The sequence below is a fragment of the Dromaius novaehollandiae genome, chromosome 19, assembly GCF_036370855.1.
Source record: "Dromaius novaehollandiae isolate bDroNov1 chromosome 19, bDroNov1.hap1, whole genome shotgun sequence".
Lineage (NCBI taxonomy): Eukaryota > Metazoa > Chordata > Aves > Casuariiformes > Dromaiidae > Dromaius > Dromaius novaehollandiae.
Genome location: NC_088116.1, coordinates 3,255,660 through 4,363,773, shown reverse-complemented (window position 1 = coordinate 4,363,773; position 1,108,114 = coordinate 3,255,660). Strand labels below are relative to the sequence as shown.

Genomic DNA, 1,108,114 nt, shown 5'->3' with positions numbered 1-1,108,114 from the left:
CTCAGAGCAGGTAATGTGATTAATTAAAATAATTTCCTTCAGCTTGGGCCTCATATTAAGAGTAAAGCAGCTGCAAGTGTTGAAGAGGCAGGTCTCTGATTATTATACACAGCTCAATTAGCAGTAATCAACATGCAGTCCTGTAAAACAGTAAACACTATCCCAATTCAGTATCATAATGTGCAGCTTGCCATAAACTGTCTTTACTGCTCATTTGTGGCAAGCCAGATTAGACTTTTTTTTTTCCCCCATTCCTTTAGCCAAGAAATACAGAAATATTTCTTCCATAAAGAACCAATTTATGGGTGGAAGCTGGGGATCCTCCTTGATTCCTGTCAGAATGTACACTAGGTTAGGCATTTGGTCTAGCTGCTGCTAAAGTAGCTTTAAAAATCCCAAACAGATTTAAGCTATTTCATTGAATAAAGGCAATGTATTTTGGCAGGAAAAAATTCTTCTATAAGCAGTCACGAATTACAGCAATTCAGTACTAAAAACTAAGTCAAACTTGGTAGTAGTGTATTACTTACCCAAACAGGCATTCTCTAGCATTTTACTCATTTACACATGAATGTCCAAAATTTCACACCAGCTTTCACCATTCATTTTATTAACAAAGTGCAAACAGTTTTAAACTATGAGTTGTACAGCACTTACACTGTGGAACATTCATACAAAAATGAACTTAAGTACAGCCAGCTGAGACAAGGACAACTATCAGTTACAGTTATTCATGCTTTTTCAATAACCAGCTATTCAGCTTTCATCGTAGCTTCAACAAGTAGTTTAGCAGCTCAAAATGCAATGCACAGTGGCAAAAAGTTTGGCAATGTGTTCAGTTGGTCCACATTACAGACTGAGGAAAATGACTTTCATGCCAACTGCTTTATCCCAACTTTTAAACCATCGCATCTGTGGGATTCAGCAGTCTTGTACAATCAGCTCATAGCATTAGAAATGGGGACATTCACACATTCTCCGTTATTCCCATGACGTAACAGGACAAACATCCCGAAAGGGGGCTGCAGCACCTTTTGGACATTTTTTCAGAGCACGTGCATCTGTCTGGCAGAGCCAGCAGGAATGCGGCCTTTACTGCAAGGCTTCCCAAGGTCACTTGGCCCTAGTTACAGGTTAAAGATGACTGTAGCACTACTGCACAATGGTCCTTGACAGAATGGAGTGTGCGCACAACCAAGAACAGCAGTCTTGGACTAAGCTCCAGTGAACAACGTGCCTCCTCCCAGGAACACAAGCCGGCCAGTCTTCAGGCACCGAGACAGTTCTCTATCTGGTCCAAAGAAAGTGAGCTTTCATTGAAAACCCTCACGTTAGGACAGGTTCATGGCTTCAAACAGATATAACCCCCACGTTTAAAATTCTAGGCCAGCTACTTAAATCCAATCAAGAGTTTTCTATTAATGATCACGCGGGCATACAAGCCTCAACCAGTCCTTCTTCAGCATTATGTGATTTCTAAAAACGCCTTAAAAATTCAGAAAATCCAATGGTCTTGAAGATGCACACTAGCCGCAAAGCAGCAGACCAGGTGCTCACCTATCTATCTGGCACAAGTCTCCTGCTGGCAGATTGCCACACATCGGACTGTACAAACACCCATCTGCCTGCTCCCAGCGAGGTAAATGGTTTCTTTAATCTCTGCAACTCAGGGAGCAGTAAGGAGAATTTGCGTCTCGGGGGTTACAGTGATCTCACACCTCAGCTAAGACAAACATTTACAATTACCTGGTGCTGTCTTCTCCAGTAACAAAGCTGAGATCATCGGGACCTACTTGATCACCCTCTGGAAATACTGAGCACCGCTCTAAGGCTGAAAAAACAAACAAACAAACAACCCAATACCCTTTACCAGGGAAGCATCCAAAACAGAGCAAGTTAGAGGTCCATCACCTGCAAGCCCCACTTGTGTTGTACTTCATTCCTAACACAGCTATACGATATGCTCAATTCTGGATTAAGACTGCTCTAGGATTTTTAAATTAAGATACTTAGTCAAGCAGAGAAACGAGTGATGTTTTGATTTTTCTGATAAGTGATAAAGTTTTTGTTTAGTGTCTGCAGCAAGCACTAAACAACAAACGAATCACTAGGCTGAGCTGTTAGGCCATCCCACTAATGCAGCATGGGACAGCTTGTCAGGCCAAAAGTTAACTTCATCCAGCATCGGCTGTCACCTTCAAGCTTTTAACTTGATCAAAAGGTTAAACCTTTTCAAAAGAAATATTAAATGAGTTTTTAAAATTAAACTGAAGTGCTCAAAGCACATTCCTGTCAATTAGGATACAACTAAGGCAGCGGTTACCTCCCTAAAGCTGGTCTAGTTACAGTGCAGATTCGGTTACACAGGGAGTTCCAATTCAGAAGAACTAGGGCTATGGGTTTTCCGACATCTCCTCTGGGAGACTATCCTAAACTGACTTCTCAAGGCTAGAAAGAGTTCCCTCTCGTGTTTTGATCTATTTTTAATTAGAAACCCAAGAGAAGAGTTCCAAATCTCACTGGCTCTTAGCTGAGTTTTAATACCTATATAGCATCGTTAGTAATCTCGGCCTTGGCAATATTCTGTATTCATGAGAGCCATGAGACGAGCCTAAAGCGTTTGGAGAGATGTGCTCAATCAATAATCAATCCTACCTTCACTTGAGGACTGGACAGAGAAGGCGTGGTTAAATCCCTCTGAGGTGGAGGTGGCATCCTCCTGCTCTTCGTTTTCTGTGTCACATTCAATGTCACTATCACTGCTCATTCCCGGTAGCAGATGAAGGACATGCTTCTGACATAGCCCAGCTGCAAAACAAAACAAAACAAAAACCCCACAAAGCAAATATGATGGCTGTATGATCGGTGTAGCTCAAGCATTCAACTTTTTCCACACTTAAAAGTTACCAATATCAAATACCAAGCTGGCAGGAGAACAAGAGAGAGAGAGCACATTTAGAGCTAAATGTATTTACCAAAGCACTAAGGAATGACAGAACATTCAGTCTGATTTTGCTATGCAGCTCAGCTCAAGAGGAGTAGTTCCAACTACACCGAGTGTGAACATGGATATCTGCAGTTTCCTCTTCTCTGAGCTGCACTCCTCAGCCAGCCACTCAGCCCACCTCTACAAGTAGGGCAGAGGATGAAGGAGCGCTTTTTCAATAGATGATGTGACCCTTTCAGCAGATGTACCTGCCAGATCCGTCAAGCTGCAATATTCTGTTGAGTCTCACACTTGAACAGAACGTGCTTTTCCTACATAAGGTAACCACAGCTGTAGTGAATCAAGGTAGCTTCTTTTGTTTTGTCATAACTGAGGTATGCATTGGCAGCAGTCGAAAATTCACCCACTTGTACAGTTTTGTGGGTGACTGAAGGGATTTGCTCTGTTCTTTTATCACCTAAGAGCTGATAGTCATTGCTGGAAGAAAGCAAGTGGCTAAATGAGATGCTAACTCTACTATAGTTTTTCTTCTCTGAAAGGAAAATAATTGTAATATTTATTTCCTACAGTTTTTAACAATGAAGCATTTCAGTTTTTAAAACATTTTCCTATTTGACTCTCTGCTATAACAGGGAACTGCAGGAGCACATCACGATCACGCTGCAGTGACTAAGAGCAGAAATTCAGTTTTGTCACTGAGAGACCTTCTGTAAATGCCAACTCCTACACAATACTGCACACTGCAGATAGAGATGGATGCTGGCACCTTAATATAGGCTTTGCGCTACAATTCAGTCATTGAAATTCAAATTAGTGCAGGGGTGGGAGGCAGGAGAGTTTTAGCAAGATAAGAAAAACTCTTCTACGTGGACTTTCAAGAAGAAAGGCAGTAATATTTTTTTCCAGCCTGCAAAGGATGCAGGAGGGGAGGGGGGAAGTTTCCTCCAAGTCTCTAAGGAAACTGGCTTACGTACTGCAAAGCCAAATACAAATGAGACATTAGAGAGATTCCAGTGCAGGAGTGCAGGTGGTTACCGCTGTGGTTTGTCCCTGAAGGCAGAAGGTTTAAGAAAAGCCAAGGTCACTGACTATTACTTTAGAGAAGAAATTATTTTCAATACCGTGCAAGTGAACAGTAAAGCAAAGATGTGGAGTCCAATCAGAAGCAGAAAAGCAACCAGCAGTCCAAAGAAAGAGACGGCCTCCTACAACAGTATCTGCTAGGTCTTCAAATTCCTACTGTATCGTAACATCACTATTTCTCCACAGACATCAGTGCAACAGAGAGATTCTCTCCTCACTATACTACGGCTGCCAAGTGTTACAACAAAGTTCAACAACCATGGAAACATTTTTTTTTCCTTCCCCATCAAGCTATTTCCATCACAGAAAGGGATGATCATACGCTGAAGTGTTGTAACGCTACGTTTACTACCTACAATCTCTGATTTACCTTCTTCGGCCCCAGCTGAAGCAGCTTCAGAAAGCATGCCCTGCAGTTCACCCGTTTCCGAGGTGTTCTCCAGATCAGCTGACTGCATTCCTTCTGTACGACTTCCTTTAGAATTTGATCTTAAGAAGAAATTTAGGAGACACACAGAAAAGCTTATTAGAGATGTGGCTTTAATCCAGCTACGGAGACAACTCCTTTTAGTGCCACATCTAGTTTCACTCATTTTAAGTCTCTTGCATGTCCACTTAAACATCCAGCTTTGATTAATTTAAAAAAATATTAAGATCTTAAAAATAAATAAATAAATAAATAAATAATAAAAAAAGACTGGAAAAGTTTATGATGAGTATTTTCCAAAGATGGTGAGAACTGCTATTCAGGGGGAAAAAAACAAAGAAAAAACCCTGAGTACTCCATTGCTCTTTAGCTGCCTGTTGGCTAATTAAGCTATTTCAGAGTCAGTATGAAATTAATCAAAAGTAGAGTCACAGTGAAAAATACTCTCTTAAGGAGAAAATCAATAGTCATAACCTTTTTTTTTTTTTTTTTAAGAGAATATTTTGTAAGGAATAGTGGCAAAACAGACAAAGGCTGCCTTTCAAATCAAAGTGCCAAACTATATCCACTGATGATCAAAATTAAAAAAACCCAGCACATGAAGGACTTGTAACCTAGTTATAAAGCCAAAAATTGATATCCAGAGGGAACAGCAACCAAGTAAACTTCAAAGCAATTTCTCTTCCTTGCTGCAAGCACCCGGCTTTAGTAGCTTGGTTATGTTCTTTCTAGATGAAGGGAACTGGGAGAGGAGAGAACAAGAGGGGGAAAAAAGAGCCAAACAACCAACCTCCCCCCCCAGCCCCTTACCCTAGAGCTCCAACTTTTCTGGTCTTCTCTACAGCAGCTAAGCCATTTAAGCCAGAAACTCCCACGTCGGGATCTGAACCTTCACAAGGTCCTTCCTCGAGCTTTGGCAGCGCCTCGGAAGCACTGCTGCCGGTCAGGGGCCTGGGGGAGTTATGTCTGCCGCTTGCCTTGGAACTTCCTATGCCACCTGAGAAGACAGGAAGAGCAGCTCAAAGCATATTCAGTTTTATTTTATACACTAAACATGCAGTTGTTTTATATCACCAGTTAAGTTTCAGGTACATGTATGCACAAGCACACCTTCCCCATCCTCACTCTTAAAACCTGACATTTTTAAGTCACTGTCTGAGCAACAAATACCACTTTATATATGCTCCTAAACACACACACACGGTCTCCCTTACAGCTGCCACTTCTGACGGGAGTCAGAAAAGTATAGATTGATCCTTCCCCATCTTGTGCAATTGAAACATATCTTCTAGTGACAGAGACACCCTCTTCACCAAGTCTAGAGTTGAGAAAAAAAGGAGTTGTTTGACTGCACTAAAGCAGCCTTTCTAGTCACAGAAAACGGTGACACTAGGCACAAAGCTTACTGTCTCCCTTTGTGCCTTCCTGTTGCATTCCGGTATCTCACTCGAGCATTCTGCACCTATTTAGCGTATGAGAAAACAGTTGTGACACCTGATAACTTCTCCAAGCACTTAAATATAGAGCGGCAAAATACCAGTTCCTGTATTAGGTATTTAATTTCATTACCACTCAAGGAAGTGCACTGTAAAACTCAGGAGCAGCAACACCATACAATTCTTTCATCACATGTATCGGTTTTCTTGAATTCCCTTCAAGTCAAACCACAATTTAAGCCTGGGTCAGTCCACTGCATCTGTCCCTTTTACCACAAATGTAGCTCCTGAAACACCTGTGATAAGACCAGAAGTGACATACAACACATACTTTTATGTTCTACTGGAAAGTCTATTGTGCGGCACTGCTCTACAGCAAATTAACTATCCAAGATCTCCATAGGTGCAATAATGCTAACTATACTTGAGAAAGGACACAGCCAAGTTTCAGGGAAACTTCAGACTGTTGCCAAGTAAAGGACTTCCTGAAAAGCTTTGTACAGATAGTAAGATGTATCACACCACATGTGCAAAGATGACCTTGTTTACCTTCAGAAGTTTGACCATCGGCTTTTGAACGAAGATTACCATCCCCACAGTCCATAGCTCTTCGTAGAGACAGGCTACCTGCTGCTCCAGACCGAATAGGCTTGGGTGAATTACTTTTCTTACTTGCAGCTGCAAAAATATTTTAAGATGTGACAAGTGTTCAAACTGCTGCAGCATTCTGTCCTCATGCTTGTTTTAAGTGAAGTTAAGCTATATGAGCTGCTACTTCTCTTTTTGACACCAAATTAGTCTCATTCCTCACTAACTCCCAGTCCTGCACAAAACTCCTTCCACATCCTTCCTACCAAAGAGAGAGGAGGAAGAGAAAAGGAGCGTAACTAGTTAGGGTCACTGTCAAAATTACACAAATAACGTACACATGTCGTACGGTAAGAGATCCTTCAGGAAGCCGTCATCCAGACAGCTCCAGCTATAGCTACATGTGCATTTCAGACACAAGATAGGAGACTTCTGAGTAACTGTCCACTGGACCTAGGACTACACCTCCTCATACTCCAGCATGAAAGTAGAAAGGCTAACGACATTCGAAACCATCCCTCAGCTCTTAAATTCAAAGTCCAACATAACAGAGGACTTCTAAAAGCAAGGGTGGAAGGCATGTGACCTGCACTGTTTACAGCTTCCCAAATTAACCATTGTCTGAGCAGGGTGGATCCTCCTACAGAAACTCCTCTAGACAGAGGAATGGAGAAGTGGTAACTGGAACAGCAAAACAGTAAGTTCTGCTGTCACCCCACCCCATAAATTTGGCAGATCCGGGCTACAATGTGAGTTTTATAGAACACCACTGCATGCTTCTCTAGTTCTGGTGCAGACTCAGGAGGCTGCCCAGTGCCTTAGTAAGCTTCACAGGATGAGGGATTTATCCATACAACACAAAAACTAGCGCTTCCAATGAAGTGACTTCATCCTTCCTGGTTTATTGATGGCACCGTTGAAGGCTCCAAACTTTAAACATGCAATTATTTTTCCTCCAAATGTGTACCACCAGAGCAGAAACTCTCTGTTTTATGAAAACACTGAAAAGCAAAGTAGGCCTTTGCTGGAGCTGCAAAAACCTTGTTTTGGAGGCACGTATTGAAGGGGATACAGAGGAAGAAAAAAACCTAACTATCCGTTCTTCAGTCCACAATAGATTTCCTACTCATCTTGGTTCCAAAACAGCAAGCAATAACTTGAATCAAAACACAGAAGGCTGGAGAAGCATCTCCCCAGGCAACAGGGAAGCAAGGGAGGACTGAGAATCATTTGTGCCTTTATTCAGGAGCATAAGTAACAAAGGGCACTCGCACAACTTTGAAACTGGTATTCGAAAGATTCCACACTGGCTTACCAGTTCTGCTACCAGGACTCTCAGTGATAGCATTTGAAGAGACTGAGACATTGGCATTGCTTTGAAAGAAGTCCTCTTTGGAGCGACTTTGCCTATTGCAAGGTAACCTTGGCTTGCTCAAATTTTAACAAGATTTCAAGTTACTAAAATATGGTAAGTCTTGAATTCTTTAATTTTGTTCACCAGCAAGCATCATTAAGCTTCACAGATGAGCCGCATCTAGAGCAGCAGTCAAAAAGAAATGACCTTCAGCTAGGATCAGTTCGATTTTGGATTAAACTCAGCAGGCTTCAAAACACTCTCACTACATTAGGCTACTGGTTGTGGAGCAAATGTGGTGCTTTTGCTGGAAAAGGCTGAAATGAGTTTCAAAAAACATTTACTTATTCAAAGGTTTTATATTTCTGGATTGTTATGGTTGAATTTGAATATGAGCAAAGAGGTCTATTTCCAGATGCCTGGATATATAATCTATTTATACAACTGACATCTATAGGAGTGACATGTAAACCCCCCCTGCTCTATACACTTACAATTCCTTATGTAGCAACTCGTAACTGAAGATTTTGTCAGTAGTTCCATTCCTATTTCTTGTAACTTGCTGCAGCTTTCCGTTCCACAGGCAGCTAAAGCACCCTGCTCAACAGAGAAGAAGCTGGGTTGTCCATCACATGTGCTGGCATTGCTGCTTCTTACTTCTGACAGTTGGTTTTTTACATCAGACATTTTGCTTCGGACTTCAGCCATCTGAGTTTTCAGTCTCTTCAGCATCTTCAAGTCAGGGGGCACACGCCACATTGCCTGGTGTCTCCGCTGATCTCGATCTTTCAGAGAATAGGACGATGCTTTATCAAAGGAAAAGTTAAAGAACACAGCAACTAAGTAAAATTCATCTCAAATAAAACTGCACATCTATTTTTAACAGCTGTAAGAAGATTCCACCTTTTGCCCTGTTATAAAAACGTGGAAAAGAGACACACTCCCTTGTACTAGTATGACACCATAATATTTAGGTTGCAAGTACTGCAGAGCCACGGAAGCAGCAGATTTCCACTCTTTGCCTGCCACGGGAGAAGGGCCCAAAACTTGCTCTTTGGAGAAGCAAGACTTCTGATACTATTGCACCAGTTCTTATAATTGAGTTACTCTATACTGCTAGACAAGCTTAGGTTCACAAGCCTGGTCAATAGTTAAATATAAGTTTTTATAAAATCCTCATATAGCAAACATTTCATGTTAACGTAGAACTCAAAGAAATATTAACCTAGAGAAGGAATTCTCCTGAGTATCTAACTCCAGAAGGTCAGGTTGAAGAGCTAATACCTGGGTAAGCCTATGTGCTGCTCAGCAAGTACATCAACTTTGATGTCTATTTCAAGTGTTACAGAATCTATAAATGCTTTACTGCAAACTCAGCTGGTTCACAGCTGTAAATCCAAGTGGCTCTTAGAAACCTTCACCTTAGGAGGTGAAGTTTGGCAAATTCCAAATATAATAGGAGCTTTCTCTTACTTGGTTGAATAAGCTCTGGAAACAGTCAAATCTTAGGAGGACCTCAGCAAAACAGGTCATTTCAACTGTGTAGCCAGTAGCTAAAGATGAGCAGGAACTCATTCAGCACACCAATAAGCTTGGGTAGCACAGCCCAAAATGCAATGCTCTCTCTTAAGGTCCTTTCATCTAGGCCTTTCCCAAGCAACCAAGCAACACAGAGCCAAGACCTACAGTTCATGTGCTGCTTTCCCCTCTTTACTTACAGCACTGATCTCCATTTCTGGAAAGGTGCATTATGTTTAACTGAGAATTCATCTGACTGTGCAAGCTACCTGACTATGGCTGAAACTCTGTTTATGTGACTAGGTTTAAAGATAACAAAGGAAACTAACAGTTTGAGCTAGCTTTTAAGATAACAAAGGAAACTAACAGTTTGAGCTAGCTTTTAGATTCCAATAATGCCAGTGTCATTGCTGTAGCAAGAGAAAGAACGTATCTGTAGCACATAGACCATTATTTCTCTTCTGATCTTTAAGTCACCAAATAGTTGTTTCGGAATCACCCGAAATAGGCTGTTGTGGTAGTGGGCCAGTTAGCTCCAAATGAATATTAACCATGATAAATGTATTACTGATGTTTGATTTCATTTTAATTCTTCACTAACGAAACAAGAGAAACACGTGACCTTCAATAATAATTGTGGGTGCCAGAGTTGCCAGTTATCTTGCTTTTGCAGCACATGAAGTTAATTATTGTTCTAGCTTGATAGATCCTGAGTAACAAACACTTCTCAGAATCTTTAGTTATTTAAATAGCATCACTATTTTTTTCTCCTGCCATTCTGATCTGTTTTTCTTCCACAAGTGCTTACATAGTCTGTTTTTGAGCTGTCGCTCTTTAGTTTTTTCCTGCCTTGAGCCTACATTCCTTTTGCCCTCTACTTGCTTTTCAAGCTTTACTACTAGACAAATTTTTCTAGTTCTGTTCTAAAAATCTTTCCATATTCCTAGAATTATTTTCTTATTAGCATACACTGTCCTCCGAGTACTCTCAACCACTAAATGTACAAATGGTGTGAAGTGAGAGGTGTCACTGCTTTCTCAGCAGATAGCTGTTTTGTGTTATTTTGTCTTTTAATAATAACTCCTTCCAAAAAAGGGCTTTTCACTCATCTCCCACCACAGCTTTTAAAGAAACTGCCTGAATTACTACAACAATGTTGCTACACAGACTAGACAGTCAGTTCAGTCACATCCCCCCAAAAAGATGAGAAGCCCCTCGTTGAGGCACACTTCTGGTTTTAGCCCAGTCATCTGTAGTTTTCAAACTGAGATCAATCCTTAAGACAGAGTGTGGTAGAGCAGGCAGTAGGATGCAATGTACTGACTAGCACAGCTGAGGATGTGAAAGTCTAGCTATCAATGAAAAGGACCGCCCACCATCCTTTTCTTCTCTTCAAATCTGCTTCTGACTCTGGGACTGCGTTCTCAGAGACATTTCCAAGTTGGAATCAAGTTATTTGGGATGTGATGCACACACAGTTTTTCTACAAAGGAAAGACATCGGACACTGGTTTTAAGCACAGTTACCTCTGTTCTGCAGAAGAGAGGCAGGTGGACGTGGCTGAAGGCCCCAAAGGTTTTCCATACCATTTCTGTCTTTTAAATCCAACAAGTGGATTAAAATTAAGGGATCTATATCTAATAAGCTGCTACTTGCTGCTGAGCCTAGGGTGCTTCCTCCCCGCCTTGAAGATCTTCCACTTGCATTGGCGTAGCCATGGCTAGTACCTAAGGAAGAGTTATGGAGAAAGAGCGTGCATGTATATAACATAGGTGATGCATTAAGCTCCAGTACCCTGTAAGAAAGAAAAAAGCTGAGTTCTTCATCTAGAGCAGGAATGAAAACATTCCAAGAAAATTAACAAAACATCAGTATTATTTCATGGATTGATGGTTCCAAAGCACCCCAGAAGCAATCAGATACATTTTTAACTAAAGGCTTAAGCTAAAAAGCATCACAGAACAAAACCAAAGAATATTTCACTTCATGATTTTTTATGTAAATCACTTAATACAAAGAGCATTTATTCTGAAGAGACTTACATAAACATTCTAACTTTTTTTTAATTCGTTTTAGGAGAGGTCTTCAGTTAAGTTCTGCTCTGTGCTATAATGTTCCTGTTACACAGTGGCAAAGACACTTGAAAGATCAAGAGAATCTTCAGAGAAAATAGATCTGGGAGATTAAATCGGACAGCTTAGTAGAGCTCCCTTCCGACACACACAAGTGACACTGCTAATGCTCCAACTGGAAAACACTGCAAGCAGGTAAGTGCAAGAAGCTCCTCTCAAGAGATTAAAAACACTGTGTTAGCTTTTAAAATGTAGTTAAAAATTACTCTTTAAAATCTCCTAAATAAATGGTATGTCTGCAGCCACCATGCAGCTTCTTCAAACAATATGCTTCTAGAAGGAAACAGACATGTTCCTCAACTTCTTAACTCACAAGGAATTTTCAAGGAGACTTAAGTCGTGAAATACCAACTAAAAGCAAGTAAGGCAGTTAAGGGACTTTCAAGCACTAGCAGACTTGCACAGTAGCATAAATGACAGTTCTCGTCTCATTTGTGGTTATCTTTGTCATAAATGGAACAAAAAAATACATTTGTTTCAGAATCTTGAGGAACAGATGAGCCTCTGGCTCAAAATTTGGGCTCATCTCAAAACTGCAAGGGATCTTAGAACATCCTTTCATTATTGCATTTAAAAAACTGTTCCCACTTGACTTTTAATGATTCTACACTTCTTTCCCTCCACAAACATCAGGTTTTATGGTGCACTAAAATCTACATGAATATGTCACATGTTCAGAGGCCACACAGACATTAGTAAAGTCTGCTTGTCAGTCTAGTTTTGACTGGAATGGAAGGATTTCCAAAGAGGCAGAGCAGCTTCACTCCTAACTTATGTACTATTTTTAAATAAGCATGTCCAGAAGAGCGTTCCCCTCCTCCTTTTTTTGTTGAATCGATGAGATGTTTCCACTACACTGCAATTATCAGTACACACCACATCATGCAGCATTTCCAAAAATAGAAATGCCTGCGGAACACACAGCTTGGTGATGCTTCCAAGAACAGGGAAAGGAATCCAGCAGCCTCTCACATATATGGGAATTCTGAAAGCTGCTTTTCATACCTGAAGCTCCAGGAGTAGCAGCAGCAGCAGCAGCAGCAGCATCCTCCATGAGATCTCCTTCTTCCAACTCCATGTTATTACTATATTCTACATCGTTTTCACCAGACCTTAGAAGATGATTGGGATAGAAAAGGGGGAATAAAGTTATTAGCTCCTGTTAAACATTATGGCATTTATCTCAAAAACAACCCCAAAAAAACAAAAAACCCAAAGCATTGTAGATAGAATTTTCTGCATTCTAAACTACACAAATTAAACAAATTAAAGGGCATTAATTAAATGATTGACTCAGTAATCGAGAGTCAAAGTGTCATACATTTCTAGATTGTAAAATCTGATCCTGCAAGCTTTTATAGTTGTACGTGTTACAACACGTTTTAATGTTTTATTGAAGGTCCTAGGATTTGATATTATCTTAGCTACAAAGTTTAAATTCTCTAGGTTTAAGTAACTTATCATCATTATTATTACCTTCCTACTATTACACCACTTTCTAATACCAAAGCTCTATTTTGTTAAAATGTCAACTAGTATAGAAACAGACTTCTTAATAGTGTTTTGGGAAAGAACCTTCACAGAGTATCACTCATCAATGACAGAGTACAATACTAAATAAATCGAAAGATAGGAACTAGCTGCCTGAATATTCAACACTTGTTAAACATATCACTACATATTGTTGCCAGTACAGGAAACATCCCTCACATCGCACTGAAATCCCCCACACAACATTATTGTGATATAGCGAATGAGTCAGTTTCCACCAGAGTACAATGACTATTCCCTGGGAGACAAGGTGATGATCTGGAAAGCGTTTTTTGGAGTCACTCACATAGTTTCTTCATCAATATCATTTTCTTCAGTATTACTAGTTGCTGTGGAACTCGCTGAAGAGCTGCTACCATCAAGGTGGTTTACTTCATCTTCTCCAGCAAGATCTACATCCAGGTCACCATCGGAGAGTTCATGCTACAGTAACAACAGAACAGATTTTTATAAAAAGCAGCATTTCAGTTGCACTTTAATGCATTTACCAAAAGCTCTAAACAGAAACCTCTCTCCTCCCAGAAGTGTCAAGATACCACAGAGGACTTTCGGAGGGCCCAAAGGCACAGTAAAACCTGGCAACAAACAGAAGAACTGGATTTTTCAACTGCGGCAGGGAAAGCTTTTCCTTGTGGTGGGATCGGGCAGCTCTGATCTAGAACATCTCTCCTTAAGTCATCTCTTACTGCCACCTCTCACGTGTGTTATCTCTATTTCCACACAGAGAATAATAAATCTAATTCACAATTTGAAAGTTGACCTATATTTCCACTGCTATCCTATTGCAAAAAGTTACATAGAAACAAAGAGGCATGAAAAGATGATTCCTACGTTAAAGTCTTCATGCTGGATTTTCTCCTCATCATCTTCCTTGCTATCTCGCACTCCTGGAGCGGCAACATTCTCAAGTAGTACTTCAGCACTTTGTCCAGATTTCTTCGATCGTGCTTCTGAACCATCATCATTCTGGGGACTAAGATGAGTGTCTGGAGGTGAAATGCCTCGTGATTTCTGCGTCCGGGAAAGTTCAATTGCAAGCCTCTTAAATATTAGAGGGACACAAAAGTATATATAGAAGACAACATTGGAGTCACATCATATCAAATAATTTTGTTTATTTATCTATATACTATTTTAATAATGTCAGTGTTAAACTAACAATAGCTATCCAAGTAAACAGAATTACCCAATTGAACTTTGTAACCTGAGACTGGTCAGTAAAAGGTGAAATTGAAAATTTTACATCAATATACATCCCACTTACCTCTTTAAGGTTATTTATTTGTTGGATATAACTTGTCTGAGCTGCTTCCAACTGAGCAATGTACCAGTGTTGATCGCGACACTTTTGGAAGAAGGTTGGTGAGCGCACTTGAAACCTTCAAAGCAAAATTTGAGAAGTTTCAGTTTTGTTCTGCAGAGTTTGAAAAACCCTGCATAAAAAGCATCATACAACATGAAATCTAGTAATAAAGTAAACTTAGACAATGAGTACTTCTACATACTAAGTATCTCGAATGCACTGAATGGTAATAGCAAGTATTTTGTAGGAGGCAATTACAGGAAAAGTAGTTATCCTCACAAACTGACACTGACAAAATTGACACGCTACAAAGCACTGAACAGGAGCAAGAGTAGCACTGTGCAGAGAGTATTTGAAGTAGCTGAATAAAGTTTCTATATTTTGTCAAAACATTGCAATTTCCATTGACTGCATCAGCTCTGTTACATTACAGATTTCCAGACATTGAAATCTATTTATGACAAAGCACGTCATGCTTATTTTATATTCAACTACTTGATTACTTTCTATTTTAGCAATGTGTGATACTTTTTATGAAATGATAGCAGGAAAAAGTCCCACTAAGTTGTGTTCCTTACCTTAGAATCACAGTGTCATTTTGCCTGTTTAAATAGCCTTCATTGGCTAGCAAGTCTAGACGAAAGAATCTGTTGTAGCCCCAGCATTCTCCAACTTCAAAATCAGAGGCAAACTCTCGAATTATGTTTTTAGCTGGATCATTGGTGGACTGGTGAACCATTTCTACACGATACTCATACCTAAGCAGAGGAAGATCACAGGGATTAATACCAAAACAAATGAGACATCACAAAGTGCTGAATCCATCAAGTTTAAGAGAACTATACTTTTTGGGAGGCTAGCATTTCCAACTGAAGATGTGATTCAGTCTTAAAATTTTATCGAACACTTATGCAAACAGCAATGGAGGAAAGATGTAAAGAGAGTAGTCTGGTAAACCAAGCCTAGGACTGAATACTGGGAGTCAGATATTCTCATTTGTTTTATTACCAGCTTGCTGTTTATCTTACGCAAGCCACTGAACATCAGCTTTAAAGTATCACCTTTGGGCATGATTCAAAGCTCAATGGACAATGGGAATGACTAGGCAAGCCTACAGAACTACTCAGGTCACTCTTTGCAAAGCTCTCGAGATGCTTTGGCAATTGGTTTTCTTACTTGGATGTCTCTGGCAATCCAGCCGACAGCTCCAAGAACACAGACAGGTAGTAGCCCCGTACCACTCCATTTCCATCCTTTAAAAAGGAGAAGAAAAAAAAAAGGGGGGGGGTAGAGAAAGAGAGTTTAAAAAAAGGCCAAAAACAGATGAAAACCACTTCCACACACCCTTGAAGTTTCAGAAAATAGTTTCAATCAATTCAGAGTTTGCAGTCTATTTTGTATGCTACAGTTTTGATTTTGTCTTCTGTAACCTAGAACTCCTACTGTAACTTGAATCAAGGTAGAGTTCACACCTGGAAGCAGATGTGCACTCTAGTATTTGTATCTCAGATATAAATCACCATCTCAGAACACAGTTTAAGCTACTCTAACATTTTAGCAGTGCAATTAAGTACAAAACTGAATAGACAAACATTTGTCAATGTATTGGAACAACATTTATTTAACAGAACATAGACCAAGCAGTGAAAAGAGCTCACAAAACCTACTCATCAGTTTATTATGGTCCAATTCTCTCAACACAAAACTTTTAGCATGAAAACAGCTCAGGTTAAAAATTAGTTCCAAAATATTTTACATTCAGCTGCATTTGAAAGCCACTTCATTTCTGAAAGAGGAAAGAATCATTTGCTTTCTTCAGAAAAACATGCAACATGAAAAAGTTAGGTCAATTAACACAACTTAAGAATCACCAGAATTCAAAAAAAGATTGTGGCAAAACTTTCATCATGCTCACCTTAATCAAGGATGAAGAATGGCTCAACTTGAATTTTCTAGGTTGAAGAAACATTTCAACTTACCGCTTTAAAAATAACTTTAATGCCTTTTGACAATGCCCCTTACATAGTCAATCCTGAATTTAAAATACTCTGAAAACTTACACAGTGGTCCAACCCTGCTCTGCAGGAATACTACTGTGTGCATAGGTGGGCTTGACATATGAATCCAGTTCTCCAAAGATCCCATTTAAATGGCTAACAAACAACAGAAGTTGTACTCCACCACTAAACTCATGAAGATATTTCTCCAAACAAAGCTGTAAGAGCAGCCAGAGCTTTCTAGAAGCACTGACCAAACTAGTGGAGTGAAAAAGATCACATCTCAAGGCTTAAAATGCCACCATTGACACAGATACTGCTTTAAAAGTCTGAATATTCAGCTCACTGAAAGGACATTAGTACAATACACACATTTTAACATCAACATTTCAGAAGTGGACAATCAGTAAAACAGCTTCCCCTTCAAACAATACTCTGTTCTCCTCCCAACTTCCAAAATAAGTACCGTTTATAAACATAAACATGGTAAGTTAATCTAGACTTCAGTTCTGCAAGAAGCACATTTAAACACTCATAAACAGACAAAAGAGTAAAAATATCTATTAAGGTTGCTATGATATGTTTATAAGACCCATTTTTAATTGCTTTTAAATTAGCCAGATTAACTGTACTGAGAATGCTCATGCTGAGTATCTGGAGGCATAGAGGGAATGCTCCAACGGTCACTGATCGACAATGGCAACCTTATTATGCTTTTTTTCATGCACCTTTTTATATACAACATCTCTTTTCTCATGAGAAGAATCTAACTGATGTTTCTTTACAGGACAAGCATGTTGTTTAAGTGTGTTGGATGAGGTAACAATTCTAGCTGAAGATATTAACTCACTGGATAAACTTTTAACCTCCAGCAAAGTCCTGACACTTGAAGAGGTGGACTGTAAACAGGATCTGCTCGCTGGCGCAATGTACTATTGAGAAAAAAGAAAAAAAATTGCTATTGAGAGAAAGCAAAACTCTCCAAAAAAGAGCAAGTTGTATATACACTTAGACTCTGGAACTGTCCTTGCTGCACAAAGAGCACCTAACAGCATGCGAGGCCCATGCAAAATGTTAAGTATCCATACAAATATATATATCCCTTGGAAAATCGTTCAATCTTTCAAAAGTTGTTCACTTTTATCAAGGAAAATCTTTTTAAACTATCAGTTGAACTGGGGTTAATTGTTGTTCACCTGGTGTATAGGAGATTTTGATTGAATTCCTGTTGCTTAGTTTGTATCTAGCAGTTTCAGAAGAGACTATTCAGTGTTTTAAACAATATTAAACATGAGCAGAAGAAACAGAAAGAGCTTACTGATATTCACAGTAATTTCTTAAGATACATTCTTACCTAAAGTTTTCCAAGACAAAGGTAGTTGAGTCATAGGCTGGAACCAATTCACTAAGAAAAAGAATACGTATATTAGAGTTGAATAACATCACATTAAAAATCCCAACTTTTGGACTCTTCAGAAGCATTTAAGATGATTTGGATCACTGAAATGCACTAAGGCTACACTTTATTTTTTCAGCACTTCTGAAAATTCCACTCATGAGCCTTTTCCCCAGCACCTCTGCATGTGATACCACATATCAAAGCAGACATTACAGTCAGAAAGGAAGAGCAGACAGTATTTAAAGATAGTTAAGAGGATTTGCCCCTTTGCCTGTCATGGCTAATAATCTCCTAACAGAGCAATTTTAATTGTAAAACTCTGATAGTTCTAGAAAGGATGAAACCGTTGCACAGCTGAAAGAACAAAGCTTCAGTGGTTCAGGTTTCAGAGCTTACTGCCATTGGAAAATGCATACTCAGCTTTAAACTCTCCTCAGAGAGACTTTTAAGTATTCTTTTCAGAAAAGACTTCAAGGTAATAGTTTTCAGATTGCACTTAAAAGCAAGGCAGACTGATATTTGCTAAAGAACACAAACCGATTTGAAGAAATCTTCTAAGATTTCTCATACTCTCAGCTTTATGGAGAAGCTTTGCAACCAGCTATCCTAAACTCTGACTTTTTCAGAACCCAGCACTAAAACCACTCTTTAGGAAAAGGAATTGTGTTAGAAAGTGATTTTGGCTATATCTTCTGAATTAAGGTAACCTGCAGAGGCATCTCATTAGAGCCTTGCAATTATACACTGAACGACCCCAATAATAAAAGAAAAAGGGCAAATCAGTAAACTAAGTGTAAAGAGAGAAATTTTTAGTCAGTTGGAGCCCAGTGTTCTGATTCCCCATCAGAAACTACAGATTTATAAAATAAGCTCTGCTGAAATAGAAAAGCCTATCGGTAGATGTTGTAAGAGAAGTTAAGCAATTCGCCATTTTCAGTGTATAAATCTGGACTCAAATTCAGTCACAGAAATCTAGTTTAACGCTGAGAAATGGAGATAATAATGCAACCCCATGGATTATCACCACCAATGCCTGCACGGCTGAGGAGCACGACCCCTCTTCACTAGAGGTGGAATTAGGGAATCTCTCTAGCAACTCGGCCACTTATTACTCATTCTTCCAAGCCCACATGTTAATATACAGCAGTACATCCCTGCCGTAGTTTTACAAAAGGCTTGCACATACCAACATCCAGCTACCTTCTAGAATCACCAGAACATCATCCTCCACACAATCAAAATCTGTCCTGTGAGACAATCTTCAGCAGTTCTGGAATTTTTTGTATAGTAATATGGGAAAGAGATAAAACTCTCCTCTAAGTTACATTTTTAAAAACAAACCAAACAATTCTAAAATAGCTTTCAAGTTCAAACTACGACACAGAGAAAAGACACTGCCTACCTTGTGAAGTCTGGAGGAACCGGAGTAGTGACAAATGAGGCCATGGGTTTCCGATGAACCTGCTGGAACATCATCAGGATCTCTGAGCTTTTGGATATCAACTCACTCTTACTACATGATCGTAACTGTATGAGGAAAAAAACAGAAAAAAATAAAAATCCCTCTGTCATTAGTAGAAACCATAGATTTTGACTGCATTTGTTTTGAAACAAACTAATTGCATATTAGAACACTGCCTGCCACAGCTTCAGAAAGATCACCCAGGATGCAATCCAAAAATTCAGTATTTCTCTTGAAACTGGCAGCTCTTAAGACTAAGAGTTTGCTATGATAGCTGATGGTCACCGCTTCTAAAATTTTTATTAAGAAATTAAAATGAATACTCTAGTTCTGTCTCACTCCAAAGGCTGCACAACGTATTTGGGAAGTCCTGAAGACTCTCTCAACTTCTAATATGAAAATCACAGCATCTACTATGTACTTCGCTTAGATCTAAAAGATTTATGTATAAATATGCCTGATTAATACCAAGTCACACCTTTTACTGTGCTTAGACAACAATAGCAGAGTAAATCAACCTGGAAATGAAGCTTAATTAGATACTGGAATAATTTGTTCAATACATCACGATGTGGTAAGACAAGCTCGCCTGACCTTAGACAGTCCTTTTACATTTTAGTTATTTCTTTACTGCCTCATTGCCAAGTGCTATACTTTGTTGTTGTCATTTGTTCAAGTGAATTTCGACAAAGCAAAGAGCATGTATTATCTTAAATAGAAGGCCATGAAAATGCCTTTAAATCTACTTCATTCCAGATGGCCTACAGGACCAAGCATAACAACAGAAGTCTTTTCAAAATCTGAAGGTTCAAGCGGTAATGAGTACTTTTGAACAAATCTAATGTTATAAGTTCCTGGAATAGCTACCACTGTATATTTTAAATCTCTTTACTACAGGAGACAAAGCTATTCTGCTTCTCACTTATAGTTTAAACACTGGAAAAATGTATCTTACACTTACTGTTCAAGCTTTCTGCCAAACTTAAGTGAGATTAGTATGTACGTAAAAAACACATATTTGTTGTAAATTCTTTGAATAGTTCTATTACTTCCCCCATAAGAACATGAAAGTCAAAGCCTCTCTTAACAAAGTCATATGTAATGACTTTAAACATGTCGAGGTCTACACAGTTGCCAAACGTCTGCATCTTCACAGAAGCTTTTTAGTTAGCAAGCTTTTCCTCGTATTTTGGAGGGAAAAGTCTTGCTTCTCTAGTACCAATTTGTTATTATTTCAATGATTTTTCTACAGAAGAGAAGACGAACTGCAGAGTTACATATGCACTAGCACCACTGTTCAGAAAGATACAGAAGGTCCTCATTTGGGTTGCAATGTAAAAAAAAAAAGTAATTCTTGAATGAGCTATAAACAAAGGGCGCTCAAACAGCAAAAAAAAAGAGCTGACGCACAGCACGCAGAAGCATTCACCCACCTGACCTCTACAATTCCTCGACACGACATTCTATTATGGGTATAAAATAAATAACTTAAGTGCAAGGAGAGCACAATAATCCCTGCTCAGGTAATGAAGTCAACTTAGCATTTTTATTGAAACAAAAGTAGTGGAGGGGAATGAAGAAGGAATACAAAACAAGAAGCATAACTCAAAAAGAATGTTTTCCTCCCCTCTCCTTCCAGAAGTTTTGGTTTTTTCCCCCTGCCAGAAACCTAAGATGCCACATTCTGCTGAAAGAAAATTACTGGATGCAGTAACACTTGTGGGGGAAAAAAAAAACAAAACAACAAAACTGCCATTTGCTCAGAGCAAGCAGAAATTGTTCAGGGCAAGTACAGTCAGCCTCTGCAGAATTTGAATATTCCATTTACAAAAGCCAAACTTGTGTTGCTAGGGAAAAAAAAAAAAAAGAAAAGAAAAAAATTATAACATATCAACTTCTTGGAGAGGCAGATGGATAGGACTAAAAGAACTAGAACCATTTCAGTTTTCCTCAATAGCATGAAGTGAAACATGACATTTTTGTTTATTCTCCATTTATAGCCACCACTATTCATAGGCTGTTGGCAGCTGCAAAACTGACAGGAATTACCCACATGGTCCAAATGCTAAGCTAACTTAAATGCACAACTGTGCAACTTTACATGATATCGCTAGTAATCCCTCCACTAGTTTTTCAAGCAACAGAAGAGAGCACCTTTCATTATTTCTAGAAGACTTGCTTTTAAGAAGAAATCATATAACCTAAAGCCACTTAAAGAGACAGAAATAGTCTATCAATTAAGAGTTAAAAAAGGCTGACTGATGATGTGTCTATACAACTTTCAACATTTCAACTCTTTTCATAATCACCTGATGTTCTACTTCCTGCAGCAGGGATTCCAGAAGTTCTGTTTCTTGGGTAAGTGATGTCTTTTGACCTGTTTAAAGGAAAGGAAGATAAAAGACGTACTTGCTGGATTTTAAGAAATTTAGCTTTTTTTCCTGGAAGCTGCCCCAAAACCTAATAAGGTAAAGGATTTCTAAATATACCAAGGTTGACTGAGAAAGCATTTCAAAAGCAAGCCTACATTTTTAATTAGAGCTGTAGCGAAGAAATCACCTGAGGTTTAAGTCAGTAATGAAATATTCTTTGTGTCCCAGAAATAAGGTTTTTTTTTTGTTTCGGGGTGCTTTTTTGGACAAAAAAGCAGGTTTGACTTCACTGAACTTGCTCTCATCCAGCCAAGTCTCTCTTTTATATTAACTGACATTTATCTCTTAAAATCCACCATTTCTCTTGTTCTTTGATGTTTAAGGATTTTTTTCCTTAAAGACGAACAAAGAATATTTAAAAGTGTTTGTGCATTCCAACTGACGTTCAGACTGTGACAAGAAAGAATAAAAACTTAAGACACATGTCTGTTTTCTGTAATGGGGATTTGAAATCTTTGTTTCTATCATGCTTTAAGTACCTGAAGAGCATTTGGCAGTCTTCAGGAAAAAGGTGCTACATGTACAACATGTTAATCTGTACATACCAAATAACAAAGACATTCTAGAATGGCTTTCAGACTGATCTTCAATCAGTACACAACAAAACAAATCTTGCAACTGATTACTGTATTCAGTATAGGCATAAGTATATGCAAGACTCCTAGATTCATCCTAAAGCATGCATTTTAAATACTGATGTGAATTTGAAGAGGAACCTGAACTATGTCTGATATACATACATATATATATACACACATATAATAATATGTAAATATTATTATAAAATAATAAAAAAAAATTTAACGGGAAGGAACTATGAGAATAAATGTAAGCATCCTCAAAACCAAGTACATTTTCCAGGCATGCATGTGTCAGGGGTTGGAGGGGAGGATTTCAAGTACCAGAAATAAGTTTACAGCACAGCTATTATTCCTTTACTTTTATTTTTGAGAAAAGCTGATAGATACAAGGTCAATGATTTATTTATTTGTGCACTTTGATCTACTGGTTGTGTACCTCGCAAAACTAAGGTCACAAGCATAACATTTCAGGAGTGTCTAAAGAAACTGATATCCCAAAAGAAGTCACCTTTATTACATGCTTCTACCGATGCATTTAAGAAAGTGAAAGCATACGTGGAAAAATACAAGGCACAGAGGCTAAATAAGTTGAGGAATATAATCTAGATCTCCTGACTTCACCTGCTATCCTATTCATTGAAAGCTGTCTATTCACCTAAAATCTTTAAAAAAAAATGTTGCTTCTGCAAGCTTCAATATCTGTAAGCGTACCACCTATCTTCTCACTTATGTTATACCAAAGGAGAGCTAAAGTGACTAGCCTCAGGCTAGCAACAGCATCAGGAACCAAAGTAGCAGCTCCAATTCCAGATGCCCATACAGTTTCCTGGCTTAATGCTGAAAAGTGTGCAAGGAGTCATACTCCTAGGGAAAAAAAGTTCATCAACAGATTTACACATTATTGATATATTGTTCCCACTCATAATAGATGAGGCAAATACATACCCATTAATGTTATAAGCTTATTCTTCAGCTGAGTGTCTAACCGGGCAATCATCATCTCCACTGCATTTCTGATCTCCCGAACTCGTTCATCCTTTGCACTGCGCACTGCCTCCACATTCCTCTCCTAAAACAGGATTCGGAAAGAACACGTACAAAAAGAAAGCCTGCAAACTTCTGCACATCTTTTAACTCACTTTACATGTTGACTCCACTCTCTCAGAGCAGGGAGATGACTAGACAGGCTCCTGAAGCCCGCCTCCACCCCAGCCCTATTTTTTCTATTGGAGGCGAGGTGGGGGGAGGAATATCTGGTCTTACAGAAGCTCTCATGTTTAGAATGAGAAAACAGGGACTTATTTTTAGACAGTCTGTACTGCACTCTACTCCTGATGTCAGTCTAAATACTTCATTATTACCTTGTAAATACCTTTCCACTTTTAATGAATAAGAAGTGTGCCCTCTGGTGGGTGACCAAAGGTTAACAATAAAGTTTGAACAACATTTTCTCATTACAGAGACATTTGCCATATGGAGACTTTTCAGTATCAAAATTCATAAATACAACTACCAGTTTCTCTTCTGTAACTAGAAGAGCATAGAGAAGTTACTTTGTTGGTAACAGCAATGATATGATTTAAACTGTGCCCTTCATCCTTGAGTGATCCTCAAAATACTTTACAAATACTTAAAGTAACCTGCTTGGTGATGTAACGTGGTTACATTTGAGCTGAGGCAGAGCTAACCTACCAGTACATGCTGCAAACAAATACATGAACAATACTGTAGCCAAGAACCATAAAAGAAACTTGTTTACAAATAGGATGCATCTATGCAGTACATCTGGAATATATTTTATTTGCACAATGACTACATAATAAATGGCCCAGTATTCAGCACATCTTTCCTAGAATACAAAATCCATATTGCTTTGTTGGAACTTCAACTGAAACCACCACAGCCAAACTTGTCAGATATATGGGGACTTCTGGCACATATACCACCATGGGGAGGAAAAAGGTGGCACCAGGTCTAGGCAGTGAACTGCTTTATCGAGTATAGCCCCTCTTGTGGGCTCAGATATACTCTTAGTTTATTTTCCTAAGGGAAGAAAAATAAGCTAGGCTAGAATAAAGCATTTTTATACTGGTTTAGCCATACTCAAGCACAAGAGACTGCATTCTATTACAAGTGTTTACAAAAATACATCTCTCAAAGAATTGCACAACTCTAGCTTTTAGATAGCATATACCCAAAGAAAAATTTCCTGCTAGCTAACTTACATGTCTTTTTCTGGCTGGCAGCTACAAAAGCAGTATCAAGACTGTGCTGATCTTTCCATAAGTTATAATAAGAGTATCAAGAGCACAACTAAGAAGTGAAAACATCTCTCTATGGGATGATCTGATTACCTTCACAGAAGTAACAGCACACAGGTACAGAAAACATCATGATTGTATGAAACAGTATACCCTTTCCATTTCCCACTTCACAGTTATCCTTTGACAAGGGCACACTGCAGGAAAACCTAAGGTTTTCATTGATTAATTTCTTACCACTTCTTGTACTAAACTGATCAATTCCATGAGTCTTCTCCTGAGCTTTGCCACTTCTTCATTTACTTTTGTTACATGCTGCTCATAGATTTCTGCCAGTGGCTTAAAAGTATGTCCTCCGTGCTGTTAAAAAAGGAGGGGGAGGAGGAAAGGGATGTTGAATATAGTTTCAACTTTATTCCACTCCTATTAAATTATAGAAAGAGAGGGGAAGAAGGACTCCTAGTATATCACTCCGTTTGGAAAAGTTCCAAAGCAGATTGTATGTAGGAAGTCTGTCTTTCACTTCCTTTCATAAGAAGTCATGAATTTGGCTTTCATATCAAAACTTCCTGTCAAGAGTTATTTAGAGTCTGAGCAGTCATCCAAAAATAAATCACTTTATTCACTGTGCATATCTTAAACAAATCAAAGATAGAATTTTTTTTAATTAAAAACACCCTTCCCAAACAAAAACAGCATACTGTTTTAGCTACGTTCAACCACTTATATTTCAAGGCATGACAGCCATCTCTCCTCAAAATACTGAACTGAAAGGATAATAAAGAGCATGGTGAAGTGTTTTACTAATACAGCTTTGATGATAGTCAAGATAACTGCCCATGTTATTTAAATTACACAAGTTTTATCCCTATTCTCAGAAAGATCTCTTTCTTTGCACATAACGTTCCCATTGCCATCTTCAGTTTGTCTAAAGTATCATGAAATTCGTAACAAGGAAGATAATTCTGTCCTCCTTTCACCACGAAATTCAACTTGCTTCTGTAGCTAATAACAGAAGATACTGCTTTTCAAACCCAAAGTTCAGATAAATTTTTATGCACATACAACAACTACAGTATTTGCATGGCAATTCAACAGCCATATCAACAGTTTCACGATGATTCCATTTCTTCAAATACTCTAACACAACACGGTCTCCTGTTGTAACATAACGTATGCAAGTATCTTCTCACCATTCCTCCCCAAAGCGCACACTGGTGGCAGATACACTTCTTACAAGTCCAGCAGAATACACTAAGCTTTTCATGATGGTTTTCACACCTTAAACAAAGAATAAACACAAACCATCAGCAGAAAATAGCCAGAAATTTTCTGTGAATAAGTATTCTGTAAGAATACTTATAGTCAATTCGAAATCTTTTGTAAAATAAATGCTGTTCTTAGTATCCTCTCAATGTTTGTGAGAGTTACAGAGAAAGTTCATTAATAAAATTGGGTTTACACCCAGCAGACAGAGGATATCATCACTGAAGCTGGCTTGAAATTCTCGAAGTTCGTTTCTCACACCATTAAAACACCAGCCTGAAACTGAAATCTGCAACTGAAAGCAACCACAGAGCACCGCCTCATAAGCTTTTTGGCCAAACTGACACTTATAGGTCCTTAAACTGCATCAGTCAACAAACTGAACATAGACCAGACGAGACCTCCAGCACGTCTCTCCCTTTCGCCTCCACGAGGTTTCAGAAATTAGGGAGGAGGCAGGTATGGAGCATGTAATTAGTCCCTGTCCATCGTTCAATGCTTCTGCTCACTCTTTTCTTCTCCAAATCTTCAGAATATGTCTCAAAAGACAAAATAGCACTGGCAATAGAATAAAACCAGAAGAAAAGCCTGAAAGAGAGTATCAGTAGTTGTTCCTAGGAAGAGAATATATCAGAAAACACAGGACACTCCAAAGACAAGGAAGGAGAATGAACAGCAGTAACAGAGCAACAGAAGTGCTTTCAGCATAGAGTTTATGTATTTGCTTTGCTTTATAGCAGGGCTTATCAATTACATTTTCAAAAGGGACTAGAAGGCATCTTCTTAGAGCAGGAAAACCTTACTTTTATGTGCTGAGATACCAAATCAGCACCCACAATCTTAATGGTACTCCCAAATGAAGAAGGCATTGAGAAAAGACTTTTGCTTTAGATGTACAGTTCCTAAGAAAGGCTATGAGCCATATGTATCACCAACTTTCATCTTTCCCATCTTCCTCATTTAAAACATACTGGACTCAAACTAGACCTAGTATAGTTTTCTAGGCAAAGACAGTTAAGACCTTTTCTCATTGCTACTAAGTATGACAGAAATAAACTCCAACTTTTAGTCAGACAGTGAGAAACAGCACTGCTTTTGTCTGTTAAAAGTTAGAGCATGCTGTTGCTTAAGTAATCAAAAATTACCAGCTTGGTCCCTGATTTTAAAATGAGCTGGACTGAAATGCCCACTCATATAAGACAAACTCCAAAACCCTTTGTATGAAAAATGTTCCATTTACTTGTCTTTTTCATTTTCTTCATGCTTGGTGAGATTGCACAGTTGAAGCGTATCAAGTTGTTGCGTGACCTCTTCTGCCCAACGACAGTTCACCAGCTCTCGTAGCTGCAGCGGGGCTCTGCAAGAAGCATTGCTGAAGTTAGAGCAAAAACACAGCTCCAGGAACACAAATGAAAGCAGCAATGAAAACTGATTCATCTCATCAGAAAAGTCACAGGCAAAAGCAGAGATACCGAAGATGAAGCTAGAGTGGTGATTTCAGAAAAACAGGTTAGAAACGTGATGTTTTAAGTTGATTTGCTTTTATTATGTAAAAACAATGACAAAAAATAGGTACATGAGGAACCCAAGAACTATTCCCAGATTTGTTAACAGACTGCTGGATAACACTGGGCAAATCATTTCATTGCTCAGGGCTTCAATTTCTCCCACTATTCAACCGTCTCCATGGTAACGCTTCAGTTCCCCCCTTGTAAGATGTAGATATATTTACTTCCTGTAAATCATTTTAGACCCATTGATTAAATACTTTAAAAACTGAATATTAAGTTCTGCACAAATGGTTGGTTGTTTTAAATACCTCCCCTCCCATTGGAGAAAAAATCTCCTCCCTTCCACTGGAAATGTATTTTTGGTCTATATTCAAGAACTAGAATTGCTAAGGGGTGCCAGGGCTTGGGGGTAGGGGAAAAGGACTGTTTAGCATTTATAAAAAACAGTTTTTTAAAACTCTCAGACACTCTGCAACACAAAGTAAGTCTCACAAATTATAGACACAGACCTAAAAAAAAGTATGTTTCAGTCTGAAAATTAAGTTTCTGCTCTCTGAATCTTGCAAGAAGAATATGAAGATTTCTAAGAGTAATACCTTCTAGTTTTTCTTATTAGATCAACTATATACATTAAAAACAGTGGTGTAACAAGGTAAGAACAAAGATATTGCATAGTTTGTCACAAAACTAGAACATATTTTAAAATAAGTATTATACTAGTTTAAGTTTGTATAGTATATTACAGGCAGTTTTCAAAAAAATCAAACTTAAAACTTTTGTGACACTTAGGAAAAGACAACTCATAACTAACAGGACAGAATACCCAATGTCTGATAATTTATTTCTGATTTTAAAAGTATCTTACCTACAGTGAGGGCACTGAGCTCTTTGTTCAGTCAGCCAACGCTATAGAGAAAGGAGAAACTTTTTAAAAATGAGACTGTGAGAAGTGCAAGCAAGCTACCTTTTACTGTTAATTCGGTTACTTTTATTACAGTCTTCTTGTCATACCAGGTTGGTAATTATTTTCAAAATGTATTTAACAGTGTTAAGACAACTCCAAGATGACAGGAGATGTTATGACCTTTTAGCGTTCCATACTGGCATCTGAAACATCAGTATTTGCTTTCTGCTCCAACTTCCTCCTCCATCCATATGGATATCACTGATTCTCAAGAGATCTTAAAAAAGGGGCCATTATACGCCTGTTCCTTAAAAGCAATTCTTCCAGATAATCACTATAATTAGCACTACTGTATATAATGCACAGCCTGCCTAGTCTTTCTCAGGGTGTCATAAAAAGCTTTTGAAAGGGAAAATAAAGAGCATAGAGGAAGAAAAAGGAATCCTCAGAATCCCCAGTAAGGGGGCAGGAAAAGAGCAAGAATGTGTTCTTAAGACCAGTACTTCTGATTTTTTAAGTTTATACATTTGCAAGAATAGATTATGATAAGCAAACTCACCCGAATACAACTGAAACAACATAGCTTGGAGCAATGGGGACACAGACGTGCATCACGCAATTTCTCCATACAAATAAAACATCGGAATACTTCAGCAATGCTCTGCAAAGGTTAGATTAATGCTATTGTTATGCCACACACTTCATAGTAGAGTTCCATTTGTTTTCTAGGCAGAATGCCAGGTCTAATAAATAGAGTCCTATTCCAAATACATTGCATCTCAGAGTAGGTTACCAACTCAAACATCATGGCTCTCTTCCTCACCTCCTTTTACATCCCACCAGCACTCAGTATCCATTTTAAAACACTAGTCATCTTTTAGGAGTAGTTTCCTTGTTCGGTTTATCTTTTACCAAGTAGGCATTTCTGTAGCCAAGAGATATTATTCCTACTCATATCCACACGGTTAACACTTGCCAGAAACAACTGTGCTATACATGCACATTCTCAGCCTATGAATTTCAATGTACTGGCATTAAACTAATTCAAAGATATATTCTGTATGATATATACAGGTACTTAATGTTAACTAGGAGGGTTGAATTGGACAGGTTATTTTTTTGACTTTAGGTCTACCATTAGCATTAGCTCCACAATTTCTCTGCCCCCCTCACCAGTTAATCTTGGGCAATAAAAATGTGGTTTAATATACTGCTTTACTATACCTGTTCCAACACAGAGGCTATTTGTTCTAGAATACAAACCACCTCATCTGTCTCCATTCCCCAAAACAGAAAAGTATTTCAAAATGTCAGACAATACTTGCTTGCCCACTGATGGATTTTTCACTGATAAAGATTTTCTAAATATAGACTGTACGACTTTCTATAAGACACGTTCTAAAAAAACCAGTAAGTTTTGGAAAGTCTTGCAGCCTGTATCATATAGGAGTTAGATTCCTTCTGGCCTTAACTATAGAACTGCCAAAGATTCTTTAACCCCAAAGTTAAAACTATAACCAGGACAAGGTGAGACATATGGTCAATTTACGGATATCACAGTATCTCCTGTATCTTCTTTAATGGCTGCAAAACCAAATGGATGCATTTGCAGGAAACTACACATGAAGGATTTGAAAGACCTTATCTGTGCGGCTGCTGTCAGTGGCACAGCAAGGCACACAAGGTGTCCGCGTCCCTCCTCTCACAGCGCTCTGCCCTCGCACATGCCAAAAGGGGTTCCGCCAGTGCCGGGGTCTCCATCCCCCTGGGGACGGGCACCCGCCACGCTCCCCCAACGCCTTCCCTAGCCCAGGCTGGGTGGAGTAACCGTGCCGCCTACAAGCGCCACCGCCTCGCGACCGGCCCCCTTTCCACCCGGATCGCCGCCGCCGCACGCAGGAGAGGCCCGCTGAGGGGCCCGCCCGCTCCTCCGTGCCGCGGCCGGCGCTGCCCGCTGCGGAGCTGCCATCTGCTCTCTGCCTCTCGCGCCGCTCGGCCGCTCTCCCCTCACGGAGCGGGGCGGAAGCCATCGGAGCCCCCGCGCCGCCAGCCAGGCCCGGCAGCGCGGCGGGATGCGCTGCCCCGTCTCCCCGGAGAGGCCCGGCGCCGCCGCTCGCCGCCCCCGCCGCGGGAGAGGGAGATGCGCACCTGGGCCGGCGGCGCCTCCCCCCTCGCGGCCGCCAACCGCCGCCCAACGGCTCACCTCCACGCTCTGCTCGTCCATGGCCGCGGCTCTGCCGGCGGCGGAGCGTCTCCGCGGCCCCTCTCCGCGCAGCACGTCCCCGCCGCAGTGCCCGGGGGGGGGGGGGAATAAAGGCGGGGGGAATAAAGGCGGGGGGAATGCGGGGGGGTGCGGGAGCCGCCGGGGCAGGCTGTGCCACAGCGCCGCGCACCCCCTACGTGCCGGCCATGTTCGCCGGGGCGCGCGGGCAGCTCCGCCCTGCGGCGGCGCGAGCGGCCCCTCTCTCGCGCCCGGCCCGCCGCGCCGCAGCGCGCATGCGCCGCCCGCTCGCCCCCCCCCCCCCCTCCGCGCCCGCAAGGGGCGGGGCCGCACCGCCTCGCTGCGCGCGGCCGTTGAGGGGCTGCTTCCCCCACCCCCCGCCGGGGTCCTGTCAGACATTAACGCGCACGACTGGCAATCCCGAAACCTGCCCCAAATACAAAATGAACGAAAAACCCCTTCACCTACCGGGCAGACAGGGCACCGCTCTAACTCCTACAGCGGTCTGAACAAAACTCCCTGCCGTTGTTGCAAAAGAAACACCCTCCTGAACGCACCCGTTTCTATCCAGGTTCAAAGTTGGCAATCCTCTTGTAACCATCATCTGGGTACACAGGACCATTCTTCAAAACGGACAAGTACGCTGGATGTTGACACAAATTTTTCGCTTAGAAGACAGTCATTATTTGACAGTGAAGGGAAAAAAATGTTACTAGTATAATATATCAAGGTATAGAAGGGATTCAGTGCTTGAAAAGAGCTGCTTGTGAATACAGAGTGCTGTGTTGATCGCTGCACTTCTGTAGGGTAAGGATTTTCCTTGAAGCGTTGGCTTTGATTTTGGGATTGTCTCTTTCTATATTGCAGTACTGAACAAAAATTAAGACTCACAGAGGCAATTCTGTTGCATGGGCACAAACTGAAAGACAGGGAATTCCATTTAAACATGATAAAACTTTTTTTACTGTAAGAGTGGTGAAACACTGGAACAGGTTGCCCAGAGAGGGTGTGACGTCTTGGAGACACTCAACCTTGGAGACACTCAAAACACAACTGGATGTGACCCAGAGCAACCTGTAGTTGCAACCTGCTCTGAGCAGGGGGGTTGGATCAGACAATCTCCAGAGATCCCGTCCAACCTCAGCTGTTCTGTGATCCTGTAGTTTCACTGGGCTGTAACAAAGACAGTGCACATCTAAGGAAAACAAAAAGGGTCAGGGCCGGCAGTCATTTAAAAAGTAAATAAATAAGCCTATGGCCTCCTTAGCTTTAATCATTTATTCAGGAATGTATGTACAATTAAATGGTTTGGGTTATTCATCATGAAAACCCACTCAGGAATGTCAACAGGAATATGGAACTGTCACATACTCTTCAATACTCAATTCAACAATACTCTTCAAAAATGCATCTACTATAGACTTATAAATATCCAAGATAAAATTTCAACCTCAATGTTTAACTCTGCAATTTTAAGTTTTATAAATAGAATGTGTATACAGAAATATTAACAGCTTTCTAACAGTATACTGGTAACTCCTAGGCACCAGAGAAATACTTGCTTGTTAATAATCCAGGAGCTATAACCAAGATGCTTGTGTGTCAAATAAGAATGGCCTGAGCTTTCATTTACACTGCTAATTTAACATTTCCTTGTTTGTCAAGTTCCACAATAGAGAGTTCTTTCAAGGTGCGTACTCTTGAGTCAGTGGCTTTCATGTTCATCTTGTTCATCTGCGAAATACTGAGTGCTGCTCTGTAAGACAAGAGTAAACCATTCAGCAAAGCAGGGTATCAAACATCAGGTCTGTCAGAGAGTGATTAAAAAGCCCATACTGTTTAAAGACTGATTTTTGCAAGTGCTCTGTAATTTTCACACCTATGCACATTGCCATCAATTTCACTGTGCTGCTTCAAAGAACAGTCCAAGCCTAGTGTCAAAGAAAGAATTGCTGGGTTAAAAGCTTCTTCATTCTTTACTGTCAGCCTGTGAGAAATCCGCAGCAGAAATCACGGACAGAGGCCAGGGCTCAGGGTCAAGGGCTGGACTCAGTGTCCGAGGTCAGGATTGGGGTAAGGAATTTGGGTTAGGGTTTTGCTTTTCCAGGTTATGAAAGATAAAAGGGTTTTCCAGTATGACTGTCAGCAAAACTCTTCTGAGTAGACCCAGTTTTGGACATCTGTTCAGCGAATCCACAAAAAAGTCTGTTTCTGAAGAACCTGACATGCAGTTTTGAAAACTATCAAATGATAAGCCATTTTTATGCAAATAAATTTGGGGAGTTTCATATGGTGGCATATCACTTTGGGCTATATATTTCTAACCAGTAAGGGCATAAGTGAAGGAGATCAAATTTTGAAGTTATAGTATAGCAGCAAATGGTTAACTAACTTCAGAGTTAACAACTCTTTTTGTTTAGTTTGAAAAGGCTGGAATTTCTTTACAGATTATAAAAGTCTTACTGATGAATTGCTTCCAGTCTTACCTGTTCTTATTTACAAGAAAGTGGTTAAATAACTCCCTGTAAAAATTGTTCAAGTCTGCCAGTTTAACAGTACTTCTGATACTCCTTGGTACAGTCATAAGCATTTCTTCAGTCAGTGGTTTGAATTGTGATTCTAGACAATTGAAAATATAAGACATTTATTTCTTCTTCAGAAGAAGGACAAAGATAAATAGTACTTCCGTAACTTTTTAAGAAAACTCCTAAATGGTTCTAAAGAAGAACTTTACTGCAGGAGGAAGGAGATAAGGAATATATTCCCTCCAAACTATCATTGTTTCTGCACACCTAGTGAAAAATAATTGAATTTGAAATCTGATATGAATTAATAAATTTGGTCTGTTAGAGACTTGTTTGAAAAAAAAAAATCACTAGAAAATTTCTTTTTGTAAATAAGGATGAACAGATTAAGCAAGTGTTATTTCTATGGTAAAACTAGTATACCATTTTCCTCCAGACTAGAAACACAACAGGATCCACTCAAATCCCCTTCTAAGCAAGAACAACTCCCAGAGACATGGGAACTATATGTGGAGTATAACTAAGTTCTCAGTTTCTTACAGTAAAATATAAATTCTTCCCTTCATCTAAAAGCAGTAGTTACTAGTGCTTAAGAGAATGAAAACAGTGACTTTACTATACATCTTAGGCTCTAAATTTTACAAATATCAGAGCTCAGAAACTACACCTAGGCCTCAGCCTATTCCTATTTAATGTAAGATTTGCAATAGGGATTGCGCTACAGGTGAAATAGCCCTTATTTGTCATCTAAAGTTATTTACAGTATCTGTCTTTTTCAGAAAGTAAAACAGCTTAATTCATTAATCCCTGAATTGTAGATAGTAACTCTAATAGTTCTGGGATATTTAAACATATCAAGTCCAATATTGAAGGTGGAAGCCTTAGGAAAGATTGATATTATTTGCAGAGCTTACTTACTGGGGGGGGGGGGGGGCGGGAGAGAGAGAGAGAGAGAGAGAGAGAGAGAGAGAGAGAGAGAGAGAGAGAGAGAGAGAGAGAGAGAGAGAGAGAGAGAGAGAGAGAGAGAGAGAGAGAGAGAGTTGGGGGGGGGAAATCAGTCTTCATGCTCAAGAAAAAAAAGGAAACAGTAGGAAGATTTTTTTCCCCCCAGCACTTACCTTCAGTTGAGTCAGGGACTGTAGATTCTGAACTAAAGGGCTAAAAATAAATGAGGGAGAATTTCAGGATTTGTTGGAATTTTATCTAGAAATCAGTTTTTACAATTTGCATTTCTTTATTAGTAACTACATTTTACCATTAGATACCAAGGATCTCACAGCCACTGAAGTTAACAGCAAAATCTTATGCATAAATTCCACTTTCAAATAAAAATAGGTTTAAAATGCAAATAAAAAGATTCATATGCAAGTCAGATGAGCCTGTTCAGCTTTCTCCTTTGCATTCCAGTATGGATCTAGCTGAAAGCACTGCACATGCAGCAAAGGAAAAAGATGGCTTTCCTGTTCTCAAGCAACCCTCAGAGGCTGACAGTTCTGACAAGCTAAAGGTAGCTATATCTAACTCTTTTCAGCCAGAAATACAGCATTGGGGAAAAAAAGGGGGGGCGGGCCTTTGTGGTATCTTTTCCTTCTTTCTGTCTTTCAGAATATCTTCAAAACACATGCGATAACAACATAGGGACTGACACCAAATAACAGCCCTTAATAGGAGCAAGATACAGCTATATTTTACACTAAACCTGTTTTATGCCAGCTGTATATTAAGGGCTTTAGAATTAAATAATGGAAAGACATAAATTGAAAGGATTTAAGCAAGGTAAGAGAAGATATTTGCATAGGAAGAATGAATGAAGCAGAAAGATACTGGAAGTCTTTCATGCAAACCAACCGTGGCAATAAAGGGACAGAAAGAGAGACATCCTTTGAAAGAAAAGTAGTGAGCATTGAGAAGACATGTAGAAAAACATAAGGTCAGTAAGATAATTACAGTCCTTCTTTAATATTTTGCTTTTAATATAAGACCCAGACCAAGTCTTTGCAGATGATTATTACTATTAGAATTTTGTGCTTTGAGTAGCTCTGAGAAAATATCTGACTTTTTGAAAGTATTATTTAGATCTATGTTCTACTGCATTATAGTTGTAATATGCTTCAATTACTCTTACTCATACTCCAACCTGTATTTAATATTTTACAGGAAATTAAATTTCTCTCCATTGTGATATATATGGGGTTGAAACAATTACGTTCTTCACTCCCACCCAAAGGCTTCTTACATGTGTTAACAGATCAACAAGAAGAGCAACCAACTGCATCTCTGAAAATAAACACAAACATTTCCCAATAAAAGATAAGAGAGAAAAAAGTCTTCTGTCAAAACAAGTTTTTCCTCCATGGACAATTTAATTGGGATAAATCAGCAATGTAATCAACATACAATCAAACCAAAAAGGTTTGTTAGAAATTGTAGCCCCATTCCTGAAAAATTCCATTCCTTTCAGAGGTATTAAGTCACAAAAAGAGCCCTCCTGACTTCAGTTGAACTACTCAGATCAATAGTTTCTGAAATACAGACACTCTGTCGCCCAATTACCTCTTCCACTAGCGATTTCATTTCTTTAACAGTTTGGCAGGTTAACTGTTGTGCTGCAGCCTGTTCTTCTTCTGACAGAGGCAAGCGCTAAAGAGAAAGATACGAGAGAATTCTGATGCTTCCCATTCCTAGGATGATGATATTTACAGAAGAACTCAATGTTTGTCTAACCCTTTTCTCATGGAAGCTAACAGTAGACTTCTACTTTCCTTCAAATGAAAGCAAGCTTACAAGACGAGTATTTCTGAAAATCCAACTATAATATCCATTTAACATGAATACTATAAATTTTTTGATAAAAAGGAACATTCCACCTAGGAGTTACACATCTCCCCAGTAGTTTAATCAATCTTTGTTTTAGGAAAGATACAAAATACAAGAAAATCTTTGTTATACATTTAGACTTTCTGTATCTCAGAGACACAAGACTTCCACTTTAACGAAATACTACATACAAAATTATTCTTGGTGGCATATCTTTGGAACACAGGGAGAATTTTTTTTTTCCTTTCTGTGACATTCAACTTCTATCTTTGAAATCATGATACAGTATGTTTTAGCTAGAAAGAGTTACCAATATCTTGTCCAGAGCTGTTGACAGATTAAACATAATGTCAGAGGCACTGTTATTCTAACATTAAAAGGAGAGCTGGGATCCAGGAATATGTTTTACTCACACCAATTCTGTCTTGGCCACTGGGCCATCATTCAGCTTTTTGGATCTAAATCACCTTATTTGTAAAGGGACAAAATTAATGTTTTCACATTCTCTTCAAAATTGTAAGGCAACAGTTAGGAAAATGTGATTTTTTTTTTTTTTTAAAAAAGACAGGCATCATCACATTGAGAATAACTCATTTCTTTACACTAACAATAGTACTGCCACATAATGTTACAGTGTATTGCTTTTAATTTGCTCCCTTTAGAGAGTCAAAATATGTTTGTAATTTAAAAGCTTTTTTGCCTTTTTAAAATTGGCTTTGCCTTCCAATTTCGTTAAGGTAGCCACTGAAAAAAAAATTAGCGTAAGACTGGGACACAGCTGTGCACAGAGACATCGATTTCTATGAAACTATTCAAACATATGTCACACTATTAATTTATGCTATTACTTTAACTGAAAACTGGAATATCACTAGCCTAACTGTTGAGTGACAGATCAGGCTTAAGATTTACCAAAATAGGCCCAATCCTGCAAATGTTTCTTCTGGTAAACAGTCCTCTTATTTTCTAAGAGTCTCCAGGAGTAACACATTTTCCAATCCAAGTACTCACATTTATGTACAGGTTACACAAATAAATGTTCAGTTACAGGAGTGGTACCTCAAGATCAGTATGTTGCTGTAGTGCCCGGACCATCTTCACTGTGTCTTCTAGAGCAGCACGAATGCAGTTCATGGATTCTCTCTGCTCTATGGAAACTTTTTCCAGCTGCACACATAACATTTTATAATGGGACTTCACCACTGAGAGTTCTTCTAAGAGAGTAACTGGATTTTCCTATACAGAAATTAAAAGTACATTTAAACTACCATAGAAGAGAAAATTAATCTGGCCACGTACACCATTAAAGTATAGGCAGTTAGAGTCACTAATATATAACATGAAATGACCCATTACAACAAAAGTAATTAGACAATCTAAGCTGTGACCATCAGTTTCATCTATACATTTATCATAGGCAAAAGTGATATAAAGTGTTAATAAAATAGCACAACTCTGTGCTGCCACAATACATGCAGGAGAATGATTTTACTGTATTGGTGTTTTTAATGGCTTTTCTAATTTAGAATAAATTAGGGACTTCTAATTAAAAAGGTTATTTTTCCACTGTATGTCACAATATACATGGAGACGAGGACAAATTTACTGAATCCTTTACATGCTGACATTTTATTATTTTTCTCTCATCTCTCCCCCAAATCTGAATTTAGTCACGGTTTACTGGCAAGGTTATGTTTGGTGTCAGAGTAGTGGTGCATTTTAGCTAGGATCAGAAACTGCCTCTAACAATTAGCTGTTAACACTGCTGCTCATTTCTCAAAGCAAAGTGTGAGAATTTCACTATACCAAGAATTTAAGGGCTTTTGTTGTCTTCCGCACTGAATTCATGTTAAGCCAGTCATCTGGCTATATGATTCAAGAAATACTTTGTAATAATAATAAAAAGCTAACTAGGTAAAAGAGAATTGACATTTATTTTAGGATTAAAGAAAATTACCTATTTATTATCATTCATTTATTAACATTTCATGCAAAATACAATAAAATCTATTAATTTAATATGAAAATACTACCTCTGCTGCTGGATTATCAGGAAGGCTTTTCATTATTTCAAACTCCAGTTTGTGTTGAATATAATCCAGATCAGATTCTGCCTTCTGGAACTAAAATATTTAAGATCAGCCACAGTGTATTAAAAAATGAAAACTGTAGACAAAACCCATCCAATCGTCTTTCCTGTATTTCAGGAAAGCAGAAGCCAGATGCCTCCATTTTAAAGGCTGATATACTATAAACACACGTTTCTATTCCTCCAGTCTATTCCATTAGCTAATGTTTGCCAATTATGCTGACACACTTCTAGACTGAAAAATATAAAGCACTCAAACTTTTACACTTCTCATTGTGTAATTTTTAGAAGCTAAAAACTGTCAACCGAATAGCTGGAAAGTGTCTAGATAATAAAAAGAAATGCCCTAGCATATTAGTTTGCAAAATTTCTGTGCTATCCTACAGCTGAGCTACTTGGCTCAGACATTACTACACTCAAGCTGTCCCCAGTACAAATGCAGACCTGGACATGAGCATTTTCCTTTCAAGCGTAAGAATTAAATGAAAACCTATGCACACAGGTGCATTTACACACACACACACACACACACACACACTTCTACTAATTGTACCTTTGTTCCATTTGTTGAACCCAAATTACCCAACTGTTCTCTTTGCATCCCTTCAATCTTGCCCTTAGTACCTTTTTCACACAGCTCCACAAAATGCTTGAAAACATTTCCACTTCTTCCTAGATTAAATGCCCTTTCAAAGCCAAACCCCTCAAGATGAAGTTTTTAAGTAGTACTCCAAAGAGGGAAGTTGCATCAAGAGACAAGAACAATGCACCTCCTTTAAAACTGATTCTCACAGGATGCAAAAGACACTTGATTTTCTTCCCTGAGATATTAAGATATTTTCCATCAATTTTTACAGCTTTTTATTGGCTCGCTTTTCTTTTCAAGCTTTAAAAATTCTTTTAGCTAAACTGCAGTACTTAGTTATTTACACAGTAGAGACTATGAATAAGTGTTCAGGATCCAAGTATATCAATAGAGATTTCGTTATTAATTATATTAGGAATGTATTCTTTCAGATGATTATAATACCCTTAACACATTTAATTATTCCCCAATAAATCAGACTAACAAATAGATAATCAAACTGATGACATCACATTTCTTTTCTTGGGATAAATAAGCCACCAGAGAATTAGATAATTGCCTTGTAAAACAGTGTGCTGATAGCGTTATTACTTAATTAATTTTAGCCTGCAATTTTAATACCTATTAAGGACTTCTACTTTAAAAAAAGGCAGCTTTTCCAGTTCACAAAACAAACATGAATTTCTTAATATAATCATTTAGGGAATTCACAGTCACAAAAGAGACTATGATGAAAGCAAGTTAAATGCTTAGAAGTTACTTAACTCAGTGTGGCTTCCACTATTTAAGATGAGATTAACTCTGAAGCAATCATTACAATTTTTTAAAGGATCAAAATAAGGCTGTATTTGTTAACTGGATCTCAAAGTACTAATTGGCAGTACCATAACAGTATTTAATGTAAAAAACTGCTGTAGGCTTTTTGGATATTTGTATTTTGGTAGTTAGGCCTGGATACCAAAAGGATGTTTATGTTTTAACCATCAGTCTTGGGATTCACTTTCAGGAACTGCCATTAGTACCTTTGAGGATCTGAAACTTCAGATATGCATATAGCCTTAAGGAACAGTTTTCAGTCCAAGATATTTTACATGCAAAATCCACTTCCTAGTGTACTGAAATTGTATGATGTTTCATATATATGCATTCAGCAAAACTTTGGAATAACAGTGAAAAAAAAAAAAGAAAGAAAAAAAATCTCATAAAGCCCTTGAGCATCTATAAAGCAGAGGAAAAGCTCTCACATATTACTCCCATAACTCACCACCTAACTGACAGAACTCCTTCCCACATCCAGCCCTACAAACTAGCCATCATAAAAATGCAAGAATAATATACTTTTTTTACACTGTTCTTTAAAAACCTCATGAGGGGTTTTCCTAACCATTCAACCATATCTGTTCTCCTCCACTGGCAAACATTTTTAATTCTTCATTTCTAGAGACAGACAACCAAAACAGGCCACTTTCTGCTTTTCTCCATCTCCTCTATCAAATTAATAATTATTAGGAATGCAGACAAAGAATATGGGTGGCTTTAAAAAATATCCACGAAGCCCTGTTCTTAAAAATATTTCAATATTGACAAATTTAAATTTATAGAATGACAGTAAGCCATTAATTCCTTGCTGCTACTATGAGTCAGGACATTAAAAATTCAATGTGAATCTGAATGCTCATGCATCACATGACTATAATTTTAAGACTTGTCCTTAATGAAAAGATTACAGTTCAGTATCACTGCTTTTTCCTCAAAGCGTACTACTCTATGAAAGAAACAAAATTTATTAAAAACAATTTCAAAGCACAGTTTATAAGCACTGAAATATATTCCTCCATTATAATCATTTTTTCCCGTATTTTATGGATAGAAATATTTATTTCTTGCTATATTTCAAGAAGCATACACCTGTAAAAATCTCACCTTAATGTTCTAGGTTAGGATCATTTGCATGATGAATATTATACAACAATCACATAGAAAAATGCACATTTATGAAATGCAGATTTTGTAATTTACTCACAGGCTTTGAAGAAAGTATTAGAAACTGTAAGGCAAGATTCAAGCCATTGCTGTGCACTCTGCTTTCAGATGCTTTGACAATACTATTGCACTGCTAGCTGTAAAGTACAGTAGTGCAATAAAGTCAGAGCATTCGTTAGCAGCATGAATTCTGAACAAGTAATCAATACTCTTTAAATATGTATTGGTTAAAATCGGTTGAGTAAGATAGTGGTTTCTGTAGATCATGGAGATTGGGATAAGGTTAATGCTCACCAAGTCCTGATAGTGACATGCAAGAACTCCCGTACTTCAAGACATTATTATTAGAATCACTGCCATTCCACTGACCAAGAGGAAAAAGGGGGAAAAAAACCAACAGATCTCTCAGAAATTCAGTTTTCAACAATTTAGTGTTCTTTCAACTGAAAATTACATTTCCAAATTTATCTATCTTTTGGAGTCATCTTACAGCAAGAAAAGTTTCTAAACTCCTATCAGACTGATATTCTCAAACTGCATTACAGGGAATGTTTTCTGGATACTGAAAGTTTATTCTTTTAATTTGAAGGTGTTGAGTCACTTTAAAATGCATTTAAACATGCCAAGATTTCTCAATGTTGTGGATTTAAAATATCGTTGGGGTTACCACTTGGATGTTAGACGACAATGAATGTGGGGGTGTATTTCATAAATCTCAATAAAAGTATTATTATTAAAAAACCCCAATAACTTCATAGAAAAAGTTTGAGAACTCTTGGGCTTTGTAGGTGTTAAGACTCTTAACAACAAATTGCAAAGATACAGGGAGTGGATATAAAAGATTACTGATGCACCCAGAGCAACAACCTAAGTCAACTCTGTATCTCGGACATCTTCTACAGTGTTTTGTAGAGAAAAGCGAATGCTATACAGTGTTCTTCCAGTTTTGTAGGAAGATCCTTTTATTTCTAAAGACAGACACCTAGATTTGATAGTATTTGTCATTAAAAGATTAATTAACATTTCTCCTTGACAAATAACTAAGAGATAATGAATGTAAAAAATAAATCTCTGGCAATCCTATTTTATAGTTGTTTGTCAAATCATCTTCTGGTCTCAGACATATAAGAATGACTTTTGACTTGTGATTCCATAAAATAATAATAAACAATGTAGATAGTATTGCTGGCCAATGCCCTTTTAACATTGCACTGCTTTTTGTGCATGATCACTAGTAGTACAACATAAAAAGGGCATTGGACAGACACCACTCAAAGAAAAGTAGGCCTACTATACTCAAAAAAAAAAAGTGAATAAAATTAACTAAATTGTTCTGAACAAAACACTTTCAGTTTATGTGCTAGTTAATCCACTTTTAATATTTTACTAAATGGATATCCACAAAATTTAAGTTTCTTTAAGCACAAACTGCTGAAGTTCTGCATGCTGGAAGTATGTGAGGTTCAGAGACATAAATGTTAACAAAATGGTGGTTGTACAGAAAGATACATTTCTCACTGGCAACTACTATGTACTGTGTTCAGGCCTGACTCAATGCCTGTTGAAGCTGTTGGAAAGATCTTCAGTTCCAGCTGACTTCAATGAACACTTGGGCAGCACAGACTTAGATGTCTAAGTCCTAAAATACAGCACCCAGGATTCTTATCTAAGTTGTTAAAGAGCCAGTTTTATCATCTTTTGCATACTGAATCCCATCTGATATACTATGATTCATTCAGCTCTTCTTGTTTAGAGCAACAGTCTCAAATAACCAGAGATTTACCTGGTATTTTCATTTGCATTGTTCTTTTTAAGCTCCTACAAATTAGTTTATCCTTGGTTCTATAAGACTAAAATGAAGCTTTTCATGAAATGCATGTCAAAACCTCTGGGGAAATAAGAACTGTTATTTTATCGCACTTCTGTGGAGAGAGCTGACTTCACAGGAAATACAGGAAGAAGAAACAATAAGCAGAAGGAAAAGCAAGACACACAAAGCTGCAATGAGACATATTTGCCAATGCACATTTCTGATGAACTTAAAAAATGGCAAGCAGAAATATCACAGTTTTGAAAATCTGACAAGGGTTGTATACAGGAAATTAACATGTGAAAGGGTTCAAGAGATATTTAAAATTCAACATTTCTTAAAAAAAAAAGTAGAGGTGAAAATGCAAGATACAGCTGCCTTATGCCACCCAGCACTTCCAGTGGAAGAAGGCAGCCAGGCATGCCAACTTCTGCTGGAACAAATTAACACAAGAATCAAACAGAAAAATTTAATAATCCTTACCAAAATAGGGTGAAAGAACAAGCTACAGTCTCGAAACTTTGGAATTGGTTATGAACCATCTGTGCAGACAATTGACCCAAATGAGCTCTCCACATTTTAATGCATGATCATTTTAGTCTATGTGTAAAGTAGATCATGAGACAGCGAGTGACCAGTAACTGTCTTCTTCCACTATCACAAATAGATGCCACTGTTAACTTTAATATGGCTAAACTACCTCTTTGATTATTTATGTCCTAAAACAAAAATCATGAATCAGCAAATGTTAAAAGTATGACTTTCCCTAAAACACAGAAATAAACCATAACATTGTAACAAAGTTCAACATCTAACTGGGGTACTTCTAAGCAGCTTCACACAGGAGGGAACACATGAACATGCTACAAAGAAGAAAGAAAATTGCTCAACAAACTAGGCTTTAAAAAAAGAGTATTAACAGAAGATACGGGGAAATCTCAAGCTTTCAAAACTGGCAGCCCTACCCGTAGTGTATTTGAAATCAGAGCTAAACTTAAAAGCTTTGACAAGAATGTAGTTTTTCACTGAAGTCAGGTACTGTATGTTATTACTGTTCTAAGTATTATTTGAGTATGATTACCACAGTTTGGTAGCTAAAGGAGAGCAAAAATAACCCCACCTTCCTAAAAAGTATGCCTTGTTACTTCAAAGAGGAAAAAAAACAGAGTTACTGAAGTCCACTAAAACTGAGAATTAGGTATCATAGTTTGAATTCTCTGATCTTTCAGCTCATCCAGGTATTTTGGCATTTATACAAGTTTTCTTTCCTAACAGAAACAGTCATATAACATAACTTAAAACATTAACTCAGAAGTGTGTTACTATTGCGTAATAAAGTAATGCAAGTCACTCAACAAGACAACAAAGGCATTATCAGCAGAACAAGCTCATATTTAAGAAAACTTTCAACCAGTTGTTCCTCTTCTGACAACAAATGTTTACTTGGCCACTGTTGCTAGCGCTTTACAGGGTGCATTATGCTGTTACTAGAGAAAAGTTTCTGAAGAAGCAATAAAGTGAAAGTAAAATAAATAAATTTAAACACAGGGCATTAAGGCAGCACATCAGTCACGTGTCTCAAAACGACAGTCTAAAATCACTCAGTATGTTAAGGGATAACATGGATATACAACATTCCCTACTATGTCCTCCCAGAGTTCCTCCTACTCTTAATTTCTCTTGAGTATTTCACTGTGATGATGATACTGTGTACAGATAGAGAACTAGGAGACTATTAAACTCATTTTTACTTATTTCTTAATTAGAATTCAAAACCAAGATTGCCAGAGGAAAAAATAAGAACTCTATTGTATTATTCACTTCTCTTTCAGTTTTTTTTTTTCTCATGACCATTTCTGGTTTGTCAATCAAAGTACCAAAGAGTGCTGCTAGGACAATTAAATTATAAAAAAATTCTAGAAGTTTCCTGGCAAACTTTAAAGGAGCACCGTATTTTGCAGAACTATGTCAGTACAAGCATTTTAATTTATGTAAGGTCTTTGGAATGAAAACATAGCATCTATGAAGCATAAAATAGCCCCAAAACACTTTACCTACAAAAAAAAAAAAAAAAAAAGTTGTGAAGATTACATGAAATAGAGCAAAAATGAAGACCGAAATTTGAAGGATGCTACAGGGAGTTTGGCTGTTTAAAAAGACAGTTTTCCAGAGTGTCAATATGTGGAAGAACAGCAGAGCTTTTTGGTTGCCTTTTAAAAAAAAAAAAAAAAAAAAACATGAGTGGGGCAGGAAGAAAGGCAACTATTATATAACGCCGCCGAGTCTTGCCTTCAGGCGCTGGCTCAAACAGTGCTGAAAACAACTTAAAAGCTGTGCAGAACTACACGAAACCGAACGGCTGAAGCAAAAGCCATCCTCTCCTCGAGGCTGGTGATATCCCAGACCCAGCGAAGAACGAGGGACTGGAAAGGCAGGGAAGAGACTCTCCTGAACCACGGCCGGCAGCAAGCCCGGCCCGAGGCAGCGCTGCCCGCCTCACGCCCGAGGGGTGCAGAGCCCCCACGCCCCTCTCCTCAGGGCGAGCGGCCCGGCCCAGCCGCAGCGCCCACCGCGGCGAGGCGGCGGGGGCGGCTCGCAGCCTCTCTCTCTCGGCCCCAGCCCCTCTCCCCGCCGAGCTCTACCTGCCTCGTCCGCGCGGGCACGGGGGAACCGGGTGGGAGCGACGCGGCCACCGCCGCAGCCCCCGCAGCGAGGCGCTCCACCCCCCGCGCCCCTTCCTGCCCCCCTCTCCCCGCCCAGGGGCGCGAATGGACCAGCCCGTCCGACCTCTTCGCCCAGGCCACCCCCGCAGGGAAAATGGGCCAGCCCAGGTGAGAGCTCCACCCTCGCTGCGAGAAAATGGACTAGTCCGAAAGCGCTTTACTCCACGCCCCTCCTCTCCCCCCCCGCCACAAGGCGACGGGGAAAATGGACCGGCCCAGCCCGGCTGCGCCCCACAACGGCCCCCTCTCCCCCCGCCAACGCGGGAAATAAACTAGTCCGGGAATGCTCGGATCTCACCTCCCCCCCCCCAGGTGAGAGGAAAATGGACGGGCCCAACCCCCGGGGCGAGGGGTTGAATGGAGCGGCACGGCCAAGCTCCGCCCCCGCCCCCCCCCCCCCCCCCCGCAGGGGGAGAGCGGAATGGACCGGACCGGCCGAACCCGCCTGACCCAAACGGCCGGCGGCGGGCGCCGACCGCCCCGCCGAGGGCCGCGCCCTCGCCCTGCCTCCTCTCAGGGCCCGGATGGGACTCGCCCCCCTCCCCCCCCGGCCCCTCTCCCCTCACGCCCCCAGCCGCGCCCGCGCCCCCCCTTTCCCCCTTCGGGCGGCAGCCCCGCGCCCTCCGAGGCGCGCCCCACGCCGCCCCGCCGCTCCCCGGCCCTGCCGCCGCTCGGCCTGGCCCCCGCCCGCGCCCCCGGACTCACCATGGTCTCGAGCCTGGTAACCGCCGTCTCCATGTTGAATAGTTGACATTCCTCAGGCGGCGGCGGAGAGATACCCACCCCCCTCTCCGCAGGATGGGAGAGTCGGGGGTCCCCATTGGGCAGCTGTCACTCACCGCTCCTCTCCGATTGGCCCTCCGCTGACAGAGGCCCGTAACCATTGGGTAGGAAAGAATGTAAACCCTCTTTAAGGTAGGGGGGAGGCCATTGGTTGGGAGAAAAACTGCGCCAAGTGATTGGCTGCGCGGGCGAGCGCCGCGAGTCGTGGTTGGCCTAGAGTGGCATCCGGCGGTGATTGGCTGAAATAGAGAACGCCGAGCTGTCATTGGCTGGAAGGGGAGCGGTCGATGCGCGACTGGTCCGTTCCCGAGGAGGTGGGCGAGGAGCAGCTCCGTTTCGTTTATCGTCTCCGGTTCCCTGTTACTGGTCGTTTCTCTCCCACCTTTCAATCTGATTGGCCTCTTCTAGCGTAGCGGTATCTCAGCGCTGATTGGCTGGCCTGAAAAACCTTTGCCCAATGGTGGGGCAGCTCGCTTTTGTGTGCCTCAGGGGGCAGGACGAAGCGGAGCGGCGCTACGCCCGTGATTGGCCCCGCTCCCCGTCCGTCTGCTCTCCCGTGGAGCTCGGGCCCGCGTCCGCCCAGCGGCCAATCAGCGCGCAGCTAGCTTCGGCTCCGGGAGGGGCAGCAGAGAGCGGCGCTCCGATTGGCTGCGAGCGGCGCGAGGAGCGGTTTGAATCGGCGGGTGCGGGCGGGAGGTGAGCGGGGGCTCTGAGGGGAGTCGTGGCTGGGGGGAGGGGGGCAGCCGCGTGCTCGCCCCTCTCGCAGCTCAGGGGTCGCGGGCGGCAGCGCGGCGAGTGAGGGGCTCTGGTAGAGCCGGTTGTAGCGGCGCACACGTACACGGGCCCGCCGAGGCTGGGGGTTCGGCCGCGTCCCCCGCCGGGAGGCCCTGGCCGGGTTGCGCGGTGCCCTCTCAGCGCCTAACGGAAACCTCCCGGCCGTTGGAAAGGCGCCCTGGGCCTGTCGGGGTTTCCCAGCAGGGTCCTTCCCAAAAGACGGTGTGAGAGCGGGTCGCGTCACCCTTGACTGGGAGTAAAGGCAAAAGTGCTGCTACTAATCGGTGTCTCTAGCTTCAATTCCTAATGTGCGCCAGCCCCCTCAGGAGTGCGGTGAACAGACTGAGGTGGCTCAGGAGCCAGCCCGCGGGGAGCAGGGCGGGGAGCTTGCAAGTTTGGTCTCCAAACATGAGGAGGGGGGCGGGCGGGGCTGGCACCCCCTCTGCGATTAGGCCCCTCCCGGGAGACCCAGCAAAAAGAAGGGTATTGCCTGGATGTGGGGTTATCTTTAACAACCGAGGTGTTTAGAGAACCTTCGAGCAAATATCTACATTTTTGGAAGTCCTGGATCCTTTCTTTTGTGTTTTTTTTCATTTGTATCTTATGTCTGTGTTCTCCAGAAACATAATTTTTCCCAAAATGCAATGTTTGTCAGTGTAGGGTAAAGAAAAACTGCCATCAAAAGCCCTTGAGTGAGTCCTAACCAGAAAGCACTGATACCTGTGAAAAAATACAATGGTATTCTTGTGTTTTTCACTCATCTCTTGTGTGCAAACATGTCCCAGTGGATCAGAGATAATTAAGAGGCGGTAATAATCTTTTGTCTGTTTTATGTGATGCTTCTAGTAAGATGACTGTGACTAACTTTTAACTGGATCTGAGATGCCGTCCATGTTCTTTGCTATCTATCCTGTGACAGTTCTGTCCCTTGATGAAAGTGGGAATATTTCTATAAATTAGTTTTGTCTTTTTTTTTTAACAGCAATGGCAAAGTACAAGCAACGTCGACGAAAACTGAGAGCCAGAGCAAAATTTCTAATGGAAAAAAAAGGAGATGCTGCTAATCCCCAGGGCTCAAATTGTCCCTCTCCAAGGTAGGGGGCTCACATTGAACTTTTTCTTTAATTCAATTTCTGGATCCATTGTTTGCTCCATATATAACATGAAACTGAGGTAAAAGCACTGTATCTAGGTCCTGACCTAGCTGCTGTGAAATTGTTTCATCTTGTACATTTTCTAGTATCCTATCTAATGTGAAAATGTGCAGGAAATATGTTTTGGAAAAAAATGTATTGCAAATCTGAGATTTTTTTTTTTACTTCTTTATTAGTGCCGCAACACTTCTCACGGTGTTTCCTGGTCTTTCCTGGTCTCATATGCTTATGTTTACTCTGTTGCCAACTGTTGTTGCTAGTACTTGTAATTTCCATATGACTGACCACAGTTAATTTTTTAAAAAACTGAAATTATAAATATAATTATGACTTCATTCTGAAATGTTCTCTCCCAGGTCAGCAGGTGATCTTCCTCGGAACACATCACCTGTCCAAAGCCGTCTGTCCTCAGTCTGGTCGTTAGCCTTGCCCAGTGTAAAAAATGTAGTAAAACCCTTGACAACAACAGCATCGTTTTTGTACTGTTGGTGCCAGAACACTGTTACACAGGTATGCTTTCTACTTTGCTTTTGCCAGTGTGTGTGATTGCTTTTAGCAGTCAGATGCAGGATTTACACTCAGATTTCACCACCAAGCTAAAAACTTAAATTTGTCTACGACACATCTGAAGTATATTTTGTGATTACTGCTGTGGAACAAGTATGAGAAGAATGTCCAAGGCCACTGTGGGTGGGCATTAAAAGCAAACATGAATTTGGAGCTTTTTATTGCAGTATCAGGAGAATTTGCAATGATGGGAAATGTCTTTAATAGCAGAGATGATTGTGTTAATATATGAACTTTCCAGGTCAAATGTGGATTATACTCTAGATATAAAGTTAAATGGGGATCCACTCTTTGGATTTCTGCCCAGCCTTAAGGCCATTGTGGTAAAGGAGGTTGAAATTAATATTCAAAGATTGGTTTTTAAAGCAGAAATTATAGAGCTAAGCTAAATTATTTGGTGAAATTGCATATCTTCATTTTGTGCCTTTCTGTTGATTACAATGAGAACACTTTGCAACAGAGCTTTCATTAGCAATCATACCCCGTAGTCTTGTCTCTGGAAATCAAATAAGTGTTTTCACAAAGTTGTGTTTCTTTTTATGCTTAGAGTTTTAAAGTGGTTAAAGACACTGTATTTCCATCACAAATCTACTTAAGGGAGCTAAATACATTCAGAGAGCAGCTGGAAAAGTTGGAAACTGAATTTTCCAGATTACAAGGAATACTCCAGGTCAGTCTCAATTCCAGTGGGGCAGGGTAATATTTACTTGTGTAAGCATGTAAGGAATTGTGGTCAGTGAGGAGAAACTGAAATCTTAAGACCTTCTCACTGTGTAGTGTTTCACCTCTTTACACATTAAGCATTACTAAACTGCAGTTACTTCATGGCTGCAGGGAAACAGTTGGCTGGTGAGTCTGATAAGAGGATTTTTACGTCTCTGGATCCAATGAAGTTAGAAGCTCTGTTCTCTAAAATTTCGTATACGTTTGTCAGGGCATTTAATATTCTCGTATTTATTCATACTTTTTTCAGATGAATGGAACTGCAACTTTGCCTTCAGAAAACTCTCTTTGTCAAAGGTGTAATAAACCAGTTCTGGGTGCTCCTATACAAACACAGGTGGACCTGCCATCGTCAGTATCCGGACCTTCTGCAGTACAACTGCAACCTGTATCTGCACCCCCTCCACCTCTTCCGCCTCCGCCACCACCGCCACCACCACCTCTGCCCCCACCACCGCCGCCTCGAGCTCCTCTCCTTCTCCAACGGGGCAGCAGCTCTAAAGCACTCCTGGTAGGCAGTAGCCTCTATTTATTCAGTCGTGGCTGGGTTCTTTGGTCCTGGGTCCATCGGGAATGTGGTTTTGGGAACATTCTGTCACTTGCCAATTCTAATTTCCCTTGCAACCCCCCTCTATTTTCAGGAAACATCGTTAAAAAAAGATGGGCCGATGCATATCACTCTCAAGGATCTCCTGAATGTAAAACTAAAGAAAATAGACAGCAACCTGAAAATGGACAAGGTAAATCAGAGGACATACGGATAGCTGGGTCGTGGCGTATCAGGGCAAACTCTGCATAAGAACCAGTGCATTTCCTGCAGTGCTTGTCTCAGCCTCTCATACAATCATAGAATTTATCAAAAAATAAGTTTTTCTCTTCTGAAAACCCAGCAAGACAGTTTAAATAAGCCTTCTAATGCTGCATATGCGCATTTGAAGCGAACAAAAGTGACTAGCTCCAATCTCATGGAGGGATCTGGGCTGATGTGCATGACAGTTCTCCTAAATTAAGATTAAGGGCATATAGCTTTCATGTAGCTTTATGTCTGTGAGCGTTGTCAATATATTTTGGGTTTATTTTGCCTGTCTAATATCTTGTTTGCAGAAGTCTTTTTTTAATAAACTCTGTTTTTGTCCAAGGCACATTAAATCTTAAGGATTCAAAAAAGCATGAAAGCCATAAACTACAAAAGTCTTTCAGAATATAAATATTAAATAGATTTCAGTTCAGTGAGGCCTTTAAGTTCATCTGTGGTAATGTTTCTCTTCTGACTTTAGGCAGGATCACCAGCGAAGACACGCAGGGCATTAATTACAGTCTCAGATTTACAGAGCATTAGTCTGAGATCTAAATCCAAGCCATCAGCTCACATTACAAACTGCTTAATGTAAGAAGTCTTCTTCCTTTCTTTGATACTTGATTTTTATGTTCGGAATAATGATGAACACGATATACAGAATGTTTTATTTTAATAATCTGTTTTCTTCTGTTAGTACCCCTGCTAAAAATCAGTTAGATCTTCGAAAACATCTTAAGAAGGTCAATATACAAAGGTAAGTTCCTTTCTATTCTCACTTTGTTTTTCTAAAAAATTAGAGAAATAATAATAACTCTTAGAGAACTAATAATAACTCCCCTTGCTGCTTCCAATCTTTTCAGAAGTCCTGGGGGCACTCCACTAAATACTAAAGAAAACATCGAGTGTGGCACTGGGTTGACACCAATAATGACACAGGCACTACGACGCAAATTTCAGGCAAGTCACGGTGTTTCTTTCTGGAAAAATAAGCTGGCTTTAAAATCTCAGTATACCATAGAATTTCATACAGATTTTTTTCCTGCAGTGCAGTCCCATTGATATGTGTGGTCCCTTGAGAACATAAGGTACCTTAATGGAAAGTGAAAATCCTCAGGAACTAGTGTTATTGAGTTTATAATTACTACTAAGTATGGAAGTTACTGTCTCAGTATTTGACATCCAGAAGAGCTAAGTACTTCACATCTAATACTTCACATATACATTCACATATGCCTGTTTTACTGTTCCCCATTTTACTGGTAAGGAAACTACAGAATGGAGATGCTGTTGCCCTGCCTTTCAGCAGGTTGTTTGACAATGCTTAGAAGTTGCTTTTTTTGTGTCTCTCACCTCACGCTTCCAGCTTCCAGGAGGAAAAAAATCTAATGTCTTCTATTTTAACAATTTGCTAGGTGTGTTTTCTTTTATGAAGTATCAGTTAAGAATTACACTATAGTTTATCTGGGTAGCAATTGGTACAAAGTTCATGCTCCAAGGTCTGACCCTGTTCTTGTTTTAACAGATGGCTCATCCAAAGAGTCCCTCTCCAGCCCAGTTAAATGCTGCAAACAGCTTCGATGAACAGAAATAGATTTATGGAACAATGTATTTTATTCAGTTATGGTGAGGAAGCCACTTGAACCCCACTTTTATATCACTCAGGCATAATGTATTTGTAAGTAAACCTAACGCATATGAGAAGGGGGAGTGTGGAAAACCCTTTAGCAGAATTCTGCTTTTTAGAGGCAGCATCTTTATAATGTGTCTCAATCTGATTGTATCTTCTCTGTTAATGGACAGAATTGAATGAAATATCCTGAGTCCTTTTAATATTTGGCTGCTGCTGAAACTTTCAAAAAATAAGTAGGGACTGTTATGTTCCTGGCTTGCTGCTGCTTGTAATATAGGTGTGTTTGTTCACTTAAATTTAATATTGTTTTTATATTTTTTTAACAAAAAAGAACTTGAGAGTAGTTATAAAGATTCAAAGAAAAGAAGCAATTTGGTGCTGTAATAGTATTATAGTGCAGGGCTGCAAGTTTCCACAAACGATGCAGTTATGTGCCTAAGAAAGTATTAAGTAATTAATGTATGTATCATTTTTGGCTGGTGTTGGATCACCCATCATGGGAAAAGAGAGAGGTAACTGAAAACCCTCTAGAGTTTCAAGTCAAGTTCACAAACAGCTGCAACGGAAGCTTCTCCCAGTTACGGGCATTGCCTCCGTAGCGGAGTTGGCGCGGAGACCACGTGCCTGTACCTGCGGCCCTTCCCTCCAGCCCAGGATAAGGACCTGCTTTCCTGGGGAGTCCCGCGTTGGTGCTGCAACCCAGCCATGGCATGGTGCCCCAGTCCGCCCCACACCGTTGGGGAGAATCACTGCACGATGGACTTCCCCGTCTGGGGAGAACGGGACGGTCGTGGGCAATGTTCTGAGATTCCCGGTGCTGATGATGTGCTCTACTCAGAGCTCCTCTCTAGCGCTAAAAGATACGGTCAACTCATTTGTCCCCAACGGCGGCTTCACTCCTGTTACCGCTACTCCGTTGTATTTTATTATGGTTATTACTGGCTTACTGCAGAATATCACTGATACATATCCTATAACCGCTGCTTCCTGTCCGTGACCTCTTGTAGCCTGTGTGGAAATGGCCGCGGTGCAGCTCCCGCTCCCCCGACGCCACAGCAGCCAGCGCCGACGGCTCCCCGGCCTCGGTTCCCCCCACCCCCACCGGCGCATGCGCGGGGGCGGGGCGTCGCTGGTGCGCAGGCGCGGCGGGGCCATGCCGCTGGCGGCGGCGGCGGCGCGGGCCATGGCGGCGGCGGCGGGGCCCGTGAGCCTGCGGGAGCTGCTGCTGGCCGGCGCCGAGGCGGGCGGCGCGGCGGCGGCGGGGCCGGGCGCGGCGGCGGCGGCCCCCGGCGAGGAGGAGGTGTGCGTGGTGGGCATCTTCGGGAAGACGGCGCTGCAGCTGTGCTCGGAGAAGGCGGCCCTGGTGAGCACCGTGTGCGACCGGCAGGTCTTCCCCCTCTTCGAGCGGGAGGGCCCCGCGGCCGAGCCGGCGGCCGGCGCCCCCGGGCAGGAGGGCGAGCCGGCCGCCAAGGACTACAACCAGCTGCAGGCCTACTACAGCCAGGAGAGCCGCGTGCTCTACCTGGTGCTCACCTCCATCTGCGACACGCCGCAGCTGCTGCGGGCCTGCAGCGACCTGGCCGCGGCCGAGGGCAGGGAGCCCGGGCCCGGCCACCCGCCCGGCGCCCCAGCCCCGCTGCCCCACGCTGAGGCCCACGAGTTCTGGAAGCACCAGGAGAAGCTGCACTGCCTGAGCCTCCTCTACCTCTTCTCCGTTTGCCATATTTTGCTGCTGGTGCACCCCACCTGCTCCTTCGACATCACCTACGACCGCGTCTTCAGGGCGCTGGATGGGCTGCGGCAGAAGGTCCTGCCATCCCTGAAGGCTGCCATTAAAGACTGCCCGGTGGGCAAGGAGTGGAAGCTCAACTGCAGGCCCTGCCCTCCACGCCTCCTCTTCCTCTTCCAGCTCAATGGGGCCCTGAAGGTGGATCCCCTCCCAGGCAGGGGCCAGGACCCCTGCAGTCACCTGGAAAAGCCACCCCCCAAGAAGCACTCCCCTAAGAGGAGGCTGCAGCATGCGCTGGAGGACCAGATCTACCGCATCTTCCGAAAGAGCAGGGTGCTGACCAACCAGAGTATCAACTGCCTGTTCACTGTACCTGCTAACCAGGCCTTTGTCTACATCGTGGCTGGCGGGGCCCAGGATGGAGAGGATCCGGTGGCCATGCTTCTTGACCAACTCAGGAGCAACTGCACCATGAGAGAGACCGACTCGCTGCTGGCTCCCACCCTGTCCGGACCCAGGAGGTACCAGATGATGCGGCATGGCAGGCAGCAGTTGTCCTTCTATGCAGAGAGTAGTAGCAGCAGCTCCAGCTCCTCTGGGCAGCTCGTGGACTGTACCCTCAAGGAGTTCTTGTGGCAGCACGTGGAGCTGGTGCTCAGCAAGAAGGGCTTTGATGACAGCGTGGGGAGGAACCCGCAGCCTTCTCACTTTGAGCTCCCAACCTACCAAAAGTGGGTTGCTGCAGCTTTAAAACTGTATGAAGTGACCATTGAAGGCAAAGACGATGACCCCACTTCTCTCACTGGGGAACTGAGTTCCAAAATCATGGGCAGCATCAAAGTCTTGGAAGGGTATTTAGACATAGACACTAAATTCTCTGAAAACCGTTGCCAGAAAGCTCTCCCCATGGCTCACAGTGCGTATCAATCCAATCTGCCCCATAATTACACCATGACAGTCCATAAAAATCAGTTGGCACAAGCCTTGCGTGTGTACAGTCAGCATGCCCGTGGACCAGCCTTCCATAAATATGCCATGCAGCTTAATGAGGACTGTTTCAAGTTCTGGAGCAATGGGCATCAGCTTTGTGAAGAGCGAAGTCTAACTGACCAGCACTGTGTGCATAAATTCCATTTGCTCCCCAAAGCAGGTAAAGAAGCTCATTTGTGGTTGGTTCTCATGTTTTAATTTTGTTTGCACTTTAAATGTCTTGTCTTAAGCTGAACACAGAGTCTCTTGCACGTTTATGGAAGAGGAAAGCTTGACAGCTTTAAAGCTTCCTTTTCTTAGAGTGGGGTTAATTACAGTAGAGCTGTTGTTCCAACTTCTTTTATGTTGCCCTGCTGAGATGCCTAATCCCAATCAGGAGTGACCATTATGATTTGGAAATGGTTTGGTTTTCATGGTCAGTTCAGTCATTGCCTGCTCTGCAGTTTATTACATGTGGTGGGAATGTATGTGATGTATTTGCATTGCACAGGACTTAAAATATGAAAAAAAAAAAAAAAAAAAAAAAGATGGTGATGAATGACTGTGTTATGTTATCAGTGCTATAAAAGTGCAATGTTCAGTAACTGTTCTCATGTACTTGTGCTGTTGAGTCCCCTAAATGTGATCTTAAAACAAACTGAAAACACCTCTACTCTTGCTGAGTAATGTTTAGGCGTGAGCCCATGATTGGTAGTAACTTTGATTCTGTCTGTGCTAATTACAGCTGTCACATTGGAGTCCTTCTAACAAGAGATATAAAAGAGGACAAAATTTCTCTCTAAAAGTTTGTGCCCTCCCTCCTCCCCTTTTTCTAAGTGTCTCGATTGACTTGAGCAAGGAACAGAAATGGTCTAAAATGAATTTATTGCAGGCAGAAGAACTATGTACACTTTTTAGGAAGAGCTTGTTGCGGAGAAGGCTCACTTTACATTGCAATGAATATGAGAAAGGGAGAAGGAATTTCCCAATTAACTGGCATTGCTGGCAAATAACTTTGCATATGTATATAGCAAAGAGAAGGCAGTGGATGAAGGGAAACAGTCTCTAGAAATGGCAAGCTACTTCTCTTGGGTTTGACTGGTTTTGCTTTTAGGGGAAAAGCCAGAAGCAGATAGAAATCCTCCAGTTCTGTACCACAACAGCCGGGCTCGTTCCACTGGTGCCTGTAACTGTGGAAGGAAGCAAGCGCCTCGTGATGACCCCTTTGATATCAAAGCAGCTAATTATGACTTCTACCAGGTAACTATTAAGTCTCTACTTTTACTTCAAGCAGCACTTTTGCTTTATTAACAAAGCCTGTATTCTGAAGTGACCAAGAGTTAAGTTTTTCTCTTAACCCTATCAATGTGCAGATATTGTCTTGGGGAGGAGATTTCAGAGAACAGAAACTGTGTGCATAACCAGGTGACCAGAATGGACAGTTTCTGTCCCCATCTCTCCATGCAGACAGGAGCATCTTTACATTTCAAGTGTGTTGGTTCATGTGAATTTTAAATCCATGGTGTGCATGGGCTGTGCTTGCATTGATGCTTTTATTCTCACATTGTGCAAAGTTCTTGAATCTTCCTCTTGAGTCTTCTTCTTTTTTTTTTTTTTAATCTGTTATACTCAATTATATCTACTAAATGTTATGACTGAACTCCTTCATCGCTGAGACGGAAGATGTAAAATTAATCACATTCTTTTCATAGCTGCTGGAAGAAAAATGCTGTGGGAAACTGGAGCACATCAACTTCCCTGTATTTCAGCCAAGCACACCTGATCCAGCACCGGCTAGGGATGAGTCATCGCCTGCCCCCCCAGAAGGGGAGATTGAGAAACTTAAAGAAAAAGAACCTCAGACTCAGGGAGAAAGCACAGGCCTAAGCTTAGCCCTCAGCCTGGGTCAGTCGACAGGCAGCTTGGGCACTTACCCGCCTGACCCCCAGGGTGGAGGTGACAACGCAGAAAGCCATGGGCAGAGCGGTGACTCCAAAAGTGAGAAAAGGCCAAGTATGGTCGATCGCCAGGCGTCCACTGTCGAGTACCTTCCTGGGATGCTCCATTCTAATTGCCCCAAAGGCCTTTTGCCCAAATTCTCTAGTTGGGCACTGGTCAAGCTGGGCCCTGCTAAGGCTTACAACTTCCACACCGGCTTAGACCAACAAGGCTTTATCCCAGGAACAAACTACTTAATGCCTTGGGACATTGTCATCAGAACGAGAGCTGAAGATGAAGGAGACTTGGACACCAATTCCTGGCCTGCACCTAACAAAGCTGTTCCTGGAAAAAGAAGCTCAGTTGTGATGGGAAGAGGAAGACGGAGAGATGACATAGCTCGAGCTTTTGTAGGGTTTGAGTATGAAGATGCACGTGGTAGGAGGTTCATGTGTTCAGGGCCTGATAAGGTCATGAAGGTGATGGGAGGGGGGCCAAAGGAATCTGCTATCAAAGCCCTCAATTCTGACATGCCACTGTACATCCTGTCGTCGACTCAGGGACGAGGACTCAAGCCACATTATGCTCAGTTTATGAGACTCTTTGTGGTGGTTCCTGATGCTCCACTGCAGATAACATTAACACCTCAGGTAAGAAATGGAAAAGGGAATCTGGTAACTGCAGAGAAAGAGTGGAGAGTTACAACATTCATTGCAGGCAGGGAGGCACAAGAGCGATAGGCAAAAGGTGTCAGATGGATACTGCAAGAAACTCATTCCAACCCAAAACAGAACTTCAGTCAAGTTCTCTTAAGCCAGTAGTGGACAAAAGCACCAGTTAAAACGTTGGACTGTTGGTAGTCTAGGTAAAAGAGATTGGAAGTTTGAGTTCACTGCTTGACAGATGGGTTCATGACAAACCGATCTTGCCACTTAACGTTTTTAGTGGAGAGGCCAATGACTGGGCCTCCGCAACAAATTTCTCCTGTTTTTTGGTAGGAGTTCTCAGTTCAGCTTTGAAATGGCCTGATAGCTGGAACAGGAAAGTCTGACGTAGTGCTGTACCTGTCTTCTAAACAGCTGTTTTTTGAAATGTCAAGGTTGGCTTATGCCAGCTTCATACTTTTTAGAAAGTAAGTTTAAAAAATACTTTATCAGGGATGACTTAAGAGCATTCCCTTAGATCGAAAGCACGTTTAACATAACTCTGCTACAATAAATGTGCTGCAATAATTTTTTTTAAAGATCACCAGTGAGTAATGATTATGTAAGAATTAATTTAACATTTTAAATGTCATAGAGAAAAGCAGTGACTCATTGCTGAGATGAATTACTATTATTAGTTATTCTTCGAATTTAGGAGGTAAAAAGATTTAATCGGCGATTTTTTTTCCCTGTTTCCAAGTGTGTCCTAAAGAAAGAGAAGGAAAGAGCTCCATTTACCCCTTAGTTTTTAAAACAGTAAAATATGAACAAGTGTATGTAAGTGTTTACTTATTATTTGTTAGAATAGGGCAAAAATTGTATTGGTGTTCATTGTATAGTAGTGGTACTGAATGAGAGTCAGAACAGCATGTATTTCATATAATGGTGGGAGGGGAAGCAGACTTAGAACATTTTGTAACCCTTCTAGCTTTTGAAAATTGCCACAAGATCCTTATTGAACTGTGAAACAATGGAATTGGCTTCTTTTATGGGACACTTTCAGCTACTTGGATACCACTTGTTTTGTTTTCAAGGTCAAAGAGTACTGACCAAAACCTGACATTAACACTGAAGTTCTACCAGTATTATAAAAACATGCACTTTTTCAGTAGTAAAGATATTTCATCAGTTATTTAACTTCGTGTTCTTGTCCTCCAGCCTCACTAATTTCTGTTTCTTTGCTTGTGTGAAAACTGGAAACCATCAGACCCTAAAGATGGCATTTCAAATTATCTTTTTAGAGGAGAGTGGGGTGAAGTGGAACAATGCAATTAGCAATTTATCATTTTATTGTTTGAAGCTGAGGCAAGAATTGAAGGATCTATATGTGATATCTATTTTGTTGTTCATTCCTAGTTTAAACCTGTGTCACTATCTTATAACACCTAAGGCTGTGTTCTGACTCAGAAAATCTGTTGTGCTGTATGTTGCACGTTCCACGCAACAGCTCTTCATGTGAATAAGACTTTCTCAGTCATTTAATACAAATTATGTGAAAGTCCTGTTCAATGTTGCTGAAATTGCCACAAGATTAGATTTTACAAGATTAAAAGCTCACATTGGTTGAATGTTTTAGAGTAAGCTAACAGTTCAGGGTTATCTGTGCTACGGTACTAAGTCTGCTGTTACAACCTTTAGTACTGCATGAGTAGGGAACTTGATTGCAGCCAAGAATTACTAGACTTCATTGGATTCAGTTTGTTTTTAGCTTTTTATTCTAATGATGTTTGATTATCTGCTCACATTTCCGTTTTGTTTTCAGGTTCAGCCAGGGCCACCACCTTGTCCTGTATTTTACCCTGAGAAACAGGAGATAACCCTTCCATCTGATGGACTGTGGGTGCTTAGATTTCCTTACGCATACGTGACAGAACGCGGACCCTGTTTTCCTCCAAAAGAAAGCCAACAATTAATGAGTTACAAAGTTCTCCGAGGAATACTGAAAGCGATTACGCAATAAGAATTATTCTGGTGGATTGATTTAGTTTAAAAAAACTATCTTCAATCCAAATTATGGATTTTGATTCATGCCTGTTACCTAACAGCCATCACTGTGATCTAGTGAGCCACACTGTGCTTCACTCGAACACAGTCAGGTTGAAAATAAAGTCTGAATATCAAAGTGGAGAAAGGAATTCAAGAAACCTGTAAAATTTCTGTTTGTTCAATTTTCATATGTAAAAAATAAAAATGGTTATCTTAACATACTGAGCCTGTATTACTAAACATTGTGATGATAGTGCTTGTCCCCATCATATCTTTCTACATACATATTTAGGAATATTTGAAAATTACAGTTGCCTGAAATCAAGAATTTCCTTTTTTACATAGAGGCAATGATGGGCACAATCTCTTGTTTTTCTAAACAAGCGATCTGTATGTAAACAACTTGAGGTTTTCAATGTGATGTTGTGAGAAATTATTTGTCTTTGACCTTGTCTAAAAAAAGAGGCATTGCAGTTCTGATTTATCTTAATGCCATCATAGCCAGAAACTGTTTACCCATATCAAGTTGAAATATTTTGTTGCATTTGTGTTCATAGAGGAGACTTTGTTTTGAAATTTATATTGCATGTTAAAAAGAAATCTGATTTTACTAATTAAAGTATAAAAGCCCACTTAATTGCAGATTTTGGAATGACAGATCTCTTTGCGAATGAGACCTGCTGGTGAATTAGGAAAAATCTAAAGCAGTATTGATTTGTCCAAAATGAGCAACTACAGCTTAAGTTGTCGGTAGGGCCTGACTTGTAGTAATTATCAAAATTCCCTCAATTTGAGATTTGAACTGGGCAAATGTCTCCTTTCAGCAACAAAAAAATCTGTTAATTATACTACCCTTTTTGAAAGATGCACTACATTGTGTCTTGAAAGGATAGTTTAAATCCTCAGAGCTTTATTAATGTCAATGACAAAAAATTAACCATGGAAGTCAGCTTCTAACTTTCTGTCGAGGTAAGATGTATTATTAAAAAATGGCTGTATGCTGTGACCTAATTTCATTTCTAGAATATTAATTTTAATTAGCATACACACAAATTTTGGTTTGCCAATTTTGTAATAATACAGTAATTATACTGCATGACCAGAGGTGAGACCCAGTTTCTGTTCTGTGTAAGAAGTATCTGTTCATCAGCTGGCTGGGGAAAATACTTCCCTGTGTCTTTGGAGCAGCATCTCCTTCTCCCTCTGCACGCTGTAATGAATTTAGATTTACAAAGCACTTAACGATTCCCGAGCATAATACTCCAGTGCAGTCAATAAAATGAAAAGCACTACAGAGAACAGTTGTCTTTGAGTCAAATGGCAGCGTTACAGACAGCGGGGAACGTGAAATGGGAAATTAAAGCACATAATTGCTAATCGCTCGCGAAATTTGTAAACTACTTATAGAAGTGTAAGCGGCGGCAGGCGCGTGCGGAGACGGGCCGCAGCCGCGGGCTGCCACCTGCCCGGGGAGCCGCGGGGCCGGGCGGGCTGTGAGGGGCCGTTTTGGGCTCGGTGAGCGAATCGCTCCCGCCTGGCGCCGCCAGCCCCGAGGAGGAAGCGCGGAGACCGGCGCGAGGCAAGGAGACAACGCCGAGCGCGGGCGGCGCCTCAGCGCGGGGGACGCTCCCCTCAGCGCCAGGTGGGGCGCGGCCCTAACGGCTGCGCTCGGAGCCGGGGGGGGCTGAGGGGGGCTAACGGCCCTAACGGCTGCGCCCCTGCGAGGCGGGAAGGGGCTCGCGGCCCGCCCCCCGCGCGTGCGCACTGCGCCGCCTCCCCCAGCCCGGGGGCGGAGGGGGAGGCCGGCTGCGGCTGCGGCTGCGCGGCCCGCAGCGGTAGCGGCTCCCGCAGCGCCGCCGCTTCAGTGCGAGCCGGCTGCGGGCCGGGCCGGGAGCGCCGGGCGGGAGCAGCCGACGAGGGGCGCAGGATGTCGGCGGCGCTGTACTTGCTCTCCACGCTGGGCGGCTACGTCCTCACCTCGGCGCTTCTCCTCAAGTGCCCGGGGCTGCTCCACCGGCCCAAGCGGCAGCGCTTCCGCTGCCGGCACATCTCGCACCGCGGCGGTGAGTGAGGGGCGGGGGGGCGGCGGCAGCCCGCCTCTGCCGCCGGCGCCGAGCCCCCGGCCCGCTCCCTGCCCCGCTCTTCCCCCGCCCGGGTCGCGCTCGTCTCCCCGGTACCGGGCGCGGGCGGTGCTGCCGGGGCTATATTGGGAGGCTCTCGAGCCGTTGCTGTGATGCCCGTCGCTCGCAGTGGGCTCCTCATAAACCTTCCTCCGGTAGCCTAATTTTAGGTGCCACCTGCTGACCGGTGCTTGATTTCAGAGCTGAATTAAGTCTCCGAACTCGTAGCACATCCCCTGAAATCAGCCAGTTCTCCCGGGGATTCGGATCTTGATGGTTTCCAGACGGATAGCTCTTTTTTTCCCCTAATAATTCTATAGTTAATCTCTCTCTCTCTTCCTAGTAAGAGGAAGGGCTGACCGTTGTTTAGAGCAGCTCCAAAGGTCCGTCTTGCTGCTGTCCTACCGATTCATTACATGCTCCAGATACTTGGTTGCTTTTAGCTCCAGTCTTGCCCTTTGCTTTTTGGCCGGCAGAAGAGGGAGATCTCGGAGCAAGAGCGATGGGGGGAAGATGGGTGACCCTCTCGGCAGCTCTGCGGAGTCTCGTAAAGGAGTTGAGACACGCGGCTGATGCTTGCCGAGGGCTTGGCTTGACCCAGTGCTCTCCGCAGGTGCTAGGTTCCTAGGACATTGGGCTGTGAAACAAGTATAGGGAAAAATGGGGAAGCTGGCTCTGGTTAAAAAGTTCCACAGTGAAAGATAAGGTGTAGAGTTATGTGTGGTAAGCTGTAGATAAGCCTGGCCTCTGGGTCTGTTTGCAACAAAAACTCTGGGCTAGGCAAGTTTCTCAAAACTAGATTAGTTCTATATGTCCATAGCTCTGGATGCTCTTAGGAAAAAGGGCTAAATGCAAATACTGTCATATGATGCAAAAAAAGACAAATTAGGAATCAAAATAGTAGGGTTTTTTTCTGAAGTAAGTTGTTGCAGGCTGTTAAATAAGGTGCCTTTTTAATTTTAAGGCCCTAACAAGACCTTTCGGAATGCAAGTAGAGGAAAGGGTTTTACAGCACAACTAAGGAGCATTATTTTTGTTTATTAGAAAAACTGCTGCCTATAGCTTTTGTAAGAAGTCTTTTTTATTTAGAAAGTTATCAGTGGTGTTCTCGTGCTCTTATGTTAGCATGAGAATTACACTGCCTTTGGTAAGTGGTGTACAAGGTGTCTAATACTTCTCATTGCTTTGCCTTCTAGATTCAGAAGAAATACAGAGTTTGCTGTGATTTTGTTCTTTCTCCCCTTACTGTTGGAAACAGTGGTTCAGTACCGTGGTAAATCTGATGTCAATTATTTGAATCTTGTCCCCTCCATATACTTGCTCCAAGGCCTTACGGGTAGTCTGGTTGCTTCTCATCATAATAGAAAGACATTTCTGAAGTTTCTTTTACCTTTTCTAAAGCATTGGGAGGAAGCAAATGTGGCAAATCTTACATTTCCTATTCTGTGCTGGTCAAGGTCAGTTCTTCCCTTTTCCCTGCTGCCCTATTCAATTTATGAAGATATTGCCAATCGGTCTTCCAGTAAATATCTTGCCAAAAATGTTGAAGATGTATTGGATCCACTGTTTAAACAGTTTTAAATGTTTTGATAACTTATAAAACAGATTAAGTTTCTTTATAATACATAGCCTTAAGTATAGCACAAAATGCACCTTTTGATTTGAAATGTGTATATTAGCTGTTTCCTGGTCAATATTTTAATTTACAAATTTTTGCTAACTTTTTGTTTATTAATTTAAAAGCTTTTACAAACTTGCCAATGATTTTGTCAGAATCTAGTATGACCTCTTTAATACTTGTTTGTTCTCGCTTTTTTGTAATGGCATTAGTTAAGATTTATAACCCTAAGTCTAGAATGAGAGCTTTTAGGCTATTGCACTAAGTACTATTAAAATAACAAAAAAAAGCCTTCCTGAATGGGATGATTATTCATTAGGCATTGCAAGACAAAGTCCACAGTCTTTGAATTGCTCTTTGTTTGTGTATATACTGTGAAGCACCTCTAGGGTAGTAGTGCAACCCTTAAATAACGTCTGGGTAGCCTTTTGCTCATCAGGTACTATGAGATTGAAGATCACTTACTTCTTACTCATTGTAGTGTTTACTTTTAACTGTAATTCCTGTGGGACTTAAGTTCTCAGACTTTAGTCCTACTGTAACTTTCCATGCAGTGTCAGGTTTCCTATTGCATTACTGCTATCAACTTCAGAGTTCAAGATACCACTTGTTTGGCTTTCTCTTCTCTGAGATGCAGCCTTGTATGTGAAGTCTCCTAAATCTGTGGATTTTGGTTTTGCTTCCTTTTTTAATGCAAGAGTTTTCTTCTCTCAGTTTAGAGCTCTTCTGTGGAAGCATTCCTGAGTTATTGCTTCACTTCTGCATTGTTTTAAAATTATAAATTGGTCATTTCTGAGATCAATAATTAAGTATTGATGTTCTGTGCTAGAATCCTCTGTCTTTGCCAGCTGTATGGACTGGATTGCAGAGTCTTTTGAGAGAGGGTAGCATTATCAGACATAGAGTAAGTGTATGTATCCAGCCTGTCTGTTGTTAATAAGTTATGCTTTCTAATGGAATTTATCTCCAAGACTATTGTAGAATCACTGAATAGTTGAGGTTGGAAGGGATCGCTGGAGATCATCTAGTCCAGCCCATCTGCTTAGAGCAGGTTGCTCAGGACCTTGTCCAGTTGAGTTTTGAATATTTCGGAGAACAAAGACTTTACAACCTCTGTAGGAAACCTGTTCCAGTGTTTGATCACTCTCACAGTAATTCTTTTTTAATGTTTTAACTGATTTTCCTGTATTTCAATCTGTGCCCATTGCCTCATGTCCTTTTGCTAGGTGCCAATGAGAAGAGTCTGGCTTTGTCGTCTTTACCCCCTCTCCTCAGGTATTTATATGCTTTGATAAGATCCTCCATGAGCCTTCTCTTCTCCAGACTAAATAATCCTAGCTCAGTCTCTTCTTGTATGTCAGGTGCTCTAATCCTTTAATCTTTGTGGCCTTTGTTGGACTTGCTCTGTTATGTCCATGTGTCTCGTACTGGGGAACCTGGAACTGGACGCGGCACTCGAGATACTGTCTCACCAGTGCTGAGTAAAGGAGAGGAGTTGCCTCCCTTGACCTGCTGGCAATGCTCTTCCTAACATAGCCCAGGATGCTGTTGGCTGCCTTTGCTTACGTGAGGAAAAAATCCAGAACTCTGTTGGCCTTGTCCTTGAGCCGGTGATTGACTTTGACTCCCCTTTGTCTCATGGTAGTGCTTTCAAAATTAGAGTATGCAGCTTTAATGCTTGGCTATGGCTGCTTCGGCTCACGGGATGCTAAAGCATGCTGAGGAAGGTGATTTTCGTCTTGAGTACTTGAGAAACGTACGTAGTTCACAAAGCCAATAGATAATAGGTGATTTTGGAGCTGCATCTGAGTAAATAAAATGTCAAAAGGCTTTCAATAAACCCAGCCTTTTTCTCTTAGGAAGGAAAATGATTCAGTATATCCATTCACTTGCTTGTTGTAGTTCCCTTTTCTGAAAGCCATGTTGCTGATTTGGAACTCCTGTTTCAGCTGGTCTCTCTCTTTTTTTTTTTTTTTTTCCTTCATTTCCCAAAGGCATTACAAGTGAGGCTTTCTGTTACTGCCTGGTTTGACTCACCATACCTACCATGCAGCTTGCTTGACAGCAGTCATTTAAAGTCTTATTTTTGAAATTTCTGCCCAGAAATATTAGGGTATTGTTTTGTTCCCAAATTAAAGGTTGACTCTATGTTTTCCCTCTGTTACAGTTCAGGTTACATGGACTGTATTACCACAGTTGATAAACTAAGTGCAATAAAAATTGAAGTTTTAGATGTCTTATGACTCATCATCCAGGTCCTGTGCACATTTTTCCCATCTGTTGGACAGGCATTGGTAGTACGCGATGAGATTCTCATGCTTTTCTTTTGCCAAAGGTACTTTTGCCACTCAGCCTATCTGCTAATTCTGCTATCAAATTCCCTAAAATATCAGTGACTGTCTAATCACAAAGTTATTGTAGATTAACCATGTTGATATATGTTAAACCATACAGGTTTTGTCTTTTGATTCCAAGTTAGTTAAGCTTTTCTGTATAAACTTATCAGTGCAATCTAACCTGGTAACAGCAAATTTGTTTATTGTGCGTGCATAAAATTGTATTGCTTTAATCACAGGCTTAGATAAGTATGTATTGGTAGGTTTTGTTAATAGGCAAGGCCTTATTAGAGCTTCTATAATTATGTTGTTTACAAAGTCTGTCATTCGACACTGCCATAGAGCAGCTAAAATTTGCATAGATGTCTTCATCAGTAAGTGTATCTTCCTGTATGCATCTCTTCAGTGCATAATATTGCATATTTTCTGAGGTTGGGACTACATCCTTTTCTAGCCCCTAACCAGGTTCATTTGCAAAGATTAATTTGCAAAGAGTGATGGCCTAAGAGTTGCAGGTTTTGTCTTAGTTTGCTGTCTGAGAGAAATTTGTTTGTCCTTTTTTGTGGAATTAAAGTCCATTTCATTCCATGTGTATGAGGTCTGTCTCTGCCAGCAGAATAAGCCTTTATTGACTGACTTATGCTGTTTCAGGAAGTGTCTTCGCATGGAAAAAAGAGGTCCTCACCTCTCTGAGCGTCAACTGGGTTATGCGTTTAGGGAATAGCAGCTTCAGAGAGTCTTTTTATTTTTTTCTTCCCCCCGTCATCTTTTCTCACTACTCCTTTCACTGCGTCTGAACTAGATCTCATACATATACTGTTCCTGTGCCTGTGGAGCATATTACCATAGCCAAAGAAAAAGCCTTTAAGCAAAGCCGGGGCACCTGAACTCTAATTTGTATATTCAAAGTGTTACAGAAACCCAAGATAAGTCTTATCTCTTTTTAGATAAGATGGCCCAGAGAAAGTCACGTCACTGGAGTTTCCCCAGTGGGCTAGCAGCAACTCTAGGATTTATGACTCTAGCCTCATTCTCATTTGTCCAGATATTTCTTCCAAATATGTACTTTTTTATTCCATTAATTTTGAATTTATTTCCACTGGGACTGGGGGGAGGATGAGGATTTTGTGCATGTTTTATTTTTCCTTATTTTTGCAGGTGCTGGAGAGAACCTGGAAAACACAATGGCAGCCTTTCACCAGTGAGTACAATGGAACCAATAATGTCTAGAATGGTGTTTTCATTGTGTTTAATGACTGAAGCAATCACAAAAGATGGGACTTCCAGCAGTTGTTTTGGGGTATAGTGTTTTGTTTTTAAACATCATCTTTCCTTTGAGCAACTTCTTTGGATTGCTAAATATTGCTACAATTTAAAAATGAAGAAATTGGGGTGCCACAGGCTTTGGCTTGTACACAGTCATGTACTAAACTTGCATTTGGAAATAAAACTCCTGAGCCCTTATTCCTCCTGCTTTAACTAATAAAACAGGTAACAATACTGCTTCCATGTTTAACGGAGATTCCTTTTTCCTTCAGTGACGGTCACCTTATATACATGGGGGCTAATCTTGGCCTTTAGGGTATTAGGGAGTGGGACGCTGGCACGCTAGTTAATCGCAATGGTATTTGATGCCATGTGGTGGGTCATCACATTAAGTATGCTTTGGAGGCTGCACAGAAGACGGCTGAAGGACCTTACAGCTAAGGGAAGATAGTGTAATAGAGCAGGATGACTTTCACGTCAGCTTATCTAGTAATTACTGTTTTTGAAAGAAGGTGAAAGAGTAAATATCAAATCCCTTCCTTTGCTCTTGGGTTTTGAAATTAAATGCAGCAAACTAGGAAACTAGGAAAAGCCTTTTTTGATTAAATACTGTACTTCAGGCTTCAGTTTCTTTCACATTTTCTTACCTTCTTTAACATACAATGCTGGATTTCAGGAGATGTAAATTTGTTGACTGCTGTCATGGCCATAAGCAACTCTCTTAGCTATTCCACAGTGTTATAGTGTTCAGTTCCCTCATCTGTATGGAAGGAGATAACTTGTCTTACAGCAATATTGTGACTGAAGTCTTAGCGTTAGCAAACTTTTAATATACCACTACAAAGCTAATGAAAGTGTTTGTGCTGTGTCTTTTTTCTTCAGCATATACTTCACTGGCGGTGTGTGTGAAAGGCTCTGATCTAAGGGTATAAAACTGTTAGAAAGCCTTTTAAACCTCCAGCATTTAAGTAGCAGTGAATTATAAGAAAGTTCTCAGAAGCATTACAAAAAGAAGGATGTCTGAAACTGCAGTTGCCAAAGAGCAGTGACCAAATTGTGTAGGCAGCTTTTTTATTTATTTATTTTTTTTAAAGCATGCTTGGTGCTAAGTAGCCTCATCAGTTTGTGCATTTCCTTGCAGATTGGGCAGTGCCAGCTTCTGCAACCAAACAGTGCTATTGAAAGTGCTGCGGTGTTTTCTGTCTCCATGGAAGCTTAGCATAGCTTTCTGTGTGTTGGTCCTACTAGCCTGCTGTTTTTCTGCTACCACATTTTTCTGAAAGTGCTTTTTTCTTTCCTTTTTAATGGTTTCTTAATTTTCTTTTAGTATCTGTATTGGTTTTATGTCTATAAAACTGAACAGGTTAGGGAAAGATGCTTGTGGGTTTTTTCTCTGATTTTTATTTTAGCGTATTTATAAACTTAAACTAACTTTTTATTTCATTCTCAGAGGCGAATAAGTTGTAGTACTCATAGTAAGGAGTGTACTAGGAGTCAAATCATGTTTTGAGATGTTGCAGGTGTTTGTTCTGGCCATATTATGTTTTAATTATTTTATGACCGTAGTGTAACAAATGCACCAAGATTCATTTTTTTAAAATGTTCATAACTATCAATATCCAAAGTTCAGTTACTTGTTTTGAGATTTTTGGCTGCATAATAAAAGCACATCACCTCTGCAGAAAGCGGAGTCCCAGCCATTACCGTGCATCTGCTGCTGTGAAAGGGGCGAAAGCTTTGTTCCTCCCAGCTGCTCATTTTGCCACCTCCACCAGTATGCTATCAGAAAAAAATTTGTAGAAAGCTGGTGAGCCACATCATGAAAAATCATCTGGATTGGCTCAGATAGGTTCTGAATTGATTGGTTTATACCAGCTATCAGATTTTGCATGAAGCCAAATAGGGTGTACCTGCCAGAGCTGTTCCTGCAGGTCTGGGCACGCAGGCGTATTTGGCCATTGGTGTAGTTGGATCCAAAAGAGAAAGCTTGTCTGCAGCATAAGACCTGCCCTCTTAGTTTTGTCTTATTTGTATTTTAGTATATTACTGTTGTTGACAGTAACCCAAACTATTAAAAAGGAAACAGTTTTACTTCTGCTATTCATACTCTGACAGTGATTTCTTAAATATTAGTAGAGCCACTTCTCTTCATTATCATGCTACAGTATTAAGTATCCTACAAGCTGTAAAAAAGAAAAAAAGTCTGGTGGTAACAGCTGGTTCTATAGTAGCATAACCTATAAATATTCTGGAAAACAATAATAAGTTCTTTGTGCCAAAGACACTACTTTTGTTTGCATGGTAAAACACTTGGTAGATTTCTGTGGGCTGTAATCATTTCATACTGTGCTTAAATGCCTGTATGGTGGTTTTAGATTTTAAAATAATTGTTTTTAACTGAAAAGAGTCATATGTAGTGTCTTAAAGTATATAGAAATCTGACATAAAAGATGCCACAATAATCTAAATACAAGTTTGATTGTCTTTAATGCAAGCATGTAGTTTAGCATTGTTTTGACAGGAAGCAGCAAAGTGAACTCTCAGGATATTTTTCATATTTTACTGGATTTCCATTTCTTATATGAACGTGCTTGGTTAAGAGAGAAGGCTTTTAAAAATTCAGTGTAGTTACAGCAATAAAAGTGCTTGGTCAACTTTAGAATTTTAAACTATGTATATTGTGCTGCATTAGACCATGCCTAATGGAAATTGATTTCCAAGGTATGGCTTTTCTTATTTATTTCCTGTTACCTGAAACAGTCGCCTACTACTGAAATGATTAGCTCTTTAAAGAGTTTGTTTCTTTTAGTGGTAAATGTGCTGATACTAATAAGCATCACACTCTAAAAATTCTGAGACAACACTTTAGAAGTTTCTCAGTAGTGAGAGAGTAGACTGCACAGGCGGAAGTAAGACTTGATTTCTGTAGAGGGCAGAGCCAAAGCTCCGACCTTCAAATCCCATCTCTGATTCATAGTATCTTGTTTATTCTTGCATCAGCTTTTCACTGCAACAGAGGTTATTTGTTTCTTGCTTTAAAACAAGGTTGCAGGGATTCATTGCATCATAAAGCATCTAAAGTGCTTTCCTTGGGATTAGTTTAATTAAATAACATGTGTGTGTTAGGTTTGGACCTGTACAAAATGTATGTTTGGTTCAAGGCAGACTTCTTCGTTTCCAGTGCAGTTAATATAGGAACAGACATGTTGGAGCTAGACTGTCATCTCACAAAAGATGAGCAAGTGGTTGTGTCCCATGATGAGAACCTGAAGAGATCAACAGGAGTCGATGTCAATATATCGGACCTCAAATATTCTGTAAGTTGAAGAAAAAATATCAGTGCTAGATAATGGGTACGAATGTGTTTGTAGAATGGCTGGGGGGAGGATGTGTGCATGTATGCGTGTGTGTATTTAGTATCCAAAATCCAAGAAGAGTATTTATCTTGTTTGACAAAGTTGTGTAGGCTCCCTGGGTGGTCAAGGGAGAAAAATAGGCATGCTTCCAGAGGGTGATTAACTCTATCCCATAGTAGCTTGGATAAATGGCCTTCTGGAGGTTTGCCTGTTTTGCCATACTGATGACAGGGAGAGCTTGGTCAACCAGCTATTTTTTTTTTTTTTTATGGGTAAAGCTGGAAGATGAATCCCACCTGCAGAGACAGCTTTAAAAGCCTACTTTGCAGAACTGTCTTTCCACCTGATATTTTAGTAGGCTTCTCCATGTTTTTCAGACAGGCATCTGAAAACGTTCTTTCTCTTATTCAGCTGAAGGTAACACGGGTCTAAGACTGCCAAACAGTTCAAGTAAGAAGGAACCGAATGTTCACAAAATCACTTCTTGGGCAAGAAGCCTAGAAACATATGCAAAATATCGTTTATGCTTTTAAAGATAACTTATATGGCTTATGAATTATAATTTTTTGTCTTTTTCAAGGAAAGTCATGATTATGTCACTGCTTTTGAATTAGTGTTCCTTTTCCCTTTATTTTCAAGGAACTTCCTCCGTATCTCTGCAAATTGGATGTCACATTTCAGAAAGGTAAGTTTTTGACTTTTGCTGCTTCAATTTATGGTAACAGTAACTACTTTTCTGTAACTGTAGTGTGGCAATTTCTTACTTCATCAAAGGGAACAGAAAAGTGAGGACTTGCTTCTGTCAGGATCTTGATAAGAGAATCTTTAAGAGAAAAGAAGTTACGGTTTCTAAGGCTAGGATTATATTTTTTTCATGTCAGTAGATGGTGAATAAATTTAAAATGTAAGACATCTCTTTCCAAATAAACATTTCAGTTGTTTACTTATCTACTTCTTGCAACTGCTTTCCAGTTCCCTTGTGAGCTCTTCAGAGAGTATTGATTTAAAATTCACTATTATGAAAATCAATGAAGGCATTTATTTTACTTCTCAAGTGCTATTGTGCTGGTGCACTCTGTACTTGAAGTACCACAAGATGTCAGATAACATAGGTATTTTCAGAAGGATGAATGAAGGGAGTAATAGTTACAGTACATACAGCTTAAAGATCAGCATGAATATTGCTGCAAGAGAGGAAGACCTAGGAAATGATTAGTGTGTCTTGTGAAAGTAGTGATTCTTGAGACTATGTTTGAATAAAGCTTACAAGCCAAAACTGGGTGCTTCCGCTTTGAAAACACTACTGGAGATTGTCAGATGTATATGGCTGAAGGGCTTTGTGACTATCTTGAATAATCCTTCCATAGTTGAATTGTCTGGTAAGATAAGCACTGAGTTTAGCTCTGTGATATGTTACCTTTACTTATAAATCTTTTTTTGATAGTAACGAAGTGGGGAGAAGGTTCAGCTGACTCCTTAGATCCACAAGCAGTTCGAGACACTAAAATTTGGGATTTCTGTCTTCTGTTGCCCTTACTCATTAGGCTTCTCCAGTAAATTTTCCTAGAAAGAAAAGCTTCTTTTATCAGTTGATCTTATTTCATATTAATCTCATTGCATTGGGTATGTGGTAAGTGAGCCCCTGTTTGCTAGTTCAGGACTTTAATGATGCCTGCACTCATACTGTTGCTAAATGATGAGTGAGTTGCATCAGTTCTCATTACTAGGGTGAGCTTGTCACAGTTAATTACAACCATACAAGTGTAATAAATTCTCTTTCCAGTTCAAAAATGTCCTAATTTTAGGATTTTTTGTAGACTTTAAAATAAAAAGTGCTCTAATATCTTAGCTTTTCTCTTCGGTATGTTAATAACGATCACAGCAGTGACAACTTTCTCTCTGTTTCCCCAGAATGCCACTGTGAGGGTGAAGATAACCGTATTCCACTCCTGAAAGAGGTGTTTGAGGCATTTCCGCAAACTCCTGTCAACATTGACATCAAAATGAACAACAATGTGTTGATCAAAAAGGTATGTGATAAACTACACTGACCTGAGACTGAATGTCATGTGGAGGTGTTCAAATTCCAAAAGTAAGGGCTTTTTTGAGTTGCTGGCAGTGTGAGGCACTGAAGCAGGTGTCCTTGGGCTCTTTCATCCTCCATCTGTTAGGTCTTCCTCCATGTGTAAGGTAATGCGGAAGACAGAAGAGAACTAGTACAGGGTATTCTGCAAATAGCTCTTTATTGACTCTGTCTCAGCATGAAACAGATGAAGGGATGTCACGTATCTAGGGACATCTTGGTTTTATATTTAATACGAAGACTTAATATGGATTCTGTTGCCTACAAATGCATCATAAACGGATGATACCAGTATAAAGATAAGTGCTCGTCACAGAAGAGGAAATCTGCTTTCCATCAGATACTACATTGCCATTTTCCTTTTTAAAATTCTCTAGTTTTTCTTGTAGGTATAATGCTATTTCCTTTTCTGTTGTACTGAACACCTGTTTCCTCCTGTTCAAAGTAATGTAATCATCTTAAGATGGAAGAGTATAGAAGAATTATCTTTTCTATAATGACTTGTGTAGTTGGAAAGTAGCAAATGGAGTTTCAGTTAAATAATTCTGCACAACATAATATTTAGGGAATGCATGTTAGGGTTCTCCTTTTTTGGTTTTATATTGCAGGTTTCAGAGCTGGTGAGTCAGTATAAGCGAGAGCACTTGACTGTTTGGGGGAATGCCAATTACGAGGTTGTATCAAAGTGTCATAAGGAGGTAAGAATGGGTCCAAGCTTTGTTTTTCTTGACCTCTGTTTCACTGTGTGGTGACATTTACAGAGAAGTAGCCTGTAAATCAAGATGAGGTATTCCAGTGAGCATAGTGAGCTATGCCAGACTTTTAGCTGTCATCTGAAGTTTTGCACCTCAATTGCATTTTGCTTACTACATCATTAAGGTAAGTCAAGCAAACTTAACACCTATATACTCTGCAATAAAATATTTAAGGAGAAAAGCTTAATCTTGTTTTATACTTCTGTAATATAGGGGGTCTTAGGAATTGCTGGCATAAAAACAGAAAGCCTCTTTTGCACATCACATATCATTCATCTGGTGCAAAAGCAATTTTGATACAGATTGCTTATTGTGTGTTTTTTATTAAAATAATGGATGTAGCCATTAGCTGTTACAGAGTTGTATTGGTATAAAGCTGATTTACAGCTATAAATTATATTCCTTTTTGTGCCGAGGAATTGTACAATTTGGAATTAAATTAAAACTGTGTTTAGTCCAAGGGAATTATGCACCTGGGTGATACTGATCTAATTGAGAGTATAGACATTGTACTGATCTATCTGTGCTCTGAAACAGGACAATACCATTCCCTACCTTAAGAGCAGTTGTGTTCATTTTTTTCATAGCATCAGCGCCCAAGTATTTTGTTTCATAAACCAACATCTTTAAAAAGGTGTTGTGGAGCAAGTTGATACAATATCATACTGTAGCAAGTCCCAAACAGATAAAACACAGCTTGACCACCCCCTTCTCTGTGGTAATGCTAGTCGAAGACAAAATGCTGCGTAGTGTCTTGCAGTCTGGAAAGATGAAGGCAGGTAACAAAAGCAGTACCGGAATCGCTGACATTTTACCTTTTCAGGTCACTGCTGCCCCTTCAAATTGTGTAAAACTTTTGCTTGGATTACAAGTTACCAGGAAGAGTAATTTAAATTCAGTGGCAGACACAAACAGTTGGCAGCTTATCCTTTAGGTACAAGTGCTATATTTTAAACATGCGTTCATGAGTAAATTTATTTACAACAGACTCAACAGTCTACACAGGCAAGTTAGAATCTTTCTCTACTGCTTTCTACAGAATGCTGACATTCCCATCATCTTCTGTTTGCAACGCGTCCTCCTCCTTGTTGGGCTGTTCTACACTGGTCTGCTGCCATTTATTCCTTTCAAGGAAGAATTTTTGGAAATTCCAATGCCTTCAATCATCCTCAAGTGAGTTAGCCCTTCGGTGGGTGTTGCAGTGAAGTGATAGTAATACCAGTGAATGCTAATGCCAGCCTAAGCATTGATTTAGTCAGTATCCTCGAGCTGAATGTGTAGTGGAATGAAACATTTCCAAGAGAAACTAAATGCTAAAGTAGATAGGTAGGTAGTGATCTAGTACACTGTGGCTCAGTTCCTTTTCAGAATTCATGATAAGGTAGTAAAGTTGTGTTGAAGTATTGTTTTACCTGGAATCTGAAGTATGAAGTTCTCAGTCATTTGTGGTGATTAAAGTTTACACTTCCTAAAAATGTGAAGGGGTCTTAAGGCTTATTCGAGTAACTGGCTTAAGTTACAATTCCCCTATTGTTCTCAGTGTTCAGATAGTTCATTGCATTGTATTAAAAGCTTTTTAGTGATTCTTGTCTTTCAGAGGAAGAAGTCAGTCCATTTGAGTTGAAGCGCTTTAGGCAGAAAGGACAATTATAAAGCAAGTGCTTAACACCTCGATAGTGTCTGTCCCAAAAGATTACTGTTTTGTTAGTTTAGGTACTCTTGTATACTCTCAAATGAAAGCTATGCAAAACTTTTGCTCCTCTGTATTTAACCTGTCTTAGGCAGCTTTGAATTATACAGTTTTTGTGGGATACCTGTGTATATCAATTTGTTTTTGGTTTAGTGTCTTTCATGGGATAAAGCAGCTGCCTTTACAACACAGCTCGTGCTGGTGCCGTCTCAGTAATGATATGTAGCAGTGCTGTCTGCTTCAGTGCTGTACAAATAACTACTTTTCACACCTTTCCTCCTTTCTCAGATGTGGAAATTGAGGCCAAATTAATCTGATTAAGGCCAAGAGGCAAGTTAGTATCAGGGCAGGTTTGAGTTTTCAGGTGCTCTTTGTTTCTCATACCTTACTCAAAATGCTGCTGAATACTCACCTCTGCTGCTTTGCTTTAATGTAACACCTTTCTCCTGTGTAACCCAATTCTAGGTCACTGTCTTGAAGCCAAAGGGAAAATACTGCTCTCTGATTTGAGAAACTGCAAGACTAATTCTGCACATTTCTTTTGCAGAAATATGTCAAACAGTATTTTGATCTGTGTTGCAGTGTTTTTTTTCTCCTTCTTTCTCAATAGGCTGAAAGAACCACAAAAGATGACAAGAAGCCAGAAATTTATTATCTGGCTAGCTGACACGTAAGATTTACATCTTATTAATAAATTTATTTATTTTGCCTATATATTGATGTTGGCCCAAGCAGCTAAGATTAGTTATTGCTATAACTACTTGTTGCACTGTAACTTCTTTCAGTTTCTATTTTTTGTCACTGCATCATATTCAAATATTTGAATATTCTGTAGCTGTTCCTCTGTGTGTGTATTTGTTATATGCTGAAACATACTGAGGTGCAGTAGCAGTGGGCAGTATTCCTATTTATGACCCAAAATAATGCTGAATTAGTCTATTTTCTGTCATTCAGTATGCTCAATTAATCCATGTGTAAGTAGATTCAGAATGTGGCTTTCTCATTTCATGGGATTGTTTCATAATATTGCTGAAGAAGGTACGGTTTGGCTTACATGGAACACTTAAGTTTCTAAGGGTGCCTGTGATTCAGAGAAAATTAATCTTATGCTTTCAGAGGTTGAACTTGATTGAGATAAATGCCTTCTGGTTCTTGCTTCTGTGACTTTCATCTGTTGGTTTGATTTCTTGAGTGGCCAGTTAGCAGAGTTTTCTTGTCCCTGGGTGTATGAAGGATAAAAGCTCTTCTGAAAGTAAAGGGATTGATTCATCGAACATGAGACAGAGTAACTTAACAGTGAAGAAAGCACTTTCTGAATTTGATCTTCAGAAGAGTTAATACAAAAATCCACAGCTAATGCAAATTTCTGGATATCTGTGTTAAGTAGTCTTGAATAGTATTTGGACTAAACTTATGTTTTAATTTGTTTTATGTTCTTTGTTGTGGAAACCATTGAATCTAAATGTTCTGTGGAGGACTTATTACAGAACATCAACAGATATTAAAAACTTTATGTACACTTCAAGTTTTTGGACAAATAATATCTTTCTCCTTTCTGCAGATTGCTAATGCGTAAGGCACTTTTTGACCACCTCACTGCACGGGGCATTCAGGTACAGTGTGGCAAAACTAAAAGTAAATCCGCTTGGTAGCTAGCGGGGACTTGAATCAGCCAGACCTGTCCTTAAGATGGTTTAGTGTTCTCTGCCCTTTTTGTATGAGCGTTATGTTTCTTCAAAGTCTTATGGCTTTGGTAGTCATTACCCTTGTGTTTGATAATTACCTTTTAAACTTATTTTGGGGGGGGGCGATGATGTTTTAATGATAAGTTGTTTTTTTAATGGTTTTGCAAATAAATTCTTATGTTCAGAAAGCTCAGTGCAAAGAGCAAAGTCAGGATTAATATAACTTTGTTATGGTTCATTTAGAATAAATATATTCCTTCACCTTTGTTACTGAAAACACTTAAGATTTACTTGGGAGAAACTTAAGTCTATTCAGCTTCTCACTATTGAGGGTGATTGCTGCTGCTTTTTTTCTTTTTAATGCTAGGTAGATGGTCTGTATTCTGAAACAGTCTGCTGTGTTGCTAGGATTCATAGCTGCTTTTTGGTTCTTGAACAATAGCTTATGCTGTTACATTTGCGGTTCTGTAGTTACAAGGGAAGAACTATGTTTGGGAAAAGACTCCTTAATTTAACTCTCTTAAGATTTCTTTTTTCCTCCCACTTCAAATTTAAACCTACAAAATCTGCTAAGCTGCTCATCCTCTTTTGGGCTTTTCACTAAATATTTTGACTTTTGGAGTTATCTGAAGACTCAGGCACAAACTGGAGTCAGCACTAAAAAAAAAAAAAAAAAAAGCCTTTGCGGGGGAGGGGGGGAGATGAGTAGTTGGGTACTTTTTGTGTCTTTGGCATGACAGTGTAATCATTTTATATGTGGCATTCCCCCCCCCCCCCATATGAAACATTTTAGGTCAAAATTTGTCTCATTTTTAACGTGAGTTTTTCTTGTAATTTTTGTTTGTCTTTCTGTTCTCTTCTTCAATCTTATAGGTGTATATTTGGGTACTGAATGAAGAACAAGAATACAAGAGGGCATTTGATCTGGGAGCCACTGGAGTGATGACAGACTATCCAACAAAGCTTAAGGAGTTTTTACACAATTATCCAGTGTAAAGGAAAAAAGCAGGAAAGATCTTGTAAAATAGAATAAGTGAGCCAAGGATTTGCTTCATCAAAAACATTCTCAGCAATGTACCCATAAGTCATTTTGATGAGAGAGATAATTGGATGGTCTGTTGCCTTGTTGTCAAGTTGCTATATAATGTAAAAATTGTCTATTTATTTTAAAATATTAATTGCATAGTTTACATTTGTAAATAGTTCATTTAGCACAGGTGCACTTCACTAATAGTGATGACTAGGAAGAAAGTTTTTGGATAGGATACCTGTAGATCATAAGCATTATTTTACCTGTCACATGTCCCTAAGCAGACATCAAGACGTGACAATTATTCCAATTGCTTTCTAGTGGGCAAAAACTAAAGAATTTCTGAAATTGTAGCCTGTGTGTATTGCTTGTGTTGCTTTTAGTTTTCAGATAACTCATAGGACAAAAAGAAAAACAACACACAGGAGAAATAGGAAGCAGAATATGTGGTTATCCAGATAGTTTAGCCTGCAAAGGGTAGTCAGTAAAGGTAGTCACTCTTTTACCAAAATTAACTCACTTGGTCAGTATAGATTTACTCAATTCTTTCTGATAAGAATGTTAAGTTTGAGTTGTGATTGTATTTGGTCCCCTTTTTGATGTGATGGTAATACTGTAACTTACTGGTCAAGGTGTAGATTAAGCATTTAAGCTGGATTCTGGAGTCACCTGCTGTGAGTTCTGGGCACCTCTACCAGAGTCTAGGTTTGCCCCTGGTTCTTCCCTGACCAGCTGCGCTACCAAGGCATGGCAGCAGCTACTTTCCCAGAAGGAAGATTACACTTTCTATAGACTCTTTGAAATAGTCTTTTCACAAGGGAAACCTATGTTTTAGAAGTGTCTTTTGCACTTTTGTTGTCCTAACATCCATTGGCTTGATGGATGGGAAGTTGTTTTTAGGGTGAGGGACCAAGACTACTTTTAAGTTTGGTCAGGAGATTCAGGAACGACTTAGAAGGTTCCTAGGAAAGTAACTTACCCAAAGCAGATTTATACATATACTTGTCAGAGGAGCAGGTGTCAATCCAGGATCTATGTAAATTTATGGTATTTTTCTCTCCACAAGAGTCCATTCAATATTTGTGAAGTTTTTGTACATGGACACGGAAATAACTTTATTCGCAAAAGTCAGGAAACCCCAAGTGTGACAGAACGAGGGTAGATAGGAATGCATTTCTGCACGCTTACATACCCTTCCGTCATTGTGCATGGGCATTACGTACACATCAAACAGATTTGAGCCTGCAATGCCGTTGTTTTTTGGTGCTGCTATGTTAGTGTTAGGATTTTTCAGAAAGAACTTGATTATTTTAGTCTAATAACCTATATAAAGCTCAGTCATTTAATCATCAGATATTGCTGGAACAAAGCTATTGTTCAGTGATGTCGTTAACTTATTTTAAGACACTTCTATGTAGAAGAAGTAGAACGAACTACTGCATTTATGGTTTAAGTGAACACACGGTGATGGAGGCAAATGAGTTAATGGTGTACTTTTAAATATGTGTCTGATTATAAATAGACATAAATTCAATTTCCTCTTAATTTAATCAGGCTTGTTGCATATTGAACGGAAGAGAGGAAAATGCAACTTCCTGACTGTTCATAGGAAAAAAGATGCAATGATTTATTACATACTAAGCTTCTTGTTTCCCCTTCAGACCATTACGCTCTAGTCAGATAACTGCTAATAACCAGTCTAGTGACAGTCTTGCCTGTTTTCTAATAGTCAGAGAATAGTTATAGAATAGGCTCCATATGTAGCTCAGTAGGTAAAAGAAAAAATTCTACCCTTTCTGTCTTAATTTGGTTACTATCCAGTGTCTCGCTCCAGATAGTAAGTTTCTGTGTGATTTGGATTTTTTTCTGCTCAGTGTCATTGCTATCAGATATTCAATGCACATACTTTCATTAAGATGAAAACATAATTCTAATTTTAGAGAATACTACCAAATGATACTCACACTTTAAAAATAAAACTGCTGTTTAAGATGGGAAAACCTAAGTTGGACACTCTTGATTTCTGAACTTGAGCTCTCAAGGGACAAGTTGGTTTCTTTCGAGTTTCCTTCATCACTGCATAAATAAACTATTTTGCTATATTCACTATTGAATCACAGAGCATGGTTATTAATGACAAATTTTTTTCATCTTTTCATTTTAATCTTTTTTTATAGCAGTGGGGGTGGAAACTTCTGCCTTCAAAGATGCTCAGCACATTCTTTGATCACTAGTCTTCTTACATGTGATGTAGCTTTTGACTACCCTGTTTGTATTTAGTCTCTCTCTCTTTGATAAATCTACTACTTGACTTACTCAAATTTCAGATAGTAAGTTACATGTGAGGGAAGGGTTCAGAGCTGGAAAAACTACTGTATTTGCTCCTATTCACCCATTTGGACTTTAGCATGAGAACTAAAGTTTGATCTCTTAACAGAGACAGAATGTTGTATGGATGAGGCCATGAATCTGGAGCACCGTTGCATAGAGCTTAGGCCTTGATAATTGTTTGTAATAAAATAATATGGAGCTGAGATTACTGTACAGACACATAAGAATGTTCTATCAACTCATTGTTGATATTCCAGAACTTGCTGTGTGACTTTTTATTTTATTTTTTTTACCACTTGTACAGAAAAGCATTTGTTGTGATCTTGCACAGCTGTCCAGGAGGATGTTTGGAGTTAGTCTGTCTCTCCAAGGAGAGATTTTTTTTCAGGTATTTTTAATTCTAAATATTGTTTAAAACTTACTGTGTTCTCAATCCTGTTGCAAAGTACGTTATGTTTGAAGGATGATGCATGTATTCTAGGCACTTCTAATTTGTGGAAAGTCTTGTGGACCTCTCTAGCTTCAAATCTATGAAGTGATTTCTCTTTTCTTGTAAAGAAAGATTGATGCTCTTGAAATGTGACACATTAAAACATCTTTGCTCATAAAAGATCTAAAATTAAATACTCATTCATTGAAACTTTGCCTAAAATTTTAATTTCTGAGGTTATGATATTGTATTTATAGAGTAGTAAACATTGAATTTTTGGTGGTTTTCTTTTTATGTGAACAGGGTTGCTCAAAAGAAGGGGGCATCTCATATTCTGAACTTTCTGGAGATTTTTGGCTATATGACATCAGTTTTGTCATATAGCGATTGTAGCATCCATAACTACATGCAGCTAAATCGAGCCTGGGGAGGATTTAAGTCCACCTTTTCCCTGTGCAAATGAACTTAAAGTAAAACTTTTGAAGCCAATTCCTATTTGATTTATCCATAGACTTCTTTTAGACATTAAGAAATAATACTACAGAAATTTGATTAGAAGTGGTCTCCATATGTGATGCTAGAAGACTGTGTAGAGGATTCTGCTATTTCAATAATCCAATATGTGCTGTTGCTTCCAAAGGTCTGTCTGCAAAAAAGCAGCACATACTTTATAAAAAAAAGAAAAAAAAGCAGCATGTCCATGCATCTGCATATTAAAATAATCAAAACTTAAGATTGGTGAAAAGTGGGAAGATGCCCAAGTTATATATGCAACTCTTGAAATTTTACCATGTCTTAGCTTGAAATAAATGGGTCTTCTGTAATAGTGGTAGGGGAAAAGAGGACAAGCATGAAGATCCCTGGTATCTAATTATAACTGGAAATGAAGATTAGCATGCCTGCAGAGCCAATTCTGTATGTATGTTTTCACCATCAGTACCTTTACATTTAAGAACCACCAGTGCAAATTCTGTCCACTGATCTAGGATTGTAGCACCTTTGCATAAACTGGGGTCTGGAGTTTTGTGTGGATCGAAACAGCAAGTTGGAGTGAGGCAAGAAATGCTGCTTATTCTGTGGATATCTTGAGTATGGTGGAGGTGCTGCTGGACATACTACGCTCACTAGTGTTCTGGGTAGCCATGCTCGAAAGTAATTGCAGGAGTGTCAGAGCAGTGGCTTGTGCTTGGCACTTCAGTGTCAAAAACTGCTGTCTGCCTCAGAGCTGCTTTCTGATTAATTATTTTTAGACATCATGATCCTTAATTCCTAAGCACAGTAATGGATGCCTAGCAAAATGTCAGGCTTTTGGCTGGGAGGTATGTACGTGGATTTTTTGTTTTTGTTTTTTTTAGTGTATCATTTGTTTCTCTAATTTAATGATTGGTGGCCCAGTTATGTCAGTACTGCAAAACTTACAAAATACTATTATAGGCCAGGTTTTGAAAACACTGACAAAATCATCTTATATAGCTTGGTTCCAGACATCTGCTCTCCCCGATGATCTGGCTCGTTAGCAGAACGTAGCAGCTCACAGATGAGGAGGGTATCGTATCTGTGTATGTATATCGCATCTGAACTGAATGGGGGAAATGAAAACGTTCAATTTTCTGTGCATATAAGATACTGCACCACAGGAACTGGCCTGAGATCGAAACAAGCCTACATTGTAAAAGAGTTTGATCTGTCTTTTTAATTTAGTTAAGAACCATCGTTTTCTATTTGATCTTTGAAATAGTAAATATGTGGTAATTCAGATTTAATTTTTAAAATAACCTTACTGTGACCTTTAAATTATTCTGAAATACTTTTTCATAATGTCTTAAAGACCTGTTCTAATTAACTGTCTCCTCCACACAGTGAATCTTTTACCTCCTCCTCATTTTTGTAGGCTTGTGCAAAAGAACAGTGATCAATGAACTATGGAATGTAAAAAGCCTTTGGCTGTTGACAGCTAGTACCTGCAGATACCTGCTCCCAAACCGGCGACAACAAGCTAGCTATATTTTAAATCTGTTCATGTTAGCAGATACTCCATTTGTGCAAGTTTTTAAACGGTTTTGTATTGTCCTTCATTAGATAGTCTTCCACAGATATGGCCCTCTGATACTTATGTTCTTTTTCCTCGTGATAAGCAGGTTAATATTTCCTCTAGTCCTAGAGGATTAAAATTCCAGCTTTCCTACCAGATTTCTGTTAAGTTACATTAAGTTCTAGGTTTTAAGGTCAAGTGTAATTTTAAAGCTTTGAGGCTTCACATTAGGTAAGAGAGGTGAAGTGTGTGCTTCATATGTCACGACACATACTAGCTTTTAAAGCATTTTGGCAGGCTGATAAGAGACTATTTCCCCAATTGCCCTGGGCAGTGTTTTCTTTCTTACTAAGCATGCTACGTGGCTAGTAAACCAGAATAGGGAACCGGGAAGCATTAATGCGTATTCACATCTGTCCTGTTATGTCTTTTAACATGAAAGCATTAATGTGTGATCACTTCTGATAGTGTAACCTGCTGTGAATCCGTAGTACTAAGACTTGGTCCTCCAACAGAATATGCAGGAGCTCTTTACACTCTGTTTATGCAAAGCCATAAAGCATTTGTTTGGGGTATTTTCAGGATATACTTTTCCGACTTGGTGAGCAACATCATACGCGTTAGTACAAACCTGCAGATCTTGGTTTGTCCCTGGAAATTCCTGCCTGCATGGAATGGGTGGTTTTACTGGGCGTGTGAAATTCCCTGCTCAAAGAAACAAAACCAAATCTTAACAAAACCAGGATAACAGCCGGGCCTCTCTTTACCTGTCCTGCTCCTATTTGCCGCAGGAGGCCGCCAGAGCCCCGCTGGTTTTTGGTGCATTTTCAGCGTGGCCCTGTGGGTTTACATGGGAGTTGATGGGGAGGCGGATGCAGGAGCTGCAATGCAGAGATGAAATCTGAGGCAGATGCTCGCCCAGTTGCAGACTGAGTTTTGGCCCGGCTCTGGGGCTAGGTAAGCCGGACAGTGGGTTCATGGGTGCCCTAGTGCCTAACGCGCTGAACAGTGCTGTGTGAAATAGGATGCTCAGGACTCTGTGGATAGTGAGTGTTTTATGACTTTGCTGTCAGGTATTTTAATAGTTTTGGAGGGAAGGTACTTATGAACACTTGCGGGGGTTTTTTTTGTTTTTTTTTTCTGTCTGACCAAAAATAGCAATGCTGTCAGTGGAAAAAAAATCACTGTTAATATATGAAAGCACCTTTCATTCGATGTGAAGTACTTGAAGATGGTTATGCTTCATAATGTCTATGAAAAAGTTGGTGATATCCCTGCTTTAAAGATAAAGAAGCAAAAGCAATATCAGGCTAATTAGCTTTACCCTAAAGCCCCTAACATCAGTTACAAATAAAATTTGAGGGTGCTGAGAAACTGAGATGTTTAAGAGGTTTCTAAGTGCTGCTTAAAATTCTAACACAGCACTAAAGTGTTAAAGCAATATCTCCATGAGTGATTTGATACTCCCCCCCAATACTGCAGTGATAGTGGAATAGGAAAAATTAGCCCCAGTCAGTCATGCCTTATCAAATAGAAAGGACTCTTCTAGTCTAAATTATAATAAAAGCCAAAACTGATGTCAGACACTGACTGTATCAATTTAAGTTTTTCTGAAACTATAGAGGAAGACCAAAAAAATCCTTGCCATATATATTGCTTAGGCTCTAAAAAGGGATGTTTGCAAATGAAGAGAAGTGAAAATTACTGCTTAGCTGTTTAAATTGAAAGCTGAGCTGTCAAGCAGGTTAGACCCCAAATTCAGACTCTTATTTAAAACAAATCAGTTTCCCAGCATCTTAGCTCGGTAAAAGTGTGTTCGTGATGCTTGCTAAATTGTGCTTGCAACCGGTTTACAACCCGGATTTTGTGGTGCAGAATCAAATGTGAAAGGTGTGACTTGAAGCTTCAATGAGAAAGTAACTAGGACCAAATATATTTTATTTTTTCCAAGCTGTTAACACTGGAAAGCTTCCACTTCTCATGAGCCAGACTAGTAAATAATTTAAAGAAAAAATGTTGGGCTTTTTTAATATATTGTGTTTGTTTTTCCACAATGTGAAGTTGTGCTATCCCCTAGATTTATATCACTGTAATTCCAATAAAGCACCATTCTAAAGCAAATTCATAACAATAGAGAACTTCATTTTATATATATATATATTTATATATACATACAGACAAGTGATTTTGAGGTGCTCCTTGTAAATAAGGTATATTTTCTATTAGCGAACTGAAAATTCTACGGTGCAGCTCATCTTCACATAGGAGGAAAGAAAAAAGATTCTCTGTTATGCAGAGGATCTCTTTAAGGATGTATAAATTTATTTTGCTGATGGTTTCAACTCTGGATACTTGTGGTTACCCGTTATGAGGAGTCTTGGTGATCTGAAGTTCAAGCAAACGTTCTCACCACTTCCTGCACATAAGCTTGTCCAGATCTGTAAAATACAGCTTCATTTAGCACTGGTGAGATGCTCTAAAAGTCTGTGTTAGCTCTTGTCGCTGGGCTTAAAGAGGAAAGATCTTAAGAAAAGAAGAAGCTTAAAGTAAGCCTTCAGAGTATGGTTGCTCTCGTAGCAGATAGTCCAAAGATAACAGGACGATTTCCTGTCGTTTGAATGCGTATGTTGTTCTTCTTTCCAAATAGGTGACTTAGAACTACCGTGGTGCTTGAATGTTCATTAATAGGATATTTAAGTTGTACTTGGTAGTAGGATTAACTTGCAGGAGAAAATGCCATTTTGTGTTTATAAACAACAGCAAAAAACGTTTATAAAGTACCTTGGCTAGCTGGCATGCAAATTCCATTTTAGTGATAATATCTGAGGGCTTTTGCTTGTATGAAAGGAGATACTGCTTTCTATCACAAGGTGTGAGGTGATTTTTCTACCTACATATTAAAAAAAAGAGCAGAGTATCACAACAAATAGAAATATTTTTGTATCACCCATTACTTACTCTCCATATAATTAATGTAGGGAACAGAGCATTGCCCTTGCAACTACCAATAAAGTGTAGTATTCACAGCAGAGAATCATCCTCTTGGTAGAAGTCATAGCTATAAAATCAGTTAATGTTTTTATGGATTTTCTAAGGCAATATAGTGTTAGAGCAAGAAATACACTTAGGACAATAATCATCAAATATATCCCAGTTAATATATAGCTTCTATCCCTTTCTGTGGGAAAAGGGCAGGTGTTAAGTGTGACTTTAATAATGTCTTATACAGTGGTGAATTACTGTTATCAGTAGCTACTAAATGCAATGATGTACCTGTGTTTTCTTGAACTGAAACTAGAAAAAAGTGCGGTAAGAAGCCTTTGAATTACACAATTTGCTCTTCCTGTCTTGTAATTACAGTGCTTGGAGGTGACTGCATTTAACTTTGCTTTGCACTTCTTCCTGGCTTAGGTGCGTGCGTGTGCGCTGCCGGGCGCCTGCGTGTCGTGCGTGCATTCGTGTATACACACACGCTCTCGGTGCAGGGTCTAGTGAGCACTTGGGTGCAAGACTGCCGAGGTCACCACTGAAAAAAATCCACGGTAAGCAGTAGGATGACACTGATGGAGATTTCCAGATGACACATGCTGTCTCTTCTTTTACCTCCTTGTGCTAATTACAATCCTATGGTATATTTAAGGAGTTAGGTTAATCTTAGGTGAAGTTCAGGAGCCAGCTGAGGACTGATCTACCTAAAAGCTGTCGGTACGGGTAAGCACCGTCTCTCTTACTTCCTGCCTTCAGATTATCGCGTGATGTGGTGCTGCTGTTTAAACAGCTGCTGGCGTTAACCTTAGGGGAGAGTCTGAAATGACCTCAGTGTAAAGCAGGTCATAATAATTACCTTATGTTTAGTTAGTGCAGACTAATTGCCTTGGCATTTAAAAACAGAAGTAAAACTGTATTAGAAAGTAACTGCTGTTTCTACCTTTTCCTATAACCCTCCAACGTTTCACTTGCAATCCTTGGTAAAAGCCAAAAGGAATTTTGGAAGTGTTTATTGACCCTGAGTACTTCAAATTACATTTGCAGGGTGACAGTAGTGGAGGAAAGGAGGAACTGTGGAATGAACTGCGTTTTCAGAGAGCAGCTTAGCACCTGCTGAAAAACTGGGTCATTTTAAGGCTTATCAGTTTGGCTAATCAAAAACTGTGATCCTCATTCACTGGTCACTTATTAAAATCCCGCCCTTAAGCTTGGGGGCTGTGATTTTGCAGAGCGCCTGGAAGAGGTACTTTTTTGAGTCCTATTGATATTTGGCAGGATTTTGTTGTGTGATCGTCTTCTGCTGTCACGCACATATATTCTAGGCAGATAGCTATTGCTTTTGCATGCAAATACAGAATTTATATATCTTTATTGCTGCTACCCATTACATCTTGGTGTATTACTGAGCGGACGTTCGCTGTAGGTACAGTATGTACAGATTGTCTCTGGTCCAAACTTCCTCGGCTGGAGGGGTTTCTGCTCAGGAAGGCTCTGCTTGCCACTTCACTTTCGCGCGTTTTGTTTGCGGAAAGTAAAGGCAGCGACAGCCGTTCCGCGGCGGCGCCTGCCCCTTTAAGGGGAGACGCATCTGTTTGTTGTTCCCCCCGCGCGCTCCCATGCCGGCAGCGCCGCGGCCGCTCCCATTGGCTGCCGCCGCCCCAGCTGTTGGCCTGCGCGAGGCAACCTCCTCCAGCGGCGGGGAGGGCGGGGAGAGGTTTGTGTGTGTGTGTGCGCGCTGGGGGGCGGGAGCCGCAGCGCCGGCCGCGCGGCCTCATTGGCCGCGAAAAAATGGGCTGCGGCTGGCGGCGGCCAACCGCCGGGGTGTTGCTATGTGCCAGCGGCCGGCGATTGGCGCGCCGCCGTGGCGCTCAGGGCCAGCAGGCTCGCGGGAGCGGCTATAAGGGGGAGGGCGCCGGTGGGGAGGGGTAGGGCGCTGCGGGGCTGCCTGGTGCGCGTCGGCGGCCGCGCTCCGTCTGCGCTGGGGACGCGCTCGAGGCGGCCGAGCCGCGACGAGTGAGTGCCGCGGGGCGGGAGGGGGCCGGCGGCGGGCGGCGGGGCGCTGAGGCGCGGCCGGGGCGGGGGGACCGGCCGGCCGCCGCGGCGACCTGCGCCACAGCGCCGTCCTTTCCCCCCCCCGGGGAGGGGGGGCAGCGCGGGCCCGGGAGCGGCTGTGAGGGGCGGCGGGGCGGATCTGCCCGCCACTAACGGCCCCGCGGGGAGCGTTTTCTCGGGGGCCGCCTCCCCTGAGGGGAGCCCCGCCGCCGGGGGGGCCGGGGCCTGCGGCGCCCCCCGGGCTGGCGGCGAGGCGGGCTCGGCCAGCGGCGGCCTTTGTCTGCGGGGCCGCGGGCGGGGAGGGCAACAGGTCCGCGCCCGGGGGGGCAGCGAGCGGCGCGGGGAGCCGCGGAGGCTTCGCCTCCCCCGGCCGCCTCTGGCGAGGGAGAAAATCAACAGGAGGCGGCGCGGGCGCGGAGCGGGGCTCTTTGTGCGCGGCGCGGTGGGGGAGGGGGCGGGCCGGCGCCTCGGATGCTGCACCAGGTAGCGCGGGGGGGGGGGGGGGGGGGGGAATGGTCCGTCCTAACTAACCGTTCTGCTCCAGCAGTTAGAGGCAAACAAACCTCTCGCCCATCGCGAATCGCAGACGGGATCCGTGCCCGAGGCAGGTTTAGGCGTGGGGCGCCGGGGTCTGCCGGGACCCCTTGGGCTGCTGCCAGCACAGGCCCGAGGCTGGCTGCTGCCCAGGACGAGGTGCCATGCGACTGCTCTATTTACTCACACGGCTGCTTCGAGTCCCTGGAGACCAGGCCTTTCCCGGCGGTGGCTCTGCGCTTTAGAAGTGACATCACTGCTCGGTGGGGCAAAAGACAAGTTGCAGGGCGCTAGGCACAATCCGTGAAGAGAAGATCCTCATCTCTAGATGATACTTGGTGTTAAAGGCAGGCAGTTGCTGCACATGCTGCATGAAAACCAGTCCACTGCAGGGAACAGGGATAACTCAGCTGGTCTGTGCTGTTACCCCTCATTAGGTGTGTGGCAGCTTCTTCTGTAGAGAGCCGTGATGGGATCTGGGGTCAGACTATGAAATGCTGAGTGTTCTTCATCTTGGGCTTTTCCACAGAAGTTTTCGACTTTGATCCAGAAAAGCCAGGGGAGTTTGAGATGACAGAAGTAGCCATGGAGCAAGTTATGGGTCTATAGCTTAGAATTTTAATGCTGGTTTTGGGGAGTCAAAAGAGTTTAAAATGCTCTAGTTTAAAATGTGAAATTTGTGATGGAGAAGAAAAGGTTGAATCGCCTGCCCCCCACTCAAATTTACAGGAGTGAGTCTGTCCTCACTTTTTTCTGGCCTCTATCCCAAAATACAGAAAGAGGAAGGTCCACTAAGATGGTGTTCTTAACTTGCAGATAGCAGTTAAACATGGGGGTGGGCAATATTCCTGCCTTCCTGACATTGCCTTCTTCAAACTCCTACTACATGCTCCAGATAAGGATTTTCCGCTAATGCGTTTACTGTTACTTAAAGTTTATACTGGGTACCACAGAGAGGCCTTTACTAAATTAGATGCTTGTAAACAAGCAAATACTGAGAGAACTTGTGCTTGTAATCCGTGAGAGGATTCTGCCTGGAGAGGACATACATTTCTTGTCACTTCACTCTTGCATAGCACTCCATTTACTTTGTTTAAGACCTCATCATGTTGGCATCCATGCCTGTTGTTTCTTTTAAACAACGTTTGCTATGCAGTGGTAATACTTTAATGGGGAATTAACAGTTTTTCCTTTCTCGTTGGATCCCTGAAGCATTCTTGTCTCCTGCTGAAAGACCATTTAAAATCGAATCTTCATACTTTGAAGCTAAAGTTGGGAGTGCTCCAAGGAAGGTAGAGACATTTTTCTTCTGATGAAGATGTCAAGTGCTTCTACTTTATATATACACTTTTCTTGCGGGTATTTCTTTCATGGTGCCATGATCTGAGTAGTATTGGCAAAACTTTATTGGTCATTGAGCTCCCTTATATCCTCTGGATCCAGTTTTTGGATCAGTGATTTCCTTTATTTGCTGTTTGGAGTGGGAAGTTGTGTCAGGGTTGTACTGAGGAAGACAGCATCACTACCTGTAAATCCACATTCCCTCAAAGGCTTCTTGACTCATGGGTGTCAGACTACTTGTTGCTGAGAGAGAATTTAATTAAGGAACTGGTCACTCTGGTGTGGATCCTGGCCTAGCAGTTTAGAAAGTGGGAACTCCTTGATCTATTGTGGTACTCCACAAGCATTGCAAGGATTGCAGAGGAGTAAAAACCATTTATTTCTTGTTATTAAATCATGGCCTTGCCTTCAGTCATGTGTGAGGAAGCCTCTTCAAGAAATGTCAATAAGGGTAGGCATTCATTGTGCCTCAGTCATTAGGTGGCAAGCCCATGTTTGCTTGAGCTTAAGCAAGGTCTTCATTAGATGTCAACTATGAAGTGCTAGAGCAGTGGGATTCAAAAAGGATCACAAAGTCGAGTCCTGAATTGAAAGATTAGGACTTCAGTTGTCTTAGCTGCTTTGAAGCTGACCAGTGAGATTCGAGGTGAAATCTGTTAGCAGAGTGCATTTATCACTTTTGAAACCATATCAAAAAACACAGCTTTCTTTTTTGCACCCTTGACAAAGCCCTGCAGGTTGGTCCTTCAAGATGTTCCCTCTTCTTTGTTCTTGTTAATTTTGAGGTCTTGTCTTTTAGATCTAATCACAGTAACTTAAAGACTAAGGATAGGTTTCCTTTTCCTTCCAGAAGCCAAGACAATTCCATTGAAGAGATGGACTACTCTGAATCCTAAGGCCTTCTCAGCTCTTTAGAACACACATTTAGCTGGTAAAATAAGCACATTTGCTGATGGTGTGATGCCAATTGAAGATGTTCTGCAGCTTGACTTATTTGGTAGGGCAGAAAATGCAGTTTTCCTGGTGGACTGATACTTAGGGGCACTGGGTTCCGCAGTGTCTTTTTTGACTTTGTTCCTCATTTGTCAGGGCGTGGCTTAAGACACTTATCCCGATAGTATATGAGCTGGTTGTTCTTGTGTTCTGGTTTTGTGACCCTCTACTCAATGCCCATATCTGCCTGACTTATCTGAGAGTTTTTTCACTTGCTGATGCAAGATATATCAGAAGTTTGGAGCAGCTTCATGTCCGGAAGTGTCACTGGACTGGCCAAGCCACCTGAAGCTGCAGGAAATAACGTAATTAATAAGACTTAGTTCTCCCACGTCTTGCACCTGACAATCTCAAGTCATTTGACAATGCTAATTAAAGCTAATCACACTCCTGTTTTTAGTAAATAGCTATTATCCCCACATCACTCTTGCTTTAACAAATGATAGTGCCAGGCAATGTGAGTCACTGGAAGTTATGGGAATGCAACCCATGAGAGCTGGCTTCCGGTCTCCTCTTCACACAAGCTTACGTGCCCAACTAGAGATATATATATATATATATATTTAATGTGCTATAACAGCTCTTGAAGAGGTGTAAATGTGAAATGTTTTGCTGACTCAAAGTATGCAGCTTCTTGGGTCTTCTTACTGCAGTTGTGATTTGTACAGAATTAAACTCCCCACATCAAGCAAAGGCTATTAGAAGTTTCAAAAGCCAAAGATTCTTTGAATTTGCCCTTCAGGGAACTTTTTGATCCTCTGAGAGGGAATGCAGAGTGGTGTCAGAGCTGCACTCTCACTTCTCCAGTTTCACGTTGGCAGTGACTTCATTATGAGGAGAAAAATGTAGTCTGGTGTGACCTAGGCAATGCATAGCTCAGCCACAGAACTCTGGAAGATTTAAATTTCGCTGATGAAATAGTGCTAAAGGATGGTTCAAGCAATATGTTATTAAAAACAGATTGTCCAGCATCACAAAAAAGATGGAGTTAATAATTAACTATGAAAAAAACCTAATGAGAATCCCAGGAACTCCCAGCTCTAGCATGCGTCAGAGCTGCAAGAGGTGAGTCAGTTCACATACCTTGGCAGTAACGTGTAGGCCAGTGGGATATCTAGGAGGAACTAATGACAGAAACTGGCAAGGTAACAGCTGACTTCACCATCTTAAACTAGGTTCAGTTATGGAAGATCTGTCACGTGAAAACTCGAATTATAAATCTTCACCTGACTTTACCCTTTTGACACACAGGTTTCTGTACCTTCGGTGGAAGTGAAAGCTAGAGGGGATGACCGAATTGCCATGGAAAGTAAATATCTCATTAATATGGTAACTGTTACATAAATGTTTCTGACAGATTGATCAGAATTCAACATCTTATCCTCAGTGTTATTCAGAAAGAGATGGAAATATCAGGGTAGAAAATAAAGCCATTGTCTCTCCCATGGAAGATCTGCTTCTGGGCAATGCAGGGTTAGGGAAAAGATACTCCCAGGAAGAACCCTCTGAAAAAATATTAATGTAACGTTTTGTTAGCCGATGAAAACTTACAGGATTTAACAAAGGGAACTTGCAAATAGTAAGTCATGACAGGCAGCTATGGCAGATCCTTGTCTCTGGTGTAAATGACTTTGATGATGCAGGAAGGATACTTAGAATGGATAAATGCTCTCACCATGTTCCCTGTCAGTACACAGCCTTATCAGGGGAACAGATGATCCATCCAGCAGCCCAGATTAATTGAATCCTAGTCATACCTTCATTTGCCAAAAGGAAGATAATGGAGTAAGGAACACAAATGTAATAGATGATTTGGTTAGGTAGACTGTTCTACAATTAAAACAAATGAGGAGGGTTTGGGAAGATAAAGATTGTTTTTGTTTTGGTGGTATTTGGTCAGTTGCATGGGAAGAGCTTTTTCTTGATGTCTTTAGCTCAGGTTGGTACTAGACTAGGGCAGGGACAGGGCGTACCAATTTAATGCATAATTTTGGCAGAGAATAATGCCCTTGAATTGTGGCTCTAATTGTTACTAGGCTGAACATGTAGCTTCTTTTAACAGAAAGATGGTTATCGTTTGAAGAACTACATTTTACTGTATGTTTGAGCCATTGCTATTATCTCTAGCACATTGTATGTATTTATCCAGTTCAGATTAAGGACTGTTATCCCGTTATGCAGGATGTTGGTAAGAATTTTCTTGAAATGTTACGGAAGAAAATGGAGCCATTTGTGTTTTAGATTAGTTCAGCTTGGCAGTTTTTATTTATTTGCAGCACAAGTGGGATTTTTGGGTAGGAGCAAAAAGTAAGTGCTGGTTTGTTTCAAATTTGTTCTCCAGGCCAACCATGCTGCTTTTCGGCATATTTCTTCCCTCCGGCAGTTTGGCAGCTCACACTGGCATCTATCATAGTGGTTATTGAATTCCACTGTGTGGAACGTACCAGCAAAGCAAAGGTGAGCAGCTTGCAGCTATAGTGCTTGCAGCGCCACTTGTTATCAGCAGCACAGGCTCGTCTGCGTTGCAAAAATGTTGCTGCCAGGCAACTCCTTGGAGAGTGGGAAGAGGATTCAGTCAGAGGTGTCAGTCATTCTTTTGGTAGAGGCTGAATCTTGCAGTCCGTGTTCGTGTGGTTTCAGGCCCAAAAAAGGTAACGAGTTTTGAAGCCAGCTCTGTAAGATGATGTCTGTTCTAGCTGTCCTGGGTCTTTGTTTTGAGATCAAATTGTAAAGGGGACTTCCAGACTGATTTCTCTCCCTTGCTTCCCGGTGTGGCATCTGTAGCTTATCAAATTGGATTGTATTAAACAGTATGCCTTGTTCTGAAATGCAAGGAAGGGAGAAGTTAGGTTCTGATATTTCATGGACCTGAGTGGTCTTAGTTCAGTCTTAGAGCTGTAAATTAAGTTTGGGAAGTTCTCATGATCACTTGGTCTCTTGCAGCCAAGCAAGAAGTATCTGTGCAGGGCCTTCACTGAATTACTTTAACCTGTTCATCATCTTTCCAATCAACTGTGAGCCTTGTTTCAATATTAAAAAAAAAAAAACCTTTTGCTTCAAATGCAGGCATCCTCTGACTTGCTTGTAATGACAGAGCTATACTTGAGAGCAGGAAAATCCACTGGTGTGGAAGTTGCCTATTTAAAAAAAGTGAAACTGCTTAATTTGATTTATTCTCCAAATCGACAGAAGGTAAATCAGCTATGTAAATAACAGTTGCAAAATAAATAAGATTTTCACAAATTATTTTGGTTTTAATAAGTTATGGATTTAATAGTGGATACACTGACAAAACTAGGCAGACATTAAAAAAAATCCAGCCCAGCATTTTTATGCCTTCCTTTAAATTACCAGTTATTTTCATGCACTTTCCATGTCATCTTCATAGAAAGCCTCTCCATCACAGACCAGAATTGTTGTTGTAGGTGTGCTGAGTCTGTTTTGATGGGAAGATTTATGATACACCACAGACGGACATATTGCCTGTTTTTTTTTTTTTTTTTTTTGTTAAGCTTTAAAACATGATTAATATAATTGCAGTGACAGTTTTAGTATTGATAGCTACTCAGCAGAATAACAACTGATGTTTTTCCTGACAAGCTGGTTATGGTATGTGGAGTACGGCAGGTGCAGCAGGGTTGGAGTTGTGCTTATCCCTGAATCACTGTGGCCCAATAGTCCTTAATTGCTACTTTTCAAATCCCTTTTTGATGCCCTCTAGTGGTTGCAGGGTTGCAAATATTGTTTGCAATATTTTTTGGCATCGGTACAACCTTTTTATATCCATCCATACAGATCCTTTCTTTCCCCCAGAATCTTAGAACACCTCACAGAGGTGAGAAGTGGTATCTCCATTTTGCAGATGAGAGTACTGAGGCTCACAGAAACAAAGTGGCTTGCAGATACATGCAGAGGAATAAAGGGGTAAAGTACATTTATATTTGAAGGTGGTCCAAGTGAGCATCCTACTCCATACTACTTTATTTCTGTTGCAGTTGTGTCCATGGCATCTGCTAAGATAAAAGGAAATGCAGTGAGTTCCTGCTGGCAGTCTCCCATGATTTTTCTTGTTGATATTTTCCTGTCTCCACGGGCTTGCAAGGTCTTGGAGAATGAGCTGGGGAAACACAGGCCTTAGGGAAGGACACTTGGGCCTCATTTATCAGTAATAACCTCTGAGCTGCATGGAGTATCTTATTATCGTGTTTAAAATAGATGTGTTTCAGAAACTTGATACTGAAGGAGAAAAGGTACATTGTCTACATCCAAATACTATTTCAGCCTCTTTCTTGCCTTTCCCTTGTTTTCCATACTTAAATTCAAAATAACCATCTTTTCTTTCAGGATTTTTCAGTACGTACATCTTACCCTCATACCTTCAGGTGATGTGGCTTTATCTTTCCAAAGCTGTTGCAGTTCTGTGTGCTAGTGAGGATCTCCAAACTGCCTCAGGCCCAGGATCTCTTATTGCAGTACTACATCATCAGAGTACGAAAGCTCCTGAACTTTAGCCCAGTGTCTCTGGTGCCTCTGAGGACTGAGTGCTCTGACATTTGGACACTGTTATTCCACAGGGAAAACTGCAGAACCCAGACTCCCATTTCAGTGTCTCATCCAGAGACTATCCTTTCTCTTTTAACCTGCAGTGCTTAAAAAATGTGAAAGCAGTTAATTTCCTTTTCAAAAATCCCCCTCATAAGCAAGTGTGCTTACCTCAAGCACTTTGTTAAAACCACACTAACAACCCAGAGTAACCCTGGATGCTGAAGTTTGTGACCTTGTGGAGAAAAAGACTCTCAAAGCTGATTCTTCCTGTGCTTGAATTACAGTCAGCGTAAGCACATCTCTAGTTCTTTGTATATTAACGAGAAGAGGCACCAAAGAAGGAAGGTTGGCTTTCAACACAAACTTTTTCAAAACTTTTATAGGCAGCTTTACAGAGCTTTTGTTGTGTTCTAATAAGTATTTAGCTGATAAAGTTTCTCATCTTAAAAAGCAAATAATCCACAAAACCAGACTCAACAGACCTGCTGTCTGCCTTTTCAGAATGAAGAGAGTGGCCTCTGAGCTGCTTTGCACACGAGTTTTATGCAAAATTGGACTTCTGTTTGATGGCTTTTATGTTCTCAGCCATTTGGCATACAGACGTGTACAGACAGTAGCCTCGTCTAGCAAGTGTTTGGCACAGACTAAGCATTTCCCTTTTTCTGTATTCCTGAATTTCTAAACAATCGCATATGGAAAAGTGGCTGTTGGACAGGTAGAAGGTGACTGCCAAACCAAAAAGTCATCGCCTGAACAGGAAAATATGTATCATGTTTTATCCTTTGCGGAGAGGTGGCATCTACTTATGACTTAGCAGGATTAGGCAAGGCATCCCTAATGTACACACGCACAGTGTGTGCAGGCAGTACATCGAGCTAATGCTCTCACTGATAGCCACGGTAAGTGGTGTCTCTAAGCTTTTCCCTAGAATTCTTCCCTCCTTTTGCCCTAAACCAGTTTTCTGACTTCTCGCAAATTACTTCATATACACAAATTTCTATTCCATTGACTTGAGTGGGTCCGTCCCAGAGATGAAGTTGTCTTGAAGAATTGTAGAAGAAAAATACTGGGCTGTTGCTGATGGCAGATATGCACCCTCTTTAACAGTATTGGGTGCCATGATTAATCGTTAATAGAATGACTTTGCAGATGCCCATCATCAGTGAGGCTGACAGTTGCTAACTCATGTGATCCTGAGGAGCCAAAGGCACAGCCTAGCATCATCCCTGTGCCTTTGTGCTGTAGTAGAATGAATGCAGCCTTAACCATTAAATGTATTGCAATTTGGATGTGTTTGTCCCTAGGACAGAGGAAAAATACAGGAGGTTGGTTTTTGTGTTGCTGGGAACAATGGCTCCTATTCTGTATGTTTTTTGAGATGATTTTCAAGTGGGAAGTGGGTCTTTCTGGTTAGTGGCTGTGCTCATAGGCTGCAAGAATGCATTTCCTATTGTTTTTCCCTCCTCTTCTGCACTGTGATGAGAGTAGACCTCTCAGCAGTTAATGTACATCGATCAGACGATGGGGTTGAATGCTATATGTGTGTAGTGCCTTTATAAAGTATTACTACCATACTTGAGCTTGTCTGAAGTCTTTTAAAGGTGTTTCCCACGTAGCATCTTCGCTAGGTTTTACACCAAGATCATAGCTCATAGATCTTTATTCTCTCCCCTGCCCTAAGTAAAGAGATCAGTTTTTTGGCCTTTTCAGCACAGGACTGAGAACAGGAACTACAGTTTATCTTAATCTGTGCTTGGGTATCATCTCACTTGAATTTTTTGTCCACTTCTGAAAGGGCAAATGGATTTGCCAACCTCAGGTGTGTTGTGAGGTCAAATAAATGAATACTCCTGAAGTGCTTTTTTAGAAAGCTTTATACAGCAGGTGATAATTTTTAAATTCACTTCTCTGTTAGGTAAATTCATTGGTAGTATTTCCTCTTTTACTCATTGCTGTTCTAGAGTATTGATGCTTAGGAAGCCTGGGCAGAGAGAACAGCAAAGGATACATACAGCATTGCCCTAATATTTATTCCGGTTGGGCATAATTTGTGTCTCCATTTGGCTGAAATGGTGCCTATGGACTGCTTTTTCTCCAACTGCAGTGCTGCAGCACTAGGCTGTTGTTGCTGTGTTAGGCAGCTGATCGGAGAAGAAATCTGTTGGCATGCCAATATGGGAGGAAAGTAGTAAAACTGTCTGTTGGTGTATTTACCTGCCTGTGCTGCAGAAAAAGGGGGAGAGAGGATTGCACCGTTTCAGTACAACTAAATGAAATCTAAGGTTCAGACACAGGCTGTTTTCTCATACAGAAGTCAGGTACAGTGATTGCCAGTCTGTCCTTGCTCTTTCTTCCAGCTGGTCTGTCCACTGTAATCTGTTCCTTACTGACAGGGCTTGGTGGTTTGCCTTGGAATCCGATTGCATTTGGCCCAAGTAAGAGCACATTTAGTCTCCTGCTTCCTTGCACTTGGATGGCAAGGCACATGGCTCACAAATTCCAGCCTCTGAGATCCGTTACAGATGGGATATAGTGTATCAGCTATTGAATCAGGGGTTTGGAATTTGGGGATGGTTCTGTTGTCTTGTGACTATAAAGGCTGGCACTTGGTTAGTTCAGGAAAGCTGGGATACGTTGCTTTTAGTTAAATAAGCAGAAAATAAGGAAGGTTTCTCCTTATTTTTGTCTTTTTCCTATCCTGTTGTAGCCTGAGGTTTCAATCCCCTAAGTGTTTCTCACCTTGTAGAGGAAAACAGTGCTGTCTAATGCACATTTAACTCACTGTTGACAATCTTCTGGTGTACTTGAAGAACTGAGGCGGGATAAGGGTGAGGAGTATTTGATTTCTCTTACTTCACTGATTAGTGTCAAAAGCCAGATCTTGCTGAAATCCAGAGCCGCAGCTATGCACCAAATAGTGCACAGGCAGGCTGCTTAGCTGCAAGCTGGGCAGATGAATTCCATCAAGGCCGAATGAAAGACCCGTTTTGACTAGAATAGGAGCAGGTTTAGTTTCTAATAAGCTGGAAAGTGAGCTCTTCTGTGCCAGGCTGGGTCTTCCAAAGTTCCCACTGTAACTTTAATTGGAAAAGATTAATCTGATTAGTTAGTACGTGCAAAGATCTTTAAGGATGAAAAGTGCTATGTAAGTGCTGACGGCGGTGATGATGTTAGATATGCTTTATCAGCAGTTTGCAGGATGAGTAAGACTCTTCCTCCCTTTGGCTGAGAGAGAGCTGCCTCCTGGAGGGCAGAAGAAAAATGTTTCAGAAAAAAAGAAAAAAAAAACCCACCCCAAACCAGAGATGTCCTGTTTTCTTGTTGGTGTCTGCCTCCTGTTGAGCACTCTCTGTGGGCATAATATAACGAACCTTTGACAGTACTAAATGGTGCCTTTGCGAGCTTATAACAACTCTCCAGTATGATGCTGGTAGTAACTTTACTGAAAAGCTTGCAGATAGTGCGCCTGGCTCTCAGGGACTGTCCGGTTGGCAGTAAGTGAAATGGTTAATGCTTTCAGAAGTGATAAAGTAACTTGGATGTCTTGAATCCCCTTCTCCAACAATTACAAACACACTTAGGAGCAGAGATGTTAAAGATGGGTTTCCATAAATGGCATTTTGGTACCTAAGTGACTAGGTTTTTTGCAGATCTCACTGTGTGGCAGTGATCACACCTCAGGCTTTCCGGCAGGCAGCAGTGATGGTGTCTGAATTATTGTCATTTTTTCAGTATGACTTTCCCCATTTGCGAGCAAGAAAGATGTATTTGCTTAGACGGGTCCAAGTCCAGCATTTACCTGTAGCACACCTTGAGCTCTGTGTATTGCTGGCCCTTTGGGGAGGCTCATCCTGCTGAGCAGTGACAGAACCAGCTTAGCATGCAAACTCTGAGCTATTTTAATAGTATAGCAGCATAGTGACCTGGGCTGGCTTTATTCTAACCTGGAAGATAATCAGATACACTTCAGGCAAGTCACTCCTGGCAGCTTACAGACCAGCTCTTAAGGTTTTGTGCTTTGTCCACTTTAGAAATTTACATTTCAGGTTATGTTGGATTTCGGGGGAGGGGGAGTTAAGGCAATTGCAATGCTCGATATACAAAGTGCAGACTTGGGAACTGAACAGAATCACATGTTTTATGGAAAGGAAAATCCTCTTGGGAGGGGCAGCCAGAGTCCATGATTAATTTCTAGAGCATGCATGCATGCCATGTAGCAGAGGAAGGGAGGGGAGTTACTTTATTTGTCCTGTATGTTTCTTCGATCCTCAGAAGAAATATTTGTATCTTGTAAGGCTTATAGATGTGGATATCTGAAAAACTGATTTCTGCCAAAAAAGACCCAAACATGAGCTATGTAGCAAGTTCCATCAAATATGTTAGATAAAAGATGTTTCAATACTGAATAGGATTTTTAACCAGTCTGCTACTGTCAAGAGTAGCCTTTGGAGGCTGCTTCTACCTTTGACTGCTGTCGGATGTTCTGAGTAAAAAAAAATACTAGAATGCAATTTATAGAGTAGCCTCTGCTGTCAGAGCTTTCAGCAGGCTTTGAAGGAGAACATGATGAAGTAATACTGCATTTCCCATGTGGAAACTAGGGCGGAATGAAGAGGAGAACTGGTTTGGTGACTAGTGCACTTTCCTAGTGGCTGAGGAAACCCAAGTTCAGTTCCCAGCTTTCCCACAGACTTCCGTTGTGTCGGGTTAGTGAGTCACCCAGGACAGCAGCTGGCAGTGCTGACTCTGCATCCCTGCTTTCTCTCTAGCTAATAGAGCAGGGTTTCTCCGAGGGGTGGTACAGAGCTGGACCTTAACACGTGCTGTCCTCCAGGGGCATTTGGGAGAGTCGGTTTGGTGAAAATCATTTTCGTAACATCTTTGTGCCTCTAATCCTTTCCAAATCCATTAACTGTTGGAAGAATGAATCCTCCCTGATTTAGTCAGCAGACAGTACTCTGGTCTCCTAGCTACTCTGACTCTTCCCTGCTTTCTTGATCAAATGCTAGATCATTCTGTTGGCTAGGAGACTGTGGTAGGCTGCGTTTTAGTCTAGTGTGCGTTGAGTGCATTTGCCTGGTGTGACTCTGCTGCTGTCTGTTCTTTTTTTGAACTTAGATTTGAGTGAAGCCTCCGTCCTCTCCATCAGAATCTCTTCCTCTGAAGCTGTCACCAGTGTGTGGAGCCTGCCCCACACCCATCACCTGCCAAACCACGGCCTTTACCTGTGTCTTCCGGTGTTTCCCGTGCGACCCGTCCTGTGGGAGTGCCTCCTGGGCCACCCCGGAGTTCACGCAGCGCTCGGTGGCTCCAATGGTGAAGATGACAAGGTCCAAGACTTTCCAGGCATATCTGCCTTCATGCCACAGGACCTACAGCTGCATTCACTGCAGGGCTCATCTTGCCAACCACGATGAACTCATTTCCAAGGTACGTGCATGACCTCACCCTGCAGGCGTTGGGTAGACGTCTCCTCCCTGGGGAGCAGAATGGCACGCTCCCACTGCAGGTCAGTTGCTGTGGAAATGCCTGGCCTAATTGGCACTGCAGTTTTTGCCTGGAAAATGGGCTGTTAGCCTAATGGATCTACTCGTGAGCTTCTTTTTTTGTTTTAAGTGACCTTGAAACTAACTGTAGCGGAGAGGTTTCCAAATCCTGACCTCTGGAGTGCTTTTAGTGGTGGTCTGTCTCATCTTAATACTGGCTCTTCCCCCTCACTTCCAGCTGCAGAACTGCGGTACCTGGTGGCTAGGACTGCATGAATTACCTTCCCAATACTTCTTGTTCATGTACGTGCTTGTCAGCACAGCCAAAGGGTTGTCACGTGATCATGAATTGGAGAAGTGTCTGGAGATGGTTCTCTGTTAAACTGTGAACTATGTCAAGCAACTACCCTAAAGCCCCTACTTAAGGGAAGTTTCTCTGAACTGCTACTGAAATGTAAGACAGCTTTCCAAAAATTATTGCGTTGTTTCTCAAACTTTTGTCGTTTTGCCAGTCTCCTAACAAGAAACTGTGTGGTGAAGAAGCAAGGGGTGCTAGGTTGTACTCTGAGCTGATGAGGGTGGAAGGATTCTGTCCTGTGTTCTGATCTGTTGGTCACAGGGGAAAGGGTCTTGAGGATAAGCTGAATGAGAAGCTTTTAGAACCAGTAAATCAGGAGTCTTTGATGTGGAGGGAGGAGGCCAGAAAGAAGATCTTTTTCTGAAGTTCAAAAACTGCTGCTAAACTTTCTCAGAGCAGCCATCTGAGCCTGCTGTGCCTGGCTGTGGTCAGGCATCAAGTTTCCAGGTCTTGGCTGGCTTGGCAATCAACTGTTCCATAAAGTTTATTCAGCTCGTAAAATTTGTGTTCAGAAAAAGCAGACACACCACAAGATTTATTAGCTGAGATGAGAGGAAATTGTACTACGAGCTGTGAGCGATGCTGGGGGAAGGGTGCAACTTAAACCTGTTCAGCTTCTTGGAGCAGTGTTTAGAGAAAGGCCAGGATCGCAAGGGATAGAGGTGCTTCACCTGTTGGAAAGTGTGTAGTGCTTCCGTCCTTCCTGCTTGCACAGAAAAGATTAGAAAGTGTCAGCTTGCATCAAGGGCATTGGTCCTCATTAGGTTGAAATTCTAGCAGCTGTGGAGGTCCTCTTGGATTCTTCCTGTTGGGTGTCCAGGACCTGTCGTCTTCCATCAGAGACTGTTCCCTTCCTTTTTCCTCTTGGATGTTGTATGGGCTAGGTTGATCAGCACCTCTGTGATGTTATCTCCATGCCAAACAATTGAATTTTAAGTATTCTGAATAATGCTGACTACAGACTGCAACAATTTTGTTTTTCACAGCTCCCATATAGAGAAGCTTCCTATTAGGATATCATTTCTTAGTCATTCTGGGCCTCAGGGGAGTTCCTCTTCTGGTACAATGGCAGCCTTTCTTGGCAGTGCTGTCCTTGAGGGTCGTAAAGCTGTGAGCTTCTAAAGAGCCAGAGGTTATACATCTCCTCAACTGAAAGAGGTTTTGAAATGTAAATGTCAACAGCACAGTCTAGCAGTTTGCCCAGGTCTGGATGTGAAACACTTTCAACTTCTCGGGCCAGCTGTGTGACTTCAGGACCTTGCTCATGTGCTCAGTTTTGGTATCTGTAAAATACCAGGTTTGGTATCTGTCACTCCCCTGCCTGTCCAGGGTATTGGGAGAGTTGTCACGAGCTGGATTTCGTGTTGAGGCACAGAAGATGCTTTACTGGATAAAGAGGGAGACTTGTTTTACTTACTGTTTTTATTGCGGATCAGGGTTTGTGCGGTGCTTTTTTTCTGGCATAGTTGGTCTCCATCCAGGGAAAATACAAGATTATAAACAACCAGTAGTTTCACCTTTGACACTTTCTTCTCCTTGTCCGTGCTTCTTCTGGTCTGCTGTGCAATGCAGCCAGTTTTGCAGGAGAGTAGCTTCCAGCAGAGCAATGCCAGTGCTGCAGACTGCTTGGAATTTGAGCTTCCAGCCATCGAGGCATACAATAACTGCCCAAGAATGCTGACTGCTAAAATAGGCACATAAGAGGGAAGATACGAAAGCATGAAATAAGGCCTTTTATATTGGATTGTGGAAGTATTAATTACAGTGTGTTGGGGTGCTCGTACCTGCTTTTTCTAAAAGCCCATTGTGGACTGTGGTGTAAATTCATAATGGAGCTGGGATTGCAGTGGCTGGTGGAGCATTAGCAGGTCATGCAACTTGAGCTCAAAAGGGTTTGGGGTTTTAGGTTTTATTTCTCAGAGTCGGAAACCGTATTAAAATACATTCTTTGTATAATTGTAAACCTTATAAAAATAATTGTGTAATCATAATTTGTACAACCAGCTATTAAACTGAGAACAGAAGGGCAGTCCCTGCCTCAAGGGGTTTCCAATATGTGTAGAAACTTTCCCAGGCAAACTTAAATAGTCATCTTTTTATCCGTTTGAGTTTGGATTTAAACATCTCCCTGAGGCCTTCTGCAGTTCTTTCATCACAATCTTATATTAGCATCGGAGAACCAGGCAGTGCAATTGCCTTACTTGTTTTCCATATGAAAATCTAGCAAACCAAAGAAAGAAACAAGCACCATGAGTATTGAAAAGGGAATGAGATAATATTTCAAACTGGAGTGTTTCTCAGCCTGCAGTGTATCCCATCTTGAACCTGACTATATCACTTTAATCACAACAGCCCAAATGACACCATCTTTGGAAACTTTCCCCAGAAAACAGGCTTTTATATAACAGCAGGGTGTTGGTGTTTTGGCTTGATGAAATTAATTCCTCTATTCCTCTTGCCCCAAGTTGTGCAGAGACCACATGAGAGCTGTGCTGCTTTGCATGCCATGAGCTTTTAGCTCCTTTGAATACATACAAATTGCAGCATTGGCTCATGCTGTTGGCTGAAGCACTAGCTGGAGCTGAATCCCAATTTTGTTCTGTGTAAATTCATAGTTTATTTCCTCTTCATCTCTGAGTTTCCTTTCTTAGCCCTTCAGCACTGGTATTAACTTAATCTGGCTTCTCAGTATTTTGCCAGAACTTGGTATCACAAACTCTTGACAAACATGCCTCAGCAGGGCTGGTTTTGTTTTTTTCCTTAAGGAAAACCTTGCACATTTAAGGTGGGTAGAAGGTTCCTCAATAAGCCATTGCTATTTAAAGAAAAGAATCGATGCATAGGCTTTTAAGAAACTCCAAAGCTGTTACATGAAGCCAGTTACCAAAATGTTGCCTGCTTACTTGGCCCTTTATCTTCTGCAGCCAGAGGGAGAAAGTGGTTTAGTATGTCTGATTTGTAATAAGATCTCAATTGTGGGTTGGATTGTCTGGCCAAGAAAGGTCTTATTGACTTAGGAAATAGAAGGTGATCAGATGGATGGGGTGGAGTGAGTAACTAGTTTTCCTTTGTATATATATATAAAATATTCCTTTGGTGTCTGGGTTAGCATGAGTGGAGGTTCTTGTTTCCTTGTAGCAATGCATCATTTAAAAATGTATGCCAAATTTAGTACATACTCTTGTTTCATTGCTTTTTCCAATGCCTAAGTGGACTGAGACTCTGGGAACTCAACCTAGCTCTGCAGCAGATTCCTGTGTGACCTCGAGTAAGTCACTTAATGTCTTTATTTCTCCTTTCCCCACTGTACAATGAAATGCTGCTGTTCTGTCCAGTTTGCTTAGAAAATAAAGCTTTGGAGCAGGTACTGTCTTCTAGTGTGAATTACTGCGGTATATCCTAATCCTCTTTGGCTTTACTGTAAAAATAAAAAATATTGTACCAGGCAACTATAGCTTAAAAAGCATAGTTCAGTATCTTCCAATTGCCAGAAAATAAGTGAGAAATTTTTTGTTACATTTCTCCTTCCGAAGCACAAAATCCTATGGTTTTCAGATACATTTAAGAAAAATGTGTGTTCCATAACCAATGGTGGCAAAATTTCTCCTGAAGTGGGAGATGGATGGGCTGTTTTTGAGAAGTGTGGCTGCTTCACTGTTTTCCAGTGGGGCTTGGGGTACAATTAATGTAATGGGCATTCAGCAGTGTAGACAGCATCTCTCTTCCTCAAAATGGCAGTTGTGATGCTGGTTTCTGCCTACTCTGTGCTGTGGGAATTCTTTGACAGCCTTTTCCATTTGAATTCATATGTACCCGGTGTCCAGTGGAATAGAATGGGAACAAGAAGAGAAAGATGCAAACCAAACACGGCCACGTTAGTCTTGGATGCTGACTTTTCTTGCTATGTGAACAGTAATTCAGCAGAAATGTCCCTGATTATGGAAGTATGTAGGGAATGTCTTGTGGGTGTCCCGCAGTTTCTTTTTTTTCATGAATTGCTGCGATCCAAATGCTAAACATTATGCAGTGAGGTATTCTCTGAAGTTAGCCCAAGGCTTGCCTAGGAAGTGTAATGTTTTTCTTTGATGTCTGCACAGGACCCTTTCTGAACATGAATGCGAAACCATTCAACACAAAAGGCTGCAGCTCTGCCAGCACAGAGAAATTAGGAGAAATAGCAAACGTGTGTGTCTGACTCTCACATTTGGGATTGGACTGTTAGCTAGGGAATGCTTAGAAGCTCCATATGTATCTTTTGGGACAGGAAGGAGATGCAAGGTTTCTAAGTAAATGTCACTCACGATCATTGTGGCCTCGCTGCTTCCCTGGGAGCCAGAGAGCTGGAGCCTGAGGTTACTGTTACAGTTTTTGGTGATCTTACGGCCTGCTGGAAGCGTCAGACTTTGCTCCATGTTACACACGGAGGTTCTTAAAAGGATTTGAAACTTTGGTGCCAGCTTTTAGATAAGTAATGGATGGATTCAGCTACTTCAAAGCATTTCATGCACATAGGCAGTATATGCAGCAGGCACTGAGATAAGTGGCAGTTGCTGGGTTGATTTCCCCCCCCCCCCACCACCCTCCAAGTATCTGGGGAAGGCAGGATATAATGTTCTTAGTTCCTCACTTCTCATGGGCCAGCAGTGCTGCTAAGTCAGCATGTCAGTTTGCCTGGAAGACATGAAGTTATTTGCTGAGGGGGAACATGCATACATGCAAACAAGCTGAAAACTAACCCTAAAATTGTGATATAGCTGTTTCAAAACTTTAGTGAAACTAGAGAGAGGTATTAGTAAGTGTCTAAGATCAGTGAAGTGAAAATCTTGTATTTCCATCATGGGGAAAAAACTGTATGTGTTGAGGTAAGTATTCCCTTTTTAAGAATGAAATTCACCATTTTGCTTTATGTTAGGTTTCTTCTTTCTTTAAAAGTAGTTCTTGTTTCTTCCTGGATATAGATTTAAGTTCCCAGCTTCGCACTAATGAACTTTTAAGGCCAAGAGGAGCTATCGGATCATGGAGTGTAACCTCCTGTAGTGCATGGGCCAGTGCATTTCATTGTGATTGCAGCATGTCTTCCAGAAAAAGCATTTAGTCTTGATTTGAAGACTTCAAAAGGGAAAATTCACTGCTCCCCATGGTCATTTTTTCCAGTGGTTAATCATCCTTACTGTTAAAAATTGGAGACTTTGAATTTAAATTGCTGTCTTATGTTCCGGTCATTGGCTATTATTTTCTCTTTTTTTTTAGTGAAATAGATCTATAATACCTAGTATTTTTCCCTATAAAAGGTACTGCTATACTATAATTAAGGCTATTCTCGATCACTTTTTGATAGGCTAAACAATTTCAACTTTGTATGTCATGGTGAAATGTTATTTTTTCCAGTTCTAAATCATTTTTGTGGTTCTCTTCTACATCTGTAGCATTTCAACATCTTTTTAAGAATGAAAACAGGGCTGGTCTGATTGTTCCAGCCTCAATCTCAGCAGTATACAGCAGAAACATCTTTACTGTCTACGCATTTAAGAATTGCATTAGTCTTACTGGCTTGGCACTGCACAGTAAGTTCCTGTTTATTTGTTGTTAGCTCTTTATGCACCAGTTTTATCAATTCTATGCACATTTCCAGCAGCTGTACAGTAGCTTTTGCATCATAACTTTCACTCATGTTCGCTAAGGAGTTGTCACTTTTAGATATTATCCAGAGCTTTGTTTTTAATTGCATGTATTACTAGAGTTCAAACTGTAAGTGATGAGCAGCAAAGCAGTTCTCTAAGAAGTCACTAGGTTTTTAGCTTCCCTTTTCATTGCTATGAACTTGTATATACGTACCTAGAAGTCTCAACTTCCATAAAGTTTAAAATTAGACATGAGCTGAGGGAACTTCAATTCTCAGTAAACAACATGTTGTCAAAGTTGCTGTTAAATGGGAGCTTTTTCCTTCAGTGTCTTAACCAAGAGATTGAGCATTGATTGGGCAGAGATGAACGCTTGTACTCAAATTCATCCCCAAGACACCTTTATAGGTAGATTGCTGTCCTTGCTGTTGTTGGCCTGCATTGCGGTAGGGAGGAGTGGAGTGGGTGTCCTTTGAGCACCTCTCATCAGCTCTGAGAAGCCTTTATTTGAGAGAGAGAATAAACAAACAGAAATGCCCCTTGCTGGAAAAAGTCAGAATATGAAATCTTGAAATCTGAGCTGTGTAATGAGTATTGGTAGTACCTGTTCCATAGCACAGTTACCTAAATTGGATCTTTCTGTCCTGTGTAATTGCTTCCTCTGGGGTTTATCCTACAAGTTACAGAGTGCTCCCTCAGTTCCTAGTGTCCTTAATGGGATCTGAAGGCAGTCAGGGACAGGCCTCTTATTTAGTCAGGATGTGGTTGTTTAATGGAAGGAGCCCAAGGTAATTTGTACCTCCTTGTATAATTGTGTTTATACTGCAATTAATTGCTATGTGATTTTAAAGTATTTCATGCTGTTCCAGAAAAGAAAGAAAAGAGTAATAATTCAAAATGGTTTTGAATTCCCTGTCAGGGAGGAGGAACAGGGTAAAAATGGATCTTCTAACCCATCACTTTCTTTATGGAAATAACTCTCCTTTCATCTGCTTCCTCTGCCTTAGAATTGATGACCTGGGCATAAATAAAATATTGTTCCCATTTATTATCCAGGGAACTGCAGGGACAAAGGACAGTGAATCATCAGGGTTTTTGCATCTGCTGCAATCCTGAACAACTGGAGCATGGAGTTGCTCGGGTCTGAGCCTTCCTGGGTTCATTGGGTGTTTGTTGTTGGCCCTTGCAGTTGGAGGAGATGCAAGCAGGCTCGATGGCTTGCTGATTGGGTGAACTGCCCTAGGAGCTTCCTGTGCAGGTGTGTACTTTTTATATGGTTTATAGTTGCGAGATTGGGCCCAGGAAAAACACGGATGCGTGGGTGCAAGCGTCATAACTCGGGGACCTCCATGATGCTAGTAGGGTTCTTGGGAGACAGAAAAAATAAAGGGCTTTTTCAGCTGCTGCCTCTTGGGGAGAAGTGCCCTGGCTTCTCGGGAGGATTTTCTTGTGATGCTGTTTTCTATTGCATTCTCATTTTGTGGTAGCAGGAAATGCTGTTAGAGGGCTTTACATCTGCTTTAGGGGAGCCCTTATGTCTGCCAACAATAAGCAAATTTCTCTAGGCTTCTGGCCTCTCCTGGGGAGGGAGCGGGGGGCAGCATCTGTCTCTCGGTGGTGGTTGGCCTGACAGTTTTTCTCAGCTAGCAGAACACAAACAGGCAAGGACTGAAGCGCAAACACAAGGAAACTCCACCGGGAGTCCTCTCTCTTAAAATACACTGTGTTTTCATCTAAATCACAACCTTCGGATTAGAATAAGCAGCTACAAAGAAGGTACAAACTGAGGCTATCATTACCCAAAACCTGGAATTAGATTTCCACTGATCTCTCTCTTTTTAGCAGTGATTGCTATGGAAGGAAGGAGTTAAAATCAGATTAAGCTTAGCTGCTTACAGAGTATCTCAAGTACAAATTCCTCAGTTCCAGTGCAGCTCTGAGAGGAGAGGATGAGAAATACAGGAATGTGTACACACATGTTCTGCTCTAAAACTCTAGGTCAGGCCTGTCCTGCGTTCTGGCATGTGATGTGACTACCAGAGCCGAGAAACCTCGGTGCCAGGGGAGCTCTCCTCTGGCGTACACGTTTTCGTTTGATTTCCATGGAGGGCACATCCACAGTAGTAAAATGAAGTTCAGTACCATAAAGCTTGTTTTGTAGTAGAGACGAACATTCAGAATATAAAAGGCAGATTGAACAAAGAAAAGGGAACTTGTAGCCTTCTCCTCAGCAGTAAGGTGTACATATGGTGGCTTAATCGTACTGCAGTGGGTCTTACTGAGGGGACAGAGAAGAGCCCTGCGCGTTCTCCCGCAGACAGCTCTGCATTTGCTGAAAAGCGAGTTTCCTCTCTTTGTCAACGTGAGTGCTATTGTGAGCTTACTGGCTGCGTTAATGGAATACAATGTTCTACTAATACATGGACAGTCGCTATTATGCTGCTAATTCAATAACTGTTGCATTAGCAGTTTCCATCTTCCTTCCACATTCTGTCTTGTGTTTATCTCTAAAATCCATACAGTAGCAATAATTAATGTGGAAAGAAAGGGCACTACCCTCTCTCCCTACCACCTCGCCACTCCTTTTTTAATGGCCTGATTGTCAGTCAATCAACCAACAGGTCATCAACCTACAGGAAAACAGCAGCACCAAAAATTTTGCATGGGGGGGGGGAAGAAGCCCCATAGCTCGCAGAAACACCAGAATAAAGTGTGTTTTTCATCTCTCTGTGTCCAGAAAGAAACAGCTAGGCTTTCTGTTGTGCATCCGTTTATGCTGTCCTTAAGTCCTAAAGCATAAAGGGTTGCATTTGAATGATGTCACTGATGACTGAAGTGTCAGAGATGCCAAGCCCATCTTGGTTCCCTTGAACTTCCTGCAGATCTGGGAATGCTGGTGTCTCGGGGGGGAGTGGGGCTGCGAAGGTGGAGGGATCAGGGTTAACCAACAGAATGGTCTACGGCCCAGCATGAAAACCTGGAAGATGTGCATCTTCATGTCAGAGTGGAATTGGTTCCTCTTTCTATTTCCTTCTCCCACCCTGTACCATCTAGGTCATTCAGTTAGTAGTAGCGCTCATGTGAGGAGCGCAGGATACTTTATATGAACAAATATAGCTTGTACCAGCAGGCCTGTCTCAATAGTTTTCCCTTTGTTAATGTTGGGTAAATGTTGGTCTTCTGTTGTGAGTGGTCGTCTTGTTCAGCATTTTTAAAAGTAAATACTGCATTTGCTTCATTTCCTGTAGTATTTCCATCCTTTTTCATCTTAAAGTCAAGTTCTGAAGCGTGTCAGTGGCATCAGAGGCCATCAAAAATCACAAGAGAAGCTACAAAAGGTTGCAAAGTTTTACAGAAGTAATAAATCTGGTATAGTCTTTATTTGCTTTCGATTTTTTGCCTTTAGCATTCACATTTTGAAATTCTACTTTGAAGTCCGTGGGGTAGAAACACATTTAAAAATAAATAAAAGCAGAGTCCAGGAGCCCAGGGCTTTAATGCACAGTCTGAATAGCACAGAAGTCACGATAACATGATGAGACCTAACAGTGTTGCATTTAAACTGAGTCAAAGCCTGGAGGGGGGCCTGCCAGGCGTGTTGGAGGGAAAAGGGGACAGTGTTTTGCAACTGAATTTTGAAATACTATATAGAGCTTTGCTCAGCTTTAGCTTAGCAGAGTGCTGGCTTAAATAGATATTAGAAATCTGTGCAGTTGAGGAAAACCAAAAATCTAGCAGCTTGTATTTCCCTAATTACTGATTTTCATTAATTGCAAAGCCTCTGAAGAGATCTCTCCTTTCCTCTGCAACTGCAAAATAAAATTTGCCTTTGAAAGAAATCTCTTCCTCTCCCCTCTGATGATAATGGGCAGTCATACTGACATAAGAGTTAATAATTGGGAATTTGCTCCTGAATCCTGACCCATTTAAATCAGTTTGTGTAGCCTATCTGCCTGGAAGCAACACAGCCCCATTGGAGCACTGGTGTCACCTTCATGTTGTGCTGACGTGTGTTCAAGAACCGTTCCAATAAACAGGGCAGAGCAGCATTTCATGGCTCGCTTCTGATGGTATCGGGCATCTGCGTGGTCCTGTTTGTTTTCCATCTTCCTGAGCAGTGTTGATGTTGTAGAGGTAACCCTGCAGAGTGTGCTCTGAACGGTCTCTTGCAGTTTATGCCACTTTTTCCCTTTGTGCTTTTGGATGTTGCTAATATTGCCAAGGGAAGTCTTGTGAACAATGCTGGTTTTTCTTAGTTTCAGCTCCCATAAGCATGAAAAGATGAGAGAATCTCTTTTTTTTATTATTTAAATAAATGGTTTAAGTCTTTATTAAAAAAAAATTTAATTACTACTTAAATTTGCATAATATTTAAGCCAACCTAATTATTTTAAGGATAAGGAGGGGGAGGCTGGTATGTGACACTGGAACACATGGATTTCAGAACAGAGCACAGGATCTGCGAAGGAAAAGCTGCATGAGTGCGAAAGGGCTCTTTGGGGTTTCTGGACGTCTGAACAGGCCTTTGGCTGACTGGCAGCTGGACAGCTTCCTTCAGCCGCTTCGGAAAGTCTCCTTTAAGTCCCTTTTTCTGTTATTTGTGGCACGGAGGACTTAGATGCAGCTCAGGCAGTGCTATTTCTGCCCCCGGAAGCGCTGATGGAAGAAGCGGGTAGCACGTGTGCATTGATCCTGTTGCACTGGCTGTGCTCTGCGTAGGACCGCGGAACGGGTGGGTGGAGAGTCTCCCTCTGCGTGCAAGGCCAGGAATTGATGCTTTCCCCCCAAAAGCAGGTTGTAATAGAAGCAAAAGGTTCTTCAGTCACTGTTAATTCACCCGTTGACTAAGACATAGTTCAACCCTGAGAAGCTAGTTTCAATATTTCTACTCAGATTGACTTTTTCCGTGGCAGTGTTGTCATGTGGCCCATTCTTGGCCGCGGCGAGCGGCTTTTGCAGGGGGTGGAGGCAGTGCCACCAGGATGGCCCGCTGGTGGGTTGGAGGGTGTGTGCTCAGACCTTTTGCACTGCCTGGCTGCCGGCTCTCCCCACCTATCCTGTGCCGGGTGGTTGTGCTGAGCTGGTTCCTGTTCGCACAAAAGGCTCTTATCGGGAGCGCGGCTCGCCCCTGCTGCGCTGCAAAAACCCACCACCGCTTGCTTTGGGTGTGGAGGCAGGAGGAATGGGTACTTGCCGCTGCCAGGAGGCAGAATAAAAAAAAAAATCATAGTGACATCTCCCATTTTTCCAGTCTGTGCAGCACCTTCCTTCACACAGACCGCTGCATAACCGGGGACACGAGCACTGTGTAAAACTGCTCCTTTTTTGTAGGGTGTAGCTGTTTCTAGGGTAAAATGTAGCAGACTCCTAGTTATTCGCTGTGCTATTGCGCAGCAACTTAGACTGCTAGGGAATAATGCCATGCTGGAATAATTGAATTACTTCAGAGATGAGTTTGGTCCACTAATTTTGTATTGGCTTTGGTCTTTAAATAGCATTAAGGACCCATGTTAAAACTCAATTAAAACTCAGGAATGCAGTTGGAACAGGGTAAGGTCCCATCTGTGCACAAGGTGGAATAATGTAACCAGTTCCCTTGACATGGGTTTCTGTCTAGCGCACTCAGAGCAAAATTGAATCTCAGTTTAATCTGATCATTCACTGTCCCATCTGTGAGGAAGAACAAGGTGGAATTAATGAACCCGAGGAAGGCTCTGTAGTCTTTGTGGATATAGGGACCTGCTAATTGAACTCGTACTCCCTCGGCAAGCACTCAGGTGTGATGCCAGTAGACACTGAAATGGCTTGTGCTGCCTGGTGCAGCCCCCCGTAATCCGCAGCAGATATTTTTGTAGTTAAATTTTCCTGTTTTTCTTTCCACTCTTAGAGCCTGCGTAGTGACTCACCAGTAATCTCCTCTTAGAGTCATCGTATACCCAGTGCTGTTACTAGGCATGCTGGCTGCTATAAACATATCGCAAGACTTTTTTAATCGGATCATTTTTGCCTTAATTAATGGGGCTTGGAAGATGCCATTAAGGCAGAGCTTTCTGTGCGATGCCGGTTGTTAGGTGGGACAGCAGCTGATAGGAGCTGGGATTAAGGGCTGGGAGAGTGGGAGGAGAGGGAGGAATGCAGAGATAATCTTTTTGATGAATAGGACAGAGCATCCGAGCGCTGCAGCTGCCGGCGGCCAGTTCCTCGGCTGCGTGCGTGTTTCTGTGGCTCTGGACTGTGGAAGAGGCACAACTGTGGCTTACAATTGCTTAGTCTGCCTGTTTTAGGGAGGAAACCATAGGTAAAAATGTCAGTATTCAGAAAGGACAAGGAGCTGCTGTATCGATGCGTTTACATGCACGAGTGTGGGTGCGGCGAATCTACCTGGCCCAAGCCGGACTGCAGGCTGTCGCGCTGCAGTGGGGCCAGGAGCTGGGCCTGGCCACGGCTTTGACCCAGGTGAGGGTTTTGCTTTTTCCCTTTTGTCCACTCTATTGCCAAACTTGATCCAAAACTAGGAATGAGCGGTGTTGGCTTTTTAGTGAATACAGGATGGCCAGAGATTTTTTTTTTAAATCCTGCAGACAACGTGAACAGGAATTGCCTGGTTTTGAGACTGAAACTTCCTTGTGTCCCATACATACTCGAGCAGGAGAGCGCTGCAGATTCCTGGTTACAGTGGTGGCTTGGCCAAGGTTGTTATGAAACTATGGTTGTGACTGGGAGAAGCCTTTTACAGTCTTAGGTTTATATTGCTAGAAGGTCTCTGGGGAGTTTGTCATGAGGGCTGTGAAGTAGGAGACAGGAGCTCTGGTTCAGTCTTTATCTGACCGTATTTTCTCTTTCACAGCAGTCAAGTCCATTGTATTAAGCCCTGCATTCGTCAGAAAAACTCCCGTTGAGTTTTGAAGGGATCAGGCCTTTGGGCAGTGTGTGTTTCTGCTGAGAACCATTTGTAAGCTAAGTATATTATGACAATAGTCATAGTGACCTAGATTGATAGTGTCTGGCATCTTGTGGGTTGCCAGTGAAATTTCCCCTCACGTGTATTTGCCTGACTCCTGTGAGTACAGAAGCTCCAGTGCGTATAAGGGAGTCAAGCCAAACAGAAAGAGAATTAAAAAATGCATGGGGGGGAAAAAACCTCTGTAATTGGCTGTCTTGAAATAAGCGGTTTCTGAAGGCCTGTTGGCAATCAGAGCTGGGGAGCTGATTACAAATAAATTTGAATCATCCTGTCTGATCTGATGAGACCGGAGTCTCACTCAGTGTTGACCTTTCCCATCTGAAATCTGCTGCATGTTTCTATGGTGATGGACTTCCTCTCCAGCGCTAACCCAAGGCTTTAGCCAGCTGCACCCGTCATTGCCAGCGTTCGAGAGGTGATGTGGAAAGCGCTGGAAATCAGTTTCTGCCAGAGCTCATACAAGTCTTCTGCCTCTTCTGCTCCTTTGGCAGCAGATGTGATTTAAGCAGCCTGGTCCATCCATCCTATCCCCAGCCATGGGAAGTGCCCCTTCTGTTATGTTGACTTACCTCCCCCCCCCCCGTGACTACTTTCTGATCAGGTCGCTCCAGAATGTAATTTTGCAGGTGTTTGGGTTTTTTTTTTTCCTGTTTTTTAAAATATCATGGATCAGTGCAACTGAGGAAGCATTAGTCTGGGGATGTTGGGAGGAGAGCAGACTGGTCTCCTGCTAATACAGCAGTAAGCTGGAACAATCTTCTAAAACTACTGAGTTGAGCTTATTTGGCCAGTGATGGGACTTCCCTCAGTTATTCACAGGGAACCCTTCGGGTTCAGAGAGCCTGTTATTTTAAAGCGTATCTTTTTCAGCAAAGTCTTGTATGCACTCCAGTTGGATTGACTTCATGCTTTGGTCACACTTAAATGTCTCCTCCACCCCCCACGCAAAGTGAATCTGTGTTAGAACAGAAATCTCATCCTGAGAAGTTTAAGGGCTGAATCAGCAGCAGTAATAGATAAATCCTGCAGGCAGTCTTCTGCAAATGACTCTAGTAATTTAAAAATAAAAGGTGTACATGTAGGTGGGAAGTGAGAGATAGCAGAGCTATCTCTGAATAGATCGTTGGATGAATTTGTCACCCACAGGCATCAGTGACTTTTAAAGATGGTAGCTCCTAATATTCTTTCTCTTATTCGCCGAATTTCTCTGTCCCAATGGAGGTATCACAAGCACAAAAAACATGTCTTCTTTTGAAAAGTCCAGATGGCTGTGATCAGTTGGCTTTCCCTGGTGCTGCCATTTCCCATTGCCTAGGACATGCAGACTCCCACTGGTCTCCAGCAGAGGCTTTGGTCCCTCTATTCCTGTTTGCATTCTTGCGATGAGAATTATTCGTAGCTTGGAGGAGTACACTCTGTTCCTTTTTCCCCTTGGACCTCTTTGGGACCAGTTGCCTTTTCATTTTTGTTTTATTGGTTTGTGTAAAGGCTGCCAGCTGGATACAGGTAAGTGGGGGTTTTCTCTGCTGCAGTCTGCAGCGAGCAAGCATCAGTATGTAACTGTTTAATCCTGGCAACTGCTTCCTGGTTTTCCAGATGATTCCAGCCAGCTCTTTCTGTGTTTAGCCTATTGTCAAATGCCATCACAGAGACTTTGGGATGTTAATCTTGTCATCCGTTCAGCGCGTGGAACTGCTGAGTGGGCTCACGGAGTGAATGGGAAGCTGTAGGGCCTCGGGGAAGGGGTATGGTGCATAGGCGTGTTCGGAGCGCGTTCAGAATTCGTACCTTTCTCTGGCTGTACTGACTGCACATAAAAATTTCCTTCCACGTCTCCAGCAGCCACCAATAGCACAGGAATGTGTAAGTGCAGAGGTCTGATGCCAGTGGGAAGGCAAGTGGAACATGAGACAAGCTGGCTGGAGAGTGGTGTGTCCCTGTGTCTGTCTGTAGTTGTCCATGTGCTGTTGCTGTGCTGAAAAAGGCTCCGAAAGAGTCGTGCGTATTGCTCAGAAATCACAGTCAAAGCAAACAGAGTGGTAGATGGAGCGCTTCAAATTGAGGTCAGAATATAACACATGGACTAAACCAAAGTGACAGCTCCCAAGGTCAGACAGGTGTTGAATATATAGGGGTTCAGATCTGAATCTCGTAGGGTGAGTCCGTCTCTAGAGAGCAGAACGCGTCTGCCACGAGGGAGCTTGCACTTCTTAGATGCAGGCTCCATGTCACGCTTCCTTCTGCAGCAGATCGGGTTTAAGAGCACCTGTGAAACCCAAGCCCCCTGTTCTGCAGTCTCTCTCTCGCTGGAACTGTCATTCTGCGTCATGGTTCTTTGCCAACAAATTTAGTTTAAGAACTTCCTGCTCTGAACTCCTTTATCTGCCCCCATACTGTGATTATTAAATAGCTTGTGCCAGTGTGCTTTAAACTGGATACATAATATGATACAATAAGAAAAGGCTACTTCCCCCACTCACCCCTTAAAAAAAAAAAAAGTATCTGTTTTTTTAAAAATACTGATTTCACAGATCTAATTTGGAATCAACACAGCTGAAGGGGCGATAATGAATGTCTGTAAATTGGGTGATAGGAACTTCTTAAACCAGCTGCCAGAGGAATCTTCACATGGAGCTTTTGCCATAGCGAGAGCGAGCTTGGCAGGCGGGAGGATCTGCAGCCAAGTAGCTGGCTCAAAGCTTGTGGTTTCCCACCTGGGTACTCAAATCGGCTCTCCGTAGGGCACCGCAGTTTTTGGATGCCTCCATGCTGAGTGGAGCTCCCAGGCTCAGAAAAGGATTTTAGCGTGAGTAATGGAGAGGACTACGCTGTTGCGTATTGCACATCTCAGAAGCCTGCCCTGGTTTTCGGAGGGCTCAGGCGGGACGAGGAGGGAGGGTTCTGTTGCTGGCATATACAGATGTGTTTCCAGCCAGACACTCGATGTTAGCAGTGAGGAGAAAAATGTGTGCTTGGGCTTTCAGTGGGAAACAACAACAAAAAAATCCTTTCCATTTCTTAGAGCTGGAAAATGATGCCAGGAGCTGTTGCTTTAGAGAACAAGCAAGTCTGGATTTATACGCCTGTGTGCGAGATGCACATTTGAATGTGCATCAAGAAAATGCAGAGCACAAAGTAGGTTTTATTGTTGACTGTCACTGTTCAGTGAAAAACAGGTGTGTTGTGGAAATCTCTCTGGGTGTTTCTTAAAAAAACAAACCAGAAAATGGCTGTTTGTGTATAAACAGATCTGTGTCTCCTGGCTTCAGAAGAATTGGTACATGCTGTAATGGCAATGGAGTTCCAGAAGAGAAGTGACATTGCCAGAAAGGGTTGAGGTTACAACACCCAGATAAAACCTACCTGTGTTACATTTCTAAAGGTAGAATCAGCTTTGCCTTGTGGAAAGCAAATGCACTAGTAAACTTCTTGGGGTGCTTGCTAGCTCTCCCTCACTTCTACTTAAGGATTTGGCAAATCATATAAAAAGATGGAGGGTGGATACTAAGACAGGCAGCAGCACTGAAAGCTGAGCAGTGGTATGCTGAAAACTCCTGCTTGGGCAAAAGTAGTTTGTTTGCAGGGACTGCCCTCAAACCCTGGCTTGAGCTGGAAGGAAGGGCACCTCTGAGAGGATGCTGCTGTCCTCTGGGAGTGGGTTGGAACAGTGTCCAGGGAGCCCCAAACACAAAGCTGATGGGTTTGGTTTTGTTGTTTATTAAAGACAGGCCTTTGTACAGCAGTAACGGAAAAATCCTATTTCTGTACCAATAAAAACTTTGCTCCCATGGTTGTTGTTATTGGCAAACTTAGTCACTTTGGTGTTTATGGAAAAGTATTTACTGGGAAGGCCTGGATGATTAGCAAGTCTCATCTGCTTTCGTTTTGCTTTGATGGCATGTGTGTTTCTGTGGGACCTTCTGTTTCGTCCATGCGCCCCATCCACAGTCCGTCCACCCAGGCTTGTATCACTCCTCTGCAGCTTGGAGAGCCAGCGCCGTTTGCCCTAACGGGGGTAGAGCATTGCATGGGGCTGGCCCGGACTCTTCCTTCTGGGCTGGGGAGGGGGGTCAGTCTTGTGTCAGTTCTCAGTTTACCGCACAGGATGCCAAGACAAAGCAGCGTGTGTTTTATAGCACGCAGGCTAGACCTAGTTGGTATGTGTGGTATCAGCCAGCTGACAATAACAATAATAAAGAAGTTGAGTGCTGCAGAAAGATTAAAAGAAGCTTCTCTAATAAATGCAAGTACACAAACACGCTTGAGCCATGTGTCCTATTTAATTCTTTCCCAGAAAAAGAGGCATTCCTCCGGGTACTGCTTTTGTCTGAGTGAAAGAGATATCCAAGTGCCTCAGGCATAGTCTCTGAATTCAGAGTGGCTCTTCTGTGCCCTGGGTGGCAAGTAATAGTGGACTCCATACTCATCTGAAGAACAGTTATTCCTCCAGGACTGTGTAAATTATCTTACCCAGCAGTGGCTTTATAGCTGGAAGAGCCATTGCTGCCCTCTGAACATCCCAGGCAGCTTTCATTCCCGGATGTGATGCTCTGCCTGTGTGCTGCATGGCATTGGTTTTGTCCCCAGAGATGCCCCTAGTTGATGGCGAGGAGCCTTTTGCGTGTGTTCTTGCAATTGGGGATTGTTCAGTGGGCCTCGGCCACTGTTCAGAAGTGCTTTGGCACCAAGAAGCGCACCAGGCTAAGCACCATGACAGACTGTACTTGTTCTTTTGTCAGAGTGATTTTAAATCAAGCCTTTGATGAATTTTATTCTCTCCTGCTGGTCAGTGAATTTCCCCGCTCTGCCTGTCACATGAGCAGGACTCGTGATGGAGAGTGTCTTACAGGCTGTTGAGGAGCTGCTCACCATTAGCCCAATCAACACGCAAGGAATACTCCTTGGAGCTCATTGATTTCTGCTCTTCCACACCCCGCTTGTCTTACGCTCGATAACAGTACAGCAGCCCTGCATCAGCTGGAGAAGGCGGATGCTCACTACGACTGAACGTAGTGATTGTTTTCCCTTGGAATGGCCTGCTGCAGGGACTGAATTGGGCACCTTAGAGCTGGAAGCCCAAGGAGTTAGTGCCCCAGCTCCAGGAGCAGGGACTGTCAAGTCGGAGGCACGCAGCAGCCTCCCCGGCATGTTGATGTAGCTCACCAGAGGAAGGCGGGAGGCAGTTCATTAACACTGGCTATATGTGAACGTAAGAAACAGTGCAAATCCGTCCACGGACTTGCTGGTTGTCAGATGCGATTTTGCTTCTCTGTGAGGCAGTGGATACTTGAGCACTTACCCATATGCTGTAGTGCCTCTGGCCAAGTGTGTTCCTAGAGCTCGATTTACAGACGGGGACAGCCCGGTGCTCGGAGGGGTAGAGACGTCCTGGAGATTCCTGTCTGCGATGGCATGCACACCCTGAGGTATCTCATAAGGTAACTTGTGTGCAGAGAGCAACTGTGCTCTTACTCATAAGCACCACATGTTTAATTCAGCGTATGCTTGTCAGAGTACATTAAACATGCAGGTAGCGTTTGCTATGTGTGAGCCAGCTCGTGTAAGTGAGGCAGTGTCACAGGGTAATGTTAGAGACTTGACACACCTGGAGCCCGTTGGCTCTTGGAAGCATCCCTAGTATTTGGAGCGTCCTGCTGGGTTCGGTTCAAAATGCCGTCTTTCTGCTGTCTTCTGGGGAAACGTGGGGCAGAAAGGCTGTGCCGTGACTGATGGTTGTCTAGCACATGTTGCTGCTACCTGTTCCTCTCTTCTCTATGCTTATGTCTAGTCAGCTAGCTGTATCTTGTCCTAGGTTTAGGTCCATTCCTGAAGTATTTTACAAAGGCACTTTATGCTTAGTAAATAATTTCCCTGGCATCAGTGAAAATACAAAAGCCTGCAGAGATCTCTGCAAGATTAAGGTCTTTTGTAAAGTAACTTGAGCAGAGATTGCTCTTGCGTGCACAGCAGCTCGCACGGTTACGTCTTGGTCTCCGAGTGTGTTTCTGCATGCATCTGTGCAATCTTTGTAAGTGGAATTCACGTGCCATTAAGTACCATGGCAGTATTTTGCAGCGTAGTACTGAAACAGAAGCGTACATGAGCATATTTAAGCTTTGCTTTTTAGAAAAGAGATATAAAACAATATTTGGCAGCAAGGCAGAGTTAGGTTAGACTGAAGCAGCAGCGTGTGAGGTTTAGGAGGGTGAAATTCATGAGTAGAACCAAAAGGGTGAGAATGAGCATCACTAGGATATAAGAGAAAAGAACAGAGCTTAGCTGTTGAGATGTATGCTGGGCTCATGGAGATGTGTAAATGCCGATGATACTGGGTGATGGGAGTAGATGAAGGTCCCAGTAGGCTGCCAGGATGCCTTGGAAGACGTGCGCACGTTAGAGCCTGTGGCAGCTGTTCCCTTTCCATCTGCAGGACAAGACCTCTGTTAATCAGTTCTCATCTTCTCCTGACATTTCACTTTCTGCTCTTTTCATCTTGACGACTGTAACGATGCGCATTTCTCAGACTTGGCTAACAGTTGCTATAACTACCATTTGAGGTCATTAACGCGGTTGTTGAGGACAGTTCCTGGTTTAGGCTCATTCCTATCAACCAACTGAATTTTGTTTTCTTGCCTTGCAGTCCTTTCAAGGAAGCCAAGGACGAGCGTACCTCTTCAATTCAGTGTGAGTATAGCTTCTTGTGTGTCACCTCTGCATCTTTTAGGATCGATTTAAGAAAACCCTTGTGAATAAGTAAACAGAGGGATTGTCTTCCTTTATTGTAGAAAAGCTCTGCCTAAGTCTTGGGAGCTTGCTAAAAATGGTTGAAGGAGGAGGCAGGGAATAGCGCTGATTCATATGTGATTTTACATTCAGGTTTCAGATAAGAGGCTAAGAAAGATGGTTCTTTTGTCATCAGATTGAGAAATAAGAGCTAACAGATGAGTCATTCCCTTCCGAGGGAATATAGTTGGACCAAAGAATCAAAGTTTTGTGAGCATAAAGAATATATAATACCTAAATGCGAACTTGCTTTTTAGAGTTAGCATAACAATAAAGCATTATTTTCCCTTTGGAAAATAGTTCTGGCGAGATCACATTTTCTGCTGGGATATCTATCAGAAGAACTATTGACTTCAGTTACGTTTTTCACATTTACATTTGGGAGAATAAAAACAAAAATGCCATTTTATCAATTTGAAAATGAAAATCTTTCTCAAATACAAAATTAATGCATTTTACTAACATATTATAAATCTTCTCTTCAAAACTTTTTTAAATCATTGATTGAATAAAAATTGTATTTTACCTTTTCATTCTGTTCTGGGACTGCAAGAGATGTTTCTAGAACAGCTGTTTTTATTTTTAATTTCCTGCGTATATTTTCAAATACTGCAACAAAATTGCAGTCAGTTTCATAGCAGTGTCCTGCTGTGGAAACACACCTTAATGGGAAGCTTCTCTCCTTTTTCCCCAGAGTTAATGTGGGTTGTGGCCCTGCAGAAGAGCGGGTGTTATTAACAGGATTACATGCGGTTGCAGACATTTACTGTGAAAACTGCAAAACCACACTGGGTTGGAAATATGTGAGTATCATTTGTTTTTCCTGTGGACATCTCTGCTGCAGCTCTTTCTGAAGGTGTATGTGTGGTGAAATGGTGTCGTGGAAAGAGCGTTGACGTGGGAACCAGAAATGTGGATTCTGGTCTGTAGCTACATCTCTTTTCCTTCCTGCATTTCCATTTTCACTCCTGTGTTTTGTTTGTTGTGTGCAGTCGGAGCAAGAGCTCTCTGTGGCAAACATCTTCTCTTATTAAGAGTATATACAGTGGGCCTGGTTTTGATTGGTATGCCTTAATGATACTTAATACAAATAAGGATAACTTCACTCAGTCTTTGTGGTTCATACTGTCTTTTTTTCCAGACCATCTCAGAATAATAGAATGATCCATATGTTGTTAATCCTGTATCCTTCCCACTCAAAATGCTATTTAACATGAGTTTATCTGTTTGCTGTCTCTTGCTCTTCATAAATTCAATTACCGTCAAATAAAGGCTTATGCTACATTCTAATTTCTGCTTCAGGAGACACGCAGCATACTTGTTTGTTCAAAACATTCTGACCAGTGTTCAAACAAAACATTTATTGTATCAGTGACCTTTCACCTGCTTTATTATAAAGAATAGAAAAATAAAGGACCAAAAAATTGATGCAGTAGGAATCCCTGCAGAAACACAGCATGGATCTAGCAAATGGAGAAGGATACTAAATACATAAAATTGAGTTTATTTTAGAACAAAAGTACAAATTTTCATAAGCACAGCAGCGAGCCCAAGTCTCTCCAGCAATAGCAATCAAATTACATTCTTTCAGGTGCATTATGTGCATGCAGACAGCATACCTCAGTAGAGCTGAGTTCTGGTAAGCACTTTTGAGGGTGCAACCAAAATACATAACTGCTGTCTCTCTTGGTTAGAGATCCCATAGACTTTCTTACATCTGGAGTTCTGCACTGTCGAAGCATTGCAAGCATCCATATGTATAGAATGGGTACTTCTCATCACTTGGTGCCTATTTGCTCCATTTCTGCATGAAGTTTACCATAATCGAGCTCACTCCCAGGGGTAGTACTTACCCCCTGTTTCATCAGAGGACCTCTGCGTTCTTAACAAACATCAATAAGTTCTCAGACCACTCTACACAGGGGCAGGTTTTATCACCAGTGGTTCCTAACGCATAGTTCAAGGAGCAATTGCTGTAGGCCTGCAGAAAGCTGCATGTTCGCATGGTGCTGATCTTTCCTTATTTTCAGCTTGTAAGGATACCTTCAGATAAATTGTTTCCTAAATGTTAATTTTCAACAGGAGCAACTGGTTTGGGTGTTCTGGGAGGAGTAATGTCCACAGAGTCATTCTTATGAAAAATCACTACAGACTATTAGGCAGAAAGCAACTGCAACTTAAAAGAGTCCAAACTCTTGTACTTGGAGCGTGCTGAGAATTCAACTAGAATCAGGGTTTAAGATTCTTCCAAACATAATTTTCCCAAAAGCTAGCAGTAATTACTGCTGTTTGACTGTGCTTTTACTTCATAGACAAATCTCCCAGCCAAGCTAAGCCACGTACCTAGAATTCCTGGATCTGATCTGTAACTGTGACTTTACGTTATGTAAACCTTCAGATATCATTCTGATCTCATTGTTTCTCTTTTTTAGGAACATGCTTTTGAAAGCAGCCAGAAGTATAAAGAAGGCAAATACATCATTGAACTAGCTCACATGATCAAGGATAATGGCTGGGATTGAACGGGAAGAGCCCAGCCCTTCCAGCGTGTAAGAGAATGCCATCCAACCGAACATTATATCCAAGAGTGAGAGAGTGACTGAACGCTTGGTTCCATGCATTTAGAGGCTCTGCAGTTTGGGAGCATCTTCACACCCTTCTCCATCTTTATTGGTGACTGGCCTCTAAATTTCTGTCTCTCTGTCTCTTTGCTTTGTATCTGTTTGTGAGTTGACCCTGGCTGCTTCTCTCTCTGTTCTGGCGTTGGCTAAGAGAATGCACCGAATGCCCGACAGCCATTCCATGTTGACGAATGTGTTTAAGTGCAAACTGAAGTTGGCTCTGTGGTGGCATTTTATCAGAAGGTCTCGGTGCGGGAGGAAGACCTGAGTTTTGGGCAGGAGAAAGTGAAAGGGGGTGGGGAGTGGGCCAAAAGGGAAGCCATCAGAAGTGAAACTGTACTTCTCCTTTAAGTCCTGGTTAACCAAGGCTTGAAACTATCTGCTTGTCTCAATGGGCAGAAATATACCTCACGGCTGCGTTCTCTCCGAATCTTAAAACCGCGGCTCCAAAAGTGGGGCTTCAGTCTAAGCCGGCTGAGCACAAGTCATAACCAGTGCCCCCCTGCTAGCTAATTGCGAATCTGTGTTTTGTCTGCCATTTATGAACTTCTCGTTTGGGGGAGGAAGGGGAGACCTGATGGCTGGAGAGATTCCCTGCCTGGCCTTTTTCTCTCTGTTTCAGAGCAGGTTGGCCAAACCCCTCAACAGAGCACAGCTGTGGGAGCATCCGCAGCTGGAGAAACCAAATCCTGACTCTTGAGCCCTTGAGAGAGGAGGAGAAAAACACTGAAGGCAGAAGGGGGCTGGAACTGCAACTTAGAAAATACGACAGAAAACAAAGCCATGTGCTAGGCAAGAAAGGGGAAATCATATAGGGGAGGCTGGAGACAAACTGAGTGGCGTAAGATACCCCTTGATCTCCCAGCCTTTACTGAGCATCCTTGGGAGTCTTTTACCAATCCTTTGCAAATGCAAGTAGGTAAATGCTGTTACAGTATCTTTTTCTTAAATCTCACGCCCCATCCATCAGCTCCACTCTTGGAGCCTGTCAAAGAAACGATGTGACAGTGGGGAGAGGAGGGAGCAGAGGACCCTGACAGTTGTAGCAGTATTGCATAGGTGGATATTTCAAGCCATGAGGTATCCCCCCCAAAAAAACCTTCTCCCCTTTTCCCACTCCTAGAAGCCTATTACAGACGCTAGGGGGATGGGAAACAAAATTAAACATCTTCCCCCTACCCCTGAAATTGTTTATGCCTTGGAGTTAAAGGGGAGGGGCAGGTTTGGGTGTCGTAACTGTAAGGGACAAGTCCTTCCCATTTTAAGTTTTTCATTTTAATTAGTATGGACCTTGCCAAGGTGGTTTGTGGGGAAGGGGCATTGTGTGCGAGAGGGGAGCTGTGTTAGATGTAAATGACAATGTGAAGTTTGCTCTGCAACAGTCCAGCCAGTATCTGGTGCATAACTCAAGACTATTTAACTGAATTAGTTTTATCTCTCTGAGTGAATTTTCTTTTTGTTTGTGGAATTCTTTCAAGTAGGTTAATCCACTGGGGGAAAATCTTTCTTAATCCAGAAGGAAAGAGTATTGTGTGGGGTTTTTTAACTCCTTATGAAACCGAAGCTTTGGAGTTGTAACCTATTGTCGCTGGCCCCCACCTCCAGGATATTCGGAGTTAGCGACAGAGATTGGGGTGGGGAGCGAGTGACAAAATATTTCGCTGTTACATGGAGGAGGTGTGAGCAGAGAGGCTACTTACAGATGGGGGCCAACTCTCCACGTTGGGGCCTTGTGCTGAAATCCCAACCCGATGGCCTGTCTATCTGAGCAATGGCTGTTTTTTCCCTTGAATCATTATTCTTGTGGCAGCATGTTGTTACGACCTTGGAGAGGGAAGTGAGCTGGAGGCTGGCTGTGGCTTCTCTAATGGGTAGGATTAACTTGTTTTTGTGGCAGGCCTGTTAGGAAGGAGGCAGCTTCTGCCTTTACCCTTTCCATTGTGGCTGTGTAACAGAGTCGCTTCAGCTTTCATTTCTGATTGTCCACAAGCCGTTTTTCCATTGTCCACATTCCCTCCTCTGATAAAAATCTGGTAAAAATCAAAAACTCTGCAGTACCCGTTAGTTTGTTGACTTTGGCACTGGCCTGACCCTGTTTTCCTGTCCCTTGGTTCTTGAGCCATGACAACTTATTGCCTTGTGGCTAATGGGAAGTCATTTGCATTCTTTGAAGAGCCCTTCAATTTCCCAAATATGCAGCCTTTAAAGGCATCTGATAGGACCTGGGAAAATTAAGGGATAACCCAAAATCATTAATACGAGGTTGACAAACAGAGTACACCTGGGCTCATGATTTTATGTTGGTAATGTTAGGTCGGCCCTGATCGCCTATAAGGAGCAAGCCTGCCTAGAGGGTGCTCTAAGAAATAAGAAAAGTTTCCACAGAGTGCTGTCAGAGACAGATGTTTTTATATTTGGGACCCGAAATGATGATGATCCATCAGATTGGGCTGTTTTTTAACTGTTCACAGGGGTGATGTTTTTAATGGCAACCGGTGCAAGTTTGAATACGGCAGCGTTTTAATGTGGTATTAATTGGCTTTGTCCCGTCAACATCTACAGATTTACACTTGCTGAGAATCTGGCCTCAAGTCCTGATATAAAAAAAAGTGTGCCTGTGAATGTCCATGCACGCAGAGAGTTATGTATAGACAGATTTTAGTACACTGTACAGGGAGATGAGAAAAAGCTGGCCTGTGAGGCTCACTTGACATTTGTTCTCTGCTGTGTGTCCATTAAACTTAAAAGTACTTCTTAGTCCACTGCTAACTCATCTGTGACTTGCTGTATGGAGACCATGACGGTACTGGGAGCTGGCGGCAGACAGGATGATTAGATCAGGATGCTAGTGGGAATCACAGTCAGTGCAGTCTAAATTGATGGCTTGTCAAATAATACCTTCAGAGCATAACCAAAGATCCGCACTGTCTGCGTCCCCCGGCCGTGCCGGCTCGCCGTGGCCAGGTGGTTGCCTGGTGGGGTGAGCAAGGTGGGACCGCTGCTTCCGAGCTGGAGATGTGGCCCCCGAAACCGCCTCCTCCAGCAGGTACTGCCTGAGCGTGGAGCTCCGAGTGCTGGGGTGCCGCTTTCCGGGGCGATAGCTTTAGGGACAGCAAGGACAGCAGCACGTTTTGCTCGTTTTTTTAATGTGGCGGCCTGGTCTTCGGCAAGCCGCCGCCGTGGCTGTTGGGGAAGGCAAAGTGTACGCAGCCCTGAGTTTACATCACCCCGGTCTACCCCAAAGCTCAGACTTCGGTAAGTGTTAAATTTTTTGCTCTGGTGGATTATCTGATGTGAAATCCTGATCCCTGTAATAACTATTGAGATGATAATATATACAAAGCAGAAAAAAAGCATTATCTTGTGAAATATACTTTTGTAAATAATATTTAATTTTTTTAAAAAAATAATATATTTGGTGCTGTTTTCTCAGAGCCCCTCCCTAAGAGCACTTTTTGTTGTTTATAAGTGATACTGTTTCCTTCTGTATTTGTTGGAAAATATGTTTAAAGGGAAACAAAAATCATAATATATGTTGTCCTCTAAAGTTAATCCTTTTTTCCTCTGGACGTGGCAGGAGAGGGGAGTCACTCCTGGGTCCGCCCAGCAGAACTGGGCTCCTGCCCAGGCCATTGCCAGGTTCCAGACAGGGGCCCGCGGTCGGGGAAGGTGCCGGCGTGGGGGGGTGGGATGGGGGCGTAGCTCCAGACGCCGGGGGAGCGCTCAGCCGTCTGGAGTTACACACGTGCCGAAATAGCTTCTTCAGTGCCTGAGGTCCCGGTCCGCAGTCTGATCCCCGCGTGAGAGCTCTCGTCCCCATGGGGAGCCCCGCACAGCCAGCGGGGCTCCGCGTGGGCACGACTTTCCTGAGGAGATCTGGTTTGTAGGATCTGGGCCTGAAATTTTCTCTTGCACCAGTATTGGCTGGAGTGAAGTAGATCTCAAGACTTAGAATACAGAAGTGAATATAAGCTTGCAACCTCTGAATCTCTATTTCCAGTTGCTTGGGGGCAGCAGGGATGGAGGATGGAGATTTCTAACTAGTCATTGTTTTTAAACTAAAAAAGTCTTTGGACATGGATCCTGGTTTTCTTCTTGTTTTGTTTTGTTTTGAAACCAGGCTGCTATGTAACAAATTAGAGTAAAAGTTTACCTCTCTGGCAGTAAAGTTTTTTTTTGTTTTCCTTTCTGTCTTTAACCTCCCCCCTTCTCCCCACTCTTCGTTTTTAATTCATTGGGTCTCTTGTTTATCCCAAAGTGGACCAACAGCACAAACCATTGGACTGTTTTGCTGAGCAAGGAGCTGTTTTCAGTGCTGAATAACTGTTGCACGCTCTTTAATTTTCTGTTCTGGTGCACACAATTTAAAAATATAAAAGAAAAACACCCTACAGATGAAATTTGTTGTTCTTGTGATAATCAAGTAAGAATTTTCTCTGTATGCATTTTTCTAACTGGTATGTGAGAGTGTGTTAATCATGCATTTCACTGCACTTCCTCCTTGCGGAAGGAGCATCATGTTTCAGTGTGAACCAGTTCTTGGATGAATAGATGAGACACAAACACCCGGTTGGGTAAACAGATTTGCAAGAACCAGAGCTCGACTCAGTGGGAAAGAGCTCTTCTCACCAGGTGAGAGGCCTCTGAAATTAAATGTTCAGAAACAATAATGTTAGACATAGATTTTGAAGAATCCTGTTTAAAAAGAATAAACAGAAGAGGGGAAACAAAATCACATTGAATTTAAAAAATCAACGTATTTAAATGCAAGCAGAATGGCATTGTGTAAGGTACAATCACAGATAAGCTATTCTCATAGTTATGAACTGTATGTATCCTTTGTTTTGTTTTTCGTAAGGATATGGGAATGCTTTCCCCACTGACAAAACTAAAGGACAATATTTCCAATACCAGCCTGTCTCTTGATGCTCTTGTGTTTACAAATTGTGTATACTTTTATTTCTTTGATCTTGTTTTAATTTTATTTTTGGCATATTCTTTCAGGTCATTTGCTTCAGTAATAAATGCAATTGTTTGTTTTCAGATAATTGGTTTTCACCTTTTCATGTATTTGTACATTGTATATAGTTCTTCAGTATTAGAGGGAGGCGTATTGTTTGTCATATTTACAATATGTGTTGGTGCTCATTTGAGAAAATAAAATTTTCAAGTACTAAAACTTGAGTCCGCTTTTCTATTTTAATCTCCCAGGCGGTGTGTAAATTTTAAAACGACCACAGGTGACAAAATCTGGTTGTCCAGTAGATGTTAACAGTTAGCTTGAAAACAGTCACACTCTACTCCTTCCTAATACCTGCCAGCGCAGAGCAATGTCCCGTCGTGCCCTCGTGTTACTTTAGGCCTCGGAGGCTGTAGTCACGGACAAGGCAGACATTGCACAAAGCAAGCAAACCGACCGAAAAGGTGATCCTTGGCCCCTGACCTTTACGATTTCGTGTAAGGTGAAACCACACAAGGATACAGAGACAAGGAGGAAGTGTAAGGAAGCAGGAATATGGTACTTGCCATCCTGATACCAGGTTACTGCACATGAAGACGTTACCTTTGCTTAAACGAGGGAGGGAGGGAACCACATTTTGTGTTTTCTGGGGAATTACGCTATTTTAAGATACTTTTTCCAAAAAGCAATAGTAACATCAAACCCATGAAATAAAATGCCATCATTCTAGCTTGGGTCTGTTAACTAATTTCCTAGGGATGTAGTGTTTTGTTAGGATTTTGTTAGCACAGTTATCTAGCAGCACACACGACTGTAAAATGAGTCAAGTTTCAGTTGCCAGATAACCGCCCAGAGCTTTACGTTGGCTGCACAGAGCTTGGGGAGTTTGGGAACAGATCTGTAAAAGAGTTTCAGGTGCTCCCTCCATCCCTGGGAGCTGCATGTCTTCTGTCTCGGTGCACTGTTGTTTGTAGAACAAAATGACGAGTGCATCAGCGTGAAGCTTCTCCTATCTGGGCAAAAAAATCAAGCGGCATTAATGCAAGCTTTGCTTGCTGGTAGAATTTAGTTTATAGCTCTGTGTCTTGTTGTATAGTCATGTTGCAGTGACTGTAGGGGACATCTGTTACTTGTAATGCTAAATTACCAGTTAAACCAAAGAAACCATTGGTAAAGCTGCCTGGCATATTTGGACGTTTGAAAGTCAAATGCCCATTTCAGGCATTTAGCAGATGAGCTTTTCCTGGTTCAATTCACAATAGTCCAGAAGCAAAGCAAACCTGTGCTTGGGAAATGGAGCTTGTGCTTTAGAGGGGAAAGATAACACAGAGTGAGAGTGTTCCTTAAATATTAAAATGTAGAGCAATTCCTTGAATGCTAAAGGGAGCGTGTCCATTTCAGACACATGCTATTGCATTTTTATGAATCATCTTTCTCGCTAGATGCAACTGCAACCTGCCAACACTCTGAACTGATATAGTGGTGTTAACTTAAATGCCAGCATTGCCTCTGTGAATCCAGACGAGTGGTATAAAATGCTTTGATTCTTGGTGGCTTCAGTTCCAGAATCCATTTAAACTCTGATGAGATTCAAAGCAGTGCTTCCTCCGAGGTTGTTTCGAGTGAGCTGATGCCGTCCCTTGTCATCCCACTGCTGAAGACAACTGGGGACTGTCCCTTTGCCCTGTGCCACTCGCCTGCAGCATGCAGCACTGCCGCTCTTAACTGCGTGCTTTTAATTCCCAAAGTGTCAGAAATAGCAACTCGGCCCTCTTCGGAAAAGACCTAATCACGCCAGGTGCTAAATGCCCTGAACTCAAAATGTAGTTCAGGCCGTAACAAGAAAAGCTGCACCTGAAAGGTCAGACACAAGCAGCCGAGGAGGAGTAGGTGACTACGTGGGAGGAAGAGCGGGCTATGTTAAGGAGATGGTAATCTAGGTCAGAACTAGGGCCAAGGAAGCAGCAATTGCAAACAGACGACCCATGCGTGCCCTTCAGCGCGGTAAAGGGTGCAGCTAATGGGAAAGTCGATGCAATTTGTTGCTTGCCCAACGAGCTCAATGTAATTTGAGTTCTTGGCTTCGGCAAAATGTTAATTTGTCATCGCAGGAGCACAACCTGTGTGTGATATATTCAGTGTGTGATCTAAACTCTGCTGTTCGAATCCATAAGAAATAAAAGAAGTGCTGGATGTTCTCTGCTTCTGCCCAGCACGGACCGCAGCAGGAAGGCCTTGAACATGATGATAGCTCTGAAAAATGTGAGCCAGTCCTTTGGGCATGTAGCGGTAGCCTGGAAATGAACACTGGTCTTGTGCGGGATTGCTCTGGCCTCTGCTCTGTAATTAGACTTGTTACTACAAACCCCTGAAGCTGATACACACAAACAGCTGCTGCTGAGGTACTCAAAAAGCCAAAAAGCTCTTGTTTGCTTTAACTCGGTTTCCATCCTCTGTTGTCAAGACAAGCAATTACTACACTGAAAGGGCAGCTAAACAAGTACCTGTGTCCCATGGATATGCATGTGTGCACAAGAAGGGGGATCTGGTTTCCACTGTAGTCAGCTGTTCCTCCTCGGTTTAGGTTACAAGGCAATAAATTCCAGCAAACAAATGAAAGGCTGGTACATCCTACCCTGCTCCAGGTCCCTGTGAAGCGAGACGAGAACAAAAAGGCTGCAGCTCCGTAATGTCAGCCGGGCACGTTAACCAAGCTCTGCCCCTGAACGGCTGCGTGGCCCTGCGAAAGCCGCTTTGCTCCTCCGGCAGGGCCCCGCAGGCCGCGGGCCTGGGCAGGTGTGCTGGGCTGCAGGAGAGCTCTTCCAGCAACTGAAATTGGGCAAAATGTACCCAGCATGTGACCCCCGGTCTCTGTGACTGCGGAGAGCGTGGGGCAAGGACTGGGCCAGCTGCCCTCGTGCTGCCCTGCCACCGTGCCGGGAGCGCAGCAAGGTGCCCCGGCCGTGCCTGCGGTGACAGACCCGGCTGCTGTCGCCGGCCCCGTCCTTGCTCCCCGCTGCTTTTTGTGACAGAGCGAGCGAATCCTTGTCGCTTCACGTGCCGGCGGCGTGATCCCAGCACCTCACAAGCGCCTCTGAGTCATGCTCCCCGGGTGACTGAACATGTGTAAAAGGAGATTGTGAGATCTCTGTGTGCTCAGCGAAGACCAGTTTGTGCATCTCTGCTAAAGAAACAGGCACGGCTAAGTACCTTCTGCAAATCAGCTTACAGCATCTCAATATAGGCATCTTAAAATGGCTTTGGAGAGCCTTAGCTCACCGAATGCCACCCAAAACGGATCACTGGGGTAGCCCAACTGGCCGCCTTACATCAGAGCTTAATAGCTGGACATGAGCAGAGAAAGGTGGTTTGCCAGCAGGGCAAAGCTGCATCCAGTGGCCTAAAAACACTGCTAGATAACGGCGCAGTTAATGCGCAGCACGGCCTTGCTCGCCCCAGGTCACACAAGCCCACCGCTGCCGTAGCGTTTTATCTTGGAAAAGAAAGAGCCTAGAGCAGAGCCAGGCATGGAGGGACTCGGGCTTTGTCCCTGTTTTGATTCTAATTTTAATATGTGACTGTAGGAGGAAAGTCAAGTTCTCTCTGCCCCATTCCCCCCCCCCAAAAAAACCACGCTGCTTTTGCCGAGGCCGTGAGGCTGAGTCTGCTCGCGACTGCAGAGCACACCGTGACACTTTCCACCGACGGCATGAAAACGCCGATAGCTGAGGGGGCTGCGCAATGCCGGAGCAGGGGCCCCTGCTAGCCGGCGGGCATTGCCGTGGGCTGTGCTGCTCCCTGCTCGACCGCTCCGCAAGGCCGGGTGCTTGCCAGCCGTGCTGAACGGGGCCTTCCCACCTCCGCCTAAAACAGCCCCGTGTCCAGACATGGGGAGACGCAACGTAGCTTGGCAAGACATCATGGACGTGATCATCTCGAGCATGGCTGGTAGGAAAAAACCTGCTTTGATCAGAGCAGAGTGCTGCGTGTGGCTCTGGAGATCGCTGGGAGTTGACAGCACACAACTGCTCCCTGGAAGCAGAGTTATTTGCTTGTTATTCACAAGCTGAATTCTGTACATTGGTCATGGCAAGGTGCCAGTGCAGCTTGTGGCTAAGAAAACTTGAACCTAAGTCCTATAGGGAAGTTGCCTATGGGAAAAAAATGTTGCGCTCAGTATTTCCCATCATGGACAGTGAAAAAGACAATCTGGCCTCTTGGCCTGGCAGCCCTGTGAGTGAGAGCAGAGGGAAGACTCCAGGGTTCGTCCCACCAGTGGTGCCCGGGAAGCGCCCGCCCTCCCGTCCGGCCCTTTGATTCTGCTTCGGAGGAAAGTGGAGAAGTGCCAGACCCTCGACATGGCCTTGAGGTGCGATTGCACTGTACGTGCAGAGCGAGCCTTTCTGGTCGGGAGGCCTTTGTGTCGGCAGCTGCGGCTCGATGGTTCCTCGGGAAGCCGAATCGCTCTCGCCTCTGCTCCCGGTGCCGGCTGCCAGCGTGGGCGAGGAAGGAGAGAGACGGTCTGCATGCTGCAAGCAGGAGCGGGCTATATTTGCAATACAGGGCCATTCTCTCACTTTCTTGCATTAGATGTATTATTAAACCGCAATTAGAGTGCAGCAAGCCAAAGCGGTCTATTAATAGCAAAGTGCAGATAAGCTGACTCAGACAGCGGCAGACGCAGGCTTGGAGCGCGGCGGCAGCAACCTTGGCCCTCCGCTCCGGAGCAGGAGGCCGCCGGCATGGCGGTGACGAGGCTGAGAGGGAGAGGAGCTTGTGAAGCAAATCTCCTGCTTTTCCTCATGTTGCTTTGGTGATGCCAGGCGGTAAAACCGGGATGGGAATAACGATGCCCACAGGAGCTGCCTTCTTCAGCCCCGGGGGCCGGGGTGACCTTTGCAAGGCCCGGCTGTAAGGAGAAACGCCGCGCGGGGCTTTCGGAGCTTCAACAGGTCACAACGATTTTTTTCAAAAGACAATCATACGGCTATAAATACAGCAGCACTAGTGGCCTTTAATCCCGGTTCAAGAGCAATTCAACACCTCACAGGCCACCGGGGAGGATGACTCCCGTCCTGAGGTGTCTCCTATTGCACTGACACGGTGGTTTAAACAGAGATGGACTCCGGCTGCCGTGTCCCATCGGCATGAGACTCTCCTGGCAGATGGGTGACATTTGTGACCAGCTTTTTGGTCTTCCACCTTTTTTTTTTTTGAGCCAAGGGGGTTGGAGAAGGATGCTTCAAGCTGTTTCTCAGTTATCGGCTGACCTGATCCTTCGTCCTCCTCACCCTCTGCCTCGGTACCAAAGCGCTTTACAACCTTTAATGGATAAAATCCGGCAGTTTAGGGTGTTCCTCCTTCCCCCCATGGGGACAATCAATCTGGGCGGGGATGGGAGATTTTTCTCTCCGAAAGAAAGGTTTTACAGTAGAGTTTTTTAAGACCGACAAACACGCCAGGGCTATTTTTACCCGCCTTTCGGCTCGGGGTATAAATAGCAGGCGAGGCTGCTCTCCCCCAGCTGACTGGCATAGCGAGACACACGTCCCGCCGAAAGCGGCTCGCGCGCCAGGGAAATGTCACTTGGAGGTGGCTCGGCTGCCAGCGGCCTCGCAGCGCGGCCTCCTCGAACGCGGCAAAGGGATCGGGGCAGCGGGGGCTTTTAATAAAAACTCCAGAGGATACGTGCTCACGTTTCGCTGCTGCCCCGGCGATGGGAAGGTTGCAGAGGTTTTCTGGAGGGCAGAAAATGGCGGCAGGGAGGTGGCAAAGGGCAGAAAATGGCGGCAGGAAGGTGGCAAAGGGCAGAAAATGGCGGCGGGAAGGTGGCAAAGGGCAGAAAATGGCGGCAGGAAGGTGGCAAAGGGCAGAAAATGGCGGCAGGGAGGTGGCAAAGGGCAGAAAATGGCGGCAGGAGGGCTGCAAAGGGCATTAAATGGCAGTGGGAAGGCGGCAAAGGGCAGAAAATGGCAGTGGGAAGGTGGCAAAGGGCAGAAAATGGCAGTGGGAAGGCAGCAAAGGGCAGGAAATGGTGGTGGGAGGGTGGCAAAGGGCATGAAATGGCAGCGGGAAGGAGGCAAAAAGCAAAAAATGGCAGCGGGAAGGTGGCAAATGGCAGAAAATGGTGTTGGGAAGGTGGCAAAGGGCAGAAAATGGTGGCAAGTAGGCTGCAAAAGACAGAAAATGGGGTGGGAGGGCATCAAAGCGCATAAAATGGCAGTGGTTAGTGATGGCATTGGGGCTTCAGCTGGAGGGCCCAGCTGGGCCCCGTTAGTGGGTGTCGCATGCACATATAACGAGAGGTGTGTGACCTTGGTGGGCTCAGCTGGGTGAGAGAAGGAGCAGAAGCCCTTTGGGTGCAGGTGATGGCTGGCTGAGGTGGTTTCCAGTCCTAAAGGGGGATTTGCATGGTAACGCACAATCCCTGACCGCGTTGTGCCGCGAGAGCTGCTCTACCTGCGTGCCAAACGCGCCCCGGCACAGCGTCGCACCTGAGGCAGCCACTGGCTGCGTTAATTAGCTGCTAAACGTATACACGAGTGGCGTGAGGTCTGGGGGCTCGCTGTTCAGTTCCTCTCTTTGGTGGCCTCAGTGTGTTACTTCGTCTCTCCCACCCTCAGCTTCCTCATCTATAAATGTGGGTGGAGAAAATGACTTTAAAAGGTGGTGCTGAGATCCTCTGCTGGGGAGCGGCGTGCGTTCGGAGCCGATGTGAGCTGGGGATGGGTTTTATTAGTTTTTCTTCCGTAAAATGTTGGTGTTATGGTTGAAAAGGGGAAAGACATCAAAAATGAAACGCTGAAGGAAAAAACTGCTAAAATCTGATGTTTTCCTTTTTCTTCCTTCACAGACAATGCTTTGCTTTCTCTGAAACTCTTGTATTTGGTTGAAAGCCCCATTATCTTCTGTGGAAAAAAACCTGAGAGAGATTTTTTTTCCATTCTGCCATATTATTTATGAGTCATGTCCTCAGAAATAAACCAGTGGCTTCTCATCGTAGCTGCCTGTTGCAGAGCCAGTTTTTTTGTTTTTTGTTTTTTTTTTTAACAGACATTTTGTTCTCCATGTATGGAAACTTCTGATTGTGTTAAATAAAATGCTGGGGAAAAAAATAAAATACTTAGCTAGCGGCCTAGCCTCCCCCGGTGGAAATGTGTGCTATGAAGGGTTTCTGTGAGAGCCCTTGGATGTGTTACAGAAATAACACAAGACTATAGGTTTATATAGCTCTGTTTCCTTATTAAACTCAGACTGTTGTTTTCGTTTCCACTTTGAAAAGGATTTTCCCATAATTGTGCTATTTCTATGCAGTTTTTAGGGCAGAAATCGGGACCCTCTACGATGTGCTGGCTGTCCAAAGAGCTGAAGTTCTGGCTTATCCTCCAGCACAGATTGCCAAACTTTGCCAAACTGCTTCCTTAATTGCTGCCTTTCCCTGTTGAAACAGGGCTATGGGATCCATGCTTACCTAAAAGTGCTTTTTTTGAAGCTTCATACCTTGAGTCTAAGGGACGTTGGTGATCTTCCCGCGGGAGCCCGCCAGCAGTGCAAAGCCGGCGGCCGGCTGCGCCCGTCTAACGCTCGGGCAGGAAACTGTTAACCCGAAGGACTCGCCGCCACCTAACCGAAGGTGCATCGTTCGTGATGCAAAACGTTGATGTAATTAGCTTTCATGCCTGGAGGGCAAGATAATGAACACTTCATTAAGTAAACACAAATTTTAACTGCTGGCTAAGGAGCCTTCATCTGTTACATTTTGGCTCGTTAATATGCAATCAAATTGTCACTGGTGAGAAAGCTGTAGTACTATATAAGCAGCTACCAAGGCAGCTGGCAGCCCTTAGAAACCACTGCCTTCCTGATAAAATACCCGCCGTGCTCATCAAAAGGGTGCAGCTTGTCCCAGGAGGAGAGGAGGGTGCCGTCTGCATATCCCTAGGCTTTGCTGGTCTCCAGAGATGCTCCCATGGTATGCTTGGGAAGGAGCTTCTTCCCAAATGACGGTGCTGCTTAAATACCGGCCATGCTTCACTTCCCAAGCAAAGTTCATGAGTGCCATCCCCGGGGACGATGCCCTCGCGCAGCTTGGCTGCCGTGCCCGGGGTCCCTGGCGAGAGGTGGGGAGCTGCAAGGGTGCAGATCTCTGCTAGGGAGGGAATTTGGTATTTGAAAATATCACAGAGTGCGAGTCTCCATTGCTTGGTGTCTTTGAGTGGGGATTTCTTTCTAAACGTAATCTAGCTCTCCCACAGTTTACTGAGCTGTGTGCAAGGTTGCTGGCTGCGATTCTGTGATCTGATATTCAGGACTCTAGGTTATTGCTGTGAATCTTTGTGTATATTACTCCCGATTATGTGCTGCTTAGCATAAAGTTCAAGGAGCCAGTTTTTCCCCCTGGGACTTATTGTTGCTTCAGTGGGGAAACCCTGGGTATTGGAGCTGTGCTCTGGGCAATAACCTCCTCTGCGTGTACCTCCTGCATGCGTTTGTGCAAACATGGACAAATAGATCTGGCCTAGCAGCCAGTTTTCTCGCGCATTTTATGAACATCAAGTTGTGCATTTTTAAGTCCTGCTGGTTAGGCTTTTCAAGCTAAAATGTAGCATACACTAGGAAATGACATTCTCACTGTAGAGATGAGTAACGTAAGAGCATCTCCCTCTCAATCCAAGTGCCCTGGTTTGCAGATCGTGTGTGTTACTCCCCAGGAGCTGGAGCTGAGGGGGTGTTCAGACTGCTGGAGAAAAGGCTGTGGAGCCAGGGTTGTGCTCTCTCGGAGCAAAGGGAAGTGGCAAAGCTTTAGCGTAGGACACATGGAAGAACAAATACTCACAGTAAGGAGAGATTTCATCTCTATTTGCGTGGCTGCAGTTGGTGAAAAGCCATGGCTCTGAGATTCCTGGGCTGCACGACCAATTAATTTTAGCTTGTATCCGTAAAGGTTCCTCTGCTACAAATGACTTTAATATTGCATTACTTAAAATGATTCTAACACATTGGGAATGTGGATAATATCATATAAATGGGACTATTAAGGAAAGAATCTGCTATTAAGACTTGCAGAAATGAACTTCTATCATTTTAAATGATGGGCTAGCTCTGTTCTGGATCAACTCCAGCAATCCATTAAAAAAACAGCACAGATGACCTCTCTTCAATATTTATTGGTATTGCTGGTGACCTACAGTATATCCATGCATGAAGTATCTTTCTGTTTTAATCTGAAAGGGTAGAAATGATAAGTACTTAGGTCAGTAATTGTAGCTCCTGTACAAGATTTATCTAGTGGAGAGCATCCTCCAAACACAGATCTTTGGGTTTGCTTGCGTACTGGGCTTTGGCCATGGCTTTGTGGGATTTTGAGGTTTTTTTCCCAATGAGTCTGGAAGGCATAACGTGAACTGACTGGACCTCTGTGTGTGGGGACACCATTCCCATTTCACTCGTGTTGTTCAGTTAAATACAAGGCAGATGGAAAGGAAAAACTCGCTCTTCCAGTTCTGACTCTCCCCAGTCTCATGGCATTCCTTTCCTGGGAATTACGATCTCTAGGGTTGTACAGCTAATGTCACTTGAGTTGCGTTCCCCTTCATGGTCTGAAATCTAAAGCCGTGGCTCTTCCAGTTGCTTTCTCTACTTTCTGCATCGAAGACTGTTCCCTGTACGTTGCAGTAACGTGCCGAACAGCCCAGGGGATGTCTGACTCATTAAAGCCCCGTGTTTGCTCGAGTCCTGCGCTGTGAACAAACTAGCGGAGTGCTTGCAAAAGCCTCTCAGCTTGAACATCTCGATATAGTTGTCTTTGATAGACTCTCACTACAATGACGCCCAATTTTGAACTTAGAGGACAAATCTGAGGTCTGCTATATGAGTACATCTAAGCATTCACCTCTTGAAAAATTAATAGGACAGAAATCTCCTGATTAGCCTAAAGCTGTGTTAAAACTGTCACAGAGGAGACCAAAGTGTAGTTGCAATTTTAGAAGTGGGTATTATTGGTGGTTATGTAGCACAGCACTGGACAGTCTGTACCTTTTGCAGTAGGATTAGAATAATTCTATTTTGATGGGATTATTAAATTACATACTCAAGGAAGAGAGAATGTGCTTGCTTTCCTGGTGGTAATTTGTCTGGCTTTTTGCAAGAAGCAAAGTGTTTTTTTTAAATGAGAAAGCCATGCAGTTGCTGTGATGAGTAGCATCTGCTAATGTGGCTCCTGCTTGCAGGTTTACGATGATGAATTTAACCTTTTAAACACTCATGACTGAGAGTCTGCATGGACATGAGGGCTGTTCAACACCCCACCTCTGCTCCTGTAATAACACTTTCCTCTTCTGTCAGTCTGATTTCTTTCCGTAGAAAGTGGTGGTTGTAGAGTGAATCCTTCAGCCTGGTGAACAGCTGTCTGTGGTGGCTGCACTTGGCCCAACCTGGCCATCGTCTTTGGTCGTGCTCCTAAACTGTCAGCTCGACTTCCCTGGCAACAGCTCAGCCCCATGGCTGGTGCCCGAATCCCAGCTCATGTGCTGCATTGGGTCGTGGGTTGGCAAGCAGCTCTTACTGATACAGATGATTTTGCAGGCTGTTATTCTGCTGCTAGCATCCAAGCTACTATCAATTAGACTCCTTTTTTTAATCAACAAAAAAAAAAAGCAAAAACCTTTCCTGGGATGCATGAGTCCTGTTTTAAAATGAGCAGCCAAAGGCTCCTAGGTGTTTAAATGCTGCCTTTGGGATGTGATCCCCCAAAGTGCTGAATTTCTTCAGCTCCATTTGCTGTTAGGAGAAGAGGGAGCTGGTGCGAGGCAGGGCTCGATCCACGGCAGCGCCCGGGCCCGTGTTCCTGCAGCGGCTGCGCGGTGCTCACCTCGCCTGCAAAAATTCCCGAGTTAAATCGCTTTTGCAGAATGTGAGCTTCCTCCCAAGCGCAGACTGCCCAGAAATTCGGATCTAATTGGATTAGCTGTGTTCTCAGTAGCTGAACTGCACCCGGCCGGGCTTCGGTTTGGTCCCGTGTACGGGGGTCACCGGCTCGGTCCCTCTCCCCGCAGCAGCCTCTGTTACCGACTCCGAACATCTGCTCTGGGCATTCTGTATCCTGGTTTCTCAAATTAAGAAAGTCTGGAAACAAGACAAGGTTAAAGTCTTAGGGGAAGGGGAAAAAAAAGGAAGAGAACAAAACACTTGCTAGGAGACACAGGCTGGGGAGAATGGAAGCGTTTGTGTTAGCTTTTCCTGCTAGTGGGCCAGGAATCTATTTTGAACCAGAGGCTGAAAATGTACTTGAGCTAATCGCAGGTGAAATCTGATTAAGGGCTTTGCGAGGGAGATCTGGACCATGTCCCGGCGGCACCCGGGGTCTGGCCGCTCCGGAGGGGTTCCTCGCTCCCGCGGGGCTGCCGAACGGCCCCGGGCAGAAGCGACCTCTCCCGGCTGGAGCTGCGGGTGAGGATCGCGGGAAGGGCCGTGCCGGCCTCCGCCTGCTCCGGTTGGGCCCCCGGTGCCTCCCCCAGCTGCAGCTCCCACGTTGCTCCCTGGTGCCTCGTGCAGCCTGGGCTTGCTCCGGTTTGGATCCGTGCACGGGGAGCTACCTGCTGCCCTGTGCGCTTGCTTCCTCCTGTGTCCGCTGCTGTCCGTGGGTTAGGGAAGTTCAAACTTGCTTCAAGAGGCAATAATTTTCCTTTTGTTCCTGCATTAACGCTTAGCCAGCCCCCTCATCCCCGTCAAGCACCCGCTGGTGCTGCCGACGGCTCCGGCTTGGCCGTGTGGCTGGAAGGGCAGCGGTGGCGGCTGGGAGCCGGCGTGCCGGCGAGCAGCCCCAGCTGCAAAAGCTTTCCCTGCAGGGAAAATCCAGGCCGAGGCCATTAGAGACAAACTTCCTCCGGAGAGGTCTGCGGCACGGACCCGGCCACCGCACCGAGGGCAGTCGGCTGGAAACGTGACCCTCGTTCCCAGGCACGAGGCTGTTCCCGCGGGAGAAGCCGGACAAAGCTCTCCGTCTGTCGCGGGGGAAACCCGCTGCACTAAAGCTCTATGTGGTTTGCGAGGGCTAATTCTCTCATGCGCTGAAGCGTGGCTATTCTGCCGTCTGCTTTAGGACTTGGGTTCAGCTGGTGGGAAGGGGAGAAGAGGGCCGGAGAGGAGAAACCCATTTTAGACACCGTGCAGTGGTGCACTAATACCTTCCTAGGAAGGGACGTTGCGGCAGTGGAAAGCCGGGGCCGTCCCGGCCGGTCCCAGCGCTGCTGCCCGTGCACCGCAGCGAGGAAACCGGGGTGCCGCGCGGGAGCCACAGTTCAAAGGATGCAATTTATGTCAGGGATGAGAAGAGTGTTTGGGATGATGGATCATGAGTGGTTAGGGCAGTAAAAGCAGGAGCCTGTTGCTTAAGAAAGGCATCTAATTTCGGGGGTCTGCAGTTCATGAGTATTGTGCTGATTGCAGGGAGAAGCAAGTTGATGTACCGGTATCTTTTTCCCTTTGAGACTTGCTCAGTGTTGCAATTAAAACGCATCCAAGCCTGGCAAAACCGCTGCCCTGCACGGCTCAATGATTAACAGGAGGCGAAGCTCAGCTCGGCGCTTCCAGAGTTTGCAGGAGGTTTTGTTGCACAAGCTCTCACCGAAGCTGGTGCAACTGAAACGTGACCTTTGGCAGCCGGCGGCCTGGGGAAACTTTGTGCTCGTTTCCAGACTGACGAGCGCAGGAATTAGAGGCAACTTCACGAGCGCTTGGAGCACGGGCTACTTGCGACCTCTGCGCAGCCGTGAGCCTGTTTGACTTGTCCATATCAACAGTCCAAGAAAAATATTTAGACAACAGGCCACCGCTTTCAGGGTCCTGCAAGTGTGTGTCTGCCAGAGAAGTGAGCCGTGAGCTGAGCTGCTTCTGCTTTGGGATGGAAATCCCCCGGGCGGGCAGCGACCTTTCTCCCGGCGGCGTTTCCGTGCCAGCCGTGCCAGGGGCTGATAACTCGCCGCAGCTCGCTCTGCTTTTGGGCACCTCTGCCTCTACCTCCCTCCTGGCTGGAGAAATAGGAAGCAATCTAGGGACCAGATAGGACGGGTTTTAAATGCAGTCTTAAAGGTCTGTTCCACTAGCTGTAAAACTTATTTCAAATCCATGCTGCGTCCCCTAGGAAGGCACCCGTTAGCTCGTTTTGCAGGAGGGGCAGCGCTGGCTGCGGGGAGGCTGGAGCCGGGGCCGCCCGCGCTCCCGCGGCAGCCGAGGGGACGTGACGTGTGGCACGTGCAGCGAGCCAGGATTAGCACCGCCTGGTACAAAGCGTGGTGACGGCAAGGTCCCTGAAGGAGCAGCAAGGAGCTTTGGGGGTCAATAGCCTTCGAGCGTTTGCAGCAGTGGGTTTTAGAGGAAGCCGGTGCTTTCGGGGCTGGATGCGGAGCTGCCCCACGCCCGGAGCTGGCATCGCTCACAGCCTGGCGTGCTTTCTCACTTGCACAACGCAGAGATGTTTTACAGCTTTATAAAACTCACAACTGCATATGTTACGCTGGCTTGTAATATTTTTTCCTGGGGCTCCTGCATCCCGTCTCCCAGTTCATCCGCGTTACGAGCATCCCGAGGCGAAGCTGGCGGCTGCAACGTGCGGGCGATGCGCGAGCAAGCGGCGTAGCACCAGGGACGGGTTCGGGGCTCCGGTGGCTCTGGGCAGGGAGACGGGCGCTGCGCTCCGAGTGCTGAATGTGCCCCTTCGCAGAGGAGCGGGGTTTGGTTTTTACCATTTGGCCCCGTTCTGAGGTGCCTGCGCGTTTCCCCAGGTAGCCTGGGGCTGGGCGACGCCGGCCGGGACCTCTGCTGCAGCCCCGGGGCTCTGCAGCCAGGAGCTTTCCATGGGGCTAAAACCACATGGGAAAAACACAACACCGTTTTTACATTGATTAGTTATTCGCGTTTCAGTCGGTGCATGGCTGGGGCGGTTGTTTTCGATACGTGGTCCCTAAGAGCTGCGAGACATCGGAGAGGATCTGCAAAAGCCTGTTGCGAACTGGCTTAAATTAAATACAGGGCTGTAGCTCCCCGGTAAAATTTTAGATGTCAGTAAATGTGATTAAAAATCACTGAAGTAGGGCAAGAAGGAAGAAAGCGTCTGCAGCAAGTCGCAGCGCCCGCGTGCCCAGCGCTGCGGGCAGAGGCCACCTCGTCCCCGTCCCCGCGGAGCCCCGCAGCTCCAGCGTCCGGCCCGAGCCACCTGCGGCGAGGGGAGGAAGGAAGGAAGGAAAGCTTTTGGCCACCCAGGTTAGCTTAAAACTAAAATGCCCACTAGCACGTCGTTGGCTCTAATCTGCCAAAGATGAATCGGAGGGCGGATGGGCTGCAGGGCACCCGGGCAGTCCGTGAAGTCAGGGGAAACTCTAGTTTCCATTCTGCTTTACTTTTATCCTGAAATGTTATTTTCCCTACAAGCTCCGTTTCCCATTACGTTCGATACAGAATTATTTTGATTCTGATCACTAAGTCTTTTTATATGCCAGGAATCAATGCATTTCTTACTTATTGCATGCTTTACCTTTTTATGTGAGATGTGGGTCAAGGTGTATTTAGGACCAAAGTAGTGGTAATAATTCAAAATTAATTTAAAATACACACGTGCACATGTGTTTGGTTTTAAAACACATTTAATTTGTTTTGATTGAAGATGCACAGTTTCTGTGTCCGCAGGGTGCCCTGTAATTTGGGCATTCCTGATGTAAATCTCTGCGTCTCGGCACCCAGCGCGCCGGGCTGGACGCTGCACGAGCACGCCGAAACAGCAGCCCCTTATGTGCCGAATCGCAACTTCCCAAAAGCAAAATACAGCAAACAGGAGCCAGGTCTTCTGCACCACAGGCCGTGCTCAGTTCACCAAACCGCAGGGCTTCCTACGTATATAAACGCTCACTTCTCGGGCTGCGTCGTGCCCGGCCCAGCCGAACTCCGCTGAGCTGCTTCTCCAGCTGGGTAAATACCGAGCGGGTGGAACCTGAGCCCAGGCAGCTCTTCAGCAAACAGTATTAGGTGTAAACACAATGTAATTTCCTTTCCAGAAAAATATTTGCCTTCTCTGCTCGCTGTCGAATTGAGAACACGCTTATAGCAGGCCTGTAAGAAATTGCTTAGACTCGGTATTTTTTCCCAGGCAGAAGCCAGCCGGGGGATGCACGCTGGGAACGCTAAGGCTCTTGCAGCTCCACAGTAGCAGCATTATGGTGAGCTCTGAGGCATTCCCAGAGACATTTTTCAGGTGTTTATAGGCTGCTGCATGTAAGTCACACCTCAGACTAAGAGTCTTTGTTCACAGGAGCTCGGGACTGAAAATATTTTGGAGAGCTGGCCGCGCTGCCCGGCCTCGTTCGTGCCATCGGAGCCCACCCGTCCGCTGCGACGGAAACCTCGGCTCTCCCCAAATCCCATCCGCTGCCACCTTGGCCGCTGCGGCTGCCGCTGCCGTTTGGGGAGCTCGTCCTGGGGATTAAGGGAGATCTCCTGCACTGAAGCAAAGTCCCAGCTCTGCATGCAAATCATTGCACGCATATATTTGCATATATCTGACCGCAGCAGGTAAAGCTGGGAGCGATGTGTCTGTTTAGTGATTGCCTTGGGGCGATGGAGCTTGGGCCGGGGAGGGAGCCCTGCCTTCAGCAGTGACGGGGCTATTCTGGGCTGGATTACGGAGAAATTAAAATTAATCCCCGGAGTTCAGGGAGAGGTCTGGGGTTTAGCCTTTTCTGATCATGCGTTATTTTTAGCATGTGCTTTCTATTTTTAGCTTCTGCTAGAGGGTGAACGTGCTGGGCCGTGGCATCACCAGATGACCAGACATCACCAGACATCGCCTGGCTCGGCCCTGGCCGGCGTCGGTGCCCCAGGGCTTTTCCTGCCCCGGGGACATCGGGCAGATGGATCGAGATGGGGACGATGCTGCGCCTCGGGAAGCTGCAGAGAGAAAGGCAGTCTGTCCCACAGGCCTCACGGTCTGGATAGGGAAAAGAGAGGAGAAAGGTGTATATACGTAGGTGTTACGGGGGAAGACGAGGGAATGGTAGGTGCCAGGGCTGATAGGAGACCAGCAGCAGGGAAGAGGCTGAGCTCGGGCATGCTGCGTCCCGCTGCAGCACCTCGATCCCTCATCCCACGGCAGGTCTCTGCAAAGCAAGTACGTGCACCAAAATCCTTCAGGGGTTTGTTGTTATCATCTCAGGTTAAAACTGAAATAGTCTGCCTGGTTTCAGCAGAACTGTTTTGCATTCGCACTGGCACAGGCAACATCAGCGCTCGGCCTCGTCTTCCTTCCTTCTGCTGTTTGCATTCGTTAACATAGTACTTTTGCTTATATCATTTTGCTGTATCACATCTTTGCTTCCAGTATTTGCATTTGATTAGCGAGGAAAAAAACCTTTCTATAAAGAGAAAGGACCTACTTCTCCTTTCCCATCACCGCTGCTGCTTTACTGAAATCGGTGCGTTACATGGGGGCACGAGGCAGTAAGGCCCCAGAGCCCCGTTGCCGTCCTCACCAAGCACGTCTGGAGGTGAAAAGCACCGTAACTTATATATTTTTAGGCTGCTGTGGCCTTTGGAGCTGCTCGTGAGCAAACCCCTGCCCGTGTCTGGGAAACGGGGCTTACGGCTCGCGCGGCGCTGGGGCTCCGGCCGAGCTTCCCGAGGGTGGCCTAAGCTACGGATCTGCCTCCAAGCCGAATCTTCTCGTGACCGTCGTCGCCTGCAGCGCGGGCGGGTGAACGTCGATGGCCTTAGCAGAGCTTCCGCAGCTTCGCGGGTGGAACCGGTCGGAGCCGTCAGCGGTCACACCCCACATTTCTACGGGGAGTAAAGTCCAGTGGAGGTAACTGTGCCGGAGATCGGGAAATGAGCCTGGCTCCGGAAGAGCAGGAGGATAACGTACTCGTTTCACGCTTCAGCATCAAAGAGCTGACCGTGGTTGCTCTCGTTACGATTTTAATTGCCACCACGCGCAGTCACGGGAGCAGCCGTGTCGCCGCTCGACCGGCCGGCGTCCTGCGCGGGGCCGAGGGCATCGCTGCAGACCCCGCTGGGTGGGCCGCGCTGGGGCAGACCCCTCGCGCCCGTGTGAAGATGCTTCGGCAGGAGCGTTTGGGGAGGAAGGCAGGGGAGTGCCTTCCACTTGTGCCACCCCTTCCCGGCCTCTCTACGTACCTGATGGATTTTTTCAGTCCTGCCAGGTTTGTTGCTGCGCTTGGGGCCGCATCCCGCTGCACCCAACCCACCAGCACCTAAGAACACCTGCAAACCCCCAAATTAAGCAAAATTTCTTAAGCAAAGCATCACTCGCGAGGCTGTACTCCGTGCAGCGCTCCCTTGTTGCACCCGAATTCGTGAGCCCGGGCAGGGGGGTGTTGCGCGTGCTGCACCCTCGGGCTCCGCGCCGTGGAGCGTTGCTTCCTTGATTAACATTCAGTGCACGCTGTAATTAAGGAAATCCTGCCGGGTTCAGAAAGTCATTAGGAGGCAGTTAATTGGGACGGGGCTGGGAGCGGTCTCCGGCGGAGGAAGGTGCACGTGGCTGCTGCTCGGCCCCGGAGCGAGAGCCGGCAGCGGTGATGGATGCCCACGCGGCAGCTCCCGGCGAGGACCTCGAGTCCTGGGGAAAGAGGACTGGAGACATCATCTACCCCCGTCCTGGGGGCCTCTCTTCTTGGTGCACCGTTCCCCAGGTGTACCTGCCTCGCCAGCTCTTAAAAACCCGTCGCAGGTCTGTTTTCTTACTGCATGACCTGGAAAGTGCAGTGCGTTAACCTCATGTGCTCTCTTATTTTCCCTCATGTGCTTTGCTTCCATATGAATTTCCACTTATTTCCATTACCCCGTGGGCATCTCCATGCTATGCAGATTTTCACTTTTAAATTAAGAAGGGTAAATTTTTCTACCTACTGTCAGCTGATTTCCAGTTGTTCCTTTTCCTTGATAATCACTCCATTTTTTGCATTTGTTTTGTTGCCCGTGACATTAAAAGATGCCGGGCTGCTTTGAGGATCTTCTTGTTTTGTGAAGCGATGTCAGAAGGAACGTGGAAATCTAAAGTTCACTCGAGGCATCAGTGGCTGCAACACAAACTGTTTTTACTTGTGAAATGTTAATTGAACAGTAAGTTGTAGCTCTGTCAACTAGATTGGGTGAAAAGATCGATTCACAGTAGATAGAGGAAACCGTATTTTGCATGAGATGCATCACAGTTCCCTAGTGAAAGTAGTGCAGTGCTCAGAAGGTCAGATTGTGTCCCGGACTGCTCCTTATAGCCGTTCAGAAAATGAGAGGCTGATTTTCAGTCCCTGAGGCTTTTTTGGACGAAAGTGCCTGTGCACACCGTCACCTGTGAGGTTCGTTTCAGGGCAGGAGAGTCTACGGCAAGATTTTCTTGCTAAAAATTCAAAGCAACAGCTCCGAGTCTTCCACCGAATCGCCGTTGAAGGCATGGGTCATTTGTGAGCATCTCTGGGAGGTTTTGTACCGTCCAAAGGACAACGCAGCCTAGACGCTGTTGGTTAAGCTGCTTCCAGCGTGTGCTAGAACTGATTTACATTTATTTGGTTGTGGATGTCAGCTGGCTGCAAGGGCCGCGCGTTACGCCAAGCCGCCGCGTGCAGAGGCGGTCGCCCTGCTCTGGAAGAGCCGGTGCAGCACTGCTCGCTTGGGGTGGACGCGACTAAGGTGAGCGTTGCTAAACGCGGCTGAAGTCCCCAAATCACCCATCACCTAGGCGGTAGTGACCACGACGTGCGAGAGCTTACCCGTGCCCCGTGCAGGGCTGGCGACGCAGCCCGTTGTTGGAGTTAGCCGGCGGGAGTTGGGTGGGGACGGGGCCCACGTGCCTGCTGCAAGAGGAGACTCTTGGTTAACCACCGCGGCTGCTCCTGCTTACACATCCGAGCACACAGGATCAGGAGAGGGAAATGGCTGTGAATAAGGGCAGGAGATTCAGCAACAGCTGGAGTTTAAGAGCCTGGGCGGGCTGTGGGCTCTGCGTGGTGCTGGGGAGGCATGGGCGCAGGTCCCCTCCTCGGTTCACGCACTCGCTCTTCGTGCAGCGACCACGTGTTGCTTTTGAAAGCGTGCCCCCGAGAGCCTTGTGTTTTACAGCCTAGCAAGAAATGTGCCGAAAGAAACATGTCTTGCAAACCAGCCCGAAGGTAGGCAAAGCCCTGCCTGAGTCTCTGCCGGAGCCTGCCTGCCCCGGGCATGCGGTCTTGTTATCTGACACTAAAAGTTATTGCAGTGGATGTTTGGGGTCGTGCTGCTGCGGGGGTTCATTCCTCCAGTGGAGCGCGGTGGGGAGGAGTGTGGTGGAGAGCTTGTAAAATACCCATGTATCTGAAAAGAAGGGGAAAAGACCCTCCTTAGACCTCAAAATGATAAGGATAAAGTCTAACTCATATTTCAAGGTTGTGCAACATCTCTGTTTGCAAGTGTCACGGAAGCAGTGCAGCGTGGTGCAATGGTTTGGGAGCCCAAGGACGAACATATATGGAGAAAACCCTGCACGTTTCGTAGCAAATGTATGTTTGGAGATAAGCCTGGGGACGTAGCTCTGTGGGTAAGACCCACGTCTGAACACGTCTGCCAGGGAAGGGCTGGCTGCAAGGACGGCTCGCTGCGGCTGGTCAATGGGGGATACTATAGTGAGATAGGAGTATGATGGGGCTACGACAGCAAGACTTGGTCAAAGGACTTTGTTTTATATCATTCTCTGGAGCTGCTGTGGTTTATGCTCATTTTTGACCTCTCCCAAGTACCTCCGAGACAGGGGAAGTGGCCAAGGATGAGTTGTCTTCTCCTCTCATGGACCTCGCTCCCTGTGGCTCCTCGCTCCCTGAAGAGCAGCTCTCACCTGTGCATGTCCACGACGGGACTGCGAAAGCCCCACGTATGATCCGGGCCAACCCCTTGAAAATTAGTGTTGCTGAAACTCGTTAGTACGCCTCAAAGGCAGCTCGCTGTCAGAGAGGGGCAGGAGCGGGGCCAGGGCTACACGGGAGCCGAGCACGCAGAGGAGCCGAGCCGCCGTGGTTTGAAACACCGCAAGGCTTTATAGAAGATGGATCACTTTGTTCCTCTGGCACGTTGTTCCCGGAGTCGCAGGAACGTATTACGCAGGAGATGCACACACCGCCGTACAGCGTTCTCCTGTGGATACTTACTTTTGGAAGTGGCTGCTTCTTTAAGCGAAATGAGCCATATCGGACTGTAAATACGTTTTTGTGTGTGGAAAAAACATTTCTTTGACCTGTTTCTAAGCAGAGATTGTATTTCTCCAGAGTAATGATGGTGTATCGCTGCTTTCCTGGCAGCCTCAGGAGAGAGGGCAAAATGCAAGTGTGAATTTAAAACAAACTTACAGCCCTAACTGGCATGAAGAAAACCTCCTGAATGTGGTACGAAACTGCAATCGTATTGACTCCATGGGTAGCCTGAAATCGTAATTCTTAGCAATATCTATCCTAGCAGAGCAGTCCTTCGTCGCAACGGAGAGCTACTGTGGCAGACTGATGGCAGCAATCCAGGTGTCCCCAGGTACCCGGTCCTCGGCAGCGGGTCTCCGTGACGTTCACAGAAGGGCAAAGCAGCAAAGGGTTGTCTCACGTGCTGCTGCCAACGGGGAAGGGTGAGCGTAGGAAGCACCCTCACCCAGTGCTCACCGCCGGTCTGGAAGAGCAGCGGGTGTCACGGCTCCGTGCGGCCGTGACCAAAGTCCTTGGGGGACTGGGACTGATGGCTGTTAGCAGCAACGATGAGGGCTTGGGGACCTTCTTGGCTGTGGCGTGTAGTGCTCATGCGACAGACCAGAGATTTTCAGGTGTTATGGACTTGAACGCACCAGTTCCCCAGCAGGTCCATCACCAGTACCCCATGTGTTGGTCTGCTCCGGGGATTACAGTTTGGGGGACCTGATATGCCATTGCTGATGACCCTTTCAGCCATCCAGCCACTCCTTTGCAAACCGCTTCCCAGCGAGTACGTTTCAGATGGTGGGCAGGACCATCTGGTGCAGAAATTGAGTTATTTCAGAAGAAAAGCCGTGAGATCAAGTGGCTCCGGGAGGTCCCCCTGAGGCCTGTGTTCCTGTTACGTGCCTGTCACACTGCAGCGGATGGAAACCCAGAGGCCTGTAGTCCAGTTAATGCACTCATGCCATCACTTGGCGATTCCTGCGCTGCCGGCCACGGTGGACGGACCTCTCTTCGGTGGGAGAAGATCTCCAAGTGATGCACTGAAGAGCACTGCAAGAAACGGCTGAAACCAGCTAGGATGAGTATGGACCTAGCAACCTGAGCACGTTCTTTAGGATACAGGAATGTTGTTTTTAGGGAGATGAAGATAGATGGCTTGAAGGGCTGCTCATTGCTCTGTTTTATTGCAGTAAGAGTCGTGCCTGTTGGGCACACATTGCACCTTCCCCAGGCAACGAGGAACGAAGCCTGTGCCTGGAGGAGCCATGAGCGACCACATAGGAAGTTCCCCAGTTTGGGATTGCTCCCCAGTTTCTCATAGACATTATTTAGACCCCTTGGAGCCCCTTCCTAGCAGAGTTGAGGCCCCTCGGCCAGGGCCAGGCTGAGCCTGCCTTTGTCCGTGTCCTCGCGCTCTTGAAAACTTCAGCTATCGCTACACACAGCCTGTGTTTTATATTTGCTCTTTCAGTAAGAAATTAGGGTAGAAATGGAAAGCAATCACGGAACCACTTTGCTGATCAAATGCAGGACAGAAGAAGCTGCCTTTTGACCTTGTATTGCAGCTAAAGTACATGCTGGCAGGGGAGGCCTGGAAACAAATGACAGTAATCAGTGTGCGAAGTGATCAAAGAAAGGCTCTGCTGTAAAAAAGCCTGGTGAAAAATCCCTTGAATCGTATGCATGTGGGTGGCCACTGAAGAAAGGGGGAAAATATGACAATAATTTTTTTGTCACGCTTTCGAGCAGCAGATGAAACGGAGTTGGACTGCATCCCCCCTGCACTCACCAGTGATTTAAAATACACAGCACGCGGCAAGCTGCGCCAATGGAAAGTGCCATGCTGAGAGGAGTGGAACCAACAATCAATAATTCCATTTTTAAGACATTATGAACCAACTTGCTGGAGTGTATCCACTGCTGCATCTCAATTAAACATCTGAAAGTGCAAGGGAAGGGGAAAGAAAAAAGATTTCAAATTATCCTCAGCAAGGCAATTTACCCAGGGTTTGTTCCGTGACGGAGAAGTTTTAAATCCTCGAGTGAGTGACAGATTCAGGTGGCAAAGAGGCTGGAAAGACGCCCGGGGCTGGGTGGTCCCGGCAGTGCCAGAGGAGCGGGATGCCGCACTGCAATCCTGGGGAGAGACTGAACTTGGACCCGCACGTTGCAAAAAGAGCCGATGCCCGGGAGCCCGGATGCGGGCTGCGTTTTCAAGGTCGTGACGTTCTGCTCCAGGGTGTAGGAAATAATACTTCTGTGCTTTTCAAATTAAAGTGCGGATGAGCAGCAGGCCGGAATATCTCCGTGGCTTTTTATGGTTTCACCTGATCGTGGAATATTATTCAGGAACTGCCTTAGCGCCTACGCGTTTATGTCGGAGGTCGAGTGCACAGGATCAGGCGTCAGTGAGTAAATCCAGTTCAAATACAGTACAACGTACAGCTCTTATGCTGAAGTCATTAAACCTTTGGCAAAGCTAAAAAGGCAGCGTGAATAATGTTTTTAATATGCTTGGGAAATCCTCCACGTCAGATGAGATCAGAAGAAGCCATTAGTGAGAGTGGGAGGGGATTCGTCTCCAAACAAAGGCGGAATAGTGAGTAATGGCGATTCTATAAACAGAACATCACTTAACAAAATCAATAGTTTACCCAGTGTCTGGGGAAGCATATAAACCTCGTGCTTAATGTAAAGGTAGATAGGTGGAAAAAAATAGGACCTGTACAGCTCCACACTTTATTTTCAAATCTACATTGTACTCAAACCATTATATATTTAAAGGGTTTATTCCATTCTAATGGCAATGGTGTTGCCAAATCCCACACAGAGAAGAGAATCTATTGCCTTCACCACCTTTAGGTTCTTTCCAATTAAAAAAGACAGAGACAAGGCTTTTTCTGATTATACTCACTTTTATTTTTCATAGAAGCCGAAAAAGCTGCTTGCTTTACAAATTGGATCTTCTTTTTGATGACAAACTCCATTTCTTCTGTAAGGGGAAAGATTAAAAAACAGCAAAAGCTGCAACTTAATATAAAACTTAACATGCAAAGATAGTCCAGGTTTTCATTAGCTCCTCACACTGGAGGAGTATTTGAGTGGTTCTCAAACAACAGTTGACCCTCAAAACACCATTAAAGTATAAGAGTGTTGTGATAACAATTTCATGGGGAGCAAAGAGGTAGGTCAACTTATTCAGCATCCCATGAATCTCTGTCTCCAAATATATTCCCAGATTTGTACTCTAGCTGTTGGTCACCTAGCAATATGTGTCTCCTTCATTTAGTGTCGTACCGTAAATCCCAGTGCTCAGTTTAAGCGGAGAGCCCATGCTGGGCTAGCAGTCGTCCCTGCTGGTAATGGACTCAAGCTGCAAAATTTGGATTCAGAGCTCAGAGCTGTTTGGATTTAGGGTTTTAGCTTGCCTGTTATAGCAATAAGAAACAGATGGGATTTGCAGGCTGGTTGGGACTCCACACTTCTCATTAGGTCAGTGTTGTTCAAGTCAAATCAGATTTTAAGTCAGATTCATTTCTGCCTGTGCCTGCCCACTGTGCTAGTGCAGTACTCCAGACCGAAGCATCCCTAAAAAACTAAGCATATTTTGTATGTAAAGGGAAAGAAATACTTCCCCTGGTTCTGCAAGCGATGTGAAGTTAGTGGCAATTGGGAACACTTGTAGACAGGACCAGAAAGGTCCTTACCATGCATTCAATACATCAAGGTTCCCATATTTTTAGAACTTCATGGCTGAAAACGGTACAATAGTCCTTTTTCATCTAATAAGGGTTCTGTGAGACACACGGAGGGGCAGGACTTGGTATATTCTTAGCAAGTTACACAAAAAGAGCACTTGAAATGCATCTCGCTTCAATTTGATGTAGACTCTCACTCCTTGAGACAGAGCTGGCAGACTAATTTTACCAGGACGACTCTCAAAGGCAGGCAGGGACTCTTCATCTTCTCAAAGCAAGTCGAGGTATCTGCTTGGAAGAATTACTTCAGCTGAACACAAATTACTGAACCTGGCAGTGATAACAGGCTGAAAGTGAGTTTTGAAGAAAGTCGGATTGGAGTTTCTAACGGTTCTGCCTGGCTCTGGGATGGAAACACCTTTCGCACTCTGCTGTTGAGCATCTCTGGCTCTACGGTGTTGTACCAACGACAGCGTTGTGCCCCGGGTGTCCCTCGGAGCTAGGTGACAACAGCAAAATGGGAATTCTGCCGTTCCTTGGGAAGGGGAATTTCCTGGAGGGCTTTCACCCGCTCCTGGCATGACTGAGCCCTTGCGGAGAGCGTTTTGGAAGGAAGAAGAGATCTGCAAAAGCGCCAGGGCAGAGATTCAGAGACAGGCGTCACCCCAAACGCTGTGCAGCTAATACCCGGGCCAACGGATTAGCAAATCGTGGACAAAGTAAATGAGCTGTTGTTGAGAGGGTGTCTATCCAACGGCCTATTCCTTTTGTCATGGATACACAAAACGCGAGCATCTAACAAGAAAGCACTTTGGCGTTGGCTGAGCCTGGCGGTCAGAGCAGCTGAGATGAAGGCGATGTCTAGGGACGCAGCAGCCTGGTGCACGGCCGCCAAGATGCTGCAGAGAACCGAGAGCGAAGGGGGGCAAATGTTCAGCCTATAAAGGCCCCCAGCCTAATGCAGGATTAGTGGAAAGAAAATGGACCGCACATTAAAATTCATGAAGGAGAACAATTTAAGAAACATGAATAAAAGGGCCATGATTATGCAGGGCCAGGGATTTGGGGTTGTTTTTGTTTTTGCAGCGCTAGGGGAAGAAATGAAGTCATTAACAGGATATGTGCGGCTGCCACGCACCCCGCCTGCACTGCTGGATGCTGCTGATACCCAAGTGATGCCATGGAGGGGTTAAACAGAGGGACAGGAGGAAATCCGAAAACACCACCTCTAGTTTGGAAATTCACAGACAAAGCTGTTGCTTTTTGGTTGCTTTTTAGCATGAGGAGCGACGAGGGCCAGGCAAATTCCTATATTAGGCAGGAAGATTTCACGGTAACTCTTTCCCTCTTAATTAACCCACACCTTGGAGATCCCTCGAGCCAAGGGTACGAAGGAAATGGAAGAGGAGCCCATAATCGGGGCGATGCAGCGTATGGCGAGGGACAAGGGACAGGGACGGGAGCACATGGCATTTCCCCTTCCTCAAGTTCCCATTTGCTGGCTCTAAAACAAGAGCTTGGAAGAGATCTGGCTTTTCTTAATGACTTCTACCGCGGGAAGGGCTCACGCCAGGGGTTACTTCTTCACACCATGTCCTGGTCCGTGAGAACAGAGGCTGTGAAAGCAGTCAGCTGCTTTTTGCTATATTCTTATTATAGAACAAAAGTGCAGTGTTTTGTCCTAGATTTAATAGTTGGGGAAACAAAACTACTTTGGGTAGTAGGAGGTGCCGCCACATACACAAGCGGACAATTCCATGATAGTTTAGGATAGCCACTTACTTTACGCTAATGGAAATATATTTAAATCGTAGCCCTGGTGCACTCTAATGGCAAGGTGGAGCCTAAGTAAATTATTGATTATTCTGCACATTTGATAAGGAAGCCAGAAGAGGAATGATGTCTGATATACAGAAATAGATTAGACGGCTCTCATGGGTTATAACAGAGGCGCAAGCTTGAGAAGCTCTTAAAATAGCCATCAGCTTTCATCAGGGCAGGTACAAAGGCCCTGAATTAGTGAGATACTCAAGGTGGAGCTCGAGCGAGCCGGGCCAGCCTCCCAAGGGCCTGTTCCCGAGCACTTCTGCCTTTATATGTCTGTACAAATAACTTTACTGATGCGAGGGCTGCTTGGAGGCTTATTGTAACTGCTTTTTATAGACCACGGAGATTGCACATGTTTGGTGGTGGCTTTGTGAGAGTGTCCCTGAGTTGTTTCCAGTATTCAGCCCTCACCTGTCCAGCTCGTGCGTGCAGACTGACGGACGGAGCGTGCATGTGTGCAAGCATGCAAACAGCTGAGTCAAAGCCTAATCCTCGCCCAAGCCCACGACCTTTTTCTTCATACGTGCACCTGGCAGGAGCCGCGAGCGCTGGTGCTTGTGGCCTCAGAAACAGCTGCAGCGCTGACAGCATAGTTAAATTTAAAAAGGGTGATGCAGGCAGATGGGTGAGGGTGGTATATTAAAAAAAATGAATTGCTGGCCTGGCATAGACCAACTTTAAAGACAAAAGAAAACAGGCTTTCAAGAGCAACAGTTCAGGCTTGCAGCAAGGTCTCTTCTGCCAAATACAGTAAGGTTTGTGCAGAAATGTTTGCAGAAGCGGGGCACAGAGACCTGCCTGTGCAGCTGTGATTCCCTGCAGGTCAGGTGTGTGACCGTGGCCATTGCAGAGCTCCCTAAGGTGCCTCCAGGCTGGCTCAGGAGCTGCTGAGGGCTCGGGCGTCAGCGCAAGCTGCGTGGTTCAGGTCCAAGCGGACAAGCAACCGCTGCACCCATCACCTCGGCATTTGTACCTGCCCCAGCCAAGCAAGATCTAGCTGAGGGACTTCTGCCGCAGCTGTAGGCACACACAGGACTGCACCTGAGACATGCTTTTAGGCCAGATTGATGCTGCAAATACTTTCCCAGTGTAGCAATACGGGTATTTCACTCTGGCACAGCAATTCCTAGCTTGGATTCGGCCATACACCATCCGTCGCTACCTGCTGAACAAAACAAGCTAGACCAGCAGAAGTGCAGATTTGCTGCTGGGACTGTGTTTTCTGCAGTCTTTTTTAGCAGCAACCTGTGCCTGCTGCTTTGAGTAACCCGGCTATGCTGGCAGGAGGCTGCACTGGGACTGCTGTTTTCCACAGCACTAAACGCAAAGAAAACTGATTCAATATGCAGAAAACTAAGATTCTGTGCTCAAAAAGCAGCAGTGTTTAATAAGTGGAGGAAAAATTGAAATTAAACTTGTCAGTTTGTAATGTTTTGTATCAAGATACTGTGAGATAGCAGAAGGAGGTGTAAAGGGGGTTTGGGCTGTTGCTGCACGTAACACCTTTCTGCAGCGCTTATTCTCTGCTTTAGGAATAACACGCTTGCAGTAATGACTCACAGCCAGCGCCGCAAAAACACCGGCTGACAGAAAAACTGCCGGTCGTCTGACAGGGAGCATTGGTTTATGCTCCTTGTCCGCAGTGAAATTAAAGCTCAGGGATCTTTCTTCTTGCAAGCGGCCCTGCTTAGAGAGTCCAGGCACAAAGCACTTATCTGTCCTCACTCGTTCAGTGTAATTAATAGATGTGGTTTTCTTCACAGCCATCGAGGGATGCTGCGTTGTCCATGGAACGGACCACTTTGGCCAGAGCAAGGTCAGGAGATTCCCCTGGGAATTCATCCTTCTCCCTTGGGAAGGCCAATAAAACCACGGTGTACAACTAGAGACTGGAATATTCCCCATGTCCTGCTATTTCTGTACGCATCAGGAGGGAAAAGGTATCCTCTGCTTACACAGAAAGAGACAGATAGACTCAGGAATAATTCAGCACAGGAAGCTGGCAGAGCTGCAGCCTCTGTCACCGCACAGAATTTGCAATTATGTGTAAAGCTAAACCTTAGGAAAAGAGCAGATTATGGCTTTCCGAGCTAGCCCGAGAGCTCTGCTACCCATGGTAACACAGGCAGAGCAGCTGCGCGGCTCGGGACGCAACATTTCGGAGTTATTAGAGCAGGGAATTGTACGAGGATTACTGGGGTCTTCTCCCGGCTCTGCCTCTGATTTGCCATGTGTGCAGCCCCCTCCGTTTGTGTCTGTTTTCCCATCTGTGAAACCGAGATAACATCACAGGGGAATTGTGGGGTGTGATTCATTACTGTTTATTAGACAGAGGGAAATCCTTAAATGAATGGCACTATTTTCCAGGGGGCAAAGTTCAAGGCTGCAAATAGTTTGATTAAACCCAAATCTGCTGTTCCCTGGCTAGGAGGAAAACAAAGAAATTGAAAAACCCCATTGACCCCATGTGTGCCAAAAGCAGCATGTGATTTAAATGCAATCAGGTAGCATGTGCACGTGCGCATGCATTCACGCATACATATGCATGTAGGAAAACCAGTAAAGAACTATCAGTGAATGTATGCCAAAAAACCATAATGATAGTGTGTTTGAAGTTGCCAGTAGGAAATAAAGCAGTTTATATGATCACCATTAACAGAGTCACTAATGATGACATAGCATTAGGACATTGGGAGGTAATAAATACGATACACTTCCAGAAAGGGATGCACCAAAACGCAGTGTTTTGGCACATGCCATTATGTACCTAGTGAATAGGGCTATACATTGGTTACAGCAGTCTGGCTGCTAGACCGGAGGTGTTTCTTATGCTCCTAGAAGAGCTTTTAAGTTATTTTAGGAGGGTCTCAAACAGAAATGGAGGATTTACGCTGCAGAGTGTCTAAACAGCTTAATGTCACTCAGGGTAGGAAGATGCACGCTGCAAAGAGAGCATCTTTGTCAGCCTCTGAGGGGCGGTTTGTGCAGCTTTGGGGAAGGCCTGCCTCTTTCCAGCATTTTTTGTCAGATTGTTGCAAATGTTGTATAGCAATAAGCCAGCTGGTGTAATAGCAGGTATCCTTGGAGTTAGGGCGCTGTACTGAAACAACCACCGCAATTCTCTTTTTTCTTCCGGCTACGGTAACGAAGGGCAGAAAAACAGTATCGGACAGGACTTGACCACGGTTTCTGGGCAGGCTCAACGCGGATTTGCAGCGTTAGACATGGCGATGCCTGAGCCGGGCAGGTTTCCACAGCCTTTCAGAGGCCGGAGCGGCGGCAGCGAGGCTGGAAGGCGTCGAGAGGGAAGCGGGGAGATGTCGGTGTGGAACGGGAAGCAGGCCTCGGGCGTGCGGGCCCAAGCGAGGGGAAATCGCCTCAGCTGGGGCCAGCGAGGCGCCGTGGCAGCGGCCTCGGCCTAGAATCAGGGGTTTGGGTGCCGCCGGGTTTGGTTTTCCGTATACCCAGCTTGCCACCTTCAGGCCCCGGGCGGATTCGCACGGTGTGGGCAGAGCTGAAATCTCCCTGGGTGAACGGTGGGCGCGTTATCTGTGTGGAAAACCAGGAGAGACGTGGTTTTATGGAGCTGTTTCCCCCCACAGCGTCTCTCCCCTGCCCAGCGTTCACGGTTAACGGTGTATTTTCCCCCAAAAAGGTAACCGCTAGGCACAGCACACGGGAATTGCTCCCGGGGGAGCTGGGCAGTTCTGCTCCCTCCTTCGTCCCAGCGCCACGGGCCTCGGGGAAGAGCAAGATTTGGGGGGGGAAAAATAAAAAAGTCATTTTCGCCAAGAGAGCGGGGAGGGGGCGGGGCCTCGGCCGGGGGCGGGGCGGGGCTTCCAGAGGGGCGTGGCTTTCCCCAGAGGGGGCGTGGCATAGCGCCCCGCCTTCTGTCATTTTCTCTGCGCAGGCGGCGGATGTCATCGGCGCGCGCGCGCCGGCGTCGTTTGCGTGTGGGGTCACGTGGGGCGCGGGGGGGGGGGTGGTTACCTGCCGGGGCGGTGGCCGTTGGGCGCTGAGGGGTTTCGCGGGGGGCGGCCGCCGCCGCCGCCATCATCATGGAGGGCGCCGCCCTGCCCATCGCCCAGTACCGGCGGGCGCTGGTGCAGGCTGTGAGGGACCGGCCCTTCCTCATCGTCACCGGCGAGACGGGCAGCGGCAAAAGCACGCAGCTCCCCAAGTACCTCTTCGAGGCAGGTAACGGCCCGGGGCAGGACCCCCCCCGCGAAAGCCCCCTCCGCTGCAGGGCCTTGGCCCCGCAATGTGGCAGAAAATCGCAAATAAATGCTCCTGTCTCCTCAGGGAGGGCTCAGCTTCAGGCTGTGGTGCGCAACTGTGCTGCTGTGCGTGTGTTAGACAGAGACAGGTTGATTAAACCTTTTAAACTCAAAAAAAGTGTTCATATATTTGTATTTATATACACAGTGCCCCCGTTCTCTCCATCTCTCCCATAGGCTTCGCCAAGCACGGGGCCATTGGCGTGACCCAGCCGCGGCGCGTGGCCACCCTCTCGGTGGCGCGGCGAGTGGCCGAGGAGATCGGCTGTTCACTAGGGAGCGTCGTCGGCTACCAGGTCCGCTTCGACGACTGCACCTCCGAGGTAGGGCTCCGAGGGCTGCGGTCCCCCAGGTGTGGTTTCGGCGGTGTGTGGTGGTGTCAGTGGGCTGCAGCTCAAGTTTTAAAGTGATCTCATTTGTGGGCCTTGTAGTGATGCTTTCTGGTTGCCTTTCCTGGGGCTTGGCACGTGTCAGAACAGAGGATGGGCTGAGCCTTGAGAAGCCATCTGTCCCAGCCATCCTCCTACTGGGAGGATGAAATATATGCAGCCTGAGAGCTTTCACCCTGCTCCTAAAAGCTTCCAAGCATTAGGATTTCAGTCTTTCCCAGACATTGAGCATTAGGCACGTTACTTGCTGTATAAAGGGCAAACTTCAAAGTTTGGAATATCCGTGGGCTGTTTTGGAATATCCCCTGATCTACTTGGGAGCTTAATTAAATTCTAATTTTGCTCTGTGCTAAAAGACGTAGGGGTTTTTTTAAGTGTTTTTTGTATTTTTGATTTTAGCTCATTTGTTTCGTTCATTGCTGTGAACAGGGGTGAAGGTATAGCTATGTGTATCAAGTAATTCACTTGATTAGTTTTTTCTTCTGAACATATTACAACGGAAACATTGCCAAGTGCCTGTAAATTACTGTGATGTAATCTAAATGCGTGTGCTAGATGAATATCTGATCTATGTAGAAACGTTTACTTTGAATTAAATATCCAGGACAACAGATGTTGAATGTCTAACTAAACCTTTCAGGATACTGCAATCAAGTATATGACTGATGGCTGCTTGTTGAGACAAATATTGGCAGACCCTCTCCTCAGCAAGTACAGTATCATCATTTTGGATGAAGCCCACGAGCGGAGCCTCAGCACAGTGAGTGTTGCCTTCTTAAGTGCAAGTCTTGTTTGGTATTGCTAAAGGAGAAATTGTAACTCACTGGTAAAAATAATAAAGATGAAGTACTTGTCCCTTGTAGTCTACTTTCCATTTAAGGTTCTTTAATAGGTTTACATCCTAAAAATCACATCCATACTTACTGATAGAAAAGGTTTAACTGAGCACAGAACAGTCTAACTGACTGCTTAAAATCTTTCACAGTGAGTCAGTTCCTAGAGTAAGACTAGCACTCAGGAGTCCTGGCTCCTTGGTGTGTTTCAATGCTTGAAAGGATATTCAGGTATCACTGAGGCTTTCTTGGGTATCATGGTGTTTGCAGTTTATGTCTGTTCATAGTATTCCTATATGGCTGTCCTTTTGGGTCACTGTTTCTCTTTTATTGAGATGTGTCGATACCTTTTTTTTCACTTCTACACAACTCCCAAAGATTTTGGCTGATTTTTCCATAGATGTGCTTCATCCTTATGCTGCCCTGACACCGTATAATTGCTGCTTAGTTTATTACATGCTGCATATTCCAAAAATAAGATGTTGCCTGTAATATTGTTGGAACTGTTGTAGCTATTGTTGTTTTTCAGAACAGTTAAAACTTGGCATTGGATGCTTTTCCAAAATTTCCAGAAGTTTGAAGCCATCGCAGTGAACACAAACTTTCTGTAATAGTTTTTTTAAGAACATCTATCTCACTGTAAGGTTCAACGTTTCATAGGGTGTGTATACCCTGTGCAGACAGATTATGCCCTTTGGGGTCCTGGGAGTATCTAGACTGACCTACTGTGTGTCAAAAGCTACCAAATGTCACTCTGACCCCTCTCTAGCAATCAGAGTGAGACTCAAGTGACTCAGTCCTCAAGAGACTACGTTGTTCTGTGTCACAGGTGTTGGGTGGGAGAGACTGAACGCCGTGAGGCCAGGAGCCTGTCAGTAGCAGGGAATCTATGTCCAGACAGTCCTAACTATTGAGCCATGCTACCAAAGAAAGCAAACAATCTCTATCAGTCAGGCAAGTAAAACTGGCAAGTTTTACTGGCAAGTAAAAGAGAAGTTCTTCCTGAATCCCAGTTCTGTCCTAGAACATCTGAGGGGGTTGTAAGTAATTGAGCTAGAGTGATGGAAGTGATGCAATTTACATTATCTGTAACTAGCTAAAAATGGAGCAGATATTTAATCCACTGCAAAGCTGTATAAAATAAATTTGCTCAAGTCATAACAATAAACAGTACAACAAAGGAGTATGGACTCTCAATCAGGTACTATACGCTGGACAAAGGTGATGACTTTTTTTAGTAGCTCTAAGGTAACTGCTTGCAATTGGCTTGACCATGAGAATACAGGAATGAAAAGTAAAGAATTCTAAGTTAGGCAGATTCAGTTTATAGGCTGCAAGAAGAGCTGATAAAACATTCTAGAGACCAGCTAATGTGTTTATGAGAAGACCAGGGTAAAGTATGTGTGTCTGTCCGAGTGCTTAGGCCCAGAAGTTGTAATTTTCTGCCATGGCTAAGTCCATGGGATAAAAGCAGTCCCATACATCATCAGGCACTTCTGGGAGAACTGAGTTACCTATGTAAGTTGCTTCTGATTTCTGTTAGGATATTTTATTTGGCTTGCTGAAGAAATTATTTCTAGAGAAGAAACCACTGGGCAGGAAGCGGGCCATGAAACTGGTGGTGATGTCAGCTACCCTGGAGGTAGACAAGCTCTCAGAGTTCTTTGGACACTGTTCAGTGCTGCATATTCCAGGAAGAAATTATCCAGTCAAGGAGATATTCTGCAACCTGCTTGGACCAAGGGATACAGGAAGCTCTGCATATGTTACAGAGGTAGGGCTTGTTTTTCTTTGTTTCTGTGTTGTGTTCTCTCTGTTCTTGGCATGATTATCATCTGTGAAAGAACACAAGATCCAGCTGCTGTATTGCTGTGTTCTTAGCATATCTGCAGGATGTGGCGAAGAATTAGTATTACGTGTTTTAGGAAGAGGAATTGAGTTTATAACTCAAGGTGTTATTCATTTGTTTGTTGCTTGTTTCAGGCTATAAAAGTGACATTGGATATCCACTTAAATGAGCCAAGAGGGGACATCTTGGTTTTTCTGACAGGTGAGAATTTCTTTCGTTCAACAACTGATGATGATTCCAGGCGAAAGATGGCATTGCCGGCAAAACAGTGTCTGCCAATAAGCAGAGGAGGGGAAGTTGGAGACAGACAGACGCAATCCTGTGAAGTGGTATCTTTCAGAGTATGGCTAAATACATCAGTGCCTATGAGATCAGAAGTGAAAAATATTAACTTAAAAGTTTGTGTTTGTGTGTGTTCTGTTCCTCTTGTGCCAAATTTCATCTATATTTGCCTTGTCTACGTGATTTTTTTGTATTTCATTTTTTGAGTTTTATTTATTTATTTATTTGGGAAGGCAGAATTTCTGTAACTGCAAAAGCTACATCAGTGCATGGGTCAGGCACCCAAAGTGGTGCAAGATATTTCTGTGCAATCATTGTTTACCAAGAAGCCTTGGTGAGAGGCACTTAAGAAAGACGAAATGTCAACACCTAAGCTAACTCTCATAAATACCATGTTATTCTTGCACTGGTACTGTTGGCTTGGAAATATTGGCAAAGCAGTCTTATTTAGAGATGTTGCAAACTGGGAAGGCACAGTTATAGCTAAATAGGTCACATAAATGCTCTTGTGTGTTTTTTTTAGGTCAAGTTGAGATAGAGAAAGCGTGTGACTTACTTTTCCAGAAAGCAGAATCTATAGATTACCGGTATGAAGTGCAAGATTGTTCTGTTGAAGGCCTGCTTATCTTGCCCTTGTATGGGTCGATGTCAACAGGTAAGATACATATAATGGAATGTAATGTACATAAATGTTAACCGCAAGAATTGTTACAAACACCATCCGGCTCAAATATCTTCCATGTGATTGGAAAAAAGGTATTTGTTACAATACTCTAGTATTATTCTGTTCTGTTTTTTTTTGTTTGTGTTGTTCTTAAACTAATCAAACTTCACACTTCTTTTGCCCAGAAACCTCATGTTAAAATCCATATCCTACCGGAAATGCAGGGATTGCTTCACAGTGTAGAATGAAGGTCTCCAATTTAAGAAGGTGATACTGGGTCACTGAAAGTTCAGTCTTTTTATTTATGCATAAAAACAGAGTTCACATCACTCATGGCCAATCACATTTTGTGGGGAATGCATGTAGTCATTTGGCTGGAAGGCCTGGATAAATTTTTGCTGCACACTTAAAAAGGGATTCTTCATTCTAATACAGGCACTATACGTGTACTGGTATTTACAGTATCAGAAAAGTGTCATGCCAACAAAAACATAAGGTGTTAATGGGCTTTGACTCTTAGAGGAATTTTGCATTGGTAGCTATCTTGCAAAACTGACACATTCCACAGGTCCCATCAGGGAAATTCTTTTACTGTGCTAGGGAGTTTCTAGCTATAACCAACTCCCCTTATTTGCCCTGAGGTCACTTGTTAGAGTCATTATCCTTCTAGCTGAAGACTGAGTAAATCTTCTGTCAGAGCCTGTTAACTCAGCTCTGTATGGTTAAGTGGCATAAAGACTTTTTTTTTTGATTTTCATATTTTAAAGTGTTGTCCTGAAAGCATCATATCTGTTTCTTGCTGTATCTTGTTATAGGATGGTGAGATACAGTAGCAACTGTCTGTTTTCAAATAAATTATTTTGTAGCTGTTTTTAAAAGGGACTTGACTTAATTTATTTTGATTATTTGTATGTGTTGCTATTTTTTAATTAAAAAAAATAAGATACTGCAGGTAGGTTTTCAGTGATGAGAATAGACCTATAAGAGAAGATAGAAAGAATACAGTGTTACCCAACATAGAAAGTGTAGATTATCAGAATGAGTCACTCTGTCTTATTTGGCAGCAATACCAGTTAGTTTTGAAGAGTGAAAAACAAAGACTCTGTGACCTTTACTGAACACAGACACTGTATTTTCAGATGATCTTGAATGTGGTGTTTAAATGCTTGGGTACAGTACGTAAAATGCCAGGAGACTGAATAAGTGTTCGTAAGAGTAGGGCAGCAATTTCAGTCTGGAAGTGCTTCTGAGAGGAGAGATTGGTAATGATCCGCAGAGAGAGCGCAAACCTTTTACCCTCTCAAAAGAGTGAAATGAAAAGTTGCGTAAAAGAAAGGTGTAGCTTCTTTCTTAACACTGTTAGACTGCTGACTAAATAATTTTTTTTCTTTTGTGGTAGTTTCTCAAAAGCTGTTTGATTTGGCTCTTTTTATAAACACAAGAGAATTTTCCATATAGAGCTTTTGGTATTTTTAAGTACAGTATTTTAAGGGAGAAAATTTCAGAGGATAATTGAATGTCCACCTCCCATATTCATTTCTTGGTGGAAAGTCAAATGAATTAATGGAAATTGCATGTCTTGCTTTGCTACAGGTTAAAACAAGATCTTCTGGAAATATGGAGGCTTTGTTTGAATCTTTTCGTGTTCACCTTCACTTGCTTTGCTTGCTAAAGCCCTTTGAATCCTTCATGAAGATTCTGTTAAGACCAGGCATCTTATTTGTTTTCCTAGCTCTGTATTTAGGAAATATCCAGGAGGATTGGCCTTTCTTGATCTCAGATCTTCCTTGAAAGAAGGAACAATAAAGAGGACATTCTGTCATTCCTGACATACGTTGAAGTAATAGCTAACCTCTATTTTGAAATGTTTAGTGATTCATTTTCCAATTTCATTCAAACCAATTTACTATGCATTTAAGTAAGCTTGCCCAGTGTTAGAGATGTGGTTTGGTATCAGAGCATTGTAAATAATGGATTGTTGATGGACAACCTGTCTGTCATTTTAGATCAACAGAAAAGAATATTTCTGCCAGCTCCTACAGGCATTAGAAAGTGTGTGGTATCAACAAACATTGCTGCAACATCTCTGACAATTGAAGGAGTCAGGTATCATTTCCTATCCTTAATAAAAAATGTAACAGAATAATTCAGAAAGTTCTACTTGATTTGGAAAAACTCATCTGACTATCTGCTGCCTTCTTTTTATATGTGTAGGGGATAAAAGGCCTCGATACTGTTATATAGTCTTACAGATGACCAATAGTGATAGAGTCTAATTTCAAATTAAAGCCCTGTATCCCAGCTCAGTTAAATCACTGTAATTTCTTTGGATGTGGGGGGTGTTATCCGCAACATCCTGTAGACTGAACTGTTGCAAGGCTGCAGCTGGCCAGCAAAGTACAACTGCCTGCTTGCAGTGATTCTAGGGAAAGCGTGTTCTCCTTGCTCTGATCATTTGCGTGTGGCAGTTGCCCCTCTGCCTATTCAGGCCTTTGTTGTTTTCCTCTCTGATGGAGTTTGCATCTTTTTCAGATACGTGGTAGATAGTGGATTCGTGAAGCAGTTGAATCATAACCCCCGAGTTGGCTTGGACATACTGGAAGTGGTTCCCATTTCAAAGTAAGTTTGAAAAAGGTCTTTTGCTTGTTTCTGGGAGTTGATCAGACAAGACTGTGTATCAGTTGCTCTTAAAAAGAAAAAAGGGGGTTGGGGAGAGAATGGGCCTTTGAGGCTCTGTAATTTAAAGCCATTTTGTTTTCTGCTGCATAGAAAGTACTTGGGGAGGTATAATGTCTTATAAGTTACGAGCGTTAAGAGGGAATTAAAAATGTATTATCTGTAGTCTGTGGAGTGGCTCACATGTCATCTTCTATTTGCTGAATACAATAGCCTGATTCAGAGAAGTTTTTAAAAAAATCTTCCCTTGCACAAAAATACTCCTTCATTCTGTTAGTTCTTGTATAGCTGGATTTCTTAGCCGCTACATGCTATGTTAAATCTTTCATCCACAAGCACAAAAATTGTTGTTCTTTATCGTAACTGCAGTGTGCTTGTTTGGATGACATAATGGGTCAAAGAGTTTGTGGTTTTTTTCCCTCCCTTTTCCTTTTGGCAGGAGTGAAGCAATGCAGCGAGCTGGCAGAGCTGGCAGGACATCATCTGGAAAAAGCTACCGGCTATACAGCAAAGAATTCTGGGAGCAATGTATGCCTGATCACACTGTCCCAGAGATCAAGAGAACCAGTCTGACATCTGTGATCCTGACCTTGAAGTGCCTTGCTGTGCATGATGTCATCAGGTAACCTCTGTGGAGGGGGGATTATCGTTTTCCTCCTGAGCCTCAGCAGCGAGGCAGCACAGGCACAACAGCCTACTGGCAGGAGGCAGGATTAGGTCCCCGGCCAACTGTGACAGTTCCATACAATCAGCTTGTCAGCTTTTCTGCTCAAGCTCATTCTGAGGTTCTGCCAAAACTAACTCCTTATCTTCAAAATTTTAAACAACCATGATCTTTGTTAAAAGCATTCCTTTAAAATATTGATGTTTATATCCCAAATGCTTCATCTGTGTGATGTTTAATATTCGGATCATATAAGGACAGAAAACACAGTTCACGTTTACATGTGCCATGCTGGGATGTGTCATTGTAATTCTTTACCATAAGGCTGTGTATGTAGTAATATACCCATATACTCAAGACAGATATATTCTTCTTGGTCTGTAACTGCTACTGAAAGGTTACAAGAATATTTTAATAAATAGGGAAACTAACAAAACCAAACTGAGTCTGAACAGTGAGATTTTTACCCTTTTTTCTTTTTTTGTATTAATATTATTATTTTTGCCCCCAATAGATTTCCCTATTTGGACCGCCCTGAAGAGAGGCTTATTTTAGAAGCTCTCAAGCAACTTTACCAGTGTGATGCTATTGACAGGTAAAAAATAAAGGGATGTAGTCGCTACAGGAATTTAAATCTAATGGTTCAAGTGAACTGGTGTTAATGAGTTGTTTGTGCGGACTAAAGGATTTCCCCAGCAGTAAAATGTGTTTCTTAATTTGACCAGGAGGTTAACTACTGGCTTTGAAACATACTCTGAGTAGAATTAGGGTTAGAGCATGGCTTAGGACTTGATAGATACAGATTAATTTCTCCACATTGCCCTAGTGTTCCTGAGTGACCTTGGACAAATTACCTCAATTCTCTGTGCTGTAGTACTCGATAGCAGATCCCAGGGCCATTGTGACAAAGGTGCTTAGACACTGGCTGTGAGGCCCATCCAAGAACTCAAGACAGAAGAGAGATCTTATCCTAAACTTCCAGGAATTCTTCTTGCTAAAAAACCCTCTTAATATTAAGCATCTGATGTGCTTAAAACACTACCTTGCATTGCTGTGAAGCCAGCATAAGCAAGTTGGAGGAAAGGCTCTTTTGCTAGTGATACTTGCTTCATGTCTCAGGTACCTTTCTGGGTGCACATGCAAACTACATGTTGGCACAGCACAGAGGGGATTGCTTTTTTCCTTCTCTTTATCTATTTACAGTGGCTGGCTTGGTGTCTGCAAGTTATGATTTATATTTAAATATAGTTTTGTTGAATCATATTTGGATCTTTTTCCTGGGGTAAGGAGAGGCCACGTGACAAGACTGGGTGAATTCCTGGTGCAGTTTCCCCTCCCTCCCAACCTGACCTGTGCCGTCATAAAAGCTGCTTCTCTTGACTGTGAAGATCTGCTACTTCCCATAGCAGCCATGTTATCTGTGGAAAATGTCTTCATTCGTCCAGGTAGGAAGTCCCTTAACTCAAAGTAGTCTTGGATAGGTGGGGAATTCTGCTTGGACTGGGACATCCGAGGCAATGGTTAGGCAGCACACGCTGCTTCACCTGATGACCCTTCCTGCAGCTTCTGTGTGTGGATTTTTTATTTTATTTTATTTTATTTTATTTTTTGCTCAGTGATCTCTCAAGTTTTCTATGCTAATACTTGGTGAGATCGTAGTGTCTAATCAATGTATCTCAAGATTTTATACAGTGGTAGCTGATCCTGTATTTTGAACAGAAGTATTACAAGCCTTTACTTGAGAGAAAAATGACCTCTGTTGGGGAGCACACTGGTGTCCACCTTAGGGCCCAGTGCTGGTGGGAGACCTGAGTGTTTGCCTTAAATTAATGCCTTATGCAATATACTGTAGCATGAGGAAGGTTCCTCAAGTGCAGTGCCTTGTCTCCCAGAATACCTCATAGCAGATATGCAGGGAAGAACATAAGGTTAGGACAAATGTACAGTGGTGCTTTGCCCGTGCACTCTTACAGCTTTCTGTGGTCTTGAATTTGGGGACACAGTGAACGCTAGCAATTGGACAGCGGCTATTCCGAAGACTTCAAAATGATACTGAATTGGGTTGTATTTGGCCCAAGGCTGTGAGCTGTAAAGCTGCATATGGGTGGACTAATGGATTGCTGGGAGGTCATATGGGGAAAAACCGTTAAGGGGGGAAAAATACAAAACCCAGAACACACCACAGCAGATGTCTTGCTGCTGGCATTTGCTTCTGGTCCAAGTACAGGTAACAGGGACTGATCAGATTTGATTTTAAGGAATGTGGTTGCATCTGGAATGATTTCTATGTTCAGTGACTCTGTTTAACTAAATAGACAAAGCTATTTAGTTACTGTGAGAAGCTCAACCTGCCACTGCCTCTGTTTGCAGTGTTCTTCTGACTGAATGGAAAATGTAATTCTGCTGTGGTTTCAAGCCAGCACCTTTCACTAGGGGGAAGCTCAGTCTCCTATGTCTTCCTTCCCATCTTCTTTCCCCTTCAGCCACCCCCACCCCCTCAAACTGAGAAAAGACTGTATGCAGCAAAATTGTGTGGGAGAACTTTGTCCTTTCTAGTCACTCATTGGCTCTTGTCCAGTTAACTCTGTAGTCTATTAACTCTGTCTGTTAGTGTAGCAGCTAAAGACACTGCTGAGAGTCGGTACTGAGAGCCTGGATTCTGCTCTGGGGTCTTTCTCATTCCCACAGACGTGTTTTTGCTTTCCCATCCTCCATCTGGCAATATGCCCACACTATCTCTTCAGCTAGCTAATGCAGCCATGCATGTTACTTTGCAGCAGCACCACGTGTATTAGGACAATCCTATATATTAGGATACAAACGCAGAGACTCCCATCCTGAAGACACTTGCTTGTGTACAATATGTATATAAACATACCTCCTTACTTCAGTGGTGTTACTAGCAATACCTGCAAACTTCTGACTTCATCTGCAGTGCAGCAATGCAATACATTGGCCTTTGCAGCCTCATCCCCCTCTACTAAGGGGAATAAATTCGTTGGGTATTCAGAACTTGAAATAACAGATTGGGAATGTTGCTTTTGTGTAGTACATGCCTAGCATTTAGTGAAGGGGAATTTCCACTAAACTCACAGGTCACATGTTTTTTCTAGACTTTTTTTTTAAGACCTCCATTACTATGGCACTTGAGTGGTAGGGCAAAGGCTGAGTTCAGCTAATTAAATAGTGCTATGATGGGATGATTTCAACAGTCCTGTTTTCTCTCGCGGGGTAAAACTTTCACTTGATCCCCGAGAACCGTTTGTTTAAAGGTGCTGTTCCTTTATCTTTTTCATGCTGTTGTTTTATGGCTACTCTGAATTGATTGTGAGAGAGCAATTCGTAGTAACCTTTCTTTCTAAGAGACTAGAAGTAGCGGCTCCATCTCTAGTGCTGACTGATAAGATTAATCACAGATTTAATAGCATCTACATATTCTTGTCTGGCAGCAATAGAAGTGGAGGAAAAAGTGTAAATGCAGCTGTGGAGGAGAAATGAATCTAAAAATAACATGAATAAAGAGCCAAAACTGTCAAACATGCAATGGAGAGATGCTAATAGAAAATGAAGTAGGAGTGATAAATACAAAGGACTTTGTTAAAGTGATCTATAACTTATTTCCTCAGGTGAGCCTCAGAAACAGAAGGAGGTAGAACTTCGACACCAGGAACTTTCCTCACAAGTGGGAGGATGCAATGACTTTGCAACCCTCTTAAATATTTTTGAACAGTGCAAATCAAGGTATAAAATGATTCCCTAAAGTAGGTGGTTTTGCATTGCTCATGACTTGCAGCTGCTGGTGGTTTTTAACTGTGTTCCATATATACATGTGTAGGTACTCATACCTAGCTGCAGATATCTTCCTTAGTGTGATATAGAATTTCTATCAAGGCACCTATTATGTAAGCTAACAAAGTATCTGGCTGTGTAGGCTGCCTGCTTTGTACGACCATAACAAATAATAGAGGCAACTTTCTGCCTTCAGCTTACAAAGAGCTTCTTTATAATACCAGTATTTCTGTTCTCAGCAAGTCTCCTTCAGTTTGGTGCCAGAAACACTGGATCCATTGGAGAGCTTTAAAAACTGCTTTTACTGTGGAAACACAACTTCGGGAAATAATCAGTAAACTGAAACAGGTGAAAAATATGCTTTTAAAATATGATTGAGTTATATCAGCTTGTATGTAAGACACGTACTGGAATACTCAGCCTTTTCCAGATAGCTGTTGCCTTTCTCTAGTAGAAACTAATCCACTTAGATTTTTATTACAGCATCCTTGCTGTAGCTTGTGTAAGTAACAGAGGTATGGTGGTGGTAACGAACAGAAAGAAGGGTTTTCTTCCTTTTCTCATGGTTTCTGTGAGGTGTGAAACACGAAGCTTAAAATCCCTGGGGTGGAGGGAGTGTTTCTTTAACAAAGATCCTAATTCATGTCTTTTTTCTCTTTACATAGCTGCCAGACTTCCCTAAAGAAAAATTTGAAGGCTCCAGAACTGAAATACTAAGAAGATGTCTGTGCGCAGGCTACTTTTTCAATGTAGCTAGGAGGTGAGTAGTGGAGTTTGCAGAACAGAATAGAAAAGATAGGATTTTTTTTAATGTTATTATTATTTATTATTTTAGAGGTTGTAGCTGCATATTGAAACAGAATAGCTAGACTGCACTATTGTTAAAAGTAGCAATTGCAGCTAAAGGTGGTGTTTGTGCACAGGGTTGGAAGCCTGGTGGCCACTCTGCCCTTGGTCCTCACTGTGTTCTTGGGCAAGTTGCTTACATCCTTGGTATCTTAGTTTTTCTGTTTGTGAAATGAACTTGCAAGATGATAAGCAGTTGCAGATGTTAAACTGAAGTGCATCGAAGGTGTCAAGTGATCATGGGTACCAAAAAGACTAAAATCCCAAACCCTGTTTAGCATTGCATAGTTAGACCTACAGGATTACTGTGGTAAATCAGAAGGATATGTTTTATTCCTCATCTGTTTTTTTACATTTATATCTGGAAGGATCTTGCCCTGCTTATATGTTTGAGCATTGTCTACTCTGCTGCTGCTGATGTGCTTAGTTGGTGTTGTTGTCTAATCACAGCAAAGTATGTTTCAGAGTATATAAAAATTTTTCACAAATTTTTCTAGATCTGCAGGCAGGACATTCTGCACAATGGATGGACATGGCAGCATGGTCTATATCCATCCTTCATCTACAGTAAGTTACTAAGTTCTATTAATAAAGTAGCAAAGGATCTGCAAAAGGAATAAGAGGCAGTTCACTGTAAACTCTTCATCTTCTGTTTGATTTGTGTTAACTTATGGCCAGGAGAAACACTGGTGCAGTGTCACTAGAGTACAGTATTCTTTGAGGATGAGGAAGAGCCCTACCTCTTCAAATTTGGTGTTTGGGTTATAAAAGAGGCATAACATAGATTGAGCTCTCTCTACGGCTCTCTTTTGGTTTCCTGTGCAATTTTAAGCAAGTCATTATGCCTCATTTTCCCTGCCTGAAAATTTAGGGTAATATCAGCTTTACCTCACTTTTACATCTGAAACATTGGGATACTCCAGTGGACGGTGCTCTAGAAATGGAAATTCTTTTCAGTCAGTTCTGAAGTACTCTTCTTATTTTTTAGTTATACAACCAGGAGACTCATCTTGAGTGGATCATCTTCCATGATGTCACAGTGACATCCAAAATCTATGTCCGGACAGTGTGTCCAATTCGCTATGAATGGGTCAAAGACTTGTTGCCCAAATTGCATCAAATTGATGCATATGAACTGAGCAGTGTGGCACGGGAAGAAGTAACTGAAGAGGAAATAACGAAGTGGAAATACAAAGAGGACCTTAAAAGGCAATATGGTAGGCACATTATAGTCATCCCATAGATATTGATTAGTAGTCCTATTGGTGGTTGTGGAAATACGTGTGTATATTGTACCATTGAATGGCATGATTTTGTAGTAGGAGGTGTAGCACTAGTTGTTTTCGTGTCTTACTGCAGCTCTGCAATCTCTCTTATCCTGCCTTGGCACTGTATTAAGTGGTGGTTGCTCCCTTCTTCCTCCAGGTTTACTCTAGCTGACAGGAGCAGAACTTAAACCAGCACTGAAGACAAGTGTTTTTAGTCTAATCATTATTTAGGTTTGGGAAGGGTATTTCTCCTCTAGCTATAGAAATTATTAGTTGCTAAGGTAGTACCATCCTGAGAAAGAGAGAGAAGTGCTAAGGACTATAAAAAGAGCAAAGGAGAAGTGTCATATATTTTGGTGGATGTCTTTTTCTGACAATGAGTTTATCATATACTTAAATTGTCTGTTTTAATTAAAAAAAAAAAGGTGCATGCTAACTGATCTAGCTGCTTGACATTCTTTGAATTCTTCTGTCAGCAGGTTTAGGAGAGCAGCCAAGTATTCAAAGGGCCTCTTTGCTCTTGAGCTGACCCTTCCAAAACATTAATTTAATATACAGTGCAAGCAGTGGCAGTGCAGATTCTCTTCAATTTCTCTGCCCCTGGATAAACTGTAGACTCTTGTGCTCAAACGAGCATCTCTCTCATCTGCATTATTGTATAAAAAATATTTGAAATGGTAAAAATATGAATATAGATCTGGTTATAAATTTATAAGAGGAGCTTCATCTATTTATTTATTTAAAATCCAAGGAGCTGAGATTTGTTCTCTCTCTACTTCTCTCCCCCCTTTTATTTTTTGACTCCACCAAACAATTGTAAATGAATTTGAGACTAATAGTGACCTCATAAATGTTACATGTCTGTGAACTTCGTAAAAAAAATAGGTGGCCGAATAACTGACAAAGGCTTAATTATTGCCCAGTGGAAGGAAAGGCTGCAGCATGAGCTGAACTCTTACCAACTCCAGGAGAGAATACTTACAAATCCTCCAAATGTGAGTGCTGATTAAAGCTCCTTCCTCATATCAAAGAATCCAGCACCAGAGCCCTAAGAACAGGCTGCAGTAGCTGCATCATTTACACAATACTTTGTTTTTTCATAGTCTTTGAATGATTTTTCATAAAACTGAAAGTATCTCCTGCTTCTCTTTCCTTCTGGGAGAAGCACTCCCAAGGTCTCAGCTCAGCTGGGGGCAAGAAAGAATGTGTGTTTCTAATGGTGTCTCTTCTGGAGTAGCCACTTTTCAGATTCCTTTATCTGTGTGTTATCCTCCCTCCTTCATGTTTATTCTAAGCTTTCTTCCTGTTCCCAATGCTCTCCCTCTCTTGCCTAACCCAGAGTTTGCAATGTGTGATTTAGAGAAGAAACTGGTACATAGAACACAAGATGCAGAGTCTCTGTTGTAAAGCAAACATGGCAGGATGACCCCAACTGCAAATATTGACATGGGAGTTAAGGCATAATTATTTTTTCCTCCCTGCTGTGGTACAGTCCATCTTCTCTGAAAGTCATCAAAATGGCTGACGGGTGCTTGAAAAACATTTGAGATTCTGTTGGGGTATTTTGGACACTTAACAAATAGGAGGAATTGTAATGCTGTTTTGGGAGGGTTTTTTTGAACACAGAAAAGTATATTTCTCTCTCTCCCTCTCCTACCCCGCAGAAGGAGTCACAGACAACTCTGCGAAGAAGATGGAGAGAAGGAATGATGATAAATCAATACTGAATGCCCGAGCTCGCTACCTTGAGAGAAAACAGCAAAGAGCACAGGGTTTAAGTGGCCCACTGAAAGAAATGGGTTAATACTGATGGCTGCTCTGCTCCCAATATGAGGAAGGGTCATTTGGTGCTGTTGTTCTCAATATGTTTGTATAATGCAAAATGACTTACAGGAATGAAGGAAAACTTCTGGTCTGTGGTAAGTTTGACTGCCTGTGCATACAAACATGATCTTCCTTCCTATATATGGCAAGGAAAAGTTACCGAGCTGAATTTTGTTGCCACGTGTCACAGGCAACAGCTTACTGACCCCGAACGTGAGTGAAGACATGACACTTGCAGTGGTGCCAATTCTGTGGCACTTCGTTGACTTAGAAAGGTCTCAATGGTCTGGGTGCCATTATTAATAAAAATTTTCTTAAGAAAAAAAATTTTTTTAAGGGAGTAGAATTGTCACTTTTTAATCCAGTTTTACTATGTATGGTTGTGATTATACCATCTTTGTGTGCTTACTCAGGAAAATATGTAGGAAGTCCTCTTTTAATGATGGAACCATCAGGACCTAAAATCAAAAAGACATGCATTTTCTGTGGCAGAGAGTGTTATTCCTACTGTGTATTGTACTGTACCATGTACAGTGGTGGTAGTGGGTGGTGCTGTCTTTGTATGCAAAGTATTTTGTAGACATGTCTTCACATTCCTGCCAACAATGCACAATTTTTGTCAGGAATGACTTAGCACTGCATGTTGTTTTCCACTTGGCAGAAAAACAGCTGTCAATCTAGTTCTTAGCCGGGTTACATCCTGCAGCCCATTAACAGGCTGCTGCCTACTGGGCTGTTTTTTCTGAGCTTAGTGGCTGATATTTTTAATATATATGGATTTTGGTCTGAAGAATGACTATCCCTAATTTGTATAAAGAATGCATAAAGGCATAAAGAAATACTAGCTTTATCCTTACTCAGGTATAGCAAAGCAAAGAGCTGTGTCTCTGTCTTCTTACAATGTGTTTCCCTCTCAATAAAGAGGTAATCTGCTGTCATCTTAATAATCCTAAATGCTTCAGCATGGAGCTTGCCTTTCTTGCCCTGGTTCATTTTTACATTTTGTACAGGACAATTTCTGAAATACTAGAAGAACCCAGTACCATTTTTCATGCCTGAGCTGTGTGCAGCAGTTTATCTCCTTTGCATGCTTTTCACTTATCCAGCTGAAGTGTCTTGGAACTTTTTTCCACATGATCTCTATTGTGGTCCTACCACCACCACCACCACCAACCCTATTGACCTTGCATGGAAAGGATAGGCAGAAATATCCTGCTGCCTTCACTAGCTGCCCTCTCCTGTAGGCATTTGCTTCTGTTTAAAATCGGTGCGGTACTATCACTGACTCTGTTAAAGCAATGTTGTAAGTAAGCCTTAGCACCTGGTGTAAAGTGTTAAGAATCCCCCTCTGTACTGCGCAGGCTGTAGGTCTGACGATAAGCTCTCAAGGCTTGGATTCTCTTCCAGGTTGTGCTGTGGATATTATGGCCCTCTTTCTGTGATTGTACCTATTAAAATGTAAAAGGTGAGTGTGGTCTGTATACTTGCCAAGCCTTCTGAAGAAGGCATGATTTAAGTGTCCAAGCGCCGTCAGCTGAAGAGGCTTCAGGCCGAGTGCTACCTGTGCGACTGTAAGAGGCTTAGCGCAGGTGACGCCGTAGGTGTCAACAGCAATAGCAGGAGCAAGCAGTGATGCCTGCAGGAGCCGTGCGGGTTTCAGTCACACAGTTCCTAACTGCCGAGTTACTGCTGCCTCCCTTTTCTGTGCGCACGGAACTCGAAGGGCAGCGAGATTAATGCCTTTCCCTTTCCTAAGGGAATGAGGGAATCAAACAATTACTGGTTGTGATCCATCTCTGTAGGACGCGGCATGCCTGTGAATCTTCTCGTGTTGGGCCCTTTATCATGTGTCCAGATGGAAAAGGGTTTTGTTCTTTCATGCTATTACTCAAACTCGGCTTTTGAGAAGCCAGCACTTTTTCTTCACTAAACCTGTGGTCTGAGTTCTGCAAAGGCCTACACCTTATCGCCATTTACTTTGACTTTTTTTTTTTCTTAATACATTTGCAATGTCATAGCCGCCTGCAAGACAGATGTACTGGATCTGAGAGCAGTAGCTAGAACGCCCACTCGTGCCTCGGGCCATGTATTTCTTGACAGATCATAACGCTAATATTTCTTCTGATTTTCTCAGTAGGGGCAAGGGAGTTTTTGTTTGTTTTTCCCCCATGTGGTCCAGTGCTGGTGAGAGGGCTCAAAGTGGTTCATTTTGGGCAAGGCAAAACCAGTATGAGGAAATAACTGAGAGATTGCAAAATAAGGAAAGATACCAGAAAAACAGCAGTTAGGTCGGCTGTGGCGTCCATGCGCTACAGCACAAGTGGCCCAGGGTTTAAGGCTTTAGAACACCATGTGTGCTGCAGTAATCAAGTAAACAGAATAAGCTTTATTTGTTTCTAGGGCCTGGAGTGGCAACATAAGTTAATAAATGGAGGAAACCTGAAGTTTCACTATGTTACTGTACTTACTAACAATGTTACGTGAACGGAGGCCTGTGGGCGCTCCTTGGGGCTTCGAGGGGCGCCTGAAGCCCCAGGCTGTGTTCATTTAAGATTGCCCTCCCTGATGCAGAAATTCCCCTGCTGGCTTTCTGGGAAGGAAGGAGAGGAGAGGAGCTTTTTTTAATGAGGACCTGCTAGTGCCCAGGAGGGAACAGCAGCTCCCTTGATCCGGAGTGCGATGGGGTGCCTGAATGGGAGAGAATCCTGCCTTCCGTTGTGGCTCCGCGCTGACAAACGGAAACGGGGCGAAAGAGAGAAGGGGCGAGAAAACGAGGGTGTTTCGGGGGCTGCCCGGTGGGGGGGGGGGGGGGGCCTCAGCCCCCCCTCCCTGTCGCCATGGCGACCGGGACCCCGGCCCGCGGAGGGAGACGCGGGCCAAGGTCACCGCCGCGGGGGAGGGGCGGGGCCGGGCCGGGCCGGGCCGGGCCGGGCTGGGCTTTCCCCGCCGCCGCCGCCGCGGGACGAGTCACCTTGCCCCGCCGCGCTCCCTCTTCACGTGACCCGCCGGGGCGACGAGCGCGGAACGGAAGTGACGCCGCCGCACCTCGGTCGCATGATGTGGCAAAAAAAAAGACCGGGGAGGGAGGAGTGATGAGTCCCGAAATAGTCCCTTCCGGTGGCGGATTCCTCCGCCGCTCTCATTGGACCCTCCGCGGGTGACTCACGCCGCCCGCCGGGATCCTTCCGCCTGGCCGGCGCAGTTAAGGCCGGGTCCCGGCAGGTGAGGGCAGGCCCCTTCCTTCCTCGGCGGTATCCTTCCGCTGGCGGGGGCAGCTTCCGGACCGCCGCGGCTCTCCCCGCTCGCTGGCCCGCTCCGCCATTGCGGTCCCGCCGCCCGTTCTCCCCGGACCCCGCCGAGGTGCGACCCCGGGCCGGCTTCGGACTGGAGCCCCAGCCCGCCGCCGCCATGGCCCAGATCCTGCCCATCCGCTTCCAGGAGCATCTCCAGGTAGGCGCCGGCGGAGGCCGGGCTGCGCGCGGGGGCAGCGGCGCCTCAGGCGGCGGCGGCGGCGGCGGGGGGAGGGGAGCGGAGCGGAGCCGCGCCGCCCCGCGCCCGCCCGCCCGCCGGGATCGCCTCCCCCGCGGGGCTCCCGCCGCCCCGAAGGGCACCTTCCGGCGGGCCCGCGAGGGGAGGAGGGCCGCGGGGCCCGGCCGGCTGCCGCTCGCCTCGCCTCGCCTCGGCCGCGCGGGGCGGCGAGGCGCGTTCCCCCCGCCGGTGTAGGCGAGGCTGGCGCCGGGCCCGCGCGAGCACCTGCTGGGCGGTGCGGGGCTGGTGGGAGGGGAGAGCGCGGGTGGTTCCGCTTCCCTGCGGGCGGCGAGTGGCTCCTCCAGGCCGCTGGAAACGGAGGGAAAAACCCCCTCACTTCAGAGCGAGGCCTGCACAGGAGGGACAAGGGATAAACCAGTGAGGTGGTAAAGTTGTCTCCGTGCATTAACTAACACTTCTTCCATGAGGTTAAGACTTCCTGTAACAATAACAACACATTAAATTGTTTTGTTGTAGTTTTGACTCCTAATGTTGTCTTCCGTCAAGAAAAATACATATCGCAGTGAAACACGAAAGCCGCTGCGGGCTTCCCTGCGGTACAGCTGTGGCAGTGCAGGCACAGAAGTGCCTAGCCTACGCTTTCTGTCGAGTGGCTACTAGCTTCTGACAAATTCTAGATTTGGAGGGTATCGTGAAACCCTAATGAGATGCTAGTAGATTATTTCCAATCAATGGCTTTTAATTTTTTATTTATTCTTTTTCTAAAGTCGGCCACCTTAAAAATATTAGTAACAAATTCTGAAACTGCTCCACTGCTGAAGTGCAAGCTTGCTTTCTTAAACAAGCATGCATCTTCAAGGCTTCTTGGTGAAGCTGGAGAATAAGGAGGGGGTTGGAAGTGGTAATCCAGTTGTGCAATGTCTACTTCAAATCTAGCGAGCCTATGAAACCACGCTCCTCATCCTGAGTTGTTGTTGCTGTGGTAATATTAAGCTTGTCTTTGCTGCGAAGGAGTATCTCTTTGAGGAGAACTTGCATAGTAAAACTTGCATCGTGTTTAGGCAACTGTGTAGGACTTTCTGATGGCTGGCTTCTCACAACCCATCTGCAGTCCTGTTTCCCTGTGATGTCAGCTTATTCGGGTGGCTTGTCTTTGGCTGGCTGGCAGGCACCAACATAGTGGCAGATCTGCTTGATTTGTCAAAGTTGCCACTCTTCCCTATCCCAAGTGAAAAGAAATTAATTTCTAGACTACTTGTTAAAGGAACCATTGTAAGATGCTTATTTTGTTGTATAAATTGCCACTGTCCATAATGTCATTGTTAGATAATGATAGTGCTGCCAAAATCATTTTTTTCCCATTTATCTGGCTAGCTACACAGAAACTTCTAAACACTGGACAACTTTACCTAGATACCAATTTAAAGCCAGACCAGAATTCATGATTCTAGTGTAGCCCTGGACTCCTGTTTAGCAGTGACAGGAAAATGCTATAAGCTGAACAAAGCTTCAGTTCTGAATAAGTATTCTCATTTGAGTAGTGGGGTTACCTGGTATTAAGAAGGCTGAAACTCACTTTTGTACTGGGTAGACCAGCTCTTAATAAAGTATTGTGGAAACATGTCTACGATGCATTATTTAAGATACAAACCATGCATGTGACCCACTACCAGGTCTCTGATGACATGAGTACTATTACATAATGAAACTGCTCTGCTTCACTCCAGAAGCACTGATAGGTTTCATGCATACTATTGTGGAACCTAAGTCTGCCTCATCTGAACAATCTTCAGTTCCCATTTTATGTAGAGGGGGTGATGTGACAACGTGTCCTTCACAATTGCACGTACAAGCTGGTCGTTCTTAAGAGTTGGTGTCCAGCCTTCTGAGCCTGCACATGCATGCCTCTTGCCCACAACACTTAAGTTTGCTTGTAACTACTGAACTTCCTCATTTTTTTTCATTGAAAAAACTTGGAGGAAGTTGAATTCTGGGAGGTGCTGTTTTCATGCTGAGTCTTCTAATTTGCTGTTGAAGTAAGGTTTGAGATCAGAAACAGTCACATTGCTACATTATTGCAGTGCAGAACTGTTTCAGCATACTCCAGGCTGTTCATAGGCGGTCCTGAGGGGTTCAAGTAACACAACTTCCTGAACTGTTTCTGACCTACATCATCTAGGAAACTTGTCATGCAGGTGTTTCACAACATATGCAAGTGTATAGCTAATGTTTAACCAAACAACACAGTACCCAGCTGGAGCCTTTTTCATGAAGAGTCTAGTGATGGATATGAATGGGAAAGAATGGGAGCCTAGTATTCAAAGTTGCTTTTAACTAATCTAGAAGATTGACGATCAACTCTTCATGTAGTGTGATGCCAGGCTTCTGTGGATTCGCTGCTGTGAGTCAGAAAATGGTCAAGTAACTGTGCAAAGCCTGTCCTGATCTTCAGTTTCAACTCAGCTGCAGTCCATATCACACTGCTTCAAGGCATGCTGGCATTAGCTGTTGCAGTTAGCATCTTATCTAGCTGATGTAGGTGGGAGTGAATAGTTGATGGGTCCAGAAGCCCTGCACTGTGGTGCTTCTGAATGTCCTTGGGACACAGTACAGCATGTTTTGTACCCATAACTTGAACTGAAGATCTCCTCCTGAGACCAGACAAGCAGGACATAGCAAGTAATTAGCTCACTGGGCCTAAAGTGATTTTACACTTCATGTAAATAATAACTATAAATAAAACTTAAAGCGTGTTGTCAGGTTGCAGGTTTTACATTAGTCAGGCATGTGTACTATTACATAGCTCCAAAATCTGAGTAGCTGCAAGTATGCAGGTTGTTATCTGTGTATTGTCTATTGTGGAAGTCTGCCTTGCCACAAAACATCAACATCATGCTGCAGAGGAGCTGTTTCCTTAGACTTTTCCAAGGAAAAACTTTGATTCCTATGCTAGCAGAACTGCCAGACCCTTGTCATAAAACTTTACAGTGAAATTTCTTATTTGAAGTAGCCGTGAGGAAACAATCCAGCGGGCCTATAGTATGAGATCAGAGTTCAGTATATTGAATGACTGCAGATCTGGATGCTAGTAACAACTCATGGAATCAATAAAACTTGAACACCTCTGTGTATTTGAGGGGTGAAAGTAAAATTCAACAGCTAACTGCAGTGGATGCGTGGAGCTTTTATAATACTACAAGTTCCTGATGAATGAGAAGGAACAACACAAGTTAGTAGGAGATGAACTGACTGCCATTTAATTTAGCTATACTGTCCTGAGATGCATAAAACTGACTTTGGTCTAGGCATACTGCTGCACTGGTGTGACATAAAGCATTAACAAATACTTTCATGAACTTCAAATATATTGAAAATCTTTTGTGTAGGCTAGTCTAGACAGTACAGAAAACAGCAACTTCTGCAGCAAGCAGAGTTGCAGCATTTGACACTGAGACAGAACTACCCTTTTAACTAGGAAAAACGTTCCTGTATCCAGTCATTAATAAAGCAAACCTGAGTAGCTGCTCCGCTTTCCTAGTGTGGTGGTGCTTGGACTTGCTCTCAGAATCATGTCTAGCTATACCAGAGAGCTAACTGCGTAAAACTGGACAGCTGAGGTGTCATAAAATAAAGCTTAAAAGCGTACAACTTCGCTGTAATGATGGCAGTACTGAACAACAAAGTCTTCCATGTATTGTGCTGGCAGCAAAATAGTTTAATATGTCCTAAAGCACTAAATCTCTTCTATTACAGCATTAGTTTGAAGCATTGGTGTCTATTGGTATTTTAAGAAGTCAGGGCTTAAAGGCTCTGCCTAACACTGTTTTTCCCCTCCCTAGCCCTTGCTTCTCAGTGGACCTGAATTCCTAAAACCTGTGAACTTGGAGTATTCTTACAGAGTGCGTGGGGGATGTCTGTATCAAAGAAGGCTGTGAAGGATCTAGGCTCCCTGACGAGTGTGTGTGTGTGTGTGTGTCAGCTAATTGGATGGGCACATTTCCTTAAGCGGTGCATTGGCTAGTTCTCTCCGCGTGTCCCTAGCAGATACTGAAGTTGACAGGCCTACTTGTCTCGGCAGCAGCGCTCATTGCCACTTCATGCTGGGACTATGCGGTGGCTTAACCAAAGATAAATAATTGTGGCCCATGGTTCTGTGTTCAAGTTTCAGCAGGTACAATCTCAAACTGTAACTTACAGCTGAAGTAGTCGCATGGCACATCAGTAGCTGCTGACCGGATGATAACCTCAGCCGGTTCAGGCTGAGGCAGAGCATAGGAAGGATATGGAAGTAGAAGAATTCTTGAATATTATAGAGGTCTCTTATCTGTTGAAAACATAACTTCCTAACATGTCAGATCGTAGCGCTTACCTTGCATTAGTAAGTATGGAGTACTCCAGTGTGGCTAACAGGCTGTGGGACTCCTGTGTTACAGAACTGTAGTCGGTCACTCTAAGAGATCAGCATGGATCTATGTCTTTTGCAGAACTTAAATTTGCTTTGCCTAATTATCATGTAAGGAACAAACGAGTGGCTTAAATATAGTCTGGTGCTTATTTTATTCAACCAAAGTCAAGTAAAACCTTGATGTTGTGATAGAGCTAATGTGACTTGCTGCATATCAAGGCTCTTCTGTGCTTTCTGAAAGACTAGTAGTATTTCTGTTAACTGGCATTTCACAATTGCGTGACTTCTAGCTGCATGTAGATAAGGTGTCTCTGGGCAGAGACTAAGCGGCTGCCTGTGGCTACAAGAGCAGTGGTTATATCCTGTTGAGTGTCAGAGTTGAGGTGAAACGCATGCTCAGCAGTTCTGTGCCCTTCCTTGTAGGCAAGGAGAAATTATCTGACAGCTAAGCAAACTGTCACAAGAAAGCAAATGTTCCAGGAAGAGGTCAACAAAGCTGTTCTTGTCAGCAGTTTTACATGTATGTTTGACATCAAACTGAATGGTAAACTACCATTTACTGGGTAAACTACCAAGAACATACTTGGATCATCTTCTGGTGAAAACATGATCTTGCTAATCAGACTTTCATTTACTGTATTAAAGATTCGGCTCTCTAACACTATTCAGATAACTGTCACCGTAGAACTTGATGGCTCAGTACAGCGTGCAGTTGACTGAACTGTCCAACTTGTAGTTAAACTCCCTCAAGACTACTTCTCCGAGTAGAACAGTTGCTGCTTTTTCTAGCGGCCTATTTCCTAGTTCTGCTTTCATCCACCACTAACTTCACAGAACACTTTCTTCTCAACATGCTTTCAGGACACGGTTGTGACTAAACTTTCCGACAAATGTTGGCGTAAAATAACTTGGACTATAAATTGCTTTCTCAAGCAAAGCTAAGAAGTTCAGCTTTCATACCTACTTAAATGCTAGGGAAGTGTTTTTCATAGCATAGTGTAAGAGTATCTAAAGATTCCTTCATTTTCCCATTTTTTAACCTTGTTTTTAAATTGGTGAAAGCTAGTGGACCTAAATGAGTGCAGAATTAAATGTTTGGGTTTTTTTTCCCTCTTGCTGGTAAGAGAAGGGGTATAAAATCTGCTGCAGAGCCTTGCACTCTTTTATTTGTGGTATAAACTCAAGAGTTTGAAAATTTCAATACTATTCCTTGTAGTATTTCAATACTACATCCAAAGATACCTTGTCAGGTTGTGTAATAGTAATCTTAGTGTATCTGTTTGCTTTGCTTAGCTTTTTAAACATTCCCGTCTCACTCATCTGAACTTTAGCCTGTTTGGGAAAGGGAATAATCTGTACTCCAGGCGTTAATCTATACTTTTAAGAGTTCTGTGCGTCAAATCTAAATGCCAAGAATAGTTACTGTTAGCTTCACTGATCAAGTGAAACATGGTATTCTCTTGGCTGGTCAAGCTTTTGTGAAGTCAAATGCAGAGACTGTCATGATTAATGTCAACTTCCTGTCTCAGTACTTAGAGTTAGTTCATAGGCTTGGATCTGCTGAGATTGTGATGGATTGTTAGCAGAAAATACTTGTGTACTTAAAGCCCTCACTAATGGTCATGCCTCTATCTGAAAGCTTCTCTAGGCTTTCCTCAGAACTCCAGTGCCAACTGACTAAATTTTTTCAAAAAAAGATCTAGCCATTGAAAATGGTCTTAAGTTTAAAAAGGACCACGTCTTCCACTCCTAACTAGGGATGAATACCTCAGATGTGACTCCTAGCAGATGGCGGAGATTGGTCATGATTAAGATAAATCTGCCTTGCAGTATCTAAGCAACTTTGATTCAGTGGCTAAGTCTAGACCTCCCTAAGAGGTCTGCCATCTGCTAGGACTTGTTTCTTGAATTTCTTTTATTTTTTATTTATCAGTGTCAATTTAAGTATAGTGCTGTGAGCTTACTACCAGGCTGAATATTTGGCACTTTGAAACTACACCCCTCTACCAAATTAACAAAGAAAGTGAACATTTGATATAAATGACATTGCACTAGTTAAGCCTGCAGCCCTAGTAAAAGGAAACACCTCATCCTAGTAAATCTGTCCAGCTCTACCAGATGACACTACTACTTGTCTTCAAACCTTCTCTGCCTACAGGGATGTGACTGGGTTGTTTACAACCCTGCTTAGCAAGCGTGCAAATAGCAGAATCTCCAGCCTGGAGACCCCTGCCCAAACAAAGGTGTGAAATGGAGATCTGAACTTAGATTCATCTGGAAAATTTTGGATTTATGTAACTCAAGATGAGCTACAAACTTTGATTCCCTACCTGCAATGAAGGATGGAATGCTGTTACTGCTACACAGATACCTGTGGTCCTGTTCTATGACACCGGGACTCGAACGCTTGCTTAAATCTTAAATAAAGAAATTCTGCCCTCTCAAAGGGAATGCATGAAGTAGGGTGTAATGTCTGTAGTTGTAGCATTTAAGACAGCTGTCTGCTTGTGAGAGTTGGCTAAAACACCTGGATAAAAAATTTGCTCTTCACTTGAAGGATTTTCCTAGCTTCAGTGTCAGATGGATGGATCTGTAGGGGAGCTGCATTTGAATGAAACTGTTCATTGTGTTAAGCTGCAGGAAATGTAGGCATTTTACCTTGAAAGAATGGCTTCAGCTGGTCAAAATCATGATAACTAGCTTGATGCCTACCTCCAAGAATTAAATTTAAATCTGTTCTGTTTCTAGCCCTACTGTCTCTCTAAGCTTTTCAGAAGTAGAAAAGCTGGATGGACCTAAGTGTTGCTAAAAGATCATTGTTAATTCATTGTGTAAAGTAGGCATGAAAGGAGCCCCTAGGCATTAGCCTGAACATGTCTTTTTGGTATAGGATTGAAAACTTGACATGCTTGAAGCCCACCGGAGAGCTTCAAAGGGTAAAGTCCTCTCTGAAAGAGCAAAATCAACTTTGTTAATGAAGTAGTGTCCTTTAGGACAAAGGACTTCAAAATACTGAGTGACTTTGGAAACTTACAAACTGGTCGAGTCTTCTACTTTTCGAATTCCTCTCCTTCAGCACATCCAAGGAACTAATACTGACTTGCTTTTGGGCCTGTACCTTAAGCTGGACTAAGATCTGACTATCTTGAGTCTCTGGATCATACAGATCAGCAATTGAAGTGCCTTTTATGGAGCCTTTTCTGTTAAAATACATGGTGTGTCATCATTTAGATGTTACTTCTTCCTTGTGTGTGCTGCCTGAAAGGCAGAACAAAGGGGAAGTGTAGTAAAACACCCTGTTTATCAGAAGCTGCAACAGAATGGCTAAGGCGTGGTCATCTCAAAGCCCCTACAGAGCACAGCCGATAAGAGCTTAGCATTTTCCTTCAAACTAGTACTGTAAAATTGAAATGGCTTTGGAGATCTAGCCCTTTTAGAAGACTTGAAAGGGCTTGCAGTACAAACAATCTCCTAGAAAGAAAAAAGTGTCTGAACTGTTAGAAAAAAGTGACAATTCCTCTAACGGTGGGAAAACTGATCCTGTGTTCTGAAGGTTTGTCCTGTCCACCCACAAGCTGGACATGTGTGTGTGGCATGAATTAACTCTTTTTTCCATTTCTACTGTTAAAAAGGGAATAAACTTCCAGTACTGATGTACTAATGCATTAATTTGTTGCAAGTGCAACGAAGTGTTTTTGGCTAAACTTCTTGTTGCAAATTATGCTAGAATTATAATTTAAAAGTAAGCATTTAAAGGTCCGTAGAAGCAGACTGCAGCTCAGCAGGAAATAAGGTCATTTGCTGCTATCTTCTGTATGAAGTATGGCTGCAGATGAGCAATTTCTGACCTCAGTATATAACATCTTATATGCGTTAGCTCTGCCTTCTGGGTGGTATACAGCCTTGCTGCTAGACAGGGCTATGCTAATTGCTAGGCAGGTAGCTCTTTTTTTAACTCTACAGGGATAAAGATAAAGCTCAGATGCCTTGCATGTGGCATTAAGCTTGAAATAGTGGTCGCTGCCAAGCTCAAATGGAAGCTCCAGGGCTCTGGAGGCAAAGTTGGTGAGAGTAAGTATTGAAACTGTGACTTTAGCACTGCTACCAGGAACATGCAAGTTCAGCCTGCCTTAAGGAATTTGAGGGCTTAAAAATTTGAGTTCTTAAAGCAGTAAGTTGTGGATAGACCCTGCAGACAAGGTACCTGAAGGTACTTGAACTCCGCAGGGCTTTTTTGGGAAGCCTGCTGGGCTTCCAACTGGAGATGGGCAGGAACTTGTGTCACACCATTTATGGGTAGCATGCTTCTAGCTGTCTTGTCATGTAAAGACACATGAGGCCTAGTATCTCTTGGAACTTTCATAAGACCTGTTGGTAGCTGTACTGTAGTAGTAACTTACGGCTAAACCTTTTTGTCTTCCAGCTCCAAAATCTGGGCATCAACCCAGCAAACATTGGCTTCAGCACTCTGACAATGGAATCTGACAAATTTATCTGCATAAGAGAGAAAGTAGGAGAACAGGCTCAAGTGGTGATCATTGACATGAATGACCCCAGCAACCCTATTCGAAGACCAATTTCAGCTGACAGTGCTATCATGAACCCTGCTAGTAAAGTCATTGCATTAAAAGGTATGGAAGTCTTGATAAAGAATTGTTTGAAGTTGCTGAAGAGCTTTCTGTAAGACTAGTTTATGAATGATTTAAGTCTCTCAGGCTATTCATGTGAGATGATCCCTTGCCAATTTCCCACAGCTTATTGGGAGCTTAAATCTAGTTCTTCTGAAAGCAGTTGGGCAGTAAGTTTCTTGCTACTAGTTTTTTGATTGTTAGGGTGAGTTTTTGCTTCACACTCAAAATGCTTATGGCTTCTGAGCAGGGAGAGCAGGAAGGAGAGTTCAGGCTTTAAGAACACTTCTGGAGTGTCTATTCTGGAATCTTTTTTGGGGCAAATGAGACCTGATCTCTTAAGCACAGAAGAATATTAAGGTTGTAGAGAGGGAGGAAATGTTCCTGAAGGCCTTAAAGTCTGGCCGCGCTGGAAGAAGGCTGGTGCACCAATGTTTGCATATTCATAATATCAGTCAGTGATAAGAAAAGTAAAACTACTTCTGGAAGACTCATGTGTAGTTAATAGAGCACAAGGTCAGCTAACTCCGTATCTCTGGCAATACGGATAACAAGCATTCTTCCAGGGCCTCCAGAGGCCCTCAGTCTCTTCTGAGAAGAAGCTTCAAATATTCTGTCACTCTAGAAACTAATATATTGGCAATAAAAAGATCTAAATGTATTCTGATGTTACTGAAGTTTGACTTTAATACTGTGCTACTGTTTTGTCACAACTTTAATGCTTTCTTGTGTGTGCAGATGGTGAGTTATCTCAATTGATTGTGCTAGTTCTTGTCCTGTCTTATGAAAAGAGAAAGGAGAATCAAATGGCTCAGACTTAAAGCGTACACTAAACAATGAAGTTAGAAACAGCCAAAAGCCTTAAATCCAGAGGGTTTTTTGGTGCCCTTCCAAACAAGGGAATCCTGTAAGATTCAGAAACTTAATTCACTCAAGAGCTCAGAGTGCACTTAACTTAGCACAATAATCTCGATACTAAGCTTTTTATAAACAGGACTGACCCTTTCAACTTAAGTCTAGTTCTTGCCTCTTTATATGCCTTGCATAGTATGTAGGATAGATGCTACTTGAGTCACTTCTCCCTTGACTGCAATGCTCCAGCTGCACTAGACATGGAAATAAACTGCTAGCCTCTAGCCTGAGTAGCACTGTACTAGACATGCTTCTCCAGCCTCTGGAGAAACTCCTGACTCTCATTATTATTTTGACGGTTGAACTAATGGTGACTTCTAACTAAACTAATCCTTAGTGAGTGAAGACACTTGCACAAATGGCACTATGACTTTATCAAGTTCAGATACAATTAATGACTGTAACAGATGTTCTGACCTGCACCTAGTTTCACCTAATCTTTAATATTCCTCTTGGGCTTTGCTACCATGTGCCTGAGCTACCATGTGCCTGAATAGCTATCTCCTAAATCTAGCAGGAGTTGGTCAGAACTCTCCTTATCTATTCAACAGGAAGGAATATTTTCATACATGCCACTGCATTGTAAAATCTCTCTGGCAGAAATGACTAAAGGTGGCTGTTCGGGATGCGTATATTCACAATTCTGTGTAATTCAAAGCACTTTTACCTTCTAGAGCTTGCGTTGGTCACTTGATTCCTTTCCTTGCACAGTTTGTGTTAGTCTCCAATTTGCAGCCAGTAGTTCTGTGTAACCCATTAGTGTAACTTAAGGGTTCTAGTTAGAGTCAATTACAAAAGCCCTCTGTCAACTTGACCTTTCTGTCTTGTGTTTTTTGTTATGCTTAAAACAGATGTGGACGTAGTTTTTAGTGACCCTGGCATAGCTCTCTTCACCACTTCCAGGAGACTCAGCAGTGTTGTAACCTAGATTTGATGTACGTGAAGTGGAATAAAACTCGTTCGTGAAGCTGAAGCTCTTGTTTTGTAAAAAGCTGTTTTCCACATCTGTTTAAGGTGTCTAAGTAATGACCAGTTCAGACCAAAATTTATACAATTGCGTGATAGTAAAACTAGCTCCAGGAATATGGTCTGGTTAAAAGTACGAACTGATTGCTGAATGATACAAACAGTATACAGTGACATTCTCTAAAAGGAAGTGAGGAGTTTAATGTTACAGTGCAGCTCCTCTGCTTTTAACCAGTGCTCCAAATGGCAGGTGGAAACTGCAACCTGACTAACAATGTTGTGTCTTCTAGCTGGGAAAACACTTCAAATATTTAACATTGAAATGAAGAGCAAAATGAAGGCTCATACAATGACGGATGATGTCACCTTCTGGAAGTGGATTTCTCTGAATACCGTTGCTCTCGTAACGGATAATGCAGTCTACCATTGGAGCATGGAGGGGGAGTCCCAGCCTGTGAAAATGTTTGATCGCCATTCTAGTCTTGCTGGCTGCCAGATCATCAACTACCGTACTGATGCTAAGCAGAAGTGGCTACTGCTAACTGGCATATCTGCCCAGGTACTTTACCACTCATGAGACCCAGGGTAGAAGGCCCAGAGCTTGGCTCGTCTTCCCCTTCTCTAGGCGCAAGACTGAAATGGTCTTCCTAAAACACTTATGAATGTAAATGCTTGTAAATCTTTAAATAATGAAGTTAGTGTAACTGGAGACCTTACAGTAGTGGTATAAGCACTAGTACAGTGTCAAGAGTCTGAAGTGGCCCTTCTATCACAGAAGTCATGGTACTTCAGCATGACATGACAATGTATTTACCAAAGCTAACCTGCATGAAACTACTGGCCCAGTGCCTTCTGTTCCTGACTCTTGTTCTGTCTTATCTAGCAAAATCGTGTTGTGGGAGCAATGCAGCTCTATTCTGTAGATAGAAAAGTGTCGCAACCTATCGAAGGGCATGCAGCTAGCTTTGCGCAGTTCAAGATGGAAGGAAATGCTGAAGAATCCACACTTTTCTGTTTTGCAGTAAGAGGGCAAGCTGGGGGTAAGGTAAGACAAGACTTGGTTCTAAACATGCTGTAAACTTTAATGACTTGTTCTGGTTACCTGCTTCCAGGAAAAACAGTTGTCTTAGTGTATGCTAGATGCTACACCCGTAATGTATGTGTCTGTCGGGGCACATGCAGTTTCACAGCAGGGACTACCTGATTTGTAGGAGTCTGTTTCAAGTCATGAAGTGAGGTAGGATGTCATGACCAGCAAATTAATTAGCTAGTTGAGGGATATGACTTTAAGTTTCACAAGCCGAGGCTTAAAGAAGAAGCTGTTGTAATTTTTCTTTGATGCTGACTGAAGGTTTAAGTTATGTTCAAATTATTGGATGAAAAAAATTAAATACTAATGCTGCAAGGCTAGCTAGCAACCTAATACCAATGCCAAAATTTCATAGACCACTTTTTAGTTCTACTTTGTTTCACTGCTTAACTAGATTCAGAGAAACGTCTGAACTGTTTCTGAAGAATGTTACCTCGTTGAAGTATGTAAAAAGTGACCTAACTGAATTCTTAAACTTTTAAGCAGCTAGAGATAACTAAAGATCAGGCTCCCCCCTCCACTCCCCATAGAATGGAATACTGTATGCCATACCTTTAGCCCATGAAAATGTTCAGGAAGACTGGTTGTTAAGCATATCTTGCTTGCATAAACTTGGGATTAAGTCCCAGCAGTAAACAAATTGCCATGGCTTCTTTGTGTTAGATTAATTGTTACACAGATTGTATACAAGAACTAATAAGCTTATCTATTGCACAGTTGCATATCATTGAAGTTGGCACACCACCAACAGGGAATCAGCCGTTTCCAAAGAAAGCAGTGGATGTCTTCTTTCCTCCTGAAGCACAAAATGACTTTCCTGTTGCAATGCAGGTATGAGATCCACAAAATGAGTGCGAGAACAAGTCTATAGCTTCCCTTGGCAGGTGTGACTGTGTAGCAGCATGCTGTAAGCTAGGTGGTCAGTATAAAACCGAGACTTGGCACTAACCTAAGTGGTTTAACTTAGTTATTAGTAGGAGGGCGTTTGCTCCTGCTTTAGTAGTGTAAGTCAAGTTGTGGGGCTAAGCAGCATTCAGAGAGAGCTTATACTTACTCATGGAACAAATGTCCATGTATCTTTAATTATCTTCCAAGCTCTTAAAACATGGCTCTACTGTGATGGTACTCTGTTCAAATATTCAGTAAAAATGCAACAGTATTCTAGTACTCCTGAAATGGCACAACTGTCTGCTGAGTCTCAAAAGCACTTACTTGTTTTATCCAATACCAAATCTAATTAATCTATTCTTGTCTTGCAGATCAGTGACAAGCATGATGTGGTGTTTCTGATAACAAAATATGGCTATATCCACTTGTATGACCTTGAAACTGGCACCTGTATCTACATGAACAGAATCAGTGGAGAGACCATATTTGTTACTGCACAGCATGAAGCAACAGCTGGGATTATAGGAGTCAACAGAAAGGGACAAGTAAGGAAGCTTGCACTGGACCCCCCTTCTGTAGCCAGACCCACTGGCCCTTACTGATACACTACAGTATTCACATCAGTGTCTAAAAACCTCTAGAGATGAACGAGACGGTATAATAGAATGAGGAATATGTAGTATCTGATATCTGAAATAGGAGTGCGGCTTGCCTGGATTCTAGTTTGTTAGGCAGCCAGAACATGAGTTGGAGAGTTTGCCTTTAACATAATGGTGGTCATAAGGTGTGAACACCTCTCCGCTGCTGAGGACAGAACTAGAATATACCTCTTTTTTTTTTTTTTTTTTTTAAGGCACATGATACGCTTTTGTAGAGCACACTTTAATTGGAGTCTTAGATACATTAACTTCCTGTTTGGAGCATCTCATGTCTGAGTGAATATTCGAAGGCTGACAGTTAAATAGACAAGCCCTCTTCAAATCAGGAATACCTTGCTTAAGTGAAGCATAAATGTGTACCATCACATGGAACTCTTATCTTCTCTAAAAGTAGATGTTAGTGATACCTCCTAACTTTCTGAACCCCAAAGAATTTGTTACTATATCTCTGTATTCATCTAAATTAGCTGCGTCTCAGTCTAGAAACATTATACTACTGTGCTTCTGGACTGAACTGATTTCAAATGTTGTTGCTTGTTGAACTTTAGTAATATTGATCGTAAGCCCTGTCCCCAGTTCATCCTCTAGAATCAGTTATTTAAGATGCTGAGTACAGGTTCCAGAAATGCAGTACTTGTCCCTGTGTTTCTGGCATCTGTAAATACTTAATGTCAAGTTGTGACAGTGGCTCATCTGTTTTGATGCAGTAATTGGATGGTAGAGATTCTTTTCAGCCAGAAATCTGTTTCTAGATAAAAGGGCAAGACCCTGCTGTTATCAAGGGGTGGAAAAGCTTTCTGTGCATGCCATAGTTTCCCTTTTAGAGATCAGCTTGGCATTTGGCTCACTTCTTGTATGTGGATTAACTAGAACTTCTCCTTGATAATTTATTCAGGTGCTATCAGTGTGTGTGGAAGAAGAGAATATTATTCCCTATATCACGAATGTGCTGCAGAATCCTGACCTAGCTTTGCGAATGGCTGTCCGCAACAACCTGGCAGGAGCTGAGGAACTCTTTGCCAGGAAATTCAATGCACTGTTTGCGCAAGGGAACTACTCGGAGGCAGCGAAAGTGGCAGCTAATGCCCCAAAGGTAATGGGCTAGCATTGAAAATAGTATTGAACTCCAGGAGCTTAAGCTTCGTGCTTCAGAAGAGCTCCCTGAATTTCAAGAGCGGCAAGACCAGAGTCTCAGAACTGCTCCTGTTGCACTAGTACGGTAGTTGTTAACATACCTGTGTGGAGCCTGTACGCTGTATGCTGAGACTACTCATTGTATGCTGGAAGATCTTAAAGCTTGTATGAAGTCTGCAAAGGGGGAAAGGAATAAATGATGAAATAACGACTGTGTGATTTAATGTTTTTAGTATTCATCTTAATCCCTGCAATGATAAGCAAAGTTGCTGTGAGAGGACAGCCTCCAGCTGAGGCTGCAGCTGGAAATAGAATAAAAAGGAGACGCTAAGAGCAAAGAAGATATTAAATTCAGATGAAAAGAACATGCTTGCAGGGTAGGGCATCCTAATTCTGTAGGACAGTTCTCTGAACTGAAATCTGTATTGCCCCTTGCAACTAGTTTAATAGGCTGCTGTTGCACATCTCGAAAGCAGTGTCTGAGCTGATGCTCATACTGTTTCTGGCTGTTATTCTGGCCTGGCAAAGCACAATGTTGCTGCAGAAAGCATTTCTAGCTTCAGCTTTCTGAATAAACTCTTGCCAAGTCACAATAGTGGAACAGAACACTAAAGTGCATCTCTTTCTGGCAGGGAATCCTGCGTACTCCAGACACCATACGCCGGTTCCAGAGTGTTCCAGCTCAGCCGGGACAGACTTCCCCTTTACTGCAGTATTTTGGCATTCTGCTTGATCAAGGGCAGCTGAATAAGTACGAGTCCCTGGAACTCTGCAGACCGGTGCTTCAGCAGGGACGCAAACAGCTCTTGGAAAAATGGTTAAAAGAAGATAAGGTAAACTGGGGATAGTTACCTTTAAGGCCCTGGAGGGACATAACTGGCAGACAGCCCTTTTTAAGGGGAAACTCATTTGGGCTACTCTTCAATGCACTAGTCTGATCTAACAAATGACGTGTTCATCCACCTGTAACTGACTCATGTTAGTGTGAGAGAATTGACTGGACACTTAAATAGAATTAGTAAAGCTGTTCAAGGTTACAATAGCATGAACTTTGCATGGAAGGCTTCTGAGAGGCTGTTGTTCCTTCCCAAACCACTTCAGGCTTTTTTTTGGATACTGACTTCCATATGCTTTGAGCTGTGGCTAAACTTCTGTAATTAGCTGAAGAAATGTGCTGACCTGTTGGATCACCTAGTGCTTGTTAGCCCTACAAATGCACTTGTGACTTGCAGAGCAACATAAGGAAAGGAGTCCACTAGATCACTGCTGAAAGAGTCAGATAATGCTATCAAGCTGGGCCTTGGACTTCTCAAGGGAAGTCCAAAAGAAAGACAAATGGGGGAGAGAGTAATAATGCATTTCAGCATTGCACTGTCAGTGTGGACTGACTGTATGTGTATCTCTTAACAGTTGGAGTGCTCAGAGGAGCTGGGAGACCTCGTGAAGTCTGTAGACCCTACATTAGCGCTTAGTGTCTATCTAAGAGCCAACGTTCCGAACAAAGTCATCCAGTGTTTTGCTGAAACAGGACAAGTCCAGAAGATTGTTTTGTATGCTAAGAAGGTAAGAGGAGACTAAGTTGCTACTCCTGTCCTGTATTCAAAAATAACTAGTCTGTGTTCCAAAGTCGTCTAGAAGTAATTGTTTGTGCATCTGAGGGTCTATATACCACATAGTTTGATCTAAGGTCATTATTAATGATCCCTGCCAGCCTTGGTACATGTGTCCTTTCACACTTCCCTATGTAGCCTCTTCCAAATGAGGAAATTCCAACTGGCTTGTGTAAGCTACTGTCAGTAGCTTTTACCAAGTTCTGTATTTGAACAGTGCTTGTGCTCTTGCTGAGTAACTGCTTCTCACTATCTCTGCAGGTTGGATATACTCCAGACTGGATTTTCTTGCTGAGGAATGTAATGAGAATCAGCCCTGATCAAGGACAGCAGTTTGCACAAATGCTTGTTCAGGATGAAGAGCCTCTTGCAGACATAACACAAGTAAATAATGTTATTGCTATGAAATGTTAACTTCAAGGCCATAAACTAGTAAGAGGAGCCATACTCTAACACCAGAGAACGATTTCAAACTAGTGTTTGGGTTTACTTCACTGAGACGATGTTGTTTTCTGCCTAGTTTTAAGAACACTAAATGACAGCTTAGTGTGGTGTCAGTGTAAACTGGGTTTAGCTTTAGTGGAAGTTGCGCTTTGTGTTACTTTGTTTACATATGCTTCCAGTTCCTGATCAAAAGCTTCCCATGTGATAAGCATTGCATTAAGACACTGTTTAGCTACCAATTTAAAAAACAATCTTCTTGCAGATTGTGGATGTCTTTATGGAATATAACCTAATTCAGCAATGTACAGCCTTCTTGCTGGATGCACTGAAGAATAATCGTCCCTCAGAAGGTCCCCTGCAGACACGTTTACTTGAGATGAACCTCATGCATGCACCTCAGGTATGCTTTCAAAATTAAACTGATATGGGATCAGGCTTGTCTCTAGACTGGCCACAAAACTGTATTGTGGTCCACATCAGATGGCAGTGGTAAACAGTTAAATCCCTAAAGCGTTTCTGCTTCAGCTGTGAAACTAGTATTTTTAAATGCTTCACTTGAAAGTGTTTAAAGAAGTATCTCTTCATTTCTGCAGACTTTTTCCCAGAAGTGGTATGGAAGTGACTGTTAATTTTTGGCCTCTCTTCTATGATTGAAATAGCTTATCTCAAGCTAAAGAGCCCTGTTTAGGGGGAGCTAGGCATTGAGCTTTGATAGTGCCGTAGAAACTGATTTAGTCTTTAGGAACTAAATGAAACTCTTTCAATTATTCCTTCTAGGTCGCAGATGCTATCTTGGGAAACCAAATGTTTACTCATTATGACCGGGCTCACATAGCTCAGCTGTGTGAGAAAGCTGGTTTGCTGCAGAGAGCGCTAGAACACTTCACAGACTTGTATGACATTAAACGTGCGGTAGTTCACACTCATCTTCTCAATCCTGAGGTATAAAATTAATGTATCTTAAGTGTACCAAAATCCAAGTAATTGATACTGTTTTCAACCTTGATTTCAGAGTATAGCTGTTCTAGTTGGGTCTAAAATGGCTTATGTGTCTCTGCAGTGGTTGGTGAATTATTTTGGCTCCTTATCAGTAGAAGACTCTCTGGAGTGTTTGCGTGCTATGTTATCTGCTAACATTCGTCAGAACCTGCAGATTTGTGTCCAGGTAGCTTCAAAATACCATGAACAACTATCAACACAGTCACTTATAGAGCTGTTTGAGTCTTTCAAGAGCTTTGAAGGTAAGTTCATGTTCTTGTCTCTAGCAAACTGAGTTAGTGCTCACCTCATTGGAATGCTTGTTCACATGTGTATGAAGGTTTGTATGTCTGCTGAACCTCGAAAGCCATATTGAGCTTAACTACCTAGGTTTCAAAGCTGTCTCAAAACCTGACCTAAACCTTAATTCCTCTTTAAGTTGGGTGCCAGGGTTCAGCATTGCGTATTTCAGGCGTCTAAAACACTAACAAAGAAACTTCCCGAGCTGTAGACATCTTAAAAAATTAGTGCTTTGACTGAAGAAGTTGCTGGCCTTTTCTTTGTCCAAAACGATCACCTGAAGTTTGTGTGGCCTTTGGGTTTAGGGCTTTTTGCATCTCTCTCTTAGAGCAGCAAGCTATAGTGTAGTCAATATTGGTACTTCAGCGTTCACACCTCTGCAGATGTATAGCTGAACACTGTCTTGCTGAGCTTTGAAGAAAGCCTTAAAAAGTAAGAACGCAACATAATCTTGAACTTTTGGAGTATGGAGAATGGTTAGTGGAATACGATGCTGTCCTGGCAACTTGTGGGGTGTGTGGGTTGTTTTTTTGTTTGTTTGTTTTCAAAAGAACAGATTAATTTTTCTTGGTTAAGTGACTTAGTCATGTGCCTAAGGTAATAAAGGTGAAGCAGTAGAAGTACCTGAAGCAAGCTTTGTGGCTTGCGTCAAGCAGCCATTGCACCTTTCAGAGGAACAAGCATGCTGTGTAGGAGTAGCTTTTTTGGCACAACTACTTTTGGTTTTCTAAACTCTTCCTTGCTCCTGTCTAGGGGCATATGGAAGGCACATGCTGGATGTTTAACAAAGCTGATCTGTGGCAACTGATGATGCATCAGGCTTTGATAAAGTCTGATAAAACATACTACTCTGTACCCTAACTGAATTGAGCCTGCTGTTGTTTGCAGTATTACAATCTGGCCTTTGTGCAGCAGATTGCAATACTTGCAGAGAATTGAAAGAAATAGATGCAAGTTTCTGCAATAATCCAATCTCAAATTTTCAGGTAATCAATAATTGGGCAGGCTTTCTCAGAAGCTAATATGTTGATCCATATCAAGGACTAGCAAAGTAACATACTGACTGTTTCCCTTAAGGTTTGTTTTATTTCCTGGGCTCTATTGTAAACTTCAGCCAGGATCCAGATGTGCACTTCAAATATATTCAAGCTGCATGCAAGACTGGACAAATCAAAGAAGTAGAAAGAATCTGCAGGGAAAGCAACTGCTATGATCCAGAACGTGTTAAAAACTTCCTCAAGGTAATGGTTGGATAGCAGTGGATTGTCTTGGCCCGTTGGGGTTCTGGTAAATGTGATCTCTTACCAGTGAAATGAGACAGCTCTGTGGAGGTACAGATGAGCCTTAACCTGTCTAACTTAAGGATCCATCTGTATTCTTAAAACAGAGGCATCTAGCATGTTGGCAGTACCTTCCAGTAGAGTCTGAGTCTGGAACAATATCTAAAAATGGAAAATTAAGAATTTCATCAAAAAATTCCTTGCTGCTCTTATTGAGGTTAACCTGGCTTGAACTCTGAAACTGTAATGACACCAACTTACCTAAAACTTCTGTTACAGTTGTCTACTAAAAAAGCAGGAAACAAAGTAATTTCATGGTTAAGAAATAACCATGATGCCAAATGAGTTCATAGCTTAAATAAACCTACTTACACTATTATCAGCCTCAACTGAGCAACTACAGAAACTGTATGTGAATAGCAACAATTCCATGAATCCTTTCTGAATTCAGGGCTGACATTCCTCACTCATTTAAATCACATGTGTGTCCTGAAACTTCAGCCAGGTGAACTGAAGTTTAGCTCTGCTAGGATGCCAGCCAATCTAAATTGCTGGGTCTCAGAGCAGCTCTGAAAATTGGCTCTAAAGAGTGGAAAAAAGATACTGCAATCAAGTTCAGATTCTGTAGTCTACTATTAATGCCGAGCTTACTGGATAAATGTAACATTGCTAGTGTTTCTGGAAATATTTTAGAAACAGTGTGGGTGGGGGAAACTTTATCTGGGAACATTTCCTGCCTTCATGTCTGTCAGTTGCATAGCATAGTCTTAGTTTTTGCTGATCATATCTGAAGATAGCAAAACTTTTCAAGTGAGAAAACTCTAGAAAATAACCTGGTGTCACTGAGGTGTAAGGTATGTAAAATGATCAAGCCACCTAAGATAAGTTATCCAGCTGTCAAATTCCTGATGAAAACTATTGTTTTTTGTGCTGTTCCTTGTCTGGAATGTGCAGGACATGTACCAGGTAAATCTCCCAGTGTAGGCTTCCCTATGTAAACTCCTTAAGTGTAATTTATATATGTAGGATTATATTCTGGGATGTGCACACTCAATTAACTAATCTGAACTACACATCTAGAATACTGTCCACCTCAGTCAAGCTTCTGTTCTCTATCTAGTGTAATCTTGTGCTCCAAGTTGGAACAGTTTTAGATAGCTGATCTGATTAGCAATTTAAGTACTACTACTACTACTACTAGCTTGATTCTTGCACTGTTCTCTAAATCTGTAGCTAGAAGGTATTGTCCCATGACACTTGAAGTCAATTCTGTATATAAGCTTTTCATTATGATCCACAACTTAATCTAGTCTTGGTTGAATTCCTTTTGAAATCCCAGAGTGCTAATCCTGCACATCAAACACCAATGGCAACTAAAAATGCTACCTATAGCTTAGACTTTTAATAGTTGTACTGTGTTGTAAAATTCTGTAGACTCTGTCATGAAAAGGACCAGGGTTAAACTTCAGAAAGCTTCTTCTGTAGGCACTGAAGTAGTGCAAATTCTCCTACTTGCTGCATATTGCAAAAAATAAGTTGAACCATAAACTGTCAATATCTTGGAGGTCCTAATCTTGGCTTTCCAATTTCAGCTACTTTAAGTGATTGTTTTTGCTTAAGCGTAAGAACAAAACCCAATTACTGAAGCTTTTCTCTTTATAGGAAGCAAAACTGACTGACCAGTTACCACTCATCATTGTGTGTGATCGTTTTGACTTTGTCCATGACCTGGTGCTGTACTTGTACAGAAATAATCTCCAAAAATACATAGAGATTTATGTACAGAAGGTAAGTTGCAATTGGTTCTTTGGTTTTAATGAGTCAAACTGATCAGCCTTTTTTGTACTGTGTGCAACTACAGCCATAATGTTTGTGAACAAGTATTCTGTAAACAGCCTTGTACCTGAGTCAGACATCTAAGTATCTCTTTAGTGGCCTGAGGTAAATTAGCCCTTACACGATCGTTGAATTTCTTATTTATTCTTTAGTCAAGTTGGAGCAGTAGCCCACTAATGTTCATGCCTTAAAGGAGGAATATTTGGTGTAATAACTGTGGGGTTCTTAAGGTGATTTTAACTTCCAGCATTTTAGAAAGGACTTTTTTCCCTTTATCATTCCCTTAAGGGCACAACACAAACTAACTTGCTCAGGCGGTCTTCCTTGAGGACTGAGCATTAGTGAGCCACTGAAACTGAATCCTGAACCCCTGCTGACTGGAGAACTGACTTTTAAGTTTGTCCAGACCTTGGGAATCTGGGACTGAGAGTAGAAAAACAAGGTTACTTTGAACTGAAAAGGCAGCCTTCATGTGAACTTCAAGAAGTAAGCGTTGACTATGTTGCATGACAACAGGCTGACTTTAAATGATTCCTCTTTAGGTGAATCCAAGCCGTCTGCCTGTTGTTATTGGTGGATTGCTTGATGTGGATTGCTCTGAAGATGTGATAAAGAACCTTATCCTTGTGGTGAGAGGTCAGTTTTCGACTGATGAACTTGTTGCAGAGGTGGAGAAAAGAAACAGGTATTAAACTTCTACAAGTCTGTTAACACTACCAAATTAGTAACTGTTAATTTTTGAATGGTTTTCTTAGTGTTGCACTGCTCACCCACGCAGTGTGTGTCCTCATTATTTAGCTAAACTTTGTACTGACAAATACCAGAAGCTGCCTTTGGGTGAGTGAACAGCGAAAGTCTGCTTTAATTCTTGGCTGATATGGGACCTCTACTGAGCAGCCTGCAGATAATGGCATCTTTAGATAATGGCGTGTGATGTTGTTTGTGGAATACTGTCAGGAAGTTATACCATTATATTCTTACTCCATTTTGACCTGCGTTCTGGTTCGCTATAACTCTGGTTTATTTACTGACTCCTTCCTATGCTAAAGCTGACTTCCACAGTGAAGGAACTGTGCGGTGGATTCACTCAGCCCCTCTAACGCAAAAACCCCTTCCTTCTAGGCTGAAACTACTTTTGCCCTGGCTGGAGGCAAGAATTCACGAGGGTTGTGAGGAGCCTGCAACTCACAATGCACTGGCTAAAATATACATTGATAGCAACAACAACCCAGAAAGATTCCTGCGTGAGAATCCTTATTATGATAGTCGTGTTGTTGGCAAGTACTGTGAGAAGAGAGACCCTCACCTAGCCTGTGTGGCTTATGAGCGTGGACAGTGCGACTTGGAGCTTATTAATGTATGTATGCCAAGGCAGCTGACTCAAGTTAAAATCTTAACCAGGGTATCATGGGATAAGGTACTTCAGGCTTATGATTTGCATCAGCATTTAATTCCTAAGAAATACTAAGTGAGCTCACTTACACTAGAATAGGTAGCTATTTGAATCTTCCTCTGCAACTTAATGAGAAATGGTAATTTCCCTGGACATCCTGGAATGGGAGATTAATGGAAGTCTTAAAGCCTGAGATTTCTGGCCTGCATCTCAAGCAGGCTTATTTGATGTTCAGTACAATTAGCTCCTCTACTTGTAGGCTCAGGTGGCTGTGACTTCACTCTGAATAAACTTTGCTTTTCACTAGGTATGCAATGAGAACTCTCTCTTCAAAAGCCTTTCCCGCTACTTAGTTCGCCGTAAAGACCCTGAGCTGTGGGCAAGTGTACTACTGGAAAGCAACCCTTACAGAAGACCACTAATTGACCAGGTATAATTGAGAAAACAGTAAAAGCTTGTGCTGTCCTAACTTGATTTGCTTACAGCTAGCTTACCTGACTTGCCGACGGCTTGTCTCTGCCTACAGGTTGTACAGACTGCACTGTCAGAGACACAGGACCCTGAGGAAGTCTCTGTTACTGTGAAGGCCTTCATGACTGCTGATCTTCCCAATGAGCTCATTGAGTTGCTGGAGAAAATTGTTCTTGACAACTCTGTGTTCAGTGAACATAGGTGTGTAATGTCAAAACTTAAGTCATGGGAAGCTTGCATTTACACGTGGTATAGGTGTTAAATTGCTGTAACATGGAATAGCAATCAAACTAGCACCCTCTCCAGAGGAGAGGGTGAGTCTCTTGAGACCATTACTTGATACATACTCATGTTTTTTTCTGTTTAGAAATCTGCAGAACCTCCTCATTCTTACAGCTATTAAGGCTGATCGTACCCGTGTCATGGAGTATATCAATCGCCTGGATAACTACGATGCTCCTGACATAGCAAATATAGCTATCAGTAATGAGCTCTTTGAGGAGGCATTTGCTATCTTCAGGAAGTTTGATGTCAACACATCAGCTGTACAGGTATCTTAAAACCCCGGTCTGTAATAACTCCTTTTGATGTGTGCGTCCTCACAGAGGCACGTGTGGACTTTGCTCTTGACTTGTGACTTCAGGACTTAAAATTAATTAGCAAGGCAACCAAGCATTTTCTAGACTTGTAGCTTAGTAATAAAGCTGCTCAATGCCTTGTCCTGTAAAGCAGATCAACATTACTTGTGTGTTGAACCCTCTAGTACATGAGACTTCGTAAGCATAAAATCACTAGTACTGCATGAGTTGCACAGACTGGCCTCTGCTTTAGAGGCAATTTTGGATCCACTAAAGTGGGAGAACTAACATGAAACACATCTCAGTCTCATGTAAAACTTACCTTTACTGGTAGCGACTGATCATGGTAAACCTTTTCTTAGGTATTAATAGAGCACATCGGAAACCTGGATCGTGCATATGAATTTGCTGAACGCTGCAATGAGCCTGCTGTGTGGAGTCAGCTTGCTAAAGCACAGCTTCAGAAAGGGATGGTAAAGGAAGCGATTGACTCCTATATTAAAGCAGATGATCCTTCCTCATACATGGAAGTTGTTCAAGCTGCCAATGCCAGTGGTATGACTTCTCTGAAGTTTTGTCTGAATCTTTGCTTTTGATGCTCAGCTCTCTTGTGTGGTCTGTTGTTCGGACTACAGTTCTGCCAAAGTAGTCCTTCAAAAACTGCCCTAAACAAGGAGGGGAAGTACCACATTCTGTTTGCAGATATCAGTGGTCTTATGACTAACTGTTTTAACTGGGTGGAGACTTCTGCCGGAGCAGTTGCTGCTCAGGAGGTCTTTGCATGAAGTTAAATACCACCATTGACTTTATTAGGCCCATCATAAGGGGACCTTATTCAAGTAATGCAGCACCCACATAATATGAAGGCTAGCCTTAATTGTTTGGAAACGTCTGCAGAAATATTTAGTAAAACGAGGCTGAGCTGGTAGTGTAGCTTAAGCAAAAGTGAGCTCAGTTGTGGAAGGTAAGCATTCTGAACTTTGTTCCATAGGAAACTGGGAAGAACTGGTGAAATATCTCCAGATGGCACGCAAGAAGGCCCGGGAGTCATATGTGGAAACAGAATTAATCTTTGCGCTCGCTAAAACAAACCGTCTAGCAGAGCTAGAGGAGTTTATCAATGGACCCAACAATGCACATATCCAGCAAGTGAGTGAGACTACTTCTGTGTTTTCCTGAATCGCTACAGCAGAAGCCTTAGGCTTTGCTAACCAAAGGATGTTGGGACCTCCATCTCTTTGAATATGCCTATCTTGGGCCTTAAAGACATTATCGAAATGGAAATGGCTTGAACTGTACACGTTTTAGGTAAATCTAACTGAAAAGCTGCAGCGATAACTTGGTTATGCTCTCCTGCAGGTTGGTGATCGCTGTTACGATGAAAAGATGTATGAAGCAGCTAAACTCTTGTATAACAATGTGTCCAACTTCGGCCGTTTAGCCTCAACTTTAGTTCACCTAGGTGAATACCAGGCAGCTGTGGATGGTGCTCGGAAAGCAAACAGTACTCGGACATGGAAAGAGGTAAACTTACTGCTTGAATAGGTTAAGATACTTCAGAGTGTTAACCTGTTTAGAAACTGTTTTATAAGCTGTAATGCAATTGTCAAATTTTAGGTCTGCTTTGCTTGTGTTGATGGAAAAGAGTTCCGCCTGGCCCAGATGTGTGGACTTCATATTGTAGTGCATGCAGATGAATTGGAAGAGCTAATCAACTACTACCAGGTAATTAAACTGACTCCTATTGCACAGTTAAAGCTAGATTTTCTAGTGTGGCAACTCTGTCCAAAATTGGAAATCTGCTTGGGGGCAGGTTGTTTCCTAACGTGAAACTTCTCTAACTTTATGTATCTCTAGGATCGTGGCTACTTTGAGGAGCTCATAACTATGTTGGAAGCAGCACTTGGACTTGAGCGAGCGCATATGGGAATGTTTACAGAACTAGCAATTCTCTACTCCAAATTTAAGCCACAGAAGATGAGGGAGCACTTGGAACTGTTCTGGTCCAGAGTCAACATACCAAAGGTGAAAGGCCTCAGACCTGTTAAACTTGAAACTTAAAATGCATCTGTCTGGATTGTGTGCACACTAGCTTTTGCAATAGCAGCTCCTCAGGTTATTAGTAGTACTGAAGGTTGAACAGTGATGCACACTGATAGCCGTGTATATTAATTGGAGTTTCTAATATGCCTTTTGCTTAGGTTCTGAGAGCTGCAGAACAAGCCCATCTCTGGGCTGAACTGGTGTTCTTGTATGATAAGTATGAAGAATATGATAATGCTATAATCACAATGATGAATCACCCAACAGATGCTTGGAAAGAAGGACAGTTCAAAGATATCATCACTAAGGTATTACTTTGGGGATGAAAGGAGGTAAATTTCTTGATGTGTACACTTCAGCTCTTCACCTTCACTAGCAGCCAGTTTAGAATTCTTCCAAGTTCTTTATAGTGCTACGTAATTCCCAAACAAGTCAACTGTGGTAACTTCTAAAGACAACTATGAGTCTTAGGTGTGTGGCTCAGTAGTGCAGGAATATCTATGGTTAGGTCCGTATTTCATCTCCATTCCTCTACAATCAAGCTCCTGCTCTAAATGTACATCCTTACTTTTCCTCTAGGTGGCCAATGTGGAGCTATATTACAAGGCAGTTCAATTCTATTTGGAATTTAAACCTCTGTTGCTCAATGATCTGCTGATGGTGTTGTCCCCTCGGCTTGACCACACTCGTGCTGTCACTTTCTTCACAAAGGTAACTGTTCGAATATCCAGATTAAAGGAAAGGGCTGCAATTGGAAAAGCACTGAGCTGTGGTAGTGCTTTAAAATGCTCAGCATCCTCCCAGTGGGGCAGCTAAATAGCTACAAGACCTCTGTAACAAGTTATCTTGACTTAATCTGTCAACCTGTTTTCTTGCAGGTTAAACAGCTACCACTGGTTAAGCCTTACTTGCGCTCAGTTCAGAATCACAACAACAAATCAGTGAATGAGTCCCTGAACAACCTCTTCATTATTGAAGAAGACTACCAGGTATGTCTTGTCTTGAAACAGTAAAGTACTCTAACAGATATCAACCAGCGTGTTGTATATGCTTATTACATGCTTCATAATAGTAGCAGCTATTCCTGACCTTCAGACAGTTCTACTGAGGCTTGCTTCTGAGTCAGTATTAACCTGATATTCCAGGTCTACCTTTAAGGTCTAGAAACACATTTCTGTTTAGTTTCCAGTAGATTCTACCTGCTCGTTGTTAGCTTACATTCCCTAAGCATTTGTTTTTTGCTGCTTCAATCTGAACTAGGAGCAACTAGCAATTCTCTGCAGGGCTGGCTAGAACACTTTATCCTGTTAGGAGTAGGAACACGGAACTAAAACATACTAAAATATTGATATCCCTGAGAACGCAAATTTGTGTGTGCGGTGTGAATGACTTTGTTCTACTTAACTCAGGCTCTTAGGACTTCTATAGATGCTTATGACAACTTTGACAACATTTCCCTTGCTCAACGTTTGGAGAAACATGAACTGATAGAATTCCGAAGAATTGCTGCTTATCTCTTCAAAGGAAACAACCGCTGGAAACAGAGTGTAGAACTCTGCAAGAAAGACAGACTGTATAAGGTAAGACCACTACACAGGCCTGGTTTAGCATAGTTAGTCTTTTTGGAGCCTTTCAGCTGACAACAGACTCTCAAATGTGGAATCCTTTGGCTTCCTAGTCAAGCTGCATCTCTTTGGATACTGCTGGGTGGTGCCTGTTGCTAATCCAGAAAACTAGCTGTGGAGTGGTGGTAGATGGAAAGATTTCTTGAAAGTGAGCTGTGGAATGTCTCCACTCTACTAAATGTCTCCACTCTACTAATGTCAGTAGTTGATTGCAGCTTAGTTAAAGGCCTGATCCATGTCATTGAATGTACTTCTGGCACCTGGGGCTAAACAGACTGTTTTGTTGTAGGACGCAATGCAGTATGCTTCAGAATCCAAAGATACTGAGTTGGCAGAAGAATTGCTGCAGTGGTTCTTGCAGGAGAACAAGAAAGAATGCTTTGGTGCTTGTCTTTTCACCTGCTATGACCTCCTAAGGCCAGATGTTGTTTTGGAAACGGCATGGAGGCACAACATCATGGACTTTGCCATGCCCTACTTTATTCAGGTCATGAAGGAATACTTGACCAAGGTAAGAGCAGGTGCTTCTCCAACACTGAAAGCTCGTTAAGTCACTGTGGTGTATGCCTTGAGACTGTCTGCTTGCTACTAACATTGATATGGGCTTTGTCAAATGTCTGTCTGTCCATGTCCACACTTATTTTCAGTCCATCTGGGGAGAGACTTCGCCCTCTAAGAGACTGAAACATTTGCAGACTCCACCCTATCTACCGGTTGCAGAATCTACATCAGTAGTATTTGCCTGACCATGGGCAGTGTCTTAAAGCAGTTTTAGGATTCAGGCTGTCCATCATATACTATGTCAGTCAGGAATCCCAGATGGCAGCAAGCTCTAACTAAATTCTAGATTGTATACTAAACAGCTTTATAGCTAGATTTTAAGTTAACTTGGTCTGCTGTGCACTTAACTCTAAAATGTGGCTCTGATAATTAATGCCATTAAGTATCTCTGACTCGGTTTTCATTTCAAATCTCTTCAGGATGGGGAAGTACTTGGTAACTCTGACAGACTTGAACTGGATTTGTAGAAGTTAAATATGAACTGTCATTCTCAAAATTTGCCCAGCTGAAGCTTTTAGTGTATCTTCCAGTGAAATAGTGTCAATTCCTTAATGATCAACAGTCTTTCTGTGAGAAGTTAAAAAGTTACACTTGGTGCCTGAGTTGATGAAGGCTATAGTGCTTGTTTTCTAGAAGACTTGCTTGGTTGTGACTCCTAAAGACAGGACTACCCTGTAGTCCTACAGCGATCTGCTATCCTTAAATGCTGCATTTTGGGGGAGGTTGGGAGCTGTCTGACCAATGGCATTGCTTGCCAGATATGCCTGATGTATCAAGCTAATGCTAGGCCTCTCTTGGAACTAGTAGTCCTGGAGTAGGATTCTTAAAGATTAAAACTTCAAGATCTACCAAAGGACTAGGATGTAACTCTAGTTTAGTTAGTGAAATCAATGCAGTAAGATGTAATAAAATAACAAGCAGAGCTGCCTTTCTAAAGCAGATACTTCTGGTGTATCTTTGTTTTTACTCTCCTGTACCTTAATTATTTCTTCCCTGACGCTTTTGTTTCTACCTTTTATATGCTAAATATGGAATTTGATTTTTCTAAGCTGCACCTTCTGAATTCCTTTGCAGGTTGATGCAATAAAGGAAAAGGTGAAAGTTGATTCTTGTTTTCCATCTTTAAGTCTGGAGGACTAAGTCTAAGGATTCTGCATGAGTTTTTTCCTTCCTATGTTTACTACACTGCTGCTACTGCTTTTCCCCCCAAAGAAAATACCACTAAAGCATATGCAAATTGTTTAACTCTACAAGTAGCTAGAGCTGTAGGACAAAAGTAGATTCATTTGCTACTAATAAGCTAATAGATCCTTCAGGAAGGGTATACAGGTGATCAGTTGGATCACAGTCAACATAGCGTTGAAAGGATACACAAGCGCTACTATTTGACAGCCAATCTGACTGGGAGAATCTCCTGTAATAAGGAATAACTAAGTCTTAGACCACTTTCTGAACCATAAATCAATATGGCGTTTGCTAGTATAAGGACTGTGATCCAGTTTCTGATCCCTTGACTGTTACTAATGTGTGCTGACTGTAGGCAGTGTAGCTACTAGCTGCTTCAGAAGAGACTCTTCCTCATTCAGGTGTCCAGTTCTTATGGTGCTAGTCTAATCCACATGGTGCTTTAGTTCACGTAGTAACTTAGAACTTCAGCTATTAGACCAAGTCTGTGGTACTCCTCCCTGTAGTAAATTTCTAGTAGTTGTGCAAAAAAAGACTGCCTTCCAAGCTCTTCAGCTTCATTAAACTTCTCTTGCTACTTCTTTAAAAAATAAAGTGGTGATGCTTATTGCTTTTCTGAGGCTACTCTGATACTTGCCTTTTGCTATGCAATTTTGACTTTCCTAAGGGCAATCTCTAAGGCTTCTGTCCATCTGTTTCTGTATAAATACCATCCCAATTCTTGTTAGAACAGAGATCAGCCCTAGTATAAGTTTTCCATTAATGTGGTTGAGCAAAGGGCGAACAAACTGACACGTGGCTTCAAGATGGACTAAATACAAACTGCCTCTTGGTGACAAGATATCTGTAAATACACCACTGGAACTCAAGGCTAACCTGATTAAAATGTATAGTGTAAGGTCCTTCAGCAGCTAGTAAGTGAGGCAGTAAGAAAGCGTGTGTGTGAAAAAAGGTAATTGAACTGCAGTGTTTGCATAAACTACGCATGTGTAGCAGTCATTGCAATTACATCCCACTATTCCTTAAGCTATGAGGCATTGCTGTGGGCTGCGTGTGGTTTTTTGGGGGGAGCCTGTATGGCAGTCATCTTCAGACCTCACTCTTGCTTCAGTACTTTTGCCTCTTTTTCATGCACACATAACACAATAACATTGAATGCATGTTACTTTTTCCTCTGCAGCTTATTGCAGTCCCTGTGGAAAAGCCTTTAAAACAATCTTGCTACAAGCGTGTAGGGTACTGAACCTGGTGTAAGAGCCATCCTGCAGACTGGTTACAGTAACAAGCTCAAGTTTGTAAATATTCATGTAGCTCTGAGGGGAGGCATCAAAACTGGGGCAGAAATGCATTAAGTGTCCTAGGCTCGAGGCTTTCCAGGTGTGTGTAAACAAAATGCCTTTGCTTAGTAGCAAATTCTGCACATTCTCCTTGGATCTGCATCTCTAAACTTGTGCTTCAGTGTTCAGTGCGTTGTCATTTGAGCTAAAGTGCAGTTCTCAGCACAGTGTCCAGAAATGAGTCTTTAAAGCACTGGCGTACAGTCCTGTGGATTTTGACAGCAGCGAGCCAGACACTGGTGTGAGGCAGCTCAAAGGCTTGCCCTGGAAGCCCAGAGAATGAATGAGCTCCTAAAGCTCAGGACTTGTGCCGCTTCCTGGATTTATGCCTCTATTTGAGGTTACAAATTAACAGGTGTATGGAACACAATCATTTAACTTGCAACCAAATGAAAGAAAGCTGTTAGCAAATATCTGCAGGCGGTGCTAATGTAGCATAGTCAGGCTGAAAACTGTTCAACTCATGGAGGTTGGTATAGATGAATAAGTAATGCTGACCCTGTGTAAGTACAGGAAATCTGTCTTCAAACTTACTTTATAAAGGGCACAAATGACATCAAAGACTAATCTGGTTTGTGAGTTGTCTTACTGTCTTACAAAGTAATTGACATGATTGTCTCTGACTTTATACTAAATCTTATCTCCCAGGTAAAATATCAATACCTAATTTTTGTGATTTAGTTTCAGGGCCGCTCTCAGACTGTAAAAATGCTGAGTTTCCATGGATCTGTTTTAGTGACGATACTACACTACAGAACAAGTTTCTTCTCTTGCCTTTCTGTAGGGGTGGGCTAACAAAGTAAAATTGCGTTTGCTGTGCAGCAGAGTGAAGATGGCTAGTCTTGTCCTGTTACTGTGTATTAAACTTAAAACAAGCTGAGTTTTTGTGGGTTTAGGCTGACTGCCACACAGTTCTAGAGTGGGGGGAGAGAAAAAAAGCAAGTCTTATACACATGCATTCTCTGCATTTGAACTTAAATTGCATGAGTGAATGGGTTTGGAAAGTGAAATCTTGAGGCTCAAGTGACATGTCAGATGCTATTGCAGTCTGCTGTGTACAAATACCAACTTTGGATTACTCTGCCTCAATGTTCTATTCAAGGAAACTTCTCCAGGTCTGGACATTATCTTGGGGATTGCTCCAAAACCAAAGGTCTCCAACTGACATTGGGCTGAAATCTGAGTTCGTGTCTTAAAACTGTTGGCTTGAAGCAGTTGGAGCAACAGTGATTCTGTTCAACTGATGAGCTTACTGGTGTCAAAGTAGCTCTAGTCCAGTATGGGATCTTCAAAAAAACTTCAGCCTGGAGTGAGCTTTCAAAGATGTTCCGCAAATCCCTCAATTAGGGATTTCTTTTCAGGAAATGGACAATCTTGACTGCACCAGTATCAACATTGCTACTTGAATTGATCTTAACTTGTAAATGGTCTCCTTTTTCTTTATGGGTGTTAACATACCACTAAGGCTTTTCCACTTCTCTGCCATGAATAAGTATCTTTTTTTAGAAGAGTTGTCTTAACTGTTGGTCTCGCTTCCAGGTGGATAAACTGGATGCATCAGAGTCTTTGAGAAAGGAAGAGGAGCAAGCTACAGAAACGCAACCTATTGTTTATGGTAATATCTTAGTTCATGTGTTGTCAGAAACACATTTAGCTTGTATGGAGAAGTGTTAGTTTACATGTTTTTGCCCAAGAAAGCCCCCTGGGAATGGGAACTGTTTTCATATGAAGATAAAGTCTTAAGGGAATGTATTGTAAAATACTAAGTAAGGTACAACTCTGATCCTTCTGCTAAGGTTGGCATGGATTACAGGCTTTAAGACTACCCCAGCACACTAAGGAGAACCTTCCTAAAGGAAAGGAGTACAGGAGCTGTACCATTCCAGACTTACTGGAAGTGTATATTTGGATCCTGTTCCATATACATCATTTCCATCCTGGCTGTTTCCTTCATATAGAGCTTATTTTTCTCTTAATTCTAGTAAGAATTACAAATATGACTTGCATCCAGCAGTAAAGAAGTCTGTAGTGTACAGCTGGCATCTCTCTAGTTACCACAACCCAAAAACAGTGCAATAATTGTGGAATTTGTCCGTAAAGCTGCTGGGTGTGATGATTTTGAGGTCTGACTCAGAATATTCTGATAAGTAATCAATCTACACTGTCTCCAAAGCAAAAGTCTCATAGCTGAGAGCTGTCTTTATGCATACTTAATATAGTTAATATGCTTGAATTGCAATGACAAGGCTGAAAGAACTAGTCTGGATACCATGTCTTGACCTAACATGCTGTGCAAACTATTTGGACTGTTTTACTGAAGTATCCTAAATAGCCAAAAATCAGGTATTTGCCAAAAACTTAATTCTCCAGAATGAACTATTCCATTGTAGCAAATGTGGATTATGAGAATGCTTTAGAATGCGTTTCTGCGCTTTAGGGCTGGAGTCAATCTGCATAAGGTGCACTGTAACACAGGACTCTGGCCTTAAACCATGCTGAGTCACTAACCTAATTGGAATAGGAAGTGCTAATCAAAAACCAAGCTGATTCTGGGACTGAGCAAGCCTAATGCCTGAGGAAAAGGAAGCTTTTCCCTTCTTTCTCCTCCTCAATATTCTAAGAAATGAAACTACTTGCCCATAGTTTCAAGAATCTGTCAGTGTCTGTATACTTCATAGTATACTATATGAAGCCATACGTTCTGCTTTTGAGGTCGTATCTTCTGGGAAATGCTCATTCTGGCTGCTAAGGACCCTAAGCCAGGTCAGAAGGGAGTAATTGTTGAATGTACAAATGCCTATAGAGAAGCCGTAGGAATTCTGCTGACTGAATTCTTGGTACCTAAGAATGAAGATGGAACTGTTCTTTCTTCCAGGTCAGCCTCAGCTAATGTTGACAGCAGGACCCAGTGTTGCAGTTCCTCCACAAGCACCTTTTGGCTACGGCTACACTGCACCTCCCTATGGGCAACCTCAGCCTGGCTTTGGGTACAGCATGTAAGGTGCAGTGCGAGTCAGTCTGGAGCTAGCATATTTTCTTACTGAAACTCCACCGTCCCTCCCCGCTTTAACTCATAACAGGGAAAAGCAAGAGTTCTGCCTCGTGTTCTTGTACCCTTTATTTCATGAAGGACTGTTTTTTCTAGCGCAAACTATTTGAATCACTTATGTTAAATCTTTTTCACATTCCATGTCATTTAGACTTTACTTTAAAAGGGGAATAGTTTAAACAACTTTGTTCAAGTGGGCTTTTGCAGAACTGCTTATTACCATTAAGTCTATTGTGAAGATTCTGATTTGCACTCTATAGTGTTAAACTCTAATATTGAATCTTAAGTTCATTGTATGTGAGCAGCTTACAGTATGTACTGTCTATTCTAAATGCATTTAAGTCTCACTGTATATTCGGAGAAAGCTAAAGCGAAGATACTTGTATTTGACCTCGCAAGACTGCTGACAAGAGACAACACTAATCAGCATATCCTTCCCTGGTTGGATTGCATAGCTCTAAAAATTTAAAATGCGTACAGACAACCTTGCCTGACTTCAAATGAGTAAAGTTTTTCCTTAACCTATGCAGGTTTCTCCAGTTATGCATATAGAAAATGCTAGTGTCTTTTTGCTCACTCCATATGTAACAGATGACCTTATGTTGTGCTGTATCCTGTGCTTTTGTGGGACATTCCATTCAGGAACAGAGCACCATGATTCCAATCTGTGTATTTACTAACCCTGCCCTGAGGTTTGTGTATGTTGGATATTGTGGTGTTTTAGATCACTGTTTTGAGTGTACAGAAGAGAGAATTCAAGCATATTGCTGTTCAGTTTTGTTTGTGCAATTTGAAATTACGCAATTTAAAAATAAATTACTGGACTGTGGACATGCTGCATAGTGGTAGCTTCACTTTACTATCTTCAAAAGGACTTTCCAACTCAAACCAAGTATTACAGTGCTAGCCGCATGAGGCATCCAAGTGCATATATTCAAGGGGATGAGGGGCCATTAGAACAGCAGAAATGGAGAAACCAGTAGTGGTGTCTTGCACTGAGGGGACAATTCAAGGAAAATATGTAATGCTTTTTCTATAGAAAGATTATGCCAGACAGGAAAAAAATAGCACTTTTCAATGGTTGGCTGCGTTGTGGTCAACTACAGCATCTATGACCAGATGATAAATTAGGACTGTAGTAGGGTGTGTCAGTTAAATTGAGATCATGTTCTAGGTGTGTAAGTTGCCTTAAATATATTTAGCTTCAAATAAAATTGACTTAAATGTTTGTCTATGAATACTGTCATATTTGAGTGTAACAAATATTACAGGACTGTCCATATTGGTAATAGTTACAGAAGCTTTCTTAACCAGGAGCCATCTTCAAGGTCAGGTTCCACCTTTGCAGCTGCATCCCCTTTCTGCTTGCTCCTGGGGGCTCCGCACTTGTATTGTGTGATCCTGTCAGTGGAGCACAGCAGCAGTTCAAGGTGTAATGGTGGCTGTAGGCATCTAGCTGGGGGCCTGACCTGCCACAGGATCTGTCTAGGCTTGCTTTTCCTAAAGGAGCTGCAGTACCGGCAACTGGAGTAGGAAGTGCCAGATGTTCTCTGAGGCTTTATCCTCAGTGGACTCGGACCTTCCTGTAGCTGACAGGGAAGAGGACTAGGTGTGATCTTAACTGATCAATATCTTTGCAGATGATGGCCCTCACTGAGGCCCTGTACCATTATCTAAATGGTAACATTGATCTGCCTGCAAATTTCTGCAAATACAGTAGCTACCCAAACACAGCCAGAAGGGCACGGCTTACACCTTCCCTCAAGAATTGTTTACTGGTTCTTAAGCACAGGCTATAAGTCTAGTTAAACTTGTTCAGTCTCATACTGGTTACATGCTATTGCATCAGTTACCATATTAGCAACTGTTTGTGTAGGTAGTAAGTTAGCTCCATCTATCCCCATCTGTATGGCACAATTCTTAACTGCTTTAGCAGCTAACCTTTGCTGGGTTAAAGAATGCATCTCTTCAAAAAAAATCCTCATGCAACAGTGAGGAAGAGCCTGTCATTATTAGCTCATGACAGAGAAAGTCACTAATCTCCCATAATATTTCTATTCAGCCAGTAAACCAGACACTTCAGAAAGCAATATAGAAGCTAGAGAAAGTTAGGAATGGCACTAATATTAAACCTCGCAAATATATTTTACAACAAGTGGTTTTACTCAAAAGGCATACTTTATTTATACTGAGAGAGCATCTGGAAAAAAAAATGCCAGCTTGGATTTTATTCTTTCAGTACTCATGTATACCGTAACATTCACATTCCTTTGGTCCCTAGTTTAGAAGAGTTTTAGATGACCAGAAACTTTATCTACTATATCAGCTGGTCCTGGTCCAATACCAAGGACTGTCCGGGAGCCTGGCGCTATTTGGGTACGGCCTGCATCTTGTATTAAACTCACAGTCAGTCCTAGCTGCTTAGCATCAGCAAGGAGCTGGATGAGAGTCTCTTCATCAGGAGCCTTGAGCACCACCTTAGGTTGTCCGCAGTACTCCCACTCTTTAAGGAGCTCAGGATTTCTTCTTTGGACTTGCTTGTAGGCAGAAACAGCAGCGTGGGAACACTGCGCGGCTACTTTACCCTTTCCCATCTTCAAATCGTTACGGACAATCAGCACCATCTTGAACTCCCCAGACTCTCCCATGACGTTAGCTTCGCTCCCCAGCTCGTTCGGGGCGGCAGTCATTCTGGCTGCGGGCTGCTTTAGAAGTCTCCCGCGAATGCCCCATCCCAGGCATACTCCACATGCAACTCCGGCAATGACGCTGAGGAGACCGGGCTTGGAGAGATAATCCATAGCGATGGATTTTGGAGACTGAAAGGGGGGAAAAGACAGAGTTTATACTCTAGAGTTTTTCAGCTTCTGAAAGTGAGATTCTAAGGTCTGAAGTTCTGAGAGTACCTGGTTGTTTATAAATGAACAAAAATTGTTAAAGAACTATTCCAGTTTCATGCATTGAGAAAGGATGCTCAGACACGTCTTTGGTGCGTGAGGCCTCTTCCACCTGTCACGCCGACAGATTTAATTTCTACCCACAAAAACGACACTGGTGGTGATGCATCATCCTACCAGCGATGCTCCTACTTAGCAATTTCAGATAGAACCAAGAAAAAAGAGGAAAAAACCTGCGCTTTACGTGAAAGTGACACCCAGGCTAGCGATAGAAGCAGTAAAACAGATTTTTAAGTCAATGCCCCAAACCAGCGCTCATGCCAGTCACGCAACCCCCACCCCCACCCCGTGCCGGGCCCAGGGCAGTGCGGGGGGGCGGTGGCTGGGGGGCCATCCCCTGGGGGGCCTCCGACACCCCCCGGGGGCCCTGGGGAGCCGCCGACGCCCCCCCCGGGCCCTCCCCCAGGCCCTTGGGAGCCGCTGATGCCCCCCGACACCCCCAGGGAGCCGCTAAGCCTCCCCCAGGCCCTGGGGGGCGGCCGAGGCCCCCCGACGCCCTCCCGGAGCCCCGGGGAGCCCCTGACCCCCTTCTCGGGGCCCCGCCGAGGCGCCCGGACCCCCCCCCCAGGGAGCCCCCACCCATCCACTCACCCACCTGCGCTCGCGCCCCTCAGGCCGTCGCTGCCCCGCGAACACCGCACCGCCCGCCCAGCCCGGCACCCGTCGCCCGGCGATGACATCACCACTCACGTGCGCATGAAGGGCGGGAAGGCGGGAGACGGGGGCGGAAATGGCTTCCGTCAGGCGCGGCTGTGGCGGGCGGGGCAGGCGCGCGGGAAGTGACGCACACCGGTGAGGGGGCTTGCTCCGCCCCCACTTCCGGGTTGGCCCAGGCCCAGCGGGAGCAGCCGGAACGGAGCGCGGTGAGTGCGGCGCCGCGGGTCATGCCGGGCCGGGCGGCGCGGGGGCCTCTCCCGCGGGCGGGCGGTGAAGGGGTGCCGCGCCCGCCGTCCCCTCAGCGAGCCCCGCGCCGGCTCCCCCCACGCCCCCCATCCGCGAGCCCCTCAGGGCCGCCTGAGCCGGGGGTCGCGTAGCGCCCCCCTCCGTCTCCATAGTGACGGGCCAGGCCCGGGGGGGGGGTGCTGCGTGTGGGGGGTTCCCGGGAGGCGGCGGGGGCGCCGGCGAGGTGCAGGCGGGCGCGGGGGGCTCGGCGGGGCCGCCGCTGCGTCGCTCCCGGTTCATCCCCCCCCGGATTCTTGGTTTCCTCGGGGCGCTGCGGGTCGGATGGGGCAAAACCCCGGAACCGTGTGAGCGGAAACGGCCCGCGGGACCGTGACTGATGACACAGTGAGAAATTAATCCTCCTCGCTGCCGCGGGTCAGGTGCCTGCGGCCGCTGCCGGCTTCTCCGGGAGAAACGCGTCCCGCTCTCCTCGCTGCGCTGCCGACTGCCTCCTCTGCATCCCGCCTGTCGTCCTCGGACTGACTGGCTGTGGCTCGTCTTACGGGCTTGGGTGGTTAGGCCCAAATCCGTGGAGATGCCTAGTGTCTCGTTTCTGCTGATTGGAGTGAAACCTCTCAGTTCATTTGTGTATCTTGTTCTTAATTTTCTGGCCAGTGTCGTTTAGTCGTTACAGAAAGTAATAAAGCAGTAAGACTCCTGTCTTGTTCCAGTTGTGCTGCTTGGACATTTGATAAGTCATTTAGGTCGGTTGAGGGAAGGGATAAGAAATTGTTTGATAGCGGCAGTTTGTCCATGAAGTACTGCGAATACAAGTTATCCGCTTTGAAGTGCACATGTAAAACTTCAGGACTCTCCTGACCTTGCTTTCTCTCCTGTACGCGATGATGCTCACCAACAAGTGGTATCCTGGTTTAGTTAGCATTAGTAATAGGAGCTGCGCACTTTGAGGGGGCTGTGACGTTACTCTTTCATACCTTGAAGCATACTGATTTTGTTTGAGCTGTGGCTTTTGGCCCTGTTTTACTGATAGGAATTCTGCTAACCTGAGGTTGTTTAACTCCACTTCTTGCCAAATAGGCCTACTGGGATTCTCCCACTATGTGCCATCTTATTTTCTGATAGTGTAGGAAATATAAACTCTTTTTAATGAATTAATTTACCCTTCTAAAAGGGCTGTATAATGTCACTCCTCTTTCTTTCAGTCCATTGTTTCTGCAGCATGGGATGGACTCTTCTGCTCCTAACTAGTCATAAGTGACAGTTGCAATGATTGCTTCATCTCATTTTTTTAGATGAGCTTGAAAAAACGTGTCTCTAGTTGTGCAATGGGAGATGAGCACCACTTATTAATTTGAGCTAAGCTTCTTGTCCTAGTTAGCATCTGAAGTCAATGGTACTTGTAATTTTTGTGGAAAAGGATAGGAGAGGACTTTCCAGCTTTTAAGTGTGAGGCAGCAATGAGAAAGGTGAGTATACTGCAAGCAAGCACTGACTTCTAACCTGAAATGACTGCACTATTTCCACTTTAAAGCTTTTTTTATTTCCCTGTGGTTGTGGGATATATCTTTTGAATGTATCATAACTATCTCTAATTACATCTTGTGAATGCTTCTCACTAGAATGTTCTGTGTAATTAATGCATATTTAGAGATCTGCTCTCATTTCTTAGTGAGTATCGGGGGGAAGATGTATTGTGTCAGCTGTTCTTTTTAACAAATATATTGGTGTGTGGTGGAACCTAACCAACAAATGTGTTTTGGGTTGTTCTCAACTTCAGAATAAACAGCATTAGTGGAGAGCGCTGCCATTTGATTTTGTTTAAACCCTCAATAACTTGGCTATTCTAGTCTGTCACTAATGGTTCATTAGTTTCTTTTCTATCCACCAGGAATGTAAATGCACTTTTTCTCCTATCATTTGGGAGTCAAGGATTTTGAATTGGCCTCTTGTTCTCATCTCGACAGAGTTCGGGGGTGTAGTAGGACTAGGCCAGACTTTTTCTGGTATAATTATGACAAGAAACAAGTTATTATCTGGAAGTTGGAATTTTAACTCCTGTTACCTGTGGAGAAATGTTAGCTGGCTGGACTTTGCTATTCTGCAAGAACGGAGGGCACAGCCTTGAAGCTCTTGCAACACTTAGCTTTTTATATTGCTCTAGCAGCTTGGAACCACAGTCATGGGGCAGTACCTTGCTGGTTTGGTGTTGCACTGACCAGACGAACCCTGGAGACAAAAAGATGTTGTTTGTGAGGCAGGCAATTGTTCAGAGTATTTCAAACTTGTTGAAAGGATATTCTTCTCTTCTGCAAGACTCTAGCTTTGCCTCTGTGATTCACCTTGTAGGGACAAGGTATTCTCACTGAATGGCTAAGGTGGCTCCTCACCGTCATAGTGTGACCTGAATTGATTGAACTTAGAGATTGGTAACATCTCTGAAGAGGAGAGAGAAAGTCTCAGGTGGCAGCAGGAGAATGTTTCAGCTTCTGTTTTTCTGTGGGGTCTGTTAGGCACTTCTGTTCATTCCCTTTTATTTACACCGTACCTCAGAGGTAGCTCCTCTTATGGAAGTAGCGCTCTGGCTTTAACGGCTGGGCAGGCTCAAGCATCTTCTTGCAGGGGAAACTGTCTCCCACCACTGAGGAAGATTGGGTAGAGTTCTTACCAAATCTGCTCCCTCTGCCAACTGCTGGAGGAGTCGGAGGTGGTGGTCCTTAGGGCTGTGATTATACTCTTACTTCTGCTCACTCTTGGCTCATTTCTAGTCATATTTTACCTGGCTTTTTCTGGCGGTATGTATTGTCATCCTGCAACAGTTCCTGTGACGTTTCTTTCCTCTGTGTCTTTTGGAAGCGCAGGGAAGCTGATGGTGGCGAGCTTGACTGCCACCTTCTGAACACATAACGCAGCCTGAGGGCTGTAGACAAACACTGATCTTGGCAGGTAGTACGCGCATGAATTGCGGTGTAGCCCTCTGAAACTGGGATGTGAGAGAGACCGTGTCTGTTTAGTCACCTGAGTATTAAGTTATGTTTTTTCCTACGTGGTGTTGCACCTCTCTGCAGAGCCCTTCTCTCTGCTCGTGTCAGTCTTTCTGAGTCACCAGTCTTGGTGAGAGGGCTTCTTGCACGTACGCGACGTGCCCTCCCCAAGAGGTGCCTTACTGTGGCAGCCATCAGCGCTGTGCACAAGTACTTGTCGCTGAATCCCTCTTTGAGCTTGTTGGAAGTACAGAAGGAGCTTGTTGTAATTCTGTCTAATTTAAAATCTGTCTGGATGTAGTTGCGTTGAGGTTAGTGCAGCAGCACAGGAGTAACACTGAGGACGTCTCCTCAGGTCACCCTCTCAGAGGCGTGTGTCACCCTCTGTGATAATCTAGAAGTGTTTTTTCAGCAGCCTGAGTGTTGTCGCAGTCAACAGAGGAGCAGTCTCGTTCTGTGATCTGCATCCCAGAACTGTTGCGAAATTGGTCTGTGACCCGCATTGAGCCGTGATATGCCACAGTAGTCATAGTCCCTGTTATTTTAATTTCTTGTCTTCTGTTTAACCCTTTTTCTTTTGGAAGTTTCAGCAAGAGATCACCACAAAGGCCTGCGCACCCTGAATTTTGCCTTCCCTATCATCTTCTGTACGTTTTCATCCATACACTGTGTATGCTATCTAGCATGCTATCATAGCACCTGATTTTAGTGTGGAGGGACAACCCTCAACATCCAGGTGTCACCTGAGAGAACCCACTAGAGAGAACTGTTTGATATATCAGGCTTTAATGGTGGGATCAGAACTTTCAATAACCTCAAAAGAAAAATGCACAGCTTCCCTGAAGCTAGTGTGACAATAGCATTAAATCATTCTTTCCTAAAGGGCATCCCAAAGTCCTTTTGGAAAAACAGAAATTTTAACTCTAAATTGTAGGATGACTGTTTTGAAACTATCAGGCTAGGAATTGGAAAATAGGTCTGGTGTACTGAGGCATAACCCACAAAATGGAAGCCTATGGTCTTTAACTAAATTACTTGCCCTTTCCTTTGAGGGATTAAACTATTTTAGTTAGAAAAACATTTTTAGTATGGGAATAAGTGCGCTCATGTCAAAGTTACCCATTATAGATGTATCTATGGAGATTTTGAACGTCTTTCAGATGTGTCCTAATTTATTTTAATTGAATGCCTCCCATGAGTGTTAAAGAACTGGAAAAAATCAAGCAGTTACTTTTTATATTTTCTGTGGCTTTTAGGAAAGTTATTAACCTTCAAGTTAGGGTCTGTGTCAGTTTTGTGTCATGTGATGAACGGTATGATCTTACTCCGTAGGGACAGGAGGTTTGGAAGAGCAGTCACTTTGGTCTTGAATGTCCACAGAGCTGAGGATATAGTTGTCTGTTCCATTGGCTTCAAATACAGAAGAAGTGGCGAAGAGTGAAATAGCAGTACGGAGCTGAAAGGGTAGGTAATGTTTCACTTCAAGACTGATCTCATCCTTTACCTAAACATGTTTGTGTACAGGAGATCTTTGACTTTTGAAGGGACGTGCTCTCAAAACTCTTACTTTGCCAAGAAACTGTTAATTCATTCCCTGTGTAAACTGTTGACTCTGTAGGGTATTTGATATCCATAACAAAACCGTGTCACAGATGTGTAAAGCTCTCTAGTGCCGTCACTTATATATGCCTGTGAAAGCCTGGCTTTTGCTCTTTTGCTGTCTTTATTGTAAATGAAGAACAGTGATGTGCAGGGAAAGGAAGGAATGGCGCTATCAGAAAAGTTGAGGAGAAGGAAGTGGCAGGATCTGGACAGGGTTGGAGCATATGGGTTAAAATGTGAGAAATGACGAAAGACCAAAAGTGCCGTGTTGGTGAGGGGTCTGGGAGATAACACCAGCAAAATGGGCTAAGCTGTAAGTCTGCCCAGCTCTTGGTTTTCCCAGCTGGGTGACTACGGAGCTGGGAGTCTGGGTTCCAGGGGCTCTTTGGGGTAAGCGGTGATGAGAATTAGTGATTCTAATGATGTCTGGGAAAGCAGTGAGATCCTTAAAGCAGTTTAACAGCTTCTTTGGTATTCCACCACAATGGAAAAGACTCAAAAAATCCTTAATACAGAACATGCACCCACACTCTGCTCCCCGGGTAAGCGTGCAGGCACCCAACTGCACTGTCTTAAAGCTGGTTCGTTTTAGGTAAGTGCCAACACAAGGTGCTTCAGCAGCCCCCTGCCCCGAACCTCAGAAAGGAAAGACTTTTTATCCTCTTCTCTGATTACAGACTACAGAAATCGCAGGGCTGAATTTTGTTATGTTCTGATGCTCTAATAGCTTGTTACAGTTTTTTGCTTACGCTGTGAAGTGCCAGCCACAGTTATGATAGGCCTTTTTGTTGGCCAGTTCACATTTTGACTAGCAATAATTGTCTCTTTATACTTAATGTTATGGATTGCGCTAATCTGAATAGTGTTTTGTGGGCTATTTGTTCAGCCTTACAAAGAAGTTCTTGTGTGAGCACAGCTCTAACAAGTGATCTAAGCAACTCCGATATGAAAAATAACAAAGTTGTTTTCCTCATTCTTTTATTGTAAATAGTTTGTTTGCTGGTACATGGTGTGTTAGGCAAATTTCTTTTTAGGTATGGACTGTGTGTCTTTTTCCATGTTCATGAGACGCGTGAGTCTGTTTGGCAACTGGAATTCAGTTTCCTCTGGTGACCTTTCTCAGATCTGGAGTAGAGTTGAGGGTGTGGACTCAGCTAACCAAGGACAGCTGTCCGTTTTGGGTCAGTCTCCTGCTCCAGTGACACATTAATCTCTACGTGGAAACATTGCTACAAGACTGGTGATTCTGACAGGCTTCAAACAGGTCAACAGGGCAGAAAGCTAAGCTCGCTGGATGTGTATCCTCCCATTTCTTACACTAAGATGCTTAAAGTCTAATCAGACTTTGGTAAACCAAGAAGTTCTTTCTGAAAGGAGTAAGGAGTCAGTTTCTGAATTGCAGCCCTTTCAGACGTGCCCTGCCATGAGCACTCAATCTGCTTGTCAACCATGTTCTTAAATATGAGTTTGTAAAGCTTTTCTGCAGAGTGGATGAACTTTGGGACCTTCTTAAAAAATATTCACTCTACACTAGCGTGCAAGGAGATTATATATCTGATTTGCTGTAAACATTGGCTTGTGTACTTGAGGTAGCGTTATGCAAAGCTAATCCCAGATTAGTGCCTTTCCAAGCAGGCAGGGTAAAACTGCCTGTGTTAGCGGGGCTTGCAAAAGCTGTAATATGTATTTAACAATGCACCTGGGACCCTTGGAGACTGATGATTTTTATGTGCCAGTAAGATATTTAATGGACCGAAGTAGAATTCAGTTCATGGAGAAGGGAGTGCTCCTCACAGCCTGGATTTTAGCATCAGACCTGGAGAGCAGTTTGTACTGCAGTACATTAACTTCCTTGAAATGTAGTTAGGCTGAATGCAGAGACCAAACCAACTGACACTTCTCTTTTGAGGGCTAAATTTGTGCAGGGAAAAAGGATGAATTTAAAAATGCAGGACATGTAGCTTCCACCTAAGGTTTTTTAAATGGATGTTTGTTATACTTAAGGCTATAGAATGTGATTGAATTTCCCTAGGACTTTTTTTAGTGTGGCTGTGTGCAGAACAGCTCTGATGGCTTTTGCTTCATAAGAAAAGGGAATCTTTCTGTAAGCATCAGGCTTTCTCACTATGGATATCCAATTTAAATATTACCCTCTGCAACTTGAGCTTTGCATGTGTAAATATGTGTGTGTAATTTTATATGTTTATATGTGTTATGTGTGTATACACACACATATATGTATACACATATATATAAATCATATATAACCACTAAGTGCAGTCACTAGAAACCAAATACTCCACCATCTTCAGTGACTTACTGCCCAGATGAAATTAAGAGATGGCCAAACATCTGATCCTTGTATCACCGTAGCAACTGGCCTGTTACCCTCAAGTAAGTACTAGTGTAACTCCGCTGACTTCTGGGGTGGCAAGCTGATATCAAACTGGTCCAAGAGAAGGAGGTTCACAGCTCCGCTGGTGTGTGATTAGCTGTGTGGATCAAACCCTCGTGAGCGAGGGGCAGCAGAATGATGCTGCAGAGCTGCTCAGTCCTCTGTTATCCTTTGGTTGATCATGCAGCCTTTCAGCGTTTTTCAGAAGCAAACTTCTGCAAGGCTGTTTTACTGTTTCCCCTTGGTGTAGGTCTTCTGGGGCCAAAAGTTCAATTTCGCTCAGCAAAAACTAACATGCAAGAGGTTAGTTTGTGCTAGTTTGTTTAACTAGCTATAGTTATATTTGTGTTCATTTAATTTCAGGAAAAAGTTGTTGCAGGAGGGACTCCTTCCTGAGACCTTGATGCCTTTTGACTATTGGGTTTTAGGTAAAACCCTTTTAATTACATTCTTGCTAGTAATTCTATCTGTATCGCGAGTAATGCACAAGGATTGTGCCTACACTGCAGTGTTGCTTCTTGCAGCATTTTTTCCTCTCTCACTTCCTTTGCTTAGAGTTCATCTCTTCTCTCTGCATACAATTTTTTTTATGTTTAGAAGAACATCTGTCTAAAACTGATTTGTGAAACACAGGAAATATGAAGCAAATATAATATCAGAAATCTTTCAATGTTTTTAAAAAATAACAAAATGATTGTTGCCTGAGTCAAAGGGAAGATTTCGCTCCTGTTTACCAAACCTGAATTACTACTTGGGTCTTAAGCCATATTTATAACATAAAGCAAAGGGGAGTATTTTTGCCTTAAAACTTTAATTTCCTCCATTGGATCGGATAGGTTATATAAACCTATCATTTTAATATTGCACTACTTTCCTTTCCAACATAAGAAGCATAACAAAAACTGTAAATTGCAGTTTGCTTGCAGGGAGAAATGTAAGGCAAATAAGATGTTTTAGTTTTATGGGATTCTTCTTCCAAAATAAAATTCCAGAAACTGTTTTGATTCAAGAGAGGATTTTTAAAACAAGGAGTCTGACTGGCTACTTTCTTTGTGTTTGATTGCATAAGAATTGTCAGCTGTTTGGGGTTTTTTAAAAGGGGGGGAGGAAAAAAAGCTATTGCAACATTGTGTTGTAAGCTGCCCTCCCACTTGTTGTCTTTACTCTCCTGGAGAAGGAGAACCACAGTTGTTCTTTGGGGCTTTTTAAGGCTGAAAAGATGTCAATAAAGAGAGGCTAGCAGAGAGAATGTACACTTTTCAAATAGCTTTCCATCAGACAATTGAAGAGTTTTCCTTTTCTGGTTCAGAGATGTTAGACTGAACAAAATGAGATGCCATTCTATCTTAGTTACTATACTGAGGGGTTTTTTTTAAGTTGTGAGATTTTTGATGTCTTGCATACTGACTGTCTGGAGGTTAGGTGCCAGAATAGATGCTTTTCAGTGTGAGAATAGCTTCAGTTAGAATTTTAGAATTAGCGTAGATGTCTTGTATTTGATTTTCGTACTTGGCTTTGCATCTTTCACTGCAGAGCTAGTTGAGAACATACCACAACAGGTAGCCTCAAGGGGATCTGTAGTTGCTGCTTTTGCTACACTTCAGTTTTGGACAATTTTTGACTGCTATAAAGATTCTGGCAGAAGGAGTCTTAAGATTCTCCTTCAGGATTGAACCGAAGCCTGTAGGAAGCTCTACTGCTTCTGGAGCCCAAACAGTGGGCTGATTAATAGGAGGGATTGTTTAACAAGCTTTTGTTCTGTTGTTAAAAGTAAGGGAGTCTTTTCATTTAAGTGAAAAAATAAGATTTTTGTAGGTGGAAATGTTTTAAACTCTGTCATTGTGGGAATTAAATCACTTTCTCCTTTTTAGTGATGTAACGCAGGATAACTGTGATTTGGATTTGGAGAGCTGTTGGATGTTTGCCTGTATCCTTGGAGTATGGGGTAAATGGAGTCTAGATAACCAGAAATGGAGACATTATGCTTTTTGTTTTCATTCTCCTGTTAGATTCTTTTACGTGATTGATCTATGAAATGGCAGAAAATGGAACAGACTGTGACCAGAGACGCATAGGAATGATCAAAGAACAGCACAATGGAAACTTCACAGGTAGGTGGAAAATCACATAATGTTCTCAGCTAGTCAGCTTGGTGTGTACAGCAGCCAACAGTGCTCAGAAAGGATTTTCTCTTGGTACAGCTTATACCTGAATAATGCGAAGGGAGAAACTGTATCAATCTTGAAAACTTTAATCATCTATAAATCTGAAGTCTAGAGGGTTTATGTATTGTAGAATAGTTTTAAGATGCGTATTTCCATTTAGTTTCTCTCTTACACTCTCTTCTCCCTTCCGAGTTCTTATTCTGCAGTTCTTATGCATGTGAACCTCATAAAACTGACTGAGGGTACCAATAGGGGCTGCAACAGGACTGTGAGCTAAAAAGCTAAACTTGGTTGGCAAATATGTGGCTTTAGAAGTCAGGCTGTACAGCCCCACCCTTTGGCACTGAAGAGCTAGTACTTGGTAATAAAAGTACTTGGTAATAAATTTGCTCTGGGAGAAATCCAATTTTAGTTTCCCAATTTCTAGCTTTTATTTTGACATTAAGTTTCACTATAATTTAGCATTTTCAAGGATAAATTACTAACTGAACAGTTAACTACTTCATCTTCTGCCTCACATCTGCTTTTCTTACTGGTACGTCTGAAGTAGGCCAAGATTAATGTTTAAGGTTCATGAAAAATAACCTGAGGACATTTTATTAAGAGCCTTGTGTTACTGAATATCTGTATTGTGTGGTATGGTATAAAAATGATAATCATCTTTGTTTCCTGTCAGCTTTGAATGTGTCTGTTCCATATTTAATTAAGTTTTGTAACAGAATGTTCTCTCAAGATGTTTGCTGACTTCCTCTGTTGTCTTTTATGATCTTTGGGTTTTATGACTTTGTATATTTTTAATAATGTTGAAACGCTCTTACTAGGCATATTAAGAGAAAAGGTAGAGAATAAGAATTTTTGAAGCCAAGAGTGTGGCAAGAATCTAAGAGGAACTGGATATGTGCATTTATGGAACAAATCAAAGCCTTTTACTTAAAGTCTTAAATCAGTTTGTAGCTGTGAGGGAGTGTGGATATTATCCAGTACTTGCCACTGTGGGATTTTTGTGAGTTCATCTAAAGTAACTGATGCTTACAGCTAAAGAATATGAAATCAAATGGGCCACATGACTAATGAGCTTTGCAGTTTCTATGTAAATATTAGCATCTGATAAGGCAGCGTGTTTCAGTTACTGGAGTAAAGGACTGGAGTAATACCACTTGGTTACAGTACTATAGGGGTTTGGATTAGATTCATATTTTAAATGCAACAGCTTCATATGAATTTAAGATTTATGAATATTAATGCAATGCTTTAAATGTATACGAAACAATACATATGTTTTGACTTTATATGTAGAAAGTAATAAACAGGTTTGGTGTATTTGAATACAAGAGTTAGTTTCATATATATATATATATATATATATTTATATTTTAACTGTTTCATAATCCTTTTCTCTTATTTCAGAATTTGTTTTCTTAAAAGTATAAAAATTACTACCATTCATTAGCCTGATGACCTTTGAAGAAGCCTTTCTCATCCAAAAATGCCTAGGGATTTTTATTAATCTTGACTACATTGCGAACACAAAATAACAAATGTTTATTAGAAAAATCTTTCTTCTGGACTTGTACTGTAGTGTGCAATTACTGCTGTTACGATAGTGTTGGACACTGAAATCTTACTCATATAACCACATTGCTGCAGTTGAAAGTAACCACATGTATGGTGCCAGTCCAGCGAAGGATGGTGGTATAAAAGCAGGCCCCTCTAGTGGAGGCACGTCCTGTGTGGTGGGCTCATCTTGGAGAAACTGAACAGAGTGGCAAGGCTTAGCACAGCCTGAGGATCCTGACCAGGAGGATAGATACTATTATCCAGTTCCACAGTGACTGAAGTGTATAAAGAGCACATATAATTCAATCTAGTTTGATTGGAGAAGTCTAAGAACAGTTTTGGAAGAGGACCAAATTCAGAAGTTCAAAATTTGTTGTCTCTGCACTGGGTAACGGAGATGCTTGACCTAGTATATTAGCTGATCTATAACTAATAGTGCAGTACATTGCATAAAGACTAATACATTGCTAGACTACTTGCACCTTGGGCCAATTAGATTCCTGAATGGTTGTAAGCTACGTGGAAGAGAAAAAGATACTGTACCTCCTTTGTTGGGGGGGTCGCCTCTGATTTCTGATGCTCTTGGAGGGAATGCTTTGTTAGGGATAGAAAAGATAACTGGGAGCTCATGTAAATTTTCTACCAAAACAAACAAATATTGCTGTATTTTGGGGGTAAGTTGGAATCTGAGCTGTCAGCCTGTGCTTTTACACTTCTATTGCTTTTCATTTGCAGATTCTTTGTTGAGTGAACGGAAACGAAGGGACCGAGAAGAGAGGTTGAATATTGTCCTCTGGAGACAACCGCTTGTTACCTTGCAGTATTTTTTCCTGGAAACTCTAATAAACTTGAAGGAATGGACCATAAAGTAAAGATCATTTCTTTAACTACTTCTAAGCATTCTGGGGAAACCCATACTCTGATTCAGTAGATCATTCTGACATCTCACTTTCCCTGATGATTCACAACTTTAAAATTCTTCTGCCAGAAAACATATTCTTTTTGTACCTTAAAGGTGGCTACTGGAACATACCACACTTCCAGCTGTGTACCCAGACCTTCTGCCTAAATTACATAAGTATTAAATACAGAATGGTCTTGATGGAAAAGAATTGCAAACTTCCTTTCCGAAGAGTTGAATATTCCAATTTGAAAGAATGGGACAGTGTTTAGGGATCCTGAAGGCAAGAGATACTGTTCTTATTACTGCAGTGTTAAGTACTGATCTTTTAATGTATGCGTTAGTGTCACTTAATGATTTTTCAAATAACTCAGCTAGGGCAGAGTTCAGGATTATGTGGAACTTGCAGTCATGTTTATGAAACTGCAGAGAGGACTTTGCTTCTAAGCTACATGGTCCCTTGCACAGTGGGAGATGATTTATTAAAACACTTTCCCTAAGCATTATTTACAAACTAGATAAAATTGGCTTTTATTCCAGCTAGAACTGCTACTTACAAATTTCCTAACATCCCCTACTAACGCTCAAATGCATAGTTATTTGTTAATGCACTAAGCTTGGGAGGGTTTGGAGTGCCAAAAGACAAACATAAGTAAAATCAAATTGACAAATGAAAAAGCCAAGAGTAGCAGTCATCCTAGTGCTTGTGTCAGTAACAGGAAACTTTCACAATTGGCTTACAATCATTTTCACAGTGAGGAGGTAGGATCTAATATTATAGGTGATTCCAGCAGTTGGACTGCTCCCTTGCAAAGAGAGCTGAGACTGTGATAACAGGCTATGTTCCTTGACCCCTCTGGGCTAGATTTGAGGTGCTGACGCATAAGATCCATTGAGAAAAATATCTGTTTTTCAGTTTTGATTTTTCTGAAATGATTTGTATGAAAAATACCGGGCTTATGTAGCGTAGTCTTTACCCTGCCCTCTACCCCCACTAGTCCCCCTCCCCAGAAAACCCTAATTCCAGTTTCAGCTATCATTAGGAATTGTTTCTTGTAGAACTGCTTTCTTAGGGTTTATGTTAGCTATGTCTGATGATTAGTTTTCTGAAAGCCTCCAAACATTTACTAAAATACACAGTAGAAATAACATTTGAGGTGTTATTTTAAGCTGACTGTTGCCTGGCTTCCTAGACATTAGTTTCTGTTACAGGATGAAAGTGCTATCTGTGTTGCGCAGCACATCTGTGTTGTGCAGCACTAGCATGACAATGTATTTACAGAAAATAACACTGACCATATATTAACAGCTGTTAAAATGAGACCTCAAATTGACTGGTAATGATCTGCAGTGTTCCACTTCATTACATTGTGCTTTAAATGGTGATAATCACTTGCAAATACGATTCTTATCATACTGCTATGAGCAGCACAGATGTTTTTATAGTTAAAGGAAGGTTAGAGTGACTTTTTTTGGCTTGCTTAATTGATAAATTTGTGAATGTTTTCCTGTGTTATATTTCCTGTATTTCTAGCTTTTTCTATTTATTTTCATCTTTTTAAACAGATTTAAGTGAAGTTTATAGTTTGTTATTTCATGTCTGGCTTTTTAAAATGTGGCTGACACTTTTAATAGCATTAGATGACAGTATAATAGCATTTTCCAGAAAATAATAAATACATTTTCTCATCAGTTGTGTACAGCTACATACACATTATGCAGTATTGTTGCAGCCTTGTAAAACTAGACAGGTGCAAAAGTAATTGGATATCAAATTACACAGGAAAATACTTTCCTCTCCTTACTGTAGTAGTTTCTGAACACTTCATCATTAGCTAAAATGTATTTATCAATTCGTCAAATACCTTTGAGCTGTTAAAATACTAATTTCAGCAGATCGAGAGAACCAAAATAGTGTCAAGATCTGTTCCTCTTGCTGTCGCAGGGGCCCCACCCGTGGGCGCACAGCTCGAAATCAGCACTTCTGCATTCTGCCCACAGCTCATCCTTTGCCCAGTGACTGCTTTGCACTTTGCATTAACCATGAATGTCATTGATGGCTCTGTATTTGAAACTGTCTTGGCTGCAGATGCTGAATGTTTGCTTTTAGATTGTATTTGTTTTCCAACAGAGTTGTTTGTTTGTTTTTTAAAAAGGGGAGGGGGAATGCGTGGCTGAACTTTGATTTCACCTGAGAGTGAAGTATAGTTTTTTTTCCCATAAAGAAGAAAGGCTCCCTAGATTTTTTTTTTCTTGGGGGGGGGGGGGGGGGGGTTATGCTTTCACAATAGCAAACTTCACAGCAGCCCTTGTCGCCCCTGAGTACATCTACCCAGACCCAGTCTATGGGGATAACTAAGTGGCTTTGAAATGCATGCTAAAATATGAAAAACCCTAATTGCCATTTGTTTTTTAAGATTGTGGCATCGACGAAGTATCTTGGTGTCTTTTTTACTGATGCTTGCAGTACTTACAGCTACGTATTATGTTGAAGGAACACATCAACAGGTATGAGGTTTTCATACTTTCTTTAGTAACTAGTACTTCTTGTGCCTGTGTTGAAGTAGATGTACTGGGGATTGGATGGGGTCCTACTGAAATTATAATGTGTCTTTGAGCTCCTGCTTGCTATGGATATTTGTTTTTCATGTTATGACTCCCCTCTCTTGCATGTGGATGAGTTGCATTTTGGAGGTGGATGAAGCTGGATGTATGGTTTGATCTGTTCTGTTGCATCTGTACGTGTTCCACTTCCCATCCTTTCCCGAAGAAGTACTTCTCCAGTGTTGCAGCTCTCCACATCTGTTAACAAGCTTTAATAGTAATGCGAGCTCTTCAGATAAAATAAGGTTAAACTGGGTCATGAGAGAACTTTGTGGTTCCCAAGAAATGTTTCTTCTACTATGGAAGGCTCTCCTGACCATCTGGGATGGGCATCTGTTTAGACATAAAATATTTACTTGGGTTCAAATCCTGGTTCTGGCATGGTTCTTTTCCCTCCATTGTCTTCAGATGGTTGCTTTTAAAGCTTATTTGTGTTTTGGATTATGTAAAGACTGATGCTTTTGCATCGCTTGAGAAGTGTAGGCCCTTGCCAGAACACAAGGTGATGGTATTGTCTGCGCTTCCCTTTCCCCTCCCCATTTCTCCTTGAGTTTCTTACAAGCTGGTGTCGAGGCACCTGGCCCCGAGCGTGCTGGGCTTCAGCTGCCCTGCGCCCAGGCTGGGCAGAGCAGTGCTGCTGAGGAGGTTTCCCTTGAGCCTCCTGGGAACAAACCCCGAGGCGGAGGCTGGCGCGGGGATCACACTCTGCGGTGCTCGGCCAGGGCTCGGGGCGCTGCGGTCTGTGCAGCCGGTTGTGTGCTCCGGCAGGTATCTGTCCCTTCCTCGAGGGTTTATATCCCCTTTCTGCAGAGGTCCTTACCCATGTGTCCTGCCAGCCCCCTCTATCCCTCCCTTGTACCATCAGTGCACGCTTGAATATGAGCTGCTCTGTTGCAAAACCCCACTCAAATAGCTAAGCATACTTGCTGTTTTTGCTATCCGTTTTCAGGACCTTCTGATGCACTGGCAGGTTGAAGCCTGGTTTCAGCCTGGGAAACTTCACCTTGGTGTTGTTGGTCCATGGATGGTGTAAAATGGCAGCTGACCTTGGGTCTGTGATACAGACGAGTTGATGGTCTTGTCCATCCTCTAAGGACTGCCCTCGTGGCAGCTGGAGGGAAGATGTGGTTCCCTGTTTCTCCAGCATGCCAGGCTGTAGCCCGTTTACCTCCAGAGCTTGCTGTGATGTTGCCACATCCCTTCACTTATGTGCGCCAAGCCTATAGCCACGCACAACCAACATGTAAATCTTTTTCTAGAAGTACCTAAGATGGTTGCTCACTGGTCCAAGATAAAAAATTCAGCAGCATAACAGAGTGCAGCTAATTGTATTCCCCTTATCTAATCCGCTCAGGCAATTCCCTGAGCTCTGTCTGCTCACTGCTCGGGCTCCAAGGGACACTGTCGGGGGCTTGCTGCTTGCTGTTCAGACCTGGTATGCTTGCTCTGGATTTTCAACCCTCCAGTATTGATCTTGGATTTTTGCTCTATCTCCTTGGAAACTTGCTGATCCTAAGGCTTGTGGGCTTTTGTTTTGAAAGCGTTCTCACTATTTTCTGTATGTGTCTATGCTGTAACTGTGATAAATAGCAAATAGAACTATCTAGGATTCCGTTTCGGTTATTGCAATCTAGGCAACTGTCTGGATTAGTTTGTAGCTTTTATCACTCTTGATTTTTCTCTTTTGTGACTTTCTTTTTCAGTATGTGCGATATATGGAGAAAAAGTTCTTCTGGTGTGCCTACTGGGTAGGATTGGGCATTCTGTCCTCTGTCGGACTCGGAACAGGTCTTCACACCTTTTTGCTCTATTTGGTAAGGAAACTTTCACCCCACTTTCTTTCTGAAATGAGTATTATAATTCTTGCATTTAGTTTTCCTTAAGACCTAAATATTAAGTACTTCTGAATTAAGAAAAAAATACTTAGTGTAATGCATCTGTGCTCTACTGAATGCTGTTTTTCTTCTATGCTGTGTAACCTTGTTTTGTAGTTTGTATCCTATGTTTATGTTGAACAGTGGATCGAAGCCTGCTGTTAATCCTCACTTTGAAACAGCGAGTCAAAATCTGCATTTATTTTGAATAAAGCATTTTCTAATGTGTGCAGCTCAAATGTTACCATTCAGAATTTTTAGCATACTCTTTCTTTTGGTAGCTTAAAATGGTATTTTTTTCTAGCTGAAACCTCTAAATAAGCAGCTATTTTAAAGTTCAGTCTGCATTCATTTTGCTTTAAAAATAATAACAATGAAAAACTTTTGGCTACAAAGATAAAATAATCTCTATGTTGTTCTGAATTTGTATTATGTTGTTTATTTCAACTTTGTTAGCTAGGAAAGTCAGGGAAATGTTTGGGTGTGTTTTGCTTTTGGCCATTGGATTAGTTCCTTGTTTATGAAACCACTGTCCTGGATTTAAGAAAAGGCTTCATGGCCACAAAAATAATTAAAGCCAGTTTATGCAACAAATGTCATCTTGTATTTGGGACAATTACAGATGTTTACTTTCAGGACTGCTTTAATCATTAGCAATAACACAGAAAGCACTATAGGAAACAAGAAATCTGTGTTTTTCTATGCAGTAGAGCAATGTCTTTTAGATCTAATGATATCTTTATAGGCTGCATTCACAGTAGCATTGGACTTGGGTCTCTAGTGTAGCTCCTTTCCTAAAGTCTTTGGAGGCAGAAAGTACAAGAGAAAGAAAAACTCAGCTTCATTATGATTTAAGAAAAAGGTGGCTGTAAACTTTAGCTGTAGGAGTTTTACAAATGCTCACTATAAAAACACAAATTTTCTTCCACAATATGAAGTGGAATGATGAGATTCCTTTCAACGGAAAAGGGTTAGATATTTGTTAGCAAATCTTACAATTATAAACCAAACAGTGCATTTCTGGGGTTTTCAGGAGGAAAGGTTAAAGTGTATAACTGCACACACAGACTCTTGCTTGCCCTTTTCTGATGTCCATTATGCATCACCATGATTCAGTATTTTTTTAATTCTGCATGCTCGCCATACAAGTGTTAAATTAGATACAGTGAAGAAGTCTTAGATATTGCCAAGCAGAAACATGTTAAATTTATGCATACATACTCTTTTAGACCAAAACAGTGCTGTCAATCTAAGAGACTAAAAATGGAACTTCAGCAGAGTTGATGTCCACAGTGTTTAAACATTTTGCAAGTAACACTGCAGAGTGCGTAGGCAGTGGTGGACTGACAGTCTACAGATCTTTCTGCCTTGCAGAGACTACGTTGCTAAAAGCTTAGGGACAGCAAAAGACATGGGCTGGGCAGTAGGGCAAATCAATCAAAACCATGTGCTCTGAGCTGAGGAGCCCCACCTCGCAGGAGAGGCACGCCAGGCCAGCGTGGAGGGATGCCCAAGGTGGAGTCAAGCTCAGAAACGCGGCTCGGGCGCTCTGCCAGCCCGGGGTGGGAGCGAGAATTCGGCAGGATGGGATCGCTGGCTAGGCAGGGGCGCAGGGAGAGGGAGAGAAAGCGCAGCAACTGCAGTCAGGTTTGCTGCAGAAATCAGTTGATCATGATTTAAATCGGCAAGCAGGAAACCGTTTAAATAACAGATTTTCATCTTGTTCTGCTTTTTTCAAGTTTTCTTAGACTATCAACCGGTGAGAGCCAACTTAAGACTTCCTCTAAATAAAGATACCATGTATCTAGGCATGCTCTTCGAAGCAGTTTAGAGTTCATCCTATAGTTCTTAATTTGCACACATGTTGTGTCAGAAATCTAGTAAATAAGAAGTGTTATTCACCATTTGTAAACTGCATTTGGAAGTGGGTTATGCTGCTTTGTTGTATATTGATTTGATGCAGATTAGCAAGTGTTGTCATTTTGTACCATAGCCTGCTGAAGATGATTTTGTCACATAAGCCTTTAGAAAACAGCACAACTTTTTTAGTTAAAAGAAAAAAAAGTAGAATGAACAGACCTTTCTTTTACTCTCAATTTAAAAATGCAGATGTTTAAATAGTTCCAAATTATTTTAATAGGAAGCAAATAAAATTTCATAACATTTCATTTAAGCTTTTCCTGTGGAGTATGTGAATCTAGTGGATATATTTAGGTCATTACCTGACCTAACATTAAATTAATGTATATACAAAATATAACCTCTCTATTGGCTTAATTCTCAATATAATTTTCAGTGGATGCACAGGAGAAGCAGTAAGTGAACAGTCTTCAAAACATTACATGAAGGAGCATCACCTAAGAAAAGAAACTCAGTTTAGTAGTGCTGGTGAAGGTGTTATCGTGGCCTCTTCACCCTTTCTAGCAAAAAGGCTTCCTCAAAGAGCCCATCATCTTCTAGACCGAACTGAAGTTTATACTTAATGAGCCTCTATTTTTGGTTCATTCAAACCCTTAGCCCCACTTTACAGTGGAGAAGAGATTATATGCTGTAATCTTTTGTTCTAAGACTGTAGAAAACAATTTAGTGGTTGCAAGCATGTGGCTGCCAGCACTGTCAGTTGGGAGGCAGATAGCATCCCCCGTCTCAGTTCTGACCTGCATCCTGGAGTTTTCCTGAGCAGATAAAAACGAATCTGGAACACTTTTTCTTACAAAAAAAGACAAAATATAGTGAGACTTACCAAAAATATGTATTGTGTCTTGAATGCTGCTCTTTTAGCATTCAAGTCTTTAAGGCTCCTGGGGTAGTGTTCATTTTCTGCACTAGATTTGTCATTTATGCCCTGAAGGTAGTTAAACTTGCTAGGCTGATGGCTGCTCTTGGCTTCTTCCTTTGTTACATGAGCAATTAGACTTGTTAAAAATTTGTGTTAGATGCAGCAGCAGTGCTCACATACTTTTGGAAAGAAGGTTTGATTAAGGTAGCTAACTTCACAGCTGGAGGCTTGGTTCTCTTTGCACCTTGATTTCCACAGTGTGGTTTACTTGGCTGTTTCAGAGGACTGGAGAGATACCTGTATCAAGCTTCAGACCATGTAGGCAGGGAAACCTGTGTGAATGTCTAGGCAGCTGTCATTGGTATGAATTCAGTAACTGTCACAGGAGAGAGTATTATCTGCAAAATTCGTTGTAACAGCAATGTTTGTTTTTTCTCAGCCCTTGAGTGCAGTGACCTGTTTTGGCTCTGTCTCATAGCCTACCTAACTTGTTAAGGCTGTCTTGAGTTTCAGACTGCTCAGCCAGTCTTGCCTTTACAATTTAAAATGGTGGTTCTCTCCATAATGACAATTTTTAGGTTACTTATATTTTGTCAGGAATGCTGGTATAGAGAGACGGAGAATAACCCAGTTCCATCAATGATTTAAATAAGTTGTCATCTGGACAGTTATGTTTTTGGAAGTTAAGAGGCAAGGCTTCATACGACTTTGTTAGGGGTGTGTGTGTTGGGGGGGACAGACAATAAATTGTATTGAATAATTAGAAGGTGTTATGGAATAAAATGTAATAAAACTTTGCCATCAACATCTACTGTGTGTCAATACAGGAGAAATATGTAGCTGTTTGCTTTAATATATAAGACAGATAAGAATGGTGCTGCTACACTGAGGGAATTCCACAAGGCGATGAGAGCGGTAAGAAAGAGAAGCAAGGACGTGTTTTCTTTTTTCTTCTATGCAAGTTTTCGTGATTAGCGTGGGCTGTGTGTTCAGAGCGATTACACCTCCTGGGCACTGAACGCGTTTCTCAGCACTGAAGGTTCGTGACTTGGTGGGACACATGTCGCCGTGTAGCCACTAGATGGCACTGGGAGTGTAAAAACTCGAGTTTATTGCCCTAACAGAGCGTTGCCATTTTAAGTACCAGAACTGTTAATATTCTCGCCAGTACAGCTATATACGCAGTACGTATATGTAATATGTTATTGATGTAGTATTGATATAGTACAGTTTATATAGGGTATTATTGTATGTGGTATATTATCAATTAAGTCTTTAATATCTCCTCAGTTTGAGAATGATGTGGAAGGGAGTATGACTTCACACAGTTCTCAAGAGTAGTTAAGAGCAATTTTTAAGAGTAAATTATTTCAGAATAGTATTCTGGATTTAGCCCATCTGGTAGCAATGCAATTAGGAGCTCTCCAGCTTGCAAAAAGAGGATTTTAAAACTAGTTTTATGTGTTAATTATGCAACAGCTGCCTCTGAAAGTAGAAATGCCACAAATTAAGTGGGGACCCCACTATATTAACTCTTACATGGATGTCTATCTACTTTGCATGCTCCATATACCTTAATTACTTGTCCTCGTTATGATAAAAGTTATTCTTCTATTGATTCAAAGAAATTAAAAGTTAAAAAATCCTGTCTTAGTGTCTGGATTTGTAGACACTAGAGAATACAATTTCAGTAAGTGCTTTAAAATTGCTCATAATTAATTGCTCGTTCTGAAGCTGTATGTGCAGCGCGATTGTTGGGGTGCAGTTACCTGCTCGGAGACCAACGCTCTCAGCCCGCCCGTGCGTTGCCGAGCTCCCGTTGATGCCTGCAGCAGCGTCTTTCCGAGTACGGGCCCGCGGGAAGGAATGGCGAGCGTGCGGGTGCCTGCTCGTACAGCGCGCCCGGGCTGCTTCGCCTCTGACACAGGTGCATCTTTTTTCAACAGAGCCCTCTATGTAGTGCATATAAATGTATTTGTATCAGCCTGTTTGTAAGTACAGCCCATTAGCTGGGCAAATCAGCAGTAGAAATAGTTATGCAATAGATCCAGTCTAAGGATGACTCTGGATGTTTGCTTTCCCTGGCTGGTTAGCTGTTTTTCCAGCGTTGAACAGTTATTCGTCTGGATCCTTCAGAGCCTCTCACGGCCGTTGCTTTTTGGAGTGGTGTGAATTCGGCTTCCAAGAGGGATCCTGGGCTTAGCTGAGCGGAGAGCATCTGGAAGTGGCAGTTTTGCTTGAAGTAGGTTTTACAATCTAAACCAGCCTCAGTTTGGGGGAACGGTACTGTCCCTGGTTGATATCATGTCTGATTTGGATTTTCTTGGTCACTGGATGCATCTGGATGCTGGATACATCTCGGTGTAGGAGGCAGAATGGGCTTTTTATTACTATTTCTGCAACTCAAGAACTTTCTATATGTTAGAAAGGGTCTGAACACTGCTGCACTGGTTCCTAATATAATGCTACTTCCTTAGCTTTAGCTATCAGTAAATGTAAAATTTGGCATGGCTTTTTGGGAAACGATTCTCTCACTTGCCCCAAAGTGGCCCTGAGCTAAGAGCTGGCACAGAGGAGGTCTTCAACGCAGAAATGTGGAAGCAGGACAGTCTTCCAAGAGCCCTTTTTATTCAGACACCTTTCAAAACAAGTCTGCTGGCTTATTTTCCCAAAGCCCATTAAAGGTTTTTCACAGTTCTTTAAAAACAGCACTTTAAAAATAGTAATCACGATGTGGTTCTGCAGGAAATAAAACTATTATGATTAACGACTGTGAACACTGCTTTTCGCCACACGCAGCTTTTTTTTTCCCCCCTAGTCCTGAGGTGTTTCCTCTTATATCGGCGGCATATTAAAATATAAGTGAATCACCTAATTGGCAGAAGATTACCGAGGATAGCTTGTGGATTCGTTGCGTTGGTACCTGGGGGAGAGCTCTGGCTGCCGGCGCGAAGAGGCGGGGGTGGCGGAGACGCTAGGTGGAGCGCTCGCTCGGCGCCCTGCCGCACGCTACGCGCCGCCTCGTGACTCCGTTTCAGTTCAGCTCTGGCAAATGCACTGCAAAAGCTGCGAGCGAGGCGAGCAAAACCCGCTAGTGCCTGTCAAAAAGGCTTGTGCGAGGAGCAGATAATAAATGCCCCCTTCTGCTTGTGATCTGTTTTGTAATCCCTGATGTCAGGGGATGAATGGAAGCAAATTCCTTGCCGGTCAAAAGTGTAAAGCCAGTCTTGGCTGTTTGCGTTTGTTTGTGTTTTTGTTTTTTAGAAGTGAATGTCCGCTTGCTCGCTAATGGAGCCAAGTGGAGCAACCGCTGAAGAGGTCCCCATCGGTAGCCCGGTTACGGGAGAGCACAAGCAGGCACCGTGCGGTGCAATAGGAATGGTTGTGCGGAGGTCAAAAAAGCTTGAATTTTTTGGAAGTGTAACGCGTGGGGTTTGTCGTTGAATCCTTCCTGGAGCAGAGGGAGGGAGAGCAGGGCAATGCACTCAGGCGACGAAAAAGAACAGAAAACTGCCTTTAAAGAGAAGTGAATAGAAAAGTCAGTGTCACTTTTGGCAGCTCTGGGCTTAGGGAGGCGTTTTGGGTTCAGCTGGGCTTGAGCGCTCGACGTCTCGCTTTTGTTCTGCATTGGTTGCAGGGTTTGGCTTTGGGAGGCCGCGCTCCGGCCTCCCGAGAGTGTGCTAGCTAGCAGCTGAGATGAGTCGCGTTTTGGCCCTGTGTGAACTGAGTTTAGGTTAGGAGCTGCCGATTTAAAATCCAGACACCTTGTGCAATAGTGAGCCCGTTAACTTTTCCAAAAAGTGTTGTCAATGTAAATCGTTAAAAAAACAAACACACCCCCCTTTTCCAGCCAGGACTAGTGAAATCTTTTTTTAAACCAAATGTGATTCCTTTGTAGTTATCTAGTCCCAGGTGCTGAGCTTGTAAGGAGACTTGTGATAAAATTACACAAGTGGTTAAAAAAAAAGTCATGAAATAAGGTTTACTCCAGTTTTCTGAACTATGCGTAATAATTTGGAAATCCACAGAACTTGTTCTCATTTTTTTTCCATTTATTTGTGACTTTAATCCAGGAGTATTTTTCTCAGTGATTGTCAGCTTCGGGAGTTTTACACTTTTCACGTGGATCATTCAAAGTGAATGTGAATAATCCAGAAAATGACAGGTTCCTTGAGCAAAGGAAAATGTGGGAAACCAAAGCGGAGCTGCCCCGGGCAGGTGGGAGCGCTGCGCCCTCCCTGCCCCTTCCCAACTGGGGATTCTCTCTGCGAAGGGAGGTGTTCGTTGCCAGTCTGTATCATTCTTCACATGTCAACTCGCAAGCCTAAAACACATCAAAAAAAGAACAGTTGGGACTAATATCTATGATCAGCTTACTGCTAGTGAGTTGCTAAGAGAGCTGAAAGAAAAACACGTGGTGGGTGCAGAAGACAGAAATTTGTTCTAAAATAAGTTGCAATGGAGCCCGTCTGTATGAGGATGGTTTGTGGCTCTTACTCTTGCATTTGTTTCCTTCATGCCTTTAAACCTACTTCCTCTAGCTGTCCTAAGGTTTTTGCAATGAGCTGAAACATCCTGGAATACATGAATCAGCATGTAACTTGAAGAAATCACTTTTGCTTGCCATCTTTCGATGGGAACTCCTGCTCACTGTGCACACGGGTTCTGCTCTGCTCTTATGTTGGTAATGCTCTGACGAGCTGGAAGGGTCCCCTGGATTAACTGTGCAGTGCTGCCAGATTAGATGTGTAACCTGGGTGTTTCTTAAATCTTCTGGTGGCTTCTTTGTATTTAAAAAACATGAGACTAAAAATGTTATTTTCAAGGAAAAACAGTTCATTTAGAGTCTAAGTCCCTTAAGTGCATTCATTGTTGTTTTATGTGTCAAATACCGGTAGGTATATACAGAGAATGAAACCAGTGCCTCTGGTTTACATCCTGTTGGATTAAACTGGAGGCAATAATCTCTTCGACTGCTGCAGCTGAGTCTGCGAGCGAGTGTGAGCTGAGCTCCAAGGCCCCGTTCAGTCTGGCGGGTTACATGAGTCAAAATCAGTGGTGGTCTAAGCTCTGCTGGGTGCAAGCCTGGGAAGTGCAAAGCAGACACCGCTGATGCGGCTCTCCTGCTACGAGGGTGGTAATCGCCGGCTGAGGGGCCGGTGGGACAGCTGGAAGCGATAACCTCCTGTATTGCCCCACCATGAATTGCTGGACCTCATGAGTCAGAGCCCTGCACGGTGTGACTGCGAGCTCCATATATGGCCCTCAATGCTGCTGAAAGCGTGTACGTCAGAGGCTGGACGGTTTATCTAAAGCTGGAGCTGTGGTAATAAACAGCTAATGAGAAGCACCTACATCTGTGCAGGGTTAGCCACCTTGCTTTGACTTTCCAGAAGTCTGCAAAAAAATGATGTATTCATATTTATGCTGTATTGAGCATCTTGGCCAGCAGCAGTGATCTGAACTTGTACCAAACTGAGAAGTTGGTAAGATGCTTAATACGCTATCTTCTTCCTTTTAAAGGCTGATGACTTTACCTTTCAGATGTCAACAACTTGTTTTCATAATCTGCTCTTGGTGTCCTCATAACTGATTCTGCCGCATAACTCTGCTGGGAGGCCACGTTGTATTTTCTCCCCACTTGCTGCCGTGGAGTCTCTGCTCCGTTTTCATATGCAGCCTGAACATTCACATCACTGCTTTTATGGACAGGCTGGAAATAATGATAATAGGGCAAGATGAACTCCTAATCAGAGTCATTGCTGTTAGTGTCCATTTGAATACATGCTGTGATTTATTTTTTAGTAATAATAAGCTGGTGGTGAGGAAAGGGCCAGGAGAGGTTGCTGACAGATTATTTTTGTCCTCCGTCAGCTCCAGAGTACAAAATTAGATTCTTCCAGTTGTGCTTTTTCCTGACCCGAGTCTGTTTGACTGCTTCTATAGAAAATAGCCTGAACGTAGCCTTATAAAACGTCTGCTTTGCATGTTACTCCTCAAAGTAGCAACGTGGCCCTGTTGTGCATTTGGTGACACCACGTGCCAGCTCCCCTGGTGACTCTGGTTCAGTCATATTCAGAGCTTGTTGCTCATCGCCTGGAATTTCCACCAGCAGCACGTGGTGGGGGAAGACTTGACTGAAGTGGGAATGGACACTTGCTAGCAGACACATGATTGTAAAATTAATACTTAGTTTGAAATGCCACGGCGGGGTGCTAAAACTAGCCCCGGCTGCTTGATTCATGTTTGTGTCACTTGAGGATGCTCTATGTGCCGGCTCCGTCTTCATTTGGAGCCACCATTTTACAGCCTGCAGTGCATACCAGACGCTATATAAAATCATGAGACACTTTAATCTCTCATAACACAGACGGACTAGATTGGCGTATTTACCAGCCACCTCCAGATCCAACTTTTTCCTTTTAATCACAGAGCAGTTTTCTTTGTGGGTAGTTGTCCGCTGCTCCTGAAGATAAAAAAGGTGCTGTGAGTTGGTGTTACTTTCCTGAGAGGTGTAATGACTTCATAGATAAGTATGAGATGAGTCGCAGCCTGGAGGAATGCTTGCAGGATGTTTCCCATGGGAAGCAAGCTTTTGTTTTTCTGATTTATCTTAATCAAATATAGAATGACATGTTTTCCCCCCGTGGAAGGGCTGAGTCTTGAACCTGGTGTAAAAAGTTGTGTGTCCGTGGAGGAAAACAGATTTTTAGTGCATTAAGCTCAGCAGTGAGTTCGGTGCTGGCAGACGTATCACTTTTCTTTGTGAAATATTTCTAAATTAGAGCCAGTCTAAAATTATATCTTTCCCAAATATAAGATGTTAAAATTAGATGTAGTCGTTCTAGTGCTAGTATCGCTTCAGTGGGATGAACGTTATGTGAATGGGTGTGTGAAAAAACAACCTTTGATACAGTTTGTTTACAGCTATAATTTTTTTCAGTCTAGATGCACAAAAAGATTAATAATGTGAAAATATCATTTGTTTTTAAATGGATATTCAATCACTTTTCCTTTTTTTCCTGTTACAATTATTATACATACTGACATGTTCTTAAGGGTTTTGCTTAACTTTATTTTTACATGTGCCTGCTGATTCTTTTTCTGCTTCCGTTGATGATTTTCAAAGCATGATTTATAAAATTCCAAGCATAATCTATGAATAAAAAATTACGCTTTCTAGAAATTTCAGAATACAGCATTTAAAGCAACTTGCTTCTGAGGATTAGCAGCGTGTGGATTCGAAGGTGGAAGGCTTCGAGTCTCTGCACTAAAAATTCCCTGACGGCCCCTGAGTTGAAGAGTTCAAGGATGCCTTCCGTAAGATATTAGGGTCGTGTAGACAGGGATTTCCAAACCCCCCTAAATCACTGTTGCCAAAAAATAGATTTATGTTGAGCTGTTCTTGTTGACCAGCTCTTGTCTTGTTTGATTTGTAAATTGTACAGATATTTCTAACAAGTCGCATTCCAGCCTAACCACAGGCTCCTGCTGGTCGTCGGTCGTGGCAAGCAAATGTTCCTCGCCCGAGTCAGCAGAGTATTTCTCAATTTCTTCTGTGCTAGCCCTTGTTAGTGCCTCCTGCGATTAAAGAGGAAAGAAGAAATCATCGCAGGAGGGTGAGGGAAAGACAGCTGGTGTTCAGGATCTCACATGCCTTGAATTTCACCAACTCTTCCTGGTTTGGCGAGCAGAGCGTCTACTAAACTGGCTGGTTTTAGTGTTTGTTGTCTGGCGTGACAGGGTTTGGAGTAGCTTTGCAAATGCTCTATTTAGAGGTGGAGCTGCAGAAAGGTTCAAGGTGGGGATACCTTAGAGTTTTCCTCAAGTGGTTGAAATAAATTGAGCAAAGAGAGGAAAAACGCTCCAACGGTGAGTATTTACTGTGGCTCCAAGCAGAGGAGGAGAGCGAGATGGGGGGGTAAGGCAGTGTTTGCAAAGAGGATTAAAAAATTATCTGCAGCTTAGTCCTCCTGACTAAGGAGTGTAAGGAAACCACCTGAGCGTGTGTCGCTGGGGTTTTCCAGAGATGGCACCGAGCTCCCATTTGAAGTTCCTTCCCTGTTCCTCTCCCAGTTAAACCATCTTTATTGCTAAATATAAAGCAAAATGGCACCTCTCTTATGAAACACCCAGAGACCCTCCCACTCCCTTTATTTCTCCTCCCTCCCACCCCCATTGCAACCAAGGTCCTATTTAGCCCACTATTGTTTTGTGAGGTCCTTGGTAACCACGGCTTTGAAAGTGTAATGTTCTGCACAAGCTTTGGGGGCTGAACTAGAAGAAAAGCAGATGTCAGAAACGTGCGTGGGCTGCCAAGCCACGAGACGGTGTCCGGCCGACTCGGGCATGCGATGGCTCCGCCGTGCAAGGACATGCGATGGCTCCGCTCTCCCCTGGCTGGCTCTGCGTTCTCCTGCTCCATGCTTCATCACTCTAAATGAACCGTTGATGTTTTATTTCTGATTCCAGTTAAAATGTGGCTTCTGTGGGTTCCACAACTCCAACTTTTTTTTCCATTATAGGATTGTTTACATTGCAGTGGAAGAGTTATGTTCAATTGGCTTAATCTTCAGGTGGCTTGTTGGCCGTTCGCAGCTGCTTTGCGAAATGCCTTTTTTTCCACTGGCTGCTATTTGCTGTAAAAACTTTTCCTTTCGCAGATGTTTGTTGAGATTGGGGGAGAGCTCTTTGAATAGGAGGGCCTGTTTTGAGACCATTAAGCCATTTCAAGGATGCCAACAGGGAGAGAAACTGTGGCCAGCAGCTCCTGCGAAGCAGCCGTTCAGCAGCAGTCGCCGATAGGCATTTTGCAATAGCTTGCTGGCCTAAAAATGAGGTGGCCCTCTCCTGGGAGCGGCCAGCCCTCCTTACGCGGCCTGCGTGCGCTTTGAGAAGAAATGCTGGTAGCTCTATCACTATCCACGCGAGGGAGTGGGGGCCTCGCTACGGCAGCAGTTAGACGTGCCTCTTGCTAATATAAAACTGAAACTAACAGGCTCCCATCGCAGCTGGCTGTAGTTATGCTGTAGTGTGGTAGGTCTTCCAAATTTTGTGGAACTGAAACATCGTACTTCTTCATTCGCACACCATATCTCTCACTACCTTGGCAACGCTCTCGCCCTCCCGGGACCGTAGGAAATGGTCGTTTATAACTCGTGTACGTGGGGATTTCCTCCATGCAAATCTCCCGTTCGAGAGAATTTTGTTGCCGGTATTTCCGCAGCTGAAAGCCGTAACTGGAGGAAGATGGTTTGAGAGATCTGCTTTTGTCCCAAGTCAGCTCTTGGGTCAGGAGAGGGGGGGAAGGAGCAGGGAGGGAATTAAATTCCCTTGGAGCTTTGGACTGTGGTGGAGAAAGAGGTTCCCAGGTTTGCCATGAAGGTACTCTACAATTTTAGGAAAGTCTCTCTGTGCTCTGCCCCCTATGACTGAAAGGGGAAGACGTTATTTAGAGATGAAGCTGTTTGGGACAGGCACAGTCTTAAGTATTTACCATAAGTACAAAAAAGGAGTCCCTTGTCACTGGGACCTAGAGAAGGGTCTGCAGCATAAGTTATTGGTCATTTTTGTGTTAGTCTTTTCTTTGTTCTCCCTTCCGTATGAAATTTACTCTTTGTATATCAACTTCTGGACCTCCCTTTTTTAGTTTTACTTTAATGAACCTTTGTTTGTTTGTTTTTTGAGAGAGACTGCCCAGTGTATCATGTCAATATGCTACATCATTTATCTTCATATAAGTCCAAAGTATTTCTCAATACACTTTGTATTAAGCTCCTATAAAGTAACACAGAATAAATAAGAGTTTGGTATCAGAGCAGCTTGTCTGTTAGCAATTGTGCATGACAGATTAATAGCTTTGTTTTGAATTGTTTACATGTGACAACAGTAGTCACAGCTGTCATACAGAAAAATATAACTGTTTTTTCAACACTCTTATTTGACTGTCGTTAAATAAACTGCAGTATCAATGTCATTATGTAAATCCGGTGCTCTGGTCTCTTCAGAGAGACCTGAAATGCTGACAGGAGTGAACCCGTCTATAAACCTCTTCCCAGTGAGTCTAGAAAAGGCTGATGATGAAGCTGCATCTTTTGCGTGAGATGTGCCATAGCGTTTCCCCTGTTAACTGGCAGACGAAGCCTGCAGGCGCTTCGCAATGCGTCGCTGGCTCCCGCACGTCCAAGGCAGCGCTGGCCATCTCGTACAGGGCAATGGCAGCGTGGAGGTCTCTCGTACTTTCTCTTTCCTTCCTTATTCTGTGTAATAAGTTCAGCTTTGATTTGGGGGCGGAGGGGAGAGTATCAGGCTGCCTTACTGGTCTAATAAACTGTGACTCATTTGAAGGGAAAAAACATAGGAGAAAATTGTTGACAGTATGTTTCCCAAGATGACAACAAAACGCACCAAATAATTAATAGCAGAAGTTAAAGTTTGAGCAGTTTTTGCCCTGCATGTAAAAAAAGTTAAAACTTTTTTTTAAATCTGCAACTTTATGAAAATAGCTTAGTTTAACTCAGTACTCCCCCCCGCAAAGTTTGTTGCATAACCTTTTGTTATGTGATTTTTTTTTTTTAGCTACAACATCTAGTGCTCAAGCTAGAGACTATTTGAATTGTTTGATTTTTTTTTTTTTTTTTTTTAATTCTTCCAGGCTTTTTAAGTGTGTAGCACTTCAATTCTTGTACAGATTTTTTGATGGTTTTGGCTGTTCTGTTTTTTTTTTTTTTTTTGAGGTCTGTCCCAAATATCTTTTAATGCAAAATGGAGCACATACGTAATTCACTTACATGGCATTTAAACAACACTTAAGTTTTGATTTACATTTCAAACAATCTTTAGCAAACAGCAGTAAGGTCACTTTCTTGTATATGTGGAACAACTGACACGGCTTAAGCAACATACTGAGGGATTACTGTTTCTGTGATTTTGGGAGAAAGAGCCAAAAGTTATGAAGGACCATTGTAAGATGTCATGAAGTCGCAGTCATTCAAAACGTCTTTTAACATAGAGCTTAAACACCTCCATCCTCTAAAAACAACAGCAAGGGAAACACCTGCTCTAATAAAGCTGAAGGTCATAAATATCTTAAGGAGAATGTCTTACAGTTTTAAACATTCTCTTTTTTATTAGGAAGTAAGGATTATTATTTTTCCTTGACAACATAATATTACTGTAACAATGGCAGAGGAAAAGCTGAAAGACTCAATTTTTAATTGATCACAGGGAGACGTTTTTAAAAAGCATGAATAGTTAAAATTGCACTTCCGATTATCCAAAAAAGTCTGTTTTACATATATAATAACATCAATAGTGGTGGAAGTAAGAAACACTAAATTTTAACCTAGGCTCCTTGCATCAGAGACAAACGTGCTTTTAATCTTAATTCTTATTTAAACTAACATTAAATGTATATGAAATTACTTGTGTTTTTTCAGGGTCCACACATTGCATCAGTTACTCTTGCTGCATATGAATGTAATTCAGTTAATTTTCCTGAGCCACCTTATCCGGATCAAATTATCTGCCCTGATGAGGAGGAGATTGAAGGATCCATCTCTTTATGGGCTATCATCTCAAAAGTCAGGCTGGAGGCCTGCATGTGGGTAAGGTTTGGTTTATAAAACTTATACAGTCTTAATTTATGCATTTCATTTCTGTGTTCAGCAGTACGCAAAAATTGCTGAAATTAGTAAAATAATAATGGTCTACACTGCTAACAGTAATATGTATATTTAAAATATGAAGTTAGTTTCCTGATCAACCTTGTCTATACTCATCCTGTATACTTTTAATCTCCTTTAAAGGGAAGTAATAAATATTAGTAGGCCATCTTTTATCAGCTGCAGAGAGACTGTTTTTCTAGAGGGTAATAGGGAACACTCATGTGCTCCGAGGTTCTTGATGCGAAAGGTAAGTTCCAGAAAGGGTGTCTGCATCCCAAGTGATGTTGCAACTGTCAGGTCTTATGCTGCATGCAATTAAGCAATAAATAATTTCAAAAACTTTGGGCCTATAACTTGTGTGAAGCTGCTGTTACTCATACGAAGGATTCAGAACCTAGTATCCCAGCTGCGACATTTTTCTGGGTTGCATCAATAGATTGGATTAAATACAGTGTACATTGCACATTTTCACATATTTTATATATTTTACTTCTATTTCTCTGCCTGTTTCCATCGTGGAAAAAATTTCACTTAAGACAGGGAAAGCAGGTCAACTTTCAAGAAGTGAATTAGGGTCTTAGAACAGTTTGTCATTAGAACTTTCTTTCTATTTTACTTTCTTTGCTTCTGCAGCTTTTTACAGAAGTTTCGTTTCTTTGGAGGATTTTGGTCAGCTAAGTTTTTTTTTTTCTTTCTTTCTTTCTTTTCTCATGTTGTGTAGATGATTTTAGATTGCAGTTTACAGCGATGCGTCTGCTAAGAACTGTATGCCAAATTAGCATGATTTTACTACTGGCTTGCTGTTCTGACTGATGATTTAATTGTTAAATTCTTGGCTGTCCAGTTCAAATGTGCAGGGAGGAAATTTTGAAAGTACATAGTATCTGATGTTTGCTGTTTTACTTCTGAGTACTTTCTAATATTATGAAAAGATAAATGAAGACAACTTTGGTCATTGTGACTTCTAAAACTCTCGGCAGCTCTATCTCCTACAAAAATTAAATTTGTTATACACATTACAGACTTAAGTAACATGTGCCAGTACCAAAGTCAAAGTATTAACAGAGAAAGCAGACTTACAGCCATCTCAAGAAGCAAAGTACTTTTTTTTTTTTTTTTTTTTTTAATTCACTTTTTCTAATTAGAGGACAGAGTTGCCTGAATGCTTGGTAAGTAGATGGAGATAACTGACTTTGGGTACAAGTATTTATAAGAACATAAATGCAAACTCCTTTTTTTATTTCCCTCCTGTTATCCCTCTGCTTAAGTTTGTTTAATGAAGACTGGAATAATAAAAATGGCATTTACGTTTAGGTTTCTGGAGTTGCAAAATAAAAATGTAACTCGGGGTAAACGTCCATTGCTTAATCTTTGGCATCTAAAATAACTGAACTCTAACGAGAATTAAGTAGTTTAGAAATGAATTAATACAATTACAAGCATTGCAAGCTTGTATCTTTCTAAGCAGTAATGAACCTCAAGGGAGAACAAACAGTATCTTCCATCTTTCATTTTTGCTGCATTTGTTGGTTCACTCTGGGGAAATGACAGGGGAATATGACCAAGCCAGACTGTTTTGTATTTTCCCCCCCTTCTCTCCTCTTGCCTTCGAATTCGCTGTCAGCTACCTTTTCACTGAACTCTGTCTCCACTGGCGTTTCCCTTGGGAGCATCCTCTGTCTACCAGTGGTGTCTAGCGTAATGTTATGCTTTCTTGGAATGTTTCATGAGTACATAAACATCGCTTGCTAATTTCCTGTAAGCCAAATCAAGCTGGCAACTGCTGCTGCTTCTTCCAGTATGTTTCTTTTGTCCTAATTCCAGTTCACATTTTATGGAAGCCGTTGAAGAAGCTTCCCCTGGCTTCTGTCACTCCTAAAGCAAATGTCCACTTACTGAAAAGCAACGGTGACTTCCAGAAAGCAACTAATTTTTGCAACTCAATATGTTACTAAAAGATTTTGATTTGAATTAATTTTCATCTTTCAAACTGAAATCAGGCGTAAGTGTAATTCCCAGTCTATGTATGATTGATTCAACTCACAAAAGCTTTTTTTAATGGAACCAGCAACTTCTAGTTGGATCTAAAATCTGAATTTATCATGATAATCACTGGATAGACTGCAAAAGAAAAAGAATTATTAGGTGTGTGTATAGAAGTGCTCCTAACGCAGCACATGGAGCCCTCTGAGGAGCTGCTGCTATAGCACCGATGGCCCTGTGTCCTTTAGATTTGTAAAGTGAAATTATGTTGAGAGGCTCCAGAGTGAAATCTGGCCAATCTCCTTGATTGTTTGGAAGGAGACAGGAGGGTGGTGGTAATATAAGTTTTCATGTGAAAGGTTGAAAGCAGGACGTTCCCAGTAGGGACTTGCAGATCTCTGGCTATAAAGCTGCCCAGGCTAAGTATCCTACAAGGTTTGAATGTGGGAATTTATCTGCACAAGGGGTTTGATTCAGATCGCAAAAACATTAGTGGCTGTTTCAGCCAACTTAAACCAGGTACAGTTTTTTTCCAGAGATTAAAAGTCACTACTAGTCCCCTGCATGTCAGTGATAGCTGTTTTTGTTGATAATGAGTGTTACTAGGATTAAATATCCCTGTATCTAAGGAATTATTAGGTGAAACAAAAATGATGCTTTTTAAATCTCTATAAAAATTGGCTCCACCAGTCCTGGCCTGCAGAAGGACTCTCAGAAACAATCAGTTAGGTGTATGCCAGTTTTCACAGCCTTCTGTCCCACAGGGACGAGGAATTCAATAGTGCCCTACACTTTTAATGCGTTGCAGCTTTTTAAATGTTTTTTTACAAGAAATAAGGGGAAAGAATAAAAATATTTAATTGCGCAGGATTAGCAGAACAGGCAGCCTGTGTCCTGACCAGGATAAAATCAGTTTAAAAGACTCTTTCTAGTGGAGTAATTTCCAAGTTTCCTTTTCGGAATGTATTTGTGTAAAAGAATTTTGATTAGCACTTGCTTTTCCAATTCCTTGTTAGTCCAAGGAATCTCTAAGTAAACCCCACACTCAAAGTTAACTGGTGAAAATTGACAGCTAATGTTACAAAAAGCAGTTAAATAGTTACTGTGTTGGATCCCTTAATTACTTCTTTTTTTTTCTGCACTTAAGGAACCTATCTGCAACAGACATGAAATCATATGATTTTGCTGCGCTTCTGAAATGTTTTGTAATAGTAAGCATGTGACTTATCCAATTTAAAGAAAGTTCATGTCCTGTACACACATGCGAACCTCTTCCTCAGTTAACAAAATGAAGCCAAAGCAAATTGGCAGAGGCCTGAGAAGCAATGTGACTTTTTGTTCTTGCATCACCCTAAGAACATAACCTCAAGTTAATTTTTCTGAAACGTTGCTACTGTTCTCAGGCTTATAATTCCTTGTGCCAGAAATAGGCAGATGAATGATGTTCAGCTTGTTGCATTCCTTTAAATTTGTTTCTTCTGTGGAAAACAAGGGAATAAACATGTGAGGCTGTGTATTTTATATGCTGGGAATTTAACAGTTTGGGTAAGGGCACAGGGCAGTGGTATTTAAAACCAACCTGTTGATTTGGAGTAAATGCCGCAGCTGGAATTCTCCCTTGCATGCAGCTGCATATCGAACTGGAACAAAGGAAACTGAAAAGCTTTTACATTGCTTCAAAGGAATAGAAAAGCTTTTGTTACTCGCGCCTGACCCCAGGAAAGAAAAGCCATCTGCATGCAGCGAAGTTTTAGCACTTTTCCAATGTGGCACCCAACTATTGTGCTGTTACCTGTCCTATATTTAAACCATTTTGAGTTTAATCCAAGTTCCTGTTTCATTAGCCTCTGTTTATCCATATGTTCAATCTTAACTCTTTTTTTTTTTTTTTGGTTAAGTTAAAGTTGCATTTACCCACAAGACTGAAATGAGTCATTTGATGTCCTGAGAAAACAAATATAATTTTCCTGTGGTGAAAAAAGAGCCATGCTTTCATCTCTGGTTCTCTTGGCTTTCTTTTTTCCATTTTAGAGAGAGAGCGAGCGAGCTCTGGACGAAGCTTTGCTTAACCTTATTTTCCTTGCTCACAGCTGTAGTAAAGCTGGAGCCCGTTTTCTAACAGACAGTTGCACCAAGTCTTGTGACTGCGCAAGCCAGCGACGTGACAGCCCAGGGGAGGGCTTCCCGGGCTATTTTGAGGGCTGTGCAGGAGCGAGGCCCGTCACATGCCGACAAATGTGTCCGGCACACGGGGTCACGTCGCGGGGGAGAGAGGGCAGCGTGTGCTGAGTCAGGGAGCGCGTCGGCGCGCGGGGCCGGGGCCAGCGCTCTTGGCTGCGGCGGGGACGAGCTGCAGCCTCCCCGGGACACCGGGCAGGGCGGCGCGACTTGCAGCTTTGCAGTCTGGGTTGAGAAAAGCCGAATTTAGCAAAACTAGGAAAAGCGGGGGAGTGAAGTTTCAAAGCAACTGCATTATGTTTGAAAGCAGGAGAATTTGGTCCTGGTAGGTAAAAGTAAACTTCTGGAAGCAGCTGGTCCCTGCAGTTCTTCATGAATAACTGATACATATTCATAGCTTCTAATCAGTCGAAGTGTCTAAGGGACAGTGCATATCCCAGTTAATATTTTAGCGTATACACAAGACTAAATCAGAGTTGCTCTTTTCCCAGGGTGCTGGCACAGCCATTGGAGAGCTGCCTCCGTACTTTATGGCGAGGGCGGCCCGGCTCTCTGGTGCTGAACCTGATGATGAAGAGTACCAGGAATTTGAGGAGATGCTGGAACATGCAGAGACTGCACAAGTAAGAGCAGTGCAAAACAGCAGCGTTCATAAAGCACACAGCCAACCAGAGGGAATAAATAACCGTTCCAATGAAATGGGGAATGGGCCAAAAATCAGTTGGTGTGCCTTCACAGGGGACTTCCCAGGGGTGGGAAAAGATCCTCTGCTGGGTAGAGATACCTTTCATCGCACTAGGACAACAAGGTAGCTTCCTGAGGGACATACAGTGCTGTAGCCAAAGTATTTGGTACAAATACTGGGGTTTTTGTTTGTTTGTTTTGTTTTAAAGTTCCAAGAACAGAACAACAAAGGTGGGGACAAAGTGGGCTAACAAATCCGTGATTGAGGAGGAGCTATAATAAACATGATTATAAAATAGCTGAATTTAATACCTCCCTCAGCCAGGAGAGATGGTTCTCAGCCAATTCCTCCCCTTGAGATGACATTTACCTGCCTCACCACTAGCAGCCTGTAGGGCTGGAGCATGACCCATTCATCAGCCTGAGGAAACATATTTTTCCTGATGTGAAAATGCAGCCAAACTGCTCTGAATCCCTTTTTGTTGTTCCTGTCACTTGTTTTCTTGATAGATTAAACACTGCTTGCATTACAGCATATTGTGCAACCGATGCTGTATTTTGGTTAGATATTATTGTTGATAATTTTCATTCAGGTCAGGAGTTTGCATCTTCAGAAGTTATTGACAGTGTCTTAAAAGAAGGTAAACATTTTTTCCTCAAACTTTTTGCCACTGAATTTCTCTTTTATATTTTCCCTTCTTAACTCCTGTTTTGTCTACCAAAACAGAAGTGGATCATGAGACTGCTATGAAAAAAACAGCAGATGCTATTTACCAGCAAAGCTATCTTTTAACGTACCTAACTCCTGTCAGGGTGCTTTCTTGATACAAATAAATATTTCTTTTCTTTTTTTTCCCTTTTTTTTTTTTTTTGGCATTCTCTCAAAAAAATAGATGAAGCTTATCCAGGAAAGAAAGCAGATTGTTTGGAAATATTTGGTACAATCTGGTAATACAGCAATACTAATACCATAGTAATAGTAATACTAATACTAAACCCTGTGTTTCATGAGAACCTATCAGATAGTCCTTAAGGGGTTTTTTGCTAATGCAAATAGTAAATTATCTTCTAAATCTTTAAAGATGCAGTGGCAAAAAAAAAAAAAAAAAAATGCTTTGATCTTTGCCCTATTGTCAATATTTGTTTTGCGAAGTAATCTCTAACTGTATAAAAATAGAGTCCCAATAAAAAAATACACAAAACCAATCAAATAATCAAATACCTGACTTAGGAGCCGAAATGCTAGCTCTGGTCACTGAAACTCTCCCAGCAAATTATACCCATGTAAAGCGCTGGGAGCAGCCAGAGGTGGTTTCTGTAATGCACCAAAAGAGTCTTAAGCAGAAAGTTTTTGCTAGAGAGCATCTGTCAGGACAGGCCAAAGCTATAGCTAACTGTATTGACTGTCCTTAGTAAACAAATGGTGTTGTGTAATTAATTAAGAAACATGACGGTGTTATTTACCAGTACTTTTGATTTTATTCTCTTGGCAACTGAATTTGGATTTGAAACATGTTGTTTTGTGGATGCATGGCCAGGAAAATCTCTCTTTAAACGACACTTGTGGTTTGGTTTCTATAAAACCCTCTTAACATGAGGCTTTGACAATCCGATTAAATTGTATTACACTCATAAAACTGACAGTTCATTTTTTTCCACTTGCGAATATGACTTCCTTCTTGCTTTTGGCTTCTATCATGTTTTTGCTAGATGTCTGTGGGAGACAGGCTTGCCTTTTCCTATGACCTTGAGTAAGTCCCAGCATCATAAGCATAGCTTATCACTATTTGTTCTGTAATTGCTACTTCGTGAAGAGTTATAAAGTCTATTTTTAAATTGCTTAATAACAATTTTCATTACCTACATCAGCATCTCCCACTGTCCAAAAATTCAAGCATTCTGCTTAAGAAAATGAGGGATGTGTCAAGTGTCTCATGCCATGGAGACTACTACAAATGTTTGACGTCAAATGATAGAAGGCATTCTTTCAGTATAAAGGTCTTGCTTCATCCTGTGCTTTTGAAAAGCCTGAATTTGGGTGCATTACATTTTGAAGAATAGCTTCCCTCTCTACTTCTGCTGAGCTGCTCTGTGCCTACAAGGCAAAGCCAAATGGCTTGACATTTCTATGTGCATATGTTTTGTTTAGAAAGCTTGTCACTGCTGTTTCTCAAAAACAATGGTAATTTTGAGAAACAGATGAGGATCTTCTATGGTGAGAATAGACTATGAATGTAACATCTAGCCTGAATGGTCTGTGAGGGGGAATGTGCTTGCTAGTTTGGCACTTTAAAAAAAAAAAGGGGGGGGGGGAGGGGGAGGTGGGAATTAGGAGGACTAAACAGCTTAAAGGATTAGTGTCCCATTCAAAATTGCACCAAGTAAAATATTATTTACTTTGAAGAGCCTGTTGAGGGTTATTCTGTCATAAATTACAAATCTAAGTGACCAGTCTTCTTGAGTTAGGTTTGAAGAAAACTCATTAGCCTGCAGTTGATGTGTGAGCCTGTTGCATTTGCCGTTAGCATACTTTGGAGAAAGTCCCTCATCTTGAAGGAGCATTTGCTGCTTCTGGGTGCGTGCACGTGTGCCCGTGAGCTGGGCTCCGTTGCAGAAAGTGAGCTTCAGAGCTGCTCTGGCCTCTGGCTCGTCTCGTTAAAGCGAGCGGCTTTTCCCTGGAGAAGCAGCGTGGGCTGCACGCAGGCGCTTTGCTCCTCCAAGCTGCACGTGGTGCAGAGCCCAGCATGCTATAGAAACACAGCAGCTCGGGCTGATCTGTCACTGCTTAGCACAGGAGTTAAAAAGGATGAATGTTTTAAATGGTATCTCAGTCGCTGTTGCTTCTCCACTAGTCCAATTGCAGAGCGCTGGCGTTTTTTCTCAGCGCTCCCCTTCTTTAGTGACGGGGAGTAGCTCTAGTGCAACTGTTCAAACCAACCTCGCAATTAGGGGAAGCGAATCCAGTACTTAGTGCTAGAGCAGCATATCGGTAATAATATAGTGCGAGCATAGTTTTGTACCGTTTCATGCCTGCGCACACGCATCTGCAGGGACTCTGCTTTTTGCCAGTTTAATAATTCCTGATTATTAAGTATTTTTCTCATCTCTGTGTCTTTTCTCTGCCATGCTGAAGCTCTTGAAGCTGACAGAGGTTTCTGGTGAAAATGAAGCTTACTGCCAGCTTTCCTCGTGGTGCTTAGTGATAATGTGCAGTGCTTGGGCCCGTGCTGTATCATGGCGCTCTTTACTAAGCGGAGAAAGTAAGCAGTATCTTTGCTGTATATCTAATTCTCCGTAAGTGTTTGGATTCATTAAGTGGCATATATTTAAGAACTAATGATTTACACGTCGGGCTCTGCTTCTGTGCAGGGTTGTTGCAGCCAGATTTCCCTGCGAAAATATTTTCTAGTTGCCTATGTTACTATCAGTTTACTGCTGTTTGTTTACTTTCCAAATTGTGTCCTTGCCTTCCTTTGAAAGAATACGAACTGGGAAAAGGGTTAAATCCGCGCAAAGCCCGCGATGCAGCCGGACCCGTTTGTAGATGATTGAGTGCCATCTGCACGCTGAATGTCAGTCGTTGCTGGGACCTGTTTTTGACTCCACTGAACCTTTACTGGTTGTGGTTTGTCTGGCCATCACATGACTTCTCTGAAAATTCCCCCTCCCCTCCATTTCCAGTAAACTGTTTGAACAGGAGTGACTCAGACTGAAACCAGCTTCCCTGTAACCACAGGGCTTGTTAAAGAATTTGTCAACGTGGACTCAAGAGGGTTTGTATTAAGCTGAGCTGCAACTGCGTCGGTTTGCATTGCGTCAGGACTTCCACCGAGCGACTTCCTGCTCCGCCGGCCGGCTCCCTGCCAGCAAGGGGTTAAACCGATGAACGTGGCGATAGCGGCGGTTGGGCGCAGGCTGAACCCATCTTTCTGGCCCTTCTGCGCGGTGTCGCGCCTCGAGCGGGATCGCTTTCCCACGTCTCGACGCGGGGCTCTTCCTCGCCGAAGCGGAGCAAAGTACGCCGCCACACCCAGGCACGGCTCCTCCGAGACCGGCGCTGTTCTGACACGACGCCCTGACCTCATCCGAGTGGAATGATCAGCCTCGGCTCATCAGCAGAATGCTACTTAATTAGCAGAGTAAAACAAGGTGGCCAAAGTGCATCTCTCCCATGATTGAACTCACAATTAATATCTGATAAGTTCCTGCTTGGAGAGGTTTCCCTGGCTGCTGCCTTGTCAGATCAAAAGGTTTTAAGGGTATTCTTTAGAATTAAAAAAGAAGTTAAAGTAGACCACAAGCCAGGTTTTCATGAAGCAGTTACAAAAATGGAAGTGGCAAAGTGGCGCACACAATAAATGGAAAAGCTTGACTCCCCCCCCCCTTTCCCAGAAATAACTTGCTGAAACCCAGCATCAAATTCCGTTCGTAACTTTTCTCGCTCGGGCCTCCAGTGGCCCCCCGGCCTCATCAGCTTCCTCTCATTATTAATTGTGCTGGGCCAGGAGGAGGGGGCTGGCGCGGGGTCTGGGCTGCCTGACGGGTGGCCACGAGGCAGCTTGTCTGCACGCTCTGCCCGCCTGGAGCTCGGGGCCTGTGTTCGTTAGCGCGCGTCGGGGAGGCTCCTTGCCCTTCTATCTTGGCCCATAATTAAATGTGAATTCAAGAATGATCAAATCCCGAAGCTTCACTTCACAGAATTTCGGTGAATTACGTAGCTCGAGAGTGAAATAGCAAGTGGGTCGTGAACTAATAGTAATTTTTTTGACAGCCAGTAAAATAAGCAGTGGTTTTTGACGGCCAGCACAGTAAGCAGTGAGTATACCGACTGTCAGCTTCGTTTTAAATAAAACTCACTGAAATGTGTGAATTGAAATTGTTCACCTAAGCTTTGGAAAGGGTCAATGAGTGCTTTAAATATGGGAACTGTTATTAGAGAGGACTTTGTGAGAAGAGGGGCAGCAAGGAGTTAATGCAGGCGGCAGGCTGACAATAGGAGCTGCGCGTAACAACTGTGCGAGCCACCTCCGTGCCGGGTTTCGCTGGACAGGGCACCGGCACCGGCTGGGGCAGCCCTGTGCCTGCGTTGTTCTGTTCGTTTGCACACCTGCGCGCGGATAAGGGAAAAACCGGCAACGAGCGTTGCGTTGCGTTTGCTCATGGTAATCTGGAGATGACTTTTTCACGTTCTTCTTTGAAATGGTCTTTGTGATACATCTGTTCGCTAAAACTGCTTTTCAAGGACTTGTGCGTTTTTTAATCCACAGTGTGGAAGTACGTAACTTACTAGTAAGAGAAACACCAAAGAAATCTGGATTGCTTTGTAACACTGTCGCTCAGTGTCAGGATATTAGCTCAGAGGAATTTGTTCGGTAACACAGCTCTCCCTTTGAAACAGATACGATCCTTTTTAGGAGGAATCCCTAACTGGAGACCTTACAAGCTGCTTTTGCATTGCAGTTGTGGAGAAGCAGTTGGATGAATTTTGCAGACCTGGTAGTTCACTGTTACGATGTCAGGTGGGAGGTTTTTTCCCAGTCGTGATCCCTGCACAAAAAAAGATCAGTGGCTACTCCATAAACCTCTATATCTTAAGTAAAGTTTTCCAGGAAGTTTGTATCTGAAAAGAATTAAGAATGGCCGCCTTCATGTTTGCTTAGGAATAAATCTGTGTTGCTTCTCCCACGTCTCCACAATGGGCTATTCTGAAATATTAGGATTAATCTCACGATTTAGCTATCATTGCATGGGTGGGTGTATACCAGATTTTTTTTGTCTTTTTGTATATGGAAGGATAAGTTGCCAGATAACTGTACTATACTTCAGGAAAAGTAGCTTCTAAAAGATGGCTGGCTTAGAATGTTTCAGGAAGGTAAAAGATAAAAGAAAGATTGAAAAACTGCAAAATTAAGAACTCCCCAGTGTTCTGAGAAAGACAAATAAACTACCAAAAGCTTAGGTCAGATAAGCTGTTTCAGGAATATTTTTCCAGGGGAAGCCTTAATAACTGATAGAAATTAATTCTGGTATCATAATCAAGAAAATGACTTTTTTCTTTTTTCTTTCTTTTTTTTTTTTTTTTTTTCTTCCTTGCTCCAGACACTGTTTAAGTACCTCTTGGTTGTACGAGAGTCTGGTATGCAGACCACTTCTCTAAGTTGTCTGGGAACCTCTGCTACTTCCCAGGGAGAAGAAGCAAGAGGTATGCTTAGCTTTGCACATCTTCTGCTGGCTAGGCTGAGTTGGAAGACGTGTGTGTGTAAAAGGATTTGTCAGCCGTGTAAGAAATTGCTCACTTTTGATTTATGCAAGTGTTTTTCTTGTGTGTGAGTTTTTTTTCCTCACCTTGTTTCTCAGCTCCTTGCGGAGGAGCAGTATATTCTGTTCAGTGCCAGTGAGTTTGGCTCTGCTTCGTCAGGGATTCAGGTGGTCATTATATTTGTCTGGTTATTGAAAATTGCTGCCCTTTTTGATGATGGTGACTAAAATAAAGTAATAACTTGTTTCATTCCAGCCACCATGAACCTCCCTTACAATATCTGGATCTTAAACCCCAACAAAGTAGGACTTAGTTATTTGAAATAGATAAAAAATTGACAACATCCTGGAGTGGCAAGTCGTGCCACTATAACTAGATCAGCAGACCTGTGACCACAGTAACTAATTGCTGTTGTAGCTTTGAGATAAATGAGCACTCGCTGTGCAGTTGCAATGGCATTTTAGGCAGCCGGCGCATTGCTGGATGAAATGCCAGCATACATTTTCAACTTCAGAAGCAGAGGCTGCAGAGGTCAACTTCTGATGTGTGGGAACCAGAGTGATATAGGTGGTTGTTTTACTTCATTCTTCTCTGTATAGGTGGCTGCTGCTAGCTTGTGTGGAGCTGCGGAATCACAGAATAATTCAGGTTAAAAGGGACCTCAGGCATCCTTTAGCCCCACGTTTTGCTCAGAATGGGCTCAGCTGTGAGATCAGGCCAGGTTGCTCAGGGCTTTATCCAGTCTGGTCCTGAAAACCTCCAAGGATGGAGACTGCACAACCTCTCTGGGCAACCTGAGAGGCCTCGTGGTCTTCCCTGATGTGCCAAACTCAGAACAGTCTTCCATGAAACAGACTGCAGGATCTACTCGCTGCCAGATCTCCTGCAAGATGTGACTAGAGAGTAGTTCTTTAGCAAGCAGAGGAAAAATAAGTTTTATTTCCTGCTTTCATTCAGCGATATAAATTTGTAAAGTGTCAAAGGGGACACATTGCTTCATGCTACTGTACAGATATGAGATGAGGAGTATCACAGTAGAGCTTAGAAGTGGCAGGGGATGTGGTAAAAGGGCTACTGCTCTATAGGACAGATCTGATAAGACTCTGAAATGACATGTTCCTTCCTCTTCCTTCAAACTATTTCCTTTAATTGTGTCTTATTCTTTGCAAAATTTCTTTATGCTTAAAGTGAGAAGCAAAAGTATTTTTTTTTTTTTTAATTTAGAAGTGTGAGAGCTTCAGTTCTAGCTGGGGAAAATGCCAGCATTAAGCTTGAGAGTCCATACTAGCTCCTTGAGCTCTATCGTGTGTGTTTAGTTTGATATGTCACTTCCAAATCCAGACAGGTTGTTGGATTGTAACTAACTAAAAGCTTGGAAGTAAAATTCTTGAGATGGAGTTTATTCTGAAAATGTATTTGCTGGTTTTTCCCCTAAAGTCCTGGAGAGAGAGCAGAGTGAGGGAAATAAATGAAATGTTCTTACATTGGTGCAGTTGGATAAAGAAATGAGGAAAATACCTAAAAGTTCCTAGTGCTGAAATTCTGTTTAATCAAGAGCTGGTCAACCTGCATCCTCCTGATGTTAATGAGAGGTCTTATCTACCATGTAATGTATTCTTTACTAGGGAATTTCACATTTTTTTACTCAAAGACAGGTTAAAATTACGTGGTGGTCAGGGAGAGAAAAACTTGCTATTGGAAGAATGACTTCGCTCTGTTAAGCTCTGCTTTACTACAAACTGTAATGGACTAAACTGCACACTGCGCTAGCTATGGCTTCTTAAGTCTTTCTTTTCTAAGAGCAGTTTTAAAAATCTGGTTATGAGGACAATAGGTTTAACTGTGCTTTCCATGGAAGAACTTCCTTTTTTCTAACAGAAGAGCTAAGTTTAGTTACTCACATGTCTGAGTTTACAAAGTCTCCAAGTTAAGCATCTTTTCCATTATCTCTGTGGCTGGCAGCATCACCCCCTAACATGCCAACAACCTCAAGAATTTGAACACAAACAGATGTGGAAGTAAATCTGTGCATTTCCTTCAACCACCTGTATTCCGTATCCTTGTCCTACACAAGGCTAGCAGAAGAATTCACCTGTATATTGAATATCTGATGGACTTGGGATTTGTATGTGGTACCTACTGCGTGGCAATCCTTTGCTACAAATATTCTGAATAATGCTTTGAAATCTTGTTAGCTTTAAGTCCTCAAGTCTGACATAACCTGTGTCATAAGGTTTTGTAGGAACTGCTCTTTTTTGTCATTCCACTATGCTTCAGTAAGGCCAGAGAAGCCAAGGTCCCCTCTCACTGCTGTTCGTTCTTGTTCATATTGTACTTTATAAAACTGGGTTTTCCTTTTCAACTGTGGACATATATTTCACTCAGCTTTCCTGTATGATTACCTTCTTCCTTTTCCTGAATTTAGTGTCTCAGAAAACCCAGGTTTCTTGTGAAGTGAAATTTATTTCCTTCTCAAGCTTAGAATTTGAGTCATTCCTGTTAATCTGGAATATCTGTCCTATGTCCTTCATATATAAATACCTTTCTTTTATCCAGCTTCGGTGCTTGCTTGGATCTGCCACTTAGCTGTTTTGAAAAATGTGTGAAAACCCTTTTTAACTGTGTGTTTTAACAAACTTGTTTTCCCCAGCCTAGGGCCTTTCTTTCCCAGACTTTCTAGTGATAAATAAGTTTAAACCTTACCTCTCAACTCCTCTCCAGGCATCAAGATGGAAATTCTCCCTTGTAGTTTGCCTTTTTTTGCATTAAACTGGAAGGATTTTTTTGGTTTTTTCTTTTTGTTTTTTGTTTTTCTGTTTTTTATTTTAAAGCCAGAACAGCGATCCAGGGCCACAGCCCTTTCCATGCACACTTGGATATTGAGAGCTGTTGCTACTGAAGGCGTAGGAGATGGGTACCACTGTGCACCACTGTCTGACTCTTCCTGTTCGCTGCTTGCTTGACCCTTACCCGACTCGTGAGATCTGTCACCTTTATGTCATGCAGGAGGCATGAAATGGCTTCTTTGGTCACTGAGTAATGAACTGTTTGCAGTGATAGACAATGACCATCAGCTGCGTCTTGATCTTGGTTCTTCTCATCTTGACTCTAGGTTGCTGTGTTGAGCATTAAACGTTGCTGCTGCCCTGCTGCCTTCTTAGCATGTACGTTGTAGCCTATCAGCCTATAGGTAGCTATCTGACTTCTTTAAAACTGCTCTTCTGCAGCTCATATGTTATTTCAATGAGTTAATAATTCTTCCCAGTCCTCTGAAATTCTAGAATTCGCTGCCTGACCACAAATGGTCATTCTCCCATCAGTTGTGTTTGATTCCATTGTGTTGTAATAGAAAGCCAGAAGAAGCAAAATATTGTGCAGCTCATTTTTAACATAACTCAGATTTTTACATAAAAAGGGGCACTGTCTTTGTAGGCAGCTTTTTAAATGTTAAGGAATTTATAATTTTAATAGACAGTAGTTTAATATGTTGTCTTCTGTCTTTGGGGAAAAATGTTCTCCTGCTCAGATTATTATTCAGATGATTTAACTTTGTTTCTAGTAAGAAATTAATATTATAATATAAACTGCTCAAATCTTGAAGTATTGTCCACTTTTGTTTACGTACAAGTCACACACTCGCATCAGGGGTGTCTGACACTAGGATGAATCCTACCTATCTCTACAGCAACTTTGGTATTCTCATTTTTTTTTTAGAGGATCAGTTCCATCAAGGTGCAACACATTCACTTCAGATTTCAGTTTCTCTGTTTTTTCTTATTATTTTTTTTCAATGTTCATTCTTGATTCTGTTTTTTGGTAGAGTAACAAATTCCACGTAATCCCTCTCTATCCCTTTCCAAAAACCTATTTTGAACTTTTGAAGGCTGACATCTGCTAGGTAACTAATGTCCTGCCTGAGCATTTGCCTTAGTACTTGCATCACTGACTTCCACCTGAATTAAGGTGGAAGCTTTAAGCATTAAGGCCCTGTCTGCTCTTACTAGTAGAGCACACATGCACTATGAACTTCGGATTGAATTTAGTGTTGTTCTTATGTATTCTCTCCGCATCATTACTGCCCTTTCTCTTTGCACTATATCCAGTAAACACATTTGTAAAGCACTTGAAATATTTGCACCAGAAATAAAATGTGGTAGTTGCAAGAAAAGTTTTTTGTGGGCCTCAAATCAATCTAACTCTGGATCATATCTGCCAGGGACTGATAGCTCTCATCACTGCTGTGCGCACGGAGGAATTGGTTTGTGATAGGCACTCAGAGCTTTCTTGACACTCCTAATAAATGGTTGCAACTTCATGTTAGAAAATAAACTGTGATATTACATAATCCTTATAGGCCCATCTGTGCAGCTTCTGCTGAGCCGTAGGGATTGTTTCTTTGAGGACTATAGGATCCAGTCCAATGCTGACTATTCCGATCTCCTTGGTAACCTTCGACTAGTTGTTTGCTGTGGATCCGTCAACACTCTCTGTTTTCAGAGATTAAGAAAATAAAGAAGTCTTCATAATTTCATTGTGACCAATAAATTGAGACCATTCTGTGTTCTGATGCTAAGTCAGTGTTGCAGAGGAGAAAAGAGTCAAAACAGAGTTTTGCTGCTTGAACATGTTAACTAAATCCACTGGAATGTAAGTCACTAAAATACACAAAAACTTGTGCAACTCATTTTAAAATGAAGAAGAAATACAGATGTAACTTATAAATGTAAACAAGATAAAAAAGGAGTAGGATGAAGCCTTGTAGGTGAGGCGAGATTGTCCATTCGCTCTTTTGAGAAGCAGGGTGCTTTCATAGGGGTAAATGGTACATGTTAAGTTATAAACAAAGTTGTACCGTAATGCTTTTCCAGAAGAGGAACTTTGTGATACATTTTGCTTAGCAACAAAATGTTTAATTTCTTTTTACTGTCCCTTTAGGTTTGGGGATTTGGGAGGGTTTTTTGCTTTTGTAACATATAGTAATGAAATGCTGGTATCAATAAAATGTGCCATTTTACTGAAGGCAGATATGAAGCAAATCTCCTCAAGCCGCCAGCTGAGACTTGTGAATCAGTATTTCACCACTGACCTTTTTATGCCTCTTATTTCCATTCCAGTTCTTGAGATCTGATGATTAACACAATGAAGTAATGTTTAATCACTTAACCTCCTTTGCCGGTATTGCAGCAGTCAGAAGAAATCTATTTCCAAACCAAAAAAAACAAGTCATCTTTGATAGGGACATAGTGAGCAAAAGTATCCTGAAGTGCTGTAGAGAGTGAATCACGTTAGCTGAGAGTCGAGTCCAGTCTAAATACTTTAATTTTGGGGGAATATGTTTTGCCTGTAAGTAGCTGAACTTTTATGTCTTTTTTTTTAAGCTATTTGTTGTGAAAGTTGTTTTATTTCAAACACTTAAAAAAAAAAAATAGAAAAGATTGTTCCCTATGCAGGCTTTATAACAGAAAGATTGCATTGTGAAATAGGTAAAAGTTGTGAAACTGATTGTATTCGCTGAGAAATGAAACTTTTAAGGGTTTTTTTATTATTGCAGATGTCTCAAAGATTTGACGAACGAAATTTAAGGAAGCAACCAAATACCAGCATTTCTGAGCCTGGTTTCATTAAAGTAAATGTGAAGGCTGCAAATACATAGCTTTATTGCAACCCTGATCTATATATTGCTATGCAAATTATTTCTAGCTGTGATTATATTAGGTCATAGAAAACAGGGGGAAAAACACTAAATTTATCTCTTTTGAGTTTATTTAGAAAGTTTAAAAAAGGAAGGCAGTTTAGAAGTTCTTGACTGAAACTTTAAGAACTGTAGCTGTATTTTCCATGGAATACTTTGTAATGGATAGTGAATGTAAACAAAGAATAAAAATTAAAAAAAAGAAACCTTATGAAGTAATAAGGTAAGAAAAATGGCCCCAATATTTTTTAGAGACAAACTTTTGTTATGTTTTTTAGCATTTTTATTATTGTTTTTTAAATACAAAATGTATGCTTTTAGCTGGAGGGAAAAAAATTAGTTCTAAGACAGTCCTGAGTTTTGCAGCAATCTAGAAATTTGGGTGAGGGAAACTGTGTTTGTTTTTAAGAATCTGAGAAAAAATGATATACTGTACTTAAAGTAGGCTAACACAGTCTTTATATATAATTATAATGGCATATATTTTTAAACTAGTTTTGCTGCAAGTGCTGTTTTATAGATCATTTGCTAGAGAGTTTGTTTCCAATTCCAGCTTGTGAACATTAAACAACAGAATATTAGCAATACAGTCTTTAAGATAATGTAAAAATGTTAAAATTTCAATAGAAACTACTTCCATTGAAAGGTCCACTTCATGGATCTATTTGAATAATTGGATTATAGTGTTTTATTTTAAAGATATTTTAAAATGAGACTTATGGAGCTGTGTAAAGTTCTTGATTGGTTTATAAAAGTGCAAATATTGTTCTAACCCCATGAGCATTGTGAAATGGTGAGCAAAATAGGAACTGAAAGTATCAGGGTCATATTCAGCTCTGCTGCAGAGTACAGGGGGAGGCATCTTATGAAATTCCTATAGAGAAGGCACTACTTTTTCAGTTCACCTTTTCAAAGGAAAAATTGTGTTGCTAAAAGGGCAATTTTACTGTTACACTTCAGTAAATTTTTTCCTTTTAAATTAAATAGTAGAGAAAGTCTTAAAAATGTATTTCTACGTTTGTATTTGGTTAAGGAATAAGAGTACCTCTTATTTCCTTAGTGTGCTACATTTTATTTTCTTTATTGATAGCTGTGTGATCACACTGTTTAAAGAAACTTGTTTCCTTACAGTTCATGTTCTAAATCCTCAGTGGGACTGAACGTGTGTTTTTGGGGGTTGAGGAGACCCATATTAGTGCTCATATATTAAGTTGTTTCATATTTGTTTCGTTACTTGGAAATAATATTTGAGGGAATTTCAGTTTGAGAAAGAACTGCCCTCAATTGTGCAAGATTTTTGGACTCAGTTCACTGGTAAATTATCATGTTTTGTTATAAATAACAGTTTGTGTCAAAATGCAATCTTGTAATTCAAAAGCATGAAAAATCATAGTTCACCTATCATATAGGTATGTTCTAGACCCGTTCCTACTAAAATAAGTTCAGTGCTTGGTTTCAGCCTCGCTGGGAATAAGATTTAGTCACTCATGCGTACTGTATGTATCCTAGAAGATAAACAGAAAAGTGTCAGGAACAGGTTTTCAACACAGAATAAATATTTCACCTATTCTGTTTTGCAATGAGAGATTCAGGAGTTGGATCATGAAGTCCTGAGGTGTCACTTCTGTATAAAGTTAGCAAATTGGTCCTTTTTATGGTATTCTAAAAGTTTTATATGTTCCTGGTTTTAAAAAGTCCTATTTTAAGATGTAGGAAATCTCACTTATTTGGCTTTTTTCTTTAAGTTGTAGTATTTGTCTTTTTTAATATGGTGCATAATAAATAGAATTTTTTTGATTTCTGTAAGAATTGATATTTTTTCCTTGTGAATTTGTCACCCTTTTATTTTAAAGCATTGTAGTGGAGAGAAGTTTACACTTCTTTTCCAAGCAGTAAAGCATAGTAAATGGCCTTATCACAAATATTTTATCTGGCATAAAAAGTTATCAGTTCAGTACTTCAGAATTTAAATAGTATACAAGAATTTTGTCAATTGGAGTTCACTTGCATTGTTATATAGTATGGAAGTTTTCAACAGAACTGTAACAGAGTTAAGACTGCGTAAATTGAATTATGGTGGATCATCTTAAAGTTATCTTGTAGTGTGGAATTTAGAATTTCATTATTTATCGATAAAGGTCTTTCCTTGTGAAATCTGTTGTGGATAAAACCTATATTTAGCCTATTTTGATAAAGATCCTGTGCTTTGGAGCAAAGATGCCAGGGTATTATTATACTCTGGCTTTGCCTTTTTGGAAAGTACCTTTTTATCATTGTATGAGGTCTGAAGGAATTAATTCCCTTTGCTTCAGCAGCATCAGCAATTCAAAGGTGTGGGGAGAAAAGTAGAGTAGAACTTAGTGCTGTTGCAGAGTTTTGAAGAACCAAGTCTGTGAGGAAAAATAAACTCAATGCATGTGAGCCGTCAGATTTTCACATTGAGCATTTTAAATTTCTCCCTCCTCCCTCAAGCCCTAGAGTTTCAGGTTCACCTTTTTGTTTTAAAAATTCTCCCAATTGCTGATTAGGAAATCCCAAAGCCTGGGGGAGAGAGCTGAGATATTGAAATCACACAAGCTTTAAAGTGTGTCCGTTTTGGTTTTGCCTTGTTAATGACTTTGTTTTCTTGTTCGCAGGATTTTGCTTCCCGGGCTAAACTGGCTGTCCAGAACCTGGTGCAGAAAGTTGGGTTCTTCGGCATTTTGGCCTGTGCTTCAGTAAGTTCATTTCTATAGCAGAGAGGTTTGTAATCACGCACTGCAGGCTGACTGTATTGCATTGGAGTCGGTACTCTGAACTGTGGCTTGGTCTTGTTTGAGCTCCCGTGGAGCTGCGTGCCTTGTCTTGCTGGTTCTGTGTGCTCCGGGGCACTCCGGGAAATGGGGTGGCAGGGGAGCTTGCAAGTGCAATAGCATGGAGAAACTCCAGCCCTAGGTTAGTACCCAACACACTTCTGCGTAAAAGCAGAGTTAACAATTATCCATTCCTTAAACTGTACCGTTGTAGTTCTAGACACTAGTTCTATTTGAAAAATGAGTTCGAAATAGTACTGTTTCCTTTTTAAGCTAGCAGGAAAGAGCTATTCAGCAAGTGACCCGTTGAGTTCCTTTAGTTCCTGGGGTGGCTTTTTCCAAGAGATAGTGATTAATTCAGCTTGACGTGGTAAAACCTGATAAAAGACAGGATGGTTCTCTATAAGGCACAAAAAACTCATCACCTTCAGCAAGACTTGCAAGAGACTGAACTTAGACATTCTTAAAACTGATTAAGTTTCTACACTTCTGTTTCAGACCAGGGATGCTTCCTGCATTAGCTGGTGGAGGCCTCGTCTTCCCTGGCAGGGGCATATTGCACTCTGCTGCTTGCTGCCCTGTGTTAGGGGTAGTTGGCAGCTCAGATTGTGCCCCTCACTCCACTGACAGTGATCCTGGTGTGATTTTCTGGCTCAGGTGATGGGCTGGCAAGATACAGCAGAGCTGTATTGCTACTATCAAGTTTGCTGGAGTCCTAGTATCATTTCTGCAAATGTTTATGTAGTATGGCTTATGGTTCGTGACATTTTTAGATTCTAAGATACACACAGATTGAAGAGTGGGAAACAACATGTACAAATTCTGATTAGGATTTCCATCCATAGAAGTTCTTCTGACTCGGGAATGTCTTTGGGTCATTGTGTCACTAGGAGCCAGAGGGAGCCCAGAGGATGGAAACCAGTTTCAGAGTTAAAGCTAAAAGGAATACAAACTATCTGTAGCTTTTTCTCCCTAAGCAAGAGTTGATCCAAGCATCTCCACTGATGCTATTTCAGTGTTTTAAGTAGGCCAAATGCTCTTTTGGAGTCAAAAAGTACTGAGCTATTTGAGGTTTAAATCTCTCTGGAAGGTTAATGAAAAGTGGTAGGAATGATGTGGCTTGTTTTTCTCTCCCCCCCACACAAATGCACAGAAATCTGACTACAGTGGAGGGGGGAGCTGTAGGTCCCCGATGATCCCATTCTTCTGGACTAACCACAGCCATTAGCCAGCTGCTCCGCTGGTGAGGTATTGATTCCACCCCTCGCCTAGCGTCTCTGTTTCCTGCATTGTCCACAGGACAATCTTATCTGTTTCTCAAATGTAAGTAACCTGTATGGGCTGGAAAGATTGATCTGATTACAGTCACTGGCGTACAACTTCTGTTTACTAATCTTTTGAACTGTCTTCATGCTTGGAGTGGAGCCGTAGGTTCCTGAGCTCTTTCAGCCTTTCCACCCGGTAGGCTCTCAGCCTGCTTCGGCCCTGGCTCTGACTCGTTTTTCTCTAGTCACCACATTGTGAGGCATCACTGCCGGGGCTGGCTTGTCTGTCTGGTTTCGTGAGAACAGCGGCTTGGACATGGGAAGTAGATGGAGAGCATGAGGAAGGAGTTGGTAAACATGAGAGGTGATGCGTACACTCCTCGTAGTTCCTGCTTAGTAACGCTTAACCGTTTGCTTAACTTCTTACCTACTTGGTGCACCGTTCTTAAACGTGGTCTGAGCAGCTTCCTCCGCTGACGTAGGCTGCCCGGGGTTGGGCAGGGATGGGAGACCACGAATCCGCCAGGTACATCTGAGGATTTGTACACGTCCTGTGTTTGCAGAATAATCACAAAGCAGAACCGAAGGGTGAGGTGAGGCGTGGGAGAGGCAGCGAACTAGTACAGGGATTCACAACTATGCCCCCCTCATAATTGCCATTTTAGTTTTGGATTTTAAACAGTATTTTGGCTGGCAGTATTTTCAGGGAGGGAGGGAGAACTAGACTGAAGTGCTAATAAATGTCCTAGCTACAGGTGGCTGTAGCATTGTGAAGGCATTGCTTGATGGGCAGAGAGCCACAATCAAATTGAATTTAAGCCTTTGCGAATTTATCCAGTGAAATTAATTGGTGTAGTGTTGTTTAAAGGCAAAAGGAAAGCCAAGCTTTTTCCTGAGCCTGATTCCTGCATAAAGGCGGCTCTGGGGAAGGACAGCCAGGCTTAGCCCTGCACGAGCGCCTGGCGGGGACGAGCGCGAATTTGCCCAGCTGTCTTCGTGGGCATCTTTGGCACTTCTCAGTAGTGTGTCTGTGCGATGGTTTTTTTTTTTTAATTTGTTTTAACCCTCCTTGACCCGCTAATACATGTTTATACCCTAACGTGGACATGTTAAGTAATTTTTTTTACTGTGATATGTTTGATGTGTTTGTGATACCCACAGTTGCCCCTCGCTAAAGCATATTGCCCCTTCTACAGCGGTATTAATACAGTAATTAAAATATGCTGTTACTTTACCAAAAAAACAAAACAAAAAAACTGCAAAGAACATGCTTAATACCTAGAGCAGACTTGGCTCAGAGGAGCGCAGTTATCTGGCGGTGGCATAAGTAAATCATTGACTCACTTCTACGCCCAAGACAGCTGCCAGAGGTAAAGAGTCATTTCAGCTGAAGCGGGGCATGTTTAGAGACCGTTTCAGGGCATGGTTAGAGACTGTTTTGGATTTCTTCCTATGCAGGTGGTGGTGTGGGTGCTCATAAATTTGAATTGCTAGCCTATAACAGCGAGGCACAACCCTCGTGAGCTTTCTCACACATTTCAGATTTCCATTCAGTTGCAAAGGGTATTTTTGTTGTTTGTTTGTTTTAGTGCTCTTTAAATATCTACACTGTTTGTTTGGGTAACAAAACAACACAAACAACTCAGGATATTAGCAGGGTAACATACTGCTACTCTAACTTAAATATACCCCGTGTGTTTACCCAGACGGCCTGCCCCGTACTGCATGCAAAGTGTGAAAGGTTGGAATTTTGATATTTTCTTGGTTTAATTTCAAAAATATTTTACAGATAGTATCACAATACCACATGTCAAGCCAAGGGTTTAACAATAAAAAAAAATCTTTTAATTTTAAATTAAATGCATGTGCTTAATAAAATCTAATCAGTGCTTTTAAACTGGATACATATGACTATAAATGCCAGTTTTTAATGCACTTTTTCAGATGGAAATCATTGGGGATCATTTTGAACACTGGCTTCCAGGAACGATGTGCTTGTCAGTGAGAAAATTTGATAAATCACTCAGAATGGCTTTACTGTGGTTTCTGTGCATTTCACATGGAAAACTTTTTTTGTCAGCTTTTTTATAATCCGGGGGTAAGGAGTGACCATCAGAATGGAATTGTCTGGGACACTGTCTAGCTGAATCCCTGAGATTTAAGTTATGTGGTGTAGCACTAGCATTTTTGTAAGTATTGAGACACAAGAGTTTCGGATCAAGTTGAATAAGGGGAAAATGTTCATTTTTCAAAGTCTGTAATGTTCCTGTTTGTCTGCGTTAAATGCTCCAACTCATGAACTTCTTTCCCTTGCACTTCCTAGATTCCAAACCCGCTGTTCGACCTGGCCGGCATAACGTGCGGACACTTTCTGGTTCCCTTCTGGACCTTCTTTGGTGCCACCCTGATTGGGAAGGCAGTAATTAAAATGCACATCCAGGCAAGTAGATGCCCCCCTCCCTGGGGGCTCTGGGATGAGGGCTTTTTTTTGCAGAGGCCTCTTGCACGGTGGTGCTTCGTACTGAATTCTGGAGTCTCCCTTCCTGACCTGCAGTAGTGGAAATTAATTTGGTGCAAAGGATTTACAATAAAGGATCTGCTAGGCTTCTTATGCTCAAAACTTAGGCAACTGAATAATTTATGGCAACAAGCTAATGAGCTCGCTGCCTACACCACTCAGGAAATTGGTGGTTAGCCAAGTTATTTACCTACGGTTTTTACCAGACTGAAAGGACTTCGTACTAATAATGAACTTGCCTTTTTGGTAACAAGTACTCATTTCAAAGAGCACTGCAACTAGCCTATACCAGCTAAGCAGTACTTTTAAATGTTCTCTTTTATCTCAGTTTAATGTGTGAAGAAAATCCCAGTCCTTTCAGGTCCTGCTCTTTGCAAAAAGCAATCTGAGGGGATGTCTGTGGGCGTATTGACCATAATTTTTGAGCATGGTTAGTAAATTTTGGGGTAGTTGATCTAGGATATTTTAAAAGGGCCTGATTTTAGAGAGTGTCTGCTCAGTCCTTGTAGCTAACTCAAAGCCTTCGGGATGTTCTGAGTTTGACAATCAGGATTTCAGGTTCCTTTCAAAAATGTTGAGTCTCGCTTTTAAAAGGCATCACCATTTTGTCCAATGCAGGATGAAGGACTGATTCCCTGCAGACTGTTTACTGGGGGCGGTGTGGTTATAGTGCTATATCATGAACTACAACACTTGACTTGTAATAATTAGAACCAGCGTTCTCAGCTGGGTTGTTTTTTTTTTTTTTTTTTTTTTTTTTTTTTTTTTTTTTTTTTTTTTTTTTTTTTTTTTTTAAGCGTCTCCATAGCGCTGATGCAGTGCCTGTAGCTGCGCTGCTTGGAAAAGTTTGCTGTCACTACATTAAAATAGCAGAAGCCAGCAGAGGTATAAGATTACTCTTCTAGTACCCTCCTCAAGCTGCTTAAAAATTTCTTCCTTCTGCCCTGAATAGGAAACTTCAATCTTCAACCTTTTTTTGGCCCATCTTTTTGTAAATAGTTATTTTACTTTGCACAGTGTTGAAATGGGAGATAAGTGGCTCTGAGAATTGTTTTATGTATTGTGACAAGACTACTTTTTCTTCACACTTAGTTTTGTGTTACTTGAACACTTCTGCTTTTAAATATGTGTAAAGTTAGAGTTTGTTCTGGCAATGTAGAAAAGACTCAAGTGAAATAGTACTTATGTAATATTCACTTATTTTATTTGCCTTGTTTAGCTAGGAGAATGTTCGCTATGTAATTTAGTGCTCTACACTCAGATGTAATGTAAGCAACAAATATTTCCCAGTGTCATGTACAGCTGGTAAATCATTTCATTTTGTAGTATGTTTAGCTATTAGTATTTTGTTTTCTGTGACGTTTTACTTCAAGCATACAGTTGTGCAATAACCTTGACTTTTGTAGCGATCTTGCTGTGATTTGGAATTTGGGAAACGTAACGGTCGTGGAAAAGGCTTTTAATGAAATCTTTCTCTAGACAGGAAGCCAGTGGCTCTGGCTTAGTAGCCGTCCTGGAGCTGCTTTTAACTGGCCTCTTCCTCTGGACCACAAAATCATTTTGTGTAGTTCTAGTCACATCCCTTATTCCCAGACTAGTGAATGCTCTTCTCATTAGGTCATGTTTAAATTGATTTAAGGAGACTATGGGAACTGTGTGTGTGTACACACATCTACACATGGTCTTGCTCACTCTTTGCAAATGAGCAAGCTATCAAATGTGACAAAAGAACTAGCAAAAGTTATTCTAATAAAATTTTAACACATTTTATAAGTGAAGTGAATGGTAAAATTATAGGCATTGGGATTTTATGCAAAATCACTTGTGTTAGAATTGTCTTACATTAAAATTACTGTTTCAAGTAATCTATTGCATAAGAGCAATAATAATAAGTCATAATTAAATGATAATTTTCTTGAACAGATAGATATGCAAAGGCTCTTATTTTGTTCTTCACTAAGTATTTCTTTGTTGTGCTTCTCTCTGAAGCACATAAATTGGGGCTAAAAGATTCATTATTTTCACTTTTGTGATCTTTAAGTACATGTGCTTATGTGTAAGGGGATGTGAATTTTTCTGCACAGTGATGACTGTTTTTCCATTAAAACATTGTTGATGGAGTAAAGTGACCTTGAGCTTCTGGGAATTTAAGTTTGGGGAGGATGCAATTGGTTAGTAACACAAGCTACAGAAACATTGCAAGAAATGAAATCTATGAGGAAATAGAATAATAGAGTAAATAGCTTTCCTCTGTTCTGCCTGTTCTTGAAAATGGTATTGAAAAAACAAGGACCTTGAAAGAAAAGTGAAGGGAAAACTATCTGTAAGTGCAGGAGAATCTGTTTAATTGGAAAGGAACGTAAATTGTCGTACTCCATTGTCTTTGCTTCCCTTTTGATCAAACATTTCTCTAACTGCCATTTTCCTTCCAACAGAAACTTTTTGTTATTATAACATTCAGCAAACATATAGTGGAGCAGATGGTGTCCCTAATCGGGTGAGTAATTCTTTAACACAGTAATACCTTCACTCATTAAGTGGAAAAATACTGGAGGAGTCAAATCAGATGTGCTGAAAATTGTGCTTTACTTCTAAGTGCAAGCTTTGGCCAACAGCTAATTTGCGACTTCATGCCTCGCCTCAAAGGCTTCAAGTACTTCAAGAAACATAATAGCACTGAAGGTCAGATGGCCTTAGTATATAATACCTACGTTTAGCTTTCACCCAGAAATATGATACAACTATTCCAATTATAGATTGCAACATTTTTAGCTGCAAATAGATTATGTCTTTTATTCGCTTTCTTCAATGCTGCATTGTGATCCCATGACAAAAAAATGAGGGAACTGTGATTTATGCCATGTCCAAAGTGGCTGATAAATGTTTTCCATAATTTGACCTCATACATTTGACCTCATACACTTAAAATATTAAATGTCTTACAAAGTATCAGAATTAAAAGCTCAATGTATAGAGTGATATCTCCATTATATTAAACATGTCTTTTTAATAGGCAAAATCACAGTTTTCGTGGCTAAACTGTTCCTGTTTTGAGAAAGCTTATCTTTTTTAGGGACTGAGTTCTTTAGCAACAGATTTTTTTTTTTAAAGTAAAAATCTTAGTTTCAAGCAAGAAAGTAGAGCAAAACCCAGATAACAAAAGTTTTAAAAAAGATAATTTAAATCTACGTACTTCTATGTTGCCCGAGTGGGTTTGAATGAAGACTGGAAACTGATGATCAAGTGCTAGATTTTTGCCTCACATCTACCTGTTCAGTCATCAAATATGTGTAATTTTAAATTCCATTGCTGATGTTAACACTTCCTGCCTCGTAATCCAACAAATGTGATCTCAACGGTGCCTCTTTAACCATGAAGCAGTTCATGAAACTGTTTAAAGACAAACAAAATGTACAACTCATTAGTCTTAAATATATGCAACTAGATAGACTCATTCAGTATTTCATCACAAAATCGTACTTAATTGTTCAAGGAACAGCTGTGTACTCGGGAGGAAAAAATGCTGCCTTGTTTCTGATTAGATTCCTGTAATGGCAGGAATGCAGGTTTAAAGTTTTAAATATGATTCTCTAACATTTGAATAGAAAAGGGTTTTTTTTTATTTTTTTTTTCACTAGATACCTAACGTAGATATTCCAAGCATAACATAAATTCTAAGGCGTTTTTACTTTTCCAAGGCCTTTCACTTGTTATATGGGGCATGTTGATTGCCACTTTGCTACCTAAACTGAAATAACTATGTTCACATTAACACCAAAAAAACACACCCCAAGAACCGTTTCAGGAGAGGAATGTCTGGAAATAACTGCTTTCAAAATATGTAAGCTTGAAGTAGTAATGTTTTACAAAGGGAAGGAGTTTCGGAAAAGACATTCTGGGCATTGCACTAATGAAACAGATCCTGACTTTATTACTTCCTGATCTTCTGATTGGGAGTCTGGTTTGTAACAAACTTCAAAATGAATTTGTTGCTTTGAACATTAAAAAAAAAAAGAAGTGGCTACTCTTAACAATCATTAGTTAGCTTTTCTTAGCACTAACCATTCCAGACAATTTGCTACTTTATTTTTGATCAATGCTGCTACTGAGCTAGGTGTATTTCCAAAGCTTTGCTCTCCTGCAGTCTTTGAGCCAAAACTAGTAGTTTTTTCCTACTTCATCTGTCTTGGAGATAATTTTGCATCAAATTACTTAGAATGCATTCACAAGACCTCTGCTGGATTCAGATTTTATTAGATGGTTGATGTCAGAGTTAAAAAATGTTCTCGGGAGACAGAAAGATTTTTGGAATGTCCCGGTAGCGTTGACTTTTCTCAAACTGTCTGCTAGCATTACCTCATCAATGTCTTCTGAGTGGAGTATGAAACATGTTAAACAATAGCTTGCCTTAAAACCCTTATTATTAAATTAAAATATAGATCTATTTAATGGTCAGTAACTTTAATCAAATTCTGTCCATCAATTTGACTTGTGACTTCTTTGCTGGGATGTTGCTTTTGCACATTAGCAAATGTCTAAGCACAATACTTTAAAATAGTATGTTAATGTAGAGGATAATTGAAATGTAGACAGAAGATTAAGCTGAGGCATCAGAGGATTAAGGTCTCAGAATAATTGATTTTGTTAACTAATTGGATTTTTTTGGTAACTACCTGAGTCTCAAAAAAGTAATAGTAAAACTGATTCATCTGTGGATCTTTTCCATAGCTCAGTAGTTGTTTACTTCTGCTTCCAGATGCTGCTTGCCCTGCATGCTAAACCTGCCGTAACCAGGTTTTTTATCATAGTTTAGGGTACTTTGACTTTACGCTTTCATTGCCTAGGTCGCCATTACAAAGGGATCCTAAAATACTTCTTATATTAATTAAATATAGGAGGAGGAAAAGAAAAAGTAGATGTGACAGGAAACTGAGATGGCTAGTGTTTTCCCCCCAAAATTTAAATATTGGCAGTGTCTAGTGTAAAAACTGCTCAGAGGATGAGGGGTGGCCGCGGCAAAGCCCACGGCAGCCGGGTTGCAGGACGCCGGCTTGGCAGGAGCATGGTCGGGGTAGCGGGGAGAAGGGACACGGAAGGCCTTAAGGAACTGAAACCAGTGGGAGGCTTGAAACCAAAGCTGGAGAGGGTTACGGAGGTGCTGGTGGCTTACGTGAGGCCCACAGCTACCAACCTGTTCTGCCAGTTAATGCCCTGGAAATTGCATTATTGCTGTTGAAGATGCCAAAAGAGGATAATGTTTTCTCTCAGGTTGCATTACTTAAGCTTTGTGTGGTGAAAGAGGGTGTATAAGAGTTTTGTCTTGTTTTCCGTGACTTACAGATGAGTTTAACTTACTGATTATCCATGTAAAATGCTTAAGTGCTGGTTTTAGGCCAAAGTTAGCCCATTTACAATGTTTAATCATCATGTGTGTTGTGGGTTTTCTTTTGGCTTTCAAATCTTTCCGTTTAATTTTTTTTACCTACAGCTGCAGGATTGTTTCTGGAGTCACACTAAGCATATTGCTTTTAAGCATGATCGCGTTTTCTTTGAAGTGGCAGTTTCAAATGTGGATTAAGAACTCCCCAAAACTGCTCAAGAGGTAGTGCTCAAAGCGTACACCCTCCACAACAGTGTCTAGATGTGTCATTTCTGCGTAAATGTTCGGAAGGAAAAATCTATTTTTTTTTAAATTTAGCATACTTCGTTCAATTTTTGTGCTAAAGGAAATCTGCATAATTCATAAGCATGTTTTATGTAGCGTTAGACAGCTCCTGGCCTTCATCTCAGAGGCAGCAAGCGAAGTAACTCCCGAGCGACGGCGGCGTCCCTTTGGGACAAATCGCACCCTCCGGTCCCCTAGACTATAGCTATTTTATGATAAGCTCGCATAGGCTGCAGAGTGTCTTAATAAGAGTAGTGCTTGCCGTAATGGTTGCTCGGAGGGAAGGCATGTTGTTTTTATAGCCGAGCAGTGCTCGTAGGATCCATCCGGCATGCCAGGGTTTGAGCAAAATGAGCGAGTGGCTGCCTATAGCAAGTGAGGCTCTGCTATAATTGTAGGAGAAGTAGAAACTAATTTAGTCAATGAATTAATGAACTGAGTCATCAAGCTAATTTGAAGTTTAAATATAAGTCAGTGATTTGCATCCTTCCACAGATTTTAAAAGTTGTCAGTGCTGTGTTCTGCCGGCGAAACACGTGAGCCCTGTGAGGTCTAACTCGGGTCTGAACATCTCCCCCCAAACGTCCAGGCTTTCGAGCAGTTTCTCAATCTGGTGTTTTCTATGGGCCAGATTTTCGTGCTTGCCAGTTGTGCCAGCCAGTTTGAACGATTACACGCCTGAAAGGAAAACCAGGTTTCTGGCAATATATACTTGAGCTGTTGCCTTTACAAAACCAAGTTTGCGGCTCTTTGTTATGCCGTAGTTGTTTGCTTCACGACTGAATCTCAGCTGGTTCTTGTAAGGAGCGTGATGTGCCTTTTACAGGGGGGAAAAAAAAATACGAATGAACTATGGTGACCGATACAGCTAGAAACTTTGCGGCTTAAAGATTGCATGTGGGTTTTTGGGGTTTCTTTTTGTTGTTTTTTTTTTCCAAAAATAGTTTGCAATATAGATTTAGGTTATTTCTTTAGACTATAGATAAGTCAGGGAAGCGCTGTGATAGCGAGGGCTGCAGCAGCCGTCGGCCGTCCCCGCGTGAAGCGAGTCCCCGGCTGTGATTGACGCCGCACCACGTGGCCGTCTGCTTCCCAGGGCCCTCGCGGAGGGCGACTGCCGGGGGGGACAGGGCCGGGTGGCCGCCGCCGCTCCGTCTCGCCCTGCTTTTGGCAGAGCCCTCTCCCCGGAGCCCGGGCCAACCGCGCGCCCCGTCCGGGGGCACCTCTGCTTTGCTTAAATGCCTCGGTGCTGATGTAGCTGCAGGAAGCCCTTCTCCCGCGCCCGGATCCTGCTGAACCAGTGGCTTCGTTAAAGGACATCTTGAGAGGTTGCCTCCGATTAGCATCTTCACTGAGAATTCAGTCAAAAGTAACCTGAAATAGCTGAGGAAATGGATAACTGAGTAGTGGCTTGAAAATCTCCCCGGGAAACGCTTTGGGATGCGCGCGGTGCACCTGCACGGCACAGCACTGGCTCGCCGAAGCCGGGGGCTGCGTCTCCGAAACACGCCTTCCCCCCGTGGCCTCAGCGCGCACGGGGAAGGGCTTCAGCATCTCAAAAGGGATGCAGATGTGAGTGAAATCGGAGCAGCTTTGGTGTTAAAAAGCTTCCAGTGGATCACAACAGAATTACGGATGTTTATTTGCAAAAGGCTTGTAGGGTTTAACCTCCGAGCAAGCGAGAGTTTTTTTTGCTTTCTAAGTTGTGTGCAGAAATTGTGCTGTATCTTTAAACTACCAACAGAAGAAAGGTTTCCTTGCAACGAGCAAGGAATTAAGAACGAACAGTTCAAAGATATGTTGCAATTGCTATTTTTGAAAGCGTTGATTTTAGCATAACAAAATGTCCCAAGGAAAAACGCTGTGGTGGCAGCTTGGATAACGTGAGTGTTGGTTGGAGCATAGCTCCAGGTACAACTGTCCTCCAACGTGCAACAGTTTTAACTCACTAATCTTCAAATAAGTTTTATTATTTTTGGTCTTGTAAAACCAAAGTGCATCTGCTACAGCAGCCTTTCAGCCCCCAAAACGTTTCTGTTGATCCTGGCCGTAAATCAGATTTATTCGCCGCAGGTTTAGCACGCTGCACACGGGTAACGTCCGCGTTTCCCCCAGCGCTCGGGAGCCCCAGGGCAGTGGGCGAGTCGCAGCCGGGGGTGGCTGCGCTCCGCTTTCGGGCCGGGTCCCCGCGAGCCCCGGCGGCCGCGGCGCGGTGCGGCCCGGCTGAGTCAGGCCGGAGGCTGAGGTCCGATCTGACTCACTGCGCGCAGGAGCCGGGCATTGGTCGAGCCTCGGGGAAATGGATGGTTTAAATACTGTGAGAATCTTTATCAGCACAGGAAATGACAGCTCATTAAAATACTAACCGTTAAGCCTGTTTAGATCACTGTCTGGAAAAAAATTAACCATTGCAGGCTCAGATAACTTGCAGGAGGGAAGGTGCTCTGGGTAGGCAGTGAACCCGCTGTGCAGATTAATCAGCCAACTGGCCAGTGGCATGGAAATATTGGCATCAGTTTTTCAAGAGTTTGTAACACCTCTGACTTTTTTAAGAGATCGATACCATGTAGGAGCGAAATCGCTAGCTCCTTTCGAGGGAGGGACAGCTAAGATAACCAAATATGGTGACTTTTACTAAGCGCCTTATTGCTTTTGAGCTGCCAGGTGGATTTTTCATGTGTCCTCGCAGGGGAATGTGAAAAGAAATGTGAATCCAACGCAGAGAAGCTCACGTGTGGGTGTTGGTGTGATTTAATGGGGTTTTTTGCATGCTCATTCGGAAGGTGAAAGCCTTTGCTTTGGCCGTCTGGCCTAGCTGTCAATAGCTAGCCTGATGAAAAAATAATAATAAAAAAAAAGGGGAGGTACTGGAAGAGAAGAGCCCGTACCAGCCCACTCCCTCCCTCAGTACATCACATTCTTCAGTGCCACTTAACTGCCGTTTTTGTAGAAAGAGATAATCTCTGGCCTTAGGCCATGCTTGCTGCAGGACACAGGATGAGATCCCGTGTGCGCGTGGTTTGTGCTCACAAAGCACACAATGAGTTTTTCCTTCTAGTCTTTTTTTGGTGTGTTTTCTGTTGTTTAAAAAATTCCATCCCTATTGCCGTTATTTTGAATTGTAGTCCTAGCATTTCTGAAAAGGATGCTTTTCCATGGCTGTTCTAGCCAAATAGCTGAACCATAGCAAACCGTACACAACACTGCTGGTCCCCAAGCCCTGCAAGACAGTGTTGCTGAGCAAGGACAGAGTGCGTGCGCTTAGTAGCTAAAGAGATGGACAAAATCGATCCATCGGTTAGTAGTTAAACAGTCTTTCTAAATTGACGTCTGCGGATATTAGAGAGATCATCCATAAAATGGGATTCTGACTCAATCTTGCGTCATCTTTCGGATGGGCTGCCTCAGCCTGGGAGCCGGACTGCTCGTGCCCCGTATTTGTTATTGGGCTTCTCATTTCCCTTCAGATTTTTTTCATGATAAAACAGACTTCTATGTGTTCAGACCTTTCGTGCTTAATGATTCTTGGTCGTTGCCACTGAGGGACTGGTCCCAGCTGTGCCTATAAGCTGCTGAGTAGAGAATAAAATGCTCAGCTGAATGCTGCTAAAGTCCTTCCCTACGTTTTTAACTCCCATCAAAATAAATGGAGCTTCAGAACTGCTTAAAGTTAATCAGCTGCTTAATCACTTGCTGTTTGATATCTGTTAGAAATGAGAAACTTTAACACCATATTAATGTTCCTAAAATGTGGGTCTATGATGGCAACTTCTGTGTTTCTTAAAATACTTCCTAATTCTGACACTTCTCTTCTGGAAAAGTAGGCAGAAATGCACATGTTCAGAGGTGTTTGTAAGATGGGAACTTTACATTCTGAATTGTGGGTCTGATGACTCTTCTGTGAAATGCTAGCGCAGAGATACAGAAATGCAGCATTTGATACAGAACTGTACTTCAGCATTTAGCACAGTTTGTAATTATTTGAATGTTCATAAACTCCAGAAGCGTAGGTTATGGATTTTCAATAAATCAGAGTAACTTGCACTCTTACAGATCTCAAAATGAAAAGTATGCCTTTCAAAAGTAAAAATATTATGATTAAATGGTTTAAAAGAAGTGGTTTTAGTATTAGTAAAAATGTGATTGACTGAAGTACTGTAGAATTTTGGTTTTGGTTAAGTTGGCATAGGAAAAATGCTGCTCACCCCCGCCTTGGTTTGGTACTTCTTCCAGGGGTATTTGAGAAAACTCCTAAATGTAGTCTAAAAGATTCTGCTAAAAAAATGAATTTTCCAAGATTCGCTCATATGATTTCATTACTAGTGATGTGCATTAAATGGGTCAAATATTGACAGTCATTATTTTAAAAGCAAATTAATAAATTGTGTAGTGTATACATACTATTTTACTGTAACTGGAATAGAATTTTTACAACTAATACCGTCAGAATCCGTCCATAGTTGATGTAATTTTTAAGCTAAACCCAGAACTTCCTCACATATGATTATTCCTCCTGTGTAGTGCCATCCTTCCCAGAGACGTAAAGCTTTGTTCTATTCGTGCAAAAAGCTACAATTTTTTTTTTCAGTTGGACAGAAATCATGTCTCTTAAAACAATTAAAAATCTAAGATACATCTATTTAATTACAAATACTAGTTAATACTTCTGAAAACAGACTTCAACAGTACTTTTTTCAGTGAAAGCAAAATTCTTAATGGGTGTTTGTGGTAGTATTAGAATATACATAATTTTTAAAAACTAAATATGTTTTTTATATAGATAGCTATATTTAGTTATATTAAGCTGCGACAAAGGTAGTACAATTTTTTTCAAAGTCTGTATTGAGTCTCAAATGCTCGTGAAACATTCGACTTTAGCAGAGGATCAGAATAAATGAAAAAATAAAAGTTTGGGTTTAAGAATATTAACTGTTTCTGAAATCTCTTATGAATCAGAATTTCTTCAGAGGTGTATTTATTTTTTTACAAAAAAAATCCAGATCATTTTTTTCTAAAGATGATTATTGCAAAACTGTAGCTCGTCTCTTTGTTCTTTCCAATGAAATGTACTGGAAGGGGAGATGACGCTAGAGCAGTACCTCGCTGGCTGGCAGTGCATCCCTGTCACTCATTAATTGCAAAATCCATGGAGAACAATGGATAGCGACTGGGGAAATATATTTCATTGCTTATTTTGACAGACGACTCATAGTGAATGACTTTACAGTTTTGTTTTGTTTTTCCCTTTTGATCGCAGTCCTCCGCCAGCTCTCTGCGACCTCCACTTTAAGCCTTTAAGAAGAAGGGCCGGGGTCAGTGTGGCTGGGGGTTTGGTTTGGTGTGACAGACTGCAAAGCGTGGGTGAGCTAAGATCAGGGTCCTTTTATTTTCTTATTCTCTCATACTCTTTATTTGGAAGACAAGAGGCTTTGCTGTCAATTGAAAATGTCAGGAATTAGTTTGAGATTATTCTACAAACAGGGTTATCTTCCAGCATCTCCCTTTGTTTAGTCGGATGCGTAGCTATGCCTGTGGTTTGCATCTCGCCTCCTGAAACTGCACTCGTCTTTTGAAGATGCGTCTTAAAGTCAGTGCGAAGCAGCGCAGAGTTATGATGCAAATCTGCTCCTTCTGCCTCGGTACCTGCATCTGGCTTATGACTTACCAAAGTCTCCCCCTCTCCCCCTTTGATAACAACAGGGTTAGTGAGTTGAATTTCCCTATACATATATGGGGGATGCATCTGGTTTGTAATTAAATATTTTTTTTTTTTGAAGAATTTGAGATCTGGAGTATACAATAAGGTGATTTTCCCCTTTGGCTATTAGGTGACAAAAATATTAGCTGGTTGATTAAATGACTGAACTTTATTGAAAGACTACAAGAACTAACCAAAACTAACCCACTAAGATGAGTTAAAGGAATTTTAGTACTGTGGATGCATGTAGAAGTTTATATTCTCTGTATTACTGTGCTACATTTTACTCCTAATGCACTTAAATGTATATACTTTTTTAGTATTAAAGTCTTCACTAATGTGCAGAGTATCGCAGGCTTTTAGAGACCAAGGTCCTTGCATTCAGGATCTTACAGGTCTTCAAAAACAGCTGTAATAAAATGAATGCCGTGGACTTAAATCCTTAGCCATGCTTAGAAAAGAAAAAAATGCCAAATACTTTTAGTGAGAAAATTTTGAAATACAATGGTGATGCACTAGGATCTCTTCAAGCCATCTGAACTTGGTTTTCATGTCTTTGTTCTGCTGTTTAATGCTCCTTGGGCACTGACTTAGTTCAGTTTTCAGGGAAAAACATGGAGGAATCTGAACAACCGTTCTGTTAATCATTCATCTGTCATCATTTAAATATTCCTGATTTCATATTCATGCAAAGGTTTAGAAGTAAAGTGTTACCTCTCAGTGGTTTTCTCAGGCTTGTAGATGTTGTTTGAGAAAGAAAAGATACCCCCAAATGTAATTTTTTTAAAAACTGTGACTCGTACGGATTGGCGAGTCACTGGGAGGTTTTTCACCACGAGCGGAGTCAGAGCCTTACGGGAGGCCTCCGAAAAGCTGGGAATTGCCTGTAGAAGTCGACCTGCTCATTTGTAAAATATGTAATTGATGTGCTTTAGTCTCGATGCTTATTTTAGTGAAATTTTACCAGTCCGGGTACAAAATTTACTCACCCATTTGTATCATCGTGATGGTGAATCATGAGGGAAGCAAATTTTTTTTCACTTGTAAACATGTTCAGAAAAAAACTATTTGCCTCTGACTAGTGAAGGAAATAGATTTAATAGAGTGAGCTACCTTTTCCTCAGTCTGTGCATTTTCATAAACTTTAGATATTAGCTATTATTTTTGAACTCAGCTTTAAATAGAAAAAGGGACTGTCATGTCAAAAAAGGATAGTGAGGAAAATAATGTTAGAGATCTAGTCCTCTTGTAGGGGTACCAGTCATTTGAAAAGGAGATGATCCTCCCTAAGGTAATAGTGTAAGGAATCAAAATTATAGTATTTTTTTGTAGTATTTGTTCAAATTTAGATGACTTTTTTAATGTTGAAGACCATGCTAATTTCTCAAAAACAAAACAAAAAAACCCAGCATCTCAGTTTTCTTTGAAAATAAAACAGGATTTGTCAGTGATGGCAAATTTCCCATGCCTCGTGTGTGGTACGTGCATGGATCAAAGCTTGGAGCTTTTGGACTGTGCTTGCGTTCTCACCGGAGCTATTGCTAGTGGTGATTTCTTCTGTGTAGTAGCTAAGCTTTTTTTAAAGTGTCATGAGGATTTCTAAATCTTCTGGGACCTCCTGCTAAACAGTATAGTCTATAGATTCAGAGAAAAATGTTCTGTGTTGTCTGCGATTCAAGTCCGGCGAGGCTGTAATGGGTGCAGGGTGGAAGCTGGTGGCTACTCCGAGTCTGTCCAGCCTTAGCCCCTTTCCACCTCAGCGGTGGGAAAGGATTCTTCGTGCCAGAAACCTATCGGTGATCTTTATAACGCTAATGTAAGAACAAGGTGTTTGGTAATGTATTGTAGCTTTTGTGCAAGTCATCTGCCATAAACCATGGAGTGATTCAGAGCAGGGTTCATAGTTCCTTCTTTGTTCCTTTGTTAATCACTGACTGGTGGGAGGTGCCTTCAGAATTTGCTAATGCATTCTTTTTGGGTAAGGATGACGCACAGATTGTCCTAATAAGGACTTAGTTTGAGAAAGGGGCCGTCTTCTTTGAGGAGATAGGGGCAAGTCATAGGGCGAGCAGTTTCTTTTTTAACTCGGGGATGACACAAGCACAAGTCATTTCCTTATTAATCGGTTCAAACCAGTTCTTACAGGAACTGCTGGTGATAAATGTGGGACTTCTGAGAAGTCATTCATTTTATTCTCAGCACTGCATCAGTGCACAGCTTCAGCTGGCTTCTCTCTGGCTTTAAGGAAATGCTGTAGCTCACAGCTTCTTTCTGTGTTATCCCCAGTTTATCATCACTGATCTGCTGTGAAATGTTTTTTGCTTTTAAACAGATTTTTTTTTTTGAGGATCTGGGGAAATATATGTCCATTTCAGAAGTATCAGATGAAAAGTTAAAATATACTTTATTACATGGGTATCTGTTTTCCCAAGTAGCAATGCCCTTCTGAGCTGTAGCTCAATCTGAACTTTGTTCTGTTTGGGTCAAAGTGGTAAGTTTAAAAAAAAAAATGTCTTTTTGTTTTTTTCTTTTTGTTTTCTTCCCCTATTTTGTCTTGTTCTCTGGGATGAATTTGCATCAGTGCTATTCCAAGTATAGGTCCTTCTCTTCAGAAGCCATTTCAAGAATACTTGGAAGCTCAGAGGATAAAACTTCACCACAAAGCCGACAGTGGCGTGCCCCAGGTAAGACGCTTTCCTGCCTCCTTCCCCGGTTACCTCTTCCCTGTTCTTGCTGTCCTTTGACTTGTCAGTTTTACCGATTTAACTCTGGATCCCGGTTTTTAAAGATTTGCAGTAGCCCAGGGAAGAGTTAAATCTCACTTTAAAGCAGCTGGGAATTAAAAGTAATACTGTAATTGTGTGCAACTGGGCTGAGACCTCTTGGAGAGTGAAGGAAACAATAAACCAAGACCAACGTCTGGTCTTAAATCTGTATTAGCATGCCTGTTTTGAAAAAGAAATTTAAGCAGCAAAGGCTGCATTTACATGTGAAACGATAAAGAACCGCTTGCAGCATCAATACTTCAGAAGCCAGTAGGATGTGGAGCTTAATGGCCAATAAGAGAAACAAAATCACAAGCCTTTAATGTTCAAAAGCAAAATACGGTGTTTGGAGAAGGTACAAAGGAGCAGAGGTATCCTTTCATACAAAGTATTAAAAAAAAAAAAAAAAAAAAAAAAAAACTTTTCCATGGGGAGAGAGCACTTCTGTAATTTCAACATGAGATTTCTTAGGATACTAAGGCTTTTTTAAATAAAATCTATTAATGTAACTCACACTTCTCACTTGTAGCATTAGAAATGTTTCTTTGCTCATTTCTTAGCAGAAAAGAAACTAACTTAGGGAGGATCAAGTTGGAATAACTAAAAAGGCAGATGCATTTTAAGCACATTGAAGTAATTTCTGTGCGGTGCATTGCTGCCCTCCTTTGACAAAAACCAACAGTTAAGTGTAGCCTTAGAAAATACTCAAAGTGGGGCTGCTGAGGTCACCACATTAACTTCCACTGACAGAAGAAGAATCAGATACTAATTGGAAGATAACGCAGTATACGCAGGTTAGGAGGAAAAAAACATTGTTAACCCATGACCTTACTGTTTTCTTTGCACTGAACGTGACAGGGAATGACAGTAAGGGGTTGCTCGCTCTGAACCCTATGAATTGTGAGCAAAGACGAAACAATACTGTGAATAATAAATCACTTCCCTAGCACACAGTAATGATCAAGGAGTCATCATCTGCCCTGTAGTGTATTTGGCAATCCCTCCCGTATTGTCTTTCAAGGGACTAAAGTCAGCTTTACAAAGAGACCTGCAGGAATCCTGTCAGCTTGCACTTGGTTCCTGTTTTTAATTTGATAAATTACACAATCCAAAATGGTTAGGCTCTTTGCCTTCACCTATAAAACGGAGAATTCTCCTTTGCGCTGTCCACTAATCTTCATTTTCCTCCTTATTTTGTTTTGTCTTTGTTTCTTCAGGGGGAAAACTGGCTATCGTGGATGTTTGAAAAATTGGTGATTGTCATGGTTTGTTATTTTATTTTATCTATAATCAACTCCATGGCCCAAAGCTATGCCAAACGACTGCAACAGAAGATGTACTCTGAAGAAAAAACCAAATGAGCTTGGAAAAAACCTTTGGAATGGGCTTTAGCAGACATGAAAAATGACATGTCTTTCCATATGTTTAAAAATCAGCATTATTCCAAACTGGGGAAAACTTTTTAACATCAATTTTCAACTATAACATTTTGATTTTCTTTTGAAAGTAATTTGGCTATTAGAGCAGACCTTTCATTGACAAACTTATAAACATTAAGGTAAGGTATAAATGCTTTCCTTGTCTGAGTTGTATTATATGGGATGGGCAGGGTGATGTTAAACTGGTGTTTAACACGGTGTTGTCCATCCAAATTACTTCTAAAACTGATGATTTAATACTTAGCTGTATTCCAATCCCTGATTTAACTTTCGGACTGGCCTAAGGGTAACTTTTTATTTTTTGAAGGGTGGCTGTTTTGCTTTTTCCATAACTTTCAAGACCATCAAAATGTATACAAATGAATACAGGTTGGATAGAAACTCTTGCATGTCCATCATGGTAATGCTATTCCATCTGAACTCTCCGATGTGCCATTGCATTGCACGTGCTCTCAGTTGGAAAGGCCACCCTGTTAAACTTCGTAATGATGTTAGCAGAGATGATTGATGTCAAAATGCTGAAGCTGACATTTTTTATTCTGTATATTTAGAATGAAGTCAAGATAAAACTTTATAAAGTCGTCTTTGATCATTCCAGAATTTCTCGTGTCAGTCTTTTTAAGCTGTTTCTTCTCCTCTCCACCTTTGTATACTGTTTCTTTAGTTTCTTTATTAAGCCTTAATTCTATGAATTGCATGCTTTACTCATCCTTCCGGCAAAAATGGTGCTGAAGCCCTTTGTTCCTTTTTCCCCCCCTTTCCTTCTTAAGAACTTCTTGCTTAGCAGAAGGAAGTAGAAAGCATGTAACTTGGCACCTTGCAGTACGGCTCAGTGGTTAAAAAAAAAGGCAAGTTAAGTAGCAAGCTATATTTGTTAACATGCATTCTCCTTAGATGTTTGTCACTGATCCCAGCACCATGAGTGGTGCAGGAAAAGAAAGGGGGGAAGGAGAGTAAAGTTTTTAACTGAAAACAGATTTGACGTAAAACCCAACAATGATATTTAAGAATGGCTTTAGAGAGCCTTAAACTTACGCTTTAAAATTCAGATGTTTTTAAAACACTGTTATGAATCAATGCATGTTCTGGTTTTAATGTACATGAACATAACAAATATTAAAATGAGGCTTTTTCCCTCTTTAGTAAGTAAATAACCATTCCACTGCTACTGTGTATGTAACATTTCTCTAATAATTTTTGAACTAGTGCTTTTGATTTTTATCCTATGGGGAAGTAACAAGAATTAATTTGATTTTTGATTAGTGTTATCAAAAGGTAGCATATGAGTACAAAATAGGCTAGATCTTGCTCTTGCTTAGATTAGATTTATCCCTGCATTAGGTTAGGGCAGATCTCAAGCAAGGTGTGAGAATATGTATTGTGTTCAATCCTGCCTGAATGTCCTCTTGTGTTGCCAACCGTCGTGACATCTTCATGGCTGTACCATCCTGTCGGATAGCTTATCAGACTGATGTTGACTGTTGGATCTCATGGCAACAACAGTCGGTAGGCTGTCTGACATTTTGGTATCTTTCATCTGACCGTTTGCTCATCCATCTCCAACTGTTTTCATTGAACATCAACAGCATATAAATGTTTTTAAGTTTAGATGGAAATTAGTTCAGAAGTCGTGCAGTGCAGCAGTCTGCATCGTTTAAAACCCCATCCCAGGTGTGCGTGAGGTTTGCAGTGGTTATTTTGTATGCTTCATGTATAACTTGAAACCGAGCATGTTACAGAACTGATGGGGAGAGTTTTAATGTGGACTTCTCTCAATGGAGCTGCTAGTGATTAGATTAAATATCTAAAACTCTTGAGTGCTGAGAGGTAGTACAAAATACTTAAAAGCACAAAGGCCGTTTATTTGCCATGTGTATTTTTAAAAGATGCACAGTATTTAATTCTTGGTCCTAGTAGTTTTTTCTGCTTTTAGCCTAAGCATGGTCTTTGAAAATAATGTAGCAAGGAAGTCATTCTGAGATACACATTCAAAAAATGATGGCTGTTTCTGGTATTTCACTTTTCTCATCTACTAAAACTTTAATTTTGCACTTTCTGATAAATCACATATCAGCAGTTCGTACCTGCTTGTTTTTCTTCAGAATACTTTGGATTAGTGAAACAGCTGTTTGCTACTTCCCCATTTTTAATGGCAGGCTTTCCCCCCCTCAAATCTGCCATTCATCTTAGGGACACTGGTATTTACTTTACACAACTCCGGTAGTGTTTTAAGGCCTTTCATGACAATAAATGAAACTCAGGCCACATTGAGGTCTTTGTATGCTGTCAGAGTGAAATGAGGGGACTGTGTAATAATAATAATAATAAACCTTCTTCCTGGAGCTTGTTCCAATAAAATACAACTTTCTAAATGCTTTAGTGTTCTCCCTGTAATTGTCTCCTTGCCTACTGAAGAATTGCTAGGTAAATTGAAAACTTTCCCTAACTTGTATTTAAATATGTTTACATGCACATAGCGAGAAATATATATATATATTGGTTATATTGCAAGTTGTACATGTCCATTCTGCTAAGCTATGCCATTATTTTGAAGCTTTCTAAAGTTATTTAAAGAAGGGACTGGTCATTCTACTTGCTTCTGCCTGAACAGCCACTGGAAGATGATCTTGTAAGACCTGGTAAAATGTAATAGTAAATAGAAATGAAGGTTCTGCAAACCTAATGAGATTTGCAAATGGAGAGTTCTGTGTTTGCTTAAATAAACCAACAAACAACTGTTTCCCGGTGTTTATTTCAGCTGGATTATTTCCATTTCTGTATATTGAGGTTGGTTGTTAAACAGTGAAATCTGTTGTCCCAAACACTCTACATGTAGAGTGTGAACCTAGAGGATGCATCTGCAATTGCATTTTTTAGCTTCCAAAGGAAGATCCAAAGCTTTTAGTATTTCATCTGAAAACATGTATTTTGTTGCCTTAAAATCTGAAGTTTCCTTTTCTTTGTATATACTTCAAGTTACATATTGGAAGCGGTCAATCATCTAGTTGAAACTGGGTTAGTGAAAACTCCAAAATGAACTCTGTTACAAGAGCAACAATCTTAGCATGTATCACAATATTTTAGCTGACTTTTCTTGCAGGTTAGACACTGAATATTAAGTAGCTTGCCTTTTTTTTTTTTCTTCCCCCCTTGGAATTTCTGAAAATCCTGTGGAAGTAAATAGCAACCCTCGTAAAAACAACTAATTTAGTTAAACAGATAATCAAAAATGTTTTTGAAGTCCTGTAGAATTATCAGTCTCCTAATCATTCATGGAACATGGCTAAATCTCTGCTTTCATATATGCAGTATAAATAGGAAATAAAGCAGAAAGTTGGCCATATTATCAACCTAATAATTTAAACAAGTACCTCAGAACCGAAGTCAGATGGGGTTGTAACTGAGCCTCCTCTTTCATTCTCTGCTTGCTTACTGCTTGACCTGGGAATTGTGCCTTATCAGCAAGGGACTTGGAAGGGCAGGTGAGATGGCAGCACAGCGGCGTGCCCCTCTCCCTGACAGCCACCATCTGCGTGTTTGGGGTGAGAATTTTACTGATTTAAGCAAAGCTAAAAAGGTCAGGCTGGCTTGTGCTAGGCCAGACCGCTAGGCAGACACGGGCAATGGCAGATTAAATCTTCCAGTTCCATGCTTCCCTGAAACGCATCGAAACTGCCAGGAGTCCTCCTGCTCCCCGTCTCTGGTTGTAGCTTTTTACCTGTAGTCCCAACATCACATTGTCATTGAAGCAGCTCCCTCTGAAATTACACAGCTGCCTGTTCACGCTAACAGATACTTGTCGCTAATACTTGAAGATGGTTTAGCGCTATTCCAGCATGTCCTTCCCTGCTGAGCTTTGGGGTTTCATTATTTATTTGTTAAAGTCAGCCTCCATCTCTCTGTAGCCAGCACTAATTGCAACCATAAATACTGTGGCTACTTCCGTGATTATCAAGCACAAATATAAATATTAGTGCTCAAAATTGATTGCAGGTGTAATAATAAGTGGTGACTGGGTGTATTTCCTGGAGGCATAAGTAAAACTAATTGCAGTTTTCTTTGAAGCAAGTGGTTAAAAAAATACTTTGTAATCAGCAACTAAAAGCTGAATGTAGTCATATATAAGATAACTGAAATAGCTCTTCTGGGATTTAAAATCTGTTTTTCTGTAAATGGGGCTGAGGGGCACCCTAAACTGTAAGTACTTTGCCTAGGCTTCTCAGGAATGCAGTAGTAAGTGAAGTGTGAAAGTGGCAGAGCAATAGCCAGGGTTTCCTGCTGGGCTCTGACCCACGGCTGAGAACAGCCTAGTCCAGGTAAGGGTGTAATTGCTGGATTGCTGTAACCTCTTCAGGAAACAGTTAGTGTAGCAATCACTTCCCCTGTGAAACACCCTGCTAATGCATTCAGAGCCAGATTGAGGGTAAATATTTGCATATGCTCTTGCAAACTCATTTTTAAAGAGATTATGCAGAAAAACTCTTCGAGCCTGCTGTGATGCTCTTAATGTAAGTATCTAATTGAGGGCATGAAACGCTAGCAACCGAGCATTTCTTTTATCCGTTTCATTTGCTTATTGATGCATCCACTTAGCCTTCATAAAAGGCAGCAAAACTGTTTTATTAGTGGAATGAATGGAAGAGACTGCAACAACCTGGGTAAGTTATCAAAAGAGTGAAAGGAGCCCAGATCCAGAAATGCTGTCATCAAACGTCCAGAAGACGTCTGGCTGTATTGCCCTTCAGGTAAAAGCAGACAGGAGGAGCCCAACAGGCTGCATTAGGCTTCTTGGCATGTGCCAAGAATTCAGCAAAATGCTCTCTTGGTCAAAAAGGTTGAGTATTGCTCTGCGTTGAATTCAAATTCAAGAGGCTGTTGAGCTGTCAAGTGATTCAGCCTATTTGCTGCTAGTGATGTTAACTGAACTTAACGTTGCGAATGTGAACTTCTTAAGTGGGCCAAGCTTTGTTTTAGTTTGCCTTTAACGTTTCCCCTTTATTCTGTTGGAGGTTTATTATTATTATTCTTCATTTACGAAATGACTAAAAGAGCTTTAAATCAAAGGTCATCATTCTTTAAACCTCATTTGGCAAGCTGTTCAGATATGGGTAGCTTAACATGCTGCATCTTCCGTGTTTCAAGGGAGTTACTCCACAGGTTAATTGTTCTGGTTTCCCGAGAAGTATAAATGAGTTGCCCAGGCAGTTGGTAATAAGGAAACTAGCTGCTGTTTCCTGATGAAAGGTGAGAGATAGGCCTTGTCAGCTCTGTATTGTTCCCTGCTCTGATAACTGCCCTACAAACCGCACCCTCCTGATGGCCTCGGAAACTGTTCTTCTGTCCATGTGAAATGTGCAAGTTGGTGTCTTCCCCTGCTCAATGCTGCGCTGTTCCTTCTTGAGAAGTCCTGGGGGGGAAGGGCTGTGTTTAGTGCAGCTCATTTAAGGCATAACTCACTATTTATTTTATACTGATGTGACAGAGAAGGCTGTGCAGGTCTGGTTCTGCCTTTCCATGAGAAAGAGTTTGCATTTCTTTTTCTTCCTTTTGGCCTTGGTATAGTGTGCCACTTAGCTGCTTTTATGCTGCGTGGAGTAGCACATGCACCTATCTCAAAGATATCTCACACGTAGGCAGATTCTGTGAACTACCAGTTGTCAGAACAAGTGTTGCTGAAGTATTCATTAGCTTGATTTTACACACGATTATGACCATAATTATGCTTGCTGACACCAGTCTGTAGATAGTCACCTATTAATTTACTTGGATACCAGCTGATCTGCATGAAAAAGTCTAGAGCTTTTGTATTGGGACGTGGCACTGATCTGGTGGCAGATGTCAGCCAGAGCTGTAAGCTACTTGGGCACCAGTGGCCTGCTTGTCTGGGGAGGTTAAAATCTGCCCTGAACCATTCAATTAGGTATATTTCATATAAGAAATTCTTTGAGAGATTAGATGCATTTCCCCAAACTTGTTCTATCCACATGCAATGACTTTGTGGTACCTTTATTTTCCTTCACATGTTCTCAGGAAGAAACCAGGCAATTCTCTTACAGAAGCTGCTGCTAACGAAACCACATAAACACCTCATCCAAGGGTCATACTTACCTGCAGAAACGCAATGAGTTATAAAGGACTATTATCTTTCATGAGACTGCATGTTTCACAGGCTCTTTCAACATGCTGAAAAGGCTTGTAAGCATGTTTGCGGCACTCAGTGTTTCTGTTCTCTCTGAAAGAAACTGGATTTGCATAAAGGGAAAATACAGTTAGCTTTACAAACACCTACAGATCCAGTCACTTTCACAAAATGTGCCCGGCTAGATTAGAAACCATACTTCCCTCAGTGCCTCTCATTTGCTGCAGCTGTTTGCTTGAGAGCTGTAATATTAAAGTTATTTTCATAAAAGCAGATTTCATTTCTCTAATTTCTTGATACTTACGTCTCACTTCAGTCCAGCTGACCTCTTATGACATACAGTTGCCATCTATGTTGCATTAGGAGACTCAAGGTGGGAAGTAGCTGGAAGAAAAAAAACTTTAAGGTATTTAGTTAAGCCCGAGGTAGTGGATGCCAAAAGACATTCTAAGCATTTCTTCTAGAGTTGTGCTGATGCATTTGGTGATTTTGATTCTGCTGCCTCCCTTAACCATTTTATATAAACCTGTTTCGAACGTTTCTGCCTGCGCACAACCGCCACATGGCAAACTGCACTGCCGCGTTCACTACAAAACGTGGTGGCTGCTCACGGGAAGTCCAGTGTTTTCAAGCGGAGCGAACCGTGGAAATCTCCCGTGCTGTACTCTGGCAGTACATTTTAGTGGTGACTGAGAGGATTATTTTGATTACATGAATAATGGAAGTGCTTAGTGTTGTTTGGCAGACCTGATCCTGAGAATCCTAGCTTAAAACTTACATTGATGTCTGTTCTGCTCAATCCTTCTTCCAGCCCTGACTGTCCTTGGTGGTGCTTAGTGATTTTTTTGACAAGTGCAGGCCTGTTAACTGGAGTTTTGTTCAGCTTGGACAGGACCCCACATGTACTAAAGCAAGTTTAGGTTTCATTTATAAAGTCATTGAAGAATAAGCAACTCTTTCATAGCACACATTAGGTTTGGATTTTTTTTTTTAATTACACTTCACTGTGAAAATACTGGGTTTGTGAAGAAGCCTGTCTAAATCTTTATAGAGGAAAATAATGTGAAAACATGAGTTAATGCCTTGCAGGGAGGGAACTGAACCTTTCTTCTTGGGAGAAGGGTATTTAATCGGATTTAAGTTCATCAGTTGCCAATCCTAGCATTCTTTTTCTTCACCAAAATTCAGCCTAGAAAGGAGAAATTACTAATTTACAATGTCAAATAATTGCATAAATACAATTGCTGACTAGATGACAAAGAAGCAGGCAGTAACAGAGGTTCAAATTGCCACAAATGGGGTGAGGAGGAAATTTCCCAGTGTTTTCTTTGCAAGCAGTCTTACATGAAAATACGTATTCTTGAACTCGGTATTGTTCAGAGCCATCTGGAGAGCAGTAGCTCTGAACTGTTGCCCAGCTCTCACCATACTTATTGAGGATATTATAATGAACCTACAGCTGCCCTTGCCAACCAAAAAGTACAGTCAGTATTTTATTACACCTTCAGCGTGTGGGACAAGGCTGCTTTCCATTTGGCTCCTTTGGTGGTGTTCTGCTTACATGCACCAGTAAATGAACTATTACATATTAAAGCCTGCTGGGCAAAAGTTCAAATTAAATCATGCCATCTGACCACAATTACACCATTCTCAGGCAACTGAAGTGTATTTTTGCGAGACTTTATATAAACATTACATTGTACATGTAACCAAATATGTGCCATAATCATTGTCACAGAACACACCCATTTAAATGCACGTATATCGTTTAAGATGGTATCAATTTCTCATCATATATAACTAGTGAAACAAAAGCTGACAGCTAACTGAAGCTCAGACAAGAAATGTTGAGAAATATTTCTTCTCTTTTGTATTAACTAGTGGCTTATTCTAGTTGGTTTCTGTACTTATTGTTCTCACTTTAAAAGTAGGAATCTTGGTCTAGAGGAAGTCCTCATCTTGCTTTTCTTTCTTACGGTGTAACATTCCATCTTTAAAAAATCCGCTTTTAAGACAAACTTGTTCCCGCAATCCTTATTCACAAGGGTAAGTACAGAGGCCTGTGACTTTATTTTATACCACTAAACTCTCCCTCTTAGAAATCACTGTCTAGAATCTCTCAGGCTTGTATGAACAGTGGGATTAAGGTCCAGACTTCTTCCATTTATTCACTGTGGTGCATCCCTGCTCTATCGTGGAACATATTTACAGCTCTTTAAATCTCTTATTTCTTAATGAGCAGAAGCAGTCTCTCTAAACTCTATTTCAGACTATCTTCAGCTTTTTACAGTTTGCTCAAGGTTCGCTTGAAACACCACCCCAATTGCAGCCGTCCACGCTTCTGGGAAAGGGTTAAGCAGGTTCTGCTGATTCACTGAGGTAGGTGACTCACTACCCCACCCGGATAGAGGGGAAGTGGCTGTCTAGAGGGAGAGGATTCATACAATATGAAATCAGAGGAGACCATTGTGAACATCGAGTTTGACTGAAAGAGCCGGAAAGGCTCTATAGTTAAAACTCAGGATTATCAGCTCTACAGGCAGGCGGGTTAAAGGCTGTCGGAGGGACCAGGCCACACTTCTGGAGCACTGGCAAAGAAGAGGTGGGGTAGGAAGCCCAGAGGCAGGAGGCTAGAGGAGGAAGCCTGCACTGGAATTTGCTGCATTGGTAAAGCCATGTCTGGGCCGTCCTTGAAAGCAGTTGAGGAAAGGCATGGCTCAGTTCCTTTTGAAGCTTTTTATAACGTATCAGATCCATGAATCACATTCCTGAAGACTTACGCAGTTTTTAAAGTGGTGTCCCACAAAACTCAGGCTTCTTTAAAGTACACTTTGACATCTGAGAATACTTCCTTTTGTATGTTTGGTCCTTCGTTTCATAATATTTATCTATAGTGAATGTATTAAGAAATACAGAATGAAATGAATTATTCAGTATCCTTATGAACTTTAATGTTTTCCAGTTGTGTATCAGTTGGTAATTGGTGCGTAACTTCCTTCTTTCTTACTATTGATAAAATCCTGGTCTTTGTGAAAACTACAGATTGTTCCCAGTAATCTTGAGCTGTTTCTGTTTGGTAAGCCTCTGCAGGTAATCCTCTTGAGAGCCCCGTACCTATTTGCACTGAGGCTCTGTCCTTTCTGTACTGGTAGTTGGTCTAACCGTATAAGCACCAATATGTACTGCAGTCCAAATAAATTGTATTTATCACTACCTCAGTGTTCTGCCACTTGTCAAACAGTTGATTAACAATTTACAAGTATATTAAAGATAATTTTTTGGTCCTGATTATTGTGACCAAGTAAAAGTTACCCTATTCATTAAATATGTCTGCTATAGTTAGACTCCTTGAATCAACTTCCAAGTAAGCTGCACCTGTCCATTATGAAAAACAATAGTGAGATTTGGTGCATTGTTCCTTGGCTTATGGACATCCTGTGTCATTCCTAAACTCTGTCAGTTTGCCTAAAGCTATCAAGGTCAAGGCCATTGCTTTTGTTGTCCCTGCCTCAGCCACTGGCTTGTGCTGACCTTTGATCTAACTCACTGACTTTAATGTCTAATGAAATAAAGGCCCTCTGCCGAGTTCAGCCTGTCTTTTATATAATAAATTTCTCAGTAAAATAGAAAAGGACTACTCCACCTTCTAAATGTAGATGATAAATTTGATAACGGTTTTTTACTTCCTTCCACTCTGACCCTCTCCTCCTCTCCACATCCTGGGGAAAAAATAGAGGAATCCAGCAATAGATCAAAAAATGAAGGCTTAGTTTGGAAAAGAGTGTGAGAATTTCAAAATTGAGGTCAGCAGTGAAAAACACTAACAGGAAGAAGCCTAGAGATGCATAAAACAATTCCTGTCAATCTCTTCTTTAGAGCAATGAAAAGCGTTATAATAGCTGACACAACAGCTGCACTTTGTTTTCACCTCCATTTTTTTTTTTACTCTCGTTTTGAGGAACCTGTGTTGTAGAAATTCACAGTTTTGGCTGATGGGTACGATCCCCTCATGCTCGCTCAAAGAACTATGTTTTCCAATGGAATTAGGAATATTTTCCCCAATTCCTAATTGTGAGCAACTTCTTGCAGAGTTATCTTTGTTAAGCAGTAATTAATTTATAGGCCCAGCTCTGCCTTTGAGCTACAGATTCTTTCCTCTTTGTTTTTCATATAATGAGAGCTTAAATAAGGAAACTTTTATTTTTCCTTCTAGGAAATGCATCTTAGATGTGTGTTGTGTTTCCTGATGTGGCTCAAATTCTGCAATCAAACTTAAATAAATAACTAAAAATCAAATATTCTGCTCTATTAACTAAAAGTGACATAACCCATAAATAATAAATGTACCTATAAAGAATGGATAACCAGGTCCATTTCATCCATAGTTGCAATAAGTGCCTGTAGTGGTTGCTTCATGCTCAGAATTACGAATGTATAGAGATAACAAAGTTATCAATGCAATAAAGTTACTTGCTGATGTAGCAGAAACATTGCTCTCTGATTCCAAGGAGACTTACCTGTCTTTTTAAATATCTTTACCTGGCCTGTAGAACAATGAAGATTATGTGTTCCTGGTCATTTTTCAGACATGGAGCTACCTATTCTAATTTCTGATATTGGAATGAGATTTTAGACTGATAACGGATGAAATATCTCTTAAAAACACCAGGGAAAATAATTTCTATGTTGCTAAACATCCTGTGCCTTTTAAAGGAGGGAGGAGGAAGAAACTCACCATGCTGTCTCCTTTCCTGACCCTTTGTTCCTTGCAAACTTGAATTGCTTGTGCTGTTTATCTTAACTTCTTGTGCAATCATCTTTCCTCAAGCCTCTTGTGTCAAAATACCCTAGTTCAAGACAATGGTTTAAACTGATCAAAACATAACATCAGAAAAACCCTTTCAGTCATAAGTCTCCTAGCTCTGAGCTGCTAAGTGACTTAGTGAAAAAAATATTAAATTATCACAGATAAAGTCTGTAACAAAAGTTATAGTTTTGAACTTCTAAACTACTCAAATTTCACTGCAGAATTACTGAGCAGAGTAGGGCTTGAAGTATGGCTGGATGGTTGAACCATGATTATTCTGTCTTCTCCTTTTGAGGGGAAAACTAAAACAGGAATGAGAGTAGCTGAGTGAAAACTGATCAAGTAAACTGGACTGAGTCATTGGATTGTGTACTTGCTCTGCAAGAAGAGTATTGTCAAAATGTTTTGTCATAAATGCCAAGTGTATGTTTAATACAAAAATTTATTGGGGCTATTTACCATATTTGCTTTCTCCTCCTACCCTTCCCTCCTGCATGGTCCCCCTGCTGCCTCAATTCTTGTTCCCCTGTATATTTACGGATTTGCTATAATACTGAACCATCAGTATAGCTCCTAATTTACACAGGTAATATTTCTGCATGAAATATGCTAGATTCAATTGTTATACTGTGTGTTAATAGTTATCCTACTGCTAACAAGCAGCCAAACTGTTGTCGTTGGGTTTTTTTTGTGTTTGTTTGTTTTTTCAGAAGGCATTTGAGAAATTAACCCTGTCTGTTTATAAGCTGCCATGAAATTTGCCAGAATCGGTTGTGGCTTGCACTAAAACTACAACCATGCCAGTGATCAGCTATTACTATAGCTATACTTGAGCAATTGTGAACTTAGCTCCAGTACTTACTTTTCTTCAGAGTTGGTTATAAAATTACTTGAATCTTGTCAAGAAGACCGTTTGCCATTTCAGTTCTCACATGCCAGAACTACTTTGCAAACAGCTGCTCCAGGGGGATCTTTGTGCTTCTGTTCCTGGCCTGAACTAAAGTGAAGAGGAAAATTAAACCAGGAAGGAAATAACAGTAAGAGTGACACCCAGTGTCTGCTGTCCTCTAACTGAAACCTAGCAGAATTACTTCTGCATCTACATCTGTGTTAATTAAAGATTTAAAATCTAAATGAGACTCTCTAATAGGGCAAGAATTCTACATGGTCATCTTATGAGCCACACTGCAAATGCCTTTAACACATTTACTATCGTTCTACTTGCTTGCTCACCTTTTAGTTAAAAGCTCAAAGGCAGGCCTGGCACAGAAAAGCACTAGGCCATAAAGGGAAACAATGATACCACCTCTCAAGGGTTTGTTTTGTGCTTTTTTTTTTTTTTTTTGTGAATACTAGTTTAATACTGAGTGTGATTATTTCTATGGAAGAATACTTACATGGTGAGGGGGAAGGAATTCCAAAAGCTCTAACATGAAGTGAAAAAGCGAACAGAGGCAGAAGAATGCTGGGTGTTAGAACCTTTTATTTTTCCCAATTCTATTGTATTATTTTATTGTATCAGAACTCTCACGCTGATCTTTATAAGAGCAGAAAAATCATAAATCTGTTCTGTCTGGAGCATGTGTGTGTTCAGTCTGTACACCCGCATGGTACTGCAATCCTTTTTTTCTGTGTGCATCTCTGATTGTTTGCAGTCTGCAGCTTCACAGTGGCACCACCTTGTGGCTGTGGTAAAATTTGTTGAAAGAGCCCTTTTCTTAAACAGATTTTTTTTAAATTCTATAATCTATTATATTTATTATATTATATTCCAGGACTTTGCATTGGAAAACTACCAGCAGTTCTCTTCCCAGATTTGTTTAAATAATAACAAATAAATAAATAAATAAACCTCCTGCTCTTAATTTGTAGGAAGAAAAAGAAGAGCAAGAGTTGTAGTTTTGTCTCTTAAACCTATGGTTAGCCTCTAACAAATAGCCCAGACATCTGATCTGCTACACAGGTTCAAAAAAATAAAAAAAAGCAATAACAGAAACATGGCAGGGTGAAATGCCGGAAAAGCATACAATTCATTATAATCTCTACTATAACTTAAAGAAGATTGGAAAATGAAGAACCCGTTTTGTTGTTGTTGTTTTTTAAGATTCAAACTTTTTAAGTTCAGAATTTCCAATGTTTTGTCAAGGTTAAAGACCTTATAACAGAATTTAGGCCTACTTTGCTGTACAGGAACAGATGGCAGAGTATTCTTCCTCGAATGATATCCAAATGGACTCTCGACTAACACTCTGATGCTATGTATTTTTATCAATATCAAGGTCTTCTAGGGCAAAGTGTTAATATGAAAAGTTGAAATGTGAAGATCAGGAATACCTCACTACTGTAACCAAGTGCACATTTAACTTTTATCATACATTAGTTGATGCTAGCTTAGATGCTGAGAGGTTAGCCTAGAGAAAAATCCTTGTACTAAAGAAAACTTTAGCAAATGTATTGAAAAATATAGCTATTTATTAGATATATTAAATAGAAGCATTACCTGCACATAAGAATATATTCAGTTCTGATTCAGTTCTTTCTGTTCCAACACACACACGCACTACTCACAAAACTGAAAAATAGTTACAGTCTTATATATTTTGGGAGGTTGATGCAAGAAGGTCTTCCAGTGTGGTGGTCTTGCAGTAAAGCTCTAGTTGAGAACATTTGTAAAAATCACAGGGTGGTGTAACTGGAGATAACTTGTTCCAGAGCTGTGAAGCTGTCCAGGAAGTCCTCCTCTTCAATCCCAAATTTAGTGTACTGGTGAATATAGGCTCTGTGTGTTGAAGTCACATTAGACATGAAAAATATTAGAAATGAAGAATCCAACACATGAAATCAGATTGTATGGTTAGCATAACAACATCAAATAAAGATCGGTTTCCACTCCATAACCATGCTGGTTAGTTTCTACTGTTCTCTCTTGAACTCATTTTATAATTCATAGTGATTGATATGCCATGACTTACTTCAAATAGTGTTTATAACTTTGTGTGCATTGCTTAAAGAGACAAAATTGCAGCTAACAAATTTAGGCTAACTGGGCAATGGGAGGAGCTGTGATTATTAAATGAAAAAAGGTAATTTATGGATTTGAGATGTGAAGTCTAACTCTATGTGGGCAACATAGCTTGCTTCCTATCAGTGGTGTTTTTTGTAACAAGTGGTAAAACTAGGAACAGAGCTAGTGGAAGCTGTTTTCCTTTGTCTTTTCACCACAAAATGTGTGTGCGAGAAACTCATGTTTAGCAGGTATCCGCTGTGACACCCAGTTACCTTGGCTTCATGACAATTGAAGTAAAGAGGCAATTATTTTCCAGGTTTCTTGGTTCTAATGAAAAATGAAACTAATGAAACGAGCCTTATAAAACACAGAAACCCCTAAATGTTTTTGAACTGACCCAGGAATTTGTTTCCTGAAATGTGCAGCATATCTGTATACAATTTAGAAATTGTATGATCAATAGAAGAGTTTCTATGTGTTATTTTTGGAATGGTCATTCTGGAATGCAAAAGTCTAACTTTTAGGAGTTTTAGTACTGAGGAAACTGTCAAATTGACAGCAATAGAATATGTAGCCTTACTTATCCATAGAACATGAGTGCTGTTCCGTGTTCCTCACCCTGCCACCGTAGTTCAAGCATAAAGACATTTCCTCTAAAGCGTGGGAAAAGTCTTCATGCTTATTCACCATTACTTTACTTTGCTGAAAGAAAAAGCAATTTTCACAATGATTTTACTCCCAGTGAAGGCATTGGCAGCTACAAATGAAATATGAGCATTTTTTTTCTTTTTTTGCTTACTTGGAAGCAAACATATTCCAAGCTTTTCCTACAAGGTTGTCAAGAGGTTTCAGCAGGAACTGGCTATTGCTGACCAAAGCAGCGGACTTCTCATACTTGTTAAATGCTCGTGGTGTCTTCCACAGGTTAAAAGCATCCTGAGGGTTTAGCCATGATGTATATAGTGCTGGATCTTGGAAACTTCCTGTAGCAGAAATAGAACAGCCCTTTTGACAAGTGTAAAGTTACAAAAGGCACTGCATCTTCAACTCAGTAGTGCTGTGTGGCTTAATCAGTGCTCGGGCCTGACTACTGTGTTTGGCAGATCAGTTCAGGCCTTAAAAATCTGAAAACTGTGAGCGTGTTTGAAAGGTAACTGTTTTAAACATGTTCATTATATTATCTAGCAGAGTACTCTTGTATTGGTATTTCATATGCAAGCTATGTTTGTCACTCCAGAAGCAACCAAATATATTTTCAAACAATATAGCCAAGAATTCTGTCACGTATACAGACTTAAGTCTCTTCCTCCTTCCCTCAAGTGCTTCAGGAAATGCAGAAATCTTAGTTGTAAGTACAACAGCCCTGAGTGATTACTTAAGATGGCCTTGGACATTACAATGTGTTTGCAGAGGGAACACTAACCTTACTAGTAAAATATGTGGCCTTGAGTTTTTTTTCACTTTCATCAGACATTTTTGCAAAGAAAACAGTGGGATGTGAAACAGGAAGTATTGAGGTGTTGCGTTTTTTCTTCTCACCTAAGTCTGCACTGTGCATATCTTTTCCTCGCAGGAGAACCAGGTTGGCAATGGAAGTATTGAAATGCAGCGACTTGCTTGTGGAATGTTTGGAGGGAATGGAGGAGCCTGGACGTGGTGGTCTTACTTGCCAATCAATACCTAAGAGGAGGTTTTGGCGACAAAGAGGAGATAACAGGAAATTAGTATTTCATGAAATATGGATTCAGACTAGCTGAAGAGTCAGATGTTAACTAATACTATGCCCCAAGCTAAGATCATACTAGGATTTGTAGTTTCTGCATGTTAATTAAGCAGCAATTACACAATTCTGGGTGAGAAACGGAGCTAATCCAGCAGCATTTACAAAGTCTTGCATGGTAGTCACTAGTCTTAGCAGAGAAAATGTATATTGTTTCTATAGTTAGCAATTTGCCATCCCATTCTTTGCATAACTGGAAACTATACTGAATTCCCTGTGTAAATGATATGGGAAAGCTAAGCATATGACTTCTATTAGTAGAAGGTGTAACAAAAATGAGCATAGCAGAACTAGCAATCCAAAGAATGTTCCATCATGTAAATCATGTAAATTAAGTGCACAGCCAAAAACTGTTGGTTTGTTTTGCCTATTTTCAGTAGTTATAATTAACTGAGATGTCTGGGAGCAAAAACAGGAGCAGGCTGGGAGCTGCCGTGGCAGCTGAGCGAATAGCTGAAGGAGCAGCTGGCTATGTAGAGGCAAATTCCTGCTGTCCGAGGGCAGCAGCTCCTTTCTGAACTGACTAAAGCTAGTCACTGAGTGCCACAAAACAATAACCTTTATTTCAGCTGTAAAAATTTAAACTTAAATAGCGATGGATATTGAAGACGAGCGAATGCTTTTTACCTTCCTCCATTGTAGCATTAGCAATGAGCATCTGTCTTAAATGTTTGATGAGCCCAGGCCAACTGAATGTGCTGTATGCTAGGGAGTTTTCAGGCATCTGAGGTATGTTACGAAGACCCAACATCTTGAATTCAGGATGTGGAACTAAGGTCTCCATTAAGTCTCCTGCAAAAAGAAGTAACAACTGCTCAAGTTTGCCAAAAATACTGCATCAGTTAGTTAATACGGGAGAAGAGAATAAGGAATTTTACATAGATCTAGTAATTTACGGTAAGAAGCAATGTAGGATACATAAACTTTGACAGATATGGACACGTGCATCAGACAAAATAATGCAAACATCCTACATACCTTAGTTTTATACAAGCATGTTAATAACTTTACAATTACAATTAATTACAGTTAATTATTTTACAATTTAGGCTTGTCTTGTCTCAAATCTGAAGGCCTTATGCACTGCTAAAGATTGACAGGCATAAGTCAAAGGGTTTTTTTTTTTATAAGCACATCTCTTGTCAATATGGATAACTTTTCCTCAAAGATACAAATCTAGGCTTGTGGCTTGTTGCCACTAAGTTGTATGCTATCCTACCTTCTGTCTAAGCTAAACACAAACCTTTCATTTGGTTTAAGTTAGTATAAACTTCCAACCTAATGCAAAACTCACTGCAAAAATGACTGCCCTGCACAAATTTCCTCTAAAATATAAATCAGTACAAGGGTGATAGCAGTCAGTCAAAAAAGGGGAAACAGAGGTTTTTTTGGTGATGAATGAAACTGGAAGTAGGGGGTTATACTCTTGACTCCGCTACAAAATTGGGGCTGAACTTCTAGGTCCTTTAGTCTTTTGCTTCTATTATCCTATCTTAAAGACTGGGTTGCATCTAAACCACTTTGCTAAGGAGACTAGAGAACTTAAATCCACAAAATGAGGTTTGTATAGAGCTGTGTGAGAATGCATTAGGAGTTATATTATAGTTAAATACCTAATGGGCTTCTGCTATAGTGTAAGGGACCTGCTCCTGTGTAAATGGGCTGGAAAACACTTCCCAGCTGATGTGCAATGACTTGATTTACATCCCTGAAGGAGATCTGTTTAATATTCATGAGTTGAGCACAAATCTTGTGAATGACATCATTTTCATGAACAAGAAGGGCATCTGATGAGCGGTACAGATGTGACAGCGTCAGAACAGAGTTGTAGTTTTGAACAATGACCTGGAAGCAGAAAACCATACACACAAATGAGAATCAAACAACTTCATCTCGTTCTAGTTTATACTCCTCTGGCTACTACCGTTTCCATAGTTAAGATCTAAAAAGTGATTCATTTTCTTTGCCAAAGTTAGGTTAGGAGCTAGCGTAGCTTTCTCATGGACAGAGAACAAGACTTGTGAAAATCACGCAATCCATCTCAGTTCATCCAAACAGGCTAGAAGAAAGTCTCTCTCGGAAGTGATTATACTACTCAGATACTATCGTAGCTACATAACATTTCATACAATGTAACATTTCTAATTAGCTAGTAGAGCTTCTGAAGATACTCCATTAAGACTTGGTAATATAAGAGCTAAGGTATAAACTTTTTAATTGCTATTAGCTTGGGATTTTAGTGACCTTTGGATAATAATTTTGAAATATTTTTTTCTTGTGTGAAACCACCTATACCAACTATTAGGCAAGCAATTCATTAGCTGTATTGCCTTCTGTCATATTGAACTTACAAAAAGTAAATTTTTTCTCTTTGCTAGAGTCTCTTTCAGTTGTTAACACTTTATGTTTTTCTTCTAGTAAGTAGTCTGTTTATTTACATTGTTCTTTTGTAATCGTGATTAAAGCTTTGCAGAATATCTCAGGGACATACGACATTCACCTCACCAGTTCCATATGGCCAGATAACATGGTTTAGTATAAATGAGGCTGGAAAAGCATCCTTTAAACATTGGGTCACAAATGCTCCCAGGCCGGATCCTGTACCACCAGCCATGCTCATTATTGTGAAAAATCCACTGAGTCGGTCACATTTCTCTGCTTCTTTTCGTACGAGATTCATGATTCTGTCTTTGTGTTTAGGCCCGTGAACAGAGTAACTGTCGAATAAGAGAGAAGGCAGCAAGACATGGCAGATTATATAAAAATAAAAGCAATAACATCAACCTATTCATAAAGCACACTTCACTTTTTTAGTTATATAACCTACTATTGTGTCACCAATTCTACCTGTTGGAAACAATCCTCAGCTGTGACATTTATGTAGTAAAAAAACAGCTGTTTATAAAATGTGCTGGTTGTTTTCTGTTTCTAAATATATCCATCACTCTGTTCTAAAATAGTCTCCACTGTAAATGCCAATTTCATGTTGCAAAAAGCAGTCGGTTAAAAATTTTGCTACTATACATACTGCTACTCTATCATAAAAATAAAACAAGTTAATGTTACACACTGTACTCACACAGCTGCGATAATACCACTCCTACAGAGTCTAGTCTGCTCATCAGCCTCCACAGTTACGTTAGCAAAGCTTGAAATGACTGTTCATACCCATTTGCCCAGTTGTTCCCAGAGCCTTGTTTCTGACAGAAGTGCGACCGATCATCATACTTCCAGCAGCCAGACCTGGCAGCTATTGATAAGGTTTGGCTGATTACTTTGGGTTCCATGTCAACAAGCACAGCCCGGGCAACAGGGACTGGAGAGGAAGAAAAATAAATCTAAGAATAATTTGCCAATCCTTGAATTTGTTTACATAAGACAAGACAGACTTGTATCAAGGCCCAAACTGTATTCCTCCCACCCATATAAACTGAACTATTAACTTCACTGGGACAGTACAGAAAGGTGCAGAAGGCGGAACTTGGCAATGTTCAGAGTTTCTGGAGAACCACCTGTTGTTCCAAAGCGGAGAGATCTGAACTCTAGACACCTTCCATGAAAGAAACCATTCATTTCATAACACTGAACTGGGATTTGATATGGCCATACTCCATATTCTGATCTATATAAAATGGAAAATAGAGATGTTGGAAGGAAAGATTATTTATGTATATTTAGCTCCGTTTCCAGCTCTGTTATTGGCATACTTGATCTGTGGCCTCAGGTGCTTTACTGCACTGTGGTTTTGCCTTTGGAAGCGACCTCATGAGGACAGACAGTTCTGATAATGCTTTAAGAATTAAGATAAAACTCATTCTTCAACTGAAGTAGAAGCGTGTATTATTTCTGTAGTCTTATCTATGCCTGGAAACAAGACCCTCTGTGGGAAACAAAAATCCTTAAATGCTGTACCTCCAGATTTCTCCTCACTGAAAAAGCGTTCCTTGGAGGCTTCATGGTAGGATTCGTTTTCCTTCTTGGAACACAATCCATGCGTGCCATGGACGTCACTGCAGATAGCATTAAACACCTCGTGCCCAATCTGATTACCACACTGACCAAGCTGGACTGTGACTATTGACATTCTTACTCACTTTGTATTTAACCCTAGAAAGGAAAAGTACGTCTTTTAGTTACTGTGGAAAAAAAAAATTCTTTTAAGTTCTGTCAGGTCGATTCCTGATCAGTTTTGTAACTTCTGCCAACTCTAACAAGGAGAAAAAGGCTATGCTACAACAACTGGCTGTTCCTGGGGAAATGCTGTCTGTCAGCACTTTATCCTGAATGTCAGACTGGTTGACTGCCGGTGACCGTTTAAAGGAAGCCAGCTTGTTCACTGTTGCTATGTATCTTAACAGAACTGAAATCAACCATATGGCAAGCAAAGTCTCTGTTTTCTCACTTTTGCTTAGTAAAACAGAGTAAAAAAGACTGACTAGAAATCCAGCAAAGCCCTAGGATGAGGCTGTCAGAACATAATAAACATGTTAAGAAAGTACTAGATGCCTTTAGAAATGCAAAGCCTGTTCGCAAAGCCAGCTGATTTCCAGTCGCCTACTGCTATGGGCCAGTTGCCAAAATCAGCTGAAGCGACAAAAGAATCCCCTAGAGCATTCTCCTTCCTCTGGCCACACAGAGACCATTTTTTTATATGATCCTGCTATGCTTGACCATTTTCCCACTCAGTTTTTGCAGCAACTCTGGTTTCTCACTTTCCTATTCTTTTTTTTCCTCTCTTTTTCCGCAAAGACAGGGTCAATATTTGAACTCACTTCATTATTCTGGGCGGCTATTTTCCATTACCATCCCAGCTGTGCCACAGCACGTCTGTAACAGCGTTCCTGGGATAACCGCCAGCGCCCGTAACTTGACCCTGCTGCACTTCGCAGGCAGGTACGTGCGGTTTTTTCTCTCCTGTGCTGGATTTCAGCGTTTCTGCCAGCGCCTAAGGCCAGGCCGCACGTCGGGTCGCTCCTCGCTGCAGGGAATAAACACGCTGAACACGATCTTCATAAAACGCCCTGGTCCCACCTCGGTGCGCGGGGCCGGAGCGCAGCCCCGTCCGGGCCCCAGCTCCCCGGCCGCCCGCACCGCAGCCGGCCGCCGGCCCGCTGCCTCACGCCACAGGCCCGGGCCGCCATGTTGCCGCAGCCGCCCACCTCGCTCGGCCACCTCTCCCTTTCCGAAGCCGCTTCATCCTCGACGGCCTCCGCCCGCAGGCACAGCTGCCCTCCCCGGGGTGCTGCTGCCCGCCCGCGCAGCGCCGGTCGCCCCTAGCCCCGTTCGGCCCCGGCCCCCCCTCAGGGCTGACCTCGACGGCCCGCGCTGAGGCGCTCGGGCCCCGACGGCGCATGCGTGAGCCCCTTCCTCCGCGAGCCCTCCGCCTCGGCCCGAGACGCGCCTTCGAACAACCCGCTTCGCGCATGCTCAGAGGAAACTTCGGGCAGCTCGCGGCAAGGGTCAGACTCGCGGGCTTCAGGGAGCGTAGTACGCATGCTCGCAGCGAGAGGCTTCGCTGTGCCCTCTGCGCACGCTCCGTGCCAGGAGCAAGGGAGAAGGGGCGCGTATTGCGCGTGCTCCGCTGCGGTCCCGAGCACCGCCGCCCGGCGAGGTGCCCGCCGCGCATGCTCAGTGCGGCCCCCTACCAATGCCGGGTGAGGCCGTGCGCCTGCGCGGCGCCCGGAGTCGGGGCGGGAGCGCAGGCGCGCTGCGGCCTGGCAGCCGGTGATGGCGGCCGTGGCGGAGTTGGGGGGTGCGGGCCCATGAGGCGGCCCAGGCCCCGCGGACTCAGCACAGCGAGGAAGGGGCGGCGGCGCCGCGGCTCACACCCGCGCCATGGCGGGCGTCTTCGACATCGACCTGGACCAGCCCGAGGACGCGGCTTCGGACGAGGAGCTGGAGGAGGGGGTGAGAGGGGGGAGCCCGCGCCGCGGCGCGCCGGGGCGGGAGCGGGAGGCCGCGGCGGGGCGCGGCGCCGGGGCAGGCCCGAGGGCGGCGGACGCCCGAGGCCGCTGGCGTGGGCCGGGCGGGGACGTCGCGGGAGCGGGCAGCGTGCCGCGCGGCGGCGGGGCGGGAGCGCGGCGAGGTGGAGCGCGGCGCCGGCCGCCGCCGCCGTGGCCCGCGCAGGTGAGGCGGCCGCGCCCTGCCCCGGCCCGCGCCCGCCGCGCCGCCCTGACAGCGCTGCTGGCGGGAGGCTCCGCGCCCGCCCCACCGCGCCGCGGCTCGGAGCGGCGGCAGGTGCCGGCCGCAGCCAGGCAGCTCCCGGCCGGGGCTCCGGGCCGGTGGGGCCGCGCCAAACTCACGGGAACTTGATGCCCCCCCGCTCCCCGGGGAAGTTTGTTTCAGGCTTTTCTAGCGAAACGGTGTCGCAGCCAGGGTCTTTTTTTTTTCCTCTTTATCGTCACATGTTTTAACGTCAGTGCGGAGATGCTGATCGTTCTGGAACCGTGTAAAGCCATTGCTCTAGCGCCAAAATTAAATGCAGAGCTTTCAAATCCTGCGTGAGGCGCCCGTGCGGATCAGCGTGCATCTCCGGCTACGCAGTTCGCCTTGTAACGTGCACTTTGTTTTAATGTTTCCTATAGATTCTGTTAAGGCTTTGGGGGAATTTTATTACAAGATCTCTGTTGATATTTTCCTAGTGCTGCTGTGGCTTTTTATATCATTCTGTGTATTAAAGTTTTGTGATCGCTTAAATTCTTATTGCATTCATTTTATGCTGTTTAAATCCCAATGAAATTCTTGGAATCTTTGAGATAATCCGATGCTCTGTATCACAGCTGCAGCATCCACACTGTATATATAAACTGTAGAGATATTATTTGACAATGAAAGGCATATAGTTTCTTGACTTGCAGCAGAAAACCCTGTCTGTGACCTCAGTAATCAATAAAGTACCTGGCTTAAAAAATGTCACTTGCATCACACTGTTAATGTTGCCAAGAACAGGTTCTAAGGGGGGCTACAAGAATGGTGAAATAATTCTCCATGTTCCAATAATTCAGTCTTAAAGAGTAACTCTAAGGAATGATTTAAAGATTTCATTAGTTATTGTGGACTTTTAAAAATGGGTATTACTGAAATATTTATGGCACAACTTCTATGAATGCTAATTGGCAACCTGACTTGGTTCTCAGATGACACAAAAATGCATGTTTGCCTGTGATGGCCAAATTCAACGTTATGCGCTTGCTTCTAGTGTTTGGAGAAATGTCAGTAAAATAAAATCAGCAGAGGAATTAGGCATTTGGAAAACAGATAAGGAAAAATTAGAATGGACCTAAAATTAAAACAGAACTGGAAAGCAGAGAGTATAAGAGCAAGGAAGAAGGGGAAGCATCAGAAAAAGTATTTTGGGAAAAATGCTTAACAGAAATTTATGTCTAGAGGCATTGTGCATGTCTTTCAAGTATCAGAAAGACACTGAAGACTGGGAGGTTGAGATCATTAAATTGAAAGTGAGCAAGGGGTAAAATCGGGGTTATCTAGTCTAGTCTGCCTGGAGCTGGAGCTTTGCAGCTCCCGAGAGCTGTAGCCCTAGTAGCCTCAAGGACAGAGCAGTTGTAGTTTTACATGGGCATGGCTATTCTGGAAAGACTGAACAAGTATTTAGGTGGAGAGTTTACTTGTAAGCCATATGGTTGTTTGCACTAGTTATTACAGTGAATGAAACAACCTTTATGTTTTTGTTTGTAGTAAATGAAACAATAACTACAAACTGAAGGGTTGCTAGCCAGAATACCATTTCATTTCTTGGTTTTGTTAAACAGCAGGAGAAGAAATCCTTGCAAATAGCAGAATGGTATCTGAAGTGAGTTTTGCTTCAGTTAATATTGAGAATGAAAGCCGTTGTTCGCAAGGGTAAGAACAGCATGTGTAAACTTTGCCAGAGCCACTGGGTAACTTCAAGAGGGAAGAAGATCTAGAAGCGTAATAGGTATTTATTCCCCATCCTTGATGAATTTTTTGAATTTGTTTTTTGCCATCTAACGGTAGGGTCAAGGGCAGTTTTAGTGGATTTTATTGTGAAACGTGTCAATAAGCTTGATCTCTTGGTAGCATTTATTAGAGAAGACATGAGCTAGCAACTTTCTGACCTGGAAACTGACTTGAACTTTTGGACCCTGCAATTGCTGCTGGTGCCAGTAGTTGGAACCAGAAGTTAAATTCCCCTCCGGTTCACCCACCAAAATAACCAACTTCTGTAAGCTTTAGTGTTTACTTGGTTTGGAAGCTATTGAAAATTCAGAATTTTCTTTGGCTAGTGTTTTCATTTACATAATACCCAAAAATGTACTCCTTAGCTTGGTCTGCTTTTTGCAGATCTCTGTATCCGTTTTTTTCTTCCAGTTCTCTGTGAATTGCACAAGTCATTCACTGTATCTGTACCCAGTCCTTAGAGTCCAGACTGTTTCTCGCAAACTTGCAGTCTCTATTTTATATACATATTTTTAGAAATAAAATTGTAATGTATTAGGAAGCTTGCCCACTAAATTCTATTTGTATTCATTCCAGCTGTGTGCTGGGTTTGCACTTCTTTTGCCATGTAGGGCCATAATTAAAGAGGGAGATATTATCTTGCCTTTCATAAGGGATCAAGTCAAAAATTCTTTTAAGAAAATATCTCTTCAAAACTAAACCACATTCTTTAATGGTGTCTAGTCCTTATGTTGAAGTGCTTGAGCCTCCTTTATCAATATTTGCCTGCATTGATCTATCTGAATGGTTGTTGATCAGTTAGAGGTATTTATCATCAGAGTAAAGTTTAGTTATTTTGCTACTGTTGGGATTAGATGATCATCAGTATAGAATAATAAAGCCTTCTCAGTCAGTTGTTTCTAGCTTGTGTGAATCCTGCTTTGTCTATTTATATAATCTTGATTATAGTTCTAATTTGCATAATATGGTAAAGGAATTTCAATTTCTATGCGAAAGCAGGTGTAAAAAAATTCTAGTACCTTAACATTTCTCAAGACCACTGGGGGGAAGGGGGTGAAATTGTTACCTGTAATATTAAAGTAATTGAGTAACAGTGCAGTCAGGTAAAACCGTGATTCCCTGTGTCATTGGGATACGTGGAAATGTTGCAGATCTTCTGCAGAATTTTGTAGATTTCTTATCTTCTGGTGAAAATTTATTACTCCAACATTTAGCCTAGTTTAATAATAACAAAAACTAAAAAGTTGTAAAACACTTCACTACATTTATTTTTAACACTGCTGTGTTTCTTACATTATAATTAATCTTCCTTCTACCCCTCCCCTCCCCAGGGACAATTAAGTGAGAGCATGGACCATGGAGGACTTGGCCAATATGACCTGTAAGTTGCTGCTAGAAAATGTTCTGTACCATTCATGCCAACTACATATAATCTCTAATTATATCGACGTTTGTTAAGTTAAATAGAAATTTTGTCATTCTTGTTCAATTTTGAGTTGTTTCTAGTTGTTCCACTATTTCTTCACATTAAAATTTGTGAACTGTATCTTGAAATAAAATAATAATAATAAAAAAATTGTGGCAAAACCTGCTGTTGTCTTTTAATCCTTGTTTCTCCTAACATGTCTGTTGTAGTTGACTAATATTTGCAATATGAATGTAATCCACTGTCCGCAGAACGCTATATGTTCTGTCCAATTTATAAAGGCTCCACTTGCAGATTTGTGTGGCAGTCTGAAGCAGATGAGAAGTCGAATTCAGAAGTTCTGATAGAAGTTCACAGGACGGCTCCCTTTATTTCATTTAAAGTTTTCCAGACTCTTTCAGTGCACCACGTTGTAAGAAGAAAGTATCGATGCTGTTTAAACAGTTCAGTCACGTTTATTTTAGCAGGATCAATCTGTTATCATCACTTTGTCTTTTGTAGAACTGTAGCATAATTTAGAAGCATCATTAAATCATGGTTTAGTCTTTTGTGGCATGTTCAGAGTTGTGAGACAGTTTTATGTCGCAGCTTTTTCTGCAAAATACTTGTGTTACAAAAGTCTTACGATGAATAGGACTGCTGAATGTGATTTAAATTTAAACATACCTTATAACCTTGCTTTTACCTGAGGTCTTGCAGAAATTCTCTAAGCCAGTTTGAGGCTTTGGTCCTTGAAAATTATTCCTGTTTTAGTACAGAGACTTACTATGCATTAAAACTGGAGGAATCTGAAGGAAGTCTTAATACTCTAAATCCCAATAATTTGCAAATGGTCTTTTCTGTGCAAGTTGCCACTTACTGCTTTGCACACACCTAATTAAAATTTCTGTTGCTAGGAATTCACCAAATCTCCAAAGCAGTCATTCAGTTATGCTGGATATAGTGTATGTTTTTCAGAAAGTAATTTGCTTGCTTACTTTCTCTTGATCACTTTTGAGCATCAGATAGTCTTATATTCTTGTCTCAATTTTATTCAGTGGCATGGAACATTGTGAAAAATTTGAGATTTCAGAAACTAGTGTAAACAGAGGTCCAGAAAAGATCCGACCAGAGTGCTTTGAGTTACTACGCGTACTTGGCAAAGGTGGCTACGGAAAGGTAAGGAGCTCTTTTCTATTGAGGTAAATCTATTATGCTGAAGGTGGTGAAAGTGCTGCCTTTGGCAAGACCTAATCTTCCCATCCCACATTCAGAAAACTTTCTGCCGGGAGGTAACCTCTAGGCTGTGAAGGTTGGTGTTCCTGAGACCTTGGCTGTGGGGTGGGTCAGAGCGAGAGCCCTGGCAGAGCCTCACCACCAGCTGGCAGCAGGACTGCTACCAGAAAATACCCCAAATGCTGTTTCGGATAATTAACTGTCCCCCTCCAGGCAGCTTTGCATTCGTAGGTGATCTCTTTGTTGGCGAATGCAGTTTATAATATATGATCGCTTTTGTATTGGTGTCGCATAGGTATTTCAAGTACGAAAAGTAACTGGAGCAAATACCGGAAAAATTTTTGCCATGAAAGTTCTTAAAAAGGTAACAAATACTCACATTTCACTGCTATCTGAATCCAGAAAATTCCCCTCCCCTTCAGCTGTTATAACTATCTAATTATTTAGTATACCTAAAGTCAAAACCGTATCTAGGATGTATACAGTTGTTTTCATATCCAGAGACAATTGTAATTAATCTTTTACTAAACTGTTCTATTTCTGTAGTTCTTAACAGCTAATCTTTTTAAATACCTCTGGAGGTACCTTCCAACCTAAATTATTGTATGATTCTATGAAATAAATAAAGAATTAATCTTTGGTAAGAAACCAGTGAGCATGTTTTGTATATTTCATGGTGGGCTTTTCATTTTGGTTTTTCTTTTTTACTGTGTTGTTGACTCATGTAGTGTTGTGATTTAGTAAACTCGGAATGGAAGTAAATTTAAAAGTCTGCTTTTTCTGGCGTGTTCTTGTGGTCACATATCTCTGCCTTTTTGTAGGCAATGATTGTAAGGAATGCAAAAGATACAGCTCATACAAAAGCAGAGCGGAATATACTGGAGGAAGTGAAACATCCCTTCATCGTAGACTTAATTTATGCCTTTCAGACTGGTGGAAAACTCTACCTCATCCTTGAGTATCTCAGTGGTCAGTATGTTAAATTGTTACCTGCTTCTTGGTATCTTACATAGGCAAGAATTTGGATTTCTTATTCTACTTATAAAACGCCAGGCAACTGTTGGGATAGTCTTTTAAAAGTGTAAAATAGGTTAGCATTAAAAATACATAGAATAACTTAAATAAAATTTCTAGTTCAGTAGAGTTGTATTAACCGTTAAAAATGTTTTTCATGAGAGTACAGGATAAGAAGACTTTTAATACCTCTTATTCTGTTAGGTATAGTTTCTGTATGTTCACACTTGAAAAGATGCTATGCAGTCTTACTGACTACCTGAAGTTGTAGTCCTTGCAAGTTCTTCATGAAACAAGAAACTGTTATCTTTCTTTCACGGATAGGGAAGCTGAAACAGATTTGGAGCAATTTGGTCAAGCTGTAATGATGGAAAAACAGAGACAAAAACACTTATATTTGCCAATAGGCTCTTTTGATTTCCTTTGGCATTTCTTTAGGTATATACTCTGTTATTTTCATGTTTCCTAATTTTTTGTGAAACAACTTCTTGCAGAGTAGAACTGAATACTAGTTGCTATAGCTTTTCTGGAAAACAGATTTTTGACTGACTAAAAATGATAGAATGCACTTTTAATAGAGTATTATACCTTGCCTTTTTCTTGTGACAGGAGGAGAACTATTTATGCAGTTAGAGAGAGAAGGGATATTTATGGAAGACACAGCTTGGTACGTGAAACAAATTATATTTTGGTAAATTAATAGGGTTTTTTGGAGTGCTTAAACTGTTCATTTTGGCTTAGGAGACTATAACTCTTCATTCATGTTATATTCTAGTGAAAAGAGCAGTTAACTGGGTTTTGTGAGGATGTATGTGCTCTGTGCTTATCAGTTTGTGCAGACGTGACTACAGGCTTGAAGAGCATTTGTTGCTGGTTGAAGTGTGAGGCTGTATTCCATAGCGTTTATACGTGTGCTTGTGATGAAGGATGTGTTTCAGGTATTAGAGAAAAAACTGAAAGTTTTGGTTTGACTGTATTTTGTGGGGGGGTTGTTTGTTTGTTTTTAATCCCCACACAATTTTACCAGGCAATTACAGAATTTTTAGAATCACTGTAATGACCGTATTTATTCTCTCATGATCAGTGTGCGAAGTAATAAAGACGCTTCAGCTTTTTTCTTCAACTTTGCCATCTCTTGTGAGAGAGGTTGGAGGAGGTTTTGTAATACAGGTTAAAGGACATTTTAACCACTGACCAATAAATTTAGGTTCATAATAGGATATCTACTGAACAGATAAACCTAATGCTAATGGTGTAATTTTGTAGTTCATCTTGGCATCTGTATGTCTTTTGGCAAACCAGCCTCAATGGTTCAAAGGCACCATTGTTTCTCTGCTCTATTCTCTTTTACACATCTAATGATACTTTCAAGGAATTATTGCTACGTACATAATAACCTTAGTGCTTAAGGTGCTGGGCATGACTGAATATGTCTAATTGTGTGGCGTACTTTTTCTTTCAGCTTTTACTTGGCAGAAATCTCAATGGCACTGGGGCACTTGCATCAAAAAGGAATCATCTATCGTGATCTGAAGCCAGAAAATATTATGCTCAATCATCAAGGTAGAAATATAATAAGTTTTATGTTTCCATTCACATGAAAATCCTTTTTCAAAGGTGACAACAGTTCATTTATATGTGAATTTCCTTAGAACAATGACATGTCCCTTATTGCTCTTGGTATAACTGAATAAATGCCAAAGCTAATCGCTTGTCCTTAAAGAGTGCAAGTACAAGGAATCCAGTAAGCTCCAAGTTCCACATACGTAGTGCAAGGACTTTTTGAATGGTTGACTTACTAATGTGACACTTAGGAAATTTGTTAAAGCATAATTCTGTTGGGTCATTATAAAGTACTTAAACATCTGTGTCTTCACTGTAGAATCTGTGGCATGTTAGAAATGGAGATAAATGAAGACATTAGTTAGGAAAAGGCAAAATATATAGGATGCCAGGTCATCTGTAGGAGAAGTGACTTATCTAGTTGTTGACACTTTACCTGACAGTGGTAGTTATTCCTAAGCATGCTGCTGCATTGACCACATGACACTGACTATGGCAATCTGTACTATCCAGTAGTTTCATGTTATCTTAAACAACTTTTTTATTTAGTGTAACTCTGTACTGAAAAATTCAGGGTACTTTACAATTTTTTGTAAGTTGTTCTCCAAATTTTGATGCAAGCAGTAAGATTCAGTAACCTGCTTTCTCATCTGAATGATGCTCTACATTCTTTATGATTTAAGAATAGACATTTAGACATTTGTCTGTATATGAGCAAGTTTGGGTAGTTTCAGTCTCCTTGTATCTCTTTGCCAAGTGGCAACACTTTCTTATGCACAGATAATGCAGATGTTTTAAGTGTGGTCACCTGATTCTGTTTTATAACTGTATTGCTCTGTCAGTACATTGAAGGTGTCTAGAAGTAGTTCCGATATGTTGCAGATCCGTGTTAAAAATTCATATTTTTTTAATGTTGCTTGTACAAGTGTCAGAATTCTGGCACGTTTTAGATTTTGTTTGTTTAATTTCAGGTCATGTAAAATTGACTGACTTCGGATTATGTAAAGAATCTATTCACGATGGAACAGTCACGCACACATTCTGTGGAACAATTGAATACATGTGAGCTGCATGATGAAACAGAAAAGTATTACTCTGGTCTGGGGGTAATGGCTGAATTTTACCTTTTTTAACTGGTGGTTCATATGTTCAGTCATTTATAGAAATTTCACATGATAAACGAGGCTTTCTTTGAAAAGTAGCAGTGAGAATTAGTATTAATCTTGTTAAAAATGCTTTCATATTTTTAATTTTTCCTATTACAGGGCCCCTGAAATCTTGATGAGGAGCGGGCATAATCGTGCTGTGGACTGGTGGAGTTTGGGGGCATTAATGTATGACATGCTGACTGGAGCAGTAGGTGCACAGTTATAATTGCATGTATTTCTCTTCCTAGCTTTTGAAGTTGTCTGTATTCTAATTCAGATGCATGTATAAATATATATGTGCTTGTACAGATGCAAGTAAGAAGTATAACTAAAACATGGCTATACTTATTTTGGCTAGAGTTGTGAGCTGCTCTTGTGACCCGACAATTATTTGGAAGTCCAATTTGCAGTATTTTTTTCTGCTTTATAAATTACTGAAATGAGTTCTGTGTACACAAATGAGAGAGCTGAACAAGTCCTATTTTTCCTCCCGTTACAATGGTGCTTTCTAGCCTCCTTTCACTGGGGAGAACAGAAAGAAAACAATTGACAAGATTCTCAAGTGTAAACTCAACTTGCCTCCCTACCTCACACAAGAAGCCAGAGATCTGCTTAAAAAGGTAGATTTTAATGAATGTCAGTACTACATATGTATGTAGAAAATAGAAGCATAGTGAGACCACTGTGGCTTTTCAGTCCATGCTTGCTTTACTAATTATCAAGTTGGTCTGGATTTTGCATGGTACAGAAAGTGATTTTTTTCCTTGAAAATACAGTGGTTTTCTAATTAATGCAGAAGTTGTGATTCTTCTGTATTCATTCTGCATGCTATTCATTCAAATGATGATTCATGTCAGAAATAGACTATTCATAATGGCATAACTATTTCTATAATTTTCTTTCCTTGTTATATCATGTTACATCTCATTAAGCTGCTAAAAAGAAATGCTGCCTCACGTCTAGGAGCTGGTCCTGGAGATGCTGGAGAAGTTCAGGTAAGTCTTGCTTAACTTTTCTTTATAACCTCATTGAAAAACTCCATCCTTCCCCTTAGCTTAGAGGGTACATCAACTGACTTTGTCTTGACATGTAATGAGCAAAAAGGCAGCCATACTTGACAGTTGGTCAAAATGTGAATCCTTCAACACTGAAGAAAAGAGCAGCTGCCTACCTATTTGATAATTTGAGAATTGGAAAATAACTTATTTTCTTTAGCTTTGTATTCCAGTTGCTCTTTCCTGCTAGCTGCACAATGCAGAATTGTGCAGTTGGCCATATATTAGAGTGATATTTTGCTAGTAGTCTGATGAAAAACCTGCCAGTCCTTTTATTTAGTGCAGCTTTTTCAAGGGAAAAATGTAGTTAGTTTGCATTCAGTGTTGCCTTGTTCCCATTGCTTCCAGCATGATGTTCTTTAGAATGACATTAACAAGTTACTGTAGAGTTCTTACTCCACTTGTTGTGATAATTTGTCATTAATTCAGTATTTCTATATTATTTTTAGATATCTAGCAAAATCCCTCTATGTTTTTGAACTGTAAATGTATATCAACTGGCTTTTTCTAATGCCTTTGAGGAAAACATGATAAGATCATATGTTTTCTGACTAAGACGGATGGTATCAGCTTTTAGCTACTATTCTGCTACTGCTGCAGAATATATCACACTTGACCCATATGGGATTTTGGAGAGAAAAACACCATAGTGAGGGCCTGTAAAGAACGTGCTTATTGTTTCTCAGTCTTGCTTTAATTTGCTTTTCTTGTTAACATTAACATTTAATTTGCTTTTCTTGTTAACATTAACATTTAACAAAAACGATTGCATCTTATTTCTAGAAGATCATTGTTATCTCAGATTTCTGAGAGTAGTACCCAGAAGGCCGATTGTGACCCTGTACTATTGCTAACTTTTTTAGGCTCACCCGTTCTTCAGACACATTAACTGGGATGAGCTGTTGGCACGGAAGGTGGAACCTCCTTTTAAACCCTTATTGGTATGTACTCAGAATGCTGTGAGATGTCCCCTGTGTGCCTTTAGGAAAGGCCTCAAACAATGTAGTATCTAAAACTTGGAAACTTTCACTCTGACAAACTGTGGTGTGCTATTGCTTTCTTGTACTTTAAATAGTTAAATGCATCAGCTTAGCTTACTGGTTCTCAGATTCACTGTCAAATCAAAGAGAGAAACTACCTGATGCAGATTTTTTTTTCCTGAGAACTGTATCAACATTTAAGAAATAAAAGACCTCCCTCTGTAAAGACTCCACACAGTATGAAACATTGGCTGTCATGAGCATGCTGTTCCTGTCTTTCTCCTCTGTAGTCATTGTACACATTAGTCATTGGAATAGGATGTTGCTTTCTTAAGTGAGGATGGTAGCAAAGTCAGCTAAGAGCTAATTTATCCTTCTGCTCAATCTTTTGGGAGGGAGAAAGTTCTACATCAGTTTTAATTCCTCCTGCTGCTAAAAGGTAGCTCGAACAGACTTGGAAGTGCAGCGATTTCTGAATTTCTGCTTCTAAAGATTGCACGCAGAGTCATATTTAGTTGAAACTAAAATGATAAATAGTGCTAAACGAAAAAAAATTAAGTCATCTAATTCAGCATCCTGGATATCTGCTTATTAATATTCACAATGCATCTAGTGCATTACAGGCAATAACTTAGGTTTACCTCAAACTAGTGATATGATGGATACACCTCTATTATCCTATCTTATATTTAGAGGGTGTGGGGTATCTGTCTTTTCCCCCCCACCCCCCCCCCCCCTTTTCCTGGGTACAATTAGCTACTGCAGTGGGTATTGCTATCTGGATAGTTCCTGACTCTACTAAAAAAAATCTCACTTTAAACTGACTTATGTACTATTAATGTTGGGCATACTACAGCTTGGGGGCTCCTACCCTTTTTCCTCCTCACTTTTCTGAGCAACATTCAGAATGACATAAAAGGCTTTCCAAACCAGCTGTCCGAAGATGGTTCTTTTTTTTCCCCCCTGTTCTTAGCAAATTTTAGAAAAGCTACTTGTACAAACCAGCTGGTTCTTAAAAATGTGATTGCATGGTTGTGTGAAGGCCACCACAAATGAAGATATATTGCCTTTACAGTTACACTTAAAATGAGAGATGGGATCTTGGAATGATATCTATTGTTCTTTGACTGAATTAAACAATATTCTTAGTAAATTATTCCAGCATTACTGTCTGTCCCTAACAGTATAAACACTTCTGCATCTGCAAAATGAGATGAGATTGTCTGGAGAGAGAGATTTCCAGAAACTAATAGATGCAACTGTTCTGTACTGGTTATGACCAGGGTTAAACTTGCAATGAAGCTGGCAATGTATTTCTAAACGTTTTTGTTTGTAATTTGAGATTTTTTTTCAAGGCATCTTTTTAATTTATCTTCCTTTTTGATCCATAATTGTTGCCCCTCCCCCTTGCCTTTATTTCTCAGTGTCGGTGCCCATAGTGACCTCCCACTGGCAGCGACAGGATTCCGACACCACTCCAGGGTTTTACTACCGCAGAGCTCTGCCAAAAACCTATGGAATGAACTCCATCCAGAGGCTTCACTGATCACCGCTAAGCCATTTGGTTGATATCTGTAATATAAACCCTTAATCATTTTGTTTTTGCAAAGCAATCTGAAGAGGATGTGAGCCAGTTTGATTCAAAGTTTACACGTCAGACACCTGTTGATAGCCCAGATGACTCTACTCTCAGTGAAAGTGCCAACCAGGTCTTTCTGGTAAGTGAGCCAGGGACAAGTGTCTAATGACTCTCCAGAGTCATGTAGTGTTATTTGGAAACAGTAGGGCATTTCAGGTAAATTAATTCTCTTGAGTCTTACCACCTGATACTCGAAGCAAGCCATCATACTTTTAAACACATATATTGCAGCAGGTTTCGGGGCTTTGAATATATTTTGGTTGGATCACTGCTGAGATTTTCTTTATACGGATAGCTTAAACAACAAACCTTGTCCGCTTCCTGAAATGTGAGCATTCTAATTCAAAACTGCATTGAGATACCTGCACATGTGATTGCTTTTCATAGATGTGCAGAGAGAAAAATATCCATTCTGTAGTTCAAAATTAGTTGATTTGAGCATTTCTGTGGGGATCTGTGTTCTGAGTAGAAATATCTGGGGAGAAAAGATACTCAGGTGAGGAACTCGCATCCTGCTGTTTGCTTTAGGAATTGAAAAGAAGTTCATGTACTTACTCTCTTCTCCTTTTTATAAGTTTCATTCCCTCTTTAATGATGCTCCTAACTGCAGAAGTGATCATAAATGTAAATCTTGCCTATAAGTGACAGTGCATTTATGCTTGTTTTGCAGGGTTTTACATATGTGGCTCCATCTGTACTTGAAAGCGTAAAAGAGAAATTTTCTTTTGAACCAAAAATTCGATCACCTCGCAGATTCATAGGTAGCCCTAGGACACCAGTCAGGTATCTTCTTCTTTTTTTTTTTTTTTTTTTTTTTAATAATTATTATTATTTTTGGTTCCCTTTTTTGGCAAGTTGTTGAAAAATATCTGCACTAAAAATAAGAAATGTGGTCTTTCTTCTCAGTAATCCCATCACTTCCGTTAGAAGTGCAGCATCAATCCAGTTTTATAAACCACATTATTAGAGACAAATTTATGGTGTTTGGCAGCACAAGAAGTACTAATTTGCCAGCTATGCAGCACTGGTACAGCCTCTCAGTCTGGTGACTTTGGCACACCATTCCTCTAAAACTGTTCAAGAATATCCTAAGTATTTTTGTGCTGCTAAAGAGTCATGTTAGTAAAGAAAATTCTGTCTGCACTGATCTAGAAATGTATTATGCTGACTACTCGGATGAAAGAATTTAACTTTACAAGGAACCTTGGTAGAAGCTAGACTTGGAAACTCTCTCTCAAACTTCTGGAAGTGGAAGAAAGAATTAAATGTCTCACTATAGGCATTTGAGTTCAGCTTCTTGCAGAATGAAGGACATACCTTGGTGCTGTGTATATCTTCATCTCTGATTTTTATATTTCTTGTTTTAAAGCCCTGTAAAGTTCTCCCCTGGGGAATTCTGGGGAAGAGGTGCTTCTGCCAGCGCATCAAATACTCAGACACCTGTGGAATATCCAATGGAGACAAGTGGAATAGAACAAATGGATGTGACAGTCTGTGGAGAGGCCTCAGCACCACTTCCAATCCGACAACCAAACTCTGGGCCATATAAAAAACAAGCTTTTCCCATGATTTCCAAACGACCAGAGCACTTGCGCATGAATCTATGACAACACAATTTTTTTTAAGCCTTTAAAGGTGGAAAACAAAGAATGGACATAAGCCCCCTTGAAGTTGAAGTGTGAGGGCTTATATGGTTTACTTTTAAAAAGTGACAGTATCAAAGAGTCAGTCATTGCACAGAGCGACTTGGAAAGCAAAGAAAAATGGATTTTTTTCTGTCAATCAATGGTGCATAAAAAAAACTGTAGAAAATGGTATTGCAGAACTCTAGGCACATCATCTAATTGATTCGCAGTGACATCTTCTCACCTTATCGAGGATTTTTCAGCCTGATAGCTTGAAACTGACAGTATTAAGGGTCAGGATGTTGCTTCAGAATCACTGGTCTAGTTATGAATGTGTCACGGAGGGTTAGCCCTTTCACTAGGCAAAGTATGAAATGCCTAAACGCTTGCGTCCGAGAAATAATTAGCATGCAAGCTTGGTTAAGCTGTTTCCTACAATGGGGTGGAATCAAAGATGAAAGATAAACTTAATTGGTATTTCACATTCAAAACCTAATGAGTTTTTTATATATATATAAAAATATATATTTTTCAAATAGATTTTTTGATTCAGCTCATTATGGAAAGTATCCCAAAATTAAAAATGCAAAATAATTGGTTGCTGTGAAGAAAATAAGGACTCTAGTTCTGATTCTTCTCCTGGTGAAACAAAAAATCAGTAAGTGAATCACTCGATTACAAATGTGGCAATGTGGGGTGGGAGAGAACTGTTTCACTTGCTTACCCAGCTGAAATATCTGTTACTGCAAATACAAATGGATCTAATCAAATGGCAATGCTGCTATGTTCTAGGCTTAACTGGAAGCCATGGGCTCACATACATGTCCTGCTTATTTCATCCTTGTCCTCAGCAGACATTTCACTGGGAAACATCACCTTTGTATATGCCAGTCACTTAGATGGAGACAGCTGAATATGTTCAGATTCTTACTCATATAAAAGGTCAGGAAAAAGTGCATCAGAACACAAGGTCAGTAGTTGTGGAGGATTTACTACCACAAGAAACATCTGTAAGTTCTACATAGTATAAGAAAGTAAACCTTTTTGTAATTAATGGGTAAGAATTTGAGGGAATTTTTTAAAATAAAATTTTGCTTATGGGAGTTCTCTGCCATTATACATTTCTAAATTAATCAAAATTTTTTTTCTATGCTGGGGCAATAAATTTGCTGATTGTATGAGAAAAAAGTGTTAAATGGCCTTTCAGTGAATGTCTTCCACAGTGGGTCAGAACTTTAGCAACTTAATTTAGGAAACATGTTAAGGACACTATTTATGTTTTTGAAATTGTCACAATCTGTACAAATGACTTACAGGTACAAAGAATAAAATAAAGGTAACTTTACCTTACTTAAATACTTCCTGCCTTAAAGAAAGCATTTCCATGAACATAGCTGGTGAAAGGGTTAATATCTGCAGAGCTTTACACTAGTTAGAGTGAGTGTATGGTGTGTGCGTGTGTGTGTATATGATCATGCAACTGCATACAAGTCCTGTCACTTTTTGCCTGCCACACGTTGCATTATCTTTAGTCAAACTGTGCAAAGTCTACTTCTAGTGTTTCACAACAGTAGGGATTTTTTATAGATTCTGCTTACTCTGTGTATACCGAATCTTTTTGAGCCATAGGATCCAAGCCATAAAACTCTCTAAGGACGTTGAATCCAATCAGAGTGCTGTTTTCTAAAATTTGCTAGCCAGAAGGATTCAGTGATATCTTGTTGGTACTAACAAAGAAACAACAAAAAGATATTTATGACTGAGTAAAAATTAATGTTTTTTCTTCCTGATAAGCCTTTTGTTCAAGACTTTCTTTTTAGTTTTATAAGGAAAATCAAGTTACCGTACAGTGACATAAATTGTACCGGAAGAGTGCCATTTTTTTATTTGGTAACGGGATCACCAGTGGCATGTTGTGAAACTAAAATCATAATGCTCATGTCTGTATGTATTATGTATGTTTACAAGTAGGCAACACTTCAAGCAGTGTCTGCTCCGTGCCACTTGTTAACATAGGTTTTCTAACATGTTTACTGAGTATAGAGGAACTTAAAAAATAAAAGGTTTTTTTTGGGGGGTGGTGTGGGGGGAGCAGAACAATCTCTCTTGGTCCTGGTTACAGCTAACAGTTGCTCTTTGGTTGGCTGGATATAATTGTCCAGTAGAGTTGGTTTAGTATGGCTGGCAAGAATGGCAAGAGTTGTTTGTCTGAGTTCACTGCTTAATTATATATACAATTTATCATACTTAAAAGTAAATTTCATGTACTGTTAATGTTTCATCCCATGGATTTTAAGTTTAATTCCCTACCATAACTGTGAAACTTTTGGAGTGTGACTCAGACAGCAAGCACACACTATGCAATATGGTTTATCCTGTATTTATTTGTAAAAATATCAGACATAGATCCTCTCTATATATATAATAGTGTCAAAGTTACTAGTCATGAACTAAGGGGAGTAGAATTCTAGCTCCTGTCTGGCTATTTCAGATAAGTGCAGAATGCATTGAATATTGGAGAGCTTAACAAGTGCTTTCTTTTGTTCATTTAAAAATGTCTTAAATTTTTCATTAGAGTATAGAATCTTATTTTTTTTATTTTTTACAAGCTGCGCTTTTTTAATTATAATCACTGAAAAAATCACTATAATTTGATTTTATAGGATTTTTGTAGCATTACAAAAATACAGTAAAACTGAGGTTAATACCTGCTGTGGCTAACCATATAAAAGTATTAAATCTTAAACTTGAACAAAAGTCATATTTTTTTTTTACTAGATGTTAAATAGGGGAATATTTTGTTCTGCAGGTCATTATCACAGAAGGCTTATAGGTCAGCTGTGTTACCAGCAGTTTTCCTTTTCCCATTTGATGCGGAAAATATTCTGGTATAAGATATTCAGAACTTCATCATTTTTCTCTGTGGGAGTGATGCATACATTTGATGCCATTCGTGTACTAAATTGTAATTTTGGGAATGCTGGAATAATTCCTACCAAGACTGTCTTAATTGTGCCATCTGACATTTGAATGTCATCCTGGTATTAGCTCATAATAAAAGATAAAAATAAATGAGTCAATTGTTCTTTTGAATATCCCTTTTATTTTTTTGTCTTGCTATCCAAAAGCTGAGCTGCTGGAAAACATGTAATATTTATGTCCACTCTAACTATACAGTGGATGTTTACTTGGAGTCTGTTCTCTTTTTAATATTAACTCCCAAATTGCTCTCAGTATTAACTGAAAAGTGCATCAAACATAGAGAGAGGCTACAGTTGTTTTTTGGGCAGCTGTTTGGGTTATTATGAATTCTGTCTCTGCAGCAGTAGGCTGAAAAGGTATTTCACAAAGCAGGATAGTAGGCATTTCATTTTTCCACTTTACAGAGACTAACCCTTACTCCTTATTACAGGAAGGAGTTAAGGAAGAGGAGAAGCTTTTAAGAACAAGACAAATTACTTAAATATTTTTCCTGCAGTTCCTTGATGATTTACTGTATGCAGTACAGATTGTTCTCTTCTAGATTAACTTAATAGGTGTCTTCAAGAAACACACTTGAGCTGCCTTTGTAGAAGGTAATGCCCCTTCTGTCTTTCAGTTTATTGGAATAAAACATAGTTGACTGCAGAATGAAATAGATGTGAATAGCAACTAAATGCAAATTTAAATGCTGATCTAAGTGATTTTTGGGGGGGGGTGGGGGGGAAAACTAGGCAGGCGCTGAGTATAACTGTGGATCTAAATCATTGACAGCTTTGAAGGAAGAGGGAGGGAGGGAGGAGAAACTCCACATAGACTTACAGGACCTGACAGATGCTAGTTCTGATCAGCCTGTCTTACCAAGGGCTGGTGCCTTCAGCTAGGTTCCTCAGCTCTTAGAGTGGCTGTTGATTGCAATTTGACATCCTCTTCTCTGTTCTGTCTCCTGCAGAGTCAGACATGTGCTGGTTGTCTGTGTGTCTGTGTGTGTGGAAAGCAGGGCAGCTACCCTGGACTGAGTGGGCTTGATAATGAAGAGTTGCATCTTAATAGCATGATACTGGCAAGCGGATCAGAGAGGATGTCATTCAAGGATGTAAGTTACTCACTTTTTTTTTCCTCTCTGTAATTAAGATGAGAATGACTTATCTTGTTTCATTTATGAAGTGTAAATTTAACCTGGTTGATCAAAATCTTTTTAGTCTTGTTTTTTTAATAAACTGTGTTTGATAATATTACTGGGCTTGGGTAGTTTTCAATGGATCTTGAAGCAAATTCATCAACAGGGAGAGGTACTGAAAGGCAAAGAGTTCCCAGGCCCTCTCTCTGACCAAGCTAGCTAGCTCTCTGGTGGGCTGGCTCCAGGATGCTCCCTGCAGGCTCTTGCTTGCAAGCACAGCATTCATGCAAAAGCTAGTTTTGTTGTCCTTCTGCCCAGATGTGAATGCACAGTGCCAAGACTCTGTAACATCTCTTGCACTTACCAGATGGAACGACAGGCTCCCTTTTCACTGTTCCTTGCTGCATAAGTAATGGGGCTACTATTTACTCATCTTGGGGATAAGACAGTAAGAAAGAATACTTGTTTCTCAGTGTTCTTCCCTCACACTCAGCTGGGTGGGGCTCTGCTTGTAAGAAGACAACTGTTTGAACAACCTGTTTGTAGTTAACAACTGGTGCAGCTCAGAATCTGTACCCTCCCAGTTATATTCCAAGAATGGTACTAAGTATTTTAGACCTGTTGTCCTTAAAAGATTTTAAAAAAATGTTTGTTACAGAGTATTGGGCTTCTGATTGCTGACTTCTCCCATTACTGTTGGAGTTGATCAATATTCAAGCATCAGGGAGCACATTTGCTTCCTCTAACGTGATGGCCAAGTCTAATAAACTTCAGTTTGTTTTCCCCCGGAGGATATTTGAGTTAAAAAATGATTAAGCTGTTGGCATTAGCATTTCAAGAAAAAATGAATCCAGGGTAAGTTACAATGTTTACTTCCAGTATTCTATTAGCTGGTTGTTATATCTGGCCCTTACCATAAACTGAGGATTGGGCTTACTCTTGCATTTTGCTCGCACACACAAAGCTTTGTTTAAAGGCTATTTGTTGATTGAATGCAATATAGCACTCAAATTGTTTACATGGCATTCATACACTTCCTGTGGGAAGAAAAAAACTTTAAAATACTTGTCAGATAAATTGTCTGTTCCTGATTAAGTCCTGGGAAAGCCCAGCTTGACTGTGTTTTGTGGGCATATCAAAGATTCAGGATCCAGCCTTGAGGTCCCTACTCTCTTTTGTTCCTTGTCAGATTCAGTTCTTGTAAAACACTCAAATTACGTTTTGCTGCAGAAGCAGTTTGGATATAGGCACAAATGACATTTAAATAACCAACAGTTCTGATCTTGTATCAACTTTACATGCAAAATAAGGTATCGCAAGATCTGTCTGAGGAAACAAAGAGCGGTTTGTTCTGCCAATAGTGGAAGTAAGAGCATAAGCCCATTACAACACAGCTCGGGCTGTGGCCAAGCACTAATTCTTCCTGTCACCCTCAGGACTGTTCTAATATTATTCAGCTGTAGATTCTCCAAACTAAGTACCTCATTGCTGGCAAGGGCTTCCAGGAGAACCAGCCTCTGCTGCTCCCAGAAGTTTCCAATTACAGTTTTAGAAGCTTTTGCTTGTTTTCTTCAACATGGGATCTTTGTCCCCAGTCATTCAGCTACTATGGTAGAACAACCATAGGGCATGTTTACTCTGAACTGCAGTAAGCATCAAACAAGAATACAATAATCAAATACAGAACATGCTGTAGCAAAACCCAGGTTGAACAGAAAAATGATACTTGTTAGTTAGGTTTTCATTCAGAACCCAGAAGCTCACTACTATTAAACTTCTAGCTGTAACTTTAAGAGCACTCTCCCATCATGCCCTGTTAGCCCTACAAATCTGGCTCTGAAACTTTTTAATAGCCAGCCACACCACCTAGCCACTTGAGTTGCTGTATCATTCATGTGTATAACTGTGTTTTTCTCTAATTTGGAAGTTTCCTAAAGGTATTCAATTAAAAGACAATCTCAAGTTAATGATAGTCAGCCAATTTAATTTTGCTGTAGCTGAATAGTTTGAGTGCTTTTTTTTTTTTCTCCAGTCTTACAATAGGAAGGTGAGAAAAGACAAGCAGAAAAAAAAAAAAAAGGGAAGTAAGATTGTACATAAGTTGGCTCTGTGATTAGCGTAAGACAAGTTGTAGTGTTCAAGGTTTTTTGTTCCCTCCCCACAAAGACATGAGTTTAACAGAAGTATGCCTAGCAGTGAATGAGCCATTATTATGTGCTTACATGTAAGTTACTACTGAAACAGAGATGAATCTTATTTGCTTATTCAACATGCACCAAACAAATAGATTTAAATGCATTTATTCTCTCTGATTTTTATGCACACTACAAATTGCAAATATAGTATAAAATAGATTCTCCCCATAAGAAAATCTGGTTGCCTGTTACGACAAAAAATATAGTATTAAAGATTTGCTTTAAAAATATCAGCTTTATAAAATGCTATGTAAAAAACTACCATCAGTGGTTGGTTTATGTATTAAGCCTAAGATCCATTAGAAATCTACAAGAAGCCAAAGGGCAAACATCCTATTCTTGTGGCTTATCTCCAGGTACAATGAAAAGTAGTAGTTATAGACACATCAATAAAAAGTTGATTTCTCTGATCTGTTGGGCTAGCATTAAATGATCTTTAAAATACCAAGTGTGGCAAGTACCTCTAATTCCCATTGTAGTCCAAACTACAAAAATTGCTCATAACCTGAATATAACCTGTAGGGTGACCTTTTAGTTTGAGTAATGTTGAAAAAATAAATACAGTCTGGAATACTATTTATACCTTTGAATAAAATGCTGAATTAAGAAGCTTCTGCAAGCAGTAATGCAGCATTTTCAAGGATTTGACTGTTTCCTGGAAGAATCATGAGAGAAGTAATGCTGGCTTTTGTGCCTTCATTCTGAATTTTTTTTTTTTTAACACTTAAAGACAAGTGTACATTTCTGTACTGTTTTAAATATTGGAACATTTCATAGAAGCATAAAATCCTAGCTATCCAAAATTTGTAAAGTCTTTCCCTATGCCACCTACAATCATAGCTGCAATAAGCCGCAAACCCTTAATTTGAACAAACTGTAAAACTGAAGTCATCTGACATGCTTTAGAAAATCTGTAGATGCATAGAAGTAGCTCCATCCTTCCACTTGTTAACATGGTCTGAAATAACAGTTCTGCAGAGTGGACATGTTTTTTCTCTATTAAACCATAAAGAGATGCATTCTTCACAAAATGTGTGCTGTAATGAAAAGAATGAGAACTTAGAGCTTCTAAGTTCTTCCGTTTATAAGAAGGTATATCATCTGTAGAGCTTGATTACTAAAAATAATCAGAAGACATACACTCTCATTAATCTAACTTTATGTTGTTTTGTTTACGAGTTGCTAAAAAGATTAAGTTTGCAAAAAGTAATACTCAGAATATGAGTGGATTGGAAGTTTTAGGAGGGAATACAGAAAAGTGAAAGAGCCATAGCTTTTTCTATTTTTCTATGGAAGTGATCTATTCCAATTTACTTTTTAAATAAACTTTTCCATAAAGCTGCTGTTTTTCAGTTGAGACTGTACTAAGTTGCACAATAAGCCTTCTGAGTGCAATTCTAAAGAAATTCTGAGTTGTGTATTACCTGACAGATAAGCAGAATAGGCTTCTGAAATTCAGCTTGGCAGATTGAACAAATCTCATCCGATTCAGAACACTGTCTCTTGCTAGCTGTCACTCCATAGTGCTGTAAAACAAGATTTTGCAGCAGATATTATTTTCTAGGAAAAAAAACAGAAAGAAATCAGGATAGAAAGGAGTTGGGAATAAGGGCTGCTATGAAATGAAAAATATTCAATCCCCAGTGTCACAGAATGTTGCTAAATGTTTCAACAGTTGCCTTGATGCCTAAAGCTTACATGCTCCTACCTACCATACTATCTAGGTAGTATTTTCCTGTGATCACAGTGTAGGGAAAACAAGGAACAGTTGTATTTTAACAGTGACCTCTGAGCAAAACACTGTGTTAAGTTCCAGTTTGATCAAGAAAGCACTTAAAAATCGTATTTTAAACACTTTATTGTTCTTCTAGTTCAATAATACTGTGCTCCAAAATCTTCAATACATTTTATTGCATGAATAGCAGATTCTAAATGACAGTATCTGTTATTGTAGAGAAAGATCATTATCTAGAAACTTGCAATTCTAACAAAATAGTTACTTGCACATTAGTTATTTTGCCATGCTAGGTTTCTCATTTATATTTCACTTGCAGTACCACCATAAAGCTTTGCCTTAAATCCAACCAGTATTTATCCCAGTTAACAAATAGGAATTAGGACAGGAAGGATATGCTATTTCACATAAGTTCATCAGAAGAGACATGCAGAAAACATTTTGTTTGTTTGTTCAAGTGACCGCATAATCCTGTAGTCAAGAAATCCAAACTGTGAAATGGAGGTACGAGTGAATAGGGATTACTTTAAAAATGCAGTTGTCTATTACTAGAACAATATAAAATAATATAGGAATATAATAGGAATGAGTTATTTCAGAAAGAAACACTTTCATGTAAGGCAGGTTTACTCTTTTGTCATAAAAGAATCCAGTACTTACTGGTCGTGTACAAAATATCCGTAAAACCTGTTTAAAGTTTCTCAATTGTCCAAAAAAGTTCAAAAGCTGAAATGAGAAAGAAAAATCTGAGTTATGCATAACATTTTTCTGTGTAAATTAAAGAGCTTTCAAGCTTTTGTGCAAATTCTCATAGTAAAATCTCACAGTTAATTCAATGATGGTAGGAATGTAAGCAAAGCTATAGCTCAGTTTGACCTTGTTTTCAGTTATTTATTATGTAAATGAAGAATTTGGCCTGAAGCTTCTCCCAATAGGTGGTTGCTCTTTAAAAGAAAAATATTGTTGAGGTTGTGAAATGAAGCACTCAAGTGCAAATACACCAGCATTATTATTGTATACACAATAGTCTTTAGACTTGTTAGTAAGACATCTTAGCATAAAAAAATTTTTTTATGTTTAAAGCAGACCTTGTGTTGAGTTTGGTTATACTTGGGACAGATTAGCTCTTTAGCTAAGTAGATGGCCATTGTGAATTCTTTAGTTTGACTTGTGTAGCATCACACAGGAACTCTAGCAGAGAGAAAATCTAGTTTCCCTACAGTGCTGATTCTTTTAACCAAGAATTTCACCTTTATTTTTGCAATCTCTCTTCCTCTCGATATTTATCTGTGATGATGGTCTGCTCAGTGTTTGATGTGAGGTGTCTTATAATAAGTGTTCTTCACTACATGCCCCCAATCAATTCCCAGAACAGGTTCAGGGAAATATAAAAAATAAATAAAAGAAAAAGAGAACAAGAAGATTTAGTGCCATTAGCCAGTTTTCCTATCAGTTTTGGAAGGCTCTATCAGTTAAACTGAAAAGAAGAGCATCAACCTGCAAGTCAGTTCAAGCACTGGGGAATGCTGAGAAATGGATTAGTTTATATGCCTATATCCATCCGGTGATAGTTGCTTCAAAATAGTTTAATAGAAGTATAAAGTTTACATACTTTTAGGATGAGGTAGAGTAGGCCCAGCAGTATCCCAAGGGTCCATCCTAGTGCACTGTCAAGCTCCCCATAGCCAATAAGATAACGGAACCAAACTGGTATGGGGACAAACATACGGTAATACTGGCAGAGTTCTTCTAACAGCATGTACCAGTAGCCCTGAGCAAGACATGCAAAGGAATCTCTCAAGATTTAAAACACAAAGGATTTTTTAAATATATAGAAAAGAGGCTTTTTTTAATTCTTTTGAGTAGTTTTCTCTTATCATATTTTGACAAAACTAAATATGTTCAAGTGAAAATCTCACAGATTTACAGAACTACAGTGTCAAATCAAACTCTTAAAAAATTAGGCTACAGCCAAGGTTGAAGGAACGAAGACCAGATGATAAGTCACCACAACAGCACAGATAACAATAGCGTTATTAACTGCTGTACTGAAGAAAATCAAATTAATAGGCTAAAATAGGGTGGCCTTTGTAGGATGCCTACCTACTTACCAATGCTATCAGTCTTACTTTCGTAAGCACTAAAAAAGAAAATAAAATGACATGAAAAAGGAAAATAAGATGAATTCAGTCACGTAGATCAGCTTGCCTCCAGTATTCAGGATTAAAAACTGAGGATAAGAAAAGGCCCTTACTTTTATTAACAAACAAATTACAAACTCTTTTTCTCTAAACATTATTTCATGGCTGTGTTAAAAGCCTTATTACCGTGAGATAATGAACTTCTTCATAAGATGGGGTGATAATAAAATGGTGGGGGCAGGGGAGAAGGAAGAGTAGATAGCTGGACTGAAGAGGTAAAATGAATCCAGAAACTCACATGACTCAATAAAACGTAAGTGTCCTGCACAGAGTACTCTGTGTATTGTATACATACATATACGTAGTATGTACACACATACACTTTTAAGTGTTAAAATTAATAATAGATATTTAGTTTAGCTCTTATATTGTTCCCTTAAGTTTGCCTTTAAAACTAGATTTACAACACTGGATAAAGTATTCTTGCAGCAGTGTACACAGGATGTCACGATTTGCCACTATTGACCAGATTCCCTCTTTAACTTAGCCACAGTTTAGGTCACAGTTGGTATAATGGAATTTTCAGTAATTAGTTTTGGATGTTGTATTGCTAGTTGCAGGAAAAAAAAAAAAAAAAAAAGAGAAGATCTTGAGTGTAACTCAGTATTTCGCTAAAGTGGTTGTACCTGAGAAATACTTTGTCGTGGTGCATTTTAAAAGATAAAAATCTACCAAAACACCCTGTTTCAATGCTACCATGTACTAACTGTATTTGATTTTTTTTTTTTTAAATCAGTACTAGTATCTGCTATCCTGGCATAAAATGTAGACTGTTTTTTGCATGTCTTACCTCAGGGAACAGATAAAAATGAGTATCTCTTCACCCATTGCAGGCTTCTATAAAACCATTAAACTTTACTGGTTTGAGAAATTAAGCTATGAATCAAATTTGCTGATCTGACACAAATGTTACTTAAGTTTATTAACAAAATGAAAACTCAGAATTATTCTTCTAAGAAAGAAACCCAACTGTTTTCATGCACAGATCTTAAAATCATTCTATGCCAGTTATTATAAAGCAAGCAAAAAATTTACAGTTCATCAGCTGCTGCATGCTAATAGTCTGCATATACATTCTTACATTGCAGCAAATAAAAGGTTTCTTCATCTCCCACACAGGTAGAAATACACCCATGTACCCAATAATGTAATAAAAGCAATTGTTTCAGATCAGAATGTAAACCTTCCTTAGCACAAAGCAGGAAAGAACATGAACTCCACAGGCTTTTCTTGCCCACAGCAGTAGTGCTGGATTATATACAGACCTTTAATTAAGAAAACTTTCCTCTGGGTAGAATTTAATAATTTGCTAATTCTACTGCAAAAGGATCTTCATAAGGAAGCAAAAATATAGATTGTTTTCTTACCTTGGATTTAAAAGACATCATGAAAGAAGGCACCAAGAGTATAAAGCATTTGAAGCCCATGAAGAGGAATTTCAGAATAAAGTCTGTGATTCCCACAATCCAAAGTACCTCCCAGAAGCTCATGAAATCCACAGTAGGGTTTAAAAAGATTAAGCTATAAAAAGAAGCATCAGAAGTTACTAGAGCAGCCTCTCTAAAAGAAAGCATAACCAGAGACTATCACAGTAAGTTTAATTTAAAAAGAAAACCTGATTTACATAGAGGAAAAATATTTTGCTAAGAAAACGGTCTCTTTAACATAAATTGATTCTTTATGATCTCTGACCTCTCTATTTTTGAACTTGCTTTCCTGTGTCTTCATCACAACCCCCATCCTCTAAAGATAAGCTTTATTTCCAATTTAGAAATACTGTCCTTGACTGATTTACAACCAAGATTGTTGCTACAGAACAGTAAGAAAAAGAAATGGAGACATAAACCCTGTAGAGTCCCAGAATGCTGCATATTCAGCATTCTGAAGACAAGGTGTTAGGGTCAAAGCTAGGAATCAAACCCAGCCACATCCCACATCGCGAAATAGTGCTAGTGAGTTAAGTATGGGGTCTGATCTTACAAATTCCAACATAGTGTTTTTAAGGACAGGACAGTTTGGCAGAGGAGAAATGGAGATTAAAATGAATGAAAAAGCAACACCACTTTTTTTTTTTTTTTGTCAAATAGCTGCAGCCCCGATTAAATGCTCCCAGTTAATATTTAACCGAGTAATTTATTATATTGATGTTCCTCTACTTGCCTGTAATACAGTGACTGAGAATGAAAGGTGTAATACACGAGGAGAGATGATCCAGATAGGTATACTAGTAGCCAAGCACACTGCAACTTGGAGCACCGTTCCTGCAAGATAATCATTAAGACATACTACAGTTTTTATCTCAGTATCAATGCCTTTAATATATCCCTAAGCACCAAGTCTGCTGCACCTGAACGGAGTTACTACTACAAATGAGTAAAGTTACTACCACTTGCATTAATTTTAGGCTAAATAAAATAGAAGAACTCAACTGAAAGATAAAGCAGTAATTTTAATCTTTTCAACAAGACAATTTCTGTGTGTATCAAAGTTTTTCCTAAAAAGCACAACCAAAACCCACCCCATTCTGAAAAACAAGATTTTCCTTTCAGAGTAAATAGAGACTGCTGAAAGTTAAAACTGCTGACTGCTATTTGATTTTAGAAATAGCGCTAAGAAGTTCTTCCATAAACTGAAAAACGCTCATATCAGTTGAAGTGATTTCAGTATTCAGAGGAAAAAAGCCTTTGCATTTTGCAGACTTTGCTTATCTGAGAAGCTCTACACTGGTGCACAGAAGCATTGAGATTTATATGAAAACTGTACGTCTGTCTTGAAACCTATGACATGCATTGTTTTATTTACCAAATAATATTATCTCCATTCACACCTCTTTCAAAAATTGATACATAGAGGTCTCGGTTAACTTAAAAGAACTTTGTTGCAAAGAGTGATACTTACTCTTAGAAAAACCTGATTTACTATGCTTTTGTTTGCATATATAAAAGTCGTTAGCAGCCCAATTCCAAGAGAAATGCCTATTAGGAAAAAAGGGTCAGTTATATACATGAAAATAAGAAGTTATACTGATTTGGGTTTAAAAAAAGAAGCCACTTCTAATATGTCTTTGCAGTAACTGTAACAAAATATTAATAGCTCAGACTATCAAGCCAAAATAATTAAGCACATTGTATATACGCCAGCAAAAGAAACCAGAAGAAATATATTTTTCCTGATAAACAAAGCAAGTAAAAATAAAGCTAAAAATAAATGAAATTTTACTTCAGGCATCATTATTAGCATATTTTTATCTTTGGGGGAGGGTCTGTTCCCCCCGACCTTATTTGGTTATACTCTACCAATTATGTGCTGCGTGATCAATTTGACACACAGAATCAAGATATATGGCAGACTTTTGTGCAGCCACTGAAGAAGGTATCTGAGCTCTGAGAGGGAGCTGCCACTGTGTTCCTCCAAGTCTGGAGTGGCATCATTGAGCCCCCCTGCTTCGCCATGGGCATGTCCGTGTGAGTGACTTTGGCAGCCTGGCCTCGAATGCCGGGAACTTGCATTTTCTCTAGCTTCTCCCACAGCAGAGCTTAGCTGTACGCGAACATCTCCACTATGATGGCATGAGCTTTCTCCTGGCAGTCTCACTGCATGGACATTCTGAGAAGATGAAGAATCATCACCATTCCCTTGGATATTGTGGAGATGACTGCAATGTGGTTGCATGGTGGGATTTTTTTCTGCTCCAGATTCTCGCTACTTTGCCTCCTACAGTGGGGGATAAAAAGTCACAGTATAAGGAAGAATATAACTAATTCAAGAAAAAGAATGTAAAAATATAGTAGACTGTATTGTGATTGCCGGCAGGAAGCAAAGTATAGGTTCTTCTCCTGATAGATACTGGCCCTCTTAGCTGGCATGCTGGATTGCGCCCAGTCGTCACAGGACAGCTTTCTGTGTGCTTCATTAAATCACTTCATTTCATTCATATGCAGATTTTCTAACCTGCAGTGAACCTGGCTGCCTTAGTAAAATCTGGGGTTGCTTCAACTCAAATCAGAACAGCAAAAGCTCTTGAATAGAAAATCAACACTAGCTTGTACAGAAGAGATCTTAGATGCACTGCATAAATATTGACTATATTTCATAAATATAGTCAATAATAGTAGCAGGCTAAAGAAGGAACAAACGATGATGGGAAGGAAGCAAAGAGTATGTTTACATGCATCTGTAAAATGGCAAGTATTTGTTCAGACAAGTCTAATCAAAAGCCAGTGCACATTCAAAACTGAAGGCTATTACGAGATTATCAAGAGATTATCCTGTCTGGGTAAGTAAGCAAACCAGGTTAGTCCATTTTGTAAGAAGCACTTAGAAGAGCCTCGACCATATGGTCTAGGTCAGAAAAGAAATGCAGACAACAAAAAGTAGTCTTAACAGCGATACCACCAGATCAGGTTTTATTTCTTTCTTCTAACATCTTTCCATTGTCTTCCTAGGCAATTTTCCACTTCTCTGTATGTCTCCCCATTGCTCAAATAGCATTAATCTACTTCTCTGGACTCGCGTGGTATCGTAGTAATGATTTTGGAGAATGCTTTGAGGCTGGATTTGCTAAGTATTAGCACAGTATTTGTCACTATCACATACTGTCATTGAAACACTGGGATTTCCGTTATAAACCTATTTCAGTACATCACAACTCGTCCAGGTTCCTCTTTGAAATGAAGTTTTCCAACCTCACTGTACCTGCACAGTTAGTTTCATCAGGGATACAAAAAGTTAAAGCAAAATCTGTTTGCATATCTGGAATTTGAAAGAGTAATTTTGCACTGCAAGAAATTCTTAATATGCTTGCACAAATGTAAAAATCTTTTAACCTTTAAAACAGAGATTATATTGGAAGAGTGAATTACATGAACTTAATATATGAAAAGGAGAGTTTCTTACTACCATTCAGAACTGCTGCTACTATATTTTTGAGGGCCAAAGGTTACATCATACTTCAATCTAGCCAAAATTCATGTTCTGTAATCTTATGCTATGAATAAAGCCAATAAACTGGAGTCGGTGTTAACTCGTGTGAACGGTATTGCACAGTGTGTCTGCAGGATTAGGCCACTAATGCTGTTTAAAAAAAGAAAAAAATATTTAATTAGCAGGCTTCCGTTGAGGTTTACGGCCTACTTCTGCAAAAATGGGCAGTAAAGTGTTTTTAAAAAGCGAGCGACGTTATTCCAGTCAAGAAATGCAGCTGACCCGTGGCAGCCTGCCTAAGAGCGCTCCAACAACTAAGTTATTGCTCAGCTGAAGCCCCAAACGGAGGCAACGCGAGGCAGCACAACTCCCCCCCCCCCCTTCCCGCCGCGGCCCCTAATGTGGCGAAACCGGCTCCGGGCGCCCGACACCCTCCGCCCCTTCCCGCCGCGGCCCCATTTAAGCCGCCACCTCCCGCGCCCGCGCGGGCCGCCGCGGCCTCGCCGCCCGCCCAGGGGCCCCGCGCGGCCCGGAGAGGAGAAGGGGGGGGGGCGGAGGCCCGGCCGCGCCCCGCCCCGCCGCCCCGCTCCCTGCGCGGGCGGGCGCCGGTAGGTACCTCAGGGGGCGGCCAGCGCCTGCCGCCCGGCGCCGCCACCGCCGCCTCCATCGCCGAGGCCGAAGGGGCGGGCGCGGCGGGGGGAGGAAGAGGAGGAGCCGTGAGGGGAGGAGGAGGAAGGCCCGGCGCTGCGCGTTGCCTGGCAACGGGCGGCCGCGGCCCGCGCTGCGCGAGGCCTCCGTCCCGTCAGGGAAGGGCCGGTGAGGCGGCGCGGGGCGCTGCGGCGGGGGGGGGGGGCGGTGGTTCCTGGAGCTTTTGATTTAAAAGCGTCGGTTAACGTGCGGCTGGGGAGGCAGTTACAGAAGGGAAATAACATCTATTTTATGTTTTAGCATACATATACAATAGCAGACATATATATATATATATATATATGTCTGCTGCGGTATCTTGTGCCTCGGTTGGGATCCCTGCTTACTGCGGGGGTGTCCTGCTGCTTTGAGGTGGGCTTTGCCTCCTAGGAAACCTGGAAAAATAACGCTGCCCTAGTTAAGGCTGCTGTCGAGGTGAAACTAGCAGTTAAATACATTCAGGGTTTTCTTTTGAAATGTGCTTTTGGATAAGTTAGTTTGTGTGTAGAAATGACATGTTTCCCTTGGCTCTTTTTTTTTTTTTCTTTTCTTTTTTTTTTTTTTTTTGTAGAGTATTTGGGTATTCATCTCATGTTGAAATTGGTTCCTAATATCCGAACCTTGCTGAAAACCAGTCCTGTATTGTTTTGAATTAAAACAAACATTTTTCTGCCATGGGGCCCGCGGCCCTGGGAGAGAGGACAAGCAGGTGTGTAGGGAGCATTGCATTTTGGTTTGCCGCGGTTAGCCTGGGCCGATCTCACGAGCTGGAAAACTAAGTATTTGGAAAAATTAAGTGTCCTGGTGTTTAACACCTCGTAGCGTCAAACCTTCTGTTTTATACTTGAAGACAGAAGAATCCAAAGGCACCCGGCGCATCTCTGCTTGGGTTGGAGATAGGGTGGAGGAAGGCGTCTCTAGCAATTTTACCTATTTTTGTGATGTTTTTGTGTACCTTCAAAGCAATCTGCATCCAGGCTTTCTGGACTGGAGACTCGTGGCTTTGTACGAGGGAAGGAGGAATTATCCTCTGCGTTTCATTTTGGGTGCAGCTGATTTATTGAAAGAGAAGGCAAAATCTAGGCTAGTTGCTACCCATATGCTTAAATATTACGCAAACCAAAAACCACACAAACCTCCTGTCTTCCGTAGGCCCTCTGAACTAAGACTTGCTGACTTGTATAGCGCTTCTGCTAATACAGCAGAGTATAGCACATTAGCACTGTGCCTAATTATCACAACGCTAGTCAGTAGCAGTGCCACTGTGGAAATCAGATACTCTGCTGGAAGCACTCGAAGAAATATGGGGCTATATCGCCATCCTTCCAAAGATGCATTGCTGCTGTGTTTTGACTTATCCCCTACTATACTGGTCGTTCTCTTACTCTTTCCTCACTAAGTCATTCTCATAGTATGTGGATTCTGAAGGACAATGTGAAACATTTTAATTTGATTCTCAAATGAGGAAGAGCAATCTACATTATTTTAAAAATAATACCCCATGGTTGGGAATTATGCAAGCCTTCTGCACATTACTCGGAAGTGAATAAATATGAAAGCTTGGTTCAGCTGCTGCTTTTTTTGTAAAATAAATGCTTTGAAGTGCAAACATAGTTTAAAATCAGAGTTGTTCTCAAGCTGTTTCTCGTTGTTATATGCCTTGGAAATATGAAACTAATCCATGGCAACATATTAATTGATCATGTTTGCTCATGCAGGCCACTTGCTGATTTGTCTCCAATTTGCAGCTCGTTAAAAGGTATGTAATTCTTCAATGATGTTATTTAGCAGGTTTGTTCTCGTGGTGCTATTAATGCCCTCTAGACTGAGTACTTGCTGACACAAGAAAGATTTCAGAGTCTACTAACCTAGAAGTCTGCTGTATGGATGTCTAGTTGGAAGTCTGTTCCCATGGGTATTGCACACACTGGGTCATGTAATACCTAATAATAAATTTGCCAATCTCTATTTTGGATTTGCCTCCTGGGAGGCCTATAAATTTCACACAGATAGCCACATCACTGTCCAGACATGTTTTCAGGTGGCAAAAGAAGACAGTAGCCCCAGACTTTCCTCATCCTCCTAGGTATAGGTAATACCTCCTAACCTGATGCTATCAGGAGATATCATCACCTGCTTTTGCTGTGCTTGTAAATAAAAGTATGAAACAATATTGGAAGAAATGCTGATCCTTTGCCAGTAATGCCTTGGCAGCATGATGCTTACATTTTCAACAGTTTTTTCAGTGCTGGAGTTTACTTACAGGAATTCTATATGTACGAAATACTTTCTTTTAATATTTCTATCCTAGTCCTAATTCCTGAAGGAGCTCTGCATACGACTGCCTGCTTAGAACAGATTACAGGATTAAAATCTTGATGTTTTTCCTAATAATTGTAATATCACCATTTTTCATTACAAGGTATGGAAAGAACTGCAGTCCTTTAAAATTAGAAATAAAGCATGCATTGTTGGTGAAATCTGAAGTAATAGATCTCAGATATATGGAAAGGAATTGTAGTTAATATGATTAAAATCTGTTTCCATGCAAGATTTTGCAAAGTAGCAGAATGCCCTGAATATTTCAAGATTGTATTGTTTTCATTCCTCCTAGAATGTTACCTGAGTATGGAAGGCTTTTGCAAAATTAAGGGGTGTTAGTTTAAAATGTTTGAAGGATTTGAAAATCCTGCCAAGAGGCTCAAATGATCTTTAAAATTTGGATGCTGCCTTTTTAATGTTCAGCGTTTGTAAAAACTAGCTCCTGCAATTACACAACCTTTACTTCAGTTTGAATTTTGAGCACAGGAAAACAGTTCCAGTGCTGCCATATTGAAGGCAGTCTAGCATAATGATCAGTCTTGAAAATCCAATTGTTCTTTGGTTTTTTTTTAGGGTTGAAATCTTAGGTTAAATTATGTCCCACTGACATCAGAAGTGGAACTGGAATGATTGCGGAGGAGTCTGAATCTTGCTGTTGAAGTTTGATTATGTAGGCTTTTTCAAGCACACTCACGAAGAAGTTGAGCCAAGTATTTTTATAATGAAATTATATCACCTTGTTCCCTGAGATTTCCAGTAATCTTGCTAGTTCTCTGTATACAGCAATGTGCTGCTTTCTATTAAATCATTTTAAGCTGAGAGTAGTTCTAGTGAAGATCTAGTAAGATCACTCTTTAAAACTGGTGAATGAGCTCCCTGAGTCTTTGGTTCTCTGTATAGGCAGAAGCTTGAATGAAAAATTAGACAGTGGAGCCACAAAGGGCAGTTGTAATTTTTGCTTGCTGCACAGGAGGGTGCTCAGCCTCTGTCTTATCTGTAAGAGAGAGCAATTCCCGTGGTCATTAGAGTGAAATTCAAAAGCCGTCATCTTGTAGTGACATTGAAGAATCTGTTGAATATAATTACTCTTAAAAATATTCAGCTGGTAAAGAGAATTTTAGAAGGTGTGTGTTAATTGCTGTTGGAAGAGCTGCTTACAAAGGTATTTAGGTCAAAATGTACTGTGATGATAATCCACTGTGTAAGACATTAGTATTTGCTAGTGGGTGTGTTTAAAGGTATCAGAATTTCCAGCAGAGGAATCTTTGAAGTTTCTCAATTTTTTTTTTTTTTTTTGGTTGCAGTCTGCCTAATGTGTCAATCTGAATGCATCAACCCTTGTGTGAATAGTCCTATTGAGTAATGATTTCTCATGTAAGTAAAAACTTACTCTGAGTCAATTCATAGGAAGAGAGAGATAATTTGTTTAATTTATATTTGATCTGCATTACCTGCTTACAATAATCTCCTTAGTGTTTATATTCACTGGTAAATATTAACATTTTAAGTTCAGGAAGCAAATCTTTTATTTTGTTAAAAATGTTCTTTTTAATATAACTCAAAATCAAAATAGAACTGTTTAAAAATTATATTGACTGTTTAAAAATTATGTTGGCCTATTAATTTAGGTTGTTTCTTATAGTGAGAAAATAGTTTGGTTTTGGTTTTTGTTGTTTTTTGGCTTCTGTGACACATTCTTAATTGGAATGAACACTGTTTTACTGAAGCTGGTTCTATTAGTACCTCAGGTTGAGGTATTACTGTAAGTAATTTTTTAACTAGTTTGTGTACATTCTGATAGGGTGGCAATTTCTAACTAACAAAACAAAAGTTTACTTTGGGGCTTTTTAATAATTAAGATTTGACTGAATGTAACCTAAACAAATGAGATGTTCTGGCATTAGTTACCACTATGCACGTAAGAAAGATCTTGGTTTATGAATGGTTGAAAAATATGATATAGGTCTACCTTTTTAGAGATCAATTAAACAGAGGTCTTGAGTGTTGTTATCTGGTTCTGATTGTAATGTGTAAATTAATACACTCTGTGTGTTTGAAGACAATTTGTCAAAAAGCCTGTCTTTACAAGGTAAAAGTATTCTGGCTTTCTGAATGCATCTCCATTTTAGTTGCTAAGGAAAAACAATTACATTTGTTTTAAATATTACCGTTGTTGAATGATTTCCAGATACTTCCATTCAGAACTCTCAGAATAAATATAAACATAAAAGTATAGTAGGCAAAATCTTGTCTGTCATGTTGAATGGGATTTGTTCCATTAACACCAGTACATAAATATTTGCTTCACTTCAGTCAATATTTACCTCACTGGTCAATAACATTGTTTTGCACTTCACAAAGTTAATGTTTCCTTTTTGCTTTTAGTTTGGTGATTCTATACAAAATCCCATGTTTCTAAGAATGTCGAGGGTTTTTTATTCCATTTCTAACAAAAAAGATTTTGTGTTAACATAAGTATGTTAGTTTATTTGGAAGTCTTATCCACATGTATAACCATGTTCATTGTGTAACAAAACTACCAAAATCATGAGTACAACATTTTACAAGCGTAAAAGGGATAACTTTTTTAAAAAAATAGGCAAACTGAGTAAATACATTACTGAATTTAAGAAAGATTGCAAAAACCTTTAGAACAAGAATTGCCCATTGTTTTTTTTTGTGTGTGTGTGTGTGCTTGTTTTCACGTTTTTAAAATCAAGTTGTCTGGCAAAGGAAAATATGCCACTGTGCGTTAACTGATAATTCAGTGGTTTGTTTTTTAAAGTTCCTTGCAAAAGGTAAAATCCTTAAACTAAAGGAGAACCTCAGATACAATATGAAGGTTTTGGCTCCCAGAAATTTTACTGAGAGTTAAATTTGAATAGATCTTTCACATGTCCTAAGGAAATGCTTGTCATCTCTATGAAGTGCTTAATTTCTTGCACATCTCGACTTCCCATAAAAGTTTTTGGGACTCTGGCTTGTTCGTGCGTGGAAAGATTAAGCTTTTCTTCCTGGAAATAGAGGTAAAGAACAGGAGTGAAGTTTTTGCTCTCCCAGTGGTCCTAATGGAGAGTAAAGGAACTGCTGAATTTATTTTTCAGCTCAATGGCATGAGTTTTCTTAGAACTCTACTGCAGATTCTGGGGTTTTTGCTTTGTTTTTTTCTTAACTGTTGTCATTCTGAAAATTTGGACTTAATGGTCAAATATGTTAAAAGAGGAAGAAGAAATGGGGTGGAGGGGGGAACTTTCAAGTCAGACGTATTTTGCCTTTGCATGGAGCTATTGCTTTTATCTTTGATCCCTTTCAGATTTTCAATATAACTTGAGAAGTTTTTGAAGATTCTCATCTGATCGTAGGTGAGCACTGCCTGGATCCTCACTTCAGAAGTCCTGGACTATGTTCAGGTGCTCACCCAGAGCCCTTGCTCACATTTTAGAGGTGTAATAGAAGTGAGCATTGGGTCCTTTCAGAAGCTCACAAACACAGTTTTACTGTGTTTCACACAGTAAACTTCACAAATACTCTCCAATATTTTGGAAAAAATTCCAGTCTATTTTTTTGTACTACTGCTTGCTGACATTCACTAAATGTAGTATTTCTTTTGTGCTCTCTTCATTTCCCTTCACCAGTCCCCCCAAAGAAAATGTGTCTAGGATCTCTTATTAGGGAATGCAGAAATCCTCCCTGTTCAAACACTGGTATTCAATTCATGTTTAAATTACTGCATGATAGTATTTCTTCTTAGAAATATCTTGTACAAGTCAATATGTTATTGTTAAAATCAACAAATAGCCTAAACAAAATTGATTTGATTTAACTAAAACTCAAAGCTATTTATTGCAAGTGTATTACAAATCAATAGAGATGACTGCTGTAATACAAAATAGGACACTAAAAGATTTTTCAGTCTCTGGGAAGCCAACATATTCTGCTACGTTTGATTTCTAATAATGGGAGCGTCAGACATTAATATCTGTAAAAAGTAGCATTAGCCCAACTCTCTTTTATGTGTTGATGGAAAAGTTTACATTAGGTTAGAATAAAAGCAGGCATAGCCTGCTGAATAGGATTTTCATAGGCCAGACCTACTTGCAATAAAGTTAGTCTGGCATTGACTTAATTGGGGGTGCTGTCTGAAAAAGAATGTGGAGTGAAGGTGCTTAAGTTGAACTTAAAAAATTAAATAAAAGGTTGATAGGCCTTTAATTAAACAATACATTCAGAAAAGCAACAAATATTAAAGAAGCCAAGAGATTGGGCACAGACTTTGAAATAAAGTTGTGTGGTGGGGGAAAGTTTTTACTTTTTAATACAGCTTTAGTGTAGTCATTAGCATAGTATGCAACAAACATCTCTAGTACAAATCTCTAACTGTGTCTGACTCTTTTTTCCTTTTATGAAACAATAACTGCTGATTCTCTACCTCTGCCAGAGTTTGTAGATGTGGCAGAAACAATGTCCACAGTGATTTTCAAGGAGGTTTATGAGTCCAGAGGCAAAGGTATGCAACTTTTCCTTCATTTTATCAAAATCATAGATAAAATTGTGTATGCAAAGAATGAGTAAAACATTTTCAGATATGTTAGCAGCAACTTCCTCGAACTTTACCGTGCTTTCAGCAGTGCAGTCTACTTCTGCTGTCATTTTTTAGGACTAAATCCTGTGAATATTTATGTATATGAATCACTTTACGCAAGTGAGTAGTGTCATCAGAATCAAGTGGCTTCCTTGTCTGTGAAGTTATTTGCATGAGCTTGTGGGATCAAAGCCCTCCTTTCCTTAAAGTTATATAAAAATACTTGCTTTTCTTCAGGAAATCCTTATGCTTGTTCTCAGCCTATAATTTATGGGCTTCTGCTTGTTCATGACAGAAATTATATATGCTTGTCCTTGTTGATATCAGTGATAGACTTTCCATTGACCTTAGCAGCAACAAGCACATATTTTCAGATGATCTTGCGGCTAGTAATATAGTATGTTGTAGTAACACAGTAACTTGTGGAAAGTAAAAAGTTAGTATCTATCTGAATTATGCAAAAAGCAGAATTACTTGTTGCTGAAATTGTGGATATTCTGTGCCCCTAGTTACTACAAAATCAGATAAAGACTTCAACAGCTGGGAGAAGAGGCAGCACATTTCTGAACTGAATACTTCAGATGAAACTGGTATAGTTTAAGCAGTTCATCCTACTTCCTTATGCTTAACTGCAAAAATTGTGGTTGTAAAAATTAAGATGCAGGTGGTAGTTCAGAAGACAAAGGTTTCTGGAATAAAAGGGTTCGTTGTGCTAACTCGAAAATCATTTTTGTTTTGGAAAGCAAGCACAAACATAGCCATTTTTCAATTAAGCCAGAGTAAGTACAGAAGTTACACTTCCAGAGTTTGGGAGGAAATGCATAGATGACCTTTAGATGCTGGTAGCTGACTCCTCCAGATTTCCAAATGTGACACTTCACTTTTCATGGAAGAAATTCTCTCCCATTCATTTCATATTTGCATTGTAGTTGGCTATGTGCTTATTTTTTGGTGGTTTAGTTACAGTTGACTATATGACGGTAAAAGGTGTTTAACTTTCAACCTGCTTTGTCTGAAGCCTATGGATAGGGGATTATGCCATCTACTTTGGTTCTGGTCAAATGGGAAAACACTTGTTAGCAAGTCATGTTTGTTATCTTGCTGTAAAGTACATCTTTCTTGCAATGGCAACATTAAAACCAGTTTTGGATAAGTGGAGAAAATACAATATTTTTGCACTTAAGATCAGTGTCTTTTTGCAAAGATCTCCAAATCAGTCCCTTAGGGTGGTGATTTTATGATTTATACAACTGGAGACTAGGGTGAATTATTTGATTCCTTTTATCGTATGATCTGAGTCTTCTGTTGAACTAAAGTCTCTGAACTAAATCACAGCATTCCCGTACCCCTCAAACTGTCAAATAAAACAGCATCTGTTTATGATAATGATTATCTTAATTTAAGAAAAATCCTTCTGTTCTAGCTTGCTCAGTACTTTTCTTTATTAATAGTCCCCTGGAAGACAACAGAACTACTTACAAAGTAAAAGACTATTTGTTGGAGGAATATTGGAATCTATCTTAACCTCTTATTTAACTTTTTTCAGAAGGATTACAAAAATTAAGCATGTAAATTTGCATGATTCTACATGTGGTGTTTTTTCCTTCGCTTTCAATAGAAAATGACTGTCTTGTCCATCAGTTTCAGCCAGGTCTCTGACTGCTCATAGATCAAAAGTATAAACAACAGGTTTGCTGAAAGCCATTCAGGCTCCAGCGAGCTAACAGACTCATTTTTATTAAAGTGACAACTGAAGCGCCAAGGTCTAAGTGAAAATTGCAGGACTTGATTGCTTGAAATTAGGCAAGAAATTCACAGATAAGAACCTAAATTAAAAAGCCTTTTCTGTGTGATGCTGAAAGCCCTCTTAGCTTGAGCCTGAGCATGTCTGCTAAAAATCAGAGTTCCTAATGTGTAAATAAGGATCTAGATTTGTAACTTCAGGCATTCAAATTTGGAAAGTTTGGTCTACCACTCTGTAATTTCTCATCTTGCTTCTGAGTTCATCACACCACACTGCTTGGGTGTTTTTGTTTGTTTTTAAATAATTACAGTTACAATTTTGACAAAAGCTCAGTAGAGAAGACCAAATGGAGATGTCAACTGTGTGAGCAAGGGCTGTAGACAAGGAACATATGGTTGGGTATGTGCAGACCAGCGAAAGATTCCCTTTAGCCTGGTAAAAGGGGAAAGAGAGCTAGAGAGAACAGCATGAGGAGAGGGGGACAGATATAGGTAAACCAACCTATAAATGAAATATGTCATAGTTCTTTTAGAGCTCCAGCTATAATATTAAAGATGGCCAAAACTTGTGTATATGTGCATATGTGTACTTCTCCAAACTTTCAAATCATGCATCCCATCTTACAGAACTTATCTGTACAGAGGGTATTTCTTTATGCCCCTTGTCAAAAAGGGCCTGCAGAATGTCTTCTACGCAGTTTTCAGTGAGGTCAACAGTGTTCAGTGCTTATGGAAAACAACTAACTCACTGCTTGCAGAAGAGTTGGCATATTTGTTTAAATTTCTTTAATGTGTCAGAGTGATAGCAGCAGCTGAGCAGCATTTGCCCTGTGTAAATTTCTGAGTGCAATAGAGCTCTTTTCTTTTAATATACAAGAAAATGTGAAAACACTACAATAAAATAATATTTACAAATTCTACTCAGGACCACTCAAATATCCACCTAACATTTTAGATACATTCAGAGAAAGACATGAGAACAGACAAAAGACATTATCTAGAGAAACTGTGATAAACAGAAGTGTGTTTTATTTTTCTTTCTTTAGATTCTAATAAAGTTCGTGTTCTCTATCTTTGCATAACTTCCACAGTCTTAAAATATAATTGTAAGATGCGTTACTGTTTGGTCTGTAGTTTGAAACTTTACATGGGTTGAATAATTGCCTACATACAGGAGTATTTGTCTGTGACTGTTTAACAGGTACACATAATTCATGTCTATTCTCTTTTAAGTAAGCTGCTTTTGAACTTAACCAAGTTAACTGCCTTTCAGCCTTCAATGCTGCAGTGAAAACATACTTCCTTAAATCTGGTTTGCTTGCAGACAGAGGCTGACACAGTAGATTTAGTATAGCTGCAGTATTAATGTTCAAAACTCCCATGCTGCACAGTTGTGTGTTTTTGTTGTCCTCCCCTCACACACGCACACACATGCTACCTAAAAATGCTGTACAGTTTCTCCCTCCAAGGCTGCTCTAATATGGCAGTAGCTGACCTTACACCTTCTGTTGAATTAATGTTTTCATTTATATACAATGCAGCTTTACACACTCACCCAAATTACTATTTATTGCAAAATAAGTATGGTAAAATTATAGTTTTTACACAGTATTGACAACATTAATTTTTAAATGGTGACAGTCAAGGAAAGTAAATCTGGGAGAAGACTGTCCAAATGAAAGACACAAAATGACAAACGAAATGTGTTGCTAGAGTATAACTTGTGTTTTTAACTAGCTATGAGAAAACATAAAGGAGAAAGTTTCTGAAATCAAAAACTTTGCAGCGTGGATTTATGTACATACTGTGTCATTATTTTTATGGTCTCCTATCACAATGTTTGGTTGACTCAATTTCATATGGGTAGCTTTTCCAAGTTTTTGGTATTTCTTGAGGTTGTAATGATTTTAGAATGTGCTAACAAGTCTTCGGACGTAGGTTTATGTTTCGAAAGGTGATGGAAGGAAATGCGGATTTCTTTGAAGGCCTGAACTACAGAACCCTAATGTTTTAGGTCAAGAACAAAATGGACCAAAACGGATTTCAGATTTCTTTGATCTTTCCTTCTTTCCATACATGGATGGGACTGTGTGCCTTTACGATTTGCTTAGCAGCAATCCAGCTGCTAAGTGACTTCATCTTTAAAGCCTGAGCGTCTTCAATGCATTTACTTTTTGCCAAATTTGAGACTAGTCAACTACACCGAACAAAGTAGTTGAATTCACGTTTCAAGTTAAACTGTTCATCCGCAAGGTATGTGTTTTACAGACTGGATTTCATTCCAAAAGATTTTCAGAAATGCAAGTCACTGGGTTTATGCAGTAGATGGGTTCCAGAGTTCCATGATAGGGAAATAACAGGAAGAATAGTCTCCTCCACTTTTTTTCATGTCAGTATGAATTCTATTATTTTTATCTGCTAAAGAAATATCTTCTAGCCTTTATTTTACCAAGGGTCCTTTTTAGGAACCGGCTAAATTTTTTTGACCCCTATCAATTCTTCTGTCCTGATTTAGAAACTGCTTCTCTCCTTTGTATTCAGCCTCTAGTTCTCCCTCCCCTTTGCTAAAATCTCAGCCTGTGTTTCTTATGGGGTAGGCAGTGGAGGGTAAGAAGCAGTGCAAAATTCTCCCTGGTTCTGCTGCTGCAACCCCCAAAAGGAAAGCAGTGTCCCACAGCCAGCAGAGCCCAGGAGGAGGAAATGGCATAAACATTCTTCACAAAGCAGAGAAAATGGGTGCAGGCAATATTTTAAATTGAAATATAATGAAATTATTATTTATAGCCCAGTTTCTACCTTACATCCAGAATCTGTCATTTAGGTGATTGGGCCAGCAGGTGGCAAATATAATTGAATTCAAGAAAATAAATAAGGAAGTAGACTGGGGATTGTTGACTAAAAAGGAGTCATCTAGTTTACTAATTAGGAGGATTTATAGGATGCTGTACTTAAAAATAGATGATTATTGATAGCTCATCTTAATCATGCAGGTTATCTTGTAGTTTGTTTCCTATAACCAGCGTTGCTGCTGCAGTCAGATGTGTGATTACAATATGTGTTGTAAACTAACCTGGTGATAATCCACCTGGCGTGGATGCCAGTGTCTCAGAAACCATGAGGGCAGGGGTTGTAGCCTCTGCTACTGCAGCTGTGCTGCTATTGGCTTTAAAATATGTAGCCTGAGTACCTACATGCATTCTGTTGCTCTTCTTACTGCAGTGTAGACATACATTTAGAAAAGAAAGAATTGTATCTGGTGCCATGTTAGCAATAACCAGAATACAAAGCAAAAGACCCACTGCACTAGACAATCTGATTTTTCATCTGGAAACTTTATGCAAGACTTCACAGAAACAGTGTTATTGATCTTGAGAGGATATAGCAAAAGGTAAGGTATATTGTGCCTATCTTTGACTTAGGTAAAAAAGAGAAATGGAGTTAGACTTTTTAATTAGCTAAAATAGTGTGTGTAAAAATTATAGGACAACAGAAAATTAAGATTGCTTTTGAAATTCTTGTATGTCTAAGTAGCAATCTGAAGATGTGTTAAGTGGAAATCTGAGTAGATGTTAAATTACAATACTTGTCAGTGGAAACTGCTGAAGTGGAAGTTAAATCTCTTCCCACCTCAACCCCTCCTTTTTTTTTTTTTTTAAGGAAATAGTGGTGATAGCCCTGTGAAGACAACCCTGGCATTTAGGTCAATATTGTCTCTCATTATAGCTAGTTTTAATGTTCAAAGCTATGTCAGTCATTGGTGAGCTCATCCTGGCAGCCATGCCTGCATGACACATTCCTGTATGCTCTTATCTAATTCATTTCCTTGTACTGTATTTTGGAATATTTTGAATATGAAATATATCAGTAAAGCAGAGTTGTTTGGTTCTAAATTGAGAACTCGGGCAGAACTGTTCCTCACAGAAACTAACAAACATCCATAGTGAAATACCATGAAGAAGACTGCAGCTGAGATTACAAATATTATTTTGAGAGATTTAGATTTCCTTCTGAAAGGAAAGAGCATTAAGGGATATGTTGAAAATGCAGAAGGGGAGTAATAACAACAACAACAAAAGATAAATTTGGCTAGCCAGCCTTTTCTGTTATTTCATGTCTAACATTCATTTTGGAGCTGTAACAGTTGCATCAAGTTGAGGCTGATTTAGTCTTTTTTTTATGCCCATTAGAATGGAGCTGATTCACAAGGATTTGGTCCATTCTCTAGTCACCTAATATTTCTGTTACTATGTCTGCATTATTTCAACTAGCCAAATACATTTTTTTTAACAAGTTGAGGAAAAAATAAAGGTTTTAAAGTAAATCCCTTTATATTCACTTTCAGACATTCAGTAGTTTCATAGAATTTCTTTATTGCAAGTACCTCCCAATGATTTATAGCAAACAAATATTTTGCTTTAGCATTGTATTTTAGTTAATTAACATTTAGATTGGAAGGAAATTCATAGGAGATTATTTGGTATGTTAAACAGTTGTGATTCAAGCCTTTCTTATGTCCAAAAACAAATAAATCCGTAGCCAATGAGTATGAAAGCCACGCACTTCAGTGGTGAGGCAAATGCTCATCAGGCACTATGGAAGCAGGTGGTTTTTTTGTTGCAGAAAACTTGCACTCTGAATTTGACAAAGCTGCTCTGAGCTGGGGCTTGTAATACCCCAGGATACATGATTTTATATAATTTCACTGGAACCAATAGGTCTAGAGATGCCCCAATCTATTTGCCATTCCTCAGTCACCTCGGGAAGCTTGCCGCTTTACTACTGAAACTTCACTCGGGGTGTAGACTTTGTCCCTAAAAAGTAACTTGTAAAAATAATATATTGCAAAATGATTGAGACTTTGTGTATTGTACATGCGAGTGATACAACTTTAGAATTTAGTGCTTGTGCTACCTGGTTTTTGTGTGCTTGGGTTGAATGCAAAGGATATTATGTAAATGTGTTAGCTGGAATCTTTAAACGAGCTACACCGGTGCATTTGCCTGAGTTACTTCAGCAGTGGAGAGGAGAGGAAGAATTCCAAACATGTCACCCTGATTTCACAACTCTGCAGAGATCCCCAAAGGGATCTGATCCTTCTGCATTAGGTAGTAAATACCACTCTACACTCGTTATGCACAAATGCCTGCCTGTGTGCACTCCTTCTATCTGCATGTGTATTCTGTAGGTCTTTGCCTAGAGTTGTGCGTACACTTGTTGGACTTAAGTCACAAAGCACTAAGAATAACTGTGCGTGTGGGGGAGGGAGGGGGGTAATGAGTGTTTATATATGCATACAAGGTATAGAGGAATTCAGTTATTTTTTCATTTTAAAATAACACAAATAATGAATAGTGCTTGAGCTAATAAACACTCATTTATTTATTTTCAGTTCATCATGCTAACTATTACCTGGCATTTGAAAATCGATTGAAGAAAAAGAGTGTAATGATAAATAAGGAAAGACAATCCATCTTATTTTCATTGTGACCAGTTTCTTACTGGATTGATGAAGTATATCTGTCCTTATTTGCATTTAGATACAAATATTCCTTATTCTCCAAATTCAATGTAATAAGTAAGAGTTGCAATTGTTATGAAAAGTGAGTGCTATTTTCCAGTACTCTGTAGATGATAATACAGATTTTGATCTCAACATCAACTACTATGCTAATTATCAGTATATATCTTTTTTAATTTTTTAGCTGCCTGCCTCTAACGATATTGGTGGGCCTATGAACCCTGCCTCTGCAAGAGTGACTGCCAATTATCTTTTTCTCAGTGTGTATGTTCTTAGTAGAGCTTTCTTGGGCTACATCTATGTAGACAAATAACCACAGTCTCTGTACTAGACTACTCTCCAAGTAAGCCATTTCAGCACGTGCATAGGCTCAAGTCCAGCACACAAACAGCAGCAGGGTGGAGGGAGTGGTCCATGGCTCCAATTTTGCAAGTAAGAATGCACCTCTGGCTGTGCTCAGTTAGCACATATGAATTGAAACATAGAACCTAACTGAGTGTCTTTGCTCCACTGAATTTGGGTGATGGTAGCTGATGTGTTGGTGGGGTCTATTTTGTTTTGCTTTGCTTTTTTTTCTTTTTTCTTTCTTTTTTCTTTTTTTTTTTTTTTTTCTTCATGCAGTCCAGCTGGGAGGAGACCTCAAGTTTGAGACACAGTATCCCACTGTAACAGGACAAAAGACCTTAGCCTGTACCAAAATGAAATGTAGCTACAAATTCAGCATTTTAGAAGGAAAGCTCTGGAAGAGATTCTGTTCTAGTCTGCATTCATAACTGTAAACATCTTGTTAGACTTCAACTAAAATCTCAGATGAGTCTGTTTCCTGAGCTTGGTCCAGGTGTTGCAGTTCCTTCCTGTATTTGAACTGTGCAGTGTACCATCCCAGGTAATAGAGATGAAACTAGACTTTACATTTAATGAGCTGCTTTCATGTTGAGAGCCCAAGTAGTAATTGAATGTTGAAAAGCATGGCTTTATATAACTTATCTTCCATTGCATAAGAACTCCATGGTAGGGGTAATGATAGTATTCAGTTCCCTGGATAGTATTCATCTGCCTTAATTATGACGTTTTTCTTTCTCTTCTTTCATTTTCCCTTTCTAGTCATTAAAGTTTTTTTTTTTCCTTTTCATTTCTGGAACAAATGAAGGCAGGGTGCAATAAATGATGGACTTTTTAATTAGAAAAACACGATTTAGTTCCAGTGCACAGATTTTATTGAGATGTATATGAAACATAGTGGTCAAATACTGCGTAGTGCAGTACAGCACTACAGCAGCTGGTGTGATCCTACTAGTAGAAGTCATGTTGTAATGCCTGTCGTCTGCATTACAGAGTCTTCTTCTATTTTAAATGTTCCCTTGGATCACAAAGTCATAGTCCAGCCTATACTCCTTTATCTCTTTGTCATCCTTTCTTGGTGCACGTAACTCTAAGTACTCGATCTGACAAACAGCATTCCAAGTCGAGATGAATGATTTCGCTTTCTCTCACATTCCCTTAAGCATACAAATTTTCTGTTTAGAGCAAAGAACCATCTACATTTGCATTTGCAGTAGTGTCTTGGCTCTACTTAAATAGTGGGAAATGTTTCTGTATTTCTAATTTCCACTATGGTTGACACAAATTGACAGTTGCAGTTATAATTACCCTAGATTCTCTAGTTGTAGCGCAGCTGCAGAACTTACCTTCTGTCTCACCTTCCCCCAGAAAAATTGTTGCAGCTGAACATTATTAATTCACTAAATGTACGGGGAGAATACATAGTTCATTTATAGGTATTCTCCAAAACAGCCTATATATATATATATGTGTGTGTGTGTTCACCCATCCCTATAGTATCTAACTGAAGTGAGAAAAGGCAGGAGAGAGACGGAGAAGGGAAAGGGAAGCTTTGCATGCTCAAATCTGCACTGCAAAAAAAGGAGAAAGAAAGCAATCCTTGTGGCTGGGTTTTGAGACCAGGTCACCACAATAGCCAGCTGCTGATGATTTTTGAGCAACTGTAGTGGAACCTGTTCATCGTTCTCTACTTTGACAGTATTTAAGTTTTGTGGTTCAGTTCTGTGCATGGATCCACTGGCATCCCTTCCTGGGGAGAGCATTTCCTCTTCAAAGGTTTTCTGTGGAATGTTCCACAGCGCACAAAAGTTAGGCTGTACCTTTAAACTGGGTCCTACAAATTAAAGCCTTGTGACTAGAAATAACTTACTCTCTTCATTGTTGTTGTGCATTGTGTATCCATGGAGGGTCCTTCTGGACTTAATTCTGAAGGAATAATTATACTAGTTAAATATTAAACATCAAAGTTCTTCTTTTATTGTTAAAACAATATTAAAGTAGGACAAAACTGATTTACAGTTTATGGCGTTGCATTCTAGAATTGCTAGCGTTGCAGCTGATGTCCTGTTTCAGCAATATTGGCACTGCCAGGAGGCTCAGAAACATAGATTTTAATCAAAAACTTTATTTTGAGATACACTTTAGTTAAATGATAAATTAATCTTTCCTTATGAACTTTCAAGCTGTTAAAAAGGGCAAACAGTTGCAGCTTCTTTTGAAACAATTCAAAAGCCTGGCTTTCATCAGTATATGATTTCAGTAAAATGGAATTGAAAGTTGTGCGTCTCTTTCTCACAGATTGTTATTTAATCACTATATATTAGCTTTCATTGCCCTTTTGATATATTTAAGCTCATAAACTTCTCATTGAATAGATTGAATTTACCATTATGTTGTTACTTTTTATGAATAGAATAAATCAGCAGTGGATGCATTCATTTGCACTGAATTGTTTATTTTAAGGGATATTTAAACTTTACTGAAGGAGGAGATCTTCGGGAGGGGGAGATCTTCAGGAATGGAAGGTCCGATGCTCAGTGTTTTAGTTTAAAACCCATTATTTGGTAACACTTTCAAATATAACCCCCCTTAACCGGCACATGCTAATACATGTTATTAAGAGATACGAGGCTAATAAGTTTTCCTGAAGTTCTTTGAAATGTTACATATTTTCATTCCTTTTGATTATAAGGAAATAGAACACCTTTTAATGAAACAAATTACTAATAATCTGTACGAACAGCCAGATTGACTTCATCAATGGATCTGAAGCACAATGTTAAGAAAAGTTACTGACTTATCTTATCATGTTGTTTCTTGGGGTGGATTGTTTAATTTATATTTATTGTTATTAATTATGCAAAGTTCTGCATAGACAATTTCAAAATTTTGTATAATGGATGTGAGACCTTGGGAACTCTTACACCAGTGTAATCATGTAATAACACTTCATGTAATTTCTCAGGCTTTGTGTTTGATCGAGGTGTTTTGTTTGGATTCAGCATTGCTCCTGCAATCTTTTCTTCACCAATAATGTATGCATCTTGTATTAAGTAGCTAATTAAATCTGGTCAGGTTAACCTTTCTTGATGATTAGAAGTAGGCATCTCATCTTCTGGAAAAGCTAATCATTTTGGGTGGAACATCTTGTTCTTGTTTGAATAATTATCTTTGTTTACATTCACACAGCATTAATCACTTGAAGCAGACATCTTTTAGGAAAAAAGGGGGAGAGCCCATAGCAGGTTTTCCAATGCCATATATGTGAGTTATAAAGGAGGATGCATTTGCCTCCATTCCTCTCTGTCAGCAAAATAGGAAGACATTTTGAATTCATAAACCAGAATAAAAGCTATATTTTCTAAGTACTACTAAACAAAGAACTATAATTTGTTTTCAGATAACTTTTAATAGCAAGTCTTCCTGGATGATTTGTGGAGCTGGAGTCTTGTTCCTTTGCTGAAAATGCCTGAGCAGCTGCAATACAGTTTTTTCAATTTTTAATTATTGCTGTTATTAATTTATATAACTCTGTATAACTCTATACTCTTATAACTACATATGTTGTGGCTTCTGACATCAAAGTTGAGACTGAAAGGAGAGACAGCAAAGCAGCTTCTTTGGAATTTCTCTGTGCTCCTTGTGCCTTGTGTCTGAGCCCCGGGAGGTTGTGCTCTGCTGCTGGGAGGACTCCAGAACTCAGTCAAAGGGTGTTCATATTGAAGACAGTTTTACTTTGATCATGAAATACTGTGATGGTCATAAACTGTTACTTCTCAGGAACAAAATTTTGTAGTTATGAGAGATCTGTTAGCTCAGTGCTATGTGGTCCGAAAAGCAGATAGGATGCTAGAAATTATTAGAAAAGAAATAGAGAAAAAATATAAGAAAGATTTTGATACCACTATAAATCCATCATGTATCTGCATCTTGAATACTGTGTGGGCTGCGTGTCTTAGAAAGGATATGTTAAAAGAGGAAAAGCTGCAGAGAAAGGCAACAAATACAATCCAAGCTACAACAGCTATGGAGGTTGTAACCGTATTCACATGTGTATGCATCATAGTGCTTCTTCTGCAAAAAGATGTGAAGTCAATTAAAGCTATAATTTCTGTGCAATTCCTTTTCTGATTAAAATTGCCTTCTGTAAGTGATTTGATTATATATAAATGTATGTATGTATATTATGGTTATCAGTTTTTATAGTTAATATAAGGCTTTTCTCATTGGAGAGAGGAAGTGTATATGTGCAAGTTCAGATTCCTAATACTCTTCCACTAGCTCTTCCCTGTTATTTTATTGGGTTTTTTTTCCTGTAGGTGCACTTGTGAATGCATTTTTCGTTTTTAATTGTTTTCCTTGCCTTGAACTTTCTCTCAAACCCTCCAATTTTCCTATTTTTAGCTAGATCTGATTATACACATTTTTCTCTCCCTCCATTTTTACCATTTTTTTTTTCTCAGCATTTGTTGGCGTCTGTCTTTCACATGTAGCTTCTTCTGAGTGTATTGCATTTCAGCTCAGATGGAGAGACTGAACAGGGATTTGGGCTTTGGCCTTTTTCTTGATAGTGGGAAACAAGGTAAAAACTAGCTTAAAATCATGGCAGGGGGTGGGGTGTCTCTTAACTGACCTGTGACATGAGGAAGACTGAGAGAAGATAAATTCCTGTTTAGCAAACTTAACTTCCCCTAAAAATTCAAGCTCCAGCCTTCCAGCTGGAAAAAAGATAATATAATGAGTTGTTACAAGCTGTTAAAATTTGAGGCAGAGGAGGGGGAATAGGCTGAAGTTATTCTGTGAGTTGTTCGGTTCTTTGTGGGAGGCTGTTAAAATAAAGCAACAATATAAAAGACGAACTATATACAATTTTAATGTAAAGCTGTTTGATGTCATTATGATATTTCTTCCTTGATTGTCTAACATTTGTGTACTTTTAAAAAAGTTTTACATTTTTGGTTCTTTCTGAACATTATGAAAATTGTACTGAGAGGAGTAAATTCATTTGCATAAAATTGACTGCAAAGAGCAATTAGTCCTTCATTAATATGCAAATTTGGTCCAGTGCAAATTCATCTATATATGAGGCTTAAATATGCAAGTCAGTCTTGCTGTGCTAGAAACCCAGATGCTTTTATTTACTTTGAAATTGAGGGATTTGGTTAATGATGTTGTTGACAGGAAAACTTGAATAAATTTGATGATCACCATCTTTCATATTAGACGAGGCCCACGGAAAAAAAATTACCAAGTAAAATACCAATTTTATTTGGTAATTTCCTATTACCAATCTAGTAATAAAATGTAAGATACAAAGTAATAGAGTTAGATTTCCTAATGTAGTTATCCTGAGACTTAAACTGTTCCCCAAAGATAGAACCATTTTTCTTAAACTTTCTTTTTCCAGAGGGTAAAGACATCTACATAAGCTGTATGAATAACATACTGCCTAGAGATTTAATATTGGGAAGTTAGCTCTGTTGCTTGTTTCAATTGGAGAGAGTATATAAGCCTGGGAATTAAAAAGCAGGAGCTTTGGAAATGGCTGTCATCAGCATCTTCCATTAAATATCTGTATAGTCTTTTCCAGATTTAGTATTGAGGCCTTTTCTCTCAACCTACGGAGCCAGTCTGGAAGCTGTTTGAACCCATGGCCAATTATAATTGGACCACCTAAACTACTTAATAAACATTTAAAAATATATAAAAGAACGTTTAAAACCTCAGCAACACAACTTTCTTTCTTCTGTTGCTCAACATGGAGTGGCTCAGAGAAGTGGGATTTTCTTTCCCACAGACCTAAGATGTGTCTTGCCCCTCTCCTCCTCCACCTGCCCCTGCCCCAGTGTGCCATGGCTTTTTTGGCAAATCCAGGATTTCCCTGGTTTCGTCCATTAATGCCGCAGGAGCCATCAGCCATTGGAGTCCCGTGAGGCTGGGGCTGCCTTTGCAATTGTCAGTCTTGTTTTGTTTGCAAGGAGGCGGGTGCTACTGAGGAATACAAACTATTCCTCATAGCTTTCTCTCTGTTGTCTTCCTCTGTAGTTCTCTCAAGCCTAAATTTAGCCTTGGGATAAGCAACCTGGTCTTTTACTTCAATGATGCCCACTTGTGCCAGGATTAAATTTGGTGCTCCCTCTTCCCTGCCTCGGACACAGCACTTTTAAAATAACAGAGAAACGTACCTTGAATGGACTGGACTCTATGGCAATTTGTAAAGCTCTAGTTGTAGGTACCTGTAGACAAGTTCATAGATTATACAGTTTGATACCTATGACGTCTTGGCACAGTGGTTTGGGGTATAAATCCTCACAGTGGTGAACAGTTAGTTTCTAAATCGTTAACGTGCTGAACTAGGCAAAAAAGTTTTTAGATTGGTGTTAAGGAAAGACAAAATGTAACAAGACATTAAAACTGTTGTGCTTGCTTACCATGTAGTTTAGTCCTTCCGTTGAATCCAAAAGCAGGGAAATAGAGAAAATTGAGTATTCGTGGGCGTTTCTGTTGGGGTTGCGTATGGCCTGGTTATCGTGTAGGTAAATCTGTCCTTTCCTCCCATCAGAAATAAGGCACTGACAGCTGTCGGTATAATATGGAAGGTAGTATTTGCAGTACTTAATAGTTCAGGAGATGATAAACTGATTTAAAGGTGAAACTTTAAAACACACAACATCTTCTGATATTTAAATGATCTCTGACTGTTAGAATTCATTTAGAATACAATTTCTAGTACTGCTCAGCAGTGTCTACAGCAGTCTTGGCTTTCTGATCTAGCTCACAGAAGAAGGAAAATAGCAATTTTCAAAGTATCAGAATATACAAAGAATAGGCATCTCAGTGCAACCTGATGTTGTCTCCTACCAACTTTATAATCTTTATATTCTAAATTAATAAACACCTCAGCATTGGAGTTTATTAGTCCAAAATATATTTATTAACTTATAAATTCAACCCCCCTCCAGTTATCATCTAATTAAACTGCAGTACTACGCATGCTATCTTAGAGGATGTATTAATAACAAAATTACGTCATGAAACAGTAATTACATACTTTGTGCTTTCTTTTCCTTACATCTTTTTCAGAGTCCATGTGATCAGCTGGGTACACAGTGCTCCGTTGTTCTGAGCTCTTCCAAACTCTGTAAGTATTCAAGGATAAGCTGATTTTTCAGAGAGAAAAGTTTGTGCGTTTTTATACTTCGGCAAGTGAAGAACCAATACCGCTGGCTAGGCACAGGCAGTTGTGAAATGTGATTGGACTAGTAATTTTAGCTCATGTTTTCTCCTCATTCTTGGGGAGATTCCTCACAGGAATAAAACCCTACTTACAGGATTTTTTTAAGCTAGTCCTTACTGGAGTTGCCAAAAAGTGGAGAAGACCAGTTTATTTGCAGGAGAATATTAATTTACAGGAGTTCACTGGTGGTGTAGATTTGAAAAAAGAAGATAGTCTTATAGCCTTTCCTCAGGAGAGCGATCTACTCACAATTTTTTCAGAGGTAAGTGTGCTTACTATGTTCTAATTCATATATGGCTTATCATATTCATATATTGTTTTTCATATTTTGGTCTGTCTGTGTTTGTGCTTTGTCAAAGTTGTCTTCCCAGCCTCTTCTGATACACCAGATGGTCATATATTCACAATATCGCTTTTGCTCCATTTTTTTTTTCACTTAATACAAAACAAGGTATTCTGAGTCCCAGCTAGTGTTCCTCTGCAATGAAAGTGCTTACACAAGAGGCAAAACAGCAGTGAACCAGGACCTGTTTGCACATACCATCCATGTATTCTTTAAGTACTCCTTTTATTCCTCCAGTTCAAGTACAGCCGTTGAGTAATAATGCAGGCATGTGATTAGTGTTGACATAGGCTCCTGCTCTGCCTCACAGAACTGGATTTTTATTCTCTGTTATCCTTCCAGATGCTGTAATTGAGAAGTCAGAGTTTTTAGGATCCATATGTCAGTGGAATGTCCTGCTCTGTGCTTGCCATATTCTCTTGTCATTTGTACAGCCTTTTGCTTGTCTTCATTACAAACAGTGACTGCAGCTATGCAGTCATCTGTATTTAGAGGTAACGCAATGACAGTTTTCATCAGTTTCTCTCCTGAATCTATTAGGTCTTTCCATCAGGAAAAGTGTTTTACCTTTCCCCTAGGTTTTTGATCTGCAAGTCCTACAAGGTTTGCAACCTTATTGGAATTACATTACAAAGTTACACATTTCTGAAATATGCTAATATTCAGAACATGCCTAGTACTTTACAAACATCAATCAATCTTCCAGAAAATTATTTATTTAATATAAGACCTTTTCTGACTAAACATGCTGGAGCTTTTGATATCTAGGCAAGTAGAATCCCATTTTATACTGGTCAGATAATAGAATTTTTATTTTTCTCTAATAAGATGTTAAGTAGTGCTGATTCACTTAATACATAGGGATTTGAATCAACCTCCAGCTAGAACTCCGTCTCTGCTTCTAAACTGCCCCTGCAACTTAATGCTTTGCTTGCATTTTGCAAGCATTGTGGGACCGTGTTTTCAAGCCTTCCACATATGTACTCTTTTCTACGTCGATGTAGAATCCTGCAAGACCTATGTGAAAAGAAAGGCCCGTTGTTTTTGAAAGCAGATAGTATTTCTAGTACTTAATGCCTTCTAAAACTGTTGGGTTTGAGTATCTAAGGAATAAAAGTGACTCAAAGGCTTTAGCTTCCTGAGCATATGAAAGCTAAGGACTTTAGAGGGAACATAGACATCTTATTAAGCAGTTATTACAGTACTTTCCATTCTGAAATAGTGCTGAGTAGTCAGCCTCTTCTGAGACAAATATGAATGAATTAGGCTGCAAAGATAATAAACATAGCTATAGTTATTACTTTCCTGCATGTTATTGTAAAGTTTGACTTTCACACTGTATGGTATGTGTGACTTCGAGGAGGCTGCAGAACAAGTCACAAAGTCTCATTTCTGCATTTCCAATACATTTTAATAAGATACTATTTGCTTTAACCCATAATTTTCATACACAAGCAATCACAGTGATTTAAATCAGACTGTTTAGATGAATGAGTGTTAATTTCAAAAATAAAGAAGGCATGACTAGCTTCTCTGTTTTTGTGAATAGACAGATATTTGTAAAATACAAAACAAAGCATAATTATTGTATGAAACAATGTATATATTACAAAATTTCAAATTACTTTGTCAGCCTAATGTCAAGGACTTTACCTCTTGAGATTGAACAGTCCTGTGCTTGGTTCTCATTGTCTTTAGTAAATTGGTGTCTGATACCACTTGGCCAGATGGAACTAAGCATTCTTTCCATTGTATTAAATGCAAACATCTGTAAAGAGTCATTATATTTATGAGATATTGCTTGAACATACTTTTTTATTGCTCAGGATTTATTACTGGTTTGTCAAACCTGCTGATTTCAAAACTTTTGGCAGTCTTGTTTCTTGTGGCTATTAGTGCAAAATGGTAGTTACTGTGCCACAGAACTGTGGAAGGGATAAAGCTAGATTCCTACATATGCTATCACATGAAAGTATTTGTCATTGATGTCTAATTTGCAAAGTTTCAAATTAAACAGTTTTTTTTAATGTAGTTCCCAATGCAAATAAATTCCTTACAGAATAATCCCAGAGAAAAAGATGCATGTTGTCAAACAATTCTATGAGATAAAACGTACAGAAGGGTAATATTATACTCTGGAAATGTTTTATCTAATTTACAGTACAAAGGCATGAATTCTGAAGATGAGTTCTGGAAATTCAGGGAATAGAAGGCATTTTGTCTGTTTTTCTTGAAGTAATCTCTTTACTGTTCTCCCTTTTTCTTCTTATCCTCTGTATTTTGCAGAAATTTCTTTGAGTCTGTAAGTTCTCCACTTACGAAATATATTATGGCTGAAGGTCGAAGGAAGAAGACATTAAACCTTTGCCCACTTATGGCAATTACTCTGGAGACAACCACTGCTTGGAAAACAAGTATTATGAGCTACCTGTAAGTTCTGATTCACCTAATAGATAAGGTGCCAGAGATACTTCTGAACTTACAAATGAAATTTTTTTCGCAATATAATGATTGAGCTCCTTACCTGCTGCTCTTTTAAATGTAAAGCAAAGAGTGAAATGCTCATAAATTCTATGTATAACAGCTGACATGTTTTCTGCATTCCTCTATTTGCCTAAAAAGTCATGGATAATCAATTTAATTTGATGTGCAAAATACAATATATGGATGAATTCTGATACATGGCTCTTGCCGTGTCTCTGCTGTTATGAGAAGCAAAGACTACCAGAAAAGAAATAGTCATGAAATTCTTCCTGATAATTTTGTCATCAGTTTCTCTCCAATAATGTATTTGTAGGTGGATTCTACAGATGTTTTTTCCCCCTGAATGGCCGGTACTATGTATGAGTTATGTTTCTCACTGTCCTTCTTGCTGTATTAGTAATCAAACCTATCCTATCATTTCAGACATTCAGTCACTATATTCTAACTAAGAAAAGCTAACCTGAAACATTTACTTTTCAAACCTTTTTTATTATTTAAATGTATGCTTAAAATAATAATAGAAATTTCCTACATGTGTTACAAATAACTCCCCATGTTATTACCATTGTGATACAGAACAGGCAGGAGCCAGCAGCACAGAGAGACAGATGTGATTGTAACAGAGGTTAATGTTTTATAAGTAATAGCCTGGGCGTAGTGAGACTTATGGTCTTAATTAACTCTTTGAATGTTTTTCTGCACAACCAAAGTAAATAATTTTAAAATCTAATTTACTTGTCCTTACGCTATCAGTTTACTTTTTGTCTTGCTGCTTCTGGATGACTAAAACTAGTCAGTCTTGCTTAGATTTTAGAGAACTTCACACAGAATAGAGTATCTATTCTTCTAGCCAAAAAGGAAATTCATATGAGTAAAAGGGATGAATGATAATCCTGACCAGAGAAAATAAATCAGCCTGTGAGGTTTGATTTAGTTCTATATTTGTGTTGCTTTCTTGGAAATCCTTACATTGGCCAGAATAGCCATCGGCATTAGGTAGACTGGCAAAATTTGGTCATTGTATTTCAGATAGTTGGTGTCCTTTTGCTGGAAAGAAACAGCTGGATATTTTCTGTCATAATGTGACCAGTCCACCTCTGTTGTTGTCATTTTAATTGCTGTGGCTGTTTTTTTAAGTCCTCTACAGAAGGTCTTTGTAGTGACAAGCGAACAGTTTACGCTTCATAAGCAAACATAAAGAAAGCTGCTGCTAATTGGAGAGGGAGTAATGCAGTTATGATTCCATCAACATTTAAGTTACATTGTTAAAGGACACATTTTGGTTGTGTTTATGTTGCCATATAAAATTCTACCCAGGATGAATTTGGTGGGGAAGATTTTATAATAGAAAAGACTGATTCCAGGATTATGGGGAACGGAGGGAGGGAAGGGTGGAGGGAAGGGAAAGAAGTGAAAATTTTCTAACCCATGTGTATGATATTAAAGATCAGCATCTTATTATTCTTTTTGTGTCTTATGATAACTGTTATTTAACTGCTGACTTGTAGTGTAGCTTGTCTTATGAAAGTGGAAAGATCTTGTCGCAGCCCCAAAAAGCTCGCTTTACCCTGCCCTGAAGAACTATAGCCACAATGGTTCCTGCTGAAGAGGACTCTTGAAAGTCACCAGGAGTGTCCTTTAATTTCCTGAAGGAAGGAGGTCATTATTCAGTAATTCACTCTATTTTGTTTTTTTCCCTAGAGATTCTGCATGTCGTATCTGTATCTGTTCACCTCCCAGCTTCTGAAAGTCTGAAGGACTTTGTTTTAAAGTTTTCTGTTTTCCATAAATTACATTTCCATAGAATATTTGGCTGCAGATGAATAGTTTTACAGCTACATGCCCAAACTTGTTTCCTCTAAATGCTATTTTTTTTTTTTCCTATTTGCATCTCTTCTCAGGTGACAACATTTTTGGAGCCTCATTCTGAATAGTTTCACAGGGGCCAAAGATGCTTCCTTTCCCAGTTCACTGGCTAGTTTGTCTGTTTTTCAACGATACAATTTGTTAGTATCTGAACAAGGAAATCGCCGCTATTTACATGGAAAGAATCATAGAGATGACAGGGTTCCCCCCCAAAGCACTCACTGTGTAATTGCTGAAGACATTCCAAGCCACTCTAACGAAGTGTACTGTCTGCCAGTCATTATGCTCTTCTTGGAAGACCATCTGTTGCACTTCAAATATGTAAAGGTCTGCCATCATTTATTGCACCAAACAAATCAGTTTCTTTGTCTGACATGTTGTAACTCGTGAATGAGGACTAAAGGTAGTTTCAGTTGCAAAGTACAGAATATTCTCTTTTGTTGCACTATAAGTGGAAGGTACTCATTATTCACCTCAAATTTCAAAAGACAAACATACTGATTAATTGTCAATGCTTTTGAGTAATATCAATTTATTTGGCAGCATATTGTCAATAACAGAAAATTCTGGAATATGTTTTCTCGTAAGTCAGCCATAAGTACATTGTAAGATCTTTTCTTCTGGTAAATGAACCTTTCCTTTGTGTTCATATCCCAGATTTGATATATACTGATATTTGAATTTAAATGATCTTATTATAACTAAATTATCTTTTTCTTTAATTAGATTAGTTTTATCTGAAACTAGTAATTTAAAGAAATTTTGTGTCTTTTTGGTAATAAATAGATTTAGCAGCTAGAAATACTAGAAAGTTTCTTTATCTAAGCATGTGTCCTTTACAAGGTTGTAATACTTGGTTGGATTGTATTCATTTATATTAATTAGAATCATTTTCATGAGGAAAAGGTGCAAGATCAGGCATGAAATGATGATTTGGGGGTTGTTTGTTTGTTTGTTTTTCCTGCTGCAGATTTAAATAGCTTGCACAGTCATTCATCTCAGATTGGAGAAAATAGATGTAATATTTTCAGGGCAGAAAAGTTCTATTCAGAGATTTCCAAGCAGAGAAATGCACAAATTTTCTATCTTATTAGGGAGTGGTCCTATCTTTTTCCCTTCTCCTTACTGCCTAGCAGCTAATGTTCTGGTCAGAAGTAATAATACGTTAGATCTTGAATGTCAGTAGCCCCAGAGATCCTGACAAGACTGTTCATGTGCATTCATATGTCTTAACCAAAGCTGACACTAAAGAGAGCAGGAATTCTCATATTCCTCTTTTTATTGCCATGTATTAAACTCAAATCTTCTATTAGAGACCTCTGCTAAAAATGACAGTCACCATTTGAAAAAGGCATTCTTGCAATATCTAAACAGAGCAGCTGAACATCAGTATGGCACAGAGCAGATTCTTCCATAAAAACTCATTGCAGATCTAAATTATGTAGATAATCTAAATCATCACCACAATTATGGTCACCTTAAAAATCTGTTAAGATAAATACTAACAGGAAAAAAAAACCACAAACAATTCCTCTAATCTTATCTCCTATGGGAGTTTTGTTATTGTTATTTTTATTTTTAAAGTAAGTGGTCTTCTAATTTCTTGAAACTATATGGCTTATCCTTATAGGAATACTTGGATTCCAGTAACTTGAGCTACTTGTTTACAGAAAAACACACATTGTGTAAGTATTCTGCTGTACCTTTTACACTTGACATATTTATACACATGCTTGTAGCATTATGTATAGTGCACGTTTTGGTAACTTTGCAGCGACTTGATCGTATTGTTAAAGCTTGATAGACATTTCTTTACAGTGACGATATTTTTAATCTTTTTTAAAATGGTTTGGTAGTAGTGACTAATGCCGACTAGGTGGCTCTGGGCATCTAGCCATTTTTAGGTAGTTTAATTTGTTAAAAATTATCTTTCTTCCCACCCAAATCCCCTTGAAACCATTTGGAGAAGAGAACTGTCGAACAGTTGCCAATAATAAGTCCTGCTGAGACCTCTATACTCTCCTGATAGAACTGCCTGTGCCAACTGGAGACTGACTGGCATGAATTTGAACTCTATACTACTTGATATATTTGCTTCACATGAACCAATTACAATAATTACCACCTTTGTAGCTGAAGTTTAAGCATTCAGTCTGCACTTCATACCTCAGGTTGCTGGCAATATGTTCAATCCTATAATCTCAATTTTTGTTGAGCTAATAAAGTAGAAAATAAATACTTTGAAAAATTAAGAGAGTCTGAATGGAAATCAAAGGCTAAACAATGTCATTGTTCTTCATGTACTATTATCCTGAAGCTGAATTTCTCCCTTTTTAGTCTTTACTTCTAAAAGGTGTCATTTTCTTTTAAGTTTGTCCATAGAGAGATTCAGTAGGAGATGCTGTAGTCTATTGATTTTTCATATTCAGCAGGGGTTTATCTTTTAATACGAATGAAAAAGCAATATAAACAAGAATAGTTTAGAAATGCAAACTATATATAAAGTCCTCCTTTTTGTGCTGGTGTTTTTCAAAATATCATTATTCCTGTCAAAAGTAATACTTTTGCCTAAAGGGGAAAATTATCTATCCCTTACTATTCCTGGCTAGGTATTTGGATGACTGTGACTATGTAAAAGTGTGAGGATGTAATACCAGGACAAGTGACTACAGTGTTAACTGCCCTGTTCCTTCTAATTCCATTGGTTTAAATCTGATGCAGTGCTGATCATCTCACCCCCGCCCCCACTATTATCTTCTTTCCAAAGACTAGTTAATTTTTAAATTGGATCAGTAGCATTTTCTTAACTGGTAAAGTTTATATTACACAAAGATGAACCTAAGAATGAGCACAAGCTTATCTGACTATTCCTTTTCTAATATGAATGCACTGCATAGTGTATATACTAACATTTATGTTAAAATTTCTTCATGCAGTTTCCCTCTGGGGAGAGGAAGAGAGAAGGAAAAGGCTGCATGTGACAGATGCTAATTATGCAGCTTAACGCACTTCTGGAAGTTGCATTGATGAGAACTATATAAGAACGTATGTAGAAAATAGTGTATTTTCAATGCCATTTTTTTCACAATAGTTTTTTTTTAATCTGTCTCCTCCCTCTTTTTTAAGGAGACTTTATTTCCCAAATAGCACCTGCAGTAACCAAAGGCAAGCTATGTCACAAGATCCAAAATTTTCATAACACTGTATGACTTATTATCCAGTGTATCTTAATGTTATTTAGTACTGTTTAGGTAATGAGGAAAGTTGGTGACTGGAAGGTTCTGTACTTCAGGTACAACACAGGAAAGGAGTGACTTAAAAAAATGTCTAGTTGATGTATTAGTTTTGTTTCCTCTTTCATCAATATTTTCTTGATTCTTTCTCCTGTAATTATGTTTTGGAAAAATGATGTTCTGCTCTTGACTGTCCTTTGGTCCTATGTAAGTACTTACTACTATTAATTTGTAAGCATTAATGAACTGGGTCTCAAAATGCATTTTACAAATAAGTAAACTGAGACACAGAAACTGGGTTCCTCAAAACTGTGCAGTGAATCAGTGCCAAAACCAATGTTAGATGATAGATTAATGCTCTGATCCAAACATTGAGCTGTACTGTTTCAGGCAAAAGAAATAGATTCTCAGCTAGTGAAAATTTTGTGTCATCCTGAAATCAATGGAGAAATGCAAGTTTACATTTGTTACGAGTCTAGTCCACAATGAGTCATCTTACTGGATTTCCATTCCCACTACCAAATGCCAGTTTTACCAAAGGGTGCTTCCTCTGTCAGAGGGAAAAGCATGCCAGTTCTTGTGTATTAATGCCAAATGCTGCTTTCTTTTATTTCCCAAGTGTTGGATTTCTCCTTGGGGAGGTGTGACTTAGCATTGCCCGCAGCTCTCCCTGTGTGCAGAGAGACAATCGCTCTAATGACCAAAGTGGAGCATGGAAACTTTGGAGGCTTTTTGTGTGCACCTCCGTGCCCACAGCAGCACGGAGAAGTAGGTTCGGAGGCTGCCACAGAGCAAATCCTCCTTGCATGGTCCTCATCTCCAGTCACCATGGAGAAAACCATCTGTTCTACTTGGAAAGGGGCTGGGGTTGCACACTGCCCTCCCCCCACATCCCTGCTCCGTCCCCAGCTGCTGTATTTAGATGAGCAGTGAGGGAATGAATCTCCTGCGTTAAAAATACTCCGGTTCTATTTAGATAAAGAGAAAAATCTTGCTTGCCTACACTGTTATACAAAAATAGTCTTGGTGTGAGTAAATCTTCAAAGTTTGTCTTAATGAAAGTATCTATCCTCCTTTATTGTTTTTACTTATCATATAGATTTATTTATAGAGCATCCTTCTTTCCTCCCACTCTATCAAGACATTTGCAGAAGGTTGCCACTCATCTTGTTCATGAGTCCTGAAATAATTTGCAGGGCCTTTGAAACATCATCATGTTGCATAGTTGTGAGGCACTGTGCTGCTCTTGCATGAACATATCATATTTTAATGTGAATGTCATGTTAGCTGAGACAAGTGTCTTACTTTAGACACTTTAGTGTTTTTTTTTTTTACTTTACAGTGGTTTATTTCCACTTAATTTTGTAAACAAAAAAATCTACATGTAATAATGTTAAATTTTACATTCTACATACAAGATATTGCATTTAGTGCAATAGAAAATTAATATGTAACATGACAGCATTAACAGGATGAGTATACTTTCAAAACATTTCTTAAAAATAGCTTTCACTTTGTCACTGTAGCATCTTAATTCTGAACAATCTCAAAGTCCTTTTGCAAATCTGTACATGTAGTAACAGAGGAACCACCTACTTCTTCCTCACGAGCTATGCCATATGTATCTGTACATGAAAACTTGAATTTTGGGGGTATGGTTTTGTGCCTCCAGCAGATAGGATGTCTGCGGGACTCCTGAAAACATAGGGTCCTGTTCTAATGCTTGCGTAGCTCTTTAAAAAGGCCTGGAGCTCCCCAGCGCGCAGTGCCAACGTGGTATTGAGCGCCGGACTCTGCCAAGAGCTGAAATTTGTAGAAAGCGAGCCAAGATAAGAGTTTCCCTGCTCATAGGTAGGTGAAGCAGCCTGCGCTCGGACTTTGGCCTGGCGCAGGTCAGCTGCGGGCGGGTGCTTGAGAAACACCTCGGTGAAGCGCCGGGGGGTCCCCGGCGCGGGGGTGGGCCGCGAGCGGCGCAGGGCCGCGCCCGCTGCGGGCCTAGTGGCAAGGCGGGCCTCGAACCCGCGGCACCGCAGCTACCGCTGCGCCCGGATCCGCGGCTCAGCCCGCTGCGCCACCCCCCGGCGCGGCCGCTAGATGGCGGCCTCTCAACGAGCAACGCGCCGCGCTCTCTAGCGCCGCCGCCGCGGCTGGCGGCCGGGCGGCGCCGCTGCACCCGCCTTCCCCCGGCAGCGACGGCGGCCATCGCTGGGCAGGCCCACGTGACGGCGTGACGGCCAATGAGCGCGCGGCAGGGGGGCCCCGACTCTCGTCCCTGTGGCCGCCATTAAAGAAAAAGGGGCTCGGAATTAAACGGGAGAAGAACCCCCCTCCCCCTCCCCGCGGCGGCCGCGACGCGACATGGGGGAGACGCGCTGAGGGGCAGCCGGCTGACCAGGATGCCGCGGCCGGGCAGCCGCCGACAGAGGCACCGCTGAGAGAGACCGAGGAGGAGGAGGAGACCCACCAGCGGGGGCTTCGGGGCGCCGACTCCGCCAGCAGCGGCCGCCGCGTCCCCCCTGTCTCGGCGCCCGGCGGCGGCGGGGCCGGGATCCGCGGGGCTCCGACCCCTTCCCCCGCGGCCCTTCCGGCCGAGGAGAGCCCGGAGCTCGGCCGCCGCCTCCCCGCCCTCCCGAGGAGACCTCGGGGAGGGGGCCCTCCGCCCACTGCCCCCGCGGGGACGCCGCAGCGGGGCAGCGCCGAGCCTTCCCGCGGCCCTCGCGGACACCCCTCACCTGGGGCAGCGGGGGGCCGGGACGCGCTCCCCTCCCCCCGCCGAAGAGACGCTCCGGCTGAAGACTGATATTTTACATTTTTCTCCTTTTTTTTCTGCTCGTTTTTTTTTTAACTAATCTTTTTTTAAGGGTCCAGCCTCGCAGCTGGGCTGCTCCCTTCCCCCCCCCCCAGCTCGAGGGGGTCTTGCGGGGCTTGGCGCGGCGGCGCCCCCCCCCCCCCCCGCCTCCTCCTGCTCTCGGCGGTAACTTGGCGGGGTCCGGGCTCCCCTGAAGAGACCCGCCCAGCCGTGCGGACTTCGCGGGGCTCCCGCGGCCCCGGAGGACAGCTTGGGGGGGGGACGAGCCTCCCCGAAGACGCTCCGGGATTTGCCCCTTCCTCCTTCTCCTCCCCCGAAAAGACTGGGGCTCGGCCTCCGCGAGACGCCTCCATCCTTCCCCGAAGAGACTTCGAGGGTCACCCACAATTTCCTCCCCCCTCCTTCCCCTCCCTCCTTTCCCCACGGAAGGATTTTTTTTTTTTTTAACCCAGCGGAGGATATTTTGGTCTCACCCTCTCAGCGAAGAGTATTTCTTTTTGGGGAGGGGGGGGTTTCCGCAGGGGAATTTAATCCCTTGCTGGGCTGCTGAGGAGACTTTTTGCGGCCTTTTCTCTCTCAAGGAATACCTTCCCCCCTCCCCTGCCCCCGCAGATGGTTTTCGGGGTACACCCCAGGAAATTGTCTTCTCCTGCCTTTACGAATTCTTCACACTTGCCTTGCTTCTGGCCCTGAAGTTTGTTTTTTGTGATTTTTAAATTTTAATTTATTTGGAATATATTTGGAGCAGGGGAGAAGAACCCGGTTCCCCCCCGCCCCCTACCCTGTTGCCCTCGGACTCCGAAGAGACGAGCCTGGATCTTGCTCTCTCCCACAACCAATCCTTCCGAATCATTCCACTATTTGCCCCTTTCTCATCTGATGACTAAAGAAACAGGAGGAAGAGGAGGGAGGTTTCTGGATTAATTGCCCCCATCGGATTATTTATTTTCCTACTTCTCTTGCTTGGCATCTGAGATAAGAGGAAGGAGGGATGTCAACTGATTTTTACCCCTAGTCCCCTGGATTAATTACCCCATTTTTATCCTCTTGTTGGATCAATTACCCCCTTCACCTCACCTCCACTCCCTCCCCTCCTTATGCGAACGAGAAGACAAGAGGAACGGGGAGGATTTTGATCTTAATCTCCTGTCGTTGGATTACTTACCGCCTCCCTCTTTCTGTTCTCCCCTTCCGTGGTGGCTTTACCCCCCCGTTTGATATCCAGAAGAAGAGAAAACGTTCCGAGTTTCTCTCTTTTTTTTTTTAATTTTTAATTTTTCTTTTTTTTTTTTTTTAAGCCCTGTCTTATACCACTCTCCTCCTGGGTTATTTATCCTGCCACTATTTCGTGTGCATGTGTGTACGTATGTAAATCCCTTATTTAATTGTATTATTATTTGTGCGTGTGCCCAGCTCCCCCCTCCCCCCTTTCCCTCGCAGTGTCTGTCTCTCTCTCTCTCTCTCTCGCTCTCTGTCTGTCTCTTTCTTTCTTGTCGGAGGCTGTGGGATAATGGCGTGTGGGTTGTGGCTGTGAGGATGAGTTCCTGCTTCGTGCCGAACGGGGCCAGCCTGGAGGATTGCCATTCCAACCTCTTCTGCCTGGTGAGTGAGTGCCCGCCGCCGGCGCGCACGCCCCGCGGCCGCGCAGGGGGCGAGGGAGAAGCTGTCGGGGGGAGGGGAGGAAGGGGTAGTGGCAGCAAAGCAGCCATTTTTAGCATAGCTTCTGTTGGATGAGTCCTCAGAGTAGGCCCTGCCTGGAGCCAGCCAACTCTCCGGTGCCCCTCTGCTCCCCCCCCGCCGCCGCTGTCTGTCTCGCGTTGCCCCTCCCTCCCTTTTTCTCTCGGTATTCTCCCTGCAACTTGCCTTTTCCTGCCGTTTCCTTGCCCGCAACTTTTTTCTGCTTTCTCTTTAACCTTATCTCTGCTACTGAATGTGGTATTTCCAGCAGGAGGTAAGGGGATCTCCTGCTCCTTTTTTCCCAGCCCCACATCTTTCTCCTCCAGTGAACTTTCTCTCCCCCCCCCCTCCCCCCGGTCCTTCTGACATCCCAAACAAATTCTGAGCCGAAACCTCCCTTCTTTGCTTCCTAAATGGTTTCTTTTATTGCTTGGGTTTTATTATTATTATTATGGAGATCTGCTTTTAGTGATGCACTCTGTACGAAGCAGTGGTATCTTCTGTTTTGTTGTGCACCATTTTGTAGTCTGTCTTTCTTTTCTTTTTTGTAACCCAAGTATGAAATTGTTTAAATTCTTGATTTTTTTGGCAGTTCCCAATTTGATTTAACTGGACCGTGATGCAATTTTTGGTGATTGTGCTGACCTGTTTCATCTGCCTTTTCAGGCAAATTAGCTAATATTAGATGACTGCCTGGTATTTATTATTCTAGAGATTGTTATAAGTAAAAACCTGCGCCAAGCTGTTGTGCTGGTATTTTTGGAGGGAGAGGAATCTGGGCAGCCTGAACGTGCCTTCAGACTGCATCAGGCCTGCAGCTCCGTATCAGTAGTATATTTTTAAATCTTTAAGTCTTGCTAAAGTATCAACTGTTGCAAACTCCCTACCTTTCATCTAAATTGTTTCTTACTGAAGGTAGGAAGGCTGCCATGTTAGGTTTAAATGTTGCAGTAATCCTGTGTGTTGTCACATTAGGAAGAAAAAATTAGTTCTCAGCAAGTGCCGTCTGACCTTCCTTCTCCCTTCTCAAACAGATCCCATGGGCAATGCTTCCTAAGTGCCTTACGGTGACTGTTCTCAAGTGGAAAAAAAACTTTGGTAGCCTTAAAACTTGGTACAGTGTTGCTTTGTAGATAACTCAGGAATTGTCTCTTTCCCATTAGGTATAATAACCTGCAACTCTTCTACTCTATAAAGTAACATGGATCTTTGTCTGGAAGGGAATTTAGTGGATCTTAACCAGTGTGGACTTAAATCAGATGTGTAATTTCAGGATAGAAACAGGATTTAAATTCTTAAAATGTGGTGTGAGAAATAAAAAGCATGAGAGCTCAGGGTGAAATAAGTGCACTTGAAAGGCTTCCTGTGTGTGAGAGAGAATACTTAAAAAAAAAAAAAATGAAGAAACTTGTGAAATTTTCCAAAACAGTAGATTACTGGGAGAATGTATGTTTAAGCCAGATTTACTATATTATCTGTTTCCTTAGAGAAATATTGAATTTAAAAGGTAGTGTTTGCACAAATAAACATAAAGCATGAAGATCTTTGTAAAGGTAAATGTTTAGTAAACTGTACAGTTATAATCTGCAAACAATTACATTAATGTCATTCATTTTTCACTTTTTTATTTTAACTTAAATCTCACTTTTCCCTCTGTAATCTTAATGCTGCAGTGCAAATTAACAACTCTTGCTTTACTGCAGTTATTTAAAGAGATTATGAAAGAGGGTGCCTGTTTATTTCCAGTTTATCTTTTAAGTGTAGTTTCTGTTAAGTTTTGTTGGAATAATCCTTTCTTCTTCCTCCCACCTTCATCTTTCTGTGTCATCATCATGTCATAGCAGGGTGTTTTGGTTGCGAATGGAGGCAAAAAGCTGTCCATTTCCAGTTCCCTTTTGAAACACTTGGAATTACTTCTGGACTTTGGTTTCCCCTCTTCTCCCTCCTCCAATGTCTGATAGTTGTTCTTTTCTTTCCCTTAGGCTGATCTAACTGGGATTAAATGGAAGCGATATGTATGGCAGGGTCCAACATCTGCCCCAATTCTCTTTCCGGTCACGGAAGAGGACCCTATTTTGAGCAGCTTCAGTCGCTGTCTGAAGGCGGATGTACTTGGTGTTTGGCGTCGAGACCAAAGACCTGGACGCAGGGAGCTATGGATATTTTGGTGGGGTGATGACCCCAACTTTGCTGATCTTATTCATCATGATCTCTCAGGTAGGTTTAATTATAAAATATCCTCTGTTGGTTGGTGAAAGGATACTGTTAATCAGGGCTGTCTCCTGCCAGTCATTACAAAATCTGTACTAAGTGGACTATTATCTATAGATAGATTTATTGTTACAAGTCTACAACTTTGAGTTTATGGTGATAGTGGATAGGGCTCTCAGAAAAGCCAAATTATTACGGCAATGTGCTAATCAAACAGTTGGTATCTGTGTTTGGGTGGTCTTTGGCTGCTAGATATTCAAGGAGCAATTTTTTGCTGTTCACTTACTTACTGTGTTTCTTTTGAAAAATCAGGTAAGCCTAAGAATTTTGACAGGTTCTTGGAAAAGATATGCCCTGAGCTTTGCCTGTGATTCAGAAGTGAAGGGATCTGATGTGTTAAATATGTTTTCATAAGATCCCCTTTGTTGGGCAGTTAGCATTTCCAAGTTCACATACTAAACTCCATGTTGTTATTGTGTCCAAAAAAAACCCTGTAGAGATCTGAGAATTCGCGGACTATATGGAGTTTTTTTGTTTGGCAGTCAGCAGCAATGAATCTTCAAAAAGGCATCTGAAACTAGCTTGTTCTTCTGCAAGAATCTCTAAACCATGTATTTCTATAATTTGTCATCTGCACCCCAATGCTTTGAACCTGTACTTGTTTTCAAACTTAGACTTGCCACTTCTGAAAGACAGAATATTTATATTTCTCAGTATTTTTGTATCTCAAGTTTGGCAACTTATTTTGAAGATGTTAATCTCAATTCCTAAAGCAAATAGCTTTCCAACATATCTATAAAAAGAGAAAGCAAAGTTGCTTGTCAGCAAGGTGATGAAGTTAACTTTTAAACTGTCTCTGTAAGTCTATTGGTGAGACAACACTGATACTAGAAAAAAAAAATTGCATTTCTCTACTCTCTTTTCCAGTGATATACAGTATTCAGATTACTGAAGTGTAAAACTGAGACCCAGGTTTGGTGACCTAGTAACCAGAACTTGTTAATACTCTCTGTAGGCCAAAGCACAGATATAAATTTGAAATGTCACTAAGGATGTTGACTTGAAACAAATTACACTATTTTGTATGAAAACTCCATTATTATATGATCTGGAAAAGAACTTAAGTACTAAAATGACACTTTTTGATGCAATAATTGACTTTAAAGTTTGGACTGCTGCTGTTATTCCTGTCCATCCTGGAAACGGAAACTTCAAGTCTTAAATGTCACTTATAGTGTAGGTTGCTTAATGCTGTAGTGTATTTACAGCTTCCTTATTTTGCCCTATGAATAACCTCAGTCTTGACTTGCAGGGACCATCCTTTGTATGGCTGAGATATAACTTACACTAAATGCTATTTTTGGCCTGGGCTTGCCCTAAGCAAAGACCAACACTTGTGCACAAGTACTTAGGTAAATTTTGTATGTAGTTGGTTGGTGGGCTTAAATTGAGGTGAGAATGTTATGCTTTTTGTGTAGAACATAAAATACATATTAAGTCATCTGGAGACTGCATTTCTATTCTTGCTAGCCATCAGAATTATTTGTTGGAACAATTTCCTTCACCTTTTGAATCTATCTACTAGTGGCTTAATATGAGGTGCCTTTTAAAATGTTGGTATTTTGTAGCTGACCTTCTAGATCAGCGTGTATTCATGCCTTTACAGAATTGTGCTTTTGTGCAAATAGATAAGCAGGTATCTTCCTAGGTACTTATCAGCACTTAACCTATCCTAGAGTATAAGGGAGAGATAGTAGAGGATTAGTTTTTCCCCAGCCACATCTTTGCAATTGTTCTGGGTATTTTCTTTGTTCAGGTTGCTGGTAGATGTCTGCACTTCAGTAGAGAGGTTATTCTACATCTATCTTGCCATTAGACATTTTTCACATTTTACTACTCAGGAGACTATTACCTATGTCTGTGTAGGCATTTCAGACCTCTTGGTTTTAGCAAACATTTTTTTTCCCTTTTTAATTAAAAAGGGACATTAAAGCCCTTTAGAGTGTGTTAGTCTGCTTGGTTTTTATACGACCAAAGGCTGATAAAGATATTAATCAGCTAGATTGTGGAGGAGATGGCTGAGGAGTGCCAGCACTTGCATTCTTTTTCTTCCCTGTTACACAAAATCTTAACATGAACCTCATGTAAGGAAGAATTATGGCTGAAGTGAAGCAGTGTTATCTGACCTTTGTCATAGACCCAGTGGATTTTTTTCACTGGTGGACAATTTCTCCTAGTAATTCATGTTGCCCTGTTCTTCCAATATTGCTTACATTTTCAGTGGGAAAGACAAATTACTTCCTGGCAGAGGCTTCTTACCTGCAAAATTGACTGGAAATTGTTTGCTGCTGACAGTTAAGGTGCTGCCTCATTTACAACTTTTCTATTAGGTAGAAGACGAATTGTCCCAAAGAATGGGGTGGGGAAGCAAGGAAGGAATAGAGGGGCTAAGAAAAGCGTGTTGCTGCTAATGTGTCATTTATTGTCTAGTGACAGGCTTCTCCTAGGAAAGAGCTGTAGTTTAAAAATATGTCTGGACAGTATTAACAACTTTGATTCTGGCTTTTCTTGTTAGGAAACTATGCCTGTTGAGGAGAGGTTAGTATTCTGACAGTTTTTGATTAACTGAGTTGTAGTTTCAGGGAATAATGGGCAGTCATTGCCTGGAACAGATCTTGGTCATCAACCCTGAGGGATCTGAAATATGGCAGCCTTCAAGAATGTCTTTATCCCCTATGGAGCCCATTTCCAAGATCACTTCAAAAGAGAATAGTTTTGTGGGTGCGCATCTATGCATATCAGATTAAAAGAATTTATATATATATATATATCTTCACCCTGTACACTCCAGAAGTTCATTCTTTGCCCTAGAGATACGTTTGAATGACTGCTACTGGCTATATCTGAATTCTCATATCAAGCCTTGGATAACTGTCTTGCTGATGGTCAGGGATTGTTGTTGCCTGGGGCCACGTCAAAAGGAGACTTGTTCAGAGATGGTGATTGATCAGTAATATTGACTTCACTCAATCATGTTTTTTTCCTTCCCTAGAAAACTATTTATTGTATATAACATGAACAAAAACCGTAAGTCTGTTCCTCTCCTAACATAGCTAGAGGCAGACAGAAGCTATAAAAACATTATTTTATCCTCCAACAGCCTCAAAGGTTATGTTTGTGTTGTGACAGTGAGGCTTGATTATAGTAATTCCTGCAACTCAAAGCTTAAAGTAGGACATCTCTTCAGATTTCAGAATGCAGTGGTCTCTCTCACTGGTCTAGTCAACAGCTATTTTATTAGATAGGTTCTCCTTTATTTTAAAGTGGTTACCTATACTTTTTTTAATTGGCTGTGGGTAGTTTCAAACCTGAAAACAGTTGGGTATGAATTATGCACAAGAGGTAATCTGAAGGAAATGGTTACAATTTGATTAATGCTTGGATAGGGGAATGCTCCAGTATACCTTTGACCTTCAAATTGCATCTTTTAAATGGTGAGGTATAAGATGTGGGTTTTTCCTTCTGCTCTCTATTAAATCTTTTTAATTTACTTTAAAAATTAAGCAGTTTTTCATGTACCTATCATATATAAAATTAATCATTCTTGTTTGCTGAACAATCTTCAGCACAACTCAGTGAGGGATAAATGTATAAATGTGATGCTAGTCTTAGCTCTCATGCTGGTCTTTCAGCAAGGCATTAAGAATAAGGAGAAAGGTCTGTATACTGATGCTTATCTGTTGATCCTATATGGTAAAAATGGCAACAGTGGTGGCGGCAGAGATAGTTGGATAGTTCTCAATATGTGTGATAGATTATATCCTTGTCTCCAAACAAATCTGAATTGGTTGGATTGCACTCTTGTCAGCATTAGGTGTCTCATTTCTCCTAATATGATAGAAATTAGAATATGAACCAGTTAACATAGTGAGGGTTCATAAAAACCTGGTCAGCTGCAAGTAGTCCACAAGGTGAACTTTGAAAATAGTTTTGCTAGTGATTTACCTGCATCTTTTTTTCTTTAACACCATTTGCTTCCCAAGACTATTTAACTTGAAGGAAAAGAACTCTTTCTTAAAAATTTTGCACTCAATGTCCATATAATGAGCTTAATTAGGTTGTTTGTGGTGGATACCTATGTTCCTATATACATGATAAGAAAGCATTATGAGTATTTGTTACTTGTTGCATGGCAAACTGGTGCTTTAGCATCTTCTGTCCTCCGTTTTGGAGGTGTGTCCACTCCAGCAACACTGCAGATAAGCATTATTCAAAAATTCCTGAAGCACTCTCTGTAGAACTTCAGTGGCTTGTGTCACTGGATGTGACTACCAACTTGAAGGTGATAGGTGATGTTTAATTTTATTTCTCTATTTACTTATTTTTGTTCTGACAAATATGCCGGTGAAACACCTGTGGAGTAAGGTGAAAAGTACTGTGTAACAATGAATGAGGGTTTTATATCATAATAGGCTGGTTATGGGTACAATGTCACATGCATAATATACCTCTATAAAAGCAATGAGTCCATTGTCACTAAAGATAAAATTTAACAATGCAAGTAAAATCTGTTTGCATATGAAATTACTCAAAGATGGAGGTTAGATATTAGATGAAGGAAGATATTAGAACATTTAGCTAAAAAGATAATTATTTATCTTTCAGCTTTTCTCTTCTTGTGGCTATACTGTAGACTTCCAGAGAAGCAAAAAAGCTACAGCTATAAAGCTAACAAATGCTGAAGGATACTTATTATCTTGCTATCTATATAAGCGAGCATAGTTACACAGTTACAAAAGTGTAACACTTTTTTAATAATTAGAAAAGAAACTCTGTGCTGAGTAGAGAAGGTATGAAGCTCATGTATGTGATGGTTGTAAAGGCTAGCACTAGAAAAGCTAATTTGTATTGATGTTGAATATTTGAGCATGGTATTTGGATAGTAGCTTGTGTTTTGGCTTGCTTCTCAGCTATGAAATTTTCCAACTGATCTAGATATCTGGGGCCTTTTCGGTGAATATAAGTAACAGATACAACTTTGCTGGAAACAAAATTAGGATGCCTTACTGAGATTCTTAAACTAGTATTTTTGAATTGTAGTCAATCTTTTTCTACACACAAAATCCTTTGCTTATCATTTTATAAGGGATGTAGGCCCTTGATTACTCTTTGGTAGTTTAACTAGAGAGTTCTTGCTTTGAGCAGTCTTACTTAATTTGAAAATAAAGTATTTGAATTTAAAAACAGGTTTTTTAAAAACAGTAACACTTGAGTAAAGCTTTCTGTCATACATTATTGTTATATTATTTAGAGCAGTAATTTCATGCTACTTTGCTTATTACACTTCCCTAGTAATTTGAAGCTTATGTAGAAAGTGTGATTTGAGTGTATAAATCAGAATTTTGCATCAGTCTGTTTCTATAACTGACTTGCTGTCAAAAGACAACTGAAAGAAAACCTGTGAAGGTAGGTAACACTTTTTAAAGATGTGTCTAAGTCATGATACTAAGGAATGGATTTTTCCCCTAGGTAACTGAAGCTAGTGTGTGTGTGTGGTGTGTGTGTGTTGGGGGGGGAATGTAGTCTGAAGTGCAGACTTGACTGATTTGTTTCTTCAAATAGTTTGTGTCAGAGGCTCATTGAGCATTAGAAGATGTTTTTAACAGTATGGTAAGTGTATTCAGTTTTTCAAGAGTTGATGCTTATTGGTGGTGTTTTGCTGAGATGATCAGCAAGACAGTGAAAGAAAGAAGGGGACAATCCACGTTCTTTAGACATGTTCTTAAAACTATGTATTTTTTTGTTGCTATGTATTTCTCCATTACAAAATAGGTCAAAAAACTTCAAATTTGGTAATCTTACAAAAAAAAAAGTGCATTAAGCAAAGATGTATTTGCCAGCATTCCTTGATTCTTAAATTTGGCTAAAGATCTGTAGGTAACAAGTATGATTTAAAACATCTGAGTTGAATGGAAACAGTATCAAGAAATTGCTTTTTCAGAATTTATTGGAAATGGCAGGGCTGTTGTATTCAGATCATGCTTGCAAACTCCTTTCTCACAGTATGCTTGTCTAAGAGCACCTGTGAAAGAGAAAGGGGCTTAATAAGTGAAAGTGAACTCTACTGTTGTTTCAGGTGAACTATATGAAGGATGTAAAGTAGGACATAAAAGTAATGAAAGCAAATCAGCATTCTAAAACTGTTTCATTAATTTTGGATGTTAGTAATATCAAGGAGGTGTTAACTGAGGAATGTTTGCCTTTTTTGTAGTACAGAAGGTATATTTTCCTGATCATTGTTTCCAATGATCTTTTATTTCATGATACTTTTTAGCTTCACTCAAGGAAAACTCTCCATTTAATATTTGGTCTAAAGAGGGAGGGAACAAAATTCATTATACTAGAGCGAGATATGTGTGTGTCTTATATATGTATGACACATGTATTTATATAAGACCCACATATGTAAAATATATATATATATGATAGAAATGTCTGGAAGAGTAGAGTGGTTTGGATAGCTAAAAGGACTAGTGAGAATGTTTATAATGTCCAACTTGCCAGAGCAATCTTGTGATTATCACTCATCTGAAGTGAAACTGTGACTTAACACCTTAAAATAAATAAGCAACTTTTTTGATCTACTATCACCATCAGGGTGAACATTTAGGATTATTCTGTTTAAGAAATATCTGAAGACAAAAGTATCTCTTCTTCTTCTTCCCTTTTTAATAGTATACTTTGTACAATTTCTGTTAAGTAAGAGATTTTTCTGATGTTGAGAGAAAATAATTTGAGTGAAGGGAAAAAAAGATAGGACATGTGAGCAGATGTCATAATTCACTCCTTCCATCCCCCACTCAAGAAGGGTGGGGGGAGGACAACTAAATAGCAATAAATAGGTGTTCTGTGTCCTTTTGAAGGCTATTATTTGCATGAATTTGAATAATGTTCTGAAATTAGAGTCTCTAGCTGTCATCTTATTTAACCTTTCTTGTCTATAGCAAGATTCACTTTGGTTTAAGCAGGTGGTCTTATTCTGGATACCAGACATTCTCTCTGATCAGTAGGCATGTTTATAGCATGCTGCCTTTTTAAATATTAAAGGTTTTAATTGTAATTTCCTTATAATGCCTTCCACTTTCCCACATAATGTGCTCATCTTCTGTAATTCTGAAGAGCTCTCAGAGTTGTCTTAATTTACTGCTGAAACAATCCTATGGCAAGTTCTCGCATGTAAACTTTTGTTCATAACCTTGTTGTTAGCATAACTATTAATGTTAAATGGGATACCTAGCACTTGGTAGCATCTTCAGAAAATGGAACCCTCTCCTTTGTGTCCATAGTCTGACCACTGAAGTACAAGCCCTGAGTTACACTTCCACATAGTTGTGACTTCAGCATCTTTCTTTCTCTCCATTGATACGGTAATATGCCAAAACAGAATTAGGCATAAAGGCTGGAAATAGCTCTATTTCCTCTTATAATATGTAATTGATGCAGGGGATGTTCTTGGAACGATTTTTTAAATTACAAGAGCCATATAGAAACCAACTATTTAACCTTTGAAATGGTGTGGAGTTTATTGTGCAGTTAAAGTCCAATATCATTAAGCTTTGTAGTTAATGTTTGTTCTATTGAGCTGCTTGTTTGCCACCAGTTGAGCAGTATGTGCTGAACAGCAAAGCTGCCTGCAGGATAGGGTTGCTCATTTGTGTATGTCCACAAATCTCTGCACACAGGAAAAATGTGTCCTCTTGGCACAGACATTTTATACCCTTTGACTTTGAACCTTAGTTGCTTTTTGTTACAAGTTTCTTGTACGATGTTTCTTTGGTAAGTTACTATATTATCTTGTAGCTGTATGATTTAAAAAAAAAAAAAAAAAAAAGAAAGCCCCACAAGTTATTGCTGAACTTCCATGCTGAAATAGAGTGATGGAGACAAAAAATCATTGTGAAGTCTCTTATTTGGGAAATGCAGTTCCTTGCTTTGCCTTGTCTTTACCAGAAAATGATCTTGGGTAACTACTTATCTGTAATGATGTGCATCTCTTCACTTCTAAATTGTGGGGCAGGTCTGTTTACTCTTTATCCCAGTATCATTCTCCAAGGGACAAAAGAAGAGTAATTTTCTTTAACTTATAGTACTGACCTGGAGTGAAAATGTATTTTACTTATGTGGAATGTAGCAAGGTACAGATATGGCCCACACATTCTGGTTGCAGTAGTGTCTTGAAACTCCTTTCTCTTATAAACATTGCTTATTGTAATAATCTGTAGTTTTTTTTCTAAATAAAACTTGTGTCTGGTTTTCTACATGCTCTCTAATTTAAGGATATTGAGACTTTAGTTAATACTGTTGCAACCTTTTAAGCTTGTAAGTGGCTTCCAGACAAAGGTGAAGGGACTTATTATTTCAAAGGGGGATTTAAAATGCAAGGACTTGGCTGCATTACTAAGGTTTCCTGACCATTGAGCAAACCAGTAGAAAGCAGTGGAAATCAAACCAGTTTTTGAACCAAAATCCTTTGTGAAGGAAGGGTGAACAGACAGGTCTCTATTATAGGAGTGGTTACTTGGAATTAAATCTAAACCCAAACCTCTCTTCTTGGAGGTGTGCAGTGAAAGTATGAGGGGCAGTGGACATGAGATATGAGCAACCTGTTTGAACTTTGAGTGGAGGTTGGAGCAGATGACCTCCAGAGGTCCCTTTCAACCTAAATTATTCTATGACTATCCAGAGACTGAAGTAAAAATATGTCTCCTTATCTGTGTCAGACAATTTTTTAGTCTCTGCTGCTACCTGGAATATAAAAGCAATGGCAGTATAACTATACTAGGTTAGTCCAAGGTGACCAATAGCAGATGTTTAAGGATATATGTAAAACACAGTATACTGGGGAGTTGCAGGCATAAAGATAAGAGCTGATTGTCAGTAATTTGAGGACAAGATCTTGAGGTTTCTTATATTGTGCTCCATGTTGTATGTTGCTGGAAATGAATGGTATTATATATGTACTGTGTGATATTACAGGAACTTTAAAATGTCCCCCATTTTTCTTGTGTAACATAGCTGCCATTGTAATTCTCTGGACCAGTGTGTTTACGCCTACGACCAGTAAACTACTTTCAAACACTGATTTGAGCCAGAATGGTTAAAGAGATTACAGCTTCTTGTAACGAATCTTGCCTCCAATTTGGCAAGTCAACTTGGTTTGTGCAAGTTGGATTCAGTGACTGGTTTTGATTTGGGGGGGCACAGGACTTTGCAGTGAAACGCTGAGATCTTGTCAGTATGAGCTGGGCTTTGTCTCTTTGCTTGCTGCTTTCCTCTTCTACTTTATGGCTAGTCAGAAAGCAGGGCTAGCCTGCTTAAATATCTTTATTTTTTGTTTGGATTAAAAAAATATGTAGTTGTGTGAGTCTTCTGGGGCAGATTCAGGCTGCTCTTACCAGTGTTTTCTAAAACTAACTGACCCTTAATGTTTATCAACTTGTTGATGAGGAAGATAAAAAAGTAAATCAATGAAACTTTGCTCAACTCTCCTCAGTCAATGGTAGTTAAAAATATTCAGGTGTATTAAAAATCTGGCCTTGGGCAATTTGTTTTTAAGCGTAATTGTCTATCTTTTCAGGGTAAATAGTTCAGACTAGTCAAAACATGAGCCACCTTGCAAACAGATTGATATAAACTGATCTTCTAGGACAAAATATATAATATCCTGGTGCTGGTTGTTTCCTTTTGTGTACAAATACTTTTTTTGAGAGAGATTTCTGTAGCTGAATACTTTTAGCAATTATACGATTATAAGTAGAGTTATTACCTGAATGTTACAGGATTATTATTATTTTTTTTGGTTACAAGTTATGCTATGAATATCTTAAAAGCTTGTGGGAGAGGAAAGGATGTTGTAATATGTCTACTGCATGAAATAATAGGGTGGAACTCAATATTAATAATTTTTTCCTTTGCATTGTAGAAGAGGAAGATGGTGTTTGGGAGAATGGACTTTCTTATGAATGTCGCACTCTACTTTTCAAAGCTGTTCATAACCTTTTGGAGAGGTGTTTAATGAATCGGAATTTTGTACGCATTGGGAAATGGTTTGTGAAGCCTTATGAGAAAGATGAAAAACCTATAAACAAAAGGTAGGTATTTTGTCTTATTAAATAAGTTGTAAGGTTTATTTAAGCTTTATGCTAGAAAAAGTGTCTAATTAACAACACTGTGGTTTGTTTGGGATCCTGAATCTTTCATCTTTCTTGATTTCTGCCTTTTTGGAGTTCTTCAAAACTTCCTTATGAAGAGAGGAAGTAATATTGAAAGCAATAGGACGTATCCTCTGTACTGGTGCTCATATGTAGGCTGAGAGACATTGGAAGGAAGCTAGAGCCTTCAAGAAAGAGAAGGATGACTGTCTGTGAAGAGATACCTGATGTGGACCTGCCAGTATAATGGTTGAGACTATTTCTGGTTTGGAAACGCTACTAAAACTCACTCTTTGAGCAAGCAGGATCTAGGGAGCGCTTTAGAGGCAGCAGGTGTGGTTTGGGCAAATTGCATCTTATGGGAGATTTTGAGAAGGAGGTTTGTGATGCCAGCTGCTGGTCAGAAAGCAGATTGCGTCAGGGAGCATTGGTGTTGGGAGAATACATATGGCCCCCATATTGAGGGGGAGGAGAGAGAGGAGAGAATTTTGGTCTAGACTGGAAGGACTTTTTCTCATGGTTCTAATGTGGTTTGACATGGTCTATGTTGCCTAGTGATAAATAACAAAATGAGTGAAAACTAGGTTAGCTGGAACAAGTTTAATCGCTATTCCCAAATCAGCTTTTAAAATCCAAAGCAATTTAAAGCTTAGAGGGTGGGCTTTTTCTTACCCCCCACCCCACCCCCCAGTGTGTGGGTGTTTCGGTGTGTGTGTTAAATCTTGCATGCAGGGAATTTTGAGATCAGTGGTTTTGCTGTTTGGATGTGGAGTTGGCCTTTGTTAGCATCTTCTGCAATAAATTTAAACTTGAAAGAGAATTGGAGCTGTTTTGGAGTAGCAGGAGCAGAAGCACATGTTTGTATGTGTTTGTATTAGTAGCTGTGAACTGCTGCTCTTAATTTACATATAAACTTGTCCTTTATTTCTGGGCATTTTTCTCCACCCTAGCCTGGGCAAATGTCTCCTCTCTAGGGGTGTCCTTGTCCATCTATTTCTTCTGTCTATTGGCAATTAGTGCTATAAATCAATAGTAAGGAGTTTACTTTTAACTATTTAGGCCAATATTGTCTTGGCACAATCTGGCTCATCTCATTTGGGGAACTGGTTTTCCAAATTGCTGTTTGAAGCTGGCATTAGTTATGGCATCTCTTACAGTAATTCTGCAAACCTCTTTGCAGCAGCTGGAAAAGCTACTGCAAGCTTTTAAAAATATAATAGCGGTATTTGTTTAATTTGGAGACTCTATAATTTTTTTAAGAAGGTCAGAAGGTCAGCCTGCTTAATGAAAATAACTCTCTGAAGGAATTGTTTTGTGGGTAAGTACACAACATCAGAAGTAGTATAGGAGTAGTGGGAAATGTGTAGAAAGATGAGGCAAATTTGTATAAAAATACGATATTACACACTTTACAGGAATCTTAATGTTTCCTTCAAGATAACTGAATACCGCTTGATGTTCTGAGTAGTTGTTCTTAAGTAATTAAGTGAGGGGAGTGGTGAACGGATGTGCATACTCTTGGCATGTTTGGCTCATCCCTTGTAGGATTATCCGTAATTTGGATAATACATACTCTCTGAAAAGCTGGGCTGTATGGAGGTATCAACGCAGGCTTCTGTTGTTCCGTGCAACTTCCAGCGGGTAGAAACCCACATCATTGACATAGCCGCTTTGTGATATGTCCCCTGTAGCTAGAAAGCTTGCCACCTCAGTGTTTGAGGTGGAAATATCACCTGGAATGGTTTGAGTGGATTTTATTCTTTTCCATAAATTGGGAGGCTCGTCTAGTCGAGGGATGTTTCCCTCTCACTGAATGTTAAGCACAACGTTGCAGCAAATCATAAGGCTCTAACTTGGCACAAAGACTTGCAGCCTGCCTAGAAGGCGCTCTGAATGTTGCCCTATGTTCACCCTTATTGCCTTATTAGACAAGTGGTATTACAGCTACATAGGTGTGTCACAGCTGTTTAGCTTTTGTTGGTTCTAGACAACTTCTGCGTATTTTTCCCTCCTTAGTAAACATCTTGCTGATGAAATGGAACATAAATTTATCTTTTTTTGTAGGTGAAACCACTTAAAAAGGGCATTCTTCTGCCCGTGGATGCACATCTTAACAATCAAAATGTTTTGAAGCTGTATTTTTGTCTTTTTAGAGTTTTCTCCATCTTTCAAGTAGGAGTTGTAATAGTCATGATGCTAATCTTAAACATGTCATATAGCTTCTTGGCGTAGGAAGAATAGTCTTTTTTCAGAAGAGCTGGTCTGTTTCTTCCTCTGTTGGGGTGTTTGGTGTGTGTGTGTGTGTGTTTGGCTGCCCCTTTCCCTCCCCCCCGCCCCTTTTCTCTTTGTTTTTGGGAAAAGTAGTGCTTCTCCTATGCAGAAGTGGCCTCTCAGATGAATGTGGCAGGTGCCACATCTGTTACAGAGAATATTACCTCTCTGTTGAGGAAGTTATATATACTTCTCTATAGTGCTTGTGTTGGTTAAATGTATGCCTCGTTCTTAAGGAAGAAAAATTTACCTTGTGATAGCTTTGGTATATGCTAGTATGTTTTTGCTCCTTTGCTTCCTGCAAAACTTATTAAATGGTGGGGAATTACAGGGAAAAAATGCATATACCAAAGAAAAAGAAGACTTTGCCCTGCTCCCTGGTACACCTGCATGAATGTTACCTTGCTGCAAGTCAGACCTTGTCATTGTTATCTTTGGTATCAGCTTCCATGCCTATCGTTATGTATGCTTTGCTCTTTTTGGGACTGCTCTTTGCATTAGCATTCAGAAACCGTGAGTATAGAATTCACAAGCCTATATAATTTAAAAGTGCTTATTGTACTGGGTAAGAAGTACATTTGCTACCAGTCTGCTTTAGATCATAGTTTATACTGTCCTGTACTTTGGGACTTAGCTAACTACTGTATAGACTTGTTCTCTGTGTATTATAACTGCAGTTTTAGATGAAGTTGGTTGTGTTTGCTGTCAATCTTTAGATTCAAAAGCTTTTACATACTGGGTGGTCGGTGCTGTTGACCCTGGAAGTAATTTCTTAAGTGCACTTTCTGGAGTTATAGTTGACCAATGTACAGGGTCTTAGTCCCACTTTTTCCCTTCCTTTCTCTTTGACCAGCATGCAGATAGAGCTATTCTTTTCATTTGGAGCTGATCCCATCTTATTTTTGAGTTCCATTTGAAAATGTTTCCATGGTATGTGAGGGTTTCTGTTATCTGGTATCCTGACCATGGGAGTCGGTAGTGTTGCGCTTTTCTTGTGCAGTGGTGCAACAGGGAACTGAGACTCTATATGTCATTCTGTTACATGGTGTAATAGCTTTGTATGGGATGCAGCAGGCTGGGAGATCCATGACATAAGGGTGTGATTTCTAGTAGGTGGTTGGCTGAGATGACACATCCTCAGGCAACCATGGCTTCCTTTCTGTTGCTATGTCACTTTTCTGCCTGTATAAGGATATATTTAAAAAGCCTGTTTTCATCATTGTGTAGCATGTTCTATTTTTAAGAGTACAGTCCTTAATGTTTGTAAACTGGTGCCACTGTGGCATGTGAATGAATGATCAAGGAAGTAGGAATTATGTGGTTTTAGGTGTTCACTATTTAGTAGTACTTATGATGTGACCCTTAAACTAATCTATGAAACTAATATTATTGTTTAATCTCCTCTAAAAACACAGAAGAAGTAAAAATCTTAAATGCTTGTGCTGTGCAGCCACACGCATTGTATGTTGACAAGGCTGCAAGGTAACACTGACCTGCTCTCCCCTCCTCCCCCCCAGCCTAAAACCAGCATTGAGAAAAGTGAGGCCGTCGTGTTTGGTGAAATTTGATCTGTTAGAACAAGTCACGATTACCATGCCTGAGGAAACTGGGTGACGTTTTGGAGTGTGCTAGTCCCACTTCTCTTTACAGATAGCAAGGAAGGAATGGAGTAGCAAACAGCCCAAAGTTTCTTTTGTTAATTTGTAAGTGGGTGATTTCCAGAGTTCTCAGGAATGGGTGATGGGGTCAGAAGGGAGAACAACAGAAGAATGAAAGACTAAATAGGATGTTTTGCTAATGGCCTTAGTTGTAACGAAACAAAATCGTTGCTTCAGTGCTTTGTAACTCTTTTCAATCATTTAAAGCAAGGTGGATTACAGAATCTCAGTAATGTGGTTTAAATGACTACATATTGAATTACAAATCTTGACAAATAGGAATTTTTTTTTCTCCTTTCCACCCTATCGTGGCGATGTTGTCGTGTTCCACAAGCATGGTTGTGTATGCTTTAATTCATAAATCCGTGCTTTAAACATAAGAGATGAAGATTGTGAATTGCTGCATCCATCTGTCTGTCTCTCTTTTCTGGTTAGACTGCTCAAGTAACAGCCTTTGGATAAGGCTTTTCCTCTTGCCTAGAATAAATATAACTAGGAAACTCGTTAGGCTAAACACTATTTTAGGTATGATTCCGTAATGAAAATCAAATCTGATGATTATAATGAAAATAAAAACACGAAGTGCTTACATGGAGCACATCTGCTGAAATTTTGGTTAAAAAAAATTTTTTTGGTAATTTTTTTTTGAATGCAATTGAAAGATTAGTAAGCAAATAATTGAGTAATCCTGACTTGGTGGGATGATGTAATATACAACTGGAGACCCAGCATACTAAAAGCTACTGTATTACTTGTATGGTTGCTTGTAAATAGGAAATAATATAACCAGTTGCATGGGGTGGCAAACCAGAACTCGTGTCTGACATGTTCACTTAAAAAAACCAAAAAAACAAAAAAAAACAAAAAAAAAACCTTAAAAAAAGAACTTAAGTGATAAGCTTATCATAGCTTACAAAATAAAACTTGCTGCACAAGTTTCACGGGTAATGCTGTTTAACCTTAGTCTGTATGCAGGATTATATAGGCCAACCTAGCTTTGTTTTATTTTTCCATCGAAATACTATTTTATCTAACTGATGTAAGTAGTAAGTATATAACCTCATGGGAAATGACTGCTGAAAAATATTCTAGATATAAATTTGCCTTTTTTCTTTTTTGTAAGCCTTTGCAAATGTAATTTTCTTGATTTGAAGGTGTGCTTATCATAGATTTTTTTTTTTTCTTTGCCCCATCTTGCTAAGAGGAAGAGGTGTAAAGCTAGCTGCTATGGATACAATTCCTGAGCTTGGTGCAAGTGTGTTGACACATCTGCCATCTTGAATGGCCATGGTTTTGGTGTGTATATGATTTCCCGCCCCTCCCAATTGGGATGTGGAAATTGTCTTACTGCCCACTTCAGAAATGTTTATATTCATAACGTAATAGCAGTTATTCTGAAGGAGATCAGCTATTGTCTGTTGATCTTGATTACCCTTGAGACAAAGGGAATGTTCGGCTTTGGGTCTTGAGCCCACATTCCTGCTTTATCCCTGTATTTGACTGCCTTTTTGCTGTTTACCATTCGGTGGTCTTTTGATAGAATAGAATAATGTGTTTCTTGCTTCCTCCGGAAGCATGCCCTGCTGGTTTTTAGGGAACAGAACAAGGTGATTTCTGTGCTTTGAGGCTCAAAATTGTTCATCCTTAAGAGAGTTAACTAAACAAGAACAACATGTAGCTACAGGTTTTGCCTTTATTTTTGTATAATTAATTTGAAACCTTAAGTGCTGAAACTAAATGGCTCTTCCCTGATACTGTTGGGATATTTTCAGTAATCTATTAAGACTGTTCTACTCTTCTTGCTGTGTAAATTCCCTCCTATATTAATCTTTAAATCAAACAATGTCAACATTTTTTTTTTTTTTTTACAACAGCTCTAATGAGGCTGTTCTGGCATCACGTAGCGGCAGGAGAGCAGGTGATGTTTTTCCTTTACTGTAGACAGCTGGAATTGAGAGCTGCTGTAAGTAGGACAGTGCAGGATAAACAGCAGGAGCTGAGAGCATTGATCACATGATTGTCTCTTTGGAATATTGGGTTGCTACAGAGACTACTAGCAGACAAATTTAGCACTTTACATCACAAAGCAGTTTTCTCTTATTTAGCATAAGTTACAATGGTAGTTGGTTCATCGGGAAAAATGAAAAAATGACATGGCTCTGGGTTTTTAGCTTTCAACAATGAATCTGTGCTGTATTTGTTCACTGAGCTATAAGATAATACAAAAGCATATAGATAATTCAGATTTTGTTAAATGAAAAATTTATAATGCATTTTAATTTTGAACTTTGAAAATAAATATCTGGCTTAACATTTTTGTAATTGTTTCAGGATGGGATGGAGCAATAACTTGAAAGCTGACATTACGTTTTCAAGTGAACTAATGTCTAGCTGTTATTGTTTTCCAAATATATGCTGGGTTATAGCACATGGATATTCCATTGTGAAAGCTCAAGTTCAGATAATTGAGATTTGCGTTCTGAATAGTTAAAGGATGCTAAAATAGAAGATGGCAACTTCATTAGTCTTGTTTTAGGTTCTGAAACATAGGAACAAGAGCCAACTCTTTTTGTAATGTTGCTTAGAATTGCTGTATCTAGAGAAATATGTATATTTGTGTGTGTTATATATATATCTGTATAAAGTTTAGTTGCATTGCATTTAAAAAAAAATCTTTGCTTATAGGTAAGAAGTCATGCTGTATTTTTAGTCAATAGGATACAAAAATAAAATCTTTAATTTGTTTCAAACCCCTTTTTTATGGGGGAAGCTAAGCCTGTTAAGAATGAAGTCTTTAAAAATGTGGAAGTCTTTCAGGTGAACATGACTTACTAAATTCTGGAACAAAGGTCATTTATTACATCTGTGTTTGATTTAGTATACACAACTTAGTTGTGGAGTAAACAAACATTTTAACTTACAAGTCTAGCTAAAACCGAAACATTCCTAGCTATGTGAAAAATATTTGGAGAGCCTTTGACAGTAGTCATTAATGATGTGCTTTGAACTGGAAGTTGTTTTCTGCTTTGCTATTAGCTATGTTTTTTGCTTTGTGTTATCATCAAAATCAGCTTTCTGCTATATTTACCTTCATGACCACAGGGAGTTACTGAAAGAGATGCTTAGGAAAAATGTCTGCTGTTCCATGTCACTGTCAGTAGTTAAAGAAGCATTTGTATTTTGAGATGTTGTTATTTCACGTTAAAATGCAGCGTATGTAACTTATTAGAAAATATAGATGCAGATGTGCTCAGATTTCTTTGAGTTTTCACATAAAGGATGTTAATGCCATTGTATCTGATAGGAAGTGCAGACCTTGCGATAGGGGCTGATACAAACCCTGATGTTACAGGGAAGCTTGTAGCCAAGGGCAAGAAAAGCATGTTCGTGAATTGATTAATGATGATTCGATCTCTTATCATAGAAAGTAGTACTACAATATAATGAATATGTGTTTTAGTGTTTTCTTCCTAGAGAACTAGCTACTAGTCTCCCATCCTGTCTCTCCCCCCCCCACTCAAAATAACAAAAAACAACCCCTCCCCACCCCCAAAACCCAAAGTATTTCATAATTGAAACAATTTGTGCACCACCCTTGGCTTTTTATTTATTTATTTGTTTGGTCTCTCACTTTAAACCAAAAAAACCCCAAAGGTTTTCCCTGGCAATTTTCTTGATGATGCATTAAAATAACATTTATTTTCATATTTTGTTTGTTATAGGCACTAAAATATTTAATTTCTTGCTTATTTCTAGTCTGAATTAAGATTGTGGATTTCCTCAATTCAGGATTATGTCATGGTGAACAGAATGGAAAAAGCCATATCAAAATAAGATTTGTTTTGAAGCAGTATAGGCATGAAGGTGGCTGCAGCGAAAGCTTCGCTTCATTAGCACTCTACAGTGTTAAGACTATTCCTGGATGATATATGTAGTCACAACGAACTGTTCTGAACGAGCACTTGCAAAGAAAAGGTGGTAGATAAGTTGTTTTGAGGGAGTTGCTTGTGCTTTTCTTCTGTGAGCTTAGAAAGCTTCAAGTGGCTTGGCAGCTTCACTTTCTTCTCCAGGATGAGAAGCCTGGAGGGTTGGCTAACAAAGAACAAAGCGTGTAGTGCAACGCTGCGTAGGGTGGAGGACGAGGTAGTGATGTTGAGCGTGTGATCAGGTATGTAATTCCTCTAGACTTGCGTTCTTTGACACTTCTGTTTTTTGTCCTGTCTGTGCTGGTTGCTCGTGTTGCCCCTTCAGCCTTGCTAAAGGAAAAAAGACTGAATATGGAGCTTCTTTAGGGCTTCGTGGGGTGTGTATCACCTTAAAACTCTGGTTTTCTGTTTAAATTTACTCTTTCCAAAAGAATCTATTTCATTGTAAGAATGTGTTCTACAGTTAATTCATGGGCTGGAGAAAGCAAATGTCACTTTTTAAAAGAAAGCTCTTTGATACTTTTTTTTAAAAGGCATACTGAAATAGTCTGGCTAAATTTTGTAGTGAAGAATAGCTATTTGGAGACGCTGCTATTTAGGCAACTATGATGCATCAGCTTGGAACTGCCAGGTCAATTGCTGCTTATGATGATTGCTGTCAGTGAGTCATGATATACTGATTCTTGGTCAAAATACTCCAGAGCAGTCTGGTGTTGGCCCATGTGTCCCAGTTCTTGGCAGACATTCTGTAACACTCTCAAATAAAGAAACCTGTTAATGAGTGGCTTAAAACTCTAGTTGATGTGTTTGTGTTCCTGAACAAGGTGTTCTGCAGCACCGAACAGGGAATGGTAGAATCTTAGTTCCCACTAGGTCTGGGAAAGTGATTCTGCAATGTCCGTTTTCCTCATCTAGCAAATGGGAATAGTGTACGTCATTAATGAGAATACAGTAAATTTTATTTTGGTAGGATTTGCAGTTCTCCGACTCGACTAGCCAGTTTTGGTTCAGCACAAAAGTAACTTGCAAAGACAATACAGGAAAAAAATGTGATCATAACTATGAAAACAAATGAGTACAAACACCTCTATTTTAACTGTGAAGTCTGGATGCTTTATCAATTTACTATTAAATGTGCTCTCGGGTGTTACTGTAATTGGAGACTTCCTTGTTGCTTCTGATGTTGCAGTCTCCTTGCCTTTCAGCCTTAGTGTGGTGCGGATTTGAAGTATGCAATCTAGTGAAGTGTGGATTAGCGAGGGTCTAATGCAGCTAATGTTTGGGAAGCATTTTGAAGATTTAAAGCTCTATGTGAGTACTAATGTGGAGGAATAAAACAGGCCTAATTACCTTTTTATCAAGGAGATATTTTCAGATTTGCTAATGGAGATGTAGAAACTTCATGTATATGTAAATTTTGGTGTGTTTTCTCCTCCTTCCCTTCAGTTTCTCTTACAAAGGCGAGAGTAGAAATTGCATTCACTATGTCTACATCAATTTGTTTCTTCTCACGTGGAATCATAATCCTTTGTCTCTGAACTAAAACGTCATTGTTTTGTATGATTGAGGTGAGGGAGCAGATGAAATCTGAGGGAATCAAATCTTGTTCATACAAATGTATCTTAATGGAATATAGGGAGGACTGAAGAATGCTTAAAACAGCATTATTTCTGAAGAATCTCTTGAATGTTTTAAATAAGAAGTTCTCGGTAGCGGAACTCTTTCTGACTGAATTGTGGTGTGTTCAGATCAAGTAATTCATAAAGAATGCTCATTTTGATGACAAATTTCACAACATCTGTATTCAGAGGTCTGTTACCAGTATTGGAGAAGGGATTATTAACATTAGAGTTCTGATTAGGACTTTGGTGAAATTAACTTAATTAGAAATGTTAATGGAATGGCTTCATATTCAGGAGTGGAAGGGGAGAAAATGAGACGTTTGGGAAGAGTAGTATTTTGTTTTCAGAATTTTCTGTTAAAATTCTGATCTCTGCTCTTAGGCACATGCAGCAATACTGGATCATACTGTAAAAGCACCAAAAAGTAGTGGCTAAATAGGAGCTTTAATGCAGGCTTTTATTTTTTGCTACATCTGCTCCTGAAGGCCTTCAGTAATTCTGCCTGCATGCAGGACTAAACTTCTGAGCATCGCTGTATGGGTATTATATATATTGTGGTTATGAGATGCTCTTCACAAATTTATCTAGTGACCTTCTGAGCTACTTGGAAAAAATGTGTGCAAATAAATACATAGGATGAACTCTGCATTGATAGGCAGGAAACCACCAGTTTTCTCTCCATTTGTGTCCCCTCTGGTACTAACAGAGTGAAATGCAGTTTGCCTATTTATCCCCAAGTGAAATGCTTTTTGACCAGTTAAGCAGACTTATTAAATTTTGAAGGAGCCCTCTCCTTTCTTCATTAGAATTGTTGGCTGTGATGCAAGTCATTGAAGATAGGAGATAAAAAGTTAAAAATGGTGGATTTTTTTTTCTTAATAGATACCAGTAAGGTTTGAGAAGATTCTTCCAGAGCTGAGGTTGAGGAGGTGACACTGTTGTCACATGCTGGCAGTGGAGGTCTGGAAACTAAGGAATTGGAGAATGTACAAATGTACTAATAAAAAAAAAAAAAAAAAAAAAAAGAAAAGCCTACATATTTATTGCTTAGTCTGTAAAATGATGTATACAGGGGCACCCTGTAACGTAGCACTGGTTCCATCTTCCTTTTCTCTACTCCCCTGCCAAGAGTTTTGGTATGTTTTGATTTCGCTTTGATAATTATTTGTTGTATTTTTTGTGGTTACTTCATATGCATTAATATCTTTCCTGAAGTTTTGTAATCTCACAGTGATGATGTTATACGTGAAGAAGTGGTTTCTGAGTGTGATTAGTTAACAAGAAACCTAATGCTGTGTTTGTCCTCATAAAGTACTAGTTTTGCCTTTCATGTTAACCTTTAGTTTAAAGAAGGTTATCATGTTTTCAGGAGATACTGTGTCTGTGCACCGTGCAGAAATCTGTTTCTGGTAGCTTGAGTTTAAGGACAACAGTATATTACTGTGTATTTCCAATACGAGACAAAATATTATTCTGTTCTTCATAAAATGTTCTCACTGCACCTCTGAAAATGCTGAAAGAAAAATGTAAGGTGGTGTGCATGATTTTGCTGTTTAACACTTTATAAATTTTTCACCAATTCTGCTTATAATGTTTAGATTTGCTAGAATGAATTGTATCATAGTAGATTTGCTTGCAGCTTTCATGCCAAAGCTGTTTGAGCGATGTCAGTGGCGACAATGACTACTCTCTTACTTTTTATTATTTATTTATTGAAACTTCTCTCCTGCTGAGTGGGGGAGATGAGCTCTTTTCTCTCTGCCCTTTGTTTATTTATTATTTTGGCTTTTGCATGATGACCTTGAATTTTCCTTGCTACTACTTAGGACTAGTTTTGCACTGTAATCAATTGAAATGCTTCTGCTATCATGCTGATGCTTTCCTTTGTCTTGGTTTATTTGAATTCTTCCTGATTATACTACAAATGGCTGTCCTTCATCTGTGCAGTAATCTTGTGTTTACACGAGACATGGCTAAATCACGTTTACAGTGTGTTTAAAGAATGTGTGCTTTTACTTTAAAACTTTGCCTCGTCTATACTAAACTTCCAAATTGCTGCCTGTCGCTCTGAACAAACAACGCTATCCGCTATTTCACCTTAACAGTCCAGTATGGTTCTAAAATAAAATTCAATTTGACAAGATCCGTCTTCAACTATTTGCATAAAGATTAAAGTTTAATCAGATTTCCATACTGGAACTTCGTGGTGTTTGCTAACCATGTGACTCTTGCTTTCACTCAAACTTGAAGTCAACGACAAGATGCTTAGCTCAATCATGGTTGGATTTTGGAAACTAACTTTATTGGGATTCCACACCAGAATGATATTTTATCTGCAGGGAGTATGCTGTCTGGAGCTGGATTACTGAAGCAATTGTGCTAAGTCGTCATCAGGGAAGAGTGATAATCCACTGGTATATCTGGAGCCTGACTTTCACGTTCCTAGGGAAAGGCTGCACGGCTGGTTGGCATGCCACGACGGACTTGGTGCACCTTGAGAGTTCCTATGGTCCAGTCAGTCCAGGCCAGCCACTTAGAGCAGTTCCTCATCTAGTTCGCTTCATGGCCTGCTTTAAGTTGTTATAATAGAACATGTGGTGTTGCACTGCTTGTTTTTCCCTGAACAGTTTGTGGGTTCTCTCATCCTTGAAGTGTTTTAGTTACCTAATCTAAATCTGCTGGTACTTGAAGCCGTATGTTTGACACTGTAGCCTTCCTTCTTCTCACTGTGATGGTGAGAAGCAACCCTGGTGGTTGCTCTCTGAGTCTTTGGGGCGAGTTGAGATTTGGAAAATGCCAGTTTCCAGAATTCTGGCAACCCTCCCTCCCCCCAAATTTTCCTGTTCTATCTACCTCCCAGTGCAGGAGACATCTGGAAAATGCCACTAAAAAGCATATCCAGTAACTGTACCTGTGGGGGTTTAGTAGGGTTGTCTAGACACTTGGAGCTTGTGCTTCAGTGGCCTAGAGGCCTGTTTGTATCCTTTTCAGGTACACAAAATTTGCTTTGTGTTCTCGCCCTGTAGTCTAATAAATGCAAGCATTTCACAAGGTCGGAGAGCATGTGCTCAATCCTGGGCTTTTTGATTGATGGCATCTAATTTTCTTTTTTGGAGAAACAGTGGTGTTGCCTTCATATAGTCTTTTTAGGATGGCTGTAGTTCATGGAGGGACTTTACCATTTGACCTTGCAATAATGCACTAATATCTGCTGTTTTGCCTCACTTCAGTCAGTTTGTTTCCCATGGCTTTTTTCTTTAATTTTTATGAGACTGAGCAGGTGCTTGATACTGTCTTCCTTATGGAAAAGGAGTTATCTTCTATTCAGTAGTCTGTTAAGTACTTTGTAAGGTTCTCCTTGACTTTCTTTCTTTTATTACTCAAATGCTTTGGTAGACCTAATTTAATGTCCCTTGTAAATAACATCTTCTTGCTCTTAAACATCTGTCCTTTTCCTGTGGGAGTCTTTTGGTCTGGCAGACACTTGAGGTAATTTGAAGCTAATATAACTCAAAATTGCTGTGCCTGTACAACTTCCTTTAAATGAATAAAATCAGAGGTAACTTACTTGGATGGAATTGGGTATGAAGACGTATTGTTCATGTGGCTTGGCATGGATCTTAAGTTTTCTGTTTTCCTTGACTTCCCGTTCTCTTCCTGCCTCTTATTTAAAATTAGTAGAATATATTTTCCATAAAACACCCAAATGATTTGGATGTATTACTGACTACTTTGACAGTTGTACTTGCAGATGTTTGTTTATATTTTCATAACAAAATGGACAGGGCTGTAAAAACTGGGAAGTCTCTGAAGCCTGGTCTTGGGAGGGGAAAGCCTTCACTGAGTTGATAACTAAGAACTAACTATGCACAGCATATTATAAACAGACTTTCTTTAATTCAGAATTGTATAGAGGAGGTATATAATATTTGTCTGGTTTTGCTGTACAGGACTTTTTTTAAGCTTATCTCTGTCTTCTCTGGTAACAGAAGTTATCAGTGAAGCATCTGATATTAAGCATAGATATTTAACTTAAGTCATTGCTAAATAAGGGTGTTTTTTTGTTTTGGTTTGTTTTTTTTGATATCACCTTCCCTTTTGTGTGTAGGTATGGAGGTTTATTTTTAGTTACCTGAATGACTTCAGGAGCATGAAGATGAAATTCAATTAAAAAAATACCTCCCACCAAATGAACAAGAAAACTTCCCAAAGTTGTTTCCTTTCTCTTCCCCCTTTTAAATGAGCTACTTGTTTGCAAATATTTGATATAAATCTTAAAATATAAATTTTCTTATCAGATCTGTGACAGTAGAACCTGGGATATGAACTTGTTAAAAATTAATGAAAGGTCAGAAATATCTTTGTAGGTTTTTTAAAAATATGTAAGATATCTTGAAATAGATATGTATAAAATGTTAAGTCATAGTTTGCTTTCTTTAAATTGACTCACAAAAAGTTGGATTTTAAATTTCCTCTAGACATCAAAACATAAAATCTCAATCTAAAGAGACTGAACACTTAGTGTCTCTTGTTTTCTACCTGATTGATTTTTATGTCCTTGACTCTAATGCTGGAATACTTTGTAGATGTTGTAAGGGAACATGTATTTAGTATTTGCTTGTTATTTTGCTAGAAGGGTGTTTTTTTGAGTACTCATTAGTGAATATTTTGGGAGGAAATACTTTCAAATCAGTGAGGTTATCAACTTCTCAATTTTTAAGTGATATACTTTTTTTTTTCTTTTCTTTTTCTCCCCCTCCCCTCTTCTTTCCCTAGTGAGCACCTGTCCTGCTCATTCACCTTTTTCTTACATGGAGATAGCAATGTTTGCACCAGTGTGGAAATCAGTCAGCATCAACCTGTGTACCTGCTTAGTGAAGAACACCTCACTCTTGCCCAGCAGTCTAACAGCCCTTTTCAAGGTAGGTTTTGCCAGTCAGTTATGAGTATGAAAATTAATCAGTCCTTTATCAGAATGAGGACTTAAAGCAAAAACTGGAAGTGAGGAGTAGAGATATTTTCTGTGTTGGTTAACTGTTCTACGCAAACTTCCACTGTCTTGACATAGCCAGCCAAAAACCAGTTGGTGTGTCTTGGATCTCCTGCAGGTGGATGATTTTAGTCTAAATCTTCTAGCACTATAGCCAAATTTTTTCTCGACAGAATAAATTTAACTTCCAAGTACTGTCCAATTGGTGACTTAAATATTTTTACTTTTTCAACAACATTTTCAACATCCCTTTCTAACTTGACATACTTAACCTATTCACTCCCCTTTCCTCTTCTATTTGGCTATTCCTTGCCTGTAAATTCCTTTGGTTCCACCAGCAGATGCAGGCTATCCTCTTGAAGACAAAGGAATGATGGGGCCTGAATCTGGTTAGTGGGCTGTCTGTTTGATCATTCCCTGACTTAGCCACACCTGTGTTGGCTATAGAAATCAGTTCTCCTGCATGACTACACACTGCCCTTGTTTATTAATGCTCAATGTTCAAACTTGCTTTCTTTGAATGCAATTTAACAGCAGCTGTGCTTTCCTAATATGGACAAGACTAAGCATGAAATGGATTACTTCCTGGCATATACATAGCATTGTTGTTGTAACTGTACTAAGCAAAATGAAAGGATGGGGAAACACCTTAACTTTGTCACAATTTGAAATTGTGTTTCTGTATCCCACCTGTATGTTACAGATTCATTGGTAGCCAGGATGAAAATTTGCTCATTGATTGTTTAAACAGATTAACTTGTAATCATTATTGTGGTACCTTGGCTCTTGCAGTGCATGTGCATTTAACAATACATGCCTACTATCAACAACTTGAGTTTCAGTGTAGTAAAATGTGATCAAGGTGCATTCTAACTTTCCATTGGTAAGTGGTTTATTTGGTCTGGAGAGTGGCTACAGTAATGCTTTATCAGCGGGGAAGAGGGAAGTTTGGTTAAATGTAGTCTCTAACATATTTGTATTTGTTTTTTTAGTTATTCTAAGTCCCTTTGGGTTAAATGGCACACTCACAGGGCAATCATTTAAGCTTTCTGATTCATCGACAAAAAAGCTTATTGGTGAATGGAAACAATTCTATCCTGTCACATCTAACTTGAAGGAGGGATCTGAGGAAAAACAAGAAGAAATGGATTGGGAGGATGATTCTCTAGCTGCTGTGGAAGTCCTTGTTGGTGCGTGGTCTGATTACCTTTTAATTAAATAAACTGGGTAGTTAGGTCTTCAAAATTTTGAAAACCAAAGTGAACACATTTTATTCTTTTGCAACCATTTGCAACTGCTGCTGGTCTCTTGTTTCCCTGCTTAGTGCTCAGGCCTATCTAAAATTAGTGGCTGCTTGAAGTGGGTTTTGCAGACCTATTTGGAGGAACTTTTTTATGAGCTCTGAGAAGTAAGATTATCATTAAAAAGAAAAAATAATAAAAAGACTGCACTATCACTGACATCTGAGATGCATCAAAAGCATGTTGCGCTGTTTCAATTTCAGTGCAAATTCAAACAGAACAGACGTGCCTTTCAGATTTCTTCAAAACCACAATCCTGGAGAACTTAAAGTACTGAGGCACTGCATTTATCTGCTATTGTTCCCTAAAATCTAAGCCTCTGGGACACAGTAGTCTGTTCCTCTGCTGTTGGGTACTGACCTCTGATTTGCTAACCAATGCAATCATTTCTCTATAATAAGTGATACAAGCTTGTATTGCACTGATGCCTGGAGACCCTGATGATGGTGGGGATGGGAACAGTGTCAGTTTTAAGTGATACTAAAAATAGGTCCTCAATCTTCTTTATGAAATAAAATGATAGAAGCAAGGAGTAGCCTGTAGATACCAGCGCTGTCTCTGCCTGTTTATGCAATGTGGTGTGTTTTTGTGTTTTTTTTTTTTTTTTTTAATTCTTCCTCCCAAATCTTCTGAATAAAGCAAACCACAAATTAATGATAAGGGTGAGAAAGGACCCTTTTTGTCCAAGGACAATGCTTTAGTAGATAGAAAGGGTAAACGAACTTATGAGTGACTGGTAAAATTATCCTTTTGTTGACTATTCTAAATCTGAGGTTTTTGTCAAGAGTAGCCTGTAATAATGTTGCAGACAGCAGCTTTTGGCACAGTGACTACATAGGTGTTGAAACTCCTGAAAGGACGTTGTAGGCCTTGTTGTAAGGCAAACACTGAATCTCACAATCTGAGTGTCCTGTTCAGATAGGTTTCTTAGTTGCAATATAGCAAAAAGAGCTGCAATATTACAGTGTAACTTAGTTCTCTCATGCTTTTGTGTTCATGTGGAAGTTTATAGAATTTCCTGTAGACCTATAAAACTTCCAAGTCAGCCTTTACCCAGTGCTTGAGGATGAAGCCGAAGGTAAAATCAACTTGCTTTTTTTTCCCCCCCCTCCTCTAGCTGGTGTGCGAATGGTGTACCCAGCATGCTTCGTTTTAGTTCCTCAGACAGACATCCCTCCTCCTACCACTGTTGGGGCGTCTCACTGTTCAACTACTTGCTTGGGTGTCCACCAAGTGCCTGCTTCCACAAGAGATCCTGCCATGTCTTCAGTAACTCTGACTCCGCCAACGTCCCCAGAGGAAGTTCAAACAGGTATAATACAATTATCTTTTTCATGTGGGAAATCATTTTGAGGGTTTCTCCTTTATATCTGCCAATGTTTGGGAAGGATTTGGGTGTTCTCTGTACAACTGACTTGTTACCAAAACTACATTTCTTTAGTCATGTATCTGTTGTAGTAAAACACATGAAAATTTTTGTAAGCTGGTAAAATGTGGACTGCTTTTGTACCTGATGCTGTTGTCTAGTCCTTTCAGGTTTTTGTGGTCAGGCTTGTTTGCTGTGTGTATTTTGGAGTAGCTTTTTTAAACCTTGTTGTGCATCTCTATCAGTATCGTGCAAGCTGGCATTTTTGGTCTTTTCACAGTCCTAGGAAGTGTCTCTGTAGTTAAGTTTCTAAGAAGGCTGTGTGCCCTCTGAATTGTAAGTAGCGATCACTGAAAGCTGTTTTAACTCAAAGTGGGTAAGGTATTTTTAGGTGACTTTATATACAACTCTTGTGCAGACAATTTTTTTAATTCTTTTCCTACCCTTGTTTGACAATTTTTTTTTTTTTTTTGGTGGTGTTTTTGTTCTGTGTCTCCCGCCCCCAGCTGTAAAACAGGAAAGTTTGTGGTGGTCTCCTAATCTGTGAAGGAGGAGAATGATTAGAGTGTGATGAAACCATGCCGCTGCGCAAAGCACCTCTTTATATACAGACCACTGCTTTGGAAGTTTGTACTGTTTTGGAACTTCTGCCCCTGCTACTGATTACTTGAGGTCTATTCTGAAACATGTACTTAGCCTCGTTCTTTTCCCTTCTGTGTGGTGTTCAAGTTGAGAAAGTATGCCTTGTTTTAAGAGGGATCTGTGCTTTCCAATATCTGTTGCATACAGAAAAGCACTAATCAGAGGTGGCAAAAATAGTTTGTTTTGGAGGCTGCAATTGCTGTTCCATAACATCTGAAAGGAGTAGGCTTCAGGGGACTGCTAAATACTGTTAAGTTCACTAACAAGTAGCTATGCTCAAGTTTTCCTAGTGTATGAGCAATGTTCTATTTCAGGTCTGTGTAGTTTCTGGAAAAATAAAGAATAGCTAGCCCTGTTTTAATGTAAACATCCTTTTTTAAATTTATTTTTTAATTTTATTTTTATGCGAGGTAACCATGTTGTTATAATCTTCTACTATACCTAAATTTTCTATCTGTTCTTTTCCTTAACATCGAGTTAAGAAGATATTCTTTCTTCCCGGGATGTTCCAGTGTTGGCTGAATTACTTTGGAATAATAAAGAATCTTGAGTGTATTAACTCATTATCTAAAACTCTTTCTTTTCTCTGGTACTACTTTTCAGTTGATGCTCAATCTGCCCAGAAATGGGTGAAGTTTTCTTCTGTTTCTGATGGATTTATCTCTGACAGTACTAGCCATCATGGTGGCAAAATACCTAGAAAACTAGCCAATCAAGTGGTGGACAGAGTTTGGCAAGAATGCAATATGAATCGAGCACAGAACAAGTATGTATTTGCTTTGTGAAATGGAGAAATACACCATCTTATCTTTATTTGCTGTTGAAAGTGGCTCTAGCAAAGATGCTATGGCTGCTAGTAGAACATGATTTACCCTTAGTTTTAAAACATCTTAAACTATTCCTAACTAGTGGTTTCTTTATTTCTCAATTTAATGTATTAGTAAAAAATTATTTATTATTTCTGTCTTCGAATCCTGTATCACAAAACTGCTGTTGAGGTTTGACAGAGGATAAGGAAAGAATATATGTTGTTCCCAAATAACTCCCCCAATGTTGAATCGTAGGCGGAAGTATTCTGCTACATCAAATGGCTTGTGTGATGAAGAGACGGCTGACAAGGTAGCATCCTGGGATTTTGTTGAAGCCACGCAGAGGACAAATTGCAATTGTTCAAGGTACAGTACTTGGCACACCTCCAGTCCAACAATGTACTTTAAGGTTGAAGTGCTCAGGAGAGGACTCCTGATGACTGCTTTGGAAATAATTAACAATAGATGTTTGCATGAAAGCTGTATCAGAGGTCATTTCCCCATGTCCTAAATGTCATTGTAGGTCTTGAAATGTTTGCCCATTAAGGTAATACAGAGTCTTTGTTAGTGCGAATCATCTGAGTGGACCTACTAGCAGTTCAGTGACAATTTCTGAGTCTGGATCTGGAATTCCTCATACTTATGTAAGGGTAGAAACTGTCAGATAGGCAACTTTCTCAGGCTGTGATGGAGAAGAAATGCATATTTACTAGGAATTAAGAATCTCTTCTAGTGGGCTGTGGCATTATCCTTGAAGGAAGAAAGCTATTAGTCAAAAGCAAGATGATTGTGGCATTGGGTCTTGATGACAATGAAAAAAAACCTCCTTTACTACTTGGGAAATACTGCATTCCTGGGGTATACATACATGAAACTGTGAGTTAACTGCCATTATATGCTTTGGGTATGAGCTGGGGATTTAACTTCCAGTTTTTATTATGACTTTTGCTTTGAAACTCTGAGAAAAATTCTTATCACTAGAAGCAATGACACAGACTGTTAATACATTTGTTTAAAATAAATGGAGGCATGATTAATTTTAGTGAAGTTTCAATTTTTGTACTTATTGTAGAATATTCATCTTTAAGTGACTGAGGTGTTGCAAACATTTAAATGCTTTCTGTGATTTAAATCATTATGTTGATTACTCTGCAAATTGAATATTGGAATCTTCAAAAGTTGATGTCTGGAGGATGTAGCATTTTTGAAGAAAAGCATTTTTCTCCTTTGAAATGGTTGTTTTAAGTTCAGATACTGATAGATACTAGCAGCCTGAGAAGTGCTGGAAGGTGGAGGGGAATTAAATATTCTGTTAAAGGAGAAGTTACGTATGATAGCGCTGTTAAGAGAAAACTGTCAATTGACTGTGTGACATAAATATTTAAAATATGCAGTTGTCTCAAGAGAAATGACTTGGGCTTGAAAATCCTTATTCTATTTTGAATTATAGGCAGTGAAAAATGTGTACCTGTGTATAAGGGTTTAAAGTAGAAATAGAATTTGATATCTCTCATCTTTTATTCTTACTTAATCCTGGTTTTTAATATAAGGTGCATGCTTCTTAACTTCCCTGACTGAAGAGTGACAGAGAATACCCAGCCATTAAAGATGTTCATGCAATTGAATAGCTTAATCATAAACATTTCATTCCAGGTTTTGTATTTCATGTCTCTTATTCTGGCAAATAATCTAGCAAGTTGGCATCTTGGTTCTCTCACACATCATGAAAGTAATGTGTTTCCAACCTGACTTTTCACAAATGTTTATACTTACTTGAACGGCAAGATGAAATTTTTAAATGCAGGTGCATTTATGCTGTAAAAATTAACTGTGTTATTGGAGTTGAGACATTATGGGGGTTTTTTATTTGTTTTATTTTCTTGTTGCTTCCATGCTTGCTAAATTGGTGGGTATATAGCTTTTTATAGGACTGCGGCTTGACTTCTAGATTCTTGATGTTAATCTTCCGTTCCTTAACCCATAAAGACTTGCACAGCACTATCAGTCAGTAGTGATGTATGAATGCAAGAAGTAGATTATCTAATTTTTATGTTGTTCTACTGATTTAGCAGTGTTGGCCAAAGTTCAAAGCAACTTCTGTGTGATTTTGATGTGATTATCTATTTCTGTTAAAGGCAGGTTAAGAAATACTGTCTTCAGTTATAAGGATTGCATACATGTTGAGCTCATGGAACAGTTTTTTTCAGTTGTTTTAAATTGTATTCTAAAATCTTGCAATGCTACTTGAGCCTTTCAAATAAAGTTATGGTCAGAAAGAGGCAGTTTTGCTTCAGTATGACATCAGTTCCAGCCTTCTGTAATCAGCTGTTTAATGGCTTAGAAGCTGATTCTTATCTAGTGATAAAAACCATGGTAGACATATTTGAAAGATTAATATGAAGTATTTTTCCCCACTTTTTTTTATTCTGCAGGCACAAAAATCTCAAACCAAGAAATTCAGGTCAACAGGGGCAGGCACCACCTGTGGGCCAGCAACAGCAAGCGGCTCCAAAGCACAAGACGAATGAGAAGCAAGACAAAGGGGATAAGCCACAAAAACGCCCTTTGACTCCTTTTCATCATCGTGTATCTATCAGTGATGATGTTGCCATGGAGGCAGATTCAGCAAGTCAGAGGCTTGTGATGACTGCACCAGACAGTCAAGTGAGATTTTCAAATATCCGAACTAATGATGTAGCAAAGACTCCTCAAATGCATAATGCTGAAATGGCAAACTCGCCTCAACCGCCACCACTTAGTCCTCACCCATGTGATGTAGTTGATGAAGGGGTGTCTAAAGCTCCTTCTACTCCTCAGAGTCAACATTTCTATCAGATGCCAACACCGGACCCCTTGGTTCCTACAAAAACAATGGAAGACAGACTTGATGGCTTGCCTCAGCCTTTCCCAGCTCAATTCCCTGAAGTTATAGAGCCTACAATGTACGTTGGTACTGCAGTGAATTTGGAGGAAGATGAAGCTGATACTACTTGGAAGTATTATAAAGTTCCAAAGAAAAAGGATGTAGAGTTCTTACCCCCTCAGCTTCCAAATGATAAGTTGAGAGATGATCCAGTAATACCTACTGGACAGGAAAACATAACATCAGTTACAGAGTAAGTAGCACTTAATATTACAGTAGTAATATGAGAAAGTGAGGAAACTGAAAGGCCAAAACAGTTAACTTTGATAACAGACAAATGTCTCTAAGTTAAATCAGAAAGCAGTAGTTTCTTGTTATGAGCAAGCTGAAGCAAACTGAAGCAAAATGATGTTCTCATCAGCTCAAGCCATACTGCTGGGTGTGAGCCTAATTTTCTGTGCCATCCACATATAAGAAGGTAATACTTGTGAAGCATAAGTCAAATGTGTAGTAAGGGACTTTTAAATTTTTCCTCATTAGAACTCATTAGAAGAGTTTATTTTTTCTACTGTAAAATTAATCTGTAGCCAAATTGTGCATATTTGGGACTGTAAGGTAGTGTCATGCCTTCCCTGCTACCCATCCAAAAAAAAAAAAAAAAAAGCGGAGGGGAAAAAACTTGCTCGTTTTAATACTTTCTTCAACAATGAAGAAAGCATGGATGGGCTCAGCTGCAGATATATCCTGTTAACGTTCTGTTACCTCAGTTCTACTCTTCTCTTTGTTCAGAAGAGCTCTTAGATTTTTTTAAAACTGGTATATGTTAAATGACTGAACAATGAAGAAGCTAATCTTGTTTCCTGGAAGACATTAACTTTAACATAGGCCACAGTTGCTACTTAGAATCAGAAATTCCTGTTGACAATAAGGAACACATAAATTGTTGTTCTTGCACGTGGTGCATTCTCTCTGTGATTTGATCCTGCTGTTGAACAGGCTTAAGGATTTGAGGTTATCTTTCAAAGAAAGCAAGTGACTGGTGTGTCTGCTTTTAGTGCTCTTGGACCCCAGATACAATGGGAAACCCTCATTCATTACACAGAGCCTGTCTACCTTGAAAAAACATTGAGAGAGTCAAGACTATAAATGCTCAGCCTTTAAGCTACAGGAAATGTATTTGAGATGCCTTTTGAATTGTTTCTTTCATGTGCTATTTTTACTTAAGCTAATATGATTGTCTGAAGTAAAAATATGTAGGTTTATAATGATACTGTTTAAAGAGGTTTCGGTTCAATGAATTGGATTTATTTCTGAAAGTGAAAGTGGTATCTAGCACCAAATTTTAAAACGTTCCACTCTGCTGCTGACTGTTTCAGTCAGGGTAAAGGAATTGGTCACTGTTTTGATACTGCCTAAGTTTTGATAAATTATGGAGCTTAGAGGCAATAGACCAAAAGAATAACACTAGTATTTTTAGTGTTAAAACTTGTGTTGATTTGAGTCAAAGCAAAAGGGTAGCTGTATGAATTCTGCTTAACTGCAGAACGGGTCAAAATGGCTTTTCTGTCCCAGTTAAAAAACAAAACAAAAAACAAGAACCAAAAAAACCCAGAGCAAAACCACTTGGCCCTCTGGGTTGCATTTCCTTTGCAGCTGTACTGCCTAAGAGCTTCTGCTGGTCCCTGTCTCTTACAGCACTTCACGGTGGGGCCTGCTAGCTTGGAGGAGGAATGCTGCAGGGAAAGGATGGAAATGGGAAGCAGCAGGTGCTGACAGAACTGTTAACAGCAGTGTAAACTTTACACAATTGGGACTTGGATGCAGAAGCGACAGGCTGGCTTAGGGTTGTGACCCAGGTACAAACACACCACTGTGAATGCACCTGGAGCTGCTGCTGTCACCTCAGTTGCTCGTAGACTATTTTTGGCCCAGAATTATCATCTCCTCCACCCCCTGTTCAGGTGAAAGGAGGCTCTTGGTGTGAATGGTGTCAAATTAGGAAGGTTTTTTTCAGAAGATGCAGTGTGTTTAGTTTGTGGCGGCAGAGCTGAAGCGGCTGCCCGCAGGCTGCAGCGTTACGCTGGCCGGCCGTTTCACGGCTGCCGGTGGGAAGCCGCTGACGGCGCGGCGCGCACGGCGACTCTTGCTGCCTGGGAAAGCTGTGGGCAGGGATGAATGTGTTGTAGCTGTTGCTCTGTTCTGATGAGCGTTTTGTTAGCCCTATCTTTTTGTATTAACTATTGTTTAAACATTTACATTAGCTGGTGCATATCTGATAACTATTGCAAGATGTGCATTTATAGGATTTTGACACTCTTTAAAAATTGACTTCAGCCTACTAGACAGAGAAAGATAGGCTCTACTTCAAGACTTTCTTTTAGCTGTTGAAGAAATTGTCTTTCCTTGTGTGGTCTCCAGCTTAATTTAACAATTTACTAAATATATCCTTTTCAGAATATCTTGCTCTTAACTTATTTTCCTCTTCAGTGCTTAAAAATACTGGAAATGGCTGCTGTCTCTTGCTGTTTTTTCCTTGTGTTTAATTCCTTGTTCCTAGAATATTTTTCTGCCTTTTTATGTTAATTTTTATGGGATCTAGAAAAGAGGAAATCTTGAACTCTACCAAGTGCTACTCCAGTTATAAATGCCAGCAGCTCTTGACCAAAAATCTATATCCATCGCACTGTTTGTCAGGGCGTTGATGCCCAGTAAGTGGTGAGGATGTTGCTGTGATCAGTATGGGCAGGTTTGACATTCTTGTTAGCTGTGAGATGCTATGTGGAAGTCTGTTTTGAATTTAATAAAAAATGTTGAAATTAGGGTGGTTCTTTGGAAAACTTATTTCTAGGGAGATTTTTGACATGTGAGATCTTTGTGCTTTCTACTCCTCCTCCCTATTGACAGGGATGTACAAGGCACCGAGGAGAGCTCTAAGGATTCCCCCTGTTTCTTTGTGTGCAGAGTTTCATGTCCTTGATTACTTAGTGTCCTTTATCACAGTTCCTTCTCTGAGAGATCAGAAAGAAAGAACTTAAACCTGTCTTATTCTAAACTTCAGATAGTGCCTAGAGCTAGGCTGTCAAAACTAGGCCCTACTAATTGCAGGAGATCTTGGTTTCTCATGGGATAGTGTTTTCTCTTGGATGGGGGTTTGAAAAAGGAAAAAAGAGATGTGTTGAAACCTGTATCACTTGGACTTGAAGTATGAACTAATCCTGCAAGGAAGTAACTGAGTAATCTGCATTCTTGCAACGTACGCTTTTGCATTTTGCACGTGAGACCCTTCCATGAGTGTGTCTCACTGGTCGTTCTGTTGCTGTTTGGGAGGCAGGCGATCTCTGGACATAGAGAAATTGTGCAGCTACATCGGTCTGACACTGCTGAAAGAGTTCCCTTGTTTTTGAAAGAATGCTTTCCTTGCTTGGCCCCTCTTGTGTACTGGCGTACATAAATAAAGTTTATTTGGGGCAGAAGCTAGAGGGGCATATGGATAGCTAATACTCATAACATAGCTTGTGATAGCTTTCTGCTTGTCAGTATCTCTTTGGTGCGATAAAAAAGTTACACCTGTGAAACCAATATTCCTGACACAAAACCTTAAGTTCTGTGTACTTATCAATTCCGTTTTTGGCTTCAAATGTTAAGAGTATTGACAACAGCAAATGTGGGTTTGTTTATTCTGGTTAGTAATTCAGGTGTTTGTGTTGTATGCTTAATTTATCTTTAGGTAAGTACTGTAAATGACTAGTTAATGTAGTGGCATTTGCGTGCTTTAGGAGTAGTTATTACTTGGGGCTTTTTGGACAGCCGGATTTCACATGTACAGCAGAATATTGGTGTGTCTGCATCTGCTTGTTATAGTTGCCCTTGTTGTGTTAGACACACCCAGGTATTGAGAGACATACTGACTTTCTAGATTAAACCGAATTAAATCGGGAATTAGACTCTTAAAAATGGAGAATTCAGCTTTAATCGCTGATTTCTGATCATTTGTTTGGGTGTAGATGGGGACTGTCAGTAAGTCTTTTTTTTTTTTTTTTTTTTTTTTTTTTTTAATCTGATGAGGTTTTTGTAGTGGGTATAGACAGTTTAATACATGTGTACTTTCTAATAAATGACAGCTATGGCCTGGGATGAATTAGTAATCTTTATCGGGGTTGACATTGCTTGAGGAGAGAGATGAGAAGAATGAATCACAGTGCAATGTCTGATATGTGTGTAAAGAGGCTATATTATATGACTAATGATTTTGTCTTTTTCCCAAAAGTTTTCAGTAGTTGGGATGGAGGGGAAAGAGGGAAGGGAAGGTGAGGTTGTTTTTTAGAAGCTGTGTGATAGCAAAAATATTTTCCATGAATAACTGACTTTATTTTTCTTCTGTACAGAATAATGGTGCAATGTAGGAAACCTTTAAAGGTTTCAGATGAACTGGTGCAACAGTATCAGAGTAAAAACCAATACCTTACAGCAGTAGTGTCAGAAGCTGACCAGGAACCTGAAATTGATCCTTATGCGTTTGTTGATGGCGACGTGGAATTCTTATTTCCTGATAGTAAAAAAGATAGGCAGAACATTGAGAGGGAAGCTGGGAAGAAACACAAGGTGAGTAAAGGAGTGAGGATACGAATTAAAATAGTTCCCATAGGCAGATAAATCCCCCCCACTCCCAACAGTTCATTTAAACAGACTTTGCATTTTTTTTTTTTTCCTTAATATAGGCTGAGGATGGGACATCTAGTGTTACAGTTCTATCTCATGAAGGAGAGGATGCTATGTCTCTATTTAGTCCTTCTGTCAAGCAAGGTAAAGAGGTTTTTTTTTTTTTGTTTTTTTTTTTTTTTTTTTTTTTTTAATTGTGGTATATTAATGCTCTCTTGAATAGTTGATAGACTTCAATAGGTTGCAAAATTTTTACTTTATGGGTTATTTTTTCCTGTCTCTTCAGAATCTGCTTGAAAACACCTTTTCTTTGTTAAACATTACAAATAAATATGTTGACTTGAAAATCTATGTATAAGATAGTTGAGTGGAACTAAGAACAGAGGGATTTCTTCCTTCTATTTTTTTTTTCCCCTTCTTCTTAGGTGTGGAAATAGTTGTTGAAATATGACTTCTTTTAATATAAATCTTGAGTGGTTTTTTTAATCTGTTTGTCTTTATAGATGCCCAACGTATTGCTGCTCATGCTCGCACTGCATCAACTAGCCTGTTCCATGAAACAGACTTGGTGGTCTCTTACACTGACCTCGACAATCTCTTCAATTCTGATGAAGATGAACTAACAGTAAGTGATGTGCAAAAATAATGGCAGCTGCCAGATGGAAAACTGCAAGGAACCTGTATGTTTTGTTTTGTTTTTTGTCCTTGTAGGAAGAGAACTTAAGAACTTGTAAAACATGCGTATAAACAAGTGTCAAGACTCCTCTTTAGCAGGCATCCTTTTGTGGCTGACTCAAATACAATGATATATTTTTATAGAAACAAGCTTTTGATCTTGCATCTTTACTATGCAGACAGTATAAGCTTCTTGAATATTCCTTTAGCTATCATTTTATAGATTTGAGAGGGATACTAGTGCTCTTTTCCTATGGTCTTATGTTCTGTTTACTAGTTAATGCTGCTAATACTGGAACAAAACAAACCTGTGAAAGAGGAGATGTTTAAGTGGACATTCTGCCAAATAAGCTGCTTCACTGCTATTATCTTGTAATAGTTTCTCTTGCAGTCTCTGACAGTTCAGAATCCATTATCTTTTTAGTTTCTATTTCAATACTGTTGGTAATCAGTTGTCTTTTTGGAATTGTACTTTGCTCCATGCTTAATCCTAAATCCCCTTACCCAGGCAAAATACCCATCAACTTTAATGGGAGCTGTAGCTGAGTAAGGGCTGAAGGATCTTAATAGCCATCAAAGGTCATCATTATATAAAGCAAGTGTATTTGCTTTTTGAACATGAAGACTCTTTATTTTAAATAGACTTTTGTACTGTCTAAACATTGTAAAATATCTCTTGTTCTTTTAATTTCAACAGTTTTTCTTCCCCCTTCTTCTTGTTCCAGGAATTTTGTGTTGCCCTTTCTTTTCTGTTTCTGTTCATGCGCTAACATCAGTGATGTTAGTGTGACTTTAGGACTGTGAATCTTTCTTTTTTTCCTTTAAACCTGATAGATTGTGGGCAGACAGATTTAGCTTGCTTTTTTTAAATAGATCTGCTAACAGGCTGAGACTTATTTTATAACCGATTTTTCGTTTCGATAACATCATAATTTGGTGGCAAAACGTTCTCTAGTATTAAGTTCACTAGTATTAAGTGAGGACAAATGAAGCCCAATTGCCAGCATGTGGCTTCTAATTTACTTTTTTTTAATATTATATGAAATTTCTGCTTTCTGTGCCTACTGTGCATGAAACTCCCATTAGCTCAAATGCCTGTAGTGGGGGCAAGGCTTTTAAGAGTGGACACTAGAGCTCTGTATGTACATAAGTGTTGTACCACTTTCACTCGATATTATAGGTATAGCAATATGATTCTTCTAATGTGGATGCAGTTATGCATATTTAAGTTCCTTATAGTTATATAGCTTTTTGAAAAGGAAGGAATGATAGGAACAAACTATACTTGTGCTTTATACAAAATTACAGCCACAATATTGATTGAACAATTATCATTAATCTGGCTTAAGAAGTGTCTAAGTCAGTTATACAGATCTTGTATTTGTATGAACACGACCTGAAAAAGTGTTTTAAAGCATCATTCTTTTCTCCCAGCCTTGCAATCCCAGTACTCCTTCTGTAAATAAGTGTGAAACACTTCTTTGTGGAGAAGAATGATGTCTTGAGAATATGGATAAGTTTGGGAGGGAGGGGCTCACGAAAATACAAGACTTACAGTGGAAAGAGAAATTGACTTTTTATCCATAACCTGTGGCAACCTAGGTGAGTGGCTGAAAGTAGCAGTTCTGAAATAGGTTTCTTGCATAGTCCTTATTTTTACATTTTAAATACCACAACTAGGAAAACCCTAATTAGTTTTTAGCGCTTCCAAGAAAACACTTCTTTGGCCTTAGTGCTCGTCTCTTGCTGTGGAGTGAGACTAACCCTTTTGAAATATTGGATATGACTTTACTCTTTTCTTTTTTTCTTCTTTTTTTTCCCCACCCCAGAATTCAGACAGACTTTTCAAGTTCAGAGGGGGTGAGAGGAATGGCCTGAATGACTCCATTTTTTAAGATGGAGATACTTGATCAGATGTGTTCATGTCTGCAATGATTTTATTATAGTACTTCTCTTCCTTCCTAGCCTGGATCTAAAAGAACAGTAAATGGCTCTGATGACAAATCCAACTGCAAAGAGGCAAAAGCAGGAAATTTAGACCCACTGTCATGCATAAGTAAGCTTTATTTGTCTTCCCTAAATAGAATACTAACTTTAAACACTTGATTGCTAATATGTTATGGGAATTTGGAAATGTACTCTCCTTTTGCCTTAATGAAATCTTAAGACAAAAGAAATACTTCAAATAGTTGTCATACTCTAAAGCCTATTTTTAATCTGAAATTAGGCACTGCAGATCTCCATAAAATGTATCCAACTCCACCTTCATTGGAACAACATATTATGGGATTTTCTCCAATGAACATGAATAATAAGGAATATGGCAGTATGGACACTACACTTGGAGGAACAGTACTTGAAGGGAATAGCTCTAGTGTGGGAGCTCAGTTCAGAATTGAAGTAGATGAGGGTTTCTGCAGCCCCAAACCTGCTGAAATAAAGGTATGTAGTGCTGATAGTCCCGATAAATGCTCTAATGCTTACTGTTCAATTTATTACCTGAAGTTCTGAATAGGAACTGTGGCAAATTCAGTACAAGTTGTTACTTTGTATCCTGCATTATACTAAGGCAGGTAATGCACATCTAATAAGTAAAATATACCATTACACTGCTTCAGGAAAGGGTGGTGAATATAAGCCATTAGTAAACCAAGGAATGCATCTCAGTAATTTTAGTTCATGGTTTGTTTTATGTTGGCATACCATTTGTTGGAGAACCATAGGTGCAAATGCTGTTTGTGTGTGCAAATCCTAACTTTCACTCTTGTAACTATATATGGGTTGAATATAGAAGCACTGCTACTTGAATTGGAGGCAAAATTTTATTCAGTTAAATTTTTAGGAGCATTTACGTTGTTGAAATTATCTAATTTACATGCTGATGCTTTACCTTGTCTAACTTCTAGGATTATTCTTATGTTTATAAACCTGAGAACTGTCAAGCTTTAGTGGGATGTTCCATGTTTGCACCACTAAAGACTCTTCCTAGCCAGTGTCTCCCTCCCATCAAACTGCCAGAGGAATGTATTTATCGCCAGAGTTGGACTGTGGGAAAGTTGGATTTACTTCCTCCAGGGCCTGCCATGCCATTCATCAAAGATGGGTATGACCTGTGGCACAAATGTTTTTTTTTATGCGGCTGTCAGTTTTCCACGTTATAGAAAGTACTTATTTAATTTTTTGTAAACCTGTAATGAGAAATTCTTGTAAAAACACCTTGTTTAGACAACTGATGAGCCTTTAAAGAATTTAGGATTAAAACTTACAGTAAGAGACCGACTTCTCAAATAGCTTCTTAACCGTGTGTTCATTTTATTTGTTGTCTCATTTAAAGGTTTCTTGGGGAAGCTTAATGGTGCACTTCCAATTTTAATAAGTAATGAAGATGGTAACAATCAAGTTAAATGTAAACTTGAGACTCTGTTTTTGCCATGATGTTGTAGGTACTGTAAGGGCTTAGTAGGTGGTGTTTCTGTTTCTTAAATTATCTTCTTAAATAGCAGTAATCTCAGCTATATTGGCACTAGGAACTCTTCCTGTGATTGGAAGCTGTGCCCAGTGTGACATTGCCTAGTAACAGTAGTATTGCAGTAAGCATTTCTGTAATGTGCACTTGGTAGTGATGGTTTTGCTGGCAGTTCTTCTTGAAGAAAATATTTATTCATCCTTCACTTCTGCATTAATAGCTTCTATAGATGGATTAGGCAACAGGGAGACTCCGTATTTGTTTGTAAAGTTATATGAATTTTAAATCTCAGTTTAAATACTGAGGTTGCTTCTATTTGGGTCACACATAAGCAATATGTTTTCAGGTCTTATTAGTCTTATAGGACTTTGGAGATACTCAGCTGCTTAGGAAAGAAAATATTTAATGTTTCCAGGTGATACTTGCCTTGTGGAGTCTGCTGTTGATAGACCTACTATATTTTCTAAGTGTTGTGTGTCAACATAGTATGTAAATAAAACATGAAAAGGAAGAGGTGCCCTTCAGACTCCAGACATCCATAGAATTTATAATTTATACTGACCACACTTATTTCCTAGAAGCTTTGTGGAAATGAAAGGACAAAGAAGAGAGGAGGAGGGGCAGGATTCTTTAACACTGCTATCAATGGGAGTCCCGCAAAGTCATTTAGAACAAATGCTCTTGAAGTTCCTTAGGGAGTGAAAATCTTCATGCTGTAGATTATGGAAGATTAGTTGAAAAAAGCAAATATTAATTAGGAAGGTCCTTATGTAGGAATTTGAGACTTACATGAAATATTGGTTTTGAAATTTATTTAAATATTTACTTTCTGTGGCTGCTATTAGTGATGGAAGCACTATGGATCAAGAATATGGCCCTGCCTACACACCACAGACTCATACTCCGTTTGGGATGCCACCAAGTAGCGCGCCTCCCAGTAACAGCGGAGCTGGAATTCTCCCTTCTCCTTCCACCCCTCGTTTCCCAACTCCTAGGACACCAAGGACTCCTCGGACGCCTCGTGGAGCTGGTGGACCCGCAAGCGCACAGGGTTCAGTCAAATATGAGAACTCTGACTTATATTCACCAGCTTCCACACCATCAACATGTAGACCGCTGAATTCTGTTGAACCGGCAACTGTGCCTTCCATTCCAGAGGCGCACAGTCTTTATGTGAATCTCATCCTCTCAGAGTCTGTAATGAATCTCTTCAAAGACTGTAACTTTGACAGCTGCTGCATATGTGTTTGCAATATGAACATCAAAGGTGCTGATGTTGGAGTTTACATTCCTGATCCAACACAAGAGGCCCAATATAGGTGTACCTGTGGTTTCAGTGCTGTTATGAATAGAAAATTTGGCAACAGTTCTGGACTGTTTCTTGAAGATGAATTGGATATTCTAGGACGTAATACAGAGTGTGGCAAAGAAGCAGAAAAACGCTTTGAAGCTCTCAGAGCTACTTCCATTGAACATGGCAGTGGAGGACTGAAAGAACCTGAGAAACTGCCTGATGAGTTAATACTGTTGCTGCAGGATCAGTGCACCAACTTGTTCTCACCCTTTGGAGCAGCAGACCAAGAACCTATACCCAAAGTTGGTGCAGTTAGCAACCTGGTACGTGTAGAAGAAAGGGATTGTTGCAATGACTGCTACTTAGCGTTGGAACATGGACGCCAGTTCATGGACAATATGTCAGGAGGGAAAGTTGATGAAGCACTTGTGAAAACTACTTGCTTGCACCACTGGTCAAAAAGAAATGGTAAATATTGAAAACAACTAGATCTTGTTTTCTACTTATCCTATAATTTTTTTTGTAAGGGTTTGGTTTTCCCATCCCCTCTTTCTTTTCTCCCCCCTCCACCTGCATGCTCACATGAACTTCTATTTTAATGATATACAGAATAACTATTCCTTTTACATTTCTTCACTGGTACCCTACACAAAGCAGAATGTAGGCCTTGGCTACCATCTCACATAGATTGTAAGTGCAATGTGAGACCACAGTAACTGTCCACAGCGTTTTGCCATGGTTATTCTTTTAACGCGGCTTTTGATGACTGCATCTGTGGAGGTTCTGTGGAGTGAATGCACTTTGGAAGTGTAGGTGGTGCAAAGAGGGACTGTATTGTCAAGGCCACTGTGGTAGAATTAAACAAGGCATATGATTTAGTTGTCTTCTGCCTCCTTTAAGGGTGGTGGCAGTAGTTTAGTGGCATGTGTGCCATTAATATAAAAGTATATAAATATTAAATATAAAGTAATAATTTAATGTGGCTTTCACTGTATGTTGGATCTACCAGAGATCCTTGGTGTGTGGTTTTTTTTGTTTTTTTTGTTTTTTTTTCCTTTCTAGGGCTTGACTAATGCTATACTGCCTCACGGGACACCCTTGTTCATGTATATTTGGATATCTACCTCTCCTCTCAATAATAGTCTTTTCATGTAGGAATTCTAGTAGGGTTAACAGTGAAATATGAAACTTGGATAGTGGTTAACTGCAATTCAGAGTCATTGGTGAGCATCAAGAAGACTGATAGTAAAAGACAGCTAGGTTTCTGAGTATCAGTGGGGGGTTAAGTTTAAAAGCTCATGCTATAGATAAATAAATGTTTTCAAGCACCCAGGAGAAGACTCAGTATTACTGTGACCTTGGTATTTAAGATAAAAATATGCAAAAGATGCTTTTAAACGGAGGCTATGAAATTATAACCTTACCAAATTTTGTGTTAGCTTTTTATTCCTAAACACTGTGCATTAAAAATGACATAGTAATGTCAAGCTGATGAAACAGACTGTGACTGTCGTTTGAGGCTTCCCTAGACTTCTCTGAAGTGAGCGCTGGGTGGCAGTCTGCTTAAACAACCTTTATTTTGAAGGAGAAGCTCTGTAGTTTAAAGCTTGTATGACTTGGTTGTATGCTTTTTTCTTTTTTTCTTTGATTTAGACTAAGAAAAAAAAATACTAAGATAAGGCTTTCAAGGGAAGGAACTCTACAGTTTAAAAAAATCTGTGCGCTTGATGTTTTATATCTTGACTTTTGCATGGCCTGTATGAACAGCATATTTTTTTTTGTTTTCTTTGAGAAGAAAGTGACTTCGTTTAAAATCAAGATGGTATAGGATTCTAGGTTGTTTGTGGAAGGCTTTCTTTTTTCTGTTGTTGTAGTAAGCCCTGACAATTTCTTGTCCTTTCAGTTGTGGATGTGAGCATGCAGTGTTCCCAGGACATCCTTCGTATGCTCCTCTCGCTTCAGCCAGTTCTTCAGGATGCAATTCAGAAAAAACGAACAGTCCGATCTTGGGGTGTGCAAGGCCCCCTCACATGGCAACAGTTTCACAAAATGGCTGGCAGAGGCTCTTACGGTAAACTGCTGTGTAGATTCCTGTCCATTAATCTCTGCTTGATCTGGCTACCAAACCTTAGAGTCTAGATGCAGTTAAACCTACTGGAATGCTAAAGCAGCATTTGGACCTCTAAACTAACCAGGACTGTTAGATTGGGGAATTCTTCTCTTTACAAAAACAGAAAATTCCATGTATTTTCTAAAAGTAGGAAATAATACTGTTTTTAGAAAATGATAGGCATTTACTGATAGATGATAAATGTTGTGTACTCAGTTTAAGATTTAAACTCTGACTTTATTAGCATGTGAGCTTGGTTCACCGACACGTAGAAGGGTGACCTTTCATCAGCTGACCTTTCATAGTTATTATAATACTGTAATTATACATACAGAGTACGTGTAATTGCATGTTCTTAAGTGTATTCCTTTTGTAGTCCACATTCCTTCACATGTCTGCTTAGGCTACTGTACTTCTTCCTCCTCATTTCTTGGTTACTGATGGTTTAGATTCTGTGGGGAAGGCTTCCTCAACAGTGAAGATCTGTTCCTGACTGTCAATATGGTAATAAAAATATTAAACTGTGGAACTTCTTGAGGCCCTGGGAGATTTCAAATAAAAATAACTAGCTGCTGCCTTTTTGCAGAGGTTTGGATCATGTGTGCATAGATTTTATTTATTAAAACAAGGACTATTGCACTTTTAATCAGTGTTCCTTCCTGTTAGCAACACTAGTGTTTCTATTCATGCTTCCTAGAAACAGGTTGTTAATTTTATTAGCTTCTTGCTTAATATATTGGAAAATGTATCTTGCTTATCTAGGAACTGATGAGTCCCCAGAACCACTGCCAATCCCAACGTTTCTGCTGGGATACGATTATGACTTTCTGGTGCTGTCTCCATTTGCATTGCCGTATTGGGAGAGGCTGATGTTGGAACCTTACGGATCTCAAAGAGATGTCGCTTATGTTGTGGTGTGCCCCGAGAATGAGGCTCTGCTGAATGGAGCAAAAAGCTTCTTTAGGGATCTGACTGCAATATATGAGGTACGTTATTTATGACAGTTAACAGTGAAATGGATTTTCGAAAGACTATTTCTGATACATACTCATAACTTGTTATCAGGCTTGTCTCGAATGATATAAATGCACAGAAAGGATATCAGGAATAGGCACTTGGAAGATAAGGGTTGTTCTTGCTGCTCGTCATTCCTTTTAGTAATAGCTTTTTTGAGAGTCTGTCTGACAGACGCCACTCAGTGGTAAAACTGCATATTACTACTCAATTGTTTAGCCACATAGAATTAACTAATTTAATGCATGTATAACTTGGATTGTGATTAAGATTAGAGCAGATGATAGATCAATCTGTTTTTTCTTGCATTTAGGAAAACCTGAAAATATGCCATAAAATGGTTATACAGTATGTCATATTTCAGACTTGGTGCGGTGTTCTAGAATTAAAATACTCCTTTTGGATGTCACAACTAAACTGAGTTCTCTATATTTATATATATGCTCTTTTGTTTGATGTTTTATAATTCTTAAAGTCTACAAATACCTAATCTTTCATCTTTTATTTTGCCTTTTTGCAGTCATGCAGACTTGGTCAGCATAGACCTATCTGTAAGTTATTGCCCGATGGGATCATGAGAGTTGGACCTACTGCTTCGAAGAAACTTTCTGAGAAGCTGGTCACAGAATGGTTCTCGCAGACAGCTAATGCCAACAATGAAGCATTTTCCAAACTCAAACTATATGCACAAGTTTGCAGATATGAGCTGGGTATGAGGTTTTAATTTCTTTCTGTGCCTCATTTTTGTTTCATACAGTTACCATAGAAAAGGAGAAATAGTTGCATTTATTTATTAAGTCTTATTGTTGGATAGTTTATTTTTTGTTCTGTGCTTGGGAAAAAATATGTATTTAGATATGTGCCAAAATGGCTTCTTATCATCTAGCAGTTTCTTTAGGGAATGGTAATGCCACTGCCTGATGGTGACTTCTGCTGTCTTTCTGCTTTGGTGACTTAGATTCTGAAGCAGTGATTCCTAGCTCAAATTTAACATTGCTGAAAAAAAGTATTGTTTAAAGTAGATTTCTAGATATTTCTGAAAGGGTCTTATTAGACAGAAAGCTAGAAATTGAAAATTTAATATTTGTGTTTTAATAGGCAGAATGCATGCTAAAACTTAAGCCTCTACGTTGTAAAAACTATCAGTTTATGTAAGTATGCTAAAAACAGCTGCAATATGAAATTATGCTTTTTTCTCATTTTAGGTCCTTATCTTGCTTCTCAGCCCTTGGACAATTCTTTACTTTCCCAAACAAATCTAATCCCTCCCCCAAGCCAGCCGACCTCTGCTCTGCCCCCAGTGACAGCTAATGCTGGAAATCCCAACACTCCATCGTCTGCGCCTGCAGCTCCTACCAGTAGTACTATGACAGCGACATCGAACAGTGCCATGTCTTCTGCAGCTACGACAGCTAATTCGACTTTGACTACCACTGCCACTTCATCTTCTTCTGCTAACATGGGCAGTGGGATACCAACGAGCAAGCCTTCTTCATTTCCACCTTTCAGCAATATGAACAATACCACTTCTGCCTCCTTGCCCACGCAGGCTGCAACAGTCCAAAATGGGCAAACAGGCGGACAGCAGCAACAGCCGCCACTGCAAACAGCAGGGATGTCTGGAGATAACACTTCTGCACCTGTGCAGCCCCATCCAGAGGTTTCTGAAAGGTAAGGGACTGCATAGTCCAGCTGTATTAGGCTATCCCCTGCCCCAGCTCAAAAAAGAGAAGTGTGTTAATGTAGTTCTGGTTCTCTCAGTGAAACTCTTGTATTTCTTTTCTAGTTACCAGGCTGTTTTTTAGGGAGAATAAGATGTTTGGAGTTAAACTTTTTGATTCAAGTCTTAGCTGTAATGATCGGTTTTAATAGCATTTCAGTGTCTGCCATGGTTTAAAAATAAACTTTCTCTTTCACCAAACTTTCTCAGTTCACCAAACTACTAGCTTCTGTATGTTTTAAAGTGGGGCAGGAGGAGAACAGCTAACTGGCACCATTTAAAGTTCTGCTCTATGTTTTCAAAGTTATAGTAGTAAAGACGACTCTTACTGAGAGACTGACCTTGTAAATAATTTTGTTCCCTGGTTGATGCAAAAGAGCTAAGCACTGATGAGCTTCTGTAATACAGAAGGCTAAAGAAAATGCCAGTGATGCTGGATTGCTGATGAGCTCTCATACTAATGCAATAGAGAAGACTATTTCTTAAACCACAGCTGATTCAAAGGTCTTTCGGGTTTATCTTTGGGAATTTGATCTTAGTTTTAATGTAGAAATACCCTATGACCAAAAATGTATCACTATAAAACTCAGCTTTTTGTAACTGGTTTCAAAATTTTATTTCCAGCACTATGGATCGTGATAAAGTTGGCGTTCCTACAGATGGAGATTCACATGCCATCACCTATCCACCTGCAATTGTAGTTTACATAATTGATCCTTTTACATATGAAAAAAAGGATGAGAACAGTAGCTCGTCCAGTTTGTGGACGCTTGGACTTCTGCGCTGCTTTTTAGAGATGGTTCAGGTTCTTCCTCCTAACATCAAGAATATAATTTCTGTGCAGGTAAGCCATCATTTGTAGCAACATGTCAAATTATCTTTTGCTCCAGCTGTGTTTTGGAGATGATGATACCTTCAGGGTGAAAGTTTCATTTGCTTTGTAAGCATTACTTACAGTTCTGCAGCTATTTAAGTTATGGAGATTATAGTTGTTAGAGCAGTTTGGCTATTATTAATCAAATACACCCCGCCTGGTGTAATCTGTTCTAGATCGTCCCATGTCAGTACCTTTTACAACCTGTGAAACATGAAGACCGGCAGATTTACACTCAGCATTTAAAGTCCTTGGCGTTTTCAGCATTTACTCAGTGTCGGAGACCTCTTCCAACTTCTACCAACGTGAAAACATTAACCGGCTTTGGCCCAGGTTTAGCGATGGAAACTGCTCTTAAGAGCCCTGATGTGAGTATCTGGAAGCGTTCTTGATTTAGCTGGATGATTGTGTAAATATGCAGATCAGAGAAATGTCTGTCTCTTCTAATAAATCACTGGAGTCTTTCATATTAATTTACCAAAGTTCTTAGGAATAGTTACTTCTTGAAACTTCATTGTCTGTTCTGTCATCTCTGTAGAGACCCGAGTGTATTCGACTATATACCCCTCCTTTTATACTGGCTCCTGTAAAGGACAAACAAACAGAACTAGGAGAAACTTTTGGAGAAGCTGGCCAGAAGTATAACGTACTTTTTGTGGGCTACTGTTTGTCTCATGATCAAAGATGGCTTCTGGCATCCTGTACAGATCTCTATGGAGAACAGTTAGAAACTTGCATAATTAATATTGATGTACCAAATAGGTAAGAACAAACATCTTTAATTATTAGCATGTGCATCTTGACTTGTCTTTTCTCTTCCTCCTCTGTTTATGATGCTGTAAGAATAACTCTGATTGTAGACTTTTGTAGCCATGCTATATTGCAAAACTAGCTAAAGCAAATGGGGGTTTTCACTATTAAGTGCATATCGCTTTTGAGGTAAATTTCCAGAAGAACTTTATTTGGTTTCCAGTTTCTTATATGTTTTGATACAAGTGTGTTCATATAAAACCCCCAAACCTTCTGGCTTTTCACATTGGTGTTAGGATATGATTGATTAAAAAACAAAACAAAAAACAACCCTCTGCCTTTCCTCTCCCCCAGAAACCCAACCCTTTGTTTAGTTTAATTTGAAATGAAGCTGGATATGATATACTAGAATATTAACATTCTTGTGCCCTGTGAATGTGCAGCTTAATACAAATATGAAGTTGCAAGCATGGCAATAGAAACTTATTGCAGATGGCTTGCAGGTTCTACCTTTTTTTTCCCTTCTTTCTCCATTCTAGAGCTCGCAGGAAAAAGGGCTCTGCCCGCAGACTTGGTCTTCAGAAACTCTGGGAATGGTGCTTGGGACTTGTGCAGATGAGCTCTTTGCCGTGGAGAGTTGTAATAGGCCGTTTAGGAAGAATAGGACATGGAGAATTAAAAGGTAACGTTAGCATCCTAGAGTCTAAAATTTGATTTGAAGCTTTAATTTTTTATTATAACATAAAGTAGTGTCTGTCTCTGCTTCTGGAATAAAAGCTAAGTTACAAATATATAAAGGAACTCTAAAGTTAGCATGTGAAGTTTGAACTGCACACTATATATAAAATACGTATTTTGCAGCAAACATTGTTTTTTCTAGACAAACTTGTATGTCTTTATATCCTCAGACTGGAGTTGTTTGCTGAGTCGCCGAAACCTCCAGTCCCTCAGTAAGAGGCTAAAAGATATGTGCAGGATGTGTGGTATCTCTGCTGCAGACTCTCCCAGTATTCTCAGTGCATGTTTGGTGGCGATGGAACCACAGGGGTCCTTCATTATTATGCCAGGTATTTGAGAAACTCTGAGAAATTTCTGGTTTGGTGAGGGAACTAGTAGTTCCATTGTAATCAAACTAAGGAAATACTTGATTTCTCTTCCAAAGATTCCGTATCGACAGGCTCTGTATTTGGACGCAGCACCACTCTAAATATGCAGACATCTCAGCTGAATACCCCACAGGACACATCGTGCACTCATATACTTGTGTTTCCCACATCCGCCTCTGTGCAAGTAGCATCGTCAACTTATACCACTGAAAACTTGGACCTGGCCTTCAACACAAACAATGGTTAGTAGAATTTTTTTCTTGCTTTAAAAACAGTAAAACCAAAAACCCCTCACTGCTCCCCCTATATTAAGATTAAGGCTGTTTATTCTAATAAGCCACAAGATTTATATTGAAAATTCCTTGATTTCAGAATGTGTTGTCATATCTTGTACCTAGGGAAAGTAGAAATTGACTGGTCTTGTTCTTTTTCAAGATGGAGCAGATGGAATGGGGATCTTTGACTTGTTAGACACTGGAGATGATCTTGATCCTGATATTATAAATATTCTTCCTGCATCCCCTACTGGATCCCCTGTACATTCTCCAGGGTCCCACTACCCCCATGGAGGTGATATGGGCAAGGTAACTATTAGAGTAAATGCAGAGTAGCGTGGGGATTTTTTTTTGTTATTTGTTTTTCCCCTCTCCCTCCATCTGCTAATTTTGTTTGTGGAATGAAAAGTTCACATGAAATGTTTTGAATCAACTGGATATTGAATTGTCTTTGCAAAATTCATGTAATGTTCAGATGTTTCAAAATGCTTTGTATTTTGAAAGTTACAGATAGTTTCTCTTAAGCCACCTTCTAACATTAGACCATTGCCTGTTTTTTCACAGGGTCAAGGTACAGATCGATTGCTTTCAACAGAATCTCATGATGAAGTAACAAATATACTGCAACAGCCATTGGCCCTTGGTTACTTTGTGTCAACTGCCAAAGCAGGTCCACTGCCTGACTGGTTTTGGTCAGCATGTCCTCAAGCACAAAATCAGTGTCCCTTGTTTCTTAAGGTACTGTAACCTCAGCAGTCTACAGCCATCTTCCTGGACAGGGTGCAAGAGATGATTGTGCAGTGTGCAGGGATCTGAATAATAAGAATTAGGTCAACACTGTGTTGAAAACAAATTTGGTGCATGTCTCCTGGTATGTGTATGTTTTTGTTTCAATAGAGAAGTTGGGTTTTAAATTTTTGAGCCAAAGGGTTTTATATTTACTTCTTAAAAGTGGAGAAACATTATTAACTAAAGTACCAAATGTTTTAATGGATTCTGCTCCTTCTGATGGTTACTTTATAGTAGCCTGATCTTTTTCTTACTGGCTTTGTGCTATGGTATTTTGTAAGGATAGGTGTTCTGTTGAGTTTCTGGCCAGATCTCTGGTTAATGTTTGACTCCCTTTGGGACTGGTGGTAGAGGGAAGTACACAGGTATAACGTAGGATCCCATTTGTACTGGGTAAAACTAATCTCTGTTTATGTATTGCATAAAGCATAGAAGCTAGATGTTTAGTGTTGGTTGTCTCCAAGTGATAGTCATTGCCCCATCTGTCTGGATATTGTCTGATCTCCTTATCTTTTTATGGCACAATCAAGTGAGACTTGGCACGCTTATAGCTATACATCAGTATACAGAGAAACTTTGCGTATTAACATTATTCGTTCTTGACTTAAATTAGCATCTCTAATACTATACCTTATTATCTGATGATACTGATCTGATGATACTGATCTATTTTCTTCAGCCTTATTTGTGTCTGGATTAGTGATGCCTCTTGGCCTAAGCTCAGCTGTGTTTTTCGTATAAAATTTTTTTTTCTTTTTCTGAATGGAGGATTTATTTATTTAGCTTAAGTGGCTCTATGGAATATAAATAGACTGGTCTTACCGAAAGCAATTGAACTTTGAAGTCCATATATTACTAGAAATCTTGGACCACTTGGGTTGCTTTTTTATTTTTTTTTAAATAAACACTTAATGTAGGCAAAGGGATTTTTAAAAGTATTTCCTAGGATGTATTATGCTACTAGCACTGTGCTTTTAAAAGATTTATGAATGCATTTCCTCGTATTCTGATAATTCTAATACTTGTTGACTGTATAAGGTTACAACATGGCTTGGCTTGTGTGTCACACAATAGAAAGTGGCTGAAAGTGGCAACAATACAGGGGAAAAAGTATGTTGTAGTAGAATGGGGTAGTAACTGCTAGCGTTTCCTCTTCCTTTCTTAGGCCTCTTTGCACCTCCACGTGCCTTCAGTGCAATCAGACGAGCTACTCCACAGTAAACACTCCCATCCACTTGATTCTAATCAAACTTCTGATGTGCTCAGGTACTTATGATTGATCATTTACAAAAATATTCTGCATTTCATTTTTCATATTGCTGTTGTAAAGTTATATATTTATTTTTCTTGCTGTTGGTTTTCTTTTTTGCGGTGCTGATATCCTTAAGTACATTATAAATTACTGTGCTTTGAGTGATTAAAAGATGGCTTTATCACAGAACAATGCAATTAAAAACAAACCAAAACATCTCAAAGCCCTTTTTTAACTAATTAATGTTGATTACAACTGAAAATATTTGGAAGACAACGAATTCCCCAAGTTAGAAGGGAGTCTGAGTTGTAACATGGAAGATGGTGCATGAGTGAACAGAAGATGATTATTTAGCAAGCTGTTAAGCCAGAATCTTGGATGGGTTGTGGGAATAGTGAACTGCTGAAGCAGAAGAATAGATTCATGTAAAAATGGGATACCCGTTGATGAGAGAAAGTCAGACCTCTCTAGACTTTTATTTTCTCTTGATATTAGTTAAGTATCAACAATTAAAATGGCTGTTTTCCACTGAAATTTAAAAAAAAGTTTAGCTTTGACCTACTGTAATAATTCTGAAGGCATGTTATTTCAGAATGTTAGCAAAACTATTTTGTGTGTTTAGTACTAAGGAAACTGGATTTTTATTAAATGAGGCCTATAAAATGCTTTCCTGAAAAGAGTGGTGGGAAAATCTGTTGGCTTGATGGAAGCTTGTTTGCTTTCCAGGTTTGTTCTGGAACAGTACAATGCACTCTCCTGGCTAACCTGTGATCCTGCAACCCAGGACAGACGGTCATGTCTCCCAGTTCATTTTGTGGTGCTGAATCAGTTGTATAACTTTATCATGAATATGCTGTGATCTTCATCTGAATTTTGAAAGACAAGAATGAGGAAAAGGGATATTTCACTGCAGGACTAAGTTATAAATTCTTCTCAGTGCAAGTTGTTTGTGATGGGGTATGAATCTTGTTACTTCCAGCAAATATTGCTTTGGCTTGTGAGAAGGGCATCTATAACCCTACTGTCTTTGCATTGACTATGGGGGACTCTTTAGAATGATGATCAGAAAGTGTATTATAACATTTTTAGTAGCAAAATTAACCATTTTTCCCCACTCACAGTATTTGTGAAGAGTAATGAGCCATAGTACCCAGTCATGGTTAATGAATTTTAAAGCATGGAGATGAGAAGAAACATGAGGAACAATAAGTTTCAACCTATGGCTTCAGAACATCAAGATGTTCTTGTATTGGATTATAGTACCTAGTATTCAAAAATGCCTGCATCTCTTATTTATTGTAAGTTTTTAAATGTATAAATTGTCTTATATTTCTTAACCTCTTTTATAAAAATTTTCCTAGAAGGTTTATACTGCCTTCTTGCTTTAAAGCAATTGGTCTAAAATATATGTAATCGTCTTAATTAAAAGTTGCAGTAGGTTGCTTTTAGAGTATTATTTTTTTGTAAGGGGGTGGGTGGGGACAGTAAATTTGTATTGTCTTGATGTACAGTTTAATGGGGATAGAGGGGTTAATGTCCATACCATTGTGTGTGGGGGATTTACAGCTAAGCTGTAGTTGCAGAGTACATGTACAGTAATGAAGTTCACTGTGTTTATATAAATTGAAAAGGTACCGGGTCTTACAGCATTTTATATCACACCTTTACAGAGTAACAATGGCAATATATAAGTGATATTGTAGGTGGTTTAACTTGTAGTGAGAATAAAATGAATAAACTCTTCAATTGAAGTTTGTGTTATGGTTTAGGGCTGTGGCTAGATTCTCAGATCTATTTCCAGTAGACAGGTTTTATTATTACAAGAATATCTATTGTGCATTGCTGTTACCTGGATATTCTTGGCACTGTGGTGACCGCATTATTTTCTTTCGTGTTCGTCATAAAACACGAATCTGAGACAGAACACACAGATACAGAAAACTCTGACCTTATCCAAAGTCTCCTGCAAGGCTGAAATTTAGCCCAGCCCTAGCCATTTTACAAATGCAAAAATAGTCAATCTTGACTTTAAGATTGGTGTGTGTTTAACTAAAATGTGGTGTATATAGATTCTCAGTGAATTCTGGTATTCAGATTTTATTCCACTAGTAAAAAACAAAACGAAACCCTGAACTTTTTCCTTTTTCATGTATTTTGGCACTGTGGTGAAGGTCCCAAGTATCAGTGCATGGCCTTCCCCTCGTCCCTCTTTCAGACTGGCGGGGGCATGTGCCACGGAGGCTTAGCCCTCCCTAAGGAAGGGACTCGTGAGTTATAAGGCTTTTGTAAACCTCTCCCTCTATCTACAGTCACCAGTTTTCCTCAGTAGTTTCCTTCCATTCTCCTCACACATGCCAAATGTCTGATGCTGCTCTAAAATGGCCCCTACGGGTGCTGAGGAGCAACAGCATATGCTTTTTCTTGGTTCCTCATCTTCTGACTGCCAGGTTAAAGACTTACTCCTGCAGTGCCCACGTGAGCCTGTTGTGAGAACCCATGCTAGTTCCTCACCTGGGTCTCAGTACTGTTCATCTTGCCTGTTTAAACCTTGAAAGGAATAAGTTTTAAGATCCATTTGTGCACCCGCTGTTAATCCTCTACAAAGAAGAAATCACTTGTATTTACAAAACTTAATGTGTTGATGAAAATCATGTTTTGTAAATGCAAAATATTTGCCTGAGATAATTTTTCGTATAAACAGTCTCCTTGAATTGTGTATATACAATATTAGCAACTTTTTTGTTTTTGTATAAAGAAGTTGTACAATTGGTGACAAAAATTTTCAGTCGTTTCTTCGAAAAAAACATGAGTGCAATCAGAAGTCAGCATATTTTGATATTAAAGTTAAAAACTGGGTCTGTCCATTACTTTTTCTTGATAATGATAATGTACCACAGATTAAACAGCACATTTTTTGTTTTAGAGCAGGTGTTTTCTTTCTCATCTGGCTGAGATTTTAAGGGGGAAAATGCTTCTAAAACTGGAATTTTCAAAGCTTGTGTCTTTTTTGTTTTTTGTTTTGTTAAATCTGCTTTGTATCCATAAAGGTAAGTGAATCAGCTGCCTGAACATTGGTATAACTGTACTGTTATCTGGACCATAACCTTCCCTGTGAAACTCTCCAACTGTGAAATATGCCAGTTCTTTTTCTCCCTTCTCCCCAAATGCAGTTCAAGTAAATTATAATGTTGTAACCACTAGAAAAGAGCAGGAGGGCCATTTTTGAAAGTGATAGTCGCAGCCAGCAATGTGCATATCAAAACTGCCATCCCCATGGAGCCAGCTACTACATTGGGCATACTTTTTTGTTCGTTTCTTTCACTTAGCTGTTTTACTTTTTTTAAGGGCACATAATTAGTGATTTATGAATAAAATTGTCGCAACCCAATAATTTGGGTTGTTTAGCAAGCACAAGCTTAACGTATTTGAAAATTTCAGCTCTAGCTTCTCAAAATGGTTTTGCAAAAAAACATTGTTCCTGGCAGCGCTCTATTAAGTAGCTGTGGAACTTTATCTCCCCTTAAGTATGTTAGATAGTCAGTGAAAGATGCATCTGAAATCTTTCCATTCAGATTAAAAAATAATGAATTTTAATTTAGCTGTACTGTGCTTAAGCCATGTAGTCATCTGGACTGTGACTTCTTCGATTCTTTGAATCAGATTTCTGCAAACACTGTTGCTAGACCAGCAGGCCACCAACTGTACTTGCAAACAACCCTTAAAATTTAAAGTAGCTGTAACATGTAAAATCTTTCTAACATTTCCTGAAATAAGTAAAAATAGATCTGAGTTTATATTTAAATCTTCAGCTATCTTCTTACTTAGCTGTCAGTATGGCGCAGATTATTGTATTTCTGTATTTACCTCCTATGGTAATTTTTAACTTCATGTGTTGCTATGAAGACTTGCAGATGTCTTTAATCAAGCACTATTTGTTAATACTGTAATATCAAAATATTATGTTACATTATTTTAAAGCTTTCAAAAATAAGAGTACAATGTTTTTAAAATGCTCTTGCACCATATAACTTGCTGCACAACACTATGGCACAGCATATCAGCCTGTTTTAATGGTAGTGCTGCCTAACCAAGGTTTGATCGGGGTTTCTTTTGAGGATGTTCTCTTAATTAGGTGACAGCGTATGACGTTGCTGTCTTGACAACCTGCAGCTGGGAAGGTGTTTTTTTTTTCCTTTAAATAAAAGACCCAGGACTATGCCTCATACTTTTTTTTTTTTTTTTTTTTTTTGGGGGGGGGGGAGTATTTTCAGTGGAGTAAAAGTTAATTTACAGTAAAACTGGATTTGGGACCTACCATAATCCTCAGGGTCACTCTTTCAGGAAGCTACTCACCTAGCTTTAGTTTTTTCCGAGTAAACTGGATGTGAGGTGTGAGGACCTCGCCGAGCCCGGGGTGGCGCCTGCAGCCTGTGGCCCCGTTACTGGACGTGTCCTGTTTCCCCCCCCCGCCCCGCAGCTGGGTCCCGTTACCGAGGGGCGTTTTTAAGTTCTCACAGCGCCGTGACAGTTACCGGTGTCCAAGCCGTCGTATTTATCATGACAAAAAGCGATTACGGAACAAACACTATTGCTGCCGAATGCCATAAACACTGAGTTGTACAAATTGTGATTGAGGAAATGAGAGAAAAAAAAAGGTTTATACTTTTTAAAAAAAAATCAAATGGAATAAATTATTCATGAAGCCTTGCTTGCGGCGTCTCTTCATTTACAGCGGGGGAGGGCGGGGGGAGACGCCGGGACCCCGCCCCCTCCCGCGCGGCCTTCCCGCCGGCGGCGCGCGCCCAACGGCCGCGCGGGGCTGACCTCACTTCCGGCGGTGACGCGCGGGGCGCGCGCCGGAAGGCGGGGGCGGCGGGGCAGCGGCGGGGGCGAGGCGGGCGGCGGGGGCGGCGCGGCGGCCCCTCCCCCGCGGCCGGTGACCGTGGCGTCGCCCCGCCGCCGCGCCGCGGGGCCGCCCGCCGCTATGGCGGAGTGCTCGGCGCTGCAGTTCGTGAGCCCCTACGCCTTCGAGGCCATGCAGAAGGTGGACGTGGTGCGGCTGGCGGCGCTGAGCGACCCCGAGCTGCGGCTGCTGCTGCCGTGCCTGGTGCGCATGGCGCTGTGCGCCCCCGCCGACCAGAGCCAGCGCTGGGCGCAGGACAAGAAGCTCATCCTGCGGCTGCTCTCGGGCGTGGAGGCCGTCAACTCCATCGTGGCCTTGCTCTCGGTGGACTTCCACGCCCTGGAGCAGGACGCCAGCAAGGAGCAGCAGCTGCGGTGAGGGCGGGCCGAGCCCCCGGCGCCCGGTTCCCGGGGCGGGCCGCGGGGAGGGCGCGGCGGGGCCGGCGGCGCTTTCGCCCGTCGGGAAGGTTTGATGGCGGTTACAGGAGCCGCCTCGGCTCCCCAGGAAGCCCCCGCGGAGTTAGGGTCCGTCGGCGGCGGGAAAGGTGTCCGTGCTTGTGGGTTTAACGGTTGTCGCTGCGTTTTAATTCCCCGGCAGGCACAAGCTGGGAGGAGGCAGCGGCGAGAGCATCCTGGTGTCGCAGCTCCAGCACGGCCTGACGCTGGAGTTTGAGCACAGCGATTCGCCTCGGCGCCTTCGCCTTGTGCTCAGTGAGTTACTAGCGATCATGAATAAGGTAAATTTCGCGTCTCTGTCACTTAGTATTTGTGAATTTTATATTACCGCAAGCAAAGAACCAGAAGGCTGCTGTCCGGGTGTGCTGGAGTGATGCCCGGCCCCGTTTCTGGTGCCGCTGTGGTGTGTCAGGGCTATTCTCCAGGCCATAGCTGCTTCACCGAGACTTAAACTCCCAGTCGCGTTGAACTTGTGATTAAACTCCTTATGAGCCCAGCTTCCCAGGAAAAGCCTTTCTTCCTCTCAACAAATGAGGGCAATCTCTTCTAATACGATACAGGCTCTGTGTGTTCTGTAACGTGCTGTGCTCAAATACAACATGATGATTACAAGTGTGGAAATCATATTTTGAGATGACGTTGTGGCTTTTTCTTCTGTCCGTTTTTTTTTACTGCTATTGCAGTATGATATTTACCCACCATATTTCTTATTTTTCTCTGTGTTTTATTTTCTTCCTGTAAGCTTACACTCTTTATAGAATTCTTAGTAGGCTGTTTTTCTGTCTTCTGGAAAGCAGCAATAATACCATCTGTATTTAGTTATCTCTGCTAGTAAATATTTCTTATTCTAAATGTTTTTCTTGCCTATTCCATGTTTATAACTGTTCATTTTTGACAGTTTTTGATATATTCAATCTGTTGAATTCAAAGCCTCGAAAGTCTGACAAGTGCTGATTGAGTTATATAAATCACTTCATGAAACCTGTTCTGTGATGATGAATATTGTCTTGTAGGTGTCGGAATCAAATGGTGATTTTTTCCTCAAATCATCTGAGCTCTTCGAGAGTCCTGTCTATCTGGAGGAAGCAGCAGATGTTCTCTGCATTTTGCAAGCAGGTGTAGTGTTCTGTATTTATAGTGCTTTCGTTAATGCTGTTTTACTTGTGACTTCACTACTTCTTACAAATGTAAAAAAATTACCCTAACTTTTGGAGCTGTCATAACTGAATTATGATTAATCTTGGATGTCCAGCTCTTCAAAGGAAGAACAGACCAAAGATTAATATTTCATTCATTGTTTTGAGCATGTTATGTAAATTTATATTAAAAGCTACTGTTTTACCGTGACTTCTAAAATCCTCTTTTTATCCAGAGCTGCCATCGCTGTTGCCCATAGTCGATGTAGCTGAAGCTCTGTTGCACGTTAAAAATGGAGCCTGGTTCCTGTGCCTCCTAGTGGCCAATGTTCCTGATAGCTTTAACGAGGGTGAGTTACAGTTTCTTCTTGCCCACCTTGCTTTTTGTAAAGCTTTGAAATAATTTCTAGCAATCAACTTGATTCTAGGCTAAACAGCATAAATATGGTGCTTGGCTTGTAAAATGTAATTTAGATGCGTTTCTGCTTAGAGATGCTGACAGGCCTCTTGTTCTCATCGCATTCGTTACCCATGCTTGCAGCCTACTGCAGACTCGCTGTGCGCCTGTTGCAGTTTTTCATCTGTAGGTCACCATTATAAAAGCTGACTTGGACAGTGAGTGACTGGGTCTAGGAACCTGCTCTGTCCTTGCTAGTGGTTCTTGTCTCTCAGACTGAGGAACGTTATGAGGTGAAAAACTTGTACTGCCATTGCCCGTTTATTATCACTTACATAGCAGTAAGACTCCAGCCTCCAGGGCTGACAGGTGCACAGGCTGCATTAGACAGCATACGAGCAGTCACTGAATAATGCCTAAATCTGTAATTTCTCTGAGGAGAAACAGTTTCCATATTCTGCTCATACAGTGCTGATCAACAGTTCTTCCACAGCACTGTGTTTGTGTAGCTAGCTAATAAATCACAGTCCGCTGAACGAAATGGCTAGTTTTGTGTGTATTCGTTTATGTGGCTTTCTCCTGGAAAGGCCGGATTTACTTAAGCCTCTTCTTGAATGTTTAGTCTGTAGAGGTTTGATTAAGAATGGCGAACGGCAGGATGAGGAAAGTGTTGGAGGCCGTCGTAGGACAGAAGCACTTCGTCACCTGTGTAAAATGAACCCTTCCCAGGCTCTGAGGGTCCGAGGCATGGTGGTAAGTCTGTAATTATTCTACCACGAGACAACACGTGAATCATAATTACGATCCTTATTGGAGCATTAAAAAAAAAAAAAAAGATGATTGAGCTTGGCTATTTTGTCTAGGTGGAAGAGTGTCATCTACCAGGCCTTGGTGTTGCTTTGACCCTGGATCACACCAAAAATGAATCTTCAGAAGATGGAGTGAGTGACCTGGTGTGTTTTGTGAGTGGTTTGCTACTTGGAACAAATGCCAAGGTTCGGACTTGGTTTGGAACTTTTATCCGAAATGGCCAACAGGTATGAACGTTTTTGAATGTTCGCTTTTAAAACAGTTTTTGTATTTTTGTAAGTTGCTGTAACTTGTCTGGATGTGGGCATGCACATTTGTCTGAAAGCACGTAGATCCTACTCTGCTTCTTGACACAGCCTTTACAAGGCAGCCTCTTCTTGTGGGACCATCAGATCTATAAACAGTATTACTGAAGACAGCTATGTGGTTGTTCCTCTGAGAGATTTTTAGATACATGATCCAATAGCCGTGGAAACGAGGGAATCATAAATTAGTGATGTTTACCTGGTATATGTGTTTGTGCTCAGGATTTGCAAGGGGAAGTTGTGTCCTGACTTGCCAGAGTTGATTAAAGCTTGTGGTTCATTGAAGTAAACCATTGTAACATGATCATGTGTTGCCTGATACTGAAAATTTTATTTAAACGCCCCACCCCCATTCTTTTTTATTTGTCTTTGTCATTATGGAAGCTCTTATGTAATAAAATGTCTGATGAGATGAGGTTTATATTGTTGTTTTCTTCTTTTAACCTCTCACACAGAGAAAAAGAGATAATATCAGTTCTGTGCTGTGGCAAATGAGAAGGCAGCTGCTCCTGGAGCTCATGGGAATCCTTCCCACGGTTCGCAGCACACACATTGTTGAAGAAGCAGATGTTGATATGGAGCCAAATGTGTCTGTGTACTCAGGACTGAAGGAAGAACATGTTGTGAAAGCCAGCGCATTGTTACGTCTCTATTGCGCTTTGATGGGAATTGCTGGGCTGAAGTAATGAATATTTTAATGCTCTATGTTTTTATTCACTGTCTGTTCAATTTAAACAGAGGTTGGGAGCTTTGGGCAATTTTAACATGAACTGTCTCCTAATGTCATTGTGTTCTTGAGCCATTCGTGGCAGGACATGCCATTTTTAGTGCTGACAGAGACCCTTCTTGTGTGCCCAGGGCTGGAATTGCCAGCTGATGAAAGTTTCTTTCTCTCTGTAGTGTAGAGAGAGCAAGTATTATGTAACTCTAAGCTCTGTGGAGACAGGTGTGTTTTTTGCATTCCAGTAGTATTCTTAGCAGAAAAGCATTTTTCATGAAGATCCACGTGTAAACTACACTGGAAATTTGTACCTAAAATAATATTAGTACAAGAAATGCTGTACTCTCTTTAATGTTGCAAAATTCAGTCCTATAGAAACACAAAAAAGTCTAGACGTCAGCCTTTGGAGTAGTGTATAGAGCAGAAAACAGCTAAAAACTCTAGCAACATATCCTTTATGAACTTTTAATTTATTTTTCTCTGCTTTTACTTTCTCACTCTTGTTACCTCTTAACAGATTTTTAATGGGAATCTTAAGTTCAAAGAGTATTGCCAGCTAATCTTGATACTCATTTATTGATAGTAACTTGATAAACAGATACACATGAAGTAACAGAGAAAATTTAAGTAATCTTTAACCATTGTGGTGATATTGGAAGTCTCTCCACTTTTAAATTAGGCAGGAATTGTTTTTTTCCTGTTTAGACCGACTGATGAAGAAGCTGAGCAGCTACTTCAGCTAATGACCAGCCGTCCTCCTGCAACTCCAGCTGGTGTTCGCTTTGTATCGCTCTCCTTTTGTATGCTTCTGGCCTTCTCCACTCTTGTCAGGTACCTCTTGATAGAGAAGGAGCTTTGTAAAGATGTTACTGTTTGAGCACAGTTAAGGCAGTGACATCCCAGAGCTGCACAGTTCTTCTCTCCTTATTCTTTATACAAATCTCCATGCACTGGTTGAAAGGGACTTGTCTTCCAGGACTGTGAGTAAATGGATGTTTTACTCTGCTCACCCTCTTGTGACAGTAAGCACTTTTGAGAGGGAAGTATCAGCGTTACTTTGAAATAGTATTTGAAGGCTGACCTAGGTCTCAGTAATTCACTTTTCCATTGAACTAGTTTGTGGCTAAACTCTTTATGGACCCTAGACAAAAGAGTAGCAAAATAGTTGCTTATGGGTTGTAGCTTTCTGCCCCGTACTTTCAAGAAAGGAAATTGGACAACTGGACCCTTGCACAGACTTCAAAGATATCAGTGCTTATCCAGCTGTTCTGTGCTAGAGAGAAAATGACAAAAAATCTCTTGGTGTAAGAGTCCTTCCTCAAACATTGATTTTTCTGCCTGGTTATTACTAGTAAAACTGTCTGTAATTCCTGGAAAAAAACCTCTCTTGTGGGATTTATTTGTACAGTACCCCGGAACAGGAACAACTCATGGTAATGTGGCTTAGTTGGATGATAAAGGAAGAAGCTTACTTTGAAAGGTGAGAGCAGCCTTTTTTTGTTTGTTTTTTAATGATTCCAGTAATCTCACATTTACTTATGCCCTGCTGGAAATTAACTCTTTCCTCTTTGTTATCATAGCATTTCTGGTGTGTCTGCTTCTTTTGGAGAGATGCTTCTCTTGGTAGCGATGTATTTCCACAGTAATCAGCTCAGTGCTATCATTGATTTGGTCTGCTCCACTTTGGGAATGAAGGTAAAGTCTAAGCTGTTTCTACCAAATACATTTCTCTATTAAATTTCTTCTTTTGCTGTGTACTTATACACCTCTATTTATTTGAGCTTAGATATAAAAAATGAGTTACTGCTAATATCCTTGAGCAAATGTGTACTCAGGACATGAGTAGGTGACTAAGTTCCTCTAGAAAAACATGAAAAGGTACATACAACTAGATATAGAGGAATGTTATGATAAAAGATACCTTCAAAAAGAGCTGACTTGTTGAAATCAATACTTGCAAAATATGAACTTTTTAGAAAACTAATTGAAGACCTTTTGAAACTGTCTGGAAAAATTTTATTTTAAAAAGTTTGAAGAAATACCTGTATATGTAATACTTAATCCATTTCTGAAAATTATCAAGAGAGACTTATGCTCACTTTACTGTCCTGTAACAACTTCTTGCCTCATCAAATGTAAAAGCTAAGTAGTTAATTTTCTGGATGAGGAAGACACGTGGAGTTGTGAACCTGTGAAATTTGAAAAATATGTTGCTTTACATTCCAAGTATAGATACATGAATGTTTTCCTGGTACTACAAGACAAGTTGAAAAAGCTTAAGAATTTATGAAATAAGTTTGGAGTACCTAAGAAAGCCAGAATTTAAAACAGCAGGTACTGTGTTCTTTGTTTCAGATTGTTATTAAGCCCAGCTCACTGAGCAGAATGAAGACTATCTTCACACAGGAGATTTTCACTGAACAGGTATTTTAAATCAAAGCCTTTTGGGGGGGGGGTTAAATTATGAGGAAACAAATGAAAAAACTTGTCCAGTATGAAACTATTTTTTGCTACATCAGGGAATTGTATAGAAATGTAATACATGTGCTACAATTGTACACACACTATATTACACAAACTACATAAAAAAAGATGTTTAGCTTCCAAACATATAAAACTGAATAAATGCCAGAACAGACGTTTTGTGACTTCGTCATGTTGTGCTTATGTATTGTGATCAGGTGAATATTTGTGATATTTTTCTTGGTAATTATAACTTTCCTTTAGGTTGTCACAGCCCACGCAGTTCGTGTGCCTGTTACAGGCAATCTCAGTGCTAACATTACTGGGTTTTTACCTATTCACTGCATTTACCAGCTTTTAAGAAGTCGGTCATTCACCAAGCACAAAGTATCCATTAAGGTATGACCTTCATTTTACTTCTGTTTGTAATTTTGGATGTTGACTAGATTCTGCAGACATTTATTTATTTATTTTGGTAAAATTACCTAAGAAGTTATAATATGAACAGAATTCTTGATGAATCTAATTATCTATTACCATGTAATTTAAGAAGGAACACTATTAAATTAGGGTACCCCATTTTAGCTCTAATCCTGAGACTGGAACTTAAGGAAGTTATAAGGAAGTTATCTCTCTCCCTTTTCTGCACTTAATAAACTCCTGGTTGGAACAATATTTCTATCCAGGACAAATTATGTTGGTAGAGCTGTACAGGACAGGGAAACTCTTCCATGATATAAAGTTTATGACCACATCCAACTCAGAGTTGGTATTGCGCTTTCCTAAGTCAAAGCCCCATTCAGATACATTTTGCCTAACAAGTTAAAAAGGGATTTACTTGCAAACAAAAACATTACCATCCACCTTTGAAACTAAACATGTAGGGACATGTTTTTTTCTAGGACTGGATCTATAGGCAGCTCTGTGAAACCACCACTCCACTTCATCCTCAGTTGCTTCCTCTTATTGATGTCTACATTAACTCTATTCTTACTCCGGCATCTAAATCCAACCCAGAGGCCACAAACCAGCCTGTCACAGAACAGGAGATCTTGAATGTTTTTCAAGGACTCACTGGGGTAAATTACTTGTTTGCTTCTTTCACGGGTGTTCAGGTGAATGTGTGGTACGGTACATTTTACATATGCTTGATGCAGATTCTGAAAGTTGCCTCATTTTTTGATTTGACTCCTATATAGTAAACTGCCTCCCATCACATACTTTGATGGGAATCTTGTTAGTGCTACTCAGATTTCTGTGAAGATTGCTGTTTGTCCCCCTTTTACCTTGTTCCTTGGGAAGTGACCAACTCATGCTATTTAAAAAAAAAAAAAAAAAAGAAAAGAAAAACTCTAAAAGTTACTGTTACTGGTTCTTTCTAGCAGTAAAATGAATTGGAAAGTGGAGGTGCTTTTTGGCATTGTCATATAATTTTTCTTCTGACTCAGTTTTGTTACATCAAAAATCTTATTTAATTGAAACACCCTACTTAATTTTGAAAGAAGCACTTTCTTTTTGAAAGAAGTATGACAATGGTCACTTGGGCACGTCTAGAATGTGTGGCAAGCATTGACTTGCATTGAAATCCTGGGATAGCTCCATTCTGGTATCCCAACATATCAAAGACACATTTTATCCTTGAAGTTTTGTCATTTTTTTAGAAAAATAAATTTCCCACAACCTTCAACTTGGACCTCATACGGCTTGATATTTTAATCCAAGGTTTACTGCCTTATCTTTCTTCATATTTGCAGGTAAATCCAATTTTTTTTTCTCAGGAATCAGGAATGCAACATGACCTTTGTATGTGGTTTTATGTGCAGGGAGAAAATGCTCGACTTGCTCAACGTTACAGCATCACAACACAATTGCTTGTCCTCTATTATGTCCTGTCGTACGAAGAAGCGCTTCTGGCAAACACTAAGACACTAGGTATATGTGAATGCAATCAGTGGGCAACAGCTGAACTGAAAGTTAGATGCAAATACAGGAATTTTCACAATAGACAGTTCATATTAGTGTCAGATTCAACTACAGTATAAGAAGTTTAGATCAGAGTTTATTTTGGCAATGTAATTCTTGTAATAAATAGAGTGTTACTCTAGAAACTAAGGAGATGAAAGTTCTACTAAAACTCTGTAGTTACAGGGTTTTTTTTTCTAGATTGAAAAGGATCCAGTTTGGCCAAAAAGTTACCAGAAATGTTTTTAACGATCTGATAAATATAGCAACAAGTATCCAAGAGTTGTTAATGACTTCAGGTCTTAATTTATTCATGTGTCATCAAACTTGCAATCTAAACATGTTTTCTCCTCCTGGTGATTTTATTGTTGAAAAGGCTGAGTGATCCCTTTTTGCCTTTGAAATTCAGACTTTAAATCAATACTAAAAGAATGTTGTGTGGTTTATTGACTGAGCTTGATTTCATTGAAAACACGGTATTTATACCTGATGTGCATTTTTAGTTGCCCTTTTTAGCGTGCAAAGCTTCCAGCATTCATCAGTGCTATTTTGTTCGCATTATCCAAAAAAGAAACACATTAAAAGGCAATGATGGTTCTTTCTGCATTTATAACCTCCATCCTACTATCAGTTGTTGCATGTGCTAACAGATGAAATTCCATGAGGCAACTGATAAGCAGATTTTTTATGTTGAATAAAGAAATTGCAGTTTTGAGCTATGATCTCAAAATCAGTTAGACTTGATCAAAAATGTTAAGGAGATCTTTGGAACAAACCCAGATGCTGCCAGGAAAAGATTTAGTTCACAGAAACGGTGTCCTGAAGGGCTTAATTTAATACTCTAACAGGAGCGAGATGTGTTATTTGGAGTTTTCTGTATTCTGCCTGAATAATGTAGAGGCTAGTGCTTTACATTTTCTTTATTGATTCAGTTGGGGAAATATTTTTTCGAACTGTTATGTGTGGTTTCTATCCCTGTTTCCTTATAGCTGCCATGCAAAAAAAACCCAAGTCTTACTCTTCAGCATTAATGGATCAAATTCCAATCAAGTACCTCATCCGCCAGGCACAAGGACTGCAGCAGGAACTTGGAGGTATATATGTGTGCGCAAGTCCAATGTGCATGAAGAAGCATATTTCCAGCTTTACATCCATTGTTTGTTTCATAGCATGCCTTCTCTCTCTCTTTTTTTTTTTTTTTTTAATCCACAAATAAAGTTACAGGTATGTTTAGAGAGTCGTAGTGAAAGTTTGGGGAAGACGATTATTTTTAGAGTAGGTTTGAATTACCTGAGAATTTTATAGTTGTTCCAGACTGCATTTTAAAGTTACTATAGGGTCCTCCCACCTTTCCAAAAGGTAACTTTTCTTTTCTGTTGGAGTTACAATTTCAGGCTCTAAACACGCAAGCTTATTAAACTTCTCAGCGGTGATTCAGTTATGGTCTGTTGTTGAGATGATAGGGACATAATATGTTCAGGTGAATGATGCAGGTATTGAAGATTTATACTGTCTTAACACCCTTACAGGCTTGCATTCTGCACTGTTACGCCTTCTTGCTACTAACTATCCCCACCTCTGTATTGTGGAAGACTGGATCTGTGAGGAGCAGATCACAGGCACTGATGCCTTACTGAGGAGGATGCTTCTTACAAACATTGCCAAAAATCATTCTCCCAAACAGCTCCAGGAAGGTAAATAACTTCATTTGAAGTAAGCAGTTTTCTTTCCTAATTGGTTGGAATATAGTGGGTCTGGGAGTGTGTATCCATCTGAATCATTTGATTATACTGCATTTGTATAATGAAAATGTTCTGCTGCAAGCTTGTTTTGCATCTCTGAACAGACTTGAAGGATTTTTAAAATGTCAGAGGCCAGTTTTAACAAAATCCCATTGTATTTATTTTATAGCATTTTCCATGCTCCCAGGAAATCATACCCAGCTGATGCAGATTCTGGAACATTTAACACTTCTCTCTGCTGGTGAATTGATCCCATATGCAGAAGTACTGACTTCAAACATGAATCGGTTGCTGAATGCTGGAGTCCCACGGAGGATTCTTCAGACTGTCAATAAACTTTGGATGGTTCTTAACACTGTGATGCCAAGAAGGTAAGCTCAAACTACTGTTTGGTTTGTTGTTAGAGATGGGTGGAATGCAACCTTGTGTTTTAAAAATAGTGACATGCTGCCTTTGTCTATTATACTAAACTTATGACTGGGTCCAGGAATTGGAGGTTGTGATTGACTAGACTGTGTTGGATTTACTTTCCTTTGTGCTTTGCTGAAATTTTTGATCTGTTCTCTATTTAAAAGGAAGGCAGTTTTTGTTCTCAGGGGAAAGGGAGGCTCCAGTTGGCTTACAATATAATAGAATGGTTTTATAGTATACATCATGTATGACATGTTGCTGAAATACACACTTGCTCTGGTAAGAGTGTGCTTCTTTTGAGGAAGCAGATACTCTGTATTGCAACAAAAACATAGTTTGGTTGATACCATTTCAGTGAATGGAAGTTGCTATATCTTGGTTAACTTCAGGAGCTGCAAATGCAGTATGGGTTTTTTGCTCCCTGATAGGCCTGGAAAAATACATCTAATTGAAATAAGTGAATATCCAACTGCTTATGTATCCTCTTTCTCTTACGGATTATCTTTTAAAGATGTTAAAAATAATCTCATTTGTAGATTGTGGGTCATGACTGTTAATGCTCTGCAGCCTTCGGTAAAAATAGTCCGACAGCAGAAATACACTCAGAATGATCTGATGATTGATCCTTTGATTGTATTAAGATGTGATCAGCGAGTTCACAGGTAAGTATCTCTCTCCTTTAATTTCTTCTGATGCTCTGTGGTACTTAAGATTGATTCATAGTGAGTGTGTATCTCACAGAAAGCTTCTGAAAACTTTCAGTACTTCAAAACATTTTCAAACTAGTCGTATGAGCTTGTAAGTTCCATCTTTTGCTGTACCACTTTTTTGTATTAAGCTTGTTGGTCTGAGTGCTGAGTGAACTGTGCTGTTTCAGCATGTCACATTACCCACGTGAGTGTCTTGTTGGACAAACCTTGCACCCAGTCCTATTTTGGAAACTCTGGGATTGTAAATGGATTTGCACATAGATCCATCCATTTTGTTAGATTTGTGCATGTGAATTTGTTCTAAATAGACATTGTGGCATGCTTAAAATGGCTGCTGCCACATGGTGGTGGTTGTAACTGTAACAGCCTTCCACTTCATACTGTCTTTTGCCATCCCTTGTGGGCCTGGAAGTATTCCATCTTTTTGGGTAATAATTTCTGCAAGTGGGTGCTTGATGAATATGACAAAAGTAGATTTGATTCATTTCTCAAGTAAGTATTTTAGTAGTACTTGGAAATAAGTTCCTCTAGATGTCAGTGATGACAGGGGAGATACATAACACTGCTTTATGGCTTTGATGCAGAAGAATAAGCTGAGAGTTTTAGTAGTGAAAATGATCATAACTGATAGCAACAAACCAACTTTTAAGGAGAACATGAAGTAATGCAAACAATTCAAACTAAAATTTGCAAATGGTAGCTTTGCTTTTTCACAGTCCTGAAGAAAACTGCATTTGTTATTTTAAAAATGTTAATCATTTTAAATGTACTTCAGCCTCTAGCTTTATTCCTTTTGTATTCTTCATGTCTTTTGTCAGTTGTAATTTATTTTTTCCCTTTTCGCTTTTTCATTACCTTTCTGTTCATAATAAATGGCCAATAGTCATCTTGATTTGTTCTTCATATTCTTTGCTTAGCGTATCTGTCTGCCCTTGCCTTATAGCAGTTGAGTCATTAATCCAATTTCCATTTGACTTGGTACATTTTTGTACCTCTCTGCTAGATTTCACATTTCTATTGATCACATTTTTAATGCCAACCTGTAGGTGAAATATTTAAATGTATGTCCATTCAGCCCTGGATGAAAATTGAAAATCCCAAGTTTCTAAAACTGTTAAGGAGATTTATAACGCAGTGTGATTTGAAAACTGTCATCTTAGCATTGTGGAAGCAGTTGTTTAGAGCTTGTCTGCCTTGTTTTTCTATCTCCATCATTCAGATCATTATTTTGGCCTACTTCACGTACAGCAGATAATTTTCTGATTTCTTTTGTTCATAGACTATTAAAAATCAGTTTCTTCAGGAGTTCCTTGTTTTTGCAGTGTATGCATGCCTATGTGTGCATAAGAAAAGTAGGATTGAATGGCAGGACAGCAGAAGGGATTGTGACCATTAGTATTTTGCTGTGTTAAGCAAAACAGCTTTAGTATGAACCAGACTACAACCAAATGAATCTTTGAGGAGTACTTTTAATTTGTTCTATTGTTACAGGCATATTGTTCTGCCTCCTGAAATACCTTTACTTTAACGTGTTTCTGTATTAGGAGTCCCCCTCTGATGGATATAACTTTGCACATGCTGAATGGATATCTTCTTGCTTCAAAAGCCTACCTCAATTCTCACCTGAAGGAAACAGCGGAGCAGGACATTAGGCCATCCCAAAACAACGCAATGGGTCCAGAGACCCCAGAAGTTACCAGGGAAGAATTAAAAAACGCATTGCTTGCTGCTCAGGTAAAGGGGAGAAATAGATTTTAACTGAAGTGGGGAAAGGCAATGATAAACAGAAATATACGCATGGGAAATGAAAGAAGACGACCTCTCTGCTTTTATTACTGACTTCTGTTACCAGGAAAAAGAAAACTGCCTCTGCATTTGACTCCAGATTGTATCTAATGCAGCATGAACATTCTTCCCACAGCATAAAAATTTTCTGTTTTCTAGTTTGAAGCATTGTGCTCGTTAACTGTATTAATAGTGGATTTGTGGTGTTTGTTAGATAGAACAGAAGAATTTTGCTTACTAGCACTTGCCTTCTTGTTTGGGGTATTCAGAGGGCTCTTTTTCTACTCAGCATTGGAGTAGTAAAGCATGAATAAACGTGGCAGACCTGTGTAGGATCATTTGAACTATGTTGTTTAAGAGAAGCAGCCAGCCTTGTTAAGTGTGAGGCTGAAGAACAGTTAACTTAGTTTGACATTATGAGAATTCCTGAGTAATCCTGTTTCACAGATGATCTTGTCTTACCTCTCTCTGGAAGCATGACCCTATTAGAAGATTGGTTTTGAGTCAGTAGGAGGTTTTATATTTAAATGGTAGTCTCCTCTGAATACTGTGAATTAATTGGCCATGTACATATTTTGTCTGATCTCTATGATTTAAGGGATCATTGGATTAATTATTTATCCTACCTTATATCAGGTTTACTGTATGCTTTGCATACAGCATGCAATATATATATGTGCACATGACAAGACTCTGCAGATGTTTCAGTGCTAACATGTTATTTGCATATATATTTTAAAACAATATTTGATTCCTTCAAAATGACTCTTCTGATCCATGCTTATGATAATCTGTTGATGCTCCAGATTTAAGCTTTTGTTCTTGTTCGAGTCTTGATTCACATATACAGTGGGGATTTTTTGGGGGGGAGGGGGTAGGGTGGTTATTGCAGTGAAATTCTCAGGGTTTGTGATTTTTGAACTGATTTTTTTTTTTTTAATAGAAACAATTCTAGCCATCTGACAGCCTTTAACTACTTACATTGCCATTATTCTGTATTTGATTTTGTTGTTTTTTTTTAAAGCATGCTGTATTGTTTAATTTCTTTCCAGGATAGTGCTGCTGTGCAGATTCTTTTAGAAATCTGCTTACCTACAGAAGAAGAGAGAGCTCAGAGCAGTAATACCCACAGCTTGCTGAAAAGTGTTTATAGTACCACTGGCTGTAAGAGCCCAGAACTAGAAGAAGAAGAAGAAGATAGCTTGCTGTGTAATCTTCGAGAGGTCCAGTGTCTCATCTGCTGTCTGCTGCATCAGATGTATATAGCTGATCCCAACATAGTCAAACTGGTTCATTTCCAGGTCTGGTTTGCACGGTTTTAATTCTTGAATGGTTCCTTGGTTAGGAAAGAGCCAAATGAAGTGGTGGAATGCTACTGTTGTGTTCCTCAGAAATTACGACAAGCCCTCCTCTGCTTCCCATTCCCCCAAATTTGTAGTACCTACATTTCCTTCCTCTTTCAGTGCAAGCGTTCAGTACTGCAGCCAAGAGGGGAGCAGCTAAACGATGCCTGTTCCTCATCATTAAACACGTGCTTTGTTTGTGTCACTGCTCTTCTGTATGCCAAAATAGTGTGTCTAATCTAGGCCAGGGAAAACTAGCCTAATCATCTTATAATTACTTGTTCCACATCTTGTGTGGGCTACTTCTTTCTGGCTGTGTTTTTAAATTATTTAGTCTATTATTCAAAACTGAAATTTGGCTTCAAATATAAACCTCTTCTTTGCTTTTTGTTTGGGCATACTTTATCTGTTTCGAGTGGAAGAAGAAAGGTTGCCTCTGCTAAAACTGCAGTAGATCTTCCCCCCAAAAGGGGGTGGAGGGGAGCTTAGCAAACTTTTTGCTATAAATGTGTTTTTCAGTGTGTGTTAAATTGCTCATTGCCAGGTGGCTGTCTCTCTGCTGTGACCTGGAACTGATTAAGTGACTAGAAAAGTCATAATGGTCCAGTTGTGAAATAAGTACATTGGGCCTGGGGTGAAGTTTGGAACAGAGAGGGAGGGCACAAAAGAAGGAGGTCACTGCAGCTTGGTTTGGTCTGCGGAGTGGAAGGGGAGTTGATATGCAAATAATAAATGGAGTCTTGTGGATAAAGAACTGATTCAGACCCGGGGCGTGTTACCAGCCTGCCCCACGTTGCCTTGGGTTATAGGCCTGTTGCTTAAAATTCTGAATGAGAGAGAGTTACAAGTATATATGCTTTGAAACAGCATTAATGCTGTTTTAATCTAGCTGAATATCTGAAATGCATCCGAGTTTTTGAAATACCTTTGACATACATGTTTTCTTTCCTAAATTTTACAGGGTTATCCATGTGAACTTCTGGCATTGACAGTGGCAGGGATTCCATCCATGCACATCTGTCTGGATTTCATACCTGAGCTCATTGCCCAGCCTGAACTTGAAAAACAGGTACTGTACAGTCACCTAGTTTGAGAGTCATTGTAGGTAGTTAACCCTGTTGAAGGATTGGTTGTGGGGGGAATAAAAGGATCACTATTAAGGTAACACTTTTAGCATTTTCATCCTAAATTAAAGGCCTCACCCCCAAATCAGCGATTGTGACAATTCCTTTAACATGCACGCTTGTTGATGAAATCCTCGTGAAATTTAATATTACATTCAGGAATGTGAAAAAAAGCACTTTTAGTCATGACTTGAATTTTTAATTTTAACTTACTTTTTTTTAAGAGTATACATAGGTTGGCAAACTTTTGCCTACTTACTTTTTAACTGATACTTTATAGCTAGAGGATCTTGCATTAACGTTTAAATTTTGTAAACCTTCTCTGCAGAGATGTTCTGTAGAACAGATGAAGCAGCTTTAAGATCAAAATGTTACTGATTTTTGTGAAAGGTTTGACTGCTAAGTCTTTATCCAGGAAACTATCACCACTGTTTCTTGAGGCAAGCTTGGGGCAAGACTGTAAGATGTAAATTCCTAAAACAATTTAAATTTCTCCTTTGCCAGCTATCTTACCAGTTCTTTCCCTGTACTAAGTGCAAGAATCCCTTCACAAAGCCTATCAGAATGACATGTGCTGTTTTCCTCAAGTTTATTCTATATGAATCTGAAGTGTGGTGGTTTCTTCTCAGTATGAGCTCGGCAAAGGAGGAGTCAGGAGTTTGCTTTAGAAATGTTTTGCCTGTATTTTTGAAGGCCTCATGATGATTAGGAAAAACAATGGCAAATGACAGATAATTATTACTCCCTAAAGCAATTTATAGGCCTTGAGTTGGTATGTTGCAACAAGGGGAGATTACATATTGGGCTAGTTCCAGGTAACTGGAATTTATTGGGCTAAAGATTCCTCTTGTAATAAAATAAAACAAAAAACCCCTCCAAAACTGTTTTTTGCATCAAACCAACTTCCTAAATACTTAATATTTGAGAAGGAATTAAATGTAAGTTACTGCTGATAAGAAGGCACTCACTGCAGTTAAAAACAGAACACACTGAACACAAAACAGCTTTTACATGGATTATATTGTGAATTGTGTGTTGCTTTGTTTCTCACCAACAATATTGGAACAAACTGTCCGTGGGGGAGGTTCTGAAACACTAACTCTAGTACTTGCATTAATGTTAAATCTGTGAGGTTTTTTTTCTTAATGTCTGCAGAAGCATTCCATAGTAACTACTATAAGGCTTCTCTGGCTTTCATCTCCTCATTGGTAACTTAATAGTTAGTAAATATTTCCATTTTATGTGAAGAGCTTTCAATTGAAAGTGCAAAAGCAATGTGTAACTTTATTGCCTGTTTCTTTTTTTGCCTTTCACCTGCTTAACAGATATTTGCAATCCAGTTACTCTCATTTTTGTGCATCCAGTACGCGCTACCTAAATCTCTCAGCGTGGCTCGTTTAGCTATCAATGTCATGGGAACCCTACTCACAGGTAAGCATTCCAGCAACACCTAAGCATGTTGTTGTGGAAGTTTAATTTATTTTGTCTAGACTGAATACAATTTTGCCAAAATGCCAGTGTGTTAATTGTGCTCATAACAACAATTCTTGACTGGATTTTGATGATAGTTCCTTTTAATTAAGTATTTCCTCCTTCCTTGACAGTTCTAACCCAGTCAAAGCGCTATGCCTTTTTTATGCCAACCCTGCCTTGTTTGGTTTCATTCTGTCAAGCCTTTCCGCCTTTGTATGAGGATATTATGTCTTTGCTGATACAAGTAGGGCAAGTCTGTGCCTCAGATGTCGCCACACAGACAAGAGACTTTGACCCAATTATTACGCGTAAGTAAGGCATCTTGTATTTCAAAAATAATGCCGTGGTCCCAGGGAGAAAATGATGTTTAGTGTTTCAAATGTTTGAGTGTAGTTTGAATGCAAAATAAAATTTACTACCATTAGCTTGCAAATATAGAAGGGGTAGGGATAGGTGGATTTATTGGAGGGGAGGAAGGAAGTTAGAGGCTAAAGAGGCTGAAAGCACTCCTTTATTAGGCTTTGATGAACTGCCTTCCTTCTGTTTTGTTTCCCTGCACGTATTATTTCAAGATCTAACCCTGCTGTCAGTGTTGTGTGTGGAATTTGCCACCATATCTTAGGAGGAAAGGCATGAGCAAAGACCACTGGCTTTTGAGAACACAAAGACATTTCCATGTCTCAGCTACAGCATAATAACTGATCATGTAAATCTTCCTCGTCTACTAGAAGTGCAAAGTCAAATGAGCTAGGTGAAGTCTCGCAGTATGGGTGGATAAAGGTACAGTGATGTCTATCAGTTCAAGTTGAGCAAACCATTTTCTTTTTTCTGTCTAAAAACAAATGTTCTGTTCATGTGACAGAAGGTTTGCTAATATTATCTATGCTAGGATATTTATGTTAAAAGAATATACATAAAAACAAGTCCCATGTAGGTGAAATGAAAGATGTTTTTAGTGTTGCTAGAAATACACTGTGGAATTAAACCTGGTGTATGAAATAGTGATGGTTCAAATTTACTATTTCACAATATGCATATTTGCATTAAGGGTGTAGTATAACAATTGTTTTTGCTGTATTTATTTGTAATTTTTTCTTTTTTACTTAATTTTCCAGGTCTCCAGCAGCTAAAGGAGAAGCCAAATGAAGTGTCAGCACTTTGTAAAGATTCATCATATAAAAGTTGTTCAAGGGACATTGCAAGCATGGACCCTGATGTTCAGTTATGCCAGTGTGTTGAAAGTACTATCATTGAAATAATTAACATGAGTGTAAGTGGAGTTTAGAAAGAACAGAAATGAAATTGTACCGTAGCTAGTATCGCGGTCTCTGGTGTCTAAATATAGACAGAGCTGCCAAGTGGACTGAGAAACTGGAGCACAAGTCCTTGTCTTCCATTCATTGGATTCAGTTATGGCTGAACCTTGACAAAAGAAAAAAATTCTTTAGAGGCTTATACTGCGTCCAGTGAAAACTTCTGACAATTACCCATCCAGCGAAAGTGGGCATGATTTTTAGGCATGCTGCATCATTTCATGAACTGAGCAACACACTTATAAATGGTTTTATAACACTTTTTGAAAAGCAAATGCTTAGTTTGTTGAGCAAACAGCAAAACAATGGGTAAGAAAAGCTTGAGGTTGGAGAGCTTTGCTTAAGTTCAAATGAACTAGTGTTTCAGAGGCTTGCAGAGCAAGATGGAATAACTGGAAAGTGTGGTGTAAGTAAGCTGTGCCATCGCACTGAGACCTAAGAAAAGGCTTTTTTTTTTTTTTTTTCCTCTCTTTTCTTTTCAAACCATTGGCCAAAGTGTGAGTTCATGAGATCAATAACTTTAAAATTAATTCATTTAAAAATCAGTCGGCCTTCATTAAAAGTTTGAAACTGGTCTAGAAGTTTCTAAAAAAAAAAAAAAAAAAAAAAAAGGTATTACTATTACAAAATGAGCTGTATAAGCATGATTTCTAAAGAATATGTATTTTTAATGCTGCTCAGATGTCTAGGGTTTTTTTTTTTTAAACACATCACTTAGTTTAAAAGAGATGAGAAAGACCTAGGGAAGTAAAATACAAAGATATCTGAATTGTCATTAGGTTAAGATTAGAAAAAGAAATGGGTGTTGGAAAAAAAAGAAATGGGTGTTGTGTGACAGAAGCTGAATTTCACTGTAATGAATGGAATGACAGATTTTAGCCATACTAAAGTGGTTATATCCTAGAGACTTGCAGCTTGGTGGACAAGAAGGCTGAATACTTTTGTGCTTAATGCATACAGAACTGTCTCTGAAAGCAAGTGATTGTTTTCTCATATAGGAAAACCACATGATTTAGCCTTGAAAGATGTGTTTTGTGGCATCACAGAAGGGTGTGTATGGTGCAGTATCTGGAAGTTTCTTCAAGGCTGCACAAGCTCTTATGATGGGCAGCAAATGCTTTTGCAGCCAGAGAAATAAAATTAAGGTTCAGCTGTTGTGCCAGAATTGAATGTAGTACTTCCACACGCTGTAACTGCTAAACTTGTCAATCTAGCATGTGCTGTTTTGAAAACAGCAGTATCCAGAGTCCTTAACTAAGATATTTTTCAATTAAAACCAGTTTATATTCCAGAAATCTTGGTCTGATTGTTTAGTCTGGCCTTCTGAATGTATTGCATAGCTTTTCTCTTAGATGAGTTGGAATGTGATTCAGAAAAGTTAATACTGAATTGCCAAACAAAGATAGGGTACACATTCCAGAGTTACCAACGTGCTGACGTAAAGCCTACTGTAACAACGTGGTAACAGCAGCTGACTACCAAGAATATTTTTTGTCATTTTGATGTAAAATATGTAAATAATTTAAATTTATGTATTTTTCCTCTTATGCTTTTGTGATTTTATATGCTGTAGTGATATTTAAGTAAAAACAAGTGTATGTTTTGGATCAATTTGTAGATATTCCTACTTTTGAGTGCATTTGCCTATATTGATTTAAATTTTCCGGATTGACACCTATGTTAGATACAGGGAAACATCTCCTAGGGCCTCAGCAAAAAAAGCCCCTCCACAACCAAAAACCCCAACCCTAGCGCCTTGCAGAACTTCACTCTTTCTTGGCAATTCAAAAGAGAAAGTCTCGGGATCAAAGTGGTTTTAAGTGCAGGTAAGTACTTTAAAGTCTGTGACTATTCTAAAAACAATTTTCATTAGCATTTTAGGTTCCTATATAGTATTTTCAGTAATTACCCTAAAGGTAAATTAAAAAAGAAAAATTAAAAGTGTGTTTTTCACCTGTAAGGAAGACAGTGTGAAGAGCCAGTACACCCCGCAGCGTATCCTGATTATAAAGATGCTAGCGCTTCTGTCTGCCGCGCAGAAAAAGGCGGAGGGGGGGGGGGGGGGAACACACACACACACACACACACACACACACACACACACACACACACACACAGAGTGACAGTCTATTCCAGACACAGACACACACACACACACACACACACAGAGTGAGTCTATTACAGAGAGAGAGAGAGAGAGAGAGAGAGAGAGAGAGACACACACACACAGTGACTTTCTCTCTCTCTCTCTCTCTCTCTCTCTCACACACACACACACACACACACACACACACACACACACACAGAGTGACAGTCTGTCTCTATGGCCGTCCGTCCGTCTGTCTGTCTGTGTCTGTCTGTCTCACATGAATATATACATATATATATATGTATAATACACACACACACACACACACACACACACACACACACACACACACACACACACACACAGTGACTGTCTATGGCCATCCGTCTCTGTTGGTCTCACGCGAACACAAACACAAACACACACACACACACACACACACACACACACACACACACACACACACACACACACACACACACACACACACACACACACACACACTTCCAACCGACGACAGTCACTGAACGGAACCTACCGGCGGCCCTGAGAAGAGCGGGGCGCGCGGTCGCCGTCGCCGTGACCGGCGGGCGGGTTGCCCAGCAACGAAGACAACCTGGGAGCCAACAAGGCCCTACGCGATTGGTTCTAACAGCGCGAGGGGGAAGGCGGGAGCGGCTGAGTTCGCGGCCTGCTGATTGGCGGTTCGGGATCTTTCCTGTCAGCTGATTGGCGGGAGGGGCCGCCGCCGGGGCGGAGGCGGGAAGGACGGTCGCTGGAGAGGGCTGCCGCCGCCGCTGCGTGAGGTGAGCGGCCGCAGCTCGTTGCCTCCCGCGTGGCCGCGGCCGGGGCGGAGAGCGGCTCTGACGGACCCGACTCGCTGCGGAGGGAAGCGGGTTTCTGGGGGCTTCTGCCTCTTTTCCGTCTCCCGACAGAGAAAAGAAGCGCCCAGGTGCTCTTTGTAGGCCGAGGTGGAAGGCGCAGGAGGATGGCAGAAGCTGGCCCCGGCGCTCCGCGGCCGCGCCCGCCGCGAGCCCCGCAAAAATCCGCCCTGGGGCTGGGGCTGGGGCTTCCTTGGGGAGCCGGTCCCGCCGCCCAGGCATGCCCCCGGCCGGAGGGTCCCTCCTCTCCCACCCCGGTCTCCGGCTGCCGCCGCACTTCGGTCTTGGTCCTCCCGCCCCCCTCGTAGGGGCTTGTTTTTTCTTGGGCAAAGGTTACTTACACTCTACTCAAAAAAATGTGTGAGAGAAACCTTCTGCGTGCGAGGGGAAAGCCTTTAAATGGGATGCACTTGCGTTTTTGGAAGGAGGGGATGGCTGCAAACTCATGTGAGCGATCTCTTTTGGCTAGGATTTCTTCTTCCTGTCGAGGAAGCTGATGATGAAGCTGAATCACGCCCTGTGTTGGTGCTTCAATGCATATATTTACTCATTAAGAGTCAGATGAGGACACAGGTTAGTGAATTAATTTATCACAGAGAGGTTGCCAATTTAAATTCACTTTTAGATATTTTGTAGATGCTGAAGACATTTAAGAAAAGTTAGTGCCACTTAAAGGCTATAGTCTTTTAGAAAGGCATATGTCCCTCTTCAATACTTTAATTAAACAATTTCAGTATTTTAAAATGATAGGGAAAATAGGACCGGGTGTAAGGTTTGTCTAGCAAGACACTCAGCTGGATAGAGTGACGTGCTGATACAGCGCAGTCTTTCTTTTTGTTTCACAAAGTGGGAGATGTGCAAGAAGGTAAAACAAACAGAATAGTAAAGTGAATAACAGCTCATTTTCCCCTGAATAATTACTGTATTAGTACTGTAAGAAAGAAAACATCTCATTTTTACAACCAGTGTCCAGTCTTAATTTTCTCACTGTTTAAAAAATGAAAAGGCATGTTTAGAAGCTACAGTTGTCAGCTGTATTGCTGTAGCTTGCAGCTTCCTGGAGCTCAAGTTAAATGGGCCTACAGAGTTGAAAAAATGATTACTGATAGTTATTAAATATCCTAAAATAATTTTCCCCGCAAAGATTTGGGTTTATATCCTAGCCAATATCCGCTCTGTGAAATAAAATCTGGAATGATGTGTGCAGTTCATTTATAATTATTTCTAAATTGCTTAATCGCTAACGTTACTAATCAGGTGCTGGTAACTTGCTCTTGTTTGTAACACAGATCAAGTTTGAACTGATGTCACGTAGTATAAATTCCTGTATGCCTGTTTTTTTGATATCCTGAGCCCTTTAACCCTGTTATCAGGTTAGCAGTTTTTGCCTGTTTCTGTTTGGTGCTGTATGTTGTTTCAGACTTTCCTGTGGTTGCTAATGTTAACTGGTTAATGCTTGTTTTTACTTCTATTGCAGTTATAAATCTGAAATAAACAGGGTGAAAAGTGGCAATGTCTTCTGATGCGTCAGAATATACTATTGGGGGAGTGAAGATTATATTCCCTTGCAAGGCTTACCCATCACAGCTAGCTATGATGAATGCTGTAAGTAGAATTTATATTGATGTTTGCTAAAGTAATGGTTTGTGTTTTGCAATTCTTATCAACCTTTAGGAAAAGAACATGCACAATTAAGAGCTTCCATTATTTTCAGTATTTCAGTTGTAATGTAACTTACTGTATTTCTCTATTTCTTTGTTCTCTGTTTGTACATGTTTGTGCTATACAATGATATTTGACCCATGACTAGGAATCTATGGCATTTGCATTATAAAATAGTAATAATGTTTTGGAATGTTGAAATATGTTTTGGATTTGTAGGCTGAACGTTTCTGCTAAGAACCAAGTTATGTGCTGTGTAATATATATGCTTATTTCACTAGCTGTACAAGGAGGGAGTGTTCTACTAAAACATGTCTTTTAATCAGAATGTAATATTCTAATAACTTTTTTTTTGAGAGGAGGGTTTTTATATGATGTTTTATATTTCATATTTATTTTATATATTTAAGTTGGGAAGCTTAAATATTTTTTTCTTTGCAAGACACATTTTTTGGTTCTGTGACGGATTTTTTAAATGTTTTGGTTCTGTAAGACTACAGAAAGTAAGTGAGCCCCATCAGATATTGCTATTAGCAGGTAGGTATTTCATAGTCCCCTGAAAGTGAACCTCTGAGCACTGCTCAGTTTGTTGTTTAAATGACAGCAAGTGCCCTGGTCTATTTTTAGGAGTTACCTTTAGTATAGTTAAAACATTCTTTTTGCTTTCTCTGTTAATTATGGTTTTGTTCTCATTCTGCTCCTTAAAGATTGTTAAGGGGTTAAATAATAGGCAACACTGTTTGTTGGAGAGCCCTACAGGAAGTGGCAAAAGTTTGGCATTACTTTGTTCTGCATTATCATGGCAGCAGTCTCTGTATGGTAAGTTATCTCAGTGTCCATTTGCCCGGTTATTACTGCTGAAATATATTATAATGAATTGTTGTTGCTTTTCAACCTTTAAACATTTGGTTTGAGGAATGTATGCAGGAATTTGTCCATCACTATACATACAGCCTTATTGGCAAAATGGCACTAGGCAATCAAAGCAGTAATGGCCAATAATATTAAGCAATGTAATTTTCATGTTAAAATGGATTTAGGTATCTGTTATCTTAAGGGGACAATAGGGCTGTTGAAACTTTGTAAGAAAATATTTGTAGCTTGTGTTATGCAGATTGAATTGAAAAAGGTGTATTTTTCAGTTCTGTAAGTTGTTACAGTTCTCTGTACTGCAGTTCTTCAAGGAGTGATGACAGCTTGTTCAGACTGCATAGTACGTGGAGATACAAGGTTTATAATATAAATAAAATAGATGATATAGATCACATCCATAATGTGTAAAGGGACCAAATAAAGTCCAATCCAAAAAGATCCTTAAAAAACTATAAGAATTCTCTTGTTGTATTTTTGAAAAATCTTGTACTGCTATATTGGGAAGAACTCAATTTGAAAGTAAACTTTTGTATCTCTTCTTTTTCTTTTCTTTGCTGATTCTGAGTTGGGCCACTCATGGCTGTGTATCTGACACTTCAAATTTGGCTCTTTCCTTAAAATGCCACTTCTCTATGTACAAGAAACAACGCCAAAGATCCAAAAACTTGGTAATTTGCATAGCTTGCCATATTTATTATACTGTGGTAACAACGTTGTGAGCTGCGATTCAGTGTGGCTAATACTCAGAGGAACTTTAAAGTCTTTCTTTGATGTATGTGCATTTTTTTAAGTTCCTAAGTAATACCTATTCCCTTAGTTAAGGTGGTGTTTGGTAAACTTAAAACAATCTACTAAACCTCTGCTGGTTTGTATGTAACTGAAAGAGTAAAGTTGCTTGTATGTATCTCATTTTTAAAGGTGTATGGTTTACAGACCTAGTGGTTAGAAACTGGTACCTAAACAAAATCTTTCATCTTAACTGTTTTGAAAGTCTAGTTCTGATGTATAATCCTGTGTAGTTTTTTTTAATAGAAGACAAATGACTGTGTCCTTTATCTTCTTTAGAGAAATCACTGGTTAAATCCTCACATGAGAAGGAAGACAGAAAGCCAGAGACTTCATTGCCATGTCGCTGTACATGTCATTCCCAATCTGAGAGCAATGAGGCTGCAGCAAATGTGAATCATGGTGCTTCTTGTTCGTTTAATAATTATGAAGCAGGAAGTTCCATAAAAACTGAAACTCCACTAACAAACACAGGTAACTTTCAGTAAATGCCTCATTTTGCTAGCTGGCTTTTTTTGTCCAGCTATCCTGGTAGTAGGGGTCATTAACTAGCCACTGGACCACGATCTCAACGCTTCCACCTTCTAACCTTTCTCTGGATTGTCAATTACACCTGGATGTTCTGTTCACCCTCCTTCAAGTGACCAAAAAAAGACACGTAATAGGACTGTGCTGTAGGTAAAAGTATTTGGTGGTTTGTTTGATTTTTTTTCTTCTGTCTGGCATTCTCTGCTTCTGTTTTGCTGAGTTGAACTGTGAGAGCCGATAGACATATCATGTGTCTTAACCGTATGTATAGTAATTTCTATTTTTAGAAATGTTGCCTTTATTTAATGCATTCTTAGTAACGGATATGCTCTTGCTATTTTTACAGAACATAAGGAAAATGAAACCCTAGCTTCAAAGTTGTCTGCTAAAAAAAGGGCATCTCTGTGTGGCAATGAAAATGATGATTTTCAAGTAGACAGGAAAAGAATTCGCTCTTTAGAAACTGAGCACCAGGTGAGCAAAATTTATTGGCAGTAAGATAATTCAGGCATAGCTGAACCAAGCTGTTAAATATCAATCAACGTTTTAGAGGAAGGCATAGAGATTAATTGGGTCATGCAACTGTTATAATTTAGATTGGCTTTTTTGTTGTTTTTATTGTTACTTGTTACTACGGATTCCATTGTTGCATTAAATTATTCTCGGTACCATATCTTAAACTACTTGTTACATACTGTTGCTGGTTGCATACTAACTATATACTTGTTGCATACACGTATTGCCAGTTGGTCTGTAATACTCAGTTGAAGGATGATGTTCTAAGATTGAAATATGTATTAAAAATATAGATACCACTGTGAATGAATTACAGCTCTGTTTTATATCCTGTCAAATGCAGGATTGGTCAGCCTCTAAAATACATGGGATTACAGTGAAAATAAGAATGTTATTAGAATGGGGGCCTAGTTCAGTTTGAAATTTAGCTTGTATGAATATCAAAATAAACTTTTTGCATAACACTTATTCTAGAAGTATATGTTACGCAGCAAAGGACTGTTGCTGTCTAGGAACCCACAGCAGAGTAGCTTGCTAACAGTTTGGTAATTTACTTCTCTGCTTATGTGTAGAAATAACTAGATTATTTTATTGAATCCGTTTTCCAAGACAAACTTGCTTCTTGAGATATGGTTAAAAATTACAGGGTTTTTTTGTTACTGAATTTTATGTTAAAATTTTGTAACTTTTCTGAAATCACTTTTGTGTGGCTTAGATCTGGTTAAACTGTTAATGAGTATTAGCAATGCACTGTACTACCAAAACAGACTCGCAGTGGGGAAAAAAAATTGAGACAAAATCACTGACTGCTAGTGTAAACACATACTTCTGTCCACTGTATCTGAGCACAGTACTTTTTCACCCAACAGGTTAGAAAACGTCATTGTTTTGCAAAAGGAGTGCGGCTAGTTGATGCTTTAGAAGTTTATAATCAGAGAAAGAATGGAGAGCTGATTGTTCACTCTGAAAAAAGTGTGAAAAACACTGCTTTTTCTCCTAAAACAGTAAGTAATATAGTAATATAGCTCTTACATCATGATTGCTAAGTTCAAGAGAGATCAACTTTTTAATGATTTTGCTGCAATGAAAATGCTCGTGAAAACTCGACTTAAAAATATCTATTTTCAGAATGCACTGTGCATCCCGCTCCATTAATTAATGTAAAGATTCCCAAACTACAAGTATGTAAGTTGCTTTAAAGTTATGTATTGTCACTATCAATAGTGAGAACTGGAATGTCTTTTACTGCTAATAGTGATGTCTAGCAAAGAAAAAAAAGTGCATTTTCTGAGACAGCGTTGACTCACTGCCAGCTAGGAGAGAAATTGCTGGGGAAGCACTCCCTTGTGTAACAGTCTTCAACACTGAAATGGTCTTTCCTTTTCCTGTTAGGGGGAGTACATCATCTGTGGTTCCCTTTGGTGGCGGTCTGAGACTTTCTGTATTCTTTAGTTGTAAGCTGGATTTATAAAACTGTAGTTTTATTATGTATTTTAGAAACTTCTTCATACATTTTTTTTAAGAGAAGTGTCAAACAATTAAAATATCTGAAAGTATTACAAGTTTTGAATTTTTGAGTGGGTATAATTTAACTGTAGTTTAACTCTTTGATGACTGGGTGCTTCTTGTGGTAAAAGGAGGGAAAAAAAAAAACCCCTAAAAATTAGCTTAATTTTTAAAAGCAGCATCATGTTCCTGGTTCCTGATCGGCTGAGGGACCTTCATGGTCAGATTTCTGTGTCAGCCTAGAGTTTGATTGTAGCTGTTTGGACTCCACAGAATTTAATTTTTCTGGGACTGGACTTGTGTTCCATCCTTACAAAAATTTCACATATTGCTTATTTCAAGGGATTAGAGAGAGGATAAATACTATGTGTAATGCTAATCACATGAATGACTGCTTTTAAGTTGTGTTGTAAAGTGGTGACTTTGAAACTGACAGTCTTGCTTGCTAAATTGAGAAGTGCATATGTTTTCATCTGTGAGGATCAAACTGTTAAGCAGTGACTGCATAGTGAACCTTATTTTTTTCCTCTGTAGTTTATGCTGCCGTGGTAGAGGAGGTGGTGGGAGACAGAGGGCAGTTCCTTCAGCAAAACTGCATCATTAGTGGTACCTAAATATGGATGAACCTTGACTTTTCAAATCCCAGAATAGTATCGTTACTATTAAAGATTTTTTTAACAGGCTGTGGTAAAAGCTTAACTTCAGAGTACCTTGGTATCTCACAGTACTTTTCATGTACCCTAATACTAATACTTTCCTGGTATCATAATCTCTTTATAGTGTAGTACTACACTGAAAATACAGAACTCATTGAATCACAAATTAAAATAATGAATCACATTTAAAATATAGAGAGTTATAGTGATAGTCTGTAAGAGACAAGTGGTATTTGTAAGAAGAACTAGATCAAAATATATTTGTAAAGGAATTCCCAAAACCTGTTTTGTGAGTGTTAAGCTTGTTTTCAGAGTCTAATTTTCAGGGCTTAAATGCTTAGCATTTTTAAAGGATCAGACCCTTTAAGGCATCTCAGGTCCTAATAACTGCTTAGAATCATTAGCCATGCTTGACAATCTTAGCCTTAACATAAATAGTGAGGATGGTTGTAGACTTGCTTCTAGGTTAGATAAAATATTGCAGTTTGCAATCACTTAAGAAAACACTTTAACTGGATATGTGGTTTTATCCTTAACTGAAGTGCAGTGGTTTGCAAAGTGTAAATTGTTTCTATCCAGTTTGTTCTCCTAAACAGTGGACTGAACACACTATGGTGACTAGGCTATGGCTCCCCAACAGCAGAGAATCTGGCCCTGTAATTCAGCCATGTTAACTTGCCATATGTGACAGCAAATGTACAACTTGTATAAATCTGTGTTTTATCACAATTTAGAGTAGGTGGCATTATATTATGTAAAAACTTGAAAGTAGGACCATGGAAATGCCATGAGAACAGCTGAGTGTTTGTAGATTTTGTTCACCTTCCCTGTCTTTGTTTTGTGATACATGCCATAGATGAGAGACAGTATCTAATATTAACATCTGTGCCTTTAAGACCTTAAAAAAAAGTAATGCGGAGAAAGCTGGGGGTAATTGTTGCAACAGATTATAACAAAAACCTTGTAATATATTTTGTGCATGATTAAAAAGAAAAATCCTGTGTGTTACAATGACAGAGTTTTAAAAAGTGTAAAATTATCACTTCTCATACCAGAAGTTTAACAGACGAAGCCGACGTACAAATATGCAGGGCTGTTTCTGCAGCTTTCTGCTAAGGATTTTCTGTAGTTCTTGGTGCTTGAATCTTCTGCATTTTATATAAAGATTGTTTAAGCAAAACCAGTAGAAGAAATATGAGGCACTATAGAGATGAATGTCAGATGCTGAATTACATTAGTGATCTGGTTCACATGAATGCTTATCAAAGGCTAAGATAGAATGGTTCTTGTCAATATTAAAGTATAGGAGCACACCATGAAATTGTCCAGTTTATCAGACAAATATGGGAAAGGAATGAGGTCTGTCCCGTATTTTTTTTTCTTCAGTAGGGGAACCTACTTCCTTCTTTTCAAAAGACAAAGGACATTCTTCTCTTTCAATTTCTTTTCTTATGTAGTTTTATAGTAATACACTGTATGTAACTCAGCTTTTAAGTGCAGGGTTTTACATGCATGTTTGGAAATGTGCTGGAATTCAACAAGCAGTTGAATTCTCTTTTCTCCTCTTCCAAAAGCCCTTGGCTCTTTGTGTCTCAATTTTTATTTTAATCATTGTTTGTTTTAACTTCAAGTGCAGCTTTCCAGTATACTTTGCTGTTGTAAACACAGAACAAGCCAGACACTTTGGTATTACTTCAAGATACTGGTAGCTAAATCTTTTCTTGATGAAAGTGAATCTGTGTTCTAGGTTATTTGAGGGAAAATAATGTTTTAGTTTTGGGATAGATGTGTAGGTTTTCAAGTAGGATTTTAAATGCTTTGTGCAACTGAAATTCAATTGATACTGTGAAATACAAAGGCCAGCAGAGTGTGCTGTTGATTTTCAGACGTTCCTTTCTTCACTGGAAGGAAGAGAAGGACCTTTCTTCCTTCGTTGACTGTCAGATTTGCATTGTCTGTGGGTGTCTGAAAAACTCGATCTACAAGTTCTAGAAATTTCAGTTAGTGAAGAAAACTGAAAACTTTTAATATAGATTGACTATTTGTTAAGAAGAGATTGTGCAAGAGTCTGATCTTCTGAGTCTTTTGAAGTTGAGTGGTATGTTATAATGTGCTATCCATGGGTCTGATTTTGCAGATAGACAGAAAATATACTACTGAGGACTATTTATTACTGAGCATCCTTGTTTAAAGACTACTTTAAAAAGAAAGAATATCGTTTCAGGCCAAAAAGGAATTTACTCAGTTATCTTAGGGCATGAGTAACAGTTTAGACTGGATGGTCACTGAAGTTCTGGATTTATTATCTATGGAGTAAGGCTGGAAGTATTATCATGACATTTTGGTCCAGGCTTCTCTCTATGCTTTCCATATTTGGAACATATCCAGGAGCTGTGCTGGGAGTTTTTTGGCCTGCTGGCTGATGTTTTCAGTTTCCGATGGTGGCGAAAAATATACTCTTGTATTTGAACTATTTTGCCTCCAAAAATAGAAAAAAATAAACTCAGCTATAACACAATAGTTTCAAATCCAACTGCTACAGGAAAAAAAAAAAAGTGGTTGAGTCAGAATCCAAAGACTTACCAATGCGTTTATGAAATAAAAAGGTTTAGACTTAAAATCATGGTATGTACCACTCTTTAAAACCTTTGTTGGGTGGTGCCATGGATTGATGGCATTTTCAAACATATTTTCTAAGTTTTTCTTTAAAAAAAGTTTAGGAAAAAATGACCTAAAAAATAAAAGCTTTTTTAATCTTTATGTTTAAGAGTGAGAACTGATCTGACATCGAGAAACAATTTCAGAAAATGAGGCCTTATCTTTAGTGTTTCTGCTACTTTAACTATGTTAATTTTAAAACGTCAAGACTGTCACACCATAGGCTGTTAGTAACGTCAAGACTGTCACACCATAGGCTGTTAGTTATAAAAATACTTTTCTAGTATAGTTTATCCTGTTTGAAATAAAGTCATCAGAGGTAATTCCATTGCTATTATCATAATTGATTTTGTATTTAGGAGGATACAATACTGCAATAAACACATTGTTTATTCCAATCTACCCTTATCTTATTCCTTCTTAAACTCATTTTTGCCTATTGTTTTAGGAGGTACATCACGTTAAACAAGGCATGCACTTACAAAGCTGTTAGCTAGCTCCCCCGAACAGTGCTGACATTGACAATACTGCAGCAAAACCAAGTTAGTATTAAGAGCTGTGTTAGTTTGAACATGTTTGGAAATGTATGACTAAGTCCCTTACTTTTAATGTAAGTCATTCTTATTAATGCTGACTAGGTGTGCACATTGATTGAAAACTGATTCCTAACATTTGCTGAATGGCAAAGAAATCTGCATTTGTTTCTAAGGATAGTAAAAACTATGAAAATTGAAGTAATCCATAAAACTTGGAAAGTGCGAGAGGAGTTCCTCCATTTTTATTTTTCTGAATCAGATAAAACCTGCTTTGTTTAGTTTGTGTTTTATTGCAGTCAGTTTTGTACTCAAATTGAGGTTAATTTCTTGTGAAGTCTTCCTTTTTATAGTCCAGCAGAGAGAATGGATTGTTTTTTGCACGAGCATGAGAAGTGCTGCCCAGCGTTGCTGTGTCAAAAGAACATCTGTAGATCCAGGAGGTGTAGGATCTTCTGCTCAAAGCAGTTGCTTGTTCTTAGCTTCTTTCAGTCTAGCGCCTGGGAATCCATCTCTGTCCTTCAGCTGCTGATGCTTGCAAAAGAGGGCAGCTCTAGTATGAGTTGAGATGAGAAATTATACCCTTATGGTACTCTCTTGATTACTTCTGTCAAAGCATGTGGTCTGAGAAACTGGGGCAGCTGCTTTAAGGAATCCCCATTTATACTAGGTTTTTTAAAAAAAAAGTAAACAGTAAATGGAGAGTAGTGTAACAAACACTTGGGGTATCAAAAAACAACTGCGAAAAGAATCTGTCTTAATGTGCTAGCCCATTGCAGTTTAACATATTGCTTACAACCTTCACAATAGAGTTTGAGTGACTTCTGTTACACATTCCAGGAGACTGGCAGTCTGTTACAATCAGGGTCTGGACTCTAGAATAGGCTAATTTACCACGATGGGATGAAGAAAGTTGTGGATTTGTATTACATGCTCTCACCTGACACTGTATCTGATCCTTTACCCGCTGACTGACATTTTGAATGAGCTCTTTGAAGCAAGTTCCAGCTTAATTAAAATGTTTGCTTGGTTAGCAGTGATCTGTGAAAGCCTGTGATAAATATTGAACTGGGTTCACCTGCTGGTTACTGTGAGAGGATAAACAGCTGCTTTGTGTACTTTAATCAAGAGGCTTCAGCAGCAGCAGAATACTGTGCTTTTTGAGAGCATATAAAGGAACAGTTGAAAAGCTCTGGTAGTGTCACTACTGATATCTTACTAGGTTGTGCTTGTGTGATATTTCACACAAGAGGTATTCACTGCTGTATCAGTTAGATGGCTTTGTAACCAGGAAATGTAGATGAAGATATGAAGAGCTCCTCTTATCTCTTTGTGCTTCAAAGATCATAGCCTCAGTGTTTGTTGAGCTTTATTTTACACGTAGGACAGGTTGGTGAACTTGATTATTCTTTTATTAATCTGACTTCTACATTTTTGCCATATAAATATTGATGTGATAGGCTGTTTTATCTACCCGCGAACAGAAGGAAAAACAAGCTAGATTAGAACAGGGTCCATATAGTCCGGTATCTGATGTCTAACAGCATCTGTTACTGGATATTTCTGATGAAATACTGCAGAAAGTAGAGGGGTGTATTTTTTTTTCCTCCCTCTCCTAAATGGAAGTTGCTTGCAGATTCAAACAACTGAAAATAGGTTTAGTTATGAAGCCAGAGGGTTTTATATTAACTGCAAAATTTTAAGCACAACTATTGTAATTCTGGAAGTTGTTACTCATATACGCCAAGTCCTTTTATTCTTGTCATGTTCTAGACAAGAATGCACCGTACATTGTAAATACACTTGCAACTTGGCTATTTTTAGAACAGTGCAAATGGGTGCTCTAAGTAGGATTGTAGGATTAAATTCTGTGACATTTTTAAATTGTGTGCATACCTAAATTGATGCTGTGGCTGAGGTGGTGGCCTGTAGGGGTAAGGAGGGAAAGCTCTTGCAGTATATCGAACTGGGACTGTTAGCAAAATAGTTCTCAGTTACCTTAGTATTAATCATTTATAACAAAAAAAAAAAAAAAAAAAAAAAAAAAAGTCTATAGATCTTCACTTAAATGTTGTAAAGTTTTCTGATTTTATTATAAGTTAGAAAGTATCTCTGCTTTCCGGATCTAAAGACTTATACTTTTTGAGGCAACACTGCCATGTGAACTGCCATATTAGTAGTTATCACTTTGTCCATTTATTAAATATGCTGCATCTTTGTTTTTTCAGTAGTAATGGGAGATTAACAATACTACATTAGTTTTTGCTATGTGATAACAACAGTAACTTCTTTCCTAGAAATATAGAATTAAAATAGTTTGTTTTTAATAAAATTTAGAAATGACCAAACCATTTTTAAAGGATGACAAAGAATTCAAATGTAGTAGTGCAAATAACATGAAGAACTAAACTTTTAAATTATGCTGTAACCATTTTCTTAACGTTTCTCTTCATTATAAAGGGCCTTCTAAAGTTTTATTTATTTATTTGTTTAAGTTGGGCTAATGGCATCTGTGACTTTCAGAAATATTATGACTACTGCAGGGCAGTTTTATGCTTTTACTGGTTACTATAAAATCAGTCTGAGTTTACAGCTTTCTCTTTTAAAACATTTTTAAAGGGTAACATTTTAAAGATGGAATAGTGGATAAAGTGCTTTTTAAAACCAGTATTATATCAATTTCAAATTTTTTAAGAAAAACTTATGAGACCACCTGTAAAATACTGTAACCTTACACACACGAACACACTTTTAAATCTTTTTAGGGAAAGAAACTTATTTTTTTAAAAACCATCACAGAAGAACTTTGATAGGTAAATATTTGAACTGTATTTTCCTATTGTCTTGATTGTACAAGAACAGTTAGAACAACTTTTTCAGAATACTTGCCTCTTCGGCCTTTATTTTTCTGTTATTTTTATTATTATTTATTATTGTATTATTATTTATTTTATTTTTATTTGGCAAATTAAGGCAAATTAATATGAGGCTTAGCATTAGCAGTGAAGTATTAGTGATATTTTTATCATCTTTGAATTATGCATACTCTTTTTTTCCTCTGAAAACATGAGCAATCTGTCTTGCATTAGAATGAAGAGATAAATGTTTTTTTTAAAAGGTCTATGTGGTAAGCAAGCTGATTCCACTTCTATTATATTAGTTGTTAGTATGTAAATGTGGTGCTCATTATTTCAAAGAGCAGAATAGAATATAGATGATAGAAATATCAAGGTAGAATTTGCATTCCGCTTTTCTATGCGAGTACAAAGCGAGCTGAATATTGCCATATATGTAACATATACCATATGTCAGCTGTTTCCTGCTTCCCTGTCAACAAGAGCCCCATTCATAACTCTTCTTTTTATCCTTTCAGTGAATAAGTAATTATTCGATATAGAAGGCAGGATATTTGGAACTGGCTATTTAATGTGGCAGCACACCGTAATGAAATCTGCTGTTACTGGCAACCTGAGAAGGGAATGTAACAATTCCAGCATGGGTGTAACTTTATCTGCTTTGAGGGCCTGTTTATTTGGCACATCAGTGAACCTTTTATCCCAGTGAGTGACAGCTCCAGCAGGGTTACATTTACTCGCATTCTATCATGTATTGTAATATTTAATGGCGGACAAGGCTGAGTGGGACTGGAGGTAATATGAACTCGCTTTTCCACAGAGTGGAGGCTAAAAGAGAGCTTGATCCCCGGTATTGTGGTGTAACACGCGGCATGACTTAGCATTTGTTTATAATGGTTAATCTTACTCATTACAATTAAGTGGGGAGGGGACAATATTTGAGCAGGCAAGTACACATTGTTACTTGCGCTATCAAACTGAAAACCAGAAAGAAACTATTTTACACTAGAAAAATTAATTACCCTTCTATAGGAGATCTGTGTGGACAAGGTTACTTCAGAATTATTTGGTTTCCATGTGTCTGCTGTTTTCACACTATTTATTACAATCTTATCTAAGTGTTTCCAGTATATCATGAAAGACATTAAAAATGGTGTTTCAGGAATAAAAAACGGCTTTTAACAAGTACTTGACAGGATTTCTTTTTATTTTGTCTTTTACCCTCATAGTTACTAGATGTTCTTTGATATAATGGCATGGCAAGCATGTTTCTAATGGAGTATATATGAGGTAGTCTGTTTTTATCTGCAAATGAAATTTCATTAAACTGTCCAGATTTCTTTTGCTTGCTTTAAAAGAAAAAGTTCTCATCATTTTATTTTGCGTGTCTGGTTAGGTTTTCTTCCTTTAGGGTGCTGGGCCTTTTTTTTTTTTTTTTTTTTTTTTTTTTTTTTTTTCCTTCCTCCTGGTTCAGGAGTGTTGTTATACCTGTGTTTAAATATTTGCATGTGAGAAGTTCCTGTACATTATTCATGTGTGTCAATGCTCAGCTGAGTAGTAATCTGTCCTATGATTGGGTTATGATAAAGTTGTATCCAGTGATTGCTAAAAGTATTCTAAGATTTTCAGGCATAAGGAGGTGTTGTGTATACTTTAACATGTATAAAGTTTTTGCAGTTTGATAGGCCAACCTGGTGATTTCACCGGCTATCTTGAACTATCCCAGAAAGCACTTTCCAAATCAACTATGAACGGATTTGGCCTGTTCATCTTGCAGTGGGATTTTCTTAATTTTTTTTGTTTTTTTGCAGTCTTCTGACCCTTGCACTCAGTGTTCCTGTTCTTCTGGAAAAGAAACTGATAAAGATGCTAGTAACGCAAAGAAGAAAGGAAATGAAGATCAGTCATTCATCCCCAAAATATTTTTTGGAACACGAACACACAAGCAAATATCCCAGATTACCAGAGAGTTGAAGAGGACGGCATATTCCAGCGTCCCTATGACGATTCTTTCTAGCCGGGATTATACCTGTATTCATCCAGTGGTATCTGGTAGTGGTAGTAACAGGAATGAAATGTGTGTAGAGTTGCTGGAAGGAAAACACGTGAGTAGTTTTGTTTCAGAAAATGGGCATTCATTTAAGCATATTTGAATGAAAGATAATTGTGTGAACAGTTGGAATGAGTAATATTTATAACTTTTTAATGCTATGTTAGTTAAATGCCTTCTGGTAACTTGCTTTAAACTAGAATAGTAATTTCTAGAAAATGTTGATACGTGATATCAATAGGAAAAAGCATATGTGGTGATAGGAATAATATTTGTTGTTGGTTATTTGTAAACTTAATTATAATTAAAAAAATTGTTTTACTCAAAATGTTTTCCTTTAACCATGATGAAGTTACACCAGGCACCAGGACTGGTGCCTTAATACTTAGATTTTCTTCTTTTGCATGTGTAAACTTCAATAATGTTGACTACAATATATGGGATAAAATAGTTGTCTAGTTAGAAAAATTGTCTTAAAATAAAGATTGGATTTCATTTCTTGTCATATATGTAATGGCTAAGAACCCTTTCTTGATTGGATGAGTCACAACCAGTTCTGCGATATTAATATCTTAATAATCCAATCAGTGAGGTGATGATTTTGCTCATTATCTGTGGAACACAAAATTCACTCACCGCTGTAGTTCCTGTTTTTGTATGTTTGTTTGTTTTTTAGAACTGAATAACTTCTACCAATTTTTTGCAAGTCCCCAATAAAGTCTTTTGGGCTTCCTGATCATTGTGAAGCAAAAAGCAAAATTTTTGCCATACATATTGATTCCCCTCTTAAACCAAAGTAACAGCCATGCATATAGACTGATTATAAATATGTGAAAAAGAATTAGGAACGACCCTATGATTAAAATTTTCACGGCTGTATATAGCAAATTAAGTTTAACAGTAATAATCAGAATTAAAATTTGAGGAAAAAGTTTTGTACACCGTGTTTAATTCACAATAGAGCAGTGGAAAATGACACAAGAAACTTGTCACTTCAGGAGACTGTTAGAACAGAGAAATATTATTTCAATCTTAGCATCATTATTCATCAGTATTAACATTCCCTATGTATTTCTGTAATTTAGAAATTATATCTGAGCCGTGCATTTGACTTTTCCTATCCACAAACCTCAAAATGCCCAGGATATTGAATTTTGTTTGACATAGCTAAACAGCAATAAAAGGGCTGCTTTGAAAATCCTTGACAGAATCATTAGTAGGTTGATAGATGCATTCAATCCATCCTGAGCTTACTAGAAGTGAGGAATACATGAAGTAAGGAACAGAGGTAGATTCAAATATGATTTAATTCTCTAATTTGCTTTCCTTGTTAAATTTCCAAGCAGAATGTATTAATTTATTAACAAGGGATAAGAATATATTGTATTTATATATTTTGCGGGTATTTAAATGTAATTGTTCATGATTTTGAATTCTTCACCTATTTGATGGTTGCTAGGTTAATGTTCTGAGCAAGACTGAAGTTGTCTTTGATTTTTCTAGATGAAAGAGAAGAAAATGTTCTTTATTGATTTACATTTTTTTGGAGCATGGATTTGCCTGTTTTCTTTCTGCTTGTTTTTATCGTTGTCCAACGTAAATAACGGCTGTTAGAAACATTTTCATGAACAAAAGTCTAAATGCACATAAAAGCTTTGAGGTTTTAAATTTGGTTTTTATTATTGTTTGTAACATCTAACTATCTGTCCTTATTTGTTTTTAGGGCAAATCCTGTCTTTATTATCATGGTGTTCATAAACTCAGTGAATATCATACACTACAACTGGGACATAAGAAATGTCAGGCTTGGGACATTGAAGATCTAGTGAGCCTGGGAAAGAAGCTTCGTGCCTGTGCCTATTTTGCAGCTAGAGAGCTCATGCTGGGGGCAGATATTGTATTTTGTCCTTATAATTATCTCCTAGACCCACAGATACGAGAGAGCGTAAGTATATTTGTAAGTGAAGTATTGCAGTAACTGAAGTTAAAATGAAGTTAATAAAGAACGTAATGGTCGGTGCAACAGTCAACTACAATATTTATATCCAAAACGTTAGCTACAAATGACTTCTGGGCTAGAGATTTTTTTTCTTCTTTCATTTAAAAAGAGTGTTTCTGTATTGCAAGTAATACTTTCATTGTTCTTATATTTTAGCTGATTAGTCACATGGGTTTTCCTCTCAACAGAAAGGAACCTTTGCAAACTTCACAAATGTATGGTTTATGGAGAGTGTAGTAGGTTCAGATTATATTCGCCTAGGCTGAGATAGGGCTCATTTTTCTTTTCCTGGTTATTTTCTAGTCACAGAAGTTTGATCAAAAAGCTGAAAACAACTGTCTGTTGCTTGCACTGTGATACAGAATATGTGCTTTCTAACAGGAACCTGCTAGTTGCCATTTTTCATTTATGTATTTCACTCTGTTTTACTAGACAATTATTTTCTTTTGTAGATGGAAATTAACCTAAAAGGCCAAGTAGTCATTTTAGATGAAGCCCATAATATTGAGGACTGTGCTCGGGAGTCAGTGAGCTACAGTGTTACAGAAAATCAACTAAGATCTGCTCGAGAAGAGCTAGATCTCATGGTCAATAACCACATCAGGCAGAAGGATCACGAGCCCCTACGGGCTGTGTGCTACTCTTTGTCAAAGTAAGGCAACTCTTTTTAATCTTATATCAATTAGTATTTTAAAAACTAACACTTATATTCCTCTTACTTATGCAATTTACTGGTTACTGTGTTGCATCAAATAAAAGACAGTAGAGGTATACTTCAAATGATGCAGTCACTTGATTTTTTTGTTCATTTCAGGCGTCTAGAGGATTTTGGCCTATTTTAAGAAAAACATTCTCCTCTTACTCAAGAAGAAGCATTCAAATTCTATTTTGTAAAATAACATGCTCTTGAAGACTGTGCTTGTTTTTATGCGGCTTACTCTCCTAGTTTGTGAAGTTCTGTTCAGAAATTTTACGTGGGCCCATGTATCTTTCACATGTGTTTACTTTCTTATTTGATGAATAGCAGTAGCATTACTTTGTCAAAGCATTCATTAGTTAACATTTATAAAACACTTTGGGAGCCTTGGACAGAAAATTATGTAATAAACACTTTTCTCTTTGTGTGAAACAGTTGCAGAAACTTATGTTCTCAAGAGAGTATTCTGTGCTGAAGCTAGAAAAAAAACTCTACCCAAACTCTGTGTTGTCATGTGTAGGTAAAATAATAATCCTTTATTGGTCCAATAAAGGGCCAGCTTCATTATAGAGTGTAGGTAGTGAAGCTTAACCATCAAAACTGTCAAACACTTCCATTATAATATTCTGTTTTAAGTTGCTTCCATCTTTGCAATATTTGAATACTTACACAGTGCTTAAATTCCTTGTCCTGAAAATTATCAAGTTTTATCTAAAATCATTCAATTCTTTTTCAGAAAGGTCGGGGGAAAATATTTTGTCCATGCTTAATATTAAATAAGTTCCTAAATCTGTTTCAGAATCTCCTTGCCTCCGTGTTTTGGAACAGATTCTCAATATTTGGAAGTGAATTTATCAAGCATGCCTTTTGTTTTCCCTCTGAAACTTTTCTCTAACTTGAGCAAAGAGATAAAGGTCTGAAAAACTGCAGTAAATACAAATTCTCAGTAGAGACCTGCTAGTCTTTAGAGAATTCAGATAGCAAACTCTTTGCACAGAGCATGCACTGTCCTCTTTGAGTTTCTAATTGCTATCAGAAAAAAGTTGTTCACACAGAATAACTGAGCATTCTCTCTCTTTGTCTGTGTCAGTAGAACATGATTTTCACGAATTGCTTTTGTACTGAAGTTGAAACTAAGCATGTGCCAAATCTCTTGGTACTTCCCATGCTGGAACACAAGGATCATAGAATTCAGTAGATAGAGAAATAAGGATGATTGAGAAAGTTGTTTTGGAAGCAGGAATTGATGGGTAGGGCGAAGAGAGTGGAAAATGTTCTGTTCTCTGCTTTTCCACATAGAAAAGAAGGTCATAAGGCAGGAGAGGGAAAGTAAACCCCAGAATCCTTGAAGATGGTAGAATTGGAAGGGTAGGACCTAAGCAGAAGTTGAAAATAGGGAGAGGGGATGAAAGGGAATGTAAGGAGCACAAGTTGGGGAAGGTGGGAAAGAAACAAGCGGGGACAAGGCAGAAGTAGTCTGGGGGGAGCAGTTAGGACAGAAAACTGAAACAATGTCAGAAGAGTCTGTCACCACTAGAAAACTGGGAATTTAGCTCTGTAGTCCTTAATTTTTAATCTTTTCTTTTGAGGATCCAAGGACTAAAAGAGTTCAGAAACGCACTGCCATTGAAACCTGAACAATAAAGTCAGTGGTATAAAAGTGGATAATGGTACAGCTAGCTTTGGAGTTAACTGAGCTCTGACTCATCTCAAATAATCATTTTGTTGTATTAGTAGTTGGCAAAATAAACCTTGGACAGCAAGTAGTTTACCATTTTTCCTATCCTCTCTCCATTCTTAGAATTAATGTTTGTGCCACAGAGACAAGTGTTATTTTTTGAGGGATTTTTTTGGTTTTTTTGTGGAAGCTAATTATCCTACCTTGGATGTTTCAAATGTTAAATTTTAGTAAAAGATCAGAACAGCATGGCTAAAGATTTGCTTGCCTCAAGCTTTTTAACCTTATCAGAAAAACTAAGGTTGATTGCCTTGGCAAATCCGCCAACAGTACGAAAAGCAGTTGTTGGAAAGCAAAAGACTCGGTGTAAATGGCCAGTAATTGGTAATATGCTATTGCATAAAGTGACATGGCTTTGCCAAATGCACAGGTTATTAGAAAAATCTTATTTCAGTTATAAAAATCCTGGACCCTGATTCTAGAAAGCACTTAAGTGTGGGCTTAGTGCCAGTGAGGTGCTAAAATGACCTGAGGAATTTGAATATATACCGTAGGGGTATACTGGCAAGCTTTCCTGGTGGCGATGCAGGCTTACCAGTACAAATTATTCACTCTTACTGCTTTATTCTTAAAAACAAGTAATTATACTAATTCAACAGTATTTCAAGTATTTCAAGAATTTCATTTCATACTTTAGATTAAATTGGATGGATTTTATTCTAGAATTTGCAAAGTTTTATGTAATAACATTTTATTCTAGTATTTGTGATGTTTTGTGTGATATATTAGTATTAGTTCAGGAAGATTATTCTGTTAAACTTGTATTGGCATTTAAAGTATGACCATTTCAAAGGTCTGTGATGATGTTTGAGGTTCAGAACATGAAAATGGAAGTTTTACAATGAATAAAACATTTCAGGAAATGTAAATCTGTTTCATTTCTGTCATAGTGGCCTTTTCCTAATTTTAATTCCAGTTCTTCTTGATCTTGCATTTGAGGAATTGGTGCTGAGTCCTACACTGATGAAGTCCTACCTGTGTGTCAGTGATCATGATTCTTTAACAGGATAGAGCAAACTATGGCTAAAGAAGTGATTGTTACGATAGTGTTCCCTTTTGGTTTATTTTTAACCTTGCAAAGATGAGTTTTAGTGACAGGATAGGAAATCTGGAACTGAAACAGTCCCCAAGCCTTGTTGCTTTAGCTGAGGATAATGAGTAAGTGATTTCACAGATACGTATTCTGAACTGATGCAGAAATGACAGCTGTCTTTCTGATGCCTCCTGCTGGTTGATGAAACAGACAGCTTCGGCATTTCCGGAGAGGGGGCAAGCTTGCCTGCTTTTCTCGACTGAGGGGAAGTGCCGTGCTACTGGATAAATGATGAAGGCCACGTTTAGTTAGAGAAAGTATTAGCTGTGCCACAGATGAGAAGATCTGCATGTTTAGGTCACGTTTATAGAAAAGCCAGTCCCGTTTTGCATTGTTAGTAGGATTATAATACTGCTTAATTCTGAAACAGAGTTTCAAAATGTTGTAGGTTGCAAGACTATAACAGTAGCAAACATCTGTAGCTAGGCTAAAGTATGCACTTTTTGTTGGCATACCTACCATAACTGTGTATAAATTTAAAAAATAGTCATTTTATGGTTAAGAAAACCTCCAAGTTTGTTTCTTACTAAGGAAGCCTGAAACTGGCAGGATAACAAACCAATCAGTATCAGTTAGGGTATCATTTAGAGCAGTAAGGAGTGGCGTGAGGAGTACAACGACTTTAAACATGGAAATAAGACTACAGAAATATTTCTTAAATGTGCCTGACATATTATATTGTAGGAACAGGTTATATTTTCATCCTTTGTCCTAATGTAAAGATACTACATGGTGATAAAATATAATATATGAGGACAAGTTTTCCTTTCACTTGCATGAGCTGTATCACAAGCAGTTTCATAGTAGTCAGTTTAAAGATGTAAAAATTGCATAAGGAAGAACAACATCTATCTACTTAGATGTTTATCCGCAGAGGTTTATCATTGTCAGAGTATGGTGGAATTTTTGAAATTCAATTGGTTTTGTACCTGGAAGGTATCTCTAAATCTCAATAAAATTAATGCTGAAATTATTTCTGATTTTCCTCTTATAGCTGGTTACAGGAGAGCTCTGTTCAACTAGTAGAAAGAGGGTATGAAACGTCTTGTAAGGTTTGGAGTGGAAAAGAAATGCTCACCATTTTGCACAACATGGGAATAACCAATATTACTTTTCCCATTCTACAGGTAATGTTGTATGCCATGTGAGCGAGTTACAGAGTGCATAACACTGATCTTGTTATACATCTTGAAATATACATAAGATAAACGTTAGCACATCTTTTAAATTAATACAATTTTACGAAGCTGTCTGAAAATTATACCTGATGAAAACCAGGAGTTATCCATTTAAGCTACTGGAACTTGTAGAGAATCAGTGTTTTAAAGTATATAATTGATATTGTAAAATTATTTAAATTGAGCAATTTAGTCACTGATAGTTTTTTCTGTACTATCCATCTGCATTTTTATTGACTGTTGGAATGTATTTACAGTATTCTCAAGCTTATCTTTCCTTTATGTGCAAGCCAAGTGTGTTAAAAGTATGGTAACTTTTTCTTTCCAATTCTATCTTCAGTCTGACTTTATAGCTATGCTAGGTGAACTTTTAGAAGAATGTGTTGGTCATCTTGGATTAGTATTAGCTTTGGTTTTGAGGAGATATTTAGAATGTTGTTAATGTGGAGTTTGCCTCTTACAGCAACATCTTGCTGCTGTCCTGGAAAAGGAAGAAAAAATAGTGATGTTTGGTAGAGAAGAAGTTATTGAGATACCGGTTGTGAGCCCTGCTACTCAGATTGTGCTAAAAGGGTTATTCATGATTCTCTTATGTCTTTTTAAAGAAAATAACAGGTCAGTGAAAATACATAGCCTGAACTTTTGTGGTGTTTTTTCTCTCCTCCTACTTAATCAAAAAATGAAAATTTCAAGTGAGAGCATTTTGTAGGTCTCTGATAGTCATTTTCCTTTTATAAATGCAAATATGTTATATAGAATATTTGAATGGCTTTAGTATGTATGCTGAGGAACAAACAGGTGCTAGTAGGAGCCAGGTAGGAATGCCTAACCCAAACTTAATTCTGCTGCTTTGCCAGATTGCCTCTTCATTTGTACAACACCTCTTTTATGGTGCCTGGCTTCTTCTGAACAAAACCAAACACTTGAAAAAGCTTTGGAAAAACTGTTTATGTGGGAAAAATTTATTGAGAACCAATTTAAATACTACCAAATTATTTTTTGCATTTGTAAGTGAATTCAAGTATTGAACAAATTTATTTGAAAGTTACATATAAATTTTCTTGATGCATTGCCAAGTTAAACATGTATTTTTTTTATTTACCACTTACAATTTGACCACTGATGTCTTGACTATTAATGCCAGCAGTTACTAAAACTTTCTGATTTAAACCTCATTTTTACCTAGAAGTTATTATAAAACTTCATTATTTTTCTAAAAGGAAAATCAACAACTGTTGAAACTTTAAATCTAGAGTAGTGATCTGCTTCTAGCGAACATTGTTTTACACACTATATGGTCCGCATCTTCTACTTTTTTAAACAGTATATTGTATAAGTTTATATGCTCAAATTGGAAATGCATTGTGGCACACTGTCTTTGCTTTTTATGAGCTTAATGCTGACTCAGGGTGATAAAGTTGTTGTTACAATTTGCTTAGTTGTTTTTATTAATATTTACATATATCTGTATAGGTATGCAGATGACTACAGAGTTGCTTTACAGCAAACTTACACTTGGATGAACGAAAACCAACTTGATGTTTCAGATACTAATGCCCTCTTTACACAGACCAAACATAAAAGGAATCCACGGCGGAAAACTGTAGTTCACGTGCTTAATTTTTGGTGCTTGAATCCAGCTGTGGTAAGCTGAGTGTGAAGCAGAAGGTCTTGTAACTTGACTGATCACAAATACATATGAGATCTTAAAATGTTTGTATGGATTGTCTAAATTCCTTCTTTTCTTTCTCTAATATAGGCTTTTTCAGATTTAAGTGATGTTAGAACAATTGTTCTGACATCTGGTACGCTCTCTCCAATGGATTCATTTTCTTCAGAACTTGGTGTAAAGTTTTCTATTCAGCTGGAGGCAAATCACGTTATTCGGAACTCACAGGTAAAAGTCTGCAGGGTTGTTCCCTTTCCCAAGGGGTAATACTGGCCATTGCAAAATAAACAAAAACTTGCAATATAAATGGTAACAAACACACTCCATGAGTAAAAAGGAGTGTATAGAACAGTCTTTTACTTGAATTAATGGTGTTGTAAAGTGGATTTTCAAATGAAAAAGGGAGCAATATTTAGATACCTATTCCACAGGAAATGTTGAAGCTATGCTATTTTGGTAATGGCCATCTAGTGTCAGTTACTGCACTCTTTCTTCTCTTCTGTTTTTTAGTATTAGAACTAACTTATTTAGAAATAGCTGACCATTTTTCTTCACATTCAAAGTTTTGTTTTTTAACCTAATGTAATTTGATACAGTTTGTTTGTCACATATTTTGATATTAATGTTTTTAATATTAAATACACCAGATTTGGGTTGGCACCATTGGAGCAGGCCCTAATGGTCGGAAACTATGTGCCACGTTCCAGCATACAGAGACCTTTGAATTCCAAGATGAAGTGGGAGCCCTTCTGCTATCAGTGTGTCAGACAGTTGGCCAAGGAATTTTGTGTTTTTTGCCATCTTATAAGGTAAGGAAATCTTAATTCATGTTCTTCCTTTTTTTAAAAAGAACAGCCCTACATGGAAATGTACTGTGTAACCTTTTGTTTTATGCATCAACATATATAAATATAAAATATCTATATTATAATTTCTTGGATCTTGTAATTGACAGGCTTACAAGTTTGTTTTCATGAACATGGAAACAGTTTTCAGGTTTTTACCAGATGTCTGTATCTCAGTTAATATGAAAGGAGTGCTATTGTTTTGATAAATTTACCAAAAATACCCAGACTGATCTGTAGTCCAAATGTGTCCATGTATGTATATGTGTACATACATATGTGCATATGCAGAGAGAGTCTTGTCAGAAGTTTTTTTGGTATGAAAATAAAACTTAGAAGTGGAAAATTCACACTAGTATTTCTTCATTGGTTCATGTTTAATCTCACTGCACTGGAGATTCTGGGGCTTTTTTGTTTGTTTGTCTTCTCCTTGAGCCAGGTGGGGATTGCTCACTGACATCAGCTGGAAAGAATCAAACTTCTCAGTTTCAAACCACGTAATACCTAATTTTGTTGACAGCAGTTACCTAATTATGGTTAATGCTGTACCTCGCAGAAGTTCTGCTGTCTTCTCTATTAGTTCTTATTGTTATTTACGCTCAGCTCTAAGGAACCAGAGTGTAAACCTGCATTATAAATGTATAATTCAGGTCTTTTTATCTTATAACACTAGTTACAAGTTCTTTTAATTAGAAAAATTAAATTAAACAGAAACTATTCTTTTTTGGCCAAAACCTTCATGTTATTTTTGCTATTTAACTGAAGATACTGCAATGCAAGGTGTCTTCTTCCCTGGCTGTCTATAAAGAATTGCAGTCATCCATGCAGTTACTGACAATAGCCATTAGGTGACCACATTAGACTGTGTAACGTACCATCGCCGAGGGGAAAAAAAGCAAATTGCTAGATATAAGTGAGTGTATTCAACCTGGCTCACAAAACTATATGCATTTATATGCAAAGTTAACGATCTGAAAATTAATTTTTCATTCAATTTGTTTTATTAATTGAGCGAGGACACATTTCAGTTTTCACTGTCATCACTATTCTTTTATTGAAGCATATAATGTTGAGCAGTATGTGGGAGTTGATCTTATATACATACATATATAGAGAGAGACCAGGCAAATACTTGGGAAAGTTTTTATGAGAATACTAATCTGAATGGAAGGTATAGAGAGACTTTGTAACTGACATTTAATAAAGAAAGAAAGATTGCTGGGCAGCTCTGGTACCCTTCCCCCTCTCACTGCCCTTCTGCTTCACTGAAAGGTCATCTAGCTAAACACATCGAGTGTTTTTTTTTTCTTTGTGGGAACACTTCCATGAACCCAGTGAAAGTATTGATAAATATAAATTGCAGACAATTGAAGGCTGATATTTTAAAATCATATTGCCAATATTTTTCTATGGCTGCCCTTTTTCCTTCTGCTTCTCTTATTCTGGATTGGGTTGCCTTTAAGCCTAGGAGATTAATATGTTGAAAATATAGAATAATGTTGTAAGCATAAGCATATTAGTACAAAGAATACAGGATATTTTTCTTTCATTGCCATACGGAATACTGCTTACTTGTCCATTTGCATTTCAAGACTGCTTTTCAGAGATTTTGTAGGGAGATTGCTACACCTCATGAAAAAACTACAGCTTTTTAAGAAATTGTTTAATCCTATCAAGCTCATTATTGACTTAATTCAGGTAGTAAATTGAACGTTACCTTCCTTGTTTGTATATAAGGAGAGTACTAGAGATGGTAATTGCATCTTAATGCACTTTCATTCACTTCAGTGTATTTTAATTTCACGGACTTTCATTCACTTTAATGAAATATAGCCATATTGCCTTTTTGTTGTGAGAATGGTAAATTAACAGTTTTCGGTCTCAGTCTAAGGGCATGGGAAGAACGGAGGGTGTAACAGTAGCCTCTTGAAGCAGAGGTGGAGAACCTTGCCGCCTTGACACGGTTTGTAGTGATGAGCAGCATCAGAAGCCTCGAGTTGGGAGACGAGCGAGATTCTCTTACTGCTTGTCCTGTTAGTTGGGACTTCATTCCATGGTGTCAGAAATAAAATAATTGTGTGGTGGAAGTGGAGCAAATTAAACTATTAGAACTTCCCAGCCTGAAATTCAAGGGGCTTTTATAAACAGTATTTATTTCTCTGTATTTTGTCTTTAGATTTTAGATTGCTTTGTAAACATTAAGGACGTACTCTACAAATGCTGTGTGAAAGTGGAAACACCTGTATTCGTATTAGAGCTGGGGAAACTAACTCATGCAGAAATTCAGTGATTTTTTTTGAGACTTCTGAAGTGTTTAATAGAAAAAATATCTGGTACTCAACTGTAAGAAGTATTAACCTATATGAAAGTTTCCATGTGCAAATAAATAGAGGGCAAGCAAAGTCTCTGAATGTCACTACATTAAACTAATCATAAAATCAGAAACCTGGATGCTTCTTAAAGTACATCTGAGATAAACCTTATAATGTCACTGAGTAGGCTGGTATAGGAGCTAGCATTTTACTCACATGCTCCTTCCAGTGCTAATGTGCGCAAAAAGCATCCATTAATGGCCTCCGTTTTTCTCTGTTAGCATTCTTTCAGGTAAACCGTGTCCTGGGAGATTCTAGACTCTTTCGAATAGGTCTTCTACCATCAGGAAGAGTTAGTAGTCGTTCGTCTATATTTTGCTCTGCAGTGCCCCTTAAAAACAGATACCTGTGATCTGTAGAATGTTATTTCACCATTTTATAACAAATTTTATGCCCATAACATTGTAAGCCTGCATCCTTTCCTAATTATTCTTTTAAGCATCTACTTTATGACAGGCTGGGAAGGTACTTTCCAAAGACCTTTTTGGTAGCTGTATGTTTTGGTCTTTTTGTTTTCATGTTATTTATTTGGCTCATAAAAGAAGAAAAATAGTAGGTAAATATAGAGACTTTGACTGACTCTCTCTCTCTCTCTCTCTCTCTCTCTCTCTCTCTCTCTCTCTCTCTCTCTCTCTCTCTTTCCTGTGCCAGCAATTGGTAGCATACCACTAAAATACTTCTTCTCTGAATAATTCTGCAGTTAAATTTTGAGTCATCCATAATGCTTTGAAAAACATACACATTTTGCCAAATAACTTGCAGTTTTCTGATTTTGTCTTTTGAATTATCATGTCTTGCACAGAAGTAGTATACTCTATCCAAAAATATTAGAACACACAAAATGTATATTAAAATGAGAACTTTTATGACTGAGGGGATGGCTATTTAATAATCTGCTAGCATAGGATATCCTGTTTTTTCCCAGGAACACACTGCAAGTATATGAAATTGTTCAGTTATGAAATGTCTGCTTTTTATCATTTTCAGATATTAAATCTGAAATATCTTAGATCTTTAAATGCTTCAGATATTAAATTAGATCTTTTTGGTCAGCTGAATTTATTAGTGGATGTTACTCTTTTCATAAAACCAATTTGCATATTCTTTTTAATTCCTATTGCCATTATCAGCCTTGTTTCTTTTTCTACTAACTACAATCTATTCACTTGCAGATAGTTTTATTCCTAGTTGTAAAACAAAACAGCAGAAAGTTTTCTGCTTTTGTTTTTGAGGGGGTGTATTTTTTGTTGTTTTTGCTCCCCCCCCCCCCCACCCCACCCCCTGCGAAGTAAAGCCCAGACTAGGGAATTGTGTGCAAGGTTTAGCATCATCTTTGGAAGTAGGAGTAAGACAATGTGATAAGTCTTGTTCAGTGGAAAGGGCCTTCAGTTCTTGTTACTGAGGCCTTGTTTCACAGTTAATAAATGACGAACATGTTTTGCAAATAGCCTCAAACACCAGCCCATATATAATTAGTCTGACCAAATGTGCAGTTGATTAGTTTAAGATGTAAAAGAGTCTCATTCTATGAGCTTAGAAGGAAAATCATGATGCTCAGCTGTTGGCAAGTTGCTCAAATGATCTGCCAGAAAGAAGTATTTCCATATTCAGTACCTGTGCAAAAGACATCTCTGAGATGACTAACTCCAGTCTTTGATTTAGTTCATTGAAGCTTATGGTATCAAGTAAGAAAGTGATATTAGTTTCTTAGCTGCTTGGTAGCCAAGTGACTTGTAACTATGAAAATCAACAGCTTGGGTCACCTCTAGAAGCCTATTTGAAACTAACAGGCCTTACAGAAAATACTGCTTAATACTGTAAGGAAACTGGGTGGTCCACTGGGTATTCTTGAGCAATCCGGGTGGCCCACTGGCCTAATCAAAGCTTGAGCGGCTATCAAAGCTGTGAACTCAGTGAATTTAAAGTAATTCACTGAAGTAATTGATTAAAAAAAAAAAAAAGGGCAGTTCTACTTAGATAAACTAGTTTGAGTGGTGTTTCTCTAGTCTACCACCAAAACTGCCATTTTGGTGATACTGTCCTCTGATCCTCTGCCAGCTAACTGTCATCCAAGCTGGGAAGACCTATGCCATCCTCAAATTGTAGCTATTGCTACACCACCATCAATTTGTCTCCTCGGATAGGTGCTTTCAGAAGTCTTATTGAATGAGATGAGAAACAAGTGACAGAATAGAAACAAACCACACATGACAGAAAGCACTCTGACAGGGGAACAATTATGCAATATTTGAGAAACTGGAAGTGAAACCACTTCTTTCTACCTTCTGGTTGGCTTTGTTTTGTTCGCCTATGCAACAACATTATCATTACTCTTCTTTTTCTAGCTCCCTGACTGCTGGGCTCACTTACCACATTTTATTTTTAAATTTTGTTCTTTGGGGTAGAGACGATGTCTAACTTGTGTGTTTGTAGACTACAAGCACTGCAAAACCAAATCGCAACCTTTTGAACATTAAAGTAATTGGCATAACAGTGGTATACCAAATATACGTAGCATATAAAACTGCACTTTTTCTATTGCTCTATGTTTTAGTGTTAAAAAGTCATATACTTTTCATGTCAAAATATCCAGAAATATCTCCTTAGTTTCCATTTATTTTTGTAAAGTGGATTAATATGGGGAATGGTTTACTGGCAGCTAAATTTAGTTTATTCTTTAGTAAGCTTTATAGACTAAAGCAAGTAACTAGTTTCTTGCGAAAACAAAGTTGAGATAAGCTACTTGCATACCAGTATGTCAGGGAACTGACTGTTGTTTTTAAAACTTACGAGTTAAAAATTAAAAATAATTCAACTGTCCCCCCACCCCCATTTTTTTCCTTTGTGTCTCAAGGCAACTGTAGGAGAAAGAGAAAAGCAGAAAGAGATTAGAGCAGTTCAGGTCAAAAAGTCTGCCACCTTGTTATCTCTGAATAATTTGGAATTGCACCGATTATGTGTGAATAAGAAAAAAAGCAATAGTAGAGAAACTTCCCTTTGTTTTATCAAGTATTTGAAAAAATGTATTTTTCATGGAAAAGTGACTGTTTAAAACATATGTGTGACAAATATTTAAGACTGATAATCCAGTAGAGGAAAATATATGTGTGAGAAGAAAACAATGTATTGGATATACATCTCTGCATCTGATACGTATCACTTTATCTTATGAATAGCTGTGATGCCATGTTTCATATATGGAGTAACCAAGAATAGTATACAAATTGGTATTTTCATAATTGAAGTGCTATCACCTTGACATATTTTAAAAAATAAGCTTAATTTTATATTTACTAAATTGCAAGCCTAGATAATTTTTAGGGTTAAAAAACAAACTGATGATACTATGCAACAAAAATGCATTTATGTTAAAATCAGTAGCAACTCCAGCAAAAAACACTCTATAAAAGAGAATATCAGAAGGTGAAAAGATTACTCAGAAATCTAAGATGCTTTTAAACAAGATTAAGATAAGGACCATTAGGGTTGATGTCGCCGACCTGTCTGCATTAAGATATATCTTGCCTGGTGCCTGCATCTTAGATGATTCATTCAATATGTGTCATATCAAAGTCAAGGTATCTAGCAAGGAGAAAAATGCTAATGCTTATAAATTTTAGTGATAATTCATCATGATGAATTAACTGACCTTTCTTTAGTAGATTTTTAACAAAATAAGTTGTTATCTTTGGATAATAATGTTAATGGTTTTTTTTCTGTGAGCCATTGTTGATTAATTTGTGTCTGCTAATTGTTGACTCGTAACTTGGAAGCAAAAATTTTAAAATAAAACGGTTGCTCAAAAGGCTTTGAATTTCTTAGTTCACAAGTTTTACTGGTGAAAAGATAAGTATTCTTCACTTGAGAATGAGATTTGTTTTGTTTACTTCTTTTTTTCTCTCTTTCTCCTACACCTTTAAGTAGTAAAATGTTCTCCCTTGATTTAGATTAGTCATACTTCTTTTGTATCTGCTTTTCTTTGCAAAGCTTTAACTTTTCAGGTCAAATAGCAAAGTTTTCCGTGGTTCCTGTGTATTTTACATTATACTATATCAAATAGATTTGTAGAGGGAGATAGCTGGGAAAACAAGAGCATTTCACAAGTACTAGCCTAAAAGATAGAAACAGTAACTGCTTGCTTGTCTTCTTTGTGAACCTCTTAGAAATGGTTAAATGATCTAAATCTATGTATTTTCAAATTATTTGCTATACTATCTATGAAGTATTAACATCCAAATGTCTGCAAATTTGATTTTTTTCATACTAATTGCATTACTGTGCTTTCTAAAATGCAGGTGACAGGTGTTTGAGGTTTACAGCTATGGTGCTATATGAAATCATATTCTCTCTCGTGAGTGATTAACTACATAAGTAATGATGATAATGGAATAGAAAATGAATGCAGAGCTTTTAAGTTTTTCTTATTTTGCATGACCTCCAGCAAATTAACATCTTCAGGAAATTTTGGGGCTATCTAGAATTTCTTCTGTATATTGCAATGACTCGAAAAGTTGTTGAAAAGAGTAACTTTAACAAATGCTATGTTGGAACAAAGTAGTCTAAGACATTCGTTTCCTAGAGCACTTTTCCTAAAGGAGGTTCTTATACATTTAATGTTAAGTTTGAATTGTATTCCTATTCACCTGCCCTCACTGAGAGCTGGAGTTGAAGAAAAGGAAAACAGAACAGACAAAGGAAAAAATGGAAACAAGAACAATAAAGCTAATAGAAAGCCTGCTCCATTCTTGAAGTAGCTTTTCTGTAACTAAGGATATAACTTAAAAGCAACAAAAAAATGAAAAAAATATTTTTTGGTCATTTTGTTGCAGGTACTATGGAACTTAAGACCTAAATATAAGGGTAAATATTTGCAATACAGTCAGGTCACAGGAGATGTGGATTGCTCTGAATTTGTATTTCCTGGGATTTCAAGCGTGTTTTATAAGGCACTATGTATATTCCTGTGCTTGATGGGTAAGAAGATTCACAAGGAAAAATAGTCCTTGTTTGTTCATTGAACGTATTTACAGAAATCTTGAAAACTGTTTATAATTTAGCATTTTTCTGGTAACTGTACCTTTTAATGAAAAGTTAATAAATTGTTTATAGAGAATTTTTATGGGTAAGACCAAAACCAAATTATCTTTAAAAAAAAACAAAAAACAAAAAACAAAAAAAAACAAGTTTCAGCAAAATTTTTGCTTCATATATAGATCTTGATGTAAATGGATAACTTCTCATGTTGCCATAGATGGAATCTTTTGCTGGGGTAAACTTGGAAAAAAGTGGAAATTTTGGATGCTAATCAACACAAAAATTTGGCTATGATACCTGGTATCTTTGAAGCTTATTGTCTGTGATTGCTTTCTTTATTGCTACTCAAAATAAACATATATGAAGTTGTGAGGAAGAGATGGGCCTTTAGTAATTGATATCCAGGCTATTACTCCAGGTGTAATTTAATTTTGAGGAAATAATCAACAAACAAGGAGATGATAAACTGAAAAAATTCAGGAGGTTGTATTAGTTTGCATAATGGTGCTTGTAAGAATGTAGGTAAGGACTGTTTTTTAATCCAAACATGCAGAACACGTGAATGGCATTGAAAATTTGCTACTGCTAGAAAGATAAAGCATTTGTTAATATTTATGCCTCAATGAAACATAAATTACTAGATTAGATTCACCTATATTTGATTTAAAAATGATTCATCTTTTCACTTTTCTTGTTCTGTAGAGGATGTGAATTTGTTTCAGTAATACGGGCTTGGGAAGTAGGGAACTACTTTCCTAGTTCAGCTTCAGAAAATGTGAATGGTCAAGAAAAGCCTAATGCTGTACGAATGGTGTTTTCTGTTTTCATTCTGGAGTTTTTTTTCCTGGTCTCAGTTAGTTGTATTTGGTGCTCTAGTACCCAGAAAGCCATCTATCAGTATTCAGACAAAAACATTTTCAGATGCGTTACCATTGGTGGTAGGTACCCAGTAAGTGATTTTGAATGTCTGGTGTTGAAATCCAGCCCCCATCCCTTCCTCCCGAAAATGCATGTCTAATATGAACAGTGGGTGATTGTTTTATTTCTTTGTGTCTGAAGCATAAACCAGTTCCCAGTATTTTTTCCACCACTTCTGATTTCAAGATAATGAGCGTGACCCGACTGTTTTTCCTGCTGCACTTAGTCGTTACTTTTGAGGCAATTTTCCATGTGAAATGAGTATATCAGGACTTTGGTGTAAGTAAATCTGGGACCCAACTATTCAATACTCAGTCTTGAATACATCTGGCAGACTCAATCCTGTTACTAATAAACAGATACCCTTCCCCATAAATTGGCATTGCCTTGCACTATGTCAGTAAGGAAGTCAGAACTATTAATGTGTAGGTGCAGACCAATTAATGCTGCATTGCATTTGCCGTTTTCCTTGACGATTTGGGGGTATGGTTATAACAATACTTATATAGTAACTTTCTTCACTTACAAATGCTGAATTTTATTTTTTAGTTCCCGTGCATCTCATTGTATTTAGAGCTTTTAGTTCAGAATTTAAGTTCTGTCAATCTCATTTTCCTACGTGTCTTGGCTGATCATGTTTTATTCGATAAGAGCAGAGAGAATTAGATGACAGCAACTCCATTTGAACTGAAACACCTATTATTATTGTTTTGGCTCCCTTTTCATGCTTAAAGTATCAGCCAAAACTGTACTGAAGTCATAGATAACTGTTATTTACTATTCTGTTGACATACCATTCTTGGCAGTATTACACAACTTCAGGCAAGCAGGCCTTAGCGATATTAATTAACTCAGTGAGCAGCGTTGACCAGAAAAAGGGATCTAGCTTGTGTTGCTTTCAAAGAGCCTCTGAGAATCTTCAAGTTCGATCTGGGTAGTTACTTGGAATAAACAGAAGGGACCTCAATTTAACCTCGGACTATTGCACTCTTCTAGCATTGCACAGCGGTGTGTCTGCATTGGATATGAGCCCAATTCCTTGCATATACTGTCTCCTGGCCTGGACATAAATGTGCCACCCCTATATATGACAGGCTGAGGAAGGGATATGGTTTCAGTATTAATTCTGAATGTCTGGCTCTCCTTAGTTTAGGACAGACCCCCCGTTTTTTTTTTTTTTTTTACTGGGATTTGTGTGAGGTGGGTAGAAACAAAATTTTGAGAAGTCTGTCAGAGTGGCAGAGACTGAATTGGTCATAACATTGAAAAAAGAACAGAATACTTTCATTTCTAAAACTTTCCTGAAACAGAGTTTTGTAAATAAATTATAAGAAACCCATTTTTCTACCATCAATAAAAAAGCTGCTTTCTGACAACTTTTACTTATTAAATAAATTACTTCAATAAATTTACAAAAGATGGTAGTCTGTTTAGCCAGGCCTATTAAAAGCATTAAGATTTGAGCACTGGCTGTTAAAATGAGTAAATGGCAATATCACAAAGTTAAACAAATGCCAAAAAACATTTTCCAGAGTACTGGGATTGTAACAATACCATTAATGAGGGCAAAGAGGTTTTAATGCAATTTGCACATTCTAAAGTTTCAAAAAGAGGTTTTGAGTTAGTGCATTATTAATGTTCTGAACATCTGGAACTGTGTAAGAGCCATAGACATTGAGCAAGTGCAGGGTTTCCCCACTAGGTCTGATGCTGACTGATTTCCTCCCTAGTGAAAAGCTTGTTTTAAGAAGTTTGAGACAGTAAAATGACAATATCCAGATAAGAGATAAACATTCCACTGTGTCCTTTCGCTTGTAATGCATATAGAGAAAAAACTAGAAACCATTAGATTTCTGCAGCTAAAAGGTGAGTTTGAAATTAAATAGGAGAACGGTTAGTTGTTTGCACCACAGAGGGATGTTGTGTGGTACAGCCACACTGGTTACAGAGTACTTACTGTGAGGAATTATCCAGTAATGTAGGTTGGATTCTGTAAGATTGCTTACACTTTCCCTGTAAGGTGTATTTATGTATGATATGCTGGGATAAATCTGTAATCAGGAGTAACATTCTCCTTGATATTCCTGTTGACAGCTGTAGGAGTACTTCGAAGAAGAGATTTACCTCTCTGTGTAAACATTTGCAGGATGTAGGAATCTGTTTGCACCCAGTATGTTTTATGACAGAAATCTGTTCTTCGAAGTGACAAAAATATTAACTTTCTACATCATTTTAATGTTGCAGAATGTAATTTAGACTGTTACAGCATTAAAAAGGTGGGGAAAGCAAAATGTTTTAATGTGTCATATAGTTTTAGATTTTGTAACTATAGCTAATATCCAACATCACATTCATTGGGATGAAAAGAAAATGAGGCCTTTAAACAGGCTGGCATATCGGGGTAAGTTACGAAATAACTGTAAATTAATAATGATATTTTCTGCACAGCACTTGCTTGCTGTTCTCAAGGGAAAGGCATTCCCTTACTTCGGAAGCCTTATTTATGTGAGCTGAACAGCTGCAATGGTGCTATTACAGTATGTAAGAAACCTTAAAGACAAGAAAAGACTTTAGGGAATAGAATTCTGTCGTTCTTGCTATCTCAAATTATGTGCAAGTACCTAACAATAAAAATAGTGCAAAATGATGGAAGAGTAATTAAACAACATGTGAAAAGCACTCTGTCTCTTCCCCGGCACTACAGTCTATCCAATGCTCCCTGGAAGTCACTGAAGTTTTTCTGGTGACTTCAGAGTCCTGAGGTAGGTCCCATGACACCGAAGTGACCTTTTTTTTCTTTCTTTTTTTTTTTCTTTTTGACTAATGTTGATTGAAAAGAAAGGCTCATTGCCAAAGTCTAAAGCTGTGCGTTTTGCCTCACTCTGATGAAAATCTTAGTAAAGTGATTTCTATCTGATGGGGCATAATTTTGGGAAAATAAGTAGTCTAAAAAAGCCAAATTTTAATGACTCAAATTATGCATTTCAGCATTTGTACGTAATAAAAGTAGATGGAGTTTTGTTTTACTTGTTGTCCACTGTTGGTTTTTCATTGCTTGTTTTTCACTCTCACTCTGCACTGGTAGTTTTCTTTCTGATCCTTATCTTAGCTTCTTCATGTTTTATGGGGTTTTTGCTCCCATTAATCATACACAGCATCTTTGCTTTCAGATTTATTCTCATTTTTTCCATCATTTAAAGGTTTAAATGTCTGTAACATAAACTGTCTAACTATGGGGCCCTCACATTTATCCAAAAGGCCCATTTTTAACTTTTGTGTGCAGCATTATCTGAGGTGACTTCTGAAAGCTACAATGGCTCCTGTAAATCTTAATGTGGCTTCTGACATCTACAGTTTGTTTTTTCTGTTGATTTGGGCATAGCGAAAAGATGTATGTAAAAATGTGTATGATGGAAGTTTTCAACTATTCCATCATGTCACTTTTTTTTTCTCTGCCTCGGGCACTGAAGACCATTCTGGCTATATTACATCAAATAGGGAAGGCTAGTAACAGAAGGAACAGTGAAGGTTACACAACGTGAATTAGATAAGATGTTTTTTGTAACCAGATAGATAACCTTTAACTTTAAATTCTGTTGTAAGCCTCCTTCTTTCATGTCATCAATTCAATCAAGTTACTGTGCCAAACTAAATTTGAAGAAGGAGCTGACAGTTCACACCCCTGTCAGATCATTTTTTGTATAATCTGAGAGGCCACAGCAAAATGTTTCCTTTAAATCAGAAAGCCAGAGTAGTGCTAAATTACACTCCAAAGGAATAACTGAAGTGTTGCAAAATATCATCATTAAAAGTTTTAGAGCTGTGTTTTATTATAAAGATTTATTACAATGTTTTCACTTAAATAATTTTTTAATTTCTTGAGTTAATTTTTTTTCTTTGCTGCTTGGTACTGATGGCTAATTTGGGTTTTGACCATCCAGATGGATTATTCACAAAGCAGGTCAACAAAAATGTTGGGCTATATCAAGGCTATAGTTTTGTCTTTTTTAGGGTGATAACAGACAATATGATTAGTTGCACCATATATTTTTTCTTTCTTAAATAGTGTGATAGGCTCCTAGATATACATTGGTTAAAGGCTAATGTTTCTGCTTTCTGTGAAATTAGAGACAATCCAAACATTAGAAATGCTCAGAGAAGTTAGAGGAGATGTAACAGTTTGCTGCTGAAGGGAGAGGTCTGGCCCTCTGTCCTTGGGCTAGTTCTGGTGCTACTCTGATTTTGGGTGAGCTGATTCAGATATCTAGAACAGTGGAAAAGGATTTTTTTTTTCTTTTCTGGTTTGTTTTCCGCTGGCCTAGTGAACCGAGTTGGCTCATCAAGAGGTCAGAGAAGTGTCAGAGACAGCTCAAGGGACAAGATGGCATTGCGCAAGCAAGGAAGGGAGCAGGATTATCCCTTTTACTACTAGAGCTCAGTCTCTGAGATGAAACATTGGTACCGTGGTTTTTATAATGCATTTTTTTAATGGTTGATCTTAATATGAGGATCCATAAAGATATTTAGAAGTTCTGATGTTTTTATGAAATGCGGTTTATGTTATTAAGTTGTTAGCATGAAACTGCATGGTTAACAGTGTTGGCTGAGTTTTTACCGTGTATTAACCAAATAAACTGGAGAATTGCTCGGGAATATTGTTGGTGAATGGAAACTTGGGTGAAGTGATTTAAAAGGGATGAACTGTTCTTGCTTCTGATTCTGTGGAAACCTGCTTACGTGAAGGAATGAGAATCCCAGAGCTGGTTTAAAGGAGCAACAGTGTTTGAGTTACAGAATAAATTGCTCTTCTATCTCAAGTTCTACTTTCTTTCCAAAATCTGAGTGCCTAATTTTGTTCCCAGTCCAAGGCCTCATGGTATGTTCAGGAAAGCTTGTACCCCAAATGGTAACTGAAACAACTGGGAGTAGGGGAAAGTCGGAAGAGAAATGACCTGGGTAACAGATTTTTCACTTACTCCCATTGCAACACAGCAGCAGGAACTGTTTTGGTTAAGAAGCTGTCGAATACTGTGGCCTCCTTTCGTGATAAGTGAGGATAAGAGGCTCTTACTTGCTCTCCACTGAGCATACTTAGAGCACTCAGATATCCCTCATCACTTACACTGAAGCTAGAAGCCAGATTAATTTTTTTTTCTCCTTGTTAAGAATTTCTGAAATAGCTTTTTTTATTTGAAAGTATAGTTAGTATTCTTAATCTTGCTACGCCAAATGTATAATTCCCTTTATTTTATTGCTCAGGCATCATAGGGCAGCATGTTATCTGTGATTGCAGTTGAGGTAAAAGCTGCAAGTTTTCATCTTTTTCTTTGTTTATATTTGTGGGGGTTTTGAGTGTTTTCATCGGCATAATTCCTTCACAACACATGCAGAACTGCCCATTGCGATTGTTTTTGCCTAAAGATAGACTAACTGTGCAATATGGCTAAAAATAAACCTGTTTCTCATCAAAAGACAAGTTTTTACCTGAAGCTGAGAAATCTTGTTATAGTACTTTTTAGCTAGGGATGCAGCAAAGCAGAGCCAAAGAGAATTTGCTGGAGGGAATGGTCTTGCATTGGTGGGCTCTAGGGAGTGAGAGTGGACTGGTTCTGGATTATTCTGCTTCTCTTCTTTTTTTTCAAGGCAAAGCTTGAAAAAGCGTAAAAAAAAAAAAAAAAAAAAAAGTAGCTCCACGTTTCTGCCTTTCTTCAACCAAAAGTCCTAGGTCTGGTCATCCAAGTCCTTGTTACCATGTAGTCCTACCCTTCTGTAAGGCCAAAATGGTCAAGCTATGGGTGAAAGAGGCTTGCCATGAAGCCTCAATTTCCATGTTCATCTGGTCCACATGTTTCTACTTTCAGCTTCAAACTTCTGCTTTTGTTTTTTCTGGGTAGGTCTTTCAGAGGCTGTTTTTGTTTCTCTCTCTTCTGGTAAGGGTTTCTTCAGAGGCCCACTGAAGAAAAATATCTATTAAAAAAAAAAAAACTAGGTCTTTATTCTTGTTATATATGGAAGCTTAAATTATACTTGTTTACATGACCATCCCATCATGGATTTTGTTGAGGAAGTATTTTTCAGGCCCCAGGCTGCTCTTTTGTTCCTCAAAATTTCTCGTGTAGCAAGCGAGTTACCTGAGAGCATTGTGCAAATGTGCACGTAAAGCAGTCGGTTTTGGCTGTATGGATTACAGGATCATGGCTCTACGTCGCTGTGCTATTTCTCCTAACCAGTTACAGTACCATTGCTAAATTAGGTGTGACAGCAGCATGCTGACACTGACAGTGCTGTTTCACAGCAGCAGGTTAGGTGGTTGCATATCAGCTTACCTGCAGTCGTTCAGTCTGCGGTCAGCCTCCTAGTAAAGCTACAGCCTTGTGCCCCGAGTCTACGCTTGGTGGCATTAAGGTGTTCGAGTTACAGAACAAAGAAACAAACCTTCTCTTGGAGATCAAAAAATGACCTTAGAGAGAATTATGCAACAGTTACTATACAGCAGAAATAGCTCCGTGGAGCAGGAGTGAAATAGGTGGTTGCTTTGAGGTGTCAGTTATGTGTTGGTGACTGAGCATAAAGATATCTGCTTCCCCATCTCTAGATTTCGGTTGAGGGAAAAAAAGTCCCCTTTTTACTTACCAAAGCACTACTACATTTAAATGAAATTTTGGTTGGCAGTTTAAGCTGTTTAAAGTACTTAAAAGTATATTATTTAATTCATGTATTTTGCATTATGGGCAGTAGTGCTTGTGTGCTTGCACCTTAAATTCCAAACTCCTGATGTCGCTGTTTGTTGTGAGAGCCATTCTGAGAAGCTGTTACGATATCTTACTGTGCTTGGGAGTACAAAATACATTCTCTTAAAATTTCCAAACCCTCATTTTTATCATATTTATCTCTCCAGAGCCGTGCTACAATAAGTAACATAGATTTAGGCAGTGTAAGAATACAAGTTTGAAAGGTATCTTCTGGATTATGGAGCTTATCATTCTGCTGTCTTGTCAGCTACATTTTATATTCTTTTAGAAGTTGTATGTAAGGATGTGTGCATGTAGGTGTGTGTATACATGTGGTGTGTGTGTATATGTTGTGTGTATGTCAAATTTTCTCTTATTCTTATAAAACTTAGATGATGGCAAAGAAAAGACCATCTTTTGAGCCACACTACTATTTGAGGTCAGGACATGAATTTGATTATTGGATGTGTTCCCTAAAAAGAGGAAGAACTTTTACGGTATTTTTACGATCAAATTCATCCATTTTTCAAGCTACAGCATGCAGTTCATCAGTACATGATGTGAAAATGAGAGAGAAACTGTGAGAATAGAGGAGCTGTTTACTGTTCATACATAATACTTGCTGTAACAAGCCGTTTTACGCGTGGCCCCTTCTAGAGTTCACCAGAGCAGCCACTGACAGTGGCTGTGCTGGAATGCTGTAGTGGTTCACTGCTGTTGGCTCAAGGGAGACTTCTAGGTATGATTTGGTGCCACCTTATCTTCTTGCATTACTGACTGCGAAGAATGAACAAATATACTTTCTGTGGCTTATTGAACTGCTACAGTGACCAGCAAGGGACTTGCAATTATTCAAGTGCCCTGTGGCGCTTGCTTTTTACATCAAGCAAATACTAGCATCTGCACATCGTATAAAGTAGAATCTGTAGCGACAGTCTGTGGCAGATTATTGGATATTATGTCTAAAAAAATTATATGCCATACTGGTAGATGAGTGTTTTCCCTGTGAATTTCACACCCTGAAAAGCAGTGTAGTTTAATATTTTATTACGCTGTTAGTTTAAATACCCTGAGCATACAGCATCAGGAAGATAAACTAAAAATCTATTATTGTTTCTCACTTCTGAGCTCTGACTTGTCAAAATGCTGCAAGCTGAATTGTTGCATCTAGTTAACACATGCTATAATTTCCATTGTAATTAACACTTTTTACTTGCATATTTTTCCTACCATTGAAGTAGCAACTGCATTGGAAATGACTTTTCACAGATGAGAAGTGTGCTGCACTCAGCTTGTGAATACAAGAGTCCAAATAGAAAATAGCAATTACAGTCAACGTGTTTTCTCCTCAAGAGCTTTTAACAAAAGGAAAAGAAAGCAGGATTGAAACAGTAATTATTAATAAGGAACAATGCATAAAAGCAACTTTTTTTTTAAAGGTACATCTTGCACTGGTTACTTTGACCTTGCTATTGTTCTGTACCATTACAACTTACAGAGTTCCTGGTCCCTTTGGCATTTCTTAGAGTTTCACTGCCTGGCGTGATAGAGATGTGAAAAATCAATGTGCCAGTAGACAGATCATAATCTTGTGATGTTTATATTCAAGCTCCTATCTTTGAAGCTTATTATTAATGCATTAATGAGCAAAGTAAGATGTCAGCTAAAGCAGACGCATTTGCAACATTAAAACATTTTTATTGCAGTATTGATAGCTTTCTATGCCCATATAAACTTACCTATACTACCTCACCTATACTGTGCCAGTCTGCTGCTGATGTCCTTTTTCATTTCACCTTCCATTAGCATAAAATTTGCACAACGTGAAAACATCCCAGATTACGTGCTTCTGCATTCCTGGAAACTGAAGTCTTAAGTCTATCTTTCTTCATGTGTGAGAAACACTATGTATAAGATAAAATCAACTTGAAAGCATATATTTAGGTAACGTGTTCTGTATCAGCAATATAACAGCATATGCAAGAATTTGAATGTTAAACATTTTGAAGTGATACGTGGGCTATTTTAACCCCCCCCCCCCCAAAAAAAAAAAAATAAAAAAAGGTCTTTCATTGTAAGGTTAGGAAGCCTATGAAATCATGTCTTTGAAAATCATGCCTTAGATATACTTTCTAATCGGGTAAGAAAGTTGTTTGCTTGTTTAACAATAAAATTTAATTAGTGAGGTAGTGTATTCTAAAGCGTTCCCATTGCATTTTTATTCAGTTCACGGTTCATCAAAAGATTTTATTTTTTGCAAATAGGTTTAACAGAACAAAACTAATCCTCAGACTTCTGTTTTATGGCTTACAAATGAGCCATTTGGATGATTAGTAGAAAAATTGCAATGTTACATTTAAAACATATTCAGCTGTTTCTTCCTATCTTTGATCATGAGGTGAGAACTTTTCTTAAGAATCAGGTATTGTGAGAGGTCTGCTCTTCCTTTCTCTTCCCCCATTTGGAGGTGAGGAGAGGAGGATGGGATTGGGTTGGTGAAGGTATTACACATTCACTGTTGGGAGAAAAAAGATATTCCATGTCAGGTAAAGTCAAATAATGCTTTTTCATTGGGAAGGGAAGGATATTTTGAGTCCTTACTTTGTTTAAAAAAAAAAGGCAGACCCCTGAGACAGAGAACTAGCTCTGTAGTGAAAATTAGCACAGTTCCAGTGAGGTCAGTGGATTTATGGTAAAATGCATGTTTAAAGATCCTGCTCTTAGCTTCCCCTCCCCCCCGCCCATCATCAGGTTCTTTTTGTGAGATAGATAATTAATCCTGTTCTTATTTATTTGTTTGTATTATTCATGCTCTTTTACCTGTGGATCCCTATCTTATCTCTCTTTTGTTATAGAAAAGTTATATACTTTGGCAGATTGCCTTAAAATTTTTTTTAATAAAGTCATTGTGTAGTTTCTTGCTGCTTGATTAATTGCCATTGACTGAAGTGCGTGTTTCTAATGCTGATGGCATTGGTGAGAGTTGTCATTTCCATTGTCATGACTGTGGAAAGTTTTCCTACTTTGCATTTCTGTATTTTAACATTTGCTTTATTCTTTGACTTAGATTCAGAATTATACTAATTTGTCAGGAGAGTAATCCTGCTCCCCAAATGAGAAGTTATAGACAACTCTGAGAGTCAAAGGTGATATTTTTCTCTCATATTATAACTTGTCTTTGTGTACTTACCTGTGCAGAGCCAAGCATCACACACAGAGTACATGACTGTGTTGCTGAGGAATTGCCTCAGCTCTTCTGCGTGTGCTGGCTTGCTGCATGGCAATGGAAACATCACTAACCTTTTTGAGAAAGTAAAGAGGATATTAACCAGTCCTCTTTATAAGGTGATTTAGTAACTACAGATTTAAAATGCTTCTATAAATTTAAAAATATTTGCTCTGTTGGTGTTTGTAGAAGATTAAAAGCGAAAACCTACTATTACTCGCCCACTGTTGGAGCCAGTTCCCCATGACATGCCTCTAACTGCTTCCATTTGCTCTATGGGCTGCACAGCATTTGTGGGCTCTGTCGGCCTAATGCCTGGGACTACACGTCTGCTTTGAGTTGGTTTTCCCACATGGCACTGTGCTTCGCTGCTGATGTACCACTAAGACAATCCTGTCTTTTTTTTTTTTTTCCCTCCCTCCCCCCTCTATTCTGGAAAAAAGAGGTCAAAGATGACTGAACTTGTTTTTTGAATGGTAAAGAAGAGGACATCAATGTAGGATGCAGACCTCATTAATGAATACATGTTCTTTAGTTAATAATTATTTTGTATTTGATTCAGAAGCTGCTTCTAAACAGTCCTTTTTTTTTTAAAAAAAAAAAAAAGATTTTACTGGAGACTTTTCTTTGTATAGAGGATTGTTCTCTTGGTAGAAAGTGGAAGTACAGTGATAGCCTAGGGTGAATGTACAAGCAGTTCTTGTAACACAGAAAGCTGTTGTCTTGGTTAATTTTAAAACCACAAAAGAAATCTTGTTTTGAACCAGGTTGTTTAGAAACAGCTGTGACAGAGCTCAAAGACTGAATACTTCAAAGGCTATCCAAATTATTTTATGGTAAAACATGATGGAGTTTTTTTGAGAAAAGATTTTATATAAAAAGCTTCTTTAACTTTAGAAGCAACATATTAACCACGTTATTCTAGAGTCTTTGGCGTGCAAAACATTTCATTTTTCATTACTGTTGTCGCCGTTCACATATTCCATTATTTAAGGAGGTTATTGAAAAATTGATGGTATGTTGGTACCAGAGAGACATCCTGTAGGCTGCAGTGTTGATTTATGGCACATGGAACACAGTTCAGTGCTTCAGTTTCCTGCTGGTGTGCGGCACTTTGTCACTGTCCCTATAGAAAAATCATACCAGCGAAATCCCCTGTGTTTCCCCCAAGCTGAGTGATGCATACTTTTTCTTCAAAGATGATTATGAATTATTCACCTTTTATTGTGCCGGAGTGTGCACATGGTGATCAGAATCTTGTTCATAATACAGAGTTTTTCACCATGTTCAGGGTTTAGTTTAATTATGTAGTTGAGTTGCGTGGTTGCTTTTATCTTTTTTTTTTATTTTTTTTTTATTTATTTTTTTTTAACACAGTGTGTCTGCCAAGCCTGTGTAGGCTAGTACAGATTTTACCCTGTATTTCCTAGCTTATGTAGATATCTCAACACATGAGTCTTGGTCCTAATTGAGTTTTTACTTTTATGTTTGTTAGAAATTATCCTCGAGTAAATAAGTACAGTGCTTAATACTTGCAAAGACACTTTTCCGCACCAGTTCTTGGAAAGTATAGACACGTACATTGTTTTAGCAAGTTTTGTTCTTCAAGCTGTTTTTCTGTTGTGAGGATATGGTATGAGAGATCTAAGTGAAAAATCTCTTGAAACGCGCCATGCAGTAGTATATAGATTTCCGATTGAGGGCAGCACTCTCCTGGGAGATGCGCGGAGGAAGGATCCCATGATAGAGACCACCTGTTAAGGATATTAAAAGCCTGTGTGATCTTTCTTCATAACTCTGGAAGAAATGCAAAATGTCAGAATAAATGTGATTTGGATAGAGGTTTTCAGTTTCTTGAATTCTTTCTCTAGACTGTTAGTCTTTCAAATAAAATGTAACTTTTCTTTTAGAAGAGAAAAATGTGCTAAGCACAGATCAATTTCAGCAATTTTATTTTAATCTTGTAACCATGACTACCAGTGCAACCTGAAGGTCTTGAAGTCTCTTTCCTTTTAACCGTTTTTGCTTTAAATGGGTGCAGTTCTATTTTATGCACTTGATTTGCTTTTTGCTATAAGAAGCAGCAAGGATTAGCCATTAAATACACATTAGACCAGCTCCCCTATCAGTCAAAAAGGAGAGCTTCTGAAAAAGTGAGGAATATGTGTTTTCCTCTGGAAGTTGTACTTAGATGAGCATAAGTTCTAGTCTCATTCCTTCACAATCTCTACTTTTATTTCAGACTCTTCTAGGAGCTTTTTCCACATTAAAATTCCTCTTGATATTGCCTAGTCTTCATGTCCCTTAAGACAAAGAAATTAAAGTCTCTTTTTTGAACATACCGTGCTCTCTGTTTTCTTTTAATTATTGCTTTTATAACAGAATGCTTTCTCTTTTCCAGCAGAATTTTTTTGTTGTTGGGTTTTTTGGTATTTTCTATTTTGCAATTATGGAGCATACAATTACAGAGCCTCCTTGACGCTCTGAGAAAGGAAATCAGACAGAAATTGTTTTGGAGCTGTTACTTTGTAAATAAAGTCTTCTCGTCATTGCCTGTGGGAGCCTGACCATGATGATAAATGGTTGGGGAAATGTCCTGTGGAAAGGAAGCACAGCCTCCCATGGATAAGACTAGCATCTCTATGTTGCCTGCTTCCATTAAAATGCTGCATTAAATAGATTTATTTTTGGCACATAAAGGAAAAAATCACTTGTTTTTAAGTGTAGGAATTCATGCATGTAAAGGTAACATCCCTGTTGTGTATTGGCTAAACCTGTAATGGAAACAATTAAAATGTGCTATAATTTGTGTGTGCTTTATATGTATTTGGTATTTTCCTAGTTTCCCATTTACAGTGAACAACAAATGTCTATTTTGAAAGTAGTTGAACCTCACAAATGAAACATTTGGAGCACAGATTTTTTAGCATTCTGTTTTTAAGGAAGTATAATGTGTGATAATTAGAAATGCAGAAAATGGAATTTGCAGCTTAAAATACTTTTTTTGTGAATGGTTATGTTAGCATTCTGTATTGGCTTAATCATTCAAAATGATTAATTTTAAATACTTGTCTGTATTATGTTGGATACCTCATGAAGATGTTTCTGTGACTGTTGCTTAACCTTTCATGAAAATCTAATTGAGTGCAAACAACTGCTTAAATAATTCAGTGGCCTAAGTTCTGCTTGGCTGGTGTCGTCCCTGCGTAGTGCAGCGCACAGGACTGGGTGCTGAGCCGAGCTTTGGCGGTGTGCGTTTGTGTGTGTGTGTGTGAGATGGATGTGATTAAGGTAAAATCACAGTTGAAAAAGTATGCAGGTTGATTAAGAAAGAAAAGAAAAGAAAAAAGATGACATGTCAATTAGCTCTCCTAGTTTGGTAAATGACTTGTGACTAAAAGGTGCAGATTCTTATGGACTTTTTAAAAACATCTAATATTTGTGGTGCTGTTCATGAACATTATTGATTTTGGTTGCTTTCCGTTCATGCTTGCAACACTTTATTCTTATCAAATATAATGTGTTTTTATAGCACTATTTATCATTGTTCTGGAATGCTATTTGCACATTTATTTTTAAAATTTGAATGATGGACATAAGAGGTTACTAGCTAGTTGACCCAAATACTTTCTCTCCTGTTCTTGGAAAGAAAGCCAGCTTTCTCCTTTCACCCAAATCCTTCCAGTAAATAGCTCCTGTCCCTTCTTTCTTGTATGCTTGTTTCATTACTTGGTTTACTTTCTTCCATCTACTTTTTCTTTTGTGTTCACTTCTAACCTCAATTTTTTTTTGTTGTTTTGGGGTTTTTTTGTTCTTTTTTACAAAAGATGATAGATATGGAATTAAATTACTGATCCCATGCCACCGTATTGCCTTGGCTTGTGAACTGTTTTCCCCCCAAACTGAAGAGCTCTCATAGCCCTCGAGGTCTGCTACATGTGGGATTCTAGGTCATTTAATACAGAGCTTGGCAACCCTGTAGTTCAGGGAGCTTTAAAATGACTTTTACTAATTCTCTACCTTTCCAGAACATCTTAGATCTTGAAGAAATATTTTTATATGAGGCTGTAACACCAATATTTAACTGAAGTGAAAAGAGTGGGTGGAGCCTGATCAGATGTGTTCTCCAGGGTTACTTTGAAATAACATTGCTTTAAGGCCACTACTGTTTAAACAAAAGACTAAGTGCATTTGTTTAATGACCGAATATATTTTGGAATTATCGCTAGTACAGAGACAAATTTCATTCTTTAAAGTAAAATTAGAGCATTGAACCCAGTCATTAACCATCACACTGAACAGACGAGAGCTTTGAGACTGGTGGGAGAGTGGTTTGAACAAAAAGTTACAGCTGTGACTAACCAGCTGACTCAGCAAACTGCATCCTCCTGAAAGCTTATTAAAGGTAATGCAATACCTATGGAATTAGATGTATTATAAAAACATCTGTGCCTTGAGATCATCAGAGGATTACTTTTGTGGAAAATATGATGTCCTCTATAGCTTAAATGTGAAGAAGGATCTGTCAGAGTCTATAGGGTTTTTCTTCTTCCTTTTTTTTTTTTTTTTTCTTTCTCCTTCCCTGAAAGGTAGAGAGGAGGCAGCTGATGCAGTTCTGGCTATGCTGTGATATATAAGCAACATGTGCTGTTTTTTTCAGACAGCTCAAATGGTGGGAAACATTTTGTAGTAAGACAAGAAAACTGCATTTCTTCTTGACATCGTATCTGAATGTAAGGGTTTTCTGTACATATAGGAAAAAAGAGCTTTTTATTTGTTTGCTTTTGATGCTTGCTATGTTTCTGTTGAGATGCAAGTGCTGCATTAATTAGAAATTTTACAGAGAGCAAAAATTATTTAACTCTATAAAGTTTTAGTGATAGTTTTTCTGCGGTGCTGTCTATAGGCCCTTTAGATTTTTTGGTTACTGAACTGCTTAAAGTATCAGTTGCAGATATCCATCTTCCATGGTCAAATTTATGATGTATTCTTTCTCTTTTATAATGTGTTTTTGAAAATGAAATGTTGGTAGGACATTAAGTTTTATATAATTTAGAAAGGCGTAAGACCTGATTGATTTATGTTTAAATTTAAAATACACAGGGATACCTGTTTCCTGTCATGTACTAAGAAAAACCAACCTTGTAAACATTTCAGATGAGAGTGTAAGAAGCACTAGCTTTAAGATTGGAACACCATGTCTTGAAATAAGTTTTACTGTTTTATTTAAATGAATATATTTTGGTTTTGTTCCCTCCATCCTCATAAGGTTTCTGGGCGGTTGGAATTGCCTTTGTATACATTTTTTTTTGTCTCGTTTTTGTGGTTATTTTGTTTACCTGTGGAATTTCTGGCCTCTTTCACAATGTAGGATTGTTGGCAGGCTTGAGGAGCACAATTCAGGTTGACAGGTTCTCTTTTCTCTCTCTGAATCTAATTACTACTGCTGAAAGAGCTGTTCATCCTGTATGTACACGGAGAGGTGCAGCTGGAGACGCATCCATACATCTGCAGTGTCTTAAAATGTTTTTGGTACTGCAAAGTGAGAAGTGAACAAAGCTGTAAGACTATTCCAGAATTATCTGGAAAAATGAGCTGTTTAATGATCCTGAGACGATCTGTAATTTCCCTAGTTTGTGTCCTAGGTAAATAAAATGATGTATTTTGATCTTAGTAGATGAAAAATTGACTGTAATCTTCTCCTCCTCCTCCTCCTCTTTGGAGGATTCTTTTATTGGAAAGGAATCCCTTGTTTGAAATCCCCGGTCTCCACGTCTGCATCCCTCTGGGTGAGGGCTGGGTTCCCTTTGGAAAGGAATCCAGCAGGGAATGGCACAAGCCAGTCGTCATGTGTCATCTCTCCAGAAATCTCAGTTCTTACAACCCATGACTGGAAATGGTTCTTAAGAGCCATATGTTCGTATTACATTAGAAAAACATGTATGCAGCCTGGAAATTAAATTGAAAATTTTTATAGTATGGGATGATATGGGATGTGTTTAAAACTGACACCAGGTCTATTCCTCACTCCGTTTCCTGTAAACGTAAAATTTTGATTATGTAGGATGTGCATTAATGGGCTGATGCTGGGAAGGTTATGTAAGAGCACGGCATTATAGCAGCTCCGTGCATCTTTGTGCATCGCTTCTGTATGTCGGTGGATGGGATGGTAACCCTGTTTTCTGCAAGTGACTGCCTTTCCCATCCCAAGTGTATCATATCCCTCTTAGTGCTACCACAACCGCGTCTAGCAAAGCCAGTCCTGCTGCTTGGCCTCTGGGCTGGCTGGAGATATCTGTTTTCCATTTCTGAAGTTTTATGCTGACTGTGTGTAGAACTTCTATTTGACCCTTCAAACACGTTTCCAGCCCACTGGAGACACACTTGGATTTGAAGCAGTGCTTATTCAAAAAGAAAATTCTAGTAGCAAACACATGAAGAGCTCTGCATGGGAAAAGGCTTTTAGATCAATGTTAGTCCCTCGAGAATTGCTGACTTTTTGCACTAACAATGGTGCCAATACTGTGATTTCTTTTTTTTTCTTTTTTCTTTTTATTAAGGAAAACCTAGTGGCTGTTTCCTTTCTTCTCCCGACTGGCCTTTATTTCCAAATAACAATGAAACAGTTAAGTGTCCTTAACCTTGGAAAATGAACTTAAAATCATTAAAAGTCTTATATATAAAAATGATGGTCTGTTTTTTCTGCATCTTGAAATACCTTTTGTTTAGTTATTACATTAACATATAGATGACAAGACAGCAGGTAGTTTTGAAGATGCACAAGAGTAGACAATACGATTGTCATCGGTAGTTATTACTAAATAGTTGTTAAACTAGCCCATAAAGCCAGAGTTATTGTACTCTTACAGCAGCTTAGGTCATAAGCGTGGCTCTGTTATCCCTTTTTGTCCTGTGCTGCTCTTGAAAATCTTGTTACGTTTGCAAGTGTTCCACCGATTCCCCAAGCGCTTTTTGATAGAGGGAGTGTTTTAGTCATTCTCCTTAACTTTACTGGCAAGATGCAATCCATTCATTACATGAGCCAGCGCTAAAATATTTAAGGACTATTCTGTGTAAAGAAATTCAGTTACAGGTGCTTGTAGCAGGACAAGAGCTAGGGAGTTGTAAACCGGAATAAGTAACTCATCATGTTATAATGTTTTCCTTTAGACCCTCCCTCAGTCTCAGGTATTTGCTTTGTGAAACTCGCTGTCAGGGAGTAATGAATACTGCAGGAAACATGCGTTCCCACGTTGCGCTGCAGCAGTAGGTTGCTGCAGTTAAACTTCTCAACTTCTTTAAGGTGCTGGAAATTACAATGAACTTGCCTTAGGGCAAAATGCATTACACAAATCTTTGATCTTGTTTCATGACATGGGAAACCCCTAATGCAATTTCTGGCACCATATAAAGCAAAACAGCAAATGGGAAGGGGCAAAGCTTTTCCTTTTTGCTTAGGATTTAGCCTAACCGTGAAGCATAATGCCAAGAGATGTTGAGAAAACCTTCCCAACCTTCAGGAAGGCTTCAAAAGCCGCCTTAAAAAGCGGATGCTGACAAAGACAGATGATAGATCTAGATACTGCGCTCATAGTTTCTATGGATCATAACTTACAGGTGTTTTTAGATTGCAGAAAGGAAAAAAGAGAAAAAGCTACCAAAGTAAACATACTTCAGTGCATGGGCAGATGACAGGTTCTTTCTAACAGTATTTTCTGCTCTCTTGGAGGAGGACCTGTTTGTTAATAAACCATTTGAGAATCCATTTTAAAAGGATTTAATAAAACATATACAGACTGCCTTGCATTGCAGAAACTATTATTCCCTTGGGTAGAAAAAGTGACTGACTCTGGACATTAATGGCTGCTTCCTGTGATTCCTGGCATTATATCTTGCTCCCATTTGCACTTTTTCAAACCAAAGTGAAACAATTTTTCATGAGAATCCTGCACTTGATTCGTAGCCCTCATGAGGCATGTGTGCATTCTATATTTTATTTATTTGTATTCAATCGTGTCCCTAATTCTTGCTGTTGTAGTAGCTGTGTCTATAGCATGGGTATTGTGCATACTTCCTGCGTATAGGAGAGTTTCCATAGCCAGCAAGCTCCATTAAATCAGGGAGGTAATAGCTGTTCTGTGAATTAAATGAATTGTTTTGTTATTGCCAAAGATCTTCACTTTCATGAATAATTTGCACGTTTTCCTCAAAAACTGTATATTTGCTATTGTGATGGTTGCTGTCAGTGAAAAGAGAAACCTGAACCTAGTAGATACTTGCCTGAAAGGGCCGGGTGACCCACAAAAGAGAGAAGATGTTTTCTTAAGAATTTGGAAGAAGGTTTCTTAGTACCATATTCCCAGTGATGAGTGAAATTTGTACTTCTCTCAAATATGAAAGAAATTCAGTAGAATTGAATGAGGGATTGAGTATTTTTTGTAAGGAATATTGCAATTTCTGTGAAATCCGGCAGGTTTTTGTTCTGGTAAAGTAAAAAGCAAATTTTGAGTTGTGATGTCTCTGGTAAGAACACCTTATAAAGGTGTGTTTGTTAAAATAAATAAGTTAAAAAAAAAAAAAAAAAAAAGCAGATAATTTCAGTAGCTGAAGTGATAGGCGAAGGAGAATGTCAGGGGACCTTTTGTCTGAAAAGAGATTAGAGACAGGAGGCTGCTATGAAATGACCATGCTGGTGTAGAGACAGGTACAAACGGTGGGAGACATTTAGAAGAGATGGTTTCTTCTTCAGTAACATCTGAATGTGTAGGAAACTGTTACCACTTAGTTCTTCTGCGCATGCTTGAGAGTGGTGCATCTTGTCAGTATTAAGCAATCATAACTCCCTAAACAGCAGCTTGAGCAAAACTAAGTCAAAATTCAACAAGTGACATAGTATTCATCCCCTGTGAAGCACACAATACCTGGAAAAGAACCAGTCTCGACACATTTAAGTGTCAGAGAATATGTTCAGATGTTTGGTGTTGAGAATATGAAATAAGCAGGTGTTCTTATAAATGGTTCCCTATAAATTTGCAAAGGCGCTTCCTGCAAAGTCGACTATGGCAAGAGGTAGCTCTGCCTACCAACAACACTTGAACTATATATTCAGACACAGGACAGATTAATTTAGTAAGAATCTGAACATCCAAGCCTTCAGATTTTGTCTGGAAAGCGTCATGAAGGCAGTTGATAGGAGTTAAGGGATACCGTGGCTTCTTGAGCACTGAGCTGGGACTAGTGCAGGTTTCGCAAGGAGCAGGTTGTAGACCTCGACACAAAATACTGAGAGTCTTCAGTGAGTGGAGTTGGAGAAGTACAGGCAAATTAAGAGCATAATCCTTAATAGAGACTCTGAATTTAAAATCTCTGTACATATGAAGCCAGGTAACTCTACTGCACCTCAGTTAATGACATACTAGGGATCACTGGACAGTAAAAGGAGTGAATTAAAGTATTTACTTCTGTCCACTGAACCAGAGCTGCTCAGTTCTTTATAAAATGCGTGGGTTGCCTTTCCTTTTTCCTGAGGGCAGTGCTGTGCACCATCGGACAAATATGCTAGGTGGAAGAATGAGTCTTTTGCTCCCTACCTTGATAAAATGCATTGGAATTGATGAGAAAAGGGCATGTGACGGGTGAGGGTCATTTTGCAGTTAGCAATCATCTGACTGCAGATCTTGTGTTAATGTCAGACTTTGCTTTTTATATTGCAATGCATGTTTGCATTGTGTTCGTGGTGGAAGTGAAACAAGCTGTTTGCTTACAAGATTTGAACATGTATGTGTTTGGAGTAAAATAAATACAGTTCAGAACTTGGTAGATATAACAGATTTCATAGGCCCTTCAAGAAGCAGAGGAGGCGGCTGATAAATCCTACATCCATACTTTTCCCCCAAAAGTTTATCTATGTAAATTTTAAAGTATTGAAATGTTGGAGAATTAAGACATAAATGCTAGTGTCAAATAAGTTTAGAATTTGCTTTCAGTCTTAGATATGGAACTCTTTGTAATCAGAAAAACAGATAACTTCTAGTTTTCTTGTTTCGAGGAGTACCAGAGGAGGCTCTTTAGTGACCACTTTCATGGATTTAGAGAGTTTTGCTTTGATAACTTGAAAATTCACCTTGTTTCTAATTTGCAAAATTAGTGGCCATCATACTTACCAAATGTCACATAGCTGTGGAACAATGTATAGTAGGGAAATTTGTATTGATAAATGTAAATACTGAATAATATAATTTTACAAAAATAAGTGTTTTGATATATGGTTTATTTGAACAGTTCAAATGATTGACCTTTCATTACTGCTTTCCTGGATTTGTGTTTATTTTCAGCTGTTGGACAAATTAAAGGATCGCTGGATGCATACTGGCTTGTGGAGAAACCTCGAGCTTGTCAAGACAATCATTGCAGAGCCTCAAGGAGGAGCAAAGAGCGACTTCGATGAACTGCTGAAAATATACTATGATGCAATAAAGTGTAAAGGAGAAAAAGGTATGTTCTTCAGACATATAAAAAAGTTGATACAGATGCTTCAGATTAAAAAAGTGGCTGATATTTAAAATATTTCACGGTTAGAATATGGTATGGATTCTAACCTCAGCTTCATAAATTATTGTGAAAATGGAGGGGGATTGTCTGCTGTTTGGATTGTTGCATGAGGATATGCAGCATGATGCATAATCCTAACAGTGGTATTCAAAAGGCAATGAGCTGTGTAAGGATGTGCATTTACACATCCAGCAGGTGTAGGCTGGCTACAGCTTCTCAAAGAATTGAAAGTACATTGCATAGCTACCATTTGCTATCTTGTGTTACAGCCACTATAAGATTTCTTCTCAAAATACTTGAATACTTGTACAGAGAATTAAGAATCATAGTATGTGGGAGAATAAATAGCTTGACTTTTGGAATGCAAACATAAAGTTTAAAATTTTTAATTTTGTAGTAGATACACATAGTTCTCACATAATTAAGTACTGCTATTATATAATGCAAATTTATTTTGCTAGTTGATATCCAACATCTCAGTATTATTGATCAAAATAAAGGCAATCTCATCGTCTGACAATAAAGTCTGTATCTTTGTGTCTGGTCACCTCTTTCAGACTGATATGCACTGTATTACGCAATATTATCTTTAGCTTTTTAAATATATTGGTGAAACTTTCTTCTGATACTCAGTTTATCCCTGGGAATGATTTGTAAATCCCTCTTTGGCTTGTTCAAGATGGAGCACTCCTCATAGCTGTATGCAGAGGAAAAGTTAGTGAAGGCTTGGATTTCTGCGATGACAACGCCCGTGCTGTTATAACCATAGGTATTCCGTTTCCAAATGTGAAAGACCTTCAGGTAGGATATCAACACCTAACTGAGAGTTGCACTTTATTGTTATGTCATGTTTAAAATATCTAATGTGCACAGAAGATTTTTTTTCTAAATGTTTACCCTGGGTCTCCCACCAATCTCATATGAATTATGTTACCTCCTCTGCTGGTAAGAGGAGGAACAGCATAGCACATCTTCTGGACTCATTTGTATCATTTTGAATAAATGTATTGTCAATTATTGTCTGAGGTTGCTAGTGAAAGCTGTTGCATTGTTAAAATGCTCACTGTCTCGTCATCTCTGTATTCTACCAAGCACAGTACATGTTTCTGTCTTCCCTTGTATGCTTTCATGTATCAAAGCTTATCCCATTTGTGCAGAAGTAAAGCCACCTCTTGACTTATTGTAGGAGGACATTTGGTTGTGAAAGTCTAGGACAAATGTTAGGAAAAGATAGTTTTAAATAAAGTGTGCCCATTTTTAAGACTATTATTGCAGAAAATAGGTGGAGAGATAAAGATGGTTATAATGTAAGGTACTAACATAATGATGTATTTCACACACTATTTCATTACTGATTGCAGCTTTTCCCCTTTCTAATCTCTATTACCTTCTTCCGTGTAACTATGTATAACGCTTTCCTATTTAGACTGATTAGAACTGTGAACCTTTTCCAAGCTAGTGCTGCTTTTTAGCTTGATATTTTGAGTTATGAAACTGACATAATATAACCTCTGCTGCGTACTGAGAACATTGCCTTTTTGATAAGTCAAGCTTCATCTGACTTCAGGCAAAAACTTCTAAGTGGCTTCTAAAGGTAGTATTCTGAAGTGCCTGCAATTAAAAAAATTTAAGACTATTTGTGTCTTTCAGGTGGCCAAAGTAGCATGCTGCTACTGTGACTGTTGCTTCAACAGCAAACAAAGTGAAATAAGTGAAGTGTCATGTAATAAACGTGGCATACCAGGAACAGCTCGACACTGGTTGCTAATAATGCCAAATCAAACAAGTAAATTATAGGTTTGCACTTGAAAGCCCAGACTGACTCAGCTTTGGTTATAGAGAAGTGTTCTGAGCTTAAGTGCGCAACCAAAGACGACCTTGTTGCCCATGGTGCCTAGTTACAGGCTTGGTACAAAAAACCCACATCCTATAAGGACTAGTGAGATTATATTAGTGGTGGCTGCTTGTGTACTGTTCTTTCAGTGTTTGCATAACTTTAAGGCACTTATTCAGCCATAACATTTTCCTTCTTACTGAAACATAATATACTGTATTTTAGTATGAAAATACACACATACAAAAAATATTTAGCACTCTTTCTAGAGTTAAAAATGCCTTATTTTAGAAGCATACACTGAAATGATATTTTGGAAATACTTGATCTGTAGTATGGCTGGAACTCTGTCATTCACTGGAAATGATTTCCAGAAAGTCAATATTTTTGTATCTTAAATGATACAAAATTAAACTGAAAAGAATGTGTCAAGGGTGAATTGTGTTCATGATGAATTATGTTCCTTAAGATTAAAATAGTACATTTGGTTTTCCTTGGTGTTCAACCAAATGTGAAATATAATAGGAACCCAGGCAATACATCCCATTACTGTTAACTAAATTCCAAAAATCAATATTATGTTGAACTATTTTTTTTTAAATTAGACTGAAGAAAACCTCTAAATTTTTAAGTAAGGATAGAAACACTAGCTGCCAAATTGCAGGCAGCTGAAGATTTGAGTGTATATATTTAGATACGGTACTGCACAAAGCACTGCAGTGATCAATTCTAGATGAGAGAAGGGCATGCACCAGTCTCTTAGCGTCAGATTTGAGGAGCTGGCTGGTATGTGGCAGTGCTCCTAAATAATGCTAGGGGAAATGGTGATTATTATAAATGGCTTTTGCTTAGTAACTTAAGCTCAAAGTGCTATCCAGCTAGCAATATTTCCCTGTAAATTGAATAATACTTTGTTATGTCCAAGGCTTTGTGTTTGTCAGATACCTCAAAAAGTGTTGGATTAGTGCACGTATCTTTTTTTTTAACCACTAGAGCTCAAATTGTCAACTGGAAGAAGAAGGAAAGAGAGAGAAGTCACTCTGTTCACTGAAGAAGATTAATTTGTAGCTTTTTAGAAATGTATGCATGGATACAAAGGAATTTTGGTAGTTCAAGTGCACATCGGTTCAGGAAAGAAATTGGAACTAGATTATCAACAGCTAGTTCCTAAAATAATGAAGGTTGGAGTGTAAAACAAAAATTTTTTTAAAAGAACCTTTTCCCCTGAAACTGTGCTTTTTGTATTTCTGGGAGAGCTGATTCTGTAGTATTGCTTCCTGGAATGAAACAAATGTAATATAAAAGGTACAGAGAAATATATGCTGTATTTTTTTAACCTCTGTTAAGTTTATATAAAACCAGTATGGTATCCTATTTCATAGTCTGTCTGTGTTAACAGATGCACGTGGCTGTTTGTTACTTCAGTCCTCCTCGACCAACAGACCTTACCCAGACATTACAAAGGAAAATAAAGGTTTATTCCTGTGCGCTTTCGCTTTATTATAGTTTTTTGAAATACTTTGGAGTTATCTTAAATGAGTAAAATACCCTAGAACTGAAGGTATACTAATTTGTAGGAAGGCAAAAAAAAAAAAAAAAAAAAAAAAAAAAAGAAGCATGAAACTTGTTTGGAAATGATGCTATAAACCATGCTCATGTAGCAGATAGTTATTAGTGTTATCTGAAATGAAAAGGGATTCTTTGTTAATTATAGACAAATGAATGTAATTAGGCCTTAATCTGTTGTCATAACTAGTTGGAGTTTTGCTGGCTGTATTACTATTTTATTAGCAGTTGGCATCCAAAATCACAAGCCCAGTTGCCTACAGGTTAAATCATACTTGGGCTGCAAAGAAGTTGCCATCCTATTAATGATGCAGCTTCATTTTCTAACCATATTTGTTTAATCAGATTTAAGTCCTTCAGAATTGAGTTGCGGAATAGAGTTGGGCTTTCAAGTATTTGAAATTAGATGTTCAGGTACTCCCTGTATTGAACACGGGACATATGCTTGAAAAAGACTCTCAGGAAGAATGCGATCACAGTGTTTTATTAAAATACACTTTCCCATTCAGTATTGTTTTCAAGATGTATTCAGTAGTGCCCATCATACTAAGAATATATGAATTCTCTGTTCCAAGTATTTGCTGCATGCAGCAGAGCGACTTTCTTTTAGGGTGGCTTTTTTCTTTCTAGTCATTTTGTATCAGAATTGGCTTAAGGTGCTGATTTTTATTTAAATATTTTTACTTATTAACTGTTTCTTTCTCTTGGAATTCTTCTTTTCTTCCAGGATTATAAGAATCCAGATTTTTTAAACATTAGAGGACACTGTGCAGTCCAACTTTCTTGTTAGGATTTTAGGGAATGTGAGTTCCTAAATGAAATGATTAAAGTTCATAGGATAGTTGAGACATTTGCTTTTATGATATAGTTGGTTGCAGTTTCTTTAGATTTTGTGGTAAACTAACCAGAAAATTGACTGAATATTGAAAAATGTAAAAATTCTAGCTTTGAGAATTTGAGAGGAGCTTGGGTTTTGAGCAGGCAGAAGAGAATTCTAGATATAGGGATATAAATTAAGAGAGACTTGTATAGGCATACGACTGTGATCACAGGTACAACTATTGCTTTACATAGCCAATAGGTGCTGGATAGATATGCTGAATGAAGAAATTGATACAGAGATTAATAATGGCATCCCTTTATAAATAGGAAATGCAAGTGATTAGCGATTCCCTTGGAAAATCCCTGAGTGATGCACTTCTGGGATTACTTTAAATTGCCAAAAAGTGCTCGGGTTGCTACATGGAAATACACTTGCATGTCTGCTTTTCAGGTTAATAAAAGGCCTCTTCAGACTCAATTCTATAACCCTTTACTCCTGCACACAGCTTTTACTTGTGTGAGTAATCCCGTTCATGTCACTAGGACTATGCACAGTCATAAGGGTTTGTAGAACTGTACCTTTGGAGACCAATATTTTATGCTGGCAGTTTCATGTTGGCTCATCTCCACTAATACTGCTTGTCTGTGATCAACCTGCTTTCTAAATATATTTTATGATTTGTAACTTGATGCTAACACCAGTGAACTGTAATATTCGAGAACATAAATAATGTGACAGAAAAAGATCTGTAATCCCGTATACATGTTATCTGATGCTAACATACTATTCATTAACTTCTGTTATACATTTTGAGTAGCAGTATTTGGATCTGCACATCAGTCTTTACTTGGGCAAAAAAACTCATTGTCAAGTATGATGTATAATATCCAATTTTATTTTCTCCATATGTTTGTGCTAAATATATGCCACTACATCAGGTATTAAATGGCAAGCATTCAGTCTCCTTAAATAACTATGCCATTACCAGTTATGTTATTTTCTGCAGGCTTAACTTGTTTGAAAATAAGAACCTGTTCAGAATATCATTTCATTTTTTCCTTGTTGCCTCACCTTAGAATTTTAGGCACATAGTATCTTATGTTCACTCATTTTTGCAAAGAGAAGTGTCTAAACCACTTTGTCAACTTAAGGAAACAGTGATGATTAAGGATCAGAAGTGTACTTGGTAATAAACAATACAGTTTTAAGAAAGAGAGGCCAAAACCCTAATTCTGTATTATTGAGAAGGGTTTCATATTCCGTAAGAATCAGGTTGCTAAAGCAAAATATATAAAAGCAATGTTAAAGTACTGCTTTAAGCTATGGTACTCTCAATGGTAGGGTTTGGCTCTAGTGAAGCAGGAAAATTTATTTCAGAGCCAAAAATGACTTCTTTGGCTGTGACCAGGATTTCCTCTGCCCGCCTCTGGGAGCTAAAACTAGAGGTAGGAAAATTTGATTTTGGAGCCAAGTGTGACTTGTTTAGTTCAAGTCATAATTTACTGTTCTTACCTTGGGGACCTGAAAATAAAGAAACTCGCTATGAAATGTTGATAATGGGCGACTCTGAAGTGCAAGCATTAAGCTAACTTTCCCAGAGAGCATTTCTTCACTTCCACCTTTCCAGATGCTTTTGATCGTACTATAGTAGGGTGTACTTAATCATATAACAGCTAAGAGAACTTTACCAAAATATATAGAAAAATGTGCTCAAACCCTTTTACATAAATAGATGTGCAAAGAAAATAAACTTGATAAGACCAGGCTTTCTGTGCATTGACAGTATTCAAAAACTGTAATAGTGTTTGCCATTAATGAGGAATATTTCCTTTAGCTGCTATAGAGTGGATATGAACTATGAAGGCAAATACTTTCTTCATTGTTTCCAGCAACATAATTTGTGAAACATGATGGAAAACATCGTTCAAAATACAATTTTTTTTCCTATATCTAACTTAGCTGCAAACTTCTTGTATCATTATATAGTTGAAGTTTCTTTCTCTTTTCAACAAATCGAGACATTTGTATCATTTCAGAATAATGGCATTTTTCTTCATATTTAAGCTAATTTCTCGTCCTTGTGGCAATGCTTTAGCCTGTATGGTTTTTCTTCATTGAAAGAAGAAACTTGTGCTAATTAAATGGCTGCTGAAATAATTCTTTTCTTGCATACTATAAAGTACTATTTACTAGGAAAAGAAATATTTCTAAGAAAATGCATTTTATTTTAGATTCTTATTTGAGTCAAGAAACAACATGAACTATATGAATTCTAACGTAGCTTTGGAGCACTTCAAAAATATTTTCACTTTGAAATAAATCATTATCTTAAAATATGGGAGAAGTTATACAGCAATTTACATTTTATGGAAAGACCATTATTGTGCTTATCTTTAGTAGAATTTGACAATTAGTTGTGAAATTTAAGAATTGTTTTTAAAGATGTGAAACTGGATATTCTGTTATTGGTTTGATTTGTTTTAAGCAAGTTGAATGTTTCAGAGCAACTTTGCTGCAGAGATTCTTAGAGCCTTAAGACACAGTATATGCTATAATTTTCAGATGAGCTGACATCAGTATGATTTAAATATGTTTGTAGAAAGCTCGCCACTTTTTTGTTTGTTTATTGCCTATGTTAATGGCTACTTAAACCTGAGCCACTTCTACTTTCTTCTTTACTCCTTTGATGGAAAAAAATTACAAATATAAAGCAGGGAGCAGAAAAACCTCTATGGAACATTCAACAGAAAGCCAGACATCATGGCGTATTATGTAATGTATGTTCCTTAGAAGGAAGTACTGAAGCAGGTAAATGTGTGTATATGTACACATATACACGCACTTCTTTCTTCCATGCCTCACTTCCCATTCAATTTTAATTTGTATTTTAGTTAAAGTAGCTTTTTAAAACACAGACGTTGAAGGTCTACAGAAATATGTGTACAGCATTGGAGTGTACAATATTATATAGCAAATGAAGATTTAAGTGTTAAATAACAATTAGTGGGACAATATACTTCTAAATTTTGTCAAAGAGCATGTTTTCCCATTATTCAGTTGGCCGTATGCTTGTCTTGCAGCAGTACACTGCAACTGATTTCAGTCGGTTGTGATACTTTCTTCTAACAGAAATTGTGTTACAATTTTTTTTTTAATTAAAAAAAGTGGATAGCAGAGGCTTCATTTGGGAGAGAATCTGTAAAATCCTAAGGAATACAACATTCCTGTAGCTGAGAGAGGTAACATTTAAGTTCAGCTTATCAAATAAGGCTAGCGGGTGGCATTTCTGTTTTCCTGGTGCAAGGCTAATGTCAGTATGTTGGCACAGATTACAGAAGTCATCCCTGAATATATCCAGAAGTTAAGCCTTTGGATAAATAATACAGCAAATCAAAACTTTTCCTTTACCTTTAATAGTTTACTTTGGAATTTTTTATGGATCAGAAAAGTGATTTTCTTGTGTTTATCTTGTCCTTAGCAAGTAGTGTTGACCTTTAAGTTTTAACTTCACTGTCAAAGTATGTTGAAAGCTTTAAAAGTGAAGCTATCACCTTGGGGATTTGTAAGGATGACTGACACTTACGACTTCACCTTAGACGCAGTGGCACTGAGCGTATGCAGCAGCGTTGTACCTCAAGGGAAGCTGTTTGATTTTTTTCACTTCTGCTTCACTGGAGATGGATTGAATTTTCTCTTCAGAGGAGAGTTTTGGTTGCATTAGATTTTAATCAAGTCACTTGTTCACAGTCCCTCAAAGCCTACAAGACTGAGATGAGTAGATGGGCCTGGGGTGAATGTGCTACATGATTTGTCAAATCGTAAAACTTCAAGATCTCCGAGATGCCACATGGTGTAGCTGACAATACTGAAAGTGTTCAGTGGTTACAACATTATATAAGCTTCCCTTCTCTTTAACACTGGGATCAAGAGTGAGAATACTTGGGAAGCATTTAGTCATAAGATACATTGCGAATTCAAAATAAGGGAAATATGGCTTTGCGTAAGATAGTACCACTGCTTCTCTGCCACTGAAGATAGCATTGGCCAGGTAGACTCTAACAGATGGTAGTTTGCTGTTGAGTTTTTGGATTTCTTTTTTTAGTGATACCTCGTATTGAAGTTCTTGGGTAATGGGGAAACAAGCTATCACAGAGTTTTCCTGTATATATTTTCTTTCCATATAAAGTTTTGCCTAGTTTTGATTATATCTTCATTAAGGCCACACGCGTTGCGCTGTGCAGACCCTGTGGAAGCCAGGGCCTCGGCATTTTCAGGTGCACTGTTTGGGTGCAACAGTCTGCAAGATAGCTGGAGTGCGATACAGCTCTGCAGAGATGGTAACTTTCCTTATGTTATTTTATATTGTCAGAGGAAGGCACGTTTTCAGGTGTTCATCAGAATTTGCTGGCTGAGGAGGTCAGCTGAGTTATTTTGAAGTTTACGTGGCTTCGATGTGCAAAACTATCAATTTTAATCGATAACCTCTGTAAGTGGCAGCCAGCGCAGGGCGATAGGTACAGGGTTTAGCCTCTGATTCCTCTGGTGAAGAGGCTGGTGTTGGACAGATTTCTCTGTGTAAAAAAGCATCCCGTAGCTAACGGAGCAATGCGGAGTATTCATCATGCCACTAGTTGATAAAGTTGTTTTATTTAGAGTATACAGTATTACTGTGTTCACAGGTTGTTGGATTTTTTTTAACAGTATTTGTGTTTGAAAACAAAATAGAATGATATATTTTTGTGCCTGATGACCATTTTTAGCTAGGCAGGATGATTAGAATGGCTATAATAAATCCTTGTCATATACAGAATCTAGTTTGATAAATTATAGGTGATAAGCATTTACATATTTCATATTGTTTTATATGTATTAATACTGCTTTCACTTGGGATGCCTGAAGCATTTGAAGGTAATGTCCTGCTGTAATACCTTAATCCTGTGGGCTAATAAATTGAGACATTATGTTTTTAGATATGGCTTTTAGTAGGTCTGTTGAGGAGCTGAGGATGTTTGAAGCATATTCTGTGACTCACCCAGGTCTTTACACATACATTGTTTAGTCTTAAATCTCACAGATGTTGTTACTGCTTTTGAAGTGAGGACAAAAAAGTTAAATGCTGCGCTATGTAATGCTACTTCCATTTAAGGATTTTCAGATGTAAAACAAAAATGGGTTTTCATGTCTTTTACTTTCCCGCACTTGCAGACTTTTATGATTACTTGGCATTCATCAGGAGGAAAGTAGATGGCAAGTATGTTCTGGGAGAAGTCTAGCTATTGCTATTTCAGGTGGAAGAGAGACTCTAACTGGACACATGAGATTTTTAAGAAGGTAGATTTGTTTAAAACCATTTTTATGTCTTTTTGGGGGGGGGGGGGGGATGGAAGAGGGGAATGAGAGGACCCGCCTGGGTTTTGTTTGTTTGTTTTTGGGAGGTGAGGAATTATTAGATGTTAAACACAAACTCTGTGTTTCAAAGTATGCTGGATAATATGAGCAATGGTCTTTATTTTCATGTCTATTTTTCCTCTCCTACAGCCAGAGAAACAAGTCAGTGGAATGCTAGAAAACACCTATATATTTTCTGATTTTTATTTCTTTGGAGGATAGAGGCAGGGGAGTGCTGGGGTGAGCGTTGCATACTCATGTGTGCATGTACTGATACACTTCCAAGCTAAGTTGCCTTTTTCCTATCAGCAGTCATCAGTTTGCTCTTTCTTTAACTTTGGCTGTCACAACACAGCTAAGTGCTGATGTAACGAAAAATGCAGGTTTAATTGAGCGCTCCGTTTAAGTGCTCACAGTGGTGCCACTGTAGTCACGAGCTCCTGTCTTCAGACTTCTGGGTAATCTGCTTTGCAGTCCCACAGGTTACAAACGGGAGGTCGTTTTTAATCTACCAGGGAAAACAGGGGACAATTGAAGTTGTTTGTGAAGTGATGTCTTGTCAAAGAGCAAGCCTGGCTTGTTAACTATTAGCAACCATGGGGGTTTTTTTAATCTGTTTTTAAAAAGGAAACTATAGTACTGTAATTGGTTAAACAAAATACTCCCTCTGACAGTCTTGAATCTTTGCCAGATGAACTAAATTCGGTCACAGTCATTTTGCTGATTTACGTTGCACAAAATACAAAATATTGTGCTGTAGTTTAGCCCGTTTAGCTTTTGGAATTCATATTGTGATACTAGCACTGAAAAACACGTTTACTGTATTCTGATTATGAAAGGTAAATGCCCCAAATGTACCTTCTCCAGTCTGGTTTGGTTTTGCTGTAAACTCTTTAGGATTAAGGTTTGGTTGGAGATGAAATGATTCTGAATTGAGTGTGTGCCGGACCATCTGTTTATTTTTACTGAAGCAAAGTTTGTAAAATTGTTCTAATCAGTAGTTTAGCAATTTAGCTTTTGTTCCAGGTCCATTAAACTCTTTCTCCTTAAAAGCCCTTCACAAGTAAACACACTTCAAAGGTGTGATGTTGTACAATTATTTAGTTGAAGATATTAGAATATACTCAAATTTCATTTCAGATTTGCTTATCATCTTGGTTGTCATTACAGCTGCCAAACAAGGAGAAGCTTTGTGTTTTAGAACTGAAAGAATTCAATTTAAAGGATAAAATGTTGCTTTAATTTTATTGTCCAAGCATTGATTTTTTTGTAGAAACTATTAGGTCATAATAGCTTGCCATTTGTATACCTTTCTTACTGCTAAATACCACCATGTTTTTGTTAAATTTGAATAAAAGTGGTTCAGCTGATGTGTTGCTAAAAAGGGATGTTGCAGGCTTCTGTATTTAACTTTGCAGGTTATCTTGGGGTTTAAAAACAAGACCTCTCCTGGTCTTCTGAGCTTCATGTTATTAGCTGGCTGGTAAAATGACAGTTTTACACCATGATTACCATGGACTATGGATACTTACTTTATGCATCACTTGAATCCTGAATACGTCTGGGTTTCTTCAGATGGAGCGCTCTTACCACAGCTAACCTTTATTTCCTGTGATTTATCAACACTTCAAAAATCCGATTTAATAAATACCTCTTGAACAACGACAGCAACTTGTTTTGCTAACTTTAATTGGGGAAAAAAAATCCAAAATACATTTGAATTGTAGTATAAGCCTGCTCAACATATTTTTCCAAGTCATAAAAAGAAAATTTTCTTCATGGCATTTATTTTTTTGTTGGTATTTCTTAGTTAATATTCCATAGTGAAAGATGTCGAACTAATTAAGCATTAAAAGAACGAGCGGTTAGCAGGTATAATGTTGTTAGACTTCGGTTAATGTGAATGTGACCATGACCTCCCAGATAGATCAAAGACTAATCTGTCTGACAGCTACAAGATGGCAGAGCTTGCCACAGGCCTTCTGCTGCTGCTTGCTGGAGCTATTTGTCTGTAAAGCATGCCTGATAGCTAAGAGTATATTTTTAAGGATGAACAGGTAAAAGTAAAAGGCTGTCTTTTGACATTTTAACTAATCCCTTCTAGCCTGTGGTTTACTGCACATTTAGGATATTTGCTAGCAGGAGAGACTGGCTTTTTCACATATGCAACATGTCATTTTGAATTGGGCGTTGATTTGATGCTTGATAATGTAAGAGTTATACAATGAAATAGATTCTGATTGCATTAAAATGACATGCCCTGGCCTTTTACCTTTAGTAGACTTATAATGAAAACTGAACTCTCAGCAATGTAAGTTGTCATCTCATGCTGAGACGTGATCGTTAGAGTGAGAAAACGTAATGTTTGTTTTCTCTTATCCCATTTTTTAAAATTAAGATAGGAAAGCCATGTTACATGTTTAAGCCAAGATAATACTGTTTTTTCCTAATTTCAAAAATGAGAAAGTCATCATTAATGTGCTGTGCAAGCAGTATATGTTTGCATAACGCTACGATGTATTAGAGGACCGTGGAAGCAGTGTATTCTATTCACAGGGTAATACAGCTCGGCGTAGATGGTCTGACAGTTTTACTTCAGTGTTTCTATGCCCATAATTCTCAGTGTCATAATTTTATCAGTGCAAAGCACATGGCTAGTTATTCTAATACATTCTTTGAGCAGTCTGTTGTAGGAGTAAGAAACTGTGGTAAAGACACGTGTTACAGTTGGCCAAAATCTTGCTGATAACAGAATTGCTTCTGGAGAGGAAATTGTTAGAAAACTTACCAGGACTAGAAGACAGAGGCAAAATATTTACAGGGATATATTGTGATAGGTTGTGTTTTAAAGACTTTAATAAAATCTTCCACCTTTTACCTCATTTTAAATACTGAGTAATACCCTTAGTTTCTCTAAGTAGTATTTGCATTTTTGGAAATGCACAGATATATGTAGGTTCCTTTTTAAAAAATGGTATTAATGCTCGTGAGCTGTTCAGAAGAAATCAGCGTCTGTTTTGAAAATTGCAGAGAAAACCTCAAGTGCCAATCAATAAATTCTGAGTGACTGGAACAAATATTAAATCTGTGAAATCAAACCGAATTTACTTTCTGGCTGTAAAGATTGAATTTGTAAATTTGACAGGCTATTTAAAGGGCATAAGTACATAAAATAAAATTTCTTATCCGAATTCAACTTGAAAGTTACCTGTCAGAAGAGGTTAGAAGTCTGCTGTTTTCTCTCCTGAAGCGTGTCCTTTCAGTTGTCAGTTTAGAAAGGTTAATACTGTACAAAAGAGCAATGGAAAGACCCTTTCTGGTGTAGCTTTATGTTTGTTTATTTTGAAAAAAAAAAAAGTTCAATCCCCCATCCCCAATTATCATCAATTCTGAGGATACATATTAGAACCATGTATAATGTCCAAATAAGAAGCCCAGGCTCAGATTCATATCAGGCATTTTATGGATAATTATCCATTTGATTAGAAAGGGGAGGCAGAATTTCTTCTGCAGTTGGTATCAGGTCTGCCTTTGGAGTGGCCAGAAGAGAGCTTTTTTAAGAGAGGAGCAGGCTTTCCTCCTTGCTCTAGCCCACAGGTTGCAAACCCGGCCGCCTTCTTTGCTTGGCAGCATGCTAGACTTGCTTCAGCAGCCTACAAGTTGATTTTTTTTTTTAATTGCTTTGAATTCAGTTTCTTACACCGATGGTTTTTATTCTGTTTTTTTCCCCTGTTCTGGCTAATACTTTGAAAGCATTTCCTCCTCTGGTGTGCTCAGCCCCAAAATACTGCATCTTATGTTGAAAGGTAGTGACAAGGAAACGCTCTGCAAGTAAAATAATACTGCTTTGATCATAAACAGACTGCAAAATGCACCGTAAGTCTGGAGAGATTGTTGCAGCTTAATCCATTTCTTTGGCCGCTCCAGTTTTGGGTCGAAGTCAGATTTCTGGAGATGTTGCAGCTACAGAGGTTCTTCCTCCACACTTCTGCCACGTGTGGAAAGATCGAGTCTATATGTTAAACTCGAGTGTATGGCTGCCTCCTCTTAACTGTGAGGAATACGAATGTTTCTGCCAGGTATTAATGTTCACCCCGACGAGCCCGTTGGAATCCCTTCGTCAGGGGTCAGAACACCCCGTTGCCGGCCGCGGTCGTGGTGTTGTGTAACGAGGCAGGAGCCCTTCCGGCACTCGCCTCCTGGTTAATGTTTGAAATGTGGCTTCTTGCAACCCGTATTCAGGGGAGTTTTGTTTTGTCAGCTGCAGAAAAATAAGTTATGAAGCCTATCTCTTCTACAGATTACAGTATTTCCTTGCCAGCACAAAAGAAGAGGAGTTCACAACTTGACCAAAGAAGTCGGAGTGCTTTTCGTACCTTATTCCCTTTACTTTGACCTGTTTTGTTGCTACTCATGAACTTGAACCTTGCAATTCAGGGGATCAGTTTGGGGCAGATGTTTGCAACCTGCAGTAGAAATTGTTGGTTGTTTTTTTGGTGGATGGGAAGGAGGCTGGAAGAAAGTTTTTCTCTGCAGCGAGACAGTTGAAGAAGCATTGCTTTTTTTGTCCTCCTTTATCTGGAATTGTCCCAATGTTTAGTCAATGAAATGTTTGTTTCCAGACCCCGGAAGGCCATTCCAAACTAGAAATTACCCTTGGGGCTGCTGCCTTTCGTTACTTTGGAAAGGCCGTTCTGTCTCTTAAATACTTCCTTAGCTTCTGTAGAAGAAGGGGTTATATCTGCTTAACCCTCACTTGACAGAAGTATGGTCTGGTCCCAGCAAGAGTGAGACTCAGCCTATGTGATAAAGGAAAGGATAAAGTTCTACACTGTATCATTTATTTCCAAATGAGCAAATAAAGCATCTAATTAGTTCATTTCCTTGCTTCTGTTCTTTTTGCCTGTGTGAACCAGAAAATCACAGTATTGGCCATATTAATGGTTATCCCTCTCTCACTAGCATAGAGATTGGGAAAAGTGTGGTGGTTGTGTTATTAAGTATAAATTATTTGAGGAAATTGCATGTTATGAATAACTTGAGAAGGGTGAAAGGTATAACTGGTCAGTATGTAAAATATAAAGTTGGAACACTGAAGCTTTTGGATATTTTATGGTTAGAAAGCAGTGAAAGAACTGAGTTTTACATATTATCATTCTTACTAAAGTACATCTAATTTCTATTTCTACCAGTAGTACAGTTAAATGTTTATGTATTACAGGTGCAATCTTTCCTTGAAAAAATAGTGTTGTGAAATCTATACAGCATGTTTTCAAATTCCTGTTGCTTCATGGCAGACCTGTTGATAGACACATGATTTCTACTTCTATTGCATTTGGTGCGTTTAAACTGCAATCATGAGTCAAATGAATATTTTAACTTTGCAGCTTGGAACATTTTTATGTTGTTTTACTTGATGCCATTCATTTGTAATGGATAAATTATGGTAGTATTTCTAATCCTCTTGGAGGTTATGTAGTGTACCTGCCATACCTCTCATATTGCATCACACTGCCATCTGATAAAATAGATATTGGTAAGCCAGTGTGATAAACCCCATGTCTAAAATGTCATTGTTTTGCATGTTTAAGAAGTGGTAATCCTCCCTATTATTTTATTTTCAGGGTTATTTTGTAAATCTGAGGTGGGAGGTTAGGTGTGATCTGTGCTATAATCTTTTTTGTCTGTGCACTGGTTCGAATTGGGCATGTGAAAAATTTAGCAAATACAGAGAAAGTTAACACTGCTACATTAGAGCAAAATGCCTGGTGAGGATGCAGTTGTGCTGATAGCAGAGAATTTTGTCAGCTTGCTTTGTATTGCTCAGAGAATCATGGCCCTGTGCTGGCAGAAGAACTTCCGTCACTCACATTGAGTCTGCAGTAGGGGTTTTGCTGGTGAATGCGTGATGCCGTGCTATAGAGGCAGTGGCTCTGTGGCATAAAAACAGATGTAGTGTTAAATGTTTTTAAAAGGTTTTCGTGACTTACGGTTCTTATGTAGGTGACGCTGACTCCAGGTCTAAGCTCTGCTCTTCGTTTTAGTCTAGAGGTAGAGCTTAATTTAATCCTGACGAAGGCCATTATGCTGAACTGATAAACCATAATATAATATGAACACATAATGCTTCAGTTGGGTAATCATTTCTACTTACAATCTGGACAGTGCTTGGAAGAAGACTTTCTCTGGAAGTGATGATGTTTTAACTTGTTGTTTTAGCTAACAAGCTCCCTTATTGTCTTTTCATATTTACTATTTAATGTTTGCTTGTTCCCCCCCCCCCAGAATATTTCCTTTGTAAAATTCTTGTTATAAACAATATTTTGTGATTTCTTTTTAGGTTGAATTAAAGAGGAAATACAATGACCAGCACAAAAATAAGAGAGGCCTTTTACCAGGGAGTCAGTGGTATGAAATTCAAGCTTATAGAGCTCTCAACCAGGCCCTGGGAAGGTGAGATAAACTGAACATAATTAAAAATATATGTAATATATGTATTTATAGAACTTCTTGTTTGCTGCACCTTAGTGATTATTTCCTCACTGTTAACACAAAGGCGATAAATCAGACAGAAAAATCATATTACTGAAATGAGGTCTTCAGCTGTTCTGCACTGGCAGCTGTCTGGTTTTCAGTCTGTTGTGCATTTTAGTGTTCAGTGTTTTCATTTTACATTCAAAATCCATGTTAGTTGCAGGCTTTTTGACTGTTAGTTCAGATATACAGCTACAAAAGCATTTGCAGAGAGAAATGATGCTTCAGCTGATAAATCAAATGAAAATTATTGGGTCTTTTCAAAGGTACTAATTATACTCTTGGCATGCTCAGAGCAACCATTGTTGGCTGTTTAGCCTACAAGTATTTTTGAAATGGAGGAATAGCTTTTTTATTTTCTGAGCTTTTCAAAAGATCAGTTTAATTATGCTCATAGATCACTTGCCAAATTTAGAAGTAGGGGGATAGCTTACTTTCTCAAATGAAAAAATTCCCCAAAATTTTATTAACAAGATAGAATTAATTCGTCCTTCTTCATCATAATTTATAATATACATATATAGATACATACTATCTAGGATCTATAGATAGATGCTATTTATCATAGCTAGAAATATATCTCTATCAACAGAAGTACAGACACAGATTTATAGATAAAAAGAGAGACCTCAACTGGAAGACATGTGCAATTTGAATTATACCTAATAAAAATGTGATGACATAAGTGAAGGTTAGAAAGGAACTTGAGAGAATATCTGAAGCTGTAAAATCTCATTGTTAATTCATGTTGTTACAGGTCTGATTTCTTAGTTCTGTCTTTGGAGAGTAAAAGCATTGGTTAAAATTTATTATTTAAGAAAAAGCTAGAGCAGCAGTGGAATGCTAATAGTAAGAAGAAAAATCTGAAATTTTATCCCTGAGAAATGAGATTTAACTCAAATCCAGTTTTAGTGAAAGTTGTGAATCATATAGTTGATCATTTGAATGAAGGCATGCTAATCTGAACTCGGGGAGAGGAGAGACTTCTGTTCCGACAGAAATGCAAAAGGTTTACTCTGCTATAAAACGAGAAAGTTTTTGTGTATCATATTGTTAGTCTAAGTCTTACTAAACTGATACTTCAAGAACGATGGCAGTACATGATGGTGTGTTTATAGAAACAGAACAGTTTACTAAGTTGGTTTACCTCAGAACACAGCTTACTCTGACAGCTAAGTAGTTGCGGGAGATAGAGGAGCTTGCTGCCGCAGCGGTGCCTGCCGGGACAGAAGTGAGCGGAAGCATGCTAGTCTGCAGTCTGGCACTTTTCTCTTAATTCAGTGCTGTTACAGTATATGAAGTAGCATAAGTCCATGAAATGAAATAACAGCCTTTGGGAATATAACAGATGGTGTGTATGGCCAGGTGACAGCGGTGCTATGAATTCCTTGCAATGCTGCTTTTTCTAAAAGTGCAGGATACGTCTCCAGTGGGCATAATTCATTTAAACTATGGGTTAAATGAACACTTTTTAAAGCAATGGAAAAATGAAAAGTTGAAAGAAATCTCTTTTTCTTAAAGTTGTCTTGGTAGCTTTTCTTACTGTGGAGATAATTCAGATATAAACAACATACTGGAAAGCCAGCCATACCGCTGCCATTTTAAGCCCCGGATCTGATACGCTTGTGTTTTATGTACGTTAAGTATTTAAGGTATTTACCTTTTTCCGAAGTTGTCCTCTTGGTGGGCATACAATGGGGATAATAATCCTAAAGTATTATTTACCGATTTTTTTGCCATATTTTGTTTACATTATTACTGTTCTTTGGGAATTTTTTCCTGGGTTGCAGTACAGACATTCAAATGCTATTAAAAATATTAATGTATATATAGTGACTCTTGGATTATTATTGTAGGCCTCTGACAACTGAATTACAAATTGAACTGTACCACCTATAGCTTGTATGTGTATACAGATATAACTTCATTATTAAAGAGAAAGTGAAGAATAATATTCTGTTTAAAAACAAAAAAGTGCATAGTTATTTTAAAAAGCTGCTTGCAGTCGCATCAGAGTGCTTTCTCTTTTGTTTTATGCTTTTATATGTTTTCTTTTCAGTATTTAAGTTTAGAGTGGAAAACTAACACATATGGTGTGATTTTCAGCTGAATATTTGTGGGATTTTTAATTCATCTGCTTTTACCATAGTCAATTTAGGAACTGAATGAAAGTTAAGCCTCTGTGCTGAACTCTCCTAGTGGAGTTTTTGCATCCATAACAAACATTTTTGCTGCAAGTCGGTAGGACAGCACTTCCTGCATATTTTTGCACCTTCTGTCTGGCTCTTTGCAACCCCTCTTGTCTGATCCCCACAGGTTTTGGTTATATGCACACTAAATTTATATATACTCTTTTTTCTTGCACACTTATAGGTGTATAAGACACAGGAATGATTGGGGTGCTCTTATTTTAGTTGATGACCGCTTTCGGAATAACCCTAATAAATACATAACTGGTAAGATGTAAAAATGTTTCTGGGAAAGTTTCTAACATTGACACGTACTGAAAAATCAAGACTACAAAAATACGATTTTGTGTGTGTGTGTGTGTGTGTGTGTGTGTATGTATATATATACATGTATATATGTATGTGTCTGTGTATATATGTGTATATATATAGCTACTACATTTTTATTTTGACATTGGGTAAGTCTTTAGTGGATGTAGTGTTTTGGCTGCCATTCTTTCTGCCCATAGTGAACTTTAGTGATCAGGGTTGATTTAGATAGGAACAGGTAAAGGCTGGGTCATTCCTGTTAATGGCATCACTGAATGTTTTCTTAATATGCAGAAAGTAGGTTCTGTTCGTAGTTTTATTGCAGGCTAGAAATGAATGCAGCTAGAATAAAAAAGGACTTGTACAATATCTTAAAAATCTTTAGGAATGCATTAGGTATCTTTGTTCCTGCCACATTTATAAGAGATGATGTAAAACAGATAATGTTGCTGTCTAGTCAGCAGGTGGAGCTCAGCAGCTGTGGTATAAGCCAAGCCATTTTCTGACATGTCTGTTTTCACTAAGAGTGCATTTAAATTATCTAAAGAAACAGAAGTTAAACATATTAGTAATATGTATAATCTGTATGTTCAAAATTTGGTGAGGATAGTATTTTCTAAAAAATAAAAACTTCACAGAAGAATCCATTTCCTTTCTGTTGGGGGTTTTAAAAAAGCAGTTTAAAAAAAGATATTTAGATGGATTTTAAAACCTCGATTTTTAAAATCAAGAAAATTAATTATGAATTCAATCTTCAGTGTTCCAGTTCCAAACAGCTATTGTGCTTAAGACTTCTTTAATCTGAGAATTTTTAAAAAATGATTTACTGTATAGAATGAGTATATTGCATTATATTTTTGCTATACGGCTGTTGTGATTCTTTCTGGATATGAGTTACTGCTACTTCATATTAAATGAAGTCGTAAGAGCTTTATTTTATTTAAATTCTAATTTTTATCAGACTGTTGATATGATAATAAATTGCTACACTCTATGTAAGTTGATTTTTAATAGTTCATGATAACAAGCAAAATGAACACCTGGATGTAAAAGGACTGTAGTGATGTTTTGCAATGTAGCAGTTTAAACTTCAAAACAGCCTAAGTGAAAATGGTAAAGATGGCAGTCAATCTTTTTCTTTCAATAAAAAAGAGCAATATTATTAGTACCATTCACTAAATCATGTTCCCAGCTCTAGAAACAGAGACACACATAATTTTACTTTCATGAACAACTTCTTGAAATCTGTTTGAGTTTGTGTGTACTAAACATATGTGGAAGTGTTGCTGTTTTAGGATACTGTTTACTAAATATGAAATACCTCATACACATGGTGTAGTTTTGTGGTAATGCTCCTCCTTTTTCTTAGGATTATCTAAGTGGATTCGGCAACAAATCAAGCACCATGATAATTTTGGGAGTGCACTTGAGTCCTTGGATGCATTTGCTAGAAAAAACCAGAAAGGCATTGGTGGTTCGTCACAGTGCAACAGTGAATTTCTCCATGTACCTTCAAGTTCAAAAGACCTGTCACCAGCTTCTTCACTGGAGGCTACTATTCATCTATCACCAGACGTTCCTGCTGAAAGTGAAGAGCAAAATTTGGTCCCAGAAATTAATATTTTTACAACCATCACCTCAATTAATCCTGCAACGTCAAGTCAGCCAAGTACTGTCATGGCAACAATGAAACAAAGTATGTTCATTTCATGTGAAAAAAGCTTTATTAACAATTTTAAATATGAAAAATGCATCTTTTTTGGAAAAAAATTATTCTTTTAATTAATGAAGTGCTATGCAGCAAAATGATAATTATTCACAAATGTATATAAACTGTGTTCAACAGACTATAAAATTAATTGTCATTTTATCTGGTTGTCTTAAAACAATTTTGATAATGTTTGAGTTTATAATAGAATCAGAAATGTTTAACTTACATTGCTTTTGTCAGTGGAAAATATGAAGACAAAGTGTGTTTGAAACACATGAATATTAGCATTATCACAACAAAAAAGCTGAACTCCTACAATAGATCATTGTTTAAATTTTATTTAACTTAACGGTATAAAGTCTAAACATATGCTTTGGTTCTAGCTACATCTGATGTTTAGAGATTGCTAGGGAGGCATCATTTGTATAATCTCTTCCTCTAATAGCTTTACTTAGCAAAGTAATTATCCATCCATTCCTAAATATTAGGAAAACCTTATCATTTCATTTCAGATAAGAAAGACATAAATAAATTAAGAACACAAAGAATGAAAAATACTGATTTTTATATCCAGTCATATGTGTATGCTTTAACTTTTTACATGTGCCAGTTAATCTATTGATTTCGTTAAGACAATTCATGTGCAAAGATAGTTGTAACATCTGGGCTTTTGTTTGTATTGGATCTTAATGAGTATTATAAAATAACTGTAAACCTAATAAAACAGTGGTAGTTTTGATGTGCTAAACATGTTGTAAATCAGTGGGGGGAAAGCATATACAATTAATTAATGTTTTGTGATTTTTCGCAGGTGGCCAGAAAGTTGATGTAGAGGGTCATTCTCACCATGCAACACAAAGAGAAAAACATATGGACTCCACACCGAAAATCCTTGCCACTGAAACAGAGAGAGAAAAAAAGAACAGTTGGACTAATTCTGATTTTATGAAAGAGTATTTCTGCATTAAACCATTGACTTCAACACCTTTGTCTGTAGCTGAGAACTGCACGTCCATAGCTAAAGGCAAACACAAGAAGAATGTGAATAAGGCTAGTGAACTTATTGATAGTGTAAATCAATGCCAGTCATCATTCATTACAGAACATAAACCAAGTGTACCAGCATCATGTTTGGAAACAACTAATTTTTCACTTAAAAATACTGGGGCTGCAGTTGCTGAAGAGGAGGACCTTGGTGAGCCGCAGCTTCATGATGGTGAAGTTGAGCCCTGTTGTAGTGAATTCCTTTCAAAAGGAGAGAAATCTGAACTTGTAAGGTTAAATGTATCTGCGGAAGCCGAGGATGAGGATGAGAGTATCTACTTTACACCAGAACTCTATGATGATGTAGAACCAGAGGAACAGAAAATCAGTCTGCTAGTTCCTGCCAGTAATACAGCTGAGAATTGGATTGAATATGGAAAAGGCACAGCTGCTGAAGATTTTTTTGAAACCAGCACCTCAAAAACCCTAAGTGTTATTAAAGAAACAATTAACGATGATGACATAAACACAAGTTTACATGGAATAAGGCAAAATGATGAGAGTAAGAATAGTGCAGTTAATAAGGTTGTAGACATGACTAGTGGAATAGAAGCAGAGCAGATAGAATCTCAAGAAGTGGACACCAAAAAACGGAAAATCAGTCTTTCCAGATCACGAAATAAAGGTGTGTCGTCTTTCCTATTGACCAATACTAGCACATAGTGTCAGGTTTGATGAGACGTATAGGGGAAAAACCTTTATGACATAGCCTCACTATTGAGCAGTCAGGAATTTCTAGCTTTCATTTAATATATGCGATCAGACTTGATTTTTCATTTTACTTTTTTTGTTTTTCAGTATGCAAGTTATGCACCATGCAGTTTTCTGTAGATACAATTAAGATTATTCATCGTAAATGTGCTGCTGAAGGCCAGCTATGATGTGTGCAAATTCTAGCTGGAAGCCCGTATACGTTTTAATTGTAATTATAGGGTGAGGAGATTGGTCTGTTGCAGACTGAATTAGTTTGCTGTTAAAGGCAATCAAACAATTGGATTTTTCTCAGAAAGCAAAACACCCATTTAATGAAATTACAGTTATCTACATTCGTTAGGACTTTTTTTTTGTTAATTATGCAGAATAGCATCTTTGTAGATCAAGTGATGTGATAGATTGAGTCTAGATTCTGAAATAGGCCAGCTGTGCTCTTCAGTGCTCTGTGTCCCTCAAATTCCTTTTGTCAAAATGACCCTATCAGAAGTTGTGTAATGCTATTTGGGCATTTCAATATTTGATGATAATTAGCGTTCCTATTGAGTGTTCTTTCTTTGTTTTCTATAAAAGTTGAAGTTTCTTTAAAATTTCCTTTTGAGGGTCTTATTTTCTTTTGTAAGTATGTTTATACATAATGGACTTCAAAAAAGTACACCAAGGCAGCTTTAAAGTATTTTAAAGATTTTTTTGATTTATTGCAATCAAAGCATAAGCCAAGATTTTGCTGCAATAAAACATGCTATGCCTGATTTTCAAGAAAAGACTGTTTATTTCCGTCATATATATTAGTATTAAGATGCTGGATTTTTACAGTCTAAGACTGGTTTATAGATATTTATGTATTTCGAATGAGAGCTGAGATGACATTGTAAACTGGTCATTTTCCATATAAATTAGTTTAAGTAATTCCCTGATGTCCGCTTCTATGGAACTGTGAATGCGTTCATATCAAGTTGATTTAAATTGTATCCTTTCTTTGCACAATAAATACAGCTGTATAAAATTAGATACTGTGTTCGCAAGAATGGCAAGAATTCTGTTGAATTTCCTTAACAAGTATTATCTCGCAGTACTTCGGATCCTAAGACGCTTGGTTAAACTCTTTTGTTTTATTGGTGCCACACATGGATTACGTTCCTTGGTTTAGGTTTCACAGAATCGTCTTCCTCAGGTGCTGACGGTTTTGCACCAGCTCTGCCTGTGCATCTGGCTGATGGGACAGAAACAAGCTCTTGTACTGGAAGCAACTTAAACATATGACACATCTAAGAATAAACAGCCTTAATTTAGATTTAAGTAAATGATTGAGTATTGGGACTTTGTAGGCCAGGCAGGTGTGTGTGTGCTGGGGGCAGCTGCGCTCCCACGAGTTCACCGGCTTGATTCTCACGGCTCTCTAAAAGATTGTTTTTCTTAAAAGCTACATGATATTCTGTAGCAAATCATTTTTGTGTTTATATCTAAATAGGTAGCAGAAATTGCTTAAGCTTAGCTGTGTGGCTTGTCTGCTCATCTCGTAGAATATCATCTCCATCTTTCAGAAGCTTTGTGCATCCTTCTCTAAATCCCTAACATTAAGAGCAGGTCTTCCTTTCCCTGTCAGCAGCAGATTGTGCCTCTGTTGAGTCAATGTCTTGTCTTGTATTGCGTCTTACCTTGATTAGAAACTCTTTAAGGCATGGGCCTTCTTCACATCAAGTATTTTACATTAATTTACAATGTCTCTATTTTATACAAAATTATTCCTTAGCCATTATTCTGTTTTATAATTGTATGTATTGATATCTCACCATTCTCTGTATTAGATACTATATTTTTCTTGAAGAGTCTCCAACCATAGGTTCACCAAACTCAAATTCTGACCGTAGCTGAGTTGCTTGGGAATGCTGATGGATAATAATCCTTTGTAGTACTGCTGGCTTGGGGGGGGGGTTCTTTCGGTGTAAAAGCTGTAAATTCAATCTTCGTTTGTCTTTTTAACTGTATCTAACTGTATCTATGGTATATAATGTCAGTGATAATATTTATTTCTTTAGTTAGTATATTTGTGGTGATTTAGTATATTAAATACCCAGCTGCCCAGGCTGCAAATGGAAGTGAAGCAAAATCAGTTTACCTTTTTTCGTAGAATTATTCATTTGGAGGTCCTAAATCTATAAAAGCTAAATTATTGAAAATTGCTCTCTTACTATGATGTAATAACTATATATGATCTCTAAAATAATCATCAAATCTTGAATTTATTAAAGGACTGAAAGTTCAGAGACAGTGCAGACGAAGAAAAGCTACTGTTAGGGAAAGTGGCTACACCTGTGAAAGAAAGGTACCACCTAGATAAAGTTCTTTAAGTTGCTAGTGTGATGTTTGTTATGGTACGAGAGAAAAGTATGGCGTTTTTATATAATCTTTCAAATGAAACATACAGATGAAATAGTGCAATGTGTTCATGGTTCTTTATGGCTTGCTCTAGATTCCTTGCAATTTACACACTCAGCAAATACCTTTGTTTCTCATCTGAAACAAAAAGACTGAGTGTTTGCAAGTCCTGTCAATATAGATAGAAGTTGAGAATATTCAACAGGCTACCGAATCCAGTTTATGACTTGTTATAGATGTAATTCTTATTTCAGTGTTAGCAGAACTTCCAATTTCTGATCAATTTGTAATTTTTAGAGCAGAATTTCCAAAGCCCAAGATCATGATTGCACTGAAACTCAGTAGGAGTTGGGCACCTAACTTCCTAGGTTCCTTTGCAAAATTCCAAACTAAATCTTTCGTAGCCTGAAACCTTATTGACTCTCTAAAACATCTCATATTTATATCAAAATATTTCTGTGTAAGTTGGTTAAATGTTTTTAGTGTGATGCATATTTTAATTACTAGCTAATATAAATGATAAACATCAATTCAAACAGGTTTCTTTCAGTATTACAAGTAGAGTATTTGTCTGAAGCAGTTGTGTTATATTTCTCAGTTTGTTTATATTTAAATGCTTTAATATACAGAGTGGCATAGCTAATATATACAAAACAGTATTTATATTAACGTGTACGTTGGCTTGTTAGAAAGGAACGCATCGCCAGCCTTGCAAGAAAGGACTTTATTGTATTGTCTGTGGAGCTGAAATACTACCAAAAGCAGAGGGTAAGATCTGTGTAACTGATCGTTTCTGTTTTATGCTCAGAATAACAGAATTTGTTGTGCACCTTTTTACAGCTTTTTACAGCTTTGCATACTGCAGGCATATTTTAGAATAATCAGTTAATTTGTCCATTGGGTATGGTAACTAAATGAATGAGTTGTGAGAAATATGCTTGAGACTTGCAGTAAATCTGTTTGGGGGGCGAGGGGGAGTTGTCACAATAAAGCAGCCTTTCCTACGTGGGATCTCAGTGGAAGTAACTTTGCATTCATGTAGTCTCTTTCTGCTGTATTTCTGTTGCTTGATTCACTCATCTTGATATACTGACCTATAACAACATAACAGGAATCTGAATGGTATTTGAGAGTTAAGTGAAGGCAACCAGCGGCGGCATCGTCAAGGCTAAAAGAGATTAGTGGGAGGTGGTAAGATTGTGGCCCGCTCATGGGGGCTATGTTCCTTCAGAGGAATTTGCTACCAGGTGCTGTGAGAAGTCTGGTAATATCTTGGCAGAATCTAATCTATCTATGAATCTAATACATGCATTAATGAAAATGTCAAAAGTTTTATGTGCTCTTCTGAAAAGCCATATCATCATATTGTTATTCTTCTATATGTAACCTCCCTTGCGTTAATTTAGTTTGCTCTTTTTAGTCCTCAGTTGATACATTATATGAAACAGATCAAATGTTCTCAGAAATTGACTCTCGTGTTTTTGTGAGGCACTTTAATTTGGGAAAGTCTAAAAGCTGATAATGGTAAGAATAACTGCCACTTCTTTAAAAGGCACCGTTATCTTCAGGCTACTGGGCTGTGCGTGGTAGTGGCCCAATTACAGGCTGTTCTCATGAGATATGTGCAGAAACAATTAGCTATAGATGATTAATACACTTAATGCATAAAAACATTGTCCTCTGGAGGAATTTAGGAATCTGCTTGCTAAGGTTGTTCTGGTGAAGATTTAACTGGTTCCAGGTTTTACAAAGCTGGAGATAAGAAAACTCCTCTGTATGTGTCTCCAAATGCATCTCAGGATCTAGACTGAAAGCCAGAATGCCAAGGTTTTTAGGATACGAAGGTTGAGATGAAGTGAGATATGCGTGGGACACAGAGCAAAGACCTGTCCCTTGTGCAGAGTTAGGTTTATGGCAGCCCCTACATTGTGGGACCCTTTAAGACAAAACAAAAGAAAAACCCCACATTCCTAAAGTCCCTCCCCCGCAAAAGCTCATTAAGTGACGAAATGAGGATGGAACTGGAATCAAGTAAGTGACACTAGCAAAAAGAAAAAGCCCTCAAAGTAACCCCCGTCAGCAATAAAGGCGAGGGAAGCCAGGTTTAGGAGGCAGGAACTGTTTCTTAACTGCTCGTGACTCTATTGTATCATGTAGCTAGGCAGGGCATCAGGTCGTAAAGCTCCTCCAGACATTTTCCGGATCAGAAGAATGAGGAAATAACGAGTATCCTCTTCTGCAGACCAGACCCCTCTGCTTGGAGCTACACAGCAATGAATTGCCCGAGGGGAAGGAGAGATACCCCTATTGCTTCTGGATCATCTATTAAAGTTGCATATGAGCTAACAAAGTCCGTGTTACCTTATGGATAAAGCAAGAGAGACCAGAGTGATAAAGGCTGTCTGTTGTCTCCATTTTCCCAGAATAACTACGATGTGTCCACTTTTAGACTAGCGTAAACTCATCAATAGACTTTCAGACCTTTCATTCATGCATTTATCAGTGTCCTCATGTCCTTGCTAATTGCTACAGAATTTGTGAAATGGAATCACCATGTATTAAATGAAAGTATTCTGAATCACTGAATTTCAATGTCAGCAGGCACCAAGGTGTCTGTTGTCAGCAAGAAGTTTTACGCTGTTTAAACTGAATCTCGGATGTCAGTTAATTGATGAAAGTTAAAAAATCTGTCACAGTTTAAAGAAACTTAAAAGTAAATGACTTTATTAAGAGTAGATTCAAACTCACTGGTCAACTTAGGAGGTATAAGAAGGGGAAAATTATCTGTTGAAAAGTAGATTTCAGATATGTTGAAAAACTTAAATAAGGCCCTCTTCCAAAGTCCATTTAAATCAATAGGAGTCTTTTCACTGACTTCAGTGGGTATTGGATCAGGGCCTAAATTACCATCTTGTAAATGTGGAAAATTTGCAGCAAGCTCAAACAGTACTGTATTCAAAACCATGTATATATAAAGTCTTACACTCCACTTTTTAAATTATAGGAATTGTGAGGAAAGCTTTGTGCAGTAATATGGAACTGAAAATAATGTGGAAATTCTTCAGAAATGCTAATGTAAGAAGTATACAACCCTTTAGCAATTGTATGCGTGAACTCGATGCCATTTCAGAAGATGATAATATGATGTTGATCATCACAGATGCTGCAAGTCTTAGTCATCTTAAAGAAACTTTGAAGGTTTATCAGGTGCCAGTGAAATGCGAAGGTAAATCTTACTGATTACAGATAAATACTATCTAACAGTTGTCAAATTCTTTAGCTTTAAAAGGAAGAAAACACTGTTTATGTCCTGCAGGTGCCTCTGATTTTTGGTAACATTTGCATCTCCTGATCTGTGTGTGAAATTACCCCCTATAGAGCGGACCAGTACAAGTCTCTTGCCTCAGTATTTCTTCATTCTCCAAAATAGTGTTATATAGGTTTTGCAGATATTTTTAATGGAAAACATTTTTTTGAGCCAAGAGAAACATCTGAGCTTTCAATAAGGCTATAATCTGTCTGTCTTTAAATTGTTATATAGAATGTTTAAAGCTGTACTAAAGCTTTGTTGTAATTGTTTCCTTATTCCCTCCTTCTAAGTTATTTTAAATATGTTACGAAGCCTGCATTCTACCCATTTTATTCCTTGTTAGCGATTAATTGAGTGTAGTTGCTGCAAACATTATTATTTGTGTGTGTGTAGATAAGGTCTTGGTGTTGGTTTTTGCCCACCTCTTGTTCTATAATCCTGACTTCATTTTTTTGATCTTCATCTCACTAGCATCTTGGATCGTTACGTCTTTGTTCAAGAAACATTTCATTTTACAATGTTCTGTTTATTGCCGTAGTGGTTGAGTCTGTATTAATTCTTTAACTCCCATACATTCCCATTTCTCCTACTTAGGTTTCTGTAAATTTGAAGGAAGTCAGGTATCTCTGAATATCCAGCCACTCTTTTCTGGATATGAGTGAAATTCTCTAGCCATTTGATTTCTCCTTCAAGGACATCTTTCCTTTTAATAGCTTGAAAGGAACATTTTGCTCCTTAAAGAAAACGAAGTTGCTTTTTAAATCAAAATATCAAATCCTTCAATGTTATCGGTATTTTTATGTCTTCTTGTCAAGGACTGTGGATGTTCCTTAAATTTCCAGGAAACACCTGAAAGCTGAAACAGTTTAATCATAAAAACAATACTACGATGCTGAAAGACATTAGTGGCAACCTTGAAGTATGTTTTTGACATACAGATAATTGAAGAAGATCATTTGGAGCTTATGGGGAGAAGTAGTTTGGGTATTTTATGGAGTAAGAAAGCTGAATTCAGTAGAAGCTTACTATCTAAGACACAGCATTGTCTAGAAAGCTGATAAACAGCAAACCTGCATGGGTCAATGGGGCTTTTCAGAAGAGTGTTTGGAAATACAGAAGTTGGGGAATCAGATATTGACAGTGGGATTTAGCCAAGAAAATACTTTATATACTTTCATTTCCTCTTAGCTGAGCCATTCACAAGACAGTCTCTGCCTTTGACCTTTTGGAAAGTTGACCATAAGATTTATTTCTGTGAGACACTGTCTCATTACCTTAACCATCGATAGGTGAAAATGAGAGAGAATTGGTTGACGCACAGATGGAATTTCACGCACAATTTGCTGCTGGCTGGAAGCAGGCAAAACTCCACGAGTTCTGCTGACTTTGTGTGTTCGGCCCCGCACGGAAGTGCACACCAGCCTGCCCTCCGCTCCAGACTTCCAGAACCTCTCAGGTCCTTACGTAGTCTTCTGATCAGAAAGAAAGGACAAGGATTATGAAAAGGGAGCTATTTACATTTCTTGTAACAAAGATTAAAATCCATGGGTTGAAGGTTTATACCCAGCCCCAGTGGTTAAAAGTGAGGGTCTGTATAAGCAATGCGTTTGATAAGACATGATTCCTGGTGCCAAACTGTGGAATGGGTAATCTGTTAGCAGCGTTCAGAGGACAAAGACTAAAGACTAAATGTTTTTGTTAGTGTGGGGGCAGTTCTGACGTTAGACTGGCACTATTGTATGTGATTTTTATCAGAAATGTTCTATGTTAAATGTTACTGAATTTGCAGTGATTGGTAAGTGTTCTTTATCACATTACTTCCTGGCAAAAAAAGAACTTTACATTTTCAAATGTAAAGTATAACTTGTGATATTTTATCTGTTTTAAAATATCTCTTGATGCCTATGTAAAACACTTTTTTTTCCCCTTCTTTTTGGAAGACTTGAATGCCAGTTTATCTTTAAATGCTATTTGGAATGAGAACGAATATTCTCTGACAAGTTACTTGCAATGCAGGAACTGTGTCATCCAGTCCATTTCTCCATGTCCTTTAATAGGAGCTGAAGTTACTCTTCTCAATAATAAAGCACAGTCATGGGTAAGTCAAAGTGGTTTATTTCATATATTAAAATTATTATTGAATTGTTTATATAGAAAATATTAAAATACCATTTCTTTAAAGGATAGACTGAAATATTATTTTAGTTAGAGGTATTGTATATGATAGTCTAATTTCTACCACAGAGGCTTGAAATGATTTTCAGTATAATAGGTAAGAACTGAGGACAGGTCACTTTAATTAATATTTTGTCATTGTCTATACCTAATTTGATGCAATGTCTATAGTATTAAGTCTTATGAAAGGGGATAGGAAAATAGACTGCCATTATCAGTTTCTTCCCTAAATGGAACATGGGAATAAAACTTAATTGCATAAGTGGTATAGTCAGACTTGAATTTTCAGACATACAGTTTTATCTTGTTTGTGGCAATAACAAAAATATTAATCAGACCGTGATGGAAGAACATGGAAAAGGTCTAAAGGAGTCATGGGAAGAAATTCAATTATAGGTATTATATTTCTAATAATGTTAGCAAAATAAATTGTCAATAGAGCTCTATGAAAATTAGATAATAAAGCTATATGTACTTTACTGTACTCTTAACAGTGTCTTAGTTTAAGATACAGACAGAGGGTGACACTCCATCCTGAATGAGCTATGCAAATAACCTTAGGACACTAATGTCCTTTCTGAATTTTCCTTCATTTGCACTTTGGGCGGAAAAAGAATTGAATTTAATCAGAGATTTTTCAAACTAAAACTTAACCAAAAAACTGGATTTTATCCTTAGGTTTTGGACTATGTGTATCATTATCCCCTGTACAGGCTATTTGAAATGTGCAATATGACAGTGTGTGATGATGAAACTAAGTTTATGAAGCACTGTATTCCATGACTGCTGGTATTTCAGACTGTTACTAACATCTCATAATATTTCGAGAGTCATTTTATGTGAGAAATACTGAGCATAACAAAATGTTACATTGAGGGAATTTATACTGAGCGAATAGGAAATAATGGGTTCCTATGCGGTATAATAAAATGATTTCTTGTTTAAACATACCTTGTTTTAACAGTCTTTTTCTGTACGTTTAAAACCGGGGCTGTGTAACCCTGCTAGGGGATCAGAAGCATTGTGCTCTGGGTTTTGTTGCTTTCCATGACTGGCTGCACAAACCAAACACTGTCAGCAGTTTTATACGTGCTGCTGGCGAGGCAGACAAGTCGAAGGGGGACTGTCTGTCTGTCTTACCAGGTGCATCAGGCAGAAGTGTGTAATCAGCTGGGGTTAGGTTTGCATGTGTTGCATTTTTATTACTGAGTAAAATAAACAAGTGTTATATTCTTAGCCCACTTGCAGGTTTTAACCTCTCCTGTTTCTTTTTAGCTAAAAACACACTGTTAATTGTTACAGGTTTTGCGAATATGTCTGTTTCTTCCCTTTTCTTTCCTTATACTGTATTTCGGTACGCTAGAAAGAAATCTCAATGAACTCCTAGCCTGTGAAAGAGCAACATACATTAAAAGAGGAAAAAGACCACATCTGGCTTTTGAGAGTCATTGTGAAAGCTGCCGGCATTCAGTAGAGAGACACCTAATCTCTTAATGCATGTCTTTGTTTCAAAGAGGGACTCAGGGGAAAAAAAAATCCCCTCATCTTCAATAGACCTGTGAAACATTTGTCAGAGCGGGCATCTCTGCCTTGGATCCATAACAAACTGCACCTTGACCAGGTTAACGTGGCAGGTGACTCGAATGTGAGAGTCATCGGGGTGAGGAGGGAAGCTCTCCTTGTTTTTTGTGAAAATAATGTTACTTATTTAGAAAGTTAAAATGGCCTGAGGATGAATGGTGGTAGAGGTAACAATAGCTTTAATTTGATCATTTCCTTGCTTTAAATCAAATGGCTTATATTTTTGTAATTGAGAGTATGTGAGTGTAAACAAAGACTTGTGGAATGAGTCAACGGAGGTGAAAATGGTGATTTATTATACGCTATCATATGCCAGAGCAAATGCATGTGCATTAGTGTGAAGAGGCTGTGATTAAGTCTGTTTTAGCTCCCACTTGTATATCCTTGAATACAAGATCCTGCTGTTGTTGAGCGATATATTTGTGGAGATAAAATCAACATTGTAGTTTACACTGCAGCCTACGCTATGTTAAATCATGTACGTTGTCATGAGGTATCAGATGTCATCTGAAATTACTTCATGTCATGTGCTCTCTAAATCGAGAACAGTTGGTTCTGGAAGGCAAGAAATTGTTCATTTAATAAAAATCATATTGCTGTAGCAATACAAGCTTAAATAGAATCACTGGAGTTAGTGTCTAATTTATTTCTAAAACAAAGGGTTTGCTAATCATTTAAGGAGTCCCTACTATATTTTCATGACTTAAATTTAAGCTGCGATGAATAAATTACATTTTGTTAATCTTGGGGGGGGGTTTAAACCTACACTTTTTTTAAAAAAAAGTATCCTTTTATATTGAAAATTGGATTTTTAAATTTACTGCTACACTTCTACAAATTCTCTTGCATCATATGTTTGCCATTGACCTAGAAACCTCCATTAACTTATTCAGGCTTTATGAGTGGTTTATGTGATATCAGTGACATACAAATTAATATTATAATTATTTATGTTCTTTAAAATACTCTAAATAATTGTGTATTCCTGTTTGCAGTCTTCTATGTGAAATGGTAACAGCTTTACAGAAGAGTGTACCTTGGGACTTTGAGAAAATATTTTGGTATCATAAATGTAAAGGATTCAAGGTGCTTTAAGATCTAGCCTAGCTAGTGCAATAAATTGTCTTTCATATGTTAAAAGGTAGATGAAAGTCTGACAATTAAATTTTTTAAACTTATTAAGCAGTCGTTACTATAACTGATTAGACAGTCAGCTGTTGAGACAGTAGCATTTATATAACAGGATATTGTTTTGTTCATCATGTTACCACATTTGGCAAACTTTTATCTTAATGCGCCTTTCGGGAATACCAGTCTGACCTCAATCTGAGTAAAGCCTTAATAGTCGACGTGAGGGATGCTTGCAGGAGGTGGCACGGTCATTTTCGCAGACTGTATATTTGTTATCGCATGTTAATCAGATTCATCATTCTGTTTAATAAAGATTTCATCTGCCACGCGAATGCATAATCGGCTATGTCTGAGTGACCATCTTTTGTCTTGAGCAGATTGCTAAAACTGTATTAAGCATCATTAGACAAAAATGACGACCTTATTAATTTGTCCTTTATGTGTTTTCCAGCAGATTGGTTCTCATTATTATGCAAACAGTACACAGAGCAGCACCAGAAGTAGCTCATTAATGTTTCTTTCCCTTAGTACGTAACAGATTATTATTGTGAAGTGTGCATGAAATAATTGCTAATTATGTGCCTTAAATTGTACAGTGATTGTCTGTCTTGATTTTTTCATATGGTTTAAGAGCACTGTAGAAGACCATCAGAAGCTACAGGTTAACAATACTGAAGCAAGTAAAGCAGAGGAAGTGAAGCACAAAACATGCATTTTAGCACACTCTTTTCTGCCTATGTGGAATAATTAGGACAGCTATGGATTGTTTTGTAGCTACCTTTTGCACAGTTTCTTATTTTAAAAGAAATGACTCTCAGCTGGCAGATAATTTAATAGATGTCTTTGCCAACAAATGATTGCAGGCAAGTTCGAACTGTTGACTTCTAGTAAAATATCTTGCAGCTTCTTAAATTGTAATTCTTGAATTAGTATGGTGTCCTTATTCACACACCACTGAATTCTTACGTATTTCCAAATAATGTTCTTGCTACCTTATGTTTTCCTAGCTATGTTTTGCATTTCTTACAGCGTCTCTTTTCAGTATAATTCTCCTTAAAATATATAAGCATGTTAGAAATTAAATATTAGGATTTGGCATTCATCTGTAGTTTGACAACTTTGTGCTAAGTGTCTAATTGGTTTAAGCTGGTAGTGCTTCATACTTATCCATGGCACATCTTCTGTAATCTGTCTGCCACTGTAGCTGATAAGACTTGGCCACAACTGAAGTTTTTGCAGCACTAGAAATAAAATCCTGATCCATTAGGGGTTTGCATGGATTTAGCTTTATAATCTGGTTTAGAAATTGTGAGTAGTCAGATCTCAGATGCAGGCGTTGTTTTCAAAAAGATGCCATGGAAATCATTACATCAGCTTAAATTTTCTTAATGTGACTCTTGTTAACACTATTACCTAAATAACATAGCGGCTATTTCAGAAGAAAAATATTTTTGACTGGCAATGATTTTACTGTGTTTGACTATTGAAACAGGTATCCTTGAGATTCAGGAGAATGATGATGTTCATCTTAAATTACTCATATTAAATAATTTTACAGTCTAACTGCATTGGTTGGTGTTAATATCAGCTGACAACAGCCATTTAATTTTGGTGGCCATTGCTTCATATAATACAAGTTGAAATAAATCAAGCATGGTAGTTGTATGTTATTCTTTAAACATTTCACTTTTAATAGGTCATTACTGAATACTTACAAAGAATAGATTTATCTTACACTTCCAAAAATCAGAATGGAATTTTTCTGTAGAAAACAAATTCTCTTTACTGCCCTGGTAGCAACTGGGCATATGGTTTAATGTGATAAATCACCTCACTACTTAATGTGGAAAATAGTTGAATGGCATGAATTATTTATTTGGATTAATTGAAATTATTGTTTGGGAATATATTGTTATGAATAGGCACAGGTATATTCCTCTTAATACAGAGGTTCTTCAACCGTAAGTATATCATCAGTTTTAATAAATGCTTTTCAAATTTTCAATGATAATATCACACACACAGATGTTTATGTGCATATAATATAATACCAGCACATACAAAAACACCCCTTTCTGTAAAAACACATATACATGTTGCAGCTGGTTGTTGAATAAGGTTGAAGACTTATTGGACTTGGATCCACAATGGTTTGACAGTACACTTTTCCTTTTGCTCCATAATCTGCATTTTTCTGTTCTCTGCCCTTTTTCTTTGCCTGCTACTTTAAGTTTCAGTGATTCATTTAGTTACGCATTTTAATTAAATATCATGGCTAAACCTGCTCTGTATTATTTCCAATGTGTAAATTTATTTTGTACAAAAGAGTACACTCGCACCATACCAATTCTTGAGCACTTTTGCAAGGCTTATTGAGACTTTCCAAGAGATAACGTACTAAGGATCTTGGGACTCACAGGCCGTGGGATATAGGAACTTGTTTAAGTTTAAATGGATTAAATATTTTTGGGGGATCTGTATGCACACCTTCAGGAGAGAAGAACCGTAGACGACCTCAAAAAAAGACTCCTCTTCTGGGTTGTTTCCCTCTGCTGGTGCCAGAATTAGTAATTTCCCAGGAGTTATCTGTCTGAATTGCTTTACTTATGCTTGATATTAAATATATTTATGGTCATGTTGCCAAAAATGCATTCTTTCTTCTTTTCTCTCCTCCCCACTGGCCATTGTTGTTTGCAATTTACAGTCCTACTTGAATTTTATGAAATACAGTGAAAATGCTTGCAGGCCACCTCTGCCTTTGCCATTAAAACAATGTTCACAGCCTCCTTGAGAAAATATTTAAGATTGCTGAATGTACTGCCTCCTGGCAAAGAAAAAGAAAGAGAAATGGGTTTATAGCTTTGGGAAGAAGAGTGACCAATGTTTAGGAAATGCTTCTATGGGTACACTAGTGTAAGCGCTGTTGTCACTGTAAAATCTTCCATGTATTTAGCGTCATGTGCTCACATATCCCCATGCTTACACCTGTCTCTGATAAGGATGAAAGCTCTAGGTATCAGGGGTTGAATATTTTATGCTTTAACAAATTCCTTGAGAGCTGTTTAGTGAAACTAAATCCTAATTAGTGAGAAATATAGGCCAACCTTGGAATGCTGTCTTGCAGTTACCAGTGCTTTTGCTGTTTTTCGTATGACATGAATCTGCCTTTACCCAGAAGCCTTTAAAAGATTTCTGCATTGCTTTGGGAAAAATAATTAGGATGAAGATAAAAATCACGTGTTCTATGTAACTGCTTAGGACTAGTACTGGTTGTTTAAATTGATACTGCTATATTCACTCTACACCTTGAAATTTTCCAGTGTCTAATTTTAGACAGTTGTTCAGAAAAACGTGCATCCTCATGTTTATCTACTACTGTGATTGTCACCACAGCTTGTAAATTTAGATGCTTCCATTGTAATTATAACTTAAAAGATAGCAAAATCACAGAAAGACTTTCATGCTACAGAACCCAATATGGTTTTAAATTCACAAATCAAAAAACTGTTACCAAGAAATGAAGGTGTCACAAGCGTAGATGTGAAAACAAGCTAATGTCAGAATTACAGTAGAGTAAGAACACATGAAGTCTCGGTGTCATTAAAGTTGCCTATTTTCTGTTTCGAATCAGTGATATTGGTATAAATTACAAGAAAACTGGCTAAAGTGCCAGCATTTTAAAAGTGTGTCACTTAAAGCCTTGGCCAGGTCTATGCAGTTTAGAATTTTTATCTTTTCAGATACAAAAACAAAACTGAAGCCTGCATTTCTAGTTTACCTTTGTGAGTGGCAAAGCATAATCATTTTGCTTGCTTCTTTGGCAGTAGTGCCCTATTGTTACAAGAATGCAACAAACTTTTGTTTGCATAAACTCAGGTCATCTTTTCAGGACGTGCTGCCTTTGAAGGAAAGCCTGGCTTTAAAGTTTCTGTCCCCTCCCTAATGCTGCTTCCCACCCTGCCTCGGTCTGTTCCTCTGTTGCATGAGGACAACCATTTGCGAACACGTTGCAAAACGGATCTCCGGAATGGTTTGGATTAAAAATATTGCCTGTTTTGCTGGCATTATTTTTATACTGGGTTGTTTCAGGGATCTCATTTATGGTACGGTCCCACAAAGAGTTTTATCAGCAAAATGAGATCTGGGATGTGGAGAAGCAGAAAGCTAGCACGCGTATAGCTGATGCTTAACAAATTGTATGTAAAATGTACAGTAGCACCTGCTGAAATTAAAAATTCAACATACTGATTGTTTTATATTCTAATGAGCATCCATTATTAGAAGCTAGTATTTTATACTGATTATGTCTGCTACATAGTGCAGCTGCCACTGACCCCTCAATCAGCAGTAACAAAAAACCCCATTGTTATCAGTATGGGAAATATCTTGGCCATTATGGGTGTGAATTCAAAACAGAATAACAATCATGCACAGGAAAAATTAAAAGCTTAGTGATTCATTTACAGGAGTCTAAACATCTCCTATTAATGATTTTTTTCAAGTCTTCTTAAAAATCTTACTTCACTACATTTTTTCATAATTGAGATATAAATGAAGTCGTTAAAGCATCTGAATCCCATAGAACTTTCATTTTATTCACTAGATGCATCTAAACTTTTCATCATGAATTTCATGTACTGAACTCTCCCTTCTTGTACACTTCTGTTCTATTGTAAAATGCAAATCTCCATTAAGGTAAGAACATTTGTAATTTTTTGTTTTTAATCTCAAAAATGAATACTTTCAAGGTAGTGTGACACTAAGTTTACTAAGTGATAGCCATTTTTCACACTTTGGGAGCCAAGTGGCTGCACTAGAATGAAAGAGCGCGTTAGATTTGTTGCAGATGTTTCCTAAACGAGATACCTCTGGGTTCTGTAAGCCATTCATCCTTTCTAGGAAATCAGAATAAAAGTGATTTGTATAACACAAATATAATACTATATATTTACATAATTAAACTCCATGGTATATCTCAGGCCATGCTGGCTGTGGTATGCAGCGTGCAGGGATACTCTCTGTAGTAGTTATGTCTGGCTAGTTCACTGTAGGAATTCTAGTTTGGAGACTTTTCTAGTTCTTAAATTGCAACCATACAGCCGTTATATTAGCAGGGGGGTGGAAAGACACATAATTACCACCATTCTTCCATATGTAATTTGTATATGGTATTGGTTATCTTTATTGTGTAAGTTCATAGTTTCTTCCTCTTCACAGAACACAAACATTTAGCCAAATTCTTTGCCTGAAGTCAGTGGAGCCAAGGATAAATTTGGTTCTTTCTCCTCTCCAAAGGGCTTGAAATTAAAATACATACATAAATGAAAAGGCTAAAATCTTAAAGATTTTTTTATGGTATTTATAGATAGCTGCATTGCTATGCAAAGATTTAGCCAGGTAATTATCTTTATTCAGGAGAGGAAAGAAGGCTATCAGATAACCCGATGCCTCCAGACGTTTGAATTCAAATAAATCTTATGCGACTCTGAACATATTTGAGCTCTCTGTACTACAGTTTCCTAGGAAGTAACTGGAGAAAACTACATGCATTTAACTTGTGTTTGCTAAGTGCTTTGAAATTATCAGACAAAAGTTTCTATAGAAGCATGCATTGTTACTGTTTAGGGGACTTGTGTCAGTTTTCAACCATTTATATACTTCTGCGTGATTTATTTTTAAAGACTCAACAATTTATAAGTAACAAGCGTCCATCCTAATTGATATAAAACCTTTCTTGTATATATCAAACCTTTCATTTATGTATTTCTTTTGTTAATACAATGTAGAAATGGTTATTTTAACTTTAGATAAAAGAACTATTCTTGGGCAGTTTTGACATCTACATTTTGTATTTTATAAACCTCAGCTGCAGTTCACACTTGTGGAAAATATAAGTGTCCTTTTATTTTTAACAGCAGCCTAGGGTATGGTTGAAAGAGGCATATTTCCATTTTGGCTTTTGTTTGAGCAGCTTCCAAAACATCATCCTACTTTTTTTCTGGAAAATTTGCCAAGTCTAGCTCAGATTAAGTTTCTTTGTTAGATTTGTTCTTTTGAGCATCTGGATCAGAAATTGTATCCCATACTATGTAGTAATGAAACATTTGGAAATCATCTGAGAAATCGTAGTAAACCATGATAGTCCTGTGCATTCTTTTTAAGGGAAAGAAAAATGTGACTTACAGAGAGATTTGGGGGGGGAGTTGAGTTAGCTTTATTTTTTTTGAACCACCCAACTAAGAGGTTACAGTTTGTTCTTCTGGGACACGAACTACCAAATACTATTATCTCTTAAACTTTGTTGTTGTCCCTTTTAGTACTGTAAAACAATGTTTTGCTTGATGCGTATCTGTATTCTATGCCAAATTTTAACAGTCTAGGATATTTCTGGGAAGAAATAGATGAATAAAGGTTATGTGAATCATAGTTTAGATTTTTATTGTAACTCATAAAGCCAGAATGCCACAAGTTGGTGAATGATTGGGTTTTAGTTTGTGTTTAGTTTAGTTTAGGGCTAAAATAAATTCATTTTACTACTTTAAAATAAATCATTAGAATTTTTCATAATAGAGAAACTGTTTCTCTCATGTCATAAATTTGAGAGTCATTATACAAAGTCAGTTTGCTCATATTATACTTTCAGTATAAATTGTATTGAAGAATATAGTTAGTTGAAGAGAAACAGAGCTGTGTACTAGTGGTACTAGTACGCCCTCTTACTTAGCTGTAAGTTTAAGGAGATTGAAGAAACATTTCTCTATTAATTGTAGCCCCACAGAAAAGATGGGGAAGAAGAAGAGAAGGCACTTGGGGAATTTGGAAGTGGATATGTATGTTTTGTATTACTTTTTAGGCAAATATATTTATTCACTTAAGAGAGTTGGCGCTTGTAGCCAAAACATGCGTGACATTCGTTCAGAGTGTGCAGTCCACGTGATTGACTGGGATTAGGAACCCAGCTTTATTTCGAGTGTTTTAGACACTATGAATGCAGAAGTCCATTAATTATATTTGGCATATTGTGTAGTTCTTTAACTTTTATTCATTTATTTCCCAACTATTTTGTTTTTTTGGAAGGCATGCAAAGCAATGAGACAACTACCATGAATGGAACCAGAATATTTCCTTTCTTATAGCTATATGTCAACTAGCCAATAAAAAGACAACAAATCCAACAGCCACTTGTTGTTTTGGATTTTGTTATGAATGTCACCTTTAGGGAAAGAATCAGAGCCTATTTTTTCTTCAAGAGAGTGTTTTTTTAGTTTTCTTTTTTAAGCTTCTTATCTAGCCCCTTCTTGTTACCCCGTATCTCTTATATAATTTCTTCTTCTACAGGAGATGTTTCAGCCTTTGTATTAGAAACACTTAGCCTGTCTAGGAAGGCAGTGGCACGATACGTAGTCACGGGAGACATGTCAGGAGAGCTGTTGCTGTTTGCAATACAAATTCTTCCTTTATCTCCTCAAAATGGGTTTTGTTCAGCAGCATTCAAGGAAGTCGGGTCTGTCTGCAGTGAAGCTGGTGGCTTCTTTAAACTCCTTTGTCCACTGCTGTGTCAGATATTACTCTTACAAAGGAACTTGCACAAACGCTTAATTTCTCTGCACGGGGACAATTGGTTTCTTCAGCGGGATGTGTCAGGCTCCCTCTCACTAGAGATACTGTGTGCAGCAAGAAGGTGTTTCCATGATTTCCAAATACTTTGCTGGGGGAGAGGGCTGGTTTTGTTTTGTTTTAAGGTCTCTTATCTGGCTCCAAGTGTGTGGGGTTTTTTTGGTTTTTCTGTTTTTTTGGGGTTTTGGGGGGCTTTTTTGGGTTTTGTTTTTTTTTTTTTTTTTTTTTTTTTTTTGCAAGGTTTGGGCCTATTTGCTCAGTTATTGATGCCTCTATATTGATGAAGGAGAAAGTAGCATACATGGTTCCACAGTACAGAACAATCCAGGAAAAGCAGATGGCTGCTGTGTTAATGGGGCTTCTCCACTTGATCTCACAGGGAGAGAGACCCTTTCATTGTCCAAACTTCTCAAAGCTCATTGATTTTTCATTCTGGCAGGATTTATTTGCTTTTGAATCACCGCTGTGCTGTTATCATTATATGCTGAACCTTTCACTGTGCTCTACATTTCACTGGTTTCTTGATACTTGCTCTTTTAGGATTCCTGCACAGAACTTCCTTCCTCCCCTTTAAGTTATCAGTTTCTTAATAAGAGAGAGTTATATTGTTCTGGTTTTCTTTTTAGTTTAAAATAACGCAAATGATGTCTGTCTCTTTTTTTTAAAAAAAAAAAAAACAACTTTTGCTTAACACTCTAAAATGTTAAAATAAATATTTATCAGAACAAGTTTTTGCAGCAGCTAGTTTTTATAAATCAGATTTTTTTTCCAAAATTCTTTAGAAATGAGTTGCTCTAAAAAAAAATAATGATGATGTTCTGGATGAAAACTAAGCCATGTTATACAGCGGTATTCAACGTCTTCCTCTTCTGCAGGAAACCAGGATAGAGAGCCTTGAGATCAAGGCTGCAAAGCTGAGCAGTGCTCCAGGGCTGTGTGCTTAAGCAGGAACAGCTGCATTTTTGTACTGTGTTTTTTTAATTAATCAAATCCACTTCCTTCAATCCATACTTGCTTGTGCTCTGGACCTGGAAAATACAAAAATGGGGACTGAATTCATGTTTAGTCATTTCTGGATTTAGGTTTACAGGACAAGTGAACGTACCTGCAGTGTGACTTTTTTTTCCCCTCTTCTCCTGTATTTTTCATCTGATTACTAATATTTTTGTAGTATGCTGGATCCTGATCCTTCAAAGCGTATTTTCAACAATTCTGTTCATGCCAACTGTCTCCTGTGCAGGAGTGGAGCTGTTTGGTAGTGCAGGAGTTTCAGAACCATTCCTCTATCTAATAGGGGATCATATTTTAACTGCACTAACATAGTCTTGTTCTTACCACAGGAGGCTTCTCAACCAGTTGTTCTGTTTGATTAAAGATTATTGTGGATCATTAAAGATGCTATTGATTCCTTTTGTTTGTTTATGGCAAAAGTTAGGAATGTCAGCTTGTATAACTCATTTGTCATCACTGAACTGAAAACTGAATCTTCGTGACTCTGTTTTTCAGTAGCATGACTGTTGAACTCCATTGGGTTTGTACTGTTATAACTTAATCTACGTTAGAACTCTGTAAAAGTTGTTGTATTGGGGGAGGGGGAGAGGTGTTCTTAGTTGCTTCTGCAAAAGAAGAAATCAATCATTTTGATGCTTTATAGCATAGTACAGAAAAAAGTTGAAACGTTAGCACTTAAAACACATCCTTCCTCTTATGCGCTCCATATTCGACCGTGGGTAATGTCCTAGGCCACTGGAATGTTAACTTTTGAGGAACATGCTTTAAGAAACCCAATTGCAGTGGATTGTTTGACCATTAATCCTCAAACTGAGATGATTTTTTCGTTTATAAATCTGTCAGTTAAAGAGTCCAATATTAATGTTACAAGGGGAATAATACCTGGAACCAGGTGAAATGCTGAAAGATGCAGAAGAGCCCAAAGAGATCTGGGCACCCAACTCCCGCTAAAAGTCAGTCACCTGACTCGTTTGGGGCCTTTTTAGAAATACCACTTTAGCAGAAAATTTACAACATGATCTTCTTGGCCATTGAGCAGGTATCCTTCTTCTGGAGAGAGAAAAAAAAAAGCCATTAATGTGAACCCTGTAAATTAAAATATACTAATAATTAGGAATGTAACTTTTTTCAAATTTAAACAGTGGATTGAGGGCTGTTTGGCAATAATTTCTCAATAAGTCATTTATTATAGTAAAAATCTAAGGATGTCCTTTTAACAGAAACATTAAGAGAGCAAGCAAGCGAAACATTTAAGAAATGCAAGAGACAGTAGAGGAGTTAACAGCCCTACTTCACCAGAGGTAGGCTTTGGTATACAAAGAAGGATATTAGATGAAAGAAATCTCTGGAACTTAATACAACTCTTGATCGTAAAACTTGAACTGTAGTATCTGCAGCAGTGTTGCTGTGAAAGCAATGCAGCTGATGACTTTCAAACTGAGAAAGGAAGGGAGCTGTGCGGGTTAGTGCTGGGCCAGTGGATCGTGGACTCCAGTTTGGAGAACCTGTACCCAGCAGATGCCCAGGGGCACTGCTGTAGTCTTCTCAGGGCAAAGGAAGCGTAAGAAGTATATAGATCTAGCATGGAAGGACCCCGAAACAGCGGCTAAGGATCTGTCCTGTGCGGGAGCATTTTAAGGAAAGACTTAGAGCAACAGCAGGGGTGTGCCCAACTCATAGTTAGGGCTGGTGCTTTGCAGGAGCTGGTCATTGTGTATTAAAATAACCTTCATTTTGGTATGTCGTTTGAAGTGGTATCTAAATGGAAGCTGAAGTTTTTTTAGCCATGACTAATGTGTCTGCAATTTTATTTTGAAGGTGGAGCCAGGAATGGCATGTAACAATGTATCACTCATTGCACTTAATTTTCATTGCAATAGGCATCCAGTGGAGTACATGAGAAGCTGAGCATGAGAGACCAAACTTAACCATATGTTCGACATGATAGCATTTCAGACTTTAATCTTTGTCTGATTTTTATGTCAATTTGCTTAATATTTATTTCCTTGCTTTCCTTGCTTTGAAAAAAATGTGGAAGATGAAACAAAACAACAGAAGTGGGCGCACGTTCCAGGTAATCAGGGTTTGTAGAAAGCAAGTGCACTGATATAAAGTTTAGATGAAAGCATGCTAGCTTTCCCGTATTTTTACTTAAAATAACCATGAATCTGCTGTGTTACATAAATTGCAATAAAAGATGTTGATGAAAGATCCTGATAGCACTTTATAGTAAAGACAGTTATCATAAGCTCAGTAGAATTTGTTGAAATGCTCTTTAAGGGCTACTTCATAAACTACAAGAGTGCATGTGTGTGCGCGCATGCATGTGTGTGTAAAGCAGAATCAGTATCACAGGGAAGAAATCTTGGGGATACCTTGATAGCTTTGAGCTTCTAAAAATTCTTAAATTGCAAAAGGTAACTGAGGCAGAAAAGGCTTTTGATTGAGATATATAAATTGTCGCTTATCTTGTCTCAAGTTAGATTAAAAGCCCTATTCTAGAATCTAGTGATAAGGCATTTATGGGAATCTTTGTTTCCATACTAATATTTTTTAGTTATAAGAGAGGAAATATGCCTGATGATATTAATTTGCTGTTAACTAATATAGTACAACATCAGTAACTGGCAGTTAATCTATCAAACTCATGCCATGACATCTTACTTGTTGTTTTAATATGTTATAAGCATGAAATGTGTTTTTCAGGTATGTTTTACATTTGCGCCAGGTAATGGAAAGTACAATATATTATGTGCTTGTGCCCCAGAGGAAACTTTTAAACAAAAATAATTGAATGCAATAAATCTTCCCCTGCCTTCCTTCTGGTACGCCTTCTGCAATGTATCTTTTCAGTTCATACTTAGAGTAAGCCTTGTTGGTAGTGACAGTGTAACAGTGCTGATGCGAGTGACACTGCCGTTGCCCGCCATATGTTTGCCTCACATTACAAGATTGGTTTAATTTTCTCTCTCCTTTTATTTTTCATTTCTTCAATAAGCAACTTCATTTTTCTGAGATTTAGAGTCTTATTACAGATTGCTCTTGCTATTGGGAGTAAGACTACAGTTTTTCAAATAATTAGGAACATCCACAAGCTAATAAATCTGTCCTGAAATTTTCATTTGCTTGTGTACATTGTATAAGTTTGTATTTAACTGTGTCTCTGCATGGATGATTTATCAGGTGTTTATTTTTGAGAGTTTTCATCATATACAGTGGTGAGATGATTTGATGCACAGTAGGTTTAATAACTTAAATGCTTGGATTATTATTCCTGTTTGGTATATGGTTTATTTACTCCCTTATCAGACACTAATCTTAAAGACTTCCTTGTCCTGTGAATACACAATTTGTTTTAGTTGGTGCCTAGTAAGTGTAACAATCTCATAAGTCACCTTTTCATAGCATCTGGTATACCACTTGGTTAGTTACTTCAGAAGGCAAAGAGGTTCATAATACACCAGGTAGTGAATTTAAGCTTAAATATAGTAAATACTGTCCTCCTTTTTTTATTCAATATAACATTTGATCATACTGTGGCTGCTTTAAAAAAAAAAAAAAAAAAAAAAAAAAAAAAAAAAAAGCAGCCTAGTTGTGTTTGAAAGTGGTGATATGTTGTGTTAAATTGAAGGGTTTTAGAAAGAAGCAGAGGCATGTATGATAAATAATCCAGTAAATACGAAGGTAGCCCAGGCTTGCAGGCTTGGTTCATTCAGCTATTCTCTCCGCCCAGGTGTGTGTTTAGTGGGAAGTCTTCCTGAGAAGTGATGAGAGAGGAATTTCCCTCCAAGCTGGTGTGACAAGACCAGTATCATGTAGTTTCAATGCCAAAAGCAGTCATGTTCTGTCATAAACCATTGCCTCTAAATGCTTTAAATCCTAGCTTGAGACAATTACAGATCTCTCAACACAATGAACACTGTATAGGACTGTATTATAAATATTAAAGACACTTATAGTTGTGGATGAGTTTGCAAATTCCTCCATGCTTTTATCTTTTATAGAGGTTTCAATATTCTATGTATAATTGCCTTCTGGTAATAGTATAGAATGAAAAACCTTAACATTGTTTGTGGAAGTATCTCGCTGAATTAGAACTGTTTAGGAATCTTCTCCTTTGTAGAGGGCAATATTACTTTAAAAAAAAAAAAAGTCTTAGTTTAAGTCCTGCTTGGCTTAGTATGCAAAATATTGCCAACAGACTAAAACATAGTAGCTGAAACCAATTGCAAACAGATGGAACTTTCTTATTCTGATTGGCCATATGTTGCCATAGTAAAAAATTGAAAAATCCAGTCAAAACATAATTCATCTAAAGGAAATGACCTTGATAGTTTTTGACTACTATATGGAATTTTTTAGAGTTAACCTATAGAATATATCAAATATTCAGTATGAACGGCAGATATTTGTAAAATAAGGGTTATAATGTTTGTTTAGGTAGTTCAGAAGGAAAATATGGCTTTTCAGAAAAACTCTGCCATCTACACAGGTGTAAACAGAAAATACAGAACTGGCACAAGTTTAAGATGAATCATGCAAAACCATTCTCCTGGGCATTGCTTCACGGAAATGAATAATAACTGTAAGTGTCTGAACAATGTAAATCACACTTGCACTTGGAAAACCTCTTTAAATACAAACGTGCTTTATTTCTAACAGACTGGGAAGTTTATGGCTTTAAAATGTTCAGTTTTATGTGACATACTTTAAGTGTAGCTCATATTCACCTACTTTTTAGACCTTAAATTCCCATGTATGCACCCCTCTGATTATTTATAATAGTTAAAAAGAACTAAAAAGTACTCTTGCTATATAGAAATATACATTATATGCTTGTATTGGTATGCCAGTATATGATACCGCCCCATAGCATAAGTGGTTGTATGGCTTATGTTGTTGTGTCTTTTCTCTGTAGTATGTATATCTTAGTTTGTAGTGTATATCTGTTAATGCAGATAGGACTTGTCTGACATCTATCTAGACAGCAAACCCTTGAAAGGCTGTTTCAGGTTATATATCTAGATAACACCTAGCATGATGGGGCTTTACCCTCTATTAGTGTCTGTAGGAATTCCCTGTTTCAAATAAGAATAAAACAATATTCATTATAATGATTTATATCATTTTTATAATACATATGTCTACAGGTATGTAATATGCATACATGTACAGATCATACAGTTACATAATGTCCACATATTTAATATCCTGCATTAACTCTCTGTCATCTTTAAAGCTGATATCTGGTACTACAGATTGTTTTCAGTTGTGTTAGACTTTTTAAACTTGTCATAGGATAAAATCCATACCTTGGCAAATCCATTTAGCCTAGATTTTAAACACTCTCTTCACAACATTTGAAAACTGATTGTGCCTTGGGGACTACCCCAATGGGCTTTGTATGGATTAATAACAGAACATGCAAAGTAAGTTGACAGTAAAACTTTCACTTGTGTTTGGCTGAACTCATGTAAATATGATACTGATGAAGTGTGACTAAATCCCTAGTTAAAAACTTAAACTGCTTTTGTGTATATGTTTAGGATTATTAAGTAGTGTCATTGTGCATGCAGAAAGTAATTGAATATTTTTCCCAGTGGAGGGTTATATATACTATATAGTGTATTTATGTTTAGCTGTAATTCTATTAAAAATACATTAAATAACATTGAATGTATCACTGAAAGTAACAAGGAACTTCATAGTTCAATTTATCACTTTGTTCTTAACTTGCCCCATTTTTGCCTACATAATGTTAGTTTTAGTTGTCTGAGAATATATCTAAATGTATTCATTTTGATGATGCTGTTTTCAAGAAGGTTTCTCACTTTTTAGGAATTTTGAAAATCCCAGCCTAAAGCTAGTTGTTCAGGTTTAACTGAACATAATGTTTAATTTTTCCATGCCAAGACCCTTTGTGAATGTTGTACTTCCATTGCTCTCTTAAAAAAGCAAAAACAAAGTAAGAAAAATGACCCCCCATATTATCTAGTTTGACTCAAAACTTTTGAAAATGAGTTGCATTGGAATAAACAGTTTATGCTGAGTTAAAGGCCAAGGTTGTTTAAAGCAAACTTCAGTTAGTAGAATAAATGAGCCCAGTAAATGATATTATTTCTGTAACTGGATTTTCGAAAGAGATGCCTTTCTAGCTTCCAGGATTGTATCAGTCTCTGCATGAATAGTAAATCTCTGAGTAGCATATTTATACCACTTTTAAAAGGCGAATAAGACAAAATTCTAGTGGTTTGGTTTACTTGTCTTTAAAGAAAAAAACGGTAGTTTACTGCAAGTGCATAAAACTATTTTAGATGTGTTTAGCATTTGCATGGCATGCGCTCTCTCTCACTTAAGTACTATGGTGCTTACAAACTTTAGAGTCTGTTGGATAAGCAAGTGATTGTGGTTTAAAAATAAAAATATTATTTGCACAATGCACAGAGGCCAGAACTTTTAAAAGAATCCATTAATCATAGAAATCATTGAAGCATGAGACTAGAAAGAAATTTCAGACATTGTGTAGTTGAGCCCCTCATACGGAGATTAGATCAAATATACTTAGACCATCTTTGACAGATGTTTGTCATCTTAAAAATCTTCGATGAAAGAGATTCCATAAACTTCCTGGGTAGCCTGTTGGAGTGTTTCACCACCTTCAGAGCTTAGACAGGCTTTCCTATATGCGACCTTAATCTTTGCTACAAATTAAGGTAATTTCTTCTTGAGTTTTCAGCTGCAGAGAGAGAGAACAGTTTTTCAGTGATAGGGAATTACATAAATGTTGAAAGATTTGGGAGGAGTCAAATTTTGTAGCAATATTAAGTTAAATTTAGTGAAAATGTTCAGAAGAGCATCTGATAGCTGTTGAAAGACATGTAAGGCAAGCCCTTCGTTGTGCTCAACCTCTCACCTCGGGAACTGCATAACGACAGATAATGTTTTCAAAATATGAAATTGCATACAATACCAAATCTGAAACAACTGTGCTGTGCTGCTTCAGCTTCTGCATCAGGATCCTGCCCACCTGTGTGGCTGACTGTTGCCTGGCTGAGTCAAACAGCAATGAATTGTGTTGGTTGGCTAGATGTTCGTTCTGGTTTCAGCAGTTGGTAGACCTATATGTACACTTGTGGGGGGGGAAGTCACTGTTCCCCGTAATTATAGTTCAGTTAAAGTGATGCAGATCCTGTTGGGGTCCATTGAAAGACCGAAAAAAAGGAATTTAGTTTAGGCCTTTAAGCAAATCGAAAGGGAACTTGTCTCTCTGTAAAGGCACGTATTTGTTATGAATGTTCTTAAAAATTTGTTAGGTTGATACCGTGTCTTGCAATAATGACTCAGTGTTATGTGCTTTTGTGTATTTAGTCTTCGTATTTGAACTTTAAAGAGAACAGATTAAAATGATTGACTATTGTGGATCCATAAGGGATTTTACCACTGCTGTCTTTCTTCCAAAGTGATCATTGCAAATCTGATTACATTTTGATTACTTTGTTCATAAATAATAAGAAGAAAGGGACTTTCAATGAGAAAAATCATGAGTACAACAATGAATGAGAAGAGTGCTCAGTGTGTATGTGGAACTATGATACTTTTCATGCATTGTTGACTTCAATTGTGAAACTCTCTGCAACAGGATGTCACATCCATTTATGCCTTGTGCATAAATGTTCCAAAAGCAATTAGAAAAACTCATGGAAGAAAGGTCTCAAACAAGAATTGATTAAATTGTTTCAAGAATTGAAAACAAGATGTTAATAAAAGACCCGTCAGCTCAGGAAATCCACAAACTGGAACCGGGGCTGGGGGTCATTACGATTCTCCCATTTTTCTATCTTTTCCTATCCACTTCTGGCCACTCTCAGAAGATGGGTGTAGCTGCTTCAGAAGGGTGTTTCATCTGACCCAGCACAGCCATTTTGGGGAATCATTCAGGCTGGTACAGACCTTGCAGGATCTGTAGTCCAGCCTCCCGCTCTACACAGGGTTAACCCTGATTAAATTCAACCAGGTTGCTGCAGGCTTTGTCCCGTCAGGTCTTGAAAACATCCAAGGGTTTCTTGGCCCCCGTTGCAATCCTTGATTATCTTCATGGGTTTTTTTTTTTCCTTATATCTGGTCAGAACCTCCTCTGTTTTAGTTTAGGACCCCTGTCTCTTGCCTTCCCGCATCGCACATCAGTAAGGAGCTTGACTCCATCATCTTGGTAGCCTCCTCGTAGGCTGCTCTTGTGTCTCCTCTCAAGCCTTCTTGTTCCCGGGCTAAGCAGGCCCAGTTCCCACAGCTTCTCCTCGTGGAGTTTGTGCTCCAGCAGCCTGACAATTTGGCGGCCCTCTGCTGAACTTGCTCCAGTTTATCGGAGTCTGCCTTGGGCATCCGGACTGGGCGTCCGGATCTGTACACAGGGATTCGTGGTTGTCTGAGTCAAGTAGTATTGGACAGTGTTAGAGATGGGACACAGGATTAAACTGATGATTAAATTTACCTGACTGGGATTTTATGTATATCCGAGTCTTCCTATTGCTTGTCATCTTTAAGCACTTTACAAAGATGTATGTATAAGCTCATACATCTGCCTAGCCTAAAATGTGTTTAGTTATTTGGGCTTCCAGAATTTGGCCATTTTCAATACAAAATTTCCAGCCAGTTTCTAATCTCTCAAATCTAACTGCAATATAAAGGATCTATGTAGAGGTAAGAAAATAAAACTATCGGAGTTGGGCAATAAGGAAATATAACTACACTATGGATTGTAAAATTTTGTTAGCATTCCAGTGCTGTCTGTAATTTTTTTTTACTCTTACTCTACCAGATATTCCAATTAAATTAACTACCTTTTATGTGTGGTAGTCAACATAGAGTGGATATTAATTTGTCTCTTGTGTTTTGGGAAAGAATGTAGTTAATATACTAGCTTTATAGTAAAGTCTCTCTATAAAATATTAATCTCTGGAATTAATATTATTATTGTAGGGACACAGTGCTTAGATATTCATTGAAATGTAACAAATATCTATTCAGTAATTCTGTGGTTGAACGTTTGTGAGGATTTCTATAAAATCAATTGAAGTTTTTTTTGATGGCTTCAGTAAGATATAAGACTTTTTATACAAGCAGTAAGTGTCACAAAAACAAAACTGACTTTACTATGAAAGCCACATTTTTTATAAATTTTTCTGCCATGTCTCAAATTCAATGTATTTTTTATTACTCTGATCTTTTTGCACTTCCAGTCAAATAACATTAAATACATCTGACCTTTAAAGAGATTTTTTCCCCTCAACCTTGATTTCAGTCATACTGTGTGTAATAAAATATTTCTACTATTATTGAACCTGTATTTTGCACCTGGATGGAAAAGTCCAAACAGTTTTCAGTTGCTACTTTAGATTGCTTCCTGTAAATTATACTGCAAAATGCAGAGGATAAAATTGATAGTTATCAATAAAATCTAATTTTTATTTTCTTTGTGAAATATATGCAGATTTTATTTGTGCATTATCATAAAATGGATGCAAAAGGAACAACCAGTAAAATGCTTCTCTCAATTTATAGTATTTTGCAGGAATTGTCTGGGTTCTTTTCTCTTCAGGCGTATAGTAGTTACATGATGTTAGAGCGTAATAGGTAACAGAAATAATTCAAGGCACTTGTCACCTGCTGATCCCTGAAGAACCTGTATAGGGTCGTTCATTGTCAGGGGAAATCGTACTGAATATACCAAGAGAAGACACCACAAGGTTATGAAAATGATGAAGGGGAAAAGTGCCACGAGGTTGATCCTTCTGCGTTGCTGTCCTCCTAATCCCTGCAGGTATAACCATCGTGGGGAGAGGCTTTTCTTTTTCTTGATGGTTGCCAGGTATTTGTCTAAGCAAGCAATGATTGAAAATACGGGGTCCTCTCATGTAGCAAATTTTAAACTCATAAATAATAGAAATAAAGCTGTTCTGAAGTGGTAGTAGGGAAGTACTTTTTTGAAAAGTGACCAAATGCTTTAGAAGCAGATCTCATGGGGATGCAAGTACCTCAAGATTTTTAAGAGTCTTTCTGTTATGAAGAATAAGCTTTTGGCTTTTTTTAATTAGTTGCATGGACTGTGGACATTCATGACATACCAAAGCAATGGAAGTAATGGTATGGTATGAGATTAAAAGAGGGGGGACTAGCTCTACATTTCCAGCCTCCAATGTGTCCTCTGTGCACACATTTCGATACAATCTTTAAATGTATTTCATCATCTATTTTCCCTTATTGTACTTAACCTGGGGTCACTATAATATTTCATAGTTTTAATGCTTCCAGATTTATTAGAAAGGGTTGCAGATAAATTCTTTTAATCTGTCTGCATGCAGACATGCATGTGAGTTATTGATTCATATATTTGAAAGATCTTTAATATCCTCTTTGTACGTTTGATTCCTGAAGTATTGTAAAAAGGCAGAAATTGGTAAATGTTAGTAACAAGATCTTCAGACCTTAGAGCTGTGCGTCATTCATTTAAAGAGGATTAGAAAAGGCATGAGCTCACAGACCGGGAGACAGTATGTAACAAAACCACAAATATAATTATGGATAGTACACACAATAGGCAGTTTAAGCATGTCTGTTGTAACAACAGGAATTGGGTAATCAATGTATACCACCCTGGGAGAGGGCAGCCATCCTGTAAAAGAACCTCCTGGTTGAAATGCCGAGGAGAGCCCGTGATCAAATGCCTCCTGAATTACAGATGTTTACTCTCATCAGTTTATTTGATTAGGGTCACAATAGAAGAATGGTGTGCTAAAGGGAAAAAAGCATTTTCTGGAGAGATAAAAACTTGCTGCTACTGGATAGTCAGTTAATTCTTATCTAAACTGAAACATCTTTCTTTCATAAACTGAGTCACTCTGAATTGTGCTAAAGCCAACAAAAGGATGAAGGAATTATGTATTCAAAAGCAAAACTTGTCTAGGCATATAGCATTTAAACTTCAAAACGGTGGGCTAGTTACTTCATTAAGTGACCATTCAGGAAATGTAAGTAGCTGATACAAGCAAGATAACCTGGACTTGGCAGTTAGAGCAGAGAGAATTCAGGGGGGGTTTCCTAGTTCTTTTCCTGGTTCTTTGTTTTTCCCCTAGTTCTTTTTTTTTTTTTTCTCTCTTTCATTTTTGTCCATCTGAGAAAGGTTCACATCGTTATTGTTCTGCTGGATAACTCGTTTGGTCTTATATTTAGATACGTCCCTAGAGATGCCTGGGAAATCTGACAGCTAGCCATCTTCTGACGGATGGTCCAGATAGTGCTGCGTACAATGTGAGTGCACTTGACACTTCCAGACTGTGAGCAAATGTCACGTGCAGCTAATACTCAGCTTATCTGGAAAAACTGGCATTAGCAGCTGCAGCAGGTCAGGCATTAGAGAAGCTTCTGAGCGAATAAAGAAGAAGAAATTGTCAAATAATAAAGGGGAATTGTGCTGCCATGCAGCGGTCTTGGTGCATTTTTTTCTCCGGCTCAGTGTGGAAGAGTGCTGCGATCCCTCTGCCTGCGGGCCAGCAGCAGTAGGAACGTGAAATTCACTTATGGAGAGAAAAGCTTTATTGCTCTTGGGGAAATTTGCGGCCTCCTCAGTCATGGATATGAAGGGTCAAGATGCTTTTTATCACTCTTTGGGTGCGTAGAGTTGCGTTACAGGATGGTATTATGCCAGCTGTGATTACTACCAGACGTGCGTTTTTATGCTATCAAGAATTTGCAATAAAAACAGCAGGAGTCCATGTTTTTGTGGCATTGACCCAAAATCGTTTCCCAATGAACACCATGCCAGATAGCTGAAGCAATAAGGATATCTGCTTGATAAGTTATTTTTCTCTCTTGAATCTAATATTCAGATCCCCCTCTGTCAGCCTGACTGGGCTCCAATAGCATTCTAAATTTAGCTAATAATCTTGCAATACTTTAAACAAAAAGTGGAAGTGAACGCATGAAGTGCCAAAAGAAACTGTGAAAGAAGTCTAGAGGTAGCTCAGTAATAATTCATGGCTGATGACATTACCAGAGGTGATGAGATTCGCACACATGTACATTTAGAAGAGATGTATTATTTCATAAAATGGAAAGCTGCAAAATCGATAGGAATAGCTATGAGACAGAGTGCCAGCGGTAGACATGGCATCCTCCTTGAATTGAATAAGCAAAAGTTACCTTGTGTTTTCATGGTTAGAGCACTGTGTTCTCAAACCTTTCTCAGTATTAACGTGCATTAACTTAGCTAATGAGACCTCTAAATGAAGCTATTGTAATTCATATGTTTGGGAATATAGAATATGGGTCTCATTTCATTTCTGTCAAAGCTTTACTATGATACTGATATCAAATGACTTATGATCACTGTAAACACACGCCATATGGGTTCTTATTGATTGACATGCAAATCTTTGACAGCAGAAATCCAGGCCATGCCAATCACTAGCCATCAGCATGACAGTCACTCTTCTTTTCGGTATGATTAAATTATTATGCCATTAGAGGTTTGCTATGTTTCAGAAGATAGTGAGTAACATTGACAGGAGAGCTAAGAAGCTGCAGTGGAGCTCGTAGCCCTAACGTTGGAAAGAAAGGAGCTGTTTCCAGTGATTGGTAGCTACAGTCACTGCTCCAGTATGTCAGACGGGGTGCTCAGACTGGTAAATATTAAGCAGTGCCTGATCATTTTCTGAGGCCTCAATGGGATGCTTATCTTCCATGCACTAATACCAGCTGTCACATTATTTGATGTCTGGGCACATTTTATATCCTTATTTTCAAACACATGCTATTGTTACACCATATTTTTCAAAAGGGTATGTGTTTTATTTCAAGTTTCTGGTGTACTTCTTTGTTTTAATATTGTTATCTAGTCATTTTCTTGGACTTTTATATCTTCTTGAAGGAACATGTGGTATGTTGTGACCTATTTTATTTGTTTGGTTCTTCATAGCTTGGGTCTGCCCTGTTTCAGAGAGGGCAGAACTGGAATAAATGTCATTAGATACATGCAAGATACAGTAAACCTCTATGCAGTATTTTTGAGAAGCTAAGTATCCAAGCTAAGTATTTTTCACTTACTGGAGAACAGAAAATACCCTGAAGTTGACGGAAACTGTGGTGTGCACCAGTTTTGTACAAGGTTCTGGTAGGACATACTTGATGCTTGAGAGAAAGGAAAGAGTTGGAGGATGAGGACTGAGGGGACAACCTCCATGGAGGTGTCTGATTCCAGGTGACGTTGTATCTCTGTGGTTTTGTTTCTTAAATTTTAAAATATCTTTCCTTTCTCTCTATTCTTATAAAAATCATGTAGAAGAACCATGAAAGCAGTGGGAGCTTTTAGAGGGAAGCCTGCCTGCAGTTTTAGATGCATCAGTTTCATACTGCAACAGATCAGTTCTTTTAAAATATATTGTACCAGCCTTTGATGAGGTATATCTAAACAGTTTACCATTAACTCCACATTTTGGAATAAATTAATTAGAAATCTAAAGCAGAGCGAATTTATTCTTACTGCATTTGATGTTTTGCCCTCTTCTCTGTTGAAAATTATTACCAAATAATTTAGCTTTTACAATTTTTTTTTTTTTTTGACTTTTGGCATACACTCTCAAAATTGCTCAGGAAGCAAGGCATACGTAACAGTCTGTTTTATTCATTGTGAGCTACTGTGTTTGTCATTTTTAAATTTGATGCTTTGGTGCTGCGTAATTGGTTGGTTGAGTCAGAAGATATTGATTCTGCTCCTTGACAAAACGACAAAGGTGAGAAATCAGATCGATAGTAATTTGAGTATTTGTGAGTTTTTCATGATCTGTAATCAGAGAGTCTCAGTTTCAGTAGCTAACTTAAATGTAATCACTTTTATTCAAACTGCTCAGTTCTTCTCAGTCCTCTCTTCAAATTTCTTTGTCCCTTATGCTGCCTACAGTCTCCCTACACTTTCCTCCTCTTTGGGATTTCAGACTTAGTCTCCTCATATACGTGTGTGTGTGTGTGTGTGTGTTTGTACGCACATGAGGATATACACATGCATGCGTGTTCATTATATAAGAATTTAGGCCTTTCAGAACTGGACATTCAAAGTTGTAGATCTGTTGTGGAAGGTTTTTCATTTAATCTGCAGTTTTCAGAGCCTTTCTTGGCAGTCGCTTTGTTTATTTTAAAGAGCATAGGTAAATTAGGAGCATTTTATGCAATGATGAAAGACGAGCGAGAGGTTCATGTAATTTCTATGAGTATTTTTCTTAAATCTTGTATGTCATTTCATGTGTATGGCTGAGTTGACTTCTGGATGCTAATAGGTGTTTAGAAATAACATGCCCAGAGAAAGGTATCAGGAGGTGGTATGAGGCTGTAATGCATCTTTACAAGGACTACTACTGCCTCATTCCAGAAAAAATGATCTGTAATCTCAAGAAAGTATTTGCTTAGGTTGTGGTGACAAGTAAAGCATAAGCAGTTGTGACAAGTATGTTTGTGATGCTTATAGAAGTATTTCAGATGTTTTATTAATGAAAAGTTAAATAGATTAAAAGCTTGTAAAAATGCTAAGAGTAGCAAGTAGCTAACACGTTTCTTTCTAATGTTAACAGTTTTTAAATGCAGCATGTTTACTTGGGTTTTATTTCTCTATGTATGTAATTGTTGATATCTTGTTCCGAAGGAACAGAATTCTGGTTTTGTGTAAAATTGTTTGTCATTGCTCTAATAGAACAGCAGTAAGTTTTGGTATTTTCTTTTATTTACTCCTGGTTTCTGTTTGGAAAGGAGGAACACAGTATTACAGAACCCGCTATTAACTGCGCACTGCCAAGCAGCTGCACAAATGAAGTCAGAGGTAGTGCTTATGGAGTAACATGCAGTTGATACAGAAGCTGTATAGTTCTATCCCTAGCGTTAATGCATTTTTTATTTGCTTTTCGATATGCATTTTTAGTATGCTGTCTGTCTTATGCCGATAGGAATATGTGTATCATTTTTCAAAAATGAAAGAGTAAAGTAAGTTTAGCAGTAATAGCAGCCTATATCCACTAGAGTCCTTCACGAAAACTCTTAATGGATTGCAGTGATAGTTTAGCTTCAATACAGCAAAATGTGTCCGTCAATAATATTGTTTTCCTTTGGACTCTTGGAACATGTGAATTTTGCAACATCTCTGAGATGCCTAAAGCACTATTAAGACCCTCTTTGCACGTTATTAAATTGAGACAAAAGAAGGATGACTGTGATTTTTCTTCTCCTGTTGCCACACAACTACTCAACTGCAGAGACAAGTGTCAATCGCGTGGGCACGGAGTCTGTTAGCTGTTCACCAGAACATGAATCGGTTTTAGTCAACATAAAAATGAAAGTTTGTTAATGCTACTTCTGTTCCTTTAGCAAAGTGGTTATAGAGCTCCTGAGTGAGTCAACTTGCTGGTAAGAGTATCTATAAACTGATAAGGACATCTTCAGAAAAAAAAAAAACTTACATCTTTTTTCAGATATTAACTAAAGACCAGACTGAAATATTCTTTTCACAAATACTGAATATTGCATGCTTAATTGTTTTATATTTCATACTCTTTAAAGCTTTCAGTTATTTCTTCTCCTCTTACCCGTCTGAATTGCTCCCCTAGGTGGACTAGCCTTTCTCATTTTTCACCAGTTTTCTCTTCGGTCATGTGAGACAGTACAACTAGTATAGATTTGTGGATTATAACCAGGGAGAGCTTATTTTAACCACTGAAAATAGTATATAACTTCAAATGCAAGCACTGGGCTTGAGCTATTGCTGAAGAAACTAGCACGCTTCAGCTGCAGATGGCAGCATAACACTAACTTTGTTTTAACCCAGCGCCGATGTCTGAACTAAATGCTGTGAGAATATTAATCTAATTGCTGATAATTCTGTTGAAAGAAATATTTTATACGCAAAGCTAATTGGCTTTTGCAAATAGGACTTATTTTTCTTTTACATATTACAGAGCATTCAGGCCTGACTGTCCTCTTTCCTGTATTCTGCAAGGTTTTATCTCAGTTTATTTTAGCAAATCATTCCTGAAGCAGAAATGCATGACAGCCCAAGGGATGAGTCTGAAGTGAGACAGAACAAGCCACTCTCATGCTTGTTCAGCAAAACGTCAACTTTTGCCTGGCTTTAAGTATGGTGAGTATTCTTGCTGAGTAGGAGGTAATAAGGAGGGAATCTGGCCTGAAATCAGCAGGAATTAAGCACATAGGCATTATTGAAAATCTCACTATTTGTGCTTGTCTGAATTTTAGTTGTCATCATTTTTTTCAAATCTAGATCAAATAGCCACTGAAATATGTGCAAGAAGGCCCATTAGTAAATTGTTAATAATAAGGCATGTGGTATAATTTGTGAATGACTCATCTATAATGCTGAAATCAGATATTACAAGTAAAGTTCTATGATTTTCTTCCTGAGGCCTGAAGATAAATATTTATTCACTTAATTGTAAGTCAAATGAATCTGCTGTGCATAAAGCTAGAATAGTGAAGTTAAGCATTCACAAGATTAATGCCACAGCCTTAAATATAAGCAGGTAATTTGCCAGACAAATTTGTACAGAATCCTGTAAAAATCTTGTAAAATGAACCGCCATGATACAGAGTGTAACAAAATTATTTTTAATGACTATTTTAAGTTACCACTAGCTTTTGAATTATGAAAGTGAAGTAGGGACAAGCTGTTTGCTCTGGCAAGTCCTGTGAAACCAAGGACTGGGACTACAGTCTCCAGCTCCTGTGTAGATGCGGAAGCTGCCGTGCTGTCAGACTGCTGTTGGGAAGACATCCTTTATAACTGTGAACGAGCTTTTCTCTGTGGCCTTTCTGTAATTCTTTCCCTTTTTCATGAAGCTTTTTAATTCAGGAAAGCTGTGCAGTTTCAACTTTCCTGAAGGCAAGTTGTAGCTGGTGTGATGGGCACTTCTGGAGCATGGTGAAGACCTGGCCTCCAGCGAGTATGCTCTTTGGTCTCAGGACAAGTCTACCAAATCTAGCAGAATGGAAACTACTTCTTGCAGTGTAGTAAATATATCAGGTTTTTGTGTGTCTCTGTAAGGTGAGAGGTGAAAACGTAGTTGCATTTGGAATATCAAAATCTTGTGCCTTGTAAATGTCCCTTCTGTATACACAGATTCACATCTGCTATGGCTTGATTGTGATGTAGTGGTTCCCCCAAATTCCTGAAGTGGGGATAAGATCAACTGTTGTTTTCTTAGTGACCACAGAAAAGGAGAATCCTTCACAGATTGGTTTGGTCAAGGAAACTGCTCAAGGGAAATGGAACTTTTCATATCAGGTGACATGATTTCAAATCAGCCTGAGGCTGCTACAACGTGGACACTATTAAAGAGCCTTTCTGATTAAGGGTGATGACCAGAGTCTAGATCTCCATGAAGCCTTGCTCTGACCATGCTGTGACCATGCTGTCACAATGGCCATGCTGGAAGCCATTACAAAAAAAACATGCTGTTTGGTCTCACGAGATCAGCAAATATGGGTGGGTTGTGAAAACCAGAGTTACAGCTGTAGAGGTATGCTTGGTCCACACTGAATCATCTTTGTAAGCAGGTGTGGGGTAGCAGACTGCCCTAGGTTCACATCGCTCCATGTTAAAGCAGAGTTTTTTCTCCAGAGCTGTCAGCCTGGCACATTTGTCTAGAACTGCATTCCCTTTTTCAAGAGTGCCTGAACAAACCTGGTCCAGAGCTAGGAGAGAAATAATGAGGCTGAAGATGCTTGTATGTTTGTCCATATATGTTATTTGACAGAAGTTTTACCTTACTTTACACTGGAGTCTACTGAGAATAACAACACTGTGTCTACCATTTCTCAGAGTACTTTTTTTTTTAAAGAAACCTGAAATACTGTAGAAATATTTATAAAGTAAATACAAGTTACCTGTAGATATGTACTGTGATGAGGTTGACAATGCTGTGATATCAGTAACAGCATGAAACTTTTTCATGCCTATCTATAAGGGGATTTACTTCTCCTTAATCCTGGAGTTCTTCCTAATGTAAAATTGGGGGGAAAATGCAGGAGTGAGTTGAGGACAATGTAGCTGCAGGTTAGAAAATTAATTGTGTTTACTCTCTCTCCGTTTTTTCATACTCTTCACTGTCGTCATTCATAGCAAAAGGAAGTTCAAAGCAAACTAATGCATTCTTTAGAATAAGTAAGCAATTCACAGCTTTCAGAGAACATTTCAGATGTTCATTTTGATCTACCTTAGTCACACATCGTTTTGTTCTGTTATTGTCAGCACTTTATTGAATGGAAATAATATCTGAGCTTTACAATGCCTTGAGCATTGAAGGACTTTTTCATGTATGATAAAGCTTTCATATAGAATTTAGTTATGATATCAATGTGGTAAAGTGCATAATATTCACCAGCTCGCATTTTTAGGTTACACCCAATGCCACAAAAGTTCTTATTTTTTGGAGATCCTTTCATTTAATCACTAGTCATACTAAACTTTTCACAGGTTCTATGAATAGCAAGTCACTAATAATAAAGACTTTGGATAAGTGCAGCGGAACAACAGCCAAAAGCACAGAACAGATTAGCAGTCAAATGCAGATCACTGAAAAGGTACTAATGAAATAACCTTTTCAAATTATGTCTCCAATGGTGTCATAGCAAGAAACTCCAAAAACCATACTCGTATTCCCCAAGTAAATATTAATTGAAGAATAGGGTTTCAGCAGGTGTGCTTATATTGCTATTCAAACTGAAAACCACTCCACACGGCACAATGCTTTTGAACAGTCCATGGAAACATTCTCTTCCCCAGCTTTCTGTTGGAACATATTCTGGGGAGGAAGGAAGAATGGGCACGTTAACCCCTGGTGCTAACTTTTATGTTTTAATCTTTTCTTCAGTTTTCATTTAAAACTGTTGAATGATAAACTTGTGGCTATTCCAAGCACTGTACTAGTTTTACAGAGAAGTGTGTCGGATATGCATTCACCTGAATTTTAAGCCATTTTAAACTTTCCTTTCTGAACTTATGCCTTTCCTTCTAGTCCTTCCTTTGTGCTTTACTTTTTGGATTGCCTTTTTTTTTTTTAAAAAAAAAAAAAAAACTTCTGCACACGGTGCCAGCTATAGCAGACTTGCTTATGTACCTAGGTGGTTATTTTCTGGCCATCAAAATACTCACTGAATGTACAGAACTTGCTTTTTCAGACAGAAGAATATTTTTGAAAGAATTTTTGAAATAATTATATTTGTAGAATACCCATTTTGCTCTTCTCCTCTTTTTGCTTAAGGTCCAAACCGGCAAAAACACATATGTGATATCAGGATAACACTTGTTGAGTCTTGACAGTCAGTTCCTCTGTTTTGTGGATAGAAACCTGAACAGGCAACTCTTTTACTTTTCCACAGCCTGTTCTGCTTTCTTGCTGTTTAGGAAGAAGAGTGAATTTGTATGGCAGTAAGCATAATAAAAACAACGATCACAAATATTTAAAATTCAAGTAGGAAAAGGTGTTCGCCCTGTTTTGCAGGGCAGAGCCAATACGGAGGGTCTCTGGGAGCTTAGCTGTGTGAGTTGCCTGCTCCCGTTTTTCCAAACCCCTGTGCAGGAAGCCGTGCAACCGGCTCCTGCTGTCATTAGATCACCCGGAGGTTCTGCCACCTGAAAGCTGGGTTTCTCTGCTGTGCCTGTTACCTGGCTTCTTCCATGGGAGCTCCCTCTAACAACAAGGGCTTCTGCATCCCTCGAGCTCTTTTTTCCAGCTTCCTCCCATTCTCTTCTTCACAGCTCATCCTCAGCACTTACTTCAGCCTCGCTCCCTCTGCTGTGCATGGCGGGGATGTTTGGTTTAGGGGACTGTGAGGACAGGAGAAAATGCATGCTTGCCAAGCCAAGTATGTGCTGTAATTGCAGTGTTCCCAGAGGGTGAGAAGGAGAGCGGGCAACCTGCAGGAGTTAATGCTTTTGCTTTTACTGGCAAAGACTCCTGGAAGCAAGTCTCAGCACTGACATTTGGAGTCTGTTTCTCTAAGGAAATATTTAGATCAATATTGGGCTAGATCTCTCTCTTCTTCTTTCCTTCCTTCCTTTTTTCTCTCTCTCTCCTTCCTTCCTTCCTCTTTCTTTCTTTCCTTTCTCTCTTTTTCTTTCCTTCTTTCCTTCCTTCTTTCTTTCCTTCTTTCTCTCTTTCTTTCTTTCCTTCTTTCTTTCAATATTAACTTTCTGTTAAATTCAGCTTCTCCGACCCTATCATGAATTATCATTTGAGTTGACTCCAAGTTCAATTTTGCCTTATTTATACTGCACAAGGTTAAATTATGGAATGAAAATTTCAATTTCCTTCAACAAAACAGCCTGCACAGGTTTATTGGAGACCTGAGTTTTGTTCAAACAGCAACAACAGCTCACGGTTAGCTGGGTGGTGTTGGTGCAGAGCTGTGTTGCGAATTCTGCCGTGTTTGTGAGTCCAGAGGGGGACGGAGCTGGTACCTGGGTGGGTTGGAACGAGGAACGAGGGTCTCAGCTGTGTGAGAGGCAAGCACCAAGCTTCAAAAGCTTGGTACAAATGCACCTCAATTTTGGTGGGAATAGTTTCCATAGGTTCCAGTCTCCTTCTCACCTCATGAGGTATTTGCTCTGAAACTATAAGTTCTTACATCTTTGCTTTAAATTCTAAGCGAAATATATAGTCTTGCCTTTAGAAATGTCTTAAGGTACTGGCAATGTCGGTACTATCCTCTTCTGTTCTGCAGACGCTTTGGAGGTCAAGTAGTTCACAGAGGGGTTTTGTTCCTCATTGTAACAACATCCCAACCCCCCCCACACACAGTTTCTCTTAATTTCTATTAGCATTTGTCTTAATGTATTTAGATGAGTTTAATTTTTTCCTCATAATAGTTAATTATATTTGATTTGATTTTAGAACCTTTTTGGAAAAAGGAAAAGCGAAATGTTCCTTGTATAGCTGACAATATTATTGCAGGTATCGAACACAGAAGCATATAAACTTAACCTTTCAGATAAGTGTTTGCAGTGAAAAATCTAACAATTTTTCCTAATGGAAGCTTGGACAGCTCTTTAAACCTTTTATAACTTAATGAATGTTTCACACCAGATGCTGACTCCCTAGGTAGGCAAATCTATAGTTAGTGAGATGCAATCTCTTCTCGTGATTTAAGTTTGCTGAAATCAGATTGAGACTTTCCAGACTTGAGAGTGGTCGCATTTTTCATAGCTTAACTGTAAATCATCTTTCACTTAGAAGATTTAGAGACAGACTGAGGAGCTAAATCTTTTAGTTTGCCTTCCTAACAAGTTGAAGCCACTAGATGAGCCTCATTATGGTGTTTCCTAAAGGATTAGATAAAACAGTTTGGTAATGTTCAAAGTAGGACAAATACCATTACAAGTATAACAGCTTTATCCTTTGAATGATTTAGATGCAGAATTGGATGTGATTACAAGACACTTGGAAATTGCTTGGATTGACAGAATTGATAATCAAAACGCTTCAGCTGTGAAATTAATAGTAATGAATGATATTGCCACTAATCAGTGAACTAAAATGCTTGAAATGAACTAAATGTGCTTGTGAAATTATGAGCTAAAATGCTTTTATTCTGATACCAGTCAATGGCCCAAAAGCGTTTTTAGGGTCAGTGCTGGGGTTTTTAGGGTCAGTGCTGGAGCTTCACTCAAGTGAATAGTCCTGTTGACGCCAGTGAGACTACTCACATACTAAAGGTTTAGAGAAAATGGCCTTTTCTTTGGAAATTTGTTTTATGATAATTGGCTGCTTGGACATTTGCCGTAGGTAACGTAGAAGTGAAGACTAGGACCTTTCGATATGAAACAGATTCAATTGCTGTTAAATTGTAATAATAATAGTAATAACCAGTTATTGCCAGTTTTGCATGTTTAAGTTTTATTCTAGATTTAAGCATATCAGCTGAGATTTTCAATCCTTTCTTCTTGAAGTTTTAGTATTAAAGCAGTGTTACTTAGGCATCTTTATTACTTCTTCAGGTTTTGGGGTTTTTTTCCATTTAAATAGTGGAGTCCCCTGTCCCCCCTGAGATGTTGTTTATTTGTATGTATTTTGTTTATGTCTGGTTTTAATTGTCAATTTGTATTAAATCAATTTAACGCTAACTCTTAGCTAAAGAAATACAAAATATACTTCACAGATTTTCTACAAAATAGAAAGCAATTTGTAAGACCGATGTAGAGGTTATAGTAAGCCTAAAGCAGAACCAAGAATAAACCTTCTTCTTTCCACCCCTTGTCAGATTTTCCCTTTTGGAAGTACAGAGAACTCCATGAAAATGAATTGTTCTTCTGTTTGTCACATAAAACAATAAAGCTGACAGTAAGGTGAAATGAGACATTGCTCATTGACCTTCTTTAAAAATAGTGCTTTGTAAATTAAATCCATATAGTGAGGAATATACCACTCAATCACATTATATGAGAATCACTTTATGCACTTCTTGTGCAGACACAAAGATAAATTAATGACCATATACCCTTGGTGTTATCTCAAGGCAGTAAAAGGGCATTAGTGATTTAGCCTTAACAGTCTGGTGTCTTCCTCGAAGGGGCATTATAATTCTATTTATGCTGGGTAACAATTTAAATTAAAATGACTGCTCTTGGTATCTAGTGCCTTTCTACCTGGATATACACTGTTTATAGAAAGAATCCCGCTTTTTATGTGTATTATATAGTGAGATCTAGCTGTAGTAAACTCCGAACTCAATACCCTAAGGAAAAGACTCTTTGGCAATAGGATTTAGCGTTCCAGTTATAAGGTTTTTTGCTGGAAAATAGTAACTAAAAGATAATTCTCACATGCATGTTTATGGATTTCCCCCCCTGTAAAATGGTAGTGTAATTTATTTGAAAGCTGCTTTTGTTTTATTTTTGATAGTATAGAGAAGCTCTTAGTCTTATGAGCTTTGTCTGATTAAGTGCGCAAAATGACAAACAAGGTTGTCCTGTGCTCATCTTCTTCCTTCTTTAGGCAGATAATCACCTTTAGAAGCCTGGATCCTATTCAGCTACTCTGTCAGTCAGCAATACCAAGACCCTCGTAAGCCGCATTTATCAAAGTAAACACTTGATCTGTATCGGCACATCAGCTGGTGGCAAGGTCTAAGACACAAGATGAAAGTTGCAATTAGGATTTAGGAGGACATTTTATTATCTGAGATTTGAAATAGGTTTTCTTAGTTAATCCAAACATCTTTCCACTCAGATATGTTGACAGAGCCCTTCTGTACATGTACTTACTTCAGCTTAAGTGGGAACTGCTATGGATGTTGCCAAGATTTAATACCTCTAAAAGGAGAATGCTGGTCAAGGGCAGGACAGCGAGGGTGGAGCTGGAGCACTGGCTATATTCTGTGTTTGCACAGTCGTTCTTCAAATGAGACTCGAAAGCCGAATGGCACTTCTGGGGCAAAATTTTACTGTCTGGCTTTTCCTGACAAAATAAAAGCTCTTTCCTAATAAAGGATAATTACTAGGTTAGATGAGATTAGAATATATCCCAGCAGCTTTTATATGTGCGTAGCACATGCAAGTCAATAGATGATTGTGTCCGTACCCTGCTTATGGAGGCATTACGGAGAGGGTAGCTTTCCTAAACCCTACTGGGCAGAATAAAATGCTTACCTTTCTCATGGCCCATGAAGTTCCTCCTTGCTTTAATAACAAACCATTCTGTTTTTTTTCCTCATTGGCATTTGTAACCCTACCTTTACTATTTCTCCCTGGTACGTGTGAGGGGGGTTGCAACCAGCGATGCTTGGTGAGCAGCAAGTCGAGCCGGCTGGCACACGGCTGGGGTTCTCGTGCTGTTCGAGCTGCCCTGCTAACGCAGCAGGACCTGCGAGTTCCTCTGCCCTTCTGGAGCGGCAGCTCGAGGCCGCCTAGGAGACCTGGGCATCTCCAAGAGCGCTCAGTGCCCGCGTGTGGGCAGCCGGATCAGACACCAAAGGCTGGGGAGTGTGGTCTGGTTGCTGTTTCCTCCAGCTTTTGGGTTTTGATTTGCCATAGGCCGAGAAGATGGAGACTCTTCCTATGTAGGCAGAACTGTGCAAAGATTTCCCCCCATGGTCAGTTTGATTTCATCCTCAATTTTATTTATCAGTGTACAGCACGTCAGACGGTGTATGGCATCACTCTCGGGTGCTTCGATCCCTCCAAACTTATCTGTGAATTTTTGCTTACTCTACCCTAGTTGAAATGGCAGAAGGAAAATATATGCAGATCTCCAGGTTGCACTGTCAGAGTGCAAATCCAAACGTGAGAGCCACTCAAATGCTGAATTGAAATACTGGCTATTTAACTTTTCACAGCACAGTCTCCAACTTTCTAAATTTTAGGTAACTGAAAGTCTCTCTCTCACAAAATTACCGAGGATATCATGCTCGGTGAAACAGCCGTTTTCAAATTTCAGTGCGACTGCAGCAGGCACAGCCAGAGCAATCGCTGGAGAGGCGGCAAGACCGCTCACCGCTGCTGCTGAGAGGAGCCCGTGTGCTGGACGTGGGCCGGACAGTGCAGCCTGCGAACGGCAGAGGTCCTCAAGAGCTAGCGGTTCCTTCGCCAGCAGAAATTTGACAGTAATTACATTCCAGTAGTCATTTTCTAAAAGAATTTTACTCAAGGGTTTTGTCACACAGTGAAACAAAATGGTCATCTTGTTTTCCTTAAATATTTTAATTATCGTGAAATATTATCTGTTGTTATTTCTCTTGTAATATTGCAGTAATATTTTAGGAAAACGCTGGGAAGGTTTAAGTGCTTCACCATCAACCCTTTTGAAGAAGCATACAGCAATATTTTAGCAAAGTAGTTCCTGTGCCTCCTTCAGTATTAAACAGCAGCATCTAGGAACATATTTTTTTACTATTAGAAGCCATAATTTTGCCATTATTGAAATGTGATGGTAAAATGTAACTGTGCTACCCACAAATTATCAGTTCATATTCTATTAAGACTGAAACTAATTTGTACTTCATTGTAGATGTACAGCTTCAAATTATTTGAATGTGTACAGCAAGTAAAAAGTTAGTATAGTTTATTGAATTTATGGACTTGGGCAAAGCTAAAATACTTATGCACTTATGCACTTAACAGTTTTGCCAGCCTTTCATTCATAGATTTATAGAAGTATCTTGTTAAATACGAGGGCATGGACATGAAATGCTAAATAATGAGAGCATTTTTTCCCTCTACCTATTGTATTGTCTGACCACCTTGACTAGTTCTCTCTGGCCCGAGATCCCTTCCAGCTACAGCAGTGGTCGCATGGTACTTGTATTTGTTACTGTTAACTTCCAAATAACCTGGACAACTAAGCTTTGAATGGGAAGCAAGGATATAAATTAAAATAACTGCAGTTTACTTTAAAATATTTTCCATGATTAATGCATTTTAATGGCAGGAAACGCTCAGATTTTGGCTTCATCATTAAATATTCTGGAGAATTGTTTTTTTGTGTTAGAATAGTTGCTAGCTTTGGAAATAATTCCGAGTGGAGATACAAACTGTCACATTGCTTACCCATGCTACTAGAATCGAGTTGGTTGGTGATTCACAGATTTTCAGAAGGGGAAAAAGTTGCATTTTGCTTCAAGTTAGTTCACTACTATCTTTAACCTGTCATGTTTTCTGGAAAATCTCATGATAGTGGCTTTTTATAAAAGCTCTCCAAATGATGGATTAAGATCTGTCTTGGATTTTACATGGATTAAGTTTTAAATTAACATAAAAGAATAACCATGTGAATCAATTTGATCAAAGAAAAAGTGTCACTAATTATTTAAACAGGACACTTACTACAGAGGTTTAAAGGCAAAGAAGCGGATTTCCCTTGCATGTGGATCAAATCAGAAGTATCCCATAATTGACTCTTTACAAGACCTTGCTGCAGTGTAATGGACTAGATATTAAAGCCTTAAGTATTTAAAGCTAGTTTCCGTCTTTCTCTAAATGGGGGTCTACCACTAAGAGCTATTTTACAAGTCTGACACATTAGCTACATCACGGTGAAATACACTGGGTTCTGGCTTCTCTGGCCCGGAATTTCAAGAGCTTTCAATAGCTAAATGGTGTGAAATGGGTAGCATTGAACCTGTGAGAAGGAATGAGCATCCTAAAAATAAATTCCAGATGGGGATGTCTAGGGGAAAGGAACAGAGATAGTGGATGTTCATTTTTATAAGCATTTAATTAACTTTATCTTTGCCACCTATTTTTGATTTTGTTGGTGCCTCTTGCAAAAACTCCCTCTCTAATAACAGTATCTCTTATGGCACATGAGACTTTCTTTTCTTCCTGTGTTCTGAGGATGTCTGCATTTATTTCTGTTTCAGAATTGGATCAGATGAATGCCATTGCAAATAAAATACTGGTTTGTACATGAAGGATTTTTATATTTTCTCATCTAGGGAACACAGGCCAGTTCTTTTTTTTGGAGGGCAAGCATTAAAGCTATTCCAAAAAAAGACGCTGCCATCCTGTTGTCCAGCCCTTCTCATTTGGGCAAGGAATATTGCATGACTTAAACTTTCAAAATATTAGAAAAGTTATTTCTAAGGCAACTGAAGGTAGCACTATTTATCCAATCTTAAAACAACAATCACAAATAAGTCAGCAAACTGTGAGGTTTGGAGGTACTCCCATTAAAGGGCTTGCAGGATTGAGCCTATGCTTTTTGTTGGTTTTAATTTTTGTTTAGTATTGCTAAATATGATATAGTATGTGCGGCATTAGACAAGGTTTCTGTCAGTATAAACTTTTGTTTGTATTGATCTGCATTTAAATTGTTGCTGTGCTTTGCTCTGGAGTCAGTGAGTATCCTCCATGCTCTTCTTTTTCCATTTATCTACACTCCTAAGTAGTCTTTCCTGCGACGTACCCCAGCCTTCACCCCCTTTTCAGCCAGCCCTACCTGTGTGGTTACAGTTGCATGGATAGAAGAAAGTTGTGTGCTGTTATTTCTCAGTCAGTTTCTCTTTGTATGGAAATATTTAATATATAAATGTTCCTTTACTATAGTGGTTTGTACTTTATATACTTACAGGATAATGTTACTTGGCAGGCAGAATGATTCCTTAATATGATCCAAAATTTACTTTTAGCCAAATTCTGTCTTCTATTGTCAGGTAGAAATCAAATCATCCTGGAATAAACTGGACTTGTCTCAGGGGAAACTGGAGCCTTGTGAATGACAAAATACTGTCCCATAGGCACAATTTAAAATTCTGAAAGATGTGAAAAATTTAAATATCTTTTACTTCCATTTTTAACATGTGTGACATCAGACCAGACAATCCTGATTGAATTATATATTTCACATTTCCTCAAAGTAACATTGAAAATATTAAAGTCACAAGTTATACTTTAAAATGAGATTGGACATCGATTATGATTACTCTGAAAGATGAAGTATTTCATACACTGACATCAAAGTATGCTGCGTTCAAAGGAGAAATACTTTCTAAAAGTTAGTGAGAAACCTTGGCTTATGGATTTAACTGTTCCTTTTTGTGTAGGTGAAGAAAAGAGAGCCAAGTTTTCGAGTATTTATTTTAACAATTATTCCTTAGGCTTGTCGTCTTCTCTGAGGAAAGGACCTCCCATATTTTGGTTAAGCCATGTGTTCATCGTGGGAACATTGGGGTTTCTTCACTCAGCTGCAGTCAAGGTTTGAGCAGCTAATAACAAGTAGCTTAACAAAACCTCATTTTTTATATTTGGCAGGTTGACACCGTCTGTCCAACAGGGCTACTGCTAGGGTTAGAGTAATATTTTCAGCAAGCACTGGTTTTGCAAAATGATTTGAGTTTTGTGCAGTCCAACCACATACACGATCAAATGAACCCGGCTGACCACATCCTCTCCAGGCCTGGCAACGAGGGCCGGGACCCATCTTTTTATAGTCTAGACAGGCTCTAAGAAACACATTTATCTTTGTCTGAGTGATTCTAGGATTTCTGCTGTTCTGTCGAGACTGACTTTCTACAGCAGCTTCCCTGATGCTGGATCGGTCCCGTGCCTCCGTACAACACCTAGGTAAAGGGTTTTGCGCCACGGTGCAGAGCAGCTGGGTAGGGGAGCGTCGCCAGAACAGCAATGTTCTCCCAAACGGCAAGAGCTGCCCTCCCCCTGCTTGGGGCTCGGTTTGTGCTCATGGCTTGCATTCCTCACTTTTTCCCCGATGGTTTCAAAATGGAACAAAATGGAGTTCCTATGGCACATATTTTTTCCAGGAACCTTCCAACTTTCCACATCCGGCTCCCATGCCTTCGCGGAAACATTCTAGCTCTTCTGCTGCTTGGACCGTAGCGGTCTGTTGAGTTGTTAAATGGTAGACGTTGTATATCTTTCTTTAAACTGAATATCATGGTTAACATTAAAGAAAAATTTGTTCATTTAAATCATGTCAGAAGGAGATGCTGGGGCCCTCAAAGGTCCTGAGCACCACTGCACCAAAAAGAGTGCTTGCAAGTTTCTACCTCTTCCAAAGAAAGTAAAACCAAGAAAACCCTTAACTCTTAATCCGGTTTTAAAATCTTACCAGTCAAACTTTTCAGTCATGATATTTCTGCCTGAAATGCTTCTCCCAGGCTAGCTTTGTTTTACACCAAAACAAATATTAAAAAAAAAAAATTCCATTGATACGCTTACCCAGAAAAGCAGCAAAGTGCTAATAAAAGGAGGGAGGCTGGTCCAAAGTAAGCACTGTGGCTGATGTCGATTTGGAGAGCTGGTCTGGGGAGCAACTGTAGTCAGACTGCCTTTTCCTTATTTCCAAGGCACAGCTGGAGAAGATCTGGGCATGTGCCCACACAGGGGCTCCATTCCAACAGCATCCAAATAGAGAGATTAAACTAACATAAACCTTAATTTATATTTAAAATTAACCTAAGTAACCAAGAAGAATCATATGAGACTAATCAAGAAAAGCCTGATCACAAAAAGAAAAATAAACTCTTTTGCTAAAGGTCCTTTCCCCAGAGGCGTTGATACTTTCCTTCAGCTCATCGGGTCACATCAGGACTGACTATACATATTAAAAAAAAAAAAAATCGTTTTTAACCACATACCCAAAAAACATACTGAAGTAAATAGCACAGTATATAATAGGTATCAGACTGTCCAGAAAAGATATGTAAGGAAGGCAGGAGGAAAACCTCTTGTAGACCTGTTAAATGACAGCAATTTGCCTGAACATAACCTCCATTACCAGAATGTTAGAAATACAGCAGTCTCACCCTCCTCTGTCTCTTCTATATATACGTATATACAAACATGAGAAGAGCCACTAAAATAATTAGCTTGAAAGATGTGTAAAGTAGATATGTAGATATGCAGATGTAAAAGATATGTAGACTAAGCAGAGCACCAGCATGCGTTGTACCACATTTTGAAATGGTTTAACATCACCGTAACTGATAGACTGTGTGTGTGTATATTAGTTTATAATTATCTCTTAATTCAGGTTGAAGCAGGTACATTTACTTTAAGTCTCACATACTGGTTGCCTGTTGAAAGGCACCAAAATTTCGATTTCCCAAAGAGATTTCTTCTGTTTCCTTGTGCCCTGAAGCAAGACGGACCTTCGATAGGTAGGGAAGGTTTTGTTCCTCCCTGTAGGTTTTTTTGAAGAACTTGTGCTGCCTGTTTTCTGAGGTAGGGATTGGAGACCTTCTGGTTTCAGTTATAAAGTCCTGGTTTCTCGTATGTCCCAAAAAGGCTGTTTTCCCCTCCTCTCTGATGACTTTGGTCCAAAGATCCTTTTACCAAATCCAGACGCAGCCTTCCCGGGTCTCGTTCAGGCTGAGGCGTACCAAACCCCTGCAATTCGTCATTCCTATCGCTTGCTAACTAACAGGAGAACGTGAGCCGTGTTCAGCTGGGGGGAGCAATGCTTGGAGCTGCAGCCGGCAGCAAAGCATGCCTGTATGCCGAAGGGGAAGCACTTGAATGACAAGAAAGAAAATGTTATTAACAGCAAATTATTCGTTAAAACAATAATACAGTGTTATAACGATTACTGTTTTTTCTGTGAGAGTGGTGGTACCTATAACCCCCAATTAGGCGCTCTGGTCCTGTCATAGGAGGTATTCTGTGAGACAGTAAATGAGTGTTGGTCCCAGAAAGCTCTTAGGCCAGGTTTATGGCTGAAAGAAACTGGTGAATAAACACACGAATGTAAATAGGTTAGCGGGGAAGCAAAAATAGAAGTAAAAATGTGCAGCATTCACAGGGGCCACCAGTGTAGCCAGTGACCACAGTCATGATTTATAGTAAATCTGAATCTTAAATCTCCCCAGCTAGTGATTATCCAACCATCTTTCACATTGCCTCATCTTCCCGGGAAGTGCTGCTGCAGGCTTTAGGAATCCTCTGCATTGGGCAGGGGTATTGAGCAAAATCGGAGGTTTCTGAACCATTCTGGAAGTTCCTGGCTGACATGGGCTTCTCCCAAGGACTGTCCCGTGTCCTGAGCGAGGGAGATTTTAACTGAGGTGCCCAAAAGCACCAAGGAATTCAGAGGCAGGAAAAGAATTGAATCTGCATCTCCTAGGCCTACCTTAGATCTTGATGATGAAGCCACTCATCCTTTACTGCCGGCACAGAGAGATGATGAGAGGTGGAGTGCCTGGAGCTCTGCTGTGATCCCTCAAACAAGAAACACCAAAGTTTTTGGGGAGAGCAGGGGCAGGGCGCCCTGCACACAGCGGCCAGAAGCCCTGCAGCTCCCCAAGCCAGGCAAGAGCTCAGTGATGGGCTATCAAATACAGTCACAAATTAGAATATTGTAATAGGTGCACTCTAGATGGCTGCCTGCTTTACACTTGCTGCTGTGCGTCTGTTCCCGAGGTGGAAACCATGGGCCTGCCATTGATCTTATACAGGCGCAGGGATGGTCTGAGCAAAAGCTTTGTGTGGTTATCCTGAACCTATTTATGCAATAAGCAACATATACTCAGCTGTTATCTTTACATTTTCAATGTTGAGTTTCTCTAGAGGATAAAGACCTTAAGCATCCCTTAAGTTTCGTCTAAGTCTTTGTATTTCCCGAGTGAAACACTGAAGCACACAGAGACAAGAATCGTCTTGGTAGTTATGAGGGGGACAGTAGACATCTTAGCCACATCTGGTAATCTGTCCAACGTAAAAAGCATGAGCTTGTGTAAGCATTGACTTTCTTCTGAAATTGCAGCCTTTTAAACACTTCTGATTCCATAATTATTGACGTGTCCAATCTTCTTGTTAAGCTTTCTTCGCATACTGGCTTTCCATCTGCTCCCGTTGCATTCTTGACTTGCATTCAACTTTGTGTTTTGATCAATAGTGTTTCAGTCCTGTCTTAAACCATTATACAGCATTTTGTTTTTACAGGAAGTTCTACAGGGAACCGCAGAGGTTTTCAAACCTGAGACAAGCAGCCTGTTTGGGTTTGAAACAAAATAATACCTTTTTTTTTTTTTTGGTTTGATTTAATTTCCAAGCGTTCTATAAATGCCCTTAGAATCTATCAAACTAAGCTAATGTAAATTTATGAATAATATCCTCAAGATGCAAGTAAAACTTGCTTGTGCCTTTAAGCTGTTAGACTCTCTTAAAGACTGCAGCCAGTTAGTGTGCCCCAGGCTCTGCTTCCCTCAGTCCAGCCTACCCCTCAGAACATTAATTTAATTGTGTTAAATTTCCTGGGGGTGTTAATGGAAGATGTTGGAAGTAAGGGTATGAATCTTAGTTCATAGTCACAAATGTTTTATTTCGTGTCCAGATAGGTTATTTTTAAGTAATAACTTATTTGGTTTTAATTTCCTCTCTGTTTAAAAATATATAAAAGAAAAAGCTTTCTGGATTGTTACTTGCTGTTGCAGTTAATCTGTGCATTAAGAGTAGGGTCACAGCAGAGAAGGCTAGCATGCTACTTGGAAAGCTTAATCCATCATCCTTTGTTTATTTGTCATCTGTTTCGATTTCAGTCACTTTGAGTCACATTCTTTGCTCTGCAACTTGTGTATGAAGTACCAAATGTGTTCGAGCTATGTATGTAAGTTTGTGTATGTGTGTGTCTGGAAACCTCTATTCTGGTAATCCAATATTCTTTGACTCCTTTCTCTCTTGGTTTTCCTCAAGAGCATGACTGCAAATCAAGATGGTCTTTTTTCCAAAGATGGCTCAGGTAGCTAGGTTGGTAGGAAAGTTCTCCATAACCCCCCAACTGTATGTGGACATCTCAGGTTTAATGCATGCAATGCAGACAGATCAGATCCAGAGCCAGTGCATACCATTTAGATGGCTACTTCTGAAAATTGTCATCTTAGATATTTTTGATGAAAAATACTTCTGCCTTTTTGCACTCTTCCCTCCCACTTTCACTTGATATATATATGTTCTTGCTGTAAATAATATGTTGACAGGAGGCAGCTAGGGTAGGTGAGTAGTTAGAGCATTCATGTACAAGTAAAACTGTCCCGTTTTTTCACATTAGGAACATAGCCTATGGTGTTATGCATGGTGTTTACTATTTGTATGATGTTTCAGCCTTGCAAAATTCTTCATCATCACAAACATGTTCTTCATATTAGCACATTTGCAGCAGGTCAATAATCATTATGCCTGCGTAAACTCGTAGATTATCCTGATTATTACTCAAAGTTGCTCCTTTCTGCAGGCATTCCCAGGCTGATCCATAGCTCCAGTATCAACAGCTTTTCAAGGATGGTTTCTGACCGTGAGTTTCAAATTGAACGCGATGCCCGTAGGCTCAGGTCTGCAGTTCTTCCCACCCACGGTTCCTTGTCACTGCGTAAGAAAAGGGGCCACTGGAAAGGAAGGATGTCAAAGGAAACTCCCACCTTTCAGCTTATGAAAGCAAAAAAGCTGCCACGTGAGTGGAGCCAAGTCAGTGGCATGAGCTTGGGAGCACTGCAAACGTCACCATTTGGTGAATCCCTGTTGTTGCTTTTCACTGCAACCAGCTGGGAAAAGGGTCTTGACAAGCTCGAGAATATGGCTGGGCCCATCTGCCCCGAAACGACGTGGCTGGAGCAGCGGGAGATAAAGGAGGAACCTCCCATCCAAGTGGACCTGTTTGCGCAGTACAGCTGACACAAGTGAGTACCGCAGCTGTCAAATACTTATTTGCCACAACCAGTGTATTTCTGCCCTTAATATTAAAAGTGTGTCAGAATTTCCATTATAAACCACTTATTTTGTGGGTTTATAGCTCTGCCGTAAAAACACACCTTAGGCTGAGTCTTGGCATAGAGCCATTTGGCTTTTGCTAACTCGGTATTAATTCAGAACATCCAGACAGTGTTTTTAAACATTAGTATCTGAAACATGTTGTTGCTTCTTTTTTTATTTTTTTCACAAGTACCTTGTTTTCTGCAGGACTTGCAGAAGTCAGAGATTGCCAGATACAGTTAAAACACGAATCTGCAGTGTCTGGAAGCCTCCTTGGAAGGACTGAGACCTGCAATGAGAAAGAAAAGTCTGGGGACATCTACAAAATTCTCCGGCCGCACTGGTAACCTGGGTACAAACCTCCGAGACTGACCTGCCCAGATCAGTGTCTTGCTGAGCAATCGGACTGCCATCGCCTGGAAAGGCTACCAGAAGACAGCAGAAAGCAGAAAAGTTGCGGCCAACCTGCAACTTCCTAGCACAGCTGAAGATAAAAGCTAAAATATCTATTCGGGAATGAAATCAAAGAATCTTAGACTGTGTTTGAAGTCCATAGCTTAGGAAAAAGACTGGGAGTCAGAGATCTCTGTGAGATGGGAAATCAGGAGAAAAAAAGTGCTCGTAATTTGAAATTTGCAGATACTCAGATGGGATATTTCAGGTCAGCTGAAAAAGTACAAAACCCCCTGCTTTTGAAGGAAAAACATCCACGAGGAGCCCAGATGGTCTGTTCAAATCACAGCCCAGCTGAAAGGCTGGAAAGATGGACAGAAAGCGGGGCTCCTAGCAGCCAAACCCTGTAACTCGAACACTGTTTATAAAGTGAATGATGAAAAGGGGTGATCCTAATCTGATCCCTGGCCTTACTGCACAATTAGAAAAAGTGATAATCTTGGTTTGTAAAACAAGGAAAATTGGCAGCTGCGGAAAAATTAAAGGAAGTTGTTCAGTTAAATATTAGACCTCTGAAAAATTGGCCATAAAAGTTGTTCTGAGGCTGGCCAGGACACAGCCTCAGAAACGTCCAGGGAAAGTTCTTCAATCAGCTCAGGAAACATGAAGACATGAAGCTGCGAGTGCTGAGCTCCAAAGGAATGAGGATAAAGCTTCTAGCTTTTCTCTAGATTTGGTCAGTTTATTTATTGAATGTATATTAGGATCTGTGAAATGAATGGAATAAAGTACCCTTTCTCAAACTTAAATTATTAGGTGTACTGAAAAAGAATATATTGGTCTGCAGCAGAGACAGTGACTGCTGGGAAACATGATGCATCCAAAAGTGGGAAAATTGATTTTGAAAGTTGGACCTCTGCTTGGGAGCAAGAACTGTGACTAGAATGATGGATAAGCTATGAAAGATTTGGATTTCATTATGGCTAATAACAGAGTAATACATGCTGGAAATATTGTCTTACAAATTAAATATCCAGAAGTTTCCTTTAAATATGTGGCCCAGGTGAAATGTAGTAATTGTGGATAACTGATTTGCAGCAGGCAGGCTTTCCGAGCACGGCAGCGAGTTAACGCAGCAGCTACTTGTTGCAGTTCCTTGTTACCCAAGGAGGAGTGATGCAGATCTTATTTTAAGGACCAGGCCTTTGCAGAAATCTTAGCTGCTAGTGTGTTTATAGAAGAGGTTAATATTCTCTGGCACAAAGAAACCAAAATTCTGAGTTCATTTAAATGTGTGGCAGCAGCATCTTCTAAAGTATTTTCTTCACAGCGTATGAGGATGTAAGTAGCTATGCTTGCTCTAGCTTTAACCCACCTAGCACAGGTAAACCCAACTTTAAAATATGACAGCTTAGACGTCAATACAAGTTATAGCGGTCCACCAAGTGTCTCCGGTCTATGCTGAGACCGCTAGCCTCTGCTGAAATTACGCTTGCCATTACTATTGTGCTTGTGTTAACAAGATTAAGGAAAGCCTGGCTGTGCCACAATCACAATTTCAGCTTGCTGTTTAGATTCCCCAAAAGTTTTTCCAGTTGAAAACCCGTTCTCTGGATGCAATAAATGTAGCGCCGGCGCGCGGTGGTCTACCACAGGCTGCTCCTGCGGGAAGCCAGCGCCGCGCACGCACCGCCCCGGCTAGCGAGAGCAGAGTGGGAAGAAGTGCTACCGGGCATCAAGGAAATGAACTGGGATGGGATAAGCGAGCTTTCAACAATTTTTTGGACCTCACTCGCAGTTCTGATTAAAGTCAAATGGGGCCCTACCAGCTCCGGCGGAGCCAAGGAGCCGGAGGAGGGGGCGGGAGCTGCCGCGAGACCTCCTGCGATGGGAAGGATGTCTCTTGGCACGGCACCTGCTGCGCCGCGGAGGACGGGGAGAAGGCATCGCACGCGTGCCTGTTTCGGATTATCGCCGGGTGATAGCTGGGTATGAGCTGAGATGTTCGAACAGGAACTGACGTATTTACAAACGGTCTGTAATACGCTGAAAGTCATCAGCTAGAGATCAAACCCAAAGACAAGTGAATCACTGCGAGCAGAAGTGATTAATTACGAGCACGTAGGCAGCCAGGGACCGCTTTGCACGGAGAGAAAGCAAATGGAGGCAGCCCAGTCCTGACCAGCTCTCCAGCCAAGGGCAGGCAGGTAACGGGCTTTTCTCCTTTTTTTTACACAGATTCCTCCTACTTTTTCAGACAGTTTATTTGTGGCTTTGTTAACACTGTAAAACCACTGCATGGACTTGGTGAGAAGGAAACCATTTCAGTGGCGAGCGTAGTGTGATTTAACGTTTTCAGTTTTGAGAAAAGCCCGTGTAACCGCTCCGTTTCAGCCTCCCCGCGTTTCAGACACCTCTCAGGCTGGACACAGATGCTAGCGCTTACGGTCTGGGGGCAGCACTGACAGACGAAATCAAAGGGCTCGAGAGGATGGTGGCTTATTACAACAAAAAGTTTGTGTTCTCTGGAGGGAAATTAATATTCTGCTCAAAGAACATCTGACAGTGGTTAAAGCTATAGAACATTTTCGCTGCCATTTCTTTAGGAGAGGATATATGGTTTGGACAAATCATCAGCAGGCTGCGGGGACTCGGGAGGGCGCGTTGCCTCCCGGCTGGGAGAAGCAGGAATGCCGTGCTTCCCGGTCCGCAGCGGGCTCGTGCACGGCTCTGCGTGGCGAGGGGCACAGCTCGAGGGGCGAGGAGCCGGCCGCGGCAGGGAGGCCGGTCTCGCCGTCGTGGCCGGCTGTCCGGGGCTCTCCTCCGCACGGGGAGCCGGACCTGCGGCGAGGGCAGCCTCTCCCGTTTTTTGATTCCCGCGGTAGGCAGGGTCATGGACGTTTTTCTTAGCAAATAAACATAATTGTATTGAAGAAATACATGGCTCTATCATTCTTTTTTTTTTCCTGCCCAAAATAAGCTGCAATGCATTGAATATTATTAATTGCTTAATGTTAAAGGAGGCGTATTGCCCTTAAAATTCTCCATCTCTATTGCTGGAAGAAGCAAAGAGAATCAGTACCTTAGTAAAGGATTGATACAATACTGTGTGGCTTTTATATATATATAAAAATATATATATATGTGCATATATATATCATGATGGTTAGTTGGATCTGTCTGCAAACTAAGTAGTAGATTGATAATTTGCTTGCTGCAATAAAGCGAGTGCTATGAAATGCTGAGCCTGTTTGCTGTAGCAAGCCGGTGGATCAGCTTTAAAGTTACCGTATCTAAATCCGTGCTTTCCGAATTGTGTCTCGCTTTTTTATCCCTGAACCGTCAGGGAGCCGTCATGTTACTCTGCTGGCGTCTCACTGGCGTGTGCAGCAGCAGACCGCGGTATCACGGTGGCAGACGTAAGGCGAGGGCCATCGTCATCAGAAACTTCCCCCGAGCGCAGGTACCCGAGCTCCTGGGCATCGAAGGCAGCTGCGAACCGAAAGCACAAGAGCCCGGAGAGCGGGTACTTAGGGATAATCTGATTTTAAGAGAGCCATTGCGTTTTAAAGCTGTTTGATGTTTTCTTTAAGCAGCAGGTGGGATCAAACACTGGGAAATCAGATGTGCAAAGATTTTCATCACTTTGTAAAACCCCTATTGAATAAGCTTGTATTTAAATCAATAGTACTGCCAGGTTGCTGTGGGTTATCCGGTAGCATTTAATTGTATCAGCAGAGTTAACATTTCACAAAGCGCTTTTTTTTTTCATGTGTAAGTTGTTGATATATGGTTTGTGTACAGGATAAGTGCCAGGTACATTTTTAAAAACACAGGTGGGAATGACAGCAATAGAGAGCGGGGTTTGGGTGTGGAAGCCCTCCAGCAGGGAGGAGGACATTGCCGCTGAGCAGTGGGGCCAGTGAGCTCTCGCGTGCAGCCCTGAAGCATTTTGGTGCTCGGCTTCTAGGGTCCGCAGAAACCTCCTGAGCACCTAGCAAGAATCGAGGAATTCAAGGAATTAGTGCTTTAACATTCGACCTGGTGGTGGCTGTAGAGAGGAAGACTGGAGGCTGCTTGACGTCGCTTGATGCGCCCTGTCCTCCAGGGTGGACGGATGGGCTGAGCCGAGCCCTGGAGCTCGTCCTGGGCGTGCTGAGCGGGCTCGAGGCAGGACGCGGTGCTGCGTGTCATGCTCAATGGCAGATTGAAATGATTTCTTCTGGATCCCTTTAAAGTCCATTAATCTTTGTAGGGCTGGGAATTTAACAACTAATAGTCCATTCCAGCAAAGTGCTGAGCTCCCTCGATTCAAAACATCTTGCAGAATGAGGCCAAAGACCGTGAGTTAGGAAGAGGTGTGAGGAGAGCTTTATTAGTATGGCACATATTTAACCCATAGGAAAACCCACAAATTTTACTCATTTTAAGTGTATTTCACACTTTTTGACTATTTGAAATAACCACATTTGTAAAAACTTCTTTTAATGAATAGAGCTCTTTATGTACAAAGGCAAACCTTTTTTCCCCTAAGTACAGTACTTTTAAAATGCTATTTCTTTTGTAGGTCTGGCTGCTTCCATCGTCTGTTCGTTACTGCTTACTGCTCCAGAACCCTCAAGAACTGTAAACAGGCCTTTTAGGTTATGCTTTATCTTAAAAGATTTTGCTGATCCATACCACATATTCACCAGGACTAACAAGACAGATAAGTGGAGGATTTTGTTATTTAATTTAATTTAAACTATTCTCCAGTGCAACTGCAGAGGCGGTGCGATCCGTGCATGTAAGTGATGGGAAAGAGCTCCCTGGTCCCAGTCCTGGCCCCACTGGAGTCAGTGGGAGTTAAGCCACTGACTTCGACAAAGCAAGGATTTCACCTTCCCTTTAAAAAATATTTCACTGCGACTCTTGTCAGAATGCAGGTAAAGGCATAATTTTTAAATCTCGCTTCCTTGTAACATTTGGATGTTTATTTGCCTTAAGTGCACTTCAAAGCAATTTGATAAAAAATTTCTCAACAATTCCGTGTTATTTCAAGGTGGTTTTGAATTGGTTCATTTTTTGCTACTTGTGCATTCAGAGACCCCACATTGCAATGTCTGGGCTAAAAACATGATAGAGGAATGTTCAAATATTTTGTATTGCTGGGTTTTAAGCTGAATTAAAGAAAGCCAGAAATGAAAACATTCACATTTGTTTATGTAATTAAAAAAAATCCTATAAATTTGGACCCAAGCTAGCTGAGCGTATCCCTTTAATGAACGCAAACCTTCACGTCTTCTTGCAAGCACACCATAAATGGAGAGGCATATATGTCATATCTACCATATCAATGTCATTTTAGAGTATGTAAAAAAAAAAAAAGAAAAAAACACTTTATTTGTCTTAGGAAATATCGAAAACTTTTATAGGGAATTTGGAAAATATTTTTGGCTAGCATGAAAGGTAAAATCCTGCAGCACAAAGTACAGACATGGGCACAGAGACTGAACAGACGGGCTGCTGTAAAACAACCATTTAATAAGGCATTAAAATGCCATCGACTTGGACACATAAAAAAAAAAGCTATGAAAACAAATGCCTTTCAAATAATTAGGATCTTATGCTTGAGACCAGTGTTGATCTCTATGCAGAGATTTTCCTGCTGAAATCAGACCAGTCTAAGTCTGATCGTCTAAGGAAGGAATTAGCAGCGTATAAATCGGCTGCTGCTTGAGATTTTTCTGTTTCTGCCATACATAACCATTCATATAAATGATCACTTCAGACTTTCTATCTCCTTCTTTCTGTTTCCTAAAGTATTCTGAAATGCATTTGATTTAGTAAGTCAGAATAATTTTTTAATTGAACCTCAGATTTTTATCACGAGTGTGTGAAATGGTTGAATTACTAGCCTTTACCCACACTATATGAGGGAATCTGAGCCAGGCTAACTATATGCAGCCAGAAATAGCAACAAAAACCATTTCTGTTCTCAAAAATGTAGCGTGACTTTGCTTTCACTCGAGGTAATGTACTCACATTGATTTTAAGGTTTAACAATAGTTTGTGGTGATTGCTGGTGTGTAAAATACATCAAATTGTTGTATAGATTTATCCTTTAATGTCGAAAATAAATCCTCAAGAACAATCTTTATCACCTGTAATGTTTACAAATACAAAAATAATTACTATAATTGCCCATTCCTGTTTGCGTAGTTAAGCCTGGGTCACTGCTGTCATGATATTCCTCATTTGCACAGCTCCGAAAAGCTCCGCTACTAAACCAGAGCATGTTTGGAAGGCCGCGCATCTGCGCTACTCTAATTAACTCCACAGCGAATAAACTAGTAAGCCAGTAAATAAATTTAACTTTACATCGTGACTGTAATGGAAGAATATTTTGGTTTTGTTGAGCATGGTATGCCGTTGCTATGTAATTTTTTTCCCCAAAAAAGTTGATACTCTTTTAATAAGCTCAAGGCTGTAAAACAAAGTAACATAGATGTTATCTAAGAGCGGAGCATCAGATTCTCAACTTCCAGCTGGAATTTAATGGACTTTTACTACAAAAGTCGTGATAAATGAATGTTACTTTTCTCATACAATAAAGCTATTGTTTTGATCTTCATTTCGCTGTGCGTTAACATCAATAATCTCGAAGCAGTTAATGTTTGTCCCTGCTGTACTTTTGTGCTATGTCCTGTTTTGCGGCAGCAGCAGCTAACCCCTGCGGCATGTGCTGTGCGCTTGAACCTTCTCACGCGGGGTGCCTCTTTCTTTCAGATCTGTGCTTTCAGACCCAGCTAGATTTCGTGTTTTTAGCCCATAGACCTGGGTCACATGATAAGAGCCCTGCGCATAACTTTCACAAGCAGTCAAAACATGCGATCTTTCTCCTGACATTGCGATCTCGTCCATTAATTGGATTTTATATGGCTTTTCTGCTAGCCTTCTGCTGGCTTTTAAAGGTGTGAAAACTTGCACTGCAGAGGAATTTTATGGATTGTGGCCGTAATTTCTGAATAAGACTCTAAATTAATCAATAAGTGGTCCGGTTATAAAACTTTGTGCAGAATTTCTGGGTTCCGGTCAGTTTGCCGTTAACCCGGCGTTGCCGTTCGGCTGGAAGTGCATCCCAATTAGCAGCCCTGCTATCTAGCAGTAGCAGCAAGTGATTTTTTTTCCCTTTTTTTTAAAGTCAGTCGTAAATGATTAGTCCAAAAGAGTAGCATAAAACTTCGAACTAGTCCCCTGCAGGAGTCGGCTGGAGGAAATTAAAGGATCAACGACAGGAGGGAAGCACTGAGGCAGGATTGTTCCAGGCGGCCGCCACCGGCTCGCGCGCGCACGCAGGAAATTGGCTTCATCAAAAGCCGCGGACGCGGGATGCGGACGAGGACGGTGGCGCAGGGGATGGCTCTAAATCACGGCTCGGCATCGCACCGGTTGGCGAGGGAGCGGTTTCCTCCCCGTCACGAGAAAGCAGCTTTCCTATACAAAAAAAGAAAAAGCCTCTCGTCCCTGTGAATTAATGAAAGTTCAGCCCAAACGCGGGCTATAAATCTGACGTAGCTTGACGAATAATGAAGACTCAGTTTCCCCCCAAATAATAGCGGTTGGATGGGATTTTTGCACGAGTGGGAATGGCTCCTTGCAAGCTCGGCTGCTCGTTTCAGACTGTTTCTGCTCCGCGCGCTGGGTGTGCGTGCGTGCGTGTGTGTGTATGAGAGCTGTAAAACGAGTGACTCACGAGTGCTTGTGACTTACAGTCAGGCAAGGCACATGCTCTTTAATGCCTTAAGTAGATTCACACTGCAGAAATTTGGATCTTTCTGGGCCTGAGATGAAGCTGAAACCTCTCGCGCGGAGCAGGAAAGAGTCGCAAGAGGGGAAACGCATAAATCTCCATCTGGAGCCAAGTATGCTGGGAAGGCGTAAAGAGCCGGGGAGCAGCGGTGCCAGAGCAGGGCTGAGAAAGAGCAAAATCCCGAGGGGAAAAGGGGAAGAAAGAAACAGGAATGTCCCAGGAATGAAGCACTTAAAATGTTCAGAACTTGCATCGGAAGTGAAACACTGCAAGGCTGTAATCCAAATAAGGAAATTAGAACAAAAATTAACAATATTCAGCTATTCAGATGTCAAAAGAAATAGCACGGTTATTGGTGTTAGAGGTTATTGCCAGGAGGCAAAAGCTCAGCATGTCTTGGGTAATTAAGCTTCACTGGAGAGCATGGATCCCTTCTCCAGGTAAGAAATGCTTTTATAACATGGCATCTTTCGCTATTGTAATTAAACACCATGGGCTATTCTGCATATGAAGTCTTAAACACTTTAGTCCTTTATCATGGGATTTTACTGGCCAGGCATGTGTGTTCTTATGGCAAAAAGTATTGACTGCTATAAAAAAAGAAACCCAAACATTTCTTTTTATTACTTGACTTGCTGTATTTTTATATATATTGAGCCAAATTCATCCCTTGTGTAGCTCAGTTGAAGCCAATAAGGATAGATTTGGCCCATGTCTATATGAGAAAGGTGGTGACAATTAAAATATATTGTTTAATAATGAGAGCTATGGTAGTGAAGTGTCTTTGTGTCTATGAAATTATACACCCCGACACCACGTTGCCAGTACAGAGTGAGACTAGCAAAACACATAAGACCAGTTTTTGATGGAAAGGCAAAAGCACTCTAACTTTTATTATTATGATTAAATATCGCAAAAGCATTTGAACGAGACTAATTTAGGTAACATCTCCAGAAGCCTCAGTTATAATGTAGCATTTTACCACAGTGCAAGCTATTTTAAAACGTTTCTTGACTGCTGTTATATGTGGCTATCAAGGATAGTATGACTGGCTGCTATTAGCAGTAAGTAAAATTTATTTCATTTATATTTCAGTGATTTTCAGGCATACTGGAAGAAGGAATGTGCCCTGTTAAATGAAATGTGTGGACAGCCATTATTATCGCTTTACATCGGTAATTCCCAGGGCTTCCTGCGTGCGAGGCGTTGTGCAAACGCGCGGCAGGCACCGCGGGTGCCCCGCAGCTCAGCATCTTGCCCCTTTGGGCAGCCAGGCACGCGAAGCGCCCTGCACAGCCAACCAAGTCCGCGGCGCGAAACCGGAGCAAATGGGTTTTGTTTGGCGCGCCGACGCGGTGGGCGGTACGAAGCCGCTCTGCTTTTGTATCGCTATAGGTAAGTTATAGCTGCTTTTATAAGCCCAAGCCTGCAGCACTGTCTACTGCCTTTTATCCCCTTTCTGGAGGTATTTGGTTAATGGCTCTTTGTAGCCAGTAACCGTATCCCTAATCCCAGCGTGCGCTGCCAGGAAACCTGGCTCGGCTCTGCTCTGCTCCGAGTGCTCGGTCAAAGGCTTTACTGGGCGCTGGGCTGCCTTCGTGCCAGGAGAGGACTAACCGGAGCGACTGCCCCGGCCCCGAGGGCTCCGGGCAAGTCCTACCCCGGGGCCTCCGGCTCCCTCCGCTCTGCTGCCGCCCGTGACGGTGCCGCTGGGCTTCCCGGCGCGGTGCTTTGGCAACGGGGCTGGGGGGGGTCAGAGCAATGAGGACAGATATTTTCTTGACCCAAGAGCTGGAGCAGGTCCTGATGGCCCTGCCCAGGCGCGTGAGGAGAAGGCATCTCTAGCCTGCTTAGCGCATGGACCCCACCTGACAAGGTTCCTCTCGCACGCAGATGGAGACCTCAAACATCACAGACGCAATAGGTTGCTCGGTTCATCTAGTGCTACTGGTCCTCCAAGGGGACTGCCCAAAAATGGGGGGGAGGGAAGAAAACACAGAAAAAAAAAATCCCACCTTTTTACTGTAACCTAATGATTGTTGGTTCTGAACGTCTTTTATAGAAATCTGGCCTTTGGCATTGACTTCAGATACTATTTTATTAAAAGAACACATGATTCATTGCAACGGTGCACTTCAGTATCTATGAACAGGAAAGCTGGGAAAGACACAAAAGCAGCCGGGCTATGGAAAAGCGATTCAGGGAAGCGTTACAGCACAAAGCCGCTCGATCTGCCGGGAGAGACAACAGAAAGGAACACAGTATCTCCAAGGAAACATCTGAGCCCGGCGTCGGAGCCAAGTGAGGAGTTATTATTGTATTAACCTTTCAGGAAAGGGCCACAGGGTATATGTGGAAAGAGCAAATCCTGCCTTTTTGGAATCCATAGGAATTTTGTTGTTAGCATCAGTGTGATCAGGATTGGCCCATAGACATTTAAAACTGAAGCTTAATGAAAAAAGTAATGAGAGATTCTGGTAGGTTTAGTCTGTCGTAAGTAGGATAAGAGTTTCTTTATTTTTTTACGTCTTCGGAGACCTATGTTTCTGAATATAAAAAGCACAGCTATGTTATCCGTAGTTCTTTACCTATTATGAGACCAGAAGTGGTTAAAACAAGTAAACTTGGAGAACAACTTAAACTCAAACCGAAACAGTGAAGTTGCTGACGCCACACTAAGTCTTGCCTCCGGGTGTGGAGTTCATAATCTCGTCTGATATCGCCAGACTTTGCAATCTGCGCGTGCGGAGAGCAAAGCGCGGGCGGGCGGCGAAGCGCGCGCCTCGCTCCGTGCGCGCCGGCCGGCTGCAGTGTGCAAACAGCAGCGCACGCATTAAACGTTGCAAAATCAGAGCCGCAGACAGCTCGCTTGCCAATTGCTTTTGCTTTTTTTTTTTTTTATTACCCCACTTTCTCCCTTTTTAGTTTTCTGTTTCACATTTTCCTTGTGTTTACTTCCTGACCACTGACTTCCTATTTCCCTTTATTTTGCTATAAATGCATAGGATGAAAATTGATTTTCAAGCGATTAACTGCTTCCCAGAGGTGAGGGAATATTTTCATGTTATGCATGAGAGAAGCAAAGCAAAAATTGCGTATTTTACTAATGGCTTCACAGTGCATCGTTGCTGAGTGCATTAGCGTTTGTAAATCCTGCATTTCACTGGAGTTCTTGGACTATACAGCGAAGGTGTTTTCTCCTTTGAAACCACAGCTAAGAGGAATGCAAAGAAGTGTGCATATTTAGCCTCACGCACACTGATTTGCTTTAGCAGCCTGGTCTAAATCGGGATTTAGCAGTTGCTTCTCTGTACTGGGAGAAGGAGATTCTTCCACTCTTTCCTTCACTCGCTCCTGCTGCCGCGGCCGTGCCGGGGCTCGTGCGGGGCGCTCAGGGCAGGAGCCCGCCTGTTCGCGCTGACACCTCCCCGGGCTGCAGCGCCTGGATAACGGCCCTACAAAAAGCTAAACCCCCCTTTCCCCTCGCGGGTTACTGATGAAGAAATGTAGGGAAAGCGCAGGTCATCTGGACCTTTCTGTAACGGGCCCGTGCTCAGGTTTAACGTTAAGTGCAAGCCCAGCCCTCCTCGGTGAGACTGCACAGAAATCCCAGTGGAAGCTCTTCCTGCTCCCAGCCTGTCTGCTGCCCTTCATGGTGATAAATGGTGGGAGGGGAAGGGCGAGGGGGGAGGACTAGCGCGGCTTTGAACTGATTGTTTTTTAAGAAGGATGGGAAGGAAGGAAGAATGCGGCTTCATTTAAACCAGAATTTTTGTTTTATGGCTAAAATCTTTGGTGTTCTTCTCCCCTTGGTGACCTTTGGTGCTCTCATGAGTAAGTCTCAGACTAACCCCTACTCGAAGATGTCTAATCAGGTAAGGCATTGGGCTACTTTTATTTTTTGCTTTAAGCTGTCCCGGGTCCGTATCCCCACTCCCGTTTGGCCCTGCGCGTGGTTGCTCGCTAGCTGCCACCTTTGCTTGCAGGCTGGGTATCTGCTCCACGCTGGCTGTTTCGTGCTACTGCCGATGCACAGAGCAAGTTCATCACCTTTGCAGAACGTCTCGTGATTGATTCCTCGTGTCTGGGGAAATCTGCTCCAGCGTTGCAGGCTGAAACCAGTGCTCGGCTTTAGTGCGCATAATCAAGGCTTCGAGACTTGTTTTTCTTCGCTTTGCGCTAGACGGGTATGCAATACAACACACCGCATTAAATTCACAGTTTTATTGGTCTCTCAGTAGCCGCCGGGACGCATTGCGCAGGAGCAAGCCGTGACGCGCAGCGTGCGTCTGGGTCGTCCATCACGCTCGGGGCCGCGGTGCGCGCGCCCAAACGGGGCGCCAAGGCCGCGCGCTTGGCTCCTCGCGAAGCCGCGGGGACCTGCTCTTGCCATACCGGAGTCTATAAAAGTTTTCCTATTGACTTCAACAGGAATAGGACTGGGCCGTAAGGTTTTGGCACGAAAACACGTTAATATTCTTTTTCATCTTTCAGCTGAACACTGGGCTCCAGTATGCATTGTTGTCTGCCTTACGTAAGACAGAGGCTGCTAAAGAGAAATAGTAGTTTTGCACATGTTGTTCTCTAGCAAATATTTGTCGAAGGATGCAGCCATCCCTGCTGGCAGTGGTGAAGGATTTGTACATCAATTTGGCCCAACTGAGTGCTATCGGTGTGAACCTCCCAACTAGATGCTACAACTTGTCACATTTTCTCTTTCAGAATTGTTAAAAATTGTTGTTTCCCGCCTAGACAGTGTGCATAAAGACGGCCAGTCAGTGAATTTCTCCTTTTTTAAAAAACCTTCCTCCACTTTATAAATATGATCCCCCCAAAAATGTTCATTAAAATAACAGCAACATATGGCTAAAAATTGAAGATTGATATTTGCTGAAAACTGTGGAAAATGGCAACAAAAAAGCAGACAAAAGCTTATTAACAAATGCAGAATATTTATGCAGGCATTTTACCCTCTGGTATATTTTGTGGAGCAAGAGCCTTTTGACCTCTTCTAGCTATTCATTCCAGTTTTATTCTGCTTTTGTTTCAGCAGATTTCTAATTAATATAAATCAAAGTTAACCAGATTTCAATTGACCTAGCGTTATCAGCTCTTTGCACTAATTTCTATGCCTTTTTATTTCCCCTTTCTCAGGACTAGACTCCAGAGGTGGCCCGAGGAGGGCAGTTCTCAGCCGGGGGGGCCTTGCTGCAGCCTGCGCGGTGCAGGGGCTGCCGAGCTGAGCCGGGTGCCAGGGAGCCGCCGCCAAGGCTGAGCAGAAAGGTGGCTTCAGACCCCAAAGCCCTGGGGCTTACGTCACCATCAGCGGGATTCGCAGCCGCAAGCTCTCTCCCGGAGGACAGTTCTGCTAGCAGAAGCCCTGAGGAGCTGCTGCTGCCCCCCCTTACCCAAGCCCGGTGTTTTCGGCACCCCGTGGCTATGGGGGTCCCGTGGGCAAACCCCGGCGCTGCAGAGCTCCCTGGTCGACCAACAGCCTCTGCGGCATCATGGGCTGCAAACACGGACACTGCTGTGGAGGCTGTCCCACTTTGACGGGAATAACCACCTACATAGTGACTGCGAGGCCACTGTCCAGGTCGTCTAGGTGGAAAGAAGAAATCTGGGTCAAAGCCCCAGATCCAGGCCTGGCCCAGCATCAGCAGGAGAGTGAGAGGATTCAGGACATCCAGTAACCTGCGCTTAATGCCATAACTCTGGGAACTGGGTATGGTTTGGGGCACGTCCTGCTCTTACCTTTGTGTTCATGAGGGAAAGGATGGCAGCGGCGGTCCCCGCTCCTGGTGCTGCCGTACGTGGTGCTCGATCCGCTCTGCGCCAGGCTGCTGGCTCTGCCTCTCCAGCGCTCCTGGGACTCAAGAGTAGTAGTTCTTGCCCTGGCTAGAAGTTGGTTTTGTGCATGCCCCCAAGGGGAGTTTACATGTTTCTGGGGTTGCATAAAGGTCTTGAGGTCTACAGTTCGGATTCGGAGGCCTCGTTGGTTTAGACGTTTTAACCTCTTGGCAAATCTAGCCCTTGGTTCTTCAAGCCTCCTTCTCACCTTATTTTTACAGCCAGCTACTCCTTTGTGATTTAAAGCCATAAAGCAAAATTAAAAGACTGGGTTCACCATGTCATTTGAAAACTCAGCCTCAAAAACAGTCGGAAAGGTGTGTTTTCTGACTGTAACTGGAATAATGTTCTTCGTGATAGAAGGCAAGTACATGCCTGAGCATCCTGGGGTTTGCTTGGCTGCTGCAACCCTCAAGCAGTCATAGCACAAAGCTCAGAGCGAATTAACCTCCCTAGCAGTTACCCAAGCAGTTTCTCAACTGGTCTGGGCAGCCCCTGCCAAGTTTAATTTTAGCCAACACAGGCTGGTCTGTAGTCCACGGCGCTGGTGTAAGCCGTGGCTGTGAAGCCTACCATGAAACGGCCATCCAAGCGCCAATGGCTACACTGCCTTTTTTATAGACAGAGCCCAAGGGGCAGTTTCTCACATGTCGGTGTTTTCACATTAAAATCTGGTTCATGTTGGAGAGGGCTTTTTGCTTTTGTTGTACTGTTCCCAACATTTCCTTCTCTTTTATTTTTAATATTGATCCTGTACCTTGTGGAAAGGAAATCACTTCAAATCCTTGCTCTCGCCACCAGCAAGTCGTGGAGTCAGGATTTCCCGTATATCCTCCAGCATTGTTACGGCTCCAGCTATCAAAGCACTGAAAACCCTCAAATCACATTGTAATCGAGCCGCCTCTTGTCACAGTGGAGTGAATGTACCTCCTTGGGGCAGGTCCTTAAATTAAAACATTGTCATTCCTTCTCGCTGTTCAAACACTACTGCAGAGCCTCGATTGGCTAAGGAAGAGATGAATTTTTTCCTCCTGCTGGAATTTTTCACTATTACCATCCTCAGGGGACTTCTCATCTTCAAAAGAAACATTCTTTCTATACAAGCTGCAAAAAGAATTATTTAATGACATCATAAATTAATAGAGAAGCACAATTTTTCCAAAATGTGGAAAGAGAGAAAAAAAAAAAACAGTGTTTGCCAAAAACACCCCAGCTCTTCCAGACTTAGGCCTCTCTTGAGTCTGTGAGCTGCCAATGATACCAAATTGAATGGTGGGGTTTTTGGCATGACTTAAATTTAGCTTGTTTAAATTTTGGCAAATATTCGTATTACTCACATACTCAGCAAACTGATACAAATATTTGTTCTATTTAGAGTGAGGTCCAAACTCAGTGTTGGCATAAGTGCTGTTGGACTCGGTGGAACTGAGCTTGCTTGCGCCAGTATTAAATTTGGACCGTTACCTTAAAGAAAAACAGAATTAAAAAAATCCCCTAGCCTGTTAGGCACAGATTAGAATACATCAATGGAAAACAGACCTCATATGTATTCAAGTTTTCCTTGCTTGCTAATTTTTGCCTTAATGTGATTTGAAATGGACCGAGGTTTTCTGCACTTGGGTTGCTGTTCCCCGCTCCGATCTAACAAGCAATCTAGTCAGAGCGAGGACTGAAAACGCCTTCATACCCGCAAAGGCCTTTGCATTCTTGAGGAGTAAGATCTGTTTAAACTGTAGTAAATCAAACCTGGAAGCAGTAAGCATACTTGGGCTAATTTACTGCTGCACAGGTTGCTGGGTCTTTTAATGATGTCCACGGTTTGCTCGTTCCGATTTGAAACACAAACAGACCATTAACTTCCTGCCCCCAGAGCGGCGAGTCCCCGGTGCTCCAGGATGCTTCGATATTGCCCTGCTCGCTGCTCGTAACGGCCAGCAGCGAGGCAGCCGGCTGCCGTAGGCATCGCCGGGTGCCCGGCGAGGAGTCGCAAAGTGGAGCCACCACGGCCAAACCCATCCAGACGGGAAGCGCAGGAGCAACGAGGTGGCCCTTGGTGCCTCACCGGGGCATCCCCACGAACGCGCTCGTGGGATCAGATACACAAACCAGGTTAGAGATTTTGCAATGAAAGGGAAAAAAAAATACACTTACTTCTATTCCCTCAACGAATGCAGCCACAATGCGCTGCAGGGACACGAGAGCTATGGATTTGTGCTCCGTTTGGATACGGTTTGTAAGCTGAATGCTATTTAAATGCTTTCCTAAACGTCCAGCAGAAGTGGGATCCAACTCACTCAACTTCAGCCATTTAGAAATCGGAAATCTGGTCTAAGCTACTGAGCTCGATTTCTCTGCGAGTGGAAAAAGATCATCAGCAGAGAATGAGTCATCCCACGTTAACCTAAATGTCTGGGATGAACTTCCCCTCTCTCTCCATTGACTATAAAAGGAGTCTAGATGACCGGATTACCCTATAGCCAGATTTCGGACATTTATGTGCTAACTCAGCCTCTTACAGTTGCCTTCTGGACTGACAAATGCCATGTGCTACTTTAAAAAAAGCACTGAAAGCGTGCCGCTCACCACGGCTCGCCCGGAGCCCTTGCGCAGGGCCACAGCTAGCCCGGCCGGGCGACCATCCCAGGGCCGTGCCGCTGCGGCCACCGGCCAAGCCGTGGGGTCATCGCGTGTCCCCAGCTCCTCCACGCAGACGCTATCGCGAGACGCTGCTGGAGCAGCCCTTAGGCACGTTACTGCCTTGCATCAACCCGCAGGGCAGTGAGCAGCGTACAAGAGAAAGTTAAAAATGGAAGCAATGATTATTCACAGAAAAGGATATTACTATTCTTTTAATTATATTTGTAAAACAGGCAAAAGATCCAGACTAGCTTGTTTGGACTCTGGGTCATAACCCCATGAATTTGAGGCCAAAGTGGCAGCGCTTGTCTCGGCTGGTGTTGGTTCAACGTCACTCTGGGCAGTTCACAGTAGGGTTTGAGGCACCCTTGGACCTCTCCTGCCTCCCCCACAACCCCTTAATTCTGCGGCTGTCACTTGTACTTGTACCCGAGCTGCACGTACGTGCAGGAGCACCATTTTGGTGTTCTTGTTATCAGGCCAGTGGCTGCTTTTGCCTTCGCCCAGCAATGCTCTTTGCAGTCAGATCAACTCGTGTGTCAGCAAAAAAAACAGACAACACCCCAAAATACTGCAAAAGAAAAAAAAAAAAACCCAAAACAAAAAACAAATCGCTTAGCCTTGCAGTGGGCAGTTAAAATCTGCCCGTGCAGCGATGCTCTGGTGACACGGTCCAGCGTGCACCTGGGTAAGCGGGGCATCGGTGCCGGGAGGGGACGGAAGATGGACGAGACACCCAGGGAACACTCTTATACTCGTTATTGAAATGCACCCAGAGACAGTTGATAGTAGTAAAATGACTTTATGTTTTTGATATGTAAAATAAAATGTCCATGCTATGTAACAAACATTTAAAAATTCCACACCACCTGTATCTAATGTGGTTTCTAATAAAGATTTATCTGTAGTATATATGACTTTTATCTAACCAATTCTTAGTTTTTACATCAAAGGTGTGTAATAAAAAAATCTTAAATAGATGTCTTTCAAAAAAAAAAAAAACCTTGCAACATTCATTTTTATTAAGTATTTCACTTGTAAAAAGCAAAGCTGAACTGGACACGTGGCCTGCATTTGTGATATATATATATTTTTTATATATATATATATATAATATATATATGTATATAAATAGCTATTCAGCATGCAAAAATTGTAGTGATTTCCAAAATCTGGTTACAAAATCCACACCGGTCACACGTACAGTCTGCCGAACGGGCGCCTCGGGTTGTCCCGGCTGGGCCACGACCTCCACGTCCGCGGCCTCGGGGTGCTGCGACCGCGGGGAGCACGGTCCGTCGGGCCACGAGGGCCCCGGGTTCCCCCTCGCCATTTCGGGCTTGCGCCTTCGCGCGAGACGTCTCCACGGTCAAGCGCAGTTGCCACGCGTGCGCCGGTTACCGATCCCACCTGCTCCACCAGTATTTGTACAAAGTCTGACAGGTATCGGGACCTCGTCGCCCTCCCTTAATTAGGAAAATATTTCTCTACGACTCCGTTACGCCGAAAAACAACTCTTCCCGGTTTAGCTGCAAAAGAAAAAAAGACTCATAGCGCAAATAGGCACATTTCGGCCGAGCGTGAAAGAAATCGGGGACCAGCAGATACTGAAAGAGCCTCTGGAAAGTACGAGCGACTTTTAAGCTTAAACTTCATAAATATATTGCAATAAGCGAGTGTGGTTCGATCCATGGAGGCGCATCCGCAGACACCGGCTCGGTCCCGAGGGCCGCGCTCCGCTCCGCTCGCCGCGGGGCCCGGGGCGCCACGCTCCCCGCCGGGCTCCCCGCCACCGCCCGTTTTGGGGCAGAAGAGGCGTTTTTGCGGCGGGGCCGTGTCCCGGGCGCCGCCTGCCCCGGCGGCAGTCCTCCAGCGCGGCCGCGGCACAGGCTGCTTTTTCCTTTTATTTTTTTTTTTGCTTTTTTTTGTTTTTTTTTAAGAACTCTCCGACTCGGTGACCGGAGCACGTACCGTAAGAGCGATTTTTTTTTTATTTTTTTTCCCCCCAAATAGCCCAAATTTGCTCCCGGATGTCTGACATGTTGAAGGGAAAGCGCCGGTTGCTTCGCTCCCTAGCCGTGAAGACGGTCTCTAGCGGGCGGGCAGCGACGGCGGGGGGGGAGCCAGCGCGAGACCGACGGATCCAGCCCGCGGGCACCAGAGCGATTTCGGGCGGCGCTTCGGGCCGAAGAGACGCCGGTCCCGTCCCGCCCCCCGCCCTCCGCCGCCGCCGCAGTGCAAGGTACCCACAGGAATGGACACGGACGCCGCGACCGTCCCGCGGCGGCCCGGCGGGGCCGGCGTCACCCGTCGGCCCAGGCGTCGGCGGCGCCCATGCCCGCGTGGTAGGGCAGCGCCGGCTCCCTGGCCAGGGAGAAGCTGGGCGAGTAGAGCAGCTCGCCGGCGGCGTTGAGGTGGGGCGAGGGCGGCTTGCGCTCGCAGCCGGCCCCGTGGCCCCGCTCCCGCGGGAAGGCCGGGGCCGGCAGGCGCTCCCGGGCCGGCGCCGGCGCCAGCTGGTTGTAGACGCCGAAGGGGCCGTTGGCGGGCGGCTGGGAGCCCTGCGCGCCGAGGGAGGGCAGCCGCGGCATGACGGTGGCGGCGGTGAAATGGGCCGGGAAGGGCTGGTAGGGGACAGTCTCCACGGCCTGGACGCCGTAGCCGGGGTAGGGCGCCACCGAAGTCCACATGTTGCAGCCGAGGGCGGGCGGCGGCGGCGGCGGCAGGTCCTCGACGGCCGGCACGGCGGCGATGTCGGCCCCGGCGCCCGAGTACATGCAGGCCTCGCGCGGCGGCACCTCGCCGCAGTAGGACGGGCTCAGCATGGGCTGGTCGTAGGGGGGCGGCGAGCGGAAGTAGTGGTCGTCCCCCACCGAGGAGGAGGCCTCCAGGTAGGAGCGCTTGCAGGGCAGGTCCAGGTGCCGGGCGCTTTCTGCGGGGCGAGAAAGGAGGAGAGGCGCTGCGGCGGCGGTGAGGAGCGGCCCGGCCCGGCAGAGCCCCTCCGAAGGCTGGAGAGCCCCGACTGCCAACACGGAGCGGCCGCAGCATCCCGGCAAGCTCCAGAGGTGCCTGCGAGCGGCCTGTCGCAGCCCTTCTTCTAGGCTTCCCTTCCCCCTTCTTCTAGGCTTCCCTTCCCCCTTCTTCTAGGCCTTCTCTATTCCAGTTACAGCACATTTACCCTTAAAAACCTGCCACCCAGCCAACGAGGACCGTAGGCACCAACGGCCTCGTGCTGGGAAACGCTAAGCACGTCTAACCCCGTATTACCGGCAGGGTCAGACCGTCCCCGGGCAAGGCTTCCCCTGGACCGACACTAATTAATTCAGCTCATTCCAACACTGGATAATTTTCCAGCGCAGCCTCATTCCCTTAGAAATGTCTATTCTGACTTTCACCTTTTTTGGGGCTCTAGCTCAGAGGCTGAACCCGCCTTCCGTGGGATGGGACACGAGCAGGGCAGAAGGATCATCCTTATTGCTATTCCCACCAACAGCCGCCCACGAGCTCAGCTCCGGGGCCCTGAACCTCCTCGGCATCCTCGGAGATCACCGAGACCGGCCCAGAGCAAGCCGGGATTAACGGCGAGCTTCCAGCAATACCCGTCTCCCTGCGAACTCCCGTTACCTCTTCTCTTCAGGCAATGGTAGAAGAGGCCCGAGTCCCTCTGTGCCGTGAAGGTGTTGAGCGGCAGATCCTGCGTGTCCGAGGCGGCGAACTGCATGTGCGCCCCGTTCTCGTACTGGTAGTGCTGCAGCGTCTGGTGGCTCCCGTGCAGCGGGTTCACGTCCGGCTTCGCCGCGAGCTGGCCGTGCGTGGACACCAGCCGCTGCCTCATGATGCTTTTGGAAATCACCGGGTACTCTTTGCTGCAGGAGGCGAGGAAAAACGATCAGCAACCAGCATGAACCCGAGGATGAAATATCATCCCGGCTTTCCCAGGGCATCTCCAGCCAAGGATGCCCACAGCCTTCCCCATGCACGATGCAGCGACCCTCGCCGCACGCTCCCGGCTGCGTGAGCGCGGTGACAACACCCAGGCATCACCCTGGTTTTTAGGAGGCTTTTCAGAGCATTAGGCCTCCCGTCGCCCACAGGCACAAGCAGATTTGGTGCCCCCCCCCCATCTCAGGGAGGCCTCGAAACCTCCCCCCCCCCCCCGCAGCACCCCAGGGCAGGCCTTACCTCTGCAGGCGAGCCACGCGCAGGTCGCTGTCGTCGCTGCCCCTGAAGCCCTTAGCGAAGGGGTTGTTCTCGATTTTCAGCTGGGTTATCTTTAAAAGGAGGAAAGCGAGCGTGAGCCGTGTGAGCAACCGCAGCAGGCCGGTCTGCACGGCAGCAGTCGGGACCGGAGGTGCTTTTCCCCCCCCTGAGAAAGGCAGAGCGGTCCGGCCTGGCCGGCGCTGCAGCTTTCCTAACTCGGAGGGCAAAACCGAGCCGAGCAGCGTGGGGCAGCTTTTAAGGCAAAATTGCCCGCTGTGAACGAGGGCAGGAATGCAGATTTCCTAAGTCTGCACCCAGCCGATCCAGCAGATCCCGATTTAAAAGCAAATGTTACACCTGCCCAGAGGGGAGAGCTGCTCGCCCTCCTTTCAGCAGCGGTTTTACACATCTTTATACTCATGGTACATTGACTTATCCTCTGCAGAAGGAATCACGACCCAAATCCTGCTTTGCATTTAGGCAGGGGTGTTTGCTGCCCTCTGAAAGACCTGCCTTCTCCTCCAAAAGCTACACTCTGTTATAATGGCCAAAATACCTTAGACTAACTTAGAATAGACTTAATTTTGACTGAGCTCCTCTTCTGCAATCTTACAGTGAATTCGCACCCGTAGGCTGAGCCTTTTTGGGGGGGTGAAATCCCCACTCCAAGGGCACCGGGGCCTTTCTACACCGCTCTTGGCAGAGCGAAGGTTTCGTTCCCTCCCGGTCACCTCCCCAGGCTCATCCTGCCCGGGGGGAATCTGGGGGAAAACCCCAGGTTTTCTCACACATCTGTACTGAGGTTAGCCGGGATTATCCGTTTCCCATGTCCAGGGCCTCAGAGCTAGCCCTAAAACTCAGAATCTCTTTTTCTTTCTTCAGAACGACTGCTATTTGCAAGGATATTTCTTCCTAGCCGGGTATTTCTGAGCTAAAAATACGCTGGCGTTTGTTTTATTTATTTTTTTAAGATGCCCAGCCTGGGTCTTCAATTGTTAACACCTAAAAGAATAATTAACACCATCCTGTCACCTCTCTGAGGCCGGGATCTGCTCAGGCAGAGCAAACGCGAGGTAGATCCTTGCAGGCTCTTTTCCCGAGAATTAGGGCTTGTTTGGTGCATTTACCCTAAACCCGCTGCGCCCGGGACCGCGGGCTGCGCCTGGGCGCTCGTCCGGAGCCCCCGGGGGCTGGTGGCATTGGAAATATTCAGTTTAGGAAGCACCTTGGGCACCTGGGGGATGAAAGGCACCATTGACGCGCGAGACGGTTCGAGCAGGCATTAATTGCAAAACCTTGCGGGCCTCCGTGCTGGGCGTCCCACGGGGCACGCAGGCCTCCCGCGCGGGGCTGGCGGGTTACCGGGGAGAAGGATTTCACGGCTGTGCCTGTTTCTGCCATTATTTTCCCAGGAATGTGCAAGGGAAGGGCCGGCACACGAGGTGTCGCGGCAGCGACGGAAATGCTAGTTCCCTCCGCGCTTTTATGGGAGACGCCTGATGCACTTTAAGGAAAAATCGCAGGTAACTGCTTTTTACGGCAGATTTATGAGCAAACCTCGCTGGTCACTATCAGACGTGCTTGCGGCTGGGAGCGATGTCTTAGGGGTTTGCACTGCCCAGCGCTCCCCCCCCGCGCAGCCTCCGCCGCATCTCCGTCTCCTGCCCCGCCGCAGCCCAACGCGGCCGCGTTTCCCGGGGCCGGCAAAGCGCCTCGGCCGCCGCAGCCCCCCTACCTTGTGGTTCTGGTAGGACGTCACCGAGATGAAGGACGTCTCCGGGAAGACGTGGGTGCAGAAGGCCGTGTTCTTCGAGCCGAACGCGTTGTTCTCGTCCGCCTTCACGATGTGCAGCCGCGGCTGGTATTTGTGCATGGAGTTCAGGATGATCTGCAACACACGATGCTAAAAATGAGAAAGCCGATAAAAAAAAAGAAAAAAAGAAAAAGAAAAAGGGAAAGACTGGGCTACCGGATAGAGTTTGCTAACGGGACGTGTGAGCACACCGCCACGGCGCTGCCAAGCTTTAGCTTTGCTTTCAAATTAGGGAAAAACATACATTCTACGAACCAGGACAGAAAAGCTACCTGCCATTCAGGGGCGAGCTGTTATACTGAACTTTAAGCTTTTCTAGCCAAGTCTCATTTTCTTACTGCTATTGGACAGAGCTGGTATAGGAGAGGAAAAAAAAAAAAAAAAAAAAAAGGACCATAAACTCTTTTTTTTTCCCCCAGCTCGTGTTGACGCTGTGCAATACATAATCCACCAGCAGACTGGTCCGTAAAGTCGGACCTGGCGCCAGTCGCGGGTTTAGCTGGTTTCAGATGGGCAGTATGACGGACGAGGAGCCTTTTGCTCCGGAAAGCTTCCCCCCCCTGCACCGCCGCTGCCACGGGTCGTGTCCCGAACCCCTTCATCCGGCCGCGCTGCCCACGGTAGCTGGCTGCACCATATACCACTTAAATGCGGTTTTTATTGTTGACGCTTTCCAGACGACCCTCGCTGCTCCCCAAGAGAGAGAACGAGGAATTTTTGGCATTTTATCAGCTTTGCACCACGTCTGCCGGCCACTTGGCTGCTGCCGAGCTGCAGGGAACGGATCCGCGCGGGTCGGCTCAGGTTTTGGGTCGCAGCCTTTTCTGCGCTTTCATGTACCGCAAAACGAAGCCGAGATGAGTAACGCCGGGGGGGGGGGGGATCTCTGTAAGAAGGGATATTTTGATTTTTGATAATTCAGAGCTGAGGCTGAGCGCTGTCCGGATGCCGAGGGCCAGGTCTCCCGCCACCCTCGCCGCCGCGCCTGACCGTGGGGGTCCGGCGGGACCACCAGCTTGCGCAGCACGAATGACCCCCTCCCGAGCTCCACCGACCCCCTCAAAACCATTTTTCGGTATCTTCTTTGAACGCAGCGAGGTCCAAGCGGTTTCCAAACTCAGCAGCCTCTGGAGCTGGACCGAAGCAGTCAGAAAAGCATTTCGGACCGATGCTAAAGGACACAGCTGTGACCTGCAAACCTGCCGAAGGTGCATTTGGAACTGCTCCGTATCTGAGAAATATTTTTTGGGGGGAAAAAAAAATCTAAATGGTTCAAACGTCCCCACTGCATTTACGCTGTTTTGCATTTCTGTCCCTTGCACCAACACAAATATTCACCGCTGGATGAAAACGTGCGGGAGCTGCGGCATGCGGAGTGTACCGGCCGGGGATGGGGATGGGGATGGGGATGGGGATGGCGAGCGGCTTCCCACAAGCACAGGATGGCTGCACCGGAGAGAAACTGCCTCGTGTGTGATGGAGAAGGTGGAAGCGAAGCCAGAGACTCCTTGCAGTGTCAGCAAGGCCACACTGCTTTTTTTTTTTCTTTCTTTCTTTTTTAGAGCTACATTCCCCACTGCCGAAGCTTTACACGCTTGAAAAAAACCCTCCCTCCTTGCATTTGGTTTAAACGCTGTGTATTCAAAATACAAATACAAAAAAAAAAAAAAAAGAAAAACACGCCAAAAAACCTTAGCTGCCTGTGCAAAGCCCGGTGCCAAAAATCCAGACTAAATAGTTTTCAAGGCTGCTGTGGAAAATTGTTCAGTGTGATTGGCTAAAAATACACCAAACAAATGTAAATTCCACTCCAGTGACACACAGCAGTGGAAATGCTAACTTGAGGAACTGTGTCAGAAATTGCAACTATTTTAGCCGTCGGGACGGAGCGCAACTGCTGTCCACGGTGTTGGTGCAGGATGCGGCTCGGCAGGGCACCTAGCGCTCACCGCGCCGCATAATCGGGATTTTAGCAACAGAAGCCTATTAGACAGAATAGAAGGTCACTTAAGAGCCCGCGACCTCAGTCTCCCCAGAGATGACACCAAAATAGTGATTTTCTACCTTCCCTTATCTTTTTCATGGTGGAGGCATTGGGAGACTGATTTCCAGTGTCGACCATTGCCCCATGCATCTTGAAACCGTGTTTTTCAGACCAAACTTTAGAAAATCTGGTGCAATAGCTACTAAAAGCAAACGGTGTTCGGCCTTGTCCTGCTGCTGAAAATTGGTATATTGGTTAATGGTATACTGGTTAGAGGGGAACTGGTATAATAAAGGACAAGGACACAAAATTCGCAAGAAAAACTGAAAACGGGTGCGTCTTAGGCATCACGGGGACACAGAGCTGTGCTGCCTGCAGCCTCCCTGCGACCAGCTGAGCTTTTCCATCTGGCTACGAAGACACAGCTCGGCTTGCAAGAGATGTGCTCAGACCGAGGAGCCTAATAAATGCAAAATATTGTTTCTGTATTTAAAAAAAGAAAAAAAAAGGTAAAGCAAGTAGCTGTTTCAGCCAGGTTCCTCACGTGAGATGGCTGAAGCCATAGTTAGAGACTCTATGCTGGGCTGACGCTGCAGCGCGTGGGAACACCAGCTCCACCACTGCGGCACCGTCTCGGCCCGGAAAATACGCCGGGCTTTCGGAAAACAAATGTCTGATTAAAAAAATAAATAAATAAATAAATTGGCTGGTTGCTGTTACATGCAGCCAGGGTGCCATGGGCGCATGCCGCCTTGCACGGCCGTCGCTGCTCCTTCTGCCGCCTCGCTCCGCCGTGCCGATCCCACAGCTGGCAGCAGCTGGAGCTCCAACCGTAACAGCTCGGCGACTGCTTTTTTCTTTTTTTTGGCATTCCCCAGCCAGCAACAAACGTCAAAAAAAACGGTGTCACTTGCTCCTTCTATTTAATTTCGCTTAGGAAAACCTATTCCTTTAGCATCCAGCCTTGCAGGCTGCTGAGTGAAGTCAGCCACGGGCTCTGAAGCCGTTTGCCAGTTTGCGGGATCGGGCCGCGCGGGCCACGGCTCACTTGGCTGTGGCACTGCATTGCTTGCTGCAACGCAAACTTGCCTCGGAATCGCTGTAAAAATGTATTTACTTTCATATGAAATTCGGGGAGTTGATTTAAGAGAGCTCACTGTTTCTCCAAGGTATCATATGTCATATGATGCAGTGGTTGCTACGGCAACTGCCCTTTTTATATTGAATAGTAAATGGCTATGAAAAAGCCACATAATTTTATGGTTGCTCCCAGGGGATCACATAACTAATATAAAATCTCTCATTTTAATATATTCTCTGGTTCTTTCTTTCTTCCTTCTATTCTTTGTAAACTCGGAAAGCCTCCGCGCTCCGCAGGGACCCGGTCCCGAGCCGATCCCGCGCCGGGGAGCAGCACCCCGAGCCGCCGCTCGCCTCGGTGCAGAAACCAGCGCCTTGCCCAAAGAGAGAGCGAAATGCAGCCGCAGAGCCCTCCCCTGACATGGGGGAAGAGAGCCCTCCTCCAGCTCCGGCCTTTCCCAAAGGATGGTTCCTGGCAAAGCGCCTCGTCCCGGCCGGGTGCCAGGGATGAGCCGCATCCGCCGGCGTCGGAGCGGGCCGGGAGCGGGGATGGGCCAGTCGCAGGGTGCTGGGAGCCGGCGGCAAAGGCAGCAGCGAGGAGCAAACCCCCAGCACGCGGCCGCGCTGCGGAAGCCCGCGATGGCTCCCTGCAAGCGGCCACGGCCGCGCTGCGCCGCCGTTAGCATCCACCTCCGCGGCCGGGCCCGGCTCGCCGCAGCCTGGCTCTTCTCGGGGAGAAATTCGGCAAGTCCAGGGCTCAGCGGGGCTTCACCCCGCCATGCCGCTCGGGATGAAGCGGACGTCCGCAGGGAAAGGCGGGTGCGAAGCGATGTGCTCCTCCCGGCGCTTTGCACCGCGGGAAAGAAGGAAAGGCTGGGAAACCCGGGAAAAGGGTCAGCGTGAGCGCGGACAAACTGTTCCTTACGACAGGCCCCAAGCTGTGATATTTTTTTCTTTTTTCTTTTTCTTTCCCTCTCTTCTCCGTCCCTTTCCATCTCATGTCAGTCGAGATCCGTGCGGGATGGCTCCGGGCAGAGCCGCGGGGCGAGGGGGCGGCGGCGGGAGCCTCTCCGCAAGCCACCCCGCTTCTGCTCACTCCTCGTTGGGGCCAGCTTCCCATTTAAGCCGGAAAAACGACTTCGGGATCTGCCTCCAGTTAAACTTTTAAGAAAAACCACTGCATTTGACTCATAGAAACCAGTGACAACACAAAGATTTAGCAGAAGGGATGCAAATCCCGTTCCCGCCGGGGCCGGCCCTCCCGCGGCAGCACGGCGGACCAGCAAAGCTGCGCGTTGGGCTTTGCGACTTCTCTGTGCGCCGCTGTCTGTCAGCTCAGCTGCGACACGCTGCCTAAAACGGTTCAGAAAAGGAAAAATCTGCGCGTGGATATTCTGTTGGCAGCGACGTGGCGATCTCCCCAAAACTGGCCGTGGGGCTCAACCTTGGGGCCAGACCAAAGCTTTTTCGCATTGAAAACACACTAAGAAAAAGCCAGTTTTGAAAAAAGACTGTGTGGCCGAAGAAACCGTGGGCTGGGACTAAGGGCGTCGAGCTGCTCTCCAGCCGGCAGCGGCCGAGGGCCGACGTCGGGGAGGGCAAGCGAAGCCGCGTCCCTTCCCCGGGGCCCGAATTTGGGGAAACCGGGCGGGTGGGAACTCGCCCGCCAGCGGCCTGCGAGGAAACCGCCCGGCCGCAAGGCATAAAGCAAACAAATAAAAAAAGAAATCTAAATAAAGCGCAGGGGTTTATAAGATTAATAGGACATTAACATAATTAACTCGCTTGCGTGCGGCTGCCAAGCAGAGACAGGAGAGGGCTAAAATCAGATTAACAGAAAAATAAGAGGGCAACCCCAAGACTAGGGGAAAAACAGAGTCTTTCAGTGACAGGCAAATAAAACCGAGTGGGCAAATAATAAATCCGGGGGGAAGTAACCAAGTTCATCAACATGAAAGCATAAAGCTGGTAAACAGCAGCTTTGGGTCAAGAAAAGCAGGAATAATGCTGAAAACGTTATCACAGCCGAGGGACAGCTGTAACAGCAGCCTTAAACTTGGGCAGGCTGCAGCTCGGAAGGGAAAATTGCATGTTTTTTGCGCAGCAGGAGAGCGGTATGGGAGCTAAAGCCAAGCGGGGCAGGCGGGAGCGCGGCATGGACGAGTCACGGATGTCCCTGCGGCTCCTCGTCGCAGCCCGTCACGCGTCGCCTGCCTCTTTTTTTTTTTCTGTAAGAGTATCTTTACACATCCTGTAGAAAGCGAATGGTTCCCAGCTGATGCGGTTCCCAGCGAGGGCTGCCAGCAGCCCCGCGGCGACTCCCGTGCGCTAACCCCGACGGCTCCGCGTTGGCCCGGCACCAGGGCGAGCCCAGCAGCAAGACCCGGGTTTCTTCCGGACGCGCCCGGTTTGGGGAGGAAAGCCCGGTTCGGTACGGGCCTCCCCAGCGCTGTGGCTAAGCGCTAACGCTGGGGGCACGGGGAAAACAAAAAATTGCATTGGTAAAATGGATGCACAAGCGAGTGCCGGCACGGTGATGCCACAGGGCCAGGTTCCCGCGCCGGCGGGCGGACAGATGGACGGATGGACAGATGGACGGATGGACGGATGGACGGATGGACAGATGGACGGATGGACAACGGACACCCACTGTCTGCATCTGCCAGAGGAGAGGGCAATGCCACTCGCGAGTGCGTCTCGCTATGGAAACACTTGTCGGGAGCCTCTCGACAGAAGACCTGCGGGTATCCCGCCATCCCTGCGGATGCAGATGCCATTTTTGTGCATTTAACTGCAGCCAAAGTTGCTACTAGCTCTCTGCCAACATGTGATACCTCCCGGCTCGTTTTCCACCTGGAAAGCTTAGTGGGCTGCTCCACGAGCAGAAACGCCGGGAGGCGAGGACGGACGTGTCCCTCCGGCGCAGCGCGGTGACGTCCAGGGCCTGCAGGGGCGGCTCTGCCTCCGCAGCAGAGCGTCTGCAAGGAGCAACGCGCACCGGCCTCCGGGCACGCTGCAAGCCAGCGGCACTGCCCGCGCGCCCGGCGGTTCGGAAATGCATAAATCAAGGGTTTCCCGCGTGCGTGGCTCACAGTGGGGCCGTGGGGCATCTGCATCCGGGGGCATCTGCAGCGCACGCCGCGCCGTCTCGCAAGCCAAGGAAACCCATGGCAGCGCGGGCGGCTCTGGCGCCAAGGCTGATTAATTAAGCAGCTTTCATTTAGCGCGAGCTTCGGTTGCACTCGCAGGAACCGGGGCTGCTGTCGGAGCCGGCGGTCAGCTCCTGGCACGCGCGGGGTTGGGGGCACGGAGCCCCCCCGGCCCCCACGACACCAACACTAGCTGCGGGTGCAACGCGGGTTGCTGCAAGACCCGCTTGTTGCTGCTGCTTTTTTTTTTTTCCCCTCCCAAATTAAGCGCCTGCCAAAAAACGGTTAATGCAGAAAAGGGGCTATTTAGCGCCGAGCGCTGGCGGCACGTCTCTCCCCCGCCTCCTCTCCCGGGCCGCCGGCGCTTGCGGGGCGGAGGAGCGGGGTCTCCGCGGGGATCCCGGTGCCGCGGGGAAGGCAGGGGCGACGGGGGCACCGGGGGCGGCCGGAGGGGGGGCCCAGCCGCGGCACCTGCCTGCCCCGGCGAACGGCTCGCCGCGGTTTCGAGGGCTGGGGAAAATCAAAGCGCGCAGGAGCCGCGCCGGCGAGCCGGCCAGCAACCCCCGTGGCTTTTCCGACTGCTGCGCTCTGCTTTTTTTTGTTGCTTTTTTTTTGTTGCTTTTTTTTTTTTTGCTTTTTTTTCTTTTTGCTTTTTTTTTTTAGGGAACGTTAAGGGATTGCAACACCCTGGGAGCGAGTTCCTAGAAGCGAGGAGCGGTTTTTATCAGCAGCGGGGCTGGGAGGATGCCGAGCCCACGGCGGGCGGCCGCTGCCCGCGCCCCGGGGACGGCTGCGGAGCAGAGCGCGTCCCCAAGCCACCGCGGGCGTTTCCCATGGGACCGGCGCCGAGGCACGGTATTTATTAAAACAGGGACGGGGGGGAGGGAAAACCCATCCTCCCTGTTAAAACCTAGTGTGAAAATTGCAGCTAAAAAAAAGGACGAAAGTCAGGAAAAGCAAACGGTTGAGTTGCCAGAGCAGCACAGTGCATCCTGTTTGCTTTAGGGCCGCAGCGAACATCCCGTGCGCTTTACGGCTTGCTGCATATACGGGCTATACCGCGCTCCGCAGCATAAACAGCAATACATTCAGCCAAGGCAAAAAAACAGGGGTGAAAAAAAACAACACGTGCGAAGCAACCGGGGCAGACCTTAATTTTGGCGTTTGCAGACTTTACGCGATTTTTACTATGCAGCCTTTAACGTAGCTCCTTGCACTGCATTTCTGCGGCGTTGCCTGGCCCCGGGAGGACGCGGGGAGGGCCGGGCTCGCCTGCGCCCCGCTGCCCGGCCCCACGAGCCTTCGAAGCCCGCGCACGTGCCGAGCCTTCGCCGACGTTCGGGCGCGCTGGGACGACTCGCTGCGTGGGAAAAGCCGTGCTCGGCGATCCGATCTTCTCTGCATCGCTAGGAGCATCTGAGCTCACTGACATGAAAAGGGTTTTAAACCCCCGTCTTCCCTTCCTCCAGCCAGCGAGCTTTGTATTTGCACGTCTTGCAGCCGGGTCGGTATTTTTACACGTATTATCTAGGCGCCCCTTGGCCTGGCGGGCGGCAGGGCCCCTGCTCGAGGGTGCTAAACCCCCTGGGGCAGATAATCGCGGGCTTCCCGCTCCTGCCTTTGCAGTGCACATGCATTAACGTTCTCCACATAAAATCCTCCAGCTTTTATAGGGCTGCTGCAGCTTGGAAAACACCGAGCTTCTGCGAGCTGCCGCCGCACGCGGCCAGGCTGGGGAAAATCACCGCGTCGGGCCCCGCGCGCCCGCCACGAGCAACGCCCGCGCCGCTTCTCGCTTACATGTCCGAAGGGGTCGAGGTGGTTATTGGTGAGCTTCAGCTTCTGGAAGGAGACGAGCTGCCGCATCCAGTGGGCGCCGGTGGCCGGCGAGTCGGGATGGACGTAGAGCCGCCCCGGCATGGCCGGCTCTGCCTTCCCCGCCACCATCCTGCAAGCACAGCGCGCCCTCAAAACGCCGCTTCCCGCCCCAAATCCGGCCCCGCGCCCCAGGCAGCTCGACACCCGCGGCCGGGACCGCGTCCCGCTGTGAATAAATGCCCCAATAACAGCAGTATTCCCCCAAACGCCCCCGGGGGCTTCCAGCAGCCGTAAGACGAGCAGGGACGAGCGCTCGGGCTGGCAGGAGCCCGGTTAAGCGGAGCCAATGCACCCCGCGGCCTGTCCGGGGTGAAGACTGCGAGAGCAAAAGGAAGCGGCTGCCTTACTGGGAGGGAAGACGTGCAGGAGGGAAAGAAACGCTGGATAAAGAATAATAAATTAAAAGGAAAAAAACAAAGGGCACTGGATGGGGAGCGGCGGCAGGGGCTGAGCAGCCGGGGCCGCTGGACCGCCGCGGCTGGAGGGCACACCGCGGGCACATCCATCCCTCGCGGCCGATCTCCCAGAACAAATATGATGGGAGAAGAGAGGAATTTGGAGCTGCTGAGCCGGGATGGCAGCAGGGGCCAGGCCGGGCTCCGGCGTGCTGCCGGCCGCTGCCCGCAGCCCGTAACCTGCGCTCGACCCGCAGCATCCCGGCCCAAGCGGCATCCCGCCTCGGACGGGGGAAAACGCCACGGCCATCGGCAGCGGTTCATCACCCGGCTGCTGCACGCTCCCCATCCCGAATCGCTCCGGACTTATCTCCCAGCCCGTGGCTCCCGCTGTCCTGTCGCTGCTCTGCGGGGAGCCCCCGGGATCGCGGCACCCGCCGCGCGAAGGGATTTAACGTTGTCTTCTGAGTTCATCCCGCAAATGGTCAATACGACTGTAATTTTCTTTTTTTGAACAGGAAACATTCGCTCACCATTTGTTGTCGCAGAACTTGTACCGGTGATCGTCGGCCGGGACGATGTCGATGAGCAGGATGTACTTGGTCTTGGGGTTCATCCCGGTGACTTTAACCTTGTAGCTAGGAAACATCCTCCTTAGGGAGAGCAAAGGGGTCACAGGTCAGCGCCCGGCCCGCGGCAGCGCCGAGCAGCCCCCCGAGCCCTGGCCTCCCCCGGCAGCGCGGTCCAGGCCGGGGCAGCCGACGCCGCAAGGCCGGGGCAGCCGCACAAGTCCCGCCGGCTCCGGCGGAGACGTCGCGGTCCAGCCCCATGGGGAATTTGGCACGGGGCAATACGTTACTAAAGAATATTTTTATGCATTAGAGAGATAAGGAGTATTTGCAGTATTACAGGCTGCTGCGAGCGCCGCCGGGGTAATTAGCGGGGTAATTAGCGGGGGCACAACGGGTGCTTCGCGGGCGCCCAGCTCCGATTTGCCCCCGCCGGCGCCGCCGAGCCCTGCCCCGCGCCAGGTGAGCACCCGCGCACACCCGGCAGGACACCTCCAGCGCCGAGCACAGCCCGCTCACGCGGCTGAAAACACGGCGTAAGGAAGCCAACCCGAACGCCAAGGCTTTTTTTTTTTTTTTAATTAAACCTTGAAGTTACTTTTTAAAATCAAAAAAAGAGGAGAAAATGATTAAAACGCAGACAGGCGACGGACGCAAGCGGGAGTCGCGCCGGCGGGAGCGACGTCCTGCAGCCGGGATTTCTGCAGCATCCAGCTTCTGAATTTCTTTCTGCCCAATCATTTCATACGCCGCAGTACATCCAAGCTGCTAAAGTAGCCGGACTGATATATTGTAAATGTTAAGTGCTTTTTTAATGGCATTTAAAATTAAGCTTCAGCATATGGAGTTCATATAGCATAGACATGCCTGAGTTTATAATGTTCTTTAGTATAGCCCTCTAAAATAAATACAAAGAGCCAAAGTACTACTATAATATATACAGCCGAAATTCTTTAAGGATAACAAATGGGGACTCGCATCTGATGGAAGGTGTTGCTTAACTTGCAGCCCGGCGAGTCCCTCGCCGTGGTAGCGCTGCGCTCGACGAGCCGGCGGAGCGGGACGCGGCCGCGGCTGCCAACTCGCCGCATTCTTTTCCAGGAAAACACGGGGCAGATTTTAGCAATTTGGCTGCGCACGGACATTTCATCATTATTATTAGCTGCCGCATTTTGGCCTTTAAAATGCATATAAATATATATATATATATATATGCAACTAATGTGCTGTCCAGGGACTTGTCAGTTTAATTTTCTTAATGAAAACATATTTCTCAACCCCTTGGCAGAGGCTCATTTAGCAAATATCTCTTTGCAACACGATACAAACATGGGCTGTGTGTTTCTGGTGAGCAGGCGTGACAAACCCAAGGTCCGGGCCCAAAACGGTGCAGTCATCGCGGCGCAATTAAAACCAGCGCGTGAGAGCACCCAGTATCATGTCCTGGCTCGCGCTGTGACGGCCCCTCTGAAACGGGGGCGCGGAGAAAGCAAGCAGAGCCGCCCGGCAGCCAGCGCCCGGCGGGCTACAGTGGGGCTATACAGCTCGCTGGCGAGCCCTGGGAAGGGGCCAAAAATCTGCCTGCTCGCCCCGATTTACTGCGGGTCAATGGCGCTACTCACAGCGAGCGGCTCCCCGCTCGGTAGTCGCCGCGCACAAGCGGCCCCTCTGCCAGATCTCTGCAGGCAGGAATCCTCTTGCGGATGGGCGTTCTCAATAGAGAAAGAAGTGGTGTTCTCCCTCCCTCTCCCGCTCTTTTTTTTCTTTTTCTTTTTTTTTCCTTTTCCTTTTTTTCTTTTCTTTGCAATGGCCAGATTTCCTTGACAATAGCTTGCTTCACCCTCTATCGCTCACGGCTCCGAAAACGCTGAATACTCCAGCGTGCATGAAAAAAGTCGCCAGCATCTTCCCAAGGCCAACTGGAGAGGCTGGGGCAGGTTTCCAGGCGGCGGACGGCGCCCACCCTCCGCGACGGCTCCTGCGGGGACGCTGGGCTGGGGCTCGGCCTGGGGGGCGCGTGGCCCCCGAGACCCCCCTGCAAACCCGGCGGTTTCTCCCCCCGCCGCCCGGAGCAGGACGACGAGGCCGCGGAGGAGCCGCGGCTGCTCTTGCTCCCGCCGTGCAGCTCCGAGCGCGGGAACGCGGCACGTGAGCGGGACCCAGCGACGGCAGCCGCCGGCCGCGGGAAACGGCCTGCTCGTCCCCAAAACGGCCGCCCGGGCAGCCCGGACCCGCGCCGACGAGCGCCTGGGCTGCTGTCTTGCCTCTTATGCTCTTTTTTTAAATGCTGAAGGAGGCCGGAGTCGGGCTGGCGATGGCACGAGGGCTGCTCTGCCCTGCCCTGGCACCGCGGCTGCGCCGGCCCCGGCACCAGCCCTGCATCCGCATGGAGACTCATCCTGGCCGGACACTGACTCCGGGCCGGACACTCGGCCCCCTGCACCGCGCAGCGCCCGTCACCCCCCGTGCAGCTCCAGCTGCCCCGGCCAGGAGGGACCGCGTGGACCTCCCGACGCCACCTCCACGGTCCTCTCCCCGGCACAGCCCAACGCCGGCTCCGGCAGCTCGGAAAGGCCCGTTTGCCCCCAAAACGCGCCGGGGAGCCCCGAAGGGGAGAAGCTACAGGAGGGTTTGCAGCGGGGCCGGCCTCGACGCTGGCAGGAGAGGGGAGACGGGCCCAGGGCCGCGGGCGGCTCGCGGGGACGGCGGGCGCCGGAGCAGGGCCGAGCGCTGGCACCGCCACGCCGCAGCCCCGGCTAAACCCTGCGGCTCCGTGCGGATGGGATGTAACAAAAACAGTAAAAGCCAGGAAAATAAACAAGCAGCCCAATGCTGTAGCCCTCCCAAGCTTCAAAGATGATGTGCTAGTGAATTATTTGTCCTGATAATGAAGCAGGCACTGCTGAGCTGAGTTTATGCTAGGCGCATTTTATCTCTCCATGATATTCACAAATTGTTTTAAAATGAACTGTTAGAATAAGCATCTCTTGTTTATTTATTTATTCTACGCCTGCCCAATCCCCTTCGCCATGGAGCAGTTACTGACGCGGAGCCAAAGCTCCTCTTATGTTCAAACAAAGTTTAATTAATGTATAATTGGCTGGTCGGATTTGCGACAGAGCGATAAGCGGGAAGGCATAGCTTTCGTTCACGGCATGCGTTCCCAGCCTTTCGGGCTCCCCGGCTTGGCCGCCCCGGGCATCCCATCCCGCGCCGTGCGGCTGAGTCCCGCGGGAGCAAGCTGGGTCGACGAGCAGCGGCAGCGCTCCCAGGGCCGGCTAAGCCTTGCTTTAGGCCAGGAATGGCAACGCCGAAAGCACCGGAGCCCATGGAGGAACGGGGATGGGCGTCCGAGGGCAGGCGGTCCCGGCCGCATCCCTCACTCCGACGCCAGCGTCACCCCGGGGCTCCCGACTGCCCGCGGCTGGCGGCTTTACAAGCCCCGGTTTGGGGATGGCCCAGTAGAGCCACCTCGAAGGCACCGGATTTCCAGAGGCTCCTGCACGGGGCTTTGGGGAAAGGCGCTGTTTAGAGTGGGTCAAGTTGGGAAAGGATTGGAAAAAAAACAAAAAAAATGGCCCAACCTATTTGAAACTCTTGCCTAAGGAGCCCCACGTTGGCCGAAAGACCAGCTCCTCAGCAGCGCGGGGCACGGGGAGACCCATGCAGCGATGCCTCCAAAGAACCGAGCCAGATTACGCACCGCAGTCCCCAATAAGGAACAATCTGGCCCCAAATCCTGCTCCACAGTTGGCCGTGCCGGCTAACGCACGTTGCTCCTTGTCTTCACTGTGCAGGAGAGGACGGAGCGGTGCGCGGAGGCTTCAAGCACCACGTCGCCATTTCCATGACCCTTCCTATTTTTTCTCATTTCCCTTCTCCTGACAAGTATTTCTTCCATTGACTTAACGCATCTTTAAAAATAATATTCGCCAGGGTAGATTAAAACAAATTTGGGGATGTCAGCTGTTCCTTTTAGCCCTTTAAATGGCATTTCCTTCTTGATAGATTCTTGCTTTCAGAAAATACTTTAAAAGAGATCAAAGCGCTCTCCAACACGGTCCCATTTTCCCAGTGTATTGCAGCCCTCCAGTCCCTTATTTCTCTTATCACCCGCGCCGCTCCGCTCTGACGCTCTGTATACAGAGGGAGAGCAGTTAACTTTGAAGTGCCGGATTAGCCCATGCCAGATCCTTGCCTCAGAATAACAAACAATACAGGTTCAACAGGAGTTCTCATCAGTAGTTCATTTTTCAGCCCCAAATTCACTGTCACTAACACAAGCAACATTGAACTCTCAGCCCACGGCCCGATAGGGGAGATTTATCTGGTGGCAGGACCGTGACCTAGCGATGAGGAGGTCAGACAGTGAGGGAATTTTTATATTCTGGAAGGGGGAGGTTATATTTTTTTCCTCTGGCCGGCGCATCTGATTTTTAAATAAAAGATTGTTTCTCACATACTTGAGGACCTGGTTAAGTGCAGGGCTGCTTCGCTGCTCCGGGAACGTCTCCGCTCTCTGCCCCCGGTGACGCCGGGCGCCGGCAGGCTCCCCGCGGCGGGATGCTCCCGGGTCCCCCAAGGCCGGAGTGCGGCGGGAACGGCCCCGGCAGCAGGGGAGCATCCCCAAAAGTGCATCGCCCCCGGACGGCATCTCCCGTAGGCAACCCGCGCCCCACGGCCCCGGCGCCGAGGGCGGCAGGAACCCGCCGAACCGTGAACACCCCCAATTTTTAGCAAGCCCAAAGCAGCGGCCGTTGTTTGAGGACAGCAGGGTATAAAAAAATCCCACGTCCCGGCCTCGCTCGGCATGCGAGAGCGCCGGCCTCCCTGCCAAAGCCGTCGACATCCCCGGCGGCGCGGCCAAGAGCCATCGGCGCGTGCTCCCGCTCCCGCTCCCGCTCCGAGCGCGGCCGCTCGCCCCAGCAGGGTAATCCCAGGACCCCGAATTCGGGAGGAAGCAGATCAAACATTCCTCAAATATCTACTTTATTTCCAAGTTTTAAGCTGATGGCTCGCATTCCTCCGCTGAGCGGGGATATTAAATAGGTGGGTTTGCTTTTGGAGCAAAACCCTTCAGCGGAGATTTTTGTAGCTGCCTCAAAAGAGTTTTGGACGAACATTTCCCTCTAGTTGTAACGAGAACTGGGCACCCATATGCCCTGCAGAGCCACGGAAAATGCAGCTTTTAAAGGGTTTCTCAGAGAAGAAAGCTGCACCAGCTTAGCCAAAGCATTTATACTTCTTCAGACCTTGATGTCCTAAAAACTAGTTTTATTTTGGTTTACTAAAGTTGATTGGTAACAGATTTTATTTTTATACTGAAATAAACCACTTTTAAAATGAAACTTGAACATGTAAAGGGGGTTGTGTCTTTTCCACACATGCGAGCTGCTTTATTGACTTTTTTTTAATGCAATGTTTTCCTACATATGCTTCTTAAAACCTGCTACCAAGCAGAGGGAGGCCACCTCCGTACCTGCGCCCGTCCTGTTTTACGGTCCAAACTGAATTTCATGCCCCAAACCCGCTGCTGACACGACTAGGATGCTTGTGCTACCGTAGAGGAATTACATATTATTTTCTTTGCAGTAACTGCCAGGAAAAGGTGTCCAGACATCCGGGCAACTGGCATTTCTTATTGATCGGCCGTAAGCTGCATCGCGCTGCTCGTCCCGGGAAACGTTGTGGCTAGAAACCGCACGCTCAGGGACCGGCACCTCAGCAAAGCCAGGGACCGGCTGCGGGTAATAAGGGACAACAGAATAAAAAGAAATCCTGAGCCAAGGAGACTGCGAAAAGTAACATCCTGCAGAAATCAGATTGGGGAGAGCTAACAAAGAATTACGGAGACAAAGTGGGTTTTGCCACAAGAATCACTAAAAAAAAAAAAAACAATAAAAAAAACTACAAAAAAAAGCTCATTCAGTGAAATAGCACCATGCAAGAGCAAGAGGACAAAACTCGAAAGAAAGGCTTACGATGAAGTATCTCATTTGCCTTCTGCTTTACCCTTCCACACACAACTTTGTCACTGCTAAACGCCCAAAACGCCGACGCGCAGGCGGGTGCCGGGCAGGAGGGTGCCCAGGGCCGCGCGGCCGGGCAGGCACCGCGGAGCAGCGCGCCGGCAGACCTCGGCTTCACCTCCCGCTCCTAACGCCCTGCGTCCCCTCCCAAGTGCACACGCGTAATAGGACCTCGCTGCTCGGAAAAATGCTTTTATTGCAAATGGGAGGCTTTCTGCAAAATTAAAACCTTACTTTTTTTATATATATATATATCAATATATATATATATCATGTATGTGTATATATAGGCATGCAACGCACAGCTCGATGCAAACGCTGGGTTAACGAGCACTTCCCAGCCAGCCCAGGCGAACGCGCTGCGAGCGCGCGGGACGAGCTGCCGCCGCGGCCGCGTCGGGCTCGGTGCAAGCGGCGGCACCCGCGACGCAGCCGGCTCCCAGGCGCAGCCGGCGGCAGCCCCCGCGCCCCGTCGGAGGGGTCCGCGTTGCAAAACGCCAGGCTGGAAGTGTCAACGCGCACGGAAATCGCGAAAGGGTGGTTTTAGGCTAGCTTTCCCTCGGTTTAGGCAGCCCAGCGAGCTCGGGTACCTTCCACTCAGGGCAACAGCTAATTTTTGCATTACATTTAATTCAGCCTTTAAGAACAAATAACAGAAAATTCTCTTGGGTACAAATTTGTAATTAGGACAAACCTCAAATAGGAGGAACAAGACAGAGATGCTGATTTATGTACCGCAACATCCCATCCTCTGTACGCGGCAACGTGCAGTATTTTATGTATGAAGGAGGTGAGCGGTTTTATGCAAAGTTCAGGGAACTTTGCTAACATAAACTTTTTATCTTTTGATGATCCTTTTAATATAAAATAATCTCTTTTTTTTTCCCCTCCCACAATGAAGCAGTCAAACATTAAAAAGATAGCGAGTGCATTTTAAAGATGTTTCCACTTTATAAATCAAGCTTTCTTGGCAACAACATGATTTCTATTTCACTGCTGAGCTTGCCGTGTTCTCCTAATGTCTCCTACAGATCAGTCCTAAGAGGGAGTAATAATCCCCCAAAGTAATTCTCAGCCCTAAATTCTCGATAATTTATAGTTGCCTCGTTCTGTGGCGCTCCACAAAAAATGAAACAAATGACTCCCTCTCTCCCCCCCAGCAAGTTATCAATATTTGCCTTGTTTATACAAAAAGACTATTTTACACCATTGCCATGGAATTAACGCTTCCGCTGAGCTTTACATTTCCTCTCCACTGAGTGAACTTGTCATTAAAGTCACTTTTTGGGTTTGAAATTTAAAAATCAGGCTTCTATTCCTTTTCGTTTGTGCCCTTTGAGGTCAGACAGACCGACATTTAAGTGATTTCAACTAGCTGCATTCAGGGGCATCTCTGTGCCTGCTGGGAGGGGGATTACAGTCCTAATTAGTGCCTGCAATTAGCCGTTTTCCTTCCCCCCCCAATGCTAAATGCAAGTACACACAAACCTCCACTAACCATCATTTTTTAATTGGGTCAAGGGGAGGTTTATTATTGCAACTATTATTTAAACGGCTGGGGCGAAATAAAATCTGCAGTAAGGAATAATTCCCATTTCATAATCTGCATCATGATCGCCCGCGTATTTACGCGCTTGGGCTGCTCTGCCGGACCCATAGCGAGGGGCTTCAGGGCGCTGCGCTGCCGGCGCCGAGCCGGGTCCCACCTCGCCTTCCCGCGGTTAAACTGCCCTTTTTCTGCCATTCTCATGCTAATGATTTTGTGCATTTTTACTTTCTGCTGCCGGAGGGGCGGCGGGGCCGGAGCCTCGGCCGCCGCTTGCGCTCGGACTCGCTGCTCACGCCACCAAAAACCGAGGCGGCTGTTTGATTTCACGTTATTCACCAGCGTTTCAGCCTCGGGGTCAATTTTTTCTCCTTTTTTTTCTTTTTCTTTTCCTTTTTTTTTTTTTTTTCTTTGCTGGTACAAATTAAACCTGCTCTGCTCACTCGGTGCCGCCGCACTAATTTTTCCCCAAATTTTTCCCCAATTTGGCTCGGTACCGCGGAAAGGGAGGCTGGTGCGTGCTGGGGTCGCCCCCGCCGCTCTGCCCCTCCGCGTGGTCACGGCAGGCGAATCCCCCCCCCCCCCCCCCCCCCCCCCGCCGCCCGCTCGCCGGGGCAAGGAATGTGGGGCTGAGCCCTATACATATGGATTTGCTTAAACGAGCCCCGCTAAGACCTACGAGGAGATAACGTGCCCATTCGCGATGCTTAGGGTCCACAGTTTGGGAACGGTATTACACGCCCCGCACAGACACACTCAGCTACTATAAATTAAAGGTAAAATATTCGAGGTCTCGATCCCCCGGTCTCCACCGCCTTCGGCAGCAGCCCCGTCGCAGCGAAGCCGGCTCCGCGCCCCGAGGTTCCCCCGCGAAACGCGGTGCGGGAGGACGCCGGGACCCGCGCGACCGCCTGCGAACGGCCCGGGCAGCCAAAGCGGGCGGCCCCGAGGCGCGACGCTGCTCCGCGGCATCACCTCGGTTGTTAGACGGCAGGTTCAGCGCCCGCTGCCACCGCGCAGCGAAAAAAGCTACGGACAGATGGATACGGTTTTTTGTTTTTGTTTTCCCTCTCTGACTGCTTCCCGTTATTTCAGGCATCCTCCTCCACAGCTGGGAGTAAAAGCAGCCATCACGGGGCAGGGCTGCCTCAGAATTAAACGGGTTTTCGTGCCCAATCCCGGCCACTTTTGCCTCCCAGCAGCGGCGGTGGGAGCCCGCTGCCGCGGAGCCAAGGGCCGGCGCTCCCCCTGCAGCGGTGCCGGCCGTCGGTGTCGGGAGCAGCCCGAGCCGCGCGGGGCCCTGCAGCCGCCCACGCGCCGATGGTGCTGGACGGGGACGGGCACGGGGACGGGCACGGGGACGGGGACGGGGACGGGCACGGGGACGGGGACGGGGACGGGCACGGGGACGGGGACGGCGGCGCCGAGCCGAGCTCCCCACCGGCTGCCGGCTCCCTCCTCCCAGCTGCGGGCGCTCAGCCCTGGGGAGAAGTTTGTTTGCCTGCGAGGGAAGGCAGGGCTTCTTCCCACCTCACAGCCCGAAAAGCAATGCCTCTAACTCCGACAGTTTTGACATTAAAAGCACATCCGAAGCCTCCACATTGCTAAAACTTTGGGTCGAAGTCTTACAGCAGCCGGGGGGGGGGGGGGGGGGCGGTTTGCTCTCGAAAAAATCATCAAAGCACAGCCACTCTAATGCTAACGGCTTAAAAAACGAATAATAAAACACAGCATTACAAAAGAGAATCGGGACTAAATCTAGCAGACTGTGAAACACCCTCCACATCTTTCCTGAATCCATAACCTCATCGTCGCCACGCTCCGAAATTCAGTCCAATGCCGGCACATTTCACACAGCAAAATGGTCTCCCCGACATTTGCAATCGAAAGAGTAAATTTTAAACTGCTACCGCCTGCAACAGCTCCGCGTTATTGAGGAGGTTTCGACTCGGGGCGAGCGGGAACATTTCACGCAGCTCGGAAGAAATGCCCGTTTGCGGTGCATTTTCACTAACCTGCCTGCTTTGGTTATTATCATTTCGGTGCCGGCTTCATGGAATTTCTTCCATAGCTCCTTCTCGTGCAGATAGACTTTGATATTTTCTATTGTCTGGAAAAAAACAGAAATAATGAATAAGCAACAAATCAATACGAAAAAATTAAAATACGAGGGCCAGAAACCGCACGACCCGCACCAATCCCCCCCCCCGCCCGCTGCCAAAAATCAGAGCGACAAACTGCGCCGGGTTAATCGCGGATTCACGTCCAGGCGCCGGGGTTTTTTTCGCGGGCAGCGAAAGCAGAGGATTCCCCTAATCTCCGCCAAAAAGCACCGGCCGGGAAACGTCGCGCCCGGCTCAGCAGGCAAAGCCGCCGCGGCGGTTTATTTGGGGGGGGGGGGGGTAACGCGGGGCGCCGCGGGGCCGGATCCTGCCCGGGAGCCGCTGCGGGCGGCCGCTGGCGCTGGGCTCGCACCCGACGGCGGGGCGCAACCCTGCTGCGGGGAGAGAAAATAAACACAGCGGCGACCTCCGCGCAGCCCCCCCGGCCCGCAGCCGCGGTGGGAGAGGGGAAACGAAGAGAAACGGGGCGAGGGAAGCGGGGGGCTGGGGGAAAGGGGTCTGGGGGGGGCCGCCCCGACGGCGGGGGCAGCGGGTGCCGGGGCGGCGGCGCGTACCTGCTCGGGGTCGGGGCCCTGCGGGCTGCTGAGCGGCGTGCTGCTCACGCCGGCTACGCCGAGCACCGGGGAGCCGGCGGCGGAGTCGGCATGGCCGGGAGCCGGCGCCGCTGGAAACCCTTCCTCGCTTTCAGCCAGGCTTTTCTCCTGGAGCATTTCCTTGGGGGCAGAGAGGCGCGCCGTTAGCCCGCAGCGCCGGGGGCCACGTCCAGGCCGCCCCCCCGGGCACCGCCACCTGCAGCGGCCGGGGGTCCCGCAGCGGCCCGGCCCGTCCTGCCCTCCCTCCCGGGGCGCCGCCAACACGTGCCTGCGCGCTCCGAGGCCGGCGCAGCTCATCCCAGACGTGACCCGCAGCCTCCGCAGGTCGGATGCTCCCTCCTCCTCCACCCCCCCCCCCGCCGCCACCCCCGCCGTTTGCAGCCACCGTGCGGGGCCGGTACCTGTGCCGGGGGCGGCCCGGCCCGTCGGGGGGAGCGCTGCGGCGGAGCCGTGCTGCGTAAACACGCGGAGTGCAAGGCTCCGAGATAAAAGGGCCCCTCTTAAACTTGGACGGAGACTGGGAAAAGCCAATAAAGATAAGGCCTGACAGCTCCGCCGGGGCTGCCGCGCATCAACGCCGACTTTTACTGCGCGCAGGGACGTGGCCGCCCGCCCCGCTGCCTGCCCGACGGCCCGGCCCCGCGGGCGCGGAGCGGCGTGCGCAGGCCGCGGGGGCTCTTCGTCCCGGGGACGCGGGGAGAGGCGTGCGGGGCACAACCCGACGGGGCGTCCCCCCCCCCGCCCCGGCTCCGGGGCTGCCCCTGCAGAGCTCCGCAGCCGCCGCGACCCGCGCAGGCCACAGCCCGCAGCAGCGGGGCGGGGGTGCAGGGACGCTGTGCGCGCAGCGGCCCCGCACACCGCGCAGCGCGGCCCGGCCCGGCCCCCCGAGGGCAGCGGCGCTCGGGACCACGGCGCCGGTTCGCGGCCCGGGCCCGGGCTCCGCGGCGGCTGCGGCCCGGCCCAGGAGCGGAGCTGGCCGGCGGCGGCTCCCCGCGCAGCCGGGCGCAGGTGGGAGCCGGCGGCGGCGGCCCCCGAGGGCTCGAGGCGGCCGGCAGGGCCGGGCCGGGCCCGGGCACCGGCACCTCGGGGGCTGCGGGGCTCGGCGCGGCGGCCGGGCCGGGCTCCCCCCGGGGCGGGCCGGGCTCTGCCCGCGGCCCCGGCGCTACCTGCCGCGGGGGCAGCGCGGCCGCCCCGTCCGGGCCGCGGGCTGCCCGCGCCCCCCCGTCCCGCGGGCACTTACACTGCTGGCCGGGGGGCAGGAGGCGCAGCTGGGGGCTCGGCGCTTCGCCTCGGCGCGGCGGCGGCTGCGGCATGAACGGCGGCGGCGGGGCCGCGGGCGCGGAGCGCTCAGGGCCGGCGCGGCTCGGCGGCCCGGCAGCCCGGCGGCAGCGGCGGGCGGGACATCCCCCCTCGCACCGATTCACTTTCCCTTGATCTTCTCGAAAAATGTTCCATCAAGATCCAGTTTGGGGCCTTTCGACTCCCTCCCTCTTTGTCTCCCCCCCTCCCTTTTCCCTTCCCCTCCTGTTGCTGACGTTGCCGCTGTCAATCACGTCCCCAAAGACCGGCTCTGGCCCGCTCCCGCAGCGGCCCCGGGCGCCGGCCCCGGCCCCGCGCCCTCCCCGCGCCCCCGCCCGGGCACCGCCGCCCGCCCGCCCCGCCCGCCGCCCCGGCCCCGGCCCGGCCCGGCCCGGCCCGGCCGCCCGCACCCGCCCGCGGCGCCGAGGCCCGGCCAGGCCTGGCCGCGCCGCTTGGCCCGCTTGGCCGCCGCGGGCCCGGGGGGGCCCTGCCCGCCGCCCCCTCCAGGCGCCGCCGCCCCCGGCGCCGCCGCTCGCCGGCGCGGCCAGCGCGGAGACCCGCGGCAGCAGCGCGGCCAGGCCCGGCGCGGCGCAGCCGGCGGCCCCGGGGGCAGCGAGGCCGGGGCCGGGGCCGGGCCCGGCGGGGGGACAGGGCGGCCGGGGGGCCGCGGCGGTGCGGGGCCCAGACGGGCCGGGGCTGCCGGGGCGGCGGGGCCGGGCCGGGGCGCGGGGGGACGCGGCGGCCTGGGCCTGCGGCGGGGGCGGCCTGCAGCCCGCTCGGGCCGCTCGTCCCGCCGGCGGGGAACCGGGCTGCTCTCGGGGCCCCGGCAGGGCCGAGCCCGGGAGGGGGGACACGGCCCCCTCCCCGCTGCCCCGGCCAAAGCCCCGCGGCATCGCCCCCGCCACGGAAGGAGCGAGCCGAGCGCGGACAAAGCGGCGGCGCGGCGCGGCCCGGCCGCCGGGGCCGCCCCGAGGTAAGAGCGGGCGGAGGGCGGGGAGGGGCGAGCGGGAGGCGCCGCCGGCCCCGCGGGAGCCCCGGGCCGGGACCCCCCTCCGGGCCGCGGCCCCCGGGTCCCCTGCCGCCGCGGCGCCGCGAAACGGCACCCGAAACCACGGGGAGAAGGCCTTCCTGAAGGTCGCCTACTGCTGTCGCGACTTAACGGGCCGCCTCAGCTCCGCTGTCGCGATTACCCGCGGGAGAAACCGCCCCGACAGCACAGCTTTGGGGCCCCGAAGGAGCTTTTCAAAACGCGGCCGGGCAGAGGCGTCTGCGGCCGCGCATCGCGACAGCCGTGTGCGATATCGCGACAGCCCCCCCGGGGCGCTGCCCCGTGTCGCGACAGCCGCGCCGCGCCCCGTGCAGCACCCGCAGCCGCGCTGCCCCCGCGGAGCCGCGCCGGGGCCGCGGGGCGCTGCGGAGCCGCTTACCGGAGCCGCCGCCGGGGCCGCCCGCCCCGCTCACCCCGGCCCCGGCATCGGCCGCCGCGGCCTTATGGGGCAGGGGCTTCTTTTTTTCTTTTTTTTTTTTTTATCGGGGTTTTCTTGAAAGTGAATTTAGACCCGAACTCACTCCCACCGTCACGTGGTGCCGAAATTGGGAACAGGAGCAGAATAAAAAGTAAACTGGGGTCAACCTCGTAATGAACCGTTTTCCCACTCACTCCTACGGAAAAAAAAATAAACGAAAAAACCCCAAAAAACCCGCCCGGGCCGGGGGGTCGCGAGCGAGGAGGCGGCTGGCAGCTCCCGGAGGCGCCGTCGGGCCGAGCCGGGTGGCGGCGGCAGGTGAGAGCGGCCCCGCGACGGGCCCCGACGTGCGCCCGGCCGGGCGGCCCCGAGCGCGGCTCGCACGTCGCGGGGCTGCGCCGGGCCGGGGTGGGGGGGGGAGCCGTCCCCGCTGCGTGGGGTTTTTTTTCCCCTTCCCCCGGAGCTGAAGCTTTTGCCGGCGGGGAGGGCGCTGCGGCGGCCCCGGGTCTCCTAAGCCCCGTCCGGGCGGGAGGGGAGGGCCGAGGCCGGCGCCCGACGGGCCCCCCCGCCGCGGTGCGCACCTCCGCTCGCTGGCGCTCCGCTTTGCCGGGCCCGGGCGCTGCCTGCGTCGCCGCGGGGAGAGGCAGGAATCGGGGGCGCGTCCTGCGCTTGCCCGCGGTCAGCGCGTTTTTCCCCCTTCAACAAAAAAAAAAAAAGAAAGACAAAAAAAGGGGGGTGTCAGATACCCAAGCGGGGAGGATTTAGGGAAAAACAAAGCAAAAGCCTCCCCCTCCTCCCCGCCTGCCCCGCGCCCTCCCCGCCGCGGGACGGCTCGGCGGAGCGGCGGTTTCGAGCCGCTGCCCGGCCGCGGAGCCCGGCGGGGCCCGACGGGGCGAGCCGCGGCCCTGCGGCGCGGCGGGGGCGGCTCCCCCCGGGCTCGGGAGCGCCTCGGCCCGCTGCCTCTCCGCACCCGCAGCGAGGAGCCGGCGGCCCCGCGCCCGCGGGCAGAGCCGCCCCGACGGCCGGGCGCGTCGCGGAGGCTCCGGCACTTCGCGGCGCGGCTCCGAAGCGCCCCGACTGTCAGCGCCCGGCAGACGAGCGGCCGGCTGCGCGGCGGCGGGGGGGCTCCGCGGCGGGGCTCCGCAGGGCCGAGGCGCGGAGCCGTCGGGGGAGGCCGAGCCGCGCTGCCGGGACGGGCGCCCCGCATCACTCATCGCCCTCCCCGGCCGCGCTCGTGCTTTGGCCCCCAACACCGGCGATTAACGACAGCTCGCGGTCGCTTTCCTGCAGCCATCACACGTGCGGTGCGTCTCCGCGACGGGGGGGGGGGGACGGAGAAAGGGGAAGGGATCCCATCTGCGCGTTACCTGCCGGGAGAGTTTAATATTTGCGGAGCGGCGGCGGCGCGGCCGGTCCCCGCCGGCGGCCCCTCCCCGCGCCCGCGCAGCCCCGCGGCCGCCCCGGCCCGGCCCCGGCCCCGGTGCTCCGGAGCAGCGCGGGGAGCAGCGCCGCGGCCGTGCGGAGCCGCGCGGATTTTCCGCCGTGCGCGGAGAGGCGCCGCTTCGCGCGTGGGGGGCGGTTGGCACGGGCGAGGGCTGGGAAGCGCGGCGGGATTTGGCCCGCAGGGGCGCGGCGGCCGCGTTACCCGTGTGTTGGGTGGGAAGCGCCGAGCATCCACCCGGGTTTACGCCCAGGGACGGCGCCAGGTTGCCAACAGCGCTGCAATACGCTTATTTGTACCGCACAAGGACCTACCAACCTCGTGGTGCCGAGCAGCTGGCTCGCCTTGCTCTGCCCTGCCATTGCCGCGGCTCCTCCGCCAAGGGACTGGCACCCAGCGCCGCCGGCTGAAAGGGAAACGCAAAATCCGGTTGCAAAGAAACGATGGCAGGGAGCGTGGTAAGGCACGAGCTGACACGCAGCCCTTGAATCCCGAGGCATCTGCTTAAAACAGAGGCGCTAATGGTGTATTTAAAATATGCACGTTTTTAAATACGAGTGATTCTCCGCATATAGTAAGTTCAGCCGAATTATTTGCATGTATAAAGCTTCCGCTGTGCACATTTGTGGGATGAGGCTTTTTTACACCATTAACTGAATATTTTAACAAATGTTTTAAAACATTGCAAACTTATGTCTCATTCAGTCTTGTAGAAATCTGCGTTGGACCTGGATAAATCAAATGAACAACCATATTCCAATTTGCGTTTTAATATTTTGGAGACTTTCATAATTTTATCCCGGCATACCAAACGTATGATTTATACCCTCATAATTTCAAGCAAAGCTATGTGGCTGCAAAACAGACAATACTCATTATGTAACCAGTAATACTTAAACAATGCACCAGTATTCGTCTGCCCAGACATTTTTTTTTAAGCCTAAGTATTTTACAAATGAAAATAAAAAATTGTGGAATTGTTCTGATTTTTAAAACTAACACAAATTTTGTCTGAGTGCTCTGGATTTATATTTTGAATACGCTGTCTTATTATTTTTAAAATTTAGAAAGTAACATTGCAAGTAAATGGTGCGTTTTGCACAGGAGACGCCTTTCGGAGAGGTCAGAAATGTTCTGTAGGAGAACGAATAGTTCAGAGCTCGTGATGCTGGTGAACGTCAGCCGGAGACGGTCCCGAATGGCCTTCCCTAGCCAAAGGCCTGATTTCACCGTGATACACACCAAAAAATCGCCCTTTCTGCCTCGCAAGTGCTTTTTCTTTCTGTAACGCAAAAAAGCCCGCAGCTCCGGTTTGCTGGGGCTCGGGAGCAGGCAAATCCATCCACGTGGGGATGGAAATAGCAGTTTAAAAAATAACCCCAACCCAACGAGCGGCGCAGGAGCTTTATGGCTTTTCTACGCCTCCCGCCTCCGAGCGCGGCGAGGGCCCCGGCTTCGCTCCGCCGCCCGGGCGAGGGCAAAGCGGTGCCGGCGGCGGGAGCGCGGGGCCGGGCGCCGCGTTTACGGCAGGTCAGCGGGTCAGCACAAGGCTCGAGGCCGGGGGGACGGGCTGCGAGCCGCGGGGCCGGGTGCCCCCAAGCCGGCCCGGTGCGGGAACCGGCTCCTTTGGGGGGGCTTTGCAGCGCGGTGGGGGCGAGGAGGTCCCTGGGGACGGGGAGGTCGCCGCGGCGGCGAGCGGGGCGATGCCGGCCCGGGCACGTGCGGGATGCCCACGGAGCAGCCGGGAGCGGGCGGGCGCTGCCGGCGGGATGCGGGGGCCTGGCCTGGGCCCAGCTCGCGCCAACTCGCCCAGGGCAGAGCCGAAGCGCCCGAGGCGCCCTGGGGAAGGGAGGAGGGAGACCCGGGCAGAAGGGCAGGAGGAAGAGGAGGTGAGAGGCAGGCGGCCGGGAGGGACGCGGAGGGAAGCGGAGCTGATCGGGGAGGTCCGGGAAGAGGCCGCCGCGCGGGACGTGCAGGGGAGTGGTTACGGCCTCCGCGGCGGCATCATGTTTCCCGTCGGCTCTGCGCAGCCAGGGAGGGAGCAGCTCTCCGGCCGGGCCGGCGCCCCGGGAAGGCGGCGGTGCAGAGGGGCAGCGGGAGGAGGAGGAGGAGGCCGCCGCTCTGCCCGGAGGCGGCGATGGCTGCGGCTTCCCGGCCGCCCGCCGCATCCCTGCGCCCGCCGCATCCCTGCTTTCTGCCTTTCTGGCGGGCGCAGCAGGCCCCGAGCCCCCCGAAGCCCGTCCCCAAGCCCCGCCGCGGTGCAAGGGGGGAAAGCGGAGCTGGGCGCCCGGCCCGTGGGGCTGGGAGCGGAGGAAGCGCTGCGCTGGCACGCTGGCAGCGAATCAAAGAGAATGACATTAATTAAAGCGCACGTTCGGGATAGGAAACCAGGCTAAAGCAACATTTCATCGGTGGCGTCTTCGCCGGGCGCTTCAGACAGGGCAGACGTTTACTGCAGGGGAAGAGAAATGAGGAGGCTGGTGCGGAGGATGGATGTGGGGGAAGCTGAGAGGAGGAGAGGGGAGTTTTAACAGCCTGGGGCTGCCCAGCCAAGGCCACGGCCGCCCCCGCTTACTCCGAACGGCGACCGATGGCGCGGGCTGAGCCGGGCCGCACCACGAGGGGCCCTGGCGTCCCCACAAGCCACACGCGCCGGGTCCCTGACAGCCCAGACGGACCTTCGTGCCCGTTTGCAGCAAAGGTTCATCCTTTCCCAATGTCCCTTTTCCTTGGTGGCAGCGGCCCTCCTCCGCCTCTCCGCCCGGGGAGGCCCAGGCCGCGGGGCCGCGCTGCCGGGGGGCTTCGCCCGCCGCCCGGGGGGAGCGGGCAGGTGCCTCGCTGACAGCTGCAGAAACACCTCGGAGCGGCCGCGGTGCTGCCTCAGATCCGCCACTTCCCGTTTCAATTCGCACGTCGGCATTTCCAGCCCGCAGCCCGCACCTCTGCCGCAGGCGACCCCGGCTCCGCGCTGCCCCGGGGCACCGTCTCCGACACCGCCCGCTCCCAGGGCCCTGGCCCAGTCCCTTAACCCGCCAGCGAAACGGCTGCGCCCAGCGCAGGGGCAGCGCCTGGCCCGGAAAGCGCTTTGAAGATGCAAACGGCTGGATCGAGTGCTTTTTAGGGATTAAGCATTATCTCCTCCGACCGCGTGACGGCTGGAGCTGCACGTCCCCAGCGCGAGGGCCGGGGGCAAACCCGGCCGGGGGCTTCCGCACCCCTGGCTGAGCCGGGGCCCCACGGCGCGGGGGGACCCCGAGGCTGCCGCAGAGCCGAGCCCGCCCGGATAACGGGGCCCAGAGCCCCTCGCACACCCGCGCTGCGCTGTGTCGCTGTCCCGCGGCGTCTGGGCCTCCGGGTGATAAAAGCAGTGTGTTTTTCCAATTAAAAGCGCCAAATGCGTTTTCCTGCCAGCAGAGTCCAGCCCAACATGCGCTGCCTACATTTAACCTCGCAGAAGCCTCCAGAGACGCTGCAAAACAAATCAATAGCGGCCCACGTGCGGGGAAGCAGAACCGGTAAATAGCTGCACGACAGGTTTCTGTTTCCCGGAGTTCCCGGTGCGGCCGTGCCCGTCCAGGCAGCGCCCCGGACCAAACCGGAGACACGAGCGGCGGCAGGACGGGCCCCGGGCGCAGGTGCAGGGCCAGCTCTCCGCCGAGCGCCGCGCCGGGATTTGCGACAGCGCCTGCCTAATGTTAAGGGATATTAAAAAAAATCCCGCCGGCAAAGCGGCCAAGGCCGCCGGGAACGGGGAGCGCGGCGGGCAGCTGCGGATGCCGGGAGGGCCCCGGAGCGAAGCCCTGCCCGGCCCCGGGGCAGCACCGCACGGGCCGGGCTGCACGCGGCCGCAGGCTCGTGGATCCCCGCGCCTCGACGGCAATGATAAATACGTCTTCAGCGGAAAATGGGATTTGCAGGGGCTGTTAAGGGAAACGCGAGAAGGCACCGCTCTGCAGCCCGTTGCGGAGGGGCTGGGAACGCAGGCTCGGAGTAAGCGTGCGGGTTGCACCTCGCTCGCGGGGGCAGTGGGAAAAGGCGCTTTTGAGCTGTGTTGCTTAGAGCAGAAAAGGAAAAAGGTGCTGTGGCTTGGCGGGTGCCACCACGCTGCTTTGGTGACGGTATCGTTAAAAAGCAGCAGCAGCAGCAGGACCGTGAGCGGGCGAAGCCTGGTGAAGGGAGGCGCAGGGATGGATGCTCTGCGGCAGGCTCGGCCCAGCCCGCCTCTCCCAGCTCCATGCCGGCCCCGGGCAGGATCTGCAGCGAGCGAAGCAAGCCAGGAACCGGCTGAGCCTGCACTTCTTACAGCGAAAACGATAAAACCAAACGAGCCCCAGGGCACCGAGCGGGGCCGTCCCGAAAGCGCAGCCGCAGCGCGGCAACCTGCTCGCTCAGAGCCATCACCCTGTCCCTGCGACGTGCCCGCGCTGGGAGCCGGCGAGGGCCGAGACCCAGGACTTCTCGGGAGGGGACCAGGCGTCCTGGCATCCCCCACACTGCCGGCAGCTGATACCCGCTGCAAAACCACATCCAGGCGTTTCCCTCCCCTCCTGCTCCCGCTGGCGCGTGCCCGGCCGCGAAGCACGCCGCCCCCCCGCCCCGAAACGCTTTACGTTATTTATTACGTCTCATTTAACCCCAGCCACGTCCTCCAAATAAAATTTATTTTGCAGCTGTCATTCAGGTTTACTCCGGCCTTAACCTCGTAATCCTATTGATTCCCTCATTATTCGCGGCGCGCCGGATTGATTTCAGGCCTCCTGCGCCGGGGAGCGGGCTGCGCGCACGGGGCCGGGCCGACGAGCTCCCGCGCTGCCCGGCTCACTGCGGGAAAGCCCGCGGGAAGCCGCGGTGCTCCAGGCCGGCCTCGAGCTGCCGCCGGGCTCGCTGCAAGGCCGGACACGTGCCCAGCGCCTTGCACCGCGCGACGGCGTTGCTAGCAGCACGCACGCGCACGTGCACCGGCCGTCGTTTGCACCGGGGCGTGCGTCGCGCGGGCGTCTGATGCATCCCCGCACCGCGCAAGGAGGAGGACGTGACCCTTGTCATAGCGGCTTAGAATAAAAAATAGGCAGACACTATAGCTCAGGCACGTAATAAATCCGGCCGAAGGGCCAATCTCGAGTATTTCAGCTGCTTCCCCCTCCCGCCCCGCGATATACGATTGTCTTTGTTGGATCGATACAGAGGGGCTTTGTGGCAGGAGCGCGCTTCAGGGAAGATTAATGTCCCGAATTATACATGCAGCTTGGAGGAATTCTAATATTTAACTTCCAGGAGGAGACGAAAGGCTCGCGCGGCCCGAACCCTCGTTGCAGGGTGGAAAGCAAGGGGGGCAGCGGCAGGGGCCGAGCCGGGCGCCCCTGGGAGCCGTCCCGGGGATGCGGCCGGCCCTCGCCGCGGCAGGTGGATCCAATTAGCATCCGCACTTGAAAGCGGCCCCGGCGCTGCCAGGGCCGAGCTCGTTACGGCCCGGGTCAGGGGCGCTGCAGGGGACGGACGGACGGATGGACAGACGGGACGCGATGGGCCGGCGCCCGTCCCACCCGAATTGCCGCGCTCGCCCTCCAGGTGCCAGCAGCCGCGTGCGACCCGGCGGCAGCGTCCGCTAACCGGGCGCTATCCATCCCCGAAGGGCCCCGGGCGCACGCGCCGCATCCATTGCTCCTAACACCCTAAGCAGATTAATGCCCCTAATCCCGTTAACGCGCGACACCGGGGAGGCTCCCGCGCCGCCCCGCCAGCCTGCCCGCGCCGCTGCGCCCGGCCCGCCCTCATATGGAAAACATTTAACCAGGCGAGTTTTGATTAAACGCAATAAATATGATTGATTCGGTTACGCGCCCTCCGCGCGACGGGCTGTTTAATTTATTTTTTCATTCGGAGAAGGGATGTCGTATTGATCCGAAACATTGGTTTTGACTACCCCAGTAAATCGCGATTTTCGGGCAACCTGGGGCAGCCTTATTAATATTTGTACACTTCCCCGGCCATCGCCCAGGTTAACCCTTCGCCGACACGCCTGAGCGACACCGGAGAGGGGACCCCACAGCGCCGGGGCCGGGAAAAATTATGGGCTTTTCCAGCTACCGCTTGCAAGCCGCCAGCCCCGGGCGTCCGGCGTGAGCCCGGCGCGGCCAGAGCGGCCTCTTCGCTCCGAAAGTCTGCAAAACGCAGAGCATCACCTGCCCCCTGCGCTGAAACCTGCACCGACGACGCTACAGATTTCCCTATCACGGCTTCTATATCTTTCTTCTTAACAAGGAGGGGAAAAAAAATACCCAAGTATTTTTTATATTCCTAATAAATTGAAAAAATGCTTTATGTTTTCAATATATTTTCAATTTACTGCCATGGTCAGTATCTTGATTGCTATGTGTATTTTATAAGCAACGTCAATGATAACCAGATTTAGCTGTTGGTTTCTCCATAAATAGAGTGTTATCCACCAACAGCCATCTCTGGTGATGCGGTATCGTTAAAAATAATGCTGCAGAGTATCAGAGAAACACCAAAAGTGGAAAGAATAAATTGCTTCCAAGCCCATCTCGGAGATGCTGGAATTTCCGAGCTGTTATTTGGAAGGTAAGCAGAGAAAAGCTCGTTTTTAATACACATTTTAGGAGAGCTCTGTAACACGGGGATGCGCGCAGCCCCCGGGGAAGACACGAGACGCCCGCGCGGCCTCGCCGCTCATCTCGGCAGCCTGATGACGAAGGCGGGAGGAGGAATTTGCAGCCGCCGTGATCCCGATGCCCCCAGACTGGGCGGGATCCGCCGGATGCCGCGGGCATCGTGCTCGCCTCGCCGCCCCGGCTCGTCCTCCGGCTCCGGCTGACGATCGGGGTTTTGCAGCACGAGGCAGGGCGCAAGGCAGCCCGGGGAACCACCCCCCGTCCCCCGAGGCTTTTGCTGCTCGAGCTATTCGTCGCCTGGCTGCAGCTATGGGAAACCCCAGAACAGCTCCCAAAACGGTTTGGGAAACGGGAGCTGAGGGGCCGAGGAAAGGATCCGGTGGCACGAACCAGCCCAGCTCCGAGCCCCACGGAGCAGCGTTAAATCGCCCATGGGTCCCGCTGCCTCGAAGGCGGCGCGCCCTCTCCCCGGCCAGGGAGCCATCCCGTGGGATGGGACAGGGAAAAAGCTAAAAACAGGGAAAAGCTGTTTTTAACCATTAATTCACAAACGGGAGCACTGAGAGCTGGGGGAGCCCTGCGAGGGGCCACGCAGAGCCGATGCACAGGGATGCAACGACGCAGCACGCCTTTACCCCGCCAACCCCCGACCGCGCCGACGCCTGCGGCCGCACAGCAAGGTGCTCCGGAAAGCTGCGGCCCCTGGAAATAAAAACGCCTCGCGGGAAGGCGGGTCCGGGAGCAGGGAGAGAGGACGAGGAGGAGGAGGAGGCCTGCAGGAGAGCCTCCGGCCTCGCAGACGCAGGCACGCACCAGGGACGGCCGCTGCCGGGTATTTCCCATGGCGCGCAGGCCTCCTGCTCCCCTCCCCAGACAAGGATCTGAAGCTTTCATAGCCCCTTTTCATCTAATATTTAACGTGCGAGACTTTCTGCACAGCCAGGTTAGGTAAACATTGGAGAAGATTGTTTATAGAAATTATACACAGAGCGGCGCTGGTTTAATTTATCAAAAAAGGTTTTTGTTGAAATAAATCGATTTTACGGTGGCACCCACTTAAACCCGGGGAGGGGACGGCCTGCGTGAAAGGAGCCGCTTGCTCTTCGCCTCGCCGAGCCGCGGTATCGCCCTTAAACAGAAATATCCCCCCGCGCCGCTGAAGCAGAGGCGAGAAAAAAATGAAGGTGGATTTTAAGAGCGGGACGCGGGACCCGCGTGGGAGCCGTGGCGCAGGGCTGGCAGCCCTGGAAAGGGGCACGGGACACCCTCCATCCTGCACCGTCCCCTGCTTAACCGCACGCTTTGCTCCTGGGAAACAGCAGTAACGGCTCTGGCGATGCAGTAGCCATGTTCCTGCCGCCCCGAAAGTGGCCGTGCAGCGGGGCGAGCCCAGCATCGCTCTCGTCTTCCCTCTGCCGGCTCCCCCGCGCTGCAGCACTTGACTCGGTTCCAGTTTTGTTCCTGCTCCTTAAAGGAATTGACCGAAGGGAACCGCAGCGGGACTCCTGGAAGCGCCGGGACCCGCCAGCGGCGCTCGGCCCGACACGGGCTGGGTGAGCGGCGGGAGGGCAGTGCCGGCGCGTGTCGCGGCGCAGGAGCTGCTCGATCAGTGCCCGAAGGAGCCGCGGGAGCGAGCGGCAGCGCCGGCGGCACGTTGGCTCCTCGCGCGGCCCCAGCCAGGTGCCGGCCTCCGCGCGGCTCCCGGACGCTGCGCTGCGCCTATTTATAGCCTAGTCCGGGGGAAAAAAACGGGACAGGATAAGGAAAACTCGGCCTTGGAAATGATCTATGCAAAATGCACCGCGGCAGAAGTAATATTGTCTCGTTAATGCAGGGAGCGATTTGAAATTGCATGGGAAAGGTGGGTAAACCTGGAAAGCATAAGGGGCGGCTCCGATTTCAAAGTCCATGGGAACATTCCAGGCCGGAGCTTTAAAATTAGAAACAGCACACAAAGTTACTTTTCCATTGAAATGTCATGTTTTCCTTGAAAAGAGCTTTTTCCATCCCAAGAATGCGTTTTGTCACCGGGCAATAAGAGCACTTCTCCTGACACACTTTGCTGAAGCGAGAGGCCTTGGAAAAACGGGAGCATCCCATCCGAGCACTGGGCAAACGAAGTGGGGCCGGAAAAAGAAGAGTCCGGCAGCACATTTCAAGCCGGGGTGGGGAACAGCTAGTCATCGTCCGGGCACACCCCCACCTCTGCACTGGGGGGACAAACCCCAACGCTCCCCAGCCGCGTTTCCACCGGGGACCCGGCGCGACAGGCCCCCCGGCCCTGCTCCCTCCCTTGGTGCCGATGCCGCCCGCCTTCGGGGCAGCGAGGGCCCCAAAAGGGCATCCTGGCTTCGGGGGGGCTGAATCCCGGAGGAAAGACACCCCAGTACCATGCGTGCGTTGCAAAGCCGGTATTTCTAACTCGAGGGAGAGCCAAAGCAAGGAAAAGAGGATGCAAAACTCAAAATAAATAAATAAATAAATGAATGGAAAGTTGCCCGCCTTGGGCTGAGCTTAGCGGACCGGGAGGGGGTGGGAAAGGCGCCGGGGGAAGAGCAGCCCAGCCCTCCCCGGCCTGGCTCTGGCGGGCGCGCAGGCGCTGCCGGGCCACGGGAGCCTCCCTGCCCGCCTCCCTCCCTCCCCGCCGGGCTGCCGGAGCTGGAGCTGGAGCCGGAGCCGGCCCCGCTTTGAAGCCGTGCCGGGGCTGGCGGCAGCCCCGCTGCTGCGGGAGGCGGCTCTCGGCCTCAGCGCGAGATGAAAAGCAGCCGGAAAGGCGTCCGGCGGGCGAGCGGGGGCTGCGCCGGCTCTCACCACGCGCCCGGCTCCCGCACCACCGGCTCCCACGCAAGGTGCAAAGCCCGCGGCCTGTCCTGCCCGTCCCGTCCTGTCCCCCCCCCCCGGAGCCCAGACTGGGCCCCGCTTCGGGCTGCTGCCCCCGCACTCCCAGCTGTCCTCGCGTGCACGCAGCACGTGTCTCCAGGCCACCCCAAAACGGGGCGTTCTGCCCCCAAAATGGCTGTGTGGCAGCAGCTGAGGACCCGAGCGGCTTTTCAGCTGCAAGACTTCCACGCATCCTCCTCCAAGCGCAACGGAAACCGCTCTGAGAAAGGAAAACCCGGAACACCGCGGGGAGGACGGCCACGGGAGAGCTGGATATCACCCTCTGGCAGGAGCCGGCACCGTTTGGAAAGCGCCCCTCGGCCCCGCAGCAGCACCCACCTAGCGAGGTCCCCGCCAGCTCGCACGCTTGTCCCCAGCGCAGCCCCACGGCTGGGCCCGTCAAGCCGACAGGGCTGCGGCCCCGCAAGGGGCACCCAGAAAAGGGGACGGTCACCCCAGCAGTCAGCCACGTGGTGCCGTGGCATCTGCGCCGAGTCCGGCCGGGCTCCCTGGCTCCGGGGGAGCAGACGTGCCCACGGGCTGCTGATCCCCAACGCGCTCGCCCACGGTCTGCTCGGCAGTTTGCAGGGAGGGAAGCTGCTGCCGAGCCCCCCTGCACGGCTCGGGCTGCGGCGCCTCTCGGGACGATCACAGACCCCCGTCCCCCCCGGCACCCGGCTGCGCCCGCGGGAAAGGAGCCGGGCGAGGCAAAGCGGCACCTCTGCAGGGGCGTCAGGGCCATCGGGGCCTTCCCGCTCTCGCGGCTGAGGAGAAACGGGAGACGGACAGGCAAGGAAGAGGAAATTGCCCACTCTTTCCCGCAGTGGGATGCAGGTGGCCTCGTGCCACCCTGCGGGAAGCCCAGAGTTTCCCAAAGCACGTGGAGGAAGGATGCGGGCCGGTCTCCCCGGAGGCCGAGCCTCCCGCCCAGTCCTTGTCCCGCGGCGCGGAGGGGCTCGCGCGGGCACGTGTCTGCAGACCGAGGCGGCCTGGCAGAAGCGCTGCCCATCCGTCCCCGCTCGCTGGCGGCTGCCTTGCCCCGAAACACCCCGGCGGGCTGCACGCGCACCCCAACCCAAACCTAACCGTGCTGCTCTGCTTGCAATCGGAAAGGGGGAGGGGAAGGAGGGAAAAAACAGTCCAGCTGGGAGGAAAGCGCCTGCACACGCTCCCTCTCGTGGAGGGCCGGTCGCCCTGCGCCGGGGATGCGGCAGCCTCCCACCGCGGCCCAGCCGGGCGCCCGTCCCGGCGAAGCCAAGCTCTGCGGCCGGGGCAGGCCGGGGCCGGCAGCACCGCGATGCCTCCACCCGCTTACTGCTTCCCAGCCTGGGGAGTTATTTCCCCAAAGTCTTTAACGGATTCCCCACAACCGCACAGGATTTTGCGCTGACAACACCTTTCTGCTGGGAACCGAGCCAAGAGCTCCGCGCGGTCATTTTGCAAAGACAATTAGGCAGTCCCGCGACGCGCTGTCTCAGCTTAATTAGATCTCATTTCCCAAGAACGGCAGAGCACGCAGCCCAAGGCTGACGGCGAGCACCACGCACCAAGATCAACCAGAGGCCGAGGACGGATGGAGCTGGGTTTACGTCAGCGGTTACAGTGATGCCGGCTGCACTAGAGCACGGAACAGCCTTTCTCGCGTGAATTTGTACTTTAGGCAACCTAAAATCCGGGATGCAGCGGACAGAAGATGCTTCTGGCCACGTGTTCGCACCGAGCGCAAGCACCGGCCCCTCTGCCGGCGGGGTGAGCCGGTCTCCGGTGGATCTTTGGCACAGCCCGCAGACAGAGCGCGGGAACGGCGCCGGGCCTCCAGCTCCTGCAGCCGGGATCGCTCTTCGCCCCAGCGCGGGCCCTGCCGCCTTCCCCGCCGCCCCGTGCGGCTGCAGGGCGAGACGACCCCGCCGGGACCGGACAACCACGGACGGCAGGGCCCAGGCTGCGGCGACGGGGAGCAGAGCACCGACGGGGGGGACCAACCGCCCCACCGGGGCAGCCGAGCCCCACAGCTGCCGCTCGCCCCGTCGGGGCTCCCCGCGGCGCAGCCCCGCTCCCCCGAGGGCACCGAGCCCCGCGGCTGCCGCCCGCCCCGTCGGGGCTCCCCGCGGAGCGGCGCGGCGCTGGGCGGCGGCGCCACCTGGCGGCCGAGCGCGGTGCAGCGCCGCCGCCCGACGGCCCGGGCCCTGCGGGACCTCTCCGGGCAGCGGCTATAGGAGAAGCTGCATGTCGCCTATAGGAAAAAGCAGGGTTTTACCCCTGCCCACGCCGTAGGGTTACTAGAGGGAGAGGGCGGTGCCCGTCCCCTGGCCCCCGGCAGCCACCCCGGAGCCCCTGGATGCTCCCAGCGCCCCAGCAAGGAGCCCCGGCAGCGGCGCTCCTGGGAACGGCTCGGTCGGGGCGAGGGACCCGGCTCTCCCTCGCTCTCACCAGCCTCTATAAATAACCGAAATAAACCGAGAGACTCCCCTTTCCCCTTGCACATCCTGCCCTTAAAGCAAAGGCAGAGTAAACGGTGGCTGTTGTTAATAACAAGCTTTACATTTAAGTAAACAGCTCTTTTTTCCCCCCAATGATGTTCTTAAACCCCAAGGCGCCTGCACAGATCAAAGCAGCTCTGGGAACCAAGCGGGGGGGGGGGGGGGGGGAAGGGCCGGTGGGCAGCTCGCCCCTGCTCGCACCCCCAGACCACCAGGCCCGGGACGACCGCAGCGCGGGGGGTTACTGCCCGGGGGGGTCACGGGCCGGGCCCTACCGTGGGGGCGGTGAGGCCTGCAGGGTGCTGGGGGACATGGGGACAGGGGCTGGGCACGGGGGCTCCGCCGGGCGGGGGGACCGGGGCTGGCAGTGGGGCGCAGCGGGCCCCACACACGCTGCCCCTATGGCGGGGCACCCGGGCAGCCCCAGGGCCCGCTGCGGAGGCACCGGCCTCAGGGACCCCCCCCCCGCCGGGGCTCGGCCCTCCCCAGCCCCGGGGACAAGCAGGAGACCGGGACCGGAGCAGCGCCGCGACCTACCGCCCCGACGGGATCGGGATCGGCGCCGGCAGCCCGAGGCGGGGCGCGGCCCGCGCAGCGCCCTAAATCCCCGTGGGCCGCAGGTGCGCAGGCGGCAGCAGCCGTCGGGCCGCGCCCGGCTCCCCCCTCCCTCCCCCCGCCCACTCCCAGGTGCGCAGCGGCCGCAGGTGCGCGGCGCCGTGGGAAGCGCGGAGCCCGGCGGGAGGCGGCGGATAAAGCGCGGCCGCCGTGGTGCCGGGCCCGGCCGCTGCGCCCTTGTCCGCGGGCGCGCAGGCAGCGGCAGGCGGGCGCCGGCCCGGCACAAAGCACCGTCTGCGGCCCCCCCCCCCCCCCCCCCGGTTAACCCCTGCGGCCGGGCCCGGCTGCCCCGGCGCCGCCGCTGCCCCTTCCCCGACGGCAGCAGTCGCAGGGCTGGGCTGGCGGAGGGGCACAAATGCCCGTGGAAGCGGCCCCGGGGGTGCGAACCCTGCGGGCGGCCCAGCGCGTGGCCTCAGGCCTGCAACGACGGCCCCGCGGCCTCGTGCGCGGACGGCAGATCGCTGCCCCGGGCCCTTTCCAAGCAGCACCGGGCCGCTCTGCAACGGGCAGATCCCGGGCGGGGAGCCGCCCCGGCGGGGCTGTCGTGCTCCCGCCAGCTCCGCGGCCGGGGCTGGACTGAAACACTCGGAGCAGCAGCTCCGGGTGCAGCTGCTGGCGGGCGCCGGGGCGGCTCGGCGGAGACCCGGCTGCGAGCGGGGCGAGCATGTCCCGGCCTGCTCCGGGGTGCGGGGAGCTAATTGCGCCGGGGGAAGACTGGCTCTGCGTCTCCCGCTGCCAAAGGCCACGTTTTGTTTAGCCCCCGACGAGGCTCCGAGGGCCTTCGCACGGCAGCGGGGAATCGCGGCGCCCTGCGCGGCTCGCGGGGAGCTGCTAAGCCGGACTGCTTGGACGGGGCCTACCAAGGACCTGCTTGGGCCGGCGCGGCCTGGCTCTGGCTGTGGTGCCTCGCGCCGGGCACGCGGCCCCGACGGCAGGGCAGCCCCGACGGCAGGGCACCCCTGGCGTCTCCCCCCCCCCCAGCAAAAAGCGGCTTCCTGCTCCGCGTGGGCAGCTCGGAAACGGCGCCGGGGCCCGCGGCTGCCTCCGCGGAGGAAGCGGAGGTTTAAACGTTGGCTCCGGGCCTCCCCAGCCCGCCCCCTCGGGCTCTCGCCTCGCCCCACGGATCCCGCGACCCAGCGGGGGCCCTGGGGGCTCGGCCTCCTGCGCCGGGGAGGAGCCGCCGCCGCCCACGGCCCGCCCCGTCGGGGCCGGTGGAGGCGGGGGGGAACGGGACGTGCGGGGCGGCGCAGCGCCGGCAGAGGGCGCCCCGCGCCCGGCGCTGCCCGGCCCGCGCCGCCGGGGACGCGCCCCCCCGCACCCCCCCCCCGGCCCGGCCCCGCGATTGGGCTAATAAATCTTCCCCGGCCTGAGAGCAGGGTAATTGGTGAAGAAAAGGGTTGTTTATGGCATCCGCGGCCGCGGCCCGCAGCGCGCCGGGCTGCTCGCGAGGCGGCGAGAGGCAACGACGAGGCCCCCCCGTCGGGGCGGCCGGGACCGCTGCGCCCGCGCCGCACCTGTGCCCCCCCCGACGGGAGCGGCGTGTCGGGGTCCCATCCCCATCGAGACCTGCGCCCCCCCCCCGACGGGAGCGGCGTGTCGGGGCCCCATCCCCACCGAGACCTGCGCCCCCCCCGACGGCACCTGCGCTCCCAGGCGCCTCCGTGCCGGCCCGGCGCCGGTGCGCACCCCCGGGTACCTGCGCGCCCGGGGCACCCCCAGGACGGCGCGCACCCCTTTCCCGCGCCCAGCGCAGCTCCCCTGCGCCGGGCCGGGCCCCCCTGCGCGGCCGCGGAGCCCTGGCCGCCCGCTCCCCCCGCGCCGCGCTGACGGCTGAAACACGAAAACCTTCCCGAAGACCAGCGGAAAATAAGCGGCTTCCCTGGCGCAGCGTGCGCCCCCGCCTAGGCACGTCGGGGCGTTGCAACCACGAAGTGCGGGCTTCGCGCGGCCTTTCCGCGCATCCCCCCGTGGGAAACGCCGCGGCGAACCCCGACGGGCGCTGCACGGGGCGCGCAGGGAGGGGAGGCGCCCGGCGCCTTGAGCACCCGCGGAGCGGCCCCGGGGCCGCGCGGGCGGGATTAAACACGCGGAAGGCGGCAGGACTTCGCTGAGTATTTTTTATTGAAAGATGTGAGAGAATTCATCAAAAATGAACAGATAGATACCCGAATAACCAGCACATTTCAAATCATGTATTTTTTTTTATTTTAAAACAAATATAGAGCACAGTCCATGTGATATTTAAATTTATTATACTTTTTTTTTTTGTTCTGGAGTGAAAAATAAAAACCTGAGGTTTATTCCTGCATTCTCTATACCCCGCACTGTAGAGATACCTTAGTTACGTTTTGGATTCGTTTTTCCCTTGTAAAAGTCCGTTAAAGAATTGAACCCTTAGTGTCAATGACTCCAAAAAGTGTTTTACTGATGGCACATGATTGTCCTAGAGAACAGGCGGGATAAACAATAGTTTAAAACACAGTTAAAGAAACCAATATCTCCTTCAATCACAAAGAGCTAAATAGTTTTCATTTACAATATATATGTTCATGTAAAATGAAAAAAAAAACTTAAATGCGATGAGTTAAACTCTAAATATTATGTACACACCAATGTACAACTCTGAATAAATTAATACCAATTTGCATATTCTGGGATCCTTATAGCTTATTTACACAAATTACCATTTATTTCATAAATATCTTTTTCCTGGTGCGCCGATCGCGTCCACCCTCCCGCCACGCCGCCCGCTCCCGATTTCGGACGTCGCAACGCCGCGGCGGCGCCTTCCCCCCGGTCGCCTCCCTCGGGTCCCTTTTTTCCACCCCCCCCTTGCACGGACGAGGTTTCGGCCGCCGGGGCCGGGAGGCGGCGGGCGCCCGCCCCGTCCAGCAGCGCCGCGGCAGCCCGCCGCGCCGGGCGCCCTGGGGACGCCGGGGGCCGCGCGGCCTGGACGGGGCCCCCCGCCGCCGGCCCCTCAATAAATAGCGATGCTGTGCTGTACAAAACGCCGGTGCTGGCGGGCGCCGCGGTCACTTGGGGGAGTCGCGGCCGGGCGAGAGCTCCCGCTGCCCCTCCAGGCCGCTCACCAGTCTCTGGATGTGCTGCAGCTCGTTGCGGGCCTCCTGCAGCGCGGCGGCCGGCGAGGTGGCGGCGGCGGGGCGCTGGTGGCCCCCCCCGGCCGGCGGGGCCCCCCCGGGAGGCGGGCTGGGCTCCCGGCTGCCGGCGGCACCCTCGCCGGCGGGCTGCAGCCCCCCCGGCAGCCCCGCGGCCAGGAGGCTGCCGCCGGGGGGGAGCCCCACGGGCAGCGGGTAGGGGCTGAAGCGCAGGCGGGGGCGGCCGCCCCCCAGGAAGGGGCTGCGGGAGAGCGGGGCCGCCGCCGCCGCCGCTCCGCCGGCCGGCATGGCCGAAGCGGCCGCCGCCGCCGCCGCCATGTAGGTGTAGGGGTAGGGGAAGAGGCCGCCGAAGGTGGGCATCGGGATTCCCTGCGGAGAGACGGAGAGACGGAGCGCCGTGAGCGCGGCGGCGGCGGGCGCCGGGGACCCCCCGGGCCGTCCCGTCCCCCCCCGCCGCCGCCGGGGCCGGGCTTACCTGAGAGGCCAGCACGTGCTGGGAGAGGTGGAACGGGAAGGGGGTGGCCGCCCCCGCGGCGCCCGGGGCCGACGAGAGCGCCCCGTTCTCCAGGCCGCCGCCGCCGGCCACCGAGGCCAGCAAGTGTCCCATGCCCATGGCGGAGAAGGCGCCGGGGGCCATGGCGAACTGTCCCGGGTGGATGAAGAGCGGCTGCCCGGCGCCCAGCGGGCTGAAGAACTGCTGCCCGTGGAGGCCGGAGAGCGCCAGGCTCTGCAGGTGCCCGGCGCTCAGGTGCGGGGGGCTGTCCGTGTGCACCATCAGCGGGGCGAAGGCCTCCTTGCCCGGCCCGCCGCCCTCCGCCTCCTTCTTGCCCGGCTCCGGCTCTTTCCGCCGCCCCTCCACCTTGTCCTTCTCCAGGCCCCGCAGGCCCAGCAGGCCCTCGACGGGGCCCTCCTTGGGCGCCGCGCCGTCCTTGCCCTTCTCCGGGCTGCGCCGCTCCTTGCTCCGCTCCTCCGGGCACCGGGGGCTGCCGCGGGGCGTCGCGTCCTCCCCGCCGGGGCTGCCCGCCGGCCGCTCCGCCGGCGCCTTCTCCGCCTCCTGGTCGCTGTCGGCCCCCGGCTTCTCCTCTGCAAAAAGGACGGAGGCGTCGGGCACCCCGGGCGAGGGCGGCAGCACCCGCGGCGGCCCCCTTCCCCGGGCACCGGTCGCCCCGGGGGTGGCGACCCTCTCCCCAGCATCCTTCCCTGGGAACAGCAACCCTCTCCCCAGCATCCTTCCCTGGCAGCAGCGACCCTCTCCCCAGCATCCTTCCCTGGGAACAGCAACCCTCTCCCCAGCATCCTTCCCCAGGCGCAGTGACCCTCTCCCCAGCATCCTTCCCTGGGAGCAGCAACCCTCTCCCCAGCATCCTTCCCCAGGCACAGCAACCCTCTCCCCAGCATCCTTCCCTGGGAGCAGCGACCCAGGAACCAGCAACCACAACAACGCAGGAGCGTGCGCGAAGGGGCCGGTCCCACCGCTGTCGGGGGGAGCAACGCGGCCTGTTTCGGGGGCAGCGAGGGGCCCTGGCACCGCGGCGTTTCTGGGGACAAGGGATTAGCGGCAGCCGTGCTGCTGCGCGGCCGAGCAGGAAAAACGTGTTTGATGGAGGACCGCAGCGTATTACAGCATCGTCCTCGCTGGCCGCACGCTCAGGCGGGCTGCGGAGCGGGAGATGGAGGGACGGCGGCGGGCGGGCGGGCAGCGCCGCGAGGAAATGATCCTGTATTTATTTAATTACACGGAGCTGATCAGGGCTCCGTGGATTTATTCCAAATGCGAAGGCTGAGTCAGGGTAAAGAGCCAGTTTTAGGGAAAAGGTGTGCTATGGTGTTTCCCAAAAGAGCTTCAGTTTAAAGAGTGCTTAGTGCTCTTGGAGGAGGAAGGGGAAGGTGGCCGGAGCTGCGGAAAGGCGGGTTGGGAGCAGAGCGGGGGCAGCAAAAAGGCGCCCTGCTCCCCCGTGGCGGCAGGGCCCCGCGCGCGGCCTCCCGCCGAAGGGAAACCGTCCTGCCGCGGGCTGGGTGAAGCCCTGCAGCCTGGGGCGAATATTCTGGGAAGCCCCCGAAAGAGGCGAATGGGTGTAATAACCCCCCCCGGCCAGGTCAGGGGTGGGTTTGTAGTTTTGGTGAACTTCTGCAGAGAATCGGGCCTGGAGGCGATGGCCGGTTTGGAGAGGAGCAGATTTGGAGAGCGGCAAGGCTAAACCCAGCGTCTAAAAACTGCAACGTGGGAACCACTCGCTCATCTTAATTTACCAGCTTTAAGCCCCGGCGTTGCAACATTTTTCCCCCTTCAAATGCATTAATTTTTTTTCTTTTGCAAGGGAATTGCAGTTCGCCACGAAAGGCCGGGCGACGCGCCGGCAGGGCAGCATACGGCTCGCACTGCTATTCCTTGCAGTTTACACTAACGTATAAACAGGAAAACGCTGCAAACCGTAAATACCAAGCGTGCCTTCTCCCCAGCTCTATTTCTGTCGTCTGAGACCCTCGGCTGTGTCGTGCCCATCTTCTGGGGTTCGTTTTCCCTCTCCCCTCCCTGCGAGCTCGCTCCCGTCCCCGCCGCCCACCGGCCCGCGGAGCGGAGGTTAATTTTTAAGCGACCTCCCGAGGAGCGGGCGCGGGGCTCGCAGACAGCCGCCTCCCCCCACCCGCCGTCGGGGGGGGGTCCGCGCCGTCGGGGGGGGGGCCGCGGCGTTACCTCGGCCGCTGCCCTTGAGGCGCAGGGGGCTGGGGGCGGCGGCGCCCGGGGAGTGCAGCGCGTCGCGGCCGGCCGCCGGCTCGCAGGAGGAGGCGTCCGACTCGCCGCCGTCGCGGTCGGGCTTGCAGGGCTCCTCGTACATCCGCAGCGACGGCAGCGACAGCTGCTTCCTGCGCGGGCGGCGAGGGGCGGCGGCTCAGCGGCGGCCCCGGCCCCAGCGGGCGCGGAGCGGGGCTGCGCGGAGCCGGGGGGGGGGGGCGCGGAGCCGGGGGGGGGCGGCCCTTACCTCTTCTCCCGCCGGCCATTGCCCGTGTCCCGAAAGCCCTTGGCGAAGGGGTTGTTGTCGATTTTCAGCTGGGTGATCTGGGGGGCGGAGAGAGGCGGCGTGAGCCCCCCGACGGCGCGGCTCCCCCGGCAGCGCCGCAAACGCCGCGGCGCGCGCGGGGCCCCGCTTTAACACACCACACGCTTTATTAAAAATGATGCTGAGGTTTTGGCTTGAATTATTAATAGAGTTTTAATGATAGGAAGTTATTTTTCACGGCCCCCTGGAGGGAAGATGGCGACTGAGCCTCGCCGCGCTGGTTAAAAGCTATTCTTATCCCTGCCCGCGACGAACTTATGGGGCCGGCGACATGGGGGCGTTCAATAATGCATGCCTTTGAAATACGTCCCCGAGACGGGCGCTTTAAAAATGCATGCCCGAGCTCCTGCGCCCGGGGCCGCGCAAAGCCGCGCCCGGCCGCCCGACGGGGCGCACCGGCGGCAGCCTGCCCCGCGCCGCTTGCGGCCGGCCAGCGCACCGAGGGCTCTTTAATCGATTGTGACTCTCCGCCATAAACTTTACGAGGGAAACAAGCCCACCAGGACCCTCAGCCAGAGCTGTCAATTAACGTCAGCAGCCGGGGTGGAGGTGGGGGGTCAGCTTTTGGGTTAAAACACACACGCTCGCAGAGGGCCGGGGGAGGCTCCCCGCTCCCCCCGGGGCGGTCCCGGCTGCGCTGCTCTCAGGGCGAAACTTGCTAAGTCTCGAAAGCAACTAAAATTAGCTTATCTGGCTCTATTTTTCGTCTCCGCCCGGGCCGGACACCTTCCCTGCGAGGCGGCGGGGCCGCCTCCCTGCTACCTGGCGCAGGAAAAGCGCCGAGCAGCGCCGAAAAGGTGCGGGAAAGCCCGCGGCAGGGCCTTAATCAACGCAAATAGATAAAAAGTAATAGTAACAAAAATAACAATCATTTGCGGGTGCCGCCTGCTCTGCTCGCTTGGGGTTTACCCTCTCCCGTTGCTGCACTCCCGTCCTGCCGCACGGACGGACGGACGGACGGACACGGACCCGCTGCCTCACCTTGTCGTTCTGGTAGGCGGTGACGGCGATGAAGTCGGTCTCGGGGAACACGTAGGTGCGGAAGGTGCTGTAGGGCAGCTTGAGGATGTCGTTGGCCCGCACGATGTGGAAGCGGGGCTGGTACTTGTGCATGGAGTTCAGGATGGTCTGGGGGCGAGAGAGGAGCCGGGGCTGCGTCAGGCGCGGGGCCCGGGCTGCGAGCACGCCCCGATCTAGCTGCACGTCTATACAACACTATTTCTCCCGAAAAAAAATAAAAAATCATTGTGAGGAAACGGTGCCGGCGGATGCCAGGGAAAGGGAGATTTCTGTCTCTTTTTTTAATTGTTTCTGTCTTGGAAGATCTGTCCCCGAATAAGGCGGGCACGGGGAAAAGGGAGGCACAGCAACCTCTTCGGAAAGGCGGGATGTAAAGCAGAGCAAAAAAGCAGCAGAAGGTATCACCTCGCTCACTACAGCCCTGAAAAGGAGAGCCAGTTTCTCGACACGTTTCTATCTGCTTTAGTATTTCTGACCTCTTAAAAAATACTCTACCTCATCAAAAAAAAATATATATATATATCCTCTAGATATCCAGTTGGTTGTAGCAGGAAAAATATTCTCGCTCCCAAGCAGAGACTCGTGAAAGGAGCGTTTCACCGCGAGCCGTGTTAAATTTATGTCTCAGAGCAACGCTGCAGAAAAACGCACATTTTTTCCCCAGCCAGGTGTCTGAAATTCTCGCCAACAGTCAAAGCAATTCTCTATCCCCTCGCTTTTTTGGGGGAGGGGGAAAAAAAGCATATATTGCGATTTCGCTTAGGATATTTGGATCTCGCCGAAACCTCGGCGCTGCCGCCCGGGAGCGAGCGGAGGCGGCGACGGCCGAGCCGCCCGACGGGGATTTCGTCACCCCGGACCCGCTGCGGTCAGGCTGCAACGCAGTATTAATAACGCAGAAAGGGTAGAGGAGCGGCGAAAGCTCGAGTAATTATTGTCAAATAACATCGGCCAAATGGCTAAATAATTATCACTTCATTTCGTTTTAGAAGGCAATAAAAAATCCCCCCTTTTTTAACCCCAGCAATAATCACCTGCTGACGAACTGTCGGATCACTGTTATATTGGTATAATCTAGCTAGGATTTATCATGAAAACGGTGCAAAAATTCTCATTCAGGCGTGCAAAGCTGCATTCCTCAAAAAAAAAAAACAAAAAAAAAACCAAAAACCATCCCTCTCTGAGCAGATGGGCACTGGCTAAACCCGTGTCTCCCAGCTTTAACACACTCCGGATTTTGGAAAACGACACACACCAGAAATCTTTAATTGAAGGAGGTGAACCGTTAAAAATGCTCGACCAAACTAGCTTTTCCCCAGTATCAAAAAATGCTATTTATTAGACTCCCTTGCTATCGATTTACCTTGCAGTCTATAAATAGCCTTGCAATGTATTATTTAACATACACGCTGTTTCCTGCCTAAAAAAAAAGAAAGAAAAAAGTTACACGGGGACCTGCTCTCCCCCCTGAGCTCTCCTCCACGCCTCACGGCCGCTGGCGGCGGCGCAGCCCCCCGGCGAGCGCTGCCGCCCTGGCGCGGCGGTGACGGGCACGCCGAGGGCTTCGCGCCCCAGCTAATTACCATATCAAAAACGCAGGACGATGAACTTTCCCTTTATCGCCCTAAATGCTTGTCCAGAGGCTAGAGATAGCGTGCTTGGTTGCTGTGATTTTTTTCCCCCCCCCGCCGTGCTTTCACGGAGGATCAAGCGCGGAGGGACCCCGCTTTGGGGGCTCGCTGCCAGCCGCTGCGACACCGCCGTGCCGTCCCCTCCGGGAGGCGACGCAGATGGGAGCAATAAGGGAATAAACCGGGGCCTGTGGCAGCTTTTCGGGAGCGCTTCGTGCCGAGAGCCGCCGGGGCCGGCGCGGACACCCCGGAGCCGCTCCCGGCCGCGCAAACCCCGCGCAGGTGCCTCGCTGCGCGGCCCCGAAGAGCCGGGCATCGCCGGGGACCCCCCGGCCCGGGCGGCACCTGCCCCGCGGAGCCGTCGGGGCTGCCCCTGGCCGCCTCCCCGCCTCCGCGGCCCGCCTGGCCGCTCCCTCGGGCCCGGGTAGCGGCACCCCCCCTGCGTGGGCTCCCCGCAGCCCAAACCCCCCGTTGCTCCCCGGGGAGAGCCGGCCCAGGAGCCGCCCCGACGGCGCCGGGGACGAGCAAGGGCCGCGGGCGCCTGGAGAGCCGGGCAGCGCCTGCCGGGCGCCGCCGTGCAGCCCGTCGAGCAGGGCCCGGGCTCCCCGAGGGCGCGGGGCCGCCGGAGCCCCGCTGCGCTGCCCTCGCCGCACTTACGAAGCCGTGCTTGTCCGAGATGTTGTTGGTGAGCTTGAGCTTGTGGAAGGCGACGGGCTTGGCCATCCACTGCTCGCCCGTGGCCGGGCTGTCGGGGTGGATGTACATGCGCTTGGGCATCTCCGGGTCGGCCTTGCCGGCGACCATCCAGCGGGAGTTGTGGAACTTGTACCGGCAGTCGTCGGCCGCGACTATATCCATGAGCAAAATGTACTTGGCCTTCTTGTCCAGGCCGCTGACGCGCACCTTGAACGGGGGGAACATCCTCCTGCGGAGAGAGCGCAGCGCGGAAGGGCAGAGCCGCCTCCGGGGCCGCCGGAGACGCCGCGGGGACCGGGGCTGCGACCTGCCGCTGGGGCGGCCGCGGGGAAGGGGCCCCCGGTGTGCGCGCAGCCCCCGGGGCGGCCCCGACGGCGCGTCCCGGCCCGCGCCGCGGCCGGGCCTGGCAGCCCCTGGGCCCGGGCCGAGCCGGGCGGCCCCGCCGAGCGGCTCCGCGGAGCTGCGCAGGGAAAACGCGCACGGCCCGGGGGCCGCCGAGCCTCCCCTTCGGCCGCCTCCGAAAAAACATTCTTTTTTAATTTCTTTTGGTTTAGCTCGCACAGTAAATTCCCCGCATTTTTCACGGCCGAGAATTCCCCGCTCCTCCTAACCCGGCTCTGCTCCATCCGCGGGGCAGAAAACGCGGAAAACTCTCAAAATCCCCTTTCAGGAAATCAAGGGCAGAGATGAAAACACATCCCGGAGCCAGTTTAACCCTCTGCCCCTTCCCTGCGAAAGGCGCTTTCCCCGCACGAACGGAGCGAGCCTGCGGCCCCGAGCCGGCCGCCGCCTGCCCGGCTCCCGGGAAGGGCTCGGGGCCGGGAAGGGCTCGGGGCCGGGAAAGGCTCCGGGGCCGGGAAGCGCTCGGGGCCGGGAAGGGCTCGGGGCCGGGAAGCGCTCGGGGCCGGGAAGCGCTCGGGGCCGGCGGCGGGAGCCCGGAGCCCGGCGCGGAGGCGGCGCGGCCCAGGGGCGACCCCGGCCGCGGGGGAAAGTTGGGCAGTGGGAAACGAAACGCTCCGGGGCGGCGAGAAGCCGCGAAGAGAAACGTAAACACATGTAATCGGGGATTAAGGGGGTTTAAATTATTGCGTACAAATTTAATTTGGGATCGCGCTTTAGAAAAGAGTAAGAATTGGGGTGCGGGAGGAGGGGGCAGCTAGAAGAGGGGGCGAAACCCGCAGAGAAAAACTCCAGACACGGGAACCCCCGGCTGCTCCCGCTCGGGGTTAATTCGTTGGGGCGGGTTTCGGAGGCGGCGGGGAGCAGGGAGCGAGGCGCGGGGAGCGGCCGGGGGGCGCGGGGCGGCCCCGCAGGTGCGGGCCGGGGGCGCGGGGCGGCTCCTACCTCCCGGACTTGGTGATCACCATCTCCGTGCCCAGCTTGTGGAACTGGTCCCAAAGCTCTTTGGCTTCCAGCGTCACTTTGGGGTCGTCCTCCACCTCCTCCTCGGGCTCCAGGCTCTTGAGGGAGCGCAGATGGGCGGCCTGGTGGGGGTGGCCCAGCGCCGAGACGTGCAGCCCGGCCTCGGCCGCCCCGGCCAGGCTGGGGTCCGGCAGGGGCTTGGCCAGCGCCGCCGGCGGCAGCGCCAGGGCCGGGAAGAAGGAGGGCTGGGCGGCCGCGAGGAAAGCAGACATGGGGAAGTCGGCTGGTCGGGGTGCGTGGAAGGGGTGGTAAGCCATTGCAGTCCCCGGGAAGGCTGGATCTCTCATCGGTGCATCCACAAATCCAGGAGAGAAAGAGGGATTCCCTTGGCGAAAACGTGGGTGATTTTTTTTCCCCCCTCGCCCAGCGAACTCGCTCGGGTCTCTGGCAGAGGAAGGGAAATCAAAAATAAAATAAAACAAAAAAACAACAAAACCCCGAAAAACAGCGGAACTAGATCTGGGAAAAAAAAAAGAAGAAGAAGAAGAAGAAAAAAAAAAGAGGCAGTCGGCGGCTCCTGGGACTCCCGGTCTGCGGAGGGGAGACAGTAGGTCCTTATTTTGTGTTGTTGTTGTTGCGGCGAGGGAGAGCGAGCGAGGCAGCGAGCTCTCCCGGTAAAGTCCTTAACAACACTAAAATAGAAACAAAAGCCGGCGCGGGGCTGCGCGGAGGAGCCGCGGGCGCGGGGGCCTCACACCCCCGCGGGCCCGGGCTGCGGCGCGGCGGGGCCGGCACGGCTGCGCGCTGCGCGGACGCCGCTGGGGCCGCGGCTGCCCATGGCCGGGGAGCCGGAGCGGGAGCGGGCAGATCTCGTCCCGATCGCCGTAAAACTGTGACTATCTCACATGTCCTTCCTGCTCTGATCCGCCCGCTAATGAGCCAAGCCCCCTTGATTGCTGATTTTACGCGTTTCAGACCAATTGTGGATCTGCATAGGCGTGGTTCTGACAGCTCCGGCCAAGCCGGGGCCGCGGGGGGGCCGCGGGGGGGGAGGAAGAGGGGGGAAAAAAGGAGAAGGTGTCGGAAGCATCGGCAGTAAGAAAACATGTCAACAGAATAAAATATTAACCAATGACAGAGAAAAGTGCTCGAAATCCCACCCCCGGCTCCTTTCCGCATACCGGGTCAGCCCGGCTGCGCCGCGGCCGGGAGCGGCCGCCGCCGGTGCGGAGCCAGCGCGGAGCCGCGCCGCCGCCCCGGCGGGGGAAAGCAGCGCGCCGCCCCCCCCCGCCGCCCCCCGCGCGGCTCCGCGCCCGCGTGGGGCTCGGCCGCGGCGGGGGGGGGGGGGGGGGGGCGCGGGCGGCGCCGCCGGTTTGCGCGGGGCGCGCAGCGGGGGCGGCGGGGGAGGCGGGGGCGGCCGCCGGGGCTCCGTGCCCGCCGTCTTACGACAGCGCCCGGGACGCGGAGCAAGGTGGGGCCCGCCCCGCCCGCCGCTCCGCGCCGCTCCGCGCCCCGACGGCCGCCGACGGGGCGGCGGGGAGCTGCGCGCAGCAGGCAGCGGCGAGGCAGCGGCGGCGACTTCCAGCAGAGCACGGCCGAGCCTGGGTGAGTGGCGCGGAGTCGCTGCCGGCGCCCGGGCCCCGCTCGCCCCGCGCCGCACCGCCGCGCCCGGCGGCGGCCCCGACCGCGCCGTCGGGGCGGGCCCGGCCCGGCCCCGGCTGCGCCGCGGTCTGCGGCGCGGCGGCCCGTCGGGGCGGCTGCCGGGGCCCGGCGCGGCGGCTTTATCAGCTCGGGCAGCCCCGGGTCCGCCGGCTTCAAGGCTGGCGCGTCGCTGCCCGCCGCAGCGAGCCGGCGGGTTGTTTACTCGGGCGAGTGGATGCAGATAATCTTGAAGGAAAATCCGCGGGCTGTTTGCAGAGGGATTAGGGCCGGTCCCCCTGCCCCCGGCTGGCGGGCGGAGGTGGCCCCGGGGGGGCGGGCGGCGGGGGCGGGCGGCTCTGTGTGTGTCCCTTTGGAGAGGTCCGTTTGGAGATCTGTTCTGATTAACCGAGGGCTTCGTTTGCTGAAGAGGACCTTGGCGCCAGGCGGCTGAGCCCTCACAATAAAGACCCGTCTCTTGTCACTTCATATTTACCCCCAAATCTTCACAAAGCGCCCTGCAATCCTCCCAAGGCTCCGGCCGGGCGGGGGGGCGGCGGCGGGGGCAGGGCCCCCTCGCCCGCCCGCCGCTGCTCCGGCCCCCCCCGGCGCGGCCGCTCCGCGGGGGCGCACCGAGGCCCCGCGCGGCCCTGGGCTGCTCCCCCGGCGCGGGGTGCGCGGTGGGACGCGGGTGCTGCGGGCGTCGCGGCCGCCACCCCCCCGGGATGCCCCCCCCCTCGAGGTTACATCCTGCTGACAGCAAACCCCGCTCGTCCCGTCCTGGCGCCACGGAAAACCCAAAGCAAAGCCGCGGGCCGCGTTATCGCAGGCGCTTTACAACCTGCCATTGTCCCGCGGCAGGTTCACCTCTGCCCGCGGCCCGACGGGGCGCACGCAGCGCCTCCGGCCCGCGGCTGCCCGCGCGCAGCGCCCCGGGCCGCGGTGAGGGGCGGCGGGCCGGCCGGGGGGGTCCCGCTGACCATTGAACGCAGCGCGGGGAGAGGTGGCGAGCAGGGATTGAAATTTAGACCTGATCTGGACTTTGCTTCCTCCCCGCCGCGGAAATGTGCTGACGGCAGCTTTGGCAAAAAAATGGGGCTTGCTTTTTTTCTTTTTTTGCCTTTTTTTTTAATCCTTCTCACCAAGCAAAAGCAGAGCTGCTCGTTGCCCCGGCATGGCATCGCCCCACGCCGCGGCCCCGACGGCGACCCGCGGACACCGCCGCCGCGGCCCCGAGGGAAAGCGAGCAGCCGCGCCCCAGCGGGGACCCCGTCGCCGCTGCTCGCCGTGGGGCTGGCGGCCCCCCCGCACCGCGGTGCCGCTGTAACGTCGCAAACGCCCTCGCCTGCAGAATAAAACCCGAGCCAGCGCAGCCTGCGTCTCCCGGACCCTCTGTGCCGCGCCCGTCGAGGGGACCGTCGGGGGCAAGGTGCGCAGGGAGCCCGGCACCCCTTCCCGGGGCAGGGTCCGGCCCCGCGGCGGCGTCTCCCACCCCCACGCAGGGGCGAACCCCGCTCGGGGTCCCGCGGCCCTGGACGGCCGAACCCGACGGGGCGCTGCGCTCCCGGCCGGCTCCCGGGCAGAGCCGCGCTCCTCCCGCGCTGCCCCAGCGCCCCGACGGGGAGACCCCGCCGCGGGGCAGGAGAGCGGGGTCCCCGCGCCCCCCCCCTTTTCCAGGGAAGGTTTTTTTCCCCCGGCGGCGCTGGGGCGAACGGGAAGGGCCGGCACAGCCGGGGAGCGGCCGCAGGCACCGGCCCCGCCGTCCGCACCGCCCCGGCGAGCGGCTCCCGGGCCGCGGCGGAGGCGGCCGGTCCCGGCCCCGGTCGCGGCTCGGTTCGGCCCGGCCGCCGAGTCCCCCCGCCGCAGCCGGCTCCCGGCTCGCCCCCGCTCGCTCTTCCCCTTTCATCTCTGCCCATCTCCACTCATCATCCCGTTTCTATTTTTAGCCGTAGACTTAGGCCTTGGCGCCAGGCCGTTTAAGACCTGTCAAAGTCCTTCATATTTCCCTCATGTCACATGGCCCCTGCGCTCGCTGCCCCGCCAGGCGAGGCCCCTAATTCGGCTCCGCGAGCTGCCGCGCAAATGCAATTTGCTCTTCTCCGTCGCTGCGGTGTCTCCGTGACCCCAGCCAGCAGGACGGCTGGTGTCCTGTCCGCGGCACTTACACAAATTGCGGCTGATTGATGAAAAATAACAATTCTCACAAGCCGCCGGGCCCCCGCCTTCCCCCCCCTCCCCCCCCGGCCGGGCGGGCTGCGGCGCCCCGCGCCCCGGGAGCGCTTTGGGCGGGCGGCCCGACGGGGCGGGCGGGCGAGCCGGGGGGACCGGAGAAGGGCGGGGGGGGGGGCCCGGCGCGGCTCCTCGCTGGCCGGGGGGAGCCCAGCCCCGGTGGGGGGGGCACCGGGAGCAGATAAGGGCCTGACAGGGGGTGGCCGCGGCGCGGTGGGGAGATAAACGCGGGGGCCGGCGGAGCTCGCCGACACCTCGGCCCGGCTCTCCCGGGCTGTCTGCGGGGCCTCCCGCCCCCCCCAGCAGCCGGGGCTCGGGTCGCTGCGCCCCGTCGGGGGCTCTGCAGCCCCCCCGGCCCGGCCCTGCAGCCCGGAGAACCTCCCCGCCACCCCAGGCCCGGCCCGGCCGGCCGCAGCTCCATCCCCTGCGCTCGGCGGGGCTGATTAAGCCGGGCTTTAGTTAAGCGGCCCTCGTCGCTAGACTCCACCTCTCACCCCGGCGCCGGCCGCGACCGCTCTCCTCCGCCTGCGCTGCCCCAGGCGCTTCGGGCGCTGCGCACCCCGCGCAGCCCCCCGGGGGGGCCGAAAGCGCCGCGCCGCCGTCGGGGCACGGAGGCGGCGGCCCCGGCCGGCAGCGCTCGCAGGTGGCCGCGACGGGACGGGCCAGCGCCCCTGCCCGGCACCGCGCCCCTGCGCTGCCCGCCCGGCACAAGCCCGGCGGCCGCGGAGCCCCGCGGAGCTGCGCGGGCGCCAGCGGAAAGGCAGCGCGCCCCGCCGGAGCGGCAGCCGCGACCCCCCCAGCTCCCCCTGCCCCGGACTGTTTAGATTTCTCTCCAGCTTTAAAGAAAATATTTCCAGTAATCCAGATTTCTGGAAAATAACAACACGCGGGGAGACACGGACACAAGCGCTGCTGAAGTTTATCCAGAGTTCGAGCAACTTATAAACACATTTTCCAGCCTGTTTGTCAGGGGCGGCGGCGAGTGACCGCCCCCCCCCCCCCCCCCCGAGCCCGGGCGGGCAGCGCGGCCCCTGCGCACGGCAGCGGGGGGGGGGGTAGGGGGGGCGCATCCTGCGCGCCCCGCCCGGTCCCCGCCCTCGTTACCTCCGCGCCGCTTTGATCCGGGCGCCCTCGCCGGAGCCGCGGTTGCCTGGGTTTTCTCGGCCAGGGCGAGCCCTCCCCTCCGCGGGGGCGGAACTCCCCGCGGCCGCGGGAGCCCCCGGGGCAGCCCGGCTGCGCACGTCGGGGCCCGGGAGCCGGGCACGCACCGAGCCCGCTGCCTTAAAAGGACACGGGAGCCCGGGCCGCGCCGTCGGGGGGGACCGCGCCGGCGGGTGAAACCCGAGCTGGCGCGGAGGGGAGCGCGGGGGGGGGGGGGGGCACCCACGCAAATCCCTCTGTTTAAAAAACTTCCATCCGAGAAAGTGTGTCACATCCCGGCGCGGGCGCGTAATCCCCGCGCTAATGGCATTACCGCCGCTCCAGCGCCGTAATGGGATCGGCCGGGGGGCGAGACCCGGCAGCGCCGAGCACCGCGCCCGGCCCGACGGCCGCCGCCTCCCCCGGCTCCTCCGCACCCGCGGAGCCTCCGCACCGCGCGGGGCCCGGCGGCTGGTCACGCTTTTCGCGCAGGGCTCCCGGCGGGCGGGTTTGCTGCCGTCGGGGGGAGCAGGGCCGGGCCCCGAGGGCGGCTCCAGCCGAGCTGCTCTTCGCGGCCGGCTCATCTCCTAAATAAAAGAGATTAGTTCTGTGATAAAATAATGCTGTTAGGGCTCCTGCCCCTTCCGCGGCGGGATTAAAAGTGAGGATTGGAGACTGCTCCAGGGTCTGACCTGGACCGTGACAGCGACAGCGGGGGTGAAACCAAACCACCCCCCCAAACACCCTCCGCCTCGCTCACAGCCCTGCCGTACTAATATCGCGATTAAACAACCAAAAGCCGCAGAAATGCGAATTATCGTGGGAAGGGGCGACGCTTCCGAGAGCGGATCAAACGGGACGCGACGGCAGCGGCGGCGGCGATTTCACAGCCTCGGTTTTGCAGAAGAAAAAAAACCCAAACGGGGCCGTCGGGGCCGCCCCGGGCAGCAGCGCAGGAGCAACCCCCCAGGGAAACCCCGGCGGGGGGGGGGGGGTGCCGGGCTTCCCCCCCCTTATGGGTGGCACCCGGGGAGCGGGCGGTGCGGGGCCGAGCGCCCCGTCGGGCAGAGCCCCGCGCTCCCTCGGGGCCGTCGCCGCAGTAAAGTCACAGCATTAAACTAGGGGCAAATTAAACGAGGGGCAAGTGAACTGCTCCTGGGGGCGGGGGGGTTGGGGGGGGGCGTGAATCAGGCTTCGCATCCCGGGCCTATCTGCTTAAACGTGATTCGGGAACGTATTTGAAACCGAATCTAACCCGGGGTCCGACGCTGCCGTTCCTTTATCACACGAGTCGTGTTTTTCTTCCAGGTTTGACTTTTAGGACGGCAGAAAATCACTGTCTCACATGTGTAAGAGAACGAATTTCGCTGCTGAAAAAAAAGGACTGCAGCCAAAATAAATAACACGCCGGTCACGGCCGGGAATAAAGCTTCCCTCCCGCTCGCCAGACCTGTCCGTTGCGTCAGTACTGAGCCGTGGGTGAACGTGACCTCAGCGCAGGGCTGCCCGGAAGGGCCAACGCTCACCGCTTTCATCCACGTTTGCTCAAAAAATTAATGCTCCTCCGAGCCGCTCTCTAACGAAGGCACTTTTACAGCTCGGAAAGGTGGAGCTGTGCGCTGCAGCGAGGCTTTCGGGAGGTGGATTAACCCTTACGGGGACTTAGGTTTTACGAAGCTCGGCAGCGGCTGGGCTCGGTGCCGTGTGCCGTGCAGGGTGCTGTGCACGGGCGGCTCTCGCAGGCCTCGCAGCCTCCTCCCCGCCTGCCTGCCTGCCTGCCTCCAAATCTGACCGTAAAAACGGCACCTCTGCAGCCGGGCCCTTACCCACCTCCCCGGAGGAGAGGGCAGCAGCTCCGGAGCGGCTTCGGGGTGGCCGTGGCTCGGCTGGATGCCGGAGCGGCTCCTCGCCGGCGGCGGAGGCCGCGGGCCCCTGGGCTCTCCGCAGCACGGAGGCGGTGGTGGTCGCGGGGCGGCGCAGGGAGCTGGGGCGGCTCCTGAAGCCCCTCTGCCCCCTCCCTGAAGCCGCTGAGATACCTCCCTGGGGAGCCCAGCCGGGGAGATCACCTCCACCCCCGAGGAGCAGAGCGGTGCCTCCGCCGGGAGGCCCCAGCCGAGCCTCCACCGCAGGCGGCAGCGGGAAGGCGTCGGCGGCACTGACGAACCCGCAAGCGTTTCGGGGTGGGCAGCGCCTGGGCAGATGCTCACCAACAGCTTTTCTCTATTAAAAAAAACCCAGCAGGATTTAACCAGAAAACGCAGGGAAGAAAACAAGCGCCGGCCGGGGAGGCCCGCCGGGAAGCGACGGCAGCCTCCGCGAGGAGCAGCAGCCGCGGCTCCGGGCAGGGCCGGCTCACGACGCTCCTTCTGAGGAGACGTTTCATGTCTTGCTTATAGATTAGATTTTAACCTGACAACCTCTTAACATTGTATTAAATTAGAAATTAACTCCGTGTGACTGCTCACCGGATAATTGACCTGCTGATAGGCTGCGAGCGCGAGAATATTTAAGATACCTCTCAGGCGATGAAGCTCCCAAGGAAATTCAAAGCCTTCTCTGTGATCCAGACCAGGGCCGGGCTATTAATCAGGATCCAGCGCCCGGTGGCAGCGGCGGCTCCTGCGCGTGCCGGCTGCGGGAGGAGGGCTCCGGGCGGATGCGCCCGCCGCCCCGTGCTCCGCGCCGGGAAGGGACCGGGCACGTGGGGCCGCCCAGGTCGGGCTCCTCGCCGCGGTGAGTTTAGCGTTAGCGTTAGTTTTCCTGCTCCCCACGGGCCGGACGCGGCTCTGGGCGCAGGGGGAGGCTGTCAGCCGCCCGTCCTGGTTGGGCAGCCCTGGATCTGGTCCCGGAGGCATCGCTCCAGCCTGACAACACGCGGCCGATATCGCACGGCGAAGGCGGCTTTGAGACTTCGATCTCCGAAGCCTTTGCACACAGCGGGCCCCATCCTGCACGGTGCTGAGTAAGTCGTGCTAAGACCTGCTGAGCATCGTTAGCTTCCAGCCGCTTCCAAGATCCTCCAAGACCCGCAGGAGTCGGTTCAGACACGCTTTGCGGCAGCACGCGCGGAGGACGTTGCCCTGCGCTGGGTTAAAACAGAGCAGAAGGAAAGCCGGGAGCCGGCCCCGTGCTCGTGGTCCCCTCCGCACTGCAGCCAGAGGCGCAGCCTCCGGCATGGATCCCGCACGGGCTCCCCAGCTGCACTTTGCTCTTTAGGAGCGAACTCGCTCGTTCCTCCAGGACACGGCTGGGCTGGGAAGCCCCTGGTGCAAATCCCTGGGGGCCTCAGGTGGCCACGAGAGTAAGTCAGGATTAAGCCCGGGGCTTGGGGACCCGCAGCTGGCAGCAGGCTCGGCTCCGCGGCTTGGAGGAGGTGGTGCCGGCGGCTGCAGCTCCTGTGCCCTCGACCCTCTCCCAAGCCTGGGCTGGGGACGTGGTCCCTCGCACCAGCGTGGTCACCGCGGCCTGGCCAGGATGTCCCCAAAGCCATCGGTCACGACGTCCCTGCGGCGGAGGCTGCCAGGCCGGGGGCAGCCGGCACACGCAGGCGGGTCGAGGTGCCCCTGCCCGCTGCCGGCCCCGCGGCTGCCCGGGGACCCCGGCACGGCCGCCCACGCAAGCACACGGCCACCAACATGCCACCGCTGCCAACGCTGCTTCCCTTGGCCTCGTCTGGTGACACTGACGTCTGCAACCTGCCCTCAACCCGCATGGAGATTTTAACATTTTAGCGTCATTTCCAGCAGCGGGAATCGCCAACAAAGGCAAAAATCCTGGTGCTGGGCACAGCGTAGATTATTTCCAGTTTTACCAACTTGCAGACTAAGGAAGGTGCTAACCTGCCCCCGGGACGGCGGCTCACGCTCTCCTAATTGCTGCCTCTTCGAGCGGGAGACGCCGGTGCAGTCAGAGGGACCGTCACGTCCCCGAGGTCCAAGGAGCTTCGTTTGCACCGAGTGACAGCAACCACCCAAACGCCGGAGCTGAGCTCCCCGGGCCTCACAAAACCTCGCGGCCCTGGGGGTCCCGGCCCGAGCCCCGGCCTCGCTGCCGCCCGGTGAGACGCCCCAGCCTGCCGTGGGGCCAGCCGAGCTCGAGCCAGCGACTCGTCTCCACGCTGAAACCTGCCCCTTGCTTTTCTAGGGAAAAGTCATTTTCTGGTGTAATTGAAACCTGCTCCGAAAACGTGCGCAAGGCAAGAGCATTAAGCAGCAACAAAAGCCGGTGATATCAGCCAAAGGAGCTTTTTATCCTGTGGGGCCAGAGGAGCAATCTTAAATACCAGCCTCAGTTTACGCTTACTCGTATTCAGCCAAAGCTAAGGAACAGCGTTAGATCAGAGGGACCCTGCACTGCTTTACAAAAGGCTCAGAGCGTGTTTACAAACAGCTTTGCATACAGCCAGGCCATCGGCAATGATCCAACAAGGTGCACACGTCCGCACACACGTGCACCCCTGTGCACCCCTGCACTTCCATCTGCGCTGGCTGCTTCTCACTCCCCTCGGCAGCGAGGCCGCGCGGGGACTTTGCAGACCGGCGCCTGATTTACAGCAGCTCCGCCGGCTCCCGCCTTGGCCCGCACGCTGGGGGATTATCCAGCGGGACGCCGCGGGGCCCAGACGAGCCCTCCTGTCTCCGGAGGTGTCAAACCTACCTTGATCTTTCGCTGTCTCATTTGCCCCGGCCGTCAAACGCGCTCGCCATGTGCCATTCTGCGCAGTTAATAGCTTTTTCTGGCAGAGCGATGCAGACGTCCCCTCCTCCCCGGCCCTGGCAACGCCGCTGGAATGCAACACCTTGATTTCCTAATTCCTCCGGCTGTGGACGGCGCTCGAGGCGCTTCTGCCAGCGGCGGAAGGCAGAAAACCAGGCTAGCGCTGGGGCAGCCAAATGGCTGTACCAGACCGAAGCCGGCGCGGCGGCGGCAGGAAAAGCCTGGCCCGTTTGCGCCCCGGCTTCCCGGCGGAGAGACAGGTGACAAACACAGCTGAAGCCTCTTGGCTCCTGCTAGTTTCGTCCCTACCAGCTGCAGTCGCACAAATTAAGAGCAGCAATAGCGGTTGGTGCAGCTAACGGGCAGAGGCTCGGCTGCTGCAGACACACGCTCGTCCCGGTGCCTGTTTCATCTGTGAAACAGGCCAAGGGGTGGATTTAATTATTTTTTTCCTAGCACATGAGCCACTAATCATTTATTGCACTAAAAAAACCCTCATCTCCCCAACTTTCATTCCTATTTTATCCCAGTTAAACTTGAAAAAAAGGTCCGTGTTCTTTTCCGCAGTCCCACGGACGCGCGCCCGGCCCCGTGGACTCGCTAATTGCGAGCGTTCAGATGGCCAGGTTTAAAGTTACGCTTAGCAGCTGTGAAACATTAGGGTGAAGTGATTACAACCTACTGGAGGATACCGAACATTTTTACAATATCTCAGGAGCACAAGGGAAAGACAACAGGAAATGGCGCAAACTTTCCTACCCGGCACAGCACCACGCCAAAGCGAAGGAGCGAGAAGGGAAACGCGGAGAAGTGGCGCTTGCGCTGCCGGGTTTGGTTCGGCCAGCTCTGCCCGGGGCGGGACCGCCGGGATCGGGCACCTCGCGGAGCCGGGAGAGGGAGGCGATTGCCGGCTTCGCTTTGGCAGGGCGACGTGCTCTATCGGCAGCTCATCTGCGCCGCGCTTTGCCGTGGCCACGTGCTGCTCTGGCCGCGGCAGGGCTCAGCGTGGGGACGGGGACGGGGATGGGGATGGGGACGGCACCGCGGCTGGAGCCAGGAATAGCAGAGCCAAAGTGGCCGAGCGAGCGCAGCCCGGGGCGTTTCGCGCCCGGCAGCCGCCGGCTCTGCGGAGGGCTGGGGAACGCCAGAGCTACCGCTCGCGGCCGGGCTCGAGATCCACCCTGAGATTTGATTTCATCTGAACTTCAGGCTGTCACATTTGGAGAACCTTTGACTTTCCACCGCTTTTCAAACACAAAACCTTCCCCCTCCCATGATTTAAGCACGCTACATGCGTGCGCTTATTACAGAAACCAGCGCAGAATAGGAAAGCAATATTTCACGCTAATTCATGAAATCTGAACTCGGCTTTTAATAGAAGAGCTCCGCTCCACGCGCAGTGATATACAGTCTGCCCCGCTCTAAAGGAGACGTTTTGCCTTTTGAACTCGGCGGGAGGCCGCTGCTCACCACTACTGGAAGCAGCCTGAAAACCTGCAAGTCCAGCACGTCTCCTGGGCTCCTTTCGAGACTGGGTTTTCCACCGCGGCACAAGGCCCTCGCCGCGCCGCCGGGACTGTCTGCCGGCCGCGGCGCCGGAGCGGGCGGCATCTCAGCAGCTCACCTGGGCCGTTTCCGCACAGCGCGAGACGGTCGTCCGAAATCAGGGAAGACATTAAGACGCGCTCTGATTTTGCCTGAAGTTGGGTTTGAAGCAGGTCCAAAGATTGAAACCCTGCTGCCATTAAATCCAGGGGCAAAACTCCCTGAGACGATGGTTTTACCACAAAAGCACGCGGCCGAGCTCGTTGCTGCTGGGGGCTGGGGGGGGGCACGGGCAGAGCCCAGGGACCGGCGAGGCCGCAGACGTGTGCGGCCAGGGCAGGTCTGCCCAGGGCAGCAGCCCCTAACGGCACTGAGATCCGGGCTCTGGTGGCTCCAGGCAATGCGGGTGACGATCCAGGTGGGTAAGCTGCAAGGAGGCCTCCAGCAGTTGTCATGGGCGGTAACGGCCATTCTCGGTGCCCCAAAAGAGCATCGCTGCTGGGGGTGCAGGGGAGGAAAGGCGCTGGTCCGGGAGGGCTCCTGGCTCCCTGCTCAAAGGGTGCTCTCTGGGGCTGCCCTCAGCACGGTGCGCGAGCACGGGGCATCGGGGGACCACGCGTGCACCGAGAGCAAGGCACGCGCCTCGGACACCCGCGCAATCGGAGCCCATCGCGTTGCTGTTGCAACACTCGGCTTTCCCTGGCTCACGGAAGAGCTGCAGCTCCGTGGTTATTCTGCTGGGTCATCTGTGAAAGTATCATATTAAAGCTAAATTAGCCACCTCACTGCAGTGCACTTGGCTTTTTTTCTTCGTTTTTTTCAGTTCAGGGCTTTCTGAACAGTTCGGCTACGGGGCTATCGACAGCAGGGAATTTAGGACATTCTTTTCAATGAACCAGACAGAAAATATTTTGGTACGGCCCCAGTTTGTAGGTTTTTTCCCCCCCTTTAAACAAAACATCCTGATTCAAAGGAGCTTCTTGCAGACTGGGAATTTCCACATGGCCGTATTGCAGCACTTATAAAAAGTGATTTAATGCCTGCCAACAACAAATACATTTGCAATGACACCACTCTGCATTATGCGCTATCCTACTTTGTGTGTTCGTAAGGAACCAGCAGCCGAGCTGTTTGAGGCTACAGTAATATGAAGAACAGCAGTCGCTTTCCTTTAAAAGAACTTTGTCCCTTATGGCTGCTCTTTGGAAAGACTGAAAGGAAACAAGAACCACGGTGACAACACAATCCCTTCTGTATGTGTTAATCTGGATTTTGTTTGAACTTTTGGAGCTGACCTTGGCTTGAACTGTGTTAAAAATCCTCGCTGGTGTGGACTGACTTGACCCGGTGGTTCCATTTGCTCACAGTGCCAGCCCTGCCCTCGCTCGCTTCGCTCAATCCATTATTTTACAGACATAAAAGAAACGGAGAATTACAGCGGAGCCTGTTAGCACACATATAGCCAGTGGGCCAGAGCTGCGAGTACTTACTGATGGGCAAACTCTCCTCTGATTTCCTCCCAAGGAGGTTTTTTGCTTGAGAAAGGACTGACTGAAAACCAAGCAAGAAACTGAAATTATTGCTGCAGACTCTCAGGTTTTATTAGTGGTTTCCAACCCTGAAGAGAGAGAGAAAAAAAAAGCTTCTGAGAGCTGAGCAATGGCATTACAGTTAAAGAAAATCAAGCCCAAGACTGAATTTGATATTTGGTGTTTGGGGATGGAGGAGGAAGAGGGTGGTCAATTTTGCATCAGTCAGTGTGGCTGGTTTTAAGCAATAGGAGTGCAAAAAGATTTGTGGGTTTAGATAGTTTCCTCTCATTTCCATGACTCAAACAGCTTCTATTAAACAGAAGTAGTGGGAAGGAAATGTCTTAAGTTGATAGCCTCCTCGCAGTTTCTGCTTCTCAACACAAGTTGGCTGAGACAGAGAAATTTATGTGGTTGCTATGTGTGAGCCCATCAGTATTTTATCAGGAGAACTGCGCAGCACACGTTCTGTTGTGCACAGTCAGTACATTACACGGGTTCAGCATGATATATGGGTTCTGCAAGGCTCCTGCCTGCGATCCTGTAATGCAATCGCTGCGGGCGGGCACCTCCGCTGTGAGAGGGTGCCTGGCCCTCCGCTCGCGTGAACCAGTTCAGCTCAGTGGGACGAGCAACCAGACCCAACCCACACGCGCAGCGCGTCTCCCGTGGCTGTGCCCGCTCACGGCAGGTAAAACCCGGCCCGCTGTTTCGCAAGGAGGCACCAGCATACAAAATGGAAGTGATTCAAAGGAGCTACCAGGATCCCTTCCGTCCATATTCCATGTTTTCTGCATACTGTGTCTCGGGAACACTGAAGCTGCAATTTTATAGATACACATACATACATACATATCTACAGTCAGGATCCTCTTCACGCTGCTAGGCTTGAAGAGACAAACCAAAGATCCAAGCCTGGCGCTCTCTCCCTGGGTCCAGCAGACAAGCACACCCCACCCATGAGTTTTATATTCTAAGCAATTACTTTAAAGAAAAAAAAAAACAGCCTGCAAAAAACTCCGGCTACAGTTGTCACACAAGGACCTGAAGTAAGACACCAAAACACAGACATAGATGCTGATTTTCATAGGTGCTAAGCTGGTGCAAGGAACCTCATTTAAGTCTTTTTTGTTAAAAAATTTTGTCCTTGCGCAAGGGTATGGGAACAAGGATGCAAAAACAAACTAGACCGGCTGAATAACATCCACCGATGGCTTTAATTAAAGCCCTCAAGTTAGTAAATATGCACATAGTCTTTGGTACAGGAAGATAGATGAAGCACACATCAAGCCTAGTAACACTCCATGAACACTGACATTTAAGCAGTTTCTCATTTAACTTAGATTTATTCAATGACACATGCATTTCTGGACAGATATCAGCGTTCCAGTGAACAACTTTTATAGCCAAATATGAGAAATTGGTGACTGCAGTTAGTCAATTAAGTATATTTCTAAAATACATGACTAGAATAAAACTGGAGCAATAGAGATAATTCTTCTGAAGAACAAAAAGAAACATTTCCATTTGTAATACTCCTGGCATTGATGAATATCAGCGGGGAAGGAGGGCAGCAGGGAGACGCAACCATGAAGGAATAACCTTATCAGCCCTGTCCATAGATAGATAGTCCTTGAGTTTCCACTCTCTCCAGTTCATTCCTTAATGCTCGGCACTTTTGCAAACGGCTAGAGTTCCTGGCTGGCGCTTGCACCACTAAGTTACGGAGATTCCCTTTATCTTTTAACACGAGAAGCAGATAATGGTTGTGAAACCATGTGCTTAACCAAAAATGGCTTAGAAATATTTCTCCTCTAACATCTCTTCCTGAACACAGCAAAAAAGAAGCCACAGAGCTACCAGGATCGAAGACGGAGTCTCTTCATATTGCACAGGAAAATAAAGTCAAGATTTTGTGAGTATGTTTCAGGAAGGTTTACGTGGAAGAGTCGTCAATATTTATCAGGGTAACGAGAACCATCCAGCAGGGCAGCGAACTGGTGGGCGAGACGCGTATCAAGACTGTTTAGGTGGAGAGACTGTTACCCTGTCCTGCTCTCTCCTTGCATGTATGTCTAATTTAAGGGAATCCAGTGGGGAAGAGGCTGAGAGGCTGGTTTTCGTTAGTCGGGAGGGGCGATCTGTAACCATCGAAATTGCGTGGAATACTTCCGCTGGTGGAGCCCGAGCTGTTACTTAGCGTCTCTATGCTTCCCTCTCGCTGAAGCTCTGCAGAGAGAAAACAGGCCCTGGTTAGTGCTTCGGATAAAAGAACTAAGAGTGCCATTAGAAAGCCACTGTATTGACAAATCTGCTTATTGTGTCGTTGCTCCAACGTTACAGCTGCTTGTCACCCATCTTTTCCTGGGTGATCTGACGGATCACTCCAGAGGCATCCCCACGCCATCCCCGCGCCTGCTTCTACCTCTGCGCTGGGCCTGTATGTCAGTCCGAGCAGGAACGGGGCGGTCTGGAGACGCTGAACGCTGCCCGGCAGCGATCCCTTTCCTGGGGGGAGTCCGGTGAGTCGCGGCACGTCGGGACTCAGCAGCGGGGATGCTCGCGGCTGACCCGAGCAGGGGGAACATGCACGGCGACAAGCGCAGACACACCTTCCCCAACAGCTCCGCTGCGGCGGTGCGCGAGCCAGGGGGGACGGGGCAGCAACACCCGGCACCGGTGACGTGCAGCAGTGGTGCCCAAGCAGCGCAGCTCAACGGCTTGCGGAAACCAGGACTTCCCGCAGCCCTCTGTGCCGCATAAACAGATACGAATAGCTCTGCTTTTTTGGGGCAAAGGGACAATATCACCTTTCCTATGGGCCAGGCAGCTGTGCCTCGAAGCAAAAGAGGAAGCAGCCCTAGCCGTGGCCGTGCCTGTGCCTCTCGCGGCCGCACACCTCGAGCCATCACAGCGTCCCTCCCCTCGCTGACCTCCCAAAGCCTCCGCTGCTCCCTAATCTCGAAGCACTAGAGCCCGTGTGCGCCGGGCGTCCTCGCGGGCTGCGGCCTCTCCGCGAGCCACTTGAACCCGGCAGCTGACACAGGGGCAGCGCGCGGGCGGTGCTGCCGGCCAGCGTCACCCTGCCTGCACGCGGCGGCGAGACGGGCCGGGCCACCGGACACCACACCGGCCCCATCCCGGGCAGCCCCGGGGAAATGCTCCGGCGCGCAGCGAGCGGCCCTCGGTGCCTCGCGGCTATCACGGCACCGCTGCCGCCGCGGGCCTCTGCCGCTGAGCCTCCCCGCAGCCGCGATGCCGACCCCAGCGGCATCCTTCGCGCTCGCTGCCGGTGTTTCGTTAAGGAATGCGCACGCACAAACCGCCCCGTTTTCCTCACATCCTCACCCTCCCATGAGTTCAGGAAGTGAAAACAGTAATTTAAATCAGAAATGAGTGGCGTATCCCACACTAATGCTGCGCTTATCCTGTCTGATTTGGTGCTTTCATCTCGCGCGGCGCACAGCTGGCTCTGGTTAAGCGTCTCACGTCAGCGCGCGCGCTCGCGGCGCGGCCGGCCCCGGCCAGGCAGGACGCGCTCCGGCCCCCATCAAACATCATTAAGGCTCCTGAACTCCTGACGAGGTTACTGCTCGCTCGCCCTCCCTCCCTCTCTTTCTAAGCTGTAATTGATTTTCAGGCAAATGTTGTGTTTGCAGTAACCGTAACAAAAGGCGAGGGAGAGCGGGAGCGGGGCGCGTGCTTCCCCTTCCCGGCGACGCTGCCGGCCGGCCGCCCGTCCTGGGGCTCGTCCCGGCTCCCCGTGCAGCTGGGATCGGGGTATTTTTTTGCAGCCGGTTTTCGCCCGGCTGCTGCGCGGGGCCGCAGCGCTGGCGGGGAGCCGCGGCGATGGCCCGACTGCGCCTCGCTGCCAGGGGGTGGCACTGCCGACACTGATGCCAGCGGCGGCAGCCGCACCGGCAACGGCAAAGAAAGCCGTTTAATCAGGAACGGGTAGGGAAAAAAGAGAGGTTAAAACAGACGGAGAGGCCTGATGGGAAGCGGGCCGCAGCCCATCACCGCCAGCCCGCGGAGAGCCCGCTCGGGCGGCAGCAGTGATCCGCCCGCACCTGGGAGCTGCCGCGGCCGCTGCACGCCCGGCGAGCGCCCCGGAGCACCGCGAGCAGCTCAGCGCGGCCGACGCGCTCCTTCTGCAACTAATTACCCGCCCCGGCAGAAGAGCAGTGTGTTCCGATACCTAAGAAACCGCCGTAAAACTCCTGCAGGCTGCGGCAGAAATTGGGCTGCCGGGAGGAAATGAGGCTCTTGCCCTCCCCGGCCCCGGCGCTTGCCCTGCGCAGCTGGTCGCTCCGTGGCGGCGAGGCCGCGGCAGACGGGAATTAGGCATTACACGGTCCCCCGAGACGACCGGCGCTGCGAGCGTGACCCCCGTCGCATTACAGCACCGCGTTCGGCACTTCCCTGGATTCCCCAGAATTAGTCCATTTTGTCCAGCTACTCCATTAATAAAAACCATCCATTTAAAACCCCCCGGTACAAACGGCGACCCTTTCCTCCAGACCTGCCCCGCAGATCAAGGGCATTTCAGAGGCAAGTGCACAAATGCATCACGCTGGGGGCCAATTTCCGACAGACCCAAGTCCTGGACAGACCCGCCACGTGCCCACCTGCCTCCGCAGACGGCGGGGGCTTTTTGGGATCAGAAGAGGCAAACTCCAAGAAACGGGCGCTGCGGGCTGCCGCCGGGACCACAGCAGCAGACCCCTGAGAAACACCTCTACCCTGCACAGCTGGAAGGTGAAACGGCCCCCGGGCCTAATAACATGTCACATAACCAGTTAGACCACCAATGTCCTACACCATGGGGACAAACTTAAAAAAAAAAAAAATTCAAGCAAGAGCAAGGGTCCACCGCGAAGGAGCAGGCAGCTCAGGCCGCGGCGCAGCGGCGGCTGCGTGGGATCACCGGCTCAGCGCTGCTCAAATAGAGCAGGACAAATCCATCCTGCGAGCGATTGCGTTTGCTTCGGTGGAGTTACGCCAGGAATGGACTTGGCCCCAGCCTGTCTGAGGGTTATTGTATCTGCATTCCCCCATGCATATACTGTCGAGATGTATTAACTTCCTTAAATGTACCAGTAAAACAACCTCTTATGATACACTTTAATGAACTTGTACAGTAGCCAACAAATTGTGCATCATATAAAACCCATTCTGCCTTATAGACTCTCTGGCTATTTTGTAATAACTGCAATTTGCTTCTGCTGAAGCAAGATAACCAGGGTTGAGAAGTCAGGCTTTGCAGAAACCTAAATATTTGATTTGGGGGGGGGGAGTGGGTGGGAGAAGGAAGAAAGGGGCCTCTGGGAGCTATTTATGGGGTCAAAATAACATGAGACCTGCTCTTCTCGTAGTATTTCCACCATCAAGGAAATGAAATACTGTGAGAAGACCAGCACTTGCATTATTTTGGCCCCATAAATGGCTCCCTGAGGCATTCAAAAGCCCGTGAAAAACAAACACAAATACAAATAAATGCTAATACTGGAAACGTAAATACTAAAACCTGCCCCTGTCCCCAGAGGAAACGACTCAAAGTCCTAGCTGCTCTAAAAAAAAGAGAAAAAAAAAGAGAAAAGAGCAGGAACATCTGCTGAAGCGATGAGGAGAAAGTCATTTCAGGGGAGACGAGGAATAGCTCTGTCCACACTTTTGACGGTAACAGTGATAGGCACTGCTGGCATAATTGAGGGTCCCAGAATAATAGTGATTTTCAGGGCACATGTGCTTTCCGCTGCGTTGAAAGCAAGTGCAATAAAAACCATCCCAGCTGTGCACATCTGGCAGCATCGGAGGCCTGGCAGTGCCCCGGCTTGCAGAGCAGGGCTGGCAGGACCATCCCAGCTGTGCACATCTGGCAGCGTTGGAGGCCCGGCAGTGCCCCGGCTTGCAGAGCAGGGCTGGCAGGACCATCCCAGCTGTGCACATCTGGCAGCGTTGGAGGCCCGGCAGTGCCCCGGCTCGCGGAGCAGGGCTGGCAGGACCATCCCAGCTGTGCACATCTGGCAGCGTTGGAGGCCCGGCAGTGCCCCGGCTCGCGGAGCAGGGCTGGCAGGACCATCCCAGCTGTGCACATCTGGCAGCATTGGAGGCCTGGCAGTGCCCTGGCTCGCGGAGCAGGGCTGGCAGGACCATCCCAGCTGTGCACATCTGGCAGCATCGGAGGCCCGGCAGTGCCCTGGCTCGCAGAGCAGGGCTGGCAGGACCGTGGCCACCGGCTGCCCGCCGGGGCTGTGGGCAGGTGAGGTTCTCCCCCTGCTCAGACGAGCGGTGCAAGCGGGTGCTCTGCGTTTGCCCAGACAAGCAGGCACCGAAGCGACGAACGGCCCAGGGACGAGGGAGCAACTGAAAGAGCCCCACCTGCAACGCTGCTTTCTGCTAACTTGTCTAAACACCAGGCTGGAGCCTTCCACTGGTGTCCCTTGCTCTGGCCCGAAGTCACGCTCTGCTTCCATGAAGTTCGCTACCAAAGCGGGGAGGAGAGAGGGAGGAGCTGCGGCGGCCTGAGCCTGCGATCCCCAGGCGGGCGGCAGAGCACGACGAGCCCCGGCCGGGCCCAGTCCGCGCTCGCCTGCTCTATATGCAATGCCAAAAAGCTCCAGGAACTGTCAAAGGACTACATCAAATCTAGAAAGGTACAAAGCCCTGCCAAGCTTAAATGTGAAACCATTTTATATGGCACATTAATTCAATGCCTGAAGAAAATCCATATAGCCCTCTTTTGCCCGGAACACTCATAAATTATGCTGCCTTTCCTATTTGCGCGCTCTGTAGTGGTCCACTTGAAGCCATGGTATCTCCTTTATGTCTACTCAAAAGTCTCATCTCCAGTGCATTATTTCTTCTAATGGTTTTTCCTTTCTCTCTGTTTGCCTTCCCCTACAACAGGCTGTTAAGCACAGTTTCAAAATATCCTCCAAAACCATTTGCTGCAAGCGCTGACCCTTTCCTCCACCCACCTACCGAGCACCGCGCCAGCTCCTGCGCGGCACGGCCGAGATGGGGCCGGGATAAACGATACGACGACAGCCAGCCTGATGTGTCGGCTAGCGGGGAAGCAGCAGCAACTCTGAATACAAGAATTATTCTTCATCATCTCAAACTGTCACAACACATTACGCTCAAAGCCTCGGCTCGCTGGAGGAGTGACCCTGCGCTGAATGGGAGAGTGCTCGGGGAAAGAACTAATTGTAGCCTCTTTTCACACGTCAGTCACTTTTCACAGCACCGAGCCTTTCAAGCTCAACTAATGTCAAGTTCCCTTTTCCTTTTTCTGGGCTGAGTATTTCTGATTTTTTCAGGATGGCATTTTTAAAGGAACAAGGTCTCTGGCAAGGCATGAAGCTGGGGAGGGGCGGGAAGGATGCGTCAGGAGAAGCACACATCAGAGAGCCTCTCGGACAGTGAAGATTCATTAGGAATTATACAATTAACAAGGAGGAATGCAGGAAGCGGGGTAATGGCCACGAGGGCTGGGGCCTCCCTGGTTTCATTTCCGTCGCTCGCTGCAACCGTCTCTCCGGGCTCCCTGCGAGCGGCGGGGCCGGACGCGCTGCCGCCGCCGATGCAGGGTGCAAGGCTGGTCCTTGCTCCGTGGTGAGACGAGAGAGATGAGATGCTGCTTATTGAAACCGCTGAGCTAGTTCGCACTTCTCCACTGCCACGAGCAGGTTTGAAGGAACAGCTAGAAGGCCAAAATGAGAGCCTCCTTTTAAAATGAAAGACAATTTCTTTCATTTTAAAGAGAAATGAGAAGACTCCCTGCAGATATGCTTTCCAAAATGACAGCCTGGGCTATGCTCTCAGACAAACCGAAGGGTTCTCCATACCTTCCTGTCTTTAACCGAAATTGTAAAATACGCTGTGGCAAGGACTGTTTTTTCACTCTCTGTTTGCACAATGCCTCTCGCAGGGGACTTGCCTAGCTGACGGGGGCTTCCAAGTGTTACTTATTAACTGTAATGAATAATAATTATGTCGCTTCTGCCATCTGGATTCCCATTCAAAAGGATCCTATGCAAAGCGAACACTAAAAGGCAATTTCTATTAGCACAATGGAAGTCTCGAGGATCTCTTAAACTGTTTGTAATTTACACAACGCTCCCCAGTGAACGGCTTAGTTAAACATCTTTATTTTACTGATTGCCGCTGAGCGGACGGGGCCGCGCTGCTGCGGAGGAGCCCTCGCCGCCCCGTGCGCCGCTTCCGCTCCCCGGCACGGTGCCGCGCGCTCCCAAACCGAAGCCCTCCGTCTCTCAGTGTTTAGACAACATCCCAAACTCAGCTGGACACTTTTGGCTCTATTACCCTAGGAACATTTACTGCTAACGTCGTAACCAGTCTGCACTGGAGCCGACGCTGCTGCCTGGGGCTTGCACGGTGCAGCCGAAGGCGCAATATAGCTCACGAGTTGCTGTAAAGCCACGTAACTGAGCCGGCATGGAGAGAGACTTCCCCCAGCCCGACGGCTTCGACACTGTCACTGGTGCTGCGGCTGTGCTTTTTCTAGGGTATTCCCTTTCTTACAAAACGCAAATATCTTCCATATTAAATCGTACTGAGACAGAAGGACCAAATGCTCATTAAAGCTTTTAATTTTCCTAGCTCCTTTTAATTTGAGACGGCTGAAAACAAATTTCTGGGCAAATGTAGTATTTCTGTATTTTCTCTCTTGCAAAGGGGGCAGAGACTGCCGAGCCCTCGCCTCCGGGCCCCAGGGCGCTGCCCCAGCTAGCCCGCTGCGGGACCCCCAACAGTTACTTTATAGGACTTCACTGACTGACCGGGAGAAGCAGGTTATTAGGATGGTTAGAAGTCGGTTAAACCTGCTCCCTGTCCCCTGCCCGGGCGCAGGCCCTGCGCCTGTGCTGACTCCCCCGGCGCGGCAGAGCGCGGAGGCAGCTAGCAGGGACCGACGTCCCGCGATGCTTCGGGGGCAGTGACAGCACTGCTCCTAAGAAAGACTTTTTTTTTCTTTTTTTAAACCAGCAGTTTGGAAAAAAAGAGATCTTAAACTACATTCAAAAGAGGAAATGCAATACTACAGCATTTGAACACTGAAAATCAATCTCCTTATTAAAACAGTTTCATCGTGCTGCAACCTGAAAGATGTAGAGACACCACAGAAGCAGCTCCATTAAATTTTCAAAGTGAAAAAGACTTGCAAACACTGCCTGAACAACTTCCCGAAACCCAAATTCAGTGGCCTATGTAAAATATTAGTTACTGTCAAATTATCTTACAATAACTCTAATGCTGAATCCGCACAGAGCTCTTTAACGCACATAGGGCTCTTTAATGTGATGCACTTGGAGATGAGACCTGGCATGTTGGAAAAAAAGTGGCAGGATCTCGCAACGAGAAGGGGAGGCAGAGAAGGCACAGCACGACCAGGGGAAGCATCCGAGCCCCTCGGAGACCGCAGGTTTCACTCCTAGTGCCTCACTGCAATGCTAAGACGCCAAACAACTAACACTTACAAAACCGAGAGGACATCTGAACTTACAGAGAAGTCTGGATTTACTTCAAGCACGAAGAGATTGTTGAGATATGGACAAAACATTTTCATGCATGAACTTTTAAAGAATTTTGTCTACAAAAAAGAAAAAAAACTTGTTGTGCTTCCTTTAAAAAGAGAAACCCAAAAGCTCCACACAACTTGATTCCACAGAGTACGAGACCCACGACTCTGGCATCTAGCCAGACTTGACTCTGAACATTTTATGGAAGGTTAAAAGTGCACCAGATAAAGGACTAGCATTTAGAGAGACAATATTCTTCATGATAGGCACTTTCACAATGACTGCAGTGCTTTTAAAAAATAATCTCAAGTTTCCTAGAGCTGTATATTTTTGTAAAGAGGTTTAGGATGTTTTCCTACATAAATGGCACTTCAGAAGGATGAGTTGCCGATTTTAGTTAGCCAGTATGCGAAATACCAAAAACTAGAACAGTCCAATGGTTATATAAAACAGATTTCTCCAACCTATAAACATAATGTAAACCTACTAACTCCTTATGCAAGATTTCCAGAAGAGTTTTTAAAATGAATATGCAGATATGGTTGTTTTGGTTTAAAGGAATTGCCTCCTACCCCACCTTGAGAGTTTCAATATGCTGCTACCATAAATCCTACACTGTACCTTATACGTAACACATGCTTTCCCGCACGGGCCAGTGTGTATACACGGTTTTTAATGTATTTAGGCAGAATTATCTTGTATCTTCAGTTACGCAAGCAGCACATCTGCGTGTATCAGACCAAAAGCATTTATAGAGAAAACACTGTATTAAAATTCCTGGGTTTGGTCTCTCATTCCCAGGGTTATGGGAGTGTCTCGGATTGCTCAACAGTGACCCCTCCGTCAGCCGCTGCCTCCGCCGAGGAGAACACGGAGTCCGAGGCAACCCGCGGGGCCGTGACACCTACCAGCTTCCCGCCCGGCGTCCTGCCCTCGCGGGCTCGGGCACGGGGGCTCGGCGGACACGGGCAGCCTGCCCCGACCCTCGCGGCCGCCGCGTCCCCGTCCGGCCGGGCCCGCACCGGCAACCTGCTTGGGAGGCTCCCGCTCCCCGCGGCCGCAGCAGGAGCCGAGGATGCTCAGCACCCCGGGGACCCGCAGCCCCTCCCGAAGCCCCGGGGCGCGCGAGGGGTGCCGAGGCGAAGCCCGCCGGCTCTCCCGTGCTCAACTGAGCGGCCCTGGCGAAAACGCCGGGTATGGAAAAGCCGCCTGAGTGTCAAAATAACAAATACGGTGATTACCTCAGGGTCTGGGCAGCGCTTCCCTGATACGCTGAACGGGGGATTTCAGCATGCCTAAACCTCAAAACTTCAGCAACTGCTTTCATGTCTAGGACCTCGTTTTCCCCTCTTGTGATGTTGCCTTGGTTATTGGATCCCCTTAATAATCCTCATTTAGGAAACAAGGCAACGTATAAGCCAGGAGGAGCCAACCTCTGCGCTTTCGGCGTGTGCCTGTGCGTGCAGCTACGCACACGCGTGGGCAGGCTTCTGTGCGCCCGACAAAAACGTACCGTGGAGTTCATTTAAAAGGATACTATTACAAAGTAAAGCAATTCTGGCACAGCTTCTAGCACTTCTGACACAAAGTGGCCTTTCTGGACAGCGAGGAAAGCTACTGATAGATGCTGGGCTGTCTTCCTGGCGCAGACCGAGGCTGCGGAGGAAGCGGGAATGCACTGGAATTTGGGTCTGAGTCAAAGGAAAAGTTAAAAGTTTGGGGGGAGCAGATGCGCCGCTGGTCCAAACCAGAGCGGTTTTGCTGAAGCGCGTGCAGCCGCGCAAAACGATGTCACCGAGGATCCAGCCTCGTCTGCTAGTCGAAACGGTTCAGCCTCTTGAACCTGAACAACTCCGGGGGAAATCTCAGGAGAAGTTTTCTCCTTTCATTTCCCCCGTGCTGGTCTAGTGCCATTGAGAAACTCCAAACACATCCAAATAACTCCGGTTCCAAAGTGAACTGATTTGGTCAATTCAGTCAATTATTTTAAAGAATATGTTGACATTGCTGCTTTGAGCAGATCAATTTTCCGAATGCAGACCTAATTTTAAGAAGCACTCAGAGCCTGTAGTAGCACTCTTAAGGCCAAGTCTCTGCCTAGACTGCGTATGCACCGTGCCCGGAGAAACAGCAGGCCAGCCTTGCGGATGCGCTCCTTGCAGGACTGCTTGAGGCTCTTAACACACTCTGTCTTGCTTATATAGCTCCAACTTCTTATGTTAGACATAAATACGAAAAAGCCTCAATAAAAGTGACATCCGAAGCTTAATTTGGCATTTAGTTAAGGGGGCTGTTCAGCACAATAGCGTGTGCTTGTTCTCATGAAACCAGAGGACAGCTATTGAAAGTACACTGGACCTCTTCACTTTTAAAACGTTGTAGTTTAAATATTGTTCAAGTAGTGATTCTAACATACTTTGCCTTTTCAGTTACCCTATTAAAAACACCATCAAATGTGTGAATGAGCTGCACACCATGCAAAAATGTGCAGCAGAGGAGAAATTGTGTGAAATGTAGCAAACCTAATAGCCAACCAAGGCATTCCTGCAGCCCCGTCCCACCTAAAACCAACGTAAATCATCTCGAGCTGCTCAGATTCAGCTCTGTAATCGGGCACCTGGCAGCAGAGCTGACATAACCACCCGCTCTTCACATTGCGTTTTTGTGCAGACTCTCCCCTCACGCGCTGATGGGTGAGCGGCCGCACGTCCAAGCAGCAAGCCGACCAAGTGACGGCAGAATACTGTCAAATACAATCTGAAGATTTTTTTTAAAGCGTGCTGCTAAAACTAGCCCTAAGTGCAGGCAAACGAGTGTGTCCAGAGCTCAGCCATGGCTCTGTCCTTGCACCGTTCACCCTGTCCGCGGCGGCCTCTGTGGCTGCAGATGAGGGAGGAAGGCTACTAGGTTAATTTGTCTTTTGATTATCTCCTCCAAACATCGCTTCCACCTGACAAGCCGGCCCCAGCACCTGCGAGCCCACGGGAAGAGCTGCTCAGCGAGGCACGTGTGCGGCGGCCCTGGCGAGCGGCGGGAGATCCCGGCACTGGGAACGCTCTGCTCCGGCCGCGGGGAGAGGCGGAAAAGTAACACCTGGCAAGGGGAAAAGCTCCGTGCGTGCCGCCTCGCACGCAGCAGGAGACCGCGGCCGGCTCCTCGCATGTCACCTTGGTGTCACCCGCAGCCGGTCGGGATGCTGCTGCCGTCTCCGCCCCGGAGCAGTGCTGCACGCCGTGCCGCCGGCAGAGCAACGGGGCCCGGCCCGGCCCCGCGACACCTTCCCGCCTCCGGCCTTCCCACCGAAACCGCTCTGGGAACAGCCAGGGAAGTGATGCCGACCCTTCGCCTTTCACAACACCATCCGCTCCTGATGTAAACACAGAGTTCATGGTTTGGGCAGATATTGAGAAAGTCACTGACCAAGGAAATAACAAAAAAATACCGGAAAAAAAAAAAAAAGATCATTTTTAGCTGTGGAGGTATTCTTGGAAAATGGGATAAAACATCTCTCACAGAAAAAGGCAGCAAACAAGTTGCTTCCTGGAAACAGCCATTTTCCCAGGGCGACGGCTTAGCGGAGTTTCGGCAAGTGGCTGCCGTCGGCCAGGGTGAGACACTGCAAAATTGTGTTTTTTCACAACAGCGAATGGTTGTTACTACCTATTTCTATCGGCATGGGAAACTAATTCCTTCATCACCGGGATACGGCACAGAGCACATACGGACCGCAGGGAAGCTGCACGCGCCCGCTGCGACGGGAACCGTCGGAGAAACCGCAGCGAACCAGAGTCTGCTGGTGCCCGAGTGCCGCGGAGCACGGACTAACAGCCAGCGAGCAGCGAAAGCAAAACCACCTGGTCTGAAATGAAAGAAATGCAGAATATAAACAAACAGCAGAGGTGGGGAAAATGTTCTTTGCAATTTTTAAAAGTCTTAATCTTCTTTCTAAATTAGCTCATGTGTTACCAAGTAATAACCAACAATGTCATTTAAGACGGCAAAAACACAGGAAAACGCAGCCAGTCCACTTCTACCTTTTTGTCTATACCTTTTTCCCCAACATCTTTTTTGTTCTTCATGAAAGAACTGACAACTTTTACATAGCACCATTTCTACAGAAAGAACGTGCCTTTGGAGGTTTCTTTGTAAAACCACGTAAGTGGAATTCTGCGATGGCCCGAACCATGTCTCCCTTTCGCTGGGACGGTAGCATAGATGGTTTTTCCACTTGCAAAATGCTTCCAACTGATTTCTAATTTTTCTTACTACTAGCCTTCTGCCAACAGATTGTGCATACAATATTTAGCAATAACAGAGTAAGATAAAAACCGCTGCAGCTTGAAAAGTGAGCTCAGGATATGATTTCTCCTCACCGGATGCCTGGAAGATGTCACTGAAATTCTCTCTCTCTTAGTGCAACCCGTGTGGAGCCAATATGAACTCCCAGCAAAGTGCTTAAAAACCCATTATTTATAATAACTGTTAAATGATGAGACATTGTTTACCCAGATCGCAAGATAAATTCTCACTTACAGAATGCTTGCCTGACTGTCCTGAACGTCATCTGGTTTTTATTTAAATGCAAAATGTAATTAGGCTTCCAATAACACAGCAGAAGAATTCAATAAGATAGGGCTTTTCACTTACAGTTTAATATTAACATTTTCCCATAAATGTTAATGAATCAAAGTCTACTGTTTTATATATTATCCATGGTGGGGAGACAGCAGGCTAGGAATAGAAGGAAAGATAATATTTTCATACCACAAATTACAATATATACTTCAAGGAGAGCTACCCGCACCCAGCACCCCAGGACCTGGCCGCAGCACTGCTTCCTCCTGGCTGCAGACACCCAGCCTTGCCCCGCTGGCAGCACTCCAAGGAGCAGCAGCAGCGATAAGCGAGAGCCTCCCCGCGCGCAGCTCGCCTTTGGTTTTCTCCTTTCTCCCTTGTCGTTTCTCCCCCATGCTGCTTTCTGTCGGACCATCTCCCTAGATACGCTCCACGCATCAGCGAGCCAACAGCAGAGCTGTTAACAAGGATGCGGGCCCAAAGCCCTGATGCTCTTAGACTCCAGCTTCAATAGCAGGGCTAGATTATCAGAAAAATCAGGTTGCTGTTTGTCTGATATTCTTTTAGAGAAATGTACAGGGGTGCCGAGAGGTGACGGCTTCATAGCAGACAAGACTGCGAGTTACTGCACCGGAAAATGATGTGGCATCTGAGCAGAGGGAAGATGGCCTTCGGAGCGCTGCTCTGCTCTGGCGGAGGTGGCCTCGATGGCACTTAGCAGCCCATCAGGGTACTGCTGACCCTCCGCAGCATCTCCCGGCGCTGGGGCCCGGGGGAGCAGAGCTGGTAGCGCAAGGGGGGCCTCTGCGGCCGGGAGGAGGCAAAGCGGCAGGGCCGAAGGCTTGGCTTACCCTGGTACACTTTAATTGTTTTAGCTTTTGACTTTCCACTTATTGATGAGAGCTCTGCTGTGTTAATGTGTGTTTTGTTGTTTGGTGACTCATACTTCATTGCATCTCTCTAATAAGAAGTGTTCGTTTAACAGTTTGGCTACTTAACAATTTATTGCATAAATGGGTTTCCATCCCCTAGCCCTCTCCCCTGCCTCCCCTAATGAGGGCCATGCATACTTTATGAGAGCTCTGCTCTGCAATAACTTTGGCATTTTCCGCTCAGAGCCACGGAAGAGACGATGCCCGTGACATCAGCGCGATGCTAATGCTCTAGCAGGGCACGAAGGGGAGTCTGCAAAGCGGCCGCACGCAGCTTTCAGATAGAGAAAGGCCCCAACTTCTGAAGAGGCCATGCAAGATGCACAGCAGCTCTGCGCTGTACGGCGGGCGCTCGGCTACGCAAGCAGTGGTGCCAGCCCCGCAGCCCAGCCGGGAGCGCTGGGGTCCAGGCGGCTGGTGACGCCGGCGGCGGCTGCCGTCCCCCTCCTGCCCCAGAGGCACAGGACGCCCCGGGGCACCACCCGACCCATCGCTCTAGTACCTCCACTGTCCAGACAGCAAAAGTGAGGCAGAGACAGTGGCTGCAGCGCAAAGCAAGGGAGCGGTGGAGCCGACCGGAGGCCTCGCACCTTCCCACGGCCAAGGCAGGCTTGAGGAGCAAGCCCCAGCCAGCAACCGCTGGCTGCACCCAAGAGGTGCAAAAAGCAGCGAAACACCCCCAGCCCCTGCTGAACCAGGGGTCTCTGGGCCTGCTGGAGCTGTGAGGAGAGAGAGGAACTGTCTTGCCTGTCCTCTGCCATCCCCTGATTAAGAAATAAACGCTTGCCATAACGTAAGTTATATCCTACATCAAAATATCATGCAAAGACTCCTAAAAGGAATAACAGGGTAATCACAGAAATCGGAGCTGGGGAAGTCCTGCGTGGCTGCCCAGCCTCCTGCACCCCGCTCCGCGCAGGACTGGGCTGTGTCGGGCACTCTTCAGCTCTCTGACTTCTAAAGGGAAGATTTAATAAACACGAAGAAATGTTTCTAAACATTTAGAAAACCCCAAATAACAGACTTCCAAGCCAAGCTGTACAAATAGAAAATTACTTTAGAAAACTGTTAAAAATCAACAGCTTTTGTGTGTACCAAAACACATGCCTTGAGTAGCAAGAATCACTTCATGGCCTTGATACTGCAAACCAAGAAGCTGTGAAGATGCTCAGCCCTTTGCAGAATCAGGCCTAAACGAATACCTACCGTGGCTCTCTTCTTGTTCCCACTGAAATCAATAGCAAAAGCCCCAGCGATGCAAAAAGCTTAATGCTTTACAGCGTACTCGGTGAAACAATCAAACGTGAGCAAAGCCAAGCCCGACAGGATGGAGCTCTGCGTTTTCCCGGGAAGCGCTGGAGGATTGCAGTAGCAGAATTAATTTGCTTAATCATTAGGGAAAAAAAATAACAAACAAAATCCAACACAATAACAAATCTCTGAGGAGAAGGGGAATTGTTTCTCTGTTAACTACTTTGAGACAGAGCACTGGAAGAAAAATGTCCAGTTCCAATAATGTCCTAACCTGATTACAGCCTGCACAGAAGAGCTAAAACACTTGCAGAACAATGAGTAAGAAATTAAGTTTCAAATTGAGTGCTGGCCCTATCTTGTGTCACTTCTTTATGCTCTAACAGAAAGGACACTGCCGAGCACATTTCACATCCACCAGCCTCCGATGTCTGGATGCAGACATCATTTACTCATCTCATATATGTTTTTTCCCATTTCTTTCTCCGGGAGGAATGACAAATCTAGAAATGTGACTGCACTTTGTTTTATTATGCTATTGATTTTTCCTGCAAAGGGAAAGTGCATTTATCCCCCAGGTCTGCGTGCTGGCAAGAAAGGGTTAAGAAAATGTTTATCACAAAGCTGGCTTCAGAGTTGAAAGTAATGTGATCAGTAATGAATTTTGTGTTACATTAGGTTGTATAAATGGACAGACAAGCGCAGACAACAAGTGGCCAGGAGTCGGGGCTAATCTAATGATGTAAAAATAGAGACAGCACCAATTATACTTGGGGCCAGCTCAGAGCTCCTGCAGGGACTGCAAATGAATAGGTACAAATCAAATTACTGACTAATAGACGCACTACAAGAGAGGGCAGTCAATGCTAAATACATTAGGGCCTTGTGACCTCTCTGCTCTGAACAGCAGAATCCTAAATTTGACTTAAAAAAAATCAAAGAAACTCTTGTTCATTTAAAGAGAGAAACAGAACAATGTTATTTGTGAAATGATTTGAAACACTCGGATATTCTTTGTTTTGTCCCTCTACGGCCACACTTTGTACGCCACCCCGTGAAACCTGCCAAAGGGATTACTCTTAAAACGAGGAGAGAGATTCTTTGTGCAAAAGGAAAGACCTGATTGATAACAATACAGTTATGTTACATACCAAAACATTTCAAAGCCATGTGCCTCTTTGTGGTGATGTTTTTTACTGCTACTTCACCGGCTGTGTCTGTATCAAAAATAAAATATTTCTTAAAAAAATGCCTTGGTTTAATAATAAGAAAATTAAAAGGAATATCCCCAAACCAAAACTGATTATAAATAAATGCAGTTGACCAAATTCTTATCAAATGCGGAGAGTCAGAGTCGTCTCTGGGTATCAGCACCCTCTTTAGAGACGTCCGCAGACTCTTTCTACAAACGAGGAACCTCAGTTCACAGCAGGAACATTTCTGGTATCAGCAGTCGTCCGACCCCCCTTAATGACGCCTGACCTAGGAGAAAGGCCACTAAGAGACCCCAGCGCTGGCCTGGGCGCTCGGCGCGTCGCCCCGGAGGGCCGAGCAGGAGGTGACCCGCTCGGCGGGGCTGCCGGCTCCGCCGCCCCCCAGCCCAGGGTGACAAGTGGACAACAGCCAAGATTTGGCAGCCTGGGAAATAATTAGAAAGTTTAAAAAGTGCTTGTTGGCCCTGGAAGGCTCCGCGCTGGGCGCCTGGTGATGCGCGGGAGGAGCCCGCGTTCGGGTGTTTAACACTCTCGGTGTGCGCACGAAGCCCCGGGAGGAAGATGCACAGCACCTGCAAAGGAGGCAAGTCGGCTCTGCTGCTACGGAGAATGGAAATTGGAAAAAAAAATAAGCAAACAACAAAATGAGACATTTTTGTAAAGCTCAGTCACAGCTGTTGAACTGAAAAGCTGCTGGACTGTGGCGGGCAGCGCACGTCGGGGCGCGGGTGCAGCACGGCGCTCTGGATGCGGCCAGGGCCCGACGTCGCGTGGCAGGAGAAATCACTAATAAAAACATGTTAAAATAATGCCAGGCGATGCACGCTCTTCTCATGCAGCACTTTAAAAAACGGTGTCTCTCAAAGACCCTTGATTTCATTTCTTTTAAGAGAGTCTCTTTGTAATAAGCCTTTTGTAGGGAGAACTGCTCAGAGACTTATTTGAGGGGGTAATTTAATCTCTGACCCCGGGATGAATATTCGCAAAGTTCAAAGGCTGCTTTTAGCATCGGGGCTATTCGATATGCCAGGGCGTTTGCTGCCCGAGCTGATTCGGCATTGGACCTATACAGAAACCTTTTGGCAGAAATGCTCTTCAGAAGGAAAATCGATTGTTCTGTGTTGTTGCAGTCCTATATCCCATGTCCCAGTTAGCATTAAGGCAACCCAGGGGTTGGGGGGGGAGGAGGAATTATTTTAGTAAAATTGAAAGGAAGAGGAAGGAAAGAAAGAGGGAAGGAAGGAAAGGTACTGATTCAAGCTCTAACTGCGCAGGGCTAATCCCATTCTAGAAACTAAATGTACAGATGCTTTTCTGTCCTGGTGGCTGCTCGTCTCTGAACACAGCTTCTGATGACAGGCGTTTTCTCCTTTGGAAAAAAACCAGCATCAGAAGACTTTTTCTGTGCCGGGATCAGAGGGATCGTTCCTTCCTCCTTTCAGGCAGATGAATACCCCTCTGACCCGAACCAGGCATGCAATAAAGCCTGTGACTTCACTTTTTGTCATGAACTTCAGATTTAGACTCAGGCCACAGATTGCACATAAAGATTTCAAAAAATTCCCTTTGCAAAGCTCAAAGGTGTCAAGCCCTGAGCTTGGTTGAGGCCACCGTAAGCATCTGAGAGCCAGATGCAGCGCGTGGCTTCGGAGGGAGGTCAGCTTCCAAACCGTCCTGCAACGCAGAGCCATGTTGTCGGAGGGGCTGGCCTCCACCAGCACATCCAATTAGCTCCGCTTACTTACGTTCCATTAATCACATTAAAGAGTTTGTTTCAAAATATGAGCTTCATTCATCGTGTCACAAGTTTGTTCGTGAAATGTGGGAGGAGTGTGGAGCATTTCTGATGCTCTGCTGCTCCTGCGCCTCACCTCTTCTCTCACTAACTTTCCAAAGTTGGTAGTTGACACAGTTGGAGTTTTGCAGGAATTTTAAAAGAAAATGAGACATGCTGTTTTTTTTTAAGCTGAAACTCTGCTCACATTATGATGGGCTTAAACCACTTCCCTTTAAATTCTATAATAAATCTTCAAATCTTGTGGGTTTTCTTGACCATGTTGGTGCCATACTTAAATCTTTCCCTCTGCAGAACTACTGGCACTGCTTCTAAGATGCAAAATTTGGGGGATGTTCTGCAATGTTTTAATACAGGCTTTCAGTGGAAGTTCAACACTCCCGATACAGGATTGGTAGAGAAAAATGTTATTTTGCTCCATAAACTGAAGTGCAAACTGGGCTAACACAAGGTACTGAATTTCATGATGAATTAAAAAAAAGGATACATGCCCACGAAGAAAAATCTTACTCTTATATGACCATGGAACAGTTCCAACACTTGTAAACACTGCAGAAATGTGGATTTGGGTATTCTTTGTCAAAATAAATTAGATACAACTACAACATTCAGGCAGCCAAACAAATTGTAACAGAGAAGACACAGCAGACAGGCACGAACTGGAACCACAAACTGAATAAAACAGTAAGCCGGGCTCTGCATCTCTGAAGCCGCATTGACTCCTATGGCACTCCACCGATCCAGCAGCAGAACCAGGGGTCTGACAGTGGCAGCATCACATATATTGCTAAGGAAATTTGCAGCATTGCCTATCCTGACAAAATTAACTGAATACTTACTAATTTTGCATGTGAGAAATAACTAGTAAAAACATGTTAAAATAACAACAGCAAATGCATGCTCTTCTCATTCAAGCACTTGAAAAAATGGTGACTCTTAAAGACCCTTGAAAACCCTCTCCCTTGGAAACCTGTGTTTTGTGTTAGTCCTCTGAGCAATAAATGTACCTCCTGGCACTGCGCTATCTATGTGAAGATGTAAAGAATGGTACTTGTTTGGTTAAGTCATGAAAGTCTACAGCGGAGATGTGCCTAGATTTAACATAAGTTAAATCTTTTGTGCCGAGGGAGGAAGGAGAGGTTGGGATGAACTCCCTGGTGCCGGGCACACGTTCCCTCCCGGCACAGCAGACGCACAGTTCATGCTCCCGTCTGCTGTCCTGCAGTCAGCAGCCTCCGTTACGAGACCGCATGACAGGTCCGCTGGTTTTCTTTCGAGCCAGCCTACATCCTACCGGACATGACTGGGGGCCTAAAGAATCTGGATACCTGGGTTATACCTCGACCCCCCCATGATTTACCTCTACAGAACCCAACCACATGAGCATCGTGATTTCTGACACCCTCCACAGCCCGGAGCTAGAGGGGAGAGAGCAGAAGGGGCAGCTGTCTCACGGGATTCAGCATATTTAATTCTTACTGCACAGAAACACGGAATCGTCACAGAAATGGTCTTCCTCGTTTACATCTGAGCACAGCCCAACAACCACACTGGAAAGGCTTGGTCTCATATTATAGACTAATTTTCAATTTTATGCCTAGAGATGACCAAAATGCATTTGGAAGCTTAAGAAACGTACTTATTGAAGGACTACATAAATCAGAGGATTTACTGATTACAATAATTTGGAAGGAAGGAACTCTAACCCAGGCTGGCAATTTTTGTATGACAAGTTTGAATGGAATATTGTCAAAGAAATTTGTTTCCTGGAAGCACAGCTTCATAAATCAAAATACTAGCTTTTTTTTTTTTTTTGAGAATGCAATGTGAAGCCACAGCACATACTCAGAAACTGTATTGCAAATGTAAATATTGTGGCTGCTGGAAAACAAAGCTTTGCAAGCAAAAGAGGTCACTGACCACTAACATTTTGTGAGTAGACTTTCAAATGTTTTTTTTTCAGTTAGAGTTTGACAGAAACTGAAACGGCAAAAACATCTTTTGCATCTTTGCCAATTTACGCCTTCTTTGGAATTAAATGCGTATCTAGGCTGACAGCTTATGTACAGCAGACTCCACTTAAGATAGACATGGGTTGTCTGGATAATTGGATAACAAGGAGAATAGCTGGTTTCCCAATCGACTCAACTAGCTGTATGACTGGAGTTATCATTCAGGTCACAAGCAAAGTAGATTTTTGGGGGGTCATTTTCCAGACCTGGTTCTTCTCCCGTCCGCTGTCCGACAGCCCTTGGCAACTAGCCGGAGTCATAGATGGAAAAGACCCATTAGGCCATGTGACTCCACTTCCCTGCAAATGCAGGACTGTTCCTCACGGTTTTAACGTCCTCTAGTTCGATGTTTCCTATAGAGCACCTCACGGTGCTCTCTGTGATGGACAGGAGCTAGGACTACTGAACCAGTGACGCATTGCTAACACTGCTTTCAGTGCAAACTGTAGGTAAAAACAGAGAAAAACTGTTAATATCTGCTTCCCAAAATGGTCTGTGTATTATGAGCATGTGTTTCCTCTGCATTACTGTAGCGTATCAGCCCTGAACACTATATAAATCTATGTGCCAGCTATGTCCTAACAGTTAAGGCATTAAAAGAATCTATTTATCTCTTGCCAGTAAGTGTGTGTCAGGACCAGTTGTGCACTTGATAATGTCTCACTGTCCATCCTATTCCCCGTTTTTTCTTCCTCCACGTTGTGGACCTGAGCGCCATGCAGGCACATAATTCACATTCAGCACTCAAAATTTCTGTTATTTTATGCTTCAGCTCAAGCGAGACTTTGTAGGTTTCATTAAATTTCTGTAAAATGTGTTTAAGCACTGTCCAAAGAGAATTCAAGGAGCACAAACAAGGGTTAGAGGCATGCATAACTTCAACTTAAAATAAGTCATTTTAGGAGTAGTAGAAGGAGGTTTATAAATTATATAATTTTGAGTCCAAGGCAGAAATACAAATACCGTGTGGGGAACCAGTACCAATAGAGACCAACTACCAACAAGCAAGTTTACGGTGTCCTTCTCTGCTGAGTTCTTTACTATCATTTCATTGAGGTGAGTGGGCAGAAAAGGCTCCAAGGAAGGAAAAGTCAGGCTAGAAAACTGTGTTTTTCAAAGATCCATTCAGTTCAGCCTAAGTTGGTTAAGATGTTTTAAGATGTTGAGGGTAAGTTAAAACAATCCTACTTCTTAGGAGCCACCAAAGACATCTCATCCCTGAAGCAGGGGTAATGTACTTCCAAACTTATCTATTTTTTATTTAGGAACCAGCAGCCAGCTGCTAGTGCTTTAACGTGATCCATGCTGACAAATGGCTGGCTGGCAGCCTGCCTCGAGTGTTGTGACTAGTGCTCGCCCACCTCCCAGGCAAGTGGAGCTTTCCAGGTATCATCTGAGCAGCATAGTACTTTTTATGGCCATCTGGTAAGAAGAACTGTTCAAGAGTAGTTAGTTAGGGGATGAAAGCTGAAAGGGCATGGGAGTTCACAGCCTTGTCAATACATTTTCTCTGCTGCATCAAGTCATCACATGCCCAAATCCTGAGAATAAAATGTTAGTGATAGCGAGAACCCCATGACAGGCAGAAAAACACAGAGCGCAGTAACGATAGTGACAGTAGGGTAGCAGGATTAGGTAAATTGGGTTAATGCTCATGTTACTACTGCACGATGATGCTTACGTTTGCTACTTTGAAATGGTTTATCTTTTACCCTCCCTATGAACATTATGTATCTGGTGTAAAAGAGCAGGGGGAAATCTTCTCTCTGGAAGACACTTTAGCTCAGTGATGGCATCTCTTTGTAAACAGCTCTGTTTTGTCTTTATATTGATGGGCCATGACTATTGTGAACCTAATCTTATGCCAAAGGAGCTGGCACTCACTGGTATCAGCTAGGTTGTACTGGTGAAAATGGAAGGCAAATCCAGACCTCTGTCTCTGATGAAGTTTCTGGTTTACTATATAATACAATACAAAGTCTTGGGGCATTCAGTCGCCTTATCCTGGCATGTTTAGATGGCTTTGGCTTTCAGAGAGGGTATCCCCCTGACATCTCCCCTAACGCACACAGCCTGTGAGCTGCTAACCCATCACTTAGAAGTGGACATCATCCCAAAGTTCATTCTGACCACGCTGTGGGTCAATAAGTAACAAAATGTTTTTTGGATAGATGAATGTTTTTTCATCTTCACAGCCCATTTTTCCATCTTCACAGGGCTTTGAAAACATGACCTGATTAAACTCCACACCACCAATATGAGGCATCTCTATCCTTATTGCAGTGATGGAGCACCTGAGTCACAGGCAGGTTAAGCACCTTGTCCAAAGCGACAAGATGGTGAGAATTAGTACCAGATCTGTAACTGTGACCCATACTTAATGTTCAGCCAACCTCCTTCTGTCAACAACCAAATCTTAAACCATCCATCTTTGTTCAGCACTAGCAAATCAGAGGACAGACAGGCTGAAAGAATACAAGTTGGGGATATGAAAGGTGCTCCTGTACCTACCGCTCAGCAGCTTGGTTACTACTATTTGTACCTACATACAGGCACTTAAACTCTGACTGCTTATTCTCGGCCTCCTCCTCCCCCAACCTGTGGGAAGTAGCAGCAGTATGATGGCCTGCTATGGGCTACACGCTCAATAGTGACCCATCTGCTAAGTGAGGGTGACAAGCCCTGATGGAAGAGCCCTCGAGTCTTCTCCAGCTGGAGCAGTGAAGAGTAGGGAGAGCTCCATGCAATATGACCCCCTCAGCAATACATGCGGGCAAAAGCTGACAAGGAAGAGACAGCTTCCACTCTCTGAAGCCTTCCTATAATGTCAATAGGTTGGCAAACACATACGTTACTGCTAAAGCTTGCTCTTTTTCTTCTTCCTAGGCAACTTGCCAGAACAGTGACAAGTGAGTTGGCAACTGATGTTAGAAGCTACCATTACTGTTAGCTGCTGGTCACAACACAAATGGTACATGGATCAAAGATGGACCTAGCTCTTTTACTAGAGGGTATTTTTAAAACAAGTCAAAATTAATGGAGACAATAAAACCTCAATAACTGCACTTTAACATTTCTGAACATTTTCTACCACTGGGCCCCTTCTGAGCAGCATAATCTCTGACGTGCCATTCCATTTATTTAAACAGATGATATAATTTATCAATATAATGGACACTGATGAAGACGGATTAATTTGGATTACAGAACCAGCACATCACACTGGCTCTATTTAGGACACAAAATTAGGATGTGTGTGACGATGACGTTGTTTTCAACAGCGTGGGCATGGGCAGTCTGCACAAAGGCTAGGGTGCTCTTGAGCTGGTGGGGGGAGGAGAGTCCTTATCAAAGCAATACAGTAAGGAAGCTTCAAATGTCAATATTTTTCTTCAACTTACTTGAGGCTTCTCAGACTACATCTATGTGATCTACCAACATTTTCTTTTCACACATGCTGTCTCTCACATGAGGGGAGACCCCCAGAGAAGTTAATCAATCACAGAAGAAGTGGGCTGAGAAAAGGGGAAGCAAAACTTTAACTAGTTAAAAAAAAAAAATCACCATTGGGTGAGATGTACGTGATCTCTGATCACACCTCTTCTTTGTACCTGTTCCTGATCCCACTATGTCCCTGCTGGGAGATTCGCACATCGCATCGGCCAGGCGTTCCCGAAGGCCCTCTTCAGTGTGCTCCATGGAAGACATGTGGCGGAGACCGAAGTTCTCGGGCCAGCTCCCACACACCTCCAGCAAGGTCACGCTCCGGTCAAAGGCACCTTTAACAAACAAACGGGAGATGTCTGGTAGACCTCAAGACCAAACTTCTTCCACACATATAATTTATTGCAATGGTTCATTTGAAAGAAAGAAGCCCTTGCATTTTGAGTCCCTGAAAAGCTAATTTCAGCACATTAATTCAAATGCTGATGTTAATAGCACAGTAGGAGCAAGCAGAGCCCTAAGAACTGAACTGCTTGACCAAGCAGTTGTAAGCGAAACCGTTAAATTAAAAATACAGACCCAACTCTGCTCTCACACAGATGAGCAGCAGGAGCAGCGCCGCTGAAATCAACCTAATGACACTGATGTAAACAACAGCAGAATCAGGGGCTGTACTAGTTTAAAATTGCATATATGTTATTAGGTACATCCTAGACAACCAGAAATTATTTTTGAAGTTGACTTGTCTTTCGCTGGGTTGCTCTTTCACACTCTTCTCCCTTCTCATCTTGGACAACGGAAACAGCCAAGTCCCTTCACCTTTGCTAATGGTCACAAACTTGAGTTACTGTCCCTGCCACATTCTTGTGTAGAAAAGCCCAGCAGTGTGATACATTGGTGAGGAACAGATTGCTTGCTTTTTATATTGTATTTTAAATATGTCTACAGAATAAAAAAAGTGAGCCTTTCTTTCAGTCTAGGTTATATGTGGATTTTCTGTGCTCCTGCACAGTGAAATTTTAGGTCACATTTGAGCTAAGAGTCTCTTTCATCAATAGTGCTTTACTGAAGATGCTGGCTATTACGACAGAGTGCACGTACCTACAAAAGATACATAAAATAATTCCTTAATTTGTAGTTATTTCCTAATTCAACACAGTATACAATGTTCTGTTGAATGCAAAAATTAGATTCTGAATTCAAGATCACTTCAAACTACAAATTAAAATTATTCTACTTTATTATAAGCAAGTCTTCTGCAAAGGCTTACTTAAATCATTCCCACTTGGAACAAGATTACAGTTATGCTTTGTTGCTTCAAGCACATACCATTTACTCAACTATTAGGTAACTGAATATGCAGCATTTATTGTGCCTGGTTTCTGCCAGCCTACAGAGGGGAAAAAATGCAAATGCCAATGTTTCTCAAAGTTAAAAGTACATGAAACACGTCCTTGTTATCAGGCCTTTGGTTTTCCCCTTTGATCAGCCGTCAGAAACTATCTACACTTGTGCGCTGTGACTGTACAGCTTCACAGCACACTCTCTGCCAATGACAGGTGGTAATAGAAAGGGTGAGAGACCAAGCCCCGCGGCAGGCGTCCCTTCCTCTGATAACGGCCAAAGTACTGGGTGATAACCGTTAGTAAACACTCGGGCAGCCAGTTAATCCATACATCAGCAAAGAGGGGCAGATAATTTTGAACTCTAATGGCATGGACAAAAGCACAAGGGCTGGCATTCAGGGATTTATATGGGCTGCAATGGTGACTTCTGGCTCCTGAATTTCATCAGCGCACACAACTTTGATTTATCTCTTCGCCTGGCCGCAGAGTAGATTCCTGGCACTAGAAAACCATCAACACTAAAATGGACCTCTACAAAATGGGCCCATGGCTCTTATGTGATACATGCACTTGAACTCTGGATGAATCCCAGTTTGAACCTCGAGGAGGACTGCCCAAATATTTCAACTTTCTAATGGGTCTCTGGATTTATAAGGTTAATCCAGTCCACTAGTTTGTTTTAAAGAAAGGGTTCTTGAAGCTTGTTTGAGAAAATGCAGTGAGGCTAAATAACTTCTATTATATTTAAGCCTCTGCAACATTTCCATGTTGTCAGCTCTCCTCGCTGCAGGAGGAAAAGCAGGATGTGGTCTTTTTTAAAGCTTCTTTTTTCAACTCCTCCTTATGTGGTTTCAGGAGACCCTCACTCAGCTTCAACTCTCAAGACCCCACTGATTTCAGCCATTTTTGACGGGGCTGTTCAAGTACCTGGATAGCTACTGGGGGGCTTTTAAAGCTGAGCGCAGAAAGCCCGAGTGGCAGCGGGCAGGCGCTGGCAAGCTCCCGTGGTGCTCGCTGCGGTGCCAGGGAACGCCGATGAGAAATGTGCTCTTTACTCGTGTCTGCTCTTATTTTGAAAGTGAGAAATGGGAGCATTTCTGCTCCTATAAGCAGACATATGAATAATAAGGCAAATGGTTTTGAAGCTCTGCCAAGATGACTGCATACGTGTACAACGCGAAACTTCATAGAGTGCCGGTCTCTGGTTCCAGAGATACTTGAGTGAGAGCAAAGGAGACAAGTGTAGCATTACCTCGGCAATCAGGGCCAAGAGCTGCCAGAAGTTCTTAGCAGCAACGTGTGAGGTGCAAGTGTTAATGTAAATGCAGGTTCGAGGGATTAACTGCACAGAAAACTTTCTTGTAAAAAATCAAAAGCCTGGGGAAGTTCTAGGTTTAACTTTCCTCCCGTTTCACTCCTTTTCCATGTTATGTGTCCGCCACTGGCAATACGTTTCGTGTCCAGGCATCTAGCTGCGCTTCAGCAGCCACAACTGCACCGCTCGGGCAGACCCTTCGCCTCTGAGTGACACGCGGCGAGGGCAAAGGAGGTCTGTGCGCGCTCCTGTGCCCCAGGTTGCACTGGACTCCACAAACCTAGTCTTATTTTAATATACACATTTATTAAACTGGTTCCACATAAAGATGAACACACAGGGTGTGGGAGTATAAAATAAGGCCTTGCTTAAAACAGAGAGGTTGTTTTGTACTGTAAAGCCCAAACCACTGGCTCTGCCTGTCTCCAGTGTGAAAAAAGCTGTTTTGGGAAAACCGAGACCAGTTGTCACGACCTTCCCGTTCTTGCCATTGACAACAGACAGCAGATGTACCAAAGTAAAATAATTTTCTTAAGGCAGAATTAAGTCCTGGATATTTTTACGCCTTGGAAAATTCTTCTGTGAAGTGCATGAAATCTCAGATGGGCTGGTTATTCCCCAGGAGCCTTTGGGTGCTTTGTCCTACATACATCATTACCAACGGGACAAGAGCTAATGGTATTAAAGTTAAACTGATAGCAGCTAACCATATCTTTGCTATTTATTAAATTGTAATCTCTCTTTCTGGCTGCCTTGCTCTCCTTTTCTCAATCCCGGTATCTCCGTTGATAACGTATCAAATTTCTCATCGCTGGCCACAGCGAAGTTTACAAATAAACCTCAGTGCAGCATCCCGCCCGCGGAAAGCACAAGAGCCCCCAGCCCGGACCCAGCCGCTCGGCCGGCGAAGGCCTCCCGCTGACTCCCAGGATTACCGACTGCTTGAGAGAAGGCAGACTTCGCCGGCTGTGTTTACTGACAAACTGCTGAAATCTTACTGACAGCCACAAATATAAGCCCGTGATGTGTGAAAACCGGCCTTTCTGCTACACCAAATACACGGCATAACTTCTCTGATGGTGCAATAGGCTCCGTCTAAAAGGAGCAATTAATTTAGAAACAACTCAAGAAAGAAGCAAACTGGTGTTATTTTAGCCAAGCAATCGTTAGTGAAATCCTGGTGAAACCTCATTAAAGTCACTGAGAAAAATCCCATTGACTACAAACTGTGTTAATATTTCATCCTACGGCTCAGTGCTTTCAACCGAGCAGAAAATTTGCTCCTCCCCTTCTTTTCTGAAGATGAAACTGGGTGGAAATTAAGACCATCAGCCTCCTTTGTAGGATGCCCAAGCGCCATCCCAAATTCAGTGCACTATAAATAAAAAGCAACTTCAAATCCAACCAAACAGAACAAGCAGAAACTTTGGCTTCAACATCTAGGTCGCAGGCGCTTTGTTCTGCAATTCCAGCGTGTTCAGCTCGCTGCTGCGCCGAACACCCCGCGGTAATCCTGCTCTGCAGGCAGAATTCTCCTATTGAAACTTTAATTTTCTCCTGACAGGGATCGCACACTTCTGTCCTTCCACCGACACTGGTCTCACAGCGAGAACTGCCCCTTACTCACACCGCTGCAGGACAGAGCAGAATTGGGCTCCACATCTCTCTGTTTAATGTTTCTCGCATTTTATTAATGCTATAGGCTTCTGTTATTGCTCATACCAAATTACCTTGCTTATAAGCACAGGATTTGTCTTTAACATTGCAATTGTTTCAAGGCTTTTAATATAAAAGGAAAATAAATTAAATTCTACAGAAAGGAAAAAAAAAAAACCCTTGGAAACATCCTTTCATTTCACAGTTCACACTACCAACTAAAGACCAAGAAAACCAGAGCAGCTTATTTTCTTCTCTGAAAAATCTAGTACTAAAAAGTACTTCTACAAAATATTTTAATGCTTCTAGTATGTTATTTTTCTAAGTCAAAATAGCTAAGCTAAATCTTTCACCATAGCCCTTTAATTCGAAAGCCAGGGGAAATTTTTTTCATTAAACCTCTGGACGGCTTTGTTTAAAATATGAAATCAAGTAGCTCCATTTCCTGTCTTCTAAAGAACAGTAAATCAAAAAGAGTCGGTTCTCCAAAAATACAGTAATGGTTCTATTAAAGGGCTTGACAGTCTGGAGCCTCACCTTGCATATTGCAACATACGTGTGAGCAAAAACAACAGAGCAAACAGGACCGGGAACGACCTGCCGGCTCTAACCGAGGACAGACACATCCTTCGCACGAAAGCCGTGGGGTGGGACTCGCGGTGACGGCGCGCTCGCTGCCACCGGCCGCCTCCGAGGAGGGGACGGCTTTGTCTCACTGCGCCGCGGCCTCTCCTGGCTGATTACAGGGCGTGGGGGCACCGGACGGGAGGCCCCATCCATCGTGGACCAGAGACACCGGGAAGCGCGGCGTGAGCAGGACCAAGATGCCCGAAGAAGCTGCGGCCAGGAGAGAAGCCTGCGGCCGTGTCAGCGACGGAGCCTGAAAATTCCTTGCCCAAAGTCACAAGTCAAACCCCAGCATACCCCGTTCAGATATTAATGGCTGAACTTTCCTACGGGGTTTGCCAATTCGCTTGCATGCCGTGACTTTGCTACTCCAGGGGGAACGCCGCAAAACAGCAGCACTTAGTACTTGCTTGGACGGGGACCTGCGCAAATTCCTTTTTTAATTGTGGAAGAAAGGGGCTCTTCCATATAGCTGACTTGCAAACATGTGGCTGCGCTCAGCTGCCTGCTATGCGGGTTTTCTCCAACGTACGCGTCCCACGTTCCCTCCCCGCTCGCCGCCATGCCGGGCCGGTGACTCGGGGCAGAAGCGGTGACGATCGCCTTCGGGAAGCACCGCAGAGGCGGCAGCGTTTGAAAGCAGCTCGGCTTCCCTGTCATCTTCCCTCCCACGGAGTCTCTCCTCTCCAGGATCGCTCACAGTTATGCTATAAACAGGACGTTACTCACCAGCTCTGCATCCTGTGAGTGTGTTTAATTAACGGAGATGGTTCGGTTGGGGTGCCCAGGCCTGCAAGCAGTGAAACCCCCTCGGCGCGTCAGGAGAAGCGAGGTCCCTGCGTGCCTCCTCAGCACGCGGCAGTCGCACGCGGAAACGCCGCTCGCCCCGCTGCCGCCACGTCTCAGGCAGGCCCGGGCGCGGGTGAAGGGGCCCGGGTGGGTGAAGCCTGGCGGCGCGGCCCCGGCTGCCCCGGCCCGCTCGGCGGAGACGCCAAGGCAACCGGCCGCGAGGCCCTGGGCTAGGGCAGGCCGGGGCCGCCGGCTCGGCGGGGCTCTGGGGCCCGGCTCGGCCCCCGACGGACCCGCGTCGCCGAACCCCGCGTGAGGGGTTAACAGCGCGTGGACACCCGGTTCCAGCGCGGCCCGCTATGGCGGCGAGCGGCCCGGAGGCTCCCCGCTGCGAGCCAGCCTGCGATTTTCAGAGCTGCAACAGCGCGATATTTTTATAAATGCATAAATCTTTTCAAGGAAAAACAAATATAGAGGGAAGAATGTAAACATTATTGTAAAATGCATAATAAAACGTCTGTTTGTTAATTTTGCTCCTGATTATCCAGCCTATCTGTGCCGCGGATGTTGAAACGTTGGCCTTTTTTTTAAACTCCCTTATTCATTTAAAAATAGTTTCCTGCATGTTATATGAATAAGCAAAACCTAAGGTTCTAAATCCAGGAGAACTTTGAAGTATGAAACCCACGGTCTATGGGAACTATGTTTTCATTAATCAAAGTAGATGTTTCTAAAGCCATCAGATTTATCATGACTGGGTTTCATATGTGAAACCCAATATACACACAGACATACACTGCTTGTCCTTTTGGATTAGGCCTGACCTTTCGCTCTCCTTTCCGAAGGATCTGCCTTTCCTCAGCGCTCGGCTGCCCCGTCCCACCGCGGCACCGGCCAAGGAAGCCCTGACAAAGCGCGTTCCCAACTCGCAGCTTTTTATGTCTGAGTACGAGTCTGGGTGAAGGTCAAAACATAAATGATTAAGTGTATTTATTAAACTCTGCCTTTGCCTCGAATGCTCCCTGCGACTCTGTTACATGCCATGGAAACAGCCGTTGCGCGCCGGCGCGCTGGTAATACACCTCGCTACCAAGCGAGGGACCCGTGTGTCGCCGGACGGGAGCCCCCCGGCCCGGCTTGCCAGCGCCGCGCGAGCGAGGCCGGCGCCGACCGCTCCTGCCGACGTGGCCAAACTGCCGGCGTTCCTGGAGGCCCGGAGGTTAGGAAGAGGACAAGGGAGAGAGAAACGGGACGGTTTCAAAACCGGAGGCAGGATGTGACATCTGTACAAAGCAGGACTTAGAAGATAAAATGCAAACAATCTGCGTTCGGTGTCCTCAGGGAAATTTATGCGGCAGTTTTGCAGTACCAGGTCTTCTCGTCCCGCCCCGAAGAACAACGCCGGGAGCCGACAGCGCGCGCCGGCTCCTGCCCCCCTCAACCCGCCCCCGAGGTGCTCCTGCACCTCCCCGCGTGTGCAGAAAACACCCCTCTGCAACGGGGCAAAAGCACCTTTCCTCCCCAGATCTCCATCCCTTAGTGCTAAGTCTGGTAACGGGGGAGGAGGAGGAAGAGGAGGAGGAGGAGGGGGAGGAGGAGGAGGAGGAAGAGGAGGAGAACTGACCAAGTGCGGTTGTGGTGTAAATCAGCTTACAGCAAATGAAGGCTCTAAGAACGCGTCCCAGATTGTTGTTTTTACTTCTTCGCTGTCTTTTGACTGAGTTCTTATATTTTCCCCATCTGCGAGTATTTATTGTTTGTATGTTACCTGGCTACATTTAGATATCTGTTACGTTAGTTAAGAGGTTAGATGAAAAAGGTACCATTCAAGTAACCTCAAAACTCAAATACAACTTAAAGAATACAGTGAATTAAAAAATTAAATGAGCATATATATATATACATTTTTTGCAATATTGGGCGATTTAGTATAATTCATTTAGCAACCAAAAAGCAAAAAGAGATGGGAACTACAGTATAACCGGGTGCTATTATGATTTTTAAAACTAAATGCCTCTTCATAATAAAAATAATCACCAAGAAAAACATTATTTCCCCTTGACTATCAAGATTTGTGTATACTTCAGCTCTTTACAGCTTTTCAAAATCCGAATGCCTGGAAAAAATCAGGAACGCTACAATCAGCCCCAAGCCCCCCCTAGAGATTAACATTTCTTTACATTTAATCCTGATGTAAAATAGAATATTCTGAAAAACAGACAGCTCTGAACACCCGCTCGGGCTTTCCGAGGCGGTCCGGGGGGATATACTTCAGCAGGCACGATTCCGCACATCAGAAACTTCACCTGATGGTCTTTCAACCTCTAGGTCTGGAAATTTCATTAAAAAAGGATTCGCAAAGGATCTTCGGCACTTTTTAGTTTTTTCAGAGTTGGAAATGTTTTCTTGTGGTATTCACATACTTATAATTCTCAGTCCCAGTTAAAATTAGAAAATCCAGTGACTTTTTTCTCCAAATAAAATTTCCCACTCTCCAAAGAACTAGGACTTAGTTAAGCTTCGAATGAGATGATGACCAAGATTTTCAACAGTGCCTAGGCAATGCAGACACACGATGAATTCTATTAAATACCAGCGAGGGCTTTTTACACAGGTCTTTGTCTCGTCTCAATAAAACTTGCCATTTTACGACGCTCGAACTTAAACACACTTAAGCAAGTCTTTGTATTGGCTTCCCTAGGACAAGCGGCATGAGATGCACACAGGATTAGGTCCCTCCAGTTCAGCTATGAGGATACATTTTGTATTTCTGTGATATTATATACTACTTTTTATTTGCATTGCATTTCTATGCCAAGTAATTTCTTCACTCATTGGAAAGGGCTTGCAGGCATACCCTGTCTTAGCAACACCACTTCACATGCCAATTCCACTGGAGGTACTTGAATAATATATTGTTACTTCCCTTAAGAAAACAGCAAGATTTATCATGCTTATTATCAATCTTGTGGCATGTGCAAATGCACATATATATATATATAGACAAAGGACACGAAATGGATTATAAAGGGCTCATATTTACCCACAAGTAAGGAAAGATCTGACAATTCATCAGGGTTTTCTGGATAACTAAGATCTTATGTTACACTTTAAGACACAAGTGTGGATTTGTCATATTGCTTGAGAATTAGTGGTAACTGTCTGAGCCAAGGAATTTAATTTTGATTGTTTCATTTGAATTAAAAAAATCTCAGTGTTGAAAAAACATTGGAACTGTGCTATATACTAATATATCACTCAAACTGTAATAGGAGACTCTTTCTTGTGTAATAGAAACAGTGACTGTAATGCTTGGAAAGGCGAGTTCATCCTGGGTATAATTCCTGCACAGCTGAACTGTCCGCGATACTGTATTTTAACCTCGCGGCAAGGGAGGGGCGAAGGCCTCCCCACCAGAGATTGGCCTCAGCGAAGCTGCACAGCAGGAATGAATTTGGCACAAGACACTGCACTAAAACCTTATTGAGCATCCCTAGTACGCTTCGGCCGCGCGCGAGGGGAGGCAGGAGGAGTCCACCAAGACAGAGCACGGTGCTGCACTTCGGGAAGGATCCTCGCCGGGAAAACCACCGCCCTCTGCTCAGCACCGTCCACGCACAGAAATGCCCACAAACGGGAGGAGATAAAGAACGGTTTCTTAGCAGCTAGCAGAAAGTTTGTATAAAAGGATTTGGGATGAGCTCAAGAAAGGAGGAAACTGGCTCTGCAGCCATCTAAGCTCCAGAAATGTGAAATTTGGTTTCTATCACTAGCAACTAGCTAGGAATGAAACTGAAATACTTTTTGCATTATAAGAGCAAATATTTCTCTAGTCTCATATCACCTTTTCCAGATGAAACATTTCACTCCCCAGCTGACATATAAACAGAAACCAAAATATTTTCCTAAGGTGCATCACTAATCCCGCTCCAGGCCTCTAACTTGTAATTTATTTGTCTTACCTCACTATGAGATAATGCACACTCCAGTTCCAAGCTACTGTCTAGTAAGTACTTGTACACAGGATAAATAAATCTCACTTGCAAATACTAGGCTTTCGTTGCGTGTTTGGGAGGAGCATCGAAGTCCTCGGAGGATGACTTCTATCTTCCCCCCCGCCTCGACGCAGGGCACGCAGCACACCGTGCCGGCTTGAACCTGCAAAAGCAAGAACACCCCGGCCGTGCCGCCAGCTCGCTGCACCCAAACGCCCTGCAAAGCAGCGCGCCGGCACGAGGCATTCGCCCTTCTCAAATCCTTTGCAGAAATTAGTGTATTTGCGACATTTGTGTGTTTCTATGTCAGCAATGTAACTCCTCGCTGTACGTGGATGCTGTAAAACGGCTTCTCCTTGGGGAATTACAGAGAAGCAATGACCTTCTTCTGACACTTTGCGTAGCAAATCTTACTGTGCTAACATTCAATTTATTAGAATTGCATCTAATAACAAGTGCACAGCCTGCTGTAATAACAACGTCCCTAGAAGTATTTTAAAGTGTTTCACAAACAGTGAGAGACATTCTGACATTAAACGATGGCAATGTTTGGTTCAGGGGAGGTTCGTGGGCTGCCGTAGTCTAACGGCACCACTGAACATCAGCAACTGCTTTGGAAGCTTCCCTTGCTACTTATTAATTAAGCTACCACAGACCGGGGAATGGGGGAGAGATTATAAAACACAGTTACAGGGCCAAACCCTTACCTGAGGCAAAATGAGTTACCAGCATTGGAATAAATAAGAGTTTTATTGCTTCCACCAGAGAAGAGCTGGAACACTGCGGTTTGAGGAGCTCACCCAAGGCCATGGAGCAAGTCCATGGCAAGGCCAGGTCTCAACAGGACCCTTATGCTTTTATCACTAACCCGTCCTGCCTGGAATGAAATCTTTTATCTGAGGACAGCTCAGGGAAACACCCTATCTTCCTAGAAATGGATAAAAACATACAACTGCAAAGGACCTCCTGAGCCACCAAATCCAGCAGATCACAGATCCTCTTCAGGAACTCTGGGCATTTTGGAAATTGCTCACCCAAAGTCTGTAGGCTTCTCAGTGAACATTAGAAAAATGTGTTTCTGTAAGGATTCTATAGAGAAATGTGAAATTTTATGTTTAGAAAATCACAAAGACTCAAAAACCCTTAAACTTGTTTCCTCATAAGCCTTCCAAGTCAGGAAAGATAAATTTTTTTGGCCAGATTTGGAATTCATTAAAAGCACGTGCCAAGGTGCATGAGCCAGTTATCTAAGCTCCAACAAGGACCGGTCCTACAAAGCACTGAACTCTCTGGTCCCAAGCCAGCTTAAGCGTATACTTAACTTTAAGCATGCAATAGCCACAGTGACTTCAATGGGAGTATATATACGCTGAAAGTTAAGTGTGTGCTTCAGTGTGTTGCTGGAGTGGGGCCAGAGCACTTGGCGACGTGCAGTACCAAGGTCTGATTTCCTGCTGCACCATGTCACGCAGGGGTATTTCATTCTAGCCAGGCAGGCTTTAGAAAGGACAGGCAGGACCCAGCTGGTCACGAGCCAGTAGACCAGTCCTCACTGTCTGAAGTTCTCCTCTGAATGTATTCAGGAGGTTTTGCCCTTGTCACTTGTGTTATCCGTCAGACATCTGGTGGCTGTATAAGGCAGAGCGACATTGCAAGGTGAGATGATGGAATGAAAAAATTATTGCAGCTGGCATGTCCCAGCCTAAGGCTTTCGGTCATTTAACTCATCTCGCTCTCATCCTCAGAAAAGGCTGCACTCACAGGGCAGGAGATTTACCCTTCCGCATGCCTCATGTTTGCACTTGGCAATTTGCAGTAACAACTCCAAATGCAAACTGGAGCGAGGCAAAGATGGCTCACCATTTACAGCCAAAAGTAAAGCTTTCAGGAATATGCAAAAACTACCCCAAAAAAAAGAGTAAAACCAAAATAAAACAAAATACAAGGACTTACGCTGCTTTAAATAACACCATCATTGTTTCACTTGACTAGGGTACTCTGACCTAGTGTTACGAAAGTGATAAAGGGTGACTCGAAAGGTACATTTATAGGACATTATTCTTACAGGGACAAATTCAAATCAGAATCCTTCTTACGAACATCCTCGTGCTGAAATTTCTCTGTTTTCTCCCATCAGATCACTACACACAAGAAAGCATACTATGTACGATTTTTTTTTAATAAATTGTAGATGAACATTTGTTCACAGCTTAAGGTCTGCTGCCAGATGCTCAGCCTGACCGAGAGTCAGAGCTGCCTGACTGCGATTTACACCAGCGAAGGCCCCGGACCTGAGGGGACCACGGTGGCCCCCCCCCCCCCCCCCCCCCCCGTAGGCTGGCGGATGCTCACTGGAGCACTGGCTCGCTGCTTTACCATACATATTCATCTGCTTCACTTAGAAAAACACATCTCCCAGGAACGGGGAGATGAGAGAACATGGATACATCAACCCAAACAAATGCAAAAAAATGAAGGCTAAGAGGAAAGTCTGATAATTCGCATTGTGCTGACAATTTATGAAATGCAGGGGGCTCTAACTCCAAAATACAAGAGCTGGATTTTTACAGCCAATGTTCTTTTTCTCTTCCGTCAATAAAACCCACCCTCGAACACTGCTGGCAAGGACGGGCCTTGCCGTGATTTATGAAGCAATGCAACCTATAATGTAATTTGGGATCAACCATTCGGCTGGAAGCCCCCAAAGGCCCCAAGGGATCAGGCATATGGAGGGATGGAGGAGGGACTCTGGTGTCTGAAAGTCCAAGCCACCATGCCCCAAATCCCTGCCTAACCCGGCGGGACCTTTCCCTGCCCAGCAGAATTCCCGGGGCCAGGGAGGAGCTGCCACCCCTCTGCTAGCACCGGGCCTCCAGAAGAGGACTTTGAGCTGCAAATCCGAACAACCTGAGCCTTCCCCTCCGCCCTGAGCGAAGGATTTAAGACACACGTCTTCCTCCGGGCTGCCCAGAGTGGCTGATATTAATGATGCTCCGAGGTGCCAAAGCACCCGGGTGCCTGGGCCGGGCACTTGGGCAGTCCCGTCCCTGTGACCCGCAGGGACGCTGGCAACGAAAAGCCAAGAACTGGCACCCTCCATGTCACGACACCTAAACCCGTCTGTGCAACCAGCTTCAGTCCATGCGAAAAGCTTCATGGTTATAACCATCCCGCCTGCCAGGATGGATCCGAAGAGCTGCAGACTGCCATTCTTGTGGACAATAAATATCCTACTGAAATCATAGCTTGCACATATTTAAAAGGATAAACCTGCTACTAATAACTGAGAATCAAAAGAGAAGATTCCAATTTTTATGCCAAAAAGCTAACAAAAATCTTCAGTGTGTTATAAACAAGTATCTATCATTATAAACGAAGTTCAGCATGTAAAAATCCAAAGATGGAGTTTATTGTCTTTAATGGCTGAGAAATGACAAGTGTGTTTGGTTGAAAAGGAATTTAGTAAGAAGTAGTTCTGTACAAGAACCAAAATCCGTCTTAAAAAAAAATCACCGCTGACACTTTTACAGTAGAATTAAGCTGCTCTGAACTCACAGAAGTGGCGCTAATCACAAGTTGCTAGGGGATTTAAAATGGAAAAGAAATCTGATTATAAGGAAAAGGAATTGATAACTCAGGTAGAAGCTGATCATACACCTTTTTGGTTCTTCCGACACGTCTAAGATTATGAATCAAAATACTCGTGTTTGCAGGGGAAAATGCTTTCTGACAGCGCGCTGAGCAGCCTCGCTGCTCCGAGCAGAGCGATGGTCCGTGCGGCTGCAGCCGAAACCCCGCTGCCGCCCTGGTGTCTCGACGACCTTCCCATCGCTGCACGGAGCCCCAGCACAGAGACGTCTACAAGGACCCCTGGCACGATGCGCGGGGAGGGAAACCTGGCTTCTGAAACACGGCAAAACGCCAGGTCCCCGGTGGTGACCGAGTGGGTGTCAGGTCCTGGCTAACGAAGATATGACAACGATCTATCAGTTATGGTGATGTGGCCGTGTAAATACAAGTGGAAGTGTTTCCTACAGTGGGCAAGCCGAAAGGTGGAAGCCGTCCAAAGGGAATCTCTCAAAAACCCTGGACAGCAGCAAAATATGTGACAAAAAAACTTGCCAAATGTTTTAGTGCTCTGCTGAAAGATCAAGGTGGAAAGAGGCTGTGTGCTGGAAGCCTTGGAACAGAGACAGACTTTCCTGGAACGGAGCGCTTCGCTGTTTAAACATAAAACAATCATTTCAGGAGTGAACCACGGAAATAACAATAACAACAATTCTAGAGAGAGAAGAAAAAAGAAAGGGGGAGAAATGAAGCAAAATCTTTTGCCAATTCCAGGTACACAAATCTCCCTCTTGGCAGATTAATTTAAATCAAGGAAAGAGAAAAAAAGTGGGACACTTGAGGAGGAAAGGAAAATATAAGCGACCAGACTGGAAACGTAACCTAGGAGAAGTGACTTCTCCCAAGCGCACAAGTATTTGACAGATTAAGAGGTCAACAGAGGCACAATTCATTTCAGATACGGGGAACGGATCCAGAAGGTATGTCAGGCCGCGCGCAAAGCAGGGGCGAGCGGCGGTGCAGCTCTGTTGTCTATCAAGCCGTGTTTATTGATGTTCTTGCTAGCCGAGGCAAGGTTTGGGAACATGGATCATAACACCGTTTTTATACCCTATAAAAGTACACTGCGAAGTGATGAGAAATGCGGACTGTTGAGCTGTGCCAGGCAAGTCCATTATAAAAAAGGAGCGTACTTTTCCATGAGGTTTTTTACAATGCAAATAGTAATTCTTTTCTTGCTGTGAAAAAATTGGGAACCCTCCAAAGCATGTGTTTCACAAATCTCCCCAAAGTGGAAAACAAGATTCCAAAGGAGAAGTGTGGGAGGCGCAGGGTGAGAACAGCCGGTCGGGCCCAGCTCCCTGCACAGCCGGCGGCTGGGACCGCCGTGGCAGGGTCACCCACCAGCGTGCCGCCGGGCACCTTCGCAGCCCGCACAGGGGCTCCTGCCCCGAACGCTTTGCAGCAGAACCGATCTTGGGACAGGATTTGGGAATGCACTGGAAGCTGAGTATCATCCCTGCAATCGCAGCAGATTTTGTCAAACTGCATTCGGAACACAAGGTGAGAATGGAGATGTTTAAGACCACCTGAAGTGCCTGCGTCATTGAGCAGAGACTTGCCACCTCTTTCCATGGTGAAGTATTGGCATCTCAGCACCTTGGGTCTCCAATAGAGTTGACCTTTGTACCTCTCTCAATGGCTAATTTTCATCTAGCTGGACGCAGTTCAGAAACAGGCTTCAGGAGGTCCACTTTCTACCGCTGAGAAAGTGGGATACACTGGAGGTGTTTTAGTGAAATATTTGAACTGATGAGCTGCCACTGAGCTGAAAGCACCTCTTCCCCCTGAAGCCCTGCCGGGACAGAGCTGAAAGAAGGCCCTGAAGTGATAAAAACCTTCAAGTGCAGAATTCAAATTTTTTCAGTGCCAACTTTGAAAATCAGTCCTAAATCCATGCTCACATCTAAACACGTTAGTTGTCAAGCAGAACAAGGGACAGCATCAGCTCAAGGGGTTACACTGATATGACCTTCTTGAGATAGATGCAAATATAGCAAACAGTTTCCTTACTTAAATTATTTCCAACACACTTTGAATACTGCAGAAACCAGACTGAATGCAAGAAGTAAAATTCTCCAGTTTTATGCCTGAGTCTTATCGATACCACTCTGACCAGCTCAGTAAAGCCATTTGTCCATCAGATGCCTTGGTCTCTCCATCTGTAAAATAGGCATGAGACTTCATAGCTACTTAAATTTTCCAAGAAAAAAAATCTGAAAATGCTCTGAGGTCTCAGTAGCAACTCAGCATGTACCACTGCTCACAAAAGATCCCTGTAGCTAACAATATAACTTTGAACACCTTGAAAATCCAAAGCAGGTGAGTGCAGTGCCCATCTACATCAAAAAGCTGCTGTTTTTCAGACAAGGCTGCTGCTGGGTCACGAAGCCTGCAAGGCCTTAGCTTCTGCAGCTCTTGCATCAGGAGTTTTAGATAGATTTAGCAAACCTGTCCTAATACTCATAGCAGCGAAGACAAAGAGCCTAAGCTGAACTGGAAATCTCACTACTCATAACGAATGCAACCCACCTCCACGCTGGGAATAGGCACAAGGCCAACATACCATTTAAGATCCGCTTTCAGGGCTTAGTAAGACTTAAGTGGTGCACAGACCTTGGGCTAGCCTTTGGCACTGAAAGGGATTTTACCCATAATAAACAAGCAATAGCTAATAGTGCAAATTTCTGTAGAACCTTTGACAGAATGATGGCTATAGAAACATAATAATCCAATAGACTTGTAACCACCGAGTCCACCTACCATTCTCATATAAATAATAGGTCCAAGACAAAGGAAGTGGAAATTAGATGTTTGTGGTGAATTGCTAAGAGCCAAAGACCTTATAAGATACCCAGTACTTACATCTACACTTAATTAGGAGTGAAACTGCAGACATGAGACCTCAACATGTGGTATTCACATGTGGGCTCAAAAATACTGTCAAAGACAGTTTTCTTCTGGTTAAAACATTGAGGATATGATGCGGAGGCAAAGCCTGGAGAGGCCGGCTCGGCCAGCCCAGCTGCGTGCAGGGCGACACGCCGCGCTCCAGCAGCCCGACGCGGCGGCGGCCGCCTCGGCGCGCTCTGCGCAGCTGCCGAGCTCTGCCCTCGCTCCCGCGCACGCCAAGCTCCTACGGAGAGGTCCCAGCGCGCCTGTTGTGTGCACCGACTGAGCACTGAAACCCAAACAAGAAGAAAGCTGAAATTCAGATGTTAGTGTCAAAACTAATAGGAAACAGGATGTAGCTGTAATGTAAATACCGCGGTCCAGATTCTGGTCTCAGTTACAGCGCAGCGAGTCCAACGCGAGTGCAGGGGGGACGCATTCTGTTGTAAGTTAATGAAGAATTTGGGCTTGTAGACTTAAAAATAAACTTGTAACCTTTTTTGACCCCATGTAAAAACCCAGCAGGATTTTCTCCAGGATTAGGCAAAAGACAAACTAGCTTGTTATATTGATATTACTGACTTCGGAGAAGCCCACAGCAGAGCAGGATCCTCCTGGTGAAATCCCAGGTCCACCAAAACCAACACAGGTTTTGCCAAAGCCTTCAAGGAAGCCAGGATTTCACCCCAAATCTTTAAAGGGGTATCATTTTCTGGAGGAGGAGAATACACTAAAACACAAACGAATGCTCTTCTAATGATACTTTAAACACACTTTAAATAAGGTGTCAAACTTGATTAGAAGTGCAGATACGTGGATGTCTTTTTTATACTGCATATAAACAATTCATCATGACTCACAGCTCCAGAATACTGCAGTGAGTTGGACTAGCTCTCGCCGAACAAAACCAGAGACATCTGCAAATCGGATTCAAAATCCTTTTTTCTTTTTTTTTGAAAACAAAATGATTAAAAGTTGAAGAAACACTTCCATATGGAAGACTCTTACCCCAACAGGTCACCACAAAGACACTTCAAACACAATAAAACAGGAAGTGCTAAAAAAAGCATAGCAGCTCACAAAAGCCCCCACAACCTTTTCCACAGAAAAAATATATGTCACCCTGGGTAGCTTTGCACAGTTCAGAAAAACCATTTGGCAGTGCAACGTGTCTTTAATCTGCTCAATTTGCTTATTATAGTAAAGGGTTAGAGGAATTTTCAAGCAGCGGCCAAAAATACTACAACGATATCCCTCCCCTCAAAGAGCAAACTTACTTAAAGCGAATTAACTTCTTCCACTGAAGTATTTCAGAGCTGAAGGTGCCCCCACCAAAAAGGAAAAGGGAAAAAACAGCTCCCGCCCCCGAAGCAAGGTTTAAGCGGCCAAAGCCAGGCCCCGCAGCCCTCTGTGCGACGCGCGCGGCCCTGCTGCAAGGCGGCCCCGGCCCTTCCCTCCGAAGCCCTTCCCGCAGCGCCGGCACAGGCAGGGACACAGCAAACGCAGCTGGGCTTCCCACGTGCTTTTCTTCCCTTGCACGTTGGAAGGGAAAACGTATTTTGAGGCACCGCGGAACTGAAACGCGCAGGTACTCCTCGACCTCGCCGCCGGCACGCAGAGCTCGGCGGCCCCGCGGGAGGCGGCGGAGGCGGGGGATGCTCGGCCGGGAAGCGCCGCGCCGGGGCAGCGGGGCATGGCTGGCATCCCGGCCTCGCTCGTGACTGCCCGAAGCCAGAAACAAAGCCAGTTTTGAACTTATGAAGTCACCAAATTGTTTATCAGGCTTGAGAGTCTTTAAAACCCAAGACGATGGTTAGGGGAGGTGGATATAAGCCAGAAAACCACCTCTGCCGACACACGCTCCTCCTGTGTCCACCCCAATACCAAAGGGGTACAGCACGACTTCAGTTAACGTTACTACTAATGCTCTCAACTCTACCGACTTAAGTATTTGGCCATTTTAAAGCTGATAATTTACAAAACGGCTACATCAACTTTGCAGGTGATCTGCAATTAGCAAACGAAGCGCGTGTGCCGCTTCGCAGGCGCCTGTGCCTGTGCCGCCCTCCTGCCGCGGCCGCTAGCGGGGTGCCCCGAGGAGCCGACCGAGATGCGGCAGCGACGTCTACGGGAACCGAGCTGCCTGCTTTCGCTATTTAATACCCATGAGTTAAAGACGGAGAGGTGCAAAAAGCTTAGTAGTATTTGCAGTGGAAATTAAAACTTTAAAAGGAACTTATAGTGAACAGTAATGTATGCAATGACATCTGGGACTGTAATCAGCAAACTGCTTTCAAGAGCTGCCAAAGCAAACAGCCAAATAACAAATCCACTTTACAGATCATCAATCTGGTCGGGCATTTGCCAAGGTAAATAGTACAAGGCTGAAGTTTGCTTTGCAAACCAGTGAGCTGGGAGTTTAGTAAGGCCTGCTTCCAGGACAGCAATGCTGGGGCAGGGTCCTTGTAGGTTTAGCGTACAGAAAAGTTCAACAATTCTATATCCAGCCAGTGACTCAGGGTACATGGAAAGAGATGAAAAATAACCCATGTTAGGGATTAAAAAGGAAAAAAGGAAAAGACTCAGGTTATGTTCATTTTATCACGACGACTATTAATTCGGGTACACCTCAAACACAAACACTCAGATAATGCAAAGTTTATTACAACACTGCTTTGCAGATTGGGCAGCATTTCATGGGAACTCTAAACCTAAGACTGAAAAAAATTAGTAGGAAATGAACCTTCTTTTATTTTCAAATGAGATAAAATCTGGCTCCAACTACCATATTTTACATTTTAGGGAAGAGGATATAAAACATCAAACAGTGATTTTTTTTCATTATGAATGCAAGAAAGATAATTTATGGCGGCTGCAAAACATTTTTTTAAGACGTAAAGCCTTTATGTTCTGTGTACAATTTATAGGGTTGTAAAAGAAAGAAGTGAAACAACTGCAGCTATAACATGCGCATTTATGAATAATAATTGTAAGTTCATTTTGTTAGAACAACTTCAGCTTGCGAGTCCATTCTCCAGCTGACTGGGAAGTCCCCAAACGCAGTCTCCTATTTGTCTGATGTTCTACTCTGCGCTCAGAAGAAAAGGGGAGTCCTACACAAAACTGCCAGGTAGCGTATGTCGAGAATTGAATAGATGAAGAAATGAGTGATGTGTAACGCTTTTCAACCAGTGAGAGACAGCGTATTCCTGGGGGAAATTGCCTCAGCTCTCTCTTCAAGTACAAATATTTGACTTTTACTGCAGTCATGCGGGTGTGTTGCAACACGGACCCAGGAAAGCCTCCAGCAGGGCTATGCCGCATATCGCTTTTTAATCCTCCAGCTCAGTGCTAGACAGAAATGGAATATTTCCCTTGTTGCAACCAACAACTCATTGCATAAGTGCTGTGTTGATAAACATAAACCAAATGTGATGAAATTGGCCCAATATTTACTGCAAGAAAGGTGACTATTAGCACCGCTCTAACATGACATGGATGCATAGGCTGGGACTGCGCATGCATGAGCGTATGCACAATTAAATGCAGTTACCTCTTTTTTACTTTAATTTCTCATTTATTCCAGAGAACAATATGCAACAGTGCCTACCAGCATTGCCATTGCTCTTTGAAAGTGTGCAGGTAGTAAGGCTTTCCAGCGCTCGCAAACCTGTGACTGGGTTGTATAACCTCCAACTCTATTCAGGCACAACAGCCCACAGCACCAGCGGTCTCTGGTATGTACCCCACAGTTTGATCATTGTCACCTGTTTTTTAGTTATGGTAAGTTCCTCAAACAGTTACTCTAAGTTTTTAGCTAATCAAACCACGATGAAGCATGGGAACAATTTAGAACTGTAGTTTGAAATAAGTAAGTGGATCCCCCACAGGCATAAAAAAATTCTGATGACGAATCTTTCATGCTAATCAAGAGGTCCTGTATTTGCAATGAGTACAGTCTCAGGAACGCAGGTACAGCGGGGCCAAGTTCCCAGCGGGTATTCATGGCACAGTCTGCTTCGAATGGCTCAGGTCTCCAAGGCATTGGAGATACCGCATTTTTCTCTTTCTATCATGTAGACAGTTTCGCTGCACGCTCTTAAAAGCCTGCTACCTTCGGCACAGGAAAATGCTGCTTTTCGGGGATGGCTGACACGATCCTGACAGACACACCAGAGCTCGCGAGGTCCGGCTGGTGCCTGCTCGCGGGCTGCAGAGGGCTGGCCACCCATCTCCACGGCTTCCCTCCTGCTTCACTTCCACCTAGGCAACACCAACCCCCAGCTTCCCTTGGGGAGACTCGAGATTTTACTGGTGTGACCATTTTCTATTTTTGGTAACTCTTCCCTTCTACTTCTGTTATACTGAAGAAAACAGCATCTGGTATCATCATACAAACAGATATGGCTACCCTAAACACGGCGCTTTCAGAGGCTTGGCAGCATCACTGATCCGCACTGCGAGGAGCTGCCGGTGGCCAAATACACTGATAAAAAGGATGTGTAACTCCTCAACACTATCCATGATGGAAACAACTGCAGCTCTCACTGGAGGTCAGGACGCACACGAAAACAAGCCTACATGTGTAGCAGATTACAACAAACACATGGCTAAGATGGACTCGACAGATCAAATGTTGGAATCATATGATGACACATGGAAAAGTAGAGTTTAGTAGGGGAAAAAAGTGACTGAGAGTCCATATGTTCAATTAGCAAGATACAAAGCTTTTGTTGTATACCAAAAATAGCAAATAAAAGTCTGTTGTCATTTTTGGATATCCAGATGTGTTTCATTTCCAGCTTCACATCTGAATGTGTGGACCTGCCTGAAGTTGAAAGAGAGGAAAGTGTGGCAATGGCTGAAGGGTATAATTACATAAAACCTCTTCCTCCTAAGCAAGGGAAGACTGTGCTCGCCCCTACCTTACGCTGTGCAGTCTGCGCCTGAACACAATGCTGTCTGTGTTATCCCCCGGCAGGCTTCTGCAGATGTGCTCAGAGCACGGACAGCATCTCAGCAGCGAGGTTATCCACGAACACTTCTCCTCACATCTACAGTCACCTGGGCTGCTCTCTCCCATGCCCACCCACCTTGATCGCCTTTCTGCCCACGGATGAGGAAATAGTATCCCAACGGGAACCACAGGTTACAAGTGGAAACTCTCAGGGCCCAACCAGTATAATGCATTAAGAAATGCCTCTGTCCTGATGGTTTCTTTGAAATTTCCCATTCTTTCAAAGAGTCGTAAGAGACTCAGGAGTTGTACCTTGAGCACACTCACGAAGGGCAGAGGAGAACACCAAGTCACAAGCCGGACAGCTACCTGGCCAGAGAGCATATAAAGAAATCACCAGTCTACAACCAACAAACACGAGTTACTCAGGTACCACTCAAACAAAACCAGACCGTCTCATCTGCTGCAGGCTTACCTTTTCCTCCCTCATCGTTTCTCTCATTGGTTTTGAATTTAAATCATGTTCAAACACAGAACATTTGCCAAGATGTGACCTCCCAGAGGAAGCTTCAGGTGTGCTACCTCAGTCTGACTTGCTGCCTAACGAGGGCAGGGGTTTATCCAGCCAAGCTTTGGAGAAGGAGAGGTGACATACACACATCCAGCAGACTCAACATACCCAGCTGAGATTTACCATGGCGGTCACCAACCTTACGTCCAAGCACACACCTCACAAGCAGCACTGTGTTTATTCTCCAAGCGCGGCTGTGAGGCAATATTATTATCACTAGTTCACAGATGGAAAAACTGAAACACCCCGAGATGAGGTTACATGCCCAGGATCACCCAAGAAGCCTGTGGCTGAGCTGCGATTACAACCTAGCGCTCCCCCATCCTTGCCCAGCTCTTAACCACAACACCAGCCTTCCTGAATGCTTTTACGTAGTTATATTTATCTTTATGTAGGGTCATCTTGGCTCCCATTATGAAAAGCACATATGGTTTCCAGTCCTCAAATTGCCCGGGTAAGGGTTAAATATTCAGATATAATGTTACTCCTGGCATTTATGGAAAAGCTTCTCAGTGCTGATTCCAAAATCTCCTGGCTTTTTTGGTGCTGCTGCTCTGTATCACAGATAGTTACGAAAGGGCTTGTCACCTTCCTATCTATGGAGTGATAAAATTTAAATACTTCATGCAAAGGCTTAAAATTAGTCTAAATGACCAGAATATGGTTACATGTTTGGTTTGTTAATATTCTAATATGAATTTTATGTTCATATAACTGACATCAACAGAATTACAGGACAAAGGGAAACCAGTGGATGTTTCTGCAATACCCTGTGCATGCCCCATACAATGCCCTGAGCTCAAACCCTTTGCGTTAAATCACCTTTATCATAAATTCTCAATAGCTTAGTACACAAAAGGTTAATCGAAAAAGAAATGACACTAACAACCATCACATGTAAACAAACACCTCTTTCCATGATCATATTACTGGCAAAAAAAGGATCACTAAAAGAAACCCCGAAGCAAAGCACCTTGCATCGGTCCGTGCCCGAGGGGCCTGCTCTCGGCACCGGCTCCACCGGCGCGTGTGGCTTAGCACCTTGTCCCGGATTCAGCTAAAACAGAACTGCTGCGCTTTGTCTCACGGTCCTTTCGGTATCACCCAAACTGTTCAAGGAATTACACCGTAATCCCAGAGGGAGACAGTCAGCTGCTCACACTAACACGCAGGCTGCTCAGCAGGCAGGACCCTGGCCAAAGAGCCCGTGAGCGCACAGACACCCGTTGCTGCGTCCTGGCGCGCATCCGAGCACGTCGTACTGCTGCGTGTGAAGAGCAGAGAGAAAAAGGAAGATTTACTATCACAGTCTATCTTCTAGCTTAGCAATGATTGATGGACCCTGTGTTTATATCTGATTTTTGTTTCCACTCTGTGTAATGTATAAAGGAATAAGAGGAGTGAGTAATGTATCCTGCTCTCACAAAGCAGCAGACAAGCAAACACACGCTGGAACATCACTATTAGCACCGCGCACTCGCAGGCCAGTGCGATTCAACCAGCAAGTACCAAAGGATACGGGTCCTCCCGTTTTGCCCGGCCAGCCACACCGGACTAGCCATCGTACGGGACGAGGCACGATGAGCCCCTGAGTGCCAGTGCTACGCTATACGTAGTATTGCCTCCCCACTGAATAACAAACCTCAGCCCCTGCGGAGGTTTCATTACACGTGATCATGTTTTTCAGTTCCTTTAAAAAGGATGTGTAAAGAATGAAATCTGCATGCGTTATTTGGAGGGCTACTGATAACCGCACCATACGTGAAGAAAAGCTTGGTGTTTCCACCTAATCTGTACCACGTGCAGGCCTGAGATACCATGTCGTTTCTGCAAATGTTCGCTTAATTATTTTTAAATAGATCAGCCACAAGATCCATCCAGCCAAAACAATAAGGAGAAAACACATTCCACAGACTGAAGGCAGTTGGATGAAAAACCTTCCTGCACGCATTAAATATTGTGTCAGACATTCACCAGGCACCATGCTTTCTAAAGATCTGTCTGTTTACTCCATCATTACTAATACTCAAGATATATTTGAAGTAAATAGGTTAGGAAAGCATTTGATCTCATTGCTATGTAGCACAGCATCCCGGTAGACTAAATTTCCTGGTACAGCGAACTATTCTTAGATTCCTTGAAATCTCGACTCGTTCTCATCTATTCCAGAGATAACAGAAGTGCTGCTCTGCTAAAGCTGAACGGCTACTGTGAACAAAGAATCAGCACAATTTACTTAATAATTTAACAGCTATGGCCCCAATTCAGCAGAGGTTCAGGAACTGATTAACTTTAAGAATACGTTACATGCCTTGCTGAATTTCGGAGCTGAAGTATAACCCAACATCACCCTTCCAAGCGTGAACTCCTACCGCTTACCCCGGGCGACCGGCTCAGGAGCGCCCAGTCCCGCGCGCACGGCCGCCGCTCTGCCCAGCAAACCCCGCAAGCGGCTTCGTGGCCGCCGCACCTCCGCTCGCCCTGGCACCGAAGGCAGCGTGAGAGAGTCCCACCGTCGCGCTCTTCCCGGGCCCTCGCTGCACTTCACCGCGCTCTCAGCTCTGCCGTACGCGTGCTAAGGAAACACGCTCTACCGGCTCGCTGAAACAACGCAAGAAAGTAAGAAAAAAGCCCTCAACCCCCAAACACCAAACCCTCATGACCCCCCAACACCAAACCCGGCAGCGGCAGAAGCGAGGGGCAAACGCGCTGTGGGGCTGCAAGGAGAGGCCAGGGTCGGGGAAGGGCTGGGAGATCTTAAACTGGCTTTGCTGCTGGATAAGATGCTCATGTAACTACACCCTTATTAGTGTTATTTTTTTAAAGCTGGATCATTTCACAGATCTGCTTTAAAAACATGGCATAAATGAGATCTGCTGCAATGGAACAGTAATATGTAACTACAGCTGGAGCCTGAGCGGAGCTGTGCTAATTTAGGCCAGCTGAAGACCTGAGCCTACGTTACCCCAAACTTACTTTTCACCAGACTGAAGGTGGAAAAAGTCTTAATTGCCCATGCACTTCTGTTCCCACAAATTTAACACACATCCAGAAGATTAATTTTCTTGATACTAAGGACTAAGGGAAAAAACTCCCAAAGCTATCATTTTAATTTAAGGTTTCATTTCAAAATAGTTGGAAAATTTCCAGATCTTCAAAGTTTTGACCAAAAATAGAAAGTGTGCTCTGCAACTGATTTTAAAGATCTGTTTATTTATTTAGTTAGTTATTTACTAATTCTAGTGATATTATGACCATCCTTCTAAAAAACGAACCCCCAGGGGTACTTTTCTCTTGCCGGTTAGCAGTGATTGCAGGGAGCCGCCCGCGCCCCACGACGGCTGCCGGCCCGGGGTCTGCCGGCCGGGCAGGTAAATGCCCGTAACTACATGAAGGGAGTAGAGGGCAGCCTTTAACAGGGCGGCAGGAGAGCCTCTCCTGTCCGCTTCCTCCCCACGGACCGCTTGGGGAGGAGATGCGCTGGCGCGGAGGTCCCGCGATCCCGCGTGGAGAGGGGAGAAGGGAACGGGAAGGATGGGAGAGGAGCGACGGGCAGGGGCTGAGCCTCCCGCCGCCCCGCGTGCTGTGCACGCACACCGTGCTCCGGGGAGCACATCGCCGCATGGACACGCGGCCACGAGGCAAGAGGCAGCTCCATGCCTACGGACCCCACTCGAAGGACCCCTTACGTCTCCCACTCGAAGGACCCCCTACGTCCCATTTGCAACTGTTATTCTGCACACGTCAGAGAGGAGGAGGAGGAGGAGAACGACACAGACGGGAAACCTGGCGAGCGCGGGCGTGCCTGTGCTTCCTCGCCCTGCGGAAGAGGCACGACGGCAGCTCCCGATCCCGCTCCGGTGCCGGGTGGCTGAGCCCGGCAGGTCACTTCATCGCCGAAGCTGGTCACAGCTGTCTCGAGTGCGCAGAAAGTTAATTCCTCCTCGCACCGAAAAGCGTAACTCACGAATGCCTGTAAAACGGCCAGTGATTCCCCGCTGTGAGTGTTGGGAAGAGGCAGAGTGTCAGTGCTCTTTCAAGGAAACAGTCTGGGCAGTCACGCTGTGAGAGACACCCTGGTTTTGCTGAACAACAGCCGTAGGAAGGTGCGTGGACAGAAGCCGAAGCACAAAGCCTTTTCAAGTACCATTTCGGTGCTTCGGCAACGATTCACATTTGCAAAACTCTCTGCAAAGCACGGCCTCGTCCATGCAGTAGGTGCACAACAACGGCCTTTGGGCTCAGCCGGGGCTCGGTGGGGTTCGGCACGGGGCTGGCACCCTCCTCGGCTACCCAGCCTGCGTCCTCGCTGCCATCCATCCGCGCACCGTGCCCAGGTCGGCCTCGTGCCCTTCGGCACCCGCCTGCCCAGCGCCACGCTGGCTCCCACCAGTGCTGCCGGACCTTCCCCGGCTCCTGCTTCGCAACGCCGTCTGCGTGAATAACTTGCTGTGCAGACAGAGTAAGGCATCAAATCCTGCGCTTTGGGCTTCACCTAAGTTTGCGGTATTGCTGGGCCTATGGCTTGTTTTGGGTAACCCAGAGGGGAAAAAATCCAGAATGCTTCCCGATACAAGTTAAAGTTAGCTGCTTTTAATTCAATCCAGAAAGTTTTGCAGAGCAAACCCACAGATCTAAGCTACGGAGTCGGCCTAAAGGAGCAGGTTGTAAGGAAAGGAGAAAATTCAGCCATGCCCACGCAAATGACTTCAACTCGTTTTCTAAAAACGTGTCTGATTAACACAAAGACAAATTTCCATCTAGCAACTGCAGGATGATTAAACGCAAGCACATCAGTCATGGTGAAAAAAGCAGTAATAATTACTATTGCTACCAGCAGAAGCCAGCGCTTCCACGTCACTTGCCAGAGACCTTCTAATGACGTCCACATAACTTGGCATTTTGGGCCAAAAAGAGAGGTGGCTGCAGAGTGGAAGGGAGCGGGGGGACGCGGCGGCTCGCGATGGAGGTGCCCACGGCAGGGCCGCCGCCACGGCGGGAGCAGAGCTGGTGACTCCCGGCCCGCGGGAGGGGGCTGCATGGGATCCACCTGGGAAAGTGCCCTGATGCCCGGAGCGGCTCTGCCCGGGGAAGCCGCACCGCCAGCTGCTCCGCGCCGCCCGGCCGCCTGCAGCGAAGGACACTGACATTTCATAAAAATTAAACAATGTTCTAAAAATTAAACAACGTTCTCAAATTTTAATATACTCCTTTAAATCCCTGCGTATCAATATATTATAGCGTTAGCATAAAACTCGGACATCATCCTCTGAAAGCCACCGAGCGACTTCTTTTTTATAGGTTTTCTTGCTGGAAGAGCCTGCTGTGCGCAGAAAGCTCTCGGCCGCTGAGAGTCAGGCAGAGCTTTTCGGTCCAAGTTCAGACTCACATACGAAAGTTTGACTGACCGAAAATGTAAATACCTGTCACTAAAGCCATCCTCTGGGAAGCTGTCTCAACACTTTTCTTTTGCACTTAATAAGATCTTTGTCAGAACAACCGTAATCTGCGAAAATCAGAATATGCAGCTATGCTTCTCGGAGATGCTTAAAAAAACAAAGCCCAAGTGAGGAACCTGTAACAGATCAAAATGGCACTAATATAAATGCACCATACTTCTACAAAATGGTTATGTTGAGGGGCTTGATATTTTACTCTGAATTTGATGAAATCCAAAACAACACGCTCAGGAGCTGGATTTCCCCCAGGAACAAGTTTTGCTGAGCAAGATCACACACCCAGCTCCGCAGTTCGAATGCAACCTGGAGAAACAGCAACGGAAAATCATAATCTTCTGGTGGCCTTTCTGCAGCCTATAAAAAAGGAGTCGAGAGTCTCTTAAAGCCTGCGTGAAAAGCCCAAAATACCAAGCAACCAAAATCCAGCCGAGCCATAAAACGCCCGCCAGTTTTCCACTCCAAAGCTTTTCGTAGCTGTCATTAGATGGCACTTTTGTTTGTGATGCCGGTAGAGACAGCGGAAACCGAGCAAGCACATGGATGTCAGTCCATTTCTCCCATCTGAAAACGGTCCCTGTAAATTAGGGCCGGAGGTAGGACTCACCCCTCCTGCCTGCTCCCTGCACAGACGCGCTGTGGGCAGCCGCATCAGCGCAACGCTCTCAGGAGCTCCAAATTCAGTTATTTTAATAAAAATGCAACTCAAGCCATCTGACATTGATTATGCTTAAGAAACGTAAAATGGAAAAGAAACATCTAGGGCTCTGATTTACGGGGTTAGGCTAGACTAACCGTCACCCCGACACGCTGCAGAGCTGCAAACCCTCTCCCGCTTCTCCGGAGCGTGCCCCACGCTAGCGGAACGAAGGTGCGGAGAGCACGGTGCCCAGCGAGGGGGGCGGCTGCGGGGAGCCCCCGCCGCCGGGGCAATCTCACGCCTCTCCCTCCCGAGCGCCGGGGCCGCCGGCAAGGACGACGCAGGCTCTGTGTCTTTAAGGTTTCCAGCGCTGGCCTGTGCCCATATATCACCGCTCCGTGCTGCGGCGGCTTTTCTGCCTGCTGCTCAAATTTGTCCAATTAGCCACGGCCCCACGGGGCGGCATTCAGCGCGAAACCCGTCTCCTGACGTCCGCAAATGAACCCGCGGGGCCGGGGCCGGGCCGCTCCGAGGCCTCTCGGTGGCGGGCAGGGAAATGCCGACGGAGGACGGGAGCAGGAGGCCTCGCCACATAAAAGCCCGGATCAGCCTGTTAAGGGATTCCCGGTCTCAGCTAGGTAAAGTGCGTTAGCCCTTGCTGCACTTCGCACCTCAGGCTGTGCTGTCTCACACCACTGACCCTTCCTTGGCGACATAAGTCTCCAGAAGAAGCCAGGATTATCTGTCTAAGAGCCTTACGTGTGTCATGCAAGGTCAGGTGCCAACTGCAATGTAAATTAGTAGTTAAGAGTATTGGTAGCTAGACAGATGCTGGGAGCCTCAATTAGAAAGAAAAGTCAGATTATAAGTAATTAAGAGATACAAAAAATGCTTCAGAGGCTAAATACCCGAAGTGCCTCCGGTGCGTTTTTTTCAATAACACATGCATTCCAGAGTGCGGCCAGATCCTGACCGAAACGGCTCCGCAGGCTCCAAAGCTGGACTCCATGCAGCCAAAAAGCCCTGGCGTGCCGGTGCCCGCAGGAGCAGAAGCAGAATTACGGGAGCAGGATGCTTCTGCTAGGCAGAGTGCAATGCAAGTCATCTTTTTTGCTTCACAGATGTTAGAAAAGGGCGAGCTTTTTAATGTTCTGCCATAAACAGGTCTAATTGCTTTTCAAATACTTCTATAATTTAATCATTTCCATTTTAAATATTGTTAAAGAGGAAGAATGACAGCTATATCTCCTTGGAGCAGTGCTCTTTCTGCTGCTATGTCTCCGAGATGTAACAGCACATGCAGCTGAACACAAGCACACGCGCTTGCAAGCGCTGACTACCTGGTGACCTCAAACCACTTTACAAACATGAATACATACAATATCCCCAGTGTAGTTTGGAAATAAAATTACTGGCCACATTTTAGAGACGGGCAAACAAGTGCAGAGAGTCTAACTGACACAGCCCAGGCACGCAGCGAGTCTGCAGAGGAGCGAGGAAATGTCCCCAACATCCCGCTGCCTTCATCCAGCAGCTGGCACTGCCGCGTGGACCAGAACCTGTTGTCTACGAGCAGTATTTCATTTCCATTCGGTTTTTAGAGCCCTTCCTTGAAAGATTTGCCACTGGACATAGGGCCAACTGAGAAGAGCACTTCAAAGATACGCTTGATTTAGAGCCACTGAGATTTAAGAACCATGCTTAAATGCTTTCCTAGCGGGGAAGAAGTTAAGCACATGCTTAAGTGTATTACTGAACCCAGGCCATGGTGCTCGCTGTGGTGAGAAACCAACCGCGGGGAATGCTAGGCCTTGTAGTGTTTGTAGGACCGCACTCCTACATTTCAAAAAGCGTTAAAACACATGGAAAACTGTACACTTAGGTTACTTATCAGAGCGCTCCGGCTTTGAAGAAGCTACTCAGTATTTTTAAGTGTTTTTCTTTTTTAAGCCGAAAGACCATAATGGGTTCATAAGATCTCCATAAGACTACGGTAGCACCTGGAAAGGACTAAGGAATACTTATGTCAACAGGGAGTTCAGTCCCAAGGCAAGCACTTCAAAACGCTGAGAAAATTCTTTCAGAACAGCTTCATGTTTCAGTTTGCTGGGTTTTCAAAATACCACATTCAGAAGGGATGCAGTTCAAGTTCGCCTCTTGTTTGTTCTTTCACACTTAACCCCAAGTCATCCTGTATTTTCACAACCATAAATCACGTAAGCAATTGACAGTCTCCCGACACGGATTAAATGGCAGCTGATCTCCGAAATTGTATTACTGTTCTTTGTAAAACACCTGAAGTTCCCAAACACTGTTAGGCACTGGACAGTCATATAAAAATCCCTCTAGCCAGAGACCTCGCTCGCGTTTAATTGCCCAGCAAATGATTATGAGCAAATAAGCACTAGCAGAAGCAGAAGAGGCTTCACCTGGAAACGCCATTGAGGCCACACACCTGAATGGAGCAGAAAGGAATCACGCAAAACAGACAGCTGATCTCAAAGGATAACTGGATTTTTCTTTTTCCAAAATGAGCACCTCATAGTGAAAGTCTAGTATTGTAACAACCCTGCCTGACCTTCCCACCAGAAGCAAAGGCCCTGAACTGTAGCGTTATGTCAAAGGATGGCTAAAGACAGAAGCATTAATCACCCAGATGAACGTAACTTTCCTGGATTTTTACTTTTTTTTGGTATTTACTTGGTGGAAAGGAAATTTCTCTCCCTGAAGTCAAGCTCTGGGATGTTTACATATCAGTGTAACTACTCAGGCCAGAACTTAACAGTTTTACCAACGGTCAGGCGAAAAGGAGGGTAAGGGGAAAAGCCGCCCGGGGAGGGGACGAATGCGCGGCGAGGACGGCGGCTGGCGCCGGCAGCCCAGCACCTCCCTGCAAAAACAAGCGGCTCTTGGTTAGCTGTGGCAATAGGGCTAATTGGGGACACTGTCTTACGCTCACAAGTTTTGCCATAGGACAGGGAGCACAACAAACTTCTTTGTAATTTAGATCACAAGTTACAGAGAGAGCATCCTATGATGATGAAACTTGTCTCATGCAACAGCTAAGTACTGAAAATGGGCGAGGGAAATACTGGAAACTATTGTTAACATGAACCTCTGGAAGGGTTTCTACATTATTTTTGTCACCCTTTTGTCCTTTCAGAAGCTGTGTGGATAGTTATGGCAGGGCTGACTGCGTTATCTTATGTACTAAATCCGCCTAGATCTGTAGATGATGTCTTAGGGGGTGAAAAAGATTAATAAGGAATCACTCCAATGGCTTTAGGACAGCTAAGAATCTTAACCCATTTAACCTCCCCTAAAACACACAATCAGATCAGAGGAAGTTGTAGGAAACTCATTTCAAAGACTCTAGGCGACACTTTTTAGGTCAGATTTACAAAGCTCATTAGAATGAAGGTCTGTTACTTTAGATTTTAATACTAAGACATACTAAGAAACCCTCTTGCCCCATTTAGGAAACACACAAAGCAAAGAATGCAAATTTTAAAAAGAAACTTAATCTTAATGCATGTGTTCTGCCATCAAATCTGAGTAAAACCTTCCTAGCTTATGTTCTTATAGAAAACAGGAGAAAACACATCAAAAAGGGACAATAAATGCTTATTTTTTTACATCTTTTATAATTTGAGGTTGCATGCAGAAGATACAAATAATACGATTCTTTTCAAGTTGTATTTGATCTGGGAGAAATGATACCATTTAGACATACAGGTTATTGATTTTTCTTATCAGCACGTACTTGGCTATCTGTGCTGTGTTCACAGGCAGCTCCAAAGAGGGACGCGAATTGTGGTAGTAAAGATTCTTGCTCTCTGTTTTACGCAGAAAGAACACAAAAACTGAAGGCCATCTATCTCCAGCTGCTCTTTGTGGTAAGACAGTGCATCTTAAGTAGAGAAATTAGGACAGAATAATAGAAAAATACAACAGAAGCATGTCATTTCATAGCTTAATATAATTGTATATATCTAGCCAGATTTTAGTCCAAGGGAAATGGTATACTGAACTTGAAATAAAAAGGAAGAGATTACTTCATTTAACATCAGAATGACAAGCCATCAAAATTTTGCGGTTAATTAGGAGGAAAGTCCTATGTAGAATGAGCTGGATGGCTTGACAAACTTTTATTTTAATCTTGTGATATCTCCTAATAACAAAAGGCCTCTATGATACAGCAAACAAATTCATAAATGTATGATCAATACATTTGACATGTTATTTAATTATGATTCTTCATGACAGAGACAATATGAAAAACTAGTGTCAACATTCTGACAGTGGAATAAATAAATAGATGTAATTATTCCTTATTCTGATCCCAGATGAATTGTAATGTATCAGGCCAGACTGTGGGCCACAGTTCTAAGGTTTCCTTAATATGATAGAGTTTGATGTAAGGGGTGTCATGTATCCAATATTTTGCTGTTTTATTAGAATAAAAAGCTCTCCGGGGATTTCAAGTTCAAATGGTCACAAGTCTCCCCCTGTATTGCTATTGTGCTTAGTGCAAGGAGAAGCACTGAAAGATGTTTAGAAAAATGCTCGCAGAGCTAGAAAAAGCAAAACATGAGCCTGTATGAATCGGAACAAGCCCCTGAACTCTGTGGTTCTTCAGAATTTATCCCCGACGTGATTTTTGCAGTTGTCCCCTACCCTAAAGAAACGCCGATCTTGAAACAAAGGTTTGGACGCGGGAGGCACCCGCGCGGAGACGCTGCTCCGAGCCGTGCTGCCGGCAGCTGGGCCGGCCGAGCCGGGCGGATCGCCGCCTCCGGGAGCGCAGCGAGCTGCAGAGGGGGCTCCGGCAGCCCGGAGCCAGCACGTTTGTGGCCATTATCGCACAGACAGGAAAGAATGCACTATCTGCTTTTTTGGCCAAGAGAAATTATAGTTAACATTTAACATGAGAGAACTAACTTCAAAGGAAAGCCAGCTGGATTCGAATAATGGGAGATGAAAATGCTAACACCAGCACAAACTTGCAGGTGGTCATACTTGGCTGAAAATAATACATCCGCAGTAGATGAGTCTGTTGTAATGCAACGCCTGAGATAACACTGCTGTTAGAGTGGAGCTGGAGAACCGCGATGGCGAACTGCACTGTTTGCTAAACACACACAGCGTTCTTGCAATTACCCGACGTGCGCAAACGCTTGGAGAGCACGAGAGTACAGGAGCGCTGGTTTTGCAGCCATGATGCTCACAGCATACTATACGCTCGGAGACCTTGGCCCGCCTAGAACACAACGGAGCAACAAATAGTTCGGGAGCCTATGGCAAAGTAAATAAGAAAACAGCTAGGTGCTCCGTTCAAACAGCCCTCACTGAATTCTCATGTTTTCTTTCTTTACGGTAAGCAGAAAATGAAAGTAAGAAGAATATTCACCCAAAGCATACAACCTACAGATAAATAATAATCACCATTTCCATTCGATTCCCTGAGTAAAAGCTATAGACTTAAGTATTGCTGGTAGATTAAATCTCAAATAAAACACTCTGCCTTGCCTAGCTTTACAGTGAGATTCAAAATGACAGTCAATTCCTTTCCAAGCTCAGTAGCAAACCACTTGAGTAGGCAGGGTATGATTTAGCTTGGTTTATTTCTGAAACTACCCACGAGATCCTTTAAAGCCTGTTGATGCAAAAATGCTGACTTAACGTCTTCTTCCACTTTCAGCTGGCTACTTCTTCTATAGGAGACCAACTACATTTTAGTCAGATACTAATGTTCCCATAAATTACATGAATTAAATTAATTCTGCTCAATTTAATACAGGTATAATAATTACACAGATTATTACAAGCAGAAAAAGCAGGAAGCAGAGTGTGCAGAAATCTTCTGTGCATGACTCTTGCTACATTTTCTACTGGTTTTAACAGCAGATAAATCCATTCTGCTATCACTGTAGATACTGACCTTACTGGAGAATTTACAAACATTAAGACCTACAAAAATTGGAATAAAAGTCACTATTCATTGCTTACATACAGTATAAGAACTAAGCAGCAAATTTTGACAAGTTTGTTTCTCCTCTGTGACTTCGGCTTCAATGCCACAGACAAGTGGCAAATAAATGGTCGGGGTGGCAGAGTCCCGTGGGGAGCCGGACTGCAGCTCCCGCGAGCCCGGGCGGAAGCGATGCCCGCGTGCACCGCGCCGGGAACGCCTGCTCCCCGGCGCCCGCAGATTTAACAGTGGTTTGCGAGAGGACAGAGCCATTCCAAGGTCTGAGACCTCACAGTAATTATTTTCCTGATGCAATACGCTGATTATTTCAGTTCAAAATAGCAAAAATAAAATACAGTGCAGTTCTGTCCTTCCTCGTGGGTCTGCAGTAACTGCTTTTAGCAGGAATTACTGTTCCATTGGGTTTCTAGAACTATCCAGCTTATTATGGCATTTCTGAACAGTTTTGCAATTACACGGCTATTCCTTATTTTATTCTTTTTAACTCCTAAGACAGCAAACATTTCATTCTTCTCCATGCTCAGAAGCCACAGGGAACTGACAACTTCGCTTCCAGAAGGCTCTGACACTGGAAGGACTCGACCACATTCAGGACACTACTTTACCTGCAGATTAAGGAATGAAGTGATTAGACTCTGGGATTCAACCTCAGCTCCCTCTCTAAAAAAAAAAAGGAGACTGTATGCAAATAAAGCCTGCGAGCTGCACAGCCTTTGTACATACACAACAGGGAACCAGGGGGCCAGCAATAGCTGCGATACAGGAGAGTTAAAACGTCGTGCCTCTGCACAGTGGGAATGCAGAAAGGGATAAAGATAAGCACAAACATGTAACAATAAAATGGCTGTGAAATGATTTTAGAGAATCTTGCATAAAGCATCAGGATAAGATTTGCAAGATCTGTTGTGGTGGCTGTTTTTAAGTATAAAATGGCATACCCTTAGTCATTAAGCAGATGATGCTAGTTTTAACAAATGAAGCTGGATTAATTTAAAGTATTTAAAGTGATCAGCAGTCCTTAGGTTAAAGAACATATGTCATTTTCTTCTAAGTTTCTGTTTTGATGAAAAAATACTGCCACTCTGGACTCTTGCATAAGCGGGGCTGCAGCGGGGCTACCTGCGCCTTGGCCACCTGCCCTACTGCCTAAAAGTGGTGGAGCAGCAGCTGCCGCGGGATTAATGAGCAGCAACCTTCACGTAGATGGATTGAGGAGGTCAGGAAGATACAAACAACCGTGACACGTGCCATGTATCACTGTCTGCTCCGCCGGCCGCGGCCCCCCCGCCGCCCCGGCACGGCGAAATGGCAGAGCGGTGCCCGGCGCAGGCCACTTAAGGGACTAATGGGTAAATGCATAAAACTATTAAATGCATAAGAATCCTCTTCGCCAAATGGCAAAATATAATGAAAGTTTAAACTGTTAATTGAATAAACCTCTTAAGGACGGAGTGCATCAACACAGGGTGTTTAACAGTTTACCGGTTACGTGCTACGTTACTAAAACCGCGGCGGGTGGCACGGATGCCGGCAGAGAGCGCGTCCGAGGCCCCGCTCTGCCCCCCGGCAGCCCTGGCCCCTCCTGCAACACCCGGTGTCGGCTCTGCCATCACTTCTGCAAGGTGCCTTCCCCCAACTGCTTTTCAATGCAGAAGGGTTTTAAAATGATTTTAACCCGAGGCACAGCAACAAGCGCCGGGCTTCCACGGCCCCGCGCCCGGGACGCTGTGCCAGCCTCGCGGTGCCAGCGCAGAGCCCCAGCCCGCAGCCTGCTTTACACGCACGCCCAGCGAGCCGCGAGCGAGGCAGAAATTCTCCGCCTGGCTTTATTAATATGGATTGCTCCCGATTATGTAACCACGCTCTGCTTTGCCCCACGCGGAGGCCCTCGGCAACGCTCCGCTTAGGCAGAGCAGAGCTGATCCCACGCTCAGGCAAAACAAGCTCTACCGGTGCTAGCTAATGTCCGCAGCTCCCTCAGACCAGGACTGGGGGTCACGGGTACATCTACTGCTGTGCAATAATATTCCAGGATTTGGGCCACTGATTTTTAAGCAAATATTATATAGAATACTGTGAGCTAATTTCAAAAGAGTTTCACAAATTACAGATTGCAGCTTCACAGGTCTGTTAGTATGAACTACTACTGACATAAAACCTAGTCTGTATCTGGTATTTCATCGAGTAAAACCTTGCCGTTTTAAAAACCTCTGTTACACTAGTGATAATTGATGTTTTGTAGAGATTTCCTTGGTAATAACTGGCTTCTCGGGAGATAAAGTGCACTGCTCTTGGCCCCGCAGTTTATCCTCACCGAACAAGATTACTGTCTCGTAAAACGATTGCAAAGCTGCAGCACTATTATCCTTTAAATGGTAAAAGAGGAAAAAATGATTTATGAAAAATACCGTGATCCTCCGCAAACAGGGCCCGAAGGACGGCAACGGCAGGGACAGCGACCAGCCCCGCGCCGCCCTCCCGCCCGCGGCACTCGCCTGGCCCCTGCGCTGCGGCCAGCGGGGAGGAGACCAGCCGCTTCCACAGCGAAGAAACGCTTCTGCCCAGGTGAGCGCAGGATGCAGGGAAAGCTGTTTTGTGATTCCAATCCCTCTGTAAACAATACGACTTTTTGGATATATCAGTGGTTGACACTGACAGAACAGAAAACTCACCGAACTGACGGTACCTTTTAAATCTGTCTTACCCAACATAAGCTAACAAAAGCAGTCACGCTCCATCCCCCAAGTAAATCTGCATTAAAATGCACTAAAACGCTCTATAGTGATAGTCCATAGCACTACACTTTTAAATTGTATTTATTAGTACCAGAGAAGAGTGTACTTAACTGTCCTGTATACTAAAAAAGAAAAAACTAACAGATATAAACAGGAAATAACCGAGCAAGGTCTTAGTCGAGATCTGTTAGCGCTGGATGCTAAAACACAGCCGCGCGCTCTCCGGCGTCGGCAGGGGCAGGCCGGCTCGGGCGGCTGCACCCGCATGGCAGCGGTGCGACCTGCTGCGGAGCCCCTGAGTCCCCCGGGCAGGGGACACGGAGGGACGAGCCTGCGGAGCCGGGAGCACGTGGCCAGCAGGCACCTCGCTGGCTTCCGAGGGGCTGCGGACGCCTCCGTGTCCTTGGGACGCCGGAGCAGCCCCGAGGAGAAGGCGACGCTCCTCACACAGAGCCCGGCTGCCAAACGCCAGCGGGGCTGAACGCGTGCGGCGGGGCGGGAGACCTCCTCACACCGCTTTCTTCAAGCATTAGCGATAGGCTACCAGTGAGCTACAGAAATATCAAAATACATTAAAAAACGGGTAATTCTAATTACTGGCAATATCTAATTGTTATCATGAGACTCTATGCTCAGGTACATCTTTGTAATGTTCGTGCTTCTATCAAAAAAGTGCCATTTTTGCCCTGTTTTGCTCTTTCCCAAAGCCTCGCCAGTCCCGCCACCGGTCTGCTTTTGCATGGATTGCACAGGGCCCAACGCCGCTGCCGCCGGAGCCGGGCGGGCTGGGGAGCCGCGCTGCGAAGCACAGTGCTCGGGCGGGGAGCTTCCTTCTCCCTTACCTTCAGATCCATCTGTGCGGTGAACATTCAGTATTGTGTTATTTTTCCACATTATTAGTTACACAAATCACTCAAGAAATCAATCACTTGGCATTTAGCCTTCATACGCGTGCACACACAATATATTCAAACACAAATACATGTGTGCCTGTGTCTATATCTATCTCTATATATTGCAATGAAGAAAAACATCCTCCAAGGACATGCACCAGCAGTTGGCTCCTTTTCCAAGTTATAGAAAGATTTTGCATTTTGATAGTTATATGCTGCTTCGAGTACATTCAAACAGTGCACATATAATAATTCATCAACCATAGCGTCCAGCAGCATCACTAAAACGAGATCTCCTCTCTGTGCAGAACAGTAGGACAGAGCAAATAAAATCCTTCAGCATAACCAAGTTTCAGCCATTACAAATGTTCTTATTTGAGATTCGCAGTAAGAGGTGATCTTTCCTTTTTAGCAAAAATTGTAAAGAGGGACTGGAAACTATTTCAATGGCCAAAAAATAGAGCCTCTGGGATGGAAGGTCACTAAATAATACCAATTGCTTTGTGGCACTAAAGTCTCCAAAGGGGAATCCAGGAAAACAGAGCTGGATTTGGATCAAGATGCTATACTGCCATGAGTACACTGGGATATTGTTAATGGGACATAGGGAACTCAAACATAAATAGTGAGTGGGATTTTCCTTGCATTGGCTACAATACATATGTTTGTTCAAGAAAAAAATAGTTGGAGCAAGAAGACGTGCACGTCTGGTGTTGAAGAAAAGCCTGTTTGTGTCAGATACAGTGGAGAAATTGTTCCAGAATAGTTCATCTTTAAATGAAGATCGCCCTAATAATGTTGCCAAGGTCCATGTCAGCTTGGATTTTTGGCTGTCTAAGTGCCAGCAGCACAAGTACAGCCTGCCTTGGTACAGAGTTTAAACATGGCTATCTGACATTTTGCTGCATTTTCAAGAATTGGTTCAACTTCTTTATTTGTCACCAATGGTACCATTGATCCTCGCACTTCCTCAGCTCTTTCTGGGCTGGCTGCCTACCACATACACAAGAAAAGGGACCACGGTACAGGCAAATCTCAACTAAGAAAATACCAGTTTGCTTCCAATTAAATAGAGAGTTCAGGAAGACCAGCATTTGTCACAACTAGGAGCAAACAGTCAGGATTGGACTCCAGGTAATAATGAGTGAATACAGTTAGGAGTAAGAGGCTTAAAACGTTTCCCGTCTTCATCTTATGTTGAATATTCATCTACATACGTATGTGACTTTCCTACAGTTTACAGGCAAATACTGTCTTTCTATTGCTCTGTGTGACTCCTTAAAATGGCGTTACATTCAGCCTCCTTGCCATGCTTTTCCACTTCTCCAAACATTTTTTGCAATTAAAGACTCCCTTCAAAAGGCTGAGCTTATATACGGATCTTATGAACTCAGAGACACTTGTAATTCATTACCAACATTTTTCACTCATGACCTCTTTATTTGGAGTTCCTGAATTTCTTAATTACACGTTGCTAATTTATCATAATCTGAAGTGCTTCAAAAGCATTGCAAATTCTGACACAAATACAGGCAACCTATTTCAATGAAATATCTCAACTGATTCATACTGTTTCCCCTCTGACACCGGAGGCTTATGTAATTTAGGAATAACAGAGCTGCTAAAATTAATGGCTGAAGGGCAAGCCGCTTTCTTTGTCACGTTATATATAACGTTTTAGTTCAACAAAAAAGTAGCTGGATTATTTTGCTTCTTTACTCGTAGTTAATTACAATTAAAAGTAAGAATGTAATCACATTTCTTGTAAACTTTGGCTTTAACTGCTGAGCACAGCAAAACGGAATGAGGCTCGGTTAACCTCAGTGGAAAAATAAAGGTTTTCTTCCGAAATAGCCAGAACACGGCCGTTCGGGAGGCAACGTTTCTGCGAGGGGGAAACGAAAGCAGACCGGGAGCCGGGAGCAGAACGTCCATTTCTGCACCAATTATTTAGGAAACCAGCAACGCTTCGTTTGGGAGGGCGGGAGACTCGCCCGATGCCGGCGGTGCCCGTGCCGCGCTCTGAACGTGCTTCGCGGGAAGCAGGTACAGTCAGGTGCCTTACAAATGCCCGGAATTTTCAATCAAGAGAATGCGATAAAAATCCTGCCTGGCTTTTATGTCTCGCTTTTTGTTTATTTTAACAGTTTATTGCTGTTGCTTGCGTGGTGGAGCCAGCGGATCCCTACCCTCGCCGCACGAATCTCGAAGGGTTTAACCCTTAGGCCAGGGGTGCCGCCGCTTGAACGCGCCACCTCCGCGACATGCCTGTTACGCTCGCAGCTTGTGCACGGGAATTTAAGTTCGTATGCTGCAATACGGCTTCCAACCGCCTTTTTTAAACACGAACCTTTATTTCCCTGCCTGAACCCAGGGGAGGCGTTTCACGGCCGCTCCCGGGGCTGCGGCCCAGCCTGCGGAAGGGCGGACGGCAGCCCCGCTCCGTGCCGGCCAAGAGCTGCCCCGCGCGCGGGGCCGGGCTCAACGGCGCTCATTAACCGCCCGCCCGCCAGAGCCCACAAATGCCCCATTGTGGCACAGTTGCCTTAAGACAGAGAGAAAGAAGGAAGGAAGGAAGGAGGCAAGGAAGGAAGGAACTCTTGAAGACAAAGTTGCTCTTTGGGCAGCAATTATAGATAGTTAGAGCTTTTAACGGAGAGTCTTAGGAGGAACTGTTAATTTCTCAGTGTGTCAACACTTCCTGATCCATGGTTCAACCCTGGAGATCTTAGACAATACAGTAAACCCCAGAATAGGCTCTATCATAGCGTGATTACTTTTGATTATTATTGAGAGAAACCTAAAATGTAAGTACATTAAAAATTCCATTTCTACAGAATTGTTTCTTTTTTAAATCTTTACAAGCATTTGTGTAGAGATTTAGTAATAATAAGTGTAGGAGGAAAGCAGTGTAAAATAACCCAAATCCCTGCCCAACAAATGCTTCTAGTACATAAACTTTATAAATACAATGTTGGCAGATTCCGATATATAAAAAGGTAGCTAAAAAAAAGTAAGAGCCATAAATAATGCCAAGTAATAAAGGAGGTGAATGTTTTTGTTATTAGATTCTTTCATTGTATAAATCTGTTTAATAAGCTGGCTAGGAATCATTGATAGAAAACAGACTGCTTGTGGTGTTACAGATCAACCTGTTCTAAATGCTCTTTCCTAAACTCCATGCCAAGCAATACTTTTTACAAATACAATTTAAAAATTGAATGTTCTTTCATCATCCAGAGGGAGCAAATAGCATTAAAAGTCTGAATGCATCTTTTGAAGAATGCGTGACATGTGTCTGTATGAGACACGCAGAAAATCTTTCTTTCGAAATGTTTCTGATGGTTTGCTGTGTGTTCAGAGTAATTAATACCATACATCTGATTCGTCAAATGTGATTAGTATACTTGTAAAACTCCTGATTTAAAAGTCTTACTTCCCAACATGTGTGTATTTTTGGAAAGCCCTATCATATATTTTTCTTCAGAAGTTCATGTAAAAAATATGCAGTAACATTTCACTGTAATGAAAACTAAATGTTGTGAAATGTTATTGAGGTCAGTGATGGGTTTGTGACGTTAATCTTTGTACACTATTGTTTCTCATTACTGCGTGGTATTTTTGCTTTTCATTATTGCTACAGGAAAGGACAGAAAAAATGAGATGTTATAACCCAAATAAGAAAAAAGGAATAAACACTAAAATGCAAAAATAAAGATAATAAGAAAAAAAATAAAGAACCCATTAGGACATTATTGGTTAATAAATTGCTGAGCTTAAAAAAAACCATTAAAATGTTATAAAGCAGACAAGCTTTTCTGTATTTTTATCAAATAGGTATTCCTATTTCTGCTTTAAATTCTTTTATTACTGCATTAACTTCCAGTACAGGTGGTTTAAGTGCATGGCTCTCAATATCCTCCAAATCATTTTAGGTTCTGACCCCAGTTTTGATCTTATGCAATATAACTCAGACAGCTCCAGTTTCAGTGTATTAAGTGCTGCTCAACCTCAGTGACTTCCCTTAGCGCTCCTCCAAGCCCCCAAACCCAGCGCGGGGCGGAGGAAGGCACTCCCCTAGCTCTGAAAAAGGAGTCCTCCTTCAGAGTACAGTCCACCACATTATCGTAAGGAGCAAATATTCAGGCAGGATGCGATCACTATTTTAATTTAAGGTGACTATATTCACATGCAGTGGAAAGCTCAGCTGAACTGAGAGCAAGAGCGCCGGTCTATGCAGCCGGCTCACCAAAAGTCCTGACAAATGCCCCGGTGTAACACAACACGCCTCATATCCACCCCAGCCAGAAAAACTGCCGGCATCTCCCCATCTCTACGTCCCGTCGCTGCAGCAGTCAGGGCGGCGCGGACAGGCAGCGCCCCGCATCTACCGACAAGCACCATCACCTGCAGCCCAGATCAGAACGATGTGGAACGAGTTTCAACACCATACAGGGGCTGAGCATGAAACAGGCTTGAAAAATGGGAATGACCCTTTTTTCAGTTAATGGCTTACCTTCAAATTAGACTGAGATTTATCAAATGGAGTTCCCGGAGAAAGTGAATCAGACAAAAAGGGCAGACATTTGGCAAAAATTGTAGAATAAAAACTATATCTCACCCATCAAACTAATGAGGTGTGCACAGAGTACTTGAGGGCTCAGGGGAATAGGATACAGAGACTTTCAGCTCTAAATCACTAGTTTAAATCCAGCCCACTTCGTCATGATTGAAAGTAGTTACCATCTGTCACTACAGTGGCCTACAAGGAATTTGTTGGTGGTCTCACCCTAGCTCCTATGGGAGAAATCCAAACGACATGGTTCTCCCCACCCCAAACTCTCCGTGTCCTCACTGGGTGTTGAGAAGCGAAACCAGAGGACTGAACGAGCGTGAGACGGATGTGTCCTGCCAGCCTCGGAGCCTCCAGGTAAGGACTCGCGCAGCTTGAGCAGGGAGGTTTCTCCTGCTGTGCTCCATGATGGACATACAGAAGGCCTCAGCCTTCAGAGCACTTCAGCTGCCACTTTCATTGCTCCCATTTAACTATTTTTACCATACGGACAAGCACCATTTGTAATACTTGCTGGAATGCAAAGATTTCCTGAAGTGTTGTGCACAAGCATCGTAATATAATCCTCAGAGCTTCAAAGCCAATCCCAACAACTAATCCCACAGATAAACAAAGCTAAATCTCTATTTGCCTGCAAAAATAATGAGCAAACATTAGGGATATCAGTGTATAGAGGGTCTCCAATCTTCTGAGGGAAGATCTTGACTTTCACCCAATTTATACGGTGAAGCCCTAATCTACTGTAAATTACAAGATCTAATTAAAATGAGGGAAACCAAAGTAGGTAAATCCTTCAGAGCAACTCTGCTAAGATTCATAGCCGAGCTGGTCTTCATTTCAAAGAACCGTCTGCAAACCTTGTGCTTCCTAGAATGGCACTTAAGACATCTGCCTGGTCTAAGTGCTTCTTCATGTTGTAGAGAATAGATTTATAGCTTAAATCCCTACTTAAGGTATAACATTATTTGTAAAGTTGTCTATAACATGTTCAGGCTCTCTCTATAATAACAGCATTAAACACGGTTCTGTCCCAAGAGATACTGAGATGGTTTTAAACTCTGTTGCAAAGAGAACCTGCTCTCACACACCAAGCCATGCACTTACTCCATCCTTTAAGGCAGTAACACGAAGAAGCAATGCTCATCTAACAAAGATGGCTATATAGAACGAACATCCTGCGGGAACACGGAATTCATCTGCGCAGGTGCAACCCCAGCAGCCAACGGTCACATGTTCCAAATCCACTGCCACAGCAGCAAGACAAGAGAAAAGAAATCAGAGCAAGTTTGTTCGTATTTGAAGGCAGTTGCTAGAGGCCTGCTGAATAATTAAGTAACAGACTGTGCAAAATAAACAAGTTTTCATTCCTTCCTAGACACTTAAATGCAAGCATATTTAAATTCAGGCCCAAAGCATTCAAGCAACTTCATGCATCCCCTTAGGACCTGTTGTGTAGATAATGTCTCTCAGTGGAGATACCATGACTGAACCTACTGTATTTGCATCAAGATTTTCCAGCTCATGAGACTAACAGCGTATCTGAAATATAACGAAGTCAGAGCACTGAACAAAAAGCACTACTGTATGGATATCTCAGTACAAGGTTAATTCTTCACTTGCATTACTCCCCCCTCTTATCAATATCATTCTAACTTCAGAAACTTTTTTTAAATTAATACATCATTCAACAATAAATATCAATCAGGGCCAGAAAAGAGCCACATTAACTATAAAACAATATTTCTGTATCTTATCCACTGTGACAGCAAAGTTGCATAATAATTCTGTAACATAGGAATCATTCTTTCATTGCTGCTGTCAATTGAATATAATTGTCATGTGTGCTAAATTAAATCGGGTTTCTGAAAGTGTCCCTTTAAAGTCACCAATATTTTGAGGAATATTCCTTGGAAAAATCCGTCTCCGCTGTGCTTAACTTGGCATCTCATAAACAAAGCTCTGACTAAAAGCAGCTCTCGGAGAGACTGGGGAAATACAGCTCCAGTAGCAGCGAGTTTCCTTCTTGTAGCGACAAGCTCTCTGGGTGTAAGCAAACACTGGGAGCTGATGACGTGTCAGATATACGACTGTTTTCTTTATCAGTAAATGTTTGCTGACTGGGACTCCCCTGAGTTGAGGTTTCCTCTTTTCTCTCCTCCAGATTTATTGATCTGATCTGATAATGGAAACTCAACTTTTTTCATTGCCAACTAATAGAATCAAAGAGAAAATTTAGTGAACAAGTAAGAAAATTGGTGTTGGTGGAACAAAATTTGCCTTAAGAATATAAGGACAGAAAGTGTCAATGTGTTCAGGAAATTACACGTCAAAACTAGTAAAAACATTTTGAAGTGGACATTAATGGCTGCTTAAATCACCCTGAAATTCTGAAGAAATACAAATTTGTGCTAATACGAAAAAGTAAACACAGGTTGCGTATAAAGCAATAAGGAAACTACTCTTGCCTTCTTTTACCAAATTAAGCCTAAAACTTTGGTAACATTACATTCTGAATTACTCTAAACACAAGGAAATCTTGGAATGAAGAGCCTCTATTTTCACTTTAAATGGTATTGAACAAAAATTCAGGATCTCTCTGCATAGTCTAATTATACTAAAAAAAAAAAAAAAGAAGCTTTTATCGAATCCAACAGCAAAACAGCTTAAGTTCCATTTCTTTCGGGGGCAGAGAGACCTCCTGCTCCATTTGTTCCAATTTCATAGCCTCAGGCACCAGTGGCCATTTCATCTGCATTAGGACTGAAGGATTAGGCCAAAATGGTAAATGCCAATTGCTAAACAGGATGAAAGTAGATTGCAATATTGCAGAAATACAGACAGGCAACCAAAATAAAGTATAAATGAAAGAATCTAAACCTGGTATCTTAAACTGTGAGTTAATCTGATTACAATCAGTTGGGATCTATGCAAAAGAAGGACTATCTATAGGATTGAAGATGGCAGGATCTAGTCTGTACTGCAGTGTCTCATACAAAATGAAACGCTATATATATATATGCTGTCATTTGATGAAGTAATTTGTGGATCTGCGAAATACAAGGAGGTCTAAAGATCAAGGAGTTTTGGTGCCGCGACGCAAGCTCACGGGTCCGTCCCTCCTTCGCAGGAGCCGAGCTTGCCCCGGGGCCGGAGCAGCCCGGGGGCTGTACGCAACCCTGCGTCTCACCGAGTATTTTACAGGAACAGCACGCAGAGGGGAAACTCAGTGCAAATCCCTATTTGCTAATCTGGTAAATGTTACCAAAAAGTAAAAAAATCCTGATACTTGTCTGGTTTATCTCACTTCAGAGATGATGGGGGAAGGGAAGGGGTTTTGAAGATGCAGGGAGAAGCTATTCTGCAAAACAGCCACAGGACTGTGAAAGAAGAGGTGTTTTTATGGAGAAAGTGTTACAACACTTTTCGCTGCCCCACACCTCAAAACAAGAGGGTTTCTAAGAGTTCCTACAGAGAATCGATGACCGGTGACTGCGGCGCTTCTGAAAAGACGTGATCGAGAAATGGGACAGAAAAGGTTCACACAAAAGATGCGTTTCCGCCCCTGCCCCTGCCCGGCTGCGGGAGGAGATGCAGGCTGTGCCGGCCGCTGCGGGCAGCCCGCGCTGGCGGCCTCCTCGGCACCCCGAGCACCTCGGGTGGAACAAAACCGCCTTTCTGAAGAGCTGCTGCAATTCCGTCCCCGCAGCTCTGGCCCCCCACGCCGGGCTGCCCCGCATCCCCCGAGCGCGGTAGCAACGCGCAGCCGACCGCGGTCCCCGTGCGGCCGAGGGAAAGTCTCTGCGAGGGGAGAAGCGGCGGCTCCGAGGCAGAGGGAAGAGCTTCCACTTCGCTGACTTTTTAATTTTAATAAAACCACATATATCGGTTATGTAAAATTCTACATTAAAGCCAAACTAGAGATGCAAACACACAACTGAAAATTCCTCCTTTCTCAAGCGCAAATTCACATGGCAACAGCTCTCCTCAGCTTCTCCACGTCAGCAGCAAAAGCAGCATCTTCTGGCAAATCTGAGAATCCCCATCACAGCGTTTAGCACAGCGTTTGGCCCTTATATTGTAAACTTCTCAGTCTGCTCTGCGCGGCAGCCGCCCCGGCCTGCCAGGCACATCTTCTGCTGCAGCAGACCAGGTCGGTGTTCAAGTCGCAGGTTCAACTTGAGAATGAGGGCAGTTTTTTTCTTGCCTGATCAAGGTCAAAACTATTAAAATACCCTTAGGTTCTCGGTCTAGTGAAATGAACTGGTAATACATTTGGCAAGTTAATCTGTGGATTGCCTTCTCACATGAGACCAGCTGTTGTGTTTCTAAGTACAAGCAGTATTTACCTCCAATAATGAAATGACTGAATATAATATGAAAAAAAGCAGTGCTCCACTGCCTACTGCGGCGTCCTGGGCTCCATGTACAGTTCCAATAAACTGATTTGTCAAAACCGTCAGAATCAAGGATGATCATCTGGATACCAGATGAACTAAAATACGCGTAATTACAAGTTGTCCATTTGTTCTCTTTTATCTCCCACGTACCTCTCGCTCGCTCGCAAATACGTGTACATGTTTACGTGTAACTAACTGTATAACTAGGGGCCTAAAATTCTTCCTTTTTATTAGCACTTTTGCTGCAGTATCACGCAAGTGAGTCCTCACTTACTTGCAGTGAGTAAGCAATACAAATCTGGTCATGTTACTTTAGTGTTTTAATGGACGGCATGTGTACATAGACACACTGTACATATATGAATAGATAAACATATATACACAATACCCATATATACACAGACACACACCTACGGCTGGATAGAACACACTTCTGAAAACAAATATAAAGATGCAGCTCATCTATCAAACATGCCTCCGTAGCTGAAAATTGCAGAATCAAATGTTTCGGTTCATTTCATTTCGTAAACAGTATTGGGTGGGTTACAAACCAACCCACAGGCTTTTTTCTAATATTTATTATTATGCAGTGGAGTAGACACAGGACCTTACTGATATCCAGGAACCAGGCTTTTATCCACGATCTACACCAGCTTGACAAGGTGATGCTAGGCAAGTCACTCTGCCTCTTGGTCCTCATTTTCTGTCTTTCAAATGAGGATGGTATAAAGCATAGGAAGTGTATTCGTAAAAAGCTTAATATTCTCTTTTTCAAGGCTCTAGTATGAGTAACATTTCAAAGAATGATATTTAAAATATATATATATGGCACAGAACAATCTAACAGACACATTTTCTGCCTTGCAGAGCTTAGGACAGAAAACAGAGCACAGGACCCAGAAGCAATGGTACAGGAGGATACGGCAGGGAGAACTAGCGACAGCAAAGGAGGAAGCATTTCCTGGAAGACATAAGTTTTAAGATGGGATCTGAATGAAGGGACAATGTGCTGCTGGAAAAGCCACGAGAGACCTTATGCAAACCTAAGGAAACGGATACTTGAGAGTGTGTAAGAAAGGGCAAGGAGGAGAATGCAAATGAAGAAAACATGAAAGTAAAATAGCGCATCAATAGCCACCTGGGAAGATGCAGCATCAGAGAATGTCACGAATGAGCTTGAATTGAGGGGGACTTGACCGCTCTCTAGATCAGAGTTTTCCAAAATCTTGCTAAGGAAAGGAAAGGGCTGAAATATTAAGACCAGCGCTTACAGTAATGAAAAGATTTTCATAAATTCTGTTATGCTAACTAGTCAAAATAAAACTATTTTCATGAACTTGAGGGTGCAAAGCTCACTATATAAGTCTACCTGAAGCAAATCCAGACTAAATTTAAAATAATGACTTATAAATTACTTAATTTAAAATAAATACTTATCTGCAAGTGAGCTATTACCTTTTTAAAAATTGCAACTTCTTCCATGTTCGAACTGTTTCAGATGGTCTCTATAACTGTTGGTTTGAGAGCTCTATTAACAATTTTATGTTAGGCTGCATATCTTTTTCTTTTTTTTTCTTTTTCTTTCTTTTTCTTTTTTTTTTTTTTTTACTGATAAGGAAGATGTCTCTATTCAGCATCTGTACAGAGTCATCTGGGGTATCAAGTTGGTTTATAACATCCTGTTCAGATTAGCCATAAAGATTTCAGTGGCCACTGAAAATACAGAGATACTGCTGTAGTTTCTGAACTGTCGACTATTAAACATAATGCATATGATGATAATTTCCAGGTGCTGTATGGCAGCTTTTATTCATAGATCCCAAAGCACTTCAGAAAGATAGTCACACCACCACAATCTCATTTCATATATAGGGAAATTCAGGCAATGGGAGAGAAGCGTCTTGCTGCAGATCACCAGCAAGCTGGGTTTTGTGCCCAGCCTAAGAGAAGCAGAGTTTCACTTGTAAGGATGAGGCCACTTTACCCCAGAAAGCCACCCCTCACTAAGGCAGCCAGTCATCCAAAAAAGGCAGCAGTTCGTGTTTCAAACATCTAAGTTTGAAGTAGCAACGTTATCAATAAACGTTTTCTTTTTATAACTCATCTGATAGGCACTAATACATGTAAAGGCAAACTGATGTTTATCAGTGGAAGACAGACAACTTTCATAGCCTTTCACATAAATATTGAATAAAGGCATCTAGCTAATGCTCTAGGATACAGAGCATCTCCTTCACAGTGTTAAAGATAATTCACATTCAAAAAGCTGTTTCAATTACTCTGAAACATAATTGCCCAATATTTAAGCCAGGAAGCTGTTATTGCCTTTATTTAGTTATAACTAAGCGTTCCAAAAGAAGAACCCGACGTAGCTGTTAGAGGAAGTTGGCATCTTGGACACTGGAAGGATACAGCATCATAAACCATCTAAAGAAGAAATGTCAACTGCCTGCTAACAACAGACAAGACAACAAACAAAAATGTATCTTTTTGAAGACTGAAGTATTTCTTTAAACTTTCCTTAAGATCCCAGAGCAAATGGCCCTGTATCATTCAATCAGAGCAGGGAGTCCTGTCTCCACTGGTGACAGTTTTGCCACAGATTTCAATACATCCGGGATTTCACTGTCTAAAGTGTAACAGAGCAAGCAAAATTCACACTCATCATTGAAGGTCCAGAGATTTTACTCCAGCAAAACTCCCAGTAAAAGTTTTTTGGTTTCACTCTGAAGCCAGTTAGTAAAACTAATTTATACCACCATCGGTTTGCTACCTAGAGGGAACTAGCTGCTTTGAGGTTAATACAGACTAAGTAACTACTGTATATGATTTCACAGCCCTGCTTCCAGTGCCAAGGAAAACTCTTTTTTCCTATGCACGAGCTCATCAGAGATTTGTGCTTTCAATTCCTCCACCATCCTGATGCCAAGACTTTCAAACACAGCGTTAGGATGCTTCCGTATCTGGTTGCCTCACGGCAGATGCTGCACAGATAAATATGTTAGATCATGACAGTCACAGAATCTATTATATGTAAACTAATCCACAGGGAGTAAATAATGGTGAATTAAGGGAAAACTTTAACCACTGATATCAATGAGAAGAAGTGCTAAGGGCTTTCAAAACACCTCTCAGGACGGGGTTAAAAATTTGCAATCCTGGCAAAAAGAGAGCCCACTCCAACAGATTATAAATCAAACTTCACATTGAATGATTTAGTGAGAATTTATCAAGAAGAAAAGAACAATCATTAGTATGTAAAACATAAATCTAAAGGGCAGGAGCTTCCTTTCTTCAACTCCCCAGGATTTGAGGGAAACAAAACACTTGAGAAATACGGATGAAAAGAGAATCCACATCAGTGCACTCTGCAACTCCATACACCAATAACGGATTAAAATCCAGGTCTTGCGTTTCCCTCCTCCTAACTATTCAAAAATACTGTGCTTATATGCAAATCAGGTCTGGAAAGGTGATTTTCTGGTTAGGAAAAAGTCTCTCTCATGAATAGGAACATTGCGAGTGAGAAGACTAAAGTGATGCTAAAAGGCAAGCTGTGCACTGAAAGGCGGGTCTGGGGGTCTTGGAGGACAGGTTTCTCAGGACAGAGCACCTAAAAACCGTCTTGTGTACGATTACTACAGGGGTTCGGCAAATCCCAAGTTTTTCCCTACACCTTTGTATATATTTAGCTCATTAGAAAGCCCCTTTGCAGAGGTGCTAAAACAGAAAACCAGGAAGGAGTACTTGAAACTTTCCAGATAAACTGCAAGCCTGAACTCCCCAAACTTCACCAAACTTCAAAGACTTTCAGATATAGTTTAATCAATGATAGAGCTAGAAGGCCAGCTGTGTTCTCCTGTTTGTTCTTAAATGCTAATCCAAGTTTACCAAAATGGAGGGATTTTGCATCTGGGGTATTTGGATGGGAGCCCACTTCTCCGGTAACCTGTCCTTGGCCTCTCCTTCCACCTCCTTGTCACGTTCTATCCTTCTTCCGTTTGTCCCCTGTGCTTTTTTAGCACATTCCCTTCAGGTTAGATCAATAATTGCTTTGTCATGCTTCAGGACAAGACCTCGTTCTTTCCGGGTTACTGTGCAAGCCCACCGTGCAGAGGGATGACATTTATAAAGTACCTATTAAAACTCTTCAAACCATTCCTTAATATATTTTGTGATATATTTCAGTTCTCTGCATGTTCCTGAATTATGTTTTAGGCTTTAAAAATAATTAAGCAATTCTAAGCTAAGCTGATATACATCACTGGAAACCTGAACATTTTCTGGTTTTTAGAAATCCTTGCATGCATTGCATTTTTTCCTAAGTTTGAACCAGCATCAATCTTTTCTTCATGCTGTTTTGTCCTCTATTTCTTTTTTACCATTTCCTATTATGCCTTTTGGGAGGGTCTGAACAGAAACAATGTAGCATGAGAAAAATAAAGAGAAAACAGCGTTAGATAAACACTCACTCAGGGGCATGCTGCTGTTTGGGATTGGCTCCCCTCGATCGACATTGTTTGGACGGCTCACCGCAGGACACGAAACCACCGAGAGACGCCTGCGACCTCAGTTGCTACTGCTTATTAAAACAACCAATTTAAAATTGGGACTAATTTTTCCAAATTATAATGATTTGTCTGCTACCCTGACAAGGACTGAGGGGGCTACACTTGGCCAATGACAAGAGACTGACCTCCACGCGAAGTGTTAAACGGAAAAGGAATGTGTAATCTCCATCGCTGGGTTTTGTTTCTTCTTTTTTCTTACTACAGAACTATTCTAACAGAAGACAGCTTTTTTTCTGAATGCGTGTTACACATTTTTTAAGTTTCAGTCAATTATATGTCTACATCTTTTCAAGACAACTATTCTGGGAGCGCACGCTGCTCCCCAGGTTGCCTGAACAAAGAGGATTTTTTGCCATAAAACTGCTGTTAGCATGAAGGAGTGAGGAATGCTGATTTCCCAAGCTTCTCGCGTCAGGACTACTCTCTTCCCTGTCCTGTCTCACCTTCTGGCTGGGAGGAGCACGATGGTTGCTCCGGGCTGCAATTATCCAGGAGGGTTTTTAACAGATGGCTCAGGCAACCGGTATGTCCTTTTCTCATGGTGCTCTATCTGAGAGGAAGGAAATTGAGATTCCACCCCAAATCCCAGCACATAGTTTTGAGGATTCCCACATCTTCCAAGGATTAAAACACCACATGCATAGCCTGAAGTGCCTAGAGGACTACAGTGAGGCACCATTTTCAGAAGACGGTGTAAGAACTGCTAAGACATCAAAACCCTGTGTAGTTTGCCCCACAAATGTATCCAAGAAGGGGTTTCAGGAGGGAGAATGAAATACGACTCTGACAATAGGGTGAAAGGAGGATACAAATGACACTAAAGAGCATCTCCTTTGACCAACAAACCAGCAGGACTCAATGTCAGGAAACAGCCTATATCTAGCTACAGAGCATCTCGCACACGCATCATCACGACAGTGCTTGCCCACGAAGGCTCAGAAGCCTTGCTAGTAATATGTACAGGACAAATCCTGCTGAACACGAGGCGATGAATAAAGGTAATTAATTGCCTCCTGTTTGAAGAAGCAAACCAGCACTAGGTGATAATGAGGCAAAAGTCTGAAATACGTCATCCTCATGAAGCAGATTAACGAGAACAACACTAACTCTTTCAAAGAGGTGGGAACGTGGTTACGTGGGGCGATTTTGATTTTCAGTTTCTTTTAAACTTTGCCGCTAGGCCTACGATCCGTATTGTTCATAGAAAGAATACTTTACTCCCTACTCCAATCCAAAGGATCCCGCTTCAGCAGGACTTTTGGTGATGACAAGAGAAGGAAGATCCATGTCCACGACACAGCTTGACTCAAAGTTCCAGGTGCTTTCTAAAATAAATTTCCTGGCATTTTCCAAATAGTTTTTGAGCCTCAGGACCACGCAAACCATTTCCTACAGACTGGGAGGACAAAAGCACAGACAAGCATCGGATTTTTAGGAAGCTGCAGAGTGACATTACTTTAATAGGTGAGAAACAACAGGTCAGGAAACATCCCTATTTCAAAATCAAAGTCAGTGTTTTTAAACACGGGATCATGTATCCAGCATTTCTAGACCATCCTGACATATTTTTTCCACCCACCCACTAAGGCAAGCTGTGTATGTGCTGGCTGGACCTACCAGTGCTCTTCAAGCCACAGACTATTTACATGCACTCCCTGCAAACCTCGGCGCAGAATGGCAAGGTCCACAGGAAGCCGTAAATGATACCACAGCATGATCATGTTAGTAATCCCAACAAGATAATCACAGATGTTGTGACCCACTTAAAAATGAGTTCATTTTCCAGATATCCAATTTCAGTGGCTTTTTAGGACATTACCCCCCTGAAGGTTTATCTGCAAATGAGTGTTCAGCTTATTCTCCAACATTTTCTGCACCAGTAATGCTATGCTATAGTAAGTGTGAAATCAGTACATAATCTTTAAGCCATCTTGTTTTCAGGATGACAGATACTTGCTCTGCTAATAACCCCAACCTTCTTGCAGCCTTGTATTCCCTAGGAGCCAAACTAGCAAGTTACATTTTATGTTACCTTTTCAGCACTAATCCGGGTGGGGGTCTGCAAATAAAACAACAAAAAACAACCTTCATGCACACACATGAGAGGACTTCCTAAATCATTCGGCCCCATTCAATCTCTTTTGCATGGGATGCAGCACCAAAGAGAGACTAAAGGATTTCGAAAGGAGGCAAAAACACTCAAAAAATCAAGCAGCAGGAGGAAAAGGAACACATAAATTTCATTGAGTTATCCTTTTTCTTACATAAATCCACGTAAACGTGGGGCACATGGGGCACTCTCTGGTGCCAAGACTGGCAACCCCCTGGTTAGCAAGGACGCATGCAGGGCGCGAGAACAGGGGCGCAGCGCAGCTCGGTCTGCGTTCCAAAGGACCAAACCACGCGACGGCTTATTCGCAGAGTTACTGCCAGAGCGTTTAGCAGCGGGCACAGACCGAAGGAGGCTTTAACGAAGGATGGTACCCTCGCACACAGCGGCGCTTGTTTTTCATGGGTCCACGTCAGTGTCCCCAGGTGCCCATTTAAAGTCAATTCAATGCAATACTGAAGCCGAGAGTGGCGGCCTGGATTTCCTAATTTTACCTGTGCTTCTGCTTCTTGCACAAAACACAATCGGCATGGAATTTTTTAATAACAAAAGGAATTCCAAACACTTACTGTAACTATTTTGATTCTGCTTCTAGTACAGACAAATTAAAAATGAAAGATTTGCTTGCATGGGGAATTTATACAGGGATTTTTTTCTGTTGGGAAGCAATGACAGCCTACAGGTTAATTCTGAATTGTCTTCTACGTGATATTTCTACTGTTCATTTCAAAGGGAACATGTAGAAAAGATCAAATTCCCTCTATTTACTCATTCTTTTCTGAGGGAAGAGATATCAAACCAGTGATATTTCTCTAAATTGTGCTTCTACTCTTTGAGCTGTCTTTGGTGCAGTGTATTTTTAAATGATAGCAACCTTTGTAAGAACAACTAATACAAAATTTAGTTTATTCATGAATTTGTATTATCTTCTACTAGGAAGAAGAGGACCAGTTCTTCCATACGAGCTTGCATACATGACATGCTACGTTCAGCCAAAATGCAGATTAACTTTCGTTTTGATCATACATGAGTCCAAATTTGGTTAATCTTCTCTCTAAACAGGGACATCGCCCTGCTAGTCTTTGGAAGCTCAGCCAGTCGGCTGTCAATCACTCCCAAGTTAAGGATATGTAGACAGACTGCCACAGGCTTTCCTTCCATGAGAGCTGGTGTAAGGTTTCTCCCAGATTTGTTTGAAGAGCGTGAGTTTAACAGTCTGTCTCAACTAAGGAAGTACTTATGCAGTAGCTAGGTCTTAAAAAAATATGTTCTTAAACTATACACAGTATAGTATCCTATTTCCAAATGATTCCAATTTGCCATTTATTCAGGCGTAAACAGATGCAAACCAAGCTAGCTTTGGCACACCGAAGTTCACGATTTTTAAATATTCCCTTCTTTCCCTTAGTTTTATAAACGCCTTGCACCTCTCAGGCCGTTGCTCACAGTGGTGGCCATCAAGGAAGAGAGGGAGCAGACGGACGTGCGGTAAATCCCGGAGCGTGGTCACTAGCCTATGCAGCCAGGCTGACTTGTGCTTCACTCGTGAGAAAAGAATGGTGAGTTGTTAAACGGCCAGATTTCAGGAAGAATCGATGGGAAGAAAACAGGATTTTTAAATTGCATTTCACTTCTTTATGTACTGTTAAATGCTTCTTAATGAGAGCACTCTCCCCTTTTCAAAATGGCCTTTCTTGGACGCATTTGCTTACACCAGCAACCACCCTCCAGGAGCGCACGCTACCGCACTTCAGAGCTAACCTTGTATTCGCTTTCCTGCCAATCCCAACCACCGATCTGGTTGTTGGTTCCCACTCCTCTCCAAACCACGTTCAGAGAGGGAGGGAGGAAGGGGGGACCCCCCCGCGGCGGAGCGGTCTCTGCCGGCTCTGCCTGTGTGTGGCAGGGCGGGCGAAGCTCAGCTCAGCTCAGCTCAGCTCACGGCACCGGGACGGGGCTGCTCCCCCGCGCAAAGCCGCAGGGCCAGGGCAGCTTCTGCTCCTTCCAAAACGAGCTCACCAGCTGCAGCACATTACTTGTGGCAACTTTTCTTGGATCTTAAATGGGTTTTGAAGCCATGCTGTCAGCTGCCTTCATGTCACCCCACTATATTATGATTGAATCTCCTGTTCCTTTTATAGAGTTGTTCTCTCCTAATAAAACACTAACTGCTGGTCTGAAAGTCGGCTTCAGGACCACTGGTTACGGTCTTATGATAACCTTCTGCTCTTTTCTTTTTTCAGCTAAAATCTCCACTTGTGAAACGTTAATCGCTGAGACTGTACTCTTAAATATTCCTACATCCAGACCCAGAAATTTGCTGTGTTTATACAAGATCTTAACCCCACCCCTATTTCTAGTTATTTTAAGAGCTCATACTTTCAAACTGGGCAATATTCCTGAACACATGAAAGCACACACAGAGTACAAACAGCTATAAATGAATATCTGCAATTCATTGCGGCAGCCGCCTACAAAGGTGATACCTTCAAGCTGTTTGTCAGAATAAACTAGCAAAAAAGCTGTTACTTGTCAACTTTTGGATAAGATACATTGCAAAACAATATTCATTTTCCCTGGCAAATGCAAAACCACATTTTATAGGTGTGAACTATTTCCAAACTTCAAAACTGTACCATAAATGAACTGTGAACGGGTAGAAAAACATTCTGAGTATGCTTGCGAAGAAGTAAATGACTTTAAATGTATAGAATTAAACTAAGCACAGTTATTTTTAATACGTTTAAAGACTAAAAATATTTTCACCTTCTATTCTACTGCATTTGAACAGAATCCATCAAGAAAATCTTATAAATCTGTTATTCTTAATGGGTTTCTGCCAATGTTGTATTTAAAGTCATGAGACTAGAAGAAAAGCTGCGTTCCTGGGGCATAATGTTGCACAGTTAAAAAGAAATGCTTGGTTAAAATCTAACTTGACAACATTTGTTGTTAGGATTTCCAGGACTTTCATCAGGGATGTTTCTAAAAGAATCCTGTCTCTCAGAAATTGTTTTTGTCGTGGTAACAGACTTGACTATTAATGAGAAAACAGTAAGAAGCTTTAGTGTCCTAATGGATACTAAATGACCTGGAGGATCTGAAACATTTATGTGCAGAAAAAAATACATATGTGCAATTCCTTTGGATTCAAATATTTGTTAGCTGGCATGCAATGTAATAAATAAGATAACAAAATACATGTGGAACATTAATTCATGTGCAATAAACTACAGCATTTTAGATGTAAGCATTCACATTAACTTTATGCATTTAAAAATATAAAATTGTGCTTAATGCGACTTTTACAGACCGGAAGAAAACCAGGCCATAAGAGCAGATAAATATGCAGAGCCTAGAAACCTCCTCATGTCCTCAAGACAGCGAGTCTAAGAGCAAGCACTGACATTTGACACAGATACAGCTGTTTAAAATATGTCTTCATCACAATCAGATGGAGATAAAGACAGAAGAAAATTCAGCCTGAATAAATCCAAAGTAAAAAAAAAAAAAAATCTAAAACCAGATGCTGAAAAACATGCAAAAATGAAGATGCAAATTTAATTCTGCAAACCTGAAAGGAAATCCCAGGGAGCGTTCATGTTCAGTCCACCTTTACTAAAAAGCTCACAAAAGTTAGTCAGAATCAACAGCAATAAATATTTTGAAGGAAGAAAACTCTGTAGAGTCTATTCATTTTACTCTCTGAGATGGTGCAAAAATGTTACCTACTCCCTGTGCAGTTATTAGTCTCAGTAATGTAACATAACAGATACTTTCTAAATCCTTTTAGGCCTTCTCCCCCTCACTGGAAAGATCATCATTTTTTTATTTCAAAGTGGATTTAATAAAGAAAAGGAGTGCTGTTAAAGTAATACGTGAGGCTTTGACATTAAGCAGTGCAACCCTGCAGAGTCGGCAAGAACAGGGTCTCTAATCTCCAGTGATTTATAGAGGGCTCTTCCTTCATCTCTGCACTCAGGGAGGGCCAAAAAGTTTAGAGACAGGCTGGCGTCCCCCTTGCTCCACACCGCCAACTCCTGCTGGCCAGTCTGCAGGCAAAACCCTTTAACCACTTCACTGCTGGCTTACAACGCGCCCATTAAAGTGCTCTTTATTTATTTGTATTTATAGAACAAAGTGATCTCAGAGTTAAGTAATGCCTACGGAGGTAAATGTTTATGTCTGTCATCAGAAATTTATAAGCAGAGAAGGAGAAGCTAATAGGCATAAAGTAAAGACCAAAACTATGTAGTGTTTGATGCTCGTCTAAGTAAGCTCTGAAAAGCTCAGAGTAGAAACACATCTTAATTAAAAACTTACAAATATATACAGTTAATTTTAAAGCTAAATAACTGAATTACAGATACCAGACAGCCTATTACCAACTGGAGAGGAATGTTTGCCTTATACTGGCTGAATGTTACACAAAAGTTCAAAGAATATGTTTCCAAACACAACTGCAAGAAGCTATTAAGCTCTTGTCATAAGACAGAAAGATCTTGTTTTAATGGATTTCAAATTCATCATGTTTTAGGGAAATGACCAGTTACTTCTGCACTTAAAACCATGTGAGGTTAAAACCATCCACGACTAATCTACAAATTTAGACAGTTCTAATATGAACTTGATACAGGGAGATTCACATATTAATTACCAAGAACTCAACTGGGTCAAGAGGATTAGACGTGAAAAGAATAAAACTTAAGGCCTCGGTAAAGTAGTACTCAGGCACTCAGCCACCTTTCCCTGCAGGGGTGGCCCCACTGGGCCCAACGGAGAAGACAACCAGTTGCCCAAAGCCAGGCGAGCTGCCTCCTTCAAGCCGACACACGTGTCGGTCCCCAGCGGTAGTCTCACCGGTATTTAGGCTTTCAGCTCTTCAGAGGAGCAATCGCTCTCTTGTTCTGCATTTTCACAATACTGATCACAATGAAACCTTGGTTTGTGGTCAGCCCTTCCAGGAAATCTGATGATACAAATAAATAGCAGGTATACAAGTTGGCAGAGGTAAGGACAGGAAAGGCACTAAGCAACAGTAACACTGCAGCCTTCAAGAAACACTGTGCTGTCGGCAGCTCTGCTCGCAGAGACGTGGATACAGTCCTAATTGGTATCAATGGAAAATACATGAACACACAGACCAAATCGTGACCCGTCTGAGATGCTAAGGGTTTCATTCAGCCTTCCTTCACACGTACCCGAGATGGAACATTTACAGACCGTCTTTTCCTCTCTCCTGAATCCTAACGATCCAGGCACAGCAGGACCCCAAATGAGAGCAAGAAAATCGGGCTAAAATCATCATAATTCCAATAGGTTTTGATGTCCCTGGCTGGGGGGAACATACAGAGAAGCCTTGAAACACATGTAGAAAGAACTGCCCTATAACTCTTCCAGACCTGGAAAGACAGCTATGGTATCTTTTAGCTGCCACTACTTGGACTGGGAACTTTCAGGCCAACACAAGCTGTCCTTAAAAACTGAACCCTGCACAAATATGTGTTGGACATTTCAGTTTTTCATACTCATGCTAAATTCCATAGACCATATTCCCTAAAAGGCTGGGGAATGGAAATATTGACATACTAATTTAACATTCATTAACTAAGCATATTGCAATCTATACAAAATACTGGCAATCAGATGCATTATTTTCAAGTTTGCTGAATCTTCTTTTGAGTGACTGAGCTCATTCCTTATCCCTCTCTTGCCAGTGAGACGGAAATCACCCTGCATAGTTGTCTCAGGGACAAACTTGGGGACTAAAGTTACTCCTATATCGAAAGCCTCCACTTTTCTCAGAGAGTTCTTGGCTTGTTCTAAAGCATCGATGAGAGCCGGATGCATAAGCCTGGGCCGGCGCATGCCTGTTATTAACTCCTAGGACAGAGCACAGAAGGTTTTAGAAGGTTATTATAGGGCTGAAGTTGCAAAACATTAATGATTCTACTTCTGAGAAACAATCATTTGCCCTCAAAGAATTGCAAAGTGCAATCCTTTATTTTCAACTTAGTTACCTTTTCTTTAATCTGGTGAATAGATACAATTTAGAATGCTTTAAAACACAAATTAGCTTGGGTTAAAAAAAGATAAACATAGGATATTATTTTACAATCACAAAGGTTTTGTCGGCTGTTTCACCGTGCCGCACGTTGCATCCTAGCTGTACCAAAGCGTACTCAAGTGGGGATGTCACAAGCGTGAGTACGAACACTCAGAACTCCTGAGAGAGAAAACAAACAAATCCCACCACGCTGCTTTTCTGCCTATTTAGGAAAACTGGCAGAGTGACATCCCACTGCGTGCTAGCCACTCTCTTACCAAACCACCCACTTACGAAAGGGGGTTTGAAACCTCTGCTAAGATTCAGCGTCACACAGGGAACAGTCTGGAAGTATCATCCACCTTGTGCAGTGGTTTCTAAAGACAACTTATGTGAAGGTGCAATTTTGGGGGAGTCAGTCTGCATTTTGCCCCAGCCCGCACAGAGGCAGCCACAGGTCCTTGGGGCTTGGGGAAGACGTGGGAGAAAAATCCTACGGTCGGCAGCAGGGAGGAGACCAGCTCGCAGCAGAGCAGCCGGGCACCTCGGGGGCACAGGCGCGCCCGGGAGCCGGTCCGTGCCTGCACGGCCACGCGCGGCGTGCAGCCGCTGGGGAAGGAAGGGTGCTGGAGCCGGGCGGCGGGCGCTGCCCCTGCCCTCCCAGCGCCATGCATGCGCATGTGCCTACAAAAGGAGTGGAAACTTGGCAGCCTGGAAAGACGAGCGCAATCAGGGGTCGAGAGCAGAGACAAACTGCTTCCATTCTGGCCTGTGGGAATTGCACCAAAAAGGTAACAGAAGCTGGGGAACACGTTGCCCTTTCCACAGAGCTCCTCGCCAGCCGGGTTTCGGGACAGCTGGGAGCAGAGAAGAACCAGCCCTTCATACGGAGGGACTCTGAGATCTGGGCAACCTCCTCTACAGACCACCTTGCCGAGTGTCTCGGTTTCCCAGCTCTAAAAAGGCTTGATCAGGGTCACGGCCATTTCTTTAAAGTCTTTAATTGGCAGAGGAGTCACTAAGTACAGGCATGGCAGGAAGAAGCAGCCCAGCACTCAGAGGGGCTCATCACCTGATTCCACCCCTTAAGCCCATAAAATGTGTCAGTATTTAAAAACTGTTTTTCAAAACACGCATTTTTAAAAGAAATAATTCTTCAATAACTCTGCTTCCTGGACATCTCTCTGGAGAAGAATCTGAAATAGAAATTTCAGGTTTGCAAACCTGAAGCAGAAAAGAGAAGGCACTTTGTTTTTCTTCTCCGTTGAACCATTTATGTGAATTAGCATGCAGAATAGGCAATCGACCCTGAAATCTCCAGGACCTGATGCTCAGCAGGCCCCGGACAAACTGATCTGGCAGTAAACAAGTCTTATCAGGCACCTCCCAATTACCTGCTGTAACCAGAGACCATAAATCACTCCACCTCCGCAGAAGTGTGATCCCAATTTGCACCTCATCCAAGTCAACTAGCTCGACATTATTTACACAACAAACAGGTATTTCAGTTGTACCTGCTGCCAGGTGAACCCTCGTATTTAATATAACTGTAAAGGCAATACATTTTTAAAACTATGGCAGAAAAGGATTCCCTAAGACACCTCTCGGGGGATCCCACTAAGCAGTCCACGAGGCTTTAACCAGGTGAACACCCTCTGACACACCTTTTAATTCTGTGCTCAAAGAAAGTATTTTTCACTTTTGAGTAGTGAAAGGACGGGCTTCTACAAGAAACGTGCTTTTACTGTGTAGGGTGAAGTGGTATTACTAGGAAGCCACAACTTGCCTCAAGGCTCCTGAAGCAGCAATAATCTTGTTGTGTTTGTACAGCTCCTGGCACACACGAACGTAGTGTAAGGCTGGTGCCCAAGAACACTACTCCAAAACAAATACAAATTACAAATAACTTATCTAGGCTACAATGCAATCACATGTCTTTTTATAGTAAACATAAATCTCCTTTTTTATTATAATAAGATCTTTTCACATGTAAAGTAATTTAGTACAAGCCCAACCTTCCTACATATTTTTGCATTAGAGAAAAAAAAATTGTTCCGTGTCACTTCTTTCAGACACAATCTGCAGGAGGCACTCCGGGAGGACTGTCCCCTAAATGCTACAGATGCACTTTAGAAGAAATTCCTTCGCCATCATTAGGCAGCAGTTGCTAAGTGAATCTATAGTTAGAGCTACTTCTAAGTGAAGAAGCTCCTGAACATCCAGAGCCCTCTGGATGTTCAGAGATGACTTCCCACAGATACCCTGAAACAAGAAAAATGCCACATCTCCCATGAGATGGGAACAGAACTCCCAAAATACACCCCTCTGACGTTGAAGAAGTGTCGACACTACTGCTGTAAACAGGCTCTGAACAAGAGCAGCTTCGAGCCGACCCAGGAACGTGTGGGTCTAGTGTAAACACCGAGCTGCCGGTGTGCTGGAGAGATTGCCTTCACCTCCTGACCCCCCAAAATAATCTGCTAAAAGAATGAGTCACGATGAGCTCTCTTGACACTGTAATGATTCAGATTTCAGTCGCTGCCAGCTTGCTGCAATTTGCCACCGGTTACTGCAGAAGGGAGGCTCTGGACAGAAGAGCCTAACCTCCCTCCAAGGGAGGATCCTGCTGCAGCAGCCCCCAGCCAAACCAAGCAAACAGTTAACTGAGGGAGACCAGAGAGCGGAAAGCAAAGTACTGCCCCACCGCAAGCATCCAGGCTCCCTAAAAGATGGCCAGCACTCTGGCTTGTGGTTACCTGCCCTACTCTCTGTTGCACAACAGGAGACTTGAACAACCCCTCGCCATTGTGGCACCACGGTTTAGTACACTATTAGGAACATATTTTGCAACCCACATAATAAACACTTTATTCAACTTAGTAAAACAAGCCTTAAGGCAGAATGAGTGTAAACATATGCACAAAACTACTGATATGTGGACAAATACTTGACAATGTGAGTATCAAAATCTGCCAAGTGTCATTCTAAAAAGCCCCTGACTTTCTAAAACAAGCTATGCTTTTTATCTTTGGTTTACCAAAGATTATTTGCAGCAGCCAATATAATATCAAAGCTTTAACCTCAAGTCAATGCAATCTCCTATCCATCAAAACATTTCCCATGATTTTATTAGCACTAACAAAGAAGTCAATGGTAGAAGAATCTGGCCAAAACCAAAACAAAAATCTCACACGCCATAGTTCGCACAAAATGAGAAAAGAACCTTGCAGCAAGGACAGCATCGCCCAACACGTAACTGCCTACAGGGGTTCTATACACCACCTCTGCCCTTCCCCCCAAAGGCTGCTAAAAAATAATTTTAAAAACCCTAAATGCAGGAAAACAAACAAAAATCTCTTCTATTCATAGAAAAGCCAAAGACTAGATGGGCCGATATACGCAGTCCACAGCTAAGTGTGTCTGCAGCAGGTACCAGGGAGAGAGACTTAACACTTCTTTCCAATAAAAGCTGAAGGTTTTGAAAACCAGCTGGTGATCTGTCAGGAAAACTGCCACCCCTGTCTTGAAAATCAACTTCGAAATCTCAAGGAGCGATTTGGAAAGGACGCAATTAACTGCTGCTGTCAGGCAGATGGATGCTTTACGTACCAAGTTTAACAGCAGTGAGGAACTCTTCCCGTTACATCTGTGCTTCTTTACCTGATCTGTGATTTACCAGCAGCAGCGATGACCAACGGCATGATAGCGTCAATCGGGAAATACCTCAAAATGCACTGAAAGGAGAAGTTGTTCCAGGAAAGATGGAGAAAGGTTCTAACAACTCTACTACAGAATCTTCTGCTTCTCTCAATTTCTTGTCTATAATCAGGAGCGATAGCTAGGTGTTACTTGGTGGTGGAAGACAAAACCAAACCCTAAACATTAAATCAAAATCAACACCGGCAGTGAAGCACTCGCAATACCAGATCACCTTCTGTTCTCCCCAGACCACAGACACGGTGTGGGTTGCCACTTCCCTGGCTTCACTCTGGACCTCCGTTTGCTACAGACTAATGTTGGTAATTAATGAACGGGGCATACAGAGAATGGATAAAGCTTGATATTCCTAAACATAAAAGCCTTCAGATCAAAGATACTGCCTCTCCAGGGCCCATGGCTTCTACCTACTTCTTCACTGATGAACCATGTTTTTAGAGCCCTGTTACCTTAAAATGCCATAAAAGAACCGTGGCAGTTGCAGAGGAATTAGGCTCCTCCATGATGGGTGGGAATTTCCAGGAGCCAGGAAGGGAAGGCAGCAGGCAGGGGAGGCGGAAACCCCGGCGCCGGCCTAGGTGAGCCTCCCTGCTCCCGAGCGGAGCCCCGGACGGCACCTGCTGCTAGCAGATAAAAAGATGATAGATCCCAGGGAGAGACAGGCCTCCCGAGCAAAGCGCCGTGGGAGCTACAGCAGCAAACAACAGACTTGCCTGGGACAAAGTTGAGCTGCTATAATTTAATATCAAAGAAGCAATAATTATCATTCTCTTACCCTTAAAGAAGCAAAAGAAAAAATTCTCAGAAGCTCATAGGATAAAGTCTTATTTTTGTGGAAAGAGGGAGAAAAAGGTGAGCTCAAGAGCTAGAAGCAGAATCTTTGGAGCACTATTACTGCTAGCATCAAGTTATTCCGATACAACCACAAATAAGGTCTCATCCGTTCACGTTGGCTTTTTATAATATGTAGCTTTCCCTGAGATACATCCTGCATTTTTCCTCATCAGAAGACTGATAACATCTAGCTTTTAAGCAGCATTAACTCTCAAAGCTCTACTCCCAGCAAAATGAGATGCAGCTCGATCAAGTGTGCAAGTCAGGGCGAGTTGTCTCTGCAGTTGTTCTGAAGTAAATGCACTCCTTCTCCACTGCGGACCACCGATTAAACATGAGCTCTAATACCAAACTCATTAAGTTTCAGACCTACTTGCATGTCTTTGATACACCAAAGTCTTCCCTTAAAAGTCTTAAACACAGACTAGTGTAGCGAAATGACTCAAAATCCATTTGAAATTTGTTTGCTCTCCTCTCCTGCACCCTCGGATGGCAGTATTCCTAACGGCTTCAGAGGCTGACGGCACTTCCTTTTTAGAAGGTTATCTGAAAATATGCATTTCTCTTTCAGTTAATAGCGATAGCTTATGGAGAAAGATTATCCACATATTATGTCCTATGTTTGACTAGTTACCGTCTCTAGACAACTAAAAATGAACTGAAAAAGAGGCTGTAAAACCAGCAACATAATGCCTGTCTTCTAATGAGTATCCAGCCTTTGGGGAGGGACGTTGCATAAAATATGAATAAGATCTTATATCACTGTTCAGCTGTATAGCCATTTGATAGCTCAAATTCCTCAGGAATATCCCTCCTGGATACAAGATGAATTGAATCAGCAAAAGACTTGCTTTCTTTTGTAACTATTCCAATGTTTGGTAGATTTAATTCCTTCCTATGAATGGGTGTGTGTATGTGTTACCGATACACACGAGTAAGGACCTATAAGGGATTTGGTGACTTTTATATAAGTGATTTAAACAACATTCAGTGTCCTTTGAATCAGTAATTCTTCAGCTCAAATTCCTTAAGATCTAGGGAAGCTAAAAGAGCCTCTCAGATACCGCTAAAACGCAGCACAACAGCTGTGGACTTTGGACATCCTACAAACAACTTTTTAATTTTCAGCAAAGCTTTGCAGTCATAACTCTCCCGGACATCGCTGTCTGGCAGGCCGGTCCCAGTGCGAGCTCGAAGCTTGCGTGTTTATAGTAGCCATAGCCAGAAGCTGCCCGATAGAGCTTATACTTGTCTAATTACAGCTTAGCAATTGTAAGCAGAAATCCGAAGTATAAAAATCAAGCCTTCTGGTTAGCTACAGAGTGTATCTTCTGAATATTGAATCAAGCAATAAACTCATCTATCGTCTCGTACAGCAAGCTCCTGCTGTCACAAATGGTGCCACGGCTTGGATGAGACCGGTGCCACCAGCAGCAAGCTCTGAAATATCAGCTTGTAACTCCACACTTTATTTACAAATTTGACGGCATAGTTTATTCATGGCAAGTGCTTTGAACTTCTAAATGGCCAGGCTGAACAAGATGGTGGAAGTTTCCCCTTTGAATCTGTACGAGGTTACAGGCTGCCCGGCGTGCAACTGGTGTTTCCTCCGAGATGAAGAGGAGAGGCTGCCTGAGGACATTGTTTATTAAAGCCTTTTGTTCAATTTACAAATTGAAACAAATAATTGTGGAGACATTTGCAGCTATGGAAAAAACGTGTTTACAAAGTGGAATAAAATACAGACTAAATACATTTGGATTATACTAGATCAAAACATACAAGTTTCTTACATAGCGTAAAGGACGGTCAACACTATGAGGACAGAAGGAAAGGCGCCACTGAGTCGTGTTTTATAACAATCTGGTCACTTAGAAGATTTTGGACAGTTATACACTGCGAGTCCTTAACATGCAAGGCTCCTCCAGCCGAATTCAGTGGCCAGCTTTCAAGACCAGCGGCAAGCGGCCACAGGCTACACCGACCTGCTCCTAGCAGGGAGCAGATGCTTCATAGGAGGGCAGAAAACCCCTAATCCCCAGCTAATATCCCGTAGAAATATTTCTTGTTAATGTTTTACTCACTTTTTTGGTTCAGCCTTACTGATATTTTATACACAAACCCTAACTGAACTTGAAAAGTGAAAAGCCCTGCTAGACCACCTAATCCCTCTGTCCTACAAACGCAGCATCGCTCCCTACCGCAGCACTTCATCTCACCTTAAACGTCCTACGTGGTGATGTTGCCACCACTCAGAAGGTTATCCTAGAGTCTAATGCAACATGGCAACCAGAATTCATCTCCTGCTGTCCCGAATATATTCCCCAAAACCAACAGGTTCTGCCTGAGCTGACAGCTCAGCTCGGCACTGTCAAAAATCACAGACTGCCTCGCCTGCACAAGCCATGCAATCCCTGGTTATTTTAAACAGGTCCTTCACTGGCATGGGGTGAGGCAATTATATCAGAAATAAATCTAGAACTCCAGCAAGGCAGTGGAAAAACGGCACAAGAGGGACAAAATTCTGTTTCTAAATGTTAGCTCTGAAAAGCTTATACAAACAACTATTTCCTATAATGTCTTAATTAACAGCATGACGATATAACCAGGCTCTGTCTGTGTAACGCTAGCTGGAACTTCCTATAAAAGACATCCATCACCATTAAAAAATATGAGGAACAGAATTAATCAACCAAATCCTTTCACTGGTTTACAAACTACATACAAAGAAAAACAGCCATTATTGCAAAATGAGTGCTATGACTAAGGATAGCTTTTGCTGCACAGAAGTATTTTCTTAACATCAGTAAAATATGTTAACTAATATTATATTTAGTTAGTTGAACTCCTCAAGGGATTAAAGGCCCACTGTGCCTAACAAAACTTTGTCTTGAAACAGACTAGCAAATGTTATTTTAGTACGGAGCATTTGATAGCTAATCATGCTATAAAACTATAAAATAAAGTTGTGTTTATTGGTACAATTAATCCCTCTGTAGCCCACAGGGCTACATAAGAAACGGGGGGATGAGGGAGTGCAGGCCAAAGGGGGGTGGGGTGAGAAATAAGGGACTATTGGCAATACGGAAAGGCCAGGATTGGAATAGTGGATGTGACTCAGAAAGCTGCTATTATTATTATTCCAGTTGCAACCAAGAACACCATCTCCATCTGGGAGTGCCAGAGAGAGAGAAAAGAAAGGCAAAAACTTGACGAAGAAGAAAATTCACCCCCTACCAGAGCCGAAAGTGTACTTAAAGATTTATAGAAGCCTAAGGAGCACTAACACATTAGTATCCAACAAGGTCACAGCACAGAAGAACCTCCCCCCCACCATTCAAATAAATATATTACTTTAGATAATGCAAGTTCTTTCCCACTGTCTGAATTTTTAAAACATTTTCCAGCTAAGAATAATCTGGAGTAAAGCATAGAGAAAAAACATATTTTGATGGAAGAAACATGTGCTTGAAATCTAGCTAGCATTTTAATTGTGGTTAATATGTGAATCCAATTAGGAATGTAAACAACAGGAATACTCAGAGCCTATGCAGTAACTTCCTATTCCATTTTTACAACTTTGGCATTAATAACCAGCAATTGCTTACAGTTGCCAAGGGCTTCTCCTGGATTTAAAATATAGGTTACTGTATAATAATAGATAGCAAATGTTTAGAAGCCAAAACATCTAGTGCCTTCATCTTGAATGAAGAAATGCACCTGAGGAAGTTAAGTAGAAAAATGTACAAGTTTTGATAAGATACAATTTTACACCACTTCACCCTAGTCTAACCAACCTCTATGTAGCACATGGGAACGAAGAATAAAATAGTAACTTTTACTGTGAATACCTTTAGAACACCTTTGGGATGTATATTTTTATACACAAACTGCACAAAACCTGCCACAGAACTAAAAATCACCTTTGGTGAAATGTACTGTTCCCCATCTCAAAAGGCACTTGGCCAACGGGGAGCTGCATGGTTTTCCTAAAGCTACGCAGCAAGGCAGCACCAAGGCTGCCAGAAAAGATGTTGCCCTGTTCCACGTCCTCCCTCGTTTTGTCCCTCCCCTCCAGCCAGCGGCACAACAGGCAGCTCTTCCACAGGTTCTGCAGCAAAAGTGAGCTGCATTTCTCAGATATTTCTGAGGGTGATTAATTGCATATAAATAATTTTCTCATATCTAAACAGTGCCTATAATTGTGATGAATAAAAGGAAAAATTAATGAAAGGCAGCAGATGGTGTGTTTTCGTACTCCTTATCTGAAATTCCAAACCGGATTATATCCCTGAGAACTCTGCTACGGGATCTGCGATCGCTATTTCCTATTCCCATAGCAGAACCATCTGACAGCCCAGTTCAAGCAAAGTTAGGCATTGTGCAAGCACAGAATGAGAAGAAGCTAGCCCAGAAATACCCCGAATCCGGGGGTGCAGTGAGAAACTGGGCCTGCAGCACGCACGAGGCGGCAGCCCGGCAGTCAGGGTGATTGCTCTGCAAGCAGAAGTCGCCCACGTTTCAGGAACGACAGAGTCCTTCGCGAGCTGTTAGATGGGCCATGGGCTCAGGTATCTGTATCGAGGAGAAGCTGCCAGCCTCAATCGAGATTCGAGCAATGTGTGCTAGGTACTGTGCAAACAAATAGCAACACAAAGGCTCTTCTTAGCAGAGCTTCCTTCTAAATTAAAGTAAGTATTTATATTATTATAAGTAATCTAAATTACAAATAGTATTTGATTTACTCTTACTGTAGATTTCCCAGCACAGCATCTCTGAACGCTTCTCAGAATTCATGGTGATATCAGCCTGCAGACAAAGCTGGGGCTAGCAGCAAGAAAGACGTAAGGAGAATTGGTACACAGAAATTTTTTTAAAGTAAATCATCATTTGATGCAGCCACTGCATTATTTCGAAAGACAGAAAATGAACTAGTGGGATGGAAATAAACACAACTTCTAAAAAGGACCTAATAACATGAAAGTAGTGAGTTTGGAAAACAGATGTGGACGAAAAAAGAAAAGGCTACAGTACACTCCGCAATCTGGGAAGGAATGATAAAAAAATTTACAAGCTGTTTTGAGTCCTGAATAAAAAGGGTAATCAAGCCAGGCTGAGTTATAAGCGGGAACGGTACAGCATCCTGCAGCAGAGACTAAGCAGAACACCTCACCCTTCTTTACTGTAGGCCTAGGTTTTCCCATGTTGCTGGAACTCCAGCCTAATTCTTGATTCAGCACTTAATAATTCACATCACATACTGTAAGACCTTGTCACCCTTTCTTTTCCCTGTGTTTGTTTGATCTTCTGCATTCTGTTAGAGCAGCAAACTGCCTGCGCGCTGCTGTCACTGACAAACTTTGGGGCAAGAGGTGAAATAGTAAGAGAAAAATCAAATCAAATGGTAATGTAATATCCTAAAGGAAGATACCTCGTTGCAAGACAAAGCGCACACAGAGATTATTTCCATGATGCCCAGCGGGCTCTCCTGTTGATCATGATTTATGATAACATCTATGCAAGAGACCCATCAGTTAGCAAAACCATGTTACTCTGTACAAAGTGACTTCTCAAAATGGTACTGTGAGAAAGCTGTCTCTTCTACAGTTGTTTTACTTTGTCTCTGAAAGCTTTCAAATTGAACTGCTAAAGTTCAGCCAGCATCTAATTTTAACCGTGAGTTCCAGGAGAGAGCAAAGCTGGTGGGAAGATTACAGAGTTCCTTGAAGCTCTGACCTACAACAGGAAGAGAGTTGTCAGCCTTCATGTCTCTCACTCTAAATCCCAAGGGAAACAACACTGGCAGAATGTTTTATAACACGTTCCCACTGTAAAATTTTGTATTTGAGAAATATGATGCTTGCTCACTCCTTCTCCTAGACCTTTGGAGTGTCAGGAAAAACGGATGACCTTAAATGAGTAATTTTAGTTCTGCCTTTACGCTAAAGTTTGAATATTCAGGGTTCATAGGGTTCTATTTACAAAATCCCAGAGAACTGATATTACACAAGAGAAATACATGCACCCACACCTTTAAAATATCAGCAAGGAGCTGGCAACTTGTAGCAATGTAATAACGGATTTTTTCTGCTTTCTCAAGTTAACTAAATAACCCAAGAAATACCAACATGGAAGGCTGCAATCTGTGATTTTCTGAGAAAGACTAAAAGGCTTCTGTCAAAGGACCAGGAAGCAGTATCTCTTAAAAAGCTCAGGAAAGAGAAATTAAAAAGAAAGTAATTGGATTATGATATCTCAGCTATTGCAACCACATCCTGTGCCTTTTTTCTTCAAATCCTGTATTTTAGATAACGCACACTGCTACAGTACAGTTCTCCATTGTTATTAACTGCCAAAAGAATCAGAATTTCAGGTCTTTCTCGACATCCTGAAGCAGAAGAGGAATACAAATAGCAGAGAAACTAAGCATATTTTCAGGCTGCCAGTGGAAAACTTCTTTCTTGACACCAGTGAAGGTGTGGTGGCAAATAACCAACAACAGAAAAGGACAGGACTGGAAAACTGTTATTCCAGTAATAGGTCTTCAAGTGCACAGGCAGCTGAAGGAGTTCAGTCACTGTGAAACCAGAACAGCTTAAAAAAATATACATACACACACACACACACATATGAGCCATTAGCCACATATGTGGCTCATTTGAGCCATAGCTGCTGTCTAACAAGTCAGAACCAAAGAAATACTGGCAGCTTTGAGCGAAACCATGCTCCAAAGACAACTATCTGGCTTCTGCAGTCTGAGACCCCATGCCTACGAGGAAAAGGACAGCAACACAAATCGCTATACTTATAATGGCAGTTTCTTCTTTCCTGGACATCCACTATGTAGTCAATAGCCACTGAGCACCTTTATTCTAAAACCAGTACAGCAAGGCCTCACAAAGCCCTATTTTAAACTACTAGCAATCTTTTGCTTGCTACAAGTCACTGAGGCTGCAGTCATTACGGGTGCAGGGCCACTATGCAGGCAAAGACCTATTCTCTGAACTTTCTGCTTTCCTCTATTTCTTGGGATAATGAAAAGTAGAAACGCCATTCTGAGACTCGGAAGCATTTTGAACGATACAGCAGTTGTTACAGACCTCATGTTATCTGCTGCTGACCTTAAATTGAGATGTCTATTAGCCAGGGATGATGATTTTTGCGCTCATGAATAATTAGTTTTGGTGATTTAAGAAAAAAAACTTATCTTTTAATCAGAATCTAAATGAAAAATAGCGAAAAGCTATTCCCTAACATCTGTCAGTTTAGTGTAGACTTAGAAATAAAAATCAAGAGGTATAGTCTCATCTCAGGGAATTACGTGTTCAAATCCTTGTGTATGGAGATGAGAATGTAAGTGTTAACATTTAGAGAGTCTTCTGCTGCATATCCCAGGCATTAGGATGGCTTAATGAGTCACTGTCTGAAACCAATAACAAGTTAAAGTTCCTCTCTCACATACACACACGCACACATTTAATTTTGTGTATAATTACTCACTTCTGAGTAATGACAATTTATTAGTTTTTTCCCATCAAATGTATGAGTTGCTAATGTACAACATGTTAGTAATGCACAACACTCTTTCCAAGAAAGGCAAGAGTTATTAGTGTACTAAGTGTTAAACGTAACCATTCATTTTAGCCCCCTCATCTCCCTGTAAAAATATTTTTGAAGTGAACTTTGTGGCTGTGGAAAGCAGTTTTTTCTAACCAGGGGATCCCTTTATATGGGTGAGAGAGCAACTCTATATCCATGATTACTGTCTGTACAAATGATCAACATTTATACAGTCAAATAAACCATGGCCAAAGGACAAGTCTGTCTTAAAGGAGCAACTGGAGAGCAATAATTTTCCTTTTGCATTTAACACAACACACACTGCTATAGCATTTCAGAAAAATAAAAGCTTCTCTGGCATAGTACTCTACATAAGGGCTGGTGAGGCTCCATACGCAGCTGGCTGTAACACACAGAGGAAAAATGGGGACAACAAAATACTAAAGAACTACAGAGCGTAGTATTTCAGGGATGCATTCATCTTGACCTTTTCCTGATATAAAACAGCAGTGAAAAAGATATCAAGCAAAAGTGAAAAAATTCCCTGCAGTTAAGGTATTATGAAGCAAACTAAATTGGTATCAAAGTGTCATAATGATTCAGCAACAGCACATATATAATTTAAGTATGTAAACAGTATTATTGGACTTACTAGGACTTCATACGTTTGCACAATTTTGATCTGCTCAGTAAAAAACAAAACTGAATTGTACAAATTGCTTGATCAAAGCCTCTCAGAAAGTCGAGACCATCGATTTCAGGGAGATGGAGAGGGAAAGGAGACAAAATCTGTCCAGCAGCACATTATTTGAGGCTTCGCTTGAGAATGTGCAGTACGTCTCTAAACTGATATGATTTATGGTAACCTGGCACACATTCCTAGGATTAATTATATTTTCTGTTCTTCCTCATTATTGTTATAAAAAAAGCAACAAGATTATCACACGGATGAAATACTTGGGGATGAGAATCTGGCTGGTTATGACAGTAAGAAATGTTTTTATGTTAAAGCAGTTACTGGATAAACTGATGAAACGGTTCCAGCAGCAGCAGGAGGACTCGGGTCTCGCGGACAAACGCTCTGCACTGAAACGGCCTCTTTCACCTACTGCTCACAAGTCTGTTCAGTCTCGAATAGCGACACATAAGGTATCTACCAGTACTCAGGGCCTGCTCTGGGCAGAGGGGAAGCATGGGCTTCCCGTCTCCCCAGGGAGAAGGGGACTGTCCCCACCTTGGCCAGCGAGCGCTGCCATCGCTAGGGCACTGTGCAAGCGGGGGCACCGCTGCTCCCTGCCGGCTGGCCGCGCGTGAGAAGAGCAGGCCCTGCCGCAGCCGCAGCCGGGAACAGCCACGGGGGCTTCGGCGTCAGGAAACGCCTCCTCGCAACCCCGAGGGCGACGCTGGAGCTGTAGGGAGCGAAGGGATTTCAGACGTGCCCCAGTTGCTGTCGGACCCGAGGCAGCTCCCTGCTGTCCGTGGACCCTCTGCTCTCCCCGTGCACGCGGAAAGCCTCACGGACGCCTGGCGCAGGCCTCGAAGGCCTGCTCCCGGGTCCGGGCATCTGAAAGCCTACGGACATGGCAGGTTGGAAGGGAAAACAAGGCCTGCAGAAGTCACACTATGCTGCACGGCCACGCCAGCCCTGAACCTGGAAAGGAAGCCAGGTCTCGCGACCCGCAGCCCGTGGCTGGCGACCAGGCCGTGCTACGGAGCAGCACGCATTTCCCAGCCCCGCTCTGCTCCGGGAGCTTTCAAGCACAATACAAACAAGGGGCTAAAACACTTCCTCTCGTCCTGCGGCCCCCGCACCACCCTTCCCCGCTGCTTGATGCCATTCCCTGCACTATGCTTCCCTACGTAGTTAACATCCATCTTTGGGGGATTTTTTAGCTCTTTACTGAAACGTTATCTAACTCGTGCAGCAGACGAGAGAAGCCCAGAGCAAAGCGGCCTGGGAGGAGGGTGCGACTCCCCTTCCCGCAGCCCTGGCACGCCGGGCGCTCCCCGGTGCGAAGGCCCGCCTCGCTCCGCGGAACGGACGCTGCTAAATGCGGCGAGCGGACTGAGCAAACCTTCGATTCCCATGCTTTTTTTATTTATTCGCTTCTATTTTAAAAAGTAGCCTGTTCCCTTGGCCCCGGCGTGCCTGCCCGCCTCCCCTCCGGAGCGCTGGGTTATGTGAAAGTGCGTGTGCCAAGGGGCCGGAGGCGGGGCGCCGCTCCCCGGCCGCCGTGACATGTTCCTGACGTACTGTGTGGTCAAGGCGCTGGGACTGGGGGGCCTGAACCGGGGCCAAGCCTTGCACTTCAGCTTCCTGACCTGGCAGCCATTCAGAGAGACCCTGCTAAGTGCTATTTCCTAAATACACTAGCTTTTCATAACAATCTTACCACATTGCTTTCCTTTACAAGCTCTCTTAAAAGAGAACTGGACTCCTTCTGGTTAATCTACACAGACTGCATTTGGAAGCCATCAGAAACTGAACTCTAAACAAAACGTTATTAATGTGTTGTAATCTGCCCTCAATGTTCCAGATGAAAAGAAAATGTTTTATAGTTTTGGAGTATACATTTTAATTGCCTTTTAAGAGTGCATATACTTTTAGTGCTCTCTGTTATAAAACTGCAGTATCTGTTTCTTGATAACTGTTGAATGATCTCAGCTATTTTTATTAGGTTTTCTCCCCCACCCTAGTCCCCTTCCCTAAGCTACCACCACTGTAAGGCTTTTTCAGACCATTTCTGATATTAGGCTGGCAAACAGTTTGAGTCTAAGATAAACTCCATTATAAACAACTTCTTTACAACATCCCCTCACAATAAAAACACTTGGATCCAGAAAATCAGTTCTTTAAATGAACTCAGAATGCAGCTACTTTTGGTAAAAATCTGATCTAAATGAGAACTAAACAGAATTTCCAGACTTTTGGCCCTTTCCTGTGATATTTGCTCTCAGTGCCTCATTCTCAGCAGAGCTGGAAACACTTGGCGCAAGGAAGGAGCTCCTGACAGACCAGTTCTGGCTAGCCTTGCTGCAGCAATTTGAGACGTTACTGCCCCCAAATGATGGTTTCACCCCGCCTCTACCAGGGACTGCCAGCTTCGTAGCAGAGTTGGCAGAAGATGTGGGTTTTCCGGCATGGATAATGCCGAACACATCGCAGCATCTCAGCCTGCGGTGGTGGGAAGGTGGGCCCGGAGCGGGGCACGCAGCCTCTCCTGCCGTCTCCACCGTGGGGACCGTCAGGGCATTAACATTTGAAATCGCAACAGTGCTTTGCTCGCTGGCATTTCAATTGCAGGTCTTGTGGTTAAGAAATGCAAGCGAGCTGTAAGCCCAAATTCCCCCACAGGGGAATCCCCTGCTGCAAGTGGGGAGCTGCATCTGTGAGGTTTTGACGTGCTGAGCAACCCTTACCTCTCCAGCTGGCACCTCGTACAACCACGTCTTTTTAGTACTTCAGGGATAAATGGGAAGATGACCTCCGAGTTACGTGGCACACTTTCTGGGTACCTCCTTATTAGAAAGGTTCTTGAGGAAATAGGTAGAAATCCAGGTTCACTAAACTAACCATGGGTTATCGTGTTCTTTAAGTTACAGTTCCAAGAGATGCAAGGAACTCTCAAATAATATTCTCTTCAAGGAAAAATCAGGCATCTGGACATCACTGTCACCATATTCACATCAACAAATGTGCTACAAAAGAGTGGATATAGCTGTACAGTTTAGAGAGAAAAATACCAAGGCTTGCTTTCCTAATATTCAGTTTTATATACCTCCAGTATAAGTTCCTTTTCAAGACAGTTAACTTTCTTAACCCTCCCAACATTAACTTTAACCCTTCCTCTGATGTCTCTGACACCTCCCTAATACCTTCTTGACTTGTAAGATATTATTGCTTGATATAACACAGGCCAGGATATTTCTGAGTTGGACCTATATTCATTGCTTGGAGAACAATCACTTTTCAAAGTGTTCCTCCTGTGTAATTAAAATATTTTAAATGGCAAAACCCCTCTCACACGGTGGACTGGGATTCACATAATGCAAGTGGACTACAATTTATTGTTGTTCTTTCAGCTCTTTTTATCTCCAAAATTATCAGTGCTTGTATTTTTTTATGTTGTTTTTAAAAATATTTTTCAGTATGCAGATGTGCTTGTGAAGATTAATGGACTGGGAACACTGAAATCTTGTATTAATCAACTACAAAGTAGGCAACTGTTAAGTAAAATTTTCCATAATGCTGCACATATGAATCTAACCAGCCTTTACACAGAATGTGGAGAGAATGTCCTGCATGTTGGAGGATTTCTTCTGTGCCTTCTCTAAGCCAGTTTTAACCTAAGTTTTGCACTGACACCCATCCTGGCTCTTCCTGCTAAGCTGTGCCCCGACCACTCTGAAGTCACATCATGCAGAACACAGGCTAGTGGTTATCATGGTCCCAGTTATTATAAATAGCCAATTCATCTACTGTGCAGTTAACTTTTTTGGCATTATGATAGTAATAATCATTCCTTATTTGAAGCTCATTTCTCTAAAGTGTTCTTGAGCTCTGGGGATTGAAACCCAAGGTGTGCAGGACCAAAGGTTCAATCCCTTAAGAATCAACAAAGTTATCTTTAATACCATATTCCATCCCCACTATAGGACAGAAGGATTCCTACCAAAAATACTTTAATATAGAGTATACCGAGAGACAAACCCCTACCGAATAATTTGTTTTCTGTAACAGAATAATGCAAAAAAAACACTGATTGAAAGCCAGCGCGAGTGCACACATTTAATTAACAGCTAGGTTAATTACACCGATTTTGTTACTAATTGGGTCAGTTTAAAACTACTACACTGACGCTAACTTGGCAGAGAAAAGTTACCATTATTACAAAAACAACTGGTTTCTTGAATTAAGTAATTCTACCAATTAAGTAATTCTACCATGTGCAAAGCAAACCATACCTTAGCCATTTGTATATTTTTGACTCATTTGCCGCGATGTGCTGTTTCTCAATGCAGATATCTACAAAATCCAACACTATGACTCACAGCAATCATTTCTGAAGGCGTATCTATCCACACTGGTCGAAGCAAGTGAATGGAATTTGCCGAAGTAACAGGAAAACAAGTTCTGTGAAAAAGTTCTGATAGAAGGAAAACTTATTTAAGCTTTCACATGCAGCTTTTGGTAAGAATCTTTGAGGTTTGAGAAGTTTGACTATAGTTTAAAGAACACCACCCTTGCTTCTGGCCTTTTTGGTTGGTATTGCTACAGAAAACAGAACTTCTCTCCAGAAGAGCAAATATCCAAATATCTCTGAATTTGCCAAAAACCAGAAAAGGCTGGACATCTCACAAGAAAACCTCCAAGATGTTCTAGAATGGTTTCTGGAGCAAGCAGGTTCAGGGAGAAATTTAGGTAACCACTAATTTGAGTGTGTAAACCTTTGGACCTAGTTTGTGCAGGACGACGCATGAACTTGAAAGCAACGAGAAATAAACACAGCACGTGGAGGTCAGAAGTACAGCGCTCCATGTCCCTTAGTCCATAGACACTCTTTCATTATCTGGACAGCAACAATATTTCATTCACATTTTTTCAGGCATCACGGTATATAGGTGACAACAACCAGCTTCTGCCACAGACAGTAAATGTGAAAGGGAAGAAAAGGGTGGGCAGCTACAGCAAGAGAGTTTGGCATCGGTGCCCAGAACAACGATGAGCTTGGGCTGCTGGGCAGTCCAGAGCTGTCTTGTCCTAGATCTTAAATTGTTCCATAAGGTTTCACTGGTCATGCTAAATAGGTCTGCTAGGGCAAACTAAAATAGTAGAGCAATTGCCCTACAATCAGCTATTCTAACACCAACAGGTAGCACTGAGGTCAACTGAAATTACTAAAAGGAACAAATGAGAATAAATAAAAGGCAACATTTGGTTTTCTATTTTTAGTTTCCCAGAAAAAGGAAAATCATGTAATTCCTCAGAAAATTAAAAAGCTCAAATAAATGCTTCTTGCATGGCTGACATTGTCTGTTCAAAGACTAGAGACCTTCAGAATAAAGATTTCTAACAATGATCTCCTGACAAGTTGCATGTTAATTCTGATTGAACAGTTCCTATAGACAGCACTAGTCCTCAAGTGCTTTCCTCTAGAAAGAAATTATGGAGCTCTATGCGCAGAAAAGAAAAACAGAAATCATATTTAGCTGACCTCTATACCACATAGTTTCATCTCTAGGGCTTTACTGCCATCAGGTCTATAATATGAGATTTCATGTGTAATTCTCGAAGTCAAATAATCTTCCATTTATCAATACAGTATAATATAATTAGTATTAAGTGGCAATTTTTCTCCACGCATATTAATGCTGAGCATCAGAAAGAAGTAGATAAATTAAAAAACACTGCAGCTTATAAAAGAGCACTGCTTGGGAAATAACCTTTTGAGCCACTGGAAAAATTCAGAGTTCAATCAACTTTATTTCCAGTACAAAAGCAATTAGATTTTTCCCATCAGAAATCAGATGAAGAAGTAAATTAAGATATGCCAGTGATGGGAATTCTTAACTTGTGACATAAATAGAATTTTCTTATTATTTCTCAGCCTACGGCCATCTTTGTAAACCTTCATTCAAAACAGAATTCAAACAAGAAAAAGATTATTATACAGTTATAAGAGATGCCTGCATTTAAACTGGATTTTCCCTCTTTTTTAATGAAGTATTATTTTAATTGACGTTAAAACAACAAAAAACTCACAAGAGTTGGGTGCAGTTGACTGCTGCTCCATGGACTGAGGACTACAACTTTACTGAGAAATTTGATTTAAATGAAAAACAAACCATCTGTATCCTTGTTATTCTAAGAAAGCTAGAGCTACTTTTTGTGTGCATAAATTGTTATTGAGAAATCAAAATGCAGATGCAAACCCATCTATTTAGGCAATTCTTGTACACTCAAGCAAACAATTTTATAATAAATAATATTAATTAAAAGTTTAAAAATTGAAATACCATGAAAATTATTCTGCTTGTTTTAATGCATCTGGAGCAATAGCCTCAGTGACAAAACAGTTCAAAATCTATTCCTTCTCTTTTCTTAAATACCAGGCATATTTGCGAAAGGTTTTATCTTTTGAACTGCACAATCGATTTAAAACACTCTTTACAGGAAACAGCCCTAGAAAATGTCTGTAACAGGGAAAGTCTCTCCCAGCCCCTTGCAGCAGTTATAGGACATCGGATGAGACTGAGGGACAGCATCCATCCTTTCCTACGGGCAGCTGGGAATCATGCTCAATGACGAATATCCTCTTTTCTTTCCCAAGCATACCTCTAACGGGCCTAAGAAATTTTATTGAGGACCTCTTCTCACTTTGACTCTGACCTTTCTTCTTTTCTTTCTCTGATATTTAATCTGAATTGTTTTAAGGTTGAAGTGAATATTAAGTCACAATAAATCCATGAAGCTGAAAAGAAAAAGAATTAGGGTGGGAACCACAGTTCAGAAAGGCTCCTGCCATGGCAAGTAACTCCTGCCTCACTCCCTCGGTGATCTGGGCATAAATCTAATGAACAGAACAGGATGGAAAAACAAAAAGATGAGTTAGCTGAGATCACAGATGAGAAAAATGAAGACAGGGAATAATTTTTGAATACATATATTATTATATTGGCTACCTAAAGTACGATACAGGACTGTTTCATAATTAGTGCTTTAGAAAACATCTGAAAAGCAAGGATACTGGACTGCAACCTTCTCTTGCAGCGATAGTATGTTGCTTTCACTTATCCATGCACCTTTCCTGTTGACTTCTTTTTGGCAGCTGAAAATATATTTAGATTATCTGAAGACAGGCAGTAAAATTTTAGATTCCTTCTGTCAACAGCTAGGTGATCATTTCATCTGCAATACCTAACTGGATCAGCTAACCTCCTTTTTGGTTTTACTACCAATGATATTTTCTGATGGGTATTCCAGGTACTACAGACGCTTGTATCTAGGCTGTAAACCCAGGCCTCTTAAATCAGCGAAGCACTATTTCGATCATCTCACTGGCATAAGGTGAGCCTATTCAATAGAGAAAAAAAATCAAGGGCAGCAGCAGACGTAATAAATAAAGGATTCCTCTTGGCCAGAAACCAAATACTGTCGCTTGAAATTAAATATTGGCATGTAAAAGACTAATTGGGAGCATCCTGCTTCTTCTCAGTGCTATGGCTATGAACTAAGCAAGAAAGCAGCTCACTGCTCCTTCACATCCTAGGGGAAAAAGTCCTCCACCGCCTCCCCATACACACACTGCAGGCAGCCTCCAAAGGAGACAAACTCCAAACTTATTCTCTCCGAATCCAGCTTTCGGTTCCTGCTTCTGCAGGGTTACGTCCTGGAAGCTCACTAGTTCCCAACAAAACAGCCAAGAGCACTACGGAAAGCGGCTGTTGCAGGAAGTCACGGGTACAGCAAGAGAAGTTCTCTCGAGTTGCTACCATGGAAAACTTGGGCTATTGGACGATAGGGCCCTCGTGCCGGGCGCCGAGCGCGGAGGTGGCACCCAGCACCCAGGCGGGCAGCGGCCGCAGAGCGTGAGCGGACGTGCTCTGTACCATGGAGCTTTCCACGGGCCTGTGGCACACAAATGTTCCTTTCTAAAATAGCTACAATTTAAAAGGTCATGTTGTAAAGTCATTCGATTAAAATAGTAATAAAAGAGTAAACATTAACTCACAAGTTTTCCTTAGGTCCTTATTTCCAGTTAGCATCATTTCTCCCAGAGTAAGTTGTACCTCATGAATCTGCAAGTTTATCTTGATTAAAAATCTTCTCAGTCTTAAAGGTAAGAAAACTAATGTCCTTCCATTCAAAAATACCCCCTCCCAACTCTCATAATTCCTGCATTATCTTAATTGCAGCAATTGCATATTATCCATATTATTTGCCACTACTAAGACAAAAAAGCACTGAAACACGGCAAAACTTTCACAATAAGGAAACAAACTTTTTCAGGTTTTAATGAATGTTAGCTTTTTATGATATGCGAAGAGGATGAAAGATAAACTCCTCATATAACCTGGTAAACATTATCTAGCTGCTGGGCTTTTGAAAACATTCTGGATAGTCTTGATTGCTTAAGTTTCAGTTGTTGTGACTCACTAAGGGTTTTCAGAAAATGCAAACACTAAACACTTGCTTAAAAGAGAAATCGAGTTTAAACTGTGAGTGAGAAAACACAGGGTTGATCATGAAGAGCTGTAACCTGGCCCTGCTCCACGTAAATTAATGGAGAGGCATTGATTTGTTCTAGGTAATGACGGGGACTCTATGTTTAGCTGTAGGAAAAGGACTTTCGTTTTCTGACCGGCAGCCGCCTCGCTGCATCGCGCTGCCAGAAAGCCATAGTATGCCTCCGCAAGCGACTAATCCAAACCGATCCAGCTCTGTGGGCTGAGTGAAGTGAAAAACAACTCGGGAACGGTCAACACCAGTTTGTGAAAATGCAGCTGAGCTAACGTCCGTACTTCCTGCACCACCTCCTCAGCCCGCAGCAACCGGCGAGCACCGCAACGCACAGCGAGAGTGCGGCAGCCTCGCAGGCCTAAGAAGGGTCTAGTGAAAAGCTTGCTAAAGATTTAAATACCCCTGTCTTCTGCTTTCCAGCTCATCTGAGACTGAAAATCAGATCAATTCCATGGACCATCTACATCTTGCATGGGCACAAGCCTTTTGCACAGAAACAGGAAATACGAGGACAAGAAACGCAAATAAAAAACCAGCAGAACTGTCAAAAAGGCAGCAGTACGATAAGGCAGCTCAGACAACAAACTGCTTGTGTTCTGGTTCCTCATCGCAGAGAAATCCTGGAGAATAATGAATGTCCACTACACTTGCCATGGAGTGCTGGCAAAGCAGCTTGTTTTGCCCCGTGTCCTATAGATACAACTATTTAATCATATTTATCAGCCTGGAATCGTATGTCTAAGCAGCAACTGTAATATCTGGCACTTAGTGCTCTGCATTCAAAGAGTTAAGCTATGTCCTATAAAGATAAAAATCTTCCGTTTTATTATTTTGTAAGGCTGCCTAACAAACGAGGATCCAGCTGTAATTGTAACATTCCAAGCTCAGAAGGCGCCAAGTTTTACTAACTATAATTTAACTGGTCCAGTTGATGCAGTCCAAATTCTTGTTTGGATAATCAGCCTTTGTTTAAATATGCACAAAAAAAAAAAAAGGAAAAAAAAAGCATAGGCCAGCATTAGCCTCTAGGCATGTCATGTGAGCTTATTACCCCGGAGCTTGCAGTAGCAGACACTCGCACACAAGAGGAGGATTATTTTGCTAGTATTACTGTTACGGTAACATATAATCAGACCTTCTTCCCCCCCCCCCCTTTTCTTTTCCTTTTTTTTCCCCTCCACAATTCACAAGTCTTCTTTCCAAGTTCAAATAAAGTTTAAAGGTGAAAAGGTCAAGAAAGTTTCATGACTGGCTGTTGAAAGAGGGAAAAGTATCCAGGGTCTCCAAGCTTGCATACACTAAAAGCTCAACAATTTTGCATTTTGCTGTAATTCATAACTGTACAAATCCCTTTTGTTGGATCTGTTTGGACTGAAATTAAACACTTGTTAATAATTTATAACTTAATATAATTAGAAAATAACAATAACTGTCAAGCAACTATATTCAATACATAAAGCAACTTGAGTGGCTCATTAGCTTATTTGTCAAAGCAACAATTTCTATGTATTCTAGCTGGTTTCTACTGGGAAGAGCAGTTAAAGAGCCACCCAGCTTGCTTGGAAATCACTTATCCACCAGCTGGGAGCAATTCCCAAACCGCTGCACCTCTCCCACGTCCGAGCGGTGCTGGCTGCTTTGAAAAGCAGCTGAAGGCCGACGTCGGGAGGTGCCGCGACGTCCTCCGCGAGCGCGGGGGCGGCAGGGACGGCCGCGGGGACACGCTGCTTCCAGGCGCAAAACGCGGGGCCGCAGCCGTCTGCTGCACGTCGCTTGCGCTAAATTTTGTTGCTGAATGAAAGCGGATCGGTGGCTCGTCAACAAAGCGGCAGTCAAAATGAGTCACTTAAGGAGCAGAAAGCTCTCATTTATTTCTATACGCTGGCAGTGCACTGCAGCCCGGCAAAGCCCGAGGGCCAGGCCCGAAGCTCGCGGCCACGGCCACGCAGACGGTGGGGCTTTCCCCGTACCTGCAGGCAGAGGACAGGTCCTGTCTTCTTCTGAGCAGCAAAACTACCTTCTAAAATGTCACAGGCCACGGTTCTCCTCAAAAGCAGAACGCGCAGCTCACTGTGCTGGGCAGTTTGGGTACTTGCATTTGATATGTATTAAAATTTCAAACCTTCTCCAATATATGTACAATTTCCCTCAATCATTAATACTGTTGCAAGAAATACATCACATTAAGGTGGAATAAAGCAAATTCTACTGCAGAACCTCAGATGATTAAAATCAGTGTAAACGCACTGCAGTCATGTCGAGGTTCCTCGGCCAGCGTGTCTAATGCAGGCAGGATAAGAGTTGCCACGTAAACGCTCATTGTACCTGATAAGCTAACAGCTATGATCCTCCGACATCAACGATTACTGTGCACCAGAGAGCAGATTTTTTATCACTTTTCTTCTACTTCCAAGTACCAATGCTGACTCCATTTTTGCTGCATATGAATTTATAATGTTAGAAAACATGGACAAAGTTTTAGTGGACAAAGCAGAGTTTAGTTCAAGTGGACAAAACAAGGAAATCCAGACTGAAAATTAGTACCTTGTCTCAGTTCGTCCATTCTGGCCAGATCCGTAGCTGGTGTAAATTGATTTGAAGTCACTGATGCCAAAACAACTTATATTCGTTATGGATCTGCTCTCCTGTTCCCATCTATTTATCCCATTTCATTTCTAATTTACTTATGGAGCATGTCTCATGTCTTTTCATTCCTTTCAACACTGCTTCCTTTTGATTTTTTCTTCCGTCCCCGTGCCTGTGACCTGAAAGCTGGCCATGACCTGCTCGGTCTCTCCACCCAGTTTCCCTCCCCAGGCCTGTCCTGCCTTGTTGCCATGCTTCGCTTGTATTTATGACCCAACTTGCTAAGTCTTTTAAGGAAGGAGAGTAGGGCTGCAAAAACTGTACCTACTTTAACACTTGCAGTCGTTCTGGAAAGTGATCAAGTAAATGAGGAAGGGAAAAAGCGAAACTGTATGGAGAAAACAAATAAACAAGTGTAGAAACGAACAAAACCCTCTCGCGCTTTTTCCAGAAATCAACTAATCAGATGGTGCCTTGTGAAGAACCGAAAGAGCATGTCGTTCTGGCTAGAGAGTGTAGGTTCTCGTAATGCTCTTTCTTTAATTTTTTGATCATTAGGAAAACACAGAGGGTTTCCTTCTTTTTAAAGTGCATCTTCTAAAACACATGGAAAAAAGATCTGAATTGATAACATTGATCTATAACATATTTTTACTTGAGAAAGGATTACAGGGTTGGAGCTTAACATTATATAACTAAAACAGCTCCTTGTTCCATTTGCCTTCACAGTCCCCCCCAAAAAAGAAAAAAAGAAAAAACAGGTACATTTTGGAGACAGAGGCCTTTATCCTCTTAAGTGCTGTATATTTCATGCCAATCTTCCAATATAAAGCAGCCTTCAGACTTACACTCAAGAGAAATGGTCTCGGAAAGATTAGATTTTCCACCACAAAATAAAATCCTTGTGTGGTGAACCATACCAGCTTCAACACTATCTTCTGCCTAAGTGCTTGTTCAACATGGAGAAATGCAGCCATCACATGTCCTCTATTCCAAAATGGAAGTGATTTTGTCAGAGAATAATTATTCTTCTATTTCTGTGCCAGTCAGTTTTTTCCATGGGCAAAACATCCAGGATTGTCACATACACTGGAACTAGGAAGAAATAGCAACCAAAGTCTGGAGATTTCATCTAGCTATTTTCTTACTCTGCACCATTTTGCAATACAGAAAATGACAATACTGGATTATGATTATGCTATAATTAAATATTAGTGTACAAAATTAATTCTTACTGGTGTAATAAAAAAACAGTACAAGTGATATATGATGAACATAAAGAACATACCTCGATGTAAAAGCTATTTTAAATCAGCAAGCTATTTTTGAGAGCTGCCTATCAAAGATGTGTGCTCCCAATAGGAAATAGGATATTACAGTGGATTAATTTTGCTAAGTATCTATCAGCTCAACAAAGCTTTCCTACCAAAGATGGTAGGAAACTTTCTTAAACTACACATTTGGTAGAAAGGTATTTTACCAATCATCCCCATATTAGAAAACACAGATTTTCAGGATATTTCAAAATCCTTTGCCAGTAATAAAGTAGGACATGCAAGGAAAGGAGAGAAATATAGACTTAATACAATGTAACTGCTGAGGATTAAATTTTAACACCACCAAAGCCACACGAAAAAGAATGAATTCAAGAGTCGGAAGATTAAAACTGCATGTAGTCTGCTTGGGATTGGTATGCCACAGATGGAAACTTTCTTGACAACACACAGTTTAAATTCTAGTTAGGATATACTATGATTAAATACTCTTACAATTTTTGACTACATCACTTTTTTCCTACTGGCTACTATAATACAAAAGACATCCCTTGCAAACATATAACTAGTAAAAAAGTGCAAGTAAAAGCCACTTAGGTTTCCAGCAAAGACATAAAAGCAAAACAGCTAATGGACATCCAGGGTAGTCAAATCACTTCTGCAAAATCCATTAGTTACTGAAAGTTCTGGAGGGCTCAGATTTTACAGTAAAACCTGTAAAAACTCAGTATCCAGTTTCTCTATTGGGACACTGAGGTGTGAAGATCCAAATGACGCTGGAACTGAACTTGTATATTTGAACCTTCTGAACTCCATCTGCCCTTCATAAATTACTTTACCACTAACCTTTACACGTTTCTAACCTACTGTGCTAAAAAATAAAGAATCATTAAAATAATTGAAAACACAATTAACTTTATAACACTTCCACTGGAATTTGTCTTTGTTCAAAAAGAAGTATATCTATAACAGAGCTGCAGAATGAGAAAAAGCTTCCAGTAGAATAACATCTGTCCGCACACTGCTGAAAACAAAGCACCAGACCCCCCCACAACTCCAAACCATTTAAACTAAATGAAAATTGCACTGCACAGAAAAAGACAGTTGCTCATTTCCATCTGGAAATACTGTCAAATGGAAGCAAATTCCACAAAATTCCCAACTGATACAAGAACATAATTTTGCATCTTGCATGATCAACACAAGCTAGCAGCAGCGCTTTGCTCAACGTCCTACCAGTAGGAAAACATTTCAGTTTTTCTTATATCAAAATTACTGAGATGTGACAAAATAGAGGCACAGAAGAAGCACCTAGAGTACATTGTCACTTGAAGAGCTATTTTTCCATTCCTCTTCTAGGGTCCTTTACCTTTAAGGACTCTAATGACATGCAGCTAGGATAACATCCAGTAACATATGGAAAGCAGTGCACAAATTAGATTTTACAGTTACATCTTTGCATAATATAAAGTGTGAATCCCTCAGATTCCTAACGACGGAAGTTTACCATATTTTTAAAAACATCAGAAACTAAGCTGTCCTAAGTACAGCCAAATCTTCCCCGATGTGTGCTAAGAGAGACAGGGGCCCGGGCACCTCCTGCGGCTGCTAACGAAGCCGTGCAGCAGCAGGGCAGCAGAACACCTATCAGAAATACGTGAGTGCAGAGAGGAATCTGGACATCACTCGGCTTGAATCTCTACGCATCCCAACGTCCCACTCTTCCAGCACCCAGGAGACAGGACTGCACCTTCACCTGTGCAGGGCAATGTAACTGCAGAGCACACAAGCTTTGCTTTCCTGTTGGGGAGGACTGGACCTGCTGGGCCCAGGACCGGGTGGTCCCAGCCAGGGACACTCCACTGCCTCAGCGCAAAATGCCGCTGCCAATAGCTGGGGCTGCAGGGAGTAGCTTGCGGGATCCTTTCTGGCAAGAAGGATCTGTTCTTATCACTGCAGGCCTATCCTGCAGCTTCTCATGCCTTCAGGGATCCCCTCTGCTCCCCTCAGGGTGCACAGCCATTTTGAGACCCTCTGTACTAGGTAGATCATGGATCTGTGGTCCAGCTTCTAACCCAAAATCTTGTGCTAGATGCTTTGCTAGCATGTGAAGAGCAACCCTGCTCCTGAAGCATTTACGGTTTTAGAGACAGCTTGAATGAAGGCTGTTAATTTAATGGAACCCTCTTCCTATAGATATTGCCATTTCTGGACTGGACCAACAAACTGATGTGCAGCAGTTACTTTTTACCTGTAATCCAAAGCAAGTGAACAAACAAGAACTACAGGATCACTCAGCCAAGGCATCTCCCTCAGACAACCCAAATTTTCATGGTGATGTGGTATTTAATCTTGGTTTATAAGCTAAAAAGTACAGTTTTTCTTTTACAGGCATCACAGTCTTGACCCAGAAATCTTGTTTTGAAGCTCTGTTTGTGCAAAGGAGAAAACTCTTGCCATCTCCTCTGCAATTCTGTATCATCAAAAGTGGTACAGTAAAATAAGTGCTTGCATTTCTGATCGTTTGTATTATAACAGCTCCAGTAGCTCTGCTGTGCTAAGTGCTATATTGCCCCAAAGAGACACAGACAAGATTTCAAAATGCAGAAGGGACACGTTATTATCTTACTGAATCCACAGATAAATGAAGAGGAAAGAGATTCACGCTCTGTCTACAGACAGAGGTTGAAATAGTTTAAATTTACAAAATTAATCAAATTAAAAGAGAGGACAAAGTCCACGAAGATTCTTAATACATGTCAAACTGCCTTAGACCGAAATAAGAGATTATGCAGGAAGGCTGGGGAAGAACAAAGAACAGAACCCCAATAAGATGCCATTCCTGGTGCTTAAGCATAATGTTAACTTTCCCTTGGACATAACACACACACATACACAGTGAGCGGATTTCCCATCATTATTTTTGAGACTGTCAGTATGTTTGTAGACAATCATGGGGATTTAGGAGAATAGCTATGATTTTACTTAAAGTACAGGAAGAAAGAAAAGACTGGTTCACAAGTGAGACAGCATATTGCCATAAGCAAAACATTCTGCAAAAAAGATGTTACTTTCTCCTACACCTTCCCTGCCTGGAAAGAGAGATCAGCATTCAAAGCAGTATGTCTGCCAAGTGCCTTCGTACAGGAACTCTTGCGTTCTAGTCCCACTTTTCATAAAGACTTTCTGTTGGTTCAGAAAAGTCACATAATTTTTCTGTCTCAGATTTCTCACTTAATAAATGAAGTAACTGCCCATCTTCCTCTCAGAGGAATGCGATGAGAAATAATTAACATCTGAATGTGTTTTCAAGAGGTTGAATAGTACAAAAATACTGCTTTTCTCTTTGGATTCATACATAATCACATAGTATCTGGACCCAGTATTTCAATTTCTTTTTAAAATGATCTCGCTAAGCAGCAAAGGGACACAGTAGCTTCCACTTACAGGTCACCTCAGGTCTCCTGAACCAAATATGCCCTGGGGTTTCAGTGAAACATAAGAATTCCAAAAGCAAAGCATACTGCCCTTAGCACATAAAAGGCTTCTGATTCACAGAATGACACAAATGTACAAGAAAAAAGGATCTCTGATTATTTTTTGTAATGGATGGCTCTTAGATGGACAGAATATGCTTACGCATTTCTTAAACCACCAAACAGCAAGTGATTTTCAACAATGGGCTTGTGTGAAGTGCTACTTGCTTACGAAAAAGACTTAGAAAAAGAATTTCAGAGGTTGAGCTCTCACTGTGTTTTAAGTCCTGAACAAAGAGTAAGATGCAGTAGCTGTACAAGTGTGCACTCTTTCATATCGTCAAAAAGTTGCCTATTAAAATTGCCCATACTGTCAAAAAATATGCTACCGCAACTTTTTAATACTTTAGATTAATGAAGTCGCATGAAATTATTTAACATTTAGGAATATAAATGAATAAATGAGAAAATAACGTAACTTTCTGAGCTATGTAATTTTTCCGTAAAAGTCCATGTCATAGCTTGCCCATTTAAACAATAAAGAATAACATGCAAGCAATTTAGGGGATAGTTAAATGTGCACTTGCAGTTTATGAAATTACTATGTCCATTAATTATCATTTCTAATGAGATGTGATAACTGACCATGTGAGCAATCCTAGCCATATGAATGCAACATCAAGAGTGTTCAAAGAAACGATCAGTGAAGATTGTGCAAGTTAACTTACTTTTCACAGGAACAGAGCAGAAGAGCTCTTTCTGTAAGTCTGGCTGAAGGACGAACTTGCAAGCACTCAGGAGAAGTGCAAGCGCACAGTCTGGCTACGCTCTAGACGTTTTCATACCTCTACATCAGACTGCGTCAAAATTGACCTGCATGGGTTTTGGCCCTTTTCCCACCTTTACAATGTGCCATGCATGAAGAAAGGACCCAAAGATTTGCAGGCTTGCTTTCCCTCTCACAGTCTTCCCCTCCTCCCCCCAAATTGGTTTTATTTTCCTTGCTTTCCATCTTAGAAATGAGCTGCATATCATTCATCGTTTTCCAAGGTTTGCTAGAGAACTTTTTGAGGATCACTCTGGAAAATGTTCAATCAGAGAAAGGCAGGTATAAACCTTTAAAAAAGAATTCCTTCAACCAAACTGGTCATAAATTATTTTGTTTAAATGCATAACCATAATAATCAAAGTACCTCACTATTTTGCATAGGATCTAAGGCATTATATATTTCATAAGCTAGAAAGGACCTAAATTTCTGAAATAAAAAACAAACAATAGTCAGGAAACCAAAAACCAAATCATACCAACCGTGCCCCCAAACCAAAACAGAAAAAAATCAGCTATTTCAGAAAAGGTATGCAAATCCAGCCTTTTCTCTCCCAGAAATCACTGCTTTTGAACTGCAAGCAGCATCTGTAGGTAAATACATATATGCCAGCAACTAAGAGCTACGGTTCCACGTACTGGGTACCTCAAACTAGCAGAGATCAGTCCTGCCTGATGCAAATAAATGTTAAGTCACTAGAATAACACTACATAACATAACAAAATGTTATTTTACAAGAAAGCAAATCTAATGCTTTTTATTTTTAGAGACAAGAAAAATCATACTGTTGAGTGAAGTACTAGATCACACCAAAAGAGCTAAGGTTTCTAGATGAAACAAGAAGCTGATTACACATGCACCAAGTATACCAGTCACTAAGCATTTCTGGATTGTAGGGATAAGATACTCTCTTTGCTTATTACTGCCTTCTTGATCCAAAGAGATTTAAGCAACTGTTTTAAATTAGACATTTTTAAGCTAGTAAAACTACATCCATAAAGACATATTTATAGAACAACTTAAAACTGGAAGAATTAAAATGACTACAAAACTGATGAATTCCATTCCCCCATCCCCCAGAATCATTTACTGACCATTAACGAGCAAAAAGCACTGCAATTTTAAGAATTAATCCACTGTCACAAAATTAAATCAGATACACTAGCAGGGATAATGACAAACTGGTGGCTCCAGCGCTGTCAGTTTGTGGGTGATACAAGTTCAAGTCGTCTGTGCTAGAGGCCACTCTGTCGGAATAAACACGTACATAAAAGGTAACATTAAAAGTGCAGCAGCACCAACTGGAATCAATTCTGCCACGGAGTACGCAGATTTGTAATAAGAGGTAGAGGGTAAATACTACATTTTATAAATTATCTGACTAGCTCCAAGACTGCCAGACCTCAGTGCATGGAGACAAAGGAAGACACGACGATGAAAGGAAGAGAAGGAGAGGCGCCACTCGTCTCCCTCTGCATTCCAGCACACAGAGGTACAGCAGTGTGGCTCTGCTGCACGACCGCTTTCATCTTCAGTAACGTATGACGAAGGCTGAGATTTACAGAAACAAAACTGAGCTTTGATAGTTTTCATCTGACAGTTGCTTAACAAAATCTGCCTAAAAACTCCGCAGCATGTGACTACAAATAGCTGCGAGATGAGTCGCCTTATCTGCAGCCTCCCAGTCGCACTCCAGTCCCGCGAGCGTGCAAAACCTCTGATGAGTCCAACCTATAAGCATCATCCATCAAGTACTTCCTAACGTCTCCATCCCACACCCGACTTGCCCAGGGCCAGCTGTAGGCGTAGGCAAAGCAAGCACTAAGAAAAGTGCTGCAGCCCCAGAGGCTGCTTGGTCTGCAGCCGAGCCCCGGAGCAGCTCCGCCTGCGGCCCGGCGGGACGGGACAGGACAGGACGGGACGGGAGGTGAGGTGAGCAGGGCCACGCTCCCGCCCTGCGCCTTCCCCGCGGCAAAACCCACGGCACCCTACACGCTCCAATCGGCATCCTAAACATCAGCGTCCGACGCACTCCCACAAGCCCAATTTGCTCCCACCTAAGCGCAGTATCATGAAAACTATTACAAACACATTAACAGTAGAGTAACCTTAAGATCCAAATACATCCTTTAAACTTACATATTTTATACGCATAGAGTTATCCACCAGGTCTGGTTTTAGGGAAACTCTGCAGCCCTGGAGGAAGTGCTCTTCCCTGGCTCTTCCGTGCCCTGCCTGTCCCCGGACACACAGGATGAAAACGGATGTGTCTGACACTGGCACCCTGCACACCCTTGCAAAACCAACGGAAACCCACAACTGGCAGCGACAACCTTTCTGCCGAGGCTTCCCGGACTTGGCGGCGGCGGCAGCCCCCCGTGGCCCTCGGCCCTGCCTCCCCCCTCGCATGCTGATCTCGGAGAAAAACGACAGAGCTTGGTATAACTCACTTAAGGAATTGTAGATACCTTCCCTCCTCACACTCAAAACTGGAAAAAAAAGAAAAAGAGACAGAAAGAGTTCGAGGGGTGATGTAACCTATCCAACTTCACACTGTTTTCTCTTCCACGATGTTAAAGAAACAGAAAGCCTGTCGATACAATATATTGGCCTTTTTATCTCTCTCTATGCAACTTAGTATGCAGATAGTTACCTACTTACTGAAATCACACCATGCACTAGATAAAGATACATATATACAGCAGCATATTCACCTTCTTGAATGAACGTGGCTCTGTTTACTAGCTAATTTTTGGCCTTCCGAAAAAGAACCTTGTTTAGGACGTTAAGAAACAAGATTGAAAATATTATACATTTGTTGATGGGAAACAATAATAACAAAGCTAGTCCGACACCTTTTATTCAAACAAACACTGTTCTGAACGGTGAAGGATGGCTCATGGAAGAAAATGCTACAGGATAAAGCCAAAAGCAAAGTTTCATACAATTATATCCAAATTGGCAGAGCAAAACTATAAAATAGAAGCGAACATAAAAGCAAGTGAGATTACGCGAACAGTGACGCAGTAAACAATTTTGCCTAAGGCGCAACACTAATGCAAGGCTAACTTCAAAGCATCAGCTGAACCAGCAAAGGTGACAAACAGTATGCATAAGAATAAACTTAAAGTGGCACTTGCTCCTGTTTCTTCCTTTAATCAAGATCAAAACCTAACAGAAACTAACACCACATAGTATCATCATCATCATCCTGAAGCGAAGCACCTCCAGTTGAGCAACAGGTCACTCGTTCTCACCACAAGAAAGGACTGAAACTAGAGTCCTGAGACTAAGAAGAGATCCAAAGTCCACCGAGGCAAACGAAGAGACACTAGCTGGCTTCCAGAGATTTGACCCTAGTCATTAAACTAAAATGACAGCAAATGAGCAGAAAAATCTTGTGGAATATCTGCAAAACATGCATAAGAATTACTCAAGTATCAGCCAACACTATCCAAACTCTGTGTAAAGGATCTCTACTCCTCACTCCTCCTTCACTTGTATGGCCATCTATGAACCATGTAGATGGTCACCAAGTGAAGCAGAGTCCATGGGGTAACGTACTGCACGGCACAGACAAAAGGAGACGAGCCGTGGCCCCATCCCAAAAGCCTTGCAAACGGGGAAATGGCCGAGAGGTGGGAAGGGAAGGAGAAGCAGAAGCACCGGCGGGTAAGTAAGTTCAGTTGGTTAATAGCTCTGAAGTTTGTGACATATGAGGTCTACCAAGCTTCAAGAAGTACCTCAGATCATAAAGATGTATGTGTGTTTACCTCTGAGCCAGGGATGGTATTAGCTGTATAAATATATAATGTACGTAGTGTAGAAGACTTCATACATTAACATACAGCTGATTGTAAAGCTCTCCCACTTAAAATAAGCTGTCATACAAATACTATTAATTCTGTAATTCCGAGTATGAGGTTAGTGTACCTTAGAGAGTACTGTTTTGATGATAATTTTTGGAATTCAAAATAGATAATTTGTCCCCAAATAAAATTGTCCCCAAATTCTGCTGTTGCTCATAAGACACTAAACTTCTTACATTTTATGTGTCGAACAAAATATATAGACTAAATTACAGTATTTTGGCTACAAGTTTCTTCAAATAAACTAGACAGACATCATATCTAAGGGAAGTCCACGGACATTTCTTTCTTTTTTTGGCTCATTATAATATATAATGAACCTCTCCCCCAATAAGCTTACCCAGGGAAAACCACTACAAAAGGAATCAACCCACTGATGAATTGTCTTTAATTTTCAGAGAAGCCAAAAACAAAGGAGTGGTTTTCAACGCCTGCAGCTTACAATAGACCCCACAAGCTCAAATGCAAAAAGAAGTGTGAAATTCGGATTCACCTGTTCTCTGAAAAGCTCCTCTGTTTATCTAGTGGATGAAATTCCATGAACAAGGGATTTTTTTCTTTCCCTTAACCTAAGGATTTGGTGCTTTGAACAGCTGTTTTGGACTTAATAAAACACCACAAAAGCCACTGCCTTTACTGCATTAAAAACTGAATATGGGTATTAATAATGGGTATTAAGCAAAAGTAGCTTTTATAATACACTGACATTTAAGTATTTCAGCTCATGATCGGATTTGTTGAAAGCAGAGTACATAGAAGAATAAAATTAAGAAAAGCATTTAATCGTTACAGGTTTAGAAGACCTTTAGGATTTTACTTTTAAGTTTTAGTACACGAGAGATTCAAGTTTTCCTCCTCCTGACCGAGGATGCCCAGGCGAAGCCCCAGACGCGCACGTCGGGGAGCTCCCTGCCATCGCCTCCCGCTGCACCCGGCGCCGCGGCACGAGGTGGCTCTGCAAGGGCTCGCTCGCGTTCGGAGGACGTTATGCCAAGTAAGATGGGGTTTTGTTGCTGGGGATTTTTTCCTTTAAACATGCAGTAGATGGAGCAATTCATAAGATTTTCAATAAAACCTTGGGATTTTCTTGTTTAAGCCAGAATCCTCTTTGAACAGTCCGATGCTTCTCACAATGCTCCCTGTTCCTCCTAACTGAGCCCGCCTCTTCTTTTGGCCACTGGCTCTTCTTCTGCTTGCCTGCTCTCCTGTTGGGGTATCATCCGACCTCGTACGGAAACAACTGAAGTGCCTTAAATTTGCACATGGAAGGAAAAAGATACGGGAGCTTATGCACCCAGTTAGGATGTGCTTTTTATGCAATGTTGGATACTGGAAAGTTTAACTGTAAAAGAGTGTAGAAACAAAAGAGAACAAGAGAGTGAGTATTTTTCTTACAGCCTATATTTCAAGTGCATATATTTTAGGTAAAATTCTCTTTCTGTGACACAGAATAGATGCATTTCACTACTTTAGGGCACTGTAGTAACCCTCAGTGTATTTTCCACCAAGAATGCAAAAAGAAACACTTTCTCTGAAGAAGTCATGGAAACTGCTAAACTGAAGGGGAAAACTCTCATTGAAAACCTATAATTTGCTAATTAAATTTACACGTCAGTGGGTCTTTTTAGCTTCGTCTGTAGGTTTTTTATAATGTACATTTCAAGTCCTTTTCCCCATGGGTATAATGTACTATTTCTAAACTGGGATTACTCAACTTGAAGTGTGATAGAAGGCACATCATAATTGTATTAAGCGCAATGGGAAGGAGAAACCTTTTACATATTCCAAAGAAAGCTGTGCTCAAAGCATCATTTTGGGTAACCAGCAGAGCAGGGCAACTGGTCAGCTAGAAACTGGTGCTATCAAATTAGTGCTTTGTCTTGAGAAATAGTGATTTTACCCCCCTACTTTTTTTCCTGCTAATAAGTAAAGGCTGTTTTCATCAAAATTGTTAACTCTTGCTCTGGAATATCATCAGAAACATCTTGCTGCAAGCGACAAAATACAGAAGAAAGCTCTGTGTACTGTACTTTAATGAAAGTAGCTTGTACAATAATCTTTGCAAAAACCACTGCAGAAAACGAGGGGGTTTCTGAACACAGTTTGGGTTACCCTCTCCTGGTGTTATTTTTCCCAGCGGTTTCACTACCATGTTGTTGTTATTTGCCGCTCACTCAAAGGATGCAGGAACTCGCTTAACTTGCACAGTCTCCACAGTGCCCGGCCCAAACAAGAAGGACGTGTCAACAGTGCTGCAGCCGTATAAACAAGTAGCAGCTGGGTGAGAAAAGGAGGGCATGTCAGCTCAGAGCGGCAGAAAAGGTTTTTCACGGCAGCTATTTGCAACCCTCCAAGGAGCTACAGAGGCTGCCCATTAAAACCCTGTTAAAACACTTCTGATGTTGTCAGCAGTGGAGAGCTGAAATAGCACAGTGATCACTGAGATGCTATCTGCCTCAAGCAGTTCACTGGTACTGTCAATAATATGAGCAAGGAGGTACAAGATGAGCAACAACCTAATTCCTACATCAAAATTTCATAAACTCCCTGAGCTAGTAAACACTAGTGATGTGGGCAGACACCGGACAGCCAATAAACCATCCAGAAAAGATGACCTCCGATCTGGAATCTCTTCCAAAAGCTTTGAATCTTTAACTCAATTTGCACTTTGAAACGAGTGCAGCCTAAGTACAGGGCTGTAAGAAAGCAAAAGGAATCACGTGACAGCTCCCCAACCAAACGCTCACAATCTGCTTCCCCGCTTTTCATTTAGGGACACACGCACATCCCTCAAACCTGAGAACGAACCACAACAAAACTTTAGGTACAGACACTTCAAAACATCACAAATGTATACGTGCTTTGATTTCTGAAAGGACTGACTCCGCAGCATTGCTTGGGGCAGCTTTTGCAAATGTAATCCTATCAGGGAAGACACTCTGCTCCTTCTCCTCCCTTGAAAGCAGGCCAGCTGATGTGCCAGGGTACTAAAACTAAAACGCGAGTAATGATAGCACAATCATTTACTTCTGTGCTATTCTGCATTCGTGAGTAAGTACAACTCACAGTGAATAATGGCTAGGGAAACAGGGCCAAGGTGAAGAGTTATTTATAATACAGTAGCCAATGAGTAAGCGCTTAGCTATGAATTTACTGCTCTGGCTACAATTTCATGAGAAAATGAACTGAGCCAGCTTTTGGTTTTCCAGTTTTAAAAGCTATACGCCCACTAAAAAATGGTTAAAAAAAAAAAGAGAAGGATTGGTTTAGTTATTTATAGCAGAACCATGACAGAAATTATATGCATCTAAACTAAATGCAAAATAGTCATGGATGCTTTAGTTTCTTAGACATTGTCCTCAGAATTGATAGGAAGTCAGGGGTACTCCTAGACCAATCATCTCAAACCAGTATCATATGCTTCTGCCTTTTTATGCAACAAATATCTACTGCAGAGAGCCAAAAGACAGCGAGCTTGCTGGAAATAAAGCGAAGAATTAGACGATCATCTGTTCAGCAGTCCTGGGTTTAGAGGTCAGAATATCTGTCTACTTTTTAATATGAAGTGACTGCACTAACTGTCTTACAGAACAAGTTTCTGTCAAGTATACCCTGGATTGACAGAAGATCCAGCACACTTGGGAAGAATTTAAAATTGTTTCTATCAACCCAGAGGAAGCAAAGACTATTTCTAGAATTACATTACCATCACCCATAGTAGTAATAATATATTTGAGCCATACAAAACATCTGACCAGGAAAACATTGGGACAGCATGATCAAGCTCACCATCCTCCTGAATCGTCTACAGTAACATATTATTTCCCAGTATATCCTGCAGAATAATTGGATTTTTTCCAATCCCCACATTTGTAGATCATGACCTACTGGTGAAAAGTTGGATTCTGCTGAGGACCTATTTATCGACTGAAGTTTGGATGGCATGACAGAGCAAGAGACCTTGGCTTGCAGTTGTATTTTTGACGGCTGGTTTATAGAAAATGACTATGTTTTATTTCAACCAGCATTTTACTCCACAAGGCTCAGATTCATTTGTGATAGAAGTTGACACAGCACTTGGAAAAACAGGAGAGGAAATAACAACTGTAAAGGACTGTAATTTATTTTTGAATTGCAGGCACATAAAGGATGATATCTTCCAAAATTTTTAAAACCAACTGCTAGCTTTACTATCTATTGTGCTTCTAGTTTAGATGCGTAAGGAGTTATGCATGAAACTACGCTCTTCAATTTTTCTATAGGGAATTGGTGTTAGGTACATTTTTTCGGTGCCACTGAACATGTTGCAACTGGCCCATCTTCACCTTGGCAGACAATCAGAGCCACTGAAATCAGTGAGAGCCATTTGAAAAGCCTAAGTAGGTACTTTTGCATATCTTAGGTATCTTGTATGTTTTTACATGTCCTATGATTTTGGAAAGCTCTCTCTTCCCTCTCCCTATCTTAAAAAAAAGAAAAAAAAAAAGTTGAAACCGTTAGAAAGAAGAAATAAAGAGTAATGACAGTCTTATTTCTTCCAGTCTCATGAGCCTGGAATTTAAATACCTGCCTCTGTATGACCATTTCCCTTCTTTTATTAGTTAAATACTGTGGCACCATACAACTAGAGCATAAAGAATAAGATTACAGCAATTTAAGATGAGTGTAACTTTTACAAGAGTCAGACATCCCTAACAACGCAGACAGTCAATAACCCAGCATAAATTAACTGTGGCAAATAATAGGTGTGTTGACCCTAAATTCATGAGGCAATAAAACCTACCAACAGCCTGTTGTTTTAAAGTACTTAGGCACTTCTCAAAGACAGTATGGTTTTTGTTTGTGAGCAAGAAGATCATTAATTAGGAAAGCTTTTAAAAAAGGTTTTAGTATCATTAGCAAAACCTAATAGCAAAATAAATTGCGTTACAACATCTGGCTGGTAACAGCAAGTGTGAAAAAGGAGTGTGTGAAAAAAATGAAGTTGCCTAAGCAGTATGTGTCCTGAGCACTGCTGCCCTGCAGACCCACTCCTCTGCAGATCTCCATAACCACAGTGAAAAAATCAAATCTCCTTCCTTTCTTACTTCACTTTGTGTTAGGGACACATTGTGTGAACGCAGCAATGTCATATGGTGGAGTCACAGCAATATAATTCGAACCAACTATGTTCAACTCCTCAGCAATGAAAATACACTTTAAAATACAAAACAGTACTCTGTTCTTCCAAATTTGTTTTCATTCTGAGATCTTTTTAACAATAGCATGGTTAGGTAAAGTTACTACTCAAAAGTCATCCTATGGTAGCCTCTGTTCCTAATTCTTAGAGAGAAAAACACTTTCTAATTATTTTGAGAGTCTGTTTAAAAATGCAGGTTTTTAAAATACCACACCATGAAACAGTGGTCTGAAGTATTTTATGGCTTTTGAACAAAACACTCTCTTCTCTCCCTCTGGAATGCTTGCTAAGACATGCCATAATTAGACTGCCAAGAAGTCACTACCTGCTAAGGAGTGCAAATAATGACACTGTCAACCATCTACAGAATTATGCAAGATTTATACCTGCCTCATATTAAAATTATTTACTAAATGTCATACAGCACAGCAAAAACCACGGACATCTTCAGGAGAGGGAGTCAGGAAAGGTTCAGAGCAGAGCTCCCCAAACCAATCGCCAGCAAGAACAGATTCTGTTAGTGAAGTATTTCTATAATCATAAAACCATATAGTGAATGAACATGATCTTTTTTTCTCTAGAAAGAAAGGAAATACAGAATATAAAATTGAAAAAGAAAGGTATAAAGAAGCTAAAATGAAATATCAATAACAGACCTCAAATTTTGGGAAACAAACTGAGATAATTAAAATGCGCTTGTAATTGCAACTGTTCAGTAAATCAAATCCACGCTCTTGAACAGACTGCCCAATCTAAGAAAAAGACGCACTTTCCTCTTCGCTTTTGCTTCAAGGTTTCATTCTATGAGAAGGCAAGTAATTAACTTGCCAGGGGAAGAAAATTTCCTCTTCAATACCTTCACATTTAAGCAAAATTATGCGAAATGCTGATGTAAGCCCCAAAGGGAAATTACTTTTGTTGTACAGCAAACACTTGTCTATACCACCTTAAATCCATCCATGTGCCTATGCCGGGCTCAAAATCTGGACGCCCCCATGATGCACCAGGGCAGAGTGTCTGCCTGCTGGGATGAAGTTTATTCACAGGAAATACGAAGGGAAAATTCACGCTTTGCTGCTTAATGAGAACTGACATTGCATCTCCAGAGAGAGGGAAACTTTGGATGTCAGGCAGGTTAGCATAGGGCAAGCAGACGGTCAATAAAATATTCAATAAAGTACTCTGATATGATAGATCTAATATTGTGGAAAAAGCCAGAACTCCTTTTTTGATAAGAAAACAAGTTTAAAACAGTGGTTAAAATGGTCTATGCAATATTAACCTACTAAAACTTGAAGATATTTGCAATAGGTTTTTAAACTTGTTATACAAGATAAAAACGAATAAAGGCTCATATAACACAAGGTACGCTTCTGCAGACATACAAAGTAGATAACGTAGAACAAGGGCATGTACTACTTTTCATAAAATCTCTCAAAAAATCATTCTACAACTAATTTTATTGTTCTAATAAGCCTCACAGTACCCTCACCGCACGTAACAAAGAGTAGAATTAAAAAACAGAATATCCACTGATCACCCTACAACACGTGGTGCCCAGGCAAACAGGCACAAAACTCACCTGGCCTGACTCCCACTAACACACGTGCTCGTGTGAACGATCTGGGAGCAATATTGGCCATTAGGAAGAGAATTGATTAATTTGCAGTGTGGAATACCAGGCATGGATTGCTACCACAATTTAAAACGTGATCCAACATGCTACTCGCTTTTATAGCCAGGATTCCTGCTAAATTTACTCTCTGAACAAATCTTCCATGATGACTCATGTCCCTGATGCCAGTGACTTCTTAAATTTTCTCCCCATCTCAACAGATTGAAGTGTTTGGTAAGAAAACCCAGGAGGGATAAAGAAAGCAATAGGCCATATGCAGTGACTCCTTGCAATCATTCTAATGAAGCTAAATCTTTGAGTTTACATAAAAGGAAAATTAAATCAAGCACTGGAGTGGATTGGAAAGAAATATACCAGGAGATGTATAACGTTAATCATGTTTAGTTAAGGGTAATGCTGACCTACTCAGGCTTGCCTCAGAGATCCTCCTCCCTTACTGCAAGTTTTATCTGTATGGGAACACACACACATGGAGCTATTAGAGCTGCCTGCAGGAAAAGCCTCTGGAGCACTTGTGCAGCACTTTGGTTTCAGACCGCAGTGAAGGTACTACCTCGCCCCTCTGATGCCACTGTAAAGCTGCTAAATGTCACAGATGAAAACAGCTGGACAGTACATCAAAACTCAGGATTCTTGAATCCTAGCCTTGTGCTTTAAACCACACAGACAGCAATATGGTTAATAAGTCAGTCAGGGAAAAACTCCTTCACGTCTGTAAAATAATAAAAGCAAAATTTCATTTTCGCATTATATGATTTCCGCTACTCTTTAAAAGAGAACCTGAGTTTTGAATGGGAAGTTCCCCAGGCCTTTAACCCGTTGTCCCAACCCAAGCACAGGTCACAGAGCCGTACCATATATTTTCCTGGCAAATGTACCACCTTAAAAGGTGCAGGAGCGGCAGCACCCAGCTCCTCAAGCACCTTTATGCAAGGATTTGGGACCAACGGCCCCATTCCTGGGTCAGTCCCAATAGCTCTGCCCACATGATCTCCTGCACGGCTCATTGGTTTATGCTCTACTGTAAGACTTGAACAGCAAGGAAGAATTTAACAGGGGATCTTAAGGCTGCACTAAAAATACTTTTTTAAAAGAAATTTCACTAAAAGTATCTGATTATACAGGTACAGAGTGGTCTCAAAACACTAGAAAGCCAGCAGCTGTCCAATCCAGCCACAAGGAAAGCTGAAAGAGACCCTGGACAGAGGAGAACATGTAGGTACATGCCGGCTCTACAGATCCCTTTCTTAAGTCCAATAACGACATAGAGGCGCCAAAAGAAAAACAGGAGTTGTTTGGTCTGCACATAGCAAGAACGTGCTTCTTTGTCTCTCTTTGTATCAACGATCTTTTCATGTCTATACCTTATGTTTTGTGGCCCAAAAAGTTAAAGACAAATTATTTGTAAGAGCACAAATAACACAAGATTTCCTGTAGTAATTGCACTAATTTTATTTACAAAGATCTTCACCACACCTACAGAAGGCGATGGTAGGAAAATGAGACTACTAAAATGACTAAAACGAATTCCTTGCTTCGGTTAACCATTCTAATATAGCATCTTTTAAAATTTTTCTTTTCCTAAAATCAAATCTTCTGTTCAAAAGATATCCGGTGTTTTGACACCACCTCTCTGGAGGTACAAAGGGGATTTATACTCTATGCCCTTTTTGCACCATATGACTGAAAGCACATGCTGGTCCCCATCACCTGCTCACACGGGCAGGGCATGCAGAAAGCCCATCACATAGGGGCATCCAACAACTGACTTTTTCTCAGATACATGCTGGGGATGAGCTACAGGGCCCTTGTTCAAGAGGGTGACAGACAACTGAATTAGCACAAAAGCTGAACAGCTTCTGGGAAAGCTGGCAGTCAAGTGTTGCTAGACTTTTGGAGGACATATGCAGTCCATGGGCCACAGCTGGACTATCTTAGGTCTACTTTACATTAACTATTTTTAAAAATTTAGTTGTATTTTTTTAAATGATTACCTTCATTCACCGATGAAGCAAACTTATTTAACTCATTCTGCTTTAACTGGTGTCTGCTATACAAACTATACAGTCTCCTGATGAAGGAGCAAAAGATTAGGATATGAATCTGTCAAGTTTGGAATATTCTTTTCTGTATAGTTCTGTTAAATGACTGGAGACAATAACGCTTCAGTATTTTCTGAGAATAGCTCATTTGTGCTTTATTTCAGTGATACAGAAAAGATTATTTGCAACTATTCACTTCCTTACAAAATATTCAGATTCTTCAATGAAAAGAGTTTCCCACATTGTGTAGCCACCCACACAGCTACATTTGAAATGAATGAAAAGCTGTGCTTGATGATGTTGAATATGTTAACCTCTTACAGTTCTCCAGCTCTGGTTAGCCACTTTTATTCTGCATCTGCACAAGGAAAAGTGTTGAACACAAGCTAGATTTTGTTGATTAAATACAAATAAAGGAAACAAAGGCATCATGTGAGTATGACTGAAGCAAGTTGCAAAGATTCTAATTGTGTTTAAAGGTTCTTTCATTCCCGGCACTCTAGAAACAAATTTAAGCTTGCTAGGAATTAATTATAACAGACCATAATTAGTAATGGGATATGAAACATTTCCCCTTCTACTGGTGCAAACTTTGACTAGTTCAAATTTAATCAGAAGGCATGATCATCTCATGACTCGTTAGCAGTCTATATGAAATAGCTGAGTGGTTGAAATACACTCCCTAATCAGAAATACTACCACCATCATAACCAGTAGGCACGATCGCAATCTCAAGAGAGACACTAGGGATATTGGCTGGCAGACATGAGGCTCGGGGTGCATGACCCAAATCATTCAACGGACATTGACTCCAATCTTTGAGTCTTTTAGTCCAGCACTAGAGAAAAACTCCAAATTTAGTTGTTGATTTTAAAAATGCACTATACCACTGCTTTCTGGAAAATCAGCTTTGCATATAACCATCTTGATCCACCAGAAAGCTGCTGCTCCGCGGCCCCACAGAGGACTGACGGAGTAACGAATGCTGCCCAGCTCCCGGGATCAATCACGACCGTGTGCTGCAGGCACAGGCGTGCAACGGCTCAGGCCAGAAAGCAGGCCAAAGAAGGGCTCCAGTCTGCATCTGCATTGACCTCCGCCAGGTCAAGGGATGCCTGTGAAATGAAAACTTAGGTTAGGGGAACTCCTTTCTAAAGCTCCTTTCTAAAACAGCAAAACTTTGTATTTGTTAACTCATATTTACTGGATGCCTTTTAACCCGAAATACATTTATGACTTTGTCTCTTCTTGAACGAGCTCGATCTCTCCATTACAGGAAACCTGCCCACAGTGTTGGTTCTGTAGATCCTTACAGATCCGGGAAATTCAGGGCTCTACCATGTGCATGTTGTATAACAGCGAGGCCACAGGCTTGTTACCTTTTTATCAACAGGGGCATGAATTACCCCAAATATAGTATGACCACATTCATATTTTTGACCTAATCCAAACATACCAGACACCTTGCCCTCTCAATTTGACTAAAATACTCTAGAATTGTACTGTCACTCTGCAAGTCTTTCCTAATGAAGACGCACACAACATTTGTCAGCTCTTTAAAAACTCCAGCATTTCTTCCCCAATTTTCCTCTTGTTTTCCTACTCACACATCTCCAGTTTCAATCCCAGCGAGGTGCGTGAGGCTTAGGCCAACATATCACTTTTCTCTTCCCTTCATTCTATGCATCTGCAACAGCAGATTCTTCCATCTCGCCCCCCTCCTTCTCCCTGTCTGCTGAAATTCAGCAGTTGCATTAACACGATCTGATGGCCACAGTCAGTGCTCTGATCTGAACCACGTCTGCGCTGCAGCATCGCTACTTGGCTCCTTTAAGAGATCACTAAAAGAGATGTTAGTACATTGAAGAAATTCAGGGGTCAAAAAAAAAGGAGAGAAAAAGAAAGAGTTGCTCTTCTTTGAGAGCCGGCTGGAATGGAGAGCTATCTTCATAAATAGACAGGAAACAGAAAAGACTAATGTTGGGCAGATGACAGATCCCTGAATTCAGTTAACTGGCCTTCAAGATATGAACTGTTCTATTAAACATAGAGGCATTATGTTGGTCATCCACTTTAAGCCCAAGAGTGATTAAAATGCTGGCAGAAAATAAAAACTGGCTATTGAAGAGCTTGCCCTGAGGTCCTAATTTCAAATCAAATTTTACAGCGCCGCACAGGAACAATGGCAGCCCAGTACTCTAAGTCTTCTTTTTGTCACTTTGTACAAAGAAACCCCCTCAAACTCTCTCAAAGAACAATGGCCCCTCTAGATTCACAACTACGCCAAGAATGGGCTCAAACCATACAAAAACACATTTTAAAAATACATTTTACACTGCCCTTGACATTTGAGATAAATAGAAGCCAATGCATTGAAATTCCAAGTATTTTTTTATATCCTTTCACAATGTGAATTTTTTATTTTCCCCAGTCTACTTGATCTTTGACATTCTGGCCTCTGTAAAAGAAGGACACAGCAGAGCAGTCAAAGAAATTAATTATGCAGATAATTGCATTTTATTAAAATGATTACTGTAGCAGAGAACTCCACAAATGACAGCTACATGAACCTGGCCCCCAGAAGAAATCAAGAGGACACAAACAGTTCATTTTTAATTGAAAAACTTCTCAGCTATTAACATTTAATTATCTGTTACTGATATACGACAATAGTTTAATTTGCATTTTTCTATATATCAGGTTTGGTTTAAATTTCTACTGAGCTGCTTCAGATTCCCTTTTTATACAGTATGAGTTTATCTGAATTTGGCAGCTTGGATACAGACAGTTGTTTCCTAGTGAACAGAACACAAGACCATATGTTTCAACATTTAAGCAATTTAGAATCAGAGGTATAATTCTGAGTGTCCTTAGCAGAAATTGTACATTAAATACCCAAAGGATCTGAGCTCTACAAGAGATACAGCCTTTTTTAGCACTTTTCCCATAGCAACAAAACCACTCTACGCTACTTATATCATATACTCGAACCACAAGCATGCTGACAGCATTGGTGAGCTGACTGCAGTCTGCATCCAGCCGTTTCAAGGGCTGCTGTGTTTTCAGCAGGAAGAGATGAGTAAGTATACCATTTTTTCCCCTTTCTCTTTCCCGCACTTCTCTCCCTTCAGGCAGGATTCATCTGGAATTGCCTCTCAAAGACATCTATAGTGAGGACTCATACCTGGTTCCTTGATTTGTGGATATCTATTTTGTGAGAAGACATTCATCAACAGCTTCTTTTACCAACTAAAAATAAGACTAAACATGTTGCTTGTGTTCTTCTCTTCATTTCTGGGATGATTAACACCACCAGAACATGGAATTATGCATTTAAATCAAGAAAGAGACGAGGCATTTTTTCCAAGGGCACTGGCATGATACATCATACCCTTGTGCTGGTTTATCCATTCTGTTTTTCCTGGCAGGAGGTCACACAACCTCCAAACTACATAAGAACATTTAAAAAGTAGTTCCAGAGAGAGAAAAAAGCCCCAAATCCTTGACTACATCACTGAATCTACTAGAAAGTCTTATCTTACTTTTAATCACAGTACCTGAAATAAAACCAGAATGAAAGCGACAACTTAAAATCAAAATGTAATGATATGTCCTTCTTAGATGAAACAAGAAATCCAGAAGTTTATGCAATATCCTCAATGATTAACACATCAACAAAATGTTATTTTAGATATGCCTCAAACTTTTAGCTAGGCTGCACATACCAAATTAGGTTTATGACACTTATACTTCTAGAGCAAAGATCCAAACATCCAAACATTTGGGGTTTCACACACCAAGTCTTATTTAGCCTCCTGGGTTTGTAGTTCCACTTCCTCTGAATGGGACCAGGACAGTGCAAAACACCTACTTGACACAGGAGAAGCCTTTTGCAAAAAATGGTTAAAGCACTTCTGAACCATCTACAAGTTTAAATAAAGCACTTACCAGATCAGTGAGACCTCAGAATATATATAAAAAAATGTACATATATTTAAATCATTGCATATTTCTCCCTTCTGTCACAGGCGCAGAAACCACGGTCAAGAAAAAATGCTGGAGAACCAAAACACTGACAGAAAACCAGGGTGTACATGTAGAAGCCACTTTTCAAAATTTTGGCAGTGCAAGATGAAATATGCGACACTTACAGATAGACTCCAATGTAAACACACTCATCTACCCTTATTTTAACTCAAACTCAACAAATTCAAAAAGTTACAGGAACATGACCAGCAGATCTTAATACTTATTGCTCACAGCATACATATACAGCACTCCGGGATATGACAGTTAGTTATAAAACCTACCAGTAGACTGGATGCCAAATTCGAGTGAAGGCTTGCTCTTGAAAAGGAAGGATCTAATCATGATCGCACTGAAGTCATAAGCAACATCCCTATTTACATTCTAGAAACCAGATCATGTCTTGAACATGCTGTGCTAGTCCCTGATTCTCGAGCAGATGAAACAAGACCTGTTTGCTACTTCCACTCAACTCAGTCCATGGGACAGACCATATTTCTTAATGCCATAATACAGCATTCTGGTTAACTTATGGCATTTATTTTTAGATACTATGCTTTTTGATCAATCAGCAAGGAAAACCTGTAAGCCTGTTTCCTTTGCAGCACTTGCATCCTAGATTTTGTGGAACATTTAACTGAGATAATGTTTTGACTGTAGTCAAAACTTTAGTTGCCTCTACTCTGAGGCAACAGGTAAACTCTGCGTGCATCTTCTGGGTGGAAGAAAGGAGGAGTTGGGATCTCAACCTATTGCTTTTCCACCTTCACTGCTCGTGCTACTTCTACGCAGAAGTTTTACAGATAGGAACCTATACGCACAATTCTCTACACATTCAAAAGACAGATGCTATGAAAACAATACCACCTCAAATGGGTTTGGCAGACTTTTCAAAACTATCTTACCACTTTTCTCAACATTTTATGCTACATAATAGTCTCTTAGACGTCACTTTTTAATACCACCACTTTACAGAAAACTGAAACAGCAAATAGCTATTTTCAGACTGGGAATGTGGCATGCGCTACGCAAGACTGCCATTTTATCTTCGCCTTCTGACAGCCAGGATCCTTATACTGCTACAGCCTGAGCTTCCATGGTGCTGTAAAGGACTGAAGTCAGCCAATTTTTTTTTCCCTCTCTCTAATTTTCCATCCCATATATGTATGGAAACTGAAGAGATACAGTAATCAAATCATTTCCTTACAATTTTCAATTGAAAATTGTAAATAAGTAACAAAAATTAAACTACTAAAGTACTTTGTAGATATAAAACACGTTGTAGTGTTTTCAGAGTTTTTTCATCAATACATAAAGGCTGTTTTAATTTGGTGAAGGCTCTGTCTGTCTGACATTTTGACTTGGTACCCTGGTACGAAAATTCACTTCAAATGCTTGAGTGATTCTGAGTGATTCAAACAAGCAAACAAAACCCCCAGAAGTAATTCCATTTGTGGGTATTTCCTTTAACAGCATTAATAATCTAATGCATTCAAAAGAAAGATTTAGAGTTATAATTCAATTGTATTTCACTGGATTAAAAATGTAATAGATGTAATATATTCACAGTATATAAATATAAACATATCAAGAAAGTATTCTGACAGCATCCATTTTTTTTGTGTGCGTGGTTTCAATATGAACACCTTTGTATGCCATTTAAATTTTATTTCCATCTATTTTAATGATATAAAATCCAAAGGAAAGGCTTAAACTTCTATCATTCAGTTAGTTCTGTACGTATACCGTCAGTAGGATATAATTCAAATAATAACTGATCAGGACAGAAAACTAAGTACGGGTTTTCTCATTTGAAACTAAATTTTTAATATAATAACCAATCCTTAGAGACTTGTATAACTAACAGAAGAGCTGATCTTCTCTAACCTTCTTTACTTCCTGTATCTTCTGTTGCAAGTTCACAAAAACTGTTTAATAAACCAGCTAATTTTATTTCTTTATTCTGAACTCTCATGAAGTGGGAGAGCACTGAAGTGCACTTCTGTAGGCCAGGATTTTGTTTCACAGTACGTCTCTTCTACTGCTATAACTAGTAGCATTTTCTGTAGAAACGACAAAGAAGCTAAATGTAGACGTGCTTTTAGGGAAAGAGCGAAGGGAAGAGGAGGGAGCCGCTCGCGAGAGCTCTGGGTACCTGGGCCCAGAGGAGCTGAGCGAGGCTCCTCCCCGGCCCACTGTAACGGCTTGTTCCCGGCTCCTCCTCGTTTTCACCAGAAATTCCATCCCGACCCTGAGAAACCCTGTCATCAAAACAAGTACGTTTCCATGAAACATATCTCCGCTGTGAAAACACTTAATAAAAACATTCCCATCCCATTCTAATTTTAATTTGCACTAAGTTTTCACTCAGTCAATGCACAGAAACATAAGACACAGCTGCCTGATTCCTTCATCCAAAGCACGCTCATTTTTGAGGTCCCTACCCAAAACTTGAAACGAAATCAACGGGACTTTAAGGTACGCCAGGCAAATAAGTGTTTAGCAAAATTAAGTTTAACTAAATAAACGCAATGCCACTTAAATACTCTTTTACTTTTTGGCTATATCTAATAGGAAGACTTTTAAATAAAGCCCTCACACAAAAAATGCACGCTAAGGAAAAAAAAAGATTGTTATTTTTAACACTGATAATTTTGTTTAAAAGAAGATTCTTTCCTGTGTTTCATCATTTTACATTATGTTCTATTATAGAAACGAATGTGGGAAAAGAAGTTCAGAAAAATCCAGACCCAGAATATTATGGAAAAAAGAACCACCAAATGTAAAGGTCCTGTAATATCTGGTATCTTTAGATTCTTCTGCACTGGTTCACATGACCCCCAATTTATTTTTAGAAAGGCAGCAATTCCCACTTGGACACGGTGCAATACCTTGTACCCGAATGTTGCTTTGCACAAATAAACCACAGAAAGTGTTGACTTAAAAATAAAACATTGGAAAAGGAGAAAGTTTTTTGCTCTGTGAAAATTTCCGGAAAAGCTGTAAACAAAGGCAGGTTTGGCTCAGTGGTTGAGTGACTCTGTTGAGCTGTTGAGGATGGAGAACATATCAAACCTCACAGAGTGAGGAAATGTTTGTAAAACAGTTAGTAAATCATAGGCAGCAAGGTCACCATGTTTAACAGCAGGAACGACACTTTGCCAAAACCCCAGCTGTGAAAGGGCGTATGCACACATGGGCTTGTGTCTCATTTATTCTTCTTCATCTCCTATTTTTAATGTTTTTTTTAAATCTGTTTTTCTAAAAGCAGTAAAAATCTACAGGATTTCAAAACTGAGGAAGCCTGCCAGTACTGAAATACTCAATCAAATAATCCTGATAACTAATTTTGTTTTAACAAACAGAACATAAGCTGTTAAAGCATCAAGAAGTTATCTGTGGCCTGAGTGATTTCCCTACAGATTGACACCAACTGACCCTTTCGTCTCAATGACAAAGCTTTAAGTTCTAGCTGAGGATCCAAAAAAACAATCTGGAGATTCTAAAAACTGCCACAGACAGAAGGTGAAAGTATACATTTTTAAATAGTCACACTACAAACGCATCTATGGATATCTGGAAGTTAATTCATCTTATGCCAAAAAATCCAGAAATCATTATTTCGAGTTGAAGAGTTGTCGTTAAATCACTTCATAATAGAGAGAGATTTATAAAATGACTCACCTGCTACTGTAGAAATCAAACACCCTGCGGTGTATCGCTGGCTGGCAGCATATAGCAAAGGAAGTACTTAAGCACATGCTTGACTTCAACTCCTCACGTGTTTGAAGTTAAGCATGTGTGTAAGTGCTTTGCTGGATTGTGGCCTATATGCCGTACAACCATGATATAAAGAAAAAAGTCTTCCAAATTAATTATATTTATTACACATATATATTTTATATGAAAGAGAGAGAGAGAGAGAGAGAGAGAGAGTGTGTGTGTATATATATACATATATATATAAAATCTCTATTAAAATGCTGTTTTAAATCACAGTTTATGAGGATGTTTCAGAGTGTCCCCTTCTGCCGTGCACTGTGTTATAACAGAATGAAAATCAGGAACTAGGGAGAAAATTTTGGTCTACAGTGATTAAAACACATTTTACTTATTGAAGAAGCCTTGAATCCCATGAAGCATTCCTCCTTTCTTTAGGTCATATAAAAGTAACATTTCAGTTTGCAAAATTACAGGTGGTAAGTGAGAATTTAAATAAAAAAAAGATTAACATATATTAGATGTTAATAAGAAGACATTAAGCTATTGAAGTTTAATACCGAAGCTAAATAAGTCCTTGCTTCATATTGGAAGAAAAAGCAGAAATAAAGGAAGATTTAATGTGAAGGGACTTTTCTCTTTTAAAATATTCTCTTTCGTACGTTGCTTGCTTTATAAAGCAAACGTTTAAATTAAATGATTCTTGAATCCAAACTCCATGCATCTTGGACAAGCTTACAATGTGGTTAAAACATAAAGCTAGGCTTGAATTTTCCAAAGGGCTCTCCTTATTCCTGGCCAAACCAAACCCTTTTACCTTAAGAGATTTTTGTGCTTTGGGGGTCGGTGAAGTAGCTAAGGATTTAAACTTTGCAAATGAAACTCATACTGCTTTTAACTCTGCTCTTAGGCCTCGGCCGCGCTCCGCGGGGCACCCAGGCCCCCAAGGGGCAGCACAGCGGTCCATTAGCGCGGCGGGTTGCTCTGCCCCAGCCGCAGAACAGCCCTGCAACAACAGCCAGCTCGGCTTCTTCAGCACGCTGGTGTGCGGGCACACTTCAAAGCTACGGTCCGAGGAAAAGGGAGGAAATGTCTTTAAGCTACAGCTACTATTTTCATTGGTTTTGCTGCTTCAAAACCAGACATGCCTACTAAGGAAAAAATATCCTTAGGATGACTTTCTTAAGGGAAAGCAGTGAAGAACAATCCACGAGTGAAGCTACATTTGCAGGGGAATTTATAAAGATATTTTTACATATAATGATTACTAAAAATAAGTTAACAAAAAGTAGTTGAGGTCAACCGTATGTACATAGCATGGCCCTGATTCTTCAGACACTCTGTACAGGAGTAGGATTATGATCACACTTAACAAGAGATCCACCAAGCAGTGTAACTGGACCTAGTCCTTCCAGCTCAAAAGGGAACTAGGAAGAGGAAAAAAATTATTCTAGAGGAAAGAATCTGAAAAATACTAGGACAGGACAGTCAATTTAGTATTATGTAAACCTGAAAGTAACTTAAAATTATTAAGCCTACAGCACTGCAATTTAAACTATTTTTTTAATCTCTCTCTGTTTTATGTATAGAGACTCTTTCTTAAATACAAAATCCCACAGTGAAATGATGGCCCTGACTATTAATTAACCAGTTCTGTGTGTTGAAAATTTCCATTTGGTTAATCTTCTGGAAAGGAATTACTGTTTCATTTTATGAATTCTTTTTTGCCCCTTACACGAAGTTCTCAGTATGTCAGCTACTGTATAGTTTATTTTTCAGTCTTTCTTCTTCTTTGGTCTTTCCTGTTTAAGTTCCCGTATTACTGGATCAGTTGTTCTTTGCTGGGCAGTTCAACGAGATTAAATCAACAACACGTCTTGAACTGCCAGCAGAGAAGTTAAAATTTACTTCCCTTAATCCATCTAATGTGCTGTAGAATTGTACTCTAAGAAATGGAGATGTTAATTACCAGACAATACATTTACCTTAAATTACTAAAATTTGTAAGGAAAGCTCTTGCTGCCTAAAACATTATTTTGCCACCTTTTGTTTAATGCACAGTCTTCCTTCAGTTTCTACATCTGAGACATTCTTTGGCCTTTACAGTCATCAAGATGACTGGTGTCTATTCCAACCTATCCTGCCTTAGTCTGCAGGAATAGAAATGTCTTTATTTCTTACCAATGAAGCTAAAACTGTACTGAACTATACTTCAAAAGAAATTGATGTTCTTCAGAAATCCACACGAAGCCCTGCTGTTACAGATGGCGGCTCTTCTTTGTCCAGAAGTTTGCAGATTGCTAAGGTGAAGTTCACATTCTTAGACTAGCTACACACTTTCCTTGGACAGAAAACTGGCCCCAAGTAACATCTGGCTACCCATTCTTCTAAGCACCAGATCTGTTACAATGAATAACAACAAAAAAAATTTCGTATGTTTTGTAAAGTGGATTTTGTACCCTGAAAGTTATTGAACTCAGATTCCAGATCCGAAATTACCCAAGCACATCCCATGGATGTTATCAATCTCAGGTGCTTCTTATTGGTTATTTCATATAATAATACTTGAAATACTTCAAATTTTCTCTCACCTTGCTCTCTGCTTCTGTCAGACTAAGTAAACAAATTTACACTATTTAGTTTTATCATATTTCTTCCAACTACTGTTACTTGTGAGTGTTTCTAGGAGCAACACTGCTGTACTCAACAAAAGAGCATTATTCTTACACATACTAAGCTTTACAGACAACAAATAATACAGAAGAGAAGTGTATCTGAATTATTATTTTGCAAATAGAGATATGCTTTAATGCTTGCTTTTGTGTTTCAGGACAACACACATGCCTGAGTCTTTTAACTTGATATAAAATAATAATCTACTGCTTTAAACTATTTATGCTATTTAGATAACTAGACACCATTCAGTTCTCTTATTTTACTGAGTTTCATTTCACAGAAACTAAATTGTAGACACTTTAGAAAATTAAAATTATTTTTTTCAAGACAGACGTCTAATAGGAGTCTTCAGAAGAAATGATGCTACTTGGCCTTGGAATTACTGCGTTCTCTTTCTCCCTTCAATACAGACTTTTTCCACTGAGATCACTGCCTTGCAGGTAGAGCCTGGCTCAGATATCCACCTCTAAAATTAACCTGTGATATCTGTTCTTCACAAGCACACTTAAGAAGCTTTTTCAGTTAGACAAGAGTTAGGAGAAAAAATTTAGAAGTCTAAAGTTAGCAACAACAACAAAAGAGATCAAGCAGGTTATTAATATTTCTCCTATTCATTTTTTATCTTACAATTCTGTCTGTTAATCCTTAACGGTATTAAAACCTCTCCAAAGTATTCCAATTTAAATATTTATTCTCTTTAGCTCTAAAAGACTCAAGGTATGTTTTTCATAAAAAATAGTCAAATGACTATTTCTGAGTAGAAAAAGCTGTCAAAGAAACTAGATTCATTTCTTCAGTAACTGGCCACTACAAAGCACTTCAGCATTCTTAAATATCCTTCATGCATATTTCTATTTAAAATCCTTAGTCCTCCTCGGACCAAAGCAGAGGACGTCTTATCTCCGAAAGAGATTGCCAGCCCTAGACAGGCCAGTTGGTGTTTCCAATTTCCTTATATAACAAGGCTCTAATGTTGTGGAGGAAGTGGGTAGATACTGAGAAATCAGGGAGGATAAAAAAGCACTAGACCCCTAACCTCTGAGGTCAAGAGGTTATGACTTCAGGGCCTAACAGTAAGGTGGAAGGATGTGTTCAGGTAGTTTTAAATTACTTTGTTTTACTGGTCTTTTCCAAGAGGAAGAGAGATAAGATCAAACACAAAAGATTAATATTGCATCCGTGAATATACTCACACAGCTAACCTGAACATTCAGTCCTTACCTCTTTTTTCTGACTGTAAGCAGTTCTACTGAATGTTCAAAAGTTGAAAAATATTCTCTCCCCAGCAACATGTGTGTGATTAGTGTTCAGGAGAACAGCTATCAAGGAATTCTTCGTGCTTCACTGTGAAAAATTATTTACCAAAATAAAAGATGAATCCCTATGACCACAACACAATTTTGGTTTCCAAAAAAACCCCAACTCAAGCCCTCGTACACTCCTTGCTGTTGTTGTGAAGTTGCTGGCTCAGAATTTACTGTTCAGCTAGAGAACGTAACATGCACTGAATAGGGAAAATACAGCTTATTTTATGCACCTATTGCACATGCAGCAGAAAGAAGAGAAAATTTCTCCCCATGCATGAAGAGGTAGTAAAGTGCCAGTTCTCAACCTTAAATGCCTGAGTAATGACTTCACAGTCACTAAAGAACTGACACCGCTGGTCATGGTGGGATCAAACGAAAGAACCATAGTGTAAAATTAGTGGTAACAAAACATTATCAGCAGCTGTGAAAGGACTTCCCTCACACCACCATGCGGACGGCAATAATGCTGAAGGAAACAGTCTTTAACGGCTCACGGCTGCCTGGATTCCTCCTTGCCTGGTCACTCCAAGCTGAGGTTGATCCATACCGCAGGACTGGTGGACTGTTCCCCACGTACAATACACCTACTTCTTGCCGCAGAAGGAGCTGAAGTCTGCCACAGGTTTTGTTCTTTGTTTTTGTTTTATTTTTCTTTTTAATATCTGAAGAAGAGGTCAATGTAAAGTAAAATAGAAAATTTTCATAGCAATGATTGCAGAAAAGTACCAGCCTTGAAAGATCCTTAAGAACAGTCTAAAGAAAATATATGCCACAGAGGAAAACTCCAAATAAATGACTTGATTTTTGGCAAATTAACATGAAAACGTGGACTTTCAGCCTATGACAGAAAGTACTGTGTTTCACAAAACAAAAAGAAAGAAAATTTGTATTCTTTTAAAAATAAAACAAAGAACTAATCACCAGTCACAAGAAGATGGTGTCGAACAATCTCCTGGGGTATATGGCTGAACAACTGAAAATTCCAACCTTACATGAAAAAGAAGCAACTGTGATTTTCTCTTGTGAAGGCAGCCCCTGAATTTCAAGTGAACTTCCACCCTCATGGACAGCTTTGGAAACAGGCCTCAGTATAAATTCTCTTTTATTATAAGAGAGTTGTCTCAGTAACGAGAGATATCATTAGTAAATCAGGTGAGAAAAATGTTCTTATAACTAAAAGTGTTTGAATTAAAGTTACAGAATATAGAGGTTTGGATTTGTTCAGTGGATGTAACGTGCACCTATTATACAACGCCTGCATTTATGTGATGAGTTTGAAATTACTGCTGCATCACATAGCTGTATCACTAAAATAGACTCTTCTGTACCATAAAGACTAAATCTATGTCTGTGAACTGCACAAAGCACTCACTTTAAGACAATGCACTCATGTTTAAGACTTGTATCACCACAGTTTAAAAACCATACTTTACTGTATCATGACATGCAGGTGTTAAGTTTAGGATCCTTTCTTTGACTTGACAGGTAAAAATGTGCTAAGAACACAATTACAGCTAAAGGAAATTGTAGAAATAAACTGCATCTGTCCATTAGAACTCGGAGGCAGGGCCAACCTAATTCCTTGTCCTCCCTTCCTTCGGAGTGGAGTATGCGAGTGTTCAGAAGACATAAACGGAGCATAAATCTTCACATGATTCCTCAATCTGTCTACAAATGACCATGACATTACATATAAACTGTTCTATACAATATATATGCTTCCCTTTTAAACAGTTAAGGAGTGTATCAGACACCGTGATAAACACAGAAAACCGAGCGTGAATACCAATAAATGCAAGCCTTCCGTCTCGGAAACTCTTCACTTATTTGATTAAGTTAGGTGAAAAACAGAGCAGTCATGCTTGTAGCTTTTCTTCCTTTTTCCTTTCCTCCACTCTTTTTATTTCTAATGCGAATCGGAAGTCTATGTGGAGCAGTCTGGCTAGCCCCAGTCTAACCTCCCCATCTGGAAGGGAACTAACCAGCCTTGGGGCTACTTCCAACCCTTCCCAGCTGTTGGGTTTGGGTTTTTTGTTTTTGTGGGCTTGAGAAAGCATATTTATATAAATGATTGCCATATCCTTTGCCAGCTGTTGACCCTGCTCTTGTCCCGGTTGGGGCATGTTTTTCATTTCTAGCGGCCACAGACTGGAGCTGACCCTGACAGAGTTAGCACGCTATGCAAACAGCTTCACGCGCTCTTGCAGGGACGCAGGAGACAATGGCTGCCCAGTGCGGGCCGGGGACCGGTGTTTCCCTCTGGGCTAATGTCACCGGCCCCAGGGCTGGAAGGAGCAGTTTGAAAAAATAAATGATGAGATTCACAGCACTGTTGGGAGGCTTCCTGTCCAGTTCATAGGCGCTCAGCGATTTCAGATACCCTTCTCATTAGCAAAAAGGTTAACAGAAACACACACGTAAAGAGGAATTTTCACCGGGCCACATCTCGTGTTGGGTACAAGAAAGTTTCCTGAACTGAACTGTCAAAACATTCCAGAGCTATTTTCACAGAACTGTTTTTCCTCCTGTGGAACTACAAGCTGATGGCTCTTCACTACCGTCTTGGAAAAAAAATGTGGCTAAATCGTCAGCTAAAAATAATAAAGAAAAAAATGAACTGCAACCTACAACAACAACAACTTAAACCTTTCAGATCAACACGTCTGACAAGGCAAACTGCGTTTTCTGTATTCCAGAGCACTGCCCTAGCAATATATCCTGCATACTAAATACAGCCTTATTTCCTGGTCACCTGTAGCTATGCTGAAGGCAAGTTAGTTCTGAACTGTATTTAAAAAGTACTTGGTACAAGGGGAATACTCTCAACAAACGCTTCTACAGAAATGCCCGTTATTCACTTTGGATGTTATCTCATTAACTAATACTAAAGTTAAATGGGACACAGACAATGAACTGCAGCCTTTACAACTTTCATAAGCATTATCAGATTTTTTGATAATAAGTAGAGGTGGCATATGTGTTCTGTTTAGTATGCAGAAGGGCCTCATTTTATTCTCAATGCACAGATTTAATTAAAAATAAATTTACTGTTAACGCTTAAAGTGGTGCCAAGATTATCCAAACAGAAGGTTTATGATACTTAATAATTGATAAGAAGAGGGAAATTCACAGATTGCAACTGATTATTATTTAGTAGGTCTGTTTGCAAAGGTGAAAGTGGCATTATAGCTAGCCAAAAAGGGAAAAAAAACCCTTTGTTTCTTCTATCGCTTGCATACTTAGAAAAATTTGACTTTGGCAAACACTTTCGGGAAGCATTCGGAATGAAACAGATTACAGATCAAGACAGATTCACCGATTACTCTGGATAACATTTAAGGCATTCAAAGGGTTTTCTAAAACATCAGCTTCGGTCCGATTCCTAACAAGGGGAGTTTTACTAACTCATTTGTATTTCATAGGGTTTTGGGGGGTTTTTTTTGTTGTTTTTTTCTTTACAATATGGGAATGTACAGTATATCAGCTTCTTTAAAGCAGTGATTTTCAGCTTGGATTTCAAATCAGCTTTAGCGCAATGTGCCAGAAATTTCCACAAGTGCTGAGAGAATTAACTGATGGAATCTTTGAAGCCTCTCTATCCCAGATTAACTAATGAAAAATCTGTGAAATCACAGTTCAATCTTCTTTTTTTTATGGCTAGATGTGTTTGTAATGGTTGGGATGACAAGATGCTCCCAAGCCATCTGGCTCCTCACACAGGATTTGATTCAGAAAATTAATAGTAACACCATTGGTGTGCACATATTGCAACAATCCAGAAATCCAGCCCTCTTACACAACCAAACGCAATGAGTTTGTAATTCCCTCAATAGTTCGTGTAGACTGAAAACGGTGATGTTAGCCTTAGAAAACGTCCTCATAAAGCAGCTCAAGCAACGAGGGAGCGATTTCATACGACTGCCACGGCGCAGGTTGCCTGCACTCTTCACCCCTCGGCACTGCTCGCGTTTACCCACGCAGAGCCGCTTCCTACGGCGCAGGTCACTTCCTCGCTTCGTGGCGAAAAGCCCGACTCTGAGCACTCCCCTCAGAGCGAAAAGGGGAAAAATATTTTTCTACTTTCATGTATTATGCAAATACAATATATAAATAATGTGGCTTTGTGCTTTCAAAAAGCACCATCTAGCATGTATCAGCCTATGAATCCAAACTTTTTTTAAGAACATCATACTACATATATTTCTGTGGATGAGCAAAAGATCTGTTAGAGGTGCAGATTGCAACTTTTATTCACAAATCAAATCCTGAACATCAAAACAACAGGGCTCAGTGACTATTCTAAAGGCAGCTGTAGATAACTTTTCTGAATATAACTCAGAAAATCCACGATTCTTTATGAAAATGAAAATCTTTTTGGCTGGAATTATCCTAGAAATGCTGCTTACCAGAACAGACTTAGCATTGAAGGAAACTTGTATAAATTATCTATGTTAGATAAACCATGTATTAAAATGTTACTTTAAAAGATTATTTTAGTTTGGTTCAGGATGAACATCCCACTATATTTTACATAATTCAAAGCTTATTCCCATTAAAATTCATTAGATCTGTGTATTCAAATCCGCTAGGTATCTTTGGGAACACTAAGCTAATGTGTTTAACTGCGACTGTAAAATTGCAGCTTTCTCTAGAAGGGCTCTAAACAGGGTATTTTGATGTTGCAGGAGAGACTGCCAGGCAGACTTAGACAAAAAGAGCTCTCGGGGAAACACCGTTGTGTCAAGCGTACGGACAAGATGGGAACAGAGGGAATTTCAGACAGGTACATTAACTTTCAGAGTGCACAGTGGTGAAGAGACATTCAGGACTATACATGATTCAAAACACAGTGTAACTTGTAAATACAGGGAACATCAATGGGAACAGTTTTGTCTCTTTTAACAGCACTGATGGATTTCATTACTGTGGGATAACGAGTTGAAATAGATAGCTGAAGTCTTGTACTTCTCGTTTGCTATGAATTTTAAACCTTTAAAAGATTCCAGAAAACACAGTATACAAGCTACAGAATAAAAAACTACTCTACCTTTAGAGCATTAAAAGTAAAAGCTTATATTGAAGAAAGTTAAGAAATATCCAGAAGGTGAGAGATCCTATAGGAATATTCTTTTCTCTTGAACCCTCACAGTTGCTACATGTATGGCTTGAATAAATTAAGGACTAACAAGCCATCCTTTGCAAATACATCAGGCAGGAGATTTTAAGCAATGAGCAGCGCTTGCACCTTTTCTCTTCCAGTGCTCATTTGGAAACACCTTAGCGGGAACTGCTTTTAGAGGGCTGCACTTTGTGAAAAGCAGGTCGCTTCAGCACGCCCAGGTGTGCACCAAATTACTTGCCACTTTTGCAAATGATGATTTCACATTCTTATCAATAGCCTGGATTTGCACATTCCTGAAAACCTGATGAAACTGGAAAGCTTTTTGTACATGGAAGAAAAACCCAAACATTTTCTTTCTTAAAAAGGAAACAACTCATTTAACTCATCAATTCTGAATTCAGGTTTCAATCACTGCTGCTGCCACTCTTTATTTTGTGACATGTCCGGAGCAGCCTGACTCTGTTCCTACTAAGACCAATGGAAAACTCCTGGCACTTCCCAGCAGAAGGGATTCCAGCCCTGAATGGATACTTAAACTTTGGTGCAAAGAGCAGGAAGCCCATAAGAACAAACAGCCACAGATAAAACATCCAGGTGGTTTAATTACCAAAACAAAGCAAAAAACCTAGAGAAGATCTTACAGCCAAATTCTCGGAGGTACGAAAGTTTTGTGAGTGCAGTAGGCGCTGAGGCCCCCGCACGCGGCGGGCCCAGGCTATTTGCTGCTACACTTAGGTTAATAGCCGATGACCCTTTCCATTCCTAACCTCCAGCAATGACCTCCTGACCCACCCCCAGTGACGGTGTTTATAAGCGTGTTGCCACTGGTGTAAATAAAAAAGGAACACAATGTGCTGAAATTGTTACTGGTGATGACAACTGACACACATTTTACACTGCCAGTGGGCAAAAACATCAATAAATAACTCAAAATCTGTTAGTCAAAGGGTTTGGCGCTTCTTGCAACCATCGTCTCATTTTTGCGGCTTTTCTCTCTTCTTCTACATGTGTCTTTACGGGACAAACAATAAGCAAGCCAGGCAAAAATAAAGCCACCTATCACTAAGATGCAACAGCATAGCACAAGAGCTGGAATTTCTACCTTCCAATGTACTCCTTCAGCTCTGGAAAAAAAACACGAAAATAAGCTACAACGCACACCAGGCAGAACAGGGCATTTTCTAAAATTTTTAAAGTAAAATGGCACAGGAGGCTCATGATGAAGATCGAGTTTATGAAAGACCTTCTATGGCTACTGGGTGCTATGAAAATTGCTGTTCTCCCCACAAAAAGAAACTAACTGAGGCAAATTTTTAATAAAATAGCTTTCAAAAATCTATAGAAATGTTTGGCATAGAATTACTGGATAAGAACAGAACCTAAAAAAAAAAAAAAAAAAAGGATGCTAGTGGCAGAGGCTTCTGTATTTGAAACTTGTGTCTTTTACTAAAGATCTTGCTACTACATATATATTTATATCAATTACTTCCAATTAAAAAGAATAGAGAGAGTATAAATGTACATGACTCCTTTAAATAGAACCTCTGCAGGCATTTTGACATGTTGGTGATAACGCATTTTAGCTTTCAGAGATGAAACCAAAATGCAGTCATACTTTACGGATTTAACCACCTTCTCCCCTGGTATCAGACCTATTCAATTACTAATCTTCTATTCGTTTTATGTTAATTGCTTAAATTAAAGCAACAACAACAAAAACGATAAAAGAAGAAACAAAAAAATCAGCTTCAAACATTTCTGAGCTGAAACACTCCACTCTGTTCAACTAAAACAATGAGAAATTTTATCAAATACTGGTGACAAGGGCTTTCTCCAAATAGCAGGAAAAATTAAAAATACAACACTGAAAACAGTGGATTCTGACCATCTATTGATCAGGCAACGCACAAGAGAAGAACATCAAAATATAAGTACTTTTGAAAGTCACATTTTATCAGCTGTATTCTGGGCCTAGTATTTAGTTGTTCTCTAAACTAACACACAGAATTCTTCATTTTAATGGTGAACAGCTTAAATCTTTTGTTTTGGTTGCTGCTGCTACAATTCAATGAGACAAAAAGTACATAAGGATGTTTTTAAAAAGAACAAGTTATAAAAATGATTATAGTAGATGTAACAGCCTATAAAATATGATCAAATAATACAGTCATCTATCTTTTTCAAAAAGAAAAATTAGATTATGTATAATTGTAAAATCTAATTTACATTCTCCTATTTCCAATTTAAATTTCCACTTTTATGAAATATTCTCTGCTTCAAAGTTGTGCATGTGTAAAAGATGCTTTGACATGCTTTTAATTGATTCGTTTTACACTATCGAAAGGATAACAGTGATTTCCAAAAGAATTTTTTTTCTGTCTTGCACACATCTCTCATTTGCCCATCTTAATTCAATTAAAGGAAGTAAGGACGGTTTGACCGATGAATGAACCATATTTTAACTGAGGACATTTCTATGTAAACTGGAATATACCAACCACTAATTCTCAGCCAGTTACTTCCGATCTGCAACTTTTATTTTGAAAGGTCATGGCATGGTCACAGAGAAGAAAGAGGATATTAAACGCTGGCAAGTATTTTACAATACTGCAAAACTACGGTCTGGTATCAAAAGCAAAAGCCTTTAATTCAAATATAATTAATATGTAAACATTCTATATCTATTCCTAGTTATCAGTGTAGCTGGATGTTAACACTTTAAAGCAACCCTTTCATACTCAGCATACTGCCCATCTATTCTCTGTAAGGACAGAAAATACAATTTTTCTATTTCCCATAGGCCCTATGTTATACTGATAATAACTGATACACAATGTATATGAAAAACTTCAATTCTGCATGTCTTGGCAAGTCATCAGGAAAGAGAAGTGTGCATACACTGACCCGCATCTGCCAGTATTTTCTTTTACAAAGACAAGGTGTGAAATAGGCGGTGTGCTCTACGACAGGTTAGCGTGTACCTGCATATATCCATATTAATCTGCAAATACAATTTCCTGTATGGACAGTACATAACCTCCACATTTGAGTTGCAGCCTCCACATTGGCCTGGGATAGCCAGGAATATTAGGATATATATTTAAAGCTAGCAAAGAGGTTAAAAGTGGAACAGACAGCAAGAGTCTTCAGCTTCAATGCTTCCCAATCCAAACACGTTCCATTATTTTCCTAGTTTCTTAAGGAGGCAGTGACTGAATTTCCACTGGAGAACTGAGCCTGGTCTGGCACATCAGTGTCAATAAAGCACTAATGGCATGGCCAAATTTCAAATGAAATGAGAACTAAATATGCTTTCTCTTGCTACCAGGAAGGCTAAGAAAGTGTGGCCTTCATGGTCACTAAAGGTCCCCCAAAGCTAAGCCCTGCTACCAGAACCACCTGACACTAGATTACCAACCCTACTAGCCTCAACTTCATTTACAACATGCAAGTGGGAGCTTATCTAATTTGCTTTTGTTTTGTATGCCACTTTGTTGCTAGAAGTTCTTCAGCTGAAAGGGTATATTTTGAAGAGTCAGAAGCAATTCATAACCAGCCACCAGAATAATGCAGAAATACTGAGTGGAAGATGCACATTGCTGCTCTCTATCTGCCTTTCAAATACAAGAGGGGAATATAAGACAACATGGCTTTCCCCAGGAAGACACTTCATTAAAGACAGTTTTACTTCATCTCAGCCAAGGATTTTTTCCTTTATCCTGTTTCACAACAGTGCGCAGCAAGGGCTGTGCCAGGCTGGACACCCCGCACCTACATGGCTTGCGGCTACGAACAGCATCTTCCCCCTAACCAACCAGCAACGCACTCCTGGTTACTTATTGGCACGATGCCGAGCAGTACTATTTGTTCTGAGTTGGAAAACTTTAACAGCAAGTAAAAAGTGCCAGTGCTGCTTTCCAGAAGCAGTCAGTGAACTGAAATGCTGTCTCACAGTCATCTGCCTCGGTCTAAATGCCAGCAATTTGCTGGTTCAGTCGCAGAACACATCTACGTGCTGGTGATCATTGTCAAACAGGGGTTTTGGCCCCAGATCCCCAGCTGGTGTAAACACATCGCTCTGTCAATCCACTTACAGAAGCTGTGTAATTCCGGTTCATGTTTGTGATAGTTTAAACATAGCCAAATCTAACTTCTTGGGATAATACAGGTGACAGAGGCAAGCAGGTTTTGTGAATATTAACAGAAAAAGGTACCTAGAGCCAAACAGGAGATCATTTACTACTTTAAACCGTGATGGGATAGTACGTTAATAAAAAAAGCCCAATGTGGACCACTTGTACTGCATACCAGCAGAGTCCCTGAGCAAACCTGCAGAACCGCACTGCACTAGCTCACCGCTAAAACGGCGACTCTCCGCTACCTGCGGAGAGAGAGATTACTCACTCGAGTCAGGTAGACAGAGCGAGGCCATTCATTTTGGTCAGCGTTATAAATAAAGAACATTCAGTGTATAAGACGGTTAAGAATTATTCCCATTTGTGAGTTTTCCTGGAGTGAGAGCAAACTCTACTAAATATTCCTGTCTGCCTCAGTGTGCACAAAGAGCATGGTGTACATAAATCTGCAGAAATATTGCTATTAAAAAGACCAAGAAACATACAGCAATGCAGATGCGCTGTATGGACAATTAGTAAAAAAATGTACGCTCTCTGGGAACAACTTCTGTAAATCATTTCAAAGGAAGCCCGTGCTGCATCTGTAATAGCATGTCCAAACATCATTAAAAGCACAGTGGAATGTGACCTGCAAGGTAGCAGTGGGGACTGCCACCTCCAGTGCCGCCTTGCCATGCTGTTGTGTTAATGACCTCACAGCAGTAGACAGATCCAGTCCTTCTGCTTTTCTTTCTCACTGAATGATTTCCCTAAAGCCAAAGCTGGGCAAAATGCCACTAATGCTGCCGTAAAACTCCCGCTGTGTTAGGAGGGAGGCAGGCGACTGCGGGTTAGGAGGTAATCAAGCTTACAGATTAAGGCTCACTAAAGCTACAAGATCAGCACAGCTCGGGGTGTTTATTAACTCTTTGAAAACCAAGATGTACGATTTTGTATCACATGAATATAAAGAACATTTTCTAATAGGACCTGACAGCCCGACTATTTTGCAAGATTAGTTCCAATTTGTGCAAAGCTAGGTAGACAGCAGAAACACGCTTTAAACCTATTTGGATCAATTTCTTTATAAAACATACTTCAAAACACGACACTGCACAAGCAAAAAGAACTCCCAAGAATAACAGAGAAGTAAAATTTGCTAATTATTCTTCCACTCAAAAATATTGTTTTTGAAATGAAACAATGTAACCTGAAAGTCAATAAGTTAAAAACACTTCTACCCCTTTGGCAAATGAAAGCTCTAACCTGGGAAATACTACTTTTAGCAGTTCAGAATGGGTTAATTTCTGAATATAAAATGAGGTTGCCACAATCTGGGTGGGTTTTTTTTGTTTTGTTTTGTTTGTAACACAAAGCAAAATATACTCTACAGATGCTTGATTAAAATGCAACAGCTGTTTATGGCGGTGCATTTTCCGCTAATTTACTAGGGCAGATTTTTCAAGGAGCCTTGTTTTAGTTGCGTCTTCATTTGCATAAAGCATTCATACAACAGAGCTGTCGTTCCAGTCGTCCCTGTCTGCTCGGCCAATATTTAAGGTTTAAATTTAAACTCAAATTAAACTAAGCAGTCCACTCCCATAAAGGAAAAATACTTTTGAGAGTAAGGTGCTACTCGTCTGTCCCATAACTAGTCTGTACTTTGTATGTATTTAACTTCTGAATCCAAAATATTTAATTTCTTTGGCATTGTATACAACTAATATTTAATCTGCCGTTCACATCTGTCTGGCCAGGCCCAGTCTCTCTCCTTTTTTTTATTCCCCTTTGTTTATTTGATCTATTACATTCCTTAAGCTTGATGACTAATCCAAATTATTAACAAATACAAAAGGGTTTATGTAAATTATTATGATGAACAAAAACAAATCACAATTATAACATTGTTAAGTGAATTAGACAACAATGACTACGGCTTCCCTATCATAGATTGAAGCAGATGAATTTGAACTTTATTGACAGTAGCAGCAGAAAGCCTTAATCACTAAGCACCAGTACAGTCTGGTTTTCATAAGGTAATGACCCATCTATATATTCATAACAAGGGTCTCATTCATCATAATTCATATAAAAAACTCTAGCAAAGCTAATGGAGGGAATGTGTGAAAAGTGATTGGATGGGTAAAACTGTATGGGGCTGGAAAGGCCTTAATTGATTTTATTGTGCTGTGTCTAAGCCTCCTTGCACAGTACATCAGATCTGTATCTAACTGCATTTCAATTGATTTTCACTGATAGGCTTCTTTCTTATGTCTAAGGCTTAAGTACTAAACTAATAAAAGGATAAAAGACTTTGTAATACAGATTTTGAAAATAATGTGCACACATGATTTCTATGGAGGAAAACTGTATGATATCTGTGTGTCCTACCAAGGCGACTACAACCAACTGTAATATAAAAAACGCAACTAATATGAAGAACGTTACTCGGGGGGGGGGGGGGGGGGAAGGAAAATAATGAAAAAACGTCCCTTGGCTGAAATCAGCTTGACTGTAAGCAGACTTGAGTTCAGTAGGGTTGTACCTGCTCACATCAGGGATGATTTTGACTTCTATCTCAAACTTTACTGAAAAAGATTATAATTCATCTCAGATGCTGGTTAGTTTTTCAAAATTTTAAATAATGAATCATACATATTCTGATAAAAGTACCTAGCATACATATCCTGATAAAATATCTAAAATAAAATAAGCTGGTTTTTTCAATTGCTCTTGTATGATTGCATTCCTGAACCTTTAAAATATAGAAAATTTTCAACTATCTAACCTGTGGCAGTAACATTATGGGAGATACAAGATGACCCTTAATGTAACTTAATAAATTTCTTCTGCACATCTTAGATAACAGCTTGTTCCAGCTCTAGACATTGCTGAATCATGTTTCACACCTTACGGTCATAAAGAAGTTGGAAAAGGTGTTTGTTGCAGATAAAAGCTGAGACAGTTTGAAAAACTGATCAAATAAGCAACAGGTTCTCCCAAAGGGAACATAAAAAATGCAAAAATCTGAACGCAGGGGAAAAACCTAAAATCTGAGAAGTGAAAACTTTTTTAAAAAGACAGATCTCATTTTTTTATTCTACATATTCTACCATCATTTACTAATACTACTGCAAACTGCACTATCTGCTCGTCAGATGGGTTATAACATCTGTATAACAAATGATAATGTTTAATAGTTGTTCTGGTTTTGCGTTCCTTTACGAGGCTTGGTGTTGATAATCTCCAAAGCACATCCACGATTCTTTAAATTAAACATAAGAATCTTGTCTCACAGTACAGCTAGGTTATCCATGTGTAAGAGCCCAAGCCAAGTAATTACACATCCGCTCAAAGGATTAGACACATAAGATTTCTTTAAATTTTTAATAAAACTGCACAGCTGTTGTAGGGAAAAAAACTCTTTTGTTCTAGATTTTTTAAAACCATTAAGCTCAGAGTGATTCACAGTTATGCTTCAAGAAAAGTACTTTAAAGTATTTCTGTTAGGCATTTTTTTAGTAGATTTAACATCAGTTTAATCGCATGGCAACACAACTGAATCAGGAAAAAAATAAAGGAAAGATAGTTGGTCAAGTCTTAAAGACCATTTCTGTGCTCTTACCAGAACACCTGCAAATGTATTTTATTTAATATAACCACTTAAAGTGCATATAAACAGGTGCACATAAAACTGTAACATTTGGTTTCATGAAGCCGGTCTGTGGGACAGGAAAGCTGAAGTTTGAAATGCATCACCCAAGGTGACCCGTGATGGATGCAACCTTGCTGACAGTCTTTCCTACCCTGAGAAAGTGCTCTGATTGACTTGCGATGAATGCCACAAGAAAGAAACGAGAGGATGCTGGGAAAAGGGCAATAAACTGTCCAAATGCTGCAGCAAAGAGCAAGTGGATGCCACCTCAGAAGCTTTATCCGTGTTAATGGTTCAACCAAGACGGAGGTTCGGAGGAGGTATGCCTTAATCGCCATCCAGGCAGTGGTAAAATCACAGATCGTATGAAGTTTATCAGACCAGTGATACCAAACAGATGACAGCACCAAAACAAACACTAGCAAAATCAGTATGAACTAGAGAGGATCTACTGAACATGGGACATTTGGGAAGATGACTGAGAGGAAGCCATTTATGACGGAAAGTGTTGTGCTTTCAGAGTCCTTAGGAAAAGAAAAAGCACAAAACTGGGCAACACTGCCAATAAGGAGGGCACACTGCACAGAAAAAATGGAAGCTCCTGAGGACTATAACCAAGAAAATGGAAAAAAGATGTATTAGCACCAAGCGCAAGGTTTTGGAAGCCAGAATTTTGAGGGCCTGCCAGTTAGAAAAGAGGGAGTAAAAGCTGTATGTCTTTCAATCGCAGAAAGAAGAAAGGTCAGCAGTACAGCATGGCCATGGCAAGAGCAAACACAGCTTCAAGACGTATCACAGAAAACGCAGAGATATTACACTGTTCAACGTATAGGTGAGCTGTCATCTCAAACACTGAGTACTGCTCTCTGCAAAGAAGTCTGATGAAGGGAACAGAAAACCTATTTCAGGTGAGCAAGTAACCACCGTGGCTTTTCTCCCCTTCCAGATGTAAGCCAGAAAGCATGTATGACTGCTCTCCACAAACACATCAGCAACATAAACACCAGGGAAGGAAAATTATTTAAGTTAAAGGACAGTCAGCAGTGCAAGGAAAGGTTTATCTTACAATGATTTCTAATCATCAGAGAAGCAAGGGCAGAACACTGGTTTTAAGACAAAAGGAAGGGGGACGTGACAGGGGATTGAGGACATGTTCTGCTGTGCTAGGAAAGTGAGTGTGTCACCCGCAACTTTCCTTCCAGTCGCTGTTTTTCTAATTCAAACACTTCACAGGACTTTAGTTTTGTATGCCGGTGCAAATTTACTGCCCTAAAGCTGTTGCAATAATGTGCAGTATTGCTAAACAACGAATGCATAAGGTTTACAAGATAAACTATGGTATGCAGCTATATTTACAATGAATCTAAATCTCTAAAGATTTTAATGAACTGCAGCTGACCTTGATCAGTGATTCAAAGCCCAGAGCAGCTTCTACTCTCTCACACATTACTAACCTTTGCTACAACATTTATCAATTTACCTTCTTGATCTCTCAAGCAGGTCATGTTTTCTAATCAGCCACTAGCTCAAAGACCTACATCCCAATTAAATTACTGGAGGAAGACATGCTGGAATGTAGGCTTCTTTCAAAAGAACTAGCTCAAAATATACTTAAATACTGGATCAACCATATCTGAACTGATTGTTTTTAAACATTTCTATAGAACTTGAAAGTTACAGACACATATCCTGCCCAAAATCCATCCTCGAAACACACCGTTTCCTTGGATATTTTCTTTTTTTGCTTCCCCAAGTGTTCTGTACATTATTTTGTCTAAACACTGACCTGAGCTGTAAATCATCTGTGCTGAGCTGTGAGCTCTTCAAGCTTTGGCCTGTCTGAAATCTTATGGTACAAAAAAAAAAAAAAAAAAAAAAAAAAATACACACGTGTTTATTATTAAGCACAAGAGTACCTTCACAGACTTAGAAGTACTCATGCTTAAAGTCAGACATTTATTAAAATGTCCACAAGATCTGGGCCTAATTTTTTTTCTCTTTCAGTGCAGCATCTATACGTATTTTGCTATAGAAAAAGAAAGTGTTAAATCTATAGCTTTAGGGGGCTCTTTGCAGGCTACCAGGACGTTGTGTCTCCCTCGGTGCTGGGCAGCAGCAGTATTTGGGCTGCACGGCTGGTTTGGGTGGTGGCAGCTGCCTACTCCCAACCGCCGCACGTCCTGGGGTTAGGAGCACTCCTCCACTCCTGCCGTAGTAGAGACGACGGCGGCGGCCTGGGGAAAAGCGGCGCCTAGGAGAGGGCTGATGCTACCGGAACATTCTGGCTACTCTATGGGCCGCTCCTGCCTCGGTCTAACAAGCAGGTTACGTAAAAATTGCAGTTCCGGCATCTCCCCCGCTCCAGGAGAGGAGCAGCCTGTTGACAGCGCCGGCAGGCACCAGCAGCAGCTCATCTGCACGGTAGCTCCGCTGCTTCCTGGATTCGATGCACATGTTGAGAACGACTGTACCCAGCATGTGCAAAAATACAGTCACACAGGAGGGAAAAAAACTGTACGTTATCACACGCAACCTAACAACAGCTTAGCCAGATTACTAAGTAAATAGCACATGTGCTGCTGTTATTTTTAATAGAACATTGCTGCAAGCACAACTAAGGAATCATATGGCTTCTTTACATCTGATTCCTGTCCTTGTTTTTACCACTTTTAGAGCTACTAGTCAGTAATGAAGAATACTGACAAACCCCCAATACTTAACACCTCCCGAAACAAGCACAAACACGTCAGATTTACAGACATTAAGACAGAGATAAGGGACATTCAGGGCATCAAACCAGTTTGAGAAACGGTAGGATTCCAGGGAGCTTCCTCTGCTTTTGAAAAGCAGCTCGCAGTCCCGGCTTACAGATAGCAGCGTGCACGTCTTTCTACCAGACTCAACTCTCCTGGAATCCCCTCCTTTATCTAACATTTCAGAGCAGATTCTAACTCAGGCCACAGGTCATACACATACAGCCACATTTTCGTGTTATACTACCTGTAAAGTTTGGATCATTTTATTTGCTGTGAAGCTAGAGGAGATTCCAGTTCTGCAGGTGAAATCTGGTAGGAACAGCTTTCCTACTGCTGGATCCAAAACTCATCCCTAGTATAAATTTGCTTTTTAACTCTAATTCTGGTCTGAAAAACACCCAGAATCTAACGCAACCACCTGTCCTGATCACTAGTATTTTTATAATAAACTTTTAGTATTACAGAAGTACTGTTTCAAATACAAAATACACAAAACAAATATAATACACTGAAGTCTGATATCAAGAGAACCTGTGTCTACTATACAGCTAGCCTAGGTAACCAATATCCTTGTTTAATCACCAGGTTACCCTAACCCTGGAAGAGCATCCTGCCTACCAAGCACCACATACGCTAAATGCATCATCACAGCCTCTTTCTGTCCTGTGACCTTGCTAAAAAAAAAGGCTCCAGGTACCGAATAGTGCAGGGGATCTCAGCCCAGGGTTTACAGTCCTTACAGACGCAGCGAGAGGTGTCAGCATATTTACGTGATTAAAAGGACAAGCGATGTCAATAAAGTGAAAAAGGCTGAGAAATCCTGAATTAAGGAAACAGTCAGTCAGCTGAGCAAGTATCAGTTACTTACAGAAGACGCAAGGCATTCTGCACAGTAATAACAAACGGGGAAACACGGCATTAATTTTGTATTTCCGCTTTCTTTCTAAATGGTAACACTTCAGCGACATGCTGAGCTCAATCTGTATGCGTAAAATACTTCTGATGTTCACAAAAGAGAATCTTGAACCGTAATACTTTCAGGATTAAGTGCAACATTTCTGCTTATTTGTCCTATCCTATTGCACATCTCTATATTGTTCTGTGCGTACCAGTAAAATTGCCTACATAAGTATTTCTTTGCTGCAACAGTTAGAGGAAGGATGATTTTCCAGCAGTAATGCAAGGGCTCTGCCAAGGGTAACAGTTCAAGAGCTGTTCATTTAAGGAATACTTCAGGATATGTAATCCTCATAAGTACTACCTTTTGTTTGTCTGCTGTCAGTGTTCAGAAAAATAAAAATATGTTGCAAAAACAGATTCATGATACCTATTAAAAAAATACTGCTTAGTCCAAGTTTGATTTATTTGTTGATAGAGATCTACTGTGCTTAATGTATAGTTCAATAGAACTACACATAATATAGATATCTAGAAACATAACTGCAATAAAATAAGCTCTACGTTTATCTGGCTGTTAAATGCAATTCAAAATTTATTAGTAAAAAGGAATCAAATTTGGTTATGGCATAAAATGTATTTCTTTCCTTGCAAGAGCAACCTAACTGAATTCCATTCATCATGACAAATCAGTGCCGTTAATCTCTGCCCCGTGATTTTGTTTACAAGGGGGCTGCGCAGGACACGGCGCTGGCGCTGCAGCAGGCCTGCTGCTTGCACATCAGCAGCCGGGAGACCGGGCTGCGCTCCCCACCTTGCAGCAAAGGAGAAAATAAGGAGCAGCCGCTACAAACGTCACTGCCCGCAGCATACCTCAGCCCTCCGGCCAGCTTGCTTTGCCGCTGCTTTCTGTTACGTTTTAAATAAAGACATCAGCGCACATTCTGGTCCTGAGCGGATACTCTCAGGTTCCCTCTTAGAGATCTTCTCTGTTGCTCCTCTGAGCTAACACAGGGCGACACACGCAGTCACTCCACAAGTACTTTGTGCACAGTGGTTTTACATGGTGACAATAATTGCACATGGTGAACTTTTATCACAAAAAGAGGGAAAAGAAAAATGTTTCACCAGCTCCTCTAAATGCTATTTCAGTGCAGTAAGTGCTTCTCAAAAGGATATATATTAAAGCACATTTAGCACTTTTTAGTTACTGTATATATTTTCCCTAATTACAAATTCATAAGAGCAAGAGGATTTCCTTGGTGACAGCTCCAAAGTGTTTCTTTTTTTGCCTTTCACATACTACTCTTGCTACTGAAATATAGTATGTTAAAAACGAAATAACTTTCCCATTTTAATGTGGTTATAAGCTTCCTGCTAGGCTGTGACCTAATTGAGACTTTTGATCTTAGCTTTATAAAAACATGTTATTCTTCATAGTCTGTAAAACATTTTAACTACAGATCTCCTGCAATCATTACTGAAAGCTACAGGGAATAAAATAATAAAGGGGGGGGGGGGAGAGTCAGTTTATCAAAGTCAATGGAAATACAAGGTATTAATTATGCTAAATGAAGAAATATGGGCATTTGGTTACTTTTGTGGGTCAGAAATATTTTAATCTGTCGCTGCCCGCCAGCTGCCTCTCCCTGCCCTCCGTGCATCCCTGTCAGCTGCCGGATCACATCAAAGCTGGAGCAAGTGCGGAAAGCCGCGACCAGCGCGGAGGCCCCCCTGGGGTACCAAGGTCACGGTTTTGACTGAAACCACCACATTGTTATCAATTACAATCACTGATAAGGACACGACCTTTTTGAAGCACATAAATGGGGAGATTTTCACGCAACTGCTCTCCCCCAAACTGCTCTTGGCTCACTGTATTTGCTGATAGGCAGAATAAAACTGTACAGCGAGTTTTAATTCTCAAATGGGCATAAGTTAAAAATATGGCACAGAGTCCACTGTTGATAAGACACACTCGGATCACTCGAATAGAGCTCCCTTGATTCAGTTAGCTGAGCCAAATACATGACAGAGTACAATTAAAGTAGAGGGGGAAATTGTATTTCTATCATACAGACGGCTCTTGTGAAGTTTCATCAAAGCAAACCCAAAAATGTCTTTATTATAGTGAGACCTACAGCAGAAGCGCATGTAACCAAAAATAAGTAGTATTATGCAGTAGTAAGTCACCTAGTAAAATAAAAATATATTTTCAATAAAGATTAGTTCTGCATTTTATTTCTTAAAATTCTTTGATCAAGTAATTTTGAACTACATAAAAACAGCCAGACCTCCCTAACTTAGCATTCCTTCAGAGATTGCTTTGCTGCACACAGAACGCTACAGATTTTATCTAACTATACTTCAGGTGACACTCCTCTTGTTCATTTTAAATATGTAGTAGTTTTTGCTTGCCTTTGTTACAGATATATTAGTCTAGAGAAAAAGAAGGTAATTCCAGACACAGACTATCCTGTTTCCAGGCCAGAATCAAAAATATTTTTATGGCAAGCTAACCATAATATTTCAGCATTTTAAGGTTTCTGAAGAGAAGCACTAGAAAAAATATACACAGACAGGCTGAATATAACCTAAATCTTTAATGATTTAAAAAGTCAGATCTAATCAATTCTCATTGACTTTAGAAAGAACAAAGAAATTTAAATGTTAACACTATGAATCATCTTGGCTTTTGCCAGTCAAAAGTTAAACCTGAACTAGCTTACTCTGCATGCCCAAAATATTTACTAGCTCTGAGTCAAAGAGTATAAAATAAGATCATTCTGTAGTATAAAACAATTCTTATACATGCAAAAGAGTTAATGAGGCGAAACTAGGAGATACATAGTTTTATCATTCCATATCTATTTAATCATAGTTACAGGTTTCTATTTTACTACCTTTTTTCCCCCAAAGGGACAAAAAGAGCTATATATGGTGATATGGAATTTAACAGCTAGTATGATTGCATATATACCTTTTGAATTTACTGTGAAGCTAAGTGTAGAAAACATAGTCAAGGAGATTGTTTAAAAGCCTGTGGAATGGTAACAGAGAAACTGCAGTATGCAGTCTTTAATCCTTTAACAAACTTTATCATCTGTGCCAAGAATCAGAGAGAAAAATACATTTTACATTTTATAAATAGTCGTGAACATAAGCTAAAGCATTTTGCCACTTCTGGGAAATCAATAAGCAAAAACAAGCCACTCATTTGCAAATAATTTATGTGGCTTTTTTTTGCTAATGCAGGACAATCTCTCTGTGAAAACGAGGGCAATAACTTTATTATGCTCATAAATGCAATGCAAAGCAAATAGAGACTGATGGTACTTCTATATATGCTGAACAAAAGGCACATCTTCGATTAGGTACTAACATCTGATGTATTGTGGAGCTGCACAACTTGTCTTAGCAAGGAGAAATTACAGAGCATATATAACCAAAAAACCCACAATTATTTAAAATACATTAGATAAGCTATTTGTTGATGCTTAAAATTTCAAAGTATAATACAGGAGCAGTATTCTTATGGAGGTCTGTGAAACACCTTTAGGAGCTGCCTTGCCAATCTGCCATCCCAGGTCCATGGATTTTCCTATGAAAGGGCTGCAGAATTAGGCCAATTATCCTTAGCCTGCCTGATCACACTGCTGAACCTGCACAAGGGAGCACGGGCTCAGATTGTGCTCCAGCACAGACCGGGGCGGGGGGAAGGGGGAGCCCCCACCGTTCAATCATCACTAGACATCCAAAGCTCCTTAGTCAGGTCTGAAGATCAGTATGTAGGGCAGGGAAAAGAAAGAACATCATCCCACCCAGCTGTGTGGGACACGAGCTGGATAATTAACACGCGCTCCCCTGCAGCAGAGCTCCCTCCCGCACGGCGAGAGCCTCCTTGGAGCAGCGCGGCGGAGGCTTCGGCAGCTGCTGCTCGAGCGGAGCACACCTTAGCGCGGGGGGGCCACAAAGGTGGAGCCTGGGAACCCCCCTGCGACAGGGCACCCGGCCTCGGGCGCTGCCGAGGGAGCTGCAAGGTCGGACCCTGCTCCTCTTACTCCAGAACTCCAGCAGAAATTCTGCTCTGAAGGGGGACAGGCAGCAGCTACCAGGTACTCTGCTGCTGCAGTTATCCTCCAGGAACCCACTCACCAACTCCATGATACCGTCCAATCTGCTGTACGTCCCACTGTTTTTCTTTTTCTTTTTTAAAAATGTAGCTATTAGTTTATAATAAGAGGAAAAGAAGAAAAAAGAATACGACTTACATAAAACTATTATCTGACATAGGATGTTAATGCATTGTATTGCTGCTCTCCTTGCAAATACCTAATAAATTACAACAGCTGCATAAAATCCTTAAAAGAAATACCAATCTTAGCACTTCATAGAGGTTAGCCTTGCACCGAATACCACAAAAACAACTGGTACAAAATATAATCAAAGTACAGATTACTTGAAAGTATTTCAAAAAGTAGTAAGACTTCATTAGGGGTTTGACGGGTCCTGTCTGAAAGGACAAAATGCTCAACTTCCCAAAGACTAAAGAGGGAAAAGAGATTTTCCATTTGTGCAGGAGAAATGCAGGGGAAATACACAAAACATCCATGATTAAATAAAACTTCCTGTGATTGAATCTGACTACCATTTTACAATATTAATGCTAATGGATTATCATACTCCTGTTTGCATGTTTAACTTCGGTTTCCATAAAAGTTGCCGTACATAGGATCAGAAGAAAATGGCACTTTAAAAACTAAAAACAAAACACATGCTAAAAAGAAAAGGCAAGTTAAGAGCTACAAAATCAGCAACATACATACAATAATCAGTTTCCAATGTTAGATCAGGAAGCAAGGCAGTAAAAGAAAAGATGCATTCTAAAAAGAAAATACTTTTAGGAAACAGCAAAATTAAAACAGGAGTAGATATGTAAAATAGATGAATGAAGACAACGTCTTCCTGCACCAAGGGAGCTGTTTAAGGAGAAACAGTGTCCGTTTGTGGCCAGCGATAATACTTTCCATTCAATAGAGTTTGCAGCTTGCTGATTCATATGATTGCAGGCTGGCGCCCTGCTGGCGAGCCCCCTCCACTGAAATTAAATCCACTCTCTTCAGTTATAAATTATAATGCTCTATAAACAACACTCCCACTGGGAACAGGGAGAGAGAGAGCTCTCTGCATAGTCCACTCACTGTTTAATGCTCTGCTCTTCTGCCACAAACAAGGACTGTATGTCTGCCACAGACAGCACTCTTGCTGTAATTTATATACTGTTTGATGTTGAGAGCAGAGAAAGGAAAGTAGAATTGTAATGTGAGTCAAAGAGGAAAAGAAGTTGGAAGTGGGTGAGTGTGCAAGACAGAGGAAGGACAGAACACATCTTACACACATATTTTGCAGATACATCACTGTGTGCATCTTTGCGGCCCTTCAGGAATAGCCCCCTAAAAATCTGGCATACCATTTAAAACAAATTAGAGGTACGTACTACAGCACGCGATGCCAGTATCATTCCCAATCAATCAGGAGACATCTACATGACTGAGACTTGAAGTCCATTATCACAGAGAACATAAAAATGTTAAAATGAGAAGGATTTAACTAAAACTGAGAGCAGCCCAGCCCTGCGCAGCCCGGGCTGACGTGCTGCCGCTGGAGTCGCGCCCCGGTGCCCGGGCGCCCCAGCCCACGAGGCTCGCGGGGCTGCCGGGCCGCGAGCGCAGGAAGAGGCATCGCTAGCCCACTTCCAGGCTTATTCCCAGACTCTTGATCTGTGTTGGGTAAAGTGAAAACTACCATTCTGGCTGTTTTTCATGCTTTGTATTAGTTATTTTTAAACGAACATGCAACAGACACCCTACTGCTACAAAAACACACACAAAAATCATATTTTTTTTAAAACCAAATGGATTATAAATTCCAATGAAAATACTTCTGCTGTGGGAAAGATGCGGATTCCAAGTAAAAAGGATATTATTATCTCTAAGAACAGCCTATTGGTACACAGCAGAGAGGGTATGGGGAAATATCCATGGGCTAGTGAGATCTTTGTCAGAGGCATAAAATGGTCCGAATTTCAAAGCAGAATTACCTAATTATTGTCATGGAAATTTCTATCTGAATCCTGACCAAGTGGCAGAAGATTCAATGGCTATCAGAACCAGGATGTCCATCACAAGATTTGGATGAATGGCTGAAAATTAGAGATCTGGCCATCTGACCAAAAACGCTTGCTTCTGCTGAATACGGCATACAATATACTAATGTATAGTTCTCAACACGATTCTTAAGTAGGACGTTGGCCTAATATTTTTATTGATAATAATTTCTCTTTTCCATTGTCCCAAACAACACCATTAGGTATTTTCACCCTTTTCTGTCATAGAAAAATGAGCAAATAGGTTTTAGATTTGGGGGAGGGAAGTAGGGTAGAAGTCTCCTTTACTGTGAGGTTGAACCCTTGTATGTCAATTCTGGCCTGGAGCAAGTTTTCACAGCTGAATTATAAAGCCTGTAAACAAGGGTTTATGATGGAAATGCTGACACAACCTTAATTACAAACAGCGTGAAGTGGGGGAGGCTCTGTAATGTATACTCCTTTTCACTTTAAGTCTTCTAGCATGCCAAATCTGCTATCCAACAAAAAGCAAACCTTGCTCGTTTTTTTCCCTCTTGAATGCTCAAGCAAGCTTGCTGGGAAATTTATACCAAATTTGGTTGCTCAACACTATCCTCTAGAAAAGAAAAAACTTGATTTTGTAATAAAAGTATAATGTATAGCTTAAAAATAAATTAAATAAAGGAAACATTAAAAGATAAATGAAGCAGGATGCTCTATGGCTGAGGTAATTTGAGTGGAAAGGGAAGGAGGGAGTTTACATTAATAAATGATTAAAGGCCTTAACGAGGGCCTATCAGGTTGAACAGTGGAGCATACTTCTCCACCTCTCCTCCTTTAGTCCAGGTTTTTTACATTTGTTCTCAATGCTGATCAATATGGTTTTCATTTACTGATTTCCATAATGCCATATGTGATCTGCTAGCCTGACATAATGAAGGCAAAAAGAGAGCTGAAGTCATTTGAACATTCTCGCTTGCATGTCTGTCGCCAATTTAGAAAATAAATATCTATTGAGAGTTAGAGTTTCCTCCTGTCTAGGAGGAACATGGCGAGATTTGCATATGCAGATTGCAAAGCCCCCCACACACACTTTTTTTTTCCTTTAAAGAGGAACAATGTAGAAGAGTATCTTTCCCCATGTGTTTTAGTGAATACTTGCTGTTATAATGAAGAAAACATATTCTTAAGACTTAAAATGAGTTGAAACCTGGGTTCTGCTCTCCATTCCACCTGAGCCTTGCTTGGCATGCCAACAAGGTTTAGCTTTTACATTAGCACCCAGAGTACCACCGAGTTGCAGTGACACACTGGATGCCACTACACGCAACGTTAGTTTAAAAAAAAATACAAAAGAATGGCTTACATTAAGCAACATATTTTTTCAACAGGCCAGCGTCTTCATAAGCAGAGTCTAAACCAATGCTCAAGAGATATCACGCTTGTGAACCGTGAGTTCTTTTACTCCTCTAAGAGCTGTGAATTATGTTGATTTTATAGCAGGATTGTTTAAGAAACACTGTAGCCATCTAATAAAACCAAGAATGGTGGGTTACCTTCTGGACTGTTGGGATGAGGTGTCTGGCACCTGCAAAATGTCACCTACACAACAACAGTCTAACGGCAATAACTGATTCATAAAAATGTAAATTGCTTATGACAAGACGCGACAGTGCATTTATCGATGTTTGGCAGGTAATTTAGTTCTGTTACTCAGTCAAATCTCATAGCAAAGGATGAAACTACAGGTTTCTAAGTACCTTGCCCTTTGGTTGTAACCACTTCCTGTAGATGCCTGACTTTGTGATTTAATGAATTCTGTTTATAAGAAGTAAATGATAGGTTAAATAGGGTACTTCAAAGTGTCATTGTTTATATGATTCCACCACAACCCGAATTCATGATTCTTTAACAGACCGAAGAGGTGTGATCTTTTGAATTACATCACATACATTAGCACACAACATATCCTGACTGCTGTGAATGGTGGCCAGCAACATACAACGATGCTCCAGCTGGAGAGCAGAGTTTTGTTTGCTACAAGGGGAGGATTCTTCCAAGTGGAAGTTTTGCTTTAAATACATGGTAGAGAGAGTTAGAAAACAGCAAAACTAGACATGAAAAATTATAAATAAATGCATTGAATTTCGGATTCAGGCTGCTACATTGGCTTTACAGTTGAGCATTTAAATTATATTTTAATAGAAAGGTTTGAAGTTTTGCAGGTTGTTCCATTAAATGTCAAGCTATAAAATTATTCTTTGAATTGCTGTTAATAAAAACTTCCAGTTCATTATGGATATCTGACAAAGAGGAATCTAAGTAAATACAAATTAGTACCTGTTGAGCAAACTTTGTGATAAACAAGCTTTCTCTGAGGTTCAAAACCATTTAGTCAACAATTTAAAGATTCTTTCTTATTTCATTATTTTCAGCCATTGCCAATTCTTTGTCTACAGAAAAACTTTGAAAAAACCTGTCCTTTGTATACATTTTCCAAGTTCCATGAATTGCTGTGGATATAATACAGAAGAAGTTAAAAAAAAATACTACTGAACTCTGAGAATGGATCACAAAATTAAAATACCCTGATGACACTGTTCAAAATTATAAGGGGTCTCCTTATTTTAATACCTCTTTTGATTTTAGAATGTCTATTACTTGCCTGTGTATCACCTTATGCATCTCTGCTTACGGAGCGTAACTAATGATAAAGGATTTCAGCTTTGCTATTATGATGTTACATTGCCCTAATTGGTTTCTGGAGGGCTTCAGGGAATTCTGAGTTTAAAGACTTTGTCTCCACTGTATTAAGGAGTACTTAAAAATATGGCGGTTTCAGAAGGGGACAAATGAGCCTAGTGAGTCAAAGCTGGAAAAACAAACAAGCTCTGGGCTGTAAGCAGGAGAAGTACAAAAAGCAGTTCTGGAACAGCACGCTTCTCTGCGCAGTCTTACTGGGATTAATAAATCAGCGTAGCAGTGAGCCTAAAGACCAGACCTGAAAGCTCCAGTAATTGCAGCCTTCGGTCTAAGAGCAGCCGCTGAAACCAGCACGAGCGAGCGCCGCGGCCGGCCAATCCATCGGCTCCTAATAACCGCCCGGCCAATTAGAGGCTGATTGGCAAAGCAAACAAGGAGGTATTGGCTGCCGAGCCGCGCTTCCAGGCCGCCCGCGCCCTCCCCTGCTTCTCGTTCCGGCTTTCTCTCCCCTTTTCCTGTTCGGCAAGAACCCATCTGCAAACACCTGATATTCATCTGAGTCGCTGCAGTTGTACAGTCTTGTTAAATTGTTACCACCTTTTCCACAAGCACTTTTGGCAATTAACCTCATGGCCATACACTTCAAAGGAAACAACTGTTGAGTTTAACCTCCTTGAGCTACCACGGATTCCTTTATGATTTTTCTTCAAACACTTTTCATCCTGAACAAAAATGCAGGCTGATAAGACCCAGGTTTATTTTTCTATATTGTCAGTTTATTAAGACGACAAATATCTTGACCAGTGACCGCTGCTTTGCGTGCCTCTAAAGACATATGCAAAAAGAAAGTTTTATTTTAATTCACATTTCCAAAGCATGTGCACTCTCTCAGAGATCCCGTTTGCTGGAATCCACGCATGACATTTGACCCCTCCTTGCCCCGTTTGCAAATCTCTCCCATGTTTCTTACCATGCTGAAAAGCTCAGGGTAAAACAGAAAATACAAGTCAAATTAATGCTAACAATTCAATATGCCATTTAAAAATGTATTTTTTATAAACCTCTACTGTTACTGACTACTTTTACACACGAGAAGAGCTAAAAATTCCTCCATCTTCAATTAGAATACCAGTTAGAGAGATCGGGATATGTCTTAGTGCAAACTCGCTAAGTAAACTTTTCCTTCTGTCTAAACTTTTGACTACAACATATATTAATTTACCAGACTTTGCAGCTGCCTTTTAAGCAACTGGATAGCTAATGATAAGAAAGTACCAAAGCAAATACTATACGACTGTGATCAAATTACATGGAATGTTTTTCTCCCTCCCTTCGCCTCGCCTCCCCCCCCCCCCCCCCCCAATTTCCATTCTGGTATTATTGCACATTTTTTCTCCAAAGTAATCACAGAAACGTAAAGTGGGTTATTCTTAGGAGAAGCTTCCATCAGAGTGCCAAAGAACACCAAAAAAAGTGTTTGAATGACCTTTTGCTACTGAGCAAGCACACCCTGCCTGTGCTAATGGCTGCGCTGCAGAGAAACGACGAGGGAAGCATCACTTTTTCTGGCTGCAAACTGCCCTTGGTGGGAGGGAGCAGCTGCGAAGGAGAAGGAACAAAATACTTGTCTAAGAAAAGACTGTATCAAAAGTTTCATATCTGTCTTGCAGTGCAACAAGGGAAAGCATTTGGGCAAGCATATGGCATATGTTTCAGCTTGTGAGGGAGAAAAAAATTCAAAATGTTACGTGCAGTTCAGACCAAATAGAAAACTTATTCTGACTATTCTCATTTGTCAGAGGCTTTTCAAAACTAAGCAGATCTCTCCATAGCCCTAGATGTCAAAGATGGGAGTAACTGGTGGGTATTGGGTTTACATTTTAAGTTCTCTTTAACTGTTTCCACTGTTAATTTTAACATGCTTGTCAACAAAATGAAAGCCTCTTTCACTCAAAAAAGGGGGGGGGGGAGAGAGGGAAGAAATTAGCACATTAAATGATACATGGGTCTGGTGCTATGTTGCACAGTTCAGTGAACCCCTGCATAGATCAGCAAGATGGCTGGAAATGTCTCTTTCCGTCTGTTTTTCATCTCGAAAGACTGTGTACTCAGTAGAGTGTGAAGAGTGCCTCTCTCCTCCGACCATTCTCCTGCTAGCCCCCCCAAAAGCCCCTGCAGCAGAGAACAGGAACTAGAGCAAATGCTTTTGTGAATTAAGAGATCTTGTGAGCGTAAATTTGGTCAGGCTGCTCCTTTCTGCAGGCCAGACCCTGCTGCTGCCCCAGGATGTGAACTGTCAGTTTGCATAGCTGGTGATGAGTTGCAGAACCATCAGTAAAGGTGAAGACGGCAGAAGCAAGAAAGATTCAAGACTGGTGGAAATCATTTCACAAGGAAAATTTCAGCCATCAGTGGGAGGAAGCTTTGAAAAATGCTGCCATTTCCGAGTCAGAACGAAGGAAAAATTAAATTACTGCCGGTGAGGCGAGCCAAAGTCGCATCTTACCCTAGGGAGAGGTTTGATAATGGTAAACATTTGACAGCTGGCCTGAAGTTGTTATCTTGTTCTAACAGTTGTTATAGTCTGAATGAACATTTCTGATAAGGGAACAGAAAGAAAAACACTAAACCATTTTTAATTTCTCGCTTTCTATATTTTAAGCTGCACTGCCCAAAGCCAAACAGGTTTAAAGCAGTTTGCCACCATCAGTCTGACTAAAGCTTCATTTTTTACAAGAAGCAATGCATTACAGCTTGAAACTAATGGCAATACCATTTCACTTGAGCTGACATTGAAAAGTATGTATAGTAATACTTCAGCAAGAATTCAAAGTAACTTCCACTCCCTCACTTTCGTTATCCTTTATATATCCCTTCTCTGCTCCATGAAGAGTAGTTACAAACAACAAAGGATTAACCCTAACTTAGAGTGAAATTGAGAAAGCTAATCAATTTCAAGTATTTAACTTTAAGACCTACCACAAAACATGATTTCTTTATTACTTTACTTCAGGCTGTTGATGGGCAGCCTCAAAACTTCAGCTTACCGCCACTGCTTGAGAAGGAACACTTGGACAGCTATGTGCTAAAGGGAACCAAGGTCCACCTGACCAGAGCCACCACGAATGAAAAACGGTTCTGGATAAGCAGAAAAAAAGAGATATGATGCCTTCGCAGGAAATTTAATTATACAGAAGTTTTCTTTGTGTTCAGTTGTTACTGATAAAGCATGTATTGAGGGGGGGAATGTGGCAGCTCCTCTTTTAGAAAAATGCAGTTTGGATATGGAAAGTACATTACAGGTATGTCAAAAAATCAAATCTACCACACTGTCAGGAAATGTGTTTTTTTAAAATCAGGAATGTATTTCAAAGCTGTGTAACTAATATAGCTTGAGCTCACAGAACACATACACTAAACATTTACATCCCATTAAACATAATTAAGATGAATATGTACCACATTTATTAAACTCTGTTTAATACCCTACTGAAACTGACTGTTGGTAAAGCTTTGTATTGCTACGAACCTAAAACTTTCCTAACAAATGTGCTTCCTTGCTTCACAGGCAGGCGAAGGTAACTGGTACAGTTAAAGATGACAGATAGGCTTCTCCCGATGGTAATGATTCTAACTACATGCACACGATAACGCTCCAATTAGAAAGGCAGCATGTAAAACTTTTTTCCTTAGATACATAAATTAACTCTAAAACTCTTTCTGTATCTGCTATATTAACAGGTAGAAAGTGTTTCATTACTTTTTCGAATGACTCTGCCCCATCTTAATGCAACAGTGTATATAAATTGATATTAAAGTATGGTATTTTGAGAATGTTTCAAAGTAAGGTCAAACTCGTATTAAAAAACCTACTAGTGTAGGCTAAAATAACAGTCTGGCTGAGCAGCCTTCAATGCATCTGGGTTCAATTACCCACTACATCCTAGCTATGTTTTCTACTAGCAAGAACAACGCAAGCAAGGCTTTGAGTTCACGAATAATGTCAAAGTTAGGTTAGTCAGAAGAGAAAGGAGATAAAACATCCAAGTATCACAGTCATATTGGCAGACAGTTTTTCCCTCTACTTCTTCACTGAAAGAAGCGCAATATTACATAACAATAAATACAGGACAGAAGTCCTCACCTCACAGAGATAACTGAACTGAACTGGAATGCTTTTGTTCTGACACAAAGCCTAGAAGTGAACAAAAAGTTTAAGCTAAAATGATAGCTCAAAAATTAGGCAAAGGACAACCTAATATGCAAGGCAAACAGACAAAACACGATTTACCACGCTGTCATACTGACTGGATTCATCTTTTGTGTTTGATGCTAGAACAATGAGGTTGGATTAACATTAATTATTTGCATTCAACATACTTCTGTGTTGAACAGGAACTGCTCAAGCACCATTTTTCTAAAGAAAAGAAAGCAGCCGTGACAGTTGTTGAAATGTTGGCTCTCGCATTTCTAACTAGCTCACCAGGGCACAAAACTTGAACCAAATAAAAGTGTCCTGTGTCCGTCTTTCAGGCCGTCAAGCTAGTTAATGAGGAATTAAGAGCCAAGTGTGTAAGCAAAATACTGAGCTTAAATCCAGTAGTGACACAGGTCTAATAGGATGCCAGACTACGAGCAGCAGTCCAGAGGATGATATGCAAACCAGGATACCTGGCCCGATCCAACCTGTGATAAGACAGAAGTTAAAGATTCTAGCAGTACACTCCCCTTGCAGGGATCAGCTGCCACGTCCTCGCACTGCCACCTTACCCTAGTTAACTAGTCCACAATTGTGAGATTTTACTTAGATTATGAATAAAATCGTAATAGTGGCTCTGTCTGCAAACAAAGAATGTCTCAAACGTGAAAATGGTCATTCGCTTCCGTCAAGGCCCATAAAAAAGCAATTGTCAGTAAAGATGTTCAAAATCATGCGTATTTGGGAACTTTCAATAAAGTATTTTTAAAGCATTGTGTTTAATACTGAGCAACTCTATATGAAACATGGTAAAAGCTAGCAATAAATTGCTATGATCAAAAATGTACTTATTTTGTATGAAGTTATTTTATCCATTTTGTATTCTGTTTGCATCAAATGGACAATACATTTTCAAAATGACCGATCAGATTAAATCTAGAGGAAAAAGCGTCTTTTGCTCACTGAGCATTTGTCAGAACACTTCCAATTAGAACATAACTATATTTCAAATCATGCAATATCCAAATGCCGCATTATATTTCTATTTATTATAAATTCTACTGCTGTAATATAATTAATTATGCTAGAGCTTTTCTGTAAGAAATGACCTTATATAAAAGTTTTATGGAAGAAAGTCTGTCTGTTTATTAATTTACTATCATCAATGAGGAGCTCTCCACTGGTTCTTACATGGACATATGCAACACATTTTTGCATTCCAAAAAAGCAACTTACCCAAACTCCAAAATATTAACCAGTGATCAGAATCACAGACTGAATGGACCTCAATTGTTAAGTCTCTCTCTGTCTCAATATAAGCTATCATCTCCCTCTCACAGCACTTGCCTTGTGCTTACCTGTTTCCTAGGAGACTAGCATTTACAATGAATGCCATAAATACACAGACTAATTAGGAATCTTTTGAAGCAAACCTTCTAAGCTATCTTCTATCTCAGGAATGTTTTAACTTTTGGAAAAGAGAATGATCTTGGTATACAAAGAATAGGAATACATATCGCAAAGGGACTGAACTCAGCAGAGCTACAGTGAGGGAGAACCTAGAGGGAAAAACAAGCCTTCTACAGGTGATCGCTACAGCCAGGAAACAGAAACTTTCTGCTGTTACTTTGTTTTGACTCATGACTATTTTCCCACTGAGAAGGTGTCATTATTGGATATCCTTACTCTGCAGGAGAGTTTCTAGACAACCAGGAAAGCAGTTATTTTTTAAAGCAATAACACACTAGAACAAGTGAAGAGCCAATCACCTTCAGGCGATGTCTACATAGACGAGGAGAAACACTAAGTCACCGGAACTCACTGCCACAGGATTTTTTGAGGCCCACAAATTAATAGGGTTTGATTTATTAGTCATTGAAAATAATTATAAGCTATGAATGGAGAGGGAAAGGCATGAAAAGATACACCTACCTAAGTCCCAGGGTCTCAGACCATAAAATGAGGAACAACCTTATTCTGAAGCAGATTTAAACTATGGAATTTCTTGCATCTTACCATGAAGCCTCTGATAAAACAACTAGCCCACTGTTCTGCTATATCATAGTAATTCGTATGAGAATGAATACGAATTTGAGTAATTATCATGAGTAATTCTCATGAGAAATGAGAAGTGCTAAAGTAAAACAAAAGAGAAAGATACAACCCACGTACAGAACCTGGGAAATTCCGTGCATTTTGCCAAAACCACATGCATATGCACACACACCTCTTAACATGCTTGGACTTTTCAGGTTATTATTTTCACACACTCTAGACCACTAAAGTGGACTAGAAGAAAAGAATCTAAAAAACATGACCCCCCCAAATCTGTTGATACTAACAGAATAAAGCCAGAAACAGTTCACAACTTTTTTTGGCTCGTCAGCTTACTGCAAAGGAGGTAGGATTTACAAAATTACTTTTGCCAAGTTTTGGTGGATATCTAACAACACCCAAAGAAGCAATCTAGACTTTGCTGACCTTGATTTATCCAAATGGTACTTATCGGCTGAACAGGTAGGTACATTAGGTTTCAAAAACTAACGATATGATTTTGAAAGATATGTGTGTGTATATCTACATATATAAATATATATATATGGAAAAATATGTAGCAACAATACTTTTTATCTCCAATGGCTTCTTTATCTTGTATTCTTTCATTTAATTTATGTCAGCTATTTAGCCCTTTCATGTAGACTTCAAGGTACTGCTAAATATTGACTTCCAAAAGAAAAAAAATATATATATATATATATATATATATATATTTCTCCATCCCTCCCCCAGCAAAAGATGAGGTATTTTACGACTGGTATCACTGAAGACACCATTTACCTCGATTTTCAACTTTGCAAGGAGCCAAGTACTTCTCCAGACAATAAGGAGAACTACTTTCATATATAACACTTGGGCTAAACTTTGACAAGTCTTGCAGGAATGATGTAAAGAAACAGTCGATGCAGATGCAGTTCCTTCCTACCCTTAGTATCTAAGTGGAATAATGGTAAGTCAAATAAAGTTCTACTAATATAATTAAGCTATCATACACAAACAGATAAATACAACCTTCCAGGGGAGAACAAACTTCCATGAGGCTTCCTGTCCATGTCCCTTAGGGGACACATAACCTTCTGAAGGAATGGATAATTTCTTAAAATGGCTCCTTCGCAGAGTTCTTTTCGAATGAATATACCTGGGCAATATAACAAGATAGGAAGCAAAAACAGAGACCTGCAAACCATCCACGAGCATCCACTTACCTTTCAGTAAGTAATGTGGATCATGAGAACTGCGTTCAACACGTCAATGTAAGCGGCTTACATGTTACAACTGATTGATGCCTGCTTTTACAGTTTTATCTTGCTCCACTGAAGTCAAATTCAAAATTCCCAGTAAAATTATATCTCACATAAGAGAAGGTAATTAAACACTGAAAAACACTACATATACAAAACAAAACGATAACTGTTTCTCTACTGAACCTACAGGGGAGAATTATATACCATCAACTGTGCAGGGAGAGGAGATGAACTCTTCCCTCACAAGAGGGTTTTAATGCTGACAGCAAACCTGTTTAAGACTAAATTTCTCTCTGGAATTTCAGTTCTTTACTTGGATGCTGGAATTGGGAGATGGGGGGGGGAGTTATGGGGTTTTGCATCTTATAAAGAACAAAGGGAAGCAACTGCAATACAACCTTGAAATAGACCCGCAGGCAGAAACTGTCTTTTGTAAAAATTATGTTCCTGTGACTACAATGTGCAAGTATCTGCTCTTACTAATAAAAAGATCCTTTTGAAGTAAGTGGTTCAGCTGGCCTGTGCCAATGCTTCTGTTACTAACCTAGAGAAAAGACCCACTGAATATAGTACGCAAGTTTTGTCTCATCTATATCACTTGGAACCATAAAAGCATCAAGAGTAAGAATAGAAAGGAAGCCAAGTGTTTAATACTGGACAGCGACTTTCCTTAAATCTCTTCTACTTCCTAATTAATTACAGCAACTCTACTATGTAATAGCAGAATATGGTAGGTACCTTTCCTGCATAGATAAGCACCCAAAAATTGAGCAAATGCATCTTGGCTCAGCTACTGAAAGTAATGCTTTGACTGCAATTTTGATTTCTTCCCTTATAGGATTAGTTGTGAAAGGAGACATAATTAAGGAAGTATTTTGGGAGTGTACCTAAGGCGAATATGAAATATGCATAATCCAGGTAACCGCCCAGCAGAAGTGGCATAAAATTAGTAAAATACAAGTTCTGTCCATTTGCGTGTTATTTATTACAGAGATGCAAGTAAGCAACAGCATAAAAGTTTGAAGATTCTCTTTACAGCTTTCTAAAAATCAGGGATTTAGAATTTACCTGAAAAACTTATTCCAGGCATAGCTTAAGCACATATGATTTTTAAAAGTGAATTTTCAAGCGTTTATGCTCAATTTTAAGGTAGAGAAATGCAGAAGGAGCACTAAAGCTGTTTAGTTCTTTAAGACAGATGTAAAAGGTGAGTTTGTCTAAAATTTGGGAATAATTTTTTCAGTGGCCTTCTATTTTTCTGTATGCAATGGTTAAGATGCTGTCATTCACAGAGTAGCAGCCACACTCCATTGTGTTATTTATAAAAAAATTTATAGTGTCATACTCTTCTTCAGATATTCTGGCATCACTCTGAAGCATGATGCATTTCAGAGTGGTCTTTTAACAACTTTTTGGGAGAACTAGGCACCCCATTCCCAGTGCATTAAGAATGGAGGGGTTTTTATCTTTGAGTTTCTTTATCTTCAGTCTTTCAGGATGTGAGATCCCGCAGCTTTTGCCAAGAGAGAGGTTTGCACGTTAGAATAAACAAATGTGTGTCCCTGCTTCCATAATTAAACATAGTAATAACCATTTGCCCAAAACCTCAGTCACAGGCTACTGTCTTATTGAGCAACTCAGAAATATGAATCCAAGAGAAATTATTTAATTCCATAGTTTTTAACAATACTCAATCATATTTGCAAAAATACTATGTGACCTAACATGGAATTTTACCAAAATGAATATAAACTAAATAATCATTGTTCTGAATATCTTTCTGAAGAGTTCCTGGAGATTAAGTATATGTACAAAATTAGGTTCCTGAATGCAGATCTAGCCATTCTGGAATTAGTAAATTATTTTTAAACACTTCACATGTGATTATGCATAATGAATAAATAAATATACATTTTTGATGGAGAGATGTTACGGTTCAAAAAAGGAATACAACATCTTTCAGCTACCCTTTCCTAAAACCCTAATACGCTTGTGCATAAATAAAGCCCTTAGCTTGCTTGGATAGACTCTCACTGAGACGTGCCGATGGTGCTAATTCAGAGCAGAAAACACTCTTATTCCAGGCCACTGCAGTGAAGTGACATTTACCTAATGCAGCTATAAATTTCTTGATAATTAGTGGGCAGCTGACAGTGATGCAATCTGACTAGTGCAGCAATGCCAGCCTCGAACTAGCTCTCCAACACCCACAAGTTAATCAGATTTAAAACAAAAATTTCCAAAATTCTGAATAGTGCAATGGCTCAGACACACAGGCTGGTGCCACTAAGCTCACACCAGTTGCTGTGAATTTTTAATGTTCCAGACACTATAACTAGCTAGACACATCTCCCCTTTATACCTAACAATTTTTTCATGTCATAAAAAAACCTCATGTGATTGTTCATTTAGAAATGTGTAACCAGCATTTTTTTAATTCCATATACTTGTGAAATAAATTTAATTAAGCGCACACTGCAAAAATGATGAATTTTACAAGGTTTACAAAACAGAGTCTTCACAGGCTTACAGAGACACCTTTCAGAAATGACTTAAAAAAATCTGTAAGCCCTTGAGATTCCTTAACCACTTTTGAAAGTTTCCTGTGTCATTTGGATGCTTCAAAACTAGGTGGATTAACACCTACTTTTAAAATACGACATTAAATCACATACCATCTTTCACCTATTGTGAACAGCACAGTCACTAATGTTGTTCCATTCTATGTGATTATGATACAAAATAATTAAGTCTGACAAGCTGGTATTAGAGAACCTTAAATTTTGTTTTCTTGTTAAGTCTTAAATTGCATGGTGGAAATATTTTTTACATTCTCGTATTTTGGAAGTATGAGACTAATTAAATAAGTATCCCTAGATACTCTAGTACGATAAAGTCCAACTGGCAGAAATAATTGTTTTTAATGTATGTAGGTGTGTGTGGTTAATAAAAAGTATGGGTAATTGGTTACTTCTTAGTGCAAACTTAGACACTTCTCCTGAGAACATTTGCACAAAAGTAATCCCAATGATTAGAATTGAAAAAAAAATTTATTGGAGTAAAATTAACAATGTGTTCAAGGCCCTCTTCTATGCAACTTAATACACACACATATTCCTCCTTAGTGAGGTATATTAGTTAGAGTAATATATTGCTTCTCTTATTTTCTCCCTCCCTCAGCAGGTTACTATATAACCAAGATATCCATAAAATCCTAAAATGTCCAATTTTTTTGCTAAAAGCTGTAAAACAGCACAGTGCTGCTTCTGAAGTATATAGTTCTCATTGGCTTGAGTGGCAGCAGGATTGAAACTAATGGGTGTTTTTTTGATATAACTTTTTTCTTTATAATCAAGAGCAAAACATTCCTAAATTGCCCAACCTCAAGTGGAGTTCTCTTCCTCTGGTATACACTCCTGCATGATATTCAACACTTCTGAAACAAATCTACTATCCTAAATCTTCCTCATCTTACCCCAGGGGAACTGTAACTTTTTTTTTTTTTTTTAAACCTCTCTGAGATATCTGGTACCTGACAGTATTTCCTATTGAAATACATTCTGCCCACCCCTTTCCAAGAACAGCTTTCATATCTTCAGGCCTGGTATTTAAAATGAGTGGAAGGGAGGTGGTAAGGGAGTAGGTACACTAACAGCAGAAGACCTTATCAAACCTTAGGATCCTTAGCCTTTGATGTTGACTAAAATAGGTTGATTTCACGTGTGCTTCTAACTGCTCAGGAAGCATTCAGTTCACTAGTTTCCTGAAGGAAAACAAAAACCAAAAAACCCAAAAACACAGACTTGTAGCAAAGCTGTATTGATTATACAGAAATGCTTCCCACATTCACTAATGCTCCCATCTCAGTGGTGCTGCTTATCAGATTTGTCTAAGATGTAAGATCACAGTCGCAGTTTCCCAACAGCACCTTTCCTTTCCGCCTCGATTATCATTTTTGGATGATCAGGCTCAGAGGGTGACAATTACTGGGGTCACCCTCTACCTGGAGCCTGGTGACAAGTGGAGTACCACAGGGGCCTGGCCCGGGGCCTGGCCCGTTTAGCTGACTTGGAGGAGGCAGCAAAGCGCAGTCTTGTCAAGTTTGCAGACGACACCAACTTAGGAAGAACTATCAGATTGCTTGAGGGCAGGGCTGCCATGCAGACGGACCTAGGCAGGCAGAAGGAACAGGCTGACAGGAACCTGATGAAATTCGGTAAGGACAAATGTAAAGTCTTGTACCTTGCAAGGAGAACCCCTTGCAAAAATACAGGCTGGGGACAGACTGCCTGGGGGCAGCTCTGCTGAAAAGGGCTTGGGGGCCCTGGCGGCCAGCGAGCCGAACACAAGCCAGCAGTGTGCGCCGGCAACCTGGGCCGTACCAGCAGGAGCAGAGCCAGCAGATTCAGGGAAGGGATTATCCCCCCTCTGCTCAGCACTTGCTGGACTGCTGCCTCCAGTTTTAGGCCCCCCAGCAGAGTCCTGTGAGGAGAGGCTGAGAAAACCAGGCTTGTTTAGCCTGGAAAAGCAAAGGCTTCAAGGGGACATAAAAACAGCCTTCCAACACCTACAAGGAGATCCAGAATACAGTGCCAGGCTCCTCACGGTGGTGCACGGAGGGAGGGGGAGAGGCAGGGGGCATAAGCTGAAACATGAGCGGGTCCAAACGAATTTAAGGAAAAACTTTTCACCAGAGCGCAGTCCAGCTCTGGGACAGGCTGCCCACAGCAGCTGTGGAAACTCTGTCCTTGGAGGTTTTCAAGACCTACCCTGGATGAATCCCTCTGCAAACAAGTCTGACCGCATAGCTGGCCCTGTTTTGAGTAGTAGGTTGGAGGAGAGACAGCCTGCGGTCCCTTCCAACCCAAATCTTCCTATGAGGCTGTTCAGAAACTGTCACCTGCACTACATGCGGTCAAAAAGGAGAGCGCAGAGGCCCACTGGGCGCTATGGTACCGCTCTCTGCCAGTCATTCTTCCTTTAATAAACCCTCTTATACTGGATATATATCCTCTCCGGATCAACAGCATCCTCATATGAACAAAAATCCGAGAAGAAAGTAATTGCAGAGATTACGATAGATTTTAATAGGCCTACCTAATCTCTACAGACGTAATACAAAGACCAAAAAAATGAGGGAATGTTTTTCCATGTGCTTAGTTTTTTAGTTCATACGCTAATTATAGCCCATGTTGATCTTTAAATTCTGTAGGTTTTTTCAGTTTTAAACAACTACAATAGAGTGAAACCATTACGTTTATTTTTGTTTTGAATTCCCATTTAATGCAAGTGTCTGACCATCTAGATCCTACCCATACACTTCTGAAATCTGCCTTTGCTTACACGTCCACCGCTAGATAGGAACCTTCTGACCTCTCTCTGATTCAAAACTAGGTTGTAAGCATTACTTTTTGTCATTCTTCTTATTAAAAAAAAAAATCAGTGGAGAAAAAAAGATGATTAAAGATATCAAACAAACACCAAACCTCATGTGAATGGACTCTTGGAAAATAAAGTACAATTTAATGACGTGAGAAATTAGATGAAACTGTCAAGTTAAAAGAATCTTAAAATGGTTAACAGGTCAAAACATAAAAAATTCTTTATGTATAGAGTGAATATAAAGGGAACATGGTAAGTATCTGCCAAGGGTTAATTGCAACCCTGCATGAAAAGCAGTTAACAAGTGAGAGTTAGAACACCCAGGAGGAAAAGAAAAATTTTTCCAGTGCCATGAGAAATAAACAACAAGGGGGAAATATTTCCTTTGGCCACTGTTACCTCCTCTCCAAAAGCTCAGAGGAGCAGTGGGAATGCCAAGGCCTGGTTTGCTCTTGACTCCCTCTGAAACATTTGTCTTCATTACCACTCTTTTTAATCAGGGCTCCTTCATGAGTGTTTCTGCTCAGCCCCCAAGGGGCAACTCTCGGCTGCGATAAATCAGCATCCATACCGCAAGTCACTAATCAGCACTCTCAGGGAAAGAATAACAGCGAAGTGCAGACCACTAAAGGCTTGGAGAAACCTGAAGGCTTAGTGGCCTCAAGGAACAATGGCCTACATAAAAATAAGAAGTCAGTGAACCATCACTACCTTCTAGGCTTAGCAGGACTTGCAGTCTGAGAAATTATTTAAAAGCCTCTTGCACACAAATTGTTCTCACTGTATTAAGGGTACTTTATTGATAAACAGAAAACATGCTATCACCCTTGAACTTGGCTCAACCAATTCAGTTTATTTCACTTCTGTTTCCTACTAGGAAACATTCAAGGAAACAAACTTGGTTACAGACACCTAGTGCTGTAGTCCTACAATTTTTGGAGAAAAAGGTTAGTATGTGATAAAACAGAGAGGAGGAAAGAGAAACTGATAGACGATAACATGTTCCCAAAACAACTTCTTTCCCAGTTAATGCAATGGAAGAAGAAAGTATTTTTGTCTGTTTCTTTTGTTTTAAAAGATCATTTATGAACATATCTCCTAAATAACTACCAGCTTAAATGGAAAATATCTGAATAGGGTATCTGTACTCTTGGTCTTCCTGCATCTAGTCCATTTAAAAATACTGATCCATGTTTCAACTGCAGAAACAATTAATATTTCAATAATCATAATTATTCCTGAAAATTGTCCAAATTCCCAAATCTGCTTCAATGCTTGCCAAACACATCATAGAAAAAAAAAAAAACCACACACCCAAATGCACACCCAAAACCTTTTTGTTTTTCCCCAAGTATCTTGGATGCCAGCACCACTACGAAATAACTGAGAGCCGTAAAACCGTACTAAGTATTGGCATCCAAATTAGCAAACTAAGCATCCTTGTATCCAATAGCTGTTAAACAAAAATCCCAGAGCAAGCTTTTCCAAAACCACAATTGCAGCCATCCACAATTTTTTCCCTATTAAGACTCATCTCTATGGTACCTGGAAACCTGGCCCACGTAGATAAAGCAATTATGGCCATACATGGAAAGATCACAGAGAGAGGAATCTTCCACCGTGCTACTTCCAAAGCTCAAAAATGTCCCAAATCATATCCATCCACAATGACCAGGCTCTAGTACTGAAATTAAGCATTACCATAGAAGAGCCCTCTACAGTATTAAACCAACAAAAACAAACAGAACTGTCTACCACTGTCTACTTTTGCTTTAGAAATTTTGGACTACGTAAACTACAATACAGATTCAGTTACAGCTGAAAATTAAAGAAGGGCACCTGCAAACATTTCTACATGGCCTAAACTTTGATGTCTCCTGAGGCTTGCATGTGCCTCACTGTTTGATATTTTTGTGATAGGATGCATAGCCACAGCACTGTACATATCTCAACTTCTATGTCTTATATACAGTTTTAAAATAGCTTTGGATTCTGTGTTTAACTTGATTTAAATCAAGAAAGGATAAAGGTCCTGTGCTTTGGCAAAAGCCTGCTTCATTGCTTTGTAAGTCTCCTATTAGGAGAGAATCTGTCGTGTTACTAAAATGTTTCTTCAGGATTCAAGAGTGGCAGGATCCATATCGCTTCGTCACTGACCCTTGCCAAACTATTTGTACGCAATGGAGAGCACCACTGGGATACAGCGGCTTCTGACAGAAGGTTTAAACCTGAAAGTCAAATGCAGAGGAAATAGATATAACCTCAGCTATTATCTAATCATGCACTTTTAAAGGGTTCTAGGCTCACGCCCAAGTTTACTACATTTAAAGGGGTTACAGTAAGCAACAACAACAAAACATTTACTACTTCCTGTTAATCAAAATAAAAGTAAATAATCTGGTAACTATGCTCATTAATTAATATGTGTTTGAACTTAGAAGTCATTGAAGTATAGTAACGAATTTCAGATGGTTAAAATGAACATGCAGTATTAAAACTAGGGACACTAACATTGTGAGTGCTATAAATGGGTGGTTCAGTAAAGAGTTAGAGATGAGTTATACTAGAAAAGCTGTTAAATTAGAGTATGGAATGTAACAAAAATATTCTCTACATGTACTGTGTTTCTTTACTTCAAAGAATTCAATATACTCCAGTGTTCCCTTCTGAAACATGAAAATTGTCATTTAAGTTGTCTGGTCCCACTCCACTTAAATGATCCTTTAATTTCCTTTCTTATTTCTAAGCCCTCAGGTGGCTAGCCCAATGCTATCTGGCCTTGGTTGCATGTAAAGTTCACAGCTCCTTGCCTGATCTCATGATCCTCTCTCAAAACAGCACTTTCAGAAGCGTTTCCTGTCTAGCTCTGCCTTGCGTGATTTGCTCCTTGGCTGAATCAGCTGCCAGACTAAATCCTTTTCGCGGAAAGCTGTAGAAAGCTCAACACAGCCCCATCCCCCTCCACCTAGGGCCTGACATCCGGAACTGACTTAGGAAGTACTATAATGGTTACCAAATTTTTGGGAACTGCCTTAGCTTTTCTGAGCTAAACATATGTTTAGTACAGGCAGCATCCACCGTCACCACTTGACCTTATGGCAGCCTTGGAGCTGCTGATTTTTCTTTTTTTTTTTTTCTTTCTTGAAAAAACAAGAAAACTTTTACCAGATAACACATGATGTAAATGCAAAATTATGTTGTGAAATGACTGCAAACATGCTGTTTTCCAGATGTTTGACGAGACAGTAAAGAAACAGCACAAAGAAGGGTCAACAGTTTCCATCAGAGACTCTGCTGGGTTCCACATGAAAAAAACCCAAACCCCAACATTCAGATCTCATAAATTCTGGGGATTCTACACAGCTGTCAAGCTATTTAGAATTCAGAAATAAAACTAAAGGTTCCTCTGTCATCTGCCAAATTTCACTCCATCAGTAGGTGGTTAAAAGACATGTGACTGTTAACATTCTAAGAATTTCCTAAAACCATTATTACCTCAAACGACAAAGACTGCCTGGGAATTGCTGCTCCTGGTAAGAGCTATCTGAAGCAAGCAAGGCTGCATCCTCCGTGTGCATATAAATACAAATCTTCCCTGACATGTAACAAAACAAAACTGTGCAGGAGAAATGATCAAAAAGAACTGGAAGAAGAAATAAAAGATAGCAGTAGCTCCCAGGCATTTCCCCTTTTCCCCACCATGGCGAGAATGCCCAACACTATTGCTACAAAGAATATCGGCTTTTATTTTTCATCATCTAATCCTCAAGTTTATATGAGAGCAACAGATGGATCATCATCCTAGGATCGTGAATGCCACCACCAGTACAGGGCCCCAGGAAGTTAGAGAAGCAGACATCTTTGCCTGAATTCATCAAGATTTGTGGGTCTGGAATTTCATTTCTTTACAATTCTACTTCCTCTCTCAGGATGCAAACCTGTCCTTTCGGATGAGACCATCAGGAACGGCTATTATAAGACTATCTTTACTGTGCTTTTCTTAGGTCCCCTTTTCCACTTGAGCAATTTTTACCAAGTACATCATTTGTGATGAACTGGATGATACTTTTTACAGAAACTGGTTCAACTAACCTTGATTTTCTGTATGTTTTTATACAGGACACCAAGCACAATTTACAGACAGTCTGCCAAAATGAAAAATAAGGTTTCAGACACCTTCATTTATTAGTGTGCTATCCACTCAAGCTAGGACCACTTCAAATGCCTTTTAAAGGCACATGGCTTACCCCTGCCCCCTGCGATGTTTCACAAGGTCATCTGCAGCTTCCTCATTCAGATAAGGGGGATATAGTCAGCCTCTTGCCCTAAATACAGCACAGGGACGGATTATAATAGCCTGTATGCAAGCTTGCATCCTACATCCGCGAGATTCTGTGTGAAAGAAAAAACACATCATAAACTTGTTCTACACAAGGATACTGCCTGGCACTATTACAGTGAGATGTGTTACGCCTTTATGTGAAAATGGCACCACTGAAATCATTTTAACTCCAGACAGAGCACGCATCTGTGGAGCTACTCTAAAATTGTTTATTCTGTTATAGCTGTACCAATCAATTCCCCTGCAGACAAACCCCAAGCCTACAATGAATTAATTCACTGTATTCAGCAGCAAGTAATAGCCAGTAGTTGGCAGTACATTCCCTCTACCTCAGACTCGTGCCTTGGGGAAATCTCCCCTGGCTGGCAGAAGACTTCATCTAACGGTATGTTAGGAACATTTTTGTTCTCCTTCTGTGCGGTAGTTAGGATAAAATGTTAGTCCGTTCTGCCTGCCTTACTGTCATACCGGGATACTTCTCTTCCAGGAAAGCCTGAGAGAAAAGATGAGCTGGATTTCCCTGTGTTACTGACTCAATACAATTCCTGGCTTTTTTTTTTTTTTTTTTTTTTTTGGGGGGGGGGGAGGGTGGTATTACAGTGTTAAAATATTCCATGAAGTGAAAGTGAAATATATGTTTTATTTTATTTACAGTGAAAGAAATCATTCATTCGGTTGTGAAAGAGTTAATAAGGAACAAAATCACACACAGTGCGTGTTAAAGGTTAGAGGAATAATCAGTCATTTGAAAAACACTACATAAACATTTTTCCGGATGCAATTTTCAGTCCAAGGATACATTTCCCAGTAGAAATCAGCAGCTAAAAAGGAAATCATTTAGTCTCCATAAGTGCCAAATTGTATCCTGATTTTTCCTGGTCTGGCTCGACTTTCAAAACTAGTGGTTCAACTTCTGCAATCTTTCACCCAACGACTATATAAACACATCCTTATAAGACAGACATAATCCTTGGGTGGGCCAATTTATGTTGGATTATGAAAATACTTAAAGTACAGAATCGTATAATGACTGTTGTCCTTTGGTTTTCACTAAACGGGGGTGGAGGGGGGAGAAAACCAGCTAATACAGACAGTCCACACTGCTTTAGAAGGTAATCTATGACATTCCTCTTTTGCAACTGTGTCAACATCTCTGAAAGTAATTAGTTACCACTAAATTTATTATTCAGTTATCGCAAGCTCTATTTTAATGATGCCTAATGTGACATACATCTATTTTGAGCTTTAATATGCAGAGAAAAAATCTCTGGCGAACTGTCTGCGTATCAGCGTGGTCAGCATGAGCATACACTGTGCCACGCCATTGGAGTGAATTAGGTTGTTACACACACCAGCCAGAAAAACAATTCTCACTCTTGAAAATACTTTGGCTACTCTCTGTTGGTTAAAGGTTATATAAATAGTAGCTTTAAGAAGGATAAAACAATCTACATATGAAGCAAACATTCATTTGTAATTTATTGCTATCCAATACACACACACACACAAATGTACACTTTCAAAAAATTATCTGTGCCTGCACATTTATACTTTTAGCAAGTAACTAAGAAACAATGGAAACTTTTATCCTTCATGGAAAGGTAAATTCTGTTTTTTCACTTCCCTCCTGAAACTCTAGAGTTTTTACAGGCAACTACAAAAGTCAGCATGCTAAAGCCAACAGTATCCTATCTTCGACACTTAGCATGTGGTAGAAGAGAACTTTCCTTTTCCTCAAATGTATAAAGTTATGTGAAAGAAGACATTTTTTCTAGTCTATAGAGAGTAAAAAAATAAATTATAGTGATAAGATCTGGAAAAGTTTGGTTGGAAGTTAAGAGATTTTCACATCTGTGTCTACACATCCATGTCTTGGGAATAATGCATCTCGAGTACCAGTCACATAAAAATGCAAGAAATTGTTCTTCTCTTAAACGTAGCAAAGCCATTCACTGTACTTATGTCTACACTTTGACTAGTAGCTTACAACGGTAATCTGAATTAACCAGAACATTCTCCTCTAATTTAAAATATTGACTAGTCAATGTAATATGCATAAAAACATATACAAACACTAACAGAGACATAACTTAGTTCACCACTGCATTATTCTTTGATCTTAAATAAACTAAATTCACATTATCCTAACATAAATTGAGTGATAGTGTAATGAATCCACATATAATACCATGACACTACCTCCTGAGCCTGATTTATATCCCTTTAAAGTCAAAGGCAGTATTTCCCTCAGTTTCTGAAGACTTCAGATTCACCTCACACTACCTCACCAAGCAGATTCTCATATTGTTACGAACAATAGTCCAATGCCATGCCAACAACATCTGAAAAATTACTCCTCATTTATTAAAATAAAACTGATACTGGTATGGCCTTTTATAAACCCCCAGCCTCATACATAACACATCCATACATCATACAACTAAAATACAAGAAATAGTACAAACAAATAAGTTTGTAGTTCATTCTAGAAGTTTTCTGTCTCAACTCAAGATATAAGAATGACTGAAAAAAAAGATATATAGCATCACCCTTCTATGAACATTGTTGTCTTTTATAATACAGCTACTCAGGTAACAAAAATAATGCATATGTTAATACACCATTCCAAAATTTTACTCCTATGAAACAAGAAGGAATAGAATGCAATAATTTAAGGCTTTTAAGGCTCTAACACTTTTCTCTGGTTAGCTAATACAATTTATGACCTATTTCTAAGGAAGTTTATATCATTAAACCATAATTCACAAAAATAAAAAACACGTATCTCACAAAACAGTAAAGAATAACCACATAAGACATGCACACAGGTCTTCCAACTGTGAGGACTTAAGTTCCACTTTATGTAAATATTCTTCTTGCCCACTTTATTAGGCTACTTTTTAGCAGCAGAAAACATTCAAACAGATTCAATACAGCAGAATTGCACCAGACTTACTTTCCTTACTAGGAAAGCCCCAGCACCTCTTTGAAACACGAAAGAAAGGATGTTGTTTAAAAATCAAGAATTTCTGGTTGACATATTTTGCGTTCCTTTCTGATTTAAAACACTCTGCTATGAAAGCCACCATTATTTAAAAGTGAAGAAAGAAAAGGGAATTCGCCCTGTTTCTCCCCACTCTTCACTTTGCTATTGTCCCCTGTATCTATTTCCAGGAAGCCGTATTCATTAGGGTTAATCTGCCTACTAAATGAATAAACAAAGGATTTCTCTGTCACTGAGAGGCCAGGTGAGCCGATATCATCTTCTAACACAGAAAATCATCCGCACAAATACAGCGCAGGAAATTACCTGATGCAATCCCACACCTGGGATCATTTGGCAAGTAGCTTAGAAATGTTGAGTAGATGACTGAAATCAAACTAATTATATTTTTTTAATGCAGATCTTCTATCAGCAGAAAAAAGGCCTTTCTAACAATGTGATGCAAAAAGATCTCAAATGTCTTGGGTTCCTATGCATACTAACATTTCAGAAAGTTCACTCATAGGGAAATGTTATAAGGATATTTATGATTAAAGTATACCGCTTACTAACGATTACCTTTGACTGTCTCCAGTAATGCCCACTTTATTGTGTACCCTGAAAACATAAAAGTTTACAAAACATTGCCTTAAGAATCTAATTAAAGAAATAGGAAAAAAATCTGAGGTGCAAGAAACACATAAACAAAGCACTTAATATGATAATATAAATCCACAAATATATCTCTTTCACAGACCCTAACTTTAAGCATTCCTAGTTATCATATTACTAGCAGACATCATGCCAGACACAGCGCTGCAGAACCGTCTTGCATGTTTTGAGAGCTAACACCCAAGGGAAGAGTTTGTACAGAAGAACATACTGAGAGGTGTTACAGGTACGAGGAGATGTTGGAGGAATTACCAGGAAAAACAAGTATGAGATAAGAATAAGTGTTCAAAGACTTAGACGCAAGGATAAGACTCTAGCGCATAGTATGGCACAAGAACCACCAACACAGGGATTCACAACTGTGGGAAATGCTGTGACAATCAAAATGACAAAGAAGAAAGACAAGCTTAGCAGCTGGGATTTGTGCCAATGGAGAAGAGAGGTAGTTCTGAGTATCAAGGAAACAAGAAAGGGAGAGGTCACAGGATTCGAGAAATGAAAGGAGTCACACCTGGACAAGAACACATAGGTCCAAAAGCAAAAGTTCAGATCTTAGAAATGCCACAGAGAAAGAAAGGCCAGGATTTGAAGCTGGCCTGGATGAATGGTGTTCCCAAAGCTACACAGCAAAAGGCTCCCTTCCCTCCTGCAAACAGGGATTCCTTTTGATGTTCCTTATACAGTGAGCATGAAACGATAAATTAAAATTGAAAACCTAGAGAGCTCTTTGATCCTATTGCCTGGAAATATGTATAAGAATATTTTCTCCAGACGTATTTTTGCTATATATGGAAACCAAATGCTGACTCATCATATAAACCTTATGGTGCTTAAGCACAGCTGTAATCCGCAGCAGAACACTGTCGCAATGGCAAAAGAAAATGTGGAAAACTAAAGGGTTAGCTGTGGTATAGAAAAATAGGAGAAAATGGTGATCAACAGCACTGGAGGCCAGATTAGACAAGAGGGAGAGTTGCTAGCTGGTTAGGTCTTAAGAAACGAGTGCTATATTTATGACTTGTTCTTGTATTACTGAACTTTAATAGTCCAAGTAATGATTATCCATTTTCCAAGTTTATAGAAAAAAAATGATTCTGCAGGAGATCTGCTGACTCAGAACAACAGTGATGGGATATGAAAGTCTGGTTTACTGGTTTATAGATAGAGCAAGTTGCTAGTGAAAGAGTCATCCAAAACTCTTAACTGAAACACACCAGTTGTCCTGGCTGGGAACAGATTCAGCTGCCAACTGAATGAAGAGAAGAGAGCACCGTATGGCCACTGCTCCTCAGTGATGGAGAGCATGAGCTCAGAGGCAGCCACGACAGTGACAGAAGAGGAGACAACCGCTTGGCTCCCTCGTTAAGTCTGTGCCTTCTCTTGGCCTAGCTCCTAGCAGGCAGTTTTAACCTACCCCACGTAGCTTCACTTGCCAGCCTTCCTGCATCCACAGCCACGAGGGCAAGGGCAGGACAATCATGTGCCTCTTGGGCATGGTAACTCCAGGTCAGGGCTGATGCATATCACTGCCATAGTCTAAGGAAGCTTGGACTTCAGCACTCCATCTGCATTCTGTAGAATAAGGACTTTTATTTCTAAGGATACTCCTTATCCTTTGAAATTTCACCATGATAATCTGAAAAAATGGAACCAATTTCCCTTTAAAAGGGCAAAACATATGGAATTTGTGTATTCTTAAAGGGATTTCAATTTATGGGAATGGGATTATATCAAGCCCCAAACATCAAAATGCAACCTTTTCTTTCTAAACTCACATTTTTGGCTGCTAAGGTTTTGTAATGGTACTTTCACATTAAAAGAAGCTTGTGAAAATACCTAAATGCCCTTCACTAATGATTGAACATCAGGAGAGAATGAACATATTATATCAATCAATCCACTTAAAAATGAAAGCAACTTTTCTGAGTAAATTAGCTTCAAGACAAACTTGAACAAGATAAACAAGACAAACTCTAATATACTACTATGTTACCCTAAAATCCCCCCCCTTTTTTTTCAAATCAAGTCATATTCCTTTGGTATAAATTAGTCATAATGTGAGTGACACACTGGATTTAGGGCAATCACTCTACATTGAGTGTGAAAATCCAGAGGTCTTCCAATGGGATATTTGGAATTCCACCTACCTCAGTTACACTCGACAGCTGAGGAACATTCACCAAGCTAACATTGGCATGTGACTGCCACATACTCACTTTCCAGTGATATATTAAAGATATCACTTAAGTCCAAACTACCTAACAGATAACTGCTGTTTATTATGTAATTTGAGAATACTGTAATATGTAATACAGACTATCCCGGTCAGGATTTATAACCAGAGTTCATCAGTCATTTACTGAATCTCCAGCACAAGCAACGGGAAAAATACAGCCTTGAAGAACAGCATCAGTTCTTGCTCTTCACTTATCTTAAAAGTGCTCATCAGCATGGCATACTTAATGCTTTCAATAGGTGTTAAGAATTCCTATGCTGTAGCGCAGTAAATGCATTATGAACAGGAAAAGGCAAGTGGCTATAGTTTGGAAGCACAAAGGTGAGATAATGGCCTTCCACACCACTGAACTGTCAACCTCATTTAACATAAAGCACTGCATCTGGAGATTTCAAATCATACAGCCGTTTAAAAATATATAGAATGTTAAATTAAATGACAAACACAGGACATGTCACCTTTTAGAGGCAGAAATGTAAAACCAAAGCATATGTTTGCCAACTATATTTGCTTCAGTATCAGCAATATTTTTGTAACCTCATTAGTTTCTTGCCTCAGTTTTAAATATGGAAATATGAATATACAAATAAGTTGCAGGTCATCCGCATGATGTCCTCAATTATACATCAATCTTTTACTTGTACAATAAATAAAGATCTCTAGTTTTAAGTCTTACAGAAAGTCTGGAAGGTGAAGACAATGAGAAAGACTTTCCACAAGCAGTTAGAGATGAAAGTTGTTCTGCATTTTGAGCTCTGAATCTAAGAGGCACGTGTAAATATCTGACTTTCAGATCTACATTTACAAACAAATCCTGCAAATTCTTAATGTGCCAAACTCTCACTGAAAACCCTAGAAGTTCCACATGGTTAGTATGCAGAAATGGGCCCAAACTCAGCCACCCTGATCTAGGGCCAGCCAAGGTCTGGAAGCAGTTTATCTGTCTTTGCATGGCACAGAGCCTAAGCTAATAAACTATAGCCGGCTCCACGCAGAGCTAACTCAGGTCTCTCTGCACCGCGTTCGTGTTACCGCTGGAGCTGGAGAGCTCCACGCTGAGACCACCGAGCAGCTCTGCAGGGAGCCAGGCCATGGGTGGCAGGGCCGGGCCCCGGGAAGGCGACAAACGCGACGCCGGGAACTGCTCAGGTGTGCCTGCCCGCGCTTCCCAGGGCTTCCGCCACCAGGCTGTTCCCGCATCCTCACTATCCTGCTGCCTTGGCACAGGGAGAGCCGACTGCGCGTGCACCCTCACCTACGTTAGAGGCTGCTATGCATCTGACATATCGTTAGACTTTATTCACATTACATCACTTCAGAATAAGCATTCAGCACTTCGTGGCATGCACAATCTTTCACTGAAGTGTTATTAAGAGGCTATAACTAGGCCAATAAAGCTGAATTTTATTTGCCCGCTCATAGCAATGGGGGAAGTGACGTCTGCAGATGACATTAAACAAGACATCATGCCCATCATTCAAATTGTTTTTCAACTGCCAGCTATGTAATGTGATCGATTAAAAGCTGCTACTTTAACATACCAATAGGTTAGTGCTGAAAACCAGTTAAAACAGGGCATTTTATCAAGCAGGAGCAGCACCCCTCCCCCCCCCAAAAAAGCATGTTATAGCATGGAGAATATTTGATACTGCCAATCAAACTATTAATAGTCTTGTTTCATGATTCAGACTGTTTTTAAGCACATGGTTAAGCATTTTCCTAAGGACCTGCTTCAGTAAGCAGAGATTCTTTCCTCATAGGCACTGTGAGTAGCACATATCATCCACAGTATAATATCCTTTTGCAAGCCACAGAATCCCAAAGTTTCAGTCACATGTTTCAGTGGAGAGAAAGGAAAAGGCATCAGCGAAAGTTTGAAATAAAATCATAAAATAGTGAAGCACTGCTTGCAGTTTAGCTTATTGTGCATAAAAGTTTAAACTTTGCTTTCAGCCTCGGTTTTCCAAACATGCTGTCATTCACTATAATATGGGTTAAAAATAAGAGAAAGCAAAGATGAAATGTAAATGATTTAAATGCATGCATATGTTCTTTTGTAAAATGCATAATGCATCTGCAATGTTTCTCCTCATACTTTGGACACAAATCAAGGGGGAAATGGTTCACTTATGATATAGTGAATTTTTTATCTAACTTCAGTGGTAAAATGTACTCCCATGCAAGTGTTTTACTATATACTGCTTGTTGCTGTTGTTTTGAAAACAAAATTTTTTAAGGTTTAAAAATGAACATCAAAAGACAAGCACAACAGCATTTGGATTGCTTTTCTTTTCCAAAGTGTTTAATGGCAACTTTCTGTTAATTGTTAAAAAAGCCGTAAGTGACAAAATCAACCTTCTAGATGACCTGTAGCCAATTACTAAAGTAGTCATTCAGCCACAACTAAGTTTATAGGATGCTATCCTTACTTTTAAAATATATTTTAATTGATGGTCAAACACTGTAACAATGAGTGATTTGCTCAATATTTATGCTGTAAACAATACTGCTAGATCTGAAGAGGTACTTTTTTCAGTTAATGCAACAAACTGTCCTAGTGACAAAGAGCTAACAAAGCCTTTTCTTCAACTGTGGTTTCTACTGTTCTTTACTATCGAGGCAAAAATACGTATGTACTATCTTTCCAGAGGTCTTCCCTCCTGCAGTAGTACAGCCAGGATTTTTTGTAGGGTCCCAGCATGGTCATATTACTTTTCATCTTCCCCTTTTAAATTAAAGAGACTATGAATTAAACATTTTGCATTTCCTATATCATATTTCTCACATTAATACTGCTATAACCTGGAGGAAAGGAAAAGTCAGTAATACAAAAGACAATGACAGCAGCCGGTTACCAAAACTTCTTCCCAAACCAGCTAGATCCTCACAAGCAGACGCATGGCTTCTGTGCCAAAACCAAGCAAAGTCTATGAATTATCCAGAAATACAGGTGGGTTGTACTTAGCCAGGGCCAGCTGCATCTGGGACAAAAGCCCAGGCAAGTAAGTGCATGTAGATCCCGTTCTCCCTACACAGATGTGAACTGAAGGGAAAGCAGCTGTGCTGGACTTTCCGCTAGGTATTCTCCAGAAAGCACCAAGCACAACAGGCAGCAAATGGTTGCCCGTTCTTACTGCAGGGAAATATCAGACAAAAGACGTCTTGGCAAGTGAGGAATCTCAGCAGACAGCCTGTACCCCACTTGACCTGGGGACATGGGATTTTTTTTTGATAGGACTATTACAATCACAAAGCTTATAAAATATATTTGGAAAGGCTTTCGTGTTGGTTTTGGGATAGCATACGAAGGCCCCAGGAATCCACTTTAAGGCCTTCAATCTGTGGCCAAACTCCAGCAAGAACCATATGTTAGTCATATTACCACCTTTTTCTTTTCCCTGTTCTTGCTCCATTTTAAAGGACCGCGCCCTGCACAGTAAACCAGAGACAGCCTCAGGGCAGTAGAAGCTCATACACCACCTCTCTTATCTGGAGAAATCCTGTGCTAATGATGTGAATAATCCCAAGTCTGTTTTCTGTCATTTACCGACTGTGAGCTGCTTGTTTTCACCTTTACAAGGGGAAGAGTACCATAAGGTTTACGTATGCGAACTACTTTGCTTTACATGCTCCCTTTAAGCTCTTCCTTGGAAGGGCACGAACACAAGGCAGGCTGTCCCTAGCAGTCCGGGGTGGTCAAGAGTGTGAGAGATTTCCTATTTACAGAGCCCACGCAGCGGGAGGCACTGCCAGCACCTCCGCGCCGGTACCCGAGAAGTGGCAGAGGGAGATGACAGTGACAAAGGGGCTCCTTTCATCGCCACGCTCCCCTGCCCCTGTCCCACCCTCTGGGTCCCTGCGGCTGCGCCTCGCCCTGCTCACTGGCTGCTTTCTTCTGCAACTTTGCTGGCACCAGTTTTGGCTTTTTGCAGCACTCCACCCATAGCTATAGTACTAAAAACATCACCCAATTTAACTTCAGTTCTAATAAAAAGTGAAAGTTAAAAGCAGTGCAAGCAGCAGATAAAGCACTATTAAAAACTATCTGGGATCAGGCCAGGGATGGAGTCCAAGGCAGGGGGAGGAGCCAAGACGACTGTAAGCCGGTGGATATTTCACTGTATTGGATAATTTAGAAAAACAAAATATTTTCCATCTGTTGTTTTACTCCTTACATCATTGAAGCAATAAAATATATACAAGTAAATACCACCATACTATATATCAACTTAGACATAAATATTTTTAATTTCATCAGCAAGTGTCCTTACTTCACCAAGGGTAAGATGAACAGTGATTAATAGCACCCTCAAAAGATGTTAAACTCCATCTTAAAATACCTCAAATACATGGCTAATTTATCATGCCAAACGGTTCAGTTTTAGATGGTGTGCCTAAAAAAAACACTTCTGCTCACTCATCCACTGTCATCTCTCTCCTTGGAAGAAAACAAAAAAAACCCTGAAATCCCTGCATGCTTATTTTTAAAACCTATTTTTGTCATCTAATGAGGAGGGCAATTTAAAACAAAAAACAAAAGAACAGAATTCAGTATGAAACTAGGAGACATTGCTCAGCAGCTGATGCACTAATTCGACCCACTCTTTAAAAAAACAAATCTGAAAAGCTTTTTTGGAGACTGCTTCATGACCAGTTTCACACCTTACAGATTTAGCATCTCCAAAGAGGCCATCACAACCTGTATTTTCCAGGTAGTTGCCATGCTCTAGAGAGCAGAGCAAGCTTTCTGAAATAGCTCCTGAAAGTACTGGAGAACAAGCTGGAGTACGTGAAGAGGAACCTAGCATCTAACAGAGGCTAGAGTCCAAAGTGGAGGAGATGCATTTGAAACAAGAAATAATCAAGAACATTTAGAGGTTTTTCAAAGCAAATACTCTGAAGGATGGCCTAATTTAGTGAAATTATTAAATAAGTACACCTACTTAGTATAAACTGTTTCTAAATGAAAGCTTTGCCTGAAAAAATATCAGAGCCTAAAATTCATTTGCAAATGGATGTTCAAATACTCATCTTTTAACTTTCACACCTAATACCATTTTAGGAACATTTTAAATAGTCTAGATTATTAGTGTATAATACAATATGAAAATACTAAGACAATACAATACTAGACTAATACAATACAAAAATACTAAGATTTGTGGAAATGATTCCTTTAAGCACTTTATAAAAGGAGCAGAAATGTCAATGAACTGTACGATGTGTTATTCTGTGCAATCTATAAAAACACAAACACAGACACTGGGGTTTCTGGATCTCTTGCAAGTTTAACAGTAGCTAGGAGCTCTTAGATCTTAAGCAATGATAAATATTGTATCCTACAGGAGCCCATCGGGAATCTCAGCTCATGTGCTGTTCCACAGAAGACTGTGGTGTCAGATATGATTAGAATCAACACTTTCCACTTATTCTGGGCTTTAAAGATATCTACGCAAAACGTTAACAAGAAATGTTAATGAAAGAAAATTAAGGGGTACATAAGACAATCTTATATTTAAAATGAGTGTACTTTAGCTGGTGATATACAAAATATCTATTGCCCATTTTGGATTTTTCCCCCCCATCCATAAATGGGAACTATTTATATGCTTGGACACAGACCATGCTCTAACACACTGCTATTTTTCAGCTGATGAACCATTATATGAACTGAAGGTGGCTTTCCCAACTGAAAGTTAGTATGTATCACTTAAGCAGTAAGACACTCCGCTGTCGGCATTAATGGACCACTGGTACATGCGTCAAGTGGGTTGTGTGACATGAGAACAACAGTCTTCAAGCAAGAGGACTGCACCAGTGACTGTTAACATAGCCCCTGGAGGCCTCACTGCAACCTTACCTTAATACACGAAGAAAAATTCCATTATTTTGTATATGATTATTGTGTTGGTGAGGTCATAGCGATGGCTTCACCTAGCTATGATGTCAATATGGAAATTGCTGATTTTACTGTTTGTCAGAGCCCCCTGTAAACTAACCCCCAAATTACATTATCGAGATGGAAAAGGTGATCAGCCTTTGGGGGACTAAGTACCCTGAGTAACTCAAATTCAGCCTAACACAGCACTGATTAGAAATTTTTGATTTTTGATTTTTACTTGCCTTTGTGAAACTTGCTTGCATATCACACCATTTTTTCTTAGCTGACCAACACCTATATGTCAAAGCACAACCCTCCTAGAAGAAATGATTTTTTTCAATTACTGACAGTCTCATCAGCTAAACCAAAGGCAAACTGGGATGAAGATTAACAATCTCTGCCATTGGCAGGGATAATGGGCTCAAGAAGCCCATACCACTCCCCTTCACACTACGGCAGAGTGGCTTCCCATCTCCAGAACTGACAGACTAACCCATCCATGACCACCATAGGGAGGCAAAAATAAATCAAATATATAATAATTATATTAATCTACCATTCAGTCACTGTCCCCACGCACTCCATCTTTAGCATATTCCTTCTGCCTACAGAAGACACGCAGCAGTGTTCCAAGACATTAACGCTACTGCATGTATCCCTGCAGCTGCGACTTTTCCCAAGCCAGGCAGTGATCCAGCAGCAAGTGCCCAATCAGTAGCGTCAGGTCATTTTAATTTCTCCTCACCTCTGCATGGTCTATAGGGCATTGCTGTTTCTAGAAGTAATCATATACACTGCACTGGCATCTTGGAGTCTGAAGTCAGTTCTGTCTTAAGGCTCTCTTCAAAAATATCAGATAACATTTTCTCAAATTAGATCAATTAGATAAAGCTGAAAAAAACTGTATTATGCAGCTCACACACATACACATTTATTTAGCTAGATGGATGGATGGAGAGAGCATGTGCATACGCAAGTGTGTGTTATTTCACCACGAAAATACAAGAAAAACTGAGTATATCCCACAGTTTATCACTATTTGAGGAACAGTGCATGAAACAAGTAACATAATAAATGTTCGAAATAGATATCATATAAATTGAATTTGCTCAAAAGCTGTTATAGGAAAGAGCCGTAAGTTAAAGTCATTTAAACCAACAGAACACAGAATTACAAAACAAGCACCGCTGGGTATATGTTTTTGTTGTTACTAAACACGTGATGTCCTATAAGAACAGCTTGTTATATGACCATTATTAAAACCTCTCAATTGCTGTGAAGAACAGATTAAGGGCCAAATCTCTTCCTTGGCTTCAAAGATCAGCATTATACTCAGAGGATCGGAGTGCAACTGCTATCTGCAACAACAAACTACCTTTATGCCATCCAGGTAATTACAGGTTCAGGTCAAGGACTCCAGACCATATTGATTACATTTCTTTGCATCAAGGCCCCTCCAGCACTGGCCGTCTCCACTCAAGCAGGGCAGCTTAAGTAGCTGTGACGCCAGGACTCCTCGGGCCCTACCAACGCCAGTAACAGGAAACCACCGACCACTCCAGCCCGTCAGTTATTGCCTGTGGCAATAAGGACAAGCTGGGAATTCATAATGTTGGTGACTTCATCTGCCAGCTGCATTCACACATCTTTACTACCTGGATAACTGATCTCTGCTACTCCAAGGCAGCACTTTCTGGTGTACAGCATTTGGGAATAAATATTTGATTGCACATACAACAGAAAAGAGCTCAAATGTTTTAAGGTGTGACAGCAGAAGTGTTTATTAAATTCCAAGTGAGAGCATTGCTGGACAGTAAAAATTTGTCCCCTGGTCCCTATCTCACAAGTGTTATGATGAACAATAAAAGATCCTTTGCAGGCAGAGGGAGGGGAAAGGAAGGAGAGGCAGGCAACCCCCACCCCATCAAACCCAGAACCCAGGTCAATTCTGTTCATTAAACTCTCTGCAGGCATCAAGCTATCTGTCCATGGCTACTCAGTTGCACACAAAAGAGAGAAAAGTACTAAATTACAAGCCAGTTTTAAGTGGGCATTGATTGAAGTAATCAGAAGGGAGCTTAGTATTGTCAGTTCATAGAGTTTCATATAACAGTAATAAACAACCTTCATTAAAAAGTGATGTATGCTTCCGAAGCATGGCATCTCTGCTGCACAGCACACGCCAGGTTTTAGAAAATAACACAAAGGTTCCTCCTGCACCACACACAATCAAAGAGAAAAATGTTTATCATCAGTATCTTTTTCTCCTACTGTTTAACTCTGTTCATTCTTTTTGTTCTTTAAAAGCTTTTTCACTTCAATTAAATTATGTTTTTCCGAAGAAAGAAAGAAATAGACTTCCTCTGAGGAGGAAAGAAAAAAGTTGATGCAGATAAAGAGATCAGACAACTTTTCCTTTGTTGACATTTTCTTACTCAGCTGACAATGCAACAAAATCATTACATGATTGATGGGTAAGTGTCAAAAACAAACACCTCTGTATGGGAGGGGGGGAAGTGGGGCTCTACGCACATACAGATGCACATGCACTTTTAATTGAGCAGGATTGCATTAACAGGTATGGCTGAGCATACCTGAGCCCTTCCACACATTTGTTACAGTTTAAGAGAAATTCTTGCCCTTAAAGAGTTGATACAGCTGTGCTATCAAATTTAGGGCAATCAGGAATTGCTGCAAAACCATTTCTCTAGAGGTTTTCTGTTTCTGAAAGTTCAGATCTGTTGTTCAACACAGATATTCTAGCCTTCCTATAGCTCTTTATTTTCTGCATCATTTAGCATTAGCAGAGTTTAATAGTTCTGATTTTTCAGGTATGTATGTAGTAAGGTATGTGTTATTCATTTATGGGTTATAGAATACAATTTTTCTTCAGAAAACTGCCTAGTTAATCATTGGAAATATTTAATTACAAGTCTAGTTCATGCTCGTATTCGCTAGATTAGTCTCCATAATTCTGTAGATATCCTCAGCTAGCCAAGACAGGCACAGAATGCTAGTTGCACCTGAGAAAGGAATAGCATCCAATACTTGAAGATGATGTGAAATTTTCAAGTCATGCCTATAGAGTGGTCTTCTGAAACAGAGCCAGGTCATTCTGCAATAAGTTATTTTCTGTGGTTCCTTACAGATTTCTGTCTCAGAGTTGGTTGGTTTGGCAGTGTAAAGTGTGTGACCTTCAGCTGAAGCATCTCCTGTAGATGGGACACTTACAAGGTTTCTCCCCTGTTTCTGGTGTCTAATAAGGACTCAAAAGTAACCTAACTTGCTTAGAGCCTCTCCCATCTAGCCTGCTATCTACAGCCACAAAATTTAGGTCTGAGATCTCTATACCCCCGCGCCACCTTTGTTAAACTCCCACGCAATCAGCCAATACCCTCAGCAGTTATTTGGAAAGGAGGGACACGCAGACATACATGATCACATGTGCCTGGCTGCCACGCACTGTGTGCATTTACTACGTGTATAACGGTATTTCTTTTGATGAATATTAACAGCTTCCTACTTTATAAAGCTTTGAAACTCAGTGTTGTCCCTTTAACATTTCTAACTTTCAATCTGGAATAGCATCTGGAATTACAGTGCATTTAATCCTTGAGGGTATATTCTCTCTATGATGCATATGACTAAAATGTGTGCACTGCAGGGCAAATATCCAGGAGCTCTAGGTGACTAACATTTCTGCAAAATTTTCTTAAAGGTTCAATTAAAAAAACCAACAGATAATACTATTTTCTATTCTTAAGAGCTCTTGAAATGAAGACTTCTAGTTTAACTTCCTAAATCTCAGAGTCAAGTGACCAGAAGGGCTTTTGGAATCACCAAATTCAATTCCCTGCACCAACAGGAAACTACAGCTCCATTTCATAAACTTGTAAAAATACATCTGCAAGGCATGGCAAAGGTTGAGGGTTGCCATAGAAAGATACCATTAAAAGATCTAGATAGATTTTGCACTTTCAACTTGAGAAAAAATTTAGTCTTCTCAGCATTCAATTCCCACTGTTCTTAAATTCAACTGAATTTACTGCACAGTATATTTCATTTATCAGAATTTGCCATTTGAATACTTTTGTTTTGTTTCTGACATACTTTTTTTATACATTTACACTGGAACAACTCATGATCACTCAATCATACATTACTTGCTGCTACACGATCTTTAGAATATCCACTATAAACAAAAAACAAGTTTAAAATAGTATAATCTATTTTAGGAGGATGTGTTATCCATTACATGCAAGTATATGTATGTTGTACCAATATTTGTATCATTTACTCTCCAGTCTGTTACTGAGAAATGAGTCTCCAATAACGATGTTACTTCTGGCAGCATTTACATCTATCAGTTTTACAAATACTGCCATCCATCTTGAAAATGCCACTGCACATTTTCATGATTTATAGTAGTATTAGAGGTTTGCACTATTTGAATTAATATTTTTACAAATGATCTTGTGAGAGATCATCATCATGAGTATACAATAGTTTTACAGACACAGATGTAATTTTTAAATCATGATATAAAAACTACACAAATGTCTTAATAAATGCAAAGACAGTTGTCACTAATAGGGAAGAGGGAAGGAAGCTATAAAGTATGCTACAAGAATAATTACAGATGATAAACACATACTTGAAATCTTTTGATGGGAAGAACAAGCGATGGAGTTAGATAAGAAGAGGCGCCACACTTGTATCTCTAAGCAACAGGCAATCAAACAGCCAGATAAGCATCTTCATAAAGCGCAACAGATTCAAATGCATGGGTCATAACTGAAGAATCACTTCCTGGTTCAGCTTAGGTAGTAAAAATTTATGACCTACTTAAAAAATCCCTCAAACCTAAAAAGGTTTTTTCCAATAAATTTGTTTTTCATAAAGAATGTAAGCCATTTAGGTTATGCCTTGGTAATAGCAGGAAATGAGAATATTTACAGTAGTGGACTGTAATACAAACAACATTATCATATGTGAACAGTATTTAAAATAAAACCTTTACATTCAGAGCTGAGCTTAATGCAACTTTCTGTACAACTAATAAATATTTTTTAAAAACCTCAGTGATGGAAAGAAAAGAAAGCAAGCATAAAATACTCTTCCTTTGCTGGACTCTGTGAGAAGAATAGCATGAGATCTCAAGAAACAGTACATACCTTTTCTTGCATCTCCTTTACTCTACAGCAGAGTTCACATCCCTATACCATCACACATAATCTGGCACATCTACCCTTAATATGGAGCAATAGTTTCTGCATGGGAAAGGACTGGGAATCAGGCAATACAAAAAAAACTGGAAATAGATGTTAAAGTCCCTGAATCAAAAATCAATTCAAATCCAAATTGTTTGGCAGTGAAGTTAAATAAAATATTGCTATCAGCATGTCTCTAACAAAATCCATGTATTGTTTATAAGAAACTTACGAGGTGTTATAACAAAACTGAGTCACTGCTGTACAGTAAATATATTTTTAGCGTCATAACAATGTATACAATTGACTTTGGCAATTTTAATATGGACACACATGTTAAAGGCATTACCAACAGAGCTTCATCACATTCATATGAGCCATTTTACATTAAGGGCCCATCCACACTATAGGAAAGGTCATTCAGTGTAGAAGAGATACAGTCCTACATGGCTCATTGTTTCTAGTGTAGACGAAACAATGCATTTATAGAATGCTTTGTGGTTATATTTCAGAATTAGAATATATCCATGTTATAGGTTACTGCACTGCTCCATTCATACACAAGAGGAAAAAAAGAAAAGAATACCTGATAACACAGATGTCTCTATCCATATCAGCAGAGCCACATTAGTGGAGAAGGACTATGTGATTAATCCCTGAATTTCAGGTTTCAGACATACAGACAGAAGCACTCCTCTGATCCAAGCTTGTAACTTTTTAGGAGTAATGGGCATAAATGAACTAGTCCAAAAAAATCTTAACTGATGCATTTGTGTTTTCTTATGTATCAAACAATTATTTTCAAAATTTCTTTGACATATACTAAAACAAATAAAATTCTCTTTAAGTAGGCAGTGTCAGACGTTTGTCTAAGGCTCAACCTGCGTTACCTTAACAAGTTCTAAATATTTGAAAATGGAATTTATAACGACAATCCTCAATAGCAAAAGTTAATGTAGTTATTATTGAACTCAGTTACAGACACAAATCTAAAAATCTAATATATACACACACACACACATATATCTATCCATCTTGTAATACCCTGTAAAAAAGAAATTAATCTGGAAAACAATGCAGTATCTTGGACTCTGAATGTATATCCATAGAAAACAGTCTGGAACAGGAGCTTTTATTTTGGCTCTCTTTAAAACAACCTTCAGAAATCAGTTTCTGTATGTGTTACAGTTTCCTTTCACAGTTTAACCTCAATCCAATCAGCAGTCTCCAGGGATTTTCAAATCGCTAAAGATTAAAATCCTCTCCAACTTGACTGTTTGACTAATGCTGTGTGTTTAATATTCTACTTGTGAGAGATTTGATTTGACAAAATCCTGCTGGGTGGAACCTTGAGATGCTATACAGCTGTACTAGAATATAAAACGCTGCTGTCTGTTTTTCTTTATACAGACTATACCCCAGCACTATGAGAAAAAGAAGAAAACTTTACAGAACATACATTACTAAGTTGATATTAATATAACCACTGTTGTATTAAATTTACACTCTTTTAGAGAAGAGTAGTGAAAATCTGCCTGTTACAGAAACATTAAACTACTCTGTCTTGAGTGTTCACAGAAATCAATATTACATTTATGATTACATCTCAATGAAGGGTAATTTATAAATGAGATGAAATTGTAATATTCTATGCAATCTAGGCAATCATTAACAACAGCATTTCAGCATTAGCATTCGCACATGTTCTGCTCTTTAGTTTAGGCATTTCTAGCATTCTGAAGCTCATGTTAAACTGAATGCAAATATCGCATTATATCTTATGACAATGCTGTGACTTCAGAACTGAGTGGTAAGAGGAAAAAAGTCATTATCATGGTAGCCTTCAGTATGTGTTTATGTAAGATGGCACTTACCCTACAGTGCAGCTGAAAATCTTGATATCCTTTTAACTATATGGCACTGGCTAGTAAATGTTATTGGCCGGGGGGGGGGGGGGGGGGGGGGGGGGGGGGACACGACGACAGCAGGACAGGACAGAACAAAACAAAGTTGATAAATGTCATGAATATCAAAGAAAACATGAAATCAACATATTTCTACCTGAGGTAGCATCAATCACTGTTGAAACTCCTCTGCGATCAGAAACTGGACGTGATGATCCTGGCATGCTAACAGGTTCAGAGCGAACTGGCTGAATCCTGAAAGATAAGTCACAGTCACAGTTGCCACATGCATCAAAATCATTGCTCATGAAGGCTTTTATTAAATCACAAACCTGACTGAGCCAACCAATTAAGCCACTATTTATTTTAAAATCAACCAACTGTTGAAAACTTTTATTTTCCTTTGCTGTGTGGAAACAAGATACAGATAATCCAGCCACAGACAGATCAAGACTATACACAAAGTGAGTATCCCCAAATTATGTCTCAGATGAGGGCTCTTAGAAAGCCTCAAAGGGAAAACCCCACCCTACTCAAATAGTTTAAAATTCCTCTTTTGTCCTCCTGAACAGCAATACTTTCTTTGCTGGTTTAGGAGAAAAGACACTATTTTAAGTGTCTGTACCTTTTGCAACATATATCTCTCTATATTTTGCAAATTTCTGCTCTCTTTCTGTATATGTGTACATATATACAATACAAAAAATGTAACTTATTAACATATTTCACATCATTTCAGAAGATGCTGTTTATTTATATCCTTACTTTTGGATGCTATTTTATGCAAGCAGAAATCACACATTTCAAAAACATACATTTTTCAGTCCAAAGACAATCTGCCCAATTTTAATGGGATTGGTCATATTATGCATTTCTTTTGTTTACTCGTAAGAGTTTGAAACACAGTCCTGAACCACTGTAGACAACACTAAAGAACCCTGGACTTCAAATCACCTGCAGAGTCAGAAGCATGGAAACTTGTTAAATCTCCAGAGTTACTAGACGGGACACAAGAATATATGGTGAATAAAGCAATTCTACAAAATCACTAGCTATCAATCAGTATCAATCCACGTGTATTTTCCTCCACCCCTTCAGGCCCCATTTCCAGACCAGCCAATATCCAAAGAGTGATGAATTAAATACATGGGACACACACACGCACATGACAAGGAAGGAAGCAAAGAAAACAAGGAAGAGAAGGATGCAAAGGAGAGGGGAGAACCATTCCATAAGTTCACTCACTCTTCCAACACACTGACTGCTTTACAGTCAGCATATAAATCTAAGGCCTAAAGCGCCTACTCCTGCCCAAGCAAACAAATTTGGTAAGCAAGGCAGAAACTGTGAAAGCCAAGGAGACACTGAACTCTTTATAGACTGAATGCAACAGAACAAGGCAACTGGACTTTGTACTCCCTTCCATTGTCATTTAGGCAAGAAGCAATAACAGGAAGAAATCAAAGCTGTTTGGTCTGGATGAATTTTTATTGTTAGCAAATCATATGCTCTTCTCTTTCATCTGGACAATCTCGAAGAAAACTATTACACATTCTACACAGATGGGCTCATTTAAGCATAAAGCAAGTTATTCATATAAGAAATGCGAAACAGCTTGGAAATTTATTTTATTTTTACCTGAGACTGTTGAGATCAAGATCATCTGTATCAAAGTCCAGAAGAGGTTGTGGTGTGTCACTTGGACCATGCGACTGCAGCACTGAAGAACTCGATGAAATGACTGTTGTTTGGCCAGACGGATGAATTGTTTTGAACTGGAACTGTGGGCCCATCCATAGGCGTCTATGAGGCCCAGTGTGAGTCACTATTTCAACCTGTGAGAATATTGGGAAACATTTAACACTAAATTGCAGCTTAATAATTGAGTGGTTCCTTCAATACACTGAACTTCCCAAAATCCTATTGCTATTAAGCAAAAAGAGGTTTTTGTGCCATCAGTTCGGAGGAACACTGAACAAGGGAAAATTCAGAATGTCTTTGTTAAGGAGGGTCTGCTCCACCCAAAGTCAAGAGATTTTTGCAGTGCCTTAAAAATCCTTGAACCACCAGTTTTAGGACACTACATTCCAGCTCTTAAATTGTCCTGAAGACTGTAATTCTATCAATGCTATAATTTCACTTGATTCTGTTCATTACTTTCCCTTGCCATTATGAAATATATGCTACAACTCAAAAGCTAACAAGCTAGTACTGTGGGCGAAAGAAATGGAGGAACAGATTTCTGTTTGAATCTACATGGATTACACAAAGCAATTGAAAGTCCATCTCCACCAAATATGCTTGTCAATAACTTTAATCCTGACCAGGCCAAGGAATGCACTTTTTAAAAGCAAGCTGTTACAGTTTTGTTACTGTGGCTTTCTAAGAGTTCACACATTAAACAGCACTGCTTCATATGTATGTACTGTGAACTGTATTTCAAATCAAAGCTCATAATCATTACTGGCATATGTGAGGATACTGCTAGCAGAAACCATCTTGCTGAAAAGCAGCATAATTTGTAACAGAGAGCACAATGGGGAGTACAGTATAAGACACTGAATAAATAGCACAGGTCATTCATTACACGTGTACATAATATAAACATATATATGCAACACAGTTTAGAACGGCAGCTAAATCATATATATATATATATATATATATATATATATATATATATATATATTCATTTAACTGAAATTCTGACCATTAAAACAGAGGCAAAGGTGTTTGCTTGCAGTGTGAAACAATACACACGTGAGATTTTTATCTGAAGCTGCCAATATGGAACAAAAATATTAAGCTTTGGTGAACTCACAGTTTTAGGATGATAAAATAGACTATTAAATTTCTGTCAATTTCTGCTAAAACAATAATCAGCTTCACAAGAATGCAACCTAGTAAGGAATTTCATGAAAATATCTTCTTGTAATTTATGACATATAGATGTGCATCTTAATTTTCTTTACTCTTACATTTCTGTATTACTAGTGATTCTTAATTCTTTAAGAAGAAATTTAAACACTAGATAATGTTCTAAGATAGCTCTCTGCTAACATAAGATGACAAATACACAGCCTATTTAGCACTATTTCTGTCTTTACATTTATCTCAGCATAACTCAGATTGACTGTAGACATTTCTGAGTCAAGTAGCTTTTATGTAGCAGTGTAAATTAGGCCACAGATAAAGTAATCTGTGTATTTTAAGCTTGAAACCATCAGTGTCACAGAGCCGAGAGGTAAACAGATGCCTTTGCAATTTTACTGAGGCTACGGCCAGATGTTCCTATTCACTCTCCTGTTGTGTGCAGGACAAACATATTGTATCTACTTCACACTGACAGCACACATTACCCACTGTTCTAATTGAAAAGTTGAAGTGAAGGGCAGTGTTTTTTCACTGCATGCTGTTACTGTTGATAACAACACTTTAATTTTGAAAAACATACTTGCTCTTTAGGCTTAATCTAAAGTGGCTTGCTTAGAGAATGCTAGCATCTTCATGTTCAGAAGAGATATCATCACCCTTTTCACTTAGCAAAAATTAAACATTCCTGAAGCATTCTCTGAATTCTCTGTGTTCTGAGTAACGTCATTGGAGATTTTTTCCTCTAAATATATTTACTCTTGTAGTGAAGGATAGATGCGATGAAGTTTGAGTAAGCTGAAGTTCCTTTGACCTTTTATATCTACCTAGAACTAGTAACATACCAACCCCCGTAGTGTAGGTTCGCTTTTTTTTTTTTTTTTTTTTTTTGAGATGGCCACTATACTGGAAAATCACTGGAACAGTAAAATGAGCTATTCTATTTTGAATAAAGTTCTGAATTTTTCTTCTAATGGATTTTATTATTGTTTCACTCCTGAACTGGAACTGTCCAAAAAACAAACCTGGGAAAGCCACTCTTCATCCTCTTGACCGCTGTGGTCAGATGCTAAGCTGTCATATGATTCATGTCGAGTAATAGGTCCAGGACTCCCTGGTGGGACCACTGGGGAAGGGGAAGGGGAAGGGGAAACGGGAAACGGGAAACAAAATTGAAAAAAATCAAATTTATTGTTAAATGTTTTTAAAATAACCTTTTTCAGTAAGTTACTAGTACAGCACAATATGTATTTTCAAAAATCTGTGACAATATGCTGGAGTGCAGAAAGAGCTTAAATATTGACAACAAAAGTGATGAAGACATTTCTCCTCTTAAAATCTGAGTTTGTATACAGACGCTATGATAACATGACTTGCTGTTCTTCTATTAACCTGAAGCGTGTAATGAACATACCCAACAGCTCCAATATAGACAACAAACCATCTGTCTCAAGGAATTTAACACTGAGAAATGCCACTGACAATGATGTAAGATTTTTCTACAAACTTTTCAGATTGTCCACTTCAGGAGAACTATGTTAAACTGCTCTCACAAAAGCTATCTTGAAGCACTGGTATACGTACTAACTCTGAATACAGAGAATTTCTGAGACTTCATGAACAGAATGATCGCTCTCATTTTGACATTGATGTAATTAACTTAAAGCTGGCTTCACAAGCAACTTGTATTTTTCAGGGTTTGGGTTTTTTTTCCAATTCAATTGGAAGTGCCTGATAACGATCTTAATGTCACTTTTTTACTACAGTAACAACAATATATTCATCAAGATTAAATAACAAAGCAGAGTTCGATGTTTAATTTGCTACAAGCTAAATACTGAGATTATTTCACTGAACTGTAGAATACCAGAAACTCTGTATTCAAGTGTTGCTTATCACTAGAGTAATACTATTTAAGATCTCACAATAATTTTGAGGAAAACACCTCTTTCAGCTCCAACTGACACTGATAATTAGAAAGAGATATTATTTCAAGCTGAGGGATAAATTCATCAGTGGCTCCTAAACACAAGAGTCCAGACACAACTCCAAAGAGCCCATACTCTGCAAACTCCTGGAACTTGGAGTGTCTACTTCTAGCAACTACCAGAGACAAGATCCTAAGCTGGATACATTTTTGGTTCGACTCTGTACAGCAGTTCTTAGAGTCTTAAGGTTTGTCCTCAACATCACATTTGTTCACAGTGCTCATCAACAAAACTCTTCTGAAAAGCACCATGAAAATCTTTTGCTACTACAACAAGATAAAAACTTAAGTCCCTATTTTTTTTTCAAAAGACTGGCACAGGACACTGCTCTCAATTCAGAGAGCAAAACCAAGTTAATTTTCTTACTCTCTTCATTGCTTTCATTCCTTTTGTATGGACTTGCTGCAACAGAAAAATGTAAGTTTTTCAGTATTGTAGATTGCATAACATGAAATCAAAGACACCTGAAAACCATTAGCAAATATACATAAAACTTTGGGGAAAATCACAATTTAGTGTTCAAATGCTACCCAGAAAAAAGAGAATATTAGACTCACTATCGTAAAAGTTAATATTTCATGGCTCCTGGTCCTCGAGTCATTTAAATGTGCCAGTAAAGCTTACAGTCTAGCTAGTTTAGACAGCATTACTGTTGCTCTAACTACAACTTCACATTTGAGAAGCCTGTAAGAGTTTAAAACAAGCTAAGTGCAAATAAGCACCTAAGACAATAAGACAGAGAATATCTTTCCATTTCTTGTACCTGCTTATTGTCACAGACCTGTTGGGGGCCTGGATTCAACACTAAGAAACCTGGATTCAACACTAAGAAACCATACCCATTTTGAGGGAAGAGAAAACATCATAAATGCAAGTTAAAAGAAGCAAATGTAATAAGGGTTACTTTGGTAAGACAAAAGAGTTTTATGCTATGGTGTTAGGACATCGGACGATCTTAAAATTATAACCACTATTTTTACAGTCACATAATCTAAAAGTGATCAAACTTTTTTAAACTGATTTTTTAAAAGTATATTATTATGGGGTTAACCATTATGTGTCATGTTTCCATCCCCTACAAATTTTTACAACCATGTTATAAACCCCTAATAATAAGAGTTTATAATGGCAAAGCAGACACAATTGCAACCGTAAATACAAAACGGCGCCTCTGTAATATAAACAGCACAGTTTTTTCATAAATTCATATACTATATGAAATAAAGGGATTTTCATCCTGTTTTTTTCAAGAGGGTATCTGAATGCAACCTCAACTATGGGGTCATTTCCAAAAACCTATATATCGCAGCATGTGCTCATGCTGAAAACGGCAATTCAGGATCCAACCTGTTAAAGAATTATTTAAAGTGCTATATATATTAGGATACGGTCTTTCAAAGTGTCATGTTTTCCCCATGAGATGCTATGCATCTGTCATATTCATTGAAATCAATACAATTTGTGCCTGCACGTGTGTGTACATACACACCTAAGCAATACAGGCATTATTTAAGCATTGTGTGTTTATTAGTTTTCAAGGTAGCACAGAAACCATATTCATCTACATCATTACAAAAGTGACAGATCTTATTCTATGACTTATGGATGGTTCTGTCCAGCCCATATCAAACTTGTCTTAAGAAAATATACATACCATCCTGGATTACAAACAGCTGACGATTCACTGTAAATATTTAAATGTGAAACCATAACACCTACATTTCTGCCTTACCAGTAAAGTTTATATTTGAAACTGATGAAACAAAAATATTATTTTGACACATTTTGCTGTTGCCCTAATCTTCCCTGTATCTCCTAACAGCCCTACAATATATTCTACTGCCTGCACTAATGCCTGTTTTGGAGGGCACAGCTGATCAACTGCAGGCTTTCCTGTTATTGAACTCAGCTAACAAACTGTTCACGACTCTAGCAGATGTTTTTGCTTTCAAACTAACAGGAACTTTATGGACTGTTCTGATTTTTTTTCCCCCTCTATCCCAGGGGCAACTACTAGCACTGTCAAGATTACGGATGTTGCTATTCAGTGGCCAGCAGCAAAAACGCTAGGTCCAGACAACAGCATCCACACTGTTCTGTCATCGTATTTCTCCATTGCAAAATGCTCTTCTGGAAAGGTGAAGGATACATTTTATTGGAGATTCAAGACGGCTTTAGACTGAAAAAGAATGGTTAAATTTAAGAACATTTTTGGTCCTACACTGTGCTGCCTTTTCCTGAGGAGCCACAGCTTCGCATAAGACTTGTAATAATACACATTTCAGTGCAGCTTCAAAATGCACCGTTAACTCTTCCTACCAAAAAGTGACGACACATTGAAATCCACAAAAAAGCTCTGTCTTAGAGTTCACCAGCAGGGCAACAGTGATAAAGCCTTAGCTGAGGTCAAACCTCAGTAATTTATTTTACTATTTAATAAAATAGCATTATGTACAACACCTATCATGAAAACAGGGACTTAGAAGAGCCTGGTTTTGATAGCAGGATCCCGTAACGATGGTCCAAATCTTAGCACAGGAAAAGCGTGCAATGCAACATTGAGATATCACCTTTTAAAACAAGTGATCATCACTGGAGATTTGCCACTGCTACAGTGCTTATTACTGATAACCATACGGTCATTTGGTGCAGGCTAAAATAGCCTTGAACTTATAGGAACAAACACATCATAAAAATGTAAAAACCATTCTTTTGGTATTTCTGTGTCATGTACCTCTTGCACTATCAACTATTCAGTTCCAAGACAAGACTAATTTAAGCTCAAAGGGACATTTGCAATAATCTGAGCTCACAAGTAATCTTTTACCTTCCATCTTAATTCTCTGAAAATCCGAATTCACAAGGGAAAGCATGACAGACCAAAACATTAGTGTAGCTGCTATTATGCTATAACACAGTTTCTGACTTCTCAAAGAATTTCACTATAATGTAGCACAATTAAAAATATTTAAAATAATCAAATTCTTCAAAAGCTTTGTAACGAATATTTTTTCTTCTTGCACTCTTGTCACTTCTCTTTCATTGAAAAAAATTTTTTGATTGGAAAAAATGGCAAGTGGTACACACAGACAAGGAACATGCACAAAAAGATACTTTACTGGCAATTGCATGTGATTTGTGCTTTCCTAAAACAATAAATCCAGTGCTTTGTCTCCGAGCTATGCCAATTTTTAATTTCTTGCTATTCTAACTCCAACATCTGGAACAACCATATATCAAATATCAGAACGCAACTGAGTTTGTTTATTCTAGGAATACATAAACATGCTGAAATCTGTACAATTACCTGCAGAGTGAAAAACTGCAATGAAAATAAGCATTTATTAAAAATCTCAGGTTAGAATTATAAAATGCAACTTTTACTTTTGCAATAGAGCAAAACATGAGTTTCTAAAGCCCACTTACAAATGCAAAACAAACATAAGCAAGCTTGCATGCATTCAAGATGACTTTTTAAAAACTGGAGTGCTACCTAAAGGATAAATCAGAGCTTTGCCACAAAAATTTGTTAAGGGGCAGAAATAGCTTTGAGCTGCTGAAATGTAATAGTAGGGCCTTTAATCTCTGTCTCCCTTCAAGGGAGAAAGTGATCTGCATCAATGCTAAATGTGGAATATATTCCTGCCTTTCTAGCCAGACTAGATATACTGAACCATTCCATGTTTAACTTAGGAAAATGAGAATCCCAGTGAAAACTGTTGTTCTTCATGACCTGAACATGGTCAGCTCATTATCAACACTCAGAATAAAAGGTGCAGGTGCTTACCAGTGATCTAAGGTAAATTTTAAAATCCCCCCTTCCTTATCTGCAGTTACAGGATTAGGCTTACTACAATATTGAAGAAAGATTATTAAAGGCAAGGATCTAAAAACAAGAACAAATCACTAATTTAGTCATTTGCACGACAATTGTTAATGCTAAGGAAAACCGCACAGAAGTGACTGTGGAGACAGAAGTTTCACAAACAAAACAAAGGCTGAAACACAGCTAAGCTGATATTCCTCTAGAACTCCAGGTCCTATTTCTCAGTTTAATCATTAAGTAAGAAAAAACCTTTTTGTTCAAACTCTGCCATAATATTTAGTGTACAAATGAAGCAAACAATGTATATTAAACTCAGAAATAATTTGCATAGGCATTCTTGACATATGGGCAAAACCTAGACAAACATACACACTTGGCAAATACTGGAATTCACAAACAGTCCTTTTGTTCATAGATGGGCCAATCATACAATAAATACCTAGACCTAAGACAAATCGTTATTCATTCAAAGATTATAAATTGTTATCTTTCAACAGCATAGAAGCATTGGAACAAAGAAAGGCTACAGTTCAATTGTTGTGCGTGCACTTCTGGTTTTAATTTGTGAACAATAAATCATTAGTTTTACTTAGTTTTCTATACTTTTTGAACCAAAAGGTTTTAATTTTCTCATTTATATAAACAAGATTTACACAATCCAATTTAATTGAGTTATATATGAAAATCCCAATGTGCTCTTCTCTAACGGATGTACGTTTGTCCAAACTAAGAGCTAACAAAGGCATTCGGAGACTATAAAGACTAGTTGTTCCATACAGCCTGCCGTACACACACATGCATGCACTCAGAGACCCAGAGAGCCTTCCTTTACTTCAACTGGATTCACAAAATTTATAATTTGAAATGAAGTAAGATTCTAAACTCCAGTAGAAACAATGTAGTCCCAACTAATTCATCAAGTCCAAAGTCTCCTTGGTTTACACACGGTGTCTAGTGATGTCCATGGAAACAAGTATGCAAACTAAAAAAAAAAAAAAAAAAAAAAAAAAAGACATATGCCTTGGTTTCATACCAATCACACACTAACATCTGATTTTGATGCTGTTTCTGTGGGTTTTAAGTTGTATCTAAAATGATCATAGGTGGTATAGAGACCTGAGGTAATCACATGCTTGTCAGCATGCTTCAGGAATATTTCCTCTAAAATTAAAGTACACATTTTGAATGATTTACTTCATGCTACTTTTGGAACAACTGGTGCATTAGTTACATCATGTTATGCTTGATAAGCAGAATGTGACAGCTCTGGTTTAGGTCTGTATACAGCCACTTTCTGTTAAATTCAACAGGTTCAACTTTTTTCTCCTATCTTGAAGGAGTGATCTCATTTCCCTCAGAGGCTGGTTTCAGTATCACAGTCAGGTGACTTGCTACAAAGAAAGTTTGTCATGTAGTTGAACTCCAGCAACTGCTTATCAAGTTTTACAGCATGCACGTTCCTAAAATCTCTTTTACAGCACATAGCTATGATTGTTGGCTCTAATTCCGCTGAAGCTTGACAATAAAGTGAAGAGCAGATTTTCCTTTCAGACGGAATTCTTACAGCCACATTTAAAATAAACTATTTGTATTCTGGTGATGTGCTCTATGTGTTTTCAGTTGTGGCTATATGTTGCTGAACAAAGTTCTGTGTTTAACGCTTTTTTTCAGCTTTTAAACTTCTGCAGGGGCATTCCATGCAAATTAAAATATACTCTTTCACTCAGAAGTTTTCCCCAGTCAATTTTTTTCCTGAGTTATGACTGTTTGAGATTCTTATATGCATGAATGTCATAAAATTATGCTAAAAAAAAAAAAAACAAAACAAAAAAACTGTAAACCAGGAGTTTAGCCAGCCTAACAGTTATTTCACAACACCAATTGACTTACAGATTTATTCATTCATTATCTGTAAATTAACCACAGTTTATTAGGTGCTTTACAGACAAAGAAATCCATTCTCTGTATCCGCCTTTAAACGTAAAGGAATAGTTAGTACTGCAAGCAGGATATGAATTCTCCTCAGATTTTCCCAAGGTTTGGTGACCGTTTTACTTGCTCTTTACTTCACGCTCGTCCCTGAAAGGTGCTGATTATGCATTCAGGCTTCACTATTCCTCTTGGTTCCCTTACAGGGCAGGTAAATGTTCACTGTGCCCGACTCTAGCTTCCTTTTCTAAAGTTCCCACAGGAAACTACTCAAGTAAGTGAACATTTAAAGCCAGGCTGAGCTGGAATCTATGACATTACTTACAGTATGGAGTATCTTAAGGCTATGTAACACTTTAAATACTCAGACCGAGCAGACTATCAGTTCTGTACCAAAGAACAACACATATATTATTCTTTCCTGAGTTAAAGAATAATTTTAAATGCAAGAACCTATGGTGAAATCCATCTGATGGCCATCTTTAAAGAATTATGGAAGAGGTAACTATTTCTATAATTCACTGACTTCAAAAGTATGTTTGACATTATTGTCGGGAAAATTATGTTAACCATGGATTACTGTTACAATCAAAGTATGTAGTGAGAAGTCAAGAGGCTTAGTAGTAAATTTTCAAAGCGGTGCGTGGGGATTTACCCGTTTGACTCCCATTAACGTCAATAGGAGTCGCGCGGCTAAATCCCTGTACACTGCTTTGAAAACTGACCCCTTAGTGTTGATGGACCTCTTTCTAAGAAGTTCCAGATGACCATGTTAGAATAGTAAAGAACTGTTTCAGCATGTGCCCTTGTTCATTATTGTTGTTTGTACACATCTGAAAGTATTTTAATTCCTATATTCAGTACTGTTTCCAGCATTCAGTATATAAAATATGAATTAAGATGGGCAAGTACTGAGTAATCTGATGAAACCATGTACACGTTCAGGTATATATGAGCTTCAAAAACTTAACATACATTTGCAGCATCCAATGAACCTTACACAGTTAATTTTTATCTGCCTGTCTATATTATTATAACTTAATAAATATAACATATAATAACATAAAATAACATAAATAACAGTTATGGTTAAAGAATATATTCCTTCCCTGATTTACTACATTGCTTATATGCAGTGATGTAGCTCTTTAATGAAATGATACCTGTCCTGTTTCTATTTACCCCAATCAGTCCAATACCCAGAAATTAAATTTGCTTCCCTTTACCACTTAATCCTGTTTCCTGCAGGGAGCAGGAAGGGCAGGTTACAGTTTTAGGGAAACTTAGTTTTCCCTTTAAAAAGATCATGAACTGCAACTTCCATTAGAAACATCTTTTTGCAATAGGAAAGTGATCCAGACTAGCTTGCAAACTGTTACACCATGAAAACTAAAAAGCAGACATGAAATTTCCGTTTTCATTGTTTGTGACTAATGCCAGTAAAACCCAAACAGTCAATAAAACAGATACAATATACTTGTTCAGTAACTTGCAGTTGATGACAGTTTGAAAATACAAAATAAAATAAAAATTAGATAAATACAATGTTCTTTTAGAAAATTTTAGAAAATCACTGAAACAGTGGGAAGGGAAGGGAAGCTAGGCTTGTTTTAACTTAAAATGCTGAACAGAATAATTTGTGGAAATACTACAGCAAATCTGCATATTAGCAAGTACTGACACAGATGATATTCCCACACATCTGACAAAAAAGGAAAAGCCAAAGCATACCTACAAAGTATTAGAGAGAGAGTATTTCTTGGTTCATAAGACGCTCAAATAAATACAAGAAGTTCCAAAATGCTGAAGAATCCAGCAGAGGAACAGGACAGCAGAGAAAATTCAACACTGAAAATGGAAATCACTGTCCAAAAAACTGAAGAGAAAACCCAAAACTTTGCTTCCCCTCCTCCCCCCCAAACGTTTTGCTTTGATGATGACTACTACAGGTCAGGTTTGTTAGCTCTGGGAAAACTGGTAAGCTTTTTGCTTCCAGAGATGCCTCTAAAACACTTAAAAAAAGAAAAAAAAAATCATTGATTAGGAAACGCAGACAAGGAGATTGTATGATTGTGCTTATGTTCTTATCAACTATAAAAATATTGTGGTAGAGATAAATGCTAGAAAGAAGCCAAAAACAATAACAAAGTACTATGAAGGTGGACAAAAGCTCCTTTTTAATCTCTGCCTACTCGAGAAAACACTGGGTTATCACAACTCTTCTATTCTAAAAAAATCTCTGCAGGCAAGCCATGTTAGAGTTAAAGGGCAATGTGTGTTTGGAATCTGTTTCATTAGGAAATGTCAAAACTATAATCATAAAATAACTTTTTTTTTAAAGATCCATTGCAGTTTTAAATATACTGTAAAAAATTCCAATCATGAAATTTTTTAAATTACCAAAATTCTGCTAAAAGATTTTATCTATATTTCTTACAGTTATCATATTTTATTTATGTAATATTCAGAGAGAATATCTAAGTTAAGATGAACGCTTAAGAATTAATTCTCTGAGATTTTGAAATGAGGTTTTGCATATAAAGAAAACCCTCTCCAAAATTTCAGAGAAATTACAAACTACTCTACAAGGATATGGATTTTTAAATGACCTCTGAACAAATTCTTTGAAACTACTGATGCACAGATCCAGGAAGTATGTTGTATTCTTTTATTATATGGCAATAACGAAGTAGAATTCCATGAAAAGAATATACTAGCTGAAGACAATTTCAAGCAGAAAGAATAATAATAGCAAATTGAGAATCTAGAAAATACTAGAAATTATTTTCCCATCTGGATAATAAAGTTAAACATATGTAGTTAAGTATGTACATGAAGTCTCAGATGTGTACAGGTTGTACAGAAAACTGCAAAATAACAGCATAATGCAGCTTCCCATCTTTAAGTATATTGCTCTAACAGCTAACAAAGTTACTTGCAATACTCTTGCTGAGAATAGGGGTCCAGGGGGGAAAAACCTGGCAGAATCATTCAAATACAACATATCTTGTGATCAGGCATTTGATCAACAAAAAGGGTGCTTTTACGTTCATTTAGTACAGATGAAACAGCCTCTGCCATTTGCCTTCATGGAGAAGATCTTTTTCAGTTCTGCAACACCCATCTCAGTCACATTGACTTTTCATGAATTGTATGTACTACACGATTGTTGCAGCTGCAGTTTTAAGCCTATAACATCCAGCTGACACAATTTTCTGGAAAAGCCATTATCTACAGTGTACAGGGTACATCTGAAAAGCCAATAGTTAGGCAACATTCATGTATCAGTACACAAGCAGTATGGCAGTTTCAAATGTTAATCCACCCACCATTGCTTGTTCCAACCCCTCTCCTCGTTTCAGAGCACAGCAGCTCATATAAACTCAAGTGGGCTTCACCCACTTCAGGGGAAGGTCAGAGAGCTCTGTTTAGAAAGTCTCCAGCAGCAGATTAAGTGCAACTGTCCCACTTTGCTCTGAAGTGGATGAGGAACATTTAGGCTCTACCAGCATTGCTGCAGAACCAGTAAACCCCAGCAGAGACACAGTAACGAACAGCTGAGAGCACTAACTGCTTAACCTATTCCAGTTGAATTCACTTTTGGCGACCATAGCCATAGAGAGATGTCGCAGAAACAGAGCAAAAAGGCTTTGAACACCTCATAACTATACGATAGCATAACTGTTGCTACAGAACAGGCTCTGCTTTTGATCAGTTTTATTATTTTAAATCAGACTGCGACAGACACTGAACATGCACGTAACAAGACAGTTCTTGCCCCACAAAACATACTACATACATACACTACAGTTATGTGTACATAGTACAGTAGGTACCATAATAACATACATTCTTTCACATTACAGAGAGAATATGCTATTCTCTCCCTCTGTGCATGTGTATATAAAGTATGTAAGAAGAAAAAACAAAAGACACAGGGCTGAGAGTTGGTAAAACACTAAATACAATTTTTAGCCCCAGTTCATTATCCTTTTACCAGACCATAATGCTCTCTACTGCTCATAGAAAAAACCCTGTGGTGTTATAAGACACAACCAGATTCTTTACTAGAGCTGCTTGGTGTAACTCATATGGCAGTAGTTTGGCTACGTTTATGCGCACCATAGCTTGTTTTTAATAGTATCTGCCTTCACAGCACATATTCACACAGTATTTAACACACACACTACTCTTATTCTCAGTACTGTTTTCCACTGCATAATATGTACTAGTTGTACGTATGGAATTTTTATTTCCATCAATGGAATGTAAAAAAGGAATATAAAATAGGCAATAAAGAACTGTAATGTTGCTTAAAGACAAGAATCTTGCTCAGGGTGCATAACTTTCAGAGTAGATGGAGCAGGAACCACGCACATCATGTCACAGGGTCTTCAGATTTATCTATATAAATTGTGTTATGATTTAGCCCAAACACACAGCAAAAAAGGGTTAATCCTATCCCTTTGAAGACAATGAATAGTTAGGAAGTTTACCTTCTAATCAAGGCCATTTAAGTAAAACACAAGATATGTGCAGCAGTTGGTCCAGAAATGAAAACCTGTTGCAACAGCCAAAAGTCAAAGGCAGCTATAAATACAGGCCTTAATCTTTTCAAGAATCCCTTAACAAAGTCTATAAAACTGGAATCTTCAAGCCTAACTCAAAAGCAAATTCTTACTCAGACATAAAACAACAGCCATACAAGTACTACTTACTTGGAGAACAGTGCGGGAACAAAGAATGAGAATAGAGAGTACTGGTTCAGTAAAGGATCATTCTATATTTTCACATTTTAAAATTGTCAAGTATGAATTACATAGCATTTAGAATAAACAATTAATGAGATGGCAGAAGCCTCAGCTACATGCCCATTTTTCTGAGAGAGAAAAACACAGTTTCCAGAAGTGGTCGTAGTGGGATAAAGAAACACTGCATCATTCCTTTTAACACAACAGAAATGGTCTTTGATTATTTAAAAGTCAATCGCTAAAATCTGTCTTCAAAACCTCCTATTGGAGGCTTAATAGCAAAGAGGTGCAAGTACACTTACCAGCAACACTATAGTAAAGTAGAGACTTTTGTTTTAACAAAATCTATATTTATACAATTACATTTCCTATGGTTGAGGGCAGCTGTAATTAATGGATTTCCCTCCTTCCACTAATGCAGTCATTTGTCAATTTAAACACAGAATGTCCAATCAATTTTGATGTATTTAGTAAGCAATTTGTCAAAGAATACTGCATACCAGTTAATATATTAATTCTTGTCATTGGCCTGCTTCTGACAACTGCAGGTCCTCTCCATAAAACTGGTCCTGATGAGCCAAAAGTCTTGCCTGGAATGTGAAGGTGCCCTTTCCACAGCCAGAGGAGAGAAATCATAATTTATGTTATTCAAAACCCTTTTCAGGCAGCTTTTGTTCTGATTGAGAGGTTTTTTTCTTTCATGTGTTAATTGCTGCTGTATCAGATATCTGAAGGTAACTACAGTCCATTCCTCCAACGTAATGGAAAAGGGAATTCAAAGAGGAGAAGTAGGAGAGGAAAGGAGACAAGTAGTATGAAAGGAGGGTGTAAGAATTTCTGCTGGTATTCAAAATTATTTATTTTCATTACAAGTCAATTATATAGCATACACGTCTGCATAAACTCAAATAGACAAAAATGGACAGTATGGAAGTTGGAAAAAGGAAACAGGTTAAGTCAATCAAATACACAAGACTTCAGGTTATCGTGATGGAGACAGAAGTATTCATTAGAAAGAAACCTGAATACAAACAGCTGATGGTCATGCACATACAGCACACCTTAACAGCTTGCCTCAACAGTTTACACTATCAAAAGTATCTTAATTCCTTAGGAGGAATTAGTAAGACGCAAGTAGTCTTTGAAGAATAAATAATGATGAATCTTGGAAATTCTCAGAAGTCAAGTTCTTGACATTGCAAGTCCCATGGGCCACAAGGAACCCTCCTTCCTATGTAGGCATGCATTGCCTAGCACAACTCTCCTCCCATTGTCAGGTCTGCTATGAATGACAGTCTAACTATACCAGAGGATACTATTTACATTATAGGAAAAACACATTAAGAACAACAAAATGTGACTACATTTCCTTCCTTTAATGTCATGTAATTTAGAAGTTGTCCAGAACACACACAAAGAGGGAATACTAGTAGAGTATAGACATAAAAAAGGCAAAATACTACATGTTAAACCTGACAAAGATACGAAAGAAACCTCTAGCACCTATGACAAACACCTAACATGGAAGATATGAAGTTTATAATATACCTGAGGCTTTGCAGGATGAAATCCAAAAAAAAGAAGAAAAAAAAAAGTTTGAAACTTGCTCCATCAGAAGCTAAGAAGATACTTAGTACTTGACATTTTTACTCTGACCAACTGCGAAAAGCCTGAAACAGTCAGGAGCAGGATATTGATGCTTCCTGTAGGCCAGCAGGTTAGGGAATTTAAAATGCAGGTCATCTGCAAGGCATGAACTTGCAGAAAGGTCCAGATCTCTCACTACCCACTTTCTCACTTTCTGCAACAGACAAGGCTGCAATAAAGCACTCAGGTAGATATGAACTGCATACTTTGTTCAGGTTTCGGCAGCAGATGTCACAGATGACCTCAAAGCAATGAAACAGCTGTGCTAATCCACTTACAAATACCCTGGGGATAAAGGTCTTGGACACTTGTTGTACAAAATATTTCTTCAAACAATGGTTCCTAGTTACTTCCTTATTAACTGTGAGTATCACTCTAAAATCCTTTGACATATACAGTTAAAAGCTGAAGTGCATAAACAACTAAGTGTAGTATTTTGTAAACATTCTCTTTTTATCACAAGAACTTACTGGCCTACTTCAGACTTTCCAGAGGCTGAAGATTTTGATACTGGGTTTTGGCATCAAGCTGCCTCTTTATGAAAACCTGCAAAGTATACCCCTCCGACCAGACTGCCAGGCGCTTCATTGTGCTCTCCGGCTGCTGACAGAGGTACTCTGTGCTAAAAAGCACACTGAGTATTTTTCAGTGACCCAGGGGGCAAAGGTCACTTATTATAAATGGATAATGAGACCTAATGCAATGTTCTGAGTGTGGACAAAGAAAGGGTCTATCCATAGCCCCTTGTGACTTGGTCATTCAGGCTTTTATTTCCCCTGCACACTTAATGGAGCCAAACAATTGGCAGAAATGCTATACAGAAACTGAGAGAAACTGCTGTATTCTGACTCTGATAGACAGATACAAATAGTGACCCTGAAATGGCGCCAGAATTCCTTTTACCACTAACGTGGCAGACACAGATGTAACATTCACCCGAAACCCCTATTTAGCCATTTGCTGGCAATTAAACTTACTGACGGAAGTGATAGCACATCAAACCACAGGCTTCAGCTAATGTCAGCCCATTACATTACTACAGGTAAGCAGAGCCAGATAGCTTTTCCCCTATTAAATATATGCCAAAATGGAGTTAACAGGTGTCCCGGACATTTTGTGTGAATCTTGTTTTGTTTAATTGACTTGATTTTTTCAGAAACTCCATGGAGTATTTTGAGATGAAATAATTCCAGAAAACAAATACAACTTAACATTAGATTTTTAGAAATTTCTCTGTTAATGCTACTTTTACTGTCTGCTCTCTAGATTTTGTCTTCAGGGTTTATTAGTCTGTTTTTCTCTACATTTCACACATAAGTGAATTAAAACCTGACTGCAAATTTTTAACAATAATTCAAACAATGCAAATTCATTATTTGCCAGAATTTAGCCATCAGTGAACAACTTCTTCTAAAAGTTTCAGTACAAAAACATTGGGAATACACAGTGTTTGGGCTGTTAATGAAATACACAAAGTGAATCACATCCACCCCTGATTTCAATTAGTGAGAAGAGGGCGATCCACAAATATAAACATTAACACTCTCAGAAGGGTTTTTGTTCTGACTATATGTATACAACACATTACTTTTAATTTCAACAGAAACTAAAAAGCATGCAAACTACTTTTACAAAATTTCAAAAATTCTCCAGCCAGCATTCTGTGCTACAGTCACTACATATAATATGCAAGAATTTATGTATTTATATGCCTGACAGTCTGCAGGGGAAATACCTAAAAGCAACAGGGATGAGAAAGACACCTACAACTAGAGCAGCAAATTTTGGAGATAGCGGAGAGGGAAGGTAATCTGTCTCAAACAGGCAAGCTGCAAGGATTCACAGACACAGCTAGCATTTGTGAATTAAAGTTAGTTTTGGCCAGCATTTCAAGACTACTCAGTATTGTTGTTCTCCCTGAAGACACTGTACGTTTGACAGTCTGAATAGAGAAATCTGCAAAGCAAAAGCCTTGACAGCCCTAAAGAACAACAGATCTGCACAACAATGGACAGTATCCTTTTATCCTAATGCTTTCTCTTACACAGGTATTTTCACTGCTAAACAGGACAATAGGATATATATCACAGAAAAGTGATGGAATAGGGTCTTAAATCCATCCCCTGTGGTGGGATGAAAGGGCTGATGTTTTTCCTTGCAAACATGTCTAGCTAAACCTGAATTCCTGAAACACTGCAGCTTCTGTGAATTAAATGTGCCTTTTTTATTCCACTACTCTAACTTACTTAATGCCGTCACCAGCAGCAGATGCATTCGTAACAGATAATACGATATAATACAAATACAAAAATGAACTATCAATTAACTAGCAACATGAGCAGACCTTAGAGCAGCAGTTACCTTAAGCTACATTATGAAATTAGACCAATACTCTATAGCTAATAGGACCTATTAAAGGCTTTTATAAAAACTACAGATCTGCAGATACATCCCCTATAGCTCAAATCTTTATTAGTTGACTTGGTGATACTCAATACTTCAAAATACTTATCTGAAAATTTAAGTATAGGCTTGGACACCTAACTTTAGACATACTCAGTTGCAGACAGCAATCTGTCTTTAAATTTGTACCGTAATTATTACGCAATCAACATGCATCCTTGCAACAACCAGTCTGAAGTCTGACATTTCCAAATTCTTTGAGAACTTGAGGAATGAATTTATTTTGTCCTGTGCTTTTTATTCAAATAAAATCTATTAAAATTGATTCTTCCTTGAGTTCATAAAACAGAGTAAATCAAGGCTCATTGTTTGTAAAGACCTCGTATTTATGTTCTGCGTTAACGTCTATTTCTTACTGTGAATTTTTCAGTTTATTTCTTCAGATAGCAAAAAGGTTTCCTGTTCTTGAGAAAGCAGTACTAATTTATGAATCCAATGATACAGACAGTAACAGACAATAAACTAGGAAGAATCTGCTATAAAATACTGGATTAATCTGTTTACTATCTACGCTAAGGAAATATCATATTATACATTGCTTTTTTTTTTTTTCCTCCAGTTTTCACCTATAAAGAAGCTGCAGCAATTAGTAAAAAATCTCTAGACTTCTCCAGCAAGAATTTAATGTAAGGACTTCCAATACTACAAAAGAAAGCCTCAGCCTAAATTAAGATTTTATTTTCTTGACGAGGCTGAAATTTATCCTAATTAATGAAGCACAGAATCTAGACAGCACTTCAGTTCTGCTTACACTCAATTTAGAACTTGCATTGTCCTTCTGCACACTAATAGAAACTGTAATTAAAATGGTACTGTATTTGCAAGTAAAAAACATTTTAAAGTTGTTGCAGTGAACAAATCTGTTTATGAAAGAACATTCCCCTTTAAATATAAAATTGCACCCATCAATCTGTACCACATTTTTCTTTGTGCATCATGAGGTAGCACTCTTCCCCTCCCACTCCTTTTGGCAAGGCAAGCCATTTTCTTCCATATCCAATGACAGCATCGTTTTCATATTACAATCTCCCAAGTATTTTCAGGGACACTGTCATTCCACCCACATATTTAAATAAAACAAATGAGAACCCCATAATCACAATTCTATTCTTATTTGTAAGTAAGAACAATTACAGAAAAAGAAATTCACAGGTGGCTAATATTTGAATGATCAGAATTAAGTATGTCAATCATACATATGAACAAATACTCAATATAGCAGATATAGTTAAAAGTAAGGAATAAACGGTAAGCAGATTTTTAGCATTGTATTTGCTCAGCCAAAAAATTACAGAGGTTGTCTAACCTTGTAGGCTTCCACAACATTTTCAGTTCTGAGAACATGCAACAGATGGACAGGTAAAAGCAACAGATCTAATCTGGCACCAATGCTGCTTTTACCAGTCACACTCAGACATACCGTCTTTTGGCCCAGATGTCCACTTTCTGCATTTTAAATGCCTCAGTCACATAACATGCTGGCATTAGCTGCACTGACAACTGAGCACAGGGTCTAGTTTTCTCATGAGTACCTTTACATATGCCAAGAGTTGTTCCCTTGTGAAACTTTAACATGGCTTTATCACTTTGATCTTTACTACACCCTTGATTAAAAAAAGAGACTTGCTATTTACTATTAATAGCCTTCTCCTTTCTGAATTATCAAAACAAAAAGAATATATATGTGTGTATGTATGTGTGCACATTTGTGTATATAAATATACATAAAGGTATGTATGTATGTACGTACATATATAAAATGTTTCTGCATACACAATGCAATACACACTGGCTCCCTGAAGTGATGCGGCTGGATAGCACACAGAACAAAACAGGTGGGCAGACATCCCTGGAAATGATGCCAAGGTTCCCGAGGGAAGCAGCTGCCTGAGATTCTGGCTGAAACTAGCCCAGCAATCAGGAATTCCAGGGGAGTGGGAAAATGCAAATGCATTCAGTTGTCACTAAGTATCAAATTCATGGGAAGATATGGCTAAAAGCAAGAGAAGAAATGAGGTGAAGAAACCCTGAAGACTTTAGGGCGTGTAATGGGTCACACTTGCAAGGCCTGCCAAACACTCACTTTTTGGGTAGCCTCACTTACTGCTTTGATTCCGATCAAAAAGAAACGGTACCTGTTACTCTACCATTATGAATACAGTTGGTTACATGAATCCCTGTTCTGAGGGGGAATTTGTATTGAAATAAATGTATGTTCCTGACTCCTGGTGCACAGATATTCTCAGTTCTAAGCTACTGCCGCTGTAGATGTGCCTATCGCTTCTCCACTTTTTCAGTACAACACTTCCCTTTCCTAACTCCTAGCCTTCTCCAGTAAAAAATGGGTATTGCGCGGCTGGAAAAAAACTAAAGCATTCACAATTAAGGATGAGTTATATTGTATAACATGCATTTACTCAATATAAGTTAGCATTCAGGAGGTACCCTACGCTGTCCAGATGCTGTCCCTTTTACTATAGTTTACTGTATTTCAATACAACGTATTTTGGTGCATTATTAAAAAAAATCTGAACATTAATATACATAATAAACTTTCTGAACATACTGTGTACATATGGAACGATCTATAAGTATCAGTATAATGACATATGCCCTGACATATGTATTTACTTCACATAATGATGCATACATTTTTTAACATGTAAAACAACTTCCAGTTGGCTCAGTTGCAAAGAAACATCAAGAAAAGTTCGGAATTTTAAAGGACAGAAAATTCAAAGCTAGTAAACTGTACCATAAACCTGACCACCAAAATTCCACATACTATAAAATTATCCAAAGCAAAAGAAAAAAGCTATTATCCTTTTCTGGACTTTTGTCACGTAAAATTAACCACATGTTTTCATTTAAAAAATTCTGTATTGAACCTCAGCTTTTTAAGATGTATTTTAACCTGTAGCACAATTTTATAGCTGAGTTATAAATGGCCACTTTTTAATCAGTGTGGGAATTTATAATGGAAAGCCACAGAAATATTTTACCTATCCCAGAACACTGTTATTTCTAAAATAAACCTATTACATCTTTCACGGTAAGTTGTCTCCAAGTCTTCATCTCATTTCATTGATGTCTTGCACAAAAACTCTGCCCCTGCCCTTGCTAGTACGTTCATAACAAATTTTTAGAAATTCTCCTGGACAACTGCTGCTATCTTATTCCAGTAATGCATGTTGAAAAACTGTTTCAGAAAGCCACACTCCTGGCTTAAAATTTGTACATATGACAAGACAAAGAGTTCTAAGCTACTTACAGCCAGCGAGAAGATACTGGTAGTACTGTACTGCATCGGCAGCCAGAAGCAACGGATGGTTTGCATTAAATGGTGGTTGGAGCTCATTCCACTGAGGAGTTCTGAGGTAAAACACAAGACTATTAATATTTAAGCTAATGCAGAGAATGCAAATCAGTGTTTCTGTCATCACATGTAATTATCTATACTAGCTCACAAAATGTTTGTAATTATTTAAATTAGCTTGTTCAAACACTGAAATACACCACAGGCAGTTGAACAGCATGACCACTTTGCACAAATTGTGAAGAAAAGACAATACTCCTTTGTTGACTGCAGTATATATTGCACAAAAAATGACGAAGGCAGTTTAGATTAACTTGGTAAATATGTTTAGGACCATCATATGTCATGCTAACTTTATTTAATATTAACACACAACAGAACCCAGGGAACTTTTTGTTCTGTTAACTAGCATTGCTTCGATACTGTAAAGTCAATTGAGCATTTATAAACTGCGAAAATAAAGCTGTGTAAAGTTATGGACTATTGATCCAATTAGAATTTTCAATTCCATTACAACCTACTCATTTCAACAATAATGGTCTAGAAGTCTGTGTTGTAATTTTAATTAGGGTGGGCCATTCCTAAATAGCTTGGTAAATCAAGTATTGATCAATATAGCCCAGCAACGAGCAGCACTAAGGAATATAGGAGCCAAGAAAAATCAATAGAAAAATATTTTAAAACGTCAAAAGCACTGACAACAGTTTCTCATCAATTTTTGTTTACTTTCTTCCACATGTCAGGAATAATTTCTGCAACTATCTTGAGAAATGCTACCTTCAGCTACTTACAGGATAACTTGCCTGATGCAATGCTTTATTTTGGAAACCTCATGCATGCCTTGTGGCAGAATTCTGTATTTTAACACTGTTAAAATAATTGTTTCTAGTATTTATATAAAAAACTAAATTACAACCTGATCATTTAAAATTATTAGTTGATAAGGCTCTCTGTTGATCTAAAACATGTTCATGTAGACCCAGGTCTACAAAAGTATTTAAATGGTTAGCTCCCATTTAGACACTTAAGCACCTGAAAAGTTAGTCTTAAATTTGCTATCAGGAGTCCTCTCTTTTGATGGAAAATTGTAGGACTGTGTAAAGCATAAAAACACGGCTGAAAATCATGATGCAGTTCATTCTTCCCCTTTCAAGAAAAGCTCACAATAGTTTTCTGGACAAGAATAAAGAGAACAAAAAGTAAGGGAATGAGCTACCTAACCAAAGTCCAGCTGGCTCTTGGGCATGTCACCATTTCCAAGGGCGTGTCATCACTAATCTTCGGAGCAGTGCTGAGTGGACGTGGTTCCAATACATGTTCCACCAGGCTGCCGTAACAACTGATAATATACAACGACTCCACTACAAACTGTTTTGATTGATCTATTTGCAAGAAGAAATAGAAAACCTTACTAACAAGAATTTACAGCAACAGTAGATACCTAATTCTTTTAAGTCTCTTGCCTTTATATGCTTGTCGCCAACAAATCAGTTGTACAAATGTACCAGTGTACAAATCACAATTAATTTTTACCTTGTTTCCAAAAATATAAATAACATATGTACAAGTAGGTAGAATACAGTTTCTCAAAGCGTGTTTGGGTAGTTACACATTGCTAAAGGTTTGTCTATACAGTCACTGCAGTAAAGGTGTTTCACCCTTACAGCACTGCTTTTTCTGGGAAATTTCACACAATATCTTTGCATTGAGCAATCACAAAACTTATTTTCTGTCATTGTAACATAAAAGATCACTGACTCAATTAATTTAAACTTCTTGTAAATTGTCTTATTTTACCAAAAGCACCGCAACTGCATGTTCCCAAAAATCTCCATTGTCACTGAGTTTAAGGAACAAAATAACAAATATGCACCATCTGCTTGCAAATCATCAAAAAAATGGGGAAAAAAATAAAGAACTTAAATTTAAATCCAAATTCTACTTTTGTAGTATACAAACCTTTCTCTCTTTTCAGACCAGGATTGTTTGCAAACCAGGATCTTGATGATCCAAAGACTGCAGCGACACAAAACTCTCCTCCCACAGACTTACTGGGTGAAATTTGTGGAGCTGGTTTGGTTTTGCTTCAAGAAAGAACAAAATAAAATTATGACAGTTAATTCTCAAAAATTAAGATGCCCCTTGCTTAAAAGTCACTCTAAGATTTTAATTCAGAAGTGTTGAGTATCTGCAGTTCCCATAAAATTTAGTAGGGTTTATAGATACTTTGAGTTTCTCCATAATAGGTCCCAAATTCCCCTTGACCACTGAACGCATTAACTTTAAGAGGAGTACTGTCTAATAATGCAGAATTTTTCTGACTGTTTAAAAGACCCCATATTTAACATCTGCATTCAATACAAACAACTTACAAAGTGAATACAAACATCTGTATTCATCTTAAGTCCTTTGAGAATGAAAATCTAGATTCTGGGTCAGTCATTCTAGTTGGTTGCCATTTTCTTGCATTTTCAAAAGATACCTACGAATACATCTAACATGGACTGCTGATCAGTTATAACCTGGCACAGTGCTGGTGTCACTGCAGCCACTAAGATGTATGCAACATGGGCAGAAGGGTAAGGAAATGACATGCAAAGGATACAAGGAAATGGAAACAATGCATAGACACATGTATTACGTTAAAACAAATCAGTAATTTTATCATATAAAATGAGATTAATAAACATTCTCTTCTGAAACACCACAATGTGCATGTAGCAGATACAGGGGTTTATAATGATGTTTAATGAAAACATCATTTGTTGTTTTAATTTTCTTTTTCTGCTCCTTAAAAACAAGGCTTCAGATAGCTTGTAATAGGTGAAATCACTCCGAAGCAAAACTATATACAGGAATCTAAGGATAATAAAACTGAAATATTCTGTTTTATATAAATTACAAATCATTTTCAGGGCATTGGCCATTTTTTCAATTCATTAAACCAAGATTCCATCCTTTGCTTAGTAGAAAAGCTGTTTGAGAGGTGCACCCAGGATTCCTCCCTCTCCAATTTCATTTTTTTCAACTGATTATTTAATCTCCTCCTTTATCCAGTTTCACTGCTTCACTTGCTACCTCACCCTCCTTTGCTTTTGTCTTCTATTAATTTCTTGTTCCACAATATATCATCTTGTGATTATATTGTCACATTATATTATTTGTTTTTAAGTAATGCTCTTCAATTCTAACAAATAAGTGTGTGAGTGCATGCATATATGTATGCGTGCCTGTGTGTGCAAATATATTATCATGGACTTAAGTGGCAGAAAAATATTTTAAAATAGCTGTCAGCAATTCAAACACTACGCATAATTATAATTGCACTTAATTCACACTACCCTTTTTTTGTTAATTACAAGTTACTTGCACACAGTTAAGCGGCTCAATTGAATGAACCAACAGGAATATTAAAGCAAGAACAAATTATGAATCAACATCATGTAAAAATAACATAAGAAAAGCAAGTTAAACAAAAATTATTGTACAAGCTGGGCTTCTCTGAAACTTCTGCGCCTGGCCTGCCCAGAGACCTATGTCCTGGTCCTCTAAAGCTCAATCCTGATCTCATTAAAATATATGGCAAAATTGACACCGATTTCACTTAATTTCTTTCCAGCAACTAGATACAGCAAACAACATGGGGAAGACATGAACATGGTTAAAAACACAGTTGCCATGACTACTGTCATACAACTTGAAACATTTAAAATTGCCTTCAACCGGAACTCAATCTAAAGCGAATACTTTTTGTATAAATACCAGAAATTAGGTCACTTATGAAAATGGGAGAAAAGCCTGATTGTTTTCATTCACACTGTATTTGCAGAAAGGTTTCTGAAAGGGTTTTACAGGAATTGTTATAGAGCTTCTTACACCTTGTGAGATACTACTCTGCTGCTTTTACAGATGGACCCACTGAGGCATAGAGGGGCTAAGCTACTTGCCATAAATCACACAAATAGCAAGCCAGTGGTCACAGGTTTAATTTACAAAAAGGACTTTCAAAAGAAATTCCATTACATTGACCGGAGTCAATGGAAAGATTCAGGCAGATTTTAGTGGATTTAGATCAGTCCTGAAGCTCTCGTACATACATGAGAAACTAGAACATCACAAAAGAGCAAATATAATTTAGTCAGTAACACTGGTATTGAAGCACCATAAAGCACCCAATATCCAACTGTTACAACTACCATTGCACATTACTTGGTCAAAAATCTGTGTTCCAAAAAGTTCCCAACTACAAATATATTACCTTGTTTCCAGTAGCACTTCACAATCTATATTAGAATATTTAGATTTTAATTAATAGATTTAATTTTATTTATTTAATAGGTTATGTATTTTAGCAGCTCAGAAAAATTCAGGACAGATTTCACTTTGAAATACTCATGTCACAGAAACAGTATTTTTAGTCAGTTCTGTAAAAAAACAGCATATCAATTACTATTTTTAGTTCTCACCTTCCAAATATGTTCATACATGTGACCAGTAGAAATGAAAATGTAAATGTATGCACTAGAGTCCTGTTACTGATCTATACTTCAATCAATAAATGGCTGTATTTAATACAGAATAATATTACCCCAAAAGATAATGCTACCCCTCAGTCAATACAAAAACACCCAATGAGTACAGATTTGATTCAGTTATATTCACTTTCTCTTATAAGACACTTGTGAAGAGAACATTCTATATGATTCTCATATTCTGAATATTTATATAATTTGAGATTATTAACTTAAAATGAGAAAAATACATCTGGGAACATATTCTGGTCTCAGCTACAAACTGGAATAAATTTTGAGAGGTGTAACTGACTTCAATAGCTTCTTTAAGCACTTTAGCAGAAGTGAAATTGGTCCCTTAACAATAAGGTATGAAAATCTTTACAGGGTTCTCGATGCTCTTAGTCCCAAAGACCTACGCCTGTCAAAATACACATGTAAACAGCCTTAGAGAAAATGGTCTAAGCTACACTCTATTTACACCGTGTCTTTAAAATGTACATCTTTCAAGGCATGCATTTAAGTGTTGGTTTCAGTGCCAAAACATTTTCCATTTAAGAATGATGTTTTGTAGACAGAAAGAGCAGACCTTGTAAAACATGATTACTCATGTGGTTAAACTTAGTTCTGCTAAAAAAAAGAACAAGAACTACCAGTGCATCATATTGGTTTAGACATATTTCTGTAAAAACTGTAGTGATGTCAACAAGTCCATACTGAAAACTTTTGTAACTAAGGAATCTTTCATTTTACCACCATTTTACTTTATCCTCGAGTTTTCATCAATACATTCCAACTCAAATTTTGTTCGGTAGACCTCAAAAGCCCAGTTATTTTCAGTAACAGTAATGCCATTAGAAGAATATATTTTCACATCACTGTGATATTTTAACAACTTGGAAACCATAAATCCTAATTATTATGTAGATGCAAACACCCTCTCAGCTTTATAAATGATAACAAAACAATAATGATGAAGGTAGGTGGTGAATGACTTGTTTCTATGCTGAACTCCTGCTCTTTACTTGCTCTTAGCCTGTCAGCACTTCATAAATTATTCCAAGGACTGAAATTACGGCACATTTGGCCTCACTTTTAAAAACAGTTAATTTAAGTGAATCTTTACAGTATACTAACTTTCAGAATATTAGGCCGTATTTTTACTGAAAGTGGTTATGATGCAGGAAGAAGGGTATCTGTATGGGGAAATCAGCATTAATAAAATAAGAAAGTTAAGTCAACGGGACCAAAACATTCACCCTTATAATTTCTGTCTTCCACACTGAGGAAAAAGTGGCACTATATTTAAGACACAGGGAAGATAAAAAGCCACAGAATACTTTTTCACTTCTGGGTCTACTCAACTGCGTAACTAAACCACCATTTCAAAAAGACACAACAGTATTTTGATCACAATTGTATCTTGGCAGAAACCTACAGCAGCAGGGAAGAAAAACAAAAAAAAACAGCTAATTCTTCAAGAGCCTCTCTATGACAGAGATTCTTTTCTGCTTATTTCACTTCAGGGCGTCCAGAAGAGATTTCTTCCTCAATCACATGAACAGATCTTGCCCATGAAAGTGGAGGCTCAAGGATCTCTGAAAGGCAAGGGCAAGCCACTGCCACCAGCCGCTTCCACTGTTCTCCAGTTCCTCCGCAGCTCCTCTGCTAGAAGCCCTGGCACGGGCAGGGCCATTCCAAAGAACTGCAATATACATACTGAGGCTTCTGATTTTCACTGCGAGCTCTGCTGTAGGAAGAATGAATAAAAAAAATGTGTGGAGGAAGAGAGAAGTGGAGACCATGCACATCCTCTTGCCTGTGCCACATAAATCCCCCTGTAGCCTGTGGCCTCAGCACAAGGTGTGGGGATTAATGAGGCGGACGATGCTTTACACAGAGATGTGACTGGAACTCCTTTCTAGAGATGAACTGTAGGAGTACAATAGCCGTAAAAAAAAAGACCCTTTCAATCACATAGCCCGTGTTCTGCCTCAAATTTAATGAGGGCTGTGCCTGAACTGAAGACCATTTAAGCATAACTGCAGTTGCAAACAGTTGATGTCCACCTACCCCAGTTGAAGACAATGACAAAAACTCCTATTAAAAGTGAAATTAATCTCAAGCTCCAGCTGAATGGCAAGATCTTCGAGGAAATGTGTTGCTGATAGTAATTAAACTCTCTAAATTCATTTTAGACTATTACTCCCATTTTAAATGCAGAAACACTGAGGCACATAAAAATACTACAATTTAACACCAACATTTGGATAACAGAGTTTGAGAGCTCTGAATCCCTGGTTCAGTGTTCAAACCACAAGACAAAGTTACCAGTAGGCAAGAACAATTTCTCAAAACTCCTAGTAAAACTCTAAAATCAACATGTCAGACTTTTTTTTTTTTTTTTTTTTTTAAAGATAAATTAACTGTCTATACAAGGAACATAAAAACTATATAATAAATATTTATGTTTCCTTAAGAAACATAGGTCTGTATTTAGAAGACACCTTGCCAAAGTGCTGTCCTACGTATTAACACACTCCTGAATCACGGCCTGACTTAGTAACAACATTCTTACAAAGATATAGATGTATACATGTCCAAAGAAAAAACAAATGAGCATTTTCTACTGAAATGGCCTAAAAAAGATGGGAACAAACGACAAAGAGTCAATTTGTCAGATGTTAAAAAAAATTAAAAGAGACTCAGCAGTAGCATGCAAGTTTTTTCATGTTTACAGCAAAACAAGAAAGGATTAAGAACGGCACAAATTCTGTCATAACTTCTGAAAATATAGTGTTACATTATGATATATATCATGAGTGATACTAATTTTAATTATTTTACCACATTTTTAGTTCACTTTATTGAAGAAAATGAGTAAAGATTAATACTGTTAAAATATTTTGAAAACCATAGACCACTACATAATGACAGCTACACAGTACAGTTTTGGAGTGTTCCTCAAAGAGCTGTGTCTGATAAAATACCGTTTGCTCTTAAATCTGTCTTTAAGTTCACAGAGTCAAACAAGTGTCATTATTTTTTTTTAAAGCTTTGTTATACCTGATTAAAATCTTCTAGTTAAGCAAATAGATAAATTACATATACGTGATATGATGGAACTGGTTTACAAATTCAAGTTTATAGAAATAGCATGACTCTTGTTCTCTGCAGTTTCTATTCAGTTTTATACTACCAATGAATAGGCTTCACATACATCACATTCATAAAAATAAAAGCACTTATCTATGCTGATCAATAACTAAAACTGCTGAATGGAAAGATACTTGGTTTCTGAAGGTAAAAGTTTTATCTAGCCTAAATAAGTGGTAATAAAAGCATGAGGAGAAAATATTGCAAGAAATTTGCCATTACATTAATAAAATACTAAAAAAGCATACTTTCTCAAAATACATAAAGTAAATTAATTTACTGTTGTGCCTAAAACAAGAAAAAAGACAGTTTCCAGTTGCTATATCATGAATAAAAGAGAGAAAAAAACAAAAAAGGAAAAATATTGTAGGCATTTATTTAACAGGCAGTAAGCTGTCAAATCTCCATTCATTTTGTTTACATAATTTTAGGTCTCATTAAGACTTTAATGGAAACAACATGACTTCTTCCCCTGCCCAAAGCGTATATTTAATCCCAGTTTCTCTGTAGGCTAGTAGAGACCATATTTCTGAGCTAGAACTGGCACTAAACAAACCACAAAAGTGTCTTCGGAAAGACAGGCAAGGATTTTTGAGTCTATTTCATATATTCCTCTCTAATCTAGGCCTTTTAATCTTGCTTCAATCTAAAATAATTTCTGGTTGACAAGTGTCTCTGCCTGTCTTTGCTGAAACACTGGGAGCCTGCTTTGTGAAGGGGGCTACCGACACATACGTTTGCTACGACAATACACATTCCACACTTTTCTTTCCGCTCCTTGTTAACTTCATTTACCAGTGGTTCTTAGGAAGACTATGTTAGGAACCATATACAAAAAAACCCATATTTTATTCATAGAACTTTGTGTTATTAGTTCATTCTAATGTAATGGTCACATAATAATGATTCTCTAGGAATAAGGACATTTCATCTTCTTTCCTTTAGTGTTACATTTAGTGCCTTTGCTTTTCTTGTGTTTGGTATAGCTCATAATTCTTCATTAACTATCTTCTTCCATTCTCTTAAGAATTTGATATTTTAATGAAGCTCTTAAGAAGCTCTTTCTGCTGGAGAAAATATTTTGATGTAGACATAAGGGGGTGATATATGTGGAACAAACTCCTTTTAGTAGACCCAGGAACCACATACACAAATTCCTAGATATAGCTGATACATATCCTCAGCTAAACTTAAAACCACCCAAACTCCTAGCTAAAAGTTTCTAAAACTTTGCAAAAAAAAGTTCTAAAAATCTTCGAACTTCTGACATTCTTCTTGCTTAAATCTTTAACCACCTAGCCATCACCTTATTATAAAAAGGTGACTAGGAGATTATGTAGCACTGTATGGATATTAAACCAAGCTCCAACACAGAGAACCTTGGTAAGACTATCATTATTCTGTCTCTAATTTTGTGATAGGTTGCAATTTTGCATATTAAAACTACATTTTATTATTTAAAATATCCTGATTTTAGAGGAACAGTTTTTCTTTCTTTTTTTTTTTAAGCAAGGTAAGTCTTTTTTTTGGTAGTGGTTATTTTACCTTACTTCATCTCTCTTACTACAATACTTTACTGCCTATTCACTGCTATCTGCTTTATCATCAAGCAGTCGTCATTGATGTTTTCTGTCTGTAAGCAACTTGGTGCTCAGCTGCTACAGTAAGGAAAGCGCGCTCTCTCTCTCTCTCTCTCTCTATATATATACATATATGCATATATATATATGTGTGTGTGTGTATATATATATATATATATATATATATAAAAATATAAAAAACCCACAGACCTGTTTTGGAAAGATATTGCATTCATTTTTACCTACTGGGAAATAATTTCATTTTTTCAACTTCTCTTTACTTACAAATTATATGCTGTCTCGAAGATTAAAAAAAAAAAGTGAATACACTGGTTTCACAATGCTTGATGATGAATACACATCCATAGTTTAAAAGTGAAATTATGCAGTGCTTCCACCTATGGATCAGCCATGCAGTAAATAAATAAAAAAAATTAAAAAGTCTTAACACAGTTATTTTCAGTGAGTACTGCAAATGAATTATAGGCATGCTGGGATTGAACTGGGAACTCACCATGGAGCTTTTATAGAAAAACATCCTGCTCCAAACAGGTAAGGTCTTCACGTAAAGGGGAAAAATGCACAAAAAATTAGATGAAAACTCAATTATCAAGAAGTACACTGTATATCATGCTATTAAGATATATGCAAAAGGTAAACAAAATATTTTTTATAACTGCTTATGGTGCCCTGAAAGAGATGTAGAACTCCGATGTAACAAGCATGCTGACGCGCACAGACGTAACAACCGCTCACGTGAACAGTCCCACCGACAAAGCAGCACCCCAGCACAGAAGCACGAGTTTGCAAGGGAGGCTCCTCATGCACTAACTGCTGTGACAAAAGTAACGCGTCAATTGCGAGCAAGTTTTGACACTGTATGTTCAGGTTAGACACTTTATTTCTCCTTCCTGCAATCTGCTGACAATTCTGCGGCAAAAGCAGTCAAGAGCCTTAAACAGACATTAAAGTCAAAATTAACACATGACGTAAATTACCATCAATAGCAACAAATAAGTGGGTGTTCTCCACGAAACACTGAAGGTCCGACTGTGAGAGTTTTAAAAGTCCTAAGCAAGAAGGGCTAAAGACACAAGCACAGTCTTTTAGGGAGAGCTCCCTAGGCCTTTTCCAAGATAAAAATACACTATCAAATTGAAAGTCTTTAGCAACTGTATGACACAGCAATCTTTTCCCCCCACTTACAAGCTAGCATGGAGCACAGGAAACAGAATCATAAGTTATTTCAAATGCATTTGATGTTAAATGCAGATTTAGACTAAATGTTTTGGGCCACTCGATTTATCCATGGCAAGATTTTTTTTTTTTCTTCAAGTATTTTGCACAGTGTAACTTCTAGAGAGATATCACACAGTAGTAATTTCAGTGCATTTTTCATAGATTTTTTCCCTTGTTGTTTACATCACCCTTGAAAAAGCCACAGCTATATTCACATTTGCATAAAATCTGAAATTTAGAGCTACTCACATGCTCAAGGCTTCTTTAATTCTCATTTGGGATGTAACAATATCCACAAAATTGCTGCATAATTGATTTTGTAAATGCCAGTGTGTCATTATTCTTTTTATACTCTGACTCAAGGATAAATTCTGCCTACTTGAAACAGAAGTGAAATACTTCCAGGCAAGCAAGTAAAAGGGTCGGCCTATTGTAGAGAGATGTATAAAGCACTCAGTCATATCTCTACACAATTAAAAGTATACCAGCATGATAAAAACTAATTCTGTGAACTAAATCTGACATGGGCGCAGGATCAATCAATACAGACATATTCTTAAAAGAACATTTAGGTGAAGGCACAAGAATTAAGCCATGTATTCTGCTAGATCTGAAGAATTAAAAATCTAATAAAGAATAGCATACTGCAGCGGAAAAAAATCCTCTTTTTTTCTCCTTATTAGCAATATATATCAAAAACTAAATTAAAAGTCTTTCAAACTCTATGTAAACAGACTAACCTTTAATTGTCTTATTTAAAGAAATGTTTGGCTCCCACTTTGGGAGACAGAGAGCTCTTAGGGTGGAACCGGCTGCTTTTCTAGGCATAATATATCATACTTGAATAGTGGTAAGACCCAAATTTTATGAATAGATCTCTTATGTAGTCAATACATTCAGTCCCTGAGTCAAAGGCCATCCGATGGGTTCAACAGAAGATTAGCAAAACCATACTGCACCTTGTAAATATTAAATGAAAAATTATTATTTTGCATAATCCATAGTCAATATAATCTAAAAGCTAGAAGCTACCTAGAACTAATTTGAAGTGTCATCAACTAGTGGTCTAATCTGACTGGGAGCCAACAATTTCTAAATTGTGATCCTGGACATTTGGCAAATAATTTGTTTCTCTCTGCCTCAGTTTCTCTGTCTGCAAAAAGCAGGCAAATGATGCTTATTTAAGATCATTAGAACATTTCAGAAGATAAGATAGTCTTATTTTTTAGCACAGTATAATCTGTTGACATGATTATATTCCTAAATTAACAAATTATCTTTTTTAAATTACAAAATGACTTAGATGGATTCATTCTAAAAGGAAGGGTGTTTGGGGTTTTTTGGCATAGATTCAAATTCCGGTATCACCAAGAACATGCAATTACATTTCAAATGGCTAAGTTGTAGTCTTAATAAAAAGCCGCAAGCGTGAGAGAAAACTTAGCATTTTATTTATGCTTGGTAGATCCAATTTCTTTTAAAATTACATTTTTTTCCTGTGATCTTTATATACACAATTATTTTCTACTAATTCCTCCACATAACATGGATGGTATGCTAATTAAAAAAAAAGACAATATACAAGATAACCCAGCCTTGAAAACACAGCACCAGATGGCTATATTCAGTGACAGTAACACAGCAATGCCAAGGCAAAAAAAACTCACTGAGGTTCTCCATAAGCTAGCAGGGAATTGCAAAGAAAAATGATTAAATGAAGACAATACGATTCAAAATTTCAAGAGAATTTTTTTTGTTTAATTTGTTATCTGATCTTACATTTTATCAAATTCAAAATTGTTATGTTCTTTAATTTTGTTAGCATGCTTAATAAAAGCATGCAACTATTTAGGCTCCTAATAAAGTGTGCAATATCCACTTGCCCTAACCCTCACTGCTATCATGTTGCAATCTGAAGTGAGAATCCTTTCATAAAAAAAGACATCTGAAAATCACTGCAATGATTACTGTAGTGCAAATTACTGTATTTCTTACCAACCATACATCATTACAGTATTTGCTTTATTACAAGAATTTAGCATAGAAGCTTAGGATAATAACAAACATGTTTGAGAAATGTGCCTAAAAGAGTATCTGGCTTCAATGTGCAAGCAAATTGACCTATTTTTCTGAATTATTTAGCTTTAGTTTTACTTTTTCTCCACTTTTTTCATTATTGTTATCTACTTAATTGGATCACAACATCGAGACTTTGCTCTCCTTATTTTTGCTTGCCTCAGTAATAGAACCTGGGATAAATTAAGCTCTGCTGAGTCAAAATATATCAAATGGGCACTGATTTTCAGGACATTTAATACAAGCAATGAGAAACACGAAAATGATAAAATCTCATCCTGATTCAACAGAGACTTTACCTACTTTTCCATTTCCTTATGGGGATGTGGAACGGGGGACAAAAAAAATGAAGAATGGAATGAAGAATGGAATGAAGAATGAATAGAGTTTCACATTTAAAAACTCACTATCTTTCAGGTGGAAAAAACAAGACTTGCTCTTGTTCTTCTACGGTGCATTGGGGGGGTGTCTGTTTTGAGAAGACACTAATAATGAAGATTACACATTCGCTGCTTCACTACAGCTATAATGAATTTGGAAATGAAGTATGATACAAATACAATGACCATCCCTCGAGAAGTAAACGCCACTATTACAGAAGCCAACTTTTACGAGAGTTTTTCTTTTTTTAGCAATTATTTTATCTTCTATTTCTTTCCTCCATCCTATTACAGTCCATCTAGAGTTCCCACATTCGTTCCAACGGGAAACTCACTACACCTCATTCCATAAACACAAGACAGGCTATAAAAGCTACTGCAAAGCATAAAGCTGTCTTCTAACATTCTAATACACTGTCTTTTATAGACAAGCATGAGATGGATGATACAGTTCTCCCCTTTCAAATCCATAAGCTCTTTGTACATGAGCAATGAATTAATCCATTCACCAGGCTTGAGGAGTAAGTCAGCATTACTATTAAAATTTTGAGAGGGAAACTGAGGCACAGACGTACAAAGATTTATTAAAACTAGTTCTTTTACTCTCTTACATCCCCCTAATCTTTAAAACATAAGATGCTTCCTTCCTCATTAGTATTAGAGCCCCTTTGGGAAAGGCTATCTGTTCTTCAGATTGTGCTGACAGTACAAACTACAGGAAAGCAAGTCAGTGAGATGACAAAATATGGGAACAAAAGTGAAGTGCTTCATGAAGGTGGGGAAATTAAAATGAGAGGTTTGAAAAAGCAATAGGGCAAGAAACAAGGAAAAAAACAGTGATGGGCAAGCAAGTAATGCTCTGAGGAACTTGATGCTTAGTGAGAATATAACTTGCATTCAAAATGAAGAGTTCAATGAGCGATCAAAAAAACGTTCCAAAACCCACAAGCTGACATGAGAAAAAAGCATCCGCAATGATGACACAACTCCAGATCCTGGTCTTTCATTCCCACAGGACTATGAATAATTTTTAAAAATTTACTAGTCTTCTGCTCGTCAAGTGACATGCTTTGCAACTCAGCTTCAGACAGGTAATATTAAGAGCACTGATCAAGCCTTTCACACAAAAAAAATTTTGTCTTAAACAGAACAAAAAGCATCTTTTTGCTTAATGAAAACTGTAAAACGTAGTTAAGAACTTTAACATTAAAGAGGCCTTTCAAATGCTAAAAGCAAATACAATGGACAGTTACAGAACTGCTAACTATACAATATTCTTTTAGTCTTGCTTTTTACTTTCAGCATTGTACTGTAACAGATTACAGTTATAATTCTTTAAAAGTAGCAACAACAGAAAAGGAGTATGGTTTAAGTGCCACTGAACAGCGGTTGTAAAATCCAACCGATAGCAAGTTCTTCTCCTTTTCTGATCACTGCACAATCACAAGGTTAAGCAGCTGCTTCCAAAGAAGAGGCTTGTTTCCTTGGAGCAGTGCTTAAAGGTGCTGACCATGTAGGTGTAAATACATCTGTCTTTTGCCATTTGCAGTAATACATGCCTCCTACACTTCTCCGAGTGAGGCAGATGGTCCCTGTCCTGTCTAAATGTTACACTGTACAGACGTACATTGCTATGTGTTTCTAGAAATATGAGGGCAGATGTTAAATATGTTAAACACACGCTTTGCCCCCTGGAGGTTTAAGTTAAGGCTGCTGTCTCAATTTGGTCATTCTAGGCATGCCAGGCTTCTTGGATCCTAGGCATTCCTCTTAAATCCCTGCTTTATAAATACAGCCTTTCATGTTAATTTTGTGTACTTTCATCAAATATTTTGGATGCAGAACAAGTGAAGGAAGCTATCAGCTTAGCATTACACATTCACACAGGCTTTGCTGAAAATTATGATCTTCATTCATGAAAACTCTATTTAAACAGCCGGGTATTTCCCAGGACTGTTTTTTTGTTGTTGTTTTTGTTTTTCTATGTAAGCCTCACTGAATATTTTGAATTTAAGCAATTTAAAAAAATTATGCAAAATAACAGGACAAGGACAGTTCACATGGGGTGAAGTTTACTTAATGAAAACTATGAACCATTTGAATACATTTAAGATATAAGAATAAAATGTTAAATATGAAATACAATTTATTACATTTAAAATAGTTGTAGAGAAGTAGTGGTATCACCACAGTATTTCCACTAAAGAAACAGTCTTCATAAAGGCAGCAGTGTTAATTACTGCTCTAATTAACCGCATTTTTTTTTAAACCATCTTCCTTACCATTTCTCCTATCATGCTACCTTCCTTCCTGCAGACCCTCAACTGTCTTTTTATTTTCTTCACCAATGTCTCTTGCTCTCTAGTTCTAATAATCTATTACAACTTCGGTAAGCTACCAGCTCAACTCAGAATTGCGTATCTGTCCTTCTCCAGCTGTTACATTCTCTACCCTTCCAGGCCCCTTTCTGATATTTTCCCTCTTTCAGGAACTGTATCTTTCTGCTTACTTCCATGCACATCAGTCTTTTTCCGATCTTAGCTCCCTTCCTGTCCTCATGCAAAATCAAACCTGTTCTACACTTTCTGACTACCAACACAACCCATTTCCCTTGCCTGTGATTAAACTGTTAGTGGAAAAAACCTGCAAATATAAGTACCTGAAACATATGCATGAAAAAAACAAACCACAGTATAACCCTTGTCCTGTTTCTTTACTGTTTCCTATGTCCCATCTACAATTATCTCTGAAGTCTGGGAAAATGGTCTCTGCGCTTAAAGCAATTACACGTTCTTAGTTCAGAATTCGGTTCTACAAGCCTAGTGAAATTCCTGTTTACAGCAGCGAGAGCAGGACTGGATTGTTAGATAAACACATATATAGCTATACATGCATATGTAAGCTTTAGAATCTCATCATGCTAAACAAACAATAATAAATAAGTTTTACACAGTGTCCTAAACATTTAAACGCAGAATATGGGGTAATTAGGAGGAGAGAGAATAACCCTGAATTCCTTCCTGAAAAATAACTCCGGGGTCAGAAAACACAAGGTAGAATTCACCTAACTGTTGGCATTAAATCAAGAAACCAACGAAGCAAGCAAGACACTGTCTACTCCGTTTGCTAAAATCTAGGAAAAAATTACGAATCTGTAGCAATCTCAATTGTTTTGGCCAAACACAAGTCAAACTTGATCTATTTTTCTTATGAATATAGAAACATCAGTCTATAACATAATGAATGAATCAGACTTTAAAATTGCAACAAGAAAATGCTCAAAAATGCTGTTTTCCTCTGCCAAAAAGGGGGAGAGGAAAAAAAAAAAATCAATTACCAGTTTTATATATGAATTGCAAAAACTGAAGATGAGATTAGCAAGACAGAAATATCAACTGTTGAAACAGTAACAATTAACTTAAAAATTTTAGTGTTTATAAAACTCTCAAGATCTTCTGAGTAATTATAAAGTACATATATTTAGCAGAGCTTTTTACAACAAATATTTTGAAGCACTTTACACATGGCACACTGAAGAGTACCAAAGTGCTGCTGGCTCTGGAGTGAAAATCCACTAGTGAGTATCATGGTACAGTACAGTCACTTAAATGGAAAAATAACGTCAAGAAAATACTGGAATTAAGTTTCCTCTTTATATTCATCCTGGCTTACTCTCTTTCTGTTCGTGATCGTCAAAAAACCATCTCTGGTTGAAAAGTTTGGAAATCAAAATAAACACATTTTTTCCATCTTTAAGTTAAAACCACTTCATAACTTATTCTGACTGAATACAGGTCTGCTTATGCATCATACCAATTTGTGGTGTGAAACTTCTCCTGATGTCAGTGTACAGTATTTCCCATACAGTAGATTACAAGAAAATAACCCATCCAAACGAACACTCCTGAACTCGTGGGCAGATCTGTTTTCAGGTTTTGTTTGCTTGTCTGATGCTAATTTTCTTTGCTAGTTCCCCCCACCACACCTTTTTTCCTATCTATTCTGTTGCCATTAAATCATATATACTGGAACAAAAGAATGAATAATCTAAGTATCACTAATAACACATATTTTTTCTTTGTAAATCATAAATAACCAAGTTAAAGGTTTGTGCGGATACACTTACCCTGTGCGTTTGGTGATGGTCCCTAATGTCATGGGCTGTTTGATTTGAGCAAGAGGCAACACCACAGTCAAACTTGGAAGAGGCAGGAGTCGAGGGTTCCCAGGATTATTGTTTGTGAAGTTATTGTAAGTGTCTTGGCTGTTCAGTTTACCTTCATGGGATAAAGAAGCAATGAAATGTATTACTGGATTTTTTTCCTCCATTTATCATTTCTAATAGAAAAGAATAATGAGCTCCTATTGTAAACAGGAATGAATCCAAAAGAGTTGTCATCTTAAAAAGAAAAAAAAATATTTTTTTATATATATAAAAACAAAAAAAGACAACAGAAGCAGATACACACACGTACATACACACTTATTTATGGGGGGTAAGGTTCCCCTCCAGGAAAAGGAAGTTATTTATGCTGCTGTCGTTAGACCGAGAGTTCTGTTCAGTCCAAAAAACGAACCCTAGATTCAAATTCTCTATTAAGAAAAAAATATATTCTTGAAGGGAACTATTTTCCTAAAGTACCACATACTGTGCTCATAATTGAAAGTCCTGAAAAGGTCGCGCTTGTTGTCTTTATGGATAAAGGCACACATAATAGCAATCTGCTAGACTAAGAAAGGAGAAAAATACCACAAGTATCTATACAAAGTAAAGCCAACCCAAAATACAATTAAAAATCAAGAAAGTATTGAAAAAGTAACAAATTTAATATTCATAAAAGAGGATTGAAACAAACAAAATACAGGTATTCAAAAGAAGGAGGGGGAAAACATACCAAAAAATATCCTAACAACACTAAATTTAGCTTGTTTCAAAAAGGTCTGTGCTGGATATACGCCCAGTTTAGATACGCTTTCTTACTTTCTGTATCATTCTGTAGTCACAACCTTTCATTCTTCAGTTAGAAAAGGAAACTAGCTACAAATTTCATGGACAGTAGAGAAAGAAATGTGAAGAAACCAAAGAAAGGAGTTAAACAAAAAAGGGGCCAGTCTGTTTATAACAGAATCAAAAGTACTTTAAATAGACAAGCAACCATGAATTAAAAGGTTTAGATCATTAACTTGTTTTTCTGTGTTCCTATAATGCTGTGAAATGCTGGCTTTGTTCTTAATCAAAAGGGAGCCATATTGGGAATTAGGTTCCTAAACAACTGATGCATTCTACACAGATATTATACAAATCCCAGGCCAAATCCATACAATCTGACTGAAGAGCAGCCACCTTTTCTCAAGGAAGAAAAACAGCACAGAAAAGGGTTTCTCACAGGAAGCTGGCTGAAAAGCTTTAATGGTACTTCAGATGGATTGAAAATAGGAAAAGGAAGGCGGAAAAATCTTAATGAATGTCTCATCATCCTAAAGACACTCAATGCTTCCTTTACCCTTCTTTTAATACTATATAACTGTAAGCTTTGGGTTTTTATTTGTTTTTCTACAAAGTACATAGACCTCTGCATCTTAGAAAAGCACAATAACAAAAATGATGAAATTACAAAGTGCATTTTGTGTTAAGTATCTAGCCTGAACATGGGTCAATACATTTTAAGAGAAATAGCAAGGCTTTAATGAATAACAAGCCTATTGAAGTCTCAGAGAACAGATTTCATTAATAGCAATTTTCCTGCACCAACTTGGAATAAAAAGAAACAGGAAGAAAAAAAACCTCTTTTTTTAAATTAAGACTGAGATGCAATTAATTTTTTAAGATTAGTTTCATAACGCATCCTTGGTTCTTGCAGAAAGCAGCATGAATAGTTCTCTGCATTATTGTCTAATTAGTTACTGTTGTATGTAATCAAAGCCTCTTTGAAAATGTTTCACTCTCCTACATTCACCACAAGCAACTGCATGCTACACAGCAAACAGGGAGGGATAGCTACAGAAAGGGTTCCAACTGCCTGTAATTTGTTTTCTTTTACTTGTTAGGAATATAATGATTAACTATGAACTACTGAACCAAATGACTGTGCTGTACCAGATTTCTCTCTCTCTCAAGGCAAATTTAATTACTCCACTCTCAACATCACGTAGTTTTCCATATGCAAAACTTTCAGTTGATTCAACAGAATATTTGCATGCAGAAAGGTGAGATATTTACAGATGTCTCTCCTACAAGAGGTTGAGTTTATTTCTACTCAGGTTGAGGAATTCCAGTGCAGTTCAGGATACTCAGAAGACTACAGGATTAAGTCATCATTTAGAGTTGTAAAAAACATTAATATAGTAATAAAAGCATACATATTTTTAGGCTCACACATGAGAAGAGAAATCGCAAAGAAAAATATTAAAGTGTATAAAAAGAATTGAAAATATATTAAAGAGCTGGTGAAAGGGAACAAAATCTAAGATTCTTTGGCACTAGAAAACTATAAAGCTATAAATATGCATTACTCTTTCTACATCTTTGCCAAATTTCTGCCTAAATTATGTTTTAAGCACTTTGCAGAACTCCTTGTCTTCAATCAAGATGAACAATTCAGTTGTGAAAAGTTTGTTCTTAAGAATGTGATTTTTGACTCTTTATACAGTCTTGAAAAAAAAATCCTATACAAATTAGTTTTCTCCAGAGCACCCTGATATGTGATATTTACACTTTCATCAACATGAGCATTTAAATTTGTACTACAATAAGATACTAACACAAGCTATGGCACCTACTCTGTACAGAAGGAAAAATACATATCCTTTTCATTTGAAAATGGTCATAAAAGCTATAGGAAAAGAAACATAATTTTATCCTTCTCACAAGCACTGCCCAGCTGCTAAAACTGTATAAAATTTCCTTTGTAAATTGCTTCCGTTCCTCAGAGGTGAAATAATTTGCTAAGCACAACATTAGGTAAGAGGAAACATGACTTGTCCATAATTCCTCAAGGAAAGAGTATTCAGAGTTCAAACATTTCCATTTTAAAATAATAGCTTAATGTTTACATATACAAGCTTCAACAAAAAATTAATTAAAGTAGAGCTCAGCACTTCACAGCATAAATGTAATAGAAATTTCAAGTATGACAAACGTAAAAAATGTAAATATCCAATATATATCCAAATAACTATTGCCTACCAATCTATTATTTTACAACAATATTAGTTATTTAAAATAAATGTAACTGTGATAGAAGTCAAAAATGAAAGCTGGAATGCTACGAAAAGGAGAAATTACTTCTGACAGTAGAGTTTTTCCTGAAAAATCTGACTACAATAATGTTGAGATGTTGCAGATGAATCAGGTTAAGGAAAATACTGCTTTACAGAAAAAGACTTTAAAAACTTACTTTCATTTTCAATGAATTATATTTTTCGCTATTTTGGGGATGTAAATATTCTATACAGTCATATCTTCATTGTATGCAGAATGTTACCTCAGGCCTATCAGAAAGAGAAAACCTTGTCTTCCTCACGGCATGGCCTTAGGGATACAGTAAACTCACTCTATGACTAGCATTACTTCTTTACTAAGCATTCGGGAAAACTTATATTCTAGATTCTCTACTGGAATGAAATAGTGGCAAACATTACATTTAGTAAGTCATTCCAAAACCCTCACAATTTTACGGTGTGTTATTGCATCCCTCCAGAAACGCAGTAAGAAGCCACCCTCCATTCCTCCAGCCCTTAGAAGTGTGAAGCTCCTCTTGCACTAAATGGGAGTTCTGTGTGCAAAAGATTGCAGGATCAGGCAAAAAGAGCACAAAGAATGCAGTCAAGCATCAACATTATTTCTACAGTTCAAGCAGCTGTTGATTCACTGTCAAAGGACATGCAACAAATAAGCCAAAGTTTAAGTCCTCCAGAAACATCAAACACTGCACACTGAGGAATCCTGGACTCAGTCAAATCACCTTGCTACATGTGGACAGTATATACTAACACTTGTAAGAGATGCATATATAAGAATAAAAACCCCGAATTAGAGCTACAACAGAGTACCTTCGCTTAGTACTGATGATTTAAAGGCTAACTTGGTTTTATACTGAATGTTACACGTAAGTCACGCTGTACTGACTACTCAAGGAATGCTTTCTACTTCAATTAATTCAGAGAAAATTAATCACCATCATCACCACCACAACTTCATAGCAAACGTGCCTTCTCAAGAATTAGAGTCAGAACATTTTCTGTAGAGCATCCCTACCACTGAGGCACTTCTCCTTGGTGACTGGCCAGAGTTTGAGCTTAACAACCTTCAGGACACAGTGCAAGGCAAACCTTTTTGGTCAAGTGTGCATTTCCAAGCTGTGCATGGAATATATTAAAGCTGGTCTAGCTTAAGGTTCATTTTCCTACATACTTCCTTGCATTTGCCTATGCTTCTATAACTCCCTCTTCAGCTTGGGCCACAGCTCAAGATCCCCCACAAAAGGAAACACTTGCATTATTTCCACTCAAATATTACAGATGCAAGAAGGATAGAAAGTATGCATAAAGGTCCAAATTCCTGATTACCACCAAACTCAAATTACAAACCTCCTATGATTAATCCTAAATTAGCATTTGAGACTTCCACTGCACAAAATTATCTTATAGCTCAATCCGAACTCTTGATGAATCTTATTTATTAATTTTACTAAGGGACTTGCAGGCAGAGAAAAAGCACACAATTTGCAAAAAAATAGAGGATGTTCTGCCTTTGGTATTCTGATAACAAAAGTTTACTTACAGGTACAGCATTTCATTGGATAAACTTTGAGACATGAAAAATATAATCGATTAGTTCTGTCTTGGTACCTGTTGGCTGAAAGTCTGCAACAAAAAAAAGTCATATCATCCATTCAAAATCTGAGCCACATTTTTCCAGACATTTTATTCCACAAACACTCATAGGAAAAATGGATTAAGTTGAGGATAGAAGTGAAGAAAGAAAACAACAATGGGCTTTGTTGTTACACATAGGGAACAGCCTGTCATGTCAGCCTTGCAGGGGTATATTCCCAAGCCAGTCATCATTCACGTACTCACTTCCACTTAAAAAATAAAAAAATAAATAAAATAAAAAGGAGGCCTGAAAGTGCCGGACAAAAGAAATCCCAGCAGACAAAGAAAAAACAAATTAAAAGTACCATTATAAAACACAGATGCTATAAGGAAAATAAACTTCACAAGATTTACTGTTTTTTGACAAAGCTGGACATCTGTGGAAAAGACATCAGTAGCTACTCCCAGGTAAGGCCTTGCAAAGCGTATGTCCCTTCTGCTTCACCTTTGCCTGACACCACCACCTTCCTCATTTGGGGATAAGGCTGACTTCATAGCTGCAATATGCACTGATTGATCCATGTCCATTATCTAGACACATTTGACACGGTAACGTTAAGTTATTGATAGCTACAAATTTTAATTTAGGATCACCAGAGAGTGGTTTTCCCCCTAATTATTTTTAAAAGTATAACATATTCAAAGGCACGAATGTGAGATTTAGACACTTGATCAAATCACACATTAATTTTTATAAATATATTTTTGAACATGAAAGGAAAGCTATGCCTAGGAGAAAATATACTAGACTTACTAGTTTGTTAACTTTATAAAAAGTATTCAATCAACCAAAAGTAATTAATACAGTAAACTTGTCCTCTTCTGATCAACTAAGAGCCTTGATGAATTCAGGCCAGGTTTCAAATTGGTCAGCATTTGAATGGAGTACTTCAGGGCACTCTACTGTCAGAGATCATCTTTTAGGAGAGAGGAAGAAAACCATGCTGATTTTTGCAACTACTAATGACGTACACGTCAAAACACAGCACTGCAGATAAACCCATGCTAGCCCCAAGGAGCTGATACATTAATACAGCACAGTGCAACCAATGTTATGCAAAGATACTATACTAGATCCTCAAAGTATCATGCTGATATAGCTACCTTGATGTATCTACTGCAACTTTGCTCTTCTCTTTGGTACATGCACAGCACCACGCTAATGCAACCAAATTACTTGTTACCTTATTCAAATCTAGCTCTAATACATCTATACCAGGGATCATAGCCTCACATGCAGGCAGTAGCCTCCGCCTAGTTTGATCTGTTAGAGGAAGGGGTACTTCGTATTCCATCTTCTAGCTGTAAAACCCAAACTATATTCCTTAACATGAAAGGGATGCAAACACCACCTTACCACCAAAGTGAAATTAAATAATTTTTACCCATTAAATTTCCCCTAGCAGTTTCAAGTGTATGTGGCCTGTCTCCACTCTGCAGTGCTGTGAGACACTCTTGCACTGTGAAATTTCACCTGGTTACTAAGCAAGGCCAACAAGACTGTGTTTTCTAGCAGGAAAGTAATGATCGTAAGGATTTTAGTTTCTTTATACCCTTGAGATAAATAATTAAAGTGGCATTGAGCACCTCTCAGCTACATAGTAAAATGTTTGTGTAGGTTTTCTTCTTCTTTCCATTCTTCTATTACTGCCCTATATAAAAAAACCTGATTAATAGTGACATCATTAAAATTCAAAATCATTTGATTAGCCTTTATATCTTACAGGACTTAACAGACTAGGTTTCAAAGTGTATCGTGTATTTTAATGACATTAACACTACATATAAACATCTTTAATTTGGTACATAAAAGCACAGTAACTTGAGGCTATGCAGTCATTGGCAGCCTGACTTCAGAGAAAATGAATTCTGTTTAGCCATTATTTCTGTCTAGCATAACACCGAAGATTTCTCAACTAAACATCCACTAATTATATAATGCAAAAGAAATAAAATTCTTTCTAACTGGAAAACAGCAAATGCCAGGGAAAACAAAAGTGTCATATATGTGGTGGTTTATTTTGTTCTGCTTCTTATTCAATACAAAAAGTTTCACAGATGAGAATAAAAAGCTTCCCAGCTACAGTTCCAAGACTTTCACCCTCTTTTCTGACCTTTTCTCAGACATGTTCCAGTATAATCTGTAATCTACTACAGTCGGAAGAGGAAACAGCAGCGCCCTGGTGAGAAACACTGCCTTGTGACCTGAATAAAGAACTCTGCGGAAGCAATGCTGGCTCACAGAAGTAGTTTGGAAGAGTATGACAGACAAATTCAATAGCGTCCAAAGAAACACTCAATACCATGAGCACTAATTACTGCCGAAGTGGGTTTTTGCTTTTCTGTTTTGTTTTATTCAAACATGTTTTATCTTTCTTTGTAAAATGTTACTCATTTTCCTAGAAAATAGGAATAAAAAGCCTGCTAACTGTAATTACTTTAGTTAACTAAAACTATCACTTTAAATTAAATGTACATTGCAATTTCCTCAAATTGTAGTCTACCAAAATTAGCTTCATTTCTCACCCTAACCCTCAACATTTACAATACAATTAGACCTATTAAAGAAAGAATATTTTGTGTTAGTTACAGCAGGTATGTACACATGATTTAGCTATTTATAGCAATTTTTTCTCTCAGCTAAACTGCTGCAGGTCCAAAAACCTATCATTAAATTAATTCTGTGCAAACTGATGTGAGAAAATAATGCAGCCATTTGTTTTTGCAATGTTTAAAACTACTTGGTATTGAACTTACTGAAACACAGCTGCACTAATTCTCATGCTTACCCTATGAAAGCCGATCTTTCTGTCTATTTGCATGCAGGAAGGCATATAACGGTGACCAGCAAGCTCGTACGTCCAGCACGCAAACACCAGTACACGCGTCTCAGCTATGCATGAGACAGATTCCTCTCTCCTCTTAACTGAGCTCCTTGAACTTCAGCTGTTCTAAGCTCCACTCTTTTCAAGTTTTGTGCAGCATCATCTGCACAAAATCTGAGCATTTCCTCATAATACTCCTTTTCTCCTTCTGAAGTTTCTCTTTTCTTCTACCAGTTTCAGTATCTTTGTCCCTCAGCTACCAAGTGTCCCACTAATGCCCTAAACATCTCTTGTCCCTGGAAAAGGTTAAAAGAGGTAAGAAACTACAACTGACCCCTTTGCTGCCTGTTATCTCTACCTATCCAAAATGAGTTATGAAAAAGCAATTCAAAACTCAAGCTCTACTTGGAACTGGGATCTGTCATTTACTTCTACAATTAGTGATGTATGGCTGACCGTTATTCCTACCTCCATACATGTTTTTTCTTCTCCTGCATGGAAAAGAAGTTACATTCATGGTCTAGAGGAGTCAAAGAGGAGACAAAGCCAGGCATACTAGCAACAGCGACAGTGCCCTGCTCTCACTCCCTGGAACCACATGTCAGCAGCTATGGGAACATCCACAGACTTAACTACCATGTTAAAAAAAAATCTCTCTTTGAAAATTTGCAATGAAGATCTGCTTCCCTTGCCGCTTCCCCTCCCATTCTGTATAGGTACCGGTTTGTTGTACTACAGTTGCTCCAAAGCTCTGCGCAGTTTAAGTAGCCTTGAAGCACTTCAATAGAACCCAGCCCCACCCACCCGCCCCCCCGGAAACACACACATATCTGGCCTAATAATTATCTTTCAGGATTTATTTAACCGAAAACATTGTTGGTGCAAAGCTTAACTCCATCTATGGGCAAAACTCTCCCTGAAGTAAAAACAACAACAAAACTTGATTGCCAGCTGTTGTCTCCAGGCTTCACATAGCCAAAAAGCAGGCTGCAGCAGTAACACTTCGGCTGGTTTGCTCCAGATGGTAGTTACCAGCAACATTAGCTAAACTGGCCTTTCTACTATTAGGTCATCTCTAGTAAATGCCAGCTGTAGGCAAGGGTCCAGAGAGTTGCCATCCTGTTTGTACACGGCTTTCTACCGTTAATTCTTCTCAGATTAACAGATTGCAAGATTGGTTTCTCTTAATTATTACAGGTATGCCTATGTAGCATTTGACAGACCAGTGCAAAGGTGCACTGCCCATGCCCCACAATGTGCGGCTGTGAGCCAGCTCAGGACCAGAAGCTACATGGCTGTAGCTACCATAGCACTGCACTTGTGAACTCTTCTGCAGAAAGGACTAGCAGAGTGTTAAGTCTCAGCTTGTATAATGCGGTTACTACTGAGGCAGGTTCCGAGCTCTGTATGTAGAAATGGTTATTCGATTTCTTGTATATGGAAATTTTACTAGAACACTGTCTCCTGGTCCATGGTAAAGGACTCGGGAAAACAAGTATGCACTCTTACTGCTCCTTGTCATGCCTATCAATCATAACCCATATCAATATAATTCAAAATCCAAAGCCTTCCTTCAGAGATGCTTCCAATATGCTTCAGCAATGTGAATTTTAGAAAAATTGGGCCTCTCAGACTTCCCTTTCAAATGACATAGCGTAAAATGATCTTTGCAAACTTACCTTTTTAATACTGGGAAAGCAGAGTCAGAAAAACTGGTCAGTTTGTGTTAGAAACAGCAAGAGACTAATCTAGGTATTTCTTGAAGGACAGCTCTGTATGCAGTTGTGCTGGGTGAGGAAATAGGAAAGTTCAATAGGAGCCCTTCACCCAAATTTAGCTCATTACAATTAGGTATCCATGGTAAACAACAAGTTAATAATACCTTTTTGGCTTATTTTTAGTACATTTTTCCTATACCTTATTTTCCCTTGCTCTGTCTGCAACAATTAGCACAATATTTTAACGCCTGAATTCAATCCAGGTTGAACACACAGTATTTCTCCGAAGCTATGTAAAAAAAGTGCCTTGAGAACCACTGTATATGAGAACTTGATAATAATAGCCATGAATAATTATAATAAATGGCTTGTCTGAAACACCCATAGAATAGGAACTAAAGTAAACCATAGCAATCTCTCTCCCTCTTCCACCCACCACACACACCCTCAGCAGCTCTGCTCTTTTACCCATGACCGTTAAGGATGTTTTCTGGCTCTGTGACAGCATCGTGACTCAGGTCATGAGAAGTGTCAAAGATGCATTTCCTTGAGATGGGAAAAAGCAACTGATTTTAACAGCCCACAAAGACTAAGCAAATAGAATAAGCCAAATCAGCATATTTAAGAAGGGTAAAGATAAACCTTTTAAAAGATACAAGTATATTTTATTTTCAATCTTACTGCTTACGTTTCTTTCCATAAAGTGTTTACATTTTTCAGACTACCAAAAATGCACAGTTGATTTAAATGCCTTACTTAAGAATAATAAACTCAAAGACAACAAGAGCAGCACCCATTTACTGCATAATCAATCATTGATCGTATACACAGAGAATTTGATTCAGCACTGCAGGCACAAGGGGTTGCCTTGGATTCCCTTTCAAAAGAGGCAGCAGTTGTGCCCCAAAGGTACCCACTGCCAGGGGAAGCAGACTGTTGGGGCTTGAACTCGCTAGTTTCACTAGATAAAATCACTGTTCCTAACAGCTATTCTCCCATTCCTTTCCCTCTCTGGTTACTAACACAGAGCTTCATATTCACGGGACTTCACCTTCCTTCATTCCAAAACTTACTTGTCATATAACACTTTCGACAATTAAACCTCCTTCATTGGCTTTTTCAGTCTCTTACAAAACTAGATTCCACTTTCTCACCTTCCGATCAAACATATCATTATAGGCTTAGATCACTTAAGTAAAACCACCTTTTTTTCAGCCTATGGTAGTTCTCCAAGCCACTCCTTGACCCACCAACATATTTCTGGATCACGCTATCTTCCCTGTTCTAGACCCTCTCTTCCTCCTGACCCAATTTCAGCCCTTTCCCCTTTTGTGCTTCTGACACAAACACCATTCAATACACCTTTCCTGGCTGAGTCATTCAGTGACCATCTCTTTTCAGCTGGTTTGTTATTTCCAAGTTCAGTCTTAGTGACTGCTTTTCTGGTGATCATTCACTATTTCCCAGAGTGAAATTCCATTCAATTTCACATTGAATTCTCCTTCACAACATTGTTCAGCTCTGCAAACAAACTGTGTACAAGTGAATCCGGTTCCTCTGCTCATATAAAAGTCTTCAGGACTGAAGCAGCCATAAAATGGTGGAGCACATTCCTTCCTGTGCATCGCTACTATCGCAGTTTACTGATTTCCATTGGTGAGAATGGCAAAAGCCTAGCAAAAGCAATATACAATCTGCAGGACGTCTTTATTGCTCATGATGTACGAGAAGGAAATATGCTAGCCTGTCTTTCGTATCCCTGGTTAACTAGCAAGACCTGCAGAAGGAAAAGCATCCTTTTACTAGTAAGTTATGAGAAAAAATTGAGGGAACAACTGAAATAATAATAGAATCCCACAATGTCATTTTATTAAGTCATTTTCAGACAAACACTTTAAAAGCTGATTACGACATCTCCTTAGACTCCCTTACTACATGCCTCCAACACATCAGCACTTGACCCTACAGAATTTTTTTCTATTTGATGTTAACCAGGACCTTCACCATCCACCGAAGCAGGAGAACTTCAGTCTAACTCCTCTCTCAGCTCCAGCCTTCCCTGCACCTCCTGGGCTGTCGTGGCCACCACGCTCTCCTACACACTACCTATTACTGCCTCTCTCCCAGTCTGCCAAAGAGTTTGCTGTGACCACTGCTTTGGCATTCGCTGTGTTAAATCACTCAGTCATATTTCTACACTTCATCTCTCAGGAACAGCAATTCCCTTCTGACGTCGGTCTCCTCCAATCTTCAGTTTACCTGCAATACTTGCAACTTCTTTCTGAAATGTATAGGCAAATACACGATTGCCCCAGTCTCCGAGACCTACACTGTTCACAAAAGCCCACTTCTAAAACCCTTTACGTACAGACATGAACTTCCCTTGTGACAGGATTTATCAGTCTACTTCCCTGCTCATCCTGAAGGGAATGGCTCTTTTCCTTCCACTTCAGAAAATATCCGAAACTCACCACCCGCTTCTTTCACCGCACCGATTCTCCAGCCGTGACGATAAAACAGCTAAAAACACAGCTCATTTGCAAGCCGTGAGCCGCTGGCCAGGGCCCGAACTGGTGCTCGCGGCTGGCTGTTGGTGCCCCTCACGCCCTGCCTGCGCAGGCAGCCCGAGGCACCGGCAGCACCCGGAACCTTCCGGAAGGCAGCGATGGCCCCTAAACCGCGCGAGGCAGAAAAGGCCCGACAGGTAAATTTTGTTTGTTTTAAATTGCCTGCAACCTCTAGAGAGAAATGCCAAGAACGTGTGAAGTTAACAGAATCGTTATAAATTTTAACCAGCTCGTTCCTCCCCTGAATTCAGAGGAGCTACACGAGTGACTCATCAACCGCAAGGTAAACTCTTCCTGCACTGATTAAAAAAATGTCTATTCTTATGGCATCTGGTACATTCTACACATACAAAATAACCAAGAGCACACCTGAGAGTCGTCAGTAAATATATATATAAATATATATATAAAAATATATAAATATATTACAGAAAAGAGAGCATAACCAGAAGCACATTCTCTCAAAGTGTGAATAAAATTTCCTCTTAACACTTATCTCGCAGAAGTCAACAGAATAAAGTGTCACTACGTCTCAGAATCGCAGGCAGGCAGTGCGAGCAGGACGGCAAGTAAGAACACCGTGTCTCACTGACGGGCCGCCGCCAGCGAGGGGCCGCAGCAGCGGCAGCGCGGGGGGCAGCGGCGCCATCGCTGAGAAAACGTCGCCCTCTAGAGGGGCCGGTAGCAGCGGCCGCCGCGGAAGGAGGGACGATGTGGAGAAAGAGCGTTTGTAGAGCAATTCGGACCTCCAGACAAATGCGGAAAACTAATTATTTGAAAAGTCCACTTAAATAAAAAACATCCAAGTGCAACACTGCGGAAGAGCGTGATGATCGAGCGGATAGAAACACGTAAAGTACGTAAAAAATTTGGGCCCATTCTACAGCATTCTTTATTGTTTCTGTACATCTATAAAAATTATTTTCAGGAGACAGAAGCTGCGATTTACAAAAAAGAAAAAAGCTTAATAGAGACATTTCAAATAACTGTTTTCAGCTCATGTTTACAGTGCCAGTTCTTAAGTTAAACCTTGGAAAGGAACTGCCTCCCAGTGTTTTAAGTTATTATATAGTTAATTTTCTTTGAAACTATTTTTGTCCTCCTCTCTCTAAATAGGTGGTTTCTTAAGTGAGTGTTACTTAAAGGAAACCAATCTGTTTTTCAGGAAGGGCTGATGATGTCAGTCCTTTCAACTCCGCTTTCCCATAAGAATTCTCCTAGTAAAAGGAGTTTCACTCTGGGAAATAGCGAAAAGTAACGTGAAAATATTTGAAGAATCTCAGACTGCATGCTTATCAAACTTCTAGCTTTATACTTTGATTTTAATCGTGTTGCACATTCATCACAAAAGAAGGAAAAGTGAGAGAAAGCCATTTAATTTTAAAATTAAAAAAGACAGATTTTTGCAATGGAAAGTGTGCTATAATAGAATATTCCTAACGAGCTAAATTCAAGCCTAAAAGCAATATATACAGTACAGCTTGTTTGTTCACAGCTCTAAGTTTATGTACTACATTTCCACTTAGGCATTAACTTTAAAACAAAATCACTGTGTCTTACGAATGGTCTTTTAGCAAAACTACACAATCCAAATAAAAACTTCATTCCACAATTAAAAAAACAAGAAAACAAACTCAAAAAAAAATTATTGTTGAACATTCTTAGTCGGTGGAGAGGCATAGTGAAAGGTTCAATGTATGCTTAACTTAATATATTAACATTTGTGCTATGTTACGACTTTGGAAAACCTTGCAGTGAACAGCAGCAAAAAGCTTTGAGTAGGTTTAGACAGACTTAGTGTTGGTGTGAGATAAAATGATAATACACACTAATTTTTAATTTGCAAAAATAATACTTGAGTTGCACAGAGCTTTCCATTTTCACAATAAAGTGTACCTGTGAGACAGCTATGTACTGTCAACCTCTATTTTATATATGTAAAAAGGTCACATAAGGCCATATTCTACTTTAACTTTCAGCCCTGCAACCAATTGATGTCATAATAGTCTTATAATAGTAAAAGCCCATAAAAGGATACCAACTTAACTCAGATATTACTGACAACATACTCTGACAACCCAGCTGAATGAGAAAAATATAACCTGGCTGGATTAACAGATAAAATAACCCAAACAAAATTTATGTTAGCTGTAAAAGGTGCAAAAAAAGAAAAAGAAATAAGTCTCTATCATCTTCTATTTAACAGTTTATTCCATTCTGCTAAAAAGAACAAAGCTGAACAATGATTCATTTGGAAAAGAAATCATTGCCACCCCCAGTAAAGGCTTATATTGTACAGGGAAACAATTTGTAGGGTACTCAGAACAAAATGTAAATAGATTGTTTTGTTACTATACACATAGCAAATTGTTTCATTTTGAAACTAGAAGTTAAAAAACAAGTGAGAAAAGTATTACAAAGTCTGAACTCTGCAAATATTTACAGCAACAAAAACTAATCACAAGTCTGTATCAATGGGCTGCAATTGGTAGCCAAAAGAAAAGATAACCTACAAGTTTTTCATTCAGCCTAAGGCTTTTGCAATGTTACTGTAACGTGAAAGAAACACTAGCAGAAGAACTAACAGCAGTTTTTGTAGCTTAAGGCTTACTCAAAACTTCTCTAAATTGCGAAGTACATAAAAGGAAAATCATGATGTCAAGGCTTCTCACACACATACAAACACACACACACAAAACCAGTTTACCATAATCTTTTCTTAATCTGCCATTTAAGCAACAATTTGCATCATTGCAACAGTGGTCTCTGGGACACTGCTCTATGCTAATATCTCCATTATAATCATCTGCATTTAGGAGGATGACTAAGGAAAGCAATAGTTATTCTTTCTTGAACAGTAAAACAAAATCAAAACATATGCCTAACTTCCAACTTTGTAAAAATTCTAACAGCCCATGAATTAAAATTACTCTCTATTCTTCAATATTCTATGGAAAATAAGTACTATGGAAAATAGACTAAAAAAGACGTGAATTAATAGTTTTCAGTAATCTCAAATGTTTTTACAAACTTTAAATTCGACACCTGCAGGCCAGAGAGATTATCACTTTCGTGTTACAAAGGGGAAAACCAGTATACAAAAATTGAATAAAATTTACCAGGAGTCACACAGCAACTTAAAAGTAAAGCTAAGAATTAAACCTAGAACTGCTCTTTTCTGCTCCGAGTACTAGCTACACTCTTGTCACGAGACTGCCATAACTCCTCCAAACAAAAATGATTTAACATTACAGTACGATAAGGAGCTGTTACAATCTGTGTAAAACCATCTTAATTCACAAATTAAAATAATCACATTTGCTGGCTAATCCAGCTGCCACACGTGCACACAAAATCCCTCCAATTGAGAGTCACTGTGAACTTCAGTTATTTATTTTTTTTTTTAAGTTGATAATAAAGGGGTTTTTGTAAGAAGCATATAATATGGTTCAGTATCCTGCCTGACTTGTGCTAGGTAAACTAAAAGATTACCAAAATGAAAAAGCTGCAATAAATATTACTAAAAACATTATGGCATTTTACCAAATGAAGATCATTTAAAACTAAACATTTCTATCTTTTGTCTAAGTTTTTTTTTTTGGTAAGACACACACAGAACTGTTTTGTTTTGAGTCTAAAATCTCTTATTTTCATTCAAAGCACCATGGTGTTCTGGATTATCTCATTTAAACAACATGTCCCTAACATCCTACGGTTATTGCATACTCTTACGTTAAGTCTGCTATGCGGACATGAGTTGCTTTTGTTAAAGAGCAGCAGATGAGGAAGAGCCATTTAAGGGATATCCCTTTCTTGTAAAAGACTGCAGTATTATTTTTGAGATCTCATCTGCACTTCACAGGCATCACTCACTACTTCCAATTACTATGGCTTAATTATCAACCTTTCAGTAGTCACAGCAACCCTGCTGCCTTGAAGTCCATGAAATCATAATGCCAAATGACACTGCTTCTTCTCATAAAATGTGTCAAGTTGCTGTATAATGGTGAGAGAGAAACTACAATGGTAAGATATACACGTATCACCAAGAAGAATGAGACTGCAGTGACATTTTGGTGCCTTCTGATAGCTCCAGGCAGAAGAACATGGTAGATGCTTCAGAACAGCTGTGTTTGTTTAGAAGAGTCCGAAAGAGAAAACAGAGGTTTCTTCTGGGAGAACTCTTGGTCCTTTAATAATCAACAAGCAATGAAGATGTCCCTTTGATTCAGAAACCCCCCAGAGATCAACTCTAGCAGCAAGCACGTTGACTATGACAGTAGAAATATCCAGCAGTTGGTTTTTCACAAGCACATGTAATACTAACAGCAGTCAGAGTAATGCTCTTAGTTTGGAAAGGGACGTTTGGCCCTCCCAAACTGGTATTTCAATGTTTGCTTCAAGGGAACCTCTTACTTGCTCTTACTAGAGAGGAGAGGTAAGAATGAGCAAATTCTGAATCAAAACAGCGAACTCTGAATCCACGCAAGCTACCAGTAACCACCTCAAAGAGGAGGGCAAAATAAACAGCAAAAAAAACCAAACTGAAGAAGCAGGAACAATGATGATTTTTGAATCCTTTTAGAGGTTTCCCTTCTCCCTTTAGTTTCCCCAAAGCATATACAGCACGAGAGTAGAAGCTACAGATCAATTCTTAGATTTTTTTTTCCTTTGTATATGCTGTTATTGGTCACATTGCTAAACACAAAAAAATGAAGTGGATGAAATCTATTCCGTCAAGTTCACTTTGCCTACTTTTTGCATTTCTCCTCACATATTTAATGTGGATATCCAGATGTGTTTCATGATCATCCGGGCTGATGAGCAATGAGAATTTTAGGTAACTCCATTTAAATATAGGCTGGATTACTGACCTTGAGCTAGCTGTGAAACAAAATCTGAAACCTAAAGACCACAAAACTTTCAGTTTAGAGTGGAAGTTATTAATGCATCTGTGATAGCATAGTTTACTTAAGCAGGCTGCAAAATTAGAACTATCTTCAAGTATTTCTACCATTGCTCATTCCTATAATATCTGCATACTCTACATACTTTTGCACAATAGTCGCGGCACCTTATTTTTTATGAAACTCTCATATTTTTAATGGCACAATCTAGGTGGACAAATAGAATGATCTAAATCTAGTCTTGCAATCTCCAGTAAATTCAGTGTTTCCATTTTTCTGGTTACTAGCTGCTGAAATGTGAAGTTGGAATACTATAGTGAAGTTCAGGCCAAGATCTCCAGAAGCATTTCAGAACCAAATCTTCTTGAGGGATGTAGCTATTTAGCAGATAATGGAGTATCTTTGAGGATATGGGAATTACTGATTCAAGGGGTGAGGTTTTCTGACAATGCATGTGTTGGCAGGGAGGCAGGTGGGGAGAGGACCAGAAAAAAAGGAAAGCAAAGAAAAAAGAAAGCAAAGGAAAAAAAAGAGGAACTTACCATGCAGCGGTGAGCCAGATGGGCTGCTTGACAGGCCTGGAACAGGGCTACAGCGACCTCCTTGTTTAGAAGTCAGTTCTTGCTCAATCTCTTCCAAACCTGCACTCTTTTGGAATCGGCTCATGCGATTTACCACGCGGGGTGACATGTGTGTTCGGACGCAAGGCTGTCCACCATAAGGATTGATGGGAAAAACATGGGAAGTGCCACGAAGTGTGCTGACCACAACCCAACGACAGTCATGGCTGAAGGAGATATCTTGTACCTGGAAAACAGAACAGTGAAATAGATATATAGTCGGTGTACACACATCTAAACAGGAAATGGACTGTCATGTTTTCAAGGACAAATCTTAATAGGAATCATTAAAGAAAAGACTGAATTTAGACATTAAATTGAATTTTTCTCATAAATACTGACTGGTCAAGGATCTTTGGTAGAGTTTAATACCTAGCTCCAAATCCTGTGTACTTTTCAAAATATTCTGAGATTTTTCTTTTCAAGAGGCCTACACTCATTAAAAGAAACAGTGATGCAAAGCACTACATAAATCCACAAGAGCTTGCTGTAATTTTTAAACTTAATTTACTTCTAAAAAGAGTTGGAAAATCATTTCAATGGCGCATTCTATGTCACTTCCTTTCTTGCCTTAAATTTTAGAAACTACCTAAAAAGGAGACTGGGGAGGGAAGAGAACAAGACATCAACAACATTTTCATATTTATGCCAGATATTTTTGATAAATCTAGTGACTAAGTGATAACCAGAAATCCAGATTCATGAGTTCACTTTTCATCCATCTTTGAGTGGATGAGAGAGTAATTATTTAAACACTATAATTAGAATATTCAAAATCAGATCCTGCTGAAGTCTACTTTGAGAAACGCTGGGTCTGATTTTGAGAAGTACTGGCACCTAAAACTGTATTCAAAAATCAATGGAAAAGCATGTCCTACATATCACACGATTTAAACATACCAAAAAAAAAAAAAAGTCAATGGCCAGTATTTTCAAAAGCTGCCTATAACGGCCTCTAATTCTGCTACTATCAGTTTATCCCTCAATGGAGTGACCATTCATCCAGGTTTCCCTGACCTATCATCTTCTTTGGTGTTAACGTTTTATCAAAAAGAAACTTAACAGCTTTGTCCATTTTTCTGGGACCTCTGGATGTCACAATACTAACAGCAGACACATAAGAATCTTTATTAATCAGCTAATAAAGCCCCAAGACCCCAGATAGATTTCTTTTTATGCATATGGGTACTTATCCACCACTTGAGAAATGTGATTTTCATTTTAGTTTTTCCTTAAAATGGCTGGTCTTGAGGCAAAAATAGAGATATAGTTAGATATTTTCTGTTGTAGCTACTGCTTGTGATTTCAGATATGAAATCCAGAAGGATTTAATTCTCTTAAGTGTGCTTTACATAACACTTCAATGGAAAGCAAATTCTTGTTCCTGAAGGAATGCTTTAAAAGAGAGATTAAACTTTGTTTCCAGCCCCACACTGGCAGACAATTAAAGAAAACAAGTAGACTAGGTTAAAATGATTTATCATTGAAAAAAATCCTAAAACAATTCTTCCAAAATGTTTCTAAAGGTAAAAGCTCACCAAAAAGAACCACATACACAAGTGGGATTTAACATAGCAAATAAACATATAGATGAAGGATTAGTTTTCATTATATTATTAAACAGCATAAACTAAATAAAATTCTTCAAGATTTCACTGAAGCCAGTTTTACAATACACTAGGTACTCAAATTGGAGTAAACACTGATAAAATCTTGACAAATATTCCAGAAATGCACTCCAACTATTCCAGACAAAAGCAGCAAGTATTCATCAAAGTGCAAGTTTCCAACTGAGCCCTGAAGCCTTGAGATAAAAAAGGATTTAAGTCTTGTGACAAGATATTTGTCTGACAGACTGTCACTATACAAAATGCTTTATCAACATTACATAGATAAACTAAAAAACAGCACTACACACCTGTTCTTTTCAATTATGGTGCCATACCCAAACGATCTGCTAATGATATAGCTAAACAACCTCCCAGAAATCTGACAGCTTTAGCACTTGCAGTGATTCTGGTATTACCGATATAAAGTCACAGCACTTAAAGCTCCTAGTTTGCCTACGAAGTGTTTCACCTTAATAGATTGCTCAGAAAGGATTAGAGACCCCCTAAGGGATTAACAAGAGCCAAAAAAAGAAACTCCAAAGCCACGGCGTCCAACTACGGCACCAAGAGTATTTAAATATTTGCTGTTTAAAAAGACAGTTTCTACAGGTCAAAAATGAAACACAAGAACTGTATGCAGATTAACATGCTCATTTACAAAACTCATTAGTATAATAAAATCATTAAGCTTGTTGGAATACATTTCCAATCTGATGGAAGGCCCTAAATTCTAATTTCTAATAACATGAAGAATGGCAACGGCTGTCTTTAGGTGCTGACCCATCTGAACACATTACTGTTTTCCAAATGCGTGTCATTCATCTTAGACCCAGCTTTGAATTCCCTTCCTGATTTCTAAAACTGTTTATCCCAGCCTCGCTCAAGAACACTGCTTTTCTCTTCCTTTCTCTTTGCTCTTCTGTGCACTCACTCCACGCCTCCAACACAAGCATCTTCTATCTGGTTCTATAGTTTTGTGTTCCTAGTACGAGAGTCTTCTCCCCCCAGACTGCAGCTATCTGGAATGTACTTTAAAATCTCCCTGCAAACCAGTGTCTTTGAGTCTTATTTACAGAAGAGATACATGGGCCTGTCTGTGCCTCCTCAATCTCTTCCCTTCTGTACTTGCTTCAAAAGAATTCACAGCCAAACCCTTTAACTTGCTGCTTTCACTCATCTTTACCATGTACCCTCTCTTATCTTACGTTACTTCATTCGGTAGAGGATTTAAGACATTTAATTTTCAGATCATTTTCTACGGAACGATGAAGAAAAAATATATCTTTATTGCATAACAGAAATGAATATGTTTCTATATTATTACTCAATTTTTACTATGCATCCTTAGGATTATGTTGTTTAAAAAAAATATACAAAGGGCTTGGCATGTGATAACTCAAGCCGAGACACCAGGAAACAATCATTACAGGATGTTGTTTCCTCAATCTAAACATTACACAGAAAAGAAATATTCCTGATCTTCAGGAAGAAAGTCTGTAACAACGTAATCCAAACGTTCTCTTCAAAATAATGATCACAAATACCCACTCCCGAACTGCAGTGAATATCATGGTGATGACTGCTTAAAATATAGCTGAAACCACAGAAGCAAAGAACAAACAGGTTTTTAGGACTCATCAAAAAAAAAAAAGTGTTGACAGATGAGTGTGAACTGAATTATGATTTACAGGAATATACCTATGAAAACTTACTTTGCAATAACAGAGTATTTTGGAAGCTACCTTTAATGATTGAATGTAATGATACCTCTTATCTCCTGAAAGTCTCAAGAAGGGCCTAACTTGTCTTTCAGAGATATAAGACTAGCAGCAGTGTAACAAAGTTCAAGGAGTTCAATTCAGAGTATCTTTCTAATTTCATACATAGGCATGAATTAAATATTTCTGCATCAAAGTGGTATACATCCATCTGTGCAATGGAAAAGCATCCTTAACATCTTTCCAGTAGAACTGGAAGAAAGCATTGGACCAAGCTAAGGTCAGAACGCTTGTTCCAGCATTCTCAGAAATCACTTCAAAAATATCGGCTGTGTGTGTCCATGAAAAAGATGTATATAAATTATCACATCAGACTTGCTGTTATCCACCACACTGTTACTGTACATTACACAGAGTTCTTGACTGCTTATAGTATAAACAAACTGCACAGTGGCCCATTAGTGGTTTTCAAGTTTATGCTAAGCGTTGCAATTTATTGCTGTCCTTTAGGTTAATGTACTATTATTCCATGTATTTATAATATATTTCTGGATTTGTTGTTAATTATGATGTAATGTTTAGATACCAAAGATCAATCAAGACCCCATAGTGTTTACAGATATATGTTAATGAAGTACAAAGTACAGTAGAGGTCTCTTTCAATTCAGAGTTTATTCTGTAGCTCAAGGTCAACATCAGATTTAATACTCATGCCTGTATTTCAACATCTTATCTATCCTCTGCTATCTGTCCCAGTAAAGGGAAATATAGAGCTGAGATTTTGTTTAATTCAAGAACCTTTAAGACATTTTAATTTGCAATACTAAATATTTTTGTGGAGAACGTCAGCTCTTTCTCCTAGCTTTAATACTATTACTTCCCAGTTTGTCTTGAGCACTTTAGTTACTAAGGTTCAAACTGTGTTTCTTGCAGATTCAGAAGTCTCGGTGAAATCACTGGATGCTTCAAGGTCCTCATTAGAAACACCAAAGCATTTTTCTGGCCCAAAGGAATGTAGTTACTTAAGACAGAAACATAGTATTTCCTTACAGGTTAAAATAACATCCTCCAATTCTCCTATGTCTAAACCATGTACTCTATGACTCCTGCTGTAGGGGATGTCTACAGAAATTATTTTTACTTTATGGACTATTCAGCTTGTTTCACAAATTCAAAATAGTGAAAATTTGAAATGAGAATCCTTGATCACATTACTTTGGTCCTCCTCTCAGAAAACATACTTTTAACAGAGACAGTAGTCTGTATTTGATAATACAGCAGCAGCACAACTTTTTCCAGGACCTAATCAGTAACTGTCTAGTCCCAAAGGGGTTTTGGCAGCCCAGAACACCCTGGACCTCTTACATTACTGTCTACAATTGCCTCTTCTCAGTATTAATACGATAAGTTTGATTAAATAAAAATTCAGTACCCTCACAATATTAAAAATACTGCTCTCAGAATCATGTACAATCATGTACCTCCTTGACCACTTGGATCCTTCTGTTTGACCCACAGAATCTTAATTCAAACCTGTAGTATGGAAGCTGCTCCTACATAATTTTTTTTCTTGCTCTACTTAATGACTTGTGGTAGCATCAATTCATTTAGCAATCAATCAGTTCACAGAACCGATATCTGTTCTTGCTTTATGTTCAAGTGACCATTGACTATTTTCCTATCGGAGACAATTACACAATGATTTCAAATATTCTGATAAGCTTTAGCATGACCTGGAAAGAAATCATCCAGTACTTGTACGGAATGGAAATAACAGTCTGAGAAAGGTTTTCTTAACAGATTTTAGTAGAAGTCTTTCTATAAGCCTGTATTATTCATCCGTATTATACAATAAGTCCTCCATTATGTAGCTTCCTTCAGTTTTGTCCTTTCTCTCATCTTCACAGTTTTTCTTGCAACACTTCATCTAGGTATTCACTCCTAATCTAATTTCTCTTCAGTCTTGCACTGTCTTCCCCTGCATTCTTTCAATTACTCTCCTCCTATGCCTCTTTTTAACTTCCATTACCCTACTTTCCTGTGTTTTGAATACTATGATGTAAAATTCTCCTGAAAACAGAATGAAAGTTTCACTTCTTGGTTCAGACTCTGAACTGAGTGAGACAGTAGGGTAATTTAATATATGGAGTTCTAAAAGGGTACATCACTTGTCAACTGCTCTACTGAACTCAGCTTTCAAAACTGAAGTGATTAGAAAATCATTTTATACAAACAGATACACCGAAAATCTGGAGGGAATTAACTGAACCTAACACTTCACAGGTGACATACATTTACTTACTTTATATAATGGAAATCTAGGTAATTTTTTGCTACCATTCTTTCCTTATTTTCACAACTTTTCCAAATTTAAGTACAATGTTACTTAGAATATGCTTCTTAAATTAAAAAAAAAGAAAAACCAACAGTTCAAGCCATAATTAAAAAAAAAGAACAGAAGCAAGGGCAGCACTTACAGAACTTCTTATTTTAAAAACGGTGGATTAAAATGGGGTAGTCAGAGGTATGGTTGATTGCAGAAGTAATCACATGGGACAGAGCAAACTTGTTTACCACTGCTCTTGAAAATGACTGACAGCCCCAGCCTATATATTTCAGGTCTTCTAAACGTTCATATTGTACTGACTTGCCACACACTGCTTAAATTTATATCATCATCACTGGTTTTCCTGTAAAGGAGAAGAGGCTATACTGGGTTATCACAGTATCTACAGGGGCAAACTTGATCCAAATGGAGAGGCTGCAAACCTCCACAGCTGTGACAGTGGCAGGTCTCGTGTGTTCCCCAGGCAAATCCACTCCTGATGCTTGTGCATAATGCAAGAGTTAGAAAATGAAGTTCACAAAACTGAATCATGTATTTTCACAGCAAGTACAAGAAAGAACTATTAAAACACATTATGATCTTCCTAGTGCTTTTCCTCCCAGTGTTATCCCCCCCCCCACCCTTCCCCTGAATTTTGGTAAGTTACATCAGTAACAACAAGCAGACCTTTGTGCATCTCACTGCATTACATTATACCTTAACAACAATAAAGCATGACTAGCATTACCGCAATAGGAACTTAACCCAGTTTCATGCACACTACAGAATGTCACAGAGAAAATTTACCATTATTTGAAGGACATGGCTGAAGTATTTAATTATGCTCTGCAGGGAGATGGCAGAGGAAAAAACAAAACCACTGAAGAAGAAGAAAGAATGGTAGTACTGAGGCAGCAAGGGTCAATAAATCAGAAGAGTGGTCTGTATTTGACCTTTTTTGGTGGAAAAAATTAAGGAAATGATATGGCAGCAAACACAAGTGAAAAAATAATAAAATCATGGACTAACACAATGTGATTCATCAGACCCGCATGGACCCAACTCTGCCTCCCTGAGTAGTCAAAACTGATTTCAACTCTACATAAAAATAAAACAAAAGCAGAATCTGGGCACAGTGAGACAGTCAAGGAAGGTCCTTCAATCATAATAGCTACTCTGTAATAACAACTGAAACTGTAAATGCCATCATGCTCTAGAGCTCTGTCTCCTCAAGCTAGTTAGGTTACTTTTACCATAACATTTTTTTTATTGGCTGCTTTCATCAAAGACTGATCAACTTCCCTAGATCAATCTTTATTATTTCAAAACTGTTCCCAGGCATGATTCTTTCCCAAAATACTGTCTTCAAGAGACTGTTTCAACATTTACAAGTATGTGACTATAATTATGTCAAAAGATAGGAAGAAATGAAACATTTATAAACTATTCCACCGTTTCTCTGTCTGAACACAGTATGTGACATAACTTGGAATAAGTCTCTATGAAGTCGTGTCACAAAAACATTTATGCATTCCCTAAAAAAAAGAAACCTGTAAAATGTTGTGTGGCAGTCCAGGCTGGAATGTTTTTATCATTCTCTCTGTTTACCTATACTGACTGAAGTCAGTTGTAACAGCAGTTTGAGTCAGAATAACAGAAGTCTGACAGCCTAAAGATTACAGAGGACCCTGGCCATCAGCCCACTGATGCTATCATTACATTTATTTGTTCTAGGTTGAGATAATGCTGTTTTCAGGCTCTTTTTTTTCTGTTTACAATTTAAGATCAAAGAGAAAGGATCATCAGGTGACAATCTAGCTTTCATCTGCAAGTAAATGAGCTTCCTCAGCTCAAAACATGCTACACCTTACTGAAAATCTTGCAAAATGTTCTTGGATAAAAATATGAGTGCAATAAGTATTGATTCACAATGCAAGAGCCATAAGACAGAAAAATGTAACTAAAACACACATGCACATATACAGGTCTCCCCTTTACAGCTGAATTATGCAAGTGTGGATTTTCTGAGAACTTTAGTACTCTCTTTCACGTGGTTAAATGCAACCACAGTTTGCAATGAATCTTTCTGCTGTAACACAGCACAATCATACTGGTTTCTTGTTCTCTAAAAACCAAAAAACACCCAAACATGAATTTCCAAAGCACAAGTAAAACTTAAAGCCTAAAAGATATTAATCCAATCTAACCGAAATATTGACTTCTGGCTGTGTTTGCAGAAAAGTAACTTTGAAAGTTGTGACTATAAGACTCTCATGTCTCCAACCAGTAAAGTATCTGAGCACTTCACATGCTTCCACGGTTGCTGTCCTCAAAGTTCACTTATGAGAGAAAGGTCCAATTTCCACCTTACCCCACCTTGATCTTAGTCATACAAGAGAGTCAGTTGCTTAGCTAGGAACTGAACTATCTTCTCTGTCCCAGCTCAATCCTTTTTTCAGCAGACAAGGCTTCTTCCTATACTTGCTGTTCAAAGTCAGTAAATACAACATGGATTCCCAGTAACACTTCAGAAGTCAATAATGCACTGTTTCATTGTTCAAAGTATCGAGAAAGAGAATCACAAAATTCATGTTACAAAGACTAGCTGTGAATAGTCCGGGAGAACATTACTACTTACCTTAGCTCCACATCAAGGAAATGCAAGCTCAAAAGGCCTACCTTACTCTAGCACAGTATCTGTCTCCCTCAGCATCATGGAACCAACCCTGAGCAGACCAGCATGGTATATGAGCCTTGAAAAGAAGGCCACTGACAAAAGAGCCTAGATGACGACTAGCAGATGCATTCAGATCCTACTACAGGAGATAATGAACTTAAGTAGTACCAAAAATACATATGATTGTATATTGAATATCAATGCAACATGCTCTGAGCAGCATTTCAATGCAGAGAAAGCTTATTTTGCTGGGAAAATTGCAAGAGCCTCCTCCCTTTTTCTTCCAATACAAATGTTACAAATAGTATCTGATGGGATAGACTGTCAAGACAAAGTTCCCATTTTGTTTTCTGTCTGAAGTTCAGCATTCTGAAGCTTTCACTGCTTGTCCTGATAATAAAAAAAATGGGAAGAATTTCACTCTTTTCAAACCTAAATTTCATACAATTACTTAAAAGACTACTTTTACCAAGGCAAGTTCTCCTAAACTTCATACTTAATTGCACTTATGCTTTAACTTACTGTGCCTAAATCTCACTTGATCTCCTTTTATATTTTTTTATATATGTGTGTGTATGATATATATTTTATTCATACACATAAAATATGTATTTTATACATATATTTATACACACACAAGCTTATTTTTTTTAAAAAGGAAATAACCAGTCAAGACATCTAGGATCACACCACAAGATAACAGTTCTCCAAGTATGATAATTCTACATTTTTTACTTTTTGCAGACTTAGAGGCTACTTAGGTCAAGGACAAAATTTTGACATCCATGGAAGGAAACAGAATCGCTATCGACCTCTTTTCAACCAGTATGTACATTTCAGAAATGGTTAGGAAAAATAAAAATGGTCTGTCAGACAGAAATTTCTCAATCCCAAACCAGACTTTGTCATGAATTTAGAAAAAAATCAATCAAGAATGGAGCACAATATTCATTACGTTATAAAGTGACAGCACAGCAAACACATCTGAGTAGAAAGACACATGGGCGACTTAAAGACACTGCTTAATTGCGGCAAATCAATCAGAAAATACCATTATAAAAATCACAACACTTGCTACATTTTCTTTAATAAAAACTAAGCATGCAAATTAATCCACTAAAGATACTTTTGTATTTGAATGATAGAGGGGACTTCTTGTCACTTTCTCATGGGAGACAGATGAGAAATCCTAAGCCACTGGTCCGCCCTTCAACCACTACACACAATGCAAAACGGAGATTGGGAATTCTGTAGCAGAGGAGGATATGCCTGGGCTGATGGTCTAAACTGTGTGAAATCAAGATGCAAACACTGTTAGAACAGCAGATATATCCGTCAGCATTCAGGATGAGACATACATGGTTCCCAACTTTCTGCTCCCAGAGCAAAAATTGGTATGCAATGCACTGTGTGAGGCATGCGTTGCAAATCCAGTATTTTTTGGCAAAAATTGATCTTACTGTACTTTAGGTACAGTCAATTTGTGCAAGAGCAATGACCCCAAATTTGGCATTTGTTTGTCCAGCAGCTTATTCAGGGTTACTCAAACACGTACATGATACTTTCACAAGTATTACCAGTGTACCAGCTTGTTTCTCCATGAACTAAATGGTCTTATAATACCAATAGTAAGTATTTGCAAGAAACACACTAACTGATCAACAAAACAACAACAACAAAAGAAATCATGCATTAGACTGTGAAAGGAGGATATTTGGGGAAATGTGGGGTAAAACACTATTGGCCAGAAACTCATATAAGAAAGCAGATGATTTTGGTATGGGTATTAAATACCACATATAAGAGGAGCATATGATGATGCTTAAACAATTTATAACTGGTAATAACTAAAAAAATTTTGACACTGATAATCACTCATGTCCATCAACATAAATTAGAACTTTTTATAGCTCTAGTACAGAAGGTGACCTTTAAAACCATTGGCCTTGATTCGCATCTAGCTTTAAATGAGCAGGGGAAAAAAGCCTATGAGCACTATTATAATCAAGAAAGGAGGTACAGTGGCTTCCAGTGTGCAGCTCGGATTATCTGCATTGAGAATTTTAAACTGAATAGTCTCCAAAATTCTTGTCTGTCAAACGCAACTTACTCATGAAATTTAGGGAACAAGAGAGTAGAGCACAACACCATGTACTACTGTTCTCACTACAAAACTGAAAGAAAGAACATCCATCAAATTATGTAAATGTTTTTAACAACAGGTGTGTATGGGGAATTACAGGTATCAATGTGATATTGTTGCTAGATGGTTTTAATTAAGGGAGTTGTAAAATCCACCGATATGCCTTCGACTGGTTAGATTTTTCTCTGTTCTATACCCATTCCATATTGCTCATGTGCCAAGTTAAAATATACAGCAAAAAAGAAAAACGTTTTTACTCTTTCAGTTCTGAGATTTTAATGCAATACCTTCACCCAGATGCAAACACTAAATCCATAAAATTCATATCAAGAAAGATTTACTCCTAAAACTTCTCATATTTGTTTTCCAAAATACACTTTAAAATATAAATTTATAAGCTTTGAAATAGAACATCTTTGTTCCTAATGATTGGAGTCATACATTTGTTTTGAATACTGATTACAGAGTATTTCCAATATTTTGCATGAAGGCAAAACAAAAATAACTAACTAAAACACATTATAGCAGATACTCAAATAGATGACAGGGTGTATATATATATATATACACACACACAGATCTCAAACATGTGCCCTTTATACTATTTATATATTTTTAAAATATTCACTTTACTTGTTGAAACATGCTCACTTTCAAACAGTATCTTTAAAGTTTTTAATGCCTTTTCCTTAAAATCACTTTTTGTTCTTGCTCAATAGCACAAAGTGATTATAAAATTAATAACATACAAGAGCAGCACAGGTGTAACTCACTTTCCAATGTAACTGATGATTGCTGCATCTCATTCTTGAAAAGCCTAATTAGAGATGCCCTAAGATATTTTATTAAATATTAGATTTTATATTCCCCAAACCATCTAAAATCATTAGTCATTTCTTAAAAAAACAAAACAAACAACTGTTTATAATTGGCAGGATAAACTTGCTAACAAAGTGCCTCTTAAGATAAGTATTACACTTATTTTCCAAGGTACTGAATAGGCTTGTTCTTAATTTCCTCTCACTTTTCTTGCATAGATTATTCATTCTTATAGTAAACAATTGTCTAAAATATTAATTAGATTTTTCCAGCACAGTAGCAACAAGAACACTTTGGAGATGATGCAATTTTAAGCTACCAATAATTTAGATTCACACAAATTGAAACATTATCAACCACCCTTAAAAAAAGCTTTCAGATTCTCCTTGTTACAAAGGTAAGGAAAAAAAACACAGGAAAACTGCACAACCCATGGGAAAAAAAAAGGTTCGAAGCAACGATAATCATGGTACCACAGTAATCCAGGCTTCCAGTGTTAAGGTCATAATCACAGTGCCTGAGGCTTCTCTCTGTCGCACTAGTTTACATCTGCCAGACTGTCACAAGTCTGTGCTTTCAGAGGGTAATTGCATCAGCAAGTGCATTTCTTCCCCTATGGTGACATTTTTATTTATGTATTTAAAATAGGTTCTTCCACAGTTATTCAATGCTACAAAGGTGAGGCTCTCCTGATGCCTAAAAGCAGGGCAGCGAAGGACTCGGGCATAACAGGTTGCACTGCATGGATCACTGCAATACTCGCAAAAGAGTGATGTCTCTCACTTTTTTCTAATTTATCATTAAATTACTTTAATAAGCATTTTAAGGTAATTTCAGTCTTTTTCAGCCCATTCTAATCTAGCCTAATTTAGACTTCCATCTTTAGAAATGTGATTGTTATATTAACTCTGTATCACTACAGTTTCCAGCAACTTCCCCCATTTTGCTGAAGTGTAGATACAAGTTAATTGGAGTCTGTTGATTAACTCTTGCTTTCAACTCTGTGTCTTTCTTGGGCTTCTACCACCAAAGCCAAGCAAACCCTGACAGTTGCTTCACAGGCACTAGACAAATGTTTAACATGTTACATGAGAAAAGGTTAAGTACAAACACAGCTAATAATCTGGGCTCTTTGGAGGTAGTGTCATATCTGAATAAATCTGACAGCACCTCATTGTAAAGGGCAAGAATTTATTATGGTCCAGGTTAAATGCTGTGCTCTTATCCTTTTTGCAGCTATAACGTAAGAAAGGCTCTTTGTGTGCTGAAACAAACATTAAAGTGCCAACATACACAAAATGTATAAGGTGTCTGGGGATTATTCTTCAGCAAATAGTTTAACTTACTTTGGCTTCAGTCTCTCCCCTGTGAAGTGTATACAAATGATGGACGGCACTTTGTGATGATGACCAAGGATGTGTCAGTATTTGAAAAACATGGAAATCATGGCCTAACGTGTCAGTAGTGACCAGCAACATCCCTAGGTAAAATAAAAAGAAAAAAAGAAAAAAGAAAAAACAGAAAAAGCACAAGAGATTAATCGCTGCAAAAGAAGAGGCTTAAGAACTTCTATCTAGAAGGCTAACATGTTTTACATTTTGTTTTCTGTAAACAAAATATTTGCAAGACAGTTACTGAATTTGAAAGGATTAATTTCATAAAAATGAATCAGAACTTCAACTGAAATCATGTAATAGTATCACAGCTGAAGCAGTAAAGTACAAATCTATTAAAATCAATTGAAAAATCTGGAAATACTCAACCTGAAGTTGAGAATTTGTGCGACCGATGTGAAACACTGAAATGATGAACATTAGAGTGAAACCCCCAAACGCTCTTCACTGTGAAAGAGCCCATATAAAAAAAGATTGATGTTTCCACCATAATTATTTTTGGAAGTAGAAACACCATTAAAACACTGCCAAAGTAACGTATACACAAAACAATCTTGAAGCATCTCTCTTATAAATGTATGTAAGAGAAACTGTCTGATTTACTGCTTGGAAGGCAGCAAATCAGAGCCGAGCGCTTTCAAGTGAAATATTAAATTAGGTACTAATTTCATTGAAAACAGGTCACTGATGGATGTACTAAAATGATTAAATTAGAAGACCAGTACAATCACAGTAACTTATATATGCTGTTTACTTTTTTCTCCCTTTATATGTCAGTCCATAACCCAGTTTTTAAACATTTAGAAACACATATTTGAAGTCTATTTATCCTAGCACTTTAGGGTTTTATACCAAAAGAATAATACTTTTGCGCATAAGAAAAGTGTGACATCATGATAAAATTTAAGCCTCCACGAAACAAATTTCACATACATTTTTCTACATAGAAAGTTCATATTGCCTTGTTAATGAAATCTATTAAATGAGAACCCAAAATGAACCTCTGACATTTAACTACTTAAAGTGAAAATTGATTTAAGCAGTTTAATAGCTACACTGAAGTGCCTTTCACATAATTTTAAAGGTATCGTATCTATTAAAGAAGAAAAAGGAATTTTCCACTTAGGTCTGGTTGTGTTGATTCTTCACTTAAAACATAATCGAAATCTATCATCCTTCAAGGAAGGGAACTGAAGTCTCCACATTTAACAAGACACCTATTCAAAGGATAAATGATTATCTTATTTCTGTCATGAAAGAGTGTTGGCTTTCTCAGTTTATTTACACATGGCTCCACAATTCATCTTTGCCTCTTCTACTCACTGCTGCTAAACAAATGTATCTACTACAAGTTCAAAACCTCTCATGTATTAAGGTCCTAGCATATACCCCTTTAAAAATTTTAGAATTGGACAGGAAGAGGAAAAAAAAAACCTCTCAAGTATTGAGCAGCAGAGAAACACTCTCAGTAAAGATTAAGCTAAATTAACTTCTCACCTTTTCTACTTAATCACAGCTACCACATCACTACATTGCTGTCCTGGCTGTTTTCCCTCCTTAACCCTCCCGAAGACCCTCTCCCCTCAGGCCCAAACAGGAGGACTGCAGCAGCCAAAGGCCTGACCTTACAGGCCTTACGACACCAGTCCAAGGGCTCCTCCTTCCTCCGGGCAGAGGAGCTTCGTCAGAGAACAGGTCTCAGTGGAGAGGAAGAATAGCACAACGCTTACGCCCTTAAGCAGGGAAGTGCAGAACTAGCACGTGAACATGTCGATGCCTCAGTTTCTCTGATTACAGCTTTTATGAAGTAAGGATCTTGTGAATAAATACTTCAAAGACTATGAGGCGCACCAGTACCATAGTATTAAGGTACAAAACTGCAGATAAATCTAAATTGCATTTAGAGACAAATTTGCCTACAAGTTTCCTTTCAGCTTGACCACTGATGCTGTTAGGGATTGGACAAGAAAGAGGCCACCCACATTGCACACATCCATTTCCTCAAAATCACCCAAATGCAGAATCTTATGTCTGACCTCAGCAAGATTCTCTCCAGTAGACATACTTTTACTGCTAAAGGCTGTTACTCTGACTGTGTGTGTTAGAAATGAAAGGCAGTTTGTTATGGGGCTAGGAAATCCATGAGTGCATTTGGGTATTATGTTTGGGCGGTAAGGCATGTGAGTTGAGGTTGGTCTGGATGTTAATGTTGGCTTAAATGGCAATTTCCTTGATTTGTAGTGACTGTGTTGATAGGAAATACAGCTAAAGTTGCTCAAGTGCAAGTCAGCCAAGTCTTTAGTGTGGGATTATGCACACAATTTGCATTAATTCTGTTCTGAAACATCACAAAATATACTTCCCTTTTAGTAAAGTGTGCGGTCCTCAATAATACATACCATTTCCAGTGGAGAAAACTGGAAGCGAATAGGGTTTCTGTGCTAGAATTAGGCTGCCACTATTACTGGAGCAAGGATATTCCAAAAGATCTAATTCAACACAGTATGTATTTATTTTCTATATACCATGTTTGCCTCTCCTTACACATTAGACAGCTTTATATGGAAAATGAGCATGCTTTTGATCCTCTCAGCTTCTCTTTTTCCAAAAGTCCTTTCCATCTGCATGGAGAGAAGTTAAAAGAGATGAATACGTAAGGCTTCTCTCAACACTGAACAGACAGCCTCAGCAAAAGTAGATTTTTTTCCCCGCTCCATAAAAGTGCTAGAAGTCTTTTATAAATACATATGCAGAGCTGAGTGCACCCAGAGATTAGAGCACAACATTCCTCACGTGTATTCCATCACATGGCACAGCGCAATGAAGACCATAAAAAACTCAGAAAGAGCCAACAATCTGTCTGGAAGCTGGAGACAGAAAGCTGCGTAATAATTACAAGACTGTGAAAACATAGGAATTACCATACTGCATTGTCTATCACATCTATCCATTGTTTAGCTAACCAGTATCTTGTTTCCAATACTGGCTAGAAATGCAGGTGTCCATGGATGGTGCAATAAACCCCACAGTAAGCAGACATGATATAATTTCACCCTTCTTCTGCTCACAAAGATTTTGTTTTTCCAAATCTGTAATGTCTATGTACCCAGAGCAGGACCTTGCTAGGGCGCTCGCTTTGATAGCCCATACACTAAAATTAGAACAAAAGAGAGAAAATTAACACAGTCTCTGTAAACAAAGTACATCCCACAAATTCTTAAGGTGTTCTGTATAGGGTTTTACCTGTTCACTCTTTTGATGACATGTGGAGTGTCTGGACAAATTAAGTAGTGAAATGTGCTTGCGTTTCTATAGTTCTGATCAGTTCCATATGATGTAAATAGTTCTTGGTTCCATATTAATGTGCTGTTCTTGCCTTTGGGTTTTGGGGTTTTTTTGCTAGCTTGAAGGAGTAAAGAGGTGAAAGGTAATACAGCATTTGTGGGTGGAAGGAAGTTAGTTTAAAAATAGAAAGATGGGCGGTATCTGATTTGGCAATTTTGTCTGTCTAATCTAAAATCCTGCTGTCTGTCACTATTTGGAATAAAAGCATTTCATTAGATGAAAGCCTAAGGAAAACAGGCCCTTCATTATATTAGCAGCTATTTTTCAGTACGTTAAAAAGGGCTTTTCTTATACTCACGTTTGCATTTGAAATACAAAACATATACTTGCATAAATTGCATGAATGCAGAGGTCCCGAGCACAATACCACAGATGTGAAAGAACATATTTATAAGGCAATCAGTACTTTAAAATATCTTTTTTATTGTTTTTATTGAAACAATAAATCACTCATTTTAGAATATTTGACTTCTTTTTTTGGTGTGGTATTTGCCATCTCTCTTTACTTCACACTGAGAAATCACAATTTTCAACTATTACAGTTCAGCTATTTAGTTTCTCACTCCATATCCCTGCAACAGAAGAACACTGCCCAACTCTGTAACACCATACAGAAGTACCTAATCCTTGCAAGAAACATGAACTTGAATCATGGTAGTTACCTCGCTTTCACTTTCAAGTGCAGGAAACACACTCAGCTTTCTAAAAGATCTTGTGACAGTTTTCCCAATAAGTTGTTTAGATGGGAAACACGGGTTAAAGCTGTCGTAAGTTTATTCCAAGATGTATTCTCTTACGATGCTATATGTATATGTACATATATCTTATGGCACTGTATGTATGAATAATCATAGAAGAAAAGTGAATAATTTCCAAGGATTTCCTGCTTATTTTTCAAACTGGCATTAATCCCTGTTTAGCAGGTAACATCTGAAATCAATTGAAAGTCTTGCACATACAGAACCCAGTGAAAATTTATGAGTAAAGGAGATATTACTTAGTATGTATCTCGCTCCAAAACTTTTGAGTTTTCTTATCCCGAATGTGAAGGGTGCAGCTAGGTTAAATTAATGACTGTTTTACTGTGTGGTTTTTCAAATCCATAGAGATGATTAAAATCTAGTTTAAAAGGAACTGATATCCTAGATGCAAAAAAATTACTCTAGCCTTGTTTTAGCTGACAGATACATTTGCCTTAATTTAAAGCTTCCTACTTTTCATGCATACTGTTTGGGAAATAATAAGCTTCTTTCAGAATAGAAATGTTAAAAAGTACAGAGAATATATGCATAAAAGGAAAAACTAGTACAGATGTAGACTGTGGGTTAAGAGCTATTTATGCAGTATCAGAAGACTAAACCAGACTCTGGCCTGGCCATAAACTAAGCCCACGCCCTAAATGAGGTGCCAAGCCACAAAAAGCATTTGCGTCAACTGGGAATACAAGGAAAAGAAGGACTTCTAATTATAGGGCCTGGAAGCGGAAGCCTAGAGTGATTAGGAGTTTAGGCGCTGCTGTATGTTTATCTGGGAGCTTCCTCTCTCTCTCAGCCCGGGTTTGATAGATGAGGGTTGGCCTAAAGGGTGGGATTGAAGTTGCTGATGGTACACAGCGTTCTCCACAATCCAACAGAGACAGAGACTGAATACTAGGGCTTCTGCGGCCTTGTACGAACATAACTCTTTTCAACTAGGCGTCAGCTGGTTAGCCCAAAAGGCAAAATTAGAGAGTAGCAAATCTCAGTTGGGTACTTGCTATAAAATCTAGGAAACCTGAGTAGCTTAAGCATCTCCACCACATCCTATTTATAACACCTATCTAATTGCATAGTTGTTTATTATGTGCATACAAACAAGATGCACACAATTTCACCTTGGGTTTAGGTTTCATGAGTAAATTCACTTTAAATAATGCCATCTTTCAGTATAACAGAAGGGTTTTTTCTCCTCCTAAAACAATGTCATTCTGTAATTATATACTAAAGAACTCAACACATTCAAGCTGTGTTGGATTTGGCTTTAAACACACCAAGGGCACAAGTTTTAAGAAATCAGGCATACAACTGCGTAAGGAAAATATATAGGCATGGATATACTTAATTTAAGAATGTAGGTCTTATATTTGCACACGCATATAGCCAGAGACCTAAGTAGGCATTCGCACCAATATGCTATTTACACAGTGATACAAAAAAAAAGTGAACAATTTCTCAGACTATTTTGTCAATATGAGCATAGATACCATGAAATGTTAATATTATGCTTTGTAGGTTTTCAAATTACAGGATCTGAGAGCTCGGTGGAGCTATGCTGACTTACAGTAGTTTCTGATTTAGTCCATATGCGTTTCAGTATGTTCCTGCTCTCTCGATGCTAATTGTGTTCCATTGTGTTCTACCCCATTACAGCTCCTTTGTGAAAGGAGCCTCTCAAAGCATCTTGCAAGAGTGACAAAATTTATATGGTCCATGTCTTTATGAAACACATGACCTGACCTATGAACAGTATCTTTATTTATACCCACTTAACTCCTCTCTGAGGAAAATCCCAGTCAAAATATAGCCAAACATTAATGCTGCTAAACCCCTAGAGGTATGGGTGGGTGGGTGGATGTATCTCCAAATGCAATACGTCTGCCACAGTTTAAAAAATTGGTCACTAAAAATCTGACTTAAATTAAAAAGAGTTGATTTATGGATTTTTAAATGAACATAACACCAAAATGCACTAAAATAAACAAGAAAATACATAAGAACACACAAATTGCTTTAAAATAAATATTTTAAAAAGCAATAAGCTAGAAGAAACAAAAGAAAAAGATCTTTTGTGACTATATGATTAGAAATCACTGTACTCTGAAGATCACTATACCCTAATAAGACAATTAAGACAATTATATATTTAATCTGACTCTCTAGAGCTTGGGGTGGATGTATGGAAATTATCAGACATTTACCACGTCCAACAGATGGTTCAATGGTATGCTTTATATATTTAAAAACAAACAAACAAAAATACTATTCAACAGTTTCAAACACTAACCAACTACAGCTGACGGCCCAATAAATACTAAATCTTTATCAGAATGGGTTTCTCCCTCCCTAAACTAAAGCAGGCACACTGAGGGCAGCACAGTAAATGAGGGCAAAAGATCAAAAGGAACAGACTCCCTTTTCTTTTAACCCTGCTTGTAATTCCTCCAAAAGGGATACAAATCCATAGCCACTACTGTTAAATTAGTGTTTTGGTTTGTGTTAGTTGCAGAGATTGCAGTAAATATTTTTATTGCTGAAACATATTATTGTGTTTTTCTCTTTTCATTGGAATAACCATAAAGTAAACGTTACAGAGACGGGGTAAAATCTTGACCTTCCCGAAATCTACAGAAGTTTTGCCACTGACTTCAAGACGGGAAATTCTTTTACCTTTTCTATACAGTTGAGTATCTTTAACCCATAAGCAAGTTAACAACTCATTAAAATTGCCGGCTGTCCTAAACAACTGCTCAAATATTTCAGTGTATTTTAGAATTAATTACAAACCTACCATGTATCAAAAAGTGTATTCATCACTATTGCTACTCAAGCACATTAATATTTAGACATGTGCCCACACACTTCTTTAATATATTCAGTATTATTAGAAGTAACTTTATTTGTGATTTTGACAAATTCTAACAAAATGTAAAATTTCCATTTAAAGACCACAAAAAGGTGACTGAAGCACTATCCTTCATTAAACTGTGAGATTTTCTACAGCAGAGTAGAAAAAACATGAAGAAATGGAATATATTTTTAAATAATGTTACATTAAAAACATACATTTGTCCTAAAGAAGCTAAATAAATATAAAACCCTAAAGCTCCCTTTTTCTTAAAAACAAGAAATAGGAGACTGCAAGAAGCACTGTAGCTACTCAATAAAAACACAGAAATAGAGGATATACTGAATAAGACAGGAGGCTTAAGACCATCCTCTTCAGGGCCTCAGATCAAACAGACTTGGTAGCAATGAAACAAGCTGTACTTTGTACATAGATAGAAAAATACATTTATATATGAGCTCTGTCAGCAGCAGAAGAAAGGTGATAAAGCACAATGATTTATCACACATTTCCAGCAATACAATATCTTATTTGCATGAAAATATCAGTTTGATGACAATGGAAAGAAATGTTTCCTAGCTTGTCCCCCCACTGAAATATCAAAACTTTGAATGAGGAAATGGGCACTAGTCAAACCGTCTAAGAACTTCTATCATTAACTAATGCTTATTTCTGGTTTCCAGATAAATTTCTTGGGAGTTTCAGTTTTGTCCCATGTTCTCGGCTGATTTTGATAAGTTTAAAGCTTACATTAAAAAAAAAAAAAGAAGAGATCTGAAAAGTTCTGAATAAGGGTGGGAAGTGATAGATTTAACCTATTGATAATCACAGGTGAGCAGATCTTTCTGAAATTTAAAGGGGGGAAAAAAAAATCAATGTACTGAGAAAAACCATACTATTAGCCTTCTTTTTAAATACATTTCTTCCACCCAAATGACATGAAGCTGCACAGCACTGATTACAGGATTTCATATGCATTTCTTCCCAGATTTAAGATCCTCCTCAGGGTGCTCCCAAGGTTAAATTCACAGGAAACAAAGGGTAATTTTATTTAACAGTATTTTTAAACAATACTTATCTAAATCATGGCTATCTGAAATGCACTAATTCTTTAACAGAGAACTTAATTGAGCCAAGAATTCCCCCTCTCTTTATTTACATTATATCCTAAAGTCTTCCACCCTCAGGTAGAAAATGCTCTAGTTTTAAGGAGAAGAAAAAAAGATAGAAGAATATACACAAATTACAGAAGAAAACCATACTGAAATAACTTCACAAAGAAGGCATTCTCATTCATGTCAACCTGGCTAATCACAATGATAAGGCAATTTGTCATTGTTCAAACCATACTTTGTGTCAAAATAGACTAGCTTTTCTTCTCTCTGCTAAATCCTCGTTTACACATTCGCTGCTAAAAATTCTACTGTTAGCACTTTTCCTTCAGAAAAAAACCATAAAGCAAGCTATAGGTCATAAATTATTTCTCACCTTCTGCCCCAGGATATATATATATATAGTACATGCCAAATAAATAGACACAATCTTTGCAATTGCAGTTCATCACTTATAATGCCATTATTTTTAATATATCTGTCTTGAAAGGCCACAATTCCTGATGAAAATCAAAAGTCAAAATAAACAGAGAAAAAGCAAAGAATTTTTTGGTCATTAAGTAACTCAAGCTCATTTTACTCTAGGTGACACATCCTCGAGGTGATGATCAAAAATAGGATTAATCACGCAAGCTTGAGAAGAAAGTTGCAGTCATGATAAATGTCCAAGCACGGATGAGAAGCTGGCTGCAGCCATATCAGTGCTGGAATTATAAAAAGTGCTTTTCATTATAAAAGACGTCTCCAAACATTAACTAATCTATATGACTAATAAAAGTCAGGTTTTACACCTTATTTAGTAAAAGGAGAAAGAGAAAGATTTTCATTTAATCTGGGAGGCACCATCAGCGCTTCCCAACAATCAAATAAGGTATTTTTCTGCCCACTTGCTCTGATCAATGGGAAAAACTTCTGCAGAGACATTCCAATTTAAACCTCTTTAACTATTAACTCAAGGCCACCATCACATTTCAATATAGAGCATTTAAATAATCAGAGGAATTTCAGGTCCGTTAAAGGTGCAGTCAGGCATCCAAAGGGGTATACAGTTTAATCTGTTTTACTGCTGGTCCAACATTAATTTTCTCGTTATTAATGGATGGAAAAGCTCTTTTGTAGCCAAGGAAGCGTAATTATTCAAAATTTAGATGTGTTGCACTTCACAGCTCTCAGCTGCTAAGCTGGCAGGAGTAACACTTTTGGAAAGCAGATCAATCATTCATTACATTTAAAGGGAAAAACAGATACTTATAAAACATCAGCACTTTTTACTCTTTCATTAGTTATTTGAATTTCTTATTTTGAAAGTCTATTTGACATGAAAATTACCATCATTAAACAACAACAAAATTAAAGTTAAAAAAAACCAAAATGGACTTGACATGTCATTTACTGGTTACGGCAATGGATTAAGAATCAGAAATCCTATGTTACATTTTCTCTGTCGCTGAGTTACTGTGTGACCTTGAACAAGTGACAACTCAATCTCTCAATTTACCTAAAGTTAGGTTTCACTCCCTAATATTGCAAGTTTGAAGTTCTTACAGTTAATTTGCAACATATATATATTCTTTTTAACCTCTCCTCCTCTAATAAATTGGATTTACATCCTACCAATAGCTTCAATTTCTGCTCTGTTTTTCTCTACACTATTTGCAGTCGTCTTTTCTATCCCCTTTTCCTTGCACGACTGGAATCACGCCACTATTCACTCCATCAGCCACCAGAGTCTGAAAAGTCTCCTCCTTCCTGTTCGCCGAGAGCTCCGTTCTTCTTCTTGAAACCCGATTCTCTGGAATCTTTCTTCACAAATAATCTTGTCCTTAACTCGCTAACAATCAAGTCTTGCTCCCTACAACTTGCCTATCTTCCATGGAAGCCACCTTGGTCCAAGAACACATCCCAGCCTAAGCATGCAAGGTAGCTCTGTGAATTTACACTTCTGTGCACTAAGGCTTACGTACGTGAGAACGTACCTCCTCCCATCCTATCAACTTAAATGTTGGTGCTCCTGTCAAATTGAAGGAGTACTTACCTACCGATACTGTAATGTTCTACTTGTATTATAATACTTCCAGTTCCTACTTAAGGGCTTGTATTGAAAAATATTACTTTTGCAATAGAAAGTCCTTTTCAGAGGCTGTAAGTCCAGTTACCTGCTTTAACAGATCTGCAATTGAAGCACAACCTCTAAGAAAAAGTTCTAATAGAGAATAATCCTCATCTTTCCTGGGTACCCACAGCTACCTACTGGATTTTTTGTAGATGCAGTTCTTGGCGCAAAGCCTCCCCTCCCCAGCCATAACTGAAAAACAAGGCACTAATCTTATAACTACAGCAAAGATGGATTAAGCTTTAAAAAAACTTCAAATAGGTGCACAAGGTTCCACTCGTAACTCAATTCCTAAAACAAATCCACGTGATAGATACATCTGTAAGTATGCTCCCAGGAACAAGGGATAAGAGCAAAGAAATCAAAGCACTGCTGCTCATCAGCAGTTTCTAACTTTATATCCAAGTCCAAATTGGCTAGTCTCAGACTAACAGCAAAAGTAAAAATCTGAAACTGGGAGGTCCTGCAGTCCCTGTAATAAGTTACTGGCTTGTACTATTACAGTTACTATGCAACTACAGGGTTTTTGGAGGAATTCATGCCGAAGGCTGTGCCAAATGCGCCATACACGGAAACGGAAAAGGGGAAGGTGCATGCATCTGAGCGGCTGCCTGTTATAACTACAGAGCTCTGCAGCGACTACACTACCTCATCTGAAACCCTTGGCAGAACAGACCTTAGAAAATCAGTATGGAAAACATAAGGTTATGACCACTTCAGATCCTACACTGCAAATTATCATTGCTGGAAAAAAGGAATTAAGACCTAACTACTATTTCCTGTTTTGCCAGTCTCAGTACGTCCTTGGGTAGCTCAGCTTACCTCCCAAAATTATTCGCTAAATCCGTGTGCATAACTGGAGACTTTCTAGAGAAAATGGAACTGCAGAGGAAAACAGTGCCGCGGATCCCACTGAAGTCAGAGAGAACACAGATGTCCTAGCGTCTTCCAAAAATCAAACTAGACGTTTGAAATTTGAGGCACTCAGAATTAGAGGACATGTCTAAAGTTTAGGGCTGACTACTCTTTGCCTCACTTCTCTTTATAGCTTATAGTCATGATAATGACACAAACTCACTTTTTCACTTATTTACACATAAGCATCCTTGAGACCTGTGACCAAAGAGCACTATAATAATTTGTATAAAGCTTGCAATGTACTCTTCAGTCTAACAGTTAAAAAGGACAGGCAAGTGTGTTATTCTGTGAAGGTCTGATTTATACACTTTGTCTTGAGCAAAGGATAGCCAGGTTCTGTTTCTCTGGATAAGCCAGAAATTGTTCTTTGCTTGTGTAAGACTAGCCCAAGTCACTGGCACAGAACAATACATAAAATCAAAGGAAATATAGCTACGTGATTAGTTGCCACGGTGGATAGCTGGCAGCCCTCGCAACGTTCATAAGGAATGCTGCCAGCTTTAAGAACAAAAATTAACTGTCTCAAATTTCTATAAGGGCTGAGAGGCAAATATCTCAATAACCTGGCAGAAACACAGCATACTGCCTGGAAAAATGCTACCAGAGTTCAACTGGAGGCGGGGGATTTTACTTCAGACACCGAGGTCATTCACCCTAACACCCACTTACAGCACTGCTGCACAAATCCAGCGGCCAGAAAGCGTGGAGGTTTCTCTGTTTTATGAAGTACATTTTCTTCCTGTCTTACCACCACCGACTCCACCACAGCCCTGACCGAGAGAACATGCGCTACTAAAACACCCAGACGAACTGCAACAGCCTGCAAAGGATGTTTCTACCTAATTGCCATAGAAAATTCTCCTTCTACCAACATATGCCAAGGGATACACGAGTGGAAAATAATTTCTCAAGGAGGCAGTAACTTCCCCTTGGTTGTCAAAAAAAATGGTCAGTGCTGCCGGGGAGGGAAGAGAGCCCCGCGCGCTGCCTGCGTGCGCTCCGGCAGCAGCCCTCGGCTGCGGGACTGCTGCTGAACCTGCGATTCCACCACGCGTATGTCGCCGAGAGCAGTGATATAAAACACACCTTCCTCTGCCAGCAAGAGAGGATCTGGCCCTTCCTCCCCTCTATGGGAGAAGAGAAGGAAACTTATTGACCCATGCACTAGATAAATGAACAGACTATCCATTAACTAGTGAATTGCACAGAATGAAATTATGTTAGAGACAATAAAATGAATACAACTTTAAAGTGTTCATTAAAACTGTCACCAACCATCTAAAATTTAACCTATAAACCACAGCTATCATTTATATGTCCTAAGAAAAGCTTGCTAAAAAACATGATTAACCTGTGCAATGATCAATAGCCTTGACACACAGTAAATTTTGTAGGCAAAATACCTACAGCTGATTGTACAATATTTTCCTAGACATGACAAGAAAAAAGAAAACTAAGCCTGATCACACACTTGTTAGCTAAAAGCTTTAATGTTAGAAAACATACTTCAGCTAGATATCAATGATAGAAGTCTCTAACCGATACGCACTCTCTTGGGCAGTCAAAAATAGCAGAGAAAAGGTTTTATCATCACTTAATACATGATTTCCAGTTTAAAAACTTGACTTTAATCAAAACCTAAACTTTATTACAATTAACATCTTAAGCACCGAAAGTCAACATTTTGATTTATGAATTGCACCCTGACGTATAATTCAAATTTGATTCTTTTTCAATATCTCTAGGAAAAGGGAGTTTGGGGGTAAAACACACATTTATTTCTTGTGTTAAATCTAGTCCAAATACTAACTCAAGCTAACCCGAAAAAGAATATTCATCTCTGTACTTCGTATTTCTATAAATACTAGAAAATCCTAATTTTAAGACCCTAAACCACACCAAATAAACAAAATCCAAAAATGCGTTAGCCACAACACTGAATATAAATACTGAAAAAAGTTCCTTTTTCAGATAACCCCCTCAAAAATTCTGTCCCACATGAAACAAATTTTGTAGACAAAAGATACAACTGTGTGTAATATATTTTTACATAAAAAACTGCCAGAATTAGAGGGTAGGGATTTTGGTTATTTCCAGGCTTGTGGATAACATTTGCTATAGCAAGATGAGCAGCTGGTCTAGATTCAAAGGCTAAACCAACTGTTTCCTGTCACATTTAGCAGCCCAGCATCATTCAGTCTTAATATGAGGAAAAAGGTGAAAAATTTCATAGCTTGCATCACTGTACAGTCTGTATTAAATCTCTTAATCTATGTAACTTTCAAAATTCAATTATTTCTTACCTTCTTCAGAAATACTAAGATATGACTTTACACTGAAAATATATACCTTCCATTTTTAAATAGAAAGTTATAGTAAGAAAAAGGCTTTTAGCCGTCACTCTTTATAAAACTTAATTAAACTTGGCATGTCTATAAAATTTTCTGTTTTCCTAGAGAATGGAGGGGAATCTTACAGTTTATCATAAAATGTGGCTGATAGAAATGATAAATATAATGTAAAGATCTGTCTGCCTGGAACTGATTTCTAAAACGTTGCTCTTATTTCCTTCCTTATGGATTCTATTTTTATTGCATTACCTAAGGCTTTACAGAACTTGCTTAAGTGTGGACAACAGTGTATTTAGTAACTAATATTCAACTTTAGCACAAATAAAATGTCTATAATTTGCTTTTAAATGTGGTGAAGTTAAGACAATTTACTAAAATAAAACTGTAGCCCCATACACTCTAAAATTACTCTTAAAAGTGTGTATAACAGTTTCTATCGTATGAATAGATGTGTATAATTTACACACAAGTTGGTTTTAATTATCACAGTTCATAAAGGCCCTTATACCTTAGATCTGTCAAAATGACTAGAAGAATTTTGTTAGTTTTTAAACACGGTTTTAAAAAAAATGCTATAAAAGGATCCTCCCTTTTGGCCTCCTAAAACTGAGATCCTTTAAGCAAGTCCAGTTTGCTAATATAACTGAAAAGCAGATCCCATGATGCTTCTCAGTTGCGTGATTTACAGACTTTGAAAAGTCGCACCAATCGTGACTCCGTTTCAAGGCTGACGGGACTACCTCACACCACCCATAGCGAGTCCTGCCCAAATCATGGTACTAAGCCATAGCGCTCCCTGCCAACATCATAAATGCTGCCATTAAAATATTTGTTTTAATTCTGACCTCAGAGTCACAGCTAATAAACAAGAAAGGCAATGAGAAATTGAAAAACAAACTAAATGCAGCTGTTGGACTGGACGTTTCACAACCGTGTTTAACTGCATCCTTTAATTTCACGTCTATGAATAGAAGCCATACACCACAGACTGCATGCCAGCCAGTCAACCAAGCAGCATTTTCTCTCCAGTTCATTTTGCAGCGTTATTCTGTCATGTAAATTTTACCATATTTTTAACTTTTCCTTTGAGATGCAATTTGCAAACAATGGCTAACTATTTGCTCATGGTTTCTCATTAGAACATGTGCTACCAATGGACAGCGTTTGTGTCATTTTTCCATAATCACTCAGTCTTCCTCACAAAAGGAAGATACGTTATTTTTGTATGTATAAATTCTTGTTTGCGTGTGTCAATCCAGAGACCATTTTAATATATCCCGTGACCAAATGATTAATATTTTAAAAACAATGCATTACCAAAATCACATGAAAGAACTAGATACAGGGGAATGAAACATTAAGCTTATGCTATTCTATAGACTTCCCAAAACTTACTGAATTACCTCTAAGAACAGAAGTATTACTTTGTAAATACATCTTCATACAATCAGTGAAAATAACTTGCAAAAATTCACAGGATTACTCATTAATTAGGCATAGAATCAGGGAGCTGAACATACTTGAAAAAATCCATTTAGAAATGGTAAACAGAGGTCACATACTTTTAATATTGTAGATCTAAATGAAGAATCAGATGATAAAAAAATTAGGAGAGTAAGAAAAGTAACATGTCTTATTTATTTTGGAATACATTCCTTAAATATGAAGAAAAATAATACACAATTGTATTTTGCAAAAAGATAAGACAAAGCACGCTGGTGTGTTTTTCAAATATGTAACAAATGTCCTCTTTTCAATTTTCAGGTTTAGTACGTGAAAAGATGAGACATGCCATCTCACAGCCCTCCAAAACTAAAGATTTTGTATCCTTTCCCCCCCCCCCCCTTTTTTTTTTTCTTTTCTTCTCATGGAGTGGCAGGGGGGGAATAGTCTCAAAAAACAACCACTTCTCTTTTAAACATCTGGAAATCTTGATCAAGGATTTCCAAATAATATATTGCTTTAGAACTTTATATAGAGATAGCTGGAAAAAAAAGGGGGCGGGGGGAGAGGAAGCAGGCCTAAGGCCTCCCAAATCACATGTAAGTCTTAATTCCCAGGACCATCTCAGTTCCGATTTACATCAAGTACTTTACCAGGGTCCTAAGGCTTACCCACATGAAAGTATGAGTAAAACAGTGAACACTTATACTGAAAGGAACAGAAGAAAACTAAAATTTTTTAAATAGCAGACAGAAATTTCCATAGCAGGTCACGCCAGTGGTCTGTGTAGCCTAGCGTATTTATTACTAGTCACTGTTGTTAAAGGCAATCATCTCGATGCCTATGACTGAAGATGGAACAAAGTGAATTAGTTTTAATGGACTATGGCTGACATCAGAATTGGTGAGGTTTTTTTCTCCTTTCTAAATTACAATGTCTAATAATACAACATAATGAAAAAGAGGATGTTTGTATGGTTCCTTCAGTCTCCAGTCTAGAGACTCTCTAGTTTAGACTAATCTAGTTTATCATTGAGCAACTGATTCTAATTGGTAACATTTAATCCTCTCCCTTCCCTCTCCCCATTTCCTCTTCCCATTTCAAACCCTGCATACACTTATAATTCCTGGCAGGCTATCATCAACACATTAAAACCTTGGAGGCTTTTTCGTAAACATCTTAAATTAAATAACCCCCATGGTGTATTCCTTCCTTTTGTGACTTTCCAAAATTTAGCCCAGGGTACCTTCATCCAGAGTTTACATAATAAGCTCGTGTCAATTTACATTATGTAGCAGACAGGATTCTTCCATGATACTACAACGACTATGACATTCTTTAAACTGTTTGTACCTGTTTAAGTAAATACATGTATGTACATATACATACATATATATATAGATATATATATCTATATAGAGAGAGAGATTAAAAAGGCAGTTTAAAGCTTAACCCCCTCCTAATGAAAAGTTCTTGCGTAACAACATTACATTGACAGAAGAAAAATCCTAGCATGAAAAAAAAGTCTTGTAAAATTCTTATCCTGACTGCATTCTAATTCTGTTCAAAATTCAGCCATAATAAATACATAGCTTAGTGTCAATATTGTTGTTTTATATAATACAAAAGAAATTTGTTACTTGCTGAACAGAATTGACATTTCCAGATATCTTATATTCCTTAGCAGGGAAGAGGCCAAATCATAGTTACAACAAACGGTGGACAGAATGAAGACTGTTGTCCTCTACATACAGTGTCCCCACTCTACTAACAGTTGTTCTGCCAGCAGGACCCCACTTCTGGCCATCACCATCACCAGGGGCCCCACAGCAGCTTCCTCTTGTACGCAGGTACCCTTGCCATGTATCACGATGCATCAGTCACAACATGAGCAGGAGCTGTGGTATACAGACTTAACATGCCCATGTAAGCCAGATACAGGGAATAGTTAACACTTTTCAAAGGTATTTGAGATTCTGCAGGCACACAAAGCAATTGCTGCAGTATCTGTCAGTCACAACTGGTTTTCTAAATGACCATAAGTGATAAGAGCCAGAGATTTTTTTTTATGGTGGAAAAAATAAAAGCAAACACAGAAATGCCTCCTAGAGTCCCTTCATACCCCAGAGAAGACATGGGTTCTATACAGATCTACAGGGTTGCATGAAAGAAATGCCATACTGCTTATTAATATTACTTATTAATCTAATATATACTCCAAAATCAGATCTCTCTCTTGTTAATATGTGGCATTTTTTTCCATGGCACTTGGCAATGCTGAATTATTGCTATAACAACATTTATTTTATTCAAAATTAGATCTCGAAAATCAAAACACGAGTACTTTAGAAGAGGGATCTTATCTTCATGTAAGTCACAAAAGCAACCACTGACATGTGGCATTAGATAAATAAATCATTATTTTGACATTTGATAATGTGTACATAAAACTGTCAATTTCCTAGAGGAGGAAGATATAAGAAATACTAATATTTGAGCAATTACATATAAACAAAGCATAAATAACACCGTCAAGTCACCTGAACTTGAATCTGGAATCCAATTTCTTAAGCACATTCCCAAAAACAGAACAAGTGTATTATACAGAAAATGTGCCCACTGGCAAGAAGCAGCACCGGCATCAGTGCTCACAGCACAACTGGCAAATGGGACAGACGGAGGAGGCCTGCCTCCTAATTTTTATTTTTACCAACTAGAACAAACCTCAAGTCCGCATCCCACACCTGCTTCCCAAAGAGTCAATCGGCAACAACCGGCAAGGAGCACCAGCTCTGTTTCACTTCCACTGAACTGCTACGTATCCACTAACCTATTAAAATGAGCAATATCAAGCAGAGAGGCAATAACAATATATGCACGGACCTAGCTTTTAGAAATTCCGTAAAACCAAGGGATTTTGTGGCTAAAACTCCTGGTCACAATTTTTTTTTTTTTTTGTAGTGCAAACCCTCTCTCCCCCACCAAAACGCAGCAAGCACCCCTTCCCCCACCCTGCAAACCACCTCAAATTCTTTTATTTAGTATCTGACTAAATACTAAATGAAATACAAATTAGTATTTGAAGTTCACAGGAAAAAAACAGAGAAAAGCTAAACTGCCAGAAACTGCAGTTTCTCCTCCTGATTTTTTCCCCTTCTTTCTCAGGTTAAGCACAATTTGCTGTAGGCCTTAGACTAAGACTTTTACAGTCTCCCTAAAATCAACTGACCCAAGCCAGGCTTTTACTATCATAAGGGTCCAGAAGATGAGTACAGGGACATGTTTGGCACCATTAAAAAGTCTAAGGTGTCCCTTGACTATACTCAGAAATGATATTTCAAAAGTTTGCTATTTTATTACGCAACCAATCATATTTTCAGAGAGGCCATAGATCTAATATAAAAAATAAATGCTATCAGTATGCCAAGTTTATTCTTTCTGTGAATACCTCAAGAACAGAAAAGAAAAAAAATTCAATAGATTTGCCTTGAATTTAACCAAAAGCTGGGTCTAAGGCCCACAAAAGTCACTATAGATGTGCCTACACAGCACAATAAAGGGCTCTGCAGAGATACCCCTGCTTGGTCTTTCATGGTTTTGGCTTTGTAACACAGTAATGTAAAATGCTGCATTTACAGCATGCTCAGGTAGCCAATGAACCTAGCATGGATCTCCACCTGGATCATTTACCCTGCTGGGGAAAACAAACAAAAACAAAAAAAAAGGAACAAAACAAAGCACATCGGCAAGAGTCCAGCCATTGCTTGCAATAGACTTTTGATCAGGACTGCAATAATTTAACATATCTTGGTCATTGTAAGTGCAGCAAAGGATTTCTTTTTGGTTTCTAAAAGAGCAGTTAGGGGAAAATATGACTGCCATTTACTGACATCAGTGAATCTTTTGCCTTCACTGCTGAATTTTCAGAAGAAAGTCCTATAATGAAGCAAAACATACTATCCCTTCCTAGGAAAAGAAATGATATCCTACAAGATCCCTAAATTTATTATTGTTATTTTATTGTAGTTGATTAACCTATGCCTAGCAAGGTCTGTGTTCAGTATGAAAATAGAGCAGAAAGCCTGAAAATGTATCTTACTGGTAATACGATACCTTTAAAATACTGCTTAAAGTGGCTGTGGTAGTCAATTCTATTGGTTTATTACACAAGAACTGTATAAATCCATCCTCCTCTATCCATCCTCCTCTTGGTACTGACTTTCAGTGGGTTTTCAGTGTTTTTGTTGGTATTTTTGTTGGGGGCGAAGGGGGTCATTGGTTTGCTTTTTTTTTTGTTGCTGTTGTTTTCAGTTTTTTAGACAATCCTTTCAGTTTTTGCAGACCTGAACACCTCCATAGCTCACGGGCACTTTGAAGATGAGACATTATGAAATTAAGCTATTCAACTAGCCATACTGAATAAAATAGTTCAGTAAAACAGATCGGTGTTCACTGTTTGCCTTCATACCAAAAGTAAATTATGCTTTGGTACAACATCACACAGACACAGCTTCAAAATATGAATAAATGTGTGTGTTTGCTATAATCAACCAAGAGAGGAAGCCAGTACCAAAGGCCACCTCTTGTTTTTCTTCTGCTTTGTAAAGGACGCAGCTTGACTGGCAATACACCAATGTATAATGGATTATGTCACTTACAACACTGGCTTCAAACAAAATTCTACCTTGATGCTAAATAAAGAATCTACACTACTATGTTAAGTGCTGATTTTATGTTGTAAGTAGCTGAGGTTATCGTTTTCAACTGTTTTGACACTGCTCTGTAACCCAGAAGGTACAGTATGATTCAGTACCTTGCTGTGAATCATCCCTTTCCACAAATACCTCATAACGCACACAGTTTGCAAGCTGTCAAAAATAACACCATTTAGAAAAAACTATTTTCCCATTAAGTATCTTATTGCAACATTAGAGGTAAGGTAATATGCTGTTACATTATAGAAAAAGGAATATAATTTTAGTACCTGATCAAACAGGAAGAACTAGACTGAGACAAATAATGCAGTAACATTCAAATATATATCTCAAAAAAAATAATAGCAAGTTAATTTGCGTTTGCATAAACATTGTTTTCCTTACATTTATACAATCAAAGAAGATTGTTTTAAGAAGGCATTTAATTAATATTTATAAGCATTCAAATTTAAGCAGCTGTATTTATTTCAGTTCATTAGCATTACTCAACTCAAGGTATTATCTTTCTGCCAGAGTACAAAGCAAAAATACTTTTGCTCTTGAATCGACATAGTTGATTCTCACTTAAATGCAGAGTTACACAAAAATTCTCTGAAGTATCAGAAGAAAATTAAGCCAGATGAGAGTACAGCTTTTTTTCTTTCTTTTCTTTTTTTTTTTTTTTTTGGTCAAAAACTAACAGTGAAGATGCTTTGAACTGCATACCACTATTAAAGAGTTCTGACATACCAGATGGGATGTCAGTATAAGACCAACTGGTCACTGAATGTGAAAACATAAATGACACACATTGTTTCATTCTTTGAAATGTGACTTCATCCCCAAGCTCTGCATGGCATTTTCTACATTTTAGAACTCATTAATTTAGGCAAGCAGAAGCTGTTGATTCCCCGATCATTTCATTGACCGCTACTGCAATCAAACAAAAGAGTTCTTTTGCTGTCTTCACCATAAACAAATATGTTAATTGTTAAATGAATAAGATCTATGAACAGGGTAAATCTCACCTGCCTGCAATCAGTCTTCATTTATAAAGGAGAGCAATAGGTGCTTTTGATGAGTTTCTTAGAAGTATTTTCAGCTAATGTTTGATTTCACTCAGAAGAAAGAGGGCTGAAATCCAAACTACCCATCAACAAAACACACAGTGGCACCATGTTACTTCAGAAAATAATGCCACTGAAGTGGCCCATTTTATTTTCATATTTGTGGAAGAGGAAAATTTTAATAAAGTACTGACCCTGTATGTCAGAATATCTGGCTATCAGGATAGCCAACAGAATAAACTCCCTTAGCACTTCTGCTACATCTGTCCTGGTAGACACATTCTTCTTACATATACCCTAGCATAACAGCTGCTTAAGTTGGAAATTTTGAGAAAAGAAACTGTGTATGACATTGAACACTCAACAAAACTGATCAAAAGGTATAAAAATAGTAAGTAGATATTTGCATGAATTACAATGGTATTTGCAATTCCTCCACAGGAACAAAACACATACCTAAGGTATTTTATTGTCTTCATCTGGTTAACAACTATCACATTGAAACAGGAAAATAACTTACCACTAGGGTTAAAAGCCATGCAGCAAATAGGCTTTTCATGCGCAGGGAAGTGGGCCACAATACCATCACTATCAGAATCCTCGCTAACAAGTACCTGCATAATATTAATGGAGACAAAAGAAGGTTAAGAAATGAAAATTAACATAAGTGAAAATACCAAGTTACCAATACTGGACTTGTTTTATAGGAGATACATAATGGCATGAATTAGAAATTTAACTGCATGTGAACCAGGAAAAAAAAAATTCCATATGCACATAAACAACCTTCTACAAATTTTTCAAATAAAAATTGAGAAAAGTGCAAATATCCTACCAACTTGAAAGGATTATGCATTTTATACCAGGATTCCCTGTTTACTTATGCTATTCAAACAAAGCAAAACTGGAAGACTGTTACTGTATTGCTACATTAAGTATGAGCGGCTGCACAGGGGCTTCTTACAAAGGGATTCTGCACGCAAGTGCAAGGGGAAGCTACACTTAAGGTCTTCGTTGTTGCTGGCCGAGGCAAGGCTCGCGCCCTCGCAAGTCTAATCAAGAGGGCCCCATTATTCGTCAGCTTATTTTGCAGCCAGGAGCCCTTGTTCTGCCAGACACGGTAGCAGTCCTGGGGAGGTAGCAGAACTGCACCTCACTTGCCTACAGCTAATCAGGAAATTTTTGTTTTGCAGTTGAACTAATGGAAGGAGGATTGGCGTAATTAGACTGAGGAGTGCACACAGTTCTTAACTGCAAACAACAAATTATTTTCTAAGTGATAACATACACCAAGTAATACAAAGAAAAACAAGAGGTAGCATAGAGTTTTTCAAAGTTCTTCAGGCAAGAACATTTAACCATTGCATAAATCAGTATTTTCTTTTGGAGGATATAAAGTATACATGGCAAACAAGTAGAAAAATGGAGGAAAAAACAGTCAAGGAAAGCATTGGTTTTGCTTTCCATATATATAGGAATATTACAGCTTGTATCCAATGGATTTCCAAATGACAGAAGTGCTGGGGATTGGGAGTGTGTTTGAAGGTGGCTGCATTACAAAAAAGTGAAGCTAACAAGAATTTTCTCCATCTTGAAATGTCCTCAGTTAAATAACAATATTACAAAGGTCCTTGACCAAAACCCCTTAAAGAAACCATGCTGTCACAAGATATCCCCTTGTGAATTAAAAATCAAATAAAAGGGTAGGATGTAGAGAGTTTTCACAACACAGGGAAATGACCAGAAGAGTCAAGTATATTGGCTGAGATCTGTGCTTGTGCAACATCTTCTGGAGACAAGGACAAAGGATTTTTTTTTTTTTTTAAAGAATGTTTGAAGTTGATAAAAACCGTTTAGGGCAGTTAGAACTAAAGCTGACTGAAGATATACAGAAGAATCTCCAAAAGGGCAGGACTGGACCTGAAAAGGACAAGAGGGATGCTCAGAGGTAGGAAACAGCCGACTTGTCTGTTAAGCTCTACTGCTTCACTTTAGAAAACAGAAAACAGCAGGTAGAAGGAATAAAGTACACAGAAAGAAGATATCCAGCTGCAGGTTCACAAAAAACAATACAGATATCTTCACATACCAAAACACTGCATATGACATAAATCACTCAAGGAGACTTCAGACTTCAATAATTTTGTTAAGTTACGCAACTGCTTCAATGAAAAGCCTACTATTCTAATTATCTGCTATTCAATTATCACAGTTTCAGCTAGAACAGCATAAATTCATGAAATTGCAAGTATTATCAATGTCGAATTATATGAAAAGGGAAAGATGTTAAGATTATAGAAGAGAACCAAAAGATGCGTGGACAGATGCAAGAAAAGCTGAAAAGTATTTTACCCCTTGGTTACATCATGTGAAAGTCTGAATTAAGTAAGACAGTGAGAAAGATCTGACAGAAAATAGTATCTGTAGTAAGCAAAAACCAGTTTCTTAGTGCAAAATTTCCCATTTCAGGTTCAATAATTTGTCTGCTGTTTTCCAAAATAATCCAAAAGTTTTTTAATACTTCCTATTCCTAACAGATATCAGAATAATCAGAAGATATTTTTATGCTTCAGAAAGAGAAATCATCTTTAAATGTTTAAAGAAGTCACGTAATATGGATGAAGAGGCCTGTGCCTGCCTCACTCTAAATGTTCAAATTACTTGGCACTCTCACATAAGCACAATTATGGTTTTGCTTTCTGTTGTCAGCATTCTGTGCCGATTCCAGAACCGCTAACCAAAGGGTCTGGAGATCTTCCTAAGAGCTTTTCAAAGAAACAGTGTTCTTTTCTCAGCCTATATAAACTGCACTAAATAACTCCTATACATCATCTTTTCACAGCTTCCACTTTTATGTGACTTAGTCTTATCCTCAACATATCTCTAATTAGATACGTGATAATGATAAAACATCACTTCACGAAAAATAGATTTTTTTAAATCCAGCCTGTTAAACAAAGATATTGAATCTAGAAATGTGTAGGTATTAACAGCATCAAAATCATTGTTAAAGTTGTATGGTTTGTTTCACATGCATATTCTTCTATAGACTGTAAGCTAGATTAATTCAGTACATGTTTTGTTGTTGCTTTAAACTAATGATAAATGCACCACTGTTATCATTGCTGCAGCATAAAACCCCTGTTCAATAGGAACACCATGGCTGGTAAGAGGACCTTTAAACATTTTTCCTGTACACAAAGATTTTAAGACATCAAAAATTGTGAAACACCTCAGATGTACAAATTTGAGAACATAATAAAGCTAAAATCTATTATTTGTATGCTGTGCTAACGGTGTCCATGCTTGAAGATGGTTTTTCAATCACTGCTTCAGATTGTCCTCCTGGATATACACCCCTTGTTTGTCATATAAAAAAAAGTTTTTCAAAACCTCTGCTTTTTACTATAAAAGTTAATTTTTTAGATATAACAAATCTGTCCTTTCTTAGCTCTTATACTATTCATTGTTTGTGATATAAATAAAAGAAAGAAGAACCTATTAGCAAAACGTCCATTCAAGAAAAAAACAAAAGCAACTGTGACCTTGGAGATCCTGGAAATCCTACTGTGCCACTGAACCTGACTCGTGCAAAGCTTTCAGACTCAAACTGAAACGTTAGTCTCCTATATTAGCCAAGTAAAAAGTAAAACACACAGAAACACCTTTCTTGCTGAAAAACACGGGAATCCTTGGATAGTGGCGAATCTGAACGAACAAAAGGCACTTTCCGATGGGTACCACACCCCTCCTTTCTTGACATACAATATCACTCACTCCCCTTTGCACTATGGCCACAAAGAGGAAAAGTTTGCTCGTGAAACACACAAGGGGAAACACTTGTGAAAGGTAGGATGCAGTTAAATGAATATTCATCTTTTCAGAAACAACATAATTTTTTTTGGAACAGAGAAGAAAGGAAGTACTTTTTTGTAAATCACTGACTTGCATTTAAACCTCCAGACTGCACTGCAAGATTTGTAATGTCCTTCCCTCCATACATGCCTAAAAGGTCTTTTGCAGAGGTCATTTTGCAGTGTCAACACTACAGTGCAAGGCAGAATCAATGGAATTACAGTAGTTGATTATCCGTACTGTCAACCAAAGAGCAGCCTCCTTGGAGGCGTCCCTTCCAAGTCTGCCATAACACGAAAGCCTTATTCATGTGCCAATTCAGAGCTTGTGGAGCTTTCTCAGTTAGGAGTACAATTTTCACCATTACATTCAACACCTAAGGAAAACAAATTTATGTTGATATAATACACAATGCTTTATACTGGAATATATTATTTTCTCTATTAGAGACCTTCAGGCAGTTGTAACTGCATTGATACCACAGAGTTTGTACAATGTTAGATAGACCAAGAAGCATAAATTTGATGCAGACAAAGCTAAAGACTGGAGCTGCACAGTAATGAAGAAGTATTGAAGGCCTCCTCCACGCAGACATCACAGATTTCAGGAAACACTTCTCACAGATGCTGAAGTGGAAGGTGTTATCTGCAAAGGTGTTGGAGAAAACGATGTCCGTAGGGTAGCAAATGGCACATTAGATCAATAGTGACATTGTACAACTGGTTCCTTTCGACCAGTTTATAGTTTTTTACCACTGAAAAGAGTGGAGTTGGAAATTTTTCTTGGAAATAAAGCCAGTGGTACAAATTGCCTAATGATGCACGCAAGTGCTGTCAAAAAGCTCAAAAGCAGCAGCTCATTCAGTTTCCCAGGTGCAGAGCAGACGAAGCCCACAGGAATCCTGGGGCTGCAGTTTTTTCATCCCAAAGAGATGTAATTCGCCAAAGTGGTAGCCCCTAACCACTCTCCTATTAAAAACTAAAAGACCTTATAACATCCTCACTGTAAAAGGTGATTAAATCTCAGTATTCTTCTTATAATTGCACAGTAGCCCAGGTTCATAAGGCTGCTTACGTATCTTCCTTGTAGAGTTCCCTATCATTGCAAATAGAAACTGCACTAAAAAACAAACACCCCCTCCAATCACGAAAATTCTTCTACCAAGACAACCTTGAAAATCACCATTCAGCCTATTTTTGATTCCCAAATAGGCTCTTATCAAGACAGCTGCAACATGATTGCCAAAAGCAGCCCAGCTTAGCCAGCGCTTAGCTGGACACATTGAGCCAGTGCTCTATCAAGCCAACTCCATTAAAGTTAAACAGAACACTGCAGTTGATAGAAGATGAATAAAGTAGTCTTTATCTTATTCCAAAAGAGAAACAGACAAAACACCTAGGGGATCATTACATTTACCATCAGAAAATAGTGTTTGCTTTGAGGGCAAGAGCTGAAGCTTCTCCTCTCCTATGCCGTATTTTTCTTCAGTCTTTGTATTTTCCATATTGCTGAACAGAAGCCACTGGTAATTATGACTTCAATTATTTTAATCTTAAAAGGCAAATTACACCACTTATCCCAGTGGAGACATGTTTTTAAATAAAACATGAAAGTAACACAAATAAAAATGGACACAAATTTAATCAAGTAGGTCTTACTCTTAATAAAATTAAGGAAGAATGATCCCATCATCATAAAAAAAATAAGTTTGACAATATTTATAAATACGAATATCATACAATATATACTTGCAAAGATCCCTTTATTAAGATCTCCATTGATTTAAATTGCTAAAGTTAGTGCAGTGTCCACTTCAGTTCTTAAGCTGTATGTTTGAAAATCAAAAAAACAACCCCCCCCAAACCAACACCCCCACAAACCCCCAATTAGCCTCCCCCCAACTTATAGCTAAGTTCAAACATCAGTGGAAAAGGGCTAAAAGTGATAAATCTGTGACATTAACTACTGCACTCCTTTTTATAGAATCCAGCATAAACTCAAAACAGCCTCACGCTCAGCCTGAACCATTTATCGGAGACAAAAATGTCTTCTTGACAAAAAACAGATCTCCTTTAATAAAAGTAAGGCAGACAGTATTATGCTCTGAGGGAATCCTGTTGCTCTTTTTATATTTATATATAAAAAGGATTCTTTTGTAATACATGTAGATATAAAAAGTGAAGAAAATTGATGCCAAATATATGAGCGTTAGAACGTCAAATTAGCTTTTGTGAAAACTGTTCTTATAAAAAAAAGCAGTGGTGTTAATGACCAGGGGAATTATGCATGTAGTTAAACTTTTATTATTGAGCACCCTTTATTCTTTTTGCTTCTTTTTGTTTTATGATGAAGTTTCACAATTCTTACTCCTGATAAGCATCTTTATTTGGTTCAATTGTTATCAACCCCTTACCAAATGAAAATGAACTTTTGAAACTGCAGCAGTCTGCAGTTTTTTTTCCTTGAAAATTCCTCTTTAATGCAATAAAAAGTTAATGGGGAACAGAAAAAAGCACCAATCATGTTTTAAAACATAAAAAGATCAACATGTTATCTTATAAGTTATTTTAAAAATATTTCCTCAAATATTTTCATGTGTTTTGGATGATCCGTGAAAGCAACACAATGATATATCATCAGTCACATTGCTCTATCAAAAGCATTAAGAATCAAATTTTGTATTTTTAAATGACCACATATTTCTCTGCCAGCTAAATGTTAGATGTTTAACAGATTTACATTCAGTCACAAAACTGGCGACTTTTGAGAAAGGTCATTATTGCAGACTACACGTGGGTGGCCTAGTTGATGAATTAATTAAAAATACAGAAACAAAGGTCAAAAGAAAATAATTTTTCTTTAAAACTCAAGCCACTAAAGACTTACACATTTAATTCTAATTACTGAAAAAGGGGACATCTGTATAGCTTTAGTTTTATCCATTTCAACTAATTAACAGATTCAAATAAATAGTCATTACATCTAACTGAAAAGTTTGCTAACACTTCATTAGAAGGAAGTTTAAACAAGCACACAACCTTGTTAACATATTTTGGGTTACCACAAAGTTACTTGGGCATTTCAATAATTATTTTTACTCCCTTACAAATATATCATGACAGCCAACTCCAGTAATTCTACAGTCCTATCCTTTTATTTAATGACTTCGTAACTCGAATTTTCCTGGAGTACCAAAATTTTTGAAAGTAGGAACTATCACAAACAACTGCTGTGTAGGAAACTACACTATAATATCTACATTCATAAGGTTTATTAAAAATATTTTCCCCACAGGTTGGATCACTGCAAGGTTACACCAAAAGATTTCTTCGATCTTTAACTGTATATTTCTCAGTGCAAAGCTAATATTATTTCAAATTATGCAATGGTAGCACAATATTATTTCATGAAATGCACTGAGTTCCACCTCGCATTCATTACAGTGGACATCTTTGAAATGGTAGAGTGAATAAAAAGATTAGTGAAAATGTAAAGTTGTAGTCCTTCTGGCCTATGTCTAAAACATGTTCCTTAATCCTCACATTGGCATGTAAATCTTCAGGTTAGCACATACGCACAGAGTACCTCCACTTTTAAAGCCTGCACTGCTAAGCTCAAAGTAAATGGACGAGCACATACTTCATTACTTGATGAGCCTTTTTATATAAAAAATTGCTCCCTCACTAAAAAAAAGTGCTTATTTCTCTTTCAAAAAGACTTGCAAAAAGAACCTTACCTGCCATACTTTTACTGCCTTCTTTTTCCATTTTCTTCCTCTTTTCAAAATTGCTTTTTTCCTTTTCTTGTTATATTTTACCTTCAAATATATTTTATTATGTGGAAATTGTTTTATTTCATTTCTTAGTTAGGCTGTGCAGGTAGATGGAAATATTTATTGGCCTAAAGACCATGAGGTGCTCAGTTTACATCAGAAGTTAAGAGGTGATAAGAAACTAACTGCTTTCTGTTTCTGAAATTCTCTTCCAAGCTAACAATTAGCTTGACAGTCTTTGAAAGTCGTATGCACATATGCATGCGCAAACACACAAATATATATTTGCTGGAGAAATCTCTGATGAAAGGGCTGCAAGGCTTTCAACTGGTAACTCAGTCCAGAAAACACTTGTTCAGCATCACTAATTCTCGCAGGCTTCCGTTCAGCTTCGGAAGACCAGTGCTTGCAGTGGGCGCTGCCATCCAGCAGCATCTCAAGCCAGCAGAAATGAAATATTAAAAACCACAAACCCACATCGTGATCATGGGAGGGAGCAGGAGGGAGCAGGAATGCCAGTAAGCGTTGCTTCGTACATGCTCAGACCTCTTATTTCCCACCTGGATTCCAAAAAGCAGGATCATAAACTAGTATTTTTAGAAAAATCACTGCCAAGGAACAACGTCAAGAAAACTGAGACAGGGCAAGGCGAGGCATTTGATACCTAGCTGCACAACAGCTCCTTCCTCTAAACAGCGGCGAGGCTGCACTCTGCATTAACCACGCTGCTCACTCTTCTGTTTCAACCAAATGAAGCTGGCAGTAATATTACAGGTAGGAGCACCAGTGTCACCAAGCCAAATCTCCACAAAACAGTAAAGTCATTCCAGAAATTAATACAATGAGAAAGAATCAATGCAGCTCAAACAGTCATGCAGATTTCAAATCAGCAAGATGCTTAACTATAAGTTGAAGCATATGAGCAATTCACTGAGATTTGCATGGTGTAAAGGTCAGACTTGCTAAAATGCTTTCCCAGACTGAAGCTTCAGTCAATTATGCTACAAAAGCCTGGCCAGCGTTACCCAGCTAGTACATACACATGCCATCTGAACAGGAACATGTCATTTCTTCCAGGCTTGCCTGCTCCCGTCAGCGGGAAAGAACAGGATCCCTGCCAGTCGCCAAGGCACAAGTCAATTCACACAAGTGGCAAAATTAGAATTGGCCATATGCAAGTACAGCTGCGTGCACAAAAACTTAGGTTCCTACCTGGCAATGCAAAAACAGCAAGAGTGACGGACAATAACTCAGTGGGGATTATAAGCACACGACTCATTATATTAGAAGGTTATAATGGAAGGAACTGGGACAGTGTTGAATGTCAGTCTTTACCAAGGCCATATACAAAATCTAATTTGTAATTTATAATCAACTTTCTCTTTGCTAGACCCACACTTTAGTTAAAAAAATTAGTAAAATTGGAAAAAAAAATAATGTTAATTCTTAAACAAAATCTTATCACAGAAAATGATTTAATAGCATTTTAAAACTTCAGATCACAAAAATTTGAAAACAAGACATTCACATGATTAGGATATCCATCTTGGAGCCTCTTCCCTCAGGGATTCAAGACAAAAATATTTTACTAGAAATGATGGCTTATTTATATTACAACAGCATTATTTGGACAAGGCAAGCTTTATCATTTTTACAGCTACTTTTCCATAGTGCCCTTTAGGCTTGATAGCTCCCTACTATTGTTAAGGTCAGAGGACAAGTTCATAAAACCTCTAAATCATACATAACAAGACTTAAAAACCTAAGATAAATCTTTTTTTTTCCCTAGGCCTATGCAGAAGAGTCAAAGCACAGACAATGACCATCAGAAATAATGGCTGCATTAAACAAGGCTTCATGAGAAATTTATGAAGTAGAATTTTTCTTTTTTTTTTTTTTTTTCTGGTAGTATAAGGAAAGCCAACAGACTTTTTTCCAGGAAACAAAAACAAATCCCAAAAGTCAAACTTATTTTAAGACCTGGGTCTGTGAGATCTTAAAGTAAAATATGTGCTAATTTCCATTCTCTACTTTTTTTTTTTTTTTAATTTCGTAAGAAGGACGCCTAATGTTATAAGAACAATTCTCCTTCGATGCTGTAGTGACTTGACTAAGTATCTCTGAAACTAGTTCTGAGAAACAACCACACTTGAAATAAAGCAAAACATCTTATGTTCCTCTCGAGTAAGGAAAAAAAAAAATGTTGTCACTAGTCATTATCTGCAATAATGCATCCTAAAGTTTTTGGAAAAACAGAAGAAGAAAATGTTTTTCTTTTTTAAATCCAAAATGTGAACATTAGGGAAAAAAATAATTTACAAAATAGTTACAGGATCAGGCCCCTAAAAATCAAATTATTGCTAGAAACAAACAAAAGGGACATGGATATCTTCTCTAGCACAAAGACAGTTTAAAACAGCAATCTGAAGTCGGTATGATCATTGTATGGATTTTTCAACAGATGATTTTGCCTGATGCACTGTACAATATAATTTAACTACATTATTGGTAAAACAGTACAAACACCTCACCGAACACAGTCATACTCAATTACACTTTAAAGATATGCAAAACCATAAGCTTTTGCATTTAAGATCCAAGTTCACTCATTGTCTATTTTACATTGGAGTTGAACTCGCTGTATTTCTAGACTATCATATTTTCCAGCCACATTATGTATTAATACAATCAGACTACATATACATTTCAACTGATCAGCATAAATCAATGTCAATTATGAACAAGTGTTAGACAGACAAAATGTGACACTTCACACTTGATGTTGTCAAAGTGTCATATAAATATGGTCTAAGGACAATATATATTTTGGCTTAAATTCAGTCCCAAATAGGATTTTGTCACAGCTGTGTGTGCCTGTAAAAGCTTTTGACCTAGCAAAAAATCTCATCTATTATTCATTTTCAAAAGCATAAAATACATTGTATTGCTAAGATTTCTGTGAAAACAAATATATATTGTTTCTGTGCAAACTATATTACCTGTCCTTCTCCAACTGTCTCCGTATCAATAATAGTGATTATTCCTGGCACCAGAGGACTTCGACGAATGTTGCTATGAGCTAAAATTTCTTCTTCGGTTGCTCCTGAAGGCAGCGTCCCTGTCAGCTGTGTAACTACTTTCCCAACCATTGTAAGTCCAGTCTTTATCGTCTATAAAAAGAAAGAGAACCAATAAATAATGTTTAGGGCTCTTTTACAGATCTACCTTGAATTTTTTCTTGACACAATTAATACTGTAAGTAGGCTGCACACACACAATAGAAGCACACAAAAAATATGTTTTATAAGTGATATATTAACTGTGAGAGATGCTGTATGTAACAGTAATCTTTTCAAAAGATTTAGCATCCTACCAAATAGATATATTTGGCAAATAAATATACTTTAAACAGGAACCTCCAAAACATACTTCGGGAAATACTCATTTTAATGTTGTCTAGATTTTATGGCTTTTTTTCTTTTTTAACTTCTTTATATGCTTATTCCACGAGATATAGAGCATAGATAAGTTAGAAGGATCAAATGATTAAGCAGAGGGGTGTGTTGCACACAGAAATACCTACAACCAACAACACTGAATGCTGAAATAGTGATAGACGTCTTCGGCACAAGCGCAAAAGCCAAGGGATCTGGCCTTTCACAGACATGACAGACATTCATTTGTTTCTCAGGAAGCTGCCCTTTGCAGCACTCAGACCGAATCCGGGACCCAAACCCAACAATTAAACATACCCCAGTACAACTAACGTGACTTGCCACAGTCCGCGTGTTTTTCAAACTTTGGTTTGGAAACATTCAATGCATTGGCTTTTACTCTCCGAAGATGCTGAAAATTGTTTTTACGTTATTTTATTTTATTTGGGAAAAGCAGGAGAGTATACACATTAAGCAAGATACAGATTAAAAAGCCCAAACTATGATTTGAAATATTTTCTCCTTGAATCAAGGACTGTGCCTTACTTGCCTATAAGGAATTACGCGAATTTATTATGCAAAATAAATAAGAAATAACAAAAGAGATCAGAATAGAATGACACCATAACAAGCCAATTCTTAACTAAAAAGACAAGCTAAGCTGCCTGCTAAATTGAAAAGGGGAAAAACAAAGTACAGATCACAGACTGAAACCAAGAAGCAGCCACAAATCAATTGCAACTGCTTTGTTTAGTGCTAAAATCTCAAACTGCAGTGATTAGAAAACACATTAGTGTTCATCAATTAGCAGCCAAACGTTTGTTTTAATAATTCATAGGAAATGACTTACACAAAGTCTGTTAGTGTGTTGTCAGGAAAACCTCTGAAGGGCCAACAGAATTAGGCGCCACACTGTATTGATGGCAATATCTAGCCAGGAAGCCTGATTAACCTCTGAGATGCCTCAGCTGATGTACTTACCCCATTAATGCTAATGGAGATACTACCACTTAAAATCGAGCCATGCCTTTATCATAGGAGCGTCTTCAGGGTTTAAAGTCTTTAGTAATATCCTGCCATTTGTTTCTTATTATTTCTTTTTATACTCGGATACAACAAATGAGAATAAACCAATTTTTAACAGTGGCACTCAGAAGGCTGAAGAAGGTAACACCAAATAGATAATGATAGCCAAATAGACCTAAAAGTCAATGTCATCACAAGAATGCATTTCAGCAGATTTTCTTTACAAAAAACTGACAAGCCAGTCTTCTGACCAATACAAGACCACAAAGGGGGGAAAAAAAAAAAAAGAAAAGAAAAAAAAGAAAAAAATGCACTGGTAGTTTATACAGCAAGAAAGAGAAAGCAATATAGAGGTACTATATGGCAAAATACCTACATAGCTTAAAAGAACAAGAGTCATAATCGACCTATTTTAGAAAATATCTTCACTATTTTAACTAGAGAAACTGGATTACAAAGTGCTAAGCATACAATTTAAGCCTCTTTAGAAAAAAATTAACATGCTTATCTAACGAACTGAATTACTGCTACATGGTACAGCAGACTGTGACTGCAGGGCTACTGAGAATTAATAGGTGTATAAAGATGTGGCCAAGGCCATTAGCACAGAAATATCAGTGAAGAAACCATTACGGCACTTACTTCTTTGTGCTATGTGTATATTTGCAAAAACTTCTCTGGTAATCTTTAACCTTTCCCATGCCATATCAGCTGTCCCTTCTATCCATTAGAGCTAATGACCTTGCTCTCACATAAGCTGTTAGTACTCATTAAGAAGTTATCAGGTAACAAGAAAAAACAGATGCAGCCTTTGCTAAATCACTTTACCACGAGAGGATTAAAAGATACAGAGAAAGAATCATCTAAAGAAGTTATTAGGTGAGAAGAACTTTGTTTATAATTTGATGCTAGACATTCGACAGACCAAATACATTTTAATTTGAAATAGGTTAAAGTTTGCACTGTCCTGATTCCTTTGTCATGCATGAGAACTGCTAGTACATACTAAGTGAAATTTTCTTATAAAATCAAAATATTTAATCCAATTCCTTTTGTAAGCACTGATGCACATTGTGCAGACACACAAACTCTTTGTATGCTCTTGTATATCCTATCTGCTTAAAAACAAAGCTGTTCACATTCATTCAAATATAAAGAAACATATTTAATTAAAATAAATGTATGCACTCACCCCCACTTAACTGAAAAATAAGTACATCTTTAATTAGTTGAGAAAATTAAAATGCATCATTCAGTCACTGTTAGACTGTTTTGTTCCAACAAGGTCTTACATCCTTTTAATGACAAAACAATATATTGTTCCCGTTTCTCATAATAAATGAATTCCACATGATTTATTTGTTTACAAATGAAAAATCTATAGAGAGGAGAAAGAGACATATCAAAAAGATATGCATCTATTTAAACGTGAATGCCTTGGTAATCAACAAAAAAAAGCCTCATGTTTAGTTTGAACAACATGAACATGCAATCAATTATAGATTCAAATTCAAATTGTTTTTCTGAAATGCGGATATTTTACAAAGATGCTTCACTTTTCCACTCTCACCACATACTCTGAAAAGAGGTAGGTAAGACAGGGAAGAAAATCTATTAGCAAATTCATCTTAAACAGCACAGAAAGCCCGAATGCTAGGAATACATTACGCTGGGGAGCGTCTACATGAGCACCACTTGAATAGAGAGGGAAGTGACACATGACTGACCCGTGGACATGTCAAGACCAGACCTCTCTTTAATAGGACATAAAAAAAAATGACGACAAGCATGGATACACAAGTATTTCTTTGCTTACGTCTGCTTTCTTGCCACATCCAAAACTATAGATGGGAGGAAGTGAAAATAGAGACTGAACTAGAAAAAACCCTAGGTATTGTTTCAGCAAAAGCAGAGGGCAATGCTCTTGGCAAGATGCATCTAAGGAGAAACAGGAAAGTGTAATGTTCAAAACAAAATCCTTCTAGGAATTTTAAATTCAGATGGGAAGATGACATAAAGGAACTTTTCAAAACGTTACCAGAGTAACACCCGGACTTTTGACACCAGAGGACACCACACTCCATCGTGACCTTGATTTTCAGCTAGGTATGCTATGCTATGTGAACAGGTGAGCTTCCGACTCCTGAGTTCTTTGATTTAGCAAGAAATTCATCTATATTTTCCACATGAAGTACAGTTAAATATGCAGCCATATATCACACTGTAAACATGAAAACACGACTGCCAAGCACCTTCTACGAACGTGGGTCTGCTAATTCCGAGGAAACTGGATACCAGAATCTCAACCTCTTCCACCTCCCTTGAAAAAGATTTGACAGATGAAGTATAGGCTGATCTCAAGCATGTCACCCTGCACGTCCAGGACCAGTGCTAGGACTACGCACGCAGTGTCTGGTTCTTCCACTGCATCCTCCCTAGTCTATGGCCAAACTGGAAACCAGGAACAGTAGCAAAAGAACAGTTATTTTAAACCGCTCAGGCAAATCTCCTGGCTGACAGCAGGCATACGAAGAAACCCAATCAGCGACTTCTGGAGAAGAATGACTTCCAGACCTCCAAGCCTAATCAGCCTAACTCCTGATGTCCCTGGAAATCCAGTGTATAAATGGCAGCTTAAACCACACAGGGGCACTGAAGTGATCACTGCATTCAAAATGCCAACTGTTTCATTGCTTCCCCATCTCCACGATCCAAACTGCCAAACAGTAACAGCAGGACTGGCAGTATGTACATTCAAGCCTGAATCAGTGCTGCATATTATTCTCACCTCTCCACGTTCCATGTAGCTTGGAGGAAGAAAGAGGGGCAAGGTCACACCTGCGGCGGTGAAGCCAGCAAGGGAGACACAGGGATATCACTGACAGCTGGTTCAGGCACACCTACACCTCAACAGGATGCTCCTCTCTCTCCCTTCCGTGTGCCCAGAGCCACCTGAATTTCCCCCAGGTAGTATTTTCATTTACACCACAAACAGCTATCCTCCCATTTAAATGTCTATTTCTGATGTTATTTGTATTGCATGCAAGAAACTCTTCATATATAATTGGGTTACCATTCGCTATGGCACAGAGATCGTAACACTCAGTAAAGAAAACACGATATCAAATATTGCTCTGACATGTAGATGAAACTTAAGATTTGCCTTTTGTCCTTTACTATCTGTCAACTCAGAACTCTTTCCCTTCACCGTTAATAAGCAACCAACATTAAATTTGGAGGCATAGAATAACACATGTATGGTTTGCTAATGGGATTATGTAATTTCCTTACTTTCACTATTACTTTATCTCTGTACCGAGGCTAACAAGTTTTTCTTTCCTATGATTATAAAAACATTTTACCTTCAGTAACTATTTACATGATGCAACATCACTGCTTCAGTGTTTGCATACACTCAGTTTAGTAAGGGAACTTCTGGATTATGATCCTTGACTAGTATTACTCAGGAGATAAGATCATCATCTTGATCCTTATTGGCCTTAAAACATAGTAATCCATGGTCTTTGGGCACCAAGGACTGTAACAGATATTCTTTTTTTAGAATTTTCATCTGTGAAAAAGTGAACAGAAACAGTGCTAGTCTTCAGAGCCTACTGGAGTATTTTGACAATCACTATATGGATTAACAAAGCTTTGGCTTGGTCTTCAGTCATGACTTGGCTAAACTTTGGCAGAACAGTGATCCATTTGTAAAAATCTTACCACATCTGATTGTAACTGTGGCTGCTCATGCTATGCCAGTTGGTTTTTCAAACCTATCTGCTGCATCATAAAAACATGTTAATAATGCAGAGATTGAAAGCGTTTGGGGAGACTTTCCCTCTTTATTTTTATTTTTTGGCTGATAGTGAAAGAATGCGAAGAGATGCAGCAAATTTCATGTGGACTCTTTAGAAGAACAGCAATTCAAATTTCCCTCAACAATGTAAAAAACTGTGATTTTTCCTCCCTCTCCAGCCACAGAAAGATTGTGTCCAAAACTATGCTGATGGAATACATTCTTTTTTGTGTTTTATTTGTTTTCACATGAGATGGCATGACCTATGTCTCTCTTTGTGGGTTCTTATAACTGTTGTTTTGTTCACTGAAGTTGGGCTTTCTATTCTGTGCTGTCATTTAATTCCTATTATTAGATTTGTTTTGTTGTGTATATCACAAATGAAAAGGCTAGCGGTTCAAATGAAAGCTTGTAATCAGCATGAAGTTTGCCAGACAATGCCAAAATGTACGTGCATGCATGCACGCGTTGAGGGACTGAGGGTATGTGTGTGTACGCATGTGTGTGCGTGTGTGTCCACGCTCGCGTGAAAAAAATAACTTGGCAAAATGTTGAAGGCAAGTCCTCAAGGAAAGGGGCAGGGGGAGGAGTAAAACAACAGTTCCGCATACTCTTTGGCTTGTCTAAGATTTTTCCAAGCCACGGTCATCTTCTCACACTATGAAAACCCAGACATTTCTCTGAAAACAGAGGGAAATTATAATGTCATCAGAACTAAGAAAACTAGGCAATGGAACCTAGATATAAACAATTATTAATAAACTCTAACCTTCAAAGAAAGCTACCAAGTAATTAATCAGCTACAGTACTGTGCTGGCATCCTTCAGAAAGATTAAAACATGTAATGATTATGTGATTGAAACCAAAAAGCAGCAAGCATTTGTGAAGTTAGTTTAGTTTCTATGATGCTAAAAGATCAATAATTCTTAAAGTTGATTTCTGATCATACAGGCTTATAACGTACAAATAGTCATTATACAAATCCATTTTACTATGATTTTCCTATAGTGGGGTCACTAGTAGGAATAGGTGCTTGCAGTAAATAAAAAGTCAGTTCTGAAGGACAGGAGTACTTTTTGAGACATGGAAAATAATGGCTACTCAGAGATTTGCAGGATCAGGACCATATACATGGTGCTAATGCTAGCATGTTTCTTACCTTATTTTTTTCTTTTGTGAATGAGAGGGGAAAAACAAAAAGATCAGTACAATTCAGCAGGGAAATTTAATAATTATCTTACATGATAACCTCTCCCTGCAGTGGGTGATGTACTCACTTTGGCAGCACTTATGACTGTGGCAGTGTAAGACTGAATGTTGTCTCCACAGGCTCCACCACGGGACTGATGGCATCGGATCAGCTACAAGAAGACAGACAGCAACCAAGTAACTACTATTAAACTACACAAACCCATAACCCATTACCATAGCTCTTATTTATCATGTATAGTGGTGTGTTTTTTCCTACAAATAGCAAAAAGCCCTGCTGAGACACTTAACCCCTTTTTATAATCTTCTGGGTGCCACCCAGACTGTCGCATACTGAACTCCAGTTTTCAATTACAAGATGAGTAGTCACTAAGAATTCATAAACTTTGAAATGATGGGATTTTTGGTCTGGCAGCAATACCACAAATAAATTTAAATAAATATAATCAAAAGCTTTAGCCATGTATATGTAACATTAAATATCTGACATTCTAAGAACTTGAATGCGGCTTTCCCCTCCTTTTTATGACTAGCAAGCAAAGAAATGACAAAGGAAAAGAGCTACTTTAAACTTTAATAGATTAGAGGAATGTACATGGGGTTTACTTTATATTGCCTTCCTTCAAAAGTAATAAATCAAAACAAGACTTTTCTACCTGACATTCACCTACAAAAGCAGTTCTTGCCTTTGAACCTTAACTAACAAGAAATAGGAAGTTGTGCTTCTTACTAAATAAAATGGTAAAACAACTATAGATATTTATTGCCGGTGCACAGAGTATGTTGCCTGTTTAACTGTCCCTTCTACCATTTTTGCTAAAAGAAAAGTAAAAGAATCACTGTAATATGTATTTGCTTCTGCAGACATTCCTTTTCTGTTTATGTTAAAATATCTAAATGAAAGTAGTTAAATTAGGGAGAAAGGAGAAGTCCACAGTGAATATACCTGGGAATACCCAACTAATTTAAATTCCTTTCTGATATACTTTTATTAATCAGTTGCTTATATTTTTGCCAGTACTTCTTTTTAAATCCCAAGCTGGCTGGGAAGTTTTACAAAATCATATAGGCATGGCATCAAAGGGCTTGAATTTGACAAGAAAACAGTTGTGCTTGAAAAGCGTAGCAACAGATAAATTTATAAGGTCCACTTCTCTCATAACTTTTGGTTCGGTTCTATAAGGAGCTATTCCAGTCACAGGTGGAAGAGAGAAAAAACATTTGCTTTGAAATAGAAGTAAGGCACTGGAAGCTGAATTTAAAAGATTTCAAACACTTCTAGCTTTAAAATACACAATCACTTTTCTGGCCTAGCAGTGGGGAAAAAGAGGGATAATTATTTTCTTCTCCCACTCTTGGAAATAAGCAAAATCAATTCAATATTTTCTTTTTCACTGGAGCCTGCCAATTTCAACCAGGAGATCATAAAGGAGGCATTTTTAATGCTGTTTCCAAACCTATGAAGGGAATTAGTGGGTTATGTCAGACAAATCCACAGCCTTCTTTCTGACTCAGTTTCCCTCATATCAAATTTTAAAATCCTCACTTGCCTACATTTCAGAGGTTTCTATAATGAAATGTTTTAAACTTTTTAAATGTAAAATGAGTTAATTATTGAATGACTTTCCTGAAAACACATGTTGATAGCTTTCTTTTTGCCTGCCCATACCACTCACATCTTCATGCCCTGCAAGTTGATAAACTTAGATCACACGTGCAGAGTAAAGATGATAAATATAAAGAGCAAAACACAACTAATGCAGGTCTAAGATTATGTCGATCATTGTTATGGAAGTCCTCTTACAGATTGCTTTTCACAGCTTGTTTCCGAGATGTTAATCTTCATCGTTCTAGCTTTTGTATATATAGGGAAGAAAAGTGGGGTTTTTCATTTTGTTTTGTTTTTAGGTTAAGCCTTTCCTTACCTTATTTTCTGCGTAAGCAAGCCAACGGCTTCCAAGAGCAATAGGATTCATGTTTGGCCCTGGACAAGGATAGCAGCCTGAAAAGTTTAAAAAGTAGCATTAAAAAAATATTTTAATGACTTCTTACAAAGAATTTTACTTATTGCCAAGAAAACAAAAAGTCTAAACAAAGGCCTTTCATTTGCTAATATCACTCAGTAAACGCTTGCATTTTTGTAGCTGAAGATAACGCTGCGGTTAAATGAGCTATTTTGAACAGTTAATAATGTGTAAATACTAGTTTCTCCTTATGCTTGCATTTTTTTAATGCCATTTTGATACACTGGGGCGAGGGGATATTTAAAAGTATGTCTCAACTGGTTTTGTATCTTCCCATTTTAATTAATTTTACTTGACTGAAGTATTACTGTTGATCAACAGTTTCAGTTAGATTCAAGCCCTTCTGTTTTTTTGTGGTGTAAAAGGCTGTGTTGTGCTTTTGCTTTTAATAATTCTGTACAGAAGCCCTTGGCCTCCCAGACTTCTGCACATGCTGCACTTTACACAGTTAGTAAAACCTTCATTCCCTTAAAATCAGTGGCAAGCTTTCCACTGTTTGCCTGATTTTCACTAGCTTTACGTCACAATTAAAAAAAGATATATACACATGCATAAAGATGAACATAATATAAGAAAATATTCCTCCTGAGGATTAAAAGGTGAAAATACCTATAATAGAAAACAATCAAAAATAAAATGAGAGAAAATATGGGAAGGCTTACAATGGTTAGGGCCAATGTTAAGTGCAATCTAATAAATAAAGCCAGAGTAAAAATAAGGAGTACCACACTATTAGCTACTGAAATTAAAAATACAAGATTTAAAATTATTGAAAAAAATAGATAATGGTTAAACATAAATTAAAAGCTTAGGTAATCTATAACTCAAAGTAGAGCTGGTTGTTCTTTTGAACATGTAACCCTCACCCAAACCCTCCTGATGCATCTACACTTTGCTGTTCCAGCCCCGACACTGGAAACATCAGGGCTGTGTGCTTCTAGCAGGGTGACTTTAGGGGCATCCTTTGTCAAGGTGTGACTCTAGAAGTTCAGATACTAAAAACCACACAGATGAAGCCACAAAACTGTTCACTGATTAGGGCCCTGATAACAAGATAGGAGCTTGAGTGTTCAAACACTAAAGCCTTCAGCCACATGAATAAAGCTATTTATTAGACAAGGCCTAAATCAGTTCTGATATGCAAAAATCTATGTAAAAAAAAAAGAAATATTATGCAAAGGGGGGGCTATCAAACAAATAGTCAGTCTCCATTTTCCTTGATTTTTGAACCGCAGGAGACTGTAGACAATTCAGCAAGTCAGAGTCACTCTGTCCCTGGTTGACCAAGAAACATGGAATCAGAAAAAATCCTTTAAAAATTATAGACATGCCCCCCTCATTCAAAGCTCTGGTTAGCTGGACCTGTATGACAGGCAGGAGTACTGAGCTCAGGCAAACAGCATTTCAGAACAACACATAAAATAAGATATTTATTGCATAAAATCCAACGTTGCATTACGAGAAGTAACATACAAAGGAAAGGACACAGCTGGCCAGGTTTCTATTTCACCAAGGCATCAGGTGTCAGACACTCCGATACTCATCTGCTACCTATAGAAAGGAAAAGTAAACCTACAGCCCTTCCTCATTTGACAAATATCAGGGCCTTTTCCAACAGGTCCCTAAAACGTCCAGAATATTTAATGGAGACAACAAACTTTCCTTTTAAGTTAGCTGGATTATCTTCAAGGCTTTCAAAACCATTGAAAAGGTGTGTAGCAGGGTGTTAACTATAATATACAGGTGTAACTTTAAACTGACGTTTGATAACACTTAAAGACACACTTGATGGCAGTTTTTGTTGGGCACATGCAGAAATGGCTTCCATACTGTTCATGCTGGTTTAGCATAAACAGTTCCTTATTTCATTTTTTTAGAGCAGAGCAGTGAGGGCATTACAAAATTCAAAAGATCATAGCAAGCTATTTCAAAGGTCACAAAGCAATGGAAGGAAAAAAGCAGCAATTCATCCAATTAAACCCATCTCAGGCCAGGAAAGCAAAACCAAGAGAATATTTTGTAAGGCCTTATCACGGCCTTGATCTCAGGAAGGAAAATGAATTCTGAAGAGATGATGCCACAGTTATTACATTCCAGCACTGCATAAAATGTGGGTAGCCAGAGCCTCTTAAGGAACAAAGAAAGAAAGAAAAAAAAGGTTGTAAATACAACCTTAGGTTGTAAATACAAACATGTTCTTCCGATGACATTATAGATCTGGACCAGTAAGGATTTAATGCTGACTTCTGCTTCAGCAATTCTTATCTGGCTCTGTAAAGACACGCAGGCCCCCCAAACGGCATTTATTTTTCTTCCCTTTTATGTACAGAAGATATCAATAAAAGCTGCCAGATGATAACCTTCCTCTAAATCTTCACAGCGACTGCAGAATTAGTCACTTGTGTTTCCTCTCTTACGCCTCTGCAAGCACACTGTAATATCTCTCCTGCAGAAAACCGAAGGAGCGCCAGCCAACACATGCACTGCAAGACAAAAAACACGCAGTTTTACAGCACCTAACAAAAAGAAATGCCTTGCTCGGAAAAAGGGAGCTGTGATCAATTATAGCAATAAGCTGATGTAAATGAGGAACTACAAAAAGCATTATTCTTTAAATGCAAAAAGAATCCAAACAGAAAAAAAATGTAAAGTTATCCCTGAAAAACCGCAGCTGTTTTCACCAAACCTACTGTAGGTAGTTTGTTCCATGAACTGCATTTGAGCAATTAGATACAGCTCCACACACAAGTCCGTCACTTCTAATAATAACCTCCACAGAGGTCAACAATTCAACTCAGTACTAAACTCTCCTCTCACATACAAAAAGCAGCATAAAAAAAAAAGCAATTTCCTCCCTTTTTCTTTGCAAGTATATGCATTTTCAAAACTTGCAGCAGTACAAGGATAAACAAAGGGTTATATTTTATGGAAAGGAAAAGCAAATTGTTTTTCTGCTTTCCAAAAAAAACAGCTGGAGTCAGCAGAACATCATCTACTAAGCAAATGAAAAGACAGACACAGCGTGACCTACCGAGCTCAGCTATCCAATCATTACAAGCCTAACGCTCTTAAAGATTAACTTCTATTTCTACTAAACTTCAAAACAACTGAGGAAAAATCCATTCTAAGCAACAACAGCAGCAATTTTAGCATGTTTACAATAAGAATGAACATAATGAGAACGCAGAACTAACTGTCAAGAAGACCAAAGTTTCCAAGTTTTAATGATGGTATGGAGAGGTCATCCAAGAAGAGATCACTAAGGGAAAGTCCTTCCAAAAGTACAGCAAATCAAGCAAACACTAAACAACATGAGATCTTATAATAAGCTTTGCCGGGCCTATCACCCACACAAAAGAAGGTGAAAATCTACTGGAAATTTTTTAAAATGCTTTTAAATACAGAATTACTCTATTACATTGTGCTTTATAATGATAAACACAGAAAAGGTACTACTCCTAAGCTATGAATAGGAAAAAGACTAGAAAACAGTATTTTGAACATCTGAAACTAAGTGCAAGCTCTTTGTGTTCACTCCATCAAGTTACTATGCCCAAGAACTGCCACTGCTGTGGGCCATAAGCAACAATAATGAGTAAGAAATGGGCTACAGGCACCCTCAGGACAGGGACTGATCACAGACGACTTCACGAGCAGCACCCAGAGTGAGACTGGTACCTGATGCTGCGTGCTCTGGCCTGCCTGTTTGCAATATGAAAGTTTTCCCTGTATCGTGATGGTACTGTAGGGAACTTCTTCAGCATTACAAAGTTCTCAGATTGTATTCATCTGTTTTTTTGTTGGTTTTTTTTTTAAATTGTAACTGAATTGTAAAACTACAATCTGAAGAAAGCATATAGTTTGCAATTATCTGAACTCAAAAACGGGTTTTATCTTTCTTCTTGTTGTGCTTAATTTTTGTATTTGGTTTTACTACGAATACGGGAACCCTGTAAGTTACTGATTAAATTTCTCCAAGCTATACAAACGTCTGCTTAAATGAGCGAGTAGAAAAGGGAAGGCATGTGTACTTTACATTATTTTTCAGATACTTTTATGAAACTCTCTGCCACCCTTTGGAGTTCAAATCCATATGCCCATAATAAATACGGTTACTTCATCTAGTCATTCTGAAAAAAATAAATCAGACAGCTATGTATTTCTCTAACTCTAGATCTCTTCATTGATTTATGCTTCTAGAGAAAACTAAGACTCCACTCTTTTTTTTTTTTTTTTTTAAAGCTCATCCTGTAGCTTCAGTTAGGGCAGTGTGAATACTCAGACGGCAGCCAAGAAGAGAAAAGCAACACATTCCTTCTATTCTGCTTTAAAACAAACAGCACATAGGGAAAATGTTAAGAGGAACAGGGCCATTATGAAGTTGTGTGAGCCATAACAGACATCAAGGCAATACATCCCAAAAGCAGCCACTGGTAAAGCTTGAGCCATCTGAATTGGGGCAGCTCTCCATCAAGTTGCACAGAGTTTTCACAAGGAAAAAAAGCTAAACAAAAACCAGACAGGATAAGATGCAAAGTTGGGAGCTAAACTGAGCCTATGTTTTTAGGCATCTAAGCCTTAAATGGTTAATTTCTTCAGGAGGACCAGAGCTGTGCACCTTGTCATCCAAGATAACGCCACGACCTATTCCATCAGCGAGTCCAACCAGCGTCCTCGCACGAGGCACGCTGCTATGCACGTGCCCTGCACAAACAGCCCGCACAGCCTCAAGGGCTCCACTGAATGAAGAGCTAAATAAACTCTTACCATTGCAAAGTGCTCAGATTTACGTATACACTAGAATGCAATGCTTGTCTCTAGAAAAATCTGGCACTAACAGTCAGAACTTGTCACTTATTTGCAGCATACATAAGTTATGTACTCACAGTTGAGCATGGCTCCTTCCACAAAGTACAGCTATATTCCCTTCTCAGTCCTCTCTAAAATGCAGTGTGAAGTGACATGCTCTAAACTGTTTCAAATTAATGTGCAAATGAATGAAGTGAATGAAACCAAAACCAAACCAGAAGGGTCCAGATCATCCTTGTTGTTTCTATTCAAACAAATGCCCCCACACTCATCTTAAGATGCCACTGGTCAGTTCTTCCTTTCACAGCATAGTCTAAGAGCTGTAATATATACACCTATTTTAGCCCTGGGGGGGAGGGGGGGGAATCTGTTTACAATATTTGCCAGACTTTCATCTCCTCTATCTTGACTTTGATTTTGCTTTTTAATGAAAACCATTTTAAAAAACTATTCTTTTCTGTCCTTATGTCAGCTTAATATGAAAATTTTATTTTACATAATTTTCACTGCCTTCCTTTCCCAGATTCTCTGTGGTCTCCTCTGCATTGTTACATATTCATCCTTTCTGGTATCAGTTATAAGGATTAGTCTCATAATTACTGTAACATTTATTTTTTTTTAAACGGATATTCCATGCCTTGTATCCACCACACAGTAAGAAACGCCTGCTAGTGCTGTCCAACTTCATTGCAGGCTACCTCTCTGTTTCACTGTTTATATGATACGTGGGTACAAGTAGAAAAGAAGAGAGAAACTGCATCTCTTTTGAGCGTGATGAATATGATGTTGGGATAGGATACAGTCAACAAACATAAGGAACCCTGGTCAAGACTAACCTACATCCTACAGAAACTAGGTCTGTAGGTCGGTATATTCTGCCTGCTCCTCTAAGTTGACACGAAATAACTGAAACCTGCTGAGAACACAGATTACTGGATAAACAAAGATTTTTTGGTTTCATTATGTGAAGAGGTTCATTAAAGGTGATATATGCCATCTCAAATAATGTTTCCAAACACATTTTTCTGAGCAAATTCCAAAATGCAGAACTCTATTCAATCTAAATTTGCTTTTGATCATTCAAAGCATTTGCCACTTACTATTTTAAAAATTAATGAAGCAAAGTTATTGTGTATTCTTAAATAAATAGTTACGATAACCCTCTAAAGCTGTGGTACATTTCAGAAGTTTAGTCACTGGATGTAGTTTATAATCAATAATTGTCTTCTAGGTCTTATGGAATATATAGCACTTTATAGAAAATAATTTTGTAATTTCACTACTAAGTATTGCAATCCAAAGCAACCAGAAGAAAGACCCATGACAAAGAGCATAGAAAGGGTATTTAAAATAAATAACGGATAGAGTGATACTGTTGTTGCAGAGGCATTGTTTATTCCAAGGAAAACAAATCATATAAGTTGTTTTATCTAATATTTTTCTGTTTGTTTGGGCTTTTTTTTTAGCATCACCAAGCAAACCAAGTTTATTTGTTTATAAATTGTATAAAGTAATATTGTTTATAAATTCCTTTGGGTTCCTTCTAGATGAAAGGCCCTATGTAAATGTTACTATTCTCGCAGTCATATACTTTCCAAAACCTCTTCTATTGTTCTCGTACTTCCTTCTGCTTAAGTATCACCCATAAAAACCGAGCAAAAGAGCAAACCAGCAGGATACACCCTACTGCGAAGCCATGTTTGTCATCTAGGGATCCACCCGCCCCGCAAATTCTTGCGGCACTTTCACAACCAAGTACTAAAATATTCCAGAAATAAAGTGAAAAAGTCAGTGCACAAATGCTCCCTATACTGTCATCACCCCTCTTCACAGGGCACTATCTGTAACGTGTGTTATGTTCACAGCAGCCTCAGCGCCGCAACACAGCGTTGAGTGATCCTGGCACGGGACAATTCCCTCGCACAGACTCAAGGCAGGACCAGCTCTTTTTTACATACTTAATTATTACAGAAACCTCCTTTCCCTTTCTATTCTGTCATGGCATTTTCGAGTATTTTATTGTTAGTGCTCAGGTTTAAGACCAGTGCCAGAGCTTTTAATATAGACAACTGTGGCCTTTAATGCTTGTTAAGCTTGGTTGATCAATTTAACACAAATTTGACTGATTTCAGGACAAACTATGCTTTAATCTAGGGGCTCCCCCGCCCCCCGGCACCAACCCCTCAGACAAGTAGACAGTGATAAATAATAATGTTACTATCGAGGTTACTGTTACTGTACAGGACAATGTGAATATGATTGCTTTGTTTTCACCTTTAACATTTAGGATTTGGGTTTTTTAGCTAAAAGTAACTTATGCAGAAGCAAACAGCATTTCCTGTTCTATATATAACTTTTAAATTTGTCAAAAACAGGACATATGGATATAAATCTTGGGTGTGAATGTCTTATTTCTGTCTTTACGCAATTTTTCTGTAATATTTATACTTTCCTGAAATATAATAAAATACTCTGTAAGCAAAGACATTTGTTTCCATACATCTTCCACCTTGTCATAAAGGCTTTTTCAAAAAGTAGCCTAATTATCCTGTAATAGTGATACACTGATTACCAGATTCAAAGAAAAGAAAGAAAAAAAAAAAACCCAAAGCTCTTGTAAACAACATTGTTAAAAAGTAAAAAGCAAGATCAAATCAGCATTTCTCACAAAAGGCATTTACAAAGTACATGGAGTTCTCATTTATTTTTATATATACACACGCACACACACGTATGTTACTGATACAGAAACTACTAATAGCCTGTGGACAATTCACAGGAATGTACTTGGCTTCTCTTCGCTGATCAAGAAATCATTCTGAAACAAGAGCTTTCTCCCCACCTGCATTAAGGACTTTCACTCTGAACCAACAGTCTCCCCTCCACAGACACAGGAATCCTATCAATTATTATACCATGTGGGACAAATACCACTTACTGATCACAGTTGAGAAGGGAAACGTACATTCTTCAAGAAGCTCTGCTTATAAGTCTTTGGGCATTAAACTTTTTCACGAGACATCTAGAGTTTTTACTTCAAAGCAAAGGGATCAAACCGTTCTCTACATGTCGATCAGGGGAAAGGCATTCCAACAAAGCTAACAAAAATGCACAAAAAAGCCTAGATGATTTCCAGATCAGACCTGTGACAAACTGAAACCCACACTCTATTTCTTGTACATGAATGTCAGTGAAGATAGGACTACAACAGTTGAATTACAGATTAGAGTGTCGAACACTGGTTTTTTTCTTATTTTATTTGAGAGATGCAGGCGGGGTGCATTTAATATATACTGAATAATTTTTGGCATGTGGTTAGGCAAAAGTCTTTTGAGACTTTATATACAATAAAGTACTCTGACTAAAATCTGGAAAATTACCTCTTAAGGCTCTAGCTGTACAGCATCAATAGAAATGTGGTGCCAGCTAATGGCTGCAATAACTGTCTTCATCCCTAGAGAATAACGGATGGAGAATATATCAATATGAGAAGTGGAAGGGCCAGAGAAACTGAGCAGGCACTAGTTATCGGACACAAAGATGATGCCACATGCATGATGTTATCTGTGATAATCTTTACTTAGGGCCTTGGGGGTGGGAAGGATATTCTTTATAGAGAAGAAAGCGTCCATCAGGCCATATTCATAATCATCAATGTTCACTAAGTAAGCATTTTTGGAGAAGGGCTGTGGGAGCACTGATGGAATAGAAATCAATGAAATTCAGCTTTTTTTGCATCTATTCTTTACAGAACAAAGCAGGAAAAAAGCCTGTCCATCACTTTAGGTTTTGATCTTTCAGTCATATGCAGTATTACAAAAAAAGGTCTGAAGGAAATCTTATATTAACCAGAGTAAAACTCTTAACAATTTAAAAATCTACACCTTTACATTCACAGCTACCACGAGAAACATTATAAATACCAAATAAGTTTGTTGGGCTTGGCCACTTAAGCACTTTGAACAGCAAATTCACAACCTATACTGTTTTGTTTTCCCCTTGATGCAAGTCTTTTCTTAATGAAACTGAGTTGACTCCAAACATAGGCACAGTGGAGAACAGACTGCCACGTGACAGTAACTGGCACGAGTTCTCTGCAAACTGATGGTATGCCTCTCCTCAGCTGCCGTTGAAATGAGACGACCTCACAGGATACATTAGTGGATATATAGGATAGAGACGTAATTTTTCCTGTGACTATCCACACTACATTTTCTGAGTTTAAACACCTGTCTTAAATTTGCACACCAAGACTGCAGCACCTGTATAGTGTATTTTTTGTTAGAAAAGGAACAAGTAAAATGTGCTGGCTCTCTACCACTCAAGCCAAATCAGCAGATTTCCATCTAATTACATGAAGAACCTCCCTGCCCTCCTCCCCCGCAAAAAGGAGGATTATTACTATCTCAAAAAAAAGATCAGGAAATGCAAGAGTTAAGCATTCCAACAGCAGCACAAACTTGACCATGTTCTACATCCTGAATATTTTATGGTATATTTATTACAACAATATATTAAGCTACACATTCAACCACAAAAACAAAAACAGAAAGACAAACACGACTCATGTGTAACACAGCTGCATTAGCATTGCTGAGGAACACCAAACTTCAGAATTCTTAACACTGCTTTTAATTGTATGTTCTGCATTTAATTTCCATGTATGAATAGTCAACAAAATGGACAAGTGCTTCTGCTTAATTACGTCTGCATTTAAGCTGTCTCAATGAGGTTCTAAAGCCTACACTCCACTAAGTAGATACAGATGGGAGATGTGATTTCCTGTATTATCACTAAGTCTTTTTTCACAAACCTGTTTTTTCCCTCTCTTTTTCCAATGGTTTACACTGTCACAGAAATGTCTTCAAAGCGCCAGTGATTCTAATTTCATATTTTTGGCCCTTTATGCCATTGCCTCCAACCAAAAGCAGCTGAGTAACACTGCTGAGAATATTCTTCATGAAGAAAAATTCTCCAGGTAGCCCCTGTCATTCTCACTGTCACACTCCAACTGAGGTGTATCAGGATGGGTCCACAATCATGATAGGATGTAGTCTGACCATTTTGCACAGCAGGGATGCTCCAATAACAGAAAAAAAGGGGTCTATAAGACCTTTTGCCATGCTTCCTTTTCAGAGATTTCTGCTTTCCCAACTGAAACTGACATTTCCATTTCCTAAATTAAAGCAGAATGATACACAAGAGTCCAGCTGCTGGCCAGTTGGCTGATCATCAGAAACCAAAGCAGCTAAGTAGGTAGCTCATTTACATCAAATTTCAAAGACTTCACACATCAGAATAATTTAAGCCTTTAAAAGCGCACTCTCAGGTCTAGAAGATTTCAGTACACGCAAAACCTGAAAGCTAAGACAAACGCCCTATTGCAGCCTTCAACATGCCAGAGCGTTATACCCACTTGACGGCATAAGCTGTTAAGCGAAACAACGGAGCTTCAAAATCCTCAGGACAATTAGCCACCAGCACAGGTCCAAGAAACTCATCCATCTAGAAGAGCAGAACACTATTTTTACCCAGTCACACCTCTGTCACTGGCCACAGGCAAGCAGGGCTGGCAGGAGGGTGGCAGTGACGCCAGCAGCAGCTCTAGCTGTTTGCTGGGTTACGCAGCATTTTCAAACACCTAAGCCAAAGTGAGTAATATCTTTAGTTGAGTTTTGGAACCCCAGAACTAGAACAAAGGTTGAGAACATTTTGAATATGTGCAAAATTTTTATTGTCTTTAAATTCCATGCCTGTTTCACCAAATGCACTGAAAATTTAAAGTTACAGTCAGGAGTAGGATATCCTTGTTCTGCAAAATACGGTTCAGCCAATTTTTAAAAACACATTTCAGTATCTTTTTTCTTTGCAAATAAGGGGAATTAGAAAAGCACAAGGATTGTCAAAATATACACTTAACGGAGACTCCTAAGTTTTTGACCTAAAATAAAGCAAGGCTTGTACCCTGATTCTCTTTGGTGGAATAAAAAGGAAGATTAACAAAAAAACCACAAACAAGTCTTTCCCCATTTGGCTGTCTTTACTGAACACGAGCAGATTCTTAGGTATCTTATGTCCATGTATAGGAAGAAACTGACACCTATTGGCAACTTTAATATTACTGCATAATGGTGCTTTTCTTCAAAGTATTGCAAGAAATAGCTTCTTATAAATAATTTTTTCTTTAAACACACAGCTAATATAGAAATATAATTTAGAACTTTTCCTATTGTGACTGAAAACACACTCGGGAAGTTTCAGCTTTTCCTTTTTAACAATAAAGCTCCAATACTTCCAAAGTAAATTATGATCTCTCAATAATCTAAAGATTTTAAGAGGCTATCCTAACGAGGCTATCCTAACAAATGAACACTAGCACTGTTCATTAGCCACTTGGAGAGATTACATTTTCATTTTTCTGGGGCTAATAATCTCCTGGCATTCGGCATTACAGAGACAACACACAGTTTTAGGAGCAGAAAAATGGCACCCTAATCCTAACTACATCCAGCAACAAGTCAGAGCAAAATCAGTAGAAAACTACCATCCTTCCCTACTAGCATGTAAACTACTGTATTACAGATGTTAGCGCAGCAAAGGGACACTTGCAGCAGAGGAATAGCTTTTGGAGAGCACCTTATCTGCTACGATCATTTGCCTCCTATTGAGAGGCAAGAAGGGAGGGATGAAGGGGAGTCACCAGCAAACAGTTCCTCCATGCTCAAGATACAGCACCAGCAGACAAATACCTCTTTTGCTCCTATTGCACATCACTGACCTGCTTGAGCTTTGGGGACAGCTAAACTAGGGAGAAATTAAAAAACAAATGCACCTGGGTATAAGGAAAAACAACAAAAAAAAGCGTGCAGATCACTGTCAATATGTTTTCAAACTGTTGATTAGACAAACAGCCCAAAACTCAAGACACAGTCTTTGTACTTCTGCAAAATAAACAAAAGAATATTTGAACTACATAGGGATGTCAGTGTAAGTGTTCTTTACAGCAAATGAGAAATTAGCTACAGCAACAAGATATGTGCAAAGAGTCACAGACTTTTTTTTTTACGAAGCAATAAATTTCCTGAAACTCCAAATGAAGTCATGGAGATGTGCAGATGCTTTGGGGATACAAAAAGTCAAACACTTCTTGCTGCATCATTTCTGGCATGCAACTTCATTCTGCTGACAACTGAAAAAAATCTGTTTTATGTCACTCCACCTACTCACTAGAGCAAAAAGACCAAACACATTATACATACTTGTAACGAAGAATTTTTTGGTGAAAGTACAGCTGTCAAAGGCGGCAATTTTCTCTTGCAAGACTACAACGAGTATCCTGAAAACACAGAAATGGAACATGTACTTTAAACATTAAATGCATTGGTTTAAAGATTCAATATCTAAATGTAATTATTTCAAAAGCATCAATATAAATTCTAGGGTGATAAACTGCCAGGTTACCAATACACGGCAGTTATTGAGGATTCTCTCTCATCCCAACCACATAACCTTCATTTCAGGAAGTACACAGATCTGATACAGAACAACATAGCATATTTATGATATACCTCCTGCAGTAAAAGCTCCATTTAAAAGAAAGAGAATGGAATTGCAAGGATCCTCAATAACTTTCAATGACTCAAATAACAATCAAATCAACAATCCGTAGAACACAAGCTAAATTTGAAATAATCCTATTGCCGATCTCATTGCAAATTTATTAAACCATCAGTTTCTTATTTACTAAGAGCAGCACATCAGCACAGAAATAAAGTTGAGAGAAACAAGATTTGTGTCAATTAATGAAAGTCACAGGTGTATGTTTACACACTCACTCATATGCGTACACTCTTATTATGAAATATCTGCTCATTACTTGAAAGACACTAACAGAACAAAAGCCACATGATAACAATGCATGAAACACCATACTGTCTAAGCCCAAGATGCAAACGTGGCAAGTGTAACATTTTGAAAGTTTTAATACTGAAGTAAGTCTTTTCCTATAATAATGGCTTCCCAAAACAACATCCTTAAACTCTAGAAAGCACCACATTGGGAAGCTGACCAACCAGTAGATTTTTATCTGTTCGTTATCTGCAATCCTTAGCAATACAACATAATTAATAAAAATCTGATTATTCTCTTATTAGAAAGAATAAGAGATATGAGACAGTTTTTAATTAGCTGACAAAATGAAGCATTATCAAACTTTGTTCTAATAATTTTAATTGGAAAGCTATGTTGTGTTGAAAAATGAATAGTATCTCTCAGTGACTCAAATGTGTACCTACACTTTATTTGACAATGATGATCCTTAGAAAAATCACTGATATCTGCACATTACAGTATAGAACAATGTTTAAGAAGCTGCTGAACCATGTGAGTCTCCACATACATCCTTGGTAAAGAATGATGGTGATCTCCCATCAGTGTGAGAAATCAACCATTGACTCTTGCCCTTTTTTTTATTTTTAACTATTTAGCCACAAGAAAACCTCCTTCTTATACCATAAAAGCTTAATGCCTGTAAGAGTCTTTGGTGAAGGAATATACTAAAAATTAAAGAAATAATAATAAAATAACAAAAAACCCTTACCCACATGCTTGCTGATGTTTTCAGATAATATAAATAATTTTGAGTTATGATTTCCCTCTAGAAAAGTTATATTAACACTCCTCCAATATGCATGATTTATCTTTGCATCCACCATTCTTTTTTGCTCTTTCCTGTAATTTTTTACCAATACATTTGGCAAATTATTTAGACTTGCATCTGCAGCTCCCAGGATGACTTTGAAAGCCTTTTCACAGGGCTGCTGTAACGCCAGCCACTTTCCATTTGTTTGGCCTAGAAGCTGATTTACACACTACGCCACGCTCTGCGCCTTCAGCTCCTTTAGAACTCTTCAGCTCTAACAGCTTGCCCTGGCACTCGGTCACTGTGCTGTTTATCAGTCTGCCTCTATTTGGAAACAAGGAGAAGCACAAATTCTTGGAAGGAAGGAAGAAAGAAATCAAGGGTCAGCTTTGCACAACTGTCTTTCATATTCATAGATTTGCCACGCTAGAAGCGGGGAGCACATGGCCACTTCCACAGCAGCTAACCTACCAGAAGGAGGAGGACAAAAATGTAACTCAAGAGGGATTCAGATGTAGTAAGTCATGAAAGAAGTTAATGTAGGATTTCTTATTTGTTTGCAGCTCTCATCACAGAAAAGATGCTTCCCACCTCCCCTCTTCCAATTTATAAGTCCCAATTTTTAAAAGTGGAGAACTCCACATATATATAAATTAGTATCAGTTTCAGACAAAATAATAGTTTCAGTTACAAAGTATCTTTGAATTGCTCAAGTTGAAGCAAAGAAAAACAAAAGAAACCTATCAATTCTAAGTAACTTCTTCCAGAAGGCCCAAAAGAAAATTAACCAAGGAATAATGGGAAAAACTTTGGATGCATGTGCAAGTGTAATGTATACATAGAAAACTTATGCATATTTGACTGTAACACATCCCAATCCTGTAGATTTCTTTTTTTCTGCTCTTTGAGGATGGACTGTCTTTCTGTATAAATGAAACCTACCAGATGGATGATTTTGCAGTGTAAATGCATAAATAATAAACACTTTTCCATTCTTCTGCAACTCAAGTTTTATTTTAATTTCAAATTTTGGACTCCATTTGTCTACAGTTAACGCACCATTAGCACTACACTTGGCCATTTAATGCATTTTCAATCTGAAATCGTGAACTTTCCTTGGATAACAACAGAATCTGATACATTCCAGAAAAGCAGCTACCCTGGATACAACCACACGGCTTTGAAGTAGCTTTTCCATTTTCACCACTTCGGAAAAGAAACATTAGCACCTGGAAAGACTTTTTAGTTGGGAGAGACTTTAAATGATGATTTGCCTTTTGACTGTTTTTACAATTGGATTTTTTTTCTGCTAGGAGGCCAGGCTGGAAAGATTTACTATCACCGCACTGTACACAAGGGAACTTTAAATTTTTAAAGAGACAGTTGCACAGATAAGTACTGAACTCATTCTGGCAGACTTTTAAAGGAACAATGACCTCTTTCATGACACACAATTTTTACCAACTCAACTACTTCAGTGAAATTATTTTTTGATATAAGGATCAAACTCACATCCTATGACAATCAGTTTGACCGGGGATAATAAGCACTACCACCCTTTACTACTTTAAAGACATTTACACCATCAAAATATCATTTTATATATCCTCATTAAAATATCCTCATTACTAAATTAGCTATGGTATTAAAGCTATTTGTTGCGTAGTACTATACTATATATATATATAGTACTTATATTTAACTTTATTTAGACATTAATATTTAGGTTTTGATTGTACAATGATAGACAAATGTCTGTAACAAAATATTTGCGGCTTCTAGGCTTTTAATCCCCCCCCCTTTTTTTTTTTTTTTTTTTTTAGATCTCCAACTCTACTAACTTCCTTTAGTTTCATGAGTTTGATACACACATATATTCTTCTGTGTTCTTGACATAAAACGTGTTATCTACTGTGATACAAAACAGACACATCGCTACTAAAATGACTGGTGTCATTTTGGCACCTTCCTTACTGAAGGACCATCAATTCCAACAAACAAATACACATTCTCAAGAAAATGCAGCAGCTTTTCCACTTTCAAATCTCTACCTTTAACAGAAGAATCATATTCCACAACTTCCATAAGATACTTTGAGACATATAATGACTAATAACAACCATAACAGGGTGGAAGGAAGAATCAGAGTAGGCAGCACGGTCATGGTCTCCAGTCAAAGTCACTGCATGAAATTCTCTCGTTAGAGCTACCAAAGATCATCAATATCCTCATGCAGAAGAGGGATTCTGGGTTTTCTGTTCTCTTAAAAAGATGCAGTAAACTACAAGCATTTTCAGTTTTGTGTGTCTTGGAGAGATGACAGCCTGAAGTCAATTCAGAAAAATTTAAGCCTCCGATTCTATTGAAACAAGTATTTAAAACCTGATGCTCAGCCTTCTAAGCCTTGTGAAGTTATTCCAACTAAGAGATTCTGCTTTGTTATTTGACCCACAGAAACATTATTTCCCACACAACAGTGACAGCATATTCAGGTTTTTGGTGTGCAGCAAGGCAATGTATCTGACAGACAAGCTCTATAGTCCTAATCAGACACGAAGTTGCACAACCTTATTTAAAGGCTGTACAAAAAATAAAAGGTAGTTGACTACCTTATTTAAAATACCTATGGCTCCATTTCTCCATCTGTAGATAGAGAGAGAGGATACCACTGATTCCAGCCCACCCTCATGACAATTGAGAGAAGCTTAAATGATTTCATATACAGCTATTCTGAGATTCTCAAGTGAAATTCATTGTAAAAGCATGCTGTCATGTCTCAAACTGAAATGCTACCTGAGAAGTGAAGAACCCAAGCTATGCTTACAGCAAAATTAAAAGAATAAAAACAGTGAATGCAAACACCAGAAATCATGTTACTGAAATTTTACATACTCTAACACAGGAAGGGTATAGATTGAACATCCTTACCTTTTATTGCAATGCAGATCATAAATAGGAGTTTTGAACTGTATGGATTTGACCATCTCTCCTGTTCGTAAAGAGTACAGGTCTACACAACAGTAAGGTGGACTCGTGCTAAAATGCAGAAACATACATATAATTTTAACAACAGATTTCTGTAGTCACAAAATCAACTTTAATCTCCATGTACAGACAAATTGAAAAGGAAAACAAATATAACAAGAGGTAAAAAAAATTAGAGTAGAAAGATTACATTTTGTAATCTTATTTTTAAATTACTGCAGCAGGACAAAGCAAGCCTACCTAGCACATTAAATGAAAAAATTGAGCAATACAACCAGAATGCTGGAGAACAAGGGGTCAAAAGAAGCCTTCTACATTTAGAGAAGGCATGATTACATATTGAATTATGATATTCGCAATGGTCAGGAACCTGTTCTGCACAACCATTAATCAAGCACTTACTTTCCTTTGTACCAAAATAAGAGTTTGGAACGGCAGATCTAACCAGCAAACAAATCATTTGACAAGAACGAAGCTTTAGAGTATATTCTAGTCTTTTAAAAATATGCTTTGGAGAGTAACCATTTTTGTAAAGGGAGTACTTACCACACTACATGCAACAGCTGAATCACAACGATTTATTTGATAAAGACACATCATACAGAATTAACATTATACCTTTGATGAACTTTTTTTTGAACTACAGATCTTTTCAACTGCTTTGTGTCACTTTTATCGTTTTAATATAAATAAAACTCTAAGGCCATTCCTTAACAAAAAGGCATGCTTTCTTTTGAGAGGAAGAAAGTGCTGAGTGCTCTGATAGGGTTGAGGAAGGTAGTGGTGGAAACCATTTTACAAGCTAAGGAGAGCCTTTGATGTGGCAGTTCTTTTCCATAACACCTTTTTCCCCTCCAAGAACACATTAAAATGTTGGCTACTTCTAGGTCAACGAATATGAAGCAGCACAAGTTGCCAGCTGTACAAACATATAGTAAGTATCGGTAAAGGAGGGTTTCCCCTTGCCCATATCTGCTTTATTTTATAGAGTTTAACACAATTCCTGCCACAACACTTGCTTGTCTTTCGGATCAGCTCAAGCTGTTCAAGAATTTTCAGGAAAACTGGAGTACAACTGCCAACTGTTTATCGCAAATGTCTCAGCATAATAAAATGGTTTATACAACATGTACACAGCAGAAAAACAATATACAATAGATGCACAAAAAGACAAGTCAAAGAAATACTATAAAAAATAAGTTGGACATTTTGCCTACAGAAACTCTTCCCAAAATATACACTTTTATAGGCACATACTGAGGCTAATAACTAGAGGGTGCTATTTATTATTTTAAGCACTTCAAAGGCCCTTCAAAAAGCACTTTAAAAGCAGTGAGACTGAAGTCCAGTTACCTTATATTAGCAGCCCATTGCTGATAGAAAATGCAGAAAACCACAGAATGGTCCATCTATAAACTTCTTTTATTATATGTATTTATTACCTAAAGGAAATTATTATTTTCATAGATGGGTACAACAGATTCTTATTTCAGAACAGAAATCACAAAAGCCAATGCAGCTAACATTATATCAGCATATATGGAACTAACAATGGCATCAGTTAAGCCCATGTTGAAGATAACGGTGCCATTTTGACCATTTGACTTGACATTTACACAGCCTCATGACTGATCTTCTCAACACTAAAGATGCTAAGAGTAACAAACTAAAAATACAGCTCAGGCCAAAGCATGCTTTCTCAGAGCAAAAGGGTAGCAGAAATAATCATGATTAAGAACAAGGCAAATCTGATGCCCTCACAGAGAATATTTTAAGCTTCAAGAGCATGCAACTTCTACTACATACCACACCAACAGAGTTAGGGGTAATACTCTTGTCACTCAAATGAGTAATCTGTATGTCACAATTTTATTTTGGCCAACTGTGACAAGAACATTCTACCACTACTTTGGTAAGCATTGCCTAAAAACAAGTAACTTGAATTCCAGTGCTGCTAATATAGTAGCAGTATGGATTGGGTCAAAAGTCCTTGCTCAAATTCAAAGTCCTCCCTCCACACCTCATCTTTCTTTTCACTCCATGGAGCATGGCAGTCTACGATCAGAAAGTGATATGAAAGCTATTTATTTCTCAGATAAATATAAAGTGAAGGTCAAGTGTATTTTAGGAACATCCTAGGACCCAATTAGGAGAAACAAGTGGCAATAGCCAAAAAAAGTCATAGTTGTACTCCTTTCTTGCTCCATAAAGCTTGTGCTCCCAGCTGTGCAGAGACTCAGCACTATCATGAGTCTTCAGACAGCTGAGGACACTTTCCTGGGAAACTCCTGCTTCATGGCTAAGTGCTGCATCCACAAACCATGACACAAAAGGGTGGAAACACAGGCATCTGCTTTTTTTTTTTTTGGCAATCTTTTCGAAGTGGGGGAGGAAAAAAGAAAAAAGTCTCAAGCACCAGAAAAGACTTCTCTTTTTAGCATTTCTCTCTGGTTATTTTAATCCTCTCCCTGTTCAAAGCAATAGTTCTTATGAACCTCGTTAGCTACTGAGTATTATCCATTCATTAGACACAGGAACATTAACTGAATTAGCCTAATTTCAATTCATAAATTCTACTCCAAAAGCTGTGTACCTTAATGAGGAATGATACAAGTTTTTTGTTTTTTTTGTTTTTGTTTTTTTTAATCAGGCCTTAGAAACAACTTGGTAACATGTTCTTTTCGAAAAAAAAAAAAAAATCAAGGAATTTCATTTCATTGTTGAACAGAATACCATACAGCAAAACTTCTCCTGCATTGGAGAAGTGGACTTATTTTCCAAAGATATTATTTTTCAACTCTTCTGAAAGTATGAGCCTTTTGAATGATTTTTCTTTATGCTCCTTTATATCTCCTCAGCTTGCAGATCAATTCTCCCAAGGCAGGAGAATGAGGATTATGGACACAGATGTAAACATTCGTTTCACTGCCATAGCAATTTAAAAAAAAAAAAAAAAATAGTAAGAGTACCCCAATGAGCCAAAGGTACTTGCAACCAGTTATAATAGCTATCCTTGCCTCCCCCATTTGGGTGCAACTATGGCCTACAGCTCAGGCTGTGTGCTCCCGTCCCTTCATCCCACAGGCTCTCACAGGCAATGGATTCTCTGTTGACCAACTTTAGCACACTAAACCAGTGGCAGAAAAGTAACGCTTCCTTTCTTTCTCCTCCAAAGGGAATTCTCCCGCAGGTTAGCTCACCAAAAGGGCTTGGTGAAAGGTCTAACAAACATGAAAGGAAGAAAGAAGTAGAAACATGAAACGTGAATCAGCCAGCAAAAGACGTGGAGTAGGGCTGCAAAAGCTAGAACTGGTTTGCTACCACAGAGTCGCAGCATAGTGCAGCTTTTTCCTACCACTATCATCTCCACTGAACTTTTCATAATTCCCAATCTTCTTCAAACAGGGAATTCTATGAATGTAATGAAAATAAAATATGGAGACTTCTAGTTAAAGAAGAAGCTTTTCTTCTGATAAACTAAAGCACTGAAGGTTCATGTAAGTCATGTTGGTGAGAAAGGCTCTGACCATATTTCGGTGTACCAATGATGGCTACACAAAGGGGAGAGATGAGGACAGGAATGTGAAAATGCTGCTTTTTGCAGTTTGGTCACAACAGTAAGCCTGTCACAAAGAAAATTCCTGCAAATTACTCTCACAGCTTATCAACAAATTTTTGTTATATATCTTGATTATTAAACTAGCTTCTTAAAGCAGAGATACCAACTGAAATTTTAAAGATCATGGGCACAAATTCAACTAACTACTTCAACATGTTGACATTAGTAAATACAAAATATACAATTATACTGAGGCTCTTGTATCTTTTTTCATTTGATTGTTGCAATATGGAGATAGAAGAAAAAATAACAGATGCCTTGTACAGCTGGCACTTGAATACATCTGTGTGTACGCATCATGACAGAACTACCATCTCTTCACAGATTTGTTAGCAAAGAATCACCCAATTTATAAAAGCTCTGTGTAAAGTGTTTGCATACAGACATAAATAAACTGCACAAAACACACACTTTCTATATGAAGAAAAGGAGAAAACTGATAGAACCAACATGAGGCCATAATTTTCTGTGCCTAGAAATATTTTATACTGTATGCTTAGAAGGAAAGTGTTTATTTCCTCCCCTGCTGCCTCTGCCACGTGATGAACATCCCGCCCAAAGAGAAAATAGACATCAATTACAGAATGGTAATTCATCTCAGGATGAAAGCTGCCTGGCCATCGTAGTGCATCCTTATATATTTTGAACTCTCCTTACAAAAAATAGGGCTGGAACCTTTAGCAAATGAGATCAAGGGAAGGATTTCCATCTACCTGACTACTTATTTTGCTTTAGACAAATACAACATAAGCTTGATGAGATACACCACGATGTCACTCAGGAACACCAACAGAACTTACGGTATCATAATACATTTTGGATAGCAATCAAAATGCTAGAAAAACTAGATACAACCTTCGTTAGGGAAAACTACACAGCCATACAATACATTGTTATAGTAAAAATATTTCTTATTGACTGTACTCCTTAGCACAAGCTCTAACTTTCTTTAGCAAATAGTCAACCGATTAGAACTAATAGACAAAGCATTGATGAGTTAAAAATGAATGAAAACTTTAAGAAAAGGTCAAATTAGAAATAAACCTATCGATGAGGTCAAATTAAAAAAAAAAATCACATGCACTGATCTAACATATACAGAAAACTCAAATCTTCACAGACACAACTTTATTAGGAGGGGAAATGAAAGATTAATGAGGCACAGACAATACCACAAGTCAGAGCAATAGAAGCATATTTGTCAGATTTGCATGGAACAAATACTAAAGGCACAAGAAAATCTCTCTGCATTAAATGCCAACGATTCTAGAAGAGATCTGAAAAGCAACTTCTGAGACCAAACTCAGGATCAGCAAACATATCTGACTCCAAGAAAGCTTTTCTGCAGATGGACAAATTCAAAGGCAGACTTCAAAAACAAAGCATCAATTTTTATTAACGTTAGTGTTTAAAACTATCACCTCTTAAAACATGGTATTAAAAGGAGTCTAAGCAATATCAGTATTAAAAATAGGCTGTCAAAGCTTGTAATAAAAACCTGTTCTAAGGATTAGTTGACCTAGTGACTAGGAATTCAGTTGTTATTCCTTGATTTTCTTTAATAAAGAAGATGTACTGTCTGCATTTACCATAAACTATATTTTGTTAGATCACTACAGCGTTCTCTACCCAAAATCTTTCTTTCTGGTAACTGAATTTCATATGATGGAACAAGGGGAAATAGCTTCTTTCCTGCCGCTATGCATAAATTGATCCCTGTCTAAGGTGCCACCCCGCAGTACACTGCGTGTCTTTCTCACCCATTCAAACTGCACCTGAACTGCATTAAATCGAGCTCCATCTTCCTCTAGCTACACAAGGAATTACATTACATCTGCCTTGTGCGGTACTCTTATAAGGCAATTTCTTTCTACATTTACTCAGGACAAATACTGCACACGTACTGTAGAGTACCGATTCTTTTCTTTTTTATAGTTCCTGCATTAAAAAAAATCATTTATTTTTCCATCATGTAATGACCTTCCTAATCTGCAAGACACTTTTGGGGGAAGTGGGGAGTAAGAGAGGTCTGCTGATCAGCATACTTATGACCTGAATGTATGATTAAGTAGTCTTTTATTTAATCACTATTCCAGTTTTTGCACTTTTGGATATTATCTAGCAAGTTATTTAAATAATATTCAACAATATACAGTCTGTGAAGCTATATACATAACAGTATACAGGAGTAGCCAATGAGGAATTTATTAAAAAAATCATAGTATGTCTTTAAAATAGAGGTAAAAATATTAAAACTTATACCAAGATCATACTCAAAAAGTAGAGTGATCTCTTATTAGGCCTAGGTTTAACAATCTGCAGGACTAACACTTACAGAAATATTTACTCTTTTCTAAAATTATTGGATCTTATGTCTCTGATGCTCTACAGAACAGCAAGAAAAATGAAACAAAACCAGAGTACACTTAATTAATTATATACTGGAAAGATTCCTAACCTGAGCCTTAACACTGGAAAGCTGAAGCATGAGATTTGATTATGATCTTCGTAGTAATATTAGCATGTTGATACCACAAAGGCAATTTTGTTCTCCTCAAGGCCCCTGCTTAGATTAATAGATTTTAATACTGGAAGGATCATCTCCTCTTTCTAGGCCATGTACATTCCAGAAGCTTAAAGGTTTTTTGTTGTTTTGTTTTTTAATAACCAAGCAACACAATCTGTTTTAAAGAACTTCAAGCAACGATGAGTCCTCTATCATAAGTTATTCCAACATTTAGATGATCTTATTTTAAGGAAATTACTTATTTCAAAATCAAAATTTGTACACATTCTGCTCTTAACCATCAGCTCTTACGTCTGTGTCAACAACACAAAAAAGCTCATTGCATTCAGTTATCTTTTGCACGTCAGTACGCGCCCAAAACAATCCCTCATCTACAATAAAATGGAAGAGTTAAAATCCTAAGTCTTGTACTGTACAATTTATTTTCCAGCCCTAGAACATATTGGCAGTCCTACTCCAGACTTCCTTCAGTATTGCAATATTCTCATGTTCTTTCTGAAGAACGTACACCAGAATGAAAACTCTGCTCATAGAATTAGTAATTCTCTGTAAAGAAAACAAAATCGTTTCTTGCCCCCTCCTTTTTTTTGAGGAAATCCAAGGATTGCATTAGTTTTTCTGAGAACACCATTGCAGAGAAAACTTACACTAAACTTTCCACTAGCTAGTCCCCTAAAATTCTCTGGCCTTCTGAATCACAGCTTTCTACAATAAAAGCTCGAAAACTGAAGTTTGTAAGTAACTTTGCTACTTTCACTCATGATATTTAACGGATTCATTCAAAAATCAGGAAAAGCAGAGTAAGATTTCTGAGAAAGTGACACTTCCCAAAAATGTGCACATACCAGTAAAACACAAAGCAGCAGAGACGTTTTAAGTGTACCACAAATTGCAAAAAGCATGGAAGCACTTATTTTTAAATAAGAAAAAGCTGTACCAATCTTAGACATATGTTACTAAATCTAATCCCTTAAATACAAGAAAAGAAATTATTTGATATGGCATTAAAATATTTCTGTTAAATACCAAATGATACAAACTTCACTCTTGTATCTTGAAAAGATCAAAACAATACCTAGAGCGTCAATCCCTCATCTTCCAATGCTAGTACTTAAAGACTGCATTTGTCATTTTCCCTTTCACTTCTTTCATTTCAAGGATAGCAGTACTGTTGTTTCCGTAATTCCATAAGACTTCCATGCCTTGAAGAAATGCCTAACTTAAAAACAAGCAATTGACTCGGGAAGAACTGGTTTCTGTCTCCACGTATAACTCAAGCAGGGGTCTGTGAGGGAAGCCGAGGCTTCACAGCGGTCTCTCGGTCCTGATGATTTCAAGTCACTGAGAAAAACTATCAGAATCTTGTTTTTCTATCTGTACAATGCTGTAAAACCGCATCCTCAGATGAAAGTATCTAGCCTTTACTACAGGGTATGGTAATGGATAACCCTTTTCTGCTTACAGACAAGTGTGTATCATCATAATTGACTGCCCTATTATAAATTATAGAAAACAATGTATTTATTAAATAGATATGACGTAACATGGCAGCTTAAGCCAGACAAAGTTATGTTCATTCTGTCTTTAGCAAAAGCAATTCTTACAGAAGTTAAATTTCATTAAAAGGCAAAACTTGTAACTAGATAAGTTATCATATAATTACAAGCTTTGTAACTATTCAAAGAATACTTAATGGTAATAGGACATGAAAATAAACTTATTGCAAAGCAAGTAAATTCTTTTCCTTATTTTTCCAGGTCTATCCTCATGTATAATTATTGTTTGCAAGTGTTTTAAAAGTGTTCTACGGTGTCCTGGTCTATCCTCGTACATGATTTCCTTTCCAAGGGCAGTCAAATATATTTTCATATTCTATTAACTTCTTAGAAATGTAAAGAGCTATGGCAAAAGATATACCTACCTTCAGCAAAAAAGTCTGCAACACTGTATCTTTGGAAGACATGTAAAAACTGTTAACAGAAAGTCAGTTTCCCGCCACTGAACTGCTATGCTGTTCAGTCTCCATACGGATAATTAAGGTAATGATTGAACTTAGTATTAGAAATTCACTGATTTTGAGAGGAGGAAAAAAAAAGATCTCCTCAATATTTATCTCCTATTGCAGAAGATTACAGGCCACAGTTTCCTCCATCGTATCTCTTTGTAAAATAAATAAATAATAAAAAAATCTGCACCTAATCTTCCCCACTGTTTTATCCTTATTCATCAGTTGATGGCTGATAGCTGCTGTCGAGTGTGTTGGACATACACAGGCGTGTGAAGCTGCTCTAATTACCAGCTGTCAAGTGCCGCTTGCGAGTGGCAGGGCCAGCACTCTGCTCCAGGAGATCAAGTGCACCCACTTACCGTAACAACGGAGCCTAATGTACATACTGCACACACGCACCATTCAAGCCCCACAAACAGCATTTAGCACCGCAGCATGAACCCACAAGGCACTTCACAAAAGCAAGAAAACCCTTAATTCAAAAGGCTTATAATCCGAAGTCAGAGCAAAAACAGTACAGGAAGAATACAGGTGGTGGGAAAAAGAGGAGACGGTGATGCATGAATAATGCAGCAAGATGTTTGAGTGCAACAGTGAATCCTGACTAATCACCAGAGAGGACAGCACAACTCCAGTGGGTAATATAGAAGTCGCAAACTTGGGAACAAGAGTTGCCAGCCCAGACACCTTTCAAGTGTTCAAAGCAAAATACCATGGGCCAAATCTTCGGTTACGTTGAACTGTATAGTTCCAGATGTTATTTCTTTTTAAAAGGCATCAAAAGAAGCTTTTAGTTATATGCAGTGTATATAAAGTTTTCCCTTAAATATATTTTAAAATGTTCCAACGTGTCAGTAAGTACGAAATGGTCACATATGAGAAGTTATAGTTAAAAGTTCAATCAGAAAAAGCCTTAATCGGCAAATTCATCTGGAAACTAATATAGTTCCTTTTGTTACAAAAAATTACAAACTACTCTTCTGGTAGCATAATAAGCTGCATCTTTTTTATTTAAAAAGACCAGAATACATAAAAATTATCACCAAAGGAATAAGCTTCTAAAATGTTATCAAAACCATCTACCACACTTTAAAATGTTTTCGATTTAATTTAAAAGGGAAATACAGCCATACCGAAGCACAATTTGTTCCATTTAAAATGGGTTTGTGACCAAATAACTAGTCCCGCTTTGTTGTGTTAACATTATTAATGTTATTAACTAATGTTATTAATTAATATATCCTCATTTATGCCATTAAGAGATAAACATGGAAACAGGAAGGGATAGGAACAAAGCCTTAACATAAAAGAAATGTCCATGTAAAAGCTAGTCAGTTTTTTCCAAATAAATGAAGAAAATAAAAAGAGACTGATGGCTGTAGGCAGATCTACCACTCTATAAATGTTTTGTATCCATTTAAAAATAAATCAGTATAAACATTAATTGTTCCTAAAATTTTACTTAAAATTTATAGATTTATAGATTAAAACAAGCATAATTATGTTTAAAACATTTTCTGCACACAAGAGCATTAATTCTCTCACCAATTAAATATAAAACATAAATCAAGTGTTTATAGATGATGCAATATAGTTATCTAAATTGAGCGCCCACTGCTCTGAACTTCATGCGGAAGCATTTTAAGGATATCTACTCATATAGTTTTAAGGATGCTTTTCTTGTACAATGAATAAAAATGCAGACACCTGGATTCCTGACATCTCTTCCTATATGGACTTACAGACTTAGCCACAGGTGAAGGCAAGCTATTTCTGCTCTACAGGTTGCGCAGTAGCTCTAAACTTACAATTAACTGGATACTGACAGAAACAGACTTCTCCGCTGCAGCTTCTACAAAAATTCTCCTAATTCCTAAAGTTTATCTTCGCTCTGTCAGCAGAAAAGATGAAGCTGAATACTTGTCACGCAGAGCACAAGAAAAAAATTCAGTTACTGAGACAGCTGACAATCCTAAGTTAGATAAATGAAGATCAAAACGTGAACTTGAATCTAGTAAAAAGCAAACCTAAAAAGGGGCAACGTAGATAAATGTTTCCTCACCAGTATCCTCCAGATACCACTGCTGATACAGTGAGGTTACTCAAGCACATACCATAGCTCACTGACAGGCAAAACCCCTGACCACAGGGAGAATGAAAGTTGTTTCCACTCTTGGGGCTGCGTGGGGGAAGTATCTGCAAATACAAGTTTTCTTGGCAATCATGCAACAGATGCCTTGAACCAATGAAGGTCACATTTTTTTCAGTTCTGGATACTTTTGACAACCATTATGTCCATTTTGTTCAATCAAATCAACAGCTCAGCCTTGCTTCCTATCTACAGCCTGGCTGTCAGAAAAACTGCTATGTATCAACAAGCAGAAAGCTTAAGACTAGGTTTAACAACACACTGGTAGAATCATAACAGATACTACAAGGACAGTACCAACAGTTCAAGGAGAACAGCACGCTGGACGTGCAGTCCTCTAGGAAATGGAAATGACTGGCAACTGCCAAGCTCTACCAGCACCTCTACAATGGATTACCATTAAGATTTAATTTCAATCTCTCTCAGATTATGTCCAACATACTCTTCAGTTCAGGCAAAGAAAGGCTTTTCCCGTATTCCCCTCTACCAACAGTGTATAATGTATTCCTACTAGTGTGGTTTCTGCCTGTAACAACATTATTCACACTGGTCATCAGAAGACACTTTATAAACACTTTTTAAACTTAGCCAAAATGCATGAAGTTACATAAAGCCAAACAACAGTCTACAACCTACCTTTATGTACTGCAGCATGTTGTATCATATTGCTTCATTCTGTGACATGTGGCATGCCTGCCACTGAAGTGTAAAATATAGCACAAGCTGGCTTTTCAGCTGTGGCATGCTTTTGCTGAGAGACTGGAGTGTGACACACTTTCCACTTCATTGAGATATACCACATGTTACAAAACATAGCTGTCCCATCATATTTTGAGTTAGTTAATATAGTAAGATAAGCAGCATCCCATGGGATGCTGCTTATCTGCAAGGCTTACTTGACCATAGTTGTCACTGAGGAAAAATACATCTGGAGCTCCACTTTTCAGAACAGAATCAATTTTTCTGGGGTACTCTGGACCAGATTTTCTTCTTGTGTGTAACCAAACAGTCCTTTTATACAGAAGTTATGAACCTACACTTATCAGACACTGGCTATCCTTGATCATTCTACGAATACATGCTTAAGTAGAAAAATTTCTGTAATTTTTAGAGAGCATAAAGTTAAACTACTGATTAGAATACAGTTGCATGGCTGTCATAGTTCTACCAAAGATTAACATGATCAGCATGATCTCTATGACCAGCTGATTAAGCTTACACTGTGATAGATGTGTTTCCAGCAAAAGTTACAGAATGAAATAAATTTAAGGTTTGTCTTGCCCTCCTTTTCCATACTGTCAAATGGAGCAGAATTCACCACTGAAAAAAGTATGTAATTTGCATTGTAATAAATGCCCCACTGATCTTCAAGATCATGCAAGATGGAACAAAAACAAAAATGCATAAGCTTTTTGTACATCAAGAGACAGCCGCATACCACAGTTTAACAAATACAGCGTTTCTGGAAGCACAACACTGAAAGCCAATTGATGCCGAAATCCCTCAGCTGTAGCAAACTTTCACCAAGCAAGCGTAGAACCTAAACAGAGCATTTTATGGAGCCACTTACAACTTTATAACCACAGCGGGTCCTAGATGTTTGAGTTTGCCAATGTGCACAAAACTCCAAATCAATAGGCATCTTTTTTCTTTAGTCTGAGGCCAAATTTATCGAGAGTACAATCTGGTCAATGGCACATTAGAAGTACTCAGAAGATAGCATAGTTAATATAGATTGCTCATGACTAATGCAATATACGTACACTAATTTTGTATATTTGAGTCATTACTTGTTACATTTAGCAAAGCCAGAATTCTACCAAAAGCCAAAAGCAATCTAAACTGAGAGTCAGCAGAACTCATTCTTCTAAAGTGTACTATAAAGCTCCTTCTAAAATACAACCCAAATCTTCACTCAGCTATCAGTGTGTTATTTATTCATGTTCCTCTGCAATCTCTGTGAATGTTTAAAGCTTGCAGCTTGTGCGAGATTGAATACTCAGTAATTGATATTTAAAAGACACTTATCTGCAACTGTTAACACTGTGACGGTGTATTGGGAAGGTCCATACACTTAATTCTGTTGATTCATGTAACAAATTTCTTCGGATTTCAGATTTATTTTTTGTCTGTTCTTTGCCTGAGAAGTCATGGGCTCCAAAAAGCCTACTGGCATCTTCTCATCTCACATGTAATCAAAGGCCAAACTCATTTTAAGACATTGTTTTCAGGTGCTTGTAAATCCACCAAATCCTAATTGCTTATATGCTACTACACAGCTCAGACTATATTTTTTGAAAAGCTTCAAAACAATTCAGTCTCCCTAATTCCTTTTTGGAAACAATTTTTTGCACTCATGATAAAAAAATTCTGGCAATATTCTCTCCAAAAAGCTATCAAAAAGATCTAAAATACATCATAGTGGTATCTTCTGGGGCAGACATATACCTTTTCCTATGCTTATGATAATCTGCCAAAATGCAGTAAGACTAAATCTCTGGAAACACCTCAGTTCTTATACACTCTATAGCAAATTCTATTTTATTTCATGTAAAAGGTGAAAGGATTGTAGATGACTGAATTGGAACAGAAATAGACTTAGATTTTTATGGTTAAGGCACTTAAAGTGCTGTGAATCACAGTTTCTATGAGGCTCTGGTCACATCAGGTAGGCCAAAAGTACCCATTAATTATATGTTCTTATATCTTATTTGATTTACTATATGATTTGACACAGCAGACCCTGATACTCAGAAGTGCTGAATTTTCACTGTAACTGAACTCACTGAAAACTGATTTGAGCATATGAAGTAGTACTTGATAATAATTACTCTGAGCAAGGAACTCCATGAATAGCAGAACCAATGAAGTCTGCATTTCTTCAAATCAGCCTTAAAGTTGAAACTCTATATGAATCTCTTGACATCAAAAAAGAGTTAGCTTATGTTATAGCCTTTACCTCACTGAAGTCACAGATATAACCACCTCCTTTACTGTACTACTTTTCATAAAATTCAGAAGAATTTCATACTTAAATTTGGCTGACATTGTTCAAGAGGAATTACAATCATTAAGGAGGGGCACATAGACATAAGGCACTCTCTCCACAGAGAGAATCACCACATACAGCAGATTCTAAAAGGGGACATGAGGCCCCTCAAATTGCACAGGCAAAACTGATTAAAATTGTTAGTGTTACTGTCTTAATGCCTCATCATAGAATGCGGTAATTTAAATTTGGATTAATAAAAAAATTTTAAAAAGCTTATGAGCAACTATCCAAGAATATGGAAAGAACTCTCCTCCAGGTGATATTCTGAATAAATTTTCTAGCAGAATTGGGAGGAAAAAAAAAAAGATTTGAAGAACATGCCTTACTGCTTTAACACAAAGCAGGAGCCTTTTAAATCTCTATTTTGAATTGCTTAGTACTTAGTAAAAATTTGATGTATTATGCATTTTACATTTTTTCCAAATTTAAAATTTTAGTTACCAAAATATATTCATTCAAGCTGAACAAATTACTGTTGTTATATTTCAAAAACATAATCAAAACTAAAGAAAAGGAATAACTATACCAGAAAAACAGAGAGTTTATGAGTTCCAATTATTGTGTTCTAATGGTATTTTTTACTCACCTTAGAGATGTAAAAAAAATAAATCTAATCTGTATATGAATGTTTGAGCTCAGTAAACTCCCTTGGCTTTTCCTCTGTATATTAAATATTGTTGAAAGAAAAAAAAGAAAAAAAAAGACAAGAAGGACTCTAGAGAGACCGCTGTAAGATACAAAATGGCATGTAGTAACAGAAGCAAAGTTCAACTACTGTCAAGTTGAAGTGAATTACTCAAGTGGCAGCAATTGTGTAATAATATAGATAGAAGGGCTGCAAGTCAATGCAGTTTGTAATTAGCTGGTCAAACTACGAGCATGAAGTGACAACCATTATTTAGGATAAAGCACATAATATTGCAGCATCTTTGTGTTAACTTGAGAACTCGGTATCTGATAGTGTTAGTATCCTCAGAAGACAACTATAAATCATCCTGAAATCTCCAACTATTTTGCAATGTACTTTAAATTCTTCTTACAGCACATAACATAGAAATAGCCCTAAAACATATAAGAAAAGAAAATATAATCCTGAAATGTTCTCTGGGTCTATGTCACATTGATTTATAACAGTTATTTCTAAGACAGACAAAAACACACAGATGCAAACAATTACTCTATTTTTGTAGGCAACAAGTGAGGTGGGTGGTAACTGAGAAATTTTGAAAAATCCTGTCACAATATTCCATTTTTTCTTAAGTAACCCTCATCACACAACAAACGCTCGCCACATCAGAGACTTTCCAGGGCCTGAAGGGCCGCTTTGATTCCAGACCGCTGCAGGCATTAGCGGGGACGTAATTAGGGTAAAAAGTTCAACCACAGTTCCATGTCTAGAGTGCTGCCAGAAATAAATTTCCTCTCATTCACTGGTTTCTACTGTACCCTCCCTGAGAAACATATTGAAAACACATTTATCTTTGTAGAGTTTGTTCCTCTTCTAATTAACTTTATAGCGTTTACAGTATTTAATAATTTAAAGTGGAATTTAAAGTGGCCCTGGAACCAGCAGCTTTGCCTGTAATGGCGTTGTGCATTATCTTTTCCCTGTAGTGCTTCTTTTGACAAGTTACTCAAGTAAGGTATGTGCTACAGCTGGTTTTATCTGGCTATGCATTTAGCAAAAGACTACTTCCTTCCCTCCATCTCCTACCCCTACCATTACACGCATGGGGGGGTGGCACAGGGGACAGCAGTAAGCTGATGCCTCAGCTTAGAAATCTATTCTCCCAAACCCCCACACCACCAGCGCGATAAATCAAAGCTCTAGAAGCTCAAAACTAGCCATAGTTCTCACCATTTGGTCGAAGTTTGACCCCAAGTAATCATTTTCTTCCTTCCAGTTTTGATCCAAGATTAACAGTTCATTACATTGTTCATTCAGACAAACATTTAGTAAACCAGAATATCAGATCTTTCCTACTCTCAATATTTACAAATAGAACCATTATCTTATTCTATTAAGGCTGTATCTCCTGGCATTTTAATCTGCGAGAAATTTTTACAAGATTATTGGTAAACATTACTTGAGCACTACAAACACAGTGGAAGGACATTAATATTAATTACAGAAACAAGTTGCAAGAAAACAATTCTGGGATCTGAAACATGCTTTTTTAGATAAAGAAGGTAGCTAGCTTTAGTACATAATATAATAATCAAATCCAACACCACCTAAAGGAATTTAAACCACCTTATTCAGTGGTTCTGTATCTCTCAGGATCTTAAAACCTACCACACAACCTGTTAAGGCTAAAGTGAATTTTCTACAATAACTAGGGATGATAATATTTTTCATCTGCTAGACCTGAGGGAGATCTTGCAAGCCAGATGATAGGACAGCACACTTGCAGCTAACGATGCTTTACAGTTCTTCAGCAGTACAAATTAGTGCCTTTGGGACTCACTCCCTCAACGAAAAAAACAAACAAGAGAGCTTTACCCAACGTAAAAACTAGGGCAGAACCTTTTAAGAATAAAAATCCTAGAAAGCTCTATCATCTTTCCATCTCTAGGAAAGATAAATACCAGTCATATAGGCTGACAATACAGTAACAGCTCAGCTAACTGGCAGATTTTGAGCTTACTTCAAAAAACCTTCAGAACTGAATACGACAGGGAAACAGCATGCTCTGTCCCTAGGATATACCACTGCCCATAGAATGACACACCAGCATCCACTAACAGCTCTTTACCAAAGGAGCACTGAAGAGATTCAGGGAAGAAGTAGCCATTCAGAGATTATTTCAGAGAAGGGTTTTCTATTGAAGCTAAAGGTTGAATTCTGGAGTTTCTAGCTTCTTTTCTGTTCTGATAGATCACACTGGTTCCATCAACTCAGGCTTGAATCACCTACTGTCAAACAGCATAATACATCAACAAAATGACAAAACCTTGTATTTTTCATGGCACAAAATCTCTGGCTAAATGAATTATCATCAAAACATGCCAAGTTTCAAAGGAGAATGAGACCAGGCAGTAAAGGGAGGAAAAAAAAGGCAAATCAAGAAACAGGAGAAGTTTGATCTAGAAATATCGGTTCCTATACAACCTATTCAACAGAAAAACGCAATCAAGAAGTTTTGTCTTCCAATGAGGAAGGAAAACAAAATTGAACAGTTTGAAAGTTGTCACAAAACAAAAGTGGTGTTGTCTAGGCTCTTCCATTCCTCATACCTACACCCGAGCTGAGACATGAAGCAATGAAGACCTACAGTTTCTAGGAGTTTGCTTTATTTTGAAGGGGAATATGTCAGAAGGCACTAAGAGAGGCAAATATCCCCCAACAGTCTGCACATTGGGTTAAATTAACTTTATTCTCTAGAAAATTAAACTTCTACACTTAAATACTTATATGCAGGATGGTCAAAATAAAAGAAGGCTGAGGAAAAAAATGGACAGAGTTTTGTGGAGTCTTCAATGAAAGACCGCAAATATTTAGCGAACTCCATGAAGTCTACTTTATGGTGTCCAATACAATTGAAAAATCATAACAATCTATCCAATCTCTCTTTTTTTAAAAAAAAATGTGTGGTTTGGAAAAAAAATATGCTGTATTTTATCTTCTTGATTATGAGTGGATACACCCTTCACACATTCTATTGTATGATTCAGGCTCTGGCATAGCCTGGCTAGTCTAAAGCCTAACCACTGTATTTGCAATGGCATTCCAGTAAAAATATTCAGGGAGAGTTACTCAGAGCAGTGTGAGAACTGTGCACAAGAACTTCATTCATCATAGCTAATTTCCTTCTCTTGGGTGATCCTTCCAGACAGTTTTACTGTTTGTCTCTGACAAATCATTTCACAGCCAGCTAATTTTAAACATTAAAAGCCACCGACTGTTAGAACTGGACACTGGATTTTAGCATTCACTATTTAGTTTGCCAAATAAGGAAGAGAATCATATGATTTTAAAATATGAACATGCAATAATATTAATGCTTTAATTGCACTGTTTCTGTTCTTATTGATGTAAATCCTGCTTTCTGCCTGAACTTTAACACTCCCATAAACACATTCTTGAGACAAACTTGCATTAAGGTTAGTGTGTTTCAACCTGCAGTAGCCACATTAATGAAGCATGTTTCCTGAAAATCTGTTCGGACTGATTTGCCTTATAAACTGATGAGCAGGGGGGGGGAAAAAAAAAAAAAAAAAAAAAAAGAAAAAGATGGCTAGCCAATGTTATGTATTTTGTTTGCTCCAACCTACTCCTCCTAATTTAACTTTCCTTTATTTCCTTTCTCCACCTATGATTAAAAAGAAATTGCCTCTTGCTTTCCATGCCCTTAAATGACCTCCATCCAGTTCTTCAAATCATTCAAAATTTTCCATCATTTGAAGTCTTTAAATTAACTTCCTTCTAAAATACATGCTAGAAACCTAACACATGCTATGGCATGCAACATAGCAAACAAGGTCCTTTACCCTCCATAATGAAGAAGGTTAGAAGAGATGGCCTAACGGTCTCAAACTCTAATATATTAAAGGCATATTTTTTTGAACCTTCTATAACTGATCTCCCAACTAACTATACCCACAGAGCTGTCAGATGCATCATACACATCTACACGAGATTCTGGCCCCACATTTTCAGAGGAAAGGACTTTTCTGCATATATATTGGCCTATTTGGGCAAAGGGCAAGCATGCAAAAGTGTTAAATACTTCTTGCAAGGATGGTTTAGAAATCTGTCTCATCTTCAAGAAGTTCTTCAGTAATTCCCCCCCCCCCCCCGAAATCTCCTCCAGAATGATTTCTTATCTGAAACTAAAATACCACCATGAAGAAACATGGTTGTTGGGACAAATCCACTACAAGATTTCTACCTTTTCTGTTTTGCTCCGTTGATAGAAAAGTAAGGGGCAAAATAAAGCATTACAGCACATGAGTAAGGCCACAATTCCATGGCTAACCAGCTTTAGCAGCAAAGCTAAGCAAATAAGGTCCTTCTCTGCCTCTTCCATTCCCACCTTCATGCTACAATTGACTACATTCTCAGCTGCACCTTACAACTTGGTATGGAGATGGTACTGCAAAACCAGATGACTGAAACAACTTATACTACCAAAGGAAAAAAAATGCATTAGTTAATTTGGACATCTGCTTTACAGCACAGTTCTACAACCAGCTGCAGTTACATAGCCCAAGGAGGCAGAAAACAGCCATGCAGAAGCAGCAGTACAAGTGGATGAGGTGAGCATCAATTTTTAATTTGGCTTTGCTGCTAGTTAGGGAATCACAGAACTACAGTCAAAAGCCTACCCTAATGTGAGCACACAGTTGTACTGATGTAGTCTTTTAGCTAGACTGGTATGCATTTTATTGCAAGAAGTTTGTCCCTTAAGTATGACAGGCTGCTAAGCTAATAGAGAAAACAAAAACAAAAGAAAAAAATCTTCAGAGTAGAAATAGAAGACTGAGTAGATGTCATAACAAAAACATGACAAAGTAAGTTCCTGAGTCATCACAACACTTGGCATCAGAGGAAAGGTAGCTAGTAGGGCTTAAAGTATTTAAAGCATTCTGTATTCAGGAGAGTTGGTTTTATATATAAGCAACTGTGGATACTCTGTCCTCACTGCCCTCTTCTCCCTTTCTCTGCAGCTACATGTACTTTTTTTTCCCTCTTGGCATGCCCGCTTGTGTTTTGCTAGCTGTCTTGTTACGTACACCTTCTACTGAAAGGCAGATTTGCATTACTGAGACTGAATCTCTTAAAACTATGTTTTCTTTCTTAATAATCCATGAAAGAAAGCAAAATTATCTTGTTCAATTTCTGCTTACATATCTGCATTAGTTAAAATGAAGCAGTTAGAGAGCTTAAAGATATCTGTACATTTACATTTCAGCTGTATAAAAAGCAAGTTCAATGAATTTCAGACCTGTTCTGTGTATTTGAATGTGTTCTAGAGATCCAGTATGCTCCAAACTGTGGTGTCAACAACCCATACAGGGCACACAGGAGTTTATATTTATATATATGTATTTATATTAAACATAATTGGTCTTATCTAGCTAGTCTTTAAATTCAGTACTTCCCGCCACCACAGACTGGTTCTGCCATGCAGTTTTGTGGCCACCACCTTTGTTTTGTTCATTTTACAGATCACTAATTCTCATGTTTCACAACCTACAAAATTCATTAAAATGAACTGAAAGCCATCAAGTGAGTGAATGGGTGTGTGTGCACACAAAATGATTGTTCATCCTATTACCAAGAACACAATAAGCATGCCTGCACAAAATTCCACAAAGACAAAATTTACACAGATGTTCTTTCCGTTTTGGTTTTCCTTTAATTTGCAAATCTTGTAATCTAAGACTGAAGTTGACTGAATCAACATCTAAACCAGTATAGTAGTATCAGCCAAAAAACACAATCTGTTTCCCATTTGTGTGTCAAGACTGCATCCTTTTTGGGGGCTGAGAAAACTGTTATTTTGAAAAGATTATACAGTGAAACTGTGCTAGACATTTCAGTCATTTTACTGGATGGAAAATTTGACTTTTAAAATGCAAAAACGTATGTATGAAAAGTTAGTTTGAAACTCAGCTACAGGGCAAAAGTTTAGAAAACACAGATTTTTGTCTTCCCTGGTTGCACACTTACTATGGGGAACACAAAGGTTGAGATTAGTTGCAAATGTATTTTTTAAAAGAACTTTTACATAAAGCAGGTGCCAGAAATTAACTTCAAAGCAGCAGTTTCTCTCCACTGCAGCTTAGCACAAAAATAGATTCTCCACTTTAGTTCAAAGAGACTCATTGCAAAAAGACACATTTTTGTCTATTTTTGGCATGAGTCGGGAGTTTTTCATTCTCAAACAACTTCTAACATTTTGCCCCATATAAAACAAGACTCCACAGGAGACATTAAAAAAAATTACTACTTTCCTGTAACAGCAGATGGGTCCTATTGATGCCTGCTGGATTCTGTACCATGGAAGGCCAGAATTCTTGCTGACCAAATTAACAAAATTTAGCTGGACTTCAAACTTCTTCACGGAGGATGGAAGGAGGAGAAAATAAGGACTGAGCCAACAAGCAGGAAGAATTCTTTAACTAAACTTCTCCATGTGATACACCTGTACGTCCATGGGTCTCAGGTTAGCTGGTTAGAGCCACAACCTTGCCCCATGCTGTAAGAAGTGGTTCTTTTTGACTTTAGATTAATTCATAGGGAGGCTAAATTAATTGTTTTCTATTTATAACTCCACATTTGTAGAACACTGATATTTTTGGAAAACAAACTTACCTTATTCCCTATGGATGGTGATTACACTGAGTTTTTTCATTAAAAATATTGGGAACTTCTGAGAATAATCGATTTTGAAGAATATATGAGCTTTGGTTGGTCACCAATCAGTTTTTACTGCTTTGTAAAAAAATCACATTTTCCCTACAGCTGTTAATCAGAGTGCTGTAATACAGTAAGAAACTTATACAGTAGTATGTAGTCAAGAAAGGGATTAGAACAGAACGGGATGCAATTACACTCTGCATACTCAGAACTTCAAAGAAACATCAGTATTGGACCCTGAAGACATGAATAGTTTTCTGAATATCATACTTCTTTCCAAAGCCCTCACACAAGACCAAAGTTATGATTTGCACCAGATCAAGCAACTATTTAAATCGTTTGAAACAACCAAAAAATACACTGGGTATTCTCCAAACAGTAGCAGACCAGTTAATACCACTATAGTGGGTAGATGTAAAAATTTCAGATGCATTGGAAAAAAAAATTTTTTTAAGCAGGTTCTCAACCACAACTCTCACTAAAATTTTAAGATTTCAATGTTGAGATATATTGAACTGAAGGTTAAGACCTTAGTAAAGATTTTCAAAATAATATAAGTTTTATCAGCATAGATTATACAATTATATACACTGAGTTAGGTTACTCTACAAAAAAAGATACAATTCATATGCCATGTTTCCCACAGGTTGATTTCTAAAGTTAGTATGTTGTTAAATCTTTCAGAGAAATATTTATATTTAATATTTTTAGACCAGTCAAAAAACTATAATACAATAAAACATTAGGTGATCTCAGGGTTAAACTATTTTATTTCTAAGTTACCAAAAAGACATTTCATCGCATAAATGACAATGAAACAATGTCATGAGTGAAAAATAAATCCATAGGCAAACTTCTGTTGTTGATTTTAGGCAAATTATTCCACATAAAATACTTTCATATCCATCTGTATTTTATAATGAGGGAAAAAAGTCCTAGCATTGTATGGGAGGCAAAATTATTCATTAATTCTTTTGCATTAAAATACATGCTGTATGAGAAGGCTAGTAAAAAGTACTGAAGTTACTTAATATTAGTGATGTTTTTGAATTAACTCATTAGCACTTGAAAGTTCTTTGCATTCCAGATCAAAGAACATTCTACATTAAAAACAAAAATCTTTCTATCATATTTTCCTCACAGTAATGTATTTCTTTACAGCAAACGGAATACAGAAAAATTTCCTGATGCTAACCACTAATGCAGACTAGTGGTCAGAACCAGGAAATCCCAGCTCCAAACTTGAATGTGTCAATATCTCATTGATATAGTCCCAAAGGATAAAATATTACTAAATGCCATTATGAAATGATAGCACAGTAGATTTATACATAAACTATATTTATCACATTTGTATTACTTTAATAGTTTAGCATCTCTAACATCTATAACTTGCATATGTAATTTTAATAATGAACTTTAAATTGCTCACTTTATGCACTTCAATATATCTGCATGAGTCCTTAAAACCACAAAATATATCAGCACATTGGTAAGTATAATCCCTCATCTATCATGCAGGAATGTGTACACACAGTATTATAGCTTTTTAAAATATGTTTTGTTAAGGTCAAGGTTAGCATGTGATAATCTACAGCAACTCCTAAACTGTAATGCATGCATTAATAACCTGTTGAGGTGTTACTATAAGTCAGGTGTAAGATATATTTATTCCTCACCTTCTAACCAAAAAGTCAGTAATTTTAAGGCACTTTTGAGAAGAGCTACTGAAATGGATTCTGTATGAATGATTGCAGAGGAAAAGCTGCTTTAAATTAGAATATTGCCTCCAGATACAGCAGAGTCCAAAAATACTCTTCAATAATAAGTCGCAGTGCCAGTGACCAACTTTTCCAAAACATAAACCATACCCCTTATTCACTGATAACAAAGCAGCATAACAAAAACTTTTGGAAATGTCAAAACTGTCAGGAATATTCCAGGAAAAGAGTAAGGACAGCTGCAAAATTCTAGTGGAGGATCAAGGAAAGAGTGAATGTGAAGAACATGCTGAAGGAAAGACCAAGTGATGGTCAAGGCTGAAGTCACAACCCCACCTCTTCCCTCCACCCCTCTATCTTTAGACAGAATCATTGCCCAAAGCAGTAGGCTGACCTTAGAAGGTAACCAGGGTCAAATTTGAACGAGAAAAAGCCAGAGGACTGGTGGAAGTAGCAGAAGCATTTCAGGTAGTGACACTTTTCTCCTCTAAAAAAGAAACTACATCTTGCAAAGATAGGAACATTGGCCCCATTGTCATAACCATGTCCAATCTCATTCAGTTTATATTAAAGACAGACAACATAGTCTAACGTATCAGCATAATAAATAGTGTTGGAAGACTTGGATTTCACTTATGGGTCTGCTTTGGACTAGCTGCCTTTGAGAATCAGTCTTTTAGACATTCAAGTTACGTAAAGTTTTGTTAAATGCAAAATATTTCAGTGTCGGTGCTATTTCATTTCATTGATTATTTTACCTGCCATTTCAATAGACAGAACAGTCCTCCTATTTCCTATACTGCACAGTTTCATTAGTGTGTTGACAGCTGCAGTATTTCATGCCATAGCCAACCTAATCTCCAAAGTAGGTGAGGAGATGACTATAGAGAAAATATCAAGTGCTTTGGAATAAATGCTCTAGAATAACTGTAGTATTTTCTTCAGCTATATGATGAAATTACATTTCTATCTGTCCACAACCATTAAAGATATACAGGAAATGATGTTAAGCACAAAACTACAAGTTAGGAACAGAACTAAACCTGTGGCTCTGATTCAGAGGCCATTCATGACAGCTATTTTGACATTGTGCACAAATGCTGCTTCAAGGTATAACAATCCTTGGAGAAATTGCAATGTAAACAAATGACCTATGAATTTATCAGAAGGGAATACAAGTGTAATACTTGAGTCAATTTACAACAAGAAATAATATATATTGCAAAACCACAACAAGTTAACTAGAGTCATGCGGAAAGTGCAAACTATCAAAGAACTCTTAACCTGAAAGCTGCTGACAAAAAACATAATTTGCAATAGCTCTTTCAAAAACAACTTACAATAAATAGCAAACACAGAAAAGTGTTTCAGAATCTTCTGGTGAAGGTTTACCACCAAAAGCAAACCAGTTCTTTATTAAATGGGAAAAAAGGGAGCCTGTAGCACAGTCACCTTTTTTTAATCATGTTCTAATCTTCCGATCTGAGCTGAAAGCCTGATTTAAAATTCTATTTTGTATTTGGAGATATTTAACAACTGACAGGTAGTAATACATACTGTTCCATTCATTTTGAAACCATACCTTTTTTTTTTTTTAATAATCTTTGCAGTCTTTCAAATTAACTCAGGAATACAACAGCGTAGAATGAATATAACGATCTTTATAGTTTGTGCATTTCTCAGATATATCTCAGTTTATGCAAGCGCATGAAGGAAAAATTATTCCAGCTAACATATCTTTTCACATAAAAATACTCTTGATTAAAAAGGAAAAATCCTACAAGAGCAAACTAGGCAGCACTGCAGCCCAGGTTACACACACACTTCAAAAAAGTTGTTGATAAGATTATAAATACTTAAGAAAAGAGACAAAAGACACTATAAACAGTTCTGCAAGTGGTAAACATATCAAAAGAAAGAAATTTCACTTCGCTACTCTGTAGGGATTGGTCTGGTTTGTTGATTTTGGGGTTTGGGTTGTCTTTTTTTTTTTTTTTTTTTTTAAACCTTTAAGGCAGGTAGCATTAACATTCTGGTTTAACACATTAATAATACATAGAGAAACGTCCTTTGGAAATTCATAGAGTTTATTTGCTAATCTTCATCCACACCCAGAGTGATTAAATTCTTAATTGGAAAAGGTGTGGCACAGAATGAGTCTTACTATTGTAAGATTTACTTCAACTGTTTAGCCTTTGAAACTGTGTAAAGGATTACCCTTGAAAAGCAATTATTTTCCTCTAGCTTTGGATATAAACCCTTAGCACTGTTGCATTCAACATATCTAACACAGAGACAAATTAGAACCTCTTTTTAAAAGAGGAGTGATACAACAGTACCATCAGGGGAGCACAAGACAAGACTGGTAACTCGTTTTCCTAACTCAGAAAAGTAGATTTAACATATATTTTCCTAATTAATAGTAGTGGTCATAACAGTGAGATTGTTTGGTGCTTTTAATTCATTTGGAATATGACCTCCTGCTTGAAGGCATCTTTCAATTTTTTTTTGACACAGGGAATTGTTTTTAGAGACTTCTCAATAATAATTTTGACCAAGATCAACATCAGAAAAGGCTAAACATAAAATTGTAATTGCATTAAGAGCAAAACAAACTCAAAACCTCTTCATCTATTCTACAGTCATTTTTTATTTTTTTAAAAAGCCTATGTCACATACAGATGTGTGCTGACACCCTGAAAAAAAGTTTAAGAGCACTTCATTGTGGTATCCCATAAGCAGGAAAGAAAAGGGGGGCGGAGGGAAGAACGCTTTAAAGAAGCAATTTTCTATTTTTAGATGACTTTGCAATCTATATATGTCTTCATTCATGAAAAGTGTTCTTACCCAGAAGATCCAATGCTTTTGCACACACCAAGAAGAGGCCTCTTCTCAGAAAAATTATCACATTTCTGAGCACCTAATAAAAGGGAAAGTTAAAAGAAAAAAATCACTATAAACTTACTTATTGTATGTGTAACATTTCAAGGTACATGTACATGTATTTTGGGGAAGGGGAGTTGTAGGGAGGAGACACACAATATACCAGAAGGATACTGACTACGCAAGGTAAAAATTCAACAGCCTCTGCAAGATTAATTATAAAAATGCAAATAACAGGCAGAGTCATGAACACTCGGAGAATTGTTCTTGAAAAAGACCAGAATGAGTAATGAAATGAATAGCAAAATTTGGCCAGGATTTTGGAGTTTTCTGCTCATTTCAGTTGTGGTCGCAGGTTCTGCATCTGTAAGAAGAGGCAAGTAACACTTGCCCACTTTCCAATGTTTCGTAAAAGGTGTTCTGAAATAAGGCTGTCACCAACACCGCACAGTTTTCACACTGTTTCCAATTTACTCCACTGAGGTCACACAGTACAAGAGAGTGGTTGTTTGCTCTCTAGTGTGTGACAAGCACTAGTGTTTGCCCAAAACATGGCCACGCTCAGAGCCCCTGTCACGTGCCTAAGAAAAAACACAATGAAATTCCCCAAAGCCTTCAAAACTTCCAAGTGATTTAAGCCTTTAAGGAAGCGACGTCCGCAAACTCCCAGTGAGATGCAGGCTGTGCGTCTATGCTGTTTGCTCAAAGCGAAAGCACGGCTCCGACAACACATCCAGTCTGCTTTGGAGATCAGCTTCGGCAGGTCACAACGGCATAGCCACAGCCACAGCGTCGTCCTCTGCCCAACAGCTTCCGAGACGGCTCCGTCCACGCTGGCTTTCACGTGCACCGCTACAGCTGGTGCCCAGAGCTAGACAATTAAAACCAGCTATTTTGTCTTCACAAATTGCAATCACACTTTGACTCCAGGCCCACCAAATTGTTAGACATCACACTTCTTAAAATGGGAATTTTAAAGCTTTGAAAACTTCACCTTATTGCTATGTAAACATAAATTAAAATATAATTGACTCAAAAAAAAAAAAATCTGTCTTACTTCTGAGCAATGTTTTACTGAGTTCCAGGATATGTTTCTACCTAATTACAACAACAGAAAAACAACACTACTGAATTTCCTCCGTTTTTGTTCAATTTTTACATTTCTAATTATCTTTTAGATACTTATATATTTTCCCCTTTTTAAACCAAACCCGTTGAGCTAAAAAAAAAAAAAGTTATATATTCTGTTCAAAATTTAATTCAGAAATAATGGTGTAGCTGCACTAAATTAATTATTCAGAAAGGTACAACAATTAACAATATACATCTTCACATAACAGTCTCTGTTAATTATTAATAACTCAGGTACATGCAATTAATTTATAACAAAAACTGTTCAGCACTCTCATCTATATGAGGATAAGTCTTCCCTCCTACACATTTGGGTATTTATAAAGTTAAATGGGTCACATCAATAATTTCACCATCAACAATAGGTTTACAAGTAACTTACAACAGACAAATGTATTTTCTTTTTATTCCTATTATTTCAAGGTCTTTTAAGGGTCACACCTGTACTGTATGTACTGACCTGTAAATTGATAAATGAAAGAAAAAGTCTTTTTAAGAATCTGGCAACCAATTTGTTTTCTTCAATACAAGTAACAGATGAACTTCATTTGTTTCTGTTCACCTAGCCAGTCTCTCTGCGTTAAGGTTGAAATGCTGACTACTAGGAGTTCTGACATTGATTTAAGCAGAGCCAGGATTTTACCTTGTGTATTTAACTATACTTTTTTTTAACCAAGATATATTAAAGACATTAATTCACATGTTTGTTTATGTCTAGTTCCAAGTTTAACAAGGAAAGGGGAAGGAAAGAGGCTTTAAAGGTATGGGCAGGAAACGATTGCACAAAACCATTAGGAATCTCAGTTGTTAATACCTACAAGTACGCATTTGCAAAATCTGTACAACAGGTACTTGAACTTTTGGTTTCAGACTGTACTGACCAAAGCCACCATTTAGAAATCCATTATTTATTTCAAATACACATTTTCAGAACGTAACTATTAATACGCTAGGAAAAAAACATTACTTTGAGGACTCTGCAGGGCATTAAATCAGGTTAATAGCAGTCCTGTTCATGAGATTGCAAAAAACAACATGTGTTGTTCTCTGCAATGCTTAATGGACTGAGCAACCCTTTCTAGTTCTGGGATAGAATTTAATCTTCCAAGTTACGGTGGATTAATTTTTATATTTAAAATTGTGTTTATTTGCATGTGCGATATACTGACGTTGTACACACCTGCTCCACACAGTGTTTAACAAAATGCAGTAGGATGATTGAAATGAAAAACAGCTAGCTAAATCCATCAAATATAAAAAGTATTGCAATCCTGTTGCAAAGTCTTTTTCTTAAACTCCTTTTATTCTAAATCCTTTTAATTCTGTCATATAACACTACAGCATTTATAAAAAGCTGAAAATCCTGACAAATCACACAATTAGAGTAATGAAAACTGCCTTTCCTGCCAACAAGGCACCTTATCTACAGCTCCATTTAGCTAAATGATATGTATGTTAAAAAAAAAATTCAGTTAGTGTACTTAAAAACCTGGGAAAAAAATCTCTGGGTAAAAGACATTTCATACAAATCAACTTTAGAACTTTTTATAAAGTCAAAAGGTTATCCACATGCATAGGCTCAAACCAGTTTACGTATTGTACTTCTGAAGCAGCTGTGAATAGATCTCTCGAGCCTACTAAGGCCTCTCAGTAATGCCAATAATAATAATAGTTAAAAAAAACTTAAGTAATAAAAGAACACTTTTTTGAAGAAAAAATGGAAACCCATTCATTTTCACAGGAACTCAAAAGGTACTCAAAACCATGGAAATGACTTGCATATCGAATAATAAAGTGTCTTTGTTTTCCTTGAGTAATAAATGCGCTATATAAAATGTCAAATTCTGACCTATTTAGCAGGTAGCATATATTCATTATGAAGTATGCTTTTCTGGTATATAATTCTACTGATTGAATTCCATCATGGCAATTTAATAATGCAATGAATCTCCTGCTCAGCTAGGTCCCCTCTTATTTCTTATCTGTTTCTTGAAAATTGCATTGCATTTGCAATTCTGCCCCACATCAGTCTAGTAGCCAAACACTACCTGGAAATGCATTAGGCAACACAGCTGGCATTCATCATGCATGGTTTTCATTCCTTGTCTCACTTCTTCCTTTCAGGGAAAAATTCTTTCTTCTTAAGATTTTTTAATCATCACCTCCATTTTGTGTCTGCTCTGTTGTGCATTTGTTATTGAATGGAAATGCAAAAAAGTGTACTTGCTACTTGAAACAGAAGTGAAGAGGTTTGAGTCAGTCCTAAAAATAATGTGTGAATTCTTTCCTCAGCTTCAGGCTAGTATCTATAAATGCTCTATTCCCTGCACAGATAAGCTCTAACCACAGTACTCAGCATCATTCCTGACCAGTGAAGCTGTGACTGCTGTCCTCATCCCAGGCCTTCACGTGCTCCTTTAGGATTAATGTTCTAGCCCATCACTGTTGCATTATTCTATCTCCTAGCATCACCCAGACATTTCAACTATCAAAATCCCTCTCTAATACATGCAACATCATACCAGTTTCCTACATCTCCCAAGAGTTATCAGCCTAGAAGCTGCTTCAATTCCAGTATAATCTCAGTATCTGCTGCCTCCTCCACCCTTTCCGTTTCTGAGACGGCAAGAAAGCAGAGCTGCAAGAAGCAACTGCAAGAATCAACAGGGCACAACAGGTGATTAGAGAGCATATCTTAGCAGCTCCTGACCACAGTGAGCAAAGGTATTTAGAGAACTGACATACAAATAAAGAGCTGTATAGGTTCAAGAGCTGAAGAGACCAGGATGAGCCCTAAACAGACAGGGAAGCAGCAAGGAGCTGCATTTGCTAGAGGAAGTTTTGGGGGTTTTTTTTCCTCAAATAGACATTGAAGTAACTGGCTTTGATTTTAATGGAGAATGCTACAATACCGGACCGAATCACTTCTAGCACACCCCTACAAGAAGTCCTTATACTTTACAATGGTTTGAAATTCAGTATAAACATTACAGATTTCTGGTCAAAGAGACAGAGCCATGCATGTTTACAGAAAGTTGTTTTTTTCTCCCTCAGAACACAGTAATTTTATTCTGAGTTAACAAAGTAGCTTCTATATGAAAACGGAAAAGATACCCTGAAACATTTGCTGTTGATCAGTGTTTTTAGAGTCACGCATTAACTGAGGAAAGAAAATACTATATTTTGATTTAATCCTGTTTGAAGAACATGAAGACGTATCAGTCTAGCATGGTGAAAATTTAAGGTCAATCAGTCTTAAACACTGACAAGATGTGGCCAGAATTGAAAAGATAGCATACAGGTCAGTCCACATATCTTCAAAGAAATCAGTATTTTAAAATGTAGTGCTCCAAAATTCCTCCCTATAATATCTACAAAAGCCTTGTTATGCTTGAGAATTCTATTCTGTAATTTCTACAGTCCACACACATTAACCTTCATTATACCGTAACAACCCACATAACAGTTAGAAAACACCAAAATTTAAAGGCACACCTGCATGATCCACTCACACCAACACAAATCTAGCTACAAACTGCTACTGCTTGTTCAGCTTGCAGAGCTAGTTTCTCTACTACACATACTACACAGTTATTTCAGCCTTGAGGGACTTTAACCGCTAAGCCACCCAAGTGGCTGAATATATACAAAACTCACATCTGCCTTCCTTTAGAAAGCAACCTAAATATTACAGCTCTTTTAAGTATACCTGCACATCAAGTTGAGTCAGCTTTTTGAGGCTCACAATTTATTTTACCAAATCAAAGACGTAAGAAATAGAGATAAATCTGCAATAGAATTTGAACTTTTGTCTCTTTCAGGTTTTCAAATGCAAAGCTACTCTGTATCCCAATTAATTTTAGCTTTTCAAGTTCATTCTAGCCTTCAACCTTTAGTCCATAAAAGCAATATTCGAATGGATAAATAAAAACTGTGCTAAGAGCAAAAGAAGGTTCTTGCTGGGATGTGGAATGGATCCAGCCACATCATTTTTACTTCTCAAGACTTACAGAATAATGATTTTGGTAGACAAAAAGAACTGCAACAATTGAAAAGGAAAATGATGGAAGAATTGAGGTTCCCCATCTAGAGAGGTGGTGAAAATAAGAACCCATATTGCACAAAGTGTAAATAATTAGACGAGTGTAACTAAATAGAGTCATTATGTACTGTGCAAGAGGAAACCCAAAGCAGAGAAACTTCAGCAGCAGTGAGAACATCACTAATTTGAATCACAAGCTGAAGGAGGCAGCAGTTAATACACCCTCATTTTTGCTTGGCTTTCTCACCATCATTAACTAATGTTACCAATTGTTTTTTCTCTTTCACAGAGAATGGTAGCTAAATTTAACTGCCAGAGTCTCAGCTTTGTTTTGTTTTACATCTATCACTTAATATTTTCTCCCTTCTAACAATGAAAGTCTCCAAACACATCTTTCTTTTGTACACTTGATACATCTGAACACAGAGAAATCCAGAACCCAGCAAACCAGGCACCTGTACACATATAAATAAGTACTAAATTCAATCACAGCATACAGATTTGAAAGTGGAGAGCTAGGTGTGTTAAGAAGCTGTGCCAACCAGATGGCTCAGCTGATAACGCAGAATGTGGCACACAAAATGCCAAGGCTTAGGTTTTTGGGATTCGTTCCCCCCCACCCACCCACCCCAGGACTGACAGCATCCAGACAGAGATGTTCTCTTATTCCAAGTACCAGCTATGCAACTTTATCTGCTCTCTTAAGCCTGAAAATTGATCATATGGTAAAATTTCAGTCTCCAAAAAGCCATTTATATTCCAAGCTATAGAGAATAATCAAAGCCATGTTCTACTGTTGAGGACAGCAAAGACTGAATTGGGATCAGAAGACATGAAGTTATTTCCTACTTATTCCAGGAATCATTTAAAGAGAAAGACCTGATTTTTGAAGCAGATGATTGTATGGAATTATTTCAATTAAAGGTTCCTTTCTTCGGGCCAGGGAAATCAGCTGGCTATGTTCTGATGTAATCGCATCACCGGCAGGGGGGAAGACCTGCTACATTTTTTGGATTACAGGCCCAAAAGGGAAAGGCACTCTGGGCTACACATGAAGATAAAAGCCAGATCAATCCCATTTGAACTAATGCACACATATACAGACACTCACCATATTTATGATGCAAGATCACACAATTCCAGTCCTACTACGAACAGGCAACTAGAGATTAATTTATGCTGAAAATTTGCATATCATCAGTTTCCAAACTTCATCAGCCCACTGGCAACAACCAAAAAACAAAACAATGTTTTGACAGTAACATAACATTCTGCAATCCTGCTGGCTCTTTTTTTTAAACTCTCTCCCCCACCCTCATAATCACAACCACCAGAGAGAACTCAGAGCAACAGGTTGACCAATAGTCTTGGCTTGAATACTGCATCTGCATTAATGCAGATTAATGCCCTTCTAGAATCCTTCCCTTCTTTAGTTACCACAAAAGATAAAAGCAATATTCTAGTGGATAAAGGAATTCCTGCAATTGGTATGCCTTATCTCCTCAGATTCTGTTAGGAGCCAATTAATTTTTCCCCCCCCACATTTAGTTGTCATAATTTAGCTCAGTACTAGCTGCGATTTCAATCATAAACAATGTCCACACTCTCTGATGTTCACTGTCCATAGCAATAGACATAACCAATTCCAGAAAATATTACACTCTAATAAATCCTTCAAGCTCACTGCTGTGCCGTGGCCAAAAGTATTTCCTCTAAATTATTTTCAGCATGCTATTCTCTTTTCTATGATAGTGCAAGAAGCATCTCGGACCCACTAAACACAAACAGTTTACAACTACCAAGGACAATTTTATAAAATATTTCATAGTTCCTATTCAACTGTAGCTAATAGCGCCTATTCGACTATTAAAAAGAGATTCAGTCTTTGCAGAGTCAAAGGAGTCCCTGTCTACCCCGAAACAGTGATTGAAAATGATTTTCAAGTGACCTGACAAATGCCCATTTTTTCAATCATTTGTGCCCGTTACCTCAAGACAAGGCAATGCATGCCAGCTGTGGTAGTGGAGGCCCATAACATTCACCTAGAACAGAATATTACTATGTAACTATGGAAAAGACTGACTGTAAAAATTCCTATGTACAATTACTTATTATTTAGCCACCTCAAGGGTAAACCTCAGGGAAACCAGAGACAGAAGTTTTCAGTAGTGGACTCCTGCCATTGAATCTTGCTGTCAAGAGAAACAACGTAGTCCTGCCACACTTTGTGGCAGAGAGCAAATGTATTCCGGTTTGCAGTCAGCTATTATATCTGCTTCTTACTAGCTAGATTTCTCTCCACTTCTGACCTTAAATTTTGTGATGGAAATACAGCAGGTTCACAGAGAATAGTAAACGCATACATTTTGGGGGGGGGGGGGGGGTTATTTGCAGACATCTCTCAATTATTTATGGACATCTTATCTAGGCTGCAGATTAACCGTGCCACAGACAAAAACATCAAAGTACTCCTATGCTGGGCCAGGTCTGGTCTTGCCTGGTTTATTAGCTCAGACAGAACCCTGCATGAACACTGCTGTGTCGCTGCCAGGCCAGAGCAGTTCCAGAAGCCATTTAACTGCTCTAGCGTGGCACAGAGCCTGAACTAATAAGCCTTGCTGGATCTGAGCTGGCGGTGTGCGAGGCCAGCTCCAGGTCTTGCACCACGTTCCTGTTACTGGGAGTGCTTAACCTGTTAAATCAGATTTGAGAAGGTCTCCTTTGCAATAAAGCCTGCATGAAATAACTCTTATTACACAATGCTTTATTATGCTATGAAGAACATGATGCAGCAGAGAATCTAACATCAAAGGACCACAGTATTTTTAGCAAAATAGTTGACAAACTATTAAGTTCTGCTGCTGTAAAGTCACCAAGTTAAAACCATGAGCTTTCCTTTCACACCTGGGAATGAGCTTCTTATCACAAACTAAGATCTGCTTCTAGGAACGTGCCAAATCCATCCACCAAGAGTCCCACTTTCAACAATTCCCTTTTTACAGCTTTACAGTAAAATAGCCTTTGAGCCTACTGATGGTAATCAGCTTCTCCTTCACAAATTCCTTTTATTTTGTTCAGAATCATTAAAGCTCATGTGTTAGTTATCTAAGGCTTCTTATTACAGCTTTACTTTTATCTGATTCCAGATATTGGTCAATGATACATTCATATACTTTTAATCAAAGATTTATTTAAACCAAGCCATGTAAAGAGAGACCAAAACATGTTTTTAAAAGGCTTGACTTAATTTAATATGAGCTAATTTGAATAGTTTTCTAATGTAACAACTATCATTGTCAAATGCTAAATATAAGCAATTTAGAGAAAGAGAATAACTGCTTGAAGAAGTTCATAAGCAGCGTAACTTACTAGATTGGAAAAAAAAAATCACAAAGCACTATTTTGCTATCAGAAAAAATAGAGCTTGAAGGTACTCTAATTCATTTCCTTCATATCCATTTACATTTTACTTCTCCCTTCTTCCTTTGGAGGGAAGGGGAGGCACAAACATTCACTATTTAATGACACAGAAGAGCAATTAACAATGGCTCAACACCATTTTGTCTATGATTATCTAGAAAAAAGCAGGTTGTTTCTCATCTAATATACAGCTGGTGAAATATTTCAAATGACTTTAACTTACACTGAAGTTTAATTCTTGCCTAGAGACCACAGCATCACGTTCCTCAATAAAACATAACCCTTATTACAGAACTGCATGTATTCATAGTTTGTATATTTTTCTGCTTAAGTAGACACTGGAACATGTCTCCGTTATCTCTAACTTTCTTCATTTACTTTCATTGAAATACTCGAAATGATTTTACATCATTATTTTTGTAACAATTTTAAAAGTTAGCTAGGCTATATTTTCCAGTTAAATAATGCATACTGTGCTAGCAAAATTTGTCATCCAGCAGAATTCTCAAAACCCTTAGTCACACTGGGAGTGCACTGCATTCACCCTGAAGGGAAACACAGCAACCATTTCAAAGTAGACATGCTCCAGAATAGCCTGCCCAGCTAAAGTTACAGGGAGAGTGAATAAGCAAAATGCTGCTGAAATTGAAAATAAGCTAGAACACTGTTTGATCTTAGGCTTTAGGAAGTCTAGAACCAGACCGTGAATGAGACTGTCAGTATAGTAACTTATTTTTTAAAAGTACTGGGGATAACTGTAAGCAAATGCGAATTGACCCACTTCTTGGAAAAGTCTTGTGTTTGAGTTGAAAAGTCTCAGTTTTTTAAAAGGATTTGCTTGTTTATGCATAGTTACTTAAATTTTGTAGCAAATTCTTCTGGGCGTTACTCAATTTCTGAAACAATACAGTTTAACAAATTAAGAAGCTTGTTTTAGAACTTGATAAAGTCATATCTAAGGAGCAGAAGAGAAAACGCACACAATCTGCACACAAGGAGACTGAAAAAAATCAATCACTAAACAGGTCAAACTGTCTGAATAAAGCTTAAATAAATTAGCAGAGACAGAACAAATTAAAAGCTAGTGCCACTCAATAAAATAAATTCTGCTTTCTGATTATGTTCATCAGAATGGAAAGGCACTCCTTTAAAATATCATTAAAAGCTGCAACTGCTACAACTGAAAGCATATAGTAGTAGGCTAGTTATATGATTATGCATTCTAAAAAATGCTTTAGAAAAAACATTTTTCTTCATAAATGAAATACAAGTAGATATGTCAGAAAAGACAGATGTCATTTTTTGGTTTTTGGGTTTTTTTTTTTGTTTCTTTGGTTTTTTTTAAAGTTCCTCCTTGTACAGGCTACATTACTTCGATCTACTACTTTTCACATTTTTGCATTATTTCATTTGCATTGTTTCAGCTTCAGCATGGATAAGACAAAACCATAATATCCTCCTTCTCAACAGTTTAGAGTTTTGAAAAGTTAGAAGGGCATCACATTATGAATAGACTATACAATGAACTGTAACTGAATTAATTTTAATAACTTCTAGATCTACTACTATCAGCCACTGCCTTGCTATACAGTGATTTTATTAAGGATCATAATATTTATCTACAGGCTACCTCAGTATAATCATCACAAGAACATAAATTGCTGGGGTTAAAAAGAAAAAAAAAAGAAAAAGAAAAACTCACTAGTTCTTTGCAAAAATTGTTTACAGGCCTGTATTTAGCAGACTAAGAAAAATCACAACACAGCTCTCCCAAGAGGATGCAAGTTTTCTTTAGTGTTCTTGACCAAAATTTTTCCTTCCCTCTAGAGCTGCATAGTGTTCCACTTTTCTTTGTGAGCACATTTGTCAGATATTTGTTTAATGCTTGAGAGCTAAAAAAATATATACTATTATAATTTAAGAGTCACTTTTCTAATAATGCAAATATACACTTGCTACTATCTTGTCAGGGTAACACACCTTTAAAAATGAATTAAACAATGATATTGTGAAAGCTGTAAATCAAGTTCCATTAATCATCTATATAGGCAAATTCCCCTTCAAAATTGTACTAGATGTGGTATGTCAAGTGAAAAGGATAACTTGGGGAATATAAGAGAAATAAAATAACTTAAGGGGATCCTAGGGACTATCTGCATTAATGTTTTAGTTTGGATCAGGAATGTACTTTTGAACTGAATCGTCCAGCCATCTCCCCGCCCCTTCCTGCGCTCTGGTCTTGAACAGCATCATCTGTGTAGCCTTGGTCTGTATAGTCTTGTATAGCCTATTTGGTCTTTACAGTCTTGAAGCACACAAACTAGATTCCTTTGGATGAAATTAAACTGGAAGACGCACTTCAGAAGTGCGCCTAATGTGCTCCAAACACTCTTGTGCCTTTACTCCATGGGACCAGAATACAGAGGTAGTCCAAAATAAAGCTGCCTGAAATGTATATAGTGGTGACATCAAGTCCTCAGCACCACTTCACTCTACAAATGCACTACCATTGGGTCATACTACTTGCTAAAGTAGACATAGATTTAGACTAGATGCAGTTGGAAAACCAAATCCTTCAGATATTTCAAAGCCTTATTTTAAAAAGGAACACCACAGGGTAAGAGCAGGCTCTATATCCTGTACCTGTGGTGTCTTCAAACATTGCCATACACCAAGCATGCTTTGCATCGTCTGTCTTCCCAGAAGAGGTGAAATAAGTAACTAAATAATAGAAATAAACAATAGGAGGAAAACGTGAAGTGTTCACTATATACACCCCAAAAAATTTAAGAAACCTAAAAACATCTTTAATAAAACTTTTATTATGTTAAGAGCAATGGATGGAATCACCTCTCAGTAGTATTTTATAGCTATAAATATCCAGAATAAACATTTCCAAAAAGAAGCGTTAAAATCGCTGGACTGATTGCTGAGCATGGATATATCTACTTATCTTCTAAAATACAGAGGAAGCTGTATCAAAGCCACAGGCTTAAGATGAAAATGGAGAAAGCACTGGATTATGGAGCAGAGGAGAAAAGAAACAAGTAATATTAGTAAAAAGCTACTATGAAGTGGTAATTTAGTCAAGCTAACAGTTTACAATAAATGAAAAAAATCTACAGAACAGGTTGTAACAAAGATTTGGACAAATATCTGTAAAGAAAAAGTTAAGCATAACTTTGCACCATACAAATATATACTTACTGATTTGTGGAGCTGGTAAGATTCGTGCCGCTCGAACTGGACCATGGCGGACAGAAAAGAGCTCCTGAGCTTCACCACTGATCTGCACAACATATGGATTGTGAACAATGTAAAAAATAATAATAATAGCATGTAATAATATATCTCTAAAAAAAAAAAGTTCTGTTCCATAGTCAGCTCATTCAAAAGCAAATTCCTGAACAGTCATCCTTTCTATAAAGTTCAAGCACTCAAATGCTCAACACGCAAACATTGAGAAAAGCAGACTTCTGGTTAGAAAAGGATATGCAATAGTGTAGAATAATAAATTCGTTTCTCCACTAAAAGTTGCTTAGTCATTAAAAAAATCCTGCAGTTTCATTATGGCAGTTGCTCTTTCACACAGCAGGTGAGACTCTTTACAGGCTAAGCACTGAATGTAACAGATACATACTGAGAACAGACCAATTCTCAAGCTTACAACTTCAGGCAGAAGTTTATTTTATTCTGAAATTCCCTTTTTCTTAACAGGCAATACCTCAGATGGGAGGGATATGCTAACAATGACATTTTTGCCCTACACACTTGACTATGGGCATTTTTTTTTCCAAAAAATTTTGTCAAATCTAGTAAAGAAACAGATTCCAAAACTAATTCAATCACTGTAACGCATTAACAGGAACGTAACTATACACAAAGTGTTCCAGAGTAAATGTCTGTGATCTAGCACTAGTATTACACAATCCACAGTAGCATATTGCACTAATTTAGCCAATTTTCTTAGTTTCCTTTTGATATGAAAACCCTATTTGTTGGGCTTGTTTTAAATAAGCAGTAACTTTGGTGGTAGGGAAAGACTGATAAGAAGCAACACAGGGTATGCCAGAAATAGTGAAGAGTTAGTATTCTCTCCACCCCCTTACCTAGTAATTTTCATCCCAGATCAGCCAGCTTAAATCAAAATGTAACAGTATATGAAATGTTTCATCTAAAAACTAAAGAAAGCATGCTTAGGTTAGAAAGACATTGCCTTTCAAGTCAGCCATCTCCATTTTCCTCAAAATGCAGAGACGTAAGTCTTGAATAACACAAATTACAGCAACGGAGATGATCTGCCTCTAGAAATGCAAGTCTAAGACTTGGATGAACGAGATACTATAGTACTATGCACTATTAATGACTACACGTTTTAGAAGAAACAAGACTTGCAGCTGACTGCTGATTAAAATCTAACAAATATTCAAGGAACCTGGAACGCAAACATTTGCGCTATATAGCATATGTTTTGAGAAAAACGCTGTCTAACCTGTGATTAAGAGCAGCAAATACTGGCTTTAAAAAACACAGAGAACCTGATATATTAGTACACTACATATTCTCCAGGTGTGAGAGTTATGTTTCAAAAATGGGGGGTGGGGTCAAACTAATTAAGGTTGTCACTAGTGGAAATCTTGAAAAGATTAAATCAGAAATATTTAAGAAGAATTTCCAGACTTCCTGTAAACGGTCAGTCAGAATGCATTTTCTTAACTGCCTAGTAATGGATCTGATATGGAACATCAAACTTCAGGAAAATGGCAAACATTATGAAGCCCATTTCCAAATAACCAACAACTTCAAACAGATGTAATGAGACTAAAAATGTAATCAACGTGTCGGCATAAAGATTACAGTACCAGAAGTGAACACAGTTTGAAACAAGGTTCTTATGAATCCATAAAACAAAAATCTAAGCTGACTTTTCGAAATGTCATTTTATAGTTGTTCCCATTTCTTTCTGCACTTCCACTCACAGATTTGAAAAGGTGAAATACTACTACTGTTTCACCAACAAATCAGGAGTATGGTACTTCAGACTCTCAGCTTATTTCCCGTCTTAACTCTGAGCCTCATTATTTATTATCATTGCTGTAGATAATGTGGGCAGAATAAAACTTATCCCATTAAAGCACAAGTCTTTAACAAAAATATTTTGAAAACACTGTATTTACTACAGAGCTAGTCCATCATTCTCTTAACAGTAAGCAAACACAGGATGCAGTGAACTGCTGCTTTTCTTTACTGAGCCTAGAATAAAAGTCAAGCTACACAAAGAAAATGTGTGGAAATACCATTCTTAGTCATTTTCCAGATTCGTGCAGACAGCTAGCAGTTCCACAGTGGTATTAATCAGCATTAATGTCAATGATTCAATCAGAATTATTCCTGATACACACAACCATTTTAAAGCCATAATCAATATGCAAACTGATCCTTTAGTCTATCCTGTTCTTATTTTACTAGGCAGATGTTCCAGTCATCACAGATTTTATTCTTCCAGCTGGTAGCACTATCCAAACACCACAGTATTGTAGTATTCCAGCTTTTGTAAAACAAGCCTAATTCCTCCTTTGGGACAGCAACAGGCCTCTGCTCTGAGGAGCTTACTGACCAAATTTATACCAGACATAAGAATGATGATCAGAAACCAACTTGGTAGAGGTTTGCTGATTATCATTAACAGGTCATGAGTTTGGGAGTGCAGTTTGGAGAAAAAAGGAGCACCTAAATGAAGATATCTGCATTCAGAAAAAACAGCTTGAACAAAAATAGAGTGTGGTTAAGCAGAAAATGATGAGCGAGAGGAGAAATTAAAGAGAGAGGAATAAAGAGATGAAAACAGATGTAGTCAGCAGCAGGTTTTCTGTCTATGGGAACACAGCAGCTCTATAAAAGGAGAAAGGAGGAAATGGAGAAAAAGGAAAATATAAGGCTTTGAAACTATTATTATTGGCAATTAAAAATTTTTCCCCCCAAAAATCATGAAAACACTGTTTCGCATATGTTTATGCACATCAATGGCTATGAATGAAAACAAAAGGAGAAAGAACTAGCATAACAGAAGTATGGAAGAAGTGATTCACATAAAATAATCCAACGCAATTGAGTCACCTCCTTCTACTTTTGAGCATGCCAGCACATCAGCTCTAACTCCAATCTACTTCAAACAAAGAGTCCCAACAGTAAAATACACTAAGAAGGCCAAACCTACTTAACAGAGTTTCTGCTCTTAAATACACTGAACTTCAGAAAGCATATTTATTTAGCTTGGGACGCCAAGACCTGGTAAAGCTTAGGGCTTAGATTTTCAAAGAAAGGCCCAAAAATGTCCAAAGACAAATGAAGTTTATTTGTACTTTAACACCTAACATGAATTCTATAGCCCAACTCTTTCCTTAGATACAATGCTTTTATGTTTTACTAATTAATCCTCATCCCTTGAAAAGTAACCATTTTAACACTGGGGAAGCCACAGCAAAAGAAAGGTTAAATGGATTAATCAAGGCCATAGGGCCAGACAGCGACAAAGCCAAGATTAGAAGTGGTTAGCTCCGCACTGTTTCAACACGTAATGTGTCCTTTTCCTCTTAGTTTAAATAGGATTTTTTTTTCCAGGAAAAGAAATGGCAAACTGTGTAGAACTAAAAAGAAAGGAAAAAGAAAAAGCAAGTAATTGTTCAGATAAGTTCAGCCATCTGTACAGTTTACATACTTAGCAGGTAACATATTGCTGAGCTCATTTCATGGTGTTCAGAAGAGGAGCAAATTTTAAGACATACCCCCACTGTTGATTTTGTAATGGAAATACAAGATGCCATCTAATTAGCCATTGAAGTCTCATTTTTAAAGAAAAAGCCAAGTTCAGTAAAAAACAAAACCAAAAAAGTTGAGGAAAAAAATCTGACATGACACCACCAACTACACGGATCAGATTACAATGCCAATACCTATGCGCATACCATAGCTAAATAAAATAACAGCTTCCATAAGGGATGTTTTTTAAATCATCTACCCTTAACTGTTCTATAGAGAAAGGAAATAGTAGAAGGCACAAAATTTTGTTCCATGTCAAACATCAGTAGGATCTTGGTTGCCTTCTTGGTTTCTGTGGCATTGAAAAATGTATCAGGGCTTCAGAGTTCAAGACTTCCCTTGACTTAGAATAAATTTTTTAAGCCTTACCACCAGCAGAAGCTTCTGCTACTTGCAGTCTTGTAAAATCCTGAATGGACTGTCCTTAATGCTAATGCCCTTCATCTATCTATATAAAACAAAACTTCATTAGCACTGCTGAGGCCGTGCGCATCAATTTTGACCAAAAGCACCATCTTCAGGGTAGAGAGGTTATGGTCTGACCTTCCTGCCAATTCAAGCCTTATCTGGTTGCTGAGACAGCCAACCTTTTCTGTGAATAGGACGCTTATTCCACTAGGAATTAAATTGGACCAATAACTACATTTAACATAAGCCAAACCCCACCACTAAATGGCTAACAACTCTGTCACTGCCAGTTTGGGCGAGATGTGGGCTGGCAAGGATACGGTGAAAGGCTCCACATCCCATTACCGGTCCCTTGAGCTATCCAGTCTCATACATGGAGACAAAATATAAATAGACTTCACAAACTGAAAACAGAGCTTTAAATTCTTCAAAAAGCACCTGCGAAGAAACTAGGCTGTGGCTGCCATTTTGGATTTGATCCAGCTAAGTAGCGAGTCCCTGTGGCAGCTTTCAAAGCTCTTAAAAAATTTTCTTTCCCATTCCACAAGCCAAGAAAATTTCCAAACAGATTTCGAGAATTGAATATTAAGCTGTAAAAGCAGCTACAGGTACTCATTCTGTGAGCGAGCGAAACCGAAACGACGGCTCCGAGCTGGCCGGACGGGAGCGGGCGGCGTGCGCAGCGCAGGGCGTCAAACCGCGGGCCTCCGCGGAGGGCAGTGAGCGCGCCAGCCCCGCGCCCACCACGGCGGGCTCCAAGGAGGAGACCACGCTCCTCTGCTTCGAGGTTTTGGGCTGCTGCTTGAAGTGTGGCAGACCAGAAAGCTGGAGCGCTATTTAATTTTTGATGACAGAGCTTTATTGTTTGGAGCATACCAATTTGCACCCATTAAAAAAAAAAAAAAAAAAAGAAAAGAAAAGAAAAAAACAGAACAAAGAAAGTTTTGTTCATGCTAAGGATAACTAACAGTTTCCAAGCATAGAAAATGGTTTTCACATGGTGAAAGAAAAAAAAGTCAAATATACACCAAACTGAAACAAAGTTTCAAACTCAAGGCTTAAACTACTGTGCCACTATATAAATGCAAACTGTTGCTACATTTAAAAAAAACTGTCACAAAGCACAGTGATATTAGACAAGGGTTTTTTTCAATTCTTAATATATATTTTAAATATGGTAAAAAGATAATAAGCATCCCTGAAAAACTAAAATGCCAGATACCACCAGAAAATTGTTTGATATAATCCTGTTGGGTTAAAGGCTACTACCAGTCATCTCACTACTGGGAGAGTGAGAAGGGACTTAGGCCAAAGGACAAATTTTAGGATTTTAGTTTAAAAATTCAAGTAGTCTTTTTCATTCAAAACAAGTCTGTCTAATTATCTAGAGATTATAAGAATTTAAATTCTCGAAGAATGAGAATGAGTCTACTCTGGTGACTGAATTAAGTATGTAATTCTACCTACCACGGAAAATTATGACAATACAAATTGAATTTTTAAAAAATAATGAAAGCTTAGTAATGTTTTTGCTTAATTTCTTCAACATTATCATTTTATTTGTTAACATGTTTTGAAGATTTTTAACCTGTCCAGCCTGCAAGCTACCTATAAAATCCTAATTTGGGGACAGTTCTGCATTTTTTTAAATCATTACTATACAAAAGCAAAAACGAAGCAGACCATATTGAGGCAGGCACAACATGGGTACAGACACCCCTCAAGGTCCTTCATTTCAGCTTTGTTCCCATCCAAGGGGAGCTACACAAAGTTCCTTCAGACTCTTCTGATACCTCTTACTACAGTCCGCCAAACATTTTGCATGTGGGTTCTTTCTTCTGGTACAGGATACAACATGATTTAGAACACTTTCAGCAGATTTGCAGAGTCACTTAATGAGTGTGAGAAAATTTCTTGCATACCTCCAGTCTCTAAACCCTAGCAGACAGGGCTTTTGATGAGCAGTAGTGAAGGCAAAACGGAACCGGCATGTCTGACTTACTATTACATATCCATCTATACATCCCACATACACACACCATCTGCTGTGCAAATGCAGGTCTACCAAATCAAAAATCATAGTGTTACTGACACCAGTATTTAAATAATTTCAAGTTCTGACAGAGAAGGAATGGCAGGCTGGGATGCCATCCTTGTCCAACTATTCCTCCACATTCCAGAGGTCTCTCCACCACAAGTCACCCACCATAGGGGCTGACATACGCCATCCGTCTGTAGCAGCACCGTCAAACCACAGCCTTTAAGGATTTTCCATTAAATATACAGTGCCTGCTATTAAAAGTTCCCTTTGCTAGTTCCTACTTTAGTAAAGTCAAGCTTGATAGTTCTTTCTTAATTGAAACATGAAAAATTACATTAAATTTTTTAATTCTGAAACTTCCAGCACACAAGGAAAAAAAAAGTTATCAGCCGCAAAACCAGCCAACATGCATTTCTGTGAACAGGAACATCTAGAACAGATACTTGGAAACCACATTAGGCAGAAACTAGTTCCAACTGTATTTGAAACATGAGACTGGGAGCAAGAGAAAAAACAAATTCCAAATAAAACACAAAGCTACACTGCGCAATTATCAAATAGGAACTTCTAGTCATACTTTCGTATATTCCCAGATTTCTCCCACTTAGTGAGGCATATTTTAAGAACACTTTTAACCTTCCCACCCCCATTTCAAAACACAGATCAAAGAAAAGTCGTTTGGATGGACACCTTCTGCTTCTTACGCAATACAGATTTAGACACTGCACTTCAAAACCCCAGCCGTTACTTCAGCACCCAGCAGTCCAAACACTATTTCAGTCCTTTGAAGCAGCTCTAATGGTATCTTCCATTTGCAAGTAACACTTCTGTAGTCAAAGATCTTACTCCAAGGAGATGTTAATGTGAAACCACTCAGACTGCAAAGAGACACACACTCCTGGAGGCAGACTGCAAAGGTGTTTAGAAGTCAATGTAACACCATTACGGAGAGTGTCAGCTTAGAAGCTGTCATAAACACTTCATAATCACTCAGACACAAACTGGACTGCCTGCAACACATTATTTTATTAAGTGCTGAATAGAGGTTCAATTGTATGAATAAAAAGCACAATGCTACAGATAGCAGCCTTTCTGAATAGATTTTCACATAAATGTCATATTGTTGCTTTTTCAGATTGAAAGGTTTCTAAACTACAGAGATCTGTTTTCTTAATAATTGGAATAATGTTGCATAATTATAACCTAAGCACTCAACAAGATCAATAAAAAAGGACAGGTTTGTATAATACCACAGGACACAAAAATAGCGTTGTCAAATAAATTCTAAATAGTAAGTCAGTCACAAACTTGCCAGATTTTATTTTACTCAGACTAAGTAAGCAAAAAAGAAAAAAAATGAGATGGAGAAACAAAAAAAGAAAAAAAAACCCACAAGTTGTTACCTCCAAATTTGTTAGATATACAAATCTTGCTCTGAAAAGATATTTTAAAGAAAATTAGTGTTAGAAACTATCAATCTGAGAAGCTAAGATCATGTTACTAACAAAGGAATCCTTCCAACACTGAAGTTATGTTAACACATACAAATTGCATTATTGCACAGGGGAAGCTATGCCTTTTTGGATGCGGTATTAGATTTCACAGGATATATGAATGAGGGGCTGACAAAGGGATGTTGGCATTCTCAAGACGGGTGGTGCAATATTTCCACAGTTGACGTTTCCTACCATCTTACTGGACATTTTTCCACATCAAAAATACCTTCACAGAACTGAACCACACTAAGAGAAACTGTCTTGTGGTTTCATTTTTCTTATTTTTACTAAAATATTGAAATACTGTGAAAAATTAGGAATTATGAAGTACTATTATACCCTGAGGAAAAATACAATCTGGCTGTATTGTCCTGCTGAAAAAAGAGATAAGATCAGGCACTCTATAGCCCGACTTGTGACAATTCAGACAAGACAAAAACAAAAAAACAAAGAAAACCCACACACCACAAACTTTTTCTCACTATGAAACATGGATAAGTTACCTTGTATTACCTGCACGACAATACTGGTGAACACACTTTCCTCTACATAACACGCAGTAAAGTAGTTTACTCTTCATTTATTGAGTAAGCTCTATCACACTATTTCACATTTACTGCAGTGCACCATGGCGTAAGAGTTTAAATACAGAGAGTTAATGCAGTAAAACTTACACTGAGGTAATCCGCTCATGTACCAAAGAACTAAGGTATTCTTCTTTCATTCTTGCCTTCCTTATACATGTAAGATCCCATCTCACAATAAATTTCTCAAGGGCTTTGATACAGATAGCTCTTACAGAGACTACCTTTCATTCAGACGCAGAAACTCTCACCTTACCAAAAAGCAAGGACATGTTACATCCACACACATAAGCACACACGCGCACAAACACACCTCCGCCTGCTATTTCGAGTCACAAACCTCTTCTCATCATGGAGGGGCCAGGACAAGTGCCACGTAAACACAAAGCACCTCCGTACACTTTTCAGAAAACACACTTTCAATTGGACAAAAACATTTCATCAGAATAAAACAAGTTGTTTTACAAAAATGCTTTAGCTTAAATCTGTGCGACTGCTTCTAGTATCTTAACTAATTGATCAACTCATGCTGTAACTCCTGGTATTGCTGCAGATGTATTTCCTCTCTTAGCTCAAGATCTTAGTGACACCTAATGTTTGTTTTCTGTAATACACTTTGAAGAACAAAGTGGAACATTTCTAAGCAGTTAATAATGTTTTCTACAGGAACATAAAACTGACCATTTTTCAAAATGGTGTACAAAACTAACTTGATACTGTAAAATTATTCTTTGTATTCAAATTCATTTCTGCTAAAAAAATGTATATGCATGTTTTGTGCTATTAAAAATAAAGCCAAAAAAGTTAGAATTGGCCATAGCTTCTCAGGACATACAAGCAGATAAAAGATCCTAAATTACATTGAAATTCAGTAAAGTACATTAGGTCTCATTTCATTTCTACAAACTATTTCAAATGCAAAAGCTCAGCAGTTTATTTTTCCTCATCTTCAACTAACAATACGCACATGGAGAGGGGAAAGGCCAGTTCTCCCACACCCTAGTGAAACTCAATTAGGCAATGCTTAGCACAGCTCTCAATATGGTGTGCAGAATGAGAAAATTTTCCATTATATTTTCTAAGCTGCAGTTAGCTGCATAGGACATATCTTTATTACCAATAAGGAAATACAAAAATACACATAGTTCTAAAAAGCCCATGTATTTTATGAATGGAAAAAAACTCCATCCTCACTACATTATTTCGAAGGACAAGGTGTTACGAGCACTTTTTTTTTTAGTTAAGAATTTTATGACCTACTGTATTAGACTTTATTCTGTAGTTCAAAAAATTTGGGGGAAATTCCCCAAATTAAGTCCATGTGCTCATAAACCATTCTGGAAACACAAAATGCAGGGTGTGTATGACAGCATAAAATCAAATCCATATGCACACATAGACTTTAATAAAATTAAAATTGCAAATCATGTACATGACAAACATTGTGATTGTAAAATACTATTAATATTGTCATACTTACATTTCTAGGGCAAGCAGATTCTTTTCATATTTTTCTACCCTTATTCCTTTCTGTAGCTTAAAAAGATTTTGTTCCTTCCTGGGATGCTAACTGTTCTACAATGACACATGCTGCTCCCAATTGGACTCTATACATTTACCTAATAGAAATCACTTGCAAAAAACCCCTCAAATCTGAAAGTATGTGAATTCAAGTGTATGATGTATGCTCAGTATTAACCCTGTGATAAGCATATTACATATACACTAATGTACACATGATGAATGTTGGTTCTTTCTGTTTTAATAGAAAAAATAAATAGTAACACAGTATTACAAACAAAACAAAATATTGATGTGGTGTAAAAAAGGTCAGCATTTGGAAAAGTGTCTTGCCTACAAGTTAACTCTGTACTTACAGGTATGCTCCAGACTTGCATTCCATCACTGTATCCGATCATGAGCAGTAACGGTGGCTCATTCCCAGTGCTATGTATTTCATGAAACTCCATGTTCCTTGATGTATCTACATTGGGTTTAAATATCAAAGCCATGGAATAACAGGTTAGGAACAATTGTGGCTAGGGTCAGTTATATCAGAAACTTATCTCAATTCGTATTTCTGTTATTAGAGGCAAAGCACAGTGGTTTAAATTTTTATGCTGGAAAAGCAGTGGAACATACTTTTAGGTACACATAATAAATTCATTAGAGTTTCACAGAGAGGTTAGAAAGCATTAAAATGGAAAATCATGGAGAAAAATGTTCTTCATTACATCGTGGGCTATCATGAAACACCCCAAAAACTTTTGTAGTCTTATCTCCAGTGATTAATAAAGCATGGCAAACTTTCCAAACAGAGAAAAATTCACAAAAGGACCAACAAAATAATTGTCAACAAATACTACAATTACAAACACACAGTATGATCAAAGCTCTTTATAAATACTGTACAATTAATCTTTACATCAGCTTTATGAAGAAGAAAAACCCCAGGAAGAAAAGTGCTACAGGACATAATAATCAAAATATTAAGTTTTCCTTGACTAAAGTCTTTTAATACTACATTTTAAACCATGTTAGAATGAATAAAAACTTTCTGCAGGCATATAGGAATCAAAGAAAGAGAGCAAATATTTAGGATGGTGAAAGAGGATGTATTAAGGCCTAATTAGATTAAGCTGCACAAAAGCAAATTTAGACAGAATATCAAGGTTTAATTAACCCTTTTTTTTTTTTTCCGTTACGCTGTAGAAAAGAACCTCAAGAGAAATGGCCAAGAATTTTTAAAATAAACAGAAGAGAAGACGAACCCACAAGGAAACAGACTTCAAGTAGCCTAAAGCTGGATAAAATGCCATGTACAGGTTGATAGGTCTTTTCTATTTCTAACCACTATGAATTTATGAACTGCCAACCTCTGTGCCATTTCAGCAGCTGGAAAATATATAATCTTCCCTATTAACCTCCAGGAAAGCTTGAAAGTTCCCCATAATAGCTCTGGCTATGGTTGTTATTATTTCATCTGAGACCAGAATGCACCTTTACCATAGAGCTCTAGACAGGAAAATAAGTTAGTAGACAAGTAGCAGCAATTATCTGAAAGACTTAAGTCCAGTGTTCTCCAGGAGACTTGAAACAGAAAAGCAGGTCCCTTAGTTCCACAGCTAGTACAAGCACATACACTGCACACCATAAACAACTATAAAATTTTTGATTAATTCCAGCAAGTAGTTAATTGATAACAGCATTCAGCTCTCTCTCATTCAGTCCCTAATCTTCCTCACTCAAGAAAGATAACTGGGATAGACTGAGGTAAAACAGCTCAGATCTTAACTGGAGATCTACTTTACTTGACACTTTCAGCAAAAGCTCATGACCATCATTATTTTCTCTTAACAGCACTGAAGATCAGTTGCCTACACTGAGTCAGTAGCCTTTGCCAATGACTTAAGGTACACTGGAAATGACAAACAAGTTACTTTCTGAGAATATTTTGTGGCTTTGCTCTCTCATTGCCCAGAAAGATACCATGGAATCGCCTGCTGATTTTCCTCGACAGCTTTCCCTTCCTAAGAATTCATTCAAAGCAATTCAATCATGTCATTGAGAATGTATCTGGGACCTGGATGGGATTCACAGTTAGATAATCTGGGCTTGAAACCAACAGCAGATCAACTGCATTTAGTTCTATGCTTTGTTTTCAACTACCACAAGGAAAGGGAATGGATGGGGGCAGGGGGGACTGACAGGGATTTGCCTTGCACTCTCTCTCTCCCTTCCTAAGTCAGAGTTAGTTTGCCTTTGGAGGAAGTTGCAAGGCCTATTTGTCCTATTTGCTAGGTACCGAAGAAAAGCCCCGTTATTCACTGAGAGTTTAGCCTAACTAGAACAGCGAAATAAAATACTTAATTTTGAGCCCACAATGTTCATCTATGAAAGCTAACTGAAATTACTGCACATGGACTCAAAAATAAGTGAGAGAAAACAAAGCCATACCATTTAAATCTGCATTTTCAAATCTGACCCACATGATTTTTTCCTTTTCTTCTGCTGGTGGGGTACCACTGTAGGCCTGGATAAAAAGCAGAAAAGTTGAAAAAAGAAAGTTTAACACTTATTTTTCCCGACCCTCTGTAGAACATACAACAGAATGCCAGGGGGGAGAAGGAGATGTATCTTCTTGTCATCTCTCAACATGGGAGGTTTTGTTTCAAAAACAGATGGTTCCATGACTAACATACGTCATACTAAATAGAACTCAACAAGTGTAACCACTTACTAAAGTAGAAATGACAAGACATATAACAATAAGTATGCTCAAACAGGTTAGAAATGTCACATGGCTTATACCAATCTAGCGAAGCTAAAATACAGTGGCTTCCACAATCTTTAACTTCAGCAATTGTATACTACTTAAGAGCAATGTCAGAGGTTCTCAAGTGAGGCACATTTACTTTTTAAATCCTTTTTTTTTTTTATTCACTTAAAAGCTTTGTAAGCAAAATTGAGGAAAGAAAGAGGCCTTTACCACACAGTTTATTTTACTGTCATGTTTTAGTTATATATGCAACATTTTGAAAAAGAGTAAACTGTAATGCAAGCAGAACAGATCCATGCTTCAGTTGTGCATTCTACAAATTCCCATTAAAAGATAAGATACAAAAAGAAACCATGAAGGAGACTTACAGTGTTTCCAAACTGCACATTTTACAGTTCACAGGAGGAACTGTGGTGGGAAGAATGTGAGTTACAGTAGAAATACCATCACTTCCAAATGAATTATAGCAAAGTACTGCACAGTATTTTGGATTAAATATGAAAGAGCTCGTATAATCACTTTACACATGCCAGGAAAGCAATAACATGAACCAAAAATACAAATTTAAAAAATAAGTGTGGGTATTACTTTTCAAAACAAATCACATTCCATGCTTCCAAGGCAAACTGATTTGTAAAATAAAACACAGACTGTATCCTTTAGCTAAAGAGAGGAAAAAATAGGGGAAAAAACCCAACAATCTTTTCAATGAAAGTTTGACTATTTTTCATCTTAACCATGAGTCCAAAAATGCATTTCACAAATTAATAATAGAGAGGGGAAAATCCTTTATCATCATCATTAAGGAAATTTTCGTTAACCAAGATAATCTTTCAAATAAGAACCAAGATAGTTTTCTGAAGCGACAGGCAATTAACTGCAATGCTTCTCCACTACTGACTAGCACTTTCCCAAACAATGACAAAACAAAATGAGTTTCCATCTACTATGGAGAGGCCCATGAGCAGCAGCAAAGTAACCATACTAGTTTCATACTACTGCTATCTGGGAAAACTATGACCAACAGCAGAGGTAAGCATCACAGTCATTCCCTAGAGAAGACGACCCCAGAAATTTAAAAAAAAGGAAGAGCAACAGACTCCTGCTTTATGAAACTCAAGAATGCTGTGATGACAACAGGTGAGCAGAGTTCACAATCCCACATCAACTAGGACTCTTTTAGGCAAGTTACAGGAGAAAAAGATTAAGGGGGCTATGGAGTGAAGGAGAGAAGAGAAACTTTCTCCTTCTCAGTCAATGATCAAAGCAACAGGAGATGGATACGAAGCTCTTCTAACACCAGCCAGCCAATGTCATAGGTTTCCAAGAATGAGCCAGAGAATAAGTATTTGTAAGAGGCAGAACAACTAATAGGCCCAGTCTCTCCCTTTCACAACTATTGTATCGCCAAAACTATCAGAGGAAAAGACTTTAGTCATCTTTGTGATAAGAAGTGGAAAGATTACTACATAAAAAATACACTCTAAGCTTCTGTGTAGCATGCTAAGATTTCTCCTGATAAATATTTATTTAAATGTAAATTTGGAGGCCTACTTTTCAGATGGTATGCAGCCAATGCTTTCTAAACATCCGGTCTCAAGACAGTCCAAAAAAAATCTGGCCCTTGTTCACCTGACACACACTTCAACTGTTTTGTATATTGTTGGAACTTCTGTTGAAAAAAGTATTTTTTAAGAAAGATGTACACATACCTGTGGCACAACATCTTGAAGAAACGTAACAACACTTTCCATATATGACTGTTCCCTTGAAAACAGAAGGAGAGTTTTTAAATTACTACTCAAGTTTGTAAACAATCATAAATATATTCAGCTACTCATATCACCCCAGAAAACATGCCTGATGTTTAACACAACCAAAAATACTAGGAAGTATACAATGCAGTTACTTAATATACTGCCAAATACACTTTGATAATATGGATATGGCCTGAAAGCCTGTAAAAAGCTGATACCTATTTATGAAATAACTGCTCAGGAAAAAGCATACAAGGGAGCCTTCAACTCTCTTGAGTCTGCAAGAGAGAAACCCTGTCCTGCAAATCATTCTGTCTAATTAAAGTAGAGCAGAGCTTTGGAAATTATTTCTCGGTATCTCTCCCCCACACACTTGATTTAAATATTGTACCATGAAGAAGAAAAAAATAAATAAGGGCTGAAGCATTAGCTCTCCTTGTGGTGCAAGTAAACTGTAAGACCTCATTATGCACCACAATGAAGCTGAACAAGATGAAACATTTTACAGCAGTTCCCTGGTAGGAAGGGGAAGGAAAAGGAAGACTAAAGAGCAAGGAGGTATTTTCAGTTAAGTTGTTACAGCCTGGGAAGCTTATTCCTCCTTGGAAGTTCATTAACAGCAATAATTTAAAGTAGTATGTAGTGCAAGATACATTTGTTCTGGTAGATTCAAACTAATGCTTTTATTAGCTTATCCTTACACAAGCAGCGAGTCTCTTGTGTAACCACTGAGCGGCATAATAACGTGGCTTGATTACATTAGACTGACAGTGTTGTAAGTACGCAAAAAGTTTGTGCTTTCTGTAATGAGTAATGCTGAAACGTGCTGGCAACAAGCACTACATTCATAAAGTCTGAAATGATTAAGAAAATCTTAACTTTATTTAGCTAACAGCTTTGGCAGTCCTCAGATTAATTTTTATTTTGGTAGGCATTTTTCCCTAACTAATGGAAGATTTCTAACAGCAACAAGGATGGATTGTACTAGTACAATGAGGAAACCTAGACTCTTGATGTCCAAAGGTACATACCTTTTCTTTGTGCCTCCTGAAACAGTGCAATGTAAGTTTCTTTTGTTAGAAATTGGCATGTTTAGAAGTTAAGAATGAAGTACTTTCCATTATACACAGCAATAGAGAAGACATTTAAGACAAATGCTGCAACACCCTGATCAGCCTACCTATATATAACTAGCTGAATCCTCTCTGAAAACAAAGATAAATCTAAGAGCATAAATCATGAAGTTTTAAAAAGCTTACTCAAATCCATGAATAACAAAACTAGGTTTTGGTCAGCAATCCAAGGATTACTGACTCAAATGAAGTTTGTCATACTGCCTTAAAGCAGAGGCTTTATAAATACGAGCTGTGGTTTCTAGTGCTGATTCTTCTCTGATTTATGTAGGTCACCAAAACTGTCTTTGTACACCTGCGCAGCTCTTTGCTACAGAGTAATAATATTTGTCTATCTTATGGGTATACTATAAAATGCAATGTCTGAAATTCTTATCTGAATGTCTGTCAGCAAGAATAATGTCTTTATTTTCAGTTGATAAAATGAGTACTTATTTTTTTCCAGTACATCTTGAATTGTAAACAAAGCAGATGTTTGGGAAATGTTTCATTCAGTGTATGTACTCCAAGTCTTTCCTAAAGTTGAAAAACTTCAATGAGGATTTCTTTAAAGCGCTTAAACAAACAAACACAGAACAAAAACAAACAAACAAAAAAACACAAGGCAGAAGCTTTCTAACTTTAGGAGACTGAAGATCAGCAGTAGAATGAGGTTCAAAGTCACTTTCTCTATTACTTATATGTTGCTCCTCTTTGTAGTCTATTACTGCCTTCTGCTTATAAGATGCTACGCATTTAACATCAGCAGAAAGTTGGAGGGTGTAACATACAAAAATTCTGATAGAAAAGGTGATACTTTAGAATTTTGAGGTGAAAAGATACATATCAAGAACAAACCATGACATTTAATAAAACAAAATGGCAGATAATTCTACTCTTGCACCTTTTTGTATTATTATTTTTTTCAGTGAGCAAGCTTACTTTGAAGACAACATCATTGCAACCAGACATGCATCTGTTGAAGAAATTCTGCAGCATAACCAGTGCTTCTTCTATTATGTGGTTGCAAGACAAAAGTCTAACACAATTCTTGGTGTTACAACAATAGATTCGTTGTGCTCCCCCAGTTTAAAGAGTGACTCTTGATATTTAAATATCCTGTTATCTGCAGTGCTGTTGTACTATCATTACCTCTTACGGCAAACTAATAGACACTGAAACAAATAGTATAAATCAACATTTCAATACAGTGCAATTTTACAGCAACAATTCAGTAGCACAGATGTGCCCAGGAAAAAAGAAAGCCATAAAATTACTTAACAGACAAAAATAAGAGATATATCTTCTATCTAAACTGTCTTTCCAAGCTTTTTCGCCAATGGAAGTACTTTCATATGAACACAATGAAAATTAGGATGCCCGAGCAAGGAAGGATCGTCTCTTATTTGCTCTGCCTGACTGGAGACGGGTACCTTTGTTCCTGTTTCTGTTCTCTTGAGCAAAAAATATCAGAATCCGCAACTCCACTTACTGAAGCATTTTAATGACAGGCTTATATGTTCTAATATATCCATTCCTGTGACAAGGTATTACACAGAACAGCAAGAAAGGAACATGCTACACACATACTGCTACTAGCAAAAGAACCAACTTTGCAATGGTTGATCTACAGCTAGTGTGGTGTTCAGCAAACAAAATTGCGTAAACAAGCAAGAAAACACTGAAAGACAAAGCATTCATTTTTAAACTGTGCAACTTTGAAGGCTGGTCCAAGTTCTTGGTCTATTAAGCTTAAAAGAATCCCATTCAAGGAGACAGTTTGACCTGTATAATCCTAGGAGACAGGAACAAAACATGTTTACTTTCTTTTATTGGAAATTTCTCAGTGCAGCAGAATTGTACTGTCAACAAAAGCCCGCATAGCAAGCTTTGAAAGAAGACTCATGCTAGGTTCTTCTTGTACAAAAAGATAAAAACTTCAAATAAGGGCTATTTTTCAAAACACACTTACGTGACAGCTTGTGGGCGAACTACCACTCCTCCAGTACATCTACTTGGTCGGCGCGGAGATTCTGTCGCCATTGTTTCTTTGCAGATATCTATAAGCAACACATTTCTTTTTAATAATAGTTTGTATAGAAGTTACTTACATTAGTTCCTGCTATATTCTTTAAGATTATGAAAATCTCTTCAAGAAGGAAACTTCACTTATACAAACCCGTAAGGCACCGTGCCCCTTTACAGCACTCTTAAAAAAAATAAAAGGATAAAAAAATAGAAAAGGAGAATTTTCTTTAACCACACATTTAAGATACTGGTATAGGTTCAGACTTAGTAATAAAAAAATGGTCTTATTTGATAATGAGCTGTTGTCTTAAAAAGCAACATACCTAAAAATCATGCACAATCACAGCTGCAACATGTTGTATTCTTGAAAAATCTGTAATTGGTTAGACTGAAGCTAACAAAAACCATGATGGAACGCATTCTACTTTATGTCAGCTCTTTGTGCCATCTTTAGATTTACCTCCACACTCCTGTTCTTTCATGTAAATAGTCAGAATATCTTTCATAAAGGCAAAAAACACTGAAGTCACCCATTCAGCCACTCCATTTCCCCCACCCCACCCCAATTAAGAACTAACATGATAGAAAGAACGAAATCCCCAACGTGGTATCAGTTATTATCACCATTTCATGGTTTGCAGCGTGTGTAAAAGCTTTCTAATTTAAAAAAAAAAGGCTGAAAACCTAGCCCCATAGGAAACACCACCAAACTGCTCAGCAACGTGAGCAAAATTTGACATAGGTGCTGAGCAACCTCAGAAGAAAAGCCAGTGTATGGAGGACAAAACACCTCTCAATATTGATTCTTAATCCAGCAGCACACCTGGGCCAGGCAGTGCTCGCTGCCTGCCGTTAAGCTGAGTGCTGTCACCTGCACCACAACTCGGAGCACCTGGGAAGTTGTAACAGCAGGGCTTTGCCATGACAAAACCGGAGCACGAGCCCCCCCCCCAAGAAGCAGGCGACCGGGAAGCCCTGAGCACCCTCCCGCCACTCGGGATTGAGCAACGCCACAACGCCACGCTCCAACCCGACCGGCCTCTCCCCAAATTGCCACCCAGCCGGCGCCGTGAATCAGGCCGCAGCCATCCGCCTTCCCCCCCGGGGAGGCGCCGGGCTCCCTCCGGACGCCGCGCCTCTCCCCTCCTCCGGTGGCCTCCACAGACACCGGAGCGACCCCTCCCCCCCGCCGACAGCCGCCAACGGTCAACCGCCAACGGTCAACCGCCAACCGCCACCCCGACCCGAGGCAGCCCCACCGCCCCCTCCCCTCGCGCGCCGGCCCCTGCCAGCCTCCCAGCCCCACGCTCACCCTCAGAGCCCGGCCCCAGCCCTCCCCCGGACCCCGGCCTCGGCCCTGCCACCACTCCGGGCCCCAGCCCGGTCGCCACCGCCCTCACCTGCCGCCGCCGCTGCTGCTGCCGCCGCCGCCGCCGCCGCTCCCCTCCGCCCGGCTCCTCACTGACAGTGTTTGGGACCCCCTCGGGGAATGACACTAGCGCACCGCACGCTGGTAGCCAATCAGACAGCCTCGGAGGCGGGCTGCTTCCCGTCACTGGCCAATCGCCAAGCCGCTCCGCAGCAGGGGGAGGCGCACCGAGGACGCGGAGAGCGTCTGCGCCCCAAGCTAGGTTGAGAGGCGAAACGCAGCCGGCGCTGCACCCCACCGCCGCCCCCACCCTTCGCTTTGTTTACATCGGGATCTCGCGAGAGCGCCCGCGGGAGTCCCGCGCACGTGGGTGGGGGCGGAGCACCGAGCCCATCAGTCACGAGCCGGGCGGCCAATGGGCGGCGGAGCCCCGCCCACCGCGGGGCGCTCGGGCCCTGTTTACCTTCCGCGGGGCCGTGACGCAGCGCCGGAAGCGGGCGGCGCGGGGGCGGCGCAAGGCCCGGGGCGGCGGGGGGCGCGACAGGGCCGGAGGGGGGGGATGAACCCCAACGGGCAGCGCAGGGCGTGAAACGAGCGTGCTGCGCCGGCAGCGTGAGTTCGCTGCGTGACCTGGCACGCGCCGTTGCGAAGGGCCCCGCATCAGCGAGGCTGACGGCAGCGCCGTCCCTCGCGGCCTGGAGGAACCGCCGGGGATCGGTTCCCGCCTCGGTACGGTGCCCGCGGGGAGCTGCCCCGGGGAAAGGCCTTGGGGGATTTTGGGGGAAAGCGCAGACGGGTGGCGGAGGGGAGGGTGCTTTTCAGCTTGTCGATGGCGCAGAACCTTGTTCTTGCGCGTATTCGAGCTTTACTTCACAATAAAAAGTTAGTATGACTCAAATTTGATTTTTTTTGTCATAAAAGGCGGCTGTTAGCATGTTAGCTGCACGTTTTCACACTTCACTCGCTCAGCTTTGGTAATTAATTTCGGAGAAGTCAAATGATGTGTAGGTGCACAAAGTATACGTGAGAGTAAGCTGCAGCCAGTTTCTATCAGCAAGTTTATACCTACTGCAGGAGAGCTTTGACTGTTAACACTTAAAATCACTTAAAAGCTTTCCTAAGAATTGTTTTGTTTTTTCCCAGCTCATTAGAACTGAAGAAAGCAATGTCTGCTCCTGCAGCTGGAAAAACAGAAGTCTAGAACTGTTGTGAGGAAGTGTGGGAGAAAAAGGCACAGATATATGAATACATCTCAGTTTTATGAAAATTTAATTTAAATTTTGCTTCTGTATAGAGCCAAAAACAGTGAAAAACTGTCAGCATATACAGAGCATCTTTTCTTCTTTCACGTTGTATTTACATTATAAGGAGAAATACAGAAAGTCATGTGACTCATAATATATTATGCTTATGTCTTTATTGTGACCAGTCATCTTTTTAAAAGGCTGGATGTCATGGGGTAAAACTGAGGAGAATGAAAATGGACAATTATTATCTTGGTTTGTTGCAAAGGTTGTTGCTAGATAAGCTACTGTTAGCATGTATATAGGGTTTTTTCTATATACAATGCTAATGTCAACTTTACCATTAACCATAGTTTGCATCCCATATACACAGAAATAAATTATTGAAGGATCCAATTTGGACAGAATATTGCTTTCATCTTGCAAGATAGTGCTGCATTCACTGGATGAAAGAGAATTATACATTTTCAGAAAGCCTGTGATTCCCTTTAGGATTTCTGTAACCATAGTAACATGTATAGATAGCAGGCCTAATTTCAACCCATGTTTTATTGTTCTAGCTGTAAAGGATTTGATTCTAAAAATACCACCCTGGCCCTTGGAATAAAAACATTGGCTATTTACCTCCACATTAAAAACAACAAAAAAGGCAGGGTATGTATTGCTACAGTTTGTCTAACACACACATTCAGCATGAATTCTAAGATCTGTGCTGTAACAAAACTGTGTGGGATGTCCTGTTTCATAAAACATAGCCACAGTGAAAGAGAAGAGAGTATTAGACAAAATAAGTATGAACATGCTTAATAGAACCTAAGCTTGAAATTAAAAAAAAAAAAAAGGCACCCCCATCAAGTTTTCGTTTGTTTTATTTAGGTGAACATACACATGGTCCACATACTCAATGAAAACTGTCATAAAATAATTTAAGAACTTAGGTTGAAAGGTATTAGCAGCACCATCAGTTATTAGAATAGCAGAAACATCATGCCTCTGTAGGGCATACATTTATGCCTGGATAAAAATGCCATCATTTATAACATGGGATGGGAATGGTTTTATAGGATGCTTTCGGGAGTTGGATTTTTAAAACACACACTTTTTTGCTAAATACTTTGACGATTAAGGTTACAAAAAATACAACTAAATAAGATACTGCATAGTATTTTAATTAACAGAAAGAAATTGACATTGAGCTGTGTAAAGCAAGACTCAACATCTCAGCTTCCACGTTACATTTCATTTCTGAGTAGAGAAATCTAAAATTTAAAAACAAAATATAGACCTAGAGTATTCTCTAAAAGACACGCTTTAGGTGGAACGTATAGTACTACGAAAATACATATCTTCCATTCTGTTTAATAATTTACTTTAGTTAAAAAGTTGTGAAATTCTCGTCACAAGAAGCTTATACAAATTCATGACTTTAGTAAATTAACAAAAAAGTTTTTTTTTTTTTTTTTAAACAAGGTTTAGCTCCGCTGTAACAATTATACAAGGAAGAAAAGAGACTACATTTATATGAAGGAATACAAATTTACACACATTATACAGTGACTTATACCCTACACATCTACAAAATTCACAGTTATAATACAAGCAAGTACAAGGCTGGGATAAAGCTGTTTGATACCAAAAAAAGTTTCTACTTTAAAAAAAGATAAACAGGAAGAGTGTCAAACTTCTGCACCGACTTTAAAATCTAATCAGACCAAAATACGCTTCCTTACACAAACGCGCTTCAGCAGACACAGACTGCCTTCCTGGGCGGGTGGAAGAGCGAGTTGCTGAGCTTCTTCTGGCCACGAAGGCTGCGTCGCATGGTCAGCTTGTTTGAGTTTTTGCGCTGTGGAGTTGTGGACATGCCTTCTGGCTGGACACTAATGTTTCGACTCAGGCTACGTCTTGGCTTCTTCGTAGCTGGGCCAGAGTTGGATTCTTCTAATGTCCTTTTAAAGTTTGCTGTGGGTGTCCTCTCTGCATCTTGGGCTTTTGTTTGGCCATTAGGAGACACCTTGAAGCCTTTTTGGTCCGTGCCTGAATTTGCTGAGTTGGAAGGGGAGAGACTAACTGACAAACCGTTAGTGTAAGATTCGTGTATCCTCAAAGCCAATGCCTTGCCGCACTTCTCCTCCTGTGGGCCTGAATCCTTCAAGGTTGCTCCTGCTGAAGGTATATTGCTTTTGGCAATCTCACTTGGCAGCTCTAAATATTTTTCTGAGATCACGCTACTATGCATGAGGGAAGGAACAGACTCAGAAGCGTTCAGTCGTGGCCATGGATCATCCTCTAAAAGCTGAGAGAAAAGAAAAAATATTTATGAATAAATATAGTTATTCCACCTCCACTACCCTTAACAAGTTCTGAAGTTTGAGGGTAGAGGCAGCATGTGACAGAACATTAATAAATCTTATCAGAGACAGAAAAGTTCTACTCAAAAACAGGTTTATCCTTTCCCTGTGTTGAGAGGCAGAGATGGAGAGGTGGAAACAGATTCAGACCCTGGATCTGAACTTGGTACTTTATGTCCACCAGCTTTATAAAAGCATTCATTTCCATTATTCAATTCGCAAGAGTCTCATAATGGCAGGCATAACTGTTCCTTTGGAGGGCTGTTCAGACTTACTCAGCCTGTGCATCTTCCTTTTTGCTGGTATAAAATGGGCTAGTTATTTAAGGGATCAACACGCACCTTCTGTTAATTTAGAAAGCCACGTAGAAAACAGTGTCTGCAATCTCTGATTTTCATCAGTGGCATTTTTCAATGTCCAGACCTTACTTCTTTCCTTCAGACATATTGTGATGTTGTTTGCCATAGTGCTTCTGAAGGTTTTAAATGTCATTAGACAGCCAAGTACTATTAGGGCAAACAGCAGAAAAATAGTCTTCTGACCTTTGTTACATTTAGAGTTCTTAGTTACTGCATAACTAGATTATCAAGGACATGGACAGGCTCTTCATCATAGGTGTCCTAAGCACATACAAAAACACAGGTTCACTGGACAAAGCTATTCTAAAAATAGAATCGCTATTTGCCATTTCCAATCCCCCACAGCTAAGTAACACATTTTATTGCCTAGTTTTATGCTTTACAACTTGGAAAGCTGGCAACTCTATTCATCATAGTACATCTGTCTGTTCTCTATAATGCACAGTTATTCTGTACTTTGAAGAGAGGCTGCTTAGTATGATGCCCTGGGAACCAAGGACTTTCTAAATTCTCATCCTACCTTCGAACATTCATCCCTTCTGTAGCCTTTCAAAAGTGTTTTTGCCTCAATCTCAGTTTTACTAACAGAAAAATGGGGACAATACTTCCTTTCACTATCCTCATGGGGATTGTGAAAATTAATATTTATGCAGTGCCCTGAAGATATGAATTATGACCTTATTAAAGATTTAATTGTGAAGAAATCCCTAGTTATTCAGTGAGACCTTCAACAGTAAATTTCAAGGCCACATTACTCTATATATTGTCAACGTAAAGCAAAAGACACAATGACTGTTTTACTCGAGAAACGCATGTGCTGACAACTCGTGCACAAGCAGCTGAAACAGACCAAGTCACTGCAGTGCCTGAGATGTCAAGAGCTAAATCCTTTCGAAATCACAACCCAGAGCAACTTCAGTTCACCTTCAAGAAAAGAGGTCTGTGAATGCTCATGACTTCTGAAAAATTCAACACTAAGGCTGAATAAAATACAACTTGAAAAAGAAGAGTATCAGAATAATTGCTTTCTAGCATCTAGATTTAGTTTTTCAGTCCCTTTACTCCACCCCTTTGCTCCCTGTGTTTACATAAAACCATTTGGATAATATATTTTAATATGTCTAGCTACACAAGAGGGAAGACCTCTGTGGATGGTGTCTTAGAGGTTATTCTTCAGCTCTGTTCTGGCAGAACCAACAGGAAAGCTACATTACACACTCAGAGCTGCTCTAGTAACGTTACTTAATCTGCTCAATTGCATTTTTGAAATTGTATCTCTAGCAGAGATGCTTAGGTTTTGCATTTCATATTGTGCAAGACCTTTAATACTGTGGCTTTTATTGCCAACATCTTTTGCTCGGTATGAATAACTGAGATCAGAGAAGGCTTTGGGAAGCCAAACGGAGAAGTCAGAGGATGGACTTCAGGATGTCTGCAAAGGAGTAACAAAATAAAGCACGAGTCATGAGCCTCGTTTCTGAACAATCTAATCAAATGTTAGCACTGACCTCAGGAATACTTGAATTTATTTGGTATTAATAATTTCATATCCTTCTGGTAACAGTTAACACATACTTTTATTTAATTGAGGAATTTCAATTTGGTCTCCATTTATCTCTGAATTAATTGCTCTGGAAACTAGCAGCTGTTAAGAATCAGGGCTATACGTGCTGCTTTCTGGTCTCTGCAGATGACAGGTGATGCCCTTTTCACTGCCACCTTTTGTTTTTCCTGACCTATCCTCTCCAGGCCATAATCATACCCAGGTAATCTCCAGGAGTTTGGACTGATCTAGGGAACCACGTCTAATTTCTTTGCAGAAACCTTGTGATGATTCATTTTGGTAAAATTCAACTGCAATTTGGTAAGAAGATTAATTACCTAAATTAGATCATATATTTCCCTGTGGCTTTTATGTATCATGACCTTGTTTATTAACTGTAGCAAGGACAGGTGTTAACAAGAAGGGCTTTCCATAAACATGGATACCAAATGCTTTATATGAAGAAATTCATATTTATAAGCTCTACAACACTCAATCTCCAAAAACCTCCTAGTGAAGCAGATAACATAGTATAACACATCATGGACAGACTTGGGAAGTGTGTCATCAGGTGAATCAAATTTTGCAAATGGATATTCTCATCTATTACCATAATTTCTTTTGTGCAATCAGCATCTCAGGGAGACTTTTCCCTCCTACGAGGTTGACAATATCACTTAGATCACACACAGAATCATGAAATAGGTGCATTTCCTAAATATCTCACAAATTACCATGATAAAACCAAATTCCAAAATGCATTAACCCTTGCTGATGGCAGACTTCTGAGTAGGACTGTTTAAACCGCTAGGGAAAATTCTTAATTCAATCTAGGCAATTTAAGTCCAAACTTCAAAACAAAGCTGCTGCCCTGTAATAAGGCTACCATTTAACAACTGAAGCAAGGCACAAGAAACTGTTCATATGACCATTTGGGGGGAGGGTCCCAGCTGCCTCAATTTTATGCTTCACATCATTTGAATTTTAAAGAAAATGTTGAGCCAACAGTGCTCCTGCATGCACTAAATTTTACCCAGAAGGTTCATATGAAATCAGTCTGCTATATAAATGAAAATCCTACAGTCCGGACATTACATAAACGAAAATATGGAAACATGTTTGTCCTTCCACCGTGGTTTTTCATTTAATTAGTAAAGCTTTTCCTACTGTGAAAAAGCTAATATTACTCAGGACAGTATAGTTAACTGCACAAAGTGGTTCTTTTGCACAAACACACACGCAGGGACACCACTGCAGAGACATTTCCTTTATTCTGATCTGCCTAGAGACATTTGTTTTTTCCTGAAATGTTTCAAGATTATTCTGACAGTACAGCAGCTTTTTTTTCCTCTCTGTTTTTTTCCACTTTCTTCTTGCACTTTTTCTTTTCCTCTCATACTTACAGGTATTCTGTGAGGACAGATACTTGTTATTAAAGCAGAAGCCTATATTACATTTTGCATACTTTGATTTTAAAAAAGTAGAGAAGAAATAGGATCTAATCAGTATTTTTTGAATTGAACCAGTCATGATCGAAGAGGGGAAAAATATTGCATTAAATAGAACTTATTTATATATATATTAACAATGCATATTCGTAGCTGGCCAAAGTTCTCCCTAGGGTTTTGCACTTCAAGAAAAATTAACTATAGCCTGTCTATAGAAAACAACAAGATGGTCTACAGTTTTGATCTCTCTGCTATGTGTTTCTGCTTGCTGCAATTTGTAGGGATTCACATATCACAGTGCACTGAGTTTACTTATATGGCAGGGGGATGTCTTAGGGGAAGAATATTTCCAGGGAGTCCTTATTTTGAAATGCTACTTCCTTTTCAACTAACATAGCTGAAAGTTTACTCAATAGGTATTGATAGTAGATCACACACAAAACATAAGGTACAACCTAAAAGTTTAGGAATATTTAGAATTCAAATAATTTTTCTCCACTCAGGATTTTGCTAGATTTTAAGCTCTTTTCATGCATTTTGCTACATCAGATGGGGGAGGGAGGGAGAGAGAAAGGTTGAACTTTCCATTTTATTAGCTGCTTGTGTCTACCAGGGAATGTTAAGGACTCTTTTCCTAATTTTTGTTTTCTTTTTACTTTATCTGAAGGACAGTTATCCAAAGATATTGGAGAACATCAAAGGACAGTTACTTAAGTCAGGAGCAGCTGGTAATTACTTAAACAAACATCCACTCATAACTACACTCCCAATTTTGGAGCAAGAAAGATTCCAAATGGCTCTGCTTTGTGTTAATGGGTAAAACTTCTAACCTGAAGAAAGATCTTGTAGTATAATGTCTTTTCCTCTAACAAAGAACATTACATTGACCAGAAGAAGGTAATAAAATCTCCCAGTCTGAACAGAAGACATTCTCTTCAACAATGTGTGCTTGCACACATTAACCCATGGGTAAGCTATGGGGGGAGTATTAAAAATACCTCCTCACTCAGTCTGCAGTTCATCAGCTGTGTGAGTTATACAAGTACATGGTAAGGTAAGAAAAAACTTTAGCCCAACTTACTTTTTTTCCCCCCTCTAATCCCCACAGTCTGATTTCTCTCTTTTGATAGCCTATTTCTGATTTTGCAGGATCTCAGAAATTTTATTTTCAGGAAACAGTGTATTTGAAGGGGTATGAATTATATGCATGAAGTTACATTAGTTTTTTTATTTATGTGGAGGCAGGCATACAGATCAACAGGTACCATTAAGTGATCAGGATTATAAGAGGATTATACAATGAAAACATTGTATCCTGAAATCCAGCAACTCTGAGAACCTCAATTTATGCTCTGCCTTGGTGTTCCAAAGCCTTTTAAGAAATGTTGTTAAAAGCTCATATTTCTCCAAAGCTTTGTATACAGAGTTAAAGAGAAGTACTGAGAATATAGCCAGGTACTTGCAGCCAAGTTACAGTCCTACAACTGAAATATTATCTAGCCATAGGTAATGCCTAGTCCACTGCAGTATAAAATCAGTAAAATTAAACAGTGGCATAAGTTGACAGGCCAGTAGTTTCTAGAGATATTACTTCAATCACTTGCAATGGTCCAGCTACACCATTGCCACAATCCTACATCAGACTGAGTCATATAAAAAGAAATTACTTCTAGGAGAAGGAACAGGAGATTGATAAGTATTCCATGGGCTCCAGACTCAAAACGAAATATTAAAAAACATCGGGGAGAAAAAAAAAAGTTACCTTGACAGGTGGGGTACAGCAGCGGGAGGGTGTCATCATATTCATATCAGGACTGCTATAGCAGGGACTCTCTGCCAAATTGAGATACAATTCCTCTTCATTCTCTAAGTTGCTTTTACTATCCTGCAGCGGCGAGATGCAGATTACAATGGCACTAGTGTTATCTGCGCGAAGCATGCGCTGCCTCCACCGGCCTAGTGCTCTGTTCACCAGCATTTTGGCACAAGACTGTCGGTGCTCTCCCTGCATTAGAAGGGATGAAGACACACAGAAAGCAATCAGGTCCACTTTATTTTATACATGTAAAATGGAGAGTTTATACAGCACAGCCCGAGATTATCTACTCCTACATCATGTACTAGAGTAACTTCCTTCAGAAACACGAGAGGAAATGTTCATTGAAATAAATCTTTCTTTTTGGTGAAATGTAGCTTTAAAATCAGTCTAAAGTAGAATCCACACATATATTAGTGCTTTAAGCTCTACAAGTGATGCAAATTATTTGTTTAAATTGGCTGGTCATAACATATCCTACACTCTTTCCAAAACTCTTAAAGGGATTTATACACTTTTTTCTAACTAATGCTGTGACGCTCCACTATACAAGCTCTCAACTGTTTTGTATAATAAAGCCGAATAATTTAATTCAGATTTTATCACGTCACATAAAAATCAATAAACAGTTGTCTGCATTATAACATGCATCCTAATATGAAATAAATTTCATTTTCAGACAATATATTGTATAATTTCCTTAGAAAAGGAATATGTTGTCTTCTTAATTACTCACAGATGCCATCCGGGTAGTCAGATTTCCCAAAAATGACAATTAAATAATTTAATTTAGAAGAAAAATATAATACTAATATCTGCATTTCACAAAGACTGTTACTATGCATTATGTTTGACAATACATGCAACCACAATATCATCAGCCACGCTGTAACAGGTTGTGTGTTGTGGCAGAGCTACTGAATAAAACTGAACAACAATGCCATTATTAGGTACGTTTCGTACATGCCCGACTAAGCATTTTTTAGAGGGAAAACGTGTTAAATTGCCACAGTGACCAACATGCACTGCTCTCACCATGAAGTATTTTTTCTCCTCGTGATCCTGGCACATAGAGATGGCGTCTTGAGGTGGGATCATGTTCCACAGCCCATCACTGCCGAGGATAATGTACTTGTGCTTCTGGGGATCAATTGTGTGCACACTAGTGTCAGGTTCAGGAGACACAACAAATTCACCACTGTAAAAGTCATAGCTCCACAGGTCACCTGGTGAGGAAGAAAGTGTTTAAGATTTGTTACATTACATCTGACTATGATTCTTGAAAACAGCAGAAAACTGTTTCCATAAAAGCAACTACCACCAGTCTCAAGCCACCAACAGTAACACAATTCGATTTCATTACAATGACTGTTTTGCTATTGTTGCTTCCTGATCACATTTATTGATATGTAATCATTGAAACAAGAAATGCATTCAAGCATAAACCCATATGTTTATAAGAAGTCTTCTGCTCTTTTAATATAACTTTTTCAGAAAGCAGAGGAAACTGAACAGATTAATACCGAAAAAATGGTGAAACCAGCAATATCCAACCTATTAAAACAATTAAAATTATGCTGAAACAGAACTAAAGCCTTGTTTTTAAGCCTTTGTCGAACCCAAACCTAATTTGAATTCACCAGCATTGTCACCAGCAGACAAAAATATGCCTTTCCAGTTATGGCTACAGCATAAATACTGGACGAAACCCTCACCTCCCCTACCAGGGATCTGTTCACCATGGGATAGTTTACAACACTAGGTTCAGACTGCGTGTGTGTATGCATGCACGTGTGTGTGCATGCACGCGTGTGTGCACGTGTGTGTGTAAAACCAGGCAATATCCCTTCTCTCCCCAATGTCACATGCAGCGTTGGACCCGGTTCTGCATCAGGATAATAAGCTGCTCTGCAAACCCTAGCAAGACCTGTTCAGAGGAAAAAAACAAAACAAAACACACTCTTCGCACTCAGGGTACTAAACTGCCTCTCTTCTTTTATTTATTTATTTTTTTTTTAATTTGTGAATCTGACTTTCCCCTCAGCCATCCCACCAACACACAAACAGATCCTGTTGCACGCGTGTGTATTTGTGCATGCAGATGCCATGGAGAACGGATGAAGAAAGAGGGCAAAGAGGGAGGCTGACGCCCTTCCTTCTGCCCTCATTCACCCCATAACCTCTTTTTCCCATTCCTCCTCCTTCCCCAGCATTCGCTTCACCTCCAGAACCGTGTTGTGCTCCAGCATCTCTGCAGCTGAACACCAGGTGCCAGATTTTGGAGTTGGAAAGAAGCCACAAGAACACAAGCAGCGCCTGGGTTCTGGCAGGAAAGCAGCAAAGAAGGCCCGGTGCAGGGAACCTCTCCGTTTTTAAGCCTGTTTTGCTGTGTGAAGGAGTCTGGGGCCACCTCCTGATACCAGTGGCCTGAACGGAATCTGAGTAAGTCAAGTCTCATCTGAATCTAAACAACCATCGGTTCAACTGCTTGCTCCAAATTGTCCTCAAGCAAAAGCATCCAAGCAGAAAAAAATGCATTTTCCATATTCATTTATCTTAATTTCATTTATCAAGTAAACATTTAAAAAAACCCTTTTCTAAGGTTTGGCCTTGAAATCAAGGGGAGTATTATGCTGTGCTAACACCTTCTCTTCCTTTTACAAAACTAATTCTACACTCCAGATTTTTTGACATTATCTGTTTTTGGTAACATCCTATATTGTACAAAACATAAAAGACTACTCTCCACTTGATGTTTATAAATAACTTCCGATAGCAATAAATAACAGAAAGTCACAGTATTATCTGCAAGCACTGGCTGTTTTTCTGTGTAGAACATGCGGCTTTAAAAGTAGAAATTAATTAAAATGTCAGGGGTGAAAAGCATACAGGAGCTGAAGAACTCCTCCGGTTTAAGAGCCAGGTTTTGTCAGTTTTGTTTGTTTGTTTGGTGGCTTTTTGCTGGCTTCAGAAAGCGTGTTTGTAGCCTTCCTTCCCTACCCATCACCACCCTTCTGAAGATAATAAATAAGCTTTTTGTCTTCCTACTTCCTTGCATTAGCTTTGCCTTAAGCTATAAGCCAGCTGAAAAGACTTTTACAGGATCAGGAGAGGCAATACTTCAAATCAATCACCCCACTTCACCACAGCAAGCACGGATGGGCCACTCTCATTAAAGCCCCGATTCACCTTCATTGCAGCAGCAGCAGCAGACAAAAACACAGGCTTCTACTAAAGGCTAATTAAAAGCCAAGCCTGCTTGTATGGAGGTGCACTCTCCATCCACAGGCTCACAACAAAGCAAGCCAGCTGGCAACAAGATCAAAATAAACACTGTAATAGAAGAGCTGAGCTGCAGCACAGCAATTGTTGTGTATTAATTGCCACCAAAAGTCTTCATACGCTGACTCCTTCCTAGCACGTCCGTCAAGGACACAACAGGTAGAATAAACGAGAGCTTGGGATCTGAGGACAGCCAGGTCTGGGAATCAGTGCCAGCATCATTTCAAACATGCAAGTAATATTTTTAGGCTTTTATTTGCTGGTTTGTTCATACTCATTTAGGAGAAGTCACAAATGTTTTTAGATAGATCACTCCTTTATTCAAAAATACTGTTTGTGGTAAGAATAAAAATAACCTGACGTTATTTAATTTTGGCCAATCTACATACATGTCATTGCACCCATCTGCTGCTTTTCCTGAGAAAACAGATGACTAGTAAAGACACTGATTTCAGACAGTCTTCCCCCAAGAGTCAGTAGAGAGAGATATAAGAGGCTCCTCATGGGGATAATTGGGAATATCACATCTCTCCATGGAGTATAAAGGACTCCAAGGATAAGGAAACCTGCTGAAGGGCGCAGAGATTCTGGGAAGACATGCAAGGAATCCACGTTGCACAAACCACAGTCCGTGTCCCCAGCTCCGAGCCAAACCAGCCTAGTTTCCACTCAAAGCCTTCCAATGGCAACAGTATCTCCTCCAAAAAGCGTCACCCTCCTGAAGGCCATGGTATAACTAACTATACACTGAGGTGTGGGCTTGATACAGGAATTAATAGTGGACAGTTTAGGATCTGCATTAGAGATGCTGCTGGACTACGTGACTATAGCAGTCCCTACCTCTGGCTAAAAACACGTACAAACCGATAGCTAAGCCGTATCTAGCTAGCGCTGTCATCGTTCTTAACTGGGGGACAGAAAAAGACAAAATGTTAGTCTTGTAGACACCGCAAGTGGAAAGTAATTTTCCTGAAAGCAAATGGAGACCATTAGACAGATCAGTTCAAGTATTCACAGCTTCTAAGCTTAAGCTTATTAAACATATTTGTTTGTTTGTTTTTGGCAAAACACAGTCTTTCGAATCATTTCCCGTGGCACTATCTTTGTCAAATAGCTTTCCAAGTTTGCTGTAAATGTACACTGAGAACAACTGGATCTCCGTTAATTTTAAATTCGGTTGTGCCCACCATCTACCGAAGCTCAAAAATCTCTAGGGAATACACAAGAACTTGCGTACAAAACCGGACAACGGAACAGCATTAAACCACAAGCAGGTATTAACTGAGCAACTACAGACACGTCCCGACAAAGTTAAATGGAGCTCTGAATATCGCAAACTGAAAAAAACCAACACTTTTGTTCTGTGCCCCAGGAAAAAATCCACAAAGTATACGCCAGTCTGAGGCACATCGAGAAATCCTGTGTCTTCCATCCTCAGCCTACAAGGAAACCACCAGTATTCGCAATTAAGACAGAAAGGAGATAGCAGTTTTAATATAAAGTGGAAATTTGGCAAAAAGGTGGAGAAGAAAAAAGAACAGCAGGACAAGACACTATGTAGTATTTCCTTTTTTCATACAAATTCATTCTTGATACTGATTTATTCCTAATATAATGACATGGCATGCAAACAGCATTTTTTAAATCTTGGTGCGTAAAAAAAGCTATTTAGTACACCAGACAAATTTGAGTGACAATATCAATTATACAAAGGTCAGAAGCACAGTAAGTATTATTAAATTGGCCTAAAAAGAGGGAAAATGGCCATCAGTGTTGATCTGTTATCAATCCACTTCCTATAAAGCTACCATTTGATCCACAAGCTCGTAAACTAATCAAGCCGGCAAACGATCCTTGGTAGAGCGGTACTGCCATAAAGAGCACTTCACTTAAAGAATAATTCTCACAGCTCCTTCAACTCCAAGCGAGCAAAGGCCAAGCCACGTCACAAGGGTGAAGCACCAAGGGATTTTTGTGTTTTCTTTTTTGAAAGGGCGGAGTGCCAGAGACTAAGTCAATGCTTTTTAGAGCTGGTACCTAGACAGAATACTAATATCAGCTATATATCTTTCCCCGGCCAGCTGGAGGGCATAGCATCCACAGCGGCTGAGAAGTATGCGGCAAACCTGGAAGAAAGCCCTTACGTGGGAACCTCTCTGTTCCAATCCTGGGAAGAAAAAAGGGAAAGAAAGGTAAATCGCAGAGCAGAGTGCACTTTTTCCTAGGCATTTCAAAATGCTCTAAAATCTTTAAGGCTATCTGAAAGCAAGCAGACCGAGAAGTGACCCTTTAGCGGGCTAGAAATCCAAGGCAGCCAAACGATGGGATGTGCCGAAGGCTGGCGTTATAGAACTGGAACTCTGGGCTCACGGACTTCGCTTCACAAGCCAGACTATTTTTGTTCTGAATTAGAAAACAAACATTGCAAAACTTTAACAATCTTGCTCTCTAAAAGCTTACAGACCAGAAATACTTTTGGTGTGAGGTTTGCACATACATTTTCCAAATCAAAAAATGAGATTAATATATTTCCTTGCACATATTCCAGAAAAAATCATATCTGTTTCTAGGTCATGACTACAGCCAGACTAAATTACAAATATCTACACAAAAATTACATCACACTTTGCAAAATGAAAAGTAGATGTTTGAAAATATACAGTAAAGGAGCAGGGAACTAATTGATCTCCCTATAAAAAAAAAGAAAATATGTACTGTACCTTATTACTATTACTGCTTACTATTACATTTTAAAATACAGTGTGTGTGTGAGGGGAGGGGAACAAAAAAAACCCAACTACCTGTAACTTAGCTGCTGCCAGGAAAGAAACTGAAGTTACAAACAAAAATACCCATCATATAAGTAGACCGGATTAGATTAAGTCTAAAGCCTTCTTATAGCAAAAGTGCGTCCAAAAGTTATATAAATCAAGACTTTCATTTAAGTTTCTGGAACATGCTGTTTTGAATACAGAAATATCTTTTGGTTTCAACAGAAGAAAGAAAAGTGCTTTTACAAGTCGCAGTCCAAGACAAAAAGCCAGTTTGATTAATCCCAGATCTTTTTAAAAAAATCAAAGTTTCATCTAACGAGTCTGTTGGAACAAAGAGAAGACTTACAGAACTTCCTCCTCCCGCGCTCAGAGAGGCATCGATGCTGGGAAGCGAGACAAATCTCAGCAAGGATACGGGCAGCAACCACTTAAGACCATGCGGGCTGAGCTGGAGTGGAAAGCGTTTTTCACCAAAACTCATGGCAACCCAGTCCTATAGCCACAAGAGGGCATCTTCCCAGCAGCCTTCAGAGAGGAGGGCAACGCAATGTCATGCTCATACAAGCTAGTGATGATGGAAGGAAAGCTCAGACTGTGGGACAGGGTAAGACTGAAGGTAGCAGCAGGCAGAAGTTTACACCGAGGCACTTGAGGCTTTAACACTTTCTCTATTCCTTTAGGAGTACTATTTTAGGAGCATCTTTACATACGCATTTGAAATAGTGCTACCCTCAACTCTGTGTAGAAAGGGAAAGCACAGACAAGAGGACAGTATTTCAGCGGCAAGCAAAACAAATTGCATGTAAAACCAGAGGTGAATTAAGTACTGCATACAATGCTGCAATGGTGAGTTAAACACTGCATGGCTCATCTTTGCCTGTGTGTTAGCATAACCCCAGGCAAGAAAGGGGCTCCCCATCTTCAGTCCCACTGCAGCCCTGGATGCTGTGTGTGAGACTCAAATCCAGAACATACTGGATGAGAAGTGTAAGAGAAAAGACTGCAAGAACCAGGTTGTAAAAGTAGAGGCAATGGACAGTGAGAAGTTAAAATGGCATGCAGAAAGCTACCCCCCAATTACTGGCCTCAAATTAAATCCTCAAAATGAACACTTAGGTGGGATTTCAAGCTTCAAAAGACATTCAGTCCTAGACAGCATTTGCCGAGCTAAAGGTAAGGTAAGGTAAGCATTCACAGGGTAAAACAGAAGAATGCACTGAATAAACCCGGAGACAATTCTACCTTTAGAAGAAATGTTTATTATTGGTTTTACACGCTGTCAAAGAAGAGCGCTAAAGAGTCATTCGGAGAGAGCTCCAGTCAGCCAAAAGGGAGAGGAGAAAGCCCCAAACATTCTCCTTTGAGCTAAGTGGATCCACATGGGCCTTCATATGGTCTGAATAACGCTAACACAGATCTGCACAGTGAAGTATGCACTCTGCATTTTACACAGGCATACGTGTGTATTTGAGGGTGGAGGGAGGATTGTACAAGCTACACTTAGACATCCCTTAGGCAAGAGTAGAATCCCAAATGCCCTTCAAGTTTGTCTGCTACGAAGAAACCTAAGATCTAAAATGTTAATGTATTTATATATATAAAAAATACATTTTATATAATGTGTCTGTGTATACACACACATCTCTAGGTATATAAAGCTTTTAAAAGTGACATCGAAAACACAAAAAATGCTGTGCAACATATAAATATAATGCACAGCTTATGCAATTTAATATGACCGTTCTTCATCGTGGATCCTACAGACAAACGGGGAACAAGACCTGAAAAGCAAACACTGTCCAGCAGTTGTGCCCATTCTAGACCGTAACTGTTTCCCCCGCCACCCCCACAACAGTTAAATGCATATAAATGTAAACCCTTATACAAGAATCTACTTAGATCATTTGAGGTCAGCCATACCCTCCTCCCTAGGGTTTCATGGTATGCACATTCAGAGAGCTTCGCAAAACAACGCCGGCATCCAGTAGGTTGCTCTGGAAAACAGCTTCCACATCACTGTCAGAGCCAACATTCTTGTAGCAGCTATATGCTGAGCATTCACTGTTCTGGTACATAAGTTTCCTGCTGACCCCTAAAAAGAGTTATGTTCTCATGAAAAGAGAAGCCTGTATCGTGAGGCCACTCCAGCAAAAATACCCGGGTGGGTCTGTCGTGTATGTACACAAAAAACAGAGAAAAGATACTTCATGTTGCCACATGAATGAGTGTTTAACCAACGGGTTCTTGGTTCAGGTTTCATCGCTCATGAATTAAAAAAAGATTTAGCTACAACAGTGCAAGGCATTCCCTGACTGCATAACCCTACCAACAGCTGCAGAGCTGGGCTCTATACTACTGCCCAAGGAAGGGGGAGGAAAGAAAAAAGTCTACAGAAGATTTACCAGATTTAGACCTGAACTAATTCACCAACAAGAGACATCCCACATGATTTATAAAACAGTCCCAAGACCCATTTCTGCCATCGCGCCATATGTTACCAGTCAACTTGATCAGGTTGGGAGACAGCTGGATATGAACTTAAATAGCAACTTAAGAAATCTGCAAAGAATTAAAGTTACGCTTATAGTCAACCTACAAAGCTCAGCAGATTAATCACAGCATTTGTCTTTCTGTTAGTTTCTATATTCAGTTCTTGTTTCAAGTTATATTCTAAGAGCTTGCACTGCAGTTTTTCTACACTTTTCCCACTTTATATACCATCTGTGAAAGTTCCGCACACATTAGGCCAGACTTTACTTCAAAACTGTCTTCCAAACTCTTTGCTTCACTTTTCCAGGATGAACTCCATACAGGGGAACAAGAGATTTATCATCCTGTACAGGCACAGTCTTATGGTTATCATACCGCATTTTGTCTCAGAGGCAGGAGGCCTAAGTTAATGTATTTTGATGGACAACATAGCCAAAGTGTAACCTGTCTGCTAGGGTTTATCTGCCTGTTACGTTGTACACACAGAGAGCAAGCTATTCCTCTCTGAGTTGTTTTTCTAAAACATGCATCTGTAAACACGCTCACTGTAATGCCTTCCTGGATGCCTTCCTGGAAAATCCAGCCTGTTAATCTGTGGTAGGGAGACAATAACTAATACACCATGCAATGATGCACACAGGCTTTTTAAAACACATAAGCAAATTGCATGACGGCTTGTTACCCGTGAGCATCTACTGCTTTATGGCACCCAGCAACCTGCACACTCACAGCCTTAGTTACCTCGTGCTCGAAGGGAAGGTCACGAAAGGAACAGTTTCCACGGAACTACGGACGCCAGGTAACTCACTCAGATGCTGATGCTCTTGGAAAACAAAAATCTCTTCTGATCAGCATGAGCAACAAGTCCCGAGGTGAACAGTTCTTTGAGACTGCATGGGATTCATATGCAGCTATTACAAGGCAAATCAGTATAAATAAAAACCTTGTTATTTCCCAGAAGAGGTAAGTAGAGGTAGCTATGCTTAAAGTGCAGAACACTGTGCTGCAGTTTAACACATTTCATTAGAAGACTTAAAACCTGTACACGGTAAAAGCAGCATACAAGATACTTCAGAGAGGCAATATGAAACCTAAACATTTCTGACTTGTTTAGGGGCTATAAATAAATTACTTTATACATTACATAAATACAGTCACTACTGTAGTGAGAAGCAATGATTACAAGAAGTACACATGGCAAATGCTTGTTTTGGGGCAGTAAGACACTGCAGACAACCAAAACAGTAAAGGGAACGTCAATAGCATTAATCTGGCTAGAAGGACTTCAATGTGCCAGTATTGTTTTTGCTTTCCAGAAGTTTGACCGACTCAGTGCTCTCCTGCAAGTCTGCTATACTCCTTGCAACGAGTGCTAGAGCTAAGAGCTGGAGGGATCGATAAACTAGAGAACATTAATAGGTCCACCAAAATCATCTCTCACTTCGATGTCAGGAAAGAAGGAGAGTAATAAGTTAGCACAGAGGGTAACTGATGAGAATACATCAAAAAACTGTAAAGCGTCATACAAGAAAAAGACAAACACACTTTGTTTAAACATCTATGTTCTAAATGTCAGTGTTTCAGCAGATAATCTACCCACTTTAAAATAAAGATAATAAATTCACAACTCTAGATTTGTCTCTTAGTTGCAAGGCAGAGCATCAGCAGAGTCTTGCCCTACTACTAAAAATCCTGGTCTGAATAATCAATTTGGGATCTGTATTTTGCAGTATGGGATTTCTATCAAGAGTAACAACCAAATCTGGACACAGCAAAAGGAATGACTGTGCTAGATCTTAGAGGGACTGACCAAAATCCTGGTAACCAGCGTATGTCAGCTTTGACAGCTACTGCTCTGCTTGGAGAGGCTCCAACGCAGCAGCGCGGTGCCAAGCAGGGTAGCAGTCTGGGAGCCAGCCAAGAGGTCGAGCGGGCCTCAATAGCACAAATGCAAATGGTTTTAGTTGTGGTAGGTCTTTTGTAAGCAGTGTAAGGGGCATGCTGGCCTCAGAAAGAAGTTAAATCCTGTTTCCAAACTGTGAGCGTCTGTGCACCATCTGGGTCCTACCGAGAGAGGCAGCTGTGCTCCCTTCTCCAGGAGGTTCATCATACCTCATCAGAAGGGGATGTGAAGAGACTGTGGAGACTCCTTGAGCAGGCAAACACCAAAACGGTCACATCGTAAACTTGTTTTGCTACCTGATTTGAAGATGCCAATGACCTCTTTTAAGATCTCAGTTATGCTAACTTTTGAATCCAAGAATTGCTGAAAAGATAGGTGTTCTCATTTCTTGGACCTGCGACTCTCCAGTAATCCGCCTTCATCCATGCAGGTGGAAGGAATGCAACGGGGGGCTAACAGATGCATGCTTCCTTGAATTCCCATCTGCACACAAAACCCAGCTAAATCCTTTTGTTTAACTTGTTGAGAGGAATCAGACCAAAAGTCATTGAGCTATTAGACAAACAGCAAACTCAAAATCATAGGAATTAAAAATTTATCCAAATTCAACATGCACTTTTTATAATCTATGAGGAACACATACTCTTTTGCAGAAAAGGGGAACAGATAAATATGCTACTCAGTGGGTAAAGTACAAGACTTAATCCAGGTTCAGGAACTTCTATTTGCTAGTCATCTATTAACGCATGACTCTGAAGAGTTTACTCAAGCTCCCAAGTCAGTTCTACCAACCATAAAATAAGCATATGCCTCACCTAAAAATATAAAGCATGATAAAGATTTGTGAGGTATTGAGAAAAACATCCATAAAAATTTTAAAAAGTATTTTTATGAAGATATCACCATTCAACTCATCTCCTCTTCCTTGATGTGTAGCTCTTTTAAAATGTTAGTTACCACTGCACGGTTCCTCTTAACATTGGACAAATCCACGTGAAACACAGATATCACTGCCTTTGAAATAAGACATAGTAGTGCTATGCAGTTATCACCAGAAGACCACAGTCCCAGGAACAGACCGTGCCTGTGACATACTGCCAGCTGATCTAGGAACACTGACAACACTATCACATAACTGCCTAGCTCGCCAAGGAGACATTAAGTCACAAGACAGTGCTCACAGGTAAAAATCTGGTATTAAATTTCCATAAAATCAAGTCCAAACCTATACTGGCTATAGCTGGTCAGAGAATTCTTCACTGGGGCAGAGGAAGGGAGAAAAGGGGGGGGGATGGGGAAGCACAAAGTTGGACTTCCGCACTGAAGTTTAAGGGAAGCAACCAACCAGAAAATTTTAACACACATTGTAGCTAAAAATCAGGTTACCAAGTCCTTCCCAAAAAATCATTCACAACAAAATTTACTAGATATTGTAATAAGCCTTTCTGTCTTCTAAAAGTATTCCTCAAAAAAATTTCCCATTACCAGTACTTTTGCAAAGGCAAATTATAGATAAAACACACAGACTTGGCCTTCATCCTTTTGTTACTTCTACTTTAAGACTTGAAAGAAAACAGATTCACCATGAAAAGACAACAAAAGCAATTCATACGCCATGCAGTAAAACTTAATTTTATCACGTAGAGTCCTGAGGCACATACTGCTTTGTACAGTTTTCATTTTGCATCGAAGCAGAAGTACCATCCTTGTAAGACTGATACTTAAAGCCCTGTAAGACTGCATATTATAGGGCTGTCTTTCACTCACCGATTACACCTTCTACAGCCCTATGTGAAAAATGAAAATAATCCTTATTGCATTAAAAATACTTTATAAAAGCCCAAACTTTTAGAAGGCCTTGTAATCAAGGCAAGTGACTAAAACCCTCTAACTTAAAACGTTTTGGCAAAACAGAGTACAGTACATTTCTGGTGGCCGGTACGTAGGGATGCCTCACTTACCAAGTGCTCTCGCAACTGCCAGGAATGGGATCTGATCGATGACAGTGCTCCGGCGCACAGGGCCGTTGTGGGTCAGACGAGGCCTCTTCCAAACGACCCGATTCACGCCGGACTTGTTGATCACGCTGGAACCATTAAAAAGGAGCAGGGGTTAAAAATAAATGGAAATGAAGCCATGACAGTTAGTTCCAATGACACAGCTATGCGAATATGGAGTCAATAATGCCAGCACCCTCAGTGTAGTCCACAGCATAATTAAGTACTTCAAAACACACGGTATCACTTAGATAGTTTCAGTCCAGATTAAGCCAAAAGAAGTGAGAGAAGGGGACGGGGCGGGGGGGAAGCAGGGGAATGAAAAGCTGTAAGATATTCTGGCTGGCTGCTGACAACCAGATGTAAGAATATCTTTTTCATCTGTCAGAAAAAAAGCAAAGCTGAATTTGCTTTCCTCAGATGAGGACCATCAACATCAGCTCACTCAGGGATAGAAATATCATGTAGGTTCCTCCTTCAGTGTTCCCCATCTGCCAGAGTTTGGCAGTAAAGAGCTGCACAGTACAGTTTCAAAAACAAAAGAGAAAGACGCAGCCTTCAGTAGGGATTTCCTTACTGGTGCACCAGCATGAGGCAGAAATAAAGGGGAATTGTTCATAGTTGTTATCTGCTGAAAGCAGGAGATGGGAAGAACCAGCTCTGCATTTCAATGTTAACACCTGCTCTAAGGCACTGAGTAACAGTTTTAGTTCTCACAGATGACACTGGCAGGGTCAAAAGAGAAGCTCAAGAGCAAGTGAAACAGCTATTATCACGGAGCGGGCAAGGAGGAGGGAAAAAGGGAGAGTTTGAGCCATTTAACAAGAAGAGCTAATGGAGCAAGGAACTAGCAAAGCTTCATCCCAGCAGTCAAAACCAGACACTTAAAAGCTAGCTTTTATCCAAGGAAAAGCCACTGGTAATTAGAAACTGAGAAGCTCTGGAACGGCCTCAAGATTCTCCATACTGAAGCTATTCGAGATGCACTTCCTGAGACTTCAAAGGCCTTAACGGCAAGGGCATGCTCAGCTCCGTCCTCTCGCATGCACGGCGCAGCAGCGGCACAAACACCATATCCCAAAATCCAGCTCATCCATGTGTATAACTAATGACCACACCAAGCTAACTTTATCTGAAAGAAGGCCTCATTTCACGCTCAGAGGCTGTTACTATGAAAATATTGTTTTTAGTGAAAGGTTCGGTTATGTTCTCCCACTAACTTTTCTCAATTTGCTCTCAGGAGAGAAGACATTAATTAGCATAGCTGCACAGTTCCACCTCACTCCTACCATTTGCCCCATAATAGCTCACACCAGTTTTATCAGCCAACCTGGGAAAAGCAGGAGCGCCAGTAGAAACACCTATTTTGAAAATATTTTTTAACCATTCCTACTGCTATGAAGTTCCTGAGGATGCTTCTATGAAGCTTCAGGGGACTTTCAAACACCCAGCTGAAACACAGGATTTGGAAACCCATATATTTACATGTACTAGCAAAACTGCAAGTTACCCTCTCTGTAAACCTACCATCCCAAACGCAGCTAACTGTCAGCTTCCACCTGCTAGAGACACAGGTATCTGAAGGTTAATGACAGGGCTCTTGTACGAATGATGTCAACAGGAAAACCTTCAGCGATCTCTGCCTCTGAACTGCTGAGAGAAGGAAACTGTGCCCATCCATCTGGTGCGGCACTGCAGACCGAAAGCACAGAGAGTTCCCGTGAAGCTATGCCAAATCCGAGCCCTGAGGTTTGTCTCAAAGCATTAGTGCCATCTGAGAGGGCTGCCTGCCTCCCTCCTGCTCCCAGGGAGCATGCATCAACCGCAACTCGGAGATGCCCTAACATCTGCCAGCTTCTGACACTGAAGAAAGTACTAATGTTAAGATACATGTTGAAATATGGTATTTTAACATGTACTTAAACGCAGCAAAACCCATGTCTTGTTACTAATCTAAGATCTTCATGTTCCTTAAACAGAAGCTTCGAAGAGCCTCCTCCACAGCTGCCAGTGTCGCCTCTGGATGAATGAGAAAAGATATTTTACAGAATAGATGGAATCTTTTTAACTACATACAGAAATGATGCACTAACTCAGAGCCCATCCTTTGCCCACACTGAGACTAGAGTCTAAAACCAAACCAGTATTAATTTTCTCTTCAAACTGCTGTATTTCCACCATCTGACAAACCAGATACTCCACAGCTCATAATGATACCTATATGGCAAAGCAAAATAAAATATTTTTTCAATTTTCCCAGAATTTAATGAGAAATATATCAGATCAGTATCTTCACTTACAAAGTTTTCAGTGAACTTTCAGAGTTGTAACCATACCTCAGCTACATGGGAATCCATCAGGAAACTAAAGCTGTGTTTATCCCATAAGCCACTAGAAGAAAGCACAACAGTATAACACTGGAACAGTGTAATTTATTACCCAACAAGCTGAGGAGAAAAAAACCAGCAAACAAAAACAAAGTATAGACAGAGAAGGAATATAAATGGACTAAGAGATTCACCAAATTGCTTGCCCACCTACACAAGCAAGCTTAAGCCGAGTTCAATGGGAAAGACATAGATGGTACCCAGAAATCAAACCTGAAGTCAAAAGCAGAGAGACAGTTACCTGCCGCCAAGGCCTTCAATTCTTTCCCTTTCTTTGGGAAGTTCAGGCTTGTGGTCCTGTGTCACCTCCACAGCTCTCACAAAGTCATCCTTAGGGTCATCCTGGACTCCCAGCACCACTCCCGAATCGCCGACATGAGCAACATACATCTTTGACCCGCGGATAATTACCACGCTGGCAGTAGTTCCCGATGTGCTTGGGAGGCCCGTCATGGTCTTCGGCCACTCTGCTGTAATGAGGGGAAAAAAAACCAACGTTATCAATTCCACGGAACCAGTAACACTTTGGAAGATCACGATCGGGGTGTGTCGCAGAGGCTTGCATAACGTTACAGAAAAGTGCATGCATAACTGTGGTATGGGCAGGCAAACCAGTGCCCTCAGGTCCCCCACTTTCATAACACCACTCCCTTAGCTATAACCTAAATTAAAACATATATAGAAAACCAATATCAAAACACTGAGTTAGGATTCCAAAAACTGTCTCCTTAGGTTTAATTCTCCAAGTATTACCCTGAAGAAGAGCACGTCGGAAGAGAAGTGTTACTTGAGCATTGAGCTTATCTTTCAAGCTTTTCATTACGGTCTACTATGCACATCCTTGTCTGAAGGGGTAAAAACATCATAAATCAGATCATTTTGTCTGGATATTTGACTCACAATCAGGTTGCCTGGGCATTACTGATCTCCTCAAAAGGAAAGAAAATGCTATTTTACTTTTATATGCTGAACAACATTAAGTTGAATAATTTGTTGACAGTTTTTTTCGTGTTTCCTTTGGGAGGATGGAATAACGCAGGCTATTTAGGTATGCTATCCATAACCCAACATCAGATCTGCACAGAAGATATTCCTTGAATTCAAAATAAATATTAAAATACCTATACTACCATGAGCTACATATGGTTAGAGAAATGCTCTCTCTTCTTGACTGTTTTGCTATCAAAATGCTTATTCTTTCTTACACTACTCTCCCAATTCATGTCCAGTTCAAATTTCTCTTACATGCTCCCTTTTCTTCTGTCTTTTTTTTTTTCTTGTCTTTACGCACCCATGTTCACCTTCTTCCAAAATTCCACAAAAGGACTGGGACAACTCCCCAGTGAAGAAAGATTAGGCATCTAGTAGTGCCTCCCTACTTCAGCACCTTCAGATACAGACTGCAGGGTCACAGTCATCAGCTGACTGCACCTGCCACCAGCACCGTGTTTCTGCTCCCCTGTGCCCACTCCTGCCTCCAGACAAACTCAGCAGGGAGGCTCGTCCCCTCGGCACACGCTATCCTTTGCACTTTTCAATTCATCCTTACACGGTGCAACGTAAGAATTCCACCACGATACCTATTCTATCCACAGGAAGCACCCAAGCCGGCTTGCCACGGTACTGTATTACTTATTTTCCTACGGCCCAACAACACAAAAGAAAAAACAAATCAATTGGGCCTTCCTTTCTGAGAAAATAGTTATTTTAAACTTCGGAAGTCATAGCAAAAGACGACTGAGGACTTAATGCATTCCGGTGCCACTGAGCAATATTCAGATGCTCAAGGCAAGGGAGAGAGGAAGACATGGAGGACGTGCTGAAGGAGAACCAGAATTATACAGACAGCGTGATGACAAAGCTGCAGTTCTTCAGCGTCAGCTACCAGGATATCGAGCCTAATTTAAACAACAAAGTCTCCGCGCAGGGTTCTAGCTTTGTGTTCCAGAGACTGACACGTACTTGCTCCCCAGGAGTAGCATTATTTCAAGAACACAAACATTCAATCAGCTTATTCAAAGTGCTTTGTCTAACAATTGTAACTGTGGATATTAAAATCTAACACATTCCAAATGGAAAGCAAACGAGGGAAGAAGCCAAGTGGTAATGAGGACTTCAACCATGCACTTAACAGAAAACAAGCTGCAACTAATGAGTTTCTGTCAGTGTAACAACCCCTCAATAGCAATAAAATATATTAGAGAGTCAAATCAGTCTTTATGGGAATTGAAGAGCGCAGAAAGTGAAATCACCCACTTAGGAGGAAAAGAATGATACAGCAGCCGCAGATTTTAGGCTCCAATAGAACTAGAAATTAGAGCTGCCTATCATTAAGGGGTTTTATGCCTCGCTTTTGTTTAGAAATAAATATTACATGGAGCACAGCATATTCCTTTCTTTAGAGATTATGTCTCATCAGATATTAACAGAAGTGTCAAAACTCCTGAGTTTTCTTCTGAGCTCAAATACTAAAATCAGAATCACTTAACTACCTTGAATTTCCTCCTCCACAGAGCAGGATCCTGTTTTTATGTCTCGCAAGTCAAGCAACAGTGCCTCTTTCTAAAACATTTTTTTTCTTCCACTTGCAGAACACTACCCTTTGCTCAGCTAATTCCAACTGCTTTTGTAGCCGGCGCACCAGCTGGCAAACTGTTGTCACCTGCTACCTAGCACTGGAGGTAGAAAATGTTTTGCTTCATGCAATTTGACTTGGTTGCATGTTGTCTTCTCCTTTATTTACTTGAAAAATTCAAAGAAGTTTTAGTGCAAATTACATGAACAAAAAATATACAGGACCCTATCATCAAGAAAGTTTTCTTTCTTGCTGAATTCTTTACCTACACAATGCCACAACCCAGCAAAATCTATCGGATGCTATTTTTAAAGCCAACTCTTGTTTCTTTGTTCTTTTTCTTATATTTAGATGCAAGATATGGCACAAAACTTTGACAAAAAGGAAAAGCCATGTATTTCTTTTATAAGATACCCCAACAGTCCGAATGCTCTGGTATGATCAAAGGCACCTTCCCCTCTAGCAAATTAACTGAGGATATATGCTAACTAACAGTCAAGAATGACAGTGCATTAGGCTCTTCCTTTGGTAGAAACATCTGTCCCAGCTGTTCCCTTAAATACACACACACACAGTTTTTCATCCCTACCTGACCACTGAAGAGGCACCTGCTCCAACAAAGAAACGAGCTTTTTCTTCGCACGCAACCGACATTGGCAACATCTTTTTAAAATTAAAGTAACTGTCAGCAGTAAACCCACACACACTTTTTTCTGACAGTCAATAGACTATTTCAAAACAATACTAAATGCCATCTACTTCCAAGTTTAGAACTTTACCTCAGTATGTTCAGAGCAAATTATTGCTCATTTTTAATACCACACCAAGTTGACAGATCAAAACAAAACCTGAAATTACAACAAAGCTCTCAAAACAAAATCCACACTTCAAAGTCATACCTGAAGTGCTATGGACGATGTATCGCTTCTACACCTTCGGCAAGGGAGAAACATCTCTAGGTGGCCTTTTGAAATAACAAAGTCAAATTTTCCTCGTGTGCCTGCCTCCCTAATTCTGCATTTATTTTCATGTAGTTATTAAGCCATGTACTAGGAGCACCGACACCTCCCAGGAGGGACGACAACACCATAACCCGGGGCTTTACAGCTGAAAACCGCATCATTTGCGGAACAGCCCAGGGCACACAAGGAAGCAGCCGATGCCGCTGGAGAGCGGGAGGCGAACCCACGTGCAGGTCCAGCACTGCCGGGCCGCTCGGTACCTGCCCCCAAAGGACCCCGCTCTCCAGCCGAGCGGATGCACTTCCCACTCTTCCTTAAAAGAGAGGATCCGAGCTAAGCGTTCGTGCCTCAAGCTACCTGAAGCTATCGGATTTGCAACCGAGTTTGTTCCTGACAATAGCAGATAGTTTCAGGAGACAATCCATGCAGTTTTCCAGGACTGCAAAATGGATATACGCTGCTTCCAGTTCCTTCTCACTTCTTCCGCCCTTGCTTGGTTGAGGAGCTGGAGAGAAGGGTAGGAAGGTTGTTTAAAACAGACCACTGCTCCCAAACAGCATATCTATGCACTGAAACGTGTGTGCTACACCTGGAAGCCACATCCATAACAGAACAACATATTCCGTGGCTGACTGAAAAACAAATTCATTGATGATGGTTGGCTTGTGATCTGAAGCATACAGGCTGCTCCAAAACTGTTTGTGGAAGTTCTGCCTTTGTTTATTTTTGACAAAATGAATTCAAGGTTATTCTGAAAAAACAAAAATTGCTAAAGAATATATTTTACTTTAAGCATATATATAAAGTCAAACTAAAATACCTAACTTCAATTTCGTAAGATTCTAAAGTCTTATTAAACTTAAAAAAAATAAATGCTATATGAACTTTTAACACTGCCACAGACCATAAAAATTTTATATTATCCTGAAAGTCTGCATTGCCTTAAATGGTCTATATCCTTTTCAAATACAAATAGATATGTAAACTCTTAAATATTTCTAGGAGTAGGTCTGGAATTATGACTTTGCGGTGACAATTATTACAAAAATTTTATTACAGATGACATGAAAAATATTATTTCACTTTTACTGCTTAAATTAATTTTAATGGGAAGAGTTATAGCTAAAGCTGAAGTATACAACTCTAAGATATAACTAGTAGCACTGGGAAAAAATGTATGTAACAGTATCAAGCTAAAGGTAACATTTAAAAACAAGCTCGTAGTGACACAAATAGTGCAATACCACAGAAATATAAAACAATCCAGTCCTCAGGAGAGTCACATCGAAATCTGGGACTTTCTCAGTGTGCCTCTTTTCAACACCTTTCTTACCGCTGCTAGGTGTGGAAACGGGCTTCAAATACAAACTTTCACCTTGGAAGCTCTTTGGCAAAGAGAGTTTGGAATTTTATTAGTATATAATTAATGCCCCAAAAGTATCAGCGACAACAGATGGCTATTTTGCTCTATTGATGTTTCTGCTACACTGATCATCATTAAGTTTCCTGAAAATCAAGAGAGATGGCCATTGGGACGACCTAAAGCTTCCAAGAACCAAGAGGGCAGCGCGCACAAGCGTCTCTTCCAGTGGACGTCCACCAGAGGAGATAAAGCTTCCAGCTTTCACCTCAAAAAATCCAAACCCTTCTCCTGCCCATTTCAAGATACCAAAAATCCAGTCTCCCTTTCACGTTCGCAGTCTTGTCAATGAACGGCTAAAGATCTGCTTTATGCAAAATTACATGGAAAACTATTTACTGGAAGTAAAATTCACATTGGAAGTCTGTAGCATGGTATGAGAAGGTATAAACTAGATACAATTATTGCCTTATCCCTTAAATTGCTACCTGTGATGCACATGCAGCAGAAATCAGTAAGGTCATACATGCTACTTGGAAGAGAAGTTAGAAGTTTTCCATACAACTCACCCAGAACTGCCATCAAACACGCGCAGCCGGAGCTACACTACCTCTGACAACAGTTTCGATTGGTTCCATAACAAAAGTGCTACTTGCTAAACACCCAGTATTAAAATAGCATTTCCTGCCACTTCACCTCTCCCATTTTGCAATCATGCATAGTTACAGTGACGAATAACAGATCAAGGAAACTACAAGTAGACGACCGAACTCCTTCGCCTTCTCCGGCACGCCGTGTGCCCGGGTGTGGGGCACCCTCCCGGTTACCCCTCGCCATCCTGCCCCATGCCAAGGCTCCGGGCAACGCCTGGCGCTTCCGAAACTCACTCCCATCTCTTCCGGCCCAACTCCAGCGTGCCCCCAACCACCGCCGCTCCTTCTCCCAGGACTCTTCCAAGCACCTGGCACTTGTGCAACTCCTCTATGTTGTTACTTGTTAAAAAGGAAAAAGAAAATGAAACTGTTTCAACAGCATAATCCCCCCCACGAGTCGCTTTCTCCCGTGCCCACGGTGCTGTAACTGCAATCCCTGCTTTTCACGCCTGCCACCGAGGCCCGGGCTTGGGTATTCCTGCCCACACGTTTCATCGGATCTCACGGCGTGCTCCCCGCCTGCCTGCCTTCGTGTGCTCAGTGTTCCCACGTTTTCTTTTCCTGAGGCTTTCATATATGTTTATACACACGCAGTACATACACGTACACGCAAAACAACCCCACTAAGCCCTAACCTTACCCCACGGAGGGCAGCGAGGGCCTCCCAGAAGCCGGGGCTCAGATGCCTCCCCGCTCTTCCCCCTTCGGACCCCGCTGCCGGCCCGTGCGAGCTGGAGGACGCGGGCCGCGCTCTCCGTGCGGGCAGGCACCCCGCACCTTCCCCGACACCCGGGCAGGGAGAGGAGCAGACAACCACCCTTTAGGAACAGCCACATTTTGCCTCCTTCCACCAGGGCTCGAGGGACCCCGCAGGCATCGAGGAGCGGTTACACAAAAACGCCGTGCCGGCCCATGCGGGGTGGCTAAAACAACCTTTTTTTTTCTTCCTTTTCATGACACTCTGGGCAAGGAAAATCTAAGGGGGGGTCCAGGCAATTCCCCAAGATGGAGACCCCCCCCAACAAATCCAGGTCCGCCTCTGAGGCAAAACTGCAGCTCGACCACCGCACCGCCTCCAACCACACAAGGCGATTTTCCCACATTTTTCCCTCGCTCTCCGATTGTTTTTCCCCCCGCGGTTTACACTTTGGGTTTGTTTGTTTTCGTAATTGAATTCCCCAATCCCGCACCCCAAAACGCCTCCCCCCCCCCGCCCGCCCGCCGGTGACAGCGGCTCGGCCCCGCGGCCGGACGTCCCAGGCGCGGGCAGGGCGGCCGCAGCCCCGGGAGGGCCAAGCCGGGGGGGGGGGGGGGGGAACCGGCGGCGGCGCGTAACTTACGCAGCTTTTTCCACATGGCGCGGTGGCAGGCGATGAAGCCCTTGCGCAGCGCGGCGCACACCTCGGCCGGCTCGGCCGAGCCGAAGCCCTTCTGCTTCTTGATGAAGCCCCAGAGGTTCTCGCGGGCGAACTGGGCCGCCTCCCGCCCGCCGTGCCCGTCGCACACGGCGAAGAAGGCCACGGAGCGGCGCGGGCGCCGGCCCGGCTGCGCGCCCTCCTCCGCCGCCCGCGGGCTGCCGCCCCGGCGCCGGCCGCTCTCGGGCGGCGGGTCGTGCCGGGCGCGGGGCCCCGCCGGCGCCGCGCCGCCTTTGTGCGGGGCGCCGCGCTCCGCCTCGGGCTCCACCACGATCTGGGTCACGTCCTCCATGTATTTCCTGCCGCCCTGGTCGGAGAACACGCTCACCCCCAGCGCGTACGGCCCCTCCATGGGGAGCGAGGGGGGGAGGCAGGCCCGGCGCGGCGGCGGCGGCGCCCGCCGCTCCGCGCCCGCGATGGCGCCCCGCCGCCGAGGACTATTGTTGATGTCGGCGGCGCCGCTCGGGCATGTCCGCGCCGCCGCACCGCGCCGCGCCGCCGCCGCCAATCCCCGCTGGAACCGCGGGCGCGCCGCGTTCCGCGCCGCAGCGCCCCCTGCCGCGCCCCCGCCCGCCGCGCCAGGCCCCGCGCGCCGCGGCGGAAGGGGCGGCCGGGCGCACCGCGGCGCCCCCTGCCGCCCGCCGCCGGCGCAACGCGCCGCTCCCGCCCCGGCGGCGGCGGAGCCCCGGCGAGCGGCTCTCCGCGCCAGGCCGCCCCCCGCAGCCCCGCTGTCCCCCCCCCCCCCTCGGGCAATCAGGATTCCCCGGGGGATTCCCTGGAATTACAGGTCCCGCAGGACCGCCAGAAGCGCTGAGGCACTGTTTGCTCACGACCGCAAAACTTCCAGACAGACGTGCCCTGGGCAGAAGGAGGTTCCGTCTGTTCCACTTAAAAGTTCTAGCTATTGCTCTTTTTAAGTTCTAGCTATTGCTCTATTTGCTACCCAAAGCCCTCTACTGCTACAAGCTCCTAACAGCTAAGACAGTTACTGAATTTTGCAAAAATATTCCCACTGTCAGTAAAATACAGATAATTGCCTGGCTTAAGTATTACAAGTACTCTGGATTTCCTTCCATTAACCAAATTAAAGTCAACAGCATTTAAAAATAACAAATACATCTACAAGGCTTTGGATTTCTAGAGCACGCAGCCGTCTGAGGATCTGCTACAAGCGTTAATGAATTAATCTGCACTGATCCAACGAGATAACCATCCCTCCCTATTTTACAGGCAGATATACACCACCAGATCAGTTGCAAGATCAACGGCCAAATGCTGAATAGAGAAATCCTGCCTTCAAAATCTGTCCATTAAGCTTCAGAACAGATTTTATAGGCACATTTGCCACATATACAATGAAATGTACAAAAATGCATAAAGGACACAAAGACTAATTTGAGCTTTATACAATCCAAAAAAACCCCACAACGTATCTCTATTTCCCTTCCAAATGAGGACACACACAAAGCATGCCCGGGCAATTGCCAAGTCTGCAACAGATCCATTGCTGGCAACACAGAGCAGTGAAGAATGGTGGGGGTTTTTTTGTTTTTTTTTTTTTTTTTTTTTTGTTACTACGAAGTAGCCAGAAAACAATGTAACTGACTTGAAACAACTGACAAGAAAATGACAGAACAAGACTGTCAGATCTCTTTCATCACAGGAACAACTGAAGTCTCGCTGTTACTTCTGAAAAGTTCTATAGCCCTAGTTCATAAGGGAATAAATTTAGGCAGAGAGGCTATTATATAAGGATTATCTTTCAATATAATTTAGAGTGGAAAATCATAGGCTACTCCAGGAAGACAACTAAACACATCGGCTCCCGCTCCTGTGCTTTAGGTAAACATATTCTAGATAGTTTAATACTTGTGAAGAAGTTAAAAATAAGGAAAAAAATCAAGGGGAAAAATGATTTGTTATGATCATAGAAACCACTATTCAAATTCCAATGTATTTTTTCCCTCCTTTTTACATTCAAGTGTTGGGTTTGCATTTCCAAATGGAATAAAACATTTAATTTCTATCTGTTAATACTAACTTTTGCAATCAAGACAATAGTACCATATATAAGTGACAGATACATTCATAGATTTAATCAAGTTACAATAAAATAAAGGTGTTTTTGCATGCAACAGTTACATTTCCAAAAATACAAATGGTGTTTTAAGATTCACTGGGCACACAACTGCAGGAGATCATCCAGCAAGTAGAACACTCTTACTTGCTAATTTCCTCTGGAATTCCTTTAGCTCATAAGAAAATTGGATTCAACTAAGCCAGACACTTGCAAAAATATGAACATGTATGCAAAAACTGTGAAGATGCAGGGAGCAAGACTTTTAATAAAGATGAAGTTTGACAGAGAGTACCACAGCAGTTTCCACACTTCAAGACCGAAGTAACAGGCAATAGTTCAAAGGCAATTTAGCATTTTTCCATGCATCTCTCTCTCTAATACATAAATATGGGGAATGTTTTCCTTATTTTTATATGTAAAGGAATCAAGTGCTCAGCAGAAACTCCCCCTGCTCCGCTCAGCTATTTCACAGACACAAGATTCTGAAGTTAAGGAGCTCATCAAAATTAAAAGCCTTTTTATATGAGAAGAGTTGCAATCTTTTAATGTAAAATGTTTCTGAACTAATATAATTGAATACTTACTTGATCTTGATGGTAGCTTATTCTCATTTTGGCTAACAGATTTAAGTAAAAATTGAAATAAATCCATTGCAGAATGGCTGCATAGGGATTTTTATTGTTTGGCCTGGTTCAACTAATTCAAAAGTCATTTCTTAAAATTAAAGTAGCACAAGTTCTTTTGTGGCTAAAACGTGACTTTTTTATTTTAGTGTAGGCTAAGTAATTCTGGAATAGGTTTATGCTAAAGTAAACCAGGTCTATTTTGAAAAAAGAATTATCCCGTCTTTAGCCCAAAGTTGTTAAAATTCTAAAATAGATTAGGCAGCTGTAGTTTTAACACAGATGAATTGGTTGGGTTAGCTGGCATTGGAAGATAAGAGTCACAACTTCCATAAGTTACTTTTTGAAGTTCACTAACACATTATGTAACCACCAGTGATCTCATCAGGGTATCTTTGAGGATTACCTTTCCACAGGCTCAAAGACTGAAAGGCAAAAAGAAGAAAAGAAACAGAGGGAAACAGGGTGCGCAAGGTCACACACCCGGAGCTCAAATACTGGAGAAGAGAGAGGCACACTGTAGCTGAGGCAGAAGAACCAAGAGAAAACAATGTGCACCAAAACACCATATTGCTCTTCAAATTACACTTCCTATGAAATTGCAATCAAACATTTTAAAGGTCTACACTCAAGCAGCTGAATAAACAAGTTACCTTCTCAGCGGGACTGGCAGGGAAGAAGGCTAGCATTTTTTACAGCAGTATTCCTTTCCCTCAGCTGCATCAGACAAAAAGAATTGATGCAGGTATATACAAGCACATCACAATTCTGCACCACAAGTCAGTGCTGGGTGGCCAGCATCCTGCCCTCTCTTTTTACTTAAACTTACACAAAATTGTACTTTGTGGAAGCCATGATTACTTTGCCTGACAGATGAATAATACAAAATTATTAGTAGCTTAGATGCATAAAAATGCTCATAACCTGGGCAAAAACTTATCACAGAATAGCAGAAAGCAACACTGCCCATCTGATTTTGGCAAAGCATGTTCCTAAAGCCTCCCTCATTTGTAGGGCACCTTGGCTGGCTTTGGTGACTATCCTCCTGTCTTACTACTTACAGCCACACCACAGTCTTTCTCCTTCCTTCTGCCCCTAAGGAAGCTGCAAGAAGCCGAGCTGATAGTGACCAAAGGTTATTATCCCTCTTATGGCTCTTGCACAGCCTATGTGGAATGTGTAATCATCTTAATACAATAGCCTCAGATAAAGCACAAGAAACTCATGTAAAAAGAAGAAAATCAAACTGAACAGTATCTGCATTTTTAAGTTTTTTTCCTAGCCAATGAAGGAGTGCGGGGCCTGACCACGCAAGGACTTAATACCCTCTGGAGTATTAAGTTGGAGTCCTTTGGAGTACAATCTCATTTTTTTCACATTTGCTAAGGTATGTCCACAGCAGTATTGCTTTAACATTTCTCCCAAAATGTTATTGCAGAACTGATGTAGATGAAGAATATAGAAATTAAAATGTATTTATCTGTGTTGCAGCAAACATGAAAGAAATACCAGCTTTTAAAAAGTCTGACAAGTTCATGTGAATGCTCTCCATTTAGCTCTTGTTTTAGAGCAACAGTCTGTTATGTTGGCTCCTCTACAGTTTAATGATTTCCTGTTAGGAATTTAAAATTAGAAGCCTCCAACAACTTGCCCATAAACTATTTTCAAGGTTCCTTTAATATCCACATCAAGGAGATATAGAAGGTTCATATGTTATCCATGTCAGTTCACTTCCTTCCCACTTCAAAATAAGCATATTGCAGGGAAATTCAGCAGGTTTTTTTGTTGTGCTCTTGGAAACTTTTTTCACTAAGTATGTCCACTTATAGTAATCAAAAAAATAGAGCCGTTCACAAAAATAGGAGCTCACATTTAAACCATAACACAATGAGAACCACTGGTCTCATCTGAGAAGCCTAAGCTATGCTAGATTGTTGCCTAAAACTTGTAAGAAATTATTTTCTCATTGATGATTTAGTCCGAATCTTCAACTATACGCATAGTGAGATTCATCTGTGTGAACATATCAATTTTGCAAACAAATTTTTGCTATTAGACAAAGTACCTTACCTTTAATGAAAACATGCAAACAACAATCTTGCATTGGCAGGATATAAAACAGATTCATCATTTTCATCCATGCTAGAATTATGTTCCTGCAAAACAGACACAGTATTTAAATAGTACTTTTCACCTATTTCACCTCTCAAACTGTATCTCACGGTTTATCCTTTTGACTCGGAGACAATGTAATAATTGCAGAAGTTATTCTAATTACAGCACATTTACAAAATGATTTGAGATAGTCATGTCAAAGGCAGAGCATCTGTAGACAGACATCCCACCTCAGTTCCTCACTGGGTCAATAACAGCACCCACAAACACTAATCACCACCTTTCTGACAAAAATCAACATCTATACCTATCTATCAATAATGCTTGTTACATGAAAGTATTTAATTAATTTCAGATAAAAATGAGTCAGGTGAAACTAGGGTTGGCTTAGGCTAATCTAAAACTAATGCTGGTTTAAAAAAAAAAAAAAAGCAGCAGCAGCAATTCTGCTGCTTCTTATGTAAACTCTAACAAAGGTACAGCTCCTAATTTGGTTGAAACATAAGTCTGCACGCACACAAAACCTCCCAAAACAAGTTTTCAGTTTCCAGATTACCCAAAGAGTCAAAAAGTTGTAGAGCCCATATGAGGCAAAAACAACACTGCTACTTCTTGTAGCAGCTTGCAGACAGAATGACTTTTTAGTCATGAAACCATGATCTCAGATACAGGCTTGAAAATGTTCACGTGAACAAGCTCCACTAGCAGAGGTGAATTTCAGCAATTCACTATTATCCAGAACTATTAACTTGGTACCTATATCTCGTTGGGATTTTTCTTAAGGGTTCTGCGGAGGTTTTTGTAATGTGGTCCAGAAAAATATCAAGCTCCAGTGACATTCTATTGAAATTACACAACCATATTTCTTTGAAGATGTAAAATCTCTTCTTACGAACTTACTCAACAGAGGAAACTTTGACAATCAAGAGCTCGTTTGATCTCCAGGGGCAGTTTTCATAATAGAAGACTATGATTAGGGTTTTTTGTGTTTTTTTTTTTAATACATTTACCCATTATTAGGCTTGTCTGTATCCCCTATCCATTACAATGATACACAGATGTACAGACCCATTGCACTCCATACGCTTTACATGTGAGTTGTTCAGATACCCAGATGCATCTTCAAAAGCTAAGATTACAGAAGACAGACTGAATGCTTTTGCCTAAACAACATACATTACCATTTTGCTTTCAGACAAAGACAGTATTTGTAAATGTCCTTTAAACGTTTCCCCATATAAAAAAGGCAAAAGAAAAGAGAAAGATAACAAGAAAGATAAAAATATCCATCAGAACCTCTGCCAACAAGTGCTGGAGTCAGAAAGGTTTTCTAACATCTGTAACTATTAATGAGCAATTACATTAAAATAATTTACAGATGTTAAGAGGACATCACTGAATGGGGACATATTGCTAATAAGTTAGTAGCACAGTGTAAAGGAGTAAATCTCTAAAATGATACGAAGATACCTTAAAAGTTTAAAAGTATTTGGAAAGTTGACCAATGATTTAAGATAACAGACTTTTACAAGTAGCAGGCTACTAACCATATATTTCTTTAAATGGATATCTACTATTGCAACATTAAACACATACATTGAATTAAGGACTGCACTCTAATAAGAATGCTTTTAAGAACAAAACATGCACTTACAAGGCCACTGAGTTGCTCAATACATAAAGATATTAAAACATGCAGTACTAATAAATAACAAAAGCTGTCCTATCTACATTTTATTTCTGCCTAGAGATTGAATCACTTTAGCCATAAAGATTATTCCTCAGGCTCTATCAGAATGAATCATGGACTGAATATGTAACAATATATTCCAGAGAGGGTTTCTACAATGTCCTTCTTTCACAGAGATGTTCATTCCTTCCCCTTGAGAATTCACACTATTCTTCTGTCTACCAAAAAATGACAAGACCGTAAAAGGTGCATTCTGGCTAGTTTTTCAAGACATAGTAACTTTCCAAAAAGCTTAAGTCCGTTGTCACAGCATTGTCTTGAAAAATGTATTTACCTTAAACATAGCTATTGTTCATACTTTGAGAAATCTGACTAGATGTTTTATTTTAAAGCAAAATAAAGAACATCAGAAGTTTCAAGAATTACCTGTTTCCTAGTACTATTGATATTTTTTCCTTCATACACTGTAAAGCTGCTTTATCCCCTCCTGATAGGCCTCCAACTCTAAATTCTCCAAACCAGTGTTGTGGTAAATAACTGAGGTAAATAGCCTCTGTCCCTTGGGGGGCTAATTGCCAACATAAACCAGCTGTCTTTCCTCAACTGGAAAAAAAAAAAAACCACGCACATGCACTCAATCTTGGAAAATAAAAAACTGAAGCCACTGATAGGTGAAAACAAAGGGAAGAAGAGGACAAAGCAATGTTCCGTGGCTTCACATTCATTTCTTCCCCCTACACACAACATTTCTTTCTGCAAGTAAAGGACAAAGAGTAACATCCTCTCACAAAATGGGGCGAGGGCAGCGCGCGCAACACCTTTACGATGATTAAAAACGGACCCTGAAGTGCAATGGAGGGAAGCTCTGCCTCCTATAAATTTTAAAATAATAATAATAATAAAAATGTAATTCATGGTAGCAGTCCTAAGTTAGCTAAGCAAGCTCAAATAAAACTTGAGAGAAGGAAAAATATCTCCTAGCATAGTTACAGGTCTAAGTGTGTGTGGTTTGTTTTGTTTTTTTTTTTTCCATGGTTGTGACCAACAAGCTTGATGAATGCGGAACATTTAACTCAGAATAAAAGTTTTCTTCGGGGCCACGTGTTAGAGCAGCCAAACGTGACTCGTGGAAAGGGAATTAGGAATTAAAACGCGCCTCGGAACAGCTCGATAAAGCGAGTATCTACTGACAAAACGCAGCGCCCTTCCAGGGGGCCGGGAGGGGGGTCGCGGGGCTAATGTACCCCGGGAAAAGGCGGTTTTACCACACGGCAGCCGGGGCGGGAGGGCGCTGGGTGCTGCTCCCCTCGGCCTGCCGCGCACCTGAGACGCCCGTAAATATTAACGTCGCCACTCGCGTGGGGCTCCGCGCGTGACGGGGCGCTGGGGGCCCCGGGACCCCCCTTCCCCCTCAGGGCGGCCCGGCCGCGGGCACAAGCAGCCCCGCGCCGCGGCTGCAGCCTCCCCTGAAGGGCGGGCGCCACCCGCGCGTCGCGGAGCCGCCGTGTCGCGATACCTCCCGCCCTGTCGCCGCCACCTGAAATCGCCTCCCCTCCCTCCCCCGCCATTTCCTCTCACCCCTCCCGCGATATAGCCCCATAATTCCGCGTTCCCCGCGGTTTTGCCACACACGCGCGCATCCCTCCGCGCACCGACCCGCTCCGCTCCCCTCGCCCTCACGCCGGCCGCCGCCGCCTCTCCGCGCGCGGGCAGCGCGGGCGCGCAGGGCGGCGCGGCGGGGAGGAGAGGAGGAGCGGCCGCGCGAGCGGGCGGGGGGGGAAGGCGGCTCCGCACAGCCAAGATGGCGGCGGTGGAGCTGGAGTGGGTGCCCGAGACGCTCTATAACACGGCGATCTCGGCCGTGGTGGACAGTTACGGGCGGGCGCGGCGCCGGGACATCCGCTCCCTGCCCGAGAACATCCAGTTCGACGTGTACTACAAGGTAGGGGGGCGGCGGCGGCGGGGGCCGGGCCGGGCCTGGGCAGAGATGGAGGGCGAAGCGGGAGGGGAGCCCCGCGCCCGGCCGCCCCCAGGCCGCTGCTCGAGGCTCCGCCGAGGCGCGGGGCCCTGCGCGGCGGCCGTTGCCGAGGAGGCCCCGCGGCACGGGCCGGGGGAGCGAGGGCCTGCGCGGGGCTGCGGCGGCTGGGGAGGCTCCGGAGCGGGGAAGCCCGGGCCGGGGCCCTGCGGTCGCTGGGGTGAAAGGGCTGGGGGCTGCGAGGGGGCCCCGTCCTTGGGGGCCGCGGGGGGAAGGCGCCTCCCCGCCTCGGGAGCGGGAGCAGGCGGCAGGGGCAGGCTGCGGCCGCGCTGGTTGTGCTGGGGGGGATATTCCTCCCCCCCCCCTTTTTTCTTTATTTTTTGGTGTGTGTCTGTAGAAAAATTGTCCGTGCCGAGTTTGCCATGGCCTTGCACCTTCTTTAATCGTCTGCTGGGAACCAGATGAAAAGAGTTGAGACTCTTTAAATGATGTAGCTTATCACGCTTAAGGCGCTCTTTCATGGAGAGGCTATTTTTCGTTCCGCTGCCGCCTTTAAAATATCCGGAGTTAAAGGGACACTATGACGGTCCATTAATTTCTATTGTCCCCTGAATAGGCATTTCATCCATCTGATGAAAATGAGCGTTCATCAGGAGAGAAACAGTGTGGAAAAACTAAGATGGGGGATAGCCTTTCCTTTCCTCTGTCAGTAAATTTCTAAAAATCTAGGATGTGCTACATGAAGTAATTGTTCAGGTGGATCTTTCTGAACCAGAGACCATCATGTATGAATACAGTAATAGTATTTAGAGGGAAGGTTGAACTTCACTAGGAGGTTGAAACAGGCAAGTACCTTTGCTGTGTGCTAGATATTGTCTGCCTTGTGCTTTGGGAAACATGGAAAATCCTCTCTAACACACGTGAGCATGCTCACAGGTGGAATATGGCAATTTTCAGATAAGCACTAAAGATGTGACACTAACAATGCACATGACTATATTTTAACTGTTAATAGAGATGACCATTGACATAGTAGACTTCTCTGACTCTTTTTGTCTTGATGTTTATTCAGATGAAAGGATGGTACTCCAGAACTTCTTTAAAAACATAAAAAGAAAACTCCTACTCATAGAAATGCCATAATGTGTATTATTCACAGAGTGTTTAGAAACTCATCTGTGGATGAGCTTAAGAGATCATTGACTTATTATCCTTTCATTAATACTATTCAGTGGTTGCATTGAATCAGATTCAAGTTGTTCTGTAATGTAGAAAGGAACCACCAATACATCTGACTTCTAAAGAGATTTTTCTAATCTGATTCTTCTGCTAGTGTGCAATGGTATGTTTTGTTTGGGCCACGGTAATGAACATGCAAAGTATCTGTCTTTCAAAATAATGCTTCTGTTGTACTAATCATTAGCAGCTTTAACTTTTGTTAATGACAGTAATTTGTATTGGCTTTCCTATTATTTCTGTGTTCTGTAACAAAAATCAACTTTGAGAATCTGAAATGTGTAAGGTGCATCCATGTTTCTCTTACAAAAGTACATCTATGAAATGCCCACAAACAGAATGAATAAAACTAGGTTACTCTGTGTAGTGAATGTTTTGCTATTGCTGTCAGTGGTAGGGTAGTCTTCCATTTCTTCATTTTTTGTGTTTATATATATATTTTTTTCTATGTGGGGGAACCTGTCCTCTTTAATAGCCATGTTCAAATTAGCTTACGTGGTAACGTAACTAAGCCTTGGCCAGGATGCTGAAAGAAACTCCATAGGCCTTACTAAACGGAGATGTCTGCCTGCAATGAATACCTTGAAGAATCATACCCGGATTGCAAATCTTTTGGAACAGTGCTTGCATCTTCAGTATGCACCTATACAACACTCAGGAACTAGTACTTGATTTCTGTAACCAGATACCTACAGCAATAAAACTAACAGCTGAATTGTGTTGGAATGAGGATTGTCCAGAGGTGTGATGGACATGAGAGATTTCCCTTTTACTGTGTCGGTGCTTGTTTTAGTGTTTTGATTCTAAAAATAATTACTAGGATTTTCAAAATGATGCTGCTAATAGGTCACCAGCCTGAAATGGTATTTATAATCAGTACGTCCTGACAATCAAGTTCTTTAAAGCAGAAGCAGAATTTCCAAAATCACTGGCAGTCTTTAAAAGAGGACAAACCAGAGGACTTCTGAATCTTTGTTCCGACTACATATTCATGATTGTTGCTGCTGTGTTGAGAGGTTGTCAGTTAGCTGTGAGTATCATACAGAATAGTACTTATTCTTTAAATAGGGCTGAGAAGAGGTGGTATGTAATGGAAGATTCGTATAAGTGCATTTGAACTTTGAGGAACGTAGAGATTTTCTTCCTGTGGTTATTAAAAGGAATAAAAATATTGCCAGTCTCTCGCATCTGACTTGCAAGTAATGCTTTGTTATCCAGGTGTTAATCTCAGTCTGTGATACTGGAGAAATTAGTGCACATATTGCAAAAAATAAAAGGCCACATTGGTCAGATTTTATTTTGATACACAGTATGAATGTTAATTCGCTGTGGTTATACAAAACTCTTTTTAATATATTCATCAGTATGAGTACTTGAATTTACCACTTTTCAGTCTTAGATTACACAGTTTATCAGCCTATTTACATTGATTGAGAAGACATAGGTAGGCTAAGGTACTATCACAAAAGTGGAAATAGCCAGTTTCTCATAATGATAGGCCTTTGATTAAAAGGGAGGAAAGTGCTAGCAGAATGTCTTGGCCCTTTTCCTCAGGGTACCCTCTATTCCAGTGTTTGGCTCTATTGTCGTAATATATTGCCTTCATTTACCGTTCCTTAATGAATCCAATCAATTTTAATTTTACAGATTCTAGATTTGTTAACTTTTAGGGCATGTCTAGTCTTCAGTGGGGAATCAAACCTGGAACGGTTAGTCACAGACTTTTATTGTGGACTTGGTAAGAAATGGGTTCTGCTGCAAAGTGACAGAAGCAGACAGGTTCTTAATACCAAGGATATTTATCCTTCTATAGCATTCCTAAACAATAATTAAAGCTGAAAGAGGTAATATCAAGTAATCATGGCTGTGGTAAAACCACAAACCTGTCCAGCAGTGTATTTAGTTCAAATGGCATTTGACTTTTCCTGGCAACCATTAGGAAAATAATAGGGATGGCACTGGTACCAGTACTGTGGGAATTCCAAATTCTATGCTTGTGCTAAGAAATGTGTAAATGTCTATTAATCACATCTGTCTTTAGAAGAGCTTAATAACTAACATTGTTACAAGTAACACCTGCTTCTGAAAAAAAGCATATATACACAAATGTATTTTGGTTTGTTTCCTTTGTGTCTTTGCCAGATTTATGTATATCCTGCTTGCATTGTTTTCTAGTAAAACTAGTTAAGTTCTTCTCACTGGGTCTGTTGAGGAAGAGAGAGACAGAGTCTATCTTTTTGTAGTCAAAGAAAGAAAGATGCTGGATCTCAAGAAACAGAGGGCATGGTTGACAGGTGGGTGATATTTGCAGATGCCAATTTTTTCATTTAAAAAGTATGTGACAGCTAGGAAAAAAATTTAAGTCCTTGCAAAGCAATAAAATGAGGAGACTCTAATAAAGGACTTTATGCTGTGGTTTGTGGAGGGAAGGGAAGTCTTCTGAGGGAGGGAGTTCCTCTAAGGAATCTAGTTTCTGCTGGCATAAATAAGATATTGAATGATTAGAATTAGATGATTGATTAGAATAAGATAATTCAATGACTATCCCTTTAGGGTATCCTATAGAGATAGTTTTAGTTTCTCCCTTGACCCCCCCACCCCTCAGCTTTAAATTCTAGTATGTGCAATTATCTCATGCCTTTGGTTTCTCTCCTGCATTTGATAGGATGCTTCTTTGTTACTTTTAATGTCCTCTTTCATAAGTTTGTTAGCTATGTAGCAGGAGGCTAATGAGTGTAATCCTTGGATTTTTACTGGATAACATGAAGTTTCAGCCAGTGTTTATTCTGCTTTCGAAATGTCTTTTCTGGATTGTGATTGTTTTTCTCTTCCTTTCTTACATTGATTTTTTTCTTTAAAATCATTTGGGTCCATTGCCCTTTGAAGGGTTTCTGATGAGATCACTAAGCACAGGAACAACTGCAGGTGACATTAATTTGTTTCAATCAGTCAGTGCTGACCTATAACCTTTAGTAATTGCACTATGCTAACTTTTTTTTTGGCATTTGAAATTTTTAGGCAAAAGCAAAAATCATGATACAATCATGCTTTCGATAGATAAAAATGGTAGAAGCACTTTGGAAGTTTTATCTACCTTGGTGTGAATCCAAATATCAGATTTTGAGTTTAGATTTCAACGTCGATACAATGAGTGTAGCTACAGTGTCGTGTCTCCTCATTGTATTCTGCTAATCCAAAAAAAAAAAAAAAAAGCATGGCTAATTAAAGCTCTTGTATCATATCTAGTTATTCTATTAACAAAAGAAAATGAGGTAAACAAATTTGCTGACACTGTTCACAACAAGCAATATGATGTTCATTCTCTGCATTGCAGTAGAGATTGCTTTTACTGATCAAGAGTGATTAAAAGCATCTTTTCTGTAAGATTAGAGTACATCTGGATTGTCTCAAGGCTTCTGACTCCTTGGTACTTGACAAGCGAGGAAAGGGTAAACTACATATGATACGAATTGTAGCTGCTCTTTGGTTTTGAGGTTTTCTGCCCAGAGGAAAATGAATAAGGTCATAAGCAAGCGATGTGTCTTATGAGGAATTCAGAAAAATTCAGAGTTAGTGGGTCATCTTCTGTAGGACTTCTGCTGTGATTGATCAGCGCAACTTCACAAAAAAATTAATTAAATTCATGCTGCTGTATTTGGGGGCACCAGAAGTTAATTGTATATGTGGGAAATGATCATGATTCCTGCACACATGTGCACACATACAACCACTCTGATTGTCTGGTTAGACTTGTGGAATAGTGCATGCAGGAGGGCTTCCCTGAATACTGTTTGAATTAAATCAAAACTTTGTATGACCCCCTTTTAAACTAATGCCTTCCAGTGAAGGAGAGTCATCGCTTTTAGTTTTTTTCAATGATTATTACTTTTGTATTAGTATGCCGCATTTCTGTCTAAATTTGACTAGAATCAAGCCATCTCACCTTGTTACTGCTTTGCCTGCTGGTGTGAAACTTCTTGCTTTGTGTCTATGCTTACCTTTCTTTTTAATGTATTAAGTAGTTCAAGTTTTTTTGAACCTGTAACTGCGAGGCATGTTTCTAATCCTGATATGCTCTGGCTTCTCTAGTTTTTCAGTATCCTTGCTGAATGTAAGACACTAAAATTTGAAGCATAATTCTCATAATGAGGTCATACCATCAATAGAGGTGTTCCAACACCTCTAAATAGGTGAAACAACTAACACCTCTAATAGGTAGAGAAAACCATGGTTTTTTTGTTTTTTGGTTTTGTTCAGGCTTTTGCATCCCTTGTGCTGGATTCTGTGTAGATGCAGAACAAAAAGACATTCCTACAGTTGCTGCTGAGGTTGAGAAGGGGGAGTGAGTGGAGAGGTGTGGAGCAGTGTGCTGCTATGTGTGTAAAGCAGTAGGCTCCAGAGGTTACCTGTGAAATTAGGCTTATTCAGTAAGTGTGTGTGTGTATATATCTATATATATATATATTTTTTTAGCTTGAGGTTCATTAAGATCAGTCTCTTCTTGTAACTGGAAATACATTTTCCAGTAAGTTTAGCGACAAAATTGGCTTGTTTTATGCCCTAAACCGTTCCTGACAGAACCTAACAAAAACTAGCACTTGTCCAGAAGCTTAGTGGGTGGTTTTGAAATGGATTTAAGAAAAATGCTTATATATCTAGATGAATTATTTTCTAAAACTGTTACACTGCAGGAGAGGGATGGAATAGATTTTTATTTGTTTTACTATTTTGATACCACTCATTAACAGGGTCTCTTATTTCTTTCTCTCTCTCTGTCATTCATCAAGGGATTGATTCTGTGCACTGTTGTCTGTTAAGAATTCCTTTCTTTCCCTGTTAACTAAAGAAAGGAGACTGTGGTCACGGCCAGACTTTTTCTGAAATACTGCTTTTGTTGATGAAATATGCAGGCGTTCCTAAATTGGACACAGTATGTCATTCATGCAGTGATCCAAGATATTACTAAGTCCGCTGGGGAGACCCTTGGAGTTCCTTGCATCTTTAATTCTTCCTGGAATGTCCAATTTATACTCTGATCTCCCTGTTTATTTTTTAGCTGTCTTCCGAACTGGAGCAATACGAGCATATTTTCTTAATTGCATATGCTACGCTTTGTCTTCTAGAGGGTCCTTTAAAAACTGTTTAGAGTTAATCTCCAGCTGCTTTAAAATGTGGGTTTTTTTAATTATTTTTTTTATTAGGTTTAGAAAAAAGTCTTCTCACTTGTGCACAGTAAAACAGCCCAGAATGCTTGTGATAGAAATATCATAAACTTTCCCTCGTTTTTTTCTTTGCTTTTGCTGGCAGTTTAACATATCTTCGTCTTTATTTTCAGAGGCTTGCTAAGATGTAGGTCATGCTCAACTTAATCTATCTAGAGAGAAATGCGACAAGAACTTCAGTAGAACTGAGTGCAATGTATAACAATAGAGAAGTTATGAGTTAATGTGTTTAATTGGGAACACCACCATGCACAGCTTTTGAATGTTTAGATCAATGTGTTATGAATTAAATGTTAAGCCTTAGACCCTGAAGGAGGTTTGTGGTGGTTTTCTTGTAGCTCTACAAAACAGTTTGACTGTGCGCATGTGTAGTAATAAGCCAATATATTGTTTATACCTTGAGTTGTGTCTTCAGTGCCAGAACTAATGTTTCAGTCTGATCTGATGAAGCTGGAAGTAGTATCATAGACTCTTGCTCAGTTTTCTATTGTTTTAAAAATCTCCATTGAGCTTCAAATAGTGTAAGTTTGTGCTTAAAAGGTATTCGTTTCTTCATAAGAAGTGAATGTTATTTCAGAAGTCCAAACCTCTGCCATTCTTGTCAGAGGATGTTTTTCTTGAATCACTATTTTGTTTTGTTTTTCATGTTATGTAGCAATGTTTGTGGTCAGGAATTTTGTGTCTCTGGAGCTTTAACAAGAACCATTTCTTAAGTGCTTGCAACTGCTTCTCAATGAACAAATGAATGTTACTGAATCTCCTGGAATTGCCTCATGGTTTGACATCTACTCACTATTTCCATGTCAGATTTTGTTTGAAAAATCTTACTGTAACAGCTACAACAGTTTCAAGAGACTTCAAGCTGAGTTAGTTCCATAAAAATGTTTGCCAGGATGTGGAGGGAAGGGGTGAATAGTGTGGTAAATATCCAAAGGATTTTGTAAATGGAAAGGGAGATGTGCATATCTCGGGCCAGGTCCCTGAGGCCTTATGTCAAATTCTGCGTGTATCTTTAAATAATTATTTTTCTATTAATATTGGTGTGTGTATGTATCATTGTCAGAGGGTGGTGGTGTCCTTGTTTCTCTGTTTTTTTGTTGTTGTTGTTTTCCTACTTTTAATTAGTGCATTTGTAAGGAATCTTTAGGAGTTTAAGTCGCCTGTAACAGTGGATATTTACAAAATGTGCTTATCTAACTTTGTAAGTAATATTAATTCTAAAAGATCTTCTTACAGGTAGTATTTGATAGACAAGTATCAGTAATATTTGCATTTTTGGTTAGTTCTGCAAGATGATAAGGGAAAATACTAATGTACTTAGTTGACAGATTAAATATGGGACATATGATAGTACTTCTGTTTTAACTGCTGGTAAAATAGATATGTCTTAGGTTCTTTCACAGATGATCTCATCAGTTATCAGAAAGATGTCTTGGGCCTGGAATGCTAGGCAAAATTTATTTATTTTTTTTTCCAGAAAGTTTCTTGAGACTTATAAAATTGTTACCTTTAGATAGCTGTGTTGAAGGAAAATGAGAGCACTTAACAATAATTTTCTTAAAAAAGACGACAATGGACTGGCTGTTCTTCTGCTATCAGTAGAGGATATAGCTTCAGAAAAAATCTTGATCTTTTTGAATTATAGAGACAAGGCGCCGTTTTATCCAAAGAATAACTTTGTACATAGACTTACACTGCGCTTTAAAAGGTGTCCTTCTTTCCAGTGAAGTAGATGACTAAAAGCAGAGCATTCTTTTCTGACAGTTGGCATTATTAGGTCAAAGTATTTTTGAAGGGTTTTTTTTGTAGGTTCTGTTGTTAAAATAACAAACTTCCTGTGCTGCAAAATCAGTGGCATGTGCTTTTATAACGGTAGTTGACCAAAACTAAATTTCTGTATGGAAGGGAAGTTCTCACATGCTTTGTTTGAATCCTACTTGGTCTGCCTCCTGCGTGTGCAGGTAAGGAAGTGGAACAGATGCAAGACACACATTGCAGTTCATATCAATAAAATTATTTTAGGAAATTATTGGGACTCTGAGAAGAATATTTTATTAAAGTTTTCATTAAATGTGTCTTTTGTCCTTAAGCATTTCTAAATAATGCAGTCTTCTCTTGGCCTTTACCCTTGCTTATGTAAAAAAGGTGGTTGCACTCCTAATTTGAAAGTTGCTTACAGCTGTAAAACCTGCTCAGACAGTGCAGCATGTATTACTGCTGGTCCTGGGCACTGTGTTGGAATGGCTTGAGGAACATATGCGTTAAAAGTTAGGATGTTTTGAATAACAGCCTGAATTGAAAGATGCAGCATCTAGAGACAAGTACCTGTGAGAGGCATCACATCCTGGTTTCTTCCTTGTTCCCCAGGGAGCTACTGCCTCACAAGGGAAAAAATGAGATCCACAGTGTCTGTCTTCCTTTAGAAATGATGTCTCTGTTGCATTGGAGCTTATAAAAGCATTCTTATTTTGAGAAAGAAAAATACAATCTGTCAAAGCACTATTGACAAGTGGTTGTCTCTTTTAAACACCTAAAATAAACATCTAAAATAAAATGTTTGTGCTGAAACTGTCTCATGCTCCATGTAATCCAGCATTGTGCCTCTGGCAGACTTCAAGATACTGCTCCAAGCTGAGGATTTAATATTCCACAATGGATTTTTCTGCCATATATTTGTGTGGTCGCTTCTGCATCAGTGTAACTTCTTAGTATTTATACTATCATGTGGCAGAGAGTTCTGCAACTTAACTATGCTTTGCATTAAGAACCGTCTCCACCTTTTGTTTTTGTGAACAAACCAAATGGTGTAATATATTTGCTTATTGCAGATTCAGATCCCTTTGGGCATAAAACTAGCCATTGCTTTTAATAAATGTACAGACAGATTCACCTGAGTTTTCCCATTTGCTCAAACAGGAATTACTCTTGTAAGCTCAGATGTTAATGGGGTCAGAGCTAATGCTTGTCTTTAACTGTGGATATTGGTGAGTCACCAATTGCAGAACTTGTGTGTCTTTTCATTTGTTTATTTGGTTTTTATTACAGCCTTTGTTCTAGAGGCCTGCTGGAGCTTTCTAGGATCACATTTTTTGTTGTTGTTGTGTTGAGTTTATGCTGGCTAGCTTTGGTCATATATTTCCATCTATAAGTCTCCTAAAATCTATTTGCACTGTTGCATGTTAGGTTCTGTGCCATTTTAAAAATGTGTTCAAAGCCTCTGGTATCAAAGAAGCTATATAGTGTAGTATTTGCAAATGTTAGGGGATTTTGCTGTTTTTTTAAGCTTAGGTGTTGCAGTGTTTTGATGATGCAGATGGATGTAGTAGACATTTGAACATACATTGGTGAAACAAAACTTGAAACCACTTATTAATGGAACTCTTATAGTGTGTAGGGTTTTTTCTTTTTTTTAACGCTAAAGTTGTGCTGTTGTGTGGAGATAGTGGAACTATTACTTTTTAATGTTTAGTTTGGTGTAGTTCAATATTTTGAAGTCTAGATTTCATCATGAGTAATCTTTAGAATTAAGCTAATTTTTCTGGGAGAGCTCGCAGTCTTAAGTTTTTTAATATATTTATATTTTTCTTTCAGCTTTACCAACAGGGCCGCTTATGCCAGCTGGGTAGCGAATTTTGTGAACTAGAAGTTTTTGCAAAGGTGCTACGAGCTTTAGATAAAAGGTAAATATTTTAATATATTGATAATTCTTATTTCAGCTCTTACCCCTTGATCTGGGTTATGCATTTGAAAAATGTCTCTAATTTTCTTGATCTTTTAGCCTATATCATAAACATAGCTATATCTATTTAGATTTTCAGAAGAGCTTTTGAATTAGTTTCTCTCTCTCCCTGCCCCCCTAAAATAAATGAATAAATAAATTATTAAAAAATCAAAACTTATAGATAAATGTACCAAGCCATCTATGGTACTTAGTTCCCAAAGTGTTTTCTTTGGTAGTCCCATTCAGTCTATGCTAACCAGAATCCTATCCTGTGTAACCAATATTGAACAGTTAAGTAAAACGTATAGGTCTGTCACTGTCTGTTTCCTTATATTGTAGCTCATACTAGTTGTATGGTTAGAAGTTGATAGGATCTCCCCAGTTTAAAGATTTTTTTTTTCCTGTCTTTAATTATACCATTGTGTGTTGTTATACCCATAACTGGCTTTTTTTTAGATCACATTCTTTATAATCAGAATAAGCTTTAACATCAGTGATGTTAATGTGTATCTCACTGCTCATTTATCTGCTGTTTCTCTGGGAGTTGTGGGGTAAGGGTAAACCTGAGACTTCCCCCTAAGTTTTAGCTGAAAAATGTTGTTTTCTAATTTTAATAATGTGTGGGTTGTTTGCTGTTTGCCTTTTGCTTGCACTAGAGGATGTCCTTGTAAAGAAGTATGTGTATACTCACTTATTTGTTGGATGGTCCAACAACTGTAATTCATTAGCCCTGAGTTTGACAATTATGCTTGTATTCATCTGTTTTTAGTTTGAGAGAGGTTTGGAGTTCTTTCTCTGATTCATTATTCACTTGAATTCCTGGTACTCAAGAGCCAACTGATTGGAATATTTTAAAAAATTTATATATAATCAAATTCTATTTTCTTTTCTCTTTTTTTTTTTTTTTTTCCAGACATCTGCTTCATCACTGTTTTCAGGCTTTGATGGACCATGGAGTAAAAGTTGCTTCTGTACTGGCCTATTCTTTCAGTAGACGGTGCTCCTACATAGCAGAATCTGATTCTGCTGTAAAAGAAAAAGCAATCCAGATTGGTTTTGTTTTAGGTAACTGGGGATGATAGGCTGTTAAGTATTATACTTTCTTTCATGCAAGCTTCATTTAAGCTAATAATATTTTTTTCAGTGTTTATGACTGATTCCCCTTAAAGAACATGTGTGTTTAGAATATAATTTTTAGAAAACTATTTGATATCTTATATATTAAAATCCAATATATTTTTAAGAATTTACGGGCTTTTGTAGATGTGGTGCTTAAGCAATGTTAGACTTTTTGTAATGTTAATGTTGTTAAGTATTTCTTGATAGAAAACTTTTTGGAAAACTATCTGATATCAAAAAGTCATCCTCAGAGGAAGGAGAATTCTTCCACTTCCATTTTTCATCATTTTCAGTTCAGGACTGGAGGACTGGAACTCTTGACAGAGTTCCCATAGTTCCCATACATAGTATGTAGTTATATGACATTTTGTAAGACTACTTTGTAAAAACAGAAACATGCTTCCTTTGCTTTCACTTTTTTTTCCCCTCTCCAAGTTGTTTAGCAATGACTGTCTGTATTTTGGCATGGGAAATAGTGTACTCATGTATTCCTGTTCTTTTATCTTTGTTTTCAATGAAATGTCAAATAAGTACTCTTTTTCAAAAGCTTTGAGTAAACCATTGTTCTCTTAAAATGGTGTATTGCTGCTCAAAATTCTGTTTGTTCTTGAATTTCCAGGGGGATTCCTATCGGATGCAGGATGGTATAGCGATGCCGAGAAGGTATTTCTTTCCTGCCTTCAGTTATGCACCCTTCATGATGAAATACTTCATTGGTTTCGCGCCGTAGAGTGTTGCGTAAGGTGAGCTCACCTTTAATTCCCATACATCTTGCTGTGAAATAACGATTAAATATATGTTACTAACTGCCTTGGCATCATCAAGCTTCAGATACTCTCCTTGGTATTCCGGTGCACCAAAGAGCTTTCCTGGTTAGTGCTGAAGATCAGAAGTGCTTCTTTTACACAAATCCCTGGATTTCCTACTTGTAAACTGGCAGCGCAGTGGAAAAACACCATTTTGTCTTCTCCACAGTACAGTGTAGATAGCAGGTGCTAGATAATGAAAGTGATTCGGTATCCCTGTTTTCAAGGCTTTTTGCACATGAAGGGATGTCGTGTGGATGTTTGCTGAAATTACGTTTAATAAAAGTACTCACTGAATCCAAATACATTTGTAAATGATACAAATATGCAGAAATAAAAGGAAAACATGCTTTTCCTGATACAAGATCCAAAGAGTTCTCTTGTTCTGTGCTGAGCTACTTCACTGTGTACAGCACTTAGGTAAATGTTCAGATGTCCAATGCTTGTGGACACGTTCATCCACAGCTTGGAAAAGAATTTTTGCTTTTAGGACACATTTGGTTTTTGTACCTGCTCTGTTTACAGGGCCTTATGTTCAGATTTAAATTCTGCTTGGACAGCCCTGGAAGATTATCACTCATTTCTTTTGAGAGAAAAGTTTTCCTAATATTGTCTTTTTGTTTGACGGAACTGTTGCCAAATCATATTTTGAGGCAACTTGTTCTTTCCCATCTATAAGATGGTGTCCAAACTTGAGGCTTTTCTATGAACTGAAGTTGTCTCCTTTGTGTTCTGTATAACACATGGACCTTATTATTGGCTCTTAGTTAAGCTCAGACAGAACATTAATTGCTTATTGTGCTGTGAGAATAGGTTTAAGATGACAGATAGCTCCTCTGTCTTTTAAGTGATATTGTGGCATTTCATGTTTAAAGTCTGGGGTTTTATGTGATCAGTGTGATCCTAGTGATAGCTTAAATGAGTTGCTGCTGCTACATTCCATTCCAACCAGTTGTTCCTGTGGTAGTACCCCTGCTGTATTCAAAAGTGTAAGTACAGTAACTGCATTTTATGGTTGATAGCTAACAATGAAACAGCACTTCTTAAAATTGCCTATCATACAAGCTAGGTAAAGCTGAACTGATGCAATGTTTCATCAAGCTCTTTGAAAATGCTGAAGCCTTTTTGGTTTGTTTTTGTTCTATGAAAATCTCTTCTTTAGAAGATGGGTGTATTTGGTCAGCAAAGCTGCTAGGAATTTTGTGAAGCTCCATCCATGAAATACAAGGAAACAGTACAAAAAACAAACATGTGCTTAGTATAAGGTCTAAGAAATAAACTTTTTCCAAATAAGGAGAGAGTTGTCAGATCAGGCTTGTGCGTGACTTCCTTACCAAACTATCAAAGCTATTAATGTTATGGCTGTGTATCTATATGAGTGTTATGCTGATACAGTCTGCAGCAGGTTGCACTGGTAACACTGGGACTGACCTCTTCTGTGTGGTACAAGTGTGTATTTGAGCACCCCAGTGTTAGTGGGCATAGTTAAAAATAGGTTTGTTTTGTTTTTTTAGTCTGCTCTAATGAATGACAAAGTACCTAAAGTATTATCTGACAAAGTACCTAAAGTATTTATCTGAATACAGGACAAAACTTGTTTTGGGAAACTGCTCCAAAACATCTTTTTATGGTTGGAGAAATATGAAGAGCAACTGGGCTTTGCCAGTAGCTACTTCCTTTATGTGCTGGAGGGCCATGGCAACAGCTGCTGCTCTGCCCTCTTCTGCCCTGCCTGCTGCCATTAGCTTTCCTCCCATAAGTAAGAAGATGCCGTGAGGAGGCTGTGACACATGTATATGCTTCCTAGGAGTGGGGAATGATGGCTGTAGTACCACTGTTTGTATTTGGTCAGTACTGGGCAGCCACCCCTTGACACACAGGAATATAACTAATACAGGATTTTTTTCCTTGGCTTATTTCTGTCGTGTTATGTTCTCATGCTTCATTTCCTCCCAGTTTAGTTCTGGGGCTGTTATGGTCCCTGGCACACGTGGTATCTCCCCTCCTCTTCTCGTGAATAAGGTTGCTGCTGCTTCAGCTTTTATGGGGAATGGATTTAGGAATCACTATCACATTCTTCCCTGTACAAGAGGATGATCCAGGTCTATCAGTGGATTATGGAGGCAAATAGCATCTTCATTTAGCTGAACAATGTCCTCTGCCTTCTAACTGGTCTAAAGAAAACTTTCTTGTTGTATCAGGCTGTCTGGCAAGAATAAATTACCTTAAAAGATGAAATCCCTCTCCTTCTCCAAATATAGGAAAAAGAAATTGTTTTAGCTCTAGGTGAATTTTTCTTTGTGTTGGGCAAGAGCGTTACAGCCCATGCAGTTATGTAAAGAATACTTCCATTTCGTGCTAGGGGAAAAAAAAACAACGTTAGAATGAACTCTTCTGAACTGTAGATGTTAATTCTATTTGTGTAGAGACACCCATTGTTCCTGTAATGAAAGCTGATGGGCTGCATATAACATTAAGTCCCTCTGGGCAATAGTGTGAATGAGGAGACGCTGCTTTATGTTTGGGCATCTCGCAAACAATCAAATAACAGCATAGTTCAGTTGGAAATGTATCAAATGAAAAGAATGCGAAACACTTTCAGAAGTGCTAAGTATGTAAATTCTAAAACCCTTTTGTGGGGAGAGTCGTAATTATTCTCAGCTTCAGAGTCACAAGGCAGTAAGATAAACTTTGTCTTGACCATCTAATCTCTATGGTGGAATATCCTGTTCTTACCACTGTGTTTGCATTGGAGAAATGAGTTGGATGGAATTTTAAAAGAACAAAATTTAAGTCCAGCTTTTGAAAATATGGCAGTCTAAAAATCATTGTTCTAAAAACTAGAGAGTCTAACCTCGGGACGGGGGGTGTTTTTGCTTTTTAAGAGTGAGTTTCTTTCACAGGCATCCACAGAACTATTAATACTTCTGAAAAGAATGTTACAGGACAAGCAGTTTGTAAAACATGGGCTATACAAAGATTAATAGTTGATAAGCATGCAAGGATTCTTCAGTTTCTTTATCTTGAGGAAACTTTTTTCAAACATACAAAATTGTTAATAGGGAAGTAAATACATAAAAATGCAGTCAAGCTGTATGGAATAAGCAATAAAACCCAAAACACAGAAACTAAAAGATCATTAGTACAGGTAACAAAAGGAAGGAGGTAATACTAAGAAATGTGTAAAGGCAATTGCACTTGGAGTGTCAAATTTCTATTTGTAGCATGAGCGTACACATCTTGCTGTGTTTCTGCCTTTAGTTATCATATTTAACCATGTCTTTCAGTATGTGCTGCATCCTAAGCATCACTCTTGTGCACTGAGATCAACTCCCTAGCTTTCTAGGTGTTTGTCTTATGGCCGGAGTAAGGCCATCTTGTTAATACAAGATGAATGTTAGTGTTGTTAAGACTGGTGATGAGGAGGAAAGGAAGCTTTTGTTTCAGAACAGGTATTAGTTGCAGTCATCATCTGACAGACTGACAAGTCTAATGAAGTTTGAGACTTAAAGCTGTTCTTTTTAATTAAAAATAATCAAACAACAACAAAAACAGAAGTGACCTGAACATAGCATGCAGATTCTGACTGAAATGGAAAATTTAGTCTTTTCACAGGTGTTATTAATAGAATGCAGTTTAAATGTGAAGAAATACAGTTTCATGTTATTTAGGCATGTTAGATTTTCTTTGCTGCACTAGTGGTAGTAAATTATGGAGACACTCAAGAAAATGTGAAGATTTGAGGTTTCTTTTCTACAAGCTTGTATACTACTTTCTTGCTTGTGTATATGCTCCTTTTGGTTTGCGTATTTCCATTATTATATGTTAAACAACAAAGCACAAATGCAAGACCTGGTTCTTCCACTCTGTTTTGCATTTTGCTAATTCTTTTGATTTGTATAACTATCCTGTTTTTCGGGAGAGGAGTTTGGTGTTTTTAGGCTTCCTGAGATGATGTGTAAGTGTGTGGTTGTAATGTTCTTATGTTCTTAAAGAATGACTTTATTTTGCCAAAAAAAAAAAAGAAAAAAGCTACCCCTGAAAAGCTAGTATTGCAGACATCAAAGAACTTTCATAGTTATTAGCGTAAATGTCCTAAGGCCTTTATTCTAGCTCTTGACCTTATCTTCTAAAATTTCTTTGGGTTAATAAGGGATTTACTCAAAAAAACAAACAAACAAAAAAAAACCCAAAAAACCCAAAACTCAGCTTGTATAGAGGATTGTTAGGTTTAGCTTTGTTGTTTGTTTTTAAACCAACATCTGAATATCCAGATGTTGGATATTATCTTTCCCAAGTGCTTATCTAAATTGAAGTATTATTCCTACTAGTCTATATCATTTCATGTGACTTGGACTGAGTATTTTTCATGTTGCATAGCAGCTCCTAACTGAATGCCGTAGTTGGAATAGTGTTTCCCTCTCTTGGGAAGCTGTAATTGATTACTTGGTCTCTGTAGTTTCTTTAAAATTCCTGTCTCTTATTACTTGAACGTTAAATGGTTTTCTGCCTATAACCAAGAACTCAGTCTTTAGCATTTCTGCATCACATTTAGTTCTCAGACCTTTTCCAAGGAAAAATGTGGTCATTATTTTTCTTCCTGTTTTTGAGCTTTGATGCCGAGTATCTGGTTGTTGGAAAGGTGGTGTTTGTTTATATGGCTTATTTCTGGGGTGTTTTTGAAGGTCTTGTTTGGTGTTCTCTTTGCAGGGCTAGTTTACATCTGTGTGCTTGGCTGCCACTCCACTCTTGTGGAAGCGTGAGCTTGATTTCCTTTCTTGTTGGTATTTGAGGTTTCATTATAGGAAAGTGTAGGAAGAAGCTACATTAGAGGCTGTGTTTACAGCAAATTTAGCCATCTTACCTTCTCTTGCAGGAGACATAACTACAGTAAGTTTTAAATCTCTGCTCAAATGATAACAGGAATTTGGTTTAGAAAAGAGAATCATTCAATCAAAAAAACCTCATTGTTCCTTTTGTTCACCTTTCCCAGTTTTTTTGGAAGATCTTTCATAAAGTATCACAAAAGGTATAAAGTGGTGCTGCTATGCATTAGGTTACCTTTTCAAAGGTTTAGCCCTTGCTTTCAACATAGCATTACTTCTGCCTCACTTCGTTGTAAATTTCCCTTCCTGTGTTATGTTGTCCTCCTGATTTGCAAAGGTTTTCCTGATGTTTGTTGATCTATATTACTCATTGTCTAATAACAAATTTTCAGGAGGGACAAGAGAGGGATTTGCAGTTGAGAAAGCACAGCTGTCTCTTTTGTTTAGCCTGCAGTGGGTAAGAAAATGGTTCTGCCCTTTAGGTTTGGAATATAACACACATTTCTAATGTATCTCTTTTAAAGTAAATAAGCATCAGCTTACATTTACAAAAAAGTCTTTACTTTTGTTTTAAATAGATGCCAGAAGCCAGAATTGTTACTTGCCTAGAGCAAGAATATGTTTCAGCACTGGTGTGTTTTGTCTGCATTTTGGCTGTTCTGCTTCCTGAAGCTTCTGTGAATCCTTCAGGTTGAAAGGCAGTAGGGTAGAATAGGAGAGAAATAGGAGAGAGAAAAATGAGGCTTTTGTTTAGAGTTATTGTAAACTGGGCCAACAAAGTCTTTTCTGCTGGGGCTAAGTCAGTAGTGGGTATCTAACTGTCAAAGCCTTATGGACAGCAATGAAATCAGTTGGGTCTTGTACTACAAGTAAGTACTGTTGCTCCCTATTTAATCCAGAATTTTTCCAATAGTCTTGTCCACCTAGAAACATTTAGGTAGGTATCGCATTGCTTCCACCATTCAAAAGGTGATGACCCAAACAACTGTCATGACAACTGAAGATAAGCTGTCCTTTCCCTCCTCTTAAAGATGTTTGTTTCATTATCTCAGAGTACAATCGCTATTACATAATATTGAATATCTTTTAAAACACGACTGTGTTTAGCCTCACTTTTGAATTGTGCTTTAGTGTTAATGCCAAACAACAGTATTGTCCCATCTTTCCTGACAGACCAGAAGATAGCATTCCTTACTTGCGAATGACATTTTTTTCATGTAGAATGGATGTGGTTGAATGGCTTACAAAATAACTTGTGAAACCCTGTACTGCCTAAGGATTGAGGAGAAAGTGTAGAGATGTGTGAACATTAGCTCTGTCTGTACTTATTCCATGTCTATTTCAGTTTACCATATTTTTGGAAAGGTGGCAGAAGAAGGGATTTAAGACAGTGTATCACTGGTTTTAAAATAGGATTCTATCAGTGGCGAGAAGAATGGATTTTATGAAAAATGTAACATAAGGCCACCATACTAAAGTGGTTCAAACATTGAATATGTAAATCAACATCAATATGTAAAATCATTTGACATCTGCAACAGTTTAAAAAAAAAAAAAAGAAAAAAAAAAAACACCTTGCCCTGCAAGACACAAAGCATGGAGTACTGAAGTAATACTCTCTAAATGGCTTTTTTTGTGTTATGGGATTCAGGGAGTGCAGTTTTGTTGGGATGACAGCCCAGTTCTATTGTGAGTGTAATATCAAAGTGTAGATTAATGGTACTACTGTATATTGAGATGGTTTATACAGAAACCATTTAGCCGATCTCTTTATGTGTTCCTAAGGTTGCTGCATGTTCGAAATGGTAACTGTAAATATCACTTGGGAGAAGAAACATTCAAACTAGCTCAGTCTTACATGGACAAACTTGCAAAACATGGTCAGCAAGCAAACAAAGCAGCACTCTATGGGGAGCTGTGTGCGCTGCTTTTTGCCAAGAGTCACTATGACGAGGTGAGTAGGGTTCATTTGTTTTTGTTTTTCTTCAGAAAACTGGTGATGAAATCTGCTAGGAAGTTTCATGACTGGCTCATTATTCACTGTATATTTCTAGATAATATTCCCGATCTTTTTATTGGTACCTATGTGATGCTATCGGAGTAGTACTCAATTTACTGACTTGTTTCTATTTGCTGTTCTGAGTTAGAACCTATGAACTCTTAACAGCATTTTGAACAACATTTAGAAATGATGAAATATAGATTGAAATGATGAAATATATATTGATAATGTATTTTGATTACAAATGAAATTTTACAAAACATAGATATTTTATCTATTTTTTCGGTAGATAAAAATGAAAAGCAGAACAGAAATAGCATTTCTTTGTAGCTATTTTGTATAAACTGGAACTCCAGTGTTACTGCTGTATAAACTGTAGTTTTCTTTTAGTTCCTAAATATACCGTCCAGGAAGCTGTACTCCACAATAGGAAGTGTAAGGGTTACTTAAAGATTATAGAAATATTTTTGTCCGTGAAAGATGGTAATACATATGTTGTAATAATATAGAATCTATGCTAGTATAAAATAGTTATTTACAAGTACAATATTAAGTTTGGAGAAAAGGAATTTTAAGTCATTTTTTAAGGCTTAGCTGAACAAGCTTAGTAAAACATAAGCAATTTTACTGCTTTTTTAAATTTTGTAATGTAAATACCAACCGTATATTCTCAGAGCCAAATAATATTTTTGTTAATGTTACAACACAGTGAAGCTCACACTTAATTATGTTGGTAACTCTTTGTTTAACAGGCTTATAAATGGTGTATAGAAGCTATGAAGGAGATCACAGTTGGCCTGCCTGTAAAAGTAGTAGTGGATGTTTTACGACAAGCTTCAAAGGTGAATTTAAAATCTTCTGCATTTCTTTTGTAACAAAATTACTATCAAGAATGGGTGAGGGTAGGTAGTGCCTCCAGAATACTTGGATAACCAGGTTTATTTCATGAGCCTTATGGTTTCTTATTTGTCTGTTTGGTCCACCTCCGTCTTGTGCCGTGGGGTTTTTTCCTTCTCCCCAAAAGTGAGTTGCAGCTGCTCAAAGGAACATCATGACAAAGTTAACGTTCTGTAAGAAGTTGTCTGTTCCCCTGGTTGAGCTAGACTAGATAAAGTACTACACCTTTAGTTAATGTCATCTGTGTCAGAGTAAAACGTTTGTTAATATGTCACCTGTGAACTTTTTCTTGAATAATTGAAAAGTCCTTTAGTAACCATTATGATGATTTGAAATGAAGAGTAGTAGTTAGCAATTGAGCCAGTAGCTGGTGGAGACATGTTTCGAATATATACCTTTTCATATACTTTATTTCCCTTTTTAGGCTTGTGTTGTAAAACGTGAATTTAAAAAGGCTGAACAGCTGATAAAACATGCAGTATACCTTGCCCGGTAAGTAGCACCCCCAAAAATACCTCTTAAAGTTAAGCATAACTTGCCTCAATTTGTAATGTAAGTATGTTTCTACAGGGAGCATTTCGGAGCCAAGCACCCCAAATATTCTGATACACTACTAGACTATGGATTTTACTTGCTCAACGTAGACAATATATGCCAATCTGTTGCAATCTACCAGGTATGCAGCAGGGCTAAATGTCTGTCTCCAATTTCTGATATTGATAATCTCTGAAATGTTTCTGTTTGAACTCACAGCTAACTCAGATAACTAATTAATAGTTGATTTTTAACTACTGCAAAGTTTGTGGTTTAAAAAAATTGTTTGTGGTTTGATTTTCTTTTTGCCTGGTTCTAAAATGGCTTTTATGCATTTATGGCCTGTAAATGTTTTGTAGATGTGGACTAGCCAGGAGGGTGGCATTTGTTTGTTTTCATTTATAATAGTGAGAGGGATTCAGAAGGGTTTTGGTGGGGTTTTTTGGTTTTGTTTTCTGTATTGATAAAATTGCTTGCTTGTAACACTTTCAGACAGCTCTTGATATCCGGCAGTCAGTATTTGGAGGTAAAAACATACATGTAGCCACAGCTCATGAAGACTTGGCTTACTCTTCTTATGTTCACCAGTACAGCTCTGGAAAATTTGACAATGCACTGTGAGTACAATTGTTTGAGGTATTGGCAGCTAATTTAGTTCTGTAAATGGGAAAAAATGTTCTTAAATGATGTAGATTTTCCAATTAGAATTTAAATGCATGTGTTTATTGTACATCTCTACTGGCTTACTGCTTCTGTTTCTAATATTTTTACCAGTCAGCTGCTAACTTAAATCAACACGCATACACTTAAACTCTTTCAGATTCCATGCTGAACGTGCTATTGGCATTATAACTCACATTCTTCCAGAAGACCATCTTCTCTTGGCATCTTCCAAGAGAGTTAAAGGTAGTATCCTTTATTGCGTTACTGAGACACTTTAATATTTTATCAGTGGAAATCAGTCATTCAGATATGCTGTCGTGTTCCCTAGCAGAGGTAGTGTAACTTTGTTTTTTCCCTCTGCCAAACGGAGCTTGCTCTAGAATACATTGTAGTCTCAGTGTTTTCTGTCAGCACTGCTTGTAAGGTATAGAAAAAGTTAAACTTTAAACTTAGATGGAAAACTTTTTGAAAAAAGAGGTAAAAATATCAAATGTGAAAATGTTGTGAACTAGATAGCTGGTCATACCTGTCTCAAAACTGTTTGAAATAAACATAAAGCATGATTAGATATCTCCCAAGATGTCTTGGGTGGATGGCTTTCTGCTGCCTACAGCGAATCTCTCTGTGTTTAGAACACAGTAATATTGGTATTTCTCTCCTGTACTCAGCACTTATCCTGGAGGAGATTGCAATAGACTGTCACAACAAGGAAACTGAGCAGAGATTACTTCAAGAAGCTCATGACTTGCATCTGTCCTCACTCCAGTTAGCTAAAAAGGCATTTGGGGAATTTAATGTACAAACAGCAAAACACTATGGCAACCTTGGAAGACTGTATCAGTCCATGAGAAAATTTAAGGTAGGATTATACATTGTAAATGTAAATAAGAATTTGGAGAACTCTGTTTGTTTTTGCTTTCTTACTACTGTATTATTGTTTTATGTCTTTATAAAATACTATGGACTACTTAGCTGCTACATAGTTACTTTTCTTTAAATCTTAGTTTTCTAACTTACTACTTTTTTATGGCATGATGAGTGGTGTCTATGACTGACCCACATGCATTTGATTCTTATAGGAAGCAGAGGAAATGCACATCAAAGCAATTCAGATTAAGGAGCAGCTTCTGGGTCAAGAAGATTATGAAGTTGCCCTGTCAGTGGGACATCTAGCTTCTCTATATAACTATGATATGAATCAATATGAAAATGCTGAAAAGCTTTATTTGAGATCCATAGCAATTGGTAGGTGGTTCTTAAAATGTATGCTCTATTGCTGTTCTGACATTACAGGAAACTAAAGCCTTTTATTAAAGGACTTAACGAAATGCAACATAGTTATTTGCATGAGGGTTCAATCTAAACATAATTATTTCTCTTGAATATTCTGCTAGGGCTTGAATTCTGGAACTGTGCTATATCTAGAGCTCCATCAGAACTCACTCACTCTCCCTCTTGAAAACACTGAGGGGGAAAAAATGACTAATTAAAAGCTTGGGTATTAGTCTTTACACTACATTTTGGAGTTGTATCTAGAAGTTAAGTTCAGAATGTAATTACATTTTGAAATAAATGGAAAATTGTTGCGTCTGTCAGCCTTCCTATATCATAGTTAAAAAATCTTTTCTTGCCCATCTGTCACTTGCAATGAACTTATCACTGCAAATTAAATGCATCTCTGGGCAATGCTCAATTTTAAGGCAGTCTTAGTTCATACAGTTAGCACGTATGGTTTGTTACGATAAAATATGTAATTGGAAGGCAAAAAACTGAAAACAAACATCAGTGCTTAAAACTGAACTTGGACTGAAATTAGGACACAAAATAACTGCCTTGTTCATATGACCAGTAGATTCTGGATGAATCTACCAAGGAAAAGGTTGATAGGAGTTCATATCAACCATCCAGAAAACTTGCATGTTGCTCCTGTTTTTTATTTGCCCTAACAAAAAGGTGATGATTGTGCTATTCACATCATTGATAAAATGATATGAGTACAATGTAGTGAGTGGATTACCTTTTAATTTTGTTGTCTTTTGGGTTTCCTTAGGAAAGAAGCTTTTTGGTGAAGGATACAGTGGACTTGAATATGATTACAGAGGTCTCATTAAACTGTACAATTCCATTGGCAATTATGAGAAAGTTTTTGAGTACCACAATATTTTGGCCAATTGGAACCGGTTGCGGGATCGGCAGTTCTCAGTTACAGATGCTCTGGAGGACGTAAGCACCAGCCCTCAATCCACTGAAGAAGTGGTCCAGTCTTTTCTCATGTCTCAGAACGTTGATGGACAGAGTAGCTAAGGAACTTGGTCAGTTAACCGGTTAAGGGTTTTTTTTTTTTTTTCCCCCCCCCAGATTACAGGGGAAAGTCATACTGTGAAATCTAAACCATGTAGTTCTCTGGGGGCTGGAATTTGCATTGAAACACTGGTCCAGTCTACTGAAGAGTGCCCATACGGATGAGTGTGTGTTAAATTCTTATCAGCATGTGTATGGCATGTTTAGTTCGGCTCAGATTTTGAACTTGGTATTCCGGAAAACCCCTTCTTTCTCTCTTCTTTCAAAAGAAGCTACTTTGCAGAAAGTCTGCAAGAAAACATTAAATAAAACTGTTTGAGTCCAAAAGAGTTGCATTCTTATTACGAATGGAAGGTTTCATCAAGAGCTTTCTTCTGACAAATAGAATAAATGCTGTACTCTAAGAAATTATACAAGAAAGGTCTTTCTACTGTATGCATTGTAGCAAAGTTGATCACAAACATTAAGAAAAGGGAGAATGCCCTAGCCTTGGCTGCTGCCTTATGAAGAAGAGTGGCAAAGAACCACTTTGGAAAGCAACATACTCCTTGTGAACCACAATAGGTTATTAAGCAAGTAATCAACCGTATGTTGTTTTTATCTCCTGAACTGGACCAGTGTTCATCTGTAGGTGATAGAAGATCCAGTAGACCAGCAATCTTAGCTTTCTTTGGTACCAACCAAGAGTGCTAATCTTCATAACAGGACCAGGAAAATCAGAAGTGGACCAGCCTGCTAGAAAAAGTTTTGGACCAGTGGCTTTAATTTAATATTTCTGCCCCTGCATTCACTTTTACGGTAGAATTATTTCATTTAGATGTATGATCAGTGCAAAATTATATTCATGTAATAGATACAAAACTAGGAAGTGAACGTTCTTTAGCAGTTGCGATGGCATGTCTTTAACTAGTAAGCTTATACAGATATTAATGTCAATGCCACAAGCAAAAACTAGAAATGCTTAAATATTTGCTGCAGCCACCTTATTTTCCTTTTTGAATGGGCTTACTCTAATAATTGAGGCAGTAACTTGTTTATACCAGCTAATAGTTTTGTATTACAATCCAGTTCAATTTTATGTTTCTGGAGAACACAACTTATTGTACAGTTTGCAGGGGTCAGTGGAAAATGCCAAAAAGCACAACAGGTCTTTTTTGTGATGCTTCGTTTCTACATTAAACAATAGTACAACCAGAAACTGATTCCTTTATGTTAATTTAAGAAGCAGAAGTCAGCTATAAAGATCCTTTGATAATGCCTATCTCACTAGCTTGTCTTAATTTTTCTTCTGTTTTGTGGGGGGCTGCTTTGTTGTGTGGTTTTTTTGGTTTGGGTTTTTTTTAATGTTGAGGTAATACTCGATTTGAACGTCTGTGTAACATAGCAAACTAGAAACAACTCACTGCTGTTACCTCAGTTCTTATTATAGTGGCACAAACGGTGCTTCTATAGTTAGGATTCTGTCAGTTTTGGGTTTTCTCCCTTCCTCCCCTATTTTCAGGGGTTTATAACTTGGCCGTGAAAGTTCAGTCCAAGTTGAGGCTCAGCAAGGAAGGTTCCTAGAGGACTTGGACTGGATGTTTTGTTTGGGATTTATTTTTTATTTGTTCGTAAAGTTTGGGCAGGGAAAGCTGCCTGAAGGTCTTCAAGAGAGAGTGCAGAGAAGAAACAGAAATTTCAGACACTGCTTTGAGCTTACTGGCTCTTTTAAGAACTGAAATGTTGCAGGCAAATAGTTAGTATACTAGTGCCTTCAAGTATCTTTTTGGGGGGAGAGGCTGAATAATACCAACTTTTAAAATGTAGTTATGTAATTAGTGAATGCAGCTTTAATGATTGCATACTTGGAATATTTTTAATGAAGTGATAGAAAGTATTTGCATTAAAAAACTGTGGTATTAACACTTAGACTGCAGTATATCCTAAAAGGCTGTTCAATGAAAATCCACCTTAAAATTATGCATGGATTTAAATTCTAATTTCTTCATAGCAATTTTTGTGGCTTATGTGGGTGCTTTAGATAATGCAGGTGTATCTGGCTTACGACCGTGCAAAATCTGTTCAGCCCTGAGTGTTCATACAGCAGGGCACTGATGAATTACAAAATTTCTGAATTCTTAATTCCTATTAAAACTACTTAAACTCAAATTAAGTAGGTAATACTAGTATCAGAACTTGAGCAGGGGGAGCCTTAAGATTGTCCTAGACAAGTTGTATAATTTCTGTACTGCAGAAGTGCTTAAAAGCCTCAAACTGGGTACGTGGATTTATATTGTCTGGAGATAACCATTCACTCAGGGTTTCCAGTCTTGGGTCTCGGCTTCTAGTTTTTGGCAAAGGAACCTCAGAGTTCTCAAGGTTTCGTTTGGAGCAGGGCACGTTATTTAAGTGATACTGGTAAAAGTGCTCTACGTGAACCATTGGGTTTTTTGTGTGTGTGTTTATTTTTGGGTTTTGGGTTTTTTTTGTTTTGTTTTGTTTTTCCCCCTTTAGCTCTCTGTGGTTTGTGTTTGTGTTTTATCAGTTGCCTTCGATTTATGGCCATCAGGAGAGCTTCCAACACGAGGCAGGTTAGGGAGGTGTTACGCTTCTGTCTGATAACCGAACATGTCAGTTAATCGGTAGGGTTTTTTCTGTTTTATAAAACCTGCTGGCTGGATGTACTGTTCTTTCTTGCTTAAAGCTGCTTCATCAGCTTATTATATACTTTGTATTTAGGGCTTGCCTGGAAGGAATTAGGGTCCTAAAAATCACGGGGAGTTCTCTTTGATAATGGGCTTTGGCCAAAAACCACGACTTTGACAAGAGTATTTGCAGTGATCCTTGTAGGGCTATTAGCATGCCTTTCACATGACTGAATGGAGTCCCGACGTGACTGTTGGGTTGAACTTCTCATTGTAGCACCTCTGCAACTCCAGTCATGCCACAGCACGTTAATTTTGGTGAAAGATAGCTGTGGCTGATTGCTAAAGGTTTCAAAGCATGGGAGGTTGCAGAACAACTTTGTAGCTGCCTATGAAATGCCTTGTTGCCTGCTCTGCATGCTGTAGTTTGAAACCTTGACTTAATGCTGTCCCTGCTGCAGGTGCACTCTTCATCTAATATTATTAGAATCATTTTCTTTGGTTTTCAAATCTATGTCTTAAATTGAGTTCTCAGAAGAAATTAGTCTTCTGTATTGGCATGTGGGCTCTATTTGAAATGCTGTGCTTTCAGTCATTACCCTACTCTGTTGTTGTCTCTGTTGGTACAGCTCGTTGTTTGATATCTTTGAGAAAGTAGGAGTCTAGTGCAGTTAGGTGGCCTTGGAGTAAGGTAAATGTACCTTCAGGGCCATACCTCCAGAGTAAGGCTGGCCCTCCATAAAGATGTGGGCAGCTCCCAGGTGACTGCAGTAAATTTGCAGGTGACTTGTAAAAATTACTTTAATGTTATTTCCTGACTCCTCTACCAGGCAGAGCAGAAGGAGCAGAGGGTGTATTCCCCCATGCCTTCCTCCTCCTGGTAAACCCACGCTGTGTGGCTCTTCAGTGCAGAACTTACAGCACAGAGCTTGCACCTTCCTCCTCCCAGTATTAGAACTGAGGAACGTTTTTTCTTGTCTTACCCCAAAAACAAGACTTTCATGCATGTTTGAATGTAAGTATTGGGGAAGGGGCTATGTGGACAGCCTTGCGTGTTGGGAGAGCTCATGCTTCTTGCGACTCAAGTAGCTAACTATGAAACATTAAGTTGATTGATTATTGGCATTTTGTATATGCACAATGCACCTGCCAGTATCTCCGAAGGTGCTATGTGGTGCTGGCCTTAAAAGGGAGACCTGAGAGTGGGAATCCAGTGAAATGCATCTTCAGAGTTGTATCTCTTGAAGGTAAGTAATTTGATCACACTACGGTAAATCTTCACGAGCATTGAGGACAAGTGTCAATTATTGTTTAAATTTAAGCCCTTACTACTTATTTTTAACAAAGCTGTTCAGTTATCTTTATGTCCTGTTTTAATGCAAACACTTCAATTTTATTTAAAAAAAAAAAAAAAAAGAGTGGAGAAAGTAATGTCAGGATTTCTCCACTATTCTTAGGACTCAGGCTATCCTGCGGGTTTTTATTTGTTTTTTTTGTTTTGTTTTTTCCTCCCAGCTAGAGTTTATGGAAAGGGAGAAGTACATGCATTGTTTAAGAACTGACAAAAGAGGAAGGGGAAAGTTGCAGAAAGGCATTTCAAAATAAGTATATCCCTCAGTTACTTGAAGAACAACAACTAGTGACTATTTGGCTCCAAGCAGTTGTTCGGTCACTTTTATGGCATGATGTTCATTACGACCGTCGAGTGTCTGCCTCTGTTTCGTAGTATTTATGTGCACTCTTTACTTTGTATAGATACCTATTGTTTAAGACTTTTTTTTGCACACAGGGTTTTTGTTAAATAATTTTGAGGGGGGGGGTTGTTGTTGAATTCTAACTTATTAGGAAAATTATGTTCTTAACTTTAAAAATGAAGTTTTTCTTTAAATGTGCTGCAGTCTAAAATTTGCTAAAGGTGCCATTGCGCTGCTTCTCATGGTACAGAAAATGCACATTTAACTTAATTTCCTTTTTATAGTCGTACAGATTGGTAGAGTACAAAAAAGGAAAATGCATCGTGCCTAAAACATGATTGAAGCTATTGACAAAAACTTTACTTGATTGATAGACCAGATCCGACTTCACGGGCTAGCAGCAGATACGGTGGGGGAGGCCTTGCTGTTACCAGTCCCTGGGCAAAGATTATTTGTTGCCTGTGCAAAAACTTTATTTTATCTGAAGCTGACTGTTTTCCCCCCTTTCCTGCCCCCTGTGTTTTTATAAGAAGAAAATTACTGGCCAAATGTTATTTGCAAATCTGAATCTTCATTGTGAGTGTTTTCATTTTGACACCAATGGTCTGTTGCATGTTTTATTTCTCGGCCTTTTGAGGATTTCTGTGAGAAGCAGGGAAGAAATTTCCTTGACCTAGAAATAAACCATATATGGAAAAACTGACAGCACTAGTAATGCTTTTGTCTGTAAATCTCAGGAATGTTTTAGGCAGTGAAACAGGTTTCCCTTCAGTGATATAAAGGTGCGTGCTCTAGGGTCTTGTTTAACAATATTTCATTGCAATCCTAGGTATCTATAGCATGAGTGGCCTTAGTGAGTTTGTTGAAGTGCACATTTTTTTTTTCCAGAAGTAAATTTTAAGATGAAAAAGATATATACTATATAAATATATAGAGATATTTAGAAACTTGGTTTGTGGTGCACAAGTTCAGTGTTGGATCACTAAATAATTGTCGCAGGTACCATATGTGTAACTCTTTTCTTTTATGTATATTCCTTTATGGGAAGCAATGTTGCCATGGTAACTAGAACTTTACAATTTCTTTACTACTTAATGATGTGAATGAACTCTACATTTTATTGAATATTACCAGGCTCAGTACTATTTTTATACTTTATTGAACTACAGGGGATTTTAATTTAATAGCATTCTAAAAAAGATGTTGCTTGAACTGTATAACTGTATAAATCAAACTACTTATACAAAAAAACACCTCTAAACCAGAATCTCTACCTGTAGTGCCACAGTTGTTTATATGAAAGTATCTTGATCATTACTAGACTTTGAAGACCACCCTACTTGTTGTGTCAAGACTAACCTTTCGTATCCTACTCCTCAAAGACTGCAGTGCCCGACATTATTTGTAACCATCAAACCATACTATGTTTGTAACCAGCATTGTGATATTCTGTAACTGTATTGCTAAAATGAAATATTGACCTAATAAATATAGTGTTCCTGCATTTTTGAAGTATTTGCATTGAATTCAGTTAAAACTTCACTTTTGAAAAATACCTGCCTTCTCACTCGCTCCCCATCCCTGCTCTATCGTAACCTGCATAAAACTGGTTTTAGATTTGGCTGTCACGATATCTATGTTCTTTTAAATGTAGCTTCTGTGATGCCAAAGCTGATGTGTAGCGGGCTCGGGCAGCAGCGAGTCTGCTGTTCGCTGCTGCCTTGAGCTTTTCTGCCAGCATTACCTCTGTTCTCACGAGTTCAGCTCTAGTGTGCACTCGAGCTCGCTGCAGCTGAGCTCCTCGCTCGCTCCTTGGAGATGGAATAAAAAGCATACGCCGTGTCTGGATTTCGTTAGTCCGTCAACCAGCAGCTCTCCGCTACCCGTTGGAGCGGGAGCCTTCCAGGTGGGAGGGCAGCTCGCACCGCTCGTGTCTGAATTCGTTAACAGGAGGGACGGCAGGTTACGTGCTCAGTCTGCACGTGTGCGGCTTCGGTTTATCCAGTTAACTTAGAAAGCATTGAGCAAATCTACCTTTTGGGTAACCTCTGATCCTATCGTTGCCATTTCTGAGGGAAGAAGCTTGCAGAAGACTGATCAATGCACCTTGAGCAAGATGATTTGGTTTGCATAAAACTCTGGTTATCCGTCTTTGGGTTTTTTCATCTTAGCTGACCCCGTCATCTTTTTGTGTTTTGACCCCATGCTGAGTAGTAAACGTGGTTGCTTTTTCACTTAGGATCTTCTGATACTCCTAGCAGTTGAATTAAAAACCTGAAAAGTGTAATGAAATTATTTATATGGGCTGTAAGCTTTGATGGGTTTAGTTGTTTTTTTGGTTTTTTTTTTTTTTTTTTTTTTTTATGGCGCTTTTTAGGCAATGCGCTTTAAATGTAGATAAAAAAGAAGTGGTATTTATAGCTCAATATTTCAGGCTATACTGTGTTAGCAGGGTAATGTCTGTGTGCCAGTATAACTTTAAGCTGTTGATGGTAGACTCTGAGATTTAAAAAACATCCCCAAGAGGAAGATAGCCTTCCCCCTTCGGAGAGAGGAGGAGGTTGGGTCCAGCAGCGCTGTGTCCCTGCTGCTGCCTTTAAGCCGAAATGTCTTCCGTTGCAGAGGAGGGTGGTGCTGGCTGTTTCCATGGACCAGACCTTCACTTTTCAGGAGTTTGCTCTCCAAAAAGAGTGTCTACACAAGGGGAAGTACTGCAGGTTGGTTTAATTTTTTTGATGTTTTTTTATTGTCCTCCCCTTTTCACCCCAATTGTTTTGTAGATAATTTGACTGACCGTTTTTTCAGAATTATCTACAAACTTCTCATCTGCAACTGGCTCCAAGGGAAGCCTCCCGACGTCACGCCACGTCAGCCTGCGCTAGAGGCTCCTCCCGAAAGGCGGTTGGGGCCTTGTGGCCGCGGGGAGCTGCATTTTCCTGATTTACGTGGGACGTTTCCCATGTTTAGGAGGGCTGGATGGATGTGGTCTAGATTCTTCTGGTCTTAAGATTTTTATAAAGCAGGTTTGTAATGAGATTTTGGCGGGGAGGGGGGTTGTTTTTGTGTTTTGTAGAAGCGGCCAGATCCAGGGAAACCCTTCTTCTGCCGAGTTTCCAGATACTGCTGGGCTGGAGCAGTCAGAGCCTTTTCCAGGACGAAGAAAACGGCACCAGTAAGTTGCTCCTAATTCGTACT

General features: G+C 41.3%; 21 protein-coding genes and 3 long non-coding RNA genes across 70 annotated transcripts; 15 read left to right on the top strand and 9 right to left on the bottom strand.

Moving 5' to 3' along the window:
* Positions 1 to 581: 581 nt before the first annotated feature.
* TRIM37 (tripartite motif containing 37) lies at positions 582 to 30,652 on the bottom strand. Of its 2 annotated transcripts, none has more exons than XM_026101403.2 (25): positions 30,356 to 30,652; positions 28,712 to 28,813; positions 28,114 to 28,154; positions 26,978 to 27,094; positions 25,665 to 25,752; positions 24,709 to 24,831; positions 23,156 to 23,279; positions 21,507 to 21,574; positions 19,138 to 19,262; positions 17,691 to 17,741; positions 17,187 to 17,268; positions 15,516 to 15,592; positions 14,918 to 15,097; positions 14,301 to 14,415; positions 13,868 to 14,077; positions 13,323 to 13,459; positions 12,491 to 12,597; positions 10,880 to 11,080; positions 8,330 to 8,641; positions 6,443 to 6,571; positions 5,268 to 5,454; positions 4,401 to 4,519; positions 2,656 to 2,808; positions 1,747 to 1,831; positions 582 to 1,310 (listed from the first exon to the last, which is right to left on the bottom strand). In XM_026101403.2, exons 1-25 carry the CDS (start codon positions 30,374 to 30,376, stop codon positions 1,268 to 1,270), a joined length of 2,997 nt encoding a protein of 998 aa, XP_025957188.2. In that variant the 5' UTR covers positions 30,377 to 30,652; the 3' UTR covers positions 582 to 1,267. The 2 variants fall into 2 exon arrangements, with proteins under 2 accessions (XP_025957188.2, XP_025957189.2); XM_026101404.2 differs by having other exon boundaries at positions 582 to 1,291.
* Positions 30,653 to 31,636: 984 nt separating this feature from the next.
* SKA2 (spindle and kinetochore associated complex subunit 2) lies at positions 31,637 to 45,766 on the bottom strand. 3 transcript variants are annotated; one of them, XM_026101412.2, is made up of 7 exons: positions 45,612 to 45,766; positions 37,749 to 37,838; positions 36,775 to 36,951; positions 35,452 to 35,538; positions 34,017 to 34,056; positions 32,860 to 32,992; positions 31,637 to 32,129 (listed from the first exon to the last, which is right to left on the bottom strand). In XM_026101412.2, the coding sequence occupies exons 1-7, from the start codon at positions 45,642 to 45,644 to the stop codon at positions 32,003 to 32,005; spliced, it is 687 nt and encodes a 228-aa protein (XP_025957197.1). In that variant the 5' UTR covers positions 45,645 to 45,766; the 3' UTR covers positions 31,637 to 32,002. The 3 variants fall into 3 exon arrangements, with proteins under 3 accessions (XP_025957197.1, XP_064379237.1, XP_064379236.1); XM_064523167.1 differs by lacking the exon at positions 45,612 to 45,766 and adding an exon at positions 44,830 to 44,888; XM_064523166.1 differs by lacking the exon at positions 45,612 to 45,766 and adding an exon at positions 44,826 to 44,850.
* A 6-nt stretch (positions 45,767 to 45,772) lies between these two features.
* On the top strand, positions 45,773 to 52,313 carry PRR11 (proline rich 11). 6 transcript variants are annotated; one of them, XM_064523161.1, is made up of 10 exons: positions 45,773 to 45,793; positions 47,446 to 47,557; positions 47,974 to 48,127; positions 48,732 to 48,854; positions 49,158 to 49,418; positions 49,549 to 49,647; positions 50,185 to 50,294; positions 50,401 to 50,460; positions 50,567 to 50,663; positions 51,229 to 52,313. In XM_064523161.1, the coding sequence occupies exons 2-10, from the start codon at positions 47,448 to 47,450 to the stop codon at positions 51,295 to 51,297; spliced, it is 1,083 nt and encodes a 360-aa protein (XP_064379231.1). In that variant the 5' UTR covers positions 45,773 to 45,793; positions 47,446 to 47,447; the 3' UTR covers positions 51,298 to 52,313. The 6 variants fall into 6 exon arrangements, with proteins under 6 accessions (XP_064379231.1, XP_064379233.1, XP_064379230.1 ...); XM_064523163.1 differs by lacking the exon at positions 45,773 to 45,793 and adding an exon at positions 46,264 to 46,385 and having other exon boundaries at positions 49,245 to 49,418; XM_064523160.1 differs by lacking the exon at positions 45,773 to 45,793 and adding an exon at positions 46,264 to 46,385.
* A 41-nt stretch (positions 52,314 to 52,354) lies between these two features.
* SMG8 (SMG8 nonsense mediated mRNA decay factor) lies at positions 52,355 to 58,879 on the top strand. Its single transcript, XM_026101427.2, has 4 exons — positions 52,355 to 54,215; positions 55,149 to 55,294; positions 55,747 to 56,622; positions 58,439 to 58,879. Exons 1-4 carry the CDS (start codon positions 52,355 to 52,357, stop codon positions 58,634 to 58,636), a joined length of 3,081 nt encoding a protein of 1,026 aa, XP_025957212.2. The 3' UTR covers positions 58,637 to 58,879.
* A 1,554-nt stretch (positions 58,880 to 60,433) lies between these two features.
* GDPD1 (glycerophosphodiester phosphodiesterase domain containing 1) lies at positions 60,434 to 79,572 on the top strand. 4 transcript variants are annotated; one of them, XM_026101437.2, is made up of 10 exons: positions 60,434 to 60,725; positions 65,895 to 65,937; positions 69,184 to 69,319; positions 69,998 to 70,043; positions 71,270 to 71,388; positions 72,050 to 72,139; positions 73,236 to 73,369; positions 74,497 to 74,556; positions 75,448 to 75,499; positions 76,445 to 79,572. In XM_026101437.2, exons 1-10 carry the CDS (start codon positions 60,590 to 60,592, stop codon positions 76,565 to 76,567), a joined length of 939 nt encoding a protein of 312 aa, XP_025957222.1. In that variant the 5' UTR covers positions 60,434 to 60,589; the 3' UTR covers positions 76,568 to 79,572. The 4 variants fall into 4 exon arrangements, with proteins under 4 accessions (XP_025957222.1, XP_064379235.1, XP_064379234.1 ...); XM_064523165.1 differs by lacking the exon at positions 60,434 to 60,725 and adding an exon at positions 61,839 to 62,055; XM_064523164.1 differs by lacking the exon at positions 60,434 to 60,725 and adding an exon at positions 62,088 to 63,675.
* Positions 79,573 to 86,273: 6,701 nt separating this feature from the next.
* Positions 86,274 to 126,859, top strand: YPEL2 (yippee like 2). 5 transcript variants are annotated; one of them, XM_064523156.1, is made up of 8 exons: positions 86,274 to 86,395; positions 89,160 to 89,240; positions 90,554 to 90,611; positions 91,644 to 91,759; positions 98,966 to 99,277; positions 118,917 to 118,960; positions 119,754 to 119,862; positions 121,492 to 126,859. In XM_064523156.1, the coding sequence occupies exons 5-8, from the start codon at positions 99,161 to 99,163 to the stop codon at positions 121,579 to 121,581; spliced, it is 360 nt and encodes a 119-aa protein (XP_064379226.1). In that variant the 5' UTR covers positions 86,274 to 86,395; positions 89,160 to 89,240; positions 90,554 to 90,611; positions 91,644 to 91,759; positions 98,966 to 99,160; the 3' UTR covers positions 121,582 to 126,859. The 5 variants fall into 5 exon arrangements, with proteins under 5 accessions (XP_064379226.1, XP_064379228.1, XP_064379227.1 ...); XM_064523158.1 differs by lacking the exon at positions 89,160 to 89,240; XM_064523157.1 differs by lacking the exon at positions 91,644 to 91,759.
* A 29,491-nt stretch (positions 126,860 to 156,350) lies between these two features.
* Positions 156,351 to 173,202, top strand: DHX40 (DEAH-box helicase 40). Its single transcript, XM_026101428.2, has 17 exons — positions 156,351 to 156,569; positions 156,827 to 156,972; positions 157,679 to 157,798; positions 159,415 to 159,645; positions 159,855 to 159,921; positions 160,526 to 160,657; positions 162,673 to 162,772; positions 163,199 to 163,285; positions 163,782 to 163,964; positions 164,521 to 164,601; positions 165,294 to 165,451; positions 167,633 to 167,747; positions 168,035 to 168,143; positions 168,461 to 168,555; positions 169,139 to 169,208; positions 169,630 to 169,858; positions 171,574 to 173,202. Exons 1-17 carry the CDS (start codon positions 156,431 to 156,433, stop codon positions 171,711 to 171,713), a joined length of 2,202 nt encoding a protein of 733 aa, XP_025957213.2. The 5' UTR covers positions 156,351 to 156,430; the 3' UTR covers positions 171,714 to 173,202.
* Positions 173,203 to 174,827: 1,625 nt separating this feature from the next.
* Positions 174,828 to 209,425, top strand: CLTC (clathrin heavy chain). 2 transcript variants are annotated; one of them, XM_064523153.1, is made up of 33 exons: positions 174,828 to 175,183; positions 184,051 to 184,258; positions 186,424 to 186,692; positions 187,017 to 187,178; positions 187,941 to 188,054; positions 188,483 to 188,656; positions 189,666 to 189,863; positions 190,537 to 190,737; positions 191,315 to 191,467; positions 191,776 to 191,898; positions 192,221 to 192,358; positions 192,736 to 192,900; positions 193,019 to 193,199; positions 194,314 to 194,477; positions 196,179 to 196,304; positions 196,895 to 197,037; positions 197,475 to 197,709; positions 198,053 to 198,175; positions 198,272 to 198,417; positions 198,584 to 198,767; positions 199,157 to 199,349; positions 199,786 to 199,943; positions 200,154 to 200,318; positions 200,412 to 200,519; positions 200,652 to 200,819; positions 200,996 to 201,145; positions 201,417 to 201,548; positions 201,716 to 201,826; positions 202,247 to 202,417; positions 202,752 to 202,973; positions 204,098 to 204,118; positions 207,085 to 207,160; positions 208,421 to 209,425. In XM_064523153.1, exons 1-33 carry the CDS (start codon positions 175,142 to 175,144, stop codon positions 208,543 to 208,545), a joined length of 5,049 nt encoding a protein of 1,682 aa, XP_064379223.1. In that variant the 5' UTR covers positions 174,828 to 175,141; the 3' UTR covers positions 208,546 to 209,425. The 2 variants fall into 2 exon arrangements, with proteins under 2 accessions (XP_064379223.1, XP_064379224.1); XM_064523154.1 differs by lacking the exon at positions 204,098 to 204,118 and having other exon boundaries at positions 174,829 to 175,183.
* Positions 209,426 to 210,753: 1,328 nt separating this feature from the next.
* Positions 210,754 to 212,363, bottom strand: PTRH2 (peptidyl-tRNA hydrolase 2). Of its 3 annotated transcripts, none has more exons than XM_064523152.1 (2): positions 212,242 to 212,363; positions 210,754 to 211,413 (listed from the first exon to the last, which is right to left on the bottom strand). In XM_064523152.1, the coding sequence occupies exon 2, from the start codon at positions 211,393 to 211,395 to the stop codon at positions 210,877 to 210,879; it is 519 nt and encodes a 172-aa protein (XP_064379222.1). In that variant the 5' UTR covers positions 211,396 to 211,413; positions 212,242 to 212,363; the 3' UTR covers positions 210,754 to 210,876. The 3 variants fall into 3 exon arrangements, with proteins under 3 accessions (XP_064379222.1, XP_025957221.1, XP_025957220.1); XM_026101436.2 differs by having other exon boundaries at positions 212,143 to 212,253; XM_026101435.2 differs by having other exon boundaries at positions 212,147 to 212,253.
* On the top strand, positions 212,304 to 284,656 carry VMP1 (vacuole membrane protein 1). 6 transcript variants are annotated; one of them, XM_064523147.1, is made up of 14 exons: positions 212,304 to 212,414; positions 216,768 to 216,899; positions 219,796 to 219,860; positions 221,442 to 221,543; positions 223,890 to 224,022; positions 226,473 to 226,563; positions 228,363 to 228,473; positions 242,751 to 242,918; positions 247,631 to 247,762; positions 262,411 to 262,491; positions 266,155 to 266,271; positions 268,785 to 268,846; positions 280,294 to 280,396; positions 281,695 to 284,656. In XM_064523147.1, the coding sequence occupies exons 4-14, from the start codon at positions 221,468 to 221,470 to the stop codon at positions 281,836 to 281,838; spliced, it is 1,218 nt and encodes a 405-aa protein (XP_064379217.1). In that variant the 5' UTR covers positions 212,304 to 212,414; positions 216,768 to 216,899; positions 219,796 to 219,860; positions 221,442 to 221,467; the 3' UTR covers positions 281,839 to 284,656. The 6 variants fall into 6 exon arrangements, with proteins under 6 accessions (XP_064379217.1, XP_064379215.1, XP_064379218.1 ...); XM_064523145.1 differs by lacking the exon at positions 219,796 to 219,860; XM_064523146.1 differs by lacking the exons at positions 212,304 to 212,414; positions 219,796 to 219,860 and adding an exon at positions 213,795 to 213,920.
* Positions 283,677 to 303,109, bottom strand: TUBD1 (tubulin delta 1). 8 transcript variants are annotated; one of them, XR_010392258.1, is made up of 15 exons: positions 302,961 to 303,109; positions 302,422 to 302,627; positions 301,562 to 301,756; positions 300,818 to 300,965; positions 300,150 to 300,366; positions 299,263 to 299,494; positions 298,277 to 298,441; positions 297,409 to 297,549; positions 296,669 to 296,852; positions 295,363 to 295,641; positions 293,725 to 293,859; positions 292,791 to 292,902; positions 288,360 to 291,774; positions 288,025 to 288,158; positions 283,677 to 287,323 (listed from the first exon to the last, which is right to left on the bottom strand). XR_010392258.1 is itself a non-coding variant. In XM_026114814.2 (10 exons), the coding sequence occupies exons 3-10, from the start codon at positions 301,731 to 301,733 to the stop codon at positions 295,539 to 295,541; spliced, it is 1,362 nt and encodes a 453-aa protein (XP_025970599.1). In that variant the 5' UTR covers positions 301,734 to 301,756; positions 302,422 to 302,627; positions 302,961 to 303,109; the 3' UTR covers positions 295,317 to 295,538. The 8 variants fall into 8 exon arrangements, 2 of the variants coding, with proteins under 2 accessions (XP_025970599.1, XP_025970603.2); XR_010392257.1 differs by having other exon boundaries at positions 288,025 to 290,943; positions 291,699 to 291,774; XR_003261388.2 differs by having other exon boundaries at positions 288,025 to 288,439; positions 291,699 to 291,774.
* Positions 303,110 to 303,312: 203 nt separating this feature from the next.
* On the top strand, positions 303,313 to 320,327 carry RPS6KB1 (ribosomal protein S6 kinase B1). Of its 2 annotated transcripts, XM_026114823.2 has the most exons (15): positions 303,313 to 303,556; positions 306,919 to 306,968; positions 308,051 to 308,171; positions 308,524 to 308,592; positions 309,050 to 309,197; positions 309,852 to 309,909; positions 310,705 to 310,805; positions 311,777 to 311,867; positions 312,071 to 312,161; positions 312,466 to 312,573; positions 312,886 to 312,948; positions 313,872 to 313,949; positions 315,599 to 315,706; positions 316,298 to 316,410; positions 316,997 to 320,327. In XM_026114823.2, the coding sequence occupies exons 1-15, from the start codon at positions 303,485 to 303,487 to the stop codon at positions 317,232 to 317,234; spliced, it is 1,509 nt and encodes a 502-aa protein (XP_025970608.1). In that variant the 5' UTR covers positions 303,313 to 303,484; the 3' UTR covers positions 317,235 to 320,327. The 2 variants fall into 2 exon arrangements, with proteins under 2 accessions (XP_025970608.1, XP_064379213.1); XM_064523143.1 differs by lacking the exons at positions 315,599 to 315,706; positions 316,298 to 316,410; positions 316,997 to 320,327 and adding an exon at positions 315,413 to 315,582.
* Positions 320,328 to 323,635: 3,308 nt separating this feature from the next.
* Positions 323,636 to 333,128, bottom strand: RNFT1 (ring finger protein, transmembrane 1). Its single transcript, XM_026114824.2, has 9 exons — positions 333,022 to 333,128; positions 330,779 to 331,196; positions 330,381 to 330,457; positions 329,643 to 329,743; positions 328,850 to 329,003; positions 326,894 to 327,052; positions 325,942 to 326,007; positions 324,971 to 325,072; positions 323,636 to 324,583 (listed from the first exon to the last, which is right to left on the bottom strand). The coding sequence occupies exons 2-9, from the start codon at positions 331,152 to 331,154 to the stop codon at positions 324,449 to 324,451; spliced, it is 1,170 nt and encodes a 389-aa protein (XP_025970609.1). The 5' UTR covers positions 331,155 to 331,196; positions 333,022 to 333,128; the 3' UTR covers positions 323,636 to 324,448.
* On the top strand, positions 332,852 to 363,840 carry LOC112991974 (uncharacterized). 3 transcript variants are annotated; one of them, XR_010392260.1, is made up of 10 exons: positions 333,107 to 333,221; positions 333,664 to 333,801; positions 334,811 to 334,851; positions 336,719 to 336,788; positions 339,853 to 339,921; positions 354,683 to 354,740; positions 357,466 to 357,609; positions 359,565 to 359,856; positions 361,160 to 361,214; positions 362,466 to 363,840. It is a non-coding gene; the product is annotated as an uncharacterized LOC112991974 (long non-coding RNA). The 3 variants fall into 3 exon arrangements; XR_003261394.2 differs by lacking the exons at positions 333,107 to 333,221; positions 333,664 to 333,801 and adding an exon at positions 332,852 to 333,013; XR_003261393.2 differs by lacking the exon at positions 333,664 to 333,801 and having other exon boundaries at positions 333,097 to 333,221.
* Positions 363,841 to 366,979: 3,139 nt separating this feature from the next.
* On the top strand, positions 366,980 to 425,810 carry MED13 (mediator complex subunit 13). Of its 2 annotated transcripts, none has more exons than XM_026114821.2 (30): positions 366,980 to 367,173; positions 369,231 to 369,465; positions 379,442 to 379,610; positions 393,924 to 394,069; positions 395,130 to 395,327; positions 396,556 to 396,750; positions 398,050 to 398,212; positions 398,511 to 398,621; positions 400,688 to 401,371; positions 405,504 to 405,720; positions 405,837 to 405,921; positions 406,281 to 406,402; positions 408,418 to 408,508; positions 408,680 to 408,894; positions 409,359 to 409,555; positions 410,764 to 411,680; positions 413,116 to 413,283; positions 414,085 to 414,308; positions 414,857 to 415,046; positions 415,542 to 416,007; positions 416,681 to 416,900; positions 417,107 to 417,298; positions 417,469 to 417,692; positions 418,220 to 418,362; positions 418,589 to 418,747; positions 418,843 to 419,028; positions 419,222 to 419,370; positions 419,626 to 419,799; positions 421,016 to 421,116; positions 421,829 to 425,810. In XM_026114821.2, exons 1-30 carry the CDS (start codon positions 367,108 to 367,110, stop codon positions 421,959 to 421,961), a joined length of 6,540 nt encoding a protein of 2,179 aa, XP_025970606.1. In that variant the 5' UTR covers positions 366,980 to 367,107; the 3' UTR covers positions 421,962 to 425,810. The 2 variants fall into 2 exon arrangements, with proteins under 2 accessions (XP_025970606.1, XP_025970607.1); XM_026114822.2 differs by lacking the exon at positions 366,980 to 367,173 and adding an exon at positions 367,291 to 367,522.
* Positions 425,811 to 425,935: 125 nt separating this feature from the next.
* On the top strand, positions 425,936 to 445,762 carry INTS2 (integrator complex subunit 2). Its single transcript, XM_026114819.2, has 24 exons — positions 425,936 to 426,379; positions 426,603 to 426,741; positions 427,474 to 427,576; positions 427,833 to 427,946; positions 428,616 to 428,746; positions 428,857 to 429,030; positions 429,564 to 429,790; positions 430,535 to 430,660; positions 431,238 to 431,309; positions 431,410 to 431,524; positions 432,185 to 432,253; positions 432,557 to 432,691; positions 433,195 to 433,371; positions 434,116 to 434,224; positions 435,244 to 435,348; positions 435,784 to 435,948; positions 436,166 to 436,367; positions 436,944 to 437,069; positions 438,662 to 438,851; positions 439,955 to 440,203; positions 441,207 to 441,314; positions 442,695 to 442,800; positions 442,974 to 443,150; positions 443,958 to 445,762. The coding sequence occupies exons 1-24, from the start codon at positions 426,087 to 426,089 to the stop codon at positions 444,125 to 444,127; spliced, it is 3,582 nt and encodes a 1,193-aa protein (XP_025970604.2). The 5' UTR covers positions 425,936 to 426,086; the 3' UTR covers positions 444,128 to 445,762.
* Positions 445,763 to 446,970: 1,208 nt separating this feature from the next.
* Positions 446,971 to 589,078, top strand: BRIP1 (BRCA1 interacting helicase 1). 3 transcript variants are annotated; one of them, XM_064523139.1, is made up of 29 exons: positions 446,971 to 447,050; positions 447,595 to 447,698; positions 448,603 to 448,730; positions 449,495 to 449,606; positions 450,726 to 450,920; positions 451,321 to 451,448; positions 452,360 to 452,494; positions 461,510 to 461,803; positions 463,472 to 463,693; positions 464,200 to 464,399; positions 468,270 to 468,402; positions 468,917 to 469,068; positions 469,927 to 470,098; positions 470,213 to 470,350; positions 470,770 to 470,931; positions 499,583 to 499,742; positions 500,479 to 500,600; positions 515,752 to 515,864; positions 518,319 to 518,401; positions 519,813 to 520,139; positions 520,966 to 521,823; positions 524,162 to 524,235; positions 524,978 to 525,056; positions 527,293 to 527,514; positions 529,539 to 529,696; positions 579,318 to 582,982; positions 583,638 to 583,937; positions 584,605 to 586,729; positions 587,697 to 589,078. In XM_064523139.1, the coding sequence occupies exons 3-26, from the start codon at positions 448,638 to 448,640 to the stop codon at positions 579,378 to 579,380; spliced, it is 4,395 nt and encodes a 1,464-aa protein (XP_064379209.1). In that variant the 5' UTR covers positions 446,971 to 447,050; positions 447,595 to 447,698; positions 448,603 to 448,637; the 3' UTR covers positions 579,381 to 582,982; positions 583,638 to 583,937; positions 584,605 to 586,729; positions 587,697 to 589,078. The 3 variants fall into 3 exon arrangements, with proteins under 3 accessions (XP_064379209.1, XP_025970593.2, XP_064379208.1); XM_026114808.2 differs by lacking the exons at positions 524,162 to 524,235; positions 524,978 to 525,056; positions 527,293 to 527,514; ... (3 more) ...; positions 584,605 to 586,729; positions 587,697 to 589,078 and having other exon boundaries at positions 446,971 to 447,196; positions 520,966 to 522,918; XM_064523138.1 differs by lacking the exons at positions 447,595 to 447,698; positions 524,162 to 524,235; positions 524,978 to 525,056; ... (4 more) ...; positions 584,605 to 586,729; positions 587,697 to 589,078 and having other exon boundaries at positions 520,966 to 522,918.
* A 2,733-nt stretch (positions 589,079 to 591,811) lies between these two features.
* On the bottom strand, positions 591,812 to 617,961 carry TBX4 (T-box transcription factor 4). Of its 2 annotated transcripts, none has more exons than XM_064523140.1 (9): positions 617,626 to 617,961; positions 616,347 to 616,505; positions 615,685 to 615,779; positions 606,059 to 606,178; positions 605,053 to 605,200; positions 596,962 to 597,114; positions 595,209 to 595,297; positions 594,651 to 594,892; positions 591,812 to 593,958 (listed from the first exon to the last, which is right to left on the bottom strand). In XM_064523140.1, exons 2-9 carry the CDS (start codon positions 616,500 to 616,502, stop codon positions 593,333 to 593,335), a joined length of 1,629 nt encoding a protein of 542 aa, XP_064379210.1. In that variant the 5' UTR covers positions 616,503 to 616,505; positions 617,626 to 617,961; the 3' UTR covers positions 591,812 to 593,332. The 2 variants fall into 2 exon arrangements, with proteins under 2 accessions (XP_064379210.1, XP_064379211.1); XM_064523141.1 differs by lacking the exon at positions 617,626 to 617,961 and adding an exon at positions 616,787 to 616,979.
* A 1,151-nt stretch (positions 617,962 to 619,112) lies between these two features.
* On the top strand, positions 619,113 to 626,921 carry LOC135330310 (uncharacterized). The gene is made up of 2 exons (XR_010392255.1): positions 619,113 to 619,468; positions 626,590 to 626,921. It is a non-coding gene; the product is annotated as an uncharacterized LOC135330310 (long non-coding RNA).
* A 9,173-nt stretch (positions 626,922 to 636,094) lies between these two features.
* Positions 636,095 to 644,762, bottom strand: TBX2 (T-box transcription factor 2). The gene is made up of 7 exons (XM_064523137.1): positions 644,065 to 644,762; positions 642,682 to 642,949; positions 640,355 to 640,501; positions 639,296 to 639,372; positions 639,010 to 639,179; positions 636,790 to 637,397; positions 636,095 to 636,683 (listed from the first exon to the last, which is right to left on the bottom strand). The coding sequence occupies exons 1-7, from the start codon at positions 644,427 to 644,429 to the stop codon at positions 636,231 to 636,233; spliced, it is 2,088 nt and encodes a 695-aa protein (XP_064379207.1). The 5' UTR covers positions 644,430 to 644,762; the 3' UTR covers positions 636,095 to 636,230.
* A 13,315-nt stretch (positions 644,763 to 658,077) lies between these two features.
* Positions 658,078 to 1,037,206, bottom strand: BCAS3 (BCAS3 microtubule associated cell migration factor). 9 transcript variants are annotated; one of them, XM_064523127.1, is made up of 26 exons: positions 1,037,187 to 1,037,206; positions 1,036,808 to 1,036,895; positions 1,033,679 to 1,033,733; positions 1,031,645 to 1,031,720; positions 1,029,565 to 1,029,671; positions 1,019,547 to 1,019,628; positions 1,007,711 to 1,007,783; positions 982,365 to 982,472; positions 978,055 to 978,131; positions 965,888 to 965,964; positions 964,031 to 964,114; positions 957,494 to 957,664; positions 947,388 to 947,481; positions 926,174 to 926,307; positions 913,457 to 913,721; positions 896,147 to 896,297; positions 888,840 to 888,884; positions 881,038 to 881,162; positions 880,295 to 880,460; positions 879,034 to 879,134; positions 860,184 to 860,284; positions 857,926 to 858,122; positions 856,445 to 856,542; positions 681,812 to 681,979; positions 674,331 to 674,396; positions 658,078 to 659,108 (listed from the first exon to the last, which is right to left on the bottom strand). In XM_064523127.1, exons 2-26 carry the CDS (start codon positions 1,036,876 to 1,036,878, stop codon positions 658,960 to 658,962), a joined length of 2,841 nt encoding a protein of 946 aa, XP_064379197.1. In that variant the 5' UTR covers positions 1,036,879 to 1,036,895; positions 1,037,187 to 1,037,206; the 3' UTR covers positions 658,078 to 658,959. The 9 variants fall into 9 exon arrangements, with proteins under 9 accessions (XP_064379197.1, XP_064379201.1, XP_064379204.1 ...); XM_064523132.1 differs by lacking the exon at positions 1,037,187 to 1,037,206 and having other exon boundaries at positions 658,971 to 659,108; positions 681,765 to 681,979; XM_064523133.1 differs by lacking the exons at positions 658,078 to 659,108; positions 1,037,187 to 1,037,206 and adding an exon at positions 673,150 to 673,283 and having other exon boundaries at positions 681,765 to 681,979.
* A 1,510-nt stretch (positions 1,037,207 to 1,038,716) lies between these two features.
* On the top strand, positions 1,038,717 to 1,039,647 carry LOC135330309 (uncharacterized). The gene is made up of 2 exons (XR_010392254.1): positions 1,038,717 to 1,038,961; positions 1,039,376 to 1,039,647. It is a non-coding gene; the product is annotated as an uncharacterized LOC135330309 (long non-coding RNA).
* A 680-nt stretch (positions 1,039,648 to 1,040,327) lies between these two features.
* PPM1D (protein phosphatase, Mg2+/Mn2+ dependent 1D) lies at positions 1,040,328 to 1,076,973 on the bottom strand. Of its 2 annotated transcripts, XM_026107443.2 has the most exons (7): positions 1,076,956 to 1,076,973; positions 1,073,565 to 1,073,650; positions 1,062,068 to 1,062,296; positions 1,059,404 to 1,059,528; positions 1,048,029 to 1,048,219; positions 1,046,940 to 1,047,182; positions 1,040,328 to 1,041,772 (listed from the first exon to the last, which is right to left on the bottom strand). In XM_026107443.2, exons 2-7 carry the CDS (start codon positions 1,073,629 to 1,073,631, stop codon positions 1,041,218 to 1,041,220), a joined length of 1,410 nt encoding a protein of 469 aa, XP_025963228.1. In that variant the 5' UTR covers positions 1,073,632 to 1,073,650; positions 1,076,956 to 1,076,973; the 3' UTR covers positions 1,040,328 to 1,041,217. The 2 variants fall into 2 exon arrangements, with proteins under 2 accessions (XP_025963228.1, XP_025963230.2); XM_026107445.2 differs by lacking the exons at positions 1,073,565 to 1,073,650; positions 1,076,956 to 1,076,973 and adding an exon at positions 1,068,717 to 1,069,379.
* Positions 1,076,863 to 1,106,423, top strand: APPBP2 (amyloid beta precursor protein binding protein 2). Its single transcript, XM_026107435.2, has 13 exons — positions 1,076,863 to 1,077,241; positions 1,087,324 to 1,087,412; positions 1,088,367 to 1,088,518; positions 1,089,192 to 1,089,315; positions 1,095,990 to 1,096,158; positions 1,096,959 to 1,097,048; positions 1,097,528 to 1,097,595; positions 1,097,674 to 1,097,779; positions 1,098,130 to 1,098,254; positions 1,098,458 to 1,098,543; positions 1,098,969 to 1,099,159; positions 1,099,380 to 1,099,545; positions 1,100,351 to 1,106,423. Exons 1-13 carry the CDS (start codon positions 1,077,101 to 1,077,103, stop codon positions 1,100,602 to 1,100,604), a joined length of 1,761 nt encoding a protein of 586 aa, XP_025963220.1. The 5' UTR covers positions 1,076,863 to 1,077,100; the 3' UTR covers positions 1,100,605 to 1,106,423.
* The last annotated feature ends 1,691 nt before the right edge of the window (positions 1,106,424 to 1,108,114 follow it).

Coding starts and splice junctions, on each gene's coding strand:
- INTS2 (XM_026114819.2), top strand. CDS start 426,087: ATGGCGGAGTGCTCGGCGCTGCAGTTCGTGAGCCCCTACGCCTTCGAG. Junction 438,852..439,954: donor ACGCATTGCTTGCTGCTCAG/GTAAAGGGGAGA, acceptor ATTTCTTTCCAG/GATAGTGCTGCTGTGCAGAT. Junction 442,801..442,973: donor CATGGGAACCCTACTCACAG/GTAAGCATTCCA, acceptor CTTCCTTGACAG/TTCTAACCCAGTCAAAGCGC.
- PTRH2 (XM_064523152.1), bottom strand. CDS start 211,395: ATGGATTATCTCTCCAAGCCCGGTCTCCTCAGCGTCATTGCCGGAGTT.
- SKA2 (XM_026101412.2), bottom strand. CDS start 45,644: ATGGAGACGGCGGTTACCAGGCTCGAGACCATG. Junction 36,952..37,748: donor CTGATAATCCAGCAGCAGAG/GTAGTATTTTCA, acceptor ATTTCTGTATAG/GAAAATCCAGTTACTCTCTT. Junction 34,057..35,451: donor TGAAATCGCTAGTGGAAGAG/GTAATTGGGCGA, acceptor ATTTATTTTTAG/CCCTTTAGTTCAGAATCTAC.
- BRIP1 (XM_064523139.1), top strand. CDS start 448,638: ATGTCTTCTGATGCGTCAGAATATACTATTGGGGGAGTGAAGATTATA. Junction 470,351..470,769: donor ACGTTATTCGGAACTCACAG/GTAAAAGTCTGC, acceptor TAAATACACCAG/ATTTGGGTTGGCACCATTGG. Junction 527,515..529,538: donor GGTGCCAGTGAAATGCGAAG/GTAAATCTTACT, acceptor TCTTTTTGGAAG/ACTTGAATGCCAGTTTATCT.
- SMG8 (XM_026101427.2), top strand. CDS start 52,355: ATGGCCGCGGTGCAGCTCCCGCTCCCCCGACGCCACAGCAGCCAGCGC. Junction 54,216..55,148: donor CCATTTGCTCCCCAAAGCAG/GTAAAGAAGCTC, acceptor TTTTGCTTTTAG/GGGAAAAGCCAGAAGCAGAT. Junction 55,295..55,746: donor CTAATTATGACTTCTACCAG/GTAACTATTAAG, acceptor TTCTTTTCATAG/CTGCTGGAAGAAAAATGCTG.
- DHX40 (XM_026101428.2), top strand. CDS start 156,431: ATGGAGGGCGCCGCCCTGCCCATCGCCCAGTACCGGCGGGCGCTGGTG. Junction 159,922..160,525: donor CATCTTGGTTTTTCTGACAG/GTGAGAATTTCT, acceptor TGTTTTTTTTAG/GTCAAGTTGAGATAGAGAAA. Junction 160,658..162,672: donor GTATGGGTCGATGTCAACAG/GTAAGATACATA, acceptor CTGTCATTTTAG/ATCAACAGAAAAGAATATTT.
- TBX4 (XM_064523140.1), bottom strand. CDS start 616,502: ATGCTCCAGGAGAAAAGCCTGGCTGAAAGCGAGGAAGGGTTTCCAGCG. Junction 595,298..596,961: donor CGTCCTACCAGAACCACAAG/GTAGGGGGGCTG, acceptor CTCCTTTTAAAG/ATAACCCAGCTGAAAATCGA. Junction 594,893..595,208: donor CGCGTGGCTCGCCTGCAGAG/GTAAGGCCTGCC, acceptor CGCCTCCTGCAG/CAAAGAGTACCCGGTGATTT.
- TUBD1 (XM_026114814.2), bottom strand. CDS start 301,733: ATGTCAATAGTCACAGTCCAGCTTGGTCAGTGTGGTAATCAGATTGGG. Junction 300,367..300,817: donor GGGAACAACTGGGCAAATGG/GTATGAACAGTC, acceptor CTTATTCGACAG/TTACTCTGTTCACGGGCCTA. Junction 297,550..298,276: donor TAATGCTACAATGGAGGAAG/GTAAAAAGCATT, acceptor ACCTCCTCTTAG/GTATTGATTGGCAAGTAAGA.
- CLTC (XM_064523153.1), top strand. CDS start 175,142: ATGGCCCAGATCCTGCCCATCCGCTTCCAGGAGCATCTCCAG. Junction 191,899..192,220: donor CTCTTGCAGACATAACACAA/GTAAATAATGTT, acceptor ATCTTCTTGCAG/ATTGTGGATGTCTTTATGGA. Junction 198,176..198,271: donor GAAGACCACTAATTGACCAG/GTATAATTGAGA, acceptor CTCTGCCTACAG/GTTGTACAGACTGCACTGTC.
- RNFT1 (XM_026114824.2), bottom strand. CDS start 331,154: ATGCAACCACATTGCAGTCATCTCCACAATATCCAAGGGAATGGTGAT. Junction 326,008..326,893: donor TACTCTACCTCATCCTAAAA/GTATGTAAACTT, acceptor TTCTCATTTCAG/CTTTTGAACTTTTTTGGACA. Junction 324,584..324,970: donor CTATTCTGCTTATCTGTCAG/GTAATACACAAC, acceptor TTTTCATTACAG/CACACATTTTGTGAAGAATG.
- MED13 (XM_026114821.2), top strand. CDS start 367,108: ATGAGTTCCTGCTTCGTGCCGAACGGGGCCAGCCTGGAGGATTGCCAT. Junction 379,611..393,923: donor GAAAAACCTATAAACAAAAG/GTAGGTATTTTG, acceptor TTCTTTCCCTAG/TGAGCACCTGTCCTGCTCAT. Junction 416,901..417,106: donor AGAATATAATTTCTGTGCAG/GTAAGCCATCAT, acceptor AATCTGTTCTAG/ATCGTCCCATGTCAGTACCT.
- YPEL2 (XM_064523155.1), top strand. CDS start 99,161: ATGGTGAAGATGACAAGGTCCAAGACTTTCCAGGCATATCTGCCTTCA. Junction 99,278..118,916: donor ACGATGAACTCATTTCCAAG/GTACGTGCATGA, acceptor CTTGCCTTGCAG/TCCTTTCAAGGAAGCCAAGG. Junction 119,863..121,491: donor CCACACTGGGTTGGAAATAT/GTGAGTATCATT, acceptor TCTCTTTTTTAG/GAACATGCTTTTGAAAGCAG.
- PRR11 (XM_064523161.1), top strand. CDS start 47,448: ATGGCAAAGTACAAGCAACGTCGACGAAAACTGAGAGCCAGAGCAAAA. Junction 49,419..49,548: donor GCAGCTCTAAAGCACTCCTG/GTAGGCAGTAGC, acceptor CTCTATTTTCAG/GAAACATCGTTAAAAAAAGA. Junction 49,648..50,184: donor GCAACCTGAAAATGGACAAG/GTAAATCAGAGG, acceptor TTCTGACTTTAG/GCAGGATCACCAGCGAAGAC.
- BCAS3 (XM_064523127.1), bottom strand. CDS start 1,036,878: ATGGCGACAGAATCTCCGCGCCGACCAAGTAGATGTACTGGAGGAGTG. Junction 1,033,734..1,036,807: donor GTTCGCCCACAAGCTGTCAC/GTAAGTGTGTTT, acceptor TCTGTTTTCAAG/GGAACAGTCATATATGGAAA. Junction 957,665..964,030: donor CAGTCATAAGTGCTGCCAAA/GTGAGTACATCA, acceptor TTCTTTTTATAG/ACGATAAAGACTGGACTTAC.
- PPM1D (XM_026107445.2), bottom strand. CDS start 1,069,143: ATGGAGGGGCCGTACGCGCTGGGGGTGAGCGTGTTCTCCGACCAGGGC. Junction 1,048,220..1,059,403: donor GGCAGTTGCGAGAGCACTTG/GTAAGTGAGGCA, acceptor CTTCCTCACCAG/GTGACCTGTGGAGCTATGAC. Junction 1,047,183..1,048,028: donor AGGAGAAAAAATACTTCATG/GTGAGAGCAGTG, acceptor CTTCTAATGCAG/GGAGAGCACCGACAGTCTTG.
- GDPD1 (XM_026101437.2), top strand. CDS start 60,590: ATGTCGGCGGCGCTGTACTTGCTCTCCACGCTGGGCGGCTACGTCCTC. Junction 69,320..69,997: donor TATCGGACCTCAAATATTCT/GTAAGTTGAAGA, acceptor TTTATTTTCAAG/GAACTTCCTCCGTATCTCTG. Junction 75,500..76,444: donor TCACTGCACGGGGCATTCAG/GTACAGTGTGGC, acceptor TCAATCTTATAG/GTGTATATTTGGGTACTGAA.
- VMP1 (XM_064523145.1), top strand. CDS start 221,468: ATGGCAGAAAATGGAACAGACTGTGACCAGAGACGCATAGGAATGATC. Junction 221,544..223,889: donor GCACAATGGAAACTTCACAG/GTAGGTGGAAAA, acceptor TTTCATTTGCAG/ATTCTTTGTTGAGTGAACGG. Junction 262,492..266,154: donor GCATTTTGGCCTGTGCTTCA/GTAAGTTCATTT, acceptor TGCACTTCCTAG/ATTCCAAACCCGCTGTTCGA.
- TRIM37 (XM_026101403.2), bottom strand. CDS start 30,376: ATGGACGAGCAGAGCGTGGAG. Junction 28,155..28,711: donor GTTGTTTCAGTTGTATTCGG/GTGAGTTTGCTT, acceptor CTTTCTCTATAG/CGTTGGCTGACTGAACAAAG. Junction 8,642..10,879: donor CTCTCTTCTGCAGAACAGAG/GTAACTGTGCTT, acceptor CCTTTGATAAAG/CATCGTCCTATTCTCTGAAA.
- RPS6KB1 (XM_026114823.2), top strand. CDS start 303,485: ATGGCGGGCGTCTTCGACATCGACCTGGACCAGCCCGAGGACGCGGCT. Junction 303,557..306,918: donor ACGAGGAGCTGGAGGAGGGG/GTGAGAGGGGGG, acceptor TCCCCTCCCCAG/GGACAATTAAGTGAGAGCAT. Junction 316,411..316,996: donor AGCCCTAGGACACCAGTCAG/GTATCTTCTTCT, acceptor CTTGTTTTAAAG/CCCTGTAAAGTTCTCCCCTG.
- TBX2 (XM_064523137.1), bottom strand. CDS start 644,429: ATGAGAGATCCAGCCTTCCCGGGGACTGCAATGGCTTACCACCCCTTC. Junction 639,373..640,354: donor CCGCCTACCAGAACGACAAG/GTGAGGCAGCGG, acceptor TCCGCCCCCCAG/ATCACCCAGCTGAAAATCGA. Junction 636,684..636,789: donor AGCACGTGCTGGCCTCTCAG/GTAAGCCCGGCC, acceptor GTCTCTCCGCAG/GGAATCCCGATGCCCACCTT.
- APPBP2 (XM_026107435.2), top strand. CDS start 1,077,101: ATGGCGGCGGTGGAGCTGGAGTGGGTGCCCGAGACGCTCTATAACACG. Junction 1,088,519..1,089,191: donor CCAGATTGGTTTTGTTTTAG/GTAACTGGGGAT, acceptor TTGAATTTCCAG/GGGGATTCCTATCGGATGCA. Junction 1,089,316..1,095,989: donor GCCGTAGAGTGTTGCGTAAG/GTGAGCTCACCT, acceptor TGTGTTCCTAAG/GTTGCTGCATGTTCGAAATG.